Genomic DNA, 1,153,433 nt, shown 5'->3' with positions numbered 1-1,153,433 from the left:
GAAATAACAGATACGAACTTTTGGCCTAGATTTAAAAAGATTTTTCCCTGCTGGAGACAATTCTGTTATGTTATTTTGGGTCATTTTAAATTGTCCAGTTCTTCATATCAAAAATTTCAGATGTTTCTGTCTTCAAAGTTCAGTTTAAATCTGGTTCCTGATTCTGTTCTCTTTGTGTTGCTCAAAGCAGGCACATGGAGATGTCTTTGGGTTAAGGTCATCCTACCAGTTCTCCAGTGATGGTAAGGTTGGGGATGGGGATAGGGAAGTGAGAGATAAGAAGTAAGGAGAGGTATGCTTTTTCTTCAATTTAATTCTATCTCTGCTTTTTCAGAGCATTCTTTCTACCTTCCATTTCTTCCCAAATGAAAACCCCAAATGAGGGTTGTGTACCAAAATGTTTTGGGAATGTAGAATATTGTGGGAGAAAGAACCATTATCTTTCCTTCTCCCTAATCTAAAAAAGTATAATGACATAGTCCATATATCATTCTATTACTTTTCCACAAGCTGTAAAAAGTCATTTGCATTACAATATTTTCATGTGAATATTTAAAGTGCCAGTGTTTCCATGAAACCGTGGTTCTAATTTAATATTCTTCCATTTTTGTCAACAGTTCATCTAAGTACTGACAGCTCAAACAAGTAGCATATGCTCTTCATTCATTCTTATCTCAATTATTTGAGCAAACAATTATCAGTCACTAATTGGCCATTTGTCAGAGATATTTTTATTCATGTATTTAACTACCAAATCCCTAGTCTGGGGCTTATACTGACATACTATAACATCTTATCTTATAAGTACCCTTTTGATTCATGGAGCTAAATCTCCACCTCTTCTCCTCCCTCTTCCACAGTCTCCCACATCAGCTGAGCACCTTACTAGCTCCTTTCACTGCATTCTGTGGCATCTATGTCCAACTGTCAAAGCTTTCTGCACCCTCATATTCCTCCAGAAGTATTTTCTCTTTCACACAGTGAACATCTGGCTTTTCCCTTATGATATTTTTGACCTTAAAATCTGTTATAGTGGGATAATTATTCTTTTTTTCTCCAATTTATAGGGGAAAAAAGTTAATCCTCTTCTTAATTCCCACTGCCCTTTAGTTGTCTTCATCCAATTTCCCTTCTCTGCTTTTCATGCCTTACGCCACCTTCTCCCTATACTTGTGCAGCCTGACTTTCTAGGCTACACTGGCCTATGACTGACAAGGGGATGTCAAAGGGGCACAGGAGCCAACCTAAATCTGGAACAATTTGAGCAATAAAATAAAAATTAGTATCAGGTTATAACCCAAAGCATATTAAGTGCCCAGTTCATACTGATATAAATAAATCACTGAGTAAATTAATAAATGGACAAGAAGAAATAAATCTCCCATGTAGAGCAATTGCAAATAATTTGTATAGATATTCCATCCTTAAGAAAAGGGAGAATGACATCCCACTGCTTAAGTGTGGGCTGAGCATAGTGACTTCCTTCCAAAGAGCACAGGGCTGGGGCCAGGGGCATTGGCAGGAGGGTGGCTTTCCAACGGAGGAAGCTGACAAAACTTCTGCAGCCAGGTGATCAAGACTTACATTGACAGCTGGAAGTCATGAGGACAGCACGTACCTTTGATACGTTGAAGCTGGCACTCTGCCTCTGGGTCTTCCTTCCAAAACCTCATAAACCAAATCTAACTATGAGAAAAATAGTCAAATTCCAACAGAGGTACATCCTACAGACTATCTGGTCAGTGATCCTCAAAGCTGTCAAGGTCGCCAAAAACAAGGGAAGTCTAGAAACTATCACGATCAAGAGAAGACATTACAACTACATGTAATATGGTATTCTGGGATCCTAGAACAGAAAAAGGACATTAGTAAACACTAAAGAAGTCTAAATAAAGCATGGATTTTAATTAATAATACTATATCAGTATTGGCTCCTTACTTGTAACAAATATACCATAATGTAAGATCTTAATAACAAGGGAATACTAAATGTATGGTGTATGAGGATTCTGTACCATCTTTTCCATTTTTCTATAAATCTAAAACTCTTCTAAAAAGACAGTTTTCTGGCTACATTTAAGGCTAGTCACCAAATCTGTGCCCTTCCTTTCTGTCCACCAATTAAAAAATTTCTTAGTTTAGTATTCAAGGACATAGAAGATTACAAAATACTTTCCTCTGATTATTTGCAGTTCTTCCTACCAAGAGGTGAAGTATTATCTATACATGTGGGCTTGGATGGTGACTTGCTAATATGAAACAACTAGAGGCTGAGAAAGTGTTTGAGCATTGAGGTTTGCTTTCTTTGCTACTCTTGGAATATTGCTGCCATATAGACAAGCTGAAGCCAGATAGATACCTGAAGTGACAACATGGAGGAGGACTAAGCCGTACCAGCCATCAACCTATCAACTAGACATGTAGATGAGGCCACCCAATCCCAGTTGATCTTCCAGCAGACTTCACCTGCATGAGTAAGCCCAGGTGAAACTGGCCAAATGCTGTCAGCCCCAACTGCCATCATCCCCAACTGCCAACCCATTCACAGTGAACTAATGATTGTTTTTGTTAAACACTATAAAATTGGGTGTTTTGTTACACAGCAAATTAGCCAAAGCTCACTGATACACTGCTTTATTACCTTACCTCACTGAAGTCAGTCCAACTTTGTTTTCCAGAATTCTTCTATGTTCCACTCTAATTGCTGGGGGTTTATTCCTAGTAAATTCTTTATACCTTTCAAAATATTAGCTCGTAAAATCTTACCCCCCTCTACCTAAAGTAGAGTGACATTTCCTTAGACAGATACTCTCACATCTCTGTCTAAGGAAATGTCATTCATTTTACATTTCTGCATAAAGTTTAATATAGAAATACTAAGAGGGGAGGAAATTTGGTTCATCAGAGCTCTTCTTAGAGTCTAAGAAATATCTCAGTGTGAAAGGTAAGAGCTTGAAGACATTGTATGGATTAGTATTAAGACTCAACTGCAGAAACAGGAACTCAAAATACATATAGATTAAGAAAACAGAGGTTTACCTCTCTCTCATGTAACAGGGCATAATCACTCAAGGACAGGTGTGGGAAAAATCAGATGTGGGGAATTAAATCATGTCAGTCTATCTTGTTGCTCCACTTTTCCTATAGTCTTTACCTATGTAGTTAAAAATGACTCATTCCCATTACACCCACATTCCAGCCAGAAGTAAAAGAAGAAAGTAAAAAGGAGGGCACGCTCATTCCTTTAGGGAAAATATCCAGATATTGCACACATCAGTTCTACATATAATACTTGGGCCAGAGTGACAGTCATACAATTAAACCTGGATGCACAGGTTAGGAAATTATTACCAGGAATTATCTTGGCACTCAAATATTTTACTATTACTGAACAAGGGAAGAACAAATATGGCGATCAGTAGTAGATTTCATCACAAGTAAGATCAAGAATATTAGCCTGCCAAATGCTGTATCTAATGTCTGAGGCAAGAAGAACTGCCTCTGTTCTGAGGTAAGAGAGAGTAGGAGAAGAGAAAAGTCAGGCAAATGTTGGAAGGCTATGAATCCTCTCTTAAAACCTCTGAATTCTTGGAATGACAAGCCCTGTGACAACTGGTCGGAGAAGGCAATGGCACCCCACTCCATTAATTACTCTTGCCTGGAAAATCCCATGGATGGAGGGGCCTGGTAGGCTACAGTCCATGGGTCGCTAAGAGTCGGGCATGACTGCGCAACTTCACTTTCACTTTTCACTTTCATGCACTGGAGAAGGAAATGGCAACCCACTCCAGTGTTCTTGCCTGGAGAATCCCAGGGACAGAGGAGCCTAGTGGGCTGCTGTCTATGGGGTCGCACAGAGTCAGACACGACTGAAGCAACTTAGCAGCAGCAGCAGCAGTGACAACTGGTAAAGAGACTAGATTCTTCAAGGTAAAATAAATTCTAGAATTAGAGGAAGAGTGAACCATGATAGCATAAAACTGAGAACCTGCAGAAGACTATGGAAAGCTTTGAATGTAACCAGATTTTGGAATTGGGCATTTGAGGCAATCTAACACTGATTTTTTGTTATATAGGAAACAAAAGACCCTAGCTGACATGTGAGGACTGCCAAAGCTCCTTTTTGCTTTATTATTTATTTCTGAAATATAGAAACACTATTTATTTGGAGATGTGCAATGCAAGTTAAAATATATGCCAGCAATTTTTCTTTTTCTTAGTAAAGTATAACTGCCTTACAATATTTATTAGTTTCAGGTATATAAAATAGTGATTCAATATTATTATACCTTATGAAATGGTCACCACTATCAGTCTAGTTATAAGTTGTCACCATGCAAAGCTATTACACTATTATTGACCATATTTCCTGTGTTGTACATTATGATGATTTACTTATAACTGGAATTTTGTACTTCTTATTCCCCTTTTAGTTATTTCACCCATCCTCCCACCTCTTCCATTCTGGCAACTATTAGTTTACTCTCTGTATCAATAAGTCTGTTTCTATTTTGTTATGATTGCTTGTTTGTTTTTTAGATTTTGCATATGAAAGATCATAGGTATTTATTTGTCTTTCAATGTCTGACTTATTTCACTTAGCATAATACCCTCTAGGTCCATTCATGTTGTGACAGATGGCAAGATTTCATTCTCTTTTATGGTTAAGTAATATTTTACATATATAAAGCATATATGCTTATACACATACATATATACATGTGTTTTATATATATATATATATACACATCTTCTTTATCCATACATCCATCAGTGGACACTTAGCTTGCTTCCATATCTTGGCTACTGTAAATAATGCTGTAGTGAACATTGGGTGCATGTGCTGTGCTGTGCTTAGTTGCTCATTCATTTCCGACTCTTTGCAACCCCATGGAACGCAGCCCACCAGGCTCCTCTGTCCATGGGGATTCTCCAGGCATGGAGTGGGTTGCCGTGCCCTCCTCCAGGGGATCTTCCCAACCCAGGGATCGAACCTAGGTCTCCCACTTTGCAGGCAGATTCTTTACCAACTGAGCCACCAGGAAAGCCCAAGAATACTGGAGTAACCTATCCCTTCTCCAGGGAATCTTCCTGACCCCAGAAGTGAACTGTGGTCTCCTGCATTGCAGGCAGATTCTTTACCAGCTGAGCTACCAGGAAAGCCCCACTGGGTGCATATATCTTTTCAAATTAGTGTTTCATTTTCATTGGATAAATACCCGGAGTGGAATTACTGGATTATATAGTACTTCTATTGATTTTTTAATTTTTTGAGGAACTTCCATATTGTTTTTCCATAATGGCTGTACCAATTTACATTCACTCCAATAGTGCACAAGACTTCTTTTTTTCTCTACATTCTCACCAACATTTGTTTTTTCTTGTCTTTTTTGATAACAGCCATTCTGATAGGTGTGAGGTGATATCTCACACTGATATCTCAGTGTGGTTCTGATTTGCATTTCCCTGATGATTAGTGTTCTTTGGAAGGAATGATGCTGAAACTCCAGTACTTTGGCCACCTCATGCGAAGAGTTGACTCTTTCAAAAAGCCTCTGATGCTGGGAGGGATTGGGGGTAGGAGGAGAAGGGGACGACAGAGGATGAGATGGCTGGATGGCATCACTGACTCGATGGACGTGAGTCTGAGTGAACTCCAGGAGTTGGTGATGGACAGGGAGGCCTAGCGTGCTGCAATTCATGGGGTCGCAAAGAGTCGGACACGACTGAGCGACTGAACTGAACTGAACTGATGATTAGTGATGTTCTTCAACTTTTCATCTGCCTGTTGGCCATCTGCATGTCTTCTTTGGAAAAGTGTCTATTCAGGGCCTCTGTCCATTTTTAAATCAGATTGTTTGGGTTTTTTGATATGGCACTGTATGCATTCTTTATATATTTTGGATATTAACCCCTCATTACACATATCATTTGCAAATATCTTCTCCCATTTGGCAGGTTGCCATTTCATTTTGTTGATTGCTATCTTCAATGAGCAGAAGCTTTGTTGTTGGACAAGGTCCTGTTTGTTTATTTTTCTTTTGTTGCCCTTTCCTGATGAGACAGATCCAAAAAAATATTGCTAAGACCAATGTCAAAGAGCATCCTGCCTATGTTTTCTTCTAGTAGTCTTATGGTTTCAGACCTTACATTTAAGTCTTTAATCCATTTTGAGTTTATTTTTTTATACAGTGTAAGAAAATTGTCTAGTTTCATTCTTTTGCAAGTAGCTCTCTAACTTTAGCAACACCATTTATTAAAGATACTGTCTTCTCCCCACTGTATATTCTTGCCTCCTTTGAGGCAAGATTAATTGACCATGTAAGTGTGGATTTATTTCTGAACTCTCTATTTCATCATTGATCTATGTGTCTGTTTTTGTATCAGTACCATATTATTTTGATTATTATACCTTTGTGGTATAGTTCGAAATAAAGGAAGAAGTAAAACTGTCACTATTTTCAGATGAAATGAAACTATATATAGAAAAAACTAAAGATTTCACAGTAAACTACTAGAACTAATAAATGAATTCAGTAAAGTTACAGGATACAAAATACACAAAAATCTGTTCCATTTCTATACACTAACAACCACGCTACCACATATATATACTGCTATATATAAAATAGAAAATCAACCAGGACCTACTGTATAGCATAAGGAACTCTGCTCAATATTCTATAATAAACTATATGGAAAAACAATCTGAAAAAGAATAAATATATGTATATGTATAAATGACTCATTTTGCTGTACACTGGAAACTAATACAACATTGTAAGTCAACCATACTCCAATATACAATAAAAATTAAATTTAAAAAACTGACCAAGCCTGGACAGATTAACCCTAAATTCTACAGTAAAATCTATTAGTCAACAATCTCTCCCTCCACTTCCTCTCCATAGCTTCTAAACATAGGTTTTCAGTGCCTCACTCTCGTGAGACAGACAACCAAGGAAGGCCAGGCATTTTTTTTTCTTTTTAAATTTATTTATTTTTTAATTGAAGGATAATTACTTCACATAATTTTGTTGTTTTCTGTCAAATATCAACATGAATCTGCCATAGGTATATATATGTCCCCTCCCTCTTGAACCTCCCTCCCGTCTCCCTCCCCATCCCATCCCTCTAGGTTGATACAGAGCCCCTGTTTGAATTCCCTGAGACATACAGCAAATTCCCATTGCCTATCTATTTTACACATGGTAATGTGCTCAATATTGCTCTTATTAGAGAAATGCAAATCAAAACTACAATGAGATATCATCTCACTCCAGTCAGAATGGCCATCATCAAAAAGTTCACAATAAATGCTGGAGAGGATATGGAGAAAAAGGAACCCTCTTTGAGCTCTTGGTGGGAATGTAAATTGATACAGCCACTATGGAAGATGGTATGGAGATAAAACCACGATATGACCCAGCAATACCACTCCTAGGCATATACCCTGAGGAAAGCAAAATTGAAAAGGCCAGGTATTTTAAGAACATCTCCATGATGGAAGACAAAAAAATAAACAAGAAGAAAGAAGAACTTTAAAAATACTATCTGATAGAGAAATTAAGAAAACCCATCTGCAATTGCATCAAAAAGAATACATTTAATCAAGGAGGTGAAAGACTTACACTCTGAAAACTACAAGGCAATTGATAAAATTAAAGATGACACAAATGGGAAAATACACTGTGCTCATAGATTCAAACAGTTAATCGTTAAAATTTCCATACTACACACAGCAATCTACAGATTTAATGCAATTCCTACCAAAATACTCATGGCATTTTTCACAGAGCTAGAACAAATAAACCTAAAATTTGTATGGATGCACAAAAACCCTGAATAACCAATGCAATCTTGAGAAAGAACAACAAAGCTGCAAGTATCACAGCTCCTTTTAAAGTCTGTAACTTTTAAGAAAACAAGGGTGCTAGGAGCAGGATAAACCATGGTTGAAAATACATGGTTTTTTTAAAAAGAAAAAATCAGTATAGACTTCCTAATTGCGCTACTTATAGCAACTATAAAGTTAGCAATTTGAGAGAGCTTTCAATTAGGCATAACATAGTGTTAGTTTTAGCTACTGGAAATAGATATGAAGTATGAATCACTTTCTTAACAGAAATGTAGGCTAAATGTATCCATCACAGATTTTAAGAATTTCGCCAAATTTCTTCTTAGCCACATTTTGCATACTGACACTGAGACATCAGTAAACAGGATGAACTAGCCAATTTCTGTCTTTGCAAATGAGTCCAAATGGACTATAGTTTATAATGTCAGTGGAATTGACACAGCAGATGGACAACTGCACTTATGACAGATTGCAACATGCCTGATTACAAAATAATTCGTTGCTGAATAGGCCTCATCACCAGCAGAAGTTCTCACGGAGAAAGTTTCTTTAGAACCAAATAAACATAAAGCAAGAGTTATCAGGAAGCATTATCTGAGTCTCCATGTGTCATTTTCCAGATGTTAACGAGGTACAATAAAAGAAGGCTCTCTTAGAAAAAAAATTCCTGGAACAAGTTACTCTCGCCCTTCTGATGTAAGCTGTGGGAGAAGAGCCGTTCAAATGTCTGGCCAACCATGAAACGCAAAACATGACTTTGCCCTCTATGAGCTACTGGCGGGATTTTAGATTCAGGTAACCTCTTTGTTATTGATTAATGATGTGTAGAATTCAGGTAAGTTCTATGAATATTTCATATTATTAGTAATATAACAAATATGGGAATATCTATTGCATCAACATTCCTTATCTGCACCACCATGGCTTGCAAGTGCTTGCAATGGCTATATTTTAAAATATGTTGAAAGTAACAACATATAACACTTTTTTAGTTTCTAACATATAGAATTTTCAAAATCCTAATCTTTTTAATCCTTAATCTTCTGTGAAAGGACTCAATATCTCTGAATTGTGCTCTACCAACACTTCCGTGCCTCATGCTACTATCTTATCTTCTTGTCACTGGAAAGGAGTCAGGTGGATACTCTACTTCCAGCCTTTTAAAACCCAGAGGCATCTCTGTAGTCTTTGGAATGCACTGTTGAGTTGCCTGTCTCCTGAAAATACTGGTAATTCCCAGGTACATTTTTCCTTCAGTCTCTATTTCCTATGGTACAACTGTGCAAATTGGAATTCTGGTCCTGGGTATCCATTCCACATCCCCCAAATTTCAAAATCTATCACAAATAAATAGATAAAAAGACAATTAACTATAACATATACACATACTTTGTGCAAACTTTTATTCATAGGTAAAATCAAATACCACTTACTATCAATATATAAATCAATGTTAATTATCCCTCAGTATAATCATATCTTTGCACTATTAGTGGGTTGCTATTCCTTCCTGCACTGTCTTGCACCTGTTAATCTTTCCCTTACCATAAAGGCAGCTTTGATAGTTTTCCATGCTCTGATTCAGAGGAAGAATAGGCATACAGGTAAGAACAAAGAAGTCAATTAAATTTTTGAATGGATTTTTATAAATTTACATGAGACAATACTTTGATCTTTAAGGGCCAAGAATATGAAGGAAAAGAAAAAGGATTTTGAAGCTTCAAACAACAGTAATCATTTTATTATTACTCATAGCTTCTATGGATCAGAATTCTAGGAAAGGTTGGGATATGCAGCTCCATCTTACGGGTGTTGCATGCCTTTGCAGTCAGATAATGGTGGGAAGGTGCCCACAGATTCCTTCAAAAGGTAGAGCCCAATCTTTATCCCCTTACGTGTGGGTTTACCTTAGTGCCTCACTTCTAATAAATGGAACAAAATAGAAGCGACAATGTGTAACCTCTGAAATTAGGTCATTAAAAGCATTGCAGCTTCCTCACTCTTGGATCACTTGCTCTTCAGGAAGCCAGTTGGCCTGTGCTTGAGGACACTTAAGCAGCTCTATGGAAAGGTCCATATGGTAGGAATTGAAGCCTCCAGCCAACAGCCAGGAATGAAGTCTTTTGCCTGGAACTAGATCTTTTAGTCTCAGTCAAGCCTTCAGAGGACTGAAGCCCCAGTCAACATCTTTATATCAACCTCATGAGAATCCCTAAGAAAATCACCCATCTAAGCCACTCTTGAATTCCTGATCCATAGAAACTGGGAGAGAATAAATGCTTGCTGTTTTAAGACACTACATTTTGGGGGTAATTAATTTGTTACACAGCAATAGATAACTAGTTAGGAGGGGAAGCTGGAGCAGCTGGGGGCTCTCCAATCATCCTTCATTTTTTATGTTCTCAGTACTTCTCTATGTGGTTTATCTGGGCTAGTTTGGGCTTTATCACTCTATGGCAACTGGACTGCATATATGATGGCTGAATACTTGTTGGCTGATAGGCCTTTTATAATCTATCTTTAGAAGTCACATAGCACCACTTTCTGCATACTTTATCGGTTAAAGAAGTCACACAACAGTGGGAGGACAATTAGAGACTAAGGAAAAAGCATAAAATGTCTGATGAAATAAAAGCTATGTTTTAACACACACAAAAAAGTAGCCACAAAACCTGTCCAGTGTCAAAGGGAGGAGTCACGCAGCTCCGTCTCTTAATGAAAGGAGTGGCAAGTTGTATTGTATGAAGAACATTTTGGATAGGAAATACTATTACAGCCATCTTTAGAAAATGCAATTTTCTACATTATAAGCCTTCCACGCTTTAAGCCAAGTACCACATCAAAAAAAAAAAAGGCATTTGAATAACAGATTAGCAGAGTTATAAATTTAGGAGTCATCAGTGTATAGAGAGCAACTGTAGCCACTGGGAATGCATAGCCACCTAGGGAGAGGATAGTGTGAGGAAGAAATGTAGGCCTTAGAGGTCACTGTGAAGACCTCTGAAATTTAGGAGCCAAGCCAGCTAAGAAGCAAACTGAGAGGTAGCAGGAATTTCAGAGTATTTTATGTCAAAGTCAATAAAAGAGGAGTACTCAAAGAACAATGCAGTCATTTCAGGAGCAAATGCTGCTGAAAATTAAACTAAATGATAGAATATTTTCATGGGATTTAGCAATGTGGAGGCTGTTACTGATTTTCAGGGGCATGTTGGAGGCACAAGCTAGACTAAAATGGTTGAAAACATAAAAGAAAGAATAAGCATAGTCCCAGGAGGGAGATGAGATCATAAAGCACAAAAGAATGGATTAGCCTTGAATAAGAGAAGGAACATCTGTAGGATTGGAGGAAAGGAGTTTAGGATGAGCTCGGATGAGCACATAAGCAGGGGCAGGGTAGGGGCAGCAGGTTATCAAGGAAGTTAATGCTTAAAAGTCTCTGGTAAAAGGTCATTTGTTGAAGAGGGGGTAGAACGAATCGCTCTTAAGAGTCTGAGAAGGTTGAAGGCCTGTTGCCAAGGAAATGACAGACTTACTCACTGCAAACCCATAGTGTATAATCTATGACTTTAAAAAAGTTCATTGACTTGAATTTAACTTTTTGTTTAAATAATAATAAAAAGAAGTTAAATCAACTATGTTGATTTTTACTTTAAATTTAATAAAAATAAAATAGCTATATAATATCAGATTTTCCTACCAAGTGAATATGAAAATGGTAGGAAAACTCTGGTCACTTATTTTATTCTACCTTCAGGTATAAGCCTCCTATGCTAGGGAAATCTAATTTCTAAATGCTTAATTTGATTTATTACTTTATAAAAGTGTAGTTGCAGTAAGGAGAGACGTAAGAAAGGTCTAAAAGCAGGAAATTATAGGTTTATTTTCATTTTTACCCATTGCAAGAGACATACTGCTTATACTGTACCTACTATGATCTTTTCAAATGACATAGCTATTTATAACATTATATATGAGACACCATTATATCATATTTTCCTCCCACAGTTGTTCTACAATGGTAAAGCAGCATGGGTTCCTTCTCAGCCGAGACTCGTGTGAAAATTTATTACAGACTCATGATCAAGAGTGTTCTCAACAGAGAATGACTCCACAGCACATGGCTCTTTGGCAAAGGAAAAAAAAAAAAGACTGCAGTATCTTTTGCAGTGTCTGAAAATGGGCTCCTGTTCAACAAAAATGAGCTTATCCAATTACAGTCGAAATAGAAAAAGGATTTTTACCTCTGGACAATGGCTGTAAGAACCTTATGTCTTGCTACACCAGGTTGAACCAACACAGACCAAAATTCAGCATAAATGTAAACTTCTGGTAAGAAACACAGACACAGGAAAAAGATTTTAGTGATACTCTCCTGCTGCAGCCACATACCTTTTTTACCCTAGGTTTGCTAAAATAAACATAATACAGCTGTAGTGGCTACAATTATATGGTTATATATAATAATAATATTCTCAAGTCTGAACACATAATCCTGTTATTCCCAATTTCATCAAATTAACTATTATATATTACATGTCTTCATCAGGTCTGTCCACTTAAGGTGCAGTTGTTATAATAAATATTATTATGCTCTGGAATTTAATTTACTATGGTGTATTTAATATAAGGTAGACATTCTTTATGAAACAGAAACAGATTCACAGACATAGAGAACAGATTTGTGTTCACCAAAGGGGAGAGGGGAAGTGGGGAAAAGATTGAGATTTGGGGATTAGCAAATGCAAACTATTATTAATTGAATGAATAAAAAAAGTTCTACTGTATAGCATGGACAGAGGAGCCTAGCAGGCTACAGTCCATAGGGTCACCAAGAGTAGGACACTATATAGCACAGGAAACTATATTCAACATCTTGCAATAAACCATAATGGAAAAGAATATGAAAAAGAATGTGTGAATCATTTTGCTGAAATATACAACAGAAATACAGCAGAAATAATACAACATTGTAAATCAACTATATGTCAATAAAGTAAATTTTAAATATATATATCTAATATAGATTCTCTTAAGTACATATTATAAGACTAGACTGATAGTTCAGGTAATTGCAGAAAGAAATAGCTGAAGAAATAGTATTTCCTATTGGGTTTAGACTTTGCCTGTAACAATTTCAGGTCAAGGAAACCCTTTAGCTTGCATGTATCTATATATTTCTGTTACATGTATATATTTTTTTTAATTTTTATTTTTACTTTATTTTACTTTACAATACTGTATTGGTTTTTGCCATACATTGACATGAATCCAGCACGGGTGTATATGCGTTCCCAAACATGAACCCCCCTCCCACCTCCCTCCCCATTACATCTCTCTGGGTCATCACCGTGCACCAGCCCCAAGCATGCTGTATCCCTGTTACATGTATATTAAGGGTATCCAGTGAACCCTTAAGTAAGAAGCCATATCACTTTTTCTAGTGCTTGAAACACTTTGCCCAGAAACATGAAAACAGACCAATTTCCAAGGAGTTTAAAAAAAAACAAAGGCTTAGAACAATGGAACTTAAAATATCCCTTTTCATACCTTTCAGCAATAGACTGCCTTTATGAAATACAAAGTTTTAAAAGGTATTCATTGAAATAGGGTTGTTGTCCTAACAAATCCTACTCAACATTCAAATAAGGCAAAAATTCTCTTTTCCTGCTTTTTATCCTTTGCTGTTATGATGGGTAAATACAAATAATAATATCTGACACTTCTGAAAATCTACTATTGGTCAGATATTTTTCAGAGTGCTTTGACTAAGCAAGACCAATGAAGAACGGTCCATCTTTCCTAATATCTGCAATTTAGAGCAATCTGAGGAAACCAAGTGATTTCCATACTCACAGAAAACCAGTCAATCTAATCACACTAGGACCACAGCCTTGTCTAACTCAATGAAACCAAGCCATGCCTGCAGGGCAACCCAAGACAGGTGGGTCACGGTGGAGAGGTCTGACAGAATGTGGTCCACTGGAGAAGGGAATGGCAAGCCACTTCAGCATTCTTGCCTTGAGAACCCCATGAACAGTATGAAAAGGCAAAATGATAGGATACCAAAAGAGGAACTCCCCAGGTCATTAGGTGCCCAATATGCTATTGGAGATCAGTGGAGAAATAACTCCAGAAAGAATGAAGGGATGAAGCCAAAGCAAAACAATACCCAGCTGTGGCTGTGACTGGTGATAGAAGCAAGGTGCGATGCTGTAAAGAGCAATATTGCATAGGAATCTGGAATGTCAGGTCCATGAATCAAGGCAAATTGGAAGTGGTTAAACAAGAGATGGCAAGGGTGAACATTGACATTCTAGGAATCAGCGAACTAAAATGGACTGGAATGGGTGAATTTAACTCAGATGACTATTATATCTACTACTGTGGGCAGGAATCCCTCAGAAGAAATGGAGTAGCCATTATGGTCAACAAAAGAGTCCGAAATGCAGTATTGGATGCAGTCTTAAAAATGACAGAATGATCTCTGTTCATCTCCAAGGCAAACATTCAATATCACAGTTATCCTAGTCTATGCCCCAGCCAGTAACGCTGAAAAAGCTGAAGATGAACGGTTTTATGAAGACCTACAAGACCTTTTAGAATTAACACCCAAAAAAGATGTCCTTTTCATTATAGGGGACTGGAATGCAAAAGTAGGAAGTCAAGAAACACCTGGAGTAACAGACAAATTTGGCCTTGGAATGCGGAATGAAGCAGGGCAAAGACTAATAGAGTTTTGCCAAGAAAATGCACTAGTCATAGCAAACACCCTCTTCCAACAACACAAGAGAAGACTCTACACATGGATATCACCAGATGGTCAACACCGAAATCAGCTTGATTATATTCTTTGCAGTCAAAGATGGAGAAGCTGTATACAGTCAACAAAAACAAGACCAGGAGCTGACTGTGGCTCAGATCATGAACTCCTTATTGCCAAATTCAGACTTACATTGAAGAAAGTAGGGAAAACCGCTAGACCATTCAGGTATGACTTAAATCAAATCCCTTATGATTTTACAGTGGAAGTGAGAAATAGATTTAAGGGCCTAGATCTGATAGATAGAGTGCCTGATGAACTATGGATGGAGGTTCATGACATTGTACAGGAGACAGGGATCAAGACCATCCCCATGGAAAAGAAATGCAAAAAAGTAAAATGGCTGTCTGGGGAGGCCTTACAAATAGCTATGAAAAGAAGAGAGGCAAAAAGAAAAGGAGAAAAGGAAAGATATAAGCATCTGAATTCAGAGTTCCAAAGAATAGCAAGGAGAGATAAGAAAGCCTTCCTCAGTGATCAATGCAAAGAAATAGAGGAAAACAAAAGAATGGGAAAGACTAGAGATCTCTTCAAGAAAATTAGAGATACCAAGGGAACATTTCATGCAAAGATGGGCTCGATAAAGGACAGAAATGGTATGGACTTAACAGAAGCAGAAGATATTAAGAAGAGGCAGCAAGAATACACAGAAGAACTGTACAAAAAAGACCTTCACGACCCAGATAATCATGATGATGTGATCACTAATCTAGAGCCAGACATCTTGGAATATGAAGTCAAGTGGGCCTTAGAAAGCATCACTATGAACAAAGCTAGTGGAAGTGATAGAATTCCAGTTGAGCTGTTTCAAATCCTGAAAGATGATGCTGTGAAAGTGCTGCACTCAGTATGCCAGCAAATTGGGAAAACTCAGCTGTGGCCACAGGACTGGAAAAGCTCAGTTTTCATTCAATCCCAAAGAACGGCAATGCCAAAGAATGCTCAAACTACTGCACAATTGCACTCATCTCACATGCTAGTAAAGTAATGCTCAAAATTCTCCAAGCCAGGCTTTAGCAATACGTGAACCGTGAACTCCTGATGTTCAAGCTGGTTTTAGAAAAGGCAGAGGAACCAGAGATGAAATTGCCAACATCTGCTGGATCATGGAAAAAGCATGAGAGTTCCAGAAAACATCTATTTCTTCTTTATTGACTCTGCCAAAGCCTTTGACTGTGTGGATCACAATAAAATGTGGAAAATTCTGAAAGAGACGGGAATATCAGACCACCTGACCTGCCTCTTGAGAAATCTGTATGCAGGTCAGGAAGCAACAGTTAGTACTGGACATGGAACAACACACTGGTTCCAAATAGGAAAAGGAGTATGTCAAGGCTGTATATTGTCACCCTGCTTATTTAACTTATACGCAGAGTACATCATGAGAAACGCTGGACTAGAAGAAACACAAGCTGGAATTAATATTGCCGGGAGAAATATCAATAACCTCAGATATGCAGATGATACCACTCTTATGGCAGAAGGTGAAGAGAAGCTAAAAAGCCTCTTGATGAAACTGAAAGAGGAGAGCAAAAAAGTTGGCTTAAAGCTCAACATTCAGAAAACGAAGATCATGACATCCGGTCCCATCACTTCATCGGAAATAGATGGGGAAACAGTGGAAACAGAGTCAGACTTTATTTTGGGGGACTCCAAAATCACTGCAGATGGTGACTGCAGCCATGAAATTAAAAGACGCTTACTCCTTGGAAGAAAAGTTATGACCAACCTAGATGGCATGTTCAAAAGCACAGACATTACTTTGCCAACTAAAGTCCATCTAGTCAAGGCTATGGTTTTTCCTGTGGTCATGTATGGATGTGAGAGTTGGACTGTAAAGAAGGCTGAGCACCGAAGAATTGATGCTTTTGAACAGTGGTGTTGGAGAAGACTCTTGAGAGTCCCTTGGACTGCAAGGAGATCCAACTAGTCCATTCTGAAGGAGATCAGCCCTGGGATTTCTTTGGAAGGAATGATGCTAAAGCTGAAGCTCCAGTACTTTGGCCACCTCATGAGAAGAGTTGACTCATTGGAAAAGACTCTGATGCTGGGAGGGATTGGGGGCAGGAGGAGAAGGGGACGACAGAGGATGAGATGGCTGGATGGCATCACTGACTCGATGGACGTGAGTCTGAGTGAACTCCGGGAGATGGTGATGGATAGAGAGGCCTGGCGTGCTGTGATTCATGGGGTTGCAAAGAGTCGGACACAACTGAGTGACTGAACTGAACTGAACTGAACTGAACTTTCATTACGTTGGTAATTATGAGCAAGTTCCATGAGCAACTGAAATAATTTAGTAAATTTGTTTTGTACCAAGACACATTGAAAAAAAAAAAAACTAGTATTTTGTAAGCTCCTTAATACTTTGTCTCTCGATCTCTGCCCCGTTTCTGTTCCCTATGCCTTGCATAGGGCTCAACACAAAGGACAGGCTCGTGAAGGTCTGCTCAATGAAAGGAAGGAATGGATGTATCACAAACATGCAAACTCTTGAAAGCTACAAAGGTAACACAAATTCCCTGTTTCTTTCTGTCATTGCACATTCTGTGCAAGGGAATTAGATATACATCGAATAAAAGAGCAAAGAATTAATCAATTAGTCGTTAAATGTTAGAGGGCCTTTCACACTGGAATTTCAAAGCATAATCCCTTTGGTTTCAATATTCTTGAGGCTTGTCAATTGTTTACCACAGCTTATCACTAACGAATTCAAGCCACAGAATTCCCATCTACTCTTGTAGCTACTGGTCTGGAAAGGGAAAAAAAATAAATCTTGCTGAACAATAAGGACATCTGCTGGTTAAAATGGAACACTCCTATCCTTGAAATGCTGCAACTAGATGGACAAGATTTGGGTAACAAAGTTTAGAATAATGCTGAACATGTGATATGTTCAAATAACCTCCTTCTAAGTAGAGTAATTATAAAGGTAACATTTGCTTGGTTCATTCCAGAGTTGTGCAAGTAGGGACACTATATGAAAAAAGACTGAGCTCTCCCTCCAAAGAATTGTTGTTGTTCAGTCACTAAGTGTCTGACTCTATGATCCCTTGGAATGTAGTACACCAGGCTTCCCTGTCCTTTGCTAACTCCTGGAGTTTGCTCAGATTAATGCCCATTGAGATGGTGATGCTATCTAACCATCTCACCCTCTGCTGCCCCCTTCTTCTTTTGCCTTCAGTCTTTCCCAGTATTAGGGTCTTATTTCCAATAAGTCAGCTCTTTGCATCAGATGGCCAAAGCATCGGAGATTCAGCTTCAGCTGAATCCTTCCAGTGAATATTCAGGGTTGATTTCCTTTAGGATTGACTGGTTTGATGTCCTTGTAGTCCAAGGGGTTCTCAAGAGTCTTCTTCAGCACCACAGCTTAAAAGCATCAATTCTTTAGCACTCAGCCTTCACAGTCAAGCTAGATTTAGAAAAGGCAGGGGAACCAGAGATCAAATTGCCAACATCTGCTGGATCATGGAAAAAGCGACAGAATTCCAGAAAAACATCTATTTTTGCTTTATTGACTATGCCAAAGCCTTTGACTGTGTGGATCACAACAAACTGTGGAAAATTCTGAAAGAGATGGGAATATCAGACCACCTGGCCTGCCTCTTGAGAAACTTATATACAGGTCAGGAAGCAACAGTTAGAACTGGACATGGAACAACAGATTGGTTCCAAATCAGGAAAGGAGTATGTCAGGCTGTATATTGTCACGCTGCTTATTTAACTTGTATGCAGAGTACATCATTAGAAACGCTGGGCTGGAGGAAGCACAAGCTGGAATCAAGATTGCCGGGAGAAATATCAATAACCTCAGATATGCAGATGACACCACACTTATGGCAGAAAGCAAAGAACTGAAGAGCCTCTTGATGAAAGTGAGAGAGGAGAGTGAAAAAGTTGTCTTAAAGCTCAACATTCAGAAAGCTAAGAACATGGCATCTGGTCCCATCACTTCATGGCAAATAGATGGGGAAACAGTGGAAACAGAGACTGATTTTATCTTTTTGGGCTCCAAAATCACTGCAGATGGTGACTACAGCCATGAAATTAAAAGATGCTTGCTCCTTGGAAGAAAAGTTATGACCAACCTAGACAGAATATTAAAAAGCAGAGACATTACTTTGCCAACAAAAGGTCATCTAGTCAAAGCTATGGCTTTTCCAGTAGTCATGTGTGGATGTGAGAACTGGACTATTAAGAAAGCTGAGTGCTGAAGAATTAATGCTTTTGAACTGTGGTGTTGGAGAAGACTCTTGAGGGTCCCTTGGACAGCAAGGAGCTCCAATCAGTCCATCCTAAAGGAAATCAGTCCTGAGTATTCATTGGAAGGACTGATGCTTAAGCTGAAACTCCAATACTTTGGCCACCTGATGTGAAGAACTGACTCATTGGAAAAGACTCTGATGATGGGAAAGACTGAAGGCAGGAGGAGAGGGGGATAACAGAGGAAGAGATGGCTGGACAGCATCACCAACTCAATGGACATGAGTTTGAGTAAACTCCGGCAGTTGGTGGTGGACAGGGAAGCCTGGTGTGCTGCAATCCATGGGGTCGCAAAGAGTCTGACACGACTGAGCAACTGAACTGAACTGAACTTCATGGTCCAATTCTCACATCTGTACATGACTACTGGAGAAACCATAGCTTTGACTATACAGGCCTTTGTTGGCAAAGTGATGTCTTTGCTTTTTAATATGCTAAGTTTGTCATAGCTTTCCTTTCAAGGAGAAAGTGTCTTTTCATTTCATGGCTGCAGTCACCAGCCACAGTGATTTTGGAGCCCAAGAAAATAAAATCTGTTACTGCTTCCACTATTTCCCCATCTACTTGCCATCCAGATGTCATGATCTTAGTTGTTTGAATGTTGAGTTGTAAGTCAGCTTTTTCACTCTCCCCTTTCACCCTCATCAAGAGGCTCTGTAGTTCCTCTTCACTTTCTGCCATTAAAGTGATATAATCTGTATAACTGAGGTTGTTACTTCTCCAGGAAATCTTGGTTCCAGCTTGTGATTCATCCAGCCCTCCATTTCACATGATACTCAGCATATAAGTTAAATAAGCAGGGTGACATGCTTCCCTGATAGCTCAGTTGGTAAAGAATCCGTCTGCAATGCAGGAAACCTTGGTTCAATTCCTGGGTCGGGAAGATTTGCTGGAGAAGGGATAGGCTACCCACTCTAGTATTCTTGGGTTTCCCTTGTGGCTCAGCTGGTAAAGAATCTTCCTACAATGCGGGAAGACCTGGGTTTGATCCCTGGGTTGGGAAGATCCCCTGGAGAAAGGAATGGCTATCCACTCCAGTATTGTGACCTGGAGAATTCGGTGGACTGTACAGTCCATGGAGTCACAAAGAGTCAGACACGACTGAGTGACTCTCACTCAACATACAGCCTTATGGTACTTCTTTCCCAATTTGGAACCAGTCTGTTGTTCTATATCTGGTTTTCACTGTTGCTTCCTGACCTGCATACAGGTTTCTCAGGATACGGGTAAGATGGTCTGGTATTCCCATCTCTTTAAGAATTTTCCACAATTTGTTGTGATCCACACAGTCAACAGCTTTAGCACAGTCAATGAACCCAATGTTTTTCTGGATTTCCCTTGCTTTCCCTATAATCCAACAAATGTTGGCAATTTGATCTCTGATTCCTCTGCCTTTTCTAAATCCAGCTTGTACATCTAGAAGTTCTCGGTTCACATACTGAAGCCTCGTTTGAAGAAGTTTGAGCATAACATGAACAGTATGAACAAAAGTTCAGAACAGAACATAAATGGCTAGATTTCTGATCTGATTTCTGATCTTCAGGTCTAAGACAGAAGTATCTCTGAACTCAGCAAACATTTTAAGTGTCTGTTAAGGTGCTGTACCAGGTGTTGGAAAACTGAAGCTGTAAGACAAAGCAGAGGTGGCAGATGGTCCAGCCACCTCTGGGCACATGCCCAGTTCCAGCCTCAGAGGAAGGGGGTTAAACTCAGTTAACATCTGTGAGAGACCAAATCTATTACTTACCAGCACTGTGCTCTCACCATTTTGTAAATGTTATAGGCCAGCTGCTTCCTTACAAATACATTCTTTCCTACACTAGCTGGACAGATGCCTTCCTCCCTCCTGTCCCCTTCTCAACTTTCCAGTCCCTGCTGAAGCGTCTCCTGAGAAAGCCCAACCTGGAACTCCCTACATGAAGTTCACCTTCAGAGAACTCCATTTGTATCCTTTTTAGAATTTACCAAACTGGCAACTGCTGATTGGTTTGCCAATATATTGTCCCTCTCCCTTCAAAGCCAGACTATAAAGGAACAGATATTTGAATCTGGGTACAAACACTCTCCTAGTTTTAGTAAAGTAATTTAACTGTTTCTGTTTTGTTTTGCCCACAGAATTTTCAAGAACAGAATGAAAACTTTTATTCTCATTTGCTAGGAGGATCCGAAGTTCTCCATTCTGCTAAACGGAAGAGGAATGAATTTTTGCTTATGTTCCATTAAAAGGCCTCAGTAAAGACCTACTGTAAAAGAAAATGAAGTGAAGAGGATATGGAGTGGTGGTAACCAGGCTGAGAGATTGAAAGAAGTATAGAGATGAGACACTGACACAGCTGGAGGGTAGGAAGGAGTTATGAGACGGAGGGCCCTAAGCCCCACAGAAAGACTTAGACGACAAAATCTGAGACAGAAGAGGACTTGGAAGGGTCTGATGGGTGGGCCTAGCTAGGGACATTTCTCTATTAGCATAGGAATTCTCATCAGCTTACCAGAAATTCTGGAAGGTCTTCCAGTGTATACACATCAGTTGTATTAGCAGAATTCAAGAGACTGTGTAGAAAGAAAATGGGCTACTCAGTAATAATATTTTTCATTTACTTTAAACAAAAGTTATTGCAAACATCTCTTTCCTGAACCATGACATCCAGAACACAAGATAATCATGAAACAATAGAATTTGCCTCTCAGTATTTGAACCACGTTTATATTAACATACCAACCTATCAACCTTTCAAAAAGGAAAGGTCATTTCATCATTATTCTATTGCTGATGAGGTTCATAAAACTGTTATAAAAAATCTGGAGTCCAACAGAGTTAATCATAACTTCAAATACAGTAAATACCATGTGTCCTATACTTTCATAATAACTTCTGTTTGTGAAAAAAACTGTTTCTCCAGATTTTTCTACAAAACACTTCATTCCTAATTAGGTAAATACTAGGATAATAGTAAAACTCTCATGCATTCTCTAGGTACTACTAAATAGTGAGGTATGAAACACCCAGAATTCTAATTACAGAAAGTTTCTCCAGGTTTAAAATTATGTTATGGATAATTTTACACTGATTAGGCAAGTTAAAGAGATGTTACTACTATAGATTTACTTTTAAAGTCATGGGTTAAACTGATGCTAAAATACACTTGTTTTCCAATACCAACTGACCTTGAGGAAAGGTAGTTATGAAGGAAACTCGCCCAGAAAGGAAAAATTACCAGGATGAACTTGATCTTTTTAGGGATTTAACAGCCGGATGCAGACTTACCTAACATTTTTCAGGAGAGAATGGGTAGCAATTATAATTTAGATACCACTGTTTTATGCCTCAGCTAAGAGGAATCTGATATGGTCATGCTTTGTGGAAAATGTAGCTAATTAAGAACCAATTCCTAAATGATAATGTTAACAATTTTATACACATAATTATTACCTCATTAGAACTCTACTTTCAGTAATTTAATTGCTTTTCTGGTTCAGAGGTTTATTATTTTCCATTTTTAAGTGCTTAAAACATATGATAGGCTCTGTGCAAAGCATTCTACCAACATCATTCTGGTAGATTTTATTATCTCCACTTTTCAAAAGCAAGTGAAGCTTAGAGATGTGTAGTACCATATCTGCTGCTAAGCAATATAGTCAAGATTCACACTTGGGTCTGACTTCAACATCTGTACCACAAGATCCTGCCTCATGGTGGTGGTTATCTACAGTTATGTACCCATTTAAAAACTGATACCTAAAAAAAAAAATAAATAAAATAAAATAAAATAAAAACTGATACCTGCCATAACCACAGGGGATGCAGAGATTACCACAAATTGGTAATAATCTTAGAGGCAATAAAATGCTGCTCCTGACACTTATTTTTTAAATATGATCAAACATATCCTTCTTCCAGTTTAGTAAAGCATCTGGAAACTGGTTGTAATAATTTTTTTACTACAAAAAGACTTGCAAAATCTACTTTATGAGCTGCAAGAGGGTAGTTCAGAGTATGGGCTTGGAGCTGAGGCTTCTATTCTGCCACTTACTTGCTGTGTGTCCTTGGACACATTCCTTCACTTATTTGATCCTTGTCCAAAATGGGAATAATTTACAATAACTATACAGAAGCTTTGGCACTTGGGAATGTTAAATGCATTTAATATATGGAAATCATTTAAATGATACATAAGCACTCAAAAAAATGTTATCTAACCTTGTCCAAACTCAGTTTGTATTTTTTTTTAAACTAGACCTTATTTTTGTGGAGTACCACTTAAGATTCACAGCAAAATTGAGGGGAAGGTACAGACACTTCCCATACAGTCCTTACCCTATACATGAATGTTCAGTTCAGTCGCTCAGTCATGTCTGACTCTTCACTACCCTATGAACTGCAGCATGCCAGGCCTCCCTGTCCATCACCAACTCCCGGAGTTCACTCAGAATAGTCTCCCCCATTATTAACATCCCCCAAGGGAATGGTGCATTTATTGCAAAGGATGAACCAACACTGACATGTCATTAACAACCGAAGTCCACAGGTTATGTTCTATGGGTTTTGATAAATGTATAACACGATGTATCTACTGCTACATTCTAAGAGTTAGACATTTTATGGGTTTTGATAGATGCATAACACAATATATCTACTGCTATAGCATTAAACAGAATCATATTGCTGCCTTAAAAAAAATCCTCTTGTGCTCTGCCTATTTCACTTCCTCTGGCCTCAAATCCTGGCAACTACTGATCCTTTTATTAACTCCATAGTTTCCCCCTTTCCAGAATGTCAGACAGTTGGAATCATTCAATATGTAGCCTTTTTCAGATAAGACTTTTTTCATTTAGCAGTATACATTTAAGATTCCCCCATGTCTCTGCATTCCTATGTCTTTTCATGGATAGCTCATTTCTTTCCAGCACTAAATAATATTCCATTGTACAGGATGTACCAGTTTATCCATTTACTTACTGAAGCATACCCTGGTTGCCTGTAAGTTTGGCAGTTACAACGAAGTTGGTATAAATATTCATATGCAGGTTTTTATGTGGACATAAAGTTTCAACTATTCCGGGTAAATATCGAGAAGTAATTAATGATCACAGGGTAAGAATATGCTTTGCTCTGTAAGAAGCCACCAAAAAGATTCCCATAGTGGCTGTACCATTTTTGCGTTCAATCAATCAATGAGAGTTCCTTAGTATTCCAAAGTCTCATCAGCACTTGGTGTTTCGGATTTTAGCACTTCTAATCAGTGTGTGATGGTTCTCGTTTTCCACTTTTTTTTATGAAATGTGACATTTATGAGTGAGAACGTTATTCCAAAGAATAAATAATGTGGACTACTGGTAAAACTTTTGTACCTTTGGCTTAAAATCTAAACAAACATTTATCTGTCTAAACTCATTTCTGTGTACAGTTTCTTCCCCTTTCTTCAAAGAATTAGTGTCACTTCCACGAAGTCTTTCAACTATATTTTGTATTCAAGAGAAACCAGTTATATAAAACAATTTAAAAAAAAAAGCAAAGTATAGAGGAAAAGAAAGCATTCTTGACTTGATTAGTTAAGTTCAATTCAAGACGTATATATTCCCATCTTGACAGCCTTCGTTTGACCTTTACAACTGATGCTGACCACATTCCCACTGTGACCAGGTAGTGTGAGTCTACACATACTTACTGGACTCATGAAATTTCTCAAATCTCATTTCTGAACTCCTCTCATCCCCCTAGTGAGATAAAGTGAAGTCAAAGTGAAGTCGCTCAGTCGTGTTCGACTCTTTGCAACCCCATGGGCTGTAGCCTACCAGGTTCCTCCGTCCATGGGATTTTCCAGACAAGAATACTGGAGTGGGTTGCCATTTCCTTCTCCAGGAGATCTTCCTGACCCAGAGATTGCAGGTCTCCTGCATTGTAGGCAGACGCTTTACCATCTGAGCCACCAGGGAAGTGAGAGAAAAGCAGCGCACAATAAACCAGTTTATTATAAACAAATAAAATGAGGTCAGAATCACAAGAAGAGTTGTAACACGGTTCCGACCATTCATCTTCGAAACTCTTTCAAAACAAAAATTTCTGCCGGGGCGGTTCTCTGGCAGGTTCGTGACCATGGGAGCGGGGCCGAGTATTTCCCTTCCTGAGAGCTCCCTGGGTAACGAGCAACCAGCGTGTCAGGGCCGGGCTTTGTAAGGCGTACTGTGCATTGCAGACCACCATCTTCCTACACTCACAGAGCATACATTTCACCAAGAACTGCATCACAGGCTCAACAGGTAACACGTCTACAGGGCGGACCCAGTCAGAAGAGCCACACACACAATTTCCGGCCTTCCTCTGCATCCAGACCCCGCTCTCAAGCCGTTCCACACGGCGGTTCCCTCCGTTCTGTGGCCCTAGATAATTACGAAAGTCGACTCGCGAGGGCCAACGGTCCCCGGGCCAAAAGGATCACAGCTGCGCCGAAGAAAGACGGTTCTTCTACACAATATCTGTAACGGGGAAGTCAGTACTTAAATTTCCTAGAGTGAGGTAAGGAAAACAGCAGACAACAACCCCTACTCTGAGAGAGACCGAAGCTCCAATATCCAGAGACCCTTTTTGGCGCGCCGACCTGGCCGGAAGTGACGCAACAGCCGGCGCGCAGGGCCAACCCCAGGGAGAAGAGGCCGGGCGGGGGAGCGTGCGGGGACTGGGGGCGGGGCGCGGCCGTAGCTCCGTTTCCGGTGGCTCGTAGCGCTCGCTCACTCCAGCTGCAGCCACTCTTGCCCGTGGCTGCTTCCTCCATCCTGGTATTTTTTGGAGCCTCCATCCTGGTTCTTCCAAAGTGCCCGGACCCAAAACAGGAAGTAAGTGCGATAGAACCTTCAGGTCCCAACCGCCGCCAGGGCCGCTCCGCCCAGTGGAGTCTGTCCGGCCCCCTTGTTGCCCGCCTGCTCCCGCCGGCCGGCGCCAGCTGCAGGCGCTCTGGCACCGCGGGCGGGGTCGGAGCTGGGCCTTCGTGACGCCGAAGCTGCCGTTCCCGCAAGCTCAGGCCAGGGCCTCCTTTACGGGGCCGGGCTTGCGGCGGTGGCGTGGGCTGCAGAACAGGGTAGCGAGTTGCCGCCGAGGCACAGCTAGCGATCCGGCGGGGGCGGAAAATGGCGGCTTCGGAGGAGCTAAATGGCGCCGGGACCCCTGGGGGTGGGGTGGGCCGAGAGCTTGGCTAGAGAATCGGGCTCGGGAACACGGAAAGTGAAGAAGCCTTCCTAGCTTTCTGGGAGGCGGTGTTGGGAGGGTTCCTTTCTTACGTTTTTGTTATCTTTTCGGGGTTTTTTTGGTCCAGTGAAGGAGAGGTGGGCTTGGATGAGATTGAGAGAATTGGGGCGGGTCTCGCCCCACCCCACCGCACCTCTTTTTTCTCTCGTACCTTTTTGTGTCTTCACATCTCCCATCTTTTGGGAGATGGCCCAAGGCGGAGGGAATCGGGGTTGCTGGCCGATCAACTCGGGTTGTCAGCTTGAGTCTTTTAGAAAAGGGAAAGATGGGACCTGGAGTGCGGGGAGACAACCCTAAACCGACGGAGAACAGGAATATGCGCCTGCAAAATAGGAATTGCGTTTTGCCGAAATTAGAGGAAGTTTTTAAAATTTGTAATCTTCGTCCTTTGAAATAGATTTTGAGAGTCTTTAGTGAATCTGCGGCGTAGATTTGAGGGTAGAAGTGACGAAACGCTGTTCTATGCAGTTGAATGATACAGCATATGTTTTTAGAATAAAAATAATTTGGTGTAAATAAGGAGAGGTGATAAGTCTATGAAATGTAAAAGAACTCCGTTTCCCTGATTGAATTTAGAAATTCAAATCCAATGGCTATTTTCTTGTAACTTTATTCATCGTTGTGACAGTAGGTGAGGCTATTCGTTGGGACATTTGACAAAATGCGAATTCTGTAGGATTACTTTCTAATATTCAGTATTTTAAACTTACAATAATAACATTTGGAAATGTTTTATCTTCACTGATTTTACCTTTGCTTCGAATTCACGAAAGACAACCATTTATAGCTTTTAAACTCCAGTTGAAGTAAAACATTCTTGCATTGTGTTAAAAGTTTTACATACAGAAAAATGTTTTAGTGAAAGATTTTCGTGTTTTCCCACTACTTCAGATTTTTTTCCTTTGAGCTGTGGTCTTAAATTTGTGTTTCAAATAACTGAGTATCACTGCATTTAAAAAATATTTATTTAGTGATGTGAATAGTTTACCATCACTTAAACGTTTAAAAACTGTGGTGGTATTACACCAAAAACTTAGCTTTTTTACCATGATGCTCTAGTGGTAAGATTCATTTATTAGGTTAAGATTTAGAGGCTTAGTTAAGGTCCAGGAAAATATTGTTTACGTTCCTTATCTTTACAAAAGTTGTCAAACTAAAATTTGGTGTGAAAATCAAGTTTTTCCCCTTCATTCACAAGGGACAAAAAATAGCTTGATCCTTTCTGAAATCACATGTTGCGAAGAAAAAATGTATTTCTTGTTTTGTGATAAGCTTATTTTAACCCCCATATACTAAGTACTTTTATGTGCCACCAAACAAGCTAATTTTTTTTTTTTTTTTTTTTTTTTTTACTATTTTAGTTGATAGGCTCACCCCAAAATATGCTTTTTGGGACTGATCTAGAACCAGCATATTCTCCGTGAATCTCTTTAATTGATTGCAGTTGAGCTAGATGGTGGAGCCAAAATGCTATTGCCCTGTCTTCATCAACAGTTAATCAGTAAGTACTGGGCATTGCATACTTACATAGAACTTTTAAGTCCATAATTTAAGCAATTATATAAATAAATATATGCTATATAAACATTTTTCTCTGAGTGTTCAGGTTTTAGAATTATTTGAGGGAAAGCAATCACAAAAGAGTATTGGGTTTAGAATTTGAGCTTTGAAAGTAGAGTATGGCTGAAAAATGGTTACTGGTAGAGAATTCTATCCCCTCCCCAAAAAAGGTAGTTGTCCTCTTTATAGTCTCCCCCACCCCTAAGTTTTCTTCTTTTTACAGGCTTTTTTAAGATGAAGAAAAGTTATTTCATTTCACCTCGACCGCAGCAGGAGAGACAAGTATAATTGTAAGGTTAGCTAGACCTTAGTAGTTAATGCTGAAGTAAAGACATCAAAAGTAGACATAACCTTTCCCTCATGTCTACCTTCCTGCTCACTTTATCTAACAATTGTAGAGCCTAATTTTTATTAATATTGTAATAAACGTGTTTCCTGAAAATAATACTGTTTAAAGTTGTTTGCTTCATCCTCCATCAAGAACATTGGCTTAAGTTAAAATTTGTGACAGTGAATCAGTTAATGTGAACCCAGTGTCTGGGAACTTACAGCCTGGTACATACATAGATGTTAAAATTTTGAGGGCGTTGGGAAGCGTGTCATCTTCTAGAAACATCAAAACTTTAAAACAGTAATTAGGAAGAGTTCCAGTTTTTTAATATCATATGTAGCATCTGTTTGGAGAAGGCAACGGCAACCCACTCCAGTACTCCTGCCTGGAAAATCCCGTGGATGGGGGAGCCTGGTGGGCTGCCATCTGTGGGGTCGCACAGAGTCGGATATGACTGAAGTGACTTAGCAGCAGCAGCATTAGCCTGCTTTCTCAAAGTGGGATTTTCTTTTTTAATAAATTTCTCTTTCCATCATCATTTTTATCACATCCCCCCCCCATATAAAAGGATTCCTTAGGAATTGGTATGCTTCTAAATGCTTTGAGTTCCAAAACCTTTTCTGTCCTCAAATGATATGCAATGACCTGAGAAAATGAAAAACCTATTGCCAAGAGTCTTAAGTATGATTAATAACATACAGAGTTATGAAATGTATGTGGTATTTGTTTACTTTCCTATCATTTTCTCCATTTTTTTTTTCCTTTTGTGAAGAGGATGCTTGTAATAGAAGTCACAAATACGTTTTGTTTTTGTTTTGATTTCAGAAAGGTAAATGGTAAACTTAAATAAAAAAAGGAGCCTGGTTATCGTGTCTTCTTTTTCAAGTTTATGGAAAGATCCCATTCCATGACTGAATAGCAGAAAGTTGTCATGAGAAAGCACACTGGAGAGCCCTTTATGAGCAATTTAACTTGTTTTTGTTCGTTTGGTGGGTATATGGGAGGGATGTTAACCTTATCCCATGTTTTTAAGCTGTTTTAGTTGGGTGCACCCTGTTGTTAGGCCATTCTTTGAAGCACCTGGTTGTCAAAAGAATCTTTTTTGACCATTAGGTGTTAATGCAGCAAATGAAATGCTTATTAGACTTATTTATTATCCACATAGTTTTGTATCTGTTGAAGAAGTGTGGTTTAAAAATCAGCTTCAGTGTACTGATAAATTTAATCTAAGGGAAAGCGAAAGTCCATGGAATTCTCCAGGCTAGAATACTGCAGTGGGTAGCCTTTACCTTCTCCAGGGGATCTTCCCAAAGTGAAGTGAAGTCGCTCAGTCGTGTCCGACTCTTTGCGACCCCATGGACTGTAGCCTGTCAGGCTCCTCCGTCCATGGGATTTTCCAGGCAAGAGTGCTGGAGTAGATTGCCATTTCCTTCTCCAGGGGATCTTCCCAACCGAGGGATCAAACCTAGGTCCTCCCACATTGCATGTGGATTCTTCACCAGCTGAGCCACAAGGGAAGCCCAAAACTGACTCTGCAACCCCATGGAGTAACACTCCAGGCTCGTCTGTTCATGAGAATTCTTCAGGCAAAAATGCTGGAGTGGGTTGCCGTGCCCTCCTCCAGGGGATCTTCCTAACCCAGGGATAAACCCAGGTCTCCCTCATTGCAAGCAGACTCTTGACCCTCTGAGTGACCAGGGAAGCCTGAAAGTTGCTCAGTTGTGTCCCAACTCTTTTCAACCCCATGGAATTCTCCAAGCCAGAATACTGGAGTGGATACCTTTCCCTTCTCCAGATCTTCCCAACCCAGGGATGAACCCAGGTCTGCATTGCAGGTGGATTCTTTACCAGCTGAGCCACAGTATTTAGTATTCTTGCCTGGAGAATCCCCATGGACAGAGAAACCTGGAGGGTTAGATATTAATATTTAGATACACTCTAAAGTGATAATTTAATGTACTCCTTTAAAGAGCCTCTCATGATGCTTTACATAAAGGGCTCAGTTTTGAATGGACGAAATCTTTAAGTATAGCCAAATACACATTAGCTCTTATACACTGGGTGAAAGATGTTTTTGCTTTTTAATAAATGGTATGATTATATTGCCAAACAAGGTATAAAGTGGTGTACCATGAAATGAATGATTACTACCAAGTAATTTTCCTTTACTTTAATAATGTCACTGTTTCCAGTGGTTGGTAATTGAAATCAACATCTTAAACAATTAAAGCCTATTATAATAATCCCAGTAATGTCTTTATTGACAGTTTATGGTATATAGTCATATCACCTTAAAACAAAGCCATAATAAACGTTAGTAAGCTACCATAATTCAGTATGCCTTATGTTCATTTACAGCTCTGCTTCTCACACTTTCCACAAAGTATAAAAAACAAATCCCCAGGGGCCTGGGACCATAGTTCAAAGCACTCAACCTCAACCATGAAGTGTTTCCCATTCCTATTTTTAATAAAATCATTATTTAAGATGTTATTCTGTGGTGTTGTCTGTTTTCTGACATCCTTCTATGTACCCATGTTCAGGATGTAGGAATTTGTTACCTATTTTCTTCCACCAAGACTTTCTATTTAGCAGATTTTTCATTCTTTCGAAATAAAAAATTTTAAACATTTTTCGAATTATTATATGTTACCAAGATAATCCCCATATAAGCATTTCCTAAGGTGTTAGTTATCTATCACTAGGTTTCATAGTGGCCAAAACAGTCTATAAGGGCAAGACCTTGAAAACAAAAATGTCCAGTAATAGGTTAATGCTTAGATAAGTTTGGGGACTATGCACCCAAATAAAGCGCTATGAGAGTTAACTAGTAATATTGGAAAGTAAGTGCAGAAAAGTTACGAAAGATATAATAGGTATTATTTAGAACAAACATCACAAAAATTTGGAAGGTCATCACACAGAGAAGAGTAAAATGAGTGATATTCTTATGTTGGGACAGGAAAAAAGACATTTGAAAACGAAATGTGTCCTTACTGCCTCATAGTTGGATTATGCCAGAAACTTTGTCTCAGCTAGTGTTTCTCAGTCTGCCTCATCCAATAAAATTCTGGTGCTTTTATGTTCTGTAGCTTGCCTGATGTCCTGCTATAAAACTATTGGAATATTTTTCATGCCATGTAGTCTCATCCCATCTTGTAATATGGAATCACAACTTCAAGATTCAAGGGTCAGCAAGTGTTAGCTCTGCTTCTCGTGATCTCTACTCATATTTGATACCCTTCCCACCTTAAACTTGAGTACTGTGCTTGGGAATCAGTGACTTTTTTTTTTTTTTTTTACAAAACTAGGAAGAAATGCCACTTCTTGATTTGATCTAGTTTAGAAGATTTGATACTTGGTTCAGTTAAGTTGCTCAGTTGTGTTCGACTCTTTGCAATCCCATGGACTGCAGCACGCCAGGCTTCCCTGTCCATCACTAACTGCCTGAGCTTGCTCAAACTCATATCCATTGAGTTGGTGATGCCATCCAACCTATCTCATCCTCTGCCATTCCCATCTCCTCCTGCCTTCAATCTTTGCCAGCATGAGGGTCTTTTCCATGCTCCGAAAATCTTTTTTTTTCCCTCAGTAAATCTTTAATCCAATTTTCTGTTGATGAGCAGGGCTGTGTTCCCTCCCTGTTTCACCCCAGACTCCTGGACACTCACAGGCAAGTCACAGCCTGTTGCATAGTTCTCTTAGAGGAGGTCGCCATCAGTTGCACCATAGAGCCACTGAGCAGACAACCCACCAACTGCAGAACAATTAAACCAAAGGAATTCTCGAACTGTTAAATTCTAGGACCCACAACAGATTTCCCAACCTGGGGATCTGAGAACCCCCAGGGAATTTGACTTCAGAGGCCAGTGGGATTAGATTGCAGAACTTGCGCAGGACTGGGGAAACAGATTGTTGGAGGCTGTGCGCACCAGGAGAAGGGAGCAGTGTGTCCCCACAAGAGTGATACGATACTTAACTGCCTAGTAAATCAGGACAGTTATGTAGGTCTAATTGATGGAAATACTAGTTTAAGATAATCCAATGAATAAACTTGACATCCATACAGGAATGGAGTAGAATGAAGGACTCATTTCCTTAAATTGTATGTTAACAGACCAAGAGTAGTGGGTTTTTTTTGTTTTACATTGAGTAGGGTCATGTTCATTGGGAGCTAAAAATGTAAACATCTCTCATTTAAATGTAAGTATTATAAATGTTTTGTACCACATTTCAGGTATTCTTGATTTTACTGAAGTATTGTTTCAGATGCCCCCCCAAATGATGGAAGCATGCCAAAATGCCATGTTACCAATTAAAAATGGATGTTAAAACTTCCTCGCTTTCAAGTTCTCACAGTTGGCAAAACAGTACATATAGTATAACCCATTTTGGAGAAAGAAGGAAAGATCTAAATGGGGTGATGGGGTGTGTTTATTTGCCCAGAAAATTTGATATTAGATATATTGCTGATAAAATCCCCTGGTCAACCAAGTGGAGAATGGTTTTTCAATTTAGGCATAGTTTCATGCATAATAAATTATAATACAAAGCACTAAATTACTCAGCTTTGTACCTTACTTTCATAAGTTGATTTATTCAGCAGTATTTTTCATTTAGTCTAATAGTCCTACTAAGAGACAGATGTATTCTTCCTATAAATAACAGCTATCTTGCCTCTACCATCATAGTATCTACTCACTCTACTTAACTCGAAAGCTAAACCTTGTAGACCTGTTTTGCATTACCTTCTTTACTTAAAAGTTCTCTGTATCCCTGTAGATGACCAGTGTTCTAAGCATTGCTGAGTCAAGTAGTCACTTCTCCATCTTATCCTCTCAGCAGTATTTTAACAGTCAGCTACTTAGTGCTCCTTGAATCCCTGTTTTCCTCCTATATCCTGACTGGTCCTTCTCAGTCTCCTTTTCTTGTTTGTGTATTGCTTGACTTTACAGTAATACTGGACTATCTTCTCTAACTTCTCTAGTTGATCTTATCTTTACAGTTTGCATGCCACTAACTCATTTATCATTATATAATTCTTGCCTGTTGAATTACAGCTTCCAGCTGGTAACTTGACGTCTTCGTTTGAGTGCCTTATAACTTAATTTGTTAGTATTAACATTAATAAAATACTTAATAAAATATATTTTAGTGCCCTAAAACTCAGCTATTCAAGCCAGAAGCCTAGGAATCATCTTGAAATAGCTCCTCATTTCTTAATCTCCTTTCAGCAAATCCTGTCAACACTGCCTCCAAAATAAATCCTCTGTCCAGACTTCTTCCTTTTATTTCTGCCACCTATCCTAAATGACTCATTTCTTGGACAACTGCTTGTCTCATGACTTACTCCCTTATCTGTCCTCCATGTTGCAATCTGAATGATCTTTTTAAAATGTAAATTATGTTTCTCAGTTTAAAACAGTCCAAGAATTTGTAAGGCCTTGTAAAATGTGCCCCTGCCTTTTCCTCCATTCTTAAATTCAGCCACCCTCACTCTGCACAAAAACCTCTACATAGTGGCTTGCTTTTTCACTCCACTCCCACCTGGCCGAGTCAGGTCCCACCTTGAAGACTTGGCTATTAATCTGTCGGCTGGCTTGCAGTCATGCACTTGAAATGGTATCTCTTCATCTTGTTGAGGCAGTGTAAAGTAGCCATTGAGATAAGGTTCAATATTTGTAGTATGATAGTATTTTTGTAAAGTATATGTAACAGGGAGGGATGTGTGTGTGAGTAACTCAGTTGTGTTCAACTCTTTGTAACCCCATGGACTGTAGCCCTCCAGGCTCCTCTTGTCTGTGGAATTCTCCAGGCAAGAATACTAGAGTGGGTTGGCATTTTCTCCTCTAGTATATCTTCCCAACCCAGGAATCAAACCCAGGTCTCCTGCATTGCAGGCAGATTCTTTACTGTCTGAACCACCAGGGAAGCCCCAGAGAGGGATATGTATTTTCTTACATAAAGTAACTGGAAGGAGGCATGAGAAATCAACAGCATTCTTTACCTCCATGAAAGGGATCTAGGTGACTGGGGAACTAGAGTGGAAAGTAGCTTTCACTATTACCCTTGAATTTTGAACCATGTAAATGTGTTACCTAAAAGAGAAAATTAGAGGAGTTTCTTAAATACTAATAAATACAGACCATGTAGCTCTAACTACAGGAAGGGGAAAACCCCAGGAAAATGAGTCAAGAGCTTATATTTTGGGGTTTTAAAAAAGTAACAACTGTCCTAGAGAGTGTCTTACACATTGGGAATGTGATATATATTTGTTGATTGAACAGATAAGCTAATTAATTTGTAGAGCAGTGTAGACCTGTTTACTCATTTCCAACATGAATTACCAAACTTTTAAAAATGAACTTAGATTCCTGCTTTAAAGCTAGTACACTCTTTGGGATCACCTCAATTTTGATAATACAGATTATCAAGAATGATAAAACTCCTATCTAGCTATTTCAGACTCCCTTTTCCATGTACCATTGTCACTTTTTCTTTTTCTCAGAGTTTTAGATTAACCTGGGTCCTGAGATCACATTCATTAAAATGCTAAGCCAGTAACAAATTTGCACTTATCAAATGAACAGTTGTGCTTTTTTGTTTATTTTTACTTTGTTGTTTCTTTTTTTAATAAAAATACTGGCAAGGTTACCAGGAGTACAGTTTACATCTAAATGGTTGGAATATAAATTTGCACATCCTTTCTGTAAAATAGACTGCAGTATGATTTAAGAGTTTATTTTGTCATATTCTTTGATCTAATAACTTTTTAAAGAGTACAGAAAAACCTCAGTTAAATACCGAGCTTGGCTTCCTTCACAGTTTTCAATGCAGGATATAAAAGTGCTTCTATGGTATAGTCTCATGAACATGTTGAGAGTGAACTATAATTTTGGAAAGTTTATGGATGGTTTTAACTTATTCTTTTTTTAACATTTCATTTTTCTGTCTTCTGGAGTAGGTACAAACCAGATTTTAAGAAGTTTTTAATGGATTCAAAAATGAGAATAACACGAAATCTATTAACTGAATGTTTCTCTAGCAGGATCTGTACCTGTTGCACTACAGACTCATTTATGTATAGCAGTTCTCAAAGATACCAATCCTGGAGAGGAGTATTCTAATTAGAATACTGCAAAAATGAGAAATTTAATTATTGGTTTTGCATCCCCTTAGACCTAAAATCTTACTGTGCTTTTTAATTTTTGTTTGATCCTTTGGGGTGAAGATGAGAATCCTATTAAAAAATCCTTTAAAAATCAGTCAATTCAAATTTTGTAAATTTCACATTGCATTGAAAAGTTTGTTTATAATTTACATTTTCTGGCCTGATTGTTTAGGATTTCTTTTTCCCACAAATCCCTAGGCAGAGTTAACAGATAGTGTATGGTTTTTAATACTTTAAGATGAAATATAGTACTACATATAAAGAGAGGTGCTAATTATTACAAAGAAAACAATAACAGTTATTGGTAATACTTGTGGTCCTGGTGGTTAATATACACCCTGGATCGAGTTACATGTACCCAGGTCTACAGGTCATAGAACCACTGGTATAGTTCAACTTGTTTTTTCCAAGAAAGCTTGACTGCCTGATGTGGGACAACTTAGGTTGAGGAACCATGTGTAAACTGACTTAGTAGGCATAGGATCCTATCATTTCTATTCTTCACTGGGGAATAGTTTTAGAGGCTGATTTCCAAAAGCTCTACTTAAAGAATTCTGGGTTGGTCCTTCCTGTTGTACTTGAGACATCACAGAGGCTAGAAGCAGAATTGTCATCAGCATACTGCTAGCAGACAGCTGTTTGTTCTCAGTAAGTGTTATTGTGTCATGCTATTACTTTTTCAGAGTGTTGCAGAGGTAGGAACATGGGGGAGAAACAATTTGGATAACATGAAAGTGATGCTGGTGGCTAAGGGAAGGCATCTGGATTCTGTGGGAAGGGCTATAGCTGATCCATCTGTTGTCTAGGTAAGCATTCCTTTGTTCTGGGTATCTCACCTTATGATTTGCAAATTTTCGTCATAACTAAGTCATGGTCTCCATTTATCTTTAATTTGGAAATGACATCTTTGACATTGTAAAATGAATGATGTCCTTCTAAAACAGTAATTTGTATAGTAAAACTTGAATAAATCACTAGATCTTCACCATGTAAATGTTAATAGTTCTTAAGTTTTTTTGCCAAGGAAAAATGCATTTGTTTAAATGGCAATTTTATGTATAGACAAATATCTTACATATAGGAACCAAATAAATATTGAATGATTAATTTGAAACACATCAAGGCTTATGTCCTCTGTATTATTTAGTTGGAGGCTTCCCAGATGACTCAGCTGGTAAAGAATCTGCCTGCAATGCGGGAGACCAGGGATCGATCCCTGAGTCGGGAAGATCCTCTGGAGAAGGGAATGGCAACCCACTCCAGTTTTCTTGCCTGGAGAATTCCATGGACAGAGGAGCCTGGCAGGCTACAGTCCATGGGGTCGCAAAGAGTCGGACACGACTGAGCGACTAACTAGACTACTAGACTAGATTATGTGGACCAGACCAAAATTGAGTGTTGAGACAAGAACTTCATTGAACATTACAAGGTAAGCCCAAAGACTTCAGTTAGGCCACTGATTACAATTCAGTGCGAATCCACCTGTCAGCCATGACATACTGCAATTAAAGCACTGATCATTCAGTTTGTCTAAACAAAAAAAATAACTGTAAAATAATAGGTAAAGACCCAGTTCTCTATTTCAAAAGAAGGCCTAGCTCCAAGTCTATTCGGAAAACAGTTTGGTCAATGATAAATATATGTACGTGTTCAATATTATTAGAAAAGAAACAATTATTTAGTGTTCATATTTTTCAGATAATCTTAAATACTTATAAAAAATGTTTCTCTTAATCTAATTCTTAGATTAAGAGAAAAGTTGTGATGGATCTTCTGCTAAAGAATCAGAAGTTACTAAACACCTGTCTGAGTATATCACAGAGCTGCCAATTAAAAAAAGTGGTGAGAGTTTTTGCTCATATGTCAGACAACTTGGAATAGACTGTCTTTCGTTGGATGTTATAAATAAACAGCTCTTTTTTAAAAAAAGTAAATGTTTTATGTTTCTAATTAATCATTGCATTTTAGATTGTTGCAGATTATTATAACTAATTCTAAGTAATTGGTATAAACTTCTGAAAAACAAATTTTGAAACTTGAACCATCATTGCAATTTCACACAAAGAATGCTATAGGCAGATATATTTGGAGAGGGCTATTTTAGTTCATATTTGGAAATGATTTTTTAAACCTTAATCTGAAACCTGTTCTTTTACAGATTTGAGTATGAGCACAGTTGAAGAGGATTCTGACACAGTAACAGTAGAAACTGTGGACTCTGTGACTTTGACTCGGGACACAGACGGGAACCTCATTCTTCATTGTCCTCATAATGGTAGGAAAACCTGCTGACATATACTTTTAAATTTTTTTGGATTTCTGGATTTCATGTCACCTTTAAACCTTATTACTCAGACAGTTTAGGCTAGAACAGTAGAAAAGGAGGTTGTTTCTTAGAAAATCTTAATTCATGTTTATATTTTTAAAATATACTTTGTGTATCTTTTTAATTTACCATAAATTTCAATCTTTATGAATCTTGTAGCTATTTTATAAGTAGAATTTGTTGAATCTCTAATGATGGATTAACTGTAATACGCTTTTCTCTTTGACACCATTTGATACCAGCAGTATACATAGTACATTAGAAAATGTAGAAATAATCCTGCCAATGAACATAGAATTTTTTTTGTCTAGAACCTGTGTTAGAGAATTTTACATGACTGAATAGGACTTAATATCATCTGTAATGAACTAAGATTCAGTTGACTTGAGGCTTGTGGTTTTGTTATTTCTCTACCTGTTCCATAATTATATTTATTTTGCTTTTTAAGTTTATCCTTGTTCCGCGTAGGTTCTGTGTTCTTTTTTCACTTAGTACTTAATCCCTGGGTTATTTCATTCAAATTTCTGGTTTTAATTTCTGCATAGCTTCTACAATGATTTAAGCCTCTCTTTATTCTGAATTCTGTTTCTCATAGGCACCTTAAATTTCACATGTCTCAAACTATGTCTCAGGTCCCCTTTCCTTTGTTCAGGTTCTCATTTCTCACCTGAGTAGTCTTTTAGCCGATCTCTCACCTCTAATTTATCCTTCAGATTGCTGGTGATTGTGGTCATGATTCAACAGTACATGAAAGCTTTTTTTTAAAAAATGAGCTTCCCAGGGTTTTTAATTCAGGTTCTTTAATTTGGCACATAGGCTCCCATCATCTCAGCTTTCTTTCCAGCTTCATTTCCTGCCACATTTCATATATCTGTGTTCCAGCCGTTCACAACTGTTACTATTTTCCTAACTTACTGTAAGCTTTTCATACCTCAGTATCACTCCACGTATTAATCCTACTGCCAGTGATAATCATTTTCCCCTGGCTTCTGTTTCTTTTTGAAGTTCAAGACACCTTTTCTAGAAACCGCCCTTCACCTCCAGTTTAAATTAAATGCTTCAGTGCTCATATAACAGCCTCTTCATTCCACCTTCATTGTTCTTATTAAACTATTTTGAAATTGTAGTCATCTCCACTGTACTGTGAGCTCCTTGACAGTCAGGGTGTCTGTCATTGTTCTGCTTCTCAAACTTAGCTGATGGTAGGTATTCAGTAAATATTTGTGAGTAATTAAATAACCAGTCTTTATCTTTACATGTGAAATAATCTGGAAAGCCAGGTAATCACAGCACAAAAGTGTGATGTTTTAAAAAGCGCCGCCTTGGTTCCTGGTTCCTTGTCATAAGAAGTGGAACTGAGGTAGGCATGTTAAGGGCAGTGAGTCTCATTGCACAGCTATCTTTTTCTGACTTAGCAAATTAATAAGATTATTTTACATTCATTACTTGTGGAAGATTTTGTTTCCTCCTTTTGATTTGAAGATTTCTGAGATTTTTTTGTTCTTGTTTTATTTCATTAGAAGCTGATGAAATAGACTCAGAAGATAGTACTGAACCTCCACATAAAAGGCTTTGCCTGTCTTCTGAAGATGATCAAAGTATTGATGATTCCACTCCTTGCATATCCGTTGTTGCACTTCCACGTAAGTCACTGTATTAACATAGAGCTTCCCTTCTGAATCAAAATTCACATTGTAAGAGATTAAACTGGCATTTCAGTTTAACCCATCAGTTGGACCCATTATTTTTCTCCTCGTTTAGTCAAGAAACCTCCTTTAATCAGCTCTCAATGAGTGCTTATTTATGTGCCAGGCATGGCTCTACATACTTTTACTATATTGCCAAGTTTAATCTCTCAACCTTTTATTTTAATTGACCCCCCCATCTGAGAGTCTTTTTAGACATTTTTTTCATAATCATGCTTTCCCACATAAAATTATAATTTCAGTATCATTGTTTTGTTTTTAATGTACTATGTGTATGTATGTATATCCTTGCTTTCTTAATAAAGAGAGTAAGGTTTTTTCATCTCCTCTCCTAAGAAGCATATTAACCCTCATTGAGAAGGCATTCTCTAGAGTAGGTATTTTTATCGTTACGTTATAAATGAGAAAACTAAGGTACCGAGAGGTTAGTAACTTGTCTAAGGTCTTACCCAGGCATTCTAGTTCTTGTAGTTTATGTTCATTTTACGTGTTATATGGCTAAATGGAAAGTAGAAGCCTGATAAGTTTATTCTCACTAAGAAAGTTCTTAAAATGTTTATATTCCAAGATCATTTAGAATACACTGGATTCTAAGCAGGTGTAGTATTTTGGATGAAATGCTGTTGGTGAAAGACTACAGCACACCAACTGTAATGTTAGATTATATTTCTCATTTGTTTAGCAAAGAATATGGAATCTGTTGAACCGTGGTGGCCCTCCAAGGCTGGAGTAGATACCTCAGTCCCTGACAATGGGGTTCAGGCCTAGGGCTGTTGGTGACGTACTCTGTACAGAGCAGGGTATTGCCATATCCAAGAACTTCCAGTGGAAGAGAACTAAGACTGGGTTTTCATTGTTGAAAATCATGTCTTCATAAGCAGATATGTACTTTGTATTTGGAGTTAATTGCTTATTAAACGGAGCAGAAAAGTATAATATTAACTGTAGTCACCATGCTGAACATTACATCCCCAAGATATAAAAATATTTAATTAAGTCAGAATTTTTGTATGATTATCTTGATGTAAATTTTGACCTGTTAATTGATTTGGTTAGAGTGCCTTGAATGTGATTGTAAGTTTGATCTACACTTGATATTTTGTTCTATTTTATGGAGTAAGACTAAATCCTTCACACACTCATTCACTTACCTGGGTAAGATAATATGGATGTGTTGAAAGGCCATGAACTTTTTGATGTTGGGTCATAGCATCACAGTGTAAAGAGGACAGTCTGGAGCCTAATTTATAGTAAGACTGAATTTATAAGGAGTGGCTTTAAGTTCCCTGGACTTATAAGAACTATGTTGATAAAATCAACTTTGGAAAGTTTTTACATTTAAAAAAGTCCCCAAAATCATGAAGTCCTGTATCTATATCACCATCTAGAACCAGTTAAATGGGCAAGTCATTTATGCTGGACTTCATGAAGATGAATATTAATTTTAAAGTTTTAACTTTAATATTGAGGTTTTCTTTAGATGCTTTATAAAACTGATTAATATTTATCTGTCTGAGCCTTAAAAGTTCTCTTAACTCTAGTGTTAATCAGTATAGATCACTTGCTGCTACTTTTTGCAGTCATTTGCACACATTTACTCCATTACCTGTGCATCGTTAAAACTCTTGGTGGAGTTTCTCTGGTGGCTCAGTGGTAATCTGCCTGCCAATGCAGGAGACACGGGCTTGATCCTTGGTCCAGGAAGATCCAGATCCCACATATCATGGAGCAACTAAGCCTGTGCGCCACAACTACTGAACCCACATGCCACCAGCTGCTAAAGCCTGTGTACCCTAGAGTCCGTGCTTCCCAACAGGAGAAACCACTGCAATAAGAAGCCCGCACACCACAACTAGAGAAAAGCCCTGAGCAGCAATGAAGTCCCATCTCAGCCATACATAAATAAATAAAATTATGTAAAAAGATAACTCTTGTGATTATTCATTTAGATGATCGTTGGAGTTACTTATGCCTCTCATTCCTTTTGTTCTTCGTGCTGCGTTATTTGTCATTCCCATACCGCTCTCCCTATTGTATATATAACTGGAGTCTGTCTGTATCCCACTTCAGACTTTGTCTTCCTGCCACTAATTCCTATCTTTGCAGTTTACTTTCTCTAATACTTCTGCAGTCCTTTGCCCCAATGGGACCCATTAACCTTAGCACTTTTTAGTTATTTCTTCTTTACTTGTTTCCTTGTTTCCTTCTTACCTAGTTTCAGTTTTTATGGTAAATCATTATAATCTTTGTCTTGCATTTACCCTGAGATCCTTTTTTCTTTCCCTCACCTCACCTTTCTTTGATGAAACCACAACCCTGGTTCAATTTGTCTGCCTATTTATGACTATACCAGTATAGTTAATTGAAAAGGATTGGAGGAAAAAAGCACAAGTAAGCTGACTACTCTCACTTTAAATTTATGACCATTAAATGGGTTCCTTATGTTGCCTCCCAGTCATACCATACTTATCTGGTATTCTTTCTCCCACTCTAAGATGACTGTTTCATACATTCTGAAACCTCCAATACTTCTTCCACATTTTTAACTCTTAACTGATAGCCTTGCTTCCTACTTTACTGAGAAATTTAAGTGGCCAGAAAATAGTTTCTGTAAGTTTCCACCACTACAAATGTATTTACAAACCAACTTGTATCTATGTCCATGTAGTCTTGTCTTTTCACCCAGCCAAGGCCAACCCTTCATTATACCAGATCCCATCCCTTTTGCCCACCTAAGGACATAGTTGCAGGAAGTCTCTCCTTTCTCTTTTGAGTCAACAGTTTTTTCGTTGTCTTCTGGATCATTCCCATCAGCGTTACAAAAATACAATAGTTTCTTCTTTAAAATAAAAGGTCCTGTTAGCTCACTTTGGGCTCCCATTCAGTTTCTCTACTTCCCTTGAGTACCTTTAGTACCTTGAAAGAATTGCCTATAGTTGCCTCCATTTCTAATTCCTTTGTTCCATAAGCCCACTCCAATCCGTCTCTCAGCTTTTAATGCTATACTGTAAATGTTGTCTCCAGAGACTTTGTTTTTTCCTCTTTTTTTTATAAGTTTTTTTCCAGAGACTTTCTCATTGCTAAATCCAGTGGTGATTTTTTTTAGTCTTTGTCTTACTTGATCTCCCCACATTTTTTATCACTCTGAGACTTGTTGTCACTTGGCTTCCAGGGAATGCATTTCTCTAGTTTTCTCTCTGTCCATTTCTTCTTAGTCTCTTATGCTGACATATCCACATCTCCTCAGCCTCTAAATGAGGAGTACCCAGGAATCAGTCTTAATTGCTTTTGTTTTCTGTTTTTACTCCCTAGATTCATACTTTTAAATACCCTGAGTTATTCCAGGCCATACCTCTCCTAACTCCAAGTGTTTAGTGGGTTTAAACATCTAGTATGTTTAAAACTGAGCTACATTTTTAAACTTGCTTCTTTCTAAACCCTTCTCCCCATTTCATTATTGGTAGGTACATTCTTCCTGTAGCTCAGGTAAAAAACTTTCTTTTTTTAATTTTGTAAAATTAGAAAAGTTTGTAAAAAATTTAAAAACTGTTTTTAAATTCCATTCTTGACATTTTATTTTCTTTCTTATTTGGTTTATCTGCATGTCCTTTTGGCTCTACCATCAAAATATATTCACAATTTGAACTACTTACCACCCTCACTCGACTTCACTCTAGTCCAAGTCACACCTCTTATCTAGTAATAGATTACTGACTTAGCTTCTTCACTGATCTCCTTCCAGCTAGGGCTGCCTTTCAGGCTATTTCCCCTTTAGCAGCCAGGGAGATCTTGTTAAAGTAAAACTCAGTTTATATCACTCCTCTGCTCTAAATCTTACTATGGTCACCTTAGTGGAAGAGAATTAAAACCAAAGTCTTCATTTACAGTGGCTTTCGAATCCCACACAATATTTTGTTTGGTCTACTCTTACTACACTGTCCTTGCTGCTCTGGCAGGCACACAGAACCTTTTTGCACTTGGCTTTCCATCTGCCTTAAGTGCTATCTCTCAAGATACCTTCATGACTAGCCCTTTTCCAAATCCTGGTTACTTTTCCTGACCTCCTATTTAAAATTTCAAACACTTGACCCCACTCCCAACAGATTTCCCATACTTCATTTTTACTCCTTAACACTTTTCCGACATAATACTGTGTTCATTTTGTCTTCCCCCTAGACTCTAAGTGCCTTGTAGGCAGAATTTTGTTTGTTTGTTTTTTGTTTATTATTGTCTCTCCATTGCCCAGAACAGTACCTCACATGTATTAGGTACATTGCTGCTGCTGCTGCTAAGTCACTTCAGTCGTGTCCGACTCTGTGCGACCCCACAGACGGCAGCCCACCAGGCTCCCCCGTCCCTGGGATTCTCCAGGCAAGAACACTGGAGTGGGTTGCCATTTCCTTCTCCAGTGCGTGAAAGTGAAGTCGCTCAGTCGTGTCCAACTCTTAGTGACCTCATGGACTGCAGCCCACCAGGCTCCTCTGTCCATGAGATTTTCCAGGCAAGAGTACTGGAGTGGGGTGCCATCGCCTTCTCTAGGTGCATAATAGATACTCGTTAATCAAGTATATATGTATGTATATCACATACACTTAGGTGTGTGGATGTATTGGTGAGGAATATGTTAAGAAATTAGATGATCACATCCTAATTCTTTGGGTATATTTAATAATTAGGACCTGCTTTTATTACTCTGGAGATGAACTGTTCTTTTTCTTGAAGTTTCAGAAAATGATCAGAGCTTTGAGGTGACCATGACTGCAACCACAGAGGTGGCAGATGATGAGATTACTGAGGGAACTGTGACACAGATCCAGGTATAGTAAGTCTTTGTATGGCTGCAAGAAGATTATCCTTTGTATATAACCTTAGGTGATAAAATGATGAGAATAGATTCTGTCTGACAGTATGCGTGAGTGCTGTGTCTCTTCATTCACATCTGACTCTGCAACTCCATAGACTGTAACCTGCCAGGCTTTCTGTCCATGAGATTCTCCAGGCAAGAATCCTGGAGTGGGTTGCCATGCCCTCCTCCAGAGGATCTTCCCGACCCAGGGATTGAACCAGTCTGTTAGCCTCCTACATTGTCTGGTAGGTTCTTTTCCTCTAGCTCCACCTGGGAATCCCTGAGTCTGAAAAAGTAGCAGTCACAGGATGGAAGAAAGACTTATTAATCTTCCAGGTTTCCAGTCCCTGCATATATGAGTCTCAGAATTGTAAACAGCGATAGAATTTTAAAGCTGATTCCTTGTAGAGTGGTTCACATCTGTTGAGCTAATGCATGTGCATTCTTTATCTCCCTAGAGTGATCTCTTTCGAGCTGTTAAATAACTTTAAATTTCATCTACCAGTTACATGAGATATTGATTGGGATATAAAAGTTTTTAAAATAAGCTTTACGAAGCAGTTATCTGTAGTAACTGATTTAGAAAGGTTCCATGTGTTCTCTGCCCTAATGTGAATGAAAGCTGGTCATCTCAAATACATTTTTAACTATAACAGTGGTAGTCATGGTTCCTTTTGATAACCTGTATGACTAGATAGATTTTACCGTGTGTTGAGGTTAAATAATTAGCCTGTTTTCCTATATGAACTTCTTTAATTTTCTTGTGTTACTTGTGCCAAAAGCAGTCATCATTCTTAGCTCTCTTCAGTGGCCAGCAGCTTAAATCTATTTTACTTGTAAGTTTATTTCTGGCTGATTGTTCTTTCACTCTGTCTCTTCACTTAATAAAATACTTTTTAGCAGACAGTAGCGACATTGTACCGTTATTTTTCTTAATGCAAAGCGTCAAAGCGTCATAATGACCCTTCTTCATTACGAAGTAGGTACAAGTTGATACATATGAGGGACTAAGGACGTTTCAGAAGAGTGTACTGTGAATTGCAGTGAGGAGCTTGAGAGCAGTCCCAGAATGAAAGGATTTCCAGAGAAGCAATATGCTTCAGACATGCTCTAATATGCTTCAGACATCTTTGAGGCAGGCTGGGGAATTTGGACAGAAATTTTTTCTAAATCCTCAGAAACAATAGGGCACATTCTTTCTTCAAAATGGATCCTGCAGGACTTCCCCGGTGGCCCAGTGGTTGAGAATTCACCTGCCAGTGCTGTAAACATGGGTTCGATCACTGGTCCAGGAAGATCCCACATGCAGTGGAGCAGATAAGCCATTGCACCATAACTGTTGAGCCCGTGCTCTGCAACAAGAGGCCACTGCAATAAGAAGCCTGTGCACTGCAACTAGAGAGCCAAAAAGAAATAAAAAGTTTTAAAAAGTTTTTGTCAAATTCATTTCATTTGTAGTGTAGTCTCACTTCCATTTTTAGCGTGTTGAAAATAACTATATACGTATGTCTGGTTTGGTTTACAACCTAGTTATTATCAGACTGACCAGTGGCAATGTACACAAGTTTTAGGGTGGTTTTGTTTAGATTATTTCTGAAGAGTTAATGAGTTACAATCTAATACTAACCTCTTGGTTTGTTATTACCATTTTAGTGAATGAAAAACTTTTAATAATTTCTAATGTTTTTTTAAATAACATTAGGTTGGGAGTGAAAGCACAGTTTAAAGTTCAGAAATAGTGTGCTTTTTTGCTGTGCGCTTTGTGTCAAACTAGGTGTAGTTATTTCACCTAGTTAGTAGCTAATGCCCCCTTGTCCCATTCCAGTGGTGGGACTAGCTTGAAAAACAATTAGGAACTAAAATAAACTTCCCATGTATGTAGTACATTGTGGTTGCAAGAGGCATTTAGTGTGTGAAATATTTATTTTCAGAGTTTTAAACCTGTATATATGATAAATAAGAAACCCAACAACCAATTCACAAAGACTTCATTTAGAAAAAGCAACAGCAAGTTAAACAAAGCCTGAGTAACTTGAAAAGATTTATATATAAAGTAGGAAAGTGGCTGGTGCTAAGTTGCTTTAGCCATATCCAACTCCGCAACACTATACACTATAGCCAGCCAGGCTCTTCTGTCCATGGGATTTTCCAGGCAAGAATACTGGAGTAGGTTGCCATGCCCTCCCCCTAGGGATCTTCCCAACGCAGGGATTGAACCCAAGTCTCATGTCTCCTGCATTGGCAGGCGAGTTCTTTACCACTAGTGCAACCTGGTAAGTTCTCAGGTAGTGAGAAACGGGGGTAAAATACCAAAAAAACTTAATCACTATCTGTATACTAAGTATAGATAGATAGCCTCTTAGATACCTAAGTCTCCTGATATACTCAGTTTGATTGACAGTGTTGAATATTACTGCTAGAATTTAGTAATTATTTACTTCATGTGATGATTTTTGTCACGTTTAACATTACATGGTTTAAGTAATATGTAAGTCTTCTTCAGGAAATTTTGCACCATAAGGCATTAAATGTTTACCCAAAGACAATAATTAATCATGAAAGGTTTATTCCTGAGATTCACAGAGTGGGCTTTGCTATATATTTAGACTCACTTTGGGAAATGGTGATTTTATTCTTTCAACAAATTAGTTAACATCATCTCAGGAGATTTTTCTACATTTCTTAAAAGTATTGTATGTATCAAGATCTTTTGATAGCTCTCTGTATTGTCCTTGATAAGTAACTCCTATATTAAATCTTACAGAATTGTGATCCTCAGAATATAAGAGGCCTTGGATATTGTCTGACTAGTCTGTTTAAGTTCTCAGTTTTATAAAGTCCTCTTAACCTTTAAAAGAAAAAATCTAAAGTATTTGACACATAAATGCCAGGTTATAAAACTTTTCTTGTTTGTTCTAGTGATTTCTAGCTTTTGCCCATGGTGTTTTTTTTTTTTTTTTTAACCACTTTAATAAATACAAAATATTGCCACCGGATATACAAATAGTAGGTAACAATAGGCATGGCTTTTCTCCTCACTGTGCCTTGATTCTTCGTTGACAGCCTCTCTCTTTTCTAAGTGAGATGTTTCATTTCCTCTTGAAAATAGAGATCCAGTTTCTGCCTACTCAAGAAACAGTCAATCTTTGTTAGGACCTACCTCCAGAAGGTGATGTAGCTTAGTAGTTGATCCAGGCGAGACCTAGCTGGGTTGAGTGGTCACTAGGCCTGTGACTCTCCTCTTATCCTGGTCTGCATATAACAGGTTCATCTTACGGTAGCACTGATATGGTAGCACTGTTGCCATATCTTCCTCACTTAAACCATAGCACTTTCTAGCCCACAGCCAAGTCTCTTAAAAACAGCTTTGTTCTTGCAGAATTTTCTAGATTAGATATGTCCTTAATTGCTGATAGCTGCATAAATGCACTGAAAGCCACTGAATTGTATACTTTAAAGGGTGAATTTTATGATGTGACTTGTATCTTAATAAAGCTTATTTAACTATATCTCTCAATACAGGCTATTTTATTGCAATAATAATAAAATTAGTACCATATGGTTCTTTGAAAAGATACCTTTAGGAGGGTAGGTGTCAGCTCTAAATACCCTCCTAAATGTAAAAATAAAGTTGTCAGTAAAAAATACACAGACTACAATTTTGCAATAACATCTTTTGAATTAGCCTGTTAATCTTTTAGATTGATCAACAGGTTACATTACAGATGACCATATATTAATATTTAGGCAGCAAATTACCTGTGAGAACATGAATAATCATGACACTTGATCCCAGCATTTCCATTTTATTTTATATATGAGCTTGTTTTATATATAGTAGTAACAGTAGTGGTTTAGTCGCTAAGTCGTATCTGACTCTTGCAACTGCATGGACTAGAGCCCTCCAGGTTCCTCTGTCAGTGGGATTCTCCAGGCAACAATACTGGAGTGGGTTGCCATTTCCTTCTCCATGTTTTATACATATAAATATTCGAATGGCTTTTTTTCTTGTTGAAGATAATTTTGTTTTCATGCTGTCTTAAAAGCAAGAAAATATTTGTCTTTCTATGAATTCAGTGTAGTTTTATTATATCTAAAACAAATGAATTTCATGTTACTAGAAATTCATTTGTTTTAGATACAGCAGAGTTTTATAATGCTTAGCGTTACAAAGATGAATCAGGTTGGGTGTTAAATCAAGCTGCCACCTTTTTTTTTTTTTTTTTTTTGCCTTTTGAAGATTCTGCAGAATGAGCAACTAGATGAAATATCTCCCTTGGGTAATGAGGAGGTTTCAGCAGTTAGCCAAGCATGGTTTACAACTAAAGAAGATAAGGATTCTCTAACTAACAAAGGTAAGATACACTGTGAATTTCAGTGACCAGTGGCAAAAGTGAGTATCAAAGAGAGCTTGTAGTCATAAGGATCCTAATTTGGGCCTTCATAATTATGGTTGAATAATTACAATAATTTGAACCTAATTGAATTAAATTTGACTCTGAATGGGAGTGTTGCTGCTGCTGCTGCTAAGCTGCTAAGTCACTTTAGTCGTGTCCGACTCTGTGTGACTCCATAGATGGGAGCCCAACAGGCTCCGCCGTCCCTGGGATTCTCCAGGCAAGAACACTGGAGTAGGTTGCCATTTCCTTCTCCAGTGCATGAAAGTGAAGTCGCTGAGTTGTATCTGACTCTTAGCAACCCCATGGAATGCAGCCTACCAGGCTCCACCATCCATGGGATTTTCCAGGCAAGAGTACGGAGTGGGTTGCTATTGCCTTCTCCGAATGGGGCTGGGGGACCAATACTCATTTTACAATAATTGATCGCTTGTCCCATATGAAGTAGGTTATAAACAAATGCACAGTGTTACCATTTAAGTTAATGCAGTTACTGCTTATGGGAGAAGGAAGTCAAACCTTTTCAAAGTTCTACTACTAACTTTGATCTGATAAGTTGTTTAGAAGTTTAAGTGTTTATAGTGCTACTGTGCTCGTAAGGATTACTAGGAAGCTACTTCAAGAAAGTGGGGGTTGTGTGTATGCCACAGTAAGGAAAGGAAACAAAAAATAAGTAAATAGATTGTTTTCAACCCCTGTACAGTAACTACTCATTAAGAATGAATTACTGACTCGGTATTCCAATATGTTATGTTTACCTTGTCCTAGAATCTTTTATATGTATTTTTTTTCCATAAAACTTATTTTTCACTACAGAAATTTTTCAGAAAGTTTTGGCTGTGATTTGGCTTTTACACTTTTTATAAGTCCTATCCTGCTGAAAGGGTAAGAGATGTAATTAAGAGGAAATATTTTTTATGACTCTTTTACTTACTACCCCTGTTTACTAGTTATTTGTATTCTTTCTTAAAAACCAGAGGTCACAGAAGCAACTTTACCTAGGGATCTTTCAGATTTCAGATGAATAAGACATTAAATTAGCTACATTCTTTTCTTCCCAAAAATAACATTATCAATAGCATTACTTGTTTTCTTTTAAAGGACATAAATGGAAGCAGGGGATGTGGTCCAAGGAAGAAATTGATATTTTGATGAACAATATTGAACGCTATTTGAAGGTATCTTATGGCATATTTTTTGTTTCATGAATTTTTTGATTGCCAATTGCAAAATACCAAAGTAGCACTTTTAAGTAATTATGTAATGGATAATTGGCTAACATGTTGTAGCTTAATAATTACACATTTTGAATTCTCAGTTTAAAACAGGTTTATTGCTTTAGGTAACACCCCAAAGTTAAGACAGAATTTTAATAGTCTCTCAGAATCTTAAAGCTCTATCTTTTCAAGCAGCTTATAAATTAAAGTTTATGCTGTGTAAAGCCTAAGAGATGCATTTTCCTTGAATTTATGACATTGCACTAGTCCTTTCCCTTAAAAAATATTAGTTCATTTTCATGCTGCTAAGTCACTTCATTTGTGTCTGACTCTGTGCGACCCGGTAGACGGCAGCCCACCAGGCTCCCTCATCCCTGGGATTCTCCAGGCAAGAACACTGGAGTTGGTTGCCATTTCCTTCTCCAGTGCATGAAAGTGAAAGTGAAGTTGCTCAGTCGTGTCCGACCCTTAGCGACCCCGTGGATTGCAGCCTACCAGGATCCTCTGTCCATGGGATTTTCCAGGCAGAAGTACTGGAGTAGGGTGCCATTGCCTTCTCCAGTTCATTTTCATATTCAGGCTTATATCCTGTTTCATGTTCAGGCTTAGTCATCTTCTTCATTAAAAGACTGATGAAAACAATTTTTAAAGCACTAGATATAGAAATTGCCTTAATACATAGTGTTGGCCTTTCAAATGCCAACAGTCCATGTGGTAATTCTGAAAACATGTGAAGAATGATACAAGGCTTTGTTTGCACCATGTGAGGGATAACGTATTGTGATTATGCATAAGAACAGAGAAGGAGGAGTTTATTCTCAGGGTTAGGACAGCTACAGAAAATATTTACAAGAGTAAGGATTTGAGCTGAGTTTCAAAGAAAGGGGTAAGACTTAGGAGTAGAGTAGGGCAGAGTACATCAGGAGAAACACTGGGCTGGGAGGAAGCACAAGCTGGAATCAGGATTGCCAGGAGAAATATCAATAACCTCAGATATACAGATGACACCACCCTTACAGTGGAAAGTGAAGAAGAACTAAAGAGCCTCTTGATGAAAGTGAAGGAGGAAAGTGAAAAAGTTGGCTTAAAGCTCAACATTCAGAAAACAAAAATCATGGCATCTGGTCCCATCACTTCATGGGAAATAGATGGGGCAACAGTGTCAAACTTTATTTTTGGGGGGCTCCAGAATCACTGCAGATGGTGATTGCAGCCATGAAATTAAAAGACGCTTACTCCTTGGAAGGAAAGTTATGGCCAACCTAGACAGCATATTAAAAAGCAGAGACATTACTTTGCCAACAAAGGTCCATCTAGTCAAGGCTATGGTTTTTCCAGTGGTCATGTATGGATGCGAGTTGGACTGTGGAGAAAACTGAGTGCCAAAGAATTGATACTTTTCAACTGTGGTGTTAGAGAAGACTTTTAAGGGTCCCTTGGACTGCAAGAAGATCCAACCAGTCAATCCTAAAGGCGATCAGTCCTGAGTATTCATTGGAAGGACTAATGTTGAAGCTGAAACTCCAACTTTGGCCACCTGATGTGAAGAGCTCACTCATTGGAAAAGACCCTGATGCTGGGAGGGATTGAAGGCAGGAGAAGTGGATGACAGAGGATGAGATGGTTGGATGGCATCACTGACTCAATGGATATGAGTTTGAGTACAAACTCCGGGAGTTAGTGATGGACAGGGAGGCCTGGCGTGCTGCATTCCATGGGGTCGCAAAAAGTGGGACACAACTGAGGGACTGAATTGAACTGAGGGCTGGAGGGAACATTATGAGTTAATGATGTGTGTTGAGGATTCAGAGTTCAAACCCAGAGTACATTAACATAACCCCTTTAACTTAAACCGAAGACAGTTGGCTGCTAGAACTTGAGCTTTGAAGTTTAATTATTCTCCTACTGTTTGGTAGTTTATGTGTAAATTTTCACTATTTTAAATACATTGCTGCCTAGTATGTCCACATTCTCAAGCTTAATTTTAAGCTACACTCCTCCCAAACTACACTTTATAAATTATAAAGAGAGAAAAAACTTTTACTTCTTTATTAGGAAAGGAAAATCCTTCCCGCCAAGCTAATTGTTTTAAGAGAAACAGAAATTCAGTGACTATTGAAATATATCCAGAAGTGTATTAAAAGTTGTCCACTGATCACACACACTTCAGTTAAAATTGGGGAAATGCTACAGGTTTAGTAGCCAGTTGGTTAAAAAAAAAAAAAAAAAAAACCGCACTGAATTTGGGAAATAAGAAGCTGATTTCTTATGTAAGAAATTAGAGTAGATGATTTCCAAGGACTCTTCCAACTTGATGGTTAAAGGGCAGCCTTATGATAAGACCTTTTAGATGACCATTTCATTTGACCAGGTTGTGAGTAGTAAAAACTACAATAGTTGAAATAGAATTGGCAAAAAAAAGACAGATAAGCAAGTAGTCTTCTGAGGAAGCTTGGTGACTGAATGTTGGCTAAGAAGGCAAGTGAGGAGATGGAATAATTTAAGAGTATTTTTTTTTCAATTGAGGATGTTTCGGAGAAGGATGATAGAATTGTCAGAATAAGAAATGTCGAAAAAAGATACACTGATCTTGGGAGGAGATAATTTGTTTGATTTTAGTTTTTGACTATGATTTTTTATTATGTGGTGCTGTTGCAAGAACATTATGGAGCTGTTTTTAAAGCAATTAATTAGATGTCATATATTCCATATTTTGGGTGAAAAGATAAGATCCTGTCACAAGGAACCAAGAAAAAGTCTTCGTCTCTCTGTACTGTCACCCTGCAACACAATGCCTTACATCTCGGTACTTGTAAACATTTAGGTTTAATTGTTTCCAGACTTGAAATTGCATAAAATAATTTTGAAAAAGATTCTAAAATTTAGAAACTTTTCACTGTAAAGTTTAATACAGTCAAAAGAGTGTATATAATGCATTTCAGTGTAATTTTACCTGTTTTAAAATTTACATAAGTAGATTTATTCTCTGGGTATTCTGTAACTGGCTTCTTTTGTTCAGTAGTGTGATTTTTGAGATTCATCCCCTATTTTTTTTTTTTTTAATTGAAACCTGTTTCATCATGTGAATATATAAGTTATCCATTCCACAGTTAATGGTCATTTGGGTTCTTTTTCATTTTTTGCTATTAATTTGTTTAATTCCTGTAGGTGTAAAAGGTATTTATTATGGGTTTAAATTGTGTTTATCTGATTATGTATTGTTTGTTATATGCTTGTTGGCCATTTGTGTTTCCTCTTTGAAATTCCTGTTTGTGTCTTTCCTCAGTTTTTTCTATGGGGTTGTTCATCTTTATAATCTTCTTGATGTTCTTATCATATGCTGGATACTAATGTTTATTTGGTTGTGTTACAGATAACTTGTCCCAAGTTAGTGGCCTGTCTTTTCATTCTCTCTAGGTATCATTTGATGAAAAAATATTCTTCATTTCAGTGTCATATCATCTTTTTACTTTTGTATTTTTGTGTGCTTTTTTAAGAAATCCTCCTCTGTTTCAGGGGCATAAAGATATTCTCATATAGTTTTGCCTTTTACATTGTCTTTTTTTTTTTTTTACTGTGGTTATGAGATAGCGTTTCAGTGTTACTGGGTTGTGGTGGTTTTTGCTTTCTTTTTGTATGGATGACACTTGTTCCAGCATTATTAGGGAATGTCTGTCCTTTCCCAGTCTATAATACCCATTCTGTCTTAACTCGAACTTACATAGATGTGTTTCTAGCTTTTCTAATTTGTTCCTAGGTTCTGTTTGATACCTACATCAGTACAGCACTGTCTCAGAAGCCTCAGTATCTATCTGATGAGGCAGTTCTCTTCATCAATGTCTTGGCTGTTCTTGGCCCTTTGCTCTCCCATTATAAATTTAGATTCAGCTTGCAAAGAATGAAAAACTGTTGCAATTTTTATTGGGATTACATTGAATCTGAGTCAGTTTGAAAGGAATTAACTTTTTTTTTTAATATTCTAGCTTCCTATTGAAGAACATTTTATAGCTGTCTGTATTGGGCTTCCCTGATAGCTCAGTTGGTAGAGAATCCACCTGCAGTGCAGGAGACCCCAGTTTGATTCCTGGGTCGGGAAGATCCAATGGAGAAGGGATAGGCTATTCAGCTGGTAGAGAATCTGCTTGCAGTGCAGGAGACCTGAGTTCGACCCCTGAGTTGGGAAGATCCCCTTTAGAAGGGAAAGGCTACTATGCACTCCAGTATTCTGGCCTGGAGAATTCAGTCCATGGGGTCACAAAGAGTCAGACACAACATTGAACCTGAATCAGTTTGAAAGGAAGTAACATCTTTTTAATATTCTGACTTCCTACTGAAGAGCATTTTATAGCTCTTTGTTTTAGTTAGTTCCTCTTTAATTTCACTTAATAGTTTTATGTTTCCTTCATAAAGGAATTGCATAATTTACCTAAGATTTAGTTCTAATTTTGATGCTATTATTAGTGAACAGTTTTAAAGATTTTTATCAGCTTTGTCTAGAAATACAAGTGACTTTGTTAATTTGTAATCAGCATTCTCGCAAATATTCTTAAATAATTTTTTCATAGATTTTTGGGTTTCTACGTGTATAACATCTGTAAATGATTCTTTTCTAATCCTTATGCTTTTTGTAAAAGTGGGGTGTAGTTGTTGTACAATATAAGTTTCAGATATACATAGTGATTTACAATATTTAAAGGTTATACTCCATTTATGATTGTTACAGTCTTTATGCTTTTTGAATGTTGGATTTTATGATTGCTCTTTCCATACGTGTTGAGATTTTACTTTTTTCCCTGTAAGTCTACTTGTGTAATTAATTACTACTCTTTGTGACATTAATACAAACTCATTCCAAGAGTAAGCTTACTTTTTTGCATTGTGTATTAACCTTTTTATATATTACTGGGTTCAGTGTGCTAAAAGATTTTGAGGATTCGGGTGATCTATTCTGATGATTGAACTTGGCCTGAAAAATCTTTTCTGAAACTCTGCTTGTCTGGTTTTGCTTTTAAGATTATGCCAGTCTAATAAAATGAGTGGGGAATTATCCCCCTTTTTATATTTAAGATAGTTTAAAAATCAGAATTATGTTTCTCCTAATTGTTTAGTAGGATTTACTTGTGAAGTCATCTTGGCCTACTGTTTTCATTGTGGGAAAATTATTAATAACTGGTTAAATTTTCTTCATGGTCTGTGCTTGTTAGATTTTCTTTCCCTTCCTGAGTCAGTTGGTAAGTTGACTTTTTCTAGAAATGTATAAATTTTATGTAAGTTTTCAGATTTATTGCCATAAAATTTTCATGAGTTTCAACTATCTGATCTCTAGGCTCTAAGCTCTTTTTTTTTAAGGTTTGTTAAGTTTATCTTTTTTTGTCTTTTATTTAGTCTTGTGCATGTTTTCAAAGAAACAGTTTTTAGCATTGCTTATCTTTTCTATTTTTGATTAAATTAATTTTGTTTTTAAGACTTCTTCCTTTTCTACTTTATTTAGATATAATTTTTTATAATTTTAAAAGTGGTGTACAGGATTTTATTGAATTATGTCCAACTTATTTTTGGAATATTTAAGTATCATTATTTCTTATTTGACTTAATAAATTAGCAATATGTTATTTTTCTAAATGCCATTGGTTTTAACATTAAAAAATCTTTTAAAAAGCATAGTATATCCATATGCGTTTTATCAGAAATCCCTAAATCAAAGAAATGTACCCATTTAGGCACGCGGAATAAAAGATGCTACAGAAATCATCTTTGAGATGTCAAAAGACGAAAGAAAAGATTTCTACAGGACTATAGCATGGGGTCTGAACCGGCCTTTGTTTGCAGTTTATAGAAGAGTGCTTCGCATGTACGATGACAGAAACCATGTGGGAAAGTATGAAAACTTGTAATACTGCATGTTTTCATGTAACTTAGATGGGAAATATTTAAGGAACTGTCATTTTTTAACTAAAATTATGATCATAGCCTAATTGGACACAGTTACAAATCACTGTTGAGCGATGTTAGTATTTTTATTCTCCAAGTACATGTAAATATGGTGAAATCTCATTACAGTAAGGCCTCTTTTAGAAATTAGAATCTGAAATACCTTATATAGGTTTGATTTGAGACTTAGCTCAGTTAATATTAAGACATCAAAATCTGCTTTTGAGTAAAGTAGTGTTAAAGAAAGTATAAAAGTAGTTAAAGATTTAGTAGATGTTAACTCTTAAATTCATTGGTAATGTTTTTCCTATTCATTTTTATAGTATAACATTTCTTAGGGCAGTCAGTGACTTTTTTTAATAAAAGCAGAACAGAAAATAACTAAATTTCTGGATATAATGCATGGATTTCTGTCATAGATAATACCCAGAGGAAGCCTTCATATCTTCAGTGCAATGATAATAATGGTGTTATTGACATATTTTAAATTTCTCTTTGGGAATTTTAGATGGTGTGGCATATTAGATACTGCTTTTAAAAAGAACATTGCATTGGTTATGTTGAGTACTTTACTGCAAAAAAGTCTTGACTTTGGAGCAAGAATATATCAGTTGTCCATGCGTGAGTAGAGAAGGAGAACTTGAATTTTTTTCAGTGACTTGTCAGAGTTGACCATAGGTTTTCTTTTTAGCTACAGTTTACCATGTCATCATCTTTCAGAATAGCCATGGTATTAGAGTACCTGAATCTAACTTGAAATAAAACAAGTGTTAGGCAGCATAGGAGAAAATACGTTTTAAATGTTGAATTTTCCCAGAGAAGATTGTTACAGTGCTAACTTTTATTAATAGCTTAAAATATTTGTTGTTGTTGTTTTTAAGGGAAAAAAAGCATGAATTTTTATTAATCTACTTAGAAATTGATTACTTTAAAAATATTATGAATGTGCCAAGTGATTAACATTTGGCTCCCTAAGTGAAATTCTGATAAGCCTTTTAGCATTCGTTAATTGATCTTTTAAAAATTTCTTTAAATTTCTAGATATACACCTGAAGAAATTGAAAAGCTCAAGGAGTAAGTTTGACTTTTTTTCCCCATTAATTCTGATAGTTGAGTTTTAATTTTCTTTTTTAAATATTTTGTGTTTTCTAAAATTTTACTTTGAAAATGTCGAGAGATTATTGGTAGACTGGTACAACTTAATCCTGCTGTTAAGCAAAGTTGACCATATAAAGACCTTATCAAATCCATAGAGTAGCCATGTCCATAAATTCAAGTCTTCTCTTGTTGTCCTTAGACCACTAATAGGGGTTGCAAAAGAGATAAGATGGCCATTCTTGGTAACCTGAAGACTAAATTTGGGGAACTTACATAACCAGGATCAACACCAAGGTTGTGCTAATGGCTTAGTTTAGAATGATTTAGAGTTGGCAGATCTTTCACCAACTACCTGGACTGACTACTTTATACAGTCTTATTTTGTAGGAAACATAATTTGGGGACCATAAAGTATGGGTTAACGGATTGTGTTAATCATGAAAGGAAAAAACAAAAAAAAGGCTGATCCAGTTTATGATAATAAGAACTTGGGAAATTTTTCAGGTGTCTGAGAAGAGCGTGTTAGGAGTACTCAAAAGGGAAAAATCTGGGGATTGCCTGGGATATTGTGTCAGTAACCTGAGGGGAAATTTGGTCTTTTTTGAACACATATCCAAGTTACTTATTTCTTCTCTGACCCAGGAAAAAGGCAATTGCTGCCTGTTTTTTTTCACCCACAGACAACTGTGGACCCCAAAAAAAGGCCACACTTTCAAACTTTGGCTCTCAAAGTATTGCTGCCCACCACTTCCAAACCAGTCAAATGGGAAGAAGAAGAATGAAGAATAAATGATGAAATTAAAAGGGAGAAAACAGTTGAACCAAATGCTGATTGGCAGACTCTTGTTTTAGGCTCCGGATAAAGCATGGCAATGACTGGGCAACAATAGGGGCTGCGCTAGGAAGGAGTGCCTCTTCCGTCAAAGATCGGTGCCGACTGATGAAGGACACTTGCAACACAGGTACTGTGAGCACCACTGTTGCTCTTTGTGACCATTCAGCCCTCCTGCCCCTTCACATACTTCCTGCTCTTCCATTGTGGAAAGAGCTTTACTACTCATTCAAGTTTAGGTTTTTTCTTCTAGTGCCGTTTCTTTTCAACTAGACCCAACTAATCCTTTATTTTTGACCTTTGTGTAGTAAGGTGATATTTTCATAGGGACACATCTCCTCAGCTTCAAAGGTTTTATTTAGGTCTAGCATATTTCCGTTTTGTAGCAATTCAAAACTGCTCCAGGTGGGAAATTTTTGTCCTATACACGTACTTTTTAAAGCGTATGTGCAGGAAGTAATTTTAAGTCCATCTGACTCTTGAACTGATGTTAGCAACAGCTTATCAGCTCATATTTATGAAAACCTTTAGTTCAGGCATGTCCCAACTTAAGAAGAAGCTGTGTTCTGAAAGCTGTACATATTTTGCCTATTTCAAACTTGAACTTTTTCCATAGAAAAAAATGGTGATCGGTGTTTCAGTCCCCAGACCAGACTGCAGATACCCAGTTCATGTATACAAATTACTGATTGATGATACCGTTAAACCTAACCTTTGTGACCAACAGCAGTATTTAAGTTCCACCACCAACTCTCAATTACCTCTCTGAACCTGTTTCATTTGTAAAATTATGACGGTAGAATAAATGATCTCACAGTTCCCTTTTTAGCCCTCAAATTATCTGAAGGATCCACAGCCTGTGCTCAGTCTTTCAATTAGAAATAAGTTCAGTTAGTTCTCAAGCTTGGCTTGAGCTTCCAGGGAATATATTTTTGACCTCACCCCCTAAAGTGGAATCAGGAATGTTTCCTGCTTAACCACTCCACCAGCATTATTACCTCTAAGGCAGTGAAAACAAAAATTTCACCAGCTCTTATTGTGTAGTGAATGAAGCAGAAATGGGAGTTTTAGGTTTACAGTGGAACCCCAGAGGTTCATGTAAGACATTGAGCATAGAAGCCTTTTTATGAGCATAATGGAAAAACATTATGGCATTCCCTGATTGCCAGCCTGAAGGAATGCTCTGCCTGTTACCTTTCCTTGTTGCTATTTGTTTTGGATCGGGAGTTTTGTCTTTTGACCACACCATGAGACGACAGTCTGAGTTTCCCCTTACTTTTTTGCCATGCTAAAATAGGAGAGCAGGAACTTTGTCTTGAATCTCTGGTATCCAGAACTGTGTGTAACAGTTGAATGAATGAATCCCAGAAAGGCAAGCACATAGCCTTTTTGAAATTTGCAGCTACTAGTAGTAAGAAAATAGAAACAGAGTGGAAGACATTTTTTAAAGGGTCTCTCTTTTTTTGTTGTTGTTTCCCTGTTTTTCTGCTTAAGCTTTTTTAAAGAAAAAGACCAAAGGGAACATGTGATATTGTTAGTGGGTTTATGGATTAAAAAAACTGAAATAGAAATATGTGTGAATACCAGTCTCAGACTTCTATTTTATCACAGCAGCTTGGAGTTGGGAAAGGAAATGATATAAATCAAGTTTTTGTTTTTATTGAAATGGGTGGGAAGCCAAGTTATTCTACTTGTCCGTCCTCATTCATTCCTGTAAGTAAAGGTCTCTGTTGAGCTTACTACTTCACTTCTGCACAGCAGGGAATCTTTGGTGGGACTAAGAAAAAAGTATAATTTTCTGTGTCCATCAAGCCATCAATGGAACACTTCCCAGTTAGGACACAGTATAACTTGAGAGAATATAATTCTTTCTAGCTATGTTTTAGATAGTTTTTCTTTCCTTAAAGAGTCAGTTGGTGCTTTCTATTAGGATTCTATATTTTCACTTGTAGTACTAAGAACCTTTGTTGTTTAGACGCCAAGTTGTATCCAACTCTTTATGACCCCATGAACTGTAGCCTGCCAGTCTCCTCTGTCCCTGGGATTTCCCAGGCAAGAATACTGGAGTGGGTTGCCATTTTCTACTCTAGGGGATCTTTCCGACCCAGGGATCAACCCCGCGTCTCCTGTGTTGCAGGCAGACTTTTTACCACTGAGCCACCTGGAAGCCCACTAAGGACCTTACTGGGCTAGTAACTGTATTAGTAGTTACATACAGGTTTTCCATGTCATTCAGAAATAATTCTGACAACTACTGCATACTTCCATCATCCTTTGAAATACAGTGCTGAATCTGATTTGCAAAATAAGAAAAAGGTAGCAGTGGTCATCTGGATGCTCTCCTTCTTTCAGGCAAGTGGACAGAAGAAGAAGAAAAGAGACTTGCAGAGGTGGTGCATGAATTGACAAGCACTGAGCCAGGTGACATAGTCACACAGGGTGTGTCTTGGGCAGCTGTGGCAGAACGAGTGGGTACTCGCTCAGAAAAGCAGTGTCGTTCTAAATGGCTCAACTACCTGAACTGGAAGCAGAGCGGAGGTACCGAGTGGACCAAGGAAGATGAAATCAATCTCATCCTCAGGTTTGTTCCTGCATCTTCTCATGACAAAAGCTGCAGAACTGCTGTGGCTGTCTAGGTTGACTTTACTCTTTTGGTTTCCATAGATGCCATCTTTTCCATAGAGAGCCACTGTTTAAAATCCTATTTCATATTGAGCTCTTTTTTGTTTTGTGTTTGTTCCTCTTTTAGTGGATTTAGTGCTCGTGCAGAGTACCAGATTGAAGGCGTGGAGACTGAAGTCCTCCCTCTGTCCGCAGAACAGGTGTGGCACAGGCCGCGGCAGTGCAGCTTTCCCACTGTCCCACCACTGTGCCTCAGTCCTGGCCAAGAGGGACCATGTTGAGGGTAAGAGGGCTGTCAGTCTCCATGCCCTTCAATCTTTGGCTACTGTGCTAATAAGATAACCCACATTAGTTATCTCCCACCTTCAAATTGGACCAAATTAGACACTTCCAGTTCATACATATCCAAAGATAGCTTTTAGGAATAATCCTAAACTTATTGTTAAATTAGTTGGTTTAAGACTCAGTGACTCAGTGGCCAAAAATACCAGCTAGAACTTTTGTGGCTACTCCCTACTGAAAATCAAAATCCTGACAGTTAACTAGAAAACATATAGACCATTAAAACCCCAAATTTAGCTGTACTATTTTGTGTTAATTGTGGGGTTTGGGGTTGCTGCTCAAGCACTGTTTTATCTTTTTATCATTTTCTTTTGTGTTTTATTTTAATATAGCTTTTCCCCAGCTAGTCATCTTTATAAATAGTTCTTTTCTGAAAATGAAAGTTGCTCAGTCACATCCAACTCTTTGCGACCCCATAGAATTTTCCAGGCCAGAATACTGGAGTGGGTAGCCGTTCCCTTCTCCAGGGATCTTCCCAATCCAGGGATCAAACACAGGTCTTCCACATTGTAGGATGATTCTTTACTTCAGCCTGAGCCATCAGGGAAACCCAAGCCACCTGGAATGTGTAGCCTATCCCTTCTCCAGCAGATCTTCCCGACCCAGGAATTAAACCAGGTTCTCCTGCATTACAGGCAGATTTTTTACCAGTTGAGCTGTGAGGGAAGCCCCATTCTTTTCTAAGTAATTTTATTTTACAACTGGAAGAGCTCAGATCTAGAAAATAGCATTATATAACACACTATAAAACATTATAGAACACTATACAACTAAACCTGTTCTTTTTCTGTTCTAACTTTTAGCTCTTCCCTTTCCTTCACAGTTCTGGTTCTGGCCATATTTATGTTTCAGCATATTGGTAGTACCATTAACAAAAGGCTGTCACTGTGGTACGTCTTAGCTCTTAGCTCAGGAAGCAGGCCTGCACTCCCGCAGTCCATCCTTTCCCACGTACCTAGCATCTCAGTGACACACCCTGCCATTCCCTTTATTGCCGGTGGCATCACCTCTAGTCAGAAGAGGATTCTTGGGGAGAAACAAACATCTAACAGATGCTTATTTTGTAACCTATAGGATAGCAGAGCTTGATGTAGCTGATGAAAATGACATAAACTGGGATCTGTTAGCAGAGGGATGGAGCAGTGTCCGTTCACCACAGTGGCTTCGAAGTAAATGGTGGACCATCAAAAGGCAAATCGCAAATCATAAGGATGTTTCGTTCCCTGGTAATGTATTATTTGCTCCTTAAGTCCTTACCTTATCTTATGTACTCAAGGAATTAGCAGTTAGAAGTTCTTTGCCTCGGCTGAAGAGAGATGAATCATGGTAGATTTTATTTCAACCTCTGTCCTGTTTCTTTGGGTAACAAACTTTCCTTGAGCAGAGTTAATACGATTTGTAATTCTCAAAGCACCAAGGATAGAATTACACGTATTTACACACATTCTTCTCAGATAAACTGTGAAGAGGAAATAAATTTCACATGTGTTTCCATTGCATACAAAGATGTAAGAAATTACATTTAAATCAACTTTTATGAATTGAGTAATTTTGAATTACTTAACTGCATTATTTAGAGAAATTCTGTGGAGATTTATTTTGTAGAACAAAGGCTGGTAAGTTTCTAGTTTGATTTATTGTGTAAATCTAGAGATCTTAGGTTTGTTTAAAAGTGAAGTAAAGCTTACTTTTCCACTTCACTGTCTGCTCTGTACTTAGGCACTGAACCAGGTAGTGCTGTCTTTGATTTAGGTAATCAAATTCACTCTCACTGATATAGTGCTCCAGCTTCATTTTTGCAAAGGTAAAATTAAATGCTGAGGAATTTGGCTTGATGAAAATGTGATTTTTTTTTTTCCTAAATACTCAGTTACAAATTTATTTTGCATTTTAAAAAGTGTAGTATAACCATTAGACTGAAGGAATACTTAGGTAACAGGAACCCAGTATCACCTGGGATGACTGATGTAGTTTATCATGATTAGTAGAGGAGCTGGCTTTACAGGAGCCCAAGTTGTTTGCATACTGCTGTTGGGAAAAGCTCAGCTGCCACTCTCGGGTTGTAAATTAGATGACAGTTCGTGCAGTGGCTAAAACAGTCAAGTGCCATTTGAGTCAGGGCAGGGGGTGGGTACACGATTCATTACTGAATAAAAATAAGTTAGTTAGTTTTCTTCCTAAATAAGAATTTTATCAAGAAGCCCTAAGACATAGAAAATGTTGTATTTCTATGTTCCTTACAGTGGCTATTGTAGATTTGATGGCAAGAACAACATTCAGTTGTGAATTTTTTTAAAAATCTGTTTTGATAGATAACATTTCCAAAAATTTCCAGACAGGTTGTGGTTTTTAAATATTTTTATTATTATTTTGGTAAGATGTCATATCCTATATACAACTATTTATTCCAAATACTTTCCCTCCTTACCCCCCACCTCCCTTGCTGCTTAGATGGTGGTCTGTCGGAGAATCAATGTTCTTTTTGTCTACCCATCTCCCTTCAGTCTTGATAAAAGGTCTTAAACAGTTACATGAAAATCAAAAAAACAACCCAACGCTTTTGGAGAATAAATCAGGACCTGGAGTTCCAAACAGTAATTCCAATTCCAGTGTACAGCATGTTCAGATCAGAGTTGCCCGCTTGGAAGACAATGCTGCCATCTCTCCAAGCCCCATGACAGCCCTACAGATTCCCGTCCAGATCACTCACGTCTGTAAGTAACCTCAGGACTCCTTGCTATTTGACCTGTGCGATTTAGTGAATGGCTCTGACACCTTTCAGTCTTCTAGAATTTTGACAGAAATTTATCCAAGTTGACGAATTAAAGGAGATCTAAGGCATTTTATGTTTATTAGCTTGATAAATATTTGCAAAGGATGAATGTGTAACAGGAAAGACTGATAACCAACTGCCCAGCCATTATAAACCATTTTAAATCATCTTACTTTCTAGATGTTATAAAGAATTAATGGTTAATAGAAAACTATTTAAACTACTGTCAGTAAAGTAATGCTCAAAATTCTCCAAGCCAGGCTTCAACAATACGTGAACTGTGAACTTCCAAATGTTAAAGCTGGTTTTAGAAAAGGCACAGGAACCAGAGATCAAATTGCCAACATCTGCTGGATCATCAAAAAAGCAAGAGAGTTCCAGAAAAACATCTATTTCTGCTTTATTGACTATGCCAAAGCCTTTGACTGTGTGGATCACAATAAACTCTGGAAAATTCTGAAAGAGATGGGAATACCAGACCACCTGACCTGGCTCTTGAGAAACCTGTATGCAGGTCAAGAAGCAACAGTTAGAACTGGACATGGGCTGGGTGCACGGTGGATGGTCTGAAACATAGAGCACGGCTTTCGCTGGGGCTTCACGGCCCCAGAGCCCAGCATGGCTTCCTCACGACCCTCTTCCACAGCAACCAAAAAAAACTAAGGCACCAGATGACTTAGTGGCTCCTGTTGTGAAGAAACCACACATCTATTATGGAAGTTTGGAAGAGAAGGAGAGGGAGCATCCGGCCAAAGGAGAATATGGGCTTTTGGGAAAAGAAGGACTCAAAACAGGAATTGAAGCAGAAAATATTAACATAACCTCTGGAGACGTGTTTGAAATTGAAGAGCACATCACTGAGAGACAGGCTGAAGTGTTAGCAGAGTTTGAGAGAAGGAAGTGAGCCTGGCAAATCAACGTTTCCACAGATAACTCAGAGGTCAAGGTTTGCCTTAGAGCTTTGGGGAACCCATCACACTTTTTGGAGAAGGTCCTGCTGAAAGAAGAGAAAGGTTAAGAAATATCCTCTCAGTGGTCAGTACCAATGCCTTAAAAAAGACCAAAAAAGATGATGAGAAATCAAAGAAGTCCAAAGAAGAGTATCAGCAGACCTGGGACCATGAATCAGGACCAAACAACCTGAAGGTTGCTAGATTGTGGATTGCTAATTATTCACTGCCCAGGGCAATGAAACGCTTAGAAGAGGCCCATTTTCATAAAGAGATTCCTGACACAACTAGAACCTCGCAGATGCAAGAGCTGCACAAATCTCTCTGATCTTTGAATAATTTCTGCAGGCAGATTGGGGATGATCGGCCTGTCTCCTACTGTCACTTCAGTCCCAATTCCAAAATGCTGGCCACAGCTTGTTGGAGTGGGCTTTGCAAGCTCTGGTCTGTTCCCAGTTGAAACCTCCATCACACTCTTCGAGGCCATAACACAAACGTGGGAGGGATCGTATTCCATCCCAAATCCATGGTCTCCTTGGACCAAAAAGACGTCAGTCTGGCCTCTTCTGCTGCTGACGGTTCTGTGAAGCTGTGGAGCCTTACAGTGATGAACCTGTGGCAGATATTGGAGGCCACACAGTGCGTGTGGCCCATGTTATGTGGCATCCATCAGGACATTTCTTAGGTACCACCTGCTATGACCGATCATAGCGCTTATGGGATTTGGAAGCTCAAGAGGAGATCCTGCATCAGGAGGGCCACAGCATGGGTGTGTATGACATTGCCTTCCATCAAGATGGCTCTTTGGCTGGCCCTGAGGGACTGGATGCATTTGGCCGGGTTTTGGGACCTGCGCACAGGATGTTGTATTATGTTCCTAGAAGGTCACCTGAAGGAAATATGTGGAATAAATTTCTCCCCCAGTGGCTACCACATTGCAGCTGGCAGTGGTGACAACACCTGCAAAGTGTGGTACCTTCGACAGAGACGCTGTGTCTGTACCATTCCTGCCCATCAGAACTTAGTGACAGGTGTCAAGTTTGAGCCTATCCATGGGAATTTCTTCCTTACTGGTGCCTATGATAACACAGCCAAGATCTGGACTCACCCAGCCTGGTCCCCTCTGGAGACTCTGGCCAGCCACGAAGGCTGTGATGGGCCTGGACATTTCTTCCAATGGACAGGTCATAGCCACTTGCTTCTATGACAGGACCTTCAAGCTCTGGATGGCTGAATAGGCAGGACCATGGAAGGAAGAACTCAAGCCTCACTGTCCCTTTAAAGCCATTTTCAAAAGAAAGGAATTAATATGTTTTGTTCTATCATGTATTTTGCCAATTACCATGTATGTAGATTCTCAAAAGAATTGAATTTCTGTCTCAGCTCCCACTTCAGGCAAGCAGCCCAATCCCTGGGTGTTGATCAACCCCTTCCATGGTTGAAAAATTTTAGTTTTCATCTTCAAGCCCCTCCATGAACTTTATAGACATTGTTTTTATTAATCTTTATTTGAATGCCCTCTTGCTTCCCTCAAAGCACTCAGGATTTTTACTTCTTGAAACCTGGCTTTCCATTACATGGTACATGTTTCAGGATTCCATGTGACCCAGAGAGCAAGATGGCTGTGCTCTATGCAGGAAGCCCTCAAGTAGAGAAGCACATCTAGCTGTGCACTGGCTGAACAGTACCTGACAGAGCGAGAACCCTGAGAATGGAAGGCGAAGATGTAGACCACAGCTGTGTCCTGGGTTACGCAGTAGAGGTTTTACCTCATCCTGTTGAGTTCATTTGGAATGCTAGCTGCATCGGGAAGTTCAGAACTGAGCATCTGCCTCTTTAGAAAATGTCTTCCATTTTTGCTTTGAAGTTTGGCATCCTTTGTGTTATCCCAAAGCTAGGCCAATGTGTCAAGATTCAATGAAATTTTTAGAAAGCAAAAAAAAAAAAGAACTGGACATGGAACAACAGACTGGTTCCAAGTAGGAAAAGGAGTACGTCAAGGCTGTATATGGTCACTCTGCTTATTTAACTTACATGCAGAGTACATCATGAGAAACACTGGGCTGGAAGAAGCACAAGCTGGAATCAAGATTGCTGAGAGAAATATCAATAACCTCAGATAAGCAGATAACACCACCCTTATGGCAGAAAGTGAAGAGGAACTAAAAAGCCTCTTGATGAACATGAAAGAGGAGAGTGAAAAAGTTGTTTAAAGTTCAACATTCAGAATACTAAGATCATGGCATCTGGTCCCATCACTTCATGGGAAATAGATGGGGAAACAGTGGAAACAGTGTCAGACTTTATTTTGGGGGACTCCAAAATCACTGCAGATGGTGATTGCAGCCATGAAATTAAAAAATGCTTAAACTCCTTGGAAGGAAGATTTTGACCAACCTAGATAGCATATTCAAAAGCAGAGACATTACTTTGCCAACAAAGGTCTGTCTAGTCAAAGGGATGGTTTTTCCCTTTGTATGGATGTGAGAGTTGGACTATAAAGAAAGCTGGGTGCCAAAGAATTGATGCTTTTAAACAGTGGTGTTGGAGAAGACTCTTGAGAGTCCCTTGGACTGCAAGGAGGTCCAACCAGTCCATCCTAAAGGAGATCAGTCCTGGGTGTTCATTGGAAGGAATGATGCTAAAGCTGAAACTCCAGTACTTTGGCCACCTCATGCGAAGAGTTGACTCATTGGACAAGACCCTGATGCTGAGAGGGATTGGGGGCAGGAGGAGAAGGGGACGACAGAGGATGAGATGGCTGGATGGCATCACCGACTCAATGGACATGAGTTTGAGTGCACTCCAGGAGTTGGTGATGGACAGGGAGGCCTGGCGTGCTGCAATTCATGATGTCGCGAAGAGTCGGACATGACTGAGCAACTGAACTGAACTGGAGCAAGGGGATAGAGTCCCTAGGATGGCACATCATTTGTAGTAATTCACCAGAAGACATACAAATGATTGGAGGTGAAATGTCGAAGAAATGGGTTTTGGTGAGGTTGAAAAAGATTTTCTTAAGGGAGTAAACCCAGTTTCCTACAGGGATTGTTTTGTTTACCTCTCTGGTGTAAACAGAGAGGCTTCCCTGGTGGCTCAGTTGGTAAAGAATCTGCCTGCAATTCGGGAGACCTGGATTTGATTCCTGGGTTGGGAAGATCCCCTGGAGAAGGGAATGGCTACCCACTCCAGTACTCTGGCCTGAAGAATTCGATGGACCAAGGAGCGTGGCAGGCTACAGTCATGGGGACACAACTGAGTGACTTTCAACTTTCTCTTTTCCTTAGCCTCTGACTGACATCTTCTTGTGCTTAATGAGATGAGAACCCAGTGAGTTATAGGGAGAGAAATTTATTTTCTAAGATCTCAGCCAAGTTGATCTACCTTTCTTTCTATTATAGAGGGACAGAAAAGGAAAGAATGAGGATAAAAATCTCAGAACCATATTATTTTTTCATTTTTATCTCACTTTTTCCCCCTACACAATGTTATTTGCCTATAGAAAGGCCATTGCTAAGGGTTTTTCAGTCACTGGGTATTATTCTCAGTCCAGGGATTATTGGCATTTTGAGTGGGACAGCCCTCTGTTGGCAGGATGTCCTCCTACACACTGCAAGATGTGCAGGGTCCCCTGACGTCAGCCACAAAATGCCAAACGGTGCTTTCCAGTCAGTGTGACAGATGCAGGCAACTCACAGGTTTTCATATGTACTCTGTGGTCCCATTTGGGAATCTCTGGACCACTTAGTTGGCATTATTAACACTGTATTTCTGGGAATTCCATGGCAGATGTTTAAATTAATTATGCTTGTCTTATTCTTAAAGTTCTAATTTAAATGTGCATATTAGCTTTAGCGTTCTACCAGTATAGTTAAACATGAAGAATTTATTTTCTTTTACCCTGCTGGTTTTGTTTTATAGTCTTAAGAATTGCAAAGCAAGTGAAATTACTAATCCACCATAAATATGAGAGATTCTGTTGGCTAAAAATTGTTTATGCATGGAGAAAGTTATAATTTTCCTTGGCTACTGGGTTGATACGTACTGGGAAAATAGCAGACATTTTATAAATGGTGCCTTAATATTCATGCTTTCTCAAAAAAGCATACTTTTTTAAGTATTAGAATAATTTTGCTTCATCTAATAAGAAATATGGGTACAGTAAGAGTTTTACAAGACACCCATTATTCTTGGCATTTGAGCTAAAATCTCATGATTGTTTCTTTATTAGAGATCAGGGATCCAGACTATTTAGGGCCAGAACAGTACATATATGTTAGGCTTTGCAGGCCAAGGCCAGATAGATCTCGATGGAATTCTCCATTTTTGTTTTTACACAATCCTCTAAAAATGTAAAAACCATTCTTAGCCTTGAGCCACATTTGTCCCCAGCCATAATTTGCTTACCTTTGATTTAGGTTATTTATCTGAAATCAAATTATTCTAAGTATGATCTTAAGAATCCATGAACTAGTCAGAGAAATAACAGGAATTAAGTACATATCTCGTAAACTGAGAAGTATTATAGTCAGAATATAATAAACAATAAATGTTATACATTAGAAGTCAATTTCAAAGCATTTTCCACGTGGATGTACCTTCAAGTGGGACTGAAAGCACCAAGAGAGCTCACATTTCTTCTAGTTTGCTGTAGTTCTGTATAACCTTGAACAGACATGATCTAGTCTGAGCTTCAGTTAACAGACCTGTTTGATCTCTAAAGTGCGATTCATTCACCCAGTACAGTCATTTGAAACAATACTGCATGTATTTAATGTTTTTGATCCTCACACCTACTGTATGAGATAGACAGGGCAAGTAAAGTCTCTGAACAGTAGTTTGGATTAAAGTAAGTTATTTGCCTGGATTTACATTACCAGAAGTGATGTCACTAGAACTAAAATCTAGTGTTCTCAGACATCTCTATATTCCAGACATCTATACCATCTTACCAAAAGATACAGGAAAACTTAGCATTTTATCAAATTCCTGTATCTTTGCAGGTTAGCCTTAGTGTATTTCTCTTTCTTACTAACATTAGAAATATTTTATGATCTATGCCAGAGTTAGCAAATTTTGTCTCTGTCATAACTACTCAACTGCCCTTGTAGTGCAAAAGCAACTATAGAAAATACATAACCAAGTAGGCTTGACTGTGTTCCTATAATACTTCACTTATAAAAACTGGTTGTGAGCTGGATCTGGCTGTGAGTCATGGTTTACTGACCCTTATCTATGCCATCCCAGACAGATCCATTAGATTTCTTATCTCTTATTAAATGATTGTGGGTTTCCAGGCCAATTATTCAATATGAAGTTGCCCTCCTAATTAACTGAATACACTAAGGAAATTGAAATTTAGAAAGTGTTTTATTTATTGTCCTTGTTCTTACCACAGCTTCAGCAGACTCCGCTGCTGCTACTGTTGACTCGGAAACAATAACACTAAACAGTGGAACACTACAGACATTTGAGATTCTTCCAGTGAGTAACTACTTTAAAAAGCCATATTATGTATAAGATCAGTTGGTATCAGTTTTAGAAATATTACATAAGCAAATGAAATATAAAAATTAACCTGATTGTCAGTAAGTGTAACTATATCCATGATTTTGGAAGCCAGATGGTTAGAAGACAACATAAATCAGACTTCTAATTTTTATAATTAATTTTAGTCTTTCTTTTTCCATCTGATATAAACCAATAACATCTTTTTCTTATATAGATGAAAATGACAATGCTAACACATAGGGTACATGCTATATATTTTTATCGAGTTGTAAACAAGTTCATATTGGTTGAGGAAAAGTTTATGGAATGAATTACTTAACAGAGTAACACTGCACTAGCCATTGAGGATACAGGATTTAAAAGTCCTAGTCATAAATGATGTAGCCACTTAGGCAAAGAATCTTGCAGTCCCTTAAAAGGTTAAACATATAGTTACCATATGACCCACCAATTCTAATCCCAGGTATACCTAAGAGAAATGAAAACATTACGTCCACGTAAAAACTTGTACATGAATGTTCATAACTAAAAAGTAGAAATAATCCAAATGTTCATCCACTGATAAATGGGTAAATAAAATGTGCTATAGACATACAAATGATTATTTGGCAGTAAAAAGTATGCTACCATAAGGATGAACCTTGAACCTTATGCAAAGTGAAAGAAATGGGACACAAAATATATAGTACAGGGCTCCCATTTGATATGTCAAAAATGGGCAAATCTGTAGAGACAGAACATAGATTAGAGGTTAACTATGCTAAGAGATGGGATATATCTGCTAATTTAAATGTAATTTCTTTGCAGGGGGTGAAAATTTAAAAACAGCCCCAGTTCTTTGCCTGATTTCTAAAATAGGTAAACCCAAAATTATTGGTTCAGTTTTCGTGAAGAAAATATTTAAATTATGTCAAGATTTCTTTGCTGTGAAAAATACAAGGAGTATTAGTACATGAGTTTATTTATATCCTACTGCTGCTGCTAAGTCGCTTCAGTCGTGTCCGACTCTGTGCGACCCCACAGACGGCAGCCCACCAGGCTCCCCTGTCCCTGGGATTCTCCAAGCAAGAACACTGGAGTGGGTTGCCATTTCCTTCTCCTATACACAGCCAAATCTCATAATGGCCCACAGAGCAAAAGATTCTCTTTTGGAACTTCTACTAGGCTGCTTGCTTAACCTAAGCCTTGGTTTCCTAATTCAGTGGTCTCCAAAACAGAGTTGTAAAAGTCATTTGTCACAGGTACAAAACAGAAATTTGTTTTACCTTTTTTTGCCACCTTCCCCCTGGCCAAATAAATAATGTATACACATATATTTGAGGTATGTGTTCAGGTTTTAACTTACGAGGTCACATTCAAAGATTTAGAGACTTCTGTCCTAATTTATTAATAAAGCATAATAGTGCCTCAGCTCCAAAAATGTATAAGCATTAAATGTATTTAAGTATATTAAAATATGCATATATGATATACATGTACATATAAAGTATTTAGTATACCACCTGATGATATGTGATGAATAAATACAACCTTTAGAAAAAGTCAGCTTTCACTTTTATGAAGAGGGAGAGGGAGAAGTGAGTTAATCCCCGGTGCGTGCCAGGCACCATCACAATCATTTCTAATCCTCAACAAACCTTTCTGTGAGAAGTAGGTATTATCCCTGCTTTCATGTTTAAGAAACCTAGATTCAGTGAGTCAGGAGCCAGTAGAACTGCTGTGAAGGAAGTTCCCAAGACCACGTCAGACTAGAGACCAGGATTTAGGATTTAGGACCGTCACCTCCAGTTGTAAGTGCACATGCTCTTCCTTCAGAGTTTTGGGGTAAACCAAACTCACATTACCATGGAGAAGCTTATGGTTGTGAAACGTGTGTTGCTGTTCGGTATTTTTGTTACACTTCCATAAAACATCTCAGTATACTATCAGTTAAGCAGTCTTCAATTAGGAATTTTTTCTTTCAGCAGAAGACTATTTGCTATTTCTGTACATTTTCTCCTAACATAAAAATTTTCTGAAATTATACTGTGAAAAAAAATCTATTCAAGTAAGTAAACACTGCCATAGTGCCTTTTCAAAGATGTGAAGCTTTTTAACTGGGAGACACTAGGTTTTATGTGCTGCAGAGAAAGGATAGAGTGTGTGCTGGGGTACTGCACTGGAAACAGTGGTTTATGAGGCAGTGTCTTGGACTGAAATTGAGCTGAAACCAGACCATAGACACACAGGGCATGAAGAGTAGGATCAGGGCCTTGCCTCTCTGTTAAACCTGCAGGCTGAGAAATGACTTACAACACATAAGTAGTCCAGAATATTATGCTTTTTATTTTATAATTTGCATCTTCATGATTGGTATCAAGTACATTTGTGGCTAGTAAAGTCCCCATTTTAGATGTAAAGCTAGACGTAGTGAGCACTAAGTCTGCTTACTGGGTGGTATGATGCACCTGTGTTGACCTTATTTTTCTTTTTCCTTTAGTCTTTCCATTTACAGCCCACTGGCACTCCAGGCACCTACCTGCTTCAGACAAGCTCAAGCCAAGGCCTTCCCCTCACTCTGACTGCTAGTCCCACAGTCACCCTGGCAGCTGCCGCTCCTGCTTCTCCTGAACAGATCATTGTTCATGCTTTATCTGTATGTCATCTTACATAAATTCCTTGATTTTTCTAATTTCTGTAGAAAAGACTGACTAAACTGATAAGTGTCACCAGAGATAGAACTCATACCCTGGGGGAGGAGGGAAATACATTTTGAGCTCCAAGACTTCAGGACCTGTTAGGGACCAGAATTAGTTGATATATAATATTAAGAGCCAGTAGTACTGTAATCCATGGATTTAAACTATTCTTCTACCACTGTTGTCCCAGGAGCATGTTTTACACCTTCACTGGGGCACTTCCCTTATTCCTGTACATGAGATGGACGTACATTAGGGGAAAGGGGCTCCTAGGAGTGCAGAGCCCCCAGTAGGTCAAGAAACAGGAGTTCTAGAAGAACATGGTAAGAACACTGCAGATCCAGAGGTGAGAGGCATGGAGGGGACACCAGGGCACCACGTGAAAGGTCATTTGTTGTCTATAACTTTAGGCTGGTACGTACTTTTTCATTTTGCCACTGATTGTTTTTGTTAACATTCTATAGCCAGAACATTTGTTGAACACAAGTGACGTCACAGTGCAGTGTCACGCACCAAGAGTCATCATTCAGACAGTTGCCACAGAGGACATCGCCTCTTCCATATCCCAAGCAGAACTGACAGTGGATAGTGATATTCACTCATCTGATTTTCCTGAGCCTCCAGATGCCCTAGAAGCAGACACTTTCCCAGATGAAATTCATCAGCCTAAGATTACAGTAGAGCCGTCATTTAATGATGCTCATATATCCAAATTCAGTGACCAAAATAGCACAGAACTGATGAATAGTATTATGGTCAGAACAGAAGAAGAAATCTCTGACACCCACCTTAAACAAGAGGACGAACCCTCCCCGTTAGCCCGGGCTTATGTTACTGAAGTAAGTTGCGCTTAAACAGCCTTAAGCCTCAAACCTGCAGTTTGGGAAAAGTCTAGAGCAGGACCTGCCACTGAATTGGTTCTTTTAAATTATTTTTTTGCTAGTATGTAAAACTTCAGAGTGTGAGGTTATTATTATTTTTGTCTGTTTAAGACCTTAACTTTGACTTCTTTATAGTCTAACTTTAAAGTAGGATAGTATTTGAAAGTCCTTTCAAGCCTAAGTGTGTTTGGGGACTTAAGGGAAACAAGGAATATGAAACAGAATCTTTTTTTTTTGTTTGTTATTACTTAGGATTTAGGGTCACCTACCATAGAAGAGCAAGTTCATCAAACAACAATTGATGATGAAACAATACTTATTGTTCCTTCACCACATGGCTTTATCCAGACATCTGATGTTATAGATACTGAATCCGTCTTGCCTTTGACAACACTAACAGGTACTGTAACTCCATCATGTACCTGATAAATCTTAAGGGGGAAATCAGGCAGTGAGTCTTGTTAAATTTTCACTTCGGTAGAACACTTAATTCTAAATTCTTTGATGTGGATTAGATGATATATATACATTTAGGATCAACTTGAAACTTATCTCATTACAGATCCCATACTCCAGCATCATCAAGAAGAATCAAACATCATTGGATCATCTCTGGGCAGTCCTGTCTCAGAAGACTCAAAAGATGTTGAGGATTTGGTACACTGTCATTAGGTAATTCTTAGAAACAAGCCATTCAGGCAAAGCCACACTGTTCATTATATCTCCAAAGAAATAGGAGCAACCCCCAAGAGGCTTAATTTACCATTCCTCTGGCTTTTGAATAACTACAGTGCTCAAGCCACATACAGTGTTGCTGCTATGACTTTTTACCTCTTTAAATATATCATCTGAGGTCTAGTCTTAGAACAGTATGTAGTTGAGTGGAGCACTAGGGTCTTAACTGCAGAGATCCCAGTAATTAGTGTTTCTTGTCAGCAGGGAATTTGATTCACTTTAGCTGAGAGAATTTTGAAATCGCCAAAGCTTAACTACTGTTTTAAAAGCAGTAATATTCATCTCTACAGATCAGACATGGCACTCTGTCCGGTCTCAAGTAGGCCTGTTTATATTTCAGAGAAGTCACATTAACATGCTCTAGAGCTTCCCAGTGACCTTCTGCACAGAGAGATATCTTCTAAGTTGAGACTTGAGGTGATTGTGTGGGGGTTATTTGGGTTTACCCATTGCTGGCAGTGGGAGCTGATTTGGGCTGGGTAATGAGTATTAAAAGGGTTTAGAAAATTCACTACAGGTTTTTCTTTTAAATTACTTTTTAAAGGGAATATGGATGAGAGTAGTAAAACAAAATTCACCAGAAGCTAAGCATTTTCATCCCTCAGAACCCACTGTCACCAGTTTACAAAGTTAGCACTTTGAAGTAAAACTAAATGGGAAAGGAAGTACTAAGTTGCCTATCCTGTACCATGACCTTTTATTACATGTTTTGCTATGTAAATTACCCAGGAAATAGCAGAGTACCAGAGTTTGCCGTTCACTTAGTGCATTAACTGGTGGGGGTTTGATGTAACTTCTCCCTCTCAGGCAATTTAAAAACACAAAATTTGCTTCTTGAAACAAACCAAGAGTCATTCCTATACTAGAGAAGGTTAAGCCAAAATTAGCCTCTAGGGCTTTAATGAATATGACCCCTATAGAAAAAGTTAAAAAAAAAACTTGTATAAATTATTTTATTTATTATTGTAATTAGATCTACACAATCAAAGTTGTCTTTTCACCGTCTGTGTTTTGTTAACGTGAAATTGTAGTTAAAAGCAAAAGTTGGTTGCCTAGGGAACAATAATTGTATATTCAGTTTAACAGAAATAAAAGATTATTTGTCTTAAAATGCAAGATTGTTTGTTACATAGCCTTGCACCACGCAATTACTTTATATAAAAAATTTCAAAAGTGAAAATGACTTGTGCTTTAAGGGGTAATGTTTAAGTGCAACATCGGCTCCTTAAAGAAAAAGCAAAGTGATTTAGGATATGTCTCCCCTGCAAGAGGGAATTTAGATTTACAATTAACATGAAAATCATGTATCAGACTTTTGCAGGAGACTCTTCGGCATTCCTTATCCAGCTCTTAATTCGAGTCCAAATGTATTGCTTTGAAGAGACCTGGTGAGTGTATCTCTTGGAGCCTCACTTTCCCACATCATGGAAGTATAGATTCGCACATATACATAACATGATGATAGAAAATAAGATATAGTAAATAAGGTTTCTAAATTTCGGTTCTAAATCTCCTTGTCGATACCAGTAGATCTAAAAGAAGAAGAATTAAATAGATGTTTAAGTAATAGCATTAGCCTGAATATTAAAAATTTAAAATACAACTAATTCTTTTCCACTGTGACCAAGTTCTTCCATATATACTTTTCCCCCTAAACGAGGCTAAAGCAGCCAGAATTTTATTCTTTGTAACTCAAGTGTACCAGCTGAGTTTATATCCAAAATCATACCTTATTCCTGCTTTCTCAGTTAACTTTGTTCAGTGTTTAAAGAGTCCACCAATCATTTGGCGAGTCATCCAAGAATATATATCTATCTTCTAGAGATATTTTAATTATAGGTGAGTAAAAGGTACAGCTTTTTAAAGTACTGGAAGGGAAGACAACTTTTAAATTCCTTTAACTGATTCAAATCGCCAATAAAACCGGAGCTTTACACATGCATACCTCTAGTTTAAACTATTACAGATCACTGTCAGCCACTTCCAGCTCTAGGCTGAGAGTGGGAGAGAGTTCTGGGAGCTTTGTTCCCAGGCTCTCCAAGTCCGAGGGGCCACTCCTTCCCTCAGGTCAAAGGAATACAAATAACAGTCAGTGAATTTGAAGCTAGGAAATGTCCCCAGGTTTAATTTTAACTCAGATCTTATTAGTTATGATTAAGCCTTATGTGAGTCAAAACAATTATGTGTAAGGGTTTTGATTCTGCCTTTCTTCAAGGGAAATGAAACAGCTGCCAACTGATGATGACTTGGCAAATACCCTACTGAGGATTGGCTATTGTCTTTGTTTCTTTACCTAACAGAAAGGCTTCATAGTAGTAGTATAAAAACTGAACATTCTCGTGAAAAAGATACAACTGTAGCTTTAGGTTTCTCAAGAGGTTTTGGTGTTAATTACTTTCATTTGGGGAGATAATACTCAAAGATTAAAATAGACGAGTTTTGTAATTATTAGAGGAGTAATAACATTTCCCAAAGACTGTTGGACTCTGTATGTAGTCCTTGAAGGAAGATGAATTAAATTAAATCATATCATATCTTTGACCTAAGTCTTTTTTGGGGGGGGGGGGGGCATCAAGGGAACAGAGTTGCCTTTTAGGGTTACAAGGTTACAACTTTGGGATTTAGGAGAAAAGGAGACAAATTCAAAAAAAACCCACAAAAAACCCTGGGATTTTAACAATGAGAATTGTGACATCCTTTGGGGGAGAGGAGTGGTGTATAATTAGAGACACCTTCTCATACAGATTTCCAGGCACTGCAACCATCAGCCCTCAAGGATACTGAATTTAAATTTTCAATAGTACTCACAAGTATGCAGGCAGTGATACTACTCAAAGAGATGCAGACAGCAAAAAATATATTCAACGGTTTTGGAGGTAGTTGAGGGAAAACAAAAGCACTGATCAGCGTTACCTGTATGAAAAGAAGTGTGTTAGGCCTCAGAAGTAATTCCAAGACTTGGTTAGACTGGCATCTAGGCAAAGTAACATTATAAAATGCTCCAAATGGTGAAATGGCATCTTACCTACCACCAGGTTTGTCTTCTGGAATGTTAATGTTTAATAAAATCTTTTCAATTGTTATTCCTTTTAATAGTTCCACTTAATCTTCCCAAACTCCTCCTTTATGAAAGGAGACAATGAAGCAATAAAACTAGCTAACCTCAAGATAAACCTCTTCATCAACAAAGATTAGAAAGCATTTAAACATCATTCCCCAGGACTAATGACTATACTGGGGAAAGTTCTAACCTTTTTGTTATTTTGAGTATACTAGCAAAAAAAATTATCCAAAACTGTTTTTGCTTAACATGAAAAATAATTAAAAATGTATTTCTAATACCCTATAGTTCTCTTTCTACCTTAAATATAATGTTACCCATTCTTTTATGAAGAAGTCATAGAAAGAGACTTCACTAAAATTCTCTTAGATTTAAAAAAAAGTGCCAAAGGTCATTCTCAGACTGGGAAATGTAGCTTTGTTTTATTTTGATAGCACCAAGCTGTAGTATACAATGAGAAATTAAAATAATCTTTTAAAACCAAAGGATAATGAACATACTTTAGGAACAAAATAAATGTAAAGATACTAGCAGAGCTGTGGGTTACATACAGAAGGGAGTTACTAGTAGCCACTCACATACTACAAATTTATTAGGCAAACCCAGAAAACCAAGTTTATTTGACTTGTGCTATTTCACATTCAACTAGGGTAGGGCGTAAGAGTGGAAATCAACTAGCTACTCCATTTATACCAAATGCAGTTTTATTCAAGTGTTAACAAGATTGAAAGCATTAATTTAACTACAGTTGGAATATTCCACATGTTCATGTACTGGCCCCTTAAGGTTTGTTTTTTTTTTTTTTTGAGAGTTGATTGAACTGCAGTATTAAGGTTTTCAAAACTTTGGCTAAGACCCTGGCTGACACACAGATACTTACTAGGATCAATAAAGATGTTAAGCTGCCAACAACTAAATTGATGATTCGATCCTGAAAAAGAGAGAGAATTTTTTAGCCATATGATAAACTCATGGCATTTTAGAAAGACACAATGCAGGACACTGAGAATGGAGAAGGCAGTACCCTGCCCCTCTGAGCTTCACACAAACAGCTGCCAGAAAGGCAGAGTGTACTGAGCCACCAGGGTAAAGAAAGGGGTTGTGGGAAGCTGGACAACTGCTTAGAGAAAGTTTCTTAAAGGGACATGGCATTTTTACATTAGGGCCTTTTGAAAATGGGAAAGGGAGGCTTACAAATAATCTACTTTTGCTGCTGGTAACAGTATGAGCAGAAGCAAAAGGGACAGGAGCATGGGGGTGGCTAGCCCAGATCCTTGGTGAAAACGGTCAGGAACCAGACTTAGATGATGTCTCTTTCCATCATGAGTTTCAACCTGTTTGTGATACAGATGGTATCCTTGTTGATTAATCTTAAGAATCACCTGAATGAGGAGCTTGGGGTTTCTACCTATCGAGCTCTCTTTTTATACTCATCCCTGCCCCAGCCAACTCCAAAGAATGCTTTGAAAAACTGATCTAATCCAATCCTCATTTTACTGGTTAAGGTAAATTTTGGTTCAGTGAGTGCAGTTAAACTATTTGCCTAAAGTCAGACAGCAAGTTAGAATCAACTTGAAACAGGACATTGAAATCAGGGTCACTGGTTAGATGGTTTCAGTTAAAGGAACTGAAAAGTCAAGTAATACATAAAAATAGTATGTACTAATATGTATATTAGGTTGATAGCACTTATTCACAGACCTTACAGAATGAAGTGGTAAGGGTTTAAGACCTGATTAGGAAATACTACCTTATGGCCAATGAGAATATCAAGTAATCTTAGTTTGGAAAAGTCAAAGCTGAAGTCTTTAAAGACAGTGTTGGTAATGTCTGAGCACTTTAAGATCAGCAGGATAGGGAATATAAGCAGCCAATAAACAAAAGCTCTGAGATAGAAAGGCACAGGAACTTGCACAGAGCTGTCTGCTTCTAAAGATAAGAACCCAAAAAAGAGTAGGGCAGGCAAAGCTGGGAGGGAAGAGTGAAACAAAGCCAAGTGTTCTCTCCAGGGTGTCTGACCTCACACTCCAGACCAAGGCCACTGCAATTTAAATGTCACACAGAACAAAGGAAACTGAACTCCAGCCGTACCCTGACCAAACCTGAGGACTCAGAACAGATCTTATCAGCTAGAGAAGACCACACTGCACACGCAAGAGTGAAACTAGAACCTCTTGTTAAGAAAGTGACCCAGGGATAAAGCACTGATGACTGTTCGTCCTGCACAAGGCAGATGTGGTGTTAGCATAAAATGTGTTTACAGACAACCCATTTATGAGAACCCCACGGTTTCTGCCTTGTGAGAAAGTTTGAACTAAACTCTGGTCTATTCTAAGAAATAAAGAATATTTGCTCATCTTATAAACTCCAGGGATTCTTAAAGGTCTGCGTATGTCACAAGAGCTTTTACCAACAGAAGCCACTGAAGAGGTTCAGGTGAGAGGCAGCCAACAAGAATTCCTATTCTCCAAATGGTACAGCAGGTTTAGCAGCCAGGATCAAAACAGAGAGAAGAAGGGGTCTAATGGTGAACAGATGGCAACTATGCCAGAAGCTTTTGTGTATCTTCTAAAAAATCCCGCGATGAAAGGCTAGCATGACTATTTTACAAGTGGAAACACAAGCTTAGGGAAATTGAGAGCTTGCCCCAAATCTCAATACCAATAAGTAATGGAAACAGGATTCAATGCAACAGAGGAGATTCCATTTCTACTTTTCACAGAAACGGCAGTGTAGCATGTAACTGCTGGTCTAGACAAAGATTGTTGGTTAGTCACTCAGTTGTATCCAACTCTGTGACCTCATGGACTATAGCCTGCCAGTTTCCTCTATCCATGGGATTCTCCAGGCAAGAATACTGGAGGGGTTGCCATTCCCTTCTCCAGGGGATCTTCTCAACCCAGGGATCCAACCCACATCTTCTGCACTGGCAGGCAGATTCTTTAAATCTGAGCCACCAGGGAATTCCTAGACAAAAATAGCAAGTTGCAAAAAACTAGCCTATTAGCAAAGTACAACAGTACTCCAGTAAAGTGTTTATCTTTCAGGAATGAAGATTTCCTCATAACTGATTGTTTTAGATTGGTGAACTTAACCATAGAAGCCTAACTGGTTTCAGTCATTCATGAAAATCCATCTAAACTTTAATGACTACTTCCCTATTTACCTTCTAGACAATCTACTGTCTAGAATCCCAGCTCATCTTCATGAATATCAGGTATTCAGTCGTTAAAATTCAGTCTCTGGGACTCAATGGACATGAGTTTGAGCAAACTTGGGAGATGGAGAAGGACAGGGAAACTTGGTGTGCTGCAGTCCATGGTGTTGCAAAGAGTCGGACACAACCGACTGACAACAACTAGGACTCCCAAGATGGGACAAAGTATTTAGAATATGGCACAACTATTTCTCACAGTCTCCTTTCTCCAAGCCAAGGTCTTGGCTTCAGGCCTTCGGCTATTGAAGTAACCTTGAATGCAGGCCAAAGAAACGGCAGAGTTAGCTTTGGAAGACCTCCCACTTCAGTCTAAACTCTTGCTATGCAGAGTGCTCTGGCCCTGCAGCACTGGTCTCACATGAGAGCCTGTAAGAAATGTGGAATCTCAGGCCTTGCCCCAGACCTACTGAATCAGAATCTGCATTTTAACAAGAGCCTCACATGATCTGTGTGCACAGCTGTAAAGTTTAGAATCTAAACCATTTTGAACGTTGGTAAGTTCAGATCTTAGGGTAGAGACCCTCCCTAGGCCCAGAGATGATTTTTCAGGACTTTAGCAGCTCCCCCTACCCCTCCCAGTCTCCAAAGATAGAACAATAGAGAATAAGTAAATTGCCCTTAATTAGCATTTCAAAGGGCAGTGTTAGGGCTAATATGTTCCAAGTCAGAACAGAGTGCATGGAGAAAAGGGAGTATTACATTTAAATTTGCTGTTTATGGAGTGAATTGCAATTCAGGTTATCTCCATATCAAAAGCTAGTATCTATTAACTCAGCTACTCTTAATTCTCACAAAAACTAGCTCTGTCTCTTCCTGTTTTATTATTGCTGTATTTCCATCTAACAAAACCTTTCTCCCTACCAGATCTTTACACTTTATACTGTTACTTATTTCCACTCCCCAAGAAAGTTCAGCAGGATCAGAATCAGCCCTGATCTTTACCCACAGAGATAGGACAGGTTGTCTTCCCTTCCCTCAGGGGCTTCCCTCATGGCTCAGGCAGTAAAGACTCCGCCTGCAGTGCCAGAGAACTGGGTTCAGTCCCTGGGTTGGGAAGATCCCCTGGAGGAGGGCATGGCAACCTCCTGCAGTATTTTGCCTAGAGAATCCCCATGGACAGAGAAGTCTGGCGGGCTACAGTCCATGGGGCAGAGTCGGACACAACTGAGCGACCCAGCACAGCCCTTCCTCAGACATCTGCTCAGCAACAGGCCAAGAGTCTGTCTTAACTCATGTATGAATTTACGCGGACACAAACGTAACAACATACAAACATACATAGTTTAGTTTTGACTGGGACTCTGCATATATTGGGCTTCCCTGGTGTCTCAGTGGTAACGCAGGAGACAGGTTAGATCTCTGGGTCAGGAAGATCCCTTGGAGAAGGAAATGGCAACCCACTCCAGTATTCTTGCCTGGAGAATTACATGGGCAGAGGAGCCTGGCAGACTACAGTCTCGGGTTGCTACAGAGTCGGATTAAGTTTAGTGACTAAACAACTGTGTATCTGCATATATTACCTCTTGTGTGCTCAGTCGTGTCAGACTCTTTGCAGACCCAAGGACTGTAGCCACCAGGCTCCTCTGCCGAAGGAATTCTCGCAGCAAAAATCCTGGAGTACGTCACCATGCCCTCCTCCAGGGAATCTTCCTAACCCAGATATTGAAATCTCCTGCATTGGCAAGCGGATTCTTTACCACTGAGCCACCAGGGAAACCCATATTCCCTCTTAAGTCATTTATTTATTCACTTAAACATTACCTCAGTTATCTCAATAAAGCTGGAAAAAAAGTATCTTCTATGTCATAGCTCAGGATGAAGGGACTCCACAGAGACCTGGGGAGAGCAAACGTCATGACAGGGAAGAAGCTGGGCTGCGATGCACAGGTGGAGATGGCAGCCCAAGTCCAAAAGAGGCACATCTTCCTTTGAAATAATGAAGGCGAGAAAGATTGCTGTGGCTGCAGTGTCTGTACCTGGGGTGAGAGAAGGTAGCTCTGTGCAGCAGTAAGGAATACGCTATCTCCATTTACCAGTGGGGAACTGGGTTTAATCAAACCTATTTGCCCAAGGTCATACAGCCAGGTAGTGGAGAAAGTCTCCTCCCCAAAGCTCTGCAAAATGCAAGGCTAACAAGCAATTCAAAAGGTCTAAGAATGCTTAGACATGTATGTGGTGGCCCTGAAATTAGAGTTGAGACCAATGTTCTCATCTCACTGGCTAGCCAGATGGCTTCAAAAGGACCCCTCAACCCCTTTGGGTCTATCAAGTGAGAGGACTGGGGTGATATCTGGTCCTTTCCAGTGTTAACCATTTATGGTTCTGAATCATCAGCTTTAGACAGTACTCAGGCCAGAGAAGGCCTATCCCTCAGCAATCAAAAAGCACAGGAGCCCCCTAGATTCCTTGGTCAGTCATTAGCCAGCATCTTGATACAAAACACAGAACCCCAAATTCACTTCAAGTGCTCAGGTTCTGGGAACATCCCAAATTACCAAAAACCAGCCTTTGTCCTCAGCAACCCAAAACATCCTGCTCAGAATGCTGACAGGTAAAATCATGCTTCCATTGCCACAGTCATTTTCGCTTTGCTTTATTCCAAAATGGAGCTGAAGCCTGTGCTATCTTAGCAAAACCATAACCGATTCGAGCAACAATAAAAAAGTAAGGCAAAATTTCTAAAGGGATTTGGGGAGCAGAAAGAAGGAGTCAAAGGATTTATGAGAAAAAAAGTCTGACTATGGGACTTCCCTGGTGGTCCCGTGGTTAGGACCCCAAGCTCTCACTGCCAAGGGCCCAGGTTCAATTCCTAGAAGGGGATCTAAGATTCCACAAGTCAAGTGGCACAGCCAAAATACATAAATCTGACTGAAGAAAACTTTTCTAAGTTCAAATGTTAGTTCTAAGATTCCAAGCAGCCAAGAAAGAAGTCCAGTGGATTTCAAAGCACTCACTGATGACAGTAAGCGCACTGCACGATGAGAAGAGGCACGCTTCTCCTGGGTCTAAGGAGAGTGCTGCAGGGGTACCCAGACGCAGAAAGCACATCTACTTCATACATGATCATTTCTCTTATTGACACGTAAAAATAGCTGAAGGCATAATGGCCCCAGAAGAGTGAGCTGCGGGGTAAGAAGTGGGACGGCTGAAATGCCACACACCCAATTTAACTGCTCTTCCTTCACAGCTCAACTCAAACATCGCCTCCACTGTAACTCCCATCCAGACAGCTTCCTCGGGCACCCCTCAAGATGGGAGCTGTCCCTGCCTCAGGTCTCCCGGGTCACGTGGTCCACATGTGACACTTTTGTATTTATTGCCTGTCACCTCCTCCATTAGGACTGGCAGTTTATTAACCATGGGGAAGGTAGCCTCGAGCCTGGCGCACTGCCGGCCAGTGCCCTGTGAATGATGCTTAAAAAACAGAATCATCAACACAAGTGGCTGATGGCATTTTCCTTAGAGCCTCTCACCAGGAGAGGCCACTCAGCTGGGGCCTGACTCATCAGAAACCCCAGCTTCCAGTCGCTGCTGTAGGACAGACACAGCCGCACCATAGAAGCCACAGGCTGGCCCTGCAGCCCACAAGGTCAGGCTCTCCCCAGCTACGGGGACCGAACCCTCATGCTGACTCCCAGGCCAGCTGTCGGCGACCCCATGGAAATGCCAGGAGTGAGCTTCGGGCACCTCCAGGTCCAGGCTTCCTAAGCCTGAGGATAAAAGCCTGGCCACTCATCTGCCAGAGCAGCATGGCCCTGGTTTCAGAGGCACGACAGCAACTCCTGCCCAGGAACTGGTCCACATGCCATGCTCCCTCGCACTCCCGGGGAGAAGCCACAGAAAGCCCCTTGAGGGCAAGGAAAACCCTGGATGGACAATGCCAGAACATTCCCTGACATCTGGAAGGAGGGGGTGGAGGAAGGGGGAGGCTAAGAATCCCACTCCCACTTCTGTGTCACTTCCTCCTTTGCGACTACCCAAGTCCTCCTCAGACATCACCACAGGTGGCCCTGCAGACCCCACCCCTCCCCAGGTGCGCTCCAGCTCCATCTTCACCCCTCACACCCACTGAAACCTGTTCCAAGTGAGCCAACCTGGACACAGGAAGTTCTCATGAGCCCCGGATCTCCCCTGCAGCCTCTGCCCTTCAACTTTCTACCCAACAGAGCCTGTGCCACCCACATACTCCTCCCAGGTTCACTGGGCCAGGAAGAAGGCAGGACAGGGCACGCCCTGCTTCCCAAGCTGGAGAGAGAAGGCAGTCTCAGCAATATCCTCTGCTATGTTCTGAATGTTTGTGTCCCCCTGAAATTCACAGGTTGAAATCCTAATGGCTAATGTGGCAACAGGAGGAGGTGGGGCCTCTGTGAGGTACATAAGTCACGAGGGTTGAGCCCTCATGAATGGGACTGCATGCGTCCTAAGTCGCTTCAGTCGTGTGTGACTCGGCGACCTCGTGGACTGTAGCCAGCCAGACTCCTCTGTCCATGGGATTTCCAGGCAAGAATACTGGAACGGGTTGCCATTTCCTCCTCCAGTGGGTCTTCCTGACCCAGGGATCGAACTCCTGTGTCCTGCATCTCCTGCGTTGGCAGGCGGATTCTTTACCACGGAGCCATCTGGGAAGCAGATAGACTGAAGCATCCTCTATTTTTAAGATGCATGTCCCTGGCAGTCTCACGCCAACTTCTTCTCTTCCTCTTCACAATTATTTTAGCACCTGCTCTGCCAAATCCCTCTTCTCCAACCCTCTCCTCCACTGCCCCTGAGCCTAGTCTTCATCTGCATCCACTAACTAGATCACTCCCAGTGTGTCACCAAAGCCCTGACTGGACCATGCAGTCGGTAGTTTGAGCATCCAGAGCCCCCCTGCTCTCGATGCTTTGACAATCCAGTCCTGAATCCACCCTCAACCCCCACCCCCCAATCACTTCCAGGCTCCGGGGCTAAGCCTTGCTATGGAGACTTTCAACAATCCTACCTGTAACTGTTTACTCGTCTGTCTTCTCCTCCACGCTGTAAGGCCTGGGAGGCTGAGGGCCATGTCCCCCTTGTTCACGGCCAGGCTCTGGCCCGCTACCCATGGCTGACTTCCAGCTCCATGGTGCCCTCTCCAAACTGTGCACCCCTCCGTGGTCCAGTGCCCACCCAGAGGTGGGAGCAGCTCTAACTCAGACCAAGCTAAGCCATGTGGCTGTGGGAGCTGCCATCACCCAGGGTGGAGAGAACGTTCTCTAACTGTACAAAAGTGCCACTGCACCAGTGGACAGGGATGCAGGTCATTTCCCTTTTATATATTCCTAGCATATATGAGATATTCAAATATTAGCTGAAAGAACAAACTAACTGGTTTACTACAAGTTCACAGCTGGGCCTTCGCTGATTTTCACGGCCTTTCATTTTGGGTTGATTGTCCCTGTCTCTCCAGGAACTGGTTTGACGCTCCACCTCATCTCAGATTTACCATCTCACTCTTGAAGCCTGTCCATCAGCAGAGATCCTTATAAACTAAAAGACGCCAAGAGAAAGAGGACCCCCCCGTTCCTCCAGCCTGAGGAGGACTAGGGGGCAGCTGGCTCCTCTGCCAACCCCGGTCTTATTAGTTACCTCTGTCCTTCTCTCTGGGCTGAATCTCTCCCTTGTGGAGTCCACCTCTGGCCCCCAAATCTCAACTCCTCCAACATGGGAAGAATCTTCTGTCAATCCTTCTCTCCATTCTGATGTTCAGCATCCATTCTCTACCCTTTTTACAAGCTAAGTGTGAGGAAGTCAGGAAGGAATTAAAACAGGGTAAGGGAAGAGTGACCAGGGTGGAGCTGAGGGGCTATTTTTAAAAGAGCAGGTCAAGGAATCCTGTTTGAGCAGGGACCTTTTTAAGGAAAAGGAACAAGACACCCAAGGATCTAGGAGACATGTACTGCAAATAAGGCAGTATAGCACTTGTAGGGGCCCTGAAGCAGGTGTGAGCTTGGAAACTGGCAGAAAACTAAGAAGGCTAAGATGGCTGAAGCCAAATAAGGAGAAGAAGGGAAGAACAAGGACTTGTAGAGCGCCTTTCTCTCCTCCGTGTAGTACACATGCTCCGTAAGAAAAGATACACTCTCGGGACTTCCCTGGTGGCCCAGGGGTTAAGAAGCTGCCTGCCAATACAGAGGATGCAGATTCAGTCCCTAGTCAGGGAACTAAGATCCCACGTGCCGTAGGGCAACTAAGGCCACGTGCCACAACTACTAAGCCTATGCACCACAGCCAAGACCCTGTGCAGCGAAAAATTTAAAAAAAAGAAAAGATACACTGTAGCACACAGCACACTCCCTGGGACATAGTATGCACACAACTAACTGTTGTATCAAAGCATACATTACACGCGCACACTGGACCACTCAACCACTGACAGCCTCCAGAAGCAAAGTGTGCCTCATATAGCAACTCCAAGTTCTTAGAGTCTGCTCACAATGGGACACTCAGCTCCCTCCCCTTTCTGGCATGTTCCTGCTCCCACCCCTTCAACCCGGCTGGACCTCCTGCTTGGGATTCCCAGTCACCTCCTCCTGTCAAATCTGACTCAGGTTCCTGGGCCTAAGAATCGAAAGTCCTTTGTCCTGATGCCCCCAGTATAATAAACATCCCCTTCTTCCATGCTCCCTGGAACTCTGTGCCTCCTGTCATTACAGGGCTCCACCCCACGTCAGTCCTCCTAGCTCACGAGACTCTCAGGTCCCGGAAGAGCGATCATCTTTGCTTGTGAGGGAGACAGGAGAAAGGCAATCCAGTCATCACGCATCAAACACACCAGGAGCCCACACTTCCTCTCACTGTCAACTGGGACAGGGATTCAGGCCCGTGGGCCGTATCCTGCAATTCCGCGTGCAAAGGTTTACATTTCTCATCACAGCTCAGTATCCTGATACCAGAAACAAAAGGCCAATTCTCAGAAATGATCTGCCTTTTCTTCTTCCAAGTCGCAGTAGAAAACATCTCGTCAGGAAAGCTGTGGCAGTTGCCCAGTCAGAAGCCCCAGGGGCAGCCATGTAGGGACAGAGACGCTGAGAGAACCTGACATGTGGGAGGAGCTTTGGGTTTGGTGGAAGCAAGAAAAGTCAGGCCCTGCCGGTGGGTCTCCTCGGAGCCCCCAGAGCTGCGTGGTCCTGAGGAGACAGGAGCAACCCCCAAAGCTGTGGCCAGAGGCAACCAGCATCCCTGGTGTGAAGCCAGGGGCTAGATGGCCTCCCCAGATAACTCTGGGAAATGGGGAGCTCCGATCACGGGGGCTGCTGTCCCCAGGCTTCAGAGCACGGGCAGGGGCACGTGAGGAAAGTGTATGAGACTCACACACACCCACAGTCACCAACTTTCATGCTCTGAGCCCCGTCTCAAACACACCAGGGCCTCCGCAGCTGCCTCTAGCTCTGAATGCCCACTTCTGCCTCAGGCCCTTCTAGAGAAAGCAGACATTATGGACGCCTTGAAACATGTCCCCTATTTCACAGATTCACATTCTGAAGCCTCTTTCACTTGTGAATATTTCTGTGATACCCTTCCTGCCAGATTCTCCTCCTCACGGTGAGGCATACTTGAAATATATTATTTTCATTGAAGCATCACTTAGGGAAATGAGATCACAGTAAAAATAGAAAACAAACCTACTCCACATGTTTAGGGGACAAAATGATCCCTAGCGCTGGTACCATAGGAAGTGCTGCTGCTGCTGCTAAGTCGCTTCAGTCGAGTCCGACTCTGTGCTAAAAAACAGTAGAAGAGAAAAAAAGTATCTAGCACTTCCTATCTAGTGCTAGGTCCTTCTTTTTCTTTCTTCTTCTTCTGTTTTTTCAGCCTCACCACACAGCATGCAGGATCTTATTTCCCAGATCACTGATGGAACCTGTGCCCCACCCCCCCAAGAATTGGAAGCATGGAGTCCAAACCACTGGACCACCAAGGAAGTCCCAGAAATGCCAGGTCTTTATGTGCTCTGACCTTCAGAACTGGGAGACCAAGAACAAGGGCTAGGACGTCAGGATCAGGACAGACCCAATATCTGTGCTTTCCCCTGCCACATGCCTGCCTATGATCTCAGGTACATCATGGAACACTGAAGCCAAAGTTTCCATATTTGTACAACAGTCTAACATGTGGGGAATCCCATAAAGATTCAGATATATTACAGTAAAGCCCTAGAACAGAGTGACATTTATAAAAGTTAGTAAATGGCTGCTCACATGCTATTAGTATTATTTCCACCACGTCTAATGGGCTGTCATTCACCAATGGGATTAGGTCCTCAGAGATGAGTGCGAGTTGAGTGGGCCTCAGAGCCTGGCCCCTCTTTCAAGAGCAGCCTAATTTCAAATGCATTTCATCATCCCCACCGGGACACTTAAGTTTGTCAACCCAAGTGTCTCCATGGCAGCCTGAAAAACGTGGTCGATATGGGTGCTCCGTCATTCAGTCACGTCCAACTCTTTGCGACCCCGTGGACTATATAGCCTGACAGGCTCCTCTGTCCATGGAATTTTCCAGGGAAGAATACTGTAATGGGTTGCCATTTCCTGCTGCAAGGGATCTTCCAGGCCCAGGAATCAAACCCACGTCTTGTGTGTCTCCTGCATTGGCAGGTGGGTTCTTTACCACTGAGCCACCAGGGAAGCCCCATGGTCCTTAGACCTACACACAAACTATGGACTGAACCTAAGGGGAAAAAAGGCTAATTTAGTAGACCCAGTCTGTTACCGCAGAGCTGCGAAAACCTTGTCTACGGAAGGAAAAACACAAGCAAACCACCAGCTTCTGAGAGACCAGGCCTCAGTGTAAGTTTTTATACAGTACTGTATTATGGTTATGGGCTCTTTGCTGAAGCTCAGCAATGAGAGGAGAGAGTGATGCCCTTAACTGCACAAAAGCCTGTTGGTATGCAGCACCCCAGGTTTCTGAACACCAGCCCCCCACCTTCCGCTGATAGTTCAGGAGGTCCCAAGAAAGTAGGTTACTTTTTGGTGATGCTAGGTACTCACTTCACTTAAAGCTTAACATACCTAAGAACATAACAAGAAGCAGACATAGATACAGAGAACAAACTAGCGCTTACCAGTGGGGAAAGGGAAGGAAGGAGGGCAAGACAGGAGTAGGGGATGAAGAGGCACAAACTACTAGGTATAAAATAAGGGATATAGTGTAAAACATGGGGAATATAGCAAATATTTTACAGTTACTATTAATGGAATATAACCTTTAAAACTATAAATTTCAGGACTTCCCTAGTGGTCCAGTGGCTAAGACTCCACACCCCAATGCAGGGGGGGGCCAGGGCTCCAACTCTGATCAGAGAACTAGATCCTATATGTTGCAACTAAGACCTCGCACAGCCAAATAAATAAGTTAATATTAAAAATAAAAAATAAAAATAATAAAAACTGTAAATCTCTCTATTGCATACCTGCAACTCACATAATATTACACATCAACTATACTTCAACAACAACAAAAACTACATAAAATCCAGAACTAGGTAAGGCATTGTGCCAAGTGCTAAAAAGGCTGGAGAAATAAAGCAATTGGCTGCTACCCTCAAGGAGAGTAGACTCTGACCGGGAAGGCAAGGCTTATATGAACCCCTCACAGCACAAGCTGTGAAGGCATCTCTGACCACCAGGCTCGTAGGAGAGAGGCATGGATGTAGGCTGGGCAGAAACGATGGGAAATCAGACTAACCAGGATTCAGGTATTTGGAGACGAGAGCGTGCAACAGAAAGTAGAAGAGCATTTACCGAGAGCAGGAAGGCAACTCATGCACAGAAAGAGGCCCAGGGAGAGGGGTCAGCCCAGACTGGGCATCACAGAACACAGTTAAGACCAGGGCTGTCAGCCTCCTTGTGCACCAGCATCCTTGGAAGAGCTTTCTCAACATACAATCACCTGAGCCCATCCCTCAGAAACTTCCCAGTCCTGGCATCTATCACCTGGAATTGTCTCTCTAACACAAGAAATGGCAACTAAAAGTGGTTTGGCAGGCTGGGTGAGAGCCACAGGGACAACAGATCTGTCCTGGGAGAGACTAGCTCCACTTTGAGGGAGAATCAGGGTGTGCTCAGAGACTCACCGGGAGGGAGGCTGTGTCAAAGGCAAGAGTCGAGAGGCTCTTGGGCAGGGGGAGGGGCGGCAGGCAGACCCAACACTCCCAACCACAGCTTTGTCCTTAAGGAAGCAGCAACCCTCACCCCCACCCCACAAAAGGCAAGAAGTAGCACTTAACACAATTATTTGCAAAGTCAAATGCTCCAAGTCGGAACTGTCTGAATTCGACTAAAGGTCATCAAAAGACCTGTTTTTCACTTTTTGGTTTTTGACTTCTTTTGCAGGGAAGGGAGGTAAGGATTCAGGAATATGCAATAGAACATGAAACTTACTGCCCTTGGTACCAAAGATCTGAGCCTTGGGACCCACTAACTTGCTCCCTGCATGGAGAGACCCTCCATATTATGAGTCCAGCATGTGCGCCCTCCTCCAGTGTCGCTCACTCTTCTTACATCACATCCAAGTAGGAACAAAGGGACAGAATGGTCACCACCCTTCTTAGAGGATGAATCATTTATTATTAGTGAAACCAACAGAAGAGGCTGGTCCAGGAACTGGCTCTCACTGCATTCCATGGAGGGACTGCAGCTAATTTCAGTAATATACTTTACCTCTATACATCTAAAATACTGTCACGGCAGTACGTACTCAATATGAAAAGTGGAGAGATTTTTACACCTTTTTTTTGTACTAAGCCTTTGTAATCCAGTGTGTATTTGCACGTACCCCTCCCTTCCCCCCTGCCACCCTCCCACCCTGGCCCACTGCACTGGCTGTGGGAGGCGGGTTTACCTTCCACCCCAGACAGAACCATCCTCCTTCTTCCCCTAGGTTCACCAATTCACTGGCTAAAATTGATTTCGGATGATTCTGCAGCCAGCTAGCAAATCAGGAAATCAACATCAACTCACAAGCCCTGAGGATAACTCAAAGCATTTCATTACCCAGACAGAAAGATGGCCCAAAGGAAACGTTTACAGGCAGCTGTGGGCAAGAGAGGGACAAATATCTCCAGGGTATAGTTCATACTAGGAAGGGAGGAACAAGGAACAGATTCCTAGAGTGACATTTCCTGAAGGGAGTTCTGTAGACACTCCGTTCAAATCTGCTGTGAGTGGGGAGGCATGCAGGGTAAGGCTCCAGTAAGGCACTGATTGTGCCAATAGTAAGAGGTCAGCCACCAAAAGAGCACTACGTACCATCCCCCTTCTCCAGCTAGACTCTCAGTGAAAATGAGCACATTAAAGGTTCTGACAAGTCCCACAGTAAAGAGCAATGTTTCACAAACATGACTATGGAACTACCATGACTAAAAATTCACTTGCTTTAGAACTGCACTGTCTGAAGTACCAGCTCTGTGTGATTACTGAGCACCTGAAACGCAGCTAGTCTGAACTGAGATGGGTTCTAAGTGAAAATGCCCACTGGATTACAAAGGCTTAGTACAAAAAAAAAAAAAAAAAGATGTAAAAATCTCTCCACTTTACATATTGAGTATGTACTGAAATGACAGTATTTCAGATGTATGGAAATGAAGTCTATTACTGAAATTAACTGCATCTGTTTACACTTTTAAAATACATGGCTATTAGGGCATTTAAAATCTCATACATGCTTCACCTTATATTTCTATTGGGGTAGTGCTCAAAATTCAGAAAATACTAAGCAAGAGCACATGCTCTGAAACCTCAGACACATCATATTATCATATCATTTGTGCCACATTTGTCTTTTCCCTGAAAGAGATGTACTGCATCCCAGAACTGGGGATGAAATAAAAACAGATGAGAAATGCACCTGGATATTCAGAGCGGGGTGGGTAAGACAGCCCACCTAGCAATATAAAATTCCAAAGGTATCAAGGCATGAGTCTCTCTGCTTTTGTCTATTATCCTTTAGACACTTATGTAACAACAGAGAACTATTTTGCTTTGCCATTCACTATAAGGCTGTATCTATAAAGTTATTGCTAAACATGCTAACAATTGAATAAATCCAGGGTTTGGTAACTGAAAACAGTACGTAAAGACAGAAGTCCCTTTAGGGACTGCCCATGCGGGCACTGCTCCAGACCTGCTGGGTCGTGTATTTCTTGTTCTACGGCAGATTCTAGTATCTTTCACTTACTCCATGACTTTGGGCATATAAATTCACCTATGTCCTGTGAAAGGGCCAAGTCTGTGAATGCCCACAGTGGTTCCTGGAGCATGTGACCCAGACTGCGAAAGTCAACATTTACTGTCTTAGTCAACTCGTGAAACATCGCCAGAGGAGAACCAGTTGTGTGACTGACACATAGCCTGCTTTGTAGTTCAGCTTCCCCGCTTGTGAAAGGAGTGACAACATCCATCACACAAAGGAACTGGGGCAGCAAACAAGGTGATGCTGGACGCAGAGCACACTGCCTGGCACGGAGGAGATACCACGTCCCTCCTGACTGTGGTGGGCTTCGGTGGGCTTCGGCCATCTTGGCCACAGAGCTGGAGACTGGACCTCAACCTCTGGTCCTTTCCAGACTTAAAAGTGAGAGCCTATCTGTGGTCAGTCATTAAAAGGCAATGAAGAGGGCTAAAAGCTCAGAAGATCTGTCAGACTAGGACAGGAAGTGGGCTTTCCCCTTTCGGGATTTTTTACTCAAAGGCAACAGTCCATTAATGAATTGGCTGTTGTGTCCAGTTTCCAGGGAATCGCTGGGAGCAAACTCACACAGCAGCCATCAACGGTTTCCCAAGGTCCTCAGGAAGCCACCTGGCTCCGGCAGTGACTGTCCTCCACGGGAATGGCCCCACTGTAACACGTCCTGTCCTCTCACTACTGAGGTCCCATCCTGTGCCCTGCTCACTCACGTCCCAAATAAATCATTTGCTGTCATTAAAGATGGATGCCTCTTCTTCCTCAGATAGGACAACTTATATGAAACATGATGTTTCATATCCTAAGACCAAAGTCTCTCTCCTTTCTCCATTCTGTTTAATTTCTGTATGTCCAATCACCCTGTCAGCCCTACAGAAGAAACTAAAGGGAGGAATTCTGAGAGATCTGGAAATATATATTACTCATAATTTTTTTTTTCCTCCGAGTAGCTGATCCTACTGTTATGAGGTCTAAAACCGCCTAAGTAATGCTGGGAGTATACACTCTTGGATTGAATAAATCTGTGATAAACAGAGATATATTTGGAACAGTCAAATTCTTGGATGGATTTCAAATGGATCATAGGCAATAGGGAAACTTACAGTCATTGACTACTTAGGCCCAAGTGAGTTGGGAAACATCAGTATTTCTAAGTGTCCCTATAAATCAATAAGTCCCTTATCGATTCATGTACATCAGCATTAAAGGGCTAAAGGAGGTCAGAGGTCTGCATCACCAGAACCCCACAATCCCTTGTGCACCAAGGTACGTGGAGGAGAGACTGAACCTCTGCATTCTCAGGCCAGCTGGGCAGCCACTGGGTAGTCCAGTGGCTAAGACTGTGTGCTCCCAATGCAGGGGATCTAGGTTTGATCCCTTGTCAGGAAACTAGATCCCACATGCCCAACCAACTAAGAGTTTACATGCCTCAACTAAGGATCCTGTGAGCTTCAACTAAGACCCCGCACAGCCAAATAAACAAATATTTTTATAAAAAGGCAGGGGGTTGGGGGGACAATATGATCTCTTCAAGCAGTCAGCTGCCTCTGCTCTCCAGGCCCCAAATCCTCTTCAGTCAACTCCCAATGTAGGAGCCCTCATATCTGAAAGCTGCTGCTACTGCTAAGTCGCTTCAGTCATGTCCAACTCTGTGCAACCCAAAAGACGGCAGCCCACCAGGCTCCCCCATCCCTGGGATTCTCTAGGCAAGAATACTGGAGTGGGTTGCCATTTCCTTCTCCAGTGCATGAAAGTGAAAAGTCAAAGTGAAGTCGCTCAATCGTGTCAGACTCTTCGTGACCCCATGGACTGCAGCCTACCAGGCTCCTCCATCCATGGGATTTTCCAGGCAAGAGTACTGGAGTGGGGTGCCATTGCCTTCTCCATATCTGAAAGCTGAAGACTACCAAATGCTCAGAATGGAGAATCTATCCTCTAAGATCTTCCCAAGCTTCTCAAAGGGACCACTTTCTCCCCTGTCCCCCAGTATGCCCCCTCTATGCCCTGTCATAGCACAGATCCAGCTGCCTCACGTGTGCTTACATATTTCCCCCATCTACTTGGATTCCTTGGACCCCACCCCCCACCCCCACCCCCCAGGCCTATCACAATCCTGTTAGCAGATAGGAATTCCATGGCAATTCCAATGGTTGACTCCTCAGTGATTAGAGAGAGCCTGAGTTCAATGCCTGGTCAGGGAACTAAGATCACACAAGCCATTTGGCCAAAAATAAAAGAAAAGAAAAAAAATATTAGCAGAAATAGGAATACCTACTGGATTCTGGGATTATGCAAAAGCCACACAATAAACAAGAAGCATCTTCCTATACATCAAGCTTAAAACATTTTCTTGTAAAGACACTTTGAAAAGAGAAAGCAAAATCCACAGGGAGGTAAAAAAAAAAAAACAACAACAACGAAGTAGTGGTCTCCTGGCAGACTGGAACCTTCCAAATTCAGGGTCATGCCCCAGGTTGTCGGCTGGACAAGCTTTCTGTCCTTTCTGCTAAAGAGGTGCCTGCCTAAGCGGAGAAACCCAGGAAGCTCTGGACTCCATATGTGCCCTACTTTCTGTGAAAGGCTGAGAGTACTTTGTCAGGGGTCAAAGATCACCAGCGTCACTTTCTAACTAAAAAAACAAAACAAAACAAAACAAAAACAGGCTAATCTTGCCCAAACAACTCACAAATTTAATGCTGGGGACAGGAAAAGAGCTCTCTTCAATTACTGGCCCAGGACATCACAGGATTAAGCTTGTAAGAGAACACTGTATTTTTAAAAGCCTGAAATAAGGCACTAGAACGTGTACGGGTCTGAGACCCTTTGATCACTTCCTGGAATAGAGCCCCATCAAAGGAACCCTAATTTCATGCCTCTTCTCTTTTTCTCTGCTTGGCTGCCTCAGCAGTAAACCCTTAAGGGCTCTAGAGAAACACAAATCAGAAGCGCCACTCTTGGGCCCTTACGGAAGCCTCAGAAGCCTGTTGAAAGTCAGCACGCCAGGTGGACCAGCGGATGTGCAAACACCCTGACCACCCGGCTGGGAGGCGAGGCAGGGAGCGGGCTTCCGCACTCCCGTTTAGGGCCCCTAACAGCCCAGAACTTTCTGAACTTTTCTCCACCCTCAGTCTTCAAAGGCTCTTGGCCAACCCCGTCCCAAAGAGGGAGCCGAGGGGCAAGGCAACTATCCTGAGAGGGATGAAGGGGGATCTTGCTGCAAGTGCCCTGCAGGGGCCGCAGAAGGACCCAGCAGGGCTCCGGGTCCAAGGGGCGGGGAGTTGCACAGAGACGCCACTCAGGCCCCGCGTCCGGGGCCGCACTCACCTTGGCAGACGTCTCTCCGAACAGAGGTCTGTTGTCCAGGCCACTTGTGCCGTAGGTCCTGGTGGAAAAATCCTCCATTTTAGGGTTTCTTCACTGTCCCCGAGCCAGCATTGCCTCCTGGAGTCCCGGGTCTACGAGTCGCGGCGCCGCGGGTCACAGAGCGCTCATCGCCGATGCCCGGGGAGGCCGGAGTCCCGGCGGCGGGGGTGCGCGCTCAGACTCGCGGGACGAGGCCGCTCTGCCCGAGCCTCGCTCCCTTCCTCATCGTGAGCAGCTGCCTCGGGAAGTGAAAGGAAACAACACCGCCTGGCCGCCCCGCCCGGCCGCGCCCGCTTCCCCCAATCTCAGCGCCCCGGGCCGCCCGGCCGTCTCCGCAGGTCGCGATGCAAATCGGCTTGGCCGGGGCTCCCCGCTTCCCCGCCCTCGCCGCTCCGCTCCGTGCCGCGACCATTTCCCGAGCTTTCTAAATGTTCTGGTGAGCACGGATCCCTCCATGCTCGAAGGCGGGGAAAAGTTTTCCCGGGAGAAGGCATTACCGGCCCTCCGCACCGCTCCGCCCCTCTCGCCCCCGCGGCCAGCGGCCGGAGGAGTGAAGCAGCGTGAGCAAAGCCCGGCGCGCCGCCCGCCCCTCCCGCGGCGCTGCGGGATCAGGTCGCGGCCGCGCCGAGCAGCTCGGGTCCCCGCTCGGGTGCTGCCGGCACCCGCGGGCCAGCGCGCTCTCGCGGCGGAAGAAGGGGATCCTGCCTCGGCCCCGCACCGACGGGCCGCCCTCCCGGGGCCGCCCCGCGCCCGCAGGCCAAACCTCGGCGTCTCCAGACGCGCGCACGCTCGGGAGTCCTGGCTCCACTGGAGAGACCGTGTCCGGGTCCACGCCGGTGCGGGGGTGCGGTGCCGGGCGTCGGGGGAGAGAGAGAGACCTTCCGCGCGGGCTGCGGAGTGTGCTGCGCGGCGGGTCCCCGGTCCCCTCCCACGGCCGGGACCCGCGGCCACTGTCGCAAACCGACTCGGCCCGCCCAGGCCGCGTCACGGCCGAGGCCGCCAATCCCGCACGCCGGGGCGCCGCATTGGCTACGGAGCTTTATTTCTAGAGGTGCCAGTTTATTCCCCGCGAGGCAGCGGATCTCCCGGCTCCCCGCTTTCTCTGGCTCCTAGTAATTAGCGCTTGCGCGACCCGCGTGGGCAGAGCACATCTCGGGAAGATAGCCTCGCACTGGGCTGAAACTTATTAAAAACAACCAGCCTGCTTTAACCACCCCAATCTTTGCACCACTAGGATGGAAAGGGAGTGGTTGATAATTGTTTATCATGTTTGTGTGTTTGTCTGGTTTGTTCTGTGATAGGGAACCTATGTCTTGGACAGAGACGGTCAAGAGGTAATCCGTGCTTAGGTATTTCTTCGACTTGTCCACTCATCCTGCTGGTGATGCTGCTGAGAAGCATACGTGTAGCCGCAGAGGAAAAATGCGTCGTATGTCAACCTCTTCAGGTTTGAAGCTGGAGAACCCGAGGTGGACAGGCACCCTAGGCAACCCAGCGTCACTCTGCATTTGGGAGCCTTTGTAAGTATTAGGGAACAAATGCAACCATGCTAGGTAACCCAGACACTACCGCTCCTACACTGAAGAGAGCTGTGACTGAGGTTTGTTCGCAGGGAGAGCGCATGTTAGAACACTGTAGCCCTGTAACACTTAATCCAAGAGAAATTTCCACGTGCTCCCTCTAGAGTTTAGGACAAGGGATTGGGATAAGGGATGGACTAAGAACCACAAAGCTACAGTGGAATCAGGTATGGAGCATTTCCATCTACCAGCTCTGTTATTTCATGGATCTTCTCTTTGTCAGGACTTTCTGTTCTAAGAGGAATGCTACACAATCTTGCACCCAGTTCTATTAGACGTTTGACCCAATAAGTAATTTTATTCACTCACAGGTGGCCACATTCATTCAACAATACTTCTGAGAACCTGCTCAGTACCAGGCAACCACCAAATAGAGTAATACAGTCATCAAGAGACAGTCATGGTCCTAGTGTTGAGGCTAGAGTGGCAAAGAGAGACACGTGACACAGAGTGACTAATAGCACAAGCTTTGAGGTTGATTATATCTGCCCTCAAACCTTGATGCCATCTACAAGCTATGTAATCTTGGGAAAGTTATCTAATATCTAACCTCTCTTGAGCTCCTTCCGATGTAAAAAGTGAAGATGATAACAGTAAATGGAACTAGAATATCTAATTTCAACCTTTAAAAAGATAATTGAATAGAGAATATTTAAGACACCTGGCAAGTAAGTTTCCAAATGGTTGCTTGCTTGTATGCTTCCTTAGTCATGTCTGAGATTCTGTTACCGAGTCCAAGCTTGCTCTGCTCACTGCATGACAGGCCAATGAATCCAAGAGAGGAGGTGTTGCAGCAAGGAAGAGACTTTAGTCGGGAGCCAGCAGACTGAGAAGATGGCAGAGTAGCACCTCCAAATAGCCATCTTATTGGGGTCTGGATGCCAGGTTCTTTTATAGACAGAAAGAAGCAATGAGGAACTAAAGTCAAAAGGCAGAATAGAGAGGCAGGGGCAGTGGGGAAGTAAAGTGAAAGTTTCTTCAGTCTTGCAAAACATCTCCAAAGGGATGTCCAGCCTTCAGAAGGGCTGTGTTAATCTCTTCTATTCACAGGTGGGCAGGGACAAACAATCTGTCCTGGAACTGAACAAAGGCAAATTAATTTACATGAAAGCAGAGGGGCAGGTTCCTTTAAACAAGCCATTGAGTCTGATTATAATAATAGAGGCAAGTTAAACAGTTTCCAACCTGGAGTCAGAATTGGCTTCCTTCGTGCAGCATTTGGAATCCCATGGATTGTAGCCCGCCATGCTCCTCTGTCTATAGGATTATCCCAGCAAGAATACTGGAGTAGGTTGCCATTTCCTTTTCCAGGGATCTTCTGACCCAGGGATCAAACCCCTGTCTCTGGCATCTCCTGCACTGGCATTTGGATTCTTAACCACTGAGCCATCAGGAAAACCCCACACTGTGGAGATGCACTCACCCTATTCTGGTGGCAGGGAAAGCTTCCCCAAGGAGCCTTTTAAATCAAAACCCCCAAAGAAGACCATACATTAACCAAGGTGAAGAGCAGAGTCAAGAGGACAGGCCAGAGAGACTAGATATTCATGGAGGGTGTATTTGAGGAGAAAGGTTGAGTCAGGAATAGTGACCCTCTGGCTCTTTACCTGCTTGTTCTCTTGTCTCATCAATTTTCTGTGCCTCTGTTCCATTCCTTTTCCTAAAACCCAGTTTCCTCATGACTGCTCCTCACCCAAAACTTCAAGAAACCAATGGCTTTAGTTTGGTTTTGGTGCTAAACTCAGGGAAAATGGATCTTATAGCTCCAGTGCCTGCCACTGCTTGGAGGGCTCAGTCTCTCGTCTTTGAGTTCAGATTCTCATGAGAAATTTCAATGGGCTCAATCCAGATTATAGACTGATTTCTAGTTGCATAAAGTCCTCCATCCCCAAGAGTCAACAGGTGGGACCACATAGAACGCAGTTTCTAGGGACCACCCCCTTGAGGATGGTTCAGTTCAGTTCAGTTGCTCAGTCGTGTCTGACTCTTTGTGACCCCATGGATGCAGTACACCAGGCTTCCCTGTACATCACCAGCTCCTGGAGCTTGCTCAAACTCATGTTCATCGAGGTGGTGATGCCATCCAACCATCTCATCCTCTGTCGTCCCCTTCTCCTCCCACCTCCAATCTTTCCCAGCATCAGGGTCTTTTCCAGTGAGTCAGTTCTTCTAATCAGTTGACCAAGGTATTGGAGCTTCAGCATCAGTCCTTCCCATGAATATTCAGGACTGATTTCCTTTAGAGTTGACTGGTTGGATTTCCTTGCAGTCCAAGGGAGTCTCAAGAGCCTTCTCCAACACCACAGTTTAACAGCATCAATTCTTTGGCGCTCAGCTTTCTTTATAGTCCAACCCTCACATCCATACATGACTACTGGAAAAATCATAGCTTTAAGAAGACAGACTTTTGTCGGCAAAGTACTGTCTCTGCTTTTTAATATGCTATGTTTGTCACAGAGTTTGTCATTGAGGAGGGGAGAAGATTGTTTAAATAAAGAAGAGACTATGTCTGTATCAGGTCAATGGTAGGATTTTCCAGTGTCTTGCTGCTCAGAGTGTGGTTCCTGGACCACAAGCAGGCCATTACCTGCTAACTTCTTAGAAATGCAGAGCTTCAGTCCTCACCCTAGATCTACTGAATCACAATCTGCATTTTAATAAGATCCCCAGGAGACTCAAAAGCCAATGAAGTGAGAAAGGTGCTTTTTTCATACACCTCCATTTCTACAAATTGGCCACACAGATGACTCAACCAATAACCATCACTTCTCATTTCCTGATCTTCATTGTGCTTCAGCCACTCATTCCGATGCAACATTCTGGACTTTGGCAACACCCAGAATGGCACTGTGTTTGAAACAGGCCGAGATGGACCATTTATTAAGCCTTCTCCTCCAATCCCTTTAAATCTTTCACTCCTGGCCAGTACATCAGTCCCTTGGTCACTTCAGTGTCTCCAATTTTTTGGTCTCTTGACTCCTCAGTGGATCTAGTCTCTCGTTTTCACTTTCTTCCAGCTTAGATTCTGTGTTCTCTCACTGCAGCCACTCTTGTGATAGTATCTTCAGTTCTCTTATCCCACACCTGGGCAGAAAGTCCCCTAAAATGCTAACCCTTCTGCTTTCTCAACACCTGTGGCCAGGTGTCTAGTGCAACTGGAGGGGGGAAAAATCATAAATGTCCCTAATTAGAGTAATTTTAGATTTAAGGCAGCCAACCTCAACTATGCCCTTAAAACCATGTGGAAGTCCTGTGTTGCCTGGACGACTGTGCTGTGTGTAGTCCACGCTCCCTGACCCTCAGCAGATGACTCGGCTGCCTAGTTCACAGGGGAAAAACCAAAGCCATTCCATGGGAATCCCCTCTACTTCCCAGCACACCTACACACTCACCTCTGCCCGCCCTCTTCTTCTCCTCCTTCCCTCCAGTGAAAATGGAAGGGATGCCTGTCTGTCTCTCATGCTTTACGTTCCACTGCACCCCATCATCACAGGCATCTCACAGCTATGATTATAATTTTTCTGTGAAAAGCTTTAAACATGCTCAGTTTCAACCATGTTAAAATGAACAAGCAAAAACCTTGCATTAAACCGGTGTCTCCCTCTGGCTACCACACTCCTCCACACCCTCCCTGGAACTCTTGGTTGCCTTGGTAGCCAGCTTAATTCTCCCCTCTTCTCCCTGGAAAGCAGAGCTTACCTCCCATTATTAAGGGGGGAAAAATGCCAGATGTACATTTGTAGCTGGGGGAGTGGAACGTGAGTGTTAGGGTCACTGAGTCATTAAGGCAAGTCTGCTGGGGATTTTTAGGAGGGTTTTGTCCCTGATGAAAGGAGGGAAGCACGTGCAGAGAGCTTTCCCTCTAGTCATAGTCATGTGATGATGTGGCCTTTGGAGATGCTTCTACCATCTTATGACCATGAAGGGTGGGTAAGAATTTCCCAGAGAAACCAACTGGCGTCCTAAGTTGTGTGTTTCTTACATGTTGTGTGCGGGTCTGTGTGTGTGTGTATGTATTGAATGGGAGTGATTCTATGGTCTGAATCATTTTTATCTGGGTATTCCCATGCTCATAGCTGAAAGTCTGTTGACACATTTTTCAAGCCAAACTTTCTGTAAAAAGCTCCGTAGAGATCATATCCTCTTCCTCCCTTCCCACCTTTGCCTCAATCACTAAAATCTGGTTTAGCAGCACTACTTCCTGGGTGTTCTCTCAGGAAGGTTCTCATGAGAACTTTTTTGCTGAATCCACTGGACCCCTTTCAGGTCTCCTCCCACCTGGCCTTTCAGTAGCACTTTGCCTTTTAAAATTCGGAAAGTAACCTTTACTATAGATCTTCGGCTCTTCCTCTGCACATCTCTTAAATATTAGTCCCCAGGGCTCCATCCTTCACCGTTTCTGTTCTCACTACATGCTTTGCCAGGGCCGTGGCTTCAATGTCTATCTCTATGCTAAGGACGCCCACATAGTCCCATATAGTACTCCTCTATATAAATGGACTTCCGCAGTTTGCCAGGAGAGAGAGAGTTTATGAAGAAAGTCCCTTGTGAAGTTAAATAACTCCTTTATTTCGGGTATAATTGAATCATGCTTCTCCCCTTCTGCTGTCTCTACAGTAAAGCTTCCCTGGAGAGCAGTGCCTCTCCATCCCAACTGGACATTAAATACTTAGGATTTTTGAACACCCTGGTGCTTGGGGCCACACCCCAGGCCAATAATATCAGAATCTCTGGAGACAACACTCAGCAACAGTATTTTTTCAAAACTCTCCAGACAAATCTGATATGCAACTAAGTAGAGAATCACTGGTTAAAGGGCAAAGAATTGGGCTCAAAATCTGGGCCTGGAGTTTCACTGTGGATCTTCATTCTGTTAGGGGAAGCAAGCACACTGACTGAAACCGCCCACCCTCCAGGCACCATAGGAACCATTTGCATGAGCTGTTTTATGACAGGAGGTCCTGGTAAAGAACACAGAACTAATATGCCACCAACCTGGAGAGTTCAGAAAAGGTCAAAAAGTGACACCATATGTCCAACCACCTCCCAGAATCCTTCTCGCTGGCATCCGTCTTGGCCAAACAAGCGTGCACCACCAGGAAGGACTCTGAGTCAGAAAGATTGGCTAAAGACAACACAAACTAATCCTATCACCATAAAACCCAAGACTGTGGCAGAGCAGTTCTCCTGGGTTCTACCCTACTGCTCTCCGCCCACTCACTCTTTCCCAATAAAATCTCTTGCTTTGTCAGCACATGTGTCTCCTCAGCAGAGGAGGCAATGGCAACCTACTCCAGCATTCTTGCCTGGAGAATCCCAGGGACCGGGGAGCCTGGTGGGCTGCCGTCTATAGGGTCATATAGAGTCGGACACAACTGAAGCAACTTAGCAGCAGCAACAGTGTCTCCTCAGACAATTCATTTCTGAATGTTAGACAAGAGCCCACTTTCGGGCCCTGGAAGGGGTCCCCCTTTCTGCAACAATTCTATCATCTGAGAAGCCAATAGCGCAGACTGCAGAGCTGGCAGATATTTGTTTGAATCCTGGCATGATTTTTTTTTTCTTAATTATTATTATCCAGATCTATTTTTATTTCCTGGGACTTGTTAGTGAGCTTTGCCAGTGACATTTACATAATCGGTGAACTGGTTTGAGATGGAGCTTCACTCAAGGGGTCACTGGTAGTCCTAACCTCAAGTCCAATGATTCTAAGTAAACAGAATAGATTGCGTGATTTTGAGCCAAGTTAGGTCTCAGTTTGGACTTTCGTGAAATTAGAAAAACAGTACTTTCCCTATTAGCATTTGGTGAGAATTAAAATATTTTAATCACTTGACACATAGTTAAAACAGTGAAGTATGCATATTATGCATTTACTACATGAACATAATAAAGATTGTAACAAAATGGAAAAAAAAGGAATATGACAATGTTAAAGAGGAAAAACTAAATTATTAAATATAATCTTTATAGTATATAGTTAACCCTTGAACAACACAGGTTTGAACTGTGCCAGTCAACTTATTTGTGTGTTTTTTTCCAATAAACATGTATTTCGCTATTTGTGGTTGGTTGAATCCTCAGATGCAGGACCGGGGATGTGGAAGGTGGGCTGACTGTAAATTTACTAACATAAACAGATTTTCCATTGCACAGAGGGGTGCCATCCCTAACCCTTGAGTTGTTCAAGGATCAACTTTGTGTAAAATACCTTTGCATGTGAATCAAGACTGGAAAGGAACGTGGAAAACAAACAGCTTTAAAAAAAAATTTTTTTTTTCTCTGTTTTCTTGAATGGTTGTGACATTCCATGCTTTTGGAGAAGATAGGAAGACTGGAAAGGATACACTTGGAGAAAGCAATGGCACCCCACTCCAGTACTCTTGCCGGGAAAATCCCATGGATGGAGGAGCCTGGTAGGCTGCAGTCCATGGGGTCGCAAAGAGTGGGACACGACTGAGCGACTTCACTTTCACTTTTCACTTTCATGCATTGGAGAAGGAAATGGCAACCCACTCCAGTGTTCTTGCCTGGAGAATCCCAGGGACGGTGGAACCTGGTAGGCTGCTGTCTGTGGGGTCGCACAGAGTCGGACACAACTGAAGCGACTTAGCAGCAGCAGCAGCACCAGTTTGAAATAAGGCTGATGTGTAGTAGAGAACTGTGGTACTGAGCACATGTCAGAGGCTCAGTTTTATATCCATTAAAAGCTAAAGGAAAATAAATTTCCCCAGAGGGTGTGAAAATAAATGAGATGTGGTAGGTGAAGCTGATTTTTATACTCTAAAGTGCTATTCACTGGAATGAATCACAAATGATAAAGAGTCATTTTTAGATGTTTTTATAATTGATTTGGCATTGCTACTGAAGTGGATAAAATATGAAACAGTGGTTTATTGCCCATAGCTGGAGCATAGTTCTCTATATGAAAGTGCAAAATTTGCACAGAGAAATTAGAGCAACGAAATAAATATGCTAATTTAAACCAATCCTCTTGAATAAGATCAAATAGATTTTTTAGCTGAGGAACAGTTTACTGAAGTTCTTACAAAAACTTGTGAATTTTAAATTGTGTGTGTATTGCTTTTAATGAATTCCTAATTTAGAAATCTGAAATTAGTTTCATGGACAAGGTAAAGACTTTTTTAGGTTTTGAACTATAATACGTTATTTTATTGCATTTATTTATTTGGTTGCTGGGTCTCAGTTGCAGCACTTTAACAGCACTTAAACAGGGTCTTTAGGTTTAGCATGTGAGATCTAGTTTCCAGACCAGGGATTGAACCCAGGCCCCCTGCAGTGGGAGCCCAGAGTCTTAGCCACTGGACCACCAGGGAAGTCCCTATAACACATTTCTTAAGAAAGCTCAGGAAGAACTGATGGGAATGACAGTAGGCAGTTATCTTTTGTTACCATTTCATTCAAGATTTAGAATATCCCTGAAAATGAGGTGGAGTAGACTAATTAAAATTCCGGCATTTAGCTTTAGGGGCAGCGTGTACTAGGTCTTGGCTTTGTCACTAATTGCATCCCATTTAGTTATTGATTTAACCCTAAGAGTCTCATTCCCTCATTGTAAATGAGAACGACGGGAGAGATTGCTTTTTAAAGATTTGTGGCACTAACATCATGTGACTCTTTGGCTCTAAGAGAAGAAAGACTAAAGTTAAAAGGAGAAGAAAGGAAAATATAAATATATACGTAGTTTACAGATGCAGTATAGCTGTACTAGCATTTTATACAATGACATTGGGTATTTCGGGTCTTTTTCTGGGGTGGGGGGCAGGCTTAAGATCTTTCTCACAAAGGTGTTTCCTCTATGACAGTTAGATAGCTTTAGGGCCATCACCACAGCATCACACACTCAAGCGCTAACCTGCTCGCCTTGCTGAGGGGGTCCTTCCCCTGTGGCTTCAGTTGTCCTCTACATAGACCTAACAAAGGGGTAATCACACTTCTTTTCTTAGAATAATGTCACTTTAATTATTTTAAGGGAGACAAGACAGGAATCCAACTATTTCATTGCTTAGGAATCCACATTCATGGTGAAAAACATCTAAAGAAGTAAATGGTATCGCTTAACAAACTATGATGTCTATTGCTAATTATGGGAAATTTATCAAATTAATTTTTTCATTGTAAAAATACAGAAAAGTTTTCAAAAATGAAAAAAGCTAAACACTCATCATTCTTACTTCTGACTTGTTAAATAAAATAAATAGGACATTACAGAATAGATTTCTTTTCCAGGGAAGAACTTTGGGGAAGTTTTTTGTTTTTGTTTTTATTTTTAAGAAGCACGTTAAGATGTAGAATAAAATAATTAAATAAATAACAACCAAGGTAAAGAAATTCTCATGCAACCTGTCCATCCAACAGCACACATATTTTTCCTTCTTCAAGAGTCATTTATATTCTCCCTTGTGAAAATATTAGCACCACTTCCCCTTTGGCTGGGTTCCCTGACACTCTCTACAGTGAGAGCAGACATGTGATACTAAGCCTCTATTTTGAGAAAAGATATTAACACTCAGAATACACATAGGAAGAAATCTCATCTAGAATACCCAGTGTATTTTTCAACCCCATCCCCTGAAAGAGTGATCTGAGCAGAGCCTCTGGATGTCTGATATATTTAGCCAACAGCGCCTTCCGTTCCTCACTGCGGTGGGTTGAATTGTGGATTCCCAAAAGATGTTTACCAAACACCTGTGACTGTAACCTTATTCGAAAAAACAAATGATCTTTGCAGGCGTAATCAAGGTAAGAATCTCGAGATGAGATCATCCTGGAATAGCATGGCCCTACAGGCAATAACAAGGGTCCTTGTAAAAGACGAAGGCCAGGGGAAGATATCCTGAGGCTGCAGTGCCAAGGGTTGCTGGCAGCTGCCCGAAGCTAGGAGAGAGGCAAGAAACAGATTCCCCCCCGCCACTAGCCTCCAGAAGGAGATAACCCTGCTGACACCCTGACTTTGGACTTCTGGGCGCCAGAGTTGTGAGAGCATAAATTTATGTTGTCGTCAGCCACCTGGTTTGTGGTTATTTGTTAAAACAGTCCTACAAAGTGAATACTGGGCACTTCTGGGAATCGCTCCCTCTCTCACTAGAGATGTTGCAAGAAGTTAATAAGGTTGAGGTAAGTCCCCTAGAAGAACCACTTGTTCCACAGTGAAGAGGGTCCTAAGAGAACCATTAAGTAGATGTACAGGAAAGGAAACCTGTTCCCCGTAGAGTATGACGCTTACCTATCAAAGAAGGACCCTGAGTTTTCAATAGACACACAGAACTTTAGGATCATCCTACAATGTCATCCTTACACGCTATGCCTGATTCAAGCTGCTACCTTCACTCACATTTTTTTTTTTTTTACTTTACCACATGGGATGTGGGATCTTAGTTCCATGACCAGGGATGGAGGGGGCACCCCCTGCTGTGGAAGCTTGGAGTCTTGGCCATTGGACCTCTGGTGAAGTCCGACAATAGCATTCTTAAGCAAAGATATAAAATATTAGTTTATCTCCACCTCTACTGCTGGCATTTCTGTCAGAAGAACTGCTATACTTGTTAGGTCATAAAGGTGCAGATGACAGTACTTCTCACCCCAGTAATTCTAAACCCAGGATTGTAGAGGCAACTCTAAACCAACACAGTAAGAGACTTGTGAGTTTCAAGGTAACATTACTTGTGATAACAAAAGAGTGGAGGCAGCACAAATGTCCGTTAACAAAAGAGCGGATAAAGTCAGTGGACCAGATCTATACGGAGGGATATAGCAAGGAAAGTGAGTGAACATTTCAACATGCCAACATGGACGAATCTCACAACCATAAAGATGAACAGTAACTAAAAAAGTAAGTTGCAGAATGCTCATGCTGCTGCTGCTGCTAAGTTGCTTCAGTCTTGCGACCTCATAGACGGCAGCCCACCAGGCTCCCCCGTCCCTGGGATTCTCCAGGCAAGAACACTGGAGTGGGTTGCCATTTCCTTCTCCAATGCAGGAAAGTGAAAAGTCGTGTCCGACTCTTAGTGACCCCATGGACTGCAGCCTACCAGGCTCCTCCATCCATGGGATTTTCCAGGCAAGAGTACTGGAGTGGGTGCCATTGAATGCTCATGAGTATATAGCAAACACTGGAAGTGCCCTGCTCATAAACCCTCAGGCCTTATCATCGCAGCACAGGCCAGTGTAACCCTTAACTGTCAGTAACTTAAACCCTTTGCCAGGGGGTTGCTCTGTTTGCAAAGCCCACTCTGGCTGCACACGAGACAAGCGGGAATGCCAGGAAGTTCACACCATCCAAGAGCCAGCCCTCAACCAGTGATCCACAGGGCTTGGGTAGAAACTCTTGGGAGGAATAGTTCCACCGTGTGTCTTCTACTCTGGCTCCTCAATGCGATTAAGGTATAGATGTCCACAGGGGCAGTGACTTCTTTCTTGGCTGCTTTTTCTTCCTTGTCTCAGGTCCCCACTCTCTTGCTGGGCCTTTGTGATTGTGACGGCTAATTGTACTGTCAGCTGAGCTAAGCGATGACCAGATGGCTGGTAAAACCTCTCTGGGTGTGTTTTGGGGGGCATGCCTTGGAAAGACATTAGCATTTGAATGGGCAGACTAAGTAAAGATGATGGCCCCCACCAGTGCAGGTGGTCACCACCCAACTTGCTGGGGACCTAAACAGAACAAAAAGGCTGAGAAAGAGTGAATTTGCTCTCTCTACTGAGCTGAGACACCTGTCTTCTCTGACTTTGGACACTGGTGCTCCTGGTTTGTGGGCTGTCAGACTTAGACCAGACTTACACTCTTGGGCCCTGATTCTCAGGCCTTCAGACTCGGGGTTGAATTACACCACATGCTTTCCTGCTTGTCCAGCCTGGAGATGGCAGATGGTGAGACTTCTAAGCCTCTACAACCACATGAGTCAACTCCTATAATAAACACAAATCTCCTCTTATATGCATATATACACATCCTATTGGTTTTATTTCTCTGGATAACCCTGACTAATACAGGGGCTCGCCTCTCAGATAAACTACTTGTATTAGAATTCATATCTCAGAGAGTGCTTCTGGGCAAACAAAACTAAGGCAGTAGGGCTTTATTTGTATGTGATTCAGAACTAAGTAGAATAACAATCTGTTGTTAAGAAGAGGTGCAGCGTGTAGTTAAGGGTACAGAAACTAGATTGGACTGCCTGGGTTTGAAGTGTTTGCCACTTACTAGCTGCGTGCCTCTGAGCGAATCTCTAAACCTTTCTGTGCCTCAGTTTCCCCATCTGCTGAATGGGGATGGTAACAATATTTACCTTTATGATTGTTGTGAGGACTAGACTTAAAATACGTAACAAATTTAGAATACTGTCTTAAGAGTCCAAGCTATTAGTACTGCATTTGCAATAAAACCATAAGGGAAAATTTTAAACACAATATTCAGAAGCATTGTAACTTTTCGAAGTAAGGAGTTTGATAGGTTCAGAGCTAGGTATATGGGGGTCTCAAAGGTGCTAGTTAAGTTCTATTTTTTAAAGTTGGATAATGGATATATTTTTGTTGTTTTATTATACTTTATAACTTACATGTAAACTGTCTTTTAAAATATCTATCAAATAGTGCATAATTTTTTAAAGGTGAAAAAATAATCTCCACCAAATATATTCAAATTTGTGTCTCTTATGATCTCGTGGTACTCTCTGTTTCAGCTAAGGTTGCCCCTCCCCCACTTTCCTAGCATTCCCTGGAGGTAGTGACCTTTCAGACTTTGCCTGAGTGGCCCCTTTCAGGAGACTTTCCCAGACACCTGTACCCTGTGAGGCCCTGGGCCCAGCCCACATCACATGATCCTTCTGGAGTTACTCAGCAACCTTGTACTGTCATCTTTAAACATATCTTAACTTTTAAAATTCTATCCTTTTGAATGAGCATCGCACTTGAAACATTTAACAATTAGTATATGTTTACTTTGGGCTTCCCTGGTGGCTCAGTGATAAAGAATCCACCTGCAATGCAGGAGCTGCAGGAGACACAGATTCAATCCCTGGGTTGGGAAGATCCCCTGGAGGAGGGCATGGCAAGCCACCCCAGTATTCTTGCCTGGAGAATCCCATGGACAGAGCAGCCTGGCAGGCTATAGTTATGGGGTTGCAAAGAGTTGGACACGACTGAAGCAACTCAGCACACACACATGCACACATATGCTTACCTTCGAAAAAAGATACTTGTGCAAAAAAGAAAACGGTATTCTCACAATATCATCACTCAGCTATCAGTTCAGTTCAGTTCAGTCGCTCAGTCGTGTCCGACTCTTTGCAACCCCATGAATCGCAGCACGCCAGGCCTCCCTGTCCCTCACCATCTCCCGGAGTTGACTCAAAGTCACGTCCATGGAGTCCGTGATACCATCCAGCCATCTCATCCTCTGTCGTCCCCTTTTCCTCCTGCCCCCAATCCCTCCCTGCTATAACCGCTGTTGATATCCTGATGTCTGTCCTTCAGGACTTTATATTCTATTATACATTTAAAAACAAAATTACATTATAAAGTAGTGCTATTAAATGATATCCTTTTAAAACTTAATATACTGGAAACATCTTTTTTTTGGGGGGGGGGGAGGGAGAAGATTTCATTGCAGGAATAAACAGAAGAGATTCAAAGGCTGCTTGGTCAACAGAAAAGAGGCCGAGTTTACCATAAGGATGCCTGGCGCTAAGGAACACAGGATCCACGAGACCCTAGAAGGAAATGCAGGTATGACAGGCAGCAGGAGTTTGGGAAGCCCCTCTAGGGCTCCACCATTAAAATGATTACATGTTGCTGTGTATCCAGGCGTTCTCTTCTCTATATTGACAGGCTTCCTTGCCCTGGGTATTATTTTTTAGGTCCTTAAAGCTTCTGCTTTTTCAATTTCTTCTTTCTCGTGACTTCAACTTATTGAACCTTTGGCCTTTTTGTGGCCCATTATTACCCTTTCAGTCTCTCTTTATCTTGTGGCGTTTCACCTTTAGCCTCACTCTGCCAATCACCTGAATCTCTCTGCAGTTTCTATTTCAGGCTTACGAGACTCAGGTTCTGATAGATCCTGACAGTCTTAGGGGCAGGACTTCCGACTCAGGACTTAAGGCGAGTCTGTGGTCAAGAGCTTGGCTGTCCTCGAGCCAGGTGCTCACTGCTGGTCTCCTTGGTTGTGTGCTTCCCCTGCCCCTGTGGCCCTCCTTTATTCTTGCTGATAAAATGTGTCTGGCTAGAGTTGTGGAGCCCTCTTGTGGAAACTCTAGTTATTAAGTGAAAGAAAGTGTTGGTCACTCATTTGTGTCCAACTCTGCAACCCCATGAACTGTAGCCCCCAGGCTCCTTTGTCCATGGAATTCTCCAGGCGAGGATACTGGAGTAGATTGCCATTCCCTTCTCCAGGGGATCTTCGTGACCCAGGGATCGAACCCACAGTCTCCCACATCGCAGGCAGATTCTTTACCATCTGAGCCACCAGGGAAGCTTTTAGGTATTAAAAGTACCATCATTTGCTTCTAAAATTGTTTTCAAATTATAGGGTGATAAAATCAACTAGAGGCTGGCAACTATAATTTTAAGAATGGAATAGAGTGGAAGGAAGTGGAACAGAACAGAATGGAACAACAGAATAGCATAGCATAGAAAAGAACAGAACAGGATAGATGAGTGCGTCACACTTCCTATGACTGAGTACTGTGTCATGAAAACTTAGTTCAGGTGTGTGTGTGTAAAACAATGTATACGATATTCAAAAACTTTAAATAAATCATAAATAACTAGTACAGTTGAACTGGTGAGAGACAGCTGCTCCTCAACCTATTATGGATGGGCATGGTTGTGATAAACGTGTTTATTTATTGATATCGGTCACATCAAAAGAACTTGAAAGACACAGTTCTAGGACTCAGTATAGTTACATATCAGAATTTTAATGACCATCCTATGTGTACAAATGTGCTGCAGTTCATGCAACCTAGTGGCCCTCTCCCTTTTTTCATCTCCTCTCTAATCCCAAGGAACATGAAACAGTCCCACCACTAAGAGAGGCCCTAAGTGATCCGGATATGTGCTCGCGACATAGCTCTCCTGCATATGACACACATGTTCATTCTCTCATCCCTCTCTCCTTTTGTTCTTCTCCTCCTCCTCTCTTTCTCTCTCTCTCTCTCTCTCTCACAGCATTACTGTTTTTAACTGTTTTCCTGTTATTGGAGCAGTGGTAGGGTGGTCTGGTTAACAGCACAGGACTCTAGAGGTTAACTGTTAGGGTTAAATCGTGACTGTTTCATCTACTGGGTATGTGAGCCCATGAATTAACCTCTCTGTGCCCCAGTCCTTCATCTGCAAGATGGGCATAATAATAACAACAGAGTTGTCTGGGAAGGCTGAATGTAAACTTCTTAGAAGAGTGTCTAGGACATAGTACTCAGTTCAATAATAGCTCTTATCATTACTTACTATGTCCAGTGTTTCACAATTATAAGTAAAAATATTGATTCAGTGAATACTTCTGTAGCAACATCTATGGAAAACAGACTCAAGGCACCTTAGGGAAATACATTGCTAGGTGAAACAGATACACTTTTAATTAAACCTTTAAGAATTTTGCTAAATTATCTACCTGAAAGGACTTTCTTCTACCAGTGTTTGAGAGTGTGTTTCCCAGAAACTGTAGTCAACACTAGGAGTTATGATTTAAAACAAAAAACCCTGCTAATCTGATCAGGAAATATGATATTTATCATTATATCAATTTGCTTATCTTTGCTTTACTAGCAGGGTAGAATAATTTTTCAAGTGCTTATTGGCCATTTATGTTGACCCTCCAGCAGAGCATCTTGAGAATGTGTCTTGATGCTGAGTTAGTTTTACATGAGATTACATCCCCATTAACCTGTAAAACTCTCACATTCAAATCTTTCACACCAGCTGAGCACAAGTCTTGTATGCAATTGGTTCCAATACAGCTTAGCTGAATTAAGTATCACAGCTACCACATCTGATTTCTGCAATGAATTTCTGAGTCTAGCAGTCAGAAAAAGGAAGACATCGGATTGATCTACATTGCACTGTCTTACAAATAGCCTTGGACAAAGGAAGGATGTGAGTCTGAGAATTGGGTGACTACATGTTGTTCAGTTGCTCAGTTGTGTCTGACTCTTTGCAACCCCATGGACTGCAGCGCACCAGGCTTCCCTGTCCTTCACCATCTCCTGGAGTTTGCTCAAACTCATGTCCATTGAGTCAGTGATGCCATCCAACCATCTCATCCTCTTTCTCACCCTTCTCCTTCTGCCCTCAATCTTTTCCAGCAATAGGGCCATTTCTAATGAGTCAGCTCTTCACATCAGGTGGCCAAAGTATTGGTGATTAATAAGAGCATTTACATATATTTTTAATTACTGTTTCTCTGTGGAGGTTATTTGTCAAAACGTTCCTCTTCTCAAAGAAAAGAGAACTATTTTCATATTGACACTATGCAAAGACTATAGTTCCAAATGGGACAGCCTTTCCATCATCTACAGATGTGTATAAGGCAATTACTGTGTGCTAGATATGGGAAAGGAGGGTGTGTGTGTGTGTGTGTGTGCGCGCATGCTCGTGTGTGCATGCTCATATGTGCAAGGGCAGGGGTGGGTATGTGTACAATGCTTAAAAGACAAGCACTTCCCTTGGAAGATTAGCCGTTAGTTGGTAAAGGAATTAGCATAGTATGGAGAGAACGATGCTGAAGGGTATCCAGAAACTGGCATTCTGTTCCCAAGTAGCTCGAACTTATTTTGTCAACTCGGGCAAGTCCCTTAATCTCCCTGCACTTCAGTTTCTTTATCTGGAAAACTAAGAGCAATGAGTCTGTGTTTCTAACAACCCCCTGTGAGCTATACAGTATAAGAAATAAAGGGATGGGGTGAGACAAACACATAAGACTCATAAGTGGTTGCTGTCAGGCAGTGAGAGACGGGCCAGGCAAGGGAGAAAGGTTTAAAGCAGGGAGATGGCATGTCTGGGTGAGGCAATTGAGGGGGATCTGTATAAAAGTTACATCTTAGCTAACGGTGGATAGAGCAGAGGGCGTGGGAAACAAAATTGGGGGAACAACAGGAGCAAAGAATAAGAACTAAGGTAAGAAAGTGCCAGACGTCTCTACAGAAGGAGAATGAGCAGTTTGGCTGCAACACAGGGTTCACGCAAGTATCCACTGAGATTTCACTGGGAAAATGAAAGAGGAGTGGGGAAGGGCCTTGACCTGGCACAGGAGTTCACCCACAGGGTTCCAGGCCGGAGGCAGCAGGAGTGTCTCGGGATTTCTAGGAGCACCAAGATGAGAGAGGAGCATGCAAGCGTCTGTTAATGCATGTGTGTGGGGAAGATTGATGAGGGGAGGGACTTCCCTGGTGGCTCAGTGGTAAGGAATCCGCCTGCAATGCAGGAGACAGGGGTTCAACCCCTGACGCAGGAAGATCCCACATGCCGCTGACCAGCACCATAACTATTAAGCCTGTGCTCCAGAGCCTGGGCCCCGCAACTACCGAGCCTCCATGCTGCAACTACTGAAACTCGTGCTCTGCAGCAAGAGAGGCCACGGCAATGAGAAGCCCGTGCACCACAGCTAGACAGTAGCCCCTGCTCAACCCACCTAGAGAAAAGCCTGCTCAGCAACAAAGACCCAGTGCAGCCAAAAATAAATAGAGAAAAGTATTTTTTTTTAAGAAAAGAGTGAGCATGATGGGGCATACTCAGGGGCATGCTCAGTCCATCTATGAGTCGTGGGATGATGTGAAGATTTTTTGAACAGAGTCAACAAAGAGCAGTATTCTGGGGCAGCTAACCTGGGGGAAATATAGAGTAGGCTAGAGAACTCAGAGACTGCAGAAGGGAGGCCAGTTAGGAAACTGTTAAAGAATTCATGCCCTCGGGCCTAAGTCTGGGTTCTGGCAGAGAACGGGAAGAAGTAGTTATGGCTACTAGAGCTTCTGAGGGACTGCTGATAGAAAATTCCCCACAGGAAGCTGGTGATGCAGACTGAGGGTGGAGGTGAGAAAGGCTCCAGTGAAGGGCAGATGGTGGAATCATAGAGTCTGGGAGCACAAAGGAGGAGAAATGCTTGCTCCTCTGAGCTGGGGAAGAAGATTTCCAAATGGAGGAGAAAGAGTTCACACCTCTGTTTTTTTCTTTCTTTTCAGTAAAGTATGGTGCAGTGGGAGGAGGTCTCCTGAATAGTTTGGGGAGGGAGTTTTGCAGCCAGATAGACATAGGATGATTTTTAGTTAGTGGCTTCACCACTGACGGTCTTCCCTTGTGGCTCAGCTGGTAAAGAATCCACCCGCTATGTGGGAGACCTGGCTTCGATCCCTGGGTTGGGAAGATCCCATGGAGAAGGGAAAGGCTACCCACTCCAGTATTCTGGCCTAGAGAATTCCATGAACTGTATATATATATAGTCCATGGGGTGGAAAAGAGTCAGACAGGACTGAGCGACTTTCACTTTCACTTTCCACCACTGACAGAAGGGATGATGATCCATAAGATTATTTTAATCTAGTTGAGATTCTGCTTCCTCATCTGTAAATGGAGATGTTAATAATACATCGACATTCTAGGAATCAGCAAACTAAAATGGACTGGAATGGGTGAATTTAACTCAAATGACCATTATATCTACTACTGTGGGCAAGAATCCCTCAAAAAAAAATGGAGTAGCCATCATGGTCAACAAAATAGTCCAAAATGCAGTACTTGGATGCAATTTCAAAAACAACAGAATGATCTCTGTGTGTTTCCAAGGCAAACCATTCAATATCACAGTAATTCAAGTCTATGCCCCAACCAGTAATGCTGAAGAAGCTGAAGTTGAATGGCTCTATGCAGACCTACAAGACCTTTTAGAAATAACACCCAAAAAGATGTCCTTTTCATTACAGGGGACTGGAATGCAAAAGTAGGAAGTCAAGAAACACCTGGAGTAACAGGCAAATTTGGCCTTGGAGTATGGAATGAAGCAGGGCAAAGACTAATAGACTTTTGCCAAGAGAACATATTGGTCATAGCAAACTCCCTCTTTCAACAACACAAGAGAAGACTCTACATGTGGACATCACCAGATGGCCAACACTGAAATCAGATTGATTATATTCTTTGCAGCCAAAGATGGAGAAGCTCTATACAGTCAACAAAAATAAGACCAGGAGCTGACTGTGGCTCAGATCATGAACACCTTATTGCGAAATTCCAACTTAAATTGAAGAAAGTAGACCATTCAGGTATGACCTAAATCAAATCCCTTATGATCATGTGGTGGAAGTGAGAAATAGATTTAAAGGACTAGATCTGATAGATAGAGTGCCTGATGAACAATGGACTGAGGTTCGTGACATTGTTCAGGAGACAGGTATCAAGACCATCCCCACGGAAAAGAAATGCAAAAAAGCAAAATAGCTGTCTGAGGAAGCCTTACAAATAGCTGTGAAAAGAAGAGAAGCAAAAAACAAAGGAGAAAAGGAAAGATATAAGCATCTGAATGCAGAGTTCCAAAGAATAGCACGGAGACTAAGAAAGCCTTCCTCAGCGATCAATGCAAAGAAATAGAGGAAAAAAAACAGAATGGGAAAGACTAGAGATCTCTTCAAGAAAATTAGAGATACCAAGGGAACATTTCATGCAAAGATGGGCTCGATAAAGGAGAGAAATGGTATGGACCTAACAGAACCAGAAGATATTAAGAAGAGGTGGCAAGAATACACAGAAGAACTGTACTAAAGAGATCTTCACGATGGTCACGATGGTGTGATCACTCACCTAGAGCCAGACATCCTGGAATGTGAAGTCAAGTGGGCCTTAGAAAGCATCACTACAAACAAAGCTAGTGGAGGTGACGGAATTTCAGTGGAGCTATTTCAAATCCTGAAAGATGATGCTGTGAAAGTGCTGCACTCAATATGCCAGCAAATTTGGAAAACTCAGCAGTGGCCACAGGACTAGAAAAGGTCAGTTTTCATTTCAATCTCAAAGAAAGGCAATGCCAAAGAATGCTCAAACTACTGCACAATTGCACTCACCTCACATGCTAGTAAAGTAATGCTCAAAATTCTCCAAGCCAGGCTTCAGCAATAAGTGCATCGTGAACTTCCTGATGTTCAAGCTGGTTTTAGAAAAGGCAGAGGAACCAGAGATCAAATTGCCAACATCTGCTGGATCATGGAAAAGCAAGAGAGTTCCAGAAAAACATCTATTTCTGCTTTATTGACTATGCCAAGGCCTTTGACTGTGTGGATCACAATAAACTGTGGAAAATTCTGAAAGACATGGGAATACCAGACCACCTGACCTGCCTCTTGAGAAACCTATATGCAGGTCAGGAAGCAACAGTTAGAACTGGACACAGAACAACAGACTGGTTCCAAATAGGAAAAGGAGTACGTCAAGGCTGTATATTGTCACCTTGCTTATTTAACTTATATGCAGAGTACATCATGAGAAACGCTGGGCTGAATGAAGCACAAGCTGGAATCAAGATTGCTGAGAGAAATATCAATAACCTCAGATATGCAGATGACACCACCTTTATGGCAGAAAGTGAAGAGGAACTAAAGAGCTTCTTGATGAAAGTGAAAGAGGAGAGTGAAAAAGTTGGCCTAAAGCTCAACATTCAGAAAACGAAGATCATGGCATCTGATCCCATCACTTCATGGGAAATAGATGGGGAAACAGTGGAAACAGTGTCAGAAGTTAATTTCGGGGGCTCCAAAATCACTGCAGATGGTGATTGCAGCCATGAAATTAAAAGACGCTTACTCCTTGGAAGGAAAGTTATGACCAACCTAGATGCATATTCAAAAGCAGAGACATTACTTTGTCAACAGAGGTCTGTCTAGTCAAGGCTATGGTTTTTCCTGCGGTCATGTATGGATGTGAGAGTTGGACTGTGAAGAAGGCTGAACACTGAAGAATGGATGCTTTTGAACTGTGGTGTTGGAGAAGACTCTTGAGAGTCCCTTGGACTGCAAGGAGATCCAACCAGTCCATTCTGAAGGAGATCAGCCCTGGGATTTCTTTGGAAGGAATGATGCTAAAGCTGAAACTCCAGTACTTTGGCCACCTCGTGCGAAGAGTTGACTCATTGGAAAAGACTCTGATGCTGGGAGGGATTGCGGGCAGGAGGAAAAGGGGATGACAGAGTATGAGATGGCTGGATGGCATCACTGACTCGATGGACATGAGTCTGAGTGAACTCCGGGAGTTGGTGATGGACAGGGAGGCCTGGCGTGCTTCGATTCATGGGGTTGCAAAGAGTCGGACTGGACTGAGCGACTGAACTGAACTGCATAGTACATTAGCATAGCTTAAGATAAACATTTCCATAAGAAAAAGGCATTGGTTATCTCTAGGTTTGAGAATAGTTAACTTCAGGTGAAACCAGGTGTCATGGCAACACAGAATTTTAAGAGACACCTCCTTTTAAATTTGCATAGAGAAAGAAAAAAATATTGCTAGTTTGTTTCCTCCTGCCGCTTAAGAGAGATAAAAATGTCTGACACTTGCAAGCTATTTCCTCTGTTTGGAGACCCCTGGTCTTCCTGCCTGTTACCCTCTCAAAGTGATAGAATCAAATGCCATGATCTTAGCTTTCTGAATGTTGAGCTTTAAGCCAACTTTTTCACTCTCCTCTTTCACTTTCATCAAGAGTCTCTTTAGTTTTTCACTTTCTGCCATAAGGGTGGTGTCATGTGCATATCTGAGGTTATCGATATTTCTCCAGGCAATCTTATCCCAGCTTGTGCTTCATCCAGTCCAGTGTTTCTCATGATGTATTCTGCATATAAATTAAATAAGCAGAGTGACAGTATACAGCCTTGATGTACTTCTTTCCCAGTCTGGAACCAGTCTGTTGTTCCATGTCCAGTTCTAACTGTTACTTGTTGACCTGCATACAGATTTCTCAAGAGGAGGTAAGGTGGTCTGGTATTCCTATCTCTTTAAAAATTTTCCAATTTGTGGTGATCCACATAGTCAAAGGCTTTGGCATAGTCAATAAAGCAGAAATAGATGTTTTCTGGAACTCTCTTGCTTTTTCGATAATCCAACAGATGTTGGCAATTTGATCTCTGGTTCCTCTGCCTTTTCTAAATCCAGCTTGGACATATGGAAGTTGTTTGTTCACGTACTGTTGAAGGCTAGCTTGGAGAATTTTAAGCATTACATTGCTAGCGTGTGCTGCTGCTGCTAAGTCACTTCAGTCATGTCCGACTCTGTGTGACCCCATAGACGGCAGCCCACCAGGCTTCCCCATCCCTGGGATTCTCCAGGCAAGAACACTGGAGTGGGTTGCCATTTCCTTCTCCAATGCATGAAAGTGAAAAGTGAAAGTGAAGTCACTCAGTCGTGTCGGACCTTCAGCGACCCCATGGATTGCAGCCTTCCAGGCTCCTCCATCCATGGGATTTTCCAGGCAAGAGTACTGGAGTAGGGTGCCATTGCCTTCTCCGCTAGCGTGTGAGATGAGTGCAATTGTGCAGTAGTTTGAACATTCTTTGGCATTGCCTTTCTTTGGGATTGGAATGAAAACTGAGCTTTTCCAGTCCTGTGGCCACTGCTGAGTTTTCTAAATTTGCTGGTATATTGAGTGTAGCACTTTCACAGCATCGTCTTTTAGGATTTGAAACAGCTCAACTGGAACTTCATCACTTCCACTAGCTGTGTTTGTAGTGATGCTCCCTAAGGCCCACTTGCACTCCAGGAAGTCTGGCTCTAGGTGAGTGATCACACCATCATGGTTATGTGGGTCATGAAGATCTTTTTTGCATAGTTCTGTGTATTCTTGCCACCTCTTCTTAATATCTTCTGCTTCTGTTAGATCCATAGTGTTTTTGTCCTTTATTGTGCCCATCTTTGCATGAAATGTTCCCTTGTGCACACCAGGAGCCAGGAGAAAGGAGCAATGTCCCCACAAGAGACTGAACCTGACGGAAGGCCTCCTCAAGGTGGGGTTGGGGTTGGGGGGCATGGGGGACTGGGGGTGGCCAGCTGGCATGCAGTACTCTCACATGCCAGTAGGTGCCGCTCCACCACTGCCGGCCCCCGCAGGAGAATCAGAGCCACTCCTCACTGAATCTATTTCTTTAAATCTGCAACCTAGTAATTAGTAACCAGGCTGTTCTCAGGTGTATATTTTTGCCATGTCATTACCAGGAGGAGATTTGTCAGCTTTTTAGATTACTTCTTGAAGTCCCTTTAAAATTACTTCCTTTTATAGTCAGGTATTTGATGATTCTCGGTGATATGTTACATGCTGGAAACTTTCCCCAAAGTGGACAGCAATGTATGTTTTGCTTTCATTCAACATTGAGTCATTGTAGAAAATATAGTCTCAGTAAGTAATTCTGTCAAAATGCTAAGAAAGTTAAGCCTACGTTTGGCATTAGGTGGACTGCTTCAGAGGCTGAAGCCACGTGGTCTCACCACCTATGCCAGAGGGTCTGATGTGGTGAAAGCAATGGTTCTCAGCAGTGGGCAGGAAGCAGGCTCGAAGGCAGAGCAGACTGCTACCAATGTACGTGGCAATTTCGCTTTGGATTATTTTCTTCCCTGGGGGAAAAAATGGCCACAGTAAATGGCCTTCATAAACTCCACAGAGGTTCTGTTATGCAGGGAAAAGAACCCTGAGGCTATCAACGCAGCCCCTCTGGGAGCACTCCAAACTGAGGGGGAAGCATTCTTTAAACCGCTCATCCTCTGCTTATAGAGACTTGTGTCCCAGAACTAAGATCTGGTCCCAAGTGAAGACAAACTGATGATCAATGCTTCTGTTTGGACTTTGTACGGCTAAAGGGGACGCACTAGTATTATACTCTCTACTGAGACTAAAAATGGGCCTGATTTTTTAATATGAGAATATTAATAGATTTCTGGGCAAATTCTGGAAGCAGAGAAATGAACAAAGAGGAAATGACATGGTGGAGAGCTCTCTCCCTTGAGCAAAGGGGCATCTTCCAGAGAGGCTGTATTCAGAGCAACGGTTCTCATCCTTCATATGGGTTTAGACTCTGCTCTTTCTCACAGGTTTCCCTGAAGGGTGCATATGTGTAGTGGGGAAGAGGTCCATTAGGAACCTGCCATGAGATGGAACAGGTGCCCCCATTTCACGTTTGCAGAGAATCCTCCAAGGAGACCAGAAGACTTGGAGGGTCAAGCCCACATGGGACCAATCTGCTAGAGTACCTCCCATCATTCTATATTAAGATTTGAAGACTCATCCTATGGTCAGTCGTGTCTCCAAGGTGCCACTGGGATTTATTAGAGTTTTGTCCTTGGGAAATACCTAGTTTAACCACTGCATTTAGCAGATAAGGCAAGTAAAGTCTGAAGAGGAGAAATGCCCTGCCCAACATCATTCCAATTAGGAGTCAGATCGGCTCTTCTGATTCTTGCTTATGTTAATATATTCCATCCCTTCCTGAAGTTATTGAAATGATATTTTCTAGGAAAGTATATAGTGTTTCCAAAGCTCTCTTATCATCCTCATCACATGAGAAAAAAGTTCCAGCAACCCAGAGCTTACTGTTTTTTCTTTCACCACTGTTTGCTCAGAGTAAACACTCAACAGATCTGTATTGAATAAATAATATTGTAATGTTAAGAAAATATATGCTATTGTGGATGAGATGGGGACTCAAACTTTAGCCGTGTTAGGGATTTTACTGAAGTATGGGGTGCAGTTTGTACCGTGAGATACTGAAGTATCTTCCCTCTTTCTGAAGAGGTGAGTGAATACCAGGACAGGGAAAGAGGCTGTGTCCACAGAAGGGCTTAACTATTTTTTTTTTTTTTTTAAGACCTGTGATGTGGGCACAGTTATAATTTGCATATAATTTAAAGTTTTTCCCTTACGTCGAAATATCTCTAGTCTTGGCTCTTCAGCAAAGCCAGTTACAGGAGCAACAGTTTTATGTTGGTGATGTTATCCTTTCCTCTAAAGTTCAGGACAGCTGAGGAATGAGGCACTAGAAAGACATGACCTCTCAGCTCCATTACCAAAACGGTGACCTGGAGAATGGGGCTGGCCTGAAAAGCCCAGCCAAATCACCAAATCAGGAGTAGGGAAATGACGAGCTGGCTCTTGAGCTACAGAAGCTTGGCATTGGGTTTTCTTGGTAATAATTTTATTTATTTGGCTGTGCTGGGTCTTTGTTGCTGCACGGGCCTTCCTCTAGCTGCAGGGACTGGGGGCTGCTCTCTAGCTGTGCTGTGCGGGCCTCTCATTGCAGTGGCTTCCCTTGGTGCAGAGCACGGGCTCTAGGGCGTGCAGCTTTCACTAGCTGCGGTTCCTGGCCTCTAGATCACAGGCTCAGTGGTCGTGGTGCCTGGGCTTAGCTGCCCTGTGGCACATGGGATCTTCTAGAACCAGGGATCAAAGCCACATCTCCTGCATTGGCAGGCAGGTTCTTTACCACTAAGCCACCAGGGAAGCCCCTATAAGAGCTTGTTTTGAAGAGAAGTGGGCCTGGCTTGGATCCTGTAACAGGCAGGACAATGTGAAGACACTCTGGTGTCATTGTTGGCCTGGGTTGGTCTTGGGTCCCATGAGTGGTGAGAATCATGGGAATTCCCAACCTGCCTTTTATAATTGGGTCTCCTTGTTTCCCTAAGGTCGTTCCCTTTTAACACTCCTCATCCTGTAATGAGGAGGCAACAAGTAAGTACAACCTAAAACTTCAGTTTCTGGAGTTAAGCTCTGCTGCTTTCAATAGCCAGATGCAGATAGCCAGGCGTCAGGATGCTCACTGCTTGAGTAGGGAGACAGTTGGTGAGGCTGCTGCTGTGTTTACATTGGTATGAAAATGAATGCTGATTCTAATACTAGTTCTAACGTTTTAGAAAACATACCATGAGCATAACTACAATCCACCAGGAAGTATCCCTCATTCACAGGAGAGGCCAGTGATTTTCAACCAAAGGGCCCCTGTTCTCCACCATTCTACACTTTTTCATTCACAAGCTCATTCTGATGTTCTTTAAAAATAAGTTGTATAACTTGGGCAAAGATCCAGTTTCTGAAAGTGTGTATCAAGTTTGGGGTTGATATAGTTCAGGAAGAGTCTTGTTGTTTTACTGGACAACGGTTTGGTTTTAAGAAGTCAGACTGACAGTGTCCTCCCAACTATAATGTCACCGAAATGACAAACATAAATGACATATATATGAAATATATTTCTATATTATAAAATTGTGTAACCGTCTGCTCAAGGGGAAGATCACGGTGAGCCTCGCCTGCCCAGCGACTTCTCCCAGGGTGGACTCTCCCACCTGAGGGTCACTAGGCTCCTTCCATCACTGCAACTCCCCCACACCCTTATGATGGGGTGCACTTATGATCTATCAGTCTAGACCGCTGCCCGGAAACCACCTGCGGATCTTGTGAAAATGTACATTCTGACTCAGAGCCTCACAGCTCCCAGTTAACAGCTCCCAGGGCAGGACTAGTGCTTCTGGCTTTTCGACCACACTCTGAGTGTCCAGAAAAGGTCTAGGTCAGCATTCTCTAACATGGGTTCCCTGAAACTTTTTAAATGAAAAACAATAACAAATGTCCACAAACTGGAAAAGTTATCCCTAAGCCCTTCCTCAAAATACACTGTTACAAGTCTGAGGAAGTTTTATGCTCATATCAGTAATTATCTTAAACAGGACTCTCTCCATGGCTCTCTGATGATTTAAAGTTTGAAACTTCTCAGATAAGAGGGTGACTCTCAAGACACTGTTTCAGCACTCTTAGTACAATGCTTGCAGTTTATTTCCTGACTGGGCGTGGAGTTAGGTAGGTCTTCAAGGAGTCCTTGGGATGATAGAAGAAACCAAGTTTAAACTTGTGTTTTAATTGCCAGAGTGTTACAATAGGTGCAGAACTTGCTCAAAAATACATGGTAATTGCTCTGATCATGGAGTAAAAATCCCAATAATGAGATCCCACCAGAGACACAGAGCCCAGCCCAGGGAGTGAGGCACTTGGAAAACGGGGGCAGATGTACCTTTCAGGATAGGGCACATCTGATCAACTAGGAAAGAAAGAAAGGAAAAGAGGCAACGAGGAAGGTAGGGACTGTCTCTCTTCAGGTAACCTCTTTTGAAGCAAGGGCACAAGCTTAGGCCGCAAGCTACTCATTTAAATCTTAACCTCCAGTGTTATCTGTTAAAGCTCTCTGTTCTGCTTAGCTTCAAGCAGAAGCTGCCTAACCCACTGCTGGACTCTGGGTTTAGTTTCCTGACAGTCAGGGACAGCAGACAGAGCTTTGTGCCAGGGGATTTGAGGGGGAAATCAAGCTAGACAGAAATTTTGGCTCTGATGAATGACTTTCAGCAAGTAACTCACTTCCCTGAGCCTGTGCAGTGAGGATAATATATAGTATCTTTTGCCTGGGAGATTTGAGGATTGAGAGGTTATGACCAACCTAGATAGCATATTAAAAAACAGAGACATTACTTTGCCAACAAAGGTCGGTCTAGTCAAGGCTATGGTTTTTCCTGTGGTCATGTATGGATGTGAGAGTTGGACTGTGAAGAAAGCTGAGCACTGAAGAATGGATGCTTTTGAACTGTGGTGTTGGAGAAGACTCTTGAGAGTCCCTTGGACTACAAAGGAGATCCAACTAGTCCATTCTAAAGGAGATCAGTCCTGGGTGTTCATTGGAAGGAATGATGCTAAAGCTAAAACTCCAATACTTTGGCCACCTCATGCGAAGAGTTGACTCATTGGAAAAGACTGTGATGCTGGGAGGGATTGGGGGCAGGAGGAGAAGGGGATGACAGAGGATGAGATGGCTGGATGGCAGCACCGACTCGATGGACCTGAGTTTGAGTGAACTCCGGGAGTTGGTGATGGACAGGGAGGCCTGGCGTGCTGTGACTCATGGGGTTGCAAAGAGTCGGACATGACTGAGTGACTGAACTGAACTGAAACACAATGTATGTAAAAGATCCATCCAGGCACAAGGCATTTGCTGTTTGTTTTAGTATTAATACTACGGAGTATTAAAGGACGGAGCTACTCTTTATGTTAGTATTCATACTAGCAAGCCCTGCTGGGTATGGCTTAGCAGCCAGCAGCCACCTAGAGCCCAGTCTTGGTGTCTATAACTTTCCTTCCCTTTTCCACCTTTGTCAGGTAACTTGCATGGAAGTGGTGTGCTAGGGGTTGAGACTCAGTAGAAGGAGGGGCTGTATGTAAGACCTTGGCAAGGACACAGTCACAGTGACACGTCTGGAAGACAAGCGCCATATCATGCAAGTCTCAGCAAATTCAAAGACCCAAACAAAGAGCGGAGCCTGGAACAGGATGTACCGTGAGGAGGAGACGTGTGCTTGTGCCTATGCTGGGGGCAGTGGGGCAGCAGCAGGACGGTGCCTCCACGGCGGGGGCCTCGCTCTTACAGGGAGCGGCAGCAGGTCCCAGCCCCAGGTCTGCAGGTTGTATGCTCTGTCACCTCCCTCTCACTTTCAAGTCATTGCCCAGGGTTGCCAAGACAGAGGGGGAAGTTATGAATCTAATCTGGGCTCAGGTCACATCTCTTGCTATTATTTTTTTCAATGAACCGACTTTGGGGACGTTGTCTCTCTGAGCTTCATTGTGTTTTGTTAATCATGAAATTGGCATTCTTTATCTAACCTCCATCATGGTTCAGGACTAGGATTGCCAGATAAGCAAATAATGCAGAACAGAGTTCAATCTGAATTTTAAATGAGCAATAAATTAGTTTAGTCTCTAGGACACAGTTGAATGCGGTCACTGTGTAGCATGCGCTGTGTGCTGTGCTTAGTCACTCAGTCGTGTCCAGCTCTTTGCGGTCCCACAGACTGTTACCCGCCAGGCTCCTTTGTCCATGAGGATTCCCCAGGCAAGAATACTGAAGTGGGTTGACATGCCCTCCTCCAGGAATTGTGTAGTAATTGGTGCCAAACATTGTATGAGACATACACTTAAAAAAAAATTGTTAGTTACCTGAAACTCAAATTTAACTGGGTGTCCAATATTTTACTGGACAACCCCATTCACAGCAGCTGAATGTGTAAGAACATTTAGCACAAAGAAGGTCCTGACGTGACTGCGAGCAGGGGCTGCTCTTTCCTGTGGTTTTTCTGTATTAACTTTGGATACGCTGGTCTTCGCTGCTTCTGCACGGGCTTTCTCTGGTTGCGGTAAGTGAAGGCTACGCTCCAGTTGCTGTCTGCAGGCTTCTCTTTGCCGTGGCTTCTCTTGTTGTGGAGCACAGGCTCTGGAGCAAGTGCGCTTCAGTAGTTGTTGCAAACAGGCTTAGTCGTTCCTCAGCCTGTGGAATCTTCTTGGACCGGGAATCAAACCTGTGCCCCTTGCACTGGGAGGTAGATTCTTAACCCCTGGACCACCAGGAAAGACAAGAGACCGTTGAATTTCACTAATCTCGGCACTAACGATGGAGGTCACTAGTGGCACGTGTATGGATATTTTTATTCTTTATTTTTTAATGCAGGCAACATTGGTTTAAAATAGTTCGTGTGTACAACACAATTCAATTTATGTATATAATAAGGGGTGTATACCTCCAAGAGTTTAGTTTCTGTCCAACATACACTTGACCTTTTTCACCCATTTTCACCTCTTCCTACCCTCTTTCCTCTTTGGCAACCATCAAGCTGTTCTCTGTATCTGTTCACTTCTGTTTTGTTTTTAGATTCCACACATCAGTGAAATTAAACGGTATTTGTCTTCTCCTGCTGACTTACTTCACTTAGCATAATACCTTCCAGGTCCAGTCATGTCACAAATAGCAGGATTTCATCTTTTTTTAATTTGTGTGTCTGTGAGCGTGTATCACATCTTCTTTATCCATTTCATCCACTGAAGGACACTTAGTTTGTGTCCATATCTTGGCTACTGTAAACCTACAACGAGCACAGGGGCACATACAGACGCAGAGAACAGACTGGTGTTGCCAAGGGGGAGGAGGTTGGGGGAGGGCTAGAGCGGGAGGCTGGGGTTAGCAACCTGCTCTTGAGTCTTCCAACAAATGCCTTATACACTCCCTCTAAATGCCTTATTTTCCAAACTAGAAAATATGGAAGAACTGCATCATAATGAGACAATTCACTCATGTGCTTCTCATTCTGGAGCCTACAAACACAGATTCCAGTGGATGACTGTGGTGTTTGTACTGTACTGACTCATGTCTTAATTCTGCAAACTTCTAAGACTTTTGAACGAAATTTTATAGAATTATATGATAAAAATGTGTTCACGGAAATCCACCCTTAGTGGAGTGGCAGAAAGGTTAAATTTTAAATAGTACCCAATAGGGCTGTAAAACAACCAGGTTCATTTCGGCAAGTTAAAATATACTTATGATATGGAGTAACTGTAATAGTTGGAGTTAGTATTTCGAATTCTAGAAAAAGAAGAAATTTATAACTTTTCCAAGTATGTCAAAGGAAGTATTGACAAGTTTCCGTATTTCTGCAAGGAAAAAAGAACTGATTTAAAAAAATACAGAATCTTGTATACTTTTTAAGGAGAAATTTTTCATGATGAAATAACTTTATAATGATATGATGACAGAAAAGGAATTTCTTAGGCTAATCAAGGTTCAGTATTGTTGGAAGGCCTCAGGGCTTTCCTAAGAATCCTTGCCCAGCTCTCATCCAAGTGGTTACTGGCAAGGGCAGAACCTTCTGAATCCTTCCAGACCTGGGCACAGTTGCACAGCCCATCTCCAGCTGGACTTTCTGGACTGAAAAGGAACTGTGTAGTTTTGAAGATGACAGGTCTGTTGCATCAAAGAACTTTGGTATTTGCTGCAACTGGTCTTCCCTGTAGCTCAAACAGTAAAGAATTTGTCTGCAATGCAGGAGACCCGGCTTCAATCCCTGGGTCGGGGAGATCCTCTGGAGAAGGGCATGGCAGTCCACTCCAGCGTTCTGGCCTGGAGAACCCCATGGACAGAGGAGCCTGGCGATCCTACAGTCCGTTGGATTGCAAAGAGTCAGATACGACCGCGTGACTAACACTAGTTGTTGTGTGGGATATACTTGTTGTATGAGATATTAGGCAAGAAAATCCACGGAATGACTCACTAACTGAAAAAGACTTTGAATCAACCCTGCTTACTGGTAGAGAGAATCCACAGAATAATTCAGTTTAAGGAATATAGAATGATACGCTTAACAGACTACAGAATTTTCCTAATCCATTGGACTGAAATCATGAATTCTGACTCAGAGACTTTCTCTCCAACTAAAATGAGATTTAGAAAATTAAACTTTTAATTTTGAGATATTGTAATTAACACCCAGTTGTAAGAAACAAAACAGACAGATCCTGTGTGTAATTACCTCCATTTTTCCTGATAGTAAGAGACATTACTTTGCCAACAAAGGTCCGTCTAGTCAAGGCTATGGTTTTTCCAGTGGTCATGTATGGATGTGAGAGTTGGACTGTGAAGAAAGCTGAGCACCGAAGAATGGATGCTTTTGGACTGTGATGTTGGAGAAGACTCTTGAGAGTCCCTTGGACTGCAAGGAGATCCAACTACTCCATTCTAAAGGAGATTTGCCCTGGGTGTTCTTTGGAAGGAATGATGCTAAAGCTGAAACTCCAGTACTTTGGCCACCTCATGCGAAGAGTTGACTCATTGGAAAAGACTGTGATGCTGGGAGGGACTGGGGGCAGGAGGAGAAGGGGATGACAGAGGATGAGATGGCTGGATGGCATCACCGACTCAATGGACGTGAGTTTGAGTGAACTCCGGGAGACGGTTATGGACAGGGAGGCCTGGCGTGCTGCAGTTCATGGGGTTGCAAAGAGTCGGACACAACTGAGCAACTGAACTGAACTGAACTGAACATCTTATGAAAAACTATCATACAATGTAACATCCTGGGTATTAACAGTGATACAGTCAAGGTACAGAACAATTTTATCACAAGGACACCTCCTCTCACCCTTCTAACAGCCACATCCAGGTCCCCTCTGACTCCTACCCCCTCCTTGACTTGTGACAGTAGCTACTCTCTTTTGATTTCATCATTTTGTCATTTCTGGAATGTTATGAAGATGGAAACAAACAATCTGTAACTTTAGGGGACTGGCTTCTTCACAATCAGCACCCCTCAGATCGTTGCATGTATTCACAGTTCATTCCTTCTTATTGCTGAGAGGTAGATCATGATAAGAGTCTACTGCTGCCCCTCAGTATCTCCTGGGGATTGGTTCTAGGACTCCCACAGACACCAAATTCGAGCATGTTCAAGTCCCTTATGTAAAACGGTGGAGTGTGTGCATATAACCTACACACATCCTCTGTACAGTGTAAATCATCTCTAGTGACTTACGATGCTTACTACAGTATAAATGTTATGCAAATAGTTATAAATACAATGTAAGTACTCTGTAAGTAGTTGCAGGTATGCGGTAAACTTGCTTTTGGAACTTTCTGGAATTTTTCCCCCAAATATTTTTGATCTACTGTTGGTTGAATTTGTAGATGTAGAACCCACAGATATGGAGGGCTGACTGTCATTGTACTGGAGTTCGCTTAACTCATACACATATGGCCACACTGTGGCTGTCAATAAGGGATCCTATTCACCCACTGAAGGACATCGAGGCTGTTTCTAGTTTTGGCTATTACAAATAAATGCTACACATGAATATTCATATGCAAGTTTTGGGGTGGACAAAAGTTTATTTCCCTGGAATAAATACCAAGAGTGCAATTGCTGAGTTACATGGAAGTTGCATGTTTAGTGTTTAAAGAAACTGCTTGCAGAATAGCTACATGATTTTATATTATCACCAGAAATCTATGAGTGATCTAGCATCCCTGCATCATGACATGGGCAGGATGGAAATGATCAGACTCAGAGAAGTTAAGTTACTTCCTCAAAGTCACAAGACTGGTTAATAGCACAGAGCCTAGAGGGAAACACAGCCCACCAAATTTTCTTCTTCAGAAACTGTATTCTTCCATGGAACAAACTAAGTTAGTTACTAGATACTTAGTAAATGTACCAGTAACTTTCAAATCTGCCTTTAACATGAAAAAAAAGTTGGAATACATTCTTATTATCAACAATTTCCTTGAGAAAATTTTTGAAGGATAGTTGATTTACAGTGTTGTGTTGATTTCAGGGGTACAGCAAAGTGATTCAGTTACACATACACATACATATTCTTGTTCAGATTATTTTCCATTATAGGTTATTATAAGATGTTGAATATAGTTCCCTGTGCTATACAGCAGGTCCTTGTTATTTATCAATTTTATATATAGAAATGTGTATCTGTTAATCACAGACCCCTAGTTTATCCCTCTCCCCATCATGTTAGGGGAAATTTTTTAATGCATTGGAAAAATGGTTTCTCAGTCATCTTTCTCAAAAGCCAAAGACAGATTCCAGGCTTAATACAACAAATAAAATGAGGTTGATAATATGTCATAAATGATCATGTATCATATTATCTAGTTCAGTTTTAATATTACCTTTAAGTTAAATCACTTGAAGTGATAGAAGGATTATCAAGGGCAGACTTCAGAGGCAATCTGATTTATACATAAGGAACAGAGGGGAATAGGGCAATAGGAATTCTTGTTTCAGAATGTTCCTAAAATGGTAATCTAGTCAGAGAATTCTATATCCAGATGCTACAATGAGATTTTGGCAGGGGAAAATGAGGGGGAAGGTGTGTCTAGTTAAAAAGGAAAATAGCAATTAACAGACCAAGGAAAACTGGGTATCTTCAAAAAACTAGCAGAGCTGAAAGCTTAAGCAAGACAGCTCACAGGATGAGGCCGTGTCCCATCTGCAAGGGTTCTTTCCCTCATTGGAAGCAGTCTTTTTCTCTCTCCCCCTTCCCCCCACCCCCACCGGATGCCAGTTAATTTGCTAAAAGATGAATTAATTCACATCTGTCTTGGAATTAAGGAGAAAACTTATGTTTGGGGGTCAGTCATCGAATATGAAATGAATGGTGTATATGCAAAGAGAACATGGCCAGTGATGACCAAGTTGGCCATGCAAACGTGTTTCTTCTGCTCCATCACCATCAGTGGCTTTGGACAGGGAAAGCAGGATAGAGTTACTAACTGGAGTAGATATGTTACTTTTTTGTTTGCCCTGCATCCTTTCCTTTTGGGATCTATAGGTACATATGTCTCTGTTGAGGCTGTCAGTCAAGGACCCTACTTCCCTGCCCTAGGCTATCACTGGTTGGGTAAGCAACTAGTGCAGGGGAAGGCATAGTCATTCAAGCAGATTCCGTCTAAATCCTGTGTTGAATATTGATAGCAAGAATGAAAAGAATATTTTTTAATGTATATATAGATGCATAACTGAATCACTTTGCTGTACAGAAGTAATTAACAACACTGTAAATCAATCTTTCTCCTCTGACAGTTGTAATTAACAACACTGTAAATTAACTATGTTTCAATCAAAAAAAAAAAAAAAAAGAGAGAGAGAGAGAATGAGTTAGAATCTCTTTCTTTGTTGATGGTGAGTGGTGAGAGCCAAAACCTAAAAGCCTAGAGAGCTGTCAGGAGTAATCTTTCCCAGCGACAGGGATGGCCTACAGAGAACAAAGCTCATCAACAAGAAAGCAGAAATGAAAGATTAATCAAATATATCACCTCACTTATTGTCCTGGGGACCCAGTCCCTGAAAGATTTTGGTTAACCAATGAGAGAGTCAATTCCTAGGCAGGTTGATAAAAAGTCTGGGGTCCCCAAGGAGGGGAAAGGGATCTGGGGCTCCTAAGGGGGAGAGAGGGGTCTGGAGTTCTCAAGGAGGAGAGAAGGACAAACATTTTTTTCTGTAAGTCCAGAGTTTATGATTGCACAACAAAACAATTGCTCAAGGATATGTTTTTCCTTAAACTCTGTATCAATGACTATGTAATAATGTATCCTGCTGGAGGACATGTTTCTCCTTCTTCAGTTCAGTTGCTCAGTCTTATCCAACTCTTTGCCACTCCATGAATCGCAGCAAGCCAGGCCTCCCTGTCCATCACCAACTGCCAGACTCTACCCAGTCCCATGTCCATTGAGTCGGTGATGCCATCCAACCATCTCATCCTCTGTCGTCCCCTTCTCCTCCTGCCATCAATCTTTGCCAGCCATCAGGGTCCTTTCAAATGAGTCAGCTCTTCGCATCAGGTGGCCAAGTATTGGAGGTTCACCTTCAACATCAGTCCTTCCAATGAACACCCAGGACTAATCTCTAGAATGGACTGGTTGGATCTCCTTGCAGTCCAAGGGACTCTCAAGAGTCTTCTCCAACACCACAGTTCAAAAGCATCAATTCTTCGACGTTCAGCTTTCTTTACAGTCCAATTCTCACATCCATACATGATCACTGGAAAAACCAGAGCATTGACTAGATGGACCTCTGTTGGCAAAGTGATGTCTCTGCTTTTTAATATGCTGTCTAGGTTGGTCATAACTTCCCTTCCAAGGAGTAAGCGTCTTTTAATTTCATGGCTGCAATCACCATCTGCAGTGACTTTGGAGCCCCCCAAAATAAAGTCTGACACTGTTGCCATGGTTTCCCCATCTGTTTGCCATGAAGTGAGGGGACCAGATGCCATGATCTTAGTTTTCTGAATGTTGAACCTTAAATCAACTTTTTCACTCTCCTCTTTCACTCTCATCAAGAGGCTCTTTAGTTCTTCACTTTCTGCCATAAAGTGGTGTCATATGCATACCTGAGGTTATTGATATTTCTCCCGGAAATCTTGATTCCAGCTTGTGCTTCCTCCACCCCAGCATTTCTCATGATGTACTCTGCATATATGTTAAATAAGCAGGGTGACAATATACAGCCTTGACGTACTTCTTTCCCTATTTGGAACCAGTCTGTTGTTCTGTGTCCAGTTCTAACTGTTGCTTCCTGACCTGCATATAGGTTTCTCAAGAGGCAGGTCGGGTGGTCTGGTATTCCCATCTCTTTCAGAATTATCCACAGTTTATTGTGATCCACACAGTCAAAGGCTTTGGCATAGTCAATAAAGCAGAAATAGATGTTTTTCTGGTACTCTCTTGCTTTTTCAATGATCCAACGGATGTTGGCAATTTGATCTCTGGTTTCTCTGCCTTTTACAAAACCAGCTTGAACATCTGGAAGTTCATGGTTCATGTATTGTTGAAGCCTGGCTTTGAGAATTTTGAGCATGACTTTGCTAATGAGTGAGAGAAGTACAATTGTGTGGTAGTTTGAGCATTTTTGGCATTGCCTTTCTTTGGGACTGGAATAAAAACTGAGCTTTTCCAGTCCTGTGGCCACTGCTGAGTATTCCAAATTTGCTGGCATATTGAGTGCAGCACTTTCACAGCATCATCTGTCAGGATTTGAAACAGCTCAACTGGAATTATGTCACCTCCACTAGCTTTCTTCATAGTCATGCTTCCTAAGGCCCACTTGACTTCATATTCCAGGATATCTGGCTGTAGGTGAGTGATCACACCATCATGATTATCTGGGTTGTGAAGATCTTTTTTGCACAGTTCTGTGTCTTCTTGCCACCTCTTCTTAATATCTTCTGCTTCTGTTAGGTCCATACCATTTCTGTCCTTTATCGAGCCCATCTTTGCATGAAATGTTCCCTTGGTATCTCTAATTTTCTTGAAGAGATCTCTAGTCTTTCCTATTCTGTTGTTTTCCTCTATTTCTTTGTATTGATCACTGAAGAAGGCTTTCTTATCTCTCCTTGCTGTTCTTTGGAACTCTGCATTCAGATGCTTATATCTTTCCTTTTCTCCTTTGCTTTGGCTTCATTTCTCAGCTATTTGTAAGGCCTCCTCAGACAGTCATTTTCTTTTTTGCATTTCTTTTCCTTGGGGATGGTCTTGATCCCTGTCTCCTGTAAAATGTCATGAACCTCCGTCCATAGTTCATCAGGTACTCTATCAGATCTAGTCTTTTAAATCTATTTCTCAATTCCACTGTATAATCATAAGGGATTTGATTTAGGTCATACATGAATGGTCTATTTTCTTCAATTTAAGTCTGATATTGGCAATAAGGAGCTCATGAACTGAGCCACAGTCAGCTCCTGGTCTTGTTTTTGCTGAGTGTATAGAGCTTCTCCATCTTTGGCTGCAAAGAATATAATCCATCTGATTTCGGTGTTGACCATTTGGTGATATCCACGTGTAGAATCTTCTCTTGTGTTGTTGGAAGAGGGTGTTTGCTATGACCAGTGCATTTTCTTGGCAAAACTCTATTAGTCTTTGCCCTGCTTCATTCCGCATTCCAAGGCCAAATTTGCCTGTTACTCCAGGTGTTTCTTGACTTCCTACTTTTGCATTCCAGTCCCCTGTAATGAAAAGGACATCTTTTTGAGTGTTAGTTCTAAAAGGTCTTGCAGGTCTTCATAGAACCATTCAACTTCAGCTTCTTCAGCATTACTGGTTGGGGCATAGACTTAGATTACTGTGATGTTGAATGGTTTGCCTCGGAAACGAACAGAGATCATTCTGCCATTTTTGAGATTGCACCCAAGTACTGCATTTCAGACTCTTTTGTTGACCATGATGGCTACTCCATTTCTTCTGAGGGATTCCTGCCCACAGTAGTAGATATAATGGTCATCTGAGTTAAATTCACCCATTCCAGTCCATTTTAGTTTGCTGATTCCTAGAATGTCGACGTTCACTCTTGCCATCTCTCGTTTGACCACTTCCAATTTGCCTTGATTCATGGACCTGACATTCCAGATTCCTATGCAATATTGCTCTTTACAGCATCGGACCTTGCTTCTATCACCAGTCACAGCCACAGCTGGGTATTGTTTTTGTTTTGGCTCCATCCCTTCATTCTTTCTGGAGTTATTTCTCTACTGATCTCCAGTACTATTTGGGCACCTACTGCTCTGTGGAGTTCCTCTTTCAGTATCCTATCATTTTGCCTTTTCATACTGCTCATGATGTTCTCAAAGCAAGAATACTGAAGTGGTTTGCCATTCCCTTCTCCAGTGGACCACATTCTGTCAGACCTCTCCACCATGACGCGCCCGTGTTGGGTTGCCCTGTGGGCATGGCTTAGTTTCATTGAGTTAGACAAGGCTGTGGTCCTAGCGTGATTAGATTGACTAGTTTTCTGTGAGTATGGTTTCAGTGTGTCTGCCCTCTGATGCCCTCTTGCAACACCTACGATCTTACTTGGGTTTCTCTTACCTTGGGCATGGGTTATCTCTTTATGGCTGCTCCAGCAAAGCACAGCTGCTGCTCTTTACCTTGGAGTAAGGGTATCTCCTCACCACCGCCCTTCCTGACCTTCAACATGGGATAGTTCCTCTAGGCCCTCCCCTGCGCAGCCACCACTCCTTGGACGTTGGGTTGCTCCTCCTGGCCACTGCCCCTGACCTCAGATGCAGGGTAGCTCCTCTCAGCCGCACTTAGTGCACCTGTCGCAGCCACCTGCCCATAGTAGTAGATATAATGATCATCTGAGTTAAATTCACCCATTCCAGTCTATCTTAGTTTGCTGATTCCTAGAATCTCAACGTTCACTCTTGCCATCTCCTGTTTGACCACTTCCAACCAGTCCATCCTAAAGGAGATTAGTCCTGGGTGTTCATTGGAAGAACTGATGCTGAAGCTGAAACTCCAGTACTTTGGTCACCTCATGCGAAGAGCTGACTCATTGGAAAAGACTCTGATGCTGGGAGGGATTGGGGACAGGAGGAGAAAGGGACAACAGAGGACGAAATGGCTGGATGGCATCACTGACTCGATGGACATGAGTTTGGGTAAACTCCGGGAGTTGGTGATGGGTAGGGAGGCCTGGCGTGCTGTGATTCATGGGGTCACAAAGAGTCGGACATGACTGAGTGTCTGAACTGAACTGAATTTGCCCTGATTCATGGACCTAACATTCCAGGTTGCTATGCAATATTGCTCTTTACAGCATCAGGCAAACCATTCAACATCACAGTAATCTAAGTCTATGCCCCAACCAGTAACGCTGAAGAAGCTGAAGTTGAATGGTTCTATGAAGACCTGCAAGACCTTTTAGAACTAACACTCAAAAAAGATGTCCTTTTCATTGCAGGGGACTGGAACGCAAAAGTAGGAAGTCAAGAAACACCTGGAGTAACAGGCAAATTTGGCCTTGGAATGCGGAATGAAGCAGGGCAAAGACTAATAGAGTTTTGCCAAGAAAATGCACTGGTCATAGCAAACACCCTCTTCCAAAAACACAAGAGAAGACTCTACGCACGGACATCCCCAGATGGTCAACACAGAAATCAGATGGATTATATTCTTTGCAGCCAAAGATAGAGAAGCTCTATACACTCAGCAAAAACAAGACCAGGAGCTGACTGTGGCTCAGTTCATGAACTCCTTATTGCCAATATCAGACTTAAATTGAAGAAAATAGACCATTCATGTATGACCTAAATCAAATCCCTTATGATTATACAGTGGAATTGAGAAATAGATTTAAAAGACTAGATCTGATAGAGTACCTGATGAACTATGGACGGAGGTTCATGACATTTTACAGGAGACAGGGATCAAGACCATCCCCAAGGAAAAGAAATGCAAAAAAGCAAAATAGCTGTCTTGGGAGGCCTTACAAATAGCTGAAAAAAGAAGAGAAGCCAAAAGCAAAGGAGAAAAGGAAAGATATATCCATTTGAATGCAGAGTTCCAAAGAATAGCACAGAGAGATAAGAAAGCCTTCTTCAGTGATCAATACAAAGAAATAGAGGAAAACAACAGAATAGGAAAGACTAGAGATCTCTTCAAGAAAATTAGAGATACCAAGGGAACATTTCATGCAAAGATGGGCTCGATAAAGGACAGAAATGGTATGGACCTAACAGAAGCAGAAGATATTAAGAAGAGGTGGCAAGAAGACACAGAACTGTGCAAAAAAGATCTTCACAACCCAGATAATCATGATGGTGTGATCACTCACCTACAGCCAGATATCCTGGAATATGAAGTCAAGTGGGCCTTAGGAAGCATGACTATGAAGAAAGCTAGTGGAGGTGACATAATTCCAGTTGAGCTGTTTCAAATCCTGACAGATGATGCTGTGAAAGTGCTGCACTCAATATGCCAGCAAATTTGGAATACTCAGCAGTGGCCACAGGACTGGAAAAGCTCAGTTTTCATTCCAGTCTCAAAGAATGCTCAAACTACTGCACAATTGCACTCATCTCACGTGCTATTAAAGTCATGCTCAAAATTCTCAAAGCCAGGCTTCAGCAATATGTGAACCGTGAACTTCCAAATGTTCAAGCTGATTTTAGAAAAGGTGGAGGAACCAGAGATCAAATTGCCAACATCTGCTGGATCATCGAAAAAGCAAGAGAGTTCCAGGAAAACATTTATTTCTGCTTTATTGACTATGCCAAAGCCTTTGACCATGTGGATCACAATAATCTGTGGAAAATTCTGAAAGAGATGGGAATACCAGACCACCTGACCTGCGTGTTGGGAAATCTGTATGCAGATCAGGAAGCAACAGTTAGAACCAGATAAGGAACAACAGACTGGTTCCAAATAGGAAAAGGAGTACATCAAGGCTGTATATTGTCACCCTGCTTATTTATGCAGAGTACATCATGAGAAACGCTGGGGTGGAGAAAACGCAAACTGGAATCAAGATTGCCGGGAGAAACATCAATAACCTCAGATATGCAGATGACACCACCCTTATGGCAGAAAGTGAAGAGGAATTAAAAAGCCTCTTGATGAAAGTGAAAGAGGAGAGTGAAAATGTTGGCTTAAAGCTCAACATTCGGAAAACAAAGATAATGGCTTCTGGTCCCATCACTTCATGGGAAATAGATGGGAAACAGTGGAAACAGTGTCAGACTGTATTTTTTGGGGGCTCCAAAATCACTGCAGATAGTGATTGCAGCCATGAAATTAAAAGACGCTTACCCCTTGGAAGGAAAGTTATGAGCAACCTAGATAGCATATTGAGAAGTGGTCATTACTTTGCCAACAAAGGTCCATCTAGTCAAGGGTATGGTTTTTCTATATGGATTAAGAGTTGGACTGTGAAGAAAGCTGAACGCCAAAGAATTGATGCTTTTGAACTGTGGTATTATAGAAGACTCTTGAGAGTCCCTTGGACTGCAAGTTGATCCAACCAGTCCATTCTAAAGGAGATCGGTCATGGGTGTTCATTGGAAGGACTGATACTGAGGCTGAAACTCCAGTACTTTGCCCCTCATGCGAAGAGCTGACTCATTGGAAAAGACTCTGATGCTAGGAGGGATTGGGGGCAGGAGGAGAAGGGGACAACAGAGGATGAGATGGCTGGATGGCATCATTGACTCGATGGACCTGAGTTTGAGTGAACTCTAGGAGTTGGTGATGAACAGGGAGGTCTTGCGTGCTGCGATTCATGGGGTTGTAGAGTCTGACATGACTAAGCGAATGAACTGAACTGAATAACCAGTTAAAAAGTATATAGGTCCCTTGCTAAGACTAGCGAGTGGGCACTCTCCATTCCCCTTGTACTGCCTATGTCAGAAGCTTTCTCTGTCCTCTGTCACTTTAATAAAACTCCGCTACACAAAGCCTCTTGAGTGATTAAGCCTGGTGTTTGGTCCTGAAGCTTAATCTTCTTCAGAGATCATGTTCACCATAAGCTATCACCAAATACCCACTACTAGTGTTTTTTTATTAATGTCATCTGCAGAGATTAGCATATGACTCTTCTTTCTAGGCTTTCTCACTAAAACTGGTGTAATCATTGAAGCTACTCTTTTGAAGGAAAGGTAGCATGAAAGTTTGCTCTCATGAAATGTAATTCCTTAATGTTCTGTTCTATAACTTGGCCACGATGGCTGCTCAGAGAAGACCACTAACATGAACAGTCTTCCCTGTTCTGTTATAATAAAATTTACATCAAGGCTCTGTTGTTAACAGGTTCACTTTAGACCAAATGCCCGTGTTAATCACTTTAAGGGTAATCATCAAGTTATGACTGCCCTTTGTAACACAGATGTCTATTTAGGGTTCTCAGGGCTTCCCTGGTGGCTCACACGGTAAAGAATCTGCCTGCAATGTGGAAGACCTGGGTTCGATTCCTGGGTTGGGAAGATCCCCTGGAGAAGGACATGGCAACCCGCTCTAGTATCCTTGCCTGGAGAATCCCACGGACGGAGGAGCCTGATAGGCTATAGTCCATGGGGTCGCAAAGAGTCAGACACGACTGAAGCACTTCACTCACTCACTCACTCAGTGTCCGTCACCTTAGAAAAATGATCTGACTGCTTTTATTTTTAAGCTTCCTTTTGAAATGGAAATTTGTTCCAACATGGATTTTAAAGGTTCACCAAAATTGTTCATGAATGACTTGTTTTACTCCATTTTTTTTCCAGCTTTATGGAGGTAAAATTGACAAATAAAAAATGTATACAGTTAAGAGTGTACAGCATGATAATTTAGTATACAGTGTGAATGATTACTATGATTACCACAATCAAGTTAATTAATACAACCATCACTTCACATAGTTACATTCATTTCTTTTTTCCTTATTCTTCATTTTTTTTTCTTTGCAGTGAGAGTACTTAAGATCTACTCTCTTAGTAAATTTCAGGTATATGTTACAATATTTTTAATCATAGTCCCCATGCTGTGAGATCCCCAGAAGAAGTTCATCTCATAACTGAAAGCTTGACTAGTTATAGAAGCATCCCTTCATGTTCTAGAAATTCCTATTAATTAAATATCTATCTCTGGTCTCAAGTGTTCCTTTCATATTCAGACTCCAAATTACTGATTTTTTTCCTTAAAGAGATATAAGCTCTTTCTCTCCTTTTTTTTAAACCTTGTTTTATTATCCTAAATTTTTTTTCTTCCCTATAAAAGATGAACTGCTATTGAAATTACATTCTCCTATGAATCAGACTGCTTACAAATGTGAGTTAAATAGATAACCAGTTTTAAATTTCATTCTTTTTTATCTTGTATTTCTAAAACTCAAAAAGAATTTGTGAGGAGAAGAAACAAACTGTAGATGATTATATTTAATAATCCACTTTTAATTTCAAACATTGAGATATATAAGATATATTAGGTACAAAAATAATTGCAGTTTTACATTGTTGAACTTTGCCATTTGACACTAGAATAGATTCTTAAATAAATGTGATTATGCTATACATCATTTCATGTGCATTTCTCACTTTATTATTTCTTTTTGCTAATGACTTATTACTTGCTGTTTATTTTACCCTTATTTTAAACTATGAAATGATGTTAGACAAAAAGCAAATTTGAGTGATATTTTTTTATTCAAGTTCAAAAAGGGTTGTAAAGCAGTCGATACAACTTGCAACATCAATAATGCATTTGGCTCAGGAACTGCTAATGAATGGACAGTGCAGAGGTGGTTCAAGAAGTTTTGCAAAGGAGACTAGAACCTTGAAGATGAGGAACATAGTGGCCGGCCATCGGAAGTTGACAACTACCAACTGAGAGCAATCATAGAAGCTGATCCTGCACGAGAAGTTGCCAAAGAACTCAGTGTCTACCATTCTATAGTCATTCAGCATTCGAAGCAAACTGGAAAGGTGAGAAAGGTCGATAAGGGTATTCCTCATGACCTGACTGCAATTCAAAAAAATCATTGTTTTGAAGTGTTGTCTTCTCTTATTCTACACAACAACAATGAACCATTTCTCAGTCGGATTGTGTCATACGTAGAAAAGTGGATTTTATATGACAATCGGTGACAACTAGCTCAGTGGCTGAACCAAGAAGAAGCTCCAAAACACTTCCCAAAGCCAAATTTGCACCAAAAAAAGCTCATGGTCACTGTTTGGTGGTCTGCTGCCTGTCTGATCCACTACAGCTTTCTGAATCCCAGCAAAACTATTGTATCTGAGAAGTATGCTCAGCAAACTGATGATACATACTGAAAACTACAGTGCCTACAGCTGGCATTGGTCAACAGAAAGGACCCAATTCTCCACAACATCCAACCACATGTCGCACAATCAACACTTCAAAAGTTGAATGAATTGGGCTACAAAGTTATGCCTCATCTGCCATATTCACCGACCTCTTGACAACCAACTACCACTTCTTCAAGCAATACAACTTCTTGAAGGCAGAATGCTTTCACAACCAGCCGGAGGCAGAAAATTCTTTCCAAGAGTCCATTGAATCCTGAAGCATGGATTTTTACACTACGGGAATAAACAAACTTATTTCTCATTGGCAGAAATGTGTTGATTGTATAGTTTCTATTTTGATTAATAAAGATGTATTTGAGCCTAGTTAAAATGATTTAAAATTGATGGTCTGAAACCACAATTACTTCTGTATCAACTTAATAATTCACACACTATAAAATTTACCATCTTATTTATATTATACAGTTCAGTGTTTAAAAAATATATTCACAAGGTTATGCAACGACCACCACTATCTAATTCTAGAACATTTTTATCACTCCAAAAGGAAATCCCACACCCACTACCAGCCTTTCACCTTTCCACTCACCACTCCCACCTCAGCTTCTAGTAATTACAATTTACTTTCTGTCCCTATGGTCTTGCTTATTCTATGAATGGAATATTTATGGAATCATGTAAATGTTATCTTAGGTAAGTGATCTTTGTTTGCCCTGTTTCACCTACTGTAATGTTTTCGAGGTTAATCCATGTTTTATCAGTACTTTGTACCTTTCTGCGGCTGAATAATATTCCACTGTATGGCTGTATAACAGTCTCCTTACCCATTTCTCTGTTGATAGACTTTAAGGGTTGTTTCCACCTTTTGACTATTGTGAATAGTGCTGCAATAAACATTTGTATGTACATATTTGTTTGAGCTGTTGTTATTGTTAGCTGCTAAGTTGTGCTTGATTTTTGCGACCTCATGGACCAGGCCAGGCTTCCCTATCCTTCACTATCTTCCAGAGTTTGCTCAAATTCATGTCCTTTGAGTCAGTGATGCCATCTAACCATCTCATCCTCTGCTGCCCTCTTCTTCTTTTGCCTTCAGTTTTTCCCAGCATCAGGGTCTTTTCTAATGAGTTGGCTCTTCACATCAGGTGGCCAAAGTATTGGAGCTTCAGCTTCAGCATCAGTCCTTCTAATAAATATTCAGGGTTGATTTCCTTTAGGATTGACTGCTTTGATCTCCTTGCAATCCAAGGGACTCTTAAGAGTCTTTTCCAGCTCAATTCAAAAGCATAAATTCTTTGGCACTCAGCCTTCTTTATGGTCAAACTCTCACATCCTTACAGGACTACTGGGAAAACCATAGCTTTGACTACATGGACCTTTATTGGCAACGTGATGTCTCTGCTTTTTAATACACCGTCGAGATTTGTCACAGCTTTCCAAAAGCAAGTGTCTTTTAATTTCATGGCTGCAGTCACCATCTGCAGTGATTTTGGAGCCCATGAAAACTAAATCTGTCACTGCTTCTACTTTTTTCCCATCTATTTGCCATGAAGTCATGAGACCAGGTGCTATGATTTTTGTTTTTTGAATGTTGAGTTTTAAGCCAGCTTTTTCACTCTCTTGTTTCACCTTCATCAAGAGGCTCTTTAGTTCCTCTTTGCTTTCTGCCATTAGGGTGGTATCATTTGCATATCCAAGGCTGTTGATATTTCTCCATGTAATCTTGATTGCAGCCTGTGATTCATTCAGCTCAGCATTTCATATGATGTACTCTACATATAAGTTAAAGGAACAGGGTGACAATATACAGCCTTGTCATCCTCCTTTCCTAATTTTGAATCAGTCAGCTGTTCCATATAAAGTTCTACTGTTGCTTCTTAACCCACATGCAGGTTTCTCAGAAAACAGGTAAGGTGGCCTGCTATCCCATCTTTTGGAGAATTTTCCACAGTTTATTGTGATCCACACAGTCAAAGACTTAGTGCAGTCAATGAAGCAGAAATTAATGTTTTTCTGGAATTCCCTTGCTTTTTCTATGATCCAATGAATGGTGGCAATTTGATCTCTGGTTCTTCTGCCTTTTCTAAAGCCAGCATACATCTGGAAGTTCTTGGTTTGAGTACCTGTTTGTTTGCGTGCCTATTTTCAATTCTTTGGGGGAATATATTTGGACAAGAAATTGCTGAGCTGCGTAGTAATTCTATGTTTAACATATTTAGGAATTGCCAAACTGCTTTCCAAAGTGGCTGCACCATACTACTCAGACAAAGAATAGAACGAAATAATGCCATTTGTAGCAACATAGATGCAAGTTGAGATTACCATACTAAGTCAAGGAAATCACAAAGAGAAAGACAAATACCACATGAGATCACTTGTATATGAAATACAAAATACGACACAGTTGAGCCTATCTACAAAACAGAAACAGACTCGTGGACACACAAAGCAGGCTTGTAGTTGCCAAGGGAAAGGGGAGTAATAGGGAGGGGTGGAATAGGAGGTTGTGGTTGGCAGATATAAGCTGTTATACATGGAATGGATAAACAGCAAGGTTCTACTGTACAGCACAGAGAACTATCTTCCATATCCTATGATAAACCATAATGAAATATTTAAAAACTGTGTGTGTGTATATATACACGTGTGTGTGTGTATAACTGAATCACTGTGCTGTAAAGCAGAAATTAATGCAACATTGTAAATAAATTAAAAATACTTCAATTAAAAAAAGTAGCTGCCCTATTCTACATTTCCACAAGCAATGTTCAAGGATTCTAATTTCTCCACATCTTTTCTAACCCTTGTTATTTTGCTTTTTTTTTTTTAAAATAGTCATCCTAGTGGGCATAAAGTGGTTTCTCATTGTAGTTTTGGTGTGCACTTCCCAAATGATTAATGAATTGAATATCCTTTCATACACTTGTTGGCCATTTGTATATTTTCTTTGAACAAATGTCTTATCAAATCTTCTGCTCATTTTTTTAATCAAACAGATATTTAAAAAATTTTGTCTTGTTTTAAGAGTTCTTTATGTATTCGGGATACTAGACCCTTCAGATAGACAATTTTCAAATATTTTCTAGTATTCTGTAGGTTGCATTTTCACTTTTTTGATTGTGTCTTTTGGTGCAAAATTTTTTAACATTTTGATGAAGTCCAATTTATGGGTTTTTTTCTCCTTTGTTGTTTGTGCTTTTGGTGTCATTTCAAAGAACGTGTGCCAAACTAAGTTCTTTTAAAATGAAATGTCAATAGAATCCTTTCTTCTTCCTCACTAGTACAAGCAGTACTCAGGAACTAGTAAAGTACTAGCAGTACTTGAATGGATCTGCGAGTCTTTTATTTACACACTGTCATGAACTGATTCTATCCCCTAAAATTTATATGTTGAAGCTCTAATCCCCATTACCTCAGAATGTGACTGTATTTAGAGACAGAACTTTTAAAGAGGTAATTAAGCTAATGAGAGGTATTAGGGTGGTCCCTAATTCAGTGTGATGCAGCAGCAGCAGCAGTGTCCCTATAAGATTAGGACTCACCAACACTAGGGATACAAACGCACAGAGAAATGGCCATGTGAGGACACAGCAGCAAGAGGCCATCTGCAAGCCAAGAAGAAGGGCCTCAGGAGAAACCGAGCCTGCTGATGCCTTGATCTTGGACAACTAGCCACCAGAATTGTGAGAAAATTAATTCCTGTTGTTTAAGCCACCCAGTTTGTGGTATTTTGTTATGACAGTCCTACAAAACTAGTACACATGTAGTGGAATTTATATCCCAATTTACTTGGAGATCATTACAATATTGGTAACATCAAGGGGCATATTTATTCTTTTCAATGCTAACGACCTTCTGCATCAGTTTGCTTCTTTTCGGGAAAAGATTTGAAAAATGACCAAAATTTCCCTTCTGTTTCAAAATTTTCCCTCTGCACTTTGGATATTTGAACCTTGACATCTGATAGCTTCTGATATCAATGGTGACTTATGTAAGTTGGAACTAAGTCCAAGGAAGTATGCTTTGATTTTGTAAAATAATTTGAGATAAGTAAATAAATTGAATTTGGGAAATCAACTGTAGCTAAAATGAATTTCCACATGGGTGGGTCTTCAAATTGCCTACACAGACCTATTTGAGCTTTGTGGCCTGTTGGGGGAAAGGAGAGCAGGTTCACTAAAGTGAGCAGAGTTGTTACGGAATAGTATCCATTTCAAAATGCCTAACTTGGTCAGGTTGTGTATCAAATTAAAAAGTAACCATTGGGACTTCTCTGAAGCCTTCTGCACTTCCACTGCAGGGACTGAAGGTTTGATCCCTGGTCTGGGAAAACTGAGATTCCACATGCCACGTGGTGCGGCAAAAAAAAAAAAAAAAAAAAAAAATTCTTGAATGTCTGCAATCAACCCAAGTTTTCAAAACATCACCTACTTAAGATTTGACAACTTGAACTATGTTTTGTTTTATTTTTATGAAAAATTAAATATTATATAGTCATTCTAATAATGACAGGCTAGATTATTCAGACCAATAGCCCTGCTGAAAATGTAAAATATTGTATTAAACATGGGAAAATTCTCCTTAAAAATAGATGAATGCCCAACCATAGGATTTGACCTTGGTTCTGAAGCACTGCACAAGAGAAACAGGAAGCAAAATCTGATCCTGCCTGAGGTACAAAATCTAAAGACACGTTCTTCTTGCCAAACTGGCTCCTTATACAGCTACACCTTAAGGACAAATTTAATTGCATAATTAAACTAACACAAATATCTGGAGCCCAAATTTTCTTCCATTGAGTGACCCAAACACCTGAAGCTGTAAATTAAGTTTAAAGTGACCCCAAGTTAACATATGTCTAAAGGCAACTGTCAAGAAGGCAAGTAATTTCTGGATGGAGGAAGTCACCTCCATTCAAGACCTCAAAATCTCCCTAAAAATAACCTGAGGACAATGAGTGGCACATGATGAAAACAAAGTGAACAAGAAAATAAACCACCATAAAAGAAAATAAGCAAAACAACAGAAAGACCTCAGATATGGGAACTATTAATACTAGGAAAGCAATGTTTTATACTGTTATCAAAAAATTTTAGAAAGGAGCCTAAAGGTAACTTTAGGAGAAAGTATAAAGAGTGAACTAAAATAACTGTAAAAGAACAAATAAAAATTTTAAAATAATTGCAGTAATTTCAAATAAAAATTCTATAGCTATGAACTGTGTATAACATACTAAGAGACTTAATGAACTGGAAGACAGAGCAGAAGAAATTATCCAGAATGTGATTTAGAGAGAAAATAATGGGAAACACAGAAGGAAAATTAAGAGACAGAAAGAATGGAGAAAGAAGGTAGAATATAGGTGTAAGGAGTCCCAGAAGAAGAGTAGAGAGAATGGAAAAGAAATAACATCAACAAGGTAATAGCTGATAATTCCCCCAAAATGAAGAAATACGGTGATCTTTTGATTTAAGAATGAGTCTCAAGGACTGCACAAAAATAGATTTCAAACACAAAATAGGGGGGCTTCCCTAGTGGCTCAGTGGTAAAGAATCCGCCTGCCAATGCAGGAGACACAGGTCTGATCCCCAATCTGGGAAGATTCCACGTGCCATGGAGCAACTAAGCCCAACTATTGAACGTGTGCTCCAGAGCCTGGGGGCCACTACTGAGCGCATGAATCATAGCTACTGAACTCCTGCACCCTAGAGCGTGTGCTCAGCAACAAGGGAAGCCACTGCAACTAGAGAGTAACCCCTCCTTCCCACAGCTCGCGAAAAGCCCATGCAGCAACAAAGACCCAGAACAGCAAAAGATAAACAAAATGCCAAACTGGGATAACTACAGAACCCCCGAACCATAGAATGAATGCAAAGGAAGACAGAGAAATTCACAGATGGGTTAACCTCAAAGGAGTTATTACTGATATCATCAGCAAAAGCGGAGACTCAAAGTTGGTGGAATGCTAATGTTAGGTAGTTACAATAAGAAAAAGGAGTCCAAAATGGCGTTGGCTAAAAGATAAAGAAAGGAAAAAGCCCATAAACATGGAACAAAAGAAAATCCAAGGACTGGAGTGAGAACCTCAGGTGAAACAAACAGCCCTCCTGGCTAGCCCAATTCACATAGGGCAGGCTGAGGAGGGGAGGGGACAAACGTATAAAAAAGAGGAAGCCAAGATGGATTGAGGGCTCTCCTTGGGGACTGGCCCACCCTCATGCTTCGAGGGTGTACTATCCTTTGCTTAATAAAACTGAGCTGGAACCTAGCTGTAACACTGGTCCACCGTTTCAAATTTTTGTTGTGCTGACACAAAGCCAAGGAAATCACACACTCCCCCGACACTATCTTTCATGTACCGGAAGAAGATAGCGGTCAACCTAGGATTTTTGTCCCTTGAAATGCCTTTCAACATGAAAGTGAGTGGCTTCCCTGGGGATCCAGCGGCTAAGACTCTGAGCTCCCAATGCAGGGGCCTGGGTTCGATTCCTGGTCGGGGAAATAGATCCCACGTGCTGCAACTGAGAGGTCACATGCTGCACCTAAATGTCCCGAGCACTGAAACTAAGGCCTGGCACAGCCAAATAGACAAATAATTTTGTAAAAGACAAAGTGAAATAAAGATACTTTCAGGTAAATAAAAACAGTGATTTTTGCCATTAGCTGAATCTCTTTAAAGAAAACTCAAAACAAGGTATTTCAAGCAGAAAGAAAAGTGATGCCAGATTCAAAGTCTGAGATCCAACACAGAATGAATAAATACACAACTAGAAAATACATGGATAAATCTAAACGAATTTTTACTGCATAAAATAATAACAGATGCACGAAATCTCATACACGAAGGCCAAAACCCAGAAATAACCCAAATGTTCATAACTGATGGATGAACAATACAAGTATATCTATAATGTAATATTACTCACCAACAAAAGGAAATGAAATACTGATACATACTACAATATCGAGAAGGATTTGCCAGTAAGGCATTCACAGAAAATCTGATAAAAGCTATGACATAAAACAAACAAACCACAGATAGGGCTGAAGACGGATCATGGAAATGACAAACTAGATCATAGTCCTGGGACATTTTGTTGTTTTAATCTTTATAACTCTCCCACCTGCCATTGTCAGTGCCTGATTCAAAGAAGATGCTCAATAGACCATGACACATCTTTTTTTTGTTGTTTTTCAAGTATTTCAGACTTTTAGAATAAATCTCTCATTGAAACTCGTACAGATTTATTCTTCCTTCATTTGTACCCAAGTCATACTGGTACTGCCCTGGGTTAAGTATGAACTGGGGAGTCAAGAGAGGATCAAGGCTTGATTCATGATCCCTCACTTATTAGTGATATGAAATTGGTGTATGTACTTTATATGAATCCCCTATTGTTCCTGTTATGAACTACCACAAACTTAGTGGCTTAAAGTAACAGTTTTATCCCCTTAATCTTTCCATTCTAGAGATCAGAAGCTCAAAATCAGGGCTAAAATCAAGATGTCAGCAGAACTGCATGCCTTTCGAATCATCCACTTCTTGCCTTTTCCAGCTTCTGGAAGTCATCTGCATTCACTGCTCTGTAGCCTCCTTCCAACTTTAAGGCCATCAGTTAAATAACTCCACACCTCTTCATCCATCTTCACATCTCCTTCCTTGACTGTCTCTGCCTGTTCCCCTCTTGTGAGTACATGAGACCCAGGTATCAAATCCAGGAAACCCTACCTATCTCAGTTCAGTTCAGTCACTCAGTCATGTCCGACTCTTTATGGCAGCATGCAGGCTTCACTATCCATCACCAACTCCCAGAGCTTGCTCAAACTCATGTCCGTTGAGTTGATGATGCCACCCAACCATCTCATCCTCTGTCATCCCCTTCTCCTCTACCTTCAATCTTTCCCAGCATCAGGGTCTTTTCCAATGAGTCAGTTCTTCCCATCAGGTGGCCAAAGTACTGGAGTTTCAGCTTCAGCACCAGTCCTTCCAATGAATGGTCAGGACTGATTTCCTTTAGGATGGACTGGTTGGATCTCCTTGCAGTCCAAGGGACTCTTAAGAGTCTCCTTCAAACATCACAGTTCAAAAGCATCAATTCTTGGATGTACAGCTTCTTCATAGTCCAACTCTCACATCCATACATGACTACTGGAAACACCATGCCTTGACTAGACAGATCTATGTTGGTAAAGTAGTGTCTCTGCTTTTTAATATGCTGTCTAGGTTGGTCATAACTTTTCTTCCAAGGAGTAAGCATCTTTTAATTTCATGGCTGCAGTCACCATCTGCAGTGATTTTGGAGCCCAAAAAAATAAAGTCTGACACTGTTTCCACTATTTCCCCATCTATTTCCCACGAAGTGATGGGACCAGATGCCATGATCTTCGTTTTCTGAATGTTGAGCTTTAAGCCAACTTTTTCACTCTCCTCTTTCACTTTCATCAAGAGGCTCTTTAGTTCCTCTTCACTTTCTGCCATAAGGGTGGTGTCATCTGCATATCTGAGCTTATTGATATTTCTCCCAGCAATCTTGATTCCAGCTTGTGCTTCTTCCGGTCCAGCATTTCTCATGATGTACTCTGCATAGAAGTTAAATAAGCAAGGTGACAATATACAGCCTTGATGTACTCCTTTCCTATTTGGAACCAGTCTGTTGTTCCACGTCCAGTTCTAACTGTTGCTTCCTGACCTGCATACAGATTTCTCAAGAGGCAGGTCAGGTGGTCTGGTATTCCCATCTCTTTCAGAATTTTCCACAGTTTGTTGTGATCCACACAGTCAAAGGCTTTGGCATAGTCAAGAAAGCAGAAATAGCTGTTTTTCTGGAACTCTCTTGCTCTTTCCATGATCCAGCAGATGTTGGCAATTTGATCTCTGGCTCCTCTGCCTTTTCTAAATCCAGCTTGAACATCTGGAAGTTCACAGTTCACATACTGTTGAAGCCTGGCTTGGAGAATTTTGATCATTACTTTGCTAGCGTGTGAGATGAGTGCAACTGTGCAGTAGTTTGAACATTCTTTGGCATTGCCTTTCTTTGGGGTTGGAATGAAAACTGACCTTTTCCAGTCCTGTGGCCAATGCTATTTTCCAAATTAATCATATCTGTAAAATTTCTTTTGCCATCTGAGATATCATAGTCACATCCCAAACCTGCACAAACATTGGGCAATGCTATTGCTTAAAAGTATGAGTTAACCATATGTGTGCATGCATGCTAAGTTGCTTCAGTCATGTCTGACTCTTTGCAACCCTATGGACTGTATGTAGCCCTCAAGGTGCTTCTGTCCATGGGATTCTCCAGACAAGAATAATAGAGTGGGTTGTCATGCACTCCTCCAGGGGACCTTCCTCACCCAGGGATCGAACCCACGTCTCTTATATCTCCTGCATTGGCAGGTGGGTTCTTTACCACTAGCACCACGTGGAAAGCCCAGTTAACTGTATCAGTTCGGTTCAGTCACTCAGTCGTGTCTGACTCTTTGGGACCCCATGAATCGCAGTACGCCAGGCCTCCCTGTCCATCACCAACTCCAGGAGTTCACTCAAACTCACGTCCATCAAGTCGGTGATGCCATCCAGCCATCTCATCCTCTGTAGTCCCCTTCTCCTCCTGCCCCCAATCCCTCCCAGCATAGATCTAAATAAAAGCTTACCTTTTTATTTACTTTATTTTATTTAAAAAATTTTTTATTTTTACTTAATTTTACTTTACAATACTGTATTGGTTTTGCCATACATTGACATGAATCTGTCATAGGTGTACATGAGTTCCCAATCCTGAACTCCCCCACCCCTGCCACCCCATACCATTTCTCTGGATCATCCCTGTGCACCAGCCCCAAGCATCCGGTGTCCTGTATCGAACATAGACTGGCGATTCGTTTCTTATATGATAGTATACATGTTTCAGTGCCATTCTCCCAAATCATCCCACCCTCTCCCTCTCCCTCAGAGTCCAAAAGTCCATTCTATACCTCTGTGTCTCTTTTGCTGTCTCACATACAGGGTTATCCTTACCATCTTTCTCAATTCCATATATATGTGCTAGTATCCTGTATTGGTGTTTTTCTTTCTGGCTCACTTCACTCTGTATAATCGGCTCCAGTTTCACCCATCTCATTAGAACTGATTCAAAAAATATGGAACGCTTCATGAATTTGCATGTCATCCTTGCGCAGGGGCCATGCTAATCTTCTCTGTATCATTCCAATTTTAGTATATGTGCTGCCGAAGCGAGCACAAAAGCTTACCTTTTTATACCACCCAAAACTGGAATATGTTGAATGCTTGGAGGAATTTACTGAACTTGCCTAACCAAGGCAAACTTTTAAAAATGAACTCCTGGCTGAAAATGTTTTAGTCACAGGTTGTTGTAAAACAGGATGGTTGTTGTAAAACAGTATGTCCCTGAAAACACAGCACTCTGGCAGCTGAAGTGTTCCTCTCCCAAAACACACTCTGGTGGGTAAGAACAATCATTCAAAGCAGCACCTGTAGCTAGGATTTCTCAAGCTAGTCAGGCCTTAACGGTTCCTGCCTGAACTTGCTTCCCTCCTAGTCTTCTACTGACATACTTCTTCCTGTTTGTAGCTCTCCAGTCACAGATCTTCTTTGGGTTTGTTGAAGGTCTTTGAACACACTCTCCCCTCTTGGTAACAACCTTGTTACCCAGCTACAGCTGGTAACTTATTCACCCTTCAGATCTCAGCCTAATGTTATCTCTAAAGAGAGTCTTTAACCACCAAATACAAATTAAAATACTGCATTTCACTTAATAGAACTTAATGAAAATTTCATTTCATGATTATATGTGTATTTAATCTGTTTGATGGCTAACTCCCCAGTATGCCTGTAAGCTCTGTAAGCTGGACAGCATATCAGTCTTATCCTCTACTTTATTGCCTGCACTTAGTACCCTGATTGACAATAAATACCATTGAATAGATAAATGGATGCACAAATGAGAACAGTTTAATACACAAGTTATTAGAGTATTTACAGGATGCAAACTTTCACTTGCTTATGGGCTTTCGAAAGGACCTCTGTTATTGTTGTCCAGTCACTAAGTCATGTCTGACTCTTTGCGACCCCATGGACTGCGACACTGCAGGCTTTCCTGTCATTCACTATTTCCTGGAGTTTGCTCAAACTCATGTCCATTGAGTCAGTGATGCCATACAACTATCTCGTCCTCTGTCACACCCTTCTCCTCCTGCCTTCAACCTTTCCCAGCATCAGGGTCTTTCCCAGTGAGTTGGCTCTTTGCATCAGGTGGACAAATTGTTGGGAGTTTCAGCTTCAGCATCAGTCCTCCCAATGAATATCAGGGTTGATTTCCTTTAGGATTGACTGGTTTGATCTCCTTGCTGTCCAAGGGAGACTCTTGCTGTCTCAAGATTCTTTTCCAGCACAACAGTTCAAAGGCATCAATTCTTCAGTGCTCAGCCTTCTTTATGGTCCAACCCTCGCATCTGTACATGACTAATAGAAAAACCATAGCTTTGACTAGACGGACCTTTATTGGCAAAGTAATGTGTCTGCTTTTTAACATGCTGTGTAGGTTTGTCATAGCTTTCCTTCCAAGGAGCAAGTGTCTTTTAATTTCATGACTGTAGTCACTGTCTGCAGTGATTTTGGAGCCCCCTCCCCTCCAAAAAAGTCGGTCACTATTTCTATTCTTTCCCCCTTCTATTTGCCATGAAGTGATAGGACTGGATGCCATGATCTTAGTTTTTTGAAAGGTTTTTAAAACTCAGTTGAGTTTTAAGCCAGCTTTTCACTCTCATCTTTCACTTGCATCAGCAGACTCTTTGGTTTCTCTTCACTTTCTACCATTAGGGTGCTATCATCTGCACATCTGAGGTTATTGATATTTTCCCCAGCAATCATGATTTCAGCTTGTGCTTCATACGCAGCCCTGCATTTCACATGATGTACTCTGCATAAAAGTTAAAAAACAGGGTGACAACAGATTGCCTTGTTGTACTCCTTTTCCAATTTGAACCAGTCTGGTGTTCCATGTCCAGTTCAGTCACAAATATAATTCAACCCAATGAGGTCACATTTCCTGAATGCATTTCTGCTCTGGTAGAAGAAGGCTCAGATTTCAGTGTTACAAACTTCTTGCAGTCCACCTCTCCCTTCCTGCAGCCAACCTCTCTGCCATGGTGATGAATCACATGCCAGGTAGAAGTCTTCATGCTGTGGTAACTGTTTAGAATATGTTTTCTTACTCCTTACCTTGTAAAGACTGTATTACTTGGGCAAAGGCTATGTACAGATATACAAAACCTAAAGCATAAATATTCAACTATGGCCTATCTGGGGTGAGCATTCATAAGTTAAGAAACTGTTTGGAAACAGAACAGCTTGCTAACTCAGCTCTGCCAGCATGTGACTCAGAAGCAAGCTGCTGCTGCTGCTGCTAAGTCACTTCAGTGGTGTCCGACTGTGTGACCCCATGGACTGCAGCCCACCAGGCTCCCCCGTCCCTGGGATTCTCCAGGCAAGAACACTGGAGTGGGTTGCCATTTCCTTCTCCAATGCGAGAAAGTGAAAAGTGAAAGTGAAGTCGCTCAGTCATGTCTGACCCTCAGCGACCCCATGGACTGCAGCCTTCCAGGCTTCTCCATCCATGGGATTTTCCAGGCAGGAGTACTGGAGTGGGATGCCATTGCCTTCTCCGCGGAGGCAAGCTACACTCTCATTTTTCATCTCAATCCAACATAAGGAAATGTGCCTTAGATAAACCCATTATATTATCTCACAAAAGTATTGTCTCTGATGACAATGACTAAGCAAAGCTTTGATAAACTTTAAAGAATCTTATTCTTTTAAATGAGAAAGTTGGCAGAGATTATTACTAAGGTTTCCTCTATTGCTCAGTTCAGTTCAGTTCAGTCACTCAGTCATGTCCAACTCTTTGAGATCCCATGAATCGCAGCATGCCAGGCCTCCTTGTCCATCACCAACTCCTGGAGTTCACTCAAACTCATGTCCATTGAGTCGGTGATGCCATCCAGCCATCTCATCCTCTGTCGTCCCCTTCTCCTCCTGCCCCCAATCCCTCCCATCATCAAAGTCTTTTCCAATGAGTCAGCTCTTCACATGAGATGGCCAGAGTACTGGAGTTTCAGCTTTAGCATCATTCCTCCCAAAGAACACTCAGGACCTATCTCCTTTAGAATGGACTGGTTGGATCAACTGGCAGTCCAAGGGACTCTCAAGAGTCTTCTCCAACGCCACAGTTCAAAAGCATCAATTCTTCCACGCTCAGCTTTCTTCACAGTCCAAATCTCACATCCTCTATTATTAACATTTAATAATTCCAGAACAGTTTTTGAAGGACTCATGAATCCCTTCCTTTTCTTTGTTGTTCATTCACTCAGCTGTGTCTGACTCTTTGCAACCCTTAGGACTACAACATGCCAGGCTTCCCTGTCCTTCACTATCTCCTGGAGTTTGCTCAAACTCATGTCTATTGAGTTGGTGATGCCATCCAACCATCTCATCCTCTGTCACCCCCTTCTACCTCTTCCCTCAATCTTTCCCAGCACCAGGTTCTTTTTCAATGAGTTGGCTCTTTGCATGAGGTGGCCAAAGTACTGGAGTTTCAGCTTCAGCATCAGTCCTTCAAATGAATACTCAGAATTGATTTCCTTTAGGATTGACTGGTTTGATGTCCTTGCTGTCCAAGAGACTCTCAAGGGTCTTCTCCAACACCACAGTTTGAAAGCATCAATTCTTTGGCACTCAACCTTCTTTATGGTCCAACTCTCACATCTGTACATGACTGCTGGAAAAACCATAGCTTTGACTAGATGGACCTTTGTGGGAAAAGTGATGTCTCTCATTTTCTTTAGAGAAATACTAATTCCATATTTGTTCATGGGATCCCTCTATAGTCCCACAATGAGAAACAAAACTGTATGTCACCAAGGCTACTTTAAACATTAATTGTTCTCCTTAAACCACAGATGCCTGCGCCTGGCATAATTATTTTTAACCTCATGACTTCTAAATGCCACTCTGATAGCCTGGCTCATGATTCAATATGAGACCTTCTAACTGCCTTGGATTCTTTCCAGTTTCCAGGCAGTCTTGTGATTAGTTCATATTTCTGCCATGCCCTCGCTTCCATCCTCCATCTGACTCTGCTTCTTCCTCAGCTGGGTGGCTCCTTATTTGATAAACTCCTGCTTGGATCCCTAATCTCAAGAACTGGCACTGGAGATTCTCTATCACTTTCATTTTTGGTATTCTTAGGATTCTTAAGATGAGTTCTATAGATGCCTAGGCCCTGAGATTCTGACATTTGCTGTGTGTTCCTTTTGCTTGGAGGATGGGGAAGGCAGTTTTGTGAGAGAGGCAGATTCCTGGGCCCCACTGATTCCTCTGATTCAGAAAGTCTGGGAGGAGGTTTGGGAAATTTCATTTCATACAAACATCCTAGGTATTCAGATGAAAATCATAGCTCTTGCTTTGAGCTCTGAGGGTAGGTTCATAAATTTCAAAAGATGATTTAAGGAGCCTGTGATATAAAAAAACAATTTTTAAAGTAATACATTATCATGTTAGATATTTACCTTGAATATGTATATATTTGCCCATTGACAGGTATACATATTGAAGGTAAATGTACACATTCAAGGTAAATATCTAACATGATAATGTATTACTTTAAAAATTGTTTTCTTATATCATAGACTCCTTAAATCATCTTTTGAAATTTATGAACCTACCCTCAGAGAAATACAAATACACATAGAAACAAGACCTTGTAAAAACTTTTGGAGGTTCCCAGATCCCCTGAAGTTCATTCATGTAAACCCTCTTGGTGTTGCTCAAAGCCAAGAGATGGCAAGAATACACGGAAGAACTGTACAAAAAAGATTTTCACAACCCGGATAATCATGATGATATGATCACTAATCCAGAGCCAGACATTCTGGAATGTGAAGTCAAGTGGGCCTTAGAAAGCATCACTAGGAACAAAGCTAGTGGAGGTGATGGAATTCCAGTTGAGCTGTTTCAAATCCTGAAAGATGATGCTGTGAAAGTGTTGTACTGAGTATGCCAGCAAATTTGGAAAACTCAGCAGTGGCCGCAGGACTGGAAAAGCTCAGTTTTCATTCCAATCCCAAAGAAAGGTAATGCCAAAGAATGCTCAAACTACCTCACAATTGCACTCATCTCACATGCTAGTAAAGTAATGCTCAAAATTCTCCAAGCCAGGCTTCAGCAATATGTGAACCGTGAACTTCCTGATGTTCAAGCTGGTTTTAGAAAAGGCAGAGGAGCCAGAGATCAAATTGCCAACATCTGCTGGATCATGGAAAAAGCAAGAGAGTTCCAGAAAAACATCTATTTCTGCTTTCTTGACTATGCCAAAGCCTTTGACTGTGTGGATCACAATAAACTGTGGAAAATTCTGAAAGACATGGGAATACCAGACCACCTGACCTGCCTCTTGAGAAATCTGTATGCAGGTCAGGAAGCAACAGTTAGAACTGGACATGGAACGACAGACAGGTTCCAAATAGGAAAAGGAGTACATCAGGCTGTATATTGTCACCCTGCTTATTTAACTTCTATGCAGAGTACATCATGAGAAAGGCTGGGCTGGAAGAAGCACAAGCTGGAATCAAGATTGCCAGGAGAAAGATCAACAACCTCAGATATGCAGATGACACCACCCTTATGGCAGAAAGTGAAGAGGAACTAAAAAGTCTCTTGATGAAAGTGAAAGAGGAGAGTAAAAAAGTTGGCTTAAAGCTCAACATTCAGAAAACGGAGATCATGGCATCTGGTCCCATCACTTCATGGGAAATAGATGGGGAAACAGTAGAAGCAGTGTCAGACTTTATATTTTTGGGCTCCAAAATCACTACAGATGGTAACTGCAGCCATGAAATTAAAAGATGCTTACTCCTTGGAAGAAAAGTTATGACCAACCTAGATAGCATATTCAAAAGCATAGACATTACTTTGCCAGCAAAGGTCCGTCTAGTCAAGGCTATGGTTTTTCCTGTGGTCATGTATGGATGTGAGAGTCGGACTGTGAAGAAGGCTGAGCACTGAAGAATTGATGCTTTTGAACTGTGGTGTTGGAGAAGACTCTTGAGAGTCCCTTGGACTACAAGGAGATCCGACCAGTCCATTCTGAAGGAGATCAACCCTGGGATTTCTTTGGAAGGAATGATGCTAAAGCTGAAGCTCCAGTACTTTGGCCACCTCATGCGAAGAGTTGACTCATTGGAAAAGACTCTGATGCTTGGAGGGACTGTGGGTAGGAGGAGAAGGGGACGACAGAGGATAAGGTGGCTGGATGGCATCAGTGACTCGATGGAGGTGAGTCTGAGTGAACTCCGGGAGATGGTGCTGGACAGGGAGGCCTGGCGTGCTGCAATTCATGGGGTCGCAGAGTCGGACACGACTGAGTGACTGAACTGAACTGAACTGTCCTCAATGAAAAAAAGAAACCTTTCTCCTTTTTTGAGGAATAAAATATGGCCTCAGGAATATCAACCTCCTTTTTATAAAGAAATCAGTTTTGATTAATGATAAACTACGAAATAGTCATTATTAAAGAAAAAGAAAATCATAGGAAGATACATATAAGAAATAAGAAGAAAAATACCAACCCACAATCCAGAATTAATCGCTTAATGTTCCCTTATATTTTCTTTAAGGCATTATTGTAACAGTCTAATACATGCATTTTACTGTATAAAGCATTTTTAGACGTTAAAAAAATACAAACATTTTAAAATTGACTAAGGACTGTGGATGCACACACAACATGCCGCACACTTTGTTTCAAGTTCTGGGATGCCAGAGATTTAACATGAAGTAGGCAGGAGGAGCTGGACACGACTGAGCGACTTCACTTTCACTTTCCACTCTCATGCATTGGAGAAATGCCACTTGCATGCCATATCCTTAATGGCAACCCACTCCGATATTCTTGCCTGGAGAATCCCAGGGACGAGGGAGCCTGGTGGGCTGCCGTCTATGGGGTCGCACAGAGTCGGACACGACTGAAGCGACTCAGCAGCAGCAGCAGCAGGTAGTATACATGCACAGTAATGGAAGAAAGGATGGTGCCACACTCTCAACCTGTCATACTCATTTTAACAGGAAAAGTACAAAACTAGCAGCTAGCAAAATCTTGGTTCTGGTCCTTCCTCCATCACTTCCTACTCGTATAATTCTAGATAAGTCACTTAATATTTCCGGGCTTCTGATGACTGACCTCTTAGAAGGCATATAATCTTTTTGAAGGCAGGACACAGTACTGCATGATATCCTGAGGTCCCATAAAAACGCATACGTAGATATAGATATATATAAACATATATATCTATGTATGTAAACAATTATGTATGTTAGGTTATTTGGAAAATGCAGGAAGAGTATAAAGAAATAAAAAATAATCTGTATGATTATAATGCAGAGATAAAAGCTCTTATTTAGTTTTTCCCCCACACCTAAAAATTAAAGCATCATTCACTTTGGCTTGGCATTGTGCTAGAAAGATGCAAAGCGTGTGTAATAAAATGATATGTATCCTACATTCAATTTTTATTGAAGAAGCAAACATTACTGCAAGGGATAGTAGTAAGTTCTACAGATTTGTATAAGTTAGGAAAAGACATAAAATATAGCACTTGTATTGATACAAGCAGAATGTTGAATGCACTTTTTCTAAAAGCTACAGTTGGCAGCCTACTATTATATCTTACAATATATGTGTTTCACCATAACATACAACAAAGAATGCTTCATGACTCCCACCTTCTATGAGATGCCCTACCCATGAGACAGAAAACTGGAAAACAGAATTAACGTGTTGATTTGTACCTGTATTTAACATAACGCTGGGCAAGGACTAATGCTTAATAAACATGTATTTGTATAGCCTTTCACCTCTTTAGCTAATCACATTATCAGCTTCTGTGGAACAAACAAAGAAAGTGAACCTTACACACATCAAAGCCGAATCCACGGTATTTAGAAGGCTAAAAGGAAAGCTACCGAACAGGGCTATCAGTCGGAACAACTGCGTCAAGTTGCCCAGTCACAGTAACTGTCCCAGTCAGCCAGCTTCAGTAGCACAGGGGTGAAACTATATGTGAGGATGGTTCACAAGGATTATGAAAAGGGTGAGCAATGAAGGATTTGTGTGAGTCAGCCTGGGTTGTGCAGCCTGGTTGTGCAGTCAGCCTGGGTTGTTGGTAAAAAGGTGAGAAGAGAACAGGAAGGGGAACACCAAGAAAGGGTTCCTACAGGAGTTTGTGTGTAAGAAAGAGCAGAAGGCAGACCCATGAGATGGTGGACATCATTTTATTTCCTAAGGAATTCTTCAAATTTGCTCTGGCAGACTGCAAATCTCTCTCTCTCATCTCTCTCCACCCCCCCCCCCCCCCCCGCCACGTGTGTGTGCCATGACTGCTTCACTTTCCTATAGGATTTCCACCCATCAAGAGACATGGTCCCAATGAGCCCTGTTTTGGGACAACTTGTAAGGCTCACTGGGAATTTCTCAGAACTAAACCATAGGCAGGGGTGAAGGAGCTCTGAGAGCAACCATTTTATTTCCCAGGGAATGCCATGATCTACCTGGGGTTTCAATGATTAGCTCCAGACATATCTGTTAGCAGCACAAGTAGGTTTCTAGACCTTCCCAGGAGTGCCCTGACTATACCACCCTGCCTCCTATCACATTCTTGGAATTACATGGCCCTGCTATAGAATCTTGAGGCTCTCCAAGGCTATTTCTGAACTCTCTTTACAAAGGTTCATTGTTTATTCAAGAATATTATATTCTCATTTGCAAAATTCTATTTGGGAAAATGACAGCCCTAAAATCTAAATGGTTTTGTGTCCCCAATAAGTCCCAGGATCCAGAAGAGACATAGGAAACACCTCATACACAATATATTATCTCAATGAAGCAAGAATTCAAGGTTGAATAAAAGCTGATACACGACTGTGTAAACATCAATATAACAGAGTATCTTAAAGCTTTTAAAAAGATATGAAAGTATCTTTAATCTTACTGCTTCAAAACTATTTTATTTCTATTGACCTAAAGTAGGTCTTTTGAAGCTTTGTCATAAAAACAACAAGTTGTCAAGTTTCTATTTTTTTTAGGAGAGAAGTAATCATTAATGAAGTGAAAGTCGCTCAGCCGTGTTTGACTCTTTGCGACCCCAAGGACTCTCCATGGAATTCTCCAGGCCAGAATACTGGAGTGGGTAGCCTTTCCTTTCTCCAGGAGATCTTCCCAAACCAGGTCTCCTGCATTGCAGGCGGATTCTTTGCCAACAGAGCTGAAGAGTCTTAACTTTCTTATCTTGGTACCCAATTCAATGTTTCCTTGGAAATATTTTGTATCGAGTAATATGCATAGACTGGAATGGGTGAATTTAACTCAGATGACCATTATATCTACTACTGTGGGCAGGAATACCTCAGAAGAAATGGAGTAGCCATCATGGTCAACAAAAGAGTCCAAAATGCAATACTTGGATGCAATCTCAAAAACAACGGAATGATCTCTGTTTGTTTCCAAGGCAAACCATTCAATATCACAGTTATCCAAGTCTATGCCCCAACCAGTAATGATGAAGAAGCTGAAGTTGAATGGTTCTATGAAGACCTACAAGATCTTGTAGAACTAACACCCAAAAAAGATGTCCTTTTCATTATAGGGGACTGGAATGCAAAAGTAGGAAGTCAAGAAACACCTGGAGTAACAGGGAAATTTGGTCTTGGAATGCGGAATGAATCAGGGCAAAGACTAATAGAGTTTTGCCAAGAAAATGCACTGGTCATAGCAAAAACCCTCTTCCAACAACACAAGAGAAGACTCTACGCATGGACATCCCCAGATGGTCAACACCAAAATCAGATTGATTCTATTCTTTGCAGCCAAAGATGGAGAAGCTCTCAACAAAAACAAGACCGGGAGCTGACTGTGGCTCAGATCATGAATGCCTTATTGCCAAATTCAGACTGAAACTGAAGAAAGTAGGGAAAACCGCTAGACCATTCATGTATGACCTAAATCAAATCCCTTATGATTATACAGTGGAAGTGAGAAATAGATTTAAGCGCCTAGATCTGATAGATAGAGTGCCTGATGAACTATGTAATGAGGTTCATGATATTGTACAGGAGATAAGGATCAAGACCATCCCCATGAAAAAGAAATGCAAAAAAGCAAAATGGCTGTCTGGGGAGGCCTTACAAATAGCTGTGAAAAGAAGAGAATTGAAAAGCAAAGAAGAAAAGGAAAGATATAAGCATCTGAATGCAGAGTTCCAAAGAATAGCACGGAGAGATAAGAAAGCCTTCTTCAGTGATCAATGCAAAGAAATAGAGGAAAAGAACAGAATGGGAAAGACTAGAGATTTCTTCAAGAAAATTAGAGATACCAAGGGAACATTTCATGCAAAGATGGGCTCGATAAAGGACAGAAATGGTATGGACCTAACAGAAGCAGAAGATATTAAGAAGAGGTGGCCAGAATACACAGAAGAACTGTACAAAAAAGATCTTCACGACCTGGATAATCATGATGGTGTGATCAGTCATCTACAGCTAGACATTCTGGAATGTGAAGTCAAGTGGGCCTTAGAAAGCATCACTACAAACAAAGCTAGTGGAGGTGATGGAATTTCAGTGGAGCTATTTCAAATCCTGAAAGATGATGCTGTGAAAGTGCTGCATCACTATGCCAGCAAATTTGGAAAACTCAGCAGTGGCCACAGGACTGGAAAAGCTCAGTTTTCATTCCAATCCCAGAGAAAGGCAATGCCAAAGAATGCTCAAACTATCACACAATTGCACTCATCTCACATGCTAGTAAAGTAATGCTCAAAATTCTCTAAGCCAGGCTTCAGTAATACATGCACCATGAACTTCCTGATGTTCAAGCTGGTTTTAGAAAAGGCAGAGGAGCCAGAGATCAAATTGCCAACATCTGCTGGATCATGGAAAAAGCAAGAGAGTTCCAGAAAAACAGCTATTTCTGCTTTATTGACTATGCCAAAGCCTTTGACTGTGTGGATCACAATAAACTGTGGAAAATTCTGAAAGAGATGGGAATACAGACCACCTGACCTGCCTCTTGAGAAATTTGTATGCAGGTCAGGAAGCAACAGTTAGAACTGGACATGGAACAACAGACTGGGTCCAAATAGGAAGAGGAGTACATCAAGGCTGTATATTGTCACCTTGCTTATTTAACTTCTATGTAGAGTACATCATGAGAAACGCTGGACTGGAAGAAACACAAGCTGGAATCAAGATTGCCGGGAGAAATATCAGTAACTTCAGATATGCAGATGACACCACCCTTATGGCAGAAAGGGAAGAGGAACTAAAAAGCCTCTTGATGAAAGTGAAAGAGGAGAGTGAAAAAGTTGGCTTAAAGCTCAACATTCAGAAAACGAAGATCATGGCATCTGGTCCCATCACTTCATGGGAAATAGATGGAGAAACAGTGGAAACAGTGTCAGACTTCATTTTTTGGGGCTCCAAAATCACTGCAGATGGTGAGTGCAGCCATGAAATTAAAAGATGCTTACTCCTTGGAAGGAAAGCTATGATCAACCTAGATAGCATATTCAAAAGCATAGACATTACTTTGCCAACTAAGGTCTGTCTAGTCAAGGCTATGGTTTTTCCTGTGGTCATGTATGGATGTGCGAGTTGGACTGTGAAGTAGGCTGGGCACCGAAGAATTGATGCTTTTGAACTGTGGTGTTGGAGAAGACTCTTGTGAGTCCCTTGGACTGCAAGGAGATCCAACCAGTCAATTCTAAAGGAGATCAACCCTGGGATTTCTTTGGAAGGAATGATGCTAAAGCCGAAACTCCAGTACTTTGGCCACCTCATGAAAAGAGTTGACTTATTGGAAAAGACTTTGATGCTGGGAGGGATTGGGGGCAGGAGGAGAAGGGGACGACAGAGGATGAGATGGCTGGATGGCATCACTGACTCGATGGACGTGAGTCTGAGTGAACTCTGGGAGTTGGTGATGGACAGGGAGGCTGGTGTGCTGCAATTCATGGGGTCGCAAAGAGTCGGACACGACTGAGCGACTGAACTGAACTGAACTGAGGTCTGTCTAGCCAAAATTTAGACTTCAGTTGAAGAAAGTATAGAAAACAACTAGACCATTCAGATATGACCTAAATCAAATCCCTTACAATTACATTATGGAAGTCACAAATAGATTCAGGGATTAGATCTGATAGAGTGCCTGAAGAACTACTGATGGAGTTTTATAATGTTGTACAGGTGGCAATGATCAAGACCATCCCCAAGAAAAAGAAATGCAAAAAGGCAAACTGGTTGTTGAGGAGGCTTTACAAATAGCTGAGAAAAGAAGACAAGTGAAAGGCAAAGGAGAAAAGGAAAAATATATCCATCTGAATGCAGAGTTCCAAAGAATAGCAATGAGAGGTAAGAAAGACTTCCTTAGTGATCAATGCAAAGAAATAGAGGAAAATAATAGAATGGGAAAGACTAGAGATCTCTTCAAGAAAATTAGAGTTACAAGGGAACATTTCATGCAAAGATGGGCTCAATAAAGGACAAAAATGTTATGGACCTAACAGAAGCAGAAGATACTAAGAAGAGGTGGCAAGAATACACAGAAGAACTATGCAAAAAAGATCTTCATGATCCAGATAACCATGATGGTGTGATCACTCACCTACAGCCAGACATCCTGGAGTGCAAAGTCAAGTGGGCCTTAGGAAGTATCACTACAAACAAAGCTAGTGGAGGTGATGGAATTCCAGTTGAGCTATTTCAAATCCTGAAAGATGATGCTGTGAAAATGCTGTAGACAATGTATGCCAGCAAATTTGGAAAACTCAGCAGTGGCCACAGGACTGGAAAGGTTAGTTTTCATTCCAATCCCAAAGAAAGGCAATATCAAAGAATGTTCAAACAACCACACAATTGCACTCATCTCACGTGCTAGTAATGCTCAAAATTCTCCAAGCTAGGCTTCAACAGTATGTGAGCCATGAACTTCCATATGTTCAAGCTGGATTTAGAAAAGGCAGAGGAACCAGAGATCGAATTGCCAACATCCACTGGAACCAGAGATCGAATTGCCAACATCCATTGGATCATCGGAAAACCAAGAGAATTCCAGAAAATATCAATGTTAGCTTCACTGACTATGCTAAAGCCTTTGTATGGATCACAACAAACTGGAAAATTCTTCAAGAGATGGGATTATCAGACCACCTTACCTGCCTCTTTAGAAATTGGTATGCAGGTCAAGAAGCAATAGTTAGAACCAGACATGGAACAACAAACTGGTTCCAAATTTGGAAAGGAGTATGTTAAGGATGTCTATTGTCACCCTGCATTTTAATTTCTATGCAGAGTACATCATGAGAAATGCTGGGCTGGATGAAGCACAAGCTGGAATCAAGACTGCTGGGAGAAATATCAATATCCTCAGATGTACAGATGACACCACCCTTACGGCAGAAAGTGAAAAGTAACTAAAGAGCCTCTTGATGAAAGTGACAGAAGAGAGCAAAAAAGCTGGCTTAAAACTCAACATTCAGAAAACAAAGATCATGGCATCTGGTCCCATCACTTCATGGGAAATAGATGGGGAAACAATGGAAATAGTGACAGAGTTTATCTTGTTGGGCTCCAAAAAATCACTGCAGATGGTGATACAGCCATGAAATTAAAAGACACTTGCTCTTTGGAAGAGAAGTTAAGACAAACCTAGGGAGCATATTAAAAAGCAGTGATATTACTTTGCCAGCAAAGGTCCATCTAGTCAAGGCTATCTATGGTTTTTCAGTGGTCATGTATGGATGTGCGAGTTGGACTGTGAAGAAGGCTGAGCGCCGAAGAATTGATGCTTTTGAACTGTGGTGTTGGAGAAGACTCTTGAGAATCCCTTGGACTACAAGGACATCAAACCAGTCCATCCTAAAGGAATCAGTCCTGAATCTTCATTGGAAGGACTGATGCTGAAACTGAAACTCCTATACTTTGGCCACCTTATGCAAAGAACCGACTCATTGGAAAAGACCCTGATGCTGGGAAAGATTGAAGGCAGGAGGAGGAGATGACCGAGGATGAGATGGTTGGATGGCATCACCGACTTGATGGACATGAGTTTGAATAAGCTCCGCAAGCTGGTGATGGACAGGGAAGACTGGTATGCTCTAGTCAATGCGTCACAAAGAGTCAGACAAGACTGAGCGATTGAACTGAACTGAGTATACACAAGCATTAAGTTCATGGTGTCCAAACTCATTCATAAAACTCATGCTCCAAAACGTGGGAAAGGGCATCTTTCAGTACCTTTCATTTTCCTGAAAACTAGTGGTGATATGGAATCACATGTTCTGTAACTGGAAAGTTGACTTCTTAAGAGAATCCTCCATGAAATACATTGGAATGTTAGTTCCTAAGAGAAGCTTTTGTTTACTTTAGTGTAAACCCATATCATTAATATCTAATGTTCTTGACTTCTGAATATAAAGTAATACATGCATGGAAACCAGCTGTCCTCTGAGTTAGGTGACACAGCTCAAAGCACACAGGCATAACTTAAGTGGAGTGTTCATAATGACTTCCTAGAAAGCTATTAATCCTGCTAAATAGGGAATCTGTATACTAATCTCTCCTTTTTCAATGCAGGAACTATAATGATAGTGCATCCATGGGAGTGCTTCCTAAACAGCAAGTTCTTTTTTCTCTTGGTCATGAATTCTATTCTTTCTTGACCATTAAAGACTCTTTGGTTCTATCTCTTCACAGCTTATCCCCACACTTTCTTTTTTTGAAAGTCACAGACAATTTATCTTTCTTTAATTAGATTAGGAGGAAAAAAAGTGAAGAACCCATTGTGGGCGGAAGTGCATGCTAAGTCACTTCAGTCGTGTCCGACTCTTTGTGACCCTGTGCACTGTAGCCTGCCAGGCTCCTCTGTCCATAGGGTTCTCCAGGCAAGAATACTGGAGTTGCCATAGCCTCTTCCATGGCAGGAAGCAGTAAGAGTCTTTTAGGGTCTGGCATTGATTTTCATAGCAGAACATACAGCAGAGACGTGGGAACACACAGGTTACTCTTATGTTCCCTAACTATGTTGCTTAAAGGGATGCTGTTGCCATGCTAGTTGGCTATGCCCCACAAGTAGTGTGCTGGACTTTCCCCAGAAATCTTTATCCTAGTCTTCATCACAAGGAGGGCACTGCCACATGCTCTTGGCCAGAGTCTCTAGTCCAAGGTCGCTAATTTGGCTGACTACATCCTGCTCAATACGCCTTTTGTCATCACAGCTTGACATATGGTGACTGATTTCAGCCTGGGGAAGCTGATGGAGAGCACTGAAGGGACAAGTAGCCCGCGTGTTTGTGACGTCAGGATGATTCTTTCCCCACTTGATAAGATGATAAGGAAACCTGCAGGCACTAATCTGGTGGTTTTTTTGTTGTTGTTTTTTTTTAATCATAGGGGCATTATAATAGCTTTTCAGGGTCCAGGGAATCATGCAAATTTCTTCCATGTTGGAAGTGAAGAAGCCAAGACAAACAGCTCAGCCAAGACACACTCTCCCTACAGTTGCCTTCAACCCACACCCACTTTACTCTGCCACACGTTCTAACGCACTTTCTAACTTATAAATCTACAACAGCTTTCCATTGTCAAAAGAAATCTTGAGAGACAATGCGGCATAGCAGAAAGAGCCCCAAGTAAGGCCAGCTTGTGTGTGTGTGTCTCCACAGCTTTCACGCACAAAAAGTGAAAAACATATTCTTCACTCAGTCATGTCTGGCTCTTTGTGACCTCATGGACTGCAGCCTGCCAGGCTCCTCTGTCCATGGGATTTCCAAGGCAAGAATACTGGAGTGGGGTGCCATTCCCTGCTCCAGGGGATCTTCCTGACCCAGGAGCCAAACCCAGGTCTGGCTTTTCATCAGTCATTACCATCTCTCCATCTCTCTGTATACAGCCCCAGTATGAATCTCTCATCTCACCCAGCCTCTTCACTGTCCTTTACACACCTGTCAACGTGGCTGTCACTTTCAGAAGGAAAGCCCACATTCCTCCCTCTTTACCAATAACCACGTTTCCTCTGTGGCCATTTAATTCCAAATTTTCTCTGAGTTAGCGCTCATAATAACCTTTCTCATGTTTTAGGTTTTAAAATACTATGGCACTGGTATTTATGAACTATTAATATATGACATCTCCTGACACTCAATTTTCAAAAGGTACAACCTCTTCTTCGGTTATTTTTGCATGTACATTTATTCCTGTACCTTTAAGTGTATAAATATTTTTTCTAACTCTTAATTCCTCCTTCTTCCCCACCCTTTCCTCTTTTTACACAAGATTTGAAATCATTTAAATAACAAAAAGGGAACGATAAATAGACACTGTTCATATGATTCAAATTTTGCTGAGCTTCCTGGCAGCTATAGCTTAAAGGAAAAGTTGTTTAAATCTCATTAGCAGAAAAGAGGAACTATGCCAAAAACTTTCAGTGAATTTAGCCCTAAAAGAAAGGTTTTTAATGTGAGACATCGTAGGAGATATTATAAGTGATGTAATGAACAACATCCTTAACATTTTCACAACATTTTTCAAGTTTGATATAGTTGCTTCTTGAGAGGGCCTCCAATATGGGTTCAAGACAAAACATTAATATAAATCTAGTGAAGATGATACTTTTAAAAAATCCTCTCTAGTTTCTTGCAGAATATTGCAGCCATGAAATTAAAAGACGCCTACTCCTTGGAAGAAAAGTTATGACCAACCTAGATAGCATATTCAAAAGCAGAGACATTACTTTGCCAACTAAGGTCCGTCTAGTCAAGGCTATGGTTTTTCCTGTGGTCATGTATGAATGTGAGAGTTGGACTGTGAAGAAAGCTGAGCACTGAAGAATTGATGCTTTTGAACTGTGGTGTTGGAGAAGACTCTTGAGAGTCCCTTGGACTGCAAGGAGATCCAACCAGTCCATTCTGAAGGAGATCAGCCCTGGGATTTCTTTGGAAGGAGTAAGGCTAAAGCTGAAACTCCAGTACTTTGGCCACCTCATGTGAAGAGTTGACTCATTGGAAAAGACTTTGATGCTGGGAGGGAGTGGGGGCAGGAGGAGAAGGGGACGACAGAGGATGAGATGGCTGGATGGCATCAGTGACTCGATGGAGGTGAGTCTGAGTGAACTCCGGGAGTTGGTGATGGACAGGGAGGCCTGGTGTGCTGCGATTCATGGGGTCGCAAAGAGTCAGACACAACTGAGCGACTGAACTGAACTGAACTGAGGTGCCTAATAAATACTTGTTAGTGACCTCTCTAAGGGAACATTTACATTATTTTCACTCAAAAACTAGCGATGGAAATCTGCAATGTTTTTCTCTTACAGGCATCTAAGTAATCAAAGAGAACAGGGGAGGTAAAGAAAGCCAGCTCCCTAAGTTACTAAAGTTTTGAAAGTGAAAGTGAAGTTGCTCAGTCATGTCCGACTCTTTGTGACCCCATGGACTCTAGCCTACCAGGCTCCTCCATCCATGGGATTTTCCAGGCAATCAATGGTTTATTTTCTCTGCACAGAAAGTTACGAGTCAGACTTTCCACCCAAAGGAAGTAAGAATTTGGTTGTCAGGCTGAAAAGATATGGTTACATTGAATTAGAACAGATTTTAATATTGATTCTGACCTTTGGCAGAGTTTCAGTGAGGTAAGAGATAGAGAGGCCTCTGGGCTAGACAGCTGGTGTTTGTCGGGTGGAGTAAAATTCAAGCTTTGTTCTCACCCAGACACTCCAAGGGCAAAGCCAGTGGCAGACGCTGAGCTCTGCTGAAAGAAAGAGATAAGGTGCCCACTTCTGAAGCCAAAGAAAACTTCCCTGTTGGAACAGGCACAGGAAGGCTGCCTGCAGATCAAAAAGGGAGAGAGTACCACTCCATAATAAATGTAGACCTACCCTCACAGGCCTCTGTGGTGGGGTCCATCTTAACAAAAAGTTGTGTCCACATGTTGGGGAGGGTCCTAGAATTAAGATCTCTCTTCAGGCCCACTCACAGCTGCCTCTCCAGGATCAGCAGTATGGCAGAGTACCAATCCAAGTCACTCTGGGTTGGAAGCCCAAACAGCATGCTTGAATCTCATTCTTTTCACTCATCTACCTGGACCACGATTGCCCATCCTCAGCCCTGTTGACATTTGGGGATGGATAAAGCCTCTTGATGAAAGTGAAAGAGGAGAGTGAAAAAGTTGGCTTAAAGCTCAACATTCAGAAAACGAAGATCATGGCATCCGGTCCCATCACTTCATGGGAAATTGATGGGAAACAGTGGAAACAGTGTCAGACTTTATTTCTGGGGGCTCCAAAATCACTGCATATGGTGACTGCAGCCATGAAATTAAAAGACGCTTACTCCTTGGAAGGAAAGTTATGATCAACCTAGACAGCATATTCAAACACAGAGACATTACTTTGCCAACTAAGGTCTGTCTAGTCAAGGCTATGGTTTTCCCTGTGGTCATGTGTGGATGAGAGTTGGACTGTGAAGAAGGCTGAGCACTGAAGAATTGATACTTTTGAACCGTGGTGTTGAAGAAGACTCTTGAGAGTCCCTTGGACTGCAAGGAGGTCCAACCAGTCCATTCTGAAGGAGATCAGCCCTAGGATTTCTTTGAAAGGAATGATGCTAAAGCTGAAACTCCAGTACTTTGGCCACCTCATGTGAAGAGTTGACTCATTGGAAAAGACTGTGATGCTGGGAGGGATTGGGGGCAGGAGGAGAAGGGGACGACAGAGGATGAGATGGCTGGATGGCATCAGTGACTCGATGGAGGTGAGTCTGAGTGAACTCTGGGAGTTGGTGATGGACAGAGAGGCCTGGCGTGCTGTGATTCATGGGGTCGCAAAGAGTCGGACACGACTGAGCAACTGAACTGAACTGAATTCCTTCTTGTAGGGGGCTGTCCAGTATAGGGTATTTAGCATCTCTGGTCTCTACCCATTAAATGCCAATAATATTCCCACCTGTAGTCGTGATAATCAAAAATGTTTTCAGATATTGCTGAACGTCCTATGATGGGCAAACAACTTCCTTTGTCGAGTTACTGCTTAGAATGTGCTGGGATAGGTACTCAATAGTCCCAGTAAAGCCTACTTACAGCTAGATTCTAGTTGTCAGAGGATACATTTGTAGTCTGTATTTCATTTCTATGTACTTTGTCTTAAAATTACTGTAAATATTCCTTTTGAAAATTTAGGTTTGTACCAGTTGGACTAAAAGAAAATGGAATTTTCCTCACCTTAGTTTAGGAAGGTAACTCAGAGCCCTGGGGGACAGTAATGAGTTATCTCAGGGAAGCACCCAACACACAGAATAGAGAGGCGTAGGGGGAGAGCTGTGGGTGCTGGAGTTTTCCCTTTAAAAAACTCACTACTTTTCCCCCCTGGAATTTCATAGGATATCTATATTTTTCTTTGCAGCCTCATGCAAATGTTTTCATGAGCTTCCAATTTGTACACCTAAATATTCACTGACCATGTCCTCACTGTTTCAAGAGGGAGCTTTCATGCAATTTCACTCATTGTCCATGACAGGAAGAATTGTCAAGGTCAGCAGAAGGAAAGAATCATTGATTACAGGCCCCCAACAGGAAAATATGTACATTGCATCTCCTATAGTTCTGCCTCAGCATCAACACAGGGCCTTGGAACCACCTTAGGAGAGCCTGGCTACACCTCATGTGTGTTCTCGGAGCTTCAGGCTCATGTGAATTCATGTGCTCAGAGATAAACAAGACAAAGAAATAAAAACCAAATCATTCAGATGGCTTTGGGGGCTCTATTACCTGAGAGAAAGAGATCACTAAAAGGAAACCACAAATATACTCGATGAAATGAGGGTTTTGACAGATACTCAATGTGCAGAGCTAAAAGAAAGTTCAGCAGAGAATGCCAGAATAGGGAAGACCAGGGGTTGTTAGAAGTTTCAACAAGAAACAGATGGTTCCATCCGGCTCTAATAGAAGATGAAACTACTTATCAAAGCAGCCTAGTTACCTTATGAATATGTGCAGGAAAGAAACAAATAACTGGAAAGAGAATAAGGAAAGGGATTTGTGTTGTGAAAATAAAGAGGGAAACTTCATTAAAATGGAGTCAGGAGGCGAGCAGTGGATGGAGGGAGCTTTCATGCAATATCACTCATTGTCCGTGACATGAAGAATTGTCAAGGTCAGCAGAAGGAAAGAATCATTGATTACAGGCCCCCAACAGGAAAATATGTACATTGCATCTCCTACAGTTCTGCCAAGAGAACACACTGGTCATAGCAAACAACCTCTTCCAACAACACAAGAGAGGGCTCTACACATGGACATCCCCAGGTGGTCAATATTGAAATCAGACTGATTATATTCTTTGCAGCCAAATATGGAGAAGCTCTATACAGTCAGCAAAAACAAGACCAGGAGCTGACTGTGGCTCAATCATGAACTCGTTATTGCCAAATTCAGACTGAAATTGAAGAAAGTAGGGAAAACCACTACACCATTCAGGTATGACCTAAATCAAATCCTTAACAATTATACAGTGGAAGTGAGAAATAGATTTAAGGGACTAGATCTGATAGACAGTGCCTGATGAACTATGGATGGAGGTTTATGACATTGTACAGGAGGCAGGGAACAAGACCATCCCCAAGAAAAAGAAATGCAAAAAAGCAAAATGTCTGTCTGAGGAGGACTTTCAAATAGCTGAGAAAAGAGGAGAAGCCAAAAGCAAAGGAGAAAAGGAAAGATATTCCCATTTGAATGCAGAGTTCCAAAGAATAGCATGGAGAGATAAGAAAGCCTTCCTCAGCGATCAATGCAAAGAAATAGAGGAAAACAATAGAATGGGAAAGACTAGAGATCTCTTTGAGAAAATTAGAGATACCAAGGGAACATTTCATGCAAAGATGGGCTCAATAAAGGACAGAAATGGTAGGGACCTAACAGAAGCAGAAGATATTAAGAAGAGGTGGCAAGAAGACACAGAAGAACTGTACAAAAAAGATCTTCATGACCAAGATAATCACGATGGTGTGATCACTCACCTAGAGCCAGACATCCTGGAATGTGAAGTCAAGTGGGCCTTAGGAAGCACCACTATGAACAAAGCCAGTGGAGGTGATGGAATTCCAGTTGAGCTATTTCAAATCCTGAAAGATGATGCTGTGAAAATGCTGCTGCACTCAATATGCCAGCAAATGTGGAAAACTCAGCAGTGGCCACAGGACTGGAAAAGCTCAGTTTTCATTCCAATCCCAAAGAAAGGCAATGCCAAAGAATGCTCAAACTACCGCACAATTGCACTCATATCACTAGCTAGCGAAGTCATGCTCAAAATTTTTCAAGCCAGGCCTCAGCAATATGTGAACCGTGAACTTCCAGATGTTCAAGTTGGTTTAAGAAAAGGCAGAGGAACCAGAGATTAAATTGCCAACATTCACTGGATCCTCAAAAAAGCCGGAGAGTTCCAGGAAAACATTTATTTCTGCTTTATTGACTATGCCAAAGCCTTTGACTGTGTAGATCACAAAAAGCTGTGGAAAATTCTGAAAGAGATGGGAATATCAGACCACCTGACCTGCCTCTTGAGAAATCTGTATGCAGGTCAGGAAGCAACAGTTAGAACTGGACATGGAACAACAGACTGGTTCCAAATAGGAAAAGGAGTACGTCAAAGCTGTATATTGTCACTCTGCTTATTTAACTTTTATGCAGAGTACATCATGAGAAAGGCTGGGCTGGAAGAAGCACAAGCTGGAATCAAGATTGCCAGGAGAAAGATCAATAATCTCAGATATGAAGGTGACACCACCCTTATGGCAGAAAGTGAAGAACTAAAGAGCCTCCTGATGAAAGTGAAAGAGACTGCGAAAGTTGGCGTAAAGCTCAACATTCAGAAAACAAAGATCATGGCATCCGGTCCGATCACTTCATGGCAAATAGATGGGGAAACAGTGTCAGACTTTATTTTCTGGGCTCCAAAATCACTGCAGATGGTGACCACAGCCATGAAATAAAAAGACACTTACTCCTTTAAGAAAAGTTATGACCAACCTATACAGCATATTCAAAAGCAGAGACATTACTTTGTCAACAAAGATCCGTCTAATCAAGGCTACGGTTTTTCCAATAGTAATGTATGGATATGAGAGGTGGACTATAAAGACAGCTGACCTCCAAAGAATAGATGTTTTTGAACTGTGGTGTTGAAGAAGACTCTTGAGAGTCTCTTTGACTGCAAGGAGATCCAACCAGTCCATCCTAAAGGAGATCAGTCCTGGGTGTTCATTGGAGGGACTGATGTTGAAGCTGAAACTCCAATACTTTGGCCACCTAATGCGAAGAGCTGACTCATTTGAAAAGACTCTGATGCTGGGAAGCATTGAAGGCAGGAGGAGAAGGTGACGACAGAGGATGAGATGGCTGGATGGCATCACCAACTCAATGGACATGAATTTGAGTGAACTCTGGGAGTTGGTAATGGACAGGGAGGCCTGGCGTGCTGCAGTCCATGGGGTTGCAAAGAATCGGACACGACTGAGTGACTGAACTGAACTGACTGAACAGGAAACCAGCTACTGCAGCAACTCAGCCAATGAGAAACAGTCATCACCCTAGACTCTCACTTTTCTCCGACAGACTAATTCAAAACAATACTTCCTAACTTCCTCTTTTTTTCTTATAACGTTCCTTTCTTTTGTTGCACTTGCCTCTGGCTTTTGCTATAGCTTGCTTGTCCTGAATTGCAGCTCCTCTGGTATTTTTGAGTAAACCCATTCTAGTAAAATAACTGACTGATTTATTTTTAAGGTCAACATCACTTGATGATAAAAAATGGGATCCCAAGAAAACCTCCAACAACTCCCAAGGTGTGTGAGCAACCCAAAAAGCCCAGAGCTCATTGCTTTCTCACTGACCATGAATTTGAGGAAAAGAGTCTCCTGGATTTCAAGCCCACACTCTTTGCATTTTGAGTTCAGGCTTTATTTGGGATCTGTTTGAAGGCTTTGTTCTTTCTGAGAGTGTTCATATGGCCTTTGGCCCAATTCCTTTGGAACCGGGCTGTTCCCACTGCAACTCTGTCTATTGGAACTCTGTTTATTGGAACTGTGTTGACCTTTAGCCTCATTCCTTTTGGAACTGAGCTGTTCCCACTGGAAGTCTGTCATATCAGAACTCTATCAGAACCGTCCTGATCTTTAGCCTAATTTCTTTTGGAACTGGGCTGTTCCTATAGGAATTGTATGTTTGAGAATTTTTCTTGTTGCTTTAGAGGAAAAAAATCCCAAAGAAATGGGATCCCAGTCATCAGAATGCTTTGAGGGTGCCCCCGGCCAATTTTATGTTTAAAAACTTGGATCTCTCATTAAAAAGAATAACATAATGCCGTTTGCAGCAACATGGATGGACCCAGAGAGTGTCATACTGAGTGAAGTAAGTCAGATGGAGAAGGAGAAATATCTTATGATAGCCCTGTGGAATCTAAAAAGAAATGCTACAAATGAACTTACAAAACAGAAAGAGACTCATAGATTTAGAGGACAATCTTACAGCTGCTGTGGGAAGGACAGGGGAAGGGATAGGTAGTTTGGGATGGACGTGTACACACTGCTATAATTAAAATGCATAACCAATAAGGATCTACTGTACAGCACTACAAACTCTGCTCAATGTTATCTGGCAGCCTAGATGGGAGGGGGATTCTGGGGAGAATGGGTACATGTACATGTATGACTGAATCTCTTCATTTTCCTTGAAACTATCATAACATCATTAATCAGCTGTAACCCAACACAAAATAAAAAGTTAAAAAAAAAAACACCTTTCCTCATGTGCATTTCTAACTCAATAGACTGACTTAACCAAACACTAATGGCCATTATGGGCAACTTCCAAAATCCTCACACTTTTCTTCAAACTGAATTGGACAGCTGTGGGCGCTAAAGCTGTCAAAACCTAATGGGACACATATTTTCAATGATATTTTGAGGCTTCCAAGCATTATCCAGGGTCTAAAATTACTTCTCTACAAATACAATTTCTAAATTAACTGAGGCAAACAAACAACTAAAGAAAGACAAAACGGCTTCTCCCCCGCCACCTCATTTTTTGAAGGCAGCCCCTTGTGCCCAGCCCCCACCCCTGGTGCCACCCTTCTCCCCTGCTGCCCCCTCAGTTTCCCAGTCTCATCCTTTCACCAAGCTTCCCCTTTCCCTGAGCCTCTCCTCACCTCTCCCTTCTCTGAGGCTATCAGAACCTTTCCCTTTAAAGGTTTCTCTTCTGAGGATCCAAATAAACCCCAAACAGTCTTCTGTTTCCTGGACTATAAGGCCAAATTGAGAGCCCTGAAGTAACTGAGGAGCCCCATAGGTTTGCTGAAGTATTTAACATTGTTGCTCAAACTAGCCAACCTGGTGTCTCAGATTTGGGTCAGTTACTCTACTTGCTTGTTGCTGATGGTCTAGCCAAACAGTGAACGAATTTTGCTGGATGGGAACATCCTGAACAGGTGTAGAAAAACAAACTCAACTTTTAGCAAAAGGCTAGAACGCTGGCTGAAAACTTTCACTGGGCAATTACAGCAGCTCTTCCTAAGCCTGATCGAAATAAAACGAAGGCTTGCCCACAGAAATCTGAGGAACCCCTTCATGACGATTATAACAGACTTCAGATCGTTTTCAAATGAAATTCAGGTCTTCCTTCAGATGCTGAATCCACTCAGGTAGGCTTTAACTCTATGTTTATTAATGGGCTGAACTAGGATCTCTCTCTGGGTTGGAGTAGGAAGCCATGTCTACTTCAGAATTTAGTTAATTTAGCAAATGAGCTCATTTGAATTGTAGCTGACTCACCTAAATGAGAGACCACTAGAATTCTTAATTTTCAACTCCAGCAAATGAAGGCCCTGAAACAAAACTGAAAACCTCCTAGTGGGACTTTCCTGGTTGTATAGTGGTTAGGACTCCTTGTTTCCCTGCAAGGGGCATGGGTTCGATCCCTGGTCAGGGAACTGACATCCCATATGTTGTGTGGCCAGGAAAAAAAAAGACTATCAAAAACCTCCTATTGCTGCTGTTTTTCAGTTCAGTTCAGTCGCTCAGTCATGTCCGACTCTTTGTGACCCCATGAATTGCAGCACGCCAGGCCTCCCTGTCCATCACCGACTCCTGGAGTTCACTCAGACCCACGTCCATCGAGTCAGTGATGCCATCCAGCCATCTCATCCTCTGTCGTTCCCCTTCTCCTCCTGCCCCCAATCCCTCCCAGCATCAGAGTCTTTTCCAATGAGTCAACTCTTCGCACGAGGTGGCCAAAGTACTGGAGTTTCAGCTTCAGCATCATTCATTCCAAAGAAATCCGAGGGCTGATCTCCTTCAGAATGGACTGGTTGGATCTCCTTGCAGTCCAAGGGACTCTCAAGAGTTTTCTCCAACACCACAGTTCAAAAGCATCAATTCTTTCACGCTCAGCCTTCTTCACGGTCCAACTCTCACATCCATACATGACTCCTGGAAAAACCATAGCCTTGACTAGACGGACCTTAGTCGGCAAACTAATGTCTCTGCTTTTGAATATGCTATCTAGGCTGGTCATAACTTTTCTTCCAAGGAGTAAGCATCTTTTAATTTCATGGCTGCAGTCACCATCTGCAGTCAAAAATAAAGTCTGTCACTGTTTCCACTGTTTCCCCATCTATTTCCCATGAAGTGATGGGACCGGATGCCATGATCTTCGTTTTCTGAATGTTGAGCTTTAAGCCAACTTTTTCACTCTCCTCTTTCACTTTCATCAAGAGGCTTTTTAGTTCCTCTTCACTTTCTGCCATAGGGTGGTGTCATCTGCATATCTGACCTGGCAGTCTTGACTCCAGCTTGTGCTTCTTCCAGCCCAGCGTTTCTCATGATGTACTCTGCATAGAAGTTAAATAAGCAGGGTGACAATATACAGCCTTGACATACTCCTTTTCCTATTTGGAACCAGTCTGTCGTTCCATGTCCAGTTCTAACTGTTGCTTCCTGACCTGCATACAGATTTCTCAAGAGGCAGGTCAGGTGGTCTGGTATTCCCATCTCTCTCAGAATTTTCCACCGTTTATTGTGATCCACACAGTCAAAGGCTTTGGCATAGTCAATAAAGCAGAAATAGCTGTTTTTCTGGAACTCTCTTGCTTTTTCCATGATCCAGCGGATGTTGGCAATTTGATCTCTGGTTCCTCTGCCTTTTCTAAAACCAGCTTGAACATCAGGAAGTTCACGGTTCATGTATTGCTGAAGCCTAGAACCAAAATCTTGAACGAAAGGTTGTTACAAATTCAAGTGCTCCAGGAGTTTTCAGCCCTTTAGCCAGTTTAATTACCAAGACCTCCTGATTCCCAATGATGGGGCCTCCTAGGAGCTATAGGAGCTCTTCCCAATCCTCCCTCTTAATCAGCTTAGAGACACCACTCTCCTGATTGGGAATGTATCTCTCTGTCCTTACGGACCCAGAGCTACCCTCTCAGTGCTCAACCAACTGCTATAAAGCAGCCCCTGCCTCAGAGCACTAAGAGAGTTCAAAGAGTGAGGATCCTTAGTAAACCTCCCCAGGTTCCCATCTCTAAACTTGGTCCCTTTTGTTGAGGCCTTCTGAGAGATACACACCTTTTTTTCTCCTTAGTTCCTCTGCTCCTATTCATTTACTAGGCTGAGGCTTCTTAGAAAAGTATCACGCTGGAATTTTTGTCTCCTAAAAGGCAAAAACAATGCTAGAATTTGACAGCAGCAATAGCCAACCAAGTGAACTGAATGATGTTTCACCATCTTTTATTTGCTTTTATTTTTGTCGGCACTATAGCTGAATACGGGGACGCTGACCATTTATGCCAACTGGATCAGCTACCACCCTCTTTATGGGAAAAATCTTCAAGGGATATTTGTAGAATCCACAGTGCATCCCCTGTCAAGATTCAAATAGATCCCTTAAAGCCTCTCTTCAGAATTAGCACCCTATAAACTCAGACAGTAAAGTGTCTGCCTGTAATGCGGGAGACCCGGGTTCGATTCCTGGGTTGGGAAGATCCCCTGGAGAAGGAAATGGCAATCGACTCCAGCACCCTTGCCTGGAAAATCCCATGGACCGAGCAGCCTGATCGGCTACAGTCCATGGGGTCACAAAGAGTCGGACACGACTGAGTGACTTCACTTCACTTCAAGGCATCAAGCCATAACAGAGGATTGCAAGGCTCAGAGCCTCATGACCCTCTGTTCTAGTCCCTGTGTGCGGTGTGCGTGTGTGCACATGCACGCTCAGCCGCTTCAACTGTGCCCAACTCTTTGCTGCTCTATGGACTGTAGCCTGCCAGGCTCCTCTGTCCATGGGACTCTCCAGGCAAGAATACTGGAGTGGGTTGTCATGCCCTCCTCCAGGGGATCTTCCTGATCCAGGGATAGAACCTATGTCTCCTGTACTACAGGCGGGTTCTTTACCCCTGAGCCACGGGGTAAGCCCTCTAGTCCCTGTAATACCCATTTTACCTGTAGGAAAACTCAATGGCTCCGATGAACATTCAACCAGAACTTACAACCAATAAACAACTCTTTCATCCCTTGACACCCTGTTGTTCCCAACCTCCACACACTACTGACATCCAGTCCCACTGAAAGCACATTTTCACTGCAATTAATTTATGGAGTACATTCTTTAGTATTCCAGTTGATAAGGCTAAACAACACCCTTTTGGGCTCACTTGGAAAGAAAGGCAATAAATTTGGACAGTAAAGCCCCTGCATTTCATAGGAAGTTTGCCTTACTCTAAATCATGTTTGCCTTACTCTTCATCACCAACAAATCATGAAGGTTGATTTGGATGGTGTAAACTTTTCTGCAGGCTCTACTTTGTTATAATATGTGGGTAGTTTGCTTCTCTGCTCCCTTTCTCAAGCTTTTTCACAGGAAGACAACATTCATGCGTTAAAACTGTTAGCCTTGAAAGGACATAAAGTCTCCAATTAAAAACTGCTGTTTGCTCAAACTCAGGCTTGATATTCAGGCACTTCTCCATCTTTTGAGCTAGTCACAGCACATCCAGTGCACCTGGCCTCTGCCTCTTTTGATCAACAGCTGATAAAATGGAGATAAATTTCATTATCATAAAGGCCTAATTGCTTATGTTAAAAATAACCTTGCTTTGGTAGAGCAATCCTTTCACAGCATGCTCCCAGGAGGCAAAGACCCTAAGCATCACACTTTGCAGCCTGCCTGTTGGAAAAGATGCCTCCAGAAAGACTCCCTTCAGCCTCGCTGGAAAGCCCCTATTAGGTATTGCTAACCATTCCTTGTGCTGTCAAACTCTATGAAACAGGCTCTTGGATTCAAAAAGCAATTCTTTGCTATTCCCAAATAACCTCATTTTTGCTGCTAAAATATTACTGCTTTATTTTTAAGGTTAACAGTGTGTAATTAATTTCACTACAATTGAGATCTTATTTGTATACCGTCTGTATCCATAGTCCCTTACATGTTAATATTTTTAGATAAACTTCACATGATAGAAAAGGAATTCTATTACAGGGAAAAACTTTGTGAATAACTTTTTTTTTCCTTATAATAAGTGCATAAATGAAGATATAGCTGATCTACAGGAATTAGGTGTTGCCGTGATATGAGAAATCGGGCTTCCCAGGTGGCTCAGTGGTAAAGAATATGCCTGCCAATGTGAGAGATGCAGGAGACGCAGGTTTGATCCCTGGGTCAGGAAGATCCCCTGGAGGAGGAAATGGCAACCGACTCCAGTATTCTTGCCTGGAAAATCCCATGGACAGAGGAGCCTGGTGGGCTGCAGTTCATGGGGTCGCAAAGAGTCAGCCACAACTGAGCACGCATGCACATGATGTGGGAAAGAACCAGAACTTCGACAGTTCAGTTTACTAACTAGATTAGGTTGGTTTCATAGAAGCCTGTGATATAAAAAAAATTCAATATTTATGTATAAAATGAAACACTACTTGACGTCTGTAACTTTACCACAAAGTGTTACAACATTGGAAAGGCAAGAGATCCAGAATAGCCAAAATGATCTTGAAAGAGAAAAAAAAAAGCTGGAGGACTCATGTAACTTTCAAAACTCAATAACTGTAGTAATCAAGACAGGGTGGTACCAGCATAGGACAGACATGCAGGTGAATCAAAGAGAATTGAGAGTGAGAAGTAAAGGGTATCATGTATGGTGCACTGACTTTTGACAGAGGGGCCAAAACAGTTTAGTGGGAAAAGTCTTTTCAACCAATAGTGGTAATAGGACAACTGGATTCCACATGCAAAAGAATGAATTTGGGCCCCTACTCTGCACCGCACAGAAAAAGTAACTTAAAGTGAATCACAGGCATAAGTCTAAGAGCAAAAACTACATAATTCTTAGAAGAAACACAGGAGTAAGTCTTCATGATCTCAGATTAGGCAATGATTTCTTAGCTACAACAGCAAAACCACAAGATTGATTAGCAGAACATCATTAAAATTAAAACTGTTTGTGCTTTAAAGAACACAATCAAGAAAATGAAGACCATCCACAGATAGGAAAATATTTGCAAATCATGTATCTGATAAGGGATTTGTATCTGGAATATATAAAGAACTCTTACAACTCAACAACACAAAGGCATTTATCCAAAGAAGAGACACAAACAACCAATAAGCACTAATAAGAACAGATGCTCAACACTTAGTCTGCACAGAAATGCAAATTAAGACAGTGAGCTAATATATCCCAACTATTGGGATGCTATAATAAAAGAGATGGACAATAACAAGTGTTATTGTTACATTGTTATTGTTATTATGGCAGAGAGAGATTGGAACCCTTATAGTTTGCTGGTGGGAATGTAAAATCACGCACCCACTTTGGGAAGCAGTCTGGCAGTTTTATCAAACCAGTCAAACCTAAAGGAAATCAATGCTGCATATTTATTGGAAGGACTGATGCTGAAGCTGAACCTTCAATACTTTGGCCACCTGATGTGAAGAGCTGACTCACTGGAAAAGACCCTGATGCTGGCAAAGATTGAAGGCAAAAGGAGAAGGGGATGGCAGAGGATGAGATGGTTAGATAGCATCACTGACTAAATAGACACGAATCTGAGCAAACTCCAGGAGATGTGGGGGACAGAGGAGCCTGGTGTGCTACAGTCCATGGGGTCACAGAGAGTATACAACTTAGCAAATGGAAAACAATAACAAATGTTAAACACAGAGTTACCATATATAACACAACAATTCTATTCCTAGGTATTTACTGAAGATAACTAAAAACATATGTTCACACAAAGACTAGTACATAAATGTTTATAGCAATATTATTTAAAATAATCAAAAGATGGAAACAATCCAAATGTTCCTTAAATGATGAATGGATAGACAAAATGTAATATACCCATACAATGTGATATCATTAAGCCACAATAGGGAATGAAGTATTGATATATGCTACAACATGGATAAATCTCAAAAACATGCTAAGTGAAAGAAGCTAGTCATAGAAGACCACATATCCTGTGATCCTATTCACGAAAAGTGTCCTGAATAGGCTGCTACTGCTGCTGCTAAGTCGCTTTAGTTGTGTCCGATCCTGTGCGACCCCATAGACGGCAGCCCACCTGGCTCCTCCGTCCCTGGTATTCTCCAGGCAAGAACACTGGAGTGGGTTGCCATTTCCTTCTCCAATGCATGAAAGTGAAAAATGAAAGTGAAGTCACTCAGTCGTGTCCGACTCTTCGCGACCCCAAGGACTGCAGTCTACCAGGCTTCTCCATTCATGGGATTTTCCAGGCAAAAGTACTGGAGTGGGGTGCCATTGCCTTCTCCACCTGAATAGGCAAATCTATATAAATAGAAAGTAGATTAATGATTGCAGAGAGCTGGGGAGGTGGTGGCAGTCTTTTGGGGTGCTAAAAATATTCTAATGTTAGATTATGGCTATGGGATAAACCTGTAAATATAGTAAAAGCCACTGATTTATACACTCTAAATGAAATCTTAGGGAACTGCCTGGCAGTCCAGTGGTTAGGACTCTTTCACTGGATGGGACACAGGCTCAATCCCTGGTCAAGGAAATCAGATCACACAAGTGGCGTGGCAAAACTAAATAGATAAATGGGGGCACTTATGGTATATAAATTATATCCTGACAAAGCTGTTAATTTATGTTCTGCTTAGTAATGCAGACTTTTTCTGAGATTTAAAGACATCATGGTTATCTTAACTCTTCCCTAGGATTTTGGTGGTAAATTTTTATATACAGTAAATATCACTAAAGACAACTCCAAACCAAAGAATAGTGCTAAGAAAATGCCCTTTGTATGTTCATCTGCTGTTGGTAGAGAAGTTAATTTTTAATCTCAGGTTGATTTCTTGGTATCCAGAATGCTTTAATTTGCTGCGAGTTGCTTCCTGAAGTGATCACCTATCTACTGCCCACACCCCCTCATTAAAATAAGAAAAGATCACATAATTATTTCTTTAATATGTTCATTTTATATATTGGAATGAAAGTAGATTAAAGATCTGTTCCATAGGTTACAGCTATTTATACTATAACTCATTACTTCTCAGAGTCACAAGTCTTAACAGCTAGCTGTGCATATCTAACGGAGAAGGCGATGGCACCCCACCCCAGTACTCTTGCCTGGAGACTGGTGGGCTGTCGTCTATGGGGTCGCACAGAGTCGGACACGACTGAAGCAACTTAGCAGCAGCAGCAGCAGCAGTGCATATCTAAAGTGTAAATTCCTGGTATTTTTACACTTTTCACAGTGAAACTTATCCAGATTTGTCTACAGGAGCTATTTCTGTTTGTGGTACACTGAGAAAGAGCTACATAGGATGAAAAATGAAAGGTCTCATGGGACTAAAAATGAAATATCCTTTATGGCAACTTAAAAACCTTACTATCACTGCTTGGGCTTTCCTTGTGGCTCAGTAGTAGAGAAGCCATCTGCCAATACAGAAAACGCAGATTCAATCCCTGATCCCACAAGATCCCACATGCTTGCAGCAACTAAGCCTGGGCGCTACAACTATTGAACTTGTGCTCCAGAGCCTGGCAACAACAGTTACTGAAGCCTGTGTGCCCTCAAGCCTGTGTTCTGCAACAAGAGAAGCCACAGCAATGAGAAGCCTGTGCACTCTGCTCTCTGCAACTAGAGAAAAACCCACGCAGCAACGAAGACCCAGAGCAGCCAAAAATAAATAAAGTTAAATGAAAAACGTTATTATCACTACTTGTAGTAATTACAGGGTTTTCTTCACAAAAATATTTTGACTCACAATCAATTTTTAACCTTGGGACAACTTCTTGTTATCAATATATGTCATGTGCCTGAACATACGGCTCAAGAGCCACTATCAGCCACCTCACTGCAAGAGATGCAAACTAATTCAAATTTAACCTGAACAGAATTCAGAATCTTCCATTAAAATTCATATTATGTGTTTTGAAGAAAAATAAGTCACTTTTAACTATATGCTTTGGGGAATTATTGGTAGACTTGCTTATTCATATATTTTTAAAGATTACCTTTTCTCCCCTGCATACCCGAGTGATCCTTTGCATTCAGTCCCAAGGGTTTTTTCTTTCTAAGAATCCAGGAATCTTTACAGAAATATTGTGTTTCCCTTTAAATTAACAAGATTAGGCGGCACTGAAGCTAAGCGACCCTAAATTCTATAGCACCCTCAGACATTAGATATGCAAAAACTGTAAGAGGTACCAAAATTTACTAGGGAAGAGAAAAAAATACTCTGAAGTTTATTTTTGACTATTTTAAAAATTGTGTTTAAGAATAATATCTTGCAAACCAATTTTAACATTATCCAGAACATAACATGTAAATACTATGATAGTTTCTTTCCCCACATCCTTGCAAGCCAAGTTTAACGTTATCTAGAACATAGCATCTAAATATTATGAGTGAAATTTTTTTCCCCACATCTTCACAAATTACTACAACTTTATAATCCCTTGTCTGAAACCTTATTTGGCCTGACAGGTTTCAGAATTCAGAACATTTATCAGAAAAGTGTGTCTGCCACATATTATGTAACACCACTAGCAAGCACAGAAGATGCACTGCAACCAAACTTATTCGTATTTTTGCAGCAAACTTACAAATACTCATTTGTATCCTCAGTTTCCTTCTGGTCACATTTTACAAAGTTAGGAAAAGATTGGGACCTGGGACAGACATGTTAATTTGAAATCCAGTTATTTATATGATATCCATTTCACAGTCACTGTAAACTATTGGCCTTTTCTTTCACAAAAATGAAAATGTATTTAAAATGAAAACTGAAACAGTGTATTTCCAGGAGTAAATGTAAAATAGATTTGCTTGTGAAGCTATGTTAATTGTATTATGATCTTTCTCTAGCACTTGCCTAGTTCCCTCTGGTTGAAAACTCATTTCTTGGTGCGACAGTAGAAGGTATCAGGTCACCCTGAAGCTTGCAGTGTGAGTCCCTGCGCGCTGCAAGGTCCTCGGGCAGCAGGGAGACCTGTGGGAGGGTAAGGAAGCTCTGACAGCCCAGTGCTGCAGGATGTCTAGCTGGGCAAATTTCAGCCTCAGTGGATGAAGCAAAAGAGAGACCAAGTGGGGATTTATGTGGTTACTGTTCTCTTGGTAGGACATGGAGGGAACGATAGTATTCCTCCTTAAGGCACTGGTATAAATTCTCACTTGGGAGTTACAAAAAGTGACGAGGAGTTCTTCACTTTGGGAAGAGCGGCTACTAAGTAGGAGCTGGAGCTAGAAGAGGAACAGCGCGGCGAGCTTGCACCTCCACAGCTTGCGTGAAAATAGGCCGTTTGTTTTTATACCGGTTCCAGAAAGTCAGCTCCTGAGCGGAGCGCAGCCCGCCCTCAGCTCCAGCCACGTCCCGAGTGAGGCGCTGTGGTCCACCGGCTGCAAGCAGTTACTGGCAGGCTGGGTTCGGACTGCGGCCCTTACGGCCCGCCCGCCAGGCCTGTCGGTGGCGGGCAGCTGACCTGGAAAGCCCGAGAGAGGCGTGGCCAGGTCGCGAGAAAGCGCAGACCCCGCCTGCCCTCCGCGCCTTCAAGGACCGGGCGGGCCCCCAGGGCATGCCAACCAATCCCCGCTTCCCGGTGACCGCGGGGCGGGACCGTCGCGGCGTTCCGTCCAATTCGCGCTCTTCTGGGCTTGAGCGGAGCAGGCCGGTGCAGCAGGGGCTCGGGACTGTTTGGCTGGCGGAGTTTGCGCTCCCTCCCTCTCTCCCCTAATATTTTGGGGGTGGGGAGAAGTTAAGGACAGAGTTAAATGGTGTAGAGCAGCAGAGGTGACAGGACTCGGCGGAGGTGACTTCGGGCATGTCGCTGGCCCGAGTCTGAGAGGTACTCCTGAAGTTGGGCCGCTGGGCTGGTCCGTGGTGGTGCTTCGTTAGATTGCTGTCACCTGGTGGTTTTTAGAGTGTGCGGAGCTGCCTTTGTGGTGGTGGGGGTCGTCTCCGAGCTCTCGTCGCCCTCTCCTCCTGTCTCTGGAGCCAGGCTTTGAACTTGCAGCCCTGCGATAAATCGCCAGCACCAGGCCCCTGGGCACCGGGAGGTACACTGTTATCGGGGGCTTATCTAACGGAAGGGAGTGGGGTTGTCCTAGTAGTTAACCTAGTTAATCCGTGTAGTAATTTTTATCTAGCTTTCTGGCTAAGGAAAGGAAATGGCAACTCACTCCAGTGTTCTTGCCTGGAGAATCCCAGGGACGGGGGAGCCTGGTGGGATCTATGGGATCGCACAGAGTTGGGCACGACTGAAGCGACTTAGCAGCAGCTTTCTGGCAGATGGACTTTTTGCGTGTTTGCTGTGAGTTCCGAAGGGATGAGACTTGGCTCCTCCCATCCCTTTAGTTGTATGTCTTCCACCCTCTTTTACTAGTTTTTGTTAATTTTTTACTCCTGGAATTGTTAAGCTTGTTTTCGCCCTGCCCACAGTTCACCAGCTCAGTTCACACTCTTGTGGTTCCTGAACAGAATTGTTGCAACAAGCACTTGGCAGTCCTAAACAACTCGTCTTGGTTTACCGGTATGTGGTAATCTATTCCTTTTACTTCTTTTTCCTGATTCTGTTTTGTACTCAGAGTTTCATCTTACTGCTCCCAGTGGGCACTGTAATTAAGTCCGGCATCATCACTTTCCTAAAGCATTTATTTATAGGTTTTTTTGGAATTGTATTATTCAGTCTTTGTGATTGAGAGTTCAGAACAATCCTCCATGAAAGAATCTGATAATTCACGTTTTTACTGTGTACCTCTTGCTGAGTTAAGACCGTAGTGAGTATGGAATTGATCGTCGTGGTCTCAGATGCCTAGAGGGTAAGTGGCACGTATGTATACAGAGAATAGTTTGTTTTTCTACATAGGTGTATTAGCTTCCTATTGCTTCATAACAGTTTATCACAAACCTAACAGTTAAAAAACAAATTTATTAACTGGCATCTCTATAGATGCAAAGTTTGGGTAGGTTTAGCTGGGTTCACTGCTTAGTGTCTCACAAAGCTGAAATGAATTTGTTGGTCCCGGCTTTCTGAGGGAGAATCCATCTTCAGATTCACTGAGGTTGTTGGTAGAATTAATTTCCATGCAGTTATTAATTTCCATGCAGAATTAATTTCCATCAGGACCGAGGTTCTCCTTTCCTTACTGGCTGTCACCTGGGCCTTCTCTCAGTTCCACGGGAGCATGTGCATTTTCAAAGCCAGACAGCACCTTCAACCCTTTTCATGCTTTTAATCTCCCTGACTCATCTTTGGCCACCTCTTGGAGAAAGCTTTCTGCTCCTAAGAGCTCAAGTGATTAGATTAGGCCCACCTGGCTAATCCCTCTCCTTTAAGGTCAATTTTGCAATAACACCATCACAGTCCAAGAAGTGATAATCTCGTATTCACAGGTTCTGGGTATTAGAGGGGGCAGAATTAAGAGGGCCACTTACAGAAATCCTGCTTAACATGATGTGGTTGTCTCAAAACTAGATTATTTTTATAATTCAGTTTCAAAGGTATTAAGGAAAAAAATTAACCCTAACAACGACTCTGATTATTTGAGTATCCTCTCTATAAATAAAGAAATTTAGATAAAGTTATTTGTCCCAGGGCATGTGAGTAGAAAATGACGAGTTGGTATTTGGACCCAGATCTGCATTTCCTTTAGTCCTAAAGTCATGTTTATGGATGGTCACAGTGAAGTGCAGTCAGTCATTTAGATAGGAAAAAGCTGAGGAATTGGAATATTTGTTGTATCTCAGTTTTGGATTATCTCTTTATATTAGTGGTATAGTGGCATAAGTAAAAGGGTTTTTTTTTGTTGTTGGTGGTGGTTTTTTTGTTTGTTTTTCTTAATACATCTAGAGGAAGGAGTCTGGGGCTAGTAGGAAGATGCTAATAGCCTCAATACCTGTCTCTTGTAAATGGGTCCAAAGTGCTAGTCCAGTTCGCACTTTCCTGCTTGGCAGTGAGGAGGAGAGAAAGCAGAGGAGAACACCTGTAGTTCCTTATAGGGGCATGATATGGAGGCAACACACACATCCAAAAGCCATACCGAGCTCCAAGGGAGAGTAGGAGAGATACAGCTATGTGGCCTGCTACCTAGCTGAGACTCAGGATTCTGTTAAGAAAGGGCAAGAATTATATTGGCTTAAAGCAGTCTCTGCCACACCATTATTATTATTATTTTTTAAAATAATGTTTTATTCTGTAACTTTCTGTGAGTGGAATATACTATTTGACTTTGCTATTAGTTTTAACAAGTAGTATTTGAAAGGACAGGAAATTCTTAATATTACTGTTCCTTGATTTCTCAGCTGCTATTTTAATATATAATTTTAAAGGCTTCTTTGAGGAATTTCTTTTTCTATTCACATTTTGTGTTACTTTGATTTCTCTGAAAATTAATACATCTGGAAAATGTTCAAGATTGCTTTATGATACTTGATCATTCTGTGTAGGCCTCACTGCACAGTTAGGTTACAGCAGCTTGTCATATGACTTATGCATTCTGTAATATTTTATAAGTTTATGATTTAATGACTCTTCCATACCTTTTCATATTTTCCTCTTGAAATTTCATTCTCTCAAGTCTATTATCCTTTTCTGTACATCTGCATTCTACCTACCCATTTTGACTTACTGTAAGTCCCCTCTCCCACTATCAGGTATGGGAGGAAGATTATGGTCAAACAGATCTGTATTTGAGTTGTTGGTTTGATCTTAGGCAATTTACTAAATCTCTAAGATTTGACTTATGTAAAATGGCAGTGAATGCCATTTTTCATAGAATGAAGATGAAAGAGATGACACATTTTCTATCACACTTACTGCAATACTTGGCTCAATAAAATATAGTGATCTTGAGGATCACTCCTTGACCTCTAGCAATTTGAGACTCCTTTTTTTTTTAAATTGATTTTCTCTCTCTGACAAATCTGTGAATTCCTAAGGACTAGAACCAAGTCCTAGATATACTGTGATTCCTAAATATTGACGTAGTGGATTGAAACTAGTACCTAAAAGAATATTTATGAGAGTTAATTATGAGGGCTTTTTTTTTATAGTGTTCCTATTGTGACTGCATCATGGAAAATCAACTGGCTAAATCAACTGAAGAAAGGACATTTCAGTACCAAGATTCCCTTCCATCACTGCCTGTTCCTTCACTTGAAGAATCATTAAAAAAATACCTTGAATCGGGTATGTTTGTGATCTTTTAATGTATGTTAATATTGCTAGCAGCTTAACTGTGAAATTGTCAGAAGTTGATGAGGGTCTAATTGTTTTGTCCTCTAAGTGAAAAGTGAAAATGAAGTCACTCAGTCGTGTCCGACTCTTTGCGACCCCATGGACTGTAATCTACCACACTCCTCCGTCCACGGGATTTTCCAGGCAAGGGTATTGGAGTGGGTTGCCATTTCCTTCTCCAGAAGATCTTCCCGATCCAGGGATTGAACCCAGGTCTCCCGCACTGTAGGCAGACGCTTTAACCTCTGAGCCACCAGTGAAGTCTTTGTCCTCTAGGCTCATGATAATTAAAAGTATCCTTAAAATGTCCAAAACATTTCTGTCTTTCTCTCATGTTAATTTTTCCATAGTTAAAAAACCAGGTAGTACTATTAGGTTTATAATAAGTAGCAGTCCTCTGCCTCGTTTCCCCCACTGCATTTTCAAATATCTACTTCTTGTGTTATCTCCAGATTTAAACTAACATTCATATACAACTCCTTCTTAGATTTTTTTAGTTGTAGATATTATATGTTAGTTCCTAAAAAGATGAAGGTTTAGCTCTCCTACACACCTCTAACCTCCAGCTTCATTTCTCAACATTTATGCAATCTAACATATCACATTTTCCCTCCAATTTTCTTACTGTTGCCCAGAATCACCATTTGCAATTTAATTAGTGTTCACCTGATTTAAATCTGGATTTACCCAAAGTAGGACTTCCCTGGTGGCTCAGATGGTAAAGCATCTTGCTTACAATGCGGGAGACCTGGGTTCCATCCCTGGGTCGGGAAGATCCTCTGGAGAAGGAAATGGCAACCCACTCCAGCACTCTTGCCTGGAAAGTAACATGGATGGAGGAGCATGGTTGGCTACAGTCCATGGGTCTCAAAGAGTCAGACACGACTGAGTGACTTCACTTTCACTTTCACTTTACCCAAAATAATTGACCAGACCATGGAGGGTTTGGGGGTATGCAATTATTCACAAGAGAACCATTCAGGGTATAGTACTGTAATTACCTTTTTGCTGCATTTTTTTTGGTGTTTCCTCATTTTTCATTTGCTTGCTTTGCTTTGTATCTACAACTAACTCACTCCAGATATCTCACTACACCTAAAATCCCTGAATCCACTTAAATACACGAGATAGTCACTCAGTTTCATTTCTTCTTGGAGACATCCCTCCTGGAGCCCCCTACCTTCTGTTGGAGTTAGTGTTTACTTTTCTCAGGATGGCTGGAGGTTCTGTAGCCATCACTCCGGTTCTCTTCAGCTCTCTCTCCTGTGTTGGATTCCCTGGTTCCTGGGATCTGTTTTCCTCTTTTTGTTTGCTTATTTTGAAGTGCATCTTTAGAGGCTACTTGAGAAAGGGTGTCTGGGAGGAAAAGAATGTTTTTATGTTACTCATGCTTGATTGTTTGGCTGAGTATAGAATTTTGGGTTGAAAATGACTTTTCCAAAGTTTTGAAGGGACTGTCTGTTTTTCTTGAGAAACGTGATGCTGTCCTGGTGTTTGACCCTTTATATGTGACCTGTTGTTTTTCACTCCCTAGATGTGTTTGGAAACCATTTCTTTATCTCTGTTATTCTGCATATCTCAGTGATGTACCATGATGTATAGGTATTTTCATTATTTCTCTGAACATTCAGTGGGTCCTTTCTGTTTAAAAAGTTATGTTCTTCAGTTCTAGGAAATTATTCTTTTTTTTAATTAGAGGAAAATTGCTTTATTATGTTGTGTTGTTTCTGCCATACAACAAAGCAAATCAGTCATAATTATATGTATATCCCATCCTTCTTGAGCCTCCCTCCCCCACCACATTCCAGCCCAGAAATTTTTAAAGTATCACTTGTTTTGTAGTTTTCTCCTCTCTTTTTTTTTCACTCTCTTTCTGAGAGCAGCTCCTATTACTTGGATCTGGTTCTTCTGGGCAAAGCTTTTAATTAAAAAGTTGTTTTCCTTTCATTTTATTAGTGTAAGTGACAATGTTAGTCACTCAGTCATGTCTGACTCTTTGCAACTCCATTGCCTGCAGTCCACCAGGCTTCTCTGTCCATGGAGTTCTCCAGGCAAGAATACTGGAGTGGGTTGCCATTCCCTTCTCCAGCAGATCTTCCTGACCCAGGAACCCAGGTCTCCTGCATTGCAGGCAGATTCTTTACCTTCTGAGCCACTTGTCCCTTTTTGGTCCGTTTAATATTTGGTATCATCAGTCCTTTTTTGGTCTGACTCCTACATGAAAGGCTTTCCTCTAATATGTGGCAATCCTTTGTCATTCACATTTGAGTCAGATCCTGAGAAGCTTATGGGGAGCTCTGAGTGTGTGGGTAGACCTTGGTGACCTGTGGGCCTTAGAATGGACCATAGAGGGTAACAGGGTAGAGATCGAGACGTTCTATTAGGACATATCCAGATGCCTAGACTCCTTTCTCTTGGACTGATATTTTCCCTGAAGAATTCTTTCATCTTTTGCTAAGAAGGCAGAAGCCTGATGGCTAGTGTTTGGAGAGCTGAGTGGAGGAAGAGGCAGGAGGGATCATTGCTCTAGTGTGCACTTTCATCGTTAACCCTTTGTTTAAAATGTGAGCTGGAATCCACGTATTCTGCTAGTCTGGTACAACTTCTCCTAAGGGTAACATATTTCTAACGCTATTAGCGGGGAGGAAGTTGTCTGGCTTTCTGGCGTGTAGGAGATTCACAAGGACAGGTGTGGATGGAGTGGTTGTCAGCTGCTTTTATAGGCGATGAAGCAGTTACACTGTTTTCAGCCTCATATTGTCCCTTGTCTTTAGAAGTCTGTGTGTCTTGAATTCTTGAACCTTCCTAGAGTTCCACTGCTTGTTGTTCCACAGGACTTGGCTTGCTTGTTGGGTTTGCACCAAACTCTCCTTACCTTCCCACTTCTTTCTAGTCCCTAGGCTGTGGATACTTCGTCCCTTCTGTGGTCAGTCACCATTTCCCCACGTGTTTTCTTATTTGTAAAGTGGTAACCTCTCTGCTGTCCTCTCTTCTTTCATGTTCTTTGTCCTTATAAACCTATACCTTTTTAGTAATTCTCATTTTAGTGAGTTACTAGAAGTGAAGATACATTTATGAACTTAGTTCCCTTTGTTTAACTGGAAGACCTGATTTTTTTTTCTTTTTTTGTCACCTACTTTCATCTGGGAATTCTAGTTTTTTTTAAAAAAAAACTTTCTGATTATTCACTTATGCTCTCTGAATGCAGCTATTTAAATTAACTTTAAGATTTTGAGGAGGCAAAAATAAATCAAAAGGAAGATATTAATGTCCCTTGATTTCTAATTAAGGGATTTCTACTTTCATCTATAGCTTAATTTTCAGAACACTTGGTTTTCATGAACTAGGCACCTTGTATTCTGTGTATGTGTTCATGAAGAAAATCATTATTGGCCACAAGTGATCCTAAACTGCTCCGGGAAGGCTATACACTTAAATCTACATATATGCTGCATTTACATTCATAATGTTTAAGGCTCTGCTTGAACATTAATGGAAAGAAGCTCTAATTTCTCACAGTAATGGCTAAACAGGATTTACTTTCCTATTGGACTAATAACTAGGTGATAGTCCTGTGTGTCATTTTAACTATCATTGTCTAGAATGATTTTAAAATAATTTTGGGAGAAATACTTATCAGACTACATAGTATCCATTGTTTTATTTTTTGAAGTATTTCGCATTATTGCTTTTCATGTTATAAACTAATTTAGTGGACTGCTCTTATATATACATAAGTGTTTTATGTAACTGAGTCAAGATTTATGTAAGTAATAGTAATTGAGGTGAGTTTGTGGTACTTGACATCTAAATACTTTAATGCATATTTCTTCCTTTTACAGTAAAGCCATTTGCAAATGAGGAAGAATATAAGAATACTGAAGCAATTGTCCAGAAATTTCAAAATGGTATTGGAAAAAAATTGCAGCAGAAATTACTTCAAAGGGCAAAAGGAAAAAGAAACTGGGTATTTATGTTATTGTATTTATTAGAATATTGATAATGAAAAGTAAACGTGTATCTAGCTTTCATTTTAAAATTATTACTGTAGAATATACTGTAGAATACTATTACTGTAGAATTATACTGTAGAATCCTTAGTGTTGTCTTTACCATCCAAATGAATGAATGAATTGTTTAACTCTGGGGAGTTTTAAGTATTGTGTGTGGGTTCCTCTTATTACGTGGGGGAACTTGGTAAAATGCAGAATTTCTGGGACCAGTGATTCTGATTCAGTATCTTGGGAAAGGGTGCCCTGCTAAGTCACTTCAGTTGTGTCTGACTCTGTGCGACCCCATAGACGGCAGCCCACCAAGGTTCCCCTGTCCCTGGGATTCTCCAGGCAAGAACACTGGAGTGGGTTGCCATTTCCTTCTCCAATGCAGGAAAGTGAGAAGTGAAAGTGGAGTCGCTCAGTCGTGTCCAACTCTTAGTGACCCCATGGACTGCAGCCTACCACCAGGCTCCTCCGCCCATGGGATATTCCAGGCAAGAGTACTGGAGTGGGGTGCCATTGCCTTCTCTGAAGGGTGCCCAGATATCCTTATTTAACTACCCTATGCAGTTTTGATGCAGGTCATCTTTAGACCATGTTTGAGAAAAACATTTTGTCCAGATAATCATAGCCTAAAAACCCAAAATACTAAAATAGATATCACATTTATGGTGTGCAAATATTTATACAGTGCACAGGAGAAAAGGGCCGTTAGAAAACTGGAGTGAAGAATGGTTGAGTATTCTGTGTTTCAGTTGGGTAGATTGAGGAAACATTGGTATAAAGATTTCAGTAATTTTTCACAAGGAATCTTCTTTGATTTTTCATCTTAACTACTCTACTTCTGTAGGATGAGTTTTTGTAATTTAAAATACTGCCTTAGTCTAGAAATAATGTTGTTAACTATCATTTAGTTTTAGAAATAAAAAGCAAGCTGATCTTTCTTTGTCGTTTAGATACCTATAATGGAGTAATACAAGTTTATATGTCTAGATTCCTTTTTTCTCAATTTTGAGCTTTCAGTGACTTTAAATTAGGATAAAGGTTAAAGAAGTCATTGTTCTGCCTGTATCCTTTTCACTTGTATTTTTTCGAATGACTGGCTATAGTTTGTAACATCAAATTCTTCAAAAAGAACTCCAGGTAATTTGATGAGATCCACTTACTTACACATGAAATTCAGTTGCAGTTGTGAACAGGTACTCTGAGAAAACACACCTAGAGTGCTTTGTTGGATATTGGTAGTTTTAATATGCTCTGTCTGAAGGTGTTTCTTTCAGTGCTTTCTTGTTTCACATTTTTGATAATGTAGTTAAACTTGAATAGTACTTAATTCAGATCCCATAATTCCAAAAGAAAGAAATGATCACAATAGCATTTTTACTATTTGTAATGATTTAAAATGAAACATGTTTTTAACTGTTGAAAAGTAATTAAAGAAAAAAGAACAAATAGAGCCTTTTTTTGCTTCTCAGCAGTTACACCTTCAGGTATTGATACTATCAATAGCATTAGGCTGATGTTCTTAATTTCTTTTAGCTGGAAGAGTGGTGGCTGAATGTTGCCTACCTGGATGTTCGTATACCATCACAACTGAATGTCAACTTTGGGGGTCCTGCAAGCCATATTGAACACTACTGGCCTCCAAAGGAGGGCACACAATTGGAAAGAGGAAGTATAAGTCTTTGGCATAACTTGAACTACTGGCAGCTATTAAGAAAGTAAGGGTAGTTATGTCAATTCAGTTACATATTTACCCAAAGTCTCTGGTGGCAAAATGTTGAGAAGCTTAATTTACTCATTTGGGGATGAATACTATAGGTGTGACTGGTTTAAAAGTTTTATAATGATTTCTTGGCCAATATACTTTTGTTTGTTTGTTTTAATAGAGAAAAGTTAGCTGTTGAAAAAGTTGGAAATATTCCTCTAGATATGAATCAATTCCGAATGCTGTTTTCCACCTGCAAGATTCCAGGAATTACTAGAGATTCAATTATTAATTATTTTAGGACTGGTAAGTAGAAAACGTTTGTACTTTTTCTGGTAAAAGCATTGGAATTTGGATAGTTATTTTAAGATTTATTTATTTTATTTATGGCTGCGCTGGGTCTCTGTTGCTGCACCCAGCTTTCTCTAGTTGTGGTGAGGGGGGCTTTGGTAGTTGCAGCACACGGGTGTAGTTGTTCCTCAGCATGTGGGATCTTCCTGGACCAAGGATTGCACCCATGTCCCCAACTTTGGCAGATGGATTGTTTACTACTGAGTCACCAGGGAAGCCCCAGAATTTGGTGGTTTTGCTGCAGTTCTTCTGTGATGCTGTGGAATGTACTCTGTTGTTGGCCGTGCTGTGTGCCTTACGGGATCACAGTTCCCTGACTCAGGACAGAACCCAGCACTGAGCTGGGAGGGAATTCCCATGATGTTACGGAACGAACTATTTCGAAGAATATTTCTTACTGGATTTTGACTAGTTTTATTGGATTTTGTTTTTTTTTTGTTTGTTTTATTGGATTTTGATTTGGCCTAGTCATAGAAAGCCTAGGCTTTCTATGAACCTTATCTTTCAGCCATAGTGATTTAGCTAGAAATAATTTATGGAAATGGATTTTTTTGAAACTGTGTCTTACATGGTTCAATATAAACCTAATGCTTGCATTGTATCATTTGATCGTTTGAAATGGTCGTTTTGGAAAATGGGAAAAGCACACATTCTGTGCAAAGGTAGGGTACCTAAATAGTGTTGAAATGTGTGTTTATGAGTTTGCAGTTAGACTATATGGTATGTTGTATTTTTTCTTAAGCAGCAACAGTGGAAGAGGGAGTGAAGGATTTTTGCGAGGGAGAAATTATAATGTTGGGTATGGAATCTACTCTGGTTAAGGAGAAAATTGAAGAAATTATGTGTTGATGGGGATAACAGTGTGCTAGTGACTGCAGCTAAGAGGCTAGTCTCAGTAAGGAAGCAATAATTAGGCCTGGTTTGAGGTTTTCGCTGTTTTTTGTTTTTCTGTGTGCATGCTAAGTTGCTTCAGTCATGTCTGACTCTCTGTGACCCCATGGACTGTAGCCCTCCAAGCTCCACTGTCAATGGGATTCTCCAGACAAGAATATTAGAGTGGGTTGCCATGACCTCCTCCAGGGGATCTTCTGACCCAGGTTACTTACCCTTAAGTGACAGTTAAGGCTAATTCAGTTTTGCTTTTCATCCTGTTCACCTCATTTTGCCCAAGAAGTTCAGACTTTGAATGTCATCTCTTGTCATCTGGATACATAGAGCAGTGCATAACCTCGTCTGACCCAAGTTTCTCGCTGCTGTGACCCACCTTCCACTACCTCCCTAAATTCTTCCGCTGTACTTCCTGGAACTCATGGCCAGCAAATCCATTATATCCTCCTCCTTTTCTCTGAAAGCTCCCCTTTCCTTTCGAAAGCTGCTGTTCCTGAAACCTGGTTTTTTTTTTTTACACTTTTGCTGTGACCATCTCAAACGGGAAACTTTGTTTTTCTCTTATACTTTGTTACTAAAGGGCGAAAGGGAGAGTAGAAGATGTTGGTGTCTTTATTTCCCACTGCACTTTCCATTTTATCTTTTTCCTTACAGTTTGAGCTTTTGAAAAAAAGAAATGCTAGCAGGCTATGTCACCCCTGCTTGTCATTGCCCCAGTGATGTCCTTTTTGATCATTTTCCTGCCTTCATTGATGGGTTTAGCACCAGTCTCACTGACTGTCTCTCCATTACTACCTCAGTCACATCCTTGATAACTTCAGCCTCCATGTGCGGATGACCCATGCCTTCTCTTCTCCTTTCTTTCCTTCCTCTAGGAATCTGTACTCCTTCTCAAGCAGCCACCACTACTATGGCCATGCCCCAGACTTGCTTATAATAAAAACTCTCTCATCTCCAACAGTGCAGTTGTAGGCATCTCACTCTGACCTCCACTTTCTCTTCACAACTCACTTCCTTTAGGTCTACCTCAGTCGTTTTTTTGACACCTTGACTTAAAATCCAGTGACTCTGCAGTTCTTCACTTCCATTTCTCCCTCCCCACTGCCAGATCTTCACATCTTTCTGTGATTCTTTACTCTTCTTACCTCTCCCCAGCATATATTAAATACATTCAAACCTTTGCTCACCTGCCCCCTCCTCATCTCCATCCCCACCTCAAAGCTGTGTAGATTTTAGTCTTCTGCTTTTACTCCACATGTTAAAGACATCTGCCCTAGTAGTTTACTTGGCCAGAGGAATCCACAAAACATCACTTTTCTCAGTTAACCGCAAGTGGATCCAGAGCACTACCTTGCTGTATTTTGTCAGGATATTCTCTCACTTTCAGAGAAGACTGTTTGATGACTTTCTCCATCTTTATTCCTAGCTAGCGAACTCTTTTACTTCTCAACAAATGTAATGTTTTTATCATCAAAGTCGCTAACCTATCTGGCAGGAAGACTAAATGATCTCCAGAAATGTCCACTTCCTAATCCTTGGAACCTATTGAATGTGTTACCTTACATGATAAACGGGAATTAGATTGAGAATGAAATTAAATTTGATAGTCAGTTGAGCTTGAGATAGGGAGATTATCTTGGGTTATTCACCTGGGCCCAGAGTAATTGCTAGAGTTCTTATAAGTGAAGAAAGAGAAAGCAGAGAGAGCCAAAGGGTAGAAGCATAAGGAAGTTATGATCCTCCCTTGATGGCATCAAAGATGGAGGAATGGAAGGGATTCCCTGCTGATCCAGTGGTTAGGACTCAGCACTGTTACTGCCGGAGTCTGGGTCCAATCCCTGGTCAGGGAACTAAGGACCCTGAAAACTGTGTAGCACAGCCAAAAAAATTAAAAAAAAATTTTTTTTCAAGATGAAGGGATGGAGCTCTGAGTCAAGAAGGAATATGGGCAGCCTTTAGAGGCTGAAAAATCAAAGGAAACAGATTCTCTCTTACAGCCTCCAGAAGGAACCCAGACTCAGGGATAACCCTCATTTTAGCCCAGAGAGACATTTCAGACTTGTAGTCTCCAGAGCTGTAAGACAATAAAATTTTCTTGTTAGTGGTGATTTATCACTAAGTTAGTAGTAATTTATTACAGCAGTCACAGAAACATATTTATTCAAATGTTGGCCCATTTTGCAGCCCCCTTGCAGCGCACTATTACATATTCATATACTTCGTCTTCTCTCTGTAAAGACGGATGAACTGTTCTGAGGATAGTCCTTCTGCATGATGTCCTGGGCTCCACCACCTCTTGTTTAATCAAGGGCCTTGCTTTTGCATTATCCTTCTCTCTGTGCTACATTAACAATTTTCCCTCTTTACTGGGTTGGACAGATTTGTATTATGTCCCATCTTAAAAAGAAAAAATTGACCCCTTGCTTTCTTTCAGTGTCACACCCTAGTCAAAGCCACCATCACCTCTCTGGTTGTTCTCCCCTGGACCACTTCAGTTACCTCCTAACTGATCCTGTTATATATTCTCTTCCCGCTTATAATCCCTTCTTCATATGGCAGCTGGAATGCCCTTTGTAAAGTATTAATTAGATGACATTATTACTGTCCTGATTAAAACCTTCCATTGGCTTCTTTTCCATCATTTTTAAAATTTCAAGCCCTTCCTAAGGCCCATAGGAGGTGGCTGCAATTTTTTCTGCCATTCTGCTCATTTCTCTCTGCTGCAGCTGCACTGACCTTTTTCTCCCTTTAAGCAGACCAGCTCATTTGGGCTAATGCCTTTGCACTTGCTGTTTCCTTTGCCTGAAGCTCTCTTCCTACACTTATTTCTGTGTTAGCTCTTTTACTTTGGTCTCTGCTCAAATAGCTCCTCTGATGCTTACCCTTAGGTAGCACCCTCTGTCCTCGTCTCCCCAAGTATTAACTTGGCCTCAGGTTTATTTCCTTTTTATAGTACCAAATTTTAAGTAGTAGAGGACAATAAAAGGTAGTGACAGTAAACATAAAAGGATATGGAGGTTTATGAAGGGGAAGAAATGGTTTGGAAATAGCCATGAGGGACACAGAAAACACATACCTCAGCTCTGAGGAAAGAGGGCTTGAGGAAAGAGGATATAAGAGGGAAAATAATAGTGCTTTCAGGAAGTAGTTCTTCCTCATAGCTAATGAGTAGATATCATGAGATAACATGTGTAAAGCATTTAGCACATTTCCTTGTACATATCAACCAATAAGTTTACTTCCAATGGCAGTGTATGACTTTCTTAACTTTCTTCCCTCGTTTTTTGAGAGGGAGGAGGCAGAGATCATATAGGAAGACCCTTGTCAGGGCCTAGTACTTGAAAAATGGGACTAAGTCAGAATAGTCTGTTATTTACAAATCTCAAAAATAAATAGTTCCTGGGTAATGTGTGCCAAATGAATCATACAGTCAATTGTCAGTGGCTTACCAGGTGTTATCAGAGCCTAAGGTAACACTACAATTGGACAAAATTCTTTCTTCTTGCCACTCAAGCATAAACTACCCTTATTCTACTGAAAAATAAATTTTACTGAGAAGTCCTAGCTAGATATTATTGCAGTTTAATAATCTGATGATCAATCAACAGTAAAGTGATCCCCCAAAGAAACTTAAATAACTCTCCTCCTGGACTTTTCTGCAACCCCTTCCCCCTCCCAGCCTATCTATAAATAAAACTAGAAAGCCCTGTAGTAGTATGGAATTTATATGATTCTTATACAGAATTTGAAACATGAAAATCTAAATGTTTTACATAGAGAGGTTTCAAGAACATGTATTTATGACATATTAACTGAAATTTTATCACCTTAAAGCGTTTTTATTCATGTGACATATTTGATGAATATATAATAAAATATTGGAGGAATGATTTTTTTCTGTTGGATATAAATATGCAGCTTTACTCTTGCTTTCAGAGATTTGAGTCTTGTGTTTTCTTTTTTCTTTCCCCAGAGAGAGAAGGACATTCCCCAAGTCACCTTGCAGTGTTGTGTCGAGGCCGAGTTTTTGTCTTTGATGTAATGCATGAAGGCTATCTGATGACTGCACCAGAGATTCAGAGGTTTTCAAACTACTTTCTTGAGTCTCATTAGGTTTTCAACTTTTACTTGAGTTAAAAAAAATGTTCGACAGACATTACCTTTTAAAAAGTGATAGTAAGCTGAGAAATAAGAATTTTATGTATGCTAATTTTTAAAAGCCTATTTTTATTGTATTTTTGATTTAAATTAGCTTTTCATTTTATTCATTGTATATGAATAAACTCTCCTTGGAGGAAAGATAAACATTACAAACATTACTCATCCCATTCGCTGCCCCAGAATTAATCACTTTTGCTAGCACGGTGTATTCTGTCCTTTCAGACCTATTGCAATGAATTTACATGCACATACAGATTTTTTTTAAAAAGAACATATGTATGTATATTTTACATATAGTATGTAGTAAAAGTGAAAGTTGCTCAGTCATATCCGACTCTTTGTGACCCCATGGACTGTAGCCTGCCAGGCTCCTCTCTCCAGGCCAGAGTACTGAGTTGGTAGCTGTGCCCTTCTCCAGGTGATCTTCCCAACCCAGGGATCGAACCCAGGTCTCCCACATTGCAGGCAGATTCTTTACCATCCAAGCTACCAGGGAAGCCCATAGTATGTATTATATATATATAATGTATAATACTGTATAAGGAAATGGCAGCCCACTCCAGCATTCTTGCCTGGGAAATCCCATGGGCAGAGGAGCCTGGTGGGCTGCAGTCTGGGGGGGTCACAGAGAGTTAAACACGACTGAGTGATGAAACAGCAAGCAGAGTATTATTTTTGATGTTTCTATTTTTAAAGTTAGCATTATGGAAAATTTCCAAAGGTAGAGGGAATTATATAATGAAGCTCCTCCATGTAGCCACCCCTAGATTCAACAGCTATTATAGTAACTCCTAGCTTCAACAATTATAAATTCATTGTCTTATTCAGCTATGCCCCCTTGTGCCCCTCCCGTCACTCCCCCACAGATTATTTTAAAGAGAATCTCAGACGTAATATCCTTTCACTATAAATAGTAAGCTTCTCTAAGATATAAGGACTCTTAAAAACATAAACTTAAAAAAAATTACCACACCTAATGACTTGCTTCTCCTAAAATATTAACAGGAATTCTTTAATATATTAATATACAATCAGTTGTTCAAATTTTCTGGTGTGTCTTCTAAAATTGTATGTATGTGTATATATTTTAAATTATTTTTATTGAGCATTACAAACCTGTACACAGGCACACAAGTCCACAGTTAAATACTCATGCATCTACCACCCAGGTCAAGCTACAGAACATTTCCATTCTACCCCTTATACCAGAAATCCCCCTTCTGAAGTGTGATCGCTTAGCTTGCTTGCAGTTTTTATTAATACAAAAAGTGCTGCTCTGAAAATTCTTGTATAAGTCTTTGATGTATACATGCATGCATTTCTGTCTCATTACACTCAGGAGAGGACTTGGGGGATCCTAGTTTATGTGTATGTTCAGCTTCAGTGGTCATGCCAGTTTTCCAAAGTGTTTGTGCTGATAAACACTTCCCACTAGTGTAGGAGTGTTGTAGGAGTTCGTTATACATTCTCGATATGAAGCTTTCGTGGATTTCAAAGTGTCTCTTTGATCATAAGAAATTCTTCATTTGAATGTAGTCCAATATAACAATATTTTACCATATGGATTATACATTTTGTGTACTGTTGATACTTTTTTCTAATTTTTTAAAATTGGAGTATAATTGCTTTACAATGGTGTGTTAGTTTCTGCTGTACAATTGCATGAATCTACTATATTTGTACATATATCCCTTCCCTGTTGAACATCCCTCCCTACTCTCACCCTTGTAGATCGTCACAGAGCACTGAGCTGAGCTCTCAGTGCTAAGCTCAGCCCAGCAGCTTCCCACTAGCTATTTTACACGTGGAGTGTATCTGTGTCACTGTTACTCTCTCAATTCCTCCCACCTTCTCCTTACCCCCTCTATGTGAATAGGTCCATTCTCTATGTCTTTGTCTCTGTTCTTGCCCTGAAGAGAGGTTCAAGAGTACCATTTCTCTAGATTCCATATATATATGTTAATAAACAACGTGTGTTTTTCTTGCTTCACTCTGTATGACAGATTCTAGGTTCATCCACATGACTACAAAGGACCCAGTTTCATTCCTTTTTATAACTGAGTAATATTCTATTGTATCTTCCTAATCCGTTCATCTGTTGATGGACATTTAAATTCCTTCCATGTTCTGGCTGTTGTAAAGAGTGCTGCAATGAACACTGGGCACATGTGTCTTTTTGAATTACGGTTTTCTCAGGGTATATGCCCAGTAGTGGGATTGCTGGGTCATACGGTAGTTGTATTCTTAGTTTCTTAAGGAACCTCCGTACTGTCTCCCATAGTGGTTGTATCAGTTTGCATTCTTACCAGCAGTGCAAGAGGGTTCCCTTTTCTCCACACCCTCTTCAGCGTCTGTTGTTTGTAGATTTTTTGATGGTGGCCATTCTGATTGGTGAGGTGATACCTCATTGTAGTTTGGATTTGCATTTCTTAGGGATGTTGAGCATGCTTTCTCCATCTAGTCAAGGCTATGGTTTTTCCAGTGGTCATGTATGGATGTGAGAGTTGGACTGTGAAGAAAGCTGAGTGCCAAAGAATTGATGCTTTTGAACTGTGGTGCTGGAGAAGACTCTTGAGAGTCCCTTGGACTGCAAGGAGATCCAACCAGTCCATCCTAAAGGAGATCAGCCCTGGGATTTCTTTGGAGGGAGTGAAGCTGAAGCTGAAGCTCCAGTACTTTGGCCACCTCATGCGAAGAGTTGACTCATTGGAAAAGACTCTGATGCTGGGAGGGATTGGGGGCAGGAGGAGAAGGGGACGACAGAGGATGAGATGGCTGGATGGCATCACTGACTCAATGGACGTGAGTCTGAGTGAACTCTGGGAGTTGGTGATGGACAGGGAGGCCTGGCGTGCTGCGGTTCATGGGGTTGCAAAGAGTCGGACACGACTGAGCGACTGAACTGAACTGAGCATGCTTTCATGTATTTGTTGGCCATCTGTATGTGGTCTTTGGAGAAATGTCTGTTCAGGTTTTCTGCCCATTTTTGTATTTTTTTTTTTTTTTAATATTGAGCTGCATGAGCTGATTATTTTTAGGGGTTAATCCCTTGTCAGTTGCTTTATTTGCAAATATTTTCTCCCATCCTGAGGGATGTCTTTTCATCTTATTTATGATTTCCTTTGCTGTGCAAAATCTTTTAATTAGGTTCCATTTGCTTATTTTTGTTTTTATTTTCATTGCTTTAGGATGTGGGTCATAAAAGATCTTAATGCAATTTATGTCATCTAGTGTTCTGCGTAGATTTTCCTCTGTGAGTTTTGTAGTGTCTGAACTTCCATAAAAATTTTTTTTTTCCTAACACATTGTTTGAAAGATATTTTCTTACATTGTGCTCTAAACTTTCATTCTTTTATCTTTCACATTTACGTTAAAAGTCTGCCTAGAATTGATTTTTGCATGTGTCATGAGGAAAGGGGTAGTTTTATGTATTTAAAAATAGTTTTTTAAAAAATAATTAGTCGATTTATGTTTGGCTGCGCTGGGTCCTTGTCACTGTGCTCAGGCTTTCTCTAGTTGCAACGAGTGGAGACTTCTCTTCATTGCGGTGTGTGGGCTTCTCGTTGTAGTGACCTCTCTTGGTGCGGAACACAAGCTCTAGGGTGTGCAGGCCTCCGTAGTTGCCATGCACGGGCTTAGTTGCTCCGCAGCATGTGGAGTCTTCCCAAACCAGGGATCGAACCCGTCCGTGTTCCTTTCATTGGGAGGCTGATTCTTAACCACTGGACCACCAGGGAAGTCCAGAAAATAATTTTATTTTAGGTATTTTTCTGCAGTTCATTTCTTTTAGTGAATAATAAGACAGTGAATAAGAAGACAATAATATATTCGTGCTAGAGTAAAGATTATCAACCTTACTCTTTTTAACTGTCATATAGAATTCCACCAAATGGTCAGACTATATGGTTTGACATTTCTCCTTTAGTACCCATTGACGCAGTTTTCATGTTACTATAAAAAACAGTCAACATTTTCAAGCATGCCTCTTCATGTATTTGTGAGAAAATATCTATGTGTTGACATTAGAAATGTACTTTCTGGATCATAGGATACACACCTTTAAATTTTCAAACAGAGTCAGATTGTCATTGACAGCAGCACTATGTTTCCTGCTAGTGTTTTAGGAGGATACCTACTTCTCTACGTGGTTGCTGACATGGTGTAATTAAACTTAAAACATGGTGAACTGACCCATGAAAAATGGTTTTCATTGTTGCCTGAATTGACGCATCCCTCATAACTAGTGAAACTGAATATATTTCTATATGTTTATAGGTCACTCATATTTTCAATGAGTTGCTTTTGCCTATTTTTCTATTTGCTATTTTAAAATTCTTATTAATTTGTAGCAATTATATGTCTGGGCACTCATTCTTTTGTAGTAATATGGGTTGCAAACATTTCATTCCAGTTAGCAAACTTTTTTCGTACTTGAACAGGCATTGTTAATTTTCATATAGACAAAAAAGATCCATTTTTTAGGTTTTTTTTTTTTTGCTTTTGTTCCTTGGATAATCTTTCTGTCTGTTTCAGCTGTATTTTAAAATTTGTTCCAAATTTGACATAAAATAATTAGATCAGGCTTATTGCTTGGATTACTGAAAGCCGCTCTCTCAGAAACTGCATACATGTGATTTGTGGTCTGAATTCAGCCTGTAGCCTGTTTTGCTTGGATAACAGAGAATTTGAATTGCTATTTAAAAATCAGGAGAATTCACATAAACATGGACTTCTGTTTTTATTCATATAAATACTTGGATTTCTGTTCTCCATTAAAATAAAAGCCTTGTTTGTTCAGATTGTTAACTCTGATTCAGCCTCACAGGTGGTTTTCTTGCTTCCCTACATTCTTGATAGTCATCAGTCCTGTGACTTTGAAAATTCATGTTTGATCGTGTCTCACCTTTGCTTAAAATTCTTGAGTAGTTCCTGGAGGTCTAGCTAGCAGTCTTTTTTTTACCTGTGGTCTCGATTGGACCTTCGCCTGTCCCGTCAACCTTGTCCTGCTCTTCCTCCCTCTGCATCCTGTTCTTCTACCCAGTTTCTCTGCTTGCACTTCTGATGTGTTAGGTTATCTGTAGCCTTTGCATGTGCTCATGCTTTCTATTGGACTGCCTTCCCCTGCCTTGTCCGCCTTTTAAGTTAGAATTGCTCCTCGTGCTTTGTTTCTGTTCACATGTCACCACAGGCTTACTACTTCCTATTTTATGTCTTACTTCATAATTTCCCATTCCCTTTCCTCTCTCCATGGCCCAAGGACTTAGCCTCTTATTTATCTCTATTATATTGATTATTAAATTGTATTGAAGTCATTTATTTCTATATTTTCACCTTCAGATGGAGCTCAAAGAGATTACTTACCAGATTTTTTTTTTTTTTTAAATTCCCTCTGCTTAATACAAAGCAGAAAGGTGTGGGTGTGGATGTGTGAGTGAACTGAGTGATTAGGCCAGCTCTATGCATTAGGACGGAGAAGGCAATGGCACCCCATTTCCAGTACTCTTGCCTGGAAAATCCCATGGATGGAGGAGCCTGGTAGGCTTCAGTCCATGAGGTTGCTTCAGACTCGACTGAGTGACTTCACTTTCACTTTTCACTTTCATGCATTGGAGAAGGAAATGGCAAGCCACTCCAGTGTTCTTGCCTGGAGAATCCCAGGGACGGGGGAGCCTGGTGGGCTGCCGTCTGTGGGGTCTCACAGAGTCGGACATGACTGAAGCGACTTAGCAACAGCAATAGCAATGCATTAGGAAGTTTTATTTAGAAACATAAGATATGTATTAGTAGTATAAGACAGTTCGGTCAGATTCTGAATCTTATGAGTTGGTGCCTCAAAAGAGATGTGTTAAAATTTGCAGTAATCCAGGAAAGAAGTTAGAGGTTGGAACTTAAGAATATGGAACACTGTTCCTAAACAGTAAGATTCTACTGTATGATACAGGGAACTATATTCAATATCTTATAATGAACTATAATGGAGAATCTGAAAAAGAATATATAAAACTGAGTCACTTTGTTGTATATCAGAAAGTAACACAATGTTGTAAATCAACTATACTTCAATTTAACTTTTTCTTAAAAAGATAAATGCAGAAAAAGTTTTGGAGATAAAATTAATTTGAATTGGTAACTGGATTTAGAAAGAAAGGAAGCTATTACTGAGTAGGTAGATAGTATTATAACAGAAGAGGAAGTAACCTTTCAATTTTCAGTTTTTTCTTGTTTTTAATACTGGCTTTGAGGCAATTCACATACTACACAGTTCACTCATTTAAAGTGTATATTTCAGCATTTCTTAGAATGTTCAGAATTGTGCTGTCATCTTCACAATCAACTTTAGAACATTTTTGTCACCCCCCAAAGTAACCCTGAACTCATAAGCAGTAATTCCCCATTTGCTCCCCAACTCTTACCCATCCATTGGCAGACATTTCTCATATTTCCCCAACACTCCCATCCCACCAGCCTGAGGTAGCCTTTCTATCTGTTTCCCTTGACTTTTTGTCTTTATGGTTTTCCTTCTCTGGACATTTCATACAAAGGGACTCTTAAATGGCCTTTTCTGTCTAGGCTGTTTCACTTAGTATACCTTACATTTTCAACATTCATCCATGTTGTGGCGGTCCTCAGTGTCAGCGGTCCTCAATCTTTTTGGCACCAGAGACTGGGTTTCCTGGAAGACTGTTTTTCTATGGACATGCGCTGGTTTCATGATGATTCAAGCATATTACGTTTATTGTGCATTTTATTTCTATTACTATCACATTATAATATATAATGAGATAATTATGCAGTTGTCACTTGTCACTCAGTGATAGGGTTTTGATATGAGTCCGTAAGCAATTGGTTTATCATATCTCTGTGCAGTCAGACCTCTTCACTAGTGATGATCTGTATCTGCAGCCGCTCCCCAGAGCTAGTTAGCCTTACCACCTCAGCTCTACCTGAGATCCTCAGGCATCATAAGGAACTCACAGTCTAGATCCCTCACGTGCGCAGTTCTCAGCTCCTGTGAGAATCGAATGCCCCTGCTGATGTGACGGGAGGCAGAACTCAGGTGGTAAGTGGGAGCAATGGGAAGTGGCTGTAAATACAGATGGAACTTTGCTCACTCGCCCACTGCTCACCTCCTGCTGTGTGGCCTGGTTCCTAACAGGGATTGGAGACTCCTGGTAGCGTTTATTAGTACTTCCTTTTTTTTTTTTTAACTGAATAATAATGCACTCTATGGCTAGACCACATTTTATTTAATTATTTATCAGTTGATAGATGTTTGGGTTGTTTCGACTTTTTGACTGCTGTGAGTAACGCTGCTGTGGACATTCTGTGTATAGGTTTTTGTGTGGACACTTGTCATGGGTGTATTCCTTGGTGTGGAATTGCTGGATCGTACTTCTGTGTTTAACCGTGTGAGGAACTGCCAAACTGTTTTCCAGTATGAGTGTGCCATTTCACATTCACGTCAGCAGTACTTGAGGGTTCCAATTTGTTCTCATTCTCACCAGCACTTGTTATTGTTAGCCTTTTTGATTGTAGCCATCCTGGAGAGTATGAAGTAGGATCTCATTGTGGTTTACAGTTGTGTCTGCATAATGATGAGATTGAACATATTTTCATGTACCTATGACGCTAAACTCTGGGAGGTAGTGAAAGACAGAGGAGCCTGGCGTCCTACAGTCCATGGGGTCACAAAGGATCGGATACGACTTAGCAACTGAACAACAGCTTGGAGAAATGTCTGTTCAAATCCTTTACCAATTCTTAATTGGGTTATTTGTCTTTTTTATTATTGAGTTGTAAAACTTCTTTATATATCCTAGATGTAACTCCCTTATCGGATACATAAATTACATATATTTTTCTCCCATTCTAGTGTTTACTTCACTTTTTTCATGGTTGCTTATGAAGGGCCAACATTTTAATTTTGACAAGAGTTCAGTTTATCTGTTCCTTAGTTGTTTGTACTTTTAGAGTCATATCTTAGAAACCATTCCCTGATTCCTAGTCATGGAGAGATAACTGTGTTTTCTTCTAAGATCAGTTTTGTCTTAATTTGTAGGAAGAGGTCAGGGAGATAATTTTTAAATGTATATTTACTTTGGAATGTTGGCAGAAATTGAGGTGGATAGATCCAACAAGCGCTTGGAAATTTGGTACTAGAAATTTAGAGAGAAAATAGGGTTAAAGTTAGAGATTTGGTTGCCTCTTAGGTAAAGGTGATAATTGAAGCTATTCAAGTAGTGGATGAAATTACCAAAGAAGAAACTTGTAGAAGAGGTTGGGGGAGGCCAGTGAGGGGAAATTGGGAAGACACACATTTGATGGTGGATAGAGAACAACAGTCAGTGAAAAAGGCCAAGTAGTCAGTGAGTTAGAAAGACCACAATGTAACAGTGCTACAAAAGCCAACACAGAATTTCAAGATTGACTCCTGGGTGGTAAAAGACTTTATAAGAGAAAAATGAGACTGAGATAGAGCTGCTAAATCTTACGGGATGCCATTGCTAATATTCAGAAACACATTTTCAAGATAATCACTGGAGGACAAAACCTGATTACAGTAAATTAAAGAATGAGTGGAAAGTAATGAAGGCAGATTTTGAGGAAATATCAAGGATAAAATATTTTAAAATATGTATGATTCTAAAGTATAAATACTGTTAATGCAAATTTTTAAATATAAAAAAATGCATGTGTACTGAAAACAAGTCCATAGATAGTCAAATTGAAAGAGAAGAGGGGTAATTACAGTTACCAAATCTATACCTCTTTTTACAATATGAATAGAGAAGTTATTTTTAAATCTCCTTTGAGGTATGATTAACATATAAATCTGTGCATATTTTTCTGTACAACTGGATGAGTTTGGAGATAAGCATACATTGATTAAACTATTACCATAATGGATACCATAGCATATTCATCACCCCCAAAGGTGTCCTTCCCTCTTTATTTGTAAAAAAATTTTTGGTGGTAAGAACACTTACCTTAAGATCTACCGTCTTAGCAAATTTTTAAGAGTGTTGAGTTCAGTTCAGTCGCTCAGTCGTGTCCGACTCTTTGCGACCCCATGAATTGCAGCACACCAGGCCTCCCTGTCCATCACCAACTCCCGGAGTTCACTCAGACTCACCTCCATCGAGTCACTGATGCCATCCAGCCATCTCATCCTCTGTCGTCCCCTTCTCCTCCTGCCCCCAATCCCTCCCAGCATTAAAGTCTTTTCCAATGAGTCAACTCTTCGCATGAGGTGGCCAAAGTACTGGAGTTTCAGCTTTAGCATCATTCCTTCCAAAGAAAGTACAGTGTTATTAACTACACTATGCTGTACAATAGATCTCTAGGACTGACTTATCTTGTATAACAAACTTTGTGTCACTTGACAGTGCTGTGCTTAGTCACTCAGTTGTGTCAGACTCTTTGTGACCCCATGTCCTGTAGCCCACCAGGCTCCTCTGTCCCTGGGGGTTCTCCAGGCAAGAATACTGGAGTGCCATGTAATACATGGTTGCCATGCCCTCCTCTGAGGGATCTTCCTAATCCAGGGATTGAACCCAGGTCTCCTGCATGGCAGACAAATTCTTTACTGTCTGAGCCACCAGGGAAGCCTAAGAATACTGGAGTGGGTAGCCTATCCCTTCTCCAGGAGATCTTCCCAACCCAGGATTCGAAGCAGGGTCTCCTGCATTGCAAGTGGATTCTAATGCCTCCTCATTTTCTCCTTAGCCCAGCCCCTGGCACCCACTATTCTTTTCTGCTTCTAAGACTTTTATCTATTTTAGATTCCACATATAAGTGATACCATGTAGTGTTTCTTCTGTGTTTAGCTTATTTCATTTAGGATAGTGTCCATCAGGTTCATTCACATTGTTGCAAACAGTGGAATTTTCTCTTAAAGCTGAATAAAATTCCATTTGTATGTTTATACCACATCTTGTTTATTCATTCATCCATCATTAAATATTTAAGTTACTTTTGCCTCTTGGCTATTGAGAATAATGCTGCAAGGAACATGGGAATGCAAATGTCTCTTTGAGACCTTGGTTTTAGTTCCTTTGGATATGTACACAGAACTGGAATCACTGGATCACATGCTGTTGGTGCTAAGTCACTTCAGCCGTGTCCGACTCCATGCGACCCCAAAGACGGCAGCCCACCAGGCTCCACTGTCCCTGGGATTCTCCAGGCAAGAACACTGGAGTGGCTTGTCATTTCCTTCTCCAGTGCGTGAAAGTGAAGTCGCTCAGTCGTGTCCGACTCTTAGCTACCCCATGGACTGCAGGCTACCAGGCTCCTCTGTCCATGGGATTTTCCAAGCAAGAGTACTGGAATGGGGTGCCATTGCCTTCTCCGGCTGGATCATATAGTATCTCTGTTTTTAATTTCATGAGGAACCCCCATAGTTCTATAGTGGCTGCACCAATTGACAGTTCCACCAGCAGTGCAGAAGGGTTTTCTTTTCTCCACATCATCATCAGCGCTTGTTACTGCTTGTCTTTTTGATAATAGTCTTTCTGACAGGGGTGAGAGGATATCTCATTGTGCTTTTGATTTACATTTCCCTGATAATTAGTGATGTTGAGCACTTTTTCATATACCTCTTGGCCATTTTTATATCTTCTTTGGAGAAATGTCTGTTCAGTTCCTTTGCCCATTTTAAAATCGGGTTGTTTGGTTTTCTGGCAATTAAATTATGAGGGTTCCATGACCTCTTACCAGATATATGGTTTGCAGATATTTTCTCATATTCTGTAGTTTGCTTTTTCACTTTATTGTTTCCTTTACAGTGCTAAAGCTTTTGGTTTGATATAATCTTATTTGTCTATTTTTACTTTTGTTGCCTGTGCTTTTGGTATCACATCTAAGAAATGATTGCAAAAGGTTAATGTCTGGAAGCTTTTTTCCCATATTTTCTTCCAGAAGTTTTATGTTTTTCAGGCCTAATATTTAAGCCTTAAATCTATTTTGAATTGACTTCTGTGTAAGGTATAAGATAGGGGTCCAGTTTCATTCTTTTTACGTGGTAATTTCCCCACACTGTTTACTTAGGGGGCTGTTTCCCATGCATTCTCGGTCTCCTTGGCACCTCAGCTGGCTGTGAGTGGGCTTATTTACAGGCTCTCCATTCGGTCCCATTGACGCGGGGGAGTGTCACCCGTGCCACGTTGTTTTGATCTCCATAGCTTTGTTTGGATTGGCCAAGATGTCACAGAAAAACCCTACTGAACCTTTTGGTGGGCCCAGTATATTTTTGGAAAACTCAGCAGTGGCCACAGGACTGGAAAAGGTCAGTTTTCATTCCAGTCCCAAAGAAACGCATTGCCAAAGAATGCTCAAACTACCGCACAATTGCACTCACCTCACTCGCTAGTAAAGTAATGCTCAAAATTCTCCAAGCCAGGCTTCAGCAATACGTGAACCGTGAACTCCCAGATGTTCAAGCTGGTTTTAGAAAAGGCAGAGGAACCAGAGATCAAATTGCCAACATCCATTGGATCATCGAGAAAGCAAGAGAGTTCCAGAAAAACATATATTTTTTCTTTATTGACTATGCCAAAGCCTTTGACTGTGTGGATAACCACAAACTGTGGAAAAATCTTCAAGAGATGGGAATACCAGACCACCTGACCTGCCTCTTGAGAAATCTGTATGCAGGTCAGGAAGCAACAGTTAGAACTGGACATGGAACACAGACTGATTCCAAATAGAGAAAGGAGTACGTCAAGGCTGTGTATTGTCACCCTGCTTATTTAACTCAGAGTACATCATGAGAAACACTGGGCTGGATGAAGCACAAGCTGGAATCAAGATTGCTGGGAGAAATATCAATAATCTCAGATATGCAGATGACACCATTCTTATGGCAGAAAGTGGAGAAGAACTAAAGAGCCTCTTGATGAAAGTGAAAGAGGAGACTGTAAAGTTGTCTTAAAACTCAACATTCAGAAAACTAAGATCATGGCATCTGGTCCCATCACTTCATGGCAAATAGATGGGGAAATAGTGACAGACTTTATATTCTTGGGCTCCAAAATCACTGCAGATGCTGACTGCAGCCATGAAATTAAAAGACGCTTGCTCCTTGGAAGAAAAGTTGTGACCAACTTAGACAGCATATTAAAAAGCAGAGACATTACTTTGCCAACAAAGGTCCATCTAGTCAAGGCTATGGTTTTTCCAGTAGTCATGTATGGATGTGAGAGTTGGACTGTGAAGAAAGCTGAGTGCTGAAGAATTAATGCTTTTGAATTGTGGTGTTGGAGAAGACTCTTGAGAGTCCCTTGGATAGCAAGGAGATCCAACCAGTCCATCCTAAAGGAAATCAGTCCTGAATATTCATTAGAAGGACTGATGCTGAAGCAGAAACACCAATACTTTGGCTACCTGATGCAAAGAATGGACTTATTGGAAAAGACCCTGATGCTGGGAAAGATTGAGGGTGGGAGGAAAAGGGGACGACAGAAGAAGAGATAGTTGGATGGCATCACCCACTCAATGGACATGAGTTTGAGTAAACTCCAGGAGTTGGTGATGGATAGGGAGGCCTGGCGTGCTGCAGTCCATGGGGTCGCAAAGAGTCGGACACAACTGAGCAACTGAACTGAATAGTCTTTATAATGATTTTAAGTAACAATGGCACATGTGAAAATATTTAAAACTACATGGTATTTCTATTTTGGGGATTAAACCCAAGTATTAATTGGGTATAGAATAAGTCCTCTGTTACTATATTCACATAGTTTTTAGTTAGATAAAATGTGTATGATATTTGTGAGTTTATGTACCAGAATATTTTTAAATTTCTCCATTATGCAGGGCATTTACTTGGATCTTGGAAGTGCATGTACCTTTTGAAAGTATAAATTATATCAAACAGAAAATTTATTTGCTTAAGCTCTTGTCAAGTATACTGATGATATTAATAGGTACATAATCACTGTGGTGGAAAAAAAGGTGTAGGAGATAACTCCATTGCTGTAGAGACCATAATCCCTTTCTTTGGATAATACGGAATACAATATTATTCTTTGGATAACATTTTAAGTAAAATACTTAAATACTAATAAACTTTGTAACCTATGAAAGGCCAAAGTAGCTAGTGCTCCTACCTGTGCTCTTTTTGAATCTTCCTTATTTAATCTTCCAAAGGCAATTGACATACATCCAAAAGAAATGCCACAGTGAACCCGACGGACCTGGGGTAGCAGCGTTAACTACCGAGGAGCGAACTCGATGGGCTAAGGTTATAATTTACATTTTTATTTTCTTTAAAGGTACAAGTGACTTACAACATTATATTCAGGTATACACATAAGGATTCAGTATTTGTTTCTATTGAGAAATATCACAGTAAATCTAGTTAATGTCCATCACCGTACAGAAAATTTAAAAATATTTTTCTTGTGATGAGAACTTGAAGATCTACTCTCTAGCAACTTTCAAATATGCAGTACAGTATTATTAACTATAATTTAGAATTGGGAAGAGGATATACTTTTATTTTGTTTACATTTAAACTTCAAACACTCAGCTCAAGGACATGCTGGCCCTTGGAAATAAAGACAAATGAACAGACAGCTTTAAGCTTTAGGCAGTTTTAAATATATTGTACAGTATTGAACAATCAGAAAATCTAGGGGAAGGCATAACATTATGTGTGGTTAGTCACTCAGTCATATTGACTTTTTGTGACCCCATGAAATTGTAGCCCACCAGGCTCCTCTGTTTATGGGATTCTCCAGGCAAGAATACTTGAGTGGGTAGCCATTTCCTTCTCCAGGGGACCTTCCCAGCTGAGGGATCGAACATGGGTCTCCTGACTTGCAGGCATTTTCTTTACTGTCTGAGCACTCAGGAAAGCGAGCATAACTTTATAGCTTTATACATTTAGCAGCACAAGTGTAGGGACTAGGCATGCTTTTGGAGAAGAAAAACCTGTTCAGGACTCAGCACAGAGGTCCTTGAATTTACGCTTTTCCTGATGAACCTTTTCGCTAACTTTTCAAAAACCTGTTGAGCTTTTCTGACTATTTTATATTTAACTTGTAACATTTTATTTTTTCTTCTTGCCCTTTAGGCACGAGAATATTTGATTAGTCTTAATCCAGAGAACCTGACTATATTAGAGAAAATTCAGAGCAGTTTACTGGTATTTTGTTTAGATGATGACAGTCCACATGCTACACCAGAAGATTATTCTCAGGTATTCGACTATCTTGTTCTGTTATTTCTCTTTTTTTTCTTAAGAATTTGTTCGTTTTTGGCTGTGCTGGGTCTTTGTTGCTTTGCATGGGCTTTCTTTCCAGTTGTGGCAAGCGGGATGTACTCTCTGGTTGCTGTACGTGGGCTTCTCATTGCGGTGGCCTCTCTCGTTGTGGAGCACAGGCTCTAGGGGCATGGGTTTCAGTAGCTACCACTTATGGGCCAGACCTCTGTCCCCTGTGTTGGCCGATGGGTTCTTAACTATGAGACCACCAGGAAAGTCCCTTGTTTTATTTCTTCCCACAGAGTTTTCTGGAGAACTCTTGTGTAAATTGAACATGAGAAGAATTTTTTTTTTTAAAGAATCACTTTGTTAAGTATAATTGACATGCAAAAAACTGTATATATTTAATGTATACAACTTAGTTTGAAGTATACACCTATAAAACCACCTTGAAACATAATCGTGAAAACAGCTGTTTCCTAGATTTTGGAAACATATTTTATCTTGGAATGGGGTAGCTAAGAAAAGAAAGCACAAATACTAAGTCATAAAATATAAATATTTTGTGCAAGCTTTTAAAATGTTTTCTTAGCTACACACACATAAGATTATACATAAATAAATAATGCTTTGTAAGTCCTTGCCACGTTGTTCAGCTCTGTTTAGAAAGAAAGAAAATGAAGTTGCTCAGTTGTGTCCGACTCTTTACGACCCCATGGACTGTAGCCTCTGTCCATGGGGTTTTCTGGGCAAGAGCACTGGAGTAGGTTGCCATTTCCTTCTCCAGAGGATCTTCCCGACCCAGGGATTGAACCTGGGTCTCCCACATTGTAGGTAGACGCTTTACCGTCTGAGCGGCAAGGCTGCTTAGATCTTACATGTTGTTTAAAGAAGTATAAGTATTATTTGCTTGTCACATGCTTGTCACATGGCAGTGGTTCCCAACCTTTCCATTGATTATATATACAGAAAATTTGCATAAGGCATGGGGGCAAAATGAGCTTTTCAAACCAAAGGTGACATGAAAACCTACCTATAGCCCACAGCAGTAGGCCTTGATACCTTAGTTGGTGAGGTCTGTCCTAAGAATTACATCACTCTTGTGACTTATTTTATCATTTGGTTTTGTAGAATACACTGACGTTAGTGAGTTTAAGGATAATTGGGGTTTTATTTATTTTGGGGGGGACATTACCATTTCCTGGGAAAAAATAAAAGATGAGCAGTTGTATTTGTAGGAATCTCAGAATCTTTGCATCCATCAGTATTAAATGAGAGAAATGAATAATATTGGATTGAAAAATTTTGTGACTTGAAAACAGTTTTTCCCTCGTTAGCTGCTTTTTTAAAAGTAGAATCAACAAGCTTCTTGAGGAAGGATATATTTTAATTAAATGTTGCTCAGTTGCTGCAATGTACAGTTAGACGTATTTAGATTGCTGCTCATTAAATATACACACATGTGCTCACACACACAAGTACATACATAATAGAAGTTTCACAAAACAGTAATTGCTTTGACTGTGATATACTCTGATATTTATGTTCTGTTGTTATTCTTTTTGTAAAGATGTTTACAGTGATTTCCTGACTCACTTATAGCCAAAACCTAGCATTTGAGAAAGTGGCTTAGTGGGATATGAATTCTTGAAATGTTTTCCTTGTAACTAGACTTTCATGATTAAAGTAATCAAAGCTTCTTATCCTATTAAAGTTACAAACACCTTGTCCTTTCACTTTGATATTCTCTAAACATTCATGAATATTGTCCCATCCTCTTTTCTGTTAGAATTTCTTGGATTTTGAATATTTAAATGGTCAGGACCTAAATTATTATTTCTTGAGAATAGCTATTATTTTATTAAATTTGGTTTACCTGAAGAGAGGAAAAGTGAGATCATGTGTGTTTGTATGTATTTAAGATACAAATACTTAAAAACCAATATGAAGATTCTTTTAATTTGAAATAATAAATTTATTTTAGGTTTCTGCGAAGATTCTTCATGGAGATCCAACAGTACGCTGGGGTGACAAATCTTATAACTTGATTGCTTTTTCTAATGGAGTATTTGGCAGTAATGGTGATGTAAGTAAACTACTGAAGTTACTTTTTCCTTTTACTCTTTTCAGTTAAATGAGTGGCAGTAATCTACAACAGTTAGGCTGTCCTGTGGCAGGATAATAAATCATTTTTTAGCTTTATGGCATTAGAGTAAAAGTTTTAGTTATGAATTCTCAGTGAAAACAGTATAGGACAAATTATTTTCGTCTGTAGTTAGGCTAACAGTTTGATGTGTGTCTGTAAAATGGAATTTGCATGTATCTTTATGTAGTAGAAGCTCTTTTAAAATCTACTGCTACTTGTTGAAAATTAAAACACATTTTAAAAGGTATAGCATTATGTATATGTTCTGTGCTCAGAGAAATGTCTGTAGCTATATTTGTACATTTACCTAGTAATTTTGTAACCTTGTTAAAAAAAATGACACATGATCTTTGGAACATTGTTTACTTCTGGATATTAAAATATGTGGTGCTGGATAGCTTTTTTTTTACCTTCTTTATAAAATATATGTATACACACACCCAACTTGTTTCTCTTCTGTTCTCCTATGGTTGTCTTTATAATCTCTACCCTGCCATTTTCTGATGGACATTCAGGAGGTCTATGAACCAAGAAAATGAGGAAATCAACCTAAGTCAGAATTCCAATCTATATTTATAATCTTGTTATATAACTTTTCATAAAGTATATGACTTGGTATAAAGTAGTATGAGATAGATTTTTTTTGTTTGTTTGTGTCTGGGGGCTTTCCTCCAAAAGATTTAGTGACTGTAAAATACTAAAAAGACCTGTAATGTTGATCTGGGTTCAGTAGTTGTATTAATCAGTAATTTTTTTCAGTTTTAGGTGATAGAAACCCAAACTGTCATCACCTTACGGAGATATTTATGGCATGGGGTACAGCTAAATTTGGGTTAGGCTGACTTCCAGGGTCCAAATGCTTTCATTAGAAAATTCTGCATTTTTTGGCCTCACTTTCCTATGCTCAGCTTTATTTTTGTGTAGACGATACCACGTGATGGTTTTACCTGCAGTCCCATGTTTTCACAGCTCTCCTAGTAGGTTATTGTTCTCTATGGAAATAGCCAGCATTTTTTTTTTTTTTAACCCCTCTGGTTCCAGCAAAAGACCTGAGAATAATGCTGGTTGGTTTTATCAGCCTGTGTGAATCTTGTGCACATTCCAGGGAGTCCACCTGGCCTGGGTCACATGCCAAACCTTGGGACCCAGCTAGTAGAATCACTCACTCATTCAAACCACCACAGAGATGTGCGCTGGTTGCCTAAAGAAAAATAAAGTAGTTGCTACTGCCAAAGAAGGTGGAGTGGTTGACGTGCAGGTAATAGAATGTCTGTTAACAGTTGTCTTTCTTCTTCCGTAAGAGTCCCCTGTTGACAAAAGATTTCTTGTTAATTGCCTCAGCTTTTTTCTGTTCAGCTCCTTGTTTGATTCTTCTTAACCTCCTCAGTCTGGTTTATAGCCTCACTATTCCCTGGAAACTGTGCTTTGTAAAGTAGTTAACAACCTTCTGGCTTCTTCCTTCCATCTCTCCTTGACTTGTCGGATGCAGAGGATGTCCCTCTTCTTCATGCGCATCTCACGTTGCCTTCATCCTAACAGCCTCTTCCTGTCTCCACATTCTAAAACTGAGCTTAATATTATTCATAACCAATTTCCCCCTCTGCCTGCTCTCTCTTCTGGTTTGTTTGCACTTATATTTTTCTAGTGTTTACTTGGTACTCTCATTTTGAGAGTTTTGTTTCACTGTGTGTTAAATTGTCCAAACCGAGTGTTACATTGTTATGTAAGGGTTAAGTTACTCTCATCATGAAGAGTTTATCTTCTTGCTTTCCTCCCTCACTCCCAGCCCCCTAAAATTACCACCTTGTACTACTTTGATTTTTACTGATGGCAGCAATATCCTGTGGTTTGCTCAAATTCAGGAGGAAGTAATTTTAATCATATTTTCTATTTTGGGATAAAAATACTGGTCCTATAATGAGCATGTGTCTTTGTACAACTGAGATACTTTCTTTCAGTAAAGTGTGTGGACACATTTTATGTGTATGCATTATTGCCCATATATTTATAAAATTGATCTGATGGTCTTCATTAGATAATATGCTTTCAAAATTCCATGTAGGTTACTCTTGCAACCCAAGATGATTACCGAAAATACCATTTAAATATAAAACATTATTAGTAAAGCATATATACTATAAAGTTAATTTGCTCTTAATCTAGACTCATGTTGCTGCTCTCTTACGTTGGTACTAGAATAGGTGCTTTATTGATTAGACTACATAATCGCATTTCCCTCTCGGAATTTAAAATCCTGGGGTCAACTGTTTTGTCTGCTCTTTGTTAGAGGGTTTTGTGAAGATCACATTTGTTGTTGTTCAGTTGCTCAGTCGTGTCCGACTCTTTGCATCCCCATGGACTACAGCACGCGAAGCTTCCCTGTCCTTCACTCTCTCCCAGAGTTTGCTCAAACTCATGTCCATTGAATCAGTGATGCCATCCAACCATATCATCCTCTGTCACCCCCTTTTCCTCCTGGCTTCAATCTTTCCCAGCATCGGGATATTTTCCAGTGAGTCAGCTCTTTGCATCAGGTAGCTGAAGTATTGGCACTTCAGTATTGCTCTTCTTACTGGTTGCATTTTAACACTGTTGTCTCGGTGAAATAATATATGCAATGTCTGTGAAAATTCGTTGTAAAGCTACAGAGTACTATGCAGGTGTGAGATGCAGTTAGAAAAGGGTTTGTCCATGACTCGTGGGTCTTGTTACCTGTGCTGTCACTGGCAGCTCCATCTGCTTGTTCATAGTGCTCTCACCACTCCTTAACATTCTACCACTGTGTATGTCTATGTGTGTACTTCCTTTACCTTCCAGTACAAATAGCAGTTGTTTTCTCTTTGTGATTCATATTTACTTTACATCCTTTCCCATTACTTCAAGAGCCCCAATTAGGTGCTTCTGACTTTAAATATTCATTCTTCCTCAGAAAATAAAATACATCAATTACTTACCATACTGTAGAATATCCCTGTCTTTATCATTATGAGTTGAGGCATATGAGAATTCTGCTCTTGTGTGTTAAGAGTGGGGCAAAAATGAAAATAAAATACCGGGTCAAGTCTTAACTTACATAAAGTATTCAAAATCTTGTATGTTTTCATTTTAGCATGCTCCTTTTGATGCAATGGTTCTGGTAAAAATCTTCTATTATATTGATGAGAAAATTCTTGAGAATGAAGGAAGATGGAAGGTATGTTAGAACAAATGATTTCCTCCTTTTTCGCCTCATATTTTTATAGATAAAGTATTTTTAAGTTTTCCCTATTTTCAGGGCTCAGAAAAAGTACGGGATATACTGGTTCCAGAGGAGCTTGTTTTCACTGTGGATGAAAAAGTACTAAATGACATCAACCAAGCTAAGGCCCAGTATTTCAAGCAGGTAGATTTTTCACTTTTCTCTTTGATAGTTAATACTTTAACTTTTAACTACTATGTATGACTATTTGGCTATCATCCACGTATGATGGCATAAAACATTTAAAAGTTATAGCTTTTAACACCTTTATTTCTGTTTTATTTGTTTAATGCTAATGATAATTTGGTTATCTTTGGGGGTATTCTCCTTGGGTATATGTTCACTCTTCCCATTTAATTCTGTTTGTTAGGCGTCTGATCTCCAGCTTGTGGTGTATGCCTTTACATCTTTTGGCAAAAAGCAAACCAAGAAGAAGCAGCTTCACCCTGATACATTTATTCAGCTGGCACTTCAGCTGGCCTATTACAGACTCCATGGACGGTGAGGACCAATCCTTCTCCATTTTCAGAGTCTGGAGGCCGAAGGGGGTATCTGTACTCTAGCTGTCCCACTGCAGCTCCCCAGTGTCTCCGCTGAGGTTTTTTTCTCTCTTGGCACTGTGCCCTAATTTGCACTTTCATCAGCAGTGTTGTTAGGTTTCCGTCTGTGACACTTTGACAGTCTTTCCTTGTTTTTCATTACCTTGATACTTTTGAAGTACCTGTTCTCATCTTACAGAGGTTTGCCATGCTTTGGAATTCAGATCACTTGGTTTTCTTGAAGCCTGTTTTCAAATGGGTTCATGACAAGAAACAGTTTTATGGAACCTAGTCTTTACTCATTTTTAGGATAAGAGAGATGGTATGTTGTGACTTTCTACTTCTTAAGCAGAAGTGGAAGCTTCTTGATCTTTTTAAAATTTTATCTGAGAATATGTATCTTTACGTTTTTAAAGTTTCTCTTTGGTTGAGCTGGGTCTTCATTGTTGTGCATGGGCTTCCTTTAGTCGCAGAGGGCAGCAATTACTCTTTGTTGCTGTCCACGGACTTCTCATTGCAGTGGCTTCTCAGGGTTTCAGTGTACATGTCTTTTTGTCTCCTTGGGTAAACTTAGTCCTAAGTGTTCTTTTTGATGCTATTGTAAATTGCTTTCTTGATTTACTTTTCAGATTACTTATTGCTAGTGTATAGAAATGCAACTGATGTTTGCATGTTGACTTCATACCCTAAAAAAACTGAATTCATTTATTAGCTCCAACAATTTTTTGTAGATTCTTTAGCATTTTCCATATATAAGACCAGATATCTGTGAATAGAGATAGCTTCAGTTTTTCCTTTCTGATTTGGATGCCTTTTCTTTCTTTATAGCTAGAACAGCTAGTACTATGTTGAATAGAATTGGCAGAAGCAGGCATCCTTGTCTTATTATTCATCTTTGCTGGGAAGCTTTTGGTTTTCCACCACTGAGTATGGTGTTAACTGTGGGTTTTTCATAAATCTTTATCATATTGAGGAAATTCCTTTGTTCACTTTTTATTATGGGAGAGTGCAAGATTTTATAAAAAGCTGTTTCTGTGTCAATTGTGATTATCATGTAGGTCTTCTTCTTCATTCTATTAATGTAGTATATTACATTGATTTTCATATGTTGCACCATCCTTGCATTCGTGGGATAAATCTGACTTGGTCATGGTGTACAGTAAGATCCCTACATACAAATGAGTTCTGTTCTGAGTGTTCATTTGTGAGTCCAGTTTGTTGGTAAGTCCAACAAAGTTAGCCTAGGTACCCAACTAACACAGTCAACTGTATAGTGCTGTACTGCAGTGGGTTTATATATTTCACACAAATAATATATAAAAAACAAACACAAAATAAAACGTTTAATCTTACAGTACAGTACCTTGAAGAATGCAGTAGCACAGTGCAATAGCTGGCGTATGGAGGCTGACATTGAGTGAACAGGAAGAGTCACTGACTGGAGGAGGCAGAGATGGGGAGATGGTGGAGCTGAAGGATCATTAGCAACAGGAGATGGAGGGCAGTTTGAACAACCACTTGCAGAGGATGCATGCTCATGACAGTGTACGCCAGACATGTGAACTAACTTACATGATTGATGTGGACACACGTTCACATCTTTGAAAGTTGGCAACTTGAAGGTTCATATGTAGGAGACTTACTGTATCATCCTTTTAATCTGCTGTTAAATTCAATTTGCTAGTAAAGTGGAGAGGATTTTTGCATCTATTCCCTGATGGCTCAGCATGGAAACAATCTGCCTGCAGTGCAAGAGACATAGGAGACATGGGCTTGATCCCTGGGTCAGGAAGATCCTCTGGAGGAGGAAATGGCAATCTCCTCCAGTATTCTTGCCTAGAGAATCCCATAGACATAGGAGCCTGGCAGGCTACAGTTCATGGGGTCCCAAAGAGTTGGATGTGACTGATAATATTTGGATTTTGGACATAAGGAATATCGGTCTGTAGTGTCTGTTCTTACAGTGGTTTTGCCTAATTTTGGTATCAGGGTAATGTTGGTCTCATTTTATGAAATGATCCCTCCTCTCTAGTGTTTTTGGAAGAGTTTGAGAAGGATTGGTGGTTGATTTTTTTTAAAAATTAGAATTCATCAGTAAAGCCATCTGGTCCAGAACTTAACTTTGTAGGGAGGTTTTTGATTGCTGACTCATCTCATTACTTGTTATATGACCTGTCATATTTCTGTTTTTTCTTGAGTTAGATTTGCTCATTTGTGTATTCCTCAGAATATGTCCATTTCATCTAGGTTATCCAGTTTATTGTAAATGGTTGTTCAAAATATTCTCTTACGGTGCTTTTTTTATTTCTGTAAAGTCAGGAGTAATGCCCTCTTTTTCATAGTTTATTGTAATAATTGATGTCTTCTCCCTTTTTTCTAGTCAGTACAGCTAAAAGCTTGTCAAGTTTGTTGATCTTGACAAAGAAAAGAATCAACTTTTGGTTAGTTCACTTTCTTTGTTTTTCATATCTGTATTTTGTTTATCTCTACTGTGGTCTTTGTTTGTTTGTTTGTTTTGCTGGCTTTGGGTCTAGTTGGCTCTTTTTCCTAATTCCTTAATGTGTACAGTTAATTTACTGATATGAGATTTTCTTCTTTAATATAAATATTTAGAGCCATAAATTTCCCTCTGAACTGTACTTTTACTTCATTCTATAAATTTTGGTAGGTTCTGTTCTGCTTTTCATTTATCTCAGTGTGTTTTCTGATATACCTTGTGATTTCTTCCCTACCAGTTGGTTAAGAGTGTGTTGTTTTATTTCTACATATATGTGAATTTTTCAGTCTTTCTTCCGTTGCTTTGTAGCTTCATCCTATTGTCATTGAAGAAGATACTTTGTATGGTTCCAGTCTTTTTAAATGTATTGAGATATTCTGTGCCCTAATATATGGCTATCCTGGTGAATGTTCCATGTGTACTTGAAAAGAATTTATATTCTACTATTTCTTAGTGGCATATTCTCATTCTGTCTTTTGCACACATGCACGCTAAATTGCTTCAGTTGTGTCTGACTCTTTGTGACCCTAGGGACTGTAGCCCACCAGGCTTCTCTGTCCATAGGTTTCTCCAGGCAAGAATACCAGAGTGGGTTACCATGCCCTTCTCTAGGGGATCTTCCCAGCTGAGGGACTGAACCTGCATCTCTGCATTGCAAGTGGATGCTTTACCTTTGAGCCACTGGGGAAGCCCCTGTCTTTAGGTGTAGTTGTTGTTCAAGCCTTGAACAGTGTTGTTCAAGCCTTCTCTTTCCTTGTTGATCTTATGTCTACATGTTTTATCCTTTATTGAAAGTTGGATATTGGAATCTGTGACTGTTGTTGTAGAGCTGTCTAGTTTTCTTTTCAATTCTGTTAGAGTTTACTTCATGTATCTTTGAACTCTCTTGTTTGGTACATGTATTTTTATAGTTGTTGTGTCTTGATGAGTTATATCTTTCATCAGTATATAATGTCCTGTTTGTCTCATTCAGCTTTTCACTTAAAATACAGTTTGTCTGATAATAATACTGCCACTCCAAATAGAAAAAAAAAATCTGTAGCCACTCCAGCTCTCTTTTGGTTACCATTTTTTTTCAACCTTTTATTTTTAACCTAATGTGAAGTCAGGTGGGCCTGAGGAAGCATCACTACAAACAAAGCTAGTGGAGACAGTAGAATTCCAGTTGAGCTATTTCAAATTCTAAAAGAGGATGCTGTGAAAGTGCTGCACTCAATATGTCAGCACATTTGGAAAACTCAGCAGTGGCCACAGGACTGGAAAAGGTCAGTTTTCATTCCAATCCCTAAGAGAGGTAATGCCAAAGAATGCTCAAACTACCACACAGTTGCACTCATCTCACATGCTAGTAAAGTAATGCTCAAAATTCTCCAAGCCAGGCTTCAGCAATATGTGAACCGTGAACTTCCAGATGTTCAAGCTGGTTTTAGAAAAGGCAGAGAAAACCAGAGATCAAATTGCCAACATCCGCTAAATCATCAAAAAAGCAAGAGAGTTCCAGAAAAACATCTATTTCTGCTTTATTGTCTATGCCAGAACCTTTGTGTGGATCACAATAAACTGTGGAAAATTCTTCAAGAGATGGGAATACCAGACCATCTGACCTGCATCTTGAGAAACCTATATGTAGGTCAGGAAGCAACAGTTAGAACTGGACATGGAACAACAGACTGGTTCCAAATAGGAAAAGGAGTACGTCAAGGCTGTATGTTGTCATCCTGCTTATTTAACTTATATGCAGAGTACATCATGAGACACGCTGGGGTGGAGGAAGCACAAGCTGGAATTAAGATTGCCGGGAGAAATATCAATAACCTCAGATATACAGATGACACCACCCTTATGGCAGAAAGTGAAGAGGAACTAAAGAACCTCTTGATGAAAGTGAAAGAAGAGAGTGAAAAAATTGGCATAAAACTCAACATTCAGAAAACAAGGATCATGGCATCCGGTCCCATCACTTCATGGGAAATAGATGGGGAAACAGTGGAAACAGTGGCTGACTTTATTTTTTGGGGCTTCAGAATCACTGTGAATGGTGATTGCAGCCATGAAATTAAAAGACATTTGCTTCTTGGAAGAAAAGTTATAACCAACCTAGATGCATATTCAAAAGCAGAGACAATTACTTTGCCAACAGAGGTCTGTCTAGTCAAGGCTATGGTTTTTCCTGTGGTCATGTATGGATGTGAGAGTTGGACTATAAAGAAAGTGGAGCCAGAAGAATCGATGCTTTTGAAGTGTGGTATTGGAGAGGACTCTTGAGAGTCCCTTGGACTGCAAGGAGATCCAACCAGTTCATTCTAAAGGAGATCAGTCCTGGGTGTTCATTGGAGGGACTGATGTTGAAGCTGAAACTCCAATACTTTGGCCACCTGATGCAGAGAGCTGACTCATTTGAAAAGACCCTGATGCTGGGAGGGATTGGGGGCAGAAAGAGAAGGGGACAACAGAGGATGAGATGGTTGGATGGCCTCACCGACACAATGGACATGGGTTTGGGTGGACTCCGGGAGTTGGTGATGGACAGGGAGGCCTGGCACGCTTCGGTTCATGGGGTCGCAAAGAGTCAGACACGACTGAGCGATTGAACTGTACTGAACTGTTCTCATATCTAAAGCAAATCTCTTGAGGATAGTATGTAGACTATGCTTTTGTTCATTTTGCCAATCTCTACCTTTGGAGAGTTTAATATATTTATATTTAAGATAATTACTGATGAGGGAGAATTCTGCCCCTTTGCTATGTATTCTGTAGGTCTTATGTGTTTTTGTTCCTCAACTCCTTCATTCCTGCCTTTTTTGGTATTTAGTTGATTTTTTTTTTTCTTTTGGTAGTGTACCATTTTGATTTCCCTGTCTTTTCTGTCTCTATTTTTTAAGCTGTTTTCTTTATGGCTACCTTGGAAATTACATTTAACATCTTAAATTTATAACAACCTAGTTTGAATGATACCAGCTTAGATTTAGTAATATACGCTGTGCTTTTGTCCATCATGGTGCTGTCCTCTTTATTTTGTCACAGATTTCATTTTTTTACATTGTGTGTTCATTAACATAAATTTTCATTACCATTTTATGTATTTGTCCTTTAAGTAAAAAAACCATTAAGCATTTTTGCTCTGTCTCCCATGTTTCCTATAAATGGAGAGTTAGATTTGGAAACTTGAAAATAGTAATCAGTAAATTTTATTATTTTTTATAACAGTAAATCAAATAGTTCATCTTATTTGTTTCCTATCATATCCTGTTCAGTTTTTAAGCCAACATCCATTATAAAGTTTCCTCCTTGATATTTTTACCTAATGGTTTTAGTGGCCATTGATGATGATTACCAAGATCTCTATTATTTCATTACAAGTTGCTGAGTAGTGATATTTTTTCATTCATTCTTACTGCCTTTATTTTAATTTTTTAAAAGGTTTTTTATGTGAGCCATTTTTAAAGTCTTTGTTGAATTTGTTACAGTATTGCTTCTGTTTTGGTTTTTTGGCCAGGAGGTATGTGGTATCCTAGCTCCCCGACCAGGAATTGAACCCACACCCCCTACATTGGAAGGCAAAGTCTTATGCACTGGACCAGGAGGGAAGTCCCTAGATTGTTACTTACACTTTCTCCTTCACATTTTGAAAAGATACTATTTCAGCTCGGGGAGATAGTCTCATAGAAACACTGAACAGAGGAGGCCCAGTAACTATTTGAGGGAATTTCTTGGTGGTCCAGTGGTTAAGACTGGGTGCTTTCACTGCCATGGACCCAGGTTTGATCCCTGGTCAGGGAACTAAGATGCCACAAGCTGTGTGGCATGACCAAGAAATAAAAAAGCATTTGACCCCTTTTAGTGCCCACTTGCAGACCTTTTACTCTGATTCCATTTGATTGCTTTAACTGAATTCCTATCAGCAGGAAAGAGAGCTTTGTACCAAAAATTATTATATCATTTTTATCATTCTCCAACCCATGAAAATAGTCATCATCCTTGGGCAGCAGTTCCCAACCTTTCTGGCACCAGGGATGGGTTTTCTGGAAGACAGATTTTCCATGGGGAGAGGGGAGGGATAGTTTCAACATGATTTAAGCACATTACATTTATCGTGCACTTTATTTCTAATATTACATCAGCTCTACCTCAGGTCATCAGGCATTAGATCCCAGAGGTTTGAGGACCCTTTGCCTAGGAAAGGGAAACTTATTAAATAATGCTTTTACTTAATTTTACAGTCATTCAAGCTCTGTATGAGGGAAGGAAAGGCCAAGCACTCTGTATTCTCTATTGCTGTGTAATGAATTACCCAATATCTTAGTAGCCTGGAACAACAAACACTTCTTGTCATCTCGCATTTTCTGTCAGGAAGCCAGGCGCTGCTTAGCTGGATGCCTCTGACTTCAGTTGTTATAGTCAGGGTGTCAGCCAGCGCCATGCCCTCACCTGAAGGCACTCCTGCAAGAGGATCTGCGTCTAGTCTCACGCACAGGGTTATTAGTGAGGTGCCTTTCCTCCCAAGCTCTAGTCTAGAGGCCTCTCTACAGGGCAGCCCCCAGCATGGCAGCAGGCTTTCCTCAGAGTGAGGAAGTGAGAGCGCATGAGAGAGCTCACTTTGTAACCTGATTTCAGAAGTGACTTCTCCCTGCTTTTGTCCTGTTCTTTTTGTTAGAAAGAAGACACCGAGGCCATCCTACACCCAACGTGAGAGGTTATACCAGGGCATTAGGAGCAGGAGGCAGGGACCACTGGAGGCATCTTAGAGGCCACCTACCACAGACACCAAAGCATACAACCTGATGGCAGCCTTTGAAACATTTGTTATACCAAGCCTGAGTAGTTTTTGCTCTTGGCTGTTGAAAATATCCTCTTGTTATTGAAAATCTGAGTTGCAGTCTATATCATAGAACTTAATCTCTGACCAAAGCCAGCTTTACTAGGTAAACTCTTTGTAGTAACTTTATAGTGTTTTCTTTCTCATGATACATTCTCTTTCATTTTCATTTTTTCTTATAGTCCCGGTTGCTGCTATGAAACAGCTATGACAAGATTATTTTATCATGGCCGTACAGAGACTGTGCGACCATGTACCGTAGAAGCAGTCAATTGGTGCCAATCTATGCAGAATCCTTCTACCAGTGTGAGTATTCAAAAAGAAAAAAGATAAGTTGTTTGTTCTAAAGGAAACCTGATCCTTGCATAACTAACTTCTTCAAATCCCTGAATCAATAAAATATTTTCAAACCTTTTTTCCTGGGAACTGTCAAACATTTCTTCATTTGCCAGTGAAGTATGTATTTGGAGAGAGTAAGAAATAGGGAACACCTGATAAGCCCATTTGTATCATCTTCTAGGCAAAGTAATTTCCCACACCTGAGTATTTCACTACTGTTGATCTGCCTTTAGATAACACCCATACAATGCAGACTGTTCCCAATCGCCTTTATAAGGAAACTTTTCTTGATGTGGTTGAACGTTTTTGAAATGAGATTTTTTTTTTATATTAGAACCAATATAGCTTTAGATGTCTTGTTTTGTTTTATACTCACTTTTAAGCATTTACCACAAAAGGGTAGTACATTCTCACTGCTGTTTTGGTATTGCATTCGCGTCTTTAGTCTTGATAGAAATAGTTATATATTGTTGTTTCGTCACTGCCGTGTCTGACTCTTCGAGACCCCATGGATTGTAGCCCACCAGGCTCCTCTGTCCCTGGGATTTCCCAGACAAGAATAATGGAGTGGGTGACCACTTCCTTCTCCAGGGGATCTTCCTGACCCAGGGATCGAACCCCTGTCTCCTGCATTGCAGGCGGATTCTTTACCGCTGAGCCACCAGGAAAGCACCTAGTTATATATGTGTTACCTTATTTTAATTTCATGGAGCTGCTTAATTATCTTTTTTGTACAACTATGCTTTCGCTTTGAAATTATAATTGCTTTTGTCTTTATACTTGTTAATATCACTTTAGTGCTACCCACAAGTTCCTATTTTCTTGTTCTGGAAAGGAAATAAGTTTCAGAGCATATAGGAAGGAAAAGGCAGTGGAAGAGGGGGTAAGGGTTGGGGGGAAGGATAGATTGGAAGTTTGGAATTGACATGAACACACTGATATATTTTAAATGGATAACCAACTAGGACCTACTATAAAGCATAGAGAAGTCTGCTCAGTATTCTGAGCATAATAACCTAAATGGGAAAATAATCTGAAAAAGGATGGATAAATGTATATGTAGAACTGAATCACTTTGATGTGCACCTGAAACTAACACCAAATTGTTAATCAACTATACCCCAATATAAAATACATTTTTTTTAAAAAGGCAATAGAAGAAGTGTGGAAAAAGACACAAAAATTATGTGTCTCAAGGTCTTTCTTGAAATTTTTCTTTTTTCTCTTCTAAATTACCCAAATTCTAATTACATTGAGCTCAGGTTTTTCTGTTTGGTTTCTGTACAGTTTGTTATTAAAGTATCTCTTGATTTTTAATACAGCGTCTTGAGCAGCAGCACATGATGTTAGAAGCTTTTGCAAAACATAATAAAATGATGAAAGACTGTTCTACTGGAAAAGGTACTTACACTGGAATTACTATCACTCAAAAAAAAAAAAATTCTCTTGTGCAGGAAACTCTTCTAACTTCAAGTTTGGGGTTCTATTGCAGGATTTGACCGTCATCTTTTAGGCCTCTCACTCATAGCAAAGGAGGAAGGCCTCCCTGTTCCAGAACTCTTCACAGACCCCCTCTTCTCCAGGAGGTAACATAAAGCGGTGTCTTGTCACCTCAGCAGTTCTTCTTCCAGGATGTTAAAAGCTTTTCAGAAACAACATAAGCCTCTGTAAGCCTAGTAAAATATCCTTTCTTTGTGCTGTACAGTGGAGGAGGTGGAAACTTTGTTCTCTCAACCAGTCTGGCTGGTTATTTAAGAGTCCAGGGCATGGTGGCTCCCATGGTGCACAATGGCTATGGATTCTTCTATCATATCAGAGATGACAGGTAAGACTGCTCTTTTTCATTCTTACTGTGCTCATTTTTGTTATTTGAATGTCTTCCCTCCACTATGATTCTGATGTTATCATCTGTCACTTGCTCCATGGGCAGTTATTTTTTACCGCTTAGGTGTTTGATGCATACTTAGTCTCTCTTTCCTGCTTTTGAGACTTTGGTGAAATCAGTCCTTAAGGTGTTTTGTGCACAACACTGTTTCAAGATTGACTCGGTGACCATATCATCATTCTCCAAAATCAGTACACATATTACCATACTTGTTCTGCCTCAGGTGTTTGATGCTAAGTTCAGATAAAAACTGACGGTCTGTACATATGTGGTTGTTAGCACAGTCATAGACAACAGCAATGATACCAAGACAAGAGACAAGGGAAATTAATTTACATTCAGGAAAGGATGGTTTACCCTTTTAGATGCATTCCATTTTTATTGTATGGGGTTTGACTTAAACTTTTGGAGCGTGAGAAAGAAAATACTAAAACCTGGCAAGAGAAAGAGGCGGAGAACAAGATAATTAAGAATTGACAAAGACTTGGAAGGTCCCCATTCATAGAGTCTGGCTGTTTCTTTTCTAAGAGCTTGGGTCAGGGAATTAAAATAATGAGGCTACATTTAGCACTGTGTGAATAAGAAGAGAGCAGGCTTAGAAACATTTCAGGTGGAATGTGAAAAATGGAAGTAATGGTATCTCTGACATGTTTCACTTTCTAAAATACTGTTTTTCTACTTTTCCTTTTTTAAAGAATTTAGTATTATTTTTTTCAAAATTTAATTATCTGCCTCCATTGCAAGAGTGGTTTGTGTATACCCGAGGTGCTTGTGTTTGTTGCCATCTTATATGGCAAGTCTTAGATGGCATATTCCCATAGTCGTATTTGCAGTTTCTATACATTAATTTATAAATTAATGATAAAGCTTAAACATGGATCTTATTATCCTTTTTTGTAATAGGCAGAAGTCAAAAATCATCATCGCATACAGAGAAAACTGAAGACTGTAGCATATTTCCTGGCAAGCCGTGGGTCTCACCTTGCATGCAGGGCTATGAGTTTAGGCCAGATATGCCTCAGGGCTTTGACTTTTTGAAAAAATACATTTTTCATGATCCTGGGATGAAACTTCCATTCACTCATTCAGGAGATATTTAGTGAGAACTTACAATGTGCCGAAGATTGTTTTGGGTGCTGAGGACACAAGACAGACGAGATCCCCTCTCTTGTAGATTGTAGTTTTCACATGGGAAATAGGAACAAAAGGAAACAAATAAGTAGGGCGACTGCAAACAATGATGAATATTGCAGAGGAAATAATTGCGTCACTGTGGTCATAGAAACAAACTGGCGGGGAGACAGAGCACTGCTTTCTGTAGTGTGTGGTCAGGGGACGTGTCTGAGGAGGGCTGATGAGGCTGAGATGTCGAGGGTGTGAAGGAATTCATCATATGAATCGCTAGGAGGACAGCCCTCCAGCACCTGTCCCCTGCTCGCTCTGCAGCAGGTCCTCGGTGCTTTCACCTTTCCTTTCCTGCAGACCATTCTCTGTGCAGCAGCCCTGATGGCCAAATGGAACCCAGGTCATACTCTCCTACTCAGAACCCTCCGAGGGCTTTTCCTTTCAGTCACACAAGATCCAGAGTCCTCCTGAGAGACCTCATGATCTTGCTCTCATCTGCCTCTGACCTTGTCTGCTGCAGTGCTTCTGATGGCCTCCACTCCAGCCACAAAGGCTACCTTGTACCTGCCAGGAAAGCACTGTCCTCGGGGCCCTCACAGTTGTGATTTCCTCCTCTTAGTAGTCTCTTCCGCAGTACGTGCAAGGTGATCCCCTTATTTCAAAGGCTCTCATCAGAGAGGCCTTCCCTGACCACCTAGAATAGCAGTCCCCTTTCTCCACACACACCTGTTGTATTGTGACATTTATAACCACCCAGTGTGTGTGTATGTGTGTGTTATCTATCTTTACTTCCTAGAATATAAGCCTGTAAGAACGTGATTTTTAATTTCTTTTTAATCTCCAGCTCAACATGTTGTGCTCATTCCTATTTCCCAGTGACTTTGTGTTTAATAGAAGCACAGAAGTCTGAGGAGAGGGAAGAGCTTGGAATATTAAGGGGCAGTGTGGCTATGCATTAACAATTGAGTGGGAAGTTGGTAGAAGAGATAGAAGAAGGGGAGACCAGGCTAAAAGTGGTAGGAAGGGCAGTGTTCTCAACCCTGAATGCATTCGAGAATTACCTGGAGAGCTTTAAAAACAGTATTCCTGCAGGTACTGATTTGGTTGGGGTGCTCCATTGAAGTAGGGCCTTGTAACATGGTAAGGAGTTTGGATTTCCTCCGAAAAGTAACGGGAAGCATTTTACCAATTTAAAGTGTTAAAGTTACTTGTTTAATTTACATTTGAGAAGGACCCTTGGCTGTTATATGCGATATAAATTAGGTAGATAGTAATATGAACAAGAATGAGATGAAAGAAATCAGGAAGCATGGATGGTATGTATGTTGAACAAGGCAGTTGATACTGAAGGTGGAGGGCAGTGGAGAGGTTTGAGAGATGTTTTGGAGGTAGAGCCAGTAAGACTTATTGACGGATTACTGATTCCTATGGCGGCATTTACTGGGATGGAGAAAACTAGAGGGGAAATGGGCATGTTAGGGTGGATATTTCGTTTTGTACATGGTCACTTCAAAATTTCTGCTAATACAGGAATTAATTATAATTTGTATTTATATACAAGATAATATGCCAGTAGGCAGTTGGATATGAGTTTGGAGCTCAAAAAACAAGTCAGAGCTCAAGGTGTACTCAATTTCTGAGTCATTACTGTGTATATACCCCAAATACATGGAAATTCTCTGAAAGGAATTTTTCATTCATTGTTAAGCTTGCAAATGTGTGACCTAGAGAAAGTTATTTTTGAAATAGCATTTTATTTTATGTATATTTCATGCTCATTGTTAAAAATATTTTGTAAAATATGGAAAAATATAAGAACAAATTTAACATTTCTGTTATAAGACATGACATTATTTTTCTAATCTATAATGTGCATAGATTATAGCATATGCTTTTTTATAAATGTAGATCATAAATATTTTAGCATCCTTTTTGTGAATTGCATTCTCAATATTATTTCAGCCATTTCTCAGTGCCATTAAATATGCTTTGAGGTATTTTTGGTTGAGTAATATTTAATCTTGTTGTTTAGTCACTGAATTGTGTCTGACTCTCTGTGACCCAATGGACTGCAGCTCGCCAGGTTTCCCTGTCCTTCACTATCTCCCAGAGTTTGCTCAAACTCATGTCCTTGAGTCAGTGATGCCATCCAGCCATCTCATCTTCTGCCACCCTCTTTTTTTGCCCTCAATCTTTCCCAGCATCAGTGTCTTTCCCAGTGAATTGGCTTTCCGCATCAGGTGTCCAAAGTATTGGAACTTCAGTATCAATCCTTCCAATGAATATTCAGGGTTGATTTCCTTCAGGATTGACTGATTTGATTTCCTTGCAGTCCATGGGACTCTCAAGAGTCTTTCCAGCACAGTTGGAAAGCATCAACCTTCTTTATGGTCCAGTTCTCACATCTGTACATGACTACAGGGAAAACCACAGATCTGGCTATACAGACCTTTTATCAGAAAAGCGATGTCTCTGCTTTTGAATATACTGCCTAGGTCTGTCATAGCTTTCCTTGCGAGGAGCAAGCAAGCGTCTTTTCCTTCCGTGGCTCCAGTCACTGTCCGCAGTGATTTTGGAGCCCAGGAAAAGAGAATCTGTCACTGCTTCTACTTTTTCCCCTTCTGCTTGCCGTGAAGTGACAGGACTGGATGCTATGATTTTAGTTTTTTGAATGTTGAGCTCTAAGCCAGCTTTTTCACTCTCCTCTATCACCTTCATCAAGAGGCTCTTTAGTTTTTGGCCATTAGAGTGATGTCATCTGCGTATCTGAGGTTTAGTTTTATGGATTTCCATAATTAAACCACTTCCCTACTATTTCCAGGTTTTCTCATTACAAATAATAATATGATAGTTAGTGTTTCTTATTTTATCACATCATTGCCAACTTTAGGCATGATAAAGCAGTCTGTACAAATTTTTATAGGAAAATATAACCTAACCTGAATTCATATGAAGCAAAACATTTTCTCTTTGTTTATTGGCATCTGTGCATATTCTTTGGTGAATTGTGCATGTAAGAATGATTATTCTTTCTATAGTTTAAAAATGTCACTGAATTTTTAAAAAAATTTAACATATAAATAGAAATTGTTACTCTTTGTGAAGAAATACTTAGCTTTTGCTAAATATTTGAGAGTTGTATGTACAGTATAGCTAGAAAATGCCTACTGATCATGAATCACCAGTGAAAGCAAGGCAGGACTTTCTGTAGGTTCCTGTATATCTTTCAGCAAATATAATCCACCCAAACATTGGTTTCATTATTATATACTAGGCCGGAACACATTTTTATTTCATTCTGCGTAATCTAAAGTACATGTCAAAGATACCTACTTTCCTGTCTTAATTTTCAGTGATGTGAAAATCGCATGGTCATCCATAGATTTATATTATACAACATTTTTATTTTAACTTGACCATAATGCATGTTTTGGTGTAGAAAATTTGTGTGTCTGTAAAGGGGAAAGCTAGTTCCAAGAGAATTAACTAGTAGCCACATTTCTGCTCTGAGCCCTTGAAGAGCCAGGCTTTCTTCCTATTTATTTCAGCTTCCTGGGGTCACCTTTATCAGCTACTACAAAGAGGATTTCTTCACCAGGAGCTTCTGGAAGGACATAGTGTGGAGGGCATATCTCGGCTTCAAGAGAGTTTCTCTGGGTTTTCTAGAAACAGCCTTTCTCTCCTCTTACCCTTCTTTTTCTATTTTATTATTTTTGTTTACTCTCTTCAAGTATTCTTTAAAAATAGTTCAAGTTTTATTGCAGACAGTGGCATGAATGCATTTAACTCATCCCATTTGTGGCATGTTAGGAAGGTCTTTTATAGGAAGAGGCGAGTTTATTTAGCACACTAAGACCTAACTCCAGAGCACCCTTGAGCTCTGACTAGTTTCTTGTTCCCTTTTATCCTTAGGCTCTAGTTACAAGGTAAATTAGGTGTGCTATATGTAAAAATGTGGCGTTACTTTCTATTGTATCAGGTTACATTTGCCCATAGTGAGCAAGCAATCCTATTTCGTATATGAATAGCCAGGTGGAACAAAGGTCATGGCTTTCTTCACTGCTACCACTTGGAGCCTTTTCATATTGACATTTTGTTGTACTTAATCATTTATTATTTGTACTTTGCAGGTTTGTTGTGTCCTGTTCAGCCTGGAAATCATGTCCAGAGACTGATGCAGAGAAGCTAGTTCAGCAGGTCTTTCGTGCTTTCCATGACATGATGCAACTGATGGAAACGCCTCATCTCTAGAGACTAATCATTTATTAAGCACTTACCAAAATATATAATTGGGTGCCGGGAGTGGGTGGTATTGTGAGATAGGAAGGGATGTTGACTGAAGGAAACTTGTTAAATGTAGAGATCAGTGGAATCATGCTCTCAAAATTTATCCTGACATAGAAAGTAGAAATACTTTTAAGCTTCCTCTGATGCAGCAGGAATGCAAATTACAATATGATTGTAGAACTATGCAAAGTTTAAGATCAGCCTCAACAATGCAAATCTACAGATTTTAACAGTGCAAATCTAACTCTTAAATATCTTTGTTGGTACCTAAGTAAGTAATAAGTCTTCTTCCTGGACATCATCGTAGAGTCCATCTTTCAAGCACTTTAACATTTTCTAGTTGCCAAAGGATATGAAATACATGATTGAATGCTAACTTCCCTGAAATCAGTGGTTCCACATTCACCACAGGGATATACGCCTGTTTGGGATAGACCACTACAGTTTAATCTAAAAGTTTATGTTGAACAGATAGAATTAGGTTGTAGTAAGGAGGTTTACACCCTCTGACACATACAGAAAACCCTTGCAAATTCATTACATCATTACATTGAATTGCCCAAAGTTTGTTTGGGTTTTTCCATAGCATTTCCATAGTTTTTCTTACAGAAAAACCCAAGGGAACTTTCTGGCCAATCCAATAATTAGTTTTGTGAACATGAACTTAAAGCACTTATATTTAGACTTAATGACTTTAAAAGGATTGACTACTAAATCAGACTCTCAGGATTTCTTTTTCCTTTATTCAGTTTTGTAGTTTTTACCCTCAGAAAATAAAATTTTCAAAATCATACAGCTTCTTGTTTTGTGTTTGATTCATTCCTCTGTGGCCTTCTACTTTCAGATCAGTTGCGTATTTGTTGCCTAATAAATACCCCCAGAACTTACTGTCTTACAGCAGGCGGTCACCTCATGATGTGTCAGTGGACCCTGCGCACTCGCATGGCTGTGCTGCTGTCTTGCCTAAGTTACAGCACTGCTCGTACCAGGCAGGTGGATGGGGCTGGAAAGTCTGAGACAGCCTCACGCCCTCCTGGGGACACGGTGGCTGGGACTTGTGTCTGCATGGTCTTTGATCATTCAGGATTCTAGCCTGGACTTCTGAACTGGGCAGTGGGAATGTTCTAGTAGGGAAGGGTGGAAGTTGAAAGACCTGTCGAGGCCTAGGCTCTGAAGTCACGTTGAAGTCACATGATGTCCCTTTTGTGTGCACTTGGCTGGAACGAGTTACCAGAGCAGCCCGGGATCAAGTGGAGGAGGAAAAAGGTTTTACCTCACGATAAGAGGAGCAGCAAAGTAATTTGTAAATGATTTGGAAAATGTACGTGAGTGTGCACAAGGGGGCATGGTTTATTGGGGGCCATTTTGCAGCAACCTACCACAAATATTACAATACATTTAGTGCACTGGTTGTAGAATATATATCCCTTTTTGGTTACATTTTCATAGGTTCTGGTTTTGATGACTGGTTGTCATTGTTATTCCTTTGTGAAAGCATTCAGAGTTGGCCTCTATGGGATTTGATGTATCCTTAAGAGTTAATATAGACTACAAAGATGAAGTCTGAGTCAAGACCTTTATACTCACTAGTACAAGTGTTGACTTGACTGTCAGCACACTTAGAATCATTTAGGTGTTTTTTTTTTTTTCTCTTTAAAAAAAATATTTAATTGGGAAAATTGCTTTATAATGTGTTGGTTTCTGCAGTACAACGTGATTCACCCATAAGTATACATATATCACTTCCCTCTTGAGTGGCCCTCCTCTCCCCACATAGTGGTGGTACCAATTTACCTTTTTCACCAACAGTATAGGAAGGTTCCCTTTTCTCTACACCGTTTCTAGTATTTGTTATTTGTAGAGTTCTTAATGGCCATTCTGACTAATGTGAGGTGATACCTTATTGTAGTTTTGATTTGCATTTCTCTAATAATAAGCAATGTTGAGCATCTTTTCATATGTCTGTTGGTGATCTGTATGTCTGTCCTCTTTGGAAAAATGTTTAGAACTTCTGGCCGTGTTTTGGTTGGGTTGTTTGTTTACCCAGTTGTAGAGCTGTACATTTTGGAAATCAGTCCCTAGTTGTTCACATCATTTGCATATATTTTCTCCCATTCTCTAAAAGCTTGTCAGTTTGATTAGTTCCATTTGTTTATTTTTGTTATTACTTCTGTTGCCTTGGGAAACTGACCTAGAAAACACGGATATGGGGACTTTCCAAGTGGTCCAGTGGCTAAGACTCCATGCTCCCGGTGCAGGGGAGCCCAGGTTCAATCCCTGGTTGAGGAACTAGATCCCACATGCTGCAACTAAAAAGATCCTGCATGCCACAATGAAGACAGAAGATTCCATGTGCCACAACTAAGACTTGGTGCAGCCAAATTAAAAAAAAATGGTATGAATTATGTCAGAATGTTTTGCCTATGATCCCTTCTAGGGAGTCTCATGGTGTAATTTTATGTTTGTCTTTAAGCCACTTTATTTTCACTTACAGTGTGAGGGAGTATTCCAACTTCATTGGTTTACATGAAGCTGTCCAGCTTTCCCAGTACCACTTGCTGAAAGAGACTGTCTTTTCTCCATTGTATATTCTTGCTTCCTTTGTCAAAGATTAACTGACTGTAGGTGTGTGGTTTTACTTCTAGGCTGTCTGTCCTGTTCCATTGACCCACATGTCTGTTTTTGTGCCAATAACATGCTGTTTTGATTAGCCTTATGGTACTGTCTGCAGTCTGAGAGGGTTAGGCCTCCTGCTTTGTTCTTTTCCTTCAGGAAAAGAATTGCTTTGGCAATTCTGTGTCTCTTATGGTTCCATATGTATTTTAGGATTATTTTAGTTCCGTGGAAAATGTCATGAATAATTTGATAGGGATCGGATTACATCTTCAATGTACAGTTATATATACCTAAACTTTTTACTTTCTTTTTTTATTCGTATGTAGTTGATTTACAATGTTGCAGGTATACAGCCAAGTGATTCCACTATTTTTATGTCTATTTTTCAGATTCTTTTCCATTATAGATTATTTCAAGATATTGAATATTATTCCCTGTGCTATATACAATAGGTCCTTGATGTTTATTTTTATATATAGTAGTGTGTTTCTGTTGATCCCAGACTCCAAATTTATCCCTCTTCCCCTATGTCTGGGTCTTTTCCTGTTTTGTAAATAAGTTCATTTGTATCATTTTTTTTAGATTCCATATGTAAGTGTTATTATATGGTATTTGTCTGAGAAACATTAAGATAGTGACTGATATTATTACGATAATCTCTAGGTCCATCTATGATGCTGCAAATGGTGTGACTTTTTTTTATGGTGAGTAATATTCTCTCCATACATTTTTGGTAACTCAGAGCCAGGCTGTTTTCATACTGCATCAAGCCAGATGTTACTTTTAACAACTAAATGTCAAAAGCTGTAATAGACAACCCCAAATTGGATGTTCCAAGTTGGAATAAGATATACCTATGTTTTATGGTGACTTATAAAAGAAGTCGCTAAATCAGAAAAACTTGTCGGAATTTATTTTTAAGATACACTATAACAAGAGTTCATCAGTTCTGTGTCCCAGCCTGGACAGTGACCATAGAGAAATAGATGCCTTTCTGCGCCAGCAGCTGCTGGTGTGTGCCGTGCTCCCTGACTCTGCCATTCTCAATCACCACTATCAAGTCTGCGTTCTGGATGGTGGACAGCCGGTGAGCGATCACGATGCAGGTGCGTCCCTCTCGGGCTTTGTCCAGGGCTTCTTGGACCACCTATTGATAAAGCAGAACAGAAGCCTTACCTTAAAAATTATAGAAATGTTTTAAAAGTAAAGGAAATCCAAATATTTTACCATCTATACAAAAGAAAGTTACCTTTCATTTCTCATGTCATCTTTGAATTTTTAGCTTTATGTATTGAGTTTTACATAGTCCATCTTGCATACAGTTATGTTCTTCATAATAAAAATGTATTCTCAAACTAATCTTCACAAGAGTAAATGGGGCTGGTGCATGGGGATGACCCAGAGAGATGTTGTGGGGAGGGAGGTGGGAGGGGGGGTCATGTTTGGGAACGCATGTAAGAATTAAAGATTTTAAAATTAAAAAAAAAATTTTTCAAATAATCTTCACAATCTTTAAATTTTCGAACTAGTCACAAAATAACTGCTTCAATTTTGAGTGTTTTATTTCCCAGTTATTCCATTATTAATATGCTAAAGAATTCAAACAAAAAGTGCAATAAAAATACTTTTTGTGTATAAAATATAATCATTTTAGAAAATTTGGAAAATTCTGGAAGGGATGAAATAAAAATATTTTACCTCAAAATAACTGCTGTCTTCATTTGTTTCCTTTTTTCTGTGCTTACCTATCTTTTAAAATTTTTATTGAAATATAGTTTACAATGGTGTGTTAGTTTCATGTATGCAGCAAAGTGATTCAGTTACATATATCCTTTTTCATATTTTCCATTATAGATTATTACAAAATGTTGAGTAAAATGCCTATACTATATAGTAGGTTCTTGGTTATTTATTTTAAAAATAGCAGCATATATATTTTAAAATCAAACTCCTAATTTATCCCTCCCCTCTTTGATAACCATAAGTGTTTTTTTCTATGTCTCTGAGTCTTTGTTTTATAAATAAGTTCTTTTGTATTATTTTTTACATTCCACATTTGCATGATATCATAATGGTGTTTCTGTCTCTGACTTCACTTAGTACGGTAACCTCTAGGTCCCTCCATGTTGCTGCAAATAGCATTATTTCATTCCTTTTATGCTTTATTAGTCCATTGTTTATATGTACCGTGTCTTTATCCATTCCTCTGTCAATGGACATTTAGGTGCTTCCATGTCTTGGATATTGTAAACAGTGCTGCAGAGAACACTGGGGTGCATATATCCTTTCAAACCAAGTTTTTTTTTTTCCAGATATATGCCCAGGAGTGGGACTGCTGGATTATATGCTAACTTTACTTTTAGTTTTCAGAGGAACCTCTATACTGTTCTCCATTGTGGCTGTCTGAGTTTACATTCACCACCAGTGTGGGAGGGTTCCTTTTTTTCCCACACCCTCTCCAGCGTTTATTTTTTGTAGACTTTCTGATGATGGCCATTCTGACTTGTATGAGGAGTTACCTCACTGTAGATTCGGTTTGCATTTCTCTAATAATTAGTGACGTTGAACACCTTTTCATGTGTTTGTTAGCCATCTGTATGTCTGCTTTGAACAATATCTAGGACTTCTGTCCATTTTTTTTTTTGCCAGAATTCTTTAAAAATAGTGAGCGGTTTGTGTTTTTTTCATGATTGACTGCATGAAAAAGTTTTGTTTTATAAATTAAATGGGACATGAAGTGGGAAGCCATACCTTCTCACTTTCAGTATCCAGTGCTGATGTAGCTTCATCCAGCAGCAGGATGCGGGGGTGTCGGATGAGGGCTCGGGCGATAGCAATCCTCTGTTTCTGCCCCCCGGAAAGCTGAGTCCCCTTGTCTCCCACTCTTGTTTCATATTTCTGCAAGTTAGCCGTTAATAAAGTTAGTAAAGTTCTAGTTTAGAAAAATCCTAATAGTATATTGAATAAACTTTTATTTAACACTTGACAGTTCTAATTATAGGAAAAAATACGTAATAATAAAGTTTCTATAACATAAACTACGATGTGCATTTACTTTTTTTTAACATGACATTTTCAAAATCAAACTAGAATGTTAATGATCTTAGTTTTCATTTCATTTCATATCCTGCAACAAATTGTCCAATTCCTATCATTATCTGAACATCAGTTCCCTTCTCCAGGGGATCTTCCCAACCCAGGGATTGAAGTCTCTTGCATTGCATAGGCTTCCTGGTGGCTCAACAGTAAAAAATCTGCCTATAATGTGCAAGAGACCTGGGTTCCATCCTGAGGTCAGAAGATCCCTTGGAGAAGGGAATGGCTACCCACTCCAGTATTCTTGCCTGGAGAATTCCATGGACAGAGGAGCTTGGTGGGCTACAACCCATATGGTCACAAAGAGTTGAACACGACAGAGCAACTAACACTTCCTTTCACTCCTGCATTGCAGGCAGATTCTTTACTATCTGAGCCACCAGGGAAGCCTCATCTGCTGTCACTGGAGTCCTAAAATGGTTACATGTCAGTGTTCAACATTATTAATTTAAAATATTCACATGACCCACACAGCCTAATTTATTCTTTTTAAATTCATTCATTCACTTAAATATTTACTGACTACCTGTGGGAAGTATAAAAATGAATTTGCCTCTTTTCTTACTCTTGTAATCGAGAGAAAAAAAATACATAGCACACAATATAATATCAAATTACTTGTAACAGAAAATTGTGTCACTGAATTCTTACCTTAGTTTTCAAATCCGTATTGATCTCACTGCAATTTGGCTATAATCACAGCCGCTAAAGTAAAGTGAAGTCGCTCAGTAGTGTCTGACTCTGCAACCCCATGGATTGTAGCTTACCAGGCTCCTCTGTCCATGGGATTTTCCAGGCAAGAGTACTGGAGTGGGCTGCTGTTTCCTTCTCCAGGGGATCTTTCCAACCCAGGGATCAAACCCAGGTCTCCTGCATTGCAGACAGGCACTTTACCATCTGAGCCACCAGGGAATCCCCAAGGTTGTGTTGCCTGCCCATCGGGGACTCGAACACTGGTCTCCCGTGTGATAGGCGGGGATACTCAGCACTATACTAACGAGGATGGCAGCTAATGAGGTAATAAATAGGGAGTGTTGGGGACTGGAAATTGGAGAGTACACATCCTCTCCAAAGAAATAAAACACTAAAGAAAAACAGCCTTATGACAAAAATAACTCAAAGCGGATAATGAAATTAAAACTAAATTGTAAAACCATAAATTTAGAAAATAACCAGTGGAGAACATCTTTAGGACCAAGGCCTAGAAAAAGAGTTCTCAGACTTGACAACAAAAGCACAATCTGTAAAAGGAAATAAAGGATGGTGATTGCAGCCATGAAATTAAAAGATGCTTACTGCTTGGAAGAAAAGTTATGACCAACCTAGATAGCATATTCAAAAGCAGAGACATTACTTTGCCGACTAAGGTCTGTCTAGTCAAGGCTATGGTTTTTCCTGTGGTCATGTATGGATGTGAGAGTTGGACTGTGAAGAAGGCTGAGCACTGAAGAATTGATGCTTTTGAACTGTGGTGTTGGAGAGGACTCTTGAGAGTCCCTTGGACTGCAAGGAGATCCAACCAGTCCATTCTGAAGGAGATCAGCCCTGGGATTTCTTTGGAAGGAATGGTGCTAAAGCTGAAACTCCAGTACTTTGGCCACCTCATGCGAAGAGTTGACTCATTGGAAAAGACTGTGATGCTGGGAGGGATTGGGGGCAGGAGGAGAAGGGGGCAACAGAGGATGAGATGGCTGGATGGCATCAGTGACTCGATGGAGGTGAGTCTGAGTGAACTCTGGGAGTTGGTGATGGACAGGGAGGCCTGGCGTGCTCCGATTCATGGGGTCGCAAAGAGTCAGACATGACTGAGCGACTGAACTGAACTGGGACCTCATCAAAATTAAAAACTTAAGCTTTGCAAAAGACCCTTTTAAAAGGATGAGAAACAAAACTACAAACTGGGAGAAAATATTTGGAAACTACATTTCCAACAAAGGACTTATTAGTAAGTAGAACATATAAAAATCTGTCAACACTCAACAGTAAAAAACAATCCAACTAGAAAATAGGCAAAATACATGAAAAGACATTTCATCACAGAGGAAATATAGATGGCAAATAACTAAAAATGTTCAACATCTTCCGCCATTAGGAAATGCAGATTAAAATCACAATAAGATATCACTGTGTACCTATCAGGATGGCAAAGTTGCAACAGCAAATGTTGGCAAAGATTCAAAGAAACTGTATCCCTCATCCCTGCTGGTGGGAATGTGAAATGGCAACACCACTTTAGAAAACTGTTTGGCCATTTCTTATAAAATGAAACTACCAATCACCATATGGTCTAGCAGTTATACTCCTGGGCATTTATCCCAGAGAAATGAAATTCAGGTTCACACTAAAACCTGGACACAAATACTTATAGCAGCTTTACTCTTAAAAGCCCAACTGGAAACAATACACCTCAATAGGTGACTAGTTTAAAAAGCTGCAGGTCATACAGTAGCTCTAGTTTAAGGAACCACCATACTGCTCTCCATAGTGGTTGCACCAATTTACATTTCCACCAACAGTGATAGGAACATTCTCTTTTCTCTGCAAAACAGAAATAGAGTTACAGATGTAGAAAACAAACATGGTTACCAGGAAGGAATGGGGAGGAGGATGTTAAATTAGGAGACTGGGATTGACAGATACACTCCACTATATATGTAAAAGAACTAATTACAACCTACTGTACAGCACATGGAACCCTGCTCAATACTCTGTAACGGCCTCGATGGGAAAACAATCTTAAAATTGAGTGTATGTGGAGACACATATATACATAATGTATAATCATATATATATATATATGATTCACTTTTTGTATACCTGAAACTAACACAACATTGTAAACCAACTATATCCCAATAAAAAATTTTAAAAGCTGCAGGCCATCCTGACCATATATCCATCTGATTCAGTAATAAAAAGGCATGAACTACAGAGTTAACACACGAGAGCTTCAGGGAATTACGCCAAGTGAAAATGCTAATCTCATGTGCTTATATACTGTGCATGTCTTTATATAACATTCTGAAAGTATGACAGAAATGGAGAACAGTTATTTGTTGCCAGGGGTTGTGGGGAGTGAGAGTAAGGAGGAGGGGTGTGAACGGAAAGGTAACATGAGCAATCTGTGGTGATGAAAAGGCTCCATATCCTGACTGGAGCAGTGGATGTGAGTCTCACGTGCAATAAAAGTGAAGAGAACTAAGCACACATGTATACAAATGCATACAAGCAAAACCTGCGCATTCTGAATAAGGCCAGTGGGCTGTATTAAATTAGCATCGTGGTTGCAATACTCTATCACTTTTGCAAGATGTCATTGGAGAAAACTAGGCCAAAGGTACATATGATCCCCATATTCCTTACAGCTGCACGTGAATCTATAATTACCTCAAAATAAAATGTTTCATTATAAAAGGACGTGCCATAAGGGATAAAGCAAACAGGGCTATAGTGCGAATGCAGCCCACAACAAACAGTTTGAGGTGACTTAACAATTGCCTCATCCGTTTCCCATGACATTGGTACAAGATAAACACCACAACTAATATTTCCATTTACCAATAAGGAAACTTGGTATCATGGACTTCAGTGTGTAGTCCAGGGTCACAGTGCTAGTACAGAAGCCAACTCTGGGCCCTGCTGGAGGAGGAACACAGTCTGCAGTTGATTCCGACCACATGCAGGAAGTCACCAGCTCACTTACGTGGGGCAAGGTCTCAATGAAAGGATGGATGTTGGCTGCTTTGGCCGCGCTCACAATTTCTGGCATGGTTACGGGCCGGCTGTTGTCCCCATAGGCGATGTTGTCGGCAATGCTGCAGTCAAACAGGACGGGCTCCTGGGACACGATTCCAAGTTGGGCTCTGAGCCACTGGATGTTGAGCTGCTTTGCTTCGTGACCATCTAGAAGCTGAAAACCAAACTCCACAAACTGTAAGAAGGACTTAAAAGAAAACTGAACAGTATGTTACTAAGAGGATTGTGGCGCATGGACATCGGCAGCTTGTGAAATACCAAGCCTCACCGCCTGTAAGCTCTTACACTGTAAGAGCCTGTAAGACCCACACAGCCAACAAAAAGATTTTTTTTTAATGGCAACTCAGCCATCCCTTTCTTGTTCTACCTGGGAAAATGGTAGCACATTTGGCCCTGTCTTTCCACATTACTCTCTCTGTTCCTATCCGCCTTCATCCAGGCAAGTGTACCATCCTCTGCCCTCACCACAATATTGTAAAGTAATTAGCCTCCAATTAAAATTAATTAATTTAAAAAAAAAGAAGCAAGCAATGCAGTGTCCTACTTGTATCTGCTGTCGCCTGAACAGCTCTGACCTTTCACCTTGACACTGTGCCCCTTCTCCAGGCACACCAGGAAGAAAAGCAGATCAGTAGCAGGGCCCCACAATCTGAAAGCTGCTTATCTCCTGTCTTATCCCCCTCACCTCTCTTAGCCTCCTCATCTCTCTTTCCCCTGAGAACTAGCAGTCTTCACCTACCCTCACTGTTGGCTAAGATGGCAAAGAATCTGCCTGCCAATGCAGGAGACTGGAGTTCAATCCCTGGGTCGGGAAGATCCCCTGGAGAAGGGAATGGGAACCTACTCCAGTATTCTTTCCTGGAAAATTCCTTAGACAGAGGAACCTGGTGGGCTACAGTCCACGGGGTCACAGAGCTGGACAGGACTGAGTGACTAACACACAAGGACCAGAGTTTAACTGAAAGTGGACAAGTTCAAGAGTAGTATCTTTATCTTTGGTGGTGGTTTTATTTTTTGTTTGTTGGATGCTTCTAGAGGAGCCTTGTGATGTGCTAAGTGAAGATACAGCTTCCACAGTGCAAAGGACACGGTGAAGAAATACACACGAGTCCAGCTAGTCTTCACCTTTTAAGAAAGAAATCCCCACCAGAGGATTAGCACAGCATATCTGCAGAGTACTGTTGAGCTGGTTTGCCCATATTCATATCTTCATAGTAATTGTAATACTGGAAACGTAAGATTTTCCCCCAAAGAAACAACTCAAGAAGGTTTAACATTCTGGTGACTGTCTACATGGGGGTTGGCTCCCTGGGCCAGGTCGGTGGGTACCATCCCAAGGTAATGGGAGATGCAGGCATTATTAGTAAGAGCCACACTTCCGCTCGAACAGGGCCAGGGCCTAGACACCAACAACATCAATGCTAAAAGCCAAATATTAGAGCCCTGGAGGTAAGGATCAACGAGAGCCTCAAGTTCAGGGTTAGAGAGATGGCCAAGCAGAAGGGAGGGGAGGGAGTCTGGAAATCTGCTCAGAACTCTGGCAGGAAGCAAATGTGTGTTCACTCAGGGGGATCTGGCTGGTGCAAAGGGCCCAGGGTGGGGTAGAGATCAACTTCATACTCAGTCCTTTCTGAACTCCACTCAGTTCCAGATATTCTACCCGACTGTCCCCATATATTTGTCTGACTGTGGGCACCAGTTTGGGATCCACAGAATGTGGTCATTTTTTCATTAAGATTATAGGTCTTGCCCGATAGTGCCTTAAAGCAGGTTACTGATCTCAGAAAGCATGCTCACCACCGTGCCAGCCAAGGGGTCATAGAACCGCTCCAGGAGCTGGACCACCGTGCTCTTCCCACAGCCGCTGCTGCCCACCAGCGCCAGCGTCTGGCCCTTCTTCACCTCCAGGCTCAGCCCCCGAAGCACCGGGACGTTTGGCCGGGTGGGGTAGCTGAACACGACTTCATTAAGTGTCACATTCCCTTCAAACTTATCCTAAAAAATAGGTATGTTTATATTGCTATTATAGTTAGTCTGATAAATCATTGGAATAAAAAGTATAAATTCAAGGAGGCTTTAACAGACACTACAGCAGGGTAACATAAAATCTGTGTTTAGCACAAGTAGTGGCACCAGGTAGTATTGGTAGCAAGTTGTTATAAAATGAAGATGGGAACCAGGGGTATGGGTTAAAGAGAGTCATAGAGTTGTCATACACACAAAATGAAGATGGAAACCAGGGCTACAGGTTAAAGAGAGTCATATTTTAGAGTTGTTTTATATACAAAATGAATATGGGAACCAGGGGTTCAGGTTAGAGTTAAGAGAGTTGTAGTGTTGTTGTCTAAACTCAAAATTTCTGGGTCACCGAAGACAAATATTTAGTGTTCCCAAATGATAATTTAGCAGCAGAAGCCAAATCAATGACTCAAGGCTCAAAGGCACGGGGATTTAGAGCAGTTAACTCACTCACTTGGCACAGTAATTTTATCTTCCTACTCCAGTACTCTTGCCTGGAAAATCCCATGGATGGAGGAGCCTGGTAGGCTGCAGTCCATGGGGTCACTAAAAGTCGGACACGACTGAGCGACTTCACTTTGACTTTTCACTTTCATGCATTGGAGAGGGAAGTGGCAACCCACTCCAGTATTCTTGCCTAGAGAATCCCAGGGACAGGGGAGCCTGGTCGGCTGCCGTCTATGGGGTCGCACAGAGTCGGACACGGCTGAAGCGACTTAGCAGTAGCAGCAGCAGCACTCTGAATAAAGTAGCTGTCTTATCATTTATAACACAGTCATTACACCAGGTGATGAGAGCCAAATTGCTAATGCAGTTACTCACAATATTAAAGCCACATACTTTCCCTGCAGATGACTCAATTTTCATGGAAATTATTTAGTTCTAGTATATCTGGATATTTGGTGGTTGTTTTTTTTTTTTTTTTTCACTTTTGATGTGCTCCACTTCAGAATCCTTGCAACCTTCTATGAAATTTGAAAATGCCAGGAAAGTTGGCCAAATATTATTAGCCCTGTAACTGTCACAAAGCTAGTGAAGTCAATGTCAGCGTAATCACTACAAATTTATTCTGTGGTTACGATTGCACTTGACATCTGCCTCTCATCCACAAGGGCTAGGCTACAAACTTCTGCAGCCACTGACCTTCAACACCCCCGAAAGGGGTTCAAGGCAGAGATCAAGAATGAGGCACTCTATGCTCTGGGAAAACACTGGCAGAACAGGCCTACAGACAGACATTTTCAGGAGAGAATTTTATGAACCCAGTTTCTTGCATCGTCTCATAACTAGAAAAGCACTAAAATCATCAGCAGAGACATCTGTTACTCGTGATTAGCAGAAAACCTCTGCCAAAATGTGTGCCTGACCGCAGGTAGTCCCTTCAGTAAAATCAAATGGAACACTGACATTCCCCCCACCTCTTCGGAGCAGTCTCTCAGAGCTATCTGAGGTGCTGTCTCCTGGCTACTGGCCTCTTTTTGCCCCAAATAAAACTTGACTCACAACTCTCACATTGTGCTTTTTTCCTTTTTTTCCAGTCGACATGATCTAGCAGACAGAAAACCTTGAGGAAAAAATTAACCAAGTGCTCATGAGACAGCAAGGAACTCACGGGCCTCAGGCCTTCTTCACTGTGGCTGTCAATCAGAGGTTGTCTTTCAAACAGCTTGAATAAGTGGGCTGCAGACAGCTTGGCTTTAGCATAGTCTGGAGCAAAGGAACTAGCATGTCCTAGAGCCACAGCGCCCAACACAATCGCTGAGAACACCCTAGACGGAGGCAGAGGAATTTTGAAAATTAGTTTATATAATAGAGCTGACTCATTGGCAAAGACCCTGATGCTGGCAAGGACTGAGGGCAGGAGGAGAAGGGGATGACAGAGGATGAGATGGTTGGATGGCATCATTGACTCAATGGACATGAGCTTGAGCAAACTCTGGGAGATAGTGAAGGGCAGGGAAGCCTGGCGTGTGGCAGTCCATGGGGTCACAAAGAGTTGGATACAACTAAGCATGCTCTGACTTCCTTCAGGACTTCTCATGTCCCGGATTTCATGGAACTTTGTAAAGTCCTCCTCTCTCCAGAAGTTCCTGATCAGAGAATCAGAATTCTACTGATAATTCTCAGGTAATTCTACTGATTAGCTGCATACCCTGTTTAGAGTTGAGGGAACTGGAGCTCTGGGTGTTGAAGGGGCTTGATCAGGACCAGATCAGGAGTGAGACTTCCTCCTGTTCCACAACCCCACTCCCCACCTCTCCACTGGGCAAACGATAATCATCGGCACTATGCTTAAAGAATTCTTATTAGGCAAAATAAGCCTTTACTACAAACAGCTTTTCTCTTATAAGTAAAATATCTATTGCTACAACCCTCAAAAAGCAATCGTCTTAACCTAAAGGTCTGTTCTCCAGTTAAAAGAATGGATATGGATGATAACATCTAGGACGAACTAAAGATTCTGAGATCTGCGTGTGCGTGCTCAGTCACTCAGTCATGTCCAACTCTTTGTGACCCCATAGCCCACCAGGCTCCTCTGTCCATGGGATTCTCCAGGCAAGAATACTGGAGTGGATTGCTGTGCCTTCCTCCAGGAGATCTTCCTGACCCAGGTATCTAACCTGCATCCCTTGATATCTCCTGCATTGGCAGGTAGGTTCTTTACAATTAGTGCCATTTACAAAGCTATTTACTTCTGGGATCAGAGCTCCCCAAAGAAGGAGAAGCGTAGGAAGATCTCTAATAATAATGGAGAACTTAAAAAAAATTTCCCCCAAACTTCTAAGGTTTTTTTTTTTTTTAAGCTGTTTGTATTGTCTCTTTTGAGCTACATTCAAATAAGTGAGACTAAAGTTCCACAAGCTTGAAAAAACCTGAATCAAATTGAATCAAACTCCATGCACTGAATCTTCTCTCCTTTGCTTCTGTACCCTGATATGGATTAGATAATTCTGGACTGGGAATCATGGCACTTGGCTTCTTGTTTTGGTTTGTAAGTTAATTTTTTTTCTATTGTTAAATTCTTTTTAAAAACATTGAAGTATAGTTGATCTTACAAGATTGTGTTAATTATTGCTGTGCAGCAAAGTGTAAACCTAATTATTAAAGTGTGTTATAAGTACATGAGGCAGAGGATGGTGAGTATTCATGTAAATACCTGAGAAGGTTGATTACCAAAAATCAAATTTTCAAAGAGAGATGAACAGCTCACCCATAGCTAGCTGCCTGGCCTTCCTATAGAGCCTGCAATGCAGCCTTAGTATGAAAGCCTTTAAAGGCTGTCTTCTAATTACCCAGAATTTAACATTTTAAAGATAAAAATAAGACAGCTTTCAAAAGCAGGGCCAATTTCTTCGATGGTGTTTTTCTAGACAGTATGCATACTCTGAGTGGTAATTCCCAACTGGCTGTTTGCATCTGTCTCTGAAACCACTTTCTACTCTCCATCTCTACCTGACACCATCTTCCTTCCTCTGTGCTTTAGAGGCTGACCTACAGGGCCTGCATCAAAAGGTTTCCTGCTCCTCTGGCTCCTGATGGTGTTTGGCAAGGACCAGCATAGTAGGGATGGAGGCTGGAGGAGAGGGGCCAGGGCATTTGATGTGTTGGCCCCTTTCCTGGTGGATACTTGTGGTGTCCCCCCCCAACACCACATGCTGGGTTCTGAAAATCCCTCCCTCTTCTTGCCCTTTAGGCTTAAGTAACATCCTGGTGGTTCCTAGCTAGGCACTGCTGACCTCGATACATCTCACACCTTTAAGAATAGACCCTTAATTTTTTTAACTGGAGGATAATTGCCTTACAATGTTGAGTTAGTTTCTGCTGTACAACAATGTATACACATATCCCCTCCCTCTTGAGCTCCCTCCTCCACCCCATCCCTCCCCCCTAGGTCATCACAGAGCACCGAGTTGAGCCCCCTGTGCTATATAGCAGCTTCCCACTAGCTAGCTATTTTATACATGGTCATTTATATATGTCAATGCTACTCTCCCAATTAGAGAGACCCCGTACTTTGCAAGACCATTTGTCCCTGCTAGGATCCTGACTGATGCAAAGATACATATTCCTTTTTCATGGTTATTTTAATTTTGGATGAAAACAAAAGAACAGCGTGTAAACTCTTTCACTTTGTCTGTCTTGACCCTGTTTTTTTTTTTTTTAAGTTGTTTGCTACTGCTTTAAAAATCATCCCATCACACCAGAAATATCCCAAGTGATCTTAAAAGAATAGCTTCCCCTTGGCAAGACTAGACTGCAACCTAATTGAATGTATTTGGCATATTTTGAAAGACCATTGGTTAGCCTTGGAAACCAAGACAATAGGAAGGCTAAGAGGCAAGAGTGGGCAGGGTCATCCCAGGTCTGGTTAGGGAAGACAGTCTTTCCCAGATTTCACTCATGCATTCCTATCCTACTGGCAAGGCCATCTTTGGCTGCCCATAAATGGTAAGCTATTTAACCTCTCGCAGTTTTCTGACTATGTTTTATTTCCACACTGAGAATACCGGCTATCCTCCTGTCCTATGTATTACTAGAAGTCTGGTTTATGATCATGTTCACTAGCTTGGTTGACTTCAGTCCACTCAATAAATGAAACTATCCTTGGAGTACTGACAACATACAATTTCTAGAGTAGATTCAACTCTGTGGCTTCATCATAAATTAACTTTTCAGTCTACTACAAACTTTTGCATAGACCTACTGAAGTTCTGTTATGGAATAATCTCAATAAATTTAAAAAGATTACTTACAGAATAACATCTCTGAAGCGCATGTGTCCATTTACGATGAGATAGGCACCAAATCGAAAACAACCAGCATAGGAAAAATACATAAATGCTTGGGAAATACTAAAACTAAGCCCATAGACATGTGCCTTCCGCACAGAATTCCTGAAAAGCAAATTAGTATATCTGTAATCATCTCTTCAGCCTCTTTAACACTGGGTTATACAAACAACACAGCTTCTAAGTTTAGTCTACCCGTTAAACTCTGCTCCCAGTTATAATCAGAGGAGGTGATTTAACCTCTCTATGTATCAGTTTTCTGATTTGTAAGAGGGGGATAACCAGGATATACAAAACTGCTTTGAGATCTAAATAGACAATATGTCTAGCACAGTACTTAGCTCACAGTTCAGTTCAGTTCAGTCGCTCAGTCGTGTCCGACTCTTTGCGACTCCATGAATCGCAGCTCGCCAGGCCTCCCTGTTCATCACCATCTCCCGGAGATCACTCAGACTCAGGTCCATCGAGTACGTGATACCATCCAGCCGTCTCATCCTCTGTTGTCCCCTTCTCCTCCTGCCCCCAATCCCTCCCAGCATCAGAGTCTTTTCCAATGAGTCAACTCTTCGCATGAGGTGGCCAAAGTACTGGAGTTTCAGCTTTAGCATCATTCCCTCCAAAGAAATCCCAGAGTTGATCTTCTTCAGAATGGACTGGTTGGATCTCCTTGCAGTCCAAGGGACTCTCAAGAGTCTTCTCCAACACCACAGTTCAAAAGCATCAATTCTTCGGTGCTCAGCCTTCTTCACAGTCCAACTCTCACATCCATACATGACCACAGGAAAACCATAGCCTTGACTAGACAGACCTTAGTCGGCAAAGTAATGTCTCTGCTTTCGATGCTATCTAGGTTGGTCATAACTTTTCTTCCAAGGAGTAAGCATCTTTTAATTTCATGGCTGCAGTCACCATCTGCAGTGATTTTGGAGCCACCAAAAATAAAGTTTGACACTGTTTCCACTGTTTCCCCATCTATTTCCCATGAAGTGATGGGACCAGATGCCATGATCTTCGTTTTCTGAATGTTGAGCTTTAAGCCAACTTTTTCACTCTCCTCTTTCACTTTCATCAAGAGGCTTTTTAGCTCCTCTTCCCTTTCTGCCATAAGGGTGGTGTCATCTGCATATCTGAGGTTATTGATATTTCTCCCGCCAATCTTGATTCCAGCTTGTGTTTCTTTCAGTCCAGCGTTTCTCATGATGTCCTCTGCATATAAGTTAAATAAGCAGGGTGACAATATAGAGCCTTGACGTATACCTTTTCCTGTTTGGAACCAGTCTGTTGTTCCATGTCCAGTTCTAACTGTTGCTTCCTGACCTGCATACAGATTTCTCAAGAGGCAGGTCAGGTGGTCTGGTATTCCCATCTCTTTCAGAATGTTCCACAGTTTACTGTGATCCACACAGTCAAAGGCTTTGGCATAGTCACAGAGGATGTTCAAATGATAGTTGCTATTCTTATTACACATGAATATCTAGTAATCCAGACATTCAGCACATGATAGAAGCATGATTGTTGTGTCAAAAACAAAGGACGTTAGAGTTAAGACTAAAGTTTGAATTGTCTAAATTCGATTGTCTAATATTATTATCTCGTCTTCTGTGACTAGTTATAGTCTCTTACGTTTTGGATTATAGTCTGTTCATGTTTGGGGTTTGGAAAAGTAGGGTCAGTGAGATCTACAGAGGCACATCAGAACTTCTTCCTGGAACTGGATCCCACCAGCCCAAACACAATTTGTTCTATACTATTTCTAATTAGACCTCATGCTACCCTCTACTAGTTTCGCTACTTTACTACACTTCATTATTCTAAATCCTCCAGAAGAATAGTAATTCATTTACTTTCAGATTAGAAGGAAGGCACTTGGCAAGAGGGAAAATCCGAAGTATTACTTATTTGGCTAGTTTAACTTATGTGCTGTAAGCATAGTATTACAATACTTAATGGTACTGAACAGTTTACAGTGCTCCTGACCTGTATGTCAAACATCAAAGGGACAGAAAAATGTCGCTACGTGAAGTATACATAACTAAGAGGGTGGTTACACTGAGAAATTCACAACTATCTCTGTCCAAATACGTAAGTATTCAAAACCACTGTTCTAGTCCACAAAGTTGTGATTCAGCTTGTGTTCAGTTCTGTTAGTGCTAAAATATATCCATTCATGAGAATGGGCCCTAGTTGGAAACAAGTGGCAAACAGATGCTGGAGGCTTGTTGTGTTGCTCAAGAATAAACGAGAGAAACAGACTGTCTTTGTTCTCAGGATAGGATGGATCTGGCCCTCATCCAGAGAGCAAGGGAAACACTTTAACCCCAAAGCAAGTCTCATCTTTGGTTTCAGTTCAGTTCAGTCACTCAGTCGTGTCTGACTCTTTGCGACCCCATGAATTGCAGCACGCCAGGCCTCCCTGTCCATCACCAACTCCCGGAGTTCACTCAGACTCACCTCCATCGAGTCACTGATGCCATCCAGCCATCTCATCCTCTGTCATCCCCTTCTCCTCCTGCCCCCAATCCCTCCCAGCATCAGAGTCTTTTCCAATAAGTCAACTCTTCACATGAGGTGGCCAAAGTACTGGAGTTTCAGCTTTAGCATCATTCCTTCCAAAGAAATCCTAGGGCTGATCTCCTTCAGAACAGATTGGTTGGATCTCCTTGCAGTACAAGGGACTCTCAGGAGTCTTCTCCAACACCACAGTTCAAAAGCATCAATTCTTCGGCACTCAGCTTTCTTTACAGTCCAACTCTCACATCCATACATGACCACAGGAAAAACCATAGCCTTGACTAGACAGACCTTAGTCGGCAAAGTAATGTCTCTGCTTTTGAATATGCTATCTAAGTTGGTCATAACTTTTCTTCCAAGGAGTAAGTGCCTTTTAATTTCATGGCTGCAATCACCATCTGCAGTGATTCTGGAGCCCCCAAACATAAAGTCTGACACTGCTTCCACTGTTTCCCCATCTATTTCCCATGAAGTGGTGGGACCAGATGCCATGATCTTCGTTTTCTGAATGTTGAGCTTTAAGCCTACTTTTTGACTCTCCTCTTGCACTTTCATCTTTGGTTTAGTCTTACACAATCCAAAGAAAATAAACGCTTGAGCAATTGCCTAAAAGAATGTTTACCTGAATCACCAGATGGGTTGTTTATGTTGCCTGCACTGGTGGAAAAGAAAAAAAGTACTTGTGCAGCCCTCTGTTCCTGTTAGCTCTCAGAGACTCAATTGTACTATTTTTATAAGAGATATAAAAATCCAATCCTATAGTCCAACTGCATCAAAAAATTACTTGTTTTCAGTGAGATAATTATTGAAAAAAGGTCATCCTTATAATCATATCATTGTTTGCAGCAGCAATAAAAACTGCAATCAAAAATTCAGCCTAAAAATTGCAATCAATAATACTAGGTTCTTAGTACCAATCATATGCTCATTACCTGTAAGCTCCATACAATTTTTCAACGTACATGGATTCAAATTTTCTTTCTTGGGTCAAGGACACAACTGTCCTAATATTTTCTATTGCCTCTGTTGCAATCTGTAACATAGAACAGATCTTGATTAGAAGTGGGGCTTTTACTGCTGAAATAATAAATAATAATACTTCTGAAATAAATAAATATACATGTATTTATTATATATATAATATATTATATATAAATAAGTCTCGGGGCTCTGTCCAAAGAACTCCAAAGCTTGCGTTGATGAGTTTTCAATTCCTTCAGTTTGAAGAGTATGGTCATAATGTGTTATTCAAGACAAGCTCTGTGAGAAACCTGGGGCCTCTTAAAAGCACCACCGGTTGTGCTATTATGTATGGTGGGCAAGCCTTTCTATGCCCTATGCTGAGAGACAGGTCAGCTTAGGGCAAGAACAGTGGTCTGGACACGAAACCTAATTCTATTCCCAGCCTTGCCACCAGGCAATTACTTGACTGGCTTTAGTCAAACCCCTCTGTGACTTTGCTTTCTTTATAGGATAGGATCTTAGAAGAGATAGTCATGCTAAGTCACTTCAGTCGTGTCTGACTCTCTGCGACCCCATGCACTGTAAGCCTGCCAGGCTCCTCTAACCATGGGATTCTCCAGGCAAAAATACTGAAGTGGGTTGCCATTTCCTCCTCCAGGGGATCTCTCGAACTTAGGGATTGAGTCTCCTGTGTTGGCAGGCGGGGTCTTTACCACTGAGCCACCTGGGAAACCCCAAGAGATTTCTAAGGGTCTACTGAAGGTGCAATCATTTCTTCCCTAAGGTATACTGCTTCTTAGGAAAGAAAATGCTTTTCCTCATTTGAGAACATTCCAGTTGTAAACACTACGACCTGGCCTTAATGATGAAACCAGGACAGACATCTGACAGATTTAGGCCACTTGGATTTAGTGTCTGCACTTGAAGGCAACTCTGTGACTTGGGAGGGCCTACAGATACAGAGGTTAAGGTCACCAGGGCAAGTGTAGGAAGCTGGCCTGAACATTCAGCGACCGAGGAACAGAACAAATGTCTAGACAGACTCAGAGATGAGAGAGCTAGTGGCTCTAAGAGAGGACCCTGGGGACCCTGCAGTTACCATCAGCTGTGTTCCCCGCACTCCCGCATGCCCTTATGGCAAACCCTTTGACCCAAACCCACCAGAGCAGTTTTCTGATTGTGACAGCTAAACCACCCCTGACTGAAGTTAACTGTCTGTGACTCTGCTATTTAGCCTAAATCAGAGTTCTGCAGTTGATTCATCTAAACCATTGGCACAAGGAGCATGAGGCAAAAATCTAAAATGAAATCTTAGGTTGGAGACTTTTATCTCAGTTCTCAGCTTCTGGAACCCGATGAAAGAAAGATAGTCAGTACTTCAAGCTGAAGAGCCTTTTATCTTTATTATAAATGAAACATCTAACAGTAATCACAGCCGGAATAGAGAATGTGCTCAGTCATGTCCGACTCTGTGTGACCCCATGGACTATAGCCTGCCCGGCTCCTCTGTCCATGGGATTTCCCAGGCAAGAATACTGGAGTGGGTTGCCATTTCCTTCTCCAGGGGATCTTCCCAATCCAGGGATCAAACCCACATCTCCTGCATCTCCCGAATTGCAGGTGGATTCTGTACTGCTAAACCGCCTTGGAAGCCCCAGAATAGAGAATACAGATGGGCTTTTATTCTGTGCCAGATATTACCTCATGTGACAACCCTGTTGAGGTTCATGTTCTTATTCCTGTTTGCACAGGTGAGGAGCTGAGGCACAGAGCAGAGAAGAGCCTTGCCTAAGGCTCCAGAGTTCATGAGTAGGTGGGACAAGATTTCCTACCAGGCTATTTGATGCCAAGGCCCTGCTCTTAACCCATTATGCTCTTCTACTTTCCCTGCTTTGCAATTTACACAAGGAGAAACTAGTTGTTAGGACTTTGACTCAACTTCTCATTTTCTGGTCCCTGGATTAAGTGCTTTGAGGGTTCATTCTGGGTCAGCAGGCCCCGTATCTCAGTCAGCAGGCAGGGCCTGAGTCAAGAGGGTGACTAAACAGCCTCCCTCCCCTCTTCCCAGTCCAGCAACCAACACCCTCATCACTAAGCCTCTTCTGGAAAATGAAAATGGGAAATTATCCCAAGTCCCCATGTTCCCAAACCATGACTAATCTGCACACAGGTCAATGAAAACTTAAAAAACAAACAAACAAAGAACAACAACAACAAAAAAAACAGTGGTGTGGCAGAAGAGCGGAGGGCAAGGGTCGGGGGGCAGAGATTCCAAGACCTTTCTAACCCTCATTTTGGGTTAATAAGGAGTTGACAGAATAAACCAAATTGAAATATGATTGAATTGCTGATAATTAACATTTATAATTTTTAACCTCTCATTAAAAAAACAAAACCCTTATTAGGTTAAAGCAGCTACTAAAAATATTTCAGACTGGTCAACGTGAGCTGTTCATCCTCTGATCCCTGAAATGACAGAGTAGTAGCAGAAAGGAACCTGGGACATTATCTGGTACAATTTCTCACATTATATAAGTGAAAACTGAGGGCCAGAGAAGTGAGGGATCTCCAGTATGATATACTGAGCAGCGATAAGGCCAGGACAGATGATCAAGAATGGCGTTTTGTTTGCCAAGCTGTTCCATTCTAACAGCCCTGCTCCTGCCAGAAAACTCTGGCAACTTTCAGTGTCATTAGCCATTTTTAACAGAAGTAAGGCTCTATTAACTAGATTCAAGATGTTTTCTTCCATGTAACTGGTCTAAGAAAAAATGATCTCCACTCTACCTACTGACAATTTCCCTTCTGAAATGTGAAAAGCAGTAGGGTTCAGGAGAAAGGAAACAAACACTCTGGCATGGTTTTTAGTGGCGACAAACAAAACAAGGAAATGACGCCATAAAGGAGCCACAGCCAGCAGCCAAGAGGGTCTTCCAGGACTCTGGGTACCTGAGAGCTGAAGTCTGGGAATTATGCTGACTGCTCTTCTTTCCCATGAGCGAGACATGCTATCTGCCCCACCTCGAGTAACCACAACTCTATTAAGGCCTAAGCAGTATTGTCTGTGAAAAGGCTTTGCAAATGCTGTGCTATAGAAACTACATCACAATTTTCACTATTTCTTCACCTCTTAATGTTTCAATGTAGCATAATATTTACATAAGTAAGGGTAAAAAAATTCCTGGTTGTTGACTACACTTAACATTTAAATACATGTATGTGTAAATAAAATGTAGGCTTAGACACATTTAAACCTATATGAAGAGGCTATATGGTAAAGAACTTTGAAGTAGACCAGGATTTGAATCCGAGCCATGCCTTTAACTTGTTTCTTTCTTGAGTTCCGCATTTGTAAAATTGGCAAAACATTAGTACTTGACTCATAGGATTCTTGTGAGGATGAGTTGGGACATATAAATACTTAGAACAATAACTGGCTCAAAGTAAGGTCCAAGTTTAAGTGTGTGCCCAATTGCCGTTACAATTAGAATCACAAATCTGAGCATTACTGCCCTCTGGTGGCTGCCTAACTTAACTACAGAAATCACAACCGAGAACAGGACTGTCTACTTAGAACAGTACACATATTTCTCTGCCTTAAGGACTCTTTGTCTGTAAAACAGGGGTAACCTTTGTCCTAACAATGGCATCAGTGTACAAAGTAAAAGGTAAAACGAACTCTGAAAACTCAGAAATTTTCTGAATTATAGCACTTTCTATACACTAAAATTTTACATTAATTATCCCATTTTCAAGTTCTAGGCATTGACACAGTAAGGTATTTCATACTCAGTGCTGACCACTATTAGTTGTCGGGAGCACTAACATTATCAAAATATGCATGTTGTAACAAATCAATCAAATAAAACCCATGTCTTAACAACCATACTTATATCAACTGAAGCCTTATTTGACCCACCTTTCCAGCAGTTTCCAGTTCCTTTTTATCTCTTTTGGCATTTCCAGCCAGCAATTTCATTTCAACAATTCCTGATACAGCAATAATTGGAACAACTGATAGCAGCAAAAGGGTTAATTGCCAACCGTAGATGAATGCTATAATAATACCAGTTCCAAGGTTAGCTGTATTCTGTGCAATCAGAGCCAACCTGGTCCCAATGGCCTGGATGAGCAAAAGAAGAGAGGGAGCTGTATTTTAAGTTGCAGACCTGTGAGCTACAGCCTTCAACCTCCTGGTCAGAACCATGAGACAGGGATTTATGCCTGTGCTAACATTTGCTCTCTTTCATTACAATAAACCCAAGATTGTTGTTATTGTTTAGTTGCTCAGTCGTGTCCAACTCTTTCGCGACCCCATGGACTGCAGCATGCCAGGCTCCCTGTCGTTTACTATCTCCCAGAATTTGCTCATACTCATGTCTATTGAGTCTACGATGCCATGCAACCATCTAGTCCTCTATCGCCCCCTTCTCCTCCTGTCCTTAATCTTATCCAGCATCGAACGAGTTGGCTCTTCGCATCAGGTGCCCAAAGTAGTCTCATGCATCACTTGGGAGGCTCTGCAGGTTAGTCTCTGTCTGTGCCTTTCAACTCTCACTCCTTTCCTGGCCACATGGATTCAGCATCACAGAACCAAGTCACCATTGCTCTGCTTTGGGGAGAGGCTATGGGGCACATACACTTTTTCCTGAAGGCAATGTTTAAAGAGCAAATAAACCTTGGACACTCTTGTCATTTTAAAGCCTGTTTGCTTCACATGTATAAGAGGGAGGCTCACGAACTCCAACAGACCATCAGTTGCAAAGGGTACAGATCCTAAGAGGCCATCTTCTGGAAAGCCTTCATAAAGATGAAGTACTGTTTCCACCAATCAGAAAAAGAGGGATGTCATAGGGACATCACAGGTGACATCTTGCATTGTGCAGAAGCAATGAGCTTTGTGTAACAGGCCTCAGCTCCAAGGTTGGGGGCGAAAGCCAGGGAGAGGGCAGCATCCTCCTGAGCCAGTTATTAGTTCAGGATTGGGTATGTGACCCAAATTAAATTAGATTTAAAGGGTGTTGGTTTGGTGGTTGAGGTCCAGGTATGCCTTCTCTTTCGTGGGATGCTTATAGCTCCAGTTGCTCCCAGAAGCCACCTTGCGGCCACAACGGAAGGAGCCTCAGGGTGAAGCCAATTCTGAGGACTGAAAGCTGCTCAGAGTCAACAGACAGAGTCCTCGGTCCTTCTGGACACTTGTGAACCAATGGATCCGTCAACCTTCCTCTTTGTTGTTCAGGCCAGTTTGAGTTGTCTGTTATTTGCAGCTGAGGCAGCTTAACAGTGGCAGCTATGCCATATGTTTATCCCAAACCAAGTTAAAGAAAATCAGTAGTAGAATGAGGTCTACATACCCCTTGGACTTGGGAGGCATCCATCGCAAGTCTTGTAGAAAGTGCACCAGTACTGTTTTTATGATCATCAAACCAGCTCATGTCCTAAGGCACACAATACACCTTTAAATTAGTTCCAGATTAAAACAAGCAGAGAAAAATCGGATGAAACATCTCAAACTCTCAGTGCTGAGGAAGTACCCACTCTGAACTCGGGTGTTGGAGTTTAGGGGAGACCTCCCATGTGGTGGGGAGCTCGGGTCCCTGCCCTGAGCACACACTGGGAGCCCACAGGACCCCTCCCAGCTGTGCCCAGAAAGCGCACCAGTGGGGGCAGGGCTTATCCAAATTGCAACCGAGCTCACTGCCAGCTTCACCTGAGACCGTGGCGCCTGCGGGTCCATCCCCCACTCCTCACAACCTGTGCTCCCAGCACGTGCTCCCTGATGGGGCCACTCCTCTCACAAAGGGTGGCGGAGCTGGGCTGGACATGGCTCTTTCTTGTAAATTCTAGGCACGAGATCCTCAGCCCTGGTTTCTCACCATGTTTAGATTTGTTTATCTGAAGCAGGGATTAAAGAGGCTATCTTAGGGCTTCCCTGGTGGCTCAGTGGTAAAGAATCCACCTTCCAACACAGGAGATGCGTTTGATCCCTGGCCCAAGAAGGTCCCACATGCCGCGGGTCAATGCGAAGCCTGCGCAGCTCAACTACTGAGCCTGTGCTCTGGAGTCTGGGAGTCACAACTCCCGAAGCCCGTGTGTGCCCAGAGCCCATGCACTGCAGCATGAGACGCCCATGCACCACGACTAGAGAGCAGGCCCCTCCTGCAGCGACTAGAGAAAAGCCTGCACAGCAATGAAGACTCGGTGCCACCAAAAATAAAGAAATACAATTTAAAAAATTTCAGGTCTTAGCTATGATTTTCATTATATGCCCCTCATCCACAGAATCTTTTAATTTCATATGAAATAATTTCCCCTACATAGCAACAGTTTAAAAGACACTGAAAAAAGTCTTGCACAAAATATGATACCTGCCCTGTGCCCTCCTGTGAACTGGAATGTCATCAATTCCTGTCAATTACATGGATAATATTCTGGCCCTCTCTTGAGCCTTCTCTTTAAAATAGAGAATTTATGCTTGCACATCTTCCCACAAGTTCTGCACTAAGCTGTCACCCTCCTGATAGGGCTGACAATGCATGTGGTAGTCCCAAAGACCAGCACACCATCTGGTACATAGTGAGTGATGCTTGAGTGAACCAATAAGTGAATTAACATGGAAGAAGAGCTCAAACAAAACTCAATGGTCAACATTTGGTGACGCCCATAGTAAGTCGTGTCAGCTGTTGGGCAGAACCCCTGCCAACCACTGTTGCCTTTGGTGAAAGGCATCCTGGAGTCTCAAGTGACTCCTCAGGGCCTGCAAAGAATCCAGAAAACAGAGACAGATCCTTGAAGTGAGACTATCCACATGGATAGAGGGAGTTGTAAAATAAGCCCCCAAAGTCATGACATACCAGCCCCTATTTATTACATTAGCTGAGCCTATTCCCACGAAAACCTTAAGAGGTCTTTGGATACTGAAGGACTAGAGCAACTAGAGGGGATCTGACCAGTTCCTGCATGAACACCCAGGGCACACGGCACAGAGGGCAGCATGTGAGGCTCGAAAGGGAAGGAAGAAACTGCTCCGGTGCGCACACCTACCTGTCTCAACATCGCTTTAAAAGCCATCGACCGAAGCCTTGTGGTGAGGATCTCACCCGCCTTCCCAAACGTGAAGCCCTGGGCAAGAAGAAAGCCTCTTGTCTCTCTTAATCATCACCAGCATTCTGACACAAGTGTGCGTATTCACATGGAATTCTATAATGTTTATATATGATTCAACTATTCAAATAACAAAGTCTATGATCAGATACTAACTCAAAGTCCCAACTTCAAATTCATGTGCTGCTAGATGTTTGCTATTTCAGCTGGAATAGATAAACAGCAGGACCTACTTACAGCAAAGAGAACTATATTCAGTATCCTATGATAAACCACAATGGGAAAGAATATTTTAAAATGTTTATATATGTATAACTGAATCATTTTGCTGTACAGCAGAAATTAACATTATAAATCAACTCCACTTCCATAAAAAACAAAAATAAAAAATTCATATACTGGTAAATCATTGGTATGCAATAGAATCCTAAGACCAAAATCCTTAAATGTATCTTAGAAATTGGCTTCTGATCCATTCTAGAGACTTCCTTTTCAAAATTCTCAGGGACAATATCTCAGTGAGAATCAGTTCAGTTCAGATTAGTCACTCAGTCGTGTCCGACTCTTTGCTACCCCATGAATCACAGCACGCCAGGCCTCCCTGCCCAACACCAACTCCTGGAGTTCACTCAGACTCACGTCCATCGAGTCAGTGATGCCATCCAGCCATCTCATCCTCTATCGTTCCCCTTCTCCTCCTGCCCCCAATCCCTCCCAGCATCAGGGTCTTTTCCAATAAGTCAACTCTTTGCATGAGGTGGCCAAAGCACTGGAGTTTCAGCTTTAGCATCATTCCTTCCAAAGAACACCCAGAACTGATCTCCTTTAGGATGGACTGGCTGGATCTCCTTGCAGTCCAAGGGACTCTCAAGAGTCTTTTCCAACACCACAGTTCAAAAGCATCAATTCTTCGGTGCTCAGCTTCCTTTACAGTCCAACTGTCACGTCTATACATGACCACAGGAGAAACCATAGCCTTGACTAGACGGACCTTTGTTGGCAAAGTACTATCTCTGCTTTTCAATATGCTATCTAGATTGGTCATAACTTTCCTTCCAAGGAGTAAGCATCTTTTAATTTCATGGCTGCAATCACCATCTGCAGTGATTTTGGAGCCCCCCCAAAATAAAGTCTGACACTGTTTCCACTGTTTCCCCATCAATTTCCCATGAAGTGGTGGGACCAGAAGCCATGATCTTCCTTTTCTGAATGTTGAGTTTTAAGCCAACTTTTTCACTCTCCTCTTTCACTTTCATCAAGAGGCTTTTTAGTTCCTTTTCACTTTCTGCCATACCTGCATAATAATACCATCTTAACTACAACCTTCAGAGTGTTCCTAATGCTTGAAGCAAAACAATCTTCAATGCAAGTAGCAAAATTCTATGTTGGGATGCATTTTGGCTCCTGTAGTACAGAGCATATTGAAAAGCAGAGACATTATTTTGCTGACAAATGTCCATCTAGTCAAAGCTATGTTTTTTCCAGCAGTCATGTATGGACGTGAGAATTGGAGTCTAAAGAAGGCTGAGTGCCAAAGAATTGATGCTTTCGACTTATGTTTCTGGAGAAGGCTCTTGAGAGTCCAGTGGACTACAAGGAGATAAAACCAGTCAATCCTAAAGGAAACCATCCTTAATATTCATTGGAAGGACTGATGCTGAAGCTGAAGCTCCAATACTTTGGCCACCTGATGTGAAGAGCTGACTCACTGGAAAAGACCCTGATGCTGGAAAAGACTGAAGGCAGGAGGAGAAGGGGGTGATAGAGGATGAAATGGTTGAATGGCATCACCAACTCAATGGACATGAGTTTGAGTAAACTCTGGGGGACAGTGAAGGACAGGGAGGCCTGACATGCTGCAGTCCATGGGGTTGCAAGCAGTCAGACACAAGAGCCAGACACGAATGAGTGGCTGAAAAACAACAACAAAAATTGGTCTCCAAGCTTTTTGGCATCAGGGACCAGTCTCATGGAAGACAATTTTTTGACAGATGGGGTGGGGAGATGGTTTGGGGATGATTCAAGAGCATGACATTTATTGCGCACTTTATTCCTATTAGTATTACAGCAGCTTCACCTCAGATCATCAAGCATTAGATCTTGGAGGCGGGGGAACCCTGGTGTAGACAGATGTCTCTAGTGCTGGCTCCAAGTGAGTTTGCTGCTTCCCCGTCACAGCTCTGCCTGCTCTCAGACCAGCCAATGGTCAGGCTACTTGTCTTCTCCCAACATCCTTGCCAGACACTTCCCTCTTTCTAATTATAGACAGCAGCCCAGATGCCCACAGTTGGGCTTGCTTCTGGGGCCCTGGGATGAGCCTCCAGCCACGTTGAGTGTTGGTGCAGGCATGCGGGGTGCTCTTTGGGAGCACATATCACTAAGCCGAGAGAACGGGTGGTCAGTGCCCCAGGAGTCCAGGCCTAGAGTTTGCTGATTTCCTAGAGTACCTCTGCTGGCGGATTGCTCAAGGCCTGGCCATCTGTCCACTGTTGGTGTAGCACAAGTTTGTAACTAGCTCCACTCCCTAACACACCTGGGCTTGTGGCTACATTGGACACTGAGTTGCCACCAGCAAGGCAATCACTCCTAAACAAAAAGCTTGGCTTACTTTTACCACTGGCTCAACTATAGCAAAAGAGAAACACACTAGGCATGACTAGGAAATATTTTGTGGACTTAATGGATTGTACTAGAAAGGCACTGAACTAAAGAGACAAAAAGCCACTGGTAAAAGTCTAGGTAGACAAGTACAATCAAAGTTTACTAGTTCATTTTTGTCGGGTCTATAATATCTAAATGCAGTATAATGTGCATTCTTTCAAACAGTTCATCAATTAGGGAAGAAAAGATCAGAGAAGTTACTTGATATTATGTAAAAAGTAAGGTGGTTTAGACAGTAAAGAACTGCCTGCAATGTGGGAGACCCAGATTCGATTCTAGGATCAGGACGATCCCCCGGAGTAGGGAATGACTACTCACTCCAGTATTCTTTCCTGGATGATCTCATGGACAGAGGAACTTGGTGGGTCATAGTCCATGGGGTTGCAAAGAGTCGGACACTGAGCAACTGAGCAACTAACACTTTTGGTTTCAAAAAGAGACTGCTGTTGTACTGAATTTTTTCAGTTTATGTCTCATTGTGTTTAAATGGGACTTATGCTGTCCTGTGAATTAAAGTCTCTTTTCTCCCTGGCAATGAATGTTGCCTCTGCAGAGGGGCAACCTGTAACATGATGTAACTTAGCACCCAGGGAAGTCACAATGTCTACGACTTAGGACTCTGCCCTCTCAAACAGCCTTGTGCCAACTGAGTCTGTAATTCATTTCAGTCTAAGATTTGGAAACTCCAAATCAAAGCTAAGAATTTAAAATTTTTTTTAACTTTTAAATTGGAGTATACTTGCTTTACAATGTTGTGTTAGTTTCTGCTGTACAACAGCATTAATCAGCTATAAGTATACATATAAGGATACTTATATCCCCTCCCTCTTGAGCCTCCCTCCTACTCAACCCCCGTCCCACCCCTCTGGGTCATCACAGAGAACCGAGCTGAGCTCCCCGTGCTATACAGCAGCAAAGCTAAAGTTTGGATAACCTGTTTCTTTTACTGGATTTTGATTAATCAATAATTAATCTATATTAACATATAATTAATAAAAATCTAATAAATAATTAATCTATATTTTCTACTTAAATATAGACTTGATAAAGAAGATCAAATTATAGGTACCTACCTGAAGGAAGAAAGTAAAAAAGGAAATAATTCCCAGGCCTAAGAAAAGCAATGAGAACATGTTGCATTTCTGCTGCTTCACTTCATCGTCTCCTGGTCCAAAAATCTACAAGAGAACATTTAAAATACTCACTTGGATTACATGAACCTTGCATATTCCTCCCAGAAACAATGGCTTGGGCATCCCATTTTAAAAACTAGGTTTTGCATATGTGTTGTTTCTTTTTTAACTGTGGTAAAATATATGTAACATCAAGTTAGCTAAATGGTAGATTTTAAGTGTACTACGCAGTGGTGTTAAGGATATTCAGAGTGTTGTACCACCTTCGCCACCATCCATTTCCAGAAGTCTTCATCATCCATAATGAAATCCTGACCCATTCAACAGGGACTTCCACGACCCCACCCTTAGCCATCAAGTCCCACCATTCTACTTCCTGTCTCCATGAATTTGAGGAACACAGTAAGTGCCCTACATATGAATGAGCTCAGTTCCAACAGCGGGTTCATTAGCCCAATTTTTTTTTTGTAAATCCAACAAAGTCAGCCTAGATACCCCAAGAAACATGATTGGCTGCATAGTAACAAGTTTATAATACTTATCACAAATGCATACATAAAACACAAACACAAAAAACGAAGGAAATATTTTTAATCTTATAGTACAGAACCCTGTTAAGTACAGTAGTGCAACAGCTGGCGTACAGGGCCTGGCATGTGAGTCTGCACCTTTGCAAGTTCACAACCTGAAGGTTCGTATGTCGGGGACTCACTGTGCGTGGTTACTGCCATGGGCTGGAACGCTGCACGTGGACTGCGTGTGGCTGCACCGTCACGTTTATCCCCTTCTTCTGCACCTGCTGCTCCCTCTGCCTGAGCTCTTCCGCCCCTCACCTGCCTCCCCCCACCCCATAGGGCCTCAGCCCAAAGAGGTCTCTCCTGACCAAACTGCACGAAACAGCACCCCCAGTGCCAGCCCCTCCACTGCCTCACTGCTTTTAAAATGCCTGCGATCCCGTGACATGTAATATACTTGTTTTGTGTGTGTGTGTGTTATGCGTCTGTCCCAATAGAAAGTAAACTGTTTGGGGGCAGGACTGGTTTATTTTGTTTTCTACTCAATCTCCAAAAGCTCCATTTGACACTAAGGAGAGACCCCCCCATATAAATACAGCCCACACTGTTTTTGAATTGCAAGAGAGTCAAGGATTGCCTTATTCTGTACTGTAAAAACAGTTGGTGGGTTCTCCTTAATTCATTTATTTTTTAATTTGTGGTCTTAATTGCAGACCAACATTCTAATTCAGAAGCATAATGAATTCTTTATATGACAGGGAATAATTCAACTCTAACAAAAATTCTCTCCAATAACATTAGAGATTAACTAAGGACATAAAATATAAATGCTGGATTTTATGGAGCCTTAGATATTTCTGATCACTTCTGATAAACGTCCCTCAGGGAATTTAACAATTGGATTGTAGGAGTTTTCCTTCTGTGTCTCAGCCTCTCCAAGCCTTGTAAGGATTACTGAACAATGATGTAGTAAATAACACTTTTTAATACTTACTTTGAGGTAGACACCCTGAAATGCTTTCTGTATATTAATCATTACTTATATCACCTCTCTTTTTAAAAATTTTTATTGGAGTATAGTTTTTATCATCTCTTAATCATCAGCCATCCTAGGAGGTTGGTTCATTTTACAGATGAACAAACTGAGGTACAGCAAGGTGAAGCATTTGCCCAAGTTTGCACAGCAACTGCGGGCTTCCCAGGTGGTGCTAATGGTAAAGAACCCATTTAAAGATGCAGGAGACGTAAGAGACGTAAGTTCTATCCTTGGGTCAGGAAGGTGCCCTGAAGAAGGACATGGCAACCCACTCCAGTATTCTTTCCTGGAGAATCCCATGGACAGAGGAGTCTGCTGGGCTCCACAGGGTTGCAAAGAGTCAGATATGATTGAAGCACCTTAGCACAGCAATTAAATGGTGAGGTCGGTCTGAGCCCAGAGCCTGGCCTCTTCAACCCTTGAGACCCTCTTCCCCCACCCCCACCACCCAACCACCCTGTGAGGTGAGCATCTTGTCTCCACAAACAGGGTGGGGATCACAGCCTGACCCCAGTTACCCGAACGAGGAGAGTGAATAGAATGCCTCCTTCAGAGATCTTTTGTGGGGGTTAGTCGCTAAGTCGTGTCCGACTCTTGCAACCCCATGGACTGCAGCCTGCCAGGCTCCTCTGTCCATGGTATTCTCCAGGCAGGATTATTGGAGGGGGTAGCCATGTCCTTCTCCAGGGATCTTACAGTTTCCAATTTCCTTGACAGTGTAACTTTTGTATACAGCTTTTTCTTTTGCCTTGCGGCTTTCCTCCACGGGGAGTGAAAACCTTTGGCTTAGGTTCACTGGAGGCTGCCTTACTGCGGAGGGGACCGGGTGGGCATGAGGACTGAGTTCGTGGCTAAGTGATTTCACTCAGGCCACCCAGTGGTGTTCCCACACTCACCGCTATCATTTCTGAGAAGATGACCGAGAAGGCCGGCTGGAGCGCCCCGTTGGCAACGGCGCACAGGGTTCCCACCACTAAGTAGGGCCACTCTGTCTTGTTCAGTTTCAGGATCTTCAGAAAAGACACTGGTGGCACAGATTCATCCTAGAACACACACACATCAAGACGGACAGGCAGCAACACCACAGGCACCAGAGCGTGGACCCGGAGAGGGCCTGGCCTGCCCTCCAGGAACTTACAAGTTGGGCGGAGGGAATGCCTAGGCCACAGCAGACCACGGGAGGGTCAGACAGGATGTGACAAGATGCTAACTGTGTCCCTGTCAATCCTAAAGGAAATCAACCCTGAATATTCACTGGAAGGACTGATGCTGAAGCTCCAATACTTTGACCACCTGATGCGAAGAGTCCACTCATTGGAAAAGACCCTGATGCTGGGAAAGACTGGAGGCAGGAGGGGAAGGGGACGACAGAGGATGAGATGGTTGGATGACATCACTGACCTAATAGGCATGCGTTTGAGCAAACTCCGGAAGATAGTGAGGGACGGGGAGCCTAGCATGCTGGAGTCCACGGGGTCGCAAAGAGCTGGACGTGACCGAGTGACTGAGTGACAGCAGATGGACTGCACAGCCTGAGCCGGGGGAGTCCACCACCCAAGAAGCAGTCCTCGCCGTGTGGCCAGCCTTTCTCTATCCCAGCCTCAGCAAGTGAGCGGAAGCAGGATCTGGGCCCCAGATGCCCTAAAATTCAAGTCATGATGTTGGGGTCACACAAGGTAAGACCCACGAATAGATGAGTTCAGCGTCCTCACCAACACAAGGCACCGTGATTCATCTGAGGACCTGGGCCTGGTCTCCTCACCCCAGAACCCTGCCTCGCACCTCATCCGTGTCATGTCCTAACTCACAAAACTCAAGTACCCACGCCCTTTTCTTTCACCGCTACTAACGGCAGGGCAGACTGCTTTGCTCTGCATTCCCTACAGACTTCTGCTTCATAGCTTCACTTGCTTTCTGATTTCCCCCCGTTTGTTTACACGTCTCTGTGGCTTTGTTTTAAGATGTCTTGGCTCATGCCTCGGCTTTCCCTATGGCTCAGATAGAAAATACTCTGCCTGCAATGCAGAAGACCCGGGTTTGATCCCTGGGTTAGGAAGATCCCCTGCGGAGGGAAATGGCAACCCACTGCAGTACTCTTGCTGGGAAATCCCATGGACAGAGGAGCCTAGTGGGTTACAGTCCGTGGGGTCACAAAGAGTTGGATGCGACTGAGAGACTAACTGTATGACCAACACTTTATCTCCTTAGAAACGGCCCAATGCCTGGCACATGCCAGCTTCTCAGCAAGTGCTGAGCCTGACGTTTGGTCAAGCATGAGGGATTTAAGTCACATAAAGGAGAATATTCTAGGGAATTCCCTGGCCATCCAGTGGTTAAGACTCTCTTAGCACCTTCACTGCCATGGGCCCCGTGTTCAATCCCTGGTCAGGGAACTAAGATTCCACAGGCTGTGTGGGGTGACCAAAAATAAAAATAAAAAGGAGAAAATTCTGATTGTAGAGGTGGTTTCACAGTAAACTAGATACCATATGTGCCTATGGAAACCCATGGCCTTACAGTTGTTTGAATAGGTCACGTTTGTGTCTGTATGAAATAGAAAACATAGGAGTAGTTTCTATTCAGCCCTTTGCTTTCAAACCACCCCTCTCCTCTGCATTTTAGGGTTTTTTTTCCCTCCCTAGTTAGCACTATCTTTTAGATCTGGCCTCCAGCCTGATAAAGGAGCTCAGGCTGCTTTTCGAAATCAAACAGTCCTTCTAATCAGATTTAATCTCCCCCTCTCCCTGGGCACACCGTTCATCCCGCTATGATGGCACCGAGGACAGTCGTATTGCCTACCCCTCTTTGCATTTCTCCAAGAGAAGTGCTCCTCTAAAATACCAGACCCTAAAGATGTAACAGTGTAACTATCCAGACAAATGAGAAACTGAGAAGCAAATACTTCACAGCCAAAAAGGGAGAAACTATCTTACTTACAATAATATAGCAGCACAATATACAATGTTATTCTCTTTCCATAAATACAAAGATTGAGACTGCTAAAAGAGCCCTTCTTATCTCTGCAGTGAATAACACCGTAGGCAGAAAAAAACAGTGGGCAGAGAAACACAGATGCAATGAACTCTCAGTAGGATCAGTCACTGCAGGCCAACACAAGAAGTAAAATACACTCAGCTTTTATTAACTGTTGTTTAGTTGCTAAGGCAAGTCTAATTCTTTTGTGACTCTCTGGACTGGATGTAGCCCACCAGACTCCTCTGTCCATGGGACTATCCAGGTAAGAATTCTGGAGTGGTTGGCCATGTCTTTCTCCAGGGGATCTTTCCGACCCAGGGATAAAACCCTTGTCTCCCACTGGCAGGTAGATTCTTTACCACTGAGTCACCTGGGAGGCCCCAAATTTTATGAGTAAATAACATCAAAGTGAAATGCAAGTTGCTCAGTCATGTCTGACTCTTTGCGACCCCATGGTCTATACAAGTCCATGGAATTCTCCAGGCCAGAATACTGGAGTGGGTACATTTTCCCTTCTTCAGGGGATCTTCCCAACCCAGGGATTGAACCCAGGTATCCTGCATTGCAGGCGGATTCTATACCAGCTGAACCACAACGGAAGCCCAAAAATACTGGAGTGGGTACCCTATCCCTTCTCCAGGGGATCTTCTTGACCTAGGAATTGAGCCAGGGTCTCCTGCATTGCAGGCAGATTCTTTACCAACTGAGCTATCAGGGAATAACATCAAAATACACTCCTAAATCATTTCTTAAAATCATAAAATATCTTTTCTTGGAATGTGTTCCCTTTCTATTTTAAAAGTTTCTGTTAACTTGAATTAATAACATCCCAGTTACTTCTCTTGAGGTCCTTTGCCTTTTGTACTGTAAACATGAGATTTGTGTAAAAATTTGTATTATAAAGTGCAAGATGTTGATCTAAAAAAAAAAATCCCAAGGTTTCAGTGAGAAATATTAAATAATGTACACTTTGGCTATTTCTGGTTATTCTGTCCTTTTTCCTAGTAAGAGAATTCCAGTTTCACTCAGGGTAGCAATGCATATAGCAAAAAGGTTCAGTTTTCTACCCTCCCTTGTAGCTAAATATGGACATGTGATTAAGTTATGACCAATGACATAGTTTATTTTTTTTAAGTACTGTATGAGATGTCTAGAAAATCTTTGTTTCTTCTTGCTGCTTAGAACATAGATGTGATGGCTGGAGCTTCCAGAATCATTTTAGATTACTGAGAATGAAAGCTACATGCCAGGATAATGAGAACAAATATGAAATGAGCCTGAGTCCATGGTAACCATGGTGGAGTTACCATTGTAACCCTGGGTTTCTCACCTCTAAGTTTTTTGTTGTTGTTTTTAATATGAAAGAGAAAATCTTATTTTTCTTAAACTGATATTACTCTGGGTTTCCTAGCATAGACAATCCAAAGTAATCCTACATAATAGATTATGCAAATATTAGGGCCTCTAACTTTAGACCAGCCTTGTATTACTCTGGATCTTAAAAATGAATATGTTGTTTTAATTTGAAGCATCTAAGCACAAAGGCTATGTTTTGGGCTCCCTTCTCATTGGAAATCCATTGTTAATTGGAATTGATTTCGATTTTTGATAAGTACAATTAATATTGGATATTTCCTTCTTTTAAGAAGGATATGGCTCATGGTGGGAATCTTCTGTGCCTACAATGTACTTGCAAGGCTATGGATTTCACCAGCAAAACTAAACAATGAAAAATAATTGAAAAACAACTCACAAGTTCACTGGTTTCCACATCAAAGCCATTCTGATACTGTCGGGAACTCCTCAGGCTTTTATGAAGAGAACGCCTAACTATGGGATGAGTCAAACCCATGGGAGGCTTTTCATCAGCGACTTTAAATTCTTCTGACTGGATCTGGCTTCCTGAAATCTAGAAGAAGAACAAAATATTGAGTTGTGTGTCTAGATGGATGTAACTTTCAAGTTTAGAACCAGTAACTATCATTTGTCAGGCATCTATTTTGTGTTAGGTGCTTTAAAAAAAAAAAATATATATATATATATATATATATCTATATATATATATATATAACAACTTTATTGAGACAAAATTCACATGCCATGAAATTCACCCTTTTAAAGCACTTTTTCTAGCATATTCAGGTGGTGCTCATCACTACAAACAAAACTAGTGGAAGTGATGGAATTCCAGTTGAGCTATTTCAAATCCTTAAAGATGATGCTGTGAAAGTGCTGCACTCAATATGCCAGCAAATTTGGAAAACTCAGCAGTGGCCACAGGACTGGAAAAGGTCAATTTTCATTCTATTCCCAGAGAAAGGCAATGCCAAAGAATGCTCAAACTACCGCACAATTGCACTCATCTCACATGCTAGTAAAGTAATGCTCAAAATTCTCCAAGCGAGGCTTCAACAATACATGAACCGAGAACTTCCAGATGTTCAAGCTGGATTTATAAAAGGCAGAGGAACCAGCAATCAAATTGCCAACATTCGTTGGATTATTGAAAAAGCAAGAGAGTTTCAACCAAACATCGACTTCTGCTTTATTGACTATGCCAAAGGCTTTAACTGTGTGGATCACAACAAACTGTGAAAATTTCTGAAAGAGATGGGAATACCAGAACACCTGAACTGCCTCCTCAGAAATCTGTATGCAGGTCAGGAAGCAACAGTTAGAACAGGACATGGAACAACAGACTGGTTCCAAATAGGGAAAAGAGTATGTCAACGCTGTATATTGTCACCCTGCTTATTTAACTTATATGCAGAATATATCATGAGAAATGCTGCGCTGGATGAAGCACAAGCTGGAATCAAGATCGCTGGGAGAAATATCAATAACCTCAGATATGCAGATGACACCACCCTTATGGCAGAAAGTGAAGAGGAACTAAAGAGCCTCTTGATGAAAGTGAAAGAGGAGAGTGAAATAGCTGGCTTAAAGCTCAACATTCAGAAAACGAAGATCATGGCATCCAGTCCCATCATTTTATGGCAAATAGATGGGAAAACAATGGAAGCAGTGACAGACTTTATTTTGGGGGGCTCCAAAATCACTGCAGATGGTGACTGCAGCCATGAAATTGAAAGGTGCTCACTCCTAGGAATAAAAGTTATGACCAACCTAGACAGCATATCAAAAAGCAGAGACATTATTTTCCTAACAAAGGTTTGTCTAGTCAAGGCTATAGTTTTTCCAGTAGTCATGTATGGATGTGAGAGTTGGACTATAAAGAAAGCTGAGTGCCGAAGAATGAATGCTTTTGAAGTGTGGTGTTGGAGAAGACTCTTGAGAGTCCCTCGGACTGCAAGGAGATCCAACCAGTCCATCCATCCTAAAGGAAATCAGCCCTGAATATTCATTGGAAGGACTGATGCTAAAGCTGAAACTCCAATACTTTGGCCACCTGATATGAAGAGTTGACTCATTTGAAAAGACCTTGATGCTGGGAAAGATTGAAGGCGGGAGGAGAAGGGGATGACAGAGGACAAGATGGTTGGATGGCATCACTGACTCAATGCACATGGGTTTGAATAAGCTCCAGGAGTTGGTGATGGACAGGGAGGCCTGGCGTGCTGCAGTCCATGGGGTTGCAGAGTCAGACACGACTGAGCGACTGAACTGAACTAAACATGTGCTTATTTATTAACCTTGCAGCAGCCTCACATGGTAGGTTTTATATTTCAAATGTGGAAACTGAGACTCAGAAGAGTTAAATTACTTGTCAGAAAACAAAAAATTTTTGACTTAACTTTTTTGGAACCCACCCTCACCCCCCTCCCCGCCATGTGCTCCCAAAGGTTAATATTTAGAACAGAGAATTACTAGAAACAAGCCACATAGTCAACTTTAGAGAAATGATCAAGCAGTTTATTACACATTAATGTAATTACTGCTGAGGACATATAAAATGATAGTATTTGGATGATATGTATCTGAAATGTGAAGAAAAAATAAAAATATGTACATATTAGTTACAGTTGTCAAAGCAAATGTATAAACTTTTACAAATGTAAGAATTGTGTTTACAGGATAAATATTTTTCAGTTATTTATTCTGCAAAATTGCTCAAGTGACTAATTTCAATAAAAAGGCAAATCAATAATTATCAATAGAACCTGCTTTAGGAAATAGAGTGAATAGTTGTTATTGTTGTTGTTTTGAAGGAAAACCAAACTCAGGAATTCCCTGAGGCCCAGAGGTCAAGAGTTCGCACTTTCACTCCTGTGGGCCCAGGGTTTGATCCCCAGTCAGGGAACTAACATCTTGCAAGCCAAAAATAAAAAACAAAACACCGAACTATTCACTTCCAAGAGCCATGAGTCTTGCTATTGGCTTCATTAGGATGATCTGGGAAGTACTTTAAGGTCTCATAGGACCTCTCCCAACTACCAGAGATCCTGGCCTCAGTCTCTTACCCCGACCACTACTCTGAACATCCCTGATCTACTGGGGGAAGGACCCATTAGTCTGAACAGGCAACCAAGAATCACTGTTGTTTTAAACGACCAGTTCAAAATGTTTTTGGCATTTTCTTTTATTTCCTTCCCTCCCCATCTTTCTCTTTCAAGATTCTTTCAATGACTCTGAATTAAAGTCTCAGATGTATACTTGGCATCTTTCTGATACTTCTCATTTCTCAGTACAGCATTAGCTATGTGATATTTTAATAAAGAAAGAATACTATATTAAAGAAAAAACAACAGGAAAACTTCCCAAGAAGCAGATACCTGCGTGTTTGCAAGCCTGAAGTAGACCCCCTCCTTCTTCATTAGTTCTCTGTGGCTTCCTTGCTCCACAATGATTCCATCGTCAAAACCAGCGATGACATCTGCATTTCGGACTGTAGACAGTCGGTGTGCTATCACTATGGTGGTCCGGCCTTCCCGGGCCTAGAGGGGAAAAGGACAGGCACGAAGGGCGGCAGGGTTACACCATCCTTGCACTGTTGATCAACACACAGTGAAGCACGCAGATGGGGGTGTCTGTGGTTAATGGAGAGCAGCTCACCATCCCTGTGTGATCAGGGCACAAAGGCATCACTCACATGTGAATGGACACAGGGCATTTAAATTCTGGACCAGACAGGAGGCCAGTACCCTAGGATGAAGATGGATAACTCTGGAGTTCTCTAATGTTTTCACACCATTGTGAGGAGCCCTGCTTCTGAGTTATATGATATGCTAAAGACTTTAGCAGAAACGTGTTCAGAAGTTGTTGCCACATAAGGCCTTCTCCAGAGCACTTCTGTATGATTTCTTCTGAAGTGCCTGCAATTCTGTAATTAGTGTGATTGTAATTCTGATGGACTATGTGCAGGCACCTTAGGCGAAAACATATCCTGAGGTCTGGATGGTTTAAATTATGGTTCAAAGACCATCTCAATCACAAACTCTGGAGTGGGGCCAGTAACTGTGACTTTTAACAAATACTTTGGGTGGTTTTTATGGATACTGAAATCTACAAATCACCCCCTAAGTAGTTCAGTGAACTCACATGTCATTAGCTTGATGGGTTTATGAATGGGCATTTATACCCTGGAAAATGTCCATCAAATTATTTACATTATGTCATTAACAATAGTTATTCTTTTTAATATTCATTACCCTGCAGCAGCAGCAGCTGCTGCTGCTGCTAAGTCGCTTCAGTTGTGTCCGACTCTGTGTGATCCCATAGACGGCAGCCCATCAGGCTCCCCCGTCCCTGGCATTCTCCAGGCAAGAACACTGGAGTGGGTTGCCATTTCCTTTCCAATGCATGAAAGTGAAAAGTGAAAGGAAGTCGTTCAGTCGTGTCCGACTCTGCGACCCCGTGGACTGCAGCCTACCGGGCTCTTCCACCCACGGGATTTTCCAGGCAAGAGTACTTGATTGGGTTGCCATTGCCTTCTCCTATCAGACTAACAACTTCTTAAGACCAATCCTACCTACTCTGAGGCAATAAAACCACATTGTTAGGATGGTATTTAGGGTGTGGCCCAAATCACCTAAGCAGTTAAAAACATAAAAACGAGAGGCTAGATTCATAATAGCCAAAAAGTGAGAAGAATCCAAATGTTCAGCTGATCAAAAGATAAACAAAATGTGGTATATCCATACAATGGAATAGCACTGGGCCAGAAAAAGAAATGAGATTTTGATACGTGTTTCAGTATGGATAGATCTTGAAAATATGATGCTAACTTAAAGAACTCTGTTAAAACAGACCATGCCTTGCATGATTCTATTTATAGGAAATGTCCAGAATGGAAAAATCCAGAGAGAGAGAAAGATTAGCAGTTGCCATGCTCAAGGGTGAGGGTAGAATAGAGAGTGAGTACTATGGGGTACAAGGGTTTGTTTGTTTGTTTGTTTTTTGGAATGATGAAAATATTCTGCAGTGAGATCATGCAGATGGTTGCAAAATCTTGTGACTATATTAATACTAAAAACCAATGAACTGTGCATTTAAATAGGGTGAACTTCATGGTACATGAATCTTTTTAAAAGATTTATCAATCTTTTTAAAAAGAGCATCCACAAAAATTCTGAAAAAGTTAATAAGTATCTGGGTAATATCTCCACTAGATACTGAAACATAAAAAGCTACAGCAATTAAAACAATAAAATCCAGGGGAAGCTATCACATGAATGGACAATTTGGTAAACAGAACCAAACAGAGATTCCAGAATAGACGTACATTTTTAAGAATTAGTGTGTGATAAATATGCTTTGTCTATCAGTAGAGAAAAGGCAGACTATGTGATTAATGGTACTGAGTCAATTGTGTAAGCCACCTGGAAAAAAAATTATGTGGTCTTTCTTCTTCAGGCCTTTTACTAATAACCAGATGAATCAATTATGTTTCAATAAATATAAAAGAGCCTGGTAGCTCAGATGGTAAAGAATCTGCCAGCAATGCGGGGAACCCAGGTTTGATCCCTGGGTCAGGAAGATCCCCTGGAGAAGGAGATGGCAACCCACTCCAGAATTCTTGCCTGGAAAATCCCATGGACAGAGGAGCCTGGCCGGTTACCATTGATGGGGTTGCAGAATCAGACACAACTGAGCGACTAACACACACACACACACATGAAAGCATAAAAAGACAGAGACTAGAGCGTAACTCTACTGGACAACACTTAAGACTGTTCTTTGATTTTTAGCAATTGAGCCCCAAAGGAAACCTTCATAAATCTTTACTGATATACTAATAAGGAAGTTGCACAACTTTGTCCATGTGTGATAAGGTATATAGAAAATAATTTGATCAATTCATGATACTAACAGTGATGAGTAACTGCTAACAGTGGCTGGGTTTAGCATTATGATAACAATAGGTTAACGCTATGTCAATTAAAAAAAATACAAACAACGGAATTGGGAGTCAGACTTGTAAGTAAATGAACGGTGTGAAAGAGAAACAAAGTATGTATTCGTGAATTTCAAAGTTAGCAACTGTCACTCTTGACCAAAGAATTTTGACCAGAGTAGAGGAGATTTGTGGAGAAGGCAATGGCACCCCACTCCAGTATTCTTGCTGGAAAATCCCATGGACGGAGGAGCCTGGTGGGCTGCAGTCCATGGGGTCACGAAGAGTTGGACACGACTGAGCAACTTCACTTTCACTTTTCACTTTCATGCATTGGAGAAGGAAATGGCAACCGACTCCAGTGTTCTTGCCTGGAGAATCCCAGGGATGGGGGAGCCTGAGGGGCTGCCGTCTATGGGGTCACACAGAGTCTGACACGACTGAAGCGACTTAGCAGCAGCAGCAGCAGAGATTTGACACAAAAGAATACTTTCAAATACCCCTACGATGACAAGACACTGGCAAACAAATATCCTAGATTCAAGGAGACCAACTATTAAGAAATTTGAAACTTCTAATTTTGGATGTTGCAGGTGGGCTTCCCTGGTGGCTCTGATGGTGAAGAATCTGATTGCAATACGGGAAACCTGGGTTCGATCCCTGGGTTGGGAAGATCCCCTGGAAGAGAGCTTGGCAACCTCCTCCAGTATTCCTGCCTGGAGAATCCCACAGACAGAGGAGCTTGGCGGGCTGCAGTGCATGGGGTCACAAAGAGCTGGACACAACTGTGTGATTAAGCTCACAGCACAGGAATGAAAGGTAGGCCCAAACAGAGGAAGCACTCCTCTATTAGGCTTTTTGACTTCTGGGAGGAAAAAGCATAAATGGAAACTTTGAGGGATCATTTCATTAAATCACTATTTTCATTCTTTACCTGCCCCTGCAGTATGGAAACACTATGAGTAGAAGAGGGACATAGGTACAAAACTTTGTGATTATTGACTTTCTTTAAAAAAATCAAAATATCAAGTCTGCTGTTCTATTCTTCTTTAAGATTCTATACTGAAAAACCTATTATTTATTTTGAAGAATGGTTGCTATCTATTGAGCCGAAAGCAGATATGGTCATTAATTATTTGTTTCTAATGTAGAACTGTATTATTCAATGAGCTAGACCATGGTAATCAATTCAGTAAAAATTTATTCAGGCTTTACTATGTGCAGGCACTGGAGTGGGTGTTATACAGTAAACATGAGCTATTTATTAGTTCTGCCTTTTAGGAGAGAGAGAGAGAGAAAGCATATAAATAAATAGTTAAGTACAATAACATGGTGCCAGACAAGAGACAGTGATAAATGTAGAAAGGGGCTACAAAAGGGAAATATTATGCTTCCAGGTTAGGTAATCAGAGAGGAGAAACAGTAATAGTGTTACATCCTTATGCTCCTCAAAGGACAGAGAATTACAAAACTCAACTTTCATTGTTAAAAGACAGTTGGTTTTTAACCAGATGGACCAGCCGACTGACTGACCAGTATCACTGGGAGAGAGTGCAATAATGAAGGACTTCCCTCTTAAAGACATAGTTTATTGTCTGGAAAACATATCAGTTATCTTGCAATGTATGGAGTCTATTCAGTAGATTATAACCATCTGTAGCAACTATGGTAGATAACAAATGGCCACAAACACTTTGCGGCTATTCCCTTTGGAGATGGACTGTATTTTTCCACCTCCTCAAATCTGGGCAGGCCATGCGACTAGTTTTAAGCAGAACATGTGAAGGAATGAATGCTTGTCCAATGTCCGAAGCATAGACTTCAAGAGGCCTTATAGCTTCTGTGTCTGCCAACACAAATTGCTAAAATTCAAAGAAGTAATGTGTCTAAATATGAATTAAAACTTGCAAGGATACAACTTTTGTTGGCAGAATTCACATCATGAAAAACTTGTCAGCAATTCTGTTTGTTTAGCATAGCAAGGGCTACTATCCTGAATGCACACGTCCTAGAAAGTTTTGGAACCTAAGTCCTAGGGCTGACTAGGAGTTTTTTCCCATAAATATCCCTTATCATACATAACCTTATGCTAAAAGAAATCTATATTGACATGTTTTAAATTAATTGTTTAACGAATGCATGTATTGGTTTTCATGATTTAAGTCACTTCTAATTAATCAACCAAATATAAGTCCCCTATGTATTATATTTTGGTTCCTTGAGACTTAATATACATGAAAGCAATGTAATTCAGTACAAAAATTTATGAGGAATAATTATCATATTCTCTCATTAATTATTAAATTACATTATATAAAATAAGCCAAAATGTTAATATGATAAACCACAAAGCCTGAATTAACTACAGTTTATAGCACACAAGGAGGTTGTGTTTACTTAGGATTCAAGTATACATTTTTCTGAGAAAATAAGGTTCATACAGCTCATCTGTATAATTTCAATATATATATATCAGATATATATATGATATATATATTATATATACATACACATATATGTGTATGACTGAATCATTTTGCTGTACACCTGAAACTAATACCACATTGTAAACCAACTATATTTCAATAAAAACTGAAAAATAAAGTAGGTCAATTCAAAAAAACAAAATTTCAAGAGGCAATTTGGATAGACTGTTAAGTAACTTGCACATTTTACGACAAAACTTTCTGAAGTCAAAAATGTTCATGATATTTATGTGCTTGAAATCTATTTACATAGTGTCATCTGACTCTAGTTTTTATACTATGTTGTTATGACAGATGACATCAGCACTAACCTTGAAAGTGTCCCAAGATAAGGTTCATCCTGTGAAGCTTCAGCTTAGTAAAGACGATAGTGAGAGATTTAGAAACACTGAGCCAGGCCCATGAGTTCAGCAGCCTTGAAATATGTTCCTTATTTATATGCTTAAAGAAACACACACAAATTGAACTTTATTTCCAGAGAAGCACCCATTCACTTTTATGAACAGATAAAGATGATGTACTGCTACAAAATAAGGCAAGTATTTTGAACTGCTTTTCAGATGGACAACTGGGTAAGTAATCAGAATTTTCTGTGTACATTTTACCACAAGAACTTTTGATCAAAGTCCTAACCTATATGTAAACAAACAAAACCCCCAAAGCTAAGCAGTTCACTGCACAGGCCTGGACTGGGGGATAACTGCACCTTGGTCCAACAAAGCAAGCCAGCAAATGGGCTGCCCACCTCTCTGCAACGTGCCCTGACAGAAAGGAGAAGTCAAGAAAGTCCCATGGCATTGACCTGTACACACTGCTGTATTTAAAATGGATAACCAACCTACTGTATAGCACAGGGAACTCTGCTCAGTGTTATGTGGCAGCCTGGATGCGAGGCGAGTTTGGGGGAGAATGGATACGTAAATGCTGAGTCGCTCTGCTGGCACCTGAACCTATCACAACATTGTTAATCAACTACACTCCAAACGAAACACCACGTTAAAAAAAAGCCCCACGGGAGAGCTGCATCTGCTCTCATATTCATGTTTTTCAGCCTAGGCCCGCAAAGCATTGGTAAGAATTTCAATAAAGTTTCAGGGGGCTGGCCCTTCAGGCGCTGAGGAGCCACTGACCTTATCCAGGGCCGCCTGAACCTCGGCTTCACTCTCCGTGTCCAGCGCTGAGGTGGCCTCGTCCAGCAGGAGGATCTTGGGGTTGCGAACCAGGGCCCGGGCGATGGCGATTCTCTGCTTCTGTCCACCGCTCAGCTGGACCCCTCTTTCTCCAACCAGGGTGTCAAATTTCTACAGCAGAAAGCATGGTAGAGCTCTTGAAATATTTCAAATAGAAAAAGCTATGGAGTCTAGGAATTCATGGAAGACAACAGGGCGCTTCATTTTGACTAGTGTAATGAGTCACAAATCATAATAAATCATATTACATTCTCAAAAACTACTAACACAAACTCTGTAGAAAATTTCCTATGAGTCATTGTACCAAGCTACACTCCTTGACCCTCCAAATGGATAATTCAAGGGACTTACCTAGCAAATTTGGACAACCTGGAACCTCAAACATTATTAGCTTTATTAAGCTTTGAAGAAAGAACTCGGTGGCATGAAGTCAAGTTCAAGGGCATGTAAATTAACAGAGGCTTTACCTGTGGTAATCTCATGATAAACTCATAGGCGTTGGCTTCCTTCACAGCTTGCTTTATTTCATCCATGGTGACATTTCCACGGCCGTAACGGATATTTTCAGCAATGGTGGTAGCAAAGAGCACTGGCTCCTGACTCACCACTCCGATTATTTCCCTCAGATACTTTACATTAAATGTCCTAATATCCTGCCCATCGATGGTAATCTGAAGAAACAAGATACTTCCATTAAATATTTTAAACCATCTGACATTGAAAGCATTTGTTACCAAAAAAGCCTTAGCTAATACATGATTCACGTTGTACAGCAGAAACCAAGACATCATTGTAACGGAATTATCCACCAATTAAAAAAAAATAACAATAAATGCAACGGGTCCATACAAACTGAGTGAGCTATTTATTATTTTACCACATGACATGTAAATAAAATGGTGCTAATAAAATTTTTTCTTTTCCTTTTTTTGGCCATGCCGCTTGGCTTGCGGGATCCTGGTTCTCAATCAGGGAATCAAATCCAGGCCCACTGCAGTCAAAGTGCTGAGTCCTAAACCACTCGACCACCAGGGAATTCCTACTAAAGTTTCTTCATTAGCACTCACATAATATTAAAAGTCAGCAGCAGTAATTTATATCTTTGTTCTTTTAAAAGACACTTTAATGGGATTATCAGCTATTTCTGCTTGCTGTGTTTATAAAGATCTTATATTTTGAATGCTTTAATCTTTTATTTAAATTATTACCATTCAATTTATACATTGGAATCTATTATTTTAATTTGGGTGTTTTCAACATTGGTACAGAGAAGGCGATGGCACCCCACTCCAGTACTGTTGCTGGAAAATCCCATGGATGGAGGAGCCTGGTAGGCTGCAGTCCATGGGGTCGCTAAGAGTTGGACATGACTGAGCAACTTCACTTTCACTTTTCACTTTCATGCACTGGAGAAGCGACTTAGCAGCAGCAGCAGCAGCAGCAGCAACACTGGTAAAACCATCTTTTAAATAATCTTTATCAGAACTTTACATATTATTTTTAGAATATAGCTCAATAAAATCTGTTTGCTGACGAGACCAAAAAAAAAAAAACCAAAACCTTAGCTAATGTTTAACTTATTTCAGTGGTTAGAAATGGGAATTGGAAATCAAGAGCAATGTGCAAGCCTAAAAATAAAGTCTTTTCTCTCTTTTGACTTTATTATCTTATGTATACTGTTTTTCATGGATGGAATATTCTCCATAAATGATTATATACTGAGTTATGTATTTTGGCATAACTATGTATTTTTGCTTACCATTATTAAATCTGAATTCACTGTCCATTTACCTGCCTAGTCTACATATCACTTTGATGGCATTATGGTGTTTTACTCTACATAATATATCAATACCATAACATACTTCAGCATTTCCCACCTGCTGAGTATTTGGCTTCGTGCAAAGCACACTGAAGGACAATCATAGTAGAAGGACAGAATTACCAGACTGAAGAGAATGTTTTATTTTTTCTTCTCCAATAATAACTGCTTAACTCATACGATGACTGGCACATGTTGGGTATTCATTATTTGCTGAATAAAGGTTGAACAAACTCTCTAAAAAGATTTTTAATAATTTACAGTGGCAGCAGGAATATATAAATATATATTTGCTTCACTGTAATTTACTGGCTTTTATCATATTAATCTGTCTTTTCTAATTAAAAAGTATATGGTATAGCTTATTTTTAATTCATATATAAGTGAAATTGAGCATTTCTTGACTCTTTTTCACAAATCTACATTTATTCTCAAAAGATAAGCATGTTCATATCCTCTGATAGATTCATATTAATTTATAAAAGAGTAATATAATAGTTTTACCATATATCATGAATTTTTCATTCAATTTATTTCTTTCTTAAACTATAGCTTTACTGATTTTTATTTGAGAGAGGTTTAAGGGAAAACTGAATCAATCAACTGTACCACTGGGCATTTTTTTCATTATTTCAACAGTAAGAAAACAGTTAAATCACAATGTGAACAGTGAATATCTCTAAGGCTTTTTTTTTTTTCCTGCTGACATGTATTTTCTTTTAAAAATGTATTACTCCAATAGTAATTTTTAAAATAAGATGTTCTGAAATGCTTATCCTCAATGTAAGTATTTACTAGGTTCTTTTTTAAAAATAAAGAAAACTGTTTATACTTCAACCAACCTAGAGTTTACTTTAGGAAATGAGAAGGGGCCCATGTTCCTACTTGGTGTATCAGATTTTTCAAAGAAATTTTGTTAATTTTATTAAAGAAAGTAAATAATTCGTGTATCCTAGAATCTCTGTCCTATATTAATGTCTTTTTGTGTTTTTATGTTTTTCTGTGTAACTTGTAAACTTCTGTTTTCATAATTATAATACATTTCAAAGTCAGGTAAACTCAACGTTCGCAAGTCAGTACAACTGAGGAAATTTGAATATTGACTGTGGGCCCCTATTGTATTAATGTTAAATTTACTGAATTTGATCATTGTTTTGTGATTAAGTAAGAGAATGTTGTCTTCTCAGAAAATACATTCTGCTTTGCTATACGCCTGAAACGAACACAACATTGTAAAAAAAACCTATAATCTAATAAAATTAAAAAAAGAAATTATATTCTAATGTATGTAAGGGCCAAGGGGCCATAATATCTTTAACTTACTTTCAAAGTTTCAGGAAAAAACCGGTATGTATGTTTGTGTTGTGTTTTATACATGCACACAAACATGCAGTAAGAAAGAGATGATAATAAGGCAAGTAGGTCAAAATAAAAACAATTAATAAATCTGGGTGAAGAGTATATGTGAGTTCCTTACTTGCAACTTTCTGTAAGTTTCAATTTATAATAAAAATTTTAAAAGATCAAAAAACTATACCCTAGGCCATTACTGTTTCTCATGTCCCCAGTTTCATGGAGACTGTTCCACTTTCCCCTTCAGATATCTCAACACTGAAGAAAACTCAACTGTCTTTGATGAATTTAATTACTGCCCTAAGATTCCTTGTGACCCTGAACACAAGCTTATTGACGATTACTAATATGGAACATTTGTAACCAAACTCAGTAAGTCATTGAAAATAATCCTCTCAGTGGTTTGGATGACTATTTTCCAGTGACATCGTGCATTATGAAAAGCTTAGTTGGAACAGAGGAGAACATTGTCTAGCTTCTTTGAATTTTATCATCTTGACTACTTTTGTCAAAATATCCCAAGGGTTTGAAGGTCTTATCCAGCTGCATTGCAATTCCATAGCCTTTATCTTTTTTTAACCAAAATTGGATTCACATGCAAATATGTTACCAAAAAACACATTTCTAAGGGCTATTTGATACGCAGCTTCCCATTTTGAAGAGCGGGTTCTTCCCACTTACCCTCCCCACATCAGGGTCATACAGCCTCTGCACCAGCTGGACTACTGTGCTCTTCCCACAGCCGCTGTTCCCAACCAGGGCCACCGTCCGCCCGCTCTCTACCCTCAGGTTGAGGCCCTTCAAGATCTTTAAGGGAAGAGAGAAAAGAGTACACTTCACATCAAAAGCCTGAAAGAGAAGTAATCTGACTCAATTTTAAAGTTGGAAAATAGTATTAAATAAGGGACTATAACCCTCAAAGGAAAAGGCACATACATATGAAAATAATAGAGACTGGATTCCTGAAGATGATTAAACAATCAATCAAGTTAGGAATCCCTATAAATACAACTTATAATACCTGGACATCAGGCCGAGCAGGATAAGAGAAATGAACGTCTTTGAACTCCAAATTCCCTTTGATGTTGTCTGGTTTGTGTCCTCTCTCTGAAAAACTGTCAATTTTAGGATCCTAAACAAAACAAAATTCAATGGCTATTCCATCATAGGACAAACAATTGCATTTTTAAGGAATATGCCTAAGCAATTCCAAAAACAGGACCCAGAAAGCATTATTCCCTTCACGTGAGTCAGAACCCAAGTTGAAGACTGTATATGTGTGTGTGTGTGTTTATGTGTGTAAGGAAGTATTCCTTCTCTGAAAATAGGTTTCTATTAAAAAGTACATAAGGGATATATTATTTTCATTTCATATGATATTTCACTTTAAGTTTCTGGCATATCCTCATAAATTTTCTAAATATACTGCAATTACAAAATATACAATTGATATATCCAGGTATTTCAGCGTTTAGTGAAAATTAGCTTATTCCTAAACAATAAGTGTGATGGACTGGATTGAGAAAATTGAACAATTGGTTAGGGACAAGTTAGTTTGGAATGATATAAATTTTCAATATATGCAGAAGCTGAACAATTTTCTCATGACTTAGATTAATGAAACAGCAATTGCTTGGACTAGACAACTACATTTCAGTTAGCTAGTCAGCATTTTCTCTGTGTAAATCCAGAGACCACCTTTAATGTGTCAAAATGATTTTCTTTATTTCACTTCAGTCAGGATAACTTATGCAATACAATTGATTCAAAATTATATCATATATACAGTGATCTTTTTTTTTTGAGTGAGGGAAACCCACAGCAAAACATACTATCAATTTTGGTCCCACCAATCATTTTTCCATCCACTCATCCTGTCTACAAAGCATAATATTCTCTGTCTGGCTACAAAATGAAAGAGAAAAGGAGAAAAACTAGGAAGACAAACATCTTTGCTTTGAACTCTAATAATAACACACCAGTTCAGATGCACTTTCCTAAGTGAGATCAGTGCTATTTGATTACAGATAAGCATTCAGAAATATTTTTTCTTTAAAATAAAGTTTATTGGAGAGAGAATTATTTTTTAATCTGTTCTCCTTTATGAAAGTTCTTTCCACATTCTGCCTTTTATTACCCAATTGGCTAACTCAAAACTTAAATTTATTAAACCCTAACTTGAGGCAGGCACAGTAATAAGCACTCCTAACCTCATTTATTCCTCACTTGAAATCCCATTTCTATTCTTTATTATTATTTTGTATTGATTCTTTAATTTGGAACCAGTGTGAATGTTACAAATAGTCAAGTCTAGGCTTAACCAAAAAAGTTTCCTCATCATTTAGAGCTGGTTTTGATTACTGATCTTGGGATCCTTTGAGTTCTCAGACTCAGAATATAATGCAATAATTAACCTTGAAAAGAGGTACTTTTTCAAGCTTTCACAAATATTCAAAAGAGGCATTTGGTTTTATTCATTAATAAGCAGAGGTTTTTCATGTCACTTAATTTTTACAGGACATTTAACATAAAGCCAGATTTAATTACCCAGGCCTCAAAAAAAATTTCAGCATTAAAAACAATAAATGACTCACGTTATCAATAATAGCAAAGATTGCATATGCTGCTCCTCTTGCATTGGCAAAAGCGTCAATACAGGGAGCAGCCTGTCCAATGCTGAAGGCTCCGATCAGGATTGAGAAAAAGACCTGAGCAAAAGAACACAAGGAAAAGTTACATGTCCCATTTCAGTGTCCACTGCCATCTCAAACACAATGTGTTTGGAACACAGGCTACCCAAAGCGTCAAGATTAGGTCTATCCCTTGAAAACTTTTTTCAGTACAAGAGCAAAATTTACAAGGTAAATTTTTTTGCACAAATGGGTTTCTTCAACCTCAAAAATATTTTTTCATCTATCTTGTCAAAGTATTGGTTGTTCTTCTCCTGGGCTTAGACAAAATGACAAAGATTTTTCAAATCTGTTGCCTTGATTCTGAAGCCATTGCCACCAGAGGAAAATATTTTCTGTCAGTATTATTCAGTACTAAATTATTTTCTCTAACTATGCATGGAATCACACAGAATGTTCAAGATGAAACAAGGTAGATTTTGGCCCCATATAACTTTCCTTAAAAAGTGCCATGTTATATATATATACATTTTGATAAGATTTTTAACATTAAAGAGTAACGGTTCATGCATTATACATCACATCTGTGTGCATTGATTAATAATTCCTCTACACAATTAGCCTGTACTACAGGACACAAACTTAACACATTTCCCTTCATTTTTTTTTTTTTTTCACTAGGAAAACAAATTGATACAGAAAAGTCAAGACTGTAGTTTCAGGAATCCAGGTTATTAGCATACGTTAACTGAAAAAAACCTAAGTGAAGAGAAATGACTCCTTTCTCTCTGGGCTTGGTGAAACATCTACTCATAGTTTGGCTTTTCTCAGAAGATGACAAATAACAATAACACTTAACATACCAGAACTCAAATATCTATCTACTGTCTGCAATACAGAGAAAGACCAGCAAGAGAGCAAAAAAATGTCCCTACCAGAAGCAATGCTAGAAAGTTAACACACTCGAGTTCTTGGTCTTTATGAAGAGGGCATCACTGGGCTCCCTGCATCATGCGAGTCACTCTGCTCCCCTGTTTGGGAGAAGTCACTGTCTACACCCAACAAATGGGGAGACCAGGCCAGACAGGATGAATACCAGAGTCAGGGCTCAATCTCCCTGCTGTGTAAAATTTAGCAAATGAGGAAGTAAAGAGAGGTGGAGTGCTTCCAAGCTGACAAGGAGAGGGGACCAACATGAGAAAAAACAGACTCAGCAGTGATGAAACCTCATCCAGCCAAACAGCCAAACACTTCAATGGGGGGTCTGAAAGTACCACTCTAGAGAACATTCTGAAATGATAAATTTCCATAATGCCCCTGTCATCATCAAGGGGTCAAACTGTGTTCCATGTCCTCTCTTTAGAAAGACAGGGAAGTGCAGGTTTTAAAACATGGCTAGTTGAATGGTTACATGTTGTCGTGACCACCACTGACATGGAAAGAAGGTCACAATATGTTGCTAGTTTATAAAAAAATTTACAAAAAGATATGCATAATGCAATTTAGGTTTCGAGAGAAAAAAACCCATATACAGAAAATAACCTGGAAGATATACACCAAAAGTCATCATTAAGCATACATGGATTTTGAGATCATAAGTAATTCTAATTGTAAGTAATTTCTAATTTTTAAAAGTACTCTAATCTTTTGTATAACTAGTATGCATAATTTTTCTAATCATAATGAACCTATTTTCATTTTATAAAAGGAAAAAGACTAAAATAATTTTTCATCTTGTATTTGGATAGACAATATGATACAAATTTAATGTTCTCTCATACTATGACCTATGTATAATAATGTTTACTTCTTTATATAATGAAAATCACAGGCACAATGAAGATGGTGCCAATTGATAGTTGTTCATTCATAAATTCTTTCCAGCTTTCTTTATATGCTCCATATGTTTCTCAATTGGTCTAACCACTTGCGATGCTCTGTGTATTCTAGAAGGCCAGCTCTGTCCACAGGACTGAGCAAAGATATGTCACAAGTAAAAAAGGTTAGAACCATGGTTCATCCTTCAAAAAGGAGGAAAATGAAAGAAGAGGTATATAGATAAACAATATTTTCAGATTTGTCACAAATATTAGGAAAACGACTTACTGTAATTGCATTTCCAATAGTGTATTCTTTGGCTATAACTAGAGTGGATCCATACCAGAAGGCCAGTGCATACGATGCATATATTAGCAGGAAGGCAGTGCCCATAGAGATGTTTGCTGAAATAGCTTTTTTAATTCCAATCCTTTTGGCATTTTCTAGATGTTTCTGATACCTACCAGAAAATGAAGGGGGTAATATGATAATAAGAATCCATGAAAGTGAAAGTGAAGTTGCTCAGTCGTGTCCGACTCGTTGCGACCCCATGGACTGTAGCCTACCAGGTTCCACCGTCCATGGAATTCTCCAGGCAAGAATACTGGAGTGGATTGCCATTTCCTTCTCCAGGAGATCTTTCCAACTGAGGGACCGAACCCTGAGAATCCATAATCTTAGCTATATTCCCCTCCTGGACAGCTAGAGGTTTAAGGGACAAAAACCATCAACCAAGAAACCCGTGGAGACACCCAGCTTCCCGGGAATTGAACCAATGCAGGGTCAGCCTGGACCAGAGCCCAGCTGAGCCTTTTCTCTACTGGCCTGGACCCATCTCCCTCGGTCCCCACCAGTTCCACCAGTGTTCCCATAGCTGATCCAGGAATGAACTCCCAACCCTGAGTGAACCTCACCATCAACCTTCATGGCCAGCATCACAAGTCAAGGTTAAGGAGGAAGAAGAGAAACCAAGCCTACCAGGAGTGACACCAAAATGTAAACTGCAAACACTATTTGGGACTCTTAAGGCAGTTATATTCTCAAGACAGGCTAATTTGTCTTCTCTGCTGTCCCACTGGGTGAAAGTGAGAGTGTTAGTCACTCGGTAGTGTCTGACTCTTTTCAGTCTCACGGATTGCAGCCCACCAGGCTCCTCTGTCCATGGGACTCTCCAGGCAAGAATCCTGGAGTGGTTTCCATTTCCTCCTCCAGGGGAGCTTCCTGACCCAAGGATTGAACCTGGGTCTCCTGCATTGCAGGCGGATTCTTTACCATCTGAGCCACCAGGGAAGCCTGACCCCGTTGGGTAAGGGACGGGAATTTTACCCGTTTGTGTACTTATACTCCAGCCTTTGCTTTTCTGCTTTGCTTTGGTTTCTGTTTTGTTCTGTTTTTGATTAAGCCAGGGTACAGGGTATAAAGAGGTCACTAATTATGGGATATAGTTTCTTACTCAACTCTTTTAGATTTTAGTTTCATCACTTGTAAAATGGAATTACCTTTTAAAAATGGAAGTATAGTTGATTTACAGTGTTGTGTTAGTTTCAGATGTGCAAAGAGATGCAGTTATACACACACACACACACACACACGTATTCTTTTCAGATTCTTCTACCTTACAGATTATTACAACATATTGAGTGTAGCTCCCTGTGCTATTCAGGTCCTTGTTGCTTACCTATTCTATATAGAGCAGTGAGTATATGTTAATCCTAAACTCCTAATTTCCCCTCCCCTCCTTTTCCTTTTGGTAACCATAAGTCTGTTTTCTATGTCTGTGAGTCTGTTTCTGTTTTGAAATAAGTTCATTTGTATCATTTTTCTAGGCTCCGTATTATCATAGGATATTTGTCTTTGTCTGGCTTACTTCATTCAGGATGACAAGCTCTAGGTCCATCCATATTGCTGCAAATGGCATTATAAAATGGAGTTACTAATGCCTACCTTGCTAGATGATTGCGAGGTTGAGGGACAATGTCAGAAAGTTGTTAGAACAGTGCTGGCACATAGTTGGCAAAATCTGATAAATCCTATTCTTATTATTATTACCATTATTATTGCTATTGTTTTAGAATTTAATCTCTTCTTAAATACCACTCATTCTGTTATAACCATAATTTTAGATATTAAGTAAAATCCATTATTACTGGCTTCTGGGATTTGACATAAAGGTACACGTGTCTAGAATGGTTCTGTTAAATAACAACATTTTTTCCATCAATTTCAGTTAAGCCTATCATTCCATACTAGATGCAGAGAGTGTATAAATTTAATTTTGGTTCCTTAAAGTCACAAAAGAAAAAATCCCCTGGATGTACAATGAAACTTATATCACATCCATTAGAATGTTTCTAACAGAAACAAACAACATCATATCTCTTTTAGTTTAACCAAATAAGATGCTGAGAATTTATTCATTTTTAAAAATGCATCCTGCCACCCAAAATTATATCTTTTAATTACTTAAAGCACCTAACTCTCCAGTGTTCTTTCCTCAGTGTTGGGCCATGCACTGACTTAGCAGAACTGCGTCCCTGGGGAGACAGCTGGCATCCCTCGCCCAGCGCTGTGCTGAATCCCAGGTGGCCTGGCTGCAAGGTGTGGGCAGGGAGGTTTACATCAGCCCCACGTGACATGGGTTCCAGGGACAAGGATGGACATGCTGTAATTACCTTCGCTTAGATGGCTCGCCTTTTGCAGCTAATGGAGCGGCACTGATTACACTCACATCCTGAGGTGTGTGGGCTATTGTGTGCAGGAAGCAGCAGTGAGAGAGAGAAAGGAAGAGGTTAGAGAATCAGGCACAGGTTGGCTGTCAAGAGGACTTAAGGAATAGAAAAACAGAAAATGAAAAAGAGGGGAGAGGGGAACCTTTGCTTTCAAGGCTAGAGAATTTCCAGAGAATTTCTCTTTCATAGAGTCGGGGGTATCAGGAGTCCTGCAGAATGGCAAAAGAAAATATTTTACATGGAGTCATACTTTAGTTATATTAGGGTATGTTATTATTTAAATAAAACTGGTTGGAGAGTTGAGTAGCCTTTATTAGTGGGGTTTGTTCTGGCCCATACATTTTTGTCTATCAACTCCCCTTAGAGCAGAGGCACTCGACCTGGAATCCCCGGTTAAGGAATTTGACCAGGGAAAAACTTACACTTTTAATTTTGCTAACCCCTAACCAAAATTCAGCATTGCCTTCGATTATCAGTGCAGGCAACAAGCCTCTGTAGTGTCAGCAGTAACTGTGAATGTATTGCCAATAGAAATCCCAGATCATTTTCATATCACATTCTACTTTTTACAGATATCTTGAAATACATTTTACCCACAGACCTACTTGGAATTACAGTAGGTATTAGACCTATAGTTAGTTCTTGATATTCAGTAGGTTAAAAATAGAGGCATGGATTTCAGTTCAGTTCAGTTGCTCAGTCTTGTCTGACTGTTTGCGACCCCATGAACTGCAGCACAACAGGCCTCCCTGTCCATCACCAACTCCAGGAGTTCACCCAAACCCATGTCCATTGTGTCGGTGAGGCCATCCAACCATCTCATCCTCTGTTGTCCCCTTCTCCTCCTGCCCTCAATCTTCCCCAGCATCAGGGTCTTTTCAAATGAGTCAGCTCTTCGCATCAGGTGGCCAAAGTATTGGAGTTTCAGCTTCACCATCAGTCCTTCCAATGAACACCCAGGACTGATCTCCTTCAGGATAGACTGGTTGGATCTCCTTGCAGTCCAAGGGACTCTCAAGAGTCTTCTCCAATACCACAGTTGAAAAGCATCAATTCTTCTGGCTCAGCTTTCTTTATAGTCCAACTCTCACATCCATACATGACCACAGGAAAAACCATAGCCTGACTAGACAGACCTTTGTTGGCAAAGTAATGTCTCTGCTTTTTAATATGCTGTCTAGGTTGGTCATAACTTTCCTTCCAAGGAGTAAGAATCTTTTAATTTCATGGCTGTAATCACCATCTGCAGTGATTTTGGAGCCCAGAAAAATAAAGTCAGCCACTGTTTCCCCATCTATTTGCATGGATTTATTGTATCACAACTTTAAAAATGTTTTGATGACCGTGTCTCATTATAGTTGGTTTCCTATATAAGCCTACGTATTATGTTTTATGCATTTAAAATCATTTTTCTAAGGAGTCCATAGATTTCATCAGACTTTCAAAGAAGCCCATGGAATATAAAAAGTTCAGAAAGTGTTAAGTGTTAGTCACTCACTCATGTCCAACTCTTTGCGATCCCATGGACCATAGCCCACCCAGGCTCCTCTACCCATGGGATTCTCCAGGCAAGAATACTGGAGTGGGTTGCCATTCCCTTCTCCAGGGGATCTTCCCAAACCAGGGATCGAACCCAGGTCTCCCACATTGCAGGCAGATTCTTTACCATCTGAGCTGCCAGGGTAGCCAAAAATGGTCAGAACCCTGCTGTAAAGTCTGACAAACTCCAGCCATCAATAAAGGGTGTGTATGTTTTGTGGGTAAGGGGTTTATATTAGGCAAAGGAAAGCAGTAGACACATGTGCATGCCTGCATGCTAAAAGTGTCTTCAGTTGTGTTTGACTCTTTGTGACCGTATGGACTGTAGCCCTCATACCACAAAAGAATAAGTCAGAAAATGTAATAAAAGCAAGTTCTTTGAGCCAGTGGACAAAGGACCTTCCTGACCTCTCCAGCTCTCTCTTCTGGCCCCCAAAAGCGATCACAGTTCTGATGGCCCCCAGAGCTTCTTCCGCCACGGCACCTGCTTTTGCATACGCAGCCAGTTCTTTGTCACTAAACGCTGAGAGTATCTGGAAAGAAGAGAAACACATGACTTTTGAATAGGGAAAAAAGTTAAAAGACACTCTGATCAACTCTTCAACTTACTTTTTCTTCCCAAACCCTGTCCTTTACCAAACACTGTAGATATGAAGCAAACATCACTCAGTGTACCACATCCAACAGCTTCTTCCATTCCCCTACAAAGGCTAGGTGTGGTCTGCCGTAATGAACTCCTCCCCAGGAAGTTGTAAGTAGCTCTGGACAGGAAAAAGCTCTCCACATCTACTATTATTTTCTCTCTATTGATTTCTCTGTCTTTGTCTGTCATGCCACTAACCTTAAACCAATCATCCCCATGCTCTGCTTGTCTCCAGCCCTAGCACAATTTTTTTTTTTTTAAATTTTTGGCCACATGTAGAACCTTAGTTCCCTGACCAGGGATCGAACTGGCACCCCTTGTAGTGGAAGGCATTAGCCAATGGACCACTGGGGAAGTCCCCCTTTCAAATCTTTTGATCACACAATACTTCACCTAACTTGTTGGTTCCTTTCATAGATCAAAGATGTAGAAATAAAGAATAAGTCATTAACAAATGACCAGGTCTCTTCCCTAGCTTCCCCTTCAGTAATCTCATGAATAAGTGTAAAGAGATAGCATTCAAAGAAAAATCACAGGAAGTTGACAAGCCTGCTCACAGGTCTGCATGATGGGGAGTACTGTCAACTCTGACCCTCTGTCACGATGATTAACTGAGATGCTTTCCTTTGCCCCTTTAAAATATTTCATGAGTGAACAGAATCTTTGGAGATAGTTTTTGGTAGACACTGAGCCCACCATCTTCCCCAAATTGCCGGCATACTGATTAAAAGCAACTTTCCTTTCTACCAGCTTTGGCAAGTAATGATTTTTTTCAAGCAGCCAGACTTGATTCAGTAACAGAGTGGGGGAAAGGAAAGGCACATATAATTCACTAGATAGGGTTTTTGGTAATAGTGTTGAATTCCACATCTACTGCCTTTTTTTCTCTACTGATTGCAAACTAAACTAAACTAAAATCTTACTGCTGAGAAAGGATTCACCATCCTTACTATTATTGTGTAATGATTTTTAACCACTTTGAAAACCACATTTCCAGACCTACTCATGGATAGTCTACTGAATTATAAGATGGCTCAACAAGATGCTGCAGGAGAAAGCTAAAGGAAAAATCGAAACACAAGAGATGCCAGTCATCTATTAAGTAAATGATCAACCCCAAAATGAGCAAAAATTGCCAGTAACATTTCTCAACCCTGGAGTGTTGGCTGAAATGGAACAGGTTATGTGGACTTTACTGTAAGGCAAAATTGGCAGAGTGCCATGTAACCATCACAGTTAAACAGCAAATCCAAACTTAGTTAAATGTTCGATATTCATGCAATAGTTTGAAGTTATGTTATATTTTTAAACCGGGCTTCCCTGGTGGCTAAGATGGTAAAGAATCTGTCTGCAATGCAAGAGACCCAGGCTTAATCCCTGGATCAGGAAGATCCCCTGGAGAAGGGAATGGCAACTCACTCCAGTATTCTTGCCTGGAAAATCCCAAGGACAGAGGATCCTGGCGGCCTGCAGTCCATGGGGTCGCAAAGAGTCAGACACAACTGAGTGACTAACTGAGCGATGTAACTTTTAAATTATGTTTCCTTAAATAGGGACATAACGATTTATGTGATTTAAATTACTATGCCAGGAGATTTACCCTAAGTAATAACAACAGTGCAGGGACTTCCCTGATGGTCCAGAGGTTAAGAATCTGCCTTCCAATGCAGGGAACACAGTTTCAACCACTCATCAGGGAACTAAGATCTCACATGCCACTGAGCAACTGAGTCTACCCACTACAACTATAAAAAAGTCCGTGCACCACAACTAGAGAAACCCACGCAGCACGACAAAAATCCCATGTGCCACAACTAAGACCCGACACAGCCAATAAATAATCAGAAAAATAAAAAGAATCAATAATATTTTATTGATTTTAAAACAAGTAAAAAAGAGTGCAAAACTATAATTGAGGTAAAAACTGATGTTTTCATTTTTGGCCATGCAGCATGTGGGATCTTAGTTCCCTAGCCAGGGATCACACCCACATCCCTTGCATTGGAAACTCGGAGTCTCAACTACAGGACCACTAGGGACATTTTGAATTACATTAAAAATAATCTTCCCTATTAGAGCACCATATTAACAACATCCTTCTGCACGTGGTTTCGAATGACATTTAACCAGATCTGCACAACATGTAACCAGAATCCTGCATCTTGAAGATAACTCTATCTGTGTCGGGTAACACATGTGGTCATGCCCATGTTTCACATACCTTTGCCCAAACAGCTGTAGAGAGTCCCAGGACAGGGCTGATGGCCATTATCACAAGAGTGAGCTTCCATCCTCTGATAAACCCCACTATGAATCCTGCAAAAACGTGGCTATTGCTTGAAAGAACATTCCAACCTTGTCACCAATTCCTTCACTGATTTTGGAGATGTCACTAAAAAAGATCACACCTAAGTGGTTACAGGCAGGAGGTCTTCAGTCAGAAAGGCGAAGCAAACATCTAACCAACACAGACACAGGCAAAGCTCGTTCAGATGCCCGCAAGCCCCTCTCACAGTCTTAGCTTCTTGAATGACACTTTCCCCACCTAAAAACTGTACAAAGGAAGAAATTCAGGATTAGTTCACGCTTCTGGGAAGTCAGTATCATTAAAAGTTGATGCTGTTCAGTTAGTTAATCCTATTAGAGAAGGATTAGCATTTTGAACATATGCCTCAATTTGCTTGAAAGTAGGAATAAGGAGGCAATGGCAATCCACTCCAGTACTCTTGCCTGGAAAATCCCATGGACGGAGGAGCCTGGTAGGCTGCAGTCCATGGGGTCGCAAAGAGTCGGACACAACTGAGAGACTTCCCTTTCACTTTTCACTTTCAAGCATTGGAGAAGGAAATGGCAACCCACTCCAGTGTTCTTGCCTGGAGAATCCCAGGGATGGCAGAGCCTGGTTGGTTGCCATCTATGGGGTCGCACAGAGTCGGATACAACTGCAGCGACTTAGCAGCAGCAGCAGGAATAAGGAAGGGATCCTTTCTTCTACCCGTGGTGCTATTGTTAGCCCACTCTGTTCTCAGTACCGCAGCCAGAGTGATCCTTTGGAAATGGAAGTCTGAATATGCTACTTCTCAGGTCAAAAATGTCCAGCAGCAGACCTGAGGTCCCTATGGAGGCCAGCCAGGGCCAAAATGCCCTGATCCTCCTTCCTCTTGAACATTTGCTCACTACCCTCTCGCCAGGATCTCCAGCCGGAAAATGCTAATCATCTATCACCCACTGCTGGAACGTAAGCAACAAGAGGCCAGAGATCTTTGCCTCATTCACTGTTAAATCACAAACATCTAGCCCAGTGTTTAAGAAGCCCTCAATTCTTTGTTGAATAAGCCAAGAGTCAACAAGAACTAAGAGAAGTCTCTTTATGAATTCATTCAATCCCTGATTCACTCATTCATCCATCTTACTGGAGTGCTATCTTAATATCTTTCTGGCCTGTGATAAGCCCCGTGAGAGAGAAACAAGTAAAGGATGTGAGTGTGTGTGTTAGTTGCATCCGACTCTTTGGGACCCCATGGACTGTATCCTGCTAGGCTCCTCTGTCCATAGGATTCTCCAGGCAAGAATACTAGAGTGGGTTGCCATTTCCTTCTCCAGGGGATCTTCCCAACCCCTGGATTGAACCCGGGTCTCAGGCAGATTCTTTACTGTCTGAGCTACCAGGAAGCCCCAAAGGATGTGAGCTCAGTACTCAAAGACACCTACTTATATAACTGAGGCCAAAAAAAAGAACAAACAAACAACCTATTAGGTAAGGAAAATGCACTGTGGCATAGGCTGTAACTGCTAGAGATGGCTCAGATCATCTATTCCCAATACACACCAAATGTTTAATTGAGCAAATTTTTTTTTCATTTAAAATCTTCCCTTGACAAGTTTGCACACAGCTAGTAGTTAATTTCTTTATGGATGTGTAGGTAACAATATACTTACTCTGTTAGCCGTGTATTGAGTTCAGTGATGTCACTGATGTCAAACCAACCTATTTCTTGTCGTAGAATAGCATGAAAAAACTCTTGCCTAATTTTCTTAATCTGTCGGCCAGCTGCCAAAGTCCAAAATGAAACCTGTATATAGGCAGCAATAAGAACTCCAGCACCTAATCCTGAATAATAATATGCATATCTGGAAAACAATTCAAAAGTTTCTTTCAAATAGAGTCTTTATGTTTGGAAGAGAAATATTCAGAATTGGAAATTAATAAATTTACTGACAGATCACAAAGACCATGTAAGACATTATAACATGTACAATTTTTTTTTCTCTTATCTTACATTATAATAGAACAGTGGCCAATCTATCCACTTGAATTATCAGCCAAAGGTAAAATAAAGTTAAGTCGTTAATTGCAAACATACAGTGGTGTTGGTGTTCATGAATCATTTTTAAACTTATATTGATAATCTGTAGACACAATTTGACTCTTCCATCATTCACATTCTAGACTTGCATATCTCACTGTTCTGAAAAGCTTCACCACATTGCAAATACAGGAATAAATAGGCTGAACATGCAAAATGGCTGTTAGTGTTAAGTTTTTCCCATATTGTTTACACAAAGAACAAAAAACCCTCTTCCTGATTGGCAGAAGTTGAAAGATTTTTTAAAACCAATGCTAAAATGTTATGAATTCAAATCAACTGAGTGTAGTCTTAACTAAACTGGAGGGAAGTTAGTATCTTTAGAAATAATAAATTCAATTTCATTACTCTCAAATATATTTTGCTTTCAGGCCACTACGGCAACAGACAGTACTCATTTAAGTCGGCAACATTAATTGAAAAGTAAACACAAATGTTATGTGACAGGCTTTGAGGATTTCTATTAAGAAGCTGAAGAAAGGGGAAAAAATGCCATAAATGATATTATTAGATCAACAGACCAAACTGGAATTCGGATGGTAGACCAAAGTATTGTATCAATATGAAATGTACTGAGGTTGATAGCTGTACTGTGGTTATGAAGAGAATGCCCTGTTCTTGGAACCAATCAAGTATTTATAAATAAAGGACCATGCTCTGGGCAACTTACTTTTTTAAAATAATATTTATTCATTTGGCTGTCCTGGGTCTTCATACTTCATACTTCACTTACTTTAAATGGCAGGGGAGGGGGTATAAGCAGAAACAATAGGATAAAGAGTTTAACAAAACTAGAGTATACAGGGATTCTTCGTACATGCTTATAACTCCTCATAAGGTTGAAATTATTTTCAAATAAAATGTTTTTTAAAAGCACAGTATAAAGAAGTACATATGACATATACATATATTAGCCAATTACCTAGTCATTTCTTCTTCCAGAATTCTGCCTGGATTTAGCATTGCCAACGAAAAATTCACTAAATGAAAACAAAATTAAAATAAGACATTTTTGAAAGGGACTGCCAGGTTTTTAAAATCTTTTTTCTCTTTCCCTGTCACTCTCAAGTTACGCTTATCATCTGGCCCATGTAAAGGGCCCTAGGATTTAGGCACATTGAGGGTCCAGTTGGGGAAGTAAAGCCCCCCCGCCCCAGGTACTGCCCCCCTACCAGAGGCCTTGGGCCTTTAGCAACACAGCTTCCTAGAGCAGCAGAGAGGAGCTGATGAAGGGCATACAGAAGGCAGAGGAAGAAGAAAGAAATGGTCCACATAGAAACACAGGATTTAACAGGCACTTTTTTCTTAGTGGTGCAAAGCACTGTACAGATACTTGCTTCTTTTGATTCTACGTTACTATATGTGTATGTTTCCCTTACATGCTTCCTCACAACATAAATAATGGAAAGTCTGAATTACATTCATGGCAAAGGGAGAAAAAGACAAGAAAAGTCACTGAGTTGCTCAAAGACAAGTCAGTGGATCATGGTGATCCGTCAGGGTCCTGCATTCCTTGTCTTGGTTATTAGCAGTCCTGTAAATTGGTATTTTTAAAGCAGTATTAACTGGAAGGAAATGGTCTTTACTTTGAACTAATTTTGATAAAAGAGTCAATGTGTCTTTTCTGGTTCATGTTTTCGTAACAGCTAGGATCCAGTGAGCATTTATTATATGCTGGGCATTGTTCTGAATACTATACACGCATTACATGGTTTAATTTTCAGAATTCCATAGATAGGACAATACAGGTAGGGCTATATCATAAATTCCTATTTTACTGAAGCACAGGGATATAAAGCAACTTAGCCAAAGTCACTCAGTTATTACAGTAAGTAGGCTGAGCGTCTAACACTCTCATACAGCACCCGACACTGCACACCGACTGGTTCACGTGGTAACGACTTATTTTCACTTAACAAGCACAAAGTGAAAAATAAAAAGAAAACAGCCCGTACTGACTGCATTCACAGCGTGACAGGATAAAATGCTACCACAGCACTGTTGGGAAAACACACTTGCCACGACGCCAGGAGAGAAACTGGGCTTTGTTCCTTTATCACGTGCAGACAGCCCTGAGGTCACATTTTCTGGGTGCTGCGTTACCAAAGGGAGATGAGGTAGAAATTTATTTTAAACTTAACCTACCGTCAGGATCAATTACCAGGCCTGTAGCCCCGATGGCGGCATAATTTCTCCCTCAGGATTGTTCTTTCTATAGATGTTCATAGCAAACTGTTTCTGCTTATTAGTCTAGCTCTTTATCAGCTACTAGGTCCTTGAGGAAGCAGACTCTATTTCACTTCTGTTCTCATCCATTCAGTTCTGTGTGCTCATTTGCTTCCTGAGTTCATAAATCTGGCACCCTCGATAGCTATGTTGAAAGTGTGTTTGGAATGAGAGGCAGACAAGCTACATGAAAGTATGTGCAGAAATCATTGTTCCAAACCACAGGAAACCTGCATATTATGCGTACAGGGCTATTTCCCCCCTGAACTTAGAAAGCAGGTGAAATCTTAAAATGACTTTTTCTCTCCTCCAACACCAATATTATAACTCAAAATGATCTTCCCTCCTAGGAAATAAAAATCTACGACCATTACAAACTTGACCTGCTCCTTTCTCAGAGTCCCAGGCCAAGAATGGCAATCTAATCCTGGGTGAGTAACCCTAGAAGCCCTACAGCCCCTAGGAAACCAAGTTTCTGCTGCCAGAGGACCAGGGTGTGACACGTGTGTATGAATGTGCTCCTTCAAGAGTCATGCGATGAAATCTGGAATGTTAGATCTGGAAATCTCATGGGATTCGATCTGGAGGAGGCCGCTACCTAGTCTTCCCAGATGCTATGTGTTAGGCTTCAGCCTCATAAACAGTCTTCAAGCAGTTATCTGGTTGAGTGGTTTGCAGCACTCTCTGCCTGTTAGAATCATGTGGGGTGGGTGGAAAAAAATATAGTTGTCCAATGGGGACAACAGACGATGAGATGGTTGGATGGCATCACTGACTTGATGGTCGTGAGTTTGAGTATGCTCCAGGAGTTGGGGATAGACAGGGAAGCCTGGTGTGCTGCAGTCCACGGGGTCGCAGTCAGATACGACTGAGCAACTGAACTGAGGCTCCATCTAAGACCAGCTGAATCAGAACCTCTAGCTGAGACTAGATCATAATCTAAAAATTGCTTCCAATTGATTTTAATATACCTGGATGGAGAACTCCTCTATTCTGCCTAAATGCCTCCCATAGCGAAGAAATGGGAAATTCTAAAGCTGCCTTTTCATTTTAGAGAGCCCCCATATACTCCATACATTTATACCTTTTATAGATGAGGAAACAGAGTCTAAGAGTGGTTATTGCATTTCCAAGTTCTTACAGCTAGTTTCCCCTCAATATTTATGTTCCAGACACTTGACATAAGTCATCTCATTTAATTCTATCAGCAAGCCTACCTTTCAAAGGTGATAACAGCAGGGATTATAGAGGTTAAGTAATTTGCCCCAAATTCAGGTACAGGCCTCAGTAATAAACGTATACCTTAAGGAACACGCAAAGAGACACTAAATAAGGAGAGCTGTCACTTTGAGTCTCAAAGTAAATCGATGCCTGCCTCCCTTGATTCAGTCCAGGACTACTTTTATTAATATTACATGGAAACACTTAGCACAAGACAGAATTGGTGGATGTCCAGGCAGTTTTAGCAGTATGGATAATAAATCAAGGTAACTGGGGCTCAAAAATGTCTTTTCCTTTCATCTATGTGGCAATGCAAGGGCTCGCAGGGTGTATCAATTTCTCCACACAACCTCCAGCCACACAGACTTGGCATGAAATATCAAGTTCCTAATACTCTATAGAAACCCTATTTCCTAGGACTCCATTCTTAAGGTTTGGATGTGGAATGTTTTATGCATAGTTTCTGCACAACTGAGTCATTGTGAGGGAACAACCTTGTCACGGAGACTTTATTCTGTTGACAAGGATGGACTCTGTTCACAGTAACTCATTGTCAGACCGTCTTGTAATTTAAACCTTTTTTTTTCTTCTTTCTCATCTCATTTGGCTCCCATTGAGTCTTGCTGTCCAAGAATCCAACAAATCTAAAAAATAGACTCTAAACAAACATTATCTTGGTGAGACGAGCTAGCGAGCTCAGCTAGGGACACCTGAGGACTCTGCCATTTCTCAACCCCCATGACTTTGGCTAGACTCAACAAACCTAAACATATCAAGGAGCTCTCTGGATTCAGAGTGAGCATGAAATGTAACAATTCGTTTTCTCCAAACAGCCATGGGAATATTATTTGTACAAACCTGAAGAGTGGACACTGGCATTAATAACATTTGAGGGACTTCTCATTCCAAACCCTCCAAGACAATCAAGTTGCCTAATGACAATCGTGGCTGCAGAGAACCAAGTGTCACTTAATTCGGAGGTCACCGAAACGAAGCTGGCAACTCTGGTCATAGGTCTGCAAGTGACTCGCTCATGCCATTCCCCAGAAAGACCTTGAATCTGGCCCTGGGCACAGTACGTGGCACCTGTCTGCCATTCCAGCTTCAAAGCAATTCGGTTGCATAATTAGAAACACATTAAAAATAAACAGACTGCTCCAAATAAGGAAGCTGTGAATTACTCTGGTGTTAGCAAAAACAAAAATGGGATTAATAAAACTGGACCAAATGTCAACTTCCCTGGGATAAGTACATTGCATCCAATTAAAAAAAATTAACTGTGATAAGATATGCATTACAGTCTTAACCATTTTAAGTGTATAGTTGCTGCGGCTGCTGCTGCTGTGTTGCTTCAGTCGTGTCCAACTCTGTGCGACCCCATAGACAGCAGTAGTACTAAATATATTTACACTATGGTAAAATCAATCTCCAGAACTTTTCAGCTTCCCCAACTGAAACTCTGCCCATTAAACAACTCCCCATTTCCTTATCCTCCAGCCCCAGCTACCACTATCTTCTTTTTTGTTTCTATGAATTTGGCTACTCTAGACACCTCCTATAAACAGAATAATATGATATTTGTCTTCTTTCACTTAGCGCAATGACTTTGCTTTCACTTTTCACTTTCATGCATTGGAGAAGGAAATGGCAACCCACTCCAGTGTTCTTGCCTGGAGAATCCCAGGGACGGGGGAGCCTGGTGGGCTGCCATGTATGGGGTCGCACAGAGTTGGACACGAGTGAAGTGACTTAGCAGCAGCAGCAGCAGCAATGTCCTCAAGATTCATCCATGTTACAGCAGGTGTCAAAATTTCCTTCCTTTTTCAGGCTTTTTAACACTCCATTGTATGTATGTAACAACTTTTGTTTATCCAGTCATTCATCTGAGTTTTTAAAATCCAAAATTGGAGCCAGTTTTGATTGATATATTCTAATATGGGCATCCTCCTGTTCCGTGTGTGTGTATTATACATCTATAAATCTCATAAGAAGTAAAAGGAAAATAAATTAAAAATTCCTAGTTTCCTTAAAGACTTTTTAAACTATCCTATCTTACTCTTTACAATATTTGTGTTAAAGGTTTGGCCACTGGTCGAATACAAGTAATCCAGTTAAAACTTTCCCAGACACAATTTTTAAAGGAGAATGTACAGCTACCTTCATTGGCAGTAGAATGTGTGCAGTCATGAGCATGGTATGGACGGTAAAAGACCTGAGTCTGAATTCTGCCCTAACACTGTGTAATTTGGGGAGGTTATTTATTCTCTCCAAGCCTCAGCTGTCTTCCTGTGTCACTGAGAATAAGACCTAGCACGTGATACACACTATGAAAGATTTCTGTTATTTTTGTTACAAAGAGGTTCTTCTCAGAGACAGTAGTACTAGAGAATAAATAAACTCTTTTTGTAGGAGTGTGCTTTAACTTTCAAAGGACGCTTCTGCTAGACATCTAAAAGGTATTAATATTCATAAATATTCATGTAAAGAGATCCTATTGCATAAATTAAGCAATCATGTTCTTAGGTAATTACAACCAGCCCTACAATGCTAACCAAGTATGTAGCTCTCAGCAGTGAACACTGGAAACTCTTCCTGAGTGTCATCTAAATACAGTCTACTGCTTCTCAGGTGCCTCTTCTGGGGAAGCTGCCTCCCCTTTATTAGCCATCTCCTGCACATTCCCCATCTGAGCAGCAGGGCTCCGGTCTCCAGCTAGAGCCCGCAGGTCTCTAGGGAGGAACTGAGCCGTCGTGCTGGGTAGAAAGCGTGGCTATCTTCCTTTCTGTGTTAAGTCTGTCTAACACGAAAATAACTTTGTCCATTGGAACCTCACTCCAATGCTGCTGACATAGCTCCTCATATAGATGGCATTAACTTATGTGACTCCTTTGGCACTTCAGTAATTTTAGTCCTTTGGGTGAGTTTCAAAGCACATCATTCTCATACTGAATCCATTCACTCTTTAGTAAAGTGCTCTGTTAAGGAACAGTCAACCTTGTTGATCCAAATATTAGAGACAGAAAGTAGGTGTAATTTTAGCAAGAAGGATAGGAGAGAGGGGGAGGGGGAGGGGAAGAAGAAAACATCAGAAACAGACCTGCAAGCTGAGGACGGCTAAGAAGTATTGCCATGCCAACTGCTGCATTTTGAAGCGAGCTCATCAATAGTCATTAACTGAATGGACACTGTGCAGACATGCTCTGCTATGGGTCCACCATCCTCAAGCAGACTGACTTCCTTACTTTATTGAAATTCAAAGCTTTCTGGAAATTTCCTTATTCTATACTTAAAGTCCAATAGCACACACTTATTTGTTGAAATTTAACTGATTATTTGAGGAATTTTACTGAGAATTTAAAAACTCCTTCTGTGATATCTGAAGCTACCCAGCTGTCCAGACCATGAAGCAAGCAGATGATGAATAGAAAAATCAATTTCTAATTTTCACTCAGTTAAATAAATGAATACATCTATACATCTACATATCTCAATTAAAGAAACGCTTACCTGGAAGGGAGAAATTTCCTCCAGTATTAACAAATCTGTCAGTCATTTCTCCAAATACTATCATCATGAGGGGCAGACCTGACCCATGAGTTATGGCCATGATAGTGCCAAAAGACATAAATAATTTATCCTGCCAATCAGAGTATCGAAACTGAAAAAAAAAAGAAGGAAAGAGAAGAGAATACTTAGCTTGTAAACAGAATTTCTCTTTTTTCACAATGTATGTTCTTTAGATTTTTCTTTAAGGTCAGTAACCATTCCAAATAAATGTATTAGGGAAGAAAGAGAATTTCAACTCAAATCATTGACAGAGTAATTTCAAGAGTCTATTTATTTTGTATCTGTGTGGAAAAAATTCTAATTTCATTTAATCAGTGTCTTATTTGGATAAGTGATTGCAATATAATCAGAAGGGACTAAGATTTGGTTTCATTAAGAAATACTGTTTGATCTTCCAGAGCTCCTGAGGTAGTGAATTAGAAACAGCTAGGGGTTGATGTCATTTACACACACAGACACAATACATCCTTTAAAAAGACATTCAGAATATTTCAGAGGGAGAATTATAAAGAGTGGAGAAGGAACAGATATTCTGGGTTTTGAGGATAAGGCCCCTTTAAGAGGCTTAAGTTAGTTTTTAGAAGACAGATCACTGGTGAAGGGCAAGAAACTTAAAGAGTGCCTGCTGCTGCTGCTGCTAAGTCGCTTCAGTCGTGTCTGACTCTGTGCGACCCCATAGACGGCAGCCCACTAGGCTCCTCCCTCCCTGGGATTCTCCAGGCAAGAATATTGGAGTGGGTTGCCACTTCCTTCAGGAAAGTGAAAAGCGAAAGTGAAGTCACTCAGTTGTGCCCGACTCTTAGCGACCCCATGGACTGCAGCCTACCAGGCTCCTCCGTCCATGGGAGTTTCCAGGCAAGAGTACTGGAGTGGGGTGCCATTGCCTTCTCCGTAAGGAGTGCCTGGGTGTGTGCTTTAGGGAAGTCTTGCTTATGGAGATGATACTCATTGTAGAATCTTGAAGGACAAGGGGGAGTTAGTGAAGAAGAACTGGGGAGTGCAGAGAAAGTGGGGGAAGTGGGGGTTTAGAACAGCAGGGTGACTGGAAACTACGAGTCCTCAGGGAACTCCACGTGGTGGAATTTCTAAGCACACAGTACAGAGCATGGAAGACGATATTAGAGAGAGGCCTAAAAGGCCTGGTGGCCACACCAACTATCTTGGATTTAGTACTGTCTATAGAGGGCTTCCCTGCTGGCTCAGCTGGTAAAGAACCTGCCTGCAATGTGGGAGACCTCAGTTCGATCCCTGGGTTGGGAAGATCCCTGGAGAAGGGCAAGGCTACCCATTCCAGTACTCTGGCCTGGAGAATTCCATGGACTGAATAGCCCATGGTGCCACAAAGAGTCAGACATGACTGAGCAACTTGCACTTATCACTCATAGAGGGAAGTAGTCATGCCAGTAAAGTGCACGACACCCAAGAACTAACCAGCGATCAGTGTCATGATACTCCAAAACCCTTTGTCCTTCACCACCTGTTTTAGTTCTCTCCAAATTCCCACTTTTTCTCCCCATTTCTGATTGACTGAAACTATGCCTCTCTCTCTGTTCTTCTTTCATCCTCTGCCTTCCAGACTACATCTCCCGTCTCTTAGTTTTCCATTTCTATACTTTTCCCTTTGTCCCTCACATCTCTCTCATCTTTTTAACCCTTATCTCTGCCCATTTCCCCACCCTACTCCCTTTAGGGGATAAGGAAGGAACAGTCATCAAGAGAATGGGTGATGAGTCAGGCTGGGCAGAGTGGGGTCCTTGAGAGTGGAGGCTGAGTCAGAGGGAGTCACCATGCAGGGGCACCCTGAGGCTTAAGCACAAAGTGGGGGGTGGTGGGGGGCGGTGTGCCAACTGCTCTCAGGGATTTCCAGAAGTTCGGTCTGGGAGACCAAATTGCATCATTAAACACAGAGGGCAAGCAAGAGTATTGAGAGAGACAAAGGGTGGGAAGCCAGGTGGAGCTTGGAATGAAACAAGGCGGGCAGGTAAAGTCCAGAGCAGGTGGGAAGGGCCCCTTAAATTGGCACAAAAGGGACCAGTGTCCCCAAGGTTCACCTTAGTGGCCAGAGCGGAAGGGAGATAGAGCACTTGAGTTTCTGGGCCACAGCTCAAGCATAGGAGCAAGTCAACATGCAATGTTGTCTCCACCAAACATTTACGTGAAACTGCTGCTGCTGCTGCTAAGTTGCCTCAGCCGTGTCCAACTCTGTGTGACCCCACAGACGGCAGCCCACCAGGCTCCTCTGTCCCTGGAATTCTCCAGGCAAGAATACTGGAGTGGGTTGCCATTTCCTTCTCCACGTGAAACTGAGGAAAGTTTTAAAGGCTTCTCATAGTATATTTGAAACTCATGTAATGTAATATATTCACTGCACCTTAATTAAAGAGTTTCTCATATTTATGAAACAAAATTCTGTCACCAACTTCAGTGAAAATTCCAGGAATTTCACAGTAATATCCTAAGTAACCTAGATCTGTTTTCAGTGATTTTTTTCAACAAAAAAATGCCTTTCTGTGTTGTGCTGGGCTTAGTCACTCAGTCGTGTCCGACTCTTTGCAACCCCATGGACTGTAGCCCGCCAGGCTCCTCTGTCCATGGGGATTCTCCAGGCAAGAAGACCAGGGTGGGTTACTCCATGCCCTACTCCAGGGGATCTTCCCAACCCAGGGATCGAACCCAGATCTCCCTCTTTGCAAGTAGATTCTTTACCATCTGAGCCACCAGAGAAGCCCGAATGCCTTTCTAGCTCCTATTAAAATGCAGTTTTATCCTGAACCTCAATCAGAACAGCAGCAAAAAAAATCGATTAGGAGAGTGAAAAGGATTACACTTATATTTAAGGTTAAACTTTCAAATTCAAATGAAAACTTCTGTTTCTACTTTAAGGTTTGTGACATTTTGTTTGCTATAAGAGGCTGATTTAAAACCTTTGCATTAAAACCAGATTTCTCTAAATTACTAAATTGAAAAAATGTTATCCTTACTGAGATTTTTAAACACAAAAGTCACAAGCATAAGGGAGAAGAGAATGAAACTTAATAAGCTAGAGACTTCAGATGACATGCTTTTTTTTTTTTTCTTTTTTTTTTACCAACTTCTTTGTTATCAAATAATAGCTGTCATAGTTTGGAACATATCATATTCACTAAAAGTAGGCAAACATTTTCTTGGGTCCCCTCTCTAAGACATATTACAAATGAAAAACAGATTTGACTTCTTCCAAAAATATGTTGGCTTGCCCTGGGCCAGTGGAAAACCACTGAGAATTGTCATAAACATCTGAATCTGTAATAGTAACTTCATATTTAATCAATTTTCCTGGAGGCCAATGTGAACATAGATTTCTTGAGCATTTACAATTTTCTATAGTTAACAGTCTCCTTATATGCAACTTTATCTTAAGGTAAATTTGTGCTTGTGTGTGAAACAAGTGCAGAGATGTATTTTTCTGAAATTAATTGGTTTGTATGGTGCTTCGAACACCAGTCCTAACTTCAATTTCCCTGTACACCAGTTAGTTCTGCTCTTCCAGCCAGCCTATCCCTACCTGTTTTATCATCCACCTTGAGAATGTGGGCCATTAAATACAATGAGCCAATCCAGGACATGTATCTTAAAGTACTCCTCACTACAGATCCAAGACATCAAACTTAAATGAAGGCAGAACTGATTCAAATTTAATATTTCATAGCTTACCAATGTTAATGGTCCAATCAAATTTACTTTCTTCATTTTTTCCTTAGCTTGGCTGCTGTAAAAAATATATATATAACTGAATTTAAAAACTCTTACAAAATATTTCACAGTCAACTGAATATAAATTTAAGTAGTTACCATATTTGAATATTATATTTTCAAATGTGAAAGAGTGATGTCCACAAACTGTCGAAGTTATCCAGTTTAACACACGGTGTAAGGCAATTACCAAGTGCAAAGGAACTGTCCAAGGCACTATAGGAATCTCTGGATAACCGGGGAACGGTCACCTGCCTTGCAGCATGCATGCACAGAAGGAAGATGACCATGTCAACAATGTCTGCAAGATCAGTTAATTCTTCATGTGCTGAAAAGGTACATCTGGATCTAAAATTAATAAAGGCCACTCTTCTGAATGATTATAGGGAGTGCTGTCAGGAAATCCTGTCGGCTCTACAGTCAAAATACATCTTGAGTTCACTTACTCTTCGCCACTTTCTTAACTATCCTAACAGCCTGGAGAACTCCTGCCTTGTTTCTCCACTTCCGCTCGTGCCCACTTCAGTCTATCCGCAAGGCAACACTCAGAGTCATCATTTAAAAACACAAGTCACATGCTTGCTAAAGAGGAGGAATAGGCGAGTGATGGACTGGGAGTTTGCGATTAGCACATGCCAGCTATTACAAACAAGATGGATGAACAACAAGGTCCTCCTGCAGAGCACAGGGAACTGTATTCAACTTCCTGTAATAAACCATAGTGGAAAAGAACATGAAAAAGAATGTGTGTGCAAATATCTATATATATGTATAGCTGATCATTTTGCTGTATAGCAGAAATTAACACAACACTGGAAATCAACTATACTTCAATAAATGAAAAACAACTCTCAGGTCGTATTATGCTGCTACTCTGCTCAAAGACTTACAGGTGGCTTCCACTTTCCTCAGAGTAAAAGCCAGATCCTTACCCTGGCCTCTCCGGCCCCACACGATATTCTTTGTTGCCTCTCTGAGCACAGTGCCCACTCCCACCCCTGCCAGCTCGGCCCCAGTCACCCAGCTCTCTCTGCTGCTGCTGTCCTGTGAACCCTCCAAACACGCTCCCCCTGAGGGGCCTGCATTACCTCTGCCGGGAGTGGTACATATATGCCACAGGGCTCTCTCATTTTTTTTTCAAGTTCTTGCTTAAATATTGCCTTCTCAATATGACCTACCTTAAGTACCCTATTTAAAATTGCTTTTTTGCACTCCTGATTTCTTTAGCCTTAATTAACGTGTTCCCATAGCATTCATTACCTGCTAACAATTATTTGCAGGACTAAGTGCCCCTGGGAAAAGAGTTTATGGATGCTTCTTTTTCACAAATGACCAATTATTTGCATAGATCTAACTTGATATTACTTAAAGCCCAAGAGTGCCTCTGGTTTCCGGGTCTGGGATATCTGATGCCCTTTGGTGATAATCTGTCTCAGAAGCCACAGGCTATTAATTTGGTTTTAGGTTGGAAATGCTGTTGCTTCCTCAGTCTTCGGTATAGAATGAAATACAGTCTGGTTCTCCCCTTAGGCAGGAAGATGGAATTTGATGTAATATTTTTCTTTTATGTATCTTGGGCTTTAATTCCATGCCATATAAAGACTACTTGCAAGATTCTAGCAGCTACATATTCAGCATATGTATTGTTTACATCTATTCTCAATAATAAATAAAAGCTAACTGTAGGAGAGCAGACTTTTTTTTACCTAAATGCATTCATTTAAATTTCCAGGTAAAGTTTTATTCACAGGACTTGATCCCAAACTATCTGGAACATTTTATAAAATCAAAGGACTGACATCTGCAACGAAATGTGTTCACAAGAATGTGACAGGCAAAACTGCGTGATCGGAACGACCATGGAACTCAGTTTTCCCTAGACCACTGAAGTGAGCTGAACTTCGTTTAGCATACAAGTTTTGGTCCATTTTTTATAAAAGTGTGTCTCATTACACTTGAGTTCATAATCTTAACTTTTTCTTAGTCTTTCATACTCTTTGAACTGTCTTCCTGTCACAAGGCTGTGAGCGCCACTTCTGAGCACTTCCTTGGGCTCTGTTGTGCCACTGTGTCTTTTGCAGGGGTAGCCCCTCTGTACACTCACCAATGTTTAGCCAGTGCAACACAAAACAGACTTCTTGGAGAAAATGCCATCTATTTATAGATTCACAGTCAATTCCAGCCTGAACTGCCAGCGAATGAAAACCACCTTTTTCTAGAATAAAAAATACCATCCATGGATTTTCCAACTTTATAGGGCAAACTAGATATTCTGTGAATGAATACCACAGTACATAGAAGAAATAAAGCAAGATCATGTTTGAAGAAATTAACAGACTAAAATAATGCCCCAGTTTAACCACCAGATAGGCATGTTCTCTGATAACTAATCAGGCCACTTGCAGCTTGAGGACCCACTACAGAACCTGATAAGTGTGTCCCTCTGAGTGATCACTGGATGACACAGGTCAATTAGTTCTGGGTGGCTTGGCATGAACTCAGAGACCACAACAGCCTCATAAATTTTGAGGCTGAAGGCAAAAATGATTCACTGTCCTCAAAGTGAAAGAGGGACAAAGACAGCTTGCCACTTACTGATTGCTTATGCCCCTGCTAAGGTGGAGAAGTGAGAGTGACGAGGGCCCTCGGGAATCAAAGAGCCAGCACAGGGAGAAAGACAGGCAAGCAGACAGAGGCAGAGGTTTCCCCCTCCCGTGGGAGCAACAATTTCTTTGGAAGCGCAGGTAACCCGCCCCAGGCTGCTCAAGGTTCCCCTCCCCAACTCACCCCTCACCCCCCAGAGGGGAGACAGAGGGAACCGGAGAGCTGAGAGGAGGGTGGGTAAAAGGAGGAAGAGGAATAATGAGTGGAAGGAAGGAGCTGCCTGCTTCTCTACACTTGTTTAAAAAGCACAACCATCAACAGCAGATGTCTGATGCTCTTTAAGCCCGGAAGATCAGACCATGCTTATGAAAGTTTTCTGGAAAGTTTTCTGGAAAAGTCGTGAGCTCCATAATGCAAGGAATGTTATACCACACAAGCTCATGGAAGGGCCCTGCAAAAAGGGAAGGGGGCGCTTTCAAACCATGCTCTCTTTCCTGGTGGTGTTTATTGGCTCAGTCGTGTCCGACTCTTTGCCACCCAGAGGACTGTAGCCCACCAGGCTCTTCTGTCCATGGGGATTCTCCAGGGAAGAATACAGGAGTGGGTTGCCTTGCCCGTCTCAAAGGGATCTTCCCCACCCAGGGATCCCGGCGTCTCTGAGGGATTCTTTACCACTGAGCCACCAGGAAAGCCAGCCTGTTGCAAAAGAAGCCTCAGTGACATTCCTTGGGTAAAGTCAGAACCACAGAAAAGACTCTAAGGAAACTCCAAAACAAAGGCCAAAGGCATCCTCCACTCAGCTTCTTTCCTCGGCTACATGTGGCTCTGCTGACTCGCGTGTAACGAGAAAAGCTGAAAAACGGTGGCCGAGGGTGATGTACCTGCGGACGCCCAGTTCAAAACCGTCCTCCCTGGTCTCGGTGATCCGGAAGGTTGCGATCCTTCCCACCTCTGGATCCATCTCAGCCTGGGGAGAAACCAGTCTCAGGTGCAAGGGCACCAGCCCCAGCTTGGGGAGGTCGCCCAGCCTCCTCACAACACCCCCCCTCCCACCCCGCCGGGGGGTCGGGGCCAGCAGACTGGTCGCGGGGACCGGGAGGCCCGCGCGGATGCCACGCTGCCCGCCGCGCGGAGCCCACCTTCCCTCAGCCGGGGCTGCGCCTGTCTCCGCCGAGCCGCTGGGCGCGCCGGGGCTGCGGCCGCGGGGCCTGGGACTTTGCTCGCCCCCGCCCCCCCCCCCCGCCCCCCCCCCGAGAGGGTCCGGCCCCAGAGACGCCTACTGAAGCCGCCGGGGCCACGGCCCCGGGCAGAGGCGGCGCTCCAGCCGCCAGGCTCGCTCCGCACACCCCGCGGGGACGGGCGCCCGGCGCGCCGCCCTCCGCTGCCGCCCACCCCCGGCCAGCCAACAGCCCCGGGCCCGCCGCGCCAGCTGCGGCCGATAAGCCCCGCGACCAGCCTGGTGCCGCTGGGTGTTCCGAAAGCCTGGCCTGCGGGCCCCTCGAGCCCTCCAGAGTGACTGTCACACTCCTTCAGAGCAGTTTTCTTTTTGAAGCCTTGCGGGGACAGTTTGTACTGCTCACCAATGATGGGGCAGCTGAGGGACCCCTACGCTCGCCTCCCGCTGCTTCTGCATCCCCGGGTCTGCTCTCCGGGGGGCACCGAACCCAGGGGATGCTGAGAACAGGGCAGGGCCGCCCCAAAACATCGCATTAAGCTCTTAGAATAATGCAGTCGGTGCCTTCTTAACACCAGGGAAGCCTTTTTTAACACGGAGAGGCCCAGAACTTTAGGGCTGGAGGGCGCTTTAGAAATCGCCAAATTCAACCGCTTCTCGTCCACTCCCTTTCCAACAGGAAACTGAAGCCCAGGGAGGTCGAGTCTCGCCTGTGGCTACATCCTCAGGACCAGGGTCCAGTCTCCAGTGTCCTCTCCTGGAATCCTGTTCTGATCCTGGACTTCTCCGGACGCTCTCGGGAATCCTCTGTGTGGTTTTCTCATCCCTTTTCATGAACCTCGCGCCACACTCCTTCTTAAAGGGAAAATCGAAAGCAGGGAGCAACATGTTATCATAGCTTTGAAGCCAGTGGGATTCAAACTCAGAGCTTCCTATCTCACTAGTTATGTCACCTTGGACACTTTCTCGCTTCTCTCAGCCTCGGTTTCCTCATATGGTAACATGAGGGTAAACACCCCCCTTACTAGGCCACTGTGAGGAATAAATGAACTAAGAAGGTAGAAGCAGCTAGAACTGAGCCTGAACCAGAGTACACTCCATACACATGGCTTCCCCTCTTCCCAACCAGGTGGCAGGGTTGCCTGCTGGTCCTTGCTCCTGCTGTCTTGTTAACACAGAAGCCATACCGTGGCTTTCTCGGGTTCCCAGAGAAAATTAACAAAGAGCATCCTACAAGAGGAGGTGCTGTCGGCAGACCTTGGACTCTCACCTCTTACAGTCACTTACTGTTTGGCCTTAGGCAATTTACTTAATTCTTGATTTTATGGAAACCGTAAAATTGAGGTGTTATTAGGATTAGACATAATGTGTGTAAAGTGCCTGGCATATAAGAGGTATTAATAGTTACAAGATCAGAAGAGGCTGATGAGGAGAGACTGGGATAAGAGCCAGGAGCTCCAGCACTCACTCTATAAAGTATGCCACTTATCTCTACCCCGCTCTGCATATCAGCTTGAGCTAGGCAGAACCTGACTTGAAGAGATGACTTAGAGTTGATTGAAACTGTGCCATGTTCTAGAATTATTAGAAATGAATTTATTTACAGGTTTTCCTAAAAATGTGTTTTCTTCTTAGCCCATCTACCACAATCAAGAGGATTCTCTTCTTTGATCAACCAGAATTCCTCTTCTTCACAAGTCTAACAGGTGGTCAGATCACTATTTAAAAAAATACTCTACAATTAAAGCAACTGAAATTGTTGAGCTGAAAGAAAGCTTGGTGGTGACAGGAGAACATTATAAAACTCTGGCCTGGAAGGAGATGGTAGCCTCTTAAGTTTCTATAAAAGACATCTTGGGGGAGTGAAAAGGTAGACACGTGAGAAAGTAGGAAGCTTCTGAACTAAAAAAAACAAAAACAAAAACCAACACACAGGAATATGACATTTTCCCCTGTCAGAGTCAGTTCATAAAGTTGTCCCTATAAAAAGTGTTCATCACATGTGGCTTGCATCTGAGGCCTGTGTGTGGGGAGAGAGAAGCCTTGCCCAAATGACTGTATTTATGTATTTGCCTGTGTTACAGCCCATTCCAAGGGCTACTTTTACATTTATCTAATAACAATAAAACAACCTTACCTGGTGCATCCATCCGGTTAGTCATTAAAAAACAGTATTTAAGCCACTGTGATAAATTGGAGAGTTCTCCATGACACTCAGGCTGTGAGAAATCTCAACTTTCTTTTGTTGGTAGGATATTGAGAGAATCCTGCTTTGTTCTCATTGATGCAGAGTTAATGTCCTTCCCTCCGTCTTACTTATTCTACATGTTCCATTAGTTATTTTTCTTTTTAAATCTTAATTATTGCTTTTTGGGGATTATTTTTATTCTTTGGTTCTTTTCTCTTGATTTAATAAGTACATATTTCATTTTCTATTTAACAGTTAACTCTTTCTTAGAGATTATGACCTGTCTTTGACTAAACAGTGGTACTTTTTTGTCTTCCAGGCCAATGCAAGGACTTTAAAATTCTCAACCTCATTTATCCACCTCCTACTTACACACTACTACCTGGGTTTGATCCCTGGGTTGGGAAGATCCCCTGGAGAAGGAAAAGGCTACCCACTCCAGTATTCTGGCCTGGAGAATTCCACGGACAGTCCATGGGGTCTCAAAGAGTAGGACACGACTGAGAGACTTTCACTCACTCACTGTCAAGTACTTTAATTTTTTTCTATATTTTAGGACCCTTATGAGAAATTATTTTATAGTCATTATCATTTAGAGTTATCTATACATGTATTATCCTTTTCTTCCTCTTTATTTCTTCCTACATCTCAGAGCCACTATCTTGGATCATTTTCCTTTTACCTAAAGAACTCTCTGTGCTTCCTTTAGCCAGTGATAACTTTTCTCAACTTTTTTTTCCTGAAAAGTTATTTCACATTTATTTAGGAAAATTATTCAGAGATTTGCCTTTGTTGTTGTTGTTCAGTTGCTAAGTCGTGTTGGACTCTTCATGACCCCATGGACTGCAGCTCGCCAGGCTTCCCTGTCCTTTACTATCTCCTGGAGTTTGCTCAAACTTTTGTCCATTGAGTCAGTGATGCCATCCAACCCTCTCATCCTCTGTCAACCCCTTCTCTTCCTGCCTTCAATCTTTCCCAGCATTGGGGTCTTTTCCAGTGAGTCAGCTCTTTGCATCAGAGATTTGCCTTATTGGATATTAAGACTTTTATTGTGAAACTATAGTGATTAAAGCAATACATTTTGGACAGAGATAAACAAAATTAAAGTGAAACAGAATACAGATCTTATAACTGATGGAGCCAGAATTCTGATCCTGCTAGTGTTCTTAGCCACCACATTAACTAGTGCAGGGCAGTGGGGATGGAGAAGATGGGCCAAATGTATTGGATGGTTAAAACACCTTCTTCCTCCAATTCACTGATCTTAGCGTATTTTAACTGTTCCTCACTATTTTGGTGTGCTGTCTTCCACTCATCTTGCAGACGTCCACAACCCCTTGCCTTCTCTCTTTATCAGGTTTCTTGGTAAAAGTACAACTCTGGCTAATTTAAATCATCCAACTACTGCAAGCTTCCAGCATGTAACAGAGCATGGCTAAAGAAAGACACAAAACCATTTGACTTGTCCCACCATGAAACTAAGTGACCCTGTACTATATATTTAATGTATTTACTATGCTTATTGTTTATTGCCCATTCTGAGGGATGCAAGATTCATAAGAACAGAGTTTTTGCTGTCTTATCCACTGCTGCCCAATAGCAACTGTTTCCTTATTCACTCTCCCACTATGTCAGACCATTACTTCATGCTTCCTTTTCCCTCAAATATCTTTCAGTCATTGTACATCTTCCCATTCTGCTAAAGTACTATGCGTCTTATTTCACTGATAAAAGTCACTGTGTTTGGAAGGGAACTGCCATGATCTCCTGCCGTGACACCTACCCACTGACCAGCATCTGCACCCAGCACCCTGCCTTCCCTAAATGAACCAGCTTCTCCAAATGAACTGTCCATGCCCTTATATGCAACCAGTCCTTTCATCTGTACTTTTATGCTTTGGATCCCAGCCCCTCAGGAATGAGTTCTTTAGCAGACGTTATTCCTTCTCTCTCCTGCCTTGTCCACTTTTCTGTCCCTGCTGGACCACCCGTTTCTTCATCTTAGAAAACACTCTCTTGACCCCGCTTTTCTTCCTGACTGCCCCTGCATTTCCCTCCTTCTCTTTGCAGCTAAGCTACTAAAAGAGTTCTGTCTCTTTCTCCATTTCCTGTCTTCCTGTCCTCCCTGAAACACACTCGCATCAGGAGTTTGACCTGTCACACTCCCAAAACTGCCCTGGTTAGGTCACTGATAACCTCTACCGTGCTACATCCAAAGGTCAATTTTTTGTCCTTATCTGACTTAACAAATTCAAGCAGCTGACAAATTTGTCTTTCTCTCTTCCCTGACACATTTTCCTCACTTGAATTCCAGGTCACCACATATTTCTTGGATTTTCTTCTGCTTAACTGGCCACTCTTTCTCAATGTCCTTCAGTTTGTGCCTCGTCTTTCTGCCTCTCAACCAACACTGCAGTGCGCCGAGGCTGACGCGTGAACCTCCTCTGTCTAGACTCACTCCCTCTGTAATCTCAGCCGGTCTCATGGCTTTAAATACTATCTGTCTCCAACAATGTCCAATTTCTTTTCTAATCTAGACTTCCTTCCTGAATTCCTGGCTTATATATACAACTGCATTTTGATCTCTCTACTTGGATGTTTAACATGCCCAACCTTGACTCTTGACCTTTCCCCTAAGCTGGCCTCTCCAACAGGTGTCTCTCCTTCTCAGTTGACACCTCCAGCCATCCAACCAACCAGCAAGAATATAGAGTCATCCTGCATTCTTCTTTTTCTTCCCCACCTCATACTCCATGAGAAGATTTTATAGGTTCTGGCTTCAAATCATATGCTCAGTTGCTCAGTCATGTCCGACTCTTTGAGACCCCTTAGACTATTGGTCCTGCTAGGCTTCTCTGTCCATGGGAGTCTCCAGGCAAGAATACTGGAGTGGGTTGCATTTCCCCTCCAGGGGATCGATCATCCTGACCCAGAGATCGAACCCGGGTCTCCTGCGTCTCTTGCATTGGTAGGTGGGTACTGTATCACTGCGCCACCTGGGTCTGACCGTCTGTCTCTCCCCAGTCCTACCGGCATGGTGCAAGCCGCTCTCATCTCTCACCTCAATGACCGCAGTAGCTCCATCAGTCTCCTCTGCTCCCGTCTTTGCCTCCTCTCCTGCCTTTGTTCATTCTCAAGGCAGAAGCCAGTGATTCTTCTGAAAAGTGGCTCCGATCACGTAACACCTCAAACCCTAATTCCCCAGAGGCCCCAGTCCACTGGGAGCCTTGGCCTGCAGTGGCTGGCCCTCTCTGCAATGTTTCTGACCTCATTTTCTACCTCTCTCCCTCCCTCACTCCTTGCCAGCCACACTGGCTTCTTGGATGTTCCTCAAACAGGACAGAATTACACCTCAGGGTGTCTGTGCTTGCTGCTCCCTCTGCCCCGAAGTCTCTTCCCCCAAATACTCACATGGCTACAACCTTCACCTCCTACACGCCTCCTCTCCATTCCCATCTTGTCCATGAGACCACTCCTGACCTGCTTAAAAACCGCATCTCTACTCCCAGGACCCCCAGTTCCCCTTTACTCTACTTCAGTTTTTCTTCCCACACCACTTCCCACACCTAGTGTACTATATAATGTATGAAATGACTATGCTTGCTGTTTATTGTCACCTCAGTAATACATCAGACCCAAGGAAAAAAAGGTATTTTTCTCTGCTTTATTCAATGAGGTAGCCAACATTTGCTACCCATACTTACTAAGTACCAGACCTTGTGCAAGCATTTGAGGACATAAAGAAAAACAGGTCTCAGCTCCTGCCTCAAAATGAACTGAGAAGATATCAATACAAAAATCAGATCTCTATAGTGTTTTATAAAATTATGAAGCCATCATACACAGGTATCACTTCATTCAAATCTCAAAAGAAGAAGCACATTCAAGGTAAACAAGTGAGGTGGTATTATTCTCAGTTTAAAAGTGAGGAAATTGCAGTTCCTAAAAAGTGAATGGAATTAGGACTCCCTGGGGAAGACTTGTGCCAGCAGAGTCATGCCTATCTCTGTATCTGTCCCCACAGCACTTGAAGGTCATTAAATGTGTACTGAATAGATCCATACCTTTAAGCTGTAGCATAAAAGATTTACATGTAAAAAAGAATGTCTTATAACTAAGAGCCAAAGGGAAGAACAAACTCCATTTACCAAAGTATTTTAAACTACTTAATATTTTGTATATTTTATATAATATTACATTGTAATAATAGAATATACTATTTTATCTGTCTTATATTATATTTACATGTGTATTAATTTGCGACAGTTTTCTCTGCAGAGAGCATGATGGAATTGGGTCTCTGTGCAGTGGACCTTCAGCTTGACGGTAATATTCTCTGCAGTGTTTCTCCCACTATGTTGTATCTGTGGAGAACAATTCTCTGACTTTTCATCTCTGAAGATAGACTGTTAGATGTTATTTACATGTCACCACACTTCACTGGTGCTTCACTAGTAGCTCAGCTGTTAAACAACCTGCCTGCTATGCAGGAGACCCCTGCTTGATTCCTGGGTCAGGAAGATCCCCTTGAGAAGGGATAGGCTACCCACTCCAGTATTCTTGCCTGGAGAATTCCATGGACAGAGGAGCCTGGAAGGCTACAGTCCATGGGGTCACAAAGAGTTGGACACAACTGAGCGACTAACAGTTTCGCACTTCACTACATTCTGTTTCCAAATTTCCTGCCACCGATACCTCTGCTTAAATCTTCCATCTTCCTCTCCAGGTTGACAGATCATAATTTCTCTTGTCTTCACTGCTTTCAAACCATGTTCAATCTTACAATTTTCTCCCAAAATTCTTTTCAAAAACCTTCTTATCTGCTTGAAAAACAAAAATCCTCTCCACCTCTGACCTCTTATCTCCTAAAAATCCTTCCCTTTTGGTCTTACTTTCCTTTGCTCATTATAAAATTCATCTAACTTGGCCCCAGCACTTTGGAAGGCATTTTTAAGATGTTAAGGATGAGGGTAATGCTGATTTCCAATGTAACTGGCTTTAATGGATATTTCCAATGATCTCTTCCTTGCCTATTGTGTGTATGTTCAATTGTGCCCAACTCTTTGGGACCCCATGAACTGTAGCCAGACAGGCTCCTTTTGCTGTGGAATTATCCAGGCAAGAATACTGGAGTGTGTTGTCATTTAGAGATCTAACCCACATCTCTTATGTATGCTGCACTGGGAGGCGGATTCTTTACCACTGTGCCACCTCGGAAGACTGAACTCTTCCTTACACCCTCTTAAACCAGGGTAGACTTGCAAAGGTATGACAGAAGTTAAAATTAAAGCAGTTGGGAAGAAGCATCATTGCTGATCACCAATGTCATATCATTTCCTCCAGGATAGAGTAATGGCACATTGAGAATGCCCAGGTCACATTGCCTCGTGGAATTCTGTGCCCTGTGAGGATTATGGTAACAGTTGGGTAGACAGGAAGGGGTGCAGGGTGTCAAGGTTGGAGAGTGAATGAATAAGCCCCAGCTAGGGTCACTGTGCTTTGGGTCATTAATGTTGACTCTTAAGTTTATTCTAAAACTGCACATTTTTAAAATATTATACTTCATAACAGATTAAAAATATTTGCTCATATCATACTAAAATACCTATGGATAACATAACAAAGAAGAACAATAACATTAAGTTTGCATTTGATCTTAGTTCTCAGTGACTCACAGCACTATTTCCTAGCCCTAAAATTGTGGCATCTTAAGGGTTCTTCAATCATGTTAGAGAGTATTGTGAGACATTCAGAAATATACCAAAGCAAAGTAATATGGGTTTGCAGTCATCTGTGCAATATTTCTGGAACTCTACTAACATTCGGTAGAATCTACAACTCTCTTTATCTCACTCTTTTGCTACTTTAAAACTTTTAATTTTGAGATGCTTATAGATTCATGTATGGTTGTAAGACAAATACAGAGAACTCGCTGTATACTTTTCTTAGCTTTCCCAGTGGTGATATGTTTTATTTATGTATCGAAATTGATAAGGGAAATTGGTCTGTTGAGTGATATTCCATTGAAACCTGGACATCTGAGGTATTCTGTTGTGAGATTCCAGACCTTACTGAAACCTTTTGTTCTCCTTGATTTGAGGACAGTGCCCCACCAGGGAGAGGGTGTCATTCTTCAGTTGGTTTCCACTGACACTGAGGTGGGAGGGGCTCCTTGTTGCTGCAGAGCAGAGGCAGCGGGGGCTGACCCCCCACTAGGCCTGCACTGATACCCTCCTGGCTTGGCAGAGACGGAGTGCATTGTTACAGCTCTCCACGTGGTCTCTACTGACACTGCCATGGGGAGGTAGCCTTGTTACTGTCAACATGAAAGTCCTGAGCCTCCACTAGGCCACCTCTTCTCAAATCCCAGAGGGGACAGGAGAAGGTGCCTCATCACTGCTAGGTAGGGATGAAAAGTCGGCTCCCTACTGGCAGGCAGTGAAGCTGGGGTGCACTTGTTATAGCCTCGTGAGGGTGGAAGTCAAGGCTTGCCACTCAGTCTTTCCAGGCATGGGTCTGGAGAATGCCATAGTTTTTCCTGTGACGTCTGGCTAGAGTAGAGGCTGCTGTCTACACACTTTCTATTTTGCTGGGCTGCCCCTTTCCTGGTCCTTTGGCTAGAGAGCTGGCTTTTACTGGGGCTTTTTGTCTGTACACACTGGCATTTCTGGGTTTTCATCTTCTTCAGCTCCAAGCTGACATATATAAGGCAAGAAAAAGCAAAACAAGACAGAAATATCAGACAAAAAAAAAAAAGAAATAAAAGATATCAAAATTGGAAGGAAGAGGTAAAATTATCATAGCATACAGATGATATGATGCTCTATATAGAAAACTCTAAAGACTCTACATGAAAAATATTAGAACTGATAAATGAATTCATTAAGATAGCAGATTCAAGATTAATATGCAGAAATCGGTTGTATTTCTTTACAGTGATATGAACTACGAGAGAAAGAGAGAAAAAAAAACACTCCCATTAAAATCCCATTAAAAAAATATCTAGGAACAAATCTAACCAAGGATGTAAAAGACTCATACACTGAGAACTGTAAAACATTGATAAAGGAAATCAAATATGAATCAAGAAAATGGAAAAATAATCATGCTCTTGGACTGGAAGAAATAATATATGTAGTTAAAATGGCCATACTATCCAAAGAACTCTACAGATTTAATGTGATCCCTATCAAATTACCCATGACATTTTTTTATAGAACTGAAACAAATAATTCTAAAATTTATTTGGAACCACACAAGGCCCAGAATTGCCAAAGCAATCCTGAGGAAAAAGAACAAAGCAAATCTATGGAACAGAGTAGACAGTCCAGAAATAAATCCACACACCTAAGTTCAATTAATCTTCAACAAAAGAGGCAAGAATGTAAAGTGGGAAAAAGATAGTCCCTTAGTAAGTGGTATTACAAAAGCTAAGAGCTGCAGTTAATGAAGTTAGAATACACCCTCACACCATACACAAAAATAAACTCAAAATGCCTTAAAGACTTAAATATAAGACATTACATCATAAAACTTCTGGAAGAGAACATAGGCAAAACATTTTCAGACATAAATCATAGCAGTGTTTTCTTATGTCAGTCTCCCAAGGCAGTAGAAATAAAAGCAAAACTAAACAAATGCAACCTAATCAAACTTACCAGCCTTTGCTCAACCAAGAAAACCATAAAAAAAATGAAAAGATAACTTATGGAGTGGGATAAAATATCTGCAACCATGCAATATGGTTGCAAATTTTATTATTTGTTGGTTAAACCAAGCAACCAACAAGAGCTTAATTTTCAAAACATATAAACAGCTAATAAAACTTAATTTCCAAAACATATAAACAACTAATAAAATCAACAATATTACTGGTTGATTAAATCATGAAACCAACAAGAGCTTAATTTCCAAAACATATAAACAGCTAATAAAACTTAATTTCCAAAACATATAAACAGCTAATAAAACCAACAATATTACTGGTTGATTAAACCATGCAATCAACAAGAGCTTAATTGATTTCTGAAACATACAAACAGTGAATAAAACTCAATAACAAAAAAAACAAACAACCCAATCAAAAAATGGGCAAAAGACCTAAAAAGACATTTCTCCTAAGAAGACAAACAGATGGTCAAGGAGCACATGAAAAGATGCTCAACATCATTAGTTATTGATGAAATACATATCAAAACTACAATGAGTTATTACCTCACACCAGAATGGGCATCATCAAAAAGTCCACAAGTAATAAATGCTGGAGAGGGTGTGGAGAAAAGGGAATCCTCTTGCACTGTTGGTGGGAATGTAAATTGCTGCAGTCACTATGAAAAACAGTATGGAGGTTCCTTAATAAAATTAAAAAATAGTTACCATATGATCCAGCAATCCCATGCTATGCTGTGATTAGTTGCTCAGTCATGTCCAACTCTTTGCAACCCATGGACTATACAGCGCACCAGGCTCCTCTGTCCATGGGGATTCTCCAGGCAAGAATACTGGAGTGGGTTCCTCCTCCAGGGGATCTTCCTGACTCAGGAATTGAACCAGAGTCTTCTGCATTGCAGGCGGATTCTTTACCAGCTGAGCTACCAGGGAACCCCCCAGCAATCCTACTCCTGGTCATACATCCAGGAAAGACAAAAGCTCTAAATCAAAAGATGCATGCACCCCGATGTTCACAGCGATTTTTAGCCGAGACATGGAAGCAAAACAAATGTTCACTGAGCGCTGAATGGATAAGGAATATGTGGTAAACCTATACACAGAGGATATTACTCAGCCAGAAGCAGAGAGAGTGCCATCCACAGCAACACAGATGGGTCTAGAAACCATACTAACGGAAGTAAGTCAGACGGAGAAAGGCAAGTATTATGTCACTTATAGGTGAAATCGTAAAAACGGTACAAATGAACTTACGTACAAAACAGCAACAGACTCAGACATAGAACACAAACTTATGGTTACCAAAGGGGAAGGAGGGGAAGGGTAGATTCGGAATATGAGATGAAGATGCACATTACTATATACAAAATAAACAACAAGGATCTGCTGTTAGCACAGGGACCTATATTAAATATACTGTAATAAACTGTAATGGAAAAAGGATATATACATGTATATACATATGCATGACCAAATCACTTTGCTCTACATCTGATACGCAACATTATGAACTATACTTCAATTACAGAAAAACAAAAATCCCCACAAGCCAAAACAGAAATGAGGAACTCACCACCATGTCTTTCTTTGGATTCCAAGTTCCTTGGCATGGTTGTCTTCTCTTCACTTCTCCGAGTATTCTTATGGTTGTTTTATAATAATGTTCTGTGTTTCTAGCTGTACTTAGCAGGAGGAATAGGGAAAAATATGTCTCCTCCATCTTCTTGGAAGTTGCTGCTGGATTTTTAAAATCCATTTTCTCTAATTGGATGCCAAGGCAAAGGAAGATTGTGAACCAAATGAGCCAGTCTTTCTATTCGTTCATCAGTAGAAAAAGGGATATGAAGTATTAGATTGAAAGATTTCTCTGACTTATCTGCTCACTCTCCTCCTCCACACTCTCTCACCTTCTTAGTAGATGATGATGGCTACTTACAAAAATCTGTTTCATATGTAAAATATGCAGGTAGGTGGATATTTCCTGGCCTTAAACTTACTCTATAGTAAAATATGAAGTCAAATGCTGACAATTATAGGGCTTATCAAAGTAGAACAATGAGGTACCACTAAAAAAACCAGGGTGAGGACTTTGCTGGTGTTCCAGCTAAAGTGGCTAAAACGCGATGCTCCCAGCGCAGGGGGCTCAGGTTCCATCCCTGGTCAGGGAACTAGATCCCTCACGCCACAGCTAAGAGTCTGCATGGCACAACTAAATATACTGTATACTGCAACTAAGACCCAGCACAGCCAAATAAATAAATATACATATTCTTAGAGAAACCAGGGTACAAGATCTTCATAGTTTTATGTTATGCTCTATAATACTGCCTTAATTATTCTAACGTCTTTTTCTTCCCACTAGACTGTGATCTCCTTAAAGAAAGCAGATGAACTAAATTTACCAGCACATTGCAAGCATCTGATAATCACTCTTCTCTACCTTCTCTCCCACTTCTCTTCCACCCCCAGCTGGTTCAGGAAACACAGAAAGCCCAGAGGAGAAACTACATCCACAAATCATCTGGGCTTAAGGGCTGGGGGAAGACCTCTGATTTGAAATCCAAGCGCCATCAATCAGTCCCTCAAACTAAATCTCGCAGGAAGTGCGGGTCACCTCCCACCCACCACACACATCCTGCAAGATTCTGACACAACAAGCGCTGATGGATGAAAAGCAAAGGCTGACGGATCCTGTCTTCCATGTCCCTTCTCTGAGAGTTCTGACCAGTTTTGTCAATATTTGTTCAATAAATATTTATGGAGGTGGAAAAGGATGGATTTTAAAGAGCAAGATTTTCCAAACTGTGACCTGAGGAGCCCACCATGTGCTTAGATAACAAGGGTTCCCTGGCCACATAAGTTTAAGAAGTGCTGGCTACCAGGCTGCTGTCTTGGAGGTCAGGAGGATACCAACGTTTTGAGAGTTCTATAGTAACAGGTCATTTAGCTTTTTTAAGATACATTTCTTTCCTCCACTCCAAGACCACAATATCCATTGAAAATACAAAATTCATATTCTCTAACCTCATGCATGAAGCTCTATCTAAAAGAAATAATTCTAAAAGTCCAAAAGCGGGGAATAATACAGAAACAGATAAGAGTGGAGCCTGGGAAGGAAGAAGCTATGATCCAACTGAGGCAACAGGCAGATAAGGAAGCACCAGGATATGTGGTGGAACAGATTAGGTAGGATTCTAGACTCACAACCATTATGGAGAAGGTTTTCAGAAAGCAATCATTACCTTGTCACGAACGGTGGCTTCTTTTTGAATAGCTGTAACTGTCTTTTATCAGTTGAAGTCCCATGGAGTGGAATGGCACACTCTAATTAGGATATTCAAGGAGGATTTAACACAGTGACTATTTACAAAGGTATGAGCAGAACATAGGGTATCATGGAGAGACCGGAACGGATAGGACGTATGTTGGGGCCATGCAAATGGGTGGGGGGCTGTTGCCCAGGCCAGCATGGGTGAGGGGAGGGAGGAGGTACCAGGTCACTTATGAATGTCATGTAGAGAAAACTGCTTTGAGAAGGGCAGTGATCCCCTCCAACCGTACCCCAGGTTTTCCTTTAGCTGAACCCACAGAAGTCAGTCTCCCAGGGCGGAAAGCCATGTGGAGAGAAGGGAGGACAGCAAACACACAAGGGTGAAGGGAAGAATCTGGCGCTTGTCTCAAGGGGAAGAACCTGGAGACTGGCGACTCTGCCATCTCCTGCCCAGCTGTGCCTACTCATGGTGCACACAGTGCTCTGCAGAAGGCATGCACTAGGCCAAGACCCTGACTGAGCACAGACAAGATGTGCAGACGGCAAGATCAAGCGCTCGCTGTCAGGCATGTTAAAACCTGATAACCAGAGAAGGAAAGAACCAACTAAAATATATTGTGAAACATAGAAAGGTGTAGAAAGCATATGGTAGATTGATGCCGAGAATTTGCAAAGCTAACCTGTGACCTTGCCCTTGATATGCAATGCTAGTATGTAAAACCATCAGCCAAAGTGGGCTTTCTGGCATAAATGCAAATTTTGAGAATCTAAAAGGTACTTGAAATTTAACTCCATCCATTAATAGCCAATAAAAATTTTAGCTGCTCCAAAAAATTTCCTTCACAATTGAAATACATGCTAAAGATTTATTCATGAATTCAAACTTTCATGAAACGTCCAGTATTTTGTATTGAGCCTTTGACAGTCTTAAGTATTAGTTCTCACAGAGGAAATCCATAAAGTTGTTTTTTCAACTTTAACCCAACCATTTCCCTTTAGCATATCGCTCTCTAGGTTCTATTTATATGTACAAGTTCCAGACCTGGGCTCCCTGATTCCAAACAATTTCACACCATTTTAAAAAAATTAATTCATTCATTTTTTATTGAAAGGTAATTGCTTTACAGAATTTTGCTGTTTTCTGTCAAACCTCAACATGAATCAGCCATAGGTATACATATATCCCCTCCCTTTTGAAGCGCCCTCCCATTTCCCTGTCCATCCCATTCCTCTAGGTTGATATAGAGCCCTTGTTTGGGTTTCCTGAGCCATACAGCAAATTCCCATTGGCTATCTATCTTACATATGGTAATATGTTTAAATGTTATAGTCTAAGGAAGCAGATTATTGTGGCCTTATAGTGAATAGCGAAGTCGCTCAGTTGTGTCCGAGTCTTTGAGACCCCATGGACTGTAGCCTACCAGGCTTCTCTGTCCATGGGATTTTCCAGCCAATAGTCCTGGAGTGGATTGCCATTTCCTTTTCCAGGAGATCTTCCCAACCCAGGGATCGAACCCAGGTCTCCCACATTGTAGACAGATGCTTTACCATCTGAGCCATCAGGGAGCGTTTCCCAAATAATTCAGGTAGGTTCAGCCGTAGCCTGGCAAGGACTGCCAGTCTTCCAGGCAACACAGACCATGCATGGAAAAATGACTTACTGCCCGAGTCATTTATTTAAAGACCATCCATGGGAAAATGACTTATTGCCCGAGTCATTTATGTAAAGTCTAAAAAGAGTGGGAGCAGCAGGGTCATTGCCCACACTGACAGACATGTTTTGCATAAGTGGAGATTGGATAGGGACAATGGACTCTTTGAAGTGTTAGTCACTCAGTCGTGTTCGATAATGTGCAACCCCATGGACTGTAGCCAGCCAGGCTACTCTGTCCATGGAATTCTCTAGGCAAGAATACTGGAGTGGGTTGCCATTTCCTTCTCCAGGGGATCTTCCCAACCCAGGGAGTGAACACAGGTCTCCTGCATTTTGGGCAGATTCTTTACCATCTGCGCCACCAGGGAAGCCCAATGCACTCTTTGGGAAATGCAAAAACTGTCATACTCAAATTCTGATAGGACAGAAAAGCTTCAAATGCCGTTGTTTAATGATAAAATACATATTAGAAGTATGATCTTGATAACATTGTTTAGTTTTCTCTCTCTCTTCACTAGAATGCAAAAAACAAAAACAAAAACAAACAAAACCCTCTTTCCCTCACCTTGCCTTTCCCCTCCTTCCCAAAAAGAACAGTGTGATTTCTGGCCCAAGATGCTAGGATGCTGTGGCCCCTGACGCTTGCAGTTGAAATATTCCGATAGCAGAAGCAGTCCTGCAGGTTACCCACATGTGCAAGGGTAGCGAGCTAGCTCTCTATAGTGTGTTCGTGTTCTTTTCTTCCTTTAGGTAAGGAGTTTGTAAAAGGATGATATGTCCGTCTGCATAACAGAAATATCAAAGAAGTTAAATCTGATTTATTTCATAAAATCTCACTGCACAGGTACCCTTGTAGGAATGTGGACACCTGAAAGTAAGGCATATCTCAACACTCTATTTTAAACAAACTACAGCAAGAATAAAAATATATCTATTCTGGGACTTCCCTGGTGGAGCAGCGGGTGGGAATCTACCTGTCAATGCAGGGGACATGAGTTCGATCCCTGGTCCGGGAAGATCCCACATGCTGTGGAGCAATTAAGCCCCTGCCCACAACTACTGAAGTCTGTGTGCCTAGAGCCTGTGAACCACAACAAGAGGAGGCCCTGCAGTCATAAGTCTACACACTACAAATAGAGAGTAGCCCCTGCGAGCTGCAACTAGAGAAAGCCTGCACACAGCAACAAAACATAAAAAAAAAATTAAAAAAACCCAAACACACAAATAAATAATAGCAATTGTGCCATTAAAAAAATAAAGCATTAAAAAAAATTATACCTATGCTGGCACACCTGGCCCTTCAGGCTCAGTTCCTGGCTTCCTAGCCTCATCCCTGTGGTGGCCACCACCCACTCCTCCCAAGCCAGCACCTGAAACTGACCGTGAGTCACTTCCGATGCAGCCTTCTGGGATGTGCACACCGCTCTCTCTGTGCACAGATTTCCTCTAGTGTCCATCTGACAAGTCGAAACTCAGTTCTCCAAGAAACTTCTTTAACCCTCAGAGCACTCCCAAGAGAAGTGCTGGCGTTCTGTTTAACTTCCCCCAAAGTCTTGTGTAACGGCACCTACACATTACTAACCTTGTTTCCTGCCTCCTTGAACTGTGAGCTCCTTATCACTGTGCTCCTAATATCTAGCCCATAGGCACTTAAGTAATTGTTAGGTGAAGAAACACAAAATCAGAACTTTCTTTTCATACAAGAGAACAGCTGGCCTTGAAGAGCATGACCTGAAGGCAACCAACATTATTATTATTGTTGTTTTTGCGATATTCTGTCTGATAAACATTGTCCTAAATATCATAACATCCAGTGTTCAAGTAATCCAGTGAGGTAGCTGTTGAAATTCCCTAAGGCCCAATGAGGAAATAAAGACTTAGACACAATCAGTAACTTGCCCAAAGAATGACATGTGTAACAAACAGCCAGCCAGGAGAGAAACCCAGGTTTTCTGGCTGGAGAACCTTGATGCTTCTCCACAGAACAACCGACAATCAATAAGAGGGAAAACATTTAAATTGAGCTGCCTAGCACAGAAAGCAAAAATGCTCCATTTCCAATTCAAAGGTCACCTTTCCTTATGACCCAAACTGGCTCTTTTGAAAGAGTCCTGGTGAAAACATTTCATCATGCGTCTTTGCCTCTCACACATCAGTGAGCATTCCCGCTTTTCTCTGCTCTCCTGAGTCCTCCCGACGCCAAGAGCAGAGGTCTTTCACCTTGGTGTTACGAGTGCCAAGTGGGACAAACGACTACACTCCTGAAAATCTCGTCTGATCTCTTTTCTGAGATCAACAGATCTTTTGTTGTTTTCACTTAACAGATATTCTTAGTGAGGACTTCTAATGTGCAAAATGCTGACTGGGGTGTTGTTACAGCCTACAGGATGCTTTTGAAGTTTTCAAGAGTTAAGGTAAGTGAAAGGCTTTCCAACTCAGAGGGCTATTACTTGCTCTAGTTATCAATTGGTTTAAAATACTGGTTTTTATGACTCATGGTTCTGTGGATTGACTGGGCATAGCGGGTGGGTCTTGTCTCATGAGGATGCAGTTAGGTGCTAGCTGGAGCCGGTCATCTAGAGGCTTGAATGGGCTGCAGTCTGTGGTACCCCCTCACGTGGCTGCCACTTGATCATGGCTGTGGGCTCTGCTGAGTCACGTCATGTGGCCGGCCCACGTATCTCGGGCTGCTTCCTATGGCACGCTGGCTAGGTTCTGACAGGGAAAGGCAATCATAGCTCAAGATCTGATCCTCAGCTTACCACACTCCCGAACTGCATTTTGTCAGTAGGGCTCCCAGAGGAAGGCGGCAGTGCTTCCTGCTGCTCTGCCTGGCTCAGCCAGCTCCAGCAGCAACATCCTGCTATGTGTGCTTCAGGGGCTTTTAAGTAGCGGCTGAAAGGCTCTACTGAAATCAGAGTAGAGGCTGAAATTCCTCCACCTGAAATGCTGTCCCTTCATCCCCAGGGCCTGTCTTCTCCACTCACACCACTTCTTGGGTAACTCATTTTTCATTTTAGCCCACATAATCAGCACCTGAAGAGCAGCAGATCTTTAAGTTTCTCCATATGATTCTATCTTTAACCTTTTGTTGTTAAATAATCATAGACCCACAGCAAGTTGCAAAAATTATAGAGTCCTGTGTATCCCTCATCCAGCCTCCCTAAATAACAGCAGGTCAGGAAGCAACAGTTAGAACTGGACATGGAACAACAGACTGGTTCCAAACAGGAAAAGGAGTACGTCAAGGCTGTATATTGTCACCCTGCTTATTTAACTTCTATGCAGAGCACATCATGAAAAACGCTGGTCTGGAAGAAGCACAAGCTGGAATCAAGATTGCCGGGAGAAATATCAATAACCTCAGATATGCAGATGACACCACCCTTATGGCAGAAAGTGAAGAGGAGCTAAAAAGCCTCTTGATGAAAGTGAAAGTGGAGAGTGAAAAAGTTGGTTTAAAGCTCAACATTCAGAAAACAAAGATCATGGCATCTGGTCCCATCACTTCATGGGAAATAGATGTGGAAACAGTGTCAGACTTTATTTTTTGGGCTCCAAAATCACTGCAGATGGTGAAGGCAGCCATGAAATTAAAAGATGCTTACTCTTTGGAAGGAAAGTTATGACCAACCTAGATAGCATATTGAAAAGCAGAGACATTACTTTGCCAAGAAAGGTCTGTCTAGTCAAGGCTATGGTTTTCCTGTGGTCATGTATGGATGTGAGAGTGGATTGCCATAAGCTGAGCACCGAAGAATTGATGTTTTTAAACTGTGGTGTTGGAGAAGACTCTTGAGAGTCCCTTGGACTGCAAGGAGATCCAACCAGTCCATTCTGAAGATCAGCCCTGGGATTTCTTTGGAAGGAATGATGCTGAAGCTGAAACTCCAGTACTTTGGCCACCTCATGTGAAGAGTTGACTCATTGGAAAATACTCTGATGCTGGGAGGGATTGGGGGCAGGAGGAGAAAGGGACGACAGAGGATGAGATGGCTGGATGGCATCACTGACTCGATGGACTAGAGTGTGAGTGAACTCTGGGAGTTGGTGATGGACAGGGAGGCCTGGCGCACTGTGATTCATGGGGTCGCAAGACTGAGTGGCTGAACTGAACTGAACTGAACAACTATAACAGGGCTTCCCTGGTGGCTCAGACAATAAAGAATCTGCTCGCAATGCAGAAGACCCAGGTTCAATCCCTGGGTCAGGAAGATCCCCTGGAGAATACAAAATCAAACCCAGGATGTTGATATTGGTATCATACTGTTATCGGACTACTCTCACTTCATATTTTTTCTTTTACAAAATTATGGACACAACTCCTAAAAGGCTCCCCCTTTATTTGGTGGAGTAGATAGAGCTGGGTCACAGGTCTTATGGTAATCATGGGCTTCCCTCCTCATTTTCTATGTGAAACTATATGGCCTTACTTACATAAGACTACTCTTAATGTATCTTACATTAACCCATCACTTTTAGATCTTAATTTTTGATAAAACAAAAGTAACAGAGAGGAAGGTACATACTAGATTTTTAAAAAACTTAGCAGAAGAGCAGACACTTCCTGAGCCTGACTGAGTATATCCTAAGGACAGCGCCAGACAAAAGAGCAAAGTGATGCAAAGACACAATCCTTTCCTCAAGAGGTTCATAAGCTCGAAGCAGGCATCTGAAATGAAGATGCGAGTAAGAAAAAGGAATCAGAAACACTTCTCAAAAAAACAAAAAACACTCCTCACTGAGACCTGGGAACAAACGGCTGCTGTGTGCATCAGGAAACAGAAACACATTTTGCCCTAAATTCAGAAGTTCATTCTGGTGAACAAAAAAATCATCATCATCGTTTAAAGTTGGACAGAGCTGGGTAATCCTAGGATGGAACGAAGAAAATAAAACAGCTGATTTCAAGCAAACAGCACACAGTGGGACCCGTCTGGGTTTAGTTGGTAACCAGGGGCCACACTCTAAAAAACCTTCTACCAAGATGTCACCTTCAAGCCACACGAACAATCTTCCTCCTAAAAGAGCTGTTCACCTCTATCCGTGTCACAGCATTCTCCTAGCCAGTTTCTTCCCCTCCCTCCACCGTTCATATCTAGACTCTGGATATTTCTCATAGCCACCTGTGCTTCCCTCTTCTCACTAGCCCAACTCAGAGCCTCATCCCCTTCTTTTTAAAAAGTAAAATAAAATAAACGCATCATGTTTAGCTTCTCTGATCTGAGGTTTCTGTTAATTTCCTAAGGCTACTGTAACCAGTTATCACAACTTTGGTGGCTTCAAATTAGGAAAACGGTGTGAAGGTTTCTCAGAGATAAACACCAGGGCCTTCCCTGGTGGCCCAGTGGCTGAGAAGCCACTTCCAATGCAAGCGACGTGCTCTCGATCCTGATCGGGAACAAGGATCCCACAGGCTTCGGGGCCACTAAGCCCGTGCACCACCACAGAGAGCCTGAGCGCCACAGTGAAGACCCAGCGCAGCCCCAAAACACATTTAAAAAAAATTAAAACTAGAACTACCACAGGATACAGCAGTTCCGCTCCTGGGTGTGCACCTGAAAGAAACAAAGTCAGCACTGTATATTCACTGTCACGTTACTCACAATAGCCAAGATACAGAAACCAAGTACCCATCAAGGGACGACCGGGTAAGGAAAACACAGTGAATGCTTACAATGGAATATTGTTCAGCCATAAGAAGGAAATCCTGCCATCTGTGGCAACACAGATGAATCTGGAGGGCATTGTGCTGCGTGAAAGCAGCCATGGGGAGAAAGACATTTTTTGGTAGAATCCTTAGGGTTTTCTGTATGCGTATACGATCATATCATCTGCAAAGACAAGCTAACTTCTTCCTTTCTGATGTGGATGCCTTTTATTTATTTTCTTGCCAGATTACTCTGGTTAGAATGCCCAGTACTATACTGACTAGGAGTCAAGAGTGGGGACTCTTATCTCATTCCTGATTTAGAGAAAAAGCTTTCAGTCTTTCACCAATGAGTGTGATGTTAGCTGTAGGCTCACGACATATGGCCTTTATTCTGTTTAGGTATATTCCCTCTACGGTTTCCCTGGTGGCGCAGAGGTAAAGAATCTGCCTGGAATGCAGGAGACATGGGAGATGCAGGTTCAATCCATGGCTCAGGAAGACGCCCTGGAGGAGGACATGGCAACCCATTCCAGTATTCTTGCCTGGAAAATCCCACGGACAGAGGAGCCTGGCAGGCTACAGTCCATGGGGTCGCAGACTCAGACACAACTTAGTGACTGAACAACATATTCCCTCGATGTCCAATTTGTTGAAAATTTTTTATTATGAAAGGATGTTGTATTTCCTCAAATTCTTTTCTACATCTCTTAAGATTATGATTTTTATTTTCCATTTTATTCATTTTAATAGAATTAATTTATTAATAAACTATTGATTTGCCTATGTTGCACTATCCTTGTATTCTCGGGATAAACTGTTGGAGATTACGAGTGAAATGACATGAAACAAGACACACACAAAAGACAGACGCACACTCCAGCCGGAGGAACAGAACTGGGCAAAAAACTAATTGCCGTTTATTGTAAAAGCCCCCTAGGCAGAATTCCAGACTGCATGAATAAGCCTTTTCAGCACAGCGCAGGTGCATACATGTTATCTATAGCAAAGGGGAGTGAAATCCCTGTCTACTGCAGAGTCTGCCCAAAGCCCTCATCTCCTTCTTATCTCAAGAAGGGAATGCTCCCTCGTTTGCAAGGGACCATTAAACTCAAGGCTGTGTCCAGACTCTTTGGCAGAACTCCCAGAGAGAGACCCGTTTGCAGGCACATCTCTGCTACCCTATTAACCCTTCAATAAACCCCCTTGATCATGCTGTATGATCCCTATAATGCGCTGTTAAATTCAGTTTGCAAGTACTTTGTCAAGAATTTTTGCACCTATATTGATCACCCATATTCATCTGTAGTTTTCTTGTAATGTTTTTATTTGACGTTTTAATCAGGACAATGCAGGCCTTGTAAAATGACTTTGGAAGTGTTCCCTCCTCCTCCATTTCTTGAAAGAGTTTGAGAAAGATTGGTGTTATTCTTTAAATGTTTGGTAGAACTCGCCAGTGAAGCCACCTGGTTCTGGGCCTTTCTTTGTTGGGAGGTTCTGGTTTACTGACTTAATCTCCTCACTCATTGTTGGTCTATTCAAATTTGTGATTTCTGATTTGGTCTTGATATGGTGTATGTTTCAAAGAATTTATCAGTTTATCCTAACATTATTCAACAGCGTATAGCTGTTGATAGTAATCTCTTATGAACCTATTTCTGTGGTATCAGCTGTCATTTCTCTTTCACTTCCAATTTACTTGATTGCTCTGCTTTTATTTCTAAAGTTCTGTCAACACTGTCACCCTCTGGTGGTATCATGTTTCCTTGATTTTTCATGTCCCTTGAAGTCTGCATTGCAGTCCTCCCATCTGAAGTAATATTCACCTTCTCCTGTCTTTATTAACTGGTTCAGGAGAGAAGTATCTTCCATCAGCCCTGCCAGTGATTTTGAGGCTTTCTGACTTCCTCTGATTGCACCTCATCCACTCTTCTTGCTCCCTCTTGTGGCAGAACCCTTAGGCTTATGTGTCTTCTCTTGATTAGCAGTGCATCTGGCCATGTACTGGCTGTCTTCCTCCTGTTTTGCCAAAGGTGGCACTAAAGCTCAAGTTTGGGGTTTCTCCCTAGCCGTAGATTTGGCTCGGCCATCTGTGTGTGCTCACCAGTCATCAGCCAGGTCCTGCTCTTGCCACTGCTGTGGGGAGCACACAGGGACCTGGCCACAGGGTCAGGGCTATTCGTGGGGGAGGTATCCTGAGGGCTATGGCTCAGATGCTAAAGAATCCGCCTGCAATGCAGGAAACCTGGGTTTGAGCCCTGGGTTAGGAAGATCCCCTGGAGGAGGAAATGGCAACCCACTCCAATATTCTTCCTGGGAGAATCCCATGAACACAAGAGCCTTCAGGCTACAGCCCATGGGGTCGCAAAGAGTTGGACACGACTGAGCGACTAAGCACAGCACAGCATATGCTGAGCACTGCAGGTGAGGCATCCCCTGCAGCTTCAGGACAAGCTTCTTGAGTGCGGTCAGCTGGACCCGCGTGCCTTCAATGCCCTGAGGGGGCTACCTGCCATCTCCATCTCTCCCTGCCTCCCAGTCATGCAGTCCATGTTTCAGGACTCCGGATGTGGGGAGAGAGAAACGAGCTTCTTTGGCAGCCTCCCGCATGGACTGGGAAGTCACGTGTCACCCACAAGCTCTCACTTTCTCTGAGATAAATTGCAGGCTCTCTCTCCTGCCCTGAGCTGGGTCCCCTTGGGGGCGGGGTGGTGCAGGTCAAGTGAAGCTGCACCTCTTGCTCTCTCAGAGCATCCAAACTCAGTTTTGGGCTCCAAAGGCGGGCTGAAACTTCTCTTCTGGAAGCCTGGACTTCTCAAAGGCTCTCTGGTCTGTGGGTGACTGTTTTAGACAGTGTTTTCCAGGGGCTACTGGACCAAAGCTGGTGGGGGGCGGGATGGGCTGCTCCAGCCAGTTCACAGGCTATTTCAGGGTCCAGTCAGGGCCCAAGTCGGTATCCCTATTAGTCGACTTGTGGGGAAGCAAGACTCCTCTCAGGTCCCCCTGGCACAGGGTGTTGGATGCCACAGCTCCCAGACGGTACTTCTGTCATGGTTCAATGCCAAATTACTGTCGCTGAGGGCAAAACAAAGAGGGCAGATGCCTTATTCTGCCACAAGGCTGATGTCACTACTGAAGGGTCTGTCATTTTACTCTGCATTTCTTTGGGACCGTGCACTTTCTTTCTCCAGCGTCTCTTCTGTGGGAGTTTCTGGACCATGTTCTCTTCCCATTTTTCCTTGGAGGTGATGGCATTTTTGTTCCTTTTAAAATTCTTTGTATTTTCAGGATACCAATTGTTCATAATAAATATGGCAAATATCGCTCCCAGCTTGTGCCTTTCAGTCATGTTTATAGTGCTTTTTGGCTTTTTTGTAGTCGGAGCACCATTTTCTGATTGCATTTAAACTTAGGGCACATTTTAATCTGCCACCGGAAGGATCAATTTGGAAGAGACTAGTTTATTGGAAAAAGTGATTCAATATCAAAGCAGAAGAATTTTATTGTTAAAAGTGCAAAAAGGAACTTCTTGGTAGTCCAGTGGTTAAGACTCTGTGCTCCCAAGACAAAGGGGCTTGGGTTTGATCCCTGGTCTGGGAACTGGATCCCACACGCTGCAACTAAGAGTGTGAATGCCGCAAACAGATCCCACATGCCGCAATGAAGATCGAAGTTCCCATATCCTGCAACTAAGACCAGCGCAGCCAAATAAATACATGCAAATATTTTTCAAAAGTACAAAAAGATGAAAATTCTGTAAAACCCCTTAATAAGACCAATGTAACATAGCCAACATACATGACAGTACATGCTTCACAGCTGTCCATCCTCTGCCCATTTCAGCCCCTAAAATCCTGTACTGATCTATGTGACTGGTCTGAGAGTTGGCATAATGTGGAAATACAAGAATCAGCAGGATCAAGTTCAGGAAGAAGCCATATGGCTTTTAGAACCCAATGTGAAAAGGCATGTACAACAGGAACTAATACACAGTTTAACCATTCTTACAAAATTAATGGGAGTTTTTAAGGAATTCCTTTTTTTAAGTGCAGAAATGATCTGCAATAGTCCAAGTGAGAGATGACAGATTTACAGGCACTTCAGACAAGATGACTCATATAAAAGTTTAGTTTTATTATAGGCACTATATGCAAACATTCAGTACTTTTTGCTACTTCTATAATCTTTTAGCAGGGTCGTCAGTTACAATTCGAATAAGAAAATATAAATAAAAATTATACACTTTATTAACAAAATCTACTTTGAATGATTCTATAAGTTTTCTAATGCAAACCCACTGATTTACTCCCGTCGGTGATGCTTCTTTCTGTTCTTTCAATTATAAAGTCTCTGAAGACCCAGAAGAGAGTGGGATGGATCTTCCTTTGTGGCAGGAAATGTTAAATAAGTAACTCTACATAGTTTCTCTGGTAGGTGTTCGCTTTTTAATTTTGATTAACTGCCATATTTTAACGAAAGTACTATAAGACAATATTTGACAGCTTATATGGTCACCGTTCACTAGCGCTTTGTCCCAGCCTGGACACTGACCATGGTGAAATAGATGCCTTTCTGCGCCAGCAGCTGCTGGTGTGTGCCGTGCTCCTTGATTCTGCCATTCTGAAACACCACTATCAAGTCTGCGTTCTGGATGGTGGACAGCCGGTGAGCGATCACGATGCAGGTGCGTCCCTCTCGGGCTTTGTCCAGGGCTTCTTGGACCACCTGTTCAGTAATCACACAAATTACCTCTGGTCAGAATACTCCTTCCCCTTGAATTCCTCCTTCACAACAAGCCTCACTATTAATGTATCCAACAATAAGTGCTTCTTTAACAGTATCAGTTGGATATAATACGTATTTTACAAAGCAAGGGATCTGTTATACTGGAAGATACCGAATCCTAGTTTGGGTTAGTTCTTGGGTAGGGGCTATCTCCAAGTTGTGACTATAAATACAGCCCCTGCAATCATTTAAAAGCATTCAGTAGTGGGCTTAGCCACGCAGTATCCTTCTGGTCTACCACTACAGTTAAGTCAGGAAGCCTAGGCACGGGCCAAACACAGCTTCTTTGAATTTTGGTATTTTTTAAGGTTAAAAAATAATTCTCAGTACAACATTATAAACAACTATATTCCAATAAAAGATTTTTTAAAAAATAAAACTCAATGAGATTATGATTCAGATACCTGAATACTCAACTTTTTCTCAAACTAAAAACGATAGCTAGTATTTACCTTAAGGAACAGCCAGGTTTAAACATTTTTCTGTGCTTCCACTTTTTTATACAGTTGTTGAGGAGATGCTGTCAGTAGAGATGGGACCATGCCTCCTGAATGCAGCTTCTTGGATCAATACACAGTGATCCAGGGCTATCTTTTGGAGCACGCGTGCTCTAAGACTAACTGCCTCATTTCATCTTAGTTCTCTTGAATGACAGCTACAGAAAGAGTTTAAATTCCACTGAAAGTAACAAAATTCGTTATCAGCCTGAATTTTGTTCTCTACTGTGGAAGAGAGTAGCGCAAATTTAAACCATCTAAGGACAGCTGCTTCAAGTGTGAATGAGACCAATTTAAATTCTCACCTTTTCACTTTCCGTGTCCAGAGCCGAGGTAGCTTCATCCAGAAGCAAGATGTGAGGCTGTCTAACAAGGGCGCGAGCTATGGCAATGCGCTGTTTCTGGCCACCAGAGAGCTGAGTTCCTTTGTCCCCTACTCTGGTGTTGTATTTCTGTAAACAGGGTTTTGTTATTATGAAAAGCAGAACTGATCAAGCTGTGAGAAAGAGTCTGCTTACAGAAAATAGGATAACCATGTCCATATACACAAAAATGTTGAGGTTCAGAAGCTAAGAATGGGTTGATGGGTTTAACAGCAAAAACATAGCTCTAAATGGCAGGATTAATTTCTCTTCTTGAAAACAGACATTTGTGTCTTAAAAATTATGTTTTAGTGTAGACAAATTAATGTGAGGAAGACTACTGCTGCAATGTTAGTCTCTTCAAGCCTTCTGGTTTCACTATATTTGGGACAAAGACTGGTCAGAGGAAGGAAATTTGATTTTAACAGGCTATGCGTAATAATATAATTGAAGCTCATTTTATTTATGACCAGTAGGTGATGCTCTCTGCATTATTTCAGAAAGTGAGGAAGAGAAGATTCTTAGAATGCTAACCTTTTGCTGTCTGTTTTTATAAGACTATTTCCAAAGCGTCAACAATTTTAATGGATGCTAAGAAATTCTATTTTGGTATCTAACTTGAAAAGCTGAACTCTCCTGATTTACTTTTGTTTTTAGAATTCTCCTGAAATTTTTCACATATTGTTTCCCACAGTAGATCATTAAGTACTAAATGTGATGATAATGACTAGAATTAATAGGGTAAATAAGTGAGAGGAGAAATGCAATGTATAACCTAGAAAACCACATTATCTTTTTTTATTCTCAGATCCTTGCCAGGCTGAAATCCTGTAAACGGTGGGCTCTGATTCTGACATCCAGAGTTCGATTTTAAATCATGTCCTACCTCCTACTCTGTTGGTGAGAATGTAAGCTGGTGCGGCCAGTGTGGAAAACAGTATGGAAATTCCTCAGAAAACTAAAAACAGACTTAGCATGTGATCTAACAATCCCGCTCCAGGGCACACATCCAGACAAAACTCTAATTCAAAAAGATACGCACACCCCTATGTTCACAGCAGCACTATTCACAGTAGCAAGACACGGATGCAATCTAAATATTCACCGGCAGATGAACAGTTAACAAAGGTGTGGTACAATGGACTATCACTCAGCCATAAAGAAGAATGAAATAATACCATCTGCAGCCACGTGGATACAACTAGAGATTATCACACTAAGTGAAGCAAGTCAGAAAGAGACGGACAAATATCACATGGTATCACTTACATGTGCCACCTAAACTATGACACAGATGAACTTAGCTGCGGAACAGAAGCAGGCTCGCGGACACAGAGAACAGCCTTGCGTTGCCAAGGGGAGCGAGGAGGGGGAGGGACGGAGAGGGAGGCTGGCGTAAAGCAGAAGTAACTATTACATACAGGAGGGATACACAGCAAAGTCTAGTGTGAACCACAAAGATGAAGAAGTAGGTCCTTGGACAGAAAGTAGGACTTAAGGGGTTTTGCCTTTTCTTTCCACATGTAGACACTGAGGAAAAGAATTCTGATGTGTACAGGCGTGTTCTGTGGACAGAGCCCAGAGCCCAGGAAGATGGGTCCCTGTGGCAGACAAAGTGAGAAGAGGAAAGATACATTTCATAAGCTAGATAATAATCACTCTCAGTGTTTGTCTTTGTTAACCTCTAGCCCAGTCGTTGTCTAACTGTACCTGCATCAGTTATCACCTGGGGTATTAGAACACAATTTCCTAGACCCCAGTTCCAAGTTTCTGGTGCAGCAGGTCTGGGGGAGGGCCTGAAAACCTGCATTTCTCACAAGATCCCAGGTGACACAGGTACTGGCCCATGCCCAGACTAACTGACCTCATCACTAGTGAAGGGGACTAAAGGTATGCACTGAATGTTCCAGCCTTGGGAAGGGCCCATTATCCACAGACAGGCTAGAAGGTTCAAGCAGGGGAGAGAGGGGACACTGCTTCTTCCTGGGGGACTGTGATGTGTGGTGACGGCAGTGATCCAGAGAAGAGCCTCAAGAAAAGGCAGTCTCGGGAGCAGCCTAGGGCCATAAGGCATTGTCATCTTTCCCCACGAGGAGAGGACCTTCTCTGCCGGTTTGAAGCTGAGCTGTGTTTTCAGGGGGCAATTCCTTATGATAATGAACATAACTTGTGACAATGGGGGGCATGAGACAAGACAGGTCTAGTGTATGTGTGTTGTCGTGTCTGAGTCTTGCAACCCTGTAGACTGTAGCCCGCCAGGCTCCTTTATCCATGGGATTTTCCAGGGCAAGAATACTGGAGTGGGTTGCCATTTCCTACTCCAGACAGTCTAGATGCACTTAAAATACAGGACCTAAGCGGCTTAAGAGAGGGTAAGAGGCTCCATTTATCTAACTTCCTAGGAGGAATTCAGAGGGCACCCATGGGGTAACAGCCCAGGGCGGGCTTCAATATCAGTCCTGCAAGTGGAGGGTGGGACCCATGGAACGTGCCATGGCGAGAGATGCCACCATACCACGGACACTCCAGTAACTCACCCTCGCTCAGAGCCTTTTTTCTGAATGGGTCCAGTACCCTGGCCTGGCCTGACTTCACAGAGAGAGGCTCGAGGCTTGGGGGAGAGCTGCAAGGAGGTGGAAGGAAGGTTCGGAGAGAAATGATGGGGAGGGTCACACCTGCTTCTGTGGGCCCCGTGCCCTGACGTGGAGGGAAAGGCCTCCCAGACGTGAACTTTTTAGTCAGATTGCTCACAGGGAGTCAGGCAGGTGGTTGGGTAGACATGACATAGGATGGGGACGGGAAGTGTCATATAAACACGACATAGACGGGGACGGGAAGTGTCCTGTAATCATGACATAGACGGGGATGTGAAGTGTCATATAATCATGACATAGACGGGGACGGGAAGTGTCCTGTAAACATGACATAGACGGGGATGTGAAGTGTCATATAATCATGACATAGATGGGGATGGGAAGTGTCCTGTAATCATGACATAGATGGGGATGGGAAGTGTCCTGTAATCATGACATAGACGGGGATGGGAAGTGTCCTGTAATCATGACATAGACGGGGATGGGAAGTGTCCTGTAATCATGACATAGACGGGGACGGGAGGTGTCCTGTAATCATGACATAGATGGGGATGGGAAGTGTCCTGTAATCATGACATAGACGGGGATGGGAAGTGTCCTGTAAACATGACATAGACGGGGATGGGAAGTATATAAACATGACATAGACGGGGACGGGAAGTGTCCTGTAATCATGACATAGACGGGGATGGGAAGTGTCCTGTAATCATGACATAGACAGGGATGGAAAGTGTCCTGTAATCATGACATAGACAGGGATGGGAAGTGTCCTGTAAACATGACATAGACGGGGAAGGGAAGTGTCCTGTAATCATGATATAGATGGGGATGGGAAGTGTCCTGTAATCATGACATAGACAGGGATGGGAAGTGTCCTGTAATCATGACATAGATGGGGACGGGAGGTGTCCTGTAATCATGACATAGGATGGGAAGATGCTTGTCCACATCGGGGGTGTGTTTTGGTTGCTCATTTCTCTTCACCTTTGGGATCCAGCCCTTTACGAATCACAACCACAGGCTCCCAGGCACCGGATCTGGTGAGAGACTTACGTCTGGCAGCATCTCGATGAAGGAGTGGATGTTGGCCTCCTTGGCCGCGTGCTCAATCTCCTCCTGGGACACGACCCGGCTGTTGTCTCCGTAGGCGATGTTCTCGCCGATGCTGCAGTCAAACAGAATGGGCTCCTGGGACACAATGCCCATGTGTGCCCGCAGCCACTGGACATTCAGCTGCTTTACTTCCTTGCCATCGATAAACTGAAAACAAGAGATCACGGATTGGCCTCAGAACCAGAACATTTTTGAATTTAGAAAAATGAATGTTGTTATTTCCTACGTTAAGACTGCCAAGTTGTTATGAGACTGCCGTTGTGGCTTTTAGTTTGGCCTGTCAAGGTCAACTGAGTCAGGTCATAACTGCATGCTGTGGGGAACTGTTATGTTTCTTCCATTTTAACTCTGGCTTCTGATATATGCATCTGGAAGGCAGAATAATTGCTGTCCCTTGGACCGCAAGATCAAATTAGTCAATCTTAAGGGAAATCAGCCCTGAACCAACCCCGCACTGCCACTGGAAGGACAGATGCTGAAGATGAAGCTCCGGTATTTTGGTCATCTGATGTGAAGAACCGACTCACTGGAAAAGTCCCTGATGCTGGGAAAGATTGAGGGCAAGAAGAGAGGGGGTGACAGAGGATAAGATGTTGGATGACATCACCAATGCAATGGACATGAACTTGGGCAAACTTCGGGAGCTGGTGAGGGACAGGGAGGCCTGGCGTGCTGCAGTCCGTGGGGTCGCAAAGTTGGACACAACTGGGCGACTGAACAACAGCAACAAGGCATAATCATGCCCATCTCCTCCATCCAAGATATCCACGGTCTAATTCACGAAACCTGCTCATGTTATTCACACGCAGAGAGAATTACGATGGGAGGTTGCTCATCACCTGACCTCAAGATGAGGCGCTTATCTTGGATTATCCAGGTGGACCCAACATAATCATAAGGGTCCTGAACTGTGCGGGGGTGGAGGGCAGGAGACTGGGGATCACAGTGAAGCAACATGGGGAGGACTCGATCAGTCGTTGCTGGCTTTGAAGACGGAGGAAGAGCCATGAGCCAGAAAAGATAAGCAAGCAGATTCTCCCTAAGGGCCTCCAGAAGGCACACAGCTCCACTGACACCATGAGGTCCACTTTGGAAATCTGACTTCCAGAATCTATAAGATAGACCTGTGGGGTTTTATTCCCCTAATTGGCTATAATTTGTTGTAGCCGTCACCAGAAACTAATAAAGCATATTCTATTTCTGGAATGTATTCTGGCATTCTTTTATTTTTTAAATAAGATGACTTTTTAGTTTTAGTTTTCTGACCATACCACGTGGCACACAGGATCCCAGTTCCCCAACCAGGGGCTGAACCCTAGTTCAACTGGAGTCTTAACCACTGGACCAGCCAGGGAAGTCCCCCATCCTTACTGCTATGTACTGATTTTTCACAGGAAAAGCATCCACGATTCAATTGGAAATAACTAACTGCTATCATCACATAACAGGCCTGGAGGTCACATTTCTGACCTGACCTGTTAGTTAGGATCAGGTTTCTGAGGACTCAAATGAAACAGAAGTGAGTGTGGGAGGATGCCGCTATCTCTCTAAATAGTTGTTGATCTTAGGAAAGTGAGTTAGTATCTCAGTTTCTCTGCACGTAAAATGGGGATGATTATAATCCCTAAACTCCGGAATTGAGGATTAAGGGACGTCAGCAGGGACCCCACTGGGCACAGGGCGAGGCACAGAGTGTGTGAAGGACTGTCTGTGGTTTGGCACGGCGCCTGTGTGATGCACTTGGAACCTCAGCAGAGGGACAGATGTCTGAGGGGATAAAAGGATGGACAGACATGTACAGCTTACCCAGAGCAGCAGGAGGGAGAGCCCGGCCTTTCTCTAGGGACCTGGCTCCCCTTGGATCACCCTGCAGAAGCCTGGGGCATGCCCATTACAGCCTCGCAGATAAAAATCCTTCCTCTCTGATGGAGATGTATCTGCCCCAAAGATCTACTTTGCAAGAGAATGCTGGCATTCAAGTGAGAGCTGCCATAACCGAGGAAGAAGACATCAGTGACTCAGCTTTGAGCTTTTCTAATACTGATGAGTATATCCTGAGCTATAAATGTACTCTGAATCCCAAGTGCCTGGCTGCACGCCTCTGGGAGACAGCTGGCCAAGGACAGGGTACATACAGGCTTTGCTGTAGGAAGGTAGCTTCTATTTGTGAAACTAGCAGGTGCAAAGCTGGATTGAAAACACAGCCATGACCTCAACAGTACCCAGTCCAGTTGTCATGGAGACTATTCCAAGCATCTATGCTCCAGGTTTCCTCATGGCGTTAAGTGAAAGTGGAAAGTAGAGGCTGAAGAGAGGAAGGACAAACCACACAAGGATGGTTACAAACCATATAGCAGGTCAGGCTAGATGGAACACTGCGTACTTGAGGAATGGAGAACTGAGGAAAGAAAAAGAATTTTTTTCCCCAGACTTATACCCTTAGGGGGCTTCCCTGGTGGCTCAGACATTAAAGGATCTGCCTGCAATGCAAGAGACCCAGGTTCAATCTCTGGGTTGGGAAGATCTCCTGGAGAAGAGAATGGCCTGAAGAAGTCTGTGGACAGAGAAGCCTTGGAGCTACAGTCCACGTTGCAAAGAGTCGGACACAACTGAGCAACTAACACACACACACACACACACACACACACACACACACAGAGACACACACACACACGAGAAAAAAAGACACTGTTTAACTAATATAACCAGATGAATATGACTGATCCCTGCAAGCTTCATTGCGTTTTTCCACCAGACACATAATAAGATGCTTAGAGCTCCTCATCCCCACACTATACACAGCTACTGCTAACTATTTAAAACTTGTGTTTCCTAAAGGATCCTTTCCTGAGGGAAAATATGTTTAAAAGTCCAAATGTGAAAAGATCAATGCACATCTTCTTTGGCTGAGGCACGGGTGGTGGTCTGAGGAAGACCGAGGAAATCCAGTGAGTCTGTGAACACTGCTCAAAAGATCCTGGCCTAAATGAAAATCTCAGGTAACACACTGACAGTAACAATGAAAGGGCTTAGAGGGTAAAGCATCTCCTTGCAATGCAGGAGACCTGGGTTCGGTCCCTGGGTTGGGAAGATCCCCTGGAGAAGGAAATGACACTCCACTCCAGTACTCTTGCCTGGAAAATCCCATGGATGGAGGAGCCTGGTAGGTTACAGTCCATGGGGTCACAAAGAGTCAGACACGACTGAGTGACGACACCTTATCCCTATTCTAGACTTAAATCTACTGCTTGATTTCAGTAGCACAATCAAATGTTAAATATGTATCATTTTCCTATATGTATTTACTCTGAAATAATCATTTTAGATAAGTTATTGAGCATTGATTATATTATAGGTCCTGTGATTAAGTATGCCTCATGCACTCCCTCATTTCGTCTTGACAAAACTGGCAAGATAGGTGTGATTTTAATCCCCATTTTACTGATGAGGACACGAGCAGAGTTCGGTCGCTTGTGCAGGGTCACGTTCTTAGTGGCTGAAGAAGCTCAGGTCTGCACACTACAGGTTAGATTTTGGCTACACAGTGGTTGAGAATTGAAAAATACTTTCCGTCTTCTTTCAAAGGAACAATGTGTCCATCTTAGCCCAGGTACCTATTGGGTAACAGCCAGACAACAAGCTTCTAGCTGTGTCCTAAGAGGGAGAGAGGACTCTGATGGTGGTGTGTAGGATGGGCAAGGGGACAAAGGAAAGGTCAGCGGAAGACCCAAGACTCGAGTGAGTCTCAGTGAAGCTAATGAATGTAAGATTCAAGGACCCTCATCTGCAGGCAAAGCCTGGGAGTTAAAGAATGTCCTGGGTGAGGGGAGGCCAGGCTGTAGTCAGGGGGCTTTTCTGGCTAAGCCTTTAGGATAACTTGCCTAAAAAGGAAGAGGGGTCAGAATCCTTAAGGCTTTAATATTTTGTTGTGAATTTTTTCATTAGAAGTAAATATTTACTCTTGTGACTAATTCTGTGTTCCTAACTTCGGGCTCTTTCAAGTATAGTCCCTGAAACTGTACAACTTTCAGGCCCCACAAAACTCAGAACCTCTACTCTCTGAACAATCCCATAGCTTCCTTTGGTAAGACTCACCACAGTGTGACCTGAAACTTGCAAAGTTACCAGTTAAGCGGTTCTCAAAGTCTGGTTGGCATCAGAATCATCTGGGAAAGTAAAAAATGAAAAGGCCAGGTCCTAATCTATGTGAATGAGCCAGGGTGGCTGTGTTCTTTGCGAGCTCTCCAGGCCATTCGGACCCACACCAGTCTGAGAACCACCACTCAGGTCAATGTTGCTAAGTGTGACTTGAGGCTTGCTGATGGTCACGAGGATTTCCTGACCTCAGGGTCAAGTCCTTGCTTCAGTTCTTATAATCAAATGACGCTCCAGTCCCCAGACTCGTTTTTTTTTCATGGCAGTAAGAACTAATCGCTAATAACCTATTAACTTAGTCTTTCAAGATCGCTAATTGATGTTCGTAAACAGAACTTGGCACATTTACTAGCCTTTATTGTGGGCACTTGACTAAGAAGGCTGGCTGCTGTGTAGCACTTGGTGGCATTTCAAAGCTCTAATGCAAACACACAGGAGCAGATCATCGTGTTCCTCCAACAGATGAGGGCACTTTGCAGGGCATTGTCAACTGTAGTCCTGAGAGGGTTATTCTCCTGTGCACCCAGCACTCATGTCCATATTCTCCTGTGTCTGTCCTTTCCCCTGTCAAGGGACTGTAGGACTAAAATCTATTTCCTAGGCTCCCTTCTGGCGCCAGAAGTAATTGAGGGTCTACCAGTGAGATGCCCTGTGCAAAACCTGGAACCAGAAGCTGTGGTGAGCTGTCAGCCGCGTTCCGGCAGAGCAGCTCTTGCAGCAGCGAGACTCTGTCCTCGTGCCTTCAGGCTTGGAGCAGCTGAGACACGGGCACAAGCCCAGCAGCTCCCTGGCTACAGGATCACAGCTGCGGCGCTGATCTGCATGCTGGGAGCGCTGACTCTGACTCTCCTCTGCCAGTGACGACGTGAGCACTGAACCCCTTATTAAACATGCAGCTGCTCGGATGCCCACAGCACTTTGTTTCCTATGCCAAACCATAACTGACAAGGTTCATGTCTTTAATTTTGCTCCCCTGCCTTAATGTATGTGGAGAATACTCATTTATTTCTTCACTTTCTTGTAGTCTGATTATTTTACTGTTTACCATTATTGCTGTTTTCAACTCCAACACTCTGTTATTACTAAGAGTTTTCCCACTACAGTGACTATGAGTGCAGCTGGGGGGGCTGGGTGGGGAATGAAATTTTTTGCCTTTCCTAACTGGGTTATAATCAAACAAGTTTGAGAGTCATTATTCTAATTAAATCTGCTGTTTCAGCCAACTTATGCTGCATGCGGACATGATTAGTTGCTTTTGTTGTGTCCGACTTTGTGACCCCGTGGGCAGTAGCCTGCCAGGCTGCTCTGTCCATGGGGATTCTCCAGGCAAGAATACTGGAGCGGGTTTCCACGCCCTCCGCCAGGGGATCCCCCCAATCCATGGACTGAACTCATATCTCCTGAGCCTCCTACATTGGCAGGCGGGTTCTTTACCCACCTGAGAAGCCCAACTTATCTTATGCTATATTAGGAACAAATCACTTATCAGCCACAGGTCATATTATCTTTCATCAAACAACATCTTGATTGCACAACCATATAGCCTTATGCCTCTAGTTCTACTTTTCCCTTAAGAATCAACTCTAGATCTATCCTCTATTTAAAAAAAAATTTCGGCCATGCTGGGTGGCATGTGGGATCTTAGTTGCCCCACTAGCGATCAAACCCATGTCCCCTGAATTCAAAGTATGGAGTCTTAACCAATGGACCCTACAGACGTCCCAAAGGCTATCTTCTTTAACTCATGGAAGGATATGCCCTATCTCTTCAGTTAAATTCTATAACTGGAAGAAGGTTAAAAATTTTAATCATCCCCTATAATTCATTAGAGATTAGCATATAACATGCTGGTTAATAAATGTCTCTTAAGGACCATGATCACTGTCTGAGAGACAACATTTCCTCCTCAGATGGCTTCATTTCTCAGGAAGGTCTTCACTGAGAGTTCTCTGTCCAAACTTTAATCATAAAACTGAAGCATAAAGTCAGAATTCACAGAAAATATGTAATAAGTAGTAAAAATAAGGAACCAAGCTTAAAGAAGAACAAAGCGTACGTAAGTGTCACAGAATAGACTCACTAAAGGCACAACTGTCCTTGGATACAGTAAGAAATATTTATGATCACTGTGATTACTGTGAGGAAGTGAAAAGAGCCCTCACCTATTGGTAGAAAATTCTATTTCCATGTCAATCATTAATGCAAGTAAGACCCATAAGGAGCTGGCAGGCATCAGCCTCACTGTACAAAGCAGGTGTCCATTCTGGTTGGGCAGTGCCCAGGCCATTCCAGTTGTTGAATATTTTGAATGTCACCCTGAGTATAACCAATAACTCAAGGCCTACATAATGGAAATGTTTTGCTATAAATTTCACTCCTTCCTAATTTGATTCTTTTCTAGTCCCCATTACAGTCATTTAAAAATTCACTATTTTGGGGAGATCCCTGGCAGTCTAGTGGTTACAATTTTGTAATTTCACTGCAATGGCCCAGGTTCCATCCCTGGTCAGGGAACTAAGATCCCACAAGCTGCACAGTGCGACCAAAAATAGCAATCAAAAATGTCCCTACTCCCTTCATAACACCTTCTCCGTGCCTAAGATAGTCGCTGACAAGCATTCATTGACAGTTTACTGAATGTCCCATGAATAAATTTGACCCTTCACGTACCCTTTTAGTTTAGAAAGAAAAGAGAATCCCTCCATGTTCTTTATCTGTTTCCCAAATTTGTTGATATCGCTTTTTTTTTCCTTAGAAGGTGTGTGAATTTCCTTTCTCCATCAATGGTTTTATCCCATCTTCAGCCATAACAATGTTCGCGATTCCCCATGATGACCGTCTCCCCTGGGTTCTGCCCAGGCGTGTTTTCCTTCCCTCTCCTTTGGTCTGCCACTGGCCTACACACACTTCGTGTCCGTTCCCTCCTAACCACTCCTCAGCCATGCCACCTGTTTTCCCCCAGCACCACTTCACTGAGCAGCCTGTGAAATGCTGGAAGCAGCCCATCAGCGGCCAGACCCTCCCACGTCTCTGCAGTCTTCATCGTGCCCGTCTCTCCACGGCATCTGCCACTGGGGCCGCCTTCTCCTTGCCATCCCTGGCTTCCACCTGGTTTCTCTCAGCACCCCTCCTCTGCCTTTCCGGATTTCCACCCCCCGGACCCCCTCATGTAACTGAGACCAAGGGGAGGGGGATGGCAGGCAAAAAGGCTGCCTGTAGAGGAGGGGAGGGTAGTAGAGTGGAGGGAAAGGACCAATTGGCTGGAACAGTGGACACAGCTTTGAGACTATATCAAGCAGGTCAGGCTTTAAGTGGAATCATTGTTTAAAGGTTTGTAAAGCCATGGCTTATTGTCGAGAATTAAATACATCTAGGCATTAAGAAGACGAAAAATTTGGAATGAGCTGAACAAGAAAGGATGCTCAGAAGGACCTAGAGATCATTATACTAAATGAAGTAATTCAGACAGAGAAAGGCAAATATCATATGCTATCACTCATGTGGAATCTAGTTTTATAAAATTATACAAATAAACTTTACAAAACAGAAAGAAGACTCTCAGATTTCGAAAGCACACTTATGGTTACCAAAGGGGAAACATGTTGGAGAAAGATAAATTAGGAGCTTGGGATTAGCACACACAATCCTCTCTATATAAAACAGGTAACTGACAAGGACCTACTGTTGAGGGAACTCTACTCAATGTTCTGTAACAACCTATATGCGTAAGGAATCTGAAAAAGAGTGGATATATGTATAACTGAATTGCTTTGTCATATACTTGAAAGTAACACAACATTGTAAATCAACTACACTCCACAAAAAAATAAAGAAAATAGTGTGCTCACCACTGTGCCAGCCAAGGGGTCATAGAACCGCTCCAGGAGCTGGACCACCGTGCTCTTCCCGCAGCCGCTGCTGCCCACCAGGGCCAGCGTCTGGCCCTTCTTCACCTCCAGGCTCAGCCCCCGAAGCACCGGGACGTCTGGTCGAGTCGGGTAGTTGAACACGACGTCATTAAACGCCACATTTCCTTCCACTGTACTCTAAAATCAGGACAGTGAAAGTAAGTTTCATTGTCGCAATCCTGAAAACTGACTTTAGAGCCAATCCTCTGTACTGCCAGGTATCAGAAGGCAGCGATCTTGGATTCCAATCAAGCTTCAGTTGTAACTGCTAGAAAGTAATACAGATCTAAAGGGTCAGTGTCCCCACAGCATGTCTCATTAACACAATACAAACGTGATAACCCAAAGCTATAACAGAATTACCTACACATAAGAAAACCTGATTCGCAGGATTTGTGTATAAAATGGGCAGTATTCCTATATCCCTGTGGCTTTGTTATATAAAAGTACTAGGTGTTAACATGCATCAATATTATCAGCATTTATTAAAATGAACCCATGATCAACAAAGTTTCATTTTACTACCAGCAAGTAAAAGCACAGATTTTATTAAACTTCCACTTAGATTCCATTCATTCATCAGTTAGGAGCAGGTCACATAATCAAAACATGAAACTGACCGGCTTTAGGCCTTCCGTGCTGTAGCTGTCGATCAGAGGAATTTTTTCAATGATATTGATGACGTGGGCTGCTGACACTTTGGCCTTGGCATAGTCAGGAGCAAATGAACTGACCTGTCCCACAGCCATGGCACCAAAGACAATAGCTGAGAACACTCTGCCAACAACAAAGACAAAACGTGTCCAGAGTTACCTACTGCGATGCCAAGAGTGACACTTCTACAACCTGAGAGCGCTACCTCGAAGAATCCCAACACATTAGCCAAAAAATAAAACAACAGTTTCCTATAAGTTCATATCAGTGTGGTTAACTGATTGTAAAATGACCCCATGTTTCATCTCTCTTTGGGTTTTTCCCTTCTTATAATGTGACCTTGCAGCCTCTCCATGGAAGAAGTGGAATTTGTCTTCCTACCCTTGGAATCTGGGTTGGCCTTGGGACTTGCTCTGGCCAAGAGGATGTGGTGGAAGCGACGGTTTCCAGCTCCAAGCCTATGATTCAGGGGGCCTTGCGTGCTCCTGTCACAACCACAAGCTCAGCTGGCTTGCTGGAAGACAAGGCGCAGACAGAAGAGTGTTGTGGGCCCCAGCCAACCAGCCCATTGCTCACTGCACCCACGTTGTGAGCCCAGCGGAGATCTCCTCTGCCTAGCCCAGACAGCAGAACTGCCTGGCTGACCCACTTAAGACTTCAGAGCCAAGAACAAATGTTCACTATTGTGCATTCCTGGGGGCTAGTGGGTGGCTGTCTTGCAGCAGTATCTGTGGCCATCAATAATGGATATAGGCAGTTTTTCTGGAATTGGATCAGAGTCTTAGAAAAGTTGTGAGCCATGCAGCAAAGAAGAGAGCTCCTTACACAGCCAGATAGTGTGCTGCTCTCAAGATGCACTGAGTTCTTTTGGGGGCTTTTGGCCATGCTGTAGCTTCTGAGATCTTAGCTCCCCCTAGGGATCGAACTCAGGCCACAGTACTGAAAGCAACTGAGTCCTAACCACTGGACCACCGAGGAAGTCCCTGCATCGCCATTCTTAACCTACATCATGAGAATCATAGCAGCTTCAAGTCGGGAAGGACTTCACAGGATGTCGAGTCCAGCTCTCCAAGTTTGTGCCAGGGCACACAACCCAGGCCAGCTCCCATCCTTTGTTTCAGGAAGGAGGAAGTTTGCTAGAGGAAGCCTTTTGTTAAAAAGTTCCTTTTCAAATCAAGGAGAAATGCACATCCTTTTGCCTAATACTGCCCTTCAAAGAACTGGAATATAAGTTAAAAAGCCCTGTGCATCTTTGGTAACTCCTTTCACTCCCAACATTCCAGCTGCCCTTCTCTGGACACATTGATCAAAATGTCTTTTTAAACAGTGGGCCTAGAACCGATACAACACTGGGGATCTTCCCAGGATCATACCGTGAGTCCAACAGATCCATTTCTTTGGGCTCTATGCCTGAGCTAACGGAGCCCACAGCGCTGTTTCTAAACACCTCGGAACAAATCACTCAGATGGTTCATTTGGTCTTCTTATCTAGACCTGTGGGATCTTTTTCAAACAGATAGCTCTTCAGACAGGTCTCCCCTATCCCTCACTCAGAAGACTGATTTTCCGAATCTAACAATCCAAGAGTCAATAACTTCCATCAGTTGAATACCTTAACCTCAGAGTAAAGCACTAATTTGGATTCTCTGGTGACTTAGACGGTTATCAGTCTGCCTGCAATGCTTTTGAACCGTGGCATTGGAGAAGACTCTTCAGAGTTCCTTGGGCTGCAAGGAGATCCAACCAGTCCATCCTAAAGGAGATCAGTCCTGGGTGTTAATTGGAGGGACTGATGGTGAAGCTGAAACTCCAATACTTTGGCCATCTGATATGAAGGGCTGACTCATTTGAAAAGACCTTGATGCTGGGAAAGATTGAGGACAGGAAGAGAAGGGGACGACAGAGGATGAGATGGTTGGATGGCATCAGTGACTTGATGGACATAGGTTTGGGTGAACTCCAGGGGTTGGTCATGGACAGGGAGGCTTGGCTTGCTGCAGTTCATAGGGTCACAAAGAGTTGGACATGACTGAGCTGAACTGAACTGAGTTCAATCCCTGGGTCCGGAAGATCCCTTGGAGATGGAAATGGCAACCCACTCCAGTATTCTCGCCTGGAAAATCCCATGGACAGAGAAGCCTGGTAGACTACAGTCCATAGAATCACAAACAGTCAGACATGACTGAGTAACTACACTTTTACTTTCAAAGCAATAATTATCAAATAATTATCTAATCAAGCACCAATACCAGTGATGCCTGATTACAATCTTTTGGTCATAGTTATAAAGAGCACCTTCATATCATCTGTCAGAGAGGTTGGGTGGAAATTTTACAATCTTCGGTTGGGGTCATCCTGAGAAACCTGGAATGCATGCACAGATCGACGTCTAAATAGGATGGAAATGTTATACTGACACTTACTTCCAAGTTTCAATGATGCTGGTTTAAATATAAAACTGTCACCACTGAGTATGGTATGCCATCAAAGGGCAGCTCACACATCACCAAATCAAGACACTCAGAAAAATTACACTCACTTTTCACTACCAAACCACATATTTTAGTTTAACTGTATATTCAGTATTTTAGAAGGAAGTCCAGGCCTGTCTTCTGACCCAGGTACAATCTGCATTTCACAGTGATGAGCCAGATATTCCCACAGAGCTTTCCTTTTTCATTCCTCAATTTCTCCAGCTCTTACCTTCTAATTCCTTTTATCAAGCAAAGCAAATGTATCCTAGAACATTCCAGGGCTCTCAGAACTCAGTGCTCCACATCTATTCTTTAGCCGCCCTGTTCAGAATATTCTCAAAGGAACTAGGTACTTGACTCTGGGTGAGGCTCCTTCCCAAACACCCAGGCCTGCTGGAAACCCCTCATTGAATCACAACCCCACCTAGACATGGATTTGAGAAGGTTAAATGTGTGAGTCAGTACTGGGGAGAAGGGGAGATACCAATTCTCCAAATGAAATGGGATGCTTTCAGAGTAACACAAGGAGACTCAGTGGCAAAACGCCAACTTCTGAATCACCAAAATCTCTTCATGAAGCTTCATAGTAAGGCTTCCTATCCAGGGATGAAGCACACGCACCTTGGTTTCATTTCTAGAGCCCGACTGTCAATAGGAGCCTATACTTACAAGAGAACATCCTGAAACTCCATGATGCCTTGGGCCACCAAGTAGGCACCAAACCGGAAACAGCCAGCAAAGGAGAAATACATCATTGCCTGGGTGGTGGAAAATGCAATTCCAAAGACATGTGCTTTCCTCAAAGAGTTTCTGAAAAGAAGACATTCTGACATATACTTGACTTTCGTTTCTCAGTCCTTAAAACATAATCTTTGATGCATTAGCAGTAGGGGATGGTGGCATAGCAGAGAAAATGGGTTTCATTTCCAAAACACTAAGTTTGGTCCTCACATCTCCACTTCAGCAGAGAACTAACCACACCTCAAAGTGTTGAGGTCAAGGTAAAATAAGCCAAGGACAAGAAGGGTTTGTTAGGGGTTAATGCACTCCTTCCCTTTCCCCCCACCCGTGGACATGTAACATATATGTACTCTACACTGAACAGTTGCTCAACACGTGTTGACCCAACACCCATGAGCTGCAGGGACGTGAAGGGCCACGCAGAGGTGCCAGCTGTGTTCTTGTCCTTGGGGACCCAGGAGCTGAGCTGGATGACTCATGCAGTGGAAGTTTCCCTTGTAACACATTACAGCAAGAGAGGAGGAGGCACTAACCCTCTGGGGGTTTACGGAAGGTGCCCCCAGGGAGTTAACATGTGTGGTTTTGAGCCACATGGAGCTGGGTGGTGTGGGCGCAGACTGGTGAGTGGGCCTGTTTCAAGCAGAGCACCTCTGCTTCTGTTTCGAGGACTGGGATTTAAACAATTTTTTTCCTTTAAAAAGGCTCTATTACAAAACCCAAGTCTGCTCCTTTCATCGTATAAGAAACAAGAGAGTCAAAGAGGTCGGGCCTGCTCGTATCCACGTCACCTTTTAGAGCACTCACCGTAAGTTCATTAAAGGACAAAGGGTCTGCACTGGAGACAGGTAAAGAGAACAAGGAAGGGAGGGTGTCCTCAGGAAGCACCCCCTCAAGCCTCACAGACACCCCGAATTTCATGTTCCACAAAGAACTCATTCCCAGCAGGATCTTGTAGTAGGGTCATGACGCAAACACAGGGTCAGAGGCATTCTCAGTATCCTCGCTCCCTCCCCTGCCCTCGGTTACTTGTTCTCACTGGATCTACCTCAGAGACGTCCTTGCCTTAGGTCAGGTCCTGTGATTCCTCTCTTGGAGAATTACAATTGCTTCCCAATTGGTTCCCTTCTAGAAGTCTCTCCACTTACTCCCTACCTTCTGGTCAAATTAATTTTCCTGAAAACAAACCTGATGATTGAAAAACTCCCCATACTTGCCTCCTACTCATCAGTGGCTATTACCTGTATGGTACCTGCAAACTCTGGGCGTACATATATTCAAACCTCTCCTCCCGAGTCAAAGAAACAACAGTCCGGAAGTTTTCTATCGCTTCAGTGGCAATCTGTAAGAGAGAACACTCCATCACTAAAGGTACAAAAGCCAACAGTGGCAATGAGTTGGAATTCCACTAGAGAGATTAATATTATATATTAAATAATATTTATTATGACCTCTGAGTTTCTTTGCTATGGAAAGAGATACAAAGTACATTATCAAATTGAGTTTTAGATCTGGAAAGAACATGAGCTAATTTAAACTCCTCTCTGCAGAAAGAGATTCTCAAGTGTCAACAGATGAAGGCCCTTGCCTAAAGCCACATAGCTTTGAAGGAGCGAAAGTAACCTGAGAACGCAGTATTTTATCTCTACTGAAGTGCTCTTTCTTCTATGATGGTCACATTTCAAGTTCATAATTATTATATATAAATTATTACAATATCATTATAATTGCTATTATTAAAAATACATTATGTTTATATTTTCTCTGCATAATTGTCATTTGAGACAACTAAAGAATATTTGGAAAATATTGAAAAGATAAAGAAGGTAATGAAAAGTTACATATTGGTGTATTTTACATAATAGCTTACATGCTGTTATTTTCTAAAAATATACCTGTTTAACAAAATTGGGCTAAAGTTCTATGTTTGGCTTTACAGCCTTATTTTTTACTTTAACAAATATCAAGAGCCTTTTCCAAGGTTATTAAATATATATAATAACAATGGGTTGTTTAAAGGGCCACTGAACAAAGCTTTTACTGAACAAAGTTTTCCATTCTTATTAAAAAGAATGCTGTGAAAACATCCTTGCACATTTATGTCCCTACTAAATTATTCTCTTAGACATTCTTGAAAGTGAATTAACAAGGTCAAAGAAAATAAACTAATTTTTAAGGAGTATAGCACATATTAACAATTTGTTTTCCAGAAAGTTTCCATCATTTGATTATGTTTTAGTTGAAAGTTAACTTCCAACAAGGCTATCTCATTAGGACAAGTACATCATTTACCACCTTTTAGAGTATGGGTAAAAAGGCTATAGAAAATACAGAAAACACCAGTACAATACAAAATGATATTTCAGCCTGCTTCAGCATGGGACCTTAAAATATCTCTCTGTCTTGCTCTCCTCATCTAGAAAATGAGGATAGAAAAGAGGGTCTCTGGAGTCCCTTTTAACTCTAATTCTAAGACAAATAATTTTTAGAAAGTAAGTCTAAATTATAAATCACTAAGAGGAACCAGAGATCAAATTGCCAACATCTGCTGGATCATCAAAAAAACAAGAGAGTTTCAGAAAACATCTATTTCTGCTTTATTGACTATGCCAAAGCCTTTGACTGTGTGGATCACAATAAACTGTGGAAAATTCTGAAAGAGATGGGAATACCAGACCACCTAACCTGCCTCTTGAGAAATCTGTATGCAGGACAGGAAGCAACAGTTAGAACTGGACATGGAACAACAGACTGGTTCCAAATAGGAAAAGGAGTATATCAAGGCTGTATATTGTTGCCCTGCTTATTTAACTTCTTTGCAGAGTCCATCATGAGAAACGCTGGACTGGAAGAAACACAAGCTGGAATCAAGATTGCCCGGAGAAATATCAATCAATAACCTCAGATATGCAGATGACACCACCCTTATGGCAGAAAGTGAAGAGGAACTCAAAAGCCTCTTGATGAAGTTGAAAGAGGAGAGTGAAAAAGTTGGCTTGAAGCTCAACATTCAGAAAACGAAGATCATGGCATCTGGTCCCATCACTTCATGGGAAATAGATGGGGAAACAGTGGAAACAGTGTCAGACTTTATTTTGGGGGCTCCAAAATCACGCAGCCATGGAATTAAAAGACGCTTACTCCTTGGAAGAAAAGTTATGACTAACCTAGATAGTATATTCAAAAGCAGAGACATTACTTTGCCGACTAAGGTCTGTCTAGTCAAGGCTATGGTTTTTCCAGTGGTCATGTATGGATGTGAGAGTTGGACTGTGAAGAAGGCTAAGAGCCGAAGAATTGATGCTTTTGAACTGTGGTGTTGGAGAAGACTCTTGAGAGTCCCTTGGACTGCAAGGAGATCCAGCCAATCCATTCTGAAGATCAGCCCTGGGATTTCTTTGGAAGGAATGATGCTAAAGCTGAAACTCCAGTACTCTGGCTACCTCATGAGAAGAGCTGACTCACTGGGAAAGACTCTGATGCTGGGAGGGATTGGAGGCAGGAGGACAAGGGGACAACAGAGGATGAGATGGCTGGATGGCATCACTGACTCGATGCACGTGAGTCTGAATGAACTCCGGGAGTTGGTGTTGGACAGGGAGGCCTGGCGTGCTGCGATTCATGGGGTCGCAAAGAGTCGGACACGACTGAGCGACTGAAATGAACTGAACTGAAGAGAAATAACCCATATTAAGATGTTCTTCCTTTCTCTGGCCTCTTCCCTGGTCAGAATTGACTCTAATACAGACAAATTCAATTATATGAGAGTGATTTATGGCAAAAAAAAAAAAAAAATCACAAATCCAAAATCTCACTTATTCTTTACTGAATCCAACAATACCTAACTTCAAAGATAATAGTGAATATTTGATAGGACATTGTTGGTTGTAAAGACCAATACGAAAGGCTACTAAAAGAAAGAAATTAATACCATATTCTTAAAAACACAAAAAGTATTTTAAAAATAAAGTTAAAAATATATATTCTGACCGAGCAGGCCAACAAAAACGAACTAAGTTTACCATATGCTACTAACACATACAGGGAAACATCCTGATTCAATTTATGCTAAAATATTTTGTGCAATTCTTTACATATTATAAAAATTATACTTATTTTAGAAAACACTAGCAGTGCAGAAAGCAAAAAGTTAGAGGAAAAAATCCACCTCCAGTTAAACACTCAGAGATAATCGTTGGTAGAAATATTTTCATTTATGAGGCTTCAAACAAAGAAAAAAGGCTTTTTTGCATTAGTTAAGAAAATTCAGCAAACTTTAAAACTGTCTGCTGAAAAAAGCCAGACTTTACTGTGAATTTCAATGTAATGATTTTAAGAAATACTTATTTTCTGGTCACATTTTTTCTCATGCCAGTGTGTATTGTTTGGTTTGTAATGTCATCACTTTATAGAGTGTGTGGACAGCCCTAAAAGTGAGAGTTCATGAGTTGCACACCTTGAATAGTCAGTAAAATAATATAATCACTGCCCAATCATCTTCATCTTGCCACACAAGAAGAAATTAGGAAAAGGCTTAATTAGTATTCTGCATCCTCGCAGCTTCATTTACTCCAAATTTTACATAGAGACTCAGTAACCACTATGAGGAGAGAGAAGTTGTAATTCAAGAGGAGGAAATATCAGTAGCACTGGGTTTCCCTCAGAAACCATCATGTACTAAATAATTTTTAGGAATGCAAAAAATACACACAGGTTTCCTGAAAAACCTCACACTTCTCTTCCTACCCTTGTAGCAACTCAAGCATGATTACGGCTTTTATTTCTAAAAAAGCAAAAGCATCTATTCTATAAAAATGTTCATTCGTGAATAATGTCACAGAAATCAATGGAGCAGAGATCATGAACAGTATAGAGGTTTTAAGAGCCAGCTCTGAGATCATACAGTCCTGCTCTGCAATCCTGGACCTGCTCCATCCTTCTAAGGGAAACAACGGATATGGTACTAGTCCCCAGCTTAGTAGGGAAGATGGTCATTACTCAATAAACAAGTGGGAAAGAAACATCAAGTGCTGACAAGTGTCAGGAATGAACTCAAACATCAGGAGAGACCTCTCAGAAGAACTATGAAGACCAGAGGGAACCAGCTTGGAGTTTTGTAGGAACTAAAGGAGGACCATTAGGCCAGGGAAGGGTGGATGAGGGAGACAGCAGCGCAAGACAGGGTCAGAACAGTCATCATGGGCTAGCTCACGCAGAGTTTCATAATCCAGGGTTGATTTTATTGCCAGTGTGATCAGAAGTCACTGGAGGGGTGGAGGTTCAGTCCAGGTCAGTCGCTCATCGTGTCCGACTCTTTGCGACCCCATGAACCACAGCATGCCAGACCTCCCTGTGCATCACCAATCCCAGAAACCACCCAGATTCATCTCCATTCAGCCGGTGAGGCCATTCAATCATCTCATCCTCTGTCGTCCCCTTCTCCTGCCCTCAATCTTGCCCAGCATCAGAGTCTTTTCAAATGAGTCAGCTCTTCACATCAGGTGGCCAAATTACTGGAGCTTCAGCTTCAGCATCAGTCCTTCTAATGAATGTACAGGATTGATTTCCTTTGGGATGGACTGGTTGGATCTCCTTGCAGTCCAATGAAATCTCAAGAGTCTTTTCCAATACCACAGTTCAAAAGCATCAATTCTTTGGAGCTCAGCTTTCTTTACAGTCCAACTCTCACATCCACACATGACCACTGGAAAACCATAGTCTTGACTAGACAGACCTTTCTTGGCAAAGTAATGTCTCTGCTTTTGAATATGCTATCTAGGTTGGTCATAACTTTCCTTCCAAGGAGTAAGCATCTTTTAATTTCATGGCTGCAGTCACCATCTGCATTGATTTTGGAGCCCCCCAAAATAAAGTCAGCCACTGTTTCCACCGTTTCCCATCTATTTCCCATGAAGTGATGGGACCAGATGACATGATCGTCATTTTCTGAATGTTGAGCTTTAAGCCAACTTTTCACTCTCCTCTTTCACCTTCATCAAGAAGCTTTGGAGTCCCTCTTCACTTTCTGCCATAAGGGTGGTGTCATCTGCATATCTGAGGTTATTGATATTTCTCTGGGCAATCTTGATTCCGGTCTGTGCTTCCTCCACCCCAGCGTTTCTCATAATGTACTCTGCGTATAAGTTAAATAAGTAGGGTGACAATATACAGCCTTGATATACTCCTTTTCCTATTTGGAACTAGTCTGTTGTTCCATGTCCAGTTCTAACTGTTGCTTCCTGACCTGCATACAGGTTTCTCAAGAGGCAGGTCAGGTGGTCTGGTATTCCCATCTCTTTCAGAATTTTCCACAGTTTATTGTGATCCACACAGTCAAAGGCTTTGGCATAATCAGTAAAGCAGAAATAGATATTTTCCTGGAACTCTCTTGCTTTTTGAATGATCATCAGATGTTGGCAATTTGATCTCTGGTTCCTCTGCCTTTGCTAAAACCAGCTTGAGTATCTGGAAGTTCACAGTTCACGTATTGCTGAATGCTGGCTTGGAGAATTTTAAGCATTACTTTACTAGCATGTGAAATGAGTGCAACTGTGCAGTAGTTTGAGCATTCTTTGGCATTGCCTTTCTTTGGGATTGGAATGAAAACTGACCTTTTCCAATCCTGTGGCCACTGCTGAGTTTTCCACATTTGCGGGCATATTGAGTGCAGCACTTTCACAGCATCATCTTTCAGGATTTGAAATAGCTCAAATGGAATTCCTTCATCTCCACTAGCCTTGTTTGTAGTGATGATTCCTAAGGCTCACTTGACTTCACATTCCAGGCTGTCTGGCTCTAGACGAGTGATCACACCATTGTGATTATCTTGGTTGTGAAGATCTGTTTTGTACAGTTCTTCTGTGCTTCTTGCCACCTCTTCTTAATATCTTATGCTTCTGTTTGGTCCCTACCATTTCTGTCCTTTATTGAGCCCATCTTTGCATGAAATGTTCCCTTGGTATCTCTAATTTTCTTGAAGAGACCTCCAGTCTTTCCCATTCTATTGTTTTCCTCTATTTCTTTGCATTAATTGCTGAGGAAGTCTTTCTTATCTCTCCTTGCTATTCTTTGGAACTCTGCATTCAAATGGGTACATCTTTCCTTTTCTCCTTTGCTTTTCACTTCCCTTCTTTTCTCAGCTACTTGTAAGGCCTCCTCGGACAGCCATTTTGCTTCTTTGCATTTCTTTTTCTTCGGGATGGTCTAGATCCCTGTCTCCTGTACAATGTCATGAACCTCTGTCCATAGTTCATCAGGCACTCTATCAGATCTAATCCCATAAATCTATTTCTCACTTCCACTGTATAATCATAAAGGATTTGATTTAGGTCGTACCTGAATGGTCTAGTGGTTTTCTCTTTCTTTTATTTTCAGTGTGAATTTGGCAATAAGGAGCTCATGATCTGAGCCACAGTCAGCTTCCGGTCTTGTTTTTGCTGACTGTATATAGCTTCTCCATCTTTGGCTGCAAAGAATATAATCTATCTGATTTCGGTGTCAACCATCTGGTTATGTCCATATGTAGAGTCTTGTTTGTGTTGTTGGAAGAGGGCTTTTGCTATGACCAGTGCATTTTCTTGGCAAAACTCTATTAGTGTTTGCCCTGCTTCATTCCATATTCCAAAGCCAAATTTGCCTATTACTCCAGGTGTTTCTTGATTTCCTACTTTCGCATTCCAGTCCCCTATAATGAAAAGGACATCTTTTTGGGTGTTAGTTCTAAAAGGTCTTGTAGGTCTTCATAGAACTGTTCAACTTCAGCTTCTTCAGTGTTACTGGTCGGGGCATAGACTTGGATTACCGTGATATTGAATGGTTTGCCTTGGAAACGAACAGAGATCACTCTGTCGTTTTTGAGATCGCATCCAAGTACTGCATTTCAGACTCTTTTGTTGACTATAATGGCTACTCCATTTCTTCTGAGGGATTCCTGCCCACAGTCGTAGATATAATGATCATCTGAGTTAAATTCACCCATTCCAGTCCATCTTAGTTCGCCAATTCCTAGAATGTCGACATTCACTCTTGCCATCTCCTGTTTGACCACTTTCAATTTGCCTTGATTCATGGACCTAACATTGCAGGTTCATATGCAATATTGCTCTTTACAGCATTAGACCTTGCTTCTATCACCAGTCACATCCACAGCTGGGTATTGTTTTTGCTTTGGCTCCATCCCTTCATTCTTTCTGGAGTTATTTCTCCACTGACCTCTAGTAGCATATTGGTCACTTACTGACCTGGGGAGTTCCTTTTCAGTATCCTATCATTTTGCCTTTTCATACTATTCATGGGGTTCTCAAGGCAAGTATACTGAAGTGTTTGCCATTCCCTTCTCCAGTGGATCACATTCTGTCAGATTTTATTCCCAGTGTGATCAGAATTCACTGGGGGGTGGCGGTTAGCAAGATCTTATTTGTGTTTATAAGAGATGACTGTGGTGTCTGTGAGACAAATACAAAAAGTGGACAGACCAATTAGGGTGCTGCTATGTGACTTTTGGCAAGTTACCTGACTCCTCTGAACCCTGAGTTTTATGATCTAACAGGGTAATTCAAAAGGGTTATTGAGAGTATCAAGTCTGAAAAATGTGGGGAGGTCTTAAGATGGCGGAGGAATAGGACAGGGAGACCACTTTCTCCCCAACAAATTCATCAAAGGAACATTTCAATGCTGAGTAAATTCTACAAAACAACTTCTGAATGCCGGCAGAGGACATCAGTTCAGTTCAGTTCAGTTCAGTTGCTCAGTCATGTCTGACTCTTTACGACCCCATGAATTGCAGCACACCAGGCCTCCCTGTGCATCACCAACTCCCAGAGTTCACTCAGACTCATGTCCATCAACTCCATGATGCCATCCAGCCATCTCATCCTCTGTTGTCCCCTTCTCCTCCTGCCTCCAATCCCTCCCAGCATCAGAGTCTTTTCCAATGAGTCAACTCTTCGCATGAGCCAGCCAGAGTACTGGAGTTTCAGCTTTAGCATCATTCCTTCCAAAGAAATCCCAGGGTTACCTCCTTCAGAATGGATTGGCTGGATCTCCTTGCAGTCCAAGGGACTCTCAAGAGTCTTCTCCAACACCACAGTTCAAAAGCATCAATTCTTTGGCACTCGGCCTTCTTCACAGTCCAACTCTCACATCCATACATGACCACAGGAAAAACCATAGCCTTGACTAGACGGACCTTAGTCGGCAAAGTAATGTCTCTGCTTTTGAATATACTATCTAGGTTGGTCACCCAGAAAAGCAGCTCATTGCCTTCAAAAACAGGTAGGAAAAAATATAAAAGACAAAAAAAAAGAGACAAAAGAGGTAGGGAGGGAGCTCTGTCCCGGGAAGCGAGTCTTAAAAAGAGAGAAGTTTCCAAACACCAGGAAACACTCTCACTGCCGAGTCTGTGGTGAGCCTTGGAAGCACAGAGGGAAACATAACATGGAGGAAAAATAAATAAATAAATAAATAATTTAAACCCACTGATTATGAGCCCAATGGTCCCTCCCTCCCCACAGCACGACTGAACAAGGTGAGCCTAAAAAAATTGTGTCCACCACTGCCCTCCTTGTGTTAGGGCAGAAATCAGACACTGAAGAGACCAGCAAATAGAAGAAGCTAAAACAGATGGAACCGCCTTGGAAGTGACAGGTTCAATAGATTAAATCCCTGTCATTAGTACCTATAGGTATAGGAACGGGCCTATAGATTTTGAGAAATATAAGCCGGACCAAGGAACTATCTGAAAATGAACTGACCCCACGCTGCCCACAATACCACCAGAGAAAATCGTAGATATATCTTTACTATTTTTATGATCATTCTTTTTTGTTTGTTTGTTTTTCTTCTTTTTTTTAAACATTTTAAAAATCTTTAAGTCCTCTATTTCTCCTTTAATTTTCATTTTTATAACCTACTATTACTTTTCAAAAAAAAAAGACCTTATTTTTAAAGCAAACTTCATATATATATTTTTTAAAATAATTTTTGTGACTTTGGTTTTTTCCCTCTTCTTCTTTTGTTTAATATTGTATTTTAAAAAATCCAACCTCTACTCTAGATTTTTGAGAGCGAGATTACTGGCTTGACTGCTCTCTCCTCCTTTGGACTCTCCCTTTTCTCCACCAGGTGGCCTCTGTCTCCTCCCTCCCCCTTCTCTTCTCTACCCAACTCTGTGAATCTCTGTGTGTTCCAGATGGTGGAGAACACTTAGGGAACTGATTACTGGCTGGATCTGTCTCTCTCCTTTTCATTTGCCCTTTTTATCCTCCAGGCCACCTCTGTCTCCTTCCTCTCTCTTCTCTTCTCTGTATAACTCCATGAACATCTCTGAGCGGTCCAGACTGTGGAGCACACATATGGAAGTGATTACTGGCTAGCTTGCTCTCTCCTCTTTTGATACCACCTCATCACATTTGGGTGACCTCTAAATCCCCCCTCCCTCTTCTCTTCTCCATGCAACTCTGTGAACCTCTCTGGGTGTCCCTCAATGTAGAGAAACTTTTCATCTTTAACCTAGATGTTTTATCAATGGTGTGGTATAGAAGGAGAAGTCTTGAGACTACTGTAAAAATAAAACTGAACACCAGAAGCAGGAGGCTTAAGTCCAAATCCTGAGAACATCAGAGAACTCCTAACTCCAGGGGACATTAATCGATAGGAGCTCATCAAATGCCTCCATACCTACACTGAAACCAAGCACCCAAGGGCCAACAAGTTCCAGAGCAAGACATACCACACAAATTCTCCAGCAACACAGGAACACAGCCCTGAGCTTCAATATACAGGCAGCACAAAGTTACTCCAAAACCATTGACATCTCTTAATTCATTACTGGACACTTCATTGCACTCCAGAGAGAAGAAATCCAGCTCCACCCACCAGAACACCAACAGAAACTTCCCTAATGATGAAACCTTGACAGGCCACTGATACAACCTCACCCACAGCGAGGAAACTCCATAATAAAGAGAACTCCACAAATTCCCAGAATACAGAAAGGCCACCCCAAATGCAAAAATATAACCAAGATGAAGAGACAGAGGAATACTCAGCAGGTAAAGGAACAGGAGAAATGCCCACCAAACCAAACAAAAGAGGAAGAGATAGGGAATCTACTGGAGAAAGAATTCCGAATAATGATAGTGAAAATGATCCAAAATCTTGAAATCAAAATGGAATCACAGATAAATAGCCTGAAGACAAGGACTGAGAAGATGCAAGAAAGGTTTAACAAGGACCTAGAAGAAATAAAAAAGAGTCAATATATAATGAATAATGCAATAAATGAGATCAGAAACCCTCTGGAGGCAACTAATAGTAGAATAACAGAGGCAGAAGATAGGATTAGTGAAGTAGAAGATAGAATGGTAGAAATAAATGAATCAGAGAGGAAAAAAGAAAAATGAATTGAAATGAGGACATTCTCAGAGACCTTGAGGACAATATGAAATGCTCCAACATTTGAATTATAGGAGTCCCAGAAGAAGAAGACAAAAAGAAGGACCATGAGAAAATACTTGAGGAGATAACAGTTGAAAACTTCCCTAAAATGGGAAGGAAATAATCACCCAAGTCCAAGAAACCCAGAGAGTCCTAAACAGGACAAACCCAAGGCAAAACATCCCAAGACACATAGTAATCAAAGATCAAAGATCAAACACAAAGAACAAATATTAAAAGCAGCAAGGGAAAAATAACAAATAACACACAAGGGGATTCCCATAAGGATAACAGATGATCTTTCAATAGAAACTCTTCAGGCCAGGAGGGAATGGCAAGACATACTTAAAGTGATGAAAGAAAATAACCTACAGCCCAGATTACTGTACCCAGCAAGGATCTCATTCAAATATGAAGGAGAAATCAAAAGCTTTACAGACAAGCAAAAGCTGAGAGAATTCAGCACCACCAAACCAGCTCTCCAACAAATGCTAAAGGATATTCTCTAGACAGGAAACACAAAAAGGGTGTACAAACCCAAACCCAAAACAATAAAGTAAAGGGAAATGGGACCATACTTATCAATAATTACCTTAAATGTAAATGGGCTGAATGCCCCAACCAAAAGACAAAGACTGCCTGAATGGATACAAAAACAAGACCCCTATATATGTTGTCTACAAGAGACCAACCTCAGAACAAGGGACACATACAGACTGAAAGTGAAGGGCTGGAAAAGATATTCCACACAAATAGAGACCAAAAGAAAGCAGGAGTAGCAATACTCATATCAGATAAAATAGACTTTAAAACAAAGGCTGTGAGAAGAGACAAAGAAGGCCACTCCATAATGATCAAAGGAGCAATCCAAGGAGAAGATATAACAATTGTAAATATATATGCACCCAACATAGGAGCACTGCAATATGTAAGACAAATGCTAACAAGTATGAAAGGGGAAATAAACAATACCACAATAATAGTGGGAAACTTTACTACTCCACCCACACCTATGGATAGATCAACTAAACAGAAAATTAACAAAGAAACACAAACTTTAAATGATACAATAGACCAGTCAGACCTAATTGATATCTATAGGACATTTCACCCCAAAACAATGAATTTCACCTTTTTCTCAAGTGCACACGGAACCTTCTCCAGGATAGATCACATCCTGGGCCATAAATCTAGCCTTGGTAAATTCAAAAAAATTGAAATCATTCCAAGCATATTTTCTGACCACAATGCAGTAAGATTAGATCTCAATTACAGGAGAAAAACTATTAAAAATTCCAACATATGGAGGCTGAACAACACACTGCTGAATAACCAACAAATCACAGAAGAAATCAAAAAAGAAATCAAAATATGCATAGAAATGAAAGAAAATGAAAACACAACAACCCAAAACCTGTGGGACACTATAAAAGCATTGCTAAGGGGAAAGTTCACAGCAATACAGGCATACCTCAAGAAATAAGAAAAAAGTAAAATAAATAACCTAACTCTATACCTAAAGCAACTAGAAAAGGAAGAAATGGAGAACCCCAGTGTTAGTAGAAGGAAAGAAATCTTAACAATTAGGGCAGAAATAAATGCAAAAGAAACAAAAGAGACCATAGCAAAAATCAACAAAGCCTAAAGCTTGTTCTTTGAGAGGATAAATAAAATTGACAAACCATTAGCCAGACTCATCAAAAAACAAAGGGAGAAAAATCAAATCAATAATATTAGAAATGACAATGGAGAGATCACAACAGACAACACAGAAATACAAAGGATCATAAGAGACTACTGTCAGCAATTATATGCCAATAAAATGCACAACATGGAAGAAATGGACAAATTCTTAGAAAAGTACAATTTTCCAAAACTGAACCAGGAAGAAATAGAAAATTTTAACAGACCCATCACAAGCACAGAAATTGAAACTGTAATCAGAAATCTTCCAGCAAACAAAAGCCCATGTCCAGACGGCTTCACAGCTGAATTCTACCAAAAATTTCGAGAAGAGCTAACACATATCCTCCTCAAACTCTTCCAGAAAATTGCAGAGGAAGGTAAACTTCCAAACTCCTTCTATGAGGCCACCATCACCCTAATACCAAAACCTGACAAAGATGCCACAAAAAAAGAAAACTACAGGCCAATATCACTGATGAATATAGATGCAAAAATCCTTAACAAAATTCTACCAATCAGAATCCAACAACACATTAAAAAGATCATACACCATGACCAAGTGGGCTTTATCCCAAGAATGCAAGGATTCCTCAATATATACAAATCAATCAATGTAATTCACCACATTAACAAATTGAAAAATAAGAGCCATATGATTATCTCAATAGATGCAGAGAAAGCCTTTGACAAAATTCAACATCCATTTATGATAAAAACTCTCCAGAAAGCAGGAATAGAAGGAACATACCTCAACATAATAAAATTATATATGACAAACCCACAGCAAACATTATCCTCAATGGTGAAAAATTGAAAGCATTTCCCCTAAAGTCAGGAACAAGACAAGGGTGCCCACTTTCACCACTACTATTCAACACAGTTCTGGAAGTTTTGGCCACAGCATTCAGAGCAGAAAAAGAAATAAATGGAATCCAAATTGGAAAAGAAGAAGTAGAACTCTCACTGTTTGCAGATGACATGATCCTCTACATAGAAAACCCTAAAGACTCCACCAGAAAAGTACTAGAGCTAATCAATGAATATAGTAAAGTTGCAGGATATAAAATCAACACACAGAAATCCTTTGCATTCCTATACACTAATAATGAGAAAGTAGATAAAGAAATTAAGGAAACAATTCCATTCACCATTGCAACAAAAGAATAAAATACTTAGGAATATATCTACCTAAAGAAACTAAAGACCTATATATAGAAAACTATGAAACACTGGTGAAAGAAATCAAAGAGGACACTAATAGATGGAGAAATGTACCACGTTCATGGATCAGAAGAATCAATATAGTGAAAATGAGTATACTACCCAAAGCAATCTATAGATTCAATTCAAGCTACCAGCTGTATTTTTCACAGAGCTAGAACAAATAATTTCACAATTTGTATGGAAATACAAAAAACCTCGAATAGCCAAAACAATCTTGAGAAAGAAGAATGGAACTGGAGGAATCAACCTGCCTGACTTCAGGCTCTACTACAAAGCCACAGTCATCAAGACAGTATGGTGCTGGCTCAAAGACAGAAATATAGATCAATGGAACAAAATAGAAAGCCCAGAGATAAAGCCACACACATATGGACACCTTATCTTTGACAAAGGAGACAAGAATATACAATGGATTAAACACAATCTCTTTAACAAGTGGTGCTGGGAAAACTGGTCAACCACTTGTAAAAGAATGAAACTAGAACACTTTCTAACACCATACACAAAAAATAAACTCAAAATGGATTAAAGATCTAAATGTAAGATCAGAAACTATAAAACTCCTAGAGGAGAACATAGGAAAAACACTCTCTGACATACAGCACAGCAGGATCCTCTATGACCCACCTCCCAGAATACTGGAAATAAAAGCAAAAATAAACAAATGGGACCTAATTAAAATTAAAAGCTTCTGCACAACAAAGGAAACTATAAGCAAGGTGAAAAGACAGCCTTCGGGATGGGAGAAAATAACAGCAAATGAAGCAACTGACAAACAACTAATCTCAAAAATGTACAAGCAACTTATGCAGCTCAATTCCAGAAAAATAAATGACCCAATCAAAAAAATGGGCAAAAGAACTAAATAGACATTTCTCCAAAGAAGACATACAGATGGCTAACAAACACATGAAAAGATGCTCAACATCACTCATTATTAGAGAAATGAAAATCAAAACCACAGTGAGGTACCATTTCACACCAGTCAGAACGGCTGCGATCCAAAAGTCTACAAGCAATAAATGCTGGAGATGGTGTGGAGAAAAGGGAACCCTCTTACACTGTTGGTGGGAATGCAAACTAGTACAGCCACTATGGAGAACAGTGTGGAGATTCCTTAACAAACTGGAAATAGAACTGCCTTATGACCCAGCAATCCCACTTCTGGGCATACACACCGAGGAAACCAGAATTGAAAGAGACACGTGTACCCCAATGTTCATCGCAGTACTGTGTATAATAGCCAAGACATGGAAGCAACCTAGATGTCCATCAGCAGACGAATGCATAAGAAAGCGGTGGTACATATACACAATGGAGTATTACTTAGCCATTAAAAAGAATACATTTGAATCAGTTCTCATGAGGTGGATGAAACTGGAGCCGATTATACAGAATGAAGTAAGCCACAAACAAAAACACCAATACAGTATACTAACACATATATATGGAATTTAAAAAGATGGTAACGATAACCCTGTTTGTGAGACAGCAAAAGAGACACAGATGTATAGAACAGACTTTTGGACTCTGTGGGAGAGGGAGAGGGTGGGATGATTTGGGAGAATGGCACTGAAAAATGTATAACATCATGTAAGAAATGAATTGCCAGTCCAGGTTCGATGCAGGATACAGGATGCTTGGGGCTGGTGTACTGGGATGACCCAGAGAGATGGTATGGGGAGAGAGGCTGGAGGGGTGTTCAGGATGGGGAACTCATGTACACCCATGGAGGATTCATGTTGATGTATGGCAAAACCAACACAGTAGTGTAAAGTAAAAAAAAGTTTAAAAACAAACAAAAAAAAGAGAGTATCAAGTGAGAACATGTAGCATTCTTAGCATGATGCATGGTATATAATAAACAATCAATAAATGCCAACCTGAGAATGATGATCAGATGGGAGCTGACTTTTACTATTTCATAGACCTGTTGCTGCGGCAATCACTTCCCCTACCTGCTTTTATCTCTCTCACAAACCACCACTGATTTAGAGCATTTACCTCACTCCCGACCTTTATCCAGAAAACTTGCTATACTCAAACATATCTGTTTCCATCTGCACCCCTTCACCAGCCCCACCTACAACAAATTACCAGACTCTTAAAACTAACACAATACTTCGAATGTAAAAACCTGTGGCTTGCAATGAATCAGCTTTCGACTGGTCTTCTTCCTACAAACAACCTGAACCTCCTCTCTGGGGCACTTTGAACACCTCCGTAAACGATGACACCAGAAACAGTAATGCACTTTCTTCGTGTGCACGCTTTTCCATCTTCTCATTAGATGAATCAACACCACAGGGGAAAATCCCACAAAGGACAGGGTTAAATGGAGTGACTGGTCACAGGACGGACTCCCTGCCAGGGGCCAACGTCACCTGGGCCTGACCACAGGCAATGTCCGAGGGCCAGCACCATGCTGCTGGACTTCAGGACCAAAGGGAAACCTCACATGAGGACTTTCTCCCCCAGACAATCACCAAGAAGCACTAAAGCTGATCCAAAGAAGTTTTCTGAAGGAATCCCAAGGACACAGGGTCCAGAAAGTCAGAGGAGATAGCAGGGAGGCAACGGAAAAAGCGTGAGTGCTGATAACCAACCAAAGGACCCGTTTCATCACCCTTATTGGTGAGCTGCCTGGTCCAGAGACAAAGGACCCAAGGCCACTGGATCTGCCCGGGTCACTGCCTTGACTCTTAGGGACCTTGGAGGGTCCACAGGTAGATGTCATCCTATCCTGGACGGTAGGCCTACTTCTGAGGGAGCTTGGCTCTGATTGCTTATTTCTGCAATGACACAGATCATGTGATATTAGACTATGCTCCACTATTAGCAGACCTATGTTTTATTTTTCTTTAGTGGAGGATAACTGCTTTACAATGTTGTGTTTGTTTCTTCTGTACAACAACATGAATCAGCTCTAAGTGTACGTATACCACCTTCCTTCTGAGCCTCCCACTTCCCCTCCAATCTACTCCTCTAGGTCAGCACAAGGCAGTTACCTGAGTTGAGTTACCTGTGTTAAACAGCAGCTTCCCACCAGCTACATATTTTACACGTTAGTCTGTATACGTCAAAGACCTCTCTGTTTCTTAACTGAGGTACAACTTGGGAGCATGACTGTCTGGGTTTGAATCCTGGCTCTGATACTTATAAGCTCTAAGGCACTGCGGCATTACCTGCCTGTGCCTCAGCCTCCCCTGCGAAAGGAGCTAATAGAAGAACCTGTCTCACAGGCCACCCTGAGGAGCAGAGCAACTGCCGTATACGCATCTGTTCAAAACAACAACTCCACTCAAAACTCGGTAATAACCTAAGTGAAGAAAGAAGTTGACAAAGAACAGAGACATGTGTAACTGAATCACTTTGTTACACACCTCAAACTAACACAACAGTGTTAATCAACTATACTCCAATATAAAGTAAAACTTTTTGGGAAAAAAAAAGGGAGATTCAAAATGCAAATCAAGCAACAATAACAAACAGGCAAGCATGCAACATGCTTCCTGCATCCCCAGCAAAATGCGTTAGGGTGAAGGGTGAACGGGGCTTCCCAGGTGGTTCAGGCAGTGGTAAAGCATTCGCTTGCCAATACAGGAAACAGGAGATGCAGGTTTGATCCCTGGGTTGGGAAGACCTCCTGGAGAACGAAATGACAACCCACTCCAGTTATTTTTGCCTGGGAAATCCCATGGACAGAAGAGCTTCGAAGGCTATAGTCCATGGGGTTGCAAACAGTCGGACATGACTGAGCGACTAACAACAATAACAGACGGCAAACACAGGTAGCATGAAGGGAGGAGGTGTAATGATGGGGAAAGAGTGATAATATTTTAGCCAGTTAGACTGAATACCTTTAAGACTTTTCAAGTTTTTTAAAACTCCCCTTCCCACATCTAATTAAATAGGCCTCCTTTCCTCAATAAAGCAATGGATTTCTGGAGAAAGGTGAAGGAAGGAGAAAAAGTGATATGAAAGCAATTGTAACTAGAAAAGTCCAACAAAATGAGTCATCAGTCTGTGAGTCTAAGAATTGGTTTTGCTACTTTTCTTCAGTTTGCAATCTGCTCAGTAAGTGTCAAATAAGACTGCTTTGAGGAATGGTTATAAAAACATTCTCAGGGACTTCCCTGGTGGTCCAGTGGTTAAGACCCCTGTGCTCCTAATGCTGGGGGTCAAGGTTCAATCCCTGGTCCAGGGATTAAGATCCTACATGCTGCAACTAAGTTCGTAGGCCACAACGAAGACTCAGCACAGCCAAATAAACAAAAACCAAAGCCATCCTCAGAGCATAGAAAGTAGCCATGACTAACAGAACAACACTGCTTAGAATATTTTACTCTACCCAGGTCAGAAATTTTATCTCATTTGACTCACCTTCCCAGCACCTTCCAGCTCTTTCTTATCTTTCAGGGCTTGTCCAGACAGCATTTTCATTTCAATAACTCCTGCTACTGCAAGGATGGGTACAATTGCTAACAGGAGAAGTGTTAACTGCCAGCCATAGATGAGGGATATGATAATGCCTGTGCCAAGATTTGCAATATTCTGGGTAATTACAGCAAGCCTGGAACCTACAGCCTGCAAAATGAACAGAAAACACTGTTAGAGAGACACCTTCCAATCATTTCTAAAGTCCACACTTATGTATTTTCTTAGGAATTGTGAAAATTCAGCTTTGTGAAAATCTTATCTCCTCATTTATGAGCTAATAAGTTAGTAGTAAAAGTTTACATGTAACTTTATTTGGTTTCCCAGATGAGGATTTCCATGACCTCAGAATAAATACTGAAAGTAGGTCAATAATTCAGAGTTCAATTACATATTTCTATATCATTTGATTTTTTAATACCACGAAACTTTTCATTAAACAATGACACCATGATCCCTAACACAAGCTCTGCAAATCAGCAAGATAAAATAGCCTGACAATTATGTTCAATTGCGACTGTTGGAAATTTCCAATGTTAGATGCATAACTACCCATAATTTAAGCCCAATATTGAACATTGAGGGTATCCAAATATTTTGCGGCTTATTTGAGATGCTTATTGTGTTTAGAGGGCTTCCCAGGTGGTACAGTGGTCAAGAATCCACCTGCCAATGCAGGAGACGCAGGTTTCACCCCTGGGTCAGGAAGATACCCTGGAGCAGGAAATGGCAACCCGCTCCAATATCCTTGCCTGGAGAATCCCATGGACAGAGGAGCATGGTGAGCTGCAGTCCATGGGGTCTCAAAAGAGTTGGACACGACTGAGCTAGAGCTAGAGAGACTGTGTTCAAAAAAAAAATACCCAGACCTGAATGTTATGGAATTTAAATTTACGATACTAAGCAGGAATCAGAACCTTCAGTTTACATGCCAGAAGCAGCCTGAAGCATAACTGTCAGAAGCTTTCAGTAATTTCCAACTGAAAAGTCAGAAGTCAAAATACAAAGTCAATTCGCTTCACTACTCTACACTTCTCTCCCTTACCCTGGAAATGCCCCACAACCTCAAGCCTTTCCAAATTCCTGCTCTGGCCCATGTCTTATCAACGCTCCAAATTTCCTCTGCCTGAGTGGGGCCATAATCAGGGAAAGATTAATGATGGAGAACAGTCTAGAATGGTCTCTCCACCTCTGGGGCCCTGGTCAAATTTTCCCCAATCCCAAAATGACTAGGTACACTGATTAATAACCAAAGCTTCTGTCAGCTCTGAGTTTTAAGACAGAATTCTTTCCAAGCCCCCTGCCTCAATGTCAATCTTCTGAAATCATTTGAAACTTATGTTGGTATAAACACCAAACCAGTAACTAGGGGAAAACAGTATTAAAAAACTACCAATAGCTCTACAATTAAATTCCATACCACAGAACTGCACCAGGGCTGCAAGAAACGGCATATGTAACAGAGCATTTATTTTTATCTGATGCCATCACTGAGCTTATATAAAGAGAGGGTTAGCCGTATCTGGTGTAAGTCAGAGCGGAGTGGCCTTTCAAATCAGCTCTGTATTTGCACATTCTCAATTTCAAAGTCAAGGGTTATAATCTGAAAAGAGTCTGTGGCACAGGCAAGATGGAGACTGTTCCTTTTTTAGTATCTACAAGCCCTACTCAGAACTCATTTCCCACAGCACCCGACTGTAAGAAGCACTCAGAAAATCCTCCAAGTTCACAGCAGACAAATTACTCCAGTACCTAAGCTTCCATACACATAAATGTTTCACTGAGGATGGCAGTCAAGGCCACAGAAATAAGTAAAATGGATCAAAGATGCTTCTTTAATGTACATGAAAGATGATCCAAAAAACCTAGAACCTTAAGCTGGCGGGGAAGTAAGCCCCTTGGCATAGTATGATTAAATGCTTCCGGTGACATTGCCCTGGTTACTGTTCTTTATTCTAAGGACACAGTCACCATCCCAGTATCTATTCTTCATACAGAAAAAGAGTCTCTAGAACACTCCAAGGGAGAACATAGATTACTAGAAGCCAGAAACTTTTCATTTAAGCAGTGAGGAGGAGGGCAGGTAACATTCTAACGCCAGAGCCCAAGAGCGAAACAAGGTTAGGACAAAAATGCTCTAATATCTGAAACTCACGAAGTCTCTCCTCGAAATCTCCCCACCCCTCTATGCTAGCATAGTTTTCTACCCACCTTTTCTGGTCTCTCCCTCTCTTGTTATTTATTTTCTCCTCAGAGCACCATCAGATTGCTTGAGACCCAATTTTAAAATATGTGTGTTTACTAGGGAAAAAAAAAAAAAGCCTATCTCCTGATCCTCTTTTTGAAATTAAGAACATTTCATCTTTCTCTCATTCCCCTTCTCCAGAAAACTTTTTTCTAAAATATACAGTTTCTTTTGACTTCTGCTGCTGCTGTTGCTAAGTCGCTTCAGTCGTGTCCAACTCTGTGCGACCCCATAGATGGCAGCCCACCAGGCTCCCCTGTCCCTGGGATTCTCCAGGCAAGAACACTGGAGTGGGTTGCCATTTCCTTCTCCAATGCACAAAAGTGAAAGTGAAGTCTTTTGACTTCCATATGGCTCTTATTTGCTTTTTTCCTCAAAATTCTAACCCTTTGATGAAAATTAAACAGCCCACCATTTCATAGGCGAAATATTGAGAGTTTTTAAAGAAAATAAGTTTTCTTCTGATTTATGATTAGCAGGAGTAAGCAAGCTACTTACTCAAAAATATCAATACATCAGAGAAAATCACTAATGGTGAAGTTAAATATGAAAAAACTAGATAAACATCATCACTAACTACATACACACAGACTTGAGTTTGCCCTGTTTTATGTGGCAATGATTTTTGACAGCATTGCTTGCCTAACATATTTATATATATATATATGAATTATACTACTTCCTACTGTAAAATAGGTACACAGATGTATACATATATATATGTGTATGTATTCTGTATTTGAGCATGCTCAGTCGTGTCCAACTCTCTGCAACCCCATGGACTGTACGGACTCCTCTGTCCATGGACTTTTCCAGGCAAGAAAATTGGAGTGGGCTGCCATTTCCTCCTCCAGTGGATCTTCCCGATCCAGGGATCGAACCCGTATCTCTTGCATCTCCTCCATAGAAGGCAGATTCTTGGCCACTTGGGCCACCTGGGGAGCCCCGTGTGTGTATGTATGTGTATACATTTACACAAATGCAACACACATATCCACCATCATAGGCAGGTCAGTTGGTGGCATGGAGGGGATTCAACTGTCCTCTCTCAGCCAATTTGTGACAACAGCTATTCTGAGCTTTCTGGTTCTGGTGAAGCGCCCCTATCTTCTTGCCTCCTCTTCCCTGGTCTCTTTCAGCCACTGCTTTACCCTCTGGAGAACAGCTCTGACTCAGAGTGGCTCCTGCTACTGGGGGCGTGACAGTGGGAGTTGGGGACGCCTTTGGGGAAACAAGTGAGAAGCTCTAGATGGCCGACCCCAACAGGCAATTAGACAGAATGGTCTTCCTGGACGTGGCCAAGGGCCCCGCCAACAACACTGCAGAGGAGAAGGACTGAGCACAGTTCTACAAAGACAGGAAAGGCCTGACTCCAGAGGAATTTATGAAAGCTTGACTCCAGAGGAATTTATGAAGGCCTGACCGCCAGCACAGCATCCAGGCAGCATCTGCTCTACATTAGGCTGTCAGGAACTGAATTAGTGGGTTTCCTCCAGGGTGAGTCCTCTACACCTGATGGGATGTGGGGCGTGTGTGTTGGTGGGAAGTACCTGAACACACGTGGCAATGTCTCTGTGAAAGAGACACTGAAGTTATGGAAGCAAAGTTTAGCTAGGGAATACTGGCTTTAGGAAAATTCAGGACACAATTTGTCCCCAGAGATCATTATCCCCAGGAATTGCCCTTCCAAGGAGCCAGCACAATGGATGAACCCCAAGCTTGTGGACAGATCCTCATGCTAATTTATTTATTTATTTACTGCCATTCTATGTTTTATTTTGAAAGTTATGGGTATTTACATTTATGAAATTTTAGTCTTTTTTTTTTCCTACTGGAGGATAGCTGCTTTACAATGTTGTGTTCATTTCTACTGTACAATGTGAATCAGCTATCATCTTATGCTAGCTTAAATTAAGAATAAAATAGAGTAATACTTTACATCTTCTTCCACCTACCACCCCATTTCCCTGCCCCACTTACCAGAAAGTCTTATAATGATTAGTCCAACTGTGTCCTATTCCTCTTTCCCTCTTTGTCTTAAATTCATTCCCACCAGGCTTTCATCCCTGTCACACCATGGAAACAGGTCTTGTTTGAACCACAAGCACTTCCAAGTGGCTACAACACTGTACAATGTATGCTTGTCTTGCATGCTTATCAGCAGGATTTGAGACCGTAGACTTGCTCTCTCCTTAAAATGCTTTCTTATGTTGTTCTAGTATACTGCCCATCTCCCTCAACAGCCAAGAATTCTTGCTCTTCTTTGCTAGGTCATCCTCATAGCTGAGCTCAGACTATGCTATTTTCTCTACCACCCATGCTCCCTTGGCTATCTCCTCCTGACGTGTGGCTTTAAAAGCCACCCATGGGCTGAAAAATCTCCTAATGTTTATTTACAGACGTCTCTGCTAACCTCCAGACTTGCAAACCTATTTGCCATCAGGACATCTCCCATCTACTGTGGGCATCTCCCATGCACCATGTCCCAAACACAACTCTTTTCACAGGTTTCTGGTTTCATTAAAAAGTAATTCCATTTCTTCAGTTGCACAGATCCAAAATTTTGGAGTCATCCTTAAATCTCCTTTCTCATATCTCATAACCACATTCAGCCACTCAACAAATTCTGTTGGCTATTTCTTAAAACTATATCCAATTTGATTTTGTCATCACTTTCACTATGACTATCCTAGTCTAAAACACTATCTTCCCTCCCCCTGGATTACTGCAATAATCCCCCTGCTTCTCCCTGGCCCCTTTAGCCTATTCACACAGCAGTCTTCAAAAATTTCAGATCATGTACCTACTCTGTTCAAAATTCTACAATGGTTTCTCATATAACTTCAGATATGCTGTTGATCTCAACTTACGACATTTCCTTTCACTCCTTTTATTCCCAGCTATACTATCTCCCATGTGGTTTTAGGACCAGTTGTGGAAATGAAGGAGAAGGCAATGGCACCCCACTCCAGTACTCTTGCCTGGAAAATCTCATGGATGGAGGAGCCTGGTAGGCTGCAGTCCATGGGGTCGTGAAGAGTTGGACACGACTGAGCGACTTCCCTTTCACTTTTCACTTTTATGCACTGGAGAAGGAAATGGCAACCCACTCCAGTGTTCTTGCCTGGAGAATCCCAGGGATTGGGGAGCCTGGTGGGCTGCCGTCTATGGGGTCGCATAGAGTTGGACACGACTGAAGCGACTTAGCATCAGTAGCAGCAGCAGTGGAAATACAGGCTCCAGGAGCCTCAGGAACTTTGCACTTGCTGATCCTTCTGTTAGAGAACATGCCTTTCTAGACATCCACAGGGCTGGCATCTTTCCTTCCTTCATGCCTCTTGAGTACGTCACCATACCACTGAGACTGAGGCCCTCCTTCCCCACCATGCCCTAACAGCGTATCCTGCAGCCATTTTTCCCATAGCACTTACGACAATCTGACATCCTGTGAGGACTTCATAAGGGCAACATTATTGTCTGTTGAGGAAGTTCAAAGTTATTTCAAGTGATGTTTACATTCTGTTCTATTAGATTCTGTACAGTTTGACCTAAACCTCAATCTCTCTTGATGTGTTTGCTTTAAGCAAAGAGATCTGTATTAAAATAACAATGCCTAAGATTTTATTGTGATTTTATAACTCTGTATGTGCTTCCACATTCATAACTGAATTTATCCTTACAGAAGCCCCATGTATTAGTTAGAAGAAATGTAATCATAGTACTCTTACAGAAAGATTAAAAGCTAAAGATTGATACAGTTCAAGGGAGGTAAAGACGTGGAGGAGATCACATGCTCCCCCCGCCCAAATTCCACATTATCCTGTGGATTTTTGTCATAAACAGACCAGGTGGCACTAGTGGTGCAGAACCTGCCTGCCACTGCAGGAGACATAACAGACGTGGGTTCAGGCCCTGGGTCAGGAAGATCCCCGGAGGAGGGCACGGAAACCCGCTCCAGTGTTCTTGCCTGGAGAATCCTCATGGACAGAGGAGCCTGGCGGGCCACAGTCCATTGGGTCGTGAAGACTCAGACACGACTGAAGCAACTCGGCTGCACACATGGTGCAGTTAAAGAAGAGACTGTCACTTTATCCACCAATCAAAACCTGCTGGTTTAACAGTTTCCAGTTGTATTAATTAAAGACATTCATGTAGCAGCAGAATTTAAGTTTTATAGTCTGACAGAATTGTTCCTTTTACTCTTATTTTAATTTTTTCATACTCTTTTCATTTCTTTCAACCTTTGTCTAGATTTTCTTCCCTCCCTTCTGAATTCAGTGCCCCTAAACTTTCTTACAGCAGCTACACACACTTTTTTTCAGTAGCAATTACAATTTTGGGGGGATTAGCAAAGCATTAAAACAGACTGAAAAGATTAAAAAAAAAAAAAGACTTGCCTTGCATGATACACTGATAAACACTTCCTTTTTAAATAATTATCCTTCTACATGTATTTAGATAATAGCATGAATAAGATGAAAAATAACAAACAAAGCTCAAAAGTTATCACTGTTATAGTGATACAGCATGTGATATTTAAATAGATAATATTTTTTCTGTAAGGCACATGATATATTGCATAGGTTAAAGGTTTGACATTTTCTAAATGATGATGAGAATTAACTGTAGGGAGAGAATTAGTTTCATGCTCAAATTCTAAATGGCCCATTAGGACAATCAGCAGAAAGGAGGCTGTCATACCCCTTTAACTTGAGCGGCATCATTGGCAAGCCTGGTCGTCAGTGCTCCCGTGGTGTTTTTAGGGTCATCGAACCAGCTCACATCCTGTGGCAAAGAAACTCATTTCATTATCTTAAAGCCTGACGCATGAGACCTTCAGCTCAAGAGCACTGACAGGGTGCCCTTATTCTCCTACATTAAACACTTAGGATTTGACACTGAATAGATAAGAAAGGGACTTAATAAAGTCATAAAGAGATCATCTCTCAAAAAAATTTTGAGTGCCTACTCTGTTCCAAACATAATTGCTACGTGTTGAACCTATTCAACACTGAACAAAAATGACAGAGTTGCTGCTTTCATGAAGCCCAGATTCCGGGGACAGAAGCCACAAAGTAATATACACCATAGGGGTAATAAATGCAAGGAAGAAAAACAGAATGGGGTAAGAAGGGAAAATAAGTTGGGGGAGGCACCATTTTATAGATTGGGGAGGTGAGAGAGAAGGCCTTGCTCAGGTGACCTTTGAGCAGAGACCTGAGTACAGAGAGGTGAGAGTATCTGGACAAGGAAGGAACAGCACGTGCAAGCGCCCCGAGGCAGAGGCATTTCTGATCCGCTCACATACAAGCAAGAAAGCGTAAAGGTGGTCACCAGTCTTAAAAGCACCTCTATGTAAACGTACAGAAGCTGCCTCTTCCTCGGGACAGACATCCATTCTCACTGGGCTCTCCCTCTTCCCTACCCCCATATCCACTTACGTCAGCCAATGTGTAGAGTAGACTGTGTATGGGGAATGAGGTGAAGCTCTAGGAGATGAGGTCTGGGGAGGTAGTGGGGACACAGGGTTTATGACTTTATTAGCAAATGCAAAGATTCCAGATTTGGGGAATTCCCTGGTGGTCCAGTGGCTAGGACTCCATGCTCTCACTGCTAAGGGCCTGGGTTCAATCCCTGGTCAGGGAACTAAGATCCCACAAGCTGCATCATGTGGACAAAAAAAAAAAGATCCCAGATTTTACTCTGAGAGATTTGGGCAGCTTTCAGCAGCTTTTAAACAGAGGGATGTGATTTAACTTTTATCTTGGAAGAATGATTCTGGTTCTTGGGCAATGAACCTAGTGGACTAGGATAAGGATTGAGGCAGTGAGACGGGTTAGGAGGCTGTTGTAATATCGGACAGAGAAGAGGAGACAAGGACAACTCCTAGGACTTTAACCTGAGCAACTGGCAGAATGGAGGGGCCATTTACTGATATTGGGGAGGTCTAGGTAAGGAGTAAGCCCTTTGGTGAAGGGTGGGAGGGGTGTCCAAAGCTCAGTTTGGTATGGAATTCTTTTTTTTTTTTTATTTAAATTTAGTTATTTTAATTGGAGGCTAATTACTTTACAATATTGTATTGGTTTTGCCATACATCAACATGACTCCACTACAGGTGTACACGTGTTCCCCATCCTGAACTTCCCTCCCCGTACCATCCCTCTGGGTCGTCCCAGTGCACCAGCCCCAAGCATCCTGTATCCTACATCAAACCTGGACTGGCAATTTGTTTCATATATGATATTACACGTTTCAATGCCATTCTCCCAAAACATCCCACCCTCTCCCTCTCCCACAGAGTCCAAAAGACTGTTCTACACATATGTGTCTCTCTTGCTGTCTCACATACAGGGTTATCATTACCATCTTTCTAAATTCCACATATGAAATTCTTAATAGACATTCAAATAGAGAAGTCAAATAAACAGCTGACTATGGTTTATGGCCGAATAAATGAATTGGGTTTAAAAAAATCCAAATCAACCAAAGAAATCTAGATTAAAGTTTAACATTCAACATAAAATAGGATTTTCTTTATAAAACCACTTACACTTTTAAATACAAAAATATTAAAAATACTGTGAGTTTGAAGTCTCAGTTTGTGTCTGTTACAAAAATAACTAAGGCCCTAAGAAGTTATCTCAACTGTGATTTGCAGTTAAAGCAGCATTTATCAAATATTTAAGAAAAAACTAATTATAATGCATTATAATTTATTATAGTACATATCCATTTGCTTTTTAAAAATTGTTAAGTGCTTAAGTGTTTCCCCCATTGGAACATAACTGCCACATATACAGGCACCACTCTGACCTGAAGACCTTACAATACCTAGTATTACACCTTGTAAGCAGAAGGCACTTAATGCATGATAGCTAGACTGAATAATTGGTGGAGAGGGTATGACATAAATCCTCAGCTCAAATCCAAAGTATAAGGGGCCTAGGAGTTGGCCTACGGCCTGGCCGGGGAATGGGGCATTTAGCCCTGGGCCCAGGCCCTGAGTCTAATTCGGATCTTTATAAATACTGTCTGACTGAAAATCCTGACAAGAGGCCCTACACCAAACAGTGCTCTCTCACTCACTGGACTTGGTCCTGGCTCTGTCAGTCCTGAGCCAGCAATCCCCATAAACACGTCTCGTTTTTAAGCGGCCAGGGGTCACCATGCTTATGAGCCAGGATTCAAACCCCGCCCCCCGCCCCTCCCCCATATCTGAGGCATTCTTCTGAAGTATCACTGTATCAGTGATTTTTAAATGGAAAGTTACAAAGTCACAGGCAAAATGTGCGTGATTGTTAAGGACACCTTCCCCTTTGCACTGATCTGCTTTGAGTGACATGTCTAGGACCCCCCCTCCCCCTTCCCCTAAGCAAACATTCACATCCATGTGCTGTCAGGGCCTGGAGGGTGCCCAGTGGGGGGGACCTAAGTCACTATCTGCTAGGAACAGTGCAGCTTGAACGAGCCTATCAGTCAAGCCCCAGCACAGAAACCAAGCAGCACCAAGTGGGCCACGGGCTGACTTTTGATCTGTGGAAAGAAAGGGCTCAGAGGGCACTTCTTGGCAGGAATAAACATGAGCATCACGGGTCTCCCGCGGAGAGAAGGAAAGAAAGAGAGGAGAGGGATGTGGGGGCGCGGAAGATCGCTTCCATCTCCTCCGCCTACAGCTGCTGAGGCGGAGGGCGGAGGGGAGCCTGCCTGGGAGACGCCATCTGGCTCGCGGGGACCCTGGTCCCGAGCCCATCCCCGGCGGAGCACCCCGAGCTCACTCTGCGGCACCGACAGCAATCCCGCCGCCTCCCCACAGGGCACAGTGCACACCCCGGGCGCCATCCCCGGCAGGCCTACCTGTCTCAGCATCGACCTGAAAACCAGGTACCGCAGCCGCCTGGTGAGGATCTCGCCTGCTTTGCCGAACGTGAAGCCCTGTGGAGAGGGACACGCCACAGGGAGAAGGCTGGTCAGAGGCCCGGCCGCCGCCGACACCAGGGAAAGGGACGTGGGGTCAGCGCCGGGGCAGGACACAAAGCCGGAAAGCCCGGTTTCAAGGCTTGGCGGCTCTGCTTCTCAAACAGCGACCACGAGCGTGGCGCGCCACTGGCAGAGTTGGGAGGATCTGGTTTTGAAATCGACACTGCTGCAGTGGCACCCCACTCCAGTACTCTTGCCTGGAAAATCCCATGGACAGAGGAGCCTGGTAGGCTGCAGTCCACGGTCGCTAAGAGTCAGACACGACTGAGCGACTTCACTTTCACTCTTTACTTTCATGCATTGGAGAAGGAAATGGCAACCCACTCCGGTATTCTTGCCTGGAGCATTCCAGGGACGGGGAAGCCTGGTGGGCTGCCGTCTATGGGGTCACACAGAGTCGGACACGCCTGAAGTGACTTAGCAGCAGCAGCTCCCCAACCAGCCGGCGGGCCCATCTCGGATCTACAAGGAAGTGGTTCCTCTGTCTCCCTTCCCACTCCGGCTTCTCTCTCTTAGCAACCAGGGTCTGCCACTGAGGAAGCTGGGGAGTTGTTCCCAAGGCAAGGGAATTCACTCTAACCTAGGAGTTTATATTATGAATCATCCCAAGCAGGAAGTTTTTGAGAGTGAATTGGGGAGGTGGTAGGGGCGGGCACTGGTCACAACTACACCAGACCTGAGGTGCAACCTGGAAAAACAGGAATCTGCAGCCCCTCCAGCCATAAAAGATGCAGACAAAGATGTCAAATGCTTTGTTTCCAAGTTAAAAGAAAAGCCAAAGTCTAGGAGAGAAATAGGCTGGAAATGAAGGCTTACTGGAGACAGAGTTTTCTGCACTGATCTCCCGCTTTCCTGAATGATATGACTTATGCCTGGGAGGAGAGAAGAGAGTAAGATGTGATTGTGTGGCCATGTTGGGCCACATCTGGGGAGGAAGGAGGACAGACCCTTGTCCCGGAGCCTGGGGATATATAGGGCCAGACTGAGGCACTGCGCCACTTTCTCTCTGGAGCTCCGGGAAGGGGAGGTTCACAGATGGAGGCTGCCACACAATGGCCCAGGGAGAGCAGAGTGGAACTGGCTGGATGGTGCATTGGAGGAAGGAAAGCCCTAGTAAGAGCCCAGAGTCTCCTGCCGCATCTGAGACACGATGGAAGGCAACCACAGCTCCTCCACACTCGCAGGGGGCAGGCTAGACATCGAGAGAGAGAGAGAGAGAGAGAAGAAACACGGGCAAAGAGCCCAAGTAGAGAGAAAGCGAACTCTTCCGCGTGGTCCTGATCAAGGGGAACAGCCAGGCTGGACCGTGTAACTGCAGGCCACCAGCCCCTCTGGTCACCAGTGTGAAGTCAGGGGCAGGGGAGGTGCACAGACCAGCGCCCCCCACCCAGTGCTGCAATGCTGCGTATACTCTCTGCTAAGACACACCAAGCCAGGGACAAGCGGGAGAGAAAGAGACCCTGGATTAACTGAGCTGAAGCCCTCCATTACCAAGATGATTAACTTTACTAGGAAATGACCAGATGAAGGTTTCTGCTTTAAACTGAATGAAACCTGAACTATCCTGCTCACTATGAGAATACTACTCCTGTCATTTGGTTGAGAACTAGCCAATGATAAGTATGTCAGGAACATTATCTCTACAAGTCCTCAGGACAAGCCTATAATTACCACTTTACAGAAGAAATGGAGGTCGAGCGAGGCTGGGAAGTGGCCAGAGGCTACAGTTCTAAGGTGGAATCTTAGAGCTGGAATCTGATGTGCATCTAAGAGAATCTTGACCAGAATGAGCACCCAGAGCCTGGGCTGTAATCCCCCAGTGAGCTCCTTCCTTGCTTTTCTAAATGAGGGGCTAACACCATCTAACACCATGTTCTAATCCCATTGTTGGCACAGTGCCACCTCTGCACTTCCAAGATCCTAGAATTCACAGGCTTAGTTCTCACCTCGGTTTGCCAGGCAAGCCAGGCTCCACTCTCCCTGGGTATCACTGTGTGACAAAGGTACCGCCTTCACTGCCTTTGTGTCACCAGTTCAGATTTCCAGCTCAAATCCTATCCCACTCCAAACTCCTTAACCAATTGCACCCTCAGCATCCTCTACATTTTCCTAACTTCTCTGGCATTAATACTTGGTATGACAATCTTGTATACAAGTTAGAGTGTCACATTTATTCTAGTACGATCAGATTCCCCAAAGACACTTGAAGGATTCACTAACAAGAGTCCAGGGGTTGGGATCTCCTATCATGTCCAGAAAACTGTCCTGTCTATTCAAAATATATAAACATGCTCACATCATGCAAAATAAAGAGATCTATTGAGAGTTCTATCTTAAAAAATTACATGTGACTAACCACTCATTCTGGAGAAGGAAGTGGCAACCCACTCCATTATTCTTGCCTGGAGAATCCCAGGGACAGAGGAGCCTGGTGGGCTGCCATCTATGGGGTCGCACAGAATCAGAAAGGACTGAAGCAACTTAGTATCAGCAGCAGCAACCACTCATTCATTTAGTAAGTGATTATGTTTATAATCATCTCACACACAATTATGACCTTACCTCTTTTCATCATCAAGAATCAGCTACCATTATCCCCATTTTAACAGATGAGGGAATTGAGGCTTACACAGTTTAAGTTATTTACTTGCCCAAGGACACAAATTAGGAACTGGTGCAACTCATACCTGACCCTACACCTAACACCAAAGCCCATACTGCCTTACCATGCAGAGCTTCTAGAGTGCTTAAACTCCTGGCAATTTCATTTCAGCCAAATGATCTGCAATCTGTAAAATCTGATACTTTACATATGCTTACTACAGTTTTTGTTTGAAGACTGACATTCTCCCATCATCAGAAAGGTTCCTTCTTCTTCAGGAAAAGAATGACAAACTCTTCAAATATTTCTGAAATCAGCATGACTGGCTTGTGGGGCTCTAAGGTTTGTTCTTGCTTTTAGAACACTGGAAGATACTTGAGTGTCAGAACTGGATGGCAGTACTTATATACCCAAACATGTGTCCACAGCTCCCCTAGATTCCATTTCTAAGACCCCTGCTTTTACTTCCAATCATTGTATTAGATCAGATACTCTCCATTCCCTCTGACTTCATGAACATTTCAAGTCAGGGGAGAAGGTGGGGAGAAGGAAGGAAGCAAGGGTTCCTTCCCTTGGGGTGTAAGAGGAAGCCAGAGGAAGCAAACATCTTTGATTTAAGTCAAGGAAACTGACTGCTAAGAGCCCAGTGACTAAGAGAGCGACTCTGCTCAACAGCAAATCACACAGATGTTTAATAAATTCCACCAGTTGGGTAATGATACATTTCTCCAAATGGAAAAAAAAAAGTGAAAATGTAGACACTTACCTGAAGGAAAAATGTAATAAAAGAAATAATTCCAAGGATTAGAAACAACAGTGAAAATAAGTTACTTTTCTGTCGTTTGGTTTCGTCATCGTCATCTCTGGTGAAGATCTGGCAAAAGAAAATATTTAAGGGTTTCAGTACCACTGAAGAAATCATTCAAAGTCTGACCCATGTTACATCGAGTTATAGTATTTGGGGTCAAGAGGGCCTTAGCGTGTGGAGCTCAGGCAGGCTTCCCTAAGGCCAGACTTAAATGGGGCAGCACCGTGCCTTCCCTGGGGGCCAGGGCCTGTCATTCATTCACTAATCCATCCAACTCTTTCTCCGCTCATACTCCTTCTTGAACCAATGGGTGCTTCAGGTCAGCACCAAACCCACTACCGCAGAACTGGGGACAGATACTCTCCTATTCCTGTGATGGAAACTACACTGCATGGCAGTCTGTTGTTTCACACGGGACATTTCCAACTGTCCCCAGGTGTCTGGAGACACATCTGCTGATGCGGTTTTGGTGAGCCCAGGAGGTGAGCTCATATATTCAGCCCAGGTCTCTCTGAAGAAAGGCTGCTTCTTTAGCCAGTCTTCTTTGTAGGGTGGCCTGTTAGACAGTGGGCAACTAGAGCCAGCTCACCCGGAACCACACTCGGAGACCTTGGTTAAAAGAGCTAAACAGGATGCCTTGGGCTCAAAAAGCAGGCAGAGAACAACCACTTCACAGGGAAAGAAACCATCCTCCTTCACACTGGGCCAAAATCTGACTTTGCGATTGTAACTTTATGGTTGAAAATGACATCATGAAAAGCAGGTGCGACCAGTATCTGTCAACCTGCATCTTTTCAAGCCGTCCCATTTGTTTTCCTCTTAATACGTGGGGCGGACATCCCACAGAGGCCAAGTGCTCATCACGTCCTGACAAGCACACAAGTCAGAGAGAGGCTCTCCCTTGAGCTGGTGTGATGAACACGTGAGGAAGCCTCTCTGTATACCAGTCACAGAACTGTTCCTGTGCCTGACTCAGAGTCCAGCGATGGCAGGTAGGGGACAGTCGCCTAGTCAGTTTCATGGACTGTTTTCCAGGATCTCATTCCCAGGGCCCTAGGGTAGAAACCAAGTGCCACGACAAAGGAAGTTTTGAATCAGTTTTCCTATCACAAATAAAACCTCTACATCTTCAAGCTGTTTCATGAAGGTGCAATGTATGCTTTTGTGGCTTTTATATAAATTTTCAAATACAAACATTTCAATTCATTCTTTAGTCAGGACTCACAGGTAAGTCCCCAAAATGAACAAAAACACTTACTCCTATCATCCTTGAAAGTATGACTGACAATGCTGGTTGCAGAGCTCCATTTATAATGGCGCAAAATACACCAACCACAAAATAAGGCCATTCAGTTATATTCAGCTTCAGAATCCTCCAAAAGGAAACGGGAGGTACACTTTCATCCTGGAGAACACAAAATATTACAACAAACTCGTTAGGAAAATAACTGATCTTAATGGATTGAACTGACATATAGTTCTTCTGTACGTACAAGTTTTTTTTTTTTTTTGGATTTATTTATTTATTTATTTATTTTTAGTTTTTCATTTTTTAAATTTTAAAATCTTTAATTCTTACATGCGTTCCCAAACATGAACCCCCCTCCCACCTGCCTCCCCATAACATCTCTCTGGGTCATCCCCATGCACCAGCCCCAAGCATGCTGCATCCTGCGTCAGACATAGACTGGCGATTCAATTCTTACATGATAGTATACATGTTAGAATGTCATTCTCCCAAATCATCCCACCCTCTCCCTCTCTTTTTAAGCAAATATATCGTATTCCTACTTCCTTATCAACTGATGGCTATGGAACTTTTCTTAAAGAGTGCTGACAGACTGTTACACTGTGCCTTAAATTTTAAAGGAATACATGATGATTCCATAAATATTTAAGTCTGACTGGACATCTGGAATGTGACAAGCATATTTGTAAGGATGAAAGAACAAAAATGTTTGTATTTGAAGACCCACTATTATCTCTTTACATTATAAACTCTAATTCTAAAGTTCTTATCCTATAAATTATCATTCATAAATTCCACCTTAGAGTTAACAGGTTGAGATTTGGGTCTGTGGACCAAGCTAAGGGACAGGACAGGGAACTCTGGATAACCCTTTCTTGCTCCCACTCCTATCCCAGCCTTAGCCCACTGTTAAAGACATCAGTCTGCAGCCTCTTTTGTACCAAAGTTTCTTCTGTACTGAGCTTTCTCTTCTGGCTTTGGGATCCACGGATACTCCTGCGAGTTGATTTTCTTCTGATTAGACTGGATCTTGAATCTTGGGAGGATGTGTACAAGTCATCAATGTTACTTAGGGATTCACCAGGGGTATTCTCTAATTCAAGTTCATTTCCTTTTGTCTAAAATAAACAAGAAATATGCATAAGTTGGTTAGGCGGAGTTAACCAACAAAATCTAATCACTCAACAGCAGATATCAAGGAAAATGGTCATTTTAATTTAAGTCCTTATGGGAAAGGATGAAGTAGAACTGCCATTATTTTGGTGTGATTATATCTGAAAATTAAAACCATTAGATAAGGATGCCCATAAACTATGCTAAAACAATAAGGCATCCATTCCAAGTATCTTATCTAGTCACCTCCTTTTGGGTGAGTGTTTTTGGCTCAATCAGATTTGCTTTGGACCAGTGACATCACACAAATAATGGTGCAAGTCATACTGTGAGACACAATGTTTTCAGTAGACAGGTCAAAAAAAGTGATAGGCAAAGTTAACTTTAATTATATATTTTATCTAACCTTTTATGTATCTAGGATATTAGATTAACATGTAATCAGTGTAAAAACTTTTTGAGATAGCTTGCATTTTTCTTTGGACTAAGTCTTTGGACTCTGGTAGGCATTTTCAACTTAAAACCACTTCAATTGAGATTAACCACCACTAACGTGCTCAACAGCCATGCGTGGCTAGCAGCTGCTAGAGTGGATACTGCTGCGGCTGCTGGTTAGCCGCTCAGGCGGGTTCTACTCTTTTTGCAACCCCATGAACTGTAACCTGCCAGGCTCCTCTGGCTATGGAATTTCCCAGCAAGAATACTGGAGTGGTTGCCATTTCCCTCTCCAGGGGATCTCCTGACCTAGGGACTGAACCCACATCTCTTGCTTGGCAGGCAGATTCTTTACCACTGAGCCACCTGCGAAGCCCCTACTAGAGTGGATAGCTCACTTTTAAGCCTTTTTAACTTTATCTTTCTCTATCCATCTTCATTTCTCTCCTTTCAAGAAGGAAAAAAAACCCTAAAACCTGGAGTTATCCTCAATTCCCCTGCTTCCCACCCAAGAGTTTTTTCCCTCTTCTCAAGATAATCAATAGTAACATTTATTTATAGCACCAGATACAGCAAAATCGGCTCATGCCTGGGATACTTGAGGAAGCTGCTAGAGTCAGACTGCACCTGCATTGTGACAAGTTTGAAGTAAATGCCCCTCTTCCCCATGAGCTCATCATGACTGCCTTCCTCCACGATGACTCCATCATCAAGACCAGCGATGACGTCAGCATTGCGAACCGTGGACAGGCGATGCGCTATCACAATGGTGGTCCGGCCTTCTCTGGCCTAAAGGGAGAAAATCTCGTTTTTGAATACATGGACGATTATATGAAAAACATTCAGTAATTCAATGTATATTTCCTGACCACCAATGCCCTGGACATTGCAAAGCCGTGTAAGCCATATGAGGCAGTCTCTGGCTTCAGTTAATGGTTTAAAATGATGTTTTAATAAGTATGAACACAAATATGATAGTCTCATATTAACACTATGTAAGCCTCTAAGATTTTACTCAATCTCTACTAGCCTAAGTTTACGTAATAATCCAGGACTTATACAGAGGTAAAACACTCGACAGCCCAGGAATCAGTCAATCGGAGCAGACACAGGCCTGCTGCTATCCCGTGAAGCCAGCCAGCACCAAGTCCCCCTGGAAGTCCCCCTGTGCTCTCTCGCAGACATCTGGATGACCAAGACCAACACTAAATGTGAGGCAACACAGGCCAGACTTCAGTGTCGCACTGATCTGAACTCAAACCTTAGTTCTGCTCTGTATGAGTTCCAGGATCTTATACAAGTCTTTAAACCTGTGCGAGGTTCAACTTATTCACATATCAAATGGGGATAACAGTGCAAGGCCACTTTCTGGAGTGGTTGTGATATACAATAATGCACAGGTAGCACTGTGATGTACACAGTAAGTGCTTAATAAATGATGCCTATTTCTAGGGAGAAGCATTATGGAAAAAACTAAGGAGTTAAGTAAATGTCTTAAACACCCAATCTCATTTTTATTTTCATATGGAACAAAGCCAGATAACCAGCACTTGTCTGAGATTTCTTTAACCTTTGTAACTTTCCCACTGCTTATAATTTTTCTTATTCATATTTCTCTCTGGAAACTAGCAATAAAATTCTAAGAATAAGCTAGCAAAAAGAGGTATAAGGATCAGTTTGAAAAAGAGAAGTGAGAAAAAGTCCTGGAAGAAAAAAAAAAAGAGCGCATCAGAAAAATTAAGTGGAAACAACTAGAAAGCAGAGAAGACAATGGATCGATTCTTTGGATGTTTTCAAAGGATGAAATGTGGAATGCCCCCTTTAAAATGTGCATTAACAGGAAAAGGTATTTTTAAATTCAACCTTTCTAAATTTATTTTATTAATAATTTAATACATAGTAACATGGTAGAATAGAAAGAAAACACAGATAAGCAAAGTGAAGAGGGAAAAGCAGACTCAATCGCATCTCCATCTATTCTGGTCCACAAAATTGTTAGGGACCTTTTTTCTTTTTCCTTTCTCAACAATCTGTTATGCACTCTGACAGGATGTTTAGCGAAACAGAGTTGTTTTGTTATTAGAAGAGGGGGATAGTTGGAGCAGAAATGAGCTCATCTTTCAGTTCTCCCGGGAGCACTTCAACTCACAGCACTTATGGGTGAAAAGGTTTCCACATTCCGTGTCCTCACAGAGCGAGCCTACTTGTCACCAGACACCAGAGACCAAGCACACGGTGACTGGCGTGGCACACACTCAATCTAGCCGGTGAGTGAGTCACGTGGACTCAGGAACTGCAGGAAGATCGAACTCTCTCGATGGTCAAGGACATTTCACTTCATTCCCAGCGTCATCAACTCTCTGGCACTCTCCTCAAGATAAGAGGTCTCTCATTTCCCATTGTCTTTGATAGGCATCTGATCTCCTGAGAACTAGATGTAAACCTTCCTCGTGGTGACAACAGTAAAAACTCATAAAACCTAAGTATCAGGGTGATCTCTAAGGCTAAGTTTTTAAGAGCACAATGAAGACCAACTTTCATCTGAGTCTATATTTCTCATTGTTTAACTTAAAAAACTGTGCAAGTATCTTTCAATGAAAGTTTATTCATCTCTACCTGAAAATATACCAGAGAAATAGAAGTTATACAGATCCAGAGAGTCCTGATGGTTTTAATAGCTTAAAGAATTACTTTAGGAGAGATTTCTTTAAAAATAATATTAAGAATTAACAGTGGAATGTTCTTATGCTTATAAACCAGCTAGGATTGAACTGAGGTTCACCCACCTTATCCAGGGCTGCCTGAACCACCGCTTCACTCTCCGTGTCCAGCGCTGAGGTGGCCTCATCCAGCAGGAGGATCTTGGGGTTGCGAACCAGGGCCCGGGCAATGGCGATTCTCTGCTTCTGTCCACCACTTAGCTGGGCTCCTCTCTCTCCAACCAGGGTGTCAAACTTCTACAACATCGAAAACACAGGAGGATTAAACAACAGAATAAGCAATCTCAGCTCAGATTTTTAAGATGGGAAGTAATCCTATAAACAACCCAAATCTAACAAGCAGTATGCTCCAGTTGTGTGTGTGTGTGTGTGTGTGTGTGTGTGAAGTCACTTCAGTTGTGTCAAACTCTGCGACTCTACAGACTAAAGCCCACCAGGCTCCTCTGTCCATAGAACTCACCAGGCAAGAATACTGGAGTGGGCTGCCATGCCCTCCTCCAGGGATCTTCCCAACCCAGGAATTGTGTCTTATGTCTCCTGCGTTAGCAGGTGAGTTCTTTACCACTGGCACCACCCGGGAGGCCTCAAACTTAGCAATAACCAACCCTAATTAAAAAAAAAAAATGTCAGGTCTTCCCTCATGGTGCAGTGGTTAAGAATCTCCCTTGCAATGCAGGGCACACCTGTTTGAACCCTGGTCCGGAAAGATCCCACATGCCATGGAGCAACTAATACCATGTGCCACAGCTACCGAGCCTGTGCTCCAGAGCCCCGGAGCCACGACTACTGGCACCTGGGTGCCTAGAGCCCATGCTCTGCAACAAGAGAAGCCACCACAATGAGAAGCCCTCGCCCGCAACTGGAGAGTAGCCCCTGCTGCCCACAACTGGAGAAACCCGGCTGGCAGCAATGAAGACCCAGAGCAGTCAAAAAATAAGCACATGTTTTTAAAAAGCATGTCTGCTACTAGTTGATGCTAGTCGAGCTTTACAATCTGGAGTCATCTTGATCTGCCACCTTGGGAAGTTCCTCCAGTTTATATTCCTGCCCTGACTTCCTATGCGTCAGGCCGGCGTGCCATGACCCTCCAGTGCAACAAAGATGGAGAAGGACTTACATCAGGCAGTTTCATGATAAAGTCATAGGCATTGGCTTCCTTCACAGCTTTCTGAATCTCATCCATGGTGACATCTTCACGGCCGTAGCGAATGTTCTCAGCTATCGTGGTGGCAAACAGCACAGGCTCCTGACTCACCACCCCGATAATCTCCCGCAGATACCTTACGTTGATGGTCCTGATATCCTGTCCGTCGATACTGACCTAAAATAAAAAGGAGCTGTGATATGCACATAGCGCAGATTTGTGATGTGCAACCTGCTGAGGTAAGTCAGAGCTGCAGCATCTGGCTGAACAAGAGTCACCTCACCATGCCCTCCGTGGGGTCATACAGCCTCTGCATCAGCTGGACGGTGGTGCTCTTCCCACAGCCGCTGTTCCCAACCAGGGCCACCGTCTGCCCACTCCCTACCTTCAGGTTGAGGCCCTTCAAGATCTATGAGAATGAACGAAAAATAAACTTAAACCACAGATTTCAGGACTACGTACATTGTTGAATCGTTGAGTCATCATTTCATTGTACCTTAACTTCGTTTCGAGATGGGTAATGGAAGTGAACATTTCTGAATTCCAGATTTCCTTTAATATTGTCGGGTTTGTGCCCAGCGTTTGAATAGCTGTTGATGCTTGGTTTCTAAACAGAATAAAATTTCAGAAGGTTACAGCAACTACTAGGTTACAATAAATACTTTCAATTACATTTGTGGAGAGCTGAATAAAAGTGATTAAGAAATACACTGTTTTAGACAGATAGATAAATGGCCAGCCCAGACTTACGTTATCAATGATCTTGAACACTTCATAAGCTGCTCCTCTTGCGTTTGCAAATGCCTCAATGTTTGGAGATGCCTGTCCAATACTAAAAGTTCCAAGTAACACAGAAAAGAAGACCTGAGGAATGTGAAGTAAAAGCATCGAGTTACTTTGTATTTAGTACGCTTTTTTCATACTTTTAACATCGTTAGTTAAATTTTTACATGGCAAGATAACATATGAATACTGACTATTAAAACTATTTTTTAAATTGAAGTACTCTTCAGTTGAGAATGCTGAATTAGTCTTACTGGATCCGTGAAATAATAAATTCTATATGACTGGAATATTTTCATATGTCTTCAAAGGCCAAGAATTTTGGTTTAGAGCATCAGCAGGGTATGCTGCTGCTAAGTCGCTTCAGTCGTCTGACTCTGTGCGACCCCATAGACGGCAGCCCAACAGGCTCCCCCATCCCTGGGATACTCCAGGCAAGAACACTGGAGTGGGTTGCCATTTCCTTCTCTAATCAGCAGGGTATAGTGGAGATAAACCCTACTATGAGAGTCAGAAACCTGAGGTCTGAACCCTGGATTGAGCTCTAAATGGCTGTATGTCTTCAGGTGATCCTCTGACAGTCTGGACTTCAATTTCTTTATTTGCAAAAAGAGACAAGATTCTGTTTTCCCTACCAAGCAATCTTAGTGTTGTTGTATCAAGTGGAATGGTACATAAGAAAATATTCTGTAAATGATAAAGCACACATTCTCTATCCAATGGAATCTTTTCTCCCCCTCCACCAAACTCTATTCTTTTTAAGGTCTAATGAACAGATTTTTTCTTTTTCATTTTGCCCAAATGAGTTTCTTATCGTACATTTGACACTATTTCTTTACAGGTGTTAAAGAGCACTAAAGTCACTGTTCATTTGTTTGTAAATCACACAGTAGTTAAATTATCCAACAATTTACAGAGAAGTAATTTTGCTAAGTGTTTCTATATTCACTTTCTCGATTAGTCCTTACAACAACATTAAAAGTTATGGCGTCTTACTCCTGTCATTTCCATTTTGTGGAAGACGTAACAGAGTGTTCAAAATCTAGGTGGGTGAACCAAATCATACAGGCAGTAAGTGGCACAGCCGGAATTTGAATCAGATTGGCCTGATATCAAATCCAAGGCTCTCACTTTCCTGGCCATTATTTAATAATTCTTCAAAAATATATTCTCTAACAGTCAAACCAACACCACTAAATTTCACTGCCATTTTAAAGGTGATTCATCTCTTACTATGATATCACTTACCGTGAGCACTTGTCCAATGGAATATTCTCTTGAGAGGACCAAGGAGGTCCCGTACCAGAACGCCAGGGCATAGGATGCATACATCAACAGAAAAGCAGCTCCCATAGAGATGTTGGCCGTGATAGCCTTCTTTATTCCAATTCTCTTGGCTTCTTCCAAGTTTTTGTTGTACCTGGGAGAAGTAACAAATTATCACACATGCTTATAAAATCTTACAAAATGGGTCAATACAGCATGATGGTTGTTGAGTACTCAAGATGCACCAAGGCCTCTGATGGGTGCTTTGCATGCATTTTCTCCCTTTGGTCCACAAGGTTGATCCTATGATGTTAGTACTATTTTAATCTCTTCATGTAGAAAAGGAAACTGAGGCCTTATGGAAATTCAGTAATTTGTGGAGGCATGTTCTAAAGCACCTTCTCTGGCCTTAGCAACAGTGAAATAAAAGAAGTAATACTTAGCAAACTTACAGCACTTGCACTGTTCATATATAAGACAAAACACAAGCTATGAAAACACTTGTGTTTTCCCTTTAAATTCTGCATGCATTTTAAATGTATTAATAAAATGAAGATATAATGCTAGAAAGTATTCAATATAGATGTTTGTGGAGATGTGGACCTAGAGACTGTCATACAGAGCAAAATAAGACAGAAGAAAACAAATATCAAAAATTAACACAAATCTAGAATCTAGAAAAATAGTATAGATGATATTAGTTGCAAAACAGAGATAAAGGCACAGACGTAGAGAACAAACATACAGACTCCAAGGGAGGGGAAGAGACGGGGTGGGATGAATTCGGAGGTCTGGACTGACACATATACCACTACTGATACTATGCAGAGAACAGAGAGCTAATGAGCACACGGAACTCTACTCAGTGCTCTGTGGTGACCTAAATGGGAAAGAAATGAAAAAAAGAGGGGATATGGGTGTGTGTGTGTGTGTGGGTGTGTGTGTGTGTGTGGGTGTGGGTGTGTGTGTGTGTGGGTGTGTGTGTGTGTGTGTGTGTGTGTGTGTGTGTGTGTCTGACTCTCTTTGCTGCATGACAGAAACTAGCACAACATGATAAAGCAACTATACTCCAATAAAAATTAATTTCAAAAAAGAGAAAGTACTCAATACAAGTAAGTCCTTGAACCCTCTGCACATCAAGGATGAAGGCAGTTTGCTCCCTGCCCTGCCTCCCTCTGGGGCTGCTGGAAGGACCAAATGAGAAAAACACATGCGTAGGAGCAGTCTGAGTGCTCTGAATTGCCATCTAAGACTGTTTACATGTAAATAAACTCTGTCCTGTGCTAAGTCCTGTCCGACTCTTTGCAACGCTAAGGATTGTAGCCCCCCCAAGCTCCTCTGTCCATGGAATTTCCCAGGCAAGAATACTGGAGTGGGTTGCCGTGCCCTCCTCTCCAGGGGATCTTCCTGACCCAGGGATCGAACTCAGGTCCCCTGTACTGCAGGCAGATTCTTTACGATATGAGCCACCAGAGACACACCCATGAATAATTCTTACAGCAAATACAGGGGATTACACAAAAGAGGGCAAAACCGAGGAAGCAAACAAAAACCAAAGCAATGCTGGAGACCGTTGATAGACATTTCCCTCTCATTCTAATCACTTAACATAATTTGAGCACTTTTTAAACCCTGAGGAAGTGGTTAATTTCTGATATTCAAATTAAAGGAGACAGGTGCATAGCAGACTGCTCTGCTTAAGAGAGATATGGAGATAAGTGAATGGGGATCAGATTTAAAGAAAAAGAAGGATCTTTGCAGATACAGAACCATGGTAAAACTACCAGAGGGAGAACAGACTGTAATTGAGCCTTAAATCTGTCCTTATTCTCTTAATACAACTCCCTACAGGACATCAGAACATTGCCTTGCAGAAAGAGGAGCTCATAATTGCTGAAATGAAAGAATTTATTTTTAATAGGATGTACATTTTGAGTTGTTTGATCCATAAACACATGATAAACATTATACAGGATTATATTAATTTTTTTGGAGGATTTGTTCCATTTGTTAGAATGTACAAGCAGAGGTCAAGCCCTGCTCAGACATGAGCATGTATTCTTTCATGCCCTCATGACATTTAAAAACTACTTCACCAAAAACCAGTTACCAAAGCATGGCATGGCCCAGTGAAATTTACATGATTACTTCCTAAAGAGTAAATTTAAACAGAAATTTATAGTGATAAAATGGTAATACATTATTAAAGTTTCTCCCTCCAAAAATTGTAAATCTCCAACTAGCCAGTTATAACCCTTGACCAGAAAATTATTTTTGAGAAATGTGCTTCAATGGTTGAATATACATGTTTCCCACTTTATGAGCTGATGTGACATGAAAGTACCACTGGGCATAACTTATACATGATTACATTTAAGGAACTTTAATGCTTATGACTCACACTTTGTTTTGCCTTTATTTCAGTTCTTGCTTACCGACACTAATGTAGAAATCACTGTGATATGCTGGATCCCAAGCAGCCAGAGGAAACTTTTGCACAGGAAGAAGCAACAAGGAAGAACTAAGATGCCGGAAAAGATAAATGAAAAAAAGAAGGGGGTAAGGAAGGAGGAGAAGCAAGCACTACTCCTTTTGCATAGGCTTTTTGACTAGCTTGTCAACAAAAATGTCACATGTACAAAATCAGTCATTAAAATCATCAATTCATTAAAAACTCTAGTATCAAAATGGTAAAGTAGGATTTCCTAAAAGGGGTCAAAGTTACATAACAAAACACTTGACAATCAGAAAAAACTATTCTTAAGTAATATGAACACATTTATCAATGATGCAAATAGCCACCTATGAGAGCAAGGAAAAATTTCTGCTGTGTGTGTGTGTGTGTGTGTGTGTGTGTGTGTGTGTGTGTTAGTCACTCAGCTGTGTCCGACTCCTTGCAACGCCATGGAGCCCGCAGGCTCCCCCGTCCATGGGATTCTCCAGGAAAGAATACTGGTGTGGATAGCTACTCCCTTCTCCAGGGGATCTTCCCGATCCAGGGATCAAACCCAGGTCTGGATTCCAAGCAAATTATTTACCATCTGGGCCACCAAGGAAGCCCCACTGTATACTACTGAATTAAATCCACTTTAAATTCTGAGAGAATTTGAGAGATCAATATACCTGCTAATTTGAAGAGAAAAATCAGAGTAAGACTTAATTACCTGTCTATGTGGAAGCGGCAAAGGGAAGGTTAAGAAGTAGAAGGAAAATTAAAGAATTATATTTGGTCTAAGAATAGCTTTAATAATTCTATTATCGCTGTTGTTTAGTCACTAAGTCATGTCTGCCTCTTCTGTCATCCCATGGACTGTAGCCCACCAGGCTCCTCTGTCCATGGGATTCTCCAGGCAAGAATACTGGAATGGGCTGCCATTTCCTTCTCCAGGGGATCTTCCTAACCCATGGATCGAACCTGTGTCTCTCATATTACCTGAATTGGCAGGCGGATTCTTTACCACTGAGTCACCTGGGAAGTCCCTTAATAATTCTACTTTCAAATTAAATCCCAAATCCAGGGACTTATCATCCTTCTCCTGGACCACATCAACAGTTTTCTGAGCAGTTCCAATTTTTGACAGCTCTCACCCATTCACCTCTCGGCCCTCCTGTGCCTGCGCAGCCGCTGCTCCTTGGATGTGGGGTTGCCCCTCTCGGCCACTGCCTCTGACCTCGGAAGTGGGGTAGCTCGTCTCGGTCGCCGCCCCTGACCTTGGGCATGGGGTAGCTCATCTTCGCCAATGCCCCTGACATCAGGCATGGGGTAGCTCATGTCAGTTATTCCACTTTCAAGGTCAGGAGGGGCAGCCATGAGGACATACCCCTTGTCCAAGGTAAGGAGCAGCGGCTGCGCTTTGCTGGAGTAGCTGTGAAGTAATACCCCATGTCCAAGATAAGAGAAACCCAAGTAAGATGGAAGGTGTTGTGAGAGGGCATCAGAGGGCAGACACACTGAAACGATAATCACAGAAAACTAGTCAATCTGATCACACAGACCACAGCCTTGTCTAACTCAATGAAACTAAGCCATGCTATGTGGGGCCTCCCAAGATGGGCGGGTCATGGTGGAGAGGTCTGACAGAATGTGACCCACTGGAGAAGGGAATGGCAAGCCACTTCAGTATTCTTGCCTTGAGAACCCCATGAACAGTATGAAAAGGCAAAATGATAGGATACTAAAAGAGGAACTCCCCAGGTCAGTAGGTGCCCAATATGCTACTGGAGATCAGTGGAGAAATAACTCCAGAGAGAATGAAGGGACAGAGCTAAAGCAAAAACAATACCCAGTTATGGATGTGACTGGTGATAGAAGCAAGGTCTGATGCTATAAGAGCAATATTGCATAGGAACCTGGAATGTTAGGTTCATGAATCAAGGAAAATTGGAAGTGGTCAAACAGGAGATGGCAAGAATGAACATCGGCATTCTAGGAATCACCGAACTAAAATGGACTGGAATGGGTGAATTTAACTCAGATGACCATTATATCTACGACTGTGGGCAGGAATCCCTCAGAAGAAATGGAGTAGCCATCATGGTCAACAAAAGAGTCCGAAATGCATTACTTGGATGCAATCTCAAAATGACAGAATGATCTCTGTTCATTTCCAAGGCAAACCATTCAATATCACAGTAATCCAAGCCTATGCCCCAACCAGTAATGCTGAAGAAGCTGAAGTTGAACAGTTCTATGAAGACCTACAAGACCTTTTAGAACTAACACGCCCAGAAGATGTCCTTTTCACTATAGGGGACTGGAATGCAAAAGTAGGAAGTCAAGAAACACCTCAGATAACAGGCAAATTTGGCCTTGGAGTACGGAAAGAAGCAGGGCAAAGGCTAACAGAGTTCTGCCAAGAGAACACACTGGTCATAGCAAACACCCTCTTCCAATAACACAAGAGAAGACTCTACACATCGACATCACCAGATAGTCAACACCGAAATCAGACTGATTATATTCTTTGCAGTCAAAGACGGAGAAGCTCAATACAGACAGCAAAAACAAGACCAGGAGCTGACTGTGGCTCAGTTCATGAACTCCTTATTGCCAAATTCAGACATAAATTGAAGAAAGTAGGGAAAACTACTAGACCATTCAGGTATGACCTAAATCAAATCCCTTATCATTATACAGTGGAAGTGAGAAATAGATTTACGTGACTAGATCTGATAGATAGAGTGTCTGATAGAGTGTCCATCCCCATGGAAAAGAAATGCAAAAAAGCAAAATGGCTCTCTGGGGAGGCCTTGCAAATAGTTGCGAAAAGAAGAGAAGCAAAAATCAAAGGAGAAAAGGAAAGATATAAGCATCTGTATGCAGAGTTCCAAAGAATAGCAAGGAGAGATTAAAAAAGCCTTCCTCAGCAATCAATGCAAAGAAATAGAGGAAAACAACAGAATGGGAAAGACTAGAGATCTCTTCAAGAAAATTAGAGATACCAAGGGAACATTTCATGCAAAGAGGGGCTCGATAAAGGACAGAAATGGTATGGACCTAACAGAAGCAGAAGATATTAAGAAGAGGTGGCAAGAATATATGGAAGAACTGTACAAAAAAGATCTTCATGACCTAGATAATCACAATGGTGTGATCAATCACCTAGAGTCAGATATCCTGGAATGTGAAGTCAAGTGGGCCTTAGAAAGCATCACTACAAACAAAGCTAGTGGAGGTGATGGAATTCCAGTGGGGCTATTTCAAATCCTGGAAGATGATGCTGTGAATGTGCTGCACTCAATATGCCAGCAAATTTGGAAAACTCAGCAGTAGCCACAGGACTGGAAAAGGTCAGTTTTCATTCCAATCCCAAAGAAAGGCAATGCCAAGGAATGCTCAAACTAATGCACAATTTCACTCATCTCACATGCTAGTAAAGTAATGCTCAAAATTCTCCAAGCCAGGCTTCAGCAATAAATGAACCGTGAACTTCCAGATGTTCAAGCTGGTTTTATAAAAGTCAGAGGAACTAGAGATCAAATTGCCAATATCCGCTGGATCACAGAAAAAGCAAGAGAGTTCCACAAAAATATCTATTTCTGCTTTATTGACTATGCCAAAGCCTCTGACTGTGTGGATCACAATAAACTGTGGAAAATTCTGAGAGATATGGGAATACCAGACCACCTGACCTGCCTCTTGAGAAACCTATATGCAGGTCAGGAAGCAACAGTTAGAACTGGACATGGAACAACAGACTGGTTCCAAATAGGAAAAGGAGTACATCAAGGCTGCATATTGTCACCCTACTTATTTAACTTCTATGCAGAGTACATCATGAGAGATGCGGGTCTGGAAGAAGCACAAGCTGGAATCAAGATTACTGGGAGAAATATCAATAACCTCAGATATGCAGATGACACCACCCTTATGGCAGAAAGTGAAGAGGAACTCAAAAGCCTCTTGAAAGTAAAAGAGGAGAGTGAAAAAGTTGGCTTAAAGGTCAACATTCAGAAAATGAAGATCATGGCATCCGGTCCCATCACTTCATGGGAAACAGATGGGGAAACAGTAGAAACAGTGTCAGACTTTATTTTGGGGGACTCCAAAATCACTGCAGATGGTGACTGCAGCCATGAAATTAAAAGACACTTACTCCTTGGTAGGAAATTTATGGCCAACCTAAATAGCATATTAAGAAGCAGAGACATCACTTTGTCAACAAATGTCCGTCTAGTCAAGGCTATGGTTTTTCCAGTGGTCATGTATGGATGTCAATGTTGGACTATAAAGAAAGCTGAGCGCCGAAGAATTGATGCTTTTGAACTGTGGTGTTGGAGAAGACTCTTGAGAGTCCCATGGACTGCAAGGAGATCCAATCAGTCCATCGTAAAGGAGATCAGTCCTGGGTGTTCATTGGAAGGACTGATATTAAAGCTGAAACTCCAGTACTTTGGCCACCTCATGCAAAGAGTTGACTCATTGGAAAAGACCCTGATGCTGGGTGGGATTGGGAGCAGAAGGAGAAGGGGACGACAGAGGATGAGATGGATGGATGGCATCACCGACTCGATGGACATGAGTTTGAGTGTACTCCAGGAGTTAGTGATGGACAGGGAGGCCTGGCATGCTGCGATTCATGGGGTCACAATGAGTCAGACATGACTGAGTGACTGATCTGAACTGATCCATTCACCGGACCAATTACAGACAGAGAAATGATTTTAAAACATAAAGTAGACGTCATTCCCTTGTTTAAATCCCTCAACTGCTCCCTATGTCCTTGGAGTTAAATCCTGACTCCTTACCAGGACATGCAAGTCCCCATGTTCTGGCCCCCACTTCTCTCTGAAATAGAGAGAGAGAGAAAGAAAGAGTGTGTGTGTGTGTGTGTGTGTGTGTGTGTGTGTGTGTGTGCATGAGGGTGGGGTCATTTCAGAGGTCACATCTCATGATCTCCTGAGGTGTACCACTGCCCCTTCTGAGGGCCCCTAAGCCCTTGGCCTGCCTCCCCAAGGGCTCACTAAGCCAGAGGCCAAAGTGCCCCCCTCCTCATCACGTACCACCCAAGTCCTCATGCCCTTTCAGGGCTGGGGGAGGAGGGGTTAAAGGAAGGGGGATTCCGTGTACATAGTTATCTCCCCTTCCTCATAGCCCCCCAGATCTTTTGTACATTTTTACAGGGGTCCCCCTCCCAATAATCCCACTTCCTGGTTAATTAAATCCTAAGACTGGTAAAAAAAAAAAAAAAAGTTCAACAGCCCCTCTTCACCTCAATCTCCTCTCACTCAACCGAGCTCCAGTCACACAAGCCTTAGGATATTTTCTAGAATATACCAAAGTCTCTGCCATCTCGGGAAACCTGGAAGACTCCTGTGTCCCTACCCTACTACAGCAGGCTTTTTCTCTTCCCTCAAGTACCAGCCTCCAGGAAACCTCAAATAGCCAACACGCATGCCTTCCTTGACCACCATGGTTAAGGTACACTTGTTCTGCTCACCCTCATCAGCACATTCTTTGATTCCTTCCAAAACACGTTTAAATAATTCAAGATTTAATTCATGTCTCTGATGATTTTTTTTTCCTTCTTGCTGTCCTCCCTCCCTTCCTTCTCTTTTTTTCCACCTTATTATTTTGACCAGGGATCATATGAGGGCAAAAAAGGCAAAGATAAAGTAGCATATCAAGATGTCCACAGACATACAGACTTCCTATAACTCAGAGCCTGAGGAAATGTGCTAATTCTTTCACAAGGTTCGCATCAACAGGGAAGGTAAGTGTAGTGTTCTAAATACAAACTGATGAAGCATTAGGAATTATCTGAAAACTTTAACGGAGGAATATGATTATGACCTGAAACTTCCTTTTCTTAGGTTTTCAACTGTTTAAAACACTTTTACACTTACTTTTTGAATAATCATTATAAGAAATAGTTAATAGAAACAGCTTTTCAAGGAACTTCTGATATGAATACTAAACAACATCACCTAATGCATAAGTAAAATTAAAATTGAATAAAATTCAGAAAACTATTTCTGTCATATTCTGGAGGGTTTAACATAATTATATCTATATTTTGAGAAAACATTTCTAAATTTTCATTTTGTTTAACAGACAATTGATTTTTAAGCTTTTTGATGTTAAAAAAAATATCCAGTGAGGTCTACTTTGGTTTTGAAAGTTTACTATAATTTTTGAAGACCTGCTTACTTATTTGTATCAACTTAAAAAAAGACCCCAAACACTGCTTAATTGAATCAGCTTAATACCAGAATTAAAACTCTATAAGAATGCCAGGATTTAATATATGAATAATGCTACAATGTATAAAGAAATCATCCTGAGCACTGATTAACAAAGATATTTTTCTTTCTATTTTTTATTCAAAGATGGAGAAGGAAATGGCAACCCACTCCAATATTCTTGCCTGTAAAATTCCATGGACAGAGGAGCCTGGCAGGCTATAGTCCATGCGGTTGCAAAGAGTCGGATACGACTAGGCAACTTTCACTCACTTCCAATACACAAGTGAAAACCCAGAGCCTAGCACAGTGTTTGGCGTGTGGTAGATGCTGGATGAATTTGCCAAATGAACTGAATGTTCAAGAAATGGCCAAGCTGGAGAAAACCTTAGGCCATGAGGTTGTAGTCTTGAGTCTACTCCTGATACTCATGAAAAACTAATTTCCAATAATTTCCAATTTTCTAGGGAACCTTTCAAAGACAGAGTCCAGTAAATAACATCTTCCGAAGAAATAATTCTCCACATAAAATGAATCTTTGAATATAACTGTGTAAACCCATTTGCTTGTTAAAAAGTTGATCACTATCTTCCATAAAAAAAACAAAACAAAAAACTCTATATCTAATTACCTCAGTTCAATTCAGTCGCTCAGTCATGTCCGACTCTTTGCGACCCCATGAATCGCAGCACGCCAGGCCTCCTTGTCCATCACCAACTCCCGGAGTTCACTCAAACTCACGTCCATCAAGTCAGTGATGCCACCTAGCCATCTCATCCTCTGTCATCCCCTTCTCCTCCTGCCCCCAATCCCTCCCAGCATCAGGATCTTTTCCAATGAGTCAACTCTGTGCATGAGGTGGCCAAAGTATTGGAGTTCCAGCTTTAGCATCAGTCCTTCCAGTGAACACCCAGGCCTGATCTCCTTTATGATGGACTGACTGGATCTCCTTGCAGTCCAAGGGACTCAAGAGTCTTCTCCAACACCACAGTTCAAAAGCATCAATTCTTTGGCACTCAGCTTTCTTTATAGTCCAACTCTCATATCCATACATGACTACTGGAAAAACCAAAGCCTTGACTAGACGGACCTTTGCTGACAAAGTAATGTCTCTGCTTTTTAATATGCTCTCTAGGTTGGTCATAACTTTCCTTCCAAGGAGTAAGCATCTTTTAATTTCATGGCTGCAATCACCATCTAATTACTTAGATCTAATTACCTAGATCTCTCCATTAAAAAATACTTCCAATTCCTTTAAACTTTCAGTGAACTAAAATAAGATTTATCTAAGTTTTGAATATTGGACTTGACACCTTTCCCTCCTTACACCCAGGTTATACATCATTATAGTTTTTCACTGCTAATAATATCTTCTAAAATTATCATGTTCTTCAATTTTGGATGCCATTAATCAAGAAGTATTATAATCGTGTTATTTGATGCAACAGTAATAAAGGAGTTTAATAGAACACTCCATATACAGCAGGGACCCAAAATGCTACAGCCTCAAATAAGAAGGACGTGCACCATGGAAAGCGGCAGCAGGAGAACCTGCTTGTCTCAGCCTTGACAACAGATGAAGGGTGGGGGGAAAGAAACATGTCCCCTGGGGACTGGAACCATAAAAGGCAATGCTTATACAGGTCTGAAAAATATGAATTCACCAGTGTGGTCAAAAACTCCTAGGCAAAGAATGTAATGTACACGGGCTCAGGTTAATAGTGCCCCCAGCAAGTGGCAGAAGCAAACACAAATCCTTCCTGCAAGAACTCAGCTTCTCTGTCCAGACCCACAGCAACTGTAAGATGGCTCTGATTGTAGGATTTGTCTCAATTTCAGAGACGATGAATTGCAAGAGAAAAATGTGCATCCTAGAACTGACGGAATACTACATGTTCTCTAACTGCTCCCTGCTGTTCACAGGAATGCCATGTTCACCCCTGAACTGTCATCGGGTACCCAGGGGCCTTCCCGTACACTGCTGGTCTGCAGATCTTATTACACTGTTACTGGAGTTGCTGTGTAGACAATCACATACTCTATACAGAATGACAGTTTTGCTTTTTGTCTAGCAACCTAATAACTTTTCTTCTTTATTTTTATTATTCTTACTCTTATTTTTTCCTTAATTTTATTATCTTGTACCAGTACAACCCTAAATAGAAATGATGCTAGCAGACATATTTGTTTCTTTATTTTAAAGGAATGCTATTAATATTTCACCATTTAATAAAATTTCCTGTGGGTATCTGGTACATACTCTTTATTAAATTAAACAAGTTTTTGTCATGAATCATCTGTAATTAATACTTTTACTTAATCCATCAAAACAAAATGTCTTTTTTCCAATCTACTAGTGTGGTTAATTATAGTCATAGATTTTAAATCATCTTTACACTTACGGGATCAAGCCATCAGATTCAGAAATTTGTTTTAATCTGATGATAGTTTTCACATTGATTCATTTAGCAAATAATTTATCTAGACTTTCTGCATCTATGTTTTAGATGAAACTGTCTTATAATTTTCCTTTCTCATATACCTGCTATCTTGTTATGATGTCAAGGTTATACTAGCCTCATAAAATGAGCTCACTTTATATATATATATTTTTCATTCTTTCAAACAATCTCTGTAAGATGGGGTTATCTCTTTCTTGAGGTTTTGGTAAAACTTGTCTGGAAAATTATCTGGACCTGGTGGTTTTGGCCTGTTTATGTGTGTATGTATATGAAAGGCAAAAGGTGGAGATTTTAAACTGGATTCAATTCCTTTAATGATTATGGTTCTACTCAAGTTTGCGTCTTAAGTGAGAATTTTAACCTATATTTTTCTGGGATGTAATCTATCTCATCAGGGATTTTTAATTACTAGTATAAAACCATAATTCTTAAAATGAATTTTTTAAAAATCTGTAGCAACATTTTCCCTTGTTCTCTTTTATTTTGTTCCTGATTTAACCTGCAAAATACTCCTTCATTATTTATCCGTATTTTCATAAAAATTATTTAATGATTTTTTGTCAACCCTTTGTTTCATCTTTATTTTCTATTAAAATGTTTTTGCTCTTAATCCTTTATCCTTCTTATACTTCTTTTTCTCTGTTATTCTTTTTCTAACTTCTTAATTTAGCTGCTTAGTTTACGAATTTTCAGCAATTTTTAAATTCTTCTACCCAACACCCTAGTGCTACCACTAGACTCCGATTCATTTTAAATGTGAAACCCTCAGCTTTAGGAAGAGAGAGCTCCTTGGTCCTCAGAGTATTATAAATTCAAACTCTAGCAGCACCTGAAGGTGACGCTTGCAATTTTGATTTCTACGGAGATATGCTTTCCCTTGGCGCGATAACTAGGCAGAATCAGATAAGATTTGTCGCCCCATGTTGGTAAACAGATTCTTTTTCTGATACACCTCTTCATTAAGAAAATCTGGAAATGAACGCCAAGTTCAAAATTTCATTCTGTGTCTACTCAGACATTTATTATTTTTTTTCTATACTCCCATGACTTTATTTTTTTATTTTTTTTAAGTTTTAATTTTTACTTTATTTTACTTTACAATACTTATTTAGAAAGTACTTTGCTGAATACACTCTTGAAACAGTACCCCCCATGACTCCTAACGGAGTATTTAACTTCCCCAAACAATATTTACCCCAACTGGTATATGTTGTTGACCTGTGGTTGTTTGTATCTGTCCCCTCCCCTGCCAGAATTTAAGCTCCAAGAGAAGAGGGGCTTCTTTTGACTGGTTATTTCCCATTTTTCAGTCAGACGCTTGTTAAGGCAAAAGCAAAAACCTTTGTAAAAAATGAGATAGAACACAGATACTGCTTTCCTCTGAACTATGATAGGTACATAGCCATCACAAATTCTCTCAGAGGATATCTTTATGGGTATGAAATACATCATATGAGAAAAGTACACTCCAAACACAGTGTGTACAGTTTAAAGAGTATTCAGTGAGCACTCATGTAAGCACAGCTGAGGTCATGAAATAAAACAATATCAGAATCAAGATGCCCCTGCCATGTGCCCCACTTTTATCACCAACCCCTCACCTCCCCCAGAAGTAACTTAATGACCCCATCCATCTACCACAAAATACTCATTCTTAGAGAATCAAGAATTAACTTGATGGAGAAAAATTATCATCAGAGTTATTAATTATGTTTCAGCCTTAAGAAACTATTTTATCTCACTACCCACCTAGGAGACTCTAGAAAACACTTTGAATTAGCAGATATAAGAATTACAACAACTGGAATCACAACTTTTCCAGAATATTAACTATGCTGTAATATATCCAAGAAGCTATTTAAGGAAACATATACATCAGCAAATAGCCTCATAATCATCACCGTCAACCTGAAGGGCATTTGAGATGACAGAATTTAACATCTCTACCAACTTAAAAAAGGAGACTCAAACCTTTCAAGTTCTTTCTTTTGTCCTCCAAATGCAATCACAGTTCTAATAGCCGCTAAGACCTCTTCAGCTACTGCTCCAGCTTTTGCATATGCCAAAAGTTCTTTATCAGTAAATGAAGACAGTATCTGTTTAAAAATGCAATTGCAGATAATTTAAATTTTTTAACAAGTTAATTTTACCTTTTGTACACAAATGCCGCTTGTACAAAGTATTCTGTACTGTATATAAATCTTTTACTTGTCTTTGGTTATGAAGTCCTATTTTTTAGTATACATATTGTAGCCATTTATTTTTTGACTGAGATGGTATATAATAAAGCAAAATTTCAACTTTCTCACTATACACCATGGATTCTCATACAAATAAATAAATCTGGGACTTTGGGTGAGATTTTACATCTTAAAAAAAGTGTATACTCTAAACATTAATAAATACAGAAAATGGGGCAGTATATAAAAAAAATAGGTGTACTCAACATAGCAATTGCTAAGTACACCCTGGTTCAGAAACACCAAGGTAGGAGGCCAGGAGAACACGAGGACCAAGCACTGTGCAGCGACAGGACCTCAGGAAGGTTTCGAATGGCAGGGAAGCAGAGTTCCTTCCGGCAGGGTTTCTCAGCACCACATTAGGCCACCATGGAGGTCTCTTTTATGGACGCTCTTTGGTTTTTTTGTTTGGTCCCTGAGCATCTGTTCTCTGGAAGGAACAGTACCGGGTCCTTTATATACACAGGATCTCCTTCACTGATTCTTCTCAATTGTACCAAGAAGTAGGCATTATTTCCCCCTCAATACATGAGGAAATAGAATGAGAAAGAGGTCAAGCCGTTTGCTAGTAAGTGCAATATCCAGGATTTAAGGCTTCACAGTATGAATCAACAGTCACTGGAGTGAATCTCTCTCTAAAACCAGCCACTGACATGTGTGGAATCCCAGAGGGCTCTGTGAGTAAAACTGTCAACCGACGAGGGCAAAGGACTACTATTTTTACCTGAAATGCTTGACTAGTCAACCATCTAAATATTGCACACAAGAATTCAAATCAAATTCTGAGTAAATATATTATACTCTTTCAATAAATAATTTATAGCATCTGTGGACTCATTTGTATAAGTAATAACAGTCTATGCCTTCTTATCATAAAAAATTCAAAGTTGTTTTAAGAGTGCATTTCTTCCTCTGCTGCATGTGCAAGTAACAGGAGCTACGGCAGATGCAGGAATGGGTGGCTGAGGGAAACGAACCTTTACCAACCAGGTTCCACGGCAGATGTTGCACGGTGGGCACCTTCCTCTTTGGTTCCCCAAACAACAACCCACTGACGCTCTAGACCTTCCTGACCTCTCAGAATGACCCGCCTAGGGCTGCCCTATCACATCTGCCAGAATTGCTCACAGCGCTGGGCCTGACCCAGGGAGATCACTGTCATCCCTGAACAAGCAGGTCTGCATAAGGCAAGAGGTGCCTACAGTACAGTTTAGCTCTGCTTCTCTGCTCTTGTTGAAAACCTCAGCCATCAACCACACCAGAAGCAGCTGACAACAGAAGACTAGCAGAACTATTTTTGAATGAGGAGTTTCAAAACGTGCTATTCTAATTTATTGTTGAAATATCAAGTACCATTCCAACTGATTCAATAAACCTGGCTTCTCTATGACCTTCCATAATGATAAGCATATCCTTAGGCAAGACTACGGTAGAATGTTCATGAAGTGTTTTGTTTTTTAACAGATCGTGTCTATTGAAAGAAAAAAAAGACACTTTTAAATACTCTCAGTGATGTGAAAAGTCAACTTTACTGTTCCTCTAATATAAAATAACAGAATGGTGATACTTTCATTATTACAATCAACCACCTAAATGATATCAAATTTCACTAACTCATCCCTTCTTCTAAAGGCTGCTATTTATTTTTAACAAAGCCTAATTGTCCTAGTGCCAGACACATGAAATTGTTATTCCTGTTCAGTTAAAAGCTAAACTCAAGTCACTTTATACTGTTCAAACTAATACATTCAGAAGCAATAGTTTTGTCCATGACAGATGTTTTGGCCTTCATCTTTGTCCCTTTTTTCCAGTTCTCAGTGTAGGTCTTTATTTCATTTTGTTTGGGATAATTTATACATGCTTTATTTTTTTAGACTTGTTATTCTGAGATAATTGTAGACACAAAGGCAATTCTAAGGAAGACAGTCAGATCCCATAAACCCTTTATCTGGTGCTCCCCAAACAACAACATCTCCAACATCTCTTCAGAACAAGATCCCAGCCAAAAATTTAACACAACATTAATTTAATGTTATTCAGATTTACCAGTTTTACATGCACTCGTGTGTGTGTGTGTGTGTGTGTGTGTGTGTGTGTTAGTTCCAAGCAATGTTATCATCTGCTAGATTCATGTGACGACAGTCACAACACAGAACAACTCCATCACAAGGATCCCTCAGGCCTGCTTTTTGTAGCCACAGCCACCTCCTTTCCTACTCCTCATTTCTCCCCCCTCCATACCATCCCTAACACCTGAAAACCACTAAACTGTTCTGCCTGTTATTTTGTCATTTCAAAAATATTATGTAAATGGAGCATAACATATGTGACCTTTCGGGACCGGCCTTTTTCACCAAGTACAAATCTCTAGCGACTCATCCAGGTTGTGTGTGTATCAGTACTACTTTCCTTTTTATCATTGGATGTACCACAGTTGCTCAACCAGTAACCTGTTCAAGAGTGTCTGGGGTTGTTTCAGTTTAGGGCTATTACCGATAGAGCTGCTATGAACACTTGAATACAGATTGAGTGAATACATGAACATAATTTCTCTTAGATAAACGTCCAATGCAACTGCTGGATTGTATGGTAATTGCATGTTTACTTTTATAAGAAATTGCAAACTATTTTTTCAGGTTGGGTACCATTTTACGTTCCCACCAATAATACACGAGTGACCCTGTTTCTCTGCGTCTCAGCAGCATTTGGGGTTTCACTTTTATTTTAGCCATTTTGGTAGATGCATAATGGTATCTCGTTGCAGTTTAATTTGCTTTTCACTGACAACTAATGCTGTTAAACAACCTTTCATGTGCTGACCTACCACCTGTATAACCTCTCTGATGACATTTGTTTATCTCTTCTGCCCATTCTCTAACTGGTTCATTCGGGGTTGTTTTTTTTCCTTAATATATATATATATAATTGAAGTATAGCTGACTTACAGTGTCTCAGGTGCACAGCAAGGTGATCCAGTTATACATAAACACACATTATTCTTCAGATTATTTTCCATTACAGGTTATTACAAGATATTGACTATAGTTCCCTGTGCTATACAGCAAACCTTTATTGCTTGTGGCATATTTATTTTTTAATTAGAAATCTAGCATTCTATTTATACTAAGTCAAACAAGGAATCAAAGTGTCATCAATTTTTTTTAGTTAGGCAAAAATTTGTAAGTTTTCTAAAAAATATATATTATACATACTATTTATATATATGTAGACAAAAGCTTTTCTACTATGCTTGATAAAGGCTTGAGAAAGAACATTTAAAAAAAAGAGATGGAGAGATTGGAAAACATAAACTAAATGAAATGCCAGCACTGAATAAGAAATAGAAAGTGAAACAAACTAAATAAAATTAAAGATCATTATACAGTCCAGTGGTTTTGAAACATGGTTGCTTATTAGAAACATATCTGGAACTCTGGAGGAAAAAGCAATACCTAGGCATTGGTAGTTTTCAAAAAATTCCAAGATAATTCTAATATGTATCTGGATTTTAAAAAGTGATTATAGGTTTTTCTATTAAATAGTAGTTTTGGTGATTTTTTTTAACTATCAAATTTTGAGAGTTCCTTATATATTAGATAAAGACTAATCCTTTGTCAGATATGTGACGTGCATGTTACTTTTTTCCCAGCTTGTAGCTTGTTTTTTCATCTCCTTTACATGGTTTTCACAGAGCAAGAGTTCCTGCTTTTGGGGGAAAGCAGATAAAGTCTTCCTTCTTCTAGGGGTGATTGTATTAAATTGGTGTCAATGCCTCTTTGCATGTCTGCTAAATTTTTCCAGTAAAAGTTGTGTGTGCCTGGAGAATTCTTTTTCAGGAGCTCAGAACTTACCAAATGGATTTCTTTAATCACCATTTCTTTTTAGTTGTTCTGGATATCACAATATTCATAGGTGACATAAAAATCTACTGGTATCAACCTTTTACCACTTATCACTTTGGGTTCAATCACCAAATATGATTTAGAAATCTCCTGGGAAAAGAAAGGCCCAAATTCCTGCTCTTTCTGTTGTTCCTTTTCCCTTCCTGATGCTCCAATATGCCTTGTATCACTTTCCTTCTGTTTGAAGAACTTCATTTTAGCCAGTCTTTACTAGGAGGGATGCTAAGGCAAAGTTACTCTATAGTCTTCCATGGTCTGGGAATGTTTTTGTCTCCCCCATCATTCCTAAAAAATACTTTAACCAAGTATCCACAGTTGACAGGTCTTTTCTTTAAAGACTTGAAAAATAATTTGCCACTTCCTTCTGGTCTTTATGGTTTCAGGTAAGAAATATATTGTCATTCAAATCAGTGTTCCCTGTAGGTAATGTGCTGTTCATCTTTAGCCAATTTCAACTTTTTCCTCTGTCTTTAGTTTTCAATGATTTAACTATGACGTGCTTTAGCATGGATTTCTTTGGGTTTATCCTGCTTGAGGTTAGCTTAGCTTCTCGGAGCTGAAGGTTTGTCTTTCACAAATCTTGGACATTCTCAGCAATTATTTCTTCCAATGTTCCTTCAGCCTCACTCCTCTCCTTTCTTTTGGGACACTGATGGTCACAAATGTTCCACATGGTACTACTGTCCCACAGGTCCCTGAGGCGCTTTCATTTTCTGTTTCATGCTGGGTGACTTGTATTATTCTCTTTTCAGTCCACTGACTCTATCCCGTCCTCTGCACTCAACAAGAGTAACCCCTCCATCGTGACTTTTGTTCTACGGCTGTACCTTTCAGTTATCTAATTCCATTCTGTCCTTTTTTCTTAATTTCTTTTTCACTGCTGATATTGTCTATTTCTTTTTGTTTTAGAATAATTAGTAATTGATTAGTGAAATATTTTTCTGATGACTATTCCAAAATCCATACCAAACAATACTGACATATGAATTATATCAGCACTTGTCAGTTAAGTGTTTTTTTCTCATTCAAGTTGTGATTTTCGTAGTTCTTGGTATGACAAGTGGTCTTCTTTTAACTATATTTTGGGTGTGGTGTCTATTATGTTAGGAGAATCTGGGTCCTATTTAAAGTCTTTTATTTTAGCAAGCAGTTACCCTTTGGGGATTTAGCATATAATTCTTAACCTACTTCTGTGAGTTGTGGGTCAACTCTGAATGTGTTTTACATTCAGAGTGTTTGTGGTATGACTTTCATCAGCATGGTTTGTCTGCAATTGCTGGGGCCCCTGCTTCTGTTACCTGAGGGAGTGAAAGTGTTCTTAAGGTTGGACCCCCTCATGTAGCAGTAGGATATGGTAGTTTCCCTCCCCTTTGCCCCTTAGCTGACCCAGTGTCTCTGGGCTGGGCTAGAAAATTGTGTGCAGAGATCAAAAGAGACTTTCTGGAGTAGAAAGCTTGCTGGGGCCAAGCCTCTTCCTGTTCTGCCTTCTTGCCCCTGGCCTCTGAGGTATAGAAGAGAGCCTCAGAATCACAGGGACAAAGCAGCTTCCTCCACCGGGCCTCATTTCTTTTTTAATAAGACTGACAACCAGACAGTTGAAGGTTCTGTTTATTAAACAGTATCTGAAAGATTAACTTACTGCTTTCCCCCCTAACTTAACTAGAACAAACATCAATACATTTTAGAACAGTTTTTCAGCAAATACTGATATGAAGAATCTGCTACCTGACTTGCCTAGCATGCTGGTAAACAGAAAAATCAATTAACACAAAGGCTTTTGCCAAATATGTCAACAGAGATGCAGTTTAGCCACCAAGAACACTATTCAAACACTGTGTTAGTCTCAACAATAAATTAATAAGAGTTCTCATAACTTCAATTTCTTCCTCTGTTAAATGAGATGATGTCTACACTTTACAAGAACATGTATTTCATGCGTTTGAGGAAGAACATAACATGATGGAATGAGGGGGAAAATATTCTACAAACTTCTACTTCATATGTAGAAAATATTATAGCTGAATATTGGAAAAAGTATAACTAACATTTACTAATTTGGGGGGAGATTAAGATATGTTGTTATTTTATACTCTGAAATTCCTTGAGATTTTTTAACCTAAAAAAAGTGGAATCTGGGTAACAAGGTCCTATTATATAGTAGAGGAAACGGTATTCAATAGCCTGTGACAAACCATAATGGAAAAGAGTATGAAAAATAATGTATATATATGTATATCTGAATTATTTTGCTGAGCAGCAGAAATTAACACAACATTGTAAACTAACTGCATTTCAAAAAATTTTTTAAAAAAGAGAAAAAAAATATGTATTTGCCTGACACAGTAGATACTTTAAAAAATGGCAGTTACCGTTTATAACAGCAAAACGATATCCAATCTACAGGCTTAAATATTTTAATTTCTTAATACAGCCTGATTTGTTTTGTGTTAGGCTTGGGTTTGCTTGGCCCTCCGTTATTCTACATCCTTTTGCCATGTGAATGTGTAGCGCTGTCTCTCATTTTTCTAAGAAACTACACACCAGGCCAATCTCTCCACAGCCACCTACACTCACAGGAAATCAATTCAGAATGAACACCACACCCAGTCTCAAGAGGAAGGCCTCCCTGCAGAGGTGGGGAGGGCCATTTGCATTGCTTTGCTTTCGTGACAGAGAGGGAACCACAGACCTCAGATGTATGTGCATTAGGGGCTAGAAAAAACCTCTTTTAGAAAAACTGTCTTCAAACCAATGGACTTAAGTATGTATAAACACAGAGCCATTTATAATGCTGACAAAACTGTTCTGCCAACAAAATAAATAAAATCTACAAAACACTGACATCAATAATGGTAACTGAATGGGACTTACGTGTTAGTCACTGAACTTGAAGCTCTACTTGTGAACGTGGAACTGTCTACCGGGGACACAGCTCTCCGAGAGCCGAGCATGCCTTCTGCATGAAGGCAGGGAAGGAGACGGGAGAGCTCCATCTTTCCCTTCCCCCAATAACAGCACAGAGTCTGGGTGGGGACAACTTAGTGAGCTCACATCTGCCTATTCCCACTGACTGTGAACGGAAGATTTAACACCAAGATTGAACAGAAGATTTAACATCATCGTCAGTGTCGGGGTCATCATGTGACAAAAACAGCCTCTACTGGAGGAGTTGTGGGGTGTTTTTTGAGAGTGGAGAAGTTTAATAGCCTGGATTCACAGGCTTCACACCTACCTTTGCCCAGATAGCAGCTGACAGGCCAAGAACAGGACTGACGGCCAGAATCACAAGGGTGAGCTTCCAACCTCTTGTAAATCCTACTATAAAACCGGTCAAGAATGTCGCCATTGCCTGAAAGAACATTCCGATTTTGTCACCAATTCCTTCATTAATTTTGGAGACGTCACTGAAAGAACAGTGTTAGAAATAAACATCACGATTATGAACACCAGAACTTTTCTCCTGATTCTAGTTGATTGTTTGTTGGTCTCAGTGGGGGGTAAATCAGTTTACATCTAGGATTTTGCTCAGGAACGTCCCCAGCAAGTATCATGGCGCCGCCCTAATGCTCACTCCCACAGGATGTCTTGGGTCTGGCAAGTCCAATCCCTCATTCACTACCAGTCATGCAGGACCTCTTCATGCCCTGCCAGGGTTCTGGGAACAAAAAGACGCACGAGGCACGATCAAGACTCAGAAGGAATTTAGTTTCAGAATTACTTCTGAGGGATGGGCATTACCTCCAGGGATCACCTCCTGACACATTTTATGACCTCGCTTCCATTTTAAAAGAATAAGAAGCACACGTCAGAGTTCAACACACACCCAGGTACTTACTCTGTGAGGCGGGTGTTAAGTTCTCCAACGTCATGCACATCAAACCAGCCTATCTCCTGTTGCATGATGGCATGGAAAAACTGTTTTCTGATTCTGTGTACTTGTCTTCCAGCGGCCAGACACCAGAACGAGACCTGGATGTAAGCGGCAATAAGCACGCCAGCACCAATTCCAGAGTAATAGTAGGCGTACCTGGAAAACAGCAAGAAAGCTGCCCACACGCCACTTTCTCATCAATGCACTGTCCCCAGCAGACCACCCGCCCTGCCCTTTTCAGTCATCTGGCAACCTCGCCCTCCTTCAAAGCAGCACTGATGGTCAGCATCCAACTATAGACACCCTGGTAGAATGTCTTGGTGAAGAGTGTGCTTTCTGTTCTGGCTCAAATCCCAGCTCTTAACTGCGATACAGGCTGACTTCACCTTTCAAAGTCCCAGTTTTCTAACTGGCAAAATGGAGATAAGAACTGTAACACAGTGGGACTTCCCTGGCAGTCCAGCAGTTAAGACTCCATGCTTTCATTGCCAAGGGCATGGGTTCAATCCCTGACTGGGGAACTAAGATCCCGTATGCCTCGTAACACGGCCAAGAAAAAGAACCGTAACACACTAATATATAAGAACACTTGCGTCTGTGCCTGGCACCCAGTTAGCGTGTAGAGAATGCCAGTTATTGTGAAAGACGTGAGTGGTGCCTAAAAGCATCACAGCATTAGGTGAGGTCTACCAGTGTCATCCTGCACACCTGGATTACCCCTATATCAGCTGAACACTTGGGATGGTTTCTGCACACTGGGGAATGGAAAGAAGGGACAGAACTTGCCAGAAAGTGAAACCAAGAGATGGAGATGGTCACCTGACCTTTTGGGTTATTAATCTGCCAGACAACTGAGAATAAAAAATGTTTTTATATCATCTGCCCAACTGGCCATCATGAGTTATCCTGAAATGCTTAGTGAATCAAGTAGCAGGACCCCCAGTTTAAATTCTAACGATAAAAAGAATGAGCATCTTCTAAAACCAGACCCTTGATTAACTAGAAATGCCAAATTTATATTTCCTTATCTGAGTCTTCATACAGAAAAAAGCAAACAACTCATGTGCCTCACTAAGCAATTACTTTTTAGGTAAAAACAAACATTCAAAAATGAACTATAGGATTCCAATATTTCCACTTTTAAAAGTTCACAACTTGCCACCCTCAAAGAAAAAATTTATATGAATCATGCAGAAACTGTAAAAATGGTGATGTAATAACCAGATAATTGCTGATATCGATGCTCACAGCCTGATGTAAACATATCTTCCCCAAGTTATACCTGGTAATGCACAATGTCTTTATCAGAGAAGATAGAATTAGAATACTAAATTTTAGTTAATATATAACTCAATATTTATTATCCAAGTGTTAATGATACAGCAAGAGATAGCTAAAAAGAAGCCTCATTTAACCAGTGGAACATGTGCTTTGAAAATGAGCTAATGTATTGTAAGCCACCAGTCTACGTTTACTCAGAAAAAAATACCTGTATTTAAGCATTTATAAGATGATTACAGGCTTCCTGGGCGGTTCAAATGCTAAAGAATCCACCTGCTATGCGGGAGACCTGGGTTCGATCCCTGGGTTGGGAAGATTCCCTGGAGAAGCTAACAGCTACCCACTCCAGTGTTCTGGCCTGGAGAATTCAATGGACAGAGGAGCCTGGCAGGTTACAGTTCATGGGGTCGCAAAGAGTTGGACATGACTGAGAAACTTTCACTTTGAAGATGATTATAAGACACTGTTTTTCATCAATATTAAAAAAGTGCCTCTCCATAAGAGTATCTGGAGGTGTTTGCTTCTCAACTTTCAAAATATGTCCATTTTCTTCAAACCTACTAGAGTACCTACAGGATAGTGTGAAATCATTTTCTTCTGAATCACCAACTCATGCCTTTGGACATGTTTTATAAGCTGTTCTGAGAGCAGACTTCAGGGTAAGTAAATCATTAATGAAAGCTTCCAAAGTGAGTTAAGCTTAAAAGGACTATATTTATATTGGAATGTCTTGTTTCATTGTTCAGAATAAGATGCTATATTTTTAAAAATCCTGTTAACTGATCTCATTACATCATGACTAAAGCTATTCAAGAAGCAAACTAATAATACAAAGCCATTGCAAATAATGTGATTCTTAACTGCATTTTAAACAAGCTCACTTTGAATCCCTCTAATTTCCCAGCAGATGATATTCTATATTTACCAATGCATACATCAGTCTGATCCGGGCTCAGCCTTCCCTTTAGAGTGTCTTATGCAGCAAATTCTTTTAAGAAAAAAGCCTATATTGTATCCTCCTAAAAAACTAACAATGATGTTGGTCCCCTCAAAACTTTGAATCTTTATTATAATAGTGCAAAATTTTAAACTTTATTACAATTGGATTAAGACAGAAAGGCTTAGCAATAGTAAAAAGATGTCTACTTACGTGGTCATTTCCTTCTCCAGCTTCTTGCCATACTCTGTTCTGTCTATAGTACCTAGTTCACCACAAAACAAACATACACTGTTATGTTTCTTTATTTTCCATTAAAAATATGCATATAAATAGAACTTCCTCCACAGTCCAGTATTAATAATCTGCCTTCCAATGCAGGGGACACAGGTTCAATCCTTGGTCAAGGAACTAAAATCCCATATGCTGTGCATGACAACTAAGCCCTCACGCTCTGGAGCACCCATGCCACAGCCGGAGAAGCCCACGTGCCCTGACAGGAGAAGCCCATGGGCCCGACAGGAGAAGCCCACGCGCCCCAACAGGAGAAGCCCACGCGCCCCCCAAAAACTCCCACATGCTGCAACTGAGACCCGACACAGACCAATGAGGGAATTTCAAAAAGATAAGCATATACAAATGAATCAAAGCTGTGTCACTTAACAACTTACACAAAAATAGGTTGAACTAATTTAACTGCAATTATCTATAAGCATCAGGGCATCTGCGCAAATCCTTTACTACTGGCTGTGTGCAACCACACACACTAAATTCAGTGAAGCTTATTTGCGAGAAGAAAGCTGCATTGATTAAGAAGCAGTCTGTCAGCCGAGATACTACTGTCCCTGGATTAAAATGTTTTATGAAATTCCACTCCAAGATGACATGGAGAAAAATCTTTTCTGTGGGCTTTGTCCTGATAAATATCAGTGCAGACTGGACCCTAAACCATTTAGTATTTCAAACTGAACACCACATTTCTTCAGTTTTATTTTTAAAATGTAAGGTACAAAGAAGAAAGTAATAAACGCCAGTGAGCTCATTATGCAGTATTAGCAGGTGTTAACGTTTTAGGACAAGGTACATTTAAACAACACCTCCCTCCACACACACACACACACGTGCCTGCATGCACTAGCCACTGTTCATATTCTGGTGTGAATTTTTTTCAGATTTTATTTTCTATATGCAATTTTACACATACATCAATACACATACATGCTTATTTTGAAAGAAAGAATCACAGTTCACATTCAGTGGCCAATTTTCCATGTCAGTACGTGTGTACATGGGGCCTCCCCAGTGGCTCAGTTAGTGAAGAATATGTCTGCAGTGTGGGGGACCTGCGTTTGATCCCTGGGTTGGGAAGATCCCCTGGAGAAGGGAATGGCTACCCACTCCAGTATTCTCATCTGGAGAATTCCATGAAAAGAGGAGACTGGCAGGCTATAGACAATGGGGTCGCAAAGAGTCAGACACGACCGAGTGACTTTCACATGTGTGTATATGTGTATCTTTGTTTTTTCAAAGTCTCATCTATTTCAGTTGCTTCCAGCCTTACTGTTACATGCAATGCCCCATTAAACATACCTGTCCACATATATTATATATGGTGAATATTTTTGTAGGATACATTACCATAATCAAGATGGCTGGATCAATGCAGAGAGCACACTTTAAATCTTGTAGTCATTTCAAAAGTTACAATGAAACGTAAGAGGGCCTGGTTCAGGTGAGTGAGCTCTTGACAGGTATGGGAAAGAAGAGGAAAAGTTTCTGGCAAAGAGAGCAACACTGCATGTGTGAAGAATGAGTAAGCTGCTTTGGCAGGAGTATGGGTGTGTTGTGTGGATGGAAGGAGGTGGATACATGGTTGAAAAGATCATCCAGGCTCCCTTCTGCTGCTGCTAATTCACTTCAGTCTTGTCCGACTCTGTGTAACTCTATAGACGGCAGCCCACCAGGCTCCCCAATCCCTGGGATTCTCCAGGCAAGAACACTGGAGTGGGTGGCCATTTCCTTCTCCAATGCATGAAAGTGAAAAGTGAAAGTGAAGTCGCCCAGTTGTGTCCGACCCTCAACGACCCCATGGACTACAGCCTACCAGGCTCCACCGTCCATGGGATTCTCCAGGCAGGAGTACTGGAGTGGGGTGCCATTGCCTTCTCCGAGGCTCCCTAGGTATGGTATATAAAAACTAGTAGACATTATGTGTATATGAGTGTACATATATATGTACATGTATATGTGTGTGTATATGTACCTATATATACTTTTCTTCAGATTCTCCAACATATTGAGTAGAGTTCACTGCGCTACACAGTAGATCCTTGTTGGTTATCTATTTCATATCCAGTAGTGCATACATGATAATCCCAACCTCCTAATTAATCCCTCCCCAAGAAGCAAAGTCAAATATTTCAGTGTAGCTTTTATTTTAATAAAATACTTGCTTAGATTCTTGACCACTTTCTCCCCTGGCTTCCAGAACCTCATTCTCCTCGTCCTCCCGTAACTCTGATCCCTCTCTCTTACTCTTCTCCACCAGTTCCTCATGCCCTCTCCTCCCTCCCTGCTGCTGCCCCTCAGAATTTTACACTCACCCCCAGGGTGGCCTCTGCCACCTGTGCAGCTTCAGTGACTCCTGCATCTGTCCGGGAGCCACTCAAATCCTCTCCTTCCTCACAGCCAATGTCTGGTTCAGGTCCCCATCACCTCTTACATCTGCTCTAACAAGAGCCTCCTAACTGGCTCTTCGGATCCCATCAAGTCTTTATCTTGCCACCACATCTTCTATTTGGGAACAAAAATGTAATTATATTGCCTCTGTTAATAACCTTAAATGACAGTCCACTGGATAAAGGACAAAGTCCAAGAGCCATAACAAGCCCTATTAGTCCCTTTGCAATCTTACCACAATAAGCCACACAATGACTTTCCAGATTTTTTTTTAATCCCCATACTTTCTCCTCATCCCAGTAGCTATGGCACTGTGCAGTCACCATCTGGGGTTGGGGTTAGGGGGCGAGGATACCACAGCATAAAAGGAAACAGAGCCCAAGTCTGCTTGATCATCACGTTCCAGAAGCCTTTGCCCTTGGGACTGGAGAGGAAACGGGGCATGACAAAAGATGCTGCTTCAATTTCATGAGACTAAGCTCTGTCCTTTCAGATAAAAAGCCACTGTCCACATACAGAGATAAGATGGAGGGGAGATGTGCTGACAGCTTTGCTCCTCTAAGCCCTTCTTCATTCTCCTCTCTACCTGGACTGCCTTTTCCTAGCCTTCCTCCTGGAAAAGAGTGGTCCTTCACACATGAGCTCAGTATGACCTCTTCCCAAGTGGCTTATCTCCAGCAGGGTGACTCACAGGGTTTCAGAGTAACTGACACACGATTTGACTGACTCAGTCAACCCTAGAACAGACAGGCCACGGTTCATACCCACCTCCTCCTCCCGTTTCCACTGGTGTGAGCGCCTAGAGAACACGACTATGTCATTTATCTTTGTACCCTTGGTGCACAGCCTGCTGCTCTGTCTGCTGTACCTGAGCCTGTTCCAAAGACGTTCAAGGATTTCACAGAGCCAGCAACATGCAGACCGTTTATAAGAATATTCCAACAATCATTCTATTTTGTACATGTGTCTTGCATATTGTGGGGTTAAACAGAGATACAGCAGAACACCACCATACTATCTGCGGTAAGGAAGGCCTTTTCTAAATCCAAGCAAGACTGCAAAGAAACCTACAGCTAAACAGGCTTCTGCCTGCAATGCAGGAGACCACCTGCAGGAGACTCAGGTTCAATTCCTGGGTCAGGAAGTTCCCCTGGAGAAGGAAATGGCAACCTACTCCAAATTCTTGTCTGGGAAATCCCATGGACAAAGGAGCCTGGCGGGCTACAGTACATGGGGTTAGAGTTACAAGAGTCAGACACGACTTAATGACTAAACCACCAGTGTCCAGCATCACAACTGAAGACTTCATACCATTTTGGAATCACATTTAATTACATTTTTATCTGACCCAAATATCTCAGTAAGTTTCGTAGTTTTAACTACTGAACACTTAATAACAGTATAAACGACAAGTATGTGACATGGATACATTTGTGATTTCCTAACTGGTAAAATTAGATTATGTTATAAAGGGGGTTTTCAAACCATCTTACACATCAGGCACTGTTCTAGATACTCTGGACACAGCCTAGAACGAGAGTGCCACTTTTCTACTCTCACTGGACTTCTGTGCAAGCAGGAAATCCTTTCACTATCAGACCCCAAACTCCATGTGATAGGGTGGCACTGCTAAAATATTAAGGTAGTTAACTTAAGATAGGAACTGTTTTTCTGTTATACCTTTCTTCCCATTTGAGAAGCTGTAATAGCCTGGCAGGCTGCAGTCCATGGGGTTCGCAGAGTCAGTCATGACTGTGTGACTGAACTGAACTGGATAAACAAGTAACTCAATAAATCAACAAGATAAGTGTAATAACTCATAAAAGGGAAATAAAGCAGTGATGCTACAGTAACTTTGGAGTGGACTGGGGATGAAGGTCTTTCTGAGAGAGAAATGAATGATAAGAAGCTGGGGCAGGTTCTACATGGCCCCTAGCCAGGGAGGAAATGAGAGTATTCATGGAACAGTGGGTGAGTTGTACTCAGTAAAGCAATGAGCAATGGGACTGACGAGGCAGGAGGGGGCCAGATCAGGTGGGCCAGGTAGGCCAATGGAAGATGTATTTATTCCAGGCTATGGAAAACCATCGAGCATAGATGTGACCGTCATATGTTTGTAAAAGCTCATTCTTAGGGACTTCCCTGGTGGTGCAGTGGCTAGGACTCAGCAATCCCAATGCAGGAAGCCTGGGTTCAATCCCTGGTCAAGGAACTAGTTCTCACATGCAGCAAATAAGAGTCAGCATGTTGTGACTAAAATCCAGAACAGCCAAACACATTTTTTCAAAAAAAATTTTTAAAAGCTCCTCCTGAGAGTGTGTGGAGAACTGGACACTAGTGGGCAGGGGTGAGTGGAAGCGCAGAGACAATTGGGAAGAAAAAGGATGGCTTGGCACAGGCTGCAGGCGGGACATATGTGGTGGCGACATATGCAGCGACTTCAGCACTGCTGCCAGGTGGTCGAGAGCCAATTAGCAGAGGTCCCCCCTCCACCACTCTCAACCAAGGAGGCCTCTCTGTGAGCTGCTTTCCCCAGGCAGCCTCTGTGACAGACATCATCACACAGGAGGATTCTCTGATCACAGACATGAGGAAACCACTGCCTTCAATGGCCTGTCAGGGCCGTTCTGGCTCAAGAATGCTATGACTCAATTTTTCCCGTTATCTTGTGCAGGAAGCTCCATCAGACACAAGCAAGAGCAACTTGGACCTTCTGCTTAGATGATCACTCCCCTCTGGCACTTGCCTGCCACTCACGGTGGCTGGGATCATCGCAGGTGACCGAGGTGACTCTGGGAGCCACAGTCACTCCTGGCCTGGAAAGCGGTACCTCGGGGCTGCCCTGCCTGATACACTAATATGTAAGTCCACAGGGTGGCATCATAGGGAGAGAAAAGACCAAATGAAAAGTTGGGTTTGAAGTATTTGCTTCAATTTTAGGCAGAATTTGAAACCACCAATAGAGTGGGGGAAATATCAGAATAAAAGGCAGGATTCCTGGCCCAGGAATTCAGCAATGCCCACTAGCAAGCAATTCCATTCTGGCCGCGGGGGCTCAGCTTCCTGAGCACTGGTTTCTACATCCATAAAATTATGGGTTTGGGCCAGATGATTCTCTGGGCTCTTTTTTACCTATAAAATTCTGATTTGGTCTCTCATTTATTCATCTCACTTCTTAAGCACCTAGAGTGGGTCAGGTATTATCTATTTTCATTTTTTGCTACTTTTTATAGAGTTTACACTGTAACTAACCTACTTTTTAAAAAAGCGTCTCCTCCATGGTAACAACAACAACAACAAAAAATCTGACTATTCTACACTAATACTATTATTCTAGAAAAATTAGACATATTTTAAGTTTTTACTCAAACTTAAAAAATAAACTGCCACACTAAACAATATACTTACTGCAAAATATTTTGCCATTATTTGCTATTTGATTTTTCCAGAAATTTCTCTCTAAGAATTTTTCCAATGAAATACTTGGGAGCAGAAATCCTTGAGCAAATTAAAAAACCACCATCATGGAAATTTTTACAAAGTACTTAGAACTGAAATATCAGCTATCATTCTAGTTGGAAGCACACTCATCACGCTGGCCTTGACGACACTGACGGCAGTGTTTTCTAATTTTCAACACCAAGGACACACGCCCAAGATCTGCATATTCTTTATATGTTCATAGTTTAAGCAGCAGAATATAGATATTATTTTGATTACTGGCATTTCACAAATAGTTTTCATGTTCCTCATATGAGTTTTAGTGAGATAAGAGTAGAAATGGTAAAAGATAAATAGAAAAGTAAGTTATTTCTACTTTGTTTTTCCTTTTTCCCTGAATTACTGACTTGTCTCAGAAGTTGAGTGTCTCCTTTTCTCCCTTCCTCAGCCCACAGTCTGGTAGGAGACCAAACAGAACCAGCCAAGATATCGTCAGGGAGAAAAAGAAAAGTCATCCATGTACCATCAATTGAACCCCTAGAGACAAATAATCAAGAGCTTATTTTCAGGGTACCTCTGGGTGACATTCACACCATGAGCCATGGCAGATCTCCCCCACATACTTTCATTTCTGGATTAACATGTAATCCGCAGTGTCTTCCTTTCTGGGTCTCCCTCTGTCTACCTGATTCCTTGGACTTGGGGCTGGTCTGCGTGGGTTCAAATAGTGAGCAACTCTATAACCTCAGTCAATTAAACATACTCAGCCCTCTGAGCCCTGGTTTCCTCATCTGTAATGTATGGATAATAACAGTATCAACTTCATGCCCATGAAGAAATAAAGGCGTTAATACACATAAAGCACTAAGAAGAGTGCCTGAAGAAGTGAAGTGAAATCGCTCAGTCGTGTCCGACTCTTTGCGACCCCATGGACTGTAGCCCACCAAGCTCCTCTGTCCATGGGATTCTCCAGGCAAGAGTACTGGAGTGGGTTGCCAAGAAGAGTGCCTAGAAGATATTAAATGCCCAATAAATCTTGGCCCAGGAGATTTATCATCCCTTCAACTCGAGTGATGCCAAATCTCTAGGCCTACTCTTTGTGCCAAGATCCAGTCTCTTACCTTCAACTGCCTGGACATCGTTTGCACTTGTACCCAACCTGTTGCCTTTAACCCAACATGTCTAAAAATGACAATCCCCTTTATTCAGGCTCATTTTCCGGCAGTGCATAGTCTCATGAGGAAGATGAGAACTCACAGGATACTACAGAACTGCAGCACTGGTTAAGATCTGTGCACACATGAGGACCAGAGTTTGCAAGGCCCAAGTCAACAGAGATTTTAAAGCAAAGGCAAAATCTAACAAGATGGAGATACAAGGGAGGATATCAGGAAATCAGGTCCACCATAAAAAGATAATTAGAGAAAGGTGTTACGAGAGGAGAAAGAGTATAATGGGTCTATTACAGCAGCAGAGAAGGACATGCTCGCTCAAAAGCTTTTATGACTGTCTAGTTAAAGCCTATGTTTATTGTAAAACTCCCAGACTTTCAAGAGCCTTAGCAAATCCAAGCTTCCTTAAGCAAGGAATACTGCCTGTCCAACAAGGAGGCTCTGGTACCTAGTCTGCCCCATGAAGAGGTCACGAGGTTCTACCTGGAGAAGGACAAGAAGAAAGGTCTGAAAGTGTCTGGGGTCCCAGAATGCTGACTCTCCCACCAGAAGCATCAGAAAGCTCGCTTGCCCTTGTCTCCAGGACCAACATCAAAACCTTTGAAATCCTTCCCATCCAGGCAAATTTCAGGACATCTGGAAGTCTGAACCTGCAAACAGGTTTGTAACAGAATACTGAGTGTCCTAGGGTAAAAATTACTGTAGAGATAAATCATAAAGATACAGAAGGATATATGACAGGGGAGAGGCAATCATGAGTAGTGGTGAGAGAAGGGTATTAGCTTTGTTTTTTATTTAACAAATGTTTTTAAACGTTTTCACTTGTTACACAGAACATGTCTACTTTGTGCATGAGAGAGACACCAACTGACCAAATTGGTTATCACCTCCTCTTGGAAGCCTCCCATGATTCCTGCTGCTGCTGCTGCTGCTGCTGCTGCTAAGTCGCTTCAGTCGTGTCCGACTCTGTGCGACCCCACAGACGGCAGCCCATCAGGCTCCACCGTCCCTGGGATTCTCCAGGCAAGAACACTGGAGTGGGTTGCCAGTTCCTTCTCCATGATTCCTAGATGGAGCCAAACACCCATCCTTTCCTTCCCAAGTATTTTGTGCATCTCTGTATCATAGCACTACTCATATCCAACTGCACTGGTTGGCTTCCTGTCCGTTCCACCCATTATATCAAGTTTCCTGGGGGCTGGAAATGCTTCTTTAGGACACATACTATTGCTGGTACATAGAGCACTCCGTCAACTTATTAAAAAATGCACGAGAGAGCTGTGAGCTAAGTTTTATTTTAGGCAAAATAAGGACTATAGTCTGGGAGACAGCACCTTAGATAGCTCTGAGAAACTGCTCTAAAGAAGTGGCGAGGGAAGGACAGTATATATTCAGTTTTGTTAAAGGGGGAGTTCACGTAATCAAGCACTTATCTTTGCAAAGGTTTTCTGCTAGTCAAGAGAAACTAATGTCACCATGAAGGAAATAAGTGCTTTTCTAGATATGAGATGTAAGAACTGGGCTCCTAAGATCAAATCCTGAAAACATCTATCTGAAGACCTGTTCTGCCAGTTCTCCAGAGCATAGAGTGCCTCATTTCTGATCTCCATCCTAAACTCCCCTAAAGGAAGTAGACATAAATAGTATAGTAATGTCTGTGGCTTCCATGAAAGCAGCCATAGATACTATGCCAACAAGCGGGCATGTCTCTGTTCCACTAGAACTTTATGTGTAGATAATGAAATTTCAGTTTCATATTATTTTATAATGTGTTACAAAATATTTTTCTTTCACTTTTTCCCAGTGATTTAAAAATGTAAAAATCATTATACGCTCACAGATGGCATAAAAAGAGGCAATAGGCCAGATATGGCCCATGGGCCATAGTTTGAGGCCCTTGCCTTCCCTGAAAGGCATGGCTAGCAGTCCATAGTTACTAAGGAAATGCACCTGAAAAGGACGGCTTCACATTTATAACAGGTACTGAGTGACTTGCAGTATGCCTTTCAACAGCTCCAAAAACTGAGTTAGTATCACAGAGTTCTGAAAAGATGAAATGAGATAAGGAACCGTATCATTGCAAATTATGAAGGTTCATTTGTGAGGAACATGGAAACATGAGCTTCTTGTTGATAATTATAACAAATATTAACAATTATTGAGCACTTTTTCATGACTAAACCCTCCCCTGTGAACCTTAAGTGAGGAATCCATTTAATTCTCATAATCATTCTATGAAGTAGGTTCTACTGCTAACTGTTCCATAGATGAGGAAATTAAAGTATGAAAATAATCCCCTAATCGTCTTAACCAAAAAGTGGCAAAGGTGGAGTTTCAGAGCCAGGCAGTCCTGTGCTCCAGAGCCAGCCCTTTAACTACTAGATACAGTATCTCTTAAGAAGGTAGCAGAAACAGAGACAAAACATCCAAATATTCCTCTAACTTTCCCCAAGACTGGAAGAGGGAGCTGAACGGGAAGGGCTGGCAAGGAATACAACATGAACTACATCCCCAGGTGGAAACTCTGTGATCCGAACATCTATGAAGATGCGTGCCGAGGAGGAGCAAGTCTCCACAGCTGGACCATTTTGAGAACTTATATATGCTACTGGGGAACAAGTCAGGTTACTGTCCATCTCACATGTAAATATGGACCAGGCAAAGCCAAGACACAGTAATGGTTAGTACTCCTACTTAAAGAGATCGATTATTTTCTCATGAAAGTAAGGGCCAAGTAATTTTTCAATGATCGAGATAAAATGTATGTAAACGTTAATGCAGTTTAAAAAAAAAAAAGACCAGTTGAACACACATCCCAATGCTCACAGCAGCATTATTTGCAGTTGCCCAAGATATGGAAGCAACCTAAGTGTCCACTGACAGAAAAATGGATAAAGAAGACATGGTGTATATATACATACACAATAGATTACTACTGAGCCACAAAAGAGAACAAAACTTTGGCACTGGCAGCAACATGTGTGAACTTCTTCGGCATCATGCTAAGTGAAATAAGTGAAAAACAAAGACAAATACTGTATGATATTACCCATTACACGTGGAATCTAAAACAAAAACCAACAAACTAGTGAACATAATGAAAGAGACGCAGACTCACAGATACAAAGAACAAACTAGTGGTCAGCAGTGGAGAGGGGGAGAGCAGCGGAGGGGCAGCATAGGGCTTGGAGGGGAGGGTACAAAACTGCTGGGTGTAAGACGGGCTACAAGGGATGTACTGTACAGCACCAGGACTACAGTCAGTATTTTATAATAACTGGAAATGGAAAATAACCTTTCAACATTATATAAAATAGACTTACAAAAACATTTTCAAAAATAAAATTTGAAAGAGACCGATCCACACAGCTCAAGGTGTGTTTACTGTGGCCCATGTGAGCTCAGCTCTGTTAGCTGCAGAGAGCCATGTGATAGTCCACTCTTCCCAGACTGGGCCAACCTTCAACAGGTGCGTTAACAGCCCAGTATTTCCCGACTAGCACAGCTGGGTTCAGCACCGGCCCTCCATGGAGTGCATGCAGGTGCACAGCGTGGCTCGTGGAACACCTCCCACAGTTAGATCAGTGTGTGTCTGGACTGAATTAAAAAATGAGTAAGATCAATAGGGGTCCCAGATGTACATATAAAGTCGGCTGAGCTACCACAGAGCACTGAAGGATTCTTGCATTGTAAGGTGGTAACAACTCCAGAGAATATTGCTAGATTACAGCATGCACGGGAACCAATGAACAAAGAATATTGCTAAATTACAGCATGCATGGGAACCAGTGAAGACAGAGAGTCCTAAGCATTTCCTTTTGGGGACTGCTGTGAAGAAAGGTGCCAGTCCAAAGGTGGTGCAGCATCTTCTGGCCACTACCTCTGAAGGGGCTTAACAAACACATGAGAATTTTACAGAGCTCAGACACACAGTAAGATTCTCTAGCCCAGCTCATTACTGGCATTCACATAATTTGAAGTAGTCCTGCCGCAGGGTAAAGAATGTGCTCTTCAGGATCACACACACATACAAACAGTTCCTAGGATCCACAGACAGGTATCAGAGGATCCATAAAGACCCCCGGATCGCACGCATATCTACGTGCATATTTCTGGGGGAAGGGATTCATAGCAATCATCAGAGACTTAAAGGTCCTGCAAAATCTATGTCACTAAATCCTGGAGTGCACAAACAGGCCTCTTCAAGGTCTCCATGACTTGAGTGCACACCAGCCTGTAAGTCTTTGTGTAGTTTAGTCGAAATCAATGTACACTTGACCAGAGGTGACTTGGGAGCTCACAGTTACGAGCCAGTTTCTCCTCAATCAAGTTCAAGGACGTGAAAGTGTGTGACACCCTAGTCCACTCACTTTCTCACTCTGCTAGGAAACTTGTTTTAGTTTTTTTTTTGGCCATGCCACGCAGTTTAGGAGATTTTAGTTCCCTGACCGAGGATTAAATCTGGGCCCTCAGCAGAGTGTGGAGTCCTAACCACTACATGGCCAGGGAATTCCCAGAACTTATTTTAGGTTTCCTTTCTTGATCAGCCAAATGTCTTGCTTCCTATTTGACTGAGAAGGCAAGTTCTACAAATCCTCATGTCCAAGTATACCAACCTTTGGGCACTGACACTCAAATACTCTGTCTTCTCACCCGTTATTGTCGGTGAACTATTCATGCCTATACTTCAAGCAAGTATTTCCTCTGAAGCTTAAGTTTCCTTCCTTTCTCAAGGACAGCACTCAAACGAATCTCTCCGTCTCTTCCAAAGCATCACTTTCTCTTCTATGTTGGATAATTTCTATCAGCATACAAACCAGCTGTCATTCTCCCATCCTAAACACACACACAGCTTCTCTTGTCCCCATTTCTCCATTTCCGTGTTTCCAAAAAGCCCAACCTGTGACGACGCCCAAAATTAAATTTCTGGTATCTACTGCCAAAACTGATCTCCCTCTATCTTCCTCATCTCAACTGATAGTAACTGCATCCAGCTTATGCAGTTTCTCAGACTAAACACTTTAGAATCATCTTGGATTCCTGTCTCTTGTACCCATAATCAATATGTCAGGGAACTGCTTAACTGATTCCTACTTAATATTCAAATACCAGATTAGGTTCCAATACCTTTTCCTGAAACTGCCTGGGATATTTCTGCCTTCATAGAGTGCTCTCTTTTCCTATCTATCTCTACCAGCACTTCCACAGTATGTTCTAATGATTGTGAACATCATCTTCTCAAATTCATTACAGATATGAGCTATAGCCAGACCCCTCCATCTCCCACAGCACTAAACACACTCATGCATACTTGGTGAGGACTCCACAAACTTCACTGTGAGTCAATGATTTTTCATCAAGCTTTCAAAAAAATCAGTACCACAAACAACACTTACTTTCATTAGTCATGTTTGGAAAAGTTATGTTTCCGAAATTTCCAGCACCTGCAAAGCTATCCGTCATGTCTCCAAACACTAGCGTCATGAGGGGGAGTCCAGCTCCGTGGATGATGGCAGCCAAAGTCCCCAGCACCATACACAACCTATCGAGCCAATTTGAATAGCGGAACTGAAAAAGGAGAAAATACAGACAATAGGAACAGTTAGCACGATGTCATGGAAGGTTAACTCTACTTTCCGAATGTATCCAAAATCTAAATAGTTAGCTCTCAGACTACTATTGCAACCACCTCAGCCTAATAACCTAAGAGAAATATGCAATTGCTTCTTCTTTTTTTTTTTTGAGTTTTGACCTTCTTCTTTATATTGGACTCAGTCTATCCATTTTATAAAAAATTATACTATAGTTGACTTGCAATATATTAGCTTCAGGTATACAACAGTTACTCAATCATTTAATGGATTATACTCTAAACTTATTATAAAATAATGGTTATATTCCTTATGCTGTACAATACATCCTTGTAGCTTATTTTATACAGTTGGTTTATACCTCTTAATCCCTACCCCCATCTTGCTCCTCCTACCTTTCCTTTCCCCACAGATAATACTCTTGATCTCTGTATCTGTGAGTCTGTTTCTGTTTTGTTATATTCTTTTATTTTTTAGATTACACATATGATAACATACAGTGTTGGTCTTTGGTTTATTTCACTAAGCATAATACACTCTGGGTCCACTCATGTTGTTGCAAAAGGCATAACTTCATTCTTTCTATGGCTGAATAATATTCCATTATATGTATGTGTGTGTGTATACCACATCTTTTTCATCCGTCGATGGACAATTAAGTTGCTTCCACATCTTGGCAATTGTAAATAATGTTATTAAGAACAATGGAGTGCAGAGAGCTTTTCAAATTAATGTTTTCATTTTCTTCAGATCTATACCCAAGAGTAGAAGTGTGGTTCCGCTTTTATATTTTTGAGGAGCCTCTATACTGTTTTCCATGGCTATACCAATTTACAGCCATACCACCCTGAACGCGCCTGATTTCATCTTCCTTCTTCTCTTACATACGAGGGCTTCATGAGATGCACAGGACATTTTGGAACATTAAAGAGATCTATAATGGCTCAATATAAGAAATATAGTATGTGTGACTCTGATTCCCAGGAGTGGAAGCCACTTTGCAGCTCAAGATTTTTCTCGGTTAAAACACCATGATTCCCAAAGGTCCCTCTGAGGACACCATTGAAGAAATATGTTTTGCTGCTTTCAGAAAGTGGCTTGGGTCAAATATCTGCTGCCTAACAGCACTAGCATAAATATTAAGCAATTAGTTAATGTAATTAGGCCTCAATGCCTGTGTGCATTCTCAGTCATGTTTGACTCTTTGCAACCCCAGCCCACCAGGCTCCTCTGTCCATGGAATTCTTCAAGCAGGAATACTGGAGTGGGTGGCCATTTCCTCCTACAGGGGATCTTCCTGACAGAGGCTCAAATCCACATCTCCTGCATCAGCAGGCGGATCCTTTACCACTGAACCACCTGGGAAACCAATTAGGCCTCCATAGTGAGAAGGAAGGGGAAAGCAATGAGTTAGATACACGCTTCCCGAAGACCAGAGCAGATCTGCATAAACTCTTTAATTGCAGGCAAACCACAAGAAAGAAAGAGTGAGCTCCTGAGATGCAAACCTGATGAGAAGAGGACACAGTAGGGGAGTGGGCTTGAGGCTGTGACAGGCCCACTTGGGAAACGATTAATACTTCTCCCATTCGGGAGGACCTTCCTGACCCAGGGGTTGAACTCGCATCTCCTGCACTGGCAGGTGGATTTACCTTCTATTAAAAGCTATAAAGTGGAAAAGTGTCGAATTTCTCAACAGAGGAAGAAAAGATAATTGATATACAAGGATTTCCCTCATCACCACTCCCAAAGTACTGTCTAACTCAAAAACTAATCACTGGCTGGAATAAAAGTAAGTGGGCCATGAATATAAACATTTACTAAATGCTATTCAATGACTAAAGAAATCCAGTAATAGATACCGAAAATACAATTCAAATGAAAAAAAGAGGGATATGCAATATACATTCTGCATGCTTTGACAGCACGGTATACAGAGTAGAGAAGACACAAACTTGAGTGAATGGGTCATTCTGTCCTTTGTGGAAAAGCTTCATAAAGAAGGTGATGCTTCCTCCCAGATTTGAAAGTTTACCACGGGTTGAAAAGCAAGGAGGAGGACTCCCCTGGTGGTCCCGTAGTCTAGCAAGAAATAATGAGCTTGACAAAGAATAATTTGGAGACCAAGTAATGTAGATAGCATGTGGACCATTCTTTTATGACCTTAAGACAAAAGCAAGAAAGATGATGGTTACTAGAGACGGTTGTCATGCTAAGGGATAACTATTTAAAGAAATCTTCTACATTGTAGCTAAATGAGTCAGAGACAGCATTGGTGAAAATACAGGAGGGAAACTGAGATGTGACAAGTCCTAGAAAATAAGAGAAATAACTATTTTGAGAACCTGGAGTGAGGGATCATCAGCAGGCACGATAACTATTACGAGAGACAAGATATTCCCTGATGTACCAAGACCCCTCATATCTGCAAGGGGGTAGAGCTCCTTCCACAGTGGAGGAATCCAATCTGTCATCTCCTTTACCAAGCAATCAAACTCAGTACCATAAAAAAGTAAAACACACTGACATTTGATATTTCCAGGTGTGATGAGACATGAAGTACATAGCATCCCCTATGTAATTTTCTTACCATAAATATTTAACAGCCATGTATTAAAATCTTTAGACTTAACTCTCAGTATATAGGGCTTCTCTGGTGGCTCAGATAGTAAAGAATCTGGTTACGCTTCAGGAGACCTGGGTTTGATCCCTAAGTTGGGAAGATCCTTTGGAGAAGGAAATGGCAACCCACTCCAGTATTCTTGCCTGAGAAATCCCATGGATAGAAGAGCCTTGTGGACTACAGTCTATGGGTTACAACAGAGTTGGAGATAAATGAAAGACTTTTACTTTTTTTAGCGTATAAGAAATGTAAGATGTAGAATAATAAGTTAAATGACACCAGAACAAAGTAATAAAAATTGTCCAGAGGGTGAAGCATTCTATAGGAAAATTGGTACCATATTTTCAACAGGTCAATGTTATTTAAAAAGAGAAGAAAACAGAACAAATCAACTGTAAGACACACTCAGGGGAGCTAATTGTGAAAGTTCAAATATGAACTATTAGATGATACTGAGGAATTAACATTCATTTTGTTAAATACAATCACTGTATTATGTTTTAGAGGAAAATGTTGGTAGGAAAATTTTTAAGAGACAGAAATGGAGGTACTTAGAAAATATCATGAATCTCTAATTCCAGGTGAAATGTATGTAAAAAAATGTTAACAACTACTAGTTATAGACAATGGTTATATGAGCATATAGGTTATATTTTTTATTGCACCTTTCTACAGGGATGAAAAATCAAAATAAAATTTTTGAAAAGGAGAAAAGGTTCTCCAATAGGGAAAGGTATGTCTCTTCATCTCAGGCTAGAAGGAATGAGCTAAAAGTGAGCACAGATACAAACAAGTGTCCGAGAATGAGGACAAAGTTGAAAAAGTACAAAACCTCATATTTATTTGTGACGTGAGGCAAGACTGATTTCTGGAGGGCAGGTGGTAAGAAGATTTTGAGAGGGTAACAGGCAGGAAGGCCAGGGGTCTCCAAAGGAGGAAATAGGCTGCAAGTGTCAGATATTTTTTTCTCTCTCTCTTAAGTGGCAGGAAGAAACAAACAACAAGTGTTAGATTTTTTCCCCTTCTCTATACAAATTTTAAAAGACGTTCATCTTAAAATTCTGTGTTGCCATGACACCTGGCTCCACCTGAACTTAACTTTTCTTAAACCTTGAGCTAACCAATGGGTTTTTCTTACGGAAATATTTGTCTTAAGCTATGTAAATGGACTATGCATTTACCCTAGACTCTGTCTTCAACACAGTTCTGCCTAAGACTCAGAACCAACCTGACAAACTCGCAAATGTTCTCTTAAGCTGTGTTAATGAGACTGTATTTGCTTGGATACCTGCCTTTCTTCAAGATTTATGTCAACCATCTTATGGCCTGGGACAACTCATCTTGTGCCAGTGTTATCTCAAAATGCACGTTGTAGGTGAAGGGCCTGGTGCCAGTCTCTGAGTTTTGAGACATTTCCTTTCTCTAATTAGCAGACTGCTAGTAGCTATATAACATCTGGCTGAAGACTAGCAGGGGGGCACTCTTTCTGCCCCCTTCTGATATCTATGTCAGAAGCTTTCTATCTCATTTATTCTTTCAGTTCAGTTCAGTCGCTCAGTCATGTCCGACTTTTTGTGACCCCATGAATCGCAGCACGCCAGGCCTCCCTGTTCCAGAGGGACATCTCCCGGAGTTCACTCAGACTCACGTCCATCAAGTCCATGATGCCATCCAGCCATCTCATCCTCGGTCGTCCCTTCTCCTCCTGCCCCCAATCCCTCCCAGCATCAGAGTTTTTTCCAATGAGTCAACTCTTCTCATGAGGTGGCCAAAGTACTGGAGTTTCAGCTTTAGCATCATTCCTTCCAAAGAAAACCCAGGGTTGATCTCCTTCAGAATGAATTGGTTGGATCTCCTTGCAGTCCAAGGGACTCTCAAGAGCCTTCTCCAACACCACAGTTCAAAAGCATCAATTCTTCAGTGATCAGCCTTCTTCATAGTCCAACTCTCACATCCATACATGACCACAGGAAAAACCAAAGCCTTGACTAGACGGACCTTAGTCGGCAAAGTAATGTCACTGCTTTTGAATATGCTATCTAGGTTGGTCATAATTTTTCTTCCAAGGAGTAAGCGTCTTTTAATTTCATGGCTGCAGTCACCATCTGCAGTGATTTTGGAGCCCAAAAAAATAAAGTCTGACACTGTTTCAACTGTTTCCCCATCTATTTCCCATGAAGTGATGGGACCGGATGCCATGATCTTCATTTTCTGAATGTTGAGCTTTAGGCCAACTTTTCGCTCTCCTCTTTCACTTTCATAAAGAGGCTTTTTAGCTCCTCTTCACTTTCTGCTATAAGGGTGATGTCATGTACATATCTGAGGTTATTGATATTTCTCCCAGCAATCTTGATTCCAGCTTATGTTTATTCCAGTCCAGCGTTTCTCATGATGTACTCTGCATAGAAGTTAAATAAGCAGGGTGACAATATACAGCCTTGACGTACTCCTTTTCCTATTTGGAACCAGTCTGTTGTCCCATGTCCAATTCTACCTATTGCTTCCTGACCTGCATACAGATTTCTCAAGAGGCAGGTCAGGTGGTCTGGTATTCCCATCTCTTTCAGAATTTTCCACAGTTTATTGTGATCCATACATTCAAAGGCTTTGGCATAGTCAATAAAGCAGAAATAGATGTTTTTCTGGAAAGCTCTTGCTTTTTCCATGATCCAGTGGATGTTGGCAATTTGATCTCTGATTCCTCCGCCTTTTCTAAAACCAGCTTGAACATCAGGAAGTTCACGGTTCACGTATTGCTAAAGCCTGGCTTAGAGAATTTTGAGCATTACTTTACTAGCATGTGAGATGAGTGCAATTGTGCGATAGTTTGAGCATTCTTTGGCATTGCCTTTCTTTGAGATTGGAAGGAAAACTGACCTCTTCCAGTCCTGTGGCCACTGCTGAGTTTTCCACATTTCCTGGCATATTGAGTACAGCACTTTCACAGCATCATCTTTCAGGATTTGAAACAGCTCAGTTGGAATTCCATCACCTCCACTAGCTTTGTTTGTAGTGATGCTTTCTAAGGCCCACTTGACTTCACATTCCAAGATGCCTGGCTCTAGATTAGTGATCACATCATCATGACTATCTGGGTCATGAAGATCTTTTTTGTACAGTTCTTCCATGTATTCTTGCCACCTCTTCTTAATATCTTCTGCTTCTGTTAGGTCCATACCATTTCTGTCCTTTATCGAGCCCATCCTTGCCTGAAATGTTCCCTTGGTATCTCTAATTTTCTTGAAGAGATCTCTAGTCTTTCTCAATCTGTTGTTTTCCTCTATTTCTTTGCATTGATCACTGAAGAAGGCTTTCTTATCTCTTCTTGCTATTCTTTGGAACTCTGCATTCAGATGCTTATATCTTTGCTTTTCTCCTTTGCTTTTTGCCTCTCTTCTTTTCACAGCTACTTGTAAGGTCTCCCCAGACAGCCATTTTGCTTTTTTGCATTTCTTTTCCATGGGGATGCTCTTGATCCCTGTCTCCTGTACAATGTCATGAACCTCATTCCATAGTTCATCAGGCACTCTATCTATCAGATCTAGGCACTTAAATCTATTTCTCACTTCCACTGTATAATCATAAGGGATTTGATTTAGGTCATACCTGAATGCTCTAGCGGTTTTCCCTACTTTCTTCAATTTGAGTCTGAATTTAGTAATAAGGAGTTCATGATCTGAGCCACAGTCAGCTCCTGGTCTTGTTTTTGTTGACTGTATAGAGCTTCTCCATCTTTGGCTGCAAAGAATATAATCAATATGATTTCGGTGTTGACCATCTGGTGATGTCCATGTGTAGAGTCTTCTCTTGTGTTGTTGGAAGAGGGTTTTTGCTATGACCAGTGCATTTTCTTGGCAAAACTCTATTAGTCTTTGCCCTGCTTCATTCTGCATTCCAAGGCCAAATTTGCCTGTTACTCCAGGTGTTTCTTGACTTCCTACTTTTGCATTCCAGTCCCCTATAATGAAAAGGACATCTTTTTTGGGTGTTAGTTCTAAAAGGTCTTATAGGTCTTCATAAAACCGTTCAACTTCAGCTTCTTCAGCATTACTGGCTGGGGCATAGACTTGGATAACTGTGATATTGAATGGTTTGCCTTGGAGACAAACAGAGATCATTCTGTCATTTTTGAGATTGCATCCAAGTACTGCATTTCGGACTCTTTCATTGACCATGATGGCCACTCCATTTCTTCTGAGGGATTCCTGCCCACAGTAGTAGATATAATGGTCATCTGAGTGAAATTCACCCATTCCAGTCCATTTTAGTTCGCTGATTCCTAGAATGTCGACGTTTACCCTTGCCATCTCTTGTTTGGCCACTTCCAGTTTGCCTTGATTCATGGACCTGACATTCCAGGTTCCTATGCAGTATTGCCCTTACAGCACTGGATCTTGCTTCTGTCACCAGTCACATCCACAGCTGGGTATTGTTTTTGCTTTGGCTCCATCCCTTCATTCTTTCTGTAGTTATTTCTCCTCTGATCTCCAGTAGCATATTGGGCACCTAATGACCTGGGGAGTTCCTCTTTTGGTATCCTATCATATTGCCTTTTCATACTGTTCATGGGGCGGCCGGGAAAAGCCACCTCCCACCCGAGGCCGGGGCGGTGACCCTGAGGAGCCACCCTGAGCCCGAGGCTAGGGACTGCAGCTGGAAGGAGTCACCCACACCCGAGGCAAGGGCCCGCAGCCCAGAGGAGCAACCCGAGGAGTGGTGGCTGTGCAGGCACAGGATTGCCTAGAGGAGCTATCCCACGTTGAATGTCAGGAACGGTGGTGTTAAGGAGATACCCCTCATCCAAGGTAAGGAGCAGCGGCTGTGCTTTGCTGGAGCAGCCGTGAAGAGATACCCTGAAGCCCAAGGTAAGAGAAATCCAAGTAAGATGGTAGGTGTTGCAAGAGGGCATCAGAGGGCAGACACACTGAAACCATACTCACAGAAAACTAGTCAATCTAATCACACTAGGACCACAGCCTTGTCTAACTCAATGAAACCAAGCCATGCCTGTGGGCAACCCAAGACGGGCGGGTCATGGTGGAGAGGTCTGATAGAATGTGGTCCACTGGAGAAGGGAATGGCAAGCCACTTCAGTATTCTTGCCTTGAGAACCCCATGAACATTTATTCTTTAATAAAACTTTATTACACAAAAGCTCTGAGTGATTAAGCCTTATCACTGGCCCCAGATTGAATTCCTCTCCTCCAGAGGCCAAGAATTCCGGCATCTTTCATGGCTCAGCAACAACCTCTCAATTTGAGGGCAGCAGTAACACTGCCGAATAGGACAAAAGGCTCAGGGCAATGTCCCACCTCTGTCATCTATTCAAAAGGAGACTTTGGAGGGAAAAAAATCTCTTAATAACCTTGACCTTCAGTTTCTACATTTATAAAATGGGGAAAATACTCATATACAGAAAGTTTCACATAGCTGTTATGAGGCTAAAAATGGTACTTCATAATAGAAATGTTTATTAGGCATATGATACAATACTAATATACAATATAAGCAGGTACTGTCATCGATTTTAGAAATATAAAATAAGATTCTTCAGGAGCTTAAAGTAAGGGATCAAGTAGACAAAAAGAAAAGTAACACATAGGGTGAAATGTAAGAAAGTGAAAGTGAAGTCACTCAGTCGTGTCTGACTGTTTGCAACCCCAAGGACTATAGCCCACCAGGCTCCTCCATCCATGGGATTCTCCAGGCAAGAATACTGGAGTGGGTTGCCATTTCCTTCTCCAAGGAAATGTAAGACAAAAGTTTATTTACAATTAGAGCCCTTTAAATACAAGGAAATGAAAACTGTTTGGTCAGATACTTACAGGGAAGAGAGAGGGGATGAGCCAGAACCACACAGGAGACAGGGTGATCAGCACTGAAAGTCAAGGGGTGGACTTCCCAGGGCAAAGAAGTAGAAGGTGCTGATAGAGGAGAGGCTTAGGTAATATCCAGCAGGCAAGATGGCGAACATGATCTTACCATGGTACCTGGCTGGAGGCCAACGTCAATGAATTCATTCATGCATGCATGCATTCATTCAACATTCAAAAAATGTTTATTAAGCACCTAGTAAGGATCAAGCCTGGTTCTAGGTACTAGCAACAACAGTGGCTAAGACAAGCTATCTCTCCTCATAAAGCTTATATTTTACTAATATGCAAATAGTTAAAGAGAAAATAGACATATTAAAAATCATTCACAATATTCAACATTCATTCAGTATGCAAGTCCCTATTAAAGTTCTAGGGACTGTTCTAGGATCCTGGAGCACAGCAATGAAGAAAGCACACCAAACCTCTCTGCCCTCATGGAGCTTAGATTCAAGGAGAACGTGAAACATAAACAAGAAACCAGACAGTGGTTAATTATTCAGGAGAAATACCACACGGAGTCAGGTGTCATGGTGACAGGTAGCTGGCTCAGACTGGTGGGCAGGGAAAGTCACTATGAAAAGGCAACATCTGAGCTAAGTCATCAAATCATAGGAAGGAAAAAGTCATGTGACAATCTGGGAACAGAGGATCCCAGGCAGAAAGAACAAACACAAAGATCCTGGGGTGAATACAAGCCCTGTGTGTTTCAGGGACCAGATATGGTGATTACTGTGGCCAGAGGAAGGTGAAGGAGCCCTGTCTGGCGTGAAATCAGAGATGAGACGAGCTCAGGCTATAGATGGCCTCTGATGGCCAGAGGAGGGAGTTTGTTTTTATGCTAAACCTCCCATCTGAGTGTAAAAGAAAGGCCTTCCTTAGATGGTTTTCAGGCAGGAACTGAGGTGGCTTGATGTGACTACCATGGGTAGGATAATTTGTAGAGGAGCTAACGTGGAGCAGGGGTACTAGGAGTTAGAGAGTGGTTGACAGAACCAAGTCCAGAGCAGGAGTGGGAGGCAGAACAATGCCCCACCTCCCGAGCTTGACCATATCCTAATCACAGGAACCTGTGAATATGCTTCCTTATATGATAAAAAGGACTTTGCAGACATTAAAGATACTGAGATGGGGAAATTATCCTGGATTATCCAAGTGGGCTCAATGTCATCATAAGGATCCTTATAAGAGGGAGCCACGGGGATCAGACTCAGTAGTAGGAGAAATGATGAGTGAAGTAAGGAAGGGGCCAGGAGTCCAAGAAGGCAGGAAGCCTGTAGAAGCTGAAAAAGGAGGGAAACATTCCTTCTTGGAGCCACGAGGAGAATCCAGCCCTGATGGCACCTTGACTTTAGCCTAGTGAGACTTTGAGCTCCAGAACTATACGATAATACATTTGTGTTGTTTTAAGCCACTAAGCTACCTGTACTTTCTTCCAGCAATAGAAAATGAATGTGCAAAGTAAAAAAAAAAAAAAAAAGGATGATAAGGAAAAATGGCCAAGCAAAAAGGATCAGAAGTAGTTGGGGGGAGCAGGGGGAAGAGGTTTATCTGAGTTTACAGCAACAGAGATGGGCATTCACCCAGATGATAAAGCAAAGGTCTTTGTTCATAGAGTAATTTACTAAAGGAAGGTAGGGATGAAGGCTGTTGGAACTGAAGAGGTCAAAGAATGTGGTACCTAGGAGACTTTAATACGGTGACCAAAATAAAAGAATGTGGAGGGCATAGGTGAATGAAGGAGAAGCAATCAAATGCCAAGGTTCCCAATGGAGAAGCAGAAGTGACTAGAAATCAGTAGAAGGTGTATCGCTGCCAATGGATAGAAGGTATGATAACTGCAGAATGAAACAAATATGGAAGGAGTTCTGCATGAAAATGATTCAGAAATGGCCATGTGAAACTAGAGAACGGCCAACAATACCACCGACTCCAAGGATTGGGAGTGGAGGTGCTCTAAGTCCACAGGCAAAGGTGACACAAGAACAGAACCAAAGAACTGGGAGGAAAGTGAGCAGACTCTGGCATCGCAGACGCAAACAGGAGGAATGAACATGGTGAACAGCATCAAGTGCTACTCAAAAGTCAGCAGAGACTGTCCACTGAATTCGCTGAGTGGTGGGGACAGAGCCAAATTAGAATGTAAGAAGTGATTTGGAGGTGAAACAGACAGAGAGCAAAGTCACCTCCTATTTGTGAAGCAAGCTAGAGGAGGCTTAGTGAAATGGAGGGCATTAGTGAAATTAAAGATAGGTGACATGTAAATACCAATCAGAAAGACCCAGTTGAGAGGGAGAGATGGAGGATACAGAAGAGAAAGGATAATCACAATAATGTGAGGTCCTTGAGAAAGCAGAGGACACAGGGGCCAAAGCACAGTGCACAAGAGGGCGATTAAAGAACCAGATGCTTCCTCTGTTAGAACAGGAGGGAGAAGGAAGCGACTGACCTGGGTACCGGGGTGTCTGTAGACTGAGAGAAGAGCTGAGGAACTGCTGTCAGGGGGCTTCCATTTGGTTTGTGAAATTAAAAAAAAAAAAAAGAAGGGGTCATCTACGAAGAGCTGGGGCTTGTGGGGAGATGTGGGAAATTCATAAAGGGCTTAACATACTCAGTGAGAAGAGGAAGAGTAATATTTCTGTGTGGGATACATGCTGCCATGAGGTTTTTCTCCAGCATCCATCAGATGTAGGGGTTTAGGCACCAAGAAAGCAGATGGTCGATCTGCCTGGGCTGAGCTTGACAAGTGACAGGTGAAAGGAAGTCTGCAGCTCAGGCAGGAGCATAACCAAAGTGATGATCATTGCTCTAAGGTGATAAGAGAAGGGGAACAAGAAGGGGCTGCTGGGAAATTGACAGGTCAGGGGACTCAGGATCTAACAGTGAGCACTGAGCTCACTGAAGAAACAGTGAGCAGATTGAAGACAGAGGAGTAGCTGGCTAGTTCTATCTAACTGCTTCATAACAGCCCTTTAGATGTAGAACAGTTTCAAATAACAAACCTAGGATCTAAGTGTGTGCATGGGTGGCTGGAATAAAGGGGAGGGAAAGAGCGGTTATCTTTATAACACCATTAAAGTCACCCAAGATAGTAGGAGCACCAGGGGTGGAGAGGGAGACACTGAGCCAGATGGTAAAGTCTCCAGTGAGGAAGGACCAGCTGGCCACAAGGTAACTGCACCAAAGAACCTGTCAATTCCAAGCAAATAAAAGTTTAACCAATCACATACTATCATAAATGATTAAAGCTGTTAAAGGCTCTGGCTCTAGTGTAAGCAAGGCAACCCACTCCACTATTCTTGCCTGGAGAATCCCATGGACGGAGGAACCTGGTGGGCTATAGTCCATGGGGTTGCAAAAGAGTCGGGCATGGCTGAGTGACTAAACAGCAACAAAATGTTGCAACAAAGCCTGAGAGAAAATAAAGGCCAATAGAAAAATCTGAATCTATTCCTTACCTCTTCGTCATCATTTTCTCAAGACTGCTAAAAAATAGTCTTCTACTAGAAAAAAGTGAACAGGCCTGGTGTACAGAAAACAGTTAACACTGCAAGCCTGAGCCTGCATTCAAAGCTAGCCCTTGGCTGGCATCTAGAATTTGGATTTTGGGAAGAATAACCATCACCCTAACTGATAGAAGTGGCCGAACGATTTGTACAAACAACGTGCTTTATGCTGAGGGTCTGCCTTCCTTCTGTGAGTCTGGAATTTTGGTACACGCTGTGCCTACATCATCAGCTCCCAGTCAGAAACCCTTGGGCACTGAGTCTCTATGAAGCTTCCCCGACCGCATTTCACACACTGAGTCGGCACAACTCATTGCTGGAGGAATCAAGTCGACTCCACTAGACAGGACGCTCTTGGACCTTTCCCGCCTTCCTTTTCCCACTGCTGATTTTGCTTTCTGTCCTCTTGCTGTAATAAATCTTAGCCATGAGTATGGCAATAAGCTGAGTCCTGTGAGTCCCCCAAGTGAATCATCGAACCTGGGGTTCTTGGAAACTCCCAACACACGTGAGTTTTTATCTTATCTGGAAATTTTTATTAATCAGCAATGCTAATGAAAGGTTGTTGCTGAACCACAAAGGACACTGGGATTCTTGGCCTCCAGAGGAGAAGAATTCAATCTGGGGCCAGAGATGAAGCTTGATCACTCAGAGCTTTTGTGTAATAGAGTTTTATTAAAGTATAAAAGGGACAGAGAAAGCTTCTGACATAGACATCAGAAGGGGGATGGAGAGTGCCCTCTCACTAGTGTTAGCAGTGGAGTTATATACCTTTTAATTAGTTATTACAATGAATCAAAAGAATGTCTGGAGGTTGTAAAGATCTTACTAGACCCACTCTCATAATTTACATTTTAAGATAACAGAATTAGCCAGAAGGTTTTCAGGAAGGAGAAACTGTCCTCAAACAGGATACATTGTTGTTGTATAATCCTTAGTACAGAGTTTAAACTGAGTTGTGTAATTGACTAAGACTAAGGAATGTAGACAAAAGAAGTTTGTCCTTTCCTCCTCCTTGAGAATTCCAGACCCCTCTCTCCTTGGGGACCCCCCGATTTCTCATCAACCTGCCTAGGAATTGATTATCTCAATAACAGCATCAGCATTTTACTGTCAAACATTCTGAATATGTCTCTGTCTATATAGATTTTATATAAAGTTCAGTTTTCTGTGTCAACTCCTTTAAGAGAAAGGCATGAGGAAAAGCCACGTAAACATTCAGTATAGCTTTCCATCAAAAAGCTAAGAATATATTCCTTCCTTCGTATGCCAACCTGAGCACTATCATTTAGTGTGAATTTCTCAGGTCTGAACTTTGGCCCTGATGAGTATTCCTGGGCAAGTTAGTAAGTCTCACCTCCCTTTCTTCATCTACAAAATTAAAACAATAGCAGTATCTATCTCCAAGGGAGTTGCAAAGATTAATGCATTCACATAGAAAGTATTTATTGCAACCCATGGCATAAAAAAAGCTGTATTTGTGTTGTAATTATCACCTGGCCTTCAAACTCCAGATTTTTATTGTTTGGTGGCCTGAATTGGTTTAATAGTCTTACCTCTATATATTAGGTCTGATAAATTTTCTAAAACATAAGACTAATTTTTAAAATTTAATTTACTTCTAAAAAATGAAATTACAAAAGACAGAAATAGTCTAGTCTCAAAATGACGGAATTGGAAATTAAATCTTGGGAATAAACCCTATTTTAACACCAAAGCTTCTTTTAATATAAGAATATAAAATGAAATGTAAAACAAAAACTGTCACTTGGTTATTTCTGAGAATAACTCGAGTACACAGTCTAATTTCCCCAAAATTCCAAAGAGAATAAAGACAGACTCACAGGTGGAATTTTATCAAGAGCAACTGGAGTGTGAGAAGATGTTCACATAAGATCACTGGAGTGTAAAAGGCAGCTCATTTTTGTGCTTGTAACCATACTTAATATTCAATTTTACTAATATTCATTTTATAAGATAGCCTTCCCCACACACATACACAAATTTTACAAGTGTCTGGTGCGCTATGTCTGAATTACAAAGTGTGTACTGCTGCTGCTGCTGCTAAATTGCTTTAGTTGTGTGGGACTCTGTGCGACCCCATAGACAGCAGCCCACCAGGCTCCCCCGTCCCTGGGATTCTCCAGGCAAGAACACTGGAGTGGCTTGCCATTTCCTTCTCCAATGCATGAAAGTGAAAGGTGAAAGTGAAGTAGCTACGAAGTAGCTACAAGACTTAATTGGTTTAGTAAGTCTTCCAGGTTCTAACTGCATAGTTCCCCTATCTGTATTCTCAGGGAAAAAAAGAAAACAAAAAAACAACAACAAAAAAAAAAAACAAATACAGGTAAAGAGGGCTCATCAACCAGCCTGTCTTATTCCAAATCTGATTAAAGAAAATCTAAGTGGCCACCACTTAGAAAATAAGACAAAGAAGTATATTAAGGTTTTCAAATTCCAGATTTTCCGTTATTCAGCACAGAAGCACAGTGACAGGTACTCAGCCACAGTAATTTTTATTTTATTTTATTTTAATTTTTTAATTTTTACTTTATTTTACTTTACAATACTGTATTGGTTTTGCCATACATTGACCCGAATCCACCATGGATGTATACAAGCTCCCAATCCTGAATCCCCCTCCCACCTCCCACCCCACATCATCTCTCTGGATCATCCCCATGCACCAGCCCCAAGCATCCTGTATCCTGTATCGAACATAGACTGGCACTTCGTTTCTTACATGATAGTATACATGTTTCAATGCCATTCTTCCAAATCATCCCACCCTCTCCCTCTCCCTCTCCCTCTCCCTCAGAGTCCAAAAGTCCATTCTATACATCTGTGTCTCTTTTGCTGTCTCGCATACAGGGTCATCATTACCATCTTTCTAAATTCCGTACAGATGTGTCAGTATACTGTATTGGTGTTTTTCTTTCTGTAAGCCACAGTAATTAATAACCCACTGCTAACTTCTATTATGAGTGCCTGGGACTTTGACCTCAAACCTGCCAGGATTAGAGCCCTTGGCGATAAGGTACCCCAGGTTTTGTTTGGACCACACTCCATGAGGCTGGTTATCTCTGTCTAGGACTGAAACCACCAATGGGAGAAGTGCTTGTGTAGTTGACATATCACTGGTAACATAACTAGTTAGGAGAATACTGAAACCCAGGCCAGGACAGGGGATTCTGGAGGCTCTCTGCACACAGCAAGTTTGTGTACAATGCTCATCATTCCCTGAAAACAAGCTGAATTAAGTGAGTTCATTTTACCTCTTCATTAACATACTCCCAAGAAAATATTTTACCAGATGAAACCTCTTTTTTAGATCAAGAGAAGGCACAGCACTTTTTCTTTTGTTTCACTTTGTTTTCATTGGAGTGAGATTGGTTTACAGCCTTGTGTTGGTTTCTGCTGTGCAAAGTGAATCAGCTGTGTGTGTGTGTATATAGAATAGTGAACACATTCAAACTCACCATTGTAAAAGTACCGACAGTTGGTCTCTTTTCTTTCTTCTCATCTTTTTTACTGAAAAACCTAGCAACAGAATTACATAAAACTTTAAAAACTATGTAAATCCATATCCAATCAACGTTGAGCTTATATTTAGCAACAACCAGAACAAAGAAACATGTCTACAGTGTCATTAAAAAAAAAAACAAAACAGGTTATAATATGATCCCATTTATAAAGTTTGTTTAATAAACCTAGAAATCTATACACAGGGCTATCACTGGGTATTGAGATTTCAAATTATTTTCTTCATTGTGCCTTTGGTATTTCCTAATTTTCTATGATGAATACACAGAGACACACAAATTTGGAATTAGAAAAATTATGGGAAATAGATGGGGAAACAGTGGAAACAGTGTCAGACTTTATGTTTTGGGGCTCCAAAATCACTGCAGATGGTGACTGCAGCCATGAAATTAAAAGACGCTTACTCCTTGGAAGAAAAGTTATGACCAACCTAGATAGCATATTCAAAAGCAGAGACATTACTTTGCCGACTAAGGTCTGTCTAGTCAAGGCTATGGTTTTTCCAGTAGTCATGTATGGGTGTGAGTTGGACTGTGAAGAAGGCTGAGTGCCGAAGAATTGATCCTTTTGAACTATGGTGTTGGAGAAGACTCTTGAGAGTCCCTTGGACTGCAAGGAGATCCAGCAGTCCATTCTGAAGATCAGTCCTGGGATTTCTTTGGGAGGAATGATGCTAAAGCTGAAACTCCAGTACTTTGGCCACCTCATGCGAAGAGTTGACTCACTGGAAAAGACTCTGATGCTGGCAGGGATTGGGGGCAGGAGGAGAAGGGGATGACAGAGAATGAGATGGCTGGATGGCATCACTGACTCGATGGCCGTGAGTCTGAGTGAATTCTGGGAGTTGGTGATGGACATGGAGGCCTGGCGTGCTGCGATTCATGGGGTTGGAAAGAATTAGACACGACTGAGCGACTGAACTGAACTGAACTGATGGACACCATATCTTTGACAAAGGAGGCAAGAATATACAATGGAGAAAAGACAGTCTCTTTAACAAGTGGTGCTGGGAAAACTGGTCAACCACTTGTAAAAGAATGAAACTAGAACACTTTCTAACACCATACACAAAAATAAACTCAAAATGGATTAAAGATCGAAACACTAAGACCAGAAACTATAATACTCCTAGAGAAGAACATAGGAAAAACACTCTCCGACATAAAGCACAGCAGGCTCCTCCACAACACACCTCCCAGAATATTGGAAATAAACGCAAAAATAAACAAATGGGACCTAATTAAACTTAAAAGCTTCTGCACAACAAAGGAAACTATAAGCAAGGTGAAAAGACAGCCTTCAGAATGGAGGGAAAATAATAGCAAATGAAGCAACTGACAAACAACTAATCTCAAAAATATACAAGCAACTCCTGCAGCTCAATTCCAGAAAAATAAATGACCCAATCAAAAAATGGGCAAAAGAACTAAACAGACATTTCTCTAAAGAAGACATACAGATGGCTAACAAACACATGAAAAGATGCTTAACATCACTCATTATCAGAGAAATGCAAATCAAAACCACAATGAGGTACCATTTCACACCAGTCAGAATGGCTGCGATCCAAAAGTCTACAAGCAATAAATGCTGGAGAGGATGTGGAGAAAAGGGAACCCTCTTACACTCTTGGTGGGAATGCAAACTAGTACAGCCACTATGGAGAACAGTGTGGAGATTCCTTAAAAAACTGGAAACAGAACTGCCTTATGACCCAGCAATCCCACTACTGGGCATATACACCGAGGAAACCAGAATTGAAAGGGACACGTGTACCCCAGTGTTCACTGCAGCACTGTTTATAACAGCCAGGACATGGAAGCAACCTAGATGTCCATCAGCAGATGAATGGATAAGAAAGCGGTGGTACATATACACAATGGAGTATTACTCAGCTATTAAAAAGAATTCATTTGAATCAGTTCTCATGAGGTGGATGAAACTGGAGCCGATTATAGAGAGTGAAGAAAGCCAGAAAGAAAAACACCAATACAGTATACAGGGATCAAGACCATCCCCATGGAAAAGAAATGCAAAAAAGCAAAATGGTTGTCTGGGGAGGCCTTACAAATAGCTGTGAAAAGAAGAGAAGCAAAAAGCAAAGGAGAAAGGAAAGATATAAGCATCTGAATGCAGAGTTCCAAAGAACAGCAAGAAGAGATAAGAAAGCCTTCTTCAGCGATCAATGCAAACAAATAGAGGAAAACAACAGAATGGGAAAGACTAGCGATCTCTTCAAAAAAATTAGAGATACTAAGGGAACATTTCATGCAAAGATGGGCTTGATAAAGGACAGAAGTGGTATGGACCTAACAGAAGAGGAAGATATTAAGAAGAGGTGGCAAGCAGACACAGAAGAACTGTACAAAAAGATCTTCATGACCTAGACAATCACGATGGTGTGATCACTCACTTAGAGCCAGACATCTTGGAATGTGAAGTCAGGTGGGCCTTAGAAAGCATCACTACGAACAAAGCTAGTGGAGATGATGGAATTCCAGTTGAGCTATTTCAAACCCTAAAAGAGGATGCTGTGAAAGTGCTGCACTCAATATGCCAGCAAATTTGGAAAACTCAGCAGTGGCCACAGGACTGGAAAAGGTCAGTTTTCATTCCAATCTCAAAGAAAGGCAATGCCAAAGAATGCTCAAACTACCACACAATTGCACTCATCTCACATGCTAGTAAAGTAATGCTCAAAATTCTCCAAGCCAGGCTTCAGCAATACGTGAACCCTGAACTCCCTGATGTTCAAGCTGGTTTTAGAAAAGGCAGAGGAACCAGAGATCAAATTGCCAACATCCACTGGATCATGGAAAAAGCAAGAGAGTTCCAGAAAAACATCTATTTCTGCTTTACTGACTATGCCAAAGCCTTTGACTGTGTGGATCACAATAAACTGTGGAACATTCTGAAAGAGATGGGAATGCCAGACCACCTGACCTGCCTCTTGAGAAATCTATATGCTGGTCAGGAAGCAACAGTTAGAACTGGACATGGAACAATAGACTGGTTCCAAACAGGAAAAGGAGTACATCAAGGCTGTATATTGTCACCCTGCTTATTTAACTTCTATGCAGAGTACATCATGAGAAATGCTGGACTGGAAGAAACATAAGCTGGAATCAAGATTGCCAGGAGAAATATCAATAACCTCAGATATGCAGATGACACCACCGTTATGGCAGAAAGTGAAGAGGAGCTAAAAAGCCTCTTGATGAAAGTGAAAGAGGAGAGTGAAAAAGTTGGCTTAAAGCTCAACATTCAGAAAACGAAGATCATGGCATCGGTTCCATCACTTCATGGGAAATAGATGGGGAAACAGTGGAAACAGTGTCAGACTTTATTTTGGGGGGCTCCAAAATCACTGCAGATAGTGACTGCAGCCATGAAATTAAAAGACGCTTACTCCTTGGAAGAAAAGTTATGACCAACCTAGATAGCATATTCAAAAGCAGAGACATTACTTTGCTGACTAAGGTCCATCTAGTCAAGGCTATGGTTTTTCCAGTAGTCATGTGTGGATGTGAGAGTTGGACTGTGGAGAAGGCTTAGCGCTGAAGAATGGATGCATTTGAACTGTGGTGCTGGAGAAGAATCTTGAGAGTCCCTTGGACTGCAAGGAGATCCAACCAATCCATTCTGAAGGAGATCAGCCCTGGGATTTCTTTGGAAGCAATGATGCTAAAGCTGAAACTCCAATACTTTGGCCACCTCATGCAAAGTGTTGACTCACTGGAAAAGACTGATCCTGGAGGGATTGGGGGCAGGAGGAGAAGGAGACGACAGAGGATGAGATGGTTGGATGGCATCACTGACTGGATGGATGTGAATCTGAGTGAACTGCAGGAGTTGGGGATGGACAGGGAGGCCTGGTGTGCTGCGATTCATGGGGTCGCCAAGAGTCGGACACGACTGAGAGACTGAACTGAACTGAACTGAAAGCATATATATGGAAGTTAGAAAGATGATAATGATAATCCTGTATGCGAGAGAGCAAAAGAGATACAGATGTATAGAACAGTCTTATGGACTCTGTGGGAGAGGGAGACGGTGGGTGAATGCCATTGAAACATGTATAATATCATATATGAAATGAATTGCCAGTCCAGGTTTGATGCATGATACTGGATGCTTGGGGCTGGTGCACTGGGATGACCCCGAGGGATGGTATGGGGAGGGAGGTGGGAGGGGGGGTCAGGATGGGGAACACGTGTATACCGGTGGTGGTTCATGTTGATGTATGGCAAAACCAATATAATATTATAAAGTAATTAACCTCAAATTAAAATAAATAAATTTATATTTAAAAATCATGAAATCATATTCAGATTCAACATTGTTTTTAAAAAATCTCTTTAATGTCCACACTTGTATTTCTTTTCTCTTACACTGAAAAGCTTAGTTTCTAATAATATTAATAACCTTACTCATTTACCCTTTACCATTTATTATTTATTATTATTTACCATTTATTATTATTATATTTACCATTTATTATTAAGTTTACCATTTATTACTAACAGAGCTTACTGAGTGAAACTGAAGATTTCCTGTACAGATACTGCACTGTGATAAAAATTTACTTAAGATAATTATTTTTCCTATGTGATTACAGAGCCAATTCTATACACAGGATAATTTTACACCATTCTAATAATTCTTTGGTAGTACACTCTTCTCACAATTACTTCTACCAGAGTCAGATACCCATTGCCTTAAAAAGAAAAAAAGAATACTTAAAAGTAGTTGTGGCCTTCTGTCCCATCTGGTGCGTGCCACTAACATGCAGTGTTTATGTGACTGTTTTACCAGAAGGAACACACTGGACCACAAAGCAGGCTCGCGGACGGTCAACATCACACGTAAAGCAGAAGGTTATAAAACACAGGAAAGGAAATGAACCCTGGCTTGTGTGGGACCAGAAAGCTGAGGAAGAAGCTCACCGTGCAAATGCTGGGCTCAACTCAAGCAAGCGAAGCTCCGCAATTGCCCGCATTTAAGATACAAAAACCCATCACCACCATGGTCATCAGCTCATTTAATTCAGAGTTGGAGGCCGGAAACAAATCTCCCAAGTTTCTCAAGCCATGTCAAGTATGAAAGTGAAACAAACTACCTTTTTTTGTCCCTTTTCAAGAAATTTCCACCCCCTGCTCTTCCACTGCGGCCGTCTTCAAGATCCATCGCGACCTGAGGAGCAACCACAGCCAATCAGTCAAACGTAAGATCCTCAGAAGGCTAAGGTGAAACTGAACTTTCCTACAACTTTACTCCGCCGGCAGAAGGGCGGAGCGCCGCCCTGATGCTTCAGCGGCTCGTGGTCGCGAGGGTCGCCGCAGGGACACGCCTCATTGTCAGGCATCCAGCCTCCGCACGCGAGCCGAGGGGCAGAGCGGCGCGCCGGCCCGGACTTTGCCCGCCTCCACCGCAGCTCTCCCTCCCGGGTCCCCACGCCATCCATCTGCCCGCGGGCTCAGAGCCCGGCTGCCCGCACAGCGCTGGCTCTGCAGGCTCGCGGCAGCAGACTCCAGGACGCATAACTAGCTCAAAAAAAAAAAAAACAAAACAAAACAAAACAAAACAAAACCCCAAAACACCAACTAGAGACGGGTGCCACAAGAGCTCCGCAACTGAGAATAAGTCTCACCCCTTTTAGTCCCCGTGGACTTGCCAACTGGCATCTCCTCTTCCCTCTCCTCCGAAGCCCTCCGCCCCAGGAGACCCAACTCAGGAAATTAGAGAGCCCATCCATCCTCCCCCCGAACCTTCTCCGTCTAGTCCCCAGCTTCCCGCGCCCTACCTCGGGCTTTCAACCTCGGAATGTTCACTAAGGCGTGAACCTTTGAAGAAGAGATTCAGACTCCAGCGGAAAGACGCGGCGGATGCGAACAGCGGTCCTGGCTCCTGAGAGTCTTGAAGAGCCGCTGCTCGCTGCTCGAAGGCGCCCCGACTTCCCGTGGCCCTGCGAGCAGGGAGCGGAGAACTTGCGCAAAGCCCACGCCCGGTGCTCTGCGCTCGGCCAATCAGCCGCAGGCTCGGGACAGCTCCCGGCAGGTTCTATTGAATCCTGATTGCGCCAAGTTACGAAACAGGTTGGAATTAGGGGAGGAATGTCCTCGCTTCTCTTGCCCCTCAGTAAAAGGGCGAGCAAGGGAACGCTTATCAGCTGAATCACCGAGGGCTTTTACGTTTAGAGAGCCCTTGTCTGTACAAGTCCACGAAACTATGAATGTATAGATAGATATAAATGTTAGTATAGAATTCGCTTCTTGTGACTCGAGTAGATAAGGGAAATTTTCTTTGATATTGCATCCAATATATTCTAATAAAACAGTTTCCGGCTGTGCCTATTGTGTAGTTAAAATTCCCTTTCTCTCTATTATATTTTGTTTTTCATTAGATTGCACATTGTTACTTTTTTTTCTTTAAGTCATATATTTTTGTCTTTATAACAACAAATTAAACATATGGTGAAAAAATAAAATTCCCTTCCAAGCAGCATCATTTAAAAAGCCAGGTGAAATTTTTCTGCAAGTGTTTTCTTCAGTATGTTTGACAGTTTCTAAGGTGTATATGTTTATACTTTATTTGAAGAGATACAAATAACTGGTCTTTCCCAGTGGCTCAGATGGGGAAAAACCTACCTGCAATGCCGTAGATGGGGTTCGAATCCTGGGTGGGGAAGATCCTCTAGAGAAGAAAATGGCAACCCACTCCAGTATTCTTGCCTAGAGAATTCCATGGACAGAGGAGCCAGGTTGACTGCAGCCCATGGGTTGTTGCAGAGTCGGACATGACTGAGCGACTAACACTTTCTGCTTCAAGAAATATATGGGAAGATTTTTTTCTTAAACATATAAATCGAAACGGACATTTCAAGGTAGAAATGTCTGTAAAAGAGTGTAATATTCTTCGGTTTTAGCCATCAGATGAATGCCCTGTTTTTCTCAAGGCATTTTAAAACGTATATTTTTATTTGGATTCTAAAACTATTGTGTATTTTAACATGTTGCTTTAGTTGTAATTTAATGCCATATCTACTGTTACCATTTGCAGATTTTCCTGGTCCTCTCTTATCCTCAAATTGATGAAAAGTAAGTGCAATTGTGAAGACAATTCAGACTCATAATCTTAATTCCAACTCCTTGCATTTCAATTTCTGTAAATGCGTTGTTAATAAATGTTTTTATTTCTTTAATGTAGAATTTTCAGAAGTTTTAAATTCTGCCATTAATAGAAAATCCATTACACATATTTTTATCAATCAATAAGCACTGACTAAAAATAGATTCTGAAGAATGTCCAGGCTCTCTGGTTGTATATTTAGATGACTATTTATATCCTAGCTCCCTCAACCCTTCACTACCTTTTCAAGCTACTCTTACAATTTATTTTTTATGCTCTCACCTACTTTCCTTCTTCTCCTAAGTAGAGAATTTTTTTTTCTTCAGGAGGTCCTTCTTCCCATGACTCTTTTGTGGTAAATTCCGTGTATTTCTTTCCCTGGTCTCACCAATAATTCATTTTCCTTATTTCTCCTACTTCTATCTAGCCAATCTGAGTGTGAATTGAAGATTCAATATTCTCAAAAAAAGGAATGCAAATTCACACTGATGAACTCTGCTGACCTGAGCAAGAGAGAGAACACACTGGAAGTTTCAGTCCAAAGAGCAAGACAGATGACAGCTGTGGCAACAACAGTCAAGGATCCACACACCCTCCACCCATTTGTGTGTAATTACCATTTGTGTGTAATTAATTTTATGTACAAAGGATGCATGACTATCTTGATGACAGGGGACATTGAATGACTGTACCTGAATTCACGTTGGATTACATCAGATTGCTTCTATGCACACATGCACTTTAAAAAAGAAAAACTCTTCACGTAAGCATATTGCTCCCCAAAGAGGTTATTTCTCTTGACATTGTTTAACCAATGGATTCAACAGCCTTGACTTGGGTGAAATGGTGATCAGAAGATAACAAATTGACTTATTCTAAAACTAAGTGATTAAGCCATGTATCCAAAGTGAAAGTCGCTCAGTCATGTCTGACTCCTTGTGACCCCATGGACTATACAGTCCCTGGAATTCTCCAGGCCAGAATTCTGGAGTGGTAGCCTTTCCCTTCTCCAGGGAATTTTCCCAACCCTGGGGTGGAACCCAGGTCTCCCGCATTGCAGGTGGATTCTTTACCAGCTGAGCCAGCAGGGAAGCCCAAGCCATGTATCCAAGTCAATGACAAACAGAAGTCTGAATTCTACTCTCTATGTATCCTTCTCTGTCTATACTAGCCAGAAGTGACTCTTACCACCCCCATCCTATGCTAATAATCTGTGTCCCTCATTTGCTATTTATTATTACTTTTTATACGATTAAGAATTTCTCTCTCTCTCTCTCTTTTTTTTTTTTTTTTTTTGCCACACTACAAGTCAGTAGGATCTTAGTTTCCCAAACAGGGACAGAACCAGTGCCCCCTGCAATGGAAGCACAGAGGCTTCCCCTGGACCACCAAGGAAGTTCCAGAAATTTCTGCTTATATTTTAATAACACAGCACCTTAGATAAAGATTCAACACAAGCTTGATGAATCTGTTAAGTACTGAGTCTGATGTCAGAGGCAGCTTTATAGAAATTAGACCAGTAGACCAATTGCTCAAGTCAGTGCTTTGAGAGTTCTATAACCTTTATCCACCTCTCGTAGCATCTTGAATACTCCAGGAGCAAATCATCCCTCTGAGTAAATCACTGTCTTCTATGAAAATAAATCTACCATAATAGCACAAGAAGATTTTTAAAGTAAATCACAGAATTAATAGGAGAGAGAATAAGGCAGTAAAAACAAGGGAAAGATGAGAATGAAGTGAAGCTTGGTGGTGGATGGTTTAGTTGCTAAGTCATATCTGATTCTTGTGACCTCATGGACTGTAGCCCACCAGGCTCCTCCATCCATAGCCACATATAAATGGCTGAGAAAATTATGATGCATTCATTCAAAGAAAATATATAAAATGTACTGTGAACTTCATACTCAACAGTAAAAAGCTAAAAGTATTTCCTCTAAGATCAGGAACAAGTCAAGGATGCCCACTCAGACAGAGAAAGACAAATACTGTATAATATATGGAATCATATATCTTGTAATTCTAAAAGAAAAATCACATGTGAAATCTAAAAAATATAACAAACCAGTGAATATAACAAAAATGAAGCCAACTCACAGATACAGAGAACAAACTAGTGGTTACCAGTGTGGGGAGGAGTATAGCGGTATGGGATGAAGAAGAACAAACTATTAGGTATAGAATAAGCCACAAGGGTGTATTTGAACAACACATGGAAGATAGCCAAGATTTTATAATTACTATAGCCTTTGAAATTGTGAATCACCATATTGTACACCTATAATATGGTATAGCAACTATATTTCAATGAAATAATTTTTTAAAAAAGGAAAAATGTACCTTCAAAGAGTTTGCAATAACACTGGAAAATACCTATGTTAATATGCAAGGAAAAGGACAGGGGAAAATTATGACAGCATGATTTAACTAGGGTAAAAGAAGTGAATTGATGCCATATTAGAAAGAAATATATCGAAAGGTGAGAATGGTTGTTTTTCAGTGACGAAAGTTATGTCAGTTTTTTTCTTTAAGCTTCTCTGTATTTTACAAATTTCCTGTATTAAAAGTGTAGAGAATACCTTGGTTGTCCAATAGCTGGAACTCTGTACTTCCACTGCATGGGAGTTCAGGTCAATCTCTGATCCAGAGGAGAACCAAGATCCCATAAGCTGCTTGGCGCAGCTAAAAGTAAAGTGTATTATTTTTGCAGTAGAAAAAGTGGTATTTTGTGTAGATCATAGAGATGGCCATAAGAAAAACGGTTTCAGGACCCCAGTTACTGTTATCCACTTTTCAGTTTCAGTGGGGTTTGCTGCTTATTAAGGCACAAACGGCCGTATTTAGTGAGGGGCAAAATTAACTGGCTAAAGCAGGTAACACGGAGAACTTCCAATATTCTACATTTCTTCAAATATTTGTATTTCTGAAAATTCCTTTAACATGTTTTTTCAAAGAAGAGAGAAAGGAGCAAGGGAGAAAGACAGAGGTAAAAATAGAGAGATATCTCTTTTAAGTGATAAGAAAACATATAGTAGACTGAAAGACCGATTTTTTAGTTTTGCCAATTCACTGTCTGGGTGACATGGCTACATTTATCTCATTGCTGCTTCCCTAACAATGCCAAAGCATCATGGAATAGATCAAAGACTAGAAGTACTTCTCCTGAATAACTATGCCATACCTTCCCCTGAGGAAAGTAATGAGGAAGAGGAAAGACCGATTAGGGACTTCATTGTCATTCCCCTTAAGAGTAGAGCTCCATGATGGTAGAAGTCTTTTTTCTATATATATGCATGATATTATACATGTTTCAATGCCATTCTCCCAAACCATCCCACTCTCTGCCTCTCCCACAGAGTCCAAAAGTCTGTTCTATACATCTGTGTCTCTTTTGCTGTCTCGCAGGCAGGGTTATCGTTGCCATCTTTCTAAATTCCACATATATGCGTTAGTATACTGTATTGGTGTTTTTGTTTCTGGCTTTCTTCACTCTGTATATTCGCCTCCAGTTTCATCCACCACATTAGAACTGATTCAAATGTATTCTTTTTAATGGCTGAGTAATACTCCATTGTGTATATGTACCACCGCTTTCTTATCCATTCATCTGCTGATGGACATCTAGGTTGCTTCCATGTCCTGGCTATTATAAACAGTGCTGCGATGAACATTGGGGTACACGTGTCTCTTTCAATTCTGGTTTCCTTGGTGTGTATGCCCAGCAGTGGGACTGCTGGGTCATAAGGCAGTTCTATTTCCAGTTTTTTAAGGAATCTCCACACTGTTCTCCATAGTGGCTGTACTAGTTTGCATTCCCACCAAGAGTGTAAGAGGGTTCCCTTTTCTCCACATCCTCTCCAGCATTTATTGCTTGTAGACTTTTGGATCGCAGCCATTCTGACTGGTGTGAAATGGTACCTCATTGTGGTTTTGATTTGCATTTCTCTGATAATGAGTGATGTTAAGCATCTTTTCATGTTTTTGTTAGCCATCCATATGTCTTCTTTGGAGAAATGTCTATTTAGTTCTTTTGCCCATTTTTTGATTCGGTTGTTTATTTTTCTGGAATTGAGCTGCAGGAGTTGCTTGTATATTTTTGAGACTAGTTGTTTGTCAGTTGCTTCATTTGCTATTATTTCCCCTCCATTCTGAAGGCTGTCTTTTCACCTTGCTTATAGTTTCCTTTGTTATGCAGAAGCTTTTAATTTTAATTAGATCCCACTTGTTTATTTTTGCTTTTATTTCCAGTATTCTGGGAGGTGGGTCATAGAGGATCTTGCTGTGCTTTATGTCGGAGAGTGTTTTTCCTATGTTCTCCTCTAGGAGTTTTATAGTTTCTGGTCTTATGTTTCGATCTTTAATCCATTTTGAGTTTATTTTTGTGTATGGTGTTAGAAGGTGTTCTAATTTCATTCTTTTACAAGTGGTTGACCAGTTTTCCCAGCACCACTTTTTAAGAGATTGGCTTTAATCCATTGTATATTCTTGCCAACTTTGTCAAAGATAAGGTGTCCATAAGTGTGTGGATTTATATGTGGGATTTCTATTTTGTTCCATTGATCTATATTTATGTCTTTGTGCCAGTACCATAGTGTCTTGATGACTGTGGCTTTGTAGTAGAGCCTGAAGTCAGGCAGATTGATTCCTCCAGTTCCATTCTTCTTTCTTAAGATTGCTTTGGTTATTCGAGGTTTTTTGTATTTCCATACAAATTGTGAAATTATTTGTTCCAGCTCTGTGAAAATACCACTGGTAGCTTGATAGGGGTTGCATTGAATCTATAGATTGCATTGGGTAGTATACTCATGTTCACTATATTGATTCTTCCAATCCATGAACAAGGTATATTTCTCCATCTATTAGTATCCTCTTTGATTCCTTTCACCAGTGTTTCATAGTTTTCTATATATAGGTCTTTAGTTTCTTTAGGTAGATATATTCCTAAGTATTTTTTTCTTTTCGTTGCAATGGTGAATGGAATTGTTTCCTTCATTTCTCTTTCTATTTTCTGATTATTAGTGTATAGGAATGCAAGGGATTTCTGTGTGTTGATTTTATATCCTGCAACTGTACTATAATCATTGAGTAGCTCTGGTAATTTTCTCGTGGAGTCTTTAGGGCTTTCTATGTAGAGGATCATGTATGCTGCAAACAACAAGAGTCTTACTTCTTCTTTTCCAATTTGGATTCCTTTTATTTCTTTTTCTTCTCTGAATGCAGTGGCCAAAACTTTCAGAACTATGTTGAATAGTAGCAGTGAAAGTGGGCACCTTGTCTTGTTCCTGACTTTAAGGGAAATGCTTTCAATTTTTCACCATTGAGGATAATATTTTCTGTGGGTTTGTCATATCTAGCTTTTATTATGTTGAGGTATGTTCCTTCTATTCCTGCTTTCTGGAGAGTTTTTATCATAAACGGATGTTGAATTTTGTCAAAGGCTTTCTCTGCATCTATTGAGAGAATCATATGGCTTTTATTTTTCAATTTGTTAGTGTGGTGAATTACATTGATTGATTTGCAGATATTGAAGAATCCGTGCATCCCTGGGATAAAGCCCACTTGGTCATGGTGTATGATCTTTTTAACGTGTTGTTGGATTCTGATTGCTAGAATTTTGTTGAGGATTTTTGCATCTATGTTCATCAGTGATATTGGCCTGTAGTTTTCTTTTTTTGTGGCATCAGGTTTTGGTATTAGGGTGATGGTGGCCTCATAGAATGAGTTTGGAAGTTTCCCTTCCTCTGCAATTTTCTAGAAGAGTTTGAGTAGGATAGGTGTTAGCTCTTCTCAAAATTTTTGGTAGAATTCAGCTGTGAAGCTGTCTCGACCTGGGATTTTGTTTGCTGGAAGATTTCTGATTACACTTTCACTTTCCGTGGTTGTGATGGGTCTGTTAAGATTTTCTATTTCTTCCTGGTTCAGTTTTGGAAAGTGGTACTTTTCTAAGAATTTGTCCATTGTTCCACGTTGTCCATTTTATTGGCATATAATTGCTGATAGTAGTCTCTTATGATCCTTTGTATTTCTGTGTTGTCTGTTGTGATCTCTCCATTTTCATTTCTAATTTTATTGATTTGATTTTTCTCCCTTTGTTTCTTGATGAGTATGGCAAATGGTTTGTAAATTTTATTTATCCTTTCAAAGAACCAGCTTCAGGCTTTGTTGATTTTTGCTATGGTCTCATTTGTTTGTTTGTTTGTTTTTCATTTACTTCTGCTCTAATTGTTAAGATTTCTTTCCTTCTACTAACCCTGGGGTTATCCATTTCTTCCTTTTCTAGTTGCTTTAGGTGTCAGTTCAGTTCAGTCACACAGTCATGTCCGACTCTTTGAGACCCCATGAATCACAGCATGCCAGGCCTCCCTGTCCATCACCAACTCCCGGAGATCAGTCAGACCCACGTCCATCGAGTCCGTGATGCCATCCAGCCATCTCATCCTTGGTCATCCCCTTCTCCTCCTGTCCCCAATACCTCCCAGCATCAGAATCTTTTCCAATGAGTCAACTCTGCATGAGGTGGCCAAAGTACTGGAGTTTCAGCTTTAGCATCATCCTTCCAAAGAAATCCCAGGGTTGATCTCCTTCAGAATGGACTGGTTGGATCTCCTTGCAGTCCAAGGGACCCTCAAAAGTCTTCTCCAACACCACAGTTCAAAAGCATCAGTTCTTCAGCGCTCAGCCTTCTTCATAGTCCAACTCTCACATCCATACATGAACACTGGAAAAAGTATAGCCTTGACTAGAGGGACTTTAGTCAGCACAGTAATGTCTCTGCTTTTGAATATGCTATCTAGGTTGGTCATAACTTTTCTTCCAAGGAGTAAGCGTCTTTTAATTTCATGGCTGCAGTCACCATCTGCAGTGATTTTGGAGCCTCCCCAAAATAAAGTCTGACATTATTTCTACTGTTTCCCCATCTATTTCCCATGAAGTGATGGGACCTGATGCCATGATCTTCGCTTTCTGAATGTTGAGCTTTAAGCCAACTTTTTCACTCTCCTCTTTCACTTTCATCAAGAGGCTTTTTAGCTCCTCTTCACTTTCTGCCATAAGGGTGGTGTCATCTACATATCTGAGGTTATTGATATTTCTCCTGGCAATCTTGATTCCATCTTGTGCTTCTTCCAGTACAAAGTTTCTCATGATGTACCCTGCATAGAAGTTAAATAAGCAGGGTGACAATATACAGTCTTGACGTACTCCTTTTCCTATTTGGAACCAGTCTGTTGTTCCATGTCCAGTTCTAATGGCTGCTTCCTTGCCTGCATACAAATTTCTCAAGAGGCAGATCAGGTGGTCTGGTATTCCCATCTCTTTCAGAATTTTCCACAGTTTATTGTGATCCATACAGTCAAAGGCTTTGGCATAGTCAATAAAGCAGAAATAGATGTTTTCTGAAACTTTCTTGCTTTTTCTCTAATCCAGCGGATGTTGGCAATTTGATCTCTGGCTCCTCTGCCTTTTCTAAAACCAGCTTGAACATCAGGGAGTTCTGAATCCTGGCTTGGAGAATTTTGAGCATTACTTTACTAGCATGTGAGATGAGTGCAATTGTGCGGTAGTTTGAGCATTCTTTGGCATTGCCTTTCTTTGAGATTGGAATGAAAACTGACCTTTTCCAGTCCTGTGGCCACTGCTGCGTTTTCCACATTTGCTGGCATATTGAGTGCAGCACTTTCACAGAATCATCTTTCAGGATTTGCAACAGCTCCACTGGAATTCCATCATCTCCACTAACTTTGTTTGTACTGATGCTTTCTAAGGCCCACTTGACTTCACATTCCAAGATGTCTAGTTCTAGATTAGTATCACATCATCATGATTAACTGGATTGTGAAGATCTTTTTTGTACAGTTCTATGTCTTCTTGCCACCTCTTCTTAATATCTTCTGCTTCTGTTAGGTCCATACCACTTCTGTCCTCTATGGAGCCCATCTTTGCATGAAATGTTCCCTTGGTATCTCTAATTTTCTTGAAGAGGTCTCAAGTCTTTCCCATTCTGTTGTTTTCCTCCATTTGTTTGCATTGATCGCTGAAGAAGGCTTTCTTATCTCTTCTTGCTATTCTTTGGAACTCTGCATTCAGATGCTTATATCTTTCCTTTTCTCCTTTGCTTTTTGATTCTCTTCTTTTCACAGCAATTTGTAAGGCCTCCCCAGACAGCCATTTTGCTTTTATGCATTTCTTTTCCATGGGGATGGTCTTGATTCCTGTCTCCTGTACAATGTCACGAACCTCATTCCATAGTTCATCAGGCACTCTATCTATCAGATCTAGGCCCTTAAATCTATTTCTCACTTCCACTGTATAAGCATAAGGGATTTGATTTAGGTCATACCTGAATGGTCTAGTGGTTTTCCCTACTTTCTTCAATTTGAGTCTGAATTTGGTAGAGTTAGGTTATTTATTTGACTGTTTTCTTGTTTCTTGAGGTATGCCTGTATTTCTATGATCTTTCCCCTTCAGTTCACTTCAGTTCAGTTCAGTTCAGTCGCTCAGTCATGTCTGACTCTTTGCGACCCCATGAATTGCAGCACGCCAGGCCTCTCTGTCCATCACCAACTCCTGGAGTTCACTCAAACTCACGTCCATCGAGTCGGTGATGCCATCCAGCCATCTCATCCTCGGTCGTCCCATCTCATCCTTCCTGCAATCCTTCCCAGCATCAGAGTCTTTTCCAATGAGTCACTCTTCTCATGAGGTGGCCAAAATACTGGAGTTTCAGCTTTAGCATCATTCCTTCCAAAGAAATCCCAGGGCTGATCTCCTTCAGAATGGACTGGTTGGATCTCCTTGCAGTCCGAAAGACTTTCCCCTTAGCATTCTTTCGTAGTGTCCCACAGGTTTTGGATTGTTGTGTTTTCATTTTCATTCGTTTCTATGCATATTTTGATTTCTTTTTTTATTTCTTCTGTGATTTGTTGGTTTTCAGCAGTGTGTTGTTCAGCCTCCATATGTTGGAATTTTTAATAGTTTTTCTCCTGTAATTGATATCTATTACTGCATTGTGGTCAGAAAAGATTCTTGGAATGATTTCAATTTTTTTGAATTTATCAATGCTAGATTTATGGCCAGTTATGATCTATCCTGGAGAAGGTTCCGTGAGCACTTGAGAAAAAGGTGAAAATCATTGTTTTGGGGTGAAATGTCCTATTAATATCAATAGGTCTAACTGGTCTATTGTAACATTTAAAGTTTGTGTTTCTTTGTTAATTTTCTGTTTAGTTGATCTATCCATAGGTGTGAGTAGGGTATTAAAGTCTCCCACTATTATTGTGTTATTGTTAATTTCCCCTTTCATACTTGTTAGCATTTGTCGTACATATTGCAGTGCCCCTATGTTTCAGGCATGTATATTTATAATTGTTATATCTTCTCCTTGGATTGATCCTTTGATCATTATGTAATGCCCTTCTTTGTCTCTTTTTGCACCCTTTGTTTTAAAGTCTGTTTTATCTGATACGAGTATTGCTACTCCTGCTTTCTTTTGGTCTCTATTTGCGTGGAATATCTTTTCTAGCCCTTCACTTTCAGTCTGTATGTGTCCCTTGTTTTGAGGTGGTTCTCTTGTAGACATCATATATAGGGGTCTTGTTTTTGTATCCATTCAGGCAGTCTTTGTCTTTTGGTTGGGGCATTCAACCCATTTACGTTTTAGGTAATTATTGATAAGTATGATCCCATTGCCATTTACTTTATTGTTTTGGGTTCAAGTTTATACACCCTTTTTGTGTTTCCTGTCTAGAGAAGATCTTTTAGCATTTGTTGGAGAGCTGCTTTGGTGGTGCTGAATTCTCTCAGCTTTTGCTTGTCTGTAAAGCTTTTGATTTCTCCTTCATATTTGAATGAGATCCTTGCTGGGTACAGTAATCCGGGCTGTAGGTTATTTTCTTTCATCACTTTAAGTATGTCTTGCCATTCCCTCCTGGCCTGAAGAGTTTCTGTTGAAAGATCATCTGTTATCCTTATGGGAATCCCCTTGTGTGTTATCTGTTGTTTTTCCCTTGCTGCTTTTAATATTTGTTCTTTGTGTTTGATCTTTGTTAATTTGATTAATATGTGTCTTGGGATGTTTCACCTTGGATTTATCCAGTTTGCGACTCTCTGGGTTTCTTGGACTTGGGTGATTATTTCCTTCCCCATTTTAGGGAAGTATTCAACTATTATCTCCTCAAGTATTTTCTCATGGTCTTTCTTATTGTCTTCTTCTTCTGGGACTCCTATGATTCGAATGTTGGAACATTTAATGTTGTCCTGGAGGTCTCTGAGATTGTCCTCATTTCTTTTAATTTGTTTTTCTTTTTCCTCTCTGATTCATTTATTTCTACCATTCTATCTTCTACTTCACTAATCCTATCTTCTGCCTCCATTATTCTACTATTTTTTGCCTCCAGAGGGTTTCTGATCTCATTTATTGCACTATTCATTATATATTGACTCTTTTTTATTTCTTCTAGGTCCTTGTTAAACCTTTCTTGCATCTTCTCAGTCCTTGTCTCCAGGCTATTTATCTGTGATTCCATTTTGATTTCAAGATTTTGGATCATTTTCACTATCACTATTCAGAATTCTTTATCAAGTAGATTCCCTATCTTTTCTTCTTTTGTTTGGTTTGGTGGGCATTTATCCTGTTCCTTTACCTGTTGGGTATTCCTCTCTCTCTTCATCTTGTTATATTGCTGCGTTTGGGGTGGCCTTTCTGTATTCTGGAAGTTTCTGGAGTTCTCTTTATTATGGAGTTTCCTCGCTGTGGGTAGGGTTGTATCAGTGGCTTGTCAAGGTTTCTTGGTTAGGGAAGCTTGTGTCGGTGTTCTGGTGGGTGGAGCTGGATTTCTTCTCTCTGGAATGCAATGAAGTGTCCAGAAATGAGTCACAAGATGTCAATGGTTCGGAGTAACTTTGAGCTGCCTGTATATTGAAACTCAGGGCTGTGTTCCTGTGTTGCTGGAGAATTTGTGTGGTATGTCTTGCTCTGGAACTTGTTGGCCCTTGGGTGGTGCTTGGTTTCAGTGTAGATATGGAGGCATTTGATGAGTTCCTATCGATTAATGTTGCCTGGAGTCTGGAGTTCTCTGATGTTCTCAGGATTTGGACTTAAGCCTGCTGCTTCTGGTTTTTAGTTGTATTTTTACAGTACTCTGAAGACTTCTCCTTCTGTACTGCACTGTTGATAGAACATCTAGGTTAAAGATGAAAAGTTTCTCTACCTTGAGGGACACCAGAAATGTTCACAGAGTTACATGGAGAAGAAAAGAGGGAGGGGGGATTTAGAGGTGACCCGAATGAGATGAGGTGGAATCAAAAGAGGAGAGAGCTAGCTAGCCAGTAATCACTTTCTTATATGCACTTCACAGTCTTGACCGCTCAGAGATGTTCACAGAGTTATACAGAGAAGAAAGAGGGAGGAAGGAGACAGAGGTGGCCAGGAGGATAAAAGGGTGGAATCAAAAGTAGAGAGACAGATCCAGCCAGTAATCAGTTCCCTAAGTGTTCTCCATCTTCTGGAACACACAGAGATTCACAGATTTGGGTAGAGAAGAGAAGGGGGAGGGAGGAGACAGAGGCGACCTGGTGGAGAAAAAGGAGAGTCCAAAGGGGGAGAGAGCAGTCAAGCCAGTAATCTTGCTCTCAAGTAAAAATGGGTACTGAAGATTGGTTTCTTAAAGGTACAAAGTTGATAACAAATACCAAAATCAATGATTAAAAATCTAGAGTAGAGGTTGGATTTTCAAAATACAATATTGAAGAAAAGAAGAAGAAGAAGAAAAACAAAGTCACAAGAATTATTAAATATATATATGTATATATATATATGAAGTTTGCTTTAAAAATAGGGTCTTTTTTTGTAAAGTAATATTAGGTTATAAAAATGAATATTAAAGGAGAAATAGCGGACTTAGAAATTTAAAAATGTTTTAAAAAAAGAAGAAAAAGAAAAGAAGAAAAAACAAACAACAAAAAAAGAATGATTGTAAAAATGGTAAAGATATATCTAGGACTTTCTCTGCTGTTGTTGTTGGCAGTGTGGGGTCAGTTCATTTTTGGATAGTCCCTTGGTCTGGCTTATATTTCTCAAGACCTACAGGCCCCTTCCTATGTAGTCAGTACTACCTACAGGGTTTTAATCTATTGCGCCTGTCACTTCCAAGGCCGTTCCCTCTGTTTTAGCTTGTTCTGTTTGCTGGTCTCTTCACTGTCTGATTTCCACCCTGACACAAGGGGAGTAGTGGTGGACACCTTTTTTTAGGCTCACTTGTTCAGTCGTGCTGTGGGGAGGGAAGGACGCTGCAAACAAATAACACTGGCGTGTGCTCACAGTGTGTCAGCCACGCTGGGCCTGCCCCCACTAATAGCTCACACCGCTCAGGCTCTAGGTTGCTCCACAGGGAACTGTCTGAGGCCGGCCCTGGACTGCATGCACCTCCCAGGTCTAAGCCGCTCAGGCACTCAGGTAGTCCTCAGAAGCGCAGACTTGGTTGAGCCTGAGTTTTGTTCCTTTCCCAGGTCTGAGTAGCTCAGGTGTTTGGTGAGCGCGGTCGCTGCGACTTATTGCCTCTCCTGTCCCTGCTGCTCAATTTTCCGGGTTTACAACTGGCACACCTTTTCAGGTGGATGATGACTGTCCAGAACCCCAAAAAGTCTTAGTTAGCAAAGAAGCCTGCTTGCAGTTTGGTAGTTAATGTCTGTCAGGAGCTGCTATTGCCCCCTTCCAGCCCTTCCAGCTCTGGCTGCCTGTCACCGGAGGGTGATGGTCTGCAGCTGGCTAATTCTGTTCCGTCCTTTGTTCTGTGCATGGTCCTGGCAGTGTCTTATGTTAGAGCTTTTAGCGTGGTAGCTATCCCACAGTCTGGTTTACTAGCCCAAGTTAGTTTGCTCTGGTTTCACTCAGGGAATTCGGGCCCAATCCTTAAAAAGCAATGCAGCCCGCTCCTCCCGGCCCAGCCCCCGCTTGCTAGTGGTGGATGCAGGCGTCTGCACTGCTTCTCCGCTGGGGGAATTACTGTTGGGCATGGGATCTGTTGGGTTAAATTATTTATTTATTTTTCCTCCCTGTTATGTTGCCCTCTGTGCTTCCAAGGCTTGCCACAGACTCGGCAGTGAGAGTGTTTCCTGGTGTTTGGAAACTTCTCTCTTTTAAGACTCCCTTCCCAGGATGGAGCTCCCTCTCTACCTCTTTTGTCTCTTTTTTTGTCTTTTATATTTTTTCCTACCTGTTTTTGAAGACAATGAGCTGCTTTTCTGGGTGCCTGATGTCCTCTGCTGGCATTCAGAAGTTGTTTTGTGTAATTTACTCAGCGTTGAAATGTTCTTTTGATGAATTTGTGGGGAGAAAGTGGTCTCCCAGTCCTATTCTTCTGCCATCTTAGGACTGCCCCTAGAAGTCTTGTGTCTTTTTTTTAACTGAAATGTAGCTGATTCACAACGTTGTGCCACTGTCTACTGTAAAGCAAAGTAATTCAGTTATACACATATATACATTCTTTTTACATATTCTTTTCCATTATGGTTTATGACAGGACATTGAATATTGGTTTACACCATGCTGCTGGTGCCTAGTATAAAGCACAGTGAAGATCATTGGTACTCAATTTCTGCCCGTTGAACGGACTTAGAGAAAACTCCATTAACAGCACTATTTGACTTTTTGGTTTTGTTTTTTGTTGTTTTAAATTTTTGGCTGTACCGCATAGCCTGTGGGATCCTAGTTTCCTGACCAGGGATTAACTCATGTCCCCAGAAGTCGAAGGGCAGAGTCACAACCACTGAATGCCAGGGAAGTCCCTATTTTTCATTTTAAAGCACATCCAAACAAATAAAGACAGATTTTACCAGAACAACTAGGTCTTTCTTGAGTCTTCTTTTCTTGAAATTTGTATTGAGTGCTGTGTGGCCAGGCATCCGCTAAATGCTGGCAATGGGAAGAGGAAGGAGCACAAAGTCCCTCAAGTTGTGTGCATGTGTTTCCAGGGGTGAAAATTATTAGTATAGCTTTAATATACACAACAGATGTTTTGTTTGTGTTTTTAAAAAACAAAAATGAACTTTTACATATAAAATGACCACTACCGTCTTCAAAGTAAATACCCAAAGAAACTATGAAACAATTTCAATGGTGCCAAGAAATAAGGTTGTTAGAACTTTGGCAAGGATTTGTCTTCAGATTCTACTGACATATTCTTTGAACGTCCTCAGTGTTAGCAAGTATTGCCTTATGTTGATAAATTTAAGTTTTTGAAACAGGTCATTTGATATTAAACAATGTATTTATTTTTACTGCAACAGAAATGTCTCATTTCTAAAATTAGTGAATGTAGAACATTTAGCTTAGTACCTGGATGTCTAAGCTTTGAACATTTACTTCTGTTTTCTCATTATTAGTAGTAGGCTAATGGCTGACTTCCTTGAGAGAATTTTCAGCTAAAAATGAAATATGGTTAGAACATAATGAGCCCAATTCTCTTGTGGGCTTAGCAAATTTGTTCTGAGGATTATTCCTAGAGGGAATTCACTTCAATGTTCAATGTTTATTTACTTGAATCACTCCTAGTATATATTCAATACTTTTTTAAAATTTATAGCCAAACCTTTTGCCCTCAGACATCAGCAGTGAGGATTTCCTAACACAATAACAGTGTTACTTTAAATGGCTTTTGAACTTGCATAGTTCATTAAAAAAATAACACTTCCTTTTTTGTTTTTAACTGCTTTATGATTCATTGACTTTGAACTTGCCTAATCTTAAACGAACTCTCTCTTCAGAACAAGGTCAAATCAGTTCACCAAGCTGACTTTTGCTCACTTATTTTTTCAAAAAGGTTTTGTATTATTTCAAAAAACAAATCTACTTAAAATATACTTCCGTGTGGAAGAAACATTGTGCTAATAGACTGATGTGTAGTTGTTAGATCTGATTTTCTGATTATAACTCAAGTTAGGAAAAGCTTCACTTTATATTGGAATTCGTTCATGCATCCAGTCAAAAATATTAATTGAGCACCATCTCTATGTCATATGTTATTATATGTCCATTGGCATTTGTCCATGAACAACAACAATATCTCCGCCCAGGTAAAACTTACATTTAGTGGTGGGGTAGACAGATCCACAAAAGCATAGAGAATCAGTGATTTAGTATGTTAAAAAGTGGAGCATACTCTGGGGAAAATAGAGCAGAGGAAGGGGACTGTGCCAGTCAGGAAAAGATTACAATTTTAAGTAGGATGACCCCATGTGACTGAGAGGACAGGATGGAGCTGAGGAAAGTTATCAGCAATGGAGTTAAGATCTTGGGACTCCTAGATCCTGTCTCGGTCACATGAGGTCATCCTACTCAAAACTGAATATTAATGCTTTTAAAATTATTTCTGTAAAATGGTTTCTGCTGTAGGGTAATTCTCCCGCTCCAGTGTTTCCTTCTAGATTCATGGATGTTTACACTTGTGTGAGAATTTAGAGGTCAATGTATGCAGGTCATTTATTACATCCAGTCTCTGAAATGCTAAGTCACTTGACTGAAGGCCATATAATCAGCAAGGGTCGAGTTAACAACATAGATTTTCTGACACTGAGTTTGCTGTTCTTTCTATCATGTTGAGAGGGATCCTAATGGTGAAGATTTCAGATTGGCTGCTATAGGGTGCGTGTTAGGGGCACAGGTGCAATCAGACTCTCTAGCTGTTTTACTTCACCTTTGTGGCAAGTTTCTCTCACTTGATTTTGTTTTTGCCCTTGATCAGTTACATTACTGACTAGGGTTCTTGGCCTCCTTAATTAATCAAAATTGATGAGAGGCCAGTCAAGAAATTTAGACAAGGCATTATTACTGGGGCTCATGCTGCAGCAAAGAGGAGGGAAAACAAATAACAGGTTCCCTTGCTTGCTTGCTCCCTGAGGTGGGACAAGTTGGTTCCTTATATGGGGTGACAGTAGGGGTGTCAGGAAGATCTCCTGGAGAAGGAAATGTCAATCCACTCCAGTATTTGTTTCCTGGGAAATCCCATGGACAGAGGAGCCTGGTGGGCTGGGCTATTGTCTATTGGGTGGCAGAGAGTCATACAGGACTTAAAGGACTTGTTGTTGTGACTAAACAACAGCAAGGGGTGGGTCCAGGGCTCAGGGTGGAGGGGTGGCTTAGGTAGTTTGCCCACTTCTTTGGTGATATTGTGTGCAGGGGGCTTGCACAGTACCTTGCCTTTGCCTCCCACTCTTCAAAAGTGGCAGTTAGGTTTTTGGTCTCTTCATATCATGTTGTCCATAATTTGCCCCAACCGCGCATGCACATGATTATTTTTAGTTTCTTATACTTTTTTTTTCATTTTGTTACTCAAGGGGATATTTGTCCAGATGCAAGCACTGCAGCAAATGGTCGTAGGTCCTGCTGCTGCTGCTGCTGCTAAGTCGCTTCAGTATTGTCTGATTCTGCGTGACCCCACAGATGGCAGCCTACCAGGCTCCACTGTCCCTGGGATTCTCCAGGCAAGAACACTGGAGTGGGTTGCCATTTCCTTCTCCAGTACATGAAAGTGAAAAGTGAAAGGGAAGTCGCTCAGTCGTGTCCAACTCTTTGCGACCCCATGGACTGCAGCCTACCAGGCTCCTCCATCCATGGAACTTTCCAGGCAAGAGTACTGGACTGGGGTGCCATTGCCTTCTCAGGTCATAGGTCCTCGCCTGCCTCATTTAGACTTGCCTGTTTTAATCACCATTTTTCAGGACCCAAGAGAAGGGCTATAGTTCGAGGGTACACTCTGCCTTAGTAGTGTCTGAAGTCCAATTATCTGGGATTCTAAAGCTGGCCAGCTGAGACCTGGGGTATATTTTGTTGCATATACTTGAAAATGCATGAAAGAAATACTGCTCATTACAAATTGCATCATTTTTGAGCTCAAAATTAAATTATGTATTAAAATATCTTAAATGATATTAACATTTCTCATGTTATTAGAAAATGAGGACACCCTGCTAACCCCAGTAGTGTAAAAGAAATTGTGACATTTGTCATTTATTGCATGACCTTTTCTTGAGACACTGATGAATTCTGATTCTTATCTTTTAGTTGGTTTCCTTGTGTTAGTCCTTCCCAGTGAGGAATTCTGTAGTTCGACTGAATTTTTGACTGCATTGTCTCTGTTACTTGACATAACCTGCCATGACCTTGTAGCTATTGTGTTGCTTCTAATCACTGTCGTATTGTATATTCTTTTCCAGAAACCGGAAATTTAGTTTGCAATTAACATTCTGCTATCACTTCTAATTTTATTCCTTTTATTTTGCTGATTATTATGCATTACAGTCAAATAGTGCTCCCTTAAGCACTGGGGCTTCCCACTTGGCACTAGTGGTAAAGAACCTGCCTATCAGTTTAGGAGATGCTAAGGGATGTGGATTTGATCCCTATGTCAAGGAAGATCCCCTGGAGGAGGGCATGGCAACCCATTCCAGCATTTTTGCCTGGAGAATGCCATGGACAGAGGATTCTGGTTGGCTACAGTCCATGGGGTCACAAAGAGTCGGACACAATTAAAGTGACTACAAGCCAATTATGTTCTTATTACCATTTCATCACATGACAAAGATGAACCTTCTTGCTATTCTACAGTCTAGTTTTCTCATTCTCTGTTATCTTTGTTACTCTAAATACAGTAAATTCCAAAGATCATGCTTTAAAATTGCCATCTGGGTGGCTCAAACATCTCAAATTGAGTATTGGATTTGTTTTTGCTTTCTTTCTTTTTAGTATTTATTTATTTATCTGACTGTGCTGGCTGCCAGAGTCCAGCTCCAGCAGCCAGGGAATCAGCCTGAAGAGATGAGCAGTGTCGGCAGGGAATGATGCAGCCTCTGACTCAAAGTGCAGAACTGCGTGTTTATTTCATGCATCAGGTCTTCTTTTATACTTTTTCAAAAGCATTAGGTCCGAGGTTTGACATTTTCAGCTCCCCCTCACCCAGATTTATTGTCTCCTTGTTATCCTTCGAACAGAGCTTCTGCTTCAGCGATTCTCTCAGAATCGTGTTTACTTGTGATTACATTGTAACTGATGCTTATGTCTGGGCTGCATACCACATTCCTCAGTTTATTTCTTTATCTTTCTAAATCCTGTTTGCCCCTACTATCTTAAGCTTATTATCTCCTAAAAAGTCTTCTAGCTATTCTTAATTTTTCTTAAACCCTAAATTCAGCAAAGTTCTTTTGCCATAAACATTTCCCTCACAAACAGGTCTCAGATAACAATCCTTCCCATGGCCTCAAGCTGCAGCCTATGTGCTCATCCTGGAGGATTCTTTGTAAAGATCCTTGAACAAATGTCAATTGTTACTTTAGAGATTATTTTCTGGGCACAACTGCAGAAGGCTTTGTGCTTTCTCATGCTTCTGTCAAGGACAGTAAGCACCTTAACATTTTCCAGTCTACTCATCCAAAGAAACGAGAAAAGAAGTCAGAATCATAAGACTTAACTCCTTCATCCTGGGTCCATGCCTGCGGGACAAGGCGAGGGTGTTGGGACCCATGCCTCCATTTTGTCAGTAATGCCTAATGTGGCTCTCAACAGCTGGCTCTTATTCAAGCATGTGGGATGTTTAGCTGGACGTGTGAACTCTTATTTGCAACATGTGGGATCTAGTACCCTGACGAGGGTTCAAACCTGGGCCCTCTGCATTGGGAGTGTGGAGTCTTAGCCACTGGACCACCAGGGAAGTCCCCAACCTCTGAACTTCTGATCCTGTCGCCAGATTGGTTTCTCTTTCACTTGCATATCTGAGTCAGCAGCATCATTTACTTCTATCAGAAACCTGGGGAAAGGGGCAGTCAACCTCAGCACCTGCTTCTCCCCTACTTTCTGTGTCAGACTTGAATCCATTTTCTCCTCAACAGTGATAATAGCCTTGTAATCCCTGGAGAAGGGAAGGTCAACCCACTCCAGTATCCTTGCCTGGAGGATCTCATGGACAGAGGGTCAGACATGACTGAAGCAACTTGGCACACAGGCATGCATGCAATTTTGTCAAGCCATAATAACTACTATCCTCTCTTACCTAAGTTACTATCAGAGCTTCCCACCTGGCTTCTCCATATCCATTCTAGAATGTTTCTAATGCACTCTCCACAGCAGGCAAAGTAACTTGTAAAAATGTACATATGGCCATGTCACACACCCAAGTAAAACTTGCAATGCCTTTCCGTTGCTCTCAGGTTCAATTCCCCATTCATCTCTATAGCTACAGGCTGCTTTTCTCTTTGCTCCTTCATGATCCAGGCACACTCACCTCTATCAGCTCCTTGGAGCTTTACTGTGCATGGTATTCCTCTTGCTCACCCTCCTGGAGTGATCTTTCTCTATCCCTCTACCCTCTCCTAACCCTTACAACTGGCCAACATACATTTGCATGGAAACACACACACACACTCCAGCAGGTATCTAATTGATTCATTCTTCTGGTTCAAATATCAGTTCCTCAGAGAAATAATCCCTATGCTTCTGGGTAGATTTTGTTATCTTGATAGTTCACAGAGTATATTGCACTTCTCCTTCCTATTAAACATCACAATTGCAATTTTTGCTCATTACAAAATGTGTTTTTCCAATTGAGATATAAACCCAGTAAGGCAGCCCATTTCTGCTTTGTTCTTCTGTTTCCCAACAAAGGAAGGATAGTGAACACAGTAAATATTTACTGAATGAAGGAATGGCTGAATTAATACTGTTGTTCATCCCCTGGCTTTTTCTCTATTTATACTGGGCCTTCCTTGTTTTGAATCATCATTCCACATTTGTAGAACAAGTTTGAAAGATTCATCTTAAATGAATCTCTACATTCATTTAACATTCTTAGAAAGATTCCTTTACAGATGAGGATACTAAGCCTCAGTGAAGCTGAAAGATTCCAATCTTTCTGAGACCATGAAGAGAAAGACATGTGTGCTAGTGTGCTCAGTCTTGTCTGACTCTTTGTGACCCCATGAAATGTAACCTACCAGGCTTCCCTGTCAATGGGATTACCCAGGCAAGAGTACTGGAGTGGGCTGCCATTTCCTCCTCCAGGGGATCTTCCCAGCCCAGGGATCAAACTCGAGTCTCCTGTGGCACCTATATTGCACAGACTTTTTACCCACCAAGTCATCGGAGAAGTCTTTATGAAGAAAATAAGGCATTAATATATTTACAAAAATGCTTAGGGCATGTCTGAAATTCTTTGAACTATGTATCAAAATCAATAGATTTGATTTTCAGTTTTGTGTCAGTTCAGTTCACTTCAGTCGCTCAAGTCGTGTCCGACTCTTGGCAACCCCACGAATCGCAGCACCCCAGGCTTCCCTGTGCATCACCAACTCCCGGAGTTCACTCAGACTCACGTCCATCGAGTCCGTGATGCCATCCAGCCATCTCATCCTCTGTCGTCCCCTTCTCCTCCTGCCCACAATCCCTCCCAGCATCAGAGTCTTTTCCAATGAGTCAACTCTTCGCATGAGGTGGCCAAAGTACTGGAGTGTCAGCTTTAGCATCAGCCCTTCCAAAGAAATGCCAGGGCTGATCTCCTTCAGAATGGACTGGATGGATCTCCTTGCAGTCCAGGGGACTCTCAAGAGTCTTCTCCAACACCACAGTTCAAAAGCATCAATTCTTTGGCACTCAGCCTTCTTCACAGTCGAACTCTCACATCCATACACGACCACAGGAAAAACCATAGCCTTAACTAGATGGACCTTAGTCGGCAAAGTAATGTCTTTGCTTTTGAATATGCTGTCTAGGTTGGTCACAACTTTTCTTCCAAGGAGTAAGTGTCTTCTAATTTCATGGCTGCAGTCACCATCTACAGTGATTTTGGAGCCCCCCAAAATAAAGTCTGACACTGTTTCCACTGTTTCCCCATCTATTTCCCATGAAGTGATGGGACCAGATGCCATGATCTTAGTTTTCTGAATGTTGAGCTTTAAGCCAACTTTTTCACTCTCCTCTTTCACTTTCATCAAGAGGCTTTTGAGTTCCTCATCACTTTCTGCCATAAGGGTGGTGTCATCTGCATATCTGAGGTTATTGATATTTCTCCCAGCAATCTTGATTCCAGCCTGTGCTTCTCCAGCCCAGCATTTCTCATTATGTACTCTGCATATAAGTTAGATAAGCAGGGTGACAATATACAGTCTTGACGTACTCCTTTTCCTATTTGGAACCAGTCTGTTGTTCCATGTCCAGTTCTATCGGTTGCTTCCTGGCCTGCATACAGATTTCTCAAGAGGCAGGTCAGGTGGTCTGTATTCCCATCTTTTTCAGAATTTTCCACAGTTTATTGTGATCCACACAGTCAAAGGCTTTGGCATAGTCAATAAAGCAGAAATAGATGTTTTTTTCTGGAACTCTCTTGCTTTTTCCATGATCCAGCAGATATTGGCAATTTGATCTCTGGTTCCTCTGCCCTTTGTAAAACCAGCTTGAACATCAGGAAGTTCACGGTTCACGTATTGCTGAAGCCTGGCTTGGAGAATTTTGAGCATTACTTTACTAGCATGTGAGATGAGTGCAATTGTGTGGTAGTTTGAGCATTCTTTGGCATTGCCTTTCTTTGGGACTGGAATGAAAACTGACCTTTTCCAGTCCTGTGGCCACTGCTGAGTTTTCCAAATTTGCTGGCATATTGAGTGCAGCACTTTCACAGCATCATCTTTCAGGATTTGAAACAGCTCAACTGGAATTCCACCCCCTCCACTAGCTTTGTTCGTACTGATGCTTTCTAAGGCCCACTTGACTTCACATTCCAGGATGTCTGGCTCTAGACGAGTGATCACACCATCATGATTATCAGGGCCGTGAAGATCTTTTTTGTACAGTTCTTCTGTGTCTTCTTGCCACCTCTTCTTAATATCTTCTGCTTCTGTTAGGTCCATACCATTTCTGTCCTTTATGGAGCCCATCTTTGAATGAAATGTTCCCCTGGTATCTCTAATTTTCTTGAAGAGATCTCTAGTCTTTCCCATTCTGTTGTTTTCCTCTATTTCGTTGCACTGATCGCTGAGGAAGGCTTTCTAATCTCTCCTTGCTATTCTTTGGAACTCTGCATTCAGATGCTTATATCTTTGCTTTTCTCCTTTCCTTTTTGATTCTCTTCTTTTCACAGCAATTTGTAAGGCCTCCCCAGACAGCCATTTTGCTTTTATGCATTTCTTTTCCATGGGGATGGTCTTGATCCCTGCCTACTGTACAATGTCACGAACCTCATTCCATAGTTCATCAGGCACTCTATCTATCAGATCTAGGCCCTTAAATCTATTTCTCACTTCCACTATATAATCATAAAGGATATGATTTAGGTCATACCTGAATGGTCTAGTGGTTTTCCCTGCTTTCTTAAGTTTAAGTCTGAATCTGGCAATAAGGAGCTCATGATCTGAGCCACAATCAGCTCCCAGTCTTGTTTTTGGTGACTGTATAGAGCTTCTCCATATTTGGCTGCAAAGAATATAATCAATCTGATTTCGGTGTTGACAATCTGGTGATATCCATGTGTACAGTCTTTTCTTGTGTTGTTGGAAGAGGGTGTTTGCTATGACCAGTACATTCTCTTGGCAAAACGCTATTAGCCTTTGCCCTGCTTCATTCCGTATTCCAAGGCCAAATTTGCCTGTTACTCCACGTGTTTCTTGACTTCCTACTTTTGCATTCCAGTCCCCTATAATGAAAAGGACATCTTTTTTGGGTGTTAGTTCTAAAAGGTCTTGTAGTTCTTCATAGAACCGTTCAACTTCAGCTTCTTTAGCATTCCTGGTTGGGGCATAGACTTGAATTAATGTGATATTGAATGGTTTGCCTTAGAGATGAACAGAGATCATTCTGTCATTTTTGAGATTGCATCCAAGTGCTGCATTTTGGACTCTTTTGTTGACCATGATGGCTACTCCATTTCTTCTGAGGGATTCCTGCCCGCAGTAGTAGACATAATGGTCATCTGAGTGAAATTCACCCATTCCAGTCCATTTTAGTTCACTGATTCCTAGAATTCGATGTTCACTCTTGCCATCTCCTATTTGACCACTTGCAATTTGCCTTGATTCATGAACCTAACATTCCAGGTTCCTATGCAATATTGCTCTTTACAGAAATGGACCTTGCTTCTATCACCAGTCACATCCACAACTGGGTATTGTTTTTGCTTTGGCTCCATCCCTTCATTCTTTCTGGAGTTATTTCTCCACTGATCTCCAGTAGCATATTGGGTACCTACTGACCTGGGGCCTTCTTCTTTCAGTATTCTATCATTTTGCCTTTTCGTACTGTTCATGGGGTTCTCAAAGCAAGAATACTGAAGTGGTTTGCCATTGTTTTCTCCAGGGACCACATTCTGTCAGACCTCTCCACCGTGACCTGCCCATCTTGGGTGGCCCATCTTTGGGAGTAGCAAAGGCCTTTCTAAAACGACCCAGGGAAAAACCAATAAGGGAAAATAATGATGAATATAATTTGAATAAGACATTTTCAACATCTCTGTATACTATACCTCTATAGGCACTATAAACAGGGCAAGAACAAGCTAAAAAAAGGTCATCCAGCCCTTTGATCTTTCTCTTCTACCCCAATCTGTCGTTTCTCTTTTCAACTTTCCCTCTGTGTCTGGTGTAAAATGCTTTAAGAATCTTTTTAGAATCATACTGTTAATGTCCCAAATTTCCTTGTATTTCTGTCTTTTCCTCTTATGCTCTCATAAAAATCTCATTCCTGCATAAAATCAACATTTCCCTTATTACTTCCATGCTAGCAGCCTAATCATCTGGACTGAATGTTGTGTTTCCCAAGATTCATACACTGAGGCCCTACCCTCCCAGTGTGACTGTATTTGGAGATGGAGCCTCTAGGAAGTTATTAGGGTTAGATGAGGTCATGAGGATGGGCCTTAATGATGGATTAGTGCCCTTCTTTAGAAGAGACACCACCACCAAAGAATTTGCTCTCTCTCATCTGCTACCCCATCTTCGGCACACAAAGAGGTCTTGTGAGCACACAGGGAGATGGCGCCATCTACAGCCAAAAAGAGTTTTCACCAGGAACCAAACTGACTGGTACTTTGACCTTGGACTTGTCAGCCTCTGTAACTTTGAGAAAATAGATCTGCATTATTTAAGCCTTCCAGACTATGGTGTTTGTTATGGCAGCCTCAGATGACTACGACACTAACAATATCAAGGAAAATCACGGAATAGGATAGATAGGGCTCATTATAAATTCATCATCACGAACCTTAAAAGAAAATATATTAGTCATTCAGTTGTGCCCGGTTTTGCATCCCCATGGACTGTGTAGCCCGCCAGGCTCCTCTATCCATGGAATTCTCCAGGCAAGAATAGTGGAGTGGGTTGCCATTCCCTTCTCCAGGGGATTTTCCCAACCCAGGGATCCAACTGGGTCTCCTGCACTTCAGGAGATTCTTTACCATCTGAGGCACCAGGGAAGCCCTCATCAATCTTAAATTGGTCCTCAGACCCTGACGAGGAGTCCTAAATTTCATTAGTCAACTTATTTCACCATTCACTGTAAGATGGACTGTTTGAATTTTTCAATGAGTGGCTTTGTCTTTTATTTTGAAGTTAAAACAGAAGTTACCAGATAGGACCTTCCTCACGTTTCTAATAATAAAAGCTTAAAATTACTTATGTTCACACCTGGGCTCCCACATTTCTCTATGGTTACAACTGAGAATTAGTATCTTTAGCCAAAGCTCAATCCATCTACCTATGCGTTGGATCCCATTGCTTTTCCATATTCTCACTTCTGATCATTTTTCCTCTCTTGCATTGCTAACACTTCCTTACCAGTGGATTCATTCCATCAGCTTTAAAATGTGCTCACATCATTTCCATGAAAACAAACAACACAACAGTAAGGGATAGAATACCAACATCCCTTTACTCAGCATTTCCATAGGTCACTCCCCCCTTTCCTCCCCCTTTATAATAACCTTTAAAAAGAGTTGTGTGATTCTCAATTCCCACTCTTTTAGTCTCCTACTTGGCTTCCACCTTCATTATTCTACTGAAACAGTGCTTATTGATCTGCAGGGACGCTGTGTATAAAAGGAAATTAGCTTTTTGTCCATGATGTGAATTTCAAATATGTTTTCTCAGTCTGTTATTTTTCATTTGTGTTTATGATGAAACTTGCTTCATAGGTTTAAAAAAGTTGTGTCTTTCAGTTTTATCAGTCTTTTCTGTATGTGCTGGGCTTGGGTATACATAGAAAGTCCACTTCTTTGAGATTATAAATGATGATTTGGTAATCTCTCTGGCTTATAATATTTTAGATTTGAGGACATTTTACGCATTACAATTGCAATTTTGTCTTCCTAATTTTTTTTTGGTCATTTTTGATGGGGAAATCAAGGAGATTGGGGAAATGATGAATGAGTATAATCTACCCATTGAGTTCTATGGAGTCCATGCATGTTAAATTCGGCATTTACTGTTCTCATTATTTTTACTGTGTCTTTTTACATCTGTGAATAACCTTTGTGCCAATTCTTGGATTAATAAAGAATTGCAATAAGTGCCAAAATAGTTCATAACATAATATGAAAACTCATGTGCTTCTATAGTAGTATTGTACTTTGCACTGGAATATAATGATTTATTATCTTCCAGATTAGTGATCTGAAGAAAGAATGAGACCCACAACATATAGTTCAAGGTAATTAAGGAAAAAGCTTTATCAAATAAGGCCCTCACGTAGCAATTTAATGATATGCTGTGCGTAGAAAAGAAGGTTTAAGCGATATCTTGTGCAGCAAGTGCCGTCAACTCAATCCCAGTAAAAGTAGCTTTTGAAAAATAACATTATTATCTAATCATGTAAGATGGAGTTTTACTAAGTCTTCAGTCATAACTATAAACTCGTAGTACAAGTAACATGAAAATGTACTTGAAAGGCTAGGAAGCCAATTTTAAGAATAACGACATCTCACTTTTCTCTATTTGACGTGACCACTCAGTTTTGTCTTCCTGATAAGGGTTTCAGACATGTGTGTTCTCTCCCTCCTGCAGGAAAGACCAGCATGGAATTTTCTTGATAACTGATGGCTTCCCATTCTTTTCTCTATGCAGTTTTCATCTGTATTTAAATAACAATTTCGATCTGAGTAGGATAAACTTCCTTACAAGCTTCTATGTCATTCATCACAGAGCAGACAAGAAATGTTTGGCAACCAGTGCACTGCCCTGGAAAAACCTCCTACTTTTATGTGAAAGATCATGTTTAAAGTCTACATTGTTTATTATAATTTTAATGTCTGACTATTCATTGTAATAAATTAGTTGTGACAGTTTTTTTCTACAGAGTATTTTCATTCTATTAATACTGTGATTTGGCTGAGTGGATGAAAGGGCTCAATCTTTGCCCTGATGATTTCAAATAGAGATTTCAAATTTTTTACAATCTTAGAAATTAGTAATTTACAGCTTTAATATACAAAGCTCTGTTTTAAAAGCATTCAACATACAGTAACAGTACCTCCTGTAGTATTTTGTATAATATACAAGAAGTACAGAGATACCTACACTATATCTATGTATCTATTCTATAATATTCTTTGACAGAAATGTCAACACCAGAGCTGAAAGTTTAATGGTTTTTGGAGCCACCAACACTGTAAAATTAGAGTAAAATAATGTCAAATGTGACTTCAAGTTACAATTCACAAATATTTACTGAAAACCAGTTTTCTGCACAGCAGCGAGCTAGGTATCATAAGGACAGCTGTGAGTAACGAGTTCACTCTAAAATCTGAATGTACTGATGAAAATAAAGATGAATGGTCAACGTAGATGACTGCCCGAGAACTTGGGGTCAAAGGCAGGACCTTGGAGGCGGTCCTAAGATGGAGGAGGAATAGGACGGGGAGACCACTTTCTCCCTCACAAATTCACCAAAAGAACATTTCAACACTGAGTGAATTCCACAAAACAACTTCTGGATGCCGGCAGAGGACATCAGGCACCCAGAAAAGCAGCCTATTGTCTTTGAAAGGAGGTAGGGAAAAATATAAAAGACAAAAAAAGAGACAAAAGAGGTAGGGACAAGGCTCTGTCCCAGTAAGGGAGTCTTAAAAAGAGAGAAGTTTCCAAACACCAGGAAACACTCTCACTGCTGAGTCTGTGGCAAGCCTTGGAACCACAGTTCAGTTCAGTCACTCAGTCGTGTCCAACTCTTGGCGACCCCATGAATTGCAGCACGACAGGCCTCCCTGTCCATCACCAACTCCAGGAGTTCACTCAGACTCACGTCCATCGAGTCTGTGATGCCATCCAGCCATCTCATCCTCTGTCATCCCCTTCTCCTCCTGCCCACAATCCCTCCCAGCATCAGAGTCTTTTCCAATGAGTCAACTCTTCGCATGAGGTGGACAAAGTACTGGAGTGTCAGCTTTAGCATCATTGCTTCCAAAGAAATCCCAGGGCTGATCTCCTTCAGAATGGAATGGTTGGATCTCCTTGCAGTCCAAGGGACTCTCAAGAGTCTTCTCCATCATCACAGTTCAAAAGCATCAATTCTTTGGCACTCAGCGTTCTTCACAGGCCAACTCTCACATCCATACATGACCACTGGAAAAACCATAGCCTTGACTAGATGGACCTTTGTTGGCAAAGTAATGTCTCTGCTTTTGAATATGCTATCTAGGTTGGTCATAACTTTTCTTCCAAGGAGTAAGTGTCTTCTAATTTCATGGCTGCAGTCACCATCTGCAGTGATTTTGGAGCCCCCCAAAATAAAGTCTGACACTGTTTCCACTGTTTCCCCATCTATTTCCCATGAAGTGATGGGACCAGATGCCATGATCTTCGTTTTCTGAATGTTGAGCTTTAAGCCAACTTTTTCACTCTCCACTTTCACTTTCATTAAGAGGCTTTTGAGCTCCTCTTCACTTTCTGCCATAAGGGTGGTGTCATCTGCATATCTGAGCTTATTGATATTTCTCCCGGCAATCTTGATTCCAGCTTGTGCTACTTCCAGCCCAGCATTTCTCATGATGTACTCTGCATAGGAGTTAAATAAGCAGAGTGACAATATACAGCCTTGATGTACTCCTTTTCCTATTTGGAACAAGTCTATTGTTCCATGTCTAGTTCTAACTGTTGCTTCCTTACCTGCATATAGGTTTCTCAAGATGCAGGTCAGGTGGTCTGGTATTCCCGTCTCTTTCAGAATTTTCCACAGTTCATTGTGATCCACACAGTCAAAGGCTTTGGCATAGTCAATAAAGCAGAAATAGATGTTTTTCTGGAACTCTCTTGCTTTTTCCATAATCCAGCGGATGTTGGCAACAGAGGGCAACATAACAGTGAGGGAAAATAAATAAATAATTAAAACCCACAGATTACAAGCCCAACAGTAACTCCTCCAGTGGAGAAGCAGTGCAGACACCTGCACTCGCCACTAGCAAGCGGGGGCTGCTCAGGGAGGCGTGGGCTGCATTGCTTAGAGTAAGAATGGAACCTGAATGCCCCGAGGGCAATCTGAGCAAACTAATTTGAGCTAGCAAACCATCCTGTGGGATAGTTACCATGCGAAAAGCCCTAACCTAAGACACCACCAGGCCTGCGCATAGAACAAAGGAATGAACAGAACTAGCCAGCTGCAGACCATCCCCCTCCGGTGACAGGCAGCCAGAGCTGGAAGGGGGCAATCGCAGCCCCAGAGAGACATTACCTACCAAACTGCAAGCAGGCTTTGCTAACTAAGACTTCTTGGGGTTCTGGATGGTCAACATCCTCCTGAGACGGTGAACTGGTTGTACACCCAGAAAACTGAGTGGCACGGATGGGGGAGGTAAGTCGCATTGACCACACTCGCCAAACACCTCATTACCTGAGCTGCTCGGACCTGGGAAAGGAAAAAAACGTAGGCCCAACTGAGTCTGCACCTCTGTGGACTACCTGAGCGCCTGAACCTGAGCAGCTTAGACCTTGGAGGTGCATGCAGCCCAGGGCCGGCCTCAAATGGTTCCCTGTGGAGCAACCTAGAGTCTGAGCAGTGTGGGCAGGGAGGGCACATGCGCTGTGAGTGGGGGGCAGGCCCGGTGTGGCTGAGACACTGCGAGCACATGCCAGTGTTATTTGTTTGCAGCATCCCTCCCTCCCCACAGCACGACTGAACAAGTGAGCCTAAAAAAATTGTCCACCACCATCCCCCTTTTATTAGGGCAGAAATCAGATACTGAAGAGACCAGCAAACAGAAGAAGCAAAACAGAGGGAATCGCCTTGGAAGTGACAGGTGCAATAGATTAAAACCCTGTAGTTACTACGACTACATAGGAAGGGGCCTTTAGATCTTGAGAAATATAAGCTGGATCAAGGAACTATCCAAAAATGAACTGACCCCACACTGCCCACAACACCAGACAAAGTCCTAGATGTATCTTTACTATTTTTACGATCATTCTTTTTTTTAACTTTTTAAAAATTTAAGTCCTCTATTTCTCCTTTAATTTTCATTTTTATAACCTACTATTATTTTGCAAAAAAAGACCCTATTTTTTTTAAAGCAAATGTCATATATATTTTTTTCTATAATTTTTGTGAATTTTTTTCTTTAATATTTTATTCTTGAAAATCCAATCTCTAATCTAGACTTTTAATCTTTGCTTTTGGTATTTGTTATCAATTTTGTACCTTTAAGAACCCAATCTTCAGTACCCATTTTTACTTGAGAGCGAGATTACTGGCTTGACTGCTCTCTCCCCCTTTGGACTCTCCTTTTTCTCCACTAGGTAGCTGCCGGGGTCCAGCCCCGGTGGATCCAGGGTGATTCGAAGGTGGGGACGGAGTCGGCGTCTCTGGGAATAACTTATTTAATTACAGATAGAAAGGGATTAGAAGATTAGCGGAGAAAAAGAGGCTGAATAATTTGGTTCACATGGGATACCAATCACCACCTACGTAGGCCGCAGGCATCTTCCCGTTCTCCAGAAGGAGAGGTGGCACTGAGGCCCCCCCGGTCCAATCTTAGAAGCCCAGGCAAAATTAGTAGGCTTGGCGGGTACCCATGTACCAGATGGGAATTCAGCCAGAAAATGGTAGGAGAGAAAAAAGGGGCTGAATAACTTGGTTTACATGGGATACCAATAAAATTCCAAGACAAGGAATTTGCACCATCTACGTTGGGCCACCAGTGCCACTTGAATATCGGAAGGTGCCCCTCCTTGGGCTCCTTCTTGCGTGGTCTTGAAAACCGGGGTGAATAAGTAGACTTGGAGGGCACCCACGCTCCAGATGGGAATTCAGCCTGAAAAATGGGGAGCAGAAAAGAACGACATGAGGGAATCAGTCTTTCCGGAAACTGATCCAATTTCTTTATTTTGGGGTTTGCTTATATACCTTTTGTTACACATAGGGATGAATACAGAGTCACGCGGGGGTCAGCAGTCCTGACCTTTATCAAAATCAGGTGCTTCACATAAATGTATATAAAAAAGGTACATCATCTTCTGGCCATGAGTGAGACCTGCTGACATTTTATGATCCTTTCTTTCTGATAATCAAAAAACTTATTTCTTCCAAGGGTGTTTTTTCTTAAACCAGGCACCACCCTCCAAATAAAGTTACATTCCTATAGGGTGAGGGTGTAGTGAGTTACAATCAAGAAAGGAATTTATTTAACCCAAGGTTAACAAGATTAATCTTAAAGGTTAATACTTATTTCTCCTATATGCTTAAAGGTTAATACTTATTTCTCCTATATGTTTAAAGGTTAATACTTATTTCTCCTATATGTTTAAAGGTTAATACTTATTTCTCCTATATGTTAGTTATATTTATTATAAGGGTAGGGAACATGGAGATTTAGCAGCAAACATCAGCCCAACAAATGAAAATCCTTTCACCAATGCTCCCCTTAAGATCTGTTTAGTCTTAAGATATGATAAAGTTACATTCTTACATAGCAAGGACACAGTGATTTATAACAAAGTACAGTGATCTATTGCAAAAGAGAAAATCCATTAACTCAAAAAGTCTAGTATTTCTAACATCAAAAACTCCTATATTTCCTTTGCTATATTCCAAATACATTGATTAATATATTCCCAGGTGCCTAAGGATATAGAGGCCTGGCGGCAATCATTGACTCAACAAGAAGAAAAGGTCCTATGCTAATTAAGACTCTCAAAATACTCCAAAACTCTCTGTGCTGTTTATGGTTGAGAGGTAGTAAACAATCATGTGCCTAGTGGCAGCAGTAAGGATAATCCTGTCACACAAGCTAGTCTGTCAGCAGAGAGGTTTGACCTGAGACATCCTTGTCCCACCCAGAGCAGGGAATTGGCAGCAATTACTGACACAACAAATGAAGAGATCCTTCACCAATATAACTCCTAACCAACTATACTAATAATTTCTAACTCCCCAAAAGAATTTGCCTTTAGTAAGTCTAAAACATCTCGTGCCTCTCAGGTTGGGAGGCTGTAAGCAATCACATGTGGCTGGACAAACCTATACAAGTGGGCTAGATAACCTTCAGAGGAGTCCGTAAGCTGAAACACTCTTGTCATGCCCAAGAATTTTTATCGCCTTGGAGCTGCACGTTTATTCCTTCTCCGAGAGAAACGGTTATGGGGAGAGCCCCCCGTAAAGTCAGAGGTGTAGGTGAGAGCATAAAACAGACTTTGGTTTTGGGGTTAGATGCTCGGGAACAGGGGGTTTCCTGAGGCTTGATCACGCCTTTGCGTATGCCAAGCCTCCTTCCTCATGACCTTTGCCATGGGCGGAATTCCTCACGCTGGCCCCCGGCAAGTCGCCTCTGTCTCCTCCCTCCCCCTTCTCTTCTCTACCCAACTCTGTGTATCTCTGTGTGTTCCAGACGGTGGAGAAAACATAGGGAATTGATTACTGGCTGGATCTGTCTCTCTCCTTTTGATTCCCCCCTTTTATCCTCCTGGCCACCTCTGTCTCCTTCTTCCCTCTTCTCTTCTCTGTATAACTCCGTGAACATCTCTGAGCAGTCCAGAGTGAAGCACACATAAGGAAGTGATTACTGGCTAGCTTGCTCTCTCCTCTTTTCATTCCACCTCATCTCATTTGGGTCACCTCTAAATGCCCCCTCCCTCTTCTCTTCATGTAACTCTGTGAACCTCTCTGGGTGTCCCTCAAGGTGCAGAAACTATTCATCTTTAACTTAGATGTTATATCAACAGTGCAGTATAGAAGGAGAAGTCTTCAGACTACTGTAAAAATACAACTGAACACCAGAAGCAGGAGGCTTAAGTCCAAATCCTGAGAACACCAGAGAACTCCTGACTCCAGGGAACATTAATTGACAGCAGCTCATCAAACGCCTTCATACCTACACTAAAACCAGGCACCACCCAAGGGCCAACAAGTTCCAGAGCAAGACATACCACACAAATTCTCCAGCAACATAGGAACACAGCCCTGAGTTTCAATATACAGGCTGCACAAAGTCACTCCAAAATCACTGACATCTCATAACTCATTACTGGACACTTCATTGCACTCCAGAAAGAAGAAATCCAGCTCTACCCACCAGAACACCGACACAAGCTTCCCTAACCAAGAAACCTTGACAAGCCACCTGTACAATCCCACCCACAGTGAGGAAACTCCACAATAAAGAGAACTCCACAAACTACCAGAATACAGAAAGGCCACCCCAGATGCAGCAATATAAACAAGATGAAGAGAGAGAGGAATAACCAACAGGTAAAGGAACAGGATAAATGACCACCAAATGAAACAAAAGAGGAAGAGATAGGGAATCTACCTGATAAAGAATAATGACGTGAAAATGATCCAAAATCTTGAAACCAAAATGGAATCACAGATAAATAGCCCGGAGACAAGGATTGAGAAGATGCAAGAAAGGTACCTAGAAGAAATTAAAAACAGTCTATATATAGTGAATAATGCAATAAATGAGATCAAAAACACTCTGGAGGCAACACATAGTAGAATAACAGAGACAAGATAGGATTTGTGAAGTAGAAGATAGAATAGTAGAAATAAATGAATCAGAGTGGAAAAAAGAAAAATGAATTAAAAGAAATGAGGACAATCTCAGAGACCTCCAGGACAATATTAAATGCCCCAACATTCAAATTATAGGAGTCCCAGAAGAAGACAAAAGAAAGACCATGAAAAAATACTTGAGGAGATAATAGTTGAAAACTTCCCTAAAATGGGGAAGGAAATAATCACCCAAGTCCAAGAAACCCAGAGGATAAACCTGTTTACCCAAACAGGGTAAACCCAAGGCGAAACACCCCAAGACCCATACTAATCAAACTAACAAAGATCAAACACAAAGAACAAATATTAAAGCAGCAAGGGAAAAACAACAAATAACACACAAGGGGATTCCCATAAGGATAACAGGTGAACTTTCAATAGAAACTCTTCAGGCTAGGAGGGACTGGCAAGACATACTTAAAGTGATGAAAGAAAATAACCTACAGCCCAGATTACTGTACCCAGCAAGGATCTCATTCAAATATGAAGGGGAAATCAAAGCTTTACAGACAAGCAAAAGCTGAGAGAATTCAGCACCACCAAACCAGCTCTCCAACAAATGCTAAAAGATCTTCTCTAGACAGGAAACACAAAAAGGGTGTATAAACTTGAACCCAAAACAATAAAGTAAATGGCAATGGGATCATACTCATCAATAATTACCTTAAATGTAAATGGGTGGAATGTTCCAACCAAAAGACAAAGACTGCCTGAATGGACAGAAAAACAAGACCCCTATATATGCTGTCTACAAGAGACCCACCTCAAAAGAGGGGACACATACAGACTGAAAGTGAAGGGCTGGAAAAAGATATCCATGCAAACTGAGACCAAAAGAATGCAGAAGTAGCAATACTCATATCAGGTAAAATAGGCTGTGAAATAAAAGGCTGTGAAAAGAGACGAAGAAGGACACTACATAATGATCAAAGGATCAATACAAGTCGAAGGTATAACAATTATAAATATACATGCACCCAACATAGGAGCACCGCAATATGTAAGACAAATGCTAACAAGTATGAAAAGGGAAATTAACAATAACACAATAATAGTGGGAGACTTTAATACCCCACTCACACCTATGGATAGATCAACTATACAGAAAATTAAAAAGGAAACACAAACTTTAAATGATACAATAGACCAGTTAGACCTAATTGATATCTATAGGACATTTCACCTCCGAAACAATGAATTTCACCTTTTTATCAAGTGCACACAGAACCTTCTCCAGGATAGATCACATCCCGTGCCATAAATCTAGCCTTGGTAAATTCAAAAAAACCTGAAATCACACCAAGCATTTTTCTGACCACAATGCAGTAAGATTAGATCTCAATTACAGGAGAAAAACTATTAAAAATTCCAACATATGGAGGCTGAACAACACGCTGCTGAAAAACCAACAAATCACAGAAGAAATCAAAAAAGAAATCAAAATATGCATAGAAACAAATGTAAATGAAAACACAATAACCCAAAACCTGTGGGACATTGTAAAAGCAGTGCTAAGGGGAAGGTTCATAGCAATACAGGCATACCTCAAGAAACAAGAAAAAAGTCAAATAAATAACCTGACTCTACACCTAAAGCAACTAGAAAAGGAAGAAATGGAGAACCCTGGGGTTAGTAGAAGGAAAGAAATCTTAATAATTAGGGCAGAAATAAATGCAAAAGAAACAAAAGAGACCATAGCAAAAATCAACAAATCCTAAAGTTTGTTCTTTGAGAGGATAAATAAAATTGACAAACCATTAGCCAGACTCATCAAGAAACAAAGGGAGAAAAATCAAATCAATAAAATTAGAAATGAAAATGGAGAGATCACAACAGACAACACAGATATACAAAGGATCATAAAAGACTACTATCAGCAATTATATGCCAATAAAATGGACAACATAGAAGAAATGGACAAATTCTTAGAAAAGTACAACTTTCCAAAACTGAACCAGGAAGAAATAGAAAATCTTAACAGACCCATCACAACCATGGAAAGTGAAAGTGTAATCAGAAATCTTCCAGCAAACAAAAGCCCAGGTCCAAACGGCTTCACAGCTGAATTCTACCAAAACTTTTGAGAAGAGCTAACACCTATCCTACTCAAACTCTTCCAGAAAATTGCAGAGGAAGGGAAACATCCAAACTCATTCTATGAGGCCACCATCACCCTAATACCAAAACCTGACAAAGATGCCATGAAAAAAGAAAACTACAGGCCAAACTACTGATGAACATAGATGCAAAAACCCTTAACAAAATTCTAGCAATCAGAATCCAACAACACATTAAAGAGATCATACACCATGACCAAGTGGGCTTTATCCCAGGGATGCACAGATTCTTCAATATCCGCAAATCGATCAAAGTAATAGACCACATTAACAAATTGAAAAATAAAAGCCATATGATTCTCTCAATAGATGCAGAGAAAGCCTTTGACAAAATTCAACATCCATTTATGATAAAAACTCTCCAGAAAGCAGGAATAGAAGGAACATACCTCAACATAATAAAAGCTAGATATGACAAACCCACAGCAAACATTATCCTCAATGGTGAAAAATTGAAAGCATTTCCCCTAAAGTCAGGAACAAGACAAGGGTGCCCACTTTCACCACTACCATTCAACACAGTTCTGGAAGTTTTGGCCACAGCAATCAGAGCAGAAAAAGAAATAAAAGGAATCCAAATTGGAAAAGAAGAAGTAAGACTCTCATTGTTTGCAGATGACATCATCCTCTACATAGAAAACCCTAAAGACTCCACCAGAAAAGTACTAGAGCTACTCAATGAATATAGCAAAGTTGCAGGATATAAAATCAACACACAGAAATTCCTTGCATTCCTATACACTAATAATCAGAAAATAGAAAGAGAAATGAAGGAAACAATTCCATTCACCATTGCAACGGAAAGAAAAAAATACTTAGGAATATATCTACCTAAAGAAACTAAAGACCTATATATAGAAAACTATGAAACACTGGTGAAAGAAATCAAAGAGGACACTAATAGATGGAGAAATATACCGTGTTCATGGATTGGAAGAATCAATATAGTGAACAAGAGTATACTACCCAATGCAATCTATAGATTCAATGCAATCCCTATCAAGCTACCAGCGGTATTTTCACAGAGCTAGAACAAATAATTTCAAGATTTGTATGGAAATACAAAAAACCTCGAATAGTCAAAGCAATCTTGAGAAAGAAGAATGGAACTGGAGGAATCAACCTGCCTATTGATTCCTACAAAGCCACAGTCATCAAGATAGTATGGTACTGGCACAAAGACATAAATATAGATCAATGGAACAAAACAGAAAGCACAGAGATAAATCCAGGCACCTATGGACACCTTATCTTTGACAAAGGAGGCAAGAATATACAGTGGATTAAAGACAAACCTCTTTAACAAGTGGTGCTGGAAAACTGGTCAACCACTTGTAAAAGAATGAAACTAGAACATTTTCTAACACCATACACAAAAATAAACTCAAAATGGATTAAAGATCGAAACATAAGACCAGAAACTATAAAACTCCTAGAGGAGAACATAGGAAAAACACTCTCCGACATAAAGCACAGCAGGATCCTCTATGACCCACCTCCCAGAATACTGGAAATAAAAGCAAAAATAAACAAGTGGGATCTAATTAAAATCAAAAGCTTCTGCATAACAAAGGAAACTATAAGCAAGGTGAAAAGACAGCCTTCAGAATGGAGGGGAAATAATAGCAAATGAAGCAACTGACCAACAACTAATCTCAAAAATATACAAGCAGCTCATGCAGCTCAACTCCAGAAAAATAAATGACCCAATCAAAAAATGTGCAAAAGAACTAAATAGACATTTCTCCAAAGAAGACATACAGATGGCTAACAAACACATGAAAAGATGCTCAACATCACTCATTATCAGAGAAATGCAAATCAAAACCACAATGAGGTACCATTTCACAGCAGTCAGAATGGCTATGATCCAAAAGTCTACAAGCAATTAATGCTGGAGAGAGTGTGGAGAAAAGGGAACCCTCTTACACTGTTGGTAGGAATGCAAACTAGTACAGCCACTATGGAGAACAGTGTGGAGATTCCTTAACAAACTGGAAATAGAATTGTCTTATGAGCCAGCAATCCCACTACTGGGCATACACACCAAGGAAACCAGAATTGAAAGAGACACGTGTACCCCAATGTTCATTGCAGCACTGTTTGTAATAAGCAGGACATGGAAGCAACCTAGATGTCCATCAGCAGTCAAATGGATAAGGAAGCTGTGGTACATATACACAATGGAAGATCATTCAGCCATTAAAAAGAATACATTTGAATCAGTTCTAATGAGGTGGATAAAACTGGAGCCAATTATACAGAGTGAAATAAGCCAGAAAGAAAAATACCAATACACTATACTAACGCATATATATGGAATATAGAAAGATGGTAATGATAACCCTGTATGGGAGACAGCAAAAGAGACACAGATGTATAGAACAGTCTTTTGGACTCTGTGGGTGAGGGAGAGGGTGGGATGATTTGGAAGAATGGCATGGAAACATGTATAATATCACATAAGACACGAATTGCCAATCCAGGTTCAATGCAGGGTGCAGGATGCTTGGGGTTGGTGCACTGGGATGACTCAGAGTGATAGTACTGGGAAGGAGGTGGGAAAGGGGTTCAGGATGGGGAACACGTGTACACCCATGGCAGATTCATGTTGATGTATGGCCAAACCAATACAATATTGTAAAGTAATTAGCCTCCAATTAAAATAAATAAATTTTAAAAAATAACAAAGCCAGGACCTCCCTATTGGTAAGGTCAGGGGTGGAGAACCTCTGGAAAGTGGGTGCTACGTTCCCAACGGTTGCGCTGTGGATAGCACTCCTTGCCTCATCTCTGGGAGCAGCCCAGCGGAGCCATGGTGGAACTGCCCAGAGGCTCGCTAGGCCCCGCTCCTAATTCCAGGGTCACTGCCCAGGACTGGAGAAGGGCGAAAGGTTCAGTGTTCATTGCGGCGCACTTCTTCTGTGGGTGGTCACTTAGGGCTGCAGGCCATGCTGGGGGCTAATACGGGAGTGAAGTGTCCTCAAAATCTCACCAGCAGACGTCCCAGGAGGGTTGTTCTGCAGCCAATTTTCCTCCTTGGTCTATTTGTAGCTGTCCATCAGCCTGGCATTGTGGCTCAGAGGTTAAAGCGTCTGCCTGCCATGTGGGAGACCTAGGTTCCATCCCTCGGTCAGGAAGATCCCCTGGAGAAGGAAATGGCAACCCACTCCAGTATTCTTGCCTGGAGAACCCCATGGACGGAGGAAGGAGCCTGGTGGGCTACAGTCCACGGGGTCACAAAGAGTTGGACACAACTGAGCGACTTCACTACTACTACTCACTACTACTACTCCTCCTCACTACTACTCCTCCTCCTCCTCACTACTACTACTCACTACTACCCAGGGCCTACTGCTAAGGCCAGGGGAGGGCGTTAGCGCGCCTGCGCTTGCACACACACACATACACACACACACATACACACACACCCCAACACCACCACCAAAACCCCCGCGTGCACACACGCACACCACCACCAACAAAACCGCTCCCTTCCTGGAAGTCAGGCCCTGGGTCAGGTGAGGGAGCGGGAGCTAGTGCAGGTTTGGCGTTGTAGCTACGGATGCCACTAGGCTGGGGCGTCGGATTCCAGCAATAGGGTCAGCCATTAGAGCTAGCGATCCCAGCCATTAACTGGGCTCCGGGAAAGGATCGGCAGTGTTCCCTGGGCACTCGTGAGCACCCCATCCCACAATCTCCAGGCCAGCTGCGGTGCTGTTCCCCAGTGTGCAGACTGCTTGCAGCACACGGGTGGCGAGCGCGAGCCGGGCCTCTTGACAGCTGCCCACGCTCCCGGTCGGGCTCTAGCAGGTAGCTTTAAAGGTCGGCTTGGCAGCCCGCCCCTCGCGCGCGGCGATTGGCTCCAGCTGGGGCGGCATTGGCTCGATAGGTGCAGAGAGGGCGAGCCGGCTGCGCGCGCGAGGCCAGTGGCTCCCGCTGCTGGGGTGCGAGTGGCGCCTGAGTGCCGGTGGTTGGGTGTGCGCGGCCCTGAGATCCCTGGGGGAGTAGGGGAGCGGCCGACGCCGAACCGCACGCACAGACCAGCGGTTGGCGGCGCGCGCGCGAGCTGGGGTGGTGCGTTCATGTGTGCGCGTGAGTGTGTGTATGTGTGTAGAGCTTCCAGTGCCCGGGTGCGAGTCCGCCATCGTTTTCCACACCCTCCTCCGTCCCCCTTCCTTCCCTGCCACCCTCCCGCGGCCCCACGGCCGCAAGCCGAGGAAAAGCCCAGGGAAGCAGGGGTTGGGGGGAGGGCAGGGTCGCACGAGACAAAGGGGCCCGGGGGTCAGCCCGCCATGGCTTCCCAGAGCTGGGGGGCCTGGGAGGGGGCCGCGGCGGGGGCGGCGGCGTCAAGAAGAGCCTGAGCGCTCCGGTACAGAGGAGGGGGCCGCCGGCGCCGCCGGCTGGGAAGAGCGCTAGCCCCTGGGGGTCCCGGAGACAGCCGGCTGGAGCCCTGGCCGCCGCCGCCGCCGCCGCGCCGGGCGTGTCTGCGGCCAGAGCGTCCTGAGTGTGGCGGGTCTGGGCGCCGCTGAGGCCCCGGACTGTTGGAGATTACGAATGAAATGACATAAAACAAGACACACACAAAAGACAGACGCACACTCCTGCCCGAGGAACAGAACTGGGCAAAAAACTAATTGCCGTTTATTATAAAAGCCCCCTAGGCAGAATTCCAGACTGCATGAATAAGCCTTTTCAGCACAGTGCAGGTGCATACATGTTATCCTATAGCAAAGGGGAGTGAAATCCTTGTCTACTGCAGAGTCTGCCCAAAGCCCTCATCTCCTTCTTATCTCAAGAAGGGAATGCTCCCTCGTTTGCAAGGGACCATTAAACTCAAGGCTGTGTCCAGACTCTGGCAGAACACCTCGTTTGCAAGGACGCTCAGCCCGAGCAGAGAGACCCGTTTGCAGGCACCTCTCTGCTACCCTACTGACCCTTCATCTCCCCCTTTTTCATTTGCTTTTATAAACTGTAGCATGGTCTGGATCTTCTCTGCTTCGTACTTTAGTTGTTTCCCTTTCCGCCATCGCCGGAAGACTAGAAAAGCAACACAACATAAAAGTAATATGAACATAGTGTTCCCCAAAGTAGTCCCAATTAGGATACATCCCCTAATAGATTTAAGTTATTCATTCCCTCTTGAAGACTTTTCAGCAAATCAGACCCTGTAATGTCAGGTAAAGTCCTGCTAAAAGTAGACAAAATTTGTCCTTCCAGGTCCATAATCTCCGTAGTGAGATTTTGATGCCCAGTCAAGGATCGTTTTATTTTATCCCATCCTTCACTCATGCTAAATGGTACAGGTGTTATACAAAACTGAGAAGAATTCCAATCACATTTCAACACACTGGGCGTAGATAAAACAGCCAATTGATCTCCAAGCCAGGAAACGGTGTGTTGAAGATTGAGCAGGTCAGTAGCAAGTTGGGCATCCAAATCTCGCTGTTGTTGCCATAACAAATGAGAGTCTTTATGCCAGTCCCTAATAAAATCAGCTGTTTTAATTCCTTGGTGTAACCCAAGACCTGCCACTGCTGCTGTTGCAGTTACTGACGCGACTGCTAGAATCGAAGCAATGACCACACCAAGCATACGTCGAGATCGATGTAGCAAAGTCTGTACAGTGGTTACTAGATGAGAAACAGCAAAAGAATCTGACCATGGCCGAGTCAGATTTATAGGTAACCATACTTCTGTCTGAGCCTTAACAATTACTAGCGAGAAATTGGAATTAAAGGCTCGTCTTTCAAATTCTTCCCACCAAGACTGATTTACACATTGAGTTAGATTACAGTAGTCACATGACACAGATCCCACAGTATCATTCCAGGTCCAATTCCCATATAACAATGCAAAAGGATATTTTACACATGCCATTGCAGAATAAGATTTATTAACATGTAAATTAACATGGAATGGACCCGAAGAGTCACCACTGTCCAAAGTATAGTTTCCTGACCGGATAGTGAGATTACCAGAAACCGCCCATAGTTTCCAAATATCTCCTTGGAATGTGCGGATATCCTTGCAATTGTAATTGAGGAGGGACAAGTGCAAATTGCTGCCATTTAACTGTTTCATTACCATTGCCCATCAAAGTGCTATTTGCACGATGCCACCTAAAAGATTTATTTGACCATTTTTCTAAGAATTGCCCATGATCTGGACTCCAATCTACAATGATGGCCCCAGAATAATTCATGACTTTAAAGGGTCGATGTCCTCGGCAACGTTCCCACTCCAAAGATTCTAGAGAAGGAACAAAAGAGTTAACAGGACATAGCGACATGTGTTTTCCATTATGAATATCTATCAATTCTGTCGAGGTGCTAAATCCCCTGGTGGAAACAAGCACAGTAAAAGTAGCAAAATGGTAATTATTATATTTTACCCCCCATGTATTATAAGAATGATGAGAATGTTCCTTGGTGGACAGACAAAAGGGGTGTCCCCCTATACATAAAGGAATACCTTCCACTGCAATGGTCAAATTACTAATATTATATTGCTGTTTATGATGAGATAGTTGTTCTATTCCCCTGCAAGCTGGCGGGGGAAAGAAGGCAGTCTCATTAGTACATACCTGCACTTCTGGTTCCCCCAGAAAACTGCTCTTACTAATGGGGATTAGGTATATATGCCCAATATGTATGATTACTTGCCGATACACCAATTACCTGACATGTCACCAACGCCATCATGGCAAGCAAAAGATTGGTAGGATTCAGAGGTTGCCCCACCTTCATTAACATCTTCTCTGCTTCCTGGGTCAACCTCTTCATTTGACCCCATGTAGGAGGTGTTGCTTCCCTTGTACGGGAAGTAAGGCTTCTCTGCATAGTAAGCTCTTCGAATTTTTGAACAAGGGGATCAGCCATTGTTGATTTTGATCAATCTTGCTGGGGTCCAAAACCTGTAATTATCAACAGAAATGAAAGCATACCCTCGTCCCAAATATATTAATGATGCTGGGATCCAACCTTTCTCTTTATCTTTATACCAAATAGACATATTCAAGATCTTCTTATCCTCTTCTTTCCCTTGAAAATGCAACTCTGCTGCTGATAGATTTCCCTTGCTCCAAGCATTCAAAAAATTTAAGGTAAGTAAGGTTTTATTCAGAATGTCTTTAGGTTTCATAAATCTCTCTTGTTCCCCCTTTTTTATTTTTTCAAGACAATCACACAAGGTACGATTAGCTCTTTCAATGATAGCTTGCCCTTGATTATTATAAGAAATACCAAAAGTATGAGTTATATGGTATTGAGATAAAAAGTGAGCTAATTTTGTGGATTGGTAAGCAGGTGCATTATCAGTTTTCGATTCAATTGGTAATCCCGTAACTGCAAAACAAGATAACAAATGGGTAATAACAGCGTCAGCTTTTTCAGAATGTAATGCAGTGGCCCATTGAAAATGTGTGCAAGTATCTATAGTATGATGCACACATTTTTGTTGTCCGGAGGAAGAAATATAAATTACATCCATTTGCCATATCTGATTTGCTTGTAGTCCTCTTATGTTGACACCTGGTGGGGTAAATGGCAAAGCAAATGGTGCACATATGGAACAAGAACCAACAATATTTTGAGCTTGTTTTCAAGTAATAGCATGAGGTTTTTGTAACCCTTTGGAGTTGGTATGTTGTAAGAGATGTTCTTGCTTTGCTGCTTCTATAGGATAAAGTAAGGCATCGATTGTAGCATTTCCGAATGATAAGGGTCCAGGAAGGGCAGAATGTGCACAAATGTCAGTAAAGAAAATTAACTCTGAACGTTGCAAGAGCAGTTGTTGTACTTGGTAAAACAATTTATCAATGGCTGTTTTAAGGGTCAGTGGAAGGGAGACATGGGGAAGCTGTAGGCAAGAGAGAACAGCATATCGAGAATCTGAAACAGTGTTAATAGGAAGTTGGGGAAAATCTTGCAAAACTAAATAGATAACCCACAATTCAGTGGGCTGTACAGAAGAAAATGAGTGGGGGAGAACCCTGGAACTTTCTGGGGTCCAATATCCAGCAGTATTTTTATTTGCATCTGTAAAAATAGTGGGCCCCTTAACTGGAACATCTGAAATTGGGGAACGAGATATCATAGTGTTAGTCCGGAGAAAATCAATCAATTTAGATGATGGATAATGATTAGAAAATGAACCAGGATATGAGGCAAGAGAAATTTGCCAGTTTTCATTAAATTGTAAACATCGAGATATTTGAGCAGTTGTTAACTGAGTAACAATCTGGTGTGGTTCACATCCTGATAATTGTAAAATACGATGGCGACCCTTCTGTACAAGGAAGGCTAATTTATCCATATATGTAGTCAATTTTTTGGAAAAACTGTTAGGTAAGATAACCCATTCTATTAATCCTTTTTCTTGAGCAATTGCACCAGATGGGGAATAAGGGGTATGAAATATGATAAAAGAAATAGGTTGAGATGCATGTAAGTAAGTCAAAAAGCCGTCATTTAGTCGTTGCTCGACAAATTGAAGTTCCTGTAAAGCCAATGGGGTTAAGGTCCGGGGGCTATCCAGACCTGTATCTCCTTCTAAAGTAGAAAACAAATGTTGTAATTGATAAGTAGGAATCTCAAGTACCGGGTGTAGCCAATTAATATCTCCCAATAACTTTTGAAAATCATTTCAGGTTTTAAGATGGTCTCTTCTAATTTGCAACTTTTGGGGCCTTATTCTATGTTGTTCCAATATTGTCCCTAAATATGAAATAGGAAAGTCCTTTTGAATTTTTTCCAGGGCTATTTGCAAATTGTATAGTCTTAAAGCCTCCTGCACTTTTAAAAAGAATTCATCACGTTCAGCAATACTAGGAGCTGCCAATAGGAGATAATCCATATAATGATATAGAATATAACTGGGGTATTCTTGACAGAGGGGTTGTAAAGAGCGAGCTACGAATTCTTGGCATAAGGTAGGACTATTTATCATTCCTTGTGGTAGGACTGTCCATTGATAATGCTTAACAGGCTGACCATGATTAAGAACAGGAACTGTAAAAGCAAATTTATCTCTATCTTGCAATTGTAGGGGAATGGTAAAAAAAACAGTCTTTAAGATCTAACACCATTAAGGACCAATTCTGAGGAATAAGAGCTGGAGAGGGGAGTCCCAACTGCAAGGCTCCCATAGGTTCAATACATTTATTAACTTCCGTAAATCAGTTAACATTCTCCATTTTCCAGATTTCTTTTTATAACAAAAACAGGAGAATTCCAGGGTGAGGTAGAGGGCTCTATATGACCAAGTTTTAGTTGTTCTTGTACTAATTGTTCTAACGCCTCGAGCTTCATTTGTGGTAATGGCCACTGCTCAACCCATTTTGGAGTATTAGTTAACCATTTTAATGGGAGTGCTCGAGGAATTTGAGCAGTGGCTACTAGTTTTCCGATGGAATGGTTACAGAAGCCCCCAAAGGAGAGATAAGAGCTCTTCCCCATATATTAATAGATATATTTACAATATAAAAGGTAACAAACAGTGATCTTCCATTATGAAATTGACATTGTAAGGGATGGATACTCTTCCAGACATCTGCAATGGAGCCCAATCCCATCAGCATTAAAGGGCTTTTTTCTTTTTCCCAATCTTGGGGTCACTGTTGAGAAGAAATGACTGAAATATCCGCCCCTGTGTCTACTAGTCCCTCAAAGTTGTTTCCCTGTATAATCAAGGAGAGAACAGGGCGGGAATCTTTGATAAGCATTTCCCAAAATATATGTTGCCCAGTACTTCCAAATCCTCCTCTTCGTTCATTAGGAAGAGCCAAAAAGGGGTGATAAGGTAGGAGAAGTATTTGAGCAATACGTTCCCCAGCTAACAATGAAAGCATGGTAGAAGTAGAGACCATAATTAAAATTTCCCCAACATAGTCAGAGTCTATTACCCCAAGAATTAGGGGTAATACCTAATCAAAACCTCTCAAAGCCGTGCTGCTACGGCCTAATATCAAGCCAAAAGTGCCTTAAGACAGTGGTCCAAATACATTTGTTTTTAATTTATAAATGCCTCCCCCTGGTGACAAAAGAACATTATCAGCTAGTGGCAAATCAGCAGCAGCACTCCCTGAAGTAGCAGACCATAAGTCCGAAATCATCATCTGAGGTCCTTTTAATGGGGCATCAACTCGTAACGGTTGTTGGGAGGGAATAGGGTTGGGGCAGATGGGATGGGAGGAGGGCAAGGAGGCGAAGTCCCCGGTATTGTTCCTGGGCCCCAAGGACTTAGGCCCGCAGGATGGTTTCCCAGTATCAGGTTGCCCATTTTGTTTGTTTTAGATCTGCATTCATTAGTCCAATGAAACCCCTTCCCGCACCGATGGCAAAGTCCAGGAGGAGTCTTATTCTTCCCAGCAAGAGATCTGTCTTTAGGAATTGCACCTTGATCAGCTTTTAATTTCTGACACTCTCTTTTCATATGACCAGGTTTTCCACAATGAAAGCAGTTACCTCCCTTTGGTGGTCTCATAACTTTGGCCAAGGCTGTAGCAAAGACATTAGCCTGATGCTCATTCCCTCCTATTCCCGAGCAGGCTCTGATATATTCAGCAATAGATGCACCCTGTCACTTTAAAGGTCCCAGTATACGCTTGCATTCAGGATCTGCATTTTCAAATGCTAAAGTTTGTAATAATATCTCTGAAATCTCATCCCTCCCTACAGCCTGTTCCATAGCTACCCTCAATCTTGCTAGAAAATCAGTATAAGGCTCATTGGGGCCTTGCATTGTTTTAACAAAGGAGGGCTGGGCATGGCCAGTAGGCACCACACGGTGCCATGCTCTTTTTTTTTTTTTTTTTGGAGCCATGCTCTTAAAAAGACCTGGTGGACTTGTTGTAAGTCCTGATCAGAGTATTGAGCCTGTTCTCTTAAAGCCCAATATTGGCCCTCTCCCATTAGCTTGTCCTCGAGAGGACCAGGGGGATTCTGTCCCTCACTAATCCGAGCCTGCTTCCTAGCTTCTTCTTCCCACCAGCTACAAAGTTGCAACCATTGAGAGCCCTCCAAGACAGCTTGGGCAATAGATTCCCAATCTAACGGAATGATTAATTTTCCTTTTCCCAGTGATTCCAGCATAGCCAAAACAAAGGGAGATTGAGGACTGTACTGTGCTACTGCAGCTTTAAGATCTTTAAAAAAATTATATTCCAAAGGAGCATATTGAACATTTATCACATTGCCATCCTGCTGTCTCTGGATGGGAAAAAATTGTGGAGGATCGATAAACCCACCAGGGGGAGCAGGCAAGTCATCATCATGAAGCATAGACAAAGGAAAGGTGAACCGACAATGTTCCCTGCCCACATCGGGCCGATTAACCACACTGGGGAAAAGAGAAGCACAAGGAGGAGCAGAAGGTGTAGATTTTTTCTCCTCCTTACGGGATTTCCACCATTCCCAGAATAGATGGGTCATTTCTTTAATCTCTTTGCCCTCCTCTGACAAAACCGAAGAAGCCTCCGAATCTGATTCTGAACTGTCAGATGATTCACCATTTACAGGAGGAGGCTCATTTGTATCCTTGCCTTCAGGCGATGCAGAAGCCCCACCAATGTCTGACACATCCTCATAAATTATTTCTCCCCTCCTTGAAGCATTAGATTTAGTTTCATTATCAGTAGAGAGCAAGGTCAAAGCCTGTGTTATAGCACTACACAAAGTCCATAACTTCAAAGGAATCACATTACCCTTCTGATGTTGCTTTCTCAATTCCTTTTGAATTATTTTCCATTCCTTCAAGTTTAACTGTAACTTAGTTTGATACTGAAACCAATGACAATATTGCTCCACCAAGTGAAAGAACTCACTCAACCAACGAGTTGAGGCTTTAACACCTATGGAGCGGAGAAGTCCTTGGACTAACTCCATGTATCGTGCCTGTAATGATGATGAGGAATTCCCCATGATTTTTAAAAAGCTCCCCTCTGCTAGGGTGAGGAATTCCCCATGATTTTCCCAAAAGTTCCCCTGCTATGGATTTAAAATCCCCCGGGGTTATTCACCCTTTCGGTTTCACTCGAGTCCCACGTTGGGCGCCAGATGATGGAGATTACGAGTGAAATGACATAAAACAAGACACACACAAAAGACAGACGCACACTCTGGCCCGAGGAACAGAACTGGGCAAAAAACTAATTGCTGTTTATTATAAAAGCCCCCTAGGCAGAATTCCAGACTGCATGAATAAACCTTTTCAGCACAGTGCAGGTGCATACATGTTATCGTATAGCAAAGGGGAGTGAAATCCTTGTCTACTGCAGAGTCTGCCCAAAGCCCTCATCTCCTTCTTATCTCAAGAAGGGAATGCTCCCTCGTTTGCAAGGGACCATTAAACTCAAGGCTGTGTCCAGACTCTTTGGCAGAACACCTCGTTTGCAAGGACGCTCAGCCCGAGCAGAGAGACCCGTTTGCAGGCACATCTCTGCTACCCTATTAACCCTTCACCGGATTTTCCATCAGTTTCAGCGCTGGGAGATGCTGAGGGTAGGGCTTGGGGCGGGGCTGGGGGAGGATTTGTTTTCAATGTACAATCTAGCCTCTGAGTAAAAGAGGAGGGCAGGGAGGAAGAGCTACTTCCTTTTAGTGCGCATTAAGCCGTCTGGCAGCTTTTCATCAAGTAATTGTTGCTCTAATTGTTGACTGTGTTGCCTCAAAATTGGAGTGCGTTTTGTTTTCTGTTTTTGATTGTTTGCACATATATTGTCGTTTCGTGCCACAGATAGTGAATGCCTGCTACATGCTGGCCACGTGTGTGTGATTCCTTGTCCTCTGCACTCTAAATTGCAGTGTTACTGATATTTCTGCAGCTGATACCAAGAGTGGGACTGCGGAGGATACCTAGTCGGTGATTTATTTCAAGTTTTGCCTTTGTTTTGTAACTATAATCATAGTATTCCCTTACTTTAAAAGTATATATTTAGAAATTACTTTCAACCAGCCTAGTATTCAGAAATAACTGACTGTTTAACATGCTCACATTTTGTTTAAGTCTTGTTTCTGGGTATTAAATCCATGGTAGTCCTAAGCATTCATTTCTTAGGAACGTCATTGAGCCATTAAGTTGTTGTAAAAGTACTTTGTTCCATGAAACTCTTCCGCAGCCATCAAAAATCCTGTAAGAATAAGAGAATGAGGAGACCTTTCCCTCCTTTACAGTTTACTTTTTTTTTTCCTTTTCCTTTTGTAAAGATGTGTCTAGCATCTTAAGCAGAATATAGATATATATACTCGGACTTATATTCAGTAACTTTGAGCACCTTTTTTTTTTTTTAATTGCATTGAATTTAACAGCTGTTCACCCCTCTGGTAGGAAGACCTGCCTCATGGACTTTTATGGCACTTGGAGTTATAAACAATAAAATATTAATACGGAATCTTTTGAATTGACATTTGTGCTGTTTAGGATGCAACCTTTTGAGGAAGATAGGTTGTATGAAAGTTTTTTACATCTAGGCAGAGTTTTTCAGTTAGGTAAATAGAACAGTAAGCAAGGCTAACTTTCTTACAAACAGTTTTTGTTTGGGAGAGTTTTGTTACCTACTCCTCTCAGCTGAAGTGATTTTGAGTGTTTGTAGGATGATGTTAATTACCCAAATATTTCAACCTGGAACTTTAAACACCTGGGCTGACATACAATCGTGTGATCACTCAACTAGAGCCAGACATCCTGGAATGAGAAGTCAAGTGGGCCTTATAAAGCATCACTACAAACAAAGCTAGTAGAGGTGACAGAATTCCAGTTGAGCTATTTCAAATCCTGAAAGATGATGCTGTGAAAGTGCTGCACTCAATATCCCAGCAAATGTGGAAAACTCAGCAGTGGTCACAGGACTGGAAAAGGTCTGTTTTCATTCCAGCCCTAAAGAAAGGCAATGCCAAAGAATGATCAAACTGCCACACAACTGCACTCATCTCACATGCTAGTAAAGTAATGCTCAAAATTCTCCAAGCCAGGCTTCAGCAATACGTGAACCGTGAACTCCCTGATGTTCAAGCTGGTTTTAGAAAAGGCAGAGGAACCAGAGATCAAATTGCCAACATCCGCTGGATCATGGAAAAGCAAGAGAGTTCCAGAAAAACATCTATTTCTGCTTTATGGACTCTGCCAAAGCCTTTGACTGCGTGGATCACAATAAACTGTGGAAAATTCTGAAAGAGATGGGAATACCAGACCACCTGACCTGCTTCTTGAGAAACCTGTATACAGGTAAGGAAGCAACAGTTAGAACTGGACATGGAACAATAGACTGGTTCCAAATAGGAAAAGGAGTACATCAAGGCTGTATATTGTCACTCTGCTTATTTAACTCCTATGCAGAGTACATCATGAGAAACGCTGGGCTGGAAGTAGCACAAGCTGGAATCAAGATTGCCGGGAGAAATATCAATAAGCTCAGATATGCAGATGACACCACCCTTATGGCAGAAAGTGAAGAGGAACTCAAAAGCCTTTTGATGAAAGTGAAAGTGGAGAGTGAAAAAGTTGGCTTAAAGCCCAACATTCAGAAAACGAAGATCATGGCATCTGGTCCCATCACTTCATGGGAAATAGATGGGGAAACAGTGGAAACAGTGTCAGACTTTATTTTGGAGGGGGCTCCAAAATCACTGCAGATGGTGACTGCAGCCATGAAATTAAAAGACGCTTACTCCCTGGAAGAAAAGTTATGACCAACCTAGATAGCATATTCAAAAGCAGAGACATTACTTTGCCATCAAAGGTCCATCTCGTCAAGGCTATGGTTTTTCCAGTGGTCATGTGTGGATGTGAGAGTTGGATTGTGAAGAAAGCTGAACGATGAAGAATTGATGCTTTTGAACTGTGGTGTTGGAGAAGACTCTTGAGAGTCCCTTGGACTGCAAGGAGATCCAATCAGTCCATCCTAAAGGAGATCAGTCCTGGGTGTTCTCTGGAAGGAATAATGCTAAAGCTGAAACTCCAGTACTTTGGCCACCTCATGCGAAGAGTTGACTCATTGGAAAAGACCCTGATGCTGGGAGGGATTGGGGGCAGGAGGAGAAGGGGCCGACAGAGGATGAGATGACTGGTTGGCATCACCAACTCGATGGACGTGAGTCTGAGTGAACTCCTGGAGTTGGTGATGGACAGGGAGGCCTGGTGTGCTGCGGTTCACGGGGTCACAAAGAGTCGGACATGACTGAGCAACTGAACTGAACTGACATAAATTGCTCTCAATCATTGTGGCAGTCTTCAGAACAGTGGATGTTGAATATTTGGGGTAAAACACTTTGAGAGGTTTTATACTCTACTAATTTTTAATAACAATAAAAACCTATGAATAAAAAAATCAGTGGAGGATACTATTTGCGTCTCCATTTTTGTCATGGCAGCAGAGGCAGTTCAGGAAAAGAAAAGGACATATCTAAACCTTATTTAAGTTACATGTTTAAGGGATTTCAGTCACTGATTTGTGTGGACAGCTGTCTAGGTTAGCAGAATTTTTGTTGTGTTTGTCTAATTATTCTTTTCTACTCTGAAATGAGCATACATGCTGACTTTAGTTACAGTTTATGATAAATTTAGTATTGTAGCTAAAGGAAATTTCATTATTGTTGCTATAATAAATTTCAGTTTCTAGGTAAGATTTCAACTTGTGTATTTATTTATATGGATGTTACTAATTCTGTTCTTTGTTTTCAAATAGTTGGTGCGTATCAATTATTATCCTTTTCTAGTAATGAAACCTATTTGATAGATTTTGTCTAAAGGCTTTTAGTTTTGGGGGAAAAGTCATTGTAGGCCATTTATTGTTTTAAGTATTCCCACCTGGAATTCTGCAAAAGAAATCAGTATTTGTGAATTTCTGTTGCTTTTCTCACTTTCAGAATTATCAGAACCTGGGTATCTCACCCACATCTGTTAATTAATTAATTTTTAAATTTTTATGTAGCAGATCAGATGTGATTTCATATTTAAGTTGGGAAGAAGCTGGTTTAGTGAAAATATAATTGAGAGCTAAGTTTACTTTGTCATTAATTAATTGTGGCCTTTAACAAGTCTGTTTTTTAATGTTCTCATCTGTAAAATAATCTTGGACAGAATCATTGGTAATTTTCACTGACAGCCCTAAAACTAGTAAAAAAAAAAAAAAAAAAGCTAGAACTCATTCAAGCAGAATGGGTTGATTCATACTTAGTTTTGAATTTCTCCAATCATGAGCAGGGTAATAGTAGACATATGCTGAATGGTAGATAGATGAGGCATGTGCTTTTTTCTCTGTAAACAAAAACAGTTTGAATTTTGCTTTCTATATTGTGATACCCTGATTCTCTACTGGTATTCTGGAAAAATAGGACAGTATAGAAAGCCAAACCAAAACAAACTCCCCCCACCCCTGACTAGCATTCTGGTATATGTGTTAGTTGAGGGTGGGAGGATATTTTAACCTGTTTAAGTTCTTTGCAGGTTAATCAGTACAGGTGATATGCATCAATACTTATACACTAATGCTTTTCATTACCCCTTTCATTACCCCTTAAACAGTTTAGGCATACTCTCAGTTTAGGTTTAAAGCCTTATTGCATAACTACACAATTCTTTTGGTTTAAAAAGGCCTCATATTAAGAACAGTGTTACAGTTCAAACTTTGGAAGTGAGTTATTTGGTTAGGTAGGATAGTCAGGTATTGGATTTTGGTTCATTGTGATTCTGTGTGTAATTATTTCATCAGTTTTTTCATGAACACTTATCTATTGTAGACTAAAAACACTTAGTAATTATCTCAGCAAATAAGTAGTCTTTAATCATTTTTTTTTACAGATTGTGATGAAAATAGATCAAAGTCTCTAAATCAGAACTAAGAAACTACATAAGAACTAGGAAAAACATACTGCAAATCATACTTAGTGGTAAAACTGTTAATGCTTTCTACAATACTGTGGTCCCAGGCAGGGTAGTAAGACAAAAAAGAAAAGCCATAAAGTTTAAAAAGGGAAAAAATAAAATAGGTAGAAGACATGACAATGTTTTCAGAATGCTAAACACACACCAAAAAAAAAAAAAACCTGCAGAAAATCTATTAGCATTAATAAGCACATCTGGTAAAATTGCTAATTACAAGAACAATATTTTAAAAAGTCAATTCAATGTCTATATATCAGCAAAAAAAGAAAACAGTTTTAAAATTATTATAATACAGAGATATTGAAGAACAAATCTAAAAAGATAAAATCTATATATTCAAAACTATGAAACATCTTTGAGAAAAATTTCAGAATAGTTACAATAGGATGTGAGAGTTGGACTGTGAAGAAGGCTGAGTGCCGAAGAATTGATGCTTTTGAACTGTGGTGTTGGAGAAGACTCTTGAGAGTCCCTTGGACTGCAAGGAGATCCAACCAGTCCATTCTGAAGGAGATCAGCCCTGGGATTTCTTTGGAAGCAATGATGCTAAAGCTGAAGCTCCAGTACTTTGGCCACCTCATGAGAAGAGTTGACTCATTGGAAAAGACTTTGATGCTGGGAGGGATTGGGGGCAGGAGGAGAAGGGGATGACAGAGGATGAGATGGCTGGATGGCATCACTAACTCAATGGACGTGAGTCTGAGTGAACTCCTGGAGTTGGTGATGGACAGGGAGGCCTGGCATGCTGCGATTCATGGGGTCTCAAAGAGTCGGACTTGACTGAGCAACTGAACTGAACATGAAGAGATGGAGAATTTTTACTTATGGATTGCACTTAAGTCTTGTCAAGATGACAGATGATTTACAGATTAAGTGCAACCTTTAAAAAAATTCCAGCAGATTTTTTAAATGGAAATTGACAAGTTGATCCTAAAATCTAGTTTGCAAAGCCCAAGAATAGCCAAGACAGTCTTGAACACAAAGCTGGAGAACTTATTTTTCCGAACACCAAGACGTACTATAAAGATATAGTTATTAAACGGATATGACATTAGCTCAAAAACAGACAAATAGACTAATGGAACAGAAGAGGGAGTCCGGAAGCACACACACTAATGATGCCATCACCTTGCTGTTGTCCAGTTGCTCAGTCACCTGACTTATGGTAAATGTGACACTTGAGTGTAGTGAGGAAAGCATGGTCTTTTAAAATAAACGGTACTAGGGAAGATCCCCTGGAGGAGTCCATGGCAACCCACTCCAGTATTCTTGCCTGGAGAACCCCATGGACAGAGGGGCCTGAAGCGCTTCTGTCCACAGGGTAGCAAAGAGTCAGACAGGACTGAAGCTATTTAGCACACGTCAAACTGATTTTCCTAAGGAAAATATTTAATCTTGACTCCTATACTTCACAGCATAAACAAAAAATAAAGTACAAGCGGACTGTCGATATAAATGTAAAAGACAAAACTAAATCTTTTAGAAGAAAACAGAAGAATATTTTCATTACCTTGGAGTACTAGACCAATTTCTTAAGCAGGCCACAATAAGCACGAACCAAGAAGGAAATTTATGATGAACTACTTCACAATTATGAGTTTCTATTTATCACAACATGAAGAGAATGAAAAATCAAGCCACCAAATGGGGAAAGATACTTACATCACATAGACCCAGCAAAGATCCACATAGAATGTACAAAGAATTACACAAACAAAACATCAGACATTGCAAATGATAAACCACTTGAACTGGCATGTCACAAAAGAGACTCTCCAAATGTCCAACAGACTTATGGAAAGTGCTTAACTTCAACAGAGATCAGGGAAATACAAATTATATAAATCCCCATGGGACACCCCATCAAACACACCAGAATCGCTAAAGTGAAGACAGAAAAATTTCTAGTGTTAGTGGGGATTAGAAACACTGGAATTCTCATACAGTTGACGCTTGAGCAACATGAGTTTGAACTGCATGGGTCCACTTAATGTAGGCTTTTTTCCCTGAATACAGTACTACACAGTCAACGGTTGGTAGAATCTGAGAATGTAGAACTGCTGATACAGCCCACTGTGAAGTTGCATGCAGATTTTAGGCCATGTTCAGAGTCAGCACCCCTAACCCTACTCCATTGTTCAAGAGTCAACTGTGCACTGCTCACTACTATGCAGCCTGGTACAATGCCTTTGGAAAACTTGTATCCACTGAAACCAAGCATCTACACACCATATCACCCAGGAACTCCACTCCTAGGTATATATCTGACAGAAGTAGGTACATATATTCACCAAAAGACATATTCATGAATATTCAGTTAGTAATGGTCTAAGAGTGAAAACAATGCAAGTGTCCTATTTAGGCAGAATGGACACACTGTGGTATATTCACCTCACAGACTGGATGTGTTGAGTGTTGCCTCATTGTGATTTGAAATAATGGAATAATACATACCTTTTCCTATTTAGTTTATTTTGTTCAACGTTATATTTGTGAGATTCATCCTTTTTGTTGCACATAGCTGTAATTTAATGTTCAATGCTATATCAAATTCAAAGAGGCTAAACTAATGGTGCTGAAAGCTAGGAGTATGTAGTAATGGAAAGAGGGGAAGGAAGAGATTTCTGGGGCTTTGGGTAGTGTCCTCTTTTGTTAACAATATTGGATTCCCAGAACTCAATTATCTTCAAACTGGAAGTTTGCACCTTTTGTCACCTTCACCTTTTTGCTAACCTCCCTCCAACCTGTTCTCTGTATTCGTGGGTATGGTTTCTTTAAGATTCCACATATAGGTGGGATCACATAGTACTTGTCTTTCCCTGACTTACTTCACTTAGCATAATGCCCCCAAGGTCTATCCATGTTGTGGCAAATGGCAGGATTCCCCCTTTTTTATGGCTGGATAATTTTCAATTGTGTATACACATCACATTTTCTTTATGCATTCATCATCTGATGGGCACTTAGGTTCTTTCCATGTCTTGCCTATTCCAAGCAATGCTGCGATCAGCATGCAAGTGCAGGTACCTTTCTGAAACAATGATCTTGTTTCCTTTTGGTAATGCGCTTTTTTCTTGAACTGGGTGCTGGATATAAAGCTGTGTTCTTTTCTCAAAAAAAAAATCATTGTACACCTATGCTGTGTGTACTTTTCTATATGCATATGATAAATCTATAAAAATCTATATTAAAAAATAGAAGCAAAGTATAGCTAGAAACAAGGCTAAATACATCACTATGGTATTCTACATACTTTTCAGAGGTTGGCCACAGATTTAACACTGCTGTTGCTGTGTCGCTTCAGTCATGTCTGACTCTGTGCGACCGTATGGACAGCAGCCCTCCAGGTTCCTCTGTCCACAGGATTCTCCAGGCAAGAAGACTGGAATGGGTTGCCATTTCCTTCTCCCAATTTAAAACTGAGATTTCTAATAGCTGTACAAGAAAAAGAGAAGTTGCCAGTTACACATTCATTTGTGCCCAGTAGATATAAGTAGATCAACTGCCTAAAAATACAACTCTTGGCACTAAAAAAAAAAAAAAAAAAAAAAAAAAATTCTCATAGAAATCTTCACAAAAAGCAGACATTTTTTGACATAATAAACAATGTTCTTGACAACAATTTCAAGAAGATCCTCTGTGAAGGCTTCCTCTGCTGACACTCAATGTAGGCTGCTGGAATCTTACCAAAGCAAGACAGGGGCAAAAGCAACTGGAGACGGGACAGGGAAAAGCAATGTAACCTACACACTCAGCTGCTCTCTGGACAGACCCAGAGATATAGTTTATAAACCTCTAAGACTAATACAATAGTGGATAAGCTTCACATATTTCCCCCTGAATATTGAATCTCTCAACCAAATTCTGACATTTATCAATCAGCAGTGAGGTTAACACAATACCCTGTAATAAATGTGTAGCGGACAGCAATTCTCTGTTTCCAGTTGAATATGAAGCCAGTTAAGCTAGGGGAAGGGATAAGGATCTTCTGTGAATTCTGAGAAGCCGACCTCTGACTGGTAAGATGATCATCCTACCTCAACTGGGATCACCTACGATTAGGGCTCTAAGACAATGGAGTATTACTCAGCCATTAAAAAGAATACATTTGAATCAGTTCTAACGAGATGGATGAAACTGGAGCCAATTATACAGAGTGAAGTAAGCCAGAAAGAAAAACACCAATACAGTATACTAACACATATATATGGAATTTAGAAAGATGGTAATGATAACCCTATATGCGAGACAGCAAAAGAGACACAGATGTATAGAACAGACTTTTGGACTCTGAGGGAGAGGGAGAGGGTGGGATGATTTGGGAGAATGGCACTGAAACATGTATACTATCATGTAAGAAACGAATCGCCAGTCTATGTTTGATACAGGATACAGGTTACTTGGGGCTGGTGCACGGGGATGATCCAGAGAGATGATATGGGGTGGGGGGTGGGAGGGGGGTTCAGGATTGGGAACTCATGTACACCCATGGCAGATTCATGTCAATGTATGGCAAAACCAATACAGTATTGTAAAGCAAAATAAAGTAAAAATAAAAATTTTTTAAAAAGTGAATCTTATCCAAAGCCATACAGTAACAAGTAATGTTGATCACAGTTCCAACCCAAAGTTCTACTATGTATAGCATTGATTAAAAGAGCTTCAGCCAAAAATATAATCACAATAGGCAAGGTATGAACAGTCTGGTAAAGCATTCTCAAGCAAATAGTAACAAGGAAAGTAAGTCACTGCACTTAAAGTTATTTTTGAGGATTATATCACCAATGATATTCAGTAACATTTCACATATCTGCATTATAACCATCTTGTTCAAGTATAGGAATATATCTTTTTTCCCCTGATTACTCAGCACCAGACGTTAAGAGGTTCAGAGTCCTAAAGCTCACCCACTGAACTTAGGTGTCTCAGTGCTTTTTTTTTTTCAAACACTGGATAAATTTACTTATCTGCTTTCGTAGTTCACAACCAACTATAATGAGCATGTCAGGATGGGAAGCACAGAGGAAAGAGCTGGTAGAAACAGGCAGGGGTGCAGGAAATAACTGCTAACTTGGTAGGAAGAGCCAGCAAATGCAAAAGCAGACCAAGAACACCAAACACACCATGGAGCCATGTAGCAAACAGCTCTGTGTACCTCAAGAGTCTCCAAGGGCAACTACTGCATAGGGTATATTCACAGAAACAGATCCACAGTAAAGTCACTTTTAAGGATTCTATGCAGAGTCCTTTTAAATAAGGTAGGGAAACATATAATGCTTTTTAAAAAGCAATTTATCCACAATACTTAAAATAGTATTCTTTATTGTAATATAAATCTGAACACTTAAGATAGTAAGCTTCAGTTAAACAGAAGACTGCACTCCACAAAAATTGCTGAGTAAAGCACTGCAGTTGACTGGAGAATTTTAACTCAAACACTAGTTACAAGAAAAATATGAGCATCTCATTTCCCAAACACATTGAGAAAATGAGGCGCTATTCAAATGAGGTTATCTGAATTAACATTCAAGATATGAAATAGTATCTTGACCTATAGAAAACTAAGAACTATGTACATGTTACTAAAAGTACTTTAAATTTGAAAATCATCATTTGTCTCCACTATGCTTACTTCATCACACTATCTCCTTCAATCTTTCATTCAGTTCAGTTCAGTTGCTCAGTCATTGTCTGACTCTTTGCGACCCCATGAATTGCAGCACGCCAGGCCTCCCAGTCCATCACTATCTCCCAGAGTTCACTCAAACTCACGTCCATTGAGTCGGTGATGCCATCCAGCTATCTCATCCCCTGTCGGCCCCTTCTCCTCCTGCCCACAGTCCCTTCCAGCATCAGACTTCCAATGAGTCAACTCTTCGCATGAGGTGGCCAAAGTACTGGAGTTTCAGCTTTAGCATCATTCCTTCCAAAGAACACCCAGGGCTGATCTTTAGAATGGACTGGTTGAATTTCCTTGCAGTCCAAGGGACTCTCAAGAGTTTTCTCTAACATGACAGTTCAAAAGCATCAATTCTTTGGTGCTCAACTTTCTTCACAATTCAACTCTCACATCCATACATGACCACTGGAAAAACCATAGCCTTGACTAGACGGACCTTTGTTGGCAAAGTAATGTCTCTGACTTTTAATATGCTATCTAGGTTGGTCATAACTTTCTTTTCAAGAAGTAAGCGTCTTTTAATTTCATGGCTGCAATCACCATCTGCAGTGATTTTGGAGCCCAGAAAAATAAAGTCTAACACTGTTTCCACTGCTTCCCCATCTATTTCCCAAGAAGTGATGGGACCAGATGCCATGATCTTAGTTTTCTGAATGTTGTACTCATCCATAAGAAGGAATGCATTTGAGTCAGTTCTGATGAGGTGGATGAACCTAGAACCTATTATACACAGTGAAGTGAGTCAGAAAGAGATAAATATGGTATTCTAATGCATATACACGAAATCTAGAAAAATGGTACTGAAGAATTAATTTACAGGGCTGCAGTGGAGAAACAGACATAGAGAATAGACTTATGGACATGGGGAGAGGGGAAGAGAGGGTAAGAGGTGTGGAAAGAGTAACATGGAAACCTACATTACCATATATAAAGTAGATAGCCAACAGGAATTTGCAGTATAGTTCAGGAAGCTCAAACTAGGGCTCTTTATTAACCTAGAGGAGTGGGATGGGGAGGGAGATGGAAGGGAGCTTCTAAAGGGAGGGGTATATGTATACCTATGGCTGATTCATGTTGAGATTTGACAGTAAACAACAAAATTCTGTAAAACAATTATCCTTCAATAACAAATTTTTTAAAATGTTTTAAAAATTGTCTTTTGTTTAAAGATTGTGCTTCAAGTTATTTTTTCATGCGGTGCAATCTTCTGTTGTCAGTCTGCTTATGTAGCAATACAAGATGTTAATATGCTATCTCAGTCTCAGGTGTTTAGATTATCAATGTTGTTTTACAAGCAATTTTGATAGTACACATGGGGAAAATATTTTAAAATATACCTCTCTCTCTCTCTGTCATTTTTTCACAGTAAGCAAAATTTACAAAGAAAAAAATGGTAAACTCTGTCAAAAGAGACTGTTGAATTTCAGGGTATATATTCCAGAGAAAAGGGTTGGAACTTTTTTCTTCTGTGTTTCAATAAAACTTTATAGAAACAGGCAACTGGTTGGTTTTTGCCTGTGGACGATAGTCTCAGACTCCTGATAAATAGGTATGTGAAAAGTTTTTTTCTTCTTATAAAGGAGATTTAAATTTTAGGAACGATAAAGGGGAAAATACACATGATTGTTTGGAAGTCTTAACTCTCATAAGACTTTATACAAAAATAAGGCAAATTGCTGATTGAGAAAGATTTGGGAGGGGTTTCTGGTGTAAAATAAAAGAAATAGGCTTTCCCAAAAAAGATACCTGGATAAGGTGCTCATTATCATCCACAGTCACTATTTCACATTTGGGGTGGAGTGTATCATATCTCTTGGCAGCCATCTCCTTGTTGATTATTGATAATATATACAGCAATGGCAGAGGATAGTTACCCACCCCTTGGTAAAGACTACTTGCAATAATAATATATTATAAGGAATCCTGTAAATTTGATGTGGTAGTAGTGGAAAGAATTCTCTTACAATTTGGATACTTAGGTGACTTTTTAAAAATCATTCATAAATGATTATAGTTTTTCTGAACCCCTTTTGGTTTTGAAATATAATGATTCTATATGCTTTTATGTACTTTGTTTATCTTCAGGTGTAATTCCATGTAAAGGAATATAAAAATATAGATAAGAAAATCTGATTTTGTGAAATTAATATTTTTCTGATACATGTTTGACAAATAGTTAAGATTATGTAAGCTTGTGCTAAAGAGATGGAAATGTATTTCTTTCCTACTTGATCCTTCTGTGTATGTGAATACATCTTTGTATCTTACTAATACAGGGCCTTTAAATATTAAAGATGAATTTCTACTTTTAAATAGTTTCTTTTCTAATAAAGAGTGATATATTTCATGAAGTCATTTTGGGGGGACCTGCAACGAGATTCTTTTTTTTTTATTGAATATAGTTGATTTATAATATCCTGTTAGTTTCAGATATATGGATGTAGATATTCCTTTTCAGATTCTTTTCCCTTATAGATTATTGTAAAATATTGAGTATTGTTCCCTGTGCTGTACAGTAGGTCCTTGTTGGTAATCTGTTTTATATACAGTAGTATGTATCTAGGAGAAGGGGATGGCACCCCACTCCAGTACTCTTGCCTGGAAAATCCCATGGACGGAGGAGCCTGGTAGGCTGCAGTCCATGGGGTCGCTAGAAGTCGGACACGACTGAGCGACTTCACTTTCACTTTTCACTTTCATGCATTGGAGAAGGAAATGGCAACCCACTCCAGTATTCTTGCCTGGAGAATCCCAGGGACAGGGGAGCCTGGTGGACTGCTGTCTATGGGGTCGCACAGAGTTGGACATGACTGAAGCAACGCAGCAGCAGCAGCAGCAGCAATATGTATCTATTAATCCTGAACTCTTATCACTTCCTCATCTTTCCCCTTTAGTAACTTGTTTGTTTTCTATGTCTGTGAGTCTCTTTCTGTTTTGCAAATAAGTTCATTTGTATCATTCTTTTAAAAATTTCATTTATGAATGGTATCATATGATACTTGTCTTTCTGTCTGGCTTCACTGAGTATGATAATCTCTAGATCCATCCATATTACTGTGGATAGCATTATTTCATTCTTTTCTATGGCTGAGTAGTCCATTGTATATATGTACCACATTTTCTTTATCCATTCATCTGTTGATGGACATTTACTTGGTTCCACATCTTAGCTATTGTAAATAGTGCTGCTATGAACATTAGGATGCATGTATCTTTTCAAATTATGTTTTCTGAGGATATATGCTCAGGAGTGGGATTACTGGATCATATAGTAACTCTGTTTTTAGTTTTTTCGGGAAAAGCTATTTTATTTTTGACTTTGTTGTCATATTTTTTGCCTTTAATTATTTATTGTTACTGTTATGTTAGAAACTTGTTTACTGTGGAAGGAATTAATTTAAATGGGTGTAGTGAAGTTTTTTTTTTTTAATGTGGTTTTGGTAAACATCTTTATTGATATGTTTCCAAAGGGGAAAAGGTAGTTCCTGCTTTCTTAAATTTGATGGTTTTAGTGACAATCGTTTTTATTTCTGAACTAACAAAAATTTTCTTTGGACATTGAAGGTAGGAAAGAGAATCTTTTAAGACAGAGACATTTCAAAAAAACAACATTTAATTAAAAGAACCTTTTATGTAATTTTGTTTAACTTTTTAATTCTTATGTGAAAGCTGTTACTTAGACTTGATTTGGTAATTTTAGGCATTCATCAAATTGTCATTTCATTATTTTAAAATTAGTACTCTTTGGGAAATAGATGACTAATATTAATGTCATCATTATCAGGAAATAGCTCAGCATCTGTGTGATATTTTTTAGATGTACTGAAATTCTTTTTACAGGTTTGGTTTTTATAACATGTCTTAGTTACTGGATTACGGAGGAAAAGATTCTCGCTATTCTGGCATAATGGAGCTAGCCACATAATTCTACAGAAGTAAACGCTGAATGGGAAGTCTTGGCTAGCTAGAAGTAAAAGCATGGACTCTAAAGAACTAATGCCTTCTGAAGTTTTGATTTGAGTTGACAGGAGAAGAGCAGGCTATAAATGATGAAGCAATGCTGGGAAACAGTAATTTTTTCATTATTAACCTTATTATAATAGAAATTATTTGAAATGCATTCTCAGCCTTAAAATATCTTCATGCTTGAAAATAACAGAAAATGTGTCTAATGATATGCTTTAGGGTGTTTACACTTTGCTTTGGTTTTAGTTTTTACTCACATATTGACTTACAGGTAATCTGATGCTCTGAGATTCACCATTTTAGATTTTTGTCATGCACATAACATGTGCATGTGTCTTCTATAGGAGATAATCTACAACAACGTGATAGATTCATATTTTATTGACTATTGATTGATCTGTACAGGGCTCTTGATGCTACAAAAATATATATGTTACTCTCCATGACTTTTCCTTCCTATTACATTTACAAAGAACATTTGTTGGGTAATTTTATGTTATTCCTGGAGGACAGTAGTGGGTGAAATCTTACAAGGCTGTTACAGGTGGAAATTGAGTTCTAGCTCTTCGTGGTGAAATAAGCACTCTATTATCTTTCAATATCATTTTCATTTCACCTGTGTGCTTACACTATCTTAAATGCCATACTTTTTTGAAATTGAGGGAGATTACTGCTACCTTGAATGTGATTGCAGAGTTAGATTTTCCATTCTGTTCTATTAAAGATTAGAAACATTCAGAAGCTTCCTTCTTTTTAGGTCAAAGATGGAGGTGGAGACCATATGGCCTTTGTTTATTCATTTTAGGGACACTTAGCATTTCTTTCTCTTATGAAATAAGAACATTAAACATTTTTGTTATTGTTAAATTTTGCTGAAGATTGATAGCACTTTTCTAGTGTATTGTAATGAAAAGGGCAGAGGAAACGAAAGTGGATTTCAAATCCCTGCTATAATTTGATTTTGGTTTACTTTATTTTTATTTCTATTCATACTCATGCATTACACGTAGTATTTATCTAACTTGTCTATTAGATACAAGAGACAAACTTCCATCAATTACTTCATAATGGTTCATTTTTGTCTGTGTCTTTTACACGGTGGCTCCTCCATGGAGCTCCAGTTGCTGTAAATAGTACTATAGTTGAACATTAATCTGTCTCAGCCTTTTTTGGTTAGAGTTATTTGTCTGAACCAAAGAAGACTGAGAATTGAGTGACTAGTTTCTCAAGGATGTGTAATTACTACCATTCTAGTTGCATTGTTATTTCATTCCATACAGAGAATACCATGGGCTAGTGGCTCTCCAAGTGTGCTCCTGAACTCTCTGAAACATCACAACATTTTCTTAACATGTCCAGGATATTATATGCTTTTTAGTTCCCATTTTTAAACAAGTGTAAGTGGAGCTTTCCAGAGACTACTTGGTGTGTGATACTAGGATAGCTTGAATGCAGAAACAGATGTGAGATGGTAGTTATTGTCTATTAAGTACAACATTAGAGATATTTGCAAAGATTTAAATAATACTATTACCACTTTTAGTTTTGAAAAATATAGTTTTAATAAAAATATTGATGCTGACATGCAATGGGTTTACTTGGTTTGAAGGCTGTAAGGCAGCCTTCACTTGCACAGTTCCCGTTTGCACTGATTTGGTTACTAGAATTTAATTTAATAATACCAGTCCCTACAACAGCAGCTCCCTGGTGGCTCAGGCAGTAAAGAAAGTGGAAGTGAAAGTCACTCAGTTGTGTCCAACTCTTTGCGACTCCATGGACTACATAGTCCATGGAATTCTCCAGGCCAAGATACTGGAGTGGGTACCATTCCCTTCTCCAGGGATCTTCCCAACCCAGGGATCGAATCCAGGTGTCCCTGGATTCCATCGCAGATAGATTCTTTACCAGCTGAGCACAAGAGAAGCCTGCCTGCAATGCAGGAGACCTGGGTTCAATCCATGGGTTGGGAAGATACCCTGGAGAAGGGAACAGATATCCACTCCAGTGTTTTGCTTGGGAAATCCCATGGAAAAAGGAGCCTGGCAGGCTACAGTCCATGGGGCATGAAGAGCGGACACGACTAAGTGGCTAACACTTTGACTTCTATATTAATTGTGAGTAGTTGCATAAAATAAAATTTTGCTGGTAACTCTTTAGTTCACAGATCATTGTGTGAATAACAAATGCACATCATGGTTAGTGACCAGTCACATCATTGCTTCAGAGTCTGTCTAGGATTGGTCACTATGCATCTGTTACTGGTTCAACACAGAAATCAAAACCTGCAGGTATGTTGTTACTTTGTCTCCTTTTTTGTAAACCCACATGCCATTGTGTGGAAATACACAATTAAGAGTAAACTGGCCAACAATGATGACACTGGGGCAAAGAAACAGAAAGTGATAATGCTGGAAGTAAAACTTGAATGGAAATTAAATGGAACCATAGAAGAAACAGTTGATCATTGGAATGTTGATTGAAAGTGACAGTGTTAGTCGCTCAGTTGTGTCCAACTCTTGGCAACCCTATGGACTGTAGCCCATCAGGTTCCTCTGTCCATGGGATTCTCCAGGCAAGAGTACTGGAGTGGGTGGCCATTCCCTTCTCCAGGGGATCTTCCTAACCCAAGGATCGAACCTGGGTCTCCTGCATTGCAGGCAGATTCTTTACCATCTGAGCCACGGGGGAAGCCCTAACTGCTGCCATTCAAGAGAATTTAGATAATCAGCCAGAGGAAATTATTGAAGGAAACATTGATATAAATGAATAAAGTGGTTATGACAAAAAAGATGTAATAATACTATTATAGGGCCTCTCAGAGATTCTCACTGCTTTGAAAATTCACAGGGTAAAATGTTGGAACTGATTCAAACTTAGAAAAGCATATGACAGTTTGCCCAGGCTTAGACAACATACTCACTCATATTTTAAGTTATACAATGAGAAGAAAGTAAACACTTTTCAAACTATTCTAGATAAGTTTTTTTTAAACAAAGAAGACACCTTAATTCTCAATATTGCTCATGTTAGAAATTACAGTGTACTAAATAATGTTTGACTATTTTTTCCATTTCCCTGTGCATATAGCCAGCAGAGTTTTTAATGTTTTGACAAAAAATTTGTGAAGGGCAGAGACTAATTGTAATTCTTTCTATTGATTATTGTGACCACACTGCATGATTTCAGTTTGAACAGTCATTTTCATGCACAAAGGGAGGACTGCCTGTATTTAACTCATATAAACAAATATCTTTATATTTATTTGCCTTTATACTTATGTCTTGTATTTTATGTCCTGGTTGAATAAGCATTGCCAGTAAGCCTAAAACCTAAGGAACAATTTGTACTACTTTATCTCCCGTGTGTGTGTGTGTGTGTGTGTGTGTGTGTGTGTGTGCACGCGTGCTCAATCATTTCAGTTGTGTCTGACTCCACAAGCCTATGGACTGTAGCCCACCAGGCTCCTCTGTCCATGGTATTCTGCAGGCAAGAATACTGGAGTGGGTTGCCGTGCCCTCATCCAGGAGATCTTTGGGACCCAGGGATCGAACCTGCACCTCTTATATCTCCTGCATTGACAGGCAGGTTCTTTACCATTTGCACCACCTGGGATGTCCATAGTTTAGTACCTTTCTAATTATTTAACAGTTCTCATCATTAACCCTTCTCTTCCTATGCTACTGATCGTCTTTACTTAGACACTCACCCTTCATAGGGTGTGACTGTAAAGGGATAGTATGCTTATCAAGGGATCAGTTCAGTTGCTCATTAATATCCTACTCTTTGCGACCCCATGGACTGCAGCATGCCAGGTTTCCCTGTCCTTTGCCATCTCCCAGAGCTTGCTCAAACTGATGTCCTTCAAGTCGGTGATGCCATCCAACCATCTCATTCTCTGTTGTCTCCTTCTCCTCCTGCCTACAGCCTTTCCCAGCATCGAGGTCTTTTCCAGTGATACAGGGATAGCATGAGAGAAGTGCTAGGGACAACAGAACTGCTCAGATCCTGATTTTGATTGTGGTTCCAGGAAGGTATACATGTTAGAAATCAAGAACTTTCTTTTTTGTCTTACTGTGACATGCATGTCAGGAAGCAACAGTTAGAACTGGACATGGAACAACAGACTGGTTCCAAATAGGAAAAGGAGTACATCAAGGCTGTATATTGTCACCCTGCTTATTTAACTTCTATGCAGAGTACATCATGATAAACGCTGGACTGGAAGAAACACAAGCTGGAATCAAGATTGCCAGGAGAAATATCAATAACCTCAGATATGCAGATGACACCACCCTTATGGCAGAAAGTGAAGAGGAACTCAAAAGCCTCTTGATGAAAGTAAAAGAGGAGACTGAAAAAGTTGGCTTAAAGCTCAACATTCAGAAAACGACGATCATGGCATCTGGTCCCATCGCTTCATTGGAAATAGATGGGGAAACAGTGGAAACAGTGTCAGACTTTATTTTTGGGGCTCCAAAATCACTGCAGATGGTGACTGCAGCCAGGAAATTAAAAGACGCTTACTCCTTGGAAGAAAAGTTATGACCAACCTAGATAGCATGTTGAAAAGCAGAGACATTACTCTGCCAACAAATGTCCGCCTAGTCAAGGCAATGGTTTTTCCAGTGATCATGTATGGATGTGAGAGTTGGACTGTGAAGAAAGCTGATCGCCGAAGAATTGATGCTTTTCAACTGTGGTGTTGGAGAAGACTCTTGAGAGTCTCTTGGACTGCAAGGAGATCCAACCAGTCCATCCTAAAGGAGATCAGTCCTGGGTGTTCTTTGGAAGGAATGATGCTAAAGCTGAAACTCCAGTACTTTGGCCATCTCATGTGAAGAGTTGACTCATTGGAAAAGACTGATGCTGGGAGGGATTGGGGGCAGGAGGAGAAGGGGACGAAAGGATGAGATGGCTAGTTGGCATCATCGACTCGATGGACGTGAGTCTGAGTGAACTCCGGGAGTTGGTGATGCCCAGGGAGGCCTGGCGTGCTGCGATTCATGCGGTCGCCAAGAGTCGGACACGACTGAGTGACTGAACTAACTAACTGAAAATAGGTCTTACAAATATATCAGCAGGTACTTACAGAGTATATCCTTCACGTCATTCTCCTATGTGCTAAGGAAGATATAAATAAACACACAAAAGATATCCTTCTGCCCTGACGGAATTTGTGTTCTAATAAGATAGAGATAGACAACACAAGTAATAGCAGTAAGATACGTTTTAAACATCTCTTTTTTAAAAATTCAACAAATATTTATTGAGTCTTAATTATATATCAAGTACTTTGCCAGACAATAGAGCTAAAATACGAAGGTGAACAAAATAGATGTGAACATAACTTACAGTGATGTTTTCTTTTGGGGAGGGTTTTGACTGCTTTGCTCAAGTCTAATTTATAAAGAAGTTAATCAGTTTAGCTTTGTTTCCTTGTAAGTCCAGATATAACATCTTAAACCTTCAATCAGTCCTCAGTGAAGTCTGTGCTGGATCTCTCTCTTGCAGCCTAGAAGCTTGAAAGTATCATGCATTTCTCCTGTGTCAGGTAGAAAGTACACAGAGCTTTAGAAAAGAACAGATGTGACAGTTTTATTTTCCCCTGAGTCTATTCCAATAAGATCGACGATATCCCATTCATTGATGCCAATCTTGATCTGTATAGAACGGAGAATCCAGTCTAAGTTAAGATCGGGTCTTGGTACGATGATTTGGCTTATTATGCACTGCCAGGAATCTGTAATTCCAAAATATGTTCAGTAGGTCTTGTCTGACTCATGCTTTTTTAAGTTCTAAAATTTCTTCTAAGAGATCTCTCTATCACTGTAATAAGTTGTTTTCTTCCACAAAGTGTCCTTTTAAAAGTTATTTGCACTCTTCAGTTCAGTTCAGTTACTCAGTCATGCTTGACTCCTTGTGACCCCATGGACTGCAGCACACCAAGCCTCCCTGTCCATTGCCAACTCCTGGAGTTTACTCAAACTCATGTCCACCAAGTCGGTGATGCCATCCAACCATTTCATTTGCACTCAAGCCAATCAGTAAATGCATTGCAGGCTCAGGTTAAGGCATAATCTTGCAAATTATTCCTTAACTTTGCATATCCTTTAAAAGAGCTAACAAACTCCCCTCCCCACTTCCCACCCCTCACACTGTTCCAGTAAATCCTTACAAGACAAACAGGATTCTAGGTCTGAAGAGTTCCAGAACCTTCCTGACCCTCTTGTCTCCCTTCCTCCCCCTGCAAATCCACTGTTAAAGGTCATTTTTCAGTGTTTCGTTTCTTTTTTTAATATAAATTTATTTATTTTAATTGGAAGTCAATTACTCTAAACATTGTATTGGTTCTGCCATACATCAACATGAATCCGCCACAGGTATACACGTGTTGGTATGTATATACGTAAACATCTCTTAAAGGAAATAGAAACAAAATGCTACTTTGAGCTAGGAATATGTAGAGGATAATTCTTCATTGAAAAGATGGTATTTAAGCTGAGCCTTGGGAAATGCATTGGTATTTGGCACTCAGAAATAGAGACAAAGGACATTCTGAAGAGAAGGAAAAATATAGCATACTTTACAGAGTCATAAGTTTTCCTGTTACAGTTCATAAAAACTTGGGATCTACACTTCATGAATATTCAAATCCTATCTTAATCAATTTTGTTCTCCAAAACTCTTGAAAGCATTTTGGTCTGATTAAACTCTTATAAGTTGTATTATGGCTCTGGACTTAATCATTTAGGTCATTTTGTTTATTCTGATTTTAATGGCTCTGAGGACAGTGGACTATTTCTAAGTCTTAATGTGGTCAACCGATAGTAAATGTATAAATCAAAAAGGCTGATATTGCTGTAAAATTTTGTGTGTACAGAATGAATTTGAGTAAGTGGAGTTTTCGGAGCATATAATCTTATAAAACATTCTGTAATGTTTCTCTAGATTGCTTTCCTCCCATATTTCCTACTTGGTGAATGAATCATGTTTACTTAAAAGCAATAATAATCTTTTTTTCCCCCATAGATTTTCTGTGAAGGCCCTGATTGATCGGTCCTGCTTTGAGGCAATTGATTCTTCTCCTGAATTTAACAACTTTGCAGCCATTTTGGAACAGATTCTAAGTCACCGACTGAAAGGTAATAGTGCTAATGTATTATGTATTGTTCCAACAGTTTTGTTGTTAACAAGCTTGAGATTTTAGAAATTATATGGTTTAGTGTGATTTAGACGGCAGCATCTTGAGAAACAAAAAACTGATTTTAGAACACCTCATCTTTTGGCTATGTCCCTGGTAAAGAATCTATTTTTGAATTTATACCCATTTCCAGTTCAGTTCAGTTCAGTTGCTCAGTTGTGTCCGACTCTTTGCGACCCCATGAATCGCAGCACGCCAGGCCTCCCTATCCATCACCAACTCCTGGAGTTCACTCAGAGTCGCGTCCATCGAGTCACTGATGCCATCCAGCCATCTCATCCTCTGTCGTCCCCTTCTCCTCCTGCCCCCAATCCTTCCCAGCATCAAAGTCTTCTCCAATGAGTCAACTCTTCGCATGAGGTGGCCAAAGTGCTGGAGTTTCAGCTTTAGCATCATTCCTTCCAAAGAAATCCCAGGGTTGATCTCCTTCAGAATGGACTAGTTGGATCTCCTTGCAGTCCAAGGGACTCTCAAGAGTCTTCTCCAACACCACACTTCAAAAGCATCAATCTTCAGCACTCAGCCTTCTTCACAGTCCAACTCTCACATCCATACATGACTACTGGAAAAGCCATAGCCTTGACTAGACGGACCTTAGTCGGCAAAGTAATGTCTCTGCTTTTGAATATGCTATCTAGGTTGGTCATAACTTTTCTTCCAAGGAGTAAGTGTCTTTTAATTTCATGGCTGCAATCACCATCTACAGTGATTTTGGAGCCCCCACAAAATAAAGTCTGACACTGTTTCTGTTTCCCCATCTATTTCCCATGAAGTGATGGGACCGGATGCCATGATCGTCGTTTTCTGAATGTTGAGTTTTAAGCCAACTTTTTCAGTCTCCTCTTTTACTTTCATCAAGAGGTTTTTGAGTTCCTCTTCACTTTCTGCCATACGGGTGGTGTCATCTGCATATCTGAGATTACTGGTTGGTATTTTAATCAGTTTACAGAGGAGCACCAGGCATTGTTTGCTTAATCTTTTCTTCATTAAATTCAAAATCTTTGAAAGTTTTTTTAGCAGTAAGTAGATTAAAAAAGAGCTCCGTAAAAGAGATGCTGGACTTAAAAAAAAATTAGTAAATGTATTTATGTCAGAAACATTAATCTCTTAAAATTTAAAAGAAAAAATGAAAGCTGTGTTCCCTCAGAAATATGATACTTTTAAATTAAAAATATACGTCTGTAAAATATAGCTGATAGCATCAAGAAATAGTATGTAGTATATAAATTTTAGTAATAATAAATGATAATTTTACCACATTAATTCTGTTGCCTAGTTTCCCTAAAGGAATTTGATCATTAGATGTTTTCACTTAAGTTTTTATTATCTTTATGATCTTAATGGTATAGTAATTTCAAACAATAACGTTTTGGTAATATAATTTATGAGCATCTCAAATTTAATCTGAAAGTTAATTCTGTTTTTTGCTTTTTAGTGCTGAAAGCATCAAGTTTTAGTATAATTGTTTAAATCAGTTGAGCAGTCCTATAGGCTTATAATAAATGGTTGAATTTAATTAAATGTTAAATGGGGTAACAAAATCTGAATTCATTCAGCCCTTTGCATCTTAAAATGAGATTCATAAAAGTCACTGGTGCTTTTCTGTTAAAGTTCATTATTCTGCATTTTTAAAGGGTTATTTATTTTTCTTATTTTTGCTGTTCAATATTTTCTAAATTTTCCATGTTACCCTTTATGAGAAAATCAGTTTTTATGAAAGCAAATGTCTGAAAATATTTTGAAATATTTTCATAGTTACTATATTGTGTTATTATCATTTTTAAATTTTATATGTAAATTTACAAATGATATTTAAAACATTTGAAATACAGTGGTGTTTGAGATATCTTAATGTTCCACAAAGGTTTTATCATAAGACCTCAATTCCCTTGATTTGGTATACCATTTAGCATGTAATTGTTCACAAAATACATAAACTGCAAAGAAAACAAACCACGTTGATCTAGCCATGCTGAGTGACGGGGTTGACTCACTACCATATGAGTGGCACATCTCCCTGCCATCTTCTGAATCATGCCTCAGCAAAATACACATCGTAGACATTTAGACTGATTTTTTCACTGTCAGGGAATGTTTAACAGGAAGATTCCACGTGCTGTTTCTCACAAGTCCTTTGTTTCTTTTTAAGTGGAACAGCATGGTGCTCCCGGGAACTGGGGTCACTGTGTGAGACAGGATTGAATCTCCTTTAGTAAACATTCTCTTTACGACAAAACTGCTTAGTCTTGATCCCCTTTCTTGAGATATGGATTGCCTCCTGACCCTGTGACCATCATCATCCCTTGTTCCCTTGGTAACAGTTACTGTACCTTTGGTTTTCTGATCTTTATCATTGACGAAAGAAAATTCTTGTACTACAGCCTATATATACTCACAGAAAAATCGTTAAAGCACCTTTGCTCCATCAGAGCTTGGGTCCCCGTGTCTTTCTTTCTTTCTCTCTCTCTCTCTTTGACTCACTTCAGCTGATCCTTGGCACGCAGAGACCTGTCTTGCTCACTCTCCTGCCAGGGCTTCTAAGATTCTCTCGAGAAGGCACCCTGTGCCTTCACCCGCCTCAAGAGGGCGCCTGGTGCTTTCGTGAGAGAGGCAAGTCCTGTGTCAAGGACTTTATTGGTTTTCTGCATAAACCAGGGAGTATCAGATTCTTTCTCTCTTTCACTTTCTTTTTGTCGCCTCTGGACTGCCAGGTCCCGGTCCATTAAAGGACCCCAACACTTCACCATAAATGTTATTTCTATAGAAGCCAGTGGACTGCTTTGTTGAGAATACAATCTCTAGTTATTTTATGGATAAGAATTCCACTAGAATGACAGTAAGAAAGATGATTCTGAAATCTGTGAATTTTTTAAGCTTGGTAAGATTAATAATTCAAAACATGCTTTTAAAAAAGTTCCTGTAGATCAACTATGGTGGTCACTGTTGTTAGTATGGTTATGAATCATGAAATGATCTGTAACTTTCATGATGAGGTAGTTTATTAAAGATTCAGGTGTCTAGAAAGTTTCATATAATATTGCCCATTTTTTGCTATTCTACTAATTAACAAATTGCCTTTAATTTGTTATATACTTATTTTGATAATATAGTTTGTTCACTTAGCATTTAGTTAATGTAACAACTAATTTTTTCTATTCTTTGTTTGATAGAAGTACAAGTTTAAAATGTATAATTTACTGGGTTTACAAGGCTTACTTTTCTGTAGCTACTTTTTATTTATTTATTTTAATAAAACGGCATTTAGTTTACCAGTTGTTTTCAGAGGAAAAACAGAAATTCACCCCAGGCACACTATAGGCGGTGCTGACACAGGTAGCAAAGAGAGCTTCATTCATTCTAACAGCCCCAATTTAAAAAAAAGAGAGACTTTTAAAATCACATATATTAATGTCATCTGCAGTAATTCTGTAATAAGATGATGATCTTACTTTTCTGGAATATACCTGAGATCTAAGAATTGATCACAGAAAGGAAAGCACAAAGAGGCCTTAGTTCGAGTCTTAACTTCAGTCATTTTTTAACTTTTGCTCTAAAGCATAATCCTTTTCTCCAACTCACTTCCACCTCTCCTAATAAAAGCCACTGCAGATGCTGGATATGTAAGTGGAAGGTCTTGTTGAAGCTGGGTGGGAATATCAGGCGTTTTGCTAGCTCAGCAGCAATCACACCCCACCTCCACAGTACCACTTCAGGTGGTACCATTAATCATAGCTTAAAAATCACTAGTCTGTCTCCTACTGAAGCAATCCACCAAGCAATATTTCTAGCTGGTGGACATACGGTCTTCATTTAAATACTTATGATACTGGAGAAGAAAGAATAGTACAGCAGGCCATTATCTTTTGGGCAGTTCAGATTGTTAGAAAATTCTGATGTATAATATAAGAAGTCAACTTAGGTGACTGTGCTTTTCTGCCTCTTTTTAAAATTGTGAGCCTAATACATATTAAAAGTCGCTATTACATAATCCTTTTTCCTTAGTTCCCCTTTTCTTTTTTATTTTATTATTATTTTTTACTTTACAATATTGTATTGGTTTTGCCATACATCAATGTGAATCCCCTTTTCTTTCTTCAGGTGAAGTATCTCTAGTTCTTTCAGTCTTTTGGAACCACTATAGTCTCATTCTTCGAGTTTATCAGTGGTTTACTGGATCTTAAAATCTGGTACTCAGAGCTGAGTAAAGTGCTTCAGATAGGCTAACTTTTGTGTTGGTTGGAGTTTGAGATTACAGTGACTTTCTGATTCCCACATCACACTCTTATTTATGTTTAAGTAAAGGCCAAGTAAAATCCCAAAGCTTCTAAAAGCTTAAATGTTGCTTGTCTTATGTTTTAGATTCTCTGAATCAGTTTCGGGAGATCAAGTTTGATAGGAACAAATGAAATACTACTTTCCTAATCATTTCCCGTGGCTCAGACGGCAATGCGGGAGAACTGGGTTCAATCCCTGGGTCGGAAAGATCCCCTGGAGAAGGAAACAGCAACCCACTCCAGCATTCTTGCCTGGAAAATTCCATGGACGGAGGAGCCTGGTGGGCTACAGTCCATGGACTCGCAAAGAGTCGGACACAACTGAGCGACTTCACTTTCTCTTCATTTATTTTTTTAAAAATATTTATTTATTGGGCTGTACCAGGTCTTAGCTGCCATATGAAAGTGTGAAAGTGTTAGTTGCTTAGTCATGTCCGACTCTTTGTGACCCGCCAGGCTCCTCTGTCCATGGGATTCTCCTGGCAAGAATATTGGAGTGGGTTGCCATGCCATCCTCTAGGGGATCTTCCCCACCCAGGGATCGAACCCAGGTCTCTGGCATTGCAGGCTGATTGTTTACCATCTGAGCCGCCAGGGAAGCCATTTGCCTTTTGCGAGACCTTTCATTTGTGACGTGTGGGATTTCAGTTGTGGCATGCAAACTCTGAGTTGCAGCATGTGATATCTAGTTTCTTGACCAGGTGTGGACCCCGGGTTCCCTGCATTGGGAGTCTTAGCCCAGGGATCACCAGGAAAGTCCCCCTCATCATTCATTCCAGAGATAGACTAAATGGCTATAAAATAAAATTCTGGACGATTTCTACTTTCAGGAAGATAAAGTGGACATACTTTCCCCTATTTCTCCCATTAAACCCTGGACCTATAAAACACAAGACTCTGAAAGGTAGGGAGAAGAAGTCTAGGGACTTTGGTACCTTAAGAATGGCATAGTGGCAGGTCTCTTGGATTTTCTGCTTGCTTTATATCCAACACTGAGTACTGGATAAGCCAGTAGCCTGCAGGCTTCAACAGGGGGGTGCCCATACACACACAGTCTGACAAAGATCTGCTGTCTGTAGCTAAAAGACTAGGAATAGAAGGAATAGAACAGCCTGGCCAGATAGGAGACTTTTTAGACACAGTCTACTCCATTTTAGCCAAATACTACAGAAAAATTGGCATTACCCCAACCCAGACCTGAAGAGGCTGAGTAGAGAACTTAGAATTCCATCCTAATGAGAACAGAGTATCTCAGCATCACCACAGCGTGGTATCAGAGAAGACCAAGCAGAGAGCTGGCACTTCTTCCCTCTCCTGGTTGTGAGTCTTGTCTTCTCACCTGTTCCTGTATTGTGTCCATAGAGAGCCTGGATTTTGATCCCCACCCAGCAGCAATGAGGTTGTATCAGAAGAGGTGTATTAGAAAGCTATGTCTACGACCATCACCCAGCAATGATGAGGCTGCTCCCAGTGCATTGTCAGCCACCCTATACTCCCACCTCCACCCAAGGGTAATGAGGACTCCTTCCTAAAATGTCAGTGAAGGCCCCCAGGAAGCTTGGACCTCTCCCTCTATGTGTCAGTAATGAAGTGTGATGCCTTCCACCCTGTGACCTTCCCCTGCTGGAGCAGTGTCACAGAAAACCATTTAAAACAGGTTTAATAAGATCCATAGTCTCATAACACAGTATGAACATATCCAGGTTTCATTCAAAGATGGCTTTTCATACCAAGAACCAGGAAGATGTGTAACAAAAGCCAATAGATGTCAACACTGAGATGATAAAAGGTGTTAGAATTAATGATACAGATCACAAATCAGTCATGATAAAAATGCTTCACTGAGCAATTACAAGCATTCTTGAAACAAGTGAAAAAATAGAAAAACACTGCAAAGAAATAGAACATAAAAAGAAGAAACAAGTGGAAATTTTGATACAGAAAAGTACAAAACCCAAATGAAAAGTTCTATGGTTAGGCTCAGTAGGAAAGTGGAGGGGGAAGAGGAAAGAATCAGTGAACTGGAAGACAAAGCAATCGAAACTTCCTAATTGAATAACAGAGACTCAAAATTATCTTTTTTTATTTTTATTTTTACTTTATTTTGCTATACGATACTGTATTGGTTTTGCCATACATTGACAAGAACCAGCCACGGGTGTACGTGAGTTCCCAATCCTGAACCCCCCTCCCACCTCCCACCCCATATCATCTCTGTGGATCATCCCAGTGCACCAGCCTCAAGCATCCTGTATCCTGTATCGAACATAGACTGGCGATTTGTTTCTTACATGATAGTATACATGTTTCAATGCCATTCTCCCAAATCATGCCACCTCGCCCTCTCCCACAGAGTCCAAAGTCTGTTCTAAACATCTGTGTTTCTTTTGCTGTCTCGCATACAGGGTTATCATTACCATCTTTCTAAATTCCATATATATGTGTTAGTATACTGTATTGGTATTTTTATTTCTGGCTTACTTCACTCTGTATAATTGGCTCCAGTCTCATCCACCTCATTAGAACAGATTCCAATGTATTTTTTAATGGCTGAGTAATACTCCATTGTATATATGTACCACAGCTTTCTTATCCATTCATCTGCTGATGGACATCTAGGTTGCTTCCATGTCCTGGCTATTATAAACAGTGCTTCGATGAACATTGGGGTACATGTATCTCTTTCAATTCTGGTTTCTTTGGTGTGTATACCCAGCAGTGGGATTGCTGGGTCATATGGCACTTCTATTTGCAGTTTTTAAGGAATCTCCACACTGTTCTCCATAGTGGCTGTACTAGTTTGCATTCCCACCAACAGTGTAAGAGGGTTCCCTTTTCTCCACACCCTCTCCAGCATTTACTGCTTGTAGACTTTTGGATCACAGACATTCTGACTGGTGTGAAGTGGTACCTCATTGTGGTTTTGATTTTCATTTCTCTGATAATGAGTGATGTTGAGCATGTTTTCATGTGTTTGTTAGCCATCTGTATGTCTTCTTTGGAGAAATGTGTATTTAGTTCTTTGGCCCATTTTTTGATTTGGTTGTTCATTTTTCTGGAATTGAGCTGCATAAGTTGCTTGTATATTTTTGAGATTAGTTGTTTGTCAGTTGCTTCATTTGCTATTAATGTCCCTCCATTCTGAAGGCTGTCTTTTCACCTTGCTTATAGTTTCCTTTGTTGTGCAGAAGCTTTTAATTTTAATTAGATCCCATTTGTTTATTTTTGCTTTTATTTCCAGAATTCTGGGAGGTGGATCATAGAGGATCCTGCTGTGATTTATGTTGGAGAGTGTTTTTCCTATGTTCTCCTCTAGGAGTTTTATAGTTTCTGGTCTTATGTTTCGATCTTTAATCCATTTTGAGTTTATTTTTGTGTATGGTGTTAGAAAGTGATCTAGTTTCATTCTTTCACAAGTGGTTGGCCAGTTTTCCCAGCATCACTTGTTAAAGAGATTGTCTTTATTCCATTGTATATTCTTGCCTACTTTGTCGAAGATAAGGTGTCCATAGCTGTGTGGATTTATCTCTGGGCTTTCTATTTTGTTCGATTGATCTGTATTTCTGTCTTTGTGCCAGTACCATACTGTCTTGATGACTGTGGCTTTGTAGGAATCAACAGACAGGTTGATTCCTCCAGTTCCGTTCTTCTTTCTCAAGATTGCTTTGACTATTCGAGGTTTTTTGTATTTCCATACAAATTGTGAAATTATTTGTTCTAGTTCTGTGAAAAATACCGCTGGTAGCTTGATAGGGATGGCATTGACTCTATAGATTGCTTTGGGTAGTATACTCATTTTCGCTATATTGATTCTTCCGATCCATGAACATGGTATATTTCTCCATCTATTAGTGTCCTCTTTGATTTCTTTCATCAGTGTTTCATAGTTTTCTAGATATAGGTCTTTAGTTTCTTTAGGTAGATATATTCCTAAGTATTTTATTCTTTTTGTTGCAATGGTGAATGGAATTGTTTCCGTAATTTCTTTTCCTACTTTCTGATTATTAGTGTATAGGAATGCAAGGGATTTCTGTGTGTTGATTTTATATCCTGCAACTTTACTATGTTCATTGAGTAGCTCTAGTAATTTTCTGGTGGAGTCTTTAGAGTTTTCTATGTAGAGGATTAAGTCATCTGCAAACAGTGAGAGTTTTACTTCTTCTTTTCCAATTTGGATTCCTTTTCTTTCTTTCTCTGCTCTGATTGCTGTGGCCAAAACTTCCAGAACTGTGTTGAATAGTAGTTGTGAAAGTGGGCACCCTTGTCTTGTTCCTGACTTTAGGGAAAATGCTTTCATTTTTTCACCATTGAAGGATAATGTTTTCTGTGGGTTTGTCATATACAGCTTTTATTATGTTGAGGTGGGTTCCTTCTATTCCTGCTTTCTGGAGAGTTTTTATCATAAATGGATGTTGAATTTTGTCAAAGACCTTCTCTGAATCTATTCAGATAATCATATGGCTTTTATTTTTCAATTTGTTAATGTGGTGAATTACATTGACTTATTTGCAGATATTGAAGAATCCTTGCATCCCTGGGATGAAGCCCAGTTGGTCATGGTGTATGATCTTTTTATTTTATTTTTTTTCCACATATTTTTTTAATTTGAAAGCTGTTGAATCATGTACATATTTATTGATTACCAGGACAAACATACTTGAACACTATAAGTTTCTGTAATTTTTAAACTTAAAATTCAAGGAATAATAAGATGATAAAAATAAACAGTATTTATGTGGAATGACAATAACATTAGTAGGTATTACTGTTCATATACTTTATAAATGTTTACTGGATAATTATGAAAAATTTAGCAAGTGACAGCATTAGTTAAATGGACTATTTATATTCAAATATATTGTTATATAACTATAGAAATAATATAAAACTTAAAGATATTTATGTTAATAATAATATTTTATTTTTCCATACTATTTTCAAATACACAAGTGATTCTTTCTTATAGCACTGTGCTATAACTATTTTATTTTATTTTTTTTACACATTTTATTTTTTATTTTTTTATTTTTTTTATTTTTTTATTTTTTAAATTTTAATATCTTTAATTCTTACATGCGTTCCCAAACATGAACCCCCCTCCCACCTGCCTCCCCATAACATCTCTCTGGGTCATCCCCATGCACCAGCCCCAAGCATGCTGCATCCTGCGTCAGACATAGACTGGCGATTCAATTCTTACATGATAGTATACATGTTAGAATGTCATTCTCCCAAATCATCCCACCCTCTCCCTCTCCCTCTGAGTCCAAAGGTCCGTTATACACATCTGTGTCTCTTTCCCTGTCTTGCATACAGGGTCGTCATTGCCATCTTCCTAAATTCCATATATATGTGTTAGTATACTGTATTGGTGTTTTTCTTTCTGGCTTACTTCACTCTGTATAATCGGCTCCAGTTTCATCCATCTCATCAGAACTGATTCAAATGAATTCTTTTTTATGGCTGAGTAATACTCCATTGTGTATATGTACCACAGCTTTCTTATCCATTCATCTGCTGATGGACATCTAGGTTGTTTCCATGTCCTGGCTATTATAAACAGTGCTGCGATGAACATTGGGGTACATGTGTCTCTTTCAATTCTGGTTTCCTCAGTGTGTATGCCCAGCAGTGGGATTGCTGGGTCATAAGGTAGTTCTATTTGCAATTTTTTAAGGAATCTCCACACTGTTCTCCATAGTGGCTGTACTAGTTTGCATTCCCACCAACAGTGTAGGAGGGTTCCCTTTTCTCCACACCCTCTCCAGCATTTATTGCTTGCAGATTTTTGGATTGCAGCCATTCTGACTGGTGTGAAGTGGTACCTCATTGTGGTTTTGATTTGCATTTCTCTAATAATGAGTGATGTTGAACATCTTTTCATGTGTTTGTTAGCCATTCGTATGTCTTCTTTGGAGAAATGTCTATTTAGTTCTTTGGCCCATTTTTTGATTGGGTCGTTTATTTTTCTGGAATTGAGCTGCATAAGTTGCTTGTATATTTTTGATATTAGTTGTTTGTCTGTTGCTTCATTTGCTATTATTTTCTCCCATTCAGAAGGCTGTCTTTACACCTTGCTTATATTTTCCTTTGTTGTGCAGAAGCTTTTAATTTTAATTAGATCCCATTTGTTTATTTTTGCTTTTATTTCCAGAATTCTGGGAGGTGGATCATAGAGGATCCTGCTGTGATTTATGTCGGAGAGTGTTTTTCCTATGTTCTCCTCTAGGAGTTTTATAGTTTCTGATGTTACATTTAGATCTTTAATCCATTTTGAGTTTATTTTTGTGTGGGGAGTTAGAAAGTGATCTAGTTTCATTCTTTTACAAGTGGTTGACCAGTTTCCCCAGCACCACTTGTTAAAGAGATTGTCTTTACTCCATTGTATATTCTTGCCTCCTTTGTCAAAGATAAGGTGTCCATATGTGTGTGGATTTATCTCTGGGCTTTCTATTTTGTTCCATTGATCTATATGTCTGTCTTTGTGCCAGTACCATACTGTCTTGATGACTGTGGCTTTGTAGTAGAGCCTGAAGTCAGGCAAGTTGATTCCTCCAGTTCCATTCTTCTTTCTCAAGATTGCTTTTGACTATTCGAGGTTTTTTGTATTTCCATACAAATCTTGAAATGATTTGTTCTAGTTCTGTGAAAAATGTGGCTGGTAGCTTGATAGGGATTGCATTGAATTTGTAAATTGCTTTGGGTAGTATACTCATTTTCACTATATTGATTCTTCTGATCCATGAACATGGTATATTTCTCCATCTATTAGTGTCCTCTTTGATTTCTTTCATCAGTGTTTCATAGTTTTCTATATATAGGTCTTTAGTTTCTTTAGGTAGATATATTCCTAAGTATTTTATTCTTTTCGTTGCAATGGTGAATGGAATTGTTTCCATAATTTCTTTTTCTACTTTCTCATTATTAGTGTATAGGAATGCAAGGGATTTTTGTGTGTTGATTTTATATCCTGCAACTTTACTATATTCATTGATTAGCTCTAGTACTTTTCTGGTGGAGTCTTTAGGGTTTTCCATGTAGAGGATCATGTCATCTGCAAACAGTGAGAGTTTTACTTCTTCTTTTCCAATTTGGATTCCTTTTCTTTCTTTTTCTGCTCTGATTGCTGTGGCCAAAACTTCCAGAACTATGTTGAATAGTAGCGGTGAAAGTGGACACCCTTGTCTTGTTCCTGACTTTAGGGGAAATGCTTTCAATTTTTCACCATTGAGGATAATGTTTGCTGTGGGTTTGTCATATATAGCTTTTATTATGTTGAGGTATGTTCCTTCTATTCCTGCTTTCTGGAGAGTTTTTATCATAAATGGATGTTGAATTTTGTCAAAGGCCTTCTCTGCATCTATTGAGAGAATCATATGGCTTTTATTTTTCAATTTGTTAATGTGGTCTATTACTTTGATCGATTTGCGGATATTGAAGAATCCTTGCATCCCTGGGATAAAGCCCACTTGGTCATGGTGTATGATCTTTTTAATGTGTTGTTGGATTCTGATTGCTAGAATTTTGTTAAGGATTTTTGCATCTATGTTCATCAGTGATATTGGCCTGTAGTTTTCTTTTTTTATGGCATCTTTGTCAGGTTTTGGTATTAGGGTGATGGTGGCCTCATAGAATGAGTTTGGAAGTTTCCCTTCCTCTGCAATTTTCTGGAAGAGTTTGAGTAGGATAGGTGTTAGCTCTTCTCGAAATTTTTGGTAGAATTCAGCTGTGAAACCGTTTAGACCTGGGCTTTTGTTTGCTGGAAAATTTCTGATTACAGTTTCAATTTCTGTGCTTGTGATGGGTCTCTTAAGATTTTCTATTTCTTCCTGGTTCAGTTTTGGAAAGTTGTACTTTTCTAAGAATTTGTCCATTTCTTCCACGTTGTCCATTTTATTGGCATATAATTGCTGATAGTAGTCTCTTATGATCCTTTGTATTTCTGTGTTGTCTGTTGTGATCTCTCCATTTTCATTTCTAATTTTATTGATTTGATTTTTCTCCCTTTGTTTCTTGATGAGTCTAGCTAATGGTTTTTCAATTTTATTTATCCTTTCAAAGAATCAGCTTTTGGCTTTGTTGATTTTTGCTATGGTCTCTTTTGTTTCTTTTGCATTTATTTCTGCCCTAATTGGTAAGGTTTCTTTCCTCCTACTAACCCCGGGATTCTTCATTTCTTCCTTTTCTAGTTGCTTTAGGTGTAGAGTTAGGTTATTTATTTGACTTTTTTCTTGTTTCTTGAGGTATGCCTGTATTGATATGAACCTTCCCCTTAGCACTCCTTTTACAGTGTCCCACAGGTTTTGGGTTGTTGTGTTTTCATTTTCATTTGTTTCTATGCATATTTTGAGTTCTTTTTTGATTTCTTCTGTGGTTTGTTGGTTATTCAGCAGCGTGTTGTTCAGCCTCCATATGTTGGAATTTTAAATAGTTTTTCTTCTGTAATTAAGATCTAATCTTACTGCATTGTGGTCAGAAAATATGCTTGGAATAATTTCAATTTTTTGGAATCTACCAAGGCTAGATTTATGGCCCAGGATGTGATCCATCCTGGAGAAGGTTCTGTGTGCGCTTGAGAAAAAGGTGAAAGTCATTGTTTTGGAGGTGAAATGTCCTATAGATATCAATTAGGTCTAACTGGTCTATTGTATCATTTAAAGTTTGTGTTTCCTTGTTAAATTTCTGTTTAGTTGATCTATCCGTAGGTGTGAGTGGGGTATTAAAGTCTCCCACTATTATTGTGTTATTGTTAATTTCCCCTTTCATACTTGTTAGCATTTGTCTTACATATTGCGGTGCTCCTGTGTCAGGTGCATATATTTTATAATTGTTATGTCTTCTTCTTGGATTGCTCCTTTGATCATTATGTAGTGTCCTTCTTTGTCTCTTTTCACAGCTTTTGTTTTAAAGTCTATTTTATCTGATATGAGTATTGCTACTCCTGCTTTCTTTTGGTCTCTATTTGCATGGAATATCTTTTTCCAGTCCTTCAATTTCAGTCTGTATGTGTCCCCTGTTTTGAGGTGGGTCTATTTTAGACAACATATATTGGGGTCTTCTTTTTGTATGCATTCAGCCAGTCTTTGTCTTTTGGTTGGGGCATTCAACCCATTTACATTTAAGGTAATTATTGATAAGTATGATCCTGTTGCCATTTACTTTACTGTTTTGAGTTTGAGTTTATACACCCTTTCTGTGTTTCCTGTCTAGAGAAGATCTTTTAGCATTTGTTGGAGAGCTGGTTTGGTGGTGCTGAATTCTCTCAGCTTTTGCTTGTCTGTAAAGCTTTTGATTTCTCCTTCATATTTGAATGAGATCCTTGCTGGGTACAGTAATCTGGGCTGTAGGTTATCTTCTTTCATCACTTTAAGTATGTCTTGCCATTCCCTCCTGGCCTGAAGGGTTTCTATTGAAAGATCAGCTGTTATCCTTATGGGAATCCCCTTGTGTGTCATTTGTTGTTTTCCCCTTGCTGCTTCTAATATTTGTTCTTTGTGTTTGATCTTTGTTAATTTGATTAATATGTGTCTTGGGGTGTTTCGCCTTGGGTTTATCCTGTTTGGGACTCTCTGGGTTTCTTGGACTTAGGTGATTATTTCCTTCCCCATTTTAGGGAAATTTTCAACTATTATCTCCTCAAGTATTTTCTCATGGTCTTTCTTATTGTCTTCTTCTTCTGGGACTACTATGATTTGAATGTTGGGGCATTTAACATTGTCCCAGAGGTTTCTGAAGTTGTCCTCCTTTCTTTTAATTCTTTTTTTCTTTTTTTGTCTCTATTTCATTTATTCCTACCATTCTATCTTCAACCTCACTTATTCTATCTTCTACCTCACTTATTCTACTGTTGGTTCCCTCCAGAGCTTTTTTTTTTTATCTCATTTATTGCATTATTCATTATATATTGACTTTTTTATTTCTGCTAGGTCCTTGTCAAATATTTCTTGCATTTTCTCAATCCTTGTCTCCAGGCTGTTTATCTGTATATTCTTTTTATTTTTTTAAGATTTGGGATCATTTTCACTATCATTATTCAGAATTTTTTTTTTATTCAGAATACTTTATCAGGTAGATTCCCTATCTCTTCCTCTTTTGTTTGGTTTGCTGGGCATTTATCCTGTTCCTCTACCTGCTAGGTATTTCTCTGCCTTATCATCTTGTTTATATTGCTGTGTTTGGCGTGGTCTTTCTGTATTCTGGCAGTTTGTGGTTCCTCTTTATTGTGGAGGTTCCTCATTTTGGGTGGGGTTGGATGGGTGGCTTGTCAACGTTTTCTGGTTAGGGAATCTTGTGTCAGTGTTCTGGTGGGTGGAGCTGGATTTCTTCTCTCTAGAGTGCAATGAAGTGTCCAGTAATGAGTTTTGAAATGTCAATGGTTTTGGTGTGACTTTGGACAGCCTGTATATTGAAACTGAGGGCTATATTCCTGTGTTGCTGGAGAATTTGTGTGGTATGTCTTTTTCTGGATCTTGGCCTTTGAGTGTTGCTTGGTTTCAGTGTAGGTATGGAGACGTTTGATGAGCTCCTATCGATTTATGCCCTGGAGTCAGGAATTCCCTGATTTTCTCAGGATATGGACTTAAGCCTCCTGCCTCTGGTTTTCAGTCTTATTTTTACAGTAGCCTCAAGATTTCTCCATGTATACAGCACTGATGATAAAACATCTAGGTTAATGATGAAAAGTTTCTCCACAGTGAGTGACACCTGAAGAGGTACACAGAGTTACAAGGAGAAGAGAAGAGGGAGGAGGGAGATAGAGGTGACCTGAATGAGATGAGGTGGAATCAAAAGAGGAGAGAGCAAGCTAGCCAGTAATCACTTCCCTTTGTGCTCTCCACAGTCTGGATCCCTCAGAGATGTTCACAGATTTACACAGAGAAGAGAAGAGGGAGGGAGGAGACAGAAGTGGCCAGGAGGATAAAGGGGGGAATCAAAAGGAGAGAGACAGATCCAGTCAGTAATCAGTTCTCTAAGTTTTATCCACCATCCAGAACACACACAGAGATTCACAGATTTGGGTAGAGAAGAGAAGGGGAAGCGGGGAGATAGAGGTGACCTGGTGGAGAAAAAGGAGAGTCCAAAGGGGGTGAAAGCAATCCAGCCAGCAATCTCACCCCCAAGTAAAAATGGGTACTGAAGATTGGGTTCTTAAAGGTACAAAATTGATAACAAATAACCAAAAAGCAAAGTTTAAAAATCCAAGTAGAGGTTAGATTCTCAAAAATACAATATTAAAGAAAAAAAACAAAGTCACAAAAATTATTTTATATATATATATATATATATATATATATATATATATATATATATATATATATATTGCTGCTAAGTCACTTCAGTCATGTCCAACTCTGTGAGACCCGATAGACAGCAGCCCATCAGACTCCCCCATCCCTGGGATTCTCCAGGCAAGCACACTGGAGTGGGTTGCCATTTCCTTCTCCAATTCATGAAAGTGAAAAGTGACAGTGGAGTTGCTCAGTAGTGTCCAACTCCTAGCCACCCTATGGACTGCAGCCTACCAGGCTCCTCCATCCATGGGATTTTCCAGGCAAGAGTACTGGATTGGGTTGCCATTGCTTCTCCGATATATATATTAAGTTTGCTTTAAAAATAGGGTCTTTTTTTTTTTGCAAAGTAATAGTAGGTTATAACGATGAAAATTAAAGAGTTATAGAGGACTTAAAAATAAAAAAGATAATAGTAAAAGATTTTCTCTGGTGTTGTTGTGGACAATGTGAAGTCAGTTCATTTTAGAATAGTTTCTTGATCTGGCTTATACTTCTCAAGGTCTATAGGCCCCTTCCTATGTAGTCACTGCTAACTGCAGGGTTCTAGTCTCTTGCACCTGTCACCTCCAAAGTGGTTCCCTCTGTTTATTTTAGCTTCTTCTTTTTGCTGACCTCTTCAGTGTCTAATTTCCATCCTGACACAAGGAGGCGGTGGTGGTCACTTTTTTAGGCTTACTTGTTCAGTCGTGCTGTGGGAAGGGAAGAACACTGCAAACAAATATCACTGGCATGTGTGGAGAGTGCCCACAGTGTCTTGGCCACACTGGGTTTGCCCCCACTCACGGCATGTGTGCTTTCCCAGTCTGCACTGCTCAGGCTCTAGGTTGCTCTGCTGGAAACTGTCTGGGGCGGGCCCTGGGTTGTATGCACTTCCCAGGTCTAAGCCACTCAGGTTCAGTTTCTTGGGTACTCCACAAAGGCTCACACTTGGTTGGGCCTGCGTTTTGTGCTCTTCCCAGGTCCAAGCAGCTGAGGTGACCAGCCTCTTGGTAAGCACAGTCGCCCCGAGTTGGGGGCTGCAACTTATCGCCTCCCCGGTACCTGCCACTTGGTTTTCTGGGTGTACAACTGGCCCGCCTTCTCAGATGTGCCATGTGTCTCTTCTGGGGAGCTTATCTCTGGCTGTGACCCTCCTGGAGGATGTCGATCATCCAGAATCCCAAGAAGTTTTGGTTAGCGAGGAAGCCTGCTTGCAGTTTGGTAGAGGATGCCTCTCTGGGGCTGCGATTGCCCCCTTCTGGCTCTGGCTGCCCTCGCCTGCCTGTCTCCAGCAGGGGATGGGCCGGACCACAGTCAGCTAGTTCTGCTCAGTCCTTTGTTCTGTGAGTGGGCCTTGTGGTGTCTTAGGTTGGGGATTTTCACGTTGTAGCTATCCCACAGTCTGGGTTGCTATCCCTAGTTCATTCGCTCAGATTGCCCTCAGGGCATTCTGGCCCAGTCCTTACCCTAAGCAGTGCAGCCCATGCCCCCTGTCCAGTCCCTGCTTGCTAGTGGCGGATGCGAGCGTCTGTGCTGCATTTCCACTGGGTGTTGCCGTTAGGCATGTAATCTGTGGGTTTTAATTATTTATTTATTTTCCCTTCCATTATGTTCTTTTCTGAGGTTCCAAGGCTTGCCACAGACTCGCCGGTGAGAATGTTTTCTGGTGTTTGGAAACTTCTTTCTTTTTTAAGACTCCCTTCCTGAGATGGATCTCTGTCCCTACCTCTTTTGTCTCTTTATCTTTTATATTTTTTCCTACCTCCTTTCGAAGACAATGGGTTGCCTTTCTGGGTGCTTGATGTCCTCTGCCAGCATTCAGAAGTTGTTTTGTGGAATTTGCTCAGCGTTCAAATGTTCTTTCGATGAATTTGTGGGGGAGAAAGTGGTCTCCCCGTCCTATTCCTCTGCCATCTTAGGACTGCCCCCTTGAGTATTCTTTGTTCATTTTTGAATGTTTTCCAACTTTTGATTCTTAGTTCACACATAAAATGAGACTTGAATTGTTTCTGCAGTAACATTTGAACACAACTCACCCAATAAAACTCACATACTCAGGCCAAAAAAACACGGTACAATAGATAAGAAAGTGGCTATGAAGGTTGCCAAAGTTTGGCTTTTATTTTATTTTATTTTATTTAACATTTCTACATCTTTTTATTTTTTTCCTTCACTTTATTTTTATTTATTTATTTATTTTTTAATTTTAAAATCTTTAATTCTTACATGCGTTCCCAAATATGAACCCCCCTCCCACCTCCCTCCCCATAACATCTCTCTGGGTCATCCCCATGCACCAGCCCCAAGCATGCTGTATCCTGCGTCAGACATAGACTGGTGATTCGATTCTTACATGATAGTATACATGTTAGAATGCCATTCTCCCAAATCATCCCACCCTCTCCCTCTCCCTCTGAGTCCAAAAGTCCATTATACACATCTGTGTCTTTTTTGCTGTCTTGCATACAGGGTCATCATTGCCATCTTTGTAAATTCCATATATATGTGTTAGTATACTGTATTGGTGTTTTTCTTTCTGGCTTACTTCACTCTGTATAATCGGCTCCAGTTTCATCCATCTCATCAGAACTGATTCAAATGAATTCTTTTTAACAGCTGAGTAATACTCCATTGTGTATATGTACCACAGCTTTCTTATCCATTCATCTGCTGATGGACATCTAGGTTGTTTCCATGTCCTGGCTATTATAAACAGTGCTGCGATGAACATTGGGGTACATGTGTCTCTTTCAATTCTGGTTTCCTCAGTGTGTATGCCCAGCAGTGGGATTGCTGGGTCATAAGGTAGTTCTATTTGCAATTTTTTAGACAATGGACAAGGCCACTCTGTTTTTGAAATGTACTTCCATGATATACTTGGAAATGTAGGAAACCTTCAGCGGATTTTGTATCTCAGAAAATCATAATATTCAAACATTCTTGAAACATCCAGGGTCATAAGTAGATGGTTATTTTTGTTCAGTATCTTAAATTGTATGTTTTAGTTGCTAAGTCGTATTCTGCTCTTGTGACTCCATGGACTGTAGCCTGCCAGGCTCCTATGTCCATGGGATTTCCCAGGCAAGAATACTGGAGTAGGCTGTCATTTCCTTCTCCAGGGGATCTTCCTGACCCAGGGTTTGAGCCTGCATTGACAGGTAGATTCTTTACCACTGAGCCATGGGGGAAGCCCCTTAAATTGTATAGGAAATAAAATTAACCTCTATGTAGTATAGTAACTTTAAAGTTCAAGTAGTAAACAAGCAGCTACGTAGATTCTAAAAACATAGAACTTGAGTTTGTAAGTATGGTTAACAAAACGTAACTGGAAACATTGAAGTAAAACTCAAGTTTCCTTTTCTTCATATATCTTTTTTGATTAAAATCATATTCATATACTTTTATGTATTCCTAAGCTCTGGTTCCAAATAGAAAAAGGAGTACATCAAGGCTGTATATTGTCACCCTGCTTATTTAACTTATTTGCAGAGTAATGCTGGGCTGGAAGAAGCACAAGCTGGAATCAAGACTTCCAGGAGAAATATCAATAACCTCAGATATGTAGATGACACCACCCTTATGGCAGAAAGTGAAGAGGAACTCAAAAGCCTCTTGATGAAAGTGAAAGTGGAGAGTGGCTTGAAGCTCAACATTCAGAAAACTAAGATCATGGTATCTGGTCCCATCACTTCATGGGAAATAGATGGGGAAACAGTGGAAACAGTGTCAGACTTTATTTTTGGGGTCTCCAAAATCACTGCAGATGGTGACTGCAGCCATGAAATTAAAAGACGCTTACTCCTTGGAAGAAAATTTATGAGCAACCTAGATAGCATATTCAAAAGCAGAGACATTACTTTGCCAACAAAGATCTGCCTAGTCAAGGCTATGGTTTTCCCTGTGGTCATGTATGGATGTGAAAGTTGAACTGTGAAGAAAGCTGAGCACTGAAGAATTGATGCTTTTGAACTGTGGTGTTGGAGAAGATGCTTGAGAGTCCCTTGGACTGCAAGGAGATCCAAGCAGTCTATTCCAAAGGAGATCAGTCCTGGTGTTCTTTGGAAGGACTGATGCTAAACCTGAAACTCCAATACTTTGGCCACCTCATGCGAAGAGTTGACTCATTGGAAAAGACTCTGATGCTGGGAGGGATTGGGGGCAGGAGGAGAAGGGGACGACAGAGGATGAAATGGCTGGATGGCATCACCGACTCGATGCACATGAGTTTGAGTGTACTCCAGGAGTTGATGGACAGGGAGACCTGGCGTGCTGCAGTTCATGGGGTTGCAAAAAGTCAGACACAACTGAGCGACTGAACTGAACTGAAGCTTATAGCTCTTATCATTTCTTGTTTTTCTGATGCCTTTGAAAAACCTCTTTCTTCATTTTAAGATTTTACCCCATAAAGGCCATGTGGACTCTTTGACTTTGTTTATATTCTTGTTAACGTTCTACTATTGTAAAAAAGGAAAGAAAGGAAGAAAATGACAAAGCTCTAGCATGATTCCTTAATTTAATCCCTTTCTGTATATGTATACTTTCGTCTTCTTGAACTATCAGTTGTTTTCTGCCTTCCTTTTTACTCCTACTCCGTGTAAAAATGACAAGGGATTTTTAAAAATATAACACATGTAAAACCATAGAAGTATTAATAAAACCTTCCAGAAATCCCAGATATAATTGCAGCTTGCAATTTTCTGTATATCTATAACATATGAATATGTATACATAGACAATATGTGTATTTTCTTTGTTATGACCTGTGTTTTGCTGTTAGTCATACTATCTTTTTCCATTTCATTTTGTTTTATTAGCATTTTAAGACTAGTGATTAAATTCCTATAACACATAGTTCACTATTTTAACCAATGTAAAGTGTGCAATATACTGGATTTTAGTATATGCACAGTGTTGTGCGACTATCACTGCTGTCAGTTCCAGGACATTTTCCTTATATTATAGAAGAGCCTCTGCATTCACTGAGTGGTCACTTCCTTTTCTCTCCCCACCCACGTCACCCCATTTCCTAGAAACCACAAATAATACTTTTGGTCCTTATGAATTTACTTCTGAATATTTTATGTAAATGAAGTCCTAAAATATGTGGCTTTTATTTTGGCTTCTTAATTCAGCATGTTTTGAAGGCTAATCCTTTTTGTACAGGTACCAGAACTCCATTCCTTTTAATGGCTGAATAATGTTCTGTTATATAGATACACCACATTTTGTGTTTTCTATTTATGATAGTAGCTAATGAATTCTTGGAATTGTAATTACTGAAATTAATGGGTATGCACATTATGATATATATGTACTGCTGCTGCTGAGTTGCTTCAGTCATGTCCGACTCTGTGTGACCCCATAGACGGCAGCCCAACAGGCTCCACTGTCCCTGGGATTCTCCAGGCAAGAACACTGGAGTGGGTTGCCATTTCCTTCTCCAATGCATGAAAGTGAAAAGTGAAAGTGAAGTTGCTCAGTTGTGTCCAACTCTTAGAGACCCCGTGGATTGCAGCCTACTAGGCTCCTCCAACAATGGGATTTTCCAGGTAAGTACTGGAGTGGGGTGCCATCGTCCTCTATGTTTATTGTATTTTGCTATATTATCTATCATCTCTCAGGTTGTACCAACAATAGTATATATGGTTATTTTCTCATATGCTCATTATACTATTATATTACTATTTAATTTGGTAAGGGGAAAATATTTTTGGTCTTCTATTAATATGAAATATATACAACATTCTGTTATTTTGTTTTTATTTACAAATGAGATTGCATGTATGTTCATGTTTATTCGTCTCTTTTCCTAACTTCCAGATTATGACCTTTGTTTAATTGTTTTGTGGAATGAATTTTTTTAATTAGTCTAGAATAAAGAATTAATTATGTACATTATATGGACCTCATTATTTTACAGCCCATTTTGATCAATGACTTTTTACTCCCTTGATATTAGTCGTCTTACATAATTATTATTGGCAGTTTATTATTTTATTCTTATGTTTCACTTCAAAATATATTTCTGTTTTGAAACATGTGAAATATTTTTCTTGTCTTAGTTTCATATTGTATATGATTTTGAATGTTTAAAATTCTGAAACACGCAATGGCCACATACTTGGTGATTTGCTCCTGTTTGAAGCTATGTGATTGTCATACTACTCTTAATTAGTGTTATTTGTTGTAGGTGTTTTTAGGTGAAGAGCAAGAAAGATATCTCAAGTTTTTATATTTATTTGGAGATAGGAACAAAACAGTTTTTATATTTTAGAACCAAACCATAATTTTCAAGGAATTTTAAACGTTCACATTTAAGCATTTTCTTATTTACAGAAAGAGAGGTTTATTAATGGTTTTAAACCTGGTTACCCCTGGAGAGTTTTTCAAGTTTATCTTTTGTGAACTTCCCTTCAAAAGTCCTTCAAATGAAAGAATTACAATTTAGAGTTGGATTCTGAGAAGGAAGTACTACCTGGAAGAAAGCATTATGAAAAGACTTATTAAATAATAGCCACTATTGATAGAATTGCCTAGAATATTTTGTGGTGTTGGTTTTTTTAAGTATAGGATAGAGTTTTAAAAGTTTGTGATTCTATTAGGTAATCCGGTTCTTGGAGTTAGCAGGAAATGATGGTTTCTGATGGTAATTCATGTTTGTGTTTGTTTACCTGTGTCTGTAGCCCTTTGAGTCTCTGCCAGAAAAATAACAGGACATTCCCAATTTGACCTTATGATTTTTGCAAATTAGCATAAAGATACTTATAGCACTTGTAAATATCAAATCGTATTTGGTTTGTTTTCAGTAATGGAAAGTTTTTCTTGGTAAAATTTTTGTTACATAACTTCAACAGTCTAGATCACTTAATGCTCAAATACTGCTCACTTAAAGGAAGCAAATATTTCTCATAGTATAGAACAGGGAAAAGTTTGCACAATTTAATGGACTTTCATTCATTTTTGGAGAGCATCATAATTTCAGTTCCTACATTTTTCTGATTTTCTAATTTCAATGAGAAACAATGAGTTGTTCATGCATATGATCTAATATTCTTATTTGGTTAAAATTCTTTCTATATATATTTTTTGAAGTCAATATGACGTATCAAATGTAGTATCTGCATGATTTTGGTGCTCTGTTTTTTAAAATTGTTGAATCAAATAACCAAATACTATTTCTAATGTACCTACGTTTACCTGTAAATGGCATTTTAAAGCAAACTTTTAAGAAGTTTAAGATAAGTTATATATAACATTTTAATTTTAGAAGCTACTAAAAAGTGGAAAATGGCTACCTAGAAAGGATACTGTTTCATTGTTAGCTGAATTACAGTGCATATTGCAGTTGTAAATATTGCAGTTGTAAAAATCACTGAGTGATTTTTCTCTTACATACAAATACATGGTTAAAGATTCAAAATTTCAAGCAATACAAACTTGAACATTATTAATATTAATGACAGAATAGAGTATATTCTATCTGGTATTCCCAGTTTTAAAAAAAAACGTGAAAATTCTGACTTACTCTCTGATCATTGACTATCAGTCTTGTTATTTGCCTTATAAATGGCAATCAATTGACAAATCTATCAATCTAGGGGATCTTTCCAGGAATCCATCTTTAATTATGTAAAAGTAAAATCATCTACTTGTAGCCTTATTAGAAAAGTATACACGCACAAAGAGAAAATAAGACTAAACACAGCAGAGGCAAAAGGGTCACGTTTTACATAGTTGTTAGCATCTGTCAGACTTTATCAGTCATGATAATGTAGCTCAGTCATCAAAGGAATCAATACATAGAAAGCTAAAGTTGTAACAAGGGCTAACATGAAAAAAGGGAAGAATAAATGTATTTATGGATTAATATTACATTCAGTCTTATCACCAAGGCTGATTGATTTGTTTAAAGCAGTAGTCTTTTCTGTATGGTGGCCATTTTCCACATTAATATAAAGACTATAAAGTTGATTTACTTACAGTTATTTGTTTTTGAAAAGTATCTACTTTCCAAGTCAGAAATACTATATCTTCAGTATAATTAAGCATTCTTTTATTGCATATCCATTTCTGAGTAGATTCTTCTTTTGGATAAAATTTTAGAAACTGTACCTAGTATCACCTTATATTATATAATTATGATGGTCCATTTGAATGACTTTTGTTCTTGAACAAAACATTTTCAGTTTGTTTGGTTTAAATACTTGGTCTTGTCTCATCTGTCCTAACATTATATATTTAATGTTAAATATATAACATTATATATATGTAATAAATTTGAGTATATACTATTATATATTAATTACCTATGAAATGTGTAACATAAATTACATGTGAAATATGTAAATAAATTTTATGTATTTGCATATTAATATACCTATATTCTTGTTCAGGTATATTGTATATGTATTATGTCTTTTATATATTATAAATAATTTAAATAAAATATATAAGTAAATATCATATACTTTAAAACAAAAAGTTTTAATTTCAATTGAAAATCAGAGTGTTTTCTACTAACAAGCCACTCTTTGAGCCACTTTGAAATATGTAAGCTTTGCCATTCATATATACATATATATATATTGGCACCATCTAAGCTAAGGATTTAAATTTTATATGAAAAATATTTACCCCATTCACATTCTGTGTTTCAGTCAGTTCAGTTCAGTTCTGTCGCTCAGTCGTGTCTGACTCTTTGCGACCCCATGAATCTCAGCACGCCAGGCCTCCCTGTCCATCACTAACTCCCGGAGTTCACTCAGACTCGTGTCCTTCGAGTCAGTGATGCCATCCAGCCATATCATCCTCTGTCGTCCCCTTCTCCTCCTGCCCACAATCCCTCCAAGCATTAGTCTTTTCCAGTGAGTCAACTTTTTGCATGAGGTGGCCAAAGTACTGGAGTTTCAGCTTCAGCATCATTCCCTCCAAAGAAATCCCAGGGCTGATGTCCTTCAGAATGGACTTGTTGGATCTCCTTGCAGTCCAAGGGACTCTCAAGAGTCTTCTCCAACACCACAGTTCAAAAGCATCAATTCTTTGGCACTCAGCCTTCTTCACAGTCCAACTCTCACATCCATACATGACCACTGGAAAAACCATAGCCTTGACTAGAGGGACTTTAGTCGGCAAAGTAATGTCTCTGCTTTTGAACATGCTGTCTAGGTTGGTCATAACTTTTCTTCCAAGGAGTAAGTGTCTTTTAATTTCATGGCTGCAATCACCATCTGCAGTGATTTTGGAGCCTTGAAAAATAAAGTGACACTGTTTCCCCATCTATTTGCCATGACGTGATGGGACCAGATGCCATGATCTTCGTTTTCTGAATGTTGAGCTTTAAGCCAACTTTTTCACTCTCCACTTTCACTTTCATCAAGAGGCTTTTGAGTTCCTCTTCACTTTCTGCCATAAGGGTGGTGTCATCTGCATATCTGAGGTTATTGATATTTCTCCTGGCAATCTTGATTCTATCTTGTGCTTCTTCCAGCCCAGCATTTCTCATGATGTTCTCTGCATATAAGTTAAATAAGCAGGGTGACAATATACAGCCTTGATATACTCCTTTTCCTATTTGAAACCAGTCTGTTGTTCCTTGTCCAGTTCTAGCTGTTGCTTCTTGACCTGCATATAGGTTTCTCAAGAGGCAGGTCAGGTGCTCTGGTATTCCCATCTCTTTCAGACTTTTCCACAGTTTATTGTGATTCACACAGTCAACGGCTTTGGCTTAATCAATAAAGCAGAAATAGATGCTTTTCTGGAACTCTCTTGCTTTTTCCATGATCCAGCGGATGTTGGCAATTTGATCTCTAGTTCCTCTGCCTTTTCTAAAACCAGCTTGAACATCTGGAAGTTCATGGTTCACATACTGCTGAAGCCTGGCTTGGAGAATTTTGAGCATTACTTTACTAGCATGTGAAATGAGTGCAATTGTGCGGTAGTTTGAGCATTCATTGGCATTGTCTTTCTTTGGGATTGGAATGAAAACTGACCTTTTCCAGTCCTGTGGCCACTGCTGAGTTTTCCACATTTGCTGGCATATTGAGTGCAGCACTTTCACAGCATCATCTTTCAGGCAAAATAGCTCAACTGGAATGCCATCACCTCCACTAGCTTTGTTTGTAGTGATGCTTTCTAAGGCCCACTTGACTTCACATTCCAGGATGTCTGGCTCTAGGTGAGTGATCACACCATCGTGATTATCTTGGTCATGAAGATCTTTGTGAAACATTCTGTGTTTACTGCCCCATTATTTTTACCATTTATGAGACTGTAGCAAGAATTCATGTTCAACCAGGAAAGCCAATTGACCGATTCTCTCATCTATCAGATCTTGTCTACAGCCGAAGGAGTAGATGAGCATGAGGATGCAGGGAACAGAGATGTGCTGGGTCTAGGTGGGCATTCTCTGAGCCTCAACTTTCCATCTAGAGAACGAGAGGGGTGCTGAACTGTGACTACAGATAATTGGAGTCTGGTGGATTGTCTTTTGGTCTGGACACTTCCGGTTGCTTATAACTGACCTCAAGTGAGATATTAAATTATGATCGAAGTAATTAATGCCTGCAAACAAGTGGAAATATTTTAGTTGTTAAAATTGTCAGATAGTGTTCCACAGCTGGAATCAAAATATTACGTATAACCAGGTCATAAAGGCTAACATGTTAACAGCTGAAAAAAACCCTAAAGTATAAACTGAGCTTCATAATAGATTCAGTAGTTGTTTCCCATTTTGTACCAGGGATTGATTAAACCATGACATAAATCTGAACATGATGAATCTTACTCAAGACTTCTTTTTAAGTAAAATTACTTAAAGCTTAAAATTAAGCACAGTTTTCCTGAAAATTGTTTTTGCTTTGATAACTTTTTGATGATGTAAATGACTACAAATAATATACACTACTTTCATGGCAGAGCTAGTAAACGTGGTTTAAACATTAAAAATTGGTGTTCTTAACATTTTCAATGAAAAGCATTCTGTTCTGGTTTACATTTAATGCAGAGAGATTTTCATTTTGTTTGCTGTAGAAAGAGCATTCAATTTTAATATGGGCTTCAACTAGGGTGCCTTTTGGTTATAGATCCTTTTGGATATATGTTTCCCAATTTAATATTTGTTTACAATGATGCAAATGGATGTAGGAGGATAGAGCTCAATAGTAGAGACAGACATAGCCAATAGCACAACTATATATATCTCCTTCCTTTTACTTTTGTATGCATTACTGACCGTGTTTGGTTGGTTGCTTATGTTTAGTTTCATGAAAGGTCTAAGTATTTGGAAAGCTGTGGGACCATGTCCTGTTGGAATTTCAGTGTTTGCTTATGAAAGAAGATACCATCTGTGGGGAGTATGACTTCAGAAATTTGACTTCGGAGTGTTCCTGTATAATTCTACTGGGAATTGCCAAAAAACATAGGCAAGAATTTATAGTACTTTTCCAGATGGTGATTGTTAAACAATAATCGGAAGCTGTAGGAAAAAGTGTTTTTGCATAAAGTAGGCATTTAGCCAACCTTGGTTAAACTAAAGATTATTTTACAAAATAATTAAGTGCTGTTCTCATGATTCAGAAAAAAAAATGCAAACTTTAGCTCTTCTTAAACCAAGAAAGAGAGAACTGCTTCTTAAAATGAATTTTATAACTTTTTGAAAAGTTTAACAGTAAAAAAGAACACTTATTTGTAAAGTTAACTTTCTGAGTCATATAGCTGAATAAGTGAGCAACTTTCCTAGCCATTTGTATACATTCTGAGGTGCAAGGCTAGCAAATTCAGCAGGTTTCTTGTTCATTTTGCATTCTTTCATTATCAGCTTGTTATGTTTGGGGAGAAGTAATGGAGATGAAAATAAACAGGGCTTCTCTCTTTTGTAACTGACACACCGCAGCCTCTCCAACAGAATAGGATACAAGAGACCAGTTTGATTTCCATGCTGAGTAGAGCCCATATTCATCTTAATTGAGTTCATCTTATGAATTAGCTGTAAGTGGTGTTTACTGCATCAAGATTATTTGTAGCTATCTTATTGGGGCTGTTCAGTTTGTTTTTGTAAGCTTCATGTAAGGTTTCTCAAATATCTCTGTATTTTTTTTTTTTTTTAAAGAGAGTTCCCAAAGTTGCCGATGGCTGTCTCATCTGCAAATACCTCTCCAAGGTACTCTATGCTGGTGATGTCTCCCGCCACTGAGCTGTGCGGGATCATGGAATTGACTTACTGGGGAGGGCTGTATCAGTTAAGTGATCTTTCTTAGTACATTGCATGGGTTTTGCAAAGCTTTCTACTTTTGTTAATCCAGAGGGAAGAACTATGCTTATGCTGATTTTTAAATTAAAAGCTTTTTGTTAACCCACACAATATAATACTCCATTTACTCTCCTACGTGACCCCCTCTATATTTCTATTAAGTTTCCTGGTTTTAAGCACAATTTTATTAATCATGTGTATCTGTGTTATTTATATTTAACTATAACTCACTAATAGAAGACTTACTGGTTATTTTCTCAGTTTGTAAGTGCTGTGTAGTAATATTTGAATTACATGCAAACTGGGGCTCAGGGAAGCTATGAATTTTCCAAAGTTACTCAGTAAAACATACATGGGTGCTATCAACAGTCACTACTGATCTTAAATCACTAGTGGGATTATATTCCTTAGTTTCCTTTCTTCAAGGTAGAATATGTGCCTTAGCTCACTTATTTGAAAGACTTTTTATTGTGTTCCTGATGTATACAAAGCACTGCTAGGCCTCATGCTAATGACCTGGACTTTTATTATATTTTTCACTTAGAAAAGAAGTACATAGTTGTTATTTTTAAAGATCACTTATAGTAAGACAGGTAGAAATAGAAAAACAGTATGTTCTCATTTCCTCAATCCTGATCCCCACAATCACTTTAAACAATTTAGGTCCCTTATGTATAACCTTAGTCACTGCTGAAACATTACACTCGATTTCTTCAGGCCTGTGTTTTGATATGTGACTCTGTGTGGATGTCAGCCTCCTGCTCTTAATTCAGTCTACCAGTGTTCTAAGCCTTATGTTAAAAATGCTGGCAGAAGAAGAAAGCAAAACATTTGTACTCTGCTTCGAAAGATGGTAAAATTACTAGGATAAAAAAGCCTATAAGTCAAATTTAGTTTTCAGGTTTCTGGTGAACCTGATTATCTTCATTTTCTTTGTTGTTTTGGGAGATTAAGAATTGGCTCATTTTTATGGTATAAACTGGTATAGTTTAGAAGTTTGTTTGTGATAAATCCCTTACCAGTGAATAAGACATTAATTGTCAGTACCAAAAGATAATGACTACATTTTATAGATTGGTAACTGATTCATAGTTGCTGAATGATTTACTTGAGGCATCTGCTAAGTAACATAGAGCTAGCGGTATAAGTACAGTTGAGTGTCTCATCTAGACTCAGACTATTCACATCGGCTGAAAGTGTAATTAAAGTTAATTTAAGTGTTTATATTTGTTCTTTATTTTTCAGAACATTAACATGAAACTTTATGTAGAAAATTAATCAAGGTCACAATTTTACTTTCAAAACTGGGTGGTCTAATAAATGTTAACTTCAACTAATAGTAGTGCCTTTTTTTTAAAAGGACAGGATTCTGATCTTTTGCAGAAATAGGCATTTTCTCTGTTTAGAAAATTTTAAATTAATTTTCATAAATTAGCAGGAAGAAATATAAGATTCCTGCTTCCCTGGCAACTCGGTGGTAAAGAATACACCTGCAGTGCAAGAGACACAGGAAACGTGGGTTCAATTGCTGAGTTGGGAAGATCCCCCCAGTAGGAGGAAATGGCAACTCACTGCAGTGTTCTTGCCAGGAAAATCCCATGGACAAAGGAGTCTGTGATGGGCAACAGTCCATAGGGTCGCAAAGAGTTGGACATGACTGAAGCAACTGAACACACACACACACACACACACACACACACACACACTATAAAATCTACAGTGCAAATTTTAAAAATCTAAATATATTGGCAACAATATGAATCCATAAATAATTAGTTTCCTTTAAGTATCTGAAACTTTTGCAGTGATATTTTTGTTGTTCAGTTGCTCAATCGTGTCCGACTCTTTGCGACCCCATGGACTCTAGCATGCCAGGCTTTCCTATCCTTCACTGTCTTCCAAAGTTTGCTCAAACTCATGTCCATTGAGTCGGTGATGCCATTCAACCTTCTTGTCCTTTGTCTCCCCCTTCTCCTCCTGTGCTCAATCTTTCCCAGCGTCAGGGTCTTTTCCAGTGAGTCAACTCTTCGCATCAGGTGGCCAGTGAGTATCAGGGTTGGCCAGTGAATTGGTTCTTCACATCAAGTAGCCAATGAATATCAGCTTCAGCGTCAGTTCTTCCAATGAATATTCAGGCTTGATTTCCTTTAGGATTGAGTGGTTTGATGTCCTGCTGTCCAAGGGACTCTCAAGAGTCTTCTCCAGCACCACAGTTTGAAAGCATCAATTCTTTAGCATGCAGCCTTCTTTACGGTCCAGCTCTCACATCTATACATGACTACTGGAAAAGCCATACCTTTGACTATGTGGACCTTTGTTGGCAAAGTTGTGTTTCTGCTTTTTATTTATTTATTTTTTTTAAATTTTAAAATCTTTAATTCTTACATGCATTCCCAAACATGAACCCCCCTCCCACCTCCCTCCCCATAACATCTTTCTGGGTCATCCCCATGCACCAGCCCCAAGCATGCTGCATCCTGCGTCAGACATAGACTGGCGATTCAATTCACATGATAGTATACATGTTAGAATGTCATTCTCCCAAATCATCCCACCCTCTCCCTCTCCCTCTGAGTCCAAAAGTCTGTTATACACATCTGTGTCTCTTTCCCTGTCTTGCATACAGGGTCGTCATTGCCATCTTCCTAAATTCCATATATATGTGTTAGTATGCTGTATTGGTGTTTTTCTTTCTGGCTTACTTCACTCTGTATAATCGGCTCCAGTTTCATCCATCTCATCAGAACTGATTCAAATGAATTCTTTTTAACGGCTGAGTAATACTCCATTGTGTATATGTACCACAGCTTTCTTATCCATTCATCTGCTGATGGACATCTAGGTTGTTTCCATGTCCTGGCTATTATAAACAGTGCTGCGATGAACATTGGGGTACATGTGTCTCTTTCCATTCTGGTTTCCTCGGTGTGTATGCCCAGAAGTGGGATTGCTGGGTCATAAGGTAGTTCTATTTGCAATTTTTTAAGGAATCTCCACACTGTTCTCCATAGTGGCTGTACTAGTTTGCATTCCCACCAACAGTGTAGGAGGGTTCCCTTTTCTCCACACCCTCTCCAGCATTTATTGCTTGCAGATTTTTGGATCGCAGCCATTCTGACTGGTGTGAAGTGGTACCTCATTGTGGTTTTGATTTGCATTTCTCTAATAATGAGTGATGTTGAACATCTTTTCATGTGTTTGTTAGCCATCCGTATGTCTTCTTTGGAGAAATGTCTATTTAGTTCTTTGGCCCATTTTTTGATTGGGTCGTTTATTTTTCTGGAGTTGAGCTGCATAAGTTGCTTGTATATTTTTGAGATTAGTTGTTTGTCAGTTGCTTCATTTGCTATTATTTTCTCCCATTCAGAAGGCTGTCTTTTCACCTTGCTTATATTTTCCTTTGTTGTGCAGAAGCTTTTAATTTTAATTAGATCCCATTTGTTTATTTTTGCTTTTATTTCCAGAATTCTGGGAGGTGGATCATAGAGGATCCTGCTGTGATTTATGTCTGAGAGTGTTTTTCCTATGTTCTCCTCTAGGAGTTTTATAGTTTCTGATGTTACATTTAGATCTTTAATCCATTTTGAGTTTATTTTTGTGTGCGGTGTTAGAAAGTGGTCTAGTTTCATTCTTTTACAAGTGGTTGACCAGTTTTCCCAGCACCACTTGTTAAAGAGATTGTCTTTACTCCATTGTATATTCTTGCCTCCTTTGTCAAAGATAAGGTGTCCATATGTGTGTGGATTTATCTCTGGGCTTTCTATTTTGTTCCATTGATCTATATGTCTGTCTTTGTGCCAGTACCATACTGTCTTGATGACTGTGGCTTTGTAGTAGAGCCTGAAGTCAGGCAAGTTGATTCCTCCAGTTCCATTCTTCTTTCTCAAGATTGCTTTGGCTATTCGAGGTTTTTTGTATTTCCATACAAATCTTGAAATTATTTGTTCTAGTTCTGTGAAAAATGTGGCTGGTAGCTTGATAGGGATTGCATTGAATTTGTAAATTGCTTTGGGTAGTATACTCATTTTCACTATGTTGATTCTTCCGATCCATGAACATGGTATATTTCTCCATCTATTAGTGTCCTCTTTGATTTCTTTCATCAGTGTTTTATAGTTTTCTATATATAGGTCTTTAGTTTCTTTAGGTAGATATATTCCTAAGTATTTTATTCTTTTCGTTGCAATGGTGAATGGAATTGTTTCCTTAATTTCTTTTTCTACTTTCTCATTATTCGTGTATAGGAATGCAAGGGATTTCTGTGTGTTGATTTTATATCCTGCAACTTTACTATATTCATTGATTAGCTCTAGTAATTTTCTGGTGGAGTCTTTAGGGTTTTCCATGTAGAGGATCATGTCATCTGCAAACAGAGAGTTTTACTTCTTCTTTTCCAATTTGGATTCCTTTTATTTCTTTTTCTGCTCTGATTGCTGTGGCCAAAACTTCCAGAACTATGTTGAATAGTAGCGGTGAAAGTGGACACCCTTGTCTTGTTCCTGACTTTAGGGAAATGCTTTCAATTTTTCACCATTGAGGATAATGTTTGCTGTGGGTTTGTCATAGATAGCTTTTATTATGTTGAGATATGTTCCTTCTATTCCTGCTTTCTGGAGAGTTTTTATCATAAATGGATGTTGAATTTTGTCAAAGGCCTTCTCTGCATCTATTGAGATAATCATATGGTTTTTATTTTCAATTTGTTAATGTGGTGAATTACATTGATTGATTTGCGGATATTGAAGAATCCTTGCATCCCTGGGATAAAGCCCACTTGGTCATGGTGTATGATCTTTTAATGTGTTGTTGGATTCTGATTGCTAGAATTTTGTTGAGGATTTTTGCATCTATGTTCATCAGAGATATTGGCCTGTAGTTTTCTTTTTTGTGACATCTTTGTCAGGTTTTGGTATTAGGGTGATGGTGGCCTCATAGAATGAGTTTGGAAGTTTACCTTCCTCTGCAATTTCTCTGGAAGAGTTTGAGTAGGATAGGTGTTAGCTCTTCTCGAAATTTTTGGTAGAATTCAGTTGTGAAGCCATCTGGACCTGGGCTTTTGTTTGCTGGAAGATTTCTGATTACAGTATCAATTTCCGTGCTTGTGATGGGTCTGTTAAGATTTTCGATTTTTTCCTGGTTCAGTTTTGGAAAATTGTACTTTTCTAAGAATTTGTCCATTTCTTCCACGTTGTCCATTTTATTGGCATACAACTGCTGATAGTAGTCTCTTATGATCCTTTGTATTTCTGTGTTGTCTGTTGTGATCTCTCCATTTTCATTTCTAATTTTATTGATTTGATTTTTCTCTCTTTGCTTCTTGATGAGTCTGGCTAATGGTTTGTCAATTTTATTTATCCTTTCAAAGAACCAGCTTTTGGCTTTGTTGATTTTTGCTATGGTCTCTTTTGTTTCTTTTGCATTTATTTCTGCCCTAATTTTTAAGATTTCTTTCCTTCTACTCACTCTGGGGTTCTCCAACTCTTCCTTTTCTAGTTGCTTTAGTTGCAGAGTTAGGTTATTTATTTGACTTTTTTCTTGTTTCTTGAGGTATGCCTGTATTGCTATGAACTTTCCTCTTAGCACTGCTTTAATAGTGTCCCACAGGTTTTGGGTTGTTGTGTTTTCATTTTCATTAGTTTCTATGCATATTTTGATTTCTTTTTGATTTCTTCTGTGATTTGTTGGTTATTCAGAAGTGTGTTGTTCAACCTCCATATGTTGGAATTTTTAATAGTTTTTCTCCTGTAATTGAGATCTAATCTTAATGCATTATGGTCAGAAAAGATGCTTGGAATGATTTCGATTTTTTTGAATTTATCAAGTTTAGATTTATGGCCCAGGATGTGATCTATCCTGGAGAAGGTTCCATGAGCACTTGAAAAAAAGGTGAAATCCGTTGTTTTGGGGTGAAATGTCCTATAGATATCAATTAGGTCTAACTGATCTAATGTATCATTTAAAGTTTGCGTTTCTTTGTTAATTTTCTGTTTAGTTGATCTGTCCATAGGTGTGAGTGGGGTATTAAAGTCTCCCACTATTATTGTGTTATTGTTGATTTCCCCTTTACACTGTCTAGTTTTGTCATAGCTTTTCTTCCAAGCAGCTGTGATATTAGGGTGGCTTTTTAAAATTTGATGGTGCTGTCTTTTATCGCTTGTATAGATAAATGTAATAGTCTTTGATGTTGTCATCCAGGTGATGTACTGTGGCAGTAACAAAACTTTAGCTTGTGAGACCAGCTCTTCACATAACTAAGCACTATACAAAGAGTGGAGAAAGAAAGTCATCTAACAGATTCATTTATATATTACCAAAAGATGACGTGTCATCATCCACTAATAAACAGAGAACCACTTTGGAAATTTCCGTTTTTAGAAGGTCTCATATGGCCCTAAAATAACATAAAAGCAAAACACAAATATACTGCATGATATGAATATCTACAGTATTCAAGTTAGGTAATATAAAAGAGCAATTTAAAATAATGTTAGACCTTAGAGATCGCAGGCCATTTTAAGGTGCTTGAAAATAGGCAGTTTAGTGGGAAAGACATCATGTAGCTCGTTAGCAGCAGATCACCTTTTAGTCTAACAAACTTTCACCTCTTATTTCAGTGCCTGAAATGAATTAGAGTCAGATCAATGGATTGGAAATAAGTATTGAAAAGTTTGTTTAACTTTGGTAAACAGTCAACTTCTAAAAATACATATAAAATTGAAAGCACTTTATACATCTGCACTTGCCAACATTAAAAAGAGAATTCAATTAGTGATAGCATGTTTCTTCTCCTGAATAAAATTTCTTCAAAATATAGGCTAGTCAGTTCCTTGCTATGGGATTTCCTTTTGTGGTTATTTTTAAAGGAAATGAGAATATCTTTGGAGTGATTATTTATTACCTCAGCAATTATTTTTAAAGGCATTGTCAGCTTATAACTTGTTTTTTAATTTTCCTGTTGAATACAGGTCTTACAGATAATAACTCCAAGTACATCTTTTGCTCACAGTTAATCTGTATTTAAGTACAAGCAATGTTCAAGTAATAATAATTCAAATAACCAATTGAACACTTCTGTTGTTCTTAATTAACCTCAACCATTTTCACAGATGCAGAAATTACTTACTTAAAATCCTAGGATATATGGACAATTTACATGAGAGTTCATTCGGAGTTTCTAACAAATGACACCACCTTCTCCTAATCAAAGCATATCCTTCTAAATGTGAAAAATTCATGGTCTTGATTTAACAAATTCATTTTGAAAATGATACACATGAAAGAGGTAGGCGGGCAGAATCAAGCCAATCATGCTCTCATCTAATTTCTTGATAGGTGGAAGTGTTGTGAAGATACTATTACTGGTATACTTTATTGTTGTTCAGTCACTCAGTCGTGTCCAACTCTTCACAACCCCATGGACTACAGCACACCAGGCTTCCCTGTCCTTCACCATCTCCCAGAGCTTGCTCAAACTCATGTCCGTTGAGTTGGTGATGCCATCCAGCCGTCTCATCTTCTGTCGTCCCCTTCTCCTCCTGCCTTTAGTCTTTCCCAGCATCAGGGTCTTTTCTTTTCTTTTTTTTTTTTATTAAAAGAGGTTTACTTTATCATATTTTAACTTTGATATGAGGTTTTAATTACAACTGTTAATTACTTTTTGGAACAAGAGTCAGCTCTTTACATCAGGTGGCCAGAGTATTGGAGCTTCAGCCTCGGCGTAAGGCCCTGCGACATGGTGACGTGTCATGCTGTTAGTTGTTTAGCTTCTCAGTTTCTTTAGTTTCTTATCTAGGAAATCTTGTCATTGACTCTTGGGTGAAAGTCCTGAAGACAGCATATCATACACACAGCAGGAGTCTTAAGGATTTAGCCTCCATTCCTTCTCTGAGTAACCTAAGCCTAGATATTTAGTTTTTCCATATCTTTGTTTCCTCTCCTTCAAAAGGGGACTGTGTTTTTTTTTAATTAATTTTTACTGGAGTATAGTTGCTTCACAATGTTGTGTTTCTACTGTGCAGCAAAGAGAATCAGCTGTACGCATATATATATCCTCTCGTTTGGGGATTTCCTTCCCATTTAGGTGACCCCAGAGCACTGAGTAGAGTTCCCTGAACTATATAGTAAGTTTTCATCACTTATCTATTTCATACATGTTACCAGTAGTGTATAGATGTCAATCCCAATCTCCCAATTCATCCCACCCCACTTCTTCCCCCCTTGGTGTCCATATGTTTGTTCTCTGTGTCTGTGTCTCTGTTTCTGTTTTGCAAATAAGATCATCTATACCATTTTTTCTAGCTTCCACATATCTGCACTAATATATGGTATTTTTCTCTTTGTAACTTACCTTTCTCTGTATGATACCTCTAGGTCCATACATGTCTCTACAAATGATCCAGTTTCATTCCTTTTTATGGTTGAGTAATATTCCATTCTATATATGTACCATGGCTTCTTTGTCCATTCCCCTATTGCTGGACATTTAGGTTGCTTCCATGTCCTGCCTATTGTAAGTAGTGCTACAGGGAACATTGGGGTGCATGTGTTGTTTTGAATTATGGTTCTCTTTGGAAATATGCCCAGTAGTGGGATTACTGAGTCACCCTACCCATCAATAGGGGACTTTGTTACATTTTTTTTATTTTCAACATCTCTACTTTGAAACTTCTCAGAAATTATTTTCCTCAGCCACATCAAACTTATGAGAAGGTTTAAAATAAAGTTTCCAGAGAAGCCTTGTGATTCTCCCTTCAAGATTGCTTCCAGTGTATGGTACTCCATTTATTGAGAGAAGTGTGGTTGCTAGCCCTCATTTTTAAATTGCGGGATGATCTCAATTAGTAGAAGCTAAAGAAATTAGCCAAGACTAGATTGTAGGGAGGTCAATTTAGGATGGTTGATATGGGAAAAGGTTGGATTAGGGAGTAAATTTTAAAGATTTTTCTAGATTCTAAGCAAGTAATGGAAAAAACTTCACTTTGCATTTCATTGCTAATTTGTAATGAAGGGGAGCTTGGATCTCTTAACCCTTTGTATGATAATAATAATAAAAGTAATAATGATTATTAACATCTGTATTAGGCTATGTAGTAATTGATGCACATACATTATCTAATCCTCACAACAGTGTTATCATGTAGATACTACCATTATCATCAGTTTATAGAAGAAATTCAGGTTGGTAGAATGAAAAGTCATTTGCTTAGGATTGCACATCTAGAAAGTGATCTGTTCTGGTCCTCTTGACCCAAAAGCCCATATTCTTAACATTAGACATCCTGTCTCTTATCCAAATGGCTAATAAATTGATAATATGAAAATTGCCCTAAAAACAGACTATACTGACATCCTGTTCTGGGAACATTTTTCAACTAAAGAGGAGAAGGAGCAAAGAATAGTGATGGGGAGAGACTGAAAGAAGGAAGATTAAAAATATTCCTATAGATTTCTTATCTTTTGGCAGTAAGATTTCATTACTGAAGAGACATTTGAGTTATATAATGATGTTTGAGTAGGGATGTGTCAATACTTTTGTATTTTTATAAAGGTAAATATTTTTGTCCAGAATATTTGATGTTTGTAATGTAGCATGCAGACAGACATCTTGATATCAGATTGTCACTGAGCTGTTACTGTAAAAAGATCCTAATTAGATTTTTAAGGTTCAATTTTTTATATGTGTTGCAGTTAAGATCTGGTTAGTGTGGATTAGCCAGTCGATTTGTTTTAATAAATATTTATTAAATGCCCACTGTGAGACAAGCACTGTGTCAAGTGCTGGAGATAGAATTAAAGACAAATAAGATATAGTTTCTACCTTAGTGACCTTACCATCTAATGTGTGAGACAATCAAGTAAGCAGGTAACTGTAAGTGTAAGCTCAGGGTGTTAGGCCAGCTCGTAGGGAGGAGGAGTAACTTACTGTAGCTATCACATGCAGCTTACAAAAAGAGGAGGCCTTTAAAATGTCCTGTATGATGAATAGGGATTACCTATCATGACATGTGAGCTTTCCCTTGGTTGATTAACTATATTATTAAAAATACCAGAGGGATCTTTTTAACAATACCAATGCCTAGGCCCACCTCCAAAGATTCTGATTATTTAGTTTGGGCAGAGCCCAGACTTGAGTACTTTTTAAAAGAAGCCTAGTTATTCTTAGGTGTTGCCGTGGTTGGACACCACTCAGATACTTCAGACATTGTTCCTAAAATGCTGCTTGTGGACAAGAACACTTTTACACTTCTTGATGTTGCTTAGAGAGAACATGTTACTGGGGAAAAGAAAATTGAGATAAATAAGTGTTACTTGAAAATAAAGAAGCAGAGGTTTTAAAATATAAAAGCTACTCTTTCTTAAGATTGAACAGCTTCCCTAGGTAAGAATAATTATTTCAGAAAACTGAAGAAATACTAAGATGTCTCTCATATCCCGTTTAAAAGTATTCAGAGTACAAAATTGTTCCCATGGACTTATTACTCAAAGTCCTCCATTGAAATATTAATACACACAAAAGAACATTTGTTCTTGAACACAGACATAGTTATCCAGGTCTGGAAGATTAGAATGGTAAGTGCCTAAGGACTTGTCATGGGTTGTTGACTAGAAGTGAGCAGGTGAATGACAGATGAAGGTTTGGGTAGAATGGTAGTGAATGGGTGGTAATGATTAGTCAATGTACAGTTCCCGAAGTTGATAGGTACTTATGGGCTACACATTGTTTCATTTCTTTGAAGTATCCATCTGAAGAGGAGAAAAAGTGTTGCCTTTTAGTTTTTTATTTTTTTTCCTCTCTTTTTCCAAGAAGAGTAACATTTAGGATGCAATAGGTAACACTTTTTTTTCTTTTTTATTATCTTTCTTTCCTTATACTACTTTTATGTGCCAAGTCCTGTGCTCAGGACTACTCAGGCACTACTCAGGCCTTGTTGTATTTGATTCAGAGAATACCCATAAAGTGGTTACTGTCGGGGTCCAGCCCCCGCAGGATCCAGGGGAACCCGAAGGAGAAACGGCGTCAGCGAATGATTTAGCGAGAGAGATAAAGAATGTTGTAGATAAGAAAATAGAGGAGAGAAAGAGACTGATATTCCTTGGTTTACACAGAAAGCCAATAAAGCCCCAAGACAAGGAGCTAGCTCTGTTCATGGAGGCCATAGGTGCCCTCCTGGTCTCCCGAGGGAGTGAAGACGCAGAACGTCTTCCCATTCACGTCTTAGAAACCCAGGCAGATAAGTGAACGCAGAGAGCCTCTATGCTCCAAGAGATCAGCCTGAAAAAGAGAGTAAGAGAGAGAAAGAAAGAAAAGAAAAGAGACACGGGGTGACCAAGCTTCTTTGGTGAGTGAGGCCCATAACTTTATTTTCAAAAGGAACTTTTATACCTTAATTTGTACATAGAGGGAAATGAAAGATGCAAGGTCATACAGAGTCAGCCCAAACATTCCAGCAATTTTGCCCTTATCCAAACCAGGATTTTTTCTGCATACCTTTCCCACAAACGATGTTGTGTACATTATCTTCTGGCCTTGGAGGCCTGTGAACATTTTATGACCCTCTTTTGATAAAGGCTGCTCAACCAGAAAACTTATTTACCCTCAAAGTGTTTTTTCTTTATATTTCTAATCTATGTCAGCCTCAGAAATGCTAAACAGAGTTACATTTCTCACAGAGCCAGGGTGCAGAGAGTTACAAGAAAGAACCAATTAGCTCAAGGGTCTGATGTGGTTAATTTCAAGGCTACATTTGTTTTTCTTACATTCCAACTATGTTAACTAATGTACTCCCAGGTGCACAGAGGATAAGAAATATGGGAACTTAGCAACAAGTATTGGCCCAATAATGAAATCCTACACCAGCACTACACTAATAACTTTTAACTCTTTGAAAGGCTCTATGTTTTAGGTTTCCCGTGCCTCTCACAGTTGGGAGGCTGTGAATAATCACATGTGTAGCTGCAAGAGTCTGGATAAACCTGCCAAGCAAGCTAGAATGCTAACGGGGGGGGGGGTTGATTTGAAATATTCCTCTCATGTCCAGGATACTTATTAGCTAGAGCCCTAAGTTGTGTTTCTCCAGAGAAAAGTGGTCGGGGATAGCCCCCTGTATGTCAGGAGAGTTGGTGAAAGGCACAAAATAGTAAGACAGACAGATTCTGGTTTTGGGGTAGATGCTTGAGCAGGTCTAGGGAGCCCCTCAAGTCCTGAAGCCTTGCTTAACAGTTCTCTTCCACATGACCTTGTTATGGGTGGGATCTCCCATGCTGGCTCCCGGCAGGTTACTCCAGTTAGTCCCCTAATTTTAGATTCAAGAAAAGTCGTGTTCAGAAAGCCTGGGGTCACAGAGCCAGTAAACGGCAAAGATGAGGTTTAAATTAATGCTTAACTGGAAGCACAAGGAAGGATAACTGTGTACTCTCTGAAAGACTGTTAGAATAATAGGATATTAACCTGGAAACAATTGTGTTTAGTGTCTAGGTCCTTTTTGCTTCATTTACTTAGATTGTATTGTTGAGAAAACTATGATCCAGATCCATTCAATAGACTGCCCAAAATCACACAAGTAGGTAAAGTTAGAAAGGGACCAGACTTAAGGCTTTTTGACCCCAAGATCAGTGTCCTTTCGACAATCCCATACTCTACTGCCCTTTATTTTGTTGTTGCATTTTGAGTTACTAGTCTGGTTTTCTTTTTATTTTGTGTTACAATTTGTCTCCTGAAGGTCAAGTAACATGGTTTGATTATGGAAGTCCTCATAGCTTCTGGGACTATATCAGAGTGGTTTGCTAAAAAGTTTCACAGAACTGTATCTGCAGCATTGAAAATATGGAACATGTCAGTTCCTCCAGAGCTAAGGTAAGACATCAGTAGTAATGTGCAGGGTGTGTATATGCTCTCAGCCTAGGCATTTTGACCCAAATAGAGAATTCAAGCTCTTTGCTATATACAATATTTCTTTCCTTTGTTGAAATTAAGCACTTGACCAAATTTAACATCTTTCAGAGGCTTTTTTTTTTTTTACTAGTTATTTTAGAGTGCTCTTAAATCTTCACTGTTGCCTTATAAGTAGCAAGAAGTCATGACGCTAGTCACTGTGAGTTTCTTTTTTGAGAAGCACAGTGAAATCTTTCCCAGTCTGTGAAGTTTCAGCAGCTGTTCGTGTCCTGCACTGGCAGTCCACATGTCAGACTGTGCTCACATAATTCCAGACTGTGATTTGCCTATTCCACTGGGTTGATATTCTCATTACTGGTGCAGAAGCAGTAGTAGGTAAAATTGCTGATGCTTTGGCATAAATTAAAACAGTGGCATCAAACTATTCTAGTGGTCGTTGAGTTCTTCCTTGTCATGCACTCAGTCTTAAAAAATAAAAAAAGCCAGTTTCACTTAATGTCTATAATGGTAAACATTATTAATTTAATTAAATCTCAACTTTTTAAATTAAACTTCTTTTTAGTATTTTGAGTGACACAGTGGGAAGCATGCATAAAGCATTTCTGCAGCATACTGAAATATGGTGGTCATTTCAAGGAAAAGTACTCACGCAGTCGTTTGAATTGTTAGCTGAACTAGATGCTTTTGTTGTGTAATAGTATTTTTACTTGAAAGAAAAACATTCAAACTATAGCTTTTTTGACTTATGCATTTGTAGACAGTCCTTAAATAAAGATGAATGAAGTAAGTCTGTTCTTACAAGAAAAACAGCTTGACAATATTTGTTGCCAACATTAAAATTAAAGCTTTCAGGTAAAAATTAGAATTTTGGAAAACTTAGAGTGTATTCACAAGCTTGATGGCTTCGTAGGACTTAAAAGACTTTTCTGATAACGTTAATATTAACAAAAATGTATTGTTTAATGGAATGTGTAATATTTTTAAGTTATTGTATTAGTCATGTCTGACTCTTTGCAACTCCATGGATTGGGGCCCACCAGGCTCCTCCGTCCATGGGATTTTCCAGGCAAGAATATTGGAGTGGGTTGCCATTCCCTTCTCTAGGGATCTTCCCAACCCAGGAATCAAACCTAGGTCTCCTACATTGCAGGCAAACTCTTTACTGTCTGAGCCAATAGGAAATACATTTAAGTCAATAAATGTCTTCATTTCTAAGTCAATTATGACTAGCTTTTTTTGTAAAATTTTTTTCTCATAGATGTTTAAATTTTTTTTGTTTCTTTTTTACTTTAGCAGATTTCATTTTTGTCAAAATTGTTATCTTAATGGTCCTTTGGCCTCCATTTTCTTTTACTGTTAAATTTATTCATTTATTTACTTTCTAATTGTCTGATTGAATACAGGTTTTAAAAATGTGCAATTTGAATTCTCTTTTGCATCTTAACTGAGTTTGTATCTTGGCTTCTGTAGGTTAAGATGAAAAGACTTATTCAGTAGCTCAGTCATGTCCGGCTGTTTGTGACCCCATGGACTGCAGCATGCCAGGCTTCCCTGTCCTTCACTATCTCCCAGAGTTTGCTCAGACTCATATGCATTCAATCAGTGATGCCATCCACCCATTTCATTCTTTGTCGCCCCCTTCTCCTCCTGCCCTCAGTTTTTCCCAGCATCAGGGTCTTTTCTAGTGAGCTGGCTCTTCACATCATATGGCCAAAATATTGTAGCTTCAGCTTCAGCATCAGTTCTTCCAGTGAATATTCGGGCTTGATTTCCTTTCAGAGTGACTGGTTTGATCTCCTTGCTGTCCAAGGGACTCTCAAGAGCCTTCTCTAGCATCAAGGTTCAAAAGCATCAATTCTTAAGCACTCATTCTTCTTTATGGTTGAACTCTCAAATCCATAGATGACTATTGGAAAAACCATAGCTTTGATTATACAGACTTTTGTCTAAAAAATGATGTGTCTGCTTTTTAAAACACTGCCTAGGTTTGTTGTAGCTTTTCTTTCAAGGAGCAAGTGTCTTTAATTTCATGGCTGCAGTCACTGTCCACAGTGATTCAGGAGCCCAAGAAAATAAAGTCTGTCACTGTTTCCATTGTTTCCCCATCTGTTCACCATGAAGTGATGGGACCAGATGCCATGAGATTAGTTTTTTGAAAATGTTGCATTTTAAGCCAGGTTTTTTGCTCTCCTCTTTCACCTTCATTAAGAGACTCTTTAGTTCCTCTTCACTTTCTGCCATTAGGGTGGTGTCATCTACAAACCTGAAGTTATTGGTATTTCCCCTGGCAGTCTTGATTCCAGCCTGTGATTCATCTAGCCTGGCATTTCACATAATGTACTCTGCATATAATTTATTTATTTTTATTTTTTATTTTTTTTGCATATAATTTAAACAAGCAGGGTACAATATACAGCCTTGAAGTACTTTCCCAATTGGAACCAGCCTGTAGTTCCATGTCTGGTTCTTGCTATTGCTTCTTCCTACATACAGGTTTCTCAAGAGGCAGGTCAGGTGATCTGGTATTCCCATCTCTTGAAGAATTTTCCACAGTTGTTGTGATCCACACAGTCAAAGGCTTTAGCATAGTCAATGAAGCAGATGTTTGTCTGGAATTCTCTTGTTTTTTTCTATGATTCAGTGGATGTTGGCAATTGGATCTCTGGTTCCTCTGCCTTTTCTAAATCCAGCATGTACAACTGAAAGTTCTCAGTTCATGTAATGCTGTAGCCTAGCTTGAAGGATTTGAGCATTACCTTGCTAACGTGAAATGAGCACAACTGTATGGTAGTTTGAACATTCTTTGGTATTGCCCTTCTTTGGGATTGGAATGAAAACTGAACTTTTACAGTCCTGAAGCCACTGCTGAGTTTTCCAAATTAGCTTCTGTATTGAGTACAGCACTTTCACAGTGTCATCTTTTAGGATTTGAAATATCTCCGCTGGAATTCCATCACCTCCACTAGCTTTGTTTGTAGTAATACTTCCTAAGGCCCACTTGACTTCACATTCCAAGATGTCTGGCTCTAGGTGAGTGATCACACCATCGTGGTTATCTGGGTCATGAAGATCTTTTTTGTATAGTTCTTCTTCTGTGTATTCTTGCCACCTCTGCTAGGTCCATCCCATTTCTGTCCTTTATTGTGCCCATCTTTGCATGAAATGTTCCCTTGGTATCTCTGTTTTTCCTGAAGAGATCTCTAGTTTTCCCCATTCTGTTGTTTTCCTCTGTTTCTTTGCAGTGTTCACTTAGGAAGGCTTTCTTACCTGTCCTTGCTGTTCTTTGGAACTCTGCATTCAGATGGTGTATCTTTCCCTTTCTCCTTTGCCTTTAGCTTCTCTTCTTTTCTCAGCTATTTATAAGGCCTCCTCAAACGACCATTTTGCCTTGTTGCATTTCTTTTTCTTGGGGATGGTTTTGTCACCACCTTCTGTACAATGCTAGGAACCTCTATCTATAGTTCTTCGGGGACTGTCTATTAGATCTAATCCCTTGAATCTATGTGTCACTTCCACTGTATAATCATAAGGGACTATATTAATAGAAGGTATCCCAGTGATACAGAAACTTTCTTATTTTCAAATTAAAAGCAGGAGAGATTAACATGACAAGTGTATTCTAAACCCCTTCAATATAGGGGAGAATATATTTCTATAACTAGCATACACCAATATACAAAAGGTAATTGAGAAGGTAAGAAACACTAGAAATGTAGCACTCTTGACCTGGGTGGACCAAAGAATCTGAAACTCCAGCTGACCAGCTCTCTTAATAAGCCTTGGGAGTAGACACTACACAGCAAGATGCTGCCCAGCAGAGACAGATTAATATTTATTCTGTAAAAAACTGGTATTGAGTATCAAAACACCACAGAATAATCACCTTCTCAACCTGTTTTTACATCTTTGTTTTGCTCAGGCCTCAAACAGAGTCCATCCCCAGGCATGGATACTGGATTGTGTTGGCATTTCCTTCTCCAGGGGATTTTCCCAACCCTGGGATTGAACTCAGGTCTCCCTCATTGCAAGCAGACTCTTTACCATCTGAGCCACCAGAGAAGCCTCCATTTATTAATACTTGTGGGGGAAGAAAGATCTACTACTTGTCTGGAAAAGTCTGCAGGCAAAGATTACACCTGTCTTTATTCATTTGTAGTGCAAAGAGCAAAGTAGTTAGTTAATCTACTCAGTGAATCACGTCTGCCAAGTGTCAGGATTGAAGGATTAAACAGATATCTCAGGTGGCAGGTTTACTGAGCCTTTGAACTAGAGTTCGGAGTGACTGCTAGCATGTATAACACTCTTATCCAGCCTTGATACTTGGGAAAATGTATCAGAACCTGAGCACCAATCTGCGTTTTAAACAGTGTGTAACTCAGTAGGCTTGGGACCAAAACTAAGATCTTCATTTTTGACTTCTATTTAGGAAACCAGATCATTCTGATTACACTTTTAGGGTTATGTGAACATTTTAAATAGTGGAAGAAAGGATGCCCTGTGGCGCAATGATTGATTAAGTCCAGAGACATTCTCTAAATTGATTGATTGAATCAGGATTGCCTGTGTCTTCGTATCGCTGTACAGCTGAGATTCACATTGTAGAAACTTGCTGCCACAAGAGATGTGAACTTAGTCACCTTAGTAATCTGAGACCTGTAAAATGTAGACATTCCCTTTCTTTGCTTAGTCTGTGACTAGTAGAGCTGATTTTCCAGGGCCTATTCATAATCTGTCAATGAAGTAGAATATGTGAATTGATGATTGTGAGTATAATCTTTACATCTCAGCCATATTTGCATCTCTTCTTTCTGAAGTACACAAGGGATCTTCCCTGGCAGCCCAGTGGTTACCACTGTTTCCACTGCAGAGGGCATGGGTTTGATCCCTGGTCAGGGAACAAAGATCCCACAGGCCCACCAGTGCAGTCAAAAATAAGAAGTATAATATGCAAGAATTTGGGGACATAGGATTTCTGTGCATTGGCTTATTTTGGTGTCCATCTAGAATTAGCTTTCTGAGAAAAATAACTTCATATCAACAGGTACCTATTTTGCTTGTTTCTGAACTTATCCATCTTCCCTATCTGCTAATTTGTGCCAATTACTTGTAAGCATAATATTAATACATGACCTTTGACAGAAGGTCCACTGAAATTGGATCCTTACTTACTATTGTTGTTTATGTTGCAGATTTTCTTAGTATCCCAGCTGATTTCAAGGTCAAGATAGCCTTCTTCCCCTTTAGTTAGTCTCTGGCCTTAAAGTATGAACTCTCTACTGCAGTTGAGTTCTTCCTTCTTCCTGGATGTCTTGTGTGAATTTTCTTTTCCTTTGTTTTTAAGAGTGTTCTTATTTTTAAAATTCATATTTAAGGCTGTGTTAGGCTTTCCTAATTTGTGGTTGCTTACCCTATGTATTCTTTGCAGCCAAAGATGGAGACGCTCTATACAGTCAGCAAAAACAAGACTGGGAGCTGACTGTGGCTCAGATCATGAGCTCCTTATTGCCAAATTCAGACTGAAATTGAAGAAAGTGAAGAAAACCACTAGACCATTCAGGTATACCTAAATCAAATGCCTTGTGGCTATACAGTGGAAGTGAGAAATAGACTTAAGGGACTAGATCTGATAGACAGAGTGCCTGATGAACTATGGACGCAGGTTCATGACATTGTCCAGGAGACATGAATCAAGACCATCCCCAAGAAAATGAAATGCAAAAAAGTAAAATGGCTGTCTGAGGAGGCCTTACAAATAGCTTTGAAAGGAAGGGAAGAAAAAAGCAAAGGGGTAAAGGAAAGATATACCTATTTGAATGCAGAGTTCCAAAGAATAGCAAGGAGAGATAAGAAAGCTTTCTTCAGTGATCAGTGCAAAGAAATAGAGGAAAAAACAGAATGGGAAAGACTAGAGATCTCTTTAAAAAAATTAGAGTTATGAAGGGAATATTTTATGCAAAGATAGGCTCAATAAAGGACAGAAATGGTAGGGACCCAACAGAAGCAGAAGATAGAGGAGGCGGTCCTAAGATGGTGGAGGAATAGGACAGGGAGACCACTTTCTCCCCAACAAATTCATCAAAAGAACATTTAAACACTGAGTAAATGCCACAAAACAACTTCTGAATGCCAGCAGAGGACATCAGGCACCCAAAAAAAGCAGCCCATTGTCTTCGAAAAGAGGTAGGAAAAAATATAAAAGACAAAAAAGAGACAAAAGAGGTAGAGACAGAGCTCCATCCAGGGGAGGGAGTCTTAAAAAGAGAGAAGTTTCCAAACACCAGGAAACACTCTCACTGCCGAGTCTGTGGTGAGCGTTGGAAGCGCAGAGAGCAACATAACAGGGAGGAAAAATAAATAAATAATTAAACCCACAGATTATGAGCCCAACAGTAACTCCCCCAGCGGAGAAGCAGCACAGACGCCTGCATCCACCACTAGCAAGTGGGGGGCTGGGCAGGGAGGCATCGGCTGCATTGATTAGAGTAAGGATCCAGCCTGAATGCCCCAAGGGTAATCAGAGCGAACTAACTTGGGCTAGGAAACCAGACTGTGGGATAGCTACCACGCGAAAAGCTCTAATATAAGACACCGGCAAGACTACACACAAAAAAGGATGGAACAGAATTAGCTAGCTGCAGACTATCACCCTCCGGTGACAGACAGCCAGAGCTGGAAGGGCTGGAAGGGGGGAATGGCAGCCCCAGAGAGACATTATCTACCAAAGGGCAAGCAGGCTTCTTTGCTAACTAAGACTTCTTGGGGTTCTGGACAGTCATCATCCACCTGAGAAGGTGCGCCAGTTGTACACCCAGAAAACAGAGCAGCAGGGACGGGAGAGGTGATAAGTGGCAGCATCCTCGCTTGCCAAACACCTGAGCTACTTGGAACTTGGAAGGGTACAAAATGCAGGCCCAACCGAGTCTGTGCCTCTGAGGACTACCTGAGTGCCCAAACCTGAGCAGTTTAGACCTGGGAAGTGCATACACCCCAGGGCCGGCTTCGGATGGTTCCTGGCAGAGCAACCTAGAGCCTAAGCTGTGAGTGCCGAGAACGGGCGCAGGCCCAGTGTAGCTGAGACACACTGTGAGAACATGCCAGTGTTATTTGTTTGCAGCGTCCCTCCCTCCCCACAGCACGACTGAACAAGTGAGCCTAAAAAAAGTGTCCACCACTGCCCCCCTTGTGTCAGGGTGGAAATCAGACACTGAAGAGACCAGCAAACAGAAGAAGCTAAAACAGAGGGGATTGCTTTGGAAGTGAAAGGTGCAATAGATTAAAACCCTGTCGTTAGTACAGACTACATAGGAAGGGGCCTATAGATCTTGAGAATATAAGCCGGACCAAGGAACTATCCGAAACTGAACTGATCCCACACTGCCCACAACAACACCAGAGAAACTCCTAGATATATTTTTACTATTTTTACAATCATTTTTTTCTTCTTCTTTTCTTTTCTTAACTTTTTTAAAAAAAAATTTTAAGTCCTCTCTTACTCCTTTAATTCACGTTTTTATAACCTACTATTACTTTTCCAAAAAAAAAGACCCTATATTTAAAGCAAACTTCATATATATTTTTTTAAAATAATTTTTGTGACGTTGTATTTTTCTTCTTTTTCTTCTTTTCTTTAATATTGTATTTTTGAAAATCCAAACTCTACTCTAGATTTTTAATCTTTGCTTTTTGGTAGTTGTTATTAATTTTGCACCTTTAAAAACCCAATCTTCAGTACCCATTTTTACTTGGGAGTGAGATTACTGGCTTCATTGCTCTCTCCTCCACCAGGTCGCCTCTGTCTCCTCCCTCCTCCTTCTCTTCTCTACCCAACTCTGTGAATCTCTGTGTGTTCCAGATGGTGGAGAACACTTAGGGAAATGACTACTGGCTGGACCTGTCTCTCTCCTTTTCATTCCCCACTTTTATCCTCCTGGCCACCTCTGTCTACTTCTTCCCTCTTCTCTTCTGTGTATAACTCCATGAACATCTCTGAGTGGTCCAGACTGTGGGGCGTACATAAGGAAATGATTACTGGCTAGCTCACTCTCTCCTCTTTTGATTCCACCTCATCTCATTTGGGTCACTTCTAACTCCCTCCTCCCTCTTCTCTTCTCTATGTAACTCTGTGGACCTCTCTGGGTGTCCCTCACTGTGGAGAAACTTTTCATCTTTAACCTAGGTGTTATATCAACGGTGCTGTATAGAAGGAGAAGTCTTGAGACTACTGTAAAAATAAGACTGAAAACAGAAGCAGGACGCTTAAGTCCAAATCCCGAGAACTCCTGACTCCAGAGAACATTAATTGATAGGAGCTCATCAAATGCCTCCATACCTACACTGAAACCAAGCACCACCCAAGGGCCAACAAGTTCCAGAGCAAGACATACCATGCAAATTCTTCAGCAATACAGGAACACAGCCCTAAGCTTCAATATACAGGCTGCCCAAATTTATCCCAAAATGATTGACATCTCATAGCACATTGCTGGACACTTCATTGCACTCCAGAGAGAAGAAATCCAGCTTTACCCACCAGAACACCGACACAAGCTTCCTTAACCAAGAAACCTTGACAAGCCACTGATACAACCCCACCCACAGCAAGGAAACTCTACAATAAAGAGAACTCTACAAACTGCAAGAATACAGAAAGGCCACCCCAGACGCAGCAATATAAACAAGATGAAGAGACAGAGGAATACTCAACAGGTAAAGGAACAGGATAAATGCCCACCAAACCAAACAAAAGAGGAAGAGATGGGGAATCTGCCTGATAAAGAATTCCAAATAATGATAGTGAAAATGATCCAAAATCTTGAAATCAAAATGGAATCACAGATAAATAGCCTGGAGACAAGGATTGAGAAGTTGCAAAAAGGTTTAACAAGGACCTAGAAGAAATTTTAAAAAGAGTCAATCTATAATGAATAATGCAATAAATGAGATCAAAAACACTCTGGAGGCAACTAATAGTAGAATAATGGAGGCAGAAGATAGGATTAGTGTAGTAGAAGATAGAATGGTAGAAATAAATGAATCAGAGAGGAAAAAAGAAAAATGAATTAAAAGAAATGAGGACAATCTCAGAGACCTCCAGGACAATATTAAATGCTCCAACATTCGAATCAGATGAGTCCCAGCAGAAGAAGGCAAAGGGAAGACCATGAGAAAATACTTGAGGAGATAATAGTTGAAAACTTCCCTAAAATAGGGAAGAAAATAATCACCCAAGTCCAAGAAACCCAGAGACTTCCAAACAGGATAAACCCAAGCTGAAACACCTCAAGACACATATTAATCAAATTAACAAAGATCAAACACAAAGAACAAATATTAAAAGCAGCAAGGGGAAAACAACAAATGACACACAAGGGGATTCCCAAAAGGATAACAGCTGATCTTTCAACAGAAACTCTTCAGGCCAGGAGGGAATGGCAAGATATACTTAAAGTGATCAAAGAAAACCTACAGCCCAGATTATTGTACCCAGCAAGGATCTCATTCAAATATGAAGGAGAAATCAAAAGCTTTACAGACAAGCAAAAGCTGAGAGAATTCAGCACCACCAAACCGGCTCTCCAACAAATACTAAAGGATACTCTCTAGACAGGAAACACAAAAAGGGTGTATAAATCCAAACCCAAAACAATAAAGTAAATGGCAACGGGATCATATTTATCAATAATAACCTTATATGTAAACGGGTTGAATGCCCCAACCAAAAGACAAAGACTGGCTGAATGGATACAGAAACAAGACCCCTATATATGTTGCCTACAAGAGACCCACCTCAAAACAAGGGAAACATACACTGAAAGTGAAGGGCTGGAAAAAAATATTCCACACAAATAGAGACCAAAAGAAAGCAGGAGTAGCAATACTCATATCAGATAAAATAGACTTCGAAACAAAGGCTGTGAAAAGAGACAAAGAAGGACACTACATAATGTTCAAAGGATCAAGCCAAGAAGAAGGTATAACAATTATAAATATATATGCACTCAACGTAGGAGCATGGCAATATGTAAGACAAATGCTAACAAGTATGAAAGGTGAAATTAAAAATAACACAATAATAGTGGGAGACTTTAATACCCTACTCACACCTATGGATATATCAACTAAACAGAAAATCAACAAGGAAACACAAATTTTAAATGATACAATAGACCAACTAGACCTAATTGATATCTATAGGACATTACACCCCAAAACAATGAATTTCACCTTTTTCTCAAGTACACACTGAACCTTCTCCAGGATAGATCACATCCTGGGCCATAAATTTGGCCCTGTTGAATTAAAAAAAATTTAAAATCATTCCAAGCATCTTTTCTGAACACAATGCAGTAAGATTAGATCTCAATTACAGGAGAAAACTATCAAAAATTCCAACATATGGAGGCTGAACAACACGCCCCGGAATAACCAACAAATCACAGAAGACATCAAAAAGGAACTCAAAATATGCATAGAAACAAATGAAAATGAAAACACAACAACCCAAAACCTGTGGGACACTGTAAAAGCAGTGCTAAGGGGAAAGTTCATATCAATACAGGCATACCTCAAGAAACAGGAAAAAAGTCAAATAAATAACCTAACTCTACACCTAAAACAACTAGAAAAGGAAGAAATGGAGAACCCCAGGGTTAGCAGAAGGAAAGAAATCTTACCAATTAGGGCAGAAATAAATACAAAAGGAACAAAAGAGACCATAGCAAAAATCAACAAAGCCAAAAGCTGGTTCTTTGAAAGGATAAATAAACTTGACAAACCATTAGCCAGACTCATCAAGAAACAAAGGGAGAAAAATCAAATCAATAAAATTAGAAATGAAAATGGAGAGATCACAACAGACAACACAGAAATACAAAGGATCATAAGAGACTACTATCAGCAATTATATGCCAATAAAATGGACAACGTGGAAGAAATGGACAAATTCTTAGAAAAGTACAATTTTCCAAAACTGAACCAGGAAGAAATAGAAAATCTTAAGAGACCCATCACAACCATGGAAAGTGAAAGTGTAATCAGAAATCTTCCAGCAAACAAAATCCCAGGTCGAGACAGCTTCACAGCTGAATTCTACCAAAAACTTCGAGAAGAGCTAACACCTATCCTACTCAAACTCTTCCAGAAAATTGCAGAGGAAGGTAAATGTCCAAACTCATTCTATGAGGCCACCATCACCCTAATACCAAAACCTGACAAAGATGCCACAAAAAATAAAATTATAGGCCAATATCACTGATGAACATAGATGCAAAAATCCTTAACAAAATTCTAGCAATCAGAATCCAACAACACATTAAAGAAATCATACACCATGACCACGTGGGCTTTATCCCAGGGATGCAAGGATTCTTCAATGTTCGCAAATCAATCAATGTAAGACACCACATTAACAAACTGAAAAATAAAAGCCATATGATTCTCTCAATAGATGCAGAGAAATAGAAAGTCTTTGACAAAATTCAACATCCATTTATGATAAAAATTCTCCAGAAAGCAGGAATAGAAGGAACATACCTCAACATAATAAAAGCTAGATATGACAAACCCACAGCAAACATTATCCTCAATGGTGAAAATTGAAAGCATTTCCCCTAAAGTCAGGAACAAGACAAGGGTGCCTACTCTTACTGCTACTATTCAACATAGTTCTGGAAGTTTTGGCCACAGCATTCAGAGCAGAAAAAGAAATAAAAGGAATACAAATTGGAAAAGAAGAAGTAAAATTCTCACTGTTTGCAGATGACATGATCCTCTACATAGAAAACCCTAAAGACTCCACCAGAAAATTATTAGAGTTAATCAATGAATATAGTAAAGTTGCAGGATATAAAATCAACACACAGAAATCCCTTGCATTCCTATACACTAACAATGTGAAAATAGAAAAAGATATTAAGGAAACAATTCCATTCACCATTGCAACAACAACAACAAAATACTTAGGAATATATCTACCTAAAGAAACTAAAGACCTATATATAGAAAACGATGAAACACTGATGAAAGAAATCAAAGAGGACACTAATAGATGGAGAAATATACCATGTTCATGGATTGGAGGAATCAATACAGTGAAAATGAGTATACTACCCAAAGCAATCTATAGATTCAAAGCAATCCCTATCAAGCTACCAGCGGTATTTTTCACAGAGCTAGAACAAATAATTTCACAATTTGTATAGAAATACAAAAAACCTCGAATAGCCAAAGCAGTCTTGAGAAAGAAGTATGGAACTGGAGGAATCAACCCGCCTGACTTCAGGCTCTACTACAAAGCCACAGTCATCAAGACAGTATGGTACTGGCACAAAGACAGAAATACAGATCAATCGAACAAAATAGAAAGCCCAGAGATCATTCCACACACCTATGGACACCTTATCTTCGACAAAGGAGGCAAGAATATACAATGGAGTAAAGGCAATCTCTTTAACAAGTGGTGCTGGGGAAACTGGTCAACCTCTTGTAAAAGAATGAAACTAGATCACTTTCTAACACCATACACAAAAATAAACTCAAAATGGATTAAAGATCTAAACACAAGACCAGAAACTATAAAGCTTCTAGGGGAGAACATAGGCAACACACTCTCCGACATAAATCACAGCAGGATCCTCTATGACCCACCTCCCAGAATACTGGAAATAAAAGGAAAAATAAACAAATGGGATCTAATTAAAATTAAAAGCTTCTGCACAACAAAGGAAACTATAAGCAAGGTGAAAAGGCAGCCTTTAGAATGGGAGAATACAATAGCAAATGAATCTACTGACAAACAACTAATCTCAAAAATATACAGGTGACTCCTGCAGCTCAACTCCAGAAAAATAAACAATCCAGTCAAAAAAATGGGCCAAAGAACTAAATAGACATTTTTCCAAAGAAGACATACAGATGGCTAACAAACACATGAAAAGATGCTCAACATCACTCATTATCAGAGAAATGCAAATCAAAACCACAATGAGGTACCACTTCACGCCAGTGAGAATGGCTGTGATCCAAAAGTCTACAAGCAATAAATGCTGGAGAGGGTGTGGAGAAAAGGGAACCCTCTTACACTATTGGTGGGAATGCAAACTAATACAGCCACTATGGAGAACAGTGTGGAGATTCCTTAAGAAACTGGAAATAGAACTGCCATATGACTCAGCAATCCCACTGCTGGGCATACACACCAAGGAACCCAGAATTGAAAGAGACACGTGTACCCAAATATTCATTGCAACATTGTTTATCATAGCCAGGACATGGAAGCAACCTAGATGTCCATCAGCAGATGAATGAATAAGAAAGCCGTGGTACATGTACACAATGGAGTATTATTCCGCCATTAAAATGAATGCATTTGAAATACTTCTAATGAAGTGGATGAAACTGGACCTATTATATAGAGTGAAGTAATCCAGAAAGAAAAACACCAATACAGTATACTGACGTGTATATATGTAATTTAGAAAGATGGTCATGATAACACTGTAAGCGAGATAGCAAAAGAGACACAGATGTATAGAACAGTCTTTTGGACTCTGTGGGAGAGGGAGAGGGTGGGATGATTTGGCAGAATGGCATTGAAACATGTATAATATCATATAAGAAACAAATCGCCAGTCTAGGTTCGATGCAGGGTGCAGGATGCTTGGGGCTGGTGCACTGGGATGACCCAGAAGGATGGTGGTGGTGGTGCGGGGGGGGGGGAAAGGGGGGAGGTGGGCTCAGGATTGGGAACACATGTACAACCGTGGCAGATTCATGTTGATGTGTGGCAAAACCAATACAATATTTTAAAGTAAAAAATAATAATAATAAATTAAAAAAAGAAGCAGAAGATATTAAGAGGTGGCAAGAATACACAGAACTGTACAAAAAAGATCTTCATGACCAAGATAATCACGATGGTATGCTCATTCACCTAGAGCCAGACATCCTGGAAATGAAGTCAAGTGGGTCTTAGGAAGCACCACTACAAACAAAGCTAGTGGAGTGAAGGAATTCCAGTTGAGCTATTTCAAATCCTAAAAGATGATGCTGTGAAAGTGCTGCACTCAATATGCCAGCCAATGTGGAAAAGTCAGCAGTGGCCATAGGACTGGAAAAGGTCAGTTTTCATTCCAATCCCAAAGAGGGGCAATGCCAAACAATGATCAAACTACTGCACAATGGCACTCATCTCACATGCTAGTCAGGTAATGCTTAAAATTCTCCAAGCCAGGCTTCAGTAATACGTGACCCGTGAACTTCCAGATGTTAAAGCTGGTTTTTAAAAAGGCAGAGGAACCAGAGATCAAATTGCCAACATCTGCTGGATCGTGGAAAAAGCAAGAAAGTTCCAGAAAAACATCTATTTCTGCTTTATTGACTATGCCAAAGCCTTTGACTGTGTGGATCACAATAAACTGTGGAAAATTCTGAAAGAGATGGGAATACCAGACCAGCTGACCTACCTCTTGAGAAACCTATATGCAGGTCAAGAAGCAACAGTTAGGACTGGACACAGAACAACAGACTGATTCCAAATAGGAAAAGGAGTACGTAAAGACTGTATATTGTCACCCTGCTTATTTAACTTGTATGCAGAGTACTTCATGAGAAACGCTAGGCTGGAAGAAGCACAAGCTGGAGTCAAGATTGCCAGAAGAAATATCAATAACCTCAGATATGCAGATGACATCACCCTTATGGCAGAAAGTGAAGAAGAACTAATGAGCCTCTTGATGAAAGTGAAAGAGGAGAGTGAAAAAGCTGGCTTATACTCAACATTCAGAAAACTAAGATTATGGCATCCAGTCACATCACTTCATGGCAAACAGATGGGGAAAGAGTGAAAACAGTGGCTGACTGTATTTTTCTGGGCTCCAAAATCACTGCAGATGGTAATTGTAGCCATGAAATTAAAAGACACTTACTCCTTGGAAGGAAAGTTATGACTAACCTAGATAGCATATTCAAAAGCAGAGACATTACTTTGCCAACAAAGGTCCGTCTTGTCAAGGCTATGGTTTTCCAGTGGTCATGTATGGATATGAGAGTTGGACCATAAAGAAAGCTGAGCACCGAACAATTGATGCTTTTGAACTGTGGTTTTGGAGAAGACTCTTGAGAGTCCCTTGGACTGCAAGGAGATCTACCCACTGCATCCTAAAGGAGATCAGTCCTGGGTGTTCATTGGAAGGGCTGATGTTGAAACTGAAACTCCAATACTTTGGCCACCTCATACAAAGAGCTGACTCATTGGAAAAGACTCTGATGCTGGGAAAGATTGAGGGCAGGAGAAGAAGGGGAAGACAGAGGAATGAGATTGTTGGATGACATACCAACTCAATGGACATGGGTTTGGGTGGACCCCAGGAGTTGGTGATGGACAGGGAGGCCTGGTATGCTGTGGTTCATGGGGTCACAAAGAGTCAGACATGAGTGAGCCAGTGAACTTAACCGAACCCTATGTATTCCTTCTGTTCAATATGAATGTAATATATTATAACTTCTGAATATACTAATCACATCAACCACTCATATATCCATGCATCCCTCCAGCTGATAAATTTTTATTGAGCACCTATACTGTGACAGAACTGTGAGTGTAGTTCTTACTACATTCTGATGATTTATGTCCCTAATTCCACCTAGTTTTTCCTGGTGTCATCTTACTTTTTCCTTGTTCAGAAGCCTACTTTGTCATGCTTTGTCCTAGATGGTCATTAGCCAGATTTTCTACTGAAAGAGGCAGAGGCAGAAAGTGAGGGTGTTAAACACCAGAGTTACCAAATACTGAAACTTTACAATAAGATACAGTATTGCAAAGAGGCCACTTTTATGTTCATTTTCTCTTACTGATTCATAATCTACCTCCTCTTTTAAGTACCATTCCACTTTTCCTATAGCTAGTTCTTTACTGTGATGGCCCCAAACCTGGAAGTGAAACAAATTGAAGGGGCCCTGTAAACACTCCAGGCTTTTGAGACCCCAGAAAGGCTGTTCCTTGGGAGTTAGGGAAATTCAGATGAAAACCAGCACTCCAAAAACCTAAAAGTGGTGCCCTTAAATGGTACAAAGTGGTTTTCAAATACACTTGTCTACCATAAGAAAAGTAAATCTACCCTAGAGAAAGGTAGCATTAGAGTTGCTGCAAATTTTCTTCCACAATGTCTAATATTTAATAAAAAAAATCACCGAGCATATCAGGAAACAAGGTTAAATGAACAAAACTAAGAAATGTAAAAAGTAAAATTGAAACAGACCTATGGGAGATGCAGATAATGGACTATTAAGTAATTATAATATGAAGAAAATATAAAGATTAATACTAGAGAACTGGAGTATATAAGAAAATCAAAATAGGAAACTATAAAATATTCATTCTTGATGAACTTGTACAATAATCGATCGTTTGCTAAGTTGTAATGCACCTCAATGAATTTCAGAGGATTGAAATATAAACAAATATGATGTTCTCTAACCACAGTAGAATCCATAACAAAGCGTTAACTAGGCTTATATAAGTTGAAGTTGAGAAGAATTTCTAAATAACTCACGAATGAAAGAAGAAATTACACATGAAATGAAAACATACTTAGTAATGATAATGAAAATATATAAAATTATACTTAAAGGAGAATAGATAACTTTAAGTAGGCTTTTATGTATTTTAAGAAAAATGCAGAAAATCAGTTATCAAAGCTTTCATCTCAAGAAACTTTTTAAAAAAATAATAAACCCAAAGTAGGAGGAAAGAAGTAATGAAGAATAAAAGTTCAAATAACTGAAATAATTGTACACTAGAAGAAAATCAACAAAACCAGAAGTTGGTATTTTTAAAAAGACTAATATAACTGGTAAGTTTCTAGCAAGGCTACTAGAAGGAAAAAAAAGAGAGTTTATCAATTACCCATATCTGTAACGAAGAAGTGATAAACCCCATAGACTCCACAAACATTAAAAATCCTAAGAGAAGGTGTGAATAACTTCACACCTGTAAATTAAAAAATTTAAATGAAATGGGCAAATTCTTTGAAAAATACCACTTAATAAAAACTAACACAAAAAGGAAGAAACCTTCTACATATTCTGATGTCTACTAAAGAAATTGACTTTCCGGTTTAAACTCTTCCCCTTATAGCCCATTTCTTTTACTCTCTTACACAGTTGCAGTCCACCCCCTGAATAGGGAAGGTAGGGGGTATGGACAGTAATTCTATTAGGTTGGTCAGTTTGGTGGTGACATGAGTCCCCTGTTTTCTCGTTGTGTCTGTTTTGTTTCCTCATATAGTAAGGTAGGGACAGTATTGTAACTGACACAGTTCTCAGGAGGGTTAAATATCTTAATGTGTCTAACACAGAGGCAAGCATTTATTAATTACATTCTTAAGGAGTGTTGGCTACTTTTATTATTTTTTTTTTTCAAAGAACTTTAGTGGTAAATAGGCTAACATTTGTGTCTCCCAAACAATAACAACAACCTACAGTGGTTCACCACTAACTGATGCAGTCTAAAATCTTATACCTACTTTTCAGCTTTTCCCTGTTGATGATTCCTACAAGCTTTAAATAGTCTGTTGCTTTTGTTGAAAGAAAATAAACCATTAAAAATCAGCACCATTTATTACAACAGTGTAACAGAATTGCACAACATCCAAAGATAGGAAACTAGGTGCAGCCCAGCTTTGTATGGCTTGAAATGGATAAATCAGGAAGCAAGGCTTTCCCCCTCCTTTCTTATCTAACAATAGCACACTTTCTCTCCAGAGCAACTTTCCCTGCTTCTGTGTGAGGATGTAGCTTTTTGATTCAAGCCACTACTGCTAGTCTGTCTTTTCGATGAAATTTTAAGAAACTTGAGACTGAGGGCTGTTGTGTGCCTCTTCCCTTCCTCTGTTCCAATCAGCTACAACTAACTGTAGGTTCCCCTAGGCTCACTCAGCAGAAGCAGTTGACTGAGCACAAGGGCAAGCTAAGGGGTTTTGAGGTTGGTTGTCAGATTGACTGGCGTGCTAAGCCACACCCATGTCATTCCTTTATTTCCAAACAGTACAGCAGTTTCTAGCCTGCCAGGTTTTGCCACTGTCTGGATTAACTTGTGTTCAATCCTTCCTGTCCAACAGTTTGAGGAAATCACTAGAACTGTAGACATTTCTGTAAGTGTAGGCATTTCAATGCTTTTTTTCTATACTGGTAGTTGACCATCATATATATATTGGTTAGTTTCACTTTATTCTTAGCTACTATTACAGTGGTTTGATTTTTTATATAGTCAATCTTCATAGATTTTCTGGAGAGGTGTGAAAGGGTTGAGTGAAGTGAACATAATGGGATTATAAAATTCTCACTAACAAGTATTCTTTCATTCTAAACAAAAAGTTCAGAATAAATGCTTTGGCTTATAAAAATACTTTACTGACTAGTCCCAACTACTGAATGCTGTTACCCCTTTTCAAAAGTAAGATTATTCATATTTTGTTAGAATTGTGTATTTCTGTGATTTTATTCTAGTATATGCTTCTGGGATATTTTTTGATGTGTGTTTGCTTTTTCTGGTTTAAATTTCTGGTAATATTTTTTAGAATGCTCTGGAGGCACCAAATTCAGTGACTCATGATTTGGATAAGTGATAAGTAATGAAATTTGATTCACTATTTCTTGTGTAAACTTCCTTCTGGAAGGACTAAACAAGTGTTGTGAGGATTATTTTTATTAATGAGAATGGACTCTTCCCTTTTGTTTTATAAGGGGACTCACTTCAATTAGTGTGTTGATTTGGGCACTGAAATAAAGAGATGAGTCTTGTGATTTCCTTATATAATTCACAAGAAGTCTCTAACCGAAGTAAACTCAATTTTAATGGTTCTGCTCCTTCAGAAGCTAGAAAGTTAATTGGACATGCCCTACCCTACACATTTAGAGAAACAAAATATATACTATATATAATTAAATTTTACCTCATCTTATCTACTTAAATATTTTTTAGTCTTTATCAAATACAGATTTTGAGTGAGTTATTCTTTGCATGTTAAAATGCTTATATTTTTGATGAGTGAACACAAAATTTTTAATTTCTAATTTTTTCTTTATGTTTGATTCTTTCTTCTTCCTTTTAGGGTAGAACCTGGATCAGAGTAGCACTCATGGAAAAAAATTTGTCTGAATACATCTCTACAGCTCTGAGAGACTTCAAAACAACCAGCTTTAAAAGTCCTTTTAATTTTCAAATATATATTAAGAGAGTCACCTGAAGATGTAGAAATAAGAATAGAATAAAGACTCATTTGTTTTTCAAGTCCTCACCTATTTTATTTCCCCTGTTTATATTTCTCAGATAAATCCACTGTCTTCTCAGGAAAATACAGTTTTTCAACTACACATACTTCCACCTTGGTTTATCTTTTCAGGCCTCACATTATGCCTGGAATATCTTTTTTTCCGAAAAGTTTTGATTCTTACTTTTTCAGCACTTGAAGTTTCATTCTCACCACAGACTTCCCATTGCATTCTTCCTCTTTGCACACCACATTTATTTCATTCACTTCTTTAATTCTTATATAATTAATGATTGCTCAGTTGTGTTTTGGGGGCAGTCTATACCAATGTTCTCCTTAGGTTGTATAGATTTATGAGATGGTACATTGTGCAAAACAGGACTGTATTAACTTGTTATGATGATTCTTCCTGGAGAAGGGAAAAGCTATTTGTTCTAGTATTTTGGCCTGGAGAATTCCATGGACTGTAAAGTCCATGGGGTTGCAAAGAGTCAGACACGACTGAGCTACTTTTACTTTATGATGATAGAGAAAAGGTTCATATAAGGACAACAGTAATGCCCACTCAGCTCTGCTCTGCTAATCTATATTTAAGGCTTTTGTTAAAGCAACCACTTTTTTTCCATTTTAAAAGTATTTTTAAATGAAAATATTAAATAATTTCAGTATCCTGTATATGTATTGTTCAGTATAGTAGCTACTAAACACCTGCCACTGAGTATATAAAATAAAAATTAAATTACTGATTCAGTTCTTCAGTCCACTGGCCCTGTGTGGTTCATGGCTACCAAATTGGACAGCACGGATGCAGAACAGTGCTTCATGGCAGAAGGTTCTATCAGGCAGCACTGACTTTGACAATTTTAAATTACCATACATAGTTCGACCTTGTTAATCATATTTCTGAAGGAAGAGAGTGACTGTAAGCCACTTCTGACAGAGAAAATTAGGCATATATATACAGAAATCATATATCTAAAATCTTAATTTCCATGTCCTGATGGCATGTTTGACATTATGGATTTGAGAAAATCTGGGTCTTTAATGTGACACATTGTTTTAGCTGATTAGCTGGTACAGATGACAGTATCTTTGCTTAGGTGTTGCCAACATCCGTTGGATCATGGAAAAAGCAAGAGAGTTCCAGAAAAACATCTATTTCTGCTTTATTGACTATGCCAAAGACTTTGACTTTCTGGATCACAACAAACTGTGGAAAATTCTTCAAGAGATGGGAATACCAGACCACCTGACCTGCCTCTTGAGAAATCTGTATGCAAGTCAGGAAGCAACAGTTAGAACTGGACATGGAACAACAGTCTGGTTCCAAATTGGGAAAGGAGTACGTCAAGACTATATATTGTCACCCTGCTTATTTAACTTATATGCAGAGCACTTCATGAAAAATGCTGAGCTGGAGGAGGCACAAGCTGGAATCAAGATTGCCAGGAGAAATATCAATAACCTCAGATATGCAAATGACACCACAGTTTGAGGAAGAAAGTGAAGAAGAACTAAATAGTTTTTTGATGACAGTGTAAGAGGAGAGTGAAAAAGTTGGCTTAAAGCTCAACATTCAGAAAACGAAGATCATGGCATCTGGTCCCATCACTTCATGGCAAATAGATGGGAAAACAGTGGAAACAGTGAGAGACTTTAATTTTGGGGCTCCAAAATCACTGTAGATGGTGACTGCAGCCATGAAATTAAGACACTTGTTCCTTGGAGGAAAAATTATGACCAACCTAGACAGCATATTAAAAAGCAGAGACATTGCTTTGCCAACAAAGGTCTGTCTAGTCAAGACTATGATTTTTCCAGTAGTCACGTATGGATGTAAGAGTTGGACTATAAAGAAAGCTGAGCACTGAAGAACTGATGTTTTTGAACTGTGGTATTGGAGAAGACTCTTGAGAGTCTTTTGGACAGCAAGGAGATCCAACCAGTCCATCCTAAAGGAAATCAGTCCTAAATATTCATTGGAAGGACTGATGTTGAAGCTGAAATTCCAATAGTTTGGTCACCCGATGTGAAGAACTGACTCACTGGAAAAGACCCTGATGCTGGGAAAGATTGAAGGTGGGAGGAGAAGAGGAAAACAGAGGACGAGATGGATGGCATCACCGACTCAATGGACATGAGTTTGAGTAAACTCTGGGAGTTGGTGATGGACAGGGAGGCCTGACTTGCTGCAGTCCATGGTGTCACAAAGAGTCGGACATGACTAAGCAACTGAGCTGATGTTCTTAGGTAATAAAATAATAAATGTTTTACTTGGAAGATACAAAGAAAAAATTATCATGACTTTAAATTTGACCAGGTTATAGACTTTTAACTCCAAGAAGTATTTGCATAAAGTAAACCTGACATGTGCTTATTGGATCATTTTCAAGCAGTATGGTACTCTTGGAATATTTCTAAAGATAGACAGTGAGATGATGATAAACTCTTAGACACTTGAAATAAACTTTACACAATGAAACATTTGTTTCTTTTATCATCACTAGTAAATACATTTAATTATGAAAGATAGTAAATTTTCAACATACTGAGGCTTAAAAAAAATCAGAACCCCATAGATCAAACCTAGAAATCCTCTGAAATCAAAATAATTTTATACCATAATTGTCTGCTATACAATAACAAGATAATCTTTTCTAAATAGAAGTTAAAGCATCCATAATCTTATTAGTCTCATCCCTTAGTTTTTACAGTTGGGTGGGGTAGAAATAGTACTTGAACAGACTATTTCTAGAGTGAGTAGTTTAAATTTTTTAAGGGAAATGCTTTTTGCCTTGTGTTTAGGTATTAGCTGTTCATTTCGGGAGAAAAAGGAAGTGATTCAGCTCTAAAAAGTTCATGAAGTAAAAATAGTCTTGTAACAATATATAAACACATATTATTCACATAGAAATGTGGCTTAGCATATGTTTATACACAGAGAAATATATTATGTTTATATATACACATCACACAGTATTTAGACGAGACTATAATGGCTCTGCAATGATCAAAAAATGATGTAAGGAGTTATTTCAAAATTCCCATCCAAAAAGTTAACTTTAAATGTATTTGCAAAAAGACAATCTTCTTTAAAACTATTTATACTGGCTTTTTTCTCTTCTTAAACCAAAATCAAACCAGAGAAAATTCTTAATTATAAATACATTTGATTGTGAACCCCTAGTGAAAACGTACGTATTTGGAAGGTTAGGTTTGTAAAATTACAAGTGTACTTTTGGAAAGAAAAATTACACTTTACCTTTGTCTGAGTGCTCCCTGACATAAGTGCTTGTAGAACAATGAGAAATTATCTCTAATTCCTTAGGAATCTCAAGAGTGTCTGAATGAAGTGAATTCTTCTTGTTCTACTCTTCACAGATAGAGTAATGAGGTCCTTTAAAATGGTGATAACAAGTGTTTACTCAGTACATAAGGAGGAGCTACATGGGCTAAGGCAGGCAAGCTTAAAAGTACTAATTAATGATAATCTAACGATAAGACTGGGAGGTGGAACTATGGAGAGCAGAACTAGAGCTCAGTCGCTCAGTCGTGTCTGACTCTGCGACCTCATGAATCGCAGCACACCAGGCCTCCCTGTCCATCACCAACTCCCGGAGTTCACCCAAACTAATGTCCGTCAAGTCAGTGATGCCATCCAGCCATCTGATCCTCTGTCATCCCCTTCTCCTCTTGCCCCTAATCTCTCCCAGCATCAGAGTCTTTTCCAATGAGTCAACCCTTCGCATGAGGTGGACAAAGTATTGGAGTTTCAGCTTCAGCATCATTCCTTCCAAAGAACACCCAGGACTGATCTCCTTTAGAATGGAATGGTTGGATCTCCTTGCAGTCCAGCGACTCTCAAGAGTCTTCTCCAACACCACAGTTCAAAGCATCAATTCTTTGGCACTCAGTTTTCTTCACAGTCTAACTTTCACATTCATACATGACCACTGGAAAAACCATAGCCTTGACTAGATGGACCTTTGTTGGCAAAGTAATGTCTCTGCTTTTGAATATGCTATCTAGGATGGTCATAAGTTTCCTTCCAAGAAGTAAGCGTCTTTTAATTTCATGGCTGCAATCACCATCTACAGTGATTTTGGAGCCCCGAAAAATAAAGTCTGACACTGTTTCCACTGTTTCCCATCTATTTCCCATGAAGTGATGGGACCAGATGTCATGATCTTAGTTTCCTGAATGTTGAGCTTTAAGCCAACTTTTTCACTCTCCTCTTTTACTTTCATCAAGAGGCTTTTCAGTTCCTCTTCACTTTCTGCCATAAGGGTGGTGTCATCTGCATATCTGAGCTTATTGATATTTCTCCTGGCAATCTTGATTTCAGCTTGTGCTTCTTCCAGCCCAGCGTTTCTCATGATATACTCGGCATATAAGTTAAATAAGCAGGGTGACAATATACAGCCTTGACGTACTCCTTTCCTATGTGGAACCAGTCTGTTGTTCCATGTCCAGTTCTAACTGTTGCTTCCTTATCTGTATACAGGTTTCTCAAGAGGCAGGTCAGGTGGCCTGGTATTCCCATCTCTTTCAGAATTTTCCAGTTTATTGTGATCCAGAAAAAGGCTTTAGCATACTCAATAAAGCAAAAATGGATGTTTTTCTGGAACTCTCATTTTTTCGATGATCCAGCGGATGTTGTCAATGTGATCTCTGGTTCCTCTGCCTTTTCTAAAACCAGCTTGAACATCTGGAAGTTCACAGTTCACGTATTGCTGAAGTCTGGCTTGGAGAATTTTGAGCATTACTTTACTAGCATGTGAGATGAGTGCAATTGTGTGGTAGTTTGAGCATTCTTTGGCATTGCCTTTCTTTGGAATTGGAATGAAAACTGACCTTTTCCAGTCCTGTGGCCACTGCTGAGTTTTCCAAATTTGCTGGCATATTGAGTGCAGCACTTTCACAGCATCATCTTCCAGGATTTGAAATAGCTCAACTGGAATTCCATCACCTCCACTAACTTTGTTCATAGTGATGCTTTCTAAGGCCCACTTGACATCACATTCCAGGATGTCTGGCTCTAGGTGGGTGATCACACCATTGTGATTATCAGGGTCATGAAGATCTTTTTTGTACAGTTCTTCTGTGTATTCTCGCCACCTCTTCTGAATATCTTCTGCTTCTGTTAGGTCCATACCATTTCTGTCCTGTATCGAGCCCTTCTTTGCATGAAATGTTTCCTTGGTATCTCTAATTTTCTTAGAGATCTCTAGTCTTTCCCATTCTGTTGTTTTCCTCTATTTCTTTGCATTGATGGCTAAGGAAGGCTTTCTTATCTCTCCTTGCTATTCTTTGGAACTCTGCATTCAGATGCTTATATCTTTCCTTTTCTCCTTTGCTTTTTGATTCTCTTCTTTTCACAGCTATGTGTAAGGCCTCCCCAGACAGCCATTTTGCTGTTTTGCATTTCTTTTCCGTGGCAATGGTCTTGATCCCTGTCTCCTGTACAGTGGCACGAACCTCCATCCATAGTTCATCAGCACTCTATCTATCAGATCTAGTGCTGTAAATCTATTTCTCACTTCCACTGTATAATCATAAGGGATTTGATTTAGGTTGTACCTGAATGGTCTAGTGGTTTTCCCGACTTTCTTCCATTTAAGTCTGAATTTGGCAATAAGGAGTTCATGATCTGAGCCACAGTCAGCTCCCAGTCTTGTTTTTGTTGACTGTATAGAGCTTCTCCATATTTGGCTGCAAAGAATATAATCAATATGATTTCAGTGTTGGCCATCTGGTGATGTCCATGTGTAGAGTCTTCTCTTGTGTTGTTGGAAAAGGGTGTTTGCTATGACCAGTGCGTTCTCTTGGCAAAACTCTGCTAGCCTTTGCCCTGCTTCATTCCGTATTCCAAGGCCAAATTTGCCTGTTACTCCAGGTGTTTCTTGACTTCCTACTTTTGCATTCCAGTCCCCTATAATGAAGAGGACATCTTTTTTGGGTGTTAGTTCTAAAAGGTCTTGTAGGTCTTCATAGAACTGTTCAACTTCAGCTTCTTCAGCCTTACTGGTTGGGGCATAGACTTGGATTACTGTGATATTGAGTGGTTTGCCTTGGAGATGAACAGAGATTATTCTGTCATTTTTGAGATTGCATCCAAGTACTGCATTTCGGACTCTTTTGTTGACCTTGATGGCTACTCCATTTCTTCTAATGGATTCCTGCCTGCAGTAGTAGATATAATGGTCATCTGAGTGAAAATCATCCATTCCAGTCCATTTTTGTTCGCTGATTCCTAGAATGTTGACATTCACTCTTGCCATCTCCTTTTTGACTACTTCCAATTTGCCTTGATTCATGGACCTAACATTGCAGGTTCCTATGCAATGCTGCTCTTTACAGCATTGGACCCTGCTTCTATCACCAGTCACGTCCACAGCTGGGTATTGTTTTTGCTTTGGCTCCATCCCTTCCTTCTTTCTGGAATTATTTCTCCACTGATCTCCAGTAGCATATTGGGCACCTACCGACTTGGGGAGTTCCTCTTTCAGTATCCTGTCATTTTGCCTTTTCATACTGTTCATGGGGTTCTGTGTGTTCCTAAATCACAGTTTAGGAATTGGGGTGTTATTGGGAAATAGCCAGTGATGGCAAGTTGACAGACTCAAGAAGAGAATCAAAGCTAAAACAAAAAGGGAAGAGGTGGGGAAGGCCTAGAGATAGAGAAGTAAGGTAGAAACTGAATAACTTGCTCAAAAATTTCATTTCTCCCCACTCACAGCCTGAAAATAATTAGGAAAGTTAAGCTAAAATATACAAATGTGACATTTAAAACAAGATCGAAAGTATTCTGGTAAGAATGTGAAGTAATACTGTGGAAAATATAGAGATAAAATTACTTTATCAAGTCCTGTTTATTACTTTACATTTGTACCACAGTGCATCATTTATAATGAAAGTGATGTTCAAGAGTAATATTAATCTTCTCATTATTATAGTAGGAGTAAGAGAAGGAGTAAAGTATAAAAACTTCAAAAATTACTCAGCTGTCACGAAGTGAAAAAAAAAAAAAAAAGAGTTGGCCAAACACTTTTTTAAACTATAGAAAGGTAGATAAGATAGTGATAAATTACCAGATCTTTCAAGAACTAAGAAAGACCTTAGGAATTTTAATCTGTTTAAAAGTTTTACATTATTAAGATGAAAAAAAAATATTAAAAGTTGCTTGTGGACTGCTGCCACAGCTTTTTGTCTATAAAATATTTTGGCTTATTAAATACCCAAAAGCTCTCTTTTAATAAATTTTGTTTCAAAGATGTGTTAATTTTAAATTTGCTTTCAAGAAATAATTCCATGTATTCCTGGAAAGAAGAAAACGCTTCAGAGTATATTTGATATTATTCTATAGTAAAGATAAGACTACAATAAGAATCTTCCTGGTCATTCATATAGACCTGTGACCTGAGAGTAAAAACAATTCTAACTGCCATTTTAAAATTTAGAGAGAACTAAATATTTCCACTAACTTACTAGTCCAAGGCCTCCTTTCATTAGAAAATTGAACTTGCCATAAATTAAAGCTGTCATTCCTGTCGCCAAACACACCTTACCCACTTTCTCTCTGTTCTTGTTTGTTGCAGTGGAGTGTCTCTCCTGTCAAGTCTTTCTTCTAGGTCCTGTCCCCCATTCACCTTTTCCTTTTGTTATCATCATTTCTCTCACTCCTCGTCCTCCATCTCTTGCCATTTCGGAATCATTCCCACCCCTGCAGAAGCGTGTACTGCTATCCTCTATCTTAAAAGGATAAACTTTCTGCCTAGAAGAATTGATGCTTTTGAACTGTGGTGTTGGAGAAGACTCTTGAGAGTCCCTTGGACTGCAAGGAGATCCAACCAGTCAGCCCTGGGATTTCTTTGGAAGGAATGATGCTAAAGCTGAAGCTCCAGTACTTTGGCCACCTCATGCGAAGAGTTGACTCATTGGAAAAGACCCTGATGCTGGGAGGGATTGGGGGCAGGAGGAGAAGGGGACGACAGAGGATGAGATGGCTGGATGACATCACTGACTCGATGAACATGAGTCTGAGTGAACTCTGGGAGTTGGTGATAGACAGGGAGGCCTGGCGTGCTGTGATTCATGGGGTCGCAGAGTCAGACACGACTGAGTGACTGACTGAGAACCTGTATTTCCCTCTGATAGGGCTCATTTCCATGTTCTCCTTCATCACGAAATTTCTCACAAATCTTTATACACATTGTTGTCATCTCCTTTCCTCAGAGTCACTCTTCATCCTTGTCTGGCCTCTGCCTCTACCACTCCACCAAAGATGATTTTTAAAAGAATGCCAATAATGCACAAGCTACCCAAATGTAATGAACATCTCTCTGTCCCCATTGTACTCCACAGTCCAGCTGAAAGAGTTGAAACTTTCTTCTTTCTTGAAAAACCTCTTTGTTTTTTTACCTACATAACACTCCTGGCTTTTCTGTCTCCCTCTGTACTCGCTCTTTCTCAGGCTTTTGCTGTTCACAGCTTCTTCGTGTCAGTATTCTCTGCACTCAGTCTTCTGTTGTATGCTGCTGTTTCTCTCCTCACAACTGCACCTGTCTCTGGAGATTTTTATTTTTAATTGAAGGATAATTGCTTCACAATGTTGTGTGGGTTTCTGCAATACATCAGTATGAATCAGCCATAGGTATACATAATGTCCCCTTTCTCCTGAACCTCCCTTCCACATCCCACCCCATCCCACCCCTCTAGGTTGTCATAGACCCTACTTTGAGTTCCCTGAGTCATTTAGCAAATTCCCACTATCTGTTTTACATATGGTAGTATATATGTTTCCGTACTACTCTGTCCATTCATCTCACCCGCTTTTTCCCCCAACCCCACATCCATAAGTCTTTTCTATGTGTCTGCATCTCCATTGCTGCCCTGCAAATAGGTTCATCAGTACCATCCTTCTAGATTCCATACATATGTGTTAATATGGATACTGAAATCTACAAATCACCCCCTAAGTAGTTCAGTGAACTCACATGTCATTAGCTTGATGGGTTTATGAATGGGCATTTATACCCTGGAAAATATCCATCAAATTATTCATTTTATGTCATTAAAATAATTATTCTTTTAATATTGATTACCCTATTGGACTAACAACCTCTTAAGACCACTCCTACCTACTCTGAGGCAATAAAACCACATTGTTAGGATGGTATTTAGGGTGTGGCCCAAATCACCTATGCAGTTAAAAACATAAAAACGAGAGGCTAGATTCATAATAGCCAAAAAGTGAGAACAATCCAAATGTTCAGTTGATCAAAAGATAAACAAAAGGTGGTATATCCATACAATGGAATAGCATGGGGCCAGAAAAAGAAATGAGATTCTGATATGTGTTTCAATATGGATGGACCTTGAAAATATGATGCTAAGTTAGTCAGTTAAAACAGACCATGCCTTGTATGATTCTATTTATAGGAAATGTCCAGAATGGGAAAACCCAGAGAGAGAGAAAAATTAGTGGTTGCCAAGCACAAGGGTGAGGGCAGAATAGAGACTGAGTACTATGGGGTACAAGGGTTGTGTGTGTGTGTGTGTGTGTGTGTGTGTGTGTGTGTGTACTTTTGGAATTTTTTGGATGAAAATATTCTGTAGTGAGATCATGCAGATGGTTGCAAAATCTTGTGAATATATTAATACCAAAAACCAATGAACTGTGCATTTAAATAGGGTGAACTTCATGGTACATGAATCTTTTTAAAAGATTCATCAATCTTTTTTAAAAGAGCATCCACAAAAATTCTGAAAAAGTTAATAAGTATCTGGGTAATATCTCCACTAGATACTAAAACATAAAAAGCTACAGCAATTAAAACAATAAAATCCAGGGGAAGCTATCAAATGAACAGACAATTTGATAAACAGAACCATACAGAGAGTCCAGAAGAGACATACATTTTTAAGAATTAGTGTGTGATAAATATGCTTTGTCTATCAGTAAAGAAAAGGCAGACTATGTGATTAATGATACTGAGTCAATTGTGTAGCCAACTGGAAAAAAAAATAATGTGGTCTTTCTTCGTCAGGCCTTTTACTAATAACCAGATGAATCAATTATGTTTCAATAAATATAAAAGAGCCTGGTAGCTCAGATGGTAAAGAATCTGCCAGCAATGGGGGAAACCCAGGTTTGATCCCTGGGTTAGGAAGGTCCCCTGGAGAAGGAAATGGCAACCCACTCCAGAATTCTTGCCTGGAAAATCCCATGGACAGAGGAGCGTGGCAGGTTACCATTGATGGGGTTCCAGAATCAGACACAACTGAGCGACTAACACACACACACACACACACACATGAAAGCATAAAAAGACAGAGACTAGAGCATAACTCTACTGGACAACACTTAAGACTGTTCTTTGATTTTTAGCAATTGGATGCTAAAGGAAACCTTCATAAATCTTTACTGATATACTAATAAGGAAGTGGTGGATATCCGTAACTGATATTTTTAGCAATGGTGGTAGCAAAGAGCACTACTGGCTCCTGACTCACCACTCCAATTATTTCCCTCAGATACTTGACACTAAATGTCGTAATATCCTTCTCATCGATGATAATCTGAAGAAACAAGATACTTCCATTAAATATTTTAAACCATCTGACGTTGAAAGCATTTGTTACCAAAAAGCTTTAGCTAATATGTGATTCACATTGTACAGCAGAAACCAAGACACCATTGTAAAGGAATTATCTGCCAATTAAAAAAATAACAATAAATGCAATGGATCCATACAAACTGCATGAGCTATTTATTATTTTACCACATGACATGTACATAAAAATGTGCTAATAAAATTTTTTCTTTTCCTTTTTTTGGCCATGCCACTTGGCTTGCAGGATCCTGGTTCTCAATCAGGGAATCAAATTCAGACCCACTGCAGTCAAAGTGCTGAGTCCTAACCACTGGACCATCAGGGAATTCCTGCTAATAAAGTTTCTTCATTAGCACTGACATAATATTAAAAGTCAGCAGCAGTAATTTGTATCTTTGTTCTTTTAAAAGACACTTTAATGGGATTATCAGCTATTTCTGCTTGCTGTGTTTACAAAGATCTTGTATTTTGAATGCTTTAATCGTTTATTTAAATTATTACCATTCAATTTATATATTGGAATCTATTATTTTAATTTGGGTGTTTTCAACATTGGTACAGAGAAGGCAATGGCACCCCACTCCAGTACTCTTGCCTAGAAAATCCCATGGATGGAGAAGCCTGGTAGGCTGCAGTCCATGGGGTCGCTAAGAGTCAGACACAACTGAGCGACTTCACTTTCACTTTTCACTTTCATGCTTTGGAGAAGCGACTTAGCAGCAGCAGCAGCAGCACATTGGTAAACCCATCTTTTAAATAATCTTTATCAGAACTTTACATATTATTTTTAGAATATAGCTCAATAAAATCTGTTTGCTGACAAGACAAAAAAAACCAGTTAATATTTAACTTATTTCGGGGGTTAGAAATGGGAATTGGAAATAAAGAGCAATGCACAAGGCTAAAAAAAAGTCTTTTCTCTCTTTTGATTTTATTATGTATACTGTTTTTCATGGATGGAATATTCTCCATAAATGATTATATATTGAGTTATATATTTTGGTATAACTATGATTTTTGCTTACCATTATTAAATCTGAATTAAAATGTACATTTACCTACCTATATATCATTTTGATGGCATTTTGATGTTTTACTCTACATAATATATCAATACTATAATGTACTTCAGGATTTCCCACCTGCTGAAAATTTGGCTTCATGCAAAGATCACTGAAGTACAATCAGTTGAAGAAGGACAGAATCAGTAGTAGAAGGACAGAATTACCAGACTGAAGAGTATGTTTTATTTTTTCTTCTCCAATAATAATTGCTTAACTCATACAATGACTGGTACATGTTGGGTATTTATTATTTGCTGAATAAAGGTTGAACAGACTCTCTAAAAAGATTTTTAATAATTTACAGTGGCAGCAGGAATATATAAGTATATATTTGCTTCACTGTAGTATACTGACTTTTATCATATTAATATGTCTTTTATAATTAATAAGTATATGGTATAGCTTATATTTAATTCATATATAAGTGAAATTGAGCATTTTTTGAAACTTTTTTTAACAAATCTACATTATTCTCAAAAGATATGCATGTCCATAGCCTCTGATAGATTCATACAAATTAATAAAACAGTAATATAATAGTTTTACCATATATCATGAATTTTTCATTGTAATTTATTTCTTTCTTAAACTATAGCTTTACTGATTTTTATTAGAGAGAGGTTTAAGGGAAAATTGAATCAATCAACTGTATCACTGGGCATTTTTTCCATTATTTCAGCAGTAAGAAAAGTGTTAAATCACAATGTGAACAGTGATATCTCTGACTTACAGAATTTCTTTATTAATATTATTATTTATTTTTTACTTTACAATATTGTATTGGTTTTGCCATATTTCAAGATGAATCCGCCATGGCTGTACACGTGTTCCCAATCCTGAACACCCCTCCCACCTCCCTCCCCATACTATCCCTCTGAGTCATCCCAGTGCACCAGCCCCAAGCATCCTGTATCCTGCATCAAACCTAGACTGGCGATTCATTTCTTATATGATATTATACATGTTTCAATGCCATTCTCCCAAATCATCCTACCCTCTCCCTCTCCCGCAGAGTCCAAAAGACTGTACTATACATCTGTGTCTCTTATGCTGTCTCGCATACAGGGTTATTGTTACCATCTTTCTAAATTCCATATATGTGCATTAGTATACTGTATTGGTGTTTTTCTTTCTGGCTTACTTCACTCTGTATAATCGACTCCAGTTTCATCCACCTCATTAGAACTGATTCAAATGTATTCTTTTTAATGGCTGAGTAATATTCCATTGTGTATATGTACCACTGCTTTCTTATCCATTCATCTGCCATTGGACATCTAGGTTGCTTCCATGTCCTGGCTATTATTAACAGTGCTGTGATGAATATTGGGGTATACGTGTCTCTTTCAATTTTGGTTTTCTTGGTGTATATGCCCAGCAGTGGGATTGCTGGGTCATAAGGCAGTTCTATTTGCAGTTTTTAAAGGAATCTCCACACTGTTCTCCAAAGTGGCTGTACTAGTTTGCATTCCCACCAATAGTGTAAGAGGGTTCCCTTTTCTCCACACCCTCTCCAGCATTTATTGCTTGTAGACTTTTGGATCACAGCCATTCTGACTGGTGTGAAATGGTACCTCACTGTGGTCTTGATTTGCATTTCTCTGATAATGAGTGATGTTGAGCATCTTTTCATGTGTTTGTTAGCCATCTGTATGTCTTCTTTGGAGAAATTTCTATTTAGTTCTTAGGCCCATTTTTTCTTTGGGTCGTTTATTTTTCTGGAGTTGAGCTGCAGGAGTCACCTGTATATTTTTGAGATTAGTTGTTTGTCAGTTGCTTCATTTGCTATTGTTTTCTCCCATTCTGAAGGCTGTCTTTTCACCTTGCTTATAGTTTCCTTTGTTGTGCAGAAGCTTTTAATTTTAATTAGGTCTCATTTGTTTATTTTTGCTTTTATTTCCAGTATTCTGGGAGGTGGGTCATAGAGGATCCTGCTGTGATTTATTTCGGAGAGTGTGTTGCCTATGTTCTCCTCTAGCAGTTTTATAGTTTCTGGTCTTACATTTAGATCTTTAATCCATTTTGAGTTTATTTTTGTGTATGGTGTTGGAAAGTGATCTAGTTTCATTCTTTTACAAGAGGTTGACCAGTTTCCCCAGCACCACTTGTTAAAGAGATTGCCTTTACTCCATTGTATATTCTTGCCTACTTTGTCAAGGATAAGGTGCCTATAGGTGCGTGGATTGATCTCTGGGCTTTCTATTTTGTTCGATTGATCTGTATTTCTGTCTTTGTGCCAGTACCATACTGTCTTGATGACTGTGGCTTTGTAGTAGAGCCTGAAGTCAGGCGGGTTGATTCCTCCAGTTCCATTCTTCTTTCTCAAGATTGCTTTGGTTATTCGAGGTTTTTTGTATGTCCATACAAATTGTGAAATTATTTGTTCTAGCTCTGTGAAAAATGCCACTGGTAGCTTGATAGGGATGGCATTGAATCTATAGATTGCTTTGGGTAGTGTACTCATTTTCACTATATTTATTCCTCTGATCTATGAACATGGTATATTTCTCCATCTATTAGTGTCCTCTTTGATTTCTTTCACCTGTGTTTCATAGTTTTCTATATATAGGTCTTACGTTTATTTAGGTAGATATATTCCTAAGTATTTTATTCTTTCTGTTGCAATGGTGAATGGAATTGTTTCCTTAATTTCTTTTTCTATTTTCTCATTGTTAGTGTATAGGAATGCAAGGGATTTCTGTGTGTTGATTTTATATCCTGCAACTTTGCTATATTCATTGATTAGCTCTAGTACTTTTCTGGTGGAGTCTTTAGGGTTTTCTTTGTAGAGGATCATGTCATCTGCAAACAGTGAGAGTTTTACTTTTTCTTTTCCAATTTGGATTCATTTCTTTTTCTGCTCTGAATGCTGTGGCCAAAACTTACAGAACTATGTTGAATAGTAGCAGTAAGAGTAGGCACCCTTGCCTTGTTCCCTACTTTAGGGGAAATGCTTTCAATTTTTCACCATTGAGGATAATGTTTGCTGTGGGTTTGTCATATCTAGCTTTTATTATGTTGAGGTATGTTCCTTCTATTCGTGCTTTCTGGAGAGTTTTTATCATAAATGGATGCTGAATTTTGTCAAAGGCTTTCTTGCATCTATTGAGATAATCATATGGCTTTTATCTTTCAATTTGTTACTGTGGTGTACTACATTGATCAATTTGCGGATATTGAAGAATCCTCGCATCCCTGGGATAAAGCCCACTTGGTCATGGTGTATGATCTCTTTAATGTGTTGTTGGATTCTGATTGCTAGAATTTTGTTAAGGATTTTTGCATCTATGTTCATCAGTGATATTGGCCTATAATTTTATTTTTTGTGGCATCTTTGTCAGGTTTTGGTATTAGGGTGATGGTGGCCTCATAGAATGAGTTTGGACATTTACCTTCCTCTGCAATTTTCTGGAAGAGTTTGAGTAGGATAGGTGTTAGCTCTTCTCGAAGTTTTTGGTAGAATTCAGCTGTGAAGCTGTCTCGACCTGGGATTTTGTTTGCTGGAAGATTTCTGATTATACTTTCACTTTCCATGGTTGTGATGGGTCTCTTAAGATTTTCTATTTCTTCCTGGTTCAGTTTTGGAAAGTGGTACTTTTCTAAGAATTTGTCCATTTCTTCCACGTTGTCCATTTTATTGGCATATAATTGCTGATAGTAGTCTCTTATGATCCTTTGTATTTCTGTGTTGTCTGTTGTGATCTCTCCATTTTCATTTCTAATTTTATTGATTTGATTTTTCTCCCTTTGTTTCTTGATGAGTCTGGCTAATGGTTTGTCAATTTTATTTGTCCTTTCAAAGAACCAGCTTTTGGCTTTGTTGATTTTTGCTATGGTCTCTTTTGTTCCTTTTGTATTTATTTCTGCCCTAATTGGTAAGATTTCTTTCCTTCTACTAACCCTGGGGTTCTCCATTTCTGCCTTTTCTAGTTGCTTTAGGTGTAGAGTTAGGTTATTTATTTGACTTTTTTCCTGTTTCTTGAGGTATGCCTGTATTGATATGAACTTTCCCCTTAGCACTGCTTTTAGTGTCCCACAGGTTTTGGGTTGTTGTGTTTTCATTTTCATTTGTTTCTATGCACATTTTGATTTCTTTTCTGATGTCTTCTGTGATTTGTTGGTTATTCAGCAGCATGTTGTTCAGCCTCCATATGTTGGAATTTTTAATAGTTTTTCTTTTGTAATTGACATCTAATTTTACTGCATTATGGTCAGAAAAGATGCTTGGAATGATTTTAATTTTTTTTTTTAGTTCAACAGGGCAAAGTTTATGGCCCAGGATGTGATCTATCCTGGAGGAGGTTCCGTGTGTACTTGAGAAAAAGGTGAAATTCATTGTTTTGGAGTGAAATGTGCTTTAGATATCAATTAGGTCCCACTGGTCTATAGTATCATTTAAACTGTGTGTTTCACTGTTAATTTTCTGTTTAGTTGAGCTATCCATAGGTGTGAGTAGGGTATTAAAGTCTCCCACTATTATTGTGTTATTGTTAATTTCCCTTTTCATACTTGTTAGCATTTGTCTTACATATTGCAGTGTTCCTATGTTGAGTGCATATATATTTATAATTGCTATATCTACTTGTTGGATTGATCCTTTGATCATTCTGTATGTCCTTCTTTGTCTCTTTTCACAGCCTTTGTTTTAACATCTATTTTATCTGATATGAGTGTTGGTACTCCTGTTTTGTTTTGGTCTCTACTTGCATGGAATATCTTTTCCAGCCCTTCAGTTTCAGTCCGTATGTGTCCCCTGTTTTGAGGTGGGTCTCTTGTAGACAACATATATAGGGGTCTTGTTTTTGTATCCATTCAACAAGTCTTTGTATTTTGGTTGCGGCATTCAACACATTTATGTTTAAGGAAATTATTGATAAGTATGATCCTGTTGCCATTTACTTTATTGTTTTGGGTTCAGGTTTATACACCCTTTTTGTGTTTCCTGTCTAGAGAGTATCCTTTAGCATTTGTTGGAGAGATGGTTTGGTGGTGCTGAATCCTCTCAGCTTTTGCTTGTCTGTAAAGCTTTTGATTTCTCCTTCGTATTTGAATGAGATCCTTGCTGGGTACAGTAATCTGGGCTGTAGGTTATTTTCTCTCATCACTTTAAGTATATCTTGCCATTCCCTCCTGGCCTGAAGCGTTTCTATTGAAAGATCAGCTGTTATCCTTATGGGAATGCCCTTGTGTGTCATTTGTTGTTTTTCTCTTGCTGCCTTTAATATTTGTTGTTTGTGTTTGATCTTTGTTAATTTGATTAATATGTGTCTTGAGGTGTTTCACCTTGGGTTTATCCTGTTTGGAAGTCTCTGGGTTTCTTGGACTTGGGTGATTATTTTCTTCCCCATTTTAGGGAAGTTTTCAACTATTATCTCCTCAAGTATTTTCTCATGGTCTTTCTTTTTGTCTTCTTCTTCTGGGACTCCTATGATTCGAATGTTGGAGCATTTAATATTGTCCTGGAGGTCTCTGAGATTGTCCTCATTTCTTTTAATTTGTTTTTCTTTTTTCCTCTCTAATTCATTTATTTCTACCATTCTATCTTCTACTACACTAATCCTATCTTCTGCCTCCATTATTCTACTATTAGTTGCCTCCAGAGTGTTTTTGATCTCATTTATTGCATTATTCATTATAGATTGACTCTTTTTTATTTCTTCTAGGTCCTTGTTAAACCTTTTTGCATCTTCTCAATCCTTGTCTCCAGGCTATTTATCTGTGATTCCATTTTGATTTCAAGATTTTGGATCATTTTCACTATCATTATTTGAATTCTTTATTAGGCAGATTCCCTATCTCTTCCTCTTTTGTTTGGTTTGGTGGGCATTTATCCTGTTCCTTTACCTGTTGAGTATTCCTCTGTCTCTTCATCTTGTTTCTATTGCTGCGTCTGGGGTGGCCTTTCTGTATTCTTGCAGTTTGTGGAGTTCTCTTTATTGTAGAGTTTACTTGCTGTGGGTGGGGTTGTATCAGTGGCTTGTCAAGGTTTCTTGGTTCAGGAAGCTTGTGTCGGTGTTCTGGTGGGTAAAGCTGGATTTCTTCTCTCTGGAGTGCAATGAAGTGTCCAGCAATGAGTTATGAGATTTCAATGGGTTTGGAGTAACTTTGGGCAGCCTGTATATTGAAGCTCAGGGCTATGTTCCTGTGTTGCTGGAGAATTTGCGTGGTATGTCTTGCTCTGAAACTTGTTGGCCCTTGGGTAGTGCTTGGTTTCAGTGTAGGTATGGAGGCGTTTGATGAGCTCCTATCAATTAATGTTCTCTGGAGTCAGGAGTTCTCGGGATTTGGACTCAAGTGTCCTGCTTCTGTTTTCAGTCTTATTTTTACAGTAGTCTCAAGACTTCTCCTTCTGTACAGCACCGTTGATATAACATCTAGGTTAAAGATGAAAAGTTTCTCCACAGTGAGGGACACCCAGAGAGGTCCACAGAGTTACATAGAGAAGAGAAGAGGGAGGAGGGAGTTAGAGGTGACCCAAATGAGATGAGGTGGAATCAAAAGAGGAGAGAGCGAGCTAGCCAGTAATCATTTCCTTGTGTGCGCTCCACAGTCTGGACCACTCAGAGATGTTCACAGAGTTATGCAGAGAAGAGAAGAGGGAGGAAGGAGACAGAGGTGGCCAGGAGGATGAAAGGAGGGAATGAAAAGGAGAGAGACAGGTCCAGCCAGTAATCAGTTCCCTAAGTGTTCTCCACCATCTGGAACACACAGAGATTCACAGAGTTGGGTAGAGAAGAGAAGGAGGAGGGAGGAGACAGAGGCGACCTGGTGGAGAAAAAAGAGAGTCCAAAGAAGGAGAGAGCAGTGAAGCCAGTAATCTCACTCCCAAGTAAAAATGGGTACTGAAGACTGGGTTTTCAAAGGTACAAAGTTGATAGCAAATACCAAAAAGCAAAGATTAAAAGTCTAGAGTAGAGGTTGGATTTTCAAAAATATAATATTAAAGAAGAAGAAGAAAAAGTCCCCCAAATTATTTTAAATATATATATATATGAAGTTTGCATTAAAAATAGGGTCTTTTTTTGAAAAGTAATAGTAGGTTATAAAAATGAAAATTAAAGGAGTAATGGAGGACTTAAAAAAATTTTTAAGTTAAAAGAATGATCATAAAAATAGTAAAGCTATATCTAGGATTTTCTCTGGTGTTGTTGTGGGCAGTGTGGGGTCAGTTCATTTTCAGATAGTTCCTTGGTCCAGCTTATATTTCTCAAGATCTATAGGCCCCTTCGTATGCAGTTGGTACTAACGACAGGGTTTTAATCTATTGCACCTGTCACTTCCAAGGCAGTTCCCTCTGTTTTAGCTTCTTCTGTTTGCTGGTCTCTTCAGTGTCTGATTTCCGCCCTGACACAAGGGGGGCAGTGATGGACACTTTTTTAAGGCTCACTTGTTCAGTCACGCTCTGGGGAGGGAAGGACACTGCAAACAACACTGGCGTGTGCTCGCAGTGTCTCAGCCACACTGGGCCTGCCCCCGCTCATGGCACATGTGCCCTCTCTGCCCACACTGCTCAGGCTCTAGGTTGCTCCACCGGGAACCCTCTGAGGCTGGCCCTGGGGTGCATGCACCTCCCAGATCTAAGCTGCTCAGGTTCAGGTACTCAGGTAGTCCTCAGAGGCACAGACTCGGTTGAACGTGCGTTTTGTGTCCTTCCCAGGTCCGAGTAGCTCACGTGTTTGGCAAGCGTGGTCACTGCGATTTTTAACCTCTCCCATCCCTGCTGCTCTGTTTTCTGGGTGTACAACTGGCGCACCTTCTCAGGCGGATGACTGTCCAGAACCCCAAAAAGTCTTAGTTAGCAAAGAAGCCTGCTTGCAGTTTGGTACATAATGTGTCTCTGGGGTTGCGATTGCCCCCTTCCGGCCCTTCTGGTTCTGGATGCCTGTCACCAGAGGGGGATATTCTGCAGCCGGCTAAGTCTGTTTCGTCCTTTGTTCTGTGTGCGGTCCTGGAGGTGTCTTATGCTACAGCTTTTTGCGTGGTAGCTATCCCACAGTCTGGATTGCTAGCCCAAGTTAGTTCGCTCTGATTGCTCTGATTGCATTCGGGCCCAATCCTTACTCTAAGCAACGCAGCCCGTGCCTCCCTGCCCAGCCCCCACTTGCTAGTGGCAGATGCAGGCATCTGCACTGCTTCTCCACTGGAGGAGTTACCGTTGGGCTCGTAATCTGTGGGTTTTAATTGTTTATTTATTTTTCCTTCCTGTTATGTTGCCCTCTGCACTTCCAAGGTTCACCACAGACTTGGCAGTGAGAGTGTTTCCTGGTATTTGGAAACTTCTCTCTTTTTTTAAGACTCCCCTCCCAGGACGGAGCTTCGTCCCTACCTCTTTTATCTCTTTTTTGTCTTTTATATTTTTCCTACCTCTTTTTGAAGACAATAGGCTGCTTTTCTTGGTGCCTGATGTCCTCTGCCAGCATTCACTCAGTGTTTAAATCTTCTTTTGATGAATTTGTTGGGGAGAAAGTGGTCTCCCCGTCCTATTCCTCCACCATCTTAGGACCGCCCAGAACTGCTGAAGGCTTTTTTTTCAAGCTAACATGTATTTTATTTTAAAAATATATTACTCTGATAGTAATTTTTAAAATAAGATGTTTTCAAATGCTTATCCTCAGTGTAAGTATTTACTAGGTTCTTTTCTTAAAAATGAAGAAAACTGTTTATACTTCAACCAGCCTAGAGTTTGCTTTAGGAAATGAGAAGGGGCCCATGTTCCTACTTCGTGTAGGATTTTCAAGAATTTTTTTTAATTTTATTAAAGAAAGTAAATAATTCATGTATCCTAGAATCTCTGTCCTATATGAATGCCTTTTTGTGTTTTTATGTTTTTCTGTGTAACTTGTAAAATTCTGTTTTCCTAATACATTTCAATGTCAGGTAAACTCAATGTTCACAAGTCGGTACAACTGAGGAAATTTGAATATTGACTGTGGGCCCCAATTGTATTAATGTTAAATTTACTGAATTTGATAATTGTTTTGTGATTAAGAGAATGTTGTCTTCTCAGAAAATACATTCTGCTTTGCTATATCCCTGAAATGAACACAACATTGTAAAACAACCTATAATCCAATAACATTAAAAAAAGAAATTATATTCTAATGTATGTAAGGGTCAGGGGGCCATAATATCTTTAACTTACTCTCAAAGGTTCAGGAAAACACTGGTATGTATGTTTGTGTTGTTTTATACATGCACACAAACATGCAGTAAGAAAGAGATGATAATAAGGCAAGTAGGTCAAAATAAAAACAATTAATAAATCTGGGTGAAGAGTATATGTGAGTTCCTTACTTGCAACTTTTCTGTAAGTTTCAATTTATAATAAAAATTTTTAAAGATCAAAAAACTATACCCTAGACCATTACTGTTTCTCATGTCCCCAGTTTCATGGAGACTGTTCCACTTTCCCCTTCAGATATTCCAACACTGAAGAAAACTCAACTGTCTTTGATGAATTTAATTACTGCCCTAAGATTCCTTGTGACCCTGAACACAAGCTTATTGACAATTACTAATGTGGAACATTTTAAACCAAACTCAGTAAGTCATTGAAAATAATCCTCTCAGCGGTTTGGATGACTATTTTCCAGTGACATAGTGGATTATGAAAAGCTTAGTTGGAACAGAGGAGAGCATTGTCTAGCTTCTTTGAGTTTTATCATCTTGACTGCTTTTGCCAAATATGCCAAGGGTTTGAAGGTCTTATCCAGATGCATTGCAATTCCATAGCCTTTTTCTTTTTAACCAAAATTGGATTCACATGCAAATATGTTACTAAATAAAAAATTTCTAAGGGCTATTTGATACGCAGCTTCCCATTTTGAAGAGCGGGGGTCTTCCCACTTACCCTCCCCACATCAGGGTCATACAGCCTCTGCACCAGCTGGACTACTGTGCTCTTCCCACAGCCGCTGTTCCCAACCAGGGCCACCGTCCGCCCGCTCTCTACCCTCAGGTTGAGGCCCTTCAAGATCTTTAAGGGAAGAGAGAAAAAGAGTACACTTCACATCAAAAGCCTGAAAGAGAAGTAATCTGACTCAATTTTAAAGTTGGAAAAATAGTATTAAACAAGGGACTATAACCCTCAAAGGAAAAGGCACATACATGTGAAAATAATAGAGACTGTGGATTCCTGAAGATGATTAAACAATCAATCTAAATTAGGAATCCCTATAAATACAACTTACAATACTTTGACATCAGGCCGAGCAGGGTAAGAGAAATGAACATCTTTGAACTCCGAATTCCCTTTGATGTTGTCTGGTTTGTGTCCTCTCTCTGAAAAAGTGTCAATTTTAGGATCCTAAACAAAACAAAATTCAATGGCTATTCCATCATGGGACAAACAATTGCATTTTTAAGAAATATGCCTCAGCAATCCCAAAAACAGGACCCAGAAAAGCATAATTCCCTTCATGTGAGTTAGAACCCAAGTTGAAGACTGTATATGTGTGTGTGTGTGTCTGTATGTTTGTGTTTATGTCTATAAGGAAGTATTCCTTCTCTGAAAATAAGTTTCTCATAAAAAGTACATAAGGGAGATATTATTTTCATTTCATATGATATTTCACTCTAAGTTTCTGGCATATCCTCATAAATTTTCTAAATGTACATTCCTACAACTGCAATTACAAAAATTACTATAATTGATATATCCAGGTATTTCAGCATTTAGTGAAAATTAGCTTATTCCTAAACATTAAGTGTGATGGACTGGATTGAGAAGATTGAACAATTGGTTAGGGACAAGTTAGTTTGGAATGATGTAAATTTTCAATATATGCAGAAGCTGAACAATTTTCTCATGACTTAGGTTAATGAAACAGGAATTGCTTGGACTAGACAATTACATTTCAGTTAGCTAGTTAGCATTTCCTCTGTGTAAATGCAGTAAGTTCAGTCGCTCAGTCGTGTTCAACTCTTTGCAACCCCAAGAAATGCAGCACACCAGGCCTCCCTGTCCATCATCAACTCCCGGAGTTCACCCAAACTCATGTCCATTGTGTCAGTGATGCCATCCAACCATCTCATCCTCTGTTGTCCCCTTCTCCTTCTGCCCCCAATCCCTCCCAGCATCAGTCTTTTCAAATGAGTCAACTCTCCACATCAGGTGGCCAAGTATTGGAGTTTCAGCTTCAACATCAGTCTCTCCAATGAACACCCAGGACTGATCTCCTTCAGAATGGACCGGTTGGATCTCCTTGCACTCCAAGGGACCCTCAAGACTTCTCCAACACCACCATTCAAAAGCATCATTTCTTCAGCTCTCAGCTTTCTTTATAGTCCAACTCTTACATCCATACATGACCACAGAATAAACCATAGCCTTGACTAGATGGACATTTGTTGGCAAAGTAATGTCTCTGCTTTTTAATATGCTGTCTAGGTTGGTCATAACTTTCCTTCCAAGGAGCAAGCGTCTTTTAATTTCATGGCTGCAATCACCTTCCGCAGTGATTTTGGAGCCCCCAAAAATAAAGTCTGACACTGTTTCCGCATTTATTTGCCAGGAAATGATGGGACAGGATGGCGTGATCTTAGTTTTCTGAATGTTGAGCTTTAAGCCAACTTTTTTACTCTCCTCTTTCACTTTCATCAAAAGGCTCTTTAGTTTTCTTCACTTTCTGCCATAAGGGTGGTGTCATCTGCATATCTGAGCTTATTGCTATTTCTCCCGGCAATTTTGATTCCAGCTTGTGCTTCTTCCAGCCCAGCATTTCTCATGATGTACTCTGCATATAGTTAAATAAGCAGGGTGACAATATACAGCCTTGATGTGTTCCTTTTCTATTTGGAACCAGTCTGTTGTTCCATGTTCAGTCTAACTGTTGCTTCCTTACCTGTATGCATGTTTCTCAAGAGGCAGGTCAAGTGGTCTGGTATTCCCATCTCTTGAAGAATTTTCCACAGGTTATTGTGATCCACACAGTCAAAGGCTTTGGCATAGTCAATAAAGCAGAAATAGATGTTTTTCTGGAACTCTCTTGCTTTTTTGATGATCCAGCAGATGCTGGTAATTTGATCTCTGGTTCCTCTGCCTTTTCTAAACCCAGCTTGAACATCTGGAAGTTCACAGTTCACATATTGCTGAAGCCTGGCTTGGAGAATTTTGAGCATTACTTTACTAGCATGTGAGATGAGTGTAATTGTGTGGTAGTTTGAGCATTCTTTGACATTACCTTTCTTCAGGATTGGAATGAAAACTGACGTGTTCCAGTCCTGTGGCCACTGCTGAGCTTTCCAAATGTGCTGGCATATTGGGTGCAGCACTTTCACAGCATCATCTATACTACTTAATTACTTAACTACTATAGCTAGTAGTTAATTTATGGATGTGTAGGTAAGAATATACTTACTCTGTTAGCCATGTATTGAGTTCAGTGATGTCACTGATGTCAAACCAGCCTATTTCTTGTCGTAGAATAGCATGAAAAAACTCTTGCCTAATTTTCTTAACCTGTCAGCCAGCTGCCAAAGTCCAAAATGAAACCTGTATATAGGCAGCAACAAGAACTCCAGCACCTAATCCTGAATAATAATATGCATATCTGGAAAACAATTCAAGTTTCTTTTAAATAGAGTCTTTATGTTTGGGAGAGAAATATTCAGAATTGAAAATTAATAAATTTATTGACAGATCACAAAGACCATGTAGGACATTATAACATGTACAATTTTTTTTTCTCTTTTCTTACATTATAATAGAACAGTGGCCAATCTATCCACTTGAATTATCAGCCAAAGGTAAAATAAAGTTGTGTGGTCAACTGCAAACATGAATCATTTTCATGTCTGGTATCATGAATCATTTTTAAACTTATATTGATAATCTGTAGACACAATTTGACTCTTCCATCATTCACATTCTAGACTTGCATATCTTACTGTTCTGAAAAGCTTCACCATATTGCAAATACAGGAATAAATAGGCTGAACATGCAAAATGGCTCATAGTGTAAGTTTTTCCCATACTGTTTACACAAAGAACAAAAAACCCTCTTCCTGATTGGCAGAATTTGAAAGATTTTTTAAAACCAGTGCTAAAATGTTATGAATTCAAATCAACTCAGAGTGTAGTCTTAACTAAATTGGAGGAAAGTTAGTATCTTTAGAAATATAAAGTCAATTTCATTACTCTCAAATAAATTTTCCTTTCAGGCCCCTACAGCAACAGACAGTACTCATTTAAGTTGGCAACATTAATTAAAAAGTAAACTTACAAACATTATGTGACAGGTTTGGGGATTTCTATTAAGAAGGTGAAGAAAGGGGGGGAAATGCCATAAATAACATTATTAGATCAACAGACAAAACTGGAATTCAGATGGTAGACCAAAGTATTGTATCAATATAAAATGTACTGAGGTCGATAGCTGTACTGTGGTTATGAAGAGCATGCCCTGTTCTTAGGAACCAATCTGAAGTATTTATTGAAGTATTTATGAGTAAAGGAACATGCTCTGGGAAACTTACTTTTTTAAAAAATATTTATTCATTTGGCTGCCCTGGGTCTTCTTAACAGCATGTGGGATCTATTTCCTTGACCAGGGATCAAACCCAGGCCTCCCGCATTAGGAGGACAGAGTCTTAACCACTGGACCACCCAGGAAGTCCCCTGTGCAACTTACTTTAAATGGCAGGGGAGGGGTATAAATGGAAACAATAGGATAAAGAGTCTAACAAAAGCTAGAGTATACAGGGATTCTTTGTACACACTTATAGCTCTGCATAAGATTGAAATTATTTTTTTTTTAATAGTTTTTAAAAGTACAATATATCCTGCATTGAACCTGGACTGGTGATTCGTTTCTTACATGAGATTATACATGTTTCAATGCCATCCTCCCAAATCATCCCACCCTCTCCCTCAGGATGCTTGAGGCTGGTGCACTGGGATGACCCAGAGGGATGGTACAGGGATGGAGGTGGGAGAGGGGTTCAGGATGGGGAACACGTGTATACCCGTGGCAGATTCATGTTGATGTATGGCAAAACCAATACAATATTGTAAAGTAATTAGCCTCCAATTAAAATAAATAAATTTAAATTAAAAAAATAAAAGTACAATATAAAGAAGTACAAATGATATATACATATATTATCCAATTACCTAGTCATTTCTTCTTCCAGAATTTTGCCTGGATTTAGCATTGCCAACGAAAAATTCACTAAATAAAAACAAAATTAAAATAAGACATTTTTGAAAGGTACTGCAAGGTTTTTAAAATCTTTTTCTCTTTCCCTGTCACTCTCAAGTCACTCTTATCATCTGGCCCATGTAAAGGGCCCTAGGGTTTAGGTGCATCGAGGGTCCAGTTGGGGAAGTAAAGCCCCCCCCCCCACCAGGTACTGCCCCCTTACCAGAGACCTCGGGCCTTTAGTAACACAGCTTCCTAGAGCAGCAGAGAGGAGCTGATGAAGGGTATACAGAAGGCAAAGGAAGAAAAAAGAAATGGTCCACATAGAAACACAGGATTTAACAGGCACTTTTTCCTTAGTGGTGCAAAGCACTTTACAGATACTTGCTTCTTTTGATTCTACGTTACTATATGTGTGTGTTTCCCTTACATGCTTCCTCACAACATAAATAATGGAAAGTCTGAATTACATTCATGGCAAAGGGAGAAAAAGACAAGAAAGGTCACTGAGTTGCTCAAAGACAAGTCAGTGGATCATGGTGATCCGTCAGGGTCCTGCATTCCTTGTCTTGGTTATTAGCAGTCCTGTAAATTGGTATTTTTAAAGCAGTATTAACTGGAAGGAAATGGTCTTTTACTTTGAACTAATTTTGATTAAAGGGTCAATGTGCCTTTTCTGGTTCACATGTTTTCGTAACAGCTAGGATCCAGTGAGCATTTATTATATGCTGGGCATTGTTCTGAATACTATACACACATTACGTGGTTTAATTTTCACAATCCCATAGATAGGATGATACAGGTAGGGCTATATCATAAATTCCTATTTTACAGATGAGGAAACTGAAGCACAGGGATATAAAGTAACTTAGCCAAAGTCACTCAGTTATTACAGTAAGTAGGCTGAGCGTCCTAACACTCTCATACAGCACCCGACTCCACACCGACTGGTTCATGTGGTAATGACTTATTTTCACTTTAACAAGCACAAAGTGAAAAAAAAAAAAAAAGAAACAGCCCATACCAACTGCATTCACAGAGTAACAGGATAAAATGCTACCACAGCACTGATGGGAAAACACATTTGCCATGATGCCAGGAGAGAAATTAGGCTTTGTTCCTTTATCACATGCAAATAGCCTTGAGGTCACATTTTTTGGGTGCTGTTTTATCACTTTTATGTTCTTCCAAAGGGAGATGAGGTAGAAATTTATTTTAAACTTAGCCTACTGTCAGGATCAATTACCAGGCCTGTAGCCCCGATGGCGGCATAATTTCTCCCTCAGGATTATTCTTTCTAGTTCTAGTTCTAGTTCAGTCGCTCAGTCGTGTCTGACTCTTTGCGACCCCATGAATCACAGCACGCCAGGCCTCCCTGTCCATCACCATCTCCCAGAGTTCACTCAGACTCACGTCCATCGAGTCTGTGATGCCATCCAGCCATCTCATCCTGGGTCGTCGCCTTCTCCTCCTGCCCCCAATCCCTCCCAGCATCAGAGTCTTTTCCAATGAGGCAACTCTTTGCATGAAGTGGCCAAAGTACTGGAGTTTCAGCTTTAGCATCATTCCTTCCAAAGAAATCCCAGGGTTGATCTCCTTCAGAATGGAATGGTTGGATCTCCTTGCAGTCCAAGGGACTCTCAAGAGTCTTCTCCAACACCACAGTTCAAAAGCATCAATTCTTCGGTGCTCAGCCTTCTTCACAGTCCAACTCTCACATCCATAGATGAACACTGGAAAAAGCATAGCCTTGACTAGAGGGACTTTAGTCGGCAAAGTAATGTCTCTGCTTTTGAATATACTATCTAGGTTGGTCATAATTTTTCTTCCAAGGAGTAAGCATCTTTTAATTTCATGGCTGCAGTCACCATCCACAGTGATTTTGGAGCCCCCCAAAATAAAGTCTAACACTGTTTCTACTGTTTCCCCATCTATTTCCCATGAAGTGATGGGACCAGATGCCATGATCTTCATTTTCTGAATGTTGAGCTTAGAGCCAACTTTTTCACTGTCCTCTTTCACTTTCATCAAGAGGCTTTTTAGCTCCTCTTCACTTTCTGCCATAAGGGTGGTGTCATCTGCATATCTGAGCTTATTGATATTTCTCCTGGCAATCTTGATTCCAGCTTGTGTTTCTTCCAGTCCAGCCTTTCTCATGATGGACTCTGCATACAAGTTAAATAAGCAGGGAGACAATATACAGCCTTGACGTACTCCTTTTCCTATTTGGAACCAGTCTGTTTTTCCATGTCCAGTTCTAACTGTTGCTTCCTGACCTGCACACAGATTTCTCAAGAGGCAGGTCAGGTGGTCTGTATTCCCATCTCTTTCATAATTTTCCACAGTTTATTGTGATCCACACAGTCAAAGGCTTTGGCATAATCAATAAAGCAGAAATAGATGTTTTTGTGGAACTCTCTTGCCTTTTCCATGATCCAGAGGATGTTGGCAATTTGATCTCTGGTTCCTCTTCCTTTTCTAAAACCAGCTTGAACATCAGGGAGTTCACAGTTCACATATTGCTGAAGTCTGGCTTGGAGAATTTTGAGCATTACTTTACTAGCATGTGAGATGAGTGCAATTGTGCGGTAGTTGGAGCATTCTTTGGCATTGCCTTTCTTTGGAATTGGAATGAAAAACTGACCTTTTCCAGTCCTGTGGCCACTGCTGAGTTTTCCAAACTTGCTGGCATATTGAGTGCAGCACTTTCACAGCATCATCTTTCAGGATTTGAAACAGCTCAACTGGAATGCCATCACCTCCACTAGCTTTGTTCATAGTGATGCTTTCTAAGACCCACTTGACTTCACATTCCAAGATGTCTGGCCCTAGATTAGTAATCACATCATCATGATTATCTGCGTCATGAAGATCTTTTCTGTACAGTTCTTTTGTGTATTCTTGCCACCTGTTCTTAATATCTTCTGCTTCTGTTAGGTCCATGCCATTTCTGTCCTTTATCAAGCCCATCTTTGCATGAAATGTTCCCTTGGTATCTCTAATTTTCTTGAATAGATCTCTAGTCTTTCCCATTCTGTTGTTTTCCTCCATTTGTTTGCATTGATCGCTGAAGAAGGCTTTCTTATCTCTTCTTGCTATTCTTTGGAACTCTGCATTCAGATGCTTATATCTTTCCTTTTCTCCTTTGCTTTTTGCGTCTCTTCTTTTCACAGCTATTTGTAAGGCCTCCCCAGACAGCCATTTTGCTTGTTTGCATTTCTTTTCCATGGGGATGGTCTTGATCCCTGTCTCCTGTACAATGTCACGAACCTCATTCCATAGTTCATCAGGCACTCTATCTATCAGATATAGACCCTTAAACCTATTTCTCACTTCCACTGTATAATCATAAGGGATTTGATTTAGGTCATACCTGAATGGTTTAGCGGTTTTCCCTACTTTCTTCAACTTAAGTCTGAATTTGGCAATAAGGAATTAATGATCTGAGCCACAGTCAGCTCCCGGTCTTGTTTTTGTTGACTGTATAGAGCTTCTCCATCTTTGGCTGCAAAGAATATAATCAATCGGATTTTGGTGTTGACCATCTGGTGATGTCCATGTGTAGAGTCTTCTCTTGTGTTATTGGAAGAGGGTGTTTGCTATGACCAGTGCATTTTCTTGGCAAAACTCTATTAGTCTTTGCCCTGCTTCATTCCGTATTCCAAGGCCAAATTTGCCTGTTACTCCAGGTGTTTCTTGACTTCCTACTTTTGCATTCCACTCCCCTATAATGAAAAGGACATCTTTTGGGGTGTTAGTTCTAAAAGATCTTGTAGGTCTTCATAAAACTGTTCAACTTCAGTTTCTTTAACGTTACTGGTGATATTGAATGGTTTGCCTTGGAGACGAAGAGATCATTCTGTCATTTTGAGATTGCATCCAAGTACTGCATTTCGGACTCTTTCGTTGACCATGATGGCTACTCCATTTCTTCAGAGGGATTCCTGCCCACAGTAGTAGACATAATGGTCATCTGAGTGAAATTCTCCCATTCCAGTCCATTTTAGTTCGCTGATTCCTAGAATGTCGATGTTCACCCTTGCCATCTCTTGTTTGACCACTTCCAATTTGCCTTGATTCATGGACCTGACATTCCAGGTTCCTGTGCAATATTGCTCTTTACAGCATTGGATCTTGCTTCTATCACCAGTCACATCTATAACTGGGTATTGTTTTGGCTTTGGCTCCATCCCTTCATTCTTTCTGGAGTTATTTCTCCACTGATCTCCAGTAACATATTGGGCACCTAATGACCTGGGGAGTTCCTCTTTTGGTATCCTATCATTTTGCCTTTTCATACCGTTCATGGGGTTCTCAAGGCAAGAATACTGAAGTGGCTTGCCATTCCCTTCTCCAGTGGACCACATTCTGTCAGAACTCTCCACCATGACCCACCCTCTTGGTTGCCCCACACGGCATGTCTTGGTTTCACTGAGTTAGACAAGGCTGTGGTCCTAGTGTGATAAGATTGACTAGTTTTCTGTGAGTATGGTTTCAGTGTGTCTTCCCTCTGATCCCCTCTTGCAACACTTGTTCTTTCTATAGATGTTCATAGCAAAGTGTTTCTGCTTATTAATCTAGCTCTTTATCAGCTACTAGGTCCTTGAGGAAGCAGACTCTATTTCACTTCTGTTCTTATCCATTCAGTTCTGTGTACTCATTTGCTTTCTGAGTTCATAAATCTGGCACCTTTGATAGCTACGTTGGAAGTGTGTTTGGAATGAGAGGCAGACAAGCTGTGCAAAAGCTGAAGTATGTGCAGAAATCATTGTTTGAAACCATAGGAAACCTGCAGATTATGCATATAGGGCTATTTCCCCCCTGAACTTAGAAAGCAGGTCAAATCTTAAAATGACTTTTTCTGTCCTCCATCACCAATATTATAACTCAAATTGATCTTCCCTCCTAGGAAATAACAATCTAATACCATTACAAACTTGACCTGCTCCTTTCTCAGAGTCCCAGGCCAAGAATGGCAATCTAATTCTGGGTGAGTAACCCTAGAAGCCCTACAGCCCCTAGGAAACCAAGTTTCTGCTGCCAGAGGACCAGGGTGTGACACGTGTGTATGAATGTGCTCCTTCAAGAGTCATGCGATGAAATCTGGAATGCTAGATCTGGAAATCTCACAGGATTCGATCTGGAGGAGGCCGCTACCTCGTCTTCCCAGATGCTACTACGTATTAGGCTTCAGCCTCATAAACAATCTTCAAGCAGTTATCTGGTTGAGTGGTTCACAGCACTGTCTACCTGTTAGAATCATGTGGGGTGGGTGGAAAAAAATATAGATGTCCAATGGGGACAACAGAAGATGAGATGGTTGGATGGCATCACTGACTTGATGGACATGAGTTTGAGTACACTCCAGGAGTTGGGGATAGATAGGGAAGCCTGGTGTGCTGCAGTCCATGGGGTCGCAAAGAGTCAGATATGTCGGAGCAACTGAACTGAGGCTCCATCTAAGACCAGCTGAATCAGAACCTCTAGCTGAGTCTAGATCATAATCTAAAAATTGCTTCCAATTGACTTTAATATACCAGGATGGAGAATTCCTTCTCTATTCTGCCTAAATGCCTCCCATAGTAAAAGAAATGGGAAATTCTAAAGCTGCCTTTTCATTTTAGAGAGCCCCCATATATTCCATACATTGATACATTTTATAGGTGAGGAAACAGACTCTAAGGGTGGTTGTTGTTTTTCCAAGTTCTTACAGCTAATTTCCCCTCAATATTTATGTTCCAGACACTTGACATAAGTCATCTCATTTAATTCTATCAGCAAGCCTACCTTTCAAAGGTGATAACAGTAGGGATTATAGAGGTTAAGTAATTTGCCCCAAATTCAGGTACAGGCCTCAGTAATAAACGTATACCTTAAGGAACACTCAAAGAGACACTAAATAAGGAGAGCTGTCACTTTGAATCTCAAAGTAATTTGATGCCTGCCTCCCTTGATTCAGTCCAGGACTACTTTTATTAATATTACATGGAAACACTCAGCACAAGACAGAATTGGTGGATGTCCAGGCAGTTTTAGCAGTATGGGTAATAAGTCAAGGTAACTGGGGCTCAAAAATGTCTTTTCCTTTCATCTATGTGGCAATGCAAGGGCACACAGGGTGTATCAATTTCTCCACACAACCTCCTACATTATTACAGCCACATAGACTTGGCATAAAATATCAAGTTCCTAATACTCTGTAGAAACCCTGTTTCCTATGACTCCATTCTTAAGGTTTGGATGTGGAATGTTTTATGCATAGTTTCTGCACAGCTGAGTCATTGTGAGGGAACAACCTTGTCACGGAGACTTTATTCTGTCGACAAGGATGGACTCTGTTCACAATAACTCACTGTTAGACGCTCTTGTAATTTAAACCTTTCTTTTTTCCTTCTAACATTCTCATCTCATTTGGCTCCCATTGAGTCTTGCTGTCCAAGAATCCAACAATTCTAAAGAATAGACTCTAAACAAACGTCATCTTGGTGAGATGAGCTAGTGAGCTCAGCTAGGGACACCTGAAGACTCTACCATCTCTCAACCCCCATGACTTTGGCTAAACTCTACAAACCTAAACATATAAAGGAGCTCTCTGGATTTAGAGTGAGCATGAAATGTAACAATTTGTTTTCTCCAAGGAGCCATGGGAATATTGTTTGTACAAACCTAAAGAGTGGACACTGGCATTAATAACATTTGAGGGACTTCTCATTCCAAACCCTCCAAGACAATCAAGTTGCCTAATGACAAACGTGGCTGCAGAGAACCAGGTGTCATTTAATTCGGAGGTCACCGAAACAAAGCTGGCAACTCTGGTGAGTGTATCACTCCAGCAGTCACAGGTTTGCAAGTGACTTGCTCGTGCCACTCCCCAGAAAGACCTTGAACTTGGCCTTGGGCACAGTACCTGGCACCTGTCTGCCATTCCAGCTTCAAAGCAATTTGGTTGCATAATTAGAAACACATTAAAAATAAGCAGACTGCTCCAAATAAGCAAGCTGTGGAATTACTCTGGTGTTAGCAAAAACAAAATGGGACTAATAAAACTGGACCAAAAGCCAACTTCCCTGGGATAAGTACATTGCATCCAATTACAAAAAAATTAACTGTGATAAGATATACATTACTGTCTTAACCATTTAAAGTGTATAGTTCAGTTCAGTTCAGTTCAGTCGCTCAGCCCTATCTGACTCTTCGTGAACCAATGAATTGCAGCATGCCAGGCCTCCCTGTCTGTCACCAACTCCCGGAGTTCACCCAAACCCATCTCCATCAAGTCGGTGATGCCATCCAGCCATCTCATCCTGTATCGTCCCCTTCTCTTCCTGCCCCCAATCCCTCCCAGCATCAGAGTCTTTTCCAATGAGTCAGTTCTTTGCATGAGGTGGCCAAAGTACTGGAGTTTCAGCTTTAGCATAATTCCTTCCAAAGAACACCCAGGACTGATCTCCTTTAGAATGGACTGGTTGGATCTCCTTGCAGTCCAGGGGACTTTCAAGAGTCTTCTTCAACACCACAGTTCAAAAGCATCAATTCTTCGGTGCTCAGCTTTCTTTATGGTCCAGCTTTCATATTCATACATGACTATTGGAAAAACCATAGCCTTGACTAGACGGACTTTTGCTGACAAAGTAATGTCTCTGCTTTTGAATATGCTAGTGTATATTTGCTGCTGCTGCTGCGTCGCTTCAGTCGTGTAAGACTCTGTGCGACCCCATAGACGGCAGCCCACCAGGCTCCCTCGTCCCTGGGATTCTCCAGGCAAGAGTTCTAGAGTGGGTTGCCATTGCCTTCTCCAATGCATGAAAGTGAAAGGTGAAAGTGAAGTTGCTCAGTCGTGTCTGACTCTTAGCAACCCCATGGACTGCAGCCTGCCAGGCTCCTCCGTCCATGGGATTTTCCAGGCAACAGTACTGGAGTGGGGTGCCACTGCCTTCTCCGAGTGTATATTTAAGTAGTGCTAAATATATTTACACTATGGTAATATCAATCTCCAGAACTTTTCAGCTTCCCCAACTGAAACTCTGCCCATTAAACAACCCCCCATTTTCTTATCCTCCACCCCCAGTTACCACTATCTTCTTTTCTGTTTCTATGAATTTGGCTACTCTAGACACCTCCTATAAGCAGAATAATACGATATTTGTCTTCTTTCACTTAGCATAATGTCCTCAGGATTCATCCTTGTTACAGCAGGTGTCAAAATTTCCTTCCTTTTTAAGGCTTTTTAACACTCCATTGTATGTATGTAACAACTTTTGTTTATCCAGTCATTCATCTGAGTTTTTAAAATCCTAAATTGAAGCCAGTTTTGATTGATATATTCTAATATGGGCATCCTCCTGTTCTGTGTATGTGTATTATACATTTATAAATCTTATAAGAAGTAAAAGGTAAATAGATTAAAAATTCCTAGTTTCCTAAAAAAAAATAAAAAATTTAAAAAAAGAAAAAAAGAAATTCCTAGTTTCCTTAAAGACTTTTTAAACTATCCTGTCTTACTCTTTACAATATTTGTGTTAAAGGTTTGGCCACTGGTCAAACACAAGTAATCCAGTTAAAACTTTCCCAGACACAATTTTTAAAGGAGAGTGTACAGCTACCTACATTGGCAGTAGACTGTGTACAGTCATTAGCATGGTATGGACGGTAGAAAGACCTGAGTCTGAATTCTGCCCTAACACTGTGTAATTTTGGGAGGTTATTTATTCTCTCCAAGCCTCAGTTGTCTTCATGTGTCACTGAGAATAAGACCTAGCACGTGATACACACTATGAAAGACTTCTGTTATTTTTGTTACAAAGAGGTTCTTCTCAGAGACAGTAGTACTAGAGAATAAATAAACTCTTTTTGTAGGAGTGTGCTTTAACTATTCAAAGGATGCTTCTACTAGATATCTAATAGGTATTAATATTCATCAATATCCATGTAAACAGATCCTATTGCATAAATTAAGCAATCATGTTCTTAGGTAATTACAACCAGCCCTACAATGCTAACCAAATATGTAGCTCTCAGCAGTGAACAATGGAAGCTTCCTGAGTGTCATCTAAATACAGTCTACTGCCTCTCAGGTGCCTCTACTGTGCAAGCTGCCTCCCCTTTATTAGTTGTCTCCTGCACATCCCCCATCTGAGCAGCAGGGCTCCACTCGGTCTTCTCCAGCTAGAGCCCGCAGGTCTCTAGGGAGGAACTGAGCCGTCGTGCTGGGTAGAAAGCGTGGCTATCTTCCTGTATGTGTTAAGTCTGTCTAATATGAAAATAACTTTGTCCATTAGAACCTCACTCCAATGCTGCGGACATAGCCCCTCGTATAGATGGCATTAACTTATGTGACTCCTTTCGCACTCCAGTAATTTTAGTCCTTTGGGTGAGTTTCAAAGCACATCATTCTCATACTGAATCCATTCACTCTTTAGTAAAGTGCTCTGTTAAGGAACAGTCAACCTTGTTGATCCAAATATTAGAGACAGAAAGTAGGTGTAATTTTAGCAAGAAGGATAGGAGAGAGGGGGAGGGGGAGGGGAAGAAGAAAACATCAGAAACAGACCTGCAAGCTGAGGACAGCTAAGAAGTATTGCCATGCCAACTGCTGCATTTGAAGCGAGCTCATCAATAGTCATTAACTGAATGGACACTGTGCAGACATGCTCTGCTATGGGTCCACCATCCTCAAGCAGACTGACTTCCTTACTTTATTGAAATTCAAAGCTTTCTGGAAATTTCCTTATTCTATACTTAAAGTCCAATAGCATACACTTATTTGTTGAAACTTAACTGATTTGAGGAATTTTACTGAGAATTTAAAAACTCCTTCTGTGATATCTGACACTACCCAGATGTCCAGACCATGAAGCAAGCAGATGATGAATAGAAAAATAAATTTCTAATCTTTCACTCAGTTAAATAAATGAATACATCTATATATCTACATATCTCAATTAAAGAAATGCTTACCTGGAAGGGAGAAATTTCCTCCAGTATTAACAAATCTGTCAGTCATTTCTCCAAATACTATCATCATGAGGGGCAGACCTGACCCATGAGTTATGGCCATGATAGCGCCAAAAGACATAAATAATTTATCCTGCCAATCAGAGTATCGAAACTGAAAAAAAGAAGGAAAGAAAAGAGAAGAATACTTAGCCTGTATAACAGAATTTCTCTTTTTTCACCATGTATGTTCTTTGGATTTTTCTTTAAGGTCAGTAACCGTTCCAAATAAATGTATTAGGGAAGAAAGAGAATTTCAACTCAAATCATTGACAGAGTAATTTCAAGAGTCTATTTATTTTGTATCTGTGTGGAAAAAATTCTAATTTCATTTAATCAGTGTCTTATTTGGATAAGTGATTGCAATATAATCAGAAGGGACTAAGATTTGGTTTCATTAAGAAATACTATTTGATCTTCCAGAGCTCCTGAGGTATTGAATTAGAAACAGCTAGGTGTTGATGTCATTTACATACACACATATAATACATCCTTTAAAAAGACATTCAGAATATTTTAGAGGGAGAATTATAAAAGGCGGAGAAGGAACAGATATCCTGGGTTTTGCGGATAAGTCCCCTTTAAGAGGCTTAAGTTAGCTTTTGGAAGACAGATCAATAGTGAAGGGCAAGGAACTTAAGGAGTGCCTGGGTGTGTGCTTTATCGAAGTCTTGCTTATGGAGATGATACTCATTGTAGAATCTTGAAGGACAATGGGGAATTAGCGAAGAACTGGGGAGTGCAGAGAAAGTGGGGGAAGTGGGGGTTTAGAACAGCAGGGTGACTGGAAACTACGAGTCCTCAGGGAACTCCACGTGGTGGAATTTCTAAACACACAGTACAGAGCATGGAAGACGATATTAGAGAGAGGCCTAAAAGGCCTGGTGGCCACACCAACTATCTTGGATTTAGTACTGTCTATAGAGGGCTTCCCTGCTGGCTCAGCTGGTAAAGAATCTGCCTGCAATGTGGGAGACTTTGGTTCAATCCCTGGGTTGGGAAGATCTCCTGGAGAAGGGCAAGGCTACCCACTCCAGTATTCTGGCCTGGAGAATTCCATGGACTGAATAGCCCTTGGTGCCACAAAGAGTCAGACATGACTGAGCAACTTCCACTTATCACTTATAGAGGGAAGTAGTTATACCAGTAAAGTGCACAACACCCAAGAACTAACCAGCGATCAGTGTCATGATACTCCAAAACCCTTTGTCCTTCACCACCTGTTTTAGTTCTCTCCAAATTCCCACTTTTTCTCCCCATTTCTGATTGACTGAAATTATGCCTCTCTCTCTGTCCTTCTTTCGTCCTCTGCCTTCCAGACTACATCTCTCGTCTCTTAGTTTTCTATTTCTATACTTTTCCCTTTGTCCCTCACATCTCTCTCATCTTTTTAACCCTTATCTCTGCCACCCCACTCCCTTTGGGGGACAAGGAAGGAACAGTCATCAAGAGAATGGGTGATGAGTCAGGCTGGGCAGAGTGGGGTCCTTGAGAGTGGAGGCTGAGTCAGAGGGAGTCACCATGCAGGGGCACCCTGAGGCTGAAGCACAAAGTTGGGGGTGGTGGGGGGCGGTGTGCCAACTGCTCTCAGGGATTTCCAGAAGTTCGGTCTGGGAGACCAAATTCCATCATTAAACACAGAGGGCAAGCAAGAGTGTTGAGAGAGACAAAGAGTGGAAAGTCAGGTGGAGCTTGGAATGAAACAAGGCGGGCAGGTAAAGTCCAGAGCAGGTGGGAAGGGCCCCTAAAATTGGCACAAAAGGGACCAGTGTCCCCAAGGTTCACTTTAGTGGCCGGAGGGGAAGGGAGATAGAGCACTTGAGTTTCTGGGTCACAGCTCAAGCATAGGAGCAAGTTGACATGCAATGTTGTCTTCAAACATTTACGTGAAACTGCTGCTGCTGCTAAGTCACTTCAGCCGTGTCCAACTCTGTGCGACCCCACAGACAGCAACCCACCAGGCTCCTCTGTCCCTGGGATTCTCCAGGCAAGAATACTGGAGTGGGTTGCCATTTCTTTGTCCAATGCATGCATGCACGCTGAGTCGCTTCAGTGGTGTCCCACTCTGTGCGACCCCATGGACGGCAGCCCACCAGGCTCCTCTGTCCACGGGATTCTCCAGGCAAGACACTGGAGTGGGTTGCCATTTCCTTCTCCACGTGAACCTGAGGAAAGTTTTAAAGGCTTTTCATAGTACATTTGAAGCTCATGTAATGTATTATATTCACTGCACTTCAATTAAAAAGTTTCTCACATTAATGAAACAAAATTTTATTGTCTCCAAGCTTCAGTGAAAACTCCAGGAATTTCACAGTAATATCCTAAGTAACCTAGATCTGTTTTCAGTGAGTTTCCAACAGAAGAATGCCTTTCTGTGTTGTGCTGTGCTTAGTCACTCAGTCGTGTCTGACTCTTTGCAACCCCAGGGACTGTAGCCCGCCAGGCTCCTCTGTCCATGGGGATTCTCCAGGCAAGAATACTGGAGTGGGCTACTCCATGCCCTACTGCAAGGGATCTTCCCAACCCAGGGATCAAACCCAGATCTCCCTCTTTGCAGGTAGATTCTTTACCATCTGAGCCACCAGAGAAGCCTGAATGCCTTTCTAACTCCTATTAAAATGCAGTTTTATTCTGAACCTCAATCAGAACAGCAGCAAAACAAATCTATTGAGAGTGAAACATTTATATTTAAGGTTAAAGTTCCAAATGCAAATGAAAATTTCTATTTCTACTTTAAGGTTTGTGACATTTTGTTTTCTGTAAGAGGCAGATTTAAAACCTTTGCATTAAAACCAGATGTAGTTTTACAAACAATTTATTCTCTAAAGTACTGAATTGAGAAAATGTTACCCTTACTGAGATTTTTAAACACAAACGTCACAAGCATAAGGGAGAAGAGAATGAAACTTAATAAGTTGGAGACTTCAGATGACATGCTTTTTTTCTTTTTTTTACCAGCTTCTTTGCTATCAAATAATAGCTGTCATAGTTAGAAACATATCATATTCACCAAAAGTGGGCAAACATTTTCTTGGGTCCCCTCTCTAAGACATATTACAAATGAAAAACAGATTTGACTTCTTCCAAAAATATGTTGGCTTGCCCTGGACCAGTAGAAAACCACTGAGAATTGTCATAAACATATCTGAATCTGTAATAGTAACTTCATATTTAATCAATTTTCCCGGAGTCCAATATGAACATAGATTTCTTAAGCATTTACAATTTTCTGTAGTTAACAATCTCCTTATGTGCAAGTTTATTCTAAGGTAAATTTGTGCTTGTGTGTGAAACAAGTGCAGAGATGTATTTTTCTGAATTTAATTGGTTTGTATGGTGCTTCAAACACCAGTCCTAACTTCAATTTCCCTCTATACCAGTTAGCTCTGCTCTCCCAGCCAGCCTATCCCTACCTGTTTTATCATCCACCTTGAGAATGTGGGCCATTAAATACAATGAGCCAATCCAGGACATGTATCTTAAAGTACTTCTCACTTCAGATCCAAGACATCAAACTTAAATGAAGGCAGAACTGATTCAAACTTAATATTTCACAGCTTACCAATGTTAATGGTCCGATCAAATTTACTTTCTTCATTTTTTCCTTAGCTTGGCTGCTGTAAAAAACATATATATAACCGAATTTAAAAACTCTTACAAAATATTTCACAGTCAACTGAATATAAATTTAAGTAGTTACCATATTTGAATATTATATTTTCAAATGTAAAAGAGTGATGTCCACAAACTGTCGAAATTATCCAGTTCAACACACGGTGTAAGACAATAACCAAGTGCAAAGGTAACTGTCCAAGGCACGATAGAAATCTCTGGATAACTGAAGAATGGTCACCTGCCTGCAGCATGCATGCACAGAAGGAAGATGATCATGTCAACAATGTCTGCAAGATCAGTTAATTCTTCATGTGCTAAAAAGGTACATCTGGATCTAAAATTAGTAAAGGCCACTCTTCTGAATGATTATAGGGAGTGCCGTCAGGAAATCCTGTTGGCTCTACAGTCAAAATACATCTCGAGTTCACTCACTCTTCGCCACTTTCATAACTATCCTAACAGCCCGGAGAACTCCTGCCTTGTTTCTCCACTTCCGCTCGTGCCCACTTCAGTCTATCCGCAACGCAACACTCAGAGTCATCATTTAAAAACACAAGTCACATGCTTGCTAAAGAGGAGGATGAGGCGAGTGACGGACTGGGAGTTTTCAATTAGCAGATGCCAGCTATTACAAATAAGATGGATGAACAACAAGGTCCTCCTGCAGAGCACAGGGAACTGTACTCAACTTCCTGTAATAAACCATAATGGAAAAGAACATTTTGCTGTATAGCAGAAATTAACACAACATTGGAAATCAACTATACTTCAATAAATGAAAAACAACTCTCAGGTCGTATTATGCTGCTACTCTGCTCAAAGACTTACAAGTGGCTTCCACTTTTCTCAGAGAAAAAGCCAGATCCTTACCCTGGCCTCTCTGGCCCCACATGATATTCTTTGTTGCCCACTCCCACCTCTGCCAGCTCGGCCCCAGTCACCCAGCTCTCTCTGCTGCTGCTGTCCTGTGAACCCTCCAAACATGCTCCCCCTGCAGGGCCTGCATTACCTCTGCCAGGAGTGGTACATATATGCCACAGGGCTCTCTCATTTTTTTTTCAAGTTCTTGCTTAAATATTGCCTTCTCAATATGACCTACCTTAACTACCCTATTTAAAATTGCTTTTTTGCACTCCTGATTTCTTTAGCCTTAATTAGCGTGTTCCCATAGCATTCATAACCTGCTAACAATTGTTTGCAGGACTAAGTGCCCCTGGGAAAAGAGTTTATGGAGGCTTCTTTTTCACAAATGACCACCTATTTGCATAGATCTAACTTTATATTACTTAAAGCCCAAGAGTGCCCCTGGTTTCCGGGTCTGGGATATCTGATGCCCTTTGATGATAATTTGTCTCAGAAGCACAGGCTATTAATTTGGTTTTAGGTTGGAAATGCTGTTGCTTCCTCAGTGTTGGGTATAGAATGAAACACAATCCGGTTCTCCCCTTAGGCAGGAAGATGGAATTTGATGTAATATTTTTCTTTTATGTATCTTGGGCTTTAATTCCATGCCATATAAAGACTACTTGCAAGATTCTAGCAGCTACATATTCAGCATATGTATTGTTTACATCTATTCTCAATAATAAATAAATGCTAACTGTAGGAGAGCAGACCTTTTTTTACCTAAATGCATTCATTTAAATTTCCAGGTAAAGTTTTATTCACAGGACTTGATCCCAAACTATCTGGAACATTTTATAAAATCAAAGGACTGACATCTGCAACGAAATGTGTTCACAAGAATGTGACAGGCAAAACTGCGTGATCGGAACGACCATGGAACTCTCAGTTTTCCCTAGACCACTGAAGTGAGCTGAACTTCCTTTAACATACAAGTTTTGGTCCATTTTTTATAAAAGTGTGTCTCATTACACTTAAGTTCATAATCTTAACTTTTTCTTAGTCTTTCATACTCTTTGAACTGTCTTCCTGACACAAGGCTGTGAGCGCCACTTCTGAGCACTTCCTTGGCCTCTGTTGTGTCACTGTGTCTTTTGCAGGGGTAGCCCCTCTGTGCACTCACCAATGTTTAGCCAGTGCAACACAAAACAGACTTCTTGGAGAAAATACCATCTATTTATAGATTCACAGTCAATTCCAGCCTAAACTGCCAGCGAATGAAAACCACCTTTTTCTAGAAGAAAAAATACCATCCATGGGTTTTCCACCTTTATAGGGCAAACTAGATATTCTGTGAATGAATACCACAGTACATAGAAGAAATAAAGCAAGATCATTGTATGAAGAAATTAACAGACTAAAATAATACCCTGGTTTAAGCACCAGATAGGCATGTTCTCTGTTAACTAATCAGGCCACTTGCAGCTTGAGGACCCACTACAGAACCTGATAAGTCTGTCCCTCTGGGTGATCTCTGGATGACACAGGTCAATTAGTTCTGGGTGGCTTGGCATGAACTCAGAGAACACAACAGCCTCATAAAATTTGAGGCTGAAGGCAAAAATGATTCACTGTCCTCAAAGTGAAAGAGGGACAAAGACAGCTTGCCACTTACTGATTGCTTACGCCCCTGCTAAGGTGGAGAAGTGAGGGTGAGGAGGGCCCTCGGGAACCAAAGAGCCAGCACAGGTAGAAAGACAGGCAAGCAGACAGAGGCAGAGGTTTCCCCCTTGCATCTGAGCAACAATTTCTTTGGAAGCGCAGGTAACCCGCCCCAGGCTGCTCAAGGTTCCCCTCCCCAACTCACCCCTCACCCCCCAGAGGGAAGAAAGAGGGAACCAGAGACTCTTCTGTCCATGGGGATTCTCCAGGGAAGAATACAGGAGTGGGTTGCCTTGCCCGTCTCAAGGGGATCTTCCCAACCCAGGGATCCCGGCGTGTCTGAGGGATTCTTTACCACTGAGCCACCAGGAAAGCCAGCCTGTTGCAAAAGAAGCCTCAGTGACATTCCTTGGGTAAAGTCAGAACCACAGAAAAGACTCTAAGGAAACTCCAAAACAAAGGCCAAAGGCACCCTCCACTCAGCTTCTTTCCTCGGCTACATGTGGCTCTGCTGACTCGCGTGTAACGAGAAAAGCAGAAAAGAGGTGGCCGAGGGTGGTGTACCTGCGGACGCCCAGTTCAAATCCGTCCTCCCTGGTCTCGGTGATCCGGAAGGTTGCGATCCTTCCCACCTCTGGATCCATCTCAGCCTGGGGAGAAACCAGTCTCAGGTGCAAGGGCACCAGCCCCAGCTTGGGGAGGTGGCCCAGCCTCCTCACAACACCCCCCCTCCCACCCCGCCGGGGGGTCGGGGCCAGCAGACTGGTCGCGGGGACCGGGAGGCCCGCGCGGATGCCACGCTGCCCGCCGCGCGGAGCCCACCTTCCCGCGCTTCCCTCACCCGGGGCTGCGCCTGTCTCCGGCCGAGCCGCTGGGCGCGCCGGGGCTGCAGCCGCGGGGCCTGGGACTTTGCTCGCCCCCGCCCCCGCCCCCCGCCCCACCCCGAGAGGGTCCGGCCCCAGAGACGCCTCCTGAAGCCGCCGGGGCCACGGCCCCGGGCAGAGCAGGCGCTCCAGCCGCCAGGCTCGCTCCGCACACCCCGCAGGGACGGGGGCCCGGCGCGCCGCCCTCCGCGGCCGCCCACCCCGGGCCCGCCGCGCCAGCTGCTGCCGATAAGCCCCGCGACCAGCCTGGTGCCGCTGGGTGTTCCGAAAGCCTGGCCTGCGGGCCCCTCGAGCCCTCCAGAGTGACTGTCACACTCCTTCAGAGCAGTTTTCTTTTTGAAGGCTTGCGGGGACAGTTTGTACATGCTCACCAATGATGGGGCAGCTGAGGGACCCCTACGCTCGCCTCCCGCTGCTTCTGCATCCCCGGGGGGCACCGAACCCACCCGTCTCTCGGGATGCTGAGAACAGGGCAGGGCCACCCAAAAACATCGCATTAAGCTCTTCGCAGTACAATGCAGTCGGTGCCTTCTTAACATGTAGAGGCCCAGAACTTTAGGGCTGGAGGGCACTTTCAGTTCAGTTCAGTCCTCAGTTGTGTCCGACTCCTTGCGATGCCATGAATCGCTGCACGCCAGGCCTCCCTGTCCGTCACCAACTCAAATCGCCAAATTCAACCGCTTCTCGTCCACTGCCTTTCCAATAGGAAACTGAAGCCCAGGGAGGTCGAGTCTCGCCTGTGGCTACATCCTCAGGACCAGGGTCCAGTCTCCAGTGTCCTCTCCTGGAATCCTGTTCTGATCCTGGACTTCTCCCCGTGCTCAGGTGTCTCTAAACCTTGCGCTCACGGGAATCCTCTGTGGTTTTCTCATCCCTTTTCATGAACCTTGCGCCACACTCCTTCTTAAAGGGAAAATCAAAAACAGGGAGCAACATGTTAGCATAGCTTTGAAGCCAGTGGGATTCAAACTCAGAGCTTCCTATCTCACTAGTTATGTCACCTTGGACACTTTCTCGCTTCTCTAAGCCTCGGTTTCCTCATATGGTAACATGAGGATAAAACACCCCCCTTACTAGGTCACTGTGAGGAATAAATGAACTAAGAAGGCAGAAGGAGCTAGTACTGAACCTGAACCAGAATACACTCCATACACATGGCTTCCCCTCTTCCCAACCAGGTGGCAGGGTTGCCTGCTGGTCCTTGCTCCTGCTGTCTTGTTAACACAGAAGCCATACCGTGGCTTTCTCGGGTTCCCAGAGAAAATTAACAAAGAGCATCCTACAAGAGGAGGTGCTGTCGGCAGACCTTGGACTCTCACCTCTTACAGTCACTTACTGTTTGGCCTTAGGCAATTTACTTAATTCTTGATTTTATGGAAACCGTAAAATTGGGGTGTTATTAGGATTAGACATAATGTGTGTAAAGTGCCTGGCATATAAGAGGTGCCTAGTATTAATAGTTACAAGATCAGAAGAAGCTGACGAGGAGAGACTGGGATAAGAGCCAGGAGCTCCAGCACTCACTCTAAAGTATGCCACTTATCTCTACCCCGCTCTGCATATCAGCTTGAGCTAGGCAGAACCTGACTTGAAGAGATGACTTAGAGTTGACTGAAACTGTGGCATGTTCTAGAATTATTAGAAATGAATTTATTTACAAGTTTTCCTAAAAATGGTTTTTCTTCTTAGTCCATCTACCACAATCAGGAGGAATCTCTTCTTTGCTCAACCAGAATTCATCTTCTTCACAAGTCTAATAGGTGGTCAGATCACTATTTTAAAGTTCAGTTCAATCGCTCAGTCGTGTCTGACTCTTTGCAACCCCATGAATCACAGCACGCCAGGCCTCCCTGTCCATCACCAACTCTCGGAGTTCACTCAGACTCAAGTCCATCAAGTCAGTGATGCCATCCAGTCATCTCATCCTCTGTCGTCCCCTTCTCCTCCTGCCCCCAACCCCTCCTAGCATCAGAGTCATTTCCAATCAGTCAACTCTTCGCATGAGGTGGCCAAAATACTGGAGCTTCAGCTTTAGCATCTTTTCTTCCAAAGAAATCCCAGGGCTGATCTCCTTCAGAATGGACGGGTTGGATCTCCTTGCAGTCCAAGGGACTCTCAAGAGTCTTCTCCAACACCACAGTTCAAAAGCATCAATTCTTTGGCGCTCAGTCTTCTTCACAGTCCAACTCTCACATCCATACATGACCACAGGAAAAACCATAGCCTTGACTAGACGGACCTTAGTAGGTAAAGTAATGTCTCTGCTTTTGAATATGCTATCTAGGTTGGTCATTACTTTTCTTCCAAGGAGTAAGCATCTTTTAATTTCATGGCTGCAGTTACCGTCTGCAGTGATTTTGGAGCCCCCCAAAATTAAGTCTGACACTGTTTCCACTGTTTCTGCATCTATTTCCCAAAAAAGATGTCCTTTTCATTATAGGGGACTGGAAAGTAAAAGTAGGAAGTCAAGAAACACCTGGAGTAACAGGCAAATTTGGCCATGGATGCAGAATGAAGCAGGGCAAAGACTAACAGAGTTTTGCCAAGAAAATGCACTGGTCATAGCAAACACCCTCTTCCAACAACACAAGAGAAGACTCTACACATGGACATCACCAGATGGTCAACACCGAAATCAGATGGATTATATTCTTTGCAGCCAAAGATGGAGAAGCTCTATACAGTCAACAAAAACAAGACCAGGAGCTGACTGTGGCTCAGATCATGAACCGCTTATTACCTAATTCAGACTCAAACTGAAGAAAGTAGGGGAAACCGCTAGACCATTCAGGTATGACCTAAATCAAATCCCTTATGATTATACAGTGGAAGTGAGAAATAGATTTAAGGGTCTAGATCTGATAGATAGAGTGCCTGATGAACTATGGAATGAGGTGCATGACACTGTACAGGATACAAGGATCAAGACCATTCCCATGGAAAAGAAATGCAAAAAAGCAAAATGGCTGTCCGGGGAGGCCTTACAAATAGCTGTGAGAAGAAGAGACGTGAAAAGCAAAGGAGAAAAGGAAAGATATAAGCATCTGAATGCAGACTTCCAAACAATAGCAAGAAGATATAAGAAAGCCTTCAGCGATCAGTGCAAAGAAGTAGAGGAAAACAACAGAATGGGAAAGACTAGAGATCTCTTCAAGAAAATTAGAGATACCAAGGGAACATTTCATGCAAAGATGGGCTTGATAAAGGACAGCAATGGTATGGACCTAACAGAAGCAGAAGATATTAAGAGGTGGCAAGAATACACAAAAGAACTGTACAGAAAAAAACTTCATGACCCAGATAATCATGATGGTGTGATCTAGAGCCAGACATCCTGGAATGTGAAGTCAAGTGGGCCTTAGAAAGCATCACTATGAACAAAGCTAGTGGAGGTGATGGCATTCCAGTTGAGCTGTTTCAAATCCTGAAAGATGATGCTGTGAAAGTGCTGCACTCAATATGCCAGCAAGTTTGGAAAACTCAGCAGTGGCCACAGGACTGGAAAAGGTCAGTTTTTCATTCCAATCCCAAAGAAAGGCAATGCCAAAGAATGCTCCAACTACCGCACAATTGCACTCATCTTACATGCTAGTAAAGTAATGCTCAAAATTCTCCAAGCCAGGCTTCAGCAATACGTGAACCGTGAACTTCCTGATGTTCAAGCTGGTTTTAGAAAAGGCAGAGGAACCAGAGATCAAATTGCCAACATTTGCTGGATCATCGAAAAAGCAAGAGAGTTCCAGAAAAATATCTACTTCTGCTTTATTGACTATGCCAAAGCCTTTGACTGTTTGGATCACAATAAACTGTGGAAAACTCTGAAAGAGATGGGAATACCAGACCACCTGACCTGCCTCTTGAGAATCTGTATGCAGGTCAGGAAGCAACAGTTAGAGCCAGACATGGAACAACAGACTGGTTCCAAATAGGAAAAGGAGTACATCAAGGCTGTATATTGTCTCCCTGCTTATTTAACTTGTATGCAGAGTCCATCATGAGAAACGCTGGACTGGAAGAAACACAAGCTGGAATCAAGATTGCCAGGAGAAATATCAATAAGCTCAGATATGCAGATGGCATATGGCATATGCATATGACCACCCTTATGGCAGAAAGTGAAGAGGAACTCAAAAGTCTCTTGATGAAAGTGAAAGAGGAGATTGAAAAAGTTGGCTTAAAGCTCAACATTCAGAAAATGAAGATCATGGCATCTGGTCCCATCACTTCATGGGAAATAGATGGGGAAACAGTGGAAACTATTTTAAAAATACTCTACAATTAAAGCAACTGAAATTGTTGAGCTGAAAGAAAGCTTGGTGGTGACAGGAGAACATTATAAAACTTAGTAGCCTGTATGGATATGGTAGCCTGTTAAGTTTCTATAAAAGACACCTTGGGGGAGTGAAAAAGTAGACACGTGAGAAATTAGGAAGCTTCTGAACTAAAAAAAAACAAAAACAAAAACAAAAAACCAGCACACAGGAATATGACATTTTCCCCTGTCAGAGTCAGTTCATAAAGTTGTCCCTATAAAAAGTGTTCATCACATGTGGCTTGCATCTGAGGCCTGTGTGTGGGGAGAGAGAAGCCTTGCCCAGATGACTGGACTTTGTATTTGCTTGTGTTACAGTCCATTCCAAGGGCTACTTTTACATTTATCTAATAATAGTAAAACAACCTTATCTGGTGCATCCATCCAGTTATTCTTTAAAAAACAGTATTTAAGCCAGTGTGATAAGCTGGAGAATTCTCCATGACACTCAGGCTATAAGAAATCTCAACTTTCTTTTGTTGGTAGGATATTGAGACAATCCTGCTTTGTTCTCATTGATGTAGAGTCAATGTCCTTCCCTCCGTCTTACTTCTTCTACATGTTCCATTAGTTTTTTCTTTTTAAATCTTGATTATTGCTTCTTTTGGATTATTTTTATTCTTTGGTTCTTTTGATTTCATAAGTGCATATTTCATTTTATTGTTTACTAGAGATTATAACCTATCTTTGACTAAACAGTGGTACTTTTTCCTCTTCCAGGCCAATGTAAGGACTTTAAAATTCTCAAACCTCATTTATCCACCTCTTACACACTACTACTGTCATGTACTTTAATTTTTTTCTATCTTTTATGACCCTTATGAGAAATTATTTTATACTCATTCTCATTTACATTTATCTATACATGTATTATCCTTTTCTTCCTCTTTATTTCTTCCTACATCTCACAGCCAGTATCTTGGATCATTTTCCTTTTACCTAAAGAATGCTCTGTGCTTCCTTTAGCCAGTGATAACTTTTCTCAAGTTTTTTTTCCTGAAAAGTTATTTCACATTTATTTAGGAAAATTATTCAGAGATTTGCCTTTGTTGTTGTTGTTGTTCAGTTGCTAAGTCGTGTTGGACTCTTTGTGACCCCAAGGACTGCAGCTCGCCAGGCTTCCTTGTCCTTTACTATCTCCTGGAGTTTGCTCAAACTTTTGTCCATTGAGTCAGTGATGCCATCCAACCCTCTCATCTTCTGTCACCCCCTTCTCTTCCTGGCTTCAATCTTTCCCAGCATTGGGGTCTTTTCCAGTGAGTCAGCACTTTGCATCAGAGATTTGCCTTACTGGGTATCAAGTCTTTCATTGTGAAACTATAGTGATTAAGGCAGTACATTTTGGACAGACATAAACAAAATTAAAGTGAAACAGAATACAGATCTTATAACTGACGGAGCCAGAATTCTGATCCTGCCAGTGTTCTTAGCCACCACATTAACTAATGCAGGGCAGCGGGGATGGAGAAGATGGGTCAAATGTATCGGATGGTTAAAACTTCTTCCTCCAATTCATTGATCTTAGCGTATTTCAACTGTTCCTCACTATTTTGGTGTGCTGTCTTCCACTCATCTTGCAGACATCCACAACCCCTTGCCTTCTCTCTCTTTATCAGGTTTCTTGGTAAAACCACAACTCTGGCTAATTTAAATTATCCAACTACTGCAAGCTTCCAGCATGTAACAGAGCATGGCTAAAGAAAGACACAAAACCATTTGACTTGTCCCACCATGAAACTAAGTGATCCTTTACTATATATTTGAGGTATTTACTATGCTTATTGTTTATTGCCCATTCTGAGGGATGCAAGATTCATAAGAACAAAGTTTTTGCTGTCTTAGCCACTGGTGTATTCCAACCCTTGCTGCCCAATAGCAACTGTTTCCTTATTCACTCTCCCACTATGTCAGACCATTACTTCATGCTTCCTTTTCCCTCAAATATCTTTCAGTCATTTTACATCTTCACATTCTGCTAAAGTACTATGCGTCTTATTTCACTGATAAAAGTCACTGTGTTTGGAAGGGAACTGCCATGATCTCCTGCCGCGACACCTACCCACTGACCAGCATCTGCACCCAGCACCCTGCCTTCCCTAAATGAACCAGCTTCTCCAAATGAACTGTCCATGCCCTTATATGCAACCAGTCCTTTCATCTGTACTTTTATGCTTTGGATCCCAGCCCCTCAGGAATGAGTTCTTTAGCAGACATTATTCCTTCTCTCTCCTGCCTTGTCAACTTTTCTGTCCCTGCTGGACCACCCCTGTTTCTTCATCTTAAAAAACACTCTCTTGACCCCGCTTTTCTTCCTGACTGCCCCTGCATTTCCCTCCTTCTCTTTGCAGCTAAGCTACTAAAAGAGTTCTGTCTCTTTCTCCGTTTCCTGTCTTCCTGTCCTCCCTGAAACACACTCGCATCAGGAGTTTGACCTGTCATACTCCCAAAACTGCCCTGGTTAGGTCACTGATAACCTCTACCGTGCTACATCCAAAGGTCAATTTTTTGTCCTTATCTGACTTAACAAATTCAAGCAGCTGACGAATTTGTCTTTCTCTCTTCCCTGACACATTTTCCTCACTTGAATTCCAGGTCACCACATATTTCTTGGATTTTCTTCAGCTTTATGGCCACTCTTTCTCAGTGTCCTTCAGTTTGTGCCTCTTCTTTCTGCCTCTCAACCAACACTGCAGTGCACCGAGGCTGGCGCGTGAACCTCCTCTGTCTAGACTCACTCCCTCTGTAATCTCAGCCGGTCTCATGGCTTTAAATACTGTCTGTCTCCAACAATGTCTAATTTCTTTTCTAATCTAGACTTCCTTCCTGAACTCCTGGCTTATATATACAACTGCATTTTGATCTCTCCACTTGGATGTTTAACGTGCCCAACCTTGACTCTTGACCTTTCCCCTAAGCTGGCCTCTCCAACAGGTGTCTCCCCTTCTCAGTTGACACCGCCAGCCATCCAACCAACCAGCAAAAATATAGAGTCATCCTGCATTCTCCTCTTTCTTCCCCACCTCATACTCCATGAGAAGATTTTATAGGTTCTGGCTTCAAAATATACGCTCAGTTGCTCAGTCATGTCCGACTCTTTGGGGCCCCTTGGACTATTGGTCCTGCTAGGCTTCTCTGTCCATGGGAGTCTCCAGGCAAGAATACTGGAGTGGGTTGCATTTCCCCCTCCAGGGGATCGATCATCCTGACCCAGAGATCGAACCCAGGTCTCCTGCATCTCTTGCATTGGTAGGTGGGTACTGTATCACTGCGCCACCTGGGTCTGACCGTCTGTCTCTCCCCAGTCCTACCGGCATGGTGCAAGCCGCTCTCATCTCTCACCTCAATGACCGCAGTAGCTCCTTCAGTGTCCTCTGCTCCCATCTTTGCCCCCTCTCCTGCCTTTGTTCATTCTCAAAGCAGAAGCCAGTGATTCATCTGAAAAGTGGCTCCGATCACGTAACACCTCAAGCCCTAATTCCCCAGAGGCCCCAGTCCACTGGGAGCCTTAGCCTGCAGTGGCTGGCTCTCTCTGCAATGTTTCTGACCTCATTTTCTACCTCTCTCCCTCCCTCACTCCTTGCCAGCCACACTGGCTTCTTCGATGTTCCTCAAACAGGACAGAACTACACCTCAGGGTGTCTGTGCTTGCTGCTCCCTCTGCCCCGAAGTCTCTTCCCCCAAATATTCACATGGCTACAACCTTCACCTCCTACACGCCTCCTCTCCATTCCCATCTTGTCGATGAGACCACTCGTGACCTGCTTAAAAACCGCATCTCTTACTCCCAGGACCCCCAGTTCCCCTTTACTCTACGTCAGTTTTTCTTCCCACACCACTTCCCACACCTAGTACACTATATAATGTATGAAATGACTGTGCTTGCTGTTTAGTGTCACCTCAGTAATACATCAGACCCAAGGAAAAAAAGGTATTTTTCTCTGCTTTATTCAATGAGGTAGCCAACATTTGCTACCCATACTTACTAAGTACCAGACCTTATGCAAGGATTTGAGGACATAAAGAAAAACAGGTCTCAGCTCCTGCCTCAAAATGAACTGAGAATATATCAATATGAAAATCAGATCTCTATAATGTTTTATAAAATTATGAAGCCATCACACACAGGTATCACCTCATTTAAATCTGAAAAGAAGAAGAGGGTTCAAGGTGAACAAGTGAGGTGGTATTATTCTCAGTTTAAAGGTGCTGCTGCATCACTTCAGTGGTGTCTGACTCTGCGCGACCCCATAGACGGCAGCCCACCAGGCTCCCCCATCGCTGGGATTCTCCAGGCAAGAACACTGGAGTGGGTTGCCATTTCCTTCTCCAATGCATGAAAGTGAAAAGTGAATGTGAAGTCGCTCAGTCGTGTCCGACTCTTAGCGACCCCATAGACTGCAGCCCACCAGGCTCCTCCATCCATGGGATTTTTCAGGCAAGAATACTGGAGTGGGGTGCCATTGCCTTCTCCAAGTTTAAAGGTGAGGAAATTGCAGTTCCTAAAAAGTGAATGGAATTAGGACTCCCTGGGGAAGACTTGTGCCAGCAGAGTCATGCCTATCTCTCTATCTGTCCCCACAGCACTTGAAGGTCATTAAATGTGTACTGAATAGATCCATACCTTTAAGCTGAAGCATAAAAGATTTACATGTAAAAAAGAATGCCTTACAACTAAGAGCCAAAGGGAAGAACAAACTCCATCTACCAAAGTATTTTAAACTACTTAATGTTTTGTATATTTTATATAATATTACATTGTAATAATTGAATATACTATTTTCTATATTTTATATTATATTTACATGTATATTAATTTGCAACAGTTTTCCCTGCAGAGAGAATGATGAAATCGGTTCTCTGTCCAGCAGACCTTCAGCTTGGCAGTAATATTCTCTGCAGTGTTTCTCCCACTATGTTGTATTTGTGGCTAACAATTCTCTGACTTTTCATCTCTGAAGATAGACTGTTAGATGTTATCTTTGACTGTTATATTTACATGTCACCACACTTGACTTCCTTGGTGGCTCAGAGGTTAAAGCATCTCCTTGCAATGCAGGAGACCTGGGTTCAATCCCTGGGTCAGGAAGATCCTCTGGAGAAGGAAATGGCAACCCACTCCAGTACTCTTGCCTGGAAAATCCCATGGACGGAGGAGTGTGGTAGACTACAGTCCATGGGGTTGCAAAGAGTCAGACACGACTGAGCGACTTCACTTTCACATTTCACTGGTGCTTCCCTAGTAGCTCAGCTGTTGAAGAACCTGCCTGCAATGCTGGAGACCCCAGCTCGATTCCTGGGTCAGGAAGATCCCCTTGAGAAGGGATAGGCTACCCACTCCAGTATTCTTGCCTGGAGAATTCCATGGACAGAGGAGCCTGGAAGGCTACAGTCCATGGGGTCACAAAGAGTCGGACACAACTGAGCGACTAGCAGTTTCGCACTTCACTGCATTCTGTTTCCAAATTTCCTGCCACCAATACCTCTGCTTAAATCTTCCATCTTCCTCTCCAGGTTGACAGATCATAATTTCTCTTGTCTTCACTGCTTTCAAGCCATGTTCAATCTTACAATTTTCTCCCAAAATTCTTTTCAAAAACCTTCTTATCTGCTTGAAAAACAAAAATTCCTCTCCACCTCTGACCTCTTATCTCCTAAAAATCCTTCCCTTTTGGTCTCACTTTTCTTTGCTCATTATAAAATTCATCTAACTTGGCTCCAGCACTTTGGAAGGCATTTGTAAGATGTTAAGGATGAGGGTAATGCTGATTTCCAACGTAACTGGCTTTAATGGATATTTCCAACGATCTCTTCCTTGCCCATTTTGTGTGTGTTCAATGGTGTCCAACTCTTTGGGACCCCATGAACTGTAGCCTACCAGGCTCATTTCCCATGGAATTATCCAGGCAAGAATACTAGAGTGTGTTGTCATTTCCTACTCCAGGGGATCTCCCCAACCTAGAGATCTAACCCACAACTCTTGTGTATCCTGCACTGGGAGGCGGATTTTTTACCACTGTGCTACCTCGGAAGACTGAACTCTTCCTTATAACCTCTTATACCAGGGTAGACTTGCAAAGGTATGACAGAAATTAAAGCAGTTGGGCAGAAGCATCATTATTGATCACCAATGTCATATCATTTCCTCCAGGATAGAGTAATGGCACATTGAGAATGCCCAGGTCTCATTGCCTCATGGAATTCTGTGCCCTGTGAGGATTATGGTAACAGTTGGGTAGACAGGAAGGGGTGCAGGGTGCCAAGGCTGGAGAGTGAATGAATAAGCCCCAGCTAGGGTCACTATGCTTTGGGTCATTAATGTGGACTCTTACGTTTATTCTAAAACTGCACATTTTCAAAAAATTATACTTTACTTCATAACAGATTAAATATTTGCTCACATCATACTATTTGATAAAAATATCTATGGATAACATAACAAAGAACAATAACTTTATGTTTGCATTTGATGTTAGTTCTCAGATACTCACAGCACTATTTCCTAGCCCTAAAATTGTGGCATCTTCAGTCACGTTAGAGAGTGTTGTGAGATGTTCAGAAATCTACCGAAGCAAAATAATTTGGGTTTGCAATCATCTGTGCAATATTTTTGGAACTCTAATATTAGGCAGAATCTACAACTCTCTTTATCTCACTCCTTTGCTACTCTTTTAAAACTTAATTTTGAGATGCTTATAGATTCACGTATGGTTGTAAGACAAATACAGAGAACTCGCTGCATACTTTTCTTAGCTTTCCCAATGGTGATATGTTCTATTGATGTATCTAAATTGATAAGGGATATTGGTCTGTTGAGTGATATTCCATTGAAACTTGGACATCTGAGGTATTCTGCTGTGAGATTCCAGACCTTACTGAAACCTTTTGTTCTCCTTGATTTGAGGACAGTGCCCCACCAGGGAGAGGGTGTCATTCTTCACTTGGTTTCCACTGACACTAAGGTGGGAGGGGCTCCTTGTTGCTGCAGAGCAGAGGCAGTGGGGCTGACCCCCCACTAGGCCTGCACTGATACCCTCCTGGCTTGGCAGAGAGGGAGTGCATTGTTACAGCTCTCCACGTGGTCTCTACTGACACCACAGTGGGGAGGTAGCCTTGTTACTGTCAACATGAAAGTCCTGAGCCTCCACTAGGCCACCTCTTCTCAAATCCTCATCGCTGCTAGGTAGGGATGAAAAGTCAGCTCCCTGATGGCAGGCAGTGAAGCTGGGGTGCACTTGTTACAGCCTCGTGAGGGTGGAAGTCAAGGCTTGCCACTCAGTCTTTCCAGGCATGGGTCTGGAGAATACCATAGTTTTTCCTGTGACGTCTGGCTAGAGTAGAGGCTGCCATCTACACACTTTCTATTTTGCTGGGCTGCCCCTTTCCTGGTCCTTTGGCTAGAGAGAGCTGGCTTTTGTTGGGGCTTTTTGTCTGTACACACTGGCATTTCTGGGTTTTCATCTTCTTCAGCTCCAAGCTGACATACATAAGGCAAGAATAAAGCAAAACAAGACAAAAACAAGAAATAAGAGATATCAAAATTGGAAGGAAGAGGTAAAATTATCATAGCATACAGACGATATGATGCCCTATAGAGAAAACTCTAAAGACTCTACATGAAAACTATAAGAACTGATAAATGAATTCAGCAAGATAGCAGATTCAAGATTAACATGCAGAAATCGGTTGTATTTCTTTACAGTGATATGAACTACCAGAGAGAAAAAAAAAAAAATCCACTCCCATTACAATCCCATTAAAAAAATATCTAGGAACAAATCTAACCAAGGATGTAAAAGACTCATACACTGAGAACTGTAAAACATTGATAAAGGAAATCAAATATGAATCAAGAAAATGGAAAAATAATCATGCTCTTAGACTGGAAGAATTAATATATGTAGTTAAAGTGGCCATACTATCCAAAGAACTCTACAGATTTAATGTGATCCCTATCAAATTACCCATGACATTTTTTTCATAGAACTGAAATAAATAATTCTAAAATTTATTTGGAACCACAAAAGGCCCAGAATTGCCAAAGCAATCCTGAGGAAAAAGAACAAAGCAAATCTATGGAACAGAGTAGACAGTCCAGAAATAAATCCACACACCTAAGTTCAAGTAATCTTCAACAAAGGAGGCAAGAATATAAAGTGGGAAAAAGATAGTCCCTTAGTAAGTGGTATTACAAAAGCTAAGAGCCACAATTAATGAAGTTAGAATACACCCTCACAACATACACAAAAATAAACTCAAAATGGCTTAAAGACTTAAATATAAGACATTACATCATAAAACTTCTGGAAGAAGGCAAAACATTTTCAGATATAAATCATAGCAGTGTTTTCTTATTTCAGTCTCCCAAGGCAGTAGAAATAAAAGCAAAACTAAACAAATGGAACCTAATCAAACTTACAAGCCTTTGCTCAACAAAGAAAATCATAAACAAAATGAAAAGATAACTTATGGAGTGGGATAAAATATTTGCAACCATGCAATATGGTTGCAAATTTTATCATTGGTTGGTTAAACCATGCAACCACCAAGAGCTTAATTTCCAAAACATATAAACAGCTAATAAAACCAACAATATTACTGGTTGATTAAACCATGCAACCAACAAGAGCTTAATTAATTTCTGAAACATACAAACAGCAAATAAAACTCAATAACAAAATAACCAACCCAATCAAAAAATGGGCAAAAGACCTAAAGAGACATTTCTCCTAAGAAGACAAACAGATGGTCAAGGAGCACATGAAAAGATGCTCAACATCATTAGTTATTAAAGAAATACATATCAAAACTACAATGAGTTATTACCTCACACCAGAATGGCCATTATCAAAAAGTCCACAAGTAATAACTGCTGGAAAGGGTGTGGAGAAAAGGGAATCCTCTTGCACTATTGGTGGGAATGTAAATTGCTGCAGTCACTATGAAAAACAGTATGGAGGTTCCTTAATAAAATTAAAAAATAGTTACCATATGATCCAGCAATCCCATGCTATGCTGTGCTTAGTTGCTCAGTCATGTCCAACTCTTTGCAACCCATGGACTATACAGCGCACCAGGCTCCTCTGTCCATGGGGATTCTCCAGGCAAGAATACTGGAGTGGGTTCTTCCTCCAGGGGATCTTCCTGACTCAGGAATTGAACCAGAGTCTTCTGCATTGCAGGCGGATTCTTTACCAGCTGAGCTACCAGGGAACCCCCCCAGCAATCCTACTCCTGGTCATACATCCAGGAAAGACAAAAGCTCTAAATCAAAAGATGCATGCACCCCGATGTTCACAGTGATTTTTAGCCGAGACATGGAAGCAAAACAAATGTTCACTGAGCGCTGAATGGATAAGGAATATGTGGTAAACCTATACACAGAGGATATTACTCAGCCAGAAGCAGAGAGAGTGCCATCCGCAGCAACACAGATGGGTCTAGAAACCATACTAACGGAAGTAAGTCAGACGGAGAAAGGCAAGTATTATGTCACTTATAGGTGAAATCGTAAAAACGGTACAAATGAACTTATGTACAAAACAGCAACAGACTCACAGACATAGAACACAAACTTATGGTTACCAAAGGGGAAAGAGGGGAAGGGTAGATTCGGAATATGAGATGAACAGATGCACATTACTATATACAAAATAAACAACAAGGATCTGCTGTATAGCACAGGGACCTATATTAAATATACTGTAATAAACTGTAATGGAAAAAGAATATATACATGTATATACATATGCATGACCAAATCACTTTGCTCTACATCTGATATGCAACATTATGAACTATACTTCAATTACAGAAAAACAAAAATCCCCACAAGCCAAAACAGAAATGAGGAACTCACCACCATGTCTTTCTTTGGATTCCAAGTTCCTTGGCATGGCTGTCTTCTCTTCACTTCTCAGAGTATTCTTATGGTTGTTTTATAATAATGTTCTGGGTTTCTAGCTGTACTTAGCAGGAAGAATAGGGAAAAATATGTCTCCTCCATCTTCTTGGAAGTTGCTGCTGGATTTTTAAAATCCATTTTCTCTAATTGGATGCCAAGGCAAAGGAAGATTGTGAAACCAAATGAGCCAGTCTTTCTATTTGTTCATCAGTAGAAAAAGGGATATGAAGTATTAGATTAAAAGATTGCTCTAACTTATCTGCTCACTCTCCTCCTCCACACTCTCTCACCTTCTTAGTAACATCTAGTAGATGATGGCCACTTACAAAAATCTGTGTTTTTATATGTAAAATATGCAGGTAGGTGGATATTTCCTGTCCTTAAACTTACTCTATAGTAAAATATGAAGTCAAATGCTGACAATTATAGGGCTTATCAAAGTAGAACAATGAGGTGCCACTAAAAGAGCCAGGGTGGGAACTTTGCTGGTGTTCCAGTGGCTAAAACTCCACACTCCCAACACAGGGGGCTCAGATTCGATCCCTGGTCAGGGAACTAGATCCCTCACGCCACAGCTAAGAGTCTGCATGGCACAACTAAATATACTGTATACTGCAACTAAGACCCAGCACAGCCAAATAAATAAATATACATATTTTTAGAGAAACCAGGGTACAAGATCTTCATAGTTTTATGTTATGCTCTATTATACTGCCTTAATTATTCTAACATCTTTTTCTTCCCACTAGACTGTGATCTCCTTAAAGAAAGCGGATGAACTAAATTTACCAGCACATTGCAAGCATCTGATAATCACTCTTCTCTACCTTCTCTCCCACTTCTCTTCCACCCCCAGCTAGTTCAGGAAACACAGAAAGCCCAGAGGAGAAACTACATCCACAAATCATCTGGGCTTAAGGGCTCAGAGAAGACCTCTGATTCGAAATCAAAGCGCCATCAATCAGTCCCTCAAACTAAATCTCGCAGGAAGTGCTGGTGACCTCCCACCCACCACACACATCTTTGCAAGATTCTGACACAACAAGCACTGATGGATGAAAAGCAAAGGCTGATGGATCCTGTCTTCCATGTCCCTTCTCTGAGAGTTCTGACCAGTTTTGTCAATATTTGTTCAATAAATATTTATGGAGGTGGAAAAGGATGGATTAAAGAGCAAGGTTTTCCAAACTGTGACCTGAGGAGCCCACCATGTGCTTAGATGACAAGGGTTCCCTGGCCACATAAGTTTAAGAAGTGCTGGCTACCAGGCTGCTGTCTCGGAGGTCAGGAGGATACCAACGTTTTGAGAGTTCTATAGTAACAGGTCATTTAGCTTTTTAAGATACATTTCTTTCCTCCACTCCAAGACCACAATATCCATTGAAAATACAAAATTCATATTCTCTAACCTCACGTGTGAAGCTCTATCTAAAAGAAATAATTCTAAAAGTCCAAAAGCAGGGAATAATACAGAAACAGAAAAAGTGAAGAGTGGAGCCTGGGAAGGAAGAAGCTATGATCCGACTGAGGCAACAGGCAGATAAGGGTGCACCGGGATATGTGCTGGAACAGATTAGGTAGGATTCTAGACTCACAACCATTATGGAGAAGGTTTTCAGAAAGCAATCATTACCTTGTCTCGAACGGTGGCTTCTTTTTGAATAGCTGTAACTGTCTTTTATCAGTTGAAGTCCCATAGAGTGGAATGGCACACTCTAATTAGGATATTCAAGGAGGATTTAACACAGTGACTATTTACAAAGGTATGAGCAGAACATAGGGTATCATGGAGACACCGGAATGGATAGGACGTATGTTGGGGCCATGCAAATGGGTGGGGGGCTGTTGCCCAGGCCAGCATGGGTGAGGGGAGGGAGGAGGTACCAGGTCACTTATGAATGTCACGTACAGAAAACTGCTTTGAGAAGGGCAGTGATCCCCTCCAACCGTACCCCAGGTTTTCCTTTAGCTGAACCCACAGAAGGCAATCTCCCAGGGCGGAAAGCCATGTGGAGAGAAGGGAGGACAGCAAACACACAAGGGTGAAGGGAAGATATCTGGCGCTTGTCTCAAGGGGAAGAACCTGGAGACTGGCGACTCTGCCATCTCCTGCCCAGCTGTGCCTACTCATGGTGCACACAGTGCTCTGCAGAAGGCATGCACTAGGCCAAGACCCTGACTGAGCACAGACAAGATGTGCAGACGGCAAGATCAAGCGCTCGCTGTCAGGCATGTTAAAACCTGATAACCAGAGAAAGAAAGCAAGCAACCAACTAAAATACACTGTGAAACATAGAAAGGTGTAGAAATCATATGGCAGGTTGATGCCGAGAATTTGCAAAGCTAACCTGTGACCTTGCCCTTGATATGCAATGCTAGTATGTAAAACCATCAGCCAAAGTGGACTTTCTGGCATAAATGCAAATTTTGAGAATCTAAAAGGTACTTGAAATTTAATTCCATCCATTAATAGCCAATAACAATTTTAGCTGCTCCAAAAAATTGCCTTCAGAATTGAAGTACATGCAAAAGATTTATTCATGAATTCGAACTTTCATGAAACATCCAGTATTTTGTATTGAGCCTCTGACACTCTTAAGGATTTGTTCTCACAGAGGAAATCCATAAAATTGTTTTTTTCACTTTAACCCAACCATTTCCCTTTAGCATATTGCTCTCTAGGTTCTATTTATATGTACAAGTTCCAGACCTGGGCTCCCTGATTCCAAACAATTTCACACCATTTTAAAAAATTAATTAATTCATTTTTTATTGAAAGATAATTGCTTTATAGAATTTTGCTGTTTTCTGTCAAACCTCACCATGAATCAGCCACAGGTATACATATATCCCCTCCCTTTTGAAGCTCCCTCCCATTTCCCTGTCCATCCCATTCCTCTAGGTTGATACAGAGCCCCTGTTTCAGTTTCCTGAATATACAGCAAATTCCCATTGGCTATCTATCTTACATATGGTAATATAAGTTTAAATGTTATAGTCTAAGGAAGCAGATTATTGTGGCCTGATAGTGAATAGTGAAGTCGCTCAGTCGTGTCCAATAATTTGCAACCCCATGGACTGTAGCCAGCCAGGCTCCTCTGTCCATGGAATTCTCTAGGCAAGAATACTGGAGTGGGTTGCCATTTCCTTCTCCAGGGGATCTTCCCGACCCAGGGAGTGAATACAGGTCTCCTGCATTTCGGGCAGATTCTTTACCATCTGCGCCACCAGGGAAGCCCAATGGACTCTTTGGGAAATGCAAAAACTGTCATACTCAAATTCCAATAGAACAGAAAAGCTTCAAATGCTGTTGTTTAATGATAAAAATATATATTAGAAGGGTGATCTTGGTAACATTGTTTAGTTTTCTCTATCTTTTCACTAAAATGAGAGGGGGAAAAAAAAGCCCTCTTCCCCTCACCTTGCCTTTCTCCTCCTTCCCAAAAAAGAACAGTGTGATTTCTAGCCCAAGATGCTAGGATACTGTGGCCCCTGATGCCTGTGGTTGAAATATTGTGATAGCAGCAGTCTTGCAGGTTACTCACACCTGCAAAGGTAGCAAGCTAGCTCTCTATAGTGTGTTCACGTTCTTTTCTTCCTTTAGGTAAGGAGTTTGTAAAAGGATGATATGTCCGTCTGCATAACAGAAATCAAAGAAGTTAAAGCTGTTTTATTTCGTAAAATCTCACTGCACAGGTACCCTTGTAGGAATGTGGACACCTGAAAGTAAGGCATATCTCAACACTCTCACTACTTTAAACAAACTACAGCAAGAATAAAAATATATCTATTCTGGGACTTCCCTGGTGGAGCAGTGGGTAGGAATCTACCTGTCAATGCAGGGGACATGGGTTCAATCCCTGGTCTGGGAAGATCCCACATGCTGTGCAGCAATTAAGCCCCTGCCCACAACTATTGAAGTCTGTGTGCCTAGAGCCTGTGAACTGCAACAAGGGGAGGCCCTGCAGTCATAAGTCTACACACCACAAATAGAGAGTAGGCCCTGCGAGCTGCAACTAGAGAAAGCCTGCACACAGCAACAAAAACATAAAAAAAAAAAAATTTAAAAAAACCCAAACACACAAATGAATAATAGCAATTGTGTCATTAAAAAGTAAAGCATTAAAAAAAAGAATTACACCTATGCTGGCACACCTGGCCCTTCAGGCTCAGCTCCTGGCTTCCTAGCCTCATCCCTGTGGTGGCCACCACCCACTCCTCCCAAGCCAGCACCTGAACCTGCCTGTGAGTCACTTCCGATGCAGCCTTCAGGGATGTGCACACCGCTCCCTCTGTGCACAGATTTCCTCTAGCGTCCATCTGACAAGTCGATACTCAGTTCTCCAAGAAACTTCTTTAACCCCCAGAGCACTCCCAAGAGAAGTGCTGGTGTTCTGTTTAACTTCCCCAAAAGTCTTGTGTAACGGCACCTACACATTACTAACCTTATTTCCTGCCTCCTTGAACTGTGAGCTCCTTATCATTGTGTTCCTAATGTCTAGCCCATAGGCACTTAAGTAATTATTGAAGAAACACAAAACAGAACTTTCTTTTCATGCAAGAGAACAGCTGGCCTTGAAGAGTATGATCTGAAGGCAACCAACATTATTATTATTGTTGTTTTTGCGATATTCTGTCTGATAAGCATTGTCCTAAATATTATAATATCCAGTGTTCAAGTAATCCAATGAGGTAGCTATTGAAATTCCATAAGGCCCAATGAGGAAATCAAGACTGAGACACAATCAGTAACTTGCCCAAAGAATGACATGTGTAACAAACAGCCAGCCAGGAGAGAAACCCAGGTTTTCTGGCTGGAGAACCTTGATGCTTCTCCACAGAACGACCGACAATCAATAAGAGGGAAAACATTTAAATTGAGCTGCCTAGCACAGAAAGCAAAAATGTTCCATTTCCAATTCAAAGGTCACTTTTCCTTATGACCCAAACTGGCTCTTTTGAAAGAGTCCTGGTGAAAACAGTTCATCATGCATCTTTGCCTCTCACACATCAGTGAGCATTCCCGCTTTTCTCTGCTCTCCTGAGTCCTCCCGACGCCAAGAGCAGAGGTCTTTCACCTTGGTGTTACGAGTGCCAAGTGGGACAAAGGACTAAAGTTACAGACGGCACTCCTGAAAATCCCTTGTCTGATCTCTCTTCTAAGATCAACAGATCTTTTGTTGTTTTCACTTAACAGACATTCTTAGTGAGGATTTCCAATGTGCAAGATGCTGATTGGGCTGTTGTTACAGCCTACAGGATACTTTTGAAGTTTTCAAGAGTTAAGGTAAGTAAAAGTCCTTTATAGGCTTTCCAACTCAGAGGGCTATTACTCGCTCTAGTTATTGATTGGCTTAAAATACTGGTTTTTATGACTCATGGTTCTGTGGATTGACTGGGCATAGGGGGTGGGTCTCGTCCCATGAGGATGCAGTTAGGTGCTAGCTGGAGCCGGTCATCTAGAGGCTTGAATGGGCTGCAGTCTGTGGTACCCCCTCACGTGGCTGCCACTTGATCATGGCTGTGGGCTCTGCTGAGTCACGTCATGTGGCCGGCCCACGTATCTCGGGCTGCTTCCTATGGCACGCTGGCTAGGTTCTGACAGGGAAAGGCAATCATAGCTCAAGACCTGACCCTCAGCTTACCACACTCCCGAACTGCATTTTGTCAGTAGGGCTCCCAGAGGAAGGCGGCAGTGCTTCCTGCCGCTCTGCCTGGCTCAGCCAGCTCCAGCCGCAACATCCTGCTGTGTGTGCTTCAGGGGCTTTTTTTTTTTTTTTTTTTTAGTTTTTTATTTTTTAAATTTTAAAATCTTTAATTCTTACATGCATTCCCAAACATGAACCCCCCTCCCACCTCCCTCCCCATAACATCTTTCTGGGTCATCCCCATTCAGGGGCTTTTAAGTAGCGGCTGAAAGGCTCTACTGAAATCAGAGTAGAGGCTGAAATTCCTCCACCTGAAATGCTGGCCCTTCATCCCCAGGGCCTGTCTTCTCCACTCACACCACTTCTTGGGTAACTCATTTTTCATTTTAGCCCACATAATCAGCACTTGAAGAGCAGCAGATCTGTAAGTTTCACCATATGATTCTACCTTTAACCTTTTGTTGTTGAATAATCATAGACCCACAGCAAGTTGCAAAAATTGTAGAGTCCTGTGTACCCCTCATCCAGCCTCCCTAAATGACAGCAGGTCAGGAAGCAACAGTTAGAACTGGACATGGAAAAACAGACTGGTTCCAAATAGGAAAAGGAGTATGTCAAGGCTGTATATTGTCACCCTGCTTATTTAAATTCTATGCAGAGTACATCATGAGAAACGCTGGTCTGAAAGAAGCACAAGCTGGAATCAAGATTGCTGGGAGAAATATCAATAACCTCAGATATGCAGATGACACCACCTTTATGGCAGAAATTAAAGAGGAACTCAAAAGCCTCTTGATGAAAGTGTAAGAGGAGAGTGAAAAAGTTGGCTCTAAGCTCAACATTCAGAAAATGAAGATCATGGCATCTGGTCCCATCACTTCATGGGAAATAGATGGGTAAACAGTAGAAACAGTGTCAGACTTTAGTTTTTTGGGCTCCAAAATCACTGCAGATGGTGACTGCAGCCATGAAATTAAAAGACGCTTACTCTTTGGAAGAAAAGTTATGACCAACCTAAATAGCATATTGAAAAGCAGAGACATTACTTTGCCAACAAAGGTCCGTCTAGTCAAGGCTATGGTTTTTCCAGTAGTCATGTACGGATGTGAGAGTTGGACTGTGAAGAAGGCTGAGCGCTGAAGAATTGATGCTTTTGAACTGTGGTGTTGGAGAAGACTCTTGAGAGTCCCTTGGACTACAAGGAAATCCAGCAAGTCCATTCTGAAGGACATCAGCCCTGGGATTTCTTTGGAATGATGCTGAAGCTGAAACTCCAGTACTTTGGCCACCTCATGTGAAGAGTTGACTCTTTGGAAAAGACCCTGATACTGGGAGGGATTGGGGGCAGGAGGAGAAGGGGATGACAGAGGATGAGATGGCTGGATGGCATCACTGACTCGATGGACGCAAGTCTGAGTGAACTCCGGGGGTTGGTGATGGATAGGGAGGCCTGGCGTGGTGCGATTCATGGGGTCGCATGACTGAGCAACTGAACTGAACTAAACTGAACTGAACAACTATAACAACTATAACAGGGCTTCCCTGGTGGCTCAGACAATAAAGAATCTGCTCGCAATGCAGAAGACCCAGGTTCAATCCCTGGGTCAGGAAGATCCCCTGGAGAATACAAAATCAAATCCAGGACGTTGATATTGGTATCATACTGTTATCAGACTACTCTTACTCCATAAAAATATTTTTTCTTTTACAAAATTATGGACACAACTCCTAAAAGGCTTCCCCTTTATTTGGTGGAGTAGAGCTGGGTGACAGGTCTTATGGTAATCATGGGCTTCCCTCCTCATTTTCTATGTGAAACTATATGGCCTTACTTACATAAGACTACTCTTAATGTATCTTACATTAACCCATCACTTTTAGATCTTAATTTTTGATAAAACAAAAGTAACAGAGAGGAAGGTACATACTAGATTTTTTAAAAAACTTAGCAGAAGAGCAGACACTTACTGAGCCTGACTGAGTATATCCTAAGGACAGCGCCAGACAAAAGAGCAAAGTGATGCAAAGACACAATCCTTTCCTCAAAAGGTTCATAAGCTCGAAGCAGGCATCTGAAATGAAGATGCGAGTAAGAAAAAGGACTCAAAAACACTTCTTCTCACTGAGACCTGGGAACAAACGGCTGCTGTGTGCATCAGGAAACAGAAGCACATTTTGCCCTAAATTCAGAAGTTCATTCTGGTGAACAAAAAAATCATCATCATTGTTTAAAGTTGGACAGAGCTGGGTAATCCTAGGATGGAACGAAGAAAATAAAACAGCTGATTTCAAGCAAACAGCACACAGTGGGACCCGTCTGGGTTTAGTTGGTAACCAGGGGCCACACTCTAAAAAACCTTCTACCAAGATGTCACCTTCAAGCCACACAAACAATCTTCCTCCTAAAAGAGCTGTTCACCTCCATCCGTGTCACAGCATTCTCCTAGCCAGTTTCTTCCCCTCCCTCCACCGTTCATATCTAGACTCTGGATATTTCTCATAGCCACCTGTGCTTCCCTCTTCTCACTAGCCCAACTCAGAGCCTCATCCCTTCTTTTTAAAAGTAAAAATAAAATAAACGCATCATGTTTAGCTTCCCTGATCTGAGGTTTCTGTTAGTTTCCCAAGGCTACTGTAACCAGTTATCACAACTTTGGTGGCTTCAAATTAGGAAAAAAGTGTGAAGGTTTCTCAGAGATAAACACCAGGGCCTTCCCTGGTGGCCCAGTGGCTGAGAAGCCACTTCCAATGCAAGCGACGTGCTCTCTATCCTGGTCGGGAACAAGGATCCCACAGGCTTCGGGGCCACTAAGCCCGTGCACCACCACAGAGAGCCTGAGCGCCACAGTGAAGACCCAGCGCAGCCACAAAACACATTTTAAAAAAATTAAAACTAGAACTACCACAGGATACAGCAGTTCCGCTCCTGGGTGTGCACCTGAAAGAAACAAAGTCAGCACTGTATATTCACTGTCACGTTACTCACAATAGCCAAGATACAGAAACCAAGTACCCATCAAGGGACGACCGGGTAAGGAAAACACAGTGAATGCTTACAATGGAATATTGTTCAGCCGTAAGAAGGAAACCCTGCCATCTGCGGCAACACAGATGAATCTGGAGGGCATTATGCTGCGTGAAAGCAGCCATGGGGAGAAAGACATTTTTCGGTAGAATCCTTAGGGTTTTCTGTATGTGTATACGATCCTATCATCTGCAAAGACAAGCTAACTTCTTCCTTTCTGATGTAGATGCCTTTTATTTATTTTCTTGCCAGATTACTCTGGTTAGAATGCTCAGCACTATGGTGACTAGGAGTCAAGAGTGGGGACTCTTATCTCATTCCTGATCTTAGAGAAAAAGCTTTTAATCTTCCACCAATGAGTATGATGTTAAGCTGTAGGCTTATGACATATGGCCTTTATTCTGTTAAGGTATATTCCCTCTACGGCTTCCCTGGTGGCGCAGAGGTAAAGAATCTGCCTGGAATGCAGGAGACACGGGAGATGCAGGTTCAATCCATGGCTCAGGAAGACGCCCTGGAGGAGGACATGGCAACCCATTCCAGTATTCTTGCCTGGAAAATCCCACGGACAGAGGAGCCTGGCAGGCTACAGTCCATGGGGTCGCAGACTCAGACACAACTTAGTGACTGAACAACATATTCCCTCGATGTCCAATTTGTTGAAAATTTTTTGTTATGAAAGGATGTTGTATTTCCTCAAATTCTTTTCTACATCTCTTAAGATGATCTGATTTTTATTTTCCATTTTATTCATTTTAATAGAATTAATTAATAAACTATTGATTTGCCTATGTTGAACTATCCTTCTATTCTAGGGATAAACTGTTGGAGATTACGAGTGAAATGACATGAAACAAGACACACACAAAAGACAGATGCACACTCCAGCCGGAGGAACAGAACTGGGCAAAAAACTAATTGTCGTTTATTATAAAAGCCCCTAGGCAGAATTCCAGACTGCATGAATAAGCCTTTTCAGCACAGCGCAGGTGCATACATGTTATCATATAGCAAAGGAGTGAAATCCCTGTCTACTGCAGAGTCTGCCCAAAGCCCTCATCTCCTTCTTATCTCAAGAAGGAATGCTCCCCTCGTTTGCAAGGGACCATTAAACTCAAGGCTGTGTCCAGACTCTTTGGCAGAATGCCTCGTTTGCAAGGACGCTCAGCCCGAGCAGAGACCCGTTTGCAGGCACATCTCTGCTACCCTATTAACCTTTCAATAAACCCCTTGATCATGCTGTATGATCCCTATAATGTGCTGATAAATTCAGTTTGCAAGTACTTTGTCAAGAATTTTTGCACCTATATTGATCACCCATATTCATCTGTAGTTTTCTTGTAGTGTTTTTATTTGACGTTTTAATCAGGACAATGCGGGCCTTGTAAAATGACTTTGGAAGTGTTCCCTCCTCCTCCATTTCTTGAAAGAGTTTGAGAAAGATTGGTGTTATTCTTTAAATGTTTGGTAGAACTCACCAATGAAGCCACCTGGTTCTGGGCCTTTCTTTGTTGGGAGGTTCTGGTTTACTGACTTAATCTCCTCACTCATTATTGGTCTATTCAGATTTGTGATTTCTGATTCAGTCTTGATATGGTGTATGTTTCTAAGAATTTATCAGTTTATCCTAACATTATTCAACTTGTTGGCATATAGCTGTTGATAGTAATCTCTTATGAACCTATTTCTGTGGTATCAGCTGTCATTTCTCTTTCACTTCCAATTTACTTGATTGCTCTGCTTTTATTTCTAGCTAAAGTTCTGTCAACATTGTCACCCTTTTTTTTTAATAAAAGGGTTGGTTTATTATAGTTCAAATACATAAACTGAACATTCAAACATCTTAAAATTAAACTTTAGAAACAAAAATTAACATTCAAATAGGAGTATAGTTTACAAGGAACATCCAAGAAAGGTAATTTGTTGTCTAATCCAGAATATTGATAAAGATCACTTAATGGTGAATAAAATGTGTTTAACCAGCAGTCCTAGTCTGGCCAACATGTTAGTTATGACTGTGGCTCCATACCTGAGAAGAAATTCCTAAATAAATCTTCTCTTAGGCTAAACAACAAGACTTGGCCTATAATTCAAAGGGGATAATCAAAGCACATAAGTGAACAAATGAAACTATTCTTTAGAGACAAAGGTCAAAGTATGTCCATTATAATAATCTTAGCCTCTGGAAGATAATTCAATTTTCAGTGTTTTTTCTTTTGCCCGCTTTAAAAAACAAAATCAAAACAAACAAACCCTAACTTAGGTTTTTTGGGGGGGAAATCTGTAGTATTTGCATCTTGCAAGTTCAAACCACAAATGCTCTTACATCTTGCATGTATTATAACACTGCTAGAAAGAACATCACCAAAAGTCACTGACCTCCACATCTCATAAAAGGATGATTTTTTAGCTTTAAGATTTTAGATTTACTAGAGACAGCCTATATTTGAGTATGTAAGTCAGTCATGCCATACAAAGAAAAGCATAAATATTTCCAAAGTGTTCTCTGTTCAGAAACTGTTCACGGATGCTTCTCCTTCTGCTCATCAGATGGTTCTGCAATAGTCTGACTAATGCACATACATCTAAAAACCTGAAAACTGGCTCATGCAAGCGTTTTGAATGAACAGACACCCTGTGGAAGAGTATTGCAAATTATTTTGTTGATCGTCTTGTGGGCTCTGACGCTGTGGGAGGTGGGGGTGGACCCCGGCGATCCAGGTCATCCACATACGCCACAATCAGTTTACGCCTCTCCTCTGGCACACAGTCTAGTACTAGATACCGTTTGTCGTTCTGCAAAATTTTTTCTATGTCTTTCAGGTGCTGGTCAGATTCCTGGATTAGCTTTTTGGATCTGTTCTGTGGATGAACAGAGGACTTCAGTCTGCGGGGCTGCCAATCCCAGCATCTTTCACAACCTTTTTCACTTTCACATCTTTCACTAAATTAACTATATGTTATAAATTTGGTCTCTTTCAAAAGTGTCCTGAAGTCAGCTTTGGCTGTGATGTATTTGTCTCTGATTTTGTTTTTTCCTGTCACTGGAGGAGAATTTAATGCACCGAGGATCTTCCTTAATGATTTTTTTAACTTCTTTCCATGTGGATGTTAAGGTAATTGCAGAAGTTTCATCCAAAAGTTGCCTAAAGTGCTCCCTCTTCTTTTTGGTAAGTGCTTCAATGTGTTCATTAAAAAGCTTCTCTTTCTCCTCTCTTTCCAACAAGGATCCAGATTCCCCGCGGTGATCTTTCCGTAGAGTTCTCCGAGTATCAGACCAGGACACATCTGAAGAACGTACCATATCAGACAGAAGAGCCTTGAAATTCTGGATAGCTTCTTCTCGTTTGTGCTGTTCTCTCTCTCGGTCTATTTCTTTTGTTTGTTCTGAATGAGCTTTCTGAACCTCTCTCTCTCGTTCTCGAAGGCTTGCCTCAATGCGGGCTTGCCTTTCAAGTTCCTTTTCTTTTTCTGAGTCTAAATTATTGGCTATTTTTTCAATGTACTGTTTGAAAAGGTCTTCTCTCATGGATGAACTATCCACTGCTTTGTAACGTGGATCACTTTCTACTTTATCTTTTACTTTGCTCCATCGAGACTGACTGTCCAAGTGATGATTAGATAGTAGTTCAAAGAAATCCGATTTAATCTTCTCACCTCTTGTCGTCGAATCTTCTTTCTCTTTCTTCCTTGCAGCTGCCACAAATTCATTAAACAAGGCTTCTCGATCTTTCATCTTTTCAATTGCTTTAAATCTTGAATCTTTAGCATGCTTGGCTGCAAATTCACTAAATGTAACTCTCGGATTAAATTTTGCTTCCTCCATCATTTTTTTGAACTCTTCCTTGGCTTGCATTATTTTGTTTTTCTTTTCCCTGCGTTCTTCCTCTGCCCTGGTCTTTACATACTGATCAAATACCTGTTTTCTCTCTTTAGGATTGAGCAGTAAGTACCGAGGATCAAAAACTATCTTGTGCAACTCCTTCTCCCATGTTGAAAAAGCAGACACCCCTCTCTCTAGCAGCATGTCCTTGAACTGCTTCATTCGGGCCTCCAGAGGGACAATGGCCCTTTCTCGGGCAGCTTTAATTTCAGCTTCCATGGCAGCTTCTTTCTCTGAATCAATGTCTTTATTATCGTCTCTCTTCCGTTTTTTGGCTTTAACAGGTTCATCTTCATTCATTTCTTCCATTAATTCTTGTTCTTCTTTAATTGCACTCATAGAGAACTGCCACTTTTGGATGGACAGCATTGTCGGAGTTGGGTGCCTTAGTTTCTTCACTTCTTCCATTCCTTTTTTATGAGGGGGCTCTTGAATAATTTTGTCAACATCTGCCCTTCCAATCAGATCATCGGGTCGGTCCCACATAGAAAGACGGGTGGTAGGATTATAAAAGAAGACCCTCTCATCACCAGTGCAAACAACACACCACGGAGTACCAGGAATAGGGGTAGTAGCTACTGGCTTTGCCTTCTGGGCAGCTTTTTCTTCCTCAGTCATCTCTTCTTCTTTGGGCTCCTCCTTTATCTCCTTTATTGGCTCTTCTTTAGGATCCTCCTCCTCCGTCTCCACTGGCAGAGGTTCTTCAGAAGGTTCTTTGATTGGTTCTTTAATCTTCTCCTCTAGTTTTTCTTTTTCCTTTAGCTCTTGGGGTTTTTCCCAGGTTGATTCTAATGTTCTATTATTATAATAATATGTCTTCCCATCTGCTGTTTTATATTCAGTCCACTCAGAAACTGCTGTTGCTCCAGCTAAGGTAGCAGGTGAAGCTGCAATAGCAACCTGGGGATGTATCATAGGTACGATAGGAGGGGCCATTCCTGGCAATACACCTGGAAGTGGAATTGGCATGCCGGGAAGGGGACTCGGAACGGAGGCACCATGACAGGAGGAAAAGCAGGGATTGCTGCTGCTGGCTGAGGCACTGAATGCGGAACAGCAGGCGGCAACGTCTGCGGTGCGGCTGAGGAACGGTTTGCACAGGCGTGGCTGTAGGAGCAGGAGCTGAAACACTAACTGTAGGCGTGGCAACGGAAACGGCAGAGCTTGGGGTCTGATCTTGTGTTGTGGGTGTTGTCTCTCCGTTTTCTTGAATTCTTATAGCTTCTAGCTTCGCTGTATAACTCTGCACACTATTTTCTAATTGTTTCACATGCATTTTCTTGCCTCCTCAATTAGAAAAACTGGAAACTTTGATACCGTCTGCGAAACTGAAGAGGCAGTTGTGGTGGTGGAAGTGGTAGAGGATGGGGTTGATGATGATGTGGAGGTAGATACTGCAGGTGCTGGGCTACTGGTCGTGGGGGTGGGAGCACCAACTGCTTGCGCCTGCACTTGCACTTGCGCCTGAGCCTGGGCCTAGGCCTGGGCCTGAGCTTGTGCTTGTGCCTGGGCCTGTGCTTGGGCCTGAACCTGCGCCTGGGCTGCAAGCATAGGCATCAGTTCTGACTGTTGAATAACCTTAACTCCATCTGGCTTGGTCCATGCAGATTCACGTGTCCGAGCATTATAATAATAAACCTTCCCATCTGGAGTTTTATTTTCAACCCATATCTCCTCAGTAGGAGGCAGTGCTGGAGTTCCAGGAGCAGTCACAGGAGGCATTCCTGGTGGAAACATCATACCAGGAGGAGGAGGCATGGTTCCCATGGGTGGAGGCATGAAAGGTGGTCTCTGAAGGTGTGGAGGGCCCATAGGTGGAGGAATCCCTCCTGGAGGAGGCATTGGTGGCATATTAGGATCAAAAGGGGACGTCCAAATGGGGGGCCGAGGTGGTGGTGGAGGGCCTCGCATCATACCAAAAGGTGGAGGAGGTCGCATCAGAGGTGGTGGGCCTCGCATCACTGCGTTTGGTGGGGGAGCTGGGCCTCGGAATCTCAAGGCCTGCTGTTGAGCCATCCTGAGCTCCCCGGGGTTGAATTGCTCACCGTCTCCCCCGTCCCCACCACGCTCCGCCATTACAGAGGGCCGCTTTCCCATTGTCACCCTTTGGTGGTATTACGGTTCCTTGATTTTTCATGTCCCTTGAAGTCTGCATTGCAGTCCTCCCATCTGAAGTAATATTCACCTTCTCCTGTCTTTATTAACTGGTTCAGGAGAGAAGTATCTTCCATCAGCCCTGCCAGTGATTCTGAGGCTTTCTGACTTCCTCTGACTGCGCCTCATCCACTCTTCTTGCTCCCTCTTGTGGCAGAACCCTTAGGCTTATATGTCTTCTCTTGATCAGCAGTGCATCTGGCCATGTACTGGCTGTCTTCCTCCTGTTTTGCCAAAGGTGGCACTAAAGCTCAAGTTTGGGGTTTCTCCCTAGCCGGCAGATTTGGCTCAGCGTCTGTGTGTGCTCACCAGTCATCAGCCAGGTCCTGCTCTTGCCACTGCTGTGGGGAGCACACAGGGAGCTGGCCACAGGGTCAGGGGCTATTCGTGGGGGAGGTATCCTGAGCGCTATGGCTCAGATGCTAAAGAATCCGCCTGCAATGCAGAAGACCTGGGTTTGAGCCCTGGGTCAGGAAGATCCCCTGGAGGAGGAAATGGCAACCCACTCCAATATTCTTCCCAGGAGAATCCCATGAACTTAAGAGCCAGGCAGTCTACAGCCCATGGGGTCGCAAAGAGTCGGACACGACTGAGCGACTAAGCACAGCACAGCATATGCTGAGCACTGCAGGTGAGGCATCCCCTGCAGCTTCAGGACAAGCTTCTTGAGTGCGGTCAGCTGGACCCGTGTGCCTTCAATGCCCTGAGGTGGCTACCTGCCATCTCCATCTCTCCCTGCCTCCCAGTCATGCAGTCCATGTTTCAGGACTCCGGATGTGGGGAGAGAGAAATGAGCTTCTTTGGCAGCCTCCCGCACGGACTGGGAAGCACGTGTCACCCACAAGCTCTCACTTTCCCTGAGAGAAGTTGCAGGCTCTCTCTCCAGCCCTGAGCTGGGTCCCCTTGGGGGCGGGGTGGTGCACGTCAAGTGAAGCTGCACCTCTTGCTCTCTCAGAGCATCCAAACTCAGTTTTGGGCTCCAAAGGCGGGCTGAAACGTCTCTTCTGGAAGCCTGGACTTCTCAAAGGCTCTCTGGTCTGTGGGTGACTGTTTTAGACAGTGTTTTCCAGGGGCTACTGGACCAAGGCTGGTGGGGGGCGGGATGGGCTGCTCCAGCCAGTTCACAGGCTATTTCAGGGTCCAGTCAGGGCCCAAGTCTGTATCCCTATTAGTCGACTTGTGGGGAAGCAAGACTCCTCTCAGGTCCCCCTGGCACAGGGTGTTGGATGCCACAGCTCCCAGACGGTACTTCTGTTCATGGTTCAATGCCAAATTACTGTCACTGAGGGCAAAACAAAGAGGGCAGATGCCTTATTCTGCCACAAGGCTGATGTCACTACTGAAGGGTCTGTCATTTTAATCTGCATTTCTTTGGGACCGTGCACTTTCTCCAGCGTTTCTTCTTTGGGAGTTTCTGGACCATGTTCTCTTCCCATTTTTCCTTGGAGGTGATGGCATTTTTGTTCCTTTTAAAATTCTTTGTATTTTCAGGATACCAATTGTTCATAATAAATATGGCAAATATTGCTCCCAGCTTGTGCCTTTCAGTCATGTTTATAGTGCTTTTTGGCTTTTTTGTAGTCGGAGCACCATTTTCTGATTGCATTTAAACTTAGGGCACATTTTAATCTGCCACCAGAAGGATCAATTTGGAAGAGACCAGTTTATTGGAAAAAGTGATTCAATATCAAAGCAGAAGAATTTTATTGTTAAAAGTGCAAAAAAGAAATTCTTGGTAGTCCAGTGGTTAAGACTCTGTGCTCCCAAGACAAAGGGGCTTGGGTTTGATCCCTGGTCTGGGAACTGGATCCTACACGCTGCAACTAAGAGTGTGAATGCCGCAAACAGATCCCACGTGCCGCAATGAAGATCGAAGGTCCCACATGCTGCAGCTAAGACCAGCGCAGCCAAATAAATACATGCAAATATTTCTCAAAAGTACAAAAAGATGAAAATTCTGTAAAACCCCTTAATAAGACCAATGCAACATAGCCAACATACATGACAGTACATGCTTCACAGCTGTCCATCCTCTGCCCATTTCAGCCCCTAAAATCCTGTACTGATCTATGTGACTGGTCTGAGAGTCAGCATAATGTGGAAATACAAGAATCAGCAGGATCAAGTTCAGGAAGAAGCCATATGGCTTTTAGAACCCAATGTGAAAAGGCATGTACAACAGGAACTAATACACAGTTTAACCATTCTTACAAAATTAATGGGAGTTTTTAAGGAATTCCTTTTTTTAAGTGCAGAAATGATCTGCAATAGTCCAAGTGAGAGATGACAGATTTACAGGCACTTCAGACAAGATGACTCATATAAAAGTTTAGTTTTATTATAGGCACTATATGCAAACATTCAGTACTTTTTGCTACTTCTATAATCTTTTAGCAGGGTCGTCAGTTACAATTCGAATAAGAAAATATAAATAAAAATAACACACTTTATTAACAAAATCTACTTTGAATGATTCTATAACTTTTCTAATGCAAACCCACTGATTTACTCCCGTCGGTGATGCTTCTTTCTGTTCTTTCAATTATAAAGTCTCTGAAGACCCAGAACAGAGTGGGATGGATCTTCCATTGTGGCAGGAAATGTTAAAGAAGTAACTCTACATAGTTTCTCTGGTAGGTGTTCGCTTTTTAATTTTGATTAACTGCCATATTTTAACAAAAGTACTATAAGACAATATTTGACAGCTTATATGGTCACCGTTCACTAGCGCTTTGTCCCAGCCTGGACACTGACCATGGTGAAATAGATGCCTTTCTGTGCCAGCAGCTGCTGGTGTGTGCCGTGCTCCTTGATTCTGCCATTCTGAAACACCACTATCAAGTCTGCGTTCTGGATGGTGGACAGCCGGTGAGCGATCACGATGCAGGTGCGTCCCTCTCGGGCTTTGTCCAGGGCTTCTTGGACCACCTGTTCAATAATCACACAAATTACCTCTGGTCAGAATAATCCTTCCCCTTGAATTCCTCCTTCACAACAAGCCTCACTATTAATGTATCCAACGATAAGTGCTTCTTTAACAGTATCAGTTGGATATAATACGTATTTTACAAAGCAAGGGATCTGTTACACTGGAAGATACCGAATCCTAGTTTGGGTTAGTTCTTGGGTAGGGGCTATCTCCAAGTTGTGACTATAAATACAGCCCCTGCGATCACTTAAAAGCATTCAGTAGTGGGCTTAGCCACGCAGCATCCTTCTGGTCTACCACTACAGTTAAGTCAGGAAGCCTAGGCACGGGCCAAACACAGCTTCTTTGAATTTTGGTATTTTTAAGATTAAAAAATAATTCTCAGTACAACATTATAAAACAACTGTATTCCAATAAAAGATTTTTAAAAAAACAAAACTCAGAATGAGATTATCATTTGGATACCTGAATACTCAACTTTTTCTCAAACTAAAAACAATAGCTAGTATTTACCTTAAGGAACAGCCAGGTTTAAACATTTTTCTGTGCTTCCACTTTTTGATACAGTTGTTGAGGAGATGCTCAGTAGAGATGGGACCATGCCTCCTGAATGCAGCTTCTTGGATCAATACACAGTGATCCAGGGCTATCTTTTGGAGCACGTGTGCTCTAAGACTAACTGCCTCATTTCATCTTAGTTCTCTTGAATGACAGCTACAGAAAGTGTTTAAATTCCACTGAAAGTAACAAAATTCGTTATCAGCCTGAATTTTGTTCTCTACTGTGGAAGAGAGTAGCGCAAATTTAAACCATCTAAGGACAGCTGCTTCAAGTGTGAATGAGGCCAATTTAAATTCTCACCTTTTCACTTTCCGTGTCCAGAGCCGAGGTAGCTTCATCCAGAAGCAAGATGTGAGGCTGTCTAACAAGGGCGCGAGCTATGGCAATGCGCTGTTTCTGGCCACCAGAGAGCTGAGTTCCTTTGTCCCCTACTCTGGTGTTGTATTTCTGTAAACAGGGTTTTGTTATTATGAAAAGCAGAACTGATCAAGCTGTGAGAAAGAGTCTGCTTGCAGAAAATAGGATAACCACGTCCATATACACAAAAAGGTTGAGGTTCAGAAGCTAAGAATGGGTTGATTAGTTTAACAGTAAAAACATAGCTCTACATGGCAGGATTAACTTCTCTTCTTGAAAACAGACATTTGTGTCTTAAAAATTATGTTTTAGTGTGGACAGATTAACGTGAGGAAGACTACTGCTGCAATGTTAGTCTCTTCAAGCCTTCTGGTTTCACTATATTTGGGACAAAGACTGGTCAGAGGAAGGAAATTTGATTTTAACAGGCTATGCGTAATAATATAATTGAAGCTCATTTTATTTATGACCAGCAGGTGATGCTCTCTGCATTATTTCAGAAAGTGAGGAAGGGAAGATTCTTAGAATGCTAACCTTTTGCTGTCTGTTTTTATAGGACTATTTCCAAAGCGTCAACAATTTTAATGGATGCTAAGAAATTCTATTTTGGTATCTAACTTGAAAAGCTGAAATCTCCTGATTTACTTTTGTTTTTAGAATTCTCCTGAAAATTTTCACATATTGTTTCCCACAGTAGATAATTAAGTACTAAATGTGATGATAATGACTAGAATTAATAGCGCAAATAAATGAGAGGAGAAATGCAATGTATAACCTAGAAAATCACATTATCTTTTTTTATTCTCAGATCCTTGCCAGGCTGAAATCCTGTAAACTGTGGGCTCTGATTCTGACATCCAGAGTTCGATTTTAAATCATGTCCTACCTCCTACTCTGTTGGTGAGAATGTAAGCTGGTGCGGCCAGTGTGGAAAACAGTATGGAAATTCCTCAGAAAACTAAAAACAGACTTAGCATGTGATCTAGCAATCCCGCTCCAGGGCACACATCCAGACAAAACTCTAACTCAAAAAGATACGCACACCCCTATGTTCACAGCAGCACTATTCACAGTAGCAAGACACGGACGCAATCTAAATATTCACCAGCAGATGAACAGTTAACAAAGGTGTGGTACAATGGACTATCACTCAGCCATAAAGAAGAATGAAATAATACCATCTGCAGCCACGTGGATACAGCTAGAGATTATCACACTAAGTGAAGCAAGTCAGAAAGAGACGGACAAATATCACATGGTATCACTTACATGTGCCACCTAAACTATGGCACAGATGAACTTAGCTGCAGAACAGAAGCAGGCTCGCAGACACAGAGAACAGCCTTGCGTTGCCAAGGGGAGCGAGGAGGGGGAGGGACGGAGAGGGAGGCTGGCGTAAAGCAGAAGTAACTATTACATACAGGAGGGATACACAGCAAAGTCTAGTATGAACCACAAAGGTGAAGAAGTAGTTCCTTGGACAGAAAGTAGGACTTGAGGGGTTCTGCCTTTTCTTTCCACATGTAGACACTGAGGAAAAGAATTCTGATGTGTACAGGCGTGTTCTGTGGACAGAGCCCAGAGCCCAGGAAGATGGGTCCCTGTGGCAGACAAAGTGAGAAGAGGAAAGATACATTTCATAAGCTAGATAATAATCACTCTCAGTATTTGTCTTTGTTAACCTCTAGCCCAGTGGTTGTCTAACTGTACCTGCATCAGTTATCACCTGGGGTATTAGAACACAATTTCCTAGACCCCAGTTCCAAGTTTCTGGTGCAGCAGGTCCGGAGTAGGGCCTGAAAACCTGCATTTCTCACAAGATCCCAGGTGACACTGAGGTACTGGCCCATGCCCAGACTAACTGACCTCATCACTAGTGAAGGGGACTAAAGCTATGCACTGAATGTTCCAGCCTTGGGAAGGGCCCATTATCCACAGACGGCCTAGAAGGTTAAAGCAGGGGAGACAGGGGACACTGCTTCTTCCTGGGGGACTGTGATGTGTGGTGACGGCAGTGATCCAGAGAAGAGCCTCAAGAAAAGGCAGTCTCGGGAGCAGCCTAGGGCCATAAGGCATTGTCATCTTTCCCCACGAGGAAAGGACCTTCTCTGCCGGTTTGAAGCTGAGCTGTGTTTTCAGGGGGCAATTCCTTATGATAATGAACATTAACTTGTGACAATGGGGGGCATGAGACAAGACAGGTCTAGTGTATGTGTGTTGTCGTGTCTGAGTCTTGCAACCCTGTAGACTGTAGCCCGTCAGGCTCCTTTATCCATGGGATTTTCCCAGGCAAGAATACTGGAGTGGGTTGCCATTTCCTACTCCAGACAGTCTAGATGCACCAAAATATAGGATCTAAGCGGCTTAAGAGAGGGTAAGAGGCTCCATTTATCTAACTTCCTAGGAGGAATTCAGAGGGCACCCATGGGATAACAGCCCAGAGCGGGCTTTAATATCAGTCCTGCAAGTGGAGCGTGGGGCCCATGGAACGTGCCATGGCGAGAGATGCCACCATACCACGGACACTCCAGTAACTCACCCTCGCTCAGAGCCTTTTTTCTGAATGGGTCCAGTCCCCTGGCCTGGCCTGACTTCACAGAGAGAGGCTCGAGGCTTGGGGGAGAGCTGCCAGGAGGTGGAAGGAAGGTTCGGAGAGAAATGATGGGGAGGGTCACACCTGCTTCTGTGGGCTCCGTGCCCTGACGTGGAGGGAAAGGCCTCCCAGACGTGTACTTTTTAGTCAGACTGCTCACAGGGAGTCAGGCAGGTGGTTGGGTAGACATGACATAGATGGGGACGGGAAGTGTCATAGAAACACGACATAGACAGGGATGGGAAGTGTCCTGTAATCATGACACAGACGGGGACGGGAAGTGTCATATAATCCTGACATAGATGGGGACGGGAGGTGTCCTGTAATCATGACATAGACGGGGATGGGAAGTGTCCTGTAAACATGACATAGACGGGGATGGGAAGTGTCCTGTAATCATGACATAGATGGGGATGGGAAGTGTCCTGTAATCATGATATAGATGGGGACGGGAGGTGTCCTGTAATCATGACATAGGATGGGAAGATGCTTGTCCACATCGGGGGTGTGTTTTGGTTGCTCATTTCTCTTCACCTTTGGGATCCAGCCCTTTACGAATCACAACCATAGGCTCCCAGGCACCGCATCCGGTGAGAGACTTACGTCCGGCAGCATCTCGATGAAGGAGTGGATGTTGGCCTCCTTGGCCGCGTGCTCAATCTCCTCCTGGGACACGACCCGGCTGTTGTCTCCGTAGGCGATGTTCTCGCCGATGCTGCAGTCAAACAGAATGGGCTCCTGGGACACGATGCCCATGTGTGCCCGCAGCCACTGGACATTCAGCTGCTTTACTTCCTTGCCATCAATAAACTGAAAACAAGAGATCAATGGATCAGCCTCAGAACCAGAACATTTTTGAATTTAGCAAAATGAATGTTGTTATTTCCTATGTTAAGACTGCCAAGTTGTTATGAGACTGCCATTGTGGCTTTTAGTTTGGCCTGTCAAGGTTAACTGAGTCAGGTTATAACTGCATGCTGTGGGGAATTGTCATGTTTCTTCCATTTTAACTCTGGCTTCTGATATATGCATCTGGAAGGCAGAATAATTGCTGTCCCTTGGACTGCAAGATCAAATTAGTCAATCTTAAGGGAAATCAACCCTGAATCAACCCCGTACCGCCACTGGAAGGACAGATGCTGAAGATGAAGCTCCAGTAGTTTGGTCATCTGATGTGAAGAACTGACTCACTGGAAATGTCCCTGATGCTGGGAAAGATTGAGGGCAAGAAGAGAGGGGGTGACAGAGGATAAGATGTTGGATGACATCACCAATGCAATGGACATGAACTTGGGCAAACTTCGGGAGACGGTGAGGGTCAGGGAGGCCTGGCGTGCTGCAGTCCGTGGGGTCGCAAAGTTGGACACAACTGGGCGACTGAACAATAGCAACAAGGCATAATCATGCCCATCTCCTCCATCCAAGATATCCATGTTCTAATTCACGAAACCTGCTCTTGTTATTCACACGCAGAGAGAATTACGATGGGAGGTTGCTCATCACCTGACCTCAAGATGAGGCGCTTATCTTGGATTATACAAGTGGACCCAACATAATCATAAGGGTCCTGAACTGTGCGGGGGTGGAGGGCAGAAGACTGGGGATCACAGTGAAGCAACATGGGGAGGACTCGATCAGTTGTTGCTGGCTTTGAAGACGGAGGAAGGGCCATGAGCCAGAAAAGATAAGCAAGCAGATTCTCCCTAAGGGCCTCCAGAAGGCGCACAGCTCCACTGACACCAAGAGGTCCACTTTGGACATCTGACTTCCAGAATCTATAAGATAGACCTGTGGGGTTTTACTCCCCTAATTGGCTATAATTTGTTGTAGCCATCACCAGAAACTAATAAAGCATATTCTATTTCTGGAATGTATTCTGGCATTCTTTTATTTTTAAAATAAGATGACTTTTTAGTTTTAGTTTTCTGGCCGTACCATGTGGCACACAGGATCCCAGTTGCCCAACCAGGGGCTGAACCCTAGTTCAACTGGAGTCTTAACCACTGGACCAGTCAGGGAAGTCCCCCATCCTTACTGCTATGTACTGATTTTTCACAGGAAAAGCATCCACAATTCAATTGGAAATAACTAACTGCTATCATCACATAACAGGCCTGGAGGTCACATTTCTGACCTGACCTGTTAGTTAGGATCAGGTTTCTGAGGACTCAAATGAAACAGAAGTGAGCGTGGGAGGATGCCGCTCTGTCTCTCAATAGTTGTTGATCTTAGGAAAGTGAGTTAGTATCTCAGTTTCTCTGCATGTAAAATGGGAATGATTATAATCCCTAAACTCCGGAATTGAGGATTAAGGGACGTCAGCAGGGACCCCACTGGGCACAGGGCGAGGCACAGAGTGTGTGAAGGACTGCGGTTTGGCACGGCGCCTGTGTGATGCACTCGGAACCTCAGCAGAGGGACAGACGTCTGAGGGGATAAAAGGATGGACAGACATGTACAGCTTACCCAGAGCAGCAGGAGGGAGAGCCCGGCCTTTCTCTAGAGACCTGGCTCCCCTTGGATCACCCTACAGAAGCCTGGGGCGTGCCCATTACAGCCTCGCAGATAAAAATCCTTCCTCTCTCATGGAGACGTATCTGCCCCAAAGATCTACTTTGCAAGAGAATGCTGGCATTCAAGTGAGAGCTGCCATAACCGCGGAAGAAGACATCAGTGACTCAGCTTTGAGCTTTTCTAATACTGATGAGTATATCCTGAGCTATAAATGTACTCTGAATCCCAAGTGCCTGGCTGCACGCCTCTGGGAGACAGCTGGCCAAGGACAGGGTACATACAGGCTTTGCTGTAGGAAGGTAGCTTCTATTTGTGAAACTAGCAGGTGCAAAGCTGGATGGAAAACACAGCCATGACTTCAACAGTACCCAGCACAGTTGTCATGGAGACTATTCCAAGCATCTACGCTCCAGGTTTCCTCATGGTGTTAAGTGAAAGTGGAAAGTAGAGGCTGAAGAGAGGAAGGACAAACCACACAAGGATGGTTACAAACCATATAGCAGGTCAGGCTAGATGGAACACTGCGTACCTGAGGAATGGAGAACTGAGGAAAGAAAAAGAATTTTTTTTTTCCAGACTTATACCCTTAGGGGGCTTCCCTAGTGGCTCAGACACTAAAGGATCTGCCTGCAATGCAAGAGACCCAGGTTCAATCTCTGGGTTGGGAAGATCCCCTGGAGAAGAGAATGGCCTGAAGAAGTCTATGGACAGAGAAGCCTTGGGGCTACAGTCCACGTTGCAAAGAGTCGGACACAACTGAGCAACTAACACACACACACACACACACACACACGAGAAAAATAGACATTGTTTAACTAATATAACCAGATGACACACACACACACCTAGGAGAAAAAAAGACACTGTTTAACTAATATAACCAAATGAATATGACTGATCCCTGCAAGCTTCAATGCGTTTTTCCACCAGACATATAATAAGATGCTTAGAGCTCCTCATCCCCACACTATACACAGACACTGCTAACTATTTAAAACTTGCGTTTCCTAAAGGATCCTTTCCTGAGGGAAAATATGTTTAAAAGTCCAAATGTGAAAAGATCAATGCACATCTTCTTTGGCTGAGGCACGGGTGGTGGTCTGAGGAAGACCAAGGAAATCCAGTGAGTCTGTGAACACTGCTCAAAAGATCCTGGCCTAAATGAAAATCTCAAGTAACACACTGACAGTAACAATGAAAGGCTAAATTAAAATGATGAGCTATCCCTATTCTAGACTTAAATCTACTGCCTGATTTCAGTAGAACAACCAAATGTTAAATATGTATCATTTTCCTATATGTATTTACTCTGAAATAATCATTTTAGATAAGTTATTGAGCATTGATTATATTATAGGTCCTGTGATTAAGTATGCCTCATGCACTCTCTCATTTCGTCTTGACAAAACTGGCAAGATAGGTGTAATTTTAATCCTCATTTTACTGATGAGGATACGAGCAGAGTTCGGTCGCTTGTGCAGGGTCACATTCTTAGTGGCTGAGGAAGCTCAGGTCTGCACACTACAGGTTAGATTTTGGCTACACAGTGGTTGAGAATTGAAAAATACTTTCCCTCTTCTTTCAAAGGAACAATGTGTCCATCTTAGCCCAGGTACCCACTGGGTAACAGCCGGACAACAGGCTTCTAGCTGTGTCCTAAGAGGGAGAGGACTCTGATGGTGGTGTGTAGGAGGGGCAAGGGGAGAAAGGAAAGGTCAGGGGAAGACCCAAGACTCGAGTGAGTCTCAGTGAAGCTAATGAATGTAAGATTCAAGGACCCTCATCTGCAGGCAAAGGCTGGGAGTTATAGAATGTCCTGGGTGAGGGGAGGCCAGGCTGTAGTCAGGGGGCTTTTCTGGCTAAGCCTTTAGGATAACTTGCCTAAAAAGGAGAGGGATCAGAATCCTTAAGGCTTTAATATTTTGTTGTGAATTTTTTCATTAGAAGTAAATATTTACTCTCGTGACTAATTCTGTGTTCCTAACTTCGGACTCTTTCAAGTATAGTCCCTGAAACTGTACAACTTTCAGGCCCCACAAAACTCAGAACCTCTACTCTCTGAACAATCCCATAGCTTCCTTTTGTAAGACTCGCCACAATGCGACCTGAAACTTGCAAAGTTACCAGTTCAGCGGTTCTCAAAGTCTGGTTGGCATTAGAATCATCTGGGAAAGTGAAAAATGAAAAGGCCAGGTCCTAATCTGTGTAAATGAGCCAGGGTGGCTGCATTCTTTGTGAGCTCTCCAGGCCATTCGGACCCACACCAGTCTGAGAACCACCGCTCAGGTCAATGTTGCTAAGTGTGACTTGAGGCTTGCTGATGGTCACGAGGATTTCCTGACCTCAGGGTCAAGTCCTTGCTTCAGTTCTTACAATCAAATGACGCTCCAGTCCCCAGACTCATTTTTTTTTTCATGGCAGTAAGAACTAATTGCTAATAACCTATTAACTTAGTCTTTCAAGATCACTAATTGATGTTCATAAACAGAACTTGGCACATTTACTAGCCTTTATTGTGGGCACTTGACTAAGAAGGCTGGCTGCTGTGTTGCACTTGGTGGCATTTCAAAGCTCTAGTGCAAACACACGGGAGCAGATCATCGTGTTCCTCCAACAGATGAGGGCACTTTGCAGGGCATCGTCACTGTAGTCCTGAGAGGGTTATTCTCCTGTGCACTCAGCACTCATGTCCATATTCTCCTGTGTCTGTCCTTTCCCCTGTCAAGGGGCTGCAGGTCTAAAATCTATTTCCTAGGCTCCCTTCTGGCGCCAGAAGTAATTGAGGTCTACCCAGTGAGATGCCCTGTGCAAAACCTGCAACCAGAAGCTGTGGTGAGCTGTCAGCCGCGTTCCGGCAGAGCAGCTCTTGCAGCAGCAAGACTCTGTTCTCGTGCCTTCAGGCTCGGAGCAGCTGAGACACAGGCACAAGCCCAGCAGCTCCCTGGCCACAGGATCGCAGCTGCGGCACTGATCTGCATGCTGGGAGCGCTGACTCTGACTCCCCCTCTGCCAGTGATGACGTGAGTGCTGAACCCCTTATTAAACGTGCAGCTGCTCCGATGCCCACAGCACTTTGTTTCCTATGCCGAACCATACCTGACAAGGTTCACGTCTTTAATTTTGCTCCCTGCCTTAATGTATGTGGAGAATACTCATTTATTTCTTCACTTTCTTGTAGTCTGATTATTTTACTGTTTACCATTATTGCTGTTTTCAACTCCAACACTCTGTTATTACTAAGAGTTTTCCCACTACAGTGACTATGAGTACAGCTGGGGGCGCTGGGTGGGGAATGAAATTTTTTGCCTTTCCTAACTGGGTTATAATCAAACAAGTTTGAGAGTCATTATTCTAATTAAATCTGCTGTTTCAGCCAACTTATGCTGCATGTGGACACCATTAGTTGCTTTTGTTGTGTCCGACTTTGTGACTCCGTGGACAGTAGCCTGCCAGGTGTCCATCCTGGTTGGGCAGTGCCCAGGCCATTCCAGTTGTTGAATATTTTGAATGTCACCCCTGAGTATAACCAATAACTCAAGGCCTACATAATGGAAATGTTTTGCTATAAATTTCACTCCTTCCTGATTTGATTTTTTTCTAGTTCCCATTACAGTCATTTAAAAATTCACTATTTGGGGGAGATCCCTGGTGGTCTAGTGGTTACAACTTCGTAATTTCACTGCAATGGCCCAGGTTCCATCCCTGGTCAGGGAACTAAGATCCCACAAGCTGCACAGTGCGACCAAAAAATAACAATAAAAAATGTCCCTACTCCCTTCACAACACTTTCCCCGTGCATAAGATAGTCCCTGACAAGCATTCATTGACAGTTTACTCAATGTCCCATGAATAAATCTGACCCTTCACTTACCCTTTTAGTTTAGAAAGAAAAGAGAATCCCTCTATGTTCTTTATCTGTTTCCCAAATTTGTTGATATTGCTTTTTTTTCCCCTTAGAAGGTGTGTGAATTTCCTTTCTCCATCAATGGTTTTATCCCATCTTCGGCCATAACAATGTTCACGATTCCCCATGATGAACGTCTCCCCTGGGTTCTGCCCAGGCGTGTTTTCCTTCCCTCTCCTTTGGTCTGCCACTGGCCTACACACACTTCGTGTCCATTCCCTCCTAACCACTCCTCAGCCATGCCACCTGTTTTCCCCCAGCACCACTTCACTGAGCAGCCTGCGAAATGCCGGAAGCAGCCCATCAGCGGACAGATCCTCTCACGTCTCTGCAGTCTTCATCGTGCCCGTCTCTCCATGGCATCTGCCACTGGGGCCGCCTTCTCCTTGCCATCCCTGGCTTCCACCTGGTTTCTCTCAGCACCCCTCCTCTGCCTTTCTGGATTTCCTCCCCCTGGACCCTCTCATGTAACTGAGACCAAGGGGAGGGGGATGGCAGGCAAAAAGGCTGCCTGTAGAGGAGGGGAGGGTAGTAGAGTGGAGGGAAAGGACCAATTGGCTGGAACAGTGGACACAGCTTTGAGACTGTATCAAGCAGGTCAGGCTTTAAGTGGAATCATTGTTTAAAGGTTTGTAAAGCCATGGCTTATTGTCGAGAATTAAATACATCTAGGCATTAAGAAGATGAAAAATTTGGAATGAGCTGAACAAGAAAGGATGCTCAGAAGGACATAGAGATCATTATACTAAATGAAGTAATTCAGACAGAGAAAGGCAAATATCATATGCTATCATTCATGTGGAATCTAGTTTTATAAAATTATACAAATGAACTTTACAAAACAGAAAGAAGACTCTCAGATTTCGAAAACACACTTATGGTTACCAAAGGGGAAACATGTTGGAGAAGGATAAATTAGGAGCCTGGGATTAGCACACACAATCCTCTCTATAAAACAGCTAACTGACAAGGACCTACGGTTGAGGGAACTCTACTCAATGTTCTGTAACAACCTATATGTGTAAGGAATCTGAAAAAAGAGTAGATATATGTATAACTGAATTGCTTTGTCATATACTTGAAAGTAACACAACATTGTAAATCAACCACACTCCATAAAAAAATAAAGAAAATAGTGTGCTCACCACTGTGCCAGCCAAGGGGTCATAGAACCGCTCCAGGAGCTGGACGACCGTGCTCTTCCCACAGCCGCTACTGCCCACCAGCGCCAGCGTCTGGCCCTTCTTCACCTCCAGGCTCAGCCCCCGAAGCACTGGGACGTCTGGTCGAGTGGGGTAGTTGAACACGACGTCATTAAATGCCACACTTCCTTCTACTGTACTCTAAAATCAGGACAGTGAAAGTAAATTTCATTGCTGCAATCCTGAAAACTGACTTTAGAGCCAATCCTCTGTACTGCCAGGTATCAGAAGGCAGTGATCTTGGATTCCAATCAAGCTTCAGTTGTAACTGCTAGAAAGTAATACAGATCTAAAAGGGTCAGTGTTCCCACCGCATGTCTCATTAACACAATACAAACATGATAACCCAAAGCTATAACAGAATTACCTACACATAATAAAACCTGATTTGCAGGATTTGTGTATAAAATGGGCAGTATTCCTATATCCCTGTAGCTTTGTTATATAAAAGTACTAGATGTTAACATGTATCAATATTATCAGCATTTATTAAAATGAACCCATGATCAAGAAAGTTTCATTTTACTACCAGCAAGTAAAAGCACAGATTTTATTAAACTTCTACTTAGATTCCATTCATTCATCAGTTAGGAGCAGGTCACATACTCAAAACATGAAACTGACCGGCTTTAGGCCTTCCGTGCTGTAGCTGTCAATCAGAGGAATTTTTTCAATGATATTGATGACGTGGGCTGCTGACACTTTGGCCTTGGCATAGTCAGGAGCAAATGAACTGACCTGTCCCACAGCCATGGCACCAAAGACAACAGCTGAGAACACTCTGCCAACAACAAAGACAAAACGTGTCCAGAGTTACCGACTGCGATGCCAGAGTGACACTTCTACAACCTGAGAGCGCTACCTCGAAGAATCCCAACACATTAGCCAAAAAATAAAACAACAGTTTCCTATAAGTTCATATCAGCGTGGTTAACTGATTGTAAAATGACCCCATGTTTCATCTCTCTTTGGGTTTTTCCCTTCTTATAACGTGACCTTGCAGCCTCTCCATGGAAGAAGTGGAATTTGTCTTCCTACCCTTGGAATCTGGGTTGGCCTAGGGACTTGCTCTGGCCAAGAGGATGTGGTGGAAGCGACGGTTTCCAGCTCCAAGCCTATGATTCAGGGGGCCTTGCATGCTCCTGTCACAACCACAAGCCCGGCTGGCTTGCTGGAGGACAAGGCACAGACAGAAGAGTGTTGTGGGCCCCAGCCAACCAGCCCATCGCTCACTGCACCCACGCGTGAGCCCAGCTGAGATCTCCTCTGCCTAGCCCAGACATCAGAACTGCAAGGCTGACCCACTTAAGACTTCAGAGCCAAGAACAAATGTTCACTATTGTGCATTCCTGGGGGCTAGTGGGTGGCTGTCTTGCAGCAGTATCTGTGGCCATCAATAATGGACATAGGCAGTTTTGCTGGAACTGGATCAGAGTCTTAGAAAAGCTGTGAGCCATGCAGCAAAGAAGAGAGCTCCTTACACAGCCAGATAGTATGCTGCTCTCAAGATGCACTGAGTTCTTTTTGGGGTTTTTGGCCATGCTGCAGCTTCTGAGATCTTAGTTCCCCCTAGAGATCAAACTCAGGCCACAGTACTGAAAGCAACTGAGTCCTAACCACTGGACCACCAACGAAGTCCCTACAAGGCCATTCTTAATCTACATCATGAGAATCATAGCAGCTTCAAGTCGGGAAGGACTTCACAGGATGTCAAGTCCAGCTCTCCAAGTTTGTGCCAGGGCGCACACCCCAGGCCAGCTCCCATCCTTTGTTTTAGGAAGGAGGAAGTTTGCTAGGGGAAGTCTTTTGTTAAAAAGTTCCTTTTCAAATCAAGGAGAAATGTGCATCCTTTTGCCTAATACTGCCCTTCAAAGAACTGGAATATAAGTTAAAAAGCCCTGTGCATCTTTGGTAACTCCTTTCACTCCCAACATTCCAGCTGCCCTTCTCTGGACACATTGATCAAAATGTCTTTTTAAACAGTGGGCCTAGAACCGATACAACATGGGGATCTTCCCAGGATCATACCGTGAGTCCAACAGATCCATTTCTTTGGGCTCTATGCCTGAGCTAACGGAGCCCACAGCGCTGTTTCTAAACACCTCGGAACAAATCACTCAGATGGTTCATTTGGTCTTCTTATCTAGACCTGTGGGATCTTTTTCAAACAGATAGCTCTTCAGACAGGTCTCCCCTATCCCTCACTCAGAAGACTGCTTTTCCGAATCTAACAATCCAAGAGTCAGTAACTTCCATCAGTTGAATACCTTAACCTCAGAGTAAAGCACTAATTTGGATTCTCTGGTGACTTAGACGGTTAACAGTCTGCCTGCAATGCTTTTGAACTGTGGCACTGGAGAAGACTCTTCAGAGTTCCTTGGGCTGCAAGGAGATCCAACCAGTCCATCCTAAAGGAGATCAGTCCTGGGTGTTAATTGGAGGGACTGATGGTGAAGCTGAAACTCCAATACTTGGGCCATCTGATGCGAAGAGCTGACTCATTTAAAAAGACCTTGATGCTGGGAAAGATTGAGGACAGGAAGAGAAGGGGACGACAGAGGATAAGACGGTTGGATGGCATCAGTGACTTGATGGACATGGGTTTGGGTGAACTCCAGGAGTTGGTCATGGACAGGGAGGCTTGGCATGCTGCAGTTCATAGGGTCACAAAGAGTTGGACACGACTGAGCTGAAATGAACTGAGTTCAATCCCTGGGTCTGGAAGATCCCTTGGAGATGGAAATGGCAACCCACTCTAGTATTCTTGCCTGGAAAATCCCATGGACAGAGAAGCCTGGTAGGCTACAGTCCATAGAATCACAAAGAGTCAGACATGACTGAGTGACTACACTTTTACTTTCAAAGCAATAATTATCAAATAATTATCTAATCAAGCACCAATACCAGTGATGCCTGATTACAATCTTTTGGTCATAGTTATAAAGAGCACCTGCATATCATCTGTCAGAGAGGTTGGGTGGAAATTTTACAATCTTCGGTTGGGGTCATCCTGAGAAACCTGGAATGCATGCACAGATCGACGTCTAAATAGGATGGAAATGTTATACTGACACATACTTCCAAGTTTCAGTGATGCTGGTTTAAATATAAAACTGTCACCACTGATTATGGTATGCTATCAAGGGGCAGCTCACACATCACCAAATCAAGACACTCAGAAAAATTACACTCACTTTTCACTACCAAACGACATATTTTAGTTTAACTGTATATTCAGTATTTTAGAAGGAAGTCCAGGCCTGTCTTCTGACCCAGGTACAATCTTCTGCATTTCACAGTAATGAGCCAGATATTCCCATGGAGCTTTCCTTTTCATTCCTCAATTTCTCCAGCTCTTACCTTCTAATTCCTTTTCTCTTATCAAGCAAAGCAAATGTATCCTAGAATATTCCAGGGCTCTCAGAACTCAGTGCTCCACATCTATTCTTTAGCTGCCCTGTTCAGAATCTTCTCAAAGGAACTAAGTACTTGACTCTGGGTGAGGCTCCTTCCCAAACACCCAGGCCTGCTGGAAACCCCTCGATGAATCACAACCCCACCTAGACATGGATTTGAGAAGGTCAAATGTGTGAGTCAGTACTGGGGAGAAGGGCAGATACCAATTCTCCAAATGAAATGGGATGCTTTCAGAGTAACACACAGAGACTCAGAGGTAAAATGCCAACTTCTGAATCACCAAAACCTCTTCATTAAGCTTCACAGAAAGGCTTTCTATGCAGGCATGAAGCACATGCTCCTTGGTTTCATTTCTAGAGCCCGACTGTCAATAGGAGCCCCATACTTACAAGAGAACATCCTGAAACTCCATGATGCCTTGGGCCACCAAGTAGGCACCAAACCGGAAACAGCCAGCATAGGAGAAATACATCATTGCCTGAGTGATGGAAAATGTAATTCCAAAGACATGCGCTTTCCTCAAAGAGTTTCTGAAAAGAAGATATTCTCACATTTACTTGACTTTCATTTCTCAGTCCTTAAAACATAATCTTTGATGCATTAGCAGTAGGGGATGGTGGCATAGCAGACAAAGTGGGTTTCATTTCCAAAACATTAAGTTTGGTCCTCACATCTCCACTTTAACGGAGAACTAACCACACCCTGAAGTGTTGAGGTCAAGGTAAAATAAGCCAAGGACAAGAAGAGTTTCTTCGGGGTTAAGGCACTCCTATTTGGAACCAGTCTGTTGTTCCATGTCCAGTTCTAACTGTTGCTTCCTGACCTGCATATAGGTTTCTCAAGAGGCAGGTCAGTTGGGCTGGTATTCCCATCTCTTTCAGAATTTTCCACAGTTTATTGTGATCCACACAGTCAAAGGTTTCAGCCTAGTCAATAAAGCAGAAATAGATGTTTTCTGGAACTCTCTTGCTTTTTTGATGATCCAGCAGATGTTGGCAATTTAATCTCTGGTTCCTCTGCCTTTTATAAAACCAGCTTGAACATCTGGAAGTTCACAGTTCATGTATTGCAACAGACTGGTTCCAAACAGGAAAAGGAGTACATCAAGGCTCTATATTGTCACCCTGCTTATTTAACTTCTATGCAGAGTACATCATGAGAAACACTGCGCTGGAAGAAGCACAAGCTGGAATCAAGATTGCCAGGAGAAATATCAATAACCTCAGATATGCAGAAGACACCACCCTTATGGCAGCGAGTGAAGAGGATCTCAAAAGCCTCTTGATGAAAGTGAAAGAGGAGAATGAAAAAGTTGGCTTAAAGGTCAACATTCAGAAAATGAAGATCATGGCATCCGGTCCCATCACTTCATGGCAAATATATGGGGAAACAGTAGAAATAGTGTCAGACTTTATTTTGGGGGGCTCCAAAATCACTGCAGATCGGGACTGCAGCCATGAAATTAAAAGACGCATACTCCTTGGAAGAAAAGTTATGACCAACCTAGATAGCATATTCAAAAGCAGAGACATTACTTTGCCAACAAAGGTCCGTCTAGTCAAGGCTATGGTTTTTCAAGTGATCATGTATGGATGCGAGAGTTGGACTGTGAAGAAAGCTGAGTGCCGAAGAATTGATGCTTTTGTACTGTGGTGTTGGAGAAGACTCCTGAGAGTCCCTTGGACTACAAGGAGATCCAACCAGTCCATTCTAAAGGAGATCAGCCCTGGGTGTTCTTTGGAAGGAATGATGCTGAAGCTGAAACTCCAATACTTTGGCCACCTCATGCGAGAGTTGATTCATTGGAAAAGACCCTGATGCTGGGAGGGATTGAGGGCAGGAGGAAAAGGGGAGGACAGAGGATGAGATGGCTGGATGGCATCACCGACTCAATGGACATGAGTTTGAGTGAACTCCAGGAGATGGTGATGGACAGGGATGGACAGCACTCCAAGGATGGCATGCTGTGGTTCATGGGGTAGCAAAGAGTCGGACATGGCTGAGCGACTGAACTGAACTGAATTGAAGGTACTCCTTCCCATTTCCCCCACCCGTGGACATGTAACATATATGTACTCTACACTGAACAGTTGCTCAACACGTGTTGACCCAACACCCATGAGCTGCAGGGACGTGAAGGGCCATGCAGAGGTGCCAGCTATGTTCTTGTCCTTGGGGACCCAGGAGCTGAGCTGGATGACTCATGCAGTGGAAGTTTCCCTTGTAACACATTACAGCAAGAGAGGAGGAGGCACTAACCCTCTGGGGGGTTTAGGGAAGGCGCCCCCAGGGAGTTAACACATGTGGTTTTGAGCCACATGGGCTGGAGTAGTGTGGGCGCAGACTGGTGAGTGGGCCTGTTTCAAGCAGAGCACCTCTGCTTCTGTTTCAAGGACTGGGATTTAAACAATTTTTTTCCTTTAAAAAGGCTCTATTACAAAACCCAAGTCTGCTCCTTTCATCGTATAAGAAACAAGAGAGTCAAAGAGGTCGAGCCTGCTCGTATCCACGTCACTTTTTAGAGCACTCACCGTGAGTTCATTAAAGGACAAAGGGTCTGCACTGGAGACAGGTAAAGAGAACAAGGAAGGGAGGGTGTCCTCAGGAAGCACCCCCTCAAGCCTCACAGACACCCTGAATTTCATGTTCCACAAAGAACTCATTCCCAGCAGGATCATGTAGTAGGGTCATCACGCAAACACAGGGTCAGAGGCATTCTCAGTATCCTCACTCCCTCCCCTGCCCTCGGTTACTTGTTCTCACTGGATCTACCTCAGAGATGTCCTTGCCTTAGGTCAGGTCCCGTGATTCCTCTCTTGGAGAATTACAACTGCTTCCCAATTGGTTCCCTTCTAGAAGTCTCTCCACTTACTCCCTACCTTCTGGTCAAACTAATTTTCCTGAAAACAAACCTGATGATTGAAAAACTCCCCATACTCCCTCCTACTCATCAGTGGCTATTACCTGTATGGTACCTGCAAACTCTGGGCATACATATATTCAAACCTCTCCTCCCGAGTCAAAGAAACAACAGTCCGGAAGTTTTCTATTGCTTCAGTGGCAATCTGTAAGAGAGAACACTCCGTCACTAAAGGTACAAAAGCCAACAGTGGCAATGAGTTGGAATTTCACTGGAGAGATTAATATTACATATTAAATAATATTTATCATGACCTCTGAGTTTCTTTGCTATTGAAAGAGATACTAAGTACATTATCAAATTGAGTTTTAGATCTGGAAAGAACATGAGCTAATTTAAACTCCTCTCTACAGAAAGACATTCTCAAGTGTCAACAGATGAAGGCCCCTACCTAAAGCTACATAGCTTTACAGGAGGGAAAGTAACCTGAGAATTCAGTATTTTACCTCTATTGAAGTGCTCTTTCTTTTATGATGGTCACATAATTTTCAGTTCATAATTATTATATATAAATTATAATATTATAATTGCTATTATTAAAAATATATAATGTTTGTATTTTTCTCTGCATAATTGTCATTTGAGACAACTACAGAATATTTGTAAATACTGAAAAGGTAAAGAAGGTAATAAAAAGTTACATATTGGTGTATTTTACATAATACCTTACATGCTGTTATTTTCTAAAAACATACCTGTTTAATAAAATTGAACTGAAGTTCTATGTTTGGCTTTACAGCCTTATTTTTTACTTTAACAAATATCAAGAGCCTTTTCTAAGGTTATTAAATATATATATTAACAATGAGTTGTTTAAAGGGCCACTGAACAAAGCTTTTACTGAACAAAGTTTTCCATTCTTATTAAAAAGACTGCTGTGAAAACATCCTTGTACATTTATGTCCCAATTAAATTATTCTCTTAGACATTCTTAAAAGTGAGTTAACAAAATCAAAGAAAATAATTTTTAAGGAGTATAGCACATATTAACAATTTGTTTCCCAGAAAGTTTCTATCATTTGATTATGTTTTAGTTGAAAGTTAACTTCCAACAAGGCTATCTCATTAGGACAAATACATCATTTACCACCTTTTAGAGTCTGGGTAAAAAGGCTATAGAAAACACAGAAAATACCAGTGTACAATACAAAATGATATTTCAGCCTGCTTCAATGTGGGACCTTAAAACATCTGTCTTGTTCTCATCTATAAAATGAGGGTAGACAAGAGGGTCTCTGGAGTCCCTTTTAGCTCTAATTTTAAGACAAATAATTTTTAGATTGTAAGTCTAAATTATAAATCACTAAGAGAAATTACCCATATTAAGATGTACTTCCTTCCTCTGGCCTCTTCCCTGGTCAGAACTGACTCTAATACAGACAAATTCTATTATATGAGAGTGATTTATGGCAAAAAAAAAATCACAAATCCAAAATCTCACTGATTACTGAACCCTATACCAATACCTACCTTCAAAGATAATAGTGAATATTTGACAGGATGTTTCTGGTTTTAAAGACTAATGCAAAAGGCTACTAGAAGAAAGAAATTAATACCATATTCTTAAAAACAAAAAAAAAGTATTTTAAAAATAAAGTTAAAAATATTATATTCTGACCCAGCAGGCCAACAAGACTGAACTAAGTTTACCATAAGCTACTAACAAATACAGGGAAATGTCCAGATTCAATTTATGTTAAAATATTTTATGCAATTCTTTACATATTATAAAAATTATACTTATTTTAGAAAACAGTGCAGAAAGCAAAAAGTTAGAGGAAAAACCCACCTCCAATCAAACCCTCAGAGATAATCAATTGGTAGAAATATTTTCATTTATGAGGCTTCAGACAAAGAAAAGAGGCTTACTTTGCAATAGTTAAGAAAATTCAGCAAACTTTAAAACTGTCTACTGAAGAAAAACAGACTTTACTGTGAATTTCAATGTAATGATTTTAAGAAATACTTATTTTCTGGGCACATTTTTTTCTAACGCCAGTGTGTATTGTTTGGTTTGTAACGTCATCACTTTATAGAGTGTGTGGAAAGCCCAATAAAAGTGAGTTCATGAGTTGCACACCTTGAATAATGAGTAAAAAATATAATCACTGCACAATCATCTTCATCTTGTCACACAAGAAGAAATTAGGAAAAGGCTTAATTAGTATTCTGCATCCTCGCAGCTTCATTTACTCCAAATTTTACAGAGACTCAGTAACCACTATGAGGAGAGAGAAGTTGTAATTCAAGAGGAGGAAATATCAATAGCACTGGGTTTCCCTCAGAAAGCATCATGTACTAAATAATTTTTAGGAATGCAAAAAATACACACAGGTTTCCTGAAAAACCTCACACTTCTCTTCCTACCCTTGTAGCAACTCAAGTGTCATTACAGCTTTTATTTTTAAAAAAGAAAAAGCATTGATTCTATAAAAATGTTCATTTGTGAATACTGTGACAGAAATCAATGGGGCAGAGATCACGAGCAGTGTAGAGGTTTTAAGAGCCGGCTCTGAGATCACACAGTCCTGCTCTGCAATCCTGGACCTGCTCCGTCCTTCTAAGGGAAACAACAGATATGCTACTGGTCCCCACCTAGGTAGGGAAGACGGTCATTAATCAATAAACAAGTGGGAAAGAAACAGCAAGTGCAGAAAGTGTTAGGAATGAACTCGAATGTCAGGAGAGACCTCTCAGAAGAGCTATGAAGACCAGAGGGAACAAGCTTGGAGTTTTGTAGGAACTGAAAGGAGGCCCATGGGGCCAGGGCAGGGTGGATGAGGGAGACAGCAGCGCAAGACAGGGTCAGAGCAGTCATCATGGGCTGGCTCACACAGAGTTTCATAATCCAGGGTTGATTTTATTGCCAGTGTGATCAGAAGTCACTAGAGGGGTGGAGGTTCAGTTCAGTTCAGTTGCTCAGTCGTGTCCAACTCTTTGAGACCCCATGAACCGCATGCAGCACACCAGGCCTCCCTGTCCATCACCAACTGCTGAAGTTCACCCAAACCCACGTCCACTGGGTGATGCCATCCAACCATCTCATCCTCTGTCGTCCCCTTCTCCTCCTGCCCTCAATCTTTCCCAGCATCAGGGTCTTTTCAAATGAGTCAGCTCTCAGCATCAGGTGGCCAAATTATTGGAGTTTGAACTTCAGCATTAGTCCTTCCAATGAATGTTCAGGACTGATTTCCTTTAGGATGGACTGGCTGGATCTCCTTGCAGCCCAGGGGACTCTCAAGAGTTTTCTCCAACACCACTGTTCAAAAGCATCACTTCTTCGGTGCTCAGCTTTCATTATAGTCCAACTCACATCCATACATGACTACTGGAAAAACCATAGCCTTGACTAGACGGACCTTTGTTGGCAAAGTAATGTCTCTGCCTTTCAATATCTGTCTAGATTGGTCATAACTTTCCTTCCAAGGAGTAAGCGTCTTTTAATTTCACAGCTGCAGTCACCATCTGCAGTGATTTTGGAGCATAGAAAAATAAAGTCAGTCACTGTTTCCCCAACACTATGATCTTAGTTTTCTGAATGTTGAGCTTTAAGCCAACCTTTCACTTTCCTCTTTCACTTTCATCAAGGGACTCTTTAGTTCCTCTTCACTTTCTGCCATAACGGTGGTGGCATCTGCACATCTGAGGTTATTGATATTTCTCCAGGCAATCTTGATTCCCCTTGTGCTTCTTCCAGTCCAGCATTTCTCATGATGGACTCTGCATATAAATTAAATAAGCAGGGTGACAATATACAGCCTTGACATACTCCTTTTCCTATTTGGAACCAGTCTGTTTTCCATGTCCAGTTCTAACTGTTGCTTCCTGACCTGAATAAAGGTTTTTCAAGAGGCAGGTCAGTTGGGCTGGTATTCCCATCTCTTTCAGAATTTTCCACAGTTTATTGTGATCCACACAGTCAAAAGCTTTGGCATAGTCAATAAAGCAGAAATAGACGTTTTTCTGGAACTCTCTTGCTTTTTCCATGATCCAGCGGATGTTGGCAATTTGATCTCTGGTTCCTCTGCCTTTTCTAAAATCAGCTTGAACATCTGGAAGTTCATGGTTCATGTATTGCTGAAGTCTGGCTTGGAGAATTTTGAGCATTATTTTACTAGCGTATGAGATGAGTGCAATTGTGTGGTAGTTTGAGCATTCTATGGCATTGCCTTTCTTTGGGTTTGGAATGAAAACTGACCTTTTCTAGTTCTGTGGCCACTGCTGAGTTTTCCACATTTGCTGGCATATTGAGTGCAGCACTTTCACAGCATCCTCTTTCAGGATTTGAAATAGCTCCACTGGAATTCCATCACCTCCACTAGCTTTGTTCGTAGTGATGCTTGCTAAGGCCCACTTGACTTCGCATTCCAGGATGTCTGGCTCTAGGTGAGTGATCACACCATTGTGATTATCTTGGTAGTGAAGATCTTTTTTGTACAGTTCTTCTGTGTATTCTTGCCACCTCTTCTTAAACTTAAGCTTCTGTTAGGTCCTTTATTGAGCCCATTTCTGTCCTTTTTTGAGCCCATCTTTGCAGGAAATGTTCCCTTAGTATCTAATTTTCTTGAAGAGATCTCCAGTTTTTCCCATTCTATTGTTTTCCTCTATTTTTCACTGATCGTGGTAGAAGGCTTTCTTATCTCTCCTTGCTATTCTTTGGAACTCTGCATTCGAATGGGTATATCTTTCCTTTTCTCCTTTGCTTTTCGCTTCCCTACTTTTCACAGCTATTTGTAAGGCCTCCTCAGACAGCCGTTTTGCCTTTTTGCATTTCTTTTTTGGGGGATTGTCTTTATTCCTGGCTCCTTACAATGTCACGAACCTCCATCCATAGTTCATCAGGCACTCTGTCTATCAGATCTAGTTCCTTAAATTTATTTCTCACTTCCACTGTATAGTCAGTCATAATGGATTTGATTTAGGTCATAACTGAATGGTCTATTGTTTTTCTCCACTTTCTTCAATTTAACTCTGAATTTGGTAATAAGGAGTTCATGAACTGAGCCACAGTCAGCTCCTGGTCTTCTTTTTGCTGACTGTATATAGCTTCTCCATCTTCGGCTGCAAAGAACATAATCAATCTGATTTTGGTGTTGACAATCTGGTGATGTCCATGTGTAGAGTCTTCTCTTGTGTTTCTGGTAGAGGCTGTTTGGTATGACCAGTACATTTTCTTGGCAAAACTCTATTAGTCTTTGCCCTGCTTCATTCCGCATTCCAACACCAAATTTGCCTGTTACTCCAGGTGTTTCTTGACTTCCTACTTTTGCATTCCAGTCCCCTATAATGAAAAGGACATCTTTTGGGGGTGTTAGTTCTAGAACGTCTTTTAGGTCTTCACAGAACCATTCAACTTCAGCTTCTTCAGAGTTACTGGTCAGGGCATAGACTTGGATTACGGTGATATTAAATGGTTTGCCTTGGAAACAAACAGAGATCATTCTGTCGTTTTGAGATTTCATCCAAGTACTGCATTTCAGACTCTTTCGTTGACCATGATGGCTACTCCATTTCTTCTGAGGATTCCTGCCCACAGTAGTAGACATAATGGTCATCTGAGTGAAATTCTCCCATTCCAGTCCATTTTAGTTCGCTGATTCCTAGAATGTCGATGTTCACTCTTGTCATCTCCTGTTTGACCACTTCCAATTTGCCTTGATTCATGGACCTAATATTCTAGGTTCTTATGCGATATTGCTCTTTACAGCATCGAACTTTGCTTCTATCACCAGTCCCATTCACAACTGGGTATTGTTTTTGCTTTGGCTCCATTCCTTCATTCTTTCTGGAGTTATTTCTCTACTGATCTCCACTAGCATATTTGGCACCTACCAACTTGGGGAGTTCCTCTTTCAGTGTCCTATCTTTTTGCCTTTTCATGCTGTTCATGGGGTTCTCAAGGCAAGAATACTGAAGTGGTTTGCCATTCCCTTCTCCAGTGGACCACATTCTGTCAGATTTTATTGCCAGTGTGATCAGAAGTCACTGGAGGGGTGGTGGTTAGCAAGATCTTATTTGTGTTATAAGAGATGACTGTGGCCTCTGTTAGACAAATATAAAACGTGGACAAAGGGACCAATTAGGCTGCTATGTGACTTTTGTCAAGTTACCTAACTCCTCTGAACCCTGAGTTTTATGATCTAACAGGGTAATTCAAAAGGGTTATTGAGAGTATCAAGTGAGAACATGTAGCACTCTTAGCATGATGCGTGGTATATAATAAACAATCAATAAATGGCAGCCTGAGAATGATGATCAGATGGGAGCTGACTTTTACTATTTCATAGACTGGTTGCTGCAGCAATCACTTCCCCTACCTGCTCTTATGTCTCTCATGAACCACCACTGATTTAGAGCATTTACCTCACTCCCGACCTTTATCCAGAAAACCTGCTAAACTCAAACATATCTGTTTCCATTTGCACCCCTTCACCTGCCCGACTTCCAACAAATTACCAGAGTCTTAAAGCTAACACAACACTTCGACGGAAAACCTGTGGCTTGCAATGAATTAGCTTCTGACTGGTCTTCCTCCTACAAACAACCTGAACCTCCTCTCTGGGGCACTTTGAACACCTCCGTAAACGATGACACTAGAAACAGTAATGCACTTTCTTTGTGTGCACGCTTTTCCATCTTCTCATTAGATGAATCAACACCACAGGGGAAAATCCCACAAAGGACAGGGTTAAATGGAGTGACTGGTCACAGGACGGACTCCCTGCCAGGGGCCAACGTCACCTGGGCCTGACCACAGCCAATGTCCGAGGGCCAGCACCATGCTGCTTGACTTTAGGACCAAAGGGAAACCTCACATGAGGACCTTCTCCCCCAGACAATCACCAAGAAGCACTAAAGCTGATCCAAAGAAGTTTCCTGAAGGAATCCCAAGGACATAGGTTACAGAAAGTCAGAGGAGATAGCAGGGAGGCAACGGAAAAAGTGTGAGTGCTGATAACCAACCAAAGGACCCCTTTCATCATCCTTATTGGTGAAGTGCCTGGTCCAGAGACAAAGGACCCAAGGCCACTGGATCTGCCCGGGTCACTGCCTTGACTCTTAGGGACCTTGGAGGGTCCACAGGTAGATGTCACCCTATCCTAGATGGTAGGCCTAGTTCTGAGGGAGCTCGGCTCTGACTGCTCATTTCTGCAGTGATACAGATCATGTGATATCAGACTATGCTCCACCATCAGCAGACTCTGTTTTATTTTTTTTAATGGAGGATAACTGCTTTACAATGTTGTGTTGGTTTCCTCTGTACAACAATGTGAATCAGCTCCAAGTGTACGTATACCACCTTCCTTCTGAGCCTCCCACTTCCCCTCCATCCTACTCCTCTAGGTCAGCACAGGGCACTGAGTTGAGTTACCTGTGTTAAACAGCAGCTTCCCACCAGCTATGTATTTTACACATGGTAGTCTGTATATGTCAAAGACCTCTTTGTTTCCTAACTGAGGTACAACTTGGGAGCATGACTGTCTGGGTTTGAATCCTGGCTCTGATACTTATGAGCTCTAAGGCACTGTGGCATTACCTGCCTGTGCCTCAGCCTCCCCTATGAAAGGAGCTAATAGAACAACCTGTCTCACAGGCCACCCTGAGGAGCAGAGCAACTGCCGTATACGCATCTGTTCAAAACAACAACTCCACTCAAAACTCGGTAATAACCTAAGCGAAGAAAGAAGTTGACAAAGAACAGAGACATGTGTAACTGAACCACTTTGTTGCACACCTCAAACTAACACAACAGTGTAATCAACTATACTCCAATATAAAGTAAAACTTTTTGGGAAAAAAAGGGGAGATTCAAAATGCAAATCAAGCAACAATAACAAACAGGCAAGCATGCAACATGCTTCCCGCATCCCCAGCAAAATGTGTTAGGGTGAAGGGTGAACGGGGCTTCCCAGGTGGTTCAGGCATTGGTAAAGCATTCGCTTGCCAATACAGGAAACAGGAGACGCAGGTTTGATCCCTGGGTTGGGAAGACCTCCTGGAGAAGGAAGTGACAACCCACTTCAGTTATTCTTGCCTGGGAAATCCCATGGACAGAGGAGCTTTGCAGGCTATAGTCCATGGGGTTGCAAACAGACATGACTGAGCGACTAACAACAACAGACGGCAAACACAGGTAGCATGAAGGGAGGAGGTGTAATGAGAGGGAAAGAGTGATAATATCTTAGCCAGTTAGAGTGAATACCTTTAAGACTTTTCAAGTTTTTAAAATCTCCCCTCCCCACATCTAGTTAAATAGGCCTCCTTTCCTCAATAAAGCAATGATTTCTGGAGAAAGGGGAAAGGAGAAGAAAAAGTGATATGAAAACAATTGTAACTAGAAAATCCAACAAAATGAGTCATCAGTCTGTGAGTCTAAGAATTGGTTTTGCTACTTTTCTTCAGTTTGCAATCTGCTCAGTAAGTGTCAAATAAGACTGCTTTGAGGAATGGTTATAAAAACATTCTCAGAGACTTCCCTGGTGGTCCAGTGGTTAAGACCCCTGTGCTCCTAATGCTGGGGGTCAAGGTTCAATCCCTGGTCCAGGGACTAAGATCCCACATGCTGCAACTAAGTTCACAGGCCACAACGAAGACTCAGCACAGCCAAATAAACAAAAACCAAAGCCATCCTCAGAGCATAGAAAGTAGCCATGACTAACAGAACAACACTGCTTAGAATATTTTACTCTACCCAGGTCAGAAATTTTATCTCATTTGACTCACCTTCCCAGCACCTTCCAGCTCTTTCTTATCTTTCAGGGCTTGTCCAGACAGCATTTTCATTTCAATAACTCCTGCTACTGCAATGATGGGTACAATTGCTAACAGGAGAAGTGTTAACTGCCAGCCATAGATGAGGGATATGATAATGCCTGTGCCAAGATTTGCAATATTCTGGGTAATTACAGCAAGCCTGGAACCTATAGCCTGCAAAATGAACAGAAAACACTGTTAGAGACACACCTTCCGATCATCTCTAAAGTCCATGCTTATGTATTTTCTTAGGGATTGTGAAAATTCAGCTTTGTGAAAATCTCATCTCCTCGGTTATGAGCTAATAAGTCAGTAATAAAAGTTTACATGTAAATTTATTTGGTTTCCCAGATGAGGATTTCCATGACCTCAGAATAAATACTGAAAGTAGGTCAATAATTTGAGTTCAATTACATATTTCTATCTCATTTGATTTTTTAATACCACGAAACTTTTCATTAAACAATGACACCATGATCCCTAATACAAACTCTGCAAATTAGCAAGATAAAATAGTCTGACAATTACGTTCAACTGCGTCTGTTGGAAAATCCAATGTTAGATGCATACCTACCCATAATTTAAGCCTAATATTGAACATTGAGGGTATCCAAATATTTTGTGGCTTATTTGAGATGCTTATTGTGTTTAGAGGGCTTCCCAGGTGGTACAGTGGTCAAGAATCCACCTGCCAATGCAGGAGACGCAGGTTTCACCCCTGGGTCAGGAAGGTACCCTGGAGTAGGAAATGGCAACCCGCTCCAATATCCTTGCCTGGAGAATCCCATGGACAGAGGAGCATGGTGAGCTACAGTCCATGGGGTCTCAAAAGAGTTGGACACGACTGAGCTAGAGCTAGAGAGACTGTGTTCAAAAAAAATACATAGATCTGAATGTTATGGAATTTAAATTTACAATACTAAGCAGACATCAGAACCTTCAGTTTACATGCCAGAAGGAGCCTGAAGCATAACTGTCAGAAGCTTTCAGTTATTTCCAACTGAAAAGTCAGAAGTCAAAATACAAAGTCAATTCGCTTCACTACTCTACACTTCTCTCCCTTACCCTGGAAACGCCCCACAACCTCAAGCCTTTCCAAAATCCTGCTCTGGCCCATGTCTTATCAACTCTCCAAATTTCCTCTGCCTGAGTGGGGCCATTCTCAGGGAAAGATTAATGATGGAGAACAGTCTAGAATGGTCTCTCCACCTCTGGGGCCCTGGTCAAATTTTCCCCAATCCCAAAATGACTAGGTACACTGATTAATAACCAAAGCTTCTGGCAGCTCTGAGTTTTAAGACAGAATTCTTTCCAAGCCCCCTGCCTCAATGTCAACCTTCTGAAATCATTGAAACGTATGTTGGTATAAACACCAAACCAGTAACTAGCGGGAAACAGTATTAAAAAACTACCAATAGCTCTATAATTAAACTCCATACCAAGGAACTGCACCAGGGCTGCAAGAAACGGCATATAACAGAGCATTTATTTTTATCTGATGCCATCACTGAGCTTATATAAAGAGAGGGTTAGCCATATCTGGCATAAGTCAGAGTGGAGTGGGCTTTCAAATCAGCTCTGTATTTGCACATTTTCAATTTCAAAGTCAAGGGTTATAATCTGAAAAGAGTCTGTGGCACAGGCAAGATGGAGACTGTTCCTTTCTCAGTATCCCCAAGCCCTTACTCAGAACTCATTTCCCACAGCACCTGACTGCAAGAAGCACTCAGAATATCCCCCAAGTTCACAGCAGACAAATTACTCCAGTACCTAAGCTTCCATACACATAAATGTTTCACTGAGGATGGCAGTCAAGGCCACAGAAATAAGTAAAATGGATCAAAGATGCTTCATGAAAGATGATCCAAAAAGCCTAGAACCTTAAGCTGGCGGGGAAGTAAGCCCCTTGGCATAGTATGATTAAATGCTTCCAGTGACATTGCCCTGGTTACTGTTCTTTATTCTAATGACACAGTCACCATCCCAATATCTATTCTTCATACAGAAAAAGAGTCTCTAGAACACTCCAAGGGAGAGCATAGATTACTAGAAGCCAGAAATTTTTCATTTCAGCAGTGAGGAGGAGGGCAGGTAACATTCTAACGCCAGAGCCCAAGAGCGAAACAAGGTTAGGGCAAAAATGCTCTAATATCTGAAACTCATGAAGTCTATCCTCGAAATCTCTCCACCCCACTATGCTAGCACATTTTTCTACCCACCTTTTCCAGTCTCTCCCTCTCTTGTTATTTATTTCCTCCTCAGAGCACCATCAGATCGCTTGAGACCCATTTTTAAATATGTGTGTTTACTAGGAGAAAAAAAAAAGCCTATTTCCCAAACCTCCTTTTGAAATTAAGAATATTTCATCTTTCTCTCATCCCCCTTCTCTAGAAATTTTTTTTCTAAAATATATAGTTTCTTTTGACTTCTGCTGCTGTTGTTGCTAAGTTGCTTCAGTTGTGTCTGACTCTGTGCGACCCCATAGACGGCAGCCCACCAGGCTCCCCCGTCCCTGGGATTCTCCAGGCAAGAACACTGGAGTGGGTTGCCATTTCCTTCTCCAATGCACGAAAGTGAAAAGTGAAGGTGAAGTCTTTTGACTTCTATATGGCCCTTATTTGCTTTTTTTCTCAAAATTCTAACGCTTCTATGAAAATTAAACAGCCCACCATTTTATAGGCAAAATATTGAGATTTTTGAAAGAAAATAAAAGTTTTCTTCTGATTTACGATTAGCAGGATTAAGCAAGCTACTTACTCAAAAATATCAAGACATCAGAGAAAATCATTGATGGTGAAGTTAAATATGAAAAAATTAGATGAACATCATTACTAACTATATACACACAGACTTGAGTTTGCCCTGTTTTATGTGGCAATGAGTTTTGACAGCACAGCTTGCCTAACATATGTATATATGTATATAAATTATACTACTTCCTACTGGAAAATAGATACACACATGTATATATATATGTGTATGTATTCTCTATTCAAGCATGCTCAGTCATGTCCAACTCTCTGCAACCCCATGGACTATAGCCCAACAGGCTCCTCTCTCCACGGAATTTTCCAGGCAAGAAAATTGGGGTGGGCTGCCATTTCCTCCTCCAATGGATCTTCCCGATCCAGGGATCGAACCCGTATCTCCTGCATCTCTTCCATAGAAGGCAGATTCTTGGCCACTTGGGCCACCTGGGGAGCCCCGTGTGTGTATGTATGTGTATACATTTATACAAATACAGCACACATATCCACCATCATAGGCAGGTCAGTTGGTGGCATGGAGGGGATTCAACTGTCCTCTCTCAGCCAGTTTGTGACAACAGCTATTCTGAGCTTTCTGGTTCTGGTGAAGCTCCCCTATCTGCAGTATCCAGGCAGCATCTACTCAACGTTAGGCTGCAAGGGACCGAATTAGTGGGCTTCCTCCAGGATGAGTCCTCCACACCAGACGGGATGTGGGGCGTGTGTGTCGGTGGGAAGCACATGAACACACATGGCAACGTCTCTGTGAAAGAGACACTGAAGTTATGGAATCAAAGTTTAGCTAGGGAATACTGGCTTTAGGAAACTTCAGGACACAATTTGTTCTCAGAGATCATTACCCCCAGGAATCACCCTTCCAAGGAGCCAGCACAACAGATGAACCCCAAGCTTGTGGACAGATCCTCATGCTAATTTATTTATTTATTTATTGCCATTCTATGTTTTATTTTGAAAGTTATGGGTATTTACATTTATGAAATTTTAGTCTCTTTTTTTCAACTGGAGGATAACTGCTTTACAATGTTGTGTTCATTTCTACTGTACAATGTGAATCAGCTATCATCTTATGCTAGCTTAAATTAAAAATAAAATAGAGTAATACTTTACATCTTCTTCCACCTACCACCTCATTTCCCTGCCCCACTTACCAGAAAGTCTTATAATGATTAGTCCAACTGTGTCCTATTCCTCTTTCCCTCTTTGTCTTAAATTCATTCCCACCAGGCTTTCATCCCCGTCACACCATGGAAACAGGTCTTGTTTGAACCATAAGCACTTCCAAGTGGCTACAACACTGTACAATGTATGCTTGTCTTGCATGCTTATCAGCAGGATTTGAGACCCTAGACTGCTCTCTCCTTAAAATGCTTTCTCATGTTGTTCTAGGATACTGCCCATCTCCCTCAACAGCCAAGAATTCTTGCTCTTCTTTGCTGGGTCATCCTCGTAGCTGAGCTCAGACTATGCTGTTTCCTCTACCACCCATGCTCTCTTGGCTATCTCCTCCTGACTCGTGGCTTTAAAAGCCACCCATGGGCTGAAAAATCTCCTAATGTTTATCTCCAGACGTCTCTGCTAACCTCCAGACTTGCAAATCTATTTGCCATCAGGACATCTCCCATGTACTGTGGGCATCTCACATGCACCATGTCCCAAACACAACTCTTTTCACAGGTTTTCTGGTTTCATTAAAAAATAATTCCATTTCTTCAGTTGTACAGATCCAAAATTTTGGAGTCATCGTTAAATCTCCTTTTTCTTATATCTCATAACCACATTCAAATTCAACAAATTCTGTTGGCTATTTCTTCCAACTATATCCAATTTGATTTTGTCATCACTTTCACTATGACTATCCTAGTCTAAAACACTATCTTCCCTCCCCCTGGATTACTGCAATAATCCCCCTGCTTCTCCCTGGCCCCTTTAGCCTATTCACACAGCAGTCTTCAGAATTTTCAGATCATGTACCTACTATGTTCAAAACTCGACAATGGTTTCTCATGTAACTTCAGATATGCTGTTGATCTCAACTTACGACATTTCCTTTCACTCTTTTTATTCCCAGCTATACTATCTTCCTGATACTATCTTCCTTGGTGTTTTAGGACCAGTTGTGGAAATACAGGCTCCAGGAGCCTCAGGAGCTTTGCACTTGCTGATCCTTCTGTTAGCAAACATGCCTCTCTAGACATCTACAGGGCTGGCATCTTTCCTTCCTTCATGCCTCTTGAGTACGTCACCATACCACTGAGACTGAGGCCCTCCTTCCCCACCATGCCCTAACAGCATATCCTACAGCCATTTTTCCCATAGCACTTACGACAATCTGACATCCTGTGAGGACTTCATAAGGGCAACATTATTGTCTGTTGAGGAAGTTCAAAGTTACTTCAAGTGATGTTTACATTCTGTTCTATTAGATTCTGTACAGTTTGACCTAAACCTCAATCTCTCTTGATGTGTTTGCTTTAAGCAAAGAGATCTGTATTAAAATAACAATGCCTAAGATTTTATTGTGATTTTATAACTCTGTGCTTCCACATTCATAACTGAATTTATCCTTATAGAAGCCCCATGTATTAGTTAGAAGAAATGTAATCATAGTACTCTTACTGAAAGACTAAAAGCTAAAGATTGATATAGTTCAAGGGAGGAGAGATCACATGTTCCCCCCGCCCAAATTCCACATCATCCTGTGGATTTTTGTCATAAAGAGACCAGGTGGCACTAGTGGTGCAGAACCTGCCTGCCAATGCAGGAGACATAACAGATGTGGGTTCAGTCCCTGGGTCAGGAATATCCCCTGGAGAGGGCACAGGAAACCCACTCCAGTGTTCTTGCCTGGAGAATCCTCATGGACAGAGGAACCTGGTGGGCTACAGTCCATAGAGTCGCAAAGACTCAGACACGACTGAAGCAACTCGGCTGCACACATGGTACAGTTAAAGAAAAGACTGTCACTTTACCCACCAATCAAAACCTGCTGGTTTAACAGTTTCCAGTTGTATTAATTAAAGGAATTCATGTAGCAGCAGAATTTAAGTTTTATAGTCTGATAAAATTGTTCCTTTTATCCTTGCTTTAATTTTTTCATACTGTTTTCATTTCTTTCAACCTTTGTCTAAATTTTCTTCCCTCCCCTCTGAATTCAGTGACCCTAAACTTTCTTGCAGCAACTACACACACTTTTTTTCAACAGCAATTACAATTTTGGGGGGACTAGCAAAGCATTAAAACACATTGAAAAGATTAAAAAAAAAAAAGCCCTGCATGATACACTGATAAACACTTCCTTTTTAAATAATTATCTGTCTACATGTATTTAGATAATAGCATGAATAAGATGGAAAATAACAAAACAAAGCTCAAAAGTTATCACTGTTATAGTGATACAGCATGTGATATTTAAATAGATAATATTTTTTCTGTAAGGCACATGATATATTGCATAGGTTAAAGATTTGACATTTTCTAAATGATGATGAGAATTAACTGTAAGGAGAGAATTAGTTTCATGCTCAAATTCTAAATGGCCCATTAGGACAATCACAGCAGAAAGGAGGCTGTCATACCCCTTTAACTTGAGCGGCGTCATTGGCAAGCCTGGTCGTCAATGCTCCCGTGGTGTTTTTAGGGTCATCGAACCAGCTCACATCCTGTGGCAGAGAAACTCATTTCATTATCTTAAAGCCTGACGCATGAGACCTTCAGATCAAGAGCACTGACAGGGTGCCCTTATTCTCCTACATTAAGCACTTAGGATTTGACACTGAATAGATAAGAAAGGGACTTAATAAAGTCATAAAGAGATCATCTCTCAAAAAATTTTTGAGTGCCTACTCTGTTCCAAACATAATTGCTACATGTTGAACCTATTCAACACTGAACAAAAATGACAGAGTTGCTGCTTTCATGAAGCCCAGATTCCAGGGACAGAAGCCACAAATTAATATACACCATGCCAAGGGGTAATAAATGCTAGAAGAAAAACAGAATGGGGTAAGAAGGGAAAAAAAGTTGGCGGAGGCATCATTTTATAGATTGGGGAGGTGAGAGAGAAGGCCTTGCTCAGGTGACCTTTGAGCAGAGACCTGAGTACAGAGAGATGAGAGTATCTGGACAAGGAAAGAATAGCATGTGCAAAAGCCCCGAGGCAGAGGCATTGCTGATCCGCTCACATACAAGCAAGAAAGCGTAAAGGTGGTCACCAGCCTTAAAAGCACCTCTATGTAAATGTGCAGAAGCTGCCTCTTCCTCAGGACAGACATCCATTCTCACTGGGCTCTCCCTCTTCCCTACCCCCATACCCACTTACGTCAGCCAATGTGTAGAGAGTAGACTGTGTATGGGGAATGAGGTAAAGCTCTAGGAGATGAGGTCTGGGGAGGTAGTGGGGACACAGGGTTTATGACTTTATTAGCAAATGCAAAGATTCTAGATTTGGGGAATTCCCTGGTGGTCCAGTGGCTAGGACTCCATATTTTCACTGCTAACGGCCTGGGTTCAATCCCTGGTCAGGGAACTAAGATCCATCCCACAAGCTGTATCATGTTGACCCCCCCCCCCCCGGCCCCCCGCCACAAAAAAAAAAAAGATTCCAGATTTTACCCTGAGAGATATGGGCAGCTTTTAAGCAGAGGGATATAATTTAACTTTTATCTTGGAAGAATGATTCTGGTTCTTGGGCAATGAACCTACTGGACTAGGATAAGGATTGAGGCAGTGAGACGGGTTAGGAGGCTGTTGTAATATCGGACAAAGAAGAGGAGACAAGACAACTCCTAGGACTGTAACCTGAGCAATCGGCAGAATGGAGGTGCCATTTACTGATATCGGGGAGGTCTAGGTAAGGAGTAAGCCCTTTGGCAAAGGGTGGAAGGGGTGTCCAAAGCTCAGTTTCGGAGGCATTTGGTATGAAATTCTTAATATACAGTCAAATAGAGAAGTCAAATAAACAGCTGACTATGGTTTATGGCTGAATAAATGAATTGGGTTTAAAAAAAAAATCAACCAATGAAATCTAGATTAAACTTTAACATTCAACATAAAACAGGACTTTATTTATAAAACCACTTACACTTTTAAATGCAAAAATACTAAAAATACTGTGAGTTTGAAGTCTCAGTTTGTATCTGTTACAAAAATAACTAAGGTCATAAGAAGTTATCTCAACTGTGATTTGCAGTTAAAGCAGCATTTATCAAATATTCAAGAAAAAACTAATTATAATGCACTATAATTTATTATAGTACATATCAATTTGCTTTTTAAAAATTTTTAAGTGTTTAAGTGTCTCCCCCATTGGAACATAACTGCCGTGTATACAGGCACCACTCTGACTTGAAGACCTTACAATACCTAGTATATCATGCCTTGTAAGCAAAAGGCACTTAATGCATGATGGCCAGACTGAATAATTGGTGAAGAGGGTATGACACAAATCCTCAGCTCAAATCCAAAGTATAACGGGCCTAGGAGTTGGCCTACGGCCTGGCTGGGGAATGGGGCATTTAGCCCTGGGCCCAAGCCCTGAGTCTAATTCGGATCTTTCTGACTGAAAATCCTGACAAGAGGCCCTACACCAAACAGTGCTCTCTCACTCCCTGGACTTGGTCCTGGCTCTGTCAGTCCTGAGCCAGCAATCCCCATAATCAGTCTTGTTTTTAAGCGGCCGGGGGTCACCATGCTTATGAGCCAGGGTTCAAACCCAGCCCGGTGCCCACAGGTATATCTGAGGCATTCTTGTTAAGTATCACTGTATTAGTGATTTTTAAATGGAAAGTTACAAAGTCACAGGCAAAATATGTGTGATTGTTAAAGACACCTTCCCCTTTGCACTGATCTGCTTTGAGTGACATGTCTAGGACTCCCCTCCCCCTTCCCCTAAGCAAACATTCACATCCATGTGCTGTCAGGGCCTGGAGGGTGCCCAGTGGGGGGGACCTAAGTCACTATCTGCTAGGAACAGTGCAGCTTGAACGAGCCTATCAGTCAAGCCCCAGCACAGAAACCAAGCAGCACCAAGTGGGCCACGGGGCTGACTTTTGACCTGTGGAAAGAAAGGGTTCAGAGGGCACTTCTTGGCAGGAATAAACATGAGCATCACGGGTCTCCTGGGGAGAGAAGGAAAGAAAGAGTGGAGAGGGATGTAGGGGCACTGAAGATCACTTCCATCACCTCCGCCTACAGCTGCTGAGGCGGAGGGCGGAGGGGAGCCTGCCTGGGAGACGCCATCTGGCTCGCGGGGACCCTGGTCCCGAGCCCATCCCCAGCGGAGCACCCCGGGCTCACTCTGCGGCACCGACAGCAATCCCGCCGCCTCCCCACAGGGCACAGTGCACACCCCCGGGCGCCATCCCCGGCAGGCCTACCTGTCTCAGCATCGACCTGAAAACCAGGTACCGCAGCCGCCTGGTGAGGATCTCGCCTGCTTTGCCGAACGTGAAGCCCTGTGGAGAGGGACACGCCACAGGGAGAAGGCTGGTCAGAAGCCCGGCCGCCGCCGACACCAGGGAAAGGGACGTGGGGTCAGCGCCGGGACAGGACACAAAGCCAGAAAGCCCGGTTTCAAGGCTTGGCGGCTCTGCTTCTCAAACAGCGACCACAAGCGAGGCGCGCCACCGGCAGAGGAGGGAGGATCTGGTTTTGAAATCGACACTGCTGCAGTGGCACCCCACTCCAGTACTCTTGCCTGGAAAATCCCATGGACGGAGGAGCCTGGTAGGCTGCAGTCCACGGTCGCTAAGAGTCACACACAACTAAGCGACTTCACTTTCACTCTTCACTTTCATGCATTGGAGAAGGAAATGGCACCCCACTCCAGTATTCTTCCCTGGAGCATCCCAGGGATGGGGAAGCCTGGTGGGCTGCCATCTATGGGGTCACACAGAGTCGGACACGACTGAAGTGACTTAGCAGCAGTAGCTCCCCATCCAGCCGGCGGGCCCATCGCGGATCTACAAGGAAGTGGTTCCTCTGTCTCCCTTCCCACTCTGGCTTCTCTCTCTCAGGAACCAGGGTCTGCCACTGAGGAAGCTGGGGAGTTGTTCCCAAGGCAAGGGAATTCACTCTAACCTAGGAGTTTATATTATGAATCATCCCAAGCAGGAAGTTTTTGAGAGTGAATTGGGGAGGTGGTAGGGGCGGGCACTGGTCACAACTACACCAGACCTGAGGTGCAACCTGGAAAAACAGGAATCTGCGGCCCCTCCAGCCATAAAACATGCAGACAACAAAGATGTCAAATGCTTTGTTTCCAAGTTAAAAGAAAAGCCAAAGTCTAGGAGAGAAATAGGCTGGAAATGAAGGCTTACTGGAGACAGAGTTTTCTGCACTGATCTCCCGCTTTCCTGAATGATATGACTTATGCCTGGGAGGAGAGAAGAGCGTAAGATGTGATTGTGTGGCCATGCAGGGCCACATCTGGGGAGGAAGGAGGACAGACCCTCGTCTCAGGAGCTTGGCGATATATAGGGCCAGACTGAGGCACTGCGCCACTTTCTCTCTGGAGCTCCGGGAAGGGGAGGTTCACAGATGGAGCCTGCCACACAATGGCCCAGGGAGAGCAGAGTGGAACTGGCTGGATGGTGCATTGGAGGAACGGAAGCCCTAGTAAGAGCCCAGAGTCTCCTGCCGCATCTGAGACATGATGGAAGGCAACCACAGCTCCTCCACACTCGCAGGGGGCAGGCTAGACATCGAGAGAGAGAGAGAGAAGAAACACGGGCAAAGAGCCCAAGAGGAGAGAAAGCGAACTCTTCCGCGTGGTCCTGATCAAGGGGAACAGCCAGGCTGGACCGTGTAACTGCAGGCTACCAGCCCCTCCAGTCACCAGTGTGAAGTAGGGGGCAGGGGAGGTGCACAGACCAGCACCCCCCACCCAGTGCTGCAATGTTGCATATACTCTCTGCTAATACACACCAAGCCAGGGACAAGCGGGAGAGAAAGAGACCCTGGATTAACTGAGCTGAAGCCCTCCATTACCAAAATGATTAACTTTACTAGGAAATGACCAGATGAAGGTTTCTGCTTTAAACTGAATGAAACCTGAACTATCCTGCTCACTATGAGAATACTGCTCCTGTCATTTGGTTGAGAACTAGCCAGTGATAAGTATGTCAGGAACATTCTCTCTACAAGTCCTCAGGACAAACCTATAATTACCACTTTACAGAAGAAATGGAGGTCGAGGGAGGCTGGGAAGTGGCCAGAGGCTACAGTTCTAAGGTGGCAGAGCTGGAATCTGATGCGCATCTAAGAGAATCTTGACCAGAATGAGCACCCAGAGCCTGGGCTGTAATCCCCCATGAGCTCCTTCCTTGCTTTGCTAAATGAGGGGCTAACACCATCTAACACCATGTTCTAATCCCATTGTTGGCACAGTGCCACCTCTGCACTTCAGAGGTCCTGGGATTCAGAGCCTTAGTTCTCCCCTCGGTTTGCCAGGCAAGCCAGGCTCCACTCTCCCTGGGTATCACTGTGTGACAAAGGTACCACTTTGTCTGCCTTTGCATCACCAGTTCAGATTTCCAGCTCAAAGCCTATCCCGCTCCAAACTCCTTAACTAACTGCACACTCAGCAACCTCTACATTTTCCCAACTTCTCTGGCATTAATACTTGGTATGACAATCTTGCATACAAGTTAGAGTGTCACATTTATTCTAATATGATCAGATTCCCCAAAGAGACTTGAAGGACTCAGTAACAAAAGAGTCCATAGTTTGGGATCTCCTATCATGTCCAGAAAAGTGTCCTGTCTATTCAAAATATATAAACATGCTCACACCATGCAAAATAAAGAGATCTATTGAGAGTTCTATCTTTAAAAAATGCATGTGACTAATCACTCATTCTGGAGAAGGAAATGGCAACCCACTCCAGTATTCTTGCCTGGAGAATCCCAGGGACAGAGGAGCCTGGTGGGCTGCCATCTATGGGGTCACACAGAGTCAGGCACGACTGAAGCAACTTAGCAGCAGCAGCAACCACTCATTCATTTAATAAGTGATTATGTTTATAATCATCTCACACACAACTAGGATCTCACCTCTTTTCATCATCAAGAGTCAGCTACCATTATCCCCATTTTAACACATGAGGGAACTGAGGCTTACACAGTTTAAGTTATGTACTTGTTCAAGGACACAAAATTAGGAACTGGTGCAACTCATACCTGACTCTACACCTAACACCAAAGCCCATACTGCCTTACCATGTGGAGCTTCTAGAGTGCTTAAACTCCTGGCAATTTCATTTCAGCCAAATGATCTGCAATCTGTAAAATCTGATACTTTACATATGCTTACTACACTTTTTGTTTGAAGACTGACATTCTTCCATCATCAGAAAGGTTCCTTCTTCTTCAGGAAAAGAATGACAAACTCTTCAAATATTTTTGAAATCAGCATGACTGGCTTGTGGGGCTCTAAGGTTTGTTCTTGCTTTTAGAACACTGGAAGATACTTGAGTGTCAGAACTGGATGGCAGTACTTATATATGCAAACATGTGTCTGCAGCTCCCCTAGATTCCATTTCTAAGACCCCTGCTTTTACTTCCAATCATTGTGTTAGATCAGACACTCTCCGTTCCCTCTGACTTCATGAACATTTCAAGTCAGGGGAGAAGGTGGGGAGAAGGAAGGAAGCAAGGGTTCCTTCCCTTGGGGTGTAAGAGGAAGCCAGAGGAAGCAAACATCTTTGGTTTAAGTCAAGGAAACTGACTGCTAAGAGCCCAGTGACTAGAAGAGCGACTCTGCTCAACAGCAAATCACACAGATGTTTAATAAATTCCCCCAGTTGGGTAATGATACATTTCTCCAAATGGAAAAAAAAAAAAGTGAAAATGTAGACACTTACCTGAAGGAAAAATGTAATAAAAGAAATAATTCCAAGGATTAGAAACAACAGTGAAAACAAGTTACTGTTCTGTCGTTTGGTTTCGTCATTGTCATTTCTGGTGAAGATCTGGCAAAAAAATATATTTAAGGGTTTCAGTACCACTGAAGAAATCATTCAAAGTCTGACCCATGTTACATCGAGTTATAGTATTTGGGGTCAAGAGGGCCTTAGCATGTGGAGCTCAGGCAGGCTTCCCTAAGGCCAGACTTAAATGGGGCAGCACCGTGCCTTCCCTGGGGGCCAGGGCCTGTCATTCATTCACTAATCCATCCAACTCTTTCTCCGCTCATACTCCTTCTTGAAGTAATGGGTGCTTCAAGTCAGCACCAAACCCACTACCGCAGAACTGGGGACAGATACTCTCTTATTCCTCTGATGGAAACTACACTGTATGGCAGTCTGTTGTTTCACACAGGGACATTTCCAACTGTCCCAAGGTGTCTGGAGACACATCTGCTGATGTGGTTTTGGTGAGCTCAGGAAGTGAGCTCATATATTCAGCCCAGGTCTCTCTGAAGAAAGGATACTTCTTCAGCCAGCCTTCTTTGCAGACAGGGGGGAACTACAGCCAGCTCATCCAGAACCATACTCGGAGACCTTGGTTAAAAGAGCTAAACAGGATGCCTTGGGCTCAGAAAGCATGCAGAGAACAACCACTTCACAGGGAAAGAAAACCATCTTCCTTCACACTGGGCCAAAATCTGACTTTAAGATTGTAATTTTATGGTTGAAAATGACATCATGAAAAGCAGGTGCGACCAGTATCTGTCAACCTGAATCTTTTCAAGCCGTCCCATTTGTTTTCCTCTTAATACTCGGGACAGACATCCCACAGAGGCCAAGTGCCCATCACATCCTGACAAGCACACGAATCAGAGAGTGGCTCTCCCTTGAGCTGGTGTGATGAACACGCGAGGAACCCTCTCTGTACACCAGTCACAGAACTGTTCCTGTGTCTGACTCAGAGTCCAGCGATGGCAGGTAGGGGACAGTCGCCTAGTCAGTTTCATGGACTGATTTACAGGATCTCATTCCCAGGGCCCTAGGGTAGAAACCAACTGCTACGACAAAGGAAGTTTTGAAAAATCAGTTTTCCTATCACAAATAAGACTTCTACATCTTCAAGCTGTTATATGAAGGTACAATGCATGTTCTTGTGGCTTTTATATAAATTTACAAATACAAACAGTTCATTCTTTAGTCAGGACTCACAGGTATGTCCCCAAAATGAACATAAACACTTACTCCTATAATCCTTGAAAATATGACTGAGAATGCTGGTTGCAGAGCTCCATTTATAATGGCGCAAAATACACCAACCACAAAATAAGGCCATTCAGTTATATTCAGCTTCAGAATCCTCCAAAAGGAAACGGGAGGTACACTTTCATCCTGGAGAACACAAAATATTACAACAAACTCGTTAGGAAAATAACTGATCTTAATGGATTGAACTGACGTACAGTTCTTCTGTATGCACAACAGTTTTTAAGCAAATATATCTTATTCCTACTTCCTTATCAATTGATGGCTATGGAACTTTTCTTAAAGAGTGCTGACAGATTCTGTTACATTGTGCCTTCATTTTTAAAGGAATACATGATGATTCCATAAATATTTAAGTCTGACCGGACATCTGGAATGTGACAAGCATATTTGTAAGGATGAAAGAACAAAAATGTTTGTATTTGAAGACCCACTATTAATTATCTCTTTACATTATAAACTCTAATTCTAAAGTTCTTATCCTATAAATTATCATTCATAAATTCCACCTTAGAGTTAACAGGTTGAGATTTGGGTCTGTGGACCAAGCGAAGGGACAGGACAGGGAACTCTGGATAACCCTTTCTTGCTCCCACTCCCATCCCAGCCTTAGCCCTCTGTTAAAGACATCAGTCTGCAGCCTCTTTTGTACCAAAGTTTCTTCTGTACTGAGCTTTCTGTCCTGGCTTTGGGATCCACGGATACTCCTGCGAGTTGATTTTCTTCTGATTAGACTGGATCTTGAATCTTGGGAGGACGTGTACAAGTCATCAATTTTACTTAGGGATTCACCAGGGGTATTTTCCAATTCAAGTTCATTTCCTTTTGTCTAAAATAAACAAGAAATATGCATAAGTTGGTTAGGCGGAGTTAACCAACAAAATCTAATCGCTCAACAGCAGGTATCAAGGAAAATGGTAATATAAGTCCTTATGGGAAAGGATGAAATGGAACTGCTATTTTTTTGGTGTGATTATATTTGAAAATTGAAACCATTAAATAATGATCCCTATAAACTATGCTGAAACAATATGGCATCCATTCCAAGTATCTTATCTAGTCACCTCCTCTGTGTGAGTGATTTTGGCTCAATCAGATTTGCTTTGGACCAGTGACATCACACAAATAATGGTGCAAGTCATACTGTGAGACACAGTGTTTTCAGTAGACATGTCAAAAAAAGTGACAGGTAAAGTTAACTTTAATAATATATTTTATCTAACCTTTAATGTATCTAAGATATTAGATTAATGTAATCAGCATAAAAACTTTTTGAGATACCTTGCATTTTTCTTTGGACTAAGTCTTTGGACTCTGGTATGCATTTTCAACTTACGACCACTTCGATTCAGATTAGCCACCACTAACGTGCTCAACAGCCATGAGTGGCTAGCAGCTGCAAGAGTGGATACTGCTGTGGCTGCTGGTTAGCCACTCAGTTGGGTCCTGCTCTTTTTGCCACCCTATGGGCCGTAACCTGCCAGGCTCCTCTGGCTATGGAATTTTCCCAGCAAGAATAGTGGAGTAGGTTGTCATTTCCTTCTCCAGGGCATCTCCTGACCTAGGGATCGAACCCACATCCCTTGCTTGGCAGGCAGACTCTTTACCACTGAGCCACCTGCGAAGCCCCTACTAGAGTGGATAGTTCACTTTTAAGCCTTTTTAATTTTACCTTTCTCTATCCTTCTTCATTTCTCTCCTTTCAAGAAGGAAAAAAAATATCTAAAATCTGGTGTGATCTTCCTTGCTTCCCACCCCAAAATTTTTTCCCTCTTCTCAAAATAATCAATAGTAACATTTATTTATAGCACCAGATACAGCAAAATCGGCTCATGCCTGGGATACTTGAGGAAACTGCTAGAGTCAGACTGCACCTGCATTGTGACAAGTTTGAAGTAAATGCCTCTTTTCCCCATGAGCTCATCATGACTGCCTTCCTCCACGATGACTCCATCATCAAGACCAGCAATGACGTCAGCATTGCGAACCGTGGACAGACGATGCGCTATCACAATGGTGGTCCGGCCTTCTCTGGCCTAAAGGGAGAAAATCTCGTTTTTGAATACATGAATGATTATATGAAAAACATTCAGTAATTCAATGTATATTTCCTGACCACCAATGCCCTGGACATTGCAAAGCTGTGTAAGCCATATGAGGCAGTCTCTGGCTTCAGTTAATGTATTGTTAATGGTTTAAATGATGTTTTAATAAGTATAAACACAAATATGATAGTCGCATATTAATACTATGTAAGCCTCTAAGATTTTACTCAATCTCTACTAGCCTAAGTTTACGTAATAATCAAGGGCTTATTCAGAGGTAAAACACTCGACAGCCCAGGAATCAGTCAATCGGAGCAGACACAGGCTCGCTGCTATCCCGTGAAGCCAGCCAGCAGCAAGGCCCCCTGGAAGTCCCCCTGTGCTCTCTCACAGACATCTGGATGACCAAGACCAACACTAAATGTGAGGCAACACAGGCCAGACTTCAGTGTCGCACTGATCTGAACTCAAACCTTAGTTCTGCTCTGTATGAGTTCCAGGATCTTATACAAGTCTTTAAACCTGTGCGAGGTTCAACTTATTCACATATCAAATGGGGATAACAGTGCAAGGCTACTTTCTGGAGTGGTTGTGATATACAATAATGCACAGGTAGCACTGTGATGTACACAGTAAGTGCTTAATAAATGATGCCTATTTCTAGGGAGAAGCATTATGGAAAAAACTAAGGAGCTAAGTAAATGTCTTAAACACCCAATCTCATTTTTATTTTCATATGGAACAAAGCCAGATAACCAGCACTTGTCTGAGATTTCTTTAACCTTTGTAACTTTCCCACTGCTTATAATTTTTCTTATTCATATTTCTCTCTGGAAACTAGCAATAAAATTCTCAGAATAAGCTAGCAAAAAGAGGTATAAGGATCAGTTTGAAAAAGAGAAGTGAGAAAAAGTCTAGGAAGGAAAAAAATGCACATCAGAAAAATTAGGTGGAAACAACTAGAAAGCAGAGAAGACAATGGATCGATTCCTTGGATGTTTTCAAAGGATGAAATGTGGAATGCCCCCTTTAAAATGTGCATTAACAGGAAAAGGTATTTTTTAATGCAACCTTTCTAAATTCATTTTATTAATAATTTAATACATAGTAACATGGTAGAATAGAAAGAAAACACAGATAAGCAAAGTGAAGAGGGAAAAGCAGACTCAATTGTATCTCCATCTATTTTGGTCCACAAAATCGTTAGGGACCTTTTTTCTTTTTCCTTTCTCAACAATCTGTTACGCACTCTGACAGGATATTTAGAGAAAGAGAGTTGTTTTGTTGTTAGAAGAGGGGGATAGTTGGAGCAGAAATGAGCTCATCTTTCAGTTCTTCCAGGAGCACTTCAACTCACAGCACTTATGGGTGAAAAGGTTTCCACATTCTGTGTCCTCACAGAGCGAGCCTACTTGTCATCAGACACCAGAGACCAAGCACACAGTGACTGGCATGGCACACACTCAGTCTAGCCGGTGAATGAGTCATGTGAACTCAGGTACTGCAGGAAGGTCGAACTCTCTCGATGGTCAAGGACATTTCATTTCATTCCCAGCATCATCAACTCTCTGGCACTCTCCTCAAGATAAGATGTCTCTCATTTCCCAATTGTCTTTGATAGGCATCTGACCTCTTGAGAACTAGATGTAAACCTTCCTCGTGTTGACAACAGTAAAAACTCACAAAACCTAGTTATCAGGGTGATCTCTAAGGCTAAATTTAAGAGCGCAATGAAGACCAACTTTCATCTGAGTCTATATTTCTCATTGTTTAACTTAAAAAAATGTGCAAGTATCTTTCAATGAAAGTTTATTCATCTCTACCTGAAAATATACCAGAGAAATAGAAGTTATACAGATCCAGAGAGGCCTGATGGTTTTAATAGCTTAAAGAATTACTTTAGGAGCGATTTCTTTAAAAATAATATTAAGAAGAATTAACAACGGAATGTTCTTATGCTTATAAACCAGCTAGGATTGAACTGAGGTTCACCCACCTTATCCAGGGCCGCCTGAACCACCGCTTCACTCTCCGTGTCCAGCGCTGAGGTGGCCTCATCCAGCAGGAGGATCTTGGGGTTGCGAACCAGGGCCCGGGCGATGGCGATTCTTTGCTTCTGTCCACCACTTAGCTGGGCTCCTCTCTCTCCAACCAGGGTGTCAAACTTCTACAACATCGAAAACACAGGAGGACTAAACAACAGAATAAGCAATCTCAGCTCAGATTTTTAAGACGGGAAGTAATCCTATAAACAACTCAAATCTCACAGGCAGTATGGTCCAGGTGTGTGTGTTGGGGGGGGGGGTGTGAGTGCGTGCGTGCGTGCGTGCGTGAAGTCACTTCAGTCGTGTCGAACTCTGCGATTCTACGGACTGAAGCTCACCAGGCTCCTCTGTCCATGGAACTCACCAGGCAAGAATACTGGAGTGGGCTGCCATGCCCTCCTCCAGGGATCTTCCCAACCCAGGGATCATCTCTTCTGTCTTCTGCGTTAGGACATGAGTTCTTTACCACTGGCACCACCTGGGAGGCCTCAAACTTAGCAATGCTGCTGCTAAGCAGCTTCAGCTTTGTCCGACTCTATGCGACCCCATAGACGGCAGCCCACCAGGCTCCCCCGTCCCTGAGATTCTCCAGGCAAGAATACTGGAGTGGGTTGCCATTTCCTCCTCCAATACATGAAAGTGAAAAGTGAAAGTGAAGTTGCTCAGTCATGTCCGACCCTCAGTGACCCCATGGACTGCAGCCAACCAGGGTCCTCTGTCCATGGGATTTTCCAGGCAAGAGTACTGGAGTGGGGTGCCACTGCCTACTAGTTGGTGCCATTGCCAACTTAGCAATAACCAACCCTAATTAAAAAAAAAAAAAGTCAGGTCTTCCCTCATGGTCCAGTGGTTAAGAATCTCCCTTGCAATGCAGGGTACACCTGTTTGAACCCTGGTCCGGAAAGATCCCACATGCCACAGAACAACTAATACCATGTGCCACAACTACTGAGCCTGTGCTCCAGAGCCACAACTACTGACACCTGGGTGCCTAGAGCCCGTGCTCTGCAACAAGAGAAGCCACCACAATGAGAAGCCCTCTCCCACAACTGGAGAGTAGCCCCTGCTGCCCGCAACTGGAGAAACCTGGCTGGCAGCAATGAAGACCCAGAGTAGTCAAAAAATAAGCACATATTTTTAAAAAGCATGTCTGCTACTAGTTGATGCTACTAGAGCTTTAAAATCTGCAGTCATCTTGATCTGCCACCTTGGGAAGTTCCTCCAGTTTATATTCCTGCCCTGACTTCCTATGCGTCAGGCCGGCGTGCCATGACCCTCCAGTGCAACAAAGATGGAGAAGGGCTTACATTAGGCAGTTTCATGATAAAGTCATAGGCGTTGGCTTCCTTCACAGCTTTCTGAATCTCATCCATGGTGACATCTTCACGGCCGTAGCGAATGTTCTCAGCTATCGTGGTGGCAAACAGCACAGGCTCCTGACTCACCACCCCGATAATCTCCCGCAGATACCTTACGTTGATGGTCCTGATATCCTGTCCATCGATACTGACCTAAAATAAAAAGGAGCTGTGATATGCACATAGCGCAGATTTGTGATGTGCAACCTGCTGAGGTAAGTCAGAGCTGCAGCATCTGGCTGAACAAGAGTCACCTCACCATGCCCTCCGTGGGGTCATACAGCCTCTGCATCAGCTGGACGGTGGTGCTCTTCCCACAGCCACTGTTCCCAACCAGGGCCACCGTCTGCCCGCTCCCTACCTTCAGGTTGAGGCCCTTCAAGATCTATGAGAATGAACGAGAAATAAACTTAAACCATAGATTTCAGGACTACGTACACTGTTGAATCGTTGAGTCATCATTTCATTGTACCTTAACTTCGTTTCGAGATGGGTAATGGAAGTGAACATTTCTGAATTCCAGATTTCCTTTAATATTGTCGGGTTTGTGCCCAGTGTTTGAATAGCTGTCGATGCTTGGTTTCTAAACAGAATAAAATTTCAGAAGGTTACAGCAACTACTAGGTTACAATAAATACATTACAATTACATTTGTGGAGAGCTGAATAAACGTGATAAAGAAATACACTGTTTTAGACAGATAGATAAATGGCCAGCCCAGACTTACGTTATCAATGATCTTGAAGACTTCATAAGCTGCTCCTCTTGCGTTTGCAAATGCCTCAATGTTTGGAGATGCCTGTCCAATACTAAAAGCTCCAATTAATACGGAAAAGAAGACCTGAGGAATGTGAAGTAAAAGCATCGAGTTACTTCATATTTAGTACGCTTTTTTCATATTTTTAACATCGTTAGTTAAATTTTTACATGGCAAGATAACATATGAATACTGACTAATAAAACTATTATTTTTAAAATTGAGGTACTTTTCAGTTGAGAATGCTGAATTAGTCTTATTGGATCTGTGAAATAAATTCTATATGACTGGAATATTTTCATATGTCTTCAAAAGCCAAGAATTTTGGTTTAGAGCATCAGCAGGGTATAGTGGAGATAAACCCTACTATGAGAGTCAGAAACCTGAGGTCTGAACCCTGGATTGAGCTCTAAATGGCTGTATGTCTTCAGGTGATCCTCTGACAGTCTGGACTTCAATTTCTTTATTTGCAAAAAGAGACAAGATTCTGTTTTCCCTACCAAGCAATTTAAGTGTTGTTGTATCAAGTGGAACAGTACATAGGAAAATATTTTGTAAATATTTTGCCCAAATCAGTTTTGTACCGTACATTTGACACTGTTTCTCTAGAGATGTTAAAGAGGACTAAAGTCACTGTTCATTTCTTTGTATATCACACAGTAGTTATATTATCCAACAACTTACAGAGAAGAAATCTTGCTAAGTGTTTCTTTATTCACTTTCTCGACTAGTCCTTACAACAACACTAAAAGTTATGGCGTCTTACTCCTGCCATTTCCATTTTGTGGAAGACGTAACAGAGTCTTCAAAAGTCTAGGTCGCTGAACCAAATCATACAGGCAGTAAGTGGCATAGCCAGAATTTGAATCAGATCAGCCTGATATCAAATCTCAGGCTCTCACTCACTCTTCTTGGCCATTATTTAATAATTCTTCAAAAATAATTCTCTAACAGTCAAACCAACACTACTAAATTTCACTGCCATTTTAAAGGTGATTCATCTCTTTCTATGATATCACTTACTGTGAGCACTTGTCCAATGGAATATTCTCTTGAGAGGACCAAGGAGGTCCCATACCAGAACGCCAGGGCATAGGATGCATAGATCAACAGAAAAGCAGCTCCCATAGAGATGTTGGCCGTGATAGCCTTCTTTATTCCAATTCTCTTGGCTTCTTCCAAGTTTTTGTTGTACCTGGGAGAAGTAACAAATTATCACACATGCTTGTAAAATCTTACAAAATGGGTCAATACAGCATGATGGTTGTTGAGTACTCAAGACGTGCCAAGGCCTCTGATGGGTGCTTTGCATGCATTTTCTCCCTTTTGTCCACAGGTTGACCCTATGATGTTACTACTATTTTAATCTCTTTGTGTAGAAAAGGAAACTGAGGCCTTATGGAAATTAAGTAATTCATGGAGGCATGTTCTAAAAGCACCATCTCTGGCCTTAGCAATAGTGAAATAGAAGAAGTAATACTTAGCAAACTTACAGCACTTGCACTGTTCATATATAAGACAAAACACAAGCTATGAAAACACTTGTGTTTTCCCTTTAAAATCTGTATGCATTTCAAATGTATTAATAAAATGAAGATATAATGCTACAAAGTACTCAATATAGATGTTTGTGGAGATGTGGACCTAGAGACTGTCATACAGAGCAAAATAAGTCAGAAAAAAACAAATATCAAAAATTAACACAAATATGGAATCTAGAAAAATAGTATAGATGATCTTATTTGCAAAACAGAAATAAAGACACAGACATAGAAAACAAACATATAGACATCAAGAGGAGGAAGAGACGGGGTGGGATGAATTCGGAGGTCTGGACTGACACATATACCACTACTGATACTATGCAGAGAACAGACAGCTAATGAGCACACGGAACTCTACTCAGTGCTCTGTGGTGACCTAAATGGGAAAGAAATGAAAAAAAGAGGGGATATGGGTGTGTGTGTGTGTGTGTGTGTGTGTGTGTGTGTGTGTGTGTGTGTGTCTGACTCTCTTTGCTGTATGACAGAAACTAGCACAACATGATAAAGCAACTATACTCCAATAAAAATTAATTTCAAAAAGAGAAAGTACTCAATACAAGTAAGTCCTTGAAACCTCTGCACATCAAGGATGAAGGCAGTTTGCTCCCTGCCCTGCCTCCCTCTGGGGCTGCTGGAAGGACCAAATGAGAAAAACACATGCGTAGGAGCAATCTGAGTGCTCTGAATTGCCATCTAAGACTGTTTACATGTAAATAAACCATGTCCTGTGCTAAGTCCTGTCGACTCTTTGCAACCCTAAGGATTGCAGCCCACCAACCTCCTCTGTCCGTGAGATTTACCAGGCAAGAATACTGGAGTGGGTTGCCGTGCCCTCCCCTCCAGGGGATCTTCCTCACCCAGGGATCGAACTCAGGTCCCCTGTATTGCAGGCAGATTCTTTACCATATGAGCCACCAGAGAAGCACCCATGAATAATTCTTACAGCAAATACAGGGGATTACACAAAAGAGGGCAAAACCGAGGAAGCAAACAAAAACCAAAGCAATGCTGGAGAACATTGATAGACATTTCCCTCTCATTCTAATCACTCAACCTAATCTGAGCACTTTTTAAACCCTGAGGAAGTGGTTAATTTCTGATATTCAAATTAAAGGAGATAGGTGCATAGCAGACTGCTCTGCTTAAGACAGATATGGAGATAAGTGAATGTGGATCAGATTTAAAGGAAAAGAAGGATCTTTGCAGATACAGAACCATGGTAAAACTATCAGAGAGAGAACAGACTGTAATTAAGCCTTAAATCCGTCCTTATTCTCTTAATACAACTCCCTCAGGACATCAGAACATTGCCGTGCAGAAAGAGGAGCTCATAATTGCTGAAATGAAAGAATTTATTTTTAATAGGATGTATATTTTGAGTTCTTTGATCCATAAACACAGGATGGTATAAACATTATACAGGATTATATTAATTTTTTTGGAGGATTTGTTCCATTTGTTAGAATGTACAAGCAGAGGTCAAGCCCTGCTCAGATATGCCCTCATGACATTTAAAAACTACTTCACCAAAAACCAGTTACCAAAGCATGGCATGGCCCAGTGAAATTTACATGATTACTTCCTAAAGAGTAAATTTAAACAGAACTTTACAGTGATAAAATGGTAATACATTATGAAAGTTTCTCCTTCCAAAAAATGTAAATCTCCAACTAGCCCGTTATAACCCTTGACCAGAAAATTATTTTTGAGAAATGTGCTTCAACGGTTGAATATACATGTTTCTCACTTTATGAGCTGATGTGATATGAAAGTACCACTGGGCATAACTTATACATGATTACATTTAAGGAACTTTAATGCTTATGACTCACACTTTGTTTTGCCTTTATTTCAGTTCTTGCTTACCAACACTAACGTAGAAATCACTGTGATATGCTGTGTCCCAAGCAGCCAGATGAAACTTTTGCACAGGAAGAAGCAACAAGGAAGAAAATCACTTAGATGCCAGAAGAGATAAATGAAAAAAAGAAGGGGATAAGGAAGGAGGAGAAGCAAACACTACTCCTTTTGCATAGGCTTTTTGATTAGCTTGTCAACAAAAATGTCACATGTACAAAATCAGATATTAAAATCATCAATTCACTAAAAACTCTAGTATCAAAATGGTAAAGTAGAATTTCCTAAAAGGGGTCAAAGTTACATAACAAAACACTGACAATTAGAAAAAACTATTTTTCTTAGGTAATATGAACACATTTATCAATGATGCAAATAGCCACCTATGGGAGCAAGGAAAAATTTCTGCTGTGTGTGCGTGTGTGTTAGTCACTCAGCTGTGTCCGACTCCTTGCAACCCCATGGAGCCTGCTAGGCTCCTCTCCATGGGATTCTCCAGGAAAGAATACTGGTGTGGATAGCTACTCCCTTCTCCAGGGGATCTTCCCAACCCAGGGATCAAACCCAGGTCTCCTGCATTCCAAGCAAATTCTTTACCCTCTGGGCCACCAGGGAAGCCCCACTGTATACTACTGAATTAAATTCACTTTAAATTCTGAGAGAATTTGAGAGATCCTACTATACCTGCTAATTTGAAGAGAAAATTAGAGTAAGACCTTAATTACCTGTCTATGTGGAAGCAGCAAAGGGAAGGGTAAGAACTAGAAGGAAAACTGAAGAACTATATTTGGTCTAAGAATAGCTTTAATAATTCTATCATCGCTGTTGCTTAGTCACTAAGTCGTGTCTGACTCTTCTGCCATCCCATGGACTGTAGCCCACCAGGCTCCTCTGTCCATCAGATTCTCCAGGCAAGAATACTGAAATGGGCTACTATTTCCTCCTCCAGGGAATCTTCCTGACCCATGGATTAAACCTGTGTCTCTCACATTTACTGAACTGGCAGGCAGATTCTTTACCACTGAGTCACCTGGGAAGCCCCTTAATACTTCTACTCTTCTACTTTCAAATTAAATCTGAAATCCAGGGACTTACCATCCTTCTCCTAGAACATTTCAACAGTTTTCTGAGCAGTTCAAATTTTTGATGGCTCTCATCCATTCACCTCTCGGCCCTACTGCACCCACGCAGCCACCACTCCTTGGACGTGGGGTTGCTTACTCGGCCGTTGGCCGTGACCTCGGGTGTGGGGTTGCTCCTCTCGGCCACCACCCCTGACCTAGGGCGTGGGGTTGCTCCTCTCGGCCAACACCCTTGACTTCCAGTTTGGTGAAGCTCCTCTCGGTTGCCGCCCCTGACCTCGGGTGTGGGGTAGCTCACATGAGTTACTCCATGTTGAAGATCAGGATGGGCTGCCGTGAGGAGATACCCCTCGTCCAAGGTAAGGAGCAGCGGCTGTGCTTTGCCGGCAGCCGTGAAGAGATACCCCACGTGCAAGGTAAGAGAAACCCAAGTAAGACAGTAGGCGTTGCGAGAGGGCATCAGAGGGCAGACACACTGAAACCATAATCACAGAAAACTAGTCAATCTGATCACACGGACCACAGCCTTGTCTAATTCAATGAAACTAAGCCATGCCCGGTGGGGCAACCCAAGATGGGCGGGTCATGGTGGGGAGGTCTAACAAAATGTGGTCCACTGGAAAAGGGAATGGCAAGCCACTTCAGTATTCTTGCCTTGAGAACCCCATGAACAGCATGAAAAGGCAAAATGATAGGATACTGAAAGAGGAACTCCCCAGGTCAGTAGGTGCCCAATATGCTACTGGAGATCAGTGGAGAAATAACTCCAAAAACAATGAAGGGATGGAGCCAAAGCAAAAACCATACCCAGTTGTGGATGTGACTGGTGATAGAAGCAAGGTTCGATGCTGTAAAAAGCAATATTGCATAGGAACCTGGAATGTTACGTCCATGAATCAAGGCAAATGGGAAGTGGTCAAACAGGAGATGACAAGAGTGAACATCGACATTCTAGGAATCAGTGAACTAAAATGGACTGGAATGGGTGAATTTCACTCAGATGACCATTATATCTACTACTGCGGGCAGGAATCCCTTGGAAGAAATGGAGTAGCCATCATGGTCAACAAAAGAGTCCGAAATGCAGTACTTGGATGCAAGCTCAAAAACGACACAATGATCTCTGTTCATTTCCAAGGCAAACCATTCAATATCACAGTAATCCAAGTCTATGCCCTGACCAGGAACGCTGAAGAAGCTGAAGTCGAACAGTTCTATGAAGACCTACAAGACCTTTTAGAACTAATACCCAAAAAAGATATCCTTTTCATCACAGGGGACTGGAATGCAAAAGTAGGGGGTCAAGAAACACCTGGGGTAATAGGCAAATTTGGCCTTGGAATACGGAATGAAGCAGGGCAAAGACTAACAGAGTTTTTCCAAGAGAATGCACTGGTCATAGACAAAACCCTCTTCCAACACCACAAGAGACGACTCTACACATGGACATCACGAGATGGTTGACACTGAAATCAGACTGATTATATTCTTTGCAGCCAAAGTTGGAGAAGTTCTATACAGTTACCAAAAACAAGACCGGGAGCTGACTGTGGCTCAAACCATGAACTCCTTATTGCCAAATTCAGACTTAAATAGAAGAAAGCAGGGAAAACCACTAGACAATTCAGGTATGACCTAAATCAAATCCCTTATCATTATACAGTGGAAGTGAGAAAAAGATTTCAGGGACTAGATCTGATACACAGAGTGCCTGATGAACTATGGATGAAGGTTCGTGACATTGTAAGGAGATAGGAATAAAGACAATTTCCAAAAAAAAAAGAAATGCAAAAAAGCAAAATGGCTGACTGGGGAGGCCTTACAAATAGCTGTGAAAAGAAGAGAAGCGAAAAGCAGGAGAAAAGGAAAGATATAAGCATCTGAATGCAGAATTCCAAAGAAGAGCAAGTAGAGATAAGAAAGCCTTCTTCAGTGATCAATGCAAAGAAGTAGAGGAAAACAACAGAATGGGAAAGACTCGAGATCTCTTCAAGAAAATTAGAGATACCAAGGGAACATTTCATGCAAAGATGGGCTCGATAAAGGACAAAAATGGTATGGAGCTAATAAAAGCAGAAGGTATTAAGAAGAGGTGCCAAGAATACACAGAAGAACTGTACAAAAAAGATCTTCATGACCCGGATAATCACGATGGTGTGATCACTCACCTAGAGCCAGACATCCTGGAATGTGAAGTCAAGTGGGCCTTAGAAAGCATCACTAAGAACAAAGCTAGTAGACGTGATGGAATTCCAGTTGAGCTGTTTCAAATCCTGAAAGATGATGCTGTGAAAGTGCTGCACTCAATATGTCAGCAAATTTGCAAAACTCAGCAGGGGCCACAGGACTGGAAAAGCTCAGTTTTCATTCCAATCCCAAAGAAAGGCAATGCCAAAGAATGCTCAAACTATCACACAATTGCACTCATCTCACACGCTAGTAAAGGAATGCTCAAAATTCTACAAGCCAGGCTTCAGCAATACGTGAACCATGAACTCCCAGATGTTCAAGCTGGTTTTAGAAAAGGCAGAGGAACCTGAGACCAAACTGCCAACATCCGCTGGATCATGGAAAAAGCAAGAGAGTTCCAGAAAAACATCTATTTCTGCTTTATTGACTATGCCAAAGCCTTTGACTGAGTGGATCACAATAAACTGTGGAAAATTCTGAAAGAGATGGGAATATCAGACCACCTGACTTGCCTCTTGAGAAACCTATATGCAGGTCAGGAAGCAACAGTTAGAACTGGACATGGAACAACAGACTGGTTCCACATAGGAAAAGGAGTACGTCAAGGCTGCATATTGTCACCCTGCTTATTTAACTTCTATGCAGAGTACATCATGAGAAATGCGGGGCTGGAAGAAGCACAAGCTGGAATCAAGATTGCTGGGAGAAATATCAATAAGCTCAGATATGCAGATGACACCACCCTTATGGCAGAAAGTGAAGAGGAACTCAAAAGCCTCTTGATGAAAGTGTAAGAGGAAAGTGAAAAAGTTGGCTTAAAGCTCAACATTCAGAAAATGAAGATCATGGCATCTGGTCCCATCACTTCATGGGAAATAGATGGGGAAACAGTGGAAACCGTGTCAGACTTTATTTTTCTGGGCTCAAAAATCACTGCAGATGGTGACTGCAGCCATGAAATTGATAGATGCTTACTTTTTGGTAGGAAAGTTATAACCAACCTAAATAGCATATTAAAAAGCAGAGACATTACTTTGCCAACAAAGGTCCGTCTAGTCAAGGCTATGGTTTTTCCAGTGGTCTTGTATGGATGTGAGAGTTGGACTGTGAAAAAAGCTGAGCACCGAAGAATTGATGCTTTTGAACTGTGGTGTTGGAGGAGACTCTTGAGAGTCCCTTGGACTGCAAGGAGATCCAACCAGTCCATTCTAAAGGAGATCAGTCCTGAGTGTTCCTTGGAAGGACTGGTGCTAAAGCTGAAACTCCAGTACTTTGGCCACCTCATGCGATGAGTTGACTCATTGGAAAAGACTCGGATGCTGGGAGGGATTGTGGGCAGGAGGAGAAGGGGACGACAGAGCATGAGATGGCTAGATGGCATCACCATTCGATGGACATTAGTGAATAAACTTCGGGAGTTGGTGATGGACAGGGAGGCCTGGCAAGAGTCGGACACGACTGAGCGACTGAAATGAACTGAACTGATTCATTCACCGGACCAATTACAGACAGAGAAATGATTTTAAACCATAGACGTCAATCCCTTGTTTAAATCCCTCAACTGCATCCCTGTGCCCTTGGAGTTAAATCCTGACTCCTTACCAGGATATGCCAGTCCCCATGTTCTGGCCCCCACCCACCCTCAACAGCCCCTCTTCACCTCAATCTCCTCTCACTCAACCGAGCTCCAGTCACACAAGCCTTAGGATATTTTCTAGAATATACCAAAGTCTCTGCCATCTCGGGAAACCTGGAAGATTCCTGTGTCCCTACCCTACTACAGCAGGCTTTTTCTCTTCCCTCAAGTACCAGCCTCCAGGAAACCTCAAATAGCCAACACGCATGCCTTCCTTGACCACCATGGTTAAGGTACACTTGTTCTGCTCACCCTCATCAGCACATTCTTTGATTCCTTCAAAACACGTTTAAACAATTCAAGATTTAATTCATGTCTCTGATGATTTTTTTCTTCCTTCCTGCTCTCCTCCCTCCCTTCCTTCTCTTTTTTTCCACCTTATTATTCTGACCAGGGATCATATGAGGGCAAAAAAGGCAAAGATAAAGTAGCATATCAAGATGTCCACAGACATACAGACTTCCTGTAACTCAGAGCCTGAGGAAATGTGCTAAGTCTTTCACAAGGTTCGCATCAACAGGGAAGGTAAGTGTAGTGTTCTAAATACAAACTGATCAAGCATTAGGAATTATCTGAAAACTTAAACAGAGGAATATGATTATGACCTGAAACTTCCTTTTCTTAGGTTTTCAACTGTTTAAAACACTTTTACATTTACTTTTTGAATAATCATTATAAGAAATAGTCAATAGAAATAGCTTTTCAAGGAAATTCTGATATGAATACCAAAAAACATCACCTAACGCATAAGTAAAATTAAAATTGAATAAAATTCAGAAAAGTATTTCTGTCATATTCTGGAGGGTTTAACATAATTATATCCATATTTTGAGAAAACATTTCTAAATTTTCATTTTGTTTAACAGACAATTGATTTTGAAGCTTTTTGATGTTAAAAGAAAATATCCAGTGAGGTCTACTTTGGTTTTGAAAGTTTATTATAATTTTTGAAGACCTGGTTACTTATTTGTATCAACTTAAAAAAAAAAACACTGTTTAATTGAATCAGTTTAATACCAGAATTAAAACTCTATAAGAATGCCAGGATTCAATATATGAAGAATGCTAGAATGTATAAAGAAATCAGCCTGAGCACTGATTAACAAAGATATTTTTCTTTCTATTTTTTATTCAAAGATTGGAGAAGGAAATGGCAACCCACTCCAATACTCTTGCCTGGAAAATTTCATGGACAGAGGAGCCTGGCAGGCTATAGCCCATGGGGTCACAATGAGTCGGATACGAATAGGCGACTTTCACTCACTGCCAATATACAAGTGAAAACCCAGAGTCTAGCACAGTGCTTGGCAGATAGTAGATGCTGGATAAATTTGCCAAATGAACTGAACGTTCCAGAAACGGCCAAGCTGGAGAGAACCTTAGGCCATCAGGCTGTAGTCTTGAGTCTACTCCTGATATTCATGAAAAACTAATTTCCAATAATTTCCAATTTTCTAGGGGACCTTTCAAAGACACAGTCCAGTAAATAACATCTTCTGAAGAAATAATTCTATATATAACTGTGTAAACCCACTTGCTTGTTAAAAAGTTGATCACTATCTTCTGTAAAAAAACAAAACAAAAAAACCTGTATCTAATTACTTCAGTTCAGTTCTGTCGCTCAGTCGTGTCTGACTCTTTGCAACCCCATGAATTGCAGCACGCCAGGCCTCCCTGTCCATCACCAACTCCCGGAGTCCACCCAAACCCATGTCCATTGAGTCAGTGATGCCATCCAACCATCTCATCCTCTGTCGTCCCCTTCTCCTCCTGCCCTCAATCTTTCCCAGCATCCTTGTCTTTACAAATGAGTCAGCTCTTCGCATCAGGTGGCCAAAGTATTCGAGTTTCAGCTTCAACATCAGTCCTTCTAATAAACATCCAGGACTGGTCTCCTTTAGGATGGACTGGTTGGATCTCCTTGCAGTCCAAGGGACTCTCAAGAGTCTTCTCCAACACCACAGTTCAAAAGCATCAATTCTTTGGTGCTCAGCTTTCTTTATAGTCCAACTCTCATATCCATACATGACTACTGGAAAAACCATAGCCTTGACTAGATGGACTTTTGTTGACAAAGTAATGTCTCTGCTTTTTAATATGCTGTCTAGGTTGGTCATAACTTTCCTTCCAAGGAGTAAGTGTCTTTTAATTTCATGGCTGTAATCACTATCTAGTTACTTAGATCTCTCCATTAAAAAATACTTTCAAGTCCTTTAAACTTTCAGTGAACTAAAATAAGATTTATCTAAGTTTTGAATATCGGACTTGACACCTTTCCCTCCTTACATCCAGGTTATACATCATTATAGTTTTTCACTGCTAATAATATCTTCTAAAATTATCATGTTCTTCAATTTTGGATGCCATTAATCAAGAAGTATTATAATCGTGTTATTTTATGCAACAGTAATAAAGGAGTTTAATAGAACACTCCATATACAGCAGGGACCCAAAAGGCTACAGCCTCAACATAATAAGCATGTGCACCATGGAAAGTGGCAGCAGGAGAACCTGCTTGTCTCAGCCTTGACAACAGATGAAGGGTGGGGGGAAAGAAACATGTCCCCTGGGAACTGGAACCATAAAAGGCAATGCTTATACAGGTCTGAAAAATATGAATTCACCAGTGTGGTCAAAAACTCCTAGGCAAAGAATATAATGTACACGGGCTCAGGTTAATAGTGCCCCCAGTGAGTGGCAGAAGCAAACACAAATCCTTCCTGCAAGAACTCAGCTTCTCTATCCAGACCCACAGCAATTGTAAGATGGCTCTGATTATAGGATTTGTCTCTATTTCAGAGATGATGAATTGCAAGAGAAAAATGTGCATCCTAGAACTGACGGAATACTACATGTTCTCTAACTGCTCCCTGCTGTTCACAGGAATGCCATGTTTACCCCTGAACTGTCATCGGGTACCCACAGGCCTTCCCGTACACTGCTGGTCTGCAGATCTTATTACACTGTTACTGGACTTGCTGTGTAGACAATCACATACTCTATACAGAATGACAGCTTTGCTTTTTGTCTAGCAACCTAATAACTTTTCTATTTTTATTATTCTTACTCTTATTTTTTCCTTAATTTTATTATCTTGTACCAGTACAACTCTAAATAGAAATGATGTTAGCAGACATATTGTTTCATTATTTTAAAGAAATGCTATTAACATTTTACCCTTTAATAAAATTTCCTGTAGGTATCTGGTACATATTCTTTATTAAATTAAGAAAGTTTTTGTCATGAGTCATCTGTAATTAATACTTTTACCTCATCCATCAAAACAAAATGTCTTTCTTCCAATCTACTAATGTGGTTAATGATATTCATGGATTTCCTAAGTTAAATCATCTTTGCACTTATGGGATCAAGCCATCAGGTTCAGAAATTTTTTTTAAATCTGATGACAGTTTTCACATTGATTCATTTAGCAAGTAATTTATCTAGACTTTCTGCATCTATGTATTAGATGAAACTGCCTTATAATTTTCCTTTCTCATAAACCTGCTCTCTTGTAATGATGTCAAGGTTATACTAGCCTCATAAAATGAACTCAGTTTTTTTCATTCTCTCAGACAAACAATCTCTGTAAGATGGGGTTATCTCTTTCTTGAAGTTTTGGTAAAGTCTGTCTGGAAAATTATCTGGACCTGGGGGGTTTTGGCATGTTTATGCGTGTATGTATATGAAAGGCAAAAGATGGAGATTTTAAACTGGATTCAATTCCTTTAATGATTATGGTTCTACTCAAGTTTGCATCTTAAGTGAGAATTTTAACCTATATTTTTCTGGGATGTCATCTATCTCATCAGTGATTTTTAATTACTGGTATAAAACTGTAATTCTTAAAATAAATTTTTAAAAATCTGTAGCAACGTTTTCCATTGTTCTCTTGCATTTTGTTCCTGATTTAACCTGCAAAATACTACTTCATTATTTATCCATATTTTCATAAAAATTAGTTAATGATTTTTTGTCAACCCTTTGCTTCTTTATCTTTATTTTCTATTAAAATGTTTTTGCTCTTAATCCTTTATCCTTCTTATACTTCCTTCTGTTATTCTTTTTCTAACTTTTAATTTAGCTGCTTAGTTCACGAATTTTCAGCAACTTTTAAATTTCTTCTACCCAACACCCTAGTGCTACCACTAGACTCCGATTCATTTTTAATGTGAAACCTTCAGCTTTAGGAAGAGAGAGCTCCTTGGTCCTCACAGTATTATAAATTCAAACTCTAGCAGCACCTGAAGGTGAGGCTTGCAAATTTGATTTCTACGGAGAGATGCTTTCCTTTGGTGCAATAACTAGGCAGAATCAGATAAGATTTGTCGCCCCATGTTGGTAAACAGATTCTTTTTCTGATACACCTCTCCATTGAGAAAAACTGGAAATGAACGCAAAGTTCAAAATTTCATTCTGTGTCAACTCAGACATTTATTTAGAAAGTACTTTGCTGAATACACTCTTGAAACAGTACCCCCATGACTCTAACAGAGAAGGGGACGACCGAGGATGAGATGGCTGGATGGCATCACTGACTCGATGGACGTGAGTCTGAGTGAACTCTGGGAGTTGGTGATGGACAGGGAGGCCTGGCGTGCTGCGATTCATGGGGTCGCAAAGAGTTGGACACAACTGAGCGACTGAATTGAACTGACTGAACTGAAACAATTTTACCCCAACTGGTACATTATGTTGTTGACCTGTGGTTGTTTGTATCTGTCCCCTCCCCCTGCCAGAATTTAAGCTCCAAGAGAAGAGCGGCTTCATTTGACTGGTTATTTGCAAGGCAATGAAGCAAGACTTCCCATTTTCTAGTCAGACTCATGTTAAGGCAAAAGCAAAAACCTTCGCAAAAAGTGAGATAGAGCATAGATATTCCTTTCCTCTGAACTATGATAGGTACATAGCCATCACAAATTCTCTCAGAGGATATCTTTATGGGTATGAAATATATCATATGAGAAAAGTACACTCCAAACACAGTGTGTACATTTTAAAGAGTATACAGTGAGCACTCATGTAAGCACAGCTGAGGTCATGAAATACAACAATGTCAGAATCAAGATGCCCCTGCCATGTGCCCCGCTTTTATCACCAACCCCTCACCTCCCCCAGAAGTAACCATTATTTTGACTTAATAACCCCATCCATCTACCACAAAATATTCATTCATAGAGAATCAAGAATTAACTTGAGGAGAAAAATTATCATCAGAGATATTAATTATGTTTCAGCCTTAAGAAATTATTTTATCTCACTACCCACCTAGGAGACTCTAGAAAACACTTTGAATTAGCAGATATAAGAAGAATTACAACAATTAGAATCACAACTTCTCCAGAACATTAACTATGCTGTAATATATCCAAGAAGCTGTTTAAGGAAACATATACATCAGAGAATACCTTATAATCATCACCTTCAACCTGAAGGGCATTTAAGATGACAGAATTTAACATCTCTACCAACTTAAAAAAGGAGACTCAAACCTTTCAAGTTCTTTCTTTTGTCCTCCAAATGCAATCACAGTTCTAATAGCCGCTAAGACCTCTTCAGCTACTGCTCCAGCTTTTGCATATGCCAAAAGTTCTTTATCAGTAAATGAAGACAGTATCTGTTTAAAAATGCAATTGCAGATAATTTAAAATTTTTAACAAGTTAATTTTACCTTTTGTGCACAAATGCTGCTGGTACATAGTATACTGTACTGTATATAAGTCTTTTACTCGTCTTTGGTTATGAAGTCCTATTTGCTAATATACATATTATAGCCATTTCTTTTTGGACTGAGATGGTATATAATAGAGTAAAATTTCAACTTTCTCACTATACTCCATGGATTCTCATACAAATAAATAAATCTGGGACTTTGGGGGAGATTTTACATCTTAAAAAAAGTGTATACTCTAAACATTAATAAATACAGAAAATGGGGCAGTATATCAAAAAATAGGTGGACTCAACATAGCAATTGCTAAGTATCCTCTGGTTCAGAAATTCCAAGGTAGGAGGCCAGGAGAACACAGGGACCAAGCACTGTGCAGTGACAGGACCTCAGGGAGGTTTCAAATGGCAGGGAAGCAGAGCTCCTTCCAGCAGGGTTTCTCAGCACCACATTAGGGCACCATGGAGGCCTCTTTTATGGACGCTCTTTGGTTTTTCTGTTTGGTCCCTGAGCATCTGTTCTCTGGAAGGAACAGTACCAGGTCCTTTACATACACAGGATCTCCTTCACCGATTCTTCTCAATTGTACCAAGAAGTAGGCATTACTTCCCCCTCAATACATGAGGAAATGGAGCGAGAAAGAGGTCAAGTCATTTGCTAGTAAGTGCAATATCCAGGATTTAAGGCTTCACAGCATGAATCAACGGCCACTGGAGTGAATCTCTCTCTAAAACCAGCCACCGACATGTGTGGAATCCCAGAGGGCCCTGTGAGTAAAACTCAGTCAACTGACGAGGGCAAAGGACCACTATTTTTACCTGAAATGCTTGACTAGTCAACCATCTAAATATTGCACACAAGAATTCAAATCAAATTCTGAGTAAATATATTATACTCTTTCAATAAATAATTTATAGCATCTGTGGACTCATTTGTATAAGTACTAACAGCCTATTCCTTCTTGTCAGAAAAAGTTCTATGCCTTCTTATTATAAAAACAGTCTATGCCTTCTTATAAACAGTTCAAAGCTGTTTTGACTTTAAGAGCGCATTTCTCCCTCTGCTGCGTGCGAATGTAAAGGAGCTACGGCAGATGCAGGAATGGGTGGCTGAGGGAAACGAACCTTTACCAACCAGGTTCCATGGCAGATGTTGTACGGTGTGCACCTTCCTCTTTGGTTCCCCAAACAACAACCCACCGATGCTCTAGACCTTCCTGACCTCTCAGAATGACCTGCCTAGGGCTGCCCTATCACATCTGCCAGAATTGCTCCCAGCGCTGGGCCTGACCCAGGGAGATCACTGTCATCCCTGAACAAGCAGGTCTGCATAAGGCAAGAGGTGCCTACAGTACAGTTTAGCTCTGCTTCTCTGCTCTTGTTGAAAACCTCAGCCATCAACCACACCAGCAGCAGCTGACAACAGAAGATTAGCAGAACTATTTTTGAATGAGGAGTTTCAAAATGTGCTATTCTAATTTATTGTTGAAATATCAAGTACCATTCCAACTGATTCAATAAACCTGGCTTCTCTATGACCTTCCATAACGATAAGCATATCCTTAGGCAAGACTACGGTAGAATGTTCATGAAGTGTTTTATTTTTTAACAGATAATGTCTGTTGAAAGAAAAAACACACTTTCAAATACTCTCAGAGATGTGAAAATTGAACTTTACTGTTCCTCTAATATAAAATAACAGAACGGTGATACTTCCATTATTATAATCACCCACCTAAACGATATCAAATTTCACTAACTCATCCCTTCTTCCAAAGGCTGCTAATTTTTTTTTAACAAAGCCTAATTGTACTAGTGCCAGACACATGAAATTGTTATTCCTTTAAGTTAAAAGCTAACACAGGCCACTATATATTGTTGAAACCAATACATTCAGAAGCAATAGTTTTGACCATGACAGATGTTTTGACCTTCATCTTTGTCCCTTTTTTCCAGTTCAGTGTAGGTCTTTATTTCATTTTGTTTGGGATAATTTATACATGCTTTATTTTGTTAAACTTGTTATTCTGAGATAATTGTAGACACAAGCCAGTTCTAAGGAAGACAGTCAGATCCCATAAACCCTTTATCTGGTGTTCCCCAAACAACATCATCTCCAACATCTCTTCAGAACAAGATCCCAGCCAGAAATTTAACACAACATTAATTCAATGTTATTCAGATTTACCAGTTTTACATGCACTTGTGTGTGTGTGTGTGTGTGTGTGTGTTAGTTCCAAGCAATGTTATCATCTGCTAGATTCATGTGACGATAGTCACAATACAGAACAACTCCATCACAAGGATCCCTCAGTCCTGCTTTTTGTAGCCACAGCCACCTCCTTTCCTACTCCTCATTTCTCCCCACTCCATACCATCCCAAACACCTGAAAACCACTAAACTGTTCTGCCTGTTATTTTGTCATTTCAAAAATATTATATAAATGGAGCATAAGGTGTATGATTCTTTCAGGACTGGCCTTTTTCACCAAGTACAAATCTCTAGCGACTCATCCAGGTTGTGTGTGTATCAGTACTACTTTCCTTTTTATCATTGGATGTACCACAGTTGCTCAACCAGTAACCTGTTCAAGAGTGTCTGGGGTTGTTTCAGTTTGGGGCTATTACTGATACAGCTGCTATGAACACCTGAATACAGATTGAGTGAATACATGAACATAATTTCTCTTAGATAAATGTCCAATACAACTGCTGGATTGTATGGTAATTGCACGTTTCGCTTTGTAAGAAATCACAAACTATTTTTTCAGGTTGGGTACCACTTTACACTCCCACCAAAAATACATGAGTGACCCTGTTTCTCTGCGTCTCAGCAGCATTTGGGGTTTCACTTTTATTTTAGCCATTTTGGTAGATGCATAATGGTATCTCGTTGCAGTTTAATTTGCTTTTCACTGACGACTAATGCCGTTAAACAACCTTTCATGTGCTGACCTACCACCTGTATAACCTCTCTGATGACGTCTGTTTATCTCTTCTGCCCATTCTCTAACTGGTTCATTCGGGGTTGTCTTTTTCCCTTAATATATATATTTTTTATTGAAGTATGGCTGACTTACAGTGTCTCAGGTGCACAGCAAGGTGATCCAGTTATACATAAACACACATTATTTTTCAGATTATTTTCCATTACAGGTTATTACAAGATATTGACTATAGTTCCCTGTGCTATACAGCAAACCTTTGTTGCTTGTGGCATATTTATTTTTTAATTAGAAATCTAGCATTCTATTTATACTAAGTCAAACAAGTGGAATCAAAATGTCAGCAATTTTTTTCAGTTAGGCAAAAGTTTATAAGTTTTCTAAAAAATATACATACTATTTATATATACGTAGACAAAAGCTTTTCTACTATGCTTGAAAAAGGCTTGAGAAAGAACATTAAAAAAAAAAAGAGAGAGATGGAGAAATTGGAAAACATAAACCAAATGATATGCCAGCACTGAATAAGAAATAGAAAGTGAAACAAACTGAATAAAATTAAAGATCATTATACAGTCCAGTGGTTTTGAAACATGGTGGCTTATGAGAAACATATCTGGGACTCTGGAGGAAAAAAGCAATACCTGGGCACTGGTAGTTTTCAAAAACTCCCAAGATAATTCTAATATGTATCTGGATTTTTAAAAGTGATTACAGGTTTTTCAATTAAATAGTAGTTTTGGTGATTTTTTTTTAACTATCAAATTTTGAGAGTTCCTTATATATTAGATAAAGACTAATCCTTTGTCAGATATGTGATGTGCATGTTACTTTTTTCCCAGCTTGTAGCTTGTTTTTTCATCTCCTTTACATGATTTTCACAGAGCAAGAGTTCCCACTTTTGCGGAAAGCAGATAAAGTCTTCCTTCTTCTAGAGGAGATTGTATAAAATTGGTGTCAATTCCTCTTTAAATGTCCAGTAAATTTTTCCAGTAAAAGTTGACTGTGCCTGGAGAATTCTTTTCCAGGAGCTCAGAACTTACAAAATAGATTTCTTTAATCACTATTTCATCTTAGTTGTTCTGGATATCACAATATTCATAGATGACATAAAAATCTACTGGCATCAACATTTTACCGCTTATAATTTTGGGTTCAATCACCAAATATGATTTAGAAATCTCCTGGGAAAAGAAAGGCCCCCAAAAAAAAAGAAAAAAAGAAAGGCTCAAATTCCTGCTCTTTCTGTTGTTCCTTTTCCCTTCCTGATGCTCCAATATGTCTTATATCACTTTCCTTCTGTTTGAAGAACTTTATTTAGCCAGTCTTTAATAGGAGGTATGCTAATGCAAAGTTCCTCTGTAGTCTTCCATGATCTGGGAATGTTTTCATCTCCCCCATCATTCCTAAAAAATACTTCAACCAAGTATCCACAGTTGACAGGTCTTTTCTTTAAGCACTTGAAAAATAATTCGCCACTTCCTTCTGGTCTTAATGGTTTCAGATAAGAAATATATTGTCATTCAAATTGGTGTTCCCTATAGGTAATGTGCTGTTCATCTTTAGCCAATTTCAACTTTTTCCTTTGTCTTTAGTTTTCAGTGATTTAACTATGATGTGCTTTAGCATGGATTTCCTTGGGTTTATCCTGTTTGAGGTTAGCTTAGCTTCTCGGAGCTGAAGGTTTACCTTTCACAAACCTTGGACATTCTCAGCAATTATTTCTTCCAATGTTCCTTCAGCCTTACTTCTCTCCTTTCTTTTGGGACTTTGATGGTCACAAATGTTCCATATGGGACTACTGTCCCACAGGTCCCTGAGGCGCTTTCATTTCCTGTTTCATGCTGGGCGACTTCTATTGTTCTATTTCCAGTCCACTGACTCTATCCTGTCCTCTCCACTCAACAAGAGTAACCCCTCCATCGTGACTTTTGTTCTACGGCTGTACCTTTCAGTTATCTAATTCCATTCTGTCCTTTTTTCTTAATTTCTTTTTCACTGCTGATATTGTCTATTTCCTTTTGTTTTAGGATAATTTGTAATCGATTAGTGAAGCATTTTTCTGATGACTATTCCAAAATCCATGCCAAACAATACTGACATATGAATCATATCAGCACTTGTCAGTTAAGTGTTTTTTCTCATTCAAGTTGTGATTTTCGTAGTTCTTGGTATGACAAGTGGTCTTCTTTTAACTATAATCTGGGCGTGATATCTATTATGTTAGGAGACTCTGGGTCCTATTTAAAGTCTTTTATTTTAGCAAGCACTTACCCTTTGGGGATTTAGCATATAATTCTTAACCTACTTCTGAGAGTTGTGGGTCAAGCAGCAGTTTTACATTCAGAGTGTTTGTGGTATGACTTTCGTCAGCATGGTTTGTCTGCAGTTACTGGGGCTCCTGCTTCTGCTACCTGAGGGAGTGAAAGTGTTCTTAAGGTTGGACCACCTCCTGTATCAGTAGGATATGGTAGTTTCCCCTCCCTTTGCCCCTTAGCTGACCCCATGTCTCTGGGCTGGGTTAGAGAATTGCGTGCAGAGATCAAAAGAGGCTTTCTGGAGTAGGAAGCTTGCTGGGGCCAAGCCTCTTCCTGTTCTGCCTTCTTGCCCGTGGCCTCTGAGGTACAGAAGAGAGCCTCAGAATCATGGGGACAAAGCAGCTTCCTCCACCAGGCCTCATTTCTTTTTTAATAAGACTGACAACCGGACAACTGAAGGATCCATTTATTAAATAGTATCTGAAGTAATGCAAATTAATTATTAAAAGATTAACTTACTGCTTTTCCCCCTAACTTAACTAGAACAAACATTAATACATTTTAGAACAGTTTTTAGCAAATACTGATATGAAGAATCTGTCACCTGACCTGCCTAACATGCTAGTAAACAGAAAAATCAATTAACACAAAGGCTTTTGCCAAATATGTCAACAGAGATGCAGTTTAGCCCCCAAGAACACCATTCAAACATTGTGTTAGTCTGAACAATAAATTAATGAGTTCTCAGAACTTCAATTTCTTCTTCTGTTAAATGAGATGATGTCTAAACTTTACAAGAACATGTATTTCATGCCTTTGAAGAAGATAAGATGATAAAATGAGGGGGAAAATAGTCTATAATATTCTACAAACTTCTACTTCATACGTAGAAAATATTATAGCTAAATACTGCAAAAAGTATAACTAACATTTACTAATTTGGGGGGAGATTAAGATATGTTGTTATTTTATACTCTGAAATTCCCTGGGATTTTTTAACCTAAAAAAAGTGGAATCTGGGTAACAGGGTCCTATTGTATAGCACAGGAAATGGTATTCAATAGCCTGTGATAAACCATAATGGAAAAGAATATGAAAAATAACATATATATATGTATATCTGCATTGTTTTGCTGAGCAGCAGAAATTAACACAACATTGTAAACTAACTGCATTTCAACAAATTTTTTAAAAAAGAGAAAAAAATATGTATTTGCCTGACACAGTAGATACTTTAAAAAATGGCAGTTACCGTTTATAACAGCAAAACAATATCCATCCCACAGGGTTAAGTTTTTTAAATTTCTTAATACAGCCTGATTTGTTTTGTGTTAGGCTTGGGTTTGCTTGGCCCTCCGTTATTTCACATCCTTTTGCCATGTGAATGTGTAGCGCTGTCTCTCATTTTTCTAAGAAACTACACACCAGGCCAATCTCTCCACAGCCACCTACACTCACAGGAAATCAATTCAGAATGAACACCACACCCAGTCTCAAGAGGAAGGCCTCCCTGCAGAGGTGGGGAGGGCCATTTGCATTGCTTTGCTTTCGTGACAGAGAAGGAACCACAGACCTCAGATGTACATGCATAAGGGGCTAGAAAAAACCTCTTTTAAAAAAACTGTCTTCACACCAATGGACTTAAGTATGTATAAACACAGAGCCATTTATAATGCTGACAAAACTATTCTGCCAACAAAATAAATAAAATCTACACAAACACGGACATTAATAATGGTGACTGAATGGGACTTACGTGTTAGTCACTGAACTTGAAGCTCTGCTTGTGAACGTGGAACTGTCTACCGGGGACATAGCTCTCCGAGAGCCGAGCATGCCTTCTGCATGAAGGCAGGGAAGGAGATGGGAGAGCTCCATCTTTCCCTTCCCCCAATAACAGCACAAGAGTCTGGGTGGGGACAACTTAGTGAGCTCACATCTGCCTATTCCCACTGACTGTGAACGGAAGATTTAACACCAAGATTGAACAGAAGATTTAACGTCATAGTCAGTGTCAGGGTCATCATGTGACAAAAAGAGCCTCTACTGGAGGAGTTGCGGGGTGTTTTTTGAGGGTGGAGACAGTTTAATAGCCTGGATTCACAGGCTTCACACCTACCTTTGCCCAGATAGCAGCTGACAGGCCAAGAACAGGACTGATGGCCAGAATCACAAGGGTGAGCTTCCAACCTGTTGTAAATCCTATTATAAAACCGGTGAAGAATGTCGCCATTGCCTGAAAGAACATTCCGATTTTGTCGCCAATTCCTTCATTAATTTTGGAGACGTCACTGAAAGAACAGTGTTAGAAATAAACATCAGGATTATGAACACCAGAACTTTTCTCCTGAATCTAGTTGAGTGTTTGTTGGTCTCAGTGGGGGGTAAATCAGTTTACATCTAGGATTTTGCTCAGGAATGTCCCCAGCAAGTATCATGGCGCCACCCTAATGCTCACTCCCACAGGATGTCTTGGGTCTGGCAAGTCCAACCCCTCATTCACTACCAGTCATGCAGGACCTCTTCATGCCCTGCCAGGGTTCTGGGAACAAAAAGATGCATGAGGCACGATCAAGGCTCAGAAGGAATTTAGTTTCAGAATTACTTCTGAGGGATGGGCATTACCTCCAGGGATTACCTCCTGACACATTTTATGACCTCGCTTCCATTTTAAAAGAATAAGAAGCACACGTCAGAGTTCAACATACTCCCAGGTACTTACTCTGTGAGGCGGGTGTTAAGTTCTCCAACGTCATGCACGTCAAACCAGCCTATTTCCTGTTGCATGATGGCATGAAAAAACTGTTTTCTGATTCTGTGTACTTGTCTTCCAGCGGCCAGACACCAGAATGAGACCTGGATGTAAGCGGCAATAAGCACGCCAGCACCAATTCCAGAGTAATAGTAGGCGTACCTGGAAAAGAGCAAGAAAGCTGCCCACACGCCACTTTCTCATCAATGCACTGTCCCCAGCAGACCCCCTGCCCTGCCCTTTTCAGTCATCTGGCAACCTCGCCCTCCTTCAAAGCAGCACTGATGGTCAGCATCCAACCCCAGCCACCCTGGTAGAATGTCATGGTGAAGAGCGTGCTTTCTGTTTTGGCTCAAATCCCAGCTCTTAACTGCGATACAGGCTGACTTCACCTTTCGAAGTCCCAGTGTTCTAACTGGCAAAATGGAGATAAGAACTGTAACACAGTGGGACTTCCCTGGCAGTCCAGCAGTTAAGACTCCATGCTTTCATTGCCAAGGGCATGGGTTCAATCCCTGACTGGGGAACTAAGATCTCGTATGCCTCATAACACGGCCAAGAAAAAGAACTGTAACACAGTAATATATAAGAACACTTGCGTCTGTGCCTGGCACCCAGTTAGCATGTAGAGAATGCCAGTTATTGTGAAAGACGTGAGTGGTGCCTAAAAGCATCACAGCATTAGGTGAGGTCTACCAGTGTCATCCTGCACACCTGGATTACCCCTATATCAGCTGAACACTTGGGATGGTTTCTGCACACTGGGGAATGGAAAGAAGGGACAGAACTTGCCAGAAAGTGAAACCAAGAGATGGAGATGGTCACTTGACCTTTTGGGTTATTAATCTGCCAGACAACTGAGAATAAAAAATGTTTTCATATCATCTGCCCAACTGGCCATCATGAATTATCCTGAAATGCTTAGTGAATCAAGTAGCAGGCCCCCCAGTTTAAATTCTAACAATAAAAAAATGAGCATCTTCTAAAACCAGACCCTTGATCAACTAGAAATGCCAAATTTGTATTTCCTTATCTGAGTCTTCATACAGAAAAAAGCGAACAACTCATGTGCCTCACTAAGCAATTACTTTTTAGGTAAAAAAAAAAAAAAAAATTCAAAAATGAAATACAAGATTCCAATATTCCCACTTTTAAAAACCTGGTCATGTACAATGTATTTATCAGGGAAGACAGAATTAGAATACTAAATTTTAGTTAATATATAACTCAATATTTATTATCCAAGTGTTAATGATACAGCAAAAGATAGCTAAAAAGAAGCCTCATTTAACAAGTGGAACATGTGCTTTGAAAATGAGCTAATGTATTGTAAGCCACCAGTCTATATTTACTCAGGAAAAAATACCTGTATTTAAGCATTTATAAGATGATTACAGGCTTCCCGGGCGTTTCAAATGGTAAAGAATCCATCTGCTATGCGGGAGACCTGGGTTCGATCCCTGGGTTGGGAAGATTCCCTGGAGAAGCTAACAGCTACCCACTCCAGTGTTCTGGCCTGGAGAATTCAATGGACAGAGGAGCCTGGCAGGTTATAGTCCATGGGGTCACAAAGAGTTGGACATGACTGAGAAACTTTCACTTTGAAGATGATTATTAGACACTGTTTTTCATCAATATTAAAAAAGTGCCTCTCCATAAGAGTATCTGGAAGTGTTTGCTTCTCAACTTTCAAAATATGGTCAAATACGTCCATTTTATTCAAACCTACTTGAGTACTTACAGGATAGTGCGAAATCATTTTCTTCTGAATCATCAACTCATACCTTTGGACATGTTTTATAAGCTGTTCTGAGAGCAAACTTCAAGGTAAGTAAATCATTAATGAAAGCTTCCAAAGTGAGTTAAGGTTAAAAGGACTATATTTATTCTGGTATGTCTTGTTTCATTGTTCAGAAAAAGATGCTATATTTAAAAAAATCCTGTTAACTGATCTCATTATATTATGACTAAAGCCAGCCAAGAAGCAAACTAATAATACAAAGCCATTGCAAATAATGTGATTCTTAACTGCATTTTAAACAAGCTCACTTTGAATCCCTCTAATTTCCCAGCAGATGATATTCTATATTTACCAATGCATACATCAGTCTGATCCGGGCTCAGCCTTCACTTTAGAGTGTCTTATGCAGCAAATTCTTTTAAGAAAAACACCTATAGTGTATCCTCCTAAAAAACTAACAATGATATTGCTCCCCTCAAAACTGAATCTTCATTATAATCGCGCAAAATTTTAAACTTTATTACAACTGGATTAAGACAGAAAGGCTTATCAGTAGCAGAAAGATGTCTACTTACGTGGTCATTTCCTTCTCCAGCTTCTTGCCATACTCTGTTCTGTCTATAGTACCTAGTTCACCACAAAACAAACATACACTGTTATGTATCTTTATTTTCCATCAAAAATATGCATATAAATAGAACTTCCGACACAGTCCACTATTAATAATCTGCCTTCCAACGCAGGGGACATGGGTTCAATCCCTGGTCAAGGAAGTAAGATCCCATATGCTGGGCATGACAACTAAGTCCTCACTCTCTGGAGCACGCACGCCCCAACGGGAGAAGCCCAGGCGCCCCGACGGGAGAAGCCCAGGCGCCCGGACGGGAGAAGCCCAGGCGCCCGGACGGGAGAAGCCCAGGCGCCCCGACGGGAGAAGGCCACGCGCCCGGACGGGAGAAGCCCAGCACGCCCCAACTGGAGAAGCCCAGGCGCCCCAACGGGAGAAGCCCAGGCGCCCCGACGGGAGAAGCCCAGGCGCCCCGACAGGAGAAGCCCACGTGCCCGGACGGGAGAAGCCCACACGCCCCCCAAAAGTCCCACATGCCGCAACTGAGACCCGACACAGACCAATGAGGAAGTTTCAGAAAGATGAGCGTGTAAAAATGAATCAAACTGGTGTCACTTAACAACTTACACAAAAACAGGTCGAACTAATTTAATTGCGATTATCTATAAGCATCTGTGCAAATCCTTTACTACTGGCTGTGTGCAACCACACACACTAAATTCAGTGAAGCTTATTTGCGAGAAGAAAGCTGCATTGATTAAGAAGCAGTCTGTCAGCCGAGATACTACTGTCCCTGGATTAAAATGTTTTATGAAATTCCACTCCAAGATGACATGGAGAAAAATCTTTTCTGTGGGCTTTGTCCTGATAAATATCAGTGCAGGCTTGACCCTAAACCATTTAGTATTTCAAACTGAACAACACATTTCTTCAGTTTTTATTTTTAAAATGTAAGATACAAAGAAGAAAGTAATAAACACCAGTGAGCTCATTATGCAGTATTAGCAGATGTTAACGTTTTAGGACAAGGTACATTTAGACTCTAATACCTCCCTCCACACACACACACACACACACACGTGCGTGCATGCACTAGCCACTGTTCATATTCTGGTGTGAATTTTTTTCAGATTTTATTTTCTATATGCAATTTTACACATACATCAATATACATACATGCTTATTTTAAAACACAGAATCACAGTTCACATTCAGTGGCCAATTTTCCATGTCAGTACGTGTGTACATGGGGCCTCCCCGGTGGCTCAGTTAGTGAAGAATATGTCTGCAGTGTGGGGGACCTGCGTTTGATCCCTGGGTTGGGAAGATCCCCTGGAGAAGGGAATGGCTACCCACTCCAGTATTCTCGTCTGGAGAATTCCATGGAAAGAGGAGACTGGCAGGCTATAGACAATGGGGTCGCAAAGAGTCAGACACGACCGAGTGACTTTCACATGTGTGTATATGTGTATCTTTGTTTTTTCAAAGTTTCATCTATTTCAGTTGCTTCCAGTCTTACTGTTACATGCAATGCCCCATTAAACATACCTGTCCACATATATTACATATGGCGAATATTTTTGTAGAATACATTATCATAATCAAGATGGCTGGATCAATGCAGAGAGCACACTTTAAATCTTGTAGTCATTTCAAAAGTTACAATGCAACATAAGAGGGCCTGGTTCAGGTGAGTGAGCTCTTGACAGGTATGGGAAAGAAGAAGAAAAGTTTTTCTGGCAAAGAGAACACTGCATGTGTGAAGAATAAGTAAGCTGCTTTGGCAGGAGTATGGGTGTGTTGTGTGGATGGAAGGAGGTGGATACATGGTTGAAAAGATCATCCAGGCTCCCTAGGTATGGTATATAAAAACTAATAGACATTATGTGTATATGAGTGTACATATATATATGTACATGTATATGTGTGTGTATACGTACCTATATATACTTTTCTTCAGATTCTCCAACATATTGAGTAGAGTTCACTGCGCTACACAGTAGATCCTTGTTGGTTATCTATTTCATATCCAGTAGTGCATACATGATAATCCCAACCTCCTAATTAATCCCTCCCCAAGAAGCAAAGTCAAATATTTCAGTGTAGCTTTTATTTTAATAAAATACTTGCTTAGATTCTTGACCACTTTCTCCCCTGGCTTCCAGAACCTCATTCTCCTCGTCCTCCCGTAACTCTGATCCCTCTCTCTTACTCTTATCCACCAGTTCCTCATGCCCTCTCCTCCCTCCCTGCTGCTGCCCCTCAGAATTTTACACTCACCCCCAGGGTGGCCTCTGCAACCTGTGCAGCTTCAGTGACTCCTGCATCTGTCTGGGAGCCACTCCAATCCTCTCCTTCCTCACAGCCAATGTCTGGTTCAGGTCCCCATCACCTCTTACATTGGCTCTAACAAGAGCCTCCTAACTGGCTCTTCTGATCCCATCAAGTCTTTATCTTGCCACCACATCTTCTATTTGGGAACAAAAATGTAATTATATTGCCTCTGTTAATAACCTTAAATGACAGTCCACTGGATAAAGGACAAAGTCCAAGAGCCATAACAAGCCCTATTAGTCCCTTTGCAATCTTACCACAATAAGCCACACAATGACTTTCCAGATTTTTTTTTAAATCCCCATACTTTCTCCTCATCCCAGTAGCTATGGCACTGTGCAGTCACCATCTGGGGTTGGGGTTAGGGGGCGAGGATACCACAGCATAAAAGGAAACAGAGCCCAAGTCTGCTTGATCATCATGTTCCTGAAGCCTTTGCCCTTGGGACTGGAGAGGAAATGGGGCATGACAAAAGATGCTGCTTCAGTTTCATGAGACTAAGCTCTGTCCTTTCAGACAAAAAGCCACTGTCCACATACAGAGATGAGATGGAGGGGAGATGCACTGACAGCTTCGCTCCTCAAAGCCCTTCTTCATTCTCCTCTCTCTACCTGGACTGCCTTTTCCTAGCCTTCCTCCTGGAAAAGACTGGTCCTTCACATATGAGCTCAGTATGACTTCTTCCCAAGTGGCTTATCTCCAGCAGGGTGACTCACAGGGTTCCAGAGTAACTGACGCACGATTCAACTGACTAAGTCAATCCTAGAACAGACAGGCCACGGTTCATACCCATCTCCTCCTCCCGTTTCCACTGGTGTGAGCGCCTAGAGAACACGACTATGTCATTTATCTTTGTACCCTTGGTGCACAGCCTGCTGCTCTGTCTGCTGTACCTGAGCCTGTTCCAAAGACGTTCAAGGATTTCACAGAGCCAGCAACACGCAGACCATTTATAAGAACATTCCAACAATCATTCTATTTTGTACATGTGTCTTGCATATTGTGGGGTTAAACAGAGATACAGCAGACCACCACCTTACTACCTGGGGTAGGGAAGGCCTTTCCTAAAACCAAGCAAGACTGTAAAGAAACCTACAACTGAACAGGCTTCTGCCTGCAATGCAGGAGACCACCTGCAGGAGACTCAGGTTCAATTCCTGGGTCAGGAAGTTCCCCTGGAGATGGAAATGGCAACCCACTCCAAAATTCTTGTCTGGGAAATCCCATGGACAAAGGAGCCTTGCGGGCTACAGTCTATGGGGTTAGAGTTACAAGAGTCAGACACGACTTAATGACTAAACCACCAAACACTGTCCAGCATCACAACTAAAGACTTCATACCATTTTGGAGTCACCTTTAATTACATCTTTATCTGACCCAAATATCTCAATAAGTTTCATAGTTTTAACTACGGAAGACTTAATAACAGTATAAACGACAAGTATGTGACATGGATACATTTGTGATTTCCTAACTGGTAAAATTAGATTATGTTATAAAGGGGGTTTTCAAACCATACTGCACATCAGGCACTGTTCTAGATACTCTGGACACAACCTAGAACGAGAGTGCCACTTTTCTACTCTCACTGGACTTCTGTGCAAGCAGGAAATCCTTTCACTATCAGACCCCAAACTCCATGTGATAGGGTAGCACTGCTAAAATATTAAGGTAGTTAACTTAAGATAGGAACTTTTTTTCTGTTATACCTTTCTTCGCATTTGAGAAGCTGTAATAGCCTGGCAGGCTGCAGTCCATGGGGGTCGCAAAGAGTCAGACATGACTGTGCGACTGAACTGAACTGGATAAACAAGTAACTCAATAAATCAACAAGATAAGTATAATAACTCATAAAAGGGAAATAAAGCAGTGATGCTACAGTAACTTTGGAGTGGACTGGGGACAAAGGTCTTTCTGAGACAGAAATAAATGATAAGAAGCTGGGGCAGGTTCTACATGGCCCTTAGCCAGGGAGGAAATGAGAGTATTCATGGAACAGTGAGAAGGTCACTGTCAGTGGGTTGTACTCAGAAAGCAATGAGCAATGAGACTGAGGAGGCAGGAGGGGGCCAGATCAGGTGGGCCGGTAGGCCAGTGGAAGATGTATTTATTTCAGGCTATGGAAAACCATCGAGCATAGATGTGACCTGTCATATGTTTGTAAAAGCTCGTTTTTGAAACACATTTTTTCAAAAAAATATTTTAAAGCTCCTCCTGGGAGTGTGTGGAGAACTGGATACTAGTGGGCGGGGATGAGTAGAAGCACAGAGAGGAATTGGGAAGAAAAAGGATGACTTGGCACAGGCTGCAGCCGGGACATATGTGGTGGCGACATATGCGGCGACTTCAGCCCTGCTACCGGGTGGTCAAGAGCCAATTAGCAGATGTCCCCCCTCCACCACTCTCAACCAAGGAGGCCTCTCTGTTAGCTGCTTTCCCCAGGCAGCCTCTGTGACAGACATCATCACACAGGAGGATTCTCTGATCACAGACATGAGGAAACCACTGCCTTCAGTGGCCTGTCAGGGCCGTTCTGGCTCAAGAATGCTATGACTCAATTTTTCCCGTTATCTTGTGCAGGAAGCTCCATCAGACACAAGCAAGAGCAGCTTGGACCTTCTGCTTAGATGATCACTCCCCTCTGGCACTTGAGTGGCTGGTGGAGAAGGCAATGGCAACCCACTCCAGTACTCTTGCCTGGAAAATCCCATGGATGGAGGGGCCTGGTGGGCCGCAGTCCATGAGGTCACTAAGAGTCGGACACGACTGAGTGACTTCACTTTCACTTTTCACTTTCATGCACTGGAGAAGGAAATGGCAACCCACTCCAGTGTTCTTGCCTGGAGAATCCCAGGGATCGCAGAGCCTGGTGGGCTGCCGTCTATGGGGTCGCACAGAGTCAGACACGACTGAAGCGACTTAGCAGCAGCAGCAGCAGCAGCAGGGTGGCTGGGCTCATTGCAGGTGACCGAGGTGACTCTGGGAGCCACAGTCACTCCCGGCCTGAGGAGCGGTACCTAGGGGCTCCCCTGCCTTGATACACTAATATGTAAGTCCACAGGGTGGCATCTTAGGGAGAGAGAAGACCAAATTAAAAGTTGGGTTTGAAGCGTTTACTTCAATTTTAGGCAGAATTTGAAACCACCAATAGAGTGGAGAAAATACCAGAATAAAAGGCAAGATTCCTGGCCCAGGAATTCAGCAATGCCCACTAGCAAGCAATTCCATTCTGGGCATGTTGGCTCAACTTCCTGAGCACTGGTTTCTACATCTACAAAATTATGGGTTTGGGCCAGATGATTCTCTGGGCTCTTTTTCACCTATAAAATTCTGATTTGGTCTCTCATTTATTCATCTCACTTCTTAAGCACCTAGGACAGGTCAGGTATTATCTATTTTCATTTTTGCTACTTTTTATAGAGTTTGCACTGTAACTAACCTACTTTTTTAAAATAGCTTCTCCCCCATAGTAACAAAAAAAAACTATTCTGCACTACTACTACTATTCTAGAAAAATTAGACATATTTTAAGTTTTTACTCAAACTTAAAAAATAAACTGCCACATTAAACAATATACTTACTGCAAAATATTTTGCCATTATTTGCTATTTGATTTTTCCAGAAATTTCTAGGAATTCTTCCAATGAAATAGTTGGGAGCAGAGGAAATCCTTGAGCAAATTTAAAAAAAAAAACCATCATGGAAATTTTTACAAAGTACTTAGAACTGAAATATCAGCTATCATTCTAGTTGGAAGCACACTCATCATGCTGGCCTTGATGACACTGAAGGCAGTGTTTCCTAATTTTCAACACCAAGGACACACGCCCAAGATCCGCATATTCTTTATATGTTCCTAGTTTAAGCAGCAGAATACAGACATTATTTTGATTACTGGCATTTCACGAATAATTTTCACGTTTCTCATATGAGTTTTAGTGAGATAAGAGTAGAAATGGTAAAAGATAAATAGAAAACTAAGTTATTTCTACTTTTTTTTCCTTTTTCCCTGAATTACTGACTTGTCTCAGAAGTTGAGTGTCTCCTTTTCACCATTCCTCAGCCCACAGTCTGGTAGGAGACTAAACAGAACCAGCCAAGATATCATTAGGGAGAAAAAGAAAAGTCATCCATGTACCATCAATTGAACCCCTAGAGACAAATAATCAAGAGCTTATTTTCAGGGTACCTCTGGGTGACATTCACACCATGAGACATGACAGATCTCCCCCACATACTTTCATTTCTGGATTAACATGTAATCCACAGTGTCTTCCTTTCTGGGTCTCCCTCTGTCTACCTGATTCCTTGGACCTGGGGCTGGTCTGCATGGGTTCAAATAGTGAGCAACTCTATAACCTCAGTCAGTTAAACATACTCAGCCCTCTGAGCCCTGGTTTCCTCATCTGTAATGTATAGATAATAACAGTATCAACCTCATGCCCATGAAGAAATAAAGGCGTTAATACACATAAAGCACTAAGAAGAGAGCCCAGAAGATAGTAAATGCCCAATAAATCTTGGCCCAGGAGATTTATCATCCCTTCAACTCGAGTGATGCCAAATCTCTAGGCCTACTCTTTGTGCCAAGATCCAGTCTCTTACCTTCAACTGCCTGGACATTGTTTGCACTTGTACCCAACCTGTCGCCTTTAACACAACATGTCTAAAAATGACAATCCCCTTTATTCAGGCTCATTTTCCGGCAGTGCATAGTCTCATGAGGAAGATGAGAACTCACAGGATACTACAGGACTGCAGGACTGGTTAAGCTCTGTGCAAACAAGAGGACCAGAGTTCACAAGGCCCAGGTCAACAGAGATTTTAAAGCAAAGGCAAAATCTAACAAGATGGAGATACAAGGGAGGATATCGGGAATCAGGTCCACAACAAAAAGATAATTAAAGAAAGGTGTTACAAGAGGAGAAAGCTCCTAAGAGGTCTATTACAGCAGCAAAGAACAACATGCTCGCTCAAAAGCTTTTATGACTGTCTAGTTAAAGCCTATGTTTATTGTAAAACTCCCAGACTTTCAAGAGCCTTAGCAAATCCAAGCTTCCTTAAGCAAGGAATACTGCCTGTCCAACAAGGAGGCTCTGGTACCTAGTCTGCCCCCATGAAGAGGTCACGAGGTTCTACCTGGAGAAGGACAAGAAGAAAGATCTGAGAGTGTCTGGGGTCCCAGAAGGCTGACTCTCCCACCAGCAAGCATCAGAAAGCTCACTTGCCCTCGTCTCCAGGACCAACATCAAAACCTTTGAAATCCTTCCCATCCAGGCAAATTTCAGGACATCTGGAAGTCTGAATCTGCAAACAGGTTTATAACAGAATACTGACTGTCCTAGGGTAAAAATTACCATAGAGATAAATCACAAAGACACAGAAGGATATATGACAGGGAAGAGGCAGTCATGAGTAGTGGTGAGAGAAGGGTATTAGCTTTGTTTTTTATTTAACATTTGTTTTTAAATGTTTCACTTGTTACATAGAACATGTCTACTTTGTGCATGAGATAGATACCAACTGACAAAATTTGGTTATCACCTCCTCTTGGAAGTCTGAACTGATTCCTAGATGGAGCCAAACACCCATCCTTTCCTTCCCAAGTATTTTGTGCATCTCTGTATCATAGCACTACTCATATCCAACTGCACTGGATGGCTTCCTGTCCGTTCCACCCATTATACCAAGTTTCCTGGGGGCTGGAAATGGTCCTTTAGGACACACACTATTGCTGGTACATAGAGCACTCTGTCAACTTTTTAAAAAATGCATGAGAGAGTTGTGAGCTAAGTTTTATTTTAGGCAAAATGAGGGCTATAGTCTGGGAGATAGCATCTCAGATAGCTCTGAGAAACTGCTCCAAAGAAGTGGCGAGGGAAGGACAGTATATATTCAATTTTGGTAAAGGGGGAGTTCACGCAATCAAGCACTTATCTTTGCAAAGGTTTTCTGCTAGTCAAGAGAAACTAATGTCACCATGAAGGAAATAAGTGCTTTTCTAGATCTGAGGAGATGCAAGAACTGGGCTCCTAAGATCAAATCCTGAAAACATCTATCTGAAGACCTGTTCTGCCAGTTCTCCAGAGCACAGAGTGCCTCATTTCTGATTTCCATCCTAAACTCCCCTAAAGGGAGTAGCCATAAATAGCATAGTAATGTCTGCGGCTTCCATGAAAGCAGCCATAGATACTATGCAAACAAGCGGGCATGTCTGTGTTCCACTAGAACTTTATGTGTAGATACTGAAGTTTCAATTTCAAATTATTTTATAATGTGTCACAAAATATTTTTCTTTCATTTTTTCCCAGTGATTTACAAATGCAAAAATCATTCTAAGCTCACAGATGGTGTAAAAAGAGGCAATAGGCCAGATATGGCCCACGGGCCATAGTCTGAGGCCCTTGCCTTCCCTGAAAGGCATGGCTAGCAGTCCATAGTTACTAAGGAAATGCACCTGAAAAGGACGGCTTCACATTTATAACAGGTACTGAGTGACTTGCAGTATGCCTTTCAACAACTCTAAAAACTGAGTTAGTATCACAGAGTTCTGAAAAGATGAAATGAGATAAGGAACCGTATCATTGCAAGTTATGAAGGTTCATTTGTGAGGAACATGGAAACATGAGCTTCTTATTGATAATTATTACAAATATTAACAATATTGAGCACCTTTTCATGACTAAACCCTCTTCTGTGAGCCTTAAGTGAGGAATCCATTTAATTCTCACAATCATTCTGTGAAGTAGGTTCTACTGCTATCTAACTGTTCCAAAGATGAGGAAATTAAAGTATGAAAATAATCCCCCATCGTCTTAACTAAAAAGTGGCAAAGGTGGAGTTTCAGAGCCAGGCAGTCCTACACTCCAGAGCCAGCCTTTTAACTACTGGATACAGTATCTCTTAAGAAGGTAGCAGAAACAGAGACAAAATGTCCAAATATTCCTCTAACTTTCCCCAAGATTGGAAGAGGGAGCTGAACCGGAAGGGCTGGCAAGGAATGCAATATGAACTACATCCCCAAGTGGAAACTCTGTGATCCGAACATCTATGAAGATGCGTGCCGAGGAGGAGCAAGTCTCCACAGCTGGACCATTTTGAGAACTTATATATGCTACTGGGGAACAAGTCAGGTTACTGTCCATCTCACATGTAAATATGGACCAGGCAAAGCCAAGACACAGTAATGGTTAGTACTCCTACTTAAAGAGATCGATTATTTTCTCATGAAAGTAAGGGCCAAGTAATTTTTCTGTGATCGAGATAAAATGTATGTAAATGTTAATGCAGTTTTAAAAAAAAGACCAGTTGAACACACATCCCAATGCTCACAGCAGCATTACTTGCAGCTGCCCAAGATATGGAAGCCACCTAAGTGTCCACTGACAGAAAAATGGATAAAGTAGACGTGGTGTATATATACATACACAATAGATTACTACTGAGCCACAAAAGAGAACAAAATTTTGGCACTGGCAGCAACATGGGTGAACTTCTTCGGCATTATGCTAAGTGAAATAACTCAAAAACAAAGACAAATACTGTATGATATTACCCATTACACGTGGAATCTAAAACAAAACCCAACAAACTAGTGAACATAATGAAAGAGACGCAGACTCACAGATACAAAGAACAAACTAGTGGTCAGCAGTGGAGAGGGGGAGAGCAGCGGAGGGGCAGCATAGGGCTGGGAGGGGAAGGTACAAAACTGCTGGGTGTAAGACGGGCTACAAGGGATGAACTGTACAGCACCAGGACTACAGTCAGTATTTTAAAATAACTGGAAATGGAAAATAACCTTTCAACATTATATAAAATAGACTTACAAAAACATTTACAAAAATAAAATTTGAAAGAGACCAATCCACACAGCTCAAGGTGCGTTTACTGTGGCCCATGTGAGCTCAGCTCTGTTAGCTGCAGAGAGCCATGTGATAGTCCACTCTTCCCAGACTGGGCCAACCTTCAACAGGTGCGTTAACAGCCCAGTATTTCCCGACTAGCACAGCTGGGTTCAGCACCGGCCCTCCATGGAGTGCATGCAGGTGCACAGCGTGGCTCGTGGAACACCTCCCACAGTTAGATCAGTGTGTGTCTGGACTGAATTAAAAAATGAGTAAGATCAATAGGGGTCCCAGATGTACATATAAAGTCGGCTGAGCTACCACAGAGCACTGAAGGATCCTTGCATTGTAAGGTGGTAACAACTCCAGAGAATATTGCTAAATTACAGCATGCATGGGAACCAATGAACAAAGAATATTGCTAAATAACAGCATGCACGGGAACCAGTGAACACAGAGAGCCCTAGGCATTTCCTTCTGGGGACTGCTGTGAAGAAAGGTGCCAGTCCAAAGGTGGTGCAGCATCTTCTGGCCACTCCCTCTGAAGGGGCTTAACAAACACATGAGAATTTTACAGAGCTCAGACACACAGTAAGATTCTCTAGCCCAACTCATTACCGGCATTCACATAATTTGAAGCAGTCCTGCCGCAGGGTAAAGAATGTGCTCTTCAGGATCACACACACAAAAACAGTTCCTAGGATCCACAGACAGGTATCAGAGGATCCATAAAGACCCCCAAATCGCATGCATATCTACGTGCATATTTCTGGGGGAAGGGATTCATAGCAATCATCAGAGACTTAAAGGTCCTGCAAAATCTATGTCACTAAATCCTGGAGTGCACAAACAGGCCTCTTCAAGGTCTCCATGACTTGAGTGCACACCAGGCTGTAAGTCTTTGTGCAGTTTAGTCGAAATCAATGTACACTTGACCAGAGGTGACTTGGGAGCTCACAGTTACGAGCCAGTTTCTCCTCAATCAAGTTCAAGGACGTGAAAGTGTGTGACACCCTAGTCCACTCACTTTCTCACTCTAAGAAACTTGTTTTAGCTTGTTTTGGCCATGCCACGCAGTTTAGGAGATTTTAGTTCCCTGACCAAGGATTAAATCTGGGCCCTCAGCAGAGTGTGGAGTCCTAACCACTACATGGCCAGGGAATTCCCAGAACTTATTTTAGGTTTCCTTTCTTGATCAGCCAAATGTCTTGCTTCCTATTTGACTGAGAAGACAAGTTCTACAAATCCTCATGTCCAAGTATTCCAACCTTTGGGCACTGACACTCAAATACTCTGTCTTCTCACCCATTATTGTTGGTGAACTATTCATGCCTGTACTTCAGGCAAGTATTTCCTCTTAAGCATAACTTTCCTTCCTTTCTCAAGGATAGCACTCAAACGAATCTCTCCGTCTCTCCCAAAGCATCACTTTCTCTTCTATGTTGGATAATTTCTATCAGCATACAAACCAGCTGTCATTCTCCCATCCTAAACACACAGACAGCTTCTCTTGTCCCCATTTCTCCATTTCCATGTTTCCAAAAAGCCCAACCTGTGACGACGCCCAAAATTAAATTCCTGGTATCTATTGCCAAAACTGATCTCCCTCTATCTTCCTCATCTCAACTGATAGTAACTGCATCCAGCTTATGCAGTTTCTCAGACTAAAAACCTTAGAATCATCTTGGATTCCTGTCTCCTGTACCCATAATCAATATGTCAGGGAACTGCGTAACTGATTCCTACTTAATATTCAAATGCCAGATTAGGTTCCAATACCTTTTCCTAAACTGCCTGGGATATTTCTGACTTCATAGAGCTCTCTCTTTTCCTATCTATATCTACCAGCACTTCCACTGTATGTTCTAATGATTGTGAACATCATCTTCTCAAATTCATTACAAATATGAGCTATAGCCAGACCCCTCCATCTCCCACAGCACTAAACACACTCATGCATACTTAGTGAGGACTCCACAAACTTCACTGTGAGTCAATGATTTTTCATCAAGCTTTTAAAAAAATCAATACCACAAATAACACTTACTTGTATTACTTATGTTTGAAAGAGTTATGTTCCCGAGATTTCCAGCACCTGCAAAGCTATCCGTCATGTCTCCAAACACTAGCATCATGAGGGGGAGTCCAGCTCCGTGGATGATGGCAGCCAAAGTCCCCAGCACCATACACAACCTATCGAGCCAATTTGAATAGCGAAACTGAAAAAGGAGAAAATACAGACAACAGAAACAATTAGCACGATGTCATGGAAGGTTAACTCTACTTTCCGAAGGTATCCAAAATCTAAATAGTTACCTGTAGATTACTATCGCAACCACCTTGGCCTAATAACCTAAGAGAAGCAGGCATTTGCTGCATCTTCTTCTTTTTTTTTTTTTTTTTTTTGAGTTTTGACCTTCCTCTTTATATTGGACTCAATCTATTCACTTTATAAAAAATTAAACTATAGTTGACTTACAATATATTAGCTTCAGGTGTACAATAGTTACTCAATAATTTAATGGATTATACTCTAAACTTATTATAAAATAATGGCTATATTCCTTATGCTGTACAATATATCCTTGTAGCTTATTTTATACAGTTGTTTCATACCTCTTAATCCCTACCCCTATCTTGCCCTTCCTATCTTCCCTTTCCCCACAGATAATACTCTTGATCTCTGTATCTGTGAGTCTGTTTCTGTTTTGTTATATTCATTTATTTTTCAGATTGCACATATGATAACATACAGTGTTGGTCTTTCTCTGTTTCACTAAGCATAATACACTCTGGGTCCACTCATGTTGTTGCAAAAGGCATAATTTCATTCTTTCTATGGCTGAATAGTATTCTATTATATGTATGTGTCTGTGTATACCACATCTTTTTCACCCATCTGTCAATGGACCATTAAGTTACTTCCACATCTTGGCAATTGTAAATAATGTCATTAAGAACTCTGGGGTGCACAGAGCTTTTTAAATTAATGTTTTCACTTCCTTTGGATCTATACCCAAGAGTAGAAGTGTGATTCTATTTTTATTTTTTTTGAGGAACCTCTATACTGTTTTCCATGGCGGTACCAATTTACAGCCATACCACCTTGAACATGCCTGATTTCATCTTTCTTCTTCTCTTACATACAAGGGCTTCATGAGATGCACTGGACATTCTGGAACATTACAGAGATCTATAACAGATGTTCAAGCTGGTTTTAGAAAAGGCAGAGGAACCAGATTCAAATTGCCAACATCTGCTGGATCATGGAAAAAACAAGAGAGTTCCAGAAAAAAAAAACATCTATTTCTGCTTTATTGACTATGCCAAAGCCTTTGACTGTGTGGATCACAACAAACTGTGGAAAATTCTGAAAGGAATGGCAATACCAGACCACCTGACCTGCCTCTTGAGAAATCTATATGCAGGCCAGGATGCAACAGTTAGAACTGGACATGGAACAACAGACTGGTTCCAAATAGGAAAAGGAGTACGTCAAGGCTATATATTGTCAGCCTGCTTATTTAACTTCTATGCAGAGTACATCATGAGAAACGCTGGGCTGGAAGAACCACAACCTGGAATCAAGATTACCGGGAGAAATATCAATAACCTCAGATATGCAGATGACACCACCCTTATGGGAGAAAGTGAAGAGGAACTCAAAAGCCTCTTGATGAAAGTGAAAGAGGAGAGTGAAAAAGTTGGCTTAAAGCTCAACATTCAGAAAACGAAGATCATGGCATCTGGTCCCGTCACTTCATGGCAAATAGACAGGAAAACAGTGGAGACTATTTTTTGGGGCTCCAAAATCACTACAGATGGTGACTGCAGCCATGAAATTTAAAGATGCTTACTCCTTGGAAGGAAAGTTATGACCAACTTAGATAGCATTTTCAAAAGCAGAGACATTACTTTGCCAACAAAGGTCCGTCTGTCTAGTCAAGGCTATGGTTTTTCCAGTGGTCATGTATGGATGTGAGAGTTGGACTGTGAAGAAAGCTGAGCACCAAAGAATTGATGCTTTTGAACTGTGGTGTTGGAGGAGACTCTTGAGAGTCCCTTGGACTGCAAGGAGATCCAATCAGTCAATCCTAAAGAAAATCAGTCCTAGGTGTTCTTTGGAAGGACTGATGCTAAAGCTGAAACTCCAGTACTTTGGCCACCTCATGCAAAGAGTTGACTCATTGGAAAAGACTCTGATGCTGGGAGGGACTGGAGGCAGGAGGAGAAGGGGATGACAGAGGACGAGATGGCTGGATGGCATCACCGACTCGATGGACGTGAGTTTGAGTGAACTCCGGGAGTTGGTGATGGACAGGGAGGCCTGGTGTGCTGCGATTCATGGGGTTGCAAAGAGTTGGACACAACTGAGCGACTGAACTGATAACAGCTCAGTGTAAGAAATATAGGATTTGTGACTCTGATTCCCAAGAGTGGAAGCCACTTTTCAGCTCAAGATTTTTCTTGGTTAAAACACCATGATTGCCAAAGGTCCCTCTGAGGACACCATTGAGGAAACATGTTTTGTTGCTCTCAGAAAGTGGCTTGGGTCAAATATCTGCTGCCTAACAGCACTAGCATAAATGTTAAGTGGTATTAATGTAATTAGGCCTCCATGCCTGTGTGCATTCTCAGTCATGTTTGAGTCTTTGCGACCCCATGAACTATAGACCACCAGGCTCCTCTGTCCATGGAATTCTTCAAGCAGGAATACTGGAGTGGGTGGCCATTTCCTCCTATAGGGGATCTTCCCAACGGAGGAATTGAATCTGCATCTCCTGCAGCAGCAGACGGATCCTTTACCACTGAACCACCTGAGAAACCAATTAGGCCTCCATAGTGAGAAGGAAAGGGAAAGCAATGAGTTAGATACACGCCTCCCAAAGACCAGAGCAGATCTGCATAAACTCTTTAATTGCAGGCAAACCACAAGAAAAAAAGAGTGAGTTCCTGAGATGCAAACTTGATAAGAGGACACAGTAAGGGGAGTGGGCTTGGGGCTGTGACAGGCCCACTTGGGAATTGATTAATACTTCTCCCATTCGGGAGGGTCTTCCTGACCCAGGGGTTGAACCCGCATCTCCTGCACTGGCAGGCGGATTTACCTTCTATTAAAAGCTATAAAGTGGAAAAGTACTGAATTCCTCAATAGAGGAAGAAAAGATAATTGATATACAAAGATTTGAGGAAACAAACAAGTGTTAGATATTTTCCCCTTCTCTATACAAATTTTAAAAGAGGTTTCTCTTAAAATTCTGTGTTGTCATGAGGACACCTGGTTCCATCTGAGCTTAACTTTTCTCAAACCTTGAGAGAACCAATGCGTTTTTCTTAGGGAAATGTTTGCCTTAAGCTATGTTAATGGACTATGCTTTTACCCTAGACTCTGTCTTCCAGTCTGTTCTGCCTAAGACTCAGAAGGACTTGACAAACTCATGCAAATGTTCTCTTATGCTGTGTTAATGAGACTGTATTTGCTTGGATACCTGCCTTTCTTCAAGATTTATGTCAATCATTTTATGGCCCAGGACAACTCACCTTGTGCCAGTGTAATTTCAAAATGCATGTTGTAGGTGAGGGGCCTGGTGCCAGTCTCTGAGTTCTGAGACATTTCCTTTCTCTAATTAGCAGACTGCTAGCAGCAATATAACAACTGGCTAAAGACTAGCAGGGGGGCACTCTTTCTGCCCTCTTCTGATGCCTATGTCAGAAGCTTTCTATCTCATTTATTCCTTAATAAAACTTTATTACACAAAAGCTCTGAGTGATTAAACCTTGTCACTGGCCCCAGATTGAATTCCTCTCCTCCAGAGGCCAAGAATTCCAGCATCTTTCATGGCTCAACAACAACATTTCAATTTGAGGGCAGTAGTAACATTGCTGAATAGGACAAAAGCCTCAGGGCAACCTCCCACCTCTGTCATTTACTCAAAAGGAGACTTTGGAGGGAAAAAAATCTCTTACTAACCTTCACCTTCAGTTTCTACATTTATAAAATGAGGAAAATACTCATATACAGAAAGTTTCACAAAGCTGTTATGGGACTAAAACCAGTACTTCATAATAGAAACATTTATTAGGCATATAATACTAATATACAATATAAGCAGGTACTGTCATCGGTTTTAGAAATTTAAAATAAGATTCTTCAGGAGCTTACAGTAAGGGATCAAGCAGACAAAAAAAAATGTATACATAGGGTGAAATGTAAGAAAGTGAAGTCGCTCAGTCGTGTCCGACTCTTTGCAACCCCATGGACTGTAGCCTACCAGGCTCCTCCGTCTATGGGATTCTCCAGGCAAGAATACTGGAGTAGGAAATGCCATTTCCTTCTCCAGGGAAATGTAAGACAGAAGTTTATTTACAATTAGAGCCCTTTAAATACAAGAAATGAAAACTGTTTGGTCAGATACTTACAAGGAAGAGAGAAGGGATGAACCAGAATCACACAGGGAACAGGGTGATCAGGACTGAAAGTCAAGGGGTGGATTTCCCAGGGCAAAGAAGTAGAAGGTGCTGGCAGGGGAGAGGCTTAGGTAATATCCAGTAGGCAAGATGGTGAACAAGATCTTATCATGGCACCTGGCTGGAGGCCAAAGTCAATGACTTCATTCATTCATGCAAGCATTCATTCAACATTCAAAAAATATTTATTAAGCACCTAGTAAGGAGTACATCCAGAGAAGGCAATGGTACCCCACTCCAGTACTCTTGCCTGGAAAATCCCATGGATGGAGGAGCCTGGTAGGCTGCAGTCCATGGGGTCGTGAAGAGTCAGACACGAATGAGCGACTTCATTTTCACTTTTCACTTTTATGCATTGGAGAAGGAAATGGCAACCCACTCCAGTGTTCTTGCCTGGAGAATCCCAGGGACAGGGGAGCCTGGTGGGCTGCCGTCTATGGGGTCACACAGAGTCAGACACGACTGAAGCGACTTAGCAGCAGCAGCAAGGAGTACATCAAGGCTGTATATTGTCACCCTGCTTATTTAACTTATATTCAGAGCACATCATGAGAAATGCTAGGCTGGAAGAAGTACAAGCTGATGTGCAGATGACATCACCCTTATGGCAGAAAGTGAAGAGAAACTCAAAAGCCTCTTGATGAAAGTCAAAGAGGAGAGTGAAAAAGTTGGCTTAAAACTCAACATTCAGAAAATGAAGATCATGGCATCTGGTCCCATCACTTCATAGATAGTGAAACAGTGGAAATAGATAGGGAAACAGTGTCAGACTCTTATTTTTTGGGGCTCCAAAATCACTGCAGATCGTGACTGCAGCCATGAAATTAAAAGACGCTTACTCCTTGGAAGAAAAGTTATGACCAACCTAATTAGCATATTCAAAAGCAGAGACATTACTTTGCCAACAAAGGTCCATCTAATCAAGGCTATGGTTTTTCCAGTGGTCATGTATGGATGTGAGAGTTGGACTGTGAAGAAAGCTGAGAGCCAAAGAATTGATGCTTTTGAACTGTGGTGTTGGAGAAGACTCTTGAAAGTCCCTCAGACTGCAAGGAGATCCAACCAGTCCATTTTAAAGGAGATCAGTGTTGGGTGTTCTTTGGAAGGACTGATGCTAAAGCTGAAACTCCAGTACTTTGGCCACCTCATGTGAAGAGTTGACTCACTGCTCCCAGACTTTGATGCTGGGAGGGATTGGGGGCAGGAGGAGAAGGGGACAACAGAGGATGAGATGTCTGGATGGGATCACCAACTCGATGGGCATGAGTTTGAGTGAACTCCGGGAGTTGATGATGGACAGGGAGGCCTGCCGTGCTGTGATTCATGCCGTCGCAAAGAGTCGGACACGACTAAGTGGCTGAACTGAACTGAGGGATCAAGCATGGTTCTAGGCACTAGCTACAGTGACTAAGAGCAACTATCACTCCTCATAAAGCTTGTATTTTACTAATATGCAAATAAAGAGGAAATAGACATATTTAACAATCATTCACAATATTCAACATTCATTCAGTATGCAAGTCCCTATTAAAGTTCCAGGCACTGTTCTAGGATCCTGGAGCACAGCAATGAAGAAAGCACACCAAATCCTCTGCCCTCATGGAGCTTAGATTCAGGGAGAAGACAAACATAAACAAGAAACCAGACAGTGGTTACTTATTCAGGAGAAATATCACACGGAGTCAGGTGTCATCACCAGCCAGGTAGCTGGCTCAGACTGGTGGGGCAGGGAAAGCCACTATGAAAAGGCAACATCTGAGCTGAGTCAGCAGTCATAGGAAGGAAAAAGTCACGTGACAATCTGGGAACAGAGGATCCTAGGCAGAAAGAACAAACACAAAGATCCTGGGGTGAATACAAGCCCTGTGTGTTTCAGGGACCAGACATGATGACCACTGTGGCCAGAAGAAGGTGAAGGAGCCCTGTCTAGCATGAAATTAGAGATGAGACGGAGGTCAGGCTATAGATGGCCTTTGATGGCCAGAGGAGGGAGTTTGTTTTTATGCTAAACCTCCCATCTGAGTGTAAAAGAAAGGCCTTCCTTAGACGGTTTTCAGGCAGGAACTCAGGTGACTTGATGTGACCACCATGGGTAGGGTAATTTGTAGAGGACCTAACGTGGAGCAGGGGGACTAGGAGGTAGAGAGTGGTTGACAGAACCAAGTCCAGAGCAGGAGTGGGAGGCAGAACAATGCCCCACCTCCCGAGCTTGACCACATCCTAATCGCAGGAACCTGTGAATATGCTTCCTTACGTGATAAAAAGGACTTTGCCGACATTAAGGATACTGAGATGGGGAAATTATCCTGGATTATCCAAGTGGGCTCAATGTCATCATAAGGATCCTTATAAGAGGGAGCCATGGGGATCAGAGTCAGTAGTAGGAGAAATGATGAGTGAAGGGAAGGGGCCAGGAGTCCAAGAAGGCAGGAAGCCTGTAGAAGCTGAAAAAGGAGGGAAACATTCCCTCTTGGAGCCACGAGGAGAATCCAGCCCTGACGGCACCTTGAGTTTAGCTCAGTGAGACTTTGAGCCCCAGAACTATACAATAATACATTTGTGTTGTTTTAAGCCACTAAGCTAGCGGTACTTTGTTCCAGCAGCAACAGAAAATAAATACTAAAAAAAAAAAAAAAAAAAAAAAAAGGATATTGAGGAAGAATGGCCAAGCAAGAGGGATCAGAAGTAGTTGGGGGGAGCAGGGGGAAGAGGTTTATCTGAGTTTGCAGCAGCACAGATGGGCATCCACCCAGATGATAAACCAAAGGTCTTTGTTCATAGAGTAATTTACTAAAGGAAGGTAGGGATGAAGGCTGTTGGAACTGAAGAGGTCAAAGAATGTGGTACCTAGGAGACTTTAATAAGGTGACAAAAACAAAAGAATGCGGAGAGCATAGGTGAACAAAGGAGAAGCAATCAAATGCCAAGGTTCTCAATGGAGAAGCAGAAGTGACTAGAAATCAGTAGAAGGTATATCACTGCCAATGGATAGAAGGTATTATAACTGCAGAATGAAACAAATATGGAAGGAGTTCTGCATGAAAATGATTCAAAAATGGCCATGTGAAACTAGAGAACGGCCAACAATACCACTGACTCCAAGGATTGGGGGTGGAGGAGCTCTAAGTCCACAGGCAAAGGTGACACAAGAACAGAACCAAAGAACTGGGAGGAAAATGAGCAGACTCTGGCATCGCAGACGCAAACAGGAGGAATGAACATGGTGAACAGCGTCAAGTGCTACTTAAGAGTCAGCAGAGACTGTCCACTGAATTCGCTGAGTGGTGGAGACAGAGCCAAATTAGAATGTAAGAAGTGATTTGGAGGTGAAACAGACAGAGAGCAAAGTCACCTCCTATTTGTGAAGCAAGCTAGAGGAGGCTTAGTGAAACGGAGGGCATTAGTGAAATTAAAGATAGGTGACATGTAAATACCAATCAGAAAGACCCAGTTGAGAGGGAGAGAGGGAGGATACAGAAGAGAAAGGATAATCACAATAATGTTAGGTCCTTGAGAAAGCAGAGGACACAGGAGCCAAACCACAGTGCACAAGAGCGCGATTAAAGAACCAGATGCTTCCTCTGCTAGAACAGGAGGGAGGAGGAAGCGACTGACCTGGGTACCGCAGTGTTTGTAGACTGAGAGAAGAGCTGAGGAACTTCTGTCGTCAGGGGGCTTCCATTCGGTTTGTGAAATTTAAAAAAAAGGGGAGGGGTCATCCACGAAGAGCTGGGGCTTGTGGGGAGACGTGGGAAATTCATAAAGGGCTTAACATACTCAGTGAGAAGACGAAGAGTAAAATTTCTGTGTGGGATACATGCTGCCATGAGGTTTTTCTCCAGCATCCATCAGACGTAGGGGTTCAGGCACCAAGAAAGCAAATGGTCGATCTACCTGGGCTGAGCTTGACAAGTGACAGGTGAAAGGAAGTCTGCAGCTCAGGCAGGAGCATAACCAAAGTGATGATCATTGCTCTAAGGTGATAAGAGAAGGGGAACAAGAAGGGGCTGCTGGGAAATTGACAGGTCAGGGGACTCAGGATCCAACAGTGAGCACTGAGCTCACTGAAGAAACAGTGAGCAGATTGAAGACAGAGGAGTAGCTGGCTAGTTCTATCTAACTGCTTCCTAATGGCACTTTAGATGTAGAACAGTTTCAAATAACAAACCTAGGATCTAAGTGTGTGCATGGGTGGCTGGAATAAAGGGGAGGGAAAGAGCGGTTATCTTTATAACACCATTAAAGTCACCCAAGATAGCAGGAGCACCAGGGGCGGAGAGGGAGACACTGAGCCAGATGGTAAAGTCTCCAGTGAGGAATGACCAGGTGGCCACAAGGTAACTGCACCAAAGAACCTGTCAATTCCAAGCAAATAAAAATTTAACCAATCACATACTATCATAAATGATTAAAGCTGTTAAAAGGCTCTGGCTCTAGTGTATGCAAGGCAACCCACTCCACTATTCTTGCCTGGAGAATCCCACGGACAGAGGAACCTGGTGGGCTATAGTCCATGGGGTTGCAAAAGAGTCAGGCATGGCTGAGTGACTAAACAACAAAATGTTGCAACAAAACCTGAGAGAAAATAAAGGCCAGTAGAAAATTTGAATCTATTCCTTACCTCTTTGTCATCATTTTCTCAAGACTGCTAAAAAATAGTCTTCTACTAGAAAAAAGTGAACAGGCCTGGTGTACAGAAAACAGTTAACACTGCAAGCCTGAGCCTGCATTCAAGGCTAGCCCTTGGCTGGCATCTAGAATTTGGATTTTGGGAAGAGCAACCATCACCCTAACTGATAGAAGTGGCCGAACGATTTGTACAAACAACGTGCTTTATGCTGAGGGTCTGCCTTCCTTCTGTGAGTCTGGAATTTTGGTACACGCTGTGCCTACATCATCAGCTTCCAGTCAGAAACCTTCGGGCACTGAGTCTCTACTGAGCTTCCCCGACAGCATTTCACACAGTGAGTCGGCACAACTCATTGCTGGAGGAATCAAGTCGACTCCACTAGACAGGACACTTGGTGCTTCTCTTGGACCTTTCCCTTCCTTCTCCCACTGCTGATTTTGCTTTCTGTCCTCTTGCTGTAATAAATCTTAGCCATGAGTATGGCAATAAGCTGAGTCCTGTGAGTCCCCCAAGTCAATCATCAAACCTGGGGTTTTGGGAAACTCCCAACACACATGAGTTTTTATCTTAGCTGGAAATTTTTATTAATCAGCAATGCTAATGAAAGGTTGTTGCTGAACCACGAAAGATACCGGGATTCTCGGCCTCCAGAGGAGAATTCAATTCGGGGCCAGAGATGAGGCTTCATCACTCAGAGCTTTTGTGTAATAGAGTTTTATTAAAGTATAAAAGGGACAGAGAAAGCTTCTGACATAGACATCAGAAGGGGGATAGAGAGTGCCCCCTCACTAGTGTTAGCAGTGGAGTTATATACCTTTTAATTAGTTATTACAATGAATCAAAAGAATGTCTGGAGGTTGTAAAGATCTTACTAGACCCACTCTCATAATTCACATTTTAAGATAACAGGATTAGCCAGAAGGTTTTCAGGAAGGAGAAACTGTCCTCAAGCAGGATACATTGTTGTTATATAATCCCTAGTACAGAGTTTAAATTGAGTTTTATAATTGACTAAGACCAAGGAATGTAGACAAAAAAAAGTTTGCCCTTTCCTCCTCCTTGAGAATTCCAGACCCCTCTCTCCTTGGGGACCCCCGGATTTCTCATCAACCTGCCTAGGAATTGACTCTCTCACTAATAGCATCAGCATTTTACTGTCAAACATTCTGAATATGTCTCTGTCTATATAGATTTTATACACAAGTTCAGTTTTCTGTGTCAACTTCTTTAAGAGAAAGGCATGAGGAAAAGCCACATAAACATTCAGTATAGCTTTCCATCAAAAAGCCAAGAATATATTCCTTCCTTCCTATGCCAACCTGAGCACTATGTTTTAGTGTGACTTTCTCAAGTCTGAACCATGGCCCTGATGAGTATTACTAGGCAAGTTATTAAGTCTCACCTCCCTTTCTTCATCTACAAAATTAAAACAATTACAGTATCTATCTCCAAGGGAGTTGTAAAGATTAATGCATTCACATAGAAAGTATTTATTGCAACCCATGGCATAAAAAGCTATATTTGTGTTGTAATTATCACCTGTCCTTAAAACTCCAGATTTTTATTCTTTGGTGGCCTGAACTGGTTTAATAGTCTTACCTCTATATATTAGGTCTGATAAATTTTCTAAAACATAAAACTAATTTTTTAAATTTAACTTACTTATAAAAAATGAAATTACAAAAAGACAGAAATATTCTAGTCTCAAAATGACAGAACTGGAAATTAAATCTTGGGAATAAACCCTATTTTAACAGCAAGGCTTCTTTTAATATAAGAATATAAAATGAAATGTAAAACAAAAACTGTCACTTGGTTATTTCTGAGAATAACCCGAGTACACAGTCTCATTTCCCCAAAATTCCAAAGAGAGTAAAGACAGACTCAAAGGTGGAATTTTATCAAGAGCAACTGAAGTGCAAGAAGATGTTCATATAAGATCACTGGAGTGTAAAAGGCAGCTCTTTTTTATGCTTGTAACCATACTTAATATTCAATTTTACAAATATTCATTTTATAAGATAGCCTGCCACACACACATACACAAATTTTATAAGTGTGTGGTGCGTTATGTCTGAATTACAAAGTGTGTACTACAAGACTTAATTAGTTCAGTAAGTCTTCCAGGTTCTAACTGCACAGTTCCCCTAAATCTGCATTCTCTGGAAAAAAAAAAAAAAAAAACGGATACAGGTAAAGAGGGCTCATCAACCAGCCTGTCTTATTCCAAATCTGATTAAAGAAAATCTAAGTGGCCACCAGGAAACCAGAAAATAAGACAAAGAAGTATATTAAGGTTTTCAAATTCCAGATTTTCAGTTATTCAGCACAGAAGCACAGTGACAGGTACTAAGCCACAGTAATTAATAACCCATTGCTAACTTCTGCTATGAGTGCCTGGGACTTTGACCTCAAACCTGCCAGGATTAGAGCCTTTGGCGACAGGGTACCCCAGGTTTTGTTTGAACCACACTCCATGAGGCTGGTTTCCTCTGTCTAGGACTGAGACCACCAATGGGAGAAGTGCTTGTGTAGTTGACATATCACTGGTGACATAACTGGTTAGGAGAATACTGAAACCCAGGCCAGGACAGGGGACTCTGGAGGCTCTCTGCACACAGCAAGTTTGTGTACAATGCTCATCATTCCCTGAAAACAAGCTGAATTAAGTGAGTTCATTTTACCTCTTCATTAACATACTCCCCAAGAAAATATTTTACCAGATGAAACCTCTTTTTTAGATCAAGAGAAGGCACAGCACTTTTTCTTTTGTTTTGCTTTGTTTTCATTGGAGTGAGATTGGTTTACAACCTTGTGTTGGTTTCTGCTGTGCAAAGTGAATCAGCTGTGTGTGTGTATATATAGAATAGTGAACACATTCAAACTCACCATTGTAAAAGTACTGACAGTTGGTCTCTTTTCTTTCTTCTCATCTTTTTTACTGAAAAACCTAGCAACAGAATTACATAAAACTTTAAAAACTATGTAAATCTATATTCAATCAACGTAGAGCTTATATTTAGCAACAACCAGGACAAAGAAACATGTCTACAGTGTCATTTAAAAAACAGGTTATAAATATGATCCCATTTATAAAGTTTAAGTATGTTTACATATACCTAGAAATCTATACACGGGGCTATCACTGGGTGTTGAGATTTCAAATTATTTTCTTCCTTGTGCCTTTGGTATTTCCTAATTTTCTATGATGAATACACAGAGACACAGAAATTTGGAATTAGAAAAACTAACACTAAAAAAAGAGAGCTTCCTGTCTTTCTTCCACTTAGAATTCACTCATGCTCCCCAGAGTTAATCCCTTTAATTATCATCTCAGTGATTTTAGCAACAGATAGTCTATCCTTCTATCTACCTAGATATTATCCTTCATCTACCTAGATATTATTCCTTTACTTCAGAGAGAGTAGTGGCAAACATGCAGGGCAGAAATTATCCTAAGAAAGAAACATAATTCAATCACTCTCCATGAGCAAATCTAATTCTGAAAAGATGTCTGGAGCCCTAAATGGGCCATGGTGGCAATACACACAACCTAGAAAAAGCACCATCAAAAAGGATGGTTTGTAAACTGAAAAAAAAAAAAAAGCTGTCCTCAGGCAGAGAAAGGTAAATTATTTTGAGCACAGATTCAAAACTCTCTAACTAATGTTCTACTCTAACTGCCATCCAGCATATGAGAGCAGCCTCCGCATCTGTATTTTCCTATTTCTAAAAGAAAGACTATCTCAGGAAAGAAGTACATTCTTTTTACACAGCTTTTCAAGTTCAAAAAGTAAATTCATCTGTGTCTTTGTTCTTTATGCTAAGCAAGGTCAAAGAGTCGAAGAAACTTCTAAAGAAAAAAAATCCAGAGTCTACTCCATATTTGGCTTTGGAGCGATGTTCCACTGCTGAGAAACACACAAAATATACAAACACAGCTCTTCAGATTCGGTTCCACCCTATTCCCAGTAAAGGCACGGTTTCAGTACTCCTGGAATCAGGATGAGAGGAGAAAAATAGCCATACAGAATTGAGTTTTAGCTCTAAGCTTTTTATTTATTTTTTCATTCTCCAAAACTGTGGCTACTCTGAAGAATTTATAATGTTCCAGACACTGGCTAAGTAAACACGTTCCATACAAGACCTCATTTCATCTTAATCTCTGTGAGGCAGGCACATTTTTATTCTTCCTTTACAGACAAGAAGAGTTAACTTACTTGTCCAAGGTCACACAGAATGAAGCCAAGCTTTCCACGGAGAAGTCTAACTCCCAGATACCAGGCTATCTGGTGCAGCGTCAGACTTCTGAGATGCTCCCTGCCGGGAACACTGACTGTCACCCCTCTTAGAAGATTCATTTATTCCCATTTGCTCCAACACAGTGCTGACAAATAGGAAGTTGCTTATAAAATCACATTTTAATAAAGAATCTTTACAAATACGCCAAAGGGTACTATTACCCAAGCATTATACCTATTCACATTATCAGCAAGTCACATGCTTCTTTATGACTCTGAATTAGAATATACAGTTTAAAAAACAAACTCATAGAAAAAGAAAAGATTTGTGATTTCTAGAGGGGGAAGACAGGATGAGAGAAAGCTGCTCCAAAGGTACAAACTTTCAGTTATAAGAGAAGAGTGCTAGAGACGCAATGTGCCACAAGATGCCTACAGTTAACACTGCTATATGACACAGATGAATCAGCTGTTAAGAGGGTGGATCCTAAAAGTTCTCATCACAATATTTGTAATTCAAACCATTATGCTATACACTTTAAACTTACAAGGTATTGTAGGTCAATTATAACTCAATAAAACTGGAAAAATACATAGCTTTATAAAAAACAGACTCACACCAATAATGGTGAGCACAGTTTAATGTTACTTAACTAAAAAAAATTCTAGTTTGAAAAAAACGTTTGTAGACCATGACAGCAATCAACAATAAAAATGACAGTATATGCAAGTTCAAAAGAAATATTGTTTTTCAAAATATGGGCTCTTACAGAAAAATAAATAAGTAAATGTCCCACAAATATTTATTGAATACCTTTTTCAAAAAGGGTCGAGAGGGAGGGGACATATGTATACCTATGGGTGATTCATGTTTATGTTTGGCAGAAACCAACACAGTACAGTAAAGCAATTGTCCTTCAATTGAAAATAAATAAATTTTTTAAAACTGAGGTATAACTGACATACACTGTATTAGTTTCAGGTGTATAAGAGAATGATTTGATATTTGTATATATTGGGAAATCATCACCACGAGTCTAGTTAACATCTGTCATCATACAAAAATCACAGAATTTTCTTCCTTGTGATGAGAACTTTCAATATTTACTCTTAGCCACTTTCAAATATGCAATACAGTGTTATTAACTGGAGTCACACTGCTGTACATTATACCTCCGTGACTTATTCTGTAACTGGCACTTTGGACCTTTTGACCCCCTTCACCCATCCCTCTTTCCTCCACCTCTGGAAACCACCAATCTATCAAATAAATTTTTCCTTCCACAGAGCCTTAATACTTCTTATTTCAATGTCCCTAAGTGTTTGCATCAAAAAATATGTATTTGTTTAATGTACCAAGTTTAAAAACTTAAAAACAAAAAGGGATGTATCTACCTTCCACTCTATATAATCTATTTTATGAAAATTTATTATGAAAACCTTCAAACAAACAAAAAGAATATTAATAATGACTACCCATTAAAAATTCACCTAGATTCAACAACTGTGAACATTTTGACCATATTTTCTTTAATGCATAAAGAAGTTTGTAACTTTTAATCGCCAAACTATTTGAAAATAAGCTGCAAAGATCATGGCACTTCACATGTTTTCCTACCATTATCACATACAATAAAAATAACAGCAATTTTGCTATCAATCCACATTTAAAATTTCCAAGAATGGTTTCTATAGGTTTTTCCTTTTTAGAACTCTGATGTAATTAAGGCTCATGTATTATACGTGGTGGTTTTGTTTCTTTGTTGTTGTTTAATCACTAAGCCGTGTCTGACTCTTTTGCCACCCCATGGACCGTAACCCGCCAGGCTCCTCTGTCCAAGGGACTTCCTAGGCAAGAATACTGGAGTGGGCAGGCTACCACTTCCTTCTCCATTAGTCTCTTTAGTCTCTCTTTTTTTTTCTTTTGGTTGTCTATTTTATTTTATTTTATTTTATTTTAGATTCTAGGTAAATTTTATTTTTTTTAATTAATTTTTTTTTTAATTTTAAAATCTTTAATTTTTACATGCGTTCCCAAACATGAACCCCCTCCCACCTCCCTCCCCATAACATCTCTCTGGGTCATCCCCACGCACCAGCCCCAAGCATGCTGTATCCTGCGTCAGACACAGACTGGCGATTCAATTCTTACATGATAGTATACATGTTAGAATGCCGTTCTCCCAAATCATCCCACCCTCTCCCTCTCCCTCTGAGTCCAAAAGTCTCTTTAGTCTCTTTTAAATCTAGAAATTCTTCTCCCTACCTGCTACTGCTGCTAAGTCACTTCAGTCGTGTCCGACTCTGTGCGACCCCATAGACGGCAGCCCACCAGGCTCCCCCGTCCCTGGGATTCTCCAGGCAAGAACACTGGAAATATTGACTTTTTATAGAAACAAAAGCAGTTGTCTATAGAATGTCCCACATCTTGGATATGTCTGTTTCAATCTTTGTCCAAATTGTGCAGTAAGTATGAAATACAGATTTGAGGATACATTGTAAAAGAGAATGCAAACTATCTCATTAATAATCCTCATTACATGTAGAAATAATAGGTTTAATATACTTGGATCCTTAAAATGTATTTCCAACATTAATTTCACCTGTTTCTTTTTACTTTTTAAAGGTTGCTATTAGAAAATTAATAATTACAAATGTGGTTTACATCGTATGTGGTTCACATTATATTTCTATTGGACAGCATTAGTCTGAAAGCTTGATAAATTAGATTCACTAAATGATTTTGCAAATATACTTCCTAGGTGGTGTCATGTCACTAACGCAGTCTATTCCAAGAGCCAAGCCAGGTATGATCACCTGGTTAAGGTGACTAACTGCAGTATCTTTCCACCAGAAAAAAAATCACATTTTCCTTTTTCCAATTAAGAACTGTGGCTAATTTGTAGATTCAACCTTTCTCTGAGTGGTTTAGGATCCATTAACAACCCTTGCCTGAACCAATTATAACAATGCAGGTTTCAAAATTTTTCTGTGAAGAATGTTCTCCCTCTCTCTCTCCCCGTTTCTCTCTCCCTTAGTTTTCCTCCCCCCTCTCAGAATTTTATTTAAAAAATTAATTTACTCAGTATTTCACAATCAAGTACAGTCATTATTCTTGTTGATGCTCAAACTGTCCCAGATGTGGGCCGGTGAAAGCCCCTTCAAGCCAGCTCCTGTGTCCTTTTTGATAATTGCCCTCCGCCTCTCCTTTTCAGGTACCACAAGATACTCCAACCTTGGCCTCAATTGGCATTAACCCTTTCTCTGTTGGGTGCAGATTTCCTTTTTGTAAGGAAACATATTGAAAAACCAAGATTGACATTGAGTGTGCTCTCAATGGACAGAAACTGACCTATTTAAAAAAAATCATGAAATAACATTCAGATTCAACATTGTTTTAAAAAAGTCTACTTAATGTCCACACTTGTATTTCTTTTCTCTTACACTGAAAAGCTTGGTTTCTAATAATATTAATAACTTTACTAATTTAAGTTTACCATTTATTACTAACAGAGCTGAGTGAAATTAAAAATTTCCCGTACAGATATTGCACTGTGATCAAAATTTACTTATTTTTCTTATGTGATTACAGAGCCAATTCTATACATAGTCAGGATAATTTTACACCATTCTAATAATTCTTTGGTAGTACACTCGTCTCACAATTACTTCTACCAGAGTCAGATACCCATTGCCTTAAAAAGAAAACAAGAATACTTAAAAGTAGTTGGGGCCTTCTGTCCCATCTGCTGCGTGCCACTAACATGCAATGTTTATGTGACTGTTTTACCAGAAGGAACACACTGGACCACAAAGCAGGCTCGCGAACGATCAACATCACACATAAAGCAGAAGGAACACAGGAAAGGAAATGAACCTTGGTCTGTGTGGGACCAGAAAGCTGAGGAAGAAGCTCACAGTGCAAATGCTGGGCTCAGCTCAAGCAAGCGAACCTCCGCAATTGCCCGCATTTAAGATACAAAAACCCATCACCACCACCATCATCATCAGCTCGTTTAATTCAGAGTTGGAGGCTGGAAACAAATCTCCCAAGTTTCTCAAGCCACGGTAAATATGAAAGTGAAACAAACTACCTTTTTTTGTCCCTTTTCAAGAAATTTCCCCCCGCTGCTCTTCCATTGCGACCGTCTTCAAGATCCATCGCGACCTGAGGAGCAACCACAGCCAATCAGTCAAACGTAAGATCCTCAGAAGGCTAACGTGAAACTGAACTTCCCTACAACTTTACTCAGCCGGCAGAAGGGCGGAGCGCTCGCCCTGATGCTTCAGCGGCTCGTGGCCTCGAGGGTCGCCGCAGGGACATGCCTCAGCGTCAGGCATCCAGCCTCCGCACGCGAGCCGACGGGCAGGGCGGCGGCCCGACCCGGACTTTGGCCGCCTCCACCGCAGCTCTCCCTCCCGGTCACCCACGCCATCCATCTGCCCGCGGGCTCAGAGCCCGGCTGCCCGCACAGCGCTGGCTCTGCAGGCTCGCGGCAGCAGACTCCAGGGCGCACAACTAGCTCAAAAAAAAAAAAAAAAAAAAAAACCCAAAACACCAACTAGAGACGGGTGCCTCAAGAGCTCCCCAACTGAGAATAAGTCTCACCCCTTTTAGTCCCCGTGGACTTGCCAACTGGCATCTCCCCTTCCCTCTCCTCCGAAGCCCTCCGCCCCAGGAGACCCAACTCAGGAAATTAGAGGGCCCACCCATCCTCCCCCCAACCTTCTCCGTCTAGTCCGCAGCTTCCCACGCCCTACCTCGGGCTTTCCCTCGGAATGTTCACCAAGGCGTGAACCTTTGAAGAAGAGATTCAGACTCCAGCGGAAAGACGCGGCGGATGCGAACAGCGGTCCTGGCTCCTAAGTCTTGAAGAGCCGCTGCTCGAAGGCGCCCCGACTCCCCGTGGCCCTGGGAGCAGGGAGCGGAGAACTTGCGCAAAGCCCACGCCCGGTGCTCTGCGCTCGGCCAATCAGCCGCAGGCTCGGGACAGCTCCCGGCAGGTTCTATTGAATCCTGATTGCGCCAAGTTACGAAACAGGTTGGAATTAGGGGAGGAATGTCCTCGCTTCTCTTGCCCCTCAGTAAAAGGGCGAGCAGGGGAACGCTTATCAGCTGAATCACCGAGGGCTTTTACGTTTAGAGAGCCCTTGTCTGTACAAGTCCACGAAATTATGAGTATATAGATAGATATAAATGTTAGTATAGAATTCGCTTCTTGTGACTCGAGTAGATAAGGGAAATTTTCTTTGATATCGCATCCAATATATTCTAATAAAACAATATCCGGCTTTGCCCATTCTGTAGGTTATTCCTTCCGCTCTCTTATATTTTGTTTTTCATTAGATTACACATCGTTGCTTGTTTTTTTTTTTCTTTAAGTCATATACTTTTGTCTTTATAACAACAAATTAAACATATGGTGAAAAAATAAAATTCCCTTCCAAGCAGCATTTTTTAAAAGGCCAGGTGAAATTTTTCTGCAAGTGTTTTCTTCAGTATGTTTGACAGTTTCTAAGGTGTATATGTTTATCCTTTATTTGAAGAGATACAAATAACTGGTCTTTCCCGGTGGCTCAGATGGGAAAGAACCTACCTGCAATGCAGGAGATGGGGTTCGAATCCTGGATGGGGAAGATCCCCTGGAGAAGAGAATGGCAACCCACTCCAGTATTCTTGCCTAGAGAATTCCATGGACAGAGGAGCCAGGTTGACGGCAGCCCATGGGTTTCAGAGTCGGACATGACTGAGCGTCTAACACTTTCTGCTTCAAGAAATAAATAGGAAGATTTTTTCTTAAACATATAAATCGAAACGGACACTTCAAGGAAAAAATGTATGTAAAAGACTGTAATATTTTTGGGTTTTAGCCATAGGGTGAATCCCTTGTTTTCCTCAAGGTGTTTTAAAACTCTTATATTTTTGTTTGGCTTCTAAAAGTATCGTGCATTTTAACATGTTGCTTTAGTTGTAATTTAGTGCCATGTCTACTGTTACCATTTGCAGGTTTTTCTGGTCCTCTCTTTTCCTCAAATTGATGAAAAGTAAGTGCAATTGTGAAGACAATTCAAATTCATAAAGCAGCCTTAACTCTCATCAGAGCTTTTCATGCTTGTCAACCCAGGGGAAATGGATGTTTTTGTAACCTTTTGTCTGCTTTCTCTGACTTAGAGGAGTTACCTCTCAGCTCACTGCAAAAGTTTAAAAGAAGAAAATCTTTTTAGTTTTTACTGCATAGTGTATTTTCTGCACTTTAAGTAACATATTTCAAAGCCGTAATTTTCTTTCCATCTTTTATCCCAGATTTTCTTTGCCTTGATTTTTTTTTTAACTTAGGTATACAATTAGGTTTCTTTCTTTACAAACTGTTAATTAGCCTTTCTAACAGACTACTCATATTCCTCTGTGTTCTAATTGAAAATGTGTGTGTACAGCATCAGCCCAACCATTTAAAGGCTTAAAACCAACGCTTTGTTCCACCTGGGGCAAATGTATAAGGCTTTCCCCTTTCTCCCATGTGTTTTTTATCTGATTCATGCTTTGCTCTTTTTTTCCACTTTGTTTTACCTTGTCCCTCATTTAGTTTATGTGATCTTGTCATATATTCAATATTTTATGTATCCTTGAAAAATGCCCTATATCCTCCCTAAAACAATGCAGGATTTTTTTTTTTAATTCAAGTATAGTTGATTGTCAATGTTGTGTTAGTTTCAGGTGTGCAGCATAGTGATTCAGTTTTATATATTTTTTTCTTTTTTAGATTCTTTTTCATTATGGATTATGACAAGACATAGAATATAGTTCCCTGTGCTATACAGTAATTTCTTGTTATTTATTTTATATATAGTACTGTGTATATGCGATTCCCAAACTCCTAATTATCTCCTGCTCCCTTTTCCCTTTGGTAACTAAAAGTTTGTTTTCTATGTCTGCAACTCTATTTCTGTTTTGTAAATAAGTCATTTTTATCCGTTTCTTAGATTCCACATAAAATTGATGTCATATGATATTTGTCTTTCTCCCTCTGACTTACTTAGTATGATCATCTCTGCTGCTGCTGCTAAGTCACTTCAGTCATGTCCAACTCTGTGTGACCCCATAGACGGCAGCCCACCAAGCTCCCCCGTCCCTGGGATTCTCCAGGCAAGGACACTGGAGTGGGTTGCCATTTCCTTCTCCAAGGCATGAAAGTGAAAAGTGAAAGTGAAGTCGCTCAGTCGTATCCAACTCTTAGCGACCCCATGGATTGCAGCCTACCGGGCTCCTCCATCCATAGGATTTTCCAGGCAAGAGTACTGGAGTGGGGTGCCATTGCCTTCTCCGTATATACATATTGCTGCAAATGGCATTATTTTGTTCTTTTTTATGGCTGAGTAACAGGATATTTTTTAAAGTAGAACATATATTTTATTGATTGCACTCTTTCTACAGGCTTGAGCTTCAAGTGATAATCTCTATCCAGGAGTACGTGGTTTAAGGATCAGAATAGCCCACAGAATTTTCAATAAAGCTTTTATACACACGCACATATATATATGTATGTAAGTTGTTTTGCTCCACTGGCATGAAGATATGGATATAAAATACAATAGACCTAAAACAATGGATGGTTCTAGCTACTCCCGAACCATAACTGTTGATTTTAAAGACTCTGACTCCTGTCTCACATTACTGCCAGCCATTCCTGGTAATATTGAACAGCTGGACTAGGCACTTCCACTATGAACCTCATTAACTTCCGGTGAAACCCTTTGGAAAGCAAACCCTTTGCAAGTCTTGACTCATACACCTTCATTCAAGCAGACATTTTTCCTTCTTGAAGTGTGCTTCCCCATTATCTGTACCTTCCTGTCTTCCACTGGCATGTAGTCCTTTCACAGGCTTTAATGTACTCTTGCAACATTCAAGCTTAGCATCCCTGCCACAGTTTATTACATACCTGAGGGAATAATAACACATATCTACGGGAATAATAACAACTAGCATTGACTAAGCACTGACTATGTGCCAGGAATTATCCCAAGTATTTGAAAGAGATTAAATCATTTAATCCTCACAATTATCCTCTGACATGTGTAATTTTATTCTTACTCCCATTTTACAGTCACAGAAACTGAGGTTTGACATTACGTGCCCAAAGTCACACAACTGCTACGCAGCTGACCCAGGACTTGAAAGCAATTCAGCTCCCAGCCCTCATAATTACACTCTTAACCACTTGCCTACAATGGTACACTATTATAATACACTGTCCTACACTGCCTTTTCAAGCCCCATGAAACATTTTCATCTTATGACTCTATCTTAGAAATCATGCAATGGCTCCTTACCACCAACTGTATCTATCATATCTGAGAGTTTCCACTTGACTTGTAAGGGCTGTAACACACAATGTCTCTCTGACTGTCTTCATCCACCTCACTTCCTTACACTGTCTCCCTCAACCCCAACACATATATGAGTGTTCACTCCATTTTGGCCCAACTCACCTCTCAGATGATTTGCTTTTTTTCTCTCTGTGCCTTTCCATATGTAAATCTTTAATTTACAGCAATTTTCTTTTTCAGTACCAAACTCCACAAACAACTCGAACTTAGATTCAACTACTGCATGTATGCTAAGTCGCTTTAGTCTCACGTTACTCTTAAGCGACGTTATGGATGGTTGCCTGCCAGACTCCTCAGTCCATGGGATTTCTCAGGCAAGAATACTGGAGTGGGTTGCCATGCCCTCCTCCAGGGGAACTTCACAACCGGATGGAACCTATATCTTGGGTCTTGTGCATTGACAGGTGGGGTCTTTACCACTAGCACTACCTGGGAAGCCCTTTCGCTGTCAAAGTTTGAACAATTCATAATTTACTTTTCAGTCCTTGAGTTGTCTCTTTGGTAAAAGGAGACAATAATGATACCTTATAAAGTTATTGCAAGATTAAGTGATTTGTGTATTGAAAGGGTTTGTAGTGCCTGAAACACACTGAGCACTCAATAATTGTTATATATTAGTAATAAAACCCCCTTCTCAGGCTACTTTTGCCCTTCCTTGCTATTCTTCACCACTCATGTATGTAGCTACACGTATGTATTCTGTTACTTTCAACAAGTTTTCCAGGTGACTCTGGTAAAAATCTGCCTGCCAGTGAAGGAGACACGGGTTTGATCCTTGGGTTGGGAAGATCCCCTGGGGAAGGAAATGGTAACCCACTCCAGTACTGTTGCCTGGGAAATCCCATAGACAGAGGAGCCTAGTGGGCTAAACTCCCTGGGGTCACAAAAGAGTAGGACATGACTGAGCCACTAAACAATAACAAGACTTTCAAGTCATAGAGAAGCTAAATTATAGTGATAGACGGTATAAACATTAAATTCTGCCTTCAGGGAGATTGCAGATTGTTTTATTCACAGAAGTTCTTCTGGCCCAAATAGACTGGGATTGTGTGTTTTATTATTTGGTTGTGTTGCAGTTCAGAGTGCTGAAAAGTACAGTTCATGTAGTAGTGTACTGTCTGCAGTAGAGATACCACAAATGCCATTGTAAGTATCAGTTCAGTTCAGCCGCTCAGTTGTGTCCAACGCTTTGTGACCCCATGAATCGCAGCACGCCAGGCCTCCCTGTCCAGCACCATTCCTAAAGTTCACTCAGACTCACATCCATTGAGTTGGTGATGCCATCCAGCCATCTCATCCTCTGTCGTCCCCTTCTCCTCCTGCCCCCAATCCCTCCCAGCATCAGAGTCTTTTCCAATGAATCAACTCTTTGCATGAGGTGGCCAAAGTATTGGAGTTACAGCTTCAGCATCAGTCCTTCAAAAGAACACCCAGGACTGATCTCCTTTACGATGGACTGGTTGGATCTCCTTGCAGTCCAAGGGACTCTCAAGAGTCTTCTCCAACACCACAGTTCAAAAGCATCAATTCTTCAGCACTCAGCTTTCTTCACAGTCCAACCCTCACATCCATACATGACCACTGGAAAAATCATAGCCTTGAATAGACGGACCTTTGTTGACAAAGTAATGACTCTGCTTTTCAGTATGCTTTCTAGGTTGGTCATAACTTTCCTTCCAAGGAGTAAGCGTCTTCTAATTTCATGGCTGCAATCACCATCTGCAGTGATTTTGGAGCCCCCCAAAATAAAGTCAGACACTGTTTCCACTGTTTCCCATCTATTTCCCATGAAGTGATGGGACTGGATGCCATGATCTTCATTTACTGAATGTTGAGCTTTAAGCCAACTTTTTCACTCTCCTCTTTCACTTTCATCAAGAGGCTTTTGAGTTCCTCTTCACTTTCTGCCATAAGGGTGGTGTTATCTGCATATCTGAGGTTATTGATATTTCTCCTGGCAATCTTGATTACAGCTTGCACTTCTTCCAGTCCAGCATTTCTCATGATGTACTCTGCATAGAAGTTAAATAAGTAGGGTGACAATATACAGCCTTGGCGTACTCCTTTTCCTATTTGGAACCAGTCTGTTGTTCCATGTCCAGTTCTAACTGTTGCTTCCTGACCTGCATACAGATTTCTCAAGAGGCAGGTCAGCTAGTCTGGTGGTCCCATCTCTTTCAGAATTTTCCAGTTTATTGTGATCCACACAGTCAAAGGCTTTGGCATAGTCAATAAAGCAGAAATAGATGTTTTTCTGGAACTCTCTTGCTTTACTTGATGATCCAGTGGATGTTGGCAATTTGATCTCTGGCTCCTCTGCCTTTTCAAAAACCAGCTTGAACATCTGGAAGTTCACAGTTCATGTATTGCTTAACCTGGCTTGGAGAACTTTGAACATGACTTTACTAGTGTGCGAGATGAGTGCAATTGTGCAGTAGTTTGAGCATTCTTTGGCATTGCCTTTCTTTGGGATTGGAATGAAAACTGACCTTTTCCAGTCCTGTGGCCACTGCTGAGTTTTCCAAATTTGCTGGCATATTGAGTGCAGCACTTTCACAGCATCCTGTTTCAAGATTTGAAATAGCTGAACTGGAATACCATCACCTCCACTAGCTTTGTTCATAGTGATGCTTTCAGTTTCCCTATTTTCTTTGAAACTGTTTGCCATTCAAAATAACATTCAGTTCAGTTCAGTTGAGTCGCTCAGTCGTGTCCGACTCTTTGTGACCCCATGAATCGCAGCACGCCAGGACTCCCTATCCATCACCATCTCCCGGAGTTCACTCAGACTCATGTCCATCGAGTCTGTGATGCCATCCAGCCATCTCATCCTCGGTCGTCCCCTTCTCCTCCTGCCTACAATCCCTCCCAGCAACAGAGTCTTTTCCAATGAGTCAACTCTTCACATGAAGTGTCCGAAGTACTGGAGCTTCAGCATTAGCATCATTCCCTCCAAAGAAATCCCAGCGTTGATCTTCTTTGGAATGGATTGGTTGGATCTCCTTGCAGTCAAAGGGACCCTCAAGAGTCTTCTCCAACACCACAGTTCAAAAGCATCAATTCTTCAGCACTCAGCCTTTTTCACAGTCCAACTTTCACATCCATACGTGACTACTGGAAAAACCATAGCCTTGACTAGATGGACATTAGTCGGCAAAGTAATGTCTCTGCTTTTCAATATACTACCTAGGTTGGTCATAACTTTACTTCCAAGGAGTAAGCGTCTTCTAATTTCATGGCTGCAGTCAACATCTGCAGTGATTTTGGAGCCCAAAAAGCTAAAGTCTGACACTGTTTCTACTGTTTACCCATCTATTTCCCATGAAGTGATGGGACTAGATACCATGATCTTCGTTTTCTGAATGTTGAGCTTTAAGCCAACTTTTTCACTCTCCTCTTTCACTTTCATTAAGAGGCTTTTTAGCTCCTCTTCAGTTTCTGCCATAAGGGTGGTGTTATCTGCATATCTGAGGTTACTGATATTTCTCCTGGCAATCTTGATTCCAGCTTGTGTTTCCTCCAGTCCAGCATTTCTCATGATGTACTTTGCATAGAAGTTAAATAAGTAGGGTGACAATATACAGCCTTGACGTACTCCTTTTCCTATTTGGAACCAGTCTGTTGTTCCATGTCCAGTTCTAACTGTTGCTTCCTGACCTGCATACAGATTTCTCAAGAGGCAGGTCAGCTGGTCTGGTGGTCCCATCTCTTTCAGAATTTTCACAGTTTATTGTGATCCACACAGTCAAAGGCTTGCGCATAGTCAATAAACCAGAAATAGATGTTTTTGTGGAACTCTCTTGCTCTTTTGATGATCCAACGGATGTTGGCAATTTGATTTCTGGTTCCTCTGCCTTATCTAAAACCAGGTTGAACATCAGGGAGTTCACGGTTCACGTATTGCTGAAGCCTGGCTTGGAGAATTTTGAGCATTACTTTACTAGCATGTGAGATGAGTGCAACTGTGCGGTAGTTTGAGCATTCTTTGGCATTGCCGTTCGTTGGGACTGGAATGAAAACTGACCTTTTCCAGTCCTGTGGCCACTGCTGAATTTTCCACATTTGCTGACATATTGAGTGCAGCACTTTCACAGCATCATCTTTCAGGATTTGAAACAGCTCAACTGGAATGCCATCACCTCCACTAGTTTTGTTCGTAGCGATGCTTTCCAAGGCCAACTTGACTTCACATTCCAGGATGTCTGGCTCTAGATTAGTGATCACACCATCATGATTATCTGGGTCATGAAGATCTTTTTTGTACAGTTCTTCTGTGTATTCTTGCCACCTCTTCTTAATATCTTCTGCTTCTGTTAGGTCCACACCATTTCTGTCCTTTATCGAGCCCATCTTTGCATGAAATGTTCCCTTGGTATCTCTAATTTTCTTGAAGAGATCTCTAGTCATTCCCATTCTGTTCTTTTCGTCTATTTCTTTGCATTGATCGCTGAAGAAGGCCTTCTTATCTCTTTTTGCTATTCTTTGGAACTCTGCATTCAGATGCTTATATCTTTCCTTTCCTCTTTTGCTTTTGGCCTCTCTTCTTTTCACAGCTACTTGTAAGGCCTCCCCAGACAGCCATTTTGCTTTTTTGCATTTCTTTTTCATGGGGATGGTCTTGATCCCTGTCTCCTGTACAATGTCACAAACCTCATTCCACAGTTCATCAGGCACTCTATCTATCAGATCTAGTCCCTTAAATCTATTTCTCACTTCCGCTGCATAATCACAAGGGATTTAATTTAGGTCATACCTGAATGGTCTAGCGGTTTTCCCTACTTTCTTCAATTTAAGTCTGAATTTGGCAATAAGGAGTTCATGATCTGAGCCACAGTCAGCTCCCGGTCTTCTTTTTGCTGACTGTATAGAGTTTCTCCATCTTTGGCTGTAAAGAATATAATCAATCTGATTTTGGTGTTGACCATCTGGTGATGTCCATGTGTAGAGTCCTCTCTTTTGTTGTTGGAAAAGGGTATTTGCTTTGACCAGTGCATTTTCTTGGCAAAACTCTATTACTGTTTGCCCTGCTTCATTCCGCATTCCAAGGCCAAATAGGCCCGTTACTCCAGGTGTTTCTTGACTTCCTACTTTTGCATTCCAGTCCCCCATAATGAAAAGTACATCTTTTGTAGCTGTTAGTTCTAAAAGATTTTGAAGGTCTTCATAAAATCGTTCAACTTCAGTTTCTTCAGTGTTACTGGTTGAGGCATAGACTTGGATAACTGTAATATTGAATGGTTTGCCTTGGAGACGAAGAGATCATTCTGTCATTTTGAGACTGCATCCAAGTACTGCATTTTGGACTCTTTTGTTGACCTTGATGGCTTCTCCATTTCTTCTGAGGGATCCTGCCCGCAGTAGTAGATGTAATGGTCATCTGAGTTAAATTCACCCATTCCAGTCCATTTTAGTTCACTGATTCCTAGAATGTCAATGTTTACCCTTGCCATCTCTTGTTTGACCACTTCCAATTTGCCTTGATTCATGAACCTGACATTCCAGGTTCCCATGCAATATTGTTTTTTACAGCATCAGATCTTGCTTCTATTACCAGTCACATCCACAACTGGGTATTGTTTTTGCTTTGGCTCCATGCCTTCATTCTTCCTGGAGTTATTTCTCCACTGATCTCCAGTAGCATATTGGGCATCTAATGACCTCCGGAGTTCCTCTTTTGGTATCCTAGCACTTTGCCTTTTCATAGTGTTCATGGGGTTCTCAAGGCAGGAATACTGAAGTGGCTTGCTACTCCCTTCTCCAGTGGACCACATTCTGTCAGGCCTCTCCACCATGACCCACCCGTCTTGGGTTGCCCCGTAGGTATGGCTTGGTTTCACTGAGTTAGACAAGGCTGTGGTCCTAGTGTGATAAGATTGACTAATTTTCTGTGAGTATGGTTTCAGTGTGTCTGCCCTCTGATGCCCTCTTGCAACACTTACCATCTTACTTGGGTTTCTCTCACCTTGGCGTGGGGTATCTCCACGTTGCTCCAGCAACACACAGCCACTGCTCCTTACCTCAGACGAGGGGTATCTCCTTACCGCCACCGTTCCTGACCTTCAACGTGGGATAGCTCCTCTAGGCTCTCCTGTGCTGCACAGCCACCACTCCTCGGGTTGCTCCTCCCGGCCGCCGGGCCTGGCCTTGGGCATGGGTGGCTCCTCCCAGCTGCCGCTCCTGGCCTCCGCGAGAGGTGGCTTCTCCTGGCCGCCCCTGATTTTGGATGCAGGGTGTCACCTCCCGGCTACCACTGGCCTCAGACGCAGGGTAGCTCCTCCCAGCCGCTGCCCTGACCTCGGACACGGGGTGTCTCCTCCCAGCCGCCACTGACCTCGGATGCGGGGTAGCTCCTCTCGGCCGCCACCCCTGACCTCGGACTCAGGGTGTCTCCTCCCAGTCACCGCCCCTGACTTCAGACGCGGGGTAGCTCCTCACAGCCGCCACCACTGACCTCGGACGCGGCGTAGCTCCTCTCGGTCCCACCCCTGACCTCGGACGCAGGGTAGTTCCTCTCGGCCGTTCCTGTTCCATCGCAGCCTGGCACTCTAGGCCGCTGACCCTGACCTCAGATGTGGGGTAGCTCCTCTCGGTCACGCTGAGTGAGGCGGCTCGCGGCCGCCTGCGCTGAGTGAGGCGGCTCGCGGCCGCCTGCGCTGAGTGAGGCGGCTCGCGGCCGCCTGCGCTGAGTGAGGCGGCTCGCGGCCGCCTGCGCTGAGTGAGGCGGCTCGCGGCCGCCCGCGCTGAGTGAGGCGGCTCGCGGCCGCCTGCGCTGAGTGAGGCGGCTCGCGGCCGCCTGCGCTGAGTGAGGCGGCTCGCGGCCGCCTGCGCTGAGTGAGGCGGCTCGCGGCCGCCTGCGCTGAGTGAGGCGGCTCGCGGCCGCCTGCGCTGAGTGAGGCGGCTCGCGGCCGCCTGCGCTGAGTGAGGCGGCTCGCGGCCGCCTGCGCTGAGTGAGGCGGCTCGCCTCTCCTGAAATACACCTTTCCACCCAATGTCAAGCAAAACTAGTATGCGAAGCTCTACCGAAAAACTCTTATCTTTTTATTGAGATATAATTGATACACATTATTGTATTAGTTTTGGGCTTTCCTGGTGACTCAAATGATACACAATCTGCCGGCAATGTGGTAGACCTGGTTTTGATCCCTGGGTTGGATTACTGTGATATTGAATGGTTTGCCTTGGAAATGAACAGAGATCATTCTGCCATTTTTGAGATTGCATCCAACTATTCCATTTTGGACTCTTTTGTTGACTATGAGGGCTACTCCATTTCTCCTATGGGATTCTTGCCGACAGTAGTAGATATAATGGTCATCTGAGTGAAATTCACCCATTCCAGTCCATCTTAGTTCACTGATTCCTAGAATGTTGATGTTCACTCTTATCATCTCCTGTTTGACCACTTCCAATTTGCCTTGATTCATGGACCTAACATTCCAGGTTCCTATGCTCTTTACAGCATTTAACCCTGCTTCCATCATTGTTTTTACTTAGGCTCCATCCCTTCATTCTTTCTGGAGTTATTTCTCCACTGATCTCCAGTAGCATATTGGGCACCTACTGACCTGGGGAGTTCCTCTTTCAGTGTTGTATCTTTTTGCCTTTTCATACTGTTCATGGTTTGCCATTCCCTTCTCCAGTGGTCTACATTCTGTTGTACCTCTCCACCATGACCCATTCATCTTGGGTGGCCCCATACGGCATGGCTTAGTTTCACTGAGTTAGGCGAGGCTGTGGTCCGTGCAGTCAGATTGGCTAGTTCTGTGATTGTGGTTTCAGTGTGTCTGCCCTCTGATCCCCTCTCTCAGTGCCTACCATCTTACTTGGGTTTCTCTTACCTTGGACGTGGGGTCTCTCTTCACGGCTGCTCCAGCAAAGCGCAGCCGCTTCTCCTACCTCTGGGGGTAGCTCCTCTCGGCCCCCACCCCTGCCCTCAGGCCAGGGTAGCTCTTCTTGGCTGCCTTCACAGCCGACACTCTCTAAGCAACTTTCAAATATGTTATTAAGTATCGTTAACCTCATGCTGTACATTACATCTTCATGACTTATTTATTTTATAACTGAAAAGTTGTACCTTTGACTCTCTTCAGCCATTTGTCCCACTCCCACTTCCCACCTCTGGCTACCACCAGTCTATTCTCTGGATCTATGAGCTTGTTTTGTTTTTGTTTTTAAGATTCCACATATAAGTGAGATCAGATTGCATCTATCTTTCTGTGGCTGACTCAGTTCACTTAGCATAACACCTTCAATAATGCCCTTAGCCTAACATTCATCCATGTTATTGAAAATAGTAAGAGTCATTTAGGAATTTAGAAAGATGATAATGATAACCCTGTATGTGAGACAGCAAAAGAGACACAGATGTACAGAACAGTCTTTTGGACTCTGTGGGAGAGGGAGAGGGTGGGATGATTTGGGAGAATGGCATTGAAACATGTATAATATCATATAAGAAATGAATCACCAGTCTAGATTTGATGAAGGATACAAGATGCTTCGGGCTGGTGCACTGGGATGACCCAGAAAGATGGTATGGGGAGGGAGGTAGGAGGGGGGGTTCAGGACTGGGAACACGTGTATACCCGTGGCAGATTCATATTAAAAAAATTTTTTTTAATAAAGAAAATAGTAAGAGTCATTCTTTTTATGGCTAAACACTATTCATTTTATGTATACATGCCACATTTTCTTTATTCATCTGTCAGTAGACAGTTAGGTTGTTTCCATGTCTTTGCTATCGTAAATAATGTTTCAATGAACATGAGCAAGCATATGTCTTTTAGTGTTAGTGTTTTTGTTTTCTTCAGGTGAATACCCAGAAATGGAATTGCTGGACCATATAGTGGTTCTGTTTTTAATTTTTTGACAAAACCTCCATACTGTTTTTCATAATGATAGTACCAATTTACATTCCAGCAAGTAGTGCACAATACTTCTCTTTTCTTCATGTCCTCACCAATATGTTCAGATGACTCAATCTTAAACGTAAAGAGTATTTGCCTTATAAGTCCCATAAGTGGTGAGTTTCACTCAGTGCATTGAAAAATTAAATATTAGACATGGCACCACCAGCATTTTAACTACTTTTATTTAGTTGACTTTATCTTACAGCCTATTAAACTATTCACAAATGAATCTTAATTCCAATTCCTTGCATTTTAATTTCTGTATAATATGTTATTAATACATGTTTTTATTTCTTTAAGGTAGAATTTTCAGAAGTTTTAAATTCTGCCGTTAATAGAAAATCCATTACATGTGTTCTTATCAACCAACAGGCACTGACTAAAAATGGATTCTGAAGAATGTCCAGGCCCTCTGGTTGTATATTTAGATGAGTATTTATATCCTAGCTCCCTCAACCCTTCATTACCTTTTCAAGCTACTCTTACAATTTATTTTTTATGATCTCACCTACTTTCCTTCTCCTCCTAAGAAGAGAATTTTTTATTTTTCAGGAGGTTCTTCTTCCCATGACTCTTTTGTGGTAAATTCCGTGTATTTCTTTCCCTGGTGTCTCCAATAATTCATTTTACTTATTTCTCCTACTTCTATTTAGCCAATCTGAGTGTGAATTGAAGATTCAATATTCTCAAAAAAGGAATGCAAATTCACACTGATGAACTCTGCTGACCTGAGCCAGAGAAAGAACACACCAGAAGTTTCAGTCCAAAGAGCAAGACAGATGACAGCTGTGGCAACAACAGTCAAGGATCCACACACCCTCCACCCATTTGTGTGTAATTATTTTTATGTACAAAGGATGTATGACTGTCTTGATGACAGGGGACATTGAATGACTGTACCTGAATTCACGTTGGATTACATCAGATTGCTTCTATGCACATATGCATTTTAAAAAAGAAAAACTCTTCACGTAAGCATATTGCTCCCCAAAGAGGTTATTTCTCTTGACATTGTTTAACCAATGGATTCAACAGCCTTGACTTGGGTGAAATGGTGATCAGAAGATAACAAATTGACTTATTCTAAAACTAAGTGATTAAGCCATGTATCCAAAGTGAAAGTCGCTCAGTCATGTCTGACCCCATGGACTATACAGTCCCTGGAATTCTCCAAGCCAGAATTCTGGAGTGGTAGCCATTCCCTTCTCCAGGGAATCTTCCCAAACCTCGGGTGGAACCCAGGTCTCCCGCATTGCAGATGGATTCTTTACCAGCTGAGCCAGCAGGGAAGCCCAAGCCATGTATCCAAGTCAATGACAAACAGAAGTCTGAATTCTACTCTCTATGTATCCCTCTCTGTCTATACTAGCCAGAAGTGACTCTTACCCACCCCCATCCTATGCTAATAATCTGTGTCCCTCATTTGGTATTTATTATTACTTTTTATATGATTAGGAATTTCTTTCTCTCTCTCTTTTGCAATGGAAGCACAGAGGCTTCCCCTGGACCACCAAGGAAGTCCCAGAAATTTCTGTTTATATTTTAATAACACAGCACCTTAGATAAAGATTCAGCACAAGCTTGTTGAATCTGTTAAGTACTGAGTCTGATGTCAGAGACAGCTTTATAGAAATTAGACCAGTAGACCAATTGCTCAAGTCAGTGCTTTGAGAGTTCTATAACCTTTATCCACCTCTCGTAGCATCTTGAATACTCCAGGAGCAAATCATCCCTCTGAGTAAATCACTGTCTTCTATGAAAATAAATCTACCATAATAGCACAAGAAGATTTTTAAAGTAAATCACAGAATTAATAGGAGAGAGAATAAGGCAGTAAAAACAAGGGAAAGATGAGAATGAAGTGAAGTTTGGTGGTGGGTGGTTTAGTTGCTAAGTCATATCTGACTCTTGTGACCCCATGGACTTTAGCCCACCAGGCTTCTCCATCCATGGGATTTCCCAGTCAAGAATACTAGAGTCAGTTGCCATTTCCTTTTCCAGAGGGTTCTTTACCACTGAACAACAAAGGAAGCCCTGAAGTGAAGCTTAGGAGGCTTGAAATTTTAATTGCATCATTTATTGACTGAATCGTTTTAGACAGGTTACTCCACCCTTGATTTGTGCATTGTTAAAATTGAGACAACAGTAGAATCCACCTAAGGTTTTTGTAAGAAGTAGATTGGGTAAGACTTGAAAAGTGTTTGGTGTTGAGTAAGTAGTATTGTTACCCAGATAGCCTAGTAAAGATGATGAATGGAATGTCAGGAATAAAAATTAAATACAAGAATAAAAGTGTCTGAAAAGGACTAGTGATGATCACTGAAAGTGAATAATCATATGGAAAATATAAATAATTATTTGAAATAAAGCCTAAAAGAAGGCAAAACTTACCTTGAATAAATTTAGATTTAGAGGCAACAACTAATCAAATAGTTCTTCATTGTAAATATCATGATGGATTAATATTCTTAATATTTAAATGGTTCATGTAAGTGTAGAAGAAAATTCAAAAGCCCAAATAGAACTGGGCAAAGTACACAAATAGATAATTCACACACACAAAAGCAATAGTACTCTGGTCAAGAACGTAGGATATAGTGAAACGTTCACACTCACAGTACAAAGAAATTCAAACTAAAACAGCAAAGACATTTTGAAAAATGAGACTATCAAGTGTTCACAAGAGTGAAGTAAACTAGATGGGAAGTGAAAATTATTAAGATGAATAAGGAAACAATGTTTGGCAATATATACTTTAAATGTTTGACTCAATCCAATTTTAGGAATTCTGTTCTAAAAATACAGTCCAAAGAACAGGAAAAATGTCAGGCACAAAGATGTTCATTGCTGTCTTATTTGATAACAGTGAAAAACGAGAGGTAACCTAAATACATAGCCATATAGTAATGGCTGAGAAAATTATGATGCATTCATTCAAAGAAAATATATAAAATGTACTGTGAACTTCCTAGTCAACAGTAAAAAGCTAAAAGTATTTCCTCTAAGATCAGAAACAAGACAAAGATGCCCACTCAGACAGAGAAAGACAAATACTGTATGATATATGGAATTATATATCATGTAATTCTAAAAATATCATATGTGAAATCTAAAAAGTATAACAAACCAGTGAATATAACAAAAATGAAGCCAACTCACAGATAATAAGAGAACAAACTAGTGGTTACCAGTGTGAGGAGGAGTATAGTGATATGGGATGAAGAAGAATAAACTATTAGGTATAGAATAAGCCACAAGGGTGTATTTGAACAACACATGGAATATAGCCAATATTTTATAATTACTATAACCTTTGAAATTGTGAATCACTATATTGTCCACCTATAATATGGTACAGCAACTATACTTCAACGAAATAATTTTTTTAAAGGAAATTTGCAATAACGCTGGAAAATACCTATGTTAATATGCAAGGAAAAGGACAGGGGAAAATTATGACAGCATGATTAACTAGGGTAAAAGAAATGAACTGATGTAATATTAGAAAGAAATACATTGAAAGGTGAAGAATGGTTGTTTTTCAGTGACGAAAGTTGTGTCAGTTTTTTCTTTAAGCTTTTCTGTATTTTACAAATTTCCTATAATAAAAGTGTAGAGAATTCCTCAGTTGTCCAATAGCTGGGACTCTGTACTTCCACTGCATAGGGGTTCAGGTCAATCTCTGATCCAGAGGAGAACCAAGACTCCCATAAGCTGCTTGGGACAGTTAAAAAAAAAATTGTATTTTTACAATAGAAAAAGTGGTGTTTTTGCAGAGCATAGAGATGGCCATAAGAAAAAGGTTTCAGGACCCCAGTTACTGTTATCCATGTTTCAGTATCAGTGGGGTTTGCTGCTTATTAAGGCACAAATGGCCATATTTAGTGAGGGGCAAAATTAACTGGCTAAAGTAGGTAACAAGGAGAACTTGCAATATTCTCAGTTCAGTTCAGTTCAGTCACTCAGTCATGTCCGACTGTTTGCGACCCCATGAATCGCAGCACGCCAGTCCTCCCTGTCCATCACCAACTCCCAGAGTTTACTTAAACTCATGTCCATCGAGTCAGTGATGCCATCCAGCCATCTCAACCTCTGTCATCCCCTTCTCCTCCTGCCCCCAATCCCTCCCAGCATCAGAGTCTTTTCCAATGAGTCAACTCTTCACATGAGGTGGCCAAAGTACTGGAGTTTCAGCATTAGCATCATTCCTTCCAAAGAAATCCCAGGGCTGATCTCCTTTAGAATGGACTGGTTGGATCTCCTTGCAGTCCAAGGGACTCTCAAGAGTCTTCTCCAACATCACAGTTCAAAAGCATCAATTCTTCAGCACTCAGCCTTCTTCACAGTCCAACTCTCACATCCATACATGACTACTGGAAAAACCATAGCCTTGACTAGACGGGCCTTAGTCAGCAAAGTAATGTCTCTGCTTTTCAATATGCTATCTATGTTGATCATAACTTTTCTTCCAAGGAGTAAGCATCTTTTAAATTCATGGCTGCAATCACCATCTGCAGTGATTTTGGAGCCCCCAAAAATAAAGTCTAACACTGTTTCCACTGTTTCCCCATCTATTTCCCATGAAGTGATGGGACCAGATGCCATGATCTTCATTTTCTGAATGTTGAGCTTTAAGCCAACTTTTTCACTCTCCTCTTTCACTTTCATCAAGAGGCTTTTGAGTTCCTCTTCACTTTCTGCCATAAGGGTGTTATCTGCATATTCTGAGCTTATTGATATTTCTCCTGGCAATCTTGATTCCAGCTTGTGCTTCTTCCAGTCCAGCGTTTCTCATGATGTGCTCTGCATATAAGTTAAATAAGCAGGGTGACAATATACAGCCTTGATGTACTCCTTTTCCTATTTGGAACCAGTCTGTTGTTCCATGTCCAGTTCTAACTGTTGCTTCCTGACCTGCATACAGATTTCTCAAGAGGCAGGTTAGGTGGTCTGGTATTCCCATCTCTTTCAGAACTTTCCAATATTCTACATTTCTTCAAAAATTGTATTTCTGAAAATTCCTTTAACATGTTTTTTCAAAGAAGAGAGAAAGGAGCAAGGGAGAAAGACAGAGGTAAAAATAGAGAGATATCTCTTTTAAGTGATAAGAAAACATCAGTTCAGTTCAGTTGAGTCGCTCAGTCGTGTCCGACTCTTTGCGACCCCATGAATCGCAGCACTCCAGGCCTCTCTGTCTGTCACCAACTCCCGGAGTTCAATAGTAGACTGAAAGACCGATTTTTTAGTTTTGCCAATTCATTGTCTGGGTGACATGGCTACATTTATCTTATTGCTGCTTCCCTAAAAATGCCAAAGCATCATGGAATAGATCAAAGACTAGAAGTACTTCTCCTGAATAACTATGCCATACCTCCCCCTGAGGAAAGTAATAAGGAGGAGGAAAGACCGATTAGGGACTTCATTGTCATTCCCCTGAAGAGTAGAGCTCCATGATGGTAGAAGTCTTGTGTCTTTTTTTTAACTGAAGTTTAGCTGATTTACAACGTTGTGCCACTGTCTACTGTACAGTAAAGTAATTCAGTTATACACATATATACATTCTTTTTATGTATTCTTTTCCATTATGGTTTATGACAGGACATTGAATATTGGTTTACACCATGCTGCTGCTGCCTAGTACAAAGCACAGTGCAGATCGTCGGTACTCAATTTCTGCCCGTTGAATGGACTTAGAGAAAACCCCATTAACAGCATTATTTGACTTTTTGGTTTTGTTTTTTGTTGTTTTAAATTTTTGGCTGCACCGCGTAGCCTGTGGGATCCTAGTTTCCTGACCAGGGATTAAACTTGTGTCCCCTGAAGTGGAAGGGCAGAGTCACAACCACTGAATGCCAGGAAAGTCAGTATTTTTCATTTTAAAGCATATCCAAACAAATAAAGATGGATTTTACCAGAAAAACTAGGTCTTTCTTGAGTCTTCTTTTCTTAAAATTTGTATTGAGTGCTGCATGGCCAGGCATCTGCTAAATGCTGGCAATGGGAAGAGGGAGGAGCGCAAAGTCCCTCAAGTTGTGTGCATGTGTTTCCAGGGGTGAAAATTATTAGTATAACTTTAGCATACACAACAGACGTTTTATTTGTGTTTTTTTAAAAAACAAAACTGAACTTTTACATATAAAATGACCACTATCCCCTTCAAAGTAAATACCCAAGAAAACTATGAAACGATTTCAGTGGTGCCAAGAAATAAGGTTGTTAGAACTTTGGCGGGAATTTGTCTTCAGACTCTACTGACATATGCTTTGAACGTTCTCAGTGTTAGCAAGTATTGCCTTATGTTGATAAATTCAAGTTTTAGAAACAGGTCATTTGATATTAGGCAATGTATTTATTCTTACTGCAACAGAAATGTCTCATTTTTAAAATTAGTGAATGTAGAAAGGTTAGCTTAGTACCTGGATGTCTAAGCTTTGAACATTTACTTTTGTTTTCTCATTGTTAGTAGTAGGCTAGTGGCTGACTTCCTTGAGAGACGTTTCAGCTAAAAATGAAATATGGCTAGAACGTAATGAGCCCAGTTTTCTTGTGGGCTTAGCAAATTTGTTCTGAAGATTATTCCTAGAGGGAAATCCCTTCAATGTTCAATGTTTATTTACTTGAATCACTCCTAGTACATATGCATTTAATCATTTTTTTTACTTTATAGCCAAACCTTTTGCCCTCAGACATCAGCAGTGAGGAATGCCTAACACAATAACAATGTTACCTTAAATGGTTTTTGAACTTGCATAGTTCATAAAAAAAAATAACACTTCCTTTTTTGTTTTTAATTGCTTTATGATTCATAGACTTTGAACTTGCTTGATCTTAAATGAACTCTCTCCTCAGAACAAGGTCAACTCAGTTCACCAAGCTGACGTTTGCTCACTTATTTTTTCAAAAAGGTTTTGTATTATTTCAAAAAACAAATCTACTTAAAATATACTTCCGTGTGGAAGAAACATTGTGCTAATAGACTGATGCGTAGTCGTTAGATCTGATTTTCTGATTATAACTCAAGTTAGGAAATGCTTCACTTTATACTGGAATTCGTTCATGCATCCAGTCAACAATATTAATTGAGCACCATCTCTATGTCATGTGTTATTATATGTCCGTTGGCATTTGTCCATGAACAACAACAATATCTCTGCCCGGGTAAAACTTACATTTGGTGGTGGGGTAGACAGATGCACAAAAGCATAGAAAATCAGTGATTTAGTATGTTAAAAAGTGGAGCATGCTCTGCGGAAAATAGCAGAGAAAGGGGGCTGTGCCAGTCAGGAAAAGATTGCAATTTTAAGTAGGAAGACTCCATGTGACCGAGACAGGATGGAGCTGAGGAAGGTTATCAGCGATGGAGTTAAGATCTTGGGAATCCGAGATTCTGTCTCGGTCACATGAGGTCATCCTACTCAAAACTGAATAATGATGCTTTTAAAATTATTTCTGTAAAATGGTTTCTGCTGTAGAGTAATTCTCACGCTCCAGTGTTTCCTTCTAGATTCATGGATGTTTACGCCTGTGTGAGAATTTAGAGGTCAATGTATGCTTGTCTTTTATTACACCAAGTCTCTGAAATGCTAAGTCACTTGACTGAAGGCCATATAATCAGCAAGGTTAACAACATAGATTTTTCTGACACTAAGTTTGCTGTTCTTTCTATCATGTTGAGAGGGATCCTAATGGTGAAGATTTCAGATTGGCTACTGTAGGGTGCGCGATAGGGCCACAGGTGCAATCAGACTCTCTAGCTGTTTTACTTCACCTTTGTGGCAAGTTTCTCTCACTTGATTTTGTTTTTGCCCTTGATCAGTTACATTACTGACTAGGGTTCTTGGCCTCCTTAATCAATCAAAATTGATGAGAGGCCAGTCAAGAAATTTAGACAAGGCATTATTACTGGGGCTCATGCTGCAGCAAAGAGGCGGGAAAACAAAGAACAGGTTCCCTTGCTTGCTCTATTGCTCCCCGAGGTGGGGCAAGTTGGTTCCTTATATGGGGTGACAGTAGGCGTGTCAGGAAGATCTCCTGGGGAAGGATATGTCAATCCACTCCAGTATTTGTTGCCTGGGAAATTTCATGGACAGAGGAGCCTGGTGGGCTGAGCTATTGTCTATCGGGTCACAGACAGTCAGACAGGACTTAAAGGACTTGTTGTGACTAAACAACAGCAAGGGGTGGGTCCAGGGCTCAGGGTGGAGGTGTGGCTTAGGTAATTTGCCCACTTCTTTGGGGATATTGTGTGCAGGGGGCTTGCACAGTAGCTTGCTTTTGCCTCCCACTCTTCAAAAGTGGCAGTTAGGTTCTTGGTCTCTTCATATCATGTTGTCCATAATTTGCCCCAACCGCACATGCACATGATTATTTTTAGTTTCTTATACTTTGTTTTCATTTTGTTACTCGAGGGGTATTTGTCCAGATGCAAGCACTGCAGCAAATGGTCCCGGTTGTAGGTCCTGCTGCTGCTGCTGCTGCTGCTAAGTTGCTTCAGTCGTGTCTGACTCTGTGCGACCCCATAGACAGCAGCCCACCAGGCTCCTCCGTCCCTGGGATTCTCCAGGCAAGAACACTGGAGTGGGTTGCCATTTCCTTCTCCAATGCACGAAAGTGAAAAGTGAAAGGAAAGTCGCTCAGTTGTCTCCGACTCTTCGCGACCCCATGGACTGCAGCCCACCAGGGTCCTCTATCCATGGGACTTTCCAGGCAAGAGTACTGGAGTGGGGTGCCATTGCCTTCTCCGGTCGGAGATCCTAGCCTGTCTCATTTAGACTTGCCTGTTTTAATCACCATTTTTCAGGACGCAGGAGAAGGGCTGTAGTTCGAGGGTACACTCTGCCTTAGTAGTGTCTGAAGTCCAATTATTTGGGATTCTAAAGCTGGCCAACTGAGACCTGGGGTTTATTTTGTTGCACATGCTTGAAAATGCATGAAAGAAATATTGTTCATTACAAGTTGCATTTTGTTGTAGCTCAAAATTAAATTACGTATTAAAATACCTTAAATGGTATTAACATTTCTCATGTTATTAGAAAATGAGGACATACTACTAACCCCAGTTGTGTAAAAGAAATTGCAAAATTTGTCATTTATCACATGACCTTTTCTTGAGACACTGATGAATTCTGATTCTTATCTTTTAGTTGGTTTCCCTTGTGTTAGTCCTTCCCAGTGAGGAATTCTGTAGTTCAACTGAATTTTTGACTGCATTGTCTCTGTTACTTGACATAACCTGCCATGACCTTGTAGCTATTGTGTTGCTTCTAATCACTGTTGTATTGCCTGTTCTTTTCCAGGAACTGGAAATTTAGTTTGCAATTAACATTCTGCTATCACTTCTAACTTTATTCCTTTTATTTTGCTTATTATTATGCATTACAGTCAAATAGTGCTACCTCAAGCCAAGTATATTGGGGCTTCCTAGGTGCTAGTGGTAAAGAACCTGCCTATCAGTTCAGGAGATGCTAAGGGATGTGGATTTGATCCCTAGGTCAGGAAGATCCCCTGGAGGAGGGCATGGCAATCCACTCCAGTATTTTTGCCTGGAGAATGCCATGGACAGAGGATTCTGGAGGGCTACAGTCCACGGGGTCACAAAGAGTTGGACACAACTAAAGCAACTACAAGCCAATTATATTATCTTATTACCGTTTTATCACATGACAAAGATGAACCTTCTTGCTATTCTACAGTCTAGTTTTTCTCATTCTCTGTTATCTTTGTTACTCTAAATACAGTAAATTCCAAAGATCATGCTTTAAAATTGCCGTCTGGGTGGCTCAAAACATCTCACATTGAGTATTGGACTTGTTTTTGCTTTCTTTCTTTTTATTACTTATTTATTTATTAATCTGACTGTGCTGGCTCTTAGTTATGGCATGTGGGATCTTTAGCTGGGCGTGTGAACTCTTAGTTGCCACATGTGGGATCTAGTACCCTGACCAGGGTTCGAACCTGGGCCCTCTGCATTGGGAGTGTGGGGTCTTAGCCACTGGACCACCAGGGAAGTCCCCAACCTCTGAACTTCTGATCCTGTCTCCAGACTGGCTTCTCTTTCACTTGCATATCTGAGTCAGCAGCATCATTTACTTCATATCATAAACCTGGGGAAAGGGGCAGTCAACCTCGGCACCTGCTTCTCCCCTACTTTCTGTGTCAGACTTGAATCCATTTTCTCCTCAACAGTGATAATAGCCTTGTAATCCCTGGAGAAGGGAAGGTCAACCCGCTCCAGTATCCTTGCCTGGAGGATCTCATGGACAGAGGGTTGGACATGACTGAAGCGACTTAGCACACAGGCATGCACACAATTTTGTCAAACCATAATAACTACTATCCTCTCTTACCTGAGTTACTATCAGAGCTTCCTACCTGGCTTCTCCATATCCATTCTAGAACGCTTATAATGCACTCTCCACAGCAGGGAAAGTACCTTGTAAAAATGCACGTATGGCCATGTCACACACCTATGTAAAGACTTGCAATGCCTTTCCGTTGCTCTCAGGTTCAATTCCCCGTTCATCTCTGTAGCTACAGGCTGCTTCTCTCTTTGCTCCTTCATGATCCAGGCATGCTGGCCTCTGTCAGCTCCTTGGAGCTTTACTGGTCATGGTGTTCCTCTTGCCCACCCTCCTGGAGTGGTCTTTCTCTACCCCTCTACCCTCTCCTACCCCTTACAACTGGCCAACATACATGTACATGGAAACACACACACACACACACACACACACACACACACACCAGCAGGTGGCTAATTGATTCATTCTTCTGCTTCAAACATCAGTTCCTCAGAGAAATATTCCCTGTTCTTCTGGGTTAGATTTTGTCATCTTGATAGTAGTTCATAGAGTATATTGTACTTCTCCTTCCTATTAAACATAACAATTGCAATTTTTGCTCATTACAAAATGTGTCTTTCCCATTGAGATATAAACTCTGGAAGGGCAGCCCATTTCTGCTTTGTTCTTCTGTTTCCCAACAAAGGAAGGATAGTGAACACGGTAAATATTTACTGAATGAAAGAATGGCTAAATTAATGCTGTTGTTCATCCCCTGGCTTTTTCTCTCTTTATACTGGGCCTTCCTCATTTTGAATCATCATTCCACATTTGTAGAACAAGTTTGAAAGATCTTAGCTGATTAACATCTCTACATTCATTTAACATTCTTAGAAAGATTCCTTTTAAGATGAGGAAACTAAGACTCAGTGAAGCTGAAAGATTCCCATCTTTCTGAGACCATGAAGAAAAAGACATGTGTGCTAGTGTGCTCAGTCGTGTCTGACTCTTTGCAACCCCATGAAATGTAACCCACCAAGCTTCTCTGTCCATGGGATTTCCCAGGCAAGAGTACTGGAGTGGGCTGCCATTTCCTCCTCCAAGGAATCTTCCCGACCCAGGGATCAAACTCGAGTCTCCTGTGGCACCTATATTACATAGACTTTTTATCCACCAAGTCATCGGAGAAGCCTTTATGAAGAAAATAGGGCATCAATACATTTTTAAAAATGCTTAAGGCATGTCTGAAATTCTTTGAACTATGTATCAAAATCAATAGATTTGATTTTCAGTTTTGTGTACATATTGCAAATAAAAATCAGGACATGTTATAGTCATTTACCTAAAAATAAATAAAATAATTATTCACAAAAGAATAATTTTTATTTATGGCTTTTTGTATATAAAAATTTTTATAAAACGGGAATTCCCTGATGGTCCAGTGCTTATGACTCAGCACTTTCACTGCTGAGGCCTGAGTTCATTCCCTGGTTGGGGAATTAAGATCCCATGAGCCATGTGGTCTGGCCAAGGGGAAAAAAAAAAAAAGTTTAGTTATGCATAGAGCAAATCACCTTTACTGAAGATAAAGACTGGGAAATTTCTGGAGACTGTTAAATGTTCGAGATTTGTGACTAGCATTGAAAAGAATTTTCTGCTCTTTGTCACTACCTGCTTTACCCTGGTGCCACAAGAAATACATTATTTACAAAATTTTTTATAGCAGTGCTCCAGTTGGTTCTATCAGACCGAAGAATCCCACAACAACAAAACTTAACAAATATTTATTGAGCAATTGTACTGAACACTCTAGGTGTAAAGAGAAATGAGTTAACCCTTGCCCTCAAAAGAGCTCCTAATGTATCAGAGGAAAGAAGTAAAAATAATGACTATATTTATTGAGCTGTAAATCATTGCTGACACAATTAGGGCTATCATTATATTTATTTTTAAAGAAAACTAAGACTCAGTGATGTTTAAAAAAGCTGTAAAATAACACCTAGTCAGTGACCAATAGGACAGAAATTTGCATTCAAGATCCCATACAGCAATTTGAACTTTGGAACCCACATCTTTAACCACTTCTCTATGTTTCCTCAGGTTCAAATGACAGAGTGTTTAGAAAGAAGAACTGAGATCTTTTCTCAGGCCTCTATTGTGCTATTTAAGGACATCCTTTTTTTTTTTTTTTTAAGAGCCTATATATCCACATTTGAACTTTACCCTAAAAATAATCACATAGATTAATGCTAAATGCAGCTCTATTAGAGAGGACGAATATTTGAGGTACATATTTTGTTGTTGAAAGTGTACTTAAAATAGTCTCCATCCATGTGCCAAGGAAAGCAATTCAAATTCATGAAAATGTAAAACCAACCTGAATCAACAATTGTTATATATTTTCAACAGTTTCTTATAAGTATATTCAGGCCTGTTAAAACTATTGAGCTGGAGTATGTTTAAATGATTTAATAGGCAGTTTTCAGAGCTAGTTTCTGAATGAGATAGCTCTCAGCATAGCCTTGAGACATGGGGAGATTGGTAATTAAATCCAGAAAGGTGTTGTCATGGGCTCTATGGGTGGAATGTGTGAGAAGAGTTTTTTAGTATTCATAACTGCTATTAGCTTGGGCGTGACAGCAGGAAGCCTAGTTTACGTGTCTGGATGGTATAACTCCATGTGTTCCTTGATTTTTTTCTCTTCCATTATGGTTTAAAGGATATTGAATACAGTTCCCTATGCTAGACAGTAGAACCTCATTGTTTACCTGTTTTTTTTTTTAATTTATATTTCACTGGAGGATAATTGTTTTACAATGTTGTATTGGTTTCTGCCAAACAATAACGCGAATCAGCCAGGAGTATACATCTGTCCCCTTCCTCCTGAGCCTCCCTCCAATGACCCCCTCTCCTATCCCACCCCTCTATGTTGTCAGAGCACCAGGTCTGAGCTCCATGCATCATACAGTAACTTCCCACTAGCTGTCTGTTTTAATATGGTAATGTATATGTTCCAAAGCTACTCTCTGTTCATCCCACCCTCTCCTTCCCTTGCTGTGCCCACAAGTCTGTTCTCTGTCTGCGTCTCTATTCCTGCCCTGCAAATGGGTTCATCAGTACCATTTCCCTTGCTGTTGTCATTTAGTTGCTGAGTCATGCCCGACTTTTTGTGACTCCATGGACTATATAGCCTGCCAGGTTCATCTGTCCATGGAATTTTACAGTCAAGAAGACTGGAACGGGGTGGTATTTCCATCTCCATGGGATCGTCCTAACCCAGGGATTGAACCCACGTCTCCTGCATTGGGAGGTGGATTCTTTATCACTGAGCCACCTGGGAAACCCACCTTTTCTAGATTCCATATGTACGTGTTAAATTTATGATATTTGTTTTTCTCTTTCTGACTTACTTCACTCTGTGTAACAGGTTTTAGGTTCATCTACCTCGATGATGTCATCACTACTCTAGAGCCAGACATCTAGGAATGTGAAGTCAAGTGGGCCTTAGAAAGCATCACTACGAACAAAGCTAGTGGAGGTGATGGAATTCCAGTTGAGCTGTTTCAAATCCTGAAAGATGATGCTGTGAAAGTGCTGCACTCAATATGTCAGCAAATGTGGAAAACTCAGCAGTGGCCACAGGACTGGAAAAGGTCAGTTTTCATACCAATTCCAAAGAAAGGCAATGCCAAAGAATGCTCAAACTATCACACAGTTGCACTCATCTCACATGCTAGTAAAGTAATGCTCAAAATTCTCCAAGCCAGGCTTCAGCAATACGTGAACCGTGAACTTCCTGATGTTTAAGCTGGTTTTAGAAAAGGCAGAGGAACCAGAGATCAAATTGCCAACATCCACTGGATCATGGAAAAGGCAAGAGAGTTCAGAAAAACATCTATTTCTGCTTTATTGACCAGGCCAAAGCCTTTGACTGTGTGGATCACAATAAACTGTGGAAAATTCTGAAAGAGATGGGAACACCAGACCACCTAACCTGCCTCTTGAGAAATCTGTATGCAGGTCAGGAAGCAACAGTTAGAACTGGACATGGAACAACAGACTGGTTCCAAATAGGAAAAGGAGTACGTCAAGGCTGTATATTGTCACCCTGCTTATTTAACTTCTATGCAGAGTACATCATGAGAAACTCTGGATTGGAAGAAACACAAGCTGGAATCAAGATTGCCAGGAGAAATATCAATAACCTCAGATATGCAGATGACACCACCCTTATGTCAGAAAGTGAAGAGGAACTCAAAAGCCTCTTGATGAAGGTGAAAGAGGAGAGTGAAAAAGTTGGCTTAAAGCTCAACATTCATAAAATGAAGATCATGGCATCTGGTCCCATCACTTCATGGGAAATAGATGGGGAAACAGTAGAAACAGTGTCAAACTTTATTTTTGGGGGCCTCCAAAATCACTGCAGATGGTGACTGCAGCCATGGAATTAAAAGACGTTTACTCCTTGGAAGAAAAGTTATGACCAACCTAGATAGTATATTCAAAAGCAGAGACATTACTTTGCCGACTAAGGTCTGTCTAGTCAAGGCTATGGTTTTTCCAGTAGTCATGTATGGATGTGAGAGTTGGACTGTGAAGAAGGCTGAGCGCTGAAGAATTGATGCTTTTGAACTGTGGTGTTGGAGAAGACTCTTGAGAGTCCCTTGGACTGCAAGGAGATACAACCAGTCCATTCTGAAGTAGATCAACCCTGGGATTTCTTTGGAGGAAACGATGCTGAAGCTGAAACTCCAGTATTTTGGCCACCTCATGCGAAGAGTTGACTCATTGGAAAAGACCCTGATGCTGGGAGCGATTGGGGACAGGAGGAGAAGGGGACGACAGAGGATGAGATGGCTGGATGGCATCATGGACTCGATGGATGTGAGTCTGACTGAACTCCTGGAGATGGTGATGGACAGGGAGGCCTGGCATGCTGCGATTCATGGGGTCGCAAAGAGTCGGACACGACTGAGCAACTGAACTGAACTGAACTGCACCTTGCTAGAACTGACTCAAATGCTCCTTTTCATGGCTGAGTAATATTCCATTGTGTATATGTACCACAACTTCCTTGTCTATTCATCTGTCGATGGACATCTAGGTTGGTCTCATGTCCTGGCTACTGTAAATAGTGCTGCAATGAACATTGGGGTCTTTTTCAATTATAGTTTTCTCAAGGCATATGCCCAGTAGTGGGACTGCTGGGGCATGTGGTAGTTTTACTCCTAGTCTTTTAAGGAATCTCCATACTGTTCTCCATAATGGCTGTATGAACTTGCATTCCCACCAACAGTGCGAGAGTGTTCCCTTTTCTCCACACTCTCTCCAACATTTATTATTTGTAATTTTTTGATGATGGCAATTCTGACCAGTATGAGTATAGTAGTATGCATCTGTTAATCCCATTTCAGAATTTCAGGATTTTAGAATTTATGCAATTTCCTTAAAAGGAAGCAAAGGAAGTATCCTGGGAAATGGGGATAATTGGAAGAATGAATAAAAATATGGAATGGGAAAGCAAAGCTGCATAATATTTTTTTTAATTTAAATTTATTTATTTTAATTGGAGGCTAATTACTTTACAATATTGTATTGGTTCTGCCACACATCAACATGAATCCACCACGGGTGTACACGTGTTCCCCATCCTGAACCCCCCTCCGTCCTCCCTCACCATATCATCCCTCCGGGTCATCCCGTGCACCAGCCCCAAGGATCATGTATTGAACCTGGACTGGCAGTTCGTTTCTTATATGATATTACACATGTTTCCATGCCTTTCCCCCAAATCATCCCACCCTCTCCATCTCCCGCAGAGTCCAAAGGTCTGTTCTATACATCTGTGTCTCTTTTGCTGTCTCAGATATGGGGTTATCATTACCATCTTTCTAAATTCCATATATATGCATTATTGTACTGTATTGGTGTTTTTCTTTCTGGCTTACTTCACTCTGTATAATAGGCTCCAGTTTCATCCACCTCACTAGAACTGATTCAAATGTATTCTTTTTAATGGATGAGTAATACTCCATTGTGTATATGTACCACAGCTTTCTTATCCATTCATCTGCTGATGGACATCTAGGTTGCTTCTTTGTCCTGGCTATTATAAACAGTGCTGCCATGAATATTGGGGTACATGTGTCTCTTTCATTTCTGGTTTCCTCGAGGTACATGCCCAGCAGTGGAATTGCGGGGTCATAAGGCAGTTCTATTTCCAGTTTTTTAAGGAATCTCCGCACTGTTCGCCATAGTGGCTGTACTAGTTTGCATTCCCACCAACAGTGTAAGAGGGTTCCCTTTTCTCCACATCCTCTCCAGCATTTATCGCTTGTAGACTTTTGGGTAACAGCCACTCTGACTGGTGTGAAATGATACCTCATTTTGGTTTTGACTTGCAATTCTCTGATAATGAGTGATGTTGGGCATCTTTTCATGTGTTTGTTTGCCATCTGTATGTCTTCTTTGGAGAAATGTCTGTTTAGTTCTTTAGCCCATTTTTGATTGGGTCATTTATTTTCCTGGAATTGAGCTGTAGGAGTTGCTTGTATATTTTTGAGATTAGTTGTTTGTCAGTTGCTTCATTTGCTATTATTTTCTCCCATTCTGAGGGCCATCTTTTCATCTTGCTTATAGTTTCCTTTGTTGTGCAGAAGCTTTTAAGTTTAATTAGGTCCCATTTGTTAATTTTTGCTTTTATTTCCAATATTCTGGGAGGTGGGTCATAGAGGATCCTGCTGTGATTTATGTCAGAGAGTATTATGCCTGTGTTCTCCTCTAGGAGTTTTATAGTTTCTGGTCTGACGTTTAATAGATCTTTAATCCATTTTGAGTTTATTTTTGTGAATGGTGTTAGAAAGTGTTCTAGTTTCATTCTTTTACAAGCGGTTGACCAGTTTTCCTAGCACCACTTGTTAAAGAGATTTTCTTTAATCCATTGTATATTCTTGCCTCCTTTGTCAAAGATAAACTGTCCATAAGTGCATGGATTTATCTCTGGGCTTTCTATTTTGTTGCATTGATCTATATTTCTGTCTTTGTGCCAATGCCATACTGTCTTGATGACTGTGGCTTTGTAGTAGAGCCTGAAGTCAGGCAGGTTGATTCCTCCAGTTCCATTTTTCTTTCTCAAGATTGCTTTGGCTATTCGAGGTTTTTCGTATTTCCCAAATTGTGATATTATTTGTTCTAGCTCTGTGAAAAATACCGCTGGTAGCTTGATAGGGATTGCATTGAATCTATAGATTGCTTTGGGTAGTATACTCATTTTCACTATATTGATTCTTTTGATCTATGAACATGGTATATTTCTCCATCTATTAGTGTCCTCTTAGATTTCTTTCACCAGTGTTTTACAGTTTTCTATGTATAGGTCTTTAGTTTCTTTAGGTAGATATATTCCTAAGTATTTTTTTCTTTTCGTTGCAATGGTGAATGGAATTGTTTCCTTCTCTTTCTATTTTCTCACTATTAGTGTATAGGAATGCAAGGGATTTTTGTGTGTTGATTTTATATCCTGCAACTTTACTATATTCATTGATTAGCTCTAGTAATTTTCTGGTGGAGTCTTTAGGGTTTTCTATGTAGAGGATCATGTCATCTGCAAACAGTGAGAGTTTTACTTCTTCTTTTCCAATTTGGATTCCTTTTATTTCTTTTTCTGCTCTGAATGCTGTGGCCAAAACTTCCAGAACTATGTTGAATAGTAGTGGTGAAAGTGGGCACCCTTGTCTTGTTCCTGGCTTTAGGGGAAATGCTTTCAGTTTTTCACCATTGAGGATAATGTTTGCTGTGGGTTTGTCATATATAGCTTTTAATATGTTGAGGTTTCTTCCTTCTATTCCTGCTTTCTGGAGAGTTTTTTTTTTTTTAATCATAAATGGATGTTGAATTTTGCCAAAGGCTTTCTCTGCATCTATTGAGATAATCATATGGCTTTTATTTTTCAATTTGTTAATGTGGTGTATTACATTGATTGATTTGCAGATATTGAAGAATCCGTGCATCCCTGGGATAAAGCCCACTTGGTCATGGTGTATGATCTTTTTAATGTGTTGTTGGGTTCTGATTGCTAGAATTTTGTTAAGGATTTTTGCATCTATGTTCATCAGTGATATTGGCCTGTAGTTTTCTTTTTTCATGGCATCTTTGTCTGGTTTTGGTATTAGGGTGATGGTGGCCTCATAGAATGAGTTTGGAAGTTTATCTTCCTCTGCAATTTTCTGGAAGAGTTTGAGTAGGATAGGTGTTAGCTCTTTTCTAAATTTTTGGTAGAATTCAGCTGTGAAGCTGTCTGGTCCTGGGCTTTTGTTTGCTGGAAGATTTCTGATTATAGTTTCAATTTCTGTGCTTGTGATGGGTCTATTAAGATTTTCTATTTCTTCTTGGTTCAGTTTTGGAAAGTTGGTCTTTTCTAAGAATTTGTCCATTTCTTCCACGTTGTCCATTTTATTGGCATATAGTTGCTGATTGTAGTCTCTTATGATCATTTGTATTTCTGTGTTGTCTATTGTGATGTCTCCATTTCCATTTCTAATTTTATTGATTTGATTTTTCTCCCTTTGTTTCTTGATGAGTCTGGCAAATGGTTTGTCAATTTTATTTGTCCTTTCAAAGAACCAGCTTTTGGCTTTGTTGATTTTTACTATGGTCTCTTTTGTTTCTTTTGCATTTATTTCTGCCCTAATTGGTAAGATTTCTTTCCTTCTACTAACCCTGGGGTTCTCCATTTCTTCCTTTTCTAGTTGCTTTAGGTGTAGAGTTAGGTTATTTATTTGACTGTTTTCTTTCTTGAGGTATGCTTGTATTGCTATGAAGTTTCCCCTTAGCACTGCTTTTACAGTGTCCCACAGGTTTTGGGTTGTTGTGATTTCATATTCATTCATTTCTATGCATATTTTGATTTCTTCTGTGATTTGTTGGTTATTCAGAAGTGTGTTGTTCAACCTCCATATGTTGGAATTTTTAAGAGTCTTTCTCCTGTAATTGAGATCTAATCTTACTGCATTGTGGTCAGAAAAGATGCTTGGAATGATTTCAATTTTTTTGAATTTACCAAGGCTAGATTTATGGCCCAGGGGGTTATCTATCCTGGAGAAGTTTCCGTGTGCACTTGAGAAAAAGATGAAATTCATTGTTTTGGGGTGAAATGTCCTATAGATATCAATTAGGTCTAGCTGGTCTATTGTATCATTTAAAGTTTGTGTTTCCTTGTTAATTTTCTGTTTAGTTGAGCTATCCATAGGTGTGAGTGGGGTATTAAAGTCTCCCACTATTATTGTGTTATTATTAATTTCCCCTTTCATACTTGTTAGCATTTGTCTTACATATTGTGGTGTTCCTATGTTGGGTGCATATACATTTATAATTGTTATATCTTCTTCTTGGATTGATCCTTTGATCATAATGTAGTGTCCTTCTTTGTCTCTTTTCACAGCCTTTGTTTTAAAGTCTGTTTTATCTGATATGAGTATTGCTATTCCTGCTTTCTTTTGGTCTCTGTTTGTGTGGAATATCTTTTTCCAGCCCTTCCCCTTCAGTCTGTATGTGTCCCTTGTTTTGAGGGGGGTCTCTTGTAGGCAACAAAAATAAGGATCTTGTTTTTGTATCCATTCAGCCAGTCTTTGTCTTTTGCTTGGGGCATTCAACCCATTTACGTTTAAGGTGATTATTGATAAGTATGATCAGTTGCCATTTATTTTATTGTTTTGAGTTTGAGTTTATACACCCTTTTTGTGTTTCCTGTCTAGAGAGTATCCTTTAGTATTTGTTGGAGAGATGGTTTGGTGGTGCTGAATTCTCTCAGCTTTTGCTTGTCTGTAAAGCTTTTGATTTCTCCTCCATATTTGAATGAGATCCTTGCTGGGTACAGTAATCTGGGCTGTAGGTTATTTTCTTTCATCACTTTAAGTATGTCTTGCCATTCCCTCCTGGCCTGAAGAGTTTCTATTGAAAGATCAGCTGTTATCCTTATGGGAATCCCCTTGTGTGTTATTTGTTGTTTTCCCCTTGCTGCTTTTAATATTTGTTCTTTGTGTTTGACCTTTGTTAATTTGATTAATATGTGTCTTGGGGTGTTTTGCCTTGGGTTTATCCTGTTTCAGATTCTCTGGGTTTCTTGGACTTGATTATTTCCTTCCCCATTTTAGGGGAGTTTTCAACTATTGTCTCCTCAAGTATTTAGTCATGGTCTTTCTTTTTGTCTTCTTCTTCTGGGACTCCTATAATTCAAATTTTGTGGCGTTTCATATTGTCCTGGAGGTCTCTAAGATTGCCCTCATTTCTTTTAATTCGTTTTTCTTTTTTCCTCTCTGATTCATTTATTTGTACCATTCTATCTTCTATTTCACTAATTCTATCTTCTGCCTCCATTATTCTACTATTTGTTGCCTCCAGAGTGATTTTTAATCTCATTTATTGCATTAGTCACTATATATTGACTCTTTTTATTTCTTCTAGGTCCTCGTTAAACCTTTCTTGCATCTTCTCAATCCTTGTCTCTAGACTATCTGTGATTCCAATTTGATTTCAAGATTTTGGATCATTTTCACTATCATTATTCAGAATTCTATATCAGGTAGATTTCCTATCTCTTCCTCTTTTGTTTGGTTTGGTGAATATTTATCCTGTTCCTTTACCTGCTGGGTATTTCTTTGTCTCTTCATCTTGTTTACATTGCTGTGTTGGGGTGGCCTTTCTGTATTCTAGCAGTTTGTGGAGTTCTCTTTATTGTGGATTTTCCTTGCTGTGGGTGGTGTTGTACAGGTGGCTTGTCAAGGTTTCCTGGTTAGGGAAGCTTGTGTCAGTGTTCTGGTGGGTGGAGCTGGATTCCCTCTTTCTGGAGTACAATGAAGTGTCCATAATGAGTTATGAGATGTCAGTGGCCGTGAAGAGATACCCCACGTCCAAGGTAAGAGAAACCAAGTAAGATGGTAGGTGTTGCAAGAGGGCATCAGAGGGCAAGCACACTGAAACCATACTCACAGAAAACTAGTCAATCTAATCACACTAGGACCACAGCCTTGTCTAACTCAATGAAACCAAGCCATGCCTACGGGGCAACCCAAGGTGGGCAGGTCATGGTGGAGAGGTCTGACAGAATGTGGTTTACTGGAGAAGGGAATGGCAAACCACTTCAGTATTCTTGCCTTGAGAACCCCATGAACACTATGAAAAGGCAAAATGATAGGATACTGAAAGAGGAACTCCCAGGGCAGTAGGTGCCCAATATGCTACTGGAGATCAGTGGAGAAATAACTCCAGAAAGAATGAAGGGATGGAGCCAAAGCAAAAAGAATACCCAGTTGTGGATGTGACTGGTGATAGAAGCAAGGTCCAATGCTGTAAAGAGCAATATTGCATAGGAACCTGGAATGTCAGGTCCACGAATCAAGGCAAATAGGAAGTGGTCAAACATAGATGGCAAGAGTTAACATCAACATTCTTAAAATCAGTGAACTAAAATGGACTGGAATGGGTGAATTTTACTCAGATGACCATTGTATCTACTACTGTGGGCAGGAATCCCTCAGAAGAAATGGAGTAGCCATCATGGTCAACAAAAGAGTCCAAAATGCAGTACTTGGATGCAATCTCAAAAATGAAAGAATGATCTCTGTTCGTCTCCAAAGCAAACCATTCATATCACAGTAATCCAAGTATATGCCCCAACAAGTAACGCTGAAAAAGCTGAAGTTGAATGGGTTTATGAAGACCTATAAGACCTTTTAGAACTAACACCCAAAAAAGATGTCCTTTTCATTATAGGGGACTGGAATGCAAAAGTAGGAAGTCAAGAAACACCTGGAGTAACAGGAAATTTGGCCTTGGAATATAGAATGAAGCAAGGCAAAGACTAATAGAGTTTTGCCAAGATAATGCACTGGTCATAGCAAACACCCTCTTCCAACAACACAAGAGAAGACTCTACACATGGACATCACCAGATGGTCAACACCGAAATCAGATTGATTATATTCTTTGCAGCCAAAGATGGAGAGGCTCTATACAGTCAACAAAAACAAGACCGGGAGCTGACTATGGCTCAGATCATGAACTCCTTATTACCAAATTCAGACTCAAATTGAAGAAAGTAGGGAAAACCGCTAGACTATTCAGGTATGATCTAAATCAAATCCTTTATGATTATACAGTGGAAGTGAGAAATAGATTTAAGGGCCTAGATCTGATAGAGTGCCTAATGAACTATGGAATGAGGTTTGTGACATTGTACAGGAGACAAGGATCAAGACCATCCCCATGAAAAAGAAATGGAAAAAAGAAAAATGGCTGGCTGGGGAGGCCTTACAAATAGCTGTGAAAAGAAGAGAAGTAAAAAGCAAAGGAGAAAAGGAAAGATATAAGCATTTGAATGCAGAGTTCCAGAAAATAGCAAAAAGAGATAAGAAAGCCTTCTTCAGCAATCAATGCAAAGAAATAGAGGAAAAGAACAGAATAGGAAAGACTAGAGATCTCTTCAAGAAAATTAGAGATACCAACAGAACATTTCATGCAAAGATGGACTCGATAAAGGACAGAAATGGTATGGACCTAACAGAAGCAGAAGATATTAAGAAGAGGTGGCAAGAATACACAGAAGAACTGTACAAAAAAGATCTTCACAGCCCATATGATCATGATCGTGTGATCACTCGTCTAGAGCCAGACATCCTGGAATGTGAAGTCAAGTGGGCCTTGGAAAGCATCACTATGAACAAAACTAGTGGAGGTAGTGGCATTCCAGTGGAGCTGTTTCAAATCCTGAAAGATGATGCTGTGAAAGTGCTGTACTCAATATGCCAGCAAATTTGGAAAACTCAGCAGTGGCCACAGGACTGGAAAAGGTCAGTTTTCATTCCAGTCCCAACGAACGGCAATGCCAAAGAATGCTCAAACTACCGCACAATTGCACTCATCTCACATGCTAGTAAAGTAATGCTCAAAATTCTCCAAGCCAGGCTTCAGCAATACGTGAACCGTGAACTTCCAGATGTTCAAGCTGGTTTTAGAAAAGGCAGAGGAACCAGAGATCAAATTGCCAACATCCACTGGATCATGGAAAAAGCAAGAGAGTTCAGAAAAACATCTATTTCTGCTTTATTGACTATGCCAAAGCCTTTGACTGTGTGGATCACAATAAACTGTGGAATATTCTTCAAGAAATGGGAATACAAGACCACCTGACCTGCCTCTTGAGAAACCTGTATGCAGGTCAGGAAGCAACAGTTAGATTTGGACATGGAACAACAGACTGGTTCCAAATAGGAAAAGGAGTCCGTCAAGGCTGTATATTGCCACCCTGCTTATTTAACTTCTATGCAGAGTACATTGTGAGAAACGCTGGGCTGCAAGAAGCACAAGATGGAATCAAGATTGCCGGGAGAAATATCAATAACCTCAGATATGCAGATGACACCACCCTTATGGCAGAAAGTGAAGAGGAGCTAAAAGCCTCTTGATGAAAGTGAAAGAGGAGAGTGAAAAAGTTGGCTTAAAGCTCAACATTCAGAAAATGAAGATCATTGCATCTAGTCCCATCACTTCATGGCATATAGATGGGGAAACAGTGGAAACATTGTCAGACATTATTTTGGGGCCTTCAAAAATCACTGCAGATGGTGACTGCAGCCATGAAATTAAAAGATGCTTACTCCTTGGTAGAAACGTTATGACCAACCTAGATAGTATATTCAAAAGCAGAGACATTACTTTTCCAACTAAGGTCTGTCTAGTCAAGGCTATTTTTCCAGTAGTCATGTATGGATGTTAGAGTTGGACTGTGAAGAAGGCTATGCACCGAAGGATTGATGCTTTTGAACTGTGGTGTTGGAGAACACTCTTGAGAGTCCCTTGGACTACAAGGAGATCTAACCAGTCCATTCTGAAGGAGATCAGCCCTGGGATTTCTTTGGAAGGAATGATGCTAATGATGAAACTCCAGTACTTTGGCCACCTCATGTGAAGAGTTGACTCATTGGAAAAGACTCTGATGCTGGGAGGGATGGGGGGCAGGAGGAGAAGGGGACGACAGAGGATGAGATGACTGGATGGCATCACGGACTCAATGGACATGAGTCTGAGTGAACTCCGGGTGTTGGTGATGGACAGGGAAGCCTGGCATGCTGCGATTCATGGGGTGGCAAAGAGTCAGACATGACTGAGCGACTGAACTGAACTGAACCTGGAGTAACTTTGGGCAGCCTGTATATTGAAGCTCAGGGTTGTGTTCCTGTGTTGCTGGAGAATTTGCATGGTAGGTCTTGCTTTGGAACTTGTTGACCCTTGGGTGGTGCTTGGTTTCAGTGTAGGCATGGAGGCATTTGATGAGCTCCTGTTGATTAATGTTCCCTAGAGTCAGGAGTTCTCTGGTGTTCTGAGCATTTGGACTTAAGCCTCCTGCTTCTGGTTTTTAGTCTTATATTTACAGTAGCCTCAAGACTTCTCCATATATACAGCATCATCGATAAAACATCTAGGTTAAAGATGAAAAGTTTCTCCACAGTGAGGGACACCCAGAGAGGTTCACGAAGTTACGTGAAGAAGAGAAGAGGGAGGAGGGAGTTAGAGGTGACTCAAATGAGATGAGGTGGAATCAAAAGAGCAGAGAGCAAGCTAGCCAGTAATCACTTCCTTATGTGCACTCCACAGTCTGGTCCGTTCAGATTTTTCATGGAGTTACACAGAGAAGAGAAGAGAAGAGGGAGGAAGGAGACAGAGGTGGCCAGGGAAGGAAAGGAGAGAGACAGATCCAGCCAGTAATCAGTTCCTTAAGTGTTCGCCACTGTCTGGAACACACAAAGAGATTTACAGATTTGGGTACAGAAGAGAAGGGGGAAGGAGGAGATAGAGTCAAGCTGGTGGAGAAAATGAAGAGTCCAGAGGGGGAGAGAGCAGTCAAGCCAGTAATCTCGCTCCCAAGTAAAAATGGGTGCTGAAGATTAGGTTCTTAAAGGCACAAAAATGATAACAAATACCAAAAAGCAAAGATTAAAAATCTAGAGTAGAGGTTGGATTTTCAAAAATACAATATTAAAGATAAGAAAAAAAACAAACTCAGAAAAATTATTAAATATATATGAAGTTTGCTTTAAAAGAATAAGTTCTATTTTTTTGAAAAGTAATAGTAGATGATAAAAATTAAAATTAAAAGAGTAATAGAGGACTTCAAAATGTAAAAAATTTTTTTAAAAAGAATGATAGCAAAAATATTAAAAACGTATCTAGGACTTTCTCTGGTGTTGTTGTGGGCAGCATGGTATCAATTCAGTATCAGATAGTTCCTTGGTCCGGCTTATATTTCGCAAGATCTATAGGCCCCTTAGAAAGACAATGCCAAAGAATGCTCAAACTATCGCACAATTGCACTCATCTCACACACTAGTAAAGTAATGCTCAAAATTCTCCAAGCCAGGCTTCAGCAATACATGAACCGTGAACTTCCAGATGTTCAAGCTGGTTTTAGAAAAGGCAGAGGAACCAGAGATCAAATTGCCAACATCCGCTGGATCATGGAAAAAGCAAGAGAGTTCAGAAAAACAGCTATTTCTGCTTTATTGACCAGGCCAAAGCCTTTGACTGTGTGGATCACAATAAACTGTGGAAAATTCTGAAAGAGGTGGGAATACCAGACCACCTGACCTGCCTCTTGAGAAACCTGTATGCAGTTTAGGAAGCAACAGTTAGAACTGAACATGGGACAACAGACTGGTTCCAAATAGGAAAAGGAGTCCGTCAAGGCTGTATATTGTCAGCCTGCTTATTTAACTTCTATGCAGAGTACATCGTGAGAAACACTGGGCTGGAAGAAGCACAAGCTGGAATCAAGATTGCCAGGAGAACTATCAATAACCTCAGATATGAAGATGACACCACCCTTATGTCAGAAAGTGAAGAGGAACTCAAAAGCCTCTTGATGAAAGTGAAAGAGGAGAATGAAAAAGTTGGCTTAAAAGTCAACATTCAGAAAACGAAGATCATGGCATCCGGTCCCATCACTTCATGGCAAATAGATGGGGAAACAGTGGAAGCAGTGTCAGACTTTATTTTAGGGGGCTACAAAATCACTGCAGATGGTTACTGCAGCCATGAAATTAGAAGATGCTTACTTCTTGGAAGGAAAGTCATGACCAAATTAAATAGCATATTCAAAAGCAGAGACATTACTTTGCCAACAAGAGTCCGTCTAGTCAAGGCTATGATTTTTCCAGTGGTCATGTATGGATGTGAGAGTTGGACTGTGAAGAAAGCTGAGCGGTGTAGAATTGATGCTTTTGATGTGTGGTGTTGGAGAAGGCTCCTGAGAGTCCCTTGGACTGCAAGGAGATCCAACCAGTCCATTCCAAAGGAGATCAACCCTGGGATTTCTTTGGAAGGAATGATGCTAAAGCTGAAGCTCCAGTACTTTGGCCACCTCATGCAAAGTGTTGACTCATTGGAAAAGACCCTGATGCTGGGAGGGACTGGGGGCAGGAGGAGAAGGGGATGACAGAGGATGAGATGGCTGGATGGCATCACCGACTTGACAGATGTGAGTTTGAGTGAACTCCGGTAGTTGGTGATGGACAGGGAGGCCTGGCATGCTGCGATTCATGTGGTCACAAAGAGTCAGACACGACTGAGCAACTGAACTGGACTGATAGGCCTCTTCCTATGTAGTTGGTACTAACTACAGGGTTTTAATCTATTGCATCTGTCCCTTCCAAGGCGGTTCCCTCTGTTTTTTCTCTTCTGTTTGCTGGTCTCTTCAGTGTCTGATTTCTGCCCCGGCCCAAGTGGGCGGTCATAGACACTTTTTTTAGGCTCACTTGTTCAGTCACGCTGTGGGGAGGGAGGGACGCTGCAAATAAATAACACTGGCATGTGCTCACAGTGTCTCGGCCACAGTGGGCCTGCCCCCGCTCATGGCATGTGTGATTTCCCTGTCACACTGCTCAGGCTCTAGGTTGCTCCACTGAGAACAGTTTGAGGCCGGCCCTGGGCTGCATGGACCTCCCAGGCCTAAGCTGCTCAGGTTCAGGCACTTGGGTAGTCCTCAGAGGTGCAGACTCGGTTTTTGCATCTGTGTTTTGTGCCCTACCCAGGTTCGAGCAGCTCAGGTGATGAGGTGTTTGGCGAGCGCGGTCGCTGCGACTTATCACCTCCCCCGTCCCTGCCACTCGGTTTTCTGGGTGTACAACCAGCGCACCTTCTCAGATGCATTTTGACCGTGCAAAACCCCAAGAAGTCTTAGTTAGTAAAGAAGCCTGCTTGCAGTTTGATAGATAATGCCTCTCTGGGGCTGCAATTTCCCCCTTCCAGCTCTGGCTGCCTGTCACCTGAGGGGGATGGTCTGCAGTGGGCTAGCTCTGTTCAGGCCTTTGTTCTGTGAGTGGGCCTTGTGGTGTCTTAGGTTAGAGCTTTTCCTGTGGTAGCTATCCCACAGTCTGGTTTGCTAGCCCAAGTTAGTTCCCTCAGATTGCCCTTGGAGCATTCAGCCTGGTCCTTACTCTAAGCAATGCAGCCCGCACCTCCCTGCCCATCCCCCACTTGCTAGTGGTGGGTACAGGTATCTGTGCTGCTTCTCCACTGGGGGAAATACCATTGGGCACATAATCTGTGGGTTTAAATTATTTATTTATTTTTCCTCCCAGGTATGTTGCCCTCTGTGCTTCCAAGGCTCGCCACAGACTCGGCAGTGAGAGTGTTTCCTGGTGTTTGGAAACTTCTCTTTTTAAGACTCCCTTCCTGGGATGGAGCTAAATCCCCTACCTCTTTTGTCTCTTCTTTAGTCTTTTATATTTTTTCCTACCTCCTTTCGAAGATGCTCGGCTGCTTTTCTAGGTACCTGATGTCCTCTGCTGGCATTCAGAAGTTGTTTTGTGGCATTTACTCAGTGTTTAAATGTTCTTTTGATGAATTTGTGGGGGAGAAAGTGGTCTCCACGTCCTATTCCTCCACCATCTTAGGACCGCCTCCTGCATAATATTAAGATCCTTTCTTTTTTTTCCCCCCTCAACATTCAGACATTCCTTAAGCCCATAAATTTCACTTCTAAATTGGTGGAAAACAATGTTTTTACATAATACAGTGAAGATTATCACTGTCCTAAGCTTGTTGTATAGTAAGAAGGAAAATTCCAGCCAAAAGTGTGGATCTTTTCTCAAGATATGTACACACACACACACACACACACACACACACACACACACACACACACACACACACACTCATGTATGTGGGCTTCCCAGGTGGCACTAGTGGTACAGAACCCTCCTGCCAATGTGGGAGATGTAAAAGATGTGGGTTTGATCCCTGGGTCAGGAAGATAACCTGAAGGAGGGCATAGCAATCCATTCCAGTATTCTTGCCTGAAGAATCCCATTGACAGAGGACCCTGGTGGGCTACAGTCCATATGGTCACAAGGAGTTGGACACAACTGAAGGACCTTAACACACGCACACATATATGACTTCTCTGAGAGCTCGGTGATAAAGAATCTGCCTGCCAATGCAGGAGATGTGGGTTAAATCTCTGGTCCAGGAAGATCGCCTGGATAAGGAAATCACAATCCACTCTAGTATTCTTGACTGGAGAATCCCATGGACAGAGGAGCCTGGTGTGCTACAGTCCATGGGGTCGCAAAGAGTCAGACACAGCTCAGTGACTGAACAACAACAACAACATATACTCCTGGAAACTGGTCTTAGAAAAATAATTCTAAATACAAAAATGTTTATGACAGACTTGATTATTAGAATGTTGTTTGAAATACAAATAATTATCCAGCAATATAGGAACAAAAGTAAATTATGATTTGTGACTACTTTCATATGTAAGAGGACTGTGGAGTAATATAGCAAGAGTTTATCATGTAAATAAGTAAAAACACAGAATACAGGATTGTTTTTACCATACGATTACAATTGTATAATACTGCTTGCACATTATGAAAAGCCCTGAATATCTGGGTAAAGAAAATGTGAATTACTATTTCCAAAATTTACAAATATATATGTTCTATTATTCTATAAGTAGCATGATGTATTTCTGTAAGTGTGACACTATAAAAATTTATTGAAAATAAAACGTGCTTTTAATTTTTGACTTCTATAGAGTTTTATCAGATTACAAGGATTGTCATTTAGAATGAAGAATTTGTATGACAATATCATTTTCTGTTTAAATATTTGATTGTATGTTATGTGTAAGCCATCATGCTATGTGGCACAGCTTCTGTGGCAGACAACAAGGAATAAAATTTTGTCTTTTGTGTGAAGAAATTCACAATTAGTGAACAAATATAATCTTGCCATACAATAACATTTTTGTAGTTAAATTTAGCACAGATTGTTATATTATGGACAATTCAGATAATGAATTTGTCTGATAAAGATAGATGTTCTGTTCAATATGGAACTGATACAATTCTGTGTTGAAAAGAAAATTCAATGTTAAAGTCAAATTTATAAAAATCTTGCCAAGCCATGTAACAGAGTTTTGGAGAGACTAGCTGAATCCAGATTTGATGTTCTGGTAGAACATCCAGGAAGAACCATTAATAATAATAGCTTACAATTGTTGAACAATTACTATACACTACACGCTGTCTTGGAGAAGGCAATGGCACCCCACTCCAGCACTCTTGCCTGGAAAATCCCATGGACGGAGGAGCCTGGTGGGCTGCAGTCCATGGGGTTGCAAAGAATCAGACACGACTGAGAGACTTCCCTTTCACTTTTCACATTCATGCATTGGAGAGGGAAATGGCAACCCACTCCTGTGTTCTTGCCTGGAGAATCCCAAGGACGGGGGAGCCTGGTGGACTGCCGTCTATAGGGTCGCACAGAGTCGGACACGACTGAAGCGACTTAGCAGCAGCAGAAGCACACCTTGTTTTAAGAGCTTCTCTTGTTTTCCATTTAATCTTCCCCCAAACCCTATGAAAAAAGTGCTGTCATCATCATCCCATGTTTAGAAATCAGAGAATAGATGTATTTAGAAATTATGTAATTTTCACAAGTCACATAGTATTAATACATGAAGGACCATGCCGAAAGCTATCACATAACTTCATGATAAAGTTAAATTGTCTGAGGAAGGTTCCGTGGGCCATATTCACTGCATCCTTCATTCAAAAAGTAACAAAAAACATGGCACAGATGAGATTGAGCACTTTCAGGGTGTTATAGTCAAGGACTACAGGTGGACAGTAAGCACATGAAAAGATGCTCAGCATTGCCGTTATTAGAGAAATGTGAATCAAAACTATAATGAAGTAGCATTGTTCACTATGACCATCGTCAAAAAGTCTACAAATAGTAAATGCTGGAGAAGGCATGGAGAAAACAGAACCCTCCTCCCTACATAGTTTGATGTGAACATAAATTGGTGCAGCTATTATGGAAAATAGTATGGAGGTTCCTTTAAAAACTATAAAGAGAGCTACCTTATGATCCAGCAATCCCACTTCTGGGCATATATCTGGAAAAGATGAAAGCTCTAATTCAAAAAAATATGTGAACGCCTATGTTCATAACAGGACTGTTTACAATAGCCACATGTAGGCAACCTAAATATCCATCAACAGGTGAATTGATGAAGAATATGTGGTGTGTGTACACACACACATACAATGGCATATTAGCCATAAGAAAGAATGAAATAATGCCATTTGCAGCAACATGGATAGACCTAGAAATTATTGCACTAAGTAAAGTAAGTCAAAGACAAATATATGATATCGCTTATATATGGAATCTAACGGAGAAGGCAATGGCACCCCACTCCAGTACTCTTACCTGGAAAATCCCATGGATGGAGGAGCCTGGTAGGCTGCAGTCCATGGGGTCGCTAAGAGTCAGACACGACTGAACAACTTCACTTTCACTTTTCACTTTTCATTTTCATGCGTTGGAGAAGGAAATGGCAACCCACTCCAGTGTTCTTGCCTGGAGAATCCCAGGGATGGGGGAGCCTCATGGGCTGCCGTCTATGGGGTCCCACAGAGTCAGACATGACTGAAGTGACTTAGCAGCAGCAGCAGCAGCATGGAATCTAAAAAATAGTACAAATGACCTAATTTATAAAGCAGAAACAGACTCAGATACGAAAACCAAACTTACAATTACCAAATGGGAAGGCAGGGTAGAGGATAAATTGGGAGTATGGGATTGACAGATACACACTAACAGATATACACTGTGTATAACATAGATAAACAACAAGGATTTGCTGTATAGCACAGGGATTTATATTCAGTATCTTGTAGAAAGCCATAATGAGAAAGAATATAAAAACAGAATCACTTTGCTCTACACCTGAATCTAACAGAAAATTGTAAATCAACTATACTTCAATTAAAAAGAAAGAAAGAAAACCAAAACATGTTGTGAGAGGAATGAGTGATGTAATGGTTAATTTTGTATGTCCACTTGACTGACTGTAGGGTTCCCAGATTAAACATTATTTCTGGGTCTGTCTGTGCAGTCTTTTGGATGGGATGAGCATTTGAATTGGTAGATTCAGTCAAGTAGATTGCCATCCCCAATGTGGGTGGACACCATCCAATCCATTGAGGGCTTGAACAAAACAAAAGATGGACAAAGGAGGAAGTCACTTGTTTTTCCTGCCTCAGAGATGAGCTGGGACTTCTCATCTCACCTTCTCCTGTTCTTGGATTGAGATTTACACTATTGTCTCCCCTGGTTCTCAGGCCTTTGGATGCGGAATGAATCATGTCACTTGCTTTCCTGGGTCTCCAGCTTGCATAGATTGTGAGACTTCTCAACTTTGTGTTTATGTGAGTCAGTTCCTCATAATTAATTTCTACACACACACACACACACACACACACACACACACACTATCATTTCTGATTCTCCCAAGAGTCCTGCCTAATACAGGAAGGAGGTATGTGGATGGCAAAGCAGAGCAGAGGAGAAGCCCGTGGGAACAGGATATGGGCTGATTTGGGTTATATGTTCTATTCAATCCATTCCATCAGTTACAGTTCTGTTGACGCTGCAAACAAGGAATCAAAAAATTAGATTATCTAGCTCTTCTGGCCTGGGGTTCTGTTAAGTGGATTTAGACACTGGTCTGATGGCTAAATTTCACTTAAGTGGGGAGGGAGCTTGGCCATAACCAGGACAATCCTGCATTCAGGCATTTGCCTTAAAAATTATTTATCCATCCCCACACTCTTGTCTATTCTCTATCTTTCCTTTTAGATAGAAAATTATAATGACACAATCAACCAAAATTAGAGAAATGTATGTCAAGTAGGGATTCCTATATATCATAAAGGAGAGCGTTTTTAACAACAATCTCATTTACTGTGTTGATGGTTAGGAAACACTGAAGAATAATAACGTGTAGTTATCTCATACAAAGCAACACCACAGCAACATAATCACCCCCCCTCCCAAAATATGAAATGTTTTTGTTTTTCTTCTTCTACAAAGTACAAGTTGTTTCAGGACATGAAAGTACACAGTGCTGGCACCTATTATCAGGAACCTACTAAGGCGTGAAAGAAAGAACTAGAGTTTTCAATCACAAAGTGTATGAAACTCTAAATCTTTAGGGAAAGTAATGAAATGTTGCTGCTGCTGCTAAGTCGCTTCAGTCATGTCCAACTTTGTGAGACCCCAGAGACGGCAGCCCACCAGGCTCCCCCGCCCCTGGGATTCTCCAGGCAAGACTTGCTAAGTGCTACCAAATCATAATGTGGCAGCACTTCTTACTTGCTGTTTCAGCCGTTCTCCACAAGGCAGCCAGGGTGTCTTTTCAAAATACAAATCTGCTCTGGTCAGCCTTTCGCTACATACAGTTCCAAGGGCTTCTCAGGATTCTTAAGATAAAGATCAAAATGCTTCCTGAGGTCAAGGAGTTTGTGTAAAGCAAATGCTGTCTTCCTTTGTGGTCTTCTGTCCAAAACTACCCCCTACTCCCCTTCATACTAAGAGCTCCAGCCACGCTGACCTCAGGGAGAATGCATTTCCTCCAGCCCTGGGACATTTGTATATGCTCTTCCTTCAGCCTATGTTTCTTCTCTCATCTTAAGCTCCTTTAACTAGTTAATTCCTAATTCTTCCTTTATGTGTGTTCATGCTAAGTGGCTTCAGTTGTGTCCAAACTCTTTGCAACCCCATGGACTGCAACCTGCCAGGCTTCTTTGTCCATGGGATTCTCCAGGCAAGAATACTGAAGTGGGTTGCCATGCCATCCTCCAGGGGATCTTCCTGACCCAGGGATCAAGACTGTGTCTCCCACAGCTCCTGCACTGCAGCATATTCTTTATCACTGAGTCACTGGGGAAGCCCAATTCTTCCTTCACACCTCAGCTCAATCATACTTCCTTCCCTGACATCCCTATAGGGACACAGTGTTGTTCAACTCCAGAGGCGCTGCTCACATTATATTCTATGGTAATAGTACTTTCTGGAGTCCTGTTCCTGCAAATACAGTTGAGCATCCTTAAAGAAAGAGGATCAGACATGGCTTTCTTGACATAAGAGAAGCCATTTTGGGCCTAAATTATTTTGTGATCTAAGCCTGGTCACAATGCTTGGCCTTGAACTGTTCTCAGTAATTAATGATCTTAAGAAAAAAAAAGAATACAGAAACAGGGCTTCCCTGATGGCTCAGTGCCTGCCAATGCAAGAGGCACAGGTTTGATCCCTGATCCGGCAAGATCCCACATGCCATGGACCAACTAAGCCCGTGTGCCACAACTGTTGAGCATGTGCTCTAGTGCCCGTGAGCTGCAACCACTAAGTCCGTGTGCTACGACTACTGAAGCCTGTGAGCCTAGCGTCCATGCTCAGCAGCAAGAAAAGCCACCACAATGAGAAGCCCATGCACTGCAGTTAGAGAGTAGCCCCCTCTTGCTGCAATTGTTAGGAGAAGCATACTGACTGAAACCGCCCACCCTAGATAGGCACCATAGTAACTATTTGCATGAGTTGTTTCATGACAGGAAGTCCTAGTAAGAAACACAGGACTAATAAGCCACCATCAATCAGAAGAGTTCGGGAAAGATCAAAAGGAGACACCACGTTTCTGGAATCCTCTCTGGCATCCATCTTGGCTGAGCCAATGCGTGTGCCACCAGGAAGGACTGAGTCAGAATGATTGGCCAAAGACAACCCAGAAACTAATCCCATTACTGTAAAACCCAAGACTGTGAGCATGTGGCAGAGCAGTTCTCCTGGGTTCCCTACTATACTGCTTTCCACCAAGGTGCTTCTTCCCAATAAAGTCTCTTGCTTTGTCAGCACATGTGTCTCCTTGGACAATTCATTTCCAAGTGTTAGACAAGAGCCCACTCTTGGGCTCTGGAAGGGGTCCTCCTTCCTGCAACAAATGGCAACTCTAGTGGGATTCTTCTTCACTGTGACTGACATCCTGACTACTCAGGGTACTCACGGACCAGTTTGCCCACCGATGGAACAGATCCAGTGGCCACAACTGGGACCCTTTAGTCCCTGGTCTGCTCCCAACACAGACAACTGGCCAGAGTGCCCTGACTGGGTAAGGAACAAGAGACTTTATGGACCTCTCTCCCCTTCCTTCTCTCTTTTCCCTTCTTAACCCTTCCTATCCTACCCTTTTCTTCTAGTCTCCCAGTCCGAGGCACAAGAGTCTAGTCGAAGGGCCTCAGCCTGAGCTGAGAGTTGGAGGAATATCACCTCAGCTTGGCCAAGAATTCAAATTCTGTTTCTGTTTTTGTCTGGTTTCTGATTTGGACTCGGTTAGGTTCTGGTCTGGTCTGTTTCTGGTAGGGCCAAGTTCCAGTCCTCTCTTCCTTGGAGGCCCAGGGAAAAGTCCTGTAATGCCTGGGTATCTGCAGATGGCAAGAGAAGTCTGTAAGACCACCTTGTTTGCTCCCCTCCTCTCCCATCTCCTTCCCCATCTTATTTCAATCTAGTCTCTTTTCTTCCCTTTGAAATCTTTGAAGACCTGAGATATTTTCATTTACTCTATTAGTACTTGGATCTGAACTTCTGTGTCTCAATAGGAGGTTTATTGAGAGACTGTAATCTTTTATTTAAGGGAGTATTTGATTAGGAGGTCTGGATCTATGTATGTGTCTTATACTCTGTGATTTGTGTTGTGATTTGTGATGACCATTTTTGCTTTGTGTGGTCACCATTTTGTTTAGACCTCAGAGACAGTTGGTTTAGGTAAAAGTCTTAAAAATCAGTTCCAAAACCGGTTCTTTTTGCATATACAGTTTTAAAAGCAAACTTGATCAAACAACTTATTGGAATTCTGATGGTGAGGTCAGAAAATCTTGATTTTCTCTCCCTGGGCCCTGAAACCAGGGCTCTCAGGAACACTTATCTAGACCATCGCTAACTCCTGCTGCTGCTGATACTAAGTCACTTCAGTCGTGTCTGACTCTGTGAGACCCCATAGATGGCAGCCCACCAGGCTCCCCTGTCCCTGGGATTCTTCAGGCAAGAACACTGGAGTGGGTTGCCATTTCCTTCTCCAATGCATGAAAGTGAAAAGTGAAAGTGAAGTCACTCAGTCGTGTCCGATTCTTTGCAACCACATGAATCGCAGCATGCAAGGCCTCCCAGTCCATCATCAACTCCCGGAGTTCACTCACATTCACGTCCATCAAGTCATTGATGCCATCCAGCCATCTCATCCTCTGTCGTCCCCTTCTCCTCCTGCCCACAATCCCTCCCAGTACCAAAATCTTTTCCAATGAGTCAACTCTTTGCATGAGGTGGCCAAGTACTGGAGATTCAGCTTTAGCATCATTCCTTCCAAAAGAAATCCCAGGGCTGATCTCCTTTAGGATGGACTGGTTGGATCTCCTTGCAGTCCAAGGGACCCTCAAGAGTCTTCTCCAACACCACAGTTCAAAAACATCAGTTCTTCACCGCTCAGCCTTCTTCACATTCCAACTCTCACATCCATACTGACTACTGGAAAAGCCATAGCCTTGACTAGACAGACCTTAGTCAGCAAAGAAATGGCTCTACTTTTCAATATGCTATCTAGGTTGATCATAACTTTTCTTCCAAGGAGTAAGCATCTTTTAATTTCATGGCTGCAGTCACCATCTGCAGTGATTTTGGAGCCCCCCAAAAATAAAGTCTGACACTGTTTCCACTGTTTCCCCATCTATTTGCCATGAAGTGATGGGACCAGATGTCATGATCTTAGTTTCCTGAATGTTGAGCTTTAAGCCAACTTTTTCACTCTCCTCTTTCACTTTCATCAAAAGGCTTTTGAGTTCCTCTTCACTTTCTGACATATGGGTGGTGTGTTCTGCATATCTGAGGTTATTGATATTTCTCCCGGCAATCTTGATTCCAGCTTGTGTTTCCTCCATTCCAGGGCTTCTCATGAGGTACTCTGCATAGAAGTTTGCTGGGGTCCAGCCCCAGTGGATCCAGGGTGATTCGAAGGTGGGGACGGAATCGGCGTCCTGGAATAAACTTATTTAATTACAGATATAGAGAGAGATTAGAAACAGATAGTGTAGTAGGAAAATTAGTGGAGAAAAAGAGGCTGAATAACTGGTTTATGTGGAATACTAATCACCACCTACGTAGGCCACAGGCGTCTCTCCATTCTCCCGAAGGAGAGGAGGCACTGAGGCCTCCCCGGTCCGATCTTAGAAGCCCCAGCACAGTTAGTAGGCTTGGTGCATACCCTCGTACCAGATGGGAATTCAGCCAGGAAAATGGGGAGCGAGAAAGAAACGACACGGGGGAATCAGTCTTTCCAGAAACTGATCCGATTTCTTTATTTTTCAGGTTTGCTTATATACCTTTTTGTTATACATAGGGATGAGTACAGAGTCACGCGGGGGTCAGCAGACCTGACCCTTGTCACAATCAGGTGCTTCATATAAAATTATACAAAGGCCTTATGGTTTTGACATCATCTTCTGGCCGTGAGACCTGCTGACATTTTATGGCCCTTTCTGATACCGGTCAGTTAACCAGAAAACTTATTTTTCCAGGGGTGATTTTTTCTTAAATCAGGCGCCACCCTCCAAATAAAGCTGCATTTCTATAGGGTGAGGGTGTAGTGAGTTACAACTAGGAAAGGAATTTACTTAGCCTAAGGTTTAACATGATTAATCTTAAAGGTTAACACTTATTTTTCCTATATGTTAGTTATATTCATTTTAAGGGCAAGGAATATGGGGATTTAGCAGCAAATATTGGCTCAACAAATGTAAACCCTTGACCAATGTTCCCCTTAAGATCTATTTAGTCTTAAGATAGTGATAAAGTTACATTTTTACATAGCAAGGACACAGTGATTTATAACAAAGTACAGTGATCTATAACAAAAGAGAAAATTCATTAACTCAAAAAGTCTAGTATTGCCAACATCAAAAACTACTTTATTTCCTTTTCTATATTCCAAATACATTGATTAATATATTCCCAGGTGCCTAAGGATATGGAGGCCTGGCAGCAATCACTGACTCAACAATGAGAAAAGCCCTATGCTAATATTCCAAACTCTCTGTGTTGTTTATGGTTGAGAGGTTGTCACACAAGCTAGTCTGTCAGCAGAGAGGTTTGACTTGAGACACCCTTGTCACAACCAGGGCAGGGAATTAGCAGTAATTATTGGCAGGACAAATGAAAAAACCCTTCACCAATATAATTTCTAATCAACCCACTGTACTATACTAATAATTTTCTCAAAAGAGTCTGTATTCAGAAAGTTTTAAATCATCTCATGCCTCTCATGGTTGGGAGGCTGTAAATAATCACATGTGGCCAGATGAACCTGATCAGGGAGGCTAGAGGACCTCCAGAGGAATTTCTAAGTTGAAACACTCTTGTCAAGCCCAGGAATTTTTATTAACTGAAGCTGCAAGTTAACTCCTTCTCCGAGAGAAATGGTTATGGGGAGAGCCCCCCGTAAAGTCAGAGGTGTAGGCGAGAGCATGAAACAGACTCTTGTTTTGGAGTTGGATGCTCGGGAACAGGGGGTTTCCTGAGGCTTGATCATGCCTTTGCGTGTACCAAGCCTCCTTCCTCATGACCTTTACCATGGGCGGGGTTCTTCACGCTGGCCCCCCGGCAGAAGTTAAATAAGCAGGGTGACAATATGCAGCCTTGACATACTCCTTTTCCTATTTGGAACCAGTCTATTGTTCCATGTCCAGTTCTAACTGTTGCTTCCTGACCTGCATATAGATTTCTCAAGAGGCAGGTCAGATGGTCTGGTATTCCCATCTCTCTCAGAATTTTCCACAGTTTATTGTGATCCACACAGTCAAAGGCTTGGGCATAGTCAATAAAGCAGAAATATATGTTCTTCTGGAACTCTTGCTTTATCCATGATCCAGCAGATGTTGGCAATTTGATCTCTGGTTCCTCTGCCTTTTCTAAAACCAGCTTGAACATCAGGAATTTCACGGTTCACATATTGTTGAAGCCTGGCTTGGAGAATTTTGAGCATTACTTTACTAGCATGTGAGATGAGTGCAATTGTATCTAGGATTACTAGAGGTCAAATGAGACTGTATTCTATCTGTTACAAATTTGTCAACAAGAAAACAAACTCCATGGGAAAAAAGTTTTAAGGGAAGTGTTTTCAGTAACAGAAGGTGTAAGAAATGAAAAAGTACTGAAATAAATGAGTTATGGATGATCAGGATTTGCTAAAATCAGATCACAATTAATTGGGTAAATGGATTTTGTTAGAAATGACTCAGCCATAGGAAAACTGGTTAGAATCAACTAGGTCCAAGATGGTGGAATCAACTTTCACTAGACCTGGTGCTTCGGTATATGCACCCATTATAAAATATCAGCAAGTTAAGTGATATACCCACTCAGTTCAGTTCAGTTCAGTCGCTCAGTCATGTCCTACTCTTTGTGACCCCATGAATCACAGCATGCCAGGCCTCCCTGTCCATTACCAACTCCAGAGTTCACTGAAACTCATGCTCATTGACTTGGTGACACCATCCAGCCATCTCATCCTCTGTCGTCCCCTTCTCCTCCTGCCTTCAATCTTTTCCAGCATCAGCGTCTTTTCCAATGAGTCAGTTCTTCGCGTCAGGTGGCCAGAGTATTGGACCTTCAGCATCAGTCCTTCCAATGAATATTCAGGACTGATTTCCTTTAGGGTGGACTGGTTGGATCTCCTTGCAGTCCAAGGAACTCTCAAGAGTCTTCTCCAAAACCACAGTTCAAAAGTATCAATTCTTTGGCACTCAGCTTTCTTTATAGTCCAACTCTCACATCCATACATGACCACTGGAAAAACCATAGCCTTGACCAGATGGACATTTGTTGGCAAAGTAATGCCTCTGCTTTTTAATATGCTATTTAGGTTGGTCATAACTAGTATTGGCTAAATATAAGTGTTCTAGATCCTTTTGCTTTTTTGGACAAAATTTCCTAAATCAAATCCTATTAAAGTTCTTTTGATTTCAACTAACTTTGGGATGCTACAAAGGGCCCCTGAAACATTCCAAAGAAAGATACTAAACTAAGTAGGTTTATTTGGTATATAAAATTATGTGGGAAATATTATATTATCAATGAGTAATACATCACTTTAGGTTATATTTTATGGTAAATGTTACTAATATAGATATCCTAGAAATTACACGGAGTTCCTGAAATTCTGATATGTCCTGGTATTCTAATGGGAAAACTGATGACTTCACAAAGGTTAACAAAAGGACTGAATTAACTAGTGAATATGCTTATAACTTCTATGGTTTCTATCTGAAAAAATTACTAGTTTGAATGTATGTTTTCTAGGAGTATGGAAAACCTTCCCTTTAAACTAATTATGACAGTAATATGGTAAAATTATACTGTATAGACAAATTGAAATATTTATCTTTTCTCTCTATCTGACCCCTCCAAAAATTAGAAACTCTTAGGTTTCCAATAACTTTATCAGATAAGTTAGGAAGATTATCTCATTAACAGATACAGAAGTCTCAAGGAACTTTTGAAACCCTGAGAAGGGAGGAAATTCACCTAGATTTATCAGGCAAAATCTATGATAAGCCTTTGGCATGAATTTCTTAGCTGTGAAATATTTTACTTTAAAAGTTCAGTCTGACAAATGGATAAAGAAGTTGTGGTACATATATACAAGGGAATGTTACTAAGCTATAAAAAAAGAATGAATTTGAGTCAGTTCTAATGAGGTGACTGAAATTGGAGCCTATTACACAGAGTGAAGTAAGTCAGAAAGAGAAACACCAACACAGTATATTAAGCATATGTATGGAGTTTAGAAAGACGGTAACAACGACCCTATATGCAAGATAGCAGAAGAAACATAGATGTAAAGAACAGACTTTTGGACTATGTGGGAGAAGGCAAGGGTGGGATGATTTGACACAATAGCTTTGAAACATGTATATTACCATGTGTAAAATTGATGACCAGTGCAAGTTCGATGCATGAAGTAGGGCACTCAAAGCCGATGCTCTGGGACAACCGAGAGGGATGGGATGGAGGAAGGAGGTAGGAGGGGGGTTCAGGATGCGGGAATACATGTACACCCATGGCTGATTCATGTTGATGTATGCAAAAACCACCACAATATTGTAATTAGCCTCCAATTAAAATAAATAGATTTTTTTAAAGTTCAGTTTGAGACTCTATAAAAGTTTCAGCAAAGCAAAAAGTCTGTGATCAATTATGGTTATATAAATCATCAGGCCAAGTTTATTGAGACCAGACCTATTTCATAAACAAATTAGTTTTAATTTGGTTATATTTGGTAAAAATGAGGGTGATTTTAGAAGAAAGTGATGTTTCAATGAACACTAAATCCCAGTTTGTTAATGAAGGTCTGTATTTACTGAGACTCATTTCCTGGATTGTTCTTTGCTGTTAGGGTATAGTAATTTAAAATTTAATTAAATTATTAGAAGACACCCTAAGTTTGTTTCTGAAGCTTATCTCAGTAATCTGTCTTTGAACGAAGATCAAGTGCCTCACTACATGCAACCAGAACTAGAAAATAACATAAGTGGCTGTTTCCAACATGGATGGAAGAGCCTTTTTATCAGGTACTCTTAAATAGCTCATGCACAGTGAAATTCAAGAGGAAAGATTAATTTCCACTTCCAAAGGCTGGACTAGTCTATAGAGAGGACTGCTGACCTGAATTCACCTTAAAATGGCGCTCAGAGGAAACTACACTATACTAGGATAAGAGGAAGATGACATCAAAAGTAGTCAACTTTCCCACGATCCTGGACCTGATTCGTATGATCATTTATAATGCTTTCTTAACTTCTTGGACCTAGACATGATCCTATGCTAGTCTTAGAAATCAATCCAATTGTTGGGTTTGTGGCCAATTACCTATGTCTAGCTCTGGGTTACCCTGGTGAATTTCTCTACTCCAAGGCTCTAATTGGCTGGATGTGAGCAAATTTACTTTAAAAGCAAAATTATAGTCATGTTCAGGTCACTATTGATATTACTAGATAGAATCACCTCACCTGGCCAATTAATAATGCCTGCTCTGACTCTGGCCATAGGATGAAATTTTTTTTCAGATTCATTCAAAATGATGAGCTAAGTCTCAACCAAATCCTCTAGTCTATTAAAAGGAAATCTCCCACAAGTATGGGATGGGTTTATGTAGATAACACCAGGCTATGATAATTTAAGTTTAAAATACCCTCTAAACGGTCGTGAAATGCCCCCTATAACAGTCAAGTTTATGACCATGAGGGGACTCTGCCAACTAGAAACTGGCACTTGCCACCTACCGCTACAAAGGTCAAATCATGGCCACTGCAGCTGTTGACCTTCAACACCCCCAAAAGAAGTGCAGGGCGGAGATCAGGAGCAAGGTACTCTGTGCTCTAGGAAAAACTAGCAGAACAGGCCTTCAGAGAGTTAGATATTTTCAGGAGGAGATTTTATGAGTCCCAATTCTTGCATCTTCTCATGCTTAGAGAAATACTAACATCATTAACAGTGACATCTACTTTGGCTATTAAGGAGAATATTACACTTAAAAGTTGAAAAAGGAAAAAGAAAGATTGAACAGCTGTGGTTCAGACATCTAAGGAAATAACTAGGTGATGCTATGGGTGTAATTTCAAACTAGTCCTTGTATTGCTAAGAACTTGACCTTTCTGAGTTGGGCCAGATTTGGATGCCACTAGACATTGTCATTGCCTTTCTTTGGGATTGGAATGAAAACTGACCTTTTCCAGTCCTGTGGCCACTGCTGAGTTTTCCACATTTGCTGACATATTGAGTGCAGCACTTTCACAGAATCATCTTTCAGGATTTGACATAGCTCAACTGGAATTCCATCACCTCCAATAGCTTTGTTCATAGTGATGCTTTCTAAGGCCCACTTGACTTCACATTCCAGGATGTCTGGCTCTAGATTAGTGATCACACCATAGTGATTATCTGGGTCGTGAAGATCTTTTTTGTAAAGTTCTTCTGTGTATTCTTACCACCTCTTCTTAATATCTTCTGCTTCTGTTAGGTCCATACCATTTCTATCCTTTATTGAGCCCATCTTTGCATGAAATGTTCCCTTGGTATCTCTAATTTTCTTGAAGAGATCTCTAGTCGTTCCCATTCTGTTCTTTTCCTCTATTTCGTTGCATTGATCGCTGAAGAAGGCTTTCTTATCTCTTCTTGCTATTCTCTGGAACTCTGCATTCAGATGCTTATATCTTTCCTTTTCTCTTTTGCTTTTGGCCTCTCTTCTTTTCACAGCTATTCGTAAGGCCTCCCCAGACAGCCATTTTGCTTTTTTGCATTTCTTTTCCATGGGGATGGTCTTGATCCCTATCTCCTGTACAATGTCACGATCCTCATTCCATAGTTCATCAGGCACTCTATCTATCAGATCTAGGCCCTTAAATCTATTTCTCACTTCCACCGTATAATCATAAGGGATTTGATTTAGGTCATACCTGAATGGTCTAGCGGTTTTCCCTACTTTCTTCAACTTAAGTCTGAATTTGGTATTAAGGAGTTCATGATCTGAGCCACAGTCAGCTGCTGGTCTTGTTTTTGTTGACTGTATAGAGCTTCTCCATCTTTGGCTGCAAAGAATATAATCAATCTGATTTTGGTGTTGACCATCTGGTGATGTCCATGTGTAGAGTCTCCTCTTGTGTTGTCAGAAGAGGGTGTTTGCTATGACCAGTGCATTTTCTTGGCAAAACTTTATTAGTATTCGCCCTGCTTCATTCCGCATTCCAAGGCCAAATTTGCCAGTGACTCCAGGTGTTTCTGGACTTCCTACTTTTGCATTCCAGTCCCCTATAATGAAAAGCACATCTCTTTTGGGTGTTAGTTCTAAAAGGTCTTGTAGATCTTCATAGAACCATTCAACTTCAGCTTCTTAAGCATTGCTAGTTGGGGCATAGACTTGGATTACTGTGATATTGAATGGTTTGCCTTGGAGACGAACAGAGATCATTCTGTCGTTTTTGAGATTGCATCCAAGTACTGCATTTCAGACTCTTGTTGACTATGATGACCACTCCATTTCTTCTGAGGGATTCCTGCCCACAGTAGTAGATTTCAGCAATACATGAACCGTGAAGTTCCTGATGTTCAAGCTGGTTTTAGAAAAAGCAGAGGAACCAGAGATCAAATTGCCAACATCCACTGGATCATCAAAAAAGCAAGGGAGTTCCACAAAAACATCTATTTCTGCTTTATTGACTAGGCCAAAGCCTTTGACTCTGTGGATCACAATAAAGTGTGGAAAATTCTGAGAGAGATGAGAATACCAGACCACCGGACCTGCCTCTTGAGAAATCTGTATGCAGGTCAGGAAGCAACTGTTATAACTAGACATGGAACAACAGACTGGTTCCAAGTAGGAAAAGGAGGACGTCAAAGCTGTATATTGTCACCCTACTTATTTAACTTCTATGCAGAGTACATCATGAGAAACGCTGAACTGGAGGAAACACAAGCTGGAATCAAGATTGCCGGGAGAAATATCAATAACCTCAGATATGCAGATGACACCATCCTTATGGCAGAAAGGGAAGAGGAACTCAAAAGCCTTATGATGAAAGTGAAAGGGGAGAGTGAAAAAGTTGGCTTAAAGCTCAACATTCAGGAAACTAAGATCATGACATCTTGTCCCATCACTTCATGGCAAATAGATGGGGAAACAGTGGAAACAGTGTCAGACTTTATTTTGGGGGGCTCCAAAATCACTGCAGATGGTGACTGCAGCCATGAAATTAAAAGATGCTTACTCCTTGGAAGAAAAGTTATGACCAACCTAGATAGCATATTGAAAAGTAGAGCCATTTCTTTGCTGACTAAGGTCCGTCTAGTCAAGGCTATGGTTTTTCCAGTAGTCATGTATGGATGTGAGAGTTAGACTGTGAAGAAGGCTGAGCGGTGAAGAATTGATGTTTTTGAACTGTGGTGTTGGAGAAGACTCTTGAGAGTCCCTTGGACTGCAAGGAGATCCAACCAGTCCATCCTAAAGGAGATCAGCCCTGGGATTTCTTTGGAAGGAATGATGCTAAAGCTGAATCTCCAGTACTTGGCCACCTCATGCAAAGAGTTGACTCATTGGAAAAGATTTTGGTACTGGGAGGGATTGGGGGCAGGAGGAGAAGGGGACGACAGAGGATGAGATGGCTGGATGGCATCAGTGACTTGATGGAGATGAATCTGACTGAACTCCTGGAGATGGTGATGGACAGGGAGGCCTGGCATGCTGCAATTCATGCGGTCGTAAAGAGTTGGACATGACTAAGCGACTGAATTGAACTGAGACATTGTCAAAACAATGTCTGCAGGCAGCTAGTAACTGCAAACTTGATAAAAGTAAACAACTGGCTACCAGGCTACAAGTCTCCTCAAAGTGCCAGGTCTAGATTGGGTTTCAGGCCTATTTTTGTGAAAAGAAATGAGATTTTATTTTGTCTATCAAAATTCCAGTTGTCACTCCTCCAACTACTTCTAACTGGGTCTGTTACATCAAAATGACAGACCAAGGGATTTAGATTTTAATCATACAAGACTCAGATCTAGGACTTGGAACTCAGAAGTGCTTCCAGTTCAGTGTCTATTCTCCAAACTGAGGAGGCCCTATGCCCTATTTTGACAGGAAGCTATCAGAGCCATAGTTGCCCAGTTCCCTGAATTAAATTTGAGTGGGAGTCTGGGGTCTTGGGGTCTTTCTGTGCCTCCTGCTTCTTGTTTGTAGGATATAGGCTTTGTTCAGCCTCCTTGACCTTCCCTGAGTTCCAAAGGGCAGAGTCAAATAGTTGATAATAGAGGAAGGGAGAGAATGGTGGCTTGGTGAGTGGTAAAGAATCTGCCCAAGTAAGCAGAAGACTCAGGTTCATTACTGGGTCAGGAAGATCCCTGGAGAAGGAGATGGTGACCCACTTCAATATTCTTGCCTGAAGAATCCCATGGACAGAGCAGTCTGGCAGACTACAGTTTATGGGGTCGCATGGAGTTGGACGCGACTTAGTGACTACATAGCAGCAGCAGCAGGGAAGGCAGAAAAAAAGGCGGAACACTCCAGAAACAATAGTACAGCAACAAAGCAGGGTCCTGGTTCCTCTTCAAAGGACATTAACAATACCTTTGAGTTTTTCTGCAGGAACTAAGGCCTCCACTCAAGTGGAGGATGATGACTTCATGCTAAGCACAAGATTCTTAGAACTTCACTCTGTTACTTCATCACCAACCAATCAGAAGAAAGTCTGCATAGAGTGGAGAATAATGAAGACCCTCCTCCCCAAATGATTCTCTTTTAAAAAACTTTTATTGTTGAGCTGGATCTTCAATGTTGGTTTTTGGACGTCTACCTTCTCCCCAGGTTGCCAGGGTATAAAGCAAATTTCTTTTCTAACCAACACTTGTCTCTTGAGTATTGACTTTTGAGTGGTAAACAGCCAAACCTGAGTTCCTTAACAGTATGATTAATTTGACTCTGAAAATTCAAGGGGGCAGTCATTACTATCATGGTCTTTTTGATATATTTTAAACATGTATATGCAAAATTCAACTATGGACATAGTCAAGTGATACGAAATGTATTTTAATTCTCTTGACTTAAAGAATCTCTCTAGGAGAATTCTCTTGAAAATTGTTTTAAGCTTAAGAAGTCTCATTTAGTCTATCTGCAGAAAGAATTAAAGCTATATATATATATATCCTTGACATCATGGCTTAAAATCTTTTTTGGAAGTTTGTGAGTAACTCATTTCTCACTGATGTTTAACTGTTGCCAAATATCCCCAAGATGATTATTTTGAAAAACTGTATATTTGAATAAGTTGGCTAAGATAACTTACAGAAAATTACTTTGTAGAATTGGCAGTCACCCAGTTATAACTATAAAAATGAATTCTTGATGTTAGAGAGATTTGTGTGTTACTTTACTAACTTCATTATTAATCTTTTTGTTTTTGAGCTAGTATCTTACTGTTCTATAGTATGTTTTTGTATACTTTACAATAAATTTTATTATCTGATAAAGCAAGTCTTCCCTCGTTACTCTTGCTTTGCCTGGTGATCTAGGCTACATTTGCATGTTTATGTGACTTACAGATGAAATTTAGAATAATTTTGCCAAGACCCCCAAATGTAAACCTACTTACTTCATCATGGACAATTTAATCATTCTAATAACCAATATAAATAATAATAATAATTATATCTAATGCTCATTGCATGCTTACCAAGTGTCTGTCAATATTATAAGCGCTACAGGAGTAAACTCAAGTGATATAATAGTTTACTTGAAAACTAAGAAAATTGACTGAAAATACATTAATAACAATGTGTGTGTGTGTGCTAGGTCACTTCAGTCATGTCCGACTCTTTGCAACTGCATGTACTGTAGCACTCTAGGCTCCTCTGTCCATGGGATTCTCTGGACAAGAATACTGGAGTAGGTTGCCATGCCCTCCTTCAGGAGATCTTCCCGACCCAGGGATCAAACCCACATCTCTTATGTCTCCTGCTTTGGCAAGCGGCTTCTTTACCACTACCACCACCTGGGAAGCCCATTAATAACAATAAGCACACTCAAAAAGATAACTGTGCAAAAGGAAGTATATTTCCTATGAAAAATTATAACCATTAATAGTTAGACATATAATGAAAGTAAAAAGCCTAGTCATACTATCACTGGAACTTTACAACGAAAACTCCACTGAGTGAAATAAAAGAATATTCAAGGAATTGAAGACGCATACCATGGTCTTAGAACACTGCAAATATTGCAGAGATGTTTATATTTTAACCTAATTTATTAATGTAGTGCATTTTCATCAGAATCTCCATAGTTTTTTGGGGGAAGAATGTGTCAAAATGATTCTAATGTGAAGAATAGACACTCTAAAGTTACTTAAGAACTTTCTGAAAGAGTTTAATTAAGAGATACACTCTACTTCCCTGGTGGCTCAGAAGGTAAAGAACCCACCTGCAATGTGGAAGATCTGGGTTTGATCCCTGAGTCAGGAAGGTGCCCTGGAGAAGGGAATGGCAACCCACTCCAGTATTCTTGCCTAGAGAATTCCATGGACAGAGGAGCCTGGTGGGCTACAGTTCATGGGGTCGCAAAGGCAGACACAACTGAGTGACTAACACACAAGCCCTACTAGATAGTTAAAAAAAAAAATTAGAAGGCTTCATTCAATATGTATCAGATTTTGGTACCACTAGCTTACAAATGATAAATCATTGGATCAGAATAGAAAACCCAGCAATAGACTCAAATATATGTAAATATTTAGAGCCTAATAAAGGTAGCATTTCATGCCCATGGGAAGGAATGCATTATTTAATACCAATGTTAAAGCATCACTCACTTGGAAAAGTTAGGCTTTTTCAACAATTGTTTCTTACAGCAAGACTTATAAGTATCAAATATACAAATGCGAAAAACAAAAAGGAAAAACACATTACAAAATGTTAATCATTTTTATAATCTAAGCATAAATGAGTTTTTCTAATCATGAAAACACACACAAAAAAAACATAAAAATAAAGACACATAAATTTGACTGCATAAAAATACAAAGCCTTTGGAAGGCAGAAAACAAACAGAGTGACAGGTATTGAAAATACATAATGACTGTGTATAGCATGAGACCATCTGAACAAAATTAAGTACATATATCTTTATTTTGTGTCTGGAGAGAGATTTCGAAAAAAGTTGCTGTGAAACATTTATGTTCATTGTCTCTGTGGATTTATTATCATGAGCACATATACTTATTGCAAATGTAAAATTACGATTAAAATTATTCAGTTCAGTTCAGTCACTAAGTCATATCTGACTCTTTGTGACCCTATGGGACTGCAGCATGCCAGGCTTCCCTGTCCATCACGAACTCCTGGAGTTTACTCAAACTCATGTCCATTGAGTCAGTGGTGATATCCAATCATCTCATCTGTCATCCCCTTCTCCTCCCTCAATCAATCTTTCCCAGCATCAGGGTCTTTTCAAATGAGTCAGTTCTTTGCATCACTTGGCCAAAGGTTTGGAGTTTCAGCTTCATCAGTCCTTCCAATGAATATTCAGGACTGATTTCCTTTAGGATGGACTGGTTGGATCTTCTTGATGTCCAAGGGACTCTCAAGAGACTTCTGCCACACCACAGTTCAAAAGCATGAATTCTTCAGTGCTCAGCTTTCTTTATATTCCAACTCTCACATCCATACATGAGTACTGGAAAAACCATAGCTTTAACTAGATGTAATTTTAATGGCAAAGTAATGTCTCTTCTTTTTAATATGCTGTCTAGGTTGCTCATAGCTTTTCTTCCAAGGAGCAAGCGTTTTTTAATTTCATGGTTGCAGTCATCATCTGCAGTGATTATGGAGCCCCCAAAATAGAGTCTCTCACTGTTTCCATTGTTTCTCCATTTACTTGTGATGAAGTGATTGGACCAGATGCCATAATCTTAGTTATCTGAATGTTGAGATTTAAGCCAACTTTTTCACTCTCCTCTTTCACTTTCATCAAGAGGTTCTTTAGTTCCTCTTCACTTTCTGCCATAAGGATGGTATCATCTGAGTATCTGAGGTTATTGATATTTCTCCCAGCAATCTGATTCCAGCTTGTGCTTCATCCAGCTCCGCGTTTCTCATGATGTACTCTGCATAGAAGTTAAATAAGCAGGGTGACAATGTACAGCCTTGATGTACTCCTTTCCCTATTTGGAACCAGTCTGTTGGTCCATGTCCAGTTCTAACTGTTGCTTCTTGACCTGCATACAGATTTCTGAGGAGGCAGGTCATGGGGTCTGGTATTCCCATCTCTTAAAGAATTTTCCAGGGGCACGGTCCTAAGATGGTGGAGGAATAGGATGGGGAGACCACTTTCTCCCCCAAAAAATTCATCAAAAGAACACTTACATGCTGAGTAAATGTCACAAAACAACTTCTGAGTGCTGGCAGAGGACATCAGGCACCCAGAAAAGCAGCTCATTGTCTTCAAAAAGAGGTAGGAAAAATATAAAAGACAAAAAAAGAGATAAAAGAGGTAGGGAGGGAGCTCCGTCCCAGGAAGGGAGTTTTAAAAAGAGAGAAGTGTCCAAACATCAGGAAATACTCTCATTGCTCAGTCTGTGGTGAGCCTTGGAAGCACAGAGGGCAACATACCAGGGAGGAAAAATAAATAAATAATTAAAACCCACAGGTTACGAGCCCAATGGTAACGCCCCCAGTGGAGAAGCAGCGCAGACGCCTGCATCCACCACTAGCAAGCGGGGGCTGGTCAGGGAGGCATGGGCTGCACTGCTTTTTAAGGATCAGGCCTGAATGCAAAGAGGGTAACCAGAGCGAACTAACTTGGGCTAGCAAAGCAGACTGTGGGATAGCTACCACGGTAAAAGCTCTAACAAAAGACACTGCCAGGACCATGCACAGAACAAAATTCTGTTCCATGCACGGAACAGAATTAGCTGGTTGCAGACCATCCCCCTCCAGTGACAGGCAGCCAGAGCTGGAAGGGCCTGAAGGGGGCAATTGCAGCCCCAGAGAGATATTATCTATCAAACTGCAAGCAGGCTTCTTTGCTAACTAAGACTTCTTGGGTTCTGGACAGTCATCATCCGCCTGAGAAGGTGCGCCAGTTGTACACCCAGAAAACTGAGCACCAGGGACTGGAGAGGTTAAAAGTCGCAGTGACCACGCTTGCCAAACACCTGGTCACCTGAGCTTCTCAGACCTGGGAAGGGCACAAAACGCAGGCCCAATCGAGTCTGCACCTCTGAGAAATACCTGAGTGCCTGACCCTGAGAGGCTTACACCTGGGAGGTGCATGCAGCCCACGGCCGGCCTCAGACGGTTCCCGGTGGAGCAACTTAGAACCTGAGCTGTGTGCACCGTGAGCGGGGGCAGGCCCAGCATGGCTGAGACACTGTGAGCACACGCCAGTGTTATTTGTTTGCAGCATTCCTTCCTCCCCACAGCACAACTGAACAAGTGAGCCTAAAAAAGGTGTCCACCACTGCCCCCCTTGTGTCACACTGGAAATCAGACACTGAAGAGACCAGCAAACAGAAGAAGGTAAAACAGAGGGAACTGCCTTGGAACTGACAGGTGCAATAGGTTAAAACCCTGTCGTTAGTACCGACTACATAGGAAGGGGCCTATTAAGCTTCAGAAATACAAGACGGACTAAGGAACTATCAGAAAATGAACTGATCCCACACTGCCCACAACACCACCAGAGAAAGTCCTAGATATATCTTTACTATTTTTATGATCATTCTTTTTTTTCTTTTTCTTCTTTTTTTAAACTTTTTAAGTCCTCTATTACTCCTTTAATTTTCATTTTTATAACCTACTAGTACTTTTCAAAAAAAAAGACCCTATTCTTAAAGCAAACTTCATATACATATATATTTCTTAAAATAATTCTTGTGACTTTGTTTTTTTTTTTTTCTTCTTCTTCTTCTTTTCTTTAATATTGTATTTTTGAAAATCCATCCTCTACTCTAGATAATTAATCTTTGCTTTTTGGTATTTGTTACCAATTTTGTACCTTCAAAAACCCAATCTTCAGTACCCATTTTTACTTGAGAGTGAGATTACTGGCTGGATTGCTGTCTCCTCCTTTGGACTCTCCTTTTTTTTCCACCAGATCGCCTCTATCTCCTCCCTCCCTCTTCTCTTCTCTGCCTAACTCTGTGAATCTCTGTGTGTTCCAGACAGTGAAGAACACTTAGTGAACTGATTACTGGCTGGATCTGTCTCTCTCCTTTTCATTTCCCCCTTTTATCCTCCTGGCCACCTCTGTCTCCTTCCCTCTTCTCTTCTCTGTATAACTCTGTGAACATCTCTGAGCAGTCCAGACTGTGGCGCACACATAAGGAAGTTATTACTGGCTAGCTTGCTCTCTCCTCTTTTGATTCCACTTCATCTCATTCGGGTCACCTCTGACTCCCTCCTTCCTCTTCTCTTCTCCATGTAACTCTGTGAACTTCTCTGGGTGTCCCTCACTGTGGAGAAACTTTTCATCTTTAACCTAGATGTTTTATCAATGGTGCTGTATAGAAGAAGTCTTGAGACTACTGTAAAAATAAGACTGAAAACCAGAAGCAGGATGCTTAAGTCCAAATCCTGAGAACATCAGAGAACTCCTGATGCCAGGGAATGTTAATCAATAGGAGCTCATCAAACACCTCCATACCTACACTGAAACCAAGCACCACCCAAGGGCCAACAAGTTCCAGAGCAAGACATACCACGCAAATTCTCCAGCAACACAGGAACACAGCTCTGAGCTTCAATATACAGGCTGCCCAAAGTTACTCCAAAACCACTGACATCTCATAACTCATTACTGGACACCTCACTGCACTCCAGAGAGAAGAAATCCAGCTCCACCCACCAGAACACTGACACAAGCTTCCTTAACAAAGAAACCTTGACAAGCCACTGATACAACTCCACCCACAGCGAGGAAACTCCATAATAAAGAGAACTCCAGAAACTGCCAGAATACAGAAAGGCCACCCCAAACACAGCAATATAAACAAGATGAAGAGACAGAGGAATACCCAGCAGGTAAAGGAACAGGATAAATGCCCATCAAACCAAACAAAAGAGGAAGAGATAGGAAATCTACCTGATAAAGAATTCTGAAAAATGATAGTGAAAATGATCCAAAATCTTGAAATCAAAATGGAATCACAGATAAATAGCCTGGAGACAAGGATTGAGAAGATGCAAGAAAGGTTTAACAAGGACCTAGAAGAAATAAAAAAGAGTCAATATACAATGAATAATGCAATAAATGATATCAAAAACACTCTGGAGGCAACAAATAGTAGAATAACAGAGGCAGAAGATAGGATTAGTGAAGTAGAAGATAGAATGTTATAAATAAATGAATCAGAGAGGAAAAAAGAAAAACGAATTAAAAGAAATGAGGACAATCTCAGAGACCTCCAGGACAATATTAAATGCTCCAACATTCAAATCATAGGAGTCCCAGAAGAAGAAGACAAAAAGAAAGACCATGAGAAAATACTTGAGGAGATAATAGTTGAAAACTTCCCTAAAATAGGGAAGGAAATAATCACCCAAGTCCAAGAAACCCAGAGAGTCCCAAACAGGATAAACCCAAGGTGAAACACCCCAAGACACATATTAATCAAATTAACAAAGGTCAAACACAAAGAACAAATATTAAAAGCAGCAAGGGAAAAACAACAAATAACACACAAGGGGATTCCCATAAGGATAACAGCTGATCTTTTAACAGAAACTCTTCAGGCTAGGAGGGTATGGCAAGACATACTTAAAGTGATGAAAGAAAATAACCTACCGCCCAGATTACTGTACCCAGCAAGGATCTCATTCAAATATGAAGGAGAAATCAAAAGCTTTACAGACAAGCAAAAGCTGAGAGAATTCAGCACCACCAAACCAGCTCTCCAACAAATGCTAAAGGATCTTCTCTAGACAGGAAACACAAAAAGGGTGTATAAACCCAAACCCAAAACAATCAAGTAAATGGCAACAAGATCATCAGTTCAGTTCAGTTCAGTTCAGTCGCTCAGTCGTGTCCGACTATTTGCAACCCGATGAATCACAGTATGCCAGGCCTCCCTGTCCATCACCAACTCCTGGAATTCACTCAGACTCACATTCATCAAGTCCATGATGCCATCCAGCCATCTCATCTTCTGTTGTCCCCCTCTCCTCCTGCCCCCAATCCTTCCCAGCATCAGAGTCTTTTCCAATGAGTCAGCTCTTTGCATGAGGTGGCCAAAGTACTGGAGTTTCAGCTTTAGCATCATTCCTTCCAAAGAAATCCCGGATCATGCTTATCAATAATTACCTTAAACGTAAATGGGTTGAATGCCCCAACCAAAAGACAAAGACTGGCTGAATGGATACCAAAACAAGACTCCTATATATGTTACCTACAAGAGATCCACCTCAAAACAAGGGACACATACAGACTGAAAGGGAAGGGCTGGAAAAGATATTCCACACAAACAGAGACCAAAAGAAAGCAGGAGTAGAAGTACTCATATCAGATAAAATAGACTTTAAAACAAAGGCTGTGAAAAGAGACAAAGTAGGACACTACATTATGATCAAAGGATCAATCCAAGAAGAAGATATAACAATTGTAAATATATATGCACCCAACATAGGAACACTACAATCTGTAAGACAAATGCTAACAAGTATGAAAGGGGAAATTAACAATAACACAATAATGTGGGAGACTTTAATATCCCACTCACACCTATGGATAGCTCAACTAAACAGAAAATTAACAAAGAAACACAAACTTTAAATGATACAATAGACCAGTTAGACCTAATTGATATCCATAGGACATTTCACCCAAAAACAATGGATTCCACCTTTTTCTCAAGTGCACATGGAACCTTCTCCAGGATAGATCACATCTTGGGTCATAAATCTACCCTTGGTAAATTTTAAAAAATTGAAACCATTCCAAGCATCTTTTCTGACCACAATGCAGTAAGATTAGATCTCAATTACAGGAGAAAGACTCTTAAAAATTCCAACATATGGAGGCTGAACAACACGCTTCTGAATGAACAACAAACCACAGAAGAAATCAAAATATACATAGAAAGGAATGAAACTGAAAACACAACAACTCAAAACCTGTGGGACACTGTAAAAGCAGTGCTAAGGGGAAAGTTCGTAGTAATACAGGCATACCTCAAGAAACAAGAAGAAAGTCAAATAAATAACCTAACTCTACACCTAAAGCAACTAGAAAAGGAAGAAATGGAGAACTCCAGAGTTAGTAGAAGGAAAGAAATCTTACCAATTAGGGCAGAAATAAATGCAAAAGAAACAAAAGAAACCATAGCATAAATCAACAAAGCCAAAAGCTGGTTCTTTGAGAAGATAAATAAAAGTGACAAATCATTATCCAGACTCATCAGGAAATAAAGGGAGAAAAGTCAAATCAAAAAAATTAGAAATGAAAATGGAGACATCACAACAGACAACACAGAAATACAAAGGATCATAAGAGAATACAATCAGCAATTATATGTCGATAAAATGGACAACGTGGAAGAAATGGACAAATTCTTAGAAAAGTACAACTTTCCAAAACTGAACCAGGAAGAAATAGAAAATCTTAACAGACCCATCACAAGCACGGAAATTGAAACTGTAATCAGAAATCTCCCAGCAAACAAAAGCCCAGGTCCAGACAGCTTCACAGCTGAATTCTACCAAAAATTTAGAGAAGAGCTAACACCTATCCTACTCAAACTCTTCCAGAAAATTGCAAAGGAAGGGAAACTTCCAAACTCATTCTATGAGGCCACCATCACCCTAATACCAAAACCTGACAAGGATGCCACAAAAAAAGAAAAACTACACGCCAATAGCACTGATGAACATAGATGCAAAAATCCTTAACAAAATTCTAGCAATCAGAATCCAACAACACATTAAAAAGATCACACACCATGACCAAGTGGGCTTTATTCCAGGGATGCAAGGATTCTTCAATATCTGCAAATCAATCAATGTAATACACCACATTAACAAATTGAAAAATAAAAGTCATATGATGATCTCAATAGACGCAGAGAATGCCTTTGACAAAATTCAACATCCATGTATGATAAAAACTCTCCAGAGAGCAGGAATAGAAGGAACATACCTCAACATAAAAAAAGCTAGATATGACAAACCGACAGCAAACATTATCCTCAATGGTTAAAAATTGAAAGCATTTCCCCTAAAATCAGGAACAAGACAAGGGTGCCCACTTTCACAACTACTATTCAACATAGTTCTGGAAGTTTTGGCCACAGCAATCAGAGCAGAAAAAGAAATAAAAGAAATCCAAATTGGAAAAGAAGAAATAAAACTCTCACTGTTTGCAGATGACATAATCCTCTACATGGAAAACCCTAAAGACTCCACCAGAAAATTACTAGAGCTAGTTAATCAATGAATATAGTAAAGTTGCAGGATATAAAATCAACACACAGAAATCCCTTGCATGCCTATACACTAATAATGAGACAGTAGAAAAAGAAATTAAGGAAACAATTCCACCCACTATTGCAATGAAAAGAATAAAATACTTAGGAATATACCTACCTAAAGAAACTAAAGACCTATATATAGAAAACTAGAACACACTGGTGAAACAAGTCTAAGAGGACACTAACAGATGGAGAAATATACCATGTTCATAGATTGGAAGAATCAATATAGTGAAAATGAGTATAGTATCCAAAGCAATCTATAGATTCAATGCAATCCCTATCAAGCTACCAGCGGTATTTTCACAGAGCTAGAACAAATAATTTCACAATTTGTATGGAAATACAAAAAACCTCGAATAGCCAAAGCAATCTTGAGAAAGAAAAATGGGGCTGGAGGAATCAACCTGCCTGACTTCAGGCTCTACTACAAAGCCACAGTCATCAAGACAGGATGGCACTGGCACAAAGACAGACATATAGATCAATGGAACAAAATAGAAAGCCCAGTGATAAATCCACACACATATGGACACCTTATCTTCGACAAAGGAGGCAAGAATATACAATGAATTAAAGACAATTTCTTTAAGAAGTAGTGCTGGGAAAACTGGTCAACCACTTGTAAAAGAATGAAACTAGAACACTTTCTAACACCATACACAAAAATAAACTCCAATGGATTAAAGATCTAAACGTAAGACCAGAAACTATAAAACTCCTAGAGGAGAACATAGGCAAAACACTCTCTGACATAAATCACAGCAGGATCCTCTATGACCCACCTCCCCGAATATTGTATATAAAAGCAAAAATAAACAAATGGGACCTAATTAAAATTAAAAGCTTCTGCTCAACAAAGGAAACTATAAGCAAGGTGAAAAGACAGCTTTGGGAATGGGAGAAAATAATAGCAAATGAAGCAACTGACAAACAACTAATCTCAAAAATATACAAGCCACTCCTGCAGCTCAATTTTAGAAAAATAAATGACCTAATCAAATAATGGGCCAAGGAACTAAATAGACATTTCTCCAAAGAAGGCATACAGATGGCTAACAAACACATGAAAAGATGCTCAACATCACTCATTATCAGTTCAGTTCAGTTCAGTTCAGTCACTCAGTCGTGTCCGACTTTTTGCGACCCCATGAATCGCAGCACACCAGGTCTCCCTGTCCATCACCAACTCCCAGAGTTCATTCAGACTCACATCCATCGAGTCAGTGATGCCATCCAGCCATCTCATCCTCTGTCGTCCCCTTCTCCTCCTGCCCACAATCCCCTCCAGCATCAGAGTCTTTTCCAATGAGTCAGCTCTTCGCATGAAGTGGCCAAAACTGGAGCTTCAGCTTTAGCATCATCCCTTCCAAAGAAATCCCGGGGTTGATCTCCTTCAGAATGGAATGGTTGGATCTCCTTGCAGTCCAAGGGACTCTGAAGAGTCTTCTCCAACACCACACTTCTAAAGCATCAATTCTTCGGTTCTCAGCCTTCTTCACAGTCCAAATCTCACATCCATACATGATTACTGGAAAAACCATACCCTTGACTAGACGGACCCTTGACTAGACGGATTACTTAGTCGGCAAAGTAATGTCTCTGCTTTTTAATATGCTATCTAGGTTGGCCATAACTTTTCTTCCAAGGAGTAAGTGTTTTTTAATTTCATGGCTGCAGTCACCATCTGCAGTGATTTTGGAGCCCAAAAAAATAAAGTCTGACACTGTTTCCACTGTTTCCCCATCTATTTCCCATGAAGTGATGGGACCAGATGCCATGATTTTCGTTTTCTGAATGTTGACCTTTAAGCCAACTTTTTCACTCTCCTCTTTCACTTTCATCAAGAGGCTTTTTATCTCCTCTTCACTTTCTGCCATAAGGGTGGTGTCATCTGCATATCTGAGGTTATTGATATTTCTCCCAGCAATCTTGATTCCAGCTTGTGTTTCTTCCAGTCTAGCATTTCTCATGATGCACTCTGCATATAAGTTAAATCAGAGAAGTGCAAGTCAAAACCACAATGAGGTACCATTTCACACCAGTCAGAATGGCTGCTATTCAAAAGTCTACAAGCAATAAATGCTGGAGAGGGTGTGGAGAAAAGGAACCCTCTTACACTGTTGGTGGGAATGCAAACTAATACAACCACTATGGAGAACAGCGTGGAGATTCCTTAAAAAATTGCAAATAGAACTACCTTATGACCCAGCAATCCCACTGCTGGGCATACACACCAAGGAAACCAGAATTGAAAGAGACACGTGTACCTCAATGTTCATCGCAGTGCTGTTTATAATAGCCAGGACATGGAAGCAACATAGATGTCCATCAGCAGACGAATGGATAAGAAAGCTGTGGTACATATACATAATGGAGTATTACTCAGCCATTAAAAAGAATACATTGGAATCAGTTCTAATGAGGTGGATGAAACTGGAGCCTATTATACAGAGTGAAGTAAGCCAGAAAAAAAAAAAAAACCACCCATACAGTATACTAAGGCATATTATGGAATTTAGAAAATGGTAACAATGACCCCGTATGGGAGACAGCAAAAGAGTCTAAAACAGTCTTTTGGACTCTTTGGGGAGGGAGAGGGTAGGATGATTTGGTGGAATGGCATGGAAACATGTATAATATCATATAAGAAATGAATCGCCAGTCTAGGTTTGATGTAGGATACAGGGTGCTCGGGGCTGGTGCACTGGGATGACCCAGAGGGATGGTTTGGGGAGGGAGGTGGGAGGGGATTCAGGATTGGGAATACATGTACACCCGTGGTGGATTCATGTTGATGCATGGCAAAACCAGTACACTATTGTAAAGTAAAATAAAATAAAATAAAATAATTTTCCACAGTTTGTTGTGATCCACATGGTTAAAGCTTTGGTATAGTCAATAAAGGAGAAGTAGATGTTGGCAAATTTAACATTTCAAATCAGTAGGGAAAAGATTAATAATTTAATAAGTAAACTTAGACAAATGGCTAACCATTTGGAACAAATAAACATATATCCTAATTTCACACATTCATATATTCCATATAGATGAACTTTCATTAAAATATTTTATGATATTAAAAACAATGTGCTAGATGTTAAATGTAATGAAAGTGATATCTGTCTTCCTGGAGCCACAGTACCTATAAATTTTTACAGAAATAAGTTTTTAAACAAAAAAATAGATGGACTGTTTTTTTATATAAAAAAGAAACCGTAAAATTTCTGTATATTCTTGTGAGTGGCAAAGGCCATTCTAAAATGACCCAGGGAAAAACCAATAAGGGAAAATAATGATGAATATAATTTGAATAAAACGTTTTCAACATCTCTCTATACTATAACTCTATAGGCACTAAAAACGGCAAGAACAAGCTAAAAAAAAAAGATCATCCAGTCCTTTGATATTTCTTTTCTACCCCAACCCGCTGTTTCTCTTTTCATCTTTTCCTCTGTATCTGGTGTAAAATGCTTTAAGAGTCTCTTTAGAATCATACTGTTAATATCCAAAATTTCCTTGTATTTCTGTCTTTTCCTCTTATGCTCTCATAAAAATGTCATTCCTGCATAAAATCAACATTTCCCTTATTACTTCCATGCCAGCAGCCTAATCATCTGGGCTGAATGTTGTGTTCCCCAAGACTCATACACTGAGGCCCTACCCTCCCAGTGTGACAGTATTTGGAGATTGAGCCTCTAGGAAGTTATTAGGGTTAGATGAGGTCATGAGGATGGGCCCTAATGATGGATTAGTGCCCTTCTTTAGAAGAGTCACCACCGAAGAATTTGCGCTCTCTCATCTGCTACCCCACCTTCCGCACACAAGAGGTCTTGTGAGCACACAGGGAGATGGCGCCATCTACAGCCAAACAGAGTTTCACCAGGAACCAAACAGACTGGTACTTTGATCTTGGACTTCTCAGCCTCTGTAACTTTGAGAAAATAGATCTGCATCATTTAAGCCTTCCAGACTATGGTGTTTGTTATGGCAGCCTCAGATGATTACGACACTAACAATATCAAGGAAAATCACGCAATAGGATAGATAGGGCTCACTATAAATTCATCGTCATGAACCTTAAAAGAAAATATAATAGTCATTCAGTTGTGCCCGGTTTTGCGTCCCCATGGACTGTGTAGCCCGCCAGGCTCCTCTATCCATGGAATTCTCCAGGCAAGAACAGTGGAGTGGGTTGCCGTTCCCTTCTCCAGGGGATTTTCCCAACCCAGGGATCCAACTGGGTCTCCTGCACTGCAGGAGATTCTTTACCATCTGAGGCACCAGGGAAGCCCTCATCAATCTTAAATTGGTCCTCAGACCCTGATGAGCAGTCCTAAATTTCATTAGTCAACTTATTTCACCATTCACTGTAAGATGGACTGTTTGAATATTTTAACCAGTGTCTTTTATTGTCTTTTATTTTGAAGTTAAAACAGAAGTTACCAGATAGGAACTTTCTCATCTTTCTGATAATAAAAGCTTATGATTACTTATGTTTGCACCTGGGCTCCCACATTTCTCTATGGTTACAACTGAGAATTAGTATCTTTAACCAAAGCTCAATCCATCTACCTATGTGTTGGATCCCATTGCTTTTCCATATTCTCACTTCTCATCATTTTTCCTCTCTTGCATTACTAACATTTCCTTACCAGTGGATTCATTCCATCAGCTTTAAAATGTGATCATGTCATTTCCATGAAAACAAACACATCACAACATAAAAACAACACAACAGTAGGGATAGAATACCAACATCCCTTTACTCAACATTTCCCTATCTCACTACCACTTTTTCCCCTCTTTACAATAACCTTTAAAAAGAATTGTGTGACCGAGGAAACCAGAATTGAAAGAGACACGTGTACCCCAATGTTCATGGCAGCACTGTTTATAATAGCCAGGATATGGAAGCAACCTAGATGTCCATCGAATGGATAAGAAAGCTGTGGTACATATACACAATGGAGTATTACTCAGCCATTAAAAAGAATACATTTGAATCAGTTGTAATGAGGTGGATGAAACTGGAGCCTATTATACAGAGTGAAGTAAGCCAGAAAGAAAAACACCAATACAGTATACTAACGCATATATATGGAATTTAGAAAGATGGTAATGATAACCCTGTATGGGAGACAGCAAAAGAGACACATATGTATAGAACAGTCTGTTGGACTCTATGGGAGAGGGAGAGGGTGTGATGATTGGGGAGAATGGCATTGAAATATGTATAATATCATATGTGAAACAAATCTCCAGTCCAGGTTCGATGCATGATACAGGATGCTCAGGGCTGGTGCACTGGGATGACCCAGAGGGACAGTTTGGGGAGGGAGGTGGAAGGGGGGTTCAGGATTGGGAACATGTGTACACACGTGGCGGATTCATGTTGATGTATGGCAAAACCAAGACAATATTGTAAAGTAAAAAAAATTTTTTTTTAATTGTGTGTTTCTCAGTTCCCACTCTTTTAGTCTCCTACTTGGCTTCCACCTTCATTATTCTACTGAAACAGTGCTTATTGATCTGCAGGAACGTTGTGCATAAAAGGAAATTAGCTTTTTGTCCATGATGTAAATTTCAAATATGTTTTCTCACTCTGTTACTTTTCCTTTGTGTTTATGATGAAACTTGCTTCATAGATTTAAAAAAGTTGTGTCTTCAGTTTTATCAATCTTTTCTATATGTGCTGGGCTTGGGTATACATAGAAAGTCCACTTCTTTGAGATTATAAATGATGATTTGGTAATCTCTCTGGCTTATAATATTTTAGATTTGAGGACATTTTATGTCTTACAATTGGAATTTTGTCTTTCTAAATTTTTTCTTTGTCTTTTTTTGGTGGGGAAAACAAGGAGATTGGGGAAACGATGAATGAGTATAATCTACTGATTGAGTTCTATGGCGTCCTTGTAGGTTAAATTCGGCATTTACTGTTCTCATTATTTTTACTGTGTCTTTTTACATCTCTGAATAACCTTTGTGCCAATTCTTGGATTAATAAAGAATTGCAATAGGTGCCAAAATAGTTCAAAACATAACATGAAAACTCATATGCTTCTATAGTAGTATTGTACTTTGCACTGGAATATAATGATTTATTATCTCCCAGATTAGTGATCTGAAGAAAGAATGAGACCCACAACATATAGTTCAAGGTAATTAAGAAAAAAGCTTTATCAAATAAGGCCAGCATGTGGCAGTTTAATGACACGCTGTGCATAAAAAAGGTTTAAACGAAATATTGTGTAGCAAGTGCCGTCAACTGAATCCCAGTAAACGTAGCTTTTGAAAAATAATATTATTACCTAATCATGTAAGATGGAGTTTTACTAAGTCTTCAGTCATAACTGTAAATTCATAGTACAAGTAACATGAAAATCTACTTGAAAGGCTAGGAAGTCAATTTTAAGAATAATGACATCTCACTTTTCTCTATTGGACATAACCACTCAGTTTTGTCTTCCTGATAAGGGTTTCAGACATGCGTATTCTCTCCCTCCTGCAGGACAAACCAGTATGAAATTTTCTTGATAACTGATAACTTCCCATTCTTTTCTCTATGCAGTTTTCATTTGTAGTTAAATAACAATTTCAATTTGAGTAGGATAAGTTTCCTTACAAGCCTCTATGTCATTCATCACAGAGCAGACAAGAAATGTTTGGCAACCAGTGCACTGCCCTGGAAAAACCTCCTACTTTTATGTGAAAGATCATGATTAAAGTCTACATTGTTTTCTATAATTTTAATGTCTGAATATTTATTGTAATAAATTAGTTGTGACAGTTTTTTTCTACAGGGTATTCTCATTATATTAATATTCTGATTTGGCTGAGTGGATGAAAGGGCTCAGTCTTTGCCCTGATGATTAAAAATAGAGATTTCAAACTTTTTACAATCTTGGAAATTAGTCATTGACAGCTTTAATATACAAAGCTCTGTTTTAAAAGCATTCAACATACAGTAACAGAACCTCCTGTAGTACTTTGCATAATATACAAGAAGTACAGACATACTTACACTATATCTATGTATCTATTCTACAATATTCTTTGACAGAAATGTCAACACCAGAGCTGAAAGTTTAATCGTTTTTGTAGCCACCAAAACTGTAAAATTAGAGTCAAATAATGTCAAATGTGAAGAGATACTCCATGCCCAAGGTAAGAGAAACCCAAGTAAGATGGTAGGTGTTGCAAGAGGGCATCAGAGGGCAGACACACTGAATCCATACTCATAGAAAACTAGTCATCTAATCACACTAGGGCCACAGCCTTGTCTAACTCAATGAAACTAAGCCATGCCCATGGGGCAACCCAAGATGGGTGGGTCATGGTGGAGAGGTCTGACAGAATGTGGTCCACTGGAGAAGGGAATGGCATGGCAAACCACTTCAGTATTCTTGCCTTGAGAACCCCATGAACAGTATGAAAAGGCAAAATGATAGGATACTGAAAGAGGAACTCCCCAGGTCAGTAGGTGCACAATATGCTACTGGACATCAGTGGAGAAATAACTCCAGAAAGAATGAAGGGGTGGAGCCAAAGCAAAAAGAATACCCAGTTGTGGATGTGACTGGTGATAGAAGCAAGGTCCAATGCTGTAAAGAGCAATATTGCATAGGAACCTGGAATGTCAGGTCCATGAATCAAGGCAAATTGGAAGTGGTCAAACCAGGGATGGCAAGAGTGAACATTGACATTCTAGGAATCAGCGAACTAAAATGGACTGGAATGGGTGAATTTTACTCAGATGACCATTCTATCTACTACTGTGGGCAGGAATCCCTCAGAAGAAATGGAGTAGCCATCATGGTCAACAAAAGAGTCCGAAATGCAGTACTTGGATGCAATCTCAAAAATGACAGAATGATCTCTGTTCGTTTCCAAGGCAAACCATTCAATATCACAGTAATCCAAGTCTATGCCTCAACTAGCAATGCTTAAGAAGCTGAAGTTGAACAGTTCTGTGAAGACCTACAAGACCTTCTAGAACTAACACCCCAAAAAGATGTGCTTTTCATTATAGGGGACTGGAATGCAAAAGTAGGAAGTCAAGAAACACCTGGAGTCACTGGCAAATTTGGCCTTGGGATGCAGAATGAAGCAGGGCAAAGACTAATAGAGTTTTGCCAAGAAAATGCACTGGTCATAGCAAACACCCTCTTCCAACAACACAAGAGAAGACTCTACACATGGACATCACCAGATGGTCAACACCAAAATCAGATTGATTATATTCTTTGCAGCCAAAGATGGAGAAGCTCTATACAGTCAGCAAAAAGAAGACCAGTAGCTGACTGTGGCTCAGATCGTGAACTCCTTATTATCAAATTCAGACTCAAATTGAAGAAAGTAGGGAAAATTGCTAGACCATTTAGGTATGACCTAAATCAAATCCCTTATGATTATACAGTGGAAGTGAGAAATAGATCCAAGGGCCTAGATCTGATAGATAGAGTGCCTGATGAACTATGGAATGAGGTGCATGACACTGTACAGGAGACAGGGATCAAGACCATCCCCATGGAAAAGAAATGCAAAAAGGCAAAATGGCTGTCTGGGGAGGCCTTACAAATAGCTGTGCAAAGAAGAGAGGTGAAAAGCAAAGGAGAAAAGGAAAGATATAAGCATCTGAATGCAGAGTTCCAAAGAATAGCAAGAAGAGATAAGAAAGCCTTCCTCAGCAATCAAGGCAAAGAAATAGAGGAAAAGAACAGAATGGGAAAGACTAGAGATCTCTTCAAGAAAATTAGAGACACCAAGGGAATATTTCATGCAAAGATGGGCTCGATAAAGGACAGAAATGGGATGGACCTAACAGAAGCAGAAGATATTAAGAAGAGGTGGTAAGAATACACAGAAGAACTGTACAAAATACATCTTCACGACCCAGATAATCACGATGGTGTGATCACTCGTCTAGAGCCAGACATCCTGGAATGTGAAGTCAAGTGGGCCTTAGAAAGCATCACTACAAACAAAGCTATTGGAGGTGTTGGAATTCCAGTGGAGCTATTTCAAATCCTGAAAGATGATGCTGTGAAAGTGCTGCACTCAATATGACAGCAAATGTGGAAAACTCAGCAGTGGCCACAGGACTGGAAAAGGCCAGTTTTCATTCCAATCCCAAAGAAAGGAATGCCAAAGAATGCTCAAACTACCACACAGTTGCAGTCATCTCACATGCTAGTAATGTTCAAAATTCTCCAAGCCAGGCTTCAGCAATACATGAACCGTGAACTTCCTGATGTTCAAGCTGGTTTTAGAAAAGGCATAGGAATCAGAGATCAAATTGCCAACATCCACTAGACCATGGAAAAAGAAAGAGAGTTCCAGAAAAACATCTATTTCTGCTTTATTGACTATGCCAAAGCCTTTGACTGTGTGGATCACAATAAACTGTGGAAAATTCTGAGAGAGATGGGAATACCAGACCAGCTGACCTGCCTCTTGAGAAATCTGTATGCAGGTCAGGAAGCAACAATTAGAACTGGACATGGAACAACAGACTGGTTCCAAATAGGAAAAGGAATATGTCAAGGCTGTATATTGTCACCCTGCTTATTTACCGTATATGCAGAGTACATCATAAGAAATGCTGGACTGGCAGAAGCACAAGCTGGAGTCAAGCTTGCCGGGAGAAATAACAATATCCTCAGATATGCATATGACACCACCCTTATGGCAGAAAGTGAAGAGGAACTCAAAAGCCTCTTGATGAAAGTCAAAGAGGAGACTGAAAAAGTTGGCTTAAAGCTCAACATTCAGATAACTAGGATCACGGCATCTGGTCCCATCACTTCATGGGATATAGATGGGGAAACAGTGTCAGACTGTATTTTTTTGGGCTCCCAAATCACTGCAGATGGTGACAGCAGCCATGAAATTAGAAGACGCTTACTCCTTGGAAGAAAAGTTATGACTAACCCAGATAGCATATTCAAAAGCAGAGACATTACTTTGCCAACTAAGGTCCGTCTAGTCAAGGCTATGGTTTTTCCAGTAGTCATGTATGGATGTGAGAGTTGGGCTGTGAAGAAAGCTGAGCACTGAAGTATTGATGCTTTTGAAGTGGGGTGTTGGAGAAGACTCTTGAGAGTCCCTTGGACTGCAAGGAGATCCAACCAGTCCATTCTGAAGGAGATCAGCCCTGGGATTTCTTTGGTAGGAATGATGCTAAAGCTGAAACTCCAGTACTTTGGCCACCTCATGCGAAGAGTTGACTCATTGGAAAAGACTCTGATGCTGGGAGGGATTGGGGGCAGGAGGAGAAGGGGACGACAGAGGATGAGATGGCTGGATGGCATCACCGACTCAATGGACAGGAGTCTTAGCGAACTCCGGGAGTTGGTGATGGACAGGGAGGCCTGGCGTGCTGCGATTCATGGGTTGCAAAGAGTTGGCCACGACTGAGAGACTGAATTGAACTGAACTGAGTGTCTAATGTGACTTCAAGTTACATTTAACGAACATTTATTGAAAACCAGTTGTCTGCACAGCAGCGAGCTAGGTATCATAAGGACACTGTGAGTAAGGACTTCACTCTAAAATCTGGGCATACTGATGCAAAGAGAGATGAATGGCCAACCTAGATGAGCGACAGAGAACTCGGGGTCAAAGCCAGAACCTCCCTGTTGGTAACGTCAGGGGTGGAGAACCTCTGGAAAGCGGGCGCTAGGTTCCCAGCTGTCGCGCTGTGTGTGGATAGCACTCCTTTTCTCATCTCTGGGAGCAGCCCAGCAGAGCCAAGGCCGAATTGCATGGAGGCTCGCCGCCCCCACGCTCGTAATTCCGGGGTCACTGCTCAGGACTGGAGAAGGGCGAAACGTGCAGTGTCCACTTACGGCACACTTCTTCTGTGGGCGGTCACTCCGGGCTGCAGGCCATGCTGGGGTCTAAGACAGGAGCAAAGTGGCAACAAAATCTCAAGAGCAGACGCCCCAGGAGGGATGTTCTGCGGGCAATTTCGCTCCTTGGGCTATTTGTAGTTGTCTATCAGGCCAGGGGAGGGCGTTAGCGCGCGCATACATACACACACACACACACACGCACACAGACACAAACAAACATCCACCCACACCCCACCACCACCACTAAAACCCCCGCGCGCACACGCGCACACCACTACCACCAAAATCCGCTCCCTTTCTGGAAGTCAGGCCCTGGGTCAGGTGAGGGAGAGGGAGCTAGTGCAGGCTCGGCGTTGTAGCTACAGATGCCACTAGGCTAGGGCGTCGGATTCCGGCAATAGGGTCAGCCGTTAGAGCTAGCGATCCCAGCCATTAGTTGGGCTCCGGGAAAGGGTCGGCAATGTTCCCGGGGCACTCGTGAGCACCGCACCCCAAAAACCCCAGGCCAGCTGCGGCGCTGCTCCCCAGTGGGCAGACTGTCTGCAGCACCAGGGTGGCGAGCCCGAGCCCGGCCTCTTGACAGCTGCCCACGCGCCGGGACGGGCTCTAGCAGGTAGCTTTAAAGGTCCGCGGGGCAGCCCCGCCCCTCGCCCGCGGCGATTGGCTCCAGCTGGGGAGGCATTACCTGGATTGGCGCAGAGAGGACGGGGCTGCGCTCGCGAGGCCCGTGGCTCCCGGTGGCTCCGCTGCTGGGACGCGGGTGGCGGCTGAGTGCGGGTGGTTGAGCGTGCGCGGCGCCGAGATCCATGGGGAACTAAGGGAGCGGCTGATACCGAAGCGCACGCGTAGTCCGGCTCCTGGCGGCGCGCGCGAGAGCGGGGGCAGTGCGTTCGTGTCTGCGCGTGAGTGTGTGTATGTGTGTAGAGCTCTGGTGCGGTGCGCCAGCTTCCAGTGCCCGGGTGCGAGTCCGCCATCGTTTTCCACACTCTCCCTCCGTCCCTGTTCCTTCCCTGCCACCCTCCCCGCGTCCCCACGGCCGCAAGCCGAGCAAAGCCCAGGGAAGCAAGTGGGAGGGGGGTGCGGGGCAGGCGGTGTCGCGCGAGACAAAGGGGCCCGGGGGTCAGCCCGCCATGGCCTCCCGGAGCCTGGGGGGCCTCGGAGGGAGCCGCGGCGGGGGCTGCGGCATCAAGAAGAGCCTGAGCGCCCGCAACGCCGCCGTGGAGAGGAGGAACCTGATCACGGTGTGCAGGTACGGCGCGGCCCGCCGCTCGGGGACAGAGGGGGCCGCCGGCGCCGCGGGCTGGGGAGAGCGCTAGCCGCTGGGGGTCCCGGAGACAGCCGGCTGGAGCCCGGGCCGCCGCCGCCGCGCGGGGCGTGTCCGCGGCCAGAGCATCCTGAGTGGGGCCGGTCTGGGCGCCGCCAAGGCCCCGGACTTTCCGTCAGTTTCAGTGCTGGGAGCCGCTGAGGGTAGGGCTTGGGGCGGGGCTGGGGGAGGATTTGTTTTCAATGTACAGTCTAGCGTCTGAGTGTAAGAGGAGGGCAGGGAGGAAGAGCTCCTTCCTTTTAGTGCGCGTTAAGCCGTCCGGCAGCTTTTCGTCAAGTAATTGTTGCTCTAATTGTTGACTATGTTGCCTCAAAATCGGAGTGCGTTTTGTTTTCTGTTTTTGATTGTTTGCACATATATCGTCGTTTCGTGCCACAGATGGTGAGTGCCTGCTACATGCTGGCCGCGTGTGTGTGATTCCTTGTCCTCTGCACTCGAAATTGCAGTGTTACTGGTATTTCTGCAGTTGATACCAAGAGTGGGACTGTGGAGGATACCTAGTCGGTGATTTATTTCAAGTTTTGCCCTTCTTTGTTTTGTAACTATAATCGTAGTATTCCCTTACTTTAAAAAATATAAGAGAAATTACTTTCAACCAGCCTAGTTTGCAGAAATAACTGACTTTTCACATGCTCACATTTTGTTTAAGTCTAGGAACGTCATTGAGCCATCAAGTTGTAAAAGTACTTTGTTGCATGAAACTCTTCCTCAGCCATCAAAAATCCTGTAAGAATAAGAGAATGAGGAGACCTTTCCCTCCTTTACATGTCTTTTTTTCTTTTCCTTATGTAAAGATGTGTCTAGTGTGTTATGCAGAATATAGATATTTATACTTGGACTTATATTCAGTAACTTTGAGCAGTTTTTTTTTTTTTTCAATTGCATTGGACTTAAGAGCTGTTCACCCCTCTGGGAGGAAGACCTGCTTCACTGACTTTTTTATGGCACTTGGAGTTATAAACAGTAAAATATTAATATGGAATCTTTTGAATTGACATTTGTGCTGTTTAGGATGGAACCTTTTGAGGAAGATAGGTTGTATGAAAATTTTTTTACATCTAGGCAATGTTTTTAAGTTAGATAAATAGAACAGTAATCAAGGCTAAGTTTCTTACAGTTTTGGGGAGAGTTTTGTTCACTACTGGTGGCAGCTGAAATGATTTTGAGTGTTTGTAGGATGATGTTAATTACCCAAATATTTCAGCCTGGGACTTTAAACACCTGGGCTGACATAAACTGCTCTCAATCACTGTGGCAGTCTTCAGAAGGGGCGGGTGTTGCAGATTCGGAGTAAAACACTGTGAGAGGTTTTATACTCTACTAATTTTTAAAGACAATAAAAACCGATGAATAAAAAATTCAGTGGAGGATACTGTTTTGCGTCTCCATTTTTGTCATGGCAGCAGAGGCAGTTCAGGAAAAGAAAAGGACATATCTAAACCTTATATAAGTTACATGTTTAAGAAATTTCAGTCACTGATTTATGTGGACAGCTGTCTAGGTTAGCAGAATTTTGTTGTGTTTGTCTAATTATTCTTTTCTACCCTGGAATGAGCATACATGCTGACTTTAGTTGCAGTTTACGATAAATTTAGCATTGTAGCTAAAAGAAATTTCATTCAGTTCAGATCAGCCGCTTAGTCCCAACTCTTTGCAACCCCATGAATCGCAGCACGCCAGGCCTCCCTGTCCATCACCAACCCCTGGAGTTCACTAAGACTCACGTCCATTGAGTCAGTGATGCCATCCAGCCATCTCATCCTCTGTCGTCCCCTTCTCCTCCTGCCCCCAATCCCTCCCAGCATCAGTCTTTTCCAATGAGTCAACTCTTCGCATGAGGTGGCCAAAGTACTGGAGTTTCAGCTTCAACATCAGTCCTTCCAAAGAACACGCAGGACTGATCTCCTTCAGAATGGACTGGTTGGATCTCCTTGCAGTCCAAGGGACTCTCAAGAGTCTTCTCCAACATCACACTTCAAAAGCATCAGTTCTTCGGCACTCAGCTTTCTTCACAGTCCACCTCTCACATCCATACATGACTACTGGAAAAACTATAGCGTTGACTAGACGGACCTTGCTTTTCAATATGCTATCTATGTTGGTCATAACTTTTCTTCCAAGGAGTAAGTGTCTTTTAATTTCATAGCTGCAGCCCCCATCTGCAGTGATTTTGGATCCCCCAAAAATAAAGTCTGACACTGTTTCCACTGTTTCCCCATCTATTTTTCATGAAGTGATGGGGCCAGATACCATGATCTTAGTTTTCTGAATGTTGAGCTTTAAGCCAACTTTTTTTCACTCTCCTCTTTCACTTTTCAGTTTCTGGCTTAGATTTCAACTTGTGTATTTATTTATGTGGATAATGTTACTAACACTGTTCTTCATGTTCAAATAGTTAGTGCATATCAATTATTATCCTTTTCTAGTAAAGAAATCTATTTGATTTTGTCTAAAGGCTTTTAGTTTTGAGGGAAAAGTCATTGTAGGCCATTTGAGTGTTTTAAGTATCCCCACCTCGAATTCTGCAAAAGAAACAAATCAGTATTTGTGAATTTCTGTTGCTTTTCTCTTTCAGAATTACCAGAACCTAGGTATCTCACCCACATCTGTTAATTAATTTATTTTTAAATTTTGATGTAGCAGATCAGACGTGATTTCATATTTAAGTTGGGAAGAAGCTGGTTTAGTGAAAATATAATTGATTTCTAAGTTTACTTTGTCATTAATTAATTGTGTCCTTTAACAAGTCTGTTTTTCAATTTTCTCATCTGTAAGATAATCTTGAACAGAATCATTGGTAATTTTCACTGACAGCCCTAAAAGTAGTACCAAAAAAAAAAAAAAAAAAAAAGCTAGCGCTCATTTAAGCAGAATGGGTTGGTTCATACTTAGTTTTGAATTTCTCCAAACATGAGCAGGGTAATGGTAGACATATGCTGAATGGTAGCTAGATGAGGCATGTGCTTATTCTCTGTAAACAAAAACATTTTGAATTGTGCTTTCTATATTGTGATACCCTGATTCTCTACTGGTATTCTGGAAAAATGGAACAGTATAGAAAGCCAAACCAAAACAAACTACCCCTACCCCTGACCAGTGTTCTGGTATATGTGTCAGTTGAGGGTGGGAAGATATTTTAACCTGTTTAAGTTCTTTGTAGATTAATCAGTACAGGTGATATGCATCAATACTTACATAGTAATGCTTTTCATGTATGGATGTGAGAGTTGGACTGTGAAGAAGGCTGAGCGCCGAAGAATTGATGCTTTTGAACTGTGGTGTTGGAGAAGACTCTTGAGAGTCCCTTGGACTGCAAGGAGATCCAACCAGTCCATTCTGAAGGAGATCAGCCCTGGGATTTCTTTGGAAGGAATGATGCTAAAGCTGAAGCTCCAGTACTTTGGCCACCTCATGCGAAGAGTTGACTCATTGGAAAAGACTGTGATGCTGAGGGATTGGGGGCAGGAGAAGGGGACAACAGAGGATGAGATGGCTGAACAGCATCACTGACTTGATGGACGTGAGTCTGAGTGAACTCTGCGAGTTGGTGATGGACAGGGAGGCCTGGCGTGCTGCAGTTTATGGGGTCGCAAAGAGTCGGACATGACTGAGCGACTGAACTGGACTGAAACAGTTTGGGCATACTCTCAGTTTAGGTTTACAGCCCTATTACATAACCACACAATTCTTTTGGTTTAAAAAGGCCTCATATTAAGAACAGTGTTACAGTTTGAAGTTTGGAAGTGAGTTATCTGGTTAGGTAGGATAGTCAAGAATTGAATTTTGGTTCATTGTGATTCTGTGTGAAATTATTTCATCAGTGTTTTCATGAACATTGATATATTGTAGACTAAAAACAGTACTTATGTCAGCAAATAAGTAGTCTTTTAATCATTTTTTTTCCAGATTGTGATAGAAAATAGATCATCAAAGTCTCTAAATGTTCCACATTCAACTCTAAAATATTCATAAACTGACTTATTTCTATGTACAAACTAGTATTTTCTCTGCATATTCTCTACCATTTATAAAAATTGTTAAAATCCTTGAGGATTTTTTTAACCTGCATTTTTCATCATAGAAAATCAGGTACTAGTTACATTTTTAAGCTTCATCAGTCAGTTCACTTCAGTCACTCAGTCGTGTCCGACTCTGCGACCCCATGAACTGCAACACGCCAGGCTTCCCTGTCCATCACCAACTCCTGGAGTGGAGTGGTCAGGTGGTCAGGTATTCCCATCTCTTTCAGAATTTTTCACAGTTTATTGTGACCCACACAGTCAAAGACTTTGGCATAGTCAATAAAGCAGAAATAGATGTTTTTCTGGACGCTCTTGCTCTTTTGATGATCCAGCAGATGTTGGCAATTTGATCTCTGATTCCTCTGCCTTTTCTAAAACCAGCTTGAACATCTAGAAGTTCATGGTACATTTATTGCTGAAGTCTTGCTTGGAGAATTTTGAATTTAAGCTTCATAGGTTGTTGAAAAAACTTACATATTCCTTTCATTTTAGTTCTGGTGACAAGGAGAATTAAAATATAAGTTCTTTTTTCCATGGGTCAGTAATAGTTTATGAAAAATTATTAAGGTATACATTTAAATATAGGTGCATAAATATTTTAAAATAACATTTGGCAAACTTCTAAACCAATACATTACGAGAAACTCCCACATAAAGCCAACTTCCCTGTCTTGTGTATGGAAAGGACTAATGAAAGATTGAAGGAGATAGTGTGATGAAGTAAGCATAGTGGAGACAAATGATGATTTTCAAAATTAACGTACTTTCAATAACGTGTACATAGTTCTTAGTTTTCTATAGGTCAGGATACTATTTCATAACTTGAATGTTAATTCAGATAACCTCATTTGAATAGCACCTCATTTTCTCAATGTGTTTGGGAAATGAGATGCTCGTATTTTTCTTGTAACTTGTGTTTGAGTTAAAATTCTCCAGTCAACTGCAGTGCTTTGCTCAGCATTTTTTTGTGGAGTGCAGTCTTCTGTTTAACTGAAGGTTACAATCTTAAGTGCACAGATTTATATAATAATAAAGAATACTATTTTAAGCATTGTGGATAAACTGCTTTTTAAAAAGCATTATACATTTCCCTACCTTATTTAAAAAGACTCTGCATAGAATCCTTAAAAGTGACTTTACTCTGGATCTGTTTCTGTGAATATACCCTGTGCAGTGGTTGCCCTTGGAGACTCCTGAGGTACACAGAGCTGTTTGCTACATGGCCCCATGGTGTGTTTGGTGTTCTTGGTCTGCTTTTGCATTTGCTGGCTCTTCCTACCAAGTTAGCAGTTATTTCCTGCACCCCTGCCTGTTTCTACCAGCTCTTTCCTCTGTGCTTCCCATCCTGACATGCTCATTATAGTTGGTTGTGAACTAGGAAAGCAGATAAGTAAATTTATCCAGTGTTTTAAAAAAAAGCACTGAAACACTTAAGTTCAGTGAGTGAGCTTTAGCACTCTGAACCTGTTAATGTCTGGTGCTGAATAATCAGGGGAAAAAAAGATATATTCCTGTACTTGAACAAGGTAGTTAAAATGCAGATATGTGAAATGTTACTGAATATCATTGGTGATATAATCGTCTAAATAACTTTAAGTGCAGTGACTTACTTTCCTTGTTACTATTTGCTTGAGAATGCTTTAGCAGGTTGTTCATACCTTGCCTATCGTGATTATATTTTTGGCTAAAGCTCTTTTAATCAATGCTATACATAGTAGAACTTCCGGTTGGGACTTTACTTGTTACTGTATGGCTTTGGAGAAGATTCAGTATCATTTCTAAAGAGTCTTAGAGCCTTAATCATAAGTGATCCCAGTGAGACAGGATGATCGTCTTAATGGTCAGAGGTCAGCTTCTCAGCATTCACAGAAGATCCTTATCCCTTCCCCTAGCTTAACTGGCTTCATATTCAACTGATAACGGAGAATAGCTGTCCACTACACATTTATTAGAGGGTATTGTGTTAATCTCACTGCTGATTGATAAATGTCAGAACTTGGTTGAGAGATGCGATATTCAGGGGGAAATATGTGGAGCTTATCCACTATTGTATTAGTCTTACAGGTTTATAAACTATATCCCTGGGTCCACCCAGAGAGCAGCTGAGTGTGTAGGTTGCATCGCTTTGCCCTGTCCTGTCTCCAGTTGCTTTTGCCCCATCTTACTTTGGTAAGATTCCAGCAGACTACCAGGCTACTGTCCATGGGGTCGCAAAGTGTTGGACATGACTGAGCGACTTCACTTCACTTCACTTCACATCGAGTGTCAGCAGAGGAAGCCTTGGAAGATCTTGAAATTGTTGTCAAGAACATTGTTTATTATGTCAAAAAAATGTCGTCTTTTTGTAAAGATTTCTATGAGAAATATGTCTTTCTTTGTGTGTGTGTGCCAAGAGTTGTATCTTTAGGCAATTGATCTACTTATATCTACTGGGCACAAATGAATGTGTAGCTGGCAACTTCTTTTTTTCTCATACAGCTATTAGAAATCTTAGCGTTAAATTGGGAGAAGGAAATGGCAGCCCACTCCAGTATTCTTGCTTGGAGACTCCTGTGGACAGAGGCGCCTCGAGGGCTGCTGTTCATAGGGTTGCACAGAGTCAGACAAGACTGAAGTGACTTAGCAGCAGCAGCATGCATTGAAGAAGGAAATGGCAGCCCACTCCAGTATTCTTGTCTGGGGAATCCCAGGGACAGAGGAGCCTGGTGGGCTGCTGTCTATGGGGTTGCACAAAGTTAGACACAACTGAAGTGACTTAGCAGCAGCAGCAGCAGCAGTGTTAAATCTGTGGCCAACCTCTGAAACATATAGAGAACACCATAGTGATATATTTAGCCTTGTTTCTAGCTACACTTTGCTTCCATTTTTTAAATATAGATTTTTATTGATTTATCATATGCATATAGAAAAGTACACACAGCATAGGTGTACAATGATTTTTTTGCAAAAAGAACAGAGCTTTCTATCCAGCACCCAGTTCAATAAAAAAGCGCATTACCCAAAGGAGACAAGATCATTGTTTCAGAAAGGCACCTGCGCTTGCATGCTGATCGCAGCATTGCTTGGAATAGGCAAGACATGGAAAGAGCCTAAGTGCCCATCAGATGGTGAATGCATAAAGAAAATGTGATGTGCCTGCACAATTGAAAATTATCCAGCCATAAAAAAGGGGGAATCCTGCCATTTGCCACAACATGGATAGACCTTGGGGGCATTATGCTAAGTGAAGTAAGTCAGGGAAAGACAAGTACTATGTGATCCCACTTATATGTGGAATCCTAAAGAAACCATACCCACGAATACAGAGAACAGGTTGGAGGGAGGTTAGCAAAAAGGTGAAGGTGACAAAAGGTGCAAACTTCCAGTTTGAAGATAATTGAGTCCTGGGAATCCAATATTACTAACAAAAGAGAACACTACCCAAAGCCCCAGAAATCTCTTCCTTCCCTTCTTCCAGTTACCACATACGCCTAGCTTTTAGCACCATTAGTTTTGCCTCTTTTTGAATTTGGTACAGCATTGAACATTAAATTACAGCTATGTGCAACAAAAAGGATGAATCTCACAAACATAACGCTGAGCAAAATAAGTAGAAAAAGGTACATATTATTCCATTCATTTCAAATTCACAATGAGGCAAAACTCAACAAATCCCATCTGTGATGTGAATATACCACAGTTTACCCATTCTGCCTAAATAGGACACTTGCATTGTTTTCACTCGTTGACTATTACTAATTGAATATGTCTTTTGGTGAATATATGGACCTACGAGCGTGGCAACATTCCAGGAATCAGTGAACTAAGATGGACTGGAATGCGTGAATTTAACTCAGATGACCATTATATCTACTACTCTAGGCAGGAATCCCTTAGAAGAAATGGAGTAGCCATCATGGTCAACAAAATAGTCCAAAATGTAGTACTTGGATGCAATCTCAAAACGACAGAATGATCTCTGTTCATCTCCAAGGCAAATCATTCATTATCACGATAATCCAAGTCTATGCCCCGACCAGTAATGCTGAAGAAGCTGAAGTTGAACAGTTCTGTGAAGACCTACAAGACCTTCTAGAACTAACACCCAAAAAAGATGTCCTTTTCATTATAGGGGACTGTAATGCAAAAGTAGGAAGTCAAGAAACACCTGGAGTAACTGGCAAATTTGGCCTTGGAATACAGAATGAAGCAGGGCAAAGGCTAATAGAGTTTTGCCAAGATAATGCACTGGTCATAGCAAACACCTTCTTCCAACAACAGGATAAGACTCTACATATGGACATAACCAGATGGTTGACACTGAAATCAGATTGATTATATTCTTTGCAGCCAAAGATGGAGAAGCTCTATACAGTCAACAAAAACAAGAACAGGAACTGACTGTGACTCGGATCATAAACTCCTTATTGCCAGATTCAGACTGAAATTGAAGAAAGTGGAGAAAATCACTAGACCATTAAGGTATGACCTAAATCAAATCCATTATGACTATACAGTGGAAGTGAGAAATAGATTTAAGGGACTAGATCTGATACACAGAGTGCCTGATGAACTATGGATGGAAGTTAGTGACATTGTACAGGAGACAGGGATCAAGACCATCCCCATGGAAAAGAAATGCAAAAAAGCAAAATGGCTGTCTGGGGAGGCCTTACAAATAGCTGTGAAAGAAGAGAAGCGAAAAGCAAAGGAGAAAAGGAAAGATATAAGCATCTGAATGCAGAGTTCGAAAGAATAGCAAGAGAAGATAAGAAAGCCTTCCTCAGCCATCCATGCAAAGAAATAGAGGAAAACAACAGAATGGGAAAGACTAGAAATCTCTTCAAGAAAATTAGAGATACCAAGGGAACATTCCATGCAAAGATGGGCTGGATAAAGGACAAAAATGCTATGGACCAAACAGAAGCAGAAGATTTTAAGAAGAAGTGGCAAGAATACACAGAAGAACTGTACAAGAAAGATCTTCATGACCCAGATAATCACGATGGTGTTATCACTCACCTAGAGCCAGACATCCTGGAATGCAAAGTCAAGTGGGCCTTAGCAAACCTCACTATGAACAAAGCTAGTGGAGGTAATGGAATTCTAGTTGAGCTATTTCAAATCCTGAAAGATGATGCTGTGAAAGTGCTACACTCAATATGCCAGCAAATGTGGAAAACTCAGCAGTGGCCACAGGACTGGAAAAGGTCAGTTTTCATTCCAATCCCAAAGAAAGGCAATGCCAAAGAATGCTCAAACTACCGCACAATTGCACTCATCTCACATGCTAGTAAAGTAATGCTCAAAATTCTCCAAGCCAGGCTTCAGCAATACGTGAACCATGAATTCCCTGATGTTCAAGCTGGTTTCAGAAAAGGCAGAGGAACCAGAGATCAAATTGCCAACATCCACTGGATCATGGAAAAAGCAAGAGCATTCCAGAAAAAACATCTATTTCTGGTTTATTGACTATGCCAAAGCCTTTGACTATGTGGATCACGATAAACTGTGGAAGATTCTTCAAGAGATGGGAATACCAGACCACCTGACCTGCCTCTTGAGAAACCTGTATGCAGGTCAGGAAGCAACAGTTAGAACTGGACATGGAACAACAGACTGGTTCCAAATAGGAAAAGGAGTAGGTCAAGGCTGTATATTGTCACCCTGCTTATTTAACTTCTATGCAGAGTACATCATGAGAAACGCTGGGCTGGAAGAAACACAAGTTGGAATCAAGATTGCTGGGAGAAATATCAATAACCTCAGATATGCAGATGACACCACCCTTATGGCAGAAAGTGAAGAGGAACTCAAAAGCCTCTTGATGAAAGTGTAAGAGGAAAGTGAAAGAGTTGGCTTAAAGCTCAACATTCAGAAAACTAGTATCATGTCATCCGGTCCCATCGCCTCATGCCAAATAGATGGGGAAACAGTGGCTGATTTTATTTTGGGGGGCTCCAAAAATCACTGCAGATGGTGATTGTAGCCATGAAATTAAAAGACGCTTATTCCTTGGAAGGAAAGTTAGGTGCAACCTAGACAGCAAATTGAAAAGCAGAGATATTACTTTGCCAATAAAGGTCTGTCTAGTCAAAGGTATGGTTTTTCCAGTGGTCATGTATGGATGTGAGATTTGGACTATAAAGGAAGCTGAGCGCTGAAGAATTGATGCTTTTGAACTGTGGTGTTGGAGAAGACTCTTGAGAGTCCCTTGGACTGCAAGGAGATCCAACCAGCTCATCCTAAAGGAGATCAGTCCTGCGTGTTCGTTGGAAGGACTGATGTTGAAGCTGAAACTCCAATACTTTGGCCACCTCATGCAAAGAGCTGACTCATTTGAAAAGACCCTAATGCTGGGAAAGATTGAGGGCAGGAGGAGAAAGGGATGACAGAAGATGAAATGGTTGGATGGCATCACCGATTCGCTGAACATTGGTTTGGGTGGACTCCGGGAGTTGGTGATGGACAGGGAAGCCTGGCATGCTGCAGTTCTTGGGTCGCAAAGATCGGATACGACTGAGCGGATGGACTGAACTGAACTGGCAAGCCTGGGTGATATGTTATGTAGATGTTTGGCTTCACTGGATACAAGTTTTCCGAAGGCATTGTACCAGGCTGCATAGTAGTGAGCAGTGTACAGTTGACTCTTGAACAGTGGAATAGAGTTATGGGCGCTGACTCTGAACATGGCCTAAAATCTGCATGTAACTTCACAGTGGGCTGTATCAGCAGTTCTGCATTCTCAGATTCTACCAACTGCTGACTGTGTAGTACTGTGAAAGTGAAAAGTGAAGTCTCTCAGTCGTGTCCGACTCTTTGTGACCCCATGGACTGTAGCCTAGCAGGCTCCTCTGTCCATGGAATTTTCCAGACAAGAATACTGGAGTGGGTTGCCATTTCTTTCTCCAGGGGATCTTCCCAACCCAGGGATTGAACCCGGGTCTCCTGCATTGGAGGCAGACGCTTTACCATCTGAGCCCCCAGGGAAGCCCATGTAGTACTGTATTCAGTGAAAAAGCCTGCATTAAGTGGACTCATGCAGTTCAAACTCATGTTGCTCAAGGGTCAACTGTATGAAAATTCCAGTGTCTCTAATCCTCACTAACACTTGAAATTTTTCTGTCTTCACTTTAGCGATTCTGGTGTGTTTGATGGAGTGTCACATGGCGATTTATCTAATTTGTATTTCCCTGATCTGTTGAAGTTAAGCACCTTTCCATAAGTCTGTTGGCCATCTGGAGAGTCTCTTTTATGACATGCCAGTTCAAGTGGTTTATCATTTGCAATGTCTGATGTTTTGTTTGTGTAATTCTTTGTACATTCTGTGTGGATCTTTGCTGGGTCTATGTGATGTAAGTATCTTTCCCCATGTGGTGGCTTGATTTTTCATTCTCTTTATGTTGTGATAAATAGAAACTCATAATTGTGGTAGTCCATCATAAATTTCCTTCTTGGTTCATGCTTATTGTGGCCTGCTTAAGAAATTGGTCTAGTACTCCAAGCAATGAAAATATTCTGTTTTCTTCTAAAGGATTTAGTTTTGTCTTTTACATTTATATCAAGAATCCACCTGTACTTTATTTTTTGTTTATGCTGTAAAGTATAGGAGTCAAAATTAAGTATTTTCCTTAGGAAAATCAGTTTGACGTGTGCTAAATAGCTGCAGTCGTGTCCAACTCTTTGCTACCCTGTGGACAGAAGCGCTTCAGGCCCCTCTGTCCATGGGATTCTCCAGGCAAGAATACTGGAGTGGCTTCCCATGCCTTCCTCCAGGGGATCTTCCCTAGTACCATTTATTAAAAAAGACCATGCTTCCCTCACTACACTCAAGTGTCACATTTACCATAAGTCAGGTGACTGAGTGACTGGACAACAACAAGGTGATGGCATCATTAGTGTGTGTGCTTCCGGACTCCCTCTTCTGTTCCATTAGTCTATCTGTTCTTGAGCTAATATCATAATAACTATATCTTTATAGTATGTCTTGGTGTTTGGAAATAAAAGTTCTCCAGCTTTGTGTTCAAGACTGTCTTGTCTATTCTTGGGCTTTGCAAACTAGATATTAGGATCAACTTGTAAATTTCCATTTTAAAAATCTGCTGGAATTTTTTCAAGATTAAATTTAATCTATACATCATCTGTCATCTTGACAAGACTTAAATGCAATCCATGAGTAAAAAGTGTCCATCCTTTCATGTATTTGTAATTATTCTGAAATTTTTCTCAAAGATGTTTCATAGTTTTGAATATATAGATTTTATATTTTTAGATTTGTTCTCCCATATTTAATATCTCTGTATTATAATAACTTTAAAACTTTTTTCTTTTTTGCTGATATATAGACATTAAATCGACTTTTTATAATGTTGTTCTTGTAATTAGCAATTTTACCAGTTGTGCTGTTAATGCTAATAGATTATCTGCAGTTTTTTGTGTGTGTATTTAGCATTCTGAAAACATTGTCATGTCTTCTACCTATTTTATTTCTTCTCTTTTTAAATTTTACGGCTTTTCTTTTTTGTCTTTCTGCACTGCCTAGGACCACAGTATTGTAGAAAGCATTAACAGTTTTACCACTGATGTTTGCAGTAGGTTTTTCTTAGTTCTTTTTTTACTAATAGATTGCTGAGAATTTTTATTGTAAGGGGATGCTGAATGAGTTTGAGCAAACTTTGGGAGATAGTGAAGGATAGGGAAGCTGGCAAGCTACAATTTATGGGGTCGCAGAGTCAGACACGACTTAGCAACTGAACAACAACAAATGTTATCAAATACGTTTTCTTCCAAGATGAACATATGATTTCTCTCCTTTTTTCTCTTTATGTAGTTAATCACACTAATTGACTTTTTGATGCTAACTCACCCTGGAATAAATAAACTGGGTTGTGCGGTGTTATCTTTTTTACGTATCTTTACATTAAGTGAGGTGATATTTTATTTGGGATTTTTGCATATTCATGAAAGCAATTGATCTGTGATTGTTCTTATAGTTGTCTAGATTTGTCAGTAAGATTATCTGACTTTACAAATTGGGAAATGTTCTTTTATTCTGTTTTGTAGAAGAATTTGTGTACAGTTAATATTATTTCTTTCTTAAACTTTTGGAAGAATTCACCAGGGAAGAAATCTGAGCCACAAATTGTCTTTGTGGGAAGTCTTTTAGTAATAGACTCAATTTATTTAATAGATACCAAACAATTCAGATTTCCTGTTTATTCTTTTATCAGTTTCAGTGAGTTTTTCAAGGAATACACCTATTCATGTATGTTACCAAATTTAAAGCTTCTCTCAATATCCTCTGAATATCTTGTTATCATTTAAAAATCTGGTCATTTCCCATTTTTTCCTTCTGATTTTAATAATATCTGTTTTTCCCTTTTTTTTTTTTCTTGCTGGGAGTATATAAATTTTATTAATATCTTCAGAGAACCAGCCTTTAGCTTTGTTAATTTCCTTTCTGTATGTATCTTAGTTTGTTGCTTTCTCTTATTGTATTTAGTATTTCCTTCCTTCCGCTTTTTTATTAAGTTCCTGTTCTTTTTCTAATTCTTGAGATGGAAGTTTAGATCATTGTTTTTCGGCCTTTCTTCTTTCCAATCTGCATTTTCAGACCACAGATTGCCTTGTTTGACATTGCTTTGGGATAGCAAACAAGGGGCTTCCCTGGTGGCTCAGACAGTAAAGAATCTGCCTGCAATGCAGGAGGCCCTGGGTTTGATCTCTGGGTTGAGAAGATCCCCTGGAGAAGGGAATGGCAATCCACTCCAGTAGTCTTGCCTGAAGAATTCCATGAACAGAGGAGAGGACCCAGGTGGGCTACAGTCCATGGGGTCGCAGAGTCAGACACAGATTTAAAATTTGTATCTTCATTGTTAATTAGTTTAAAATGTTTTCTACTTTCTGTTGGGATTTCTTCTTTGACTCATTGTTTATTTTAAAAGGTACTGTTTAACTTTCAGACAGTTGAGGATTTTCTGTTTTTAGTTATTGATTTCTAACTTAATTCCACTGTGCAGAGAGTATTCGAAATGATTTTAAAAGTTTTTAATTTTTATCTATGCTTGCTTTCAGTTCAGTTCAGTCATTCAGTCGTGTCCGACTCCTGCGACCCCATGAATCGCAGCACGCCAGGCCTCCCTGTCCATCACCAACTCCCGGAGTTCACTCAAACTCATGTCCATCGAGTCAGTGACGCTATCCAGACATCTCATCCTCTGTCGTCCCCTTTTCCTCCTGCCCCCAATCCCTCCCAGCATCAGAGTCTTTTCCAATGAGTCAGTTCTTCACTTTACAATGCAAGATTTGGTCAATTTTAGTAACTCTTTCATATGCATTTGAAAAAAAGATAAACAGTCCTCTGTATTCAGCAGTTCCACATCCAGCAGTGTGGAGGGCCAACTCTAAGGAACTTGAGCATCTGTGGATTTTGGTTTCTTCAGGGTTCCTGGAAGCAATTCCCTGCAGATATCAAGGGAGGACTGTATTCTGTCATTGTTGATTGCATGTTTTATAGATGCCGTTGTGTTCCTAATTTCACTGTCCTCCTAGTTTTCTGTGTGCTCAGCCTGATGCTGAGAGAGGTGTGTTAGATCTGTCAGATCTGAGTGTAGATTTGTCTATTCCTCTGTTTAGCTCTCTCATTGATTTGCTACAATGTTTTGTTGTTTGATTACCAGGTGGGTACGGATTGAGAATTGTGATCTCTTCCTAGTGATTTCATTCCTTTGTTATCATGAAACGTCCTTCTTTATCTCTAATAGTGTTCCTACCTTAAAGTCTAGTTTTTCTGCTATTAGCATAGTTAAAATAGCTTTCTTTTAGTTAATGTTTATATGATATACTTTTTATTCTTAACTTTCAGTATTTCTGGGTCCTTAAAAATGTCTCTTTGTAGGCAGGATAGGATTTAATTTTACATTTTATCTAGTTGTTTGTTTAGAGCATTTAGCCTATTTATATTTAATATATTACATTTGGATTTATGACTACCAATTTACTATTTATGTTCACTTTTTATCTTATATATCATTATTTTTTGTTATTTCATTTATTCCATTTAGCTTTCTCTGTATGAACTTGTTTGTTATATATTCTTTTTCATTTTCTGTATAGTTTACCCTTGAATAGTATGAGGCTTAGGGGTGCTTACCTTCCCCAGGTCAGAAATCCACCTTTAACAGTCATATGTATGCAGTCAACCCTCCAGACTGTGACTGCATTTACAGATTCAACCAACCACAATCATATACCACTGTAGCATAAATGGGAAATAAATGGACCATGTATAAGTAGACTTAAACACTTCAAACTTGGGTTTTTCAAGGGTCAACTCTTTATATTTTTGATTTCTATCCTTTTGACCCTTGATTTATTACAGTAAATCCAAATTTAACTGTTACTGCTTCTCCAGTAATGTTACAACCATTTATCCCCCCTTATCCCAAAATACTTTTTAATAAATATGGTGCTCGTTATGCTGTAATCTAATTATCTTTTTGTCTTCTATTGGAATGTGCATTTCTCAAGTCCAGGAATGATAGTTTATTAAGCATGTATTTTATTCCCAGCATCTAGTACATAATAGGGATGTTTGTCAAATGAGGTAATTATGTCCAACTAGTGAAGAATAGTAGCAGTGAATATTTCTAAAACAAGGTTGAAGGTAAACTAAAGAACCATTCTCACTTCTTAAAAAAAAAAGGCCACCCTTATGAATAATCTCTAATGAGGGGTTTTAAACATCAGATAGCTTTAGATTCACAGATACAGAGAGCAAACCAGTGGTTACCAGTGGGGGAGAGGACTGGGGGAGGGGTAGTGTAAGGGTAGAAGATTAAGAGGTAAATGCTTTAAAAAAATTTTTTTGTTATATATTTTATACTAGGTATAAAATAAACTACAAGGATATATTATACAGCATGAGAAATATAGCAAATATTTTCTAGTAATTATCAGTGGATATAACCTTTAAAAACTGAAAAAAATAAAAAGCACTGAAATTAAAACATCTAATAGCTTCAGTAGTAGAACTGTCTATCTAGATTACTAGATAGCTTGTCATTGTTATTGTTCAGTTGCAAAGTCGTGTCCCACACTTTTTGTGACACTGTTGTGGGCTCTTGCCTTCCAGGCACCTCTCTCCGTAGAATTTCCCAGGCCAGGATACTGGAGTGAGTTGCCATTGCCTTCTCCAGGGGATCTTCCCAATCCAGAGACTGAACCCTCATCTCCTGTGTTGGCAGGCAGATTCTTTTCCACTGGGCCACCTGGGAAGCCTCGATAGCTTACTTATGTTAAAATACATTACTTGAGTATTTTCATTTGTCTTTGGACAAAGAAGAATTGAATTCCAAAGTGATATGTGATACAGGTGTCCAGCGAAAGTATTCTTTATTAAGCTGATTTTAATTGGAAATTATTTCATATTAGAAATCAAATGAATTAATTTAAGCTGGGAATTTTTTTTTGTTTGCATACTTTCTAATTCTAACAAGTTATAAAAAAATTGTTTTGTCCTAAACATAAGAATTAAACTAAAAAAGAGTAAACACAAAGAAAGAATATTAAAAAGGCAAGGGAGAAGCAACAAGTAACATACAAAGGAAACTCCATATGTTTAACAGCTGATCTTACAGCAGAAACTCTGCAGGTCAGAAGGGAATGGCAGGATATATTTAAAGTACTGAAAGGGAAAAACCTACAACCAAGATTATTGTACCCGGCAAGGAGCTCATTCAAAATTGATGGAGAAATAAAAAGCTTTTCAGACAACCAAAGTTAAGAGGATTCAGTACCACCAAACCAGCTTTAAAACAAATGTTAAAGGGACATATATAGTCAAGAAATACAACAGAAGAAAAAAGATCTACAAAATCAGTTCAGGTCGTCGTGTCTGACTCTTTGCAACCCCATGAACTGCAGCATGCCAGGCTTCCCTGTCCATCACCAACTCCCGGAGTCCACCCAAACCCCCATCTATTGAGTTGGTGATCTTATCCAGCCATCTCATCCTCTGTCATCTCCTTCTCCTCCTGCCCTCAATCTTTCCAATCATCAGGGTCTTTTCAGATGAGTCAGCTCTTTGCATGTGATGGCCAAAGTATTTAATTTCAGCTTCAACATCAGTCCTTCCAATGAACACCCAGGACAGATCTCCTTTAGGATGGACTGGTTGGATCTCCTTGCAGTCCAAGGGACTCTCAAGAGTCTTATCCAACACCACAGTTCGAAAGCATCAATTGTTTGGCACTTAGCTTTCTTTATAGTCCAACTCGCACATCCATACATGACCACTGGAAAACCATAGCCTTGACTAGATGGACCTTTATTGGCAAAGTAATGTCTCTGCTTTTGAATATGCTATCTAGGGTGGTCATAACTTTCCTTCCAAGGAGTAAGCGTCTTTTAATTTTATGGCTGCAGTCACCATCTGCAGTGATTTTGGAGCCCAAAAAAATAAGTCTGACATTGTTTCCACTGTTTCCCCATCTATTTCCCATGAAGTGATGGGACCGGATGCCATGATCTTCATTTTCTGAATGTTGAGCTTTAAGCCAACTTTTTCACGCTCCTCTTTCACTTTCATCAGGAGGCTTTTGAGTTCCTCTTCACTTTCTGCCATAAGGGTGGTGTCATCTGCATATCTGAGGTTACTGATATTTCTCCCGGCAATCTTGATTCCAGCTTGTGCTTCATCCAGCACAGTGTTTCTCATGATGTACTCTGCATATAAGTTAAATAAGCAGGGTGACAATATCTTAGTTTTCTGAATGTTGAGGTTTAAACCAACTTTTTGAGTCTCCTCAGGGTTTCCTGTGAAGACCCTGATTGATCTGTCCTGCTTTGAGACAATTGATGATTCTTCTGAATTCACCAACTTTGCAGCCAGTTTGGAACAGATTCTGAGTCACTGACTGAAAGGTAATAGCGCTAATGTATTATTTATCCTTCCAACAGTTCTGTTATTAACAAGCTTGAGATTTTAGAAATTATACAGTTTAGTGTGATTTAGACTGCACCATCTTGAGAAATAAAAAACTGATTTTAGAACCAGATGTTCAAGCTGGTTTCAGAAAAGGCAGAGGAACCAGAGATCAAATTGCCAACATCTGCTGGATCAAGGAAAAAGCAAGAGAGCTCCAGAAAAAACATCTATTTCTGCTTTATTGACTATGCCAAAGCCTTTGACCATGTGGATCACAATAAACTGTGGAAAATTCTTCAAGAGATGGGATTACCAGACCACCTGACCTGCCTCTTGAGAAACCTGTATGCAGGTCAGGAAGCAACAGTTAGAACTGGACATGGAACAACAGACTGGTTCCAAATAGGAAAAGGAGTACATCAAGGCTGTATATTGTCACCCTGCTTATTTAACTTCTATGCAGAGTACATCATGAGAAACGCTAGGCTGGAAGAAGCACAAGCTGGAATCAAGATTGCCGGAAGAAATATCAATAATCTCCGATATGCAGATGACATCAGCCTTATGGCAGAAAGTGAAGAGGAACTCAAAAGCCTCTTGATGAAAGTGAAAGTGGAGAGTGAAAAAGTTGGCTTAAAGCTCAACATTCAGAAAATGAAGATCATGGCCTATTGTCCAATCACTTCATGGGAAATAGATGGGGAAACAGTGTCAGACTTTAGTTTTTTGGGCTCCAAATCACTGCGGATGTGACTGCAGCCATAAAATTAAAAAACGCTTATGTCAAGGCTGTATATTGTCACCCTGCTTATTTAACTTATATGCAGAGTACATCATGAGAAACGCTGAGCTGGAGGAAGCACATGCTGGAATCAAGATTGCCGGGAGAAATATCAATAACCTCAGATATGCAGATGACACCAGTCTTATGGCAGAAAGTGAAGAGGAACTCAAAAGCCTCTTGATGAAAGTAAGAGAGGAGAGTGAAAAAGTTGGCTTAAAGCTCAACATTCAGAAAACGAAGATCATAGCATCTGGTCCCATCACTCCATGGGAAATAGATGGAGAAACAGTGGAAACAGTGTCAGACTTTATTTTGGGGGGCTCCAAAATCACTGCAGATGATAACTGCAGCCATGAAATTAAAAGACGCTTACTCCTTAGAAGAAAAGTTATGACCACCCTAGATAGTATATTCAAAAGCAGAGACATTGCTTTGGTAAGGTCCGTCTAGTCAAGGCTATGGTTTTTCCAGTAGTCATGTATGGATGTGAGAGTTGGACTGTGGAGAAAGCTGAGCACCGAAGAATTGATGCTTTCGAACTGTGGTGTTGGAGAAGACTCTTGAGAGTCCCTTGGACTGCAAGGAGATCCAACCAGTCCATTTTGAAGGAGATCCGCCCTGGGATTTCTTTGGAAGGAATGATGCTAAAGCTGAAACTCCAGCACTTTGGCCACCTCATGCGAAGAGTTGACTCATTGGAAAAGACTCTGATGCTGGGAGGGATTGGGGGCAGGAGGAGAAGGGGACGACAGAGGATGAGATGGCTGGATGGCATCAGTGACTCGATGGACGTGAGTCTGAGTGAACTCTGGGAGTTGGTGAGGGACAGGGAGGCCTGGCGTGCTGCTATTCATGGGGTCGCAAACAGTCGGATACGACTGAGCGACTAAAGTGAGCTGAATCTTTTGGCTATGTCCCTGGTAAAGAATCTAATCTTGAATTTATACCCATCCAGGATGCATAAGAAATGTTGAATATTAATTGCCGCATACAAGAAGCAGACTCACTTTCTATATGTAATGGAAATAAAAGCTTAAATTAAAAGGTAACTCTTCCTCAAAGATTACTAGTTGGTATTTTAATCAGTTTACAGAGGATACCAGGCATTGTTTGCTTAATCTTTTCTTCAATAAATTCAAAATCTTTGAAAAATTTTTAGCAGTAGGTAGATTAAAAAAGAGCTATATAAAAGAGATGCTGGACTTAAAAAAATCAGTAAATATATTTGTCAGAATCATAAATCTCTTAAAATTCAAAAGAAAAAATGAAAACTGTGTTCCTTCAGAAATATTATACTTTTAAAAATGTACATCTGTAAAATATAGCTGATAGTATCAAGAAATAGTATGTAGTATATAAATTTTAGTAGTAATAATTGATAATTTTACCACATTAATTCAGTTGCCTAGTTTCCCTAAAGGAAATTTGATCATTAGATGTTTTCACTTAAGTTTTTATTATCTTTATGATCTTAATGGTATAGTAATTTCAAATAAGTAACATTTTGGTGATACAATTTATGAGCATCTCAAATTTAATCTGAAAGTTCTGTTGTTTGCTTTTTAATGCTAAAAGCATCAAGTTTTACTATAATTGTTTAAATCAGTTGAGCAGTCCTGTAGGCTTATAATAAATGGTTGAATTTAATTAAATGTTAAATGAGGGTAACAAAATCTGAATTCATTCAGCCTTTTGCATCTTAAAATGGGATCCATAAAAATCCCTGGTGCTTTTCTGTTAAAGTTCATTGTTATGTATTTTTAAAGGGTTATTTATTTTTCTTAGTTTTGATATTCAATATTTTCTAAATTTCCATGTTACCCTTTATGAGAAAATAAGTTTTTATGAAAACAAAGTGTCTGAAAACATTTTGAAATATTTTCATAGTTACTATATTGTGTTATCATTTTTTAATTTTATATGTCAATTTACAAATAATATTTTAAACCATATGAAATACAGTGGTGTTTGAGGTATCTTAATGTTCCACAAAGGTTTTATCATAAGACCTCAATTCCCTTGATTTGGTATACCATTTAGCATGTAATTTGTTCACAAAATACATAAACTACAAAGAAAACAAACCACGTTGATCTCGCCATGCTGAGTGATGGGGTAGACTCACTACCATATAAGTGGCACATCTCTCTGCCATCTTCTGAAACATGCCTCAGCAAAATATACATCGTAGACCTTAGACTGACTTCTTCACCATAAATGTTATTTCTGTAGAAGCCAGTGGACTGCTGTGTTGAGAATACAATCTCTAGTTATTTTATGGATAAGACTTCCACTAGAATGACAGTAAGAAAGATGATTCTGAAATCTGTGAATGTTTTAAGCTTGGTAAGATTAATAATTCAAAACATGCTTTTAAAAATGTTCCTGTAGATCAACTATGGTGGTCACTGTTGTTAGTATGGTTATGAATCATGAAATGATCTGTAACTTTCATGATGAGGTAGTTTATTAAAGATTCAGGTGTCTAGAAAGTTTCATATAGTATTGCCCCATTTTTTGCTATTCTAATAATTAACAAATTGCCTTTAATTTTGCAAAAGTTATATAATTATTTTGATAATATAGTGTGTTCACATAGAATTTAGTTAATGTAACAACTAATTTTTTCTATTCTTTCCTTGATAGAAGTACAAGTTTAAAATGTATGATTTCCTGGGTTTACAAGGCTTATTTTCTGTAGCTATTTTTATTTTTTTAATAAAAAGGCATTTAGTTAATCAGTTTTTTTCAGAGGAAAAACAAAAATTCACCCCAGGCCCACTATAGGCTGTACTGACACAGGCAGCAAAGAGAGCTTCATTCATTCTAACAGACTCATTATTAAAAAAAAAATACAAGACTTTTAAAATCACTATATTAATGTTGTCTGCAGTAATGCTATAATAAGTTGATGATCTTACTTTTCTGGAATATAGCTGAGAACCAAGAATTGATTACAGAATGGAAAGTTCAAAGAGGCCTTAGTTCATGTCTTCACTTCAGTCATTTTTTAACTTTTGCTCTGAAGCATAATCCTCTTCTCCAGTTAACTTCCATCTCCCCCAATAAAAGCCACTGCAGATGCTGGATATGTAAGTGGAAGGTCTTGTTGAAGCTGGGTGGGAATATCAGGCATTTTTCCAGCTCAGCAGCAATCACACCCCACCTCCACAGTACCACTTCGGGCAGCACCATTAATCATAGCTTAAAAATCACTAGTCTGTCTCCTACTGAAGCAATCCACCAACCGATATTTCCAGCTGGTGGACATACAGTCTTCATTTGAATACTGCTGATATCAGGGAACAAGGAACAGTACAGCAGGCCATTATTTTGGGGGCAGTTCAGATTGTTAGAAAATTCTGATGTATAATATAAGAAATCAACTTAGGTGACTGTGCTTTTCTGCCTCTTTTTAAAATTGTGAGCCTAATACATATTAAAAGTCGCTACTACATAATCCTTTTTCCTTAGTTCCCCTTTTCTTTCTTCAGGTGAAGTATCTCTAGTTCTTTCAGTCTTCTGGAACCACTGTAGTCTCATTCTTCGGGTTTATCAGTGGTTTACTGGATCTTAAAATCTGGTACTCAGAGCTGAGTAAAGTGCTTCAAATAGGTAACGTCTGTGTTGGTTGGGGTTTGAGATTACAGTGACTTTCTGATTCCCACATCACACTTTTGTTTATGTTTAAGTAAAGGCCAAGTAAAATCCCAAAGCTTCTAAAAGCTTAACTGTTGCTTGTCTTATGTTTTAGATTCTCTAAATCAGTTGCCAGAGATCAAGTTTGATAGGGACAAATGAAGTATTATTTTCCTAATCATTCTCTTCATTTATTCTTTTTAATATAAATTTATTTATTTCAACTGGAGGCTAATTACCTTACAATATGGTATTGGTTTTGCATACATCAACATGAATCTGCCATGGGTGTACACGTGTTCCCCATCCTGAACCCCCCTCCCTCCTCCCTCCCCGTACCATCCCTCTCTTTATTTATTTAAAAAAAAATATTTGTCTGTCTGTACCAGGTCTTAGCTGCCATATTTAGAAGTTTTTTTTAATGTTTCTGAAAATAGCTTTTACATTTTCACTTTTATTTCTATGTTAATTGACTTATGATCAGAGAATTTGGTCTGTATGGCAGATATTTTTGAAACATAAGGTTTGCTTAATGGCTTAGTGTATGATTAGTTTCAATAAATGTTCTATATTGAGAAGAATTTGTATTCTCCAATTCTTGATTATTTTTTTCAAATACTAGTCACATTTTTGTCAGTTTGATCTATTAATAACAGAAGCTTTAAAGTGTCATTCTGATGAATTTCTTAAGTTATTCTTAAGATATGTCTATTTTTGCTTTCTGTATTTTGAGTCTATTTTGATGCATTAAGTTTTAGAATTTTTATAGAGTCTCTTAGACTTCCCTGGTGGCTCAGAGGGTAAAGCGTCTGCCTACAATGCGGGAGACCCGGGTTCAATCCCTGAATTGGGAAGATCCCCTGGAGAAGGAAATGGCAACCCACTCCAGTATTCTTGCCTGGAAAATCCCATGGACGGAGGAGCCTGGTAGGCTACAGTCCACGGGGCCCCAAAGAATCGGACACAACTGAGCGACTTCACTTTCACTTTCACTTTTGGCCTCTTAAGGATTTCTGTGAGTTTTTTCCCCATGTGTTTGCCATGTTTAAAAGTGTATTTATTATATTTTATCTAGTATTTCTACTTTTGTGTTGGGAAGAGAGATTTTCCTTAAATTCCTGCTTTCCATTCCAAGGACAAATTTTTGCTGTCTCTAGAGAGAGTTCCAAACTTTTGTCTTCTTTTCTTCTTTGAAAGTTATCCTTACCCTTTGTTGTTGATTTGAGTGAGCAGTTAAACTTAATGGTCAAAGCGTGTGATGTTGTGATGTAAACAAGTCTGGCACTGATAGTAAGTATTCACTAGTTCCTTTTAGATAGTTTCTATTGTCATGTAATTAAAAAATACCCAGATCTCTAGGAGAGTCAAAAATGGCAACACTTCCTCTGTTGGCAGGGATCAAGAAAAAACTTCTGAAAGAGATTTCATTTGAGATGTCTAGGTCAAGATGCAGGCATTTGAATATCAGGAATAAATCATAGGTAGCATGGAGAGAGGAAATGAGTTATGTCCAGGAAATACTGAGGAGTTCCTTTTGCTTTACCCAGATAAATTCTGTGTGTAGAAGGGCAAAATAAGGGTAGAAAGGTAAGTTGGGATTGCTTTTTGAACCACTTTGAATTACATGAAGATTAAAGTTGGGAAAGATATTGTAAGAAGTTATTCAAAGTGTTTCAGAAGAATATATCAGAATCAAAACATTAATCTGGAAACAATATCTAGACACTTTGGGAGTTAGGAGAGCTTAGCGGTAGGGAGTCAGAATTGTTTGTTAAGTCTGATTGAAAGGTAATGAGAGTGTGAACTGGATGGCAGAGAGAACTGAAATGAAAACACAGAGGTACTGTGCAAGCAGAATCTATGGGACTGGAGAATTCACTGGTGGTCCAGTGGTCAGGACATCGTGCTTTAATTGCCACCATCCTGGGTTTAATCCCTGGTTGGGGAACTAAGATCACACAAGCCATGTGTCATGGTAGGAGAAAAAAGGTATACATATCTATAGAACTGGAGCGTTGCTTATGTGTAGTAAAGAGATTGGAGAATTGGAAAGATGGTTTTGAATGAAAGATGAATAAGAATCAGTGGTGCCAGAGAACTCAGCTCAGTACTCTGTAATGACCTATACGGGAAAAGAATCTAAAAGAGTGTGGCCATGTGTATAACTGATTAACTTTGCTGTACAAACAGAAACTAACACAACATTGTCAATCAACTATATGCCAATAAAACTTATTAAAAATGAAAAATACTCAGATGTGTGTGTATATATATATATGGATATTATATCACATATAATAATATATAATCACTGTTATTTAATAAATTCATATCTAGGTAATACAGTATACCATATATTATATATATATTTTAAAGTTTCAGTTCAGTCACTCAGTCATGTCCGACTCTTTGCAGCCCAATGAATTGCAGCATACCAGGCCTCCCTGTCCATCACCAACTCCCAGAGTTCACTCAGACTCAAGTCCATCGAGTCAGTGATGCCATCCAACCATCTCATCCTCTGTCGTCCCCTTCTCCTCCTGCCCCCAATCCCTTCCAGCATCAGAGTCTTTTCCAGTGAGTCAACTCTTCGCATGAGGTGGCCAAAGTACTGGAGTTTCAGCTTTAGCATCATTCCTTCCAAAGAACACCCAGGGCTGATCTCCTTCAGAATGGACTGGTTGGATCCCCTTGTAGTCCAAGGGATTCTCAAGAGTCTTCTCCAACACCACAGTTCAAAAGCATCAATTCTTCGGCGCTCAGCCTTCTTCACTGTCCATACATGACTACTGGAAAAACCATAGCCTTGACTAGTGGACCTTAGTCGGCAAAGTAGCGTCTCTGCTCTTGAATATGCTATCTAGGTTGGTCATAACTTTTCCTCCAAGGAGTAAGCGTCTTTTAATTTCATGGCTGCAGTCCCCATCTGCAGTGATTTTGGAGCCCCAAAAAATAAAGTCTGTTTCTACTGTTTCCCCATCTATTTCCCATGAAGTGATGGGACCAGATGCCATGATCTTCATTTTATGAATGTTGAGCTTTAAGCCAACTTTTTCACTCTCCTCTTTCACTTTCATCAAGAGGCTTTTGAGTTCCTCTTCACTTTCTGCCATAAGGGTGGTGTCATCCACATATTTGAGGTTATTGATATTTCTCCTGGGAATCTTGATTCCAGCTTGTGTTTCTTCAGGTCCAGCATTTCTCATGATGTACTCTGCATATAAGTTAAATAAGCAGAGTGACAATATACAGCCTTGACCTACTCCTTTTCCTATTTGGAACCAGTCTGTTGTTCCATGGCCAGTTCTAACGGTTGCTTCCTAACCTGCATACAGATTTCTCAAGAGGCAGCAGGTCAGGTGGTCTGGTATTCCCATCTGTTTTAGAATTTTCCACAGTTTATTGTGATCCTCACAGTCAAAGGCTTTGGTATAGTCAATAAACCAGAAATAGATGTTTTTCTGGAACTCTCTTGCTTTTTCCATGATCCAGCAGATGTTGGCAATTTGATCTCTGGTTCCCCAGCCTTTTCTAAAACCAGCTTGAACATCTGGAAGTTCACAGTTCACGTATTGCTGAAGCCTGGCTTGGAGAATTTTGAGCATTACTTTACTAGCTTGTGAAATGAGTGCAATTGTGTGGTAGTTTGATCCCCCTTTTTCTGAGTTTCCCCTTTATTTACACATAAATTCACCTATTTGCATCCTGTAGCCCTGGCTTTTAAATACTTTTTTGTTCCTGTAGATTCAAAGTTTTATTTTGTATTTGACAGTGAAGTCTGTTCCTGGGTATTACTCATTGAAACGATTAAGGGCATTATTTCATTCTTTTTTATGACTGAGCAATATTTCATTGTAAATGTACCACGCCGTCTTTATCCATTCCTCTGTCAGTGGATATTAGGCTGCTTCCATGTCTTGGCCATTGTAAACAGTGCTGCAGTGAACACTGGGCTGCATATATCTTCTGGGAGTATGGTTTTCTCCAGATTTGTGGGAAGAAGTGGAATTGCTGGATCATATGGTAGTTCTATATTTAATTCTTTTAAGGAACCTCCATAGTGTTCTCCATAATAGTTGTACCAGTTTATGTTCCTGCCAACAGCGCAGGAGGGTTCCTTTTCCTCCACACCCTCTCCAGCATTATTATTTGTATACTTTTTGTTGTTGGCCATTCTGACTGGTATGAGGTTATCATTGTAGTTTTGATTTGCATTTCTCTAATAATTAGTGATGTTGAGGATCTTTTCCTGTGCTTTTGGCCATCTGTATGTCCTCTTTGGAGAAATGTCTCTAGATCTTCCTCCTATTTTTCGGTTGAGTTGTGTATTTTTCTATATTGAGTTGCATGAGCTGTTTGTGTATTTTGGAGATTAATCCCTTGTTGGTCTCTTTGTTTGCAAATGTTTTCTCCCATTTTGTGAAAATGGTTTTCATTTTGTTTATGCTTTCTTTTGTTGTGCAAAAACTTTTAAGTTTAAATGGGTCCCATTTGTTAATTTTTGTTTTTGTTACTCTAGGAGGTGGATCCAAAAAGATATTGTTGCAGTTTATGTTATAGTGTTCTGCCTGTTTTCCTCTAAGAGTTTTATAGAGTCTGGATCTTATATTTAGGTATTTGATCCATTTTGAGTCTATTTTTGTGTATGATGTTGAAGAATGTTCTAGTTTTATTCTTTTACATACTGTCTAGTTTTCCCAGCACCACTTATTAGAGACTGTCTTTCCTCCATTATTTTATTCTTGACTCGTTTGCCTTATTAGTTGACCATAATGCATAGATATATCTCTGCACTTTCTGTTGTGTTCCATTAATCTGTTTTTGTGCCAGTCTCATGTGCCATGACCAAATATTTTGTAGTATACTTTGTAGTATAGTTTGAAGTCAGGGAGCCTGATTCCTCCAGCTCTATTTTTCTTTCTCAAGATTGTTTTGGCTTTTGAGGGTTTTTTGTATTTCCATAAACTGAAAACATTTTTTGTTCTAGTTCTGTGAAAAAATACTGCTGGTAATTTGATATGAATTGCATTGAATCTCTAGATAGCTTCGGGTAGTATAATTATTTTGACAATATTTTCATTCTTCCAATGCAAGGACATGGTATATCTTCTGTCTGCTTGTCATCTTTGATTTCTTTCATTAGTGTTTCATAGTTTTATGACTACAGGTCTTTTGCCTCCTTACGTAGGTTTATTCCTAGGTATTTTATTCTTTCAGATGTGACAGTAAATGGGATTGTTTTTCTTTCTGCTCTTTCATTGTAAGTATATAGGAATGTAAGAGATTTTGCTTACTAATTTTGTGCCCTGCAACTTTACCAAATTCACTGATGAGCTCTAGTAGTTTGGTGGTGTCTTTAGGGTTTTCTGTGTGTACTATCACATCATCTATAGACAGTGACAGTTTTACTTCTTCTTTCCCAATTTGGATTCCTTTTATTTCATTTTCTTCCTTGATTGCCATGGCTAGGATATCCAAAATGATGTTGAATAAATGTGGTGAGAGTAAACATCCTTTGTCTTGTTCCTGATCTTTGAGGAAATGCTTTTATTTTTTCACCATTGAGAATGATGTTACCTGTGTGTTTGTTGTATATGACCTTTGTTTGTTGAGATAGATTCCCTCTGTAGTCACTCTCTAGAGAGTTTTTTTTGCTAATGGGGTGTATCACATCGAGTGATTTGCATATATTGAAGAATCCTTATTTCCCTAGGAGAAACCCCACTTGATCACAGTGTATGATCCTTTTAATGTAATGTTGGATTTGGTTTGCTAGTACTTTGTTGAGGATTTTTGCATCTATGGTCATTAATGATAATTGGCCTGTAATTTTCTTTTTTGTGGTATCTTTGTCGGGGTTTTGGTATCAGGGTGATGATGACCTCTTACAATGAGCTTAGGAGTGTTCTTTTCTCAGCAGTTTTTGGGAGGAGTTTCAGAAGGATATTGCTATTGTTGCTTTTTTGATTTCCATTTGTATGGACTACCTTTTTCTGTCCCGTCACTTTCAGTCTGGATGTGTTCTTAGATCTGAAGTGAGTCTCTTGTAGATAGCATATATATGGGTCTGTTTTTGTATCCATTCAGGCAGTCTGTCTTTTGGTTGGAGCATTTAATCCATTTACATTTAAAGTAATGTTCCTATTGCCATTTTCTTAATTATTTTGGATTTGTTTTTGCAGATCTTTTTTCTCTTCCTCTTTTTCTTGGCTTCTCTTCTGATTAAATCCCATGGACAGAGGATCATGGTGGGCTACAGTCCTCAGCGTCACAAGAGTTGAACATGACTTAGCATCTAAACCACCACCACTTGTAAATTATGTATTGCTTTTCCTTTGTTACCTTTATTGTTTTTCTTTGTGCTTAATTTTTTCAGTTTGATTAATATGTGTCTTGGCATGTTCCTCCTTGCCTTTATCCTGTATGGGACTCTCTGTACTTTCCCGAACTTGAGTCAGTGTTTCCTTTCTCATGTTAGGGAATTTTTCAGCTATAATCTCTAAAATATTTTTTCTCAGACCCTTTCTCTCTCTTCTCTTTCAGGGACCCCTATAATGTAAGTGTTGGTGTGTTTAATGTCCCAGATATCTCAAAGGTTAGGTTTTACATTGTAATCCTTAATCAGTGACTATAAAAATAGTAAGAGATGTAGAAAAAAATCTAACAGCTAAATTAAAATGGAATGCTGAAGATATTCAAATTACCCAAAAGAAGGTAGAGGGGACAAAGGCTAAGAGAAAACAGTCAACTGGTAGAACTAACTCCAGTTGTATTATTAATTGCATTAAATATAAATGACCTAGACACACCAATTAAAAGAGATCATTTGGGGGAAAAAACTCAACATATAAAATTTAAAAAAACTTTACTATAGTAATACAGATAGTTTAAAAGTAAGAGATATAAAAAGATATTCCATGCAGAAACTAATTGAAGGAAAGTTGGAGTGACTGTATTAATATCAGATAATGTGAATTCCAGAACAATGAAAATTGATGTGATTGAATGTGGGCATTAACATAATAAAGAGAGAGTCTGTTTGTCCAGAAGACATAAAAAATCCTGAGACATACATTTAACATAGCTTCAAAAAGCAAAAACTGATGGAACTGACCTGAGAATTAAAGATAGAAAAATCTACAGTAGGGACTTCCCTGCTGGTGCAGTGGTTAAGACTCCATACTCCCATTGCAGGGCATGGATTTGACATCTGGTCAGGAAAGTAAGGTCTCACATGCCTCACAATGTGGCAAAAAAAGAGAGAGAGAGAGAGAAATCTACAGTTGTACTTATCAACTACAGTGTCCCTATGTGGATGCTCAGTTGTTCATTTGTGTTTGACTCTATATGACCCCATGGACTATAGCCCGCCAGGCTCCTCTGTCTGTGGAATTCTACAGGCAAGAATACTGGGTTGGGTTGCATTTCCTACTCCAGGGAATCTTCCCAACCCAGGGACTGAAACTTCATCTCTTGAGTCTCCTGCTTTGGCAGGTGGATTCTTTACCAACTGTACCATCTGGGAAGCCCCATCAACTACAGCACTCTGTAATAACCAGTAGGTCAGATAGACAGAATATCAGTCATATAGAAGATCTGAACAGCATAACATAACAGCAATAATGTAAAACAGCATAAAAATATTGCAGCAATAAAGAATAAAAAATAAAACAGCATGTAAAAATATTATAACAGCAATAATATAGAAGATCAGAACCAACTGACTAAATCCCAACAGCAGTAGGTTGTATGTTCTTTTCAAGGGCAAATGGAACATTCAAAAAGATCTTACTCTGAGCCATAACACAAACCTTAACAAATTTAAAAGAATTAAAATCATACAAAGTATGTTCTCTGACTCTAACAAAATTATACTAGAAATTAAGAACAGAAGCATCTGAAAAATCACCAACTATTTTAGAATTTTAAAAAAAATCATAAGTAATTCATATTTCAAAGAGGAAGTCTTAAGGAAAATTAGAAAGTATTTTGAACTGAATGAAAAGTTAAATGCATCATACCATTTATGGAATGAAGTTAAAGCAGTGTTAGGCATTAAATAAGGAAGCTTGTATTAGAAAAGAAGAAAGGTTTAAAGCCAATAATTCAAGATTCCACCTGAAGAAACTAAAAAAACAAGAGAAAATTAAACCCAAAGCAAGTGGAAAGTTCAGAATAATAAAGATAAAGGCAGAAATTGATGAAATTAAAAACCTAAAAACAATAAATAAAACCAATCACATGAAAGGCTAGTTGTCTTAAAACATTAATACATTTTAATTTTATTAACTCTTGGTCTAGAGTGAGCAAGAAAGAAAAGACCAACTACCAGTATCAGGAGTGAAAGTGGGCATATCATTATAGATCCTATATTCAAAGGATAAGTAAATACTATGAACCACTCTTAACATAAATTTGACAGCATGGATGAAATGGATCAATTTCTTCAAAGACAAATCCTAACAAGACTTAACAGAGAAATAGATAACTTGCCTAGTCCTGCATCTATTAAAGAGATTGAATAAGTAGTTGAAAACCTTCCAACAAATGAAACAAATGGTCTCTTTTATAAGGGCCCTAACCCCATTCATGAGGGCTTATGATGTGATAACCTCCCCAAAGCCCCACTTTCAAACACCATCACACTTGGGGATTAGGTTTCAGTGTTGGAGAGACACAAACATTCAGTGTGTAGCTGAAATCTACAGAAGTCTACAGCAGGGTAGTGCTGCTTAGCTTTAGGATTAGTGACGTTTTGGACCTGATAATTCCTCTAGAACTCAAGATTGTTAAGATGTCAGTTTTCTCTCTATTGATCAGTAGATCCAGTGTCCTCTCAAAATGTTAGCAAGCTTTTTTTGTAATGTGGGAGACCTGCGTTCGATTCCTGGGTCGGGAAGATCCCCTGGAGAAGGAAATGGCAATCCACTCCAGCACTCTTGCCTGGAAAATCCCATGGATGGAGGAGCCTAATAGGCTACAGTCCATGGGGTCGCAAAGAGTTGGACACAACTGAGTGACTAACACTTACTTACACTTACGTATTGGTAAAAGCCTTCGTATATACATAAATATATAAGTTGCTAAGTCGTATCTGACTCTGTGATTCCATGGACTGGCTCTTCTGTGCATCGGATTTCCCAAGGCAAGAATTCTGGAGTGGATTGCTATTTCCTTCTCAGGGGATCTTCCCAACCCAGCGATCAAACCTGGGTCTCTGGCTTGGAGGACAGATTGTTTACCACTGAGCCACCTGGGAAGTAGAATGGAGTAGAGTCCAGAAATAAGAGGCACACAGATAGGCTTGATTGGTTTTTTACTAAGAAGAAAAGGCATTTCACTGGTAAATTGATCATCTTTTCCAAAAAATAGTGCTAGAACAATGGGATTCAGGTCAGTTCCTTCACTCAGTTGTGTCCGACTCTGCCACCCCATGGACTGCAGCACACCAGGCCTCCCTGTCCATCACCAACTCCCAGAGTTTACTCAAACTCATGTCCATTGAGTCGGTGATGCCATCCAACCATTTCATCCTCTGTTGTCCCCTTCTTCTCCCACCTTAAATCTTTCCCAGCATCAGAGTCTTGTCAAATGAGTCAGTTCTTTGCATCAGGTAGCCTAACTATTGGAGTTTCAGCTTCAGCTTCAGTTCTTCCAAGGAATATTCAGGACTGATTTCCTTTAGGATTGACAGGTTTGATCTTCTTGCTGTCCAAGGGACTCTCAAGAGTCTTCTCCAACACCACAGTTCAAAAGCATCAATTCTTCAGCACTCAGCTTTCTTTATGGTCCAACTCTCACATCTATACACGACTACTGGAAAAACCATAGCTCTGATTAGATGGACCTTTGTTGGCAAAGTTATGTCTCTGCTTTTTAATATGGTGTCTAGGTTGTTTATAGCTTTTCATTCAAGGAACAAGCGTCTTTTAATTTCATGGCTGCAGTCACCATCTGCAGTGATTTTGGAGCCCCCGAAAATAAAGTCTGTCACTGTTTCCATCGTTTCCCCATCTGTTTGCTGTGAAGTGATGGGACCGGATGCCATGAGCTTTGTATTTGAATGTTGAGTTTTAAGCCAAATTTTTCACTCTCCTCTTTCACTTTCATGAAGAGGGTCTTTAGTTCTTCTTTGCTTTCTGCCATAAGGGTGGTGTCATATGCATATCTGAGGTTATTGATATTTCTTCCGGCAATCTTGATTCCAGCTTGTGCTTCATCCAGCCTGGCATTTTGCATGATGTTCTCTCCATATAAGTTAAATAAGCAGGGTGACAATATACAGCCTTGATGTACTCCTTTCCCAATTTTGAACCAGTCTGTTGTTCCATGTCCAGTTCTAACTGTTGATTCTTGACCTGCATGCAGATTTCTCAGGAGGCAGGTCAGGTGGTCTGGTATTCCCATCTCTTTCAGAATTTTCCAGTTTCTTTTGACCCACACAGTCAAAGGCTTTGGCATAGTCAATAAAGCAGAAATAGATGTTTTTCTGGAGCTCTCTTGCTTTTTATGTGATCCAGTGGATGTTAGCAATTTGATCTATGGTTCCTCTGCCTTTTCTAAATTCAGCTTGAACATCTGGAAGTTCACGGTTCACATACTGTTAAGGCCTGGCTTGGAGAATTTTTTTTTTCGCTGTTTTATTGAGTGCATTTTTATTTATTATTTTATTTGGTTGATTAAAAATTTTTTATTTATTTTAATTGGAGACTAATCACTTTACCATATTGTGTTGTTTTTGCCTTACATCAACATGAATCTGCCATGGGTATACACGTGTTCCTCATCCTGAACCCCCCTCCCTCCTCCCTCCCTGTACCATCTCTCTGGGTCATCCTAGTGCGCCAGCCCCAAGCATCCTGTATCATGCATTGAACCTGGACTGGTGATTCATTTCATATATGATATTATACATGTTTGAATGCCATTCTCCCAGATCAAATTTTGAGCATTATTTTACTAGCATGTGAGATGAGTGCAATTGTTCTGTAGTTTGAGCATTCTTTGGCATTGCCTTTCTTTGGGATTGGAATGAAAACTGACCTTTTCCAGTCGTGTGGCCACTGCTGAGTGTTCCACATTTGCTGACATATTGCATGCACACTTTCACAGCATCATCTTTCAGGATTTGAAATACCTCAACTGGAATTCCATCACCTCCACTAGTTTTGATTGTAGTGATACTTCCTAAGGCCCACTTGACTTCACATTCCCGTATGTTTGGCTCTAGTTGAGTGATCACACCATCGTGGTTATCTGGGTCATGAAGATCTTTTTTGTATTGTTCTTCCGTGTATTCTTGCCACCTCTTCTTAATATCTTCTGCTTCTATTAGGTCCGTATCATTTCTGTCCTTTATTGAGCCCATCTTTGCATGAAATGTTCCCTTGGTATCTTTGATTTTCTTGAAGAGACCTCTAGTCTTTCCCATTCTATGGTTTTCCTCTATTTCTTTGCATTGACCACTGAGGAAGGCTTTCTTATTTTCCTTGCTATTCTTTGGAACTCTGCCTTCAAATGGGTATATCTTTCCTTTTCTCCTTTGCCTTTCACTTCTCTTCTTTCACAGCTATTTGTAAGGCCTCCTCATACCATCATTTTGCCTTTTTGCATTTCTTTTTCTTGGAGGTGGTCTTGATCACTGCCTCCTGTACAGTGTCACAAACCTCTGGTCCATAGTTCTATATTGCAAAAAATCAACTTTGAGTTTTACCTCACACCACGTACAAGAATTAATTCAAAATGGGTCTTAGACTAAATATTAAAAAATAAGAACCGATAAAAACATAAAACATCTTTGTTATGTTTAATTAGGCAAACATTTTAGGTAAAACAACAGAAGTGTAATCCATGAAGCAAAAAATGATGACGTGTAGACTTCAGGAAAATTACTAACTTTTGTCCTCCAAAAGACATTGTTAAGAGAATAACACAAGCCATAGGCTGGGAGAAAATAGTTGCTAACCACATGTTTGACAAAGGGCTTGTATCCAAAATATGCTAAGAACTATGAGAATATAATAATTATTATTTTTCCCATTCTGAAGGCTGTCTTTTCACCTTGTGTATAGTTTCCTTTGTTGGGCAGAAGCTTTTAAGTTTATTTAGGTCCCATTTGTTTATTTTTGCTTTTATTTCCAATATTCTGGGAGGTGGGTCATAGAGAATCCTGCTGTGATGTATGTCAGAGTGTTTTGCCTATGTTCTTCTCTAGGAGTTTTATAGTTTCTGGTCTTACGTTTAGATCTTTAATCCATTTTGAGTTTATTTTTGTGTATGGTGTTAGAAAGTGTTCTAGTTTCATTCTTTAACAAGTGTTGACCAGTTTTCCCAGCACCACTTGTTAAAGAGATTGTCTTTAATCCATTGTATATTCTTGTCTCCTCTGTCAAAGATAAGGTGTCCATAGGTGTGTGGATTTATCTCTGGGCTTTCTATTTTGTTCCATTGATCTATATTTCTGTCTTTGTGCCAGTACCATACTGTCTTGATGACTGTGGCTTTGTAGTAGAGCCTGAAGTCAGGCAGGTTGATTCCTCCAAGTTCCATTTTTTCTTTCTCAAGATTGCTTTGGCAATTCGAGGTTTTTTGTATTTCCATACAAATTGTGAAATTATTTGTTCTAGCTCTGTGAAAATACCGCTGGTAGCTTGATAGGGATGGCATTGAATCTGTAGGTTGCTTTGGGTAGTATACTCATTTTCACTATATTGATTCTTCTGATCCATGAACGTGGTATATTTCTCCATCTATTAGTGTCCTCTTAGATTTCTTTCACCAGTGTTTTCTAGTTTTCTATATATAGGTCTTTAGTTTATTTAGGTAGATATATTCCTAAGTATTTTATTCTTTTCATTGCAATGGTGAATGGAATTGTTTTCCTTAATTTCTCTTTCTATATTCTCATTATTAGTGTATAGGAATGCAAGGGATTTCTGTGTGTTGATTTTATACCCTGCAACGTTACTATATTGGCAATTATATGCCAATAAAAATGGACAGCGTGGAAGAAATGGACAAATTCTTAGAGTAGTACAACTTTCCAAAACTGAACCAGGAAGAAATAAGAAATCTTAACAGACCCATCACAAGCACGGAAATTGAAACTGTAATCAGAAATCTTCCAGCAAACAAAAGCCCAGACAGCTTCACAGCTGAATTCTACCAAAAATTTAGAGAAGAGCTAACACCTATCCTACTCAAACTCTTCCAGAAAATTGCAAAGGAAGGGAAGCTTCCCTACTCATTCTATGAGGCCACCATCACCCTAATACTAAAACCAGACAAAGATGCCACAAAAAAAGAAACTGCAGGCCAATATCACTGATGAACATAGATGCAAAAATCCTTAACAAAATTCTAGCAATCAGAATCCAACAACACGTTAAAAAGATCATACACCATGACCAAGTGGGCTTTATCCCAGGGATGCAAGGATTCTTCAATATCCACAAATCAGTGTAATTCACCACATTAACAAATTGAAAAATAAAAGCCATATGATTATCTCAATAGACGCAGAGAAAGCCTTTGACAAAATTCAACATCCATTTATGATAAAAACTCTCCAGAAACCAGGAATAGAAGGAACATACCTCAGCATAATAAAAGCTAGATATGACAAACCCACAGCAAACATTATCCTCAATGGTGAAAAACTGAAAGCATTTCCCCTAAAGTCAGGAGCAAGACAAGGTTGCCCACTTTCACCACTACTATTCAACATAGTTCTGGAAGTTTTGGCCACAGCAATCAGAGCAGAAAAAGAAAGAAAAGGAATCCAAATTGGAAAAGAAAAATTGAAACTCTCACTGTTTGCAGATGACATGATCTTCTACATAGAAAACCCTAAAGACTCCACCAGAAAATTACTAGAGCTAATCAAAGACTATAATAATTTGAAAACATCTAACCCAATTTAATAACTGACAAAAGATTTGAACAGACCCTTCATCAATGAAAATATGCAAAAGGCATGTAAAACACATGAAAACATGTTCAGTATCATTAGTTAATTGGGAAGTGCAATTAAAACCACAGGCACTGCTGGACTCTATACCCATTTCTAGTAGGGATGTGGGGAAGTTGAAATATTAATGTGTTGCCAGTGGGAATGCAAAATGGTTTCCCAGAAGCTAATTCCTTTACTCAAGAGAAATGGAAATTTATCTTTACACAAAGATCTGTTTATAACAGCCATATTCATAATCACTAAAAACTAGAAACAGCCCAGTGTCCTTCATGTGATGACTAGATAAATCAACACAGTGCATACAAACTGAGAAAAAAAAGGAAAAAAAAATCTTCTCTGTATACAGCAAGCTTTATGAATGTTGGATGTATTATGCTAAGTGAGAGAAGTGAGACTCTGAAGGTCAGATACTGTATGCTTCCATTTTTATGACATTCTAGAAAAGACCAGACTGTCATGTCAGAGAAGAGTTTCAGTGGTTATCAGGGATTAACGATTAGAGATGTTGATGTTCATACTGTCAGCATGAAGGAGTTTTTTTGGGTCATAGAACTGTTATGTATCTTGTGATCATGGTTACATGATTGCTTGCATTTAAAAAATGCACAGAACTCGGCTTGCCAGGTGGTGCTGGTGGTAAAGAATGCACCTGCCAATGCAGGAGGTGCAAGAGATGCAGGTTCGATCCTGGAGTAGGAATTGGCACCCCACCCAGTATTCTTGCCTAGAAAATTCCATGGGCAAAAGAGCCTGGCAGGCTACAGTCCATGAGGTCACAAGCAGTCGGACACAGCTGAGAGACTGAGCACTCTGAATACCAACAGCAAACTTATTGTACATTAAAATATATATTTTTAACTTCCTCTAATTCTGTCAGTTCCCATTAAAACATTTTAAAATGGCAAAGATCCCACTCTTTCATTGTAATACTTAAAATTACCATTCCTTGATTCTTGGTTACCTTAGGAAGTTGAGTAAGTTTCCTAACATAGTAGAAAAAAAAAAAAAAAACCCAAGGAAGATAGCCATCACCCCTTCACATTTTTCGTGGCTAAATATAACTCTTCATTTTTCCTCTGCTTTGGCAACAAGTCATAGTGTGAGTTCCCTGTACTTTTCCTGGAGCACATGCTTTAAACTTGACATTGCACATATGCCTTCTCTTTTTTCTTTTTTCCCCTAATCTTCACACACACACACACACGCACACCCTATTTATACCATTCATTCTCTTATTTAACAATCCATCTAGATCCTCTGCTATCGTGTGGGATACAAAGATTAATAAGGCATGCTTTTGCATGAAATCAGTTCTGGAGGGCAAAGGGAAGGTACATTAACAAACAGTGATGTAGATTAGTATGGTTGAGTCATAGTAGAAGTATTAACGAGCGTGATGTAGCACAAAAGAGTGAATAATTCTTTCTGCCTTCTTGTTTCAGAGGGGGGTCCACACAAGAAAAACATAAAACTGCCTCAAATAAAAATTTAAATTTCATTAAAAAAATGTCATTTGTGACTTTGAGAGTAGTAGTGCATTGTAGACTGGACAGTCTAAGAAAAATATGAAATTTAGCAGTAAAGTGGTCAGAAAAAATCTTGAAAAAACATCTTGCACACTTCAACTAGGTGATATGGAGGTGGGATATAGTGGTGAATTTTGTAAAGTTTATTTGAAAAATAGCTGATTAAAATGAAAAAGCTGTGAGTATCATAGAGGACAAAACCTATCAATTAGTAATATACTAAAACAGGAACAAATATAATGAGATACTATTGATATATCAAATGGCCAAATGTAGTAAGATACTATTGATGTATCAAATTTCCTATGAATTAGTTTGCTAATTAAACTTCCTAACTTTGGGCTTGCTGACTCACTTTGAGTTTAGATTTTTCCTCAGTTCTCAACATTGTTCTCTAGTTACACTATGCACAGAGAATCCTCTTTCTGATTTTAAATTGCTGTGCTCTAGCCTTATTGGTCTTCTCCTTTTTCTTAAGTAACCAGACACTGCTATCATAGAGGGAGACGGCAATGGCACCCCACTCCAGTACTCTTGCCTGGAAAATCCTATGGATGGAGGAGCCTGGTAGGCTGCAGTCCATGGGGTCGCTAAGAGTCAGACACGACTGAGCGACTTCACTTTCACTTTTCACTTTCATGCATTGGAGAAGGAAATGGCAACCCACTCCTATGTTCTTGCCTGGAGAATCCCAGGGACGGGAGAGCCTGGTGGGCTACTGTCTGTGGGATCGCACAGAGTTGGACACGACTGAAGTGACTTAGCAGTGGCGGCAGCAGCTATCATAGAACACCATTGCACATCTTCATCTGAATGGTTAATTCCCCATCTGTTTCAAAACTGTTCATTGAAGTGTAAATCCTTCCAGCATATTTTAAATTAGAACTCACCTCACCTCCTTTCACCTGAAGCATCCCTGACCTTTTTTCCCTGTCCTGGTTATTTTTTAAAGTCTTAACTTCTGACATAGGTGATTTACTCATTATGATTATTGTTTACTGTATTCCTTTACCTCTGCTAAAGTATAAGCTTTGTTAGGCTAAAGATCTTTGTTTCATTCATTGATGTCGCCTAGATTTCTGGAACAGTGCTTGGGATATGGTAGGCACATAGTGAATATTTGTTGGAAAACAGAACTCTTGAGAAATTTTCCAGTTCTTGATCCCCTGAGGACTAATCTATGGGCTGGTTTTCTGTGGGGTTTTTTTTTTTTTTGGTTTGGTTGTTGTTTTTTTTTCTCTGATAGTATCTGGATTCAGACACTTAAAATAAGATAGAATGTCTGTGACTTGACGTTTTAGAATTTCTGCAATCCAGTTGAACTGTAATGATACCTAAGCATTGTTCAGGAACGCTGGCTTGAACCTCAAAGCTCTTCCTGACTTAAATAATAAATAGTTACCTCCCTATGAGGCCACCTTTTGAAGTGTGGTGTAAACACTGTTAGAAACAATGGTAAAGATAAACCTCTCCATTTGGCTCTTGAATTTTCTTTGTTCATTTTTGAATGTTTTCCAACTTTTGAGTCTTAGTTTCCACATAAAATGAGACTTGAATTGTTTCTGCAGTAACATTTGAACACAACTCACCCAATAAAACTCACCTACTCAGGCCAAAAAAACATGATACAATAGAAAAGAAAGTGGCTCTGAAGGTTGCCAAGGTTTGGCTTTTAGACAATGGACAAGGCCACTCTGTTCTTGGAATGTACTTCCATGGTATACTTGGAAATGCAGGAAACCTTCAGCAGATTTTGTATCTCAGAAAATCATAATATTCAAACATTCTTGAAACATCCAGGGTTATATGTAGATGGTTATTTTCGTTCAGTGTCTTAAATTGTATGTTTTAGTTTCTAAGTCGTATCCTGTTCTTGCAACTTCATGAACTGTAGCCCACCAGGCTCCTCTGTCCATGGGATTTCCCAGGCAAGAATACTGGAGTGTATTGCCATTTCCTTTTCCAGGAGATCTTCTTGACCCAGGGTTTGAACCTGCATTGACAGGCAGATTCTTTACCATTGAGCCATGGGAGGAGCCGCTTAAATTGTATAGGAAATAAAATTAACCACTATGTAGGATAGTAAATTTAAACTTCAAGTAGTAAATAAGCAGCTGTGTAGAGTCTAAAAACAGAGGACTTCAGTCTGTAAGGCAAGTATGGTTAAAAAAATGTAACTGGAAACATTGAAGTATCACTCAAGTTTCCTTTTCTTCATATATCTTTTTTGATTAAAATGATATCCATATACTTTTATGTATTCCTAAGCTTATAGCCCTTATCATTTCTTGTTTTCCTGATGCCTTTTGAAAAACTTCTTTCTTCATTTTAAGATTTTATCCCATAAAGACCATGTGGACTATTTGTTTATATTCTTGTTAATGTTCTACTATGTTTTTAAAAAAAGGAAAGAAAGGAAGAAAATTATAAAGCTCTAGCATGATTCCTTAATTTAACCCCTTTTTGTGTATCTATGCTTTCATCTTCTTGGATTATCATTGTTCTCTGCCTTCCCTTTTACTCCTACTCCATATAAAAATGTTGAGGGGTTCACATATAAAACCTTAGAAGTATTCATAAAACCTTCCAGAAACCCCAGATAAAATTGCAGCTAGCAACTTTCTGTATATCTGTCACATCTGAATATATATATATATAGACAATATGTGTATTTTCTTTGTTATGACCTGTGTTTTGCTGTTAGTCATACTATATTTTTCTACTTCATTTTGTTTTATTAGCATTTTAAGACTTGAGATTAAATTCATATAACATAAAGTTCACAGGTGATTTATAGGGGACTGGAATGCAAAAGTAGGAAGTCAAGAAACACCTGGAGTAACAGGCAGATTTGGCCTTGGAATACGGAATGAAGCAGAGCATAAGGCTAATAGAGTTTTGCCAAGAGAACACACTGGTCATAGCAAACACCCTCTTCCAACAGCACAAGAGAAGACTCTACACATGGACATCACCAGATGGTCAACACCGAAATCAGATTGATTATATTCTTTGCAGCCAAAGATGGAGAAGCTCTATACAGTCAACAAAAACAAGACCAGGAGCTGACTGTGGCTCAGATCATGACCTTATTGCCAAATTCAGACTTAAATTGAATAAAATGGGGAAAACCACTAGACCATTCAGGTATGACCTAGATCAAATCCCTTATGACCATACAGTGGAAGTGAGAAATAGATTTAAGGGACTAGATCTGATAGAGTGCCTGATGAGCTATGGATGGAAGTTCGTGACATTGTACAGGAGACAGGGATCAAGACCATCCCCATGGAAAAGAAATGCAAAAAAGCAAAATGGCTGTCTGGGGAGGGCTTACAAAAAGCTGTGAAAAGAAGACAAGTGAAAAGCAGAGGAGAAAAGAAAATATGTAAGCATCTGAATGCAGAGTTCCAAAGAATAGCAAGAAGACATAAAGCCTTCCTCAGCGATCAATGCAAAGAAATAGAGGAAAACAGAATGGGAAAGATTAGAGATCTCTTCAAGAAAATTAGAGATACCAAGGGAACATTTCATGCAGAGATGGGCTCGATAAAGGACAGAAATTTTATGGACCTAACAGAAGCAGAATATATTCAGAACAGGTGGCAAGAATACACAGAAGAACTGTACAAAAAATATCTTCACGACCCAGATAATCACGATGGTGTGATCACTCACCTAGAGCCAGACATCCTAGATGTGAAGTCACGTGGGCCTTAGAAAGCATCCCTATGAACAAAGCTAGTGGAGGTGATGGAATTCCAGTTGAGCTGTTTCAAATCCTGAAAGATGATGCTGTGAAAGTGCTACACTCAATATGACAGCAAATGTGGAAAACTCAGCAGTGGCCGCAGGACTAGAAAAGGTCAGTTTTCCTTCCGATCCCAAAGAAAGGCAATGCCAAAGAATGCTCAAACTACAGAACAATTGCACTCATCTCACATGCTAGTAAAGTAATGCTCAAAATTCTCCAAGCCAGGCTTCAGCAGTATGTGAACCATGAACTTCCTGATGTTCAAGCTGGTTTTAGAAAAGGCAGAGGAACCAGAGATCAAATTTCCAACATCTGCTGGATCATGGAAAAAGCAAGAGAGTTCCACAAAAACATCTATTTCTGCTTTATTGACTATGCCAAAGCCTTTGACTGTGAGGATCACAATAAACTGTGGAAAATTCTGAAAGAGATGGGAATACCAGACCACCTGACCTGCCTCTTTAGAAACCTATATGCAGGTCAGGAAGCAACCGTTAGACCTGGACATGGAACCACAGATTGGTTCCAAATAGGAAAAGGAGTACGTCAAGGCTGTCTGTCGTCACTCTGCTTATTTAACTTCTATGCAGAGTACATCATGAGAAATGCTGGGCTGGAAGAAGCACAATCTGGAATCAAGATTGCCAGGAGAAATATCAATAAGCTCAGATATGCAGATGACACCACCCTTATCGCAGAAAGTGAAGAGGAACTCAAAAGCCTCTTGATGAAGGTGAAAGAGGAGAGTGAAAAAGTTGGCTTAAAGCTCAGCATTCAGAAAATGAAGATCATGGCATCTGGTTCCACCACTTCATGGGAAATAGATGGGGAAACAGTGGAAACAGTGTCAGACTTTATTCTGGGGGGCTCCAAAATCACTGCAGATGGTGACTGCAGCCATGAAATTAAAAGACGCTTACTCCTTGGAAGGAAAGTTATGACCACCCTAGATAGCATATTCAAAAGCAGAGACATTACTTTGCCAACAAAGGTCTGTCTAGCCAAGGCTATGGTTTTTCCAGTGGTTCTGTTTGATTGTGACAGTTGGACTGTGAAGAAAGCTGAGCGCCGAAGAATTGATGCTTTTGAACTGTGGTGTTGGAGAAGACTCTTGAGAGTCCCTTGGACTGCAAGGAGATCCAACCAATCCATTCTGAAGGAGATCAGCCCTGGGATTTCTTTGGAAGGAATGATGCTAAAACTGAAACTCCAGTACTTTGGCCACCTCATGGGAAGAGTTGACTCATTGGAAAAGACTCTGATGCTGGGAGGGATTGGGGGCAGGAGGAGATGGCTGGATGGCATCACCAACTTGATGGTCATGAGTCTGAGTGAACTCTGGTAGTTGGTGATGGACAGGGAGGCCTGGCATACTGCAGTTCATGGTGTTGAAAAGAGTCGGAGACGACTGAGCGACTGAACCTAACTGAAAGTGTACAATATACTGGATTTTAGTATATGCACAGTGTTGTGCGACTATCAGTGCTGTCAGTTCTAGGACCTTTTCATTATATTATAAAAGAACCTTTGTATCTACTAAGCAGTCACTTCCTTTTCTCTCCTCCCCACTATCCCCACCCCATTTCCTTGAAACCACTAATATGCTTTTGGTCCTTACGGATTTACTTCTGAACATTTCATGTAAATGAAGTCGTAAAATATGTGGCTTTTATGTTTGGCTTCTTTAATTTAGCATGTTTTCAAGGCTAATCCTTCTTGTACGGGTACCACAACTTCATTTCTTTTAATGGTTGAATAATGTTCCATTCTATAGACTCACCACATTTTGTATATTCATTAATCATTTAATGGACATTTAGATTGTTTCCATTTTTTTCTACAGCCGCAGTCCTATTATAATAGTTCTGTTATGAATAGTCATTTACAGGTTTTTGAGCATTTATCTTCTCTTGTTTATACTGCCATTTCATTTTAAACAAATATATAATATTTGATTGTATGAATGAACCATAATTAATGTAATATTTACTTATCAAAATTTTTTACCAAATTTCTGTCTCATAAACATGCTGCCATATATCACTTAAAAATTTTTTTCACAATTTTCTAATTCTTCAAAATTGTTTTCTATTAATGATAGTAGCTAATGAATTCTTAGAATTGTAATTACTGAAATTAAGGGGTGTGCACATTATGATATATATGTACTATGTTATGTTTAGTGTATGTTGCTATATTATCATCTATCAGGTTGTACCAACAATAGTATATATGGTTATTTTCTCATATGCTAATTATACTATTATATTACTATTTTTAATTTGGTAAGGGGAAAATTTTTTTGGTCTTCTATTAATATGAAATATATACAACATTTTGTTATTTTAATTTGTTTACAAATGAGATTGAATGTATGTTCGTGTTTACTTATCTCTTTTCCTAACTTCCAGATTATGACTTTGTTTATTTGTTTTGTGGATTTAATTTTTTGAATTAGTCTAGAATAAAAAAGAATTAATTATGTACATTATGTGGAACTCATTATTTTATAGCCCATTTTGGTCAATGACTTTTATTAGTCTTCTTACGTAAATATTATTGGTTGTTTATTATTTTATTTTTATGTTTCACTTGAAAGTTCATTTCTGTTTTTAAACATCTGAAATATTTTTCTTGTCTTAGTTTCACATTGTATATGGTTTTGAATGTTTAAAATTCTGAAACACACAATGGCCACATAGTTGGTGATTTGCTCCTGTTTGAAGTATGTCATTGTTATACAATCACACTAACACTTAATTAGAGTACTTGTTGTAGGCGTTTTTAGGTGAAGAGCAAGAAAGATATCTCAAGTTTTTATATTTTATTTGGTGATAGGAACAAAACAGTTTTTATATTTTAGAACCAAACTGTAATTTTCAAGGAATTTTTAACATTCACATTTAAGCATTTTCTTATTTACAGAAAGAGAGGTTTATTAGTGGTTTTAAACCTCCTTACCCCTGGAGAGTTTTTCAAGTTTATTTTTTGTGAACTTCCCTTCAAAAGTCCTTCAAATGAAAGAATTACAATATAGAGTTGAGTTCTGAGAAGGGATTACTACATGGAAGAAAGCATTATGAAAAGACTTATTAAATAATAGCTACTATTGATAGAATTGCCTAGGATATTTTGTGTGTGTGCTTTTTTTAAAATATAGGATAGAGTTAAAAAACTTTCTGATTCTATTAGGTAATCCAGTTCTTGGAGTTAGCAGGAAATGATGGTTTCTGATGGTAATTCATGTTTGTGTTTGTTTACCTGTGTCTGTAGTCCTTTGAGTCTCTGCCAGAAAAATAATAGGACATTCCCAGTTTGATCTTATGATTTTTGCAAATTAGCATAGAGCTACTTTTAGTACTTGTAATTATCAAATCATATTTTGTTTATTTTCAGTAATGGAAATTTTTTCTTGGTAAAATTTTTGTTACATAACTTCAACAGTTTAGATCACTTAATGCTCAAATATTGCTCATTTAAAGGAAGTAAATATTTCTCATAGTATAGAACAAGGAAAAGATTGCACAATTTAATGGACTTTCATTCATTTTTGGAGAGCATCATAATTTCAGTTCCTACATTTTTCTGATTTTCTAATTTCAATGAGTCGTTCATGCGTATAATCTAATATTTTTATTTGGTTAAACTTCTTCCTATATTCTTTTTCTTTAAAGTCACTATGACTTATCAAATGTAAAGTATTTGCATAAATTTGGTGCTCAGTTTTAAAAAATTGTTGAATCAAATAAGCAAATACTTTTTCAATGTACCTACATTTACCTGTAAATGGCATTTTAAAGCAAACCTTTGAGAAGTTTAAGATAAGTTATATATAACATTTAAATTTTAGAAGCTACTAAAAAGTGGAAAATGGCTGCCTAGAAAAGGTACTGTTTCACTGTTAGCTGAATTACAGTGCATATTGCAGTTGTAAATATTGCGTCACTGAGTGATTTTCTCTTACATCCAGATACATGGTTAATGATTCAAAATTTCAGGCAATACAAACCTGAACATTATTAGTATTAATGACAGAATAGAGTGTGTTCTATCTGGTATTCCCAGTTTAAAAAGAAAATTTTGAAAATTCTGAATTACTCTCTGATCATTGATTATCAGTCTTGTTATTTGCCTTATAAATGGCAATCAATTTACAAATCTATCTAGGGATCTTTCCAGGAATCCATCTTTAATTACATAAAAGAGTCATCTACTTGTAGCCTTATTAGAAAAGTATACACGCACAGAGAGAAAATAAGACTAAACACAGCAGAGGCAAAGGTTCACGTTTTACGTAGTTGTTAGCATCGGTCAGACTTTATCAGTCATGATAACGTAGCTCAGTCTTCAAAGGAATCAATAAATAGAAAGCTAAAGTTGTAACAAGGGCTAACATGAAAAAAGGGAAGAATAAATGTATTTATGGATTGGTATTACATTCAGTCTTATCACCGAGGCTGATTGATTTGTTTAAAGCAGTCTTTTCTGTATGGTGGCCATTTTCCACATTAATATAAAGATTATAAAGTTGATTTACTTAGTTGTTTTTGAAAATTATCTACTTTCCAAGTCAGAAAATACTATATCTTCAGTATACTTAAGCATTCTTTTATTGCATATCCATTTCTGAGTAGATTCTTCTTTTGGATAAAATTTTGGAAACTAGCACCTAGTATCACCATATATTATATAATTATAATGGCCCATTTGAATGACTTTTGTTCTTGAACAAAACATTTTCAGTTTGTTTGGTTTAAATATTTGGTCTTGTCTCATCTGTCCTAACATTATATATTTAATGTTAAATATATAACATTATATATGTAATAGATTTTAATATGTAATATTACATATTAATTACATATGAAATGTGTAACAAATTACATATGAAATGTGTAAACAAATTTTAAGTATTTACATATTAATATACCTATATTCTTATTCAGGTATATCATGTATATATTATATCTTTTATATATTATAAATAATTTAAACAAAATATATAAATACATATTATTGTATACTTTAAAACAAAAAGTTTTAATTTCAATTGAAAATGAGAATGTTTTCTACTAACAAGCCACTCCTTGAGCCACTTAGAAATAATGTAAGCTTTGCCATTCATATATACATATATATATATTTTGGCACCATCTAAGCTAAGGATTTATATTTTATATGAAAAAATTTATCCCATTCACACTCTGTGTTTACTGCACCATTATTTTTCCCATTTATGAGACTGTAATAAGAACTCACGTTCAACCAGGAAAGCCAGTTGACTGATTCTCTCGTCTGTCAGATCTTGTCTACAGCTGAAGGAGTAGATGAGTATGAGGATGCAGGGAACAGATGTGCTAGGTCTAGGCGCTCTCTGGGCCTCACCTTTCCATCTACAGAATGAGAGGGGTGCTGAACTGTGACTACAGATAATTGGAATCTGGTGGATTGTCTTTTGGTCTGGATACTTCTGGTTGCTTGTAACTGACCTCAAGTGAGATATTAAATTATGATCAAAGCAATTAATGCCTGCAAATAAGTGGAAATGTTTTAGTTGTTAAAATTGTCAGATGGTGTTCCACAGCCAGAATCAAAATATTACACATAACCAGGTCATAAAGGCTAACATGTTAATAGCTGAAAAAAACCCTAAAGTATAAACTGAGCTTCATAATAGATTCAGTAGTTGTTTCCCATTTTGTACCAGGGATTGATTAAACCATGACATAAATCTGAACATGATGAATCTTACTCGAAACTTTTTTAAAAGTAAAATTACTTTAAGCACAGTTTCCCTGAAAATTGTTTTTACTTTGATAACTTTTTGATTATGTAAATGACTACAGATAAGATACACTACTCTCAAGGCAGAGCTAGTAAACGTGGTTTAAACATTAAAAATTGGTGTTCTTAACATTTTCAACGAAAGGCATTCTGTTCTGATTTACATTTAATGCAGAGAGATTTTCATTTTGTTTGTTGTAGAAAGAGCATTCAATTTTAATATGGGCTTCAACTCGGGTAACTTTTGGTTCTAGATCCTTCTGGATATGTGTTTCCAAATTTAATATTTGTTTCCAGTGATGCAAATGGATGTAGGAGGATAGAGCTGAATAGTAGAAACATAGACGTAGCCAATAGCACAACTATATATATCTCCTTCCTTTTACTTTTTTATGCATTACTGACCGTGTTTGGTTGCTTGCTTCTGTTTAGTTTCATGAAAGGTCTAAGTATTTGGAAAGGTGTGGGACCATGTCCTGTTGGAATTTCAGTGTTTGCTTATGAAAGAAGATACCATCTGTGGGGAGTATGACTTCAGAAATTTGACTTTGGAGTGTTCCTGTGTAACTCTACTGGGAATTGCTAAAAAACATAGGCAAGAATTTATAGTACTTTTCCAGATGGTGATTGTTAAACAATAATTGGAAGCTGTAGAAAAAAAACAGTGTTTTTGCATAAAGTAGGCATTTAGTCAACATTGGTTAAACTAAGGATTATTTTACAAAATAATTAAGTGTTCTCATGATTCAGAAAAAATTATGCAAATTTTATCTCTTCTTAAACCAATAAAAGAGAGAACTTCCCCTTAAAATGAATTTTATAACTTTTTGAAAAGTTTAACAGTAAAAAAGAACACTTGTTTTTAAAGTCAACTTTCTGAGTCATATAGTTCAATAAGTGAGCAACTTTCCTAGCCATTTGTATACATTCTGAGGTGCAAGGCTAGCACATTCAGCAGGCTTCTTGCTCATTTTGCATTCTTTCATTATCAGCTTGTTATGTTTGGGGAGAAGTAATGGAGATGGAAATAAACAGGGAACAGTAGCTTCTCTCTTTTGTAACTGACACACCGCAGCCTCTCCAACAGAATAGGCTACAAGAGACCAGTTTGATTTCCATGCTGAGTAGAGCCCCTGTTCATCTTAATTGAGTTCATCTTATATAATAAATGTGAGTGGTGTTTACTGCATCAAGATTACTTGTAGCTATCTTATTGGGGCTGTTCAGTTTGCTTTTGTAAACTTCATGTCAGGTTTCTCAAATATCTCTGTGTTGTTGTTTATTTTTTTTAAAGAGAGTTGTCAAAGTTGCCGGTGGCTGTCTCATCTGCAAATACCTCTTCAAGGTACTCTATGCTGGTGATGTATCCCACCACCGAGCTGCACAGGAACATGGAATTGACTTACTAGGGAGGGCTGTATCAGTTAAGTGATCTTTCTTAGTACATTGCATGGGTTTTGCAAAGCTTTCTGCTTTTATTAATCCAGAGGGCAGAACTATGCTTACACTGATTTTTAAATTAAAAGCTTTTTGTTAACCCACACAATATAATACTCCATTTACTCTCCTACATGACCCCCTCTATATTTCTATTAAGTTTCCTGGTTTTAAGCACAATTTTATTAATCATGTGTATCTGTGTTACTTATATTTTACTATAACTCACTAATATAAGACTTACTGGTTATTTTCTCAGTTTGTAAGTGCTTTGTAGTAATATTTGAATTACATGCAAACTGGGGCTCAGGGAAGCTATGAATTTTCCAAAGTTACTCAGTAAAACATACATGGGTGCTATCAACAGTCACTACTGGTTTTAAACCACTAGTGGGATTATATTCCTTAGTTTCCTTTCTTCCAAGGTAAAATATACGCCTTAACTCACTTATTTGAAACTTTTTTTATTGTGTTCCTGCTGTATACAAAGCACTTCTAGGCCTCATGCTAATAACCTGGCCTTTTAAAGAAGTACATAGTTGTTATTTTTAAAGATCACTTATAGTAAGACAGGTAGAAATAGAAAAACAGTATGTTCTCGTTTCCTCAATCCTGATCCCCATAATCACTTTAAACAATTTAGGTCCCTTATGCATAATCTTAGTCACTGCTGAAACATTACACTCGATTTCTTCAGGCCTGTGCTTTGATATGTGACTCTGTGTGGATGTCAGCCTTCATGCTCTTAATTCAGTCTACCAGTGTTCTAAGCCTTATATCAAAAATGCTGGCAGAAGAAGAAAGCAAAACCTTTGTACTCTGCTTCAAAAGATGGTAGAATTACTGAGATAAAAAAGCCTATAAGTCAAATTCAGTTTTCAGATTTCTGGTGAACCTGATTATCTTCATTTTCTTTGTTGTTTTGGGAGATTAAGAATTGGCTAATTTTTATGGTATACACTGTGGTATAGTTTAGAAATTTGTTTGTGATAAATTCCTTACCAATGAACAAGACATTGTCAGTACCAAAGGATAATGATTACATTTTATAGATTGGTAACTGTGATTCATAGTTGCTGAATGATTTACTTGCGGCATCTTATAAATAACATAGAGCTAGCAGTATAAGTACGGTTGAGTATCTCATCTAGACTCAGATTTATTCACATCAGCTGAAAGTGTAATTAAAGTTAGTTTAAGTGTTTATATTTGTTCTTTTTTTATAGAACATTAACATGAAACTTTATCTGGAAAATTAATCAAGGTCACGATTGTACTTTTAGCACTGAGTGGTCTAATAAATGTGAACTTCAACTAATAGTAGTGCCCCTTTTTTTTTTTAAAGGATAGGATTCTGATCTTTTACATAAATGGGAATTTTCTCTGTTTAGAAAATTTTAAACTAATTTTCATAAATTAGCAGGAAGAAATGTAAGATTCCTGCTTCCCTGGCAACTCAGTGGTAAAGAATCCGCCTGCAGTGCAAGAGACACAGGAGACGTGGGTTCAATCGCTGAGTTGGGAAGATCCCCCCAGTAGGAGGAAATGGCAACTCACTCCAGTGTTCTTGCCAGAAAAATCCCATGGACAAAGGAGCCTGTGATGGGCGACAGTCCATAGCGTCGCAAAGAGTTGGACACGACTGAAGCAGCTGAACACGCACACACACACTATAAAATCTACAGTGCAAAGTTTAAAAATCTAAATATATTGGCAACAATATAAATCCACAAGTAATTCGTTTCCTTTAAGTATCTGAAACTTTTGCAGTGATATTTTTGTTGTTCAGTTGCTCAATCATGTCTGACTCTTTGCGACCCCTTGGACTCTAGCAAGCCAGGCTTCACTGTCCTTCACTGTCTCCCAAAGTTTACTCAAACTCATGTCCATTGAGTTGGGGATGCCATCCAACCATCTCATCTTCTGTTGTCCCCTTCTCCTCCTGCCTTCAGTCTTTCCAGCATCAGGATCTTTTCTGATTAGTCAGCTCTTCACATCAGGTGGCCAGTGAATATCAGCTTCAGCGTCAGTTCTTCCAATGAATATTCTGGCTTGATTTCCTTTAGGATTGAGTGGTTTGATGTCCTGCTGTCCAAGGGGCTCTCAAGAGTCTTCTCCAGCACCACAGTTTGAACGCATCAATTCTTTAGCATGCAGCCTTCTTTATGGTCCAGCTCTCACATCCATACATGACTACTGGAAAACTATACCTTTGACTATGTGGACCTTTGTTGGCAAAGTGATGTCTCTGCTTTTTAAACACTGTTTAGTTTTGTCATAGCTTTTCTTCTAAGAGGCAGTGATATTAGAGTGGCTTTTTAAAATTTGATGGCTCTGTCTTTTATCGCTTGTCTAGATAAATGGCAGGTCCCAGGTAATAGTCTTGGATGTTGTCATCCAGGTGATGTATTGTGGCACTAAAAAAACTTCAGCTTGTGAGACCAGCTCTTTACATAACTAAGCACTATACAAAGAGTGGAGAAAGAAAGTCATCTAACAGATTCATTATATATTACCAAAAGATGACGTGTCGTCATCCACTACTAAATAGAGATCCACTTTGGAAATTTCAGTTTTTAGAAGGTCTCATCTGGCCGTAAAATAACATAAGAGCAAAACACAAATATTCTTCATGATGTGAATATCTACATTATTCAAGTTAGGTAATATAAAAGAGCAATTTAAAATAATAAAGACCTTAGAGATCGCAGGCCATTTTAAGGTGCTTGAAAATAGGCAGTTTAGTGGGAAAGACATCATGTAGCTGGTTAGTAGCAGATCACCTTTTAGTCTAGCAAACTTTCACCTCTTATTTCTGTGCCTGAAATGAATTAGAGTCAGATCAATGGGTTGGAAATAAGTATTGAAAAGTTTGTTTAACTTTGGAAAAAGTCAACTTCTAAAAATACATATAAAATTGAAAGCACTTTATACACCTGTATTTGTTGGCAACATTAAAAAGAGAATTCAATTAGTGATAGCATGTTCCTTCTCCTGAATAAAATGTCTTCAAAATATAGGCTAGTCGGTTCCTTGCTATGGGATTTCCTTTTGTGGCTATTTTTGAAGGAAATGAGACTATCTTTGGAGTGATTATTTATTACATCAGCAATTTTTAAAGGCATGGTCAGCTTGTAACTTTGTTTTTGAATTTTCCTGTTGAATACAGGTTTTACAGACTAATAACCCCAAGTACATCTTTTGCTAACAGTTAATCTGTATTTAAGTAGAAGTGATGTTCAAGTAATAATAATTCAAATAACCAATTGAACACTTCTGTTATTCTTTTTAACCTCAAGCATTTAAATAGATGCAGAAATTACTTTCTTAAAATCCTAGGATATATGGACAATTTACATGAGAGTTCATTTGGAGTTTCTAACAAACGACCCCCACCTTCTCTTAATCAATGCACATCTTCTGAATGTGAAAACTTCAGAGTCTTGATTTAACAAATTCATTTTGAAAACGATGCACATGAAAGAGTAAGGTGGGCAGAATCAAGCCAGTCATGCTCTCATCTAATTTCTTGATAGGTGGAAGTGTTGTGAAGATACTATTGCTGGTATACTTTGTTGTTGTTCAGTCACTCAGTCATGTCCAACTCTTCACAACCCCATGGACTGCAGCACGCCAGGCTTCCCTGTCCTTCACCATCTCCTGGAGCTTTGCTCAAACTCATGTCCATTGAGTTGGTGATGCCATCCAGCCGTCTCATCTTCTGTCGTCCCCTTCTCCTCCTGCCTTCAGTCTTTCCCAGCATCAGGGTCTTTTCTAAAGAGTCAGCTCTTTACATCAGGCGGCCAGAGTATTGGAGCTTCAGCCTCGGCGTAAGGCCCTGCGAGTCATAGTGACATGTCATGCTGTCAGTAGCTTCTCAGTTTCTTTAGTTTCTTATCTAGGAAATCTCGTCATTGTCTCTTGGGTGAAAGTCCTGTAGACTGCAATCATACAGATAATAGGAATCTCAAGGATTTAGCCTCTGTTCCTCTCCGTATAACCTAAGCCTAGATATTTAGTTTTTCTGTATCTTTGTTTCCTCTCTTCCATAAGGGGACTCTGTTTTAAATTAATTTTTACTGGAGTGTAGTTGCTTCATAATGTTGTGTTAGTTTCTACTGTGCAACAAAGAGAGTCAGCTGTACGTATCCATATAGCCCCTCATTTGGGGATTTCCTCTGAGCTATATAGTAAGTTTCCATCACTTATCTATTTCGTACATATTACCAGTAGTGTATATGTGTCAATCCCAAACTCCCAATTCATCCCACCCCACTTCTTCCCCGCTTGGTGTCCATATGTTTGTTCTCTGTGTCTGTGTCTCTATTTTGCAAATAAGATCATCTATACCATTTTTCTAGATTCCACATATATGCATTAATATATGATATTTTTCTCTTTGTAACTTACCTTTGTCTGTATGATAGCCTCTAGGTCCATACATGTCTCTACAAATGATCCAGTTTCATTCCTCTTTATGGTTGAGTAATATTCCATTCTGTATATGTACCACAGCTTCTTTGTCCATTCCCCTATTGCTGGACATTTAGGTTGCTTCTGTGTCCTGCCTGTTGTAAGTAGTGCTACAGGGAACATTGGGGTGTGTGTGTTGTTTTGAATTATGGTTCTCTCTGGAAATATGACCAGTAGTGGGATTACTGAGTCACCCTACCCATCAAAGGGGACTTTGTTACATTTTTAAAATTTTTCAACAGCTCCACTTTTAAACTTCTCATAAATTATTTTCCTCAACTGCATCAAACTTATGAGAAGGTTTAAAATAAAGTTACCAGAGAAGCCTTGTGATTCTCCCTTCAAGATTGCTTCCAGTGTATGGTACTCCATTTATTGAGAGAAGTGTGGTTGCTAGTCCTCATTTTTAAATTGTGGGATGATCTCAATTAATAGAGGCTAAAGAAATTAACCAAGACTAGATTTTAGGGAGGTCAATTTAGGATGGTTGATATGGGAAAAGGTTGGATTAGGGAGTGAATTTTGAAGATATTTCTAGATTCTAAGCAAGTAATGGGGAAAACTTCACTGTGCATTTCATTGCTATTTTGTAATGCAAGGGGAGCTTGGATCTCTTAACCCTTTGTATGATAATAAAAGTAATAATGGTTATTCACATCTGTATTAGGCTATATAGTAATTGCTGCACATACATTATCTAATCCTCACAACAGTGTTATCATGTAGATACTACCATTATCATCAGTTTATAGAAGAAACTCAGGTTGGTAAAGTGAAAAGTCATTAGCTTAAGATTACATGTCTAAAAAGTGATCTGCTCTGGTCCTCTTGAATCAAAAGCCCACTTTCTTAACATTAGACATCCTATCTCTTCTCCAAATGGCTAACAAATTGATAACATGAAAATTGCCCTAAAAACAGACTATACTGACATCATGTTCTGGGAACTATTTTTAACTAAAGAGGAGAAGGAGCAAAGAAAAGTGATGGGGAGAGACTGAAGGAAAGAAGGAAGATTATAAATATTCCCATAGATTTCTATCTTTTGGCAGTAAGATTTCATTACTGAAGAGACGTTTGAGTTATATAATGATGTTTGAGTAGGGATGTGTCAGTGCTTTTGTATTTTTATAAAAGTAAATATTTTTGTCCAGAATATTTGATGTTTGTAATGTAGCGTCTTGATACCAGATTGCCACTGAGCTGTTACTGTAAAAAGATCCTAATTAGATTTTTAAGATTCAAATTTTTATGAGTTGCAGTTAAGATCTGGTTAGTGTAGATTAGCCAGTCGATTTGTTTTAATAAATATTTATTAAATGCCTGCTGTGAGACAAGCATTGTGTCAAGTGCTGGAGATAGAATTAAAGACAAATAAGATATAGTCTCTACCTTAGTGACCTTACCATCTAATGTGTGAGACAATCAAGTAAGCAGGTAACTTTAAGTGTAAACTCAGGGTATTAGGCCAGCTCATAGGGAGGAGTGACTTGCTGTAGAGATCACATGTGGCTTACAAAAAGAGGAGGCCTTTGAAATGTCCTGCATGATGAATAGGGATTACCTATCATGACATGTGAGCTTTCCCTTGGGTGATTAACTATATTATTAGAAATACCAGAGGGATCTTTTTAACAATACCAATGCCTAGGCCCACCCCCAAGGATTCTGGTTATTTAGTTTGGGTGGAGCCTAGACATGAGTACTTTTTAAAAGAAGCCTAGTTGTTCTTAAGTGTTACCGTGGTTGGATACCACTCAGATATTTCAGACATTGTTCCTAAAATGCTGCTTGTGGACAAGAACACTTTTACACTTCTTGATGTTGCTTAGAGAGAACATGTTACTGGGGAAAAGAAAATTGAGATAAATAAATGTTACTTGAAAATAAAGAGGCAGAGGTTTTAAAATATAAAAGCTACTCTTTCTTAAGATTGAACAGCTTCCCTAGGTAAGAATAATTATTTCAGAAAACTGAAGAAATACTAAGATGTCTCTCATATCCCGTTTAAAAATATTCAGAGTACAAAATTGTTCCCATGGACTTATTACTCAAAGTCCTGCATTGAAATATTAATACACACAAAAGAACATTTGTTCTTGAACACAGATGAAGTTATCCAGGTCTGGAAGATTAGAATGGTAAGCGCCTAAGGACCTGTCATGGGTTGTTGACTAGAAGTGAGCAGGTGAATGACGGATGAAGGCTTGGGAGAATGGTAGTGAATGGATGGTAATGATTAGTCAGCCTATGGTTCCTGCTGTTGCTAGGTACTTATGGGCTACATATTGTTCCATTTCTTTGAGGTATCCCTTTGAAGAGAAGAAACAGTATTGCCTTTTAATTTTTTTTTTCTGTTTTTCCAAGAAGAAAAAGGTTTAGGATGCAATAGGTAACATTTTTTTTTCTTTTTTATTATCTTTCTTTATTTTATAGTACTTTTATGTGCCAAGTCCTATGCTCAGGACTACTCAGGCATTACTCAGGCATTGTTGTATTTGATTCAGAGAATACTCATACTCTGAATACTCAGGCATACTCATTACTCAGGCATTACTCAGGACTAGTCAGGCATTACTCAGGTATTGTTGTATTTGATTCAGAGAATACTCATTAAGTGGTTACTCCAATTAGTCCCCTTTTAGTGTCAGGAAAAGTGGTGTTCACAAAGGTTAATTAACTTGGCTGGGGTCACACAGCCAGGAAACAGCAAAGGTGTGATTTAAATGAATGCTTAACTGGAAGCACAAGGAAGGGTAACTGTGTGCTCTCTGAAAGACTGTGTTAGAATAATAGGATATTAACATGCAGACAATTGTGTTTAGTGTCTAGGCCCTTTTTGCTTCATTTACTCTGATTGTATTGTTGAGAAAACTACGATCCAGATCCATTAAATAGATGGTCCAAAATCACACAAGTAGGTAAAGTTAGAAAGGGACCAGACTTAAGGCTTTTTGACCCCAAGATCAGTGGCCTTTCCACAATCTCACACTCTACTGCCCTTTATTTTGTTGTTGTTGCATTTTGAGTTACTAGTCTGGTTTTCTTTTTATTTTGTGTTACAATTTGTCTCCTGAAGGTCAAGTAACCTGGTTTGGTTATGGAAGTCCTCGTAGCTTCTGGGACTACGTCAGAGTGGCTTGCCGGAAGGTTTCACAGAACTGTATCTGCAGCATTGAAAATATGGAACATGTCAGTTCCTCCAGAGCTAAGGTAAGACATTAGTAATAATGTGCAGGGTGTGTACGCTCTCAGACTAAGCATTTTAACCCAAATAGAGAATTTAACCTCTTTGCTGTATACAATATTTCTTTTCTTTGTTGAAATTAAACACTTGACCAAATTTAACATCTTTCAGAGACTTAATTTTTTTTTTTTACTAGTTATTTAAGAGTGCTCTTAAATCTTCTCTGTTGCCTTATAAGTAGCAAGAAGGCATGAACCTAGTCACTGTGAGTTTCTTTTTTGAGAGGCACGGTGAAATCTTTCCCAGTCTGTGAAGTTTCAGCAGCTGTTCGTGTCCTGCACTGGCAGTCCACATGTCAGACTCTGTTCACATAATTCCAAAATGTGATTTGCCTGTTGTACCAGGTTGATATCCATATTACTGGTTCAGAAGCAGTGGTAGGTAAAATTGGTGATGCTTTGGCATAAATTAAAACAGTGGCATCAAACTATTCTAGTGGTCATTGAGTTCTTCCTCGTCATGCACTTGGTCAAAAAAAAAAAAGCCAGTTTCACTTAATGTCTATATTGGTAAACATTATTAATTTAATTAAATCTCAACCTTTGAAAGCCTTTCTTTTTAGTATTTTGAGTGACACGATGGGAAGCATGCATGAAGCGTCTCTGCAGCATACTGAAATGTGGTGGTCGTCTCAAGGAAAAGTACTCACGCAGTCGTTTGAATTGTTAGCTGAACTAGATGCTTTTGTTGTGTAATAGTATTTTTACTTGAAAGAAAAACATTCAAACTGTAGCTTTTTTGACTTAGGCATTTGTAGACAGTCCTTAAATAAAGATGAATGAAGTAAGTCTGTTCTCACAAGAAAAACAGCTTGACAAATATTTGTGGCCAACGTTAAAATTAAAGCTTTCAGGTAAAAATGAGAACTTGGGAAAACTTAAAGTGTATTCACAAGCTTAATAGCTTCCTAGGACTTAAAAGACTTTTCTGATAACGTTAATATTAACAAAAATGTATTTATCTTGTTTAATGGAATGTGTATTATTTTTAAGTTAGTGTGTTAGTCATGTCTGACTCTTTGCAACTCCATGGATTGGGGCCCACCAGGCTCCTCTGTCCATGGGACTTTCCAGGCAGGAATACTGGAGTGGGTTGCCATTCCCTTCTCTAGGGATCTTCCCGACCCAGGGATCAAACCTGGGTCTCCTGTATTGCAGGCAAACTCTTTACGGTCTGAGCCAATAGGGAATACATTGAAGTCAATAAATGTCTTCATTTCTAAGTCAACTACGACTAGTTTTTTTGTAAAAAAGTTTTTCTCATAGATTTCACTTTTGTCACAATTGTTATCTTAGTGGTCCTTTGGCCTCCATTTTCTTGAACTATTAAATTTATTCATTTATTTACTTTCTAATTGTCTGATTGAATACAGGTTTTAAAAATGTGCAATTTGAATTCTCTTTTACGTCTTAACTGAGTTTGTATCTTGGCTTCTGTAGGTTAAGATGAAAAGACTTATTCAGTCGCTCAGTCATGTCCGGCTGTTTGTGACCCAATGGACTGCAGCACACCAGGCTTCCCTGTCCTTCACTATCTCCCAGAGTTTGCTCAGACTCATGTCCATTGAATCAACGATGCCATCCACCGATTTCATTCTTTATCACCCCCTTCTCCTCCTGCCCTCAGTTTTTCCAAGCATCAGGGTCTTTTCCAGTGAGCTGGCTCTTCACATCATATGGCCAAAATATTGGAGCTTCAGCTTCAGCATCAGTTCTTCCAGTGAATATTTGGGCTTGATTGCCTTTTGGAGTGACTGGTTTGATTTCCTTGCTGTCCAAGGGACTCTCAAGAGCCTTCTCTAGCATCAAGGTTCAAAAGCATCAATTCTTAAGCACTCATCCTTCTTTATGGTTGAACTCTCAAATCCATACATGACTATTGGAAAAATCATAGCTTTGATTATATAGATCTTTGTCGACAAAGTGATGTGTCTGCTTTTTAAAACACTGCCTAGGTTTGTCGTAGCTTTTCTTTCAAGGAGCAAGTGTTTTTAATTTCATGGGGGCAGTCACTGTCCACAGTGATTCAGGAGCCCAAGAAAATAAAGTCTGTCACTGTTTCCATTTTTTCCCCATCTGTTTGCCATGAAGTGATGGGACCAGATGCCATGAGATTAGTTTTTTTGAAAATGTTGAGTTTTAAGCCAGCTTTTTTGCTCTCCTCTTTCACCTTCATCAAGAGACTCTTTAGTTCCTCTTTGCTTTCTGCCATTAGGGTGGTGTCATCTACATATCTGAAGTTATGGATATTTCCCCTGGCAGTCTTGATTCCAGCCTGTGATTCATCTAGCCTGGCATTTCACATAATGTACTCTGCATATAATTTAAACAAGCAGGGTACAATATACAGCCTTGATGTACTCCTTTCCCAATTTGGAACCAGCCTGTTGTTCCATGTCTGGTTCTTCCTGCATACAGGTTTCTCAGGAGGCAGGTCAGGTGGTCTGGTATTCCCATCCCTTTCAGAATTTTTCACAGTTGTTGTGATCCACACAAAGGCTTTAGCATAGTCAATGAAGCAGATGTTTTTCTGGAATTCTCTTGCTTTTTCTGTGATTCAGTGGATGTTGGCTATTTGATCTCTGGTTCATCTGCCTTTTCTAAGTCCAGTGTGTACATCTGAAAGTTCTCGGTTCATGTAAAGTTGTAGCCTAACTTGAAGGATTTGAGCATTACCTTGCTAACATGTGAAATGAGCACAACTGTATGGTAGTTTGAACATTCTTTGGCATTGCCCTTCTTAGGGATTGGAATAAAAACTGACCTTTTACAGTCCTGTGGCCACTGCTGAGTTTTCCAAATTTGCTTTTGTATTGAATACAGCACTTTCACGGTGTCATCTTTTAGGATTTGAAATATCTCAGCTGGAATTCCATCACTTCCACTAGCTTTGTTTGTAGCAACACTTCCTAAGGCTCACTTGAGTTCACATTCCAAGATGTCTGCCTCTAGCTGAGTGATCACTCCATCGTGGTTATCTGGGTCATGAAGATCTTTTTTGTATAGTTCTTCTTCTGTGTATTCTTGCCACCTCTTAATATCTTCTGCAAGGTCCATACCATTTCTTTCCTTTATTGTGCTCATCTTTGCATGAAATGTTCCCTTGGTATCTCTGATTTTCCTGAAGAGGTCTCTAGTTTTCCCCATTCTGTTGTTTTCCTCTGTTTCTTTGCAGTGTTCACTGAGGAAGGCTTTCTTATCTCTCCTTGCTATTCTTTGGAACTCTGCATTCAGATGGGTTTATCTTCCCCTTTCTCCTTTGCCTTTAGCTTCTCTTCATTTCTCAGCTATTTATAAGGCCTACTCAGATGACCATTTTGCCATGTTGCATTTCTTATTCTTGGGGATGGTTTTTGTCACCACCTCCTGTACGATGCTAGGAACCTCTATCTATAGTTCTTCAGGCACTATCTATTAGATCTAATCCCTTGAATCTGTGTGTTACTTCCACTTTATAATCATAAGGGGTTATATTAATAGAAGGTACCCCAGTGATACAGAAACTTAATTTTCTTATTTTCAAATTAAAAGCAGGAGAGATTAACATGACAAGTGCATTCTAAACCCCTTCGATATAGGGGAGAATATATTTCTATAACTAGCATATACCAAAGTATAAAAGGTAATTGAGAAGGTAAGAAACACTAGAAATGTAGCACTCTTGACCTGGGTGGACCAAAGAATCCCAAACTCCAGCTGACCAGCTCTCTTAATAAGCCTTGGGAGTAGGCCCTACACAGCAAGATGCTGCCCAGCAGAGATGGGTTAATATTTATTCTGTAAAAAACTGGTATTGAGTATCAAAACACCACAGAATAATTACATTCTAAATCCTGTTTTTATATCTTTGTTTTGCTCAGACCTCAAACAGAGTCCATCCCCAGGCAAGGATACTGGAGTGTGTTGGCATTTCCTTCTCCAGGGGATTTTCCCAACCCTGGGATCAAACTCAGGTCTGCCTCATTGCAGGCAGACTCTACCGTCTTAGCCACCAGAGAAGCCTCCATTTATTGATACTTTTTGGGGAAGAAAGATCTATTACTTGTCTGGAGAAGTCTGCAGGCAAAGATTACGCCTGTCTTTATTCATTGTAGTGCAAAGAGCAAAGTAGTTAATCTACTCAGTGAATCAGGTCTGCCAAGTGTCAGGATTGAAGGATTAAACAGATATCTCAGCTGGCAGGTTTACTGAGCCTTTGAACTGCAGTTCGGAGTGACTGCTTGCATGTATAGCACTCTTATCCAGCCTTGATACTTGGGAAAACGTACCAGAACCTGAGCACCAAACTTACATTTTAAACAGTGTGTAACTCAGTAGGCTTGGGACCAAACTACGATCTTCATTTTTGACTTCTATTTAAGAAACCAGATTCATTCTGATTACACTTTTGGGGTTATGTGAACATTTTAAATAGTGGAATACAGGATGCCCTGTGGCGCAATGATTGATTCAGTCCAGAGACATTCTCTAAATTGATTGATTGAATTAGGATTGCCTGTGTCTTCGTATCGCTGTACAGCTGAGATTCACATTGTAGAAACTTGCTGCCACAAGAGATGTGAACTTAGTCACCGTAATCTGAGACCTGTAAAATGTAGACATTCCCTTTCTTTGCTTAGTCTGTGACTAGTTGAGCTCATTTTTCAGGGCCTATTCATAGCCTGTCAATGAAATAGAACATTTGAATTGAAGACTGTGACTCTAATCTTTACATCTCAGCCATATTTGCAGCTCTTCCTTCTGCAGTACACAAGGGATCTTCCCTGGCAGTCCAGTGGTTACCACTCTGTTTCCACTGCAGAGGGCATGGGTTTGATCCCTGGTCAGGGAACGAAGATCCCGCAGGCCCACCAGTGCAGCCAAAAATAAAAAGTATGCAGGAATAAAAATATGCAGGAATTAGGGACATAGGATTTCTGTGCATCAGCTTATTTCATGTCAGGCTAGAATTAGCTTTCTGAGAAAAATAACTTCATATCAACAGGTACCTATTTTGCTTGCTTCTGAACTTATCCATCTTCCCTATCTGCTAATGTGGGCCAGTTACTTGTAAGCATAATATTAATACATGACCTTTGACAGAAGGTCCACTGTATTGGATCCTTAGTTACTATTGTTGTTCGTGTTGCAGATATTTCCATTGGATTTTCTTAGCATCCCAGCTGATTTCAAGTTCAAGATTGCCTTCTTCCCCTTTAGTCAGTCTCTGGCCTGAAAGTATGAACTCTCTACTGTCATTGAGTTCTTCCTTCTTCCTGGATGTCTTGTGTGAATTTTCTTTTACTTTGCTTTTAAGAGCGTTCTTATTTTTAAAATTCTTATTTAAGGCTGTGTTAGGCTTTCCTAATTTATGGTTGCTTACCCTATGTATGCATGTATGTATGCATGCTTACCAGTTGAGCTATTTCAAATCCTGAAAGATGCTGCTGTGAAAGTGCTGCACTCAATATGCCAGCAAAATTGGAAGACTCAGCAGTGGCCGCAGGACTGGAAAAGGTCAGTTTTCCTTCCAATGCCAAAGAATGCTCAAACTACCACACAATTGCACTCATCTCACACGCTAGTAAAGGAATGCTCAAAATTCTCCAAGCCAGGCTTCAGCAATACGTGAACCGTGAACTTCCTGATGTTCAAGCTGGTTTTAGAAAAGGCATAGGAACCAGAGATCAAATTGCCAACATCCGCTGGATCATAGAAAAAGCAAGAGAGTTCCAGAAAAACATCTATTTCTGCTTTAGTGACTATGCCAAAGCTTTTGACTGTGTGGATCACAATAAACTGGAAAATTCTGAGAGAGATGGGAATACCAGAGCACCTGACCTGCCTCTTGAGAAACCTGTATGCAGGTCAGGAAGCAACTGTTAGACATGGACATGGAACAACAGACTTGTTCCAAATAGGAAAAGGAGTACATCAAGGCTGTATATTGTCACCCTGCTTATTTAACTTATATGCAGAATTCATGAGAAATACTGGGCTGGAAGAAGCACAAGCTGGAACCAAGATTGCTGGAAGAAATATCAATAACCTCAGATATGCAAATGACACCACCCTTATGGCAGAAAGTGAAGAGGAACTCAAAAGCCTCATGATGAAAGTGAAAGAGGAGAGTGAAAAAGTTGGCTTAAAGGTCAACATTCAGAAAACGAAGATCATGGCATCTGGTCCCATCACTTCAGGGAAAATAGATGGGGAAACAGTGGAAACAGTGTCAGACTTTATTCTGGGGGGCTCCAAAATCACTGCAGATGGTGATTGCAGCCATGAAATTAAAAGACGCTTACTCCTTAGAAAGAAAGTTATGACCACCCTAGATAGCATATTCAAAAGCAGAGACATTACTTTGCCAACAAAGGTCCATCTAGTCAAGGCTATGGTTTTTCCAGTAGTCATGTATGGATGTGAGAGTTGGACTATGAAGAAAGGTGAGCGCCGAAGAATTGATGCTTTTGAACTGTGGTGTTGGAGGAGAGTCTTGAGAGTCCCCTGGACTGCAAGGAGACCAAACTAGTCCATCTAAAGGAGATCAGCCCTGGATGTTCTTTGGAAAGAATGATGCTAAAGCTGAAACTCCAGTACTTTGGCCACCTCATGCGAAGAGTTGACTCATTGGTAAAGAGTCTGATGCTGGGAGGGATTGGGAGCAGGAGGAGAAGGGGACAACAGAGGATGAGATGGCTGGATGGCATCAGTGACTCGATGGACCTGAGTCTGAGTGAACCCCGGAAGTTGGTGATGGACAAGGAGGCCTGGTGTGCTGCAATTCATGGGGTCGCAAAGAGTCAGACACGACTGAGTGATTGAAATGAACTGAACTGAACTGAGCTGAAATCCATGCCTCTATTTTTAACCCATTGTATATCAAGAACTAACTATAGGTCTAATACCTACTGTAATTCAAAGTAGATCTGTAGGTAAAATGTATTTCCAGAAATCTGTAAAAAGTAGAACATGATATGAAAATGGTCTGGGATTTCTATTGGCAACACAGGCACAGTTACTGATAACACTACAGAGGCTTGTTGCCTGCACTGATAATCGAAGGAAATGCTGAATTTTGGTTGGGGGTTAGCAAAATTAAAAGTAAATTTTTCCCTGGTCAAATTCCTTAACCAGGGATTCCAGGTCGAGTGCCTCTGCTCAAAGGGGAGTTGATAGACAAAAATGTATGGGCCAGACAAACCCCCTAATAAAGGCTACTCAACTCTCCAACAAGTTTTATTTAAATAATAACATACCCTAATATAACTGAAGTATGACCCCATGTAAAATATTTTCTTTTGCCATTCTGCAGGACTCCTGATACCCCCTTTCTATGAAAGAGAAATTCTCTGGAAATTCTCTAGCCTTGAAAGCAAAGGTTCCCCTCTCCCCTCTTTTTCATTTTCTGTTTTTCTATTCCTTAAGTCCTCTTGACAGCCAACCTGTGCCTGGTTCTCTAACCTCTTCCTTTCTCTCTCTCACTGCTGCTTCCTGCACACAATAGCCCACACACCTCAGGATGTGAGTGTAATCAGTGCCGCTCCATTAGCTGCAAAAGGCGAGCCATCTAAGCAAAGGTAATTACAGCATGTCCATCCTTGTCCCTGGAACCCATGTCACGTGGGGCTGATGTAAACCTCCCTGCCCACACCTTGCAGCTGGGCCACCTGGGATTCAGCACAGCGCTGGGCAAGGGGTGCCAGCTGTCTCCCCAGGGACGCAGCTCTGCTAAGGCAGTGCATGGCCCAACACTGAGGAAAGAACACTGGAGAGTTAGGTGCTTTAAGTAATTAAAAGATATAATTTTGGGTGGCAGGATGCATTTTTTAAAATTAATAAATTCTCAGCATCTTATTTGGTTACACTAAAAAAGATATGATGTTGTTTGTTTCTGTTAGAAACATTCTAATGGATGTGGTATTTTGTTTCTGTTAGAAACATTCTAATGGATGTGATATGTTCCCTAAAGTCTCATTGTACATCAGTGGATTTTTTCTTTTCTGACTTTAAGGAACCAAATTTAAATTTTATACACTCTCTGCATCTAGCATGGAATGATAGGCTTAACTGAAATTGATGGAAAAAATGTTGTTATTTAACAGAACCATTCTAGACATGTGTACCTTCATGTCAAATCCCAGAAGCCAGTAATAATGGATTTTACTTAATATTTAAAATTATGGTAATAATAGAATGAGTGGTATTTAGGAAGAGATTAAATTCTAAAACAATAAGAATAAGAATAGGATTTATCAGATTTTGCCAACTATGTGCCAGCACTGTTCTAACAACTTTCTGACATTGTCCTTCAACCTCGCAATCATCTAGCAAGGTAGGCATTAGTAACTCCATTTTATAATGCCACTTGCAACAATATGGATGGACCTAGAGTTTGTCATCCTAAGTGAAGTAAGCCAGGCAAAGACAAATATCCTATGATAATACGGAGCCTAGAAAAAATGATACAAATGAACTTATTTCAAAACAGAAACAGACTCACAGACATAGAAAACAGACTTATGGTTACCAAAAGGAAAAGGAGGGGAGGGGGAAATTAGGAGTTTAGGATTAACATATACTCGCTACTCTATATAGAATAGGTAAGCAACAAGGACCTGAATAGCACAGGGAGCTACACTCAATATGTTGTAATAATCTGTAAGGTAGAAGAATCTGAAAAAGAATACGTGTGTGTGTGTGTGTGTGTGTGTATAACTGCATCTCTTTGCACATCTGAAACTAACACAACACTGTAAATCAACTATACTTCAATTTTTAAAAAGTAATTCCATTTTACAAGTGATGAAACTAAAATCTAAAAGAGTTGAGTAAGAAACCATATCCCATAAGTACTGACATCTTGGGCTTCCCTGGTGGCTCAGAGGTTAAAGCGTCTGCCTGCAATGCAGGAGACTTGGGTTTGATCCCTGGGTTGGGAAGATCCCCTGGAGAAGGAAATGGCAACCCACTCCAGTACTCTTGCCTGGAGAATCCCATGGACGCAGGAACCTGGTGGGCTACAGTCCACGGGGTCGCAAAGAGTCAGACACGACTGAGCGACTTCACTCACTCACTCAGTGACCTCTTTATACCCTGTACCCTGGCTTAATAAAAAAAAAAAAAAAAAAAAAAAAAAAAACAGAACAAAACAGAAACCAAAGCAAAGCAGAAAAGCAAAGGCTGGAGTATAAGTACACAAACGGGTAAAATTCCCGTCCCTTACCCAATGGGGTCAGGCTTCCCTGGTGGCTCAGATGGTGAAGAATCCGCCTGCAATGCAGGAGACCCAGGTTCAATCCTTGACTCAGGAAGCTCCCCTGGAGGAGGAAATGGCAACCACTCCAGGATTCTTGCCTGGAGAGTCCCATGGACAGAGGAGCCTGGTGGGCTGCAGTCCGTGAGATCGAAAAGAGTCAGACACTACCGAGTGACTAACACTCTCACTTGCACCCAGTGGGACAGCAGAGAAGACAAATTAGCCTGTCTTGAGAATATAACTGCCTTAAGAGTCCCAAACAGTGTTTGCAGTTTACATTTTGGTGTCACTCCTGGTAGGCTTGGTTTCTCTTCTTCCTCCTTAACCTTGACTTGTGATGCTGGCCATGAAGGTTGATGGTGAGGTTCTCCCAGGGTTGGAAGTTCAGTCCTGGATCAGCTATGGGAACATTGCTGGGACTGGTGGGGACTGAGGGAGATGGGTCCAAGCCAGTAGAGAAAAGGCTCAGCTGGGCTCTGGTCCAGGCTGACCCTGCATTGGTTCAATTCCCGGGAAGCTGGGTGTCTCCATGGGTTTCTTGGTTGATGGTTTTTGTCCCTTAAACCTCTAGCTGTCCAGGAGGGGAATATAGCTAAGATTATGGATTCTTATCATATTTCCCCCTTCATTTTCTGTTGGCGACAGAATGAAACACCAACAGTGCAGAGTGGTTTGAATCTTTATATTTTTAACACTTGCTTCTTACAGCTGCTTTATTTTATATCCCTTGCATAACAACCTACAGGGCAAGCTTCCAAGCACTATGATTCAAAGACTATACAGTGCGCAGGCTCAGGGCGAGATAACTTTTACCTTGACTTATTTACTGCAGCTAAGACTTTGTTTTGGGGAACTTCCTTATCAACTTAGAATCCGTTTGGTCCCAGGGTCTGTTCCTTTTGAGGAATCAGAGAAACATCCTTGTGTGCAAGAAATGTTCTTTTCCCACAGGAACAAACAGGATTCTTAGCTGAACATCTCGTTTGCAAGAATGTTCAGCCCTGGTTGAGAGTCTTGTTTGCAAGCACTTCTCAACCTTCTTTATACCTTGTTCCCTGCAATTTTCTGGTAGGTGTCAGAAACATCTAGAAAATGCCAAAAAGATTGGAATTAAAAAAGCTCTTTCAGCGAACATCTCTATGGGCACTGCCTTCCTGCTAATATATGATCATACGCACTGGCCTTCTGGTATGGATCCACTCTAGTTATAGCGAAAGAATACACTATTGGAAATGCAATTACAGTAAGTTGTTTTCCTAATATTTGTTACAAATCTGAAAATATTGTTTATCTATCTACCTCTTCTTTCATTTTCCTCCTTTTTGAAGGATGAACTATGGTTCTAACCTTTTTACTTGTGGCATATCTTTGCTCAGTCCTGTGGGCAGAGCTGGCCTTCTAGAATACACAGAGCATAACATGTGGTTAGACCAATTGAGAAACATATGGAGCATATGAAAAAAGCTGGAAAGAATTTATGAATGAAAAAATATCAATTGGCATAGTATGTCTCTCATAGTATGAGAGAATATTAAATTTGTATCATATTGGCTATCCAAATACAAGATGAAAAGTGATTTTAGTATTTTTTTCTTTTATAAAATGAAAATAAGTTCATTTATTGATTAGAAAAATTATACATACTAGTTATACAAAAGATTAGAATACTTTTAAAAATTAGAAATTACCTAGAATTACTTACGATCTAAAAATCCGTATACACATAATGATAACTTTTGGTATTTTCTGTATATGGGTTTGTTTCTCTTGAAACCTAAATTGCATTATGCATATCTTTTTGTAAATAGCAACATATTGTGACCTTCTTTCCATGTCAGTGGTGGTCACGACAACATGTAACCATTCAACTAGCCATGTTTTAAAACCTGCACTTCCCTGTCTTTCTAAAGAGAGGACATGGAACACAGTTTGACCCCTTGATGATGACTTAGGGGCATTATGGAAATTTATCATTTCAGAATGTTCTCTAGAGTGGTACCTTCAGACCCCCATTGAAGTGTGGAGGGCTGTTTGGCTGGATGAGGTTTCATCACTGCTGAGTCTGTTTTTTCTCATGTTGGTCCCCTCTCCTTGTCAGCTTGGAAGCACTCCACCTCTCTTTACTTCCTCATTTGCTAAATTTTACACAGCAGGGAGATTGAGCCCTGACTCTGGTATTCATCCTCTCTGGCCTGGTCTCCCCATTTGTTGGGTGTAGACAGTGACTTCTCCCAAACAGGGGAGCAGAGTGACTCGCATGATGCAGGGAGCCCAGTGATGCCCTCTTCATAAAGACCAAGAACTCGAGTGTGTTAACTTTCTAGCATTGCTTCTGGTAGGGACATTTTTTTGCTCTCTTGCTGGTCTTTCTCTGTATTACAGACAGTAGATAGATATTTGAGTTCTGGTGTGTTAAGTATTATTGTTATTTGTCATCTTCTGAGAAAAGCCAAACTATAAGTAGATGTTTCACCAAGCCCAGAGAGAAAGGAGTTATTTCTCTTCATTTAGGTTTTTCTGAGTTAATGTATGCTAATAACCTGGATTCCTGAAACTACAGTCTTGACTTTTCTGTATCAATTTGTTTACCTAGTGAAAAAAAAAAAGAAGGGAAATGTGTTAAGTTTGTGTGCTGTAGTATAGGCTAATTGTGTAGAGGAATTATTAATCAATGCACACAGATGTGATGTATAATGCATGAACCGTTACTCTTTAATGTTAGACATCTTATCAAAATGTATGTATATATGTATGTGTATATATATATATAACATGGCACTTTTAACGAAAGTTATATGGGGCCAAAATCTACCTTGTTTCATCTTGAACATTCTGTGTAATTCCATGCATAGTTAGAGAAAATAATTTAGTACTGAATAATACTGACGGAAAAGTTTTCCTCTGGTGGCAATGGCTTCAGAATCAAGGCAACAGGTTTGAAAAATCTTTGTCATTTTGTCTAAGCCCAGGAGAAGAACAACCAATACTTTGACAAGATAGATGAAAAAAATATTTTTGAGGTTAAAGAAACCCATTTGTGCAACAAAATTCTGTAGTTACCTTATAAATTTTGCTCTTGTGCTGAAAAAAGTTTTCAAGGGATAGACCTAATCTTGACGCTTTGGGTAGCCTATGTTCCAAACACATTGTTTGAGATGACAGTGGACACTGGAATGGGACACGTAACTTTTCCTTGTATTCTCTTGCTCAGGTCTTTTTCTCAATCCTGATCGGAGCCTTCAGCATTGGACAGGCTGCTCCCTGTATTGACGCTTTTGCCAATGCAAGAGGAGCAGCATATGCGATCTTTGCTATTATTGATAATGTGAGTCATTTATTGTTTTTAATGCTGAAAATTTTTTTGAGGCCTGGATAATTAAATCTAGCTTTATGTTAAATGTCCTGTAAAAATTAAGTGACATGAAAAACCTCTGCTTATTAATGAATAAAACCAAATGCCTCTTTTGAATATTTGTGAAAGTTTGAAAATAAATATTTGTTTTTCAAGGTTAATTATTTGCATTATATTCTGAGTCTGAGAACTCACAGGATCCCAAGATCAGTAATCAAAACCAGCTCTAAATGATGAGGAAACTTTTTTTGGCTAAGCCTAGACTTGGCTATTTGTAACATTCACACTGGTTCCAAATTAAAGAATCAATACAAAATAATAAATGAATAGAAATGGGATTCCAAGTGAGGAATAAATGAGGTTAGGAGTGCTTATTACTGTGCCTGCCTCAAGTTAGGGTTTAATAAATTTAAGTTTTGAGTTAGCCAATTGGGGAATAAAAGGCAGAATGTGCTAAGAACTTTTATAAAGGAGAACAAGTTTGTTTTTTTTTTTAAAAGAATTCTCTCTCAAATAAACTTTATTTTAAAGAAAAAATATTTCTGAATGCTTATCTGTAATCAAATAGCACTGATCTCACTTAGGAAAGTGCATCTGAACTAGTGTGTTATTATTAGAGTTCAAAGCAAAGATGTTTGTCTTCCTAGTTTTTCTCCTTTTCTCTTTCATTTGGTAGCCAGACTAAGAATATTATGCTTTGTAGACAAGATGAGTGGATGGAAAAGTGATTGGTGGGACCAAAATTGATAGTATGTTTTGCTGTGGATTGCCCTCTCCCTCAGAAAAAAACAAAAAAAAAAAAAGATCACTGTATATATAATATAATTTTGAATCAATTGTATTGCATAAGTTATCCTGACTGAAGTGAAATAAAGAAAATGATTTTGACACATTAAAGGTGGTCTCTGCATTTACACAGAGAAAATGCTAACTAGCTAACTGAAATGTAATTGTGAGTCCAAGCAATTCCTGTTTCAGTAATCTAAATCATAAGAAAATTGTTCAGCTTCTGCATATATTGAAAATTTACATCATTCCAAACTAAGTTGTCCCTGACCAATTTTTCAATCTTCTCAGTCCAGTCCGTCACACTTATTTAAGAATAAGCTAATTTTCACTAAATGCTGAAATACCTGGATCTGTCAGTTCAGTTCAGTTCAGTCGCTCAGTCGTGTCCGACTCTTTGTGACCCCATGAATTGCAGCACGCCAGGCCTCCCTGTCCATCACCAACTCCCGGAATTCACTCAAATTCACGTCCATCAAGTCGGTGATGCCATCCATCCATCTCATCCTCTGTCGTCCCTTTCTCCTCCTGCCCCCAATCCCTCCCAGCATCAGAGTCTTTTCCAATGAGTCAGCTCTTCACATAAGGTGGCCAAAGTACTGGCGTTTCATCTTCAACATCAGTCCTTCCAATGAACACCCAGGACTGATCTCCTTTAGAATGGGCTGGTTGGATCTCGTTGCTGTCCAAGGGACTCTCAAGAGTCTTCTCCAACACCACAGTTCAAAAGCGTCAATTCTTCGGTGCTCAGCTTTCTTCACAGTCCAACTCTCACATCCATACATGACTACTAGAAAAACCTGGATGTATCAATTATAGTTTATTTTGTAAATGCAGTTGTAGGAATGTACATTTAGAAAATTTATGAGGATATGCCAGAAACTTAAAGTGAAATATCATATGAAATGAAAAGAAAATGTCCCTTATGTACTTTTTAAGAAAAACCTATTTTCAGAGAAGGAATACTTCCTTAAACACATAAACACATGCATACATACACACACACACATATACAGTCTTCAACTTGGGTTCTGACACACATGAAGGGAATTATGCTTTTCTGGGTCCTGTTTTTGTAATTGCTGAAGCATATTCCTTAGAAATGCTATGATGGAATAGTCATTGAATTTTGTTTTGTTTAGGATCCTAAAATTGACAGTTTTTCAGAGAGAGGACACAAACCAGACAACATCAAAGGGAATTTGGAGTTCAAAGATGTTCATTTCTCTTATCCTGCTCGGCCTGATGTCCAGGTATTGTAAGTTATATTTATAGGGATTCCTAATTTAGATTGATTGTTTAATCATCTTCAGGAATCCACAGTCTCTATTATTTTCATATGTATGTGCCTTTTCCTTTGGGGGTTATAGTCCCTTATTTAATACTATTTTTCCAACTTTAAAATTGAGTCAGATTACTTCTCTTTCAGGCTTTTGATGTGAAGTGTACTCTTTTTCTCTCTTCCCTTAAAGATCTTGAAGGGCCTCAACCTGAGGGTAGAGAGCGGGCGGACGGTGGCCCTGGTTGGGAACAGCGGCTGTGGGAAGAGCACAGTAGTCCAGCTGGTGCAGAGGCTGTATGACCCTGATGTGGGGAGGGTAAGTGGGAAGAACCCCACTCTTCAAAATGGGAAGCTGCGTATCAAATAGCCCTTAGAAATGTTTTTTTTGGTAACATATTTGCATGTGAATCCAATTTTGGTTAAAAAAAGAAAAAGGCTATGGAATTGCAATGCATCTGGATAAGACCTTCAAACCCTTGGGATATTTGGCAAAAGTAGTCAAGATGATAAAACTCAAAGAAGCTAGACAATGCTCTCCTCTGTTCCAACTAAGCTTTTCATAATCCACTATGTCACTGGAAAACAGTCATCCAAACCACTGAGAGGATTATTTTCAATGACTTATTGCGTTTGGTTAAAAATGTTCCATATTAGTAACTGCCAATAAGCTTGTTTTCAGGGTCACAAGGAATCTTAGGGCAGTAATTAAATTCATCAAAGACAGTTGAGTTTTCTTCAATGTTGGAATATCTGAAGGGGAAAGTGGAACAGTCTCCATGAAACTGGGGACATGAGAAACAGTAATGGCCTAGGGTATAGTTTTTTGATCTTTTAAAATTTTTATTATAAATTGAAACTTACAGAAAAGTTGCAAGTAAGGAACTCACATATACTCTTCATCCAGATTTATTAATTGTTTTTATTTTGACCTACTTGCCTTATTATCATCTCTTTCTTACTGCATGTTTGTGTGTATGTGTAAAACACAACACAAACATACATACCAGTTTTTTTCTGAACCTTTGAGAGTAAGTTAAAGATATTATGGCCCCCTGACCCTTACATACATTAGAATATAATTTCTTTTTTTTAATGTTATTGGATTATAGGTTGTTTTACAATGTTGTGTTCGTTTCAGGGATATAGCAAAGCAGAATGTATTTTCTGAGAAGACAGTATTGTCTTACTTAATCACAAAACAATGATCAAATTCAGTAAATTTAACATTAATACAATAGGGGCCCACAGTCAATATTCAAATTTCCTCAGTTGTACTGACTTGCGAACGTTGAGTTTACCTGACTTTGAAATGTATTATAATTATGAAAACAGAAGTTTACAAGTTACACAGAAAAACATAAAAACACAAAAAGGCATTAATATAGGACAGAGATTCTAGGATACACGAATTATTTACTTTCTTTAATAAAATTAACAAAATTTCTTTGAAAAATCTGATACACCAAGTAGGAACATGGGCCCCTTCTCATTTCCTAAAGCAAACTCTAGGTTGGTTGAAGTATAAACAGTTTTCTTTATTTTTAAAAAAGAACCTAGTAAATACTTACACTGAGGGCAAGCATTTGAAAACATTTTAAAAATTACTATTGGAGTAATACATTTTTAAAAGAAAATACATGTCAGCAGGAAAAAAGTCTTCAGAAATTCTGTAACTCAGAGATATTCACTGTTCACATTGTGATTTAACAGTTTTCTTACTGCTGAAATAATGGAAAAAATGCCCAGTGGTACAGTTGATTGCTTCAATTTCCCCTTAAACCTCTCTCCAATAAAAATCAGTAAAGCTATAGTTTAAGAAAGAAATAAATTGCAATGAAAAATTTATGATATATGGTAAAACTATTATATTACTATTTTATAAATTAATGTGAATCTGTCAGAGGCTATGAACATGCATATCTTTTGAGAATAAATGTAGATTTGTAAAAAAGCGTCAAGAAATGCTCAATTTCACTTATATATGAATTAAATATAAGCTACAACATACACTTATTAATTAGAAAAGACATTAATATGATAAAAGCCAGTAAATTACAGTGAAGCAAATGCATATTTATATATTCCTGCTGCCACCCTAAATTATTAAAAATCTTTTTAGAGAGTTTGTTCAACCTTTATTCAGCAAATAATAAATACCCAACATGTGCCAGTCATCGTATGAGTTAAGCAATTATTATTGGAGAAGAAAAAATAAAACATTCTCTTCAGTCTGGTAATTCTGTCCTTCTACTATGATTGTCCTTCAGTGTGCTTTGCATGAACCCAAATACTCAGCAGGTGGGAAATGCTGAAGTACGTTATGGTATTGATATATTATGTAGAGTAAAACACCATAATGCCATCAAAGTGATATGTAGACTAGGCAGGTAAATGGACAGTGAATTCAGATTTAATAATGGTAAGCAAAATCATCAGTTCAGTTCAGTCATTCAGTCGTGTCCGACTCTTTGGGACCCCATGAATCGCAGCACGCCAGGCCTCCCTGTCCATCACCAACTCCCGGAGTTCACTCAGACTCACATCCATCAAATCAGTGATGCCATCCAGCCATCTCATCCTTGGTCATCCCCTTCTCCTCCTGCCCCCAATCCTTCCCAGCATCAGAGTCTTTTCCAATGAGTCAACTCTTCGCATGAGGTGGCCAAAGTACTAGAGTTTCAGCTTTAGCATCATTCCTTCCAAAGAAATCCCAGGGTTGATCTCCTTCAGAATGGACTGCTTGGATCTCCTTGCAGTCCAAGGGACTCTCAAGAGTCTCCTCCAACACCACAGTTCAAAAGCATCAATTCTTCGGCGCTCAGCTTTCCACTCAGTCCAACGTTCACATCCATACATGACCACAGGAAAAACCATAGCCTTGATGAGATGGACCTTTGTTGGCAAAGTAATGTCTCTGCTTTTAAATAAGCTATTTAGGTTGGTCATAACGTTCCTTCCAAGGAGTAAGCGTCTTTTAATTTCATGGCTGCAACCATCATCTGCAGTGATTTTGGAGCCCCTCAGAATAAAGTCTGACACTGTTTCCACTATTTCCCCATCTATTTTCCCTGAAGTGATGGGACCAGATGCCATGATCTTCGTTTTCTGAATGTTGAGCTTTAAGCCAGCTTTTTCACTCTCCTCTTTCACTTTCATCAAGAGGCTTTTGAGTTCCTCTTCACTTTCTGCCATAAGGGTGGTGTCATCTGCATATCTGAGGTTATTAATATTTCTCCCGGCAATCTTGATTCCAGCTTGTGCTTCTTCCAGCTCAGTGTTTCTCATGATGTACTCTGCATCTAAGTTAAATCAGCAGGGTGACAATATACAGCCTTGACGTACTCCTTTTCCTATTTGGAACCAGTCTGTTGTTCCATGTCCAGTTCTAACTGTTGCTTCCTGACCTGCATACAGACTTCTCAAGAGGCAGGTCAGCTGGTCTGGTATTCCCATCTCTTTCAGAATTTTCCACAGTTTCTTGTGATCCAAACAGTCAAAGGCTTTGGCATAGTCCATAAAGCAGAAATAGATGTTTTTCTGGAACCCTTTTGCTTTTTCCATGATCCAGCGGATGTTGGCAATTTGATCTCTGGTTCCTCTGCCTTTTCTAAAACCAGCTTGAACATCTGGAAGTTCGCGGTTCACGTATTGCTGAAGCCTGGCTTGGAGAATTTTGAGCATTCCTTTACTAGCGTGTGAGATGAGTGCAATTGTGCGATAGTTTGAGCATTCTTTGGCATTGCCTTTCTTTGGGATTGGAATGAAAACTGACCTTTTCCAGTCCTGTGGCCACTGCTGAGTTTTCCAAATTTGCTGGCATATTGAGTGCAGCACTTTCACAGCATCCTCTTTTAGGATTTGAAATAGCTCAGCTGGAATTCCATCACCTCCACTAGCTTTGTTCGTAATGATGCTTTCTAAGGCCCACTTAACTTCACATTCCAGGATGTCTGGCTCTAGGTGAGAGATCATACCATCGTGATTATCTTGGTCTTGAAGATCTTTTTTGTATAGTTCTTCTGTGTATTCTTGCCACCTCTTCTTAATATCTTCTACTCCTATTAGGTCGGAGAATATTCCATCCATGAAAAACGGTATACATAAGATAATAAAATCAAAAGAGAGAATAGACTTTATTTTTAGCCTTGCACATTGGTCTTTATTTCCAATTCTGATTTCTAACCACTGAATTAAGTTAAATATTAGCTAAGGTTTTTTGTGTTTTTTTTTTTTGTCTTGTCAGCAAACAGATTTTATTGAGTTATATTCTAAAAATAATATGTAAAGTTCTGATAAAGATTATTTAAAAGATGGTTTTACCAATGTTGGAAACATCCCAATTAAAATAATAGATTCCAATATATAAATTGAATGGTAATAATTTAAATAAAAGATTAAAGCATTCAAAATATAAGATCTTTGTAAACACAGCAAGCAGAAATAGCTGATAATCCCATTAAAGTGTCTTTTAAAAGAACAAAGATATAAATTACTGCTGCTGACTTTTAATATTATGTGAGTGCTATTGAAGAAACTTTATTAGCAGGAATTCCCTGGCCGTCCAGTGGTTTAGGACTCAACACTTTGACTGCAGTGGGCCTGGATTTGATTCCCTGATTGAGAACCAGGACCCCTCAAGCCAAGTGGCATGGCCAAAAAAAGGAAAAGAAAAAATTTTATTAGCACCATTTTATTTACGTGTCATGGTAAAATAATAAATAGCTCACTCAGTTTGTATGGACCCATTGCGTTTATTGTTTTTTTTTTTTTTCACTTAACAATATATTTGAACATTTTAAAAGTTGGTGTGAAAAGACCTCTTTCATTTTTTTTTTTTTAGGAAAACAATGCTTTTTTATTTTTATTTTTTTTCACATATATTATTTTTATTTATATGTATTTTTTTAATTTTAAAATCTTTAATTCTTACATGCATTCCCAAACATGAACCCCCCTCCCACCTCCCTCCCCATAACATCTCTCTGGGTCATCCCCATGCACCAGCCCCAAGCATGCTGTATCCTGTGTCAGACATAGACTGGCGATTCAATTCTTACATGATAGTATACATGTTAGAATGCCATTCTCCCAAATCATCCCACCCTCTCCCTCTCCCTCTGAGTCCAAAAGTCCATTATACATATCTGTGTCTTTTTTGCTGTCTTGCATACAGGGTCGTCATTGCCGTCTTTCTAAATTCCATATATATATGTTAGTATACTGTACTGGTGTTTTTCTTTCTGGCTTACTTCACTCTGTATAATCGGCTCCAGTTTCATCCATCTCATCAGAACTGATTCAAATGAATTCTTTTTAATGGCTGAGTAATACTCCATTGTGTATATGTACCACAGCTTTCTTATCCATTCATCTGCTGATGGACATCTAGGTTGTTTCCATGTCCTGGCTATTATAAACAGTGCTGCGATGAACATTGGGGTACATGTGTCTCTTTCAATTCTGGTTTCCTCGGTGTGTATGCCCAGCGGTGGGATTGCTGGGTCATAAGGTAGTTCTATTTGCAATTTTTTAAGGAACCTCCACACTGTTCTCCATAGTGGCTGTACTAGTTTGCATTCCCACCAACAGTGTAGGAGGGTTCCCTTTTCTCCACACCCTCTCCAGCATTTATTGCTTGCAGATTTTTGGATCGCAGCCATTCTGACTGGTGTGAAGTGGTACCTCATTGTGGTTTTGATTTGCATTTCTCTGATAATGAGTGATGTTGAGCATCTTTTCATGTGTTTGTTAGCCATCCATATGTCTTCTTTGGAGAAATGTCTATTTAGTTCTTTGGCCCATTTTTTGATTGGGTCGTTTATTTTTCTGGAATTGAGCTGCATAAGTTGCTTGTATATTTTTGAGATTAGTTGTTTGTCAGTTGTTTCATTTGCTATTATTTTCTCCCATTCAGAAGGCTGTCTTTTCACCTTGCTTATATTTTCCTTTGTTGTGCAGAAGCTTTTAATTTTAATTAGATCCCATTTGTTTATTTTTGCTTTTATTTCCAGAATTCTGGGAGGTGGATCATAGAGGATCCTGCTGTGATTTATGTCTGAGAGTGTTTTGCCTATGTTCTCCTCTAGGAGTTTTATAGTTTCTGGTCTTACATTTAGATCTTTAATCCATTTTGAGTTTATTTTTGTGTGGGGAGTTAGAAAGGGATCTAGTTTCATTCTTTTACAAGTGGTTGACCAGTTTTCCCAGCACCACTTGTTAAAGAGATTGTCTTTACTCCATTGTATATTCTTGCCTCCTTTGTCAAAGATAAGGTGTCCATATGTGTGTGGATTTATCTCTGGGCTTTCTGTTTTGTTCCATTGATCTATATGTCTGTCTTTGTGCCAGTACCATACTGTCTTGATGACTGTGGCTTTGTAGTAGAGCCTGAAGTCAGGCAAGGTATACCACGCAAATAGAGACCAAAAGAAAGCAGGAGTGGCAATACTCATATCCGATAAAATAGACTTTAAAACAAAGGCTGTGAAAAGAGACAAAGAAGGCCACTACATAATGATCAAAGGATCAATCCAAAAAGAAGATATAACAATTATAAATATATATGCACCCAATATAGGAGCACCGCAATATGTAAGACAAATGCTAACAAGTATGAAAGGGGAAATCAACAATAACACAATAATAGTGGGAGACTTTAATACCCCACTCACACCTATGGACAGATCAACTAAACAGAAAATTAACAAAGAAACGCAAACTTTAAATGATACAATAGACCAGTTAGACCTAATTGATATCTATAGGACATTTCACCCCAAAACAATGAATTTCACCTTTTTTTCAAGTGCTCATGGAACCTTCTCTAGGATAGATCACATCCTGGGCCATAAATCTAAACTTGATAAATTCAAAAAAATTGAAATCATTCCAAGCATCTTTTCTGACCATAATGCATTAAGATTAGATCTCAATTACAGGAGAAAAACTATTAAAAATTCCAACATATGGAGGTTGAACAACACACTTCTGAATAACCAGGAAATCACAGAAGAAATCAAAATATGCATAGAAACGAATGAAAATGAAAGCACAACAACCCAAAACCTGTGGGACACTATAAAAACAGTGCTAAGACGAAAGTTCATAGCAATACAGGCATACCTCAAGAAACAAGAAAAAAGTCAAATAAATAACCTAACTCTACAACTAAAGCAACTAGAAAAGGAAGAATTGGAGAACCCCAGTGTTAGTAGAAGGAAAGAAATCTTAAAAATTAGGACAGAAATAAATGCAAAAGAAACAAAAGAGACCATAGCAAAAATCAACAAAGCCAAAAGCTGGTTCTTTGAAAGGATAAATAAAATTGACAAACCATTAGCCAGACTTATCAAGAAGCAAAGAGAGAAAAATCAAATCAATAAAATTAGAAATGAAAATGGAGAGATCACAACAGACAACACAGAAATACAAAGGATCATAAGAGACTACTATCAGCAGTTGTATGCCAATAAAATGGACAACGTGGAAGAAATGGACAAATTCTTAGAAAAGTACAATTTTCCAAAACTGAACCAGGAAGAAATAGAAAATCTTAATAGATCCATCACAAGCATGGAAATTGAAACTGTAATCAGAAATCTTCCAGCAAACAAAAGCCCAGGTCCAGACGGCTTCACAGCTGAATTCTACCAAAAATTTCGAGAAGAGCTAACACCTATCCTACTCAAACTCTTCCAGAAAATTGCAGAGGAAGGGAAACTTCCAAACTCATTCTATGAGGCCACCATCAACCTAATACCAAAACCTGACAAAGATGTCACAAAAAAAGAAAACTACAGGCCAATATCACTGATGAACATAGATGCAAAAATCCTCAACAAAATTCTAGCAATCAGAATCCAACAACACATTAAAAAGATCATACACCATGACCAAGTGGGCTTTATCCCAGGGATGCAAGGATTCTTCAATATCCGCAAATCAGTCAATGTAATTCACCACATTAACAAATTGAAAAATAAAAACCATATGATTATCTCAATAGATGCAGAGAAGGCCTTTGACAAAATTCAACATCCATTTATGATAAAAACTCTCCAGAAAGCAGGAATAGAAGGAACATACCTCAACATAATAAAAGCTATATATGACAAACCCACAGCAAACATTATCCTCAATGGTGAAAAATTGAAAGCATTTCCCCTAAAGTCAGGAACAAGACAAGGGTGCCCACTTTCACCGCTACTATTCAACATAGTTCTGGAAGTTTTGGCCACAGCAATCAGAGCAGAAAAAGAAATAAAAGGAGTCCAAATTGGAAAAGAAGAAGTAAAACTCTCACTGTTTGCAGATGACATGATCCTCTACATAGAAAACCCTAAAGACTCCACTAGAAAATTACTAGAGCTAATCAATGAATATAGTAAAGTTGCAGGATATAAAATCAACACACAGAAATCCCTTGCATTCCTATACACTAATAATGAGAAAGTAGAAAAAGAAATTAAGGAAACAATTCCATTCACCATTGCAACGAAAAGAATAAAATACTTAGGAATGTATCTGCCTAAAGAAACTAAAGACCTATATATAGAAAACTATAAAACACTGATGAAAGAAATCAAAGAGGACACTAACAGATGGAGAAATATACCATGTTCATGGATCGGAAGAATCAATATAGTGAAAATGAGTATACTACCCAAAGCAATTTACAAATTCAAAGCAATCCCTATCAAGCTACCAGCCATATTTTTCACAGAACTAGAACAAATCATTTCAAGATTTGTATGGAAATACAAAAAACCTCGAATTGCCAAAGCAATCTTGAGAAATAAGAATGGAACTGGAGGAATCAACTTGCCTGTTATTTTTTTTTAATTGGCGGATAATTCCGTTACAATGGTGTCTTGGTGTCTGCTGTACAACGTGAATCACGTATTAGCTAAGGCTTTTTTGGTAACAAATGTTTTCAACGTCAGATGGTTTAAAATACTTAATGGAAGTATCTTGTTTCTTCAGATTACCATCGATGGGCAGGATATTAGGACATTTAATGTAAAGTATCTGAGGGAAATAATTGGAGTGGTGAGTCAGGAGCCAGTGCTCTTTGCTACCACCATTGCTGAAAATATCCGTTACGGCCGTGGAAATGTCACCATGGATGAAATAAAGCAAGCTGTGAAGGAAGCCAACGCCTATGAGTTTATCATGAGATTACCACAGGTAAAGCCGCTGTTAATTTACGTGCCCTTGAACTTCACTTAATGCCACCGAGTTCTTTCTTCGAAGCTTAAATAAGCTAATAATGTTTGAGGTTCCAGGTTGTCCAAATTTGCTAGGTAAGTCCCTTGAATTATCCATTTTGAGGGTCAAGGAGTGTAGCTTGGTACAATGACTCATAGGAAATTTTCTAGAGTTTTTGTTAGTGGTTTTTTAGAATGTGATATGATTTATTATGATTTGTGACTCATTACACTAGTCAAAATGAAGCTCCCTGTTGTCTTCCATGAATTCCTAGACTCCATAGCTTCTTCTATTTGAAATATTTCAAGAGCTCTACCACGCTTTCTGTTGTACAGATTTGACACCCTGGTTGGAGAGAGAGGGGTTCAGCTGAGCGGTGGACATAAGCAGAGAATCGCCATCGCCCGGGCCCTGGTTCACAACCCCAAGATCCTCCTGCTGGATGAGGCCACCTCAGCGCTGGATACGGAGAGTGAAGCCGAGGTTCAGGCAGCCCTGGATAAGGTCAGTGGATCTTCAACGCCTGAAGAGCCAGCCCCATGAAACTTTATTGAAATTCTTACCAATGCTTTGCAGGCCTAGGCTGAAAAACATGAATATGAGAGCAGATGCAGCTCTCCTGTGGGGCTTTTTTTTAACGTGGTGTTTCGTTTGGAGTCTAGTTGATTAACAATGTTGTGATAGGTTCAGGTGCCAGCAGAGCGACTCAGCATTTACGTATCCATTCTCCCCCAAACTCGCCTCGCATCCAGGCTGCCACATAACACTGAGCAGAGTTCCCTGTGCTATACAGTAGGTTGGTTATCCATTTTAAATACAGCAGTGTGTACAGGTCAATGCCATGGGACTTTCTTGATTTCTCCTTTCTGTCAGGGCACGTTGCAGAGAGGTGGGCAGCCCATTTGCTGGCTTGCTTTGTTGGACCAAGGTGCAGTTATCCCCCAGTCCAGACCTGTGCAGTGAACTGCTTAGCTTTGGGGGTTTTGTTTGTTTACATATAGGTTAGGACTTTGATCAAAAGTTCTTGTGGTAAAATGTACAAAGAAAATTCTGATTACTTACCCAGTGGTCCATCTGAAAAGCAGTTCAAAATACTTGCCTCATTTTGTAGCAGTACATCATCTTTATCTGTTCATAAAAGTGAATGGGTGCTTCTCTGGAAATAAAGTTCAATTTGTGTGTGTTTCTTTAAGCATATAAATAAGGAACATATTTCAAGGCTGCTGAACTCATGGGCCTGGCACAGTGTTTCTAAATCTCTCACTATCGTCTTTACTAAGCTGAAGCTTCACAGGATGAACCTTATCTTGGGACACTTTCAAGGTTAGTGCTGATGTCATCTGTCATAACAACATAGTATAAAAACTAGAGTCAGATGACACTATGTAAATAGATTTCAAGCACATAAATATCATGAACATTTTTGACTTCAGAAAGTTTTGTCATAAAATGTGCAAGTTACTTAAACAGTCTATCCAAATTGCCTCTTGAAATTTTTTTTGAATTGACCTACTTTATTTTTCAGTTTTTATTGAAATATAGTTGGTTTACAATGTGGCATTAGTTTCAGGTGTACAGCAAAATGATTCAGTCATACACATATATGTGTAGGTATATATATTATATATATATGATATATATATATGTCCTCTTGAAATTATACAGATGAGCTGTATGAACCTTATTTTCTCAGGAAAATGTATACTTGAATCCTAAGTAAACACAACTGCCTTGTGTGCTATAAACTGTAGTTAATTCAGGCTTTGTGGTTTATCATATTAACATTTTGGCTTATTTTATATAATGTAATTTAATAATTAATGAGAGAATATGATAATTATTCCTCATAAATTTTTGTACTGAATTACATTGCTTTCTTGAAAGTGAAGTCGCTCAGTTGTGTCTGACTCTTTGTGACCCCATGGACTGTGGACTACCAGGCTTCTCTGTCCATGGGATTTTCCAGGAAAGAATACTGGAGTGGGTTGCCATTTCCTTCTCCAGGAGATCTTCCTGACCCAAGGATTGAACCTGGGTCTCCCCAGGTTCATTGTATGCAGACGCTTTACTGTCTGAGCTACCAGGGAAGTCATATATTAAGTCTCAATGAACCAAAATATAATATATTTGGTTGGTTAATTAGAGGTGACTTAAATCAGGAAATCATAAAAACAAATACATGCATTCATTAAACAATTGATTTAAAACATGTCAATATAGATTTTTTTTAGCATAAAGTTACATATGATAAGGGATATTTATGAGAAAAAACTCCTAGTCAGCCCTAGGACCCAGGTCCCAAAACTTTCTAGGATGTGTACATTCAGGATAGTAGCCCTTGCTGTGCTAAACAAACAGAATTACTGACAAGTTTTTCATGATGTGAATTCTGTCAACAAAAGTTGTATCCTTGCAAGTTTTAATTCATATTTGGATACATTCTTCTTCTTCTAAGTCGCTTCAGTCATGTCCGACTCTGTGTGACCCCATAGACGGCAGCCCACCAGGCTCCTCCGTCCCTGGGATTCTCTAGGCAAGAACACTGGAGTGGGTTGCTATTTCCTTCTCCAATGCATGAAAGTGAAAAGTGAAAGTGAAAAGTGAAAGTGAAATCGCTCAGTCATGTCCAACTCTTAGCGACCCCATGGACTGCAGCCTACCGGGCTCCTCCATCCATGGGATTTTCCAGGCAAGTACTGCAGTGGGGTGCTTCTTTCAGTTTGTGTTGGCAGACACAGAAGCTATAAGGCCTCTTGAAGTCTATGCTTTGGACATTGGACAAGCGTTCATTCCTTCACATCTTTTGCTTAAAACTAGTCGCATGGCCTGCCCAGATTTGAGGAGGTGGGAAAATACAGTCCATCTCTGAATGGGAATAGCCGCAAAGCTTGTGGCCATTTGTTATCTACATAGTTGCTATAGATGGTTTATAATCTACCGAATAGACTCCATACATTGCAAGATAACTGATATGTTTTTCAGACAATAAACTATGTCTTTAAGAGGGAAGTCCTTCATTATTGCACTCTCTCCCCGTGATACTGGTCAGTCAGTCGGCTGGTCCACCTGGTTAAAAACAACTGTCTTTTAACAATGAAAGTTGAGTTTTGTAATTCTCTGTCCTTTGAGGAGCATAAGGATGTAACACTATTACTGTTTCTCCTCTCTGATTACCTAACCTGGAAGCGTAATATTTCCCTTTTGTAGCCCCTTTCTACATTTATCACTGTCTCTTGTCTGGCACCATGTTATTGTACTTAGCTATTTATTTATATGCTTTCTCTCTATCTCTCTCCTAAGAGGCAGAACTAATAAATGGCTCATGTTTACTGTATAACACCCACTCCAGTGCCTGCACATAGTAAAGCCTGAATAAATTTTTACTGAATTGATTACCATGGCCTAGCTCATTGAATAATACAGTTCTACATTAGAAACAAATAATTAATGACCATATCCACTTTTGGCTGAATAGATAGCAACTGTTCTTCAAAATAAATAATAGGTTTTCAGTATAAAATCTTAAAGAAGAATAGAACAGCAGACTTGATATTTTGATTTTTTAAAGAAAGTCAATAATCACAAAGTTTTGTACCTATGTCCCTCTTCTACTCATAGTATTTCCATACTGGAGGGGCAGGAAAAGAATGAAAATAGTGATTTAATGAAATGATCCCTCAAAGTTTCCATTTATGCTTTTTCCTCCCAGAAGTCAAAAAGCCTAATAGATGAGTGCTTCCTCTGTTTGGGCCTACCTTTCATTCCTGTGCTGTGAGCTTAATCACACAGTCACGTCCAGCTCTTTGTGACCCCATGCACTGTAGCCTGCCATGCACTGTAGCTCCGCCAGACAAGAATACTGGAGGGGGTTGCCATTTCCTTCTCCAGGGGATCTTCCTGACCCAGGGATCAAACCTGGATTTCCCGCATTGCTGGCAGATTCTTTACCATCTGAGCTACCAGGCTGTTTTATATTTATTGAAACATAATTGATTCATCAATTTAGTATAAGGCCTGAAGAAGAAAGACCACATTTTTTTTTTTCCAGGTGGCTACACAATTGACTCGGTGCCATTAATCCCATAGTCTGCCTTTTCTCTACTGATAGACCATGCATATTTATCACACACTAATTCTTAAAGGAGATCAGTCCTGGGTGTTCTTTGGAAGGACTGATGTTAAAGCTGAAACTCCAATACTTTGGCCATCTCATGTGAAGAGTTGACTCAATGGAAAAGACTCTGATGCTGGGAGGGATTGGAGGCAGGAGGAGAAGGGCATGACAGCGGATGAGATGGCTGGATGGCATCACCGACTCGATGGACGTGAGTTTGAGTGAACTCTGGGAGTTGGTGATGGACAGGGAGGCCTGGCGTGCTGCAGTTCATGGGGTCGCAAAGAGTCGGACACAACTGAGCAACTGAACTGAACTGAATTCTTAAAAATGTATGTCTATTCTGGACTCTCCGTATGGTTCTGTTGATCAAGTTGTCTGTTCATGTGATAGCTTCCCCTGGATTTTATTGTTTTAATTGCTGTAGCTTTTTATGTGTTAGTATCTAGTAGAGCTATTCCCCAGATATTTATTAATTTTTTCAGAATTTTTGTGGATGCTCTTTTTAAAAAGATTGATGAATCTTTTAAAAAGATTCATATACCATGAAGTTCACCCTTTTTAAATGCACAGTCATTGGTTTTTAGTATTAATATATTCACAAGATTTTACAACCATCTGCATGATCTCACTGCAGAATATTTTCATCATTCAAAAAAAAAAAAAAACCCTTGTACCCCATAATACTCACTCTCTATTTTACCCTTACCCTTGTGCTTGGCAACCGCTAATCTTCCTTTCTCTCTGTATTTTCCCATTCTGGATATTTCCTATAAATAGAATCATATAAGGCATGGTCTGTTTTAACTGACTTCTTTAACTTAGCATCATATTTGCAAGGTCCATCCATATTGAAACACGTATCAAAATCTCATTTCTTTTCCTGTCCCAGTGCTATTCCATTGTATGGATATACCACCTTTTGTTTATCTTTTGATCAACTGAACATTTGGATTGTTCTCACTTTTTGGCTATTATGAATCTAGCCTCTCATTTTTATGTTTTTAACTGCTTAGGTGATTTGGGCCACACCCTAAATACCATGCTAACAATGTGGTTTTATTGCCTCAAAGTAGGTAGGTAGTGGTCTTAAGAAGTTGTTAGTCTAATAGGGTAATGAATATTAAAAAGAATAACTATTGTTAATGACATAATGTGAATAATTTGATGGACATTTTCCAGCCCATTCATAAACCCATCAAGCTAATGACATGTGAGTTCACTGAACTACTTAGGGGGTGATTTGTAGATTTCAGTATCCATAAAAACCACCCAAAGTATTTGTTAAAAATCACAGTTACTGGCCCCACTTTAGAGTTTGTGATTGAGATGGTCTTTGAACCATAACTTAAACCATCCAGACCTCAGGATATGTTTTCGCCTAAGGTGCCTGCACATAGTCCATCAGAATTACAATCACACTAATTACAGAATTGCAGGCACTTCGGAAGAAATCATACAGAAGTGCTCTGGAGAAGACCTTATGTGGCAACAACTTCTGAACACGTTTCTGCTAAAGTCTTTAGCATATCATATAACTCAGAAGCAGGGCTCCTCACAATGGTGTGAAAACATTAGAGAACTCCAGAGTTATCCATCTTCATCCTGGGGTACTGGCCTCCTGTCTGGTCCAGAATTTAAATGCCCTGTGTCCATTCACATGTGAGTGATGCCTTTGTGCCCTGATCACACAGGGATGGTGAGCTGCTCTCCATTAACCACAGACACCCCCATCTGCGTGCTTCACTGTGTGTTGATCAACAGTGCAAGGACGGTGTAACCCTGCCGCCCTTCGTGCCTGTCCTTTTCCCCTCTAGGCCCGGGAAGGCCGGACCACCGTAGTGATAGCACACCGACTGTCTACAGTCCGAAATGCAGATGTCATCGCTGGTTTTGACGATGGAATCATTGTGGAGCAAGGAAGCCACAGAGAACTAATGAAGAAGGAGGGGGTCTACTTCAGGCTTGCAGACACGCAGGTATCTGCTTCTTGGGAAGTTTTCCTGTTGTTTTCCCTTTAATATAGTATTCTTTCTTTATTAAAATATCACATAGCTAATGCTGTACTGAGAAATGAGAAGTATCAGAAAGACACCAAGTATACATCTGAGACTTTAATTTAGAGTCATTGAAAGAATCTTGAAAGAGAATGGTGGGGAGGAGGGGAAATAAAAGAAAATGCCAAAAACATTTTGAACTTGTTGTTTAGGACAATGATTCTTAATTGCCTGTTCAAACTAATGGGTCCTTCCCCCAGTAGATCAGGGATGTTCAGAGTAGTGGTCGGGGTAAGAGACTGAGGCCAGGATCTCTGGTAGTTGGGAGAGGTCCTATGAGACCTTAACGTACTTCCCAGATCATCCTAATGAAGCCAATAGCAAGACTCATGGCCCTTGGAAGTGAATAGTTTGGTGTTTTCTTTTTGTTTTTAGCTTGCGAGATCTTAGTTCCCTGACTGGGGATCAAACCCTGGGCCCACAGGAGTGAAAGGGCCAAGTTGTAACCTTTGGGCCTCCAGGGAATTCCTGAGTTTGGTTTTCCTTGAAAACAACAACAACAACTATTCACTCTATTTCCTAAAGCAGGTTCTATTGATAATTATTGATTTGCCTTATTATTGAAATTAGTTATGAGCAATTTTGCAAAATAAATAATTGAAAAATATTTATCCTGCAAACACAATTCTTATATTCGTTAAAGTTAATACATTTGCTTTGATAACTGTAACTAATATGTACATATTTTTGTTATTTTTTTCTTCACATTTCAGATACACATCATCCAAATACTATCATTTTATGTGTCTTCAGCAGTAATTACATTAATGTGTAATAAACTGCTTGATCATTTCTCTAAAGTTGACTACATGGCTTGTTTCTAGTAATTCTCTGCTCTAAATATCGCCCTTTGGGAGCACATGGCAGGGAGGAGGGTAAGGGTGGGTTCCAAAAAAGTTAAGGCAAAAATTTATTTTGTTTTCTGACAAGTAATTTAATTTACTCCTCTGAGTCTCAGTTTTCACATTTGAAATAAAAAAGCTACCATGTGAGGCTGCTGCAAGGTTAAGAAATAAGCACCTGTTTAGTTCAGTTCAGTCGCTCAGTTGTGTCCAACTGTTTGCAGCCCCATGGACTGCAGCACGCCAGACCTCCCTGTCCATCACCAACTCCTGGAGCTTATTTTAACTCATGTGCATTGAGTCAGTGATGCCATCCAACCATCTCATACTCTGTCGTCCCCTTCTCCTTCTGCCTTCAATCTTTCCCAGCATCAGGGTATTTTCAAATGAGTCAGCTCTTCACATCAGGTAGCCAAAGTATTGGAGTTTCAGCTTTAGCATCAGTCCTTCCAATGAACACCAAGGACTGATTTACTTTAGGATAGACTAGTTTGATCTCCTTGCAGTCCAAGGGACTCTCAAGAGTCTCCTCCAACACCACAGTTCAAAAGCATCAATTCTTTGGTGCTAAGCTTTCTTTATAGTGCAACTCTCACATCCATACATGACTACTAGAAAAACCATAGCCTTGACTAGACAAACCTTTGTTAACAAAGTAATGTCTCTGCTTTTTAATGTGCTGTCTAGGCTGGTCATAACTTTTCTTCCAAGGAGCAAGAGTCTTTTAATTTCATGGCTGCAGTCACCATCTACAGTGATTTTGGAGCCCCCAAAAATGAAGTCAGCCACTCTTTCCACTGTTTCCCCATCTATATGCCATGAAGTGATGGGCCCAGATGCCATGATCCTAGTTTTCTGAATGTTGAACTTTAAGCCAACTTTTTCACTCTCCTCTTTCGCTTTCATCAAGAAGCTCTTCAGTTCTTCTTCACTTTCTGCCATAAGGGTGGTGTCATCTGCATATCTGAGGTTATTGATATTTCTCCCAGCAATCTTGATTCCAGCTTGTACTTCTTCCAGCCCAGCATTTCTCATGATGTACTCTGCATCGAAGTTAAATAAGCGGGTGACAATATACAGCATTGACATACTCCTTTTCCTATTTGGAACCAGTTTGTTGTTCCATGTCCAGTTCTAACTGTTGCTTCCTGACCTGCATATAGGTTTCTCAAGAAGCGGGTCAGGTGGTCTGGTATTCCCATCTCTTTCAGAATATTCCACAGTTTCTTGTGATCCAAACAGTCAAAGGCTTTGGCATAGTCAATAAAGCAGAAGGAGATGTTTTTCTGGAACTCTCTAGCTTTTTCGATGATGCAGTGGATGTTGGCGATTTGCTCTCTGGTTCCTCTGCCCTTTCTAAATCCAGCTTGAACATCAGGGAGTTCACGGTTCACGTATTGCTGAAGCCTGGCTTGGAGAATTTTGAGCATTACTTTGCTAGCGTGTGAGATGAGTGTAGTTGTGCGGTAGTTTGAGCATTCTTTGGCATTGCCTTTCTTTGGGATTGGAAAGAAAACTGACCTTTTCCAGTCCTGTGGCCACTGCTGAGTTTTCCACATTTGCTGGCATATTGAGCGTAGCACTTTCATAGCATCATCTTTCCGGATTTGAAATAGCTCAACTGGAATTCCATCACCTCCACTAGTTTTGTTCGTAGTGATGAGTACCACCTGAATATACTAGAAAAAAGCACTTTAAAAGGGTGAATTTCATGGTATGTGAATTTTGTCTCAATAAAGCTGTTATATCATTTTTTTTTTTGAAAAGCACCTAACACAAAATAGATCCCTGACAAATGATAGTTACTGGTTCTAAACTTGAAGGTTACATCCATCTGGACATACAGCTCAGCATTTTGTTCTTCCAGATTTCAGGAAACCAGCTCCAGTGAGAAGAATTTAAAGTCTCTCATGAAAGGCCTGCCGTGGGTTTGACTCATCCCATAGTTAGGCATTCTCTTCATAAAAGCCTGAGGAGTTCCCGACAGTATCAGAACGGCTTTGATGTGGAAACCAGTGAACTTGTAAGTTGTTTTTCAATTATCTTTCATTGTTTGGTTTCGCTGCTGAAGTCTGTAGCCTTGCAAGTACATTGTAGGCACAGAAGATTCCCACCATGAGCCATACCCTTCTTAAAAGAAGGAAATATCCAACAGTAATTGTACTTGTCAAAATTTGAAATCAGTTCCAATTAACAATGAATTTTCAATGAAAAGGGATCCTAAAACATAGTCTTTGTGCTTAGATGCTTAAAATTAAAACGAGATATTCCATTCATTTTTGAGATTCAGAGTAATACAAGGCTGGTCTAAAGCAAGAGACCCTAATATTTGCATAATCTATTATGTAGGATTACTTTTGATTGACTATGCTAGGAAACCCAGAGTAATATCAGTTTAAGAAAAATAAGCTTTTATTTCTCTTTCACATTTAAAAAAAAAAAAAAAAAACCAGGTGAGAAACCCAGGGTTACAATGGTAACTCCGCCATGGTTACCATGGACTCAAGCTCGTTTCATATTTATCCTCATTATCCTGGCATGTAGCTTTCATTCTCAGTAATCTAAAATGACTCTGGATGCTCCAGCCATCACATCTATGTTCCATGAAGTAAGAAAAAACAAAGATTTTCCAGACATCTCATACAGTACTTAAAAAAAAAAAATATGTCATTGGCCATAACTTGTCCATACTTAACATAACATGTCCATACTTAGCTACAAGGGAAGGTAGAAAACTGAACCTTTTTGCTATATGCATTGCTAGTCTGAGTGAAACTGGAATTCTCTTACTAGGGAAAAAGGACAGAGTAACCAGAAATAGCCAAAGTGTACATTCTTTAATATTTCTCACCTGAAACCTTGGGTTTTTTTTCTTTTTAGATAAACATCTTGCACTTTACAATACAAATTTTTACACAAATCTCATGTTTACAGTACAAAAGGCAAAGGACCTCAAGAGAAGTAACTGGGATATTATTAATTCAAGTTAACAGAAGCTTTTATAATAGAAAGGGAACACATTCCAAGAAAAGATATTTTATGGTTTTAAGAAACGATTTAGGAGTATATTTTGATGTTATTCCCTGATAGCTCAGTTGGTAAAGAATCTGCCTGCAATGCAGGAGACCCTGGCTCGATTCCTGGGTCAGGAAGATCCCCTGGAGAAGGGAAAACGTACCCACTCCAGTATTCTTACCTGGATAGTCCCATGGACAGAGGAGCCTGGTGGGCTACATCCAGTCCAAAAAGTCACAAAAGAGTTAGACTTGCCTTAGCAACTAAATAAAAATTAATAAAAGCTAAGTGTATTTTACCTCTTCTGGAGGTCTGAAGAAACTGATCCTACTGAGAGTTCATTGCGTCTGTTTTTCTCTGCCCGTGATGATATTCACCGCAGAGATAAGAAGGGCTCTTTTAGCAGTCTCAATCTTGGTGTATTTATGGAAAGAGAATAACATTGTATATTGTGCTGCTATATTATTATAAGTAAGATAGTCAGTTTCTCCCTTTTTGGCTGTGAAGTATTTGCTTCTCATTTTCTCGTTTGTCTGGATAGTTACACTGTTACATCTTTAGGGTCTGGTATTTTAGAGGAGCACTTCTCTTGGAGAAATGCAAAGAGGGGTAGGCAGAAAATGCCACAATCAATACAGCTGTCCTCGGTGCCATCATAGAGGGATAAACGGTGTGCCCAGGGAGAGGGGGAGATTAAATCTGATTAGAATGACTATTTGCTTGTGAAAAGCAGCCTGAGCTCCTTTATCAGGCTGGAGGCCAGGTCTAAAAGATAGGGCTAACTAGGGAGGGGAAAAAAACCCTAAAAATGCAGAGGAGAGGGGTGGTTTGAAAGCAAAGGGCTGAATAGAAACTATTCCTATGTTCTCTATTTCATAGAGACACAATTGTAACCTATTTAAACAACTGTAAGGCCACTGGTTTCCTTAGGCACATATGGTATCTAGTTTACTGTGAAAACACCTCTATAATCAAAATATTCTCCTTTTTATTTATTTATTTATTTTGATCACCCCACACTCCAGTACTCTTGCCTGGAAAATCCCATGGACGGAGGAGCCTAGTAGGCTGCAGTCCATGGGGTCGCTAAGAGTTGGACACGACTGAGCGACTTCACTTTCACTTTTCACTTTCGTGCATTGAAGAAGGAAATGGCAACCCACTCCAGTGTTCTTGCCTGGAGAATCCCAGGGACGGGGGAGCCTGGCGGGCTGCCGTCTATGGGGTCGCACAGAGTCAGACACGACTGAAGTGACTTAGCAGCAGCAGCAGCAGCACAGCCTGTGGAATCTTAGTTTCCTGACCAGGGATTGAACACAGGCCCTTGGCAGTGAAGGTGCTAAGAGAGTCTTAACCACTGGACTGCCAGGGAATTCCCTAGAATATTCTCCTTTATGTGACTTAAATCCCTCATGCTTGACCAAACGTCAGGCTCAGCACTTGCTGAGAAGCTGGTATGTGCCAGGCATTGGGCCGTTTCTAAGGAGATAAAGTGTTGGTCATTCAGTTAGTCTCTCAGTCGTATCCAACTCTTTGTGACCCCACGGACTGTAACCCACCAGGCTCCTCTGTCCATGGGATTTCCCAGCAAGAGTACTGCAGTGGGTTGCCATTTCCCTCTGCAGGGGATCTTCCTAACCCAGGGATCAAACCCAGGTCTCCTGCATTGCAGGCAGAGTCTTTTCCATCTGAGCCAGAGGGAAAGCCAAGACATCTTAAAGCCACAGAGACGTGTAAACAAACGGGGGGAAATCAGAAAACAAGTGACGCTATGAAGCAGAAGTCTGTAGGGAATGCAGAGCAAGGCAGTCTGCCCTGCCGTTAGTAGTGAAAGAAAAGGACGTGGGTACTTGAGTTGTGTGAGTTAGGACATGACACGGATGAGGTGCGAGGCAGGGTTCTGGGGTAAGGAGACCAGGCCCAGGTCTTCAGATGAATCACGGTGCCTTGTGTTGGTGAGGACCCTGAATTCATCTATTTGTGGGTCTTACCTTGTGTGACCCCAACATCATGACTTGAATTTTAGGGCATCTGGGGCCCAGATCCTGCTTCCGCTCACTTGCTGAGGCTGGGATAGAGAAAGGCTGGCCACAAGGCGAGGACTGCTTCTTGGGTGGTGGACTCCCCCGGCTCAGGCTGTGCAGTCCATCTGCTGTCACTCAGTCACTCGGTCACGTCCAGCTCTTTGCGACCCCATGGACTCCAGCATGCTAGGCTCCCCTGTCCCTCACTATCTTCTGGAGTTTGCTCAAACGCATGCCTATGTCAGTGATGCCATCCAACCATCTCATCCTCTGTCGTCCCCTTCCCCTCCTGCCTCCAGTCTTTCCCAGCATCAGGGTCTTTTCCAATGAGTGGACTCTTCGCATCAGGTGGTCAAAGTATTGGAGCTTCAGCATCAGTCCTTCCAGTGAATATTCAGGGTTGATTTCCTTTAGGATTGACAGGGACACAGTTAGCATCTTGTCACATCCTGTCTGACCCTCCCGTGGTCTGCTGTGGCCTAGGCATTCCCTCCGCCCAACTTGTAAGTTCCTGGAGGGCAGGCCAGGCCCTCTCCGGGTCCACGCTCTGGTGCCTGTGGTGTTGCTGCCTGTCCGTCTTGATGTGTGTGTGTTCTAGGATGAATCTGTGCCACCAGTGTCTTTTCTGAAGATCCTGAAACTGAACAAGACAGAGTGGCCCTACTTAGTGGTGGGAACCCTGTGCGCCGTTGCCAACGGGGCGCTCCAGCCGGCCTTCTCGGTCATCTTCTCAGAAATGATAGCGGTGAGTGTGGGAACACCACTGGGTGGCCTGAGTGAAATCACTTAGCCACGAACTCAGTCCTCATGCCCACCCGGTCCCCTCCGCAGTAAGGCAGCCTCCAGTGAACCTAAGCCAAAGGCTTTTACTCCCCGTGGAGGAAAGCCACAAGGCAAAAGAAAAAGCCGGCCAGTTATGCTGTCAAGGAAATTGGAAACTGTAAGATCCCTGGAGAAGGACATGGCAACCCCCTCCAGTAATCTTGCCTGGAGAATCCCATGGACAGAGGAGCCTGGCAGGCTACAGTCCATGGGGTTGCAAGAGTCGGACACGACTTAGCGACTAACCCCCACAAAAGATCTCTGAAGGAGGCATTCTATTCACTCTCCTCGTTCGGGTAACTGGGGTCAGGCCGTGATCCCCACCCTGTTTGTGGAGACAAGATGCTCACCTCACAGGGTGGTTGGGTGGTGGGGGTGGGGGAAGAGTTCACGTCTCAAGGGTTGAAGAGGCCAGGCTCTGGGCTCAGACCGACCTCACCATTTAATTGCTGTGCTAAGGTGCTTCAATCATATCTGACTCTTTGCAACCCTGTGGAGCCCAGCAGACTCCTCGGGTTCTTTACCATTAGCACCACCTGGGAAGCCCGCAGTTGCTGTGCAAACTTGGGCAAATGCTTCACCTTGCTGTACCTCAGTTTGTTCATCTGTAAAATGAACCTACCTCCTAGGATGGCTGATGATTAAGAGATGATAAAAACTATACTCCAATAAAAATTTTTAAAAAGAGAGGTGATATAAGTAACGATTAATATACAGAAAGCATTTCAGGGTGTCTACCTCAAAGTAAGTATTAAAAAGTGTTATTTACTACATCATTGTTCAGTAATCCTTACAAGGCTTGGAGAGGCTGAGACACAGAAGGAAAACTCCTACAATCCAATTGTTAAATTCCCTGAGGGACGTTTATCAGAAGTGATCAGAAATATCTAAGGCTCCATAAAATCCAACATTTATATTTTATGTCCTTAGTTAATCTCTAATGTTATTGGAGAGAATTTTTGTTAGAGTTGAATTATTCCCTGTCATATAAAGAATTTATTATGCTTCTGAATTAGAATGTTGGTCTGCAATTAAGACCACAAATTAAAAAATAAATGAATTAAGGAGAACCCACCAACTGTTTTTACAGTACAGAATAAGGCAATCCTTGACTCTCTTGCAATTCAAAAACAGTGTGGGCTGTATTTATATGGGGGGGTCTCTCCTTAGTGTCAAATGGAGCTTTTGGAGATTGAGTAGAAAACAAAATAAACCAGTCCTGCCCCAAAACAGTTTACTTTCTATTGGGACAGACGCATAACACACACACACAAAACAACTATATTACATGTCACAGGATCGCAGGCATTTTAAAAGCAGTGAGGCAGTGGAGGGGCTGGCACTGGGGGTGCTGTTTCGTGCAGTTTGGTCAGGAGAGACCTCTTTGGGCTGAGGCCCTATGGGGTGGGGGGAGGCAGGTGAGGGGCGGAAGGAGCTCAGGCAGAGGGAGCAGCAGGTGCAGAAGAAGGGGAATAAACGTGACGGTGCAGCCACACGCGGTCCACGTGCAGCGTTCCAGCCCATGGCAGTAACCACGCACAGTGAGTCCCCGACATACGAACCTTCAGGTTGTGAACTTGCAAAGGTGCAGACTCACATGCCAGGCCCTGTACGCCAGCTGTTGCACTACTGTACTTTACAGGGTTCTGTACTATAAGATTAAAAATATTTCCTTCATTTTTTGTGTTTGTGTTTTATGTATGCATTATTTGTACAGTAAGTATTATAAACCTGTTACTATGCAGCTGATCGTGTTTGTTGGAGTATCTAGGCTAACTTTGTTGGATTTACAAAAAAAAATAATAATAATTTGATTTAAAAATGGATAGAAGGCCTTAATAGACATTTTTCAAAGATGAGGTACAAATGACCAACAGTGTGTGAAAAGACACTGAGCATGACTAATCATCAAGCAGATGAAATCAAAATCCCAAAGTTATCACCTGATACTCTTGTTCAGTCGCTCAGTCATGTCCAGCTTTGCAAGCCCATGGACTGCAGTATGCCAGGCTTCCCTGTCCTTCACTATCTCCAGGAACTTACTTAAACTCATGTCCACTGGGTCCATGCACTGAGTCAGTCCATCGTCCATCCAACTATCTCATCCTCTGTCTCCCTCTTCTCCTGCCCTCAGTCTTTCCCAGCATCAGGGTCTTTTCCAGTGAATCGGCTCTTTGCATCAGATGGCCAAAGTATTGGAGCTTCAGCTTCAGCATCATTCCTTCCAATGAATATTCAGGGTTGATTTCCTTTAGGATTGACTGGTTTGACCTTGCTGTCCAGGGGACTCTCAAGAGTCTTCTCCAGCACCATAGTTTGAAAGCATCAATACTTCAGTGCTCAGCCTTCTTTATGGTCCAACTCTCATATCACATCTGTACATGACTACTGGAAAAGCCATAGCTTTGACTATATGGACCTTTATTGACAAAGTGATATCTCTACTTTTTAATATGCCAAGTTTGTCATAGCTTTTTTTCAAGGAGCAAGCGTCTTTTCATTTCAAGGCTGCAGTCACCATCTGCAGTGATTTTGGTGCCCAAGAAAATAGTCTGTCACTGTTTCCATTGTTTCCCCATCTATTGGCCATGAAGTGATGGGACCAGATGCCATGATCTTAGTTTTTTGAATGTTGAGTTTCAAGCCAGCTCTTTCATTCTCTTCTTTCATCTTCATCAGGAGGCTCTTTAGGTCCTCTTTGCTGTATGCCATTAGGGTGGATCTGCATATCTGAGGTTATTGCTGTTTCTCCTGGCAATCTTGTTTCCAGCTTGTGATTCATCCAGCCTAGCATTTCTTATGAGGTACTCTGCATGTAAGTTAAATAAGCAGGGTGACAATATACAGCCTTGACATATTCCTTTCCAATTTTGAACCAGTCCTATGTTCCACGTGTCCGTTTCTGACTGTTGCTTCTTGACCTGCATTCAGGTTTCTCAGGAGGCAGGTAAGGTAGTCTGGTATTCCCATGTCTTTAAGAATTTTCCACAGTGTTGTGATACACACAGTTGAAGGCTTTTGCATAGTCAGTGAAGCAGATGTAGATGTTTTTCTGAAATTCCCTTGCTTTTTCTATGATCCAGCACATATTGGCAATTTTATCTCTGGTTCCTCTGCCTTTTCTAAATCTAGCTTGTATGCCTGGAAGTTCTCAGTTCACATTCTGTTGATGCCTACCTTGAAGGATTTTGAGTGTTACCTTGCTAGCATGTGAAATGAGTGCTATTCTTTGGCATTGCCCTTCTTTGGGATTGGATTGAAAACTGACCTTTTCCAGTCCTGTGGCCATTGCTGAGTTTTCCAAATTTCCTGGCATATTGAGTGCAGCACTTTAACAGTATCATCCTTTAGGATTTGAAATAGCTCAGCTGGAAGTCCATCACCTCCACTAGCTTTGTTCTTAATAATGCTTCCTAAGGCCCACTTGACTTTACACTCCAGGATGTCTGGCTCTAAGTGAGTGACCACACCATCGTGATTGTCTGGGTCATTAAGGCCTTTTTTGTATAGTTCTGTGTATTCCTGCCACCTCTTCTTAATCACTTCTGCTAGGTCCATACCATTTCTGTCCTTTATTGTTCCCATCTTTTCATGAAATGTTCCCTTCGTATCTCTAATTTTCTTGAAGAGATATCTAGTCTTTCCTATACTTGTTATGATGGCCATAGTTAAACAACCAAACAGGTGCTAGTGAGGCTGTGGAGAAATCAGAACCCTGTGCTTTGTTGGTGGGAATGTAGAATGATATGCTATGGAAAACAGTGTAGAGATGCTCAAAAAATTTAAAATAGAATAGCTATATGATCTAGCAGTCCCTCTTCTGGATATTTATCTAGAAGAACTGAAATCAAGGTCTTAAGATTTGTACTCCTGTGTTCATTGTAGCCATCTGCACAGTTCCAGAGGTGGAAACAACATAGATGTCCCTTGATGGGGAAATGGATGATTAAAATGTGGTATATACATACCATAGGGTATCATATACTCCTCCTGGAAGAGGGAAATCCTGTCAGATGCTGCAACATGAATTACCTTTGAGGGTGTTATACTGGGCAGAATAAGCCAGTCATAGAAGGAGCAGCACTTCATGATTCTAATCATAAAAGGTTCTGAAGTAGTCGTATTCTTAGAAGATGAAAGCGGAATGGTGGTCGCCAGGGACTGAAGAAAAGGGGAAAGGGTTGTTAGTAATGAGTATAGAATTTCAGTCACGAGATGGAAAAGTTCTAGAGATGTGTAAAATAATGTGCATATAGTTAACAGTGCTGTATTGTACACTTAAAAGTTTGCTAAGGTAGAGTTCATGTTGTGTTTTTTACCGTAAAAAATAATGAAGAACTTTATCAAAAAGATGCTGTAAAGAATGTAGAAAGATAAATCATAGATTCTGAGAAGAGAGAAGTCACACAACCTGCAAATAATTTGTACTAAGAATGAAAAAGTCCTTAGACCAGTAAATAATGTAAATACACCAAGAGAAAAATGGACAAATGGGACTTCCCTGCTGATCCAGTGCAAGGGGTGTAGTTTCAGTCCTTGGTTGGGGAACTAAGATCCCACATGCCACGGGGGCTGGCAGTCAATCAATCAGTAAGAAAATAAGACAAAAGATATGAATGGACATATTACAGAAAAGGTAATACATACTGCTAATATTAATAATATGAAGAGATGTTAAACATCATTAATTATCAGAAAACATAAGACGGTAATAAGATAGCATTTAGCACACATTTGTGGAAAATTTTTAAAGTTCTGATGATATTAAGTATATATTGATTTACTATCTTCTGACTTGGATATTGCTATAATCCTTTTACTAAATCGTCTCCATTTATTGCTTGGTTGAGTAGATGTCTTCAGGTAGCTTTCATTTCTTCCCCCAAGAGGAGCTCATTGATTCCTCATGTTTGAGAATGTTTAGTGCCAGAGTCCAGCCCCAGTGGATCCAGGGAATTCGAAGCGGGGATGGAGTCAGCATCCTAGAAAAGAGCTATTTAATTAGAAATATAAAGAGAGATTAGGAAAAAAATAGTATAGTAAGAAAATTAGTGGAGAAAAGAGGCTGAATAACTTGGTTTACGTGGAAAGCCAATAAAACTCCAAGACAAGGAGTTTGCACTGCCTACGTAGGCCACCAGCGCCCACTTGAATAGCGGAGGGTGGCCCACCTTGGGCTCCCTCTCGCGTGGGTCTTAGAAGCCAGGGCAAGTAAGTAGACATGGCGAGCCTCCACACTCCAGATGGGAATTCAGCCAGAAAAGAAGAGAACGAGAAAAGACCACATGGGGAAAACCAGTCTTTCCAGGAACTGGTCCCGTTTCTTTATTTTTCAGGTCCGCTTATATACTTTTAGTTATACATAGAGATAAATGCAAGAAACAGAGTCATGCAGGGTCAGCTTCTCAGACCCTTATCAGCATATCTTTGTTCTTACAAGGGTCTTACATTTGTTTACAATATCTTCTGGTCTGATTAACATTTTATGGCCCCACCTTTATTTCTATTGATAAAGGTTAATCGATCAGAAAACTTGTTTCCCCTTAAGATCTATTTAGTCTGAAGATAGTGATAAAGTTACATTTTTACATAGCAAGGACACTGTGATTTATAACAAAGAAAGAGGAGTACAGTGATCTATAACAAAAGAGAAAATTCATTAACTCAAAAAGTCTAGTATTGCTAACATCAAAACTACTATATTTCTTTTTCTACATTCCAATTACATTGATTAACATACTCCCAGGTGCCTAAGGATATGGAGGCCTGGCGGCAATCATTAACTCAGCAATGAAACCCTGTACCAACATGATTTTTATCTTTAGAAAAACCCTATGCTAACTAAGACTTTCAAAATACTCCAAACTCTCTGTGCTGTTTATGGTTGAGAGGCTGTAAACAATCATGTATGTAGTAGCAAGAGTGTGGATAATCCTGTCACATAAGCTAGTCTGCCAGCAGAGAGGTTGGACCTGAGACACCCTTGTCACACCCAGGAGATTTATTATCTGGAGTCCTAAGTTAACTCCTTTACAGAGAGAGGTGGTGGGGGATAGCCCCCTGTAAAGTCAGAGGTGTAGGTGAGAGCATAAAGCAGTAAAGTAGGCAGACTGTGGTTTTGGGGGTACAGGGGGTACTGTGGCTCGGGAACAGGGGGTCTCCTGAGGCTTGATCCCACCTTTGCGTATGCCGAGCCTCCTTCCTCATGACCTTTGCCACAGGCAGAGTTTCTCATGCTGGCTCCTGGCAGTTTACCATTTATACTTGAAGACCACCTTGACCAGGTAGAGTAAATCATTAATACTAACTTGAGTACAGAATGCAGGGAAAGTGTAGAAAAGAGAATTTTTATAGGGAGTTGAGGAAGGAAGCTATTCCTGTGGAACATTTGTTTGTGACTCTATAAGTTAAAGGAGATATTAATGTCATCTTTCCCACTAGTCCATGTGGTCCCTGAAAAAGGGATGGTACCTGCCATACAGAAGAGCAGATACAACTAAAACTGTAAGTAGGTTGATTAGACTAGAGGAATTTACAGCACTAGAGAATACATTTTAAGTTCTTGACAGTCCACTAAGATTGTATTAATAACTTCTCATTTTTTCTTCATATTTCCCGAATCTTCGGGTTTCATATCCATTTGACCCCTAGTATTTTGAAAAGGAGACTGATTTTTCAGATATCATAAGTAGATTCATGTTATGATCTTTAGAGATGGCTGATAATGATCTTTTTCTGAATATATATATATATATATATATATATATATATACACACACACACACACACACACATATATGTTAAGAAATGAAAGTTCAATGACTTTAATTTTTGGTTCTAAAAAGTTACATCTAAACTTTGGATTTTTTCCCCCTTACATTCTAAACACTTGGTAGAAATATATAAATTATTTTTGCTTTAATTTCAGGTGAGAATATGCAGGTTTCCATCTTTCAGGATGGGTATTAAAGCATATAGGTCTTTTAACCTTTCAGGAGGAAGTGTATACCCGAATTTTAGCATACGTATGTTATTTTTCTACTAAAAAGACCTGTGTTCAATGTTAGAAATAGATTCTTAGATTTGAAGATTCTACATACATTTTGGGAATTAAAAAAATTTGTTGTGTGATACTTAAATTATCTTAAGATACTTAAGTACTTAAACTTAAGATACTTAAGTACTTAAACCTAGACTTAACAGATTATTAACATATTAATATATTTATTTTTTCTGAAGTAGTGTAAACTACACCTGTTAGAACATTTTAGGCCTTGGTATGTCAGTATGAACCTCTTTAAAAAGTTCCTTTTTTAATATTTGAATATCTTCTTTTTATTGGATTATAATTAATTTACAGTGTTGTATAGTTTCTTCTGTACAATAAAGTGAATCAGCTATATGTGTACATATATCCAAACCCTCCTGGACTTCCCTCCTCCTCACCTCTTTCCCACCCATTTAGGTCATCACAGAGCTCAGCTTCCTGTGGTTTATAGCAGGTTCCTATTAGCTATCCATTTTATACATTTGTTGTTGATGTTCAGTCGCTCAGTTGTATCTGACTCTTTTCGACCCCCTGGACTGCAGCACACCAGGCTTCCCTGTCCTTCACCATCTCCCAGCTTGCTCAAACTCATGTCCATTGAGTTGGTGATGCCATCCAATCATCTCATCCTCTCTTGTCCCCTTCTCCTTCTGCCTTCACTCTTTCCCAGAGTCAGGGTCTTTTCCAGTGAGTCAGTTCTTTGCATCAGGTGGTCAAAGTGTTGGAGCTTCAGCTTCAGTCCTTCCAGTGAATATTCAGGATTGATTTCCTTTAGGATGGACTGGATTGATCTCCTTGCAGTCCAAGAGACTCTCAAGAGTCTTCTCCAACACCACAGTTCAAAAGCATCAATTCTTCAGCACTCAGCTTTCTTAATGGTCCAATTCTCACATCCATAGACAACTACTGAAAAACCATAGCTTTGACTATATGGAGATTTGTTGGCAAAGTAATGTCTCTGCTTTTTAATATGCTATCTAGATTGGTCATGACTTTTCTTCAAGGAGCTTTTCATTTCATGGCTGCAGTCACCATCTGCAGTGGTTTTGGAACCCAGGAAAATAAAGTCTCACTGTTTCCACTGTTTCCCCATCTGTTTGCCATGAAGTGATGGGACCAGTTGCCATGATCTTAGTTTTTTGAAAGTTGAGTTTTAAGCCAGCTTTTTCACTCTCCTCTTTCTTTCATCAAGAGGCTCTTTAGTTCCTCTTTGCTTTCTGCCACAAGGATAGTGTCATCTGCATTTCTGAGGTTATTGATATTTCTCCCGGCAATCTTGATTCCAGCTTGTGCTTCATCCAGCCTGGCATTGCTCATAATGTACTCTGAATATAAGTTAAATAAGCAGGGTGATGATATGCAGCCTTAATGTACTCCTTTCCCAATTTTGAACCAGTCCATTGTTCCATGTCCGATTCTAACTGTTGCTTCTTGACCTGCATACAGATATCTCAGGAGGCAGTTGAGGTGGTCTGGTATTCCCATCTCTTTAAGAATTTTCCAGAGTTTGTCGTGATCTACACAGTCAGAGGATGATAGTTGGATGGTATCACTGACTCACAATGGACATGAGTCTGAGTAAACTCTGGGAGTTGGTGATGGACAGGGAGGCCTGACATGCTACAGTCCATGGGGTCACAAAGAGTTGGACATGACTGAGTGACTGAACTGAAGGGAACACAGTCAAAAGATTTAGCATAGTCAATGAAGCAGAAGTAGTTGTTTTTCTGGAATTTCTCTTGCTTTTTTCAACACTTGCCAGCAGTTGTTGGCAATTTGATCTCTGCTTTCTCTTCCTTTTCTGAAACCAGCTTGAACACCAGGAAGTTCACGGTTCATGTATTGCTGAAACCTGGCTTGGAGAATTTTGAGCATTACTTTACTAGTGTGTGAGATGAGTGCAGTTGTGTGGTAGTTTGAGCATTCTTTGGCATTGCCTTTCTTTGGGATTAGAATGAAAACTGACCTTTTCCAGTCTTGTGGCCACTGTTGTTTTCCAAATTTGCTGGCATATTGATTGCAGCACTTTCACAGCTTCATCTTTTAGGCTTTGAAATGGCTCAACTGGAATTCCATCACCTCCACTAGCTTTGTTCATAGTGATGCTTCCTAAGGCCCACTTGATTTCACATTCCAGGATGTCTGGCTCTAGGTGAGTGATCACACTGTCGTGGTTATCTGGGTTATTAACATCTTTTTTGTATAGTTCTTCTTGTATTCTTGCCACCTCTTCTTAATCTTTTCTGCTTCTTTAGGTCCACACCGTTTCTGTCCTTTATTGTGCCCATCTTTGCATGAAATGTTTCCTTGATATTTCTAATTTTCTTGGAAGGGATCTCTAGTCTTTCCCACTCTATTGTTTTCCTCTTTCTTTGCACTGATCACTTAGGAAGGCTCTTTTATCTCTCCGTGCTCTTTGGAACTCTGCATTCGCATGGGTATATCTTTCCTTTTCTCCTTCACCTTTAGCTTCTCTTCTTTTCTCAGCTATTTGTAAGGCCTCCTCAGACAACCATTTTGCCTTTTGCATTTCTTTTTTCTTGGGGATGATTTTGCTTACCACCTCCTATACAGTGTTACAACCTCCATCCATAGTTCTTCAAATACTCTATCAGATCTAATCCCTTGAATCTATTAGTCACTTCTACTGTATAATCATAAGGAATTTGATTTATGTCATTTCTGAATGGTCTAGTGGTTTTCCCTACTTTCTTCAATTTAAGTCTGTATTTTGCAATAAGGAGTTCATGATCTGAGCCACAATCAGCTCCCAGTCTTGTTTTTGCTGACTGTATAGAGCTTCTCCATCTTTGGCTGCAAAGAATATAATCAATCTGATTTTGGTAATGACCATCTGGTGATGTCCATGTGTAGAGTCGTATCTTATGTTGTTGGAAGTGAGTGTTTGCTATGACCAGTGTGTTCTCTTGGCAAAACTCTGTTAGCCTTTGCCCTGCGTCATTTTGGCCTCCAAGGCCAAACTTGCCTGTTACTCCAGGTACCTCTTAACTAACTACTTTTTCATTCCAGTCCCCTTTGATGAAAAGGACATCTTTTTTTGGTGTTAGTTCTAGAAGGCCTTGTGGGTGTTCATAGAACCATTCAACCTCAGCTTCTTTGGCATTGGTCGTTGGGGTATAGACTTGGATTACTGTAATATTGAATGCTTTGCCTTGGAAACAAAACAAGATCATTCTGTTGTTTTTGAGATTGTACCCAAGTACTTCATTTCAGAGTTGTTGTTTTGTTTTGTTTTGTTTTGTTTTCTGAGTGTGAGGGCTACTCCATTTCTTCTAAGGGATTCTTGCCCACAGCAGTAGGTATAATGGTCATCTGAATTAAATTTGTCTATTCCAGTCCATTTTAGTTCACTGATTCCTAAAATGTCAGTGTTCACTCTTGCCATCTTCTGTTTGACACTTCCAATTTACCTTGATTCATGGACCTAATCCTTCAGGTTCCTATGCAGTATTGTTCTTTACAGCATCGGACTTCACCTCCATCACCAGTCACATCCACAACTGGGCATTGTTTTTGCTTTGGCTCTGCCTCTTCGTTCTTTCTGGAGCTATTTCCCCACTCTTCTTCAGTAACAATTGGGCACCTACCAACCTGGGGAGTTCATCTTTCAGTGTCATATCTTTTTGCCTTTTCATGCTGTTCATGGGGTTCTGAAGGCAAGAATATTGAAGTGGTTTGCCATTCTCTTCCCCAGTGGACCATGTTTTGCCAGAACTTTCCACCATGACCCGTCCGACTTGGGTGGTCTTAGATGGCATGGCTCATAGTTATCATTGAGTTAGAGAAGGCTGTGATCCATGTGATCAGTTTGGTTAGTTTTCTGTGATTGTGGTTTTCAGTCTGTCTGCCCTCTGATGGATAAAGGTAAGACGCTTGTGGAAGGTTTCTGATGGGAAGGACTGGCTGTGGGTGAATCTGGATCTTGCTGTGATGGGTGGGTCAGTAAATCTTTAATCCAATTTTCTGCTGATGGGTGGGACTGTGTTCCCTCCCTTTCAGTGCCATGAACCCACAGCAGGTCATTGTTGACCCATGCCTCTGCTGGACAGTCTGGGACGCTCCTAGGCAAGTTTGGCTCACTCTCTTATGGGGTTACTGCTCCTTTCTCCTGGGTCCTGGTGTGCACAAGTTTTTGTTGTACCCTCCAAGAGTCTGGTCCCCAGTCCTGTGAAAGTTCTGTAATCAAATCCCACTGGCCTTCAAAGTCAAGTTCCCTGGGGATTCTCAGTCCCTTTGCTGGATCCCCAGGTTGAGAAATCTGCTTTGGGCCTTAGAACTTTTGCAACAGTGCGAGAACTTCTTTGCTATAACTGTTCTCCAGTTTGTGGGTCATCTGCTTGGTGGCTGTATGGTTGGGCTAATGGCAGCCTCCTCCAAGAGGCCTTAGGCCACATGCTGTGCCTCCCAGGTCTGCTGCAGCCAGAGCCCCTGTCCCCACAACAGGCTACTGTTGACCCATGCCTCCGCAGGAGACACTCAAACACTCAAAGGCAGGCATGAGTCAGTCTCTTGTGGGGTCTCTGGGTCCTGGTGCACACAAGGTTTTGTTTGAGCCCTCCGAGAGTCTCTGGTGGGTATGGGGATTGATTCTACACGTGATTTCTCCCCTCCTACCATCTTGTTGGGGCTTCTCCTTTGCCCTTGGATGTGGGGTATCTTTTTTTGGTGGGATCCAATATTCTCCTTTCAATAACTGCTCAGCAGCTAGTTGGAATTTTGGAGTTCTTGCAGAAGATAAGTGCATGTCCTTCAACTCTGCCACCTTAGAGGTCTGTTTTGATGCCTGCAGTTTTATAATGTGGTTTGGAATCAGCAATAATGATAACCTCTAGTTTTGTTTTTCTTTCTCAAGATTGTTTTGGCAATGCAAGATCTTTTGTATTTCCATACAAATTTTAGAATTTATTTGTTCTAGTTCAGTAAAAAATGCCATTGTCATTTTGATAGGAATTGTATTGAATCTATAGATTGCCTTGTGTAGTATGGTCATTTTAACATTATTCTTCCAATCAAAAAACATCTGTTTGAGTCACCTGCAATTTGTGGTCTTATAATTTTCTAAATTCAGTATTAATATTTTACCACCTTGTTTAGTTAGATTTATTCCTAGGTATTTCAGTCCTTTTGATATGATTGTGAATGGGATAATTTCCATAGTTTTCCTTGTTGATAGTTTTTAGTGTTTAAAAATGCAGTGGATTTCTGTATATTAATTTAGCATCTTGCAAATTTATTGAACTCATGAGGAGCTCTAGTAGTTTTCTGCTGGCATCTTCAGGATTTACTGCGTTTAATATCATGTCATCTGTAAATGGTGACAATTTTACTTCCTCCTTTCCAATTTGGATTCCTTGTATTTTTTTCTTCTCTTCTTCAGCTAGGACTTTGAAAACTATGTTGAATAAACCATGTTGAGTGATGAGAGTAGGTGTATCCTTGTCTTGTTCCTGATCTCAGCAGAGATGCTTTCAACTTTTCACTGTTGACTGTGATGTTAGCTGTGGGCTGGCTGTGTATGGCCTTTAGTGTGTTGATGTATGTTCCCTCTCCAGTTAGTCTACACTGAGCTTCCAGCCGTTTGTCAGTTATAGCTCATAGCATTTCTGTTGGTGCTGGTTCTAACTTCAGGCTTCTGCTCTACTGTGCTGTCAGTGAGTCTCTGCATTTCACGGTCTCTCTAGGCTCAGACAGTAAAGCGTCTGCCTACAACATGGGAGACCTGGGTTCGATCCCTGGGTTGGGAATAACCTCTGGAGATGGAAATGGCAACCCACTCCAGTACTCTTGCCTGGAAAATCCCATGGATGGAGGAGCCTGGTAGGCTACAGTCCATGGGGTTGCAAAGAGTCAGACACAACTGAGCAACTTCTCTTTCACTTATCAGTGTTCAAGGTAGCAGTTTGGCCGGTGACCTCAATTCTCTGATTATTCTAAGAGGAATTGATTTTTCAGTTTGTTCACGTTTTTTTCTTGTTGTGAGGATGGAATTGATGCTTTCAAGCTCTTTACATGCAGAACTAGAAATCAGAATTATTCTTTGGATTTATTTTGGTCATTGCATGCTACTTAGGTGGAAACATGAATTATTGATTTTAAGCCTTTCTTTCCTCAACTCCACATTTAAAGCTGTGAATTTCCTTCAAAGTACTAAATTAGATATATTCCAAAGATTTTGATGTTATGTTTTCATTATCAGTTGAAATATTTTCTGATTTTGTTTGTAATTTCTTTTGCCATGGATTATTAATTTTCCAATAATTGGATATTTTCCTAGATACCTTATTGTTCCTGATTTCTAATTTAATTCCAATCTGGTCAAAGGAATATACTCTTACGTTTTCAGATTTTTTTAATGTATTGAGTCTTTTTTTTTTTTAATGTATTGAGTCTTGTGTAATGGCCCTATGTATGATCTGCCTTGGTGACTATTTTGTGCTCTTTAAAGTCTATATTGTATTCTGCAATTGTTGGGTATAGCGTTCTATAAGCCATTAGGTCAGGGTGGCTGATGCTTTATTTAGATCTGCTGAAGTCTTAGAGATTTTTAAAAATTATTCTATTATTCTCTGATAGAGGATATAATAATCTTTAGATAGGATTGAGGATATGTCTGTTTTCCTTTTTAGTTCTCTCTGGTCTGCCTCATAGGGTTTTGAACCTCAATTACTAGGAACATACACATTCACTTGATATGTTTTTCTGATACATCTTTATTATCTCGAAGTCTTTTATCTGAATGTAGTATAGCCACCTTTCAGCTTGCAGCTTTTAGCTTTCTCATAGTAGTGTTTATGTAGCCTATCTTTTTCCATTCTTTTACTCAAAGATGGTGATACAGTTCTGTCTTGTTCTGTCACCCTCTGGGACCCCTTGAACTGCCAGGCTCTTCTGTCCGTGGGATTCTCCAGGCAAGAATATTGGAGCAGGTTGCCATTTCCTACTCAGGGGATCTTCCTGACCCAGGGATCGAACCTGCATTGGCAGGTGGATTCTTTACTGCTATCGCCACCTGGGAAGCCCTAGAGACTCCACAGATAGGATGCAGATGGCTGTTAATGTAGTAACTTTTAATCGGAAAGTTTAGTCCTTTAATATAACTTTTCATATGGTTGGAGTATTAATCTATTTTTGTATATTTTTCTAATTGTTCCCTTTTTTCCTCCTTTCCTGTTATTGGTTTGAATTTTAATAACATTATATTGATTCCTCAATTCCCGTTTCTAGGCAAACAGTTCTTCAAAAGTGTTTCACATTGGGCATATTTTCAAGGCTGTTTGGAGAGTGAATGACTTTGGAAGATAGAAGCATCCTTACTCCCCGTTGTAAGTGGTTTGGTCCCCTGAGGTCAGGTTTCCTCCCCTAGAGTGCATCCACTGTGTGTTAAGGTGTCATCTAGCCGTCTTCACACTGCCTGTGGAAACTGGGGCTCAGGATGCAGGGATCAGAATGCCGATACTCTGCCTGCTGCTGTTGCTGTGATGATGAACTTTATGTCTCACCCCAGAGAGTTTTGTCGTTACCTGTGCTCTCATGATGCCATGCAGGCCGACTTGCTGATTCGCAAGTGGAGTGGATCTCGGGCCCCTCATGTCCTGACACCATTACCCCCTCCTCTTCATCTGTGTTGTTGCCTCACAGATGGCACATCCTCGTACTTTACAGATGCCACGGTTCACAGAATTTTCAACTTAAATAGTCTTATGTCGTTTAAATAGTTAAAAAAGAAATACACATTTTACCTGTAACCATATATTTACCACCTCTTTTGTCCTTCCTGCCTTTCTTAAGATGGTAGTTACATGGTGCCACCATGACCCTTGACCCTAAAGAACTTCTTTCAGCGTTTCTTTAATGAAGGTATTTTGGCAGTGTAATCTCTAAGTTTTTGTTCTATAGAAGTGTCTTTAAAAAGCATTTTTGACATGTGTTTGGCAGCATACAGAATTCTGGCTTGCTTTTTTTTTTAGCACCTTTAATGTGTCATTACATTGTCTTTTGGCCTTTCATGTGTCTGCTGAGAAGCTGTTCTTCATTTAATCATCCTTTTCCTATATGTATTTTGTCATTTTCCTCTACTGTTTTTTGTTTTGTTTTTTATTAACTTGGTGTTTTTTTTCCGGGGTGGGGGGGGGTACCCTGTCAACTGATACCTTTTACTAATTCAGGGAGGTTTTTGCTCATCATTTCATCAGGTAATTTCCTATTCTGTTTTCTTTCCTTTTCTCTATGACTCTATATTTCCCCTCAGGTCTCTGAGTCTCTGATCATTTTTCTAAAGTTTTGGGGTTTTTTTTATTTGGCCATGACACATGGGTTGCTGGATCACAGTCCCAGACCAGGGATTGAACTGGACCATCGGCAGTGAAAGCAGAGTCTTAACCACTGGACCATGGAGAAGTTCCCATTTTTCTTCATTCGTTTTCTCTTCCTTCTTCCAATTTAATTTTAGATTTGTCTTCAGTGACTCCTTGATGTCTCCTTTCTGCTGTTAAGCCCACTTAGTTAATTTTTCATTTCAGGTTCAGAATTTTCACTTGGCAGTTTAACAGTAATTATTTCCTTGCTGAATTCCAAATTTGTCCACATACTATGGACCCATCATCTTTGTAACCCTTGCACATGTTTATAATAGGTGTTTTGGAGTTCTTGTCTGCAGATAGCATCATTTTAATCATGTCTGTGCTGATTTCTGATGACTACTTTTTCGTTTGTTTCTTTTTATGTCTAATGAATTTTGATTGGATAGTGAACATTATGAAGAATGCCTTGTAAAGACTCTGGGTTCTTTTATATTCTTCCCAAGAGTCCGTTCTGCTCTAAAAGGCAGTTAACTTTGGCCAGATTCAGACTTCGCACTCAGGCACCACTGTGGGGGGCTGCAGCTGAAATTCCCACCCCGTCTGCCATCCATGGGGTGTCTGGTTTGTTTTGGTTGTCTTCTCCTGGGGCTGCACAATTGAGTGGTGAGCCGCATCTTGGGGCTGACTTTGTCTCTAAATTCCAGGGCTTAGGTCCTCTGGAGAAGAAAATGGCAACTCACTCCAGTGTTCTTGCCTGGAGAATTCCATGGACAGAGAAACCTGGAGGGCTACAATCTGTGGGGTGGCAGAGTCAGACATGACTGAGCGACTAAAACAGCAACAACATCATGTCCTCTGTAGCCTCTTTACCTAGGATTTCCCTTCTAACTTTCTGATTAGTTTACGAGCCTAAACCCTGGTGTTTGCTATCTCAAGCAAGTGAATGTACTGTTCCTTGCAGCTCCCATCGGCAAAAAGCTGTAAATGTGCAAACCTCATTCGTGGCACTTTGACTTTTAACAGAAGCTTCCTTCTAGCTTCTACTTGCTTTTTGTTCTTCCTGAGAGGTTTCAAATATTGGGTTTAAATAATGTTCTCTCAGATTTCATAATTAGAGAAGAGAGTTATTCTAACTTTCTGCCATCCCTCCACTTCCTTTTTATAATAATCTTCAAAACACATTGCTTCTTAGCCCTAAGTAGAACAATCCCAAGCTGAGTAATGTAGGTTTATTTTGTAAGCAGGAACTGTCATTTAGAAATGCTTCATTTGTGTCTGAAAGTCAAGAAAAATTCTTTTTTCCTTTTTAAAGAATGGGTGTATATAAATCTGGGAAGCTTTTATTTTAGAAATAAATGCTTAAAAGAATCAAATACCAATTATCACTATAAGCTTTTTTGTATATTTTGACCACTTTTTTCTATTACAATTTTAGGATGCTTTTTTGAAAATCATTCTAAATGAGGGCATTAAATCCCTATGGAGTGGCCTTCCTCATACGTTGTAAGTTGAAATTTAGTGTTTTTCTTACTTAGTAATGGTGGTGGTTTTGTTTTGCTTTATCAGTATGATGGGACAACATCATGCGTTTTTAATATCAGAACTTTTCATTTTCTAGAGCATTGTTTTGTGATTCTCACACTACCCCACATTCGGTGAGTTGCTAGAAGCACTCACAGGATGTATACTAATGTCTGTGGTTTATTACCGCAAAAGGCATGAAGCGGAATCAGTGAGGGGAGAGGCGTGAACTGGAATCAGTGAGGGGAGAGGCGTGAACTGGAATCAGTGAGGGGAGAGGCCCAACAGGAGCTGGCCAGGTGGAGTCCTCCCAAGACCCAGCTTGTGACACGCAGGGCGCATGCTGCCTCTCCTAGCCCCAGGCCACTGCAGCAAGTGCAGGGGTTCAGCCTTACCGGCACTTGAATCTGAGTCTAGGGTTTGCACTGGGGGCTGATGATATAGCATGCTGTGTTCATGACTGGCTGTGGTTACTGAAACTCCAGCCCCACAAAAAGCGGTAGATGTTTACCAAAACTCACATCATTTGCACAAATCAATGCAGGCAAGTTGGTTTAGTGCTCTAGACATACAGAAAAGCCTTGTTACAGGGAGTATTTCGAGGGCTAAATTCCTTGAAGATGACCCAAGGTCAAGTAGACAAATAGGCCCTCCTGAAGATACTGGATTTGGGGCACAAGCATTCTTTATCTTTTCATGTTCAGAAATTAAGAAATTAGTGTTCATTTGAGTTTTTATTTTACTAAGATAATGAGAGATACTGTGCTATTTATACTTCTTTTCCAGATAATTAAATTCTGTACTAACTAGCTATTACATGAATTCATATGACAAGCTGCTGCTGCTGCTAAGTTGCTTCAGTTGTGTCCGATTCTGTGCAACCCCATGGACAGCAGCAAGCTAGTAAGGCTGAATGTAAAAATTCCAATTAATACCTTGCCTTTCTCTGCCTCACTTTTCTGATTTATCTTGTTATGGAGCACATTAGTCAGTTTTGAGGCACATACTGTGAACAGTGCCTAAGGTTGTAAGGTTGGTGATAGATCCAGGAGCAGCAGTCAGTCCTGTTCCTAAGTTCTCGTCACCACACTTCACTGTCGAGTGTTAGGCGTTCCCATTGTGGTCTGTGATAGTCCTTTGGTTAGACCAGAAACAGAGACCAGTTTCTTGTTGTGTTAAATCTTTATGACATGATAGTACCTTCAACTTTGTGTTTAATTAATAACTCCCTCTTGATATTTTCATTTGAAAGAATGTCATTGGATTTTGCTTTGAGTATATATAATTCAGGTGACATTATTTTCAATTATAAGCAGGTATGACATGGTCCACAGTTCAAAAGTATTTCATAATTTTATATATTTTTTACAAGGAATTTTTACAAGATGTTTTACTTTCGTGATTTTCATGTTACCGTAATGTATGTAGTTGGGAATGAAGACCAGACACAGAATAAGTCAAGATGACTTATTTGTCTTTTCATATTTATGACCTGACTGGATGCTCTAAACTTACCTTCTCTACTACATTACAAATCTCTGGGGAGCAGAAACCTACTTTACATCTTTTTGTTGCCTAAGTTCAGTTCAGTTCAGTCGCTCAGTCATGTCTGACTCTTTGCGACCCCATTAATTGCAGCACACCATTGAGTCGGTGATGCCATCCAGCCATCTCATCCTCTGTCATCCCCTTTTCCTCCTGCCCCCAATCTCTCCCAGCATCAGAGTCTTTTCCAATGAGTCAACTCTTCACATGAGGTGGCCAAAGTACTGGAGTTTCAGCTTTAACATCATTCCTTCCGAAGAACACCCAGGACTGATCTCCTTTAGAATGGACTGGTTGGATCTCCTTGCAGTTCAGGGGACTCTCAAGAGTCTTCTTTAACACCACAGTTCAAAAGCATAACTTCTTCGGCACTCAGCTTTCTTCACAGTCCAACTCTCACATCCATACACGACTACTGGAATAACCATAGCCTTCTAAGTTAAACACTGCTAATTCTTAAAGAAAAATTGATCTCATAGCTGATTTGTTATGGTTTTCAGCTTCTATAAAATAGAAGGATCTTCATTTTGTACTTCCCAGGTGGTGCAGTTGGTAAAGAACCCACCTGCCAGTGCAGGAGACACAAGAGATGTGGGTTTGATACCTGGGTCAGGAAGAGCCGCTGGAGAAGGAAATGTCAACACACTCTGGTATACTTGCCTGGGAAATCCCATGGACAGAGGAGCGTGGCGGGCTGCAGTCCATGGGGTCTCAGAGAGTCTGATATGACTGAATACATATGCACTATGACTGTATCTTGTGCTTCATAATATCATAAGAATATGTTTCTGCCTTTTGATAGTGTTGGACCAATCTTTTCATTTGTTCTAACAGAGTGATGGCAGTTCCTGCCACAGTTATTTATTTTACCTGCTATGATCAATTAACTGCTCTTCTGAGATCTAAATTAGGAGAAAATGAAAGCTGCATACCAATCGTTGCTGGAATCGTGGCCAGACGTAAGTAATAAATTCAGAATATTTTCATTCTGATTTCTACTTAAAGCTTGCTTTAAAATGTTTACATTCGTGGAGAATTTCAAGTAGAGTATTGGTGACGGTTTCTTTTGCATTGTAGTTTGTCCTCATATGTCGACACCTATGCTCTAGCGGTCACATTGTGTGGTGACTGCCGTCAGAACCGGACAGGATCAGCCTATCCCATTAATTCTTGGACAGAGTCTCAGATGCAAGATTGTAGATCTTAGATTCTAGATTTTAGGATAATAACACAGAGTCTAATTAATGCCAGAGTCTTTCATCATTTTCTGTATACACTCTGAGATTCAGAGTTTAATCAGAAGGGCATTTTTCTCTATGTAGTGGAAGTGAGGTTTATAATAGTCCTGGTTGATGTATAATGGCTGTGGACCTGCTCTTGAAAGAGTAAGGTATGTGAAATACCTTTATCAAGGAAAAAAATCTGAGCCAGTATGTTGCCATCATGAGATACTAGACACAGTTTGCAGACATTTCAGAATAAAATTTTAAAATATAAAGATGCACAAAATACTCATTTCTGCACGCATGTTTTCGTACTACATGGCTTGCTTTTGTTGTATTCGCTTGTTTTGTACCAGTTGGTGCAGGACTGTAATAAGTCCACTGGAATTGATCAGAACCAAGATGCAATCTAAGAAGTTTTCTTACGAGGAACTGCTTCAATTTGTCAGCAAGAAAGTATCTGAAGATGGTTGGATTTCCCTCTGGAGGGGCTGGGCTCCTACCATTCTTAGAGATGTGCCATCCTCAGGTAGGAATTATCTGCTACATTTTAAGTAGCTTTGTATGTACCACTTTTAAATCAAGGAAATTCCAGACTCTTAAGGTTAAAGGTAAGTTACTGTCTTAGATGATCACACACACACCTCGTTCAGTGTGGCTTTCTCAGATCTTGATGAGTATTTATTTGATGAACGGTTTCTGTTTCAAGCCTGGTTTTCTTTTCTCTTTGTGTTTTCTTTCTTTTTAAATATCAGTTGGTGACTACTCATATTTAGGTAATACAAGCTACCTTTAAAATTATTGTAAAGAAGTCATAATTAGTAAGATATGTAAAGTACTACAAATTAAAATATTATAACATTTAAGACCACCTGTGAATTATATTGATGCCTACTTATTTCAATTATTAACAATCTCCCCCACTTGAGTGCGTGTCTTCTAGGGACTATTATAAATCATTTCAATATTGTGCTAATCATTGAATTATGAAGAGGGAGAAAATCATGAAGAAATGCAAAATTAACAGCTTATAGACTGTGCATACTTCAGTAGTACTTCTGCTGTGAAACTGATGTTTCCATTTAAAACCTAGAAGAAATAATTCTTGAGAACCATTGTATTAACATGCCACATTCTTTTTTAAAAAATATAAATGTATTTATTTTAATTGGAAGTTAATCACTTTACAACATTGTATTGGTTTTGCCATACATCAACATGAATCTGCCACAGGTATACATGTGTTCCCCATCCTGAACCCCCTCCCTCCTCCATCCCCATACCATCCCTCGGGGTCATCTCAGTGCACCAGCCCCAAGCATCCAGTATCATGCATCGAACCTGGACTGGCAATTTGTTTCATATATGATATTATACATATTTCAATGCCATTTTCCCAAATCATCCCACCCTCGCCCTCTCCCACAGAGTCCAAGACTATTCTATACATCTGTGTCTCTTTTGCTGTCTCGCATACAGGGTTATCATTACCATCTTTCTAAATTCCATATATATGCGTTAGTATACTGTATTGGTGTTTTTCTTTCTGGCTTACTTCACTCTGTATAATCGGCTCCAGTTTCATCCACCTCATTAGAACTGATTCAAATGTATTTTTTTAATGGCTGAGTAATACTCCATTGTGTATATGTACCAAAGCTTTCTTATCCATTCATCTGCTGATGGACATCTAGGTGGCTTTCATGTCCTGGCTATTATAAACAGTGCTGCAGTGAACATTGAGGTACACGTGTCTGTTTCAGTTCTGGTTTCCTTGGTGTGTATGCCCAGCAGTGGGATTGCTGGGTCATAAGGCAGTCCTATTTGCAGTTTTTAAGGAATCTCCACACTGTTCTCCATAGTGGCTGTACTAGTTTGCATTCCCACCAACAGTGTAAGAGGGTTCCCTTTTCTCCACAACCTCTCCAACACTTATTGCTTGTAGACTTTTGGATAGCAGCCATTCTGACTGGCATGAGATGGTACGTCATTGTGGTCTTGATTTGCATTTCTCTGATAATAAGTGATGTTGAGCATCTTTTCATGTGTTTGTTAGCCATCTGTATGTCTTCTTCGGAGAAATGTCTATTTAGATCTTTGGCCCATTTTTTGATTGGGTCGTTTATTTTTCTGGAATTGAGCTGCAGGAGTTGCTTGTATATTTTTGAGATTAGTTGTTTGTCAGTTGCTTCATTTCCTATTATTTTCTCCCATTCTGAAGGCTGTCTTTTCACCTTATAGGTTCCTTTGTTGTGCAGAAGCTTTTAATTTTAATTAGATCCCATTTGTTTTATTTTTGCTTTTATTTCCAGTATTTTGGGAGGTGGGTCATAGAGGATCCTGCTGTGATGTATGTCGGAGAGTGTTTTGCCTATGTTCTCCTCTAGGAGTTTTACAGTTTCTGGTCTTACGTTTAGATCTTTAATCCATTTTGAGTTTATTTTTGTGAATGGTGTTAGAAAGTGTTCTAGTTTCATTCTTTTACAAGTGGTTAACCAGTTTTCCTAGCACCACTTGTTAAAGAGATTGTCTTTAATCCACTGTATATTCTTGCCTCCTCTGTCGAAGATAAGGTGTCCATAGGTGTGTGGATTTATCTCTGGGCTTTCTATATTGTTCCATTGATCTATATTTCTGTCTTTGTGCCAGTACCATCCTGTCTTGATGACTGTGGCTTTGTAGTAGAGCCTGAAGTCAGGCAGGTTGATTCTTTCAGTTCCATTCTTATTTCTCAAGATTGCTTTGGCTATTTGAGGCTTTTTCTATTTCCATACAAATTGTGAAATTATTTGTTCTAGCTCTGTGAAAAATACTGCTGGTAGCTTGATAGGGATTGCATTGAATCTATAAATTGCTTTGGGTAGTATACTCATTTTCACTATATTGATTCTTCCGATCTATGAACATGGTATATTTCTCCATGTATTAGTGTCCTCTTTGATTTCTTTCACCAGCGTTTTCTAGTTTTCTATATATAGGTCTTTAGTTTCTTTAGGTAAATATATTCCTAAGTATTTTATTCTTTTTGTTGCAATGGTGAATGGAATTGTTTCCTTAATTTCACTTTCTATTTTCTCACTATTAGTGTATAGGAATGCAAGAGATTTCTGTGTGTTGATTTTATATCCTGCAACCTTACTGCATTCATTAATTAGCTCTAGTAATTTTCTGGTGGAGTCTTTAGGGTTTTCTATGTAGAGGATCATGTCATCTGCAAACAGTGAGAGTTTTACGTCTTCTTTTCCAATTTGGACTCCTTTTATTTCTTTTTCTGCTCTGAATGCTGTGGCCAAAACTTCCAGAACTATGTTGAATAGTAGTGATGAAAGTGGGCACCCTTGTCTTATTCCTGACTTTAGGGGAAATGCTTTCAGTTTTTCACCATTGAGGATAATGTTTGCTGTGGGTTTGTCATATATAGCTTTTATTATGTTGAGGTGGGTTCCTTCTATTCCCACTTTCTGGAGAGTTTTTTTATCATAAATGGATGTTGAATTTTGTCAAAGGCTTTCTCTGCATCTATTGAGATAATCATATGGTTTTTATTTTTCAACATGTTAATGTAGTGTAGTACATTGATTGATTTCTGGATATTGAAGAATCCTTGCATCCCTGGGATAAAGCCCACTTGGTCATGGTGTATGATCTTTTTAATGTGTTGTTGGATTCTGATTGCTAGAATTTTGTTAAGGATTTTTGCATCTGTGTCCATCAGTGATATTGGCCTGTAGTTTTCTTATTTTGTAGCATCTTTGTCAGGTTTTGGTGTTAGGGTGATGGTGGCCTCATAGAATGAGTTTGGACATTTACCTTCCTCTGCAATTTTCTGGAAGAGTTTGAGTAGGATAGGTGTTAGCTCTTCTCGAAATTTTTGGTAGAATTCAGCTGTGAAGCCATCTGGACCCGGGCTTTTGTTTGCTGGAAGATTTCTGATTACAGTTTCAATTTCCGTGCTTGTGATGGGTCTATTTAGATTTTCTATTTCTTCCTGGTTCAGTTTTGGAAAGTGGTACTTTTCTAAGAATTTGTCCATTTCTTCTATGTTGTCCGTTTTATTGGCATATAATTGCTGATAGTAGTCTCTTATGATCCTTTGTATTTGTGTGTTGTCTGTTGTGATCTCTCCATTTTCATTTCTAATTTTATTGATTTGATTTTTCTCCCTTTGTTTCTTGATGAGTCTGGCTAATGGTTTGTCAATTTTATTTATCCTTTCAAAGAACCAGCTTTTGGCTTTGTTGATTTATGCTAAGGTCTCTTTTGTTTATTTTGCATTTATTTCTGCCCTAATTGTTAAGATTTATTTCCTTCTACTAACCCTGGGGTTCTCATTTCTTCCTTTTCTAGTTGTTTTAGGTGTACAGTTAGGTTTTTTATTTGACTTTTTTCTTGTTTCTTGAGGTATGCCTGTATTGCTACGAACTTTCCCCTTAGCACTGCTTTTACAGTGTCCCACAGGTTTGCGGTTGTTGTATTTTCATTTTCATTCATTTCTATGCATATTTTGATTTCTTTTTTGATTTCTTCTGTGATTTGTTGGTTATTCAGCAGCGTGTTGTTCAGCCTCCATATGTTGGAATTTTTAATAGTTTTTCTCCTGTAATTGAGATCTAATCTTACTGCATTATGGTCAGAAAAGATGCTTGGAATGATTTCAATTTTTTTGAATTTACCAAGCCTAGATTTATGGCCCAGGATGTGATCTATCCTGGAGAAGGTTCCTTGTGCACTTGAGAAAAAGGTGAAATTCATTGTTTTGGGGTGAAATGTCCTATAGATATCAGTTAGGTCTAACTGGTCTAATATATCATTTAAAGTTTGTGTTTCCCTGTTAATTTTCTGTTTAGTTGATCTATCCATAGGTGAGAGTGGGATATTAAGGTCTCCCACTATTATCGTGTTATTGTTAATTTCCCCTTTCATACTTGCTAGCATTTGTCTTACAGATTGTGGTGCTCCTATGTTGGGTGCATATATATTTATAATTGTTATATCTTCTTCTTGGATTGATCCTTTGATCATAATGTAGTGTCCTTCTTTGTCTCTTGAAAAGAGAGACAGCCTTTGTTTTAAAGTCTATTTTATCTGATATGAGTATAGCTACTCCTGCTTTCTTTTGGTCTCTATTTGCATGGAAAATCTTTTTCCAGCCCTTCATTTTCAGTCTGTATGTGTCCCCTGTTTGAGGTGGGTCTCTTGTAGACAACATATATATGGGTCGTGTTTTTGTATCCATTCAGCCAGTCTTTGTCTTTTGGTTGGGGCATTCAACCTATTTACATTTAAGGTAATTATTGATAAGTATGATCCTGTTGCCATTTACTTTATTGTTTTGGGTTTGAGTTTATACACCCTTTCTGTGTTTCCTGTCTAGAGAAGATCCTTTAGCATTTGTTGGAGAGCTGGGTTGGTGGTGCTGAATTCTCTCAGCTTTTGCTTGTCTGTAAAGCTTTTGATTTCTCCTTCGTATTTGAATGAGATCCTTGCTGGGTACAGTAATCCGGGCTGTAGGTTATTTTCTTTCATCACTTTAAGTATGTCTTGCCATTCCCTCCTGGCTTGAAGAGTTTCTATCAAAAGATCAGCTGTAATCCTTATGGGAATCCCCTTGTGTGTTATTTGTTGTTTTCCCCTTGCTGCTTCTAATATTTGTTCTTTATGTCTGATCTTTGTGAATTTGATTAATATGTGTCTTGGGGTGTTTTGCCTTGGGTTTATCCTGTTTGCGACTCTCTGGGTTTCTTGGACTTGAGTGATTATTTCCTTCCCTATTTTAGGGAAGTTTTCAACTATTATCTCCTCAAGTATTTTCTCATGGTCTTTCTTTTTGTCTTCTTCTTCTGGGACTCCTATGATTCAAATGTTGGGGCATTTAACACTGTCCTGGAGGTCTCTGAGATTGTCCTCATTTCTTTTAATTTGTTTTTCTTTTTTCCTCTCTGATTCATTTATTTCTACCATTCTATCTTCTACTTCACTAATCCTATCTTCTGCCTCCATTATTCTACTATTTGTTACCTCCAGAGTTTTGATGTCATTTATTGCATTATTCATTATATATTGACTCTTTTTTATTTCTACTAGGTCCTTGTTAAACCTTTCTTGCATCTTCTCAATCCTTGTCTCCAGGCTATTTATCTGTGATTCCATTTCAATTTCAAGATTTTAGATCATTTTCACTATCATTATTTGGAATTCTTTATCAGGTAGATTCCCTATCTCTTCCTCTTTTATTTGGTTTGATGGGCATTTATCCTGTTCCTTTACCTGCTGGGTATTCCTCTCTCTCTTCATCTTGTTTATATTGCTGAGTTTGGGGTGTCCTTTTTGTATTCTGGCAGTTTGTGGAGTTCTTTTTATTGTGGAGTCTCCTCGCTGTGGGTGGGGTTGTATCAAGGGCTTGTCAAGGTTTCTTGGTTAGGGAAGCTTGTGTCAGTGTTCTGGTGGGTGGAGCTGGATTTCTTCTCTCTGGAGTGCAGTGAAGTGTCCAGTAATGAATTATGAGATGTCAGTGGTTTTGGAGTAACTTTGGGCAGCCTGTATATTGGAGCTCAAGGCTGTAATCATGTGTTGCTGGAGAATTTTCATGGTATGTCTTGCTCTGGAACTTGTTGGTCTTGGGTAGTGCTTGGTTTCAGTGTAGGTATGGAGGCATTTGATGAGCTCCTATCAATTAATGTTCCCTGGAATCAGGAGTTCTCTGGTGTTCTCAGGGTTTGGACTTAAGCCTCCTGCTTCTGGTTTTCTGTCTTATTTTTACAGTAGTGTCAAGACTTCTCCTATACAGCACCATTGATAAAACATCTAGTTTAAAGATGAAAAGTTTCTCCCCAATGAGAGACACCCAGAGAAGTTCGCAGAGTTACATGGAGAAGAGAAGAGGGAGGAGGGAGTTAGAGGTGACTTGAATGAGATGAGGTGGAATCAATAGAGGAGAGAGCAAGCTAGCCAGTAATCACTTCTTTATGTGCACTCCACAACTGGACTTCTCAGAGATGTTCATGGAGTTTTACAGTGAAGAGAAGAGGAAGGAAGGAGACAAGGTGGCCAGGAGGATAGAAGAGGGGAATCAAAAGAAGAGAGACAGATCCAGCCAGTAATCAGTTCCCTAAGTGTTCTCCACCATCTGGGACACACAGAAATTCACAGAGTTGGGTAGAGAAGAAAGGGGGTAGTGAGGAGACACAGGCGACCTGGTGGAGAGAAAGGAGACTCCAAAGGGGGAGAGAGCAGTCAAGCCAATAATCTCACTCCCAAGTAATAATGGGTACTGAAGATTGGGTTTTTAAAGGTACAAAATTGATAATACCAAAAAGCAAAGATTAAAAATCTAGAGTAGAGTTTGGAATTTCAAAAATACGATATTAAAGAAGAGAAAAAGAAAGAAAAAAAAACAGTCACAAAAATTATTTTAAAATATATATATTTGAAATTTGCTTTTAAAAAATAGGGTCTTTTTTGCAAAGTAATAGTAGGTTATAACAGTGTAAATTAAAGGAGTAATAGAGGACTTAAAATTTTAAAAATTTTTAAAAAAGAATGATCGTAAAAATAGTAAAAATATATCTAGGACTTTCTCTGGTGTTGTGGGTATTGTGGGGTCAGTTCATTTTTTGATAGTTCCTTGGTCTGGCTTATATTTATCAAGATCTATAGGCCCCTTCCTATGTAGTCAGTACTAATGACAGGGTTTTAATCTCTTGCACCTGTCACTTCCAAGGTGGTTCCCTCTGTTTTAGCTTCTTCTGGTTGCTGGTCTCTTCAGTGTCTGATTTCCGCCTTGACACAAATGGGGCGGTGGTGCACACTTTTTTTAGGCTCACTTGTTCAGTCCGCTGGGGGGAGGGAGGGACGCTGCAAACAAAGAACACTGGCGTGTGCTCACAGTCCCTCCCCCACACTGGGCCTAACCCTGCTCGCAGCACGTGTACCCTCCCTGCCCACACTGCTCAGGCTCTAGGTTGCTCCTCCAGGAACCGACCGAGGCCGGCCCTGCATTGCATCTACCTCCCAGGTCTAAGCAGCTCAGGTTCAGGCATTCTGGTAGTCCTCAGAGGTGCAGACTCGGTTGGGCCTGCATTTTGTGCCCTTCCCAAGTCCGAGCAGCTCAGGTGATGGTGTTTGGCGAGCGCAGTCGCTGCAACTTATCGCCTCCCCCATCCCTGCTGCTCGGTTTTCTGGGTGTACAACCAGCGCACCTTCTCAGGCGGATGTTGACTGTCCAGAACCCCAAGAAGTCTTAGTTAGGAAAGAAGCCTGCTAACAGTTTTGTAGATAATGTCTCTCTGGGACTGTGATTGCCCCCTTCCGGCTCTGGCTGCCTGTCAACCAGCAGGAGATGGTCTGCAGCCAGCTATCTCTGTTCAGTCCTTTGTTCTGTGCGCTGGCCTGCTGGTGTCTTAGGTTAGGGCTGGCTTTTCACGTGGCAGTTATCCCACAGTCTGGTTTGCTAGCCAAAGTTAGTTCACTCAGATTGCACTTGGAGCATTCAGAACAAATCCTTACTCTAAGCAATGCAGCCTGTGCCTCCCTGCCCAGCCCCTGCTTACTAGTGGCGGGTGCAGGCGTCTGCGCTGCTTCTCTGCTGGAGGAGTTACCGTTGGGCTCGTAACCTGTGGGTTTTAATTATTTATTTTTCCTTTCTGTTATGTTGCCCTCTGTGCTTCCAAGGCTCACCACAGACTCGGCAGTGAGAGTGTTTCCTGGTGTTTGGAAACTTCTCTCTTTTTAAGACTCTGTTCCCAGGACGGAGCTCCATCCCTACCTCTTTTCTCTCTTTTTTTGTCTTTTATATTTTTTCCTACCTCCTTTTGAAGACAATGGGCTGCTTTTCTGGGTGCCTGATGTCCTCTGCCGGCATTGAGAAGTTGTTTTGTGGAATTTACTCAGCTTTTAAATGTTCCTTTGATGAATTTGTGGGGCAAAAAGTGGTCTCCCCATCCTATTTCTCCACCATCTTAGGACCGCCTCTCATTCCACATTCTTTCTCCCTTTGATTTAATCCTTTGCTTGGACTCCTGTTCACAGTCCTGTATCATTCCCTTTCCATTAGTATTTTTCTTCAACTTTTGTGTTCATCTATGCTTTTTAGAAACACCATGGATTCCTAGACTAATACTTTTTCATTTTAGTTTTGATGTTTTATACAGAAAAAGTAGTAAGGATATAAATTACCAAGTGCACTAATAAACACCTGTGACATCACCACCTCTGTATATGAATTAGAACACTGCAGTTTTTAAAATCATGAAACCACATATGTCCACCTCCACTGTCACATCCTTAGTGGTAACTTCTTACCTGAATTTTTATCATTTATTTGATTTTAAAAGGTAGTTTTACTACATATGTATTATTGCTTAACAATGGTATACAGTTTTGCCTATTTTTGAGATATAAAATTTATTTTACTTGGAAATACTCCTTTTGTTTTATATGTGCAATTGTTTTGTTTTCAGTCTTGTTTATACATGAATAAACAAGTATAGAAGGGAGAACCACTAGGCCATTCAGGTATGACCTAGATCAAATCCCTTATGATTATATAGTGGAAGTTAGAAATAGATTTAAGGGACTAGATCTGATAGAGTGCCTAATGAACTATGGACGGAGGTTTGTGACATCGTACAGGAGACAGGGATCAAGACCATCCCCACGGAAAAGAAATGCAAAAAAGCAAAATGGCTGTCTGGGAAGGCCTTACAAATAGCTGTGAGTAGAAGTGAAGTGAAATGCAAAGGAGAAAAGGAAAGATATAAGCATCTGAATGCAGAGGTCCAAAGAATAGCAAGGAGAGATAAGAAAGCCTTCCTCAGCAATCAAGGCAAAGAAATAGAGGAAAACAACAGAATGGGGAAGACTAGAGATCTCTTCAAGAAAATTAGAGATACCAAGGGAACATTTCATGCAAAGATGGGCTCGATAAAGGACAGAAATGATATGGACCTAAGAGAAGCAGAAGATATTAAGAAGAGGTGGCAAGAATACACAGAAGAACTGTACAAAAGATATCTTCATGACCAAGATAATCACGATGGTGTGATCACTCACCTAGAGCCAAACATCCTGGTATGTGAAGTCAAGTGGTCTTTAGAAAGCATCACTACAAATAAGCGGAGGTGATGGAATTCCAGTTGAGCTATTTCAAATCTTGAAAGATGATGCTGTGAAAGTGCTGCACTCAATATGACAGCAAATGTGGAAAACTCAGCAGTGGCCACAGGACTGGAAAACATCAGTTTTCATTCCAATCCCAAAGAAAGTCAACGCCAAAGAATGCTCAAACTACTGCACAATTGCACTCATCTCACATGCTAGTAAATTAATGCTCAAAATTCTCCAAGCCAGGCTTCAGCAAAACGTGAACCGTGAACTTCTAGATGTTCAAGCTGGTTTTAGAAAAGGCAGAGGAACCAGAGATCAAATTGCCAACATCCGCTGGATCATTGAAAATGCAAGAGAGTACCAGAAAAACATCTGTTTCTGCTTTATTGACTATGCCAAAGCCTTTGACTGTGTGGATCACAATAAACTGTGGAAAACTCTGAGAGACATGGGAATACCAGACCACCTGACCTGCCTCTTGAGAAACCTATATGCAGGTCAGGAAGCAACAGTTAGAACTGGATATGGAACAATAGACTGGTTCCAAATAGGAAAAGGAGTATGTCAAGGCTGTCTATTGTCACCCTGGTTATTTAACTTCTATGCAGAGTACATCATGAGAAACGCTGGGCTGGAAGAAGCACAGCTGGAATCAAGATTGCTGGGAGAAATATCAATAACCTCAGATATGCAGATGACACCACCCTTATGGCAGAAAGTGAAGAGGAACTCAAAAGCTTCTTGATGAAAGTGAAAGAGGAGAGTGAAAAAGTTGGCTTAAAGCTCAACTTTCAGAAAACGAAGATCATGGCATCTGGTTCCATCACTTCATGGGAAATAGATGGGGAAACAGTGGAAACAGTGTTAGACTTTATTTTGGGGGGCTCCAAAATCACTGCAGATGGTGATTGCAGCCATGAAATTTAAAGACGCTTACTCCTTGGGAGAAAAGTTATGACCAACCTAAACAGCATATTCAAAAGCAGAGACATTACTTTTCCAACAAAGGTCCATCTAGTCAAGGCTATGGTTTTTCCAGCGGTCATGTATGGATGTGAGAGTTGGACTATGAAGAAGGCTGAGCACGGAAGAATTGATGCTTTTGAACTGTGGTGTTGGAGAAGACTCTTGAGAGTCCCTTGGACTGCAAGGAGATCCATTCTGAAGGAGATCAGTCTTGGGATTTCTTTGGAAGGACTGATGCTAAAGCTGAGACTCCAGTACTTTGGCCACCTCATGCGAAGAGTTGACTCATTGGAAAAGACTCTGATGCTGGGAGGGATTGGGGCCAGGAGGAGAAGGGGACGACAAAGGATGAGATGGCTGGATGGCATCACCAACTCGATCGATGTGAGTCTGAGTGAACTCCGGGAGTTGGTGATGGACAGGGAGGCCTGGCATGCTGCGATTCATGGGGTCGAAAAGAGTCGGACACGACTGATCAACTGGACTGAACTGAATTTAGGCATAGTGTGTGACAGTTCATGAAATACTTGTTTTTCAATTTTTGGAGTTTTACATCAGTGTTCATGAGATGTGACTCTCTCCTTTCCTCTTGTGTTCTTATTGGGTTTTGAGATCAAACTCCTACTTTTTACTGATGCATAGTTTTGTTTATAAGACCCCTAGAATATTACTGAGAATTTTTTACTATTTTTACAAATTTCACCTAGTATTTGTCTAAGCAGAAAGCAAGGTGTGTCAATACTAGAATTCTCTTCTCCTTTAATATATAATATTCTTCAAATATTTTCCGTGAAGTCCACATTTCATTTCTAAATGTGTTCATTCTATTCTGTTTTTGTAGCAATGTACTAGTATAACTATAAAGTCTTAAAGAAGTGGTTGTGTGCAAAATCTGGCTTATAAGAACCAACATTTATGATCAACTTTACCTCAGGGGCGTTGTCTAGTTCTGTAAGTTTATTGTATTGTTGTTATATTCCAAAATAGTGATAATTGTCTTACTAAAACAGAACAAAATATTATGTAGCATTTCATGTCTATTGAGATAGAACAGCTTTAGGGTAGTGCATCCTCAAAGTGCTAAGTATTTACTACCGATTTTGAAGATACATTATCAGTACTATCCATTAAATATTTTAAAATACATTTTATATCTCTTTATTATATTACAAATATATCTTTCTGAAACTTTGGAACTTGTTAGATCTCTAGTTATGATAATGAGTTTAGATGTACTTTATTACACAAAGTATTTGGCAATTTGGTCATTAAATACCAGTAGATCTTGTTAGTTGATATCCCTGATGCTGGGAGGGATTGGGGGTAGGAGAAGGGGACGACAGAGGATGAGATGGCTGGATGGCATTGCTGACTCCATCAACTCAAACTCTGGGAGTTGGTGATGGACAGGGAGGCTTGGCGTGCTGTGATTCGTGGGGTTAAAAGAGTCAGACACAACTGAGCGACTGAACTGAAATACCCAGTGACCATTTTTGGGTAGTAGGGAGTTCACCTTTGGCCACTCCTCCACATAATGAAAACTCATGTAGTGGGCCTTTATGCAGATTCTTATCACCATGATCTTGGACACAGAGAGCTTTCTTATCCCCACATACTTAGAGAATGAATTTTTGATGACACAGTGATGTGCTGACATATTGGAACCAGATAGAGACAGTGAAGGAGCACAGTGCAGTCATGGAGACTGGCAGAAAAATACTGGAGTCACTGTCAGAAAACCTAGGCACAATCTCAGAGATTGTGTTCAAAATTGAGACATGAAGATTCTCGGGTCCGGTATATGTCAAATTAACCCTAGGGGGGTATAAATATATTGAGGCAAAAGAGCAATTCTTTGTAGCAATTTAAGAGGTTAGAATACGAGCAAAATCTTTATGATTCATTATTTCTATTTGTGAGGTGATTAAAAGTAACTTACAAATTTTATTTATATCTTAATCCACCATGAATGATGAAAAACAAGTACCACTTATGTTTATCCATAACAATTGTAGAACCAATTCTGTACTTAGTGCTTTATGTAAAAAAAAAAAAAAAAAAAAGTTGCATGGCTGTAGGGTGTTGTCCCAGCTTTCCAGTAATGAAAGAATGTTGTTTTACTATTTCTTACGTAACACAGAAAAAATATTTTAAAAATCTTTAGTAATTTAAAAAATATTACTGCCTTTTAACTGTTAAACAAATAAAAATGTGTCTGCAACAGGAAAAGCACATCAGTGGGATAATGTCCAGGCTTTCTGTTAGAAAACCGAACAGCCTAAACCTGTTATTCTGCAGAGTGTCAGGCTCATCCCGCATTGTTGCTGCCTTTGATACTCCCATCAGCACCCCCTATCCAGGGGTTCTGCACCTGCAGATTGAACCAATTCGATTCTTGGCTGTTGAATCCACAGATGTGGAACCACAGACACAGAGGACCAGCTGTGCTATGACATTTTATATAAGGGACAGATACTCGGCAGGTTTCAGTATCTGCAGCCAATGCACCTCAGAAACTAAAGAACAACTATATGTGTTGGATTGTGGAGAAACGATCATTGATTTTATCTTACCTGAGATCTTTGAAACTGGTTTCAAGAACTTAAATCTCCTTACATTGATGGGTGAAATAAAAGTGAATGACTTTAAAGGTTATTTTATGAGCATATTGACCAAATGTAAGTTGGGAAACAGAAAATAGAGACTAGGTTTTACTTTGCATGACTGTTATATCAAATATAAGACATTCTTAGGGGAATTTGTTCTTTCAGAAAACCTTTCTTGCTTAATTAAGGCATTATGGAAATAACTGTTAAACTGATTAATCTGACATTTTTAGTTACTTTAATTGGAGGCTAATTACTTTATTGTAGTGGGTTTTGCCATACATTGACATGAATCAGCCACAGGTGTATATGTGTTCCCCATCCTGAACCCCCCTCCCAATACCATCCCTCAGGGTCGTCCCAGTGCACTGGCCCTGAGAACCCTGTCTCATGCATCAAACCTGGACTGGTGATCTATTTCACATATGGTAATATACATGTGTCAGTGCTATTCTCTCAGATCATCCCACCCTCGCCTTCTCCCACAGAGTCCAAAAGTCTGTTCTTTACATCTGTGTCTCTTTTGCTGTCTCACATATAGGGTTATCACTACCATCTTTCTAAATTCCATATATATGCATTAATATACAGTATTGGTGTTTTTCTGACTTACTTTGCTCTGTATAATAGGCTCCAGTTTCATCCACCTCATGAGAACTGATTCAAATGCATTCTTTTTAATAGCTGAGTAATATTCCATTGTGTATATGTACCACGACTTTCTTATCCATTCCTCTGCCGATGGACATCTAGGTTGCTTCCATGTCCTGGCTATTGTAAACAGTGCTGCAATGAACATTGAGGTACACGTGTCTCTTTCAGTTCTGGTTTCCGTGGTGTGTATGCCCAGCAGTGGGATTGCTGGGTCATACAGCAGTTCTATTTCCAGTTTCTTAAGGAATCTCCACACTGTTCTCCATAGTGGCTGTACTAGTTTGCATTCCCACCAACAGTTTAAGAGGGTTCCCTTTTCTCTGCACCCTCTCCAGCATTTGTTTGTAGACTTTTTGATAGCAGCCAGTCTGACCAGCGTGAGATGGCACCTCATTGTGGTTTTGATTTGCATGAAATGTTTTTAAAAATTATTTGTGAACTGCATTTGATAAATATGATGAAACCCATAAAGAAAATGTATATGGCACTAAAAGTTCAAAAGTCCATTTTCTTTAATTTTTTAACAATTTTTAAAACATTTGGAAAATTTTAAACGCTAATTACTAGGTACTTTGATTTCTGCTTTAAAATATAATACTATACCTTCATCTGTAGTAAAGGAATAATGGAACACAAAGGAGCATCAGAAATTGTGAATACTGGTTTTGCAGTCAGAGGTCTGGTTGGAATTCTGACTGCCAACTAGTGTGGTGTGACCTCAGGAATATAGGAGGACTGTTCTCTTACTCCTGAACTTTAGGAGAAATGTATAAGACTTTATCTGTCCTCTTCAATAGGAGCTTCTCCTTAAATATCTCTGGTTTCACTTTTTCAGTTTAGTTCTGATTTTATTACTATCTTTATTAAGTAATACCCTAATTAGAGTATAAAATACTTTGGGAAAAATTTAATCAATTTTATTTTTTGTTAGTTTGCAGCTGTTGTAACTTTGCCATTTGATGTGGTAAAAACATAAGAGCAGATACAACTTTGGATATATGAAAGCCTGAAAAGTAAGTTTAATTAATTGAAAATGTGTCTAAGATGCCATGAAAAATATTTTCTTTCTAGATAGTTAGGAATAGCTAAGATAGGGAAGACAAGATTCCCCCTGCCTCTTGGTTGCCTTCCTCTCTATTTAACTCAAACTAATGTACTGCTAGAATGGAGTACCCAGAAAAACCTCTAAACCTAAGCAAAAACTTTAAGAAAATTTAAAGACTATATTAGTATGCATATACATATTCTTTTTCTTTTCTATTTTTTAGCTTCCCTTTTGATGTGTTTTTTTTCCCCCTTGCCTATTATCCCATCTACTTCTTTATAACCTGTAATCTCTTCTAGAACAAAATTGTCCTAGGGACTTCCCCTTTAATGCAGAAGGTGCAGGTTCGATCCCTGGTTGGGGAGCTAAGATCCCACATGCCTCCTGCCCCCCCCAAAAAAAAACAAAACGTAAAACAGAAGCAATACTGAACAACATCACTAAAGAATTTAACAATGGTCCATATTTCTTTTTTAAGTACTATTAGTTGCTTCTACTAGATTCATTCTGTTTTTATTATAGAAAGTGTAGCAAGCCCACTGGAAATAGGGCTTTGTTTCTGAAACATAAAATTGTTAGGATTTGATCATTTGGATGATCAGTAGAGGACTGTTTATTGTTGTCTGTGCTTGAAATATTAATAATCACACAGTGTTTCTTTACAGTGTATGAAGTTGATTTTCCCCTGTAGAAAGAGCTCTTGGACGTTGGATCTTTAGGCAGGGCTCTCCCATGGCTTCCCTCCAGTTGAGAAGTCTTCTTGTTCGTCTTCTTTTACATTCACCTCACCCTACTATTAAAATAGAGACTAGTTTGGAACTTGAGAAAGCAATGGCACCCCATTCCGGTACTCTTGCCTGGAAAATCCCATGGATGGAGGAGCCTGGTAGGTGACAGTCCATGAGGTCGCTAAGAATCGGACATGACTGAGCGACTTCACTTTCACTTTTCACTTTTATGCATTGGAGAAGGAAATGGCAACCCACTCCAGTGTTCTTGCCTGGAGAATCCCAGGGACGGTGGAGCCTGGTGGGCTGCCCTCTATGGGGTCGCACAGAGTGGGACACGACTGAAGCAACTTAGCAGTTGGAACTTAAGCTCCATAAGATTAGACATACTCAGCTACTTAGCAACCTTTTTTTTTTTAATATTTGAGACTTTATTTTTAAGAAATTCAAAGCCATATATAATTAGTAAAATGTAAATTACCAGCAGAGATTATTTTTCTACTGACTATTAAATTCTTTTTTAATCTTTTTTTAAATTTACTTTTACAATACTGTATTGGTTTTGCCATACATTGACATGAATCAGCCACGGGTGTACATGAGTTCCCAATCCTGAACCCCCCTGCCACCTCCCACCCCATATCATCTCTCTGAATCATCCCCGTGCACCAGCCCCAAGCATCCTGTATCCTGTATCAAACATAGACTGGCGATTCGTTTCTTACCTGACAGTATACATGTTTCAATGCCATTCTCCCAAATCATCCAACCCTCTCTCTCTCCCACAGAGTCTAAAAGTCCGTTCTATACATCTGTGTCTCTTTTGCTGTCTTGCATACAGGGTTATGGTTACCATCTTGCTAAATTCCATATATACGTGTTAGTATACTGTATTGGTGTTTTTCTTTCTGGCTTAATTCACTCTGTATAATAGGCTCCAGTTTCATCCACCTCATTAGAACTGATTCAAATGTATTTTTTTAATGGCTGAGTAATACTCCATTGTCTATATGTACCACAGCTTTCTTATCCATTCCTCTGCCGATGGACATCTAGGTTACTTCCATGTCCTGGCTATTATAAACAGTGCTGTGATGAACATTGGGGTACACGTGTCTCTTTCAATTCTGGTTTCCTTGCTGTGTATGCCCAGCAGTAGGATTGCTGGGTCATAGGCAGTTCTATTTGCAATTTTTAAGCAATCTCCACACTGTTCTCCATAGTGGCTGTACTATGCATTCCCACCAGCAGTGTAAGAGGGTTCCCTTTTCTCCCCACCTCTCCAGCATTTATTGCTTGTAGACTATTGGATTGCTGCCATTCTGATTGGTGTGAAACGGTACCTCATTGTGGTTTTGATTTGCATTTCTCTGATAATGAGTGATGTTGAGCATCTTTTCATGTGTTTGTTAGCCATCCATATGTCTTCTTTGGAGAAATGTCTATTTAGTTCTTTGGCCCATTTTTTGATTGGGTCATTTATTTTTCCGGCATTGAGCTGCATAAGTTGCTTGTATATTTTTGAGGTTAGTTGTTTGTCAGTTGCTTCATTTGCTATTATTTTCTGCCATTCCCAAAGCTGTCTTTTCACCTTGCTTATAGGTTCCTTTGTTGTGCAGAAGCTTTTAATTTTAATTAGATCCCATTTGTTTATTTTTGCTTTTATTTCCAGTATTTTGGGAGGTGGGTCATAGAGGATCCTGCTGTGATGTATGTCGGAGAGTGTTTTGCCTATTTTCTCCTCTAGGAGTTTTATAGTTTCTGGTCTTACATTTAGATCTTTAATCCATTGAGTTTACTTTTTTGTGTATGGTGTTAGAAAGTGTTCTAGTTTCATTCTTTTACAAGTGGTTGACCAGTTTTCCTAGCACCACTTGTTAAAGAGATTGTCTTTAATCCATTGTATATTCTTGCCTCCTCTGTCGAAGATAAGGTGTCCATAGGTGTGTGGATTTATCTCTGGGCTTTCTATTTTGTTCCATTGATCTATATTTCTGTCTTTGTGCCAGTACCATCCTGTCTTGATGACTGTGGCTTTGTAGTAGAGCCTGAAGTCAGGCAGGTTGATTCCTCCAGTTCCATTCTTCCTTCTCAAGATTGCTTCGGCTATTTGAGGCTTTTTCTATTTCCATACAAATTGTGAAATTATTTGTTCCTAGCTCTGTGAAAAATACCGCTGGTAGCTTGATAGGGATGGCATTGAATCTGTAGATTGCTTTTGGTAGTATACTCATTTTCACTATATTGATTCTTCCAATCTATGAACATGGTATATTTCTCCATTAGTGTCCTCTTTTATTTCTTTCATCAGTATTTTATAATTTTCTATTTTAGGTAGGTATGAAAGTGAAAGTGAAGTCGCTCAGTCGTGTCCAACTCTTTCCAACCCCATGGACTATAGCCTACCAGGCTTCTCCCTCATGGGATTCTCCAGGCATAGGTATATTCCTAAGTATTTTATTCTTTTCGTTGCAATGGTGAATGGAATTGTTTCCTTAATTTCTTTTTCTACTCTCTCATTATTAGTGTATAGGAATGCAAGGGATTTCTGTGTGTTGATTTTATATCCTGCAACTTTAATATATTCATTGGTTGGCTCTAGTAATTTTCTGGTGGCGTCTTTAGGGTTTTCTATGTAGAGGATCATGTCATCTGCAAACAGTGAGCATTTTACTACTTCTTTTCCAATTTGGATTCCTTCTATTTCTTTTTCTGCTCTGATTGCTGTGGCCAAAACTTCCAGAACTATGTTGAACAGTAGTGATGAAAGTGGGCACCCTTGTCTTGTTCCTGACTTTAGGGGAAATGCCTTCAATTTTTCACCATTGAGGATAATGTTTGCTGTGGGTTTGCCATATACAGCTTTTATTATGTTGAGGTGGGTTCCTTCTATTCCTACTTTCTGGAGAGTTTTTATCAAATGGATATTGAATTTAGTCAAAGGCCTTCTCTGCATCTACTGAGATAATCATATGGCTTTTATTTTTCAATTTGTTAATGTGGTGAATTACATTGATTTGTGGATATTGAAGAATCCTTGCATCCCTGGGATAAAGCCCGCTTGGTCATGGTGTATGATCTTTCTAATGTGTTGTTGGATTCTAATTGCTAGAATTTTGTTAAGGATTTTTGCATCTATGTTCATCAGTGATATCAGCCTGTAGTTTTCTTTTTTTGTGACATCTTTGTCAGGTTTTGGTATTAGGGTGATGGTGGCCTCATAGAATGAGTTTGGAAGTTTCCCTTCCTCTGCAATTTTCTGGAAGAGTTTGAGTAGGATAGGTATTAGCTCTTCTCTAAATTTTTGGTAGAATTCAGCTGTGAAGCCGTCTGGACCTGGGCTTTTGTTTGCTGGAAGATTTCTGATTACAGTTTCAATTTCCGTGCTTGTGATGGGTCTGTTAAGATTTTCTATTTCTTCCTGGTTCAGTTTTGGAAAGTTGTACTTTTCTAAGAATTTGTCCATTTCTTGTATGTTGTCCATTTTATTGGCACATAATTGCTGATAATAGTCTCTTATGATCCTTTGTATTTCTGTGTTGTCTATTGTGATCTATTTTCATTTCTAATTTTATTGATTTTTCTCCCTTTGTTTCCTGATGAGTCTGGCTAATGGTTTGTCAATTTTATTTATCCTTTCAAAGAACCAGCTTTTGGCTTTGTTGACTTTTGCTATGGTCTCTTTTGTTTCTTTTGCATGTATTTCTGCCCTAATTGTTAAGATTTCTTTCCTTCTACTAACTCTGGGGTTCTCCATTTCTTCCTTTTCTAGTTGCTTTAGGTGTAGAGTTAGGTTATTTGAGTTTTTTCTTGTTTCTTGAGGTATGCCTATATTGGTATGAACTTTCCTCTAAGCACTGCTTTTATAGTGTCCCACAGGTTTTAGGGTTCACCTCCTTTCTTTACTAGTTGTTTCCAAAATTGAAAACATTTAAGCAAGGAGTATAAGTTGTCAACCTGCAGTGTAAATATTTTGTCACTGACTGTTTTTAGAGGGTTAAGTTTCAGTCATAAATACTTTGTTCTTGGTTTTAAAATGTATCCTTTCCGTTTGGTTGCTCTAATCACTGTAGTTTTACTTACGCTATTTATATAGATAGTTTAGCTTCTTAAATAACAAGGCCTCATTTATCTTCATAGAGAATCTGATATTATATGGAAGAAATTTTGAGATAATGAGCCCCTCTTCATTAAGTTGCAGATTCTACAGAGCTGTTACTGAATGGCCCCTTTCCCTAATTTTCCCTTTTTCCCTAGGCATACATACTAAAATGTACTTTAATCCTAATGACTCAGAGTTATCATCACTGTACACACTGATTACTGTAGTTTCATAACACAGCTCTCAGAAGCTAGTGAGACACTTAGGAGTGTTGGCCTATCATGCTCTGGGCTGGGCAAGACTGAAATCTTCAGCTGTCACAGTGCTGAAGTGGTAGGATGGTAGTGGTAGGATGCCCACCTTTTAGCAGATTTTTTTTCATCTTTAGCGTCTGTAGTCTGGGGGCTAAGCCAGCTGCTTAGAATCATTGTGTACAACGAAGGAGAGCGAACTTGGTGTATGTACAGCACATTCATGAGGTTTATGTTTGAATCTGAGTAACATCTATTTTTGCTGTTTTCAAAAGATGTATAAATCTGTTTCTTTACTGTGTTCCAGACACTTAAGCAGTTGCAAATAAGCGAGATTTTACTGTTAGCTACAGGAAAACTCTTCCCTTCAGAGGAGACAGGACTGATTTATTTCAAGACTAGCACATCTATTCAGAAAGATGCTTCTAAGGTAGAACCTCCGTAGGGAGAATGAGCTATTTTCCTTAAAGCTTCTCTTTGGGGAAAAAAGTTTTTTTAATGTATGCACTAAAAGTACAATGAAAAATGGTTATCATGGCTTCACTTGGAGAACCCCATGAAAATTCCTATATATCTTTAAAATTTTTCATTATGAAAGATTTTTAAGATATGGAAAAAAGTATAAAGGATACACACCACCAAGCTTAAACATCAGTTCAGGAGAGGCTTTCTGTATATTCCTCCTTGATTACATCTGGTTCTATGTACCTTAAAAGTGCCTTTAAAATTTCTTTTTAATGAATCCAACTATTAAAAATAAGATTTAAAATAGTTCTTTATGTAAACAGATCTGTTCTTATAATGAACTGATATATCCCAAAGCCCATTAACACTCTTTGATGTGTATTTATCTATATTAGAAATTAAGTGGTAATTTATAATAGCATCGTTTCTTTAACATTTAGTTTCTATGCCTTTGCAAATGTCAACCTGGAGTATAATGAAGAACATTGTTGCTCAGAACGGATTTTCTGGATTATTTACAGGTAAAAATATTTCCTTACCAAACTGTTGACTAAAATGTTTACTTTTCCTTTTAAATTAATTGCCTTTCAGCAGAAAATTTTTGAAAATATTCTTCATTTACTATTTCCTCCTAAATATCTTTGCTGTAAGTTTAAAAATTTTAAATACCAGTTGCTTTTGAAGTAATTTGGAATTAAAGTGAACAGTGAACAGTTCGGCTTGTTCTTTGACACCAGTTATGGGACAGTGTTTTATCCACTCCAGTATTCTTGCCTGGAGAATCCCATGGACAGAGAAGCCTAGTAGGTTACAGGCCACAGGGTCGCAAAGAGTCGGATACGACTGAGCGACTTCACCTCACCTCACCTTACTTAATTTGATAACTGTCAGAATGAAATCAAATAAATTAACATTTTAAAATGTAAGGTAAAATTTTTCTGTTTCCTTTTTTAGGACTGTTTTCCTCATTTAATTAAAATTGCTCCTGCTTGTGCTGTTATGATCAGTACATATGAATTTGGGAAGTCGTTCTTCCAGAAACAAAATGCTCAAAGACAGCAATACTAGAGATGCTGTTTCAACCTGAAATAACAACCATACCAAATAATAAGAGGAGACTGTTAGGCAAGAGCTTTTTTCACCTTTTTTGCTATTATCTTACAGTGGTTTTCTATCATTCTAACTTCAAATTTTTATCCTACTTTTTGAGAAGTTGCTCAATGGTTATGATTTCTGAATACCTTTTTCATTCTTATAAAGCACAGAAAAATTATTCTACACTGAAAGCAATAATCTCAGAGTTTGGTACAGATTTCTGTGTAACTTCATTTTTGCAATTGTGTGCTGAATGATGTACAGAGTCTAAAAGAATTCCCAAGTCTTTTTATACACATTTAAATCATGGACGTAGATACTTAAGTGTTTCAACAAAGTACATAACAGAAAGCAATCTTTAAATATTATTATTCACATCATTTACCAAATACTGCCTATCAGTTATTTTAATTCACATATATTTGGTGTTTTTTTTTTTTCTTTCCCACCCTGTTACTGTTTTAAGGCCTCGTGTATATTAAGATTTCTCTGATCCGAGGTATGGCTATCTTACGTTCATGAACCAAAAATATAACTTGTGTGATATTGATGCTATTTTTGATGTCTAAAGACCCCCATATTATCTACTATTTCTGTGACAGAGAGCGTTCACTGACCGTCTTAAATGTTCACTTCAGTCAAACTTGGGTGTGCAGTGGAAAAGCACGTTGTATTCAGGCCAGCGAGAAAGCCGTTTCAGCACAACAAAGGCCTCTGGTTTCAGCTGTCTTGTCATCAGGCATTACCATCTGTGAAGTTCTCTAGGTCACGTCTCTTCGCTTGTTCTAACACCACTGAGACAGAGTATGTTCAAGATGTCCCTTGACTTTACACATCTCACACGAGTGTGCTAGACCAAGAACTAGCTTTTGGTCACTGGAGGCTAATGCCTAAGAAGTTTAGTTTATGAATGTAAGAATGAAAAAGAATATGATTTCAAGACAATATTTTTAGATATTTTTGTTTTCCTCAGTATCTGTATACTCTAAGAAAAAGCACTTTATTGCAGTCTATCTGTATTTTATGAAAATGTGCAACATTTTTTCCCTAAAATAGAGTAATATATATTTAAGTGACATATCTCTAGTGTTGGTACAAATTAATGTATTTTCCAATATAGTAGAAAACTATTTATGTTTCACCAGAAATAAACTATATAGGGTTTCTATTTAAGTTTTGTGTGTTTATTTTATCCTGTGTTGATTTACCTTAAGTTTGCAACATATATATCTATAAAAATATAAATATTTATATTCATTGAAATATTTTATGTTTTCTTAAAGCTACCACTGTGCTTCTAGTATATACTTTCATATAAAATTATGTTAATGCTATACTATCAACATATATATAAAACACAATGGAAGTTTATCTTGAACACTGGATTTAACAGTATTAAATTTAAATTTACCTTTGCTCTGCTGTGCTTCTTTTGGGTAACTAGTAGAAAAGGGCAGAAAAATTTAGGTTTTGAACAATAGTCTCAAAAAACAGTTATGTATTTCAAGTTAATGTCACTTATAAACAAACAGAAGGGAAACTTTCATCCTCTCCTTCCCCACTACTGACTGCATTGTGGAAAATTATTGTTTTATAACTAAAAGAACTTAAACCTAACTCCCTGTAGTTTTTGTAACATACATTACATGCAATGTATCCGAAAGAAAAGAAGTCTGAATTTAGGCTTTGTCTATGCTTAAGTGGTAAAAAGCATTACTAGTAGGAACCAAAAAAGGTTTGGCTAAAAATTGTATTCTTGGTAATGTTTCTAAATGCATATGTTAATGTTAAAATTTCTAACATACACATTTAATTTCTTATGTGTGTAACTTTTTTAAGAAAAATGTCTTATTCAAGTATTACATGTTTGTTGCCTTTCATATAATTCCATATTACTTTTTTAAAATAAAGTTATTTCTAGGAAAACTATTCAGTATGTTTATTTAGCCACATTTGACTCCTTTAATTCTAGCCTCTTTTTTTCCCCTGGGGCACAAATTCCAGGGATACGGGAAAGTTTGGTGTATTACTTTTTAACATGTATACTATCATGTAAGAATCGAATCGCCAGTCTATGCCCGACGCAGGATACAGCATGCTTGGGGCTGGTGCACAGTGATGACCCAGAGAGATGTTATGGGGAGGGAGGTGGGTGGGGGGTTCATGTTTGGGAATGCATGTACACCCATGGTGGATTCATGTCAATGTATGGTAAAACCAATACAGTATTGTAAAGTAAAGTAAAAATAAAAATTAAAAAAAAAAGTAAATGACTGCTGTTATGTTTTAATCCATCACTCCACACTTACTGAGATGAATCCTTTTACGTGGTAGGCAGTATAAAAAGCACTGGAGGTAAGATACTGCAGCTACTCTTATTGGTCTTAAGGTTTCAGCTGTGATTGTTAGGAATAAACAAAAGTAATGGAAAAGCTGAAGAATTCTCCCCTGGCCTGGGAAGCAGAGGCTGGTCAGGAAATGGTTCTTAGGACAGGCAGTCCAAGGCAACATACCTGGAGGCTGGGAGTCTTCAATCAGGCAGTGGTACTTAGCACCAGTGGCTTGAGCAGAGTGTACATGCCCCGTGGTAGATCAGATGGGAAAAGGAGTCCAGGGGGCCTGGTCTGCCAAGAAGGAACAAGAAGGCAAGAGAAAACCAAGGAAGTATTTTGAGCCCAGCTCTGAAAAGTTACAGAGCTGTGTTTTGTTTTTCTCTCAAGACCTATTTTTTTTTTTAACTGAAAGAAAATAGGATAGCATAGGTTAGCCTAGAATAAAACAGAAAACACCAGAATGTGTCACATATTAAGACCAAGTGTTGTAAAGTGAAGCTGGTTTTAGAAAAATGACTCAGGATGAAAAATGGGACTTATGATCAGGTGACCTATTTAAAAACAAGTTTTGGTTTATACCAAAGTATGTTTTTAAAAGGTACCACCATGGCATTGGTATAATTTTATCTTCCCCCTCCTATCTGTGGGGAAAAAAAGCTAAAGCAAAATAGAAGTTGCTTTGCTTACTAAAGAGCAAAGTGGACTAGGTCAAAGAAATTAAGGGCCCTGATGTTCAAAGCAGTCATGTGACATTTCCAGAGTAATCCAGTGGATGAGTTTATCAAAACCAGAAACTAACCAACAATGGGAAACTTAACAAAGAATTTACATAAGTTGTAAATTTGAGAAACATTTTTAACCACTTGAAAACTTGTATGTACATCTAATAAAGAGGGCTTAAAACCAACTTAGTCTACTTGGATGTTTAAGGTTCCTGTCAGTCACCTTTAATGGTAGTTTGCATTTGGTACTTACCACTTCAGAACTTATAATTTTATTTAATGTTGACTTTATCCTGATGCCACCACATAGGTGCTGAGAGGATGGTGGTGGGTCCATTTTACACGTCAGAAAACAAACAGGGTTGTTACATAAATCACAGCTCAGCCAAAACCACTACTGTCCTGTACCACTTGAGTGAATGTTGTCAACTTTAAAGCATATTATGTCATTTGTTAGAAAATAAAAAGTAATTTGAAACAAACTGAAGATTTCTCCAAAAGCATTTTCATATTAGTATTTGAGGTGTTAATATACACTTACCATATTTGTTGAAACAAAAATTCAGTGTATACCTTGAATCGATAACATTTTGTCAAAGAAAAAATAAGGCGACTACTGCATGGTACAAAATGTTTAATATACATGCAACAAGTATCGTACATCAAGGCAACAAAATACGCATGGAAATAGGAGCATATAGTTCAGCATTCTATTTAGGGCAGAGTGTGTGAACAATGAACACTACTGAAGATAGAGACATACCTCATGCAAACATTAACAGACTACCTCTATAACTAGCGTGGAATGAACTGTGTAGAAACCTGAAGTCACATCAGCAGCTCAGTTTTACACCAAGAGCTCCAAGAAAGAAGGAAGAGGCGCTGTCCTCAGAGGCCGTGTTTCAGCATGCGCTCAGCAGCGTGTGAAGATGCACAAGATTCGGTACACGTGAGAACAAATCTGAAAATTTTGATCAATTATGGAATCCTGTATTTCCTTTCTGTATTATAAAAATGTATGGAAAATGTAACAATGATTTTCTTTAATTATTGAAGGATAATGTCATTTGAGAGTGGACCATGAATGAAAGCATTTAAAGTCTGACTGTTAGGAAAGCAGCAGCAACAGTGCCTAAGGCTAGCCTAAAATTTTCCAAGTTCCTCCCACCCTTAATTCTCTCTCATTCGCTCCTCCCAAGGTTTCCAGTAACCTTGTTTTAACCTTCCTTCCATTCCCCATGCTGAATTACAAATTGCTGTAGATACATCATTCACAATAAGGTATACAGAATTAAGACTAGATTGATGGTACCATTTCTCAAGAATATTTGCATTACTACAAGTACCAAAGACTTAAGCTAAAGGAAGAAAGCTCTGAGTATGTTCTGATACATCTAAATAATTTAAGGGCTTCCAGGTCTTCTTTATCCCTGAAATGACATTGTTTGAACTGTCTTAACATATGACTAGCCTTGTTACTGTTTATTATCTTAAATTCCGAATAACGAGAGTCAAGTATTGCAGAGAACCACCACACTCCCACATTTCGAATACAAAGAATGACTGTGGTAAGTGCTGCTTTTCTCTCAATATTTTAGGAGGAATGTTCTTTCAATAGTCAAAGTTGCTAAGTTTGAATGTAATGTTTTATTAACAAATAAAAAATAGCATACAAAGCCCCAGATTAAGTATTGTAGTAGCCTCTTCATGTAAACAATGTATAAAAGATCTTTGGCACAACTGACCATGTTTTCCTCATATTACTTACTCTAGAAAATATACTTCATACATTTCCTCTTTCAATATGGTGGAATTTGGGGGGACCAAATGTACAATTGTTTCAAAATTTGCAAAAATTTAAAAGACATCTCAGAGCTTTTTAAGAAAACTAATTTTTAACTAGTAATTTTTAAGGTCAGTTTTAAAATGAGATTATGGCATGATTAATGACAGAAGCTGTTAAAGCACGTGAGACACACTTCATTCTTGCACACGAGAGAAACAGCACTGGATGTCAGGCATGCTGTTAAGTGTGGTGATTAGCCTGCTGATCCTTATCTTAAAGCTTCTCAAATCCTTAAATGAACTTGATATCTTTCCTGATAAAACTGTTTTCAACATCTGTTCTACATTTTTCAGTTTTTCCAATTTATGGGACATAAATGTGATCAATTTTAAAATTGGTAAACTTTAAAGGAAATTTTAGAAAACAAAGTGTTATTCATTTTACCTAAATGGGCTAAAATACTGTAAAATACTTTCCTTGTGCCCCAACAAATTTAGTAACTGCCTAAATGCACGTCCTACAAAATTTATAAAATGCTGAATGGAATGTTAGGTTGATGCTAAATGGTGACTGTTACAGACAAACTGAATAAATTGCTATGAAACTGCAGCTGAGAACCTTTCTCCTCACTTCAAAGACAAGGCATTTAAACATCAGGACCTGGGAAGGAGTTCATGAAATATGAAATAAGTCATTTTTAGAAAATGTAATCATTGAATAAGAGAGCAAAAGAAAATACTTAAATATCTAGAATAAAACCTTGAACTCAGTCTCTGGCAACTATGATACATTTAAATATATGAAAATCAGCTGAATAATAAATATGTACAATTTGCAATGGATTATTAGAGGATATCTGAAAGTTTTTTAAGCCTATTTTTAAACTTCAGTGACAAATATAATCATTTTTAAATGAAAAATGGCAGCATTATTTTTTTCACCCAGAAGTTTACATGGAGTGGACTGAATTCTCTAATATAAGCAACAGAATTCCAGACATGTCCCAGAACAATATAAAATTCCAAAGATTTTCCCAGCAGTCAAACTTACGTATGTGGAATATTTGCAACATAAAAACTTCTGGCTTTTACATACAATTTTTCAGGATGGAGTCAGACCTGGACTTGTCATCTCTGTTGTAGGACTTGCAAGGTAGTCATTCGATTTTAGGCTTGTTAGAGATTTGTAACTTGCCACTGATGTTAGAGACCCACAGAGGCCAAGTAACGAGGGAGTATCTTCTTTACCTGAAAATTACGATAAGATAACAAATATTTAATTGCTCTTAAAGCTTGATACTAGTAAGATCCTAAAACCATTAAACTTTACATACTGTATAAAACAGTGCAAACATACTGTAAAATCAAACATCTGTATGTTGACTTTTGATCTTCCAGTAGTTTCAATGCTACCCCTTATAGAAACATTACAGTGGGATTATTTGTGCTGCTTTTAAAGTTCTAGATATGGAAGCTCGAGATATTCTGGAACAAATATGGAATTTACCTTTTGGGGGGAGAATATGGTCATATCCAATTAGTAAAGAATAACAAAAAACTACAGCAACAACACAAGTGCCCAGGCGACAGAAACACCAGGAAATCCGCATGTGGGTAAAGGCGAAGCGATGCAGGAGCAGCAGAACTGCTGCAGTTCAGTTGGAGGCCTGACCTACGGAACCTCTGTCCACTGACTGAATAAGCATTCAGCATCTACTCTGCACCAGGAATACGGTTACCTGCTAGAAGTCACTCGGTCCCTGAAGGAGGAGTGGCAGAGGTCTGTGTCCATGCCTGGGGAAAACACGTTCTCTCCCAAGCAGAACAAGCTTCAACCCCCACTGTGCACATGCTTGCTCTAAGAGGCCGGCCTAAGGCTGTGAAAGGCTAGTAAGGTGAAAATCAGTTTTCCAGAGAAAATGGAAAGCTTAGGCTTTACTCACGTGGTTACAGAAATGTAAACTGACCCAGATGTCAGGGGTTTCTGAATATCACACACTGTTTCAAACAGCCCCTCTGCAGTGCCTTCACTGTCATGCTATATGATCATTGTGGGACACTCTCCTTTATTAAAAAATCACAGCCTGAGAAAGGACATGGAGTGTGTTGTAGTCGTCGTCATAGTCCCAGTGCCAGCACACAGGAGACCAACATTACATAATTATATAATGAATGATTCAGTAAGAACCGTGCTGGGACATGAAAGAACGCCTGTGTTCTTTACAGCCGTGTGACCCAGGGAAAGGCATCTTCTCTGAGCCTGCTCCTTCCTTTGTAAAATGAGAACAGACACCAAAAGATGACTATGTTCACTACATGGTTTCGCTAATACAATATAGGAAGGTACAACACTGTTAGGAAAACATATGCAAGAATAATTGTTACATTTGGGTTTTAAATGTTATCATATTTTGATGAAGGAATTCCCTGGTGGCTCAGATGGTAAAGCATCTGCCTACAATGCAGGAGACCTAGGTTCAATCCCTGGGTTGGGAAGATCCTCTGGAGAAGGAAATGGCACCCCACTCCAGTACTCTTGCCTGGAAAATCCCATGGACGGAGGAGCGTGGTAGGCTACAGTCCATGGGGTCACAAAGAGTCAGACACGACTGAGCGACTTCACTTTATTTTGATGATAACATTTGTTATCATCAAAAGATACAGATGTTCCTTTTAAGGTCTAAGCTTAGAGACCTATTTCAGGCCATTTAGAGTTCTTGCTAAATGCTCCAAGAACTCAAATGCTTGAATGGTTTCTCCCAAATTCCTAATTCATCATTGACCTATAATACTGCAAAGATATTTACTGCTAATTACACACACACAAAGGTGCAATTCAGTGGTATTAATTACATTCACACTATGTGCAACCATCACCAACCACTATTTCAAAAAATTTTCATCATGCCAAACAAAAACTCCCTACCTCTTTAAACAGTAAACTTTCCTTTCTCCCATTCCGCTCAGTCTCTGGAAACCTCTAATCTACTTTCTGTGAATTTGCCTGTCCTAGATTCATTCTTAAAAGTGGAATCATACAGCATTTGCCCTTTTGTGACTGGCTTATTTCACTTAATGTAATATTTTTTTCAAGGCCCATGCATGTGGTATGTATTCCTTTTCCATGGCTCGGTAACATTCCATGGTGTGTATATATGACATTTTGTTACTCCACTCATCTGTATGGACATCTGAGTTGTTTCCACCTATCAACTACTTAAAATAATTCTACTGTGAACACTGGCATCCAAGTATCTGAGTCCTATTTTCAATTCTTTGAGAGTATATACTTAGATTACACATATTTTTAAAACATACAGATTATAACACAGTAATTGCAAAGACTAAAAGTCTAACATAAAGATATAAAAATACAAAATCAAGTAATGGAAACCTTTTATGTATGAATTACGAAGTAAAATAAATTTAAGGTATATTTTTCTTTTAAAAACGTCTTAACTCACTAGTGAAGAGGCTAGAAACAGTGACCAGTCCAATCATAACAGGGACCTCTGTAGCCCAGATTATGTTCTCCAGTATCATTTTCTAGTGTAAGGAAACAGGACTTCTTGGAGAAACAGCTAATTCTGAGTATGGGCATGAAATGTACCAAAGAAACTCAGAACATCTTGTTTCCACAAAGCAAGGAAGCTGTGACAGACTACCAGGATGTCAAAAGGAACCGTCTTTTAAAGGGTCTCTCAGTGTGCAAAAAGGTCAGTGACCTCCTAATGCTGCTGCTACTGCTGCTGAGTCGCTTCAGTCGTGTCCGACTCTGTGTGACCCCAGAGACGGTAGCCCACCAGGCTCCCCTATCCCTGGGATTCTCCAGGCAAGAATACTGGAGTGGGCTGCCATTTCCTTCTCCAATGCATGAAAGTGAAAAGTGAAAGTGAAGTCGCTCAGTCATGTCCGACTCCTAGCGACCCCATGGACTGCAGCCTACCAGGCTCCTCTGCCCATGGGATTTTCCAGGCAAGAGTACTGGAGTGGGGTGCCATTGCCTTCTCCGACCTCCTAATGACTGTACTAAAAAAGATGCATTATTTATACTGTATTCTTCCCAATGAAATTAAAAGACGCTTACTCCTTGGAAGAAAAGTTATGACCAACTTAGACAGCATATTAAAAAGCAGAGACATCACTTTGCAAACAAAGGTCTGTAGTCAAAGCTATGGTTTTTCCAGTGGTCATGTATGGATGTGAGAGTTGGACTATAAAGAAAGCTGAGCACCGAAGAATTGATGCTTTTGAACTGTGGTGTTGGAGAAGACTCTTGAGAGTCCCTTGGACTGCAAGGAGATCCAACCAGTCCATCCTAAAGGAGATCAGTCCTGGGTGTTCATTGGAAGGACTGATGTTGAAGCTGAAACTCCAATGCTTTGGCCACCTGATGCAAAGAGCTGACTCATTTGAAAAGACCCTGATGCTGGGAAAGATTGAGGACAGAAGGAGGAGGAGACGACAGAGGATGAGATGGTTGGATGGCATCACTGACTCAAAGGACACGAGTAAACTCAGAGTTGGTGATGGACGGGGAGGCCTGGCATGCTGCAGTCCATTGGGTCGCAAAGAGTCGGAGACGACTGAGCGACTGAACTGAACTGACTGATTCTTCCCAAATATATGTAACCAGAATATACTAAGAATGAACGACTAGAGAAATCTAAATTGTCAGGGATTTAACAAAACAGTTGGCTGGGTGCATAAAATACATAAATTTCAAATGAGAGAAAAAGTTGGGGGGAGGGGCACGGTGCTCTGCTAGATGAAAGGACACCAAAGAGATTGAAAACTAAATGCTCTGTGTGATCCTTGACTGGATTAAAAAAAAAAAAGCAATAAACAATCAAAATTAAGAAACATTTCCAGTTACAGTAGCATCTAAAAGAGTAAAATACTTAGGAATAAAGCAAAAGTATGAAGGTGTGTACACTGACAACTACAAAATAGTGCTGTAAGAAAGTTGAGGTTAAAATAAATGGAAAAACATCCTTTATTTTGATGGACTGGAAGATAATATTGTTAAGATGGCAATGTTTCCCAGATCTAAAAACTCAATGTAATCCCCATCAAAATTCTAACTGCCTTTTTTTAGAAATGACAAGTTGATTCTAAAATTCATATGGGGGCTTCCCTGGAGGTCCAGTGGTAAAGAATCTGCCTGCCAACTCTGGAGACATGGGTTAGACCCCTGTTCCAGGAAGATGCCACGAAACGACTGAGCATATGCACCACAACTACTGAGCCTGAGCTCTAGAGCTTGGGAAACACAACTACTGCAGCCTGAGTGCCCTAGAGGCTGTGGTCCACAACAAGAGAAGCCACTGCAACGAGAAGCCCGAGCCCTGCAACTTGACAGTACCCCGACTCACCCAAACTAGACGAAGCCTGCACGCAGCAATCAAGACGCAGTGGGGTCAACAATAAATAAGTGAATACAAACCATATTTGAAATAAAGTAATAGGAAATGCAAAGGATCCCAAACTTCACAATCTTGAAAAAGAACAAAGTTGTAGGACTCACATGTCCTGATTTCAAGCTTACTGCAAAGCTACAGTAATTTAAGGCAGTGTGATATGGACTAAGGATGATGTGGCGCCATAATAGACACACAGACCATCAGAACAGAACTGAGACTCCAGAAATGAATACACACACGTATGGGTAATGGATTTCAACAAGAGTTCTAGGACCATTCAGTGAGGGAAAGAAGAGTCTTTTCAAAAAATGGTCCAGGAACAACTGACTACATACAAAAAGAATAAAACTAGAACCTTAGTTCACACCATATACAAAAATACATATACCTTGGATACATAGTTCAGTTCAGTTCAGTCGCTCAGTCGTGTCTGACTCTTTGCAACCCCATGAATTGCAGCACACCAGGCCTCCCTGTCCATCACCAACTCCCGGAGTTCACGCAAACTCATGTTCATCGAGTCGATGATGCCATCCAGCCATCTCATCCTCTGTCGTCCCCTTCTCCTCCTGCCCCCAATCCCTTCCAGCATCAGGATCTTTACCAATAAGTCAACTCTTCGCATGAGGTGGCCAAAGTACTGGAGTTTCAGCTTTGGCACCAGTCCTTCCAAGGAACACCCAGGATTGATCTCCTTTAGAATGGACTGGTTGGATCTCCTTGCAGTCCAAGGGACTCTCAAGAGTCTTCTCCAACACCACACTTCAAAAGCATCAATTCTTTGGCACTCAGCTTTCTTCACAGTCCAACTCTCACATCCATACATGACTACTGGAAAACCATAGCCTTGACTAGACGGACCTTAGTCGGCAAAGGAATGTCTCTGCTTTTGAATATGCTATCTAGGTTAGTCATAACTTTCCTTCCAAGGAGTAAGCATCTTTTAACTTCATGGCTGCAATCACCATCTGCAGAGATTTTTGAGCCCCCCAAAATAAAGTCTGACACTGTTTCCACTGTTTCCCTATCTATTTCCCATGAAGTGATGGGATCAGATGCCATGATCTTCATTTTCTGAATGTTGAGCTTTAAGCCAACTTTTTCACTCTCCTCTTTCACTTTCATCAAGAGGCTTTTGAGTTCCTCTTCACTTTCTGCCATAAGGGTGATATCATCTGCATATCTGAGGTTATTGATATTTCTCCCAGCAATCTTGATTCCACCTTGTGCTTCTTCCAGCCCAGCATTTCTCATGATATACTCTGCATATAAGTTAAATAAGCAGGGTGACAATACACAGCCTTGACGTACTCCTTTTCCTATTTGGAACCAGTCTGTTGTTCCATGTCCAGTTCTAACTGTTGCTTCCTGACCTGCATATAGGTTTCTCAAGAGGCAGGTCAGGTGGTCTGGTATTCCCACCTCTTGAAGAATATTCCACAGTTTATCATGATCCACACAGTCAAAGGCTTTGGCATAGTCAATAAAGCAGAAGTAGATGTTTTTCTGGAACTCTCTTACTTTTTCCATGATCCAGTGGATGTTGGCAATTTGATCTCTGGTTCCTCTGCCTTTTCTAAAACCAGCTTGAACATCTGGAAGTTCACGGTTCACGTATTGCTGAAGCCTGGCTTGGAGAATTTTGAGCATTACTTTACTAACGTGTGAGATGAGTGCAATTGTGCGGTAGTTTGAGCATTCTTTGGCATAGCCTTTCTTTGGGATTGGAATGAAAACTGACCTTTTCCAGTCCTGTGGCCACTGCTGAGTTTTCCACATTTGCTGTCATATTGAGTGCAGCACTTTCACAGCATCATCTTTCAGAATTTGAAATAGCTCAACTGGAATTCCATCACCTCCACTAGCTTTGTTCGTAGTGATGCTTTCTAAGGCCCACTTGACTTCACATTCCAGGATGTCTGGCTCTAGGTGAGTGATCACACCATCATGATTATCTTGGTCATGAAGATCTTTTTTGTACAGTTCTTCTGTGTATTCTTGCCACCTCTTCTTAATATCTTCTGCTTCTGTTAGGTCCATACCATTTCTGTCCTTTATTGAGCCCATCTCTGCATGAAATGTTCCCTTGGTATCTCTAATTTTCTTGAAGAGATCTCTAGTCTTTCCCATTCTGTTGTTTTCCTCTCTTCCTTTGCATTGATCGCTGAAGAAGGCTTTCTTATCTCTCCTTGCTATTCTTTGGAACTCTGCATTCAGATACTTATATCTTTCTTTTTCTCCTTTGCATTTCACTTCTCTTCTATTCACAGCTATTTGTAAGGCCTCCCCAGACAGCCATTTTGCTTTTTTGCATTTCTTTTCCATGGGGATGGTCTTGATCCCTGTTTCCTGTACAATGTCATGAACCTCCGTCCATAGTTCATCAGGCACTCTATCTATCAGATCTAGTACCTTAAATCTATTTCTCACTTCCACCATATAATCATAAGGGATTTGATTTAGGTCATACCTGAATGGTCTAGTGGTTTTCCCTACTTTCTTCAATTTCAGTCTGAATTTGGCAATAAGGAGTTCATGATCTGAGCCACAGTCAGCTCCCGGTCTTGTTTTTGCTGACTGTATAGAACTTCTCCATCTTTGGCTGCTAAGAATATAATCAATCTGGTTTTGGTGTTGACCATCTGGTGATGTCCATGTGTAGAGTCTTCTCTTGTGCTGTTGGAAGAGGGTGTTTGCTATGACCAGTGTGTTCTCTTGGGAAAACTCTATTAGCCTTTGCCCTGCTTCATTCCGTATTCCAAGGCCAAATTTGCCTGTTACTCCAGTATACCTATACTTAATACATATAGCTATACTTAATACATATACCTTGGATTAGGCAGCATTTTCTTAGATGTGACACCAACAAAAACACTAGCAACCCAAAGAAAAACTAGATAAACTGTATTTTGTCAAAATCGACAACTTTGTAAGTTAAAGAATACTAGCAAGAAAGTGAAAACACACACCTCAGAAAGGGAGAAAATACCTGCAATTTGTATTATCTGCTACAGGTCTACAATCCAAAATAAACATAAAGAACTATCACAACTCAACAATAAAAAGACAATGCAATTTTCAAATGGTCAAAGGATCTGAGTAGACATTTCTCTGAAGGTGATATACAAATGGCCAATAAGCACATGAAAAGATGTTCAACATTATTATGCACCAGCACAGTCCATGTCAAAACCATGAAATTCCACTTCATACCTACTAGATGGCTATTTTCAAAGGTGAAGTCGCTCAGTCGTGTCCGACTGTTTGCGACCCCATGGACTGTAACCTACCAGCCTTCTCCGTCCATGGGATTCTCCAGGCAAGAATACTGGAGTGGATTGCCATTTCCTTCTCCAGGGGATCTTCCCAACCCAGGGATCAAACCCGGGTCTCCCACATTGGAGGCAGACGCTTTAACCTCTGAGCCACCAGGGAAGCCAGACAATAAATAGTGTTGGTGTGGGTGAGGAGAAAATGAAATCGTCCCTGCTGGTGGGACTGCAAAATGCAACTGTCTGTTCAAAAAAAAAAAAAAAACCACAAGTTTGGCAGTTCCTCAAATGGTTAAACATATGATCCAGCCAATTCTGTTCTTGGATATATACCCAAGAGAAAAATATAAGTTCACTCAAAACCTTGTACATGAATGTTCATGGCAGCAGCATTCATCAAAGCCCCAAAGTGGAAACAACCCAAGCGTTCCAACAGCGAATGCACACACTGCGGTGCAGCCGCACAACGGAAGGTTATTTGAGCATAAAAGGAAATGAAGCAACTGATGGATGCTGTGGCGTGGAAGAACTGTGAAAACATGCTAAGTCAAAAAAAACCAGGCCCAAAAGAAGCTACACTTTGTATGATTTCATTTTATGAAATGTTCAGAACAGAAAAATTCAAAGAGAAGATAGATTAGTAGTCACCAGGAGGAGGCGGAAGGAGGAATTGGGACTGAACCCTAGTAGGTACAACAGGGCTTCTTTACTAGGTGATGGCCATGTTCTGAAATTAGACAGTGGTGATGGTTACACATGCTGAATATGCTAAACACCATTGAATTGTATGCTTTAATATGGTGAGTTTAAAAATTTTGTTTTATAAAATGATAGATTTTATGTTATAAGAATTATAATGAAACAGGTTTTTTTTTAAGTCTAAAAGAACTTCTAAAATAAAAGTGCTGAGAGATATGGACAAATGTGTTCTAGTTTAATTGTTGGCATTCTCTTTCTTTGGGGGGGTTTATTTTTTTTGGTTAGACTTGATGAAATATGTAGCTGTTAGCATAATAGCAGTCACATATGAAAGGCTTAATACATGCTTCCTAAAAAAAAGACAACTTTTCAATCTTCCTATCAACAACTGTGGTACATTTTAACTTATAAATTTTTTAAAAAATTTAAATAATCAGTAGGAATGTAGAATTTCCTTTTGTTTTATACCTCTTTACTATATCATTCATTAAAATAAATCCTTGAGGAATGTAGGGACCTATACAAAGGCATAAAAGGTTCTTCTGTTTGAATAAAATTTTAGAATACAAGCACATATTTCTTTTCTCCAAGTAATGAGTAACAAATCTCTATTTCTTGAGACTTGTCACATAGAGATGTTAATACTTTTAACTAAAAATGTGAAAAATATGTAAAAGTAATGGTCATTTACAGTTCTGTCACTAAATTTACCACTTCAAACCATACATTTGATGTATTTAATTTCCAGTATTTGTTTTTAGAAGGGAAAAATATCTATTATGTTTGAAAAAAATGACATATTCATTATAAAAATTTAATCAATGCAGCAAAGCACAAAAAGAAATTTTAATGAACTTACCATCCAGCTTACATTCAACAAGAAAAGTAGGTACAAAGAACAGTATAAAATTGGGATGATGTCACGAAAGTCTTTAAATTAAATTTTTTTCATTTTTACTGTGATGCAATGTAAGAAACAGCCAGGAAAAGAAATGGTGAACTTCCAATACATTTTTTTCCTGAAGAGTCAGTATTTTTCGAAAGAGTAATCTATGTTGAGAGAGCATGAAAAATGTATAGCTACCCATCAAGTTTGAGTGTTTTCTAACATGTATCAATTTTAGAATTACCTATTGAACTCTTAAAATTCAACAGTTTAAAAAACAAAGGAATTCAAGTTGAGAACAGACTAAGATAGGAAGAGATACTTCACTGGAGGATACTGATGGCAAATAAGTTCACAAAAATGAACGTCACTTGCCATCATGCATGCTGAGTGGCTCAGTTGTATCCGACTCTTTGTGACCCCATGGACTTCAGCCCAAGAGGCTCCTCTGTCCACATAATTTCCCAGGCAAGAATACTGTAGTGGGTTGCCATTTCCTCCTCTAGGGGATCTTCTTGACCCAGGAATCGAACCCATATCTCCTGAGTCTTCCTTCACTGGGAGGCAGATTTTTTACCACTGAGCCACCTGGGAAGCCCATCAGGGAAATGCAGATTAAACCCATGGTGAGATAGTGACAGTGAAGTCACTCAGTCGTGTCCGACTCCTTGTGACCCCATGGACTGTAGCCTACCAGGCTCCTCCCTCCATGGGATTCTCCAGGCAAGAGTACTGGAGTGGGTTGCCATTTCCTTCTCCAGGGGATCTTCCCGACCCAGGGATCGAACCTTGGTCTCCTGCATTCTAGGCAGACGCTTTAACCTCTGAGCCACCAGGGAAGCTGCATACCTATAACAATGGCTAAAATAAAAAACTGACAACACTGAAAGATGGTAAGGATGTGGACAAATTGGATTGCTCATACATTGCTGGTGGGAATACAAAACAGAACAGTCACTCTGAAAAATAGTTGGGCAGATTCTTAAAAACCTAAACATGCAACCACCATACAGCCTAGCAGCTGTACTCCTAGCTATTCATCCCAGAGAAAGTAAGACTTAGGTTCACACAAACACCTATAAATAAAGGTTCACAGCAGCTTAGTCCATTTCAGCTGCTATACCAGAAATATCATAAACTGGGTGGCTTATAAACAACAGAAATTTGTTTTTCACAGTTCTGGAAACTGGGAAATCCAAGCTCAAGGTCACTGCAAATTCGGTGTCTGGTTATGGTCCGTCTCCTGGTTTCTATACAGTAGTCTTCTCACTCTGTCCTAACAAGACTAAAGGGGGAAAGGAGCTCTCTGGGGTCTCTCTTTAAGGGCACTAATCCCATTCATGAAGCCTCCATCCTCATACCTAATCATCTCCCAACACCCATGTTCTAATATTCTCATACCAGATATTTGGTTTCGACAGATGAATCTAGGGGAACACAAACATTCAGTCAATGGTAGCAGCTTTACAGTCCTCAAGTGTAAACCAACCTAAACATCCCTCAATGACTGGTTTCAAAACAAAACAAAAATGATACAGCACATCCATACCATGGAATATTCTTAGCAATAAAAAAAGCAAAAATAAAAATAAAGAAAGCAATTAAAAAAAATAGACACGTAACAACTGGGACAGATCTCAGGGGAATTATGCTGAGTGAAAAAATCCAATCCAAAGAGTCCATGTACTATCTTAATACTCTTCATGATGTTATTATACAACATTCTTCATAATTTCATGACATATTACAGTAACATAGAACAGATTAGTGCTTGCTGTGGGTTAGGGAAGGGACAGAGGTAAGGCATGGCTGGAAGGGAGGTGGTATGGTTATAAAGGGCAGCATAAGGGATCCCTGTGGTGAAGGAACTGTCCATGTCTGAACGGTGGTGTGTGTACAAGGACCGACACATGTAAAATGGCATATACTAAAAACACACACGACTGAGTACCTGTAAGTCTGAGTGAAATCAGTGGATTATGCTGTCAATTTCATAGATGTGATATTGTACAGTTTTGTAAGATGTTGCCCAGGAGGCAAACTGAGTGAAGGGTATATGGAGATCTCTGTATTATTTATTAATCTGCATGTGAATCTATAATTACTTCAAAATAAAAAGTTAAATTTTAAAAAGGGGGTAGCTACAGAAATTCTTCAAAGTGATAAGCATTCAGGGAAAAGTACAGAATGTAAACAAATATTAAGTGGACAGAATAACCTTGGGCATACATAGTTTAGTGTATCTCTAGGGTAAATTTACTGGATTAGAAAATAAAAGCATATGCAGGATTGTGTCAACTTTACACTAACTTGGAGAAAACTCGAAAGTATTTCTTTCCATTTACTGAGTCTGCTTTTGTATTTCTTAAAAATGGTTATAGCTCTCCTGAGATAGGAAAAAATTTAACAAGAAATGTACAATGCCTAAATATTTTATCTTCTCTGCTGTTTAAATAGCTTTTCTTTTTCCATACTAACAGAGTCACTGGCTATTTATACCACATGCAAAGGCTACTGATTTCTGTATAATTTTATATCCTGTTACTGTAGAAGACTTTTATTTTTTTAACTTTGCAGTTTATTTCATTTTTGAATTTTGTTTCTGGCTGTGCTGGGCCTTTGTTGCTGCACACAGGTTTTCTCTAGTTGCAGCGAGCAGGGGGCTACTCTTTGTTACAGAGCCCAGGCTCAAGGAATGCAGGCTTCAGGAGCCTGCAGCATGTGGGCTCAGTAGTTGTGGTACACAGGCTTAGTTACTCTGTGGTGTGTGGGATCTTCCTGGACTAGGGATCGAACCCGTGTCCCCTGAAGGTAGATTCTTAACCACAGAGAAGCTCCAAGACTTTTTTTTTTAATTGTCTAAATTAGTGTTATTTATCTGTGCTTCCCAGGTTCATGCTATAAACTCTAAAATCCAATTCTCATGTCCCTAGAAGTTTCTTCTTTAAATGCACTGACTAAACCTCCAGTATAATGTTAAATAGTGGTAGAAACAATGGGTATCTCAGCATTTCCCCATTAAGATGCTGGTTTTAGGACAGATATACACACATATATACATATTCATGTAAGGTAAGTATTACTTAGGTCTTCTGTGTTGAATGTTTATCACACACGTGTTGAATTCTGCCCAGGGTTTCCTGGCATCTGTGGATGATAAGTCTTTCCTCAGATCTATTAATATAGTGCATCATATTAATAGATTTCCTAATACTGAATCAATCTTCTGTTCCTGTTCACGGTGTATCGTTCCTTTATGTGGTGATAGACACTGTTCACTAGTACGTTATTTAAAACTTTTATATCATTATCTGTAAGTGGAACTGACCTATCACTTTTTAATTTTTCATACTGTATTTATCAGGTTGTACTTATTCCCTTAATTTTTATTTGCTTTCTTTCCTTTATGATTGAATTATCTGGGTCTCTTTTAATTAAAAAATAAGGTTTCTTGATTTATTAAGTAAATATCTTTTCTATTCTCTGTCTCATTAACTTGTGATTTTATCTTTATTATTTTATTCTTTGTGCTTTTTAATTTACCTTTTGCTTCTTTTTCTAGTTTTAGGGGCTGGGAAAACTCATTTATTTTCTTTCCTTTTTCAGTTCAGTTGCTCAGTCATGTTCGACTCTTTGCAACCCCATGAACCGCAGCATGCCAGGCCACCCTGTCCATCACCAACTGCCAGTGATTACTCAAACTTGTGTCCATTGAGTCAGTGATGCCATCCAACCATCTCATCCTCTGTTGTCCTCTTCTCCTTCTGCCCTCAATCCTTCCCAGCATCAGGGTCTTTTCAAATGAGTCAGCTCTTTGCATCAGGTGGCCAAAGTATTGAAGTTTCAGCTTCAACATCAGTCCTTCCAATGAACACTCAGGACTGATCTCCTTTAGGATGGACTGGTTGGATCTCCTTGTAGTCCAAGGGACTCTCTAGAGTCTTCTCCAACACCACAGTTCAAAAGCATCAATTCTTCGGCGCTCAGCTTTCTTTATAGTCCAACTCTCACATCCATACATGACCACTGGAAAAACCATAGCCTGACTAGACGGACCTTGTTGGAAAAGTAATGTCTCTGCTTTTTAATATGTTGTCTAGGTTGGTCATAGACAAGTAAATCTCACAGTCTGCTATGCTGAGTCTTCACTGGCATTTTTTAGAAATTCGTAATTTCAACTTATATTTCTCTTTCACCCAAGAGTTGTTCAATAGATGGTTTATTTACCCCCAGGTGAAAGGCCCCTTTAAAGAAAAAAATTATCAAATTCTATGATTCTTTTGCATTTTGATCAGAGTACTACCTGTAATGTATGTACGTCCCTCAGGGATACTGGCCTATCATTTTCTTTTCTGTGTGATACCTTTGTCTGGTTGTGGAATCTGGGTGATGCTGATCTCATAGAATAAGTTCAGAAGTGTCCCTTCCTTTGCAGTTTTTTGGAATAGTTTCAGAAGGAGAGGCGGTGACTCTTTTCTAAATGTGGGTAGAATTCACCTGTGAAGCCATCTGGTCCTGGACTTTGGTTTGCTGGATGTTTTTAAATTATTGATTCAATTTTATTACTGGTAAGGCATCAGTTCGTATTTTCTATTTCTTCCTGGTTCTGCCTTGGGAGATTGTACATTGAGGAATCTGTCCATTTTTTTTCTTGCTCATCCATTTTACTAGCTTTTGTAATCTATTATGATCCTTTGCATTTCTGTGGTGTCAGCTGTAACTTCTCCTTTTCCATTTCTGATTTTATGGATTTGGGTCTCATCTTTTTTTCCTTGATGAGTCTAGCTGAAGGTTTATCAGTTTTGTTTATCTTTTCAAAGCAGTACCTGAATTCTTAAAACCAATACAGTATTCTTTAGGGTAATTAGGTTCATAAAGAAACTGAGCATGAAGGTACAGGGATTGTTCATATACCTCCTACCCCTACACATGCACAGGCTCCCACTATTAGCCTCCCCCACTAGAGTGCACACTTATTACAATGGAGGAACCTACACGAACACACAATCACCACCCAGAGGCCACAGTTTATATTAGGGTTCACTCCTAACACTGACCATCCTACGGGCTGCACAATGTATAATAACATGTTTCTACCATTTTAGTATCACTGGAGCCATTTCATGGCCCTAAAAATCCTGTATGTGCTACCCACTCCCTCCTCCTCCATTCATTTTCTTTTTTTTTCTTAACAAATTTTACTTTATTATTATTTTTGGCCACACCACACAGCATGCAGGATCTTAGTTCCCTGACCAGGGATCGAGCTCCACACTCCCAGCAGTGGAGGAGCAGAGTCTTAATCACTGGACCACTAGGGAAGTCTCACATTTGTTTTAACAGTATAAAAATATTCATTATTAATATCTTATTGATATTAAAATGCCTAAAATTAGAAACTAGATTAAAAGTTTGAACAAATGTATTTTTATATGAAAAATCATCATAAAGAAATCCATAGTATTCACTAGGTTTTTTAAACATATACATACTCTAAAAAATGACAGTTTACTCTTTTCTATCGACATTAGTGCCACTAAGACACTCTAATATGCTACCTTTATTGTCAATATCATCAAAGAAAGATCCGTTTGTATTTAATATACACTGTTTATTAAACTAGTAAAACAGACTAAGGCCCTTCAAGAACATGTCAACAACTATCTTAAAAGAAGCAGGAAATTCATTTTATCATAATTTTTCCATTGCCTGAGACTTCTGGTTAACTGAATTTTTACTTTATACTACCAGTAATTTGTTCTTCACAGTCTATGACACTTATTTATTATATATACTTATTCTATCAATTAATATTTAATGACTATCTATAATTCATCAGACTCTAACAATATCCTGGTGAAAATATGGATAAGATACCCCACCCTCATGGGTGGTGAAAGCATTTGTCACCCAGTCATGTCCGACTTTTTTGACCCCATGGACTGTAGCCCGCCAAGCTCCTCTGTCCATGGAATTCTTCAGGCAAGAATACTGGAGTGGGTTACCATACCCTTCTCCAAGGGATCTTCCCAACCCAGGGATCGAACCCAGGGCTCCCACATTGCAGGTGGATTCTTTACTGTCTGAGCCACCAGGAAGCTACCCTTCTAAGCTTACATCTTAGTGGGGAGTTACAGATAAGAATCATAATGTATAGCAATACGTATTGTAAAGTGACCGGGATGGGGTGGACCTGGAGACAGGTGGTGAATTAAGGTACAGCAGCCAATGAAAACTACTTTAAAGAGCTGATATTTTTCCAGAGACCTGATGAAGAAGTTGCCATGGAAAGATTTTAAGAAAGGAGCTTCAGGGCAGTGGGCAAAGGAAGTGTAAAGATAGCTGAGGCAGAAACCAGCCTGGAGGGACAGTCTGGAGGTCAGTTTGCTATGGTGTGGAGAACAAATCAGTTTGCTATGGACCGATATGAAGCAGAAGCTGTTAAGGACCAGATCACAAGGAAGCCACGAAAAGCAGTTTGGCTTTGACTCTGATTGGTACTGAGAGCAGTTACAGAATTTCAAGGTGGGTGGCAAATAGATTCTGATTTATGTTTTTTAATGATTACTGATCACTAAATGGAGAATGGATTAAGAGGAGGCAGGAATGAGAGAGGAAAGCAGTCCATTCCATCCAAGAGGCTTGATTCAGGTGGCCTAGACCACAGCAGTAGTAATGGAGAGGATGAATCAATACCTGCAGCATGCACTGCATGGGAAGCAGACAGAACTTGTTGACAAGCTGACTTGCAGTTAGAGGGCAAAGAGCAGCGACTAGGATAACGCCTGTGGGAGTGTCATTTACTGCAACAAAGATGACAGAGAAGAGAGGAGGCACAGAAGAAAACAGTTCCTTTGAAGTAAGGCAGGGTCTGTCTGTCCCTAGACCTCACCCATCACCAAGCGTGGAACTGAGAAGAGCAGAGGGAAAATATGTGAGCGTTGGATTATTCCAGCACCAGCTATCCAATCCAAAGTGTTAGAGTCACACACCTAGCCTATACCTGGGGGGTGGGTGTGGGAAAGGTAAGAATTTCTAAACAGCTACTCTACTGAAGTTTAAAAGCAAGCAGACTGTGTCTCAGAAACTGAAATGTGATCATACGATTGAAAGTGGCCTCAAAAGTTATGAAACTGGATCAACATGTTGTTCAGGAAGATGCAACTCAATGGAAAGAGGGGTGGTTAGAACACAGCTGAAAGCAACAGGAAAGAAGACTCTTCTACTCCCCACGTTTTTCAGCATATTCAGAAAATGAAGTACCAGAAGAACTCAAGAATGAGTAATCATCAGCTGGATCAAAAACTGCTGAGAAGTTTAACAGGGTGAAGACAGAGGACTGATGTCAACAATATGGCAGCAGTTGATTACCTTCATAAAACGCATTTTGGTAAGTAGCAGAGACTCAAAAGCCAAATTGGAAAAAAAAAGAAAGCCAAACTGGGGGGAAAAGCCAAATTGGAATGGGTAAAAAAGAACACAGGAAGTGAAGAAATAAAGGTTAACAGCTACAGAATATCTTTTGAGAAGTTTAGCTACAAACACATGAGATAAAAACAAGAGTTGACCCTTTTTAATCATAATGGCAGCTTAATTCCTAGCATGCTTCACAGAAATGTCACTATTATTCTTTAGCAATTAGAATACGTACAGTGCAGGAAAACATAATTTTCGAATAGATTTTTTTTCTTACCTTCACTGATTAAATTTAATGTGTCTTGTTTTCCATCTCCTTCTTGTGACTGACCTGGATCCAGTGAAGTCTGAGAAAGGCTAACCTCAGCTGATAACTGGTCAAGGCTCTGATAACTTTTTCTGTAAGACAAAGGTGAAAGACTACTTTAACTTATTTCCACAATTAAAAAAAAAAAAAAAACTTCTAGAGATATTCTTTAATGGTTTTCTCCAATTTACTGACTCTCAGGCTCATTTCTCCCCATCTGCCCCCTAAACTTCATCTGTATCATGGTAGCAATAGAAACAGTTGTATCTTTCCCTCCGCCCTCTTTGGAGGTTGTTAAATCCACTAAAACAGGAAAAGAGAAACAACCTGTCAAACAAATTCAGTTCCTTTTGATGATCAAGTTAGTAAAGAAATAGGCACTTCTGGTCATTATCAATTGTCATTATCAACTGTGCATTGATATTGACTGGTCATTATCAATCGTGCAGAAAATCTCAAGTCTCTCAATACACAAATAAAACTTAAACTGACATAACTTTTGTTATGAGGACTGTGTCTCCTAAGCACAATACCTTGGGACTATCACAGATGATTTTTACATAGAAATACCAAATTACTGTTATCAATTCCTGTCACTGAGAAATTTTAAAAATGTTGGGATGTAAAATACCTGTTTGTGTTAATACACCTTCAAGATGATTAACCTCCTTCCATCATCTATTGACAACTGCGAGCCCATTTTTTTTAAATTTTATTTATTTTTAATTGAAGGATAATTGCTTTACAGTATTGTGTTGGTTTCTGCCAAACATCAATAGGAATGAGCCCATTTTCTATTAAACAAATTCACTAGAAATAAATTATAACAAATGAAAATTCAGTTATGACTGAAAAGTTAATGAATATAAATGTTCAAATCTTCCTCATATTTGTTTTGTCAACATAAAACCAACTCAAAGAGATACATGCGGCTATGGTATTACTGACATTTCAGGTATGTGACAAAGTTCAGTATTATTTCTAAATATAAATGATCCAGGAAGAGGAACACATTTTTCAGGTTCAACACTTATTTCCAAAGGTAGTCAAACCCTATCTAATTTCCTAGAAGTGTTATAATAATATTGTAGAACATACATATAATCTAAGTGACCTATTAAATAGCTCTTGAAATGGCAACCCACTCCAGTATTCTTGCCTGGAGAATCCCATGGACAGAGGAGCCTGGTGGGCTACAGTCCACGGGGTCGCAAGGAGTCGGACACAACTGAGCGACTTCACTTCTCTAGTCATACACACAAGAGGAGGCTCACAGATTTAGCTGGTGTGTGTGTATTAAGTATACAGGGGATATAACTGGCACCTATTTGTTTTTTCCTTTAAGAAATGAGGTGAAGGTGAGGTGACAGAATAGCTTCCTAGCTTACAATGTGAGCACTTTCTCACTTTACAACAGTGATGACTCAAATGTTGAGAGTATAAAAGTTCTTACTCATAATTTTAAATAGCAAGATAGTCTCTGTAGGAAACTTCAGAGATAATTATAACAGATAACACACATACATAACATGTAACAAAAAATAATACCCAGAAAGAAAAACACCAATACAGTATACTAACACATATATATGGAATTTAGAAAGAAGGTAACAATAAATCTGTATGCAAGACAACAAAAGAGACGCAGATGTATTGAACAGCCTTTTGGACTCTGTGGGAGAGGGCGAGGGCGGGATGATATGGGAAAATAGCACTGAAACATGTAAAATATCATACGTGAAACTAATCGCCAGTCCAGGTTTGATGCATGAGACAGGGTGCTTGGGGCTGGTGCACTGGGATGACCCAGAGGGATGGGATGGGGAGGGACATGGGAGTGGGGTTCAGGATGGGGAACACATGTACACTCATGGCGGATTCAAGTCAATGTATGGCAAAACCAATACGATATTGTAAAGTAAAATAAATAATTAAAAAATGATACCCAATATTTATATTTATATATATTTATATAGTACTTATCAAATGCTAGGCAGTGTTCTACATGTACATATATATTAAGTTCCTTAATACTCATGGCTACCAGAAGAGGTTGGAATTATTATCATCCCCACTTTACAGAAGAGGACTGGGACACAGGAGATGAGATTTGCACCTGGTTGCTAAGTCACTTCAGTCGTGTCCGACTCTGTGCGACCCCATAGATGGCGGCCCACCAGGCTCCCCCGTCCCTGGGATTCTCAAGGCAAGAACACTGGAGTGGGTTGCCATTTCCTTCTCCAATGCATGAAAGTGAAAGGTGAAAGTGAAGTCGTTCAGTCGTGTCTGACTCTTAGCGACCCCATGGACTGCAGCCTACCAGATTCCTCTGTCCATGGGATTTTCCAGGCAAGAGTACTGGAGTGGGGTGCCATTGCCTTCTCCGTTGCACTTGGTAGCCTGGCTCTAACTCTCTCCCAATAATTACTACACTGTCTCCTCTCTAGTGTAAAGAGAAAAGACTCGGCTTCCTATTAGACGCCCTTCTTAAACAGCAGCTCAGTTTGCTAAGACAGATCATGGAAACTATACTGTATTTAATCAAAGCACTGACAATTTCCCTTGATTTCCAGTAAAATTTTATTTCTTTAGCTATAGCAGGAAGCAGGAATGGAAGAATTTAATAAAGGAAGGTATAAATAAGTTTCTTTTCCAAGTTATTTTTCTGTGTCTAACTGGTAGGAGACTTGCCTTTTAAAATGAAGGGCTAAAAAATAAATAAATAAAATAAATAAATAAAAAATAAAATGAAGGGCTTAGGATGTTTCTGATGCTGCTATTTCACTATAGAAAACTTGTTCATATTGATATTATTCAACTAAAAATGTATGAATGGAGATATTTACAAACAACAAAATACCCAGAATTAAAAAGTCTCTGTGACTAAGGACTGAGAACTTGGTGGCACACATTTACAGGCTCTCCAAGACTGGGTCACCCACTGAGGGAGGAAAGTGCAGGAAGACATCCTATGAGGGGTGTGCTTCCTGTGTGACCTGCTGAAGTACCTTTCAGAGAATCGCACTTCTACATCCAAAGTGACTTCAGGACCTCTCTACCCTTTAGGGGATAATCCTTGAGCTTACAGGCTTTATGTACTTCACCAAATGCCAATGGAAATAAAAATAGAATTTGGTAGACAATGATATTTTGAAGCAAAAATAAAAATTCCAAGCCAAAACTAAGCTCCTTATTCATAAGATATTATGAATAAGCTATGAATATGAATAAGACATTATGAATATCTTATTAGTACTATACAATATCTTCCTTGCATGAACCTATTTCCCAGCATCTGACAGGAATCTAGTTCGGCTGCTTTCAGTAATGACAAAGAATGGCTTTGGTTACCGCTTTTTTTTATCATATTTGCAATGTAACTGGCAACTCCATCTGACAAACATTTTGTTGTCATGGAGTAAACTATCTATTGGAGTTGTGTCTTTAGAAGTCTTATCTTGGAATCCTATACTCACTAAAACCACACTGTAAGATTTAAGGGTATCCCATGGCTAAGTCAGGCTTCCCTAGTGGCCTCAGATGGTAAACTGTCTGCTCGCAACCCAGGTTCGATGCCTGGGTTGGGAAGATCCCTAAAGAAGGAAATGGCAACCCATTCCAGTATTCTTGCCTGGAAAATTCCATGGACAGAGGACCCTGGTAGGCTACAGTCCATGGGATCACAAGGAGTCGGACACAACTGAGAGACTTCACTTTCTTTCTTTCTTTTGTAGCTAAGTTGGTAAAGAATCTGCCTGCAATGCAGAAGACCCAGGTTCAATCGCTGGGTTGGAAAGATCCTCTGGAGATGGAAATAGTAACCCTATCCAGTATTCTTGACTGGAGAATCCTATGGACAGAGGTACCCTGGCAGGGTACAGTCCATGGGGTCGCAAGAGTCGGATATGACTTAGCGACTAAACCACCACCATCACCAGATACACCAAACCAGGTAACAGTCTGTTCCTATTTCTCAGAGTTGAATTTTTTAAACTGCAAGAGCTTAATCAAAATAGGAACCCAGACAGTAAGAGTCATGTGTTGACTATATAAAAGTTCACAGTTTACTCTATGCCATTACATTGTTAAATATAATTTAAAATTGTACGAACTGTTGCGAGCACTTGAGACATAATAAAATTCACAGCATTCAATTTCTTACTATAGCAACATTTAAAAACCACTCAAATTCAAACTCCTATATATAGAACTGGGTACCAAAATAAAGGCAAATCAAAGGAAACTGAGTGATAAGTCAATTCAATTATAAGCAAATTTTTCTACAATCTTATACTTCATATCAATGCAGACACAATGTTGTGGCTAATCTACATTACCTATTTGCCCATTAGACATCTTGAGGTCAATAATAAGTTACATTATCTGGTAGTCACTGGACAACAGAGAGTGTGATAAACAGAAGAATAAACTATCCACATGTAGAAAATAGAAACAAATACATGCACACAATCTATACACAGAGGCACATCACTGTGCACGGAATCCGTTCTTTTTATTCTTGGTTTGATTTCCACAGAAGTATGTTTAAGGAACAAAGTAAGCATTTGTTACAGCAGAACATCTATAAACTTTTAATTTACTAAAAATGGAAGGATGCAAGGGAGCTTAAAAGAGGACAAAATGTGAGTCAGGTCAATACAAAATGTAATTTATAAAAGATTTCTACAACCTCAGTGCTTTAGACACACATGAGAAGGAGAACCTGGAATACACAGGAAGTGATTATATCTAATGCACCGGAAATCATTAAGAAAAACAGGCCTAAGTAGTAGATCATAAAGGACATAAAAACCTCGTAATTCTTCATGATTTTGTGAATGGCAGCTAAATTGGAAGACGATGATAAATTTAGAAAACTAAAAAAAAGTGTAAGTAGAAAATATATATATGGTGACGATGGATCTGATCTGGGATGGGAATAATCTAACAAAGTTACGTAACAGGTAATCTAACAAGATGGTATACCAGATATTTAACAAGCTCAAGTGACCTAGACTTTGCATATAAAGATATATATTAAAACAGAACTTAGTGGAAAGAAAAAAGAATCAGTTGCTCAGTGTGCGTGTTAGGGAGTGTGCCTTATATATTTATTTACTGTTGAGCTTTTACAGTAATGCCTTAAATGCCTGTAATGCCTTAAAAGTTTTTTAAATGATACGCCTATGTTTGAAATAAAGGAAGAGATATAATAAAATCCCACATAACTAACCCTGTCAGTCTAAATAATCTAGAAATAAATTTGAAATGATATGTTTAAAGCTTTATAAACAGTGTAGTAAATGGAAATAAATTTAAGATCTCTTGTGAAAGGGGTCCTTCCATGACAAGGTGATCACAGCCAAGTTACCCAATGGGTCATTTTACCACAAAATTCATTACATCAAATAGCACACTCTCTTTCTTCTAAAACCCAAGTGGGCAAATACATTTACAGAGCCTCTGGAGAAATTAACTACAGACCTTCCATATCCTTAGCATGAAATTTCAATGACTCATTACAGGGTCAGTTTCTTTCTCCATATTATTAAGAGAGCTAATATTTCCTGTTAAGGAGGCTCTGGCTACCTCCTTCGCAATTTGCAGCTTCTCACAAATGTTTGTTGGACTTATTTAAGACACTGATAAAATGAAGAGGAAATTGGTGATCAGCTCAGTTCTATAGCTTTGGCCTGTATTATAAATTTGAGGAGAGCCCAAACTGTATCTTGATGAAAAGCTATGATGTGTCTCAAACATGATTTATATACAGTACTACTCTGTTCTGAAAATCCATTTCTACATGAAAAAGTTGGTATTATTAATTTCAAACAACTGGGAACTTGTTGGTCATTTTAAATTTAGATAGGGCTTTAAGAGCTCTCTAAGAAATAGCAGGATATCAGGTGAATGGCACTGTCCAAACATGAAAGATATAAGGCTATATAAGAGTCCAAACAGAAAAGATTATATAGACTATAAATAAATAAAGACTTATCAGAAAGGGATTAGGTGCCAGGCAATTTACTACCTCAGATGACTCTTACAATTCCGTTTAAATAAGCATTACCCCCACCCCAGTATTACATATGCAGAAACAAAAAGCAAGGAGTCATGCTTAGTGTTAAACAGCAAGGAAGCAACAGAAATACGTTCAAATCCTGACTTTAAACTCTAGGTACGGGGATCTCAGCACTGCCCCAAGGGCGTACTTTTGTTCAGGGATATCAGTTTGGCAATAGGGTCACAGAAAAGCAGTGCCAACATCAGACGTCTGGCGAGATAAAAGACTGATGATGCCAGGAAGGAAAGGGTATCCTTTCTTAACCTAATGGAGAAACCAAGTCAAGAGGGACAAAATCTGGATCCATTCTAAACAGGCAGTTTTGCTGCATTCTTTTCTGAGACTGCAGTTACTCTTGTTGCTACTACAATATTTTGTAGAAGACAGCCACTATTACTACTTGCGGGGGTAACCCAGAAATAAATCTTCCACTTGGATGTCCTCACTGGTTCCCCAGCGGGCAGCTCTATGGGCCGGCAGTGGTATGTACATGTCTTTCTGCTAAAATATTTTACCACCCACTATGTAAAGTGACAACATAGATACTGCAATAAAAAGCACAGTTACTAGGCTTTTGTCAAGATGTAGTAATATTTTTGCAGTTATAAAAGCAGGAGCATCTTATGTTATAGATAAGTATATCAAGTATTGCTATAGCCAGTCCAGGTTTGATACATGATACAGGATGCTTGGGGCTGGTGCACTGGGATGACCCAGAGGGATGGTACGGGGAGGGAGGTGGGAAGGGGGTTCACGGTGTATACCCGTGGCAGATTCATGTGATGTATGGCAAAACCAATACAATATTGTAAAAGTAATTAACCTCCAATTAAAATAAATAAATTTATATTTCAAAAAAGAAAAAAATTAAGTTTTCTATTATAAATCAGAAATACAAATAAATATTTTTGCATACATTAAATGAGTCAAGGAAAGATAAAATTATATCCTAGCATAATAAGATATATTGTAGTTATTTATAACTTCCATAGGATATAAGGGGAACTAGGTTCCAATTCATGAAAGACCCAGTCAACACCTTGACTCATACTCAGTGTGGTGCAGGAGATGATGAAGAGAGTTCTACTGATTCATTTTGTAAATAACTGGCTCCCTATTTATCTCTAACAATCAATGAAACTAACAGGCAAGTAAACATAAAAGCCTCCAGCAATCTTTTTTAAACAACAAAAGGTAAAAATTTATTTTGAGTTCTATCTCTGAAATGAGAAAAATCACTGAGGAAAGCAGGCAGAAATTAGGTCTGTGCTAAGACATTCCTTGTAGAAATGCCAGGCCACTAATTACCTAGTGAAAGGTGGCCTATGAAGCACAAAAAGAAGTATATTGCTCTACCAGTGAAGGGCTTCCCAAGAGGCGCAGTGGTAAAGAACCTGCCTGCCAATGCAGGAGACGCAGGATATGTGGGTTCAATCCCTGGGTTGGGAAGATCCCCTGGAAGAGGAAATGACAACCCACTTCAGTAGTCTTGCCTAGTTAAATCCCATGGACAGAGGAGCTTGGAAGGCTACAGTCCATGGCGTTGCAAAGAGTTGGGCATGACTGAGTATGCATGCGCTACCAGTGAAATTTTTAAAAGGGCTCTTACAAAAAAAAAAAAAAAAAGAAAAAAAAAAAGAGAGAGGGGGATGAAAAAAAAGGAGAGAGAAGAGAGGGAGGAGACCGGGAAACAGATGAAGGAGGGACAAAGGTAAGGGGAGAGAGAACCGAAGGAGATGGAGGGGGAGCAGGGAAAACTATCAGAAAAGTCAGCTGAAGATATGACAATAAAGACACTGAAAACAATTACCATGATGGGAAAGTGACTAAAAGCCAAAAGAAGGTAACACGATTTCCAAGTTCTGAAATGAAGACTACCTAAAGAAAGAGAGCCTAAGATTGTGCGGCTCTCAACAGGGGAAACAGTTTCTAAGTGAAACAGTCCTGAATCCTGGGACAAAGAAAAAGGAAAAGGATCTTGTGGCCATGGGTGGAGTGATTATCTTCAATATCCCCCCAAAATTAGATTTATTGAAAAATGAACAGAACTCTTTCAGACCCACCAAGAACAAGTAAATTTCTTTCTATCCTTTTATGACATGGAATTTTGTGTTCAAGCATGAAAATTAGTTCTAACGTAAAAACAAACACCACAGCTAGAATTAAAATATAGATGGCTCATTAAATACAAGCTCACTGACATAACTGAAGGACTGGCTGAAGATTCAGTAAACGAAAAGTAGGTAGCTAATGTAACACTACATAAGCATTTCTCAATGTCTTTACTTCTCCAGGGTGCCTTGGCTTTGTAACATTACCACATTCACTGCCTTAATATAACCTTACCAAGCCAAAATAGTCTTAAATCCTACTTTTGCTCTGAGCTAATAATGAATTCAGAAAAGTATTAGAAACCAAAGTGGACAGTCATATGTTTCAGTACAACTAAGTTTGTAATTAGTTGGGGGAAAAAAAAAAAAAGTGTTACACTTACTCATACCACTGTTTATTGTGTTTTCGGTAAAGCAACGTATCCAAGGCAACAGCATTGACATCCAGAGCTCCTGGGGAAGGCCACTGGTTGGTGAGGTGGGCAGTTAACTCTTGTCTCGATCTTAAATCATTATTCTTTAGCACAGTCCTGTGAATATTAAGATGGTGAGTGCTTTTGGCTTCACTGTTCTGCAATGGCAGAGGAACCTAACGGTATCAATTTAGGCCCCCAAATGCACCTTTTAAAAACGGAATGTTAACAGACTGGGGACAGAACTACAGGAAGGCTGGTTGGGCTAAGACTGCTCTGTCTCCTGCAGCATGTGTTTCTCATTCTTTCTCCACCTGCTGTAACAAATCGCTGCCTGTGAAATTCAGGATTCCCATCTTTTCCCCAGAGATATTATAACGGACTAAGGGACCCAAGCTGCACTTGACATCTTAACTAAAAATAATGGTGATATCTTAAAAGTTACAGGTGATCAGATGCCAATAAAAACATAAAAGAGAGTGGAGATTCCATCTGTATGATTATCTAGCTTCAAAATTCACAATGTTGAAGTAATAGTAAACAAAAGAATTAAATAAAAATAAAATATAGAAAAATATAAAATAAAAACTATGAGGTTCCTGTAACTGTTCTTGATAGAAATGACTACCAGTAAATCTTCATGAAAATAATTTCCTCAATGACAACTGCATTGAACCATATACTCTACAGGAAATTTTCTACAGAATGAAGCCACTGTAACAACTCATGGTTTTATTTTCATCTTTTGTAAAGCTATTACTCAGTAATACAACTTAGAAAAGAACTAGCTTTCTACCAATAATTCAATTTCACAAAACTAATTCAACATTTGAACTGTTAGTTCAATTAAAAGCATAATTCTTTTTGCAAAGCTCTAATTCTACCTCTAAAATACCTTAAAATATCACCTAGGCAACCTGCATTCCCAAGCAGGAGTCCAGGACTTTAGCGTCCCAAGGTTCTGAACAATCAGCTCAGAGGCAGGAAGTAAAATGTGCTTTCCACTAACTTTCGTAGACCACAGTCCTGTTGTGGGTGGCAGACAGTCATCACTGTACTAGCTAGCATGACAATCCTGCACCAGAGAAGGCCAACCTGCACAACACCACTGGCTATCAACCACGATTCTAATGGAGTAATCCCACTTTTAAATGTCTCTACAAGCTACAGACAAATATTCTCATTTTACAGAGATCTGATTTTATCTGTGTGCATTTAAAACATCTGTTCCACTATGTCCATAAAGAAACATTATCTGATGTAAACAACAGACTTTCTCCTAAAATTGGAATGCTAGAAATGAAATAGGCAGAGTTCAGTGAGAATGTCTCCCATTAAGATACTACCTTAGGCAAGGTTCAACTACTTCATTTCACTAGAGAAGGAATGAAACATTTTAAAAAGGTACATTTTTAAAAGTACTTTAAAGGTACATTTTAAAAAGGTTCTATGGTACTTTAACATTAGTTTTTACAAAAACAGTAAAGAGGGATTAGAAAATTTCTAAGACTGACAGAAAAATTGTGTAAAGCAGAAATGGTGGTTACTGCCCAGAGAATCTATTAAAATAAACTATCTTTATTTTGGGCTCTATTACTACATTTTTCTCTTTCACATACTCTTTAGGGTTTCCAGTGGTTTTCACTGGAGAACAGAATCTCGAAGTCATAACTGGCCCACAGGAAATATTCACAGCAGAATACAAGGAAGGCACATAGGCATCTGAGGAAAGGACACTGGCAAAACTCAGTTAATGAAAAGTAAGTGCACCACCTCCACTTCAGAATATGTTGTGGAAAGTGAAAGCTTTTACACCCCGTAGAATGGAAAAAGGGACTGAATTTTCACAGAACTTTTTACACACTATTTGCCCGTGGATAATTTTTGCCCATTGATGAATCAGATATTGTTTTTTTCTGTGGGAACCTGCCTGTCCTCTGGAACAGGATATAAGAGATTTCAGTGTATTGAACAGGCCTAGTTTTTCATCCATGCCACACCTGGTTCCCACCATCTGTGAGGAATGTGGACAGAGGAAATCCTAGCGCTTGCCCTGCAGCTGTGGAAAGGAAAGCTTCCTGGAGGATCCTGGTAGGGGGAGCTTTGCTCTTACCACCCCCGTACACTAGGGGGCAGGCAAGTGAACTGGTTAGGTTGAGAACCCCACCCCTGAATTCCAAATCTTGACCAGAGTTCTCTTAGGGTGATAAACAGACAAGCAGTTTATTTGTTCTAGCAGTGAGGTCCTGATCAAAATGTACCAGTAAAGAGACATTCCTATTTCCCAACCATCTGAAGGAGCTCGGCCTGCTGCTAACATTTAAGGTTAATAATTCTACAGAAAGATGCACTAAGAGAAAATTGTTTAATTTACTAAGAAAGTGGAAATAATATATGTATTCCAGCTAATTTTTAACAGCTTTCCTGTAGTATTTACCTCTGAATTGGTGGATAACTAATTTCTCTTTAGATTCTCAGTAGGAATTATTTAGGAATTTGGCCACACGCACACAATTCAGTCTTATCCTCCTCAGCTTTACTGAAGCATAATTGATAATTTAAAATTGTATATCTAAAGTAAACAACTTGATGATTTGATATACAATGTGAAATAATAATCATACTCAAACTAATTAACACATCCAACACCTAACATAGTTAACTTCTTTTCTGTGTGATGAGAACACTTAAGATCTACCCTGTTAGAAAATTTCAAGTATACAATAATGTTAATACAGTCACTTTGTCATACATTAGATCTCCAGAATTTGTTCACCTTACATCATAGAAACTCTGTACTCCTGAACTTTATCTCCCTAAATCCCTGCCTCTCCAGGCTCTGGTAACAGTCATTCCACTCCATTTCTGTGAATCTGACTTCTCTGGAGCTCACACATAAGTGGGGTCATACAGGTTTTGTCTTCCTGCATCTAGTTCATTTCACTTAGCATAATGTCGTCCATGTTGTCATGAATGGTAGGATTTCCTTCATTTTTAAGGCTGCATTATCATCCATTGTCTATGTTTGTATATAGACACAGTGTCTTATATATCACATATTCTTTATCCATTCATCCATGGACACATGGACGCTGAAATTACCTCTATCTCTTGGTTACTATTACTAACGCTGAAATGAACATGACAGTGTGCTATCGCTTCAAGAGAAAGGCTTTAATCTCCTAGGCCTTCCCTGAGTTCCAAAGAAGAGATTCAAGCAGTTTTGAATTTAGGGAAATGACGGAATGCAGACACAAAGGAAAAGCAGTCAAGAAACAACAGCTCACATAAACAGAAAATTATAGCAGACTGACAACGGAAATCAAAGATGATACAAACAATTGGGGAGATATATCACGTTCCTGGATTGGGAGAAATGGACACTGTGAAAATGACAATCCTACTGGAAGCAATCCACAGATTCAATGCAATCTCTATCAAATTACCAATGGCATTTTTCACAAAACTAAAACAAAAAAATTTCACAACTTGTATGGAAACAGAAAAGACCCCAAAAAGGCAAAGCAATTTTGAAGGAAAAGAATGGAGCTGGAGGAATCAACTTCCTGACTTCAGACTATACTACAAAGCTACAATCACCGAGACAATATAGTACTGGCACAAAAGCAGAAATACAGACCAATGGAACAAGATGGAATGCCCAGAGATAAAATTACACACCCATGGGCACCCTGTCCTTGATAAAGGGGGCAAGAACATACAATGGAGAAAAGACAGTCTCTTCCATAAGTGGCGCTGCGAAAACTTACAGCTACATGTAAAAGAATGAAATTAGAACACTTCCTAATACCACACACAAATATACACTCAAAATGAATTGAAGACCAAATGCTAAGACCAGAAACTATAAAATTCTTAGAGGAAAACACAGGCAGAACGCTTTTTGACAAAAATTACATCAAGATCCTCTATGAGCCACTTTCTAGAGTAATGGAAATAAAAATAAACAAGTGGGACCTAACTAATAAAAAGTTTTTGCACAGCAAAGGAAACTATAAAAAAGGTGAAGACTACCCTCAGAATGGGAGAAAATAACATCAAATAAAACAACTGACAAAAGATTAATCTCCAAAATATACAAGTAGCTCATGCAGCTCAATACCAGAAAAACAAACAACCCAATCAAAAAGTGGGCAGAAGACCTAAACAGACATTTCTCCAAAGAAGACATACAGATGGCCAACAGTCACATAGAAAAATACTCAACATTGCTCATTATTAGAGAAATGAAAATCAAAACTACAATGAGGTATTACATCATACCAGTCAGAATGGCCATCATCAAAAAATCTACAAATAATAAATGCTGGAGAGGGTGTAGAGAAAAGGAAACCCCCTTGCACTGTTGGTGGGAATATAAATTCATACAGCCACTATGTATAACAGAATATTGTGTTGTTGTTCAGTCACTCAGTTGTGTCCGACTCTTTGTAACCCCTCTGGACTGTAGCCTGCTGGGTTCCTCTGTCCATAGGATTCTCCAGGCAAGAATACTGGAGTGGGTTGCCATTTCCTTCTCCAGTATAACAGTATGGATATTCCTTAAAAAACTAGGAATAAAACTACCACATGACCCAACAATCCTACTATTGGGCATATACTTCGAGAAAACAGTAACTGAAAAAAACATATACCCCAGTGTTCACTGCAGCACTATTTATAATAGCTAGGACATGGAAGAAACCTAGATACCCATCAACAGATGAATAGGTAAAGAAGCTGTGGTACATATATACAACGGAATACTAAGCCATAAAAAGAAATGCATTTGAGTCAGTTCTAGTGAGGTGGATGAACCAAGAGCCTATCAAACAGATAAGTCAGAAAGAAGAAAACAAACTTCTTATATTCACATATATATAGGGAATCTAGAAAGGTGGTACTGATAAGCCTACTTTCAGGGCGCAAGTGGAGACACAGCCACAGAGAAAACACTTATGGACACAGTGGGGGAGGGAGACGGTGGACCAATTGAGAGTAACATGGACACATGTACGTTACCATATGTAAAATAGATAGCCAGTGGGAATATGCTGTATGATGCAGGGAGCCCAAATCTGGTGCTCCTTGACAACCTAGAGGGATGAGATGAGGTGGGAGGTGGGAGGGAGGTTCAAGAATGTTGCTGTATGGCAGAAACCAACACAATATTGTAAAGTAATTATCTTCCAATTAAAGATAAAACACTAAAAAAAAATAGCTCAGTGATAACAGAGTCTTAATTCCTCCTCAAGGGATATACCTAACAACCTGACACATATTTTTGAGTTGTTCTGTAGGAACTAAGACCCCCACCCAGGTGGGGGATGGGGATGACATACTAGGTACAAGCACTGGACCTCAGACTGGCTGAAAGGTCGATGATAAAGATTCCTGCAATACCATCCTGTTACATTACCACTAACCAATGAGAAGAAGGTCATGGCCCCTGCAACCCTCATCCCAACTGTTGCTTTTACGACCACTATGCCCTGGCCAGCCGGTAAGATGGATCTGAGACAAACCTTTGTCTTCCATCGTCTTGGTCAGCACCCTTTTGATCAACAAACCTTTCCTCGCTCCCAAGTCTGACTGTTCAGTTTGTTTGGTCTCACTGTGCATGGGGCACATGAACTTGGGTTTGATAACAATACTAATTTCCCTCCCTTTGGGTAAATACTCAGAAGTGGGACTGAGGGACCATACAGTAGTTCTACTTTTAATTTTTTCCCGGATGATTAGTGAAGTTGAACACCTTTCCACACATACCTGCTAGGTAATTCCTATGCCTTCTTTGGAGAAATGTCTATTCAAGTCCTTCACCTATTTAAAAAAAGTTATTTTTGCTACTGAGTTGTATAAGGTCCTTAAATATTCTGGATATTAATTCTGTAAGGCAGCAATATCTGCCACCCTAAAAATGTGCCTCTTTGGCATAAGAATTAATTTAGGCTGATTGTTTTCAGGGAGGAAAAGACAGCTCAAAAGTCTGTCTTTTTACATTCCTATTAGCTACCTAAAGAATTTAGATTCTGTTCCAGGAATAGAGCTATTACTGAAAATACATACAAAGAATATGTAATCTAAGTCTATGTCCCAACCACCGATGCCAAAGAATCTGAAATTGACCAGTTCTATGAAGACCTACAATACCTTCTAGAACTAACACCAAAAAATATACATCCTTTTCATCACAGGGATTGGAATGCAAAAGTAGGAAGTCAAGAGATAGCTGGAATAACAGGTCAGAGTACAAAATGAAGTAAGGCAAAGGCTAACGGAGTTTTTCCAAGAGAACACACTAGTCATAGCAAACATCCTCTTCCAACAATACAAGAGACAGCACTACACATGGACACTGCTGTTGTTCAGTCACTAATTCATGCCCGACTCTTTGTGACTCCGTGGACTACAGCACTGCCAAGGCTTCCCTGTCCCTCACCATCTCCCGAAGCTCACCCAAGTTCATGTCCATTGAATCAGTGATGTTATCCAAAGATCTCATCCTCTGCTGTCTCTTCTCCTTTGCCTTCAATCTTTCCCAGCATCAGGGTCTTTTCCAATAAGTCGGCTCTTCCCATTACATGGCCAAAGTATTGGAGCTTCAGCATCAGTCCTTTCAATGAATATTCAGGGTTGATTTCCTTTAGGATTGACCAGTTTCATCTTCTTGCTGTGCAAAAGGGCTAAGAGTCTTCTCCAACACCACAGTTTGAAAGCATCAATTCTTCAGCACTCAGCCTTCTTTATGGTCCACTCGAACATCTGCACATGACTACTAGAAAAACCAGAACTTTGACTATACAGACCTATGTCAGCAAAGTGCTGACTGTTTTTTAATAAGCTGTTTAGGTTTGTCAAAGCCTTCTTTCCAAGAAGCAAGTGTCTTCTATTTCATGGCTGCAGTCACCATCCCAAGTGATTTGGGAGCCCAAGAGAAAACTTGTCACTGCTTCCATGTTTTTGACTCCTATTTGCCATGAAGTGATGGAACCAGATGCCATGATCTTGGTTTTTTAGTGCTGAGTTTTAAGCCAGCTTTTCCACTCTCCTTTACCTTCATCAAGAGGTTCTTTAGTTCCTCTTTGCGTTTGGCCATTAGAGTGGCATCATCTGCATATCTGAAGTTGTTAATATTTCTCCCAGCAATCTTGATTCCAGCTTATACCTCATCCAGCCCAGCATTTCACATGATGTACTCTGCACAGAAGTTGAATAAACAGGGTGGCAGTACACAGCCTTGCTGTATTCCTTTCCCAATTTTGAACCAGTCAGTTGTTCCATATAAGGTTCTAATGGTTACTTCTTTACCTGCATACAGGTTTCTCAGGATGCAGGTTAGGCAGTCTGGTGTTCCCGTTTCTTTAAAAATTTTCCACAGTTTGTTGTAATCCACAGAGTCCGAGGCTTTTGCAGAGCCTAAGTTCCACTTGACTTCACATTCCAGGATGTGTGGTTTTAGGTGAGTCATCACACCATCATGGTTATCTGTGTCCTCAAGACCTTTTCTGTATAGTTCTTCTGTGTATTCCTGCCACCTCTTCTTAATCTCTTCTGCCTCTGTTAAGTCTTTACTGTTTTTGTCCTTTATCATGCCCATCCTTGCACGAAATGTTTCTTTGGTATCTCCAATTTTCTTGAAGAGATCTCTAGTCTTTACCATTCTATTGTTTTCCTCTATTTCTTTGCATTGTTCATTAAAGAAGCCCTTCTTATCTCTCCTTGCTATTCTCTGGAACTCTGCATTCAGTTGGGTCTATTTTTCCCTTTCTCCCTTGCTTTTCATTTCTCTTCTTTCCTCGACTATTTGTAAAGCCTCCTCAGACAACCACTTTTCCTTCTTGTATTTCTTTTTCTTGATGGTTTTAGTCACTGCCTACTGTACCATGTCATGAACCTCTGTCCATAGTTATTCAGGTACTGTCTACCAGATCTAATCTCTTGAACCTATTCATCACCTCTACTGTATAATCATAAGGCATTTGATTTAGGTTATATCTGAATGGACTAGTGGTTTTCCCGACCTTTTTTATTTTAAGCCTGAATTTTGCTATAAGGAGCTGATGATCTGAGCCACAATCAGCTCCAGGCCTTGTTTTTGCTGACTGTATAGAGCTTCTCCATCTTTGGCTGTAAAGAATGTAATCATCACTCTGATTTCGGTATTGACCATCTGGTGATGTCAATTTGTAAAGTCATCCCTAGTGTTACTGGAAGAGGGTGTTTGCTATGACCAGTGCGTTCTCTTGGCAAAACTTTGTTAGCCTTTGCCCTGCTTCATTTTGTACTCCAAAGCCAAACTTGCTTGTTACTCCATGTATCTTTTGACTTCCTACTTTTACGTTCCAGTTCCTATGATGAAAAGCATATCTATTTTTTTTTTTTTAGTGTTAGTTCTAGAAGGTATTGTAGGTCTTCATAAAATTGGTCAACTTCAGGTTCCTTGGCATTAGTGGTTAGGGCACAGACTTGGATTACTGTGATGTTGAATGGTTTGCCTTGGAAACCAACCAAGATCAGCCTATCATTTTTGAGATTGCACACAAGTACTGCATTTCAGACTCTTTTGTTGACTATGAAGGCTACTCCATTTCTTCTAAGGGACTCTTGCCCACAGTAGTAGATATAATGCATGAATGCTTAATTGCTTCGGTTGTGTCTGACTCTTTGTGACCCCATGGACTATAGCTCAACAGGTTCCTCTGTCTATGGGATTTTTCAGGCAAGAATACTGGAGTGGGTTGCCATTTTCTTCTCCAGGGGATCTCCCTGACCCAGGGGTCAAACCTGTGTCTCCTGCATCTCCTGCATTGCAGGCAGATTCTTTACCACTGAAGGTTATAGTAGATACAATGGTCATCTGAATTAAATTTTCCCTTTCCTATCCATTTTGGTTCACTGATTCCTAAGAAGTTGACATTCAATCTTGCCATCTCCTGCTTGACCACATCCAATTTACCTTGATTCATGGACCTAACATTCCAGGTTCCTATGCCATATTGTTCTTTACAGCACTGGATTTTACTCTCACCACCAGACACATCTAGAACTGGGCATTGTTTCTGCTTTGGCTCAGCCTCTTCATTCTTTTTGGAGCTATTTCTCCTTCCTTCCTCCGTAGCATACTGGACACCTTTCAACTTGAGCCAGTCTCTTCTTTCTGTGTCATATTTTTTGCCTGTTTAGATAGTTCATGGGGTTCTATTGGCAAGAATACTGGAGTGGTTTGCCATTCCCTCCTCTGGTGGACCATGTTTTGTCAGAACTCTCCACTATGACCATTACCATCACATGGACATCACCAGGTGGTTAATACAGAAATCAGATTAATTATGTTCTTTGCAGCCAAAGATGGAGAAGCTCTATACAGTCAGCAAAAAGCAAGACCTGGCGCTGACTGTGGCTCAGATCATCAGCTCCTTATAGCAAAATTCAGGCTTAAATTGAAGAAAGTAGGGAAAAACCACTTGGCCATTCAGGTATGACCTAAATCAAATCCTTTATGATTATACAGTAGAGGTAATTAATAGATTCAAGGGATTAGACCTGGTAGACAGAGTGCCAGACGAATTATGGACAGAGGTTAATAACACTGTACAGGAGGCAGTGACGAAAACCATCCCAAAGAGAAAGAAATGCTAGAAGGAAAAGTGGTTCTCTGAGGAGGCTTTACAAATAGCTGAGGAAAGAAGAGAAGCAAAAGGCAAAGGAGAAAGGGAAAGATGCAGAGTTCCAGAGAATAGCAAGGAGAGATAAGAAGGGCTTCTTAAAAGAACAATGCAAAGAAATAGAGGAAAACAATAGAATGGGAAAGACTAGAGATCTCTTCAAGGAAATTAGAGATACCAAGGGAACAGTTCATGCATGGATGGGCTTGTTAAATGACAGAAATCGTAAGGACCTAATAGAAGCAGAAGAGATTAAGTGTTAAAGTGCTGCATGCAGTATGGCATCAGATTTGGAAAACTGAGTAGTCACAGGACTTGAAAATTTCATTTGTCATTTCAATCCCAAAGAAGGGCAATGCCAAAGATTGTTCAAACTACCATATAACTACACTCATTTCACGTGATATTCAGGTTATACTCGAAATCCTTCAAGCTAGGCTTTAGCAGCAAATGAACCAAGAACTTCCAGATGTAAAAGCTGGGTTTAGAAAAGGTAGAGGAACCAGAGATCAAATTGCCAGCATTCACTGGATCATAGAGAAATCAAGGGAATTCCAGAAAAATATCTACTTCTGCTTCATTGACTACACAAAAGCCTTTGACTGTGTGGATCACAACAAACTGTGGAAAATTCTGAAAGAGACGGGAGTACCAGACCACCTTACCTGTCTCTCGAGAAATCTGTATGTGGGTCAAGAAGCAACAGTTAGAAACAGACATGAAACAATGGACTGGCTCAAAATTGGGAAGGCAGTAAGATAAGTCTGTATATTGTCACCCTGTTTATTTAACTTCTATGCAGAGTATATCATGCGAAATGCTGGGCTGGATGAATCACACACTGGAATCAAGACTGCTGGCAGCAGGATGGGATTGGAAGTGGGAGGGAGGTTCAAGACGGAGGGGACATATGTATACCTATGGTTGATTCATGTTGATATATGGCAGAAGCCAACTCAATATTGTAAAGCAATTATCATTCAATTATAAAGATTTTTAAATATATCTCAACATTAAAAAAAATTGCCAGAAGAAATTTTTCACAGCCTCAGATATGCAGATAACACCACTCTAATGGCATGAAGAGAAGAGAAACTAAAGAGCCTCCTTATGAGGGTGAAAGAGAAAAAGGAAAAAACTGGCTTAAAACTCAACATTAAAAAAACTAAGATCATGGCATCCAGTCCCAACACTTCATGGCAAATAGGAGGGCAAAAAATGGAAACAGTGGCAGGTTTTATTTTCTTGGACTTCAAAATCACTGCAGATGGTGACTGCAGCCATGAAATTAAAAGACACTTGCTCCCTGGGAGGAAAGTTAGGCAAAGACACCACTTTGCTGACAAAATCTGTATAGTCAAAGGTATGGTTTTTCCAGTAGTCATGTGAGATTCGGCCCATAAAGAAGACTGAGAGCCAAAGCACTGATGCCCATAAACTGTGGTGCTGGAGAAGACTCTCGAGAGTCCCTGGACAATGAGAAGACCAGTCCATCCCAAAGGAGATCGACCCTGACTATTCAATGGAAGGACTGACGCTGAAGCTGAAGCTCCAACACTTTGACCACCTGATGCAAAGAGACAACTCACTGGAAAAGACCCTGATGCTGGGAAAGATCGAGGGCAGGAGGAGAAGGGGGCAACAGAGGATGAGATGGCTGGATGGCGTCAGTGACTCAATGGACATGAGTTTGAGCAAACTCTGGGAGATATTTGAGGACAATGGAGACTGGTGTGCTATATATACTTCAAGGGTCTGCAAAGAGTCAGACACAACTTAGCAACTGAACAACAACCAGGAATAGAGCTATCACTGAAGATACCTAAAAAGAACATGGGCCAGGTATGTGAGGGGGAGATCAGGGTTGACCATGTCCAAATGTCGTTTATCAAATGTTTTCCTTCTTATTGGAATGTAAATTTCATCCCTCCTCTTAGCATTTCTAAACCACTGCTCCCAACAAATCACCTTCTTTTGTCTTTAGCTGCAATTGGCGCTTAAAGTAAGGGTTTCAGCCAGAGTACCCTGGTGTCAAAAATGAAATCACACATTTTTTTGGTACCCTCAATATTACACTCATTATTCTAAATGAAAGATGAAAAGAAAATTTCCAGTTTGGTCTCTTTCTTTCCTTTCAGAGATTAGGCTCAAGTCTACTGTTACTTACAAGCTCTTTTAAAAGATGTAGAATCCCATACTCTATATTTTGATAGCAGTGCTCAGTCAATTCAAAGCTATTATTCTGTTCATTTATTTGATTCCTTGTTCTGTGTCTCCATACTTCAGGGTTATCCTTTCTCCCTCATTTTGCTCCTTTCCCCACTCACCTCAGATAAGGTGCTGATGTTCATGATGAAGTTTTACTTTCAGCCTCTAGTTATACATAAGGCATATAACACTTGGAACTTACCATTTAATATCTGTGGCTCCAAGTATTCCTAAGTAACCCCAGAGGTCCATGATATGAGGCAATTTTTAATGTTGATAAGCTAACACATTTGAAGCCGATGTTTACAAGGCAAGTTCTGATGGCAAGTACAGCAAATGCCCAAAATCCCTGCTGCACACCTTTGCTATCTTCTATGTATTATTTATTTCCTGATGTACTATAATTCTCAGGATATAGTCCAGCGCTATTTGTGACAGGGCACACTGAGAAAATCTTAGGCTATAATCTTCATGAAGATAAAGGATCTAATCTAGCATGAGTAAGGGGCTTCCCTGGTGGCTCAGTGGTAAAGAACCCGCCTGCAATGCAAGAGACGCAGGTTCGACCCCTGGGTCAGGAAGATCCCCTGGAGGGGGACATGGCAACCCACTCCAGTATTGGACCAAATGAAGCAAATGAGCACACACACATGCACAGCACAAGTATAGTAATTCAGAATTTTACTCAAATGAGCAGAATGACTAGGGTCGAGAGACTGAAGTTCCAGACAGGGAAAGCCACCAAACATGAGGTGTGGATACACTTCTCCTCTTTTCCTCTCCTAGGAACACAGGATAAGAGCTACCTCCTTACAGCTGAAACAGAAAGGAAGTGAGTAGCGCATAACTTTTAAAATAATGACACAGCCTGAGGACATGACATAAACTGATCAGAACCAAACAGGTCCAAGATGGCAGATGGGTCAACTTCTACTAGACCTTAAGCCTCAATATATGTTCATTGTAACGCATCATCAAGCTAAATGATTCACCTTCAGGACCATGACAGTTCCAAGGCCGATCATCAAAGACCAAAAAGTGAGTGGTGGCCCAGTTCCTGGAAATCTCTGCCCTTCCCCCTAATAGTTGGAATAATCCTCCCACTTAGCCTATGAAATTACCCAGCCCATAAAATCTAACCACAGCAGTATTACGAGGCTCCTCTTACCTTCTGAGATGGCCCGCACTCTGTGGAGTGTGTTTGTCTCTAAATAAATCCACTTTTTACCTATCCCTCTGTCTTTCACTGAATTCCTTCTGCAACAAAACATCAAGAACCAGAGCTTCATTAGGTCCTGAAACCAGGTGTCTGATCTCAGTTGGAAGAATGGGTTTTGGCCAGGTTTCCGTCCTGGCCATGTGGGTTAAAGTACCAAACTGAACAGTTTCACAGCCTCTCGTAGCTACTTGGGAAGAGGAACAGGACGGTCACTCAGGCACTGTTTGCTACTGTTGGTGTCAGTGACTGCCGACTGCCTAAAGTAAACTCTATGAGGGCAGGAACCCTGTTTTATTCACTCCAGAATCACTAGCTACTAGAACAGAGCCTGGATCTTCATGGCATTCTCAGCATTGGTCAAATGAATGAATATAAATGCCAGAGAAGTTACAAAAGCAATTTTGTACCAAAAGAAGTAAGAATTTACTCTTTATTCATTAAAGTTTACCAGAATTGGAAAATTTACATAGCATTTCGAAAATCCTAACTTCTTCATAATTTCAATATAAAATTTTCTTTAGTCCTGTGTTTTGCTTTTTGTTAAATTTAGACACAGACATGGGATAAAGATCACTTTTTAGTTATTCAAAAATTATAAATTATCTACCTATTCTTGTAAATTTTTGTAGTGATTCTTTGCATCACTTTACAGTTATTTCCCCTCGAATAAAACACTCAAAGAAAAAGCCTAGTAAGGAGCCAGGTATTCAAAAATTATTACCTACCTATGAAGTATTCTTGCCCAAAAAGTTAATCCCAAATCTAAAAAGGTCTCTTAAATACTTTTCAATGTTTACATGTTTTAAAGAAATTGAAATACAATTGATTTCCAATACTCTATTAGTTTCAGTTATACAGCATAGTGAATAACTATTCACTATTTTTTGAATTATACTCCATCTATAATTATTTTAAAGTATTGGCTATATTCCCTGTGCTGTACATTACATCCTTGTATCTTATTTATCCTAGTTGAACTTTTGACCTTTACTTAAGAGCATCCTTTGAAAAGAAATATTAATGAGGAATTTAGAACCTCAAAAAACCCTCAAATGCCTCCTTATTTATTTTTCTGGCTGTGTTAGGTTCACAACCAGGCCCCCTGCAGTGGAAACATGGCATCTTAACCAGTGGACCACCAGCAAAGTCCCTAACCCCTTTTTTTATAGTAATTATTTCCTTGTTGGTCTTTGCCATCTTAACTACTGGAACGGCCAGGGAATTCCCTCAAATGCCTCCTTTTCCCTTTCATTGTAAAATATAAGATAAACTCTGGATCCTTAGAGGAATGACTGATTCCAGCACCAGAACTAGCCAAGATCAGCCTGTGGTATCTTGTACCAGAAAGCAAGAAAGTTAGCAATGACAAATGTATCTTGTCAGAAGTACACAGGAATTAACATAAAGGCATTTCCATTAGTAAAGATTGGACAATCTGAGCATCAAAAAGAAAAATAAATTTAACTGATAGAAGGACATTGAATATATGCATTTCTGCTGTAATCCAGAAACAAAACAAAACAGTGTTCTTCAACCACACGACGAAAATAACTAGCCTGATGGGGAAAGGGCTTCACTGGTGGCTCAAATGGTAAAGAATCTGCATGCAATGCAGGAGACTTGTGTTCAATCCCTGGGTCAGGAAGATGCCCTGGAGAAGGGAATGGCTACCCACTCCAGTATTCTTGCCTGGAGAATCCCCATGGACAGAGTCTACAGTCCATGGGGTCACAAAGAGTCGGGTATGACTGAACAACTTTCACTCACTTATGGGGAGAACAGGGCTATGGGTGACAACTCAAAGCCTATTCAACCTACTAACTAGACCACTAGAAAGACTGTGACAATCCTAAATAAACTTCAAACCTAGTGTAAAATATTTGTTAAATTCCTATTGATTAAAGAAATGTTACAATAACTTTACAATGACAACAGCTTTAACAACGACAAACAAGTAAGAGCTACTTGATGGAAGATGGTCAAGGCTCCCGAGGGTTGAGGTTTGCCATGAAGGCAAGGAAAAAAACACACAAAGCTGCCTTCAGTTCAGTTAAGTTCAGTTGCTCAGTCGTGTCCAACTCTTTGCGACCCCATGAATCGCAGCACGCCAGGCCTCCCTGTCCATCACCAACTCCCAGAGTTCACTCAGACTCACGTCCATCGAGTCCGTGATGCCATTCAGCCATCTCATCCTCTGTCGTCAATCCCTCCCAGCATCAGAGTCTTTTCCAATGAGGCAACTCTTCGCGTGAGGTGGCCAAAGTACTGGAGTTTCAGCTTTAGCATCATTCCTTCCAAAGAAATCCCAGGGCTGATCTTCAGAATGGACTGAAAGCTGCCTTACTACAAAGAGGTCAATCATCTCCAAGTTCTAGCTCAACTGAGCTAGATGAGAGCAGAGTAAGAATGTATTATGTACAGTTAGAGAGCACCCTCTATTGGTGGCCTGAAGTATTTACCTGTATTCAGTTCAGTTCAGTCACTCAGTCATGTCTGACTCTTTGGGACCCCATGGACTGCAGCACCACAGGCTTCCCTGTCCATCATCAACTCCCGGAGTTTCCTTAAACTCATGTCCATTGAGAAGGTGATGCCATCCATCCATCTCGCCCTCTGTCATCCCCTTCTCCACCCGACTTCAGTCTTTTCCAGCAACAGGGTCTTTTCCAATGAGTCAGTTCTTCCCATCAGGCAGCCAAAGTATTGGAATTTCAGCTTCAGAATCAGTCCTTTCAATGAATATTCAGGACTGATCTATTTTAGGATGGACTAGTTGGATCTCCTTGCAGTCCAAGGGACTCTCAAGAGTATTCTCCAACAGCACAGTTCAAAACCATCAATTCTATGGCACTCAGCTTTCTTTATAGTCCAACTCTCACATCCATACATGACCACTGGAAAAACCATAGCTTTGACTAGACGGACATTTGTTGGCAAAGTAATGTCTCTGCTTTTGAATATTCTGTCTAGGTTGGTCATAACTTTTCTTCCAAGGAGAAAGCATCTTTTAATTTCATAGCTGCAATCACCATCTGCGGTGATTTTGGAGCCCCCCAAAATAAAGTCTGACACTTTTTCCATTGTTTCCCCATCTATCTGTCATGAAATGATGGGACCAGATGCCATGATTTTCGTTTTCTGAATGTTGAGCTTTAAGCCAACTTTTTCACTCTCCTCTTTCACTTTCATCAAGAGGATCTTTAGTTCTTCCCTTTCTGCCATAAAGGTGGTGACATCTGCATGTCTGAGGTTATTGATATTTCTCCTGTCAATCTTGATTCCAGCTTGTGCTTCCTCCAGCCTAGCATTTCTCATGATGTACTCTGCATATACGTTAAATAAGCACGGTAACAATACTCAGCCTTTACGTACTCCTTTCCTGATTTGGAACCAGTCTGTTGTTCCATGTACAGTTCTAACTGTTGCTTCCTGACCTGCATACAGATTTCTCAAGAGCCAGGTCAGCTGGTCTGGTATTCCCATCTCTTTCAGAATTTTCCACAGTTTGTGGTGATCCACACAGTAAAAGGCTTTGGCATAGTCAATAAAGCAGAAATAAAGGTTTTTTCTGGAACTCTTCTGCTTTTTTGATGATCCAGCAGATGTTGGCAATTTGATCTCTGGTTCCTCTGCCTTTTCTAAAACCAGCTTGAACATCTGGAAGCTCACAGTTCATGTACTGCTGAAGCCTAGCTTGAAGAATTTTGAGCATTAATTCACTAGCGTGTGAGGTGAATGCAATTGTGCAGTAGTTTGAGCATTCTTTGGCATTGCCTTTCTTTGGGATTGGAATGAAAACTGACCTTTTCCAGTCCTGTGGCCACTGCTGAGTTTTCCACATCTGCTGGCATATTGAGTGCAGCACTTTCACAGCATCATCTTTTAGGATTTGAAATAGCTCAACTGGAATTCCATCACCTCCACTAGCTTTGTTTGTAGTGATGCTTTCTAAGGCCCACTTGACTTCACATTCCAGGATGTCTGGCTCTAGGTGAGTGATCACACCATCGTGATTATCTTGGTCATGAAGATATTTTTTGTACAGTTCTTCTGTGTATTCTTTCCACCTCTTCTGAATATCTTCTGCTTCTGTTAGGTCGCTACCATTTCTGTCCTCTATCGAGCCCATCTTTGCATGAAATGTTCCCTTGGTATCTCTAATTTTCTTGAAGAGATCTCTAGTCTTTCCCATTCTGTTGTTTTCCTCTATTTCTTTGCACTGATCGCTGAGGAAGGCTTTCTTATCTCTCCTTGCTATTCTTTGGAACTCTGCATTCAGATAGATTTATTTTTCCTTTTCTCCTATCCTTTTCACTTCTCTTCTATTCACAGCTATTTGTAAGGCCTCCTCAGACAGCCATTTCACTTTTTTTGTGTTTCTTTTTCTTGGGGATGGTCTTGGTCCCTGTCTCCTGTACAATGTCACAAACCTCCGTCCTTAGTTCATCAGGCACTCTATCAGATCTAATCCCTTGAATCTATTTCTCACTTTCACTGAGCAATCTTAAAGGATTTGATTAGGTTGTACCTGAATGGTCTAGTGGTTTTCCCTACTTTCTTCCATTTAAGTCTGAATTTGGCAATAAGGAGTTCATGATCTGAGCCACAGTCAGCTCCCAGTCTTCTTTTTCTTGACTGTATAGAGCTTCTCCATCTTTGGCTGCAAAGAATATAATCAATCTGATTTCAGCGTTGACCATCTGGTGATGTCCATGTGTAGAGTCTTCCCTTGTGTTGTTGGAAGAGGGTATTTGCTATGACCAGTGCATTATCTTGGCAAAACTCTTTGCCCTGCTTCATTCTGTTCTCCAAGGCCAAATCTGCCTGCTACTCCAGGTGTTTCCTCACTTCCTACTTTTGCATTCCAGTCCCCTATAATGAAAAGGACATCTTTTTTGGGTGTTAGGTCAGGAGCAGTGGCTGCACTTTTCTGGAGCATCCATCAGTAGATACCCTATGTCCAAGGTCAGAGAAACCCCAGCAAGATGGTAGGCGCTGGAGCTGCTGTGAGGAGAGACCCCACGTCCAAGGGCAAAGGAGAAGCCCCAGCAAGATGGTAGGAGGGGCAAATGTGCATTTAGAATCAAACCCCATTTCCACCAGAGACACTCAGAGGGCTCAAACAAACCTTGTGCACACCAGGACCCATGAACCCCACAGAGACTGAGACAGAACTGTGTCTGAGCGTCTCCTGTGGAGGTATGGGTCAGCAGTGGACTGACGCAGGGACAGGGGCTCTGGGTGCAGCAGACTTGGGTATGGCATAAACCCTCTTGGAGGAGGTTGACATTCACCCCACCATAGAGCTGCCAGAACTTACACAGGACTGGGAAATAGAATCTTGGAGAGCACAACAGAACCCTGTGTGCACCAGGACCCAGGAGAAAGGAGCAGTGACCCCACAAGAGACCGACCCAGACTTGCTGGGAGTGTCCAGGGGTCTCCAGCAGAGGCGTGGGTTGGTGGTGGCCTGCTGCAGGGTTGGAGGCAGTGAGTGTAGAGTACATGCATGGGATATCTTGAAGTAGGTCGCCATTATTTTCATTACCTCCACCATAGTTTGAAAGTGAAAGTGAAGTCGCTCAGTCGTGTCCAACTCTTGTAGCCTACCAAGCTTCTCTGTCCATGGGATTTTCCAGGCAAGAGTACTAAAGTGGGTTGCCTTTTCCTTCTCCAGGTTCCCAACCCAGGGATCGAACCCAGGTCTCCCGCATTGCAGGCAGACGCTTTACCCTCTGAGCCACCAGGGAAGCCCAAAGGTAAACACAGCTCCAATCCATCAACAGAAAATTGGATTAAAGATTTACTGAGCATTGCCAGTAAATCAGAACAAGACCCAGTTTCCCCCTCAGTCAGTCTATCCCATCAGGAAGCTTCCATAAGCCTCTTACCCATCTCCATCAGAGGACAGACAGACTGAAAACCACAATCACAGAAAACTAACCAATTTGATCACATGAACCAGAGCCTGTGTAAGTCAATGAAACTATGAGCCATGCCATGTGGGGCCACCTAAGATGGACGGGACACATTGCAGAGTTCTGACAAAACGTGGTCCACTGGAGAAGGGAATGGCAAATCACTTCAGTATTCTTGCCTTGAGAACTCCATGAACAGTATTAAAAGGCAAAAAGATATGACACTGAAAGATGAACTCCCCAGGTTGGTAGGTGCCCAATATGCTACTGGAAGATCAGTGGAGAAATAACTCCAGGAAAAAATGAAGAGACAGAGCCAAAGCAAAAACACCACCCAGTTGTGGATGTGACTGGTGATGGAAGCAAAGTCCAGTGCTGTAAAGAGCAATACTGCATAGGAACCTGGAATGTTAGGTCCATGAATCAAGGCAAATTGGAAGTAGTCAAACAGGAGATGGCAAGAGTGAACATAGACATGTTAGGAATCAGTGAACTAAAATGGACTGGAATGGGTGAATTTAACTCAGATGACCATTATATCTACTACCATGGGCAAGAATCCCTTAGAAGAAATAGAGTAGCCATCACAGTCAACAAGAGAGTCCTAAATGCCCCAACCAGTAATGCTGAAGAAGCTGAATTTGAATGGTTCTATGAAGAAATTCCTGTAGAAATGATTTTATCTAACAATCTGGTACCTGGCCTTTTTCTCCTCTGTATGCATTTTCCTGACTTTCCTATTCTTATATGGATAATAGAGTATGTAATATCAGTTCAGTTCAGTTGCTCAGTCATGTCTGACTCTTTGTGACCTCAAGAACCACAGCACGCCAGGCCTTCCTGTCCATCACCAACTCCTGGAGTCCACCCAAACCTATGTCCATTGAGCCGGTGATGCCATCCAACCATCTCATCCTCTGTCGTCCCCTTTTCCTTCTGCCCTCAGTCTTTCCCAGCATCAGGGTCTTTTCAAATGAGTTAGTTCTTTACATCAAGTGGCCAAAGTATTGGCATTTCAGGTTCAGCATCAGTCCTTCCAATGAATACCCAGGACTGATTTCCTTTAGGATAGACTGGATGGATCTCCTTGCAGTCCAAGGGACTCTCAAAAGTCTTTTCCAACATCACAGTTCAAAAGCATCAGTTCTTTGGTGTTCAGCTTTCTTTATAGTCCAACTCTCACATCCACACATGACCACTGGAAAAACCATAGCCTTGACGAGATGGACCTTAGTTGACAAAGTAATGTCTCTGCTTTTCAATATGCTCTCTAGGTTGGTCATAACGTTCCTTCCAAGGAGTAAGCATCTTTTAATTTCATGGCTGCAATCACCATCTACAGTGATCTTGGAGCCCAAAAAATAAAGTCAGCCACTGTTTCCACTGTTTCCCCATCTATTTGCCATGAGGTGATGGGACCAGATGCCATGATCTTAGTTTTCTGAATGTTGACCTTTAAGCCAACTTTTTCACTCTCTTCTTTGACTTTCATCAAGAGTTTATTTAATTCTTCTTCATTTTCTGCCATTAAGGTTGGTGTCATCTGCATATCTGAGGTTATTGATATTTCTCCCAGCAATCTTGATTCCAGCTTGTGCTTCCTCCAGCCCAGCGTTTCTCATGATGTACTCTGCATGTAAGTTAAATAAGCAGGGGGACAATATACAGGCTTGACGTACTCCTTTTCCTAGTTGGAACCAGTCTGTTGCTTCCTGACCTGCATATAGGTTTCTCAAGAGGTGGGTCAGGTGGTTTGGTATTCCCATCTCTTGAAGAATTTTTCACAGTTTGTTGTGATCCACACAGTCAAAGGCTTTGGCATAGTCAATAAAGCAGAAATAGACGTTTTTCTGGAACTCTCTGGCTTTTTCGATGATCCATCGGATGTTGGCAATTTGATCTTTGGTTCTTCTGCCTTTTCTAAAACCAGCTTGAACATCTGGAAGTTCAAGGTTCATGTATTGCCGAAGCCTGGCTTGAAGAATTTTGAGTGTTACCTTACTAGCGTGTGAGATGAGTGCAACCGTGAGGTAGTTTGCGCATTCTTTGTCACTGCCTTGCTTCAGGACTGGAATGAAAACTGACATTTTCCAGTCCTGTAGCCACTGCTGAGTTTTCCAAATGTGCTGGCATATTGAGTGTGGCACTTTCACAGCATCATCTTTCAGGGTTTGAAATAGCTTAACTGGAACTCCATCACCCCCACTAGTTTCGTTCATAGTGATGTTTCCTAAGGCCCATCTGACTTCACATTCCAGGATGTCTGGCTCTAGGTGAGTGATCACACCATCATATTATCTGGGTCGTGAAGATCTTTTTTGTACAGTTCTTCTGTGTGTAATATATGTCAGCCTAATTGTAATTTGATATTTTAATAGCTGTTACCTGCCAAAAATATATATGACCAGGAACTGCCATGATTTTCCCATTTTTAACTGGGCTATGATGACATCATTGCACTCTGTTAGAATCCACACCAGTCATCCTAAAAGCTGTGAGCCAGGGTGCCACAGCATCAGTGACTTCTGGTTTTCAGGCCAACAGATTACATGATTACTACTCACCATGAACTACACCAAACTGGCTATTGAACCGGAACAGTGGCCTAGTTTTAGCAGTGCATGATTCTTCACTCTGCTAGTCTAGGCTCTTCACTCCCTTCACTAGGGAGTCCTCTAAAACATTTTACTATTCCTATTTTTCAAATCACGAATAGAAAAATTTCATCAACTAGAAAAAAATCATTATACATTTTATCGATAATAATCATGACAAGGTGTTTAGCTCTTGTATCCTGTTCTGAGACTGTTCTCAAGGGCTGCAATGAGTGTTCCACAAAGAATCACTTGTACAGCAGACAGAACATCTCTCTGAATGCCTACCACAGATCTATAATATTATCATAAATATTCATCCAACTGCCATTGAGCCTGCCTGCCAATGCAGGAGACTTTAGAGACGCAGGTTCAATCCCTGGGTAGAGAAGATCCCCTGGAGAAGGGCACGGCAACCCACTCCAGTATTTCTGTCTACAGAATCTGCTTGAACAGAGGAATTGAATAGGCTACAGCCCACAGGGTCGCAAAGAGTCGGACAAGACTGAAGTGACTTAGTATAGCATAGCACACCATTTAGAAACTAGATCTCAAAAGTGAATTCCTTGATACTCAGGGATAATACAATCAAGTCCAGACTCACTGTCTGACCTGTACCATTTAGGCATGTTAAGGTAAAACATTTTAAACTCAATATTCATCTGAGTGAATATATTAAGGAGATCTTAAGGTTTCTACAAGCCAAAACAGACTAATAATCTTGATTACCTTCTTTGTCCTAACAGTATTAAACATATGACTTAATACTTGTAATAACCCACAACACAAATATTATCTCCATGTTACAAATAAGGCAACAGAGGCTCCAAGAAAATAACTCAACTGAAATTGAGCTCATAATAGGCAAGGACAGAGCCAGTATCTGAGCACAGTCCCGATCTGCGATGAAGCTGTGGAACGCTCCTCTATGAGATCATCTACTGCCCAAACTACACAATGTTCAGATTTCACAAGTATTTAAAGACATTATTAAAGCATATTTTAACAGTAATTAAAAAATACATCTAACCTTTGAGAAATATATAAAAAGTTAAGTGGCAAATTATCTTAATCACCCAGGAAAAGATAATCAACATAACGTAGAAGCAAATATGTCATACTTCACATTCCATTTAATGCTCCTCTTCTAACCTTTGTCTTTATATGTTATATCTTTGACTGCAAACCTTCCTGTTGGAAAAAAATCTCAGTGACATAGGGAGGAAAAAATGTCTACTCTCTCCCTACAGTTTCAAAAATGCCAGAGATTATCTGTACCTTAAATGTGACTCTGATAACATAGCAAATCGTAAACATTCTAGAAGACACCTTACTCTTCTATTAAGTGTTCTGTAATGCTTTCTGTATAAAGGGATCTTGTAAGGCACCAATTTACAACAAATCCAGAGACTGCAACCATGTTATGTGAAAATAAATCTCCAATCTCTAAATTCAATAACCTAATTCTTATCAGTGACTTTAACTTTTTATTTTTTGCTCTAGTAATTTAAAGAGATTAATCTAGTAACTTAAAGAGATAAAACTTTAATTTATTAGTAACTAATCAATTAGTAATTTATTAGTATTGAGATTAGTAACTTAAAGAGATTAAAAACAATTGTAAGGTTTCTTTGCAAAACCAGAAAGATCAAGGACACTTCTATCATAGCAATAAGATAAAACCTAACTCACAAATTCTTTTTTAAACTAAAAAGTTTGAGACTTTCCTTTAAATTATCAGAAGTAAAATAAATGTGATGCATTCAAATTTAATTCTTCAAATGGAAATATAAATAAAAACCAACTACATAATTATTTTTAGGTTAAAAGCATTTAGACAAACTACTAGTATTATTTGCAAAAGAAAAATACTTTCTTAATCTTTTAGTTGTAAAGAAATAACCAGAAATCTCTATCATTTGCTTCATATTTTTCTCTCTGCTTATAGTAGTGAGGGACATTACAGGATTAGTAGTATTAATGTGCTCCTCAGTGAGAGAGATACCATAGGACACATTCTCTTTAAAATATTTTTTAAAAATCTTAAGAAATAAGTGAATGTAATTCTTATGAAGACACAAATTCCTAGAAATACTAAATTTTTACGTTTCTTCACAAAACTTTTTTACTTAAATCATTTAATTTTCTTAGTCGTAAAGTATCCCCATGCAAATTATGTGTTAGTTACAGAAGGAACAGCAGTAACTATACAGAAGAGAAAAACATCTTAACCAAATGATTAAAAGTAACATCACTAATAAAAGGCCAACAGACTTCATGGACCTATGGATGCGACACCCCAAGAACATACTGCTTGCTTACTATTCCAGCCCCAAATGGATAAGCTCATTCTAATTACAAGAAAAAGTAAACAAACTCAAACTGAGGGATAGTCTATAAAATTTCTAGCTTATGTTTTCAGAAATACCAATCTCAACTGAGATAACCACTGAAACGCTAACATCAAAAGTAACTGAAGATACTGAGAGTCAGTGCAGAATGTGATCCTGGATTAGATTCTGTACCAAAAAAACGAAAGTAATATGAAACATTACTTGGACAACTGATGAAAGTGAAATATGAGATATAGGTACAATGGAAGTATTTTATTAATTTAAATTTCTTAAAATGAGAGCTGAACTGTGAGTGTTTAGGATAATGCTATTGTTCTTAGGAAAAACACCCTGAAGTACTATGTGGTATGCAACCTTTCAGGTAGTTCAAAAAATAACATATCCATATATACAAGGAGGAAAGAATTATGACATGTGGAAAATGCTGAAAATTGATGAATCTAGGAAAGAGCATATAGAAATTATTTTTTACTATCTCTGCAACCTTTCTGAAAGTGTGAAATTATTTCCACTGCTATGCATACACACTGAGGAAACCAGAACTGAAAGAGACACGTGTACCCCAATGTTCATCACAGCACTATTTACAATAGCCAGGACATGGAAACAACCTAGATGTCCATCAGCAGATGAGTGGATAAGAAAGCTGTGGTACATATACACAACAGAGTATTACTCAGCCATTAAAAAGAATACATTTGAATCAGTTCTAATGAGATGGATGAAACTGGAGCCGATTATACAGAGTGAAGTAAGCCAGAAAGAAAACACCAATACAGTATACTAACACATATATATGGAATTTAGAAAGATGGTAACAACGACCCTATATATGAGACAGCAAAAGAGACACGGATATAAAGAATAGACTTTTGGACTCTGTGGGAGAGGGCGAGGGTGGGGTGATTTAAGAGAACAGAATCGAAACAAGTATATTACCATGTGAACTAGATGACCAGTCCAAGTTTGATGCATGAAACAGGGCCCTCAAAGCTGGTGCACTGGGACCACCCAGAGGATGGGATGGGGAGGGAGGTAGGAGGGGGGTTTGGGACAGGGGGACACAGGTACACCTGTGGCTGATTCATGTCAATGTATGGCAAAAACCACCACAGTATTGTAATTAGCCTCCAATCAAAATTAATTAATTAATTTTAAAAAAGAAAAAAATTTAAAACCATCCTTAACGTTAAGTAAATATTAACATGAGGAGGTTTTCACTATAAACAACTAATTGATAAAATTGTTTGACAAAATGGTATGGCTGGTGAAAGAGCTTTAAACTAGTCCTTTAAACACTACTATAAGGAGCTGTGCCAGATTGTAGATCAATACACAGTGTTCAACAACAAAAAACTCTTGCCATGAAAAAAATGTCAGCTCTACTAAACTACTCAGTGACATTCTGGCACAACCTGGTAACAAAAAGTTCATCTAGTGGCACTGTACATTCAATAGCACAGTGTACTTTGAATGGAAGATCTTATATGCCATCTTTCTGCAATCACTAAAACCTCAAAATTATGCATACGCATGTGGAATAACACACACCACATTATCACAGTTAACTCTGGGTAACACAACCGAAGGTGCTTTTATCTTCTTCCCATATTTTGGAATGTTTCTACCGTGAACATGGATTAGTTTTACAAGAAAAAAGGAAACTTTTTAAAAAGACTAAGTGAAAAAGAACTAAATAGCAGGCAATCAGATTTCTTGGAACTTGAATCCTTCACCAAACATGACATATCTCTTAACTTTACATACTGCCAAAATTTTTCCAAAAGGACTCACTTACAGCTGATCTTGAAGCTCCACAATTATATATTCTAACTGTTCCTTCTCCAGTTTATGAGCCAGGTCAGAATCTTCAATCCTCTGTAGTAGTATTTTATTCTGAGCAACAGATTCAGACAGCTGGTTCTCTCGAAGTTGTAAGAGTTCTTCAAGATAACCCTGGAAATAACAAGTGCAAAATTCTAATATGTATCTTGAAGATAAATGCTGAGTAGATTAAATGTTATTCTTAGCTATGTTGTAATGAAATTATTTCAAAGTATCACTGAAGAAATGGTAAATAAAACCATTTTAACTGAATTAAAAATTTAACATATGTTCTCCATTATTTAAAGTTCTCTAAAGTTCAGTGAGATGGCTGGATGAGATGAGATGGCTGGATGGCATCACTGACTCAATGGACATAAGTTTGGGTGAACTCTGGGAGTTGGTGATGGACAGGGAGGCCTGGCGTGCTGCAATTCATCGGGTCGCAAAGAGTCAGACATGACTGAGCAACTGAACTGACCTGAAAGTTCAATAAAGTATGTTTATAATTTAACATACACCTGAGTTAAAATATAATTTCTAAGCTCTGCAACAGTGATAAACACTCTAAATGCCTTCAGGCTTCAAAACAGACTTAATTATAGAATGATTAATTAAAAATCTGCCTCTCAGTGATTATTTTTCAAAAAACAGTTATTAACATTTTAGCATTAGCATATTACAGGAAAGCAGTATAATGTCTAGGTTAGGCCTACAGTGTAAGGGACTGTCTCATGTCATACTCCAGTTCTACTACTTATAAACTAAGTGTCCTTGGGTAAATTATTTAATCTCTCTGGGTCTTTGTTTCATCATCTAAAAATGTGGGAACAAAAAGGGTATCTAGCTGGGAAGATTAAATGAAAGGTAAAGTGTTTAGAATACTATCAATACCTGGTACCCTATATGCAATGTATAATTATTAGCAGACACCTAAAGACAGATTCTCTCTTATCTTTTAACTCATTTATTGGTTCTTTGTCCTTTTGCCCTACTTTCTAGGAGTGTTCATTTAATTTATTCTCCAAATCCTTATACTTTAAATCCTTATACTTTAAATCCTTATAAATTCCTGAACTTAGGAAATCTTATTTTTAATTTCCAAAATTTTTTTCATGTTTTCTGCTGTTCCCTTCTCATGGCATTCTATAATTTTTAGACACAATGTGCTTTCTTCTTAGGATATTCATTAGACTCTTTTTTTTTTTCTTAAAGTATTCTTCTATTCCATTTCTTATCCTTTTCACGTGCTTAACATTAGAAAACTACTTTAGCTATTCTGGCTTCATAATACATATTAATAGCAACTAGTACTGTTCCTGTCACTTTCTTTTTCAGATTTTTTTCCTGTCAATTCTCAAATATTGGTTTTCTCCATAATAAAATCTCAAAAATTAAAAATAAATTTAATTTTTACAAATGAAACTATTATATGTGTACACAGCTTAGTTTAAGCTATGCATGATTATTTGTAAACATCAGTAATTAAACAACACAAATTCCCAGCACCTGGATTCACTGCCAGTACTTTCAGAGTCACATGATGTCTTTCTGATCCCACCCCCTGTTCTCTGCAGAGACGACAACATCCTGAGATTTGTGTTTATCACCCCCTTGTTTTTCCTCCAGCATCACCACAAATGTGTGTCTTCTTAAACAATATACTGTTTAGTTTGGCTGAGTTTTATCCATATTCTTTTGCAACCTGCTTTTTCATCTAGTGATGAGTCTCACTACAGTTGCTGCCTTTACTCTCAACAGTGCATAGTATTCTGTTGTATGAATACTGCAGCTTGTTTACTCACTCTCCTATCAATGGCCATTTAGATTATTTTCCATATCTCTTAATATAAACATTACTGTGAACAGTCAGTTACATGATACCTGGTACAGACATCTGAGAGTTTCTCGGAGACATGACTAGGAGCAGAGTTGCTGGGTCATAGGCCTTAGATATCTGCGCACTTACTAGATAATGCTGAACTGTTCATACCACAGGTTTTAACACTAATCATATCCCATTTGACTTCATGTGACTTTATATTAGTATCAAAGTTATACTGAATTCATAAAATCAGCTGGAAACTATTCCTTCTTTTCCTTTTCTCAAGAGCAGCCAGTAGAAAACGGGAATTACTGCCTCCTGAACGTTTGGTAGCATCTACCTCAGAAACCAAACAGGTCTGGTGATTTGAGGGGAAGGAGGGAACAGATTTTAAACTACTTGTTTAATTTCTTCAATGATTATAGGTCTGCAAGTTTTGAGAAGTATTGATAAAATTATTAATAATTATGGGAGGGGTCTCCCTGTCATTTATAGTTTTACTATCTATTCTCTTTTAATTCTTAAAATCGTCTATCTGTGCCGCAACTCTTAAATTTAATTATGGTTGATTCTATTTAATTAGTTTGTACAGATACTCAGCTTTTGGTTTAACTGATTATGTACCTCTGTTTATTTCATTAATACCTGCTCTTATTTTTATTATTTTGAACTGGTTTGTTGTTTTTGTTTACTTCTTGGATGCTTAGCTCTTTAATTTTCATTCTTTTCTAGGATAAGTAATTCTCCAAGTACTGTGCAAGTTGTAACTTAGTACTATCAGTGTCCATTATTTTCATTCCTGTTCATTTCTAAGTATTTTCTCATTTCTTTTTGATCCATAATTTAGAAGACTTTATTTTTTTTAAATCTCCATTGGTGTACTTTAGGTGGTGGTAACCTTTTTCTATTGAATCTAATTTTATTGTATTGTGGTCACTATTGTATCATTTTTTGTATTTGCTTTGTGACCTAGTATAGCCCATAAAAAATGGAATAGTTGTCCCATGTATGCTTTAAAAGAATGTGTATTCTAATTGTTAGCATTTACCGTATTTTTAAAAAATAATTTTATTTTGGGCTGGGCTGAGTCTTCACTGTTGCGTGGGCTCTCCTCTAGGTGCAGAATGTGGGGGGTACTCTCCAGCTGTGGTGCACGGCTTCTCACCAGAAGGTGTAATGGCTTCTCTTGTGGTGGAGCACGGGCTTTAGGGTGCACGGGATTCAGTAGTTACCCCCCAGGCTTCAGAGCACAGACTTAATAGCTGAGGTACCTTGCTCTGAGGCATGTGCGATATTCCTGGATCAGGGATCGAATCCAGATCTTCTGCACTGGCAGCCCACTAGTAAAAACTGTAAGCAATGCATCATTGACTGGCAGTGGATTCTTTACCACTGAGCCACCAGAGAAGTCCCTACCATAATTTGCTTCAAGCTTACTAGTTGCATTGCTCAAGTTCATTATATCCTTACCAATTTTTTGTCTGTTTTATCTGTAATTATTGGGATGTTAAAATTTTCTACTATTATTATTGATTTATTCATTTCTCCTAGATATTCTATTAATTTCTATTTCATATTTTTCATGGCTGAATTTTTAAATGCATGTAAGTTTAGTACTGTTATAGATTGCTGGTGAATTCTTCTCTTTTAAAAAGGCAATATCTTTCTTTAGTCTTAATAATACTTTTTGCCTTAATGTCTAGTGTGAATTATACCAAAATAGAATTATTTTGGTTAATATTTGCCTACTCTATTTTATCCTCCTAGTTTCAATGTTTTTTGAGTCACTATTATGTATGACTATTACAGACAGACAGCATGTCACTAAAACTTATGACTTAAAAAATAAATTTAAGGCAAAAACCACTACAATATTGTAAAGTAATTAGCCTCCAATTAAAATAAATAAATTCAATTAAAAAATAAAAACAAAAAATAAATATAAGAGTTTGTCCTTTTTTAAATTATTTTTTTAAACTATTAATTTTTTTGGCTTCTCCATTTTAGCTTGTGGGATCTTAGTTGCCTGACCAGTGGTTGAACCAGGGCCTTGGGCAGTAAGAGCACAGAGGCTTAACCACTGGACCACCAGGCATTCTCAAGAGTTTGTCTTAATTGTCAAGTTTATACCTTTCCCTTTTATGGCAATGCTGACTCTTAGTTGTATTGAGATTTCTGTTATTTTGTGTGTTTTTTAAATACTATCTTCACTTTTTTTCATTTGCTCTTTTCTATTGTAATAATCACATTTTCTTTATTTCTTCTCTTTCTTATTATCAGTTTAAAAGCTAAATATTCTATTTCTATAACTGCAATTTTGGAAACAGGCATATACCTTTAAAAGGGTGTGTACACTCCTTTTACACTACACTACTTATAATACACAGATCCTAAGAGGCTTTAACTTCAATCACTCTTTCTCACCCTTTCTGATACTATTAAATAGTGTTTAGTTCCATTTTACTTTCCAGGGAGGACTGAAGCCAGACCTAAATGTTAAGCTGCCAATATTTCGTAATTCAGTCGTTAAAACACTGCTATTATTAACAATTAAATTATATAAACTTAGTTAAGTAAATTGTATTGAAAAACAAGGATCAAGTAAACTGTATTAAAAAACAACTACTCAAAATAACTACTACTTAAAATAACTACTACTCAAATAGTAGTAGTTGAGTAGAAATTAACTACTCAAAATCCATCACTTCCCAAGTATTTTACAATAGTATACTATCACTATTTGCGCTCTTCAAGTCACAGTCACTGTATTTCTCTGGGAGAAAAACTATATAATTGTGTGCTACTGTGCATCTTTCCCTTATCTTGCATTCAGTAACATCAAACAGGTAGTTTTAAGTTGGCCGTGATGGGAGTATTTATCCCAGAGAAATCAGCAAATGAAAGCAAATGAGAGCTCATCAACTTTTCCCTGCAAAACCAGTTCTTAGGCATATTCCAGAACACCACTGCCACCCCATACTGGCATTAACACTGCTGCTGCTACCTCATGTAGTCCAGGTTTACCAATCTCTGTGCTTACTCTGCCACTGTGCATCTCATTCCTGTCTTCGAGGTTCAGTTTCCAACTTGAGTGAGAGTGGGCCTAGAATTGCTGTGCCCTGTTGGTATTAAAACACAGGTACCTAGGTTAAGGGAATGGCCCCTCACCACCACCACAAGAGTTCGCAATGGCTTTAACTCAATTCACCCCCACTTATTTTTAGGCCCTTCCTTCTTTATACAGTCCTTCAGTTCAATTCAGTCGCTCAGTTGTGTCCGAGTCTTTGTGACCCCATGGACTGCAGCACACTAGGCTTCCCTGTCCAGAACCAACTCCTGGAGCTTATACACACTCATGTCCATTGAGCCATCCACCATCCTGTCCTCTGACGTCCCCTTCCCCTCCTGCCTTCAATCTTTCCCAGTATCAGGGTCTTTTCAAATAAGTCAATTCTTTCCATCAGGTGCCCAAAGTATTGGAGCTTCACTTTCAGCATCAGTCCTTCCAGTGAATATTCAGGACTGATTTCCTTTAGGAGGGACTGGTTGGATCTCCTTGCACACCAAGGGACACTCTCAAGAGTCTTCTCCAATGCCACAGTTCAAAAGCATTGATTCTTTGGCATAAAGCTTTCTTTATAGTCCAACTCTCGCATCCATACGTGACTACTGGAAAAATCATAGCTTTGACTAAACAGATCTTTGTTGGCAAAGTAATGTCACTGCTTTTTAATATGCTATCTAGGTTGGTCATAACTTTTCTTCCAAGGAGTAAGCGCCTTTTAACTTCATGGCTGCAGTCACCATCTGCAGTGATTCTGGAGCCCCCCAAAAATAATGCCCCACTGTCTGCATTGTTTCCCCATCTATTTCCCATGAAGTCATGGAACCGGATGCTGTGATCTTAGCTTCCTGAATGTTGAGCTTTAAGTCAACTTTTTCACTCTCCTCTTTCACTTTCATTAAGAGGCTCTTTAGTTCTTCTTCACTTTCTGCCATAAGGGTGGTATCATCTGCATATCTGAAGTTACTGATATTTCTCCTGGCAATCTTGATTCCAGCTTGTGCTTCTTCCAGCCCAGTGTTTCTCATGATGTACTGTGCATATAAGTTAAATAAGCAGAGTGACAATATACAGGCTTGACATACTCCTTTCCCAGTATGGAACCATTCTGTTGTTCCATGTCCAGTTCTAACTGTTGCTTCTTTACCTGCATAAAGATTTCTCAAGAAGCAGGTCAGGTGGTCTGGTATTCCCATCCTTTCCAGAATTTTCCAAAGCTGGTTGTGATCCACACAGTGAAAGGCTTTGGCATAGTCAATAAAGCAGAAGTAGATGCTTTTCCGGAACTCTCTTGCTTTTTTGATGGTCTAACGAATGTTGGCAATTTGATCTCTGGTTCCTCTGCCTTTTCTAAAACCAGCTTGAACATCTGCAAATTCAAAGTTCACATACTGTTGAAGCCTGGCTTGGAGAATTTTGAGCATTACTTTGCTAGTGTATGAAATGAGTACAATTGTGCTGTAGTTTGAGCATTCTTTGGCATTGCCTTTCTTCAGCACTGGAATGAAAACTGACCTTTTCCAGTCCTGTAGCCACTGCTGAGTTTTCCACACTTGCTGGCATATTGAGTGCAGCACTTCCACAGCATCATCTTTTAGGATTTGAAACAGCTCAACTGGAATTCCATCACCTCCATGAGTTTTGTTGTAGTGATGCTTCCTAAGGCCCACTTGACTTCACATTCCAGGATGTTTGGCTCTAGGTGAATGATCACACCATTGTGGTTATCTGGGTCATGAAGACCTTTTTTTGTATAGTTCTTCTGCATATTCTTGCCACCTCTTCTTAATATTTTCTGCTTCTGTTAGGTCCCTACCATTTCTGTCCTTTATTGAGCCCATCTTCGCATGAAATGTTCCCTTGGTATCTCTAATTTTCTTGAAGAGATCTCTAGTCTTTCCCATTCTATTGTTTTCCTCTATTTCTTTGCACTGATCACTGAGGAAGGCTTTCTTATCTCTCCTTGCTATTCTTTGGAACTCTGCATTCAAATGGGTATATCTTTCCTTTTCTCCTTTGCCTTTTACATCTTTTCTTTTCTCAGCTATTTGTAAGGCCTCCTTGGACAACCATTTTGCTGTTTTGCATTTCTTTTTGGGGGGGCGGGTGGTCTTGATCACTGCCTCCTGTACAATGTCCTTAGTGAGCTCTTATTCTTTGAGAGAGAAGTTCTGTATGAAACTTTTTCAAAATTTTATTCTACTTGGCATTTTCAGATTTTTACAGTGTAAAGGCTTTTAGTTATCTTAGTCTGACTTCTTGCTGGTATCTGGAACCAGAATTATTCTTTCACAAGTTATTAAAGCTTTCTTTGTATATCTTAACTAGTAGTTGTTTGTCTACAGGAAATCTCTTCATATTTGTAAATTTCCTTTGTAACCATTTTCCTCAGTGTATTTTTTATTGTTCTAATATTTCTATTGATATAATTCCACTAGGCTTTTCCTAAGTAGCTCATCTATGAATAATAGTAATTTGAAAGGAAGGGAAGAAAGGAAAATAAACAATACATGAAAATTACAAGTATGTTATAACTCAAGATACTAGTTTGTATCCCAGTCTGCTATGTACTCCCCTTTGCCTACTATAGTGCTTAACACACAAAAGCTGCTAAAATGCCTGATTTTAAAAAAAGGAGAGACAGACACATACATGGAATTTCTTAAGCAATCACTATTACTACATTTTCATAAACCAAATAATCTTTTATAAAATTAATCCTAGAAATTAATACTTCAAACATATAAATGAAACAGCATACAGGAGGGTAAATGGGTCAGTGTTATATTAAAATGTAAAATTAGAAGAAGTTTAGCAAACAAAAGCCTCTCCTAAAATTGGGCCTGATTTTTAATTAAGAGGAGGACAATCCAAGAACAGAAAGGAAGTAGCAGTAGGTAATACTTCTGTTTAGCTAACAGATCTTTTGGTAGTGACGGTCTAAAGGCAGTAACTCGAGCAGAAATGAAATGACTTCTGATGACTGAGACACACCTTCTGTTCCAGGGTGAGCTGATACTTCTGTTTGACTCTCTTACACTTGTTGAACCAACTATTCTCATCCATGATGACTGGAGGCCCGGCCTTCTCCGGAGTGCTGCTCTCGCTGTCACTGCTTCCCAGAGTCCTCAGTTCTTCCTCGTCACTGCTGATACTATCAGAACTGAGAAGATCAACATTTTTTTAAAGAAATAAAGTTCACAGTATGTTCCACGTTGGTTTTTTAGAAATACTTCAGCATTTGTAAGTTGCTGGTAAGTAAGCTCCAAAATGTTCAGCACTAACTATACAATAATAATGATATTATCATCAGGCCTACAGATGCTACGGAAGTTCAAGTGAGGTTTACAGATCTAAGGCATTAAAACAGGAAAACTATGAGAATGTCCCAAAGAGAGGGGAAAAAAACTTCTAAAGAAGAGAGCCAGAAACTCCACATGTGCTGAGAAGAGTTTTCTCACTGGGTTGTTTTCACTGACTGTTCAATCTCCATTGTAAGGCAGACAGCACATCACCAGTGTGCTGCCAGTGGGGGTATAGTATCAGCGCAGTGCTCATGATCAGCTCAGCTTCGACTAAAAACAAGAGGTTCAGAAAACCAGTTATACCTAAACACTTTCTACTGGGGGGAAGAAGGAGAGACACGGGTGAAGCAGAGAAAAAATCCATTACAATCCATATGTAAAATTCCTTATGATATCAGTATGGTAGAAAACACAGAACAAGGTGGGGAAAAAGTAGGACAGAACCTAAATAATAGAGAGAAAGGTGTGCTAAGAGGATTGTCTAGTTTCAAAGAAAAATACACTTTAAAAGGAACAGGGAAAATAAATTTTAAAACACCAGCAATGATAACAACATTTAAGAAACAGCAAAAAAAAAAAAAAAAAACATAGTCTTTATAACCCTCAAGGTATACAAAAAAAAACTCTAATCTATCAAACAGAGGAACAAAATAAGAAAATACAGTAAGTTGAAAACAAAAAATAAGATGGCAGAATAAGCACTAATACAAAAGAAATTACAAAAATCTTAAATAGGTTAAACTCAACAGCCAATTCAGATGTTCTGGTGTGATTAAGGCAAGTAAGCGCCAACAGTAAGCTATCTATAAAATACACATGAATACAGAAAAATGAGAAACGCTGGGCTGGAAGAAGCGCAAGCTGGAATCAAGATTGCCGGGAGAAATATCAATAACCTCAGATATGCAGATGATACCACCCTTATGGCAGAAAGTGAAGAGGAACTCAAAAGCCTCTTGATGAAAGTAAAAGAGGAGAGTGAAAAAGTTGGCTTAAAGCTCAACATTCAAAAAACGATCATGGCGTCCGGTCCCATCACTTCATGGAAAATAGATGGGGAAACAGTGGAAACAGTTTCAGACTCTACTTTGGGGGGCTCCAAAATCACTGCAGGTGGAGATTAGATAAGACTATTCACTCAGTCATGTCTGACTCTTTGCAACCCCATGGACTGTAGCCCACCAGGCTCCTCTGTCCATAAGATTCTCTAGGCAAGAATACTGGAGTGGGTTGCCATTTCCTTCTCCAGGGATCTTCCCTACCCAGGGATAGAACCCAGGTCTCCCACATTGTGGGCAGATGCTTTAACCTCTGAGCCAGCCAGCCATGAAATTAAAAGACACTTACTCCTCAGAAGGAAAGTTATGACCAACCTAGACAGCATATTGAAAAGCAGAGATATTACTTTGCCAACAAAGGTCCATCTAGTCAAGGCTATGATTTTTCCAGTAGTCATATATGGATGTGAGAGTTGGACAGTGAAGAAGGCTGAGCACCAAAGAATTGATGCTCTTGAACTGTGGTGTTGGAGAAGACTCTTGAGAGTCCCCTGAACTGCAAGGAGATCCAACCAGTCCATCCTAAAGGAGATCAGTCCTGGGTGTTCTTTGGAAGGACTGATGTTGAAGCTGAAACTCCAATATTTTGGCCACCTCATGTGAAGAGTTGACTCACTGGAAAAGACCCTGATGCTGGGAGGGATTGGGGGCAGGAGGAAAAGGGGATGACAGAGGATGAGATGGGTGGATGGCATCATCGACTCGATGGACATGAGTTTTGAGTGAACTCTGAGAGTTGGTGATGGACAGGGAGGCCTGGCGTGCTGCTATTCATGGAGTTGCAAAGAGTTGGGACATGACTGAGTGACTGAACTGAACAGAAAAATTAAAATTAAAAAGATGGAAACACACCTAGAAAATATGAACCAAAGGAACTCAGAAATTATAATTTTGTAAGTTAATATAGATATAATAGTAGAAAATACAAGGATCAAAAAAAGATATTCTATTTCTTTATCCTCCACAATCAGCATTTGCATCTGTTGGGTTCCTGAGTCAGGTCAAAGCACACTGCAGACTTGAATTAGAGACTGCTACATAAAAGTTCAACCCAGGTGACGTTCTTAGCTAATGATCTCAGAAACAAACCAATGACCAAACATGCCAAATGAAGTCTGCCTGTCACATCTGTTGCTCTGGGAAGCTGATAATAAAGTTTCAGTTTTGAAAAAAAGACAAGCAGAGCTCTTAAACGATGGTATTTGACATTAAAAATTAAATGAATTAGCTAAAAAGCAGATAAACTTAAGAGAATTAGTAACATTTAAGGTAGATACAAAGAAATTATAGTATTAAAGATTGTCAAAATGGTAAGGAAAAAAACTGCTGAAACAGGCTAGCAAGTACAGCATAATTATCCTTCCAGAAGGAGGGCAATATAAGCATATTTCAAGAAAACTAACATTTAAGGGATTTACCAACAAATTCTCACTTAAAGAAACTTCCTAATGATTGTAACTTAGGAAAAGGGAAACTGAGTTAAGAAGCACTGAGCAAAGAAAATAGTGAACTTGTGGGTAAACCTAAACATTGAATATAGAACACTAACAATGCCTAGTTTTATGGAGTTTTAAATAAACCAACAACAAACTTACAATTCTGGACAGAACAGCCTATGTCAAGAATTAGATGATTATAGACTTAAAACAGTACAAGGTCCTCATTTATCTGGATAAGTGGTAAAGATATTAAATTTAGCCTTTGTTAAGGTTTAGATATGCATAGTAAAACTAGTAAAAGTACCACCAGTTAAAAAAAAAAAAAAGCCTATAAAAGAAGGCTAGTAAAAGAAGAGTCTACAAATTAAAAATGAGTAAGGAATAAAATGGCGGAAGAAATGCCCCCCATGTCCCCCGACCCCCGCAAAAAAAAAGAATCATAATAAGAAGACAGAAAAGGTAGAAAAGAATGTAGGACAAACAGAAAGTAAGAATGTGTTGTGTGCTGTGCTAAGTCACTTCAGTCGTGTCCAACTCTGCAAGCCCATGGTGTCAGGAAGCATTTAACAGGAGGCTTCCTGTGTGCTGTTTTGGATCTGTCATGAATCCTCTGTCCCTTATTAATTCCTGAATATTCAGGAATTAAGTGGAGTAGCAAACTACTCCCAGGGGTTTAGGAATGCATGCATTTCCTTCCTTAGTTTTTCCCTACGGTGACAAGTAACTATTTACAACCATCTTCCTTTTTATGAACCATATGGTAAAAGTGATTATTTACAACCCTCTCTTTGATATGGATCGCCTTATGTTTTCCTTGATAATTTGTAAGTCTGGACTTTTGATTTTTATCTTTGCTGAAAATAGCTACCTTGTAAGACAGTATATATACTCACACGATGTTGAATAAAACACCTTTGCTCCATCAGAGCTTGGGTCCCCATGTCTCTCTCTCTCTCTCTCTCTCTCTCAGGCTAATTCTCTGGAGTGCAGAGGCCCACTGGGCTCACTCTCCTGCCCGGGCTTCTAAGACCCTCTCAAGAAGGCGCTCTGTGCCTTCACCCCCTCAACAGGGCGCCTGGTGCCTTCGTGAGCAGTGCAAGCCCTGTACCAGGGGCTTTATTGGTTTTCTGCGTAAACCAAGGAATATTAGCCTCTTTCTCTCTCCTTTACTTTCTTATCGTTGACTCCAGACAACCAGGTTCCGGTCCATTAAAGGACCTCAACACCATGGACTGTAGCCTGCCAGGATCCTCTGTCCATGGGATTCTCTAGGCATGAATACTGGTGGGTTGCTGCGCCCTCTTGCAGGAGATCTTCCTGACCCAGGGATCCAACCTGCATCTCTTATATCTCTTGCATTGGCAGGTGGGTTCTTTACCGCTAGAGCCACCTGGGAAGCCCTAAGAAAGCAATAGAGTGGATATCAACCCAAAAATAATCAGTAAATACCCTAAGCACCTCAGTTAAAACATAAAGCCCATTAGACTCAAGTTTTTAAACTCAAGAACTATTTTTAAAATGTGTGTGTATACTTTAAGAACATAAAGGCATGAAACATTAAATGAACTCTATTTTATCAGTTCTTACTGTACATTTTTTCACATATTAACACACCTGAAATCAGGGTACAACTTACAACTAATGACATATAACTACAGCTGTCAAACCAATTTCTCACATACTAAATGGAAGGTATGTCAGGCTAAATATAGTTTTTTAAAAAAGACACTAGAAAAATATTAATCTAAACAAAACTGGTTAGACGCCATTAATAACGACTAAGTAAACTTCAAGGAATTTTTTAAAATTACTACATCAGGATGAATGAAGAATTCTAAACCTGTATGCATCTGACAAGTTAGTTTTTAAAATATGCAGTAAAGATCAAAGGACCTCAAGGAAAAACCGACAAATCAAATATCATAGTGAAGAACTTAATACATTTAAATAATTAAAAAGATGAAACAAGGATAAGTGAGAAAGGACATAAAATACCATTAACAAGCATAATCTAATGAATATTGGACCCACTCACTGGAATACCACTGATTCTAGATTATTTCTCAATAAATTTCAAGGAACTATTATAATAACTATAATATTATGTAGACCTCATTCACTAATCATAACCCAAACAAAGGCACTGAAAATATCTGAAAATTAAAAATTATATGCCAAATAACCTTTGGTCAAATAATTATAATGGAAACTGTACTTTGAACAACAAAAATAAAAAATAACATCAAACTTTTAGGATGCAGCTGAAATAGTACTTCAAGGGATGTTTATAAGCCTTATTTACTCATAAGAAGTAAATTTAAGTTTTGAGAAAGAAAAGATCATAAAAGCTCTCAACAAACTGGGCATAGGAAATATACTTCAACATAATACCGGTTATTTACATTGAGCCCACAGCTAACACCATATTCAATGCTAAAAAGCTGAAAGCTTTTCTTCTAAGATTAGGAATAAAACAAGACTGCCCACTCTCATCATTTATATTCAACATTGGAAGTCCTAATGAGAGAGCAATTAGGCAAGAAAAGGAAATAAAAGGCATCCAAGTAAAAACAGAAGAAATACAACTGTCACTATTCACATATCACATGATATTATATATCAAAATCCTAAAGACTACCCAAAAAACTGTTAGAACTAATAAACAAATTCAGTAAAGTTGAAGGATAAATACCATATACAAAAATCAGTTGCATTTCCATATAATACTGATCAACTATCAGAAAGAGAAATTAAGAGAACAATGTCATTTTCAGTTGCATCAAAAAAGAATAAAATATCTACAAAAAATTTAACTATGAGGGTGGACGACCTGTACACTAAACACTATAAGATGTTGATGAAAAACTGCAGAAGACACTTAAATGGAAAGATAATTTTGTGTTCACAAATTGAAAGACTTAATATTGTTAAAATGTCCATACTACCTAAATCAATCTACATATTTAATGTGATGCCTACAAAAATTTCAATGCATTTATCACAGAAATAAAATGAACAATTTTAAAAGTTGTATGGAACCATAACATAAACCCAATAGCTGAAGTAGTTTAGAGGAAGAAGAACAAAACTGGAGGCATCACACTTCCTGCTTTCAAAATATATTACAAATCTACAGTAATCAAAACAGTACAATACTGGCATAAATACAGATACATAGATTAATAGAACAGAAAGCCCAGAAATAAACCCATGTATATATTTATGACAAAGGAGTTAAGAACATACAATGGGAAAAGATAGTTTTTCCAACAAATGGTGCTGAGAAAACTAGTCAGCCACACACAAAGAATGAAACGAGACCTTATACCATATGCATATCGTATATCTTGTATTGTATACCATATGTGTATCTTATACCATATGCAAAAATCAATTCTGAATTGATTAAAGATTTGAATACAAGACCCAAAACTGTAAAAATTCTAGAAGAAAACAGAGTGGGTTTTGTGTCACAGTGGGTTTTTTTACATCAATATTGACAATGATTTTTGGATTTGACAGACACACAGTCAAAAAAAAAAAGCAAAAGCAAAAACTAAGAAGTAGGCCTATATCAGACTAAAAGTCTCCTGCAGCCAGTGACAGAATGAAAAGGCAACCTCCCAAAAAGGGAGGAAATATTTGCAAATTATATATCTGATAAGGAGTTAATATCCAAGAGAACTCAACTGCAAAAAAAAAAAAAAAAAAAAACACCAATGTGACTGAAAAATAGGAAAGGAATGGAGTGAATATTTTTCCAAAAAAGACATAGAAAGACATACAGTCAACAGGTACATGAAAAGGTATTCAACATCACTTATCATCAGGAAAATCAAAATCAAAATCACAACTTAACATCTATCAGAACGCATGCATGCTAAGTCACTTCAGTCATGTCCAGCTCTTTGGGACCCCATGGACTGTAGCCTGCCAGGTTCCTCTGTCCATGGGATTCTCCAGGCAAGAATACTGGAGTGGGTTGCCATTTCCTCCTCCAGAGGATCTTCCCCATCTAGGGATCAAACCTGCACCTCTTAAGTCTCCTAAATTGGCAGGCAGGTTCTTTACTAGTGCTATCTGTCAAGAATGGCCATCTTAAAAAAAGAGAATGGCTATAATCAAAAAGATAAGTGAGGACAAGGATGTGGATGTGGAGAAAAGGGAACCTGTGTCAACTAATTATGGAAAATCAATTGGATTTTTTGGAAAACAGTAGGAAGGTTCCTCAAAAAAAAACTGAAAATAGAACTACTGTATGGTCCAGCAATCCCACCTCTAGGTATGTATCAAAAGGAAATAAAAACAGAATCTTGAAGAGATATCCGTACTCTTCTTTACTGAAGCGTAAGTAATCAATATATGGATGGGACCTAAGTTTCCATCAACAGATGAATGGATAGAGAAGATGTGGTGTGTACATACATACAATGGAATCCTGTTCAGCCACAAGAGGTTAGGAAATCCTGCCACTGGCAACAACATGAAGAATCTTGAGGGCGTTATACTAAGTGAGATAAGTCAAAGACAAATATTGAAGGTTATCACTTACATGTGAAATCTTAAAAGTAAAACTTATAAAAATAGTGAGTAGAAAAGCGGTTCCCAGAGGGTAGCGAAGACTAGGGAGAGGTTGGCAAAAGGGTACAAACTTTCAGCTGTAAGATTAATAAAGTCTGAGGATCTAATGTTAAACATAGTGATAATAGTTGGTAACACTACTGAATAACTGAAATTGGTTACAAAAGTAGAACTTAAATGTTCTCCCACACACATAAAAGGTTAAATATGTGAGATGACAGATATGTTAGTTAATGAGATGGGGAAAATCCTTCCACAAGATGTACATTATCAGAGGTAGGAAGAATGTATTCAGTTGTGTCCGACTTTTTGTGATCCCATGGACTATGGCCTGCCAGGCTCCTCTTCCATGGGGCTTCCAGGCAAGAATATTGGACTGGGTTGCCATTTCCTTCTCCAGGGGATCTTCCCAATCCCAGGGATGGCAGGTGGATTCTTTACCACTGAGCTATCTGGGAAGCCATATATTATCAGAATATGGCATCAAATCATCATGATGTACACTTTAAATAACTTAAAATTACCTGTCAATGATATCTCAATAGACCTTATTTTATAAAAAGGTAAGAAAAGACCATCACAAACCCAAAGAAGGTAAAACAAAATACTATATAATAACAACATAAAAAATATATATCTAAAACCACCCAAGAGTAGAAACAAAGAACTGATAATAAGGAAGTTCCTTGTGAGGGCAAGGAGGAAAATAAATACTAACTATACGGATCCACTGTGGACAATTCTGAAAGAGATGAGAATACAGACCACCTGACCTGCCTCTGGAGAAATCTGTATGCAGGTCAGGAAGCAACAGTTAGAACTGGACATGGAACAACAGACTGGTTCCAAATAGGAAAAGGAGTACGTCAAGGCTGTATATTGTCACCATGCTTATTTAACTTCTATGCAGAGTACATCATGAGAAATGCTGGGTTGGATGAAGCACAAGCTGGAATCAAGATTGCCAGGAGAAATATCAATAACCTCAGATATGCAGATGACACCACCCTTATGGCAGAGAGTGAAGAGGAGCTAAAAAGACTTGATGAAAGTGAAAGAGGAGAGTGAAAAAGCTGGCTTAAAGCTCAACATTCAGAAAATGAAGATCATGGCACCTGGTCCCATCACTTCATGGGAAATAGATGGGGAAACAGTGGAAACAGTGTCAGACTTTATTTTTGGGGGGCTCCAAAATCACTGCAGATGGTGACAGCAGCCATGAAATTAAAAATGCTTACTCCTTGGAAGGAAAGTTATAACCACCCTAGATAGCATATTCAAAAGCAGAGACATTACTTTGCCGACTAAGGTCCATCTAGTCAAGGCTATGGTTTTTCCTGTGGTCATGTATGGATGTGAGAGTTGGACTGTGAAGAAAGCTGAGGGCCAAAGAATTGACTTTTGAACTGTGGTGTTGCAGGAGACTCTTGAGAGCCCCTTGGACTGCAAGGAGATCCAACCAGTCCATCCTAAAGGAGATCAGTCCTGGGTGTTCACTGGAAAGACTGATGTTGAAGCTGAAACTCCAATACTTTGGCCACCTGATGTGAAGAGTTGACTCACTGGAAAAGACGCTAATGCTGGGAGGGATTGGGGGCAGGAGGAGAAAGGGATGACAGAGGATGAGATGGCTGGATGGCTCCACTGACTCGATGGACATGAGTTTGGGTAAACTCTGGGAGTTGGTGGTAGACAGGGAGGCCTGGCGTGCTGCGATTCATGGGGTTGCAAAGAGTCAGACACGACTGAGCGACTGAACTGAACTGACTGACTGACAGGGATCCAAGGAACTGTATGAACACTTCATGTACCTCATTAGTCCTCATGATAACCCCATGAAGTATTGCTGCACTATCTAATAAGTTCATTCAACAAAGGAAGAAAATGAGAATAAGAGATGAAAAATAGTTGCTTGAGGTCACCTCAGTCAGGGGAACTGGTATCACTCTTTTAGGAAGAATGTTCCGTGCAGGCTTCCTGACTATGATGGTACTAAGCAGAGTCTTAGAGAAGATGAGGGAAGTAGCCATGCAAATACCTTGAGAGTGATTGTGTTCCTAGCAGAGAAAACAGAAAGATGCATATGCGGGCTGGGTGTGCTGAAGGAGTAACCAGGTGGCCAGTGTCACTGAAGCACAGTGAGTAAGAAGGCAGGGAACAGGACATGAGGTCATGGAGGAACCGGAGGCCGGGTCAACTTGGGAATTTTGTCTTTCACTTTGAGTCAGAAGGAAAGCAACTACTGGAAAGTTTTGAACAGAGGAATGAAATTATTTGACATATTCCTAAAGGATCATTCTGGCTGTTCTATGGAGAAAAAAATGACAGGAGTCAGAGGTGGAGTTTGAAGACTCTTGCAAAACTCCATATTTAAGTTTAGGAGGTGACAGTGGTGGTACAAAATTTACTGATGGATTATGGAAGAGAGAATTCAACACTGACCCCAAGTTTTTGAGCATAAGCAACTGGCATGCTAGAACTACCATCCTAGGAATGGCAAAGACTAAAGGAAGAAGTGAGTTTTTTCCAGAGGTGGCGGTGGTGGGATTAGGAGCTCTTTATTGTACATGCTTCCTCTGAGGTGCTTATTACACATCCAGGTGGAGATGTCAAGTTGGCAGCTGTGTGTATGAGTCCAGAGTTCAGAGTAGTGTTCTAGGTAGAAGCGTACATAAGGGAAAGAGCAGTATAGTGTTTAAAGCCATGAAACTGGATGCAATTACTTAGTGTAGACAGAGAAGACAATTCAGAACTGAGCTCAGAAAACAGTCCAACATTTAGAGGTTGGGGAAGTGAAGAAAGCAGTGAGAGAGAGTAAGAAGGAGCAAACAGGAGGAAAAGTAGCAAAGTGCTAAGAGGAAGAGTTGTGTGTATCCAACACTGCTCAAAGGTCAAGTAAGGTGAGCAAACTGACCTCTGGCTTTGGCAAGGAGACATTCCTGCTGACTATGAAAAGAGTAGTTTCAGTGGGAGGTATTGAAAGCTCATTTGACTAGTTCAAGAGAAGTCAAAGTATTAGTCGCTCAGTCACGTCTGACTCTTTGCACCCCATGGACTATGGCCCTCCAGGCTTCTCTGTCTGTGGGACTCTGCAGCCAAGAATACTGGAGTAGGTTGCCATTCCCTTTTCCACGGGATCTTTCCAACCCAGGGATCAAACCTGGGTCTCCTGCATTGCAGGCAGATTCTTTACCATCTGAGCCATCAAGAGAGAAAGGAGGTGGAAAAAAAAAAAAAAAGGAGGCACAGTTCTGTCATAAAAGAAAGGGTACTAAAGAATAGCTTAGAAGTGTTAAATGTGGGGTTGGGAAAATTTCTTGGTTCCCTTTTTTAAGAAGGGAAAAATAACCACATGCTTATACGTTATGACGTGCAGGAAGATCTAGAAAAAGGAAAGTTAATGGAAAAGGACAACTACCAGAGCTAAGACCGAACAGAAGAGAGATGATGGGGTGCAGTACACAGGCCAAAAGACTGGCCTTTGGTAGAAAAATGCTTAGCTTATCCCTTCTAAGAGGGGAAAAGACAGGGTCAAGAGGTCCCTCAGTATCCAGGAAGGACTGCTTCAAGGAGCCCCTGAGAGAGCAGCGCCCATGGAAGTGCAAGTCTCTCACACGGCCAAATCCTGCATACATTTGATCCACAGTTGGTTAATGCACAGATGTGGACCCTGCAGATATGGACAGCCAACTATGAAAAGCCACAGCTAAGCTATATAAGAAAAGCAATTTAACAGCACACTTGATCATTTACAATCTTTTAAACTCAGCAATTCTGTCTGTAGAAATTTGCCTCTTTAGGAAATAATCATTCTAAATATAAATACTTAACTATAAACATGCTACATTTAAAAGTGAAAAACTGAAGGCATTATAAAAGACCAACAATCATCAGCTACTGCTAGACTTCTTTGGCTTAAAATCCATTTAAGAAAAGATCTTTAAAGTTATATCAAGCAGTAACTCAGAAAAATTTATATCTTATCACTGATACACAATTTAAAACTTAATTAAACCAATTTTAAATATGAAATATATTTTAGGATGTTTCCTATTAACATATTTCACATATTTAGCTTCAGAAGCATAAAACTCTATTTTAAAAGAATAACTAATATTTTTAAAGTTCAACTTCACTAGCCATCAAATAAATGCAAACCAAAAACAACAACAGGATATTTTTTATTTAGAGCATTAGCCGCACCTTTAAGACTTGATTGTAAATGACAGAGGTAGGCTCTGTCACATATTGCTGATAGGATCTAAACTGGTATGGCCTCTCTGGTGGGCAGTTTGACAGCAAGCTTCAAAAGTTTTAATAACATATATACTATTTATCCAAGAAATTCTACTTCAAGGTTTTAACCTAAAGAAATAATAATGGTTCTGCATAAAAAGACGTAGTGCAAGGCCATTAACTGCAATACTGTACAAGACAGGGAACTGAACACACTTCAAAAGTCGAACAATAACTGAGTTAACACACTATATAAAGAATGAAACTCTATTCCTGTTAGGAAACGATGCTATAGAATGATGGCTAAGAACATGAAAAAGTGTTCATTATATAGTATTAAGGGAAACAGATACGTGTATATCATGATTCCATTTTAATCAAAGAAAAAAATATTTCTATGCACAGAAAAGGCTGAAAGTGATCTGTCAAAATGTTAACAATGCTAGTGGCTGCGCTGTAAACATAAGATTGTGAGTGACTTAAGCTTTCTTCTACTTTCTACCTTTCTGTATTTTCTAATTATTCTATAATAAACACCTACTTTACAAATAAGTTAAAAACAGTAATATGGGGAGGAATAGACTCTTATACCAGAACCTGGAGTGTTAGGTCCATGAATCAAGGGAAATTGGAAGTGGTCAAACAGGAGATAGTAAGAGTGAACAACAACATTTTAGGAATCAGAGAACTAAAATGGACTGAAATGGCTGTATTTAACTCAGATGACCATTAATTCTACTATTGTGGCAAGAATTCCTTAGAAGAAATGGAGTAGCTATCACAGACAACGAGAGAGTCCAAAATGCAATCTCAAAAACAGAATGATTTCTGTTCGTTTCCAAGGCAAACCATTCAATATCACAATAATCCAAGTCTATGCCCCACCAGAAAAGCTGAAGAAGCTGAAATTGAACGGTTCTATGAAGACCTACAAGACCTTCCAGAACTAACACCCAAAAAGATGTTCTTTTCATTACAGGGGACTAGAATGCAAAAGTAGGAAGCCAAAGATCCCTGGAGTAACAGGCAAATTTGGCCTTGGAGTACAGAATGAAGCAGGGCAAAAGCTAATAGAGTTTTGCCAAGAGAACACACTGATCATAGCAAATACCCTCTTCCAACAGTACAAGAGAAGACTCTACACATGGACATCACCAAATGGTCAATACTGAAATCAGACTGATTATATTCTTTGCCAAAATCAGACTGATTATCTTCTTTGCAGCCAAAGATGGAGAAGCTCTACAGTCAGCAAAAACAAGACCAGGAGCTAACTGTGGCTCAGATCATGAATTCCTTATTGCAAAATTCAGACTTAAATTGATGAAAGTAGGGCAAACCACTAGATCATTCAGGTATGACCTAAATCAAATGCCTTACGATTATACAGTAGAAGTGAGAAATAGATTCAGGGGATTAGATTTGATAGACAGAGTGCCTGAGGAACTATGGACAGAGGTTTGTGACATGTACAGGAGGCAGTGATCAAGACCATCCTCAAGAAAAAGAAAAGCAAAAAGGCAAAATGGTTGTCTGAGGAGGCCTTACAAATAGCTGAGAAAAGAAGAGAAGTGAAAGGCAAAGGAGAAAAGGAAAGATATACCCATTTTAAGGCAGAGTTCCAAAGAATAGCAAGGAGAGATAAGAAAGCCTTCCTCAGTGATCAGTGCAAAGAAATAGAGGAAAACAATAGAATGGGAAAGACTAGAGATCTCTTCAAGAAAATTAGAGATATCAAGGGAACATTTCATGCAAAGATAGGTATAATAAGGGACAGAAATGGTATGGATCTAATAGAAGCAGAAGACATTAAGAAGAGATGGCAAGAATACACAGAAGAACTGTACAAAAAAGATCTTCATGACCCAGATAATCACAATGGTGTAATCACTCACCTAGAGCCAGTCATCCTGGAATGTAAAGTCAAGTGGGCCTTAGGAAGCATCACTACAAACAAAGCTAGTGGAGATGATGGAATACCAGTTGAGCTATTTCTAATCCTAAAAGATGATGCTGTGGAAGTGCTACACTCAATATGTCAGCAAATTTGGAAAACTCAGCAGTGGCTGTGGCTGGAAAAGGTCAGTTTTCATTCCAACCCAAAGAAAGGCAATGCCAAAGAATGCTCAAACTACTACACAACTGCACTCATCTCACAGGCTAGCAAAGTAATTAATCCTCAAAATTCTCCAAGCCAGGCTTCAGCAATACATGAACTGTGAACTTCCAGATGTTCAAGCTGAATTTAGAAAAGGCAGAGGAACCAGAGACCAAATTGCCAATCCACTGGATCATCAAAAAAGCCAGAGGGTTCCAGAAAATATCGATTTCTGCTTTACTGACTATGCCAAAGACTTTGACTGTATGGATCACAACAAACTGTGGGAAGTTCTTAAAGGGATGGGAATACCAGACCACCTGACTTGCCTCTTGAGAAATCTGCATGCATGTCAAGAAGCAACAGTTAGAACTGGACATGGAACAACAGACTGGTTCCAAACAGGAAAAGGAGTACGTCAAGGCTGTATATTGTCACCCTGCGTATTTAACTTCTATGCAGAGTACACCATGAGAAATGCTGGGCTGGATGAAGCATTAAGCTGGAATCAAGATTGTCGGGAGAAATATCAATAAGCTCAGATATGCAGATGACACCACCCTTATGGCAGAAAGCAAAGAAAAACTAAAGAGCCTCTTGATGAAAGTGAAAGAGGAGAGTGAAAAGGTTGGTTTAAAGCTCAACATTCAGAAAACAGATCATGGCCTCCAGTCCCATCACTTCATGGCAAATAGATGAAGAAACAGTGGAAACACTGGCAGACTTTATTTTCCGGGGCTCCAAAATCACAGCTGATGGTGACTGCAGCCATGAAATAAAAAGACACTTACTCCTAGGAAGAAAAGTTATGACCAACCTAGACAGCATATTGAAAAGCAGAGATATTTTGCCAACAAAGGTCCATCTAGTCAAAGCTATGGTTTTTCCAGTAGTCATGTATGGATATGAGAGTTGGACTATAAAGAAAGCTGAGTGCCAAAGAATTAATGCTTTTGAACTGTGGTGTTGGAGAAGACTCTTGAGAGTCCCTTGGACTGCAAGGAGATCCAACCAGTCCATCCTAAAGGAAATCAGTCCTGAATATTCAATGGAAGGACTGATGTTGAAGTTGAAACTCCAATCCTTTGGCCACTGATGTGAAGAACTGACTCATTTGAAAAGACCTTGATGCTAGGAAAGATTGAAGGCAAGAGGAGAAGGGGACAACAGAGGTTGAGATGCTTGGATGGCATCACCGACTCAATGGACATGAGTTTAAGTAAGCACTGGGAGTTGGTGATGGACAAGGAAGCCTGGGTTGCTGCAGTCCATGGGGTCAGAAAGAATCGAACATGACTGAGCGACTAAACTGAACTGAGACTCTTATAATTAGGCATCAAATATAATTTTTAAAACTGTGTCTAATACAGGTACATTTGGGTGGAAGTCATTCAATTTTTAAAATATTGGTTCTTTATGACTATTAGGATAGTTTAAATCTTTCTAAAAAGAAAACCTCCATGGTCAGTAATGCTAGCTGGGTTATGACTAGGTTGAATTGATTATTTTTCTTCTTGTTCTTGTATCCTTTATATTACAAGATGGCAGGAGTCCTCTGTTATACGATATGATGACTACAAAGGAATAAATATGTATTTGCATTACTGCATAGAAAGAGGAAATTGCAAAAAAAAAAAAACAACTGGACAAATGGTGACTAAGCAGCTGGAGACACAGAATACACATCATTAAATTCATTCTGAGGGTACCAGGTGAGAAGGTTCCATGACTTCATCTTTTTAAAAGCACTGTAATAATCACTACCTTCTCTTATTTAAGAAGAAAGGAACATTTGCATTTATGGTTATCTTCATATTTTAATTCAAATTTCCTAGATCACTAAAAACTGCCTTTCTATCTGCACACTGATGACCAAACTCCTGTCTCCAAACAGTCATTTTGCTCTCTAATTTCAGATCTGTGGCCCACTCTGCACAAATCTGCTGTGTCTGTGGACAAGCTACTTAACCTCTCTGTGTTTCAGTTCTTCACTTAAAAATAAGGACAGTGGTGCCGACCTCACTGATTTTTGAGGAGATTAATGAGTTAACAGAAGTAAAGCACTTAACACATGAAGTAAAGCACTTTACTTAAGTGCTTAAATAAAGGACTTAAGCACTGATAAACATCCAATAAATAGTATTACTCATATTTACTAGTATTATTTTGAACTGTTAGTAATCTCCACAAAGTGCCCTATAATCCAATAAATCCCCAAAAGGTGATAATTTCATGCCTGCATCTTGGTGTTTCTTTTCTAGATCTAATGTAACAGAATTATCCGTTTCCCAAGGGATCCTAACTTAAGTTAGAAATCTTTGTACCACAATACTCTATTCCTCCTTCTCCTTCATCATCTAAAAAATCTTCACACTCCTAGGTCTGAAATCATAGTGACTTCTCTTACTAGACAGTGATTATTTTGGGTACAGGGATTGTATACCTTTACAGAAGTTTACAGAGTTCCTATACTCTTGACATCTAGGAAGAAACCTAGGAAAGATTTTTTCCTGCCTTCAGTTCAGTTCAATTGCTCAGTTATGTCTGACTCTTTGCAACCCCATGACTGCAGCATGCCAGGCCTCCCTGTCCATCACCAACTCCCGGCGATTACTCAAACTCATGTCCATTGAGTCAGTGATGCCATCCAACCATCTCATCCTCTGTCATCCCCTTCTCCTCTTGCCTTCAATTTTCCCAGCATCTGCGTCTTTTCCAATGAGTCAGCTCTTCACATCAGGTGGCCGAAGTACTGGAGTTTCAGCTTCAACATCAGTCCTTCCAATGAATATTCAGGACTCGTCTCCTTTAGGATGGACTGGTTGGATCTCCTTGCAGTCTGAGGAACTCTCAAGAATCTTCTCCAACACCACAGTTCAAAAGCATTAATTCTTCGGCACTCAGCTTTCTTTATTGGAGAAGGAAATGGCAACCCACTCCAGTATTCTTGCCTGGAGAACCCCAGGGATAGGGGAGCCTAGTGGGCTGCTATCTATGGGGTCGCACAGAGTCAGACACGACTTAAGTGACTTAGCAGCAGCAGCAGCTTTCTTTATAGTCCAACTCTCACATCCATACATGACTACTGGGAAAACACTGCCTTGACTAGATGGACCTTTGTTGGCAAAGTAACGACTCTGCTTTTTAATATGCTGTCTAGGTTGGTGATAACTTTTCTTCCAAGGAGTAAGAGTCTTTTAATTTCATGGCTGCAGTCACCATCTGCAGTGATTTTGAAAAACAAAGTCTGACACTGTTTCCATTGTTTCTTCATCTATTTGCCATGAAGTGATGGGACCAGATGCCATGATCTTTGTCTTCTGAATGTTGAGCTTTAAGCCAACTTTTGCACTCTCCTCTTTCACTTTCAACAAGAGGCTCCTTAGTTCTTCTTCATTTTCTGCCATAAGGGTGGTGTCTTCTGCATATCTAAGCTTATTATATTTCTCCCAACAATCTTGATTCCAGCTTAATGCTTCATCCAGCCCAGCATTTCTCATGATGTACTCTGCATAGAAGTTAAATAAGCAGGGTGACAATATACAGCCTTGACATACTCCTTTTCCTATTTGGAACCAGTGTGTTGTTCCATGTGCAGTTCTAACTGTTGCTTCCTGACCTGCATACAGATTTCTCAAGAGGTCAGTCAGGTGGTCTGGTATTCTCATCTCTTGAAGAATTTTCCAGTTTATTGTGATCCATACAGTCAAAGGCTTTGGCATAGTCAATAAAGCAGAAATAAATGTTTTCCTGGAACTCTCTTGTTTTTTCAAATATCCAGCAGATGCTGGCAATTTGATCTCTGGTTCCTCCGCCTTTCCTGCCTTAGCACTCAATAAATGCATCTTCTGTGTATGTACACACATACATCTATTACTTACAGACATATATTACTCACTCTCTCTCCCTTACAGTTTTTGCCTGATCATAATATTTCAGAAGTATATAATTATTCAGGAAATAAATTATGAAAGCAGATCTTAAGAAAAGTTTTAGATTTCATCTGATTAATTTTTAATACTGATGAGATTGTGGGAAACCTCTAACTCTCACACAATATTGGTAGTAGGATAAATTGATACAACTCTAAGAACAGACTTTAAGAGTCACAAAATTTTTCATTGCACTTACCTAAATAACTCTATAAATTCACAAAAGAAACAAAATTATTTGCATAAAAATATTCATTATTATTTTAATTTCAATGGAAATAACATGAAAACCAATCTAAGTAATGAATTATAGTTTTGAAATCTCAATGGACTAGTATAGAGCTATTAAGGTTATTCTATTAACTACAGAAGTAAAAATAGATGCTGTTTTTAAAAACTATATTTATGCCATTTTATAATTATATAAAAACTATATATATATATGTACTAAAAATACAACTGGATTTATATTTTTGAATGATTTCTGGTACAAAAATAAATGTTCTATAAAAGGCAATTTTAACCAGATGAATATATAAGACATTCAACTATAAATTAAGATTACAAAATATCAAATACCTTTGGGTAAACCTCAAATATGGTATATAGTCTATTACAGCAGGAAGGTTGCCATCCAATCTTTCTCCCTTTAGGCAGAAGCTAAGACAACAGACAATAAATATATTAATACATTAAAATTTAAATCGCAGTGTTATAAACAATCTCTTGATAGAAACATTTGTTTCATCAATGATAAAAAATGAATTTTTTATTTGTAATTTAAATGTGGCTTGTTATAATCACCTCAATAAAGACAATTCTACCTTCAATATTGAGGGCTTACAAAAATAAATAACACTATTACATACACACATCATACAAAAGTAAAGTTTACTGAGAAGTCTGTATGAATACTATTTATATAGTTCATTTTATCTTGGTCTTTATTAGACTTCAAAGACGTCACTGGAGTATTTCATATAAAGAGTTGTTATTCTCATTTACATAGAAATTCTCAGGTGACACTGAATATTTCCTAAGAAAGTCTGACTAATTAGAAAAATCTTCATATATGAACTACTACCTTTCTGTTCCTCTGGGAAGTTATCCTGCTAACATACTCTAATATATTAATATCAAGGGTACAGGATGTATTTTTCCAGACTTGAATAAGGAGAAAATCAAAGTGGCCACGTATGGGCTTTCCTTCATTTTCAAAACATTACTAATGTGTCAGTAAGATATTTGCTTTCTACAACAATATCAATGGGCTACAACAAACCGAGAGTTTATATTATTATCCCAGTTTTGTTTTCAACCAAAAAATAATTGTAACGGATTTAGACAGAGCCAGCAGCATACGGTAAAAAGTTAACACCCTTAGAGAAATCATGAAGACAGCCTTCATGCTGTATTCACCATGTTCATCCCAAACAATTAAGTTAGTTAACCTAATCCCACTTTATCAAATTTCAAATAGAGGAAAGTTATAAAGAGAAAAGTATTTTAAAAAGGAAGTGACTTATTAGAAAAAAGTAACATGAGTGAAACTAAGGAACTTAAGGAATTGACTGAATTAACCCTTCCTCAGTTAATTTCTTAAGTTTAAGACAGTCTCTTTTTCGAGAGCATTATTTTTTAGTTCAAGACCTAAAAGCAGATTTTTAAGTTTTATGCTTATTTGTTAACAGTGAATTTTTAAGTGATATATTTCAATGAAAATATAATCCTTAATTCTCAGGTTTGAATTCTTATTATAGACAAATCTCTTACTTTTAGTACAATGTAAAATCTTAGATCAATAAATGAAATGCAGAAGGATGCTCCCAACAACCTACGGAGAACTTAGAATGTCCATTTTCAGTACTCACAATCTTAGTTTGGAATCAACTCACCGTGTTGATAATAAAAGCAAATATTAACAAAGTTTTTAATACTCCAGAAACAAAATAAGAAACATAAGCCATCTAAGGCAGAATGTCAAGATCCTCTTTATCTCACCACATGAGAAAATGAAAATCTTTCTGGCTATGAATCAATATTAGTACATTTTTCATTTTAAAACAGTAGTGGAAAAATACTAAGAGATACGATCTAAAACCTTCCTTCAGTGCTACCAGAATATATGATTTTTCTGGTTGGCGGGGATGTGGTCCAAGCTTTCTTTTTCCCAAGCCAGAAAGCAAATAAGTTTCGTCAGTTAATTCCTTAAGTTTAAGACAGCCTCTTTTTTTAGAGCAAACCTATTTATAAAACTGATCTCATTATAAAGGGAAAAACACAAATCAAATCAATATCCAACTGCATGCTTTACTTAGAAAACTGAAAGAAAAGAATGATAAGCAGAATCTATTATGAGGTAGAATAATTTTAAATCAGAATACATACAGTTAGATGAAGTACCTGAAATCAATAGCATTGAGTCCAAGGAGCATGCCAGCAAGCATATTTGCTTCCTCACCCAAGACAATTGCTCCATCTTCATAAAATCTCCTAAAAAATGAAATGGGTGAATATGTATTAAAAACAGACTGAAGCTTCAGCTACAGGAATCAGTCAAAGTCCAAGCTAGAGTAGAAAGAACTAAAATTTATTTAATTTGTCAAAACAAGAACATACCTAGATCACTTAAATCATGCACATACTTAGCAGAATAAAAAAAAGCTGAAATTGTAACAAGGAAAAAAGTCATTCTAAGTGTTTATATCTCTCTTAAAAAGAATCTTTAAAGTGACTCCTTTAGTAGGCCTACAGGGTCTAGCATTTTCCCAAGACTGAAGCAATATATATGTAAACTGAAAGGTGGTAAACAGTCATTTAAACTGGTCTCCTTTCAAAACTATGTAGATTATTTTCTGTTAATATACACAGAACAAACACAAACATACATTTTTTTTCTGTAATTCCAAAGGTTATTAACCAAACTAAGAACTAGGAAGATGTGATTAATAGTAATTTATGCTAACGTTGTCACCCTGCTTATTTAACTTCTATGCAGAGTACATCATGAGAAATGCTGGACTGGAAGAAACACAAGCTGGAATCAAGATTGCCGGGAGAAATATCAATAACCTCAGATATGCAGATGACACCACCCTTATGGTAGAGAGTGAAGAGGAGCTAAAAAGCCTCTAGATGAAAGTGAAAGAGGAGAGCGAAAAAGTGGGCTTAAAGCTCAACATTCAGAAAACGAAGATCATCGCATCCAGGCCCATCACTTCATGGGAAATAGATGAGGAAACAGTGGAAACAGTGTCAGACTTTATTTTGGGGGGCTCTAAAATCACTGCAGATGGTGATTGCAGCCATGAAATTAAAAGACGCTTACTCCTTGGAAGAAAAGTTATGACCAACCTAGACAGCATATTCAAAAGCAGAGACATTACTTTGCCGACTAAGGTCCGGCTAGTCAAGGTTATGGTTTTTCCTGTGGTCATGTATGGATGTGAGAGTTGGACTGTGAAGAAGGCTGAGCGCCAAAGAATTGATGCTTTTGAACTATGGTGTTGGAGAAGACTCTTGAGAGTCCCTTGGACTGCAAGGAGATCCAACCAGTCCATTCTGAAGGAGATCAACCCTGGGATTTCTTTGGAAGGAATGATACTAAAGCTGAAGTTCCAGTACTTTGGCCACCTCATGCGAAGAGTTGACTCATTGGAAAAGACTCTGATGCTGGGAGGGATTGGGGGCAGGAGGAGAAGGGGACGACAGAGGATGAGATGGCTGGATGGCATCACTGACTCAATGGACGTGAGTCTGAGTGAACTCCGGGAGATGGTGATGAACAGGGAGGCCTGGCGTGCTGCAATTCATGGGGTCACAAAGAGTTGGACACGACTGAGTAACTGAACTGAACTGAACTGATGCCAACCTTTAACATTACAATACTAATAGGGCAGATGGGCTACCTAGGTGGCTGCATACAAAAAAGAAAGTGCTCACCGTGACTCTGACAAAATGTAAATATGAATCTATCTTTGTTAATTCTTGTAAAGCCTTCTGTTTTGGTTAATGTTAATTTTTATAATATTAAAGTTTATTTTTAAATATTTAAAATAAATATTTTGAAAAAATATCATTTAATATGGGCTTAAGGTATTTTTCCACAAAAGAATCTAAAGATTATTGAATTCATTTTCAAATAGTATCAAAAACTTGCTTATGTTCAGTAACAAGGATAATAAAATTGTTATAACTCTTTATGTTACACAATGGCAAGGAACACCACTCTATAATCCCACTAGCTAAAAGGAAAGCATCTTAGTAAATGAAATTCGTCTTGCTCTTTTCCATATTCTTGAGCTTATAAAGCAGAGAAGGCAATGGCAACCCACTCCAGTACTCTTGCCTGGAAAATCCCATGGATGGAGGGGCCTGGGGTTGCTGTCTTCAGGGTGGCACAGAGTCGGACACAACTGAAGCAACTTAGCAGCAGCAGCAGAGCTTATATAGACTGCATATAAAGCCTATATTCTTATATTACTATCATCAATTTTGAATAGTCCACAGTTTACCAAATACTTTTATAATTATATTGTTTGATACTTGCAAAGCTGATGAAATAAATACAGAAGCAATTGTCATTCATTTCAATTTCATTACCAAGAAGACAGACAGGTTTAAACAGTTTGCCCAAGATGATGTTGATAAACTTATCAATGAAGAAAACCAATTTTTACTTAAGTTCTACATCTTTTCTACTGAACCATGATACTTCCTGTAAAATAAAAATGTTTAAAGAGAATTTAACCTCTGTTATGGTCTCTAAGAAATTTTACATGAATAAAAAGTACAAAGGAAAATATAACTATTTACCCTCTGACAGATGTAAGGATACAAACAAACGTGATGGGAAGACTAGCTTGGATTAGATGCTCTTTCTTGGAACTATGTAAAGTTACATTTCTTGAAAATGCAAATGAATAGTTACCATTTACATAAAGAGAAAAACTTAAAGTTTCAGCCTAACAAAGATCAGTAAAATAAATGGTAGAAATTCCTACATGTTCAACTGAGGTGTTCCACAAAATGGTAAAGATATTTAGACAAAACTAATCCCAAAGAAAGGCAATGCCAAAGAATGCTCAAACTACCGCACAATTGCACTCATCTCACATGCTAGTAAAGTAATGCTCAAAATTCTCCAAGCAAGGCTTCAACAATACGTGAACTATGAACTTCCTGATGTTCAGGCTGGTTTTAGAAAAGGCAGAGGAACTAGAGATCAAATTGCCAACATTCGCTAGATCATGGAAAAAGCAAGAGAGTTCCAGAAAAACATCTATTTCTGCTTTATTGACTATGCCAAAGCCTTTGACTGTATGGATCACAATAAACTGTGGAAAATTCTGAGAGAGATGGGAATACCAGACCATCTGACCTGCTTCTTGAGAAATCTGTATGCAGGTCAGGAAGCAACAGTTAGAACTGGACATGGAACAACACACTGGTTCCAACTAGGAAAAGGAGTACATCAAGGCTGTATATTGTCACCCTGCTTATTTAACTTCTATGCAGAGTACATCATGAGAAATGCTGGACTGGAAGAAACACAAGCTGGAATCAAGATTGCCGGGAGAAATATCAATAACCTCAGATATGCAGATGACACCACCCTTATGGCAGAAAGTGAAGAGGAACTCAAAAGCCTCTTGATGAAAGTGAAAGAGGAGAGTGAAAAAGTTGGCTTAAAGCTCAACATTCAGAAAGCGAAGATCATGGCATCCAGTCCCATCACTTCATGGGAAATAGATGGGGAAACAGTGGAAACAGTGGCTGACTTTACTTTTGGGGGCTCCAAAATCACTGCAGATGGTGACTGCAGCCATGAAATTAAAAGACGCTTACTCCTTGGAAGAAAAGTTATGACCAACCTAGATAGTATATTCAAAAGCAGAGACATTACTGTGCCGACTAAGGTCCGGCTAGTCAAGGCTATGGTTTTTCCTGTGGTCATGTACGGATGTGAGAGTTGGACTGTGAAGAAGGCTGAGCGCTGAAGAATTGATGCTTTTGAACTGTGGCGTTGGAGAAGACTCTTGAGAGTCCCTTGGACTACAAGGAGATCCAACCAGTCCATTCTGAAGGAGATCAACCCTGAGATTTCAGCTAAAGCTGAAACTCCAGTACTTTGGCCACCTCATGTGAAGAGTTGACTCACTGGAAAAGACTCTGATGCTGGGAGGGATTGAGGACAGGAGGAGAAGGGGACGACAGAGGATGAGATGGCTAGATGGCATCACAGACTCGATGGACGTGAGTCTGAGTGAACTCCGGGAGTTGGTGATGGATAGGGAGGCCTGGTGTGCTGCAATTCATGGGGTCACAAAGAGTCAGACACGACTGAGCGGCTGAACTGAACTGAACTGAAACATCTGAGATTTTGTCACTGCCTCAATGGCTACATTGGCTGTTGACAGAATATTTGATTAACTCCTTGAAGAACTATGATTCCAATGGTTCTAGACCACCACTTCCTACAGGACACATGCATTTATTCTGGCATTTGACATCAGCGATCACCCATAATTCCCAGTACTTCCCTATATGAGAATAGGTCTATTTTTATTTGCCACCTTGAGCTCATCATGTTTAAAAGTACATTCCAAGAGTCACATCAAAACTATTTTTGCTTGCTTTCCAACGTTAATATTATACTAGGAACTAATGAAAAATACCTAAAACAAAGATTAAATGGTTTTAGAGCCATTTTTAAGCAAGCTTAAAGGTAATTTATATACCCTATGTTTTATATATCATTTTTGTTTTACTGAGTTTTTCTGGCCTTTGTTTTACTATTGATTTTTTAAGCTAACCTAGGGGCTTCCCTGATAGCTCAGTTGGTAAAGAATCCACCTGCAAGGCAGGAGACCCCGACTTGATTCCCGCAGGCAGGACCATCTGCTGGAGAAGGGAAAGGCTACCCACTCCAGTATTCTGACCTAGAGAATTCCATGGACTACAGTCCACGGGGTTGCAAAGAGTCGGACACGACTGAGTGACTTTCACTGTCACTGTCATATAATACACTAAATGTGAAATCAATTAATTCCACTTAAAACCATATCTGAAATATAATATTACATAGACCTGATTTAACATGCCTTTACTGTAGCAGACGGGAGGGAAGGACAAACAGAAGAGGAAAGGCTAGTTAAGAGAACTGCCCATTGTATGTTGAACTTTTCACTATTAGATCTGATTAAGAAAATAAATAAATGCACTTAAAGAAATCTATCAACATTTAGGTTTCATTTATAATATGCTATTGCTATTTTATGTCACTTGACATTTGATATACTATCATTTAATCAAAGATACAAGTCATCCATGTGTATTAAAGAGGCAGAAGCTATTACAAAAAATTGTTTTATTCCCTTAATCAAGCCAATATATCAATAATTCTGACTGAAATTTTGATTTTTGTTATCAATATTTTCCAAGACTTCTAAAGACTGTAAACTTTCAATCTCTTCATTTTACCTCACAGAAAAATTGGAACATTAATAAAGCTTGCTTATATAACCAAGGTTATGTAACCAATGAGCCAAGAGTAAAAGCTAAGATGACTAATAATAGTAAGGTATACACTAAAAAAAAAATTCCCTTTTGTTGAAAATATTTTTTGTTCTAAGGAAAATATTTTTATGAGAAGGATCTAAACCAAAACAGCATATTGGCTTGCAAAAATGGATTATAAATATTGAAAGTAGCAACATGAAAAATAAGTTTAAAACTTCTATCTAAAGAGTTATATGTTCGACTGTATCTTTCAAGTTTTGTGTTTTAGAAACAAAGGAAAATTGTCAGCAACTATTTGATATTACTGTGATCTGTATGAAAAGTCCCCACTTTCTATCAGGTGTACTCTTTCCAATTATTTGCATGTTGACTAGAAAAATACTAGACACTAGAAAGGTACTTAAAATAACACTCAAATAAGAATAATAATCTTTTTCTCAACACATATAATTTAATTCCAACTGAAATACGTCTACAATGCCATCTTTAGTGCTTATTCTAAAGGACTATTTTAAAACCTTTCAGGTATTTCAGTAACAAATATCCTTTGGATGGGAAGTGAACCACCAGAATAGATGATGTTGATACTGAACAATACCATGCTTCAAAATTTATTTTGAGAGTCATAAGTTATTCTATATACTAAAAGTGCAATACTCAAATATGAGAAAGCTTATTTTATAAGCCAAAGAAATTCCATTATCAATATCTTGCTCTCTTCCTCAGTTTAGTCTTTATTTAAGAAGCTTGAAGTGGGGGTAGATAAGATTCTCCCTCATGACATACAAAACAAATTATAGCATTACAAAGAAATGTGTTTTAGACCTATTCTATTCAACGACAAGCTGAATCAGAAAGAAAAGATAGCCAAAAAAGTCAATCTCCAAACAGTCTTGCTAAGAATGTAAGATTCTCTATTTTATCAACAAATAAATCATGTAGCAAGAACTGTGTTACGTATGAGAGATAAAATGATAAAGAAGGTAAACATGACCCCTCTTTATGAAACTTACAGTCTAGGGGAGAGGACAGGCAATAAACAGAAGAAAGAGACAATCAGAGATGGCAAGCAGTATAAAATAAGGAACTAGGTTGTTGAGGTGGAGAAAAAGTAAAGATGAATCCAACTTTGAAGAAGGGCATTAGGAAAGATATTCTCAAGTAAGTGTTTATTCTGGGACCTTGGGCCAAAGAAGTCTTAAAACAGGGCTTTGGAGGCCATATAACATTAACAATTGTGAACATGTACTGAGCGCCAGGCATAGTTATAAGTGCTTTACATGAATTATCTTGCTTAACTTCAACAATTTTTATGCCACAGAGGGAGTAAGAAATTTACCCATGATTCCACAGCTAGAAAGTGGTGAAACCAGGATCTGACTCCAGGAAATGTGTTTGCAGAGCCTGCTGGCTAAAGTAATGAGAAAGCATTTCAATGTTTAACGGAGGAATTGACAGGATCCCTTTTACAATACTTTTTAAGAAGACTGGCTGGATGCTGGGTGGTCACTGGCAGAGGGGAAACTGGAATCTCAGTCGGGAGGCTAACAAGGGAGGATATAGGCAAGAGATGAGAGAGGTACACATTACTACTGCAGCCATAATGATAAAAGTAAACGGGTAGATTCGAAATAGATTCTGGAAATAGGCAAAAGACTTGCTAATGGAATGGCTGTAATGAATGAAGGAGAAAAAGGAATCAAATATGAATTTAGATTTTTACTTCATCGGCCATTTAGGTAAGGCAATGAAATGACTTTCAAGAATGGGGTGAACAGGGTTAGACAGGAGAAGAATCAAGAAATCTGAACTAGAGATTTAAATGTGGTGTCATGACCACCCAGGTGGTACTTAAAACTCCAGAGATACAATAAGATATCACATCACACTGGTCAGAATGGCCATCATTTAAAAAAAAAAAAAAAAAGTCTACAAACAATAAATGCTGGAGAGGAAGTGGAGAAAAGGGAAAAACCCTCTTGCATTGTCGGTGGGAATGTAAATTGATACAACCACTATGGAAGAAGTATGGAGATACCTTAAAAAAACTAGGAATAAAACTACCATATGACCCAACAATTCTACTATTGGGCATATACTCTGAAGAAACCATAACTAGAAAAGACACACGTATCCCAATGTTCACTGCAGCACTATTTATAAAAGTTGGTACATGCAAGCAACCTAGATGTCCATCAACAGATGAACAGATAAAGAAGCTGTGGTACACATATACAATGGAATATTACTCAGTCAGAAAAAGGAATGCTTTTGAGTCAGTTCTAATAAGGTGGATGAACCTAGAGCCTATTAAACAGAGTCAAGTAAGTCAGAAAGAGAAAACAAATACCATATATTACCACATATATATGGAATCTAGAAGGATGGTACTGATGAACCTATTTGCAGGGCAGCAAAAATGGAGAAGGCAGTGGCACCCCACTCCAGTACTCTTGCCTGGAAAATCCCATGGACGGAGGAGCCTGGTAGGCTGTAGTCCATGGGGTCGCTAAGAGTCGGACACGACTGAGCGACTTCACTTTCACTTTTCACTTGCATGCATTGGAGAAGGAAATGGCAACCCACTCCAGTGTTCTTGCCTAGAGAATCTCAGGGACAGGGGAGCCTGGTGGGCTGCCATCTATGGGGTCACACAGAGTCAGACACGACTGAAGCAACTTAGCAGCAGCATTAGCAGTAGCAGCAATGGAGATGCATGAAGTGTTCCCTTGGTATCTCTAATTTTCTTGAAGAGATCTCTAGTCTTTCTCATTTTGTTGTCTTCCTCTATTTCTTTGCATTGATCACTGAGGAAGGCTTTCTTATCTCTCCTTGCTATTCTTTGGACCTCTGCATTCAGATGCTTGTATCTTTCCTTTTCTCTTCTTTTCACAGCTATTTGTAAGGCCTCCTCAGACAGCCATTTTGCTTTTTGCATTTCTTTTCCATGGGGATGGTCTTGATTCCTGTCTCCTGTACAATGTCACGAACCTCCATTCATAGTTCATCAGGCACTCTATCAGATCTAGTCCCTTAAATCCATTTCTCACTTGCACTGTATAATCATAAGGGATTTGATTGAGGTCATACCTGAATGGTCTAGTGGTTTTCACTACTTTCTTCAATTTAAGTCTGAATTTGGCAATAAGCAGTTCATGATCTGAGCCACAGTCAGCTCCTGGTCTTATCTTTGCTGACTGCATAGAGCTTCTCTATCTTTGTCTGCAAAGAATATAATCACTCTGATTTTGGGGTTGACCATCTGGTGATGTCCATGTATAGAGTCTTCTCTTGTGTTGTTGGAAGAGGGTGTTTGCTATGACCAGCGCATTCTCTTGGCAAACTCTATTAGTCTTTGCCCTGCTTCATTCCATACTCCAAGGCCAAATTTGCCTGTTACTCCAGATGTTTCTTGACTTCCTACTTTTGCATTCCAGCTCCCTATAATGAAAAGGACATCTTTTTTGGGCGTTAGTTCTAAAAGGTCTTGTAGGTCTTCACAGCAGAAGACATTACTTTGCCAACAAAGGTCCGTCTAGTCAAGGCTATGGTTTTTCCAGTGGTCACATATGGATGTCAGAGTTGGACTGTGAAGAAAACTGAGCGCCGAATAATTGATGCTTTTTAACTGTGGTGTTGGAGAAGACTCTTGAGAGTCCCTTGGACTGCAAGGAGATCCAACCAGTCCATCCTAAAGGAGATCAGTCTTGGGTGTTCATTGGAAGGACTGATGCTGAAGCTGAAACTCCAATACTTTGCCCACCTCATGCAAAGAGTTGACTCATTGGAAAAGACCCTGATGCCGGGAGGGATTGGGGGCAGGAGGAGAAGGGAACAAAAGAGGATGAGATGGCTGGATGGCATCACCAACTTGATGGACATGGGTTTGGGTAAACTCCAGGAGTTGGTGATGGACAGGGAGGCCTGGTGTGCTGCAATTCATGGGGTCGCAAAGAGTTGGACACGACTGAGCAACTGAACTGAACTGAATGGAAATGCAGATGCAGAAAACAGACTTATGGACGTGGGGTCAGGGGAAAGAGGGGATGGGATGAATGGACAGAGTAGTATGGAAACATATACACTTTATGTAAAATAGATAGTGGGAATTTGCTGAATGACTCAGGGAACTTAAAGTGGGGTCTGTGACAACCTAGAAGGTGGGATGGGATGGGAGGTGGAAGGGAGGTTCAGGAGAGAGGGGACATTATGTATACCTATGGCTGATTTGTACTGTGTATTGCATAAACCCACACAATATTGTGAAGCAATTAGCCTTCAATTAAAAATAAATTTTTAAAAAAATCTCCAGAGACAAGTGCAGTTGTGAGGAGAGAAAGAACAGCAGACAACAGAAGACTGAGCACAGAGAATACTGACACAAAGAAGCTGTGAACAGCAAAAGAAGCCTGAGAAGGAGTGAGTATAGAGGGAGACAGAAAAGCCAGGAGTGTTATGTAGGTAAAAAAACAAAGAGGTTTTCCAAGAAGGAAGAAGGTTTCAACTCTTTCAGCTGGACTGTGGAGTACAATGGGGACAGAGAGATGTTCATTACATTTGGGTAGCTTGTGCATTATTGGTTTTCTTTTAAAAATCATCTTTGGTGGAGTGGTAGAGGCAGAGGCCAGACAAGGATGAAGAGTGACTCTGAGGAAAGGAGATGACAAGAATGTGTATTTCCACTGTTTTCTCATCTATCTGCCATGAAGTGATGGGACCAGATGCCATGATCTTAGTTTTCTGAATGTTGAGCTTTAAGCCAACTTTTTCACTCTCCTCTTTCACTTTCATCAAAAAGCTTCTCCACTTTCTTTCTTAATTGTGGTGTCATCTGCATATCTGAGGTTATTGATATTTCTCCCAGCAACCTTGATTCCAGCTTGTGCTTCCTCCAGCCCAGCATTTTTCATGAAGTACTCTACATATAAGTTAAATAAGCAGGGTGACAATATACAGTCTTGACGTACTCCTTTCCCAATTAGTCTGTTGTTCCATGTCCAGTTTTAACTGTTGCCTCTTGACCTGCATACAGATTTCTCAAGAGGCAGGTAAGGTGGTCTGGTATTCCCATCTCTTTCAGAATTTTCCACAGTTTATTGTGATCCTCACAGTCAAAGGCTTTGGCACAGTCAATAAAGCAGAAATAGATGTTTTTCTGGAATTCTCTTGCTTTTTTGATGACCCAACGGATGTAGGCAACACCTAAGCAAAGATACTGTCATCTGTACCAGCTAGTCAGCTAAAACAATGTGTCACATTAAAGACCCAGATTTTCTCAAAATCCAAAATGTCAAATATGCCATCAGGACATGCAAATTAAGATTTTAGATATATGATTTCTGTGTATACACGCCTAATTTTCTGTCAAAACTGGCCTACAGTCACTCTCTTCCTTCAGAAACATGATTAACAAGGTAGAAATATGTATGGTAATTTAAGTGTCAAAGTCAGTGCTGCCTGATAGAACCTTCTGCCATGAAGCACTGTTTTGCATCCGTGCTGTCCAATTTGGTAGCCATGAACCACAAATGGCCAGTGAACACCTAAAGTGTGATAAAGCAACTAAAGAACTGATTCAGTAATTTAATTTCTATTTTAATTTACTCAGTGGCATGTGGCTAGTGGCTACTATACTGAACAATACATATGTAGGATACTGAAATTATTTAATATTTTCATTTACAAATACTTTTGAAATGGAAAAAAAGTGATTGCTTTAACAAAAGCCTTAAATGTAGATTAGCAGGGCAGAGCTGAGTGGGCATGACTGTTGTCCTTATATGAACCTTTTCTCTATCATCATAAAGTGAAAGTCAATCAGTCATGTCTGACTCATTGCAACCCCATGGACTTTACAGTCCATGAAATTCTCCAGGCCAGAATACTGGAATGAGTAGCCCTTCCCTTCTCCAGGAAGAATCGTCATAAAAAGTTAATAAAAATCCTGTTTTGCACAATGTACCATCTCACAAATCTATACAGCCTAAGGAGAACATTGGTATAGACTGCCCCAAAAACACAACTGAGCAATCATTAATTATATAAGAATTAAAGAAGTGAATAAAATAAATGTTGTGGTGTGGAAAGAGGAAGAAAGCAATAGGAAAAGTCTGTGGTGAGAATGAAACTTCAAGTGCTGAAAAAGTAAGAATCAAAACTTTTCAGAAAACAGATATTCCAGGCATAATGAGGCCTGAAAAGGTAAACCAAGGTGGAAGTATGTTTAGTTGAAAAACTATTTCCCTGAGAAGACAGTGGACTTATCTGAAACATATAAAAAGGGGAAATAAAATAGGTGAGGACTTGAAAAACAAATAAGTCTTTATTCTATTTTTACTTCTAAGTCTTCAGGTGACTCTCTTAGTATATATTTGAAAATTAAAAGGACTTTTAAACCTGGTTGTTTTGAAGTCTCTCAGAGCTGTAGAGATGTATTCAGACAAATGTTTTTCCATGAGTGCTACTCTGATCCAGGCTCTACCCTAAAAGGAAGAAGAAAGAATCAAACATAAAGAAAAAATTAGAAATTAAAAAATTTTGTGTTCACTATGTCATCAAAAATATAAGCATTTTAACATGCAAAGAATAACTCACTCAAAATGTGTATTTGATAAGATGAGATAAATTTTAATTATATATAGTATATACTTTGTTTCTCTAAAGGTGTAGGGTAGAGCATGTCCAATTAATTTTCTAGTTTCTGAAGGGACAGAACCATCAAAATTGAGTTACTTGGGTTAGAGACTCCTTGTGAATTATATAAGGAAATCACAAGACTCATCTCTTTACTTCAGTGTCCAAATCAACACACTAATTGAAATGAGTCCCCTTATAAAACAAGAGGAAAGAGTCCATTCTCATTAATAAAAATAATCCTCACACCACTTGTTTAGTCTTTCCAGAAGGAAGTTTACACAACAAACAGTGAACCAAATTTCATTATTTATCATTTATCCAAATCATGAGTCACTGAATTTGGTGCCTCCAGAGCATTCTAAAAGATATTACCAGAAATTTAAACCAGAAAAAGCAAAAATACAACAAAAAATATCCCAGAAGCATATCCTAGAATAAAATGACAGAAATACACAATTCTAACAAAATATGAATAATCTTACTTTTGAAAAGGGGTAACAGCATTCAGTAGTTGGGACTAGTCAGTAAAGTTTTCTTCATAAGCCAAAACATTTATTCTGAACTTTTTGTTTAGAATGAAAGAATACTCATTAGTGAGAATTTTATAATCCTATTATGTTCATTTCACTCAACCCTTTCACACCTCTCCAGAAAAATCTATGAAGATTGACTATATAAAAAATCAAACCACTGTAATAGTAGCTAAGAATAAAGTGAAACTAACCGATATGATGGTCAACTACCAGTATAGAAAAAAAGCATTGAAATGCCTACACTTACAGAAATGTCCACAGTTCTAGTGATTTCCTCAAACTGTTGGACAGGAAGGATTGAAAACGAGTTAATCCAGACAGTGGCAAAACCTGGCAGGCTAGAAACTGCTGTACTGTTTGGAAATAAAGGAATGACATGGGCGTGGCTTAGCACGCCAGTCAATCTGACCACCAACCTCAAAACCCCTTAGCTTGCCCTTGTGCTCAGTCAACTGCTTCTGCTGAGTAAACATAGGGGAACCTACAGTTAGCTGTAGCTGATTGGAACAGAGGAAGGGAAGAGGCACACAACAGCCCTCAGTCTCAAGTTTCTTAAAATTTCATCGAAAAGACAGACTAGCAGTAGTGGCTTGAATCAAAAAGCTACATCCTCACACAGAAGCAGGGAAAGTTGCCCTGGAGAGAAAGTGTGCTATTGATAGATAAGAAACAAGGGGGAAAGCCTTGCTTCCTGATTTATCCATTTCAAGCCATACAAAGCTGGGCTGCACCTAGTTTCCTGTCTTTGGATGTTGTGCAATTCTGTTACACTGTTGTAATATTTGGTGCTGATTTTTAACGGTTTCTTTTCTTTCAACAAAAGCAACAGAATATTTAAAGCTTGTTGGAATCATCAACAGGGAAAAGCTGAAAAGCAGGTATAAGATTTTAGACTGCATCAGTTAGGTAATGGTGAACCACTGTTGGTTGTTGTTATTGTTTGGGAGACACAAATATTAGCCTGTTTGCCACTAAAGGTTTTTGGAAAAAAAATTAATACAAGTAGTCAACACTCCTGAAGAATGTAATTAATAAAAGCTTGCCTCTGTATTAGACACATTAAGATATTTAACCCTCCTGAGAACTGTGTCAGTTACAATACCGTCCCTACCTTACTATATGAGGAAACAAAACAGACACAACGAGAAGGCAGGGGACTCATCTCACCACCAAACTGACCAACCTAATAGAATTACGATCCATACCCCCTACCTTCCCTGTTTCAGGGGGTGGACTGCAACTGTGTAAGAGAATAAAAAGACGAATCACAGAGTGGACAAAATATCTGCATTATATGTAACTGACAAAAGACTCTCGTCTGTAAAATGCAAAGAATTCTTACAAATCTGTAAGAAAAATAAGTCCATTTAAAAATGGGCTGTAAGGGGATGAGTTTAAACCAGAGAGTCAATTTCTTTAGCAGACATCAGAATACTTAGTTTTCTTCCTTTCTGTGTTAGTTTTTATAAGTGGCATTTTTCAAAGAATTTGCCCATTTCATTTAAATTTTTTAATTTACAGGTGTGATGTTATTCATACCTTCTAGGGATTTTTAATGTTTGTACAGTCTGTGGGGTTTACACTTCTTCATTACAGATATGGGTAATTTATAACCTCTCTTTTTTTCCTTCTAGTAGCCTTGCTAGAAACTTATCAGTTATATTAATCTTTTTTAAAACACCAATGTCTGGTTTTGTTGATTTTCTTATAGTGTACAATTGTTTATATGAACTTTTATTCTTCATTACTTCTTTCCTCCTACTTTGGGTTTATTACTTTTTTAAAAAGTTTCTTGAGATGAAAGCTTTGATAACCGATTTTCTGCCTTTTTCTTAAAATATATAAAAGCCTACTTAAACTTATCTATTCTCCTTTAACTACAATTTTTATATGTTTTCATTATCATTACTAAGTATGTTTTCATTTCATGTGCAATTTCTTTTTTCATTCGTGAGTTATTTAGAAATTCTTCTCAACTTCAACTTATATAAGCCTAGTTAACTCTGTTATGGATTCTACTGTGGTTAGAAAACATTATATTTGTTTATATCTCAATCCTCCGAAATGTACTGATGTGCAATACAACTTAGCAAACTATCGATTATTGTAAAGCTCATTAAGACTGAATATTTTGTAGTTTCCTATTTTGATTTTCTTATATACTCCAGTTCTCTAGTATTAATCTTTATTTATATCTTCTTCATAGTATAATTACTTAATAGTCCATTATCTGCATCTCCCATAGGTCTGTTTCAATTTTTTATATTTCTTAGTTTTGTTCATTTAACCTTGTTTCCTGATATGCTTGGTGATTTTTTATTAAATATTAGACACTGTGGAAGAAAATTTGCAGCAACTCTAATGCTACTTTTCTCTAGAGTAGATTTACTTTTCTTATGGTAGACAAGTGTATTTGAAAACCACTTTGTACCACTCAAGGGCACCACTTTTAGGTTTTTGGGGTGCTGGTTTTCATCTGAATTTCCCTAACTCCCAAGGAACAGCCTTTCTGAGGTCTCAAAAGCCTGGAGTGTTTACAGGGCCCCTTCAATTCGTTTCACTTCCAGGTTTGGGGCCATCACAGTAAAGAACTAGCGATAGGAAAAGGGGAGTGGTAGTTAAAAGAGGAGGGAGTTTATGAATCAATAAGAGAAAATGAACATAAAAGTGGCCTCTCTGCAATACTGTATCTTACTGTAAAGTTCCAGTATTTGGTAACTCTGGTGTATCTGTGATTAGCACCCTCTCTCTCTGCCTCTGCCTCTTTCAGTAGAAAATCTGGCTAACCACCATCTAGGACAAAGCACAACAAGGTAAGCTTCTGAACAAGGAAAAAGTAAGAAGATGAGACCAGGAAAAAGTAGGCAGAATTAGGGACATAAATCATCAGAATGTATTAAGGGCTACACTCACAGTTCTGTCACAGTATAGGTGCTGAATAAAAATTTATCAGCTGGAGAGATGCATGGATATACGAGTCGTTGATGTGATTAGTATATTCAGAAGTTATAATATGTTACATTTATACTGAATAGAAGGAATACATAGGGTAAGCAACCATAAATTAGGAAAGCCTAACACATCCTTAAATAAGAATTTTAAAAATAAGAACGCTCTTAAAACCAAAGAAAAAGAAAATGCACACAAGACATCCAGGAAGAAGGAAGAACTCAATGACAGTAGAGAGTTCATACTTTCAGGCCAGAGACTGACTAAAGGGGAAGAAGGCTATCTTGAACTTGAAATCAGCTGGGATGCTAAGAAAATCCAATGGAAATATCTGCAACACGAACAACAATAGTAACTAAGGATCCAATACAGTGGACCTTCTGTCAAAGGTCATGTATTAATATCATGCTTACAAGTAATTGGCCCACATTAGCAGATAGGGAAGATGGATAAGTTCAGAAGCAAGCAAAATAGGTACCTGTTGATATGAAGTTATTTTTCTCAGAAAGCTAATTCTAGCCTGATATGAAATAAGCTGATGTACAGAAATCCTATGTCCCTAATTCCTGCATATTTTTATTCCTGCATACTTTTTATTTTTGGCTGCACTGGTGGGCCTGCGGGATCTTCGTTCCCTGACCAGGGATCAAACCCATGCCCTCTGCAGTGGAAACAGAGTGGTAACCACTGGACTGCCAGGGAAGATCCCTTGTGTACTGCAGAAGGAAGAGCTGCAAATATGGCTGAGATGTAAAGATTAGAGTCACAGTCTTCAATTCAAATATTCTATTTCATTGACAGGCTATGAATAGGCCCTGGAAAACGAGCTCAACTAGTCACAGACTAAGCAAAGAAAGGGAATGTCTACATTTTACAGGTCTCAGATTACTAAGGTGACTAAGTTCACATCTCTTGTGGCAGCAAGTTTCTACAATGTGAATCTCAGCCGTACAGTGATACAAAGACACAGGCAATCCTGATTCAATCAATCAATTCAGAGAATGTCTCTGGACTGAATCAATCATTGCGCCACAGGGCATCCTGCCTTCCACTATTTAAAATGTTCACATAGCCCTAAAAGTATAATCAGAATGATCTGGTTTCTTAAATAGGAGTCAAAAATGAAGATTGTAGTTTTGGTCCCAAGCCTACTGAGTTACACACTATTTAAAACATAAGATTGGTGCTCAGGTTCTGATACGTTTTCCCAAGTATCAAGGCTGGATAAGAGTGCTATACATACTAGCAGTCACTCCGAACTGCAGTTCAAAGGCTCAGTAAACCTGCCAGCTGAGATATTTGTTTAATCCTTCAATCCTGACACTTGGCAGATGTGATTCACTGAGTAGATTAACTACTTTGCTCTTTGCACTACAATAAATAAAGACAGGTATAATCTTTGCCTGCAGACTTCTCTAGACAAGTAGTAGATCTTTTTTCCCCCACAAGTATTAATAAATGGAGGCTTCTCTGGTGGCTAAGACGGTAGAGTCTGCCTGCAATGAGGCAGACCTGAGTTCGATCCCAGGGTTGGGAAAATCCCCTGGAGAAGGAAATGCCAACACAATCCAGTATCCTTGCCTGGGGATGGACTCTGTTTGAGGCCTGAGCAAAACAAAGATATAAAAACAGGATTTAGAACATAATTATTCTGTGGTGTTTTGATACGCAATACCAGTTTTTTACAGAATAAATATTAATCTGTCTCTGCTGGGCAGCATCTTGCTGTGTAGGGCCTACTCCCAAGGCTTATTAAGAGAGCTGGTCAGCTGGAGTTTGGGATTCTTTGGTCCACCCAGGTCAAGAGTGCTACATGTCTAGTGTTTCTTACCTTCTCAATTACCTTTTATACTTTGGTACATACTAGTTATAGAAATATATTCTCCCCTATATTGAAGGGGTTTAGAATACACTTGTCATGTTAATCTCTCCTGCTTTTAATTTGAAAATAATAAAATAAAGTTTATGTATCACTGGGGTACCTTCTATGAATATAACCCCTTATGATTATACAGTGGAAGTGACACACAGATTCAAGGGATTAGATCTAATAAACAGTGCCTGAACAACTATGGATGGAGGTTCCTAGCATTGTACAGGAGGTGGTGACAAAAACTATCCCCAAGAAAAAGAAATGCAACAAGGTAAAATGGTCATCTGAGAGGGCTTATAAATAGCTGAGAAATGAAGAGAAGCTAAAGGCAAAGGAGAAAGGGAAAGATACACCCATCTCTAAACAATAGCAAGGAGAGATAAGAAAGCCTTCCTAAGTGAACACTGCGAAGAAACAGAGGAAAACAACAGAATGGGGAAAATCAGAGATCTCTTTAGGAAAATCAGAGATACCAAGGGAACATTTCATGCAAAGATGGCCTCGATAAAGGACAGAAATAGGATGGACCTAGCAGAAGATATTAAGAGGTGGCAAGAATACACAGAAGAACTATACAAAAAAGATCTTCATGACCCAGATAACCACGATGGTGTGATCACTCAGCTAGAGCCAGACATCTTGGAATGTGAAGTCAGGTGGGCCTTAGGAAGTATTACTACAAACAAAGCTAGAGGAGGTGATGGAATTCCAGCTGAGATATTTCAAATCCTAAAAGATGATGCTGTGAATGTGCTGTACTCAATACAGAAGAAAATTTGGAAAACTCAGCACTGACTACCGGACTGGAAAAGGTCAGTTTTCATTCCAGTCCCTAAGAAGGGCAATGCCAAAGAATGTTCAAACTACCATACAGTTGTGCTCATTTCACATGTTAGCAAGGTAATGCTCAAATCCTTCAAGCTAGGCTACAACATTACATAAACCGAGAACTTTCAGATGTACACACTGGACTTAGAAAAGGCAGATGAACCAGAGATCAAATTGCCAACATCCACTGAATCACAGAAAAAGCAAGAGAATTCCAGAAAAACATCTGCTTCATTGACTATGCTAAAGCCTTTGACTGTGTGGATCATAACAACTGTGAAAAATTCTGAAAGAGATGGGAATACCAAACCACCTGACCTGCCTCCTGAGAAACCTGTATGCAGGAAAAAGCAACAGCTAGAAACAGACATGGAACAACAGGCTGGTTCCAAATTGGGAAAGGAGTACTTGCAGGCTGTATACTGTACCCTAGTTGTTTAAATTATATGCAGAGTACATTATGTGAAATGCCAGGCTAGATGAATCACAGGCTGGAATCAAGACTGCCAGGGGAAATATCCATAACTTCAGATATGTAGATGACACCACCCTAATGGCAGAAAGCAAAGAGGAACTAAAGAGTCTCTTAATGAAGGTGAAAGAGGAGAGCAAAAAATCTGGCTTAAAATGTAACATTTTCAAAAAACTAATCTCATGGCATCTGGTCCCATCACTTCATGGCAAATAGATGGGGAAAAAGTGGAAACAGTGACAGATTTTATTTTCTTGGGCTCCTGAATTACTGTGGACAGTGACTGCCCCCATGAAATTAAAGACACTTGCTCCTTGAAAGAAAAGCTATGACAAACCTAGGCAGTGTTTTAAAAAGCAGACACGTCACTTTGTCGACAAAGGTCTATATAATCAAAGCTATGGTTTTTCCAATAATCATGTATAGATGTGAGAGTTCAATCATAAAGAAGGATGAGCCCTTAAGAATTGATGCTTTTGAACCTGATGCTAGAGAAGGCTCTTGAGAGTCCCTTGGACAGCAAGGAGATCAAACCAGTCACTCCAAAAAGAAATCAAGCCCAAATATTCACTGGAAGAACTGATGCTGAAGCTGAACCTCCAATATTTTGGCCATATGATGTGAAGAGCCAGCTCACTGGAAAAGACCCTGACGCTGGGAAAAACTGAGGGCAGGAGGAGAAGGGGGTGACAAAGAATGAAATCGGTGGATGGCATCATTACTTCAACGGATATGTGTCTGAGCAAACTCTGGGAGACAGTGAAGGACAGGGAAACCTGGCGTGCTACAGTCCATGGGGTCACAAACAGCCGGACATGACTGAGTGACTGAACAAGTCTTTTCATCTTAACCTACAGAAGCCAAGATACAAACTCAGTTAAGATGCAAAAGAGAATTCAAATTGCACATTTTTAAAACCTGTATTCAATCAGACAATTAGAAAGTAAATAAATGAACAAATTTAATAGTTCAAGAAAATGAAGGCCAAAGGACCACTAAGATAACAATTGTGACAAAAGTGAAATCTATGAGAAAAACTTTTTTACAAAAAAACTAGTCATAGTTGACTTAGAAATGAAGACATTTATTGACTTCAATGTATTCCCTATTGGCTCAGACAGTAAAGAGTTTGCCTGCAATACAGGAGACCCGGGTTTGATCCCTGGGTCAGGAAGATCCCTAGAGAAGGGAATGGCAACCCACTCCAGTATTCCTGCCTGGAAAGTCCCATGGACAAAGGAGCTTGGTGGGCCCCAACCCATGGCGTTGCAAAGAGTCAGACATGACTAACACACTAACTTAAAAATATTACACATTCCATTAAACAAGATAAATACATTTTTGTTAATATTAACATTATCAGAATTAAGTGTTTCAAGTCCTAGGAAGCTATAAAGCTTGTGAACACACTTTAACTAGTTTTCCCAAATTCTAATTTATACCTGAAAGCTTTCATTTTAATGTTGGCAACAAATATTGTCAAGCTCTTTTTCTTGTCGGAACAGACTTACTTCATTCATCTTTATTTAAGGACTGTCTACAAATGCCTAAGTCAAAAAAGCTCTAGTTTGAATGTTTTTCTTTCAAGTAAAAATACTATTACACAACAAAAGCATCTAGTTCAGCTAACAATTCAAACGACTGCGTGAGTACTTTTCCTTGAGACGACCACCATATTTCAGTATGCTGCAGAGACGCTTCATGCATGCTTCCCATCGTGTCACTCAAAATACTAAAAAGAAAGGCTTTCAAAGGTTGAGATTTAATTAAATTAATAATGTTTACCATTATAGACATTAAGTGAAACTGCCTTTTTTTTAAGACTGAGTGCATGACAAGGAAGAACTCAATGACCACTAGAATAGTTTGATGTCACTGTTTTAATTTACGCCAAGACATCAGCAATTTTACCTACCACTGCTTCTGCATCAGTAATGTGAATATCAACCCGGTTCAACAGGCAAATCACAGTCTGGAATTATGTGAACATAGTCTGACATGTGGACTGCCAGTGCGGGACACAAAGAGCTGCTGAAACTTCACAGACTGGGAAAGATTTCACCGTACTTCTCAAAAAAGAAACTCACAGTGACTAGCTTCATGCCTTCTTGCTACTTATAAGGCAACAGTAAGATTTAAGAGCACTCTAAAATAACTAGTAGAAAAAATTAAGCCTCTGAAAGATGTTAAATTTGGTCAAGTGCTTAATTTCAACAAAGAAAAGAAATATTGCATATAACAAAGAGCTTGAATTCTCTATTTGGGTTAAAATGCTTCGGCTGAGAGGACACACACACACCCTGCACATTACTACTGATGTCTTACCTTAGCTCTGGAGGAACTGACATGTTCCATATTTTCAATGCTGCAGATACAGTTCTGTGAAACTTTCCGGCAAGCCACTCTGATATAGTCCCAGAAGCTACGAGGACTTCCATAACCAAACCAGGTTACTTGACCTTCAGGAGACAAATTGTAACACAAAATAAAAAGAAAACCAGACTAGTAACTCAAAATGCAACAACAACAAAATAAAGGGCAGTAGAGTGTGAGATTGTGGAAAGGACACTGATCTTGGGGTCAAAAAGCCTTAAGTCTGGTCCCTTTCTAACTTTACCTACGTGTGTGATTTTGGACCATCTATTTAATGGATCTGGATCGTAATTTTGTCAACAATACAATCAGAGTAAATGAAGCAAAAAGGGCCTAGACACTAAACACAATTGTCTGCATGTTAATATCCTATTATTCTAACACAGTCTTTCAGAGAGCACACAGTTATCCTTCCTTGTGCTTCCAGTTAAGCATTCATTTAAATCACACCTTTGCTGTTTCCTGGCTGTGTGACCCCAGGCAAGTTAATTAACCTTTCTGAACACCACTTTTCCTGACACTAAAAGGGGACTAATTGGAGTAACCACTTAATGAGTATTCTCTGAATCAAATACAACAATACCTGAGTAATGCCTGACTAGTCCTGAGTAATGCCTGAGTAATGAGTATTGAGTATATGAGTATTGAATAATGCCTGAGTATTCAGAGTATGAGTATTCTCTGAATCAAATACAACAATTGCCGAGTAATGCCTGAGCAGTCCTGAGCATAGGACTTGGCACATTAAAGTACTATAAAATAAGAACGATAATAAAAAAAGAAAAACAAAATGTTACCTCCTAAACCTTTCTCTTCTTGGAAAAACAGAAAAAAATTTAAAAGGCAACACTTTTTCTCCTCTTCAGAGGAATACTTTGAAGAAATGAAACAATGTGTAGCCCATAAGTACCTAACAACTTCGGGAAGGTACACTGACTAATCATTACCACCCATTCACTATCATTCTACCCAAGCCTTCATCTGTCATTCACCTGCTCACTCCTAGTCAACAACCCATGACAAGTCCTTGGGCACTTACCATTCTAATCTTCCAGATCTGGATAACTTCGTCTGTGTTCAAGAACAAATGTTCTTTTGTGTGTATTAATATTTCAATGCAGGACTTTGGGTAATAAGTCCATGGGAACAATTTTTTACTCAATATTTTTAAATAGGATATGAGAGACATATTAGTATATCTTCAGTTTTCTGAAATAATTATTCTTACCTAGGGAAGCTGTTCAATCTTAAGAAAGAGTAGCTTTTTAAAACCTCTGCTTCTTTATTTTGAAGTAACATTTATTTATCTCAATTTTCTTTTCCCTGGGAACATGTTCTCTTTAAACATCATCAAGAAGTATAAAAGTGTTCTTGTCCACAAGCAGCATTTTAGGAACAATGTCTGAAATATCTTGAGTGGTGTCCAACCACAGCAACACCTAAGAATAACTAAGCTTCTTTTAAAAGGTACTTATGTCTGGGCTCCACCCAAACTAAATCATCAGAATCTTTGGGGGTGGGCCTAGGCATTGGTATTGTTAAAAAGATCCTTCTGGTATTTCTAATTATATAGTTAATCAACCAAGGGAAAGCTCACATGTTATGATAGGTAATCCCTATTTATCATGCAGGACATTTCAAAGGCCTCCTCTTTTTGTAAGCTGCATGTGATCTCTACAGCAAGTCACTCCTCCCTACAAGCTGGCCTAATACCCTGAGCTTACACGTATAGTTACCTGCTTACTTGATTGTCTCACACATTAGATGGTAAGGTCACTAAGGCAGAGACTATATCTTATTTGTCTTTAATTCTATCTCCAGCACTTGACACAATGCTTGTCTCACAGCAGGCATCTAATAAATATTAAAACAAATTGACTGGTTAATCCACACTAACCAGACCTTAATTGTAACTCATATAAAAATTTGAATCTTAAAAATCTAATTAGGATCTTTTTACAGTAACAGCTCAGTGACAATCTGGTATCAAGATGTCTGCATGCTACATTACAAACATCAAATATTCTGGACAAAAATATTTACTTTTATAAAAATACAAAAGCACTGACACATCCCTACTCAAACATCATTATTTAACTCAAACGTCTCTTCAGTAATGAAATCTTACTGCCTAAAGACAGAAATCTATAGGAGTATTTATAATCTTCCTTCTTTCCTTCAGTCTCTCCCCATCACTTTTCTTTGCTCCTTCTCCTCTTTAGTTAAAAATAGTTCCCAGAACATGATGTCAGTATAGTCTGTTTTTAGGGCAATTTTCATGTTATCAATTTGTTAGCCATTTGGAGAAGAGAGGATGTCTAATGCTAAGAAAGTGGGCTTTTGAGTCAAGAGGATCAGAACAGATCACTTTCTAGACATGCAATCTTAAGCAAATGACTTTTCACTTTACCAACCTGAGTTTCTTCTATAAACTGATAATAATGGTAGTTACCTACATGATAACACTGTTGTGAAGAGATAATGTATGTGCATCAATTACTACATAGCCTAATACAGATGTTAATAATCATTATTACTTTTATAATTATTATCATAGAATGAGTTAAGAGATCCAAGCTCCCCTTGCATTACAAAATAGCAATGAAATGCACAGTGAAGTTTTTCCCATTATTTGTTTAGAATCTAGAAAAATCTTTAAAATTTACTCCCTAATCCAACCTTTTCCCATATCAACCATGCTAAATTGACCTCCCTAAAATCTAGTCTTGGTTAATTTCTTTAGCTTCTATTAATTGAGATCATCCCACAATTTAAAAATGAGCACTAGCAACCACACTTCTTTCAATAAATGGAGTACCATACACAGGAAGCAGTCTTGAAGGGAGAATCACAAGGCTTCTCTGGTAACTTTATTTTAAATCTTCTCGTAAGTTTGACGTGGCTGAGGAAAATAATTTATGAGAAATTTCAAAGTAGAGCTGTTGAAAATTTAAAAAATGTAACAAAGTCCCCTACTGATGGGTAGGGTGACTCAGTAATCCCACTACTGGGCATATTTCCAGAGAGAACCATAATTCAAAACAACACATGCACCCCAATGTTCCCTGTAGCACTACTTACAATAGGCAGGACATGGAAGCAACCTAAATGTCCAGCAATAGGGGAATAGACAAAGAAGCTGTGATATATATATATATAGAATGGAATATTACTCAACCATAAAGAGGAATGAAACTGGATCATTTGTAGAGACATGTATGGACCTAGAGGCTATCATACCAAGTAAGGTGAGTTACAAAGAGAAAAATATCATATATTAATGAAATTAAAAGATGCTTACTCCTTAGAAGAAAAGTTATGACCAAAATAGATAGCATATTCAAAAGCAGAGACATTACTTTGCCGACTAAGGTCCATCTAGTCAAGGCTATGGTTTTTCCTGTGGTCATGTATGGATGTGAGAGCTGGACTATCAAGAAGGCTGAACACCAAAGAATTGATGCTTTTGAACTGTGGGGTTGGAGAAGACTCTTGAGAGTCTCTTGGACTGCAAGGAGATCCAACCAGTCCATTCTGAAGGAGAGCAGCCCTGGGATTTCTTTGGAAGGAATGCTGCTAAAGCTGAAACTCCAGTACTTTGGCCACCTCATGTGAAGAGTTGACTCATTGGAAAAGACTCTGATCTTGGGAGGGATTGGGGGCAGGAGGAGAAGGGGACGACAGAGGATGAGATGGCTGGATGGCACCACTGACTCGATGGACGTGAATCTGAGTGAACTCCGGAAGTTGGTGATGGATAGGGAGGCCTGGCGTGCTGCGATTCATGGGGTCGCAAAGAGTCGGACATGACTGAGTGACTGAACTGACTGAATGCATATATGTGGAATCTAGAAAAATGGTATAGATGATCTTATTTGCAAAACAGAAACAGAGACACAGAGAACAAACATATGGACACCAACGGGGTAAGAAGTGGGGTGGGATGAATTGGGAGATTGGGATTGACATCTATACACTACTGGTAACATGTATGAAATAGATAAGTGATGAAAACTTACTATATAGCTCTGGGAACTCTACTCAGTGCTCTGGGGTCACCTAAATGGGAAGGAAATCCCAAAACGAGGGGATATATATATGCGTACAGCTGATTCTCTTTGCTGCACAGTAGAAACACAACATTGTGAAGCAAATACACTCCAGTAAAAATTAATTTTTAAAAACACGGTCCCCTTTTGGGGGAGAAGAAACAAAGATACGGAAAAACTAAATATCTAGGCTTAGGTTATACGGAGAAGGAATGGAGGCTAAATCCTTGAGACTCCTATTATCTGTATGATTGCAGTCTACAGGACTTTCACCCAAGAGACAATGACGAGATTTCCTAGATAAGAAACTAAGGAAACTGAGAAGCTAAACAACTGACAGCCTGACACGTCACCATGTCGCAGGGCCTTACGCCGAGGCTGAAGCTCCAATACTCTGGCCACCTGATGTAAAGAGCTGACTCTTTAGAAAAGACCCTGATGCTGGGAAAGACTGAAGGCAGGAGGAGAAGGGGACGACAGAAGATGAGACGGCTGGATGGCATCACCAACTCAATGGACATGAGTTTGAGCAAAGCTCCAGGAGATGGTGAAGGACAGGGAAGCCTGGCGTGCTGCAGTCCATGGGGTTGTGAAGAGTTGGACATGACTGAGTGACTGAACAACAACAAAGTATACCAGCAATAGTATCTTCACAACACTTCCACCTATCAAGAAATTAGATGAGAGCATGACTGGCTTGATTCTGCCCGCCTTACTCTTTCATGTGCATTGTTTCAAAATGAATTTGTTAAATCAAGACTCTGAAGTTTTCACATTCAGAAGGATATGCACTGATTAAGAGAAGGTGGGGTTGTTAGAAACTCCAAATGAACTCTCATGTAAATTGTCCATATATCCTAGGATTTTAAGAAAGTAATTTCTGCATCTATTTAAATGCTTGAGGTTAAAAAGAATAACAGAAGTGTTCAATTGGTTATTTGAATTATTATTACTTGAACATCACTTCTACTTAAATACAGATTAACTGTTAGCAAAAGATGTACTTGGGGTTATTAGTCTATAAAACCTATATTCAACAGGAAAATTCAAAAACAAAGTTACAAGCTGACCATGCCTTTAAAAATAATTGCTGAGGTAATAAATAATCACTCCAAAGATAGTCTCATTTCCTTTAAAAATAACTACAAAAGCAAATCACATAGCAAGGAACCAACTAGCCTATATTTTGAAGACATTTTATTCAGAAGAAACATGCTATCACTAATTGAATTCTCTTTTTAATGTTGCCAACAAGTATAGATGTATAAAGTGATTTCAATTTTATATGTATTTTTAGAAGTTGACTTTTTCCAAAGTTAAACAAACTTTTCAATACTTATTTCCAACCCATTGATCTGACTCTAATTCATTTCAGGCACAGAAATAAGAGGTGACAGTTTGCTAGGCTAAAAGGTGATCTGCTACTAACCAGCTACATGATGTCTTTCCCACTAAACTGCCTATTTTCAAGCACCTTAAAATGGCCTGTGATCTCTAAGGTCTAACATTATTTTAAATTGCTCTTTTACATTACCTAACTTGAATAATGTAGATATTCACATCATGCAGAATATTTGTGTTTTGCTCTTATGTTATTTTATGGCCAGATGAGACCTTCTAAAAACTGAAATTTCCAAAGTGGATCTCTATTTAGTAGTGGATGACGACACGTCATCTTTTGGTAATATATAATGAATCTGTTAGATGACTTTCTTTCTCCACTCTTTGTATAGTGCTTAGTTATGTAAAGAGCTGGTCTCACAAGCTAAAGTTTTGTTACTGCCCCAATACATCACCTGGATGACAACATCCAAGACTATTACCTGGGACCTGCCATTTATCTAGACAAGCGATAAAAGACAGCCATCAAATTTTAAAAAGCCACTCTAATATCACTGCTGCTTGGAAGAAAAGCTATGACAAAACTAAACAGTGTTTAAAAAGCAGAGACATCACTTTGCCAACAAAGGTCCACATAGTCAAAGGTATAGTTTTCCAGTAGTCATGTATGGATGTGAGAGCTGGACCATAAAGAAGGCTGCATGCTAAAGAACTGATGCTTTCAAACTGTGGTGCTGGAGAAGACTCTTGAGAGTCCCTTGGACAGCAGGACATCAAACCACTCAATCCTAAAGGAAATCAAGCCAGAATATTCATTGGAAGAACTGATGCTGAAGCTGATATTCATTGGCTACCTGATGCGAAGAGCCAATTCATTGGCCAACCCGGATATTCACTGGCCACCTGATGTGAAGAGCTGACTAATTGGAAAAGACCCTGATGCTGGAAAGACTGAAGGCAGGAGGAGAAGGGGACAACAGAAGATGAGATGGTTGGATGGCATCCCCAACTCAATGGACATGAGTTTGAGCAACCTTTGGGAGACAGTGAAAGACGGTGAAGCCTGGCTTGCTAGAGTCCATGGGGTCGCAAAGAGTCGGACATGACTGAGCAACTGAACAACAAAAATGTCACTGCAAAAGTTTCAGATACTTAAAGGAAACTAATTACTTGTGGATTTATATTGTTGCCAATATATTTAGATTTTTTAACTTTGCACTGTAGATTTTATAGTGCGTGTGTGCGTGTTCAGCTGCTTCAGTCGTGTCCAACTCTTTGCGACCCTATGGACTGTCACCCACCACAGACTTCCTTTGTCCACGGGATTTTTCTGGCAAGAACACTGGAGTGAGTTGCCATTTCCTCCTACTGGGGGGATCTTCCGAACTCAGCGACTGAACCCATCTCTCCTCTGTCTCTTGCACTGCAGGCAGATTCTTTACCACTGAGTTGCCAGGGAAGCAGGAATCTTACATTTCTTCCTGCTAATTTATGAAAATTAGTTTAAAATTTTCTAAACAGAGAAAATTCCCATTTATGCAAAAGATCAGGTTCTTGTCCTTTAAAAAAAAGGCACTACTATTAGCTGAAGTTCACATTTACTAGACCATCCAGTGCTGAGAGTACAATCGTGACCTTGATTAATTTTCCAGATAAAGTTTCATGTTAATGTTCTATTAAAAAAAAAAGAAAAATATAAACACTTAAACTAACTTTAATTACACTTTCAGCTGATGTGAATAAGTCTGAGTCTAGATGAGATACTCAACTGTACTTATACTGCTAGCTCTATGTTACTTGTAAGATGCCTCAAATAAATCATTCAGCAACTGAGTCACAGTTGCTGCTACTGCTGCTAAGTCACTTCAGTCGTGTCCGACTGTGCGACCCCAGAGACGGCACCCCACCAGGCTCCCCCCGTTCCTGGGATTCTCCAGGCAAGAATACTGGGAATGGGTTGCCATTTCCTTCTCCAACGCATGAAAGGAAAAGTGAAAGTGAAGTCGCTCAGTCATGTCCGACTCCTAGCGACCCCATGGACTGCAGCCTACCAGGCTCCTCCGTCCATGGGATTTTCCAGGCAAGAGTACTGGAGTGGGGTGCCACTGCCTTCTCTGATGAGTCACAGTTACCAATCTATAAAATGTAATCATTATCCTTTGGTACTGACAATGTCTTGTTCACTGGTAAGGAATTTATCACAAACTTCTAAACTATACCACAGTTTATACCATAAAAATTAGCCAATTCTTAATCTCCCAAAACAACAAAGAAAATGAAGATAATCTGGTTCACCAGAAATCTGAAAACTGAATTTGACTTATAGGCTTTTTTATCCTAGTAATTTTACCATCTTTCAAAGCAGAGTACAAAGGTTTTGCTTTCTTCTTCTGCCAGCATTTTTGATATAAGGCTTAGAACACTGGTAGACTGAATTAAGAGCATGAAGGCTGACATCCACACAGAGTCACATATCAAAGCACAGGCCTGAAGAAATCGAGTGTAATGTTTCAGCAGTGACTAAGGTTATGCATAAGGGACCTAAATTGTTTAAAGTGATTGTGGGGATCAGGATTGAGGAAACGAGAAAATACTGTTTTTCTATTTCTACCTGTCTTACTATAAGTGATTTTTTAAAAATAACAACTATGTACTTCTTTCTAAGTGAAAAATATAATAAAAGTCCAGGTCATTAGCACGAGGCCTAGCACTGCTTTGTATACAGCAGGAACACAATAAAAAAAAGTTTCAAATAAGTGAGTTAAGGCATATATTTTACCTTGAAGAAAGGAAACTAAGAAATATAATCCCACTAGTGGTTTAAGACCAGTAATGACTGTTGATAGCACCCATGCATGTTTTACTGAGTAACTTTGGAAACTTCATAGCTTCCCTGAGCCCCAGTTTGCATGTAATTCAAATATTACTACACAGCACTTACAAACTGAGAAAATAACCAGTAAGTCTTATATTAGTGAGTTATAGTAAAATATAAATAACACAGATACACATGATTAATAAAATTGTGCTTAAAACCAGGAAACTTAACAGAAATACAAAGGGGGTCATGTAGGAGAGTAAATGGAGTTGTGTGGGTTAACAAAAAGCTTTTAATTTAAAAGTCAGCGTAAGCACAGTTCTGCCCTCTAGATTAACAAAAGTAGAAAGCTTTGCAAAACCCATGCAATGTACTAAGAAAGATCACTTAACTGATACAGCCCTCCCCAGTAAGTCAATTCCATGCTCCCGCGCAGCTCAGTGGCGGGAGACATCACCAGCATAGAGTACCTTGGAGAGGTATTTGCAGATGAGACAGCCACCGGCAACTTTGGGAACTCTCTTTAAAAAAAATAAACAACAACACAGAGATATTTGAGAAACCTGACATGAAGTTTACAAAAGCAAACTGAACAGCCCCAATAAGATAGCTACAAGTAATCCTGATGCAGTAAACACCACTCAAACTTATTATATACGATGAACTCAATTAAGATGAACAGGGGCTCTACTCAGCATGGATATCAAACTGGTCTCTTGTAGCCTATTCTGTTGGAGAGGCTGCGGTGTGTCAGTTACGAAAGAGAGAAGCTACTGTTCCCTGTTTATTTTCATCTCCATTACTGCTCCCCAAACATAACAAGCTGATAATGAAAGAATGCAAAATGAGCAAGAAGCCTGCTGAATTTGCTAGCCTTGCACCTCAGAATGTATACAAATGGCTAGGAAAGTTGCTCACTTATTGAACTATATGACTCAGAAAGTTAACTTTAAAAATAAATGTTCTTTTTACTGTTAAACTTTTCAAAAAGTTATAAAATTCATTTTAAGGGGAAGTTCTCTCTTTTATTGGTTTAAGAAGAGATAAAGTTTGCATAATTTTTTCTGAATTATGAGAACAGCACTTAATTATTCTGTAAAATAATCCTTAGTTTAACCAATGTTGACTAAATGCCTACTTTATGCAAAAACACTGTTTTTTCTACAGCTTCCAATTATTGTTTAACAATCACCATCTGGAAAAGTACTATAAATTCTTGCCTATGTTTTTTGGCAATTCCCAGTAGAATTACACAGGAACACTCCAAAGTCAAATTTCTGAAGTCATACTCCCCACAGATGGTATCTTCTTTCATAAGCAAACACTGAAATTCCAACAGGACATGGTCCCACACCTTTCCAAATACTTAGACCTTTTATGAAACTAAACAGAAGCAAGCAACCAAACACGGTCAGTAATGCATAAAAAAGTAAAAGGAAGGAGATATATATAGTTGTGCTATTGGCTACGTCTATGTTTCTACTATTCAGCTCTATCCTCCTACATCCATTTGCATCACTGGAAACAAATATTAAATTGGAAACATATCCAAAAGGATCTATAACCAAAGGTACCCTACTTGAAGTCTATATTAAAGTTGAATGCTCTTTCTACAACAAACAAAATGAAAATCTCTCTGCATTAAATGTAAATCAGAACAGAATGCTTTTCGTTGAAAATGTTAAGAACACCAATTTTTAATGTTTAAACCACGTTTACTAGCTCTGCCTTGAAAGTAGTGTATCTTATCTATAGTCATTTACATAATCAAAAAGTTATCAAAGTAAAAACAATTTTCAGGGAAACTGTGCTTAAAATAATTTTATTTTTAAAAAAAAGTCTCGAGTAAGATTCATCATCTTCAGATTTATGTCACGGTTTAATCAATCCCCAGTACAAAATAGGAAACAACTACTGAATCTATTATGAAGCTCAATTTATACTTTAGGATTTTTTTCAGCTATTAACATGTTAGCCTTTATGACCTGGTTATGCATAATATTTTGATTCTGGCTGTGGAACACCATCTGACAATTTTAACAACTAAAACATTTCCACTTATTTGCAGGCATTAATTGCTTTGATCATAATTTAATATCTCACGAGGTCACTTATAAGCAACCAGAAGTATCCAGACCAAAAGACAATCCACCAGATTCCAATTATCTGTAGTCACAGTTCAGCACCCATCTCGTTCTGTAGATGGAAAGGTGAGGCCCAGAGAGCGCCCACCTAGACCCAGCACATTTGTTCCCTGCATCCTCATGCTCATCTACTCCTTCAGCTGTAGACAAGATCTGACAGAGGAGAGAATCAGTCGACTGGCTTTCCTGGTTGAACGTGAGTTCTTCCTACAGTCTCATAAATGGGAAAAATAATGGCGCAGTAAACACAGAGTGTGAATGGGGTAACTATTTTTCATATAAAATATAAATCCTTATCTTAGATGGTGCCTATATATATATATATATATATATGAATGGCAAAGCTTACATTATTTCAAAGTGGCTCAAGGAGTGGCTTGTTAGTAGAAAACATTCTCATTTTCAATTGAAATTAAAACTTTTTGTTTTAAAGTATATGATAATATTTATTTATATATTTTATTTAAATTATTTATAATATATAAAAGATATAATACATACATGATATACCTGAACAAGAATATAGGTATATTAATATGCAAATACATAAAATTTATTTACATATTTCACATGTAATTTATGTTACACATTTCATATGTAACTAATATGTAATAGTATATATTCAAATTTATTACATATATATAATGTTATATATTTAACATTAAATATAATGTTAGGACAGATGAGACAAGACCAAATATTTAAATCAAACAAACTGAAAATGTTTTGTTCAAGAACAAAAATCATACAAATGGACCATTATAATTATATAATATATGGTGATACTAGGTACTAGTTTCTAAAATTTTATCCAAAAGAAGAATCTACTCAGAAATGGATACACAATAACAGGATGCTTAATTATACTGAAGATATAGTATTTTCTGACTTGGAAAGTAGATACTTTTCAAATACAAATAACTGTAAGTAAATCAACTTTATAGTCTTTATATTAATGTGGAAAATGGCCACCATACAGAAAAGACTACTGCTTTAAACAAATCAATCAGCCTTGGTGATAAGACTGAATGTAATACTAATCCATAAATACATTTATTCTTCCCTTTTTTCATGTTAGCCCTTGTTACAACTTTAGCTTTCTATTTGATTCCTTTGATGACTGAGCTACGTTATCATGACTGATAAAGTCTGACAGATGCTAACAACTATGTAAAACGTGACCCTTTGCCTCTGCTGTGTTTAGTCTTATTTTCTCTCTGTGTGTGTATACTTTTCTAATAAGGATACAAGTAGAAGATTTTACTTTTATGTAATTAAAGATGGATTCCTGAAAAGATCCCTAGATAGATTTGTAAATTGATTGCCATTTATAAGGCAAATAACAAGACTGATAATCCATGATCAGACAGTAAGTCAGAATTTTCACAAGTTTTCTTTTTAAACTGGGAATACCAGATAGAACATACTCTATTCTGTCATTAATACTAATAATGTTCAAGTTTGTATTGCTTGAAATTTTGAATATTTAACTATGTATTTGGATGTAAGAGAAAATCACTCAGTGACGCAATATTTACATACAAAATTATGCAAATACTTTACATTTGATAACTCATAGTGACTTTAAAGAAAAAAAATATAGGAAGAATTTTAACCAAATAAAAATATTAGATCATATGTAAGAACAACTCATGGAAATTAGAAAATCAGAAAAATGTAGGAACTGAAATTATGATGCTCTCCAAAAATGAATGAAAGTCCATTGTGCAATATTTTCCCTTTTCTACAATATGAGAAATATTTACTTCCTTTAAATGAGCAATATCTGAGCATTAAATGATCTAGACTGTTGAAATTATGTAAAAAAATTTTACCAAGAAAAAACTTTCCATTACTGAAAATAAACCAAATATGATTTGATAATTACAAGTAGCTCTAGGCTAACTTGCAAAACTCATAAGATCCAACTGGGAATGTCCTATTATTTTTCTGGCAGAGACTCAAAGGACTACAGACACAGGTAAACAAACACAAACATGAATTACCATCAGAAACCATCATTTCCTGCTAACTCCAAGAACTGGACTACCTATTAGAATCACAAACTTTTTAAACTCTATCCTATATTAAAAACACACACACACACAAAATATCCTAGGCAATTCTATCGATAGTAGCTATTATTTAATAAGTCATTTCATAATGCTTTCTCCCATGTTGTACTCCCTTCTCAGAACCCAACTCTAAATTGTAATTCTTTCATTTGAAGGACTTTTGAAGAGAAGTTCACAAAAAATGAACTTGAAAAACTTTCCAAGGGTAACCAGGTTTAAAACCATTAATAAACCTCTCCTTCTGTAAATAAGAAAATGTTTAAATGTGAAAGTTAAAAATTCCTTGAAAATTATGGTTTGGTTCTAAAATATAAAAACTGTTTTGGTCCTGTCTCCAAATAAATATAAAAACTTGAGATATCTTTCTTGCTCTTCACCTAAAAACACTGAAAATAAATAACACTAATTAAGAGTAGTATGACAATCCCATAGCTTCAAACAGGAGCAAATCACCAACTATGTGGCCATTGTGTGTTTCAGAATTTTAAACATTCAAAACCATATACAGTATGAAACTAAGACAAGAAAAATATTTCAGATGTTTCAAAACAGAAATAAACTTTCAAGTGAAACATAAGAATAAAATAATAAACTACCAATAATAATTATATAAGAAGACAAGTATCAAGGGAGAAAAAAGTCATTGATCAAAATGGGCTATAAAATAATGAGTTCCACATAATATACATAATTAATTCTTTATTCTAGACTAATTTAAAAAGTTATTCCACAAAACAAATAAGTCATAATCTGGAAGTTAGGAAAAGAGATGAGTAAACATGAACATACATTCAATCTCACATACATTCAATCTCATTTGTAAATAAAAACAAATTAAAATAACAAAATGTTGTATATATTTCATATTAGCAGAAGACCAAAAATATTTACCCCTTACCAAATTAAAAATAGTAATATAATAGTATAATGAGCATATGAGAAAATAACCATATATACTATTGTTCTACAACCTGAGAGATGATAGATAATATAGCAACATACATTAAACATAATACATATATATCATAATGTGCATACCCTTTAATTTCAGTAATTACTATTCTAAGAATGCATTAGCTACTATCTTTAATAGAAAACAATTTTCAAGAATTAGAAAACTGAACTTTTTTTCAGTGATATATGACAGCATGTTTATGAAAGAGAAATTTGGTAAAAAATTTTGATAAGTAAATATGACATTAATTATGGTGCATTTATACAACTGAATATTATATATATGTTTAAAATGAAATGGCAATATAAACAAGAGAAGACAGATGCTCAAAAACCTGTACATGACTTTTCATAACAGTACTATTATAATAGGACTGTTGCTGTAGAAAAAAAAATGAAAACAATCTAAATGTCCATTAAATGAATAATAAATACACAAAATGTGGTATATTTATAGAATGGAACATTATTCAGCCACTAAAAGGAATGAAGTTCTGGTAGCTGTACAAGAAGAATTAGCCTTGAAAACATGCTAAATTAAAGAAGCCAAACATAAAAGCCACACATTTTATGACTTCATTTACATGAAATGTGCAGAAGCAAATCCATAAGGACCAAAAGTATATTAGTGGTTTCTAGGAAATGGGGTGTGGGGGTTGGGGAGAGTAAAGGAAGTGATTGCTCAGCGGATACAGAGGTTCTTTTATAATATAATGAAAATGTCCTGGAACTGACAGCAGTGATAGTCGCACAACACTGTGCATATACTAAAATCCAGTATATTGTACACTTTACGTTGGTTAAAATAGTGAACTTTATGTTATAGGAATTTAATCTCAAGTCTTTAAATGCTCATAAAACAAAATGATGTGGAAAAATCTAGCATGACTAATGGCAAAACACAGGTCATAACAAAGAAAATACAAATATTGTCTATGTATACATATTCAGATATGATAGATATACAGAAAGTTGCTAGCTGCAGTTATATCTGGGATTTCTGGAAGGTTTTATTGATACTTCTAAGGTTTTATATGTGGACCTCTCGTCATTTTTACGTGAAGTAGGAGTAAAAGGGAAGACAGAGAACAACTGACAGTCCAAGAAGACGGAAGCATACATACACAGAAAGGGGTTAAATTAAGGAATCGTGCTAGAGCTTCATCATTTTCTTCCTTTCTTCCCTTTTTTTAAAAACACAGTAGAACATTAACAAGAATATAAACAAAGTCAAATAGTCCACATGGCCTTTATGGGATAAAATCTTAAAATGAAGAAAGAGGTTTTTCAAAAGGCATCAGGAAAACAAGAAATGATAAGGGCTATAAGCTTAGGAATACATAAAAGTATAGGAATATGTTTTTAATCAAAAAAGATATATGAAGAAAAGGAAACTTGAGTGATACTTCAATGTTTCCAGTCACATTTTTTAAACCATACTTACAAATTGAAGTTCTCTGTTTTCAGACTCTACATAGCTGCTTATTTACTACTTGAACTTTAAATTTACTGTCCTACATAGAGGTTAATTTTATTTCCTATACAATTTAAGGGTCTCCCTCCATGGCCCAGTGGTAAAGATCTGCCTGTCAATGCAGGTTCAAACCCCGGGTCAGGAGGATCCCCTGGAGAAGGAAATGGCAACCCACTCCAGTATTCTTGCCTGGGAAATCCCATGGACAGAGGAGCCTGGCAGACAACTCAAGACATTGAACGAAAATAACCATCTACATATAACCCTGGATGTTTCAAGAATGTTTGAATGTTATGATTTTCTGAGATACAAAATCTGCTGAAGGTTTCCTACATTTCCAAGTATATCATGGAAGTACATTCCAAGAACAGAGTGTCCTTGTTCATTGTCTAAAAGCCAAACTTTGGCAACCTTCAGAGCCACTTTCTTTTCTTACATCATGTTTTTCTGGCCTGAGTAGGTGAGTTTTATTTGGGTGAGTTGTATTCAAATGTTACTGCAGAAACAATTCAAGTCTCATTTTATGTACAAAGACTCAAAAGTTGGAAAACTATCAAAAATGAACAAAGAAAATTCAAGAGCCAAATGGAGAGGTTTATCTTTACCACTGTTTCTAATAGTGCTTACACCACACTTCAAAAGGTGGCCTCATGGGGAGGTAACTATTTATTATTTAAGTCAGGAAGAGCTTTGAGGTTCAAGCCAGTGTTCCTGAACAATGCTTAGGTATCATAACAGTTCAACTGGATAGCACAAATTCTAAAATGTCAAGTCACAGACATTCTACCTTATTTTAAGAGTCTAAATCCAGGTGCTATCACAGAAAAAAACAAAACCAAAAAAACAGCCCAGAAATTAGTACTCAGGGGATCAAGTGGAAATTTCTCAAGAGTTCTGTTTTTCAACGAATATTCACTATGTGCCTACCATATCCCAAGCACTGTTTCAGAAATATAGGTGATGTCAATGAATGAAACAAAGATCTTTAGCCTAACGAAGCTTATACTTTAGCAGAGGTAAAGGAATACAATAAACAATAATCATGAAGATGGCGGATGAACAAGACGGGGAAACGACTTTCTCCCCCACAAATTCATCAAAAGAACATTTGAACGCTGAGAAAATTCCACAAAACAACTTCTGAATGCCAGCAGAGGACATCAGGCACCCAGAAAAGCAGCCCATTGTCTTCGAGAGGAGGTAGGAAAAAATAAAAAAGATAAAAAGACAGACAAAGAGGTAGGGATGGAGCTCCACCCTGGGAAGGCAGTCTTAGAGAAGTTTCCGAACACCAGGAAACACTCTCACTGCCGAGTATGTGGCGAGCCTTGGAACCACAGAGGGCAACATAACCAGGAAGAAAAATAAATAAATAATTAAACCCCACAGATTACATGCCCAACGGTAACTCCCCCAGCAGAGAAGCAGCGCAGATGCCTGTATCCGCCACTAGCAAGCGGGGGCTGGGCAGGGAGGCGCGGGCTGCATTGCTTAGGATAAGGACTGGGCCTGAATGCCCCGAGGGCAATCTGAGGGAACTAACTTGGGATAGCAAACCCAAGGGTTAACTACTGTGGGATAACTACTGTGGGATAACTACCACATGAAAAGCCTTAACCTAAGACACCGCCAGGCCCGCTTACAGAACAAACGACCGAGCAGAGCTAGCCAGCTGCAGACCGGCCCATCACCCTCCGGTGACAGGCAGACGAGGGCAGCCAGGGCCGATAGGGGGCAATCACAGCCCCAGAGAGGCATTATCTACCAAACTGCAAGAAGGCTTCGTTGCTAACCAAGACTTCTTGGGATTCTGGACGGTCAACGTCCACTTGAGAAGGTACGCCAGTTGTACACCCAGAAAACCGAGCGGCAGAGACGGGCTAGGTGGTAAGTCGCAGCAACCGTGCTTGCCAAACGCCTGGTCACCTGAGCTGCTCGGACCTGGGAAGGGCACAAAACGCAGGCCCAACCAAGTCTGCACCTCTGAAGACTACCCGAGTACCTGAATCTGAGAAGCTTAGACCTGGGAAGTCCATACAACCCAGGGCCGGCCTCAGACAGTTCCCAGCAGAGCAACCTGGAACCTAAGCAGTGTAGACAGAAAAAGCACACACGCCGTGAGCGGGGGCAGGCCCAGTGTGGCCGAGATACTGCGAGCACATGCCAGTGTTATTTGTTTGCAGCATCCCTCCCTCCCCACAGCGCAACTGAACAAGTAGCCCTAAAAAAGTGTCCACCACCGCCCCCTTGGGCCATGACAGAAATTAGACACTGAAGATACCAGCAAACAGAAGAAGCTAAAACAGAGGGAACCGCCTTGGAAGTGACAGTGCAATAGATTACAACCCTGTAGTTAGTACTGACTACATAGGAAGGGGCCGATAGATTCTGAGAAATATAAGCCAGACCAAGGAACTATCCAAAAATGAACTGACCCCACACTACCCACAACACCACCAGAGAAAGTCCTAGATATATTTTTATTATTTTTACTATCATTCTTTAATTTTTTTTTAAGTCCTCTGCTGCCATTGCTGCTGCTGCTAAGTCGCTTCAGTTGTGTCAGACTCTGTGTGACCCCACAGACAGCAGCCCATCAGGCTCCACCATCCCTGGGATTCTCCAGGCAAGAACACTGGAGTGGGTTGCCATTTCCTTCTCCAAAGCATGAAAGTGAAAGGTGAAAGTGAAGTCGCTCAGTCGTGTCTGACTCTTAGCAACCCCACAGACTGCAGCCTACCAGACTCCTCCATGCATGGGATTTTCTAGGCAAGAGTACTGGAATGAGGTGCCATTGCCTTCTCCATTGTAACCTACTATTACTTTGCAAAAAAAAAAAAAAGAGGGACCCTATTTTTTAAAGCAAACTTCATATATATATTTTTTATAACTTTTGTGATTTTTTTTCCTTTTTCTTTAATATTGTATTTTTGAAAATCCAACCTCTATTCTAGATTTTTAATCTTTGCATTTTGGTATTTCTTATCAACTTTGTACCTTTAAGAACCCAATCTTCAGTACCCATTTTTATTTGGGAGCAAGATTACTAGCTTGACTGTTCTCTCCCCCTTTGGAGAGAACAGTTCTCCACCAAGTCACCTCTATCTCCTCCCTCCCGCTTCTCTTCTCTACCCAACTCTGTGAATCTCTTTGTGTGTTCCAGATGGTAAAGAACACTTAAGGAACTGATTACTGGCTGGATCTGTCTCGCTCCTTTTGATTCCCCCCCTTATCCTCCTGGCCACCTCTATCTCCTCTCTCCCTCTTCTCTTCTCTGTATAACTCCGTCAGCATCTCTGAGCAGTCCAGGCTGTGGAGCATACATAAGGAAGTGATTACTGGCTAGCTTGCTCTCTCCTCTTTTGATTCCACTTCATCTCATCCTGGTCACCTCTATCTCCCTCCTCCCTCTTCTCTTCTCCATGTAACTCTGTGAACCTCTGTGGCTATCCCTCACTGTGGAGAAACGTTTCATCTTTAATCTAGATGTTTTATGAACAACGCTGTATAGATGGAGAAAACTTGAGGCTACCATAAAAATAAAACAGAAAACCAGAAGCAGGAGGCTTAAGTCCAAATCCTGAGAACACCAGAGAACTCCTGAATCCAGGGAACATTAATCAATAGGAGCTCATCAAACACCTCCATACCTACACTGAACCAAGCACCATCCAAGGGCCAACAAGTTCCGGAGCAAGACATACCATGCAAATTCTCCAGCAACACAGGAACACAGCCCTGAGCTCCAATATACAGGCTGCCCAAAGTCACTCCAAACCCACTGACATCTCATAACTCATTACTGGACACTTCATTGCACTCCAGAGAGAAGAAATCCAGCTGCACCCACCAGAACACTGACACAAGCTTCCCTAACCAAGAAACCTTGACAAGCCACTGATACAACCCCACCCACAGTGAGGGAACTCCACAATAAAGAGAACTCCACAAGCTGCCAGAATACAGAAAGGCCACCCCAAACACAGCAATATAAACAAGATGAAGAGACCGAGGTAGGCAAAGGAACAGGAAAAATGCCCAACAAACCAAACAAACGAGGAAGAGATAGGGAATCTACCTGATAAAGAATTCCAAATAATGATAGTGAAAATGATCCAAAATCTGGAAAACAAAATGGAATTACAGATAAATAGCCTGGAGACAAGGATTGAGAAGATGCAAGGGTTTAACAAGGACCTAGAAGAAATAAAAGAGAGTCAATATATAATGAATAATGCAATAAATGATATCAAAAACACTCTGGAGGGAACAAATAGTAGAATAACGGAGGCAGAAGATAGGATTAGTGAAGTAGAAAATAGAAAGGTAGAAATAAATGAATCAGAGAGGAAAAAAGAAAAACAAATTAAAAGAAATGAGGACAATCTCAAGAGACCTCGAGGACAATATGAAAGGCCCCAACATTCGAATCATAGGAGTCTCAGAAGAAGAAGACAAAAAGAAAGACAATGACAAAATACTTGAGGAGATAACAGTTGAAAACTTCCCTAAATGGGGAAGGAAATAATCGGCCAAGTCCAAGAAACCCAGAGAGTCCCAAACAGGATAAACCCAAGGTGAAATACCCCAAGACGCAAATTAATCAAATTAACAAAGATTAAACATAAGAACAAATATTAAAAGCAGCAAGGGAACAACAACAAATAACACACAAGGGGATTCCCATAAGGATAACAGCTGATTTTTCAATAGAAACTCTTCAGGCCAGGAAGAAATGGCAAAACATACTTAAAGTGATGAAAGAAAATAACCTACAGCCCAGAGTACTGTACCCAGCAAGGATCTCATTCAAATATGAAGGAGAAATCAAAAGCTTTACAGACAAGCAAAAGCTGAGAGAATTCAAAACCACCAAACCAGCTCTCCAACAGATGCTAAAAGATCTTCTCTAGACAGGAAACACAGAAAGGGAGTATAAACTCGAACCCCAAACAACATAGTAAATGGCAACAGGATCATACTTATCAATAATTACCTTAAACATAAATGGGTTGAATGCCCCAACTAAAAGACAAAGACTGCCTGAATGGATACAAAAACAAGACCCCTATATATGTTGTCTACAAGAGACCCATCTCAAAACAAGAGACACATACAGACTGAAAGTGAAGGGCTGGAAAAGATATTCCACACAAATAGAGACCAAAAGAAAACAGGAGTAGCTATACTCATATCAGATAAAATAGACTTTAAAACAAAGGCTGTGAAAAGAGGCAAAGAAGGACACTACATAATGATCAAAGGATCAATCCAAGAAGATATAACAATTATAAATATATATGCACCCAACATAGGAGCACGGCAATATGTAAGATGAAGGCTAACAAGTATGAAAGGGGAAATTAACAGTAACACAATGACAGTGGGAGACTTAAATGCCCCACCCACACCTATGGATAGATCAGCTAAACAGAAAATTAACAAGGAAACACAAACTTTAAATGATACAATAGACCAGTTAGACCTAATTGATATCTATAGGACATTTCACCCCAAAACAATGAATTTCACCTTTTTCTCAAGGACACACGGAACCTTCTCCAGGATAGATCACATTCTGGGCTGTAAATCTAGCCTTAGTAAATTCAAAAAAACTGAAATCATGCCAAGCATCTTTTCTGACCACAATGCAGTAAGATTAGATCTCAATTACAGGAGAAAAACTATTAAAAATTTGACGTATGGAGGCTGAACAACACGCTGCTGAATAACCAACAAATCACAGAAGAAATCAAAAAGAAATCAAAATATGCATAGAAACAATGAAAATGAAAACACAACAACCCAAAACCTGTGGGACACTGTAAAAGCAGTGCTAAGGGGAAGGTTCATAGCAATACAGGCATACCTCAAGAAACAAGAAAAAATTCAAATAAATAACCTAACTCTACAACTAAAGCAACTAGAAAAGGAAGAAATGAAGAACCCCAAGGTTAGTAGAAGGAAAGAAATCTTAAAAGGGCAGAAATAAACGCAAAAGACACCAAAGAGACAATAGCAAAAATCAACAAAGCCAAAAGCTGGTTATTTGAGATGATAAATAAAATTGACAAACCATTAGCCAAACTCATCAAGAAACAAAGGGAGAAATATCAAATCAATAAAATTAGAAATGAAAATGGAGAGATCACAACAGACAACACAGAAATACAAAGGATCATAAGAGACTACTATCAGCAATTATATGCCAATAAAATGGACAGCATGGAAGAAATGGACAAATTCTTAGAAAAGTACAACTTTTCAAAACTGAACCAGAAGAAATAAAAAATCATAACAGACAATCACAAGCATGGAAATTGAAACTGTAATCAGAAATCTTTCAGCAAACAAAACCCCAGGTCCAGACGCCTTCACAGCTGAATTCTACCAAAAAGTTAGAGAAGAGCTAACACCTATCCTCCTCAAACTCTTCCAGAAAATTGCAGAGGACGGGAAACTTCCAAACTCATTCTATGAGGCCACCATCACCCTAATACCAAAACCTGACAAAGATGACACAAAAAAAGAAAACTACAGGCCAATATCACAGACGACCATAAATGTAAAAACCTTTAACAAAATTCTAGCAATCAGAATCCAACAACACATTAAAAAGATCATACACCATGACCAAGTGGGTTTTATCCCAGGGATGCAAGGATTCTTCAATATCCACAAATCAACCACTGTAATACAACACATTAACAAATTGAAAAATAAAAGCCATATGATTATCTCAATAGATGCAGAGAAAGCCTTTGACAAAATTCAACATCCATTTATGATAAAAACTCTCCAGAAAGCAGGAATAGAAGGAACATACCTCAACATAATAAAAGCCATATATGACAAACCCACAGAAAACATTATCCTCAATGGTGAAAAATTGAAAGCATTTCCCCTAAAGTCAGGAACAAGACAAGGGTGCCCACTCTCACCACTACTATTCAACATAGTTTTGGAAGTTTTGGCCACAGCATTCAGAGCAGAAAAAGAAATGAATCCAGATTGGAAAAGAAGAAGTAAAACTCTCACTGTTTGCAGATGACATGATCCTCTACATAGAAAACCCTAAAGACTCCACCAGAAAAGTACTAGAGCTAATCAATGGATATAGTAAAGTTGCAGGATATAAAATCAACACACAGAAATCCCTTGCATTCCTATACACTAACAATGAGAAAACAGAAAGTGAAATTAAGGAAACAATTCCATTCACCATTGCAATGAAAAGAATAAAATACTCAGGAATATATCTGCCTAAAGAAACTAAAGACCTATATATAGAAAACACTGGTGAAAGAAATCAAAGAGGACACTAATAGATGGAGAAATATACCCTGTTCATAGATCGGAAGAATCAATATAGTGAAAATGAGTATGCTACCCAAAGCAACCTATAGATTCATTGCAATCCCTATCAAGCTACCAGCGGTATTTTTCACAGAGCTAGAACAAATAATTTCGCAATTTGTATGGAAATACAAAAAACTTCGAATAGCCAAAGCAATCTTGAGAACGACGAATGGAACTGGAGGAATCAACCTGCCTGACTTCAGGCTCTACTACAAAGACAGTATGGTACTGGCACAAAGACAGAAATTTAGATCAATGGAACAAAAATAGCCCAGAGATAAATCCACGCACCTATGGACACTTTATCTTCCACAAAGGAAGCAAGAATAGACAATGGAGAAAAGACAATTTCTTTAACAAGTGGTGCTGGGAAAACTGGTCAACCACTCGTAAAAGAATGAAACTAGAACACTTTCTAACACCATACAAAAAAATAAACTCAAAATGGATTAAAGATCTAAATGTAAGACCAGAAACTATAAAATTCCTAGAGGAGAACATAGGCAACACACTCTCCAACATAAATCACAGCAGGATCCTCTATAATCCACCTCCCAGAATACTGGAAATAAAAGCAAAAATAAACAAATGGGACCTAATTAAAATTAAAAGCTTCTGCACAACAAAGGAAACTATAAGCAAGGTGAAAAGACAGTCCTTCAGAATGGGAGTAAATAATAGCAAACGAAGCAATGGACAAAGAATTAATCTCAAAAATATACAAGCAACTTATGCAGCTCAATTCCAGAAAAATAAATGACTCATTCAAAAAACGGGCCAAAGAGCTAAATAGACATTTCTCCAAAGAAGACATACACATGGCTAACAAACACATGAAAAGATGCTCAACATCACTCATTATCAGAGAAATGCAAATCAAAACCACAATGAGGTACCATTTCACGCCAGTCAGAATGACTGCAATCCAAAAGTGTACAAGCAATAAATGCTGGAGAGGGTGTGGAGAAAAGGGAACCCTCTTACATTGTTGGGGGGAATGCAAACTAGTACAGCCACTATGGAGAACAGTGTGGAGATTCCTTAAAAAACTGGAAATAGAACTGCCATACGACCCAACAATCCCACTGCTGTGCATACACACCAAGGAAACCAGAATGGAAAGAGACACGTGTACCCCAATGTTCACCACAGCACTGTTTATAACAGCCAGGACATGGAAGCAACCTAGATGTCCATCAGCAGATGAATGGATAAGAAAGCTGTGGTACATATACACTATGGAGTATTACTCAGCCATTAAAAAGAATACATTCGAATCAGTTCTAATGAGGTGGATGAAACTGAAGCTGATTATACAGAGTGAAGTAAGCAAGCAGGAAAAACACAAATACAGTATATTAACGCATATATATGGAATTTAGAAAGATGGTAACCAGAACCCTGTATGCGAGACAGCAAAAGAGACACAGATGCATAGAACAGTCTTTTGGGCTCTGTGGGAGAGGGTGAGGGTGAGATGATTGGGAAAATGGCATTGAAACAGGTATAATATCATATGTGAAACAAATCGCCAGTCCAGGTTCGATGCATGATACAGGATGCTTGGGGCTGATGCACTGGGATGTCCCAGAGGGATGGTATGGGGAGGGAGGAGGGAGGGGTGTTCAGGATGGGGAACACATGTACACTCATGGCAGATTCATGCTGATGTATGGCAAAACCAATACAATGTTGTAAAGTAATTAGCCTCCAATTAAAATAAATAAATTTATATTTTAAGAAAACAAGAACAAAAAGGTTACCAAAAAAAATCCCTTACTTTTAGTTAATCAGAGGTGTTTAGTAATTTGCCCAAGGTCACAGAATTTATAATGGGTGGAGTCAAAGCTGACAGCCAATTTTGTTTGACTCTATTCTAATACTTTTATCATAGCTTTGCTTTCTCTTTCAGAATCCCTTTAATCATAAAACACCTAATAACCTGAAATACAGTTTTGTATAACATACTCTCTCAGGAGGGGGGTTCAGTATGGGGAACACATGTACACCCGTGGCAGATTCATATCAATGTATGGCAAAATCACTACAATATTGTAAAGTAATTAGCCTCCAATTAAAATAAATGTATTAAAAAATTTTTAAGCAAAAAAAATACATAATCATAATGAGTAAATCACATATGTCAGAAGTTAAGACTTTAGAAAATAAGCAGGACAGGGCAAAGAGGTCAGGAATGCTGCAGGTGAAAGGAGATGAGGTGAGTTCTAATTTAAAATATGTTGGAAGGGTTTACACTTCAATGAACAGTTTTTAAAAAAAGATGGGGAATTAACCATTCAGATGGAGATGTGCAATGGTGTTCTATGACAGCAGTGTGTGGTTACTCAAGAAAAAGGAGAACAATAAGGCTAGAGCACAGCAATTTAAAAGCAGAAAGAGGATTCTCTGCGCATAGTGTAGTAGAGAACAATGTCGAGAACTGAGGCAAAATCTGAGTCACCAACCCCAAAGTTAGGAAGTTTAATTAGCAGATTAATTCATAGGAAATTTGATACATCAATAGTATCATTATATTTGGCCATTTGATATATCAATAGTATCTCACTATATTTGTTCCTGTTTTCTTTAATTAGTAGTATATTACTAATTGATAGGGTTTAGTCCTCTATGATACTCAGAGCTTTTTCATTTTAATCAGCTATTTTTCATATAAACTTTACAAAATTCACCACTATATCCCACCTACATATCACCTAGTTGAAGTTTGCAAGATGTTTTTTCAATATTGTTTCTGACCACTTTACTGCTAAATTTCATATTTTTCTTAAACTGTCCGGTCTACAATACACTACTACACTCAAAGTCACAGATGACATTTTTTAAATGAATTTAAATTTTTATTTGAGGCTGTTTTATGTTTTTCTTGTATGGATCCCTCTCTGACCCAAGAAGGCAGAAAGGATTATTCACTCTTCTGTGCTACATCATGCTCGTTAATACTTCTACTATGACTCAACCATACTAATCTATATCACTGTTTGTTAATGTACCTTCCCTTTGCCCTCCAGAACTGACTTCATGTGAAAGCATGTCTTATTAATCCTTGTATCCCATAAGGTAGCAGAGGATCTAGATGGACTGTTAAATAAAAGAATGAATGGTATAAATAGGGTGTGCGTGTGCATGTGTGTGTGTGTGTGTGTGTGTGTGTGTGTGTGTGTGTGTGAAGATTAGGGGAAAAAAGAAAAAAGAGGAAGGCATATGTGCAATGTCAAGTTTAAAGCATGTGCTCCAGCAAAAGTACAGGGAACTCACACTATGACTTGTTGCCAAAGCAGAGGAACAATAAAGAGTTATATTTAGCCACAAAAAATGTGAAGGGGTGATGGCTATCTTCCTTGGGGTTTCTTTCTACTATGTTAGGAAACTTACTCAATTTCCTAAGGTAACCAAGAATCAAGGAATGGTAATTTTAAGTATTACAATGAAAGAGTGGGATCTTTGCCATTTTAAAATGTTTTAATGGGAACTGACAGAACTAGAGGAAGTTATAAATATATATTTTGATGTACAATAAGTTTGCTGTTGGTATTCAGAGTGCCCAGTCTCTCGGTTGTGTCCGACTGCTTGTGACCTCATGGACTGTAGCCTGCCAGGCTCCTTTGCCCATGGAATTTTCTAGGCAAGAATCCTGGGTGGGGTGCCAATTCCTACTCCAGGATCGAACCTGCATCTCTTGCACCTCCTGCACTGGCAGGTGCATTCTTTACCACCAGCACCACCTGGCAAGCCGAGTTCTGTGCATTTTTTAAATGCAAGCAATCATGTAACCATGATCACAAGATACATAACAGTTCTATGACCCAAAAAAACTCCTTCATGCTGACAGTATGAACATCAACATCTCTAGTCACTAATCCCTGATAATCACTGAACCTCTTCTCTGACATGACAGTCTGGTCTTTTCTAGAATGTCATACAAATGGAAGCATACAGTATCTGACCTTCCAAGTCTCACTTCTCTCACTTAGCATAATACATCTGACATTCATAAAGGTTGTTGTGTACAGAGAAAATGTTTTTTCCCTTTTTTTCTCAGTTTGTATGGATTGTATTGGTTTATCTAGTCATCACATGAAGGAGATCTGAGCTGTTTCTAGTTTTTAGTGATTATGAATACAGCTGTTATAAACAGATCTTTGTGTAAAGATAAGTTTTTATTTCTCTTGAGTAAAGAATTAGCTTTTGGGAAACCATTCTGCATTCCCACCAGTAACACATCAATATTTCAACTTCCCCACATCCCTACTAGAAATGGGTATAGAGTTCAGCAGTGCCTGTGGTTTTAATTGTACTTCCCAAGTAACTAATGATACTGAACATGTTTTCATGTGTGTTACATGCCTTTTGCATATTTTCATTGGTGAAGGGTCTGTTCAAATCTTTTGCCCATTATTAAATTGGGTTAGATGTTTTAATATTATTAATTTTCATAGTTCTTAGCATATTTTGGATATAAGCCCTTTCTCAAATATGTGATTAGCAACTATTTTCTCCCAGCCTACAGTTTGTGTTATTCTCTTAAAAATGTCTTTTGGAGGACAAAAGTTAGTAATTTTGCTGAGGTCTACATGTCATTATTTTTGCTTCACAGATTACACTTCGGTTGTTTTACCTAAAATCTGTTTGCCTAATTAAACAAGATGTTTTATGTTTTTAATGGTTTTTATGTTTTTACATTTAGTCTATGATCCATTTTGAATTAATTCTTGTATGTGGTATGAGGCAGAACTCAAAGTTCATTTTTTGTACATAGAACTATGGATGGAGGTTTGTGACACTGTACAGGAGGCAGTGATCAAGACCACCTCCAAGAAAAAGAAATGCAAAAAAGCAAAATGGTGGTCTGAGGAGGCCTTACAAATAGCTGAGAAAAGAAAAGAAGTGAAAGGCAAAGGAGAAAAGAAAAGATATACTCATTTGAATGCAGAGTTCCGAAGAATGGCAAGGAGAGATAAGAAAGCCTTCCTCAGTGATCAATGCAAAGAAACAGAGGAAAACAACAGAATGGGAAAGACTAGAGATCTCAAGAAAATCAGAGATACCAAGGGAAAATTTCATGTAAACATGGGAACAATAAAGGACAGAAATGATATGAACCTAACAGAAGCAGAAGATATTAAGAAGAGGTGTCAAGAATACACAAAACAGCTATACAAAAAAAGTCTTCATAACCCAGATAACCACGATGGTGTGATCACTCATCTAGAGCCAGAAACCCTGGAGTTGGTGATGGACAGGGAAGCCTGGCGTGCTCCAGTCCATAGGGTGGCAAAGAGTCAGACCCAACTGAGTGACTGAACTGAGCTGAATCCTGTTGTTCTAGCACCATTTGTTCAAAAAGATGATCAATTCACCAGTGAATGCCTTTTCATCTTAGTAAAAAACCAATCAACCATATCTTTGTGCCTCTATTTCTGGATTCTACTCCATTCTACTTCCCAGGTGGCTCAGTGGCAACAATCTGTCTGCCAAGCCAGGGACCCAGGTTCAATCACTAGGTTGTGACGATCCCCTGAGAAGGGAATAGCAACCCACTCCAAAATTCTTGCCTTGGGAAATCTGATGCACAGAGGAGCCAGTTCATGGAATCGCAGAGTCGGACACGACATAGCAACTTATGTATTTATGTATATATAAAAGCTTTTACCAGTAAGTATAAGTAAGTGTTAGACGCTCAGTCCTGTCCAACTCTTTGCCACCCCATGAACTGTAGCCCTCCAGGCTTCTCTGTCTATGGGATTCTCCAAGCAAGAATACTGGAGTGGAATTGAGCTGCATAAGTTGCTTGTATATTTTTGAGATTAGTTGTTTGTCAGTTGCTTCATTTGCTATTATTTTCTCCCATTCAGAAGGCTGTCTTTTCACCTTGCTTATAGTTTCCTTTGTTGTGCAGAAGCTTTTAATTTTAATTAGATCCCATTTGTTTATTTTTGCTTTTATTTCCAGAATTCTGGGAGGTGGATCATAGAGGATCCTGCTGTGATTTATGTCTGAGAGTGTTTTGCCTATGTTCTCCTCTAGGAGTTTTATAGTTTCTGATCTTACATTTAGATCTTTAATCCATTTTGAGTTTATTTTTGTGTGCGGTGTTAGAAAGTGATCTAGTTTCATTCTTTTACAAGTGGTTGACCAGTTTTCCCAGCACCACTTGTTAAAGAGATTGTCTTTACTCCATTGTATATTCTTGCCTCCTTTGTCAAAGATAAGGTGTCCATATGTGTGTGGATTTATCTCTGGGCTTTCTATTTTGTTCCATTGATCTATATGTCTGTCTTTGTGCCAGTACCATACTGTCTTGATGACTGTGGCTTTGTAGTAGAGCCTGAAGTCAGGCAAGTTGATTCCTCCAGTTCCATTCTTCTTTCTCAAGATTGCTTTGGCTATTCGAGGTTTTTGTATTTCCATACAAATCTTGAAATTATTTGTTCTAGTTCTGTGAAAAATGTGGCTGGTAGCTTGATAGGGATTGCATTGAATTTGTAAATTGCTTTGGGTAGTATACTCATTTTCACTATATTGATTCTTCCAATCCATGAACATGGTATATTTCTCCATCTATTAGTGTCCCCTTTGATTTCTTTCATCAGTGTTTTATAGTTTTCTATATACAAGTCTTTAGTTTCTTTAGGTAGATATATTCCTAAGTATTTTATTCTTTTCGTTGCAATGGTGAATGGAATTGTTTCCTTAATTTCTTTTTCTACTTTCTCATTATTCGTGTATAGGAATGCAAGGGATTTCTGTGTGTTGATTTTATATCCTGCAACTTTACTATATTCATTGATTAGCTCTAGTAATTTTCTGGTGGAGTCTTTAGGGTTTTCCATGTAGAGGATCATGTCATCTGCAAACAGTGAGAGTTTTACTTCTTCTTTTCCAATTTGGATTCCTTTTATTTCTTTTTCTGCTCTGATTGCTGTGGCCAAAACTTCCAGAACTATGTTGAATAGTAGCGGTGAAAGTGGACACCCTTGTCTTGTTCCTGACTTTAGGGGAAATGCTTTCAGTTTTTCACCATTGAGGATAATGTTTGCTGTGGGTTTGTCATAGATAGCTTTTATTATGTTGAGGTATGTTCCTTCTATTCCTGCTTTCTGGAGAGTTTTTATCATAAATGGATGTTGAATTTTGTCAAAGGCCTTCTCTGCATCTATTGAGATAAAGAACTAAATAGACATTTCTCCAAAGAAGACATACGGATGGCTAACAAACACATGAAAAGATGCTCAACATCACTCATTATTAGAGAAATGCAAATCAAAACCACAATGAGGTACCACTTCACACCAGTCAGAATGGCTGCGATCCAAAAATCTGCAAGCAATAAATGCTGGAGAGGGTGTGGAGAAAAGGGAACCCTCCTACACTGTTGGTGGGAATGCAAACTAGTACAGCCACTATGGAGAACGGTGTGGAGATTCCTTAAAAAATTGCAAATAGAACTACCTTATGACCCAGCAATCCCACTGCTGGGCATACACACCGAGGAAACCAGAATTGAAAGAGACACATGTACCCCAATGTTCATTGCAGCACTGTTTATAATAGCCAGGACATGGAAACAACCTAGATGTCCATCAGCAGATGAATGGATAAGAAAGCTGTGGTACATATACACAATGGAATATTACTCAGCCGTTAAAAAGAATTCATTTGAATCAGTTCTGATGAGATGGATGAAACTGGAGCTGATTATACAGAGTGAAGTAAGCCAGAAAGAAAAACACCAATACAGTATACTAACACATATATATGGAATTTAGGAAGATGGCAATGACGACCCTGTATGCAAGACAGGGAAAGAGACACAGATGTGTATAACGGACTTTTGGACTCAGAGGGAGAGGGAGAGGGTGGGATGATTTGGGAGAATGACATTCTAACATGTATACTATCATGTGAATTGAATCGCCAGTCTATGTCTGACGCAGGATGCAGCATGCTTGGGGCTGGTGCATGGGGATGACCCAGAAAGTTGTTATGGGGAGGGAGGTGGGAGGGGGGTTCATGTTTGGGAATGCATGTAAGAATTAAAGATTTTAAAATTTAAAAAATAAAAAAACTAAAATTAAAAAAATAAAAAATAAAAAATAAATAAATAAAATAAAATAAGAAAAAAAAAAAGAATACTGGAGTGGACTGCCATTCCGTTCTCCAGAGGATCTTCCTGATCCAGGGATTGAATCCAGGTCTCCTGAATGGCAGGCAGTTTCTTTACCATTTGAGCTACAGGAAAGTCCTAATATTTATTTTACTTTAATATTTAATTGAAATTGTAATTACCAATAACACACCCTTTATCACTATTTCCTGAAAGTTTTCAAAATCAGAGACTGAGCGTCTAACTTTGTTCTTCCCTTGTGAAACTGTTTTGCCTATTCTAGTTACCTAGTCTAGTCATTTACAGAGTCAGTTTAATTATCTACCAAAAAAGCCTGCTAACATTTTGAGAGGACACTGGATCTACTGTCAATGTAGAGAGAACTGACATCTTAACAATGTTGAGTTTTAGAGGAAGTATTAGGTCCAAAATGTCACTAATCCTAAGGCTAAGCAGCACTACCCTGCTGTAGACTTCTGTAGATCCCGGCTACACACTGAATGTTTCTGTCTCTCCAACAATGAAACCTAATCCCCAGTGTGATGGTGTTTGAAAGTGGGGCTTTGGGGAGGTTATCACATCATAAGCCCTCATGAATGGGGTTAGGGCCCTTATAAAAGAGACCATTTGTTTCATTTGTTGGAAGATTTTCAACTACTTATTCAATCTCTTTAATAGATGCAGGACTAGGCAAGTTATCCATTTCTCTATTAAGTCTTGTTAGGATTTAACAAGACTTTGAAGAAATTGATCCATTTCATCCATGCTGTCAAATTTATTTTAAGAGTGGTTCATAGTATTTACTTATCCTTTGAATGTAGGATCTATAATGATATGCCCACTTTCACTCCTGATATTGGTAGTTTACATCTTCTCTTTTTCTTGTTCACTCTGGACCAAGAGTTAATAAAATTAAAATGTATTAATGTTTTAAAACAACTAGCCTTTCATGTGATTGGTTTTATTTGTTATTTTTAGGTTTTTAATTTCATTAATTTCTGCCTTTATCTTTATTGTTTTGATCTTTCCATTTGCTTTGGGTTTAATTTTCTCTTGTTTTTTTAGTTCCTTCAGGTGGAATCTTGAATTATTGGCTTTAAACCTTTCTTCTTTTCTAATACAAGCTTCCTTATTTAATGCCTAACACTGCTTTAACTTCATTCCATAAATGGTATGATGCATTTAATTTTTCATTCAGTTCAAAATACTTTCTAATTTTCCCTGAGACTTCCTCTTTGAAATATGAATTACTTATGATTTTTTTTAATTCAAAAATAGTTGATGATTTTTCAGATGCTTCTGTTCTTAATTTCTAGTTTAACTTTGTTAGAGAACATACTTTGTATGAATTTAATTCTTTTAAATTTGTTAAGGTTTGTGTTATGGCTCAGAATAAGATCTTTTTGAATGTTCCATTTGCCCTTGAAAAGAACATACAACCTACTGCTGTTGGGTGGAGTGTTTTATAAATGTCAATTAAGTCAGTTGGTTCAGATCTTCTGTATTATTGCTGTTATAATATTTCTACATGCTGTTCTATTTTTTATGTGCTGTAATATTTTTTATGCTGTTTTACATTATTGCTGTTATGTTATGCTGTTCAGATCTTCTATATTATTGATATTCTGTCTATCTGACCTACTGGTTATTACAGAGTGCTGTAGTTGATGGGGCTTCCCAGATGGTACAGTTGGTAAAGAATCCACCTGCCAAAGCAGGAGACTCAAGAGATGAAGTTTCAGCCCCTGGGTTGGAAAGATCCCCTGGAGTAGGAAATGCAACCCAACCCAGTATTCTTGCCTGTAGAATTCCACAGACAGAGGAGCCTGGCGGGCTACAGTCCATGGGGTCATATAGAGTCAAACACAAATGAACAACTGAGCATCCACACAGGGACACTGTAGTTGATAAGTACAACTGCAGATTTCTCTCTCTCTCTCCCTCTTTTTTGGCCACACTGTGAGGCATGTGAGACCTTACTTTCCTGACCAGGGATCAAACCCATGCCCTGCAATGGGAGTATGGAGTCTTAACCATCGCACCAGCAGGGAAGTCCCTACCTGTAGATTTTTCTATCTTTAATTCTCTGGTCAGGTCCATCAGCTTTTGCTTTTTGAAGCTATGTTAAATGTATGTATCTTAGGATTTTTTATGTCTTCTGGACAAACAGACTCTCTTTTTATTATGTAAATATCCACATTCAATCACATCAATTTTCATTGTTCTGGAATTCACATTATCTGATATTAATGCAGTCACTCCAACTTTCCTTCAATTAGTTTCTGCATGGAATATCTTTTACTTTTAAACTATCTGTATTATTATAGCACAGTTTTTTTAATTTTATATGTTGAGTTTTTTCCCCCAAATGATCTCTTTTAATTGGTGTGTCTAGGTCATTTATATTTAATGCAATTAATAATGCAATTGGAGTTAGTTCTACCAGTTGACTGCTTTCTCTTGACCTTTTTTTTCCCCCTGCCTTCTTTTGGGTAATTTGAATATTTTCAGCATTCCATTTTTATTTAGCTGTTAGATTTTTTTCTAGATCTCTTATTATTTTTATAGTCACTGATTAATGATTACAATGTAAAACTTAACCTTTGAGATATCTGGGACATTAAACACACCAACATTTACATTATAGGGGTCCCTGAAAGAGAAGACAGAAAGGACCTGAGAAAAATATTTTTGGGGATTATAGCTGAAAAATTCCCTAATATAAGAAAGGAAACACTGACTCAAGTCCGGGAAAGTACAGAGAGTCCCATATAGTATAAAGGCAAGGAGGAACATGCCAAGACATATTAATCAAACTGAAAAAATTAAACACAGAGAAAAAAACTAAAGGTAACAAGGGAAAAGCAATACATAATTTACAAGTGGTGGTGGTTTAGTTGCTAAGTCATGTTCAATTCTTGTGACCCTGTGGACTGTAGCCCACCAGGAGCCTCTGTCCATGGGATTTAATCAAAAGAGAAAACAAGAAAAAGAGGAAGAGAAAAAAGATCTCAAAAAACAAATGCAAAATTAAGAAAATGGCAATAGGAACATTACTTTAAATGTAAATGGATTAAATGCTCCAACCAAAAGACAGACTGACTGACTGGATACAAAAACAGACCCATATATATGCTATCTACAAGAGACCCACTTCAGATCTAGAACACATCCACACTGAAAGTGCGGGGACAGAAAAAGGTATTCCATACAAATGGAAATCAAATAAAGCAACAATAGCAATATTCTTCTGAAACTCATCCCAAAAACTGCTGAGAAAAGAACACTCCTAAGCTCATTGTAAGAGGTCATCATCACCCTGATACCAAAACCCCAACAAAGATACCACAAAAAAGAAAACTACAGGCCAATTATCACTAATGACCATAGATGCAAAACTTCTCAACGAAGTACTAGCAAACCAAATCCAACAATATATTAAAAGGATCATACACCGTGATCAAGTGGGATTTACCCTAGGGAAATAAGGATTCTTCAGTATATGCAAATCAATCAATGTGATACACCCCATTAGCAAACTGAAAAATAAAAACCATATGATCATCTCAATAGATGCAGAAAAAAACTTTTAGCAGAACTCAACACCCATTTATGTTAAAAAAAAAAAAAAACAAACTCTCTAGAGTGAGTACAGAGGGAATCTACCTCAACAAAGGTCATATATAACAAACACACAGGTAACATCATTCTCAATGGTGAAAAAATAAAAGCATTTCCTCAAAGATCAGGAACAAGACAAAGGATGTTTACTCTCACCACTTTTATTCAACATCATTTTGGATATCCTAGCCATGGCAATCAAGGAAGAAAATGAAATAAAAGGAATCCAAATTGGGAAAGAAGAAGTAAAACTGTCACTGTCTATAGATGATGTGATAGTACACACAGAAAACCCTAAAGACACCACCAAACTACTAGAGCTCATCAGTGAATTTGGTAAAGTTGCAGGGCACAAAATTAGTAAGCAAAATCTCTTACATTCCTATATACTAACAATGAAAGAGCAGAAAGAAAAACAATCCCATTTACTGTCACATCTGAAAGAATAAAATATCTAGGAATAAATCTACGTAAGGAGGCAAAAGACCTGTAGTCATAAAACTATGAAACACTAATGAGAGAAATCAAAGATGACAAGCAGACAGAAGATACACCATGTCCTTGGATTGGAAGAATGAAAATACTGTCAAAATAATTATACTACCCAAAGCAATCTAGACATTCAATGTAATTCATATCAAATTACCAGTTATATTTTTTCACAGAACTAGAACAAAAAAAGTTTTCAATTTGTATGGAAATACAAAAGACCCTCAATAGCCAAAACAATCTTGAGAAAGAAAATTAGAGCTGGAGGAATCAAGCTCCCTGACTTCAGACTATACTACAAAGTATTTGGTCATCAAAACAGTATGGGACTGGCACAGAAACAGATAGATTAATGGAACCCAACAGAAAGTGCAGAGATAAACCTATGCACCATGGTCAACTAATAAGACAAAAGAGTCAAGAATAAAATCATGGAGAAAAGACAATCTCTAATAACTGGTACTGGGTAAACTAGGCAGCATGTAAAATAATAAAACTAGAATATTCTTTAACATCATACATAAAAATAAACTCAAATACCTAAATATAAGATCCAGACACTATAAAACTCTTAGAGGAAAACAGGCAGAACACTATAACATAAACTGCAACAATATCTTTTTTGGATCCACCTCCTAAAGCAATAAAAACAAAAATTAACAAATGGGACCCATTTAAACTTAACAGTTTTTGCACAACAGAAGAAAGCATAAACAAAATGAAAACCATTTTCACAAAATGGGAGAAAATATTTGCAAACAAAGAGGCCAACAAGGGATTAATCTCCAAAATACACAAACAGCTCATGCAGCTCAATATAAAAAAATAAACAACTCAACCGAAAAATAGGAGGAAGATCTAGAGACATTTCTCCAAAGAGGACCTACAGATGGCCAAAAGCACAGGAAAAGATCCTCAATATCACTAATTATTAGAGAAATTCAAATCAAAACTACAATGATAACCTCATACCAGTCAGAATGGCCAATAACAAAAAGCATACAAATAATAATGTTGGAGAGGGTGTGGAGAAAAAGGAACCCTCCTGCGCTGTTGGCAGGAGCATAAACTGGTACAACTATTATGGAGAACACTATGGAGGTTCCTTAAAAGAATTAAATATAGAACTACCATATGATCCAGCAATTCCACTTTTTCCCACAAATCTGGAGAAAACCATACTCCCAGAAGATATATGCACCCCAGTGTTCACTGCAGCACTGTTTACAATGGCCAAGACATGGAAGCAGCCTAATATCCACTGACAGAGGAATGGATAAAGACGACGTGGTACATATACAATGAAATATTGCTCAGTCATAAAAAAGAATGAAATAATGCCCTTAATCGTTTCAATGAGTAATACCCAGAACAGACTTCACTGTCAAATAGAAAATAAACTTTGTAACTACAGGAACAAAAAAGTATTTAAAAGCCAGGGCTACAGGATACAAATGGATGAATTTATGTGTAAAAAAGGGGGAATCTAAACTTAAAAATATATACATAATATATGATATACTGTATTACCTAAATATGAATTTATTAAATAACATTGATTATATGTTATTATATGTGATATAATATCCATATATATGTACACACATCTGAGTATTTTTCATTTTTAAGAAGTTTTATTGGCATATAGTTGATTTACAATGTTGTGTTAGTTTCTGTTTGTACAGCAAAGTTAATCAGTTATACACATGGCCACACTCTTTTAGATTCTTTTCCCGTATAGGTCATTACAGAGTACTGAGCTGAGTTCTCTGGCACCACTGATTCTTATTCATCTTTTATTCAAAACCATCTTTCCAATTCTCCAATCTCTTTACTACACATAAGCAACGCTCCAGTTCTATAGATATGTATACCTTTTTTCTCCTACCATGACACATGGCTTGTGGGATCTTAGTTCCCCAACCAGGGATTAAACCCAGGATGGTGGCAATTAAAGCACGATGTCCTGACCACTGGACCACCAGTGAATTCTCCAGTCCCATAGATTCTGCTTGCACAGTACCTCTGTGTTTTCATTTCAGTTCCCTCTGCCATCCAGTTCAGACTCTCATTACCTTTCAATCAGACTTATCTTAACAAACATTTCTGACTCCCTACCGCTAAGCTCTCCTAACTCCCAAAGTGTCTAGATATTGTTTCCAGATTAATGTTTTGATTCTGATATATTCTTCTGAAACACTTTGAATAACTTCTTACACTATTTTGTCCAACTTTAAACTTCATGTAATTCAAAGTGGTTCAAAAAGCAATCCCAACTTACCTTTCTACCCTTATTTTGCCCTTCTACATACAGAATTTATCTGGGTAAAGCAAAAGGAACTCCTCAGCATTTCCTGGACATAACTCATTTCCTCTCTCCATGCTACCTATGATTTATTCCTGATATTCAAATGCCTGCATCTTGACCTAGACATCTCAAATGAAATCTCTTTCAGAAGTTTTTTCTTGATCCCTGCCAACAGAGGAAGTCTTGCCATTTTTAACTCTCCTAGAGATCTGGGTATTTTTTAATTACATGACAATAGAAACTATCTAAAAGGAACTAGTTAATACTATCAGTGCCAGACTTGTTTACATCACAACATCACACACTTTAACCATTAAATTTAACTGCTCACTCAAATCAACAACAAAGGGTAAGAATAACTTTCAAAGAAGAAAAGAAGACAAAAGTTTGGGACTCTAGAGACAGCAAAAATTTATCCTTGGAATGGAAAGCAGAAATTAAGGAAAATCTTCTCTCCTCCCAACACAAAAGTAGAAATACTAGATAAAATATAATAAATACACTTTCAAATGGCAAACACATGGGAAAAAAATTCACAGAAACCCTTAAGGGGCCAAAAATGAAAAATAAACAGAAAATAAGAGACTCTATAAAAACCTTAAAACTGAATGCATCAAAATAGACTCAAAATACAGAAAGCAAAAATAGACATATCTATAAGAATAACTTAAGAAATTCATCAGAATAATACTTTAAAACTTCTATTATTAATAGATCAAACTGACAAAAATGTGACTCAAGTATTTGAAAAACATAATCAAGAATTGGAGAATACAAATTCTTCTCAATATAGAACATTTATTAAAACTAATAATAGAACATTTATTGAAACTAATCATATACTAAGCCATTAAGCAAATCTTATATATTTCAAAAATAAAAGTGAAATGTAAAAGCTATTTTCAGAAACATTAAAAATAAACTTCCAAATAACACAGATGCTAAAGAAGAAATAATAAAAAGCAAAAATTACTTGAAAATGAATATTAGTGAAAAGAAAACATATCCAAACTTCTAAATGTAGCCAAAGAAGCTACATGGAGAGAAGGTTAAAAATCAACTAAGCCAAAAACAAAGTTATTTATTAGTCTATTTGAAAGACTAATAAAATTAACAAACTTCTGGCAATAGTGCTCATGAAAAAAAGAGAAAAAAACTAATGATCAATATTGGTGGTATAAAAGGGGACATCTGTGTAGAAAATAATACCAGGTAGTCACTAACAGAGCTTTTGCTTATTCTTTAACAGCAACCTGAATTAAATGCAGGTGGCCCTCTGTATCCACGGATTCAACCAACCATGGATGAGGAAAAAAAAATTTAATTCCAGAAACTTCCAAAAAGCAAAATTTGAATTCACCAGGTGCTGACAACTACCTGTATAGCATTTACACTGTATTAGGCATTTTAAGTAATCTACAGACAATTCAAACTACACAGGAGGGTGTATGTAGGTTATATGTAAATACTATGCCATTTTATACGAGGGACTTGGTCATCTGCAGATTTTGGTATCCAGGAGGTCCTCAGAACCAATCCTCCAAGGATATCTAGGAACAACTGTATACCATATCCTTCAGACAAGGCGGATGGCTGGTAAACAAAGAAGACAGGTTTTTTTGAAAAGCAGAATCTTAGCTTTTAACAATGCCGTAAGGATGAACATGTGGCTTATCTTTAGATCTCTTCTGTGAGCTTTGACTTTTTTTAAACTATTCAGTTGAATTCATCTATTTTAAGTGTGTCACAATGAAAGGAAAAATGGCAACTAGCTAGAGGTTAAATAATTAAGAGGATATAGAGGAAACTGACAACTGTAGAAAAGAATATATAAATCAACAACCTAAATAGACTGATAAGCATTAAGCAAGTAAATTAGCCATTAAACTGTATTTGCATATGCACACTGTCTTGTCCCTGCCCCACTCAACTTAGAGTTTTTACTGGCAAATTCTCCCTAATAGATTTTTTTAAGATTATGGGAAATTCTTACAAAGAACAATAAAAGATAAAACACCTTCATTTATTTAACGAGGTGTATATAATCTTGATAACAACAAAAAAAAAAGTACCAAGTACCAAACAGAAAAATGATAAATTTTGCTCATAAACTCAGAATCAAAACTTACCATTCGGGCTTCCCTGGTGACTCAGTGGTAAAATGCAGGAGACACAGGTTCAATCCCTGGTCTGCGAAGATTCCACATGCCGCAGAGCAACTAAACCTGTGCGCCACAACTACTGAGCTTGTGCTCCAGAGGCCAGGAGCCACAGCTACTGAGCCCACGTGCCACAACTACTGAAGCCTGCACCCTGGAGCCCAACACGAGAAGCCACTGCAACGAAAAGCCCACGCACCACAACTAAATAATAGCTCCTGCTTGCCACACCTGGAGAAAAGCCTGCACAGCAACCGAGAATCAGTAGAGCCAAAAAGAAAAAAAAAACCCTAAATCTTATGAAGCATATTAAAATAATACACGAGGTCCAAACTAGATTGTTCCCAAGGATATATGGATGAATAACCATTAGAAAAACCACTGATGCAATTATTCACATTAAAAAAATTAAAGACTACTGGTTCCAGAAAGATAAAGTAGATGCTCTCTCTCTCTGCTAAATACAACCCTAAACCCCAACATTATATATAAAACAAAGCTAAGAGATTCTGAAGGTGGAGATTTTTTTTTAAAAAAAGGACTGACTAGGGACCTTGGAACTCAAGAAATGACACAGCAATTAAGTCCCTTTGTAACCTGAAAAACAGACTTGCTTTCTCCTCTTGAATTTTCTCAATTACATTTGATGGTAGAAAGAAAAACTGTAACACTGTCTAATGTGGTTCTAAATGTATGTACAGGAAATAGCTAAAAATAATTTATAAATAGGGGAAAGTAATGTTCATGAAGAAAGGTAAAGTTTTTAAGCTTCAGATTGGAAAATGATGATACCAGCAGACTGTGACAAGTTATGTATATATAATATCTAGAGCAACCACTACTATATATACATATATACACACACACACACACACACACACACACACACACACAGAGATACACTCAAAAACACTATCGATAAGTAAAGATGGAATTCTAAAAAGTTTTGAAACAATTCACAGGAAATAGGAAAAAGAGAAACCAAAAGCAGAGGAAACAAACAGAAAACTAAAAAACAAAAGGAAACTTTCTTCAGTCTATGTTTACATCTTTTGCCAAATTTCAGAAAATTTCAGTCATTATTTCTTTGAGTAAATTTTCAGTTTGGTCCTCTTTCTCTCCTTCAAGGACTCTGATGGCAAGAATTTTAGACCTTTTGTTATGATCCCACAGGTCCCTGAGGCTTTCTGTTTAAGTCTCTTCTAATTTTAGATTATTTTGAGTCTCTTTTATTCAATTAGGAAGTTTTGATTGCTTTGTCTTCCAGTTCACGGATTCTTTCCTCTTCCCCCTCCACTTTCCTACTGAGCCTAACCATAGAACTTTTCATTTTGGTTTTGTACTTTTCTGTGTCAAAATTTCCACTTGTTTCTTCTTTTTATCTTCTGTTTCTTTGCAGTGTTTTTCTGTTTTTTCACTTGTTTCAAGAATCTTTGTAATTGCTCAGTGAAGCATTTTTATCATAACTGATTTGTGATCTGTATCAGTAATTCTAACACCTTTTACCATCTCAGTGTTGACATCTATTGCCTTTTGTTACACATCTCCCTGGTTCTTGGTACGAAAAGCCATCTTCAAATGAAACCTGGATATGTTCAGACTGTGTTATGAGACTATGGATCTTATTTAAACTTCTGTTTTAACTGGCTTTCTGTGACACTGCTCCAGCAGGGGAAGGTCACAGGGTGGAAGGCACTGCACTTCATTACTGACACGTAGAGGGAGAGGTCCAAGCTTCCTGGGAGCCTTCACTGACATTTCAGGGAGGAGTCCTCATTACCCTTGGGTGGAGGTGGGAGTACAGGCTGGCTGACAACGCACTGGGAGCAGCCTCATCACTGCTGAGTGATGGTCAAAGACATAACTCTCTAATACACCTCATCACTGCTGGGTGGGGATCAAAATCCAGGCTCTCTATAAATATAGTATGGGAACAGATGAGAAGACAAGGCTCACAACCAGCAAAGAGGGAAGAACTGCCAGCTCTCTGCTTGGTTTTCTCTAATACCACACTGTGGTGCTGCTGAGATACTCTGTTCTCATGAGGATGGAATTCTAAGTTCTCCATTCAGCCTCTTCAGGTCTGGGTTGGGGTAATGCCAGTTTTTCTGTAGTATTTGGCTAAAATGGAGTAGACTTCATCTATCTCTAGAATTAATGATAAGGGGGACTTTCCTGGTGGTCCATGGGCTAAGACTCCCAATGCAGGGAAGTCAGGGTCCACCCCTGGTCAAGGAACTAGATATCACATGCTGCAACTCAGAGTTTCCATGCCACAACTAAAATCCCACATGCCACAGCTGAAAGATCTCGCAAAAGGCAAATGGCTTCCCTGGTGACTCAGACGGTAAAGAATCTGCCTGCAATGCCAGAGACCTTGGTTCAATCCCTGGGTAGGGAAGATCCCCTAGAGGACGGCATGGCAACCCACTCCAATATTCTTGCCTGGAGAATCCCACGGACAGAGGACTCTGGCGGGTCACAAAGAGTCAGGCATGACTAAGCAACTAACACTTTCACACTTTCATATGGCAGCTAAGACCTGGTACAGTCAAATAAATAATTTTTTTTTTAATAAATGAAGAGGATGATTAGGAAAATAATACTTTCTTGACCTAGAGTTAGGCAACTGATTTAGAGAATCTAAAACATAAGACAAGCAACAGTTAAGCTTTTAGAAGCTTTGGGATTTTGCTTGGCCTTTACTTAAACATAAACAAAAGTGTGATGTGGGAATCAGAAAGTCACTGTAATCTCAAACTCCAACCAACACAGAAGTTAGCCTATCTGAAGCACTTTAGTCAGCTCTGAGTACCAGATTTTAAGATCCAGTAAACCACTGATAAACCCGAAGAATGAGACTACAGTGGTTCCAGAAGACTGAAAGAACTAGAGATACTTCACCTGAAGAAAGAAAAGGGGAACTAAGGAAAAAGGATTATGTAATAGCCACTTTTAATATATATTAGGCTCACAATTTAAAAAGAGGCAGAAAAGCACAGTCACCTAAGTTGACTTCTTATATTATATATCAGAATTTTCTAACAATCTGAACTGCCCCCAAAATAATGGCCTGCTGTACCTTCCTTTGTTCCTCGATATCAGAAGTATTCAAATGAAGACTGTATGTCCACCAGCTGGAAATATCGGTTGGTGGATTGCTTCAGTAGGAGACAGACTAGTGATTTTAAAGCTATGATTAATGGTGCTGCCTGAAGTGGTACTGTGGAGGCGGGGTGTGATTGCTGCTGAGCTGGAAAACTGCCTGATATTCCCACCCAGCTTCAACAAGACCTTCCACTTACATATCCAGCATCTGCAGTGGCTTTTATTGGGGGAGGTGGAAGTTAACTGGAGAAGAGGATTATGCTTCAGAGCAAAAGTTAAAAAACGACTGAAGTGAAGACATGAACTAAGGCGTCTTTGAACTTTCCATTCTGTGATCAATTCTTGATTCTCAGCTATATTCCAGAAAAGTAAGATCATCACCTTATTACAGAATTACTGCAGACAACATTAATATAGTGATTTTAAAAGTCTTGTTTTTTTTTAATAATGGGGCTGTTAGAATGAGTGAAGCTCTCTTTTCTACCTGTGTTAGTACAGCCTATAGTGGGCCTGGAGTGAGTTTTTGTTTTTCCTCTGAAAAAGACTGATAAATTAAATACCTTTTTATTAAAATAATAAAAAGTAGCTATAGACAAGTAAGCCTTGTAAACCCAGGAAATTATACATTTTAAACTTGTACTTCTATCAAGGAAAGAATAGAAAAAATTAGTTGTTACATTAACTAAATTCTAAGTGAACACACTATATTATCAAAATAATTGTATGACTTTTGCAAAAATTAAAGGCAATTTGTTACATATCAGAATAGCAAAAAATGGGCAATACTATATGAATCTTTCTTGACACCTGAATCTTTAATAAACTACCTCATCATGAAAGTTACAGATCATTTCATGATTCATATCCATACTAACAACAGTGACCACCATAGTTGATCTACAGGAACATTTTTAAAAGCATGTTTTGAATTATTAATCTTACCAAGCTTAAAACATTCACAGATTTCAGAATCATCTTTCTTACTGTCATTCTAGTGGAAGTCTTATCCATAAAATAACTAGAAATTGTATTCTCAACACAGCAGTCCACTGGCTTCTATAGAAATAACATTTATGGTGAAGAAGTCAGTCTAAGGTCTACGATGTATATTTTGCTGAGGCATGATTCAGAAGATGGCAGGGAGATGTGCCACTTATATGGTAGTGAGTCTACCTCGTCACTCAGCATGGCGAGATCAACGTGGTTTGTTTTCTTTGTAGTTTATGTATTTTGTGAACAAATTACATGCTAAATGGTATACCAAATCAAGGGAATTGAAGTCTTATGATAAAACCTTTGTGGAACATTAAGATACCTCAAACACCACTGTATTTCATATGTTTTAAAATATTATTTGTAAATTAACATAAAATTTAAAAAATGATAACACCACAATATAGTAACTATGAAAATATTTCAAAATGTTTTCAGACACTTTACTTTCATAAAAACTTACTTTCTCATAAAGGGTAACATGGAAAATTTAGAAAATATTGAATATCAAAACTAAGAAAAATAAATACCCTTTAAATATACAGAACAATGAACTTTAACAGAAAAGCACCAGTGATTTTTACAGATCCCATTTTAAGATGCAAAAGGCTGAATTCAGATTTTGTTACCCATGTAAAATTTAATTAAATTCAACTGTTTATTATAAGCCTACAGGACTGCTCAACTGATTTAAACAATTATAGTAAAACTTGATGCTTTCAGCAATAAAAAGCAAAAAACAGAATTAACTTTCAGATTAAATTTGAGATGCTCATAAATTATATCACCAAAACATTACTTATTTGAAATTATTATACCATTAAGATCATAAAGATAATAAACACTTAAATGAAAACATCTAATGATCAAATTTCCTTTAGTGAAACTTGTCAACTGAATTAATGTGATAAAGTTATCATTTATTACTACTAAAATTTATATACTACATACTATTTCTTGATGTTATCAGCTATATTTTACAGATGTATATTTTTAATCTAAAAGTATCATATGTCTGAAGGAACACAGTTTTCTTTTTTTCTCTTAAATTTTAAGAGATTTGACAAACCATTAGCCAGACTCATCAAGAAACAAAGGGAGAAAAATCATATCAATAAAATTAGAAATGAAAATGGAGAGATCACAACAGACAACACAGAGATACAAAGGATCATAAGAGACTACTATCAGCAATTATATGCCAATAAAATGGACAACTTGGAAGAAATGGACAAATTCTTAGAAAAGTACAACTTTCCAAAACTGAACCAGGAAGAAATAGAAAATCTTAACAGACCTATCACAAGCACAGAAATTGAAACTGTAATCAGAAATCTTCCAGCAAACAAAAGCCCAGGACCAGACGGCTTCACAGCTGAATTCTACTGAAAATTTACAGAAGAGCTAACACCTATCCTACTCAAACTCTTCCAGAAAACTGCAGAGGAAGGGAAACTTCCAAACTCATTCTATGAGGCCACCATCACCCTAATACCAAAACCTGACAAAGATGACACAAAAAAGAAAATTACAGGCCAATATCACTGATGAACATAGATGCAAAAATCCTTAACAAAATTCTAGCAATCAGAATCCAACAACACATTAAAAAGATCATACACCATGACCAAGTGGGCTTTATCCCAGGGATGCAAGGATTCTTCAACATTCGCAAATCAATCACTGTAATTCACCACATTAACAAATTGAAAATAAAAGCCATATGATTATCTCAATAGATGCAGAGAAAGCCTTTGACAAAATTCAACATCCATTTATGATAAAAACTCTCCACAAAGCAGGAATAGAAGGAATATACCTCAACATAATAAAAGCCATATATGACAAACCCACAGAAAACATTATCCTCAATGGTGAAAAATTGAAAGCATTTCCCCTAAAGTTAGGAACAAGACAAGGTTGCCCACTTTCACTGCTACTATTCAACATAGTTATGGAAGTTTTGGCCACAGCATTCAGAGCAGAAAAAGAAATGAATCCAGATTGGAAAAGAAGAAGTAAAACTCTCACTGTTTGCAGATGACATGATCCTCTACATAGAAAACCCTAAAGACTCCACTAGAAAATTACTAGAGCTAATCAATGAATATAGTAAAGTTGCAGGATATAAAATCAACACACAGAAATCCCTTGCATTCCTATACACTAACAATGAGAAAACAGAAAGTGAAATTAAGGAAACAATTCCATTCACCATTGCAACGAAAAGAATAAAATACTCAGGAATGTATCTGCCTAAAGAAACTAAAGACCTATATATAGAAAACACTGGTGAAAGAAATCAAAGAGTACACTAATAGATGGAGAAATATACCATGTTCATGGATCAGAAGAATCAATATAGTGAAAATGAGTATACTACCCAAAGCAATCTACAGATTCAATGCAATCCCTATCAAGCTACCAGCAGTACTTTTCACAGAGCTAGAACAAATAATTTCGCAATTTGTATGGAAATTTAAAAAACTTCGAATAGCCAAAGCAATCCTGAGAAAGAAGAATGGAGCTGGAGGAATCAACCTGCCTGACTTCAGGCTCTACTACAAAGCCACAGTCATCAAGACAGTATGGTACTGGCACAAAGACAGAAATTTAGATCAGTCAAACAAAATAGAAAGCCCAGAGATCAATCCATGTACCTATGGACACCTTATCTTTGACAAAGGAGGCAAGAATATACAATGGAGAAAAAAATTTTTCTTTAACAAGTGGTGCTGGGAAAACTGGTCAACCACTCATAAAAGAATGAAACTAGAACACTTTCTAACACCATACAAAAAAATAAACTCAAAATGGATTAAAGATCTAAACATAAGACCAGAAACTATAAAATTCCCAGAGGAGAACATAGGCAACACACTCTCTGACATAAATCACAGCAGGATCCTCTATGTCCCAACTCCCAGAATACTGGAAATAAAAGCAAAAATAAACAAATGGGATCTAATTAAAATTAAAAGCTTCTGCACAACAAAGGAAACTATAAGCAAGGTGAAAAGACAGCCTTCGGAATGGGGGAAAATAATAGCAAATGAAGCAACTAACAAAAATATACAACCAACTTATGCAGCTCAATTCCAGAAAAATAAATGACCCAATCAAAAAAATGGGCCAAAGAACTAAATAGACATTTCTCCAAAGAAGACATACACATGGCTAACAAACACATGAAAAGATGCTCAACATCACTCATTACCAGAGAAATGCAAATCAAAACCACAATGAGATACCATTTCACGCCAGTCAGAATGGCTGCAATCCAAAAGTGTACAAGCAATAAATGCTGGAGAGGGTGTAGAGAAAAGGGAACCCTCTTACACTGTTGGTGGGAATGCAAACTAGTACAGTCACTATGGAGAACAGTGTGGCGATTCCTTAAAAAACTGGAAAGAGAACTGCCTTATGACCCAGCAATCCCACTGCTGGGCATACACACTGAGGAAACCAGAACTGAAAGAGACACATGTACTCCAATGTTCACTGCAGCACTGTTTATAATAGCCAGGACATGGAAACAACCGAGATGTCCATCAGCAGACGAATGGATAAGAAAGCTGTGGTACATATACACAATGGAGTATTACTCAGCTATTAAAAAGAATACATTTGAATCAGTTCTAGTGAGGTGGATGAAACTGAAGCCGATTATACAGAGTGAAGTAAGCCTGCAGGAAAAACACCAATACAGTATACTAACACATATATATGGAATTTAGAAAGATGGTAATGATAACCCTGTATGCGAGACAGCAAAAGAGACTCAGATGTATAGAACAGACTTTTGGACTCTGTGGGAGAGGGAGAGCATGGGATGATTTGGGAGAACGGCACTGAAACATGTATACTATCATGTAAGAAACAAATAGCCAGTCTATGTTCGATACAGGATACAGGACGCTTGGGGCTGGTGCACTGGGATGACCCAGAGAGATGATATGGGGAGAGAGGTGGGAGGGGGTTCAGGATTGGCAACTCATGTACACCTGTGGTAGATTCATATCAATGTATGGCAAAACCAATACAGTATTGTAAAGTAAAATAAAAATTTTTTTTAAATTTAAGAGATTTATATATATGTTTCTGACATAAATACATTTACTGATTTTTTTAAGTCCAGCATATCTTTTATATAGCTCTTTTTTAATCTATTTACTGCTAAAAAATTTCCAAAGATTCTGAATTTAATGCAGAAAAGATTAAGCAAACAATGTCTGGTGCTCCTCTGTAAACTGATTAAAATACCAACTGGTAATCTTTGAGGACGAGTTACCTTTTAATTTAAGCTTTTATTTTAATTATATATAGAAAGTGAATCTGCTTCTTGTATGTGGCAATTAATATTCAACATTTTTAATGCATCCTGGAAATGGGTATAAATTCAAGAACAGATTCTTTACCAGGGACATAGCCAAAAGATTAGGTGTTCTAAAATCAGTTTTTTGTTTCTCAAGATGCTGCAGTCTAAATCACACTAAATAGTATAATTTCTAAAATCTCAAGCTTGTTAACAACAGAACTGTTGGAAGAGTAAATGATACATTAGCATGATTACCTTTCAGTCGGTGACTTAGAATCTGTTCCAAAATGGCTGCAAAGTTGTTAAATTCAGGAGAAGAATCATCAATTGTCTCAAAGCAGGACCGATCAATAAGGGTCTTCACAGAAAACCTATGGGAAAAAAAATTATTATTGCTTTTAAGTAAACGTTATTCATTCACCAAGTAGGAAAAATGGGAGGAAAGCAATCTAGAGAAATATTACAGAAATGTTTTAAAAGATTATATGCTCTGAAAACTCCATTTACTCAAATTCACTCTGAACACAGAAAATTTACAGAAATATCAGCCTTTTTGACTTATATATTTACTATCTGTTGACTGCATTAAGACTTAGAAACTTAGTCCACTGTCCTCAGAGCCATTAAAATCAGAATAAACAAAATGACCTAAATTATTAAGTTCAGAGCCATAATACAACTTATAAGAGTTTAAGCATCAAATCAAAATGCTCTTAAGAGTTTTGGAGAACAAAATTGATTAAGATAGGATTTGAGTATTCATGAAGTATGAAGTGAATTTGCTCAGTCATGTCCGACTCTTCGCGACCCCATGGACTGTAGCCCACCAGGCTGCTCCCTCCATGGGATTCTCCAGGCAAGAGTACTGGATTGGGTTGCCATTTCCTTCTCCAGGGGATCTTCCCAACCCAGGGATCAAACCTGGGTCTCCTGCATTCCAGGCAGACGCTTTAACCTCTGAGCCACCAGGGAAGCCCTTCATGAAGTATAGATCCCAAGTTTTTATGAACTACAACAGGAAAACTTATAACTCTCTAAAGTACACTATATTTTTCCTTCTCTTCAGAATGTCCTTTGTCTCTAACTGCCAAATACCAATGCATTTCCCAAGACTCAGCTTAAATGCCAAGTTCTCAATGAAGAATTATCCTGTACATATTCCTAGCTCAAAGTAGCATCTTGTTTGTATCTCCTTTAAGAGATGTTTATAACTTATCTTACTGCTATTACTTGTGTTGTCTATTTCTATCTTATTAAAATACAAATTCCTTCAGGGCAGAAGCATATCTTTTGTGTGTTTATATCTTCCTTAGCACATAGGACAATGACTTGAAAGATATACTCTGTAAGTACCTGTTGTTATATTTGTAAGACCTATTTTGAGGGAATGGCAAAAAAGGCCAATGTCACAGTAAGACAAAAAAGAAAGTTCTTGATTTCTAACATGTATACCTTCCTGGAACCAAAATCAAAATCAGGATCTGGAGCAGTTCTGTTGTCCCTAGCACTTCCCTCACGCTATCCCTGTATCATTGGGCAAGACCCCAATGCTGGGAAAGGCTAAAGGCAGGAGGAGAAGGGGACGACAGGGAACGAGATGGTTGGATGGCATCACCAACTCAAAGGACATGAGTTTGAGCAAGCTCTGGGAGATGGCAAAGAACAGGGAAGCTGGCATCCTGCAGTCCATGGGGTGGCAAAGAGTAGGATACTAATAAGCAACTGAACTGAACTGATCCCTTGATAAGCATACTATCCCTTTACAGTCACACCCTATGAAGGGTGAATGTCTAAGTAAAGACAATCAGTAGCGTAGGAAAAGGAGTAATGATGAGAACTGTTAAATAATTAGAAAGGTAAACTATGGACATCCCAGGTGGCACAAGTGGTAAAGAACCTGCCTGCCAATGCAGGAGACATAAGAGGTGCAGGTTTGATCCCTGGGTCCCGAAGATGCCCTGGACGAGGGCACGGCAACCCACTCCAGTATTCTTGCCTGCAGAATACCATGGACAGAGGAGCCTGGCGGGCTACAGTCCATAGGCTTGCAGAGTCAGACACAACTGAAGCAACTGAGCACACACACACACGGGAGATAAAGGAGTACAAATTGTTCCTTAGTTTTTAGGCTTAATGGCAATGCTCATTCAACCAGGACAAAAAATACAACACGTAAGTATAAAGGAAAATATAAAGATATCTGTTTATATGAGTTAAATACAGGCAGTCCTCCCTTTGCACATGAAAATGACTGCACAAACTGAAATCATGCAGTGATCACAATAATTAATAGAAAGAATTACAATTATTCTCTGCCCTTCACAAATTTTTGTCAAAACATTAAAAACCCTCTGCTAGCTATAATGCACAGGGAAATGGAAGAAATAGTCAAACATTATTTAGTACACTGTAATTTAAAACATGAGCAATATTGAGAATTAAAGTGTCTTCTTTGTAAAAAAAAAAAACTTATCTAGAATAGTTTGAAAAGTGTTTACTTTCTTCTCATTGTATAACTTAAAATATTAGTGAGTGTGAAGAAAGCTAAGCACTGAAGAACTGATGCTTTTGAACTGTGGTGTTGGAGAAGATTCCTGAGAGTCCCTTGGACTACAAGGAGATCCAACCAGTCTATCCTAAAGGAGATCAGTCCTGGGTGTTCATTGGAAGGACTGATGCTGAAGCTGAAACTCCAATACTTTGGCCACCTGATGCGAAGAGCTGACTCATTGGAAAAGACCCTGATGCTGGGAGGGATTAGGGGCAGGAGGGGAAGGAGATGACAGAGGATGAGATGGCTGGATGGCATCACCGATTCGATGGACATGAGTTTGGGTAAACTCTGGGAATTGGTGGTGGACAGGGAGGCCTGGCGTGCTGCAATTCATGGGGTCCCAGTCGAACACGACTGAGTGACTGAACTGAACTGAACTGATGTTGTCTAAGCCTGGGAAAACTGTCATATGCTTTTCTAAGTTTGAATCATTTCCAACATGAATTTTCAAAGCGGTGAGAATCTCTGAGAGGCCCTATACTAGTATTATTACATCTTTTTGTCATAACCACGTTGTTCATTTATATCAATGTTTCCTTCAATAATTTCCTCTGGCTGATTACCTAAATTCCCTTGAATGGCAACAGTTTGGGCTTCCCCGGTGGCTCAGATGGTAACGAATCTGCCTGCAATGCAGAAGACCCAGGTTCAATACCTGGGTCAGGAAGATCCCCTGGAGAACAGATTGGCAACCCACTCCAGTACTCTTGCCTGGAGAATCCCATGGACAGAGGAACCTGATGGGCTATAGTCCAGGGGATCTCCAAGAGTTGGACACAACTGAGCTACTAACACTATCACTTTCAATCAACAGTCCAATGATCAACTGTTTCTTCTATGGTTCCATTTAATTTCCATTCAAGTTTTACTTCCAGCGTTATCACTTTCTGTTTCTTTGTCCCAGTGTCATCATTGTTGGCCAATTTACTCTTAATTGTGCATTTTCACACAATGGCATGTGGGTTTACAAAAATGAGACAAAAAAACAACATACCTGCAGGTTTTGATTTTTGTGTATGAACCAGTAACAGATGCATAGTGACCAATCCTAGACAGACTCTGAAGCAATGATCTGACTGGTCACTAACCATGATGTGCATTTGTTATTCACACAATGATCTGTGAACTAAAGAGCTACCAGCAAAATTTTATTTTATGCAACTACTCACAATTAATATAGAAGTCAAAGTGTTAGCCACTTAGTCACGTCTGACTCTTTATGACCCCATGGACTATAACCCGCCAGGCTCCTTTTCCATGGGATTTCCCAAGCAAGAACACTGGAGTGGGTATCCATTCCCTTCTGCAGGGGATCTTCCCAACCCATGGATTGAAGCCAGGTCTCCTGCATTGCAGGCGGGCTTCTCTTGTGCTCAGCTGGTAAAGAATCCATCTGCAATGGAATCCAGGGAGACCTGGATTTGATCCCTGGATTGGGAAGATCCCCTGGAGAAGGGAACAGATAACCACTCCAGTATCCTGGCCTGGAGAATTCCACGGACTGCATAGTCCATGGAGTCGCAAAGAGTTGGACACAACTGAGTGACTTTCACTTTCACTTTCTTTCTTTACTGCCTGAGCCACCAGGGAGTTGCTGTTATAGGGATTGGCATTATTAAATTAAATTCTAGTAATCAAATCAGCGCAAACAGGAACTATGCAAAGTGAAGACTGCCTTACAGTCTTCAAACCAAATAAATCCATTACATGTTAGCATAAATATTTTTATTAAAACTATATTTTTCAAAACTAAAAGTGGTAATAGTATTACTTAAACCTTTGCAAATATCTTTAGTGTTGTACTTAATAACTAGACATCTCACATCTGTTTCTGCATTCATGCTATTCTAATATCATACACCATGTAGTTTCTGGAAAACTCCACTTACACTTGTTTAAAAACAGGAACTAAAAAGCATATAATATCCCAGACATGTTAAGAAAATGTTACTGATGTTTCAGACCTCTGAAAGGGTAGTTCAGGAGCACACTTGGAGAACCACTAGCCCACGGTATTCTTTGCATGGAATGAAATAACAATGCAACTAGAATGGTAGTAACTACACATCCTTGAGAAACTAGTCACTCAATTTTCAGTCTTCTTTGGTTCAGACAAATAACTCTAACCAAAAAAGGCTGAGACAGATTAATGTTCAGTGGAGAAGGCAATGGCAACCCACTCCAGTACTCTTGCCTGGAGAATCCCATGGACAGAGGAGCCTGGTAGGCTGCAGCCCATGGGGTCTCTAAGATTTGGACATGGCTAAGCAACTCACTTTCGCTTTTCACTTTCATGCATTGAAGAAGGAAATGGCAACCCACTCCAGTGTTCTTGCCTGGAGAATCCCTGGGACGGCGGAGCCTGGTGGGCTGCCGTCTATGGGGTTGCAGAGTCGGACACGACTGAAACTACTTAGCAGCAGTAGCAGCACAGTACTATTTACAGCAACTGGAGCTCCATGGAGGAGCCACTATGGAAAAGACACAGACAAAAAACAAGTAACTATGAAGTAATTGACGGAAGTTTGTCTCGTATCTAATAGACAAGTTAGATGGACACTACGTGTAATGCATGAGTATCAATAGAAATAAAAACAAAGTAAACCAAAATCAAATTATAGCAGGGACTTGAAATCCACTTTTGTTTCCTCTGCCCTTTTCACTGACAATACACTAGAAAAGTGCTGTCAATCTTCACCAAAGTTTTAACAGTAACAAAAAAGTTTAATGTTCTTATTTCATAAGAGAAAGAAATGCTAAGTGTCCCTAAAATGAATATACAAAAGCCATATAGTCTCTACCTCCATCTTTGACCTAAAAAGAAGGAAATTTCTGAATGTTTCTAATCTTTAATAGAACAGAATGGAATATCTAACTCTGTAATCACATTCAAGGTAGCAGTAATCTATCTCAATTTAAAAAATATATAGCATTTAAGATAGTAAGCACACAGGTGAAATGAACTGAAAATGATATTTAAAGATAACAGAGTGCTTATTTCACCAAAAAGAGCTAGAACTCAATTTCCACCTGTAACAGCCTTGTAAGATTTCAGCCACTACTGTCCTCCAGGAATAACATAAAATTACGTAACAAATGTTCTTTGTAAAAGTGGTAGGAAGGAGAAGTCATGGAGAGTAACATATATATTTTCATAGCATCAAGAGCCCTGTACAGATCAATCAATAGTCAATAAAATATGAATCTATCATATTGTTGTAGTAGATTATCGCCTATAGAAGACATTTATATGCATGGCAAAAATCTAAAATGGTGAATCTCGGAGCATCAGATTACCTATAAGTCAATATGTGACTAAAAACTAAAACCAAAGCAAAGTGTAAACACCCTAAAGCATATCATTAGACACATTTTCTGTTATTTTCAAGCACGAAGATATTTTAAGACTGAGAATGCATTTCAAATAATTTCTATTATAATAAGGTTAATAATGAAGAAATTACTGTTTTCCAGCATTGCTTCATCATTTATAGCCTGCTCTCCTCCTGTCAACACAAATCAAAACTTCAGAAGGCATTAGTTCTTTACAGTCCATGCTTTTACTTCTAGCTAGCCAAGTCTTCCCATTCAGCATTTACTTCTGTAGAATTATGTGGCTAGCTCCATTATGCCAGAATAGCGAGAATCTTTTCCTCCGTAATCCAGTAACTAAGACATGTTATAAAAACCAAACCTGTAAAAAGAATTTCAGTACATCTAAAAAATATCACACAGATGCTGAGCTATTTCCTGATAATGATGACACTAATATTAGTCATCTATTTCCCAAAGAGTACTGATTTTAAAATAATGAAATGACAATTTGATGAATGTCTAAAAATACCAAATCAAGTCTAAGTAACAGCTTTCACATAAGAACTAAAAAGTAAAAAAATTTACATAAAAGGGTCTTTTAATTAAATGCTGTTTTTGAAATGTCTATGTCTTAAAAGATTCTCTTTCCTACCTCCAATGTTCAAAGAAAATTTTGTTAGTTCAGAAATTTAAAAAATGATTGTGACTAAAACCATCAAATTTAAGAAAGCAGGAACTACCTTTTTCCCTTTGGAAACATATCAAGAAAGATGTTTACCAAAACTACATTTTAAAAACAATCTTCACTACACCCATTTAAATGAATTCCTTCCACAGTAAACAAGGTTCTAAAGTAACAGTAACAACAAATAATTAAAGGCAAAAAATGTGACGACAAAGTCAAAAATAAGATAGCTTTTCCTGAAAACACTAAAAAGAGTTACTATATGATCCAGCAATCCCACTCCTGAGCATATACCCTCAGAAAACATAATTTGAAAAGATACATGCATCCTAATGTTCACAGCAGCACTATTTACAATAGCCAAGATGTGGAAGCAAGTAAATGTCCATCAACAGATGAATGGATAAAGAAAATGTGGTACATATATACAATGGAATATTACTCAGCCATAGAAAAGAATGAAATAATGCTATCCGCAGTAATATGGATGGATTTAGAGATCATCATACTCAGTGAAGTAAGCCAGACAGAAAGACAAGTATCACATGATACCATTCATATGTGAAATTTTTATAAGAATGATACAAATGAACTTATTTGCAAAACAGAAAGAGACTCACAGACATAGAAAACAAACAAGTTACTAAAGGGGAAAGATGGGGAAGTGATAAATTAAGAGTTCGGGATTAATAGATACATACTACTATATATAAAACAGATTACCAACAGGACCTACTGTACAGCACAGGGAACTATACTCAATATTTTGCAATAATCTATAAGGGAAAAGAATCTGAAAAGGAATATCTACATCCATATATCTGAAACTAACAGGATATTATAAATCAACTATATTCAATAAAAAAAAAAGAATCTCGTTGCAGGTCCCCCCAAAATGACTTCATGAAACATCTCACTCTTTATTAGAAAAGAAACTATTTAAAAGTAGAAATTCATCTTTAATATTTAAAGGCCCTGTATTAGTAAGATACAAAGATGTATTCACATACACAGAGAAGAATCAAGTAGGAAAGAAATATATTTCCATCTCTTTAAAACAAGCTTATATAATCTTAACTATTTGTCAAACATGTATCAGAAAAATATTAATTTCACAAAATCAGATTTTCCTATCTGTATTTTTATATTCCTTTATATGGAATTATACCTGAAATAAACAAAGTATATAAAAGCATATAGAATCATTACATTTCAAAACCAAAAGGGGTGCAGAATAGCTATAATCATTTATGAGTGATATTTTAAAAAGTCACAGAAGTATCCGAATTGTAAGAGAATTCTTTCCACTACTACCACACCAAATTTACAGGATTCCTTATAATATATTATTATTGCAAGTAGTCTTTACCAAAAGGTGGGGTAACTATCCTCTGCCACTGCTGTATCTATTACCTATAATCTGCAAGGAGATGGCTGCCAAGAGATATGATACACTCCACCCCAAATGTAAAACAGTGACTGTGGATGATAATGGGCACCGTATCCAGGTATCTGTTCATGGGAAAGCCTATTTCTTTTATTTTATACCAGAAACCCCTCCCAAATCTTTCTGAATCAGCAATTTGCCTTATTTTCTTTTAAAGTCTTATGAGAGTTAAGAATTTCTAACAATCATGTGTTTTCCCCCTTTATCTTTCCTAAAATTTAAATCTCCTTTATAAGTAGAAGAAAAGTTTTCATATACCCATTTAGCAGGAGCCTCAGACTATCATCCACAGGCAAAAACCAACCAGTTGTCTGTTTCTATAAAGTTTTACTGAAACACAGAAGAAAAAAATTCCACCCTCTTCTCTGGCATATACACCCTCTAACTCAAAGTCTCTTTTGACAGAGTTTACCATTTTTTTCTTTATAAATTTTGCTTAGTGTAAAAAAAAATGAGAGACAGAGAGAGAGAGGTATATTTTAAAATATTTTCCCCATGTGTACTATCAAAATTGCTTATAAAACAGAATTGTTTTCTAAACACCTAAAACTGAGATAGCATATTAATATCTTGTATTGCTGCATAAGCAGACTGACAACAGCAGACTGCACCACATGAAAAATAACCTGAAGCACTATATTTCAACAAAAGGACAAGACAATTTTTTTAACATTTTTAAATTTTATTGTTATTAAAGGATAACTGCTTTATAGAATTTTGTTGTTTTCTGTCAAACCTCAACATGAATCAGCCATAGGTATACATATATCCCCTCCCTGTAGAAGCTCCCTCCCACTCCTCTAGGTTGATAAAGAGCCCCTTTTTGAGCTTCCTGAGCCATACAGCAAATTCCTGTTGGCTATCTATTTTACATATGGTAATGTAAGTTTCCATGTTACTCTTTCCATACCTCTCACCCCCTCTTCCCCTCTCCCCATGTCCATAAGTCTATTCTCTATGTCTGTTTCTCCACTGCAGCCCTGTAAATTAATTCCTCAGTACCATTTTTCTAGATTCCGTGTATATGCATTAAAATACAATATTTATCTCTTTTTGACTCACTTCACTCTCTATAATAGGTTCTAGGTTCATCCACCTCATCAGAACTGACTCAAATGCATTCCTTTTTATGGCTGAGTAACATTCCATTGTGTATATGTACCACAACTTCTGTATCCATTCATCTGTCGATGAACATCTAGGTGGCTTCCATGTTCTAGCCATTGTAAACAGTGCTGCAATGAATGGGATACATGTGTCTTTTTCAATTTTGGTTTCCTCAGAGTATATGCCTAGGAGTGGGATTGCTGGGTCATATGGTGGTTTTAATCCTAGTTTTTTTAAGGAATCTCCATAGCATCTTTCAGAGTGGCTGTATCAATTTACATTCCCACCAACAGTGCAACAGTATTCCCTTTTCTCCACACTCTCTCCAGTATTTACTGTCTGTAGACTTTTTGATGATGGCCATTCTGAGCAGCATGAGGTGATAACTCATTGTGGTTTTGATTTGCATTTCTCTAATAATGAGCAATGTTGAGCATCTTTTCATGTGTTTGTTAGCCATCTGTATGTCTTCTTTGGAGAAATGTCTGCTTAGGCCTTTTTCCCACTTTTTGATTGGGTTGTTTGCTTTTCTGGTATTGAGTTGCATGAGCTGCTTTTATATTCTAGGCTTTTGTTTTGGGGGAGATTTTTGATCACAGTTTCAATTTCAGTACTTGTAATTGGGTTGTGCATAATTTCTATTTCTTCCTGGTTCAGTCTTAGAAGACTGAACTTTTCTAAGATCTGCCCATTTCTTACATGTTATCCATCTTATTGCCATATGGTTGTTCATAATAGTCTCTTATAATCCTCTGTACTTCTGCATTGTCTGTTGTAACCTCTCCTTTTTCATTTCTAATTTTGTTGATTTGATTCTTCTCTTTTTCTTGATGAGTCTGGCTAAAAGTTTGTCAATTTTGTTTATCTTCTGAAAGAACCAGCTTTTAGTTTTATTAATCTTTACTATTGTTTCTTTCATTTTTCATTTATTTCTGCTCAGATCTTGATGTGTCCTTCTACTGATTTTGAGGGGGTTTTGGTCTTCTTTTTCTGGTTGCTTTAGGTGTAAAGTTAGGTTGTCTATTTGACGTTTCCCTTGTTTCTTGAGGTAGGATTGCATTGCTATAAATTTGCCTCTTAGGACTGCTTTTGCTGCATCCCATAGGTTTTGAGTTGTCATGTTTTCATTGTCATTTCTTTCTAGAAATTTTCTGACTTCCCTTTTGATTTCTTCAGAAACCTGTTGGTTATTTAGAAATGTGTTGTTCAATCTCCTTGTGTTTGTATTTTTTAGATTTTTTTCTTGTAATTGATATCCAGTCACATAGCACCATGGTTGGAGAATATGCTTGATATGATTTTAATTTTCTTAAATTTACTGAGGTTTGATTTGTGACCCAAGATGTGGTCGATCCTGGAGAATGTTCCATGTGCATATGAGAAGAAGGGGTATTTTTCTGCATTTGGATGGAATGTCCTGAACATATCAATGAAATCCATTTCATCTAATATATCATTTAAGACTTATGTTTCCTTATTAATTTTCTGTTTTGATGATCTGTCCATTGGTGTGAGTGGGGTGTCAAAGTCTACTATTATTATGTTATTGTCAATTTCTCCTTTTATGTCTGTTAGTGTTTGTCTTATGTATTGAGGTGCTCCTATGTTGGATGCATAGATATTTACAATTGTTATGTCTTCCTCTTGGATTGATCCCTTGGCCAATATGTAGTGTCCTTCCTTATCTCTTGTAAACTTCTTTAGTTTAAGGTCCACTTTGTCTGATATGAGGATTGATACTCCAGTAAAAAAAAAAAAAAAAAAAAAACAGAACTTTCTTTGAAAGTAAAAAATACTTTGCTTCCTATTTGCATGGAATATATTTTTCCATCCTCTCACTTTCAGTCTATATGTGTCTTTAGGTCTGAAGTGGGTTTCTTGTAGACAGCATATATATGGGGTCTTGCTTTTCTATCCATTCAGCTAATCTGTTTCTTTTCATTGGAGCATTTAATCTATTTACATTTAAAGTAATTATTGATATATATGTTCCTAATGCAATTTTCTCAATTGTTTGGGGTTGATTTTATAGATCTTTTTTCTTCTGTTGTATTTCTTGACTATATAAGTCCCTTTAACATTTGTTGTAAAGCTGGTTTGGTGGTACTGAATTCTCTTAACTTTTGCTTGTCTGAAAAGCTTTTTATTTCTCCATCAGTTTTGAATGAGATCCTTGCCAGGTACAGTAACCTTGGCTGTTGGGTTTTCCCTTCCAGTACTTTAAATATATTCTGCCATTCCCTTCTGACCTGCAGAGTTTCTGCTGAAAGATCAGCTGTTAAGCATATGGAGTTTCCTTTGTATGTTACTTGTTGCTTCTCCCTTGCTGCTTTTAATATTCTTTGTGTTTATTCTTTGTTAGTTTCATTAGTATGTGTAGGACAAAACAATTTTTTTACAACTTGTTTAAAATTAGAAAGTATTCAAACAAAAAAAAATTCCCATCTTAAATTAATTCATTTGATTTCTTATATGAAATAATTTCCTATTAAAGTCAGCTTAATAAAGAATACTTTCACTGGACACCTGTATCACATATCACTTTGGAATTCAATTCTTCTTTGTCCAAAGACAAATGAAAATACTCAAGTAATGTATTTTAACATAAGTAAGCTATCGAGGCTTCCCAGGTGGCTCAGTGGTAAAGAATCTGCCTGCCAACACAGGAGACAGGGTTCGATCCCTGGATTGGGAAGATCCCCTGGAGAAGGCAATGGCAACTCACTCCAGTATCCTTGCCTGGGAAATTCTGTGGAGAGAGGTGCCTGGAAGGCTACAGCCCACAGGGTCACAAAAAGATTGGGATACTATTTTGCAACTAAACAATAACAATGACAAGCTATCTAGTAATCTAGATAGACAGTTCTACTACTGAAGCTATTAGATGTTTTAATTTCAATGCTTATTTTTTTCACAGTTTTTAAAGGTTATATCCACTGATGATTACCAGAAAATATTTGCTATATTCCTCACGCTGTATAATATATCCCTGTAGCTTACTTTATACCTAGTATAAAATGTATTTTTAAAATGTTTTTAAAGCATGTACCTCCTAATCTCATACCCTTACACTACCCCTCCCCCAGTCCTCTCCCCCACTGGTAACCACTGGTTTGCTTTCTGTATCTGTGAATCTAAAGCTATTCGATGTTTAAAACCCCCTCATTAGAGATTATTCATAAGGGTGACTTTTTTTTTAAGAAGTGAGTGAGAATGGTTCTTTAGTTTACCTTCAATCTTGTTTTAGAACTATCCACTGCTACCATTCTTCACTAGTTGGACATAATAACCTCATTTGACAAACATCCCTACTATGTACTAGATGCTGGGAATAAAATAGATGCTCAATAAATTATGACTTGGACTTCAGAAATGCACATTCCAATAGAAGACAAAAAGATAATTAGATTACAGCATAATGAGCACCATATTTATTAAAAAGTATTTTGGGATAAGGGGGGATAAATGGTTGTAACATTACTAGAGAAGCAGTAACAGTTAAATTTGGATTTACTGTAATAAATCAAGGGTCAAAAGGATAGAAATCAAAATATAAAGAGTTGACCCTTGAACAACACAAGTTTGAAGTGCGTTAAGTCCACTTATACATGGACCATTTATTTCCCATTTATACTACAGTAGTATATTATTACGGTTGGTTGAATCTGTAAATGCAGTCACAGTTTGGAGGGCTAACTGCATACACATGACTGTTAAACGTGGATTTCTGACTTGGGGAAGGTAAGCACCCCGAAGCCTCATACTATTCAAGGGTAAACTATATAGAAAATGAAAAAGAATATATAACCAACAAGTTCATATGGATAAAACTATAAGGAATAAATGAAATAACAAAAAATAATGATACATAAGACAAGAAAAGAGAAAAAGTGAACATAAATAGTAAAATAGGAGTCATAAACCCAAAGGTAATAATATTAAATATAAATGGGCTAAATTCTCTAAATAAAAAACTAGATAAAATGTAAAATTAAATTCTATCCTGCCTACAAAGAGACACTTTTAAGGACCCAGAAATACTGAAAGTTAAGAATAAAAAGTATATCATATAAACATTAACTAAAAGAAAGCTATTTTAACTATGCTAATAGCAGAAAAACTAGACTTTAAGGTAGGAACACTATTAGAGATAAAGAAGGACGTTTCATGATAGCAAAGGAATGAAATCACTAGGAAGAGATCACAATTCTCAATCCGTACCCACCTGGTAATCAAACAACAAAACATTGTAGCAAATCAATGAGAGAGCTAAACAGAGGAATAGACAAATCTACACTCAGATCTGACAGATCTAACACACCTCTCTCAGCATCAGGCTGAGCACACAGAAAACTAGGAGGACAGTGGAATTAGGAACACAACGGCATCTATAAAACATGCAATCAACAATGACAGAATACAGTCCTCCCTTGCTATCTGCAGGGAATTGCTTCCAGGAACCCTGAAGAAACCAAAATCCACAGATGCTCAAGTTCCTTAGAGTTGGCCCTCCACACTGCTGGATGTGGAACTGGTGAATACAGAGGACTGTTTATCTTCTTTTCAAATGCATATGAAAAAGTTACTAAAATTGACCAAATCTCGCATTGTAAAGCGAGCATAGATAAAAATTCAAAACTTTAAAATCTTTTCGAATACTCTCTGCACAGTGAAATTGTTAGAAATCAATAACTAAAAATAGAAAATCTTCAACTGTCTGAAAGCTAAACAGTACCTTTTAAAATAAACAATGAGTCAAAGAAGAAATCCCAACAGAAAGTAGAAAACATTTTAAACTAATTAATAATGAAGATACAAATTTTAAATCTGTGTCTGACTCTGCGACCCCATGGACTGTAGCCCACCTGGGTCCTCTGTTCATGGAATTCTCCAGGCAAGATTACTGGAGTGGATTGCCATTCCCTTCTCCAGGGGATCTTCTCAACCCAGAGATCAAACCCGGGGCCTCCTGCATTGCAGGCAGATTCTTTACTGTCTGAGCCACCAGGGAAGCCCCTTGTTTGCTATCCCAAAGCAATGTCAAACAAGGCAATCTGTGGTCTGAAAATGCAAAGACTGGAAAGAAGAAAGGCTGAAAAACAATGATCTAAACTTCCATCTCAAGAATTAGAAAAAGAACAGGAACTTAAAGAAAACGGAAGGAAAGAAATACTAAATATGATAAAGAGAAAGCAACAAATTAAGAAATATACAGAGAGGAAATTAACAAAGCTAAAGGCTGGTTCTCTGAAGGTATTAATAAACTTTATATACTCCCAGCAAGAAAAAAATGGGAAAAACAGAAATTACCAAAATCAGGAGAGAAAAATGGGAAATGACCAGACTTTTAAATGATAACAAGATATTCACAGGATATTGAGAGAAGCTTTAAATTTGGTAACATACATGAATGGGTATATTCCTTGAAAAACTCACTGAAACTGATAAAAGAATAAACAGGAAATCTGAATTGTTCAGTATCTATTAAAGAAATTGAGTCTATTACTAAAAGACTTACCACAAAGACAATTTGTGGCTCAGATTTCTTCCCTGGTGAATTCTTCCAAAAGTTTAAGAAAGAAATAATATTAACTGTACACAAATTCTTCTACAAAACAGAATAAAAGAACATTTCCCAACTTGTAAAGTCAGATAATCTTAATGACAAATCTAGACAAGGACACTATAAGAAAGAACAATCACAGACCACTTTCATGAATGTGCAAAAATCCCAAATAAAATATCACCTCACTTAATGTACTACTACTACTAAGTCACTTCAGTCGTATCCGACTCTGTGAGACCCCACAGACAGCAGCCCACTAGGCTCCCCCATCCCTGGGGTTCTCCAGGCAAGAACCTTGGAGTGGGTTGCCCTTTCCTTCTCCAATGCATGAAAGTGAAAAGTGAAAGTGAAGTCGCTCAGTCGAGTCCGACTCTTAGCGACCCCATGGACTGCAGCCCACCAGGCTCCTCCATCCATAGGATTTTCCAGGCAAGAGTACTAGAGTGGGGAGCCATTGCCTTCTCCATCACTTAATGTAAAGATACATAAAAAAGATAATACAGCACAACCCAGTTTATTTATTCCAGGGTTAGCATCAAAAAGTCAATCAATGTGATAAAGAGAAAAAAGGAGAGAAATCATATGTTGTTCTTGAAAATGTATTTGATAACATTTGTTGTTCAGTTGCTAAGTCGTGTCTGACTCTGCGACCCCATGAATTGTAGCTCACCAGCTTCCCTATCCTTCACTATCTCCCAGAGTTTGCTCAAACTCATTCAGCATCCCCTTACAATAAAAATTCTCAGCAATCTTTTAGTAAAAGAGAACTAAGAAAAACCTACTGCAAACATCATACTTAGTGGTAAAACTGTTAATGCTTTCTATAACACTGTGGTCCTACGCAGTGCAATTTAAGACAAAAACGAAAGGCCATAAAGTTTAAAAAAGGAAGAAGTAAAATAGGTGGAAAACATGACAATGTTTTCAGAATGCTAAACACACACAAAAAAAAAACTGCAGAAAACCTATTAGAATTAATAAGCACAGCTGGTAAAATTGCTAACTACAAGAACAATATTTTTAAAAGTCAATTTAATGTCTATATTTCAACAAAAAAGAAAAAGTTTTAAAATTATTATAATAGATATTAAATATGGATGAACAAACCTAAAACCTATATATTCAAAGCTATGAAACATTTTTCAGAAAAATTTCAGAATAATTACAAATACACGAAAGGATGGAGATTTTTTTACTCATGGACTGCATTTAAGTCTTGTCAAGATGCCACATGATGTATAGATTAAATGCAATCTTAAAAAAAATTCCAGCAGATTTTTCAAATGGAAATTGACAAGTTGATTCTAATATCTAGTTTGCAAAGCCCAAGAATAGCCAAGACAGTCTTGAACACAAAGCTGGAGAACTTTTATTTCCAAACACCAAGAAATAGTTATTAAACCAATATGGTATTAGCTCAAGGACAAAGAGACTAATGGAACAGAAGAGGGAGTCCGGAAGCACACACACTAATGATGCCATCACCTTGCTGTTGTCCAGTTGCTCAGTCACCTGACTTATGGTAAATGTGACACTTGAGTGTAGTGGGGAAAGCATGGTCTCTTTAAATAAACGGTTCTAGGGAAGATCCCCTGGAGGAGTCCACGGCAACCCACTCCAGTATTCTTGCCTGGAGAATCCCATGGACAGAGGGGCCTGAAGCGCTTCTGTCCACAGGGTAGCAAAGAGTCGGATAGGACTGAAGTTATTTGGCACACGTCAAACTGAGTTTCCTAAGGAAAATATTTAATCTTGACTCCTATACTTCACAGCATAAACAAAAAATAAAGTACAGATGGACTGTTGATATAAATGTAAAAGACAAAACTAAATCTTTTAGAAGAAAACAGAAGAATATTTTCATTACCTTGGAGTACTAGACCAATTTCTTAAGCAGGCCACAATAAGCATGAACCAAGAAGGAAATTTATGACGGACTACTTCACAATTATGAGTTTCTATTTATCACAACATGAAGAGAATGAAAAAGCAAGCCACCACATGGGGAAAGATACTTATATCACATAGACCAGCAAAGATCCACATAGAATGTACAAAGAATTACACAAACAAAACATCAGACATTGCAAATGATAAACCACTTGAACTGGCATGTCACAAAAGAGACTCTCCAGATGGCCAACAGACTTATGGAAAGGTGCTTAACTTCAACAGAGATCAGGGAAATACAAATTATATAAATCCCCATGGGACACCCCATCAAACACACCAGAATCGCTAAAGTGAAGACAGAAAAATTTCAAGGGTTAGTGAGGAATAGAGAAATTGGAGTTCTCATACAGTAGACTCTTGAGCAACATGAGTTTGAACTGCATGGGTCCACTTAATGTAGGCTTTTTTCCCTGAATACAGTACTACACAGTCAGCGGTTGGTAGAATCTGAGAATGTAGAACTGCTGATACAGCCCACTGTGAAGTTGCATGCAGATTTTAGGCCATGTTCAGAGTCAGCACCCCTAACCCTACTCCACTGTTCAAGAGTCAACTGTGCACTGCTCACCACTATGCAGCCTGGTACAATGCCTTTGGAAAACTTGTATCCACTGAAGCCAAACATCTACACACCATATCACCCAGGAACTCCACTCCTAGGTATATATCTGACAGAAGTAGCTACATATATTCACCAAAATACATATTCATGAACATTCAATTAGTAATGGTCAAAGAGTGAAAACAAGGCAAGTGTCCTATTTAGGCAGAATGGATACACTGTGGTATATTCACCTCACAGACTGGATTTGTTGAGTGTTGCCTCATTGTGAATTTGAAATGAATGGAATAATACATACCTTTTCCTATTTAGTTTATTTTGCTCAACGTTATGTTTGTGAGATTTATCCTTTTTGTTGCACATAGCTGTAATTTAATGTTCAATGCTATATCAAATTCAAAGAGGCAAAACTAATGGTGCTCAAAGCTAGGAGTATGTAGTAATGGAAAGAGGGGAAGGAAGAGATTTCTGGGGCTTTGGGTAGTGTCCTCTTTTGTTAGCAATATTGGATTCCCAGGACTCAATTATCTTCAAACTGGAAGTTTGCACCTTTTGTCACCTTCACCTTTTTGCTAACCTCTCTCCAACCTGTTCTCTGTATTCGTGGGTATGGTTTCCTTAAGATTCCACATATAAGTGGGATCACATAGTACTTGTCTTTCCCTGACTTACTTCACTTAGCATAATGCCCCCAAGGTCTATCCATGTTGTGGCAAATGGCAGGATTCCCCCTTTTTTACGGCTGGATAATTTTCAATTGTGCAGGCACATCACATTTTCTTTATGCATTCACCATCTGATGGGCACTTAGGCTCTTTCCATGTCTTGCCTATTCCAAGCAATGCTGCGACCAGCATGCAAGTGCAGGTACCTTTCTGAAACAATGATCTTGTCTCCTTTGGGTAATGCGCTTTTTTCTTGAACTGGATAGAAAGCTCTGTTCTCTTTGCAAAAAAATCATTGTACACCTATGCTGTGTGTACTTTTCTATAAGCATATGATAAATCAATAAAAATCTATATTTAAAAAATGGAAGCAAAGTGTAGCTACAAACAAGGCTAAATACATCAGTATGGTATTCTACATATGTTTTAGAGATTGGCCACAGATTTAACACTGCTGTTGCTGCTGCTAAGATGCTTCAGTCATGTCCAACTCTGTGTGAACCCACAGACAGCAGCCCACCAGGCTCCTCTGTCCCTGGGATTCTCCAGGCAAGAATACTGGAGTGGGCTGCCATTTCCTTCTCCAATGCATGCTGCTGCTGCTGCTAAGTCGCTTCAGTCGTATCCGACTCTGTGCGACCGTATGGGCAGCAGCCCTCGAGGCTCCTCTGTCCACAGGATTCTCCAGGTAAGAATACTGGAGTGGGTTGCCATTTCCTTCTCCCGATTTAACACTAAGATTTCTAATAGCTGTATGAGAAAAAGAGAAGTTGCCACCTACACATTTATGCCCAGTAGATATAAGTAAATCAACTGCTTAAAGATACAACTCTTGGCACTAAAAAAATAAAAAAGATATTTCTCATAGAAATCTTCACAAAAAGAAGACATTTTTTGACATAATAAACAATGTTCTTGACAACAATTTCAAGAAGATCCTCTGTGAAGGCTTCCTCTGCTGACACTCAATGTAGGCTGCTGGAATCTTACCGAAGCAAGACAGGGGCAAAAGCAACTGGAGACAGGACAGGGCAAAGCGATGCAACCTACACACTCAGCTGCTCTCTGGACGGACCCAGGGATATAGTTTATAAACCTCTAAGATTAATACAATAGTGGATAAGCTTCACATGTTTTCCCCTAAATATCGCATCTCTCAACCAAGTTCTGACATTTATCAATCAGCAGAGAGGTTAACACAATACCCTCTAATAAATGTGTAGCAGACAGCAATTCTCCGTTTCCAGTTGAATATGAAGCCAGTTAAGCTAGGGGAAGAGATAAGGATCTTCTGTGAATGCTGAGAAGCCGACCTCTGACTAGTAAGATGATCATCCTACCTCCACTGGGATCACCTATGATTAAGGGCTCTAAGACTCTTTAGAAATGAAAGTGAATCTTCTCCAAAGCCATACAGTAACAAGTAACGTTGATCAAAGTCCCAACCCAAAGTTCTACTATGTATCAGCTCAGTTCAGTCGCTCAGTCATGTCCAACTATTTGCGACCCCGTGAATCACAGCACGTCAGGCATCCCTATCCATCACAAACTCCCAGAGTTTACCCAAACTCGTCCATCAAGTCAGTGATGCCATCCAGCCATTTCATCCTCTGTCATCCCCTTCTCCTCCTGCCCCCAATCCCTCCCAGCATCAGAATCTTTTCCAATGAGTCAACTCTTCCCATGAGGTGGCCAAAGTATTGGAGTTTCAGCTTTAGCATCAGTCCTTCCAATGAACACCCAGGACTGATCTCCTTTAGGATGGACTGACTGGACCTCCCTGCAGTCCAAGGGACTCTCAAGAGTCTTCTCTAACACCACAGTTCAAAAGCATCAATTCTTCGGCACTCAGCTTTCTTCACAGTCCAACTCTCACATCCATACACGACCACTGGAAAAACCATAGCCTTGACTAGATGGACCTTTGATGGAAAAGTAATGTCTCTGCTTTTGAATATGCTATCTAGGGTGGTCATAACTTTCCTTCCAAGGAATAAGCATCTTTTAATTTCATGGCTGCAGTCACCATCTGCAGTGATTTTAGAGCCCCCAAAAATAAAGTCTGACACTGTTTCCACTGTTTTCCCATCTATTTGCCATGAAGTGATGGGACCAGATGCCATGATCTTCGTTTTCTGAATATTTAGCTTTAAGCCAGTTTTTTCACTCTCCACTTGCACTTTCATCAAGAGGCTTTTTAGTTCCTCTTCACTTTCTGCCATAAGGATGGTGTCATCTGCATATCTGAGGTTATTGATGTTTCTCCTGGCAATCTTGATTCCAGCTTGTGCTTCCTCCAGTCCAGCATTTCTCATGATGTACTCTGCATATAAGTTAAATAAGCAGGGTGACAATATACAGCCTTTTCCTATTTGGAACCAGTCTGTTGTTCCATGTCCAGTTCTAACTGTTGCTTCCTGACCTGCATACAGGTTTCTCAAGAGGCAGGTCAGGTGTCTGGTATTCCCATCTCTTTCAGAATTTTCCACAGTGTATTGTGATCCACACAGTCTACTATGTATAGCATTGATTAAAACAGCTTCAGCCAAAAATATAATCACGATAGGCAAGGTATGAACAGTTGCTAAAGCATTCTCAAGCAAATAGTAACAAGGAAAGTAAGTCACTGCACTTATTTAGATGATTATATCAACAATGATATTCGGTAACATTTCACATATCTGCATTTTAACCACCTTGTTCAAGTACAGGAATATATCTTTCTTTCCCCTGATTATTCAGCACCAGACGTTAAGAGGTTCAGAATGCTAAAGCTCACTCACTGAACTTAGGTGTCTCAGTGCTTTTTTTAGAAAAACACACTGGATAAATTTACTTATCTGCTTTCCTAGTTCACAACTAACTATAATGAGCATGTCAGGATGGGAGGCACAGAGGAAAGAGCTGGTAGAAACAGGCAGAGGTGCAGGAAGTAACTGCTAACTTGGCAGGAAGGGCCAGCAAATGCAAAAGCAGACCAAGAACACCAAACACACCATGGGGCCATGTAGCAAACAGCTCTGTGTACCTCAAGAGTCTCCAAGGGCAACCACTGCACAGGGTATATTCACAGAAACAGATCCAGAGTAAAGTCACTTTTAAGGATTCTATGCAGAGTCTTTTTAAATAAGGTAGGGAAATGTATAATGCTTTTTAAAAAGCAGTTTATCCACAATGCTTAAAATAGTATTCTTTATTATTATATAAATCTGTGCACTTAAGATTGTAAGCTTCAGTTAAACAGAAGACTGCACTCCACAAAAAAAATGCTGAGCAAAGCACTGCAGTTGACTGGAGAATTTTAACTCAAACACTAGTTACAAGAAAAATACGAGCATCTCATTTCCCAAACACATTGAGAAAATGAGGTGCTATTCAAATGAGGTTATCTGAATTAACATTCAAGTTATGAAATAGTATCCTGACCTATAGAAAACTAAGAACTATGTACACGTTATTGAAAGTACTTTAATTTTGAAAATCATCATTTGTCTCCACTATGCTTACTTCATCACACTATCTCCTTCAATCTTTCATTAGTCCTTTCCATACACAAGACAGGGAAGTTACGGCTTTATGTGGGAGTTTCTCGTAATGTATTGGTTTAGAAGTTTGCCAAACGTTATTTTAAAATATTTGTGCACCTATATTTAAATGTATATCTTAATAATTTTTCATAAACTATTATTGACCCACAGAAAGAGAACTTATATTTTAATTCTCCTTCTCACCAGAACTAAAATCAAAAGAATATGCAAGTTTTTCTATAACTTATGAAGCTTAAAAAAGTAACTAGTACCTGATTTTCTGGGATGAAAAATGCAGGTTAAAAAATCCTCAAGGATTTTAACAATTTTTATAAATGGTAGAGAATATGCAGAGAAAATACTAGTTTGTACATAGAAATAAGTCAGTTTATGAATATTTTAGAGTTGAATGTGAAACATTTAGAGACTCTGAATGATCTATTTTCTATCACAATCTGTAAAAACAAAGGATTACAGACTACTTATTTGCTGAGATAAGTACTGTGTTTTCAGCGTACAATATATGTGTTCATGAAAAAACTGATGAAATAATTACACAATCACAATGAACCAAAATTCAATTCCTGACTATCCTACCTAACCAAATAACTCATTTCCAAAGTTCGAACTGTAACATTGTTCTTCATATGAGGTGTTTTTAAACCAAAAGAATTGTGTAGTTATGTAATAAGGCTGTTAACCTAAACTGAGAGTATGCCTAAACTGTTTAAGGGGTAATGAAAAGCATTACTGTATAAGTATTGATGCATATCACCTGTACTGATTAACCTGCAAAGAACTTAAACAGGTTAAAATATCTTCCCACCCTCAACTAACACATATACCAGAATGCTAGTCAGGGGTGGGGGAAGTTTGTCTTGCTTTGGTTTGGCTTTCTATACTCTTTCATTTTTCCAGAATACCGGTACAAAATCAAGGTATCACAATATAGATGGCACAAATCAAAACGTTCTTGTTTACAGAGAAAAAAGCACATACCTCATCTAGCTGCTGCTGCTGCTGCTACTAAGTCACTTCAGTCGTGTCCGACTCTATGCAACCCCATAGATGGCAGCCCACAGGGCTCCCCCACCCCTGGGATTCTCCAGGCAAGAACACTGGAGTGGGTTGCCATTTCCTTCTCCAATCCACGAAAGTGAAAAGTGAAAGTGAAGTCACTCAGTCATGCCCGACTCTTAGCGACCCCATGGACTGCAGCCTACCAGGCTCCTCCATCCATGGATTTTTCAGGCAAGAGTACTGGAGTCGGGTGCCATTGCCTTCTCCCCTCATCTAGCTACCATTCAGTATATATCTACTATTACCCTGCTCATGTTTGGAGAAATTCATAGCTAAGTATGAACCAACCCATTCTGCCTCAAAGAGTTCTAGCTTTTTGTTTTCTTTTACTAGTTTTAGGGCTCTCAGCAAAAATTACCAATGATTCTGTCCAAAATTATTTTACAAATGAGAAAACTGAAAAACAGACTTGTTAAAGGACACAAGTAATTAATGACAAAGTAAACTTAGAACTCAATTATATTTTCACTAAACCAGCTTCTCCCCAACTTAAATACGAAATCATGTCTGATCTGCTACATAAAAATTTTAAAATAAATTAATAGACGTGGGTGAGATACCCCGGTTCCTATAATTCTGAAAGAGAGAAAAGCAACAGAAATTCACAAATACTGACTTGTTTCTTTTGCAGAATTCGAGGTGGGGATACTTAAAACACCCAAATGGCCTACAATAACTTTTCCCCAAAAACTAAAAGCCTTTAGACAAAATCTATCAAATAGGTTTCATTACTAGAAAAGGATAATTGATATGCACCAACTATTTGAACATGAAGAACAGTATTAGTAACATTATCCACATAAATAAATACACAAGTTGAAATCTAAGCCAGAAACTGAAATTTATTATAGCTACAATAATGAAATTTATTTTAGCTACAATACTAAATTTATCATAAACTGTAACTAAAGTCAGCATGTATGCACATTCCAGAGAAAATAATTAGACAAACACAACAAAAATTCTGCTAACCTAGACAACTGTCCACACAAATCAGTGACTGAAATTTCTTAAACACATAACTTAAACAAGGTTTAGATATGTCCCTTTCTTTTCCTGAACTGCCTCTGCTACCATGACAAAAATGGAAACACAAAACAGTATCCTCCACTGATTTTTTATCAGTTTTTATTGTCTTTAAAAATTGGTTGAGTATAAAACCTCTTGCAGTGTTTTACCCCAAATCTTCAATACCCATGGTTCTGAAGACTACCACAATGATTGAGAACAATTTATGTCAGCCCAGGTGTTTGATGTTCCAGGCTGAAATATATGGGTAATTAACATCATCCTAGAAACACTCAAAATCACTTCAGCTGCCACGAGTAGGTAACAAAACTCTCCCAAACAAAAACTGTTTGTAAGAAAGTTAGCCTTGCTTACTGTTCTATTTACCTAACTTAAAAACACTGCCTAGATGTAAAAAAAAATTTCATACAACCTATCTTCCTCAAAAGGTTGCATCCTAAACAGCACAAATGTCAATTCAAAAGATTCCGTATTAATATTTTGTTATAACTCCAAGTGCCATAAAAGTCAGTGAGGCAAGTCTTCCTACCAGAGGGGTGAACAGCTCTTAAGTCAAAAGCAATTAAAAAAAAAAAAACCTGCCCAAAGTTACTGACTATAAGTCCGAGTATAAATATCTATATTCTGCTTAAGATACTAGACATATCTTTACATAATGAAAAGAAAAAATGTAAATTGTAAAGAAGGGAAAGGTCTCCTCATTCTCTTATTCTTACAGGATTTTTGATTTCTGAGGAAGCGTTTCATGGAACAAAGTACTTTTACAACAACTTGATGGCTCAATGACGTTCCTAAGAAATGAATGTTTAGGACTACCATAGATTTAATACCCAGAAACAAGACTTAAAATGTCAGCATGCTAAAAGTCAGTCATTTCTGAATACAAGGCTGGCTGAAAGTAATTTCTAAATACATTTTTTAAAGTAAGGGAATACTACGATTATAGTTACAAAACAAAGAAAGGCAAAACTTGAAATAAATCACCGACTAGGTATCCTCCACAGTCCCACTCTTGGTATCAACTGCAGAAATACCAGTAACACTGCAATTTCGAGTGCAGAGGACAAGGAAACACACACACGCGGCCAGCATGTAGCAGGCACTCACCATCTGTGGCACGAAACGACGATATATGTGCAAACAATCAAAAACAGAAAACAAAACGCACTCCGATTTTGAGGCAACACAGTTAATTACAGCAACAATTACTTGACGAAAAGCCGCCGGACGGGTTAACGCGCACTAAAAGGAAGGAGCTCTTCCTCCCTGCGCTCCTCTTTCACTCAGACGCTAGACTGTACATTGAAAACAAATCCTCCCCCAGCCCCGCCCCAAGCCCTACCCTCAGCGGCTCCCAGCACTGAAACTGACGGAAAGTCCGGGGCCTTGGCGGCGCCCAGACCGGCCCCACTCCGGACGCTCTGGCCGCGGACACGCCCGGCGCGGCGGCGGCGGCCCGGGCTCCAGCCGGCTGTCTCCGGGACCCCCAGGGGCTAGCGCTCTCCCCAGCCCGCGGCGCCGGCGGCCCCCTCCTCTGTCCCCGAGCGGCGGGCCGCGCCGTACCTGCACACCGTGATCAGGTTCCTCCTCTCCACGGCGGCGTTGCGGGCGCTCAGGCTCTTCTTGACGCCGCCGCCCCCGCCGCGGCTCCCTCCTAGGCCCCCCAGGCTCCGGGAGGCCATGGCGGGCTGACCCCCGGGCCCCTTTGTCTCGTGCGACACCGCCCGCCCCCCCTCCCCACCTGCTTCCCTGGGCTTTTGCTCGGCTTGCGGCCGTGGGGACGCGGGGAGGGTGGCAGGGAAGGAACAGGGACGGAGGGAGGGTGTGGAAAACGATGGGGGACTCGCACCCGGGCACTGGCGGCTGGCGCACCGCACCAGAGCTCTACACACATACACACACTCACGCGCACACACGAACGCACCGCCCCCGCTCTCGCGCGCGCCGCCAGCCGCCGATCTGTGCGTGCGGTTCGGCGTCGGCCGCTCCCCTACTTCCCCAGGGATCTCGACGCCGCGCACGCGCGTGCCCGCTGGCCCCGCACGCCCAACCACCCGCACTCAGGCGCCACTCGCGCCCCAGCAGCGGAGCCACCGGGAGCCACGGGCCTCGCGCGCGCAGCCCCGCCCTCTCTGCACCTATCGAGCCAATGCCGCCCCAGCTGGAGCCAATCACCGCGCGCGAGGGGCGGGGCTGCCCCGCGGACCTTTAAAGCTACCTGCTAGAGCCCACCCCGGCGCGTGGGCAGCTGTCAAGAGGCCGGGCTCGCGCTCGCCACCCTGGTGCTGCAGTCAGCCTGCACACGGGAGCAGCGCCGCAGCTGGCCTGGGGTTTGTGGGATGCGGTGCTCATGAGTGCCCCGGGAACATTGCCGACCCTTTCCCGGAGCCCAGCTAATGGCTGGGATCGCTAGCTCTAACGGCTGACCCTATTGCCGGAATCCGACTCCCCAGCCTAGTGGCATCCGTAGCTACAACGCCGATCCTGCACTAGCTCCCGCTCCCGCACTTGACCCAGGGCCTAACTTCCAGGAAGGGAGCGGATTTTGGTGGTGGTGGTGTGCACGTGTGCGCGCGGGGGTTTTGGTGGTGGTGGTGGGGTGTGTATGTGTGCGCGGTGGTGTGTGTGTGTGTGTATGTGTGTCTGTGTCTGTGTCTGTGTGTCTGTGTGCGTGTGTGCGTGCGCGCGCGCTAACGCCCTCCCCTGGCCTGATAGACAACTACAAATAGCCCAAGTAGGGAAATTGCCCGCAGAACATCCCTCCTGGGGCGTCTGCTCTTGAGATTTTGACACCACTTCGCTCCTGTCCTAGCCCTCAGCATGGCCTGCAGCCCGGAGTGACCGCCCACAGACGAAGTGCCCCGCAAGTGGACACTGCACGTTTCGCCCTTCTCCAGTCCTGAGCAGTGACCCCGGAATTAGGAGCGTGGGGGCGGCGAGCCTCCGGGCAGATCGGCCTCGGCTCGGCTGGGCTGCTCCCTGAGATGAGGCAAGGAGTGCTATCCACAGCGCGACCGTTGGGAACATAGCGCCCACTTTCCAGAGGTTCTCCACCCCTGACCTTACCAACAGGGAGGTCCTGGCTTTGACCCTGAGTTCTCGGGCGCTCATCTAGGTTGGCCATT

The 1,153,433-nt window shown here is 40.2% G+C and overlaps 11 protein-coding genes, 5 long non-coding RNA genes and 4 other non-coding genes across 57 annotated transcripts; 7 read left to right on the top strand and 13 right to left on the bottom strand.

Annotated features, from left to right (window-relative positions):
* Positions 1–5,358: 5,358 nt before the first annotated feature.
* LOC114114502 (uncharacterized) lies at positions 5,359–25,561 on the bottom strand. Of its 2 annotated transcripts, none has more exons than XR_009600476.1 (3): positions 23,899–25,561; positions 21,431–21,491; positions 5,359–12,184 (listed from the first exon to the last, which is right to left on the bottom strand). It is a non-coding gene; the product is annotated as an uncharacterized LOC114114502 (long non-coding RNA). The 2 variants fall into 2 exon arrangements; XR_006059618.2 differs by having other exon boundaries at positions 24,608–25,561.
* A 90-nt stretch (positions 25,562–25,651) lies between these two features.
* On the top strand, positions 25,652–75,199 carry DMTF1 (cyclin D binding myb like transcription factor 1). 12 transcript variants are annotated; one of them, XM_042248465.2, is made up of 20 exons: positions 25,652–25,772; positions 27,543–27,682; positions 35,927–36,049; positions 36,990–37,085; positions 37,402–37,518; positions 39,090–39,212; positions 43,998–44,092; positions 48,362–48,476; positions 49,620–49,696; positions 55,456–55,613; positions 56,708–56,740; positions 57,617–57,726; positions 59,949–60,177; positions 61,635–61,786; positions 63,065–63,274; positions 69,682–69,767; positions 72,274–72,429; positions 72,937–73,311; positions 73,606–73,753; positions 73,916–75,199. In XM_042248465.2, the coding sequence occupies exons 5-20, from the start codon at positions 37,410–37,412 to the stop codon at positions 74,023–74,025; spliced, it is 2,286 nt and encodes a 761-aa protein (XP_042104399.1). In that variant the 5' UTR covers positions 25,652–25,772; positions 27,543–27,682; positions 35,927–36,049; positions 36,990–37,085; positions 37,402–37,409; the 3' UTR covers positions 74,026–75,199. The 12 variants fall into 12 exon arrangements, with proteins under 12 accessions (XP_042104399.1, XP_060270959.1, XP_014950720.1 ...); XM_060414976.1 differs by lacking the exon at positions 27,543–27,682; XM_015095234.4 differs by lacking the exon at positions 36,990–37,085.
* On the bottom strand, positions 62,904–96,885 carry TMEM243 (transmembrane protein 243). 7 transcript variants are annotated; one of them, XR_009600472.1, is made up of 6 exons: positions 96,697–96,885; positions 95,895–96,168; positions 82,128–82,202; positions 81,887–82,038; positions 78,030–78,080; positions 62,904–77,210 (listed from the first exon to the last, which is right to left on the bottom strand). XR_009600472.1 is itself a non-coding variant. In XM_042248466.2 (5 exons), exons 2-5 carry the CDS (start codon positions 95,970–95,972, stop codon positions 75,498–75,500), a joined length of 357 nt encoding a protein of 118 aa, XP_042104400.1. In that variant the 5' UTR covers positions 95,973–96,172; positions 96,697–96,885; the 3' UTR covers positions 62,904–75,497. The 7 variants fall into 7 exon arrangements, 2 of the variants coding, with proteins under 2 accessions (XP_042104400.1, XP_027824332.1); XR_009600475.1 differs by having other exon boundaries at positions 95,895–95,952; XR_009600473.1 differs by lacking the exon at positions 81,887–82,038.
* A 53,669-nt stretch (positions 96,886–150,554) lies between these two features.
* Positions 150,555–150,661, bottom strand: LOC114114669 (U6 spliceosomal RNA). The gene has a single exon (XR_003589286.1). It is a non-coding gene; the product is annotated as a U6 spliceosomal RNA (small nuclear RNA).
* Positions 150,662–184,693: 34,032 nt separating this feature from the next.
* CROT (carnitine O-octanoyltransferase) lies at positions 184,694–235,246 on the top strand. 5 transcript variants are annotated; one of them, XM_060414583.1, is made up of 19 exons: positions 184,694–184,882; positions 185,237–185,347; positions 185,476–185,566; positions 188,089–188,224; positions 192,115–192,239; positions 193,807–193,988; positions 194,157–194,281; positions 199,188–199,296; positions 212,525–212,618; positions 213,453–213,578; positions 215,566–215,667; positions 218,837–218,920; positions 219,002–219,109; positions 219,336–219,466; positions 227,000–227,123; positions 228,479–228,557; positions 228,649–228,742; positions 228,862–228,981; positions 234,297–235,246. In XM_060414583.1, exons 4-19 carry the CDS (start codon positions 188,110–188,112, stop codon positions 234,415–234,417), a joined length of 1,839 nt encoding a protein of 612 aa, XP_060270566.1. In that variant the 5' UTR covers positions 184,694–184,882; positions 185,237–185,347; positions 185,476–185,566; positions 188,089–188,109; the 3' UTR covers positions 234,418–235,246. The 5 variants fall into 5 exon arrangements, with proteins under 5 accessions (XP_060270566.1, XP_042105091.1, XP_060270565.1 ...); XM_042249157.2 differs by having other exon boundaries at positions 185,184–185,347; XM_060414582.1 differs by having other exon boundaries at positions 184,694–185,093; positions 185,184–185,347.
* A 2,714-nt stretch (positions 235,247–237,960) lies between these two features.
* LOC101122517 (phosphatidylcholine translocator ABCB4) lies at positions 237,961–625,404 on the bottom strand. The gene is given in 29 exon segments (XM_060414577.1): positions 237,961–238,216; positions 239,821–239,967; positions 243,869–244,075; positions 245,719–245,916; positions 247,553–247,709; positions 250,695–250,835; positions 254,174–254,274; positions 258,124–258,327; positions 259,559–259,642; positions 261,249–261,326; positions 265,043–265,147; positions 267,550–267,696; positions 271,383–271,538; positions 274,363–274,524; positions 280,540–280,710; positions 281,067–281,270; positions 284,456–284,581; positions 284,796–284,906; positions 286,369–286,482; positions 288,511–288,682; positions 292,899–293,023; positions 295,355–295,458; positions 295,461–295,525; positions 297,073–297,264; positions 298,423–298,480; positions 304,455–304,605; positions 308,208–308,262; positions 625,087–625,172; positions 625,364–625,404. Coding segments are annotated over 28 exon segments (3,819 nt in total). The 5' UTR covers positions 625,167–625,172; positions 625,364–625,404; the 3' UTR covers positions 237,961–238,012.
* On the bottom strand, positions 309,403–329,063 carry LOC132659672 (uncharacterized). The gene is made up of 3 exons (XR_009600341.1): positions 322,427–329,063; positions 312,431–312,876; positions 309,403–311,817 (listed from the first exon to the last, which is right to left on the bottom strand). It is a non-coding gene; the product is annotated as an uncharacterized LOC132659672 (long non-coding RNA).
* LOC132659673 (uncharacterized) lies at positions 329,103–336,199 on the top strand. Its single transcript, XR_009600342.1, has 2 exons — positions 329,103–329,219; positions 332,858–336,199. It is a non-coding gene; the product is annotated as an uncharacterized LOC132659673 (long non-coding RNA).
* Positions 336,570–452,663, bottom strand: LOC101121256 (ATP-dependent translocase ABCB1). Of its 6 annotated transcripts, XM_027968525.3 has the most exons (28): positions 452,467–452,663; positions 451,783–451,856; positions 446,600–446,660; positions 430,924–431,095; positions 418,449–418,500; positions 415,982–416,173; positions 415,379–415,550; positions 407,976–408,100; positions 394,843–395,014; positions 393,562–393,675; positions 393,308–393,418; positions 393,095–393,220; positions 392,785–392,988; positions 391,734–391,904; positions 389,575–389,736; positions 388,341–388,517; positions 387,409–387,555; positions 386,109–386,216; positions 382,618–382,695; positions 379,465–379,548; positions 372,465–372,668; positions 354,977–355,077; positions 353,667–353,807; positions 350,490–350,646; positions 349,810–350,007; positions 341,747–341,953; positions 338,043–338,189; positions 336,570–337,180 (listed from the first exon to the last, which is right to left on the bottom strand). In XM_027968525.3, exons 2-28 carry the CDS (start codon positions 451,848–451,850, stop codon positions 336,977–336,979), a joined length of 3,855 nt encoding a protein of 1,284 aa, XP_027824326.2. In that variant the 5' UTR covers positions 451,851–451,856; positions 452,467–452,663; the 3' UTR covers positions 336,570–336,976. The 6 variants fall into 6 exon arrangements, 5 of the variants coding, with proteins under 5 accessions (XP_027824326.2, XP_060270558.1, XP_042105084.1 ...); XM_060414575.1 differs by lacking the exon at positions 452,467–452,663 and having other exon boundaries at positions 446,600–446,662; positions 451,784–451,906; XM_042249150.1 differs by lacking the exons at positions 430,924–431,095; positions 446,600–446,660; positions 451,783–451,856; positions 452,467–452,663 and adding an exon at positions 420,839–421,002.
* A 19,330-nt stretch (positions 625,405–644,734) lies between the features above and the next one.
* Positions 644,735–649,083, top strand: LOC132659674 (uncharacterized). Its single transcript, XR_009600343.1, has 2 exons — positions 644,735–644,906; positions 648,702–649,083. It is a non-coding gene; the product is annotated as an uncharacterized LOC132659674 (long non-coding RNA).
* Positions 649,084–650,146: 1,063 nt separating this feature from the next.
* Positions 650,147–654,384, bottom strand: LOC101110128 (transcription elongation regulator 1-like). Its single transcript, XM_060414581.1, is given in 5 exon segments — positions 650,147–651,320; positions 651,322–653,158; positions 653,161–653,250; positions 653,253–653,456; positions 653,459–654,384. Coding segments are annotated over 5 exon segments (3,024 nt in total). The 5' UTR covers positions 654,273–654,384; the 3' UTR covers positions 650,147–651,241.
* Positions 654,385–656,646: 2,262 nt separating this feature from the next.
* Positions 656,647–758,288, bottom strand: ABCB1 (ATP-binding cassette, sub-family B (MDR/TAP), member 1). Of its 7 annotated transcripts, none has more exons than XM_042248304.2 (28): positions 758,144–758,288; positions 757,477–757,550; positions 752,031–752,091; positions 740,091–740,262; positions 727,868–727,919; positions 725,522–725,713; positions 724,919–725,090; positions 717,422–717,546; positions 704,644–704,815; positions 703,591–703,704; positions 703,336–703,446; positions 703,123–703,248; positions 702,813–703,016; positions 701,457–701,627; positions 699,290–699,451; positions 698,068–698,244; positions 697,395–697,541; positions 696,108–696,215; positions 692,623–692,700; positions 689,824–689,907; positions 683,451–683,654; positions 674,771–674,871; positions 672,196–672,336; positions 669,014–669,170; positions 668,333–668,530; positions 661,373–661,579; positions 658,120–658,266; positions 656,647–657,257 (listed from the first exon to the last, which is right to left on the bottom strand). In XM_042248304.2, exons 2-28 carry the CDS (start codon positions 757,542–757,544, stop codon positions 657,054–657,056), a joined length of 3,855 nt encoding a protein of 1,284 aa, XP_042104238.1. In that variant the 5' UTR covers positions 757,545–757,550; positions 758,144–758,288; the 3' UTR covers positions 656,647–657,053.
* Positions 758,289–818,709: 60,421 nt separating this feature from the next.
* LOC132659729 (uncharacterized) lies at positions 818,710–828,999 on the bottom strand. Its single transcript, XR_009600470.1, has 2 exons — positions 822,644–828,999; positions 818,710–820,048 (listed from the first exon to the last, which is right to left on the bottom strand). It is a non-coding gene; the product is annotated as an uncharacterized LOC132659729 (long non-coding RNA).
* Positions 829,000–832,563: 3,564 nt separating this feature from the next.
* Positions 832,564–843,839, bottom strand: LOC121819506 (uncharacterized). Its single transcript, XM_060414931.1, has 3 exons — positions 843,776–843,839; positions 837,950–838,696; positions 832,564–837,309 (listed from the first exon to the last, which is right to left on the bottom strand). Exons 1-3 carry the CDS (start codon positions 843,837–843,839, stop codon positions 837,281–837,283), a joined length of 840 nt encoding a protein of 279 aa, XP_060270914.1. The 3' UTR covers positions 832,564–837,280.
* Positions 837,992–881,648, top strand: LOC132659671 (uncharacterized). 2 transcript variants are annotated; one of them, XM_060414584.1, is made up of 2 exons: positions 837,992–838,513; positions 856,399–881,648. In XM_060414584.1, exon 2 carries the CDS (start codon positions 880,394–880,396, stop codon positions 881,534–881,536), a length of 1,143 nt encoding a protein of 380 aa, XP_060270567.1. In that variant the 5' UTR covers positions 837,992–838,513; positions 856,399–880,393; the 3' UTR covers positions 881,537–881,648. The 2 variants fall into 2 exon arrangements, with proteins under 2 accessions (XP_060270567.1, XP_060270568.1); XM_060414585.1 differs by lacking the exon at positions 837,992–838,513 and adding an exon at positions 838,821–838,969.
* A 4,253-nt stretch (positions 881,649–885,901) lies between these two features.
* Positions 885,902–975,470, top strand: LOC101121769 (phosphatidylcholine translocator ABCB4). The gene is given in 16 exon segments (XM_042249301.2): positions 885,902–895,098; positions 905,442–905,533; positions 905,536–905,612; positions 907,581–907,694; positions 909,650–909,760; positions 909,980–910,105; positions 918,772–918,980; positions 919,332–919,500; positions 924,928–925,089; positions 927,877–928,032; positions 931,647–931,793; positions 951,140–951,264; positions 951,885–952,057; positions 966,790–966,871; positions 972,890–972,970; positions 973,404–975,470. Coding segments are annotated over 10 exon segments (1,197 nt in total). The 5' UTR covers positions 885,902–894,985; the 3' UTR covers positions 927,901–928,032; positions 931,647–931,793; positions 951,140–951,264; positions 951,885–952,057; positions 966,790–966,871; positions 972,890–972,970; positions 973,404–975,470.
* A 1,746-nt stretch (positions 975,471–977,216) lies between these two features.
* Positions 977,217–1,152,423, bottom strand: RUNDC3B (RUN domain containing 3B). Of its 4 annotated transcripts, XM_042249155.1 has the most exons (12): positions 1,151,872–1,152,423; positions 1,127,074–1,127,189; positions 1,088,162–1,088,212; positions 1,079,436–1,079,569; positions 1,070,216–1,070,301; positions 1,058,702–1,058,791; positions 1,056,878–1,056,958; positions 1,038,644–1,038,812; positions 1,030,735–1,030,892; positions 1,004,946–1,005,092; positions 996,358–996,479; positions 977,217–979,632 (listed from the first exon to the last, which is right to left on the bottom strand). In XM_042249155.1, the coding sequence occupies exons 1-12, from the start codon at positions 1,151,988–1,151,990 to the stop codon at positions 979,487–979,489; spliced, it is 1,419 nt and encodes a 472-aa protein (XP_042105089.1). In that variant the 5' UTR covers positions 1,151,991–1,152,423; the 3' UTR covers positions 977,217–979,486. The 4 variants fall into 4 exon arrangements, with proteins under 4 accessions (XP_042105089.1, XP_042105090.1, XP_014950709.2 ...); XM_042249156.1 differs by lacking the exon at positions 1,004,946–1,005,092; XM_015095223.3 differs by lacking the exon at positions 1,088,162–1,088,212.
* TRNAC-ACA (transfer RNA cysteine (anticodon ACA)) lies at positions 980,809–980,880 on the top strand. Its single transcript has one exon. It is a non-coding gene; the product is annotated as a tRNA-Cys (tRNA).
* Positions 989,432–989,503, bottom strand: TRNAS-AGA (transfer RNA serine (anticodon AGA)). The gene has a single exon. It is a non-coding gene; the product is annotated as a tRNA-Ser (tRNA).
* On the bottom strand, positions 1,127,719–1,127,790 carry TRNAS-GGA (transfer RNA serine (anticodon GGA)). Its single transcript has one exon. It is a non-coding gene; the product is annotated as a tRNA-Ser (tRNA).
* Positions 1,152,424–1,153,433: the final 1,010 nt, after the last annotated feature.

The sequence above is a fragment of the Ovis aries genome, chromosome 4 (genome assembly GCF_016772045.2).
Source record: "Ovis aries strain OAR_USU_Benz2616 breed Rambouillet chromosome 4, ARS-UI_Ramb_v3.0, whole genome shotgun sequence".
Taxonomy (NCBI): Eukaryota; Metazoa; Chordata; class Mammalia; order Artiodactyla; family Bovidae; genus Ovis; species Ovis aries.
This window is presented reverse-complemented; position numbering and strand designations above follow the sequence as displayed.

Bases quoted from the DNA above. Each gene is read 5' to 3' on its own strand.
- DMTF1 (XM_015095235.4), top strand. From the start codon at position 37,410: ATGAGCACAGTTGAAGAGGATTCTGACACAGTAACAGTAGAAACTGTG. The intron at 48,477-49,619 runs GTAAGATACACT...TTTCTTTTAAAG, and splicing joins GGATTCTCTAACTAACAAAG to GACATAAATGGAAGCAGGGG. The intron at 49,697-55,455 runs GTATCTTATGGC...GTACCCATTTAG, and splicing joins ATATTGAACGCTATTTGAAG to GCACGCGGAATAAAAGATGC.
- TMEM243 (XM_042248466.2), bottom strand. From the start codon at position 95,972: ATGGAGGATTTTTCCACCAGGACCTACGGCACAAGTGGCCTGGACAAC. The intron at 78,081-95,894 runs GTGAGTGCGGCC...TCTCTTTTTCAG, and splicing joins TCGGAGAGACGTCTGCCAAG to GATCGAATCATCAATTTAGT. The intron at 75,621-76,896 runs GTGAGTACTATT...TTCTTCTTTTAG, and splicing joins GTATCACTGCCTGCATACTT to ATCTACTGGTATCGACAAGG.
- CROT (XM_012176525.5), top strand. From the start codon at position 188,110: ATGGAAAATCAACTGGCTAAATCAACTGAAGAAAGGACATTTCAGTAC. The intron at 188,225-192,114 runs GTATGTTTGTGA...TTCCTTTTACAG, and splicing joins AAAAAAATACCTTGAATCGG to TAAAGCCATTTGCAAATGAG. The intron at 219,467-226,999 runs GTGAGGACCAAT...TTTTTCTTATAG, and splicing joins TATTACAGACTCCATGGACG to TCCCGGTTGCTGCTATGAAA.
- LOC101121256 (XM_027968525.3), bottom strand. From the start codon at position 451,850: ATGGATCTTGAAGACGGCCGCAGTGGAAGAGCAGGGGGTGGAAATTTC. The intron at 391,905-392,784 runs GTAAGTCCTTCT...TCGATGTTGTAG, and splicing joins TTATCATGAAACTGCCTGAT to AAGTTTGACACCCTGGTTGG. The intron at 341,954-349,809 runs GTGAGCACACTA...TCTTGTTTTCAG, and splicing joins ACCCCTTGGCTGGCACAGTG to TTTATCGATGGCAAGGAAGT.
- ABCB1 (XM_042248303.2), bottom strand. From the start codon at position 758,096: ATGGGTGGGCCCTCTAATTTCCTGAGTTGGGTCTCCTGGGGCGGAGGG. The intron at 669,171-672,195 runs GTAAGTATGGGG...TGTTGTTGGCAG, and splicing joins GAGTTTCAGGATGTTCTCTT to AGTGTTCTCAGCTGTTGTCT. The intron at 661,580-668,332 runs GTGAGCACACTA...TCTTGTTTTCAG, and splicing joins ACCCCTTGGCTGGCACAGTG to TTTATTGATGGCAAGGAAGT.
- LOC121819506 (XM_060414931.1), bottom strand. From the start codon at position 843,839: ATGGGGCCATGTAGCAAACAGCTCTGTGTACCTCAGGAGTCTCCAAGG. The intron at 838,697-843,775 runs GTATATTCACAG...ACTGACGGAAAG, and splicing joins AAGGGCAACCACTGCACAGG to TCCGGGGCCTTGGCGGCGCC. The intron at 837,310-837,949 runs GTAATGCCTCCC...CTCCTGTCTTAG, and splicing joins TCCTCTCTGCGCCAATCCAG to ACCCCAGCATGGCCTGCAGC.
- LOC132659671 (XM_060414584.1), top strand. From the start codon at position 880,394: ATGCTCAAAATTCTCCAAGCCAGGCTTCAGCAGTATGTGAACCATGAA.
- RUNDC3B (XM_042249155.1), bottom strand. From the start codon at position 1,151,990: ATGGCCTCCCGGAGCCTGGGGGGCCTAGGAGGGAGCCGCGGCGGGGGC. The intron at 1,088,213-1,127,073 runs GTAATCATGCTA...TTTTTTTTAAAG, and splicing joins TCTAAGTCACCGACTGAAAG to AGAGTTCCCAAAGTTGCCGG. The intron at 1,038,813-1,056,877 runs GTATTTGATATT...TGATCTTCTCAG, and splicing joins TATTTGAGGTTTACCCAAAG to TTCTGATAGTATCAGCAGTG.